The sequence below is a fragment of the Xenopus laevis genome, chromosome 1S (assembly GCF_017654675.1).
Source record: "Xenopus laevis strain J_2021 chromosome 1S, Xenopus_laevis_v10.1, whole genome shotgun sequence".
NCBI lineage: Eukaryota > Metazoa > Chordata > Amphibia > Anura > Pipidae > Xenopus > Xenopus laevis.
This window is the reverse complement of record NC_054372.1, coordinates 65,780,374-66,933,806: the sequence shown is the minus strand read 5'-3', so window position 1 is coordinate 66,933,806 and position 1,153,433 is coordinate 65,780,374. Positions and strand designations below refer to the sequence as shown.

General features: G+C 37.2%; 2 protein-coding genes and 2 long non-coding RNA genes across 5 annotated transcripts; 3 read left to right on the top strand and 1 right to left on the bottom strand.

The window, feature by feature from the left end:
* The first annotated feature begins 57,914 nt into the window (after positions 1–57,914).
* On the top strand, positions 57,915–58,704 carry LOC121398360. The gene is made up of 2 exons (XR_005964277.1): positions 57,915–58,347; positions 58,661–58,704. It is a non-coding gene; the product is annotated as an uncharacterized LOC121398360 (long non-coding RNA).
* A 376,111-nt stretch (positions 58,705–434,815) lies between these two features.
* Positions 434,816–1,034,534, top strand: LOC108704460 (glutamate receptor ionotropic, delta-2-like). 2 transcript variants are annotated; one of them, XM_041579681.1, is made up of 16 exons: positions 434,816–435,384; positions 535,436–535,591; positions 703,084–703,368; positions 714,985–715,190; positions 767,770–767,823; positions 781,221–781,394; positions 794,825–794,986; positions 810,167–810,286; positions 876,013–876,114; positions 898,453–898,650; positions 910,495–910,807; positions 919,687–919,825; positions 936,689–936,884; positions 972,973–973,139; positions 1,023,706–1,023,946; positions 1,033,989–1,034,534. In XM_041579681.1, the coding sequence occupies exons 1-16, from the start codon at positions 435,297–435,299 to the stop codon at positions 1,034,409–1,034,411; spliced, it is 3,024 nt and encodes a 1,007-aa protein (XP_041435615.1). In that variant the 5' UTR covers positions 434,816–435,296; the 3' UTR covers positions 1,034,412–1,034,534. The 2 variants fall into 2 exon arrangements, with proteins under 2 accessions (XP_041435615.1, XP_041435616.1); XM_041579682.1 differs by lacking the exon at positions 1,033,989–1,034,534 and adding an exon at positions 1,027,429–1,027,778.
* On the bottom strand, positions 563,717–566,601 carry LOC108706751. Its single transcript, XR_001934140.2, has 2 exons — positions 566,050–566,601; positions 563,717–564,155 (listed from the first exon to the last, which is right to left on the bottom strand). It is a non-coding gene; the product is annotated as an uncharacterized LOC108706751 (long non-coding RNA).
* Positions 1,034,535–1,071,286: 36,752 nt separating the features above from the next.
* On the top strand, positions 1,071,287–1,073,250 carry atoh1.S (atonal bHLH transcription factor 1 S homeolog). Its single transcript, XM_018243412.2, has one exon. It carries the CDS (start codon positions 1,071,416–1,071,418, stop codon positions 1,072,184–1,072,186), a length of 771 nt encoding a protein of 256 aa, XP_018098901.1. The 5' UTR covers positions 1,071,287–1,071,415; the 3' UTR covers positions 1,072,187–1,073,250.
* Positions 1,073,251–1,153,433: the final 80,183 nt, after the last annotated feature.

Genomic DNA, 1,153,433 nt, shown 5'->3' with positions numbered 1-1,153,433 from the left:
GATAATTCACCGGCTAAAAATCATGCGCGTTAAAATAGTCGAGCGCATAAAAATTGACGCACATCAAAATAATTTTGACGCCCATTGACTTCAATGTTTTTCAAAGTTTTTCTGAATTTTTCGGCATAGATTCGCCCATCACTAGCAATAATGGATCAATGCCCCCTTTCAAAAAAGTGTTGAATCATGTACAGCATAGCATATGCACATTGTAATATTAGAATTATTTTATTATTGCATCTATTGATACTGATATTTATTTTATATTTAATAATCTTGGCTGGATTGCCTAAATTCAGCTGCTCTCACACAAAATATAATACATTCATGGCCCTTCCTTTCAGATGAGCCCTTGCAATAGGAAGAGGAAGGAGTTGGGGGAGATGACCTGTAACTCTCAAGACACATATTGAACAACACAATAAAGGGTGCCAGTTGTTTTTGAACCAGATAAATTATTTATTAACAGGTAGCAGCAATACTTCTCAGTACATATCTTGGGTACAGTGGCACAACCCAGACAGACTTATATTGGAGTTTTCGCTGGTATTGTCTCTAAGGGGTAAATTCACTAAGCGCCGAAGCGCCGAACGCTAGCGTCAATTCGCTAGCGTTGGGCATTTTCGTTACTTTGCAAATTCACTAACGAATGCTGGCGTAGATTCGCTAGTGTTACTTCGCACCCTTACGCCTGGTGAATTTTCGCTACGGACGTAACTAAGCAAATTCACTAACGCGCGCAGTGTACTGAACGCTACCTTTTACGCTAGACTTCCTTCGCCACCTCAGACCAGGCGAAGCGCAATAGAGTAGATAGGGATTGCTTCCAAAAAAGTTCAAATTTTTTCTAAGTCCCAAAAAAGGCTGGCGTGTTTACTATATTATGGGTGATAGGCTGAAAAAGATCGAGAATTTTTTTGGGGCTCCCCTCCTTCCCCCCTACATTTCCTAACTCATGGCAACTTAACTATACAGTGGGCACATGTGTAGGGCAACAAAAAAAATGTTATTTGATGTTTTGAAGGTTTCCCAGGCATTTGTAGTGATTCTATGTATTCCTCCATTGAAATTTGAATTCGGCGCCGTATGCAAATTAACCTTCACTATCGTAACTTCGCTTCACTTAGCAAATCAACGCTAGCGCAACTTCGCAACCTTACGCTACCCCTGTGCGCAACTTCGGATTTTAGTGAATTTGCGGAGCGCTGGCGAAACTACGCCTGGCGAAGTGCGGCGAAGCGTGGCGAAGTTGCGCCTGGCGTAACTACGAATCTTAGTGAATTTGCCCCTTAGTGTCTCAAACTGTCTTAAGTGAGTCCCTACACACTGGAGTCCCTACACTTGGTGAGTACCATCTGGGAACTCCTTAGTGGAGCACAAGTTGCTCTGTTTGACTATCTCGCCATTCCTATATGGGCGCTATTACAGAATCTTCTACCCACTACATACACCTCGTCCAAAAGGTCTTTGCATAGGCTTGCACTGCTTTTAGTGGACTAATGAGTGAATGTAATAAATGTCACAAAGATAAAAACTGTCATGTCTGGCCACAGATGAGTGAACACCGGGCTGGAGCCTATTTGCAGAGTAATACCCCTGAATGGATGGACAATTAGTAGAAGCCATAGTAAGGCAGAAATAAGAAATTTAATAATAAAATGAGGAAATAATCAAACACACAAAAGTACAAAATACAGGCCTGTTATAAGGCTGGCAGTGGAGAGAGGCAAGCCCAGAAATAGGCAAAAATGGTCAGGGCTGGCGGCAGACAGGTGAAGCCCAAAAGGCAGGCTGAGGTCAAATGGCAGGTGGCAGACGAACAAGGTTGAGAAACAGGCCGGGGGTCAGAACCAAGGAAATCCACAGCAGCAGGTACCAGATGGGAATCAGAAATAACGCAGGCTAGATTGGGCTCAAGAGCTCAGATGATCAAGCAACAGGAAGTTTGATTGCTTGACTGACAACACATGTAGTTAATGAGGCAAGATAAGGTAAGTGTGTTGCAAGAAACATTATAGTAAGTCAGTTGAGGGCAGTGTCCAGTATGAGCACTAAGATTCCACCAGTATAGTGCAGGATTGTCCAAAGGCCAGGGTTTGATTCCTTGTGATTCCTGATAAAAACTATTTCACAAATATGAATAAAAATTTGCATTTCACAATATAATATTCTTCCTTAAGTGTGTATTGCAAATTTTCATATTGCAAATATTTTTTTTATGTTACTGACTTTTATTACATCCCCCATTAGTTTCTTGCTTTCCCTTTATTCTCCCAGCTCAGCACACCCCCCACTTCTGAAATGGAGTCCAAAGAGGTAGAGGCATGTGCTCTCTTCCTTTATATAACTAAGAATATAAACAACTCACTCCAAGCTTGAGCCTAGGAGCACATACCTTCTACAGGGCAGAGATTACAGCTATGGGGACCTCCTGAAACAGTATGGAAATCAATCCCTTGGGTCTTCTACAAGGTTCAAGAGAGGAGGTTAGGAGAAAAAAATGGAGCAGACATCAGGAGCAGAGTTTCTATGAAAAGCAGCAATGCCAACTTTTTATTAGATGCTAGACTGGAGGGCATATTAAGTTATCTGTGTTAAGAAGAACTAAGCATGCTTAGTAGCTAAGTAATTCCCAAGGAAGAGACAGAGTGAGTTAGAGGAGGAAAAGGAATCCAAAGTTATTAAGATGATGCTGCAGTTTACTATAAACCTTTTACAACTGGAGTGGCTTGTATTTAAATATTTCAAAGTGGCTGTTCACTGATTACATTTTTTTGTGTTGGGTTTACACATCATTTTATTGAGATCAAGTACTGTCAATGTACTGTCTTACTATCACAAGTTAAAGAATTTGGATTCTAATGAATGGACTCTATAAGAGATGACCTGAGAAGAACCACATACTTCAGGTGAGGTTTTAGCAGGGAGCTATAAAGAGACAAAATCATGTTTTCAGCTCTTAATTACCTTTTTATGGAAGACAGTAATTCTTTAGTAGCAAAGGAATGCCATTGCCTAGAATTACACAGCTGTTATCCATAAAAAAACACAAGATCCTTCTAAACCCCCAACACAGTACTATTTGTGTATAACTCACATTTATGTTATTTCTACAAAATTACATAATTATAAACATTTTTTTCCAATTTAGTCAAATCATTCTAAGTTTTGCATACATTAGTCCTGTCAACAACAAAAAAGAGACAGTACTTTCAATCCCCACCTCAAGATCATTAATTAAAAAAAGCAAGGGCCATGGACAGACCCCTGCAGTACTCCATTAACACCTCTCGTGCAATTAGAATTCAATCTATTATAAAGTAAATCTTTATTAACTGGTTCCTTAAAGGACCAGTAACACTAAATTTTTTTTCCCCAAAATTCGTTAGTATAGAACGAAAAATAAACACCAAGGCAAATAAAACTTTTAAATTGCAAAGCCTTTATTAAGAGATAACTTACCAAAACTCCACTTCCTGTCCTCTTCTAAAACGGCGAAAGGGCGACCATCCATGCAGCGGCGTTCAACTTCTCCTCCCTGGCTATTCTAGTGACAGTATGTGAAGAGGAGGCAGTGGTCCGCTCTGCAGCGCTTCCCCTATTCCCAGCAGTCGGACTTTGACTCCAGCCTTTGCTCCTCCGACGAGGAAGAAGAAGAGGAGGAGGGCAGCCTCTGCCTCTCCAGCGGCAAGTGCTGTCTGCAGAATGGTAGTAATAGTAAGCGACAGGCGCACCGATCTGCTGAAGAATATCCACTTGTTCCCCGTCGATGTGCCCATCTGAGTGTGCCTGGGGCTGGCAGTCCCAGCTGCTGCAGAAGAAGCCGCGATTTTAGACTCCGGTTGCTGCAGAATCCATGGATGAGGTGGGAGCGCTGAACCACTTGCTACCCGTCGATGCGCTACGATTGCGGGTAGGACTACAGTGCACAAGCGAAGTGAAGACGAACCAGCGCTACGTGGAGGAGCTGCGCACACTGAAGGCTTTCGATGCGGCTAAGTGCACTCTCCAAGTGCACAGTTCCTGCAAACCTTGGCTTTGCGTTCCGCACCGCCTTTGAGCCGGGAGTGCTACCGGCTCGTTTTTATTTTTACTAAATACACCGGCCACTGCTACCCGCAATCGTAGCGCATCGACGGGTAGCAAGTGGTTCAGCGCTCCCACCTCATCCATGGATTCTGCAGCAACCGGAGTCTAAAATCGCCGGCTTCTTCTGCAGCAGCTGGGACTGCCAGCCCCAGGCACACTCAGATGGGCACATCGACGGGGAACAAGTGGATATTCTTCAGCAGATCGGTGCGCCTGCCGCTTACTATTACTACCATTCTGCAGACAGCACTTGCCGCTGGAGAGGCAGAGGCTGCCCTCCTCCTCTTCTTCTTCCTCGTCGGAGGAGCAAAGGCTGGAGTCAAAGTCCGACTGCTGGGAATAGGGGAAGCGCTGCAGAGCGGACCACTGCCTCCTCTTCACATACTGTCACTAGAATAGCCAGGGAGGAGAAGTTGAACGCCGCTGCATGGATGGTCGCCCTTTCGCCGTTTTAGAAGAGGACAGGAAGTGGAGTTTTGGTAAGTTATCTCTTAATAAAGGCTTTGCAATTTAAAAGTTTTATTTGCCTTGGTGTTTATTTTTTGTTCTATACTAACGAATTTTGGGGAAAAAAAATTTAGTGTTACTGGTCCTTTAATTGTATACACAGATCAACCCCGATCTTCACCAGAATGTGTTGAAATTTGATTAGAGTACAACCTAGATGGCACTTTAACTTGTTTTTATACTCTAAAACCCTAAAAACATTCATACAATTTAAATGTGATGTAATCTGGTGCTGTGAATTACTTATCTGCTTTTCAAATGTGCTGGAATAAATGCTTACTCAGTTGACTCCAAGCCAAATGCTTGCTCTTCCAACAATACATCTGTGGTACTGTAGATGTATTTTTCTTTTTTTTCAGGAGTCATTTTCTCAGAAATTTACTTAAAGGCATAAGAGTTTTGATCTTCATAAGCATTACAAGGAAGCTATAATTCAATTCTAATAAGAATTTCAAGGAAAGAAAATTCAGTTTTAGCCTATGCTAGAATCACATGACTACCTTTGGGGGAATGTAATAAAAGTCACAAAGAGAAAAACAATTTGCAAAATTAGACTAAAAATAAAAATTCTCATTTTGCAATGTAATATTCTTCTTTAAACTGTTATTGCATTACAAATTTTAATTGCGCACTTTTAAGAAGTGCTTGAAGGTGGCATAATATTTTGGAGCAAACATAACTTTTTCAGTAAGAAGTTTTATTACATTCACTGTGCACTGGCTCAAACTATACATTTCACAAACCTTGTGATTATATTTTCTGTTACATTCTTTAATTATATTGTTGGTAAATTGCTCCACATGTACATTTTTATTATTTAAATAATATACAGACAGCAGTAAAAATTAATACAATTTACCACATATAATAAATTATAGCTAGCTGCCCTTTAAGCACAGAAGAATTTGCATTCATGTCTTGGGTGTAACGCCCATCAGTAAGTACACCAAAATGTCATTCTCCTTCACAGGTGAAATGTCCTTCCTGGCTTCCTGGAGCTGGATTAGCTGCTGGATAACCCAAAAACATTTAAAATGTTTTTAATAACATGCCATTTTTATCATTTTACATTTAAATGAACAGGAGGTTTTGTCTTGCCCCTTTTAACCATCTTAAATGGATAGTGATTTGTAAAATGTGTCATGAGCATTAGGTACAGTATGTTTACTTTTAAGCACAAATATGCGCCAAATGAATCTTGAATCTAGAATGCTTTTCGCCAATGCAAACTAATTCTTTGTAAAGCATTCTGATAGACTGACATCATTTTACAGATTTTAGTGGCTGCTTTTGCAAATTTAACAATTATTGTGGGACTTACTGTAGCATATACAGTAAATTCAAAATGTATTCTATTTAAAAAAAAGACTTCTACAGTAAAACTTTTAAAAAGCTTCTAATCAATACCTAAATATTTAAAAATCCAGAAAGCATAAATATTACTCAGTTTTGCCACTTAATCATGACATATTTTACTGAGTCAAAGGACAAAATAGTTTATTTCAGCAAAGATTGATGATTTTGCCCATTAATATAAACAACTCAGCACTGCCAAGTAAATGTCTTGCTAGGTAAAAAATCTAAGCATTTTTCGATGCAGTCATTTATTAAATGAAGTTATACCTAGGTAAGTATCAGCAAAAATGTATTTCATTTACATAAATTAGTGGAATGTCTTAATGACTACAAACTTTTTCATAAATACAAAAAAACTGTATATTATTAAAATGACCTTCCAAAGGATGCCAACTGTATTTACAAAATAACAGCTGTGAAATGGTGGGGGAGGGTGATCCAGCACGTTTTTTTTTTGTATTGCATCATTGTCACGGTTGGCACCCTAAATCCAGAACCGATTCCAAGCATCCTGGTCTCGGCTCATGCTTCTGCCTGTAGCAGTCGCCTTTGGCCTCGGGAGGAGGCCTCAGCTACTCAGATGCCGCCAGGTTTTAAAACGAGAGGTGCAAGGCGAGGGGTTCTGGACAAGCAAAGGGGCATGACCGGATAGCAAAGTCTTTGGGCAGAAGGTCAAGGTACAAGGTGATAGACAGAATCGTAATCAGGACAGGCCGAGTTGAGGCAGGCACAATACAACAAAGTCAGGCAGGCAAGGGTCAAACCAGGATATCAAGCCGAAGGGTTAAACAGGAACAGAGTCGGATATCAGATAAGGGTCAAACCAGGAAGTCAAGCAGAGGGATGCGGCAGAATCGAAGTCAAATAACAGGCAAGGGTCAGATTTCAGAAGATAGAATCGTCAGGAACAGGCAGGGGTCACAAAAGGTAATCAAAAGTAGGTTTCAGGAACAGAATAGCAAAGGCTAAGCACCAGGAATGGGCAAAAACCTGAAGCCCTAATGAACCTTTTAAACTATTTGAATTTTGCGCCAATGCGCGCTGGCATCGCCTGCACCGTTAAGAAACGAGCGCGATCTAAGAGACCGGAACCAGGAAGGAACAGCGCAGCAGCGATCGTCCATGCCAGGAACGCGGCGTTGGACCCCGCTGCCCACTAGACCACCAGGGCAGTAAGTTATTACAATCATCTTGTCATTTACTTGTATGGTCTTGTTTAGTTATACAAATGTCCTTCTTAGGCCACCATACCCTTCCCCATGTGACCCTGTGTAATACCAGGAAAAGATCACTGTAGCTGCCATCTTCATAGTGTACACAGCTAGCGCATCTCTATCTGCAGTAATCCTACCCCAGCCTCATCGTAGCATCATTGGTAGGTATTACCTATGTCCCCAGCCTGATCTATAAAGGCAGACTATTATTTACCTGTTTTGTACTTTTATGCAAGTTTATATCTGTTGTATACATTATGCAGCTACCTCATGGCCCTGCTATACAGTATATGTTTCTCCCTAGGTATCTAGGCCTTATAATATTACAGATGCCTCTCACCCCCTTTCGTTTACATATGCTATACAGTGTTTATGTATTTATATATATTATGTTATATTGTACAGCTTACTAAGCACTGTCATTTTTTTATCTCCCCTAGTTTTACTCCTTGCCCTTTGTTAATAAACTGAAACTCAATATCCTATGTCAGTGGGTTAATGAAGGAAGGAGTTTAGCTGCATGGCAAGCTACACACTACCCCAGGGTAACATGTATTGAGGACAGAACAATCATATCAGCCACTTGCAAAGTAGCTCACTATTTTCCATGAGGACATAAATAATGTTGGTAAATTGCCCTTCAGAGAGAATAAAATTCTGTGTATGCAGGTTCCCTTGAGAGCCCTCTAATGATTTAGATAGATTCTGTTCTCAAGCTAGCTTGGTCACTAGTACCCAGACCTTGAGGCAGAACCACTTTATGTCTCTAAGAGGTGTTCATTGTTTTTGGTTTGTAAAGCAATATCTCTGTGATTCTTTTGTTTGGGGCTCTGACTCTTTGAAAGCTCAGAATCTACGGAGCTTGTGTCAAAGTGTCTCAAGTGTTTTGCAAATGGATTTCTATGACACTCTTAAATTGTGTTTGTGTTTTGCTGGTGCCAGTAGGTGTGCAAATACTAGAATTTAGTAGGCAAGTGGTAACTCTTAAGGCTCTCTTGCATCCTGGTGCCCTTATACCTTATTCAGAAAAGTGGAAGTTATCAATATTTTGGGGCATAGCATAGCTACCTACACTTGTGAATACTATTTAAAGTAAGCAATTTTTGTGTATTTTGAGAACTTTGCATGCATAATTCTAAATGCACCCTCATATCTGTAGTAAACTGATTTTGATTTAATCATATTTTACAGCATTTTTCCAAATGCATTTAAAAAAAAAAAAAAAAAAAAAAAAAACCTGATCTGATTAATACTGCATATGTACAAATACTGAAGCTCCAAACCCTGGACTTACCACCACCGATGAATGTGTCCATAATTCTAGTGTTCCCAATCCTGTTCTAAGATAGTCCAATTATTTATTGCAACTGTGCAATTATTTATTTCCAATATTGCATAGTAATTAAACCTAATAGATATAATGCTGTTTGAGAGATCAGAGCTATGAAAAAAATGCAGATGTAAAAAGAGCATACAGAATCCTTATAGAAAGATCTTCTTCCATCAGCTTGGTTGCTGGTCCTTGAGAACTAGAAAAAATATAATTGAGCAGTGTTTTAAGAACACACATTTGTGATTACGCTTAAACACTTGATAATATGTTGGATAATGATGCAGTCCACCAAAAATTTCAGTTAAGACACTGTTATGGTAGGTTTTGTTGCACTAACCTCTTTTAGTCAATCACATGGAACATGCTACAGTAGTTATGTTAAGCTTCTAACCTGGTTAATATTAGCTGTAGTAAATTTATTTTGTAAGCCCTTATAAGTTAATCATTGAAAACCTTTCATCCTTATCTTTCTTATAATATGAGAAGGACACTAAATCAGAAAAAAATACCTAGGCATTTTTTGTCTTTTGGTAATGAGGGAAATTAATCTAAATTTCAAAGGGCATCCAGCACAGGCTTTAGAAACTAAACAACAGTTTTCTCTGCATATGCTGTGGGCCAAATTTCAGTGCCTGCCATTATCTGCTGGATTCTACTGGAAAGTCACAAAATTGGCTTATTCCTAGAGATGCAAATGCTAAACCTAAGTAAGTCTATCAAATTGTTCTGGCAAAAACTAGAAACGGTTTTGTCCCCAAAACTTATTGTCTCCACAGATTGTCTGAAAAACTATGTGCATTCACCTCACTATTTAACATCAAAACATGACAACTTTTTATTTCAGTTCTTTGAAGAACATACTAGAAATGATTCTCTTTTGGATCTTGTAATAACTAATAATCCCAAACTCATCTCTAGCATTTGCGTGGGTGAGCATTTAGGGAATAGTGATCATAACATGGACTCCTTTGAGATTATGTTTCGGAAACAACTCTATAAGGGAGTAACAAAAACACAAAATTTAAGATGAACCAACTTTGCCAGTATAAGGGCATATCTGCAATATATTAACTGGGGAAGTCTTTTTACAGCTTTAAACACAGAAGAAAAATGTGACATTTTTAAAGGGATACTGTCATGGGAAAGAATTTTTTTTTCAAAATGAATCAGTTAATGGTGCTGCTCCAGCAGAATTCTGCACTGAAATCCATTTCTCAAAAGAGCAAACAGATTTTTTTATATTCAATTTTGAAATCTGACATGGGGCTAGACATACAGTATTGTCAATTTTCCAGCTGCCCCAAGTCATGTGACTTGTGCTCTGATAAACTTCAATCACTCTTTACTGCTGTACTGCAAGTTGGAGTGATATCACCCCCTCCCTCCCCCCCCAGCAGCCAAACAAAAGAACAATGGGAAGGTAACCAGATAGCAGCTCCCTAACACAAGATAACAGCTGCCTGGTACATCTAAGAACAACACTCATTAGTAAAAACCCATGTCTCACTGAGACACATTCAGTTACATTGAGAAGGAAAAACAGCAGCCTGCCAGGAGGCATTTCTCTCCTAAAGTGGAGGCACAAGTAACATGACCAGGGGCAGCTGGGAAATTGACAAAATGTCTAGCCCCATGTCAGATTTCAAAATTGAATATAAAAAAATCTGTTTGCTCTTTTGAGAAATGGATTCAGTGCAGAATTCTGCTGGAGTAGCACTATTAACTGAAGTGTTTTGAAAAAAACATGTTTTCCGATGACAGGATCCCTTTAATAAATATACATGTCAGTATATTCCCCTTGTAAGCAAGGAATGTCATCGCAAAACAAAACCTTTGTGGTTTAATAGAAGTGTTTGTGTTGAAGTTAATAAGAAAAGACATGTTTTTAAGGCTATCAAGTTATCTGGGATAGTCTAAATGTTTATCAGGCACTAGTATCTTGCAGAGACTGGCAAATTGCTAATGTGGTGCCACTATTCAAAAAGGTATCCTGTTCTCAGCCTCAAAACTATAAACTGGTTAGTCTGAAGTTAGTGGTAGGAAAGCTTTTCAAATGGGTATAAAGGGATAAGATACTTAACTTAATTGCAAATAATAATACTGTGAGTTTGTGCCAGCATTGTTTTATGCGTAATAAATCTTGCCAGACTAACTTAAATTATTTTTATGAGAATGTGAGCGGGGACCTTGATTCTGGGGTGGCAGTGAATGTGATCTACTTAGACTTTGCTAAAGCATTTGATACTTTAAGCTAACTTGAATGCCTTATAGTATGTATTTTATTGCCTCAACACCAACACTTCTATCGAAGATTTGCTTTGTGACAATGTTCCTTGCTTACAAGGGGAATGTACTGACATGTATATTTATTAAGCAGCATTTTAAAGGCGTCCCATTTTTGCCTGTGTTTAACTCTGTGAAAAGACTTTCCCAGTTAAGATGCCCTTATACTAGCAAAGTTGGCAGGTCTAAAATTTTGTGATGTTGCTGTTACTCCCTTATAGATTTCTTTCCTCAACATAATCTCAAAGGAGACCATGTTATGATAACTATTCCATAAATGCTCACCCACGCAAACGCTGGAAATGGATTTAGTATAATTAGTTATTACAAGATCCAAAATAGAGTAATTCCTTGTAGGGTCTTGAATTATCTGAAATAAAAAGTTGTCCTTAAAAATATTTACAGACGTTTTCTGACTTGAACAACAACAACAACAAAAATGTCTCCAAGACAAATTTGTAGCTGAGACAAAAAAGTCACCATAAGAAAAAAAAACATTGAATTTAATACATTTAGAGTGACTTTTAATACATTTGGACAAAAAGTCACAGGGACAAAAAAGTCAAGAAATAAGCTACAAGAAAAAAAACACCCATTGATTTCAATGGATTTGGAGTGAGAAAATGAAGTTGTTTGTGTACATAAATTGTTTCCTATTGATTTCAATGCGTTTCATTAATTTTTCACCATTTTGAGAATTTTTTAGCAGTTTTGTGAATTTTTCGGTGAAGCAAAACAGGACAGATTTGCTTATCATCCATTAAAATAACTTGACCTAGTATTGAAGCCAACTCTATTTGTAAAAGTAACTGGGCCTCATTCTTGTCATTCATACTAGGTGGTTTGTAGCATATACTAATGATCATTTTTTTTGTAACCTTTTGCTAGTCAAAATCTCAACCCAAAGGAATTCCATACCATCTCCACTGCTATCCATGGTATTTTTTAGAGCATGGCTTAAATTCAGGGTTTACATAAAGACAAACTCCCTTTTTAATCCCTCTGTCCCTCCTAAAAAGGGTGTAACCATTTAAATTCACAGCCCAGTAACATGTTTCATCCTACCAGTCTCAGTGATACCAATTATATCATAATTTTTCAAGCATGCAATTTACTCCAGCTCACCCATTTTACTTGAAAAACTATGTCTATATTAAACAGCCTGTGCCTCAAAAACAAACAACACTTCTTATAATACTTGAAAGCAATGGATGTGATATACAGTTAATCTTTATAATATAAGCACACCATATTGCAGAGATGGCATAGCATTTTGGGTAGTAGATGCAGTGTTAATATCAAAGGTTATACTGCTCACTTATTTTAATAATATAAATAAATCCACCTCCTTCCCACTTTCCTAAAGATTTTCTCATTTTGTTCACCAGCTGGATAAATAGAGCAAGATAATACAGCTATTCAAGTGGCCAACTTGAACACAATCTGCTCATGTTGAATTTGGGCCAAAAACTGTACATCATAAAAGAATCAGTTGTTGTGTGACCAGCTTTAGTTTGTTCAGGTAGGCCTAATTATTTATATATTTGAATTTATTTCCAAGTGATATCTGCTAAGCCTGTTTCTTAAATTAGGAATTGCATGCATAGTCTATAATAACAAAGAAGCCAGATAAAAATGAATGAATAATAGAAGGATTGTTTGGCTAATGAAGTTTAACCGAACTCACTCACACATGAGAGTAAACATATAAAACATAATATTTTTACATACAAATATACTTACAACAGATAATGAAGCAATAACAAATGTCAGGAAAGAAATAGAAAGTAAAGTCAGTATCTGCTCTGCAAAACTAGTGTAATAGACTAGTAATACCTAGTAAACAATATTATTAGAATGCATTATCTATCATTCCTATCCCTTCCATAACTGTATTAAAGCCAGAGAGGAGGGAAATTGTGCCTTTATATATAGTACCCCATTCCCAATAAAGAGTTGTCAAGTTTTTTCAAGGCACTTTTAAACATTTCTTAAAGGAGAAGGAAAGGTCCAATACATGGCAGGGTGACAAATGTTAGGGCAACCCCCAAGGATTGTAATGACTTACCTGATACCCTGGGCAAGTGATCCTGTTATCAGGAAACTGCACCAATCCAGGGTTCTTTCTTCAAAATACCTGGGCCGATGTATGCTCAGTAGTCAGGCTTTTAAATCTACTGCCCATGCATGCCCATGCGAAGATGAACAGAAAGTTTAAGAAAGACAGAAGCAGGGCAGATTAATGATAACAGGGTAGTAATTAGTCGGGAGTGGAACTAATTGGCAAATAGTACCTGTATTCATTGGCACCAAAGCCAAAACTTTTTAGGGTTTCCCACAGAAATGGCCACTGAACAAAGTTGAAAGTTTTTTCAGGGTCTAGCAGTCACTCTGTTCATATATTTAGCCAACATATATTGGAATGAATCCAATTTAAACAGAACAAACCACATCTTTCACAAGTGGCTGTTAGTATTTTAGTCCAGACTTAATATTGTGCATCACAGTTAATGAAAGAGATACTGTAGGTCTATAGAAAGATAGGATTGTTGCTATTTCCCTTTTGGGGTATGGTATGATTATTATGCATGCTTGGGATATGTATTCAAAGAGAGTAATATTTAGCAAGATGAGGTGAAGCCACAAACCATAGGGGTGGAGAGTAGATAGTGTGAAGCTCTCTAATTTTTGTGCATAGATTATATGACACTAGACAAAGGCTTTCCAGTTTGAGAGTATATGCACATTTAAAGCATTCTGATGCTCAAGCACAATTGCAAAGAAAAGAACCCTTATGTGCACTCTCTGGTCTATACTTGCCTTTTAAAAATATGCTTGTCCAAAAAACAATTTTAATAGGGTGGGGGTCACTCATTTATAATTTTATTGACACAAATTAATTACATAAAGCAACATGCAATTCATATGTGAATAATGATTGATGAGTTGATTTGTGGAAATTAGTTTAAAAAGTAAATATCATGTAAAGTTAAGTTCATATAATTATGTAAAATTTCATTAAAGAAACAGTTCAGTGTAAAAACAAAACTGGGTAAATAGGCTGTGCAGTATAAAAAATGTTTCTAATATAGTTAGTTTACCAACATTGTAATGTTTAAAGGTTGAAGTGAATGGATATCTAACATAATAGCCAGAACACTACTTCTGCTCTATAACTCTTATTAAAGATTTAAAGGGGGCCACATGGGACATAACTGTTCAGTGAATTTGCTTTTGATCCTTACCACACAAGTCAGATTCAAAAGCAAACGCTTATATGCCATATGGCCTCCCTTAAGGTCACTGATTGCTTACTGACTGGATGTTAGACATCCGCTCACTCCAGCCTGGAGTTGGCTAACTAAAATTTTTATTTTCACTTTTTTTGAAGTCAATGGGAAATACTGTACCTACCTTGTAAGAGAATCCTTTACTGTGCTGTTTCCTGGACAGTTCCTTAGATGAGCTCTGATCCCATTGGTTGATTTAAAAAGCAAATGGTGAATAATAACACATTTGTTCCACATGAAAAATAGCTATACATTTTGCCTAAATAGGAGGTTACTATGTAAAAAACTGAGACACAAGATCCTAAAATATTATTCTCCTAATAGCTCATGACTCATTCTTGTTATTCTGAAGAAATTCCCTTAATGTATTACCTCTACAGGAGTTCAGCTTATTATGAAAGGAAATACTTCACAGCAATGCACCTGCCAGAACTGTGAATTTGTCGAAAGCCTTCCTGTTTTATTTGTAGTTCTTAATTTTATAACAAGACCCATTTAATGTTTCTATCACATTTCACAAAAAGGATTACAGATCGAGCTTGTAATTATTAGTCTTGTGCTCCTACAAGACATATTTGCTCTTGCAAAACTCTATCCACCCTAATAAAAAAATCAATGCAGTGTGTAATTAAACATTTAAGTATTACCTGTGAAGGGGTTTAAAGTTAAATTAATCAAGTTGACATGAGCGCTGTGTCAAAAAAATGTTTTCCTAAAGGCCACTATGCTTAAATTAAAGTATTAATGCTAATGCATGAGTAGGTCACCTTTAACACTGTTTGATAGTAAAAACAATATTTAGAATTAATAGTCTTTTGCAACAACTACAACAACTAGTGATGGGCGAATTTATTCGACAGGCGTGAATTTGCGGTGAATTCCCGCGATTCGCCGCCCACGAATAAATTTGCGAAACCGCAGCGAAAATTCACCAGCGTCAAAAAAAATGGACGCCGACATCCATTTTTTGGACGCCGACGTAAAAAAAACACATTTTTCTGCGAATTTTTAGCCCGTTTCGCGAATTTCTCTGGAAATTCGCAAATTTTCCAGCTGAAGCGAAAATGCCCCAAATTCGCTTATCACTAACAACAACCACACCACCTACCTGGGTGATAGATTTACTCAAAATACTTTGCAAGGATAATGTCTTTCATTGTGTTGCATATGTGGGAATTATTTAATAGATTAGAATACCTCATCACACCCCTATTTCTCTTATTTAGTTTCTGCTACCCCTGTACTTTTTGCTTTCTTTTTTTTACCCCCCCCTATTATTGGTTATTATGCTATTATTATTTGTATAAAGCATATATTTTTGCAAATAAGACACTTGGAAAAGTGCATCAAAGAGAAATCAAACCAGAAAAGAGGTTATGGAATGCTGTTTCTCAAACCTTAATGTCTAGAGAAGTACTGACACCTGTGGTCAGGTTGAATCAAAGATACCAAAGGCAGTGAAACAGGACCTTAGCCATCTGCTTATCCAGTGTAGAACAGAGGTATAACAGAAACTCCATGAACCTGTAGGTCACTGGTTCAAATGCTGTCAAGATGTTTCATTAGATCTGGATATTCTAAATAATCTGACACGGTTAAATGAAATTAGCAACATTAGTATATTCAGACCCATATATAGATTTTACATGTCCATTTCACTTTTTGTCATCCTCTTAATCACAGATTTAAAAAAAAAAAAAAAAAAAAAGCATGATAAAATTGTGCTAGCTTTTATGCACAATGACTTTTTTCATGCTGATGTTACCTCAGTTCTGTATAATAATATTTTAATGTCATCAGAGTTATTTGGTAGGCAATTATAATACCACACAGAAATCAATTATTGTTAGTTTATGCAGCAAAGAACAGCATCATTATTACTATTATAGAACAAAAAACAACCAAAACAACCAAAGAGAATTATGTTTTCAGCCATACTGTATATATCAATTTACACATATGCATATTGCATATAATGTTTGGAAAAAGTAATATATAAATGAGAGAAAAATTAGTTTACATTTGTATCTGCTGGACTGTATGGTCACTGAGAATTGTAAGACATACTAAATATGTATAATATTGCAGCCATGTCAGGGTGATTTTTTTTATGCTTCCAAATAATTAGACAACTGATTAATATCTGAGACTAAAAGGTTATGAAAATTGCACTGGTTATTATAATCTAAATACTAAACAATATGAGATGCATTTCTAAAAGGAAAAACGTTACGTTCTTCAAGCATTGCAGTACATTTTTTCCCTTCCTATGCCAGCCATTCTTTGCTAGAAACAAATATTAGTTGGTTAGCCACATTGGGAATATCTTTTTTATTATTATTATTATTATAGTTTGTACCAAATTCTTATGCCATGTGACATACAGTACGTCAAACAAAAGCCAGATTTCAGGATTTATCACGTAAAAATTCATGGACCAATTCGAGGAGAAAAGAAAGCCCTGGAACTATAAACACAGGGGCTGAATGACCAACAGCCAGATTACACTGGTTTATGTTTAGAAATTGGCAGAATCAAGGCAGGGGAAAGCTGGGTTGTAGAAATAGATGGATGTGATGTCAAGGCATGAAGCAGTTCATTTTCTTATCTTCTGAGCAGGTAGAAACATCCAAACCACCCTCCCCTCTTTTTGCATATTTTGTGAAATGTCAGGAGTTTTTCTTCTTTATTTTCTCATATTATCTATTATTAACCAAATGTGCATGTTTTCCTGCATACACTATTATATTGTGGTTTCGGTATGGTTATACAGTGTATAAACAAGAGAGTCTGTTCAACTCCCATCATGATTTAACAGACACTTTGATATGAATACTGGGACTTTCTGTCACAGCATTGTTGGGATGCTTGCATCATTTGGGCAGGGCCGCCATCAGGGGAGACAGGGGGGAGAGTTGTAAGGGGCCCCAAGGGGAAGGGAGGCCCGGAAACACCGCACTTATTTGATTAGCCGGGCCCCCCTGCTTTCTGAGAGCAGCTAACTTTGGGAAGGCAGGGCAGGAGCACAGGGGAGGAATCTTCTGTCCATTACTTTCCCTTATTGGTCACAGAGTTTAAGTCCTGGCTGAGCTGCTCAGGGATTGGATAGCTGAGGTTTGAACTTCCACTCCAGCTCATCCAATCACCAAGCAGCATTACCAGGACTTGAAATTCTGTGACCAATAAGGGAAGAAAATGCTATCACTGGAAGAACATGCAGCCACCTGTGCTCCCCTCCTCCCTTCTGAAGTTGGCAGCTCACTGACAGCAGATGGGCCACACTAATGAAGTAAGTGCAACATGGCAGGGCCCCCCTAAAGGTAACCCTTTGTGGTCCCTGTTGTGTGGGGGGGGCAAGTTTTTTCATAATCCGTTTACAGGGTGCCCTGGCCACCAATGTTCTCATAACATGGGCCACATTTTTTTTTTACCATGTGGGGTCCTAGCCACCAATGTTTTTTAATGGGGGGCTCTGACCGCAATTTTTTATGGGGGGCCCTGACCACAAATGTTTTTTTATGGGGGGCCCTGACCACCAATATTTTTTAACATGTGGGAACCCCAACCACCAATGTTTTTTTTTACTGTGTGGTGGGGGGTGGACCTGTGGGGTGGGGAGGGCGGACTGGCGCAGCCCAGGGGGCCCAGGAAATCTTGACGTATGGGGCCCTGCGATTTCTGATGGCGGCCCTTGCATTTGGGTGAAAGCTTTATGGATGTTTAGGGGCAGATTTACTAAGCTTGAGTGAAGAATTTGAATGGAAATTTCTTTTTTGGGTAAATCGAATGATTCGAATGATTCGAAGTAAAAATCGTTCGACTATTCGACCATTTGATAGTCGAAGTACTGTCTCTTTAAAAAATACTTTGACTTCATACTCCACTTTAAACCTACCGAGGTGCAATGTTAGCCTATGGCGACCTTCCCCAGCACTTTCCTAAGCTTTTTTTGATGGAATAAAAATCCTTCGATCAATCGCTTAAAATGTTCAAATCGTTCGATTCGAAGGATATCGTTCGATTGAACAATTTGCGCTAAAATTCTTCGAATTCAATATTCGAATTCGAAGGATTTTACTTCAAGGGTCGAATTTGAGGGTTTATTAACCCTCAAAATTCGGCCCTTGATAAATCTGCCCCTTAATGTCATCTATATGCATTTTTAAGATGGTCAAAAGTAAAATGTAGGGTCAAGCATGTGTCTTCTAAGACACTCAATGGAAAATGCAGCAGGATTAATTTCCTATGCAAGACTTGTCTTGTTCTAAGAACATGGAGGTGCCAATCAAGACAATTAACTTATGGTCAGCAATGAACATTAAATGGGCAAATGATTAAAGTATTACCAGCAAGTCCCTGCACCAACCACCAGCTGTTGAATTTTGAAGCCTTTATGCCAGTGTTGCTAGCTCTTTATTGGACCAGGTTATATTGGCCAGTGAACATTCAGAATGCAAACAAACACATATTCTAGTTCAACCAGAAACAGATTTATAGAATATAGATTAAAAATGCAAGAAGAAACAACCCCAACAATAACTTCCCTTTCTATTATAACAAACATTAATTACATTTAGCCCAGTACTGTTCACCTACAGCTATGGTCATTTAGTGTTGAATCAAGGTGGGAAAAAGTAAATGAATGTGCCAGTTCACGTATTTGGAAAGTTGTCAGAATCTCCATTTTACTAATCTCTGTAGTGAAGAAACAGCATCTCTGTGGCATTCAGCAAGCTGCATTGTGTACTGCATGTTAAATAATTGCTGAAAATTGGAAGGTAAACAGCCAAGAACACAAACTTGGAAACTTTGCACATAATTAATCTGATAATAGTGAATAGTTTTTTTTATAAAAGCTGTTAAGGAACTTTCTTAGGGACCAGTAACATAATTTTTTGAAAAAAAAAAATTGTTTCTACTTAACGAAAAAAAAAAACACCAAGACACATTTAACTTTAAATTCGCAAAGTCTTTTTTAAGAAATAACTTACAGATTCTCCACCAGCGCTCCTCTACAGAAACGGCGACAGGGTTACGATCCATCATGCGGCGCTCGATTTCTCCTCCCTGGCTATCTCCTATAGAAGGCAGGGAGGAGAAATCGAGCACTGCACTATGGATTATCGTCCTGTCGCCATTTCTGAAGAGGATCACAAGCGGATAATCGGTAAGTTATTTATATATAATCGTTCGACCATTCGTTAATCGAAGTACTGTCTCTTTAAGAAAAACTTTGACCCCCTACTTCGGCAGCTAAAAGCTGGATATTCCTTCGATATTCCTTCGATCGTTGGATTAAAATCCTTCGAATCGTTAGATTCGAAGGATTTAATCGTTCGATCGAAGGAATAATCCTTCGATCGTTCGATCGTAGGATTTGCTCTAAATCGTTCGACTTCGATATTCGAAGTCGAACGATTTTTGTTCCTAGTCGAATATCGAGGGTTAATTAACCCTCGATATTCGACCCTTCATACATCTGCCCCGAGCTGTTTTACTCAGTATCTTTTAATAGAGACCTACATTGTTTGGGGGGTATAGTTTTCCTTTAAGTACTAGGAAAGACTTGTAATAGCTCACTCTAGGAGTGAGACAACCAGAACCAGTGACAAGGCTAATAATGGTTAGTACCCTGCAGTGTCAGTGCTGTCAGTATATGGACCAAAAGCAGTCAGATTCAGGAATACCTAGGGGGTTATTTACTAAACTCCAAATGCAAAAATCATGAAAAATTTGTGTTTTTTTTAATAAAATTTATAAAAAAAAAATCACAAATTGTTCGGAATTTATTAAACCCAGAGGATGGAAAAGTCTGAATCTAAAAATCCGGCATCTCAGACCTGTCGAGTTTGCATATAAGTCAATGGGAAAAGTCCCAATGATTTTTTGATTTACACTGGGATTCGCGCAATACCCCAAACAGAGTTTTCGGGTGAAAATCCTGGAAAAATCATGAAAATCGGATGGAAAAATCTGAAAAAAATCGTGAAAATCTGATTTTTTCGTGCAATGCAAATTTTCGTAAGAATGTAATAATAAATAAGCGTAAAAAAAAACCCGAGCAGATTTGATCAGAGTTTGTAACAGAAAATATTGAGATAAATTCGGACTTTGATAAATAACCCCCATAGTTTCCTGAAGTAATGCACCACTGTAAGATTCACCTACTGGTGGGGATAGTTTCACCAAGGCAGTGAATACTACCTCTAGGTGTTACAAAAGCCACTGTGTTACATTTGTCCAATACAGAGTTTCATTTGTTTTTAAAGCATCACTGGCATCCAAATTATTTGAAAGATCTATTTTTGTAGTGGGATACAGTGTGGTTAGTCCTTCTTCCAACAGTAAAGCGATGGCCCACAGGAACACGTTGAGACCAATTTGGTTGTATCTAAGCGTATACCATCTGGACAATGTACAATATTGTGTCTAGTTAATACCTTGCAAGTGACAAGTGGTAACCAAAGTTCCACACTTATACTGCTATTCTTCCATATACTGGATTTGTAGGTAAAATACAGTAGTTTATGACCTGTCATTTGTGCATGTTACTATGGCAACAATGGGAATATATTGTTATGGTTAGTCATGAATTACTTTATTAGTTCAATAAAAGCTGTGGCCTTGTTCATCAGTTACCTCAGCGTCTCCTTCAAATTTATTTTACCAGTTAGGGCACAGGTTACTTTTGGTCCTTGGCGTTTATGCACTTTGCTATTTTACAGTTATCTTACATACTGTATGGAGATTCATTTGTACATCCGGCTTCATTACATTATATTATAATAAAATATTAAAATGGAGGATATACTGTAACTGTGTTAGTAATCATTGTTTAATACTTCCAACTCCAATTGCAGGAATGAAGAAGCTGTAACTAGATTTGCATGGATTATGAAGGATTCCAATTGCATTTAGTACCTGCATGTACTTCTCTAAATGAGCCTGTGCGTAAAAGCCCTCAAATATACATGAGGTTTTGGACTGCAGCTTCTGGGAGGCTTTAACTTTTGATATGAGTAAACAAAGATAAAAATCTCCAGTGCTTGCTCTAACCTGCACTGCAAGTATTGACCATTTGTGAGAAGCACCCTTATGCCAGGACTCTAACTAACCTACATTATTGAGTTGACAAACTGCAAGAAACTATAAAAAGCCTTTACTTGTACACAAAATAGACTAATTGCCAGATTCAGCCTTTGCAAAGAATTGTTACAAGAAATTAGTAGGGCACATTGATCAAAATACTTAAGTTATGGTCAAAATCAAGGTCCCTTATTGTACATGAGTTCTACACTACAAAAACAGGTTGGAACAACACCACAAATTTATTTAAAATGAAAATGCCTTTATTGCACTCTTAGGGCAACGTTTCAGGCCATGTGGCCTTTTATCAAGCTTGATAATTTTAGGTGCTGTTCCAACCTGCCTATTAGCATTCTATGGGGGAAATGTAATAAAATTCACAAAGAGAATACATTTGAGAATAAAAATTAGCATGTCACAATGTAATTTTCATCATTAGACTTTTTTTTGCTTTGCAAATCTTACGTAATTGTGAATCATTAACACCTGCTTGAAGTTGGCTTAAACTTTTGAAACAAACTTTTTGATTAAGAAAAACACTTCGACAATCCGCACACAATTCAAAATCTAATTCAAGTCAGATGAGATGGAAAACAAGGTAAGCAACAGCAGCGATGGATGGTGTTGCAGAGTTCGTCCAACGCGACACGACTGTTGGATGCAAACGCTGTGTGACACCATCCGACATTTATATTTCTTACCTTGTTTTGCATTGCATCAGACTTGAATTCAATTTTGAATTATGTGTGGATTGTCGAATTGTGTGTGAATCCTTATTCTTAAACTTCATGGTTGTATTTTAGCAGATCTCTATTATGTTGAAATTTGGTTGTTGCTGTAAAATAGCATTGTGAAATGGATATCACGTCTTCTAAAACTATATTTGTTTGTTGTTAAAAAAACAAACAAACAGTGTACATTTTTGTAATGAATTTTAGCTAATTTATTTTAGCTGGCAGGACAACTATAATAAATTACAAGAAACAGCTGAAATTCATTACAAAAATCTGAGGGGATATTGAACTTAAAATGTTACTGTATACCGCACACCGAAGGACCTTTGATTCAAAACCTTGCTCTCCTGTGCCCAATTATAGATCATTTGAAAAATGCTTTGTCAAAATTGGTGTAGCCGAATGTCATACTGTACAATATAATAATATTTGAAAAATATAAACAGAGGCAAAGTGCTTAAAAGTCATGTCTGATCCTACACATATTCATAAGATTCGGTTTGGAATGTATGGATTGCAGTTTAATCAGTTTACTCATTTTATTTTAATACACAAAGTTTGAAATTTCTGCTTTGCTTTTACTTATTTGACATTTCAAACCTCCATAATACTATACCACTACACCCCTATTTATTTAAAGGGGTTGTTCACCTTTGAGTGAACTTTGAGGGGGTTTTAAAGAAATATTTTTTTTAGCCGAATGTCATACCATATATACTCGAGTATAAGCCGACCCGGGTATAAGCCGAGGTACCTAATTTTACCTACAAAAACTGGGAAACCTTATTGACTCGAGTATAAGCCTAGGGTGCATTCCAGTACACACTGTGTTGTGATATCTGTACATACACATGAGATGCAATGCAAGAGAGAGAGAGAGAGAGAGAGAGAGAGAGAGAGAGAGAGAGAGAGAGAGAGAGAGAGAGAGAGAGAGAGAGAGAGGAATTCTTAGCTGAAACGAAATCACTTGTCATACTCTTATTAGGAGTATATGCTGTTGAAAAATGACCAGACAGGGACAATGTAAACCTGAAACTCAGCAGCTATTGCAACTGCAACTCCCAGAATCCTTTAGTGACTCAGATTGGCAAAGGCTGCTGGGAAATGCAGTTTATAGTTAAAAGTTATCTGGCTGAGCCATGAGGCAAGGGTCCTTGTGCTGTTCTTGGCCACAGGTAGGGCTAATTACAGGTGACTTGTTGCCCTGCGGCTACTGCCCCTTCCCCCCCAGCAAGGCCTGTAGCAGCTACTCACATGGGCTCCAGCGGCTTGGCCGGCTGCGTGCTGGGGGCATCCACATTCTCTGTCGGTGGCTGTTGCGGGTCCGTGTTTGGGGGCGTGGAGGAGCCACTGTCTCACCAGTGTTGCAATATGGCTGCTCCTCATTCTCCGTGCTGCTGAAAACAGCCGGAAGACATTGCATAACGCAGCTCCATTAAGATCCCTGCCCCTGCCCCTTTCTCAAACCCATGATTTCTCCTGTCACTTAGCCCCGCCCACACGAACAAATCTCCGGCTTGCCACTCACCTGCCAGTTCCCAAATATCTTCAGAGTCCCGCCCTGACATCCCCACCCACTCGAAACCATCAGGCCTGTGTGATCTGTCCCACGTGTAGCTGCTAGTAGCGACTTTATCCAGAGATGGCGGAGACCAGTAAGCGATTCTGTTGCAATAGTGGAACTTGTCTTGGTGGGGCAGAATCAGTAGCGGGTGTGCTGGACCATGTTAGCGGCTTCTGACCATTTTAGTCCATTGCAGTGAGTTAGCGTTCCCGTTACTAACGCCTGTGCTAGCTAGTGTCACTTACTGAAAACAGCGGGAGGACATTGCATGAGCGCGCTTCAGGTGATTGTGCACATTGACTCGAGTATAAGCCGGGGTACACTTTTTCAGTACATTTTGGATGCTGAAAAATTCGGCTTATACTCGAGTATATACGGTAGTTCTTTTTAGTGAAATAACTCGGATAAAAACTCGATTTTTAAGAGATTTATTATGCCCTACGATGCTAAAACTTTGAATCCAAAAATACTCCATATAAAAACTTTTTTTGGGGTGTTTGATGCTGGTTTTTGATAAACTTGATAAATTCACGTTTTTTGAGTGGCAAATTGATAAATATCTAATACATCTGTAGCCTTACAGAGCATTTGTTTTTAGAAGGGGTCAGTGACCACCATTTAAAAGCTGGAAAGCTCAGATAAAGAAGGCAAAAAAACTCAAAAATTTTATTAAAATTGCTTAGAATTTGCCAATCTATAACATACTAAATATACTAATATTTTTTTTTGCAAGTGGGAGGAAACAAACAACTGAAAGTAAAATGTGTAAGCATGGGCTAACAATCAAACGCCTTATAGACATTGCCCTGGTCTGACCCAAGCCCAAGATCCCAGAACTCTGATATCCACACAGTATCCACTGTGTGACTATATACCTATATCTCAGTAAAATAAAAAAGCACACACTTGTTATCATCTTTTTGCACAGTACATGTTTTTTAGATTCTCTTCTGACTATTATACATAATGCTTTACTTTTCATAACACCATGATGCCAGAACAACAAGAAAGGATGCAGGTGTACTCAATATCTGTCAAATGATAACAGCAACCCATGGATCAAACATGTAAAGTTCTTTCATCAAGCATTCCATATTTACAGTTGGTTCCCTTTGAGGGGGAATGAGGTAGATTCACTTGTGAAGACTTTAATTGAATGTGCACAAAATGTATGGCTCATTCGAACACAAAGCCCAGACTATTTTTATAGATATTTTTATTAGTTAGAGTGGAATAAGGAAACACACAGTGAAGAAGCAATATTTATCTTCAAGATCTCACATTTCTCTAGAGAATTATGACTATGAGAATCACAGCAAAGTTTGAAACAGAGATATAAGTGCAAGGCACAAACAAAAAGAACAGTAAATCAGTTTGAAAGTAAGTTAAACATTGAAAGGTTTTCTTTTTGTTCCAGTATATTTCCTGATGCTAATCCATGATGTTATACTAAGGGGGTTATTTGCCAAAATATTTATCTCAATATTTTAGTAAAACAAATTTGACCAAACTCCCACTCACAATTTTACCTTATTTAAAAAGAAAACAACTTTAAAATAGTACAAATTTTTTGAAGCCCGAAAACGATTAATTATTCGGATCAAAAGCAATGTAACAAGGTATTTTAATGAAAACATGGCTGCACTGTGAAAGGAAAAAATACTTATAAATTAACAAAAATGATTTTTAAAATTCAGTTTAGATTAATCTCTAGCATGTTAACTAACAAAGTGCTAGTAAGTAGCATTATTACTAATGAATTCTCTTGCATCTATTAAGCTTTGATCTTCTTTTTTCAGTAAGCTTTTGTTTCTTGATGGGCATTTTTTGCTTGTCTTTAAAGACCATGATAAGGAATTCATATTAAAATGTTTTAAGGCCAAAGAAACCCTATATTTATCAGTGTTTATCCCATTACAGAAAACTTTTTTTACAACTTTGGTTATATGGAAAAAATCCACATAATGTAATTAATACATTATTGTCCTAACTGAGTAAAGCTACTGGACAATGTAAAGCTAGGTAAAATGAATACTCTGAAAAAATTGCTGGCTAGTCTCTCTAGCAATGTAAGCAGGTCTCACATGATTCATTTAAAAATCAATTCTGCACTACATAAAATTAACTCTGGTCAAGTTGTTATAGAACATATTTTAGCTCTCACCTTTGAGGAATACAGCAATGCTGAAAAAGTACATTAATTCAACACAGAGTTCATTATTTTTGTGCAAGTTCATAAAAAATCATCATTAACCTGATGTAAACACTTTAGAAACAAGAATTATATATTATATACTGCAACTAATTTAAATACCTTGATGCCCAACACCAGAATCCTTTTTAGTAAAGGCAGTCTAGTTTAAGAGCATCAAACTCATCTTTAAAATGACAAGTGTTGCTTATCCATATTTAAAATGGTTATGTAAAGTTTGCCCAGACATCTTCAACAATCAGCATTTAGGTTTATGTTGTCTAGTGCAGTTAGAATGCCTTTTTCTGTGCTTCTTCCTCTATCTTACCTTACTAATTCGGCATAACATGTTCATACAATTACTTCGATGCCACTAATACAATTTTTAGATATAAATGTAGTCACATCAGACAGAATTATCAATATTCACAATGTAAATTGTTTAAAACATGCTGTGCATTTAACATGAGTAGGCCTATTTATTACAAGTTGAATTTTAATGTTTTTTCAAAGTTTTGGAAACCACAATTAAAATCTATTCTCTAAAATAAAACATGCCAAAAAAGTTATTAAAAGATCCAAATATAAAAAGTACTAACAAAAAAATAAATGAATGATGTGCCAAAAAAATACCAAAGTCTGAATGGTAAAAAAAAAAAAAAGTTCAGTAGAATCAGTGCAACTCCCATTGACATCTATAGAACCTCAACTTTTTTACTTGAAGAAGTTTTGTATTAGCGTTTTTTGTGGTTTTAACTCTTAATAAGTCTTGAATTTTTAGGATTTTAGAGAAATAAAAAAAACAAAACTAAATTCATTAAAAAAACTAAAAATTCATAAAAAAAAATTTATAAGTATATTAACATAAATTTTTTTCTTCTAAATATCTAAATGAACATGAGCATTTGGAAATAAGAATTAAAATGTTAGGCTTGTGTGTTTTCTTATACTGTTTCAAGACAACAGATGGTTGCTAAACATCTGTCATTTAAAAGAGGGAAATATTTTGCGCAACCATGAAAACAACATCTTTCTTAATATCAACAATAAGCAGTTTTGTTTTGTATTTATAATCTAATTTTAGCAAAGACAGCATTACTTATACCAGAAGAAGAAGAGGGAATCCGGGCATGTTCACAGGCTGAGTATTTATTAAAGCAGAACTTGGTGATCAGAGTTAATTTGCTTTGTTTCTGGATGGCAGACATATTCTTTTTTTTTTTTTAATTTTATTTTTCAGTGCTCTAAGGAATAATAAAAGAATGACATTTTTTAAAGTAATTGAAAACAACAAGGAATTCTCTCAGACATTCTTGTTCTCTATATCCTCTTTTAAAAGAGACTGTATGCAATGAATTATACAAACATCAAAGCTATTGAAATGTGAATAAATATGAAAGATTCTAAGGTCTACACACATTAATATGATTTTCAGTTTGATAGAAGTTGAAGAGAAGATTTATCTACAAACTAAAGAACCAAGAACAAACGTCTTTTAATCACCACTAGTGCATTGCTATGCTTGAGTACTTTTATACAAGAAACTAGAGGGCAGAGCGGTCAATTTATGTATCATCGCACTTTAAAGGTCAAAGAGTAATTGGAAGCATTTTGGATTCTCAATACACAGGCACACAGGATCCAATGCAAAAGAATATATTAAACAAATCACATCACAATTGGGACATTTTCACAATTGCAATGTTTTGGTGTGATGTGATTTGTTTAATAAACTCTTTTGCATTGGATCCTGTGTGTCGCTTCTTATATCAAACAACTGTATCTATGATTATGGGAGTGAGACAGTGTCCCTAAATTAGCTGAGCACCAGCAGCAGAATTATCGTCAGTGAGTGTGCTGAGGTGCTTCCAATTAATGTATATATATAATATATAATCTGCAGGCCGGTGGTATTTTAAAGAAAAAATAAAGTATATTTATTGCTTTGCTCAATGAATAAGGTACAGTATTGATGACAATACAATTAAATAAAATGGAGGTGCAGGGAACCTGCAAACAATGTTAAAATGCTGTCCTTTAATCCTACTGCCTTGCCTTACAGCAGTGCTGTCCAACTGGTGGCCTGTGGGTCATGCCTAATATGACTGCTTACATTTGTGTAAACTTTAAAAGGAATTAGAACTGAGTTGGACCGTACTGCAGAGCTGTCTGTAATCTCCAGTATGCCTGCCTTTAAGAGCACTGCTCATTGACTGAGCCACCCAATTGAGGATATTGGCAAGGCTACAAGTGTGGGGCCACTGTGTGTGGACAGGTCTTGTTCATGTACATGCCATGTGAGAGCAGCTACTAAGTGAGTGAGCCACCCAAGTGAAAATATTGGCAAGGTTACAAGTGTGGGCCCCCTAGGTGTAGGCCTATCTTACAAAATGATAAGACGTTTGGAAAACTATTTGTAGATAAACCACTCTTTTCCTATAGAAAGGGTAAAACTAAAAGGGGGAAACTAACTAGAGCTGATGTAAAAATAAGGGAAACTAGAAAAAAACTTTCAGAAAGGACCTTCCCATGCTACAACTGCAGTCGTTGTAGCAGAATTATCAAAGAGTATGTACCCATCCAAGTAAAGGTTACACTACAAAACTCTGCTGCTTTACAATCTGCAAAACAGAAGAGGTGGTCTATTTGTTGAAGTGTCCTTGTGGATTTGGCTATGTAGGACAAACCTCAAGGTCATTCAAAATTAGACTAAATGAACACAAAATTGTCATTAGGAATTACAAGCCTGAAAATAAAACAGATGACATGAAGAAAAAGGAGAAAGTCAAAAAAGAGACACTGGTAGCCAAGCATTTTTTTTTTTTTTTGACAAAAACATGTTGTTTCCCAAATAAGATGGCAAATTCTGGAGGAAGTGGTAACACAATCCAGTAATAATCTGAAATTGGCTTGAAGAGAGGTATTCTGGATCTGGAAACTTGAAACTGTACATCCAAAAGGCCTAAATTAGCATTTTAACCTAAATTGCTTTTTATAATATTTTTAAGATGCCACTAATTTTGGATCATTCTTTCACAGATAATCTTGTCAGGGTGATAAAGAACAATAGAGTTAATGATAGTAAAACCCTGCATGCTGGCTGTAAGTAATGATATACTTTATTAAATTACTTTATTCAATTAAAGTACACAAAGTAATTGGTTCAATGGACACATTGTAACTGAACATAACTACATGAATTAAACAAGATTGGATACATAGAATTGTAACAAGATGGAAATGAGAGTCAAGCCTCACTTTGGACTCACAAAAGAACTTTGGAACTATGGGTAAATGGGTGTGTTTAACAATGCTTTAAATGCCTTGGTAGCACTTGTGTTTTTTATCATGATGAAGGGAGGGTGAAAACCCCTCCCGAAATGTTGATGCACATGGTGTGACAATAAAAGGGGCAAGCCCCCCACCTGCAGCAAATATTGGTGTTGTGCGACTCTTCTTCAAAATCTTCGAATTGCATGTGACTGATGGTGCCAACCGTCTAGAAGGATCAGCACCACCAGGCAGGAGAATCATAAGAGAGGAAGGGAGGTGCGGCAACAGACAATTATTGGACTTGTTTGTGTACCTGCCAAATGGGAGTGACTATTAAAGGGCAAATTTATTATGCTGTTTAAAAAATGGCAGGATAATACACCATACATAGTCCATGCTTCGCCTTGTAAAAAACGGCATAACATTTTTACATGTATTTTCTTATGTGACTTCTGCCAGAAGCAATGCAAACTATTTGCATGGCATAAAATTGCACACACCTTTTCTATTTATTTTACACAGCTTTTTACAACTTTTTTTCAACAAATTTAGTTTTACACGGCATAATAAATATGCCCCTAAGTGTCCAAAGGGAGAGGCACTTTTGTAAAAGTTAGCACTTCCTGGGGTGTAAGGGTCCTTGGGAAGGGACATTTTATTTGAATCAAACCGAACACCCTTTGGGTGATTGGACTATGATAATAAAAGAGACAGTCAGTGATATATCCCCAGTGTCCCCAGTGTAGGAGTGCATTGTGTATTAGATGCCCATTTTCCTTATTTTACAATTTCTATATAAAAGTTATAGTTTTTACTGCAAACTGTGTGGCTTATTTTCCTAGTGGAATTCCCCTGAGGTGAAATTCCTCTGTGCTCACTAGGTGGAGGTGGAGTGTGCTACCACCATCAATGTGAAAATGGTCTTAACATTTCTAGTGATAACATGGGTGTGGATTGAAGTGGGTGTGGTTTTAAAAAAGGGAATGGTCAATACTGGCTCCCACTTCCACTCAGTACCACAACAGTTGGACAGCTTTGCCTTACAGGATAAGAACAGAGGTGTTACTTGCATTAATGTTTTACAATCCCAACTGTTCTTTATCCATATTGGATACCCATATAAATAGCACTTAACAAATAGCACTCAAACCCTTCCCGGCAATGCAATTAAGCTACAGATGAAGCCAATTTGGTTTGTGTGTTTGACACAGAACAACTAAACTCAGATATCCCACTTATCCCATTTAACACAGAAAATTGCGTCACAGCATCCCATCTAATTAAAGTGTTCACCATTGTGAACAATGGTGCTTTGGTATGCTAATGTAAAGGTTAAATGCATTAAATGAGTTAAGATGTCTTTAGATAACACAGTTTCTTCAATTCAATTGAGTGTTAAATTATGCATTTAACACACAAATCCAAGTGGCTTCATCTGTATTTACACTACAATGATACAACTGTTTGAACAGTTGTGTAACATTCTCCTTGTGTTATTTAGCTATTGGTGTAATAGAAACATAATTAAGAGTAGTATTGGTAGACTTTGTCTTTAAAGATCTGAACAAAGAAAAGAGAAGCACATTTAATCTTATTTTCCGTAAAGCAGTTTTGCAATAGGGCCTAACAAAGAATCTGACAACTATCTAAGAACAAAATAAAAAGGAAAAGGAACTCTTATATCACAACAAAAAACAAGATCTCAATAGTCACAATCTGGGGCTGACAACCGTCAGAAGGTCAGTGCTCAAAAAATTAAGAATAGAAAGGTACCCCGTCTGTAACAATTAATTAATATCTAGTGATAGATTAAATCCCTTCCAATAAGAAAGGTGATTAACTTAAATTAAAGTGCAGTGCGTGCCTAATTATTTGGTTCATCAACAATATTAAATAAAAACCAATCCCTTCCCAAACCAATTCCCAAGCCAATTCATAAATATTAAATATAAAGTGCCAATTAGTGCATGTATCCAATGGCTGTTGCCCGATTAATGGTGACAATCAGTTCATTGACAATTAATGATTGTACTCTAATAAATTAAAAAGGACCAAAGTTCATTAGGAAGTGCCAAGAGTTGTAAACAAAGTGCTTATTAGTAAATTGATGTTCTAAAAATAATCAAAATTATGCTACAATTGTAAAGTGTCAGGCATTTAATTATCTATTACTAGAGAGATAAGTTAATTGGGAAAGATCTAAATCTAATTTAATTGACCAGGGATTTTGCAAAGGCCAAACAAAGTGCTATGGTCTTACAGAAAAGTTGAAGGATATACTGAAAAAATAGAGGGTGGAGCTGTCCCAAAGCTAGCAGCCAATTATTTTCTAAGACTGGGACACCACAAAGAAGAAGGCAGGACAGGGTAACGGGGACTGTGGCCTTGTAAATTAACTTGCCCTGATCTTAATTCAGGCTATGTTAAACCTGAAAAGCCACAAATCACCGGCCCCTTAGAATGGAAGGAAGAATTAGGTAGATATAAAGTCGACAGTAGCAACAATGGATGAACCCAACCCAATTAAAATGAACCAAAGATAAAAAAAAAGTTTGTTAAAAACTAGAGGTAACAACGCCAACGGGCGTTTCACTTAAAAGCTTTATCAAGGTTGTTACAGACGGGGTACCTTTCAATTCTTAATGTTTTTTTAACTATCTAAGAACAATTAGATGGTGGGAGTTTTGATTTTTTTTTTTTTTGCATGCAATGCAGAAATGAAGAGAGTGTGGGCTTTATGGTAGAACATACCTCCCAACATTTTGGAAAAAGAAAGAGGAACAAAAAGAATTGAAATGTTTTTGCCTGCTTATGTCAAAGAAATATAATTGTTTCTTTGTTTATCTAAAATTGTTACAAAAGTATCTATAAGTGCACCTGCCACATAGTTTGGGCTCTCTTCCAAAAGCCAATTAAGTTAGAAACTTGTATTTTTTTTCTGGCTGTTCAGTGCAGGAGCTCAAAGAGAAAGTTGGGACATTTCAGTAAAAATCTGGGACTGTGGGTTGAGTGGTCAAAATCAGGACTGTCTACAAAAATGGGAGGTATGTGCTAGAATGATATATTTATGTGAATTAATTATTAAAAGTTAGAATTACTGTACATTTACACCGTTTAATGCTGCAAATAAAATAATATTTTCCAGTTTATATGTAGTAAACATTTTCTATACCTTTTTCTTTTAAACTATTAAACATTTAGCAGAAGCCAGCTGATTTACTGACCTGTGAAAAAGCATGCATGGCATTGTTGGAAATGAAGTCTTGGCGGACAGAGGACAATTACTGCTTCCAGTCGCAATTACATTTACAAATATCATTAAAACAATAAAAAAAGTTTGCTTTGAATTTGATTTTCTAATTTTTGCAACATTTTGTTTTGTGTGTTTACACCCCTTTTAAATTCTTATAATTTTCGAAAACTGAGATTTAAAAATAGATCAACGTTTTTGAAAATTATCTAGTTTAAATAAAAAAATAACTAAAATCTGGGACAGATATATCAAAGGGAAAAGTAGAGCTCATCATGGTAACATTTCACTGCTCTCTATTTATAAGAGATGTATAAAGACATATCTATTAAATGGTGAACTTTAAACTTTCAGCCAGTAATAAATAAGCCTCTCTTTCTAAATTCTTTAGAAATTAAGAGAGAGCGGTGGTACTGTAGTGAGCTCTAAATCAGCCCCTTGGTGTTTGGGTTTTCAGGTTAATTACTGCTGTCCTTTGCAGGCCTGGATTTGTGGCAAGCCCATGCGCATGCGCACATACGTGCAGGCACAAGGAGACATGGAGGACGACGCTGCAGGGGAGGGGAGAGGAAACGATGCAGAAGCATGGGAGGGGGAAAAAGTGTGACGCTGAGGCGGAAGCCAGAGAGGGGGATGCTTACGGGGCGATGAGCAGGGGCAGCCTAGGGGCGCCCCTGTTTGTAAATCCGGGTCTGCACCAATCATTTTTAGTGAGAGACTTTTTATAGGGCTGGACTGGAGCTTCTCCTGAGCAAACAGGATTTCTCTGTGTTAGTAAGGGTGTTCCTGCAATAGTTAGTGTTTGAAAATTGCCTTCTTTGACTATGAATTTTTTAAACCCTTTAGTACTGTGTTTATCATAAGATCTGTGTATGAGTTGGCATGGTTTCTGTTCCTCTTTGGTTAAATACTTTTAATGCTTCTATTAATTATTGGGCTCTCCTGTGTATGACTCAGTCTGGTAAACTGTTTAGCTAATACACAGCCTGTGTACTACTGTTCCCAGTGTGCTCAATTGCTTATCTTTACAAACACTGAGTTTTCCTCCATTTCCTGCACTGACTCATTAACTTGCAGATTTGCACAGAACTTCTGGCTAACTGCATTCCAGTAATTTTCGCAGCCTACCAGTTTTCTTGTTAAGCAGTTGCAAAATATTGTTTTTAATATTCGTAATATCCCTTTGTCTCAGCTAACGGGGTTCTTCTGATTTACAAATCTAACATTTTGTTCAAGCCAGTTATATAATGGATCCTACTGGGTGTAAACTACTCTTGCTCAGCAGTAATGGCACAAGTTATGCTGAATCTACAAATACAAAGATCAGTAGTTACAGGGACAGGTGTCTCAGGCTGTGGCCAATCTTCCAGCTGTTGCCCATCCTGCCCCTGCTTCTCCCAAATTGGCCAGACTTGGAATGAATATGCTCTGAAGATTTTCAGGAAGAGTTTAGCCAAAATTGGCTTATAGTTGGTGTAAAGATAGAAGAGGATCTGGAGGAATGACAGCAATTCTATTGGCAAATGCTCCTCGTACAAGCCACTCCACTCCAGAACCTATACAATCAGGGTTCATCCTGAGCCCTATTTCTGCAACCGAAATATTAAGCCTTACACAAAATTGGTTTTGCCTCTGGTAGAGATCATTATGCTACTACCAGCCCCAAAAAGTCCAATAATGCAGATTCAAAGAACAAATCCTCTGCTGCAATCAGAGGTCAGCCCCCTGCTCAAATTTATTTAAAGTCTGTTCTTGCTTCAATTTTATTTGATTAACCATAGTTATATGCTTTTGGGGAATCCAAAATATTAAAGAAACAGCATTAAAGGGCACCTGTCACCCAGACATACTGTAAAAGCTTTATAATAAAAGTCCTTATAAAATTAAACATGAAACACAAATTGTTCTTTTTTTATTATAACATCTATAGTTGTTATAAACCTGTTTAAAAACTGTCAAATACAGTATATACAGCATTGCCTGTTCCTCCTCTATGCATTAGGCATTGAAGCAGGGCAAGCAATAAGTTTCACTTTCCATACACTTCCTAGATGTCACTGCACTCCCCACATTCCCCCTCCATCTAATTGTGTAACCAGGTCATGGGCATCAGATGCTCCATCATTATTATAAAGTTGAGGGACGTTTAACCTGATTCACATTTGTAAGGGGTGCATATGAAAAATAGCTTTTAGAAGTCATTTTACGGTTTTCAAGTATTTGGTTATGCTATTCAGCTGAGGGTATTGCCATGGGCCAAAAATGTTGAATTTGTTCATATTGGTGATTTAGCTTTCAGGGTTGAAAAAATAAAACTAGAGACAAACTGTTCTCCAACTTAATCATGCCCCCTCTTTTGCTGGCCATAAGGGATATATTAAAACCAAAAACGTTCTTAGCCAAAAGTTTTGGTGGCCTCAAATTTGGCAAGATGTTTATGGTTTTGTAAAAGTCTGACAGACCTGTGCCAGATGTAATGTCCATAGAACCCTTCTTTTTTGCCTTCTTCAGCTATTTATACTACCAAAGAGACCATGGGGTTCTATATCTTTGGATATATAATCAAATCAACACTCCATTATTGATCTTCCTCACTTCCAGAACTTTGATACTATTCTTGTTGTGGTGAACAGGTTCACTAAGATTGTCCATTTTATTCCTTTACAAGATCTTCCTTATATATATATATATATATATATATATATATAATGCAGAACAGGTTCTTCTGGAAATTTTCTGGTTGCATGGTACTTCAAACACTATAATCTCTAATAAAGGTACCCAATTTACTTCTAAATTCTGGCACAAATTTTGCAGATTACTTCAAAAATTCAAGTTTCTTTTTCTTGTTCATTTCATAGCAACTCAATCAGATTTTAGAACAATACTTACGTTGATATATTTCATTCCTCCAGAAAGAATGAGTTTAATACTAAGCAATGCCATTAGCTAGATTCCCTTTTATTAATTCTTGCCATTCTGCAACTCAGTTAACTCCATATTTGTGAAAGGTGATTTTCATTCATTTGTCATTCTCTCTCTCAGTCTCTTTTGCCCTCTATTTAAAAGAGGTTGACTACCTTGAGGAAACTGCTCAGATACATGCCAAATTGTTTTTTCATTCTACAAGGTAACCAGGCCAGCCTTTTCTGTTGGGTAACAGGTTTGGCTTACTACAACATTATAACATTAACATGGGAACACTCATAAGCAAACTGGGTCCAACATTTTTGGGGACTTATTTCTGCTCATATTTCTGCTTGTCAGCCCTGTTACCTTTTGTTTAGAACTACCTTCTAATTTCTATATGCACTCAGTTTTTCAGGTATTCTTGTTAAAACCATGTATCCATGCCTGTTCTGATGGATGGTCAAGAATTTGTTTTAAATGCTATCCTTGATTGTTAACTTTATAGGGGTTATCTGCAGTATTTGTTCTGCTGGAGAAAAGGTCTTCATCAGATTTTAAATTGGTAACTAATCTTGCTGGTTACTAATACTTCACTGACAGATTTATTGCGGATTTTCATCATCTTGAGGGTGCCCTGTGGTCACCCTTGAGGAGGGGTTTTTGAGACTGCCCTAGCTGCAAATCCATGCAGTCCTTTGTACCACAGGTGTTTTTATAGGGCTGTAATGAATTTGCTATCTACCTTAGCAGACAGGTTTCCTCTTTTTGAGATTTATTATGCCCTGAAGCTGTTTAAAGTCTGAATTTGAAACTTCTCTAAACTAAACTAATCTAATCTAAAACCTGTCTAATTCATGTAAATGGCAGCTGTCCCTTTCACTATATGAAGATGTTTTTTAAACCTTCACGAATTTTGGGAGTTTTCTCTTGAAAACTAAATAAATTCGAGGTATTTGAAGTTTTGACGCCTGTAAACTAGAAACATCTGAGATATTCATAAAAACCTGTTTAATTTTTTTATCTGATTTTGTCTAATTTAATTATTAGCAAGTTAACTAAATTTGTGGATGCAAAAGTAGTTTTAGTAAATAAAGCCCTTGGTGTGCTAGCATGCCATTGACCTTCCTACTGATGTTCCTTTCCTAGATTATAGGATCTTGCTGTGTAATGAGATAACTTTTGCTTACAACTTATGAATTTTAGTATTCTAGTAAATTCAGTACACTCCATAAAAAATACATGTATTTTTAAGATATGAAGAAATGATAAAAAGATGCCATGATCTATAACTTAATTTATAGAAAATGACTAATGTTGTTAATAAAGCTATGATTGTTCAAAATACATTTTTAATTTAGGTCTACAACGAATACCATAAAGAATGTAATATTTCACCATGTTATATTATTTCCAATAGCTGCTGCAGCTATTATTTAGCATTTATTTTAAAATGTATTTTTATTTATTGTAAGTGTATTTTTATTAAAATATGATATCATAAACTTTAAGTTAAATATCAGGATAGATACATGATAAAATTAATTACAATGTAAATATTGCTTATCCTGGGAGTTTGTTGGAAACAAAATTCAAGTAACTACATGAAGGTACTGTTACTTGCATGTGTGTATTTGTATGCTTTTATGACATCTATAAATATGGTAGGATCATATTTTGGCAAAATGTTGACATATTATTTTTTTAAAAAAATGTGACTCTCTTTGGCAGACATGAATTAACTATTTTTCAAATGAGTGTTCCCAATTTAAGAGAAAACTAAAAACCTTATTTTGTACATGTTATAGTGTGTGAGACTGGGCAGTTAGTTTTTTTTATACAGACCTACTGTATCTGTACACTTACAGTCATATGAAAAAGTCTAGAAACCCCTCTTAATTCTTTGGAGTTTTGTTTATCATTGGCTTAGCTTTCAAAGTAGCAACTTCCTTTAAATATATAATATGTCTTACGGAAATAGTAGTATTTCAGCAGTGATGTAACGTTTATTGGATTAACAGAAAACATAAAATGTGCATCATAACAAAATTAGACAGGGGCATAAATATGGGCACCCCAACAGAGATATTACATCAATACTAAGTTGAGAGTCCTTTTGCAAATGTAACAGCCTCTAGATGCCTACTATAGCCTTTGATGAGTGTCTGGATACTGGATGGTGGTATTTTTGACCATTCGTCCATACAAAATCTCTCTATTTTAGTTAAATTTGATGCCAAGCATGGACAGCCTGCTTCAAATCATCCCATACATTTTTGATGATATTCAAGTCTGGAGACTGTGACGGCCATTCCAGAATATTGTACTTCTGCCTCTGCATAAATGCCTTCATAGATTTCAAAGTGTGTTTAGGGTCATTGTCTTGTTGGAATATACAATCCCTGCATATCTTCAACTTTGTGACTGATGCTTGAACATTATCCTGAAGAATTTGTTGATATTGGGTTGAATTAATCTGACCCTTGACTTTAACAAGGGCCCCAGTCCCTAAACTAGCCACACAGCCCCACAGCATGGAAACTCCACCAAATTTGATAGTAGGTAGAAGGTGTTTTTTTTGGAATGCGGTGTTCTTCTTCTGCCATACAAAACTCTTTTTGTTATGACCAAATAACACAATTTTTGTCCAAAGCACTTTGTTCCAAAATGACTGTGGCTTGTCTAAATAAGCTTCTGCATACAACAAGTGACTCTGTTTGTGGCGTGAGTGCAGAAAGGGCTTTTTTTCTGATCACCTTGCCATACAGCTGTTCTTTGTGCAAATTGCTCTTAATTGTAGAATGATGTACAGATACACCATCTGCAGCAAGATGTTCTTGCAGGTCTTTGGAGGTGATCTTTGGGTTGTCTGTCACTATCCTCCGCATATGCCACTCCTGTATTTTTCTTGGCCTGCTAGACCTGGGTTTTACAGCAACTGTGTCTGTGGCCTTCCATTTCCTGATTACATTCCAGTTTAAACCTCTGAGATAGCTTTTTGTAGCATTCCCCTAAACCATGATACTGAACAATCTTTGTTTTCAGATCTTTTAAGAGTTGCTTTGAGGATCCCATGCTGTCACTCGTTAGAAGAGAGTCAAACAGAAGCACAACTTGCAATTGGCCACCTTAAATACCTTTTCTTATAATTAGACACACTTGCCTATTAAGTTTAAGGCTTAACAAGCTAATTCAAACAATTTGGTGTTGCCACATTTGATTTCATTTCACACAGCTGAATACTGCTTCACTAAAAATCTTTGTTCAGAAAACACCCCAGTACTCAGAAGTTCCTGGGAATGAATGACATACCACTGTTATCATTTTTGTTTATAGTGGAGTAAATTATTATGCAGGCTGAGAGGGGTTCCCAAACTTTTTCATATGACTGTATATACATAACTGTACATACCAATATCTTGTACTAACTGTAAATCTTACAGGGATTCTGTCATGATTTTTATGGTGTAGTTTTTATCTCTAAATTACTCTGTTTACATTGCAAATAATTCACTCTACTATGTAAAATTTTATTCATGAAACAAGAAGTATATTTTTTGTGATACTGGTGTGTAGGCAACCAGCTCAGATAATTTTTTCTGGTCATGTGCTTTCACACTGACACTGACTTTGAAACTGAAAATATGTCTAGCCCCATGTCAGATCATCAGTTCAAAATTAAATATAAAAAAAAAACTTTTGCTCTTTTGAAAAATGGATTTCAGTGCAGAAGTCTGCTGGAGCAGCACTATTAACTAGTGGATTTTGAAAATATTTTTGAAAAGTTTACAATAGTCTCTGGTATTATGCTTGTTCTTGAAATCCTCTCTTAAAGGCATTAATAGAATCTGCCATCACAAAATCACACAGCAGGGCACTCTACAACCTCACTGCCCTCATTGTGAAGACCCACCTATGCTGCTTCAAATATGTTTTCTTCCTATTGTCTAAAAAGGAGAACTCTTGTGCATTGCACTTTTCTATGGGGAAAATCATTCCCCTCTATCTGTCTATAATGTCCTCTAATATAATTGTAAACAGTAATCATGCCCCTCACAAGCACATTTTCTTCAGAGAAAGCAACCCTTGACAGTCTAACTTTATAGTTTTTATTCCTCCATTCCTTTTACCAATCTACCACTCTTGCACAACTTGCTATCCCCCCGAAATTCCCAGATCCTTCCCAATTAAGGATATCCCCAGCACACTACAATTTAGTGTAAACCTTGCATTTATGTAATTTCTACCAAAGTGCATAGCCTTGCACTTATCAGTATTCAACATAATTTGCTAGTCTCAGCATCCTGCATGGAACTTATATTTTTTACTATCAGTAAAATAGTCATATTACTTTCAATGCCCACCTCCAGGTCATTAATAAACAAGTTGAAAAGCAAAGGACCAAGTAAAGAGCCCTGCAGGACTCCACGTATGAGAGTCAGGGACTGCCCCCAAAAGGGCCTCATATGGATTTTTCCGTCATATTGACATGCAATACAGAAAAGATCAGGTTGCCAACTTGAAACCAGAACTGGATTATATGTGTTGACCAAGGATATATTTATGTAAATATATTCCTGGTTATAAGGGTTCTTTAAAGAGATAGTTCAATCAAAATATAAAAATATATATTTATTAAGCTATTGACACATATCTACAGAAATAATACACATACAAAACAAGTTACACTACACAGAATGTACATTGAATATTTACAAAGAAAATTACAAATATGTATATGTTACATCTAAATCCTCCCTGATACACATCCTTCCATTGGGTCTGGCATCTGTGTCCTCACTCTAGGAACTCAAGCACTCTCTGATTTACGGTGGCCATACACGGGCCGATAAAAGCTGCCGACAGACCGAGTCGTCAGCTTATTGGTCCGTGTATGGGGCCCCCAGATCGAGATCTGGCCGAAAGTCGGCCAGATCTCGATCGGAAGGGACTAAAAATCCCGTTGGATCGCGGCCGCATCTGTTCGTTGATGCGGTCCCGCAATCCGACCGCCCGTTAGGCATCGTTAGGATCCGATCGTTGGGCCCTAGGGCCCACGATCGGATCAGCCCGATATTGCCCAACTCAAGGTGGGCTTATCGGAGGGAGATCCGCTCGTTTGGCGACATCGCCAAACGAGCGGATCTCTCCATGTATGACCACCTTTACTTAGCCTATTGTATTAACCTAAAGACTGACCATAGGTTCGTGTTTTCAAATTTACCCAGAGCTTTCACCATTGTTCATTCTCCATACTGCCACACGTGATTTCATGTAACATAAGTTGGATATACTCAAAACGTATATTTTTAAGCAGCATTTTAAAGACATTCCATTTTCCTTCTATGTTTAACACTCTGTAAAGCATTTTCCTAGTTTATATATCACATTGCACAGATGCCCTTAATGCCAACATTTGCATGTCTACACTATAGTGTTTTAGTTACTCCCTAAGTTGTCTTTGCAGCATAAGCTCAAAGGAGACCATGTTATTATCACTATGTTCTAAATGCTTACCCACAGAATGCCAGAGACAGCTGTCTGCCTAAAGTTGAATGTGGCACAGGTAAAATTTCTGAAAAAAGACATCAGACTCTAACTTAATCTTAACTCCTAGATTCCTAAACTCACTTTGCATAGTCCTCCATCTGCCATTAATGTGTTATTATACAAATATGTGCCAAGACAGTTGGGCCATGAACAGCCCCTCCCAATAATTTGTCTACATGATCAACCACAATTTAGGTTTAGACTTTATGATAGGCAATATATTAATAACTCAGTTTAAAAACAGATTTGGTCAAAATGATTAATTTGGGGGGGAGGAGGCTAATTAGTATTTTTATTTGGTGTTTAGAAAGGGGCTTGTATGACAAATTGAAAAGTACTTGACTGTCCCTCTGCTTTTGTCTTAAAAATGAGTTATTATAAAAGCACAAGTATTTCTTTAAATAAGATTAATTCACTTTTGCATTTCTTTAGAATCTCAGATAAGCTAGTAGTAAACGTTTTCTGTTGGTTGTATATCAGTTTTTGATATTTCCTTTCCAACTTTCACCAGTTGTTTACTGCTGTATTTAGTGAAGAAGACCAGTGATGTCCTGTTAAGTATGGCACACCACCTCTGGCAGAATTCCTTAGGGGTCATTTATAAAGTTTGCACATCTCATATTTATTTGCAAATGGTTGTATTGGCCATGCTTTTTCCTGAACGCTAAAATATTGCACTACTCTGCCTGTTTTTGCATTTTTCAGAAAAATTTGCATTGAGCATAAACTTTTGCAAATGGCTTGCAAATGAGGCAGGTGTTTGTGTGAGTGTGCCCACTAAGCGAGGTTGTTTTGTGTGAAAATAGCTTTGACAGTAACATAAATTTGCTAAATTGTCTTGTGAATATTTTCTCCACCTCCAAAGTTGTGACATAATTCAAATGCATAAAGTAATTCAAACACATCAATTGTGTGCATAGATGATTTTGATCATTGTGATTTTAGCCATATTTAAAAAGCTCTTATGGACATTTGCATTGTAAAAAAAAATTGCAATTCTACACACTTTTTCCAGCTTTATAAATATAATCATGCACAGGGAAAATATATTCACTGTGCTAATCATTCTGCCATGCACAAGGTTTATAAATTAGCCCCCTTGTGTTGTACAGTATGCTACTGGCTGGAATAATAGAGATTATGAACCATGTGAAAACAAGCTTCTATTAACAATACTCAAATCTTGTGACCTATCTGGGCCCAACATCTCCAATGGGCTACTTTTGAATGCAATTTGATTTATTTGATTATGATAAGTAAATGGTAATTCTTCAGCTTGACAGGTGATATCTTTTGTCAAGGTTTCAGTTTGTTCGATGAGGTTGAAATAACTATATGTAATATAAATAACAATAATAAGAAGAATATTATCATACATACACTGTGAAGCCCTAAAACAAGGATGCTTTATTAGAGTAGTCAGGGTAGGAAAAGGAAAAAGAAATGTAAAAAAGTATAGCCAGCATCCTGGTACAGAAAAGAAAATAGTTGCTGCCAAATAGTTACTGCCAAACACTTTCAAGAATGGTAACAAACAGTAGAAAAGACACAAAGGGGCAAATTTACTTACCTTCGAAGTTGCGGCAGCATTGGCTTCGCCACACTTCGCCAGACGAAGTTTCGCCAGAGCGCCGCAAATTCACTATAATCCGAAGTAGCGCTCAGGGAGGAGAAAGGTAGCGAATTTGAGCTACAGTTAATTCGTCAAGCAAAGCAAAGTTAGGCTAGCGATACCTAATTTGCATATGACGCCAAGTTAAAGTACAATAGACGTATATGTGGCAGCAAATACATTATACTACAAAAGCCTGGGAAAGCTTCATTAAATAAAATATTTGTTATTGTTATTTTGCCCTATAAATTTGCCCACTGCAGAGTTAGGAAATGTTAGGAAATGTGTTAGGGAATGTAAGGGGTAAGGAGGGTACCCCCCAAAAAAATTTACGATCCTTTTCAGCCTATCACCCTTAAAAAGTAAAAGACTTTTTATGAAGCAAGCCCTATCTACTCTATTGCACTTCGCCTGGTCTGAGGTGGCAAAGGCAAGTCTGGCGCAAGAGGTAACGTTCAGTAAAATGCGCAAGTTAGTGAATTATTGTAGTTACGTCCCTTCACCATAGCACAACTTCGTCTGGCATAAGGGTGCGAAGTAGCGCTAGAATAGGTCCACTTTGCCAGCACCCGTTAGTAAATTGGCAAAGTAACGAAATTACATCACACTTGTGAATTTGCGCTAGCGTTAGCCATTTCATGCTTTAGTGAAATGCCATTTGTATTTTTTCACTGCATGCAGACAGATACACCTGTACAGTTAAAGTACGGGTTATTCTGCAGTGGTGCCAAAACTTGATTATACCTTCTCTCTCCCCTCCACAGAGGGTTTGAGATCGACACATTATAAACAGAAATGTAAAGCTTACTACAATATTTCAGCCTAAAAATGTTAAAGTATAATGTGATTTCATGCTTTGAGATGCATTGAAAGTTCTTTCTGCCATGATCAAAAGTTCTCATAGATTTTTAATAAAAAAAAAAATAGGAAGAGATAAATGCATCTTGTCATTAATTGTATGTTCCCTGAAGCAAATATTATTCTGTCACAAGCTAATCATAAATTTTGATTTCAACATAGACCAGTTGTATTCCCCATTTAGATTTTAATGATGTGCCCTACTGTTTGCTTTATTTAAAGTCTTAGCACAAAAAAATTGCACTTGAGATGCTCATAACTTATTTAGCTGAAAGCTCTTTAGATAGCAAAGTTTTTTCAAGGATTGCAGGAAATTGTGCAGTGTAGAATTATTTGTATTAAGAGAAAAGAAAAAGTTAACCCTTGAAGCTGCACCACCCCATCATAGAGCCTTATAACTCACGGAACAATGTTAAAACTTAACTTTTACTAATAACTTAAATAAAATCATTAGTCCAGGAGAACATTTAAAATAAAGTTAGGAACAGGGAGACAAGGAACCTTGGTTAGGTTAAGGGATAATTGCAAACCAAAAGTTGAATACAAGGCTGATACACAAAGTCTGTAGTAAGCCGCTACAGTCTGTAGTAAATAACTACAATAATATCGTGGTGTAGGACAAAAAAGGAACAAATATCACGTGGCCTAAAACATGGATATGGGTAACCTATTTAATTGCCACCCTTTCCACCATCAATCCAGTTTCCATCCTTAGTTATTCCGCCACCCATTCACCCTCAGGCGCACCCTCCCATTATCTTGGAAGAAATACTGTGTCTAGGTGGTATCAAAAATTGATCCACTAATTAATTGTTAAGAATAAATTGTGGTACTGCAAAAGCTTGCAATCATTCTACCCCAAAAAGATTGATGGAAAGGGTGGCAATTAAATAGGTTACCTATATTTATATAATTAATATGTAAATCTGTCCCTAATTAATCTAGGCAGTCTGGCCATTCACATGCACAATTCTTTATTGGCTTGCCAACTATGCATAGAGACCCAACTGAAAGGTAAGCATGCCTTACACCTGGGTGCAAAATTTGCAACCCAGCCATCCTCTGCAATGTACAAACAGCAAAGTGAATTTACACCTGCCATCCATGTCCTCAAGGGGAGCCCTTAGTGCAGCTGACAACCTTTAGAAGAAACTTATCTTTTTTTTGGCTATTCCATAAAAACTATAATATAATATTCATGCCCCCCAACCTTCTACAAGTTGTAAAACAAGCTCACATAGCCCAAATGGTCACATCCTACTGTTACCACTGTTTTATTGAGTAGTTTTACTGTCATACTCTGGTCTGGTCAAACACTTGGGGGCACATTTACTAAGCTCGAGTGAAGGATTCGAATATAAAAAACTTTTAATTTCAAAGTTTTTTTGGGGGTACTTCAACCATCGAATAGGCTACTTTGACTACAACTTTGACTTCGTTTTGAATGATTCGAAGTAAAAATCGTTCGACCATTCGAAAGTCAAAGTACTGTCTCTTTAAAAAAAACTTTGACTACATACTTTAAACCTACCGAGCTACAATGTTAGCCTATGGGGACCTTCCCCATAAGCGTTCTAAGCTATTTCTGATCGAAGAAAAATTGTTCGATCGATGGATTAAAATCCTTCGAATCGTTTGATTCAATCGTTTTTACTTCGACCGATCGAAGTAAATTTGCGGTAAATCCTTCGACTTCGATACTCGAAGTCGATGGATTTTACTTCGAGGGTCAAACATCGAGGGTTAATTAACTAGCATTTTGTTAGCGTGACAAATGTACTGTATCTACTTCATAATAAAAGTATAGGATCTATTATGCATAATGCTTGGAACTAGTGATCGGCAAATAAATTCTCCAGACACTAATAGGTGGCAAATTTCCAAATTTCGCCACAAGCGAATGAATTCACAAAACTGCTATGACAATTCACCGGCAAAAATTGGTGCCCATTGACTTCAATGTGTTTCACAAATTTTTCTTCAAAACGAAACTGCACGGATTCGCCAATCACTACTTGGAACCATAAGGGGTCTTTTTTAATTTTGATCTCCATACCTTAATTCTGCTAAGAAACATTTAAACCTTAAATAAATTCAATAGGACTGTTTTGTCAATATGGATTCATGCAGCTTAGTTGGGATCAAGTACAAAGTACTGTTTTATTATTACAAAGGAAATTATTTGCTTAAAGTGGGCTCTATGAGAGATAGTGTTCCTGTAATATGGAGCTTTCTGAATAACAGGTTTCTGGATATGGAATCCATACAGTACTACCTATTGTTTTATGCATGCCATAGGTGATCAATTTGTTACTATTTAACTTTGTTTATACTTACAATGAAATTGCATTCTGCTTGACCTAGCCTTGTGATGTGACATATAACAAAACTGGTGCACGACTAAGAATTCCACACTAGATTTGTTTTGTGATATGCTCGCTAAAGACTAAATTGTTGATCTTATGTGTCAGAACACATTATACCTTAGCAAGGTTATGTGACTAGCGTTTCATCTAACATATATAAAGCTGTACTGACATAGGAAAAGTAAATTATTTTGCAGAGATGAAACAACTCATTTAGTACTATAACATTATTACTATTATATAGTCATGCTATAATGGGAAGATAAGATTCTTAACAAGAAAGTAACAGACCAAGATTTTCTCATGTTCAAACAACTTCTGTTCAGACTCCTTTATTGTAACATTTATTGTTTTCTTTAATGCTTAATGAAAGCCGTTTATCTAAACTGTAAAGTTGTGTAGCTTCTAATAACCATGTGATATACAGAGAACATTATGTGCACAGTTAGTCTAGTGGTATGGATGATAGCAGATATTACAACAGGAACAACATGCTCATACGGGATTTGCATAATTGAAAATAACTGGTGTGCTTCATCAACCATGGATCTGAGTGAGTACATTCTGTAATGTTACTATACCTGCATCTCAAGAGTCTTATTGCTTCAAAAAGAAAGCACTTCAATAAATCACATACATAGTAAATGTACAGAAGTGTTCTTTGTATATTATTGTTTATTTTGTTACATTTATAAAAATACTTTTTATTTGTGTATTTGTGTTTGTCATTTACCCCATATATACGGTATAGCCCTATTTACTTTTCACACAACATGTATTGATACATTCCACCTGCATTCTGTGATTGCATGCATCTGAAAAAGAACAAGCCCATCTGGAAGAATGGACTGTGTTTCTTCCTGCATTAGCCTGAGGTATAACACAGGGATGTGACTGTGTGTGAGTGCCCATCCCAGGAAGTAGGAAGTGTGCTCTGCAGAGATGTACCTAAGGAAAAAGTTCTGAGTGATAGTATTGTTTTGGATAAATAATGTTAATATTGTGAATATTGTGAAATGCAAGTTGTGGCGGTATACTGCTCTCAGAAAAATGTTACATATGTTATGTGCTATTGAACCTTGAATTCAGTGTTTGAACAATCTTGCTTTCATCAGTCCACAAAATGTTGCACCATTTCTCTTTAGGCCAGTCAATGGGGCAAATTTACTAAAGGGCGAAGTGGCTAATGCTGGCGAAATTACGATAGCGAAGGAGATAGACTCTGGCACAACGTCACACTTTAAAGCCAGGTGAATTTTCGCTGTGGCGAAAGAGCATTACCAAGCAAATTCACTTAGTTTTTTATTTTACTGACCGTTACCTCTATCGCCAGACTTGCCTTTGCCACCTCAGACCAGGTGAAGTGCAATGGAGTAGATAGGATGTGAAATTTAGTTGAAAAATTTTCTATTTCCCAAAAACGCTGGCGTCTTTTCCTTTTTACAGGGTGATAGGCTGAAGACGATCGAAAATTCTTTTTGGGGTACCCTCCTTCCCCCCCTACATTTGATAACACATGGCACCTAAACTATAGTGTGTCAACTTCGGATCTTCGCAAATTAGCATTGTCCAGACGAAGCCAGCGCTGGAGAATTTTCGCAGGTAAGTAAATTTGCCCCAATGTATTCTTTGGCAAATTGTAAACTCTTCAGCATATATTTTTTTCAACAGTGGTACTTTGCAGAGGCTTCTTGCCGATAAGCGTCTTCTAATATAATCACATAGGTTTCTTCTAATTGTAACAGTACCCACAGGTAACTTTAGACCTTCTTTAAACTTCTTGGATGTGATACAAATGTGATGTGTGTGTCTATGACTGACTAATTGATAGCCAGAATAGAAAGGACTGGGGTCAATACAATGAAGCATAGGCAGTAGAGATAATGATTAAGGCTCCTGTAGGTTACTAAAAGTCAAAAGAACAATTCATATAAACATGTTGTTGCATGCGTGAATCATAGTTATGAGACTGATATTTGCTGCCAAATTCAATAGTTCCTGTAGGTTACTAAAAGTCAGACTCGCCTGATGTTGTTGTGCAACATCAGGCCCAATCAGTAATTGCCTTGTGGGATCAACCCCACGAATGAAGTATAAGGTTTGAGATTTTCCCATAATAGCTAGGGACTTTGCCACTGCTGACGAGCTGTGTGATGTTGTTATGGTTTGCTGCCTCCAAAATCGTGTCCCCCGGTTGGAGTGATGATATAATATCTAGGTAACGTATTAATTCATTAACCCTGTATATATTAACTCTTTTCACTGATAAGTGTAAGTAATAAAAAGTGTTGCATGACAATTGATTTCCTGTTTTAATACAGTGAGGTGTGGGTGGGGTAGGTTAAGCTACCAATCATAGCAATACATTGGAGCTAATCATTGGATGAGTCTTTGCTATTTTGGCTATTCTTCTATCCATTTGAATGGTAGTTTTCCATTTTCTTCCACGTCTTTCAGGCTTTGATTGCCATTTCAAAGCATTAGAGATCATTTATTCAAAGTACGTTGTTTTTGTGACCAATGTCTGGAACAACACATTTTATAAATGCCCTATAATGCCCAGCATGCACAACGTTGCCTTCCTTCCTTAAATAAGGGCTGTAATTGACACCTGTTTTTTCACAGAATGAATGACTCACTAATTGAACTCCACACTGCTATTATTTGGAACAAACTATTATTATTTTAAACATTATTGTGAACAAGCCTCGATTAACAGCATGCATGTCATAACTGTTGGGTCTGTTGGTTTACTATTACTCTACCACACCTACTAGAAATGATTTGCCATGTAGAAGTATAATTTCTACAAAAAACTGTGATTGATCAGGTTAGTGATTTTGGATTGCTATTATTCTGAACACAACTGTATATATTTGCATATGTGTAACTTTATATATAAAGTTAAGCTCTGTGCTAAGGGGGAGGGAAACATAATAAAATTTGCAAAGAGAACAAATTTGTGACAAAAAATGGGCATGTCGCAATATAATATTCTTCATAAGGCTTTTATTGCATTGTGAGTCTTAATTGCACATTATGAACATTTAACACCTGCTTAAAGGTAGCGTAAACTTTGGGAGCAAATGTTACAACTTTTTCATTAAGAAGTCTTATTACATACACTACACATTACTGAAAACGATAACATTTGCAATCACTATCCTACTGTCGCAGGAGAGGCAAAGTGTTCACAAAGGCATAATTGTTCACTTTGCAAACATTTATTTACATTGTGAACGAAATGTGAACAATTTTTGCATTAGTGACCAATATTACATTCCCCCATTAGAGAGATTGTGTAAAATTCAAGGTTACCAATGTAGAGACTGATTTATCAAATTATTTGGCTGAGGGGAAAAAATACAGAAAAACCTGCAACAAATCGCTCACAATATTTTGCCTGAATCATATTTTTTTTCTTTGAGCAGTACCTTATTTATGCATTTTATAATAAAATAATATTCTTGTTCATGTTTTTTTTTGTAGGAAACAAACTCCCACAAGTGAAAATGACATTGTTCCATTGATTTGGAATGTTTCAATAAAATAAAGTCTTTAGAGACAATTCCAATTGATTTCTTTAGAAACTCGCCAAATTTTACTTGTCAATTTTTTTCTGGTGTCTTATTGTGCTTTTTTAAAATTTCTTTATTATAGCCCAACTTTTAGACGTTTCATAAAATAGTTTTGTTTATTTTCATGGTTGTTTTTTGCCAGATTTTTTTCTTGAATCAAAAAAATTGTAACATATATATACATTATATATATATTGTGGGGAATAGCTCAAAGCAGCCGGTAGGGCTCAGGTAAAACAGTTCTTACAGAGGAGACAGGAGGCTTAGGTTTGCAACAAAAGTGAAACAGGCTCCTGCCTGGGGTTTTATTGTTCAAACCGGACAACTTAAACAGGCACAATTTCCGTGCTAAACAGTCAAATAATAATGTAAACCTCACCGGTTTGCAGTGTTACAGTCCATAGGAAAGTTCCTTGCGGTGGTAACAAACATTTGCCATTTGGAGTTGCAGTCAAACACACAGTTTGTTTCACAAAACACTTCACAGCGTGTGTTCAGAGGTTCTCTCTGACTCCCAGTACAACACACACCCACTCCCCGCCAGGCTCCCTTAAACAGCCCCACCTGCGGACTAATTGGGCAGCATACTGAACTATATCCTTGCTCCAGGGTCCTAACCTGTCTTACCCTGGAGATTTAAAGGAGCCAATACCTCAGGCTGGGTGCTATATACCTCCCATCATATACAGGCAGCCTATTGGGACATAGCTCTTTGTCACATACCTCCCCCCTCTGTTCGAACCCGGGGTTTCGGACACCATTAGCCACCATACAGTGGACCCTTGACAAGGCATCTGCATTACCTTGCAGTTTGCCTGCTCGGTGTTCCACTGTAAAATTGAAATTCTGCAAGGAAAGGAACCAACGTGTGACCCTTGCATTTCTTTCTTTTGCCTGTGACATCCAGGTTAAGGGAGAGTGGTCCGTAATGAGCACAAACTGGCGGCCCAGAAGGTAGTACCGCAAAGCTTCCAGTGCCCATTTAATTGCTAAGCACTCCCGCTCAACAATACTATAATTTTTTTCTGCAGGGGTCAACTTCCTGCTCAAGTAGACCACTGGATGCTCTTCTTCCCCAACTAACTGTGACAATACCGCACCTAATCCAACACCAGAGGCATCAGTTTGCACAACAAATTTCTCTTTGAAGTCTGGTGCGACCAACACTGGATCTTGGCATAAAACCACTTTCAAATCATGGAATGCCTCCTCTGCCTCTGGACCCCACTTAATCATTGTGGACCCTTTCCCTTTGGTCAGGTCGGTCAAAGGAGCAGCCCTGCTTGCAAAATTTGGAATGAACCTACGATAATAGCCCACCATACCAAGAAAAGTACGAACCTGCTTTTTAGTGAGTGGCTGGGGCCAGTCTTTAATTGCCTCCACCTTGTTCACTTGAGGCTTGATAACACCTCTCCCTATAGTGTACCCCAGATAACGGGCTTCTTCCAAACCTAGGGCACATTTCTTGGGATTTGCCGTCAGGCCTGCTTCTCTAATGGAATTTAGGACGGCCTGTACTCTGGGGAGGTGACTTTGCCAATCCCTGCTAAAAATGACCACGTCATCCAAATAAGCAGAGGCAAAATGTTGATGAGGTCTAAGAATTTGGTCCATCATTCTTTGAAACGTGGCTGGGGCCCCCTGGAGGCCAAATGGCATACGAACATACTGGAAGAGCCCTTGTGGGGTAGAAAAGGCTGTTTTCTCCCTAGCTGTTTCTGACATTGGTACCTGCCAATACCCTCTAGTTAGGTCAAGAGTTGTTATGTACCTAGCAGGACCTAGTCGTTCAATCAACTCGTCAACCCTTGGCATAGGGTAAGCATCAAACTTTGAGACTTCATTTACCTTCCTGAAGTCATTGCAAAATCGTATAGACCCATCTGGTTTAGGAACAAGCACAATGGGACTATTCCACTCACTTACAGACTTCTCAATTACCCCCAAATCCAGCATCCTCTGCACTTCCTCGTCGACTGCCTGTCTACGGGCCACTGGGATCCGATAGGGCTTAAGGCGGACCCGAACCTGAGGATCAGTAATGACATCATGTTTTATCAAATTTGTACAACCTGGTATGTCAGAAAACACCTCAGTGTTTCTTTGCAGAAACTCCCTGACTTCTTGCTTTTGTGGCTCTGACAAGGTTTCAGCTATTTTCACCTTTTGTATACCGTCCTGGGTAGGAGGAAGGGGTTGAATTATAGCCGTGAGGACTTCTCTGTCCTTCCAGGGTTTTATTAAGTTTACGTGGTAAAGCTGTTCTTTCTTCCTTTTATTTGGTTGGTAAACTTTATAGTTCACCTCACCTATTTTCTCGATTATTTCATACGGGCCCTGCCACTTAGCCAGGAACTTGCTCTCAACTGTTGGGACAAGAACCAATACTCGGTCCCCAGGGTTGAAAGTTCGAACCTTAGCTGAACGGTTGTAAACCCGACTCTGGGCCTTCTGTGCTTGCTGCATGTGTTCCCTGACTATGGGCATGACTGCAGCAATTCTATCCTGCATGAGGGTAACATGTTCCACCACACTCTTATGGGGTGTTACCTCTTGCTCCCAGGTCTCTTTTGCTACATCCAAGAGACCCCTGGGATGACGACCATACAATAGCTCAAAGGGCGAAAAACCTGTGGATGACTGGGGCACCTCTCTAATGGCGAACATAAGGTATGGCAGGAGACAGTCCCAATCCCTCCCATCCTTATCTACCACCTTCTTTAACATGTTTTTCAGGGTTTTGTTAAAGCGCTCTACCAACCCATCAGTCTGGGGGTGATAAACAGAAGTTCTTAACTGTTTAATTTTCAAGAGCTTACATAGTTCCTTCATAACCCGAGACATAAAGGGTGTACCCTGGTCTGTGAGGACTTCTTTAGGAATGCCAGTGCGGGTAAACATATAGAACAGCTCTTTAGCAATATTTTTGGAGGCTGTGTTTCTTAAAGGGACTGCCTCAGGATACCGCGTAGCATAATCCATAATCACGAGAATATACTGATGGCCCCGAGCTGACTTAACCAGTGGCCCTACCAAGTCCATTGCAATTCTTTCAAATGGGACCTCAATGATAGGCAATGGCACTAGAGGGCTACGGAAGTGAGGTACCGGGGCAGACAGTTGGCATTCTGGGCAAGAGTCACAATACCCCTTCACCTCCGCAAATATACCGGGCCAATAAAACCTTTGTAAAATTCGCTGTTGGGTTTTCTCCTGACGTAGGTGACCACCCAGGGGGTGAGTGTGGGCCAGGTCCAAGACCATTCGCCTATAGGGCTGGGGCACTAACAACTGCTCTACCACCCCCCCTTGGACTTTGTCAACCCGATACAGTAAATCTTGACTGACAGAAAAATGAGGGAATACACTCTCAGCCCCAGGTTCCTGAGGTTCACCATTAATTACCTTAACATTTTCCCAGGCCCTATTCAGGGTAGGGTCCCTCATTTGGGCTGTTCCAAAGTTAACCCGAGAGACCTCCAAGTCTGGCATATCGGATGCTTCGGAGGGCTCCAAGGGCAACTCTGTTTCACCTGCTAGTACCTCTAGGGGAAAATTATCTGCTTCAAGCATGGTCTCCCCTTCAGTTACTACCTCTGAGTTAGGTTTACAAACCCCTGGTGCATCCTTAGGAATGCCTTTCTCAGACCCCTGTGGAGAACCTTCCTTTCCCCAGAGCTTCCAAAAGAGGGGAAAGTCTCGTCCCAAAATTACACTATGCATCAAAACAGAGGAAACACCCACTTCATGACATGCAGTACCAGTAACAGTTTCAAATGTCACTATAGCAGTGGGATAACTTTTACAGTCTCCATGAATACAGAGCACCCCAAGATTACGTTCATTAACTTGGTCTGGGCTTACCAAACTGGCGTGCACCATTGTGACTAAGCTCCCGGAATCCAACAGAGCTTGAACAGACTTTCCACCCACCTTTACCACCGCCATATGCAAGTCAGTGTCTGCGGTGCACGCAGGGTGAGCAAACAACGACACCTGCTGAGCCGAGTGACAATCCATGGGCTCTGCAGGTAGTGGGCACCTGGCAGCAACATGACCCCACTCATTACATCGCCAGCATTCCACTTGGCCTCGACCCTTGGTTGGAGGGGACAGCTGAGTTTTGTCAGCTCCTTTAGACCATTCTATAGCCTTTTGGTCAGCCCCAGTATCCTGAGGCAACGAATCATTGGCTTTTCCTGGGGACCTTGCAGATGGATGTTTTGTGGCTGGCTTGCGGTGTTGTGGAAACGATCCTAAGTTGTCCTCAGCGGCAATATAACGTTCCACCATTTCCACCAGGTGATCGGCTGTCTGGGGATCTGCATGACTCACCCATCTCCTCAAGGATGGCGGAAGAGCTCTCAGAAAGCGATCCATAGTGACCCTTTCCACGACTTGAGGAGCTGACAGAGATTCTGGCTGCAGCCACTTTTTCACAAGATGAATTAAGTCATACATCTGGGCACGGGGAGACCTCTCTTGCTGGTATGACCACTTGTGCACCCGTTGAGCTCGCACGGCTGAGGTGACACCCAAGCGGTGGAGTATCTCCGTTTTTAACTTGTCATAGTCTTTGGCATCGGCTATGGTCAAATCAAAGTATGCCTTTTGCGAATCCCCAGTCAGAAAAGGCGCTACCAGACCTGCCCACTGGGACTTGGGCCAAGACTCCCTCTCGGCAGTCCTTTCAAAAGTATGCAGATATGCCTCAACATCATCATGTGGCGTCATCTTTTGCAGAAAACGACTGGCCTTAATGGAGCTATCTGTGTTAGGGGCCCCACTCGACACATTGGACCCCAGTGCAATCATCTGCTGTACCACATCCGTCAAGAGTTGTCGATCAGCCTCAACCGCTTTTGCTAATGCTGTCAGTTGAGCTGCAAGCAAACAATTAGTCTCTTGCTGGGTGGCCATACTCTGCCTCTGGATGGTATTGGTCTCTTGCTGGGCAGCATTTGCCTCCTGCTGACTAGCATTGACTTTGGCCAGCTGCAACACAAGTTCCTCCATGTTGTTGAACTACAACTCCCACAGTCTGCAGCAGATAGCACTGCCCTTTTAACAATGGTTGTCCTATTATGCTCACTGTCTCTCTGTTGCCCGCATCCGAAACACCATTTGTGGGGAATAGCTCAAAGCAGCCGGTAGGGCTCAGGTAAAACAGTTCTTACAGAGGAGACAGGAGGCTTAGGTTTGCAACAAAAGTGAAACAGGCTCCTGCCTGGGGTTTTATTGTTCAAACCGGACAACTTAAACAGGCACAATTTCCGTGCTAAACAGTCAAATAATAATGTAAACCTCACCGGTTTGCAGTGTTACAGTCCATAGGAAAGTTCCTTGCGGTGGTAACAAACATTTGCCATTTGGAGTTGCAGTCAAACACACAGTTTGTTTCACAAAACACTTCACAGCGTGTGTTCAGAGGTTCTCTCTGACTCCCAGTACAACACACACCCACTCCCCGCCAGGCTCCCTTAAACAGCCCCACCTGCGGACTAATTGGGCAGCATACTGAACTATATCCTTGCTCCAGGGTCCTAACCTGTCTTACCCTGGAGATTTAAAGGAGCCAATACCTCAGGCTGGGTGCTATATACCTCCCATCATATACAGGCAGCCTATTGGGACATAGCTCTTTGTCACAATATATATATATATATATATATATATATATATATATATATATATATATATATATACATTATATATATATATATATTATATATATATATATATACACACACACACACATACTAATGTTTTATATATAAATCATGAATATCATGAATCAGTACCCGCTGTTCCTTGGCACAACAAAAAAATGTTGGCAAACCATAAAACTTGATTATAATAACAAGCTATGCAAAATGCTCTCTTGGCTTTTACAGGAAACTTTAAAAGCTTTCCCCAGCAAGGAACTGCCAAAATATTTTTTGTTGTTCTGATTAGATTTTTGTTGTGTTAAATGTACTATGTTATTCACAATGTGAGGCTGTTCTAGTGTTGTGAAGGTGGATTTTGATTCACTTTTTTAAAAATACTTATTACATTGCATAAGAGGCACTAAAAATTTTGATTGCAATATACGTCAATTTGGCAATCCAAATTATTGAAGAGCTATGGAGTTTTGGAATGATGCATATTTCTCTGATCTGGAATCTAGATGGAAAGCTTCATGCAGCATTGATTTTATCTAAAATGGTGCATCAGTATTCTAGATGTACAGCATCTTGAGACATATTAATATACTTCTCTCACTGGGTCAGTTTTTATAGTAATGCATAATACATCTGAAACTAAATGTAATGCAGTGAAATAAAGAAAGGGTAAATGCCCTTGCACATCATTTTAATGCAAGCAAAATATAAGGAAGCAAATTGTGCATCTATAGTTTAACAATAGAAAGCACGTGTTGGGTGCTACTATAGTAGAAGGAAATGTAGTTTTAAGAAACTAAATGTTAATTTTTGCAGATTCATAAAAACAACTGCCACAACTGATCTCTTACTTTTTGTTTAATTCAAGAAGGCTATCCCATGAAGTCTTATTTTTAGTAAATAACTCTAATTTTTAAAAATGATTTTGTTTTTCCGAATAATAATAATAATAATAATAATAATAATAATAATAATAATAATAATAATAATAATACGTACCTTGTACTTGATGGTAACTGGGCTGCATGAATCCATATTGGTGGCAATACAATTCTACAGGGTTAATTTAATGTTTAAATGATTTTTACCAGGCTTTTGGTATGTAGATCCAAATTATAGAAAATCTGAGGTCCCAAGCATGCCAGATCCTACACTTCTCTTACTAAACTGTGATATACCTGAGATAATCATTTAAGATTTTTTTATTTGACAATGGAAATAAGAGAAGGCTCGGTGCAATGATAATATTCAATGTAACAACCATCAGAAACAGATGGGCAGTGGAAACAGAAAGAGGTTAATACAGCTTTGTCTGTACAACGCTGCATTCATCATCATTTTATCATGAAGCCCAAAACATAATGAGGCAAATTCACTAACAGGTGAATTTTCGCCAGCGACCGCTTTGCCATACCTCACACAACTTTTCCAGGTGCCAATGCGCTACAGAAAGGTCAAGCGCAAGTATATTTCTGCAAACGGCCGCTTGCGTATGACACTAGCCTAATTTTGGCCTGAAAAATAACGTCTGTTTTGGTGGAAAAATTAGCTAGCGTAGTTGCTCTGGCGTCCAATTGAATGTACTTAAAGGGTGTATAAGGAGCAGCTGGAGAGTTTCCTTTTTGGGATGCTGCTCAACTTGCTGCAAGACATGTGCCTTTTACCAGGTTTTTCCAAATGTCCAAGGAAGCAAGAGGAGGATCCAGTCTTCTATTCTCCAAACTCCTCCTGCTGCTGGTTCTGCTGCATGGTTTACAAGATTTTCTTTAACTAGTAATATAACCTTAAACAGTTTTTCTTCTTCAACTTAATGAGTTAATGAGACCCTGGTAAGGGTCCAAGTTCAGTAGCATCTCCTCCTTACAGATGGGGCAGATTTATCAAAGGTCAAGGTGAATTTTCAAATTTAAAAAAATTTAATTTCAAGCTATTTTTGTGTACCTCGACTAGTGAATAGCCCAAATTCAATTCTAATTTGAAAAAAAAATCAAAAATTCTAATATTGAAATTTATCATGTACTGTCTCTTTAAAAATTCAACTTTGACCTTTCGCCATTTAAAACCTGCCGAATTACTGTTTTAGCATATGGGGGGTTTGGAGTCAATTGGTGGACTTTGAAAAATCTTAGCTTTTTTTGGGAAAACCTTTGATTCGAATGCACTGTTACTTTGATTCAAATTCGGCCGAATAAGTACCTATTTGATTGAAAACTGACCTATTCGCCAAAAAAACTTTGACTTAATTTCGGTTGGTCTTTTTGAATTTGAAATTCAACGTTTTTCAAATCCGTTGATAAAACTGCCCCATAATGTAGCACTTTGTGAAAAGGTCCATAGGGCTGTTGCCTTTTCTTTTGCAGAAAATACTGCATTAGTACAGAATTTAGTTAGACAGTGGCCCAAATTATTTGGAAGCAAATCCCAGTGCACCTCCATGGCTCGCAAAACATCTTATAGACAGAAATGTAATCTGCAGTCAATGCTGTGGGGTGCCAAAATAGAAGCATCAAGAATTGCTAAGAAAAGCATTTGGCTGAAATTAAAAGGTTGGTCTATTACACACTTTTTACCCACATCTTTCTTTTCTTTTAACATTGTCCCTGTTATATATGTTATTCTCTGTTTTTTGTTTAATTACTATAAAGCCTTTGATTTTGAACCTACATATTTCTCCAAATGTTTTTCCTTTATCATTTTGTCACAGCTCCTGAAAAGCAATATTTTGTTGTACATGTTTGTTCTCTAGCAACTAAAACCCTGGTTTTGCAAATGTTTATAATGTAGTTGCTATAGTAGATGTGCCATAAAAACCAAACCATGCTTTTGAAAATGTTTATATTGTAATTGCTATAGGACATGTGCCATAGCAACTACAAGAAAAAGATTTTGTAAGTACCTAATCTTTTATAATGTGGTTACATACATTTTGCATTGAAATGTGAACTGTGAAAATGGGTTACTATCTGATCACCATGATAATCCAATTATCTAATTACTAATTATGTAATAGCCACACAAATCTAATTATCTAATTACTAGATCTAATTAGTAATTATGTAATGACCACACTAATCTTATTATCTAAGTACTAGATCTAATTACTAACTATGTAATCACTATACTAATCTAATTATTTAATTACTAGATCTAATTACTAATTATATAATCACTATACTAATGGATTACTATCTAGTTAATTAAGTTGAACATTCAAAAATGTGTGTAGTTTATGTGAACATCATTACTACCAGATATATGTGTTTTATGTCTTTTCATGTGTTTTGACCATCTCATTTCCAAATGTGTTAATGTCAGTGTTATGTTTTTAAATGTAATTAGAAAAGTGTTTCCATGGTGCCATAGTCATAAATTGTGTGATGTTAAAAACATTTTTAACACCATTTCAGCATCTCATAAAATGTCACCGTTACATACGTATAACAATGTAATCACAAACTTATTTTGCTGTTTTTTCCAGACAAGTAAAAAAAATGGCTGACCATAAAAAGTATATGAAGGTTACTCGAGGAGGACCCACCTACAGATTTAGACCTAAGGGATTACGAAGATGAAATTTCCAAAATACTTGGTCCAGACACAATAACTGGCATGGAAGGAAATTTTGACACAGATGCAACAGGTAAAATCAATAAATGTAAATTCTAATCTTACCTCATTTATGTCTCCCATTTTGATAAATGTGACATTTAAAGCTAAACACCCAAGAATTCAACCAGTTTTTAATAAATTCTGTCTGTTTTTTCTAAGTGTGTGGATCAAATATTCAACTCCTACTTTCAGGCAGTTGCAGTTTTAAAGATGCTTCTTTAAATGCCAATGATTAGAATGTTTTTTTTTTTTTGTTTTAAACTATGCAGCTAATGTGTGTCATAAGGAATGCATTTCTACATGCTGGTGCCTAAAAAAATCTTTCATTCTTGTTGTTGACTTAGGACCAGCCAACACACAGGAGTCTGACAACCAACAGCATAGTGAAGAAATAATGAATCTTAATGAGACCGATTCCCTTCAACAATTCCTTCATCATCTGACTTCAACAGTCTCAATAAGGACTGCAGAAAACAAAAAAAAAACACTCAACAAATTAGACGAGCCTTGATTCTAATCCATGAGGACTTTCTGGTACTATATGAAAACTTACATGATACAGCATAAGTCTTGTTTTGCTTGAAAAGCAAAATAAGCAAAATATCATTCTTTATTGAGTTAACAAACACAAATGGGGACTCACGTGAAGGTTAACCTGCCAATCTTTCTAACCAAAATTCTTGTTCCATATAAAATGCTTGTGGCTCAGATACTTCTAAAAGGGGTGGCCCTCGAGTTAGGGGGAGGGCTTCAGGGGCCAAAAAAATAGTCCTGCTTGATTTGGTATTATTGGCAGCTAGCTGGAAAGGCTGAGCACACATTCATGATTTGCATTGAAATCACACACCACTTGAACATTTAAGGAATGAGTGGGCATCCCACCAAGATGAATAATCCCAGATTAAGCTCTTGCTGGGCTTGTTTAGAAGATGGGAAGGATAGACAATTGTGTGTTTATTTAAGGATAGCGTCAAACACTTGGGGAATGATTCGAGACAATTATGGTTTATATTTTTCAAAGTGATGTCTGAGATTGCCAGGGTCCACTAGAGTGAAATTCCACCACTCCCCATTAATTTCTGTGGGATTTTTAAAAGAGTGTTTATGGTTGAAAATGAGGGTTTACCCTTTGATAAAAACTCTCTTAAAAATCCCATAGAAATGAATGGAGAGTGGTGGAATTTCACTCTAGTGGACTTTGGCAATCTCAGACTTCACTTTGAGAAATACAGTGTATCCCAAAGCAGGCTGGATGATCCCAGCCACATCATGACTTCTAGCCATCAAGGGTTCGAAGGTCTTTGCTTATATGAGCATATAGCTCCAGAATTGCCTGAGATTCAAGTGAAGCATTGCCACAATTTGCTCATCAGACAAATTCTCAACTAGTAAGAATCTTTTGCATGGAAGATTTGAGCCTTCAATATCAAAGGTTTGTGGCTTGACTACTTCTAAAAGGGGGTGGCCCTCAAGTTAGGGAGAGGGCTTCATCGAGGGGCCCAAAAAATTGTCCTGCTTGTTTTGTGACGGCATGCATTTCTTGACAAATGACATACTTGAATGTAAAACTTAAACGTTTTGATTATTTAAATTGTTTGATTGTAAATGTTTTTTTGTTAAGGTCAAAACCACCACATGCTACATTCTAATAGAAAAACACATAGATGGAGGTATTGGGCGTCATTTAAGTCGATGTTGACCAAAATAGTATTATATTATCAACTTCTTTCAGGACTATATAATAGTATTCAGAATAAGAACTGCTGCGTGCATGGCCTGAACATGGTCAAGAGAAGACGTGTACGCTAGAGCTCCATGCATAGAGCTATTTAAAATTTTCTAATAAGACTCAACACTACCTGAATCAAAATGGGCAAAACAAAAAAGGACAGAGAAGCCCAGAGGTGCAAGACCAGCAGCAAAAAAAATGCACCTAACAAGGTTTTTCAAAAGCCACTTTGTCTCCTGTTCAGACATGCAGGCAGAGGTGCTAGAGCAGGTGCCATTTTAGAACCTGTTGCCAATGAAGCAAGCTCCACAAAACCTCACTTGAGGAGAAGGAGAATATGGACCTGACAACTACCCAAAAGATATACACCTGACCATTCCCCTATAGCTCAATGACATTACGCAGCATGAGGCCTCACCGCTCTGGGAAAGTGGAGATGACTGGCAATTATTGCCAGCGTCACCAAAGATAACAGTCTCCAAAAATGAAAGGCACACCTTAGGGGGTACCAATTCACCTCCCTTAAGTCAAGAGAATCCATGTGACTTTGCACAATATCCAATAACCACTGCACAATATCTGTATCACACAGTGTGTTTCAAATAAAGCCATTTTTATGAAATTATATTGGTCCTCCATGGAAGTCTGGGACAGAGCCAGTGAATGTGGGAGCTTTTCTTGTTAAATCCATGTGACTCTCCAAATACAGGAGCTGCAATAGGTGTGCATATATTAAACAATGATACCAATGGGCATCACTTCAATCAGAGGGGCAATGAGGGTCAGACCACAATGGTAGATACTGAACTGAGGACACATCTTCTATCACTACCCTCCAGACAAGACACTGAAATTCTTATAACACAGAGTCAACTTTAAAATGTGAGATCACTGCAGTTCATATTTAAATGCAACAAATGGGTAAAAGGTGCTCTCAACTGGAAAATTCTGTTAATGCAAACAACACATTTGGTAAACATGGAAAAGACTATTACATAATATGAGTAATGCTTTCTTCACCTACAGAATCTCCTGGATGACCAGGAGAACCATTCCAGAAGAAACAACATCATCCCAGGCATCCCAGAATCCACTAGACAACAAGAACTTGCAAGCAATGTACACGAGAGGCAAGACATTTTTGTTAAAACATGGTCGGCATAGGTAATATTTCTACAATCTGACCAATATAAATAATTTCAGATGGACTACGAGCATGCTTATGTTTTAATTGCTGTATAAGGAATGAAATCTTGTATTACCGCACACCTCCTTCCACTATTCTGCGTGGTGGTGCTGGTTCTCCGTTGACCAAGCCCGGTCTCCTTACTGCTGTGCAATTTCAAAAAACGGTCCGCACACACCAATGTTGCAGTCGGGGATTGTGCCCCTTTTATTCATGCCACCAACAATCAACGTTTCGGGGGGAACACAGCCTCCCTTCTTCAGGATTAATTGCTGTATAAGGAGACATAAAACGATAACACTTCAAAATGTAAAATGTGACCTGTAACTATTATTAGGTAATGACTGAGCGACACCATACTTTTTCTATTGACACTCTATCTATCTCTGTTTGCTAAGATTACTTTATTTCAATAGCCAACAGACTAGTGACAATTCTGCCCTCTTTGCTACATCTAGACCAAACTGGATTCACAAAAGGCAGGCAAGGTCCTGATAACACCAGAAAGATGCTAGCACTCATAGAAGCAATGGGAAGGAGGAAAGACCCAACAATACTGCTCATCTTAGATGCCGAAAAGGCCTTCAGCAGTGTAGAATGGGCATTTCTTGACTCTGCAATACAATCTTATGGAATGCAATGCCTGATTAGACATGCCATATTATCCTTATACACAAAATCATCTGCGAGAGTAAATAACATGGGATTCCTTTCTAAACCATTCAAGATAACCAATGGAACAAGATAAGGCTGCCCCTCATTTTCAACCTCACACTGGAACCCTTAGGCAAGACTATAAGAGACTCGGTATCTGTTAAGGGGATACAAGTGGCAAATATGCAGCACAAACTCGCCATGTTTGCAGACGACATCATACTGACACTATGAAAGCCAGAAACATTATTAGAAGCCAGTAACACAGATCTTCAAGAATTTCAGTAAAAACTACAAAACTTAATGAATCAAAATCACAGATCTTACTGCTGGGAATGGAACAAGAAGAAATACGGAAACTTCAAGCAAAATATACATACAGATGGTAATCCTACTCCATAAATTACCTAGGGGTGGAATTAACCAATACCATCACCAACACCTATGAGGCAAACTATCCCAAAGCTACTAATGTAAGTACAGGAACTCTTGCAAAAATGGAACCCTCTTTAGACCTCCTGGTTGGGTATAATTGTCACAATTAAGATGATGAGCCAAAATTTCTCTATTTATACAGAACTCTGCCGATAGCCATCCCGCAATCCTAGTTCCGCAAAGCTCAAAAGCTCATTTAAGATTTCATCTGGGCCAAACAAAAAAAATACATGCAACGTGGGACAAAGGAAGGGGGCTTCGGAGTACCTTGCCTAAAAAAATTCTATCAAGCCACAGTATTGGACCAAATGAGAGCATGGAATCTTGCAACTAATGAGCTACACTGGCTCTAACTAGAACAAAACTCCTCCTCTCAAGCTCAAAGGCCTGATATGGGCCAACAAAACACAACGCAGCCTTTAGCAGCTGCCTTTCACCTCGGGAGGAGCCCTCGGCTAATTGGATGCCGCCAGGTCTTATTAAGAGAGGAGCAAAGCTACAGGTTCTGGACGAGCACGATCATCTCACCAAGGATACTGGATGCAAGAACACAACTTGGAAGGCCGGACCAGCACAAGCAGAGTAGAATTAGTCAGACAGGCCGGTATCAGGATTGGAGAGAGTAGAATAGTCAGACAGGCTGGAATCAGGATTGGAGAGCATAGAATAGCCAGACAGGCCAGAATCAGGATTGGAGAGTGTAGAATAAACAGACAGGCAATGGTCAGATAGGAGAGTTCAGAATAAACAGCTAGGCAAGGGTCAGGATTCAGAGTTCAGAATAGTCAGGCAAAGCAAGGGGCAATAACCAGAAGATCAACAGGATACACACAGGAAAAGCACCAGAAACAACCTAAATTGAATGTAACAACAGACAATGTGTTTAATTACAAAGCCCCTTTAAATAGTTTGAATGTCGCCTAATTGAGCGATGACGTCATCAAGCCGGCACATAAACCAGGAAGCGTGCGGCCATAGGAGAACCGGCGCAGAAGAGAGCAGGACTCCTGCGACGGGCGTCCCCACCAGAGGCCACTAGACCACCAGGGATAGCCACTGGACCACAACGGTTACAAGATGGCCCAACCTTTCTCCCCCCTCTAACTTTCTCCTCATACTCTATCTTTCTATTCTATTTGTTATTGGACATCGGATAAATATCTCAAGATCTGTAAGGCTATATTTTTATGCAAGAGCTTAACAATAAAAAATAGACAACTTAACAATAAAAAAACTTTTGAAATAAAAAAAAAGATTACTTTATTTCTTTTAAAAAGTTTTTTTCCTGATCTATATCCTTTTCTACTCCAAATGATGACATGGTACTAAAGGGTTAACATTAAGCAAAGATTACTCAAATTTGAACCCATTGTCAAACTTCTCACTGTTTCATGGATGTCGTGTATGAACACTTGTCTTAATCATGAAGGAGTCTCGATCAGCAACTCAGGCTCTGCATGGTGTATTATATAGATTTACTGTATGTGAGTTACTTTTTAAAATAGTGAGGTCAAATGTGAATAATCAGCCCTTGTCATCTTGGACATTGTATATTTTCTTTTAACTGCTTATTGTAAAACAAAAAACTCTTGGTTAAATAAAGAATATACAAAAAAAAGAATATGGACTGTTTTTTTAATTTCACACTTTATAAAAGAAGTAAGGCCTATATCTATACCATGCGAAAAGAAACAGTATAAACTGGCAACACCTTTAACAAAACTAAAGAAATTATTTTTTACCTCGACACACATGATATTATACATTGTTGTTAAGCAAAATAAATACTTTATGCATCAGTTATTTGCTCCTGAAGTTCCTAAATACTTTATCAATTAATTGTCCCTGAACCTGAACCTGCTGCAGGACAGCTGTGCTTTGTGCCATTATGCTGTCTACACAATTCCTTCCAGGAAATACAAAGAGTTGCACCTGTCAGTGGTGAGTGAAAATGATACAGGATAGGCGCATGGGCAAAAAAATTACTTTTTGCACTTCACCCCCTTTGAGAGATTTTTTCCTTTTAAAATGTTATTGTTGTATACCTTCATGCATGCTCCTTTGTGCTTGTACTAGTAGGTTTGGATGTGAGGAAAAGAACCAGTATGATGGGGACACTGTTTACATTGAGCCAAGTCTAACACCAAGCCTATTGAACCTTCACAATCTTCAAAAAGCTCTTCATTCATTTTTATTTGTAAAGCATGAACACATATATTACTCTATGGATAACAAGCACATATATAATAATTCATAAATAGCAAATTAGTGTATTTATAAAAGGTGTAAAAAGCAACACCACAAAAGCTGGCTTTTTGCATTGCTTTCCATGTCTCCTTATATGATGGAATTTTTATACACTGGTATAATTTTTCATAAAATAATTACACAGTTTTATACATGTGCGTACTGTTACATGGACTACCATGACATTAAGGGGCACATTCATTTTTAGGTGTAAAAAAATGGGGAATAGTAATGGGCGAATTTGTCGTTTAGATTCATCAAAAAAAAATAGTAAAATGCTAATTTTGACGCCGGTGTCAATTTGTGGGAGTCCAAATTGTCATTGACGCACGCCTATTTTGTCCGAATGCATTAAAGTCAATGGGCGTGGGTTAAATTGTCGCCGGCGTCAAAATTGTTGTCTGCGTACAAATTGTTGTCTGCGTCCAAATTGGCGCCGGCGTCAGAATTGCCACCAACCTAATTTCCGGCAGCAAAAGGTGGAAATCTGCCTCGAATTCGCGCCTGGTGAATAAATTAGCCCATCACTACTGAATGCAGTGAAAAATAACAGTGGAAAAGCTGTTGTTCACGTGGCATAAAATATCACACACTTTGATAAGTTCACCATTTATTTTACATGGCTTTTTAAGCTGTGTAATTTTGGCTTCACACAGCATAATATTTCGTGGTTTTCAGGTTACATACCATTCTAAATGTGCCTTTTAGTGTGTTAGGCAAGAAAGAAGAAAAACTGAAATCTGTTTTTTAAGCTTTCACACAGGGTTGGTGGAAGCAATGTCTATGCTTAAAGAAAAATAAAATACAGTGTCAAATTAAAATTATTGTGTCTTTGGACATATCCCAAAATAAATCTCCATCCTTATATGACCTTCAAAAGTATTTGGACTTATTTATCAGTTATACCAGTAGGTGACCTTTTTGTCTATTTGTCTAATTTGTCTATCAAATTCCACAAAATCCTAGTAAACCTACAGATGGAGCATTTAACAGAACAGATGACTAGTCACAGTGGATACATTTGATCAGATGGTATAAGAATGCCCTGTGGTGGCAAAACTCTGGGCAGCAATCAGTGACCATACGGTCACAAAGGTTATCTTGTTTTACTGATGGCTCTCAGCCGGAAGTGACCATTCAAGATTATAGTTATAGCATATATATATGCAGAACTGCAGTAATTTATTTAAAAGCTGTTTCACACAGAAATTATATTAAATAAGGTCCCATAGTTTAAAGAAGAACATTTTTACCAGGTTAAAAGAACTTCTGAACAAGCTTGACTTCATTAAAAAAAATATCTGTGTTGAACTGAGGAATAATGTAAGAGATGCTTAGTATATTCACATCTGTGTTTCTATATTTTTCAAATTTGAATTAAATACTTAAGGGCATCCTCATCTCCGTCACTTAGGGACAGATTTATCAAAGGTCGAGGTGAATTTTCAAAAAAAAATAAAAATAAAATTTCAAGCTATATTTTGTGTACTTCGACTAGGGAATATTCCAAATTCTATTTGAATTTGAAAAAAAAAATCAAAAATTAGAATATCGAAATTGATCATGTACTGTCTCTTTAAAAATTCGACTTCGACCATTCGCCATCTAAAACCTGCCGAATTGTTGCTATTTGGAGTCAATTGGTAGACTTTGAAAAATCAAAAGTTTTTTTGGGAAAAACATTGAATCCAATTCGACCGAATGCGCTACTCTTTCAAATTCAGCCGAATACAGACCTATTTGTTCGAAAACTGACTGATTCCAGCAAAAAAAACTTTGACTTCATTTCGGTTGGTCTTTTTGAATTCGAATTTTGAAGTTTTTTCAATTCAAAGTTCAACCCTTGATAAATATGCCCCTAATTAGTATTAAAATAATAATGCAGAGCATATCTGTAATTTCTGACTCTTTCAGGGAGATTCCAAGGTTGAACCTTAGCAATAGCAAACAAATCACTATACGATTTACTGCTTTTCATCTGTTGTAAATTATATAAATAGAACAGTGTTGCATATACAGTAAACCAAAAGCTTGGATTTTGATATGTAATATACTATGACTACTAAGATAACCTTATTTAAATGTAATGTAAATGTGAAATTTATATCCAGTTTGCAAAACCCCAAAAATGCTTTTCTTTCCATACAGACAAAGAAATGTGGACCTCTGCATTCAAGCCATTATCAATATATTAAGGACAATGTGACAATTTGTACATGGAGCTACTAAAAGTGCCCTCCCCCTAGACTTAATAAACAAAAATCTCCCACTCATACAATTGACGTACCTAGTTAGAGGGTGCCCAAACAAATATGGGAAGATCTGGGATGAGTGGACGGAGGCCAACTCATAGCAAACATCAAGGTTTACTAGGGCATTACTAGTTATATCCAACCCCATCTCTAATGTACTGATGTGAACTGCAATTTGACTGAAGGAAAAGTTGTATGATGTGATATTTATTGTGATCTGATTGTACCTGAACCCCCCTCTTTCTCTTCTGTACCCCCCCTTTTTTTTTTTTGAAAATTGAAAAATAAATACTTTAAAAAAAAAAAAAGGGCCCTCCCCTATAAACAAAACAAAGATTACTTATCCATATATTGCAATATATTCAAGCTGGCCAAACTATGTTGCAGTCATCCCTGGTCTATTCTATTCAACCTTTATTCCTATTCATCTCTATTCTTATCATCCTGAAATTATCCTTTGCATTTGATACTGTCAACTATTCCCTACTAATGCAATTTCTCAGTTGGAATTTGCAATACAACTGCATGTCAATTGTGGTTTTACTTTGTTGTCTACATCTTATCAATATTATACTTACAAATACTCTTCTCTAGTTCTGCTTATTGTGTGGGTACTTCAAGGTTCACTCAGTACACCATTGTAAGGAAAGTACCTGGTTGTCTAGAAGGGGTGCAACATGTACTAGTCAGTAATGTTGTGCCCGCTGCTTCCGGGATTCATGCGGTGATGCATGTGACGTCATTGTACATTGGCACGAAGTTCAAATATTTAAAGGGCTCACGTCCAATTGCTCGTTGCCCAAAGTAGGGTTGTTATAGGCAGAACGGTGAGTTGGGACCTTGGGGTTTGTTGGGCCATAAGCAATGGGACGTGAGCCCTTTAAATATTTGAATTTCATGCCAATGTACAATGACGTCACTTGCATCGGCGCATGAAACCCGGAAGTGAGGCACACGTCATTACTGACTAGGACACTTGCAGAGAAGACAAACACAGTGGGTGTCGCCATCTTGGGTGCAATGGCCACCAGGTACTTTACTTACATTAAAAATCGAGAGACAGGAGCGTAGTTTAGGTCACAGGCCAGATTGGTATACCAATATAGCAGTTACAAGACAGGATTCAAAAGAATAGTCAAAGTACAGACAAGGTTCAGGACAGGCAGCATCACTAGTGAAAATTAAAAACTTCAAAAAGTGATAAAAAATAAAATAAAAGCTCATACAGCTTTCACAGAGATTGTGATTTTGTAGATAACTCTATAACAAGAAGAGGTAATGAGTTATGCTCTGTGTATTAAAACAAGGTTTAAAACTTTGTTCATGAAATATCCACCTCTCTTTATAAATGTAATTATCCGAAAGCATTAAGACTGTAACTGCCAAATGGTCTCACAGTTAGTAACAGGCTAGAAATAAAGCATAGCACACTGAACCTTAGGGATTCTCCTGGCCTCCTTTAACAGCCAAGTTCATTCTCACAGTTTCATTAAACAATTAAAATATGAGGTTTGAAGGTTATATTATAAAGGACAAATAGAGTGTAAGTTTCAGAAAGAGGTCATTGTTTAGTACACTAGGCTAGAAACACTAAAGTTATCAGTGAGTTAACATAGGAGAACATTTTCCTAAGATGTGTGTTAAGTGAATTTCAATGTATTTTAAGCTTTTTAAAGTTATTCCAGTGTATAAACTTCAAAGTGACAGTATAATTAATTATGTGCTTTTTATGGGAGAAAAGAAGACTGCTCACGAAAGAATTTACATTTAGCAAAAGATATAGGAAGAGACTTTATCTAATTTTTATTTTAAGAAAACTAACTGGACTTCTAGCAACAGAACATGTCATATCTCCTTGTTTCTCATCTACTCCCAGTCTTATTAAAGCTTTTGTGGCAGAGCTTTTGTCAGTTGTGAAATTAGCCTTTGTCTGTCTCTTTTGCTTTTATAAGACACAAAAACAAATGATTATATTTAAGCTTGCAAGTCTCTCCAATTTATCAATATTGTACCCTATTATTCAACATTGCTGACTACATGGGACTGACATATTTATTGAAACTGCTTCCTTTCAGAATATCTTTGCTTTAAGAACTAATTTAATTGTGACTGGGGCTGTTACCTCTTTGGTGAGAGAACTGTAGCAGTGACTTTTAGAGAAAAACAATCTATATATATATAGTATGCTGAACAATGGGTTTAGTTCTTATATATGAAAGTAAACAAGGGTCAATGTCTTTCATGGCTCTTTAAAGTATTTTCAATGAATACATATTTTGTATCAAATAGGATATTTTCCACAAAATGGTTTATTTGTAGGTTCTAGTTGAGCAAACACAAACTTTAATGTAACAAAAAAGAAAAAAAGTTCCACTTTATTATGATATTGGTAATTTAATAAACATTGTATTACTGTTCTAAATTTTTCAGTTTGAAATTTTACTGTAGTCTTTCTAAAGTATTTGAAGTAGAGAATTTGGATGCAAATCCAGAACCACATAGAAATTTTTTATTTAAAAGATCACTTTACATTAAATAATCATCAATTCATAAACAGTTCACACATCATACAACAAAACAAACATAACCAAAAATCCCACCCATACACCCTTCAACCCGCAGAGTCCATCCCTCTGTCAATTGGCAACTTTTCCATGATACACACTTAATCAAAGGCCAGTCTTGGATTGTCCATATGGCCTTCCTTCTCCCACCACCAACCCAAATGAGCATTCCAGAAAAGTCTTTCCTGGACCAAACTCCTCCAGTTTTCATCACCAAACAAAAACATCACACTTTCTTTATATTCATATCTGAATAGATTCTCCCATGGGACAAAAAGCTGCACCTCCAGCCTACAGAAAGAGAGAGGAGCAGTATCAATGCCCAGGGAGCCATATACATACAATAAGTACATTCCTTGAGATGAGGACATGTTCATGAAGATGAAAGAGTAAGGTTCACCCGTCGCCATAGGTTCTGACTTGATGATGACCTCTTTATCTCAATTCCCTTCAGGAAACTCAACTGAGCCAGAGCTTCCATAACCACAAAGAGAGCAATTCCGGTATTTTTAGATACTCCTTTGCTCATGACGCTCGTTTTCTCAAGAGTGATAAAGCACTCCATCTACCTTTGCCCTTAAAGTGAATAGAAGACAGTATGGGCAATTTAGCCCATTTTCCCACTTACAGGACTGTTGACTGAATTGAAGTATATTGGGGAAAAATAGAAATGTTATTTTTGCCTTTACTTCCCCTTTAATCTCACATCGTTGGTTCTTCAGAGCAATGGTAGGAGAGGGTGATTGTGTTTAATCAGTATCTGTATAATGAACTTGCCTTTATCTGAAAGCAGACAAACAGGTAATATTAGGAAGCATGGGGTTTAAAGCTCTTTTCATCCTTTAATCCAAAGGAGGGAGGATAAGAAAAAAAATATTTGAAATGTATATCCATTAGCCCTTACCTATCTGCTGACAAGAGCAGCAAGGTTTGAGAAAGGGCAGGTTAAAGCCTGAAATGTCCTGGTCTGTGACTAGAATAAATTCACTTTTATTTGCTGTAGTATTTTAAATTGGTCACTATCTTTTAGCCTCTCTTTTAGCCACAATTGCTTAAAGGAGAAGTAACCCCCCAATAAGAATAGCCTCTACTATCCTAGGTAGCCCCCCTCCCTGCTTTCCCCTGTTACCCCTGAAATTTCCCCAAAGAGTTTGCTCATGCATTGGTGCAAAGTAAGTGCAGTGGAGCTCATGGGTGTCATCTTACGGATCTCCAGTCTTCTCCAGGTCCACTTCCTTCCCTTTGGCAATTTCTGGCATTTTTCGAGCATGTCCAGTTGCTATGAACCAGAAGACTGCACCAACTGCGCATGAGCCAATACTTCGCTCACTTACAGAAGAAGAGCAGAAGACCGGAAGTTGGTGCGCATGAGATCCACTGCTCTTTGTCTGCACCAATACGTGAGCAAACTCTTATTGGGGGGGGGTTAGTTCTTCTTTAAGAAAACCATTCATTCCAGGTGACCAGTAAATGCTACAAGGTGATTGGTTGCTATGTTAAACTTAGTTGGTCTCTCCAATGCAAGAAATTTTTTTGGCACCGTGTTTCTGACACACATGAACCAGGGTGCTATCTGTTTGAGGTTTGCATATCCTCCATTTCTTTTCACTGTACAAAATATTCTAGCAGAAAACTGTTCCAATTTATTTTAATGTTCACTTGTTGATTGTTTTTCAAAAATCAGCACTGTTTATTTAAATCAAAACTGTTTAATTCAATAGTATCATTGTACTGCCTGCTCATTTAATGTGATATTATGTATTACTTGCCTTGATGAAATACAATGCTTTGAACTTTTTACTATTCTGTGACATATTAATGCCCAAATTACACTTTTTTTCATTTGTAGAATGCTAGAGGATACATATAAACATGTTTAGAGATATGGAATTATAATAGAGAAATATGATATATTCCCTAGATTTGTTTTATATTATTTGTCTTATTATTGTTCGTTAATTTTTCTGCACTAGATAGTGAAAGTCAACCATGTTAATGCTGAAGCAGAAGGTTACCACAGCAACTCGGTTCTCCTGAGAGAAATTTGCTTGGTGAGCATGGTAATTCAGAATTTCAAACTATTTACCTATTAAATGCATTTGGAAAATATAATCTTTTGAGAGGAACAGAGGAAGATTTTATATCTTGCTCCACCATTTAGCAACTGGCACCAGAATTATTGTATTTCAGATTCAAACAAACAGCTGATCGTTGTTAATGAGGATTTGATCTTAATGAAAAAAAAATTGCTTAAAATTATGTAATATAAATTCTAATTTTATATTCACACTTTACTTAAGAGAAGAGCATTGAACAGTAAAAGACATATATTACTGTCACACAAACTGCACTCTCTGTTGCTGGTGACTCTAGGGGGTTATTTATCAAAGTCTGAATTTATCTCAATATTTTCTGCTACAAACTCCAATCAAATCTGCTCATTTATTATTGCATTTTGCCGAAAATTTGCTTTGCAGGAAAAAATCGGATTTTCACGATTTTTTCGTATTTTGTCAACCGATTTTCATGAACTTCACGATTTTTTCAGAATTTTCACCCGACACTCCGAAAACTTCGGGGTATTGAATATACCAGGTATGGAACCTGTTATCCAGCAGCATGAAATTCAATATGATTAAAGTGACAAGTGATTATGAGTGACAACAGAATATAATTATTACGAATGCTTATGTAAATTGTGCTAGAATACTCTATGGGAATGCAGGTAGGAGACAGTAACCTTCTGAAACCAAATTGAATAGCAGCAGCTCAACACAATAAAACTCCATGATGACAGTGATCACAAGCCTTAATTAAGAACTAATTAGGACCTAATGTTTGCCTTACTATTAACCCAAGATAATAAAGAACCATTAGGGAAAAAGCAGCGAAGTGTGCCTCAACCAATTAGGTGCCTTAAAAGAGTTGGACAGTTACTGATTAATTGCTACTTGTAAGTTATTACAATTGTAATAGCCATTTGTCCTGTTAATATGTAACACCTTTAATTTTTTATATATAATGCAGTGATCCTGTTCATTACTGGGTTGAATTAATGGTCAAGCTGTATTACAGCCATGGATGCCAGAAGTGGTTATCACCCTCCCTGCTCTGTGCCATTGTTCTTTAATAAAAGCGCATCTTGATAACTGAGTGTCATATACTCAACATGGGAGCCTTCTTTTTCTGTGAAGATCAATTGTAGCATAGGGGAGAGGAGCTTCTCTAACAATGTAATGTGATGTTGTGCGTTCACCATTCCTGAACAATTTTCATCCAGTTGTCCTCTTGATTAATGCAATTCTGTTCTTACCATATTTCATAATTTTATTTGTAAGATTTGGGTAAAGCTGCAGCCTGGTTTAAACATTCTGGTCGCTTGTCATGGGAGCTGTTCTGCAAATAATTGTTCTTACCAGAGACGTCATTTCTACCCAGTTTTTTCCAAACTTGGCATTTATTGTTTTTTTTTTTTTAAATTAAACTATTCCATGTATTCATGACCAGTAGAACAAAAAGACAGATATATTAAAACTCAAAATTCATTGAGGAACAGTGAACCAAAATGATCACAACTATAGTCCATCTATAATGGCATATTATGGTGAAATGTCTAGTATAACTTCTTAAAGGGTAACTGTCATAAAAATGAAATGTCTTTATGATTTAGATAGTGTTAATGTCTATAAAAAGCAACCTATTCAAAGTAATCTGTTATGATTTTGAGTTAAACTCAAGACTAGAATTGATTAGTAATGAGCGAATCCGTCGCGTTTTGCTTCGCCAGAAATAGTGAAATTGTGAAATAATTGTGAAACGTGTTGAAGTCAATGGGTGTCAATTTTTTTTTCACATTTTTTTCTGACTCCAAATGCATTAAAGTCAATGGGCATTTTCTAGACCCTGGAGGGTTTAGAGCTTGGAGGCAGCAGATGGACTGTGACAGCAGCTGCCTATGTAATAGATGCTGATTTGAAAGGGGGCTTGTGAGTTGTTCGCACTACACATAGTGCCCTGAAGAATAAAGCAGGATGTCATGCTCAGCTAGGATTAGCTTGGGTTTCCAGCCTGAGGATTGAGTCGCTGCGACTTCAATTGGCTTCTATTTTATTATACCATTTACCCAAAATTAAAGTTTAAAGCTTAATGTTCGTGTCTCTGGTTTTTCAGTTTGGCAGCTCAGTGATCTAGGTGCAGATTCTTCACTGTTATACATTTTTATATCTAGTTGATACATTTCTCAGCAGTATCTGTGGAATATTAGCAATTATTGTATCAATTTTAACAGTTGCGTTTAGTGAAACTCAGGGAGTCTACTCAGCAGGGATAAAGATAACAAATGTATCAACTAATATATCAATTAGAGAACAGTTAAAGAGTCGACAATCCCCCCTCCCAGAGCTGCTTTAGAAGGTGAAAAATTAAACATTATACTTCAATATTAGAAAATGTGTAGAATATTGATAAGACACAAAATAACTTAATTTTTCATAGTGAGAAATATTTTTTGCTTTTCTCAATCATTCTTTGGCTCATGACAGAAGATGCAATTTCAGATATTATTTTGATACTGAACATATTTTCAAGCTGAAATCTCTGATTTTTAAATATAACCTTTAGGCTAGCTAGAGTGTGACATATTAAATCTAATACACATTTAAGTAATGTATAATTGTAACAATACATTTTTAAGTAACAATGAATCTACAGTTGCCATGGTAGTCATTTTATTGTCATTCATACAGTATACTGTCTTGAGCAACCTTTTCTTACAAACCACTTGGTGCGAGAGATCAAACACTTCAATTAAAAGCAGAATCAATAGTTTATGGTGTTATTAAAGTGCCAGGTAGACACATGAGAATTAAAGTATAAGGATATTTGTCAATATTTCTTCTCAGAAAAAGAAGTGAGCTTTCAGAAATCCAGCCTTGGTGAGGAAAAATTTTTATTAATGTTGAAAATATAGACCCATTTGTTGGTTACTGTAAAAAAAAAAAAGTTCAGATTGTACTCATAGCTCTGCTCAGCAAGTTTAAAAGGACAAACAGTTTAATGAATGTAACATTTTAGATTATATTTGATCAGATACTACAAGTCATATATATATATATATATATATATATATATATATATATATATATATATATATATATATATATATATATATATATATAATATCAAAACAGGGGGGTTGTGGGAGCACTCTAAAGGCTTTAAAGTATATATATATAAGTATAATAAATGCTATTGCATATGTACCCAAAACAGGGGTTATTTTGTTACAAAGTTATGATCATAAAATTGATAAGCCACCATACCACGTCAAGGTAAACCCCGAATGGCGGTCCCTAACTTGTTTTATATTTTATGTGCATTTTAGCATTACCTGTAATCAATGTCCGTTGAACGCTGTTTTTTCACTGAGGGCTAAATCCTCCCCAGCCAGCAATCAGGCTTTTAAAGGAGAGATATTCCCAAAACAAACGCCCAATTTTAAAAGCAAAGGATCACCACTAGTTTAAAGGGGGGGGGGTATGGGGTGCTACAACCACTGAAGCTATGCCACAGCTCCTGGCTAAATATACAATATCAAAACAGGGGGGTTGTGGGAGCACTCTAAAGGCTTTAAAGTATATATATAAGTATAATAAATGCTATTGCATATGTACCCAAAACAGGGGTTATTTTGTTACAAAGTTATGATCATAAAATTGATAAGCCACCATACCACGTCAAGGTAAACCCTGAATGGCGGTCCCTAACTTGTTTTATATTTTATGTGCATTTTAGCATTACCTGTAATCAATGTCCGTTGAACGCTGTTTTTTCACTGAGGGCTAAATCCTCCGAAGCCAGCAATCAGGCTTTTAAAGGAGAGATATTCCCAAAACAAACGCCCAATTTTAAAAAACAGCGTTCAACGGACATTGATTACAGGTAATGCTAAAATGCACATAAAATATAAAACAAGTTAGGGACCGCCATTCGGGGTTTACCTTGACGTGGTATGGTGGCTTATCAATTTTATGATCATAACTTTGTAACAAAATAACCCCTGTTTTGGGTACATATGCAATAGCATTTATTATACTTATATATATATACTTTAAAGCCTTTAGAGTGCTCCCACAACCCCCCTGTTTTGATATTATATATAATGTATGTATTGTGGTATGGTGACAAAAAGGTCCCCAGTTTCCTGTGGAAAAGTGATTGATGGAATGTATGTTGGGTCACGGATTCTCAGATATTGTTAGTGAGGTGAGACCAGTAGAGCAGAGAAACACTATGGGGCACATTTACTATGGGTCGAATATCGAGGGTTCCTCGATATTTGACCATCGAAGTTAAATCTTTTGACTTCGAATATCAAAGTCGAAGGATTTGCCGCAATTCATTCGTTCGATTGAATGATTAAATCCTTCGAATCCAACGATTAGTAGGATTTTAATCGATCGATCAAATGATTTTCCTTCGATCACTAATTGCCCAGAAAGCCTAGGGGGACCTTCCCCATAGGCTAACATTGGTGCTCGGTAGGTTTTAGGTGGCGAAGTAGGTGGTCGAAGTTTTTTTTAAAGAGACAGTACTTCGACTATCGAATGGTCGAATAGTCAAACGATTTTTAGTTGGCTGGATATTTCTGTTGAACTGCTGTTTTTTGGTTACCTTCCCCCTGCGAGGGGAAATTTCTGCAGCCGCTAGAAAATAAACGCGGGCAGGAAGCCCTTAAACCGATCCTGGTGTGTGAAGTTGCCTCATTTGCAACCTACCAGCGAGTGAAAGTGAACACCCACAATATATATATAAATATATATGACTATATATATATATAGTCATATATTGTACAGTATCAAGCAGCTTATTGTAACGTTTATGGCACACTAAGGGGCCCATCTACTAACAATCAAATCAAATTTGAATTTTTTCCACGAATCCTGAAAAATGTTTGGTTTTCCTATATTTCTAGAAAGCTTTAAAAATTCAAAATTTATTAAAGGGGTTGTTCACATTTGAGTTACCTTTTAGTATGATATACAGTAGATGAAAAGTTGCTTGTAATTGGCCATTCTATCACATACTAAGGGGCACATTTACTAAGGGGCACATTTACTAAGGGTCGAATATCGAGGGTTAGTAAACCCTCGAATTCGAACCTCGAAGTAAAATCTTTTGAATTCGAATATCTAATTTGAAGGATTTTGCGCAAATACTACGATTGATCGATCGAAGTAAAAATCGATCGAATCGAAGGATTTTAATCGATCGACTTTCCTTTGATCAAAAAAAACCTTAGAAAACTGATGGGGAAGGTCCCCATAGGCTAACATTGTTCCTCGGTAGGTTTAAACTGCCGAAGTATGTAGTCGAAGTGTTTTTTAAAGAGACAGTACTTCGACTATCGAATAGACGAATGATTTTTACTTCGAATCGTTCGAGTCGAAGTCAAAGGTCGTAGTAGCCTATTCGATGGTCAAAGTACCCAAAAAAATACTTCGAAATTCGAAGTTTTTTTACTTCGAATCCTTCACTCGAACTTAGTAAATGTGTCCTAAATGTTAAGAGGGGAACATCCTCTGAAAAAAAACACAAAAACCTTTAATGCCAAACATTGCCAAGTAAAATTTGGCATAGAAGTAAAGGGAGCTGTGCTGATCTTATTGGACCGCTTTAAATCAAGTATCTTTAAATCAAGACTTTTAGAGATTTTCTGATTTTTACCCTAGAATTGTGAAATTTTAGAGGTTTTCGTGGTATTCGTATTTTTAAGTACATCGTTCAGTATTTTTTTTATTCACACTTTTTATATTTGGACCTTTTAATAAATTCAATAACAATCGTGATTTTAGAGTTTGTAAATTCTACTACTAGCTCAAAATATTTTGCCAAAAGCCCAATCAGTCTAAGGTGGGAATCTAATAAAAGAAATTTAAAAAAAAATGTCAATGTGAAAAAATATGTCTTTGCAAAAAACTATTTTTCATTTGTGTGGAATTAATAGCTATTTGTGAACCCAGAAATGATTGTATTAAACATCCTACCCCACCAACAGAAAGAAAATTGCGCAATGACCAACACACAGTGGGGGTGACTTGTGCAGCACATTTTTTTTTTTTTTTTTTTTAAAGAATTCTTTTTATTGATTTTCAACAAAAAATAAAAGGGTATAGAGGTAGAAAGGAAGGAAAAAGAAATAATAAACAGCAATAAGGGGGCTGGAGGTGGGAAAGTCAATAATATCGAAGTTGCAGGTGATTCTGGCCATGGAGACCATAAGTCTTCGAATTTTCCCGGACAACCTCTTGCTATATAAGTGAGTTTGTAAAGTTCCAACTGAGAGTTAACAAGAGCCATCCATTTCCACAAGGTTGGTGGTGATGGTCCCATCCAGTGTAATGCTATCGTTTTTTCCCCGTAGAACAAAAGCAGTTTCATTAAGTGTCTAGTTCTTACTCTGGGTACCATGGAATCTACCAATCCAAGCAAACATGTGGCAGGGTTGAGTACCTGCAGTAAGGCTAGTTCTGCGCCCATAAATTGAGTGACCTGTTGCCAGAACCTCTGCACTGTAGGGCAGCTCCACATCAAATGTATAAAGTCAGCTGCGCACTACGTCTCGGGCAGTTTGGTAAGTCCCGCTTGCCCATGGCATGTAATTTTTGTGGTGTATATGTCTGGTGGATAATTTAAAACTGTATAAGTTTATCCCTAGTGCTTACAAGAAGTTGGTACAGAGAGTCAATAACTTCCCAGTCATCTGGATCCAGTTGGAACCCACTAATTTCCCACTTATATTTTACCTTAGGTCGTGGGTCATATTTCCTGGTAAGCAGCAATTTGTATGTTTTTGATAGGAGTTTGGTCTTGGTAGGTTCTCTATGTCTGGACTCTGTATCAGCAGTGGTGTGGGGAATTGGGTAGAGCACAAATGTGATATCTGTATGTGCCGAAACTCATACAAGTTGGGGCGAGAGATAGCCTGTTGTAGAAGCGGGAGAGTATGCAGAGTATTATTAGTGTACAGGTGTTTTACACATTTTACACCCAGCTTAGCCCATAACCCTGCCTCTATGAACGTAGAAAAATGTGGAAGAGTACTATTGCCCCATAGTGGCATGTCTGGGGAAATGGACCCTGTTTTGTTGGTTAGGTGCAGCTTTGCATCCCAGGCTCTCTTAGTAGCGTCAAGTACCGGCAGTAGAGGACTTACATCTTTCCTACTTCTATATAAAGCATTTTTAAGGCTTTCTATTGAGGTAAAGTAGAGTGCTTCCAAGGTTGATGCTGGATTTTCAGTGTCAAATATCCACCAGTTAGCTATATGTGTGCTTTGTGAGGCTAAGTAATATAACTCATAGTTAGGATATGCTAGGCCTAGCTGCTCCGGTGAAGCATTTAGAGTGGCACGGGAAAGTGTAGGTGTTTTGTTGCCCCATATAAAGGAGGACTGGGTCCGGTCTGTATCCAACAAAGTTTTTTTTGGGATATGGCATGGTGTGTTGCTTAAAATATATAAAAACTTAGGCAGAAAGACCATTTTACCTGTATAGATTCTACCGATGAGTGTCAGAGGTAACACTCATTTTAAGGTCGTTTTAAATTTGGCTAAAACCGACTGTAGATTGTGTAAGAGAAACAAGGATGGGTCTTTATGAATGTTTAAGCCTAAGTATTTAAAAGTGGTGGCAATTTTAAGTTTGCAATGAGGGTCTAGCATCTCCGGGGACATATCATCCAAGGGAAAAATAGTAGATTTTTCCCAATTAATTTGGAGGCCCGAAAAACTCCCAAACTGTTTAACTATATCTAGCACAGACTGAAATGAGGTGCGGTGGTCTGCAAGATAGTAGTGTATCCTCTGCATACATTGAAATTTTCTCCTCTACTGTTTTGTAGAGAAGTCCTTTAACTAGGGGCGAATGTCGAATCGCGATGGCCATAGGCTCAATGGCCAGGGCAAAAAGCAGTGGGGAGAATGGGCAGCCTCGTCAGGTAACCCGTGTCAGTTGGAAAGAAGGCGAGAGTATACCATTAACCTTGATGGCTGCTTTGGGTTCGCTGTACATTAGCTGGATCCACTTAACAAATGAAGGGCCAAATCCCATTCTAATCAAAACTTCCCAAAGATAGGGCCATTCAATAGAATAGAAGGCTTTGGCCGTATCAAGTGAAACCAACAATCTGGACCCTATCTTCTCATGTGATAATTGTAAATTGAGAAATAGCCTTCTATGGTTAAACAAAGTGGATTTGGTAGGCATGAAACCAGATTGGTCAGTTCCACCAATGTCGAGACTACTCTGTACAACCTTTTAGCTAATACTTTGGCTAGGATTTTAATCTCCCTATTCAGCAAAGAAAATGGGATGATACTAGGAGCATAGCAGTGCATCTTTCCCCTGGTTTTGGAATAAGTACTATTGTTGCTTCTGCAAATGATTTAGGAAGGGAGAACTCTTGGAAAGCATGTGAGAGTGTGTCATGCAACATGGGGACAATTTCTTTGATATGAATCCTGTACCACTCTATAGTAAAACCATCTGGCCCTGGGGCCTTTCCTGAGGGGAAGGATAAAATGGCTTCTGCTATTTCTAGCTGAGAAATGGGGGAGTCTACGAATTTGGATTTTTGGATTGGTCCTGAGAAAGTTTTGGTATGTGTATGGAGTTTAGGTACTCATGCAGATCCGTATTGGAGTATTGGGCGGTGGATGTGTAAAGTGTTTTATAAAGCTCACTAAATGCCAAAGAGATATCCTCCGGGGAGTAGTATTTCACCAGTGGCTGACATAATTTTGGGAATTGCTGTGGAGGTTTCCTGTGATTTAGCTAGAAATGCCAAGGGTTTCCTATTTGTGTCCCCGTAAGCAAACATAGTGCTCGTGGCATGAAGCATTTTTTTTTGGTTAGTTCTATTCTATATAGATTAAGGCGTCTCAGTGCCGCTGCAAATTCAGCATAGTTGTTCAAAGAGGGATCAATTGTATAAGTAGATTTAGTGTCACTCCATTTCCAAAGTCTTTAAATTATCTTTACTGTGGGCTCTCACTGCAGCTGTAGTAGCTATTAGGTTACCTCTCATAACTGCCTTGAAGGCATCCCAAGTTATTAAGGGGGAAGCAGATTGTTGGTTTTCATGCCAGTAGTGTTTAATAGCAATTGTCAAATTGGATATGACTTCTTCATTCTTTAACCAGAAGGGGCTAATTCTCCATTGTCTAATTGTGGGGTTTGGGAGTAATTCCAGAGAGAGCAATAAGGGTGCATGGTCGCAGATTGCTCTGGGTAAGTATTTAACCTCTCTCACTTTTGGTAGGAGGTCTGAGGAGAGCAATCCTAGGTCTATTCTAGATAACAAAGGATGTGTGGCAGAATAGCAGGAGAACTCCTGTTTCGTGGGAAATTTCCATCGCCATACATCAGTTATGAATAAATATAAGCCATTGCCCATTCAGCAAATTTCGAGGTGGTAGATGAGGCTGGGGTCAGTCTATCTAAAGAGGGGTTAAAACATGCATTAAAGTCTCCCATAATGCATAATGGGGCAGGGGGCATTTGTACTATACCCTGGTATATTTCTTGAAGCACCATATCAGTGAAAGGGGGAGGGATATATACATTCACCAAAAGAAGGGCTATGGCGCATGCCAAAATTTGGTAGTGACCCGACCTGTCAGAGCGAATATCAATGAAGTCCAGTGGTAAGAGATGTACCCCTAGCATAGCAAGAGAATGTTGAGTGGTATATATGTGAGGTCCAGGGCCTACATAATGCAAGAGTCTTATTCCCTGTCAGATCGGTTTCTTGAAGCAAGAGAATGTGAGGGTTGTACGACTTAAGACAATTAAAAACCAATGCACGTTTAACCTTATCATTCAAACCCCTCACATTCCAAGACACCACAGTTACTACAGACATCTTACTGCATAGAAATAATACATACTCACATTACCCAATATGATCACATTACCCAATATATTATTACCCAGTTGACATCCGACTTCTCGGGTCAAGGTGAGAGCGATCCTTCCAGCCAAAAAAAAAAAATGGAATAAGACAGAAAGACAGAGAGGAAAAAGTAGCAAAAAGCATAACGTAAAACCACATATCCCCAACTGTAACCCCCCCACCCTGCCCGGTCCTGAAAATCTGGCGGGCTTAATATCCCAAACATCATATAAACCGGAGGAAGTTGTTGCCCATAGCGTAGTTGCAACCAGCTTAATGTTCTGTGAAACGTTTCCATAAGACAGTAAGACCAAACTGCAGTAGCTTAGCAAAAGCTTGGGGACATCCAATATAGTATAGTAGGTAACCACGTTAAACTTGAGTAGTAAAGGAATCTTCCAAATGAAGGGTTGTAGATAAACCTATTGAGCAACTATGTTGGCTGTGTGAACAGTAACTGGCATGCGTAAATGGCTCCATGATCCGCAGCATCGGGCTGGCTCCATTAGTGGCCGTTTTGTGGATAACCACTGAGGCCATGGTTGAGACGTTGTTTGACAATGTAGGTAGTATAGTAGACTTGGGGTAATCCCTGAGTTGTCGTCCTTGGTGTGAACACATAGGTTTACCAGCTACTTGCATAGTTTGGTGTACAGTTCAGGCAGTTATGCTTAGTGTAAAGCCATATAAGTCACGGAATAAGAAAGGTTTGAAGTGTCATTCTACATTGCTATGCTGGAAATTGAGAGATTTGCCATAAAGCTAACTGGTCACAATCACTGTATGGGGTGAACCCATCTGAGACTAAGTTGTCCGTGTTACAGATTATTAACCAGGGTGTAGCCGCACAGTGACAATATTAATGGAAAACAGAGGATATCCAACAATCACACATAGTATGAACTTGCATAGCGTCCGTGTGAGAAGTAGAAATAAGCCAATGGTGTAATAAACAGCAGTTAACACAGCATATAAATACCTTTAGGCTAAGTGTAGCCATGTTGATTTTGGGAAGCGGGCCCAAATAGGGAGATTGAAGTATTTGTGGAATGGCAGCATCCCAGTATAGCCCAGTGCAAGCATGGATTTGTGAAGCGGCTTGGCTACTCATGGCGTAGGACTCCTCCTTGGCCTTGCCTCTAACCATTCCAGGGCCTCCCATTTCCCATTCCTCGAGCTGCAGTCAAAGCAGTATCTCTGTCCCGAAAGTGGAGTAGGCGGATGAGGAAAGGGTGCGGTGGGGCCCCTGGAGGTCTAGGCCGCCCTGGAACATGAGTGTGGAGTCACTAAAAATTATTGGGTCAGGTTTGATTCAGGATCAATGTACCCACGGAGCTCACTGCTGTGCGACCAGTTACTTCGGCATTTGGCCATGCCCGCATGCAGCACATATTTGTTCAGAAATGGTTGTATTGCCCCTGCTTTTTCCTGAATGCTTACATATTTTGATTTGCGTGTCTTTCCGATTTTTGCGAATTCGCATTGTACATACATTTTCACAAATGGCTCGCAAATAAGAAAGGTGTTTGCGTGAGTCTGCCAATGTGCGAGGTTGTTGTGCGCGAAAATAGCATAGACAGTAACTTAAATTCTCAATTTGCAAAACTGTTCTGCGTATATTTTCTCTGCCACCAAAGTCGTGGTGTAATTCAAACACAGAGTGTTCTCATAAATATTCACAATTTGTGATTTTTGCCATATTTAAAAAGCAATTCTGTTTGCACACTCTTATCCAGCTTTATAAATATAACCATGCACATGGCAAAAAGGCAAAAATATTTCCTGTTCAAACCAATCTGCCCTGCACTAAGTTTATAAATGAGCCCCAGTGTGTGTAATACACTTCTTATTTAAAAAGTCATTTAAAAAGTACAGCAACTGTCTACTGAAACTTATCGATATAAAACCCTGAAGTGCAAATTTTTGTTCTTTACAACTTTTTTTACATTCCCCCTTCAGTGTGCCATTAACAAAAAGGATTAACCTCAGTTAACAAAATAAACCTTTGTTAACAAAATAAATTTTTTATATGATGCAGATATGGTCATTCAACAAATAGTTTCAGCACAAAATTGACTCATAGATCTGAGAAGCTCTTTCCTGCTTATGTGCTTTTATTTTATCTATTCTGTGTAAGGTTGCAACCTGCTGGTGTTCAGGACTCCAGTCAGGGGGATGGGACGTCAGGGGTGGATTGGGTGGCATTTCAAGCATGGTTTCAAACAGTTTATTGACCACATTTTTGCAGTATATGTCAATTATTATATCTTTCAATCTTCTGCCAAAATATTCTTTAGCTACTTATTTACCATTTTATTGTTTCCAAACCTGAGGCAAAATTGTCAACAGCTAGACTTCTAACTCCATAAACACTCCAAACCTTATTAACAAATTAAGTGCAAGTGGGTCGAGCTAAACTTGTGCACATTTCATCATTTACACATCATGATTAAAAAATGCTGCCACAATTCTGGCAAAAATTCACATAACATACAGAATAACTAGAGTGAATTTGCCACATTGCACTGGGCACAACACTGCATGGGCAGAAAAAAAAGGCAAAAAGTGGACTTAGCAGCAGAATCTGTATTAGGAAACACTAATGCAACTAATAATACAATAATCAATTTTTATTTTTAGGTTCTGTGCCCCTAGAAGAAGCTGTTTAGTAAGTATAGTAAAAGTTGACTGTAAAAATAATAATAATAAAAGACCACAGTCTTTTTGGTGTTATTGGTCCTATCTGATGATGATTTACCATTGCTGTGATATCTTTTTTTTCTATAAACTTAGAATAACAAGAATTTCCTGGAACTCATTTAATATATACACTAGTATATTGTTAACTTGGCCCCGCACAAACCTTTTATTCATATTTTCAAATTCAGTAATAAAAACCGTTAAAATATAAATAATGGCTTAATGAATACAAATGTGTTTTTCACTTGTATGCATAATAATATTGACTTAAAATACAACTGATAGTTGTATACTGTTCAGAGCAGATTTTATTTTATAACTGATTACTGTTGTTTTCTAACAAAGCTCCTGATAAACAAAGAAATATAAACCAGTCAACAGACAACTTTGCCATAAAAATTGCAAGGTTCTCCATCCAAAATCTTGCTGACCCATACATACTCAGGTTCTGGGCCCCCAGAAGAAGCTGCTTACTAGGCTTAGTAAAATTAACTATAAAAATACTAATCAGGTTAGAACAAATGGGGGAATGCAATAAAAGAGCAAAAAACTGTGAACAAATAAGAATAAAAATTCGCTCTCCCATAAACTATTATTGCATTGCAGATTTTAATTGTGCATTGCAAATCCACTTTTAAGAAGTGCTTGAAGTTGTGGGTGAATGTAATAAAAGTCACAAAGAGCAAAATAATTTGCACAAATAAGAATAAAAATTAGCATTTCGCAATGTGATGCCCACTTTTAAGAATTGCTTAATTGCTTTGTAATCTTTTGGAGCAAACATAACTTTTTCAGTAAAATTTATCACACTCACTGCACACTGGCTCAAACTATAAAATTTTCACACTTTGCACTGTTGAAAGAGATTGCTAAACAGTTTCCAGGTTCGCAAAGCTTCATTAAATTTGCACAAACTCAAATTTGTTCGCACAAAAGAATAACTTTTCCCGCTGCAAATTTTTCCATTACCGACTTTAATTGTATGCGCCTCAACAGTCTTTTTGGTTTTAGTGGTTCTATCCGATGATGATCAGATAAATGAACAACTCAATGGACTTTAGTTTACTTTAAAGGGATACTGTCATGGGAAAACATTTTTTTTTTCAAAATGAATCAGTTAATAGTGCTGATCCAGCAGAATTCTGCACTGAAATCCATTTCTCAAAAGAGCAAACAGATTTTTTTATATTGAATTTTGAAATCTGACATGGGGCTAGACATATTGTCAATTTCCCAGCTGCCACAAGTCATGTGACTTGTGCTCTGATAAACTTCAATCACTCTGTACTGCTGTACTGCAAGTCGGATTGATATCATCCCCCTCCCTTTTCCCCCCCAGCAGCCAAACAAAAGAACAATGGGAAGGTAACCAGATAGCAGCTCCCTAACACAAGATAACAGCTGCCTGGTAGATCTAAGAACAGCACTCAATAGTAAAAACCCATGTCCCACTGAGACACATTCAGTTACATTGAGAAGGAAAAACAGCAGCCTGCCAGAAAGCATTTCACTCCTAAAGTGCAGGCACAAGTCACATGACCAGGGGCAGCTGGGAAATTGACAAAATGTCTAGCCCCATGTCAGATTTCAAAATTGAATATAAAAAAAAATCTGTTTGCTCTTTTGAGAAATGGATTTCAGTGCAGAATTCTGCTGGAGCAGCACTATTAACAGATTCATTTAAAAAAAATGATAAATATGCCCCTTAGCATCAGAATTTAATAATCAGCCATGTAGCATAAGCTTAAATGACAGGCAAACGTAATTTTCTACTTCTGACAGCTTGTGATTTGTTTGTGATTTGTAATGACTCTAATCTTAGCTTCTCAAACGCTGCTCAAAGCCCACTGAGCATGTGCATGTCATAACTACTATAGAAATATTGAACTTTTAGATTGGTGCAATAAGTTCAGTATGTAAATGTAACACCTATTTGGGCCATACGGGGTTAATTCACCAGCTAGAACACTAGAGCATGGGTTACACGCGAGTTACACCCAGGGCAGGGCCTTCGCTAAGTGGAAGTGTTCCCTCTATGGTGTAGTGCAACTACATCCCCCCAGGCTACTGTGCACACAAAAACAACTTGGGCGCCAGGAGGTTCTTAACAATCAGGAACGGTTTATTATGCCAAAAAGGGCAAATGACCACAGGTGTCAGTACTCACGCAGGAGTTGAGGAAAACAGCATATTGAGAGTTCACACAGATCAAAGGCAGGCTCACACAGAGAGTACACAGGCAAATGCAGTACAACCTTTCCCTCCTGGAAGTTGTCAGAAAAGCAGCTTCTACCCTACAGTCCCTCTTCACTGAGGTCCCCGACTGGAGGCAACACACAGAGCCTCTGGGAAGCTACTCCCTTACTGCAAATCCTTGTTGGAGCTTCAGCTGCTCTTTCTCTCTGTCCTATCTGCCTTTCTCTCCTAGAGAGTAGTGATGGGCGAATTTGCGCCGTTTCGCTTCGCCGAAAAATCCGCGAATTTCATTATGTTGTTTTTATGTTATTTCAATTTTTATTCAGTGCTTCTCCAGTTTCCAATTGCAAATGTAATTTGGACCCTAGCAACCAGATGCATTTATTTGAATAACAGACTGGAATATGAACGGGGAAGGCCGGAATAGAAAGATGAGTAAAAAAAAAAAAATACCAATACATTTGTAGCATTACAGATCACTTGTGGTTCAGATTGGGTCAGTGACCCCCCTCCCCCATCTGAAAATGTAAAAAGTCAGAAGGAGGTGTCAAATAATTCAAAAACTGTAAAAAAGAAAAAATGAAGGTCAATTGGAAAGGTGCTTATATTTAGCCATTCTATAACATACTAAACGTTAGCTTGAGGGTGAACCACTCCTTTAAGTATATAGGTGACACACTTAGTATGCCACCACTAGGCATAACTCAGGATGTTCTAACATTTTAAAAGGTTTCATGAATTTTCAAAACTCTATACCTTATGAAATAAGGAGTCCTATCATTTGTCAACCTTTTTTTTTAAAAACTGAGCCCTTTTTGTTTGCCATTTATAAAGCAGAGGTAGGTGCACTTTGCTGGATTAACTGGTATTTGCCACCATCAGTAACTGGCAGTGCCACACTTTCTGTTGGGGACAGATAAGCTTCAGAGCCCGGCTTTTGTGTCTCTATCTTTATGTGGATTTCTGGTTTGGCTTCTAGGAATCCTCCGGCTGCAGTCCGGCTTACAGTCCGGCTTTTTGTTTGCCAGTTTAAGACACATTGTTGCCTTTGCTGTTTTATGATGAATGTAGTAATGCAAAATAGTTATAATTAAAATTATTTTAGGTTCTGCTTTAAATGCTATAAGAGAAACAGTGTATTAAAGACTAATACTAGAAAATGTTACCACGCAGGCAAAGAAAAAATGCATAAAAATTGAGAGCAGTAGCTGATAACATATAATATTAGCAAAGTTATAAATTACAGAAGTAAAGTAATGCATTGTGTTAAGACATAATGCAGTAAGATGCACCCACTAACAGTGGTGTCATTAGACTTACGGCAAATCATTATGACAGACTAGTCCATACATCATTAGCAGTCAAAAAGTAAAAGGAAGACAGGTTGTTCATTAGCGCTGATTCATCTATAAATGGCAGTTAGGGATGTAGCGAACGTCGGAAAAAAAGTTCGCGAACATATTCGCGAACTTGCGCAAAAACGCGAGCGGTTCGCGAACGGTTCGCGAACCCCATAGACTTCAATGGGAAGGCGAACTTTAACATCTAGAAAAGACATTTCTGGCCAGAAAAATGATTTTAAAGTTGTTTAAAGGGTGCAACGACCTGGACAGTGGCATGCCAGAGGGGGATCAAGGGCAAAAATGTATCTGAAAAATCTGCCTGTGTGTGCTTGGAAGAGATAGTGTAGGGGGAGAGCTGTTAGTGATTTCAGGGACAGATGATAGTAAGTTTGCTGGCTAGTAATCTGCTTGATACTGCTCTGTATTGGAGGGACAGAAGTCTGCAGGGATTTGAGGGACATTTTAGCTTAGGTAGCTTTGCTGGCTAGTAATCTACTGTTCTCTTTAAACAACTGCCATACGTTGACCTTGTAGGCATTGTTTGCCCAGTTTTTTTGGACGCAGCCACTGAAGCACAGTTGCCAGAAAAAATATGCCATATAAATGCTGAAAATAGTCATTTTTCGCCATACGTTGACCTTGTAGACATTGTTTGCCCAGTTTTTTTGGACGCAGCCACTGAAGCACAGTTGCCAGAAAAATTATGCCATATAAATGCTGAAAATATAAATTTTTTTGGTTGCAGCCACTGAAGCACAGAGGCCAGAAAAATTACGCCGTATAAATGCAGAAAATATGCATTTTTTTGGTCGCAGCCACTGAAGCACAGTTGACAGAAAAATTATGCCATATAAATGCTGAAAATATAAACTTTTTTGGTTGCAGCCACTGAAGCACAGAGGCCAGAAAAATTATGCCATATAAATGCAGAAAACATGCATTTTTTTGGTCGCAGCCACTGAAGCACAGTTGACAGAAAAATTATGCCATATAAATGCTGAAAATATAAATTTTTTTGGTTGCAGCCACTGAAGCACAGAGGCCAGAAAAATTATGCCATATAAATGCAGAAAATATGCATTTTTTTGGTCGCAGCCACTGAAGCACAGTTGCCAGAAAAAATATGCCATATAAATGCTGAAAATAGTCATTTTTTGCCATATACGTTGAGTCAACGTATGGCAAAAAATGACTATTTTCAGCATTTATATGGCATATTTTTTTCTGGCCTCTGTGCTTCAGTGGCTGCGGCCAAAAAAACTGGGCAAACAATGCCTACAAGGTCAACGTCGTTGACCTTGTAGGCATTGTTTGCCCAGTTTTTTTGGCCGCAGCCACTGAAGCACAGAGGCCAGAAAAAATATGCCATATAAATGCTGAAAATAGTCATTTTTTTGGTCGCAGCCACTGAAGCACAGTTGCCAGAAAAATTATGCCATATAAATGCTGAAAATATAAATTTTTTTGGTTGCAGCCACTGAAGCACAGAGGCCAGAAAAATTATGCCATATAAATGCAGAAAATATGCATTTTTTTGGTTGCAGCCACTGAAGCACAGAGGCCAGAAAAATTATGCCATATAAATGCAGAAAATATGCATTTTTTTGGATGCAGCCACTGAAGCACAGTTGCCAGAAAAAATATGCCATATAAATGCTGAAAATAGTCATTTTTTGCCATACGTTGACCTTGTAGACATTGTTTGCCCAGTTTTTTTGGTTGCAGCCACTGAAGCACAGAGGCCAGAAAAAATTAAACCAGTAGGGTTTGCACCCTAGTTTGTAACGGTGGCGGAGGGAGGAGGAGGACGCTAAAGGACAGCTGTGTGTGGAGTCATGAGGCTTGAAGAGAAGGACAGCTGCATAGAAGTCAGAACAAGTCTTCCGGCGTGCAGTAACCCTCCGAGATCCACCCCTCATTCATTTTAATAAAGGTCAGGTAATCGACACTTTTGTGACCTAGGCGAGTTCTCTTCTCAGTTACAATCCCTCCTGCTGCACTGAAGGTCCTTTCTGAGAGCACACTTGAGGCTGGGCAAGACAAGAGGTTCATGGCAAATTGTGACAGCTCTGGCCACAGATCAAGCCTGCGCACCCAGTAGTCCAGGGTTCATCGCTCCTCAGAGTGTCGATATCTGCAGTTAATGCCAGGTAGTCCGCTACCTGCCGGTCGAGGCGTTCTTTGAGGGTGGATCCAGAAGGGTTGTGGCGCTGCCTTGGACAGAAAAACATTTGCATGTCTGACGTTACAGACTGGCCAAAGGGCTTTGTCCTTGCAGGTGTGCTCGTGGCAGGATTACTGGCACCTCTGCCCCTGGAATGTTGATGAGTTCCTGAAGTGACATCACCCTTAAAAGCATTGTACAACATGTTTTGCAGGCTGGTTTGTAAATGCCGCATCTTTTCGGACTTGTGGTATGTTGGTAACATTTCTGACACTTTATGCTTGTACCGAGGGTCTAGTAGCGTTGCGACCCAGTACAGGTCCTTCTCCTTAAGCCTCTTGATACGGGGGTCCTTCAACAGGCATGACAGCATGAAAGACCCCATTCTCACAAGGTTGGATGCAGAGCTATCCATCTCCGCTTCCTCATTATCAAGGACTGCATCATCCACGGTCTCCTCCCCCCAGCCACGTACAAGACCAGGGGTCCCCAAAAGGTCACCACTAGCCCCCTGGGAAGCCTGCTCCTGTTGGTCCTCCTCCTCCTCCTCCACAAAGCCACCTTCCTCCTCTGACTCCACTTCTGGCACCTCTCCCTGCGTTGTAGCAGGTGCCTGGGTTCGTTCTGGTGATTCCGACCAGAAATCGTGCGCTTCCAGCTCCTCGTCACGCTGGTCTACAGCCTCATCTGTCACTCGTCGCACGGCACGCTCCAGGAAGAAAGCGAAGGGTATTAGGTCGCTGATGGTGCCTTCGGTGCGACTGACCATATTTGTCACCTCTTCAAAAGGTCGCATGAGCCTGCAGGCATCGCGCATAAGCACCCAGTAACGGGGGAAAAAAATCCCCAGCTGTGCAGATCCAGTCCTACCACCCAGTTCAAAAAGGTACTCGTTGACGGCCCTTTGTTGTTGCAGCAGACGTTCCAACATAAGGAGCGTTGAATTCCAGCGAGTCTGGCTGTCAGAAATCAAACGCCTGACTGGCATGTTGTAGCGCTGCTGAATGTCAGCAAGGCGTGCCATGGCTGTGTAGGAACGTCTGAAATGGGCCGACACCTTTCTGGACTGGGTGAGAACGTCCTGGAATCCTGGGTACTTGGAGACAAAACGTTGGACTATTAAATTTAACACATGTGCCATGCAGGGCACATGTGTTAAATTGCCTAGTCTCAACGCTGCCAACAGATTGCTTCCATTGTCACACACCACTTTTCCGATCTGCAGTTGGTGTGGGGTCAGCCACCGATCGGCCTGTGACTGCAGAGATGACAGGAGTACAGATCCGGTATGGTTTTTGCTTTCCAGGCACGTCATCCCCAAGACAGCGTGACAACGGCGTACCTGGCACGTCGAATAGCCTAGGGGGAGCTGGGGGTGCACAGGTGTGGAGGAGGAGAAGGAGGACCCAGCAGCAGAGTAAGAAGAAGAAGAAGACGAGGTAGAGAGCGATGGAGGAGTAGAGGTGGTGGCAGAACCGCGTGCAATCCGTGGCGGTGACACCAACTCCACTGTTGTTGTTGAGCTACCCATTCCCTGCTTCCCAGCCATTACCAAGTTCACCCAGTGGGCAGTGTAGGTGACATACCTGCCCTGACCATGCTTGGAGGACCATGCGTCAGTAGTCATATGGACCTTTGGCCCAACACTAAGTGACAGAGATGCGGTAACTTGGCTCTGCACATGTTGGTACAGGTGTGGTATTCCCTTTTTAGAAAAAAAATTGCGGCTGGGTACCTTCCACTGCGGTGTCCCAATTGCTACAAATTTGCGGAAGGCCTCAGAGTCCACCAGCTGGTATGGTAAAAGCTGGCGGGCTAAGAGTGCAGACAAGCCAGCTGTCAGACGCCGGGCAAGGGGGTGACAGTCAGACATTGGCTTCTTACGCTCAAACATGGCCTTCACAGAAACTTGGCTGGTGGCAGATGACTGGGAATGGGAACAGGTGGTCAAGGTGGAAGGCGGAGTGGAGGGTGGTTCAGACGGGTCAAGGAGAGCAGAGGTAGAGCAGTAAGATGCTGGACCAGAAGGAGTGTGGCTTTTAGTTTGCCTGTTGCCTTTGAGGTGTTGCTCCCAAAGTGCTTTGTGCTTGCCGCTCATGTGCCTTCGCATAGAAGTTGTACCTATGTGGCTGTTGGGCTTACCAAGGCTCAGTTTCTGACTGCACTCATTGCAAATTACAATGCTTTTGTCAGAGGCACACACATTAAAAAAATCCCACACTGCTGACTTTTTGGAAGTGTGCGATCTGGCGGTAACAGTAGAAGTTGGCGGAGTTGGCGGTATTGGCGGCAATGGCGGGTGCGTTGGCCGGCTGAACACAGGTGCCGATACATGTTGTTGCCCTGCTGATCCCTGCGGGCTGTCCTCCCTGCTTCTTCTAAGTCTTATTCTCCTACTGCCTCTCTGACTCTCCGTCTCTCCATCTGAACTACCCTCCTCTTGCTCTCTTCTGCTAGGCACCCACAAAACATCAATCTCCTCATCATCATTCTCCTCAGATGCATCAATTTCTTCTGACACATCACAGAAGGAAGCAGCAGCGGGGACCTCCTCCTCATCACTCATTATGTCCATCTCTATCGTGTTCTCTGCCAGAATTAAATCTGGTGTAAGGTCCTCATCTCCTTCATCTTCTTCTGGCAATAATGGTTGCGCATTACTCAGTTCAAGAAACTCATTGGAAAATAACTCCTCTGACCCCAGTGAAGAAGGGGCACCGGTGGTGGAGGAAGTGTTACGTGGGGTGGCCATAGCAGTGGAGGATGAGGAGGATGTTGTGGTAAAGTTAGAAACGGTAGAGGATGGGGTGTGCTGTGTAAGCCAGTCAACTACCTCTTCAGCATTTTGGGAGTTCAGGGTCATTGGCTTTTTAAAACTGGGCAATTTGCTAGGGCCACAGGATTGCATAGCAGCACGGCCCCTAGCACGGCCTCTGCGTGGCGGCCTGCCTTTGCCTGGCATTATTTTTAAAAAAACAACAACAACAACAAAAACTCAGTTGGTTTTTCTGGAAACGATAATACACACAGCTAGATGGCGGGTTGAAGAAAACACTGTGCAAATAATGCCTACAAAGTCAACGTATACACTACTACAGCGGTGGATACGGATTACGTAAAATATATGAATGCTGCTTGAAAAAAAGTAACTCAAGTGGTTTTTCTAGAGACGATAATATTATCAATATTTAGACAAAATGTGAACAAGGTCACACAGCTCGATGGCGGGTTGAAGAAAACAGTGTGCAAATAATGCCTACAAGGCCAACGTATACACTACTACAGCGGTGGATACGGATTACGTAAAATATATGAATGCTGCTTGAAAAAAGTGACTCCGGTGTTTTTTCTGGAGACGGTAATATTATGGATATTTAGACAGAATGGGAACAAGGTCACACAGCTCGATGGCGGGTTGAAGAAAACAGTGTGCAAATAATGCCTACAAGGTCAACGTATACACTACTACAGCGGTGGATACGGATTACGTAAAATATATGAATGCTGCTTGAAAAAAAGTAACTCAAGTGGTTTTTCTAGAGACGATAATATTATCAATATTTAGACAAAATGTGAACAAGGTCACACAGCTCGATGGCGGGTTGAAGAAAACAGTGTGCAAATAATGCCTACAAGGCCAACGTATACACTACTACAGCGGTGGATACGGATTACGTAAAATATATGAATGCTGCTTGAAAAAAGTGACTCCGGTGTTTTTTCTGGAGACGGTAATATTATGGATATTTAGACAGAATGGGAACAAGGTCACACAGCTCGATGGCGGGTTGAAGAAAACAGTGTGCAAATAATGCCTACAAGGTCAACGTATACACTACTACAGCGGTGGATACGGATTACGTAAAATATATGAATGCTGCTTGAAAAAAAGTAACTCAAGTGGTTTTCTAGAGACGATAATATTATCAATATTTAGACAAAATGTGAACAAGCTCACACAGCTCGATGGCGGGTTGAAGAAAACACTGTGCAAATAATGCCTACAAGGCCAACGTATACACTACTACAGCGGTGGATACGGATTACGTAAAATATATGAATGCTGCTTGAAAAAAGTGACTCCGGTGTTTTTTCTGGAGACGGTAATATTATGGATATTTAGACAGAATGGGAACAAGGTCACACAGCTCGATGGCGGGTTGAAGAAAACAGTGTGCAAATAATGCCTACAAGGCCAACGTATACACTACTACAGCGGTGGATACGGATTACGTAAAATATATGAATGCTGCTTGAAAAAAGTGACTCCGGTGTTTTTTCTGGAGACGGTAATATTATGGATATTTAGACAGAATGGGAACAAGGTCACACAGCTCGATGGCGGGTTGAAGAAAACAGTGTGCAAATAATGCCTACAAGGCCAACGTATACACTACTACAGCGGTGGATACGGATTACGTAAAATATATTATGGCTGCTTGAAAAAAGTGACTCCGGTGTTTTTTCTGGAGACGGTAATATTATGGATATTTAGACAGAATGTGAACAAGGTCACACAGCTCGATGGCGGGTTGAAGAAAACAGTGTGCAAATAATGCCTACAGGGCAAATAATGCCTAAAAGGTCAACTTATACACTACTACAGCGGTAGTAAAATAAAAAAAAGTAAAATAAAAAAAAAATGAATATTAAAAAAAAAAATTAAAGTTGGTGCTGCTGAACTACTAGGAGCAGCAGATTAGCACACCAGTCCCACTCCCCAACACTGCTAGACTAATAGCACTGGGCTCTTATAGTAGTAGTAGTAGTAGTAGTAGTAGTAGTAGTAGTAAAACAACAAAAAAATAAATAAAAGCAGTCCTTACAAGGACTACTGTTATTGCAGCAGTCAGCAGATGAGATCAGAAGCAGGACAGCTGCCCACTGCAGCTACATACAGAGCACTGCAGTAGAAGGTAGATTACTAGCCAGCAAAGCTACCTAAGCTTAAATGTCCCTCAAACCCCTGCAGACTTCTGTCCCTCCAATAACAGAGCAGTATCAAAACGATTACTAGCCAGCAAACTTTCAACTGTCCCTGAAATCACTAACAGGCAGCAGCTCTCTCCCTACACTATCTCTTCAGCACACACAGGCAGAGTGAAAAAACGCTGCAGGGCTTCGGTTTTTATAGGGAAGGGGAGTGGTCCAGGGGAGAGCTTCCTGATTGGCTGCCATGTACCTGCTGGTCTGGGGTGAGAGGGCAAAAAAAAGCGCCAACAATGGCGAACCCAAAATGGCGAACGTCGCGCGACGTTCGCGAACTTCCGGCGAGCGCGAACACCCGATGTTCGCGCGAACAAGTTCGCCGGCGAACAGTTCGCGACATCTCTAATGGCAGTGACAACCCTGCTAATTTAATTTGCTGATGTATTTATGATTTTTCCATGATGCCTACAGTGATTTCACTCTGATAATGCTGGTAACTAAAACTTCGCAAAAAATAAGCAGTCAGACAGATCCTGCTTTAAGTAGCAATTGCACATGAGTGTCAAGGGACAAAGTGACCTTTTTTGTACTTTACACACTGTCCAGCAGGAAAGAAAGTCAAGTTTTTTTTATGAACACAGCTCTTTCTGCTGCCTTATGTAATAAAATAAAAGAAAAAAACGACCACAAAATTCCTTGGGTCCCATTTATTAACAGTAACACTTGATATCGGTTACTGTACAATAACAATGGTTACTGCTTGCTTAAAAAAAAGTAATATTTCATATTTAACAATTCTTTTCTATGCTGGAATAATTTGCAGTGATGTGCAATACTACTCCTTTTACATCACATAAAAATCCATAAGACTGCAGAAATGTACAACATTTTGCTAAAATCTTGCAAATGCATTGGAGTCAGTCGATGTTTTTTTCACACATTTCTCGTGCCCCAAGTGTATTGTAGTTAATGGGGATTCTTTTCATTGCATCAAATGCATTGGAGTCAAAGGGTGTTTTTCTCACCTTTAGTTTTGTACAAAAAGTCCATTTTTACCCGGAGAAACAAAATGCATGGCAAAGTTCTAGCTCAGATTCATGAAACTTTTTGGCACTTGTGAAAAACGGAAATTTTGATTAAAAATGGTACAATAGCATCAGTACAGCTCACAGTGGGGCAAATTCACTTAAGTGTAAATTTTCACCAGCGACCGCAACACTGCGCACCACTTCACCAGATGCAAATTGGTTTTAACTACGCTAATTCAGCCGAATGCTGGGGAATTTTCGCTAGCATTACATTGGCTGGGCGAGCATTTCATAGTGAATTTTTGTAGCGTTCATTTCTGCCTAGGAAAACTTCGCTAGCACTCGTACATTAATTTGAAAAGGGCAGGTACCTAAAAGTCGTATGGATGTCATTATTAGTAATGTTGGTGCAAGTGGCCACTTTTTCAAACACATGTCCAATGGGCCATAATAAAGACATTACAGATCCTCTAATGCCCTAGATATGAGCCCATCCTTAAGCAAATGTTGCATGCCCCTCAAAATTTATTTAAAAAAAATGTTCACACATAAATCTGTAATAGTTTGGACTTTTGAAGGCAATCCCACTGTAAAAAAAGAAAAGTTGCCAGTGTTTTTTTACAACTTTAATGCATTTCCGGCATACAGAATATGATGTCACTGGCATAAGATTAAGGAAGATTTATCTTCGTTCTAACAGTTGGCCTGGTCTGAGGTGGCGAAAAGGGTGTGAACGAACGCTAGCAACTAACTCATTCACTAGCCAATTGTCCTCTACGCCTGTTAGTGAATTGACAATGTCCCTGCGAATGAAGCACCTTGACAACTTTTACCTAGTGAATTTTTGTATTAGAGTTTTACGGGGGTTTTACACTTCATAAATCTCAAATTGTTAGAGCCTTTAAGAAATAGAAATTCAATTCTATAGCAAAGTAATACCATCCACATGGACATCACCAATTTACTGGCTGGAGTAGTGGACAATCGCTAGTGACAGAGACCATCGCTAGTGCATTTTTGCGCCCTTGCGCCAGTCGCATTTCCGATCAGGCAAATTATCGTTACTCAGCAAATTTACTGAGTGCGAATTTTACAGAATGTTACCTTTTCCAGCTTAGACCTGGGGAATTGATAAAATGGAGCTGCATCCTCCTCAATCTTCAGTGACATCATATCCTGTGTGCCCAAAAGTCATATAGATTTTAAAAAAAACGCTGGAGTTTTTTCATATTTTAAAGCAAGATTGTCTTTAAGGGCATGTAAAGTCTAAAATAGAATAAGGCTAGAAATGCTGTATTTTGTATACTAAATATAAACATGAACTTACTGCACCACAAGCCAAATCAAACAAATACTTTATGCTTTCAAAGTTGGCTACAGGGTGTCACAATCTTGTAACTTTGTTAAACATCTTTGCAAGACTAAGACACTAAGCTCATGCTCAGTGTGGTCTGGGCTGCTTAGGGATCGTCATAAACAAAGCTGCTTGAGTTCTGCATGGCTGGGAAGTAAGGCGGGGGCTCCCCCTGCTGTTCATAAGTTTATTGTTTCCCTGCTCAGCAGTTAGGGACCATCTGACAATTCCTATCCACAGCAGTAAATGAAGGGAGAATTTCACTGCATACAGTCAGGTTTCTTATAAAAACAGTACACATTTTTTAATTAAAGTATATTGGAGATAGGTTTATTTTTAATTAAAGAATGGGATTTATTTTGTTTGCCTTTACATGCCCTTTAAAAGTTGTAAGTATTAAAAATGTTTAACCTTAAAGTTTAACCTTTTTTGAGGGACATGCAACATTTGTTTTAGGGTGGGCTCATGTCTAGATCATTAGAGGATCTCTTTTATCTTTATTTTGCATCCTTGGCCCATTTTCAATAATAAGTGGCCACTTTAAGCATTCAAGGATTTGACAAGCATCTCTAAGTGTGGAGAAGCCATCATAGGTGAAAATTTGCCTTTTAGGGAATTTGCCCCTTTATGTTACTAATTATGTCAAATACAGAGAGATTCTAGAATGTTTCCAAATAAAATTAAATAATTTATTACCTGCTTCTGTTCATAGAAGCTATTTAATCTTCAAGGGTTTGTTTGTACTAAATTTTAAATGTAACAGTCATTGAGTCAAGTACAGTACATGTACTGTACCTAAGATCCTTTAATGTGTATACCTACTTAATGGGCACTCAAACTGTAGATGTAATCTGTTGGGACATTAGACTTGTTTCAGTTATAAATTGAATTATACTAAGATAGTGTCAGTTATTTCCTTTCCAAAGTAAGAAGCCAACGGTTTATGCAACAACCTGCACGATATTAATATTTCAAGGTTATAGAAACATAAAATATCTTTATAACATTCTAAATTAGTTCCCATTTGCAAAATATCATACATTTGACTTTCTTGCAATCGTTTGATATCATTTCATGCATTTGCTTTAGTTGGAAAAAAATAAATACAAAATCATACATCTGAATCCTGATAAACCAAATATAAGCATTAAATTCAGAACATACTTTTAGCTTTATACAAAATTGAATATGATAATTGGATTAAAAAGTAACATGGTGCATATAGGCCCCAAGACAGCAATACATAAATATCAGCAATTAGTTTTAACTGGCCTAGTGCTTTTAAAGATAGAAAATTAAGGTATGAATGAATGCAATGGGTTACTGCCTTGGGTTACTGCCTTCATTTACAGCAAAAATAAATAAATACATAAATAAACACGTACAAATTCTAAATGCAGTTGACATTTAAGTCTTCTAGAAAGTTCATTCTTTTCACCTGGAATTCTGTTTAGCATTTTATATTGAGGTTCAACTTAACAGTTATTAAAGTAATAATTTTGCTGAAAGGTTGCCCTTACATAAATAGTAGAAGTTTTAAAATAGTTACAATATGTGTATGATTTCCTAGTTTGCATAAAAATTTATGCTGAGCTTTAAAGAAAACCTTTGACTTTTTTAAATCTTACTAGACACAATGGCTATAAAACCCTGCAACACTCCTCATTACGACTATAAACTGTTCTTGGTGGGAAAATGTTCTTATCAAGAACTGAATATATTACAGAATACACAGACACGTATAGACTAACAGACTAAATTTCTTTCTTTTATGGTAGGGCATGGTAGGGCTGCCTTGAGCCCCCTACTGGCAGAATGGTTAGGAATCATCCTTGGTAAAATGAGAAATTATTTTTATTTTTGGGTTACTAATTGCTAAAAGGTACTGGGGATGTTAGAAGTTGTATTTCAACAAAAGTTGGAGGGCATTTGGGAAAATGGTTATGATGTTGTGTGCTACCAGATGCAGTGAAATCTGCCCAGTTTTACAACCTGTGCAAACAGGGCAGTCTTGTTCAAAACTAGACAGGTGGCATACCTACTTGCATTTGTAAATCAGGCACTTCAGCAGTAAACATGAGTATGTGTGGTTATGTACAGGGGTTCTGCGCCAAAGTTGAGAATCTCAGCTCCCCACTGGTTACAAAGGGCGGCAAAAACGCAGCTCCTGGTAACTTTAACAGCTGAATTTCTTGTTTTCAACCCAGCAGCAGAGATCTGTCTCAGGCAGCCATAATATGTAATGTCTCATTCAAAAAAATAAGAAAAAAAATGCCTGTAAAAATAATTGAAAAATGCTTACTAAATTTAAATCATTGATGTTAAGTAGCCACCATGTCTGTTTGCTTGCACAGCCACTCTTATCTGCATCTCCATTCCCTCACATGTTATTATAAGATTTCAAATAATCCTTACAACTAATTTGAGTGTTTTATATAAATTCTGTCCACAAGGTTCAGCCCTATAATGAATGAATGCAATTCCATCCTCATAAAATTACTGTTCAGACTAGAATAATATTCTTTTTAAGTGTTGCTAGCTACTCGTGCACACAAAATCTATGAATAGAACTGGGTTGCAAATGTTGCCTAGATACTGACTAGGGAAACACTAGTAAATTGCAAATATTTGAAAAAATAAAAAAGTAGATAGTGTTCAACATTTATGACTATGTGTCCTTAAAGTAGAACTAAAGTTTAACTAAAGAAGTAGAAATATTGTATATTATGTTTTGGGCTTCTGTACCAGCCCAAGGCAACTACAAACCTCCAAACATGGGCCTCCAAAGATGTCCCCAATAGCTCCCCATCTTCTTTCTGCTGATTTGCTGCACATGCTCTGTGCTTCTCTCAGTTACTGAGTTTAGGAACTGACTCAAAATATACAGTTCACAGGGATGCCTATTTACTAAAACTCAACTTTTTCTCTCTATATTTAAAAAAAATAATTCTACCAAACCCCAATCCCTTAATTAAATAATAATTATTATAATTATAATAATCATTGTGAGAAAAAGTTACAACAAAATCATGTGACAATTTGAATCGTGCAACTTTATTGATTTGACACTCAAATTGTGCGAGTTGTTGGCCAAAAAAACTCTAATTTATAGTAAGAAAGCTTTACTCAAAACCTTACCTCCTGGGACCATTTTCCAAAGAAGGACAGACCAAATTCGACCAAAAAGGCAATACTGACCCATACCCACTCCAGCATACAGTCTCCCACCAACCCCGCTATGACATTTGTCATATACCCCAACCCTTTTAACAAACCAACACAGGATTAATCCCTCTGTCTTTCCATCGGTTTATCAGGACACCACTTGTCCTTAAATCTGACCCATGCAACCCCATTAACACATTTTATATCTAAGCCTTTCTCATCCAGTCAAAGCTCCTCTGCCTCAACAACTATAGGTATCGTCCAGGAAGTGATACACCTTTGTGTTTATTTTGCTCATAAACTCTTTTTTGTTTTTATTTTGGCCTATGTGATATTTAGCCCTCTTCATAAACCATTTGTTTTGTCAATTGTTTTGTCACTTCTATAATTTAAAAGTTTCAATAATTTAATGATATCTTTGTGAGACATTATTCATTCACAATTTTTTTCTGTTATTATAACAAATCCTATAAAATAGTTTATCCCTGCTTTTCTATTAAAGCCATCTTAATTGCATCTTCTAATTTGCAATTAGAGCAAATAAAATATTCATGTTATTATTCTTGTAAGTAAAGATTTTGGCTTGAAAGTACATATTTTAATTATGTGCCTTAAAAATGTCACTTTTGATTGCTTGGCTTATTAAAGCTGGGGCCTTGTAATTTGCAGCAATATAATTTTCTGAATAAGAACTATGTCACAGTATGAAACTGCCTCAACTTACTCTACTCAAAGGAACAAGACTAACAAATTAATTTAAGACACAACATTTGTTTGGTTCAGTGCATATGACCTCAAAGTTTGAAACTTTTAAAACCAAAAGATTTGAGCGCAGGAATTAAATTTCTGTCAGTTATAATGTGCTCCAAAAAAATGTCTGTGTTTAAAAAAAAGCTGACTGTATTTTTTTTTAATAAAATAAAAGTAATGCCAGTTACAATTAGAGAAAAAACACATTTCACAAAGCAGGGACTGTGCGGGTGAAAATATCATTACACAAGAAAACAAAATACAGAAACCTTCAATAAAGAAATGAAATTGCAAAACAATAAAACTGCCTCTATCAGCTGATTTTATATATAGATTTAGATACGCTGAACACTACAGATCTAGGATCCCTTATCCAGAAACCCATTATCCGGAAACCTTCCTACTAGAGGAAAGCCATTTCCCAGATACTTCATTTTAATATATTTTTTAATTTCTATTTTTAATTTTTTTCTATGTAATAATAAAACAGTACCTTGTACTTGATGGCAACTAAGCTATATAAATCCATATTGGTGGCAAAATAATCCTATTGGGTTTATTGTCATGGTTGGCATCCTAAATCCAGAACCAATGCTAAGCACCCTGTTCACCTTGCTTCTGCCTTTAACAGCCACATTTCACCTCGGGAGGAGCCTTTGGCTAATCGGATGCCACCAGGTCTTATTAAGAGAGGTTCCAAGCTAAGGGTTCTGGATGAGCAAAGGGGCACGATGGTAAAGCAAAGTCTTTAGGGCAGAAGGTCACAGTACACGGAGTAAACAGAAGGCGCAGTCAAATTAGGCCGGGTCGGGGCAGGCAGAGTACAAGTGGAGTCAGACAGGTAAGAGTCAAACCGGCGCAATGGAATAAGAAGGACAGTGTGGCGGGCGTCCCCGCCGCACCACTAGGCCACCAGGGTGGTAAGTTGTTACATTTATTTAATGTTTAAATGATTTTTAGCAGACTTAAGGTATGGTTATACAAATTACAGAAAGTTCCCTTATCCAGAATAAACCATTCTACATAATAGATCCTGTACATGATTATATTGAAGTCCCAGATTTGATTTGGGATTTACACCAATTCCATCTATTTTTGGAAGTATTTTGCTTTGGTCAAATTTTTGCTGTGCACCATGCCTTGTGCACTTGCTTAATTGAATTCTTCACTATTAAATAGATTTCTTCCCCATTCCAAACATCAGCCATTTCTGAAATAAAAAAAATGTGAGTCAGGTTTTTGAATTGAAGAAGGCCGCATGTTTATTAATAAACAGATAAGGTAAGAATATATTTTATCATTATTTCAACTGCCAGTCATCCAACCCAAGGGGTATATTGGCAAGTGTAAACAGGCAAATAAATGTCACAACCTTGACCTGCACCCACAAAGATCATATCACCTACAAGTTAACTAGTTTGCCAAAGACATTTGAAATAGATTAACATTCAGTTTAGCAAACCATCTTAGTTTCTAATGTTCATATAGAAAAAAAGTAAATTTCCTGTAGACTTATTTTGATTTTCCCTCATTCTACATGTCTGTTGTCACAATCAACACCCTAAATCCAGAACAAGTGCTAGGCTCCCTGGTGTTGGCTCTGTTTCCACCTGTAGCAGCCGCCTTTCATTTCGGGAGGAGCCCTCCACTAATCGGATGCCGCCAGGTCTTAATAAGAGAGGAGCGAAGCAAGTGTTCTGGACAAGCAAAGGGACACAATTGTTTTACCAAGTATTTAGGATGGAAGGCCACAACAACTTAGGAGGAACCAATAGAATAGCGTGCTCAGACAGGCCAGGTCAGTACAGGCAGAGTTCAAGCAAGGTCAGACAGGCTGGGTCGGTACAGGCAGAGTTCGAGCAAGGTCAAATAGGTCGGGTCGGTACAGGCTGTGTTCAGAATATTCAGGCAGGCTAGGGTCAGTATTGAAGAGTTCAGAATAGTCAGGCAGGCAAGGGTCAAAACCAGAATGCACAAAAGGATTCACGTAGAAATAATCACCCAGGAACTAAACAAGTCAGACCTAACAAAGGGCAACTGATACAAATCGAAATCCCTTTAAATATCTTTGGATTTCGCACCAATGCATGCTGACGTCATCACCATGGTGCGTAAACCCCGGAAGTGTGCGCCACGAGCGACATAGAGAAACTAGTAATGGAGGAGACAAGAATTACGTGGCGGGTGCCCCCGCCGGAGGCACAGTGGGTGTCCCCGTCGGCCACTAGACCACCAGGGTAAACATCCCTTACATCTTTTTAAGGCATAATGACAGTAAATAATGTATAGTATCTTTTAAAAAAATAAAGACATGTTAACATAATGTTTACTTTATTCATTGTCACAACATTTGCTTGTTGTTAATTCATGCGTGCTGCTATTTTGCAATTAATGAATTTAAATACTGATCAATACAATTGTTTGAACTACCATTATACATGTACCAAAGGTTAGATGTTCGATCAAAATGCAACTTACCACTTTTTTTCTATTGCATTTGTATTTTGCAAAATAGGAAACATTGACAGAGGCATAAGCGATAATAAGTAATTCGTTTAACTAGAGATTCAAATTAAATACATAAAAAAACCTGATGAAAGGCACACAAAATGTAACGATCTGTTAGTTTCTGATAATTATCATTTACTTACTTGTCTAAGTTTATTATACTGATATTTACTGCTATTTAACTTAGACATTTTTCATTCTTTCTTTTCTTTACTTATGCCACTAAAAAGCTTAAAATCAATGAAAAATATATTCGGTTTGCACTTCTTTATATTGCTTACATCATGTCATTTTTTTTCTATCGATCAGAAAACTGAAGCTAAATCATCTCAAACCCCTGTAGATTTTTGAATTGGTTATTTGGCTGTGAAGTGGCCTATCTGTCAACAAACTAGGTGAATCAATGCATGCTTCTGTACCTGACACATCACAATTTGAATCAACATTATTCATCTTTAAGAATTTATACAATAGCGTACAACTGTAGCATCCAGACAAAAATGTTATTGAATGGAAATAGATTTGTTACAGTCTAAAAGGAAAACACATTTCAAAAAGATACATAGGTATCTTACTGGTGAGATCAACAAATGAGCATTATCCCCTGTCACCTGGCTGGTTTAAAGTTTAAGTAAAATTTGAATGATCTTATTAGGGTTAATTAGGCACAGAGGGCTATGAAGATACTATGCTGGCTTGTGAATGTGCCTGTGGTACTATTGTGTGCTACAGGGGGACTTTGTGGGCCATGTCATTCTATTTTTTGGAAATGTTCACCATGGGAGTGCAAGGGGCTAACGGAGGAATGTAATAAAAGTTGCAAAGAGCAAAACAATTTGCACCAAGAATAAAAATCCACATCTCCAATGTAATATTGTTTGTTAAACTGTTATTACATTGCAGATTTTAATTGCATATTGCCAATTTTATTTGTGCACTCTTAAGAAGTGCTTGAAGGTGTCTTAATCTTTTGGAGCAAACATAGCCACTTTTTCAGCAAGAAGTTTTATTACATTCACTGCACATTAGCGAAAAATATAAAATTCGCAAACAGTCTTCCACTGTCGGAAGTGTCGCTAAACAGTTTGCGGGTTCACAAAAGCTATTTTATTCTTTTGAGCAGAGAAGACACAAAGTAGATAGTGGGGAGTTTTTGAACTTTGGCTGAAGCTACTATTTACTGGTCTCAAGAGAAATATTCACTTCCCTAGTTAACATTCACTATATCGCGCTATTGCCAAAAAAAAGGCTTTAGCTTTAGTTAGGAAATTACCAAGTGATTTCCTCACAGACTGCTTTTCTCAGGATATCACAACAGGACTACTACAAATTGGTCTATTGCTATCATTTTTCAATCCATAAAGGAGAACAGATAACAGCAAAAATAATGTTATTGTATAAGTGGAATGAATGGTTTACTAGAAAAGGAAACTAATTGTATAGCAAACAATCAAAAATGACCATACAGCATCTATGTTAGTAATCGAGCCCTGGTTTTAGGGTAGCAAAATGTCATGTATTTCCTACTTTTAATTTTATCTGGCAAAATGTAATTAATTTTCCATTTAAAACTTGCAAAAGTTTGGGATTTGTGATGCTTTTTTAAATACAGTGGGCAAAAGGAATTTGTCGTAAGGAGACTTTTGCATTTAAAGGGGTTGTTCACTTTTAAGTCAACCTTTAGGGGCATATTTATCAAGGGTCAAATATCGAATTAAAAAAACTTCGAAAGTCGAATTGAAAAAGACCAACCAAAATTAAGTTGAAGGTTTTTTTTGGTTGAATAGGTTAGTTTTCTATCGAATAGGTCCGTATTCAGCCAAATTCGAATCGTACGAATAGAAGGAATATCGTATTCAATCAAATTCGATTCAAAGTTTTTTCCAAAAAAACTTTGATTTTTTCAGAGTCCTCCAATTGACTCCAAATGGGTTTTAGGAGGTCTCCCATAGGTTAAAACAGCAATTTGGAAGGTTTACGATGGTAAATGGTCGAATTTTTAAAGAGACAGTACATGATAAATTTCGATATTCAAATTTTTGAATTTTTTTTCAAATATGAATTGAATTTTGACTATTCCCTAGTCGAAGTACACAAAAAATAGTTCGAAATTTTAATTTTTTTCATTCGAAAATTCACCTCGACATTTGATAAATCTGCCCCTTAGTTTGATGTAGCAACCATGCATTGATTTGAATAAGAGACTGGTATATGAACAGGAAAGTCCTGAATAGAAAGATGAGTAATAAAAGAAGTAATATCAATGCGTTCATTTTTGCTTTTTTAGAAGGGGTCAGTAATTCCCATTTGCAAGCTAGAAGGAGTCAGAGGAAAAAGGGAAATCATCATAGAATTGGCCACTCAATAACATACTAAAAGTTTACTTGTAGGTATACACCCCTTTAAGTTCTCCATAGTGGGAGATGCAAGCTCTAGAAAACTCAGAGGCTGCAAAAAGTCTGAATTCAAAAATCCACCATCTCAGACCTGCCAAGGTTGTATACAGGCCTGGATTTGTGGAGAGGCCACCAAGGCCCGGGCCTAGGGTAGCAGGATTTAGGGGCGGCATGCTGCCCAATCACACCCACATTGGTTCAGAAACACTGGGGATGCTCAAGAGATATGATAGTTTTTTAAATTTCCTGTGCACCAATCCCCATTGCTCCGGTCCCTATGATGTAAATTTGAGCAAATAAAAGGGATGGGATGGGGATGCAGAATGACCGGCCTAGGGGTGCCCACTGTATAAATCCGGCCCTGGTTGTGTATAAGTCTTTGGGAGAGTCCCCTATGTATTTGGAAGTTTCTGTGTTCTGTACTGGCTTTAGCCCAAAATCCAACTATCTCTGGCAAAAATCCCAAAAATATGGGCTTTTTGTGAAAAAATCCAAAAAAAAATAGTACGGTTCGGATCTGAGTTTTTCCCAGATCCGAAAAAATCATGTTTTTTAAATAATAAATAATGGATTGTAGTTTGGTCAGACTTTTTTAAATAAAATAATCCAAAAATTCTGCAGCACAAGCATACATCCCCAGTTCTTCATGGAGAATTATGGGTAAATTTCCTAAACAGCAAAAATTCGCCAGCGACGGCTTTGCAGCCAGTGCAACACTTTGCCAGACGTAAATTCGCTAGGACAGCGCTAATTTTCTAAAATGCGAAGTTGCTTCCAGGACAAAGAACGCTGGTGAATTTTCAATAGCGTTACTTTGGCAACCAAAGCAAAGATGCACTAGCGGTCAATTCTGCCTAGTGCAACTTCTTCGCTCAGGCTAATTTGCACACGGCAGGAAAGTTCAATGGACGTAAATGTTGCAGCAAATACATTACATTACACAGGTCCAGGGAACCTTAATAAATAAAATAGAGTTGTTATAATGCCCTACACATGAGCCCACTGTATAGTTTGTGTTCCATAGAAAATGTATGGGGGAACCCGGTTACCCAATGTTAAGGACTTTTGCAGGCTATCACTCTGAAAAAAAAGAAAAGACGCCAGCATTTTTTTGGGACTTAGAAACTTTTTCCACTAAAAATATGATGTAACAGAAGATTGAGGAATATCTATGCACTCCAATGCACTTCACTTGGTCTGAGCTAGCAAAAGAGGTAACGTTCTGTAAAATCCACATCTTAGTGAATTTGCAGAGTAACGTCCATTCACTAGAGCAAAAATTCACTTGGCGATAGAGTGTGAATGACCGCTAGCATCTGTCTCTTTTGCTAGCGAAGTTAGCGACTCGTCGCCAGCATTAGTCACTTCTCCCTTTAGTAAATCAGCCCCTTAGAAGTTGATTAGCGGCATTTTTTTAATACTCTGTGAACAAACGAGGCTGTGAATATACAATGTCAATAGCACTTTATTGAATAGATTGAAAGACTTTTGGCATGATAACAAGTGGATCAAGTTGGTTTGTTTCTCTTGGTAAAAGGAAAAGGAGCAGGATTTGATTCCTTTATATAAATTCTTAAGGGAGTATATTTTTGTTAATTTACCAAGAGATGTTCTAAGAGATTGACCATGTTTTGACAGAAAAAAAGACAGTTTCATAAAGGAAATACCATAGCTGTGAAATGCACCGCGTGAAGCCTGTTATCTTGTGCTTCACTCCTGTGTTCTTTATTTAATATTTGTTGTTTATTGAAAGCACTGGGGGGCATAATAATTATGAATCTAAACTACAACTTCTGCCAATCTCCAGTTCTCTTTTTTCTTGCATCTTTGCCTAGAGACTGATGCAGCGAATGATATAGATGGAATGGACTGCGCAATAATTTGTGTATTCAGGTGGTGAATAAAGAACCTTTTTTTTTCTTGATTTGACATTGCAATAACCTATTTGATAGCTGGTTTACTTACATAAAAAGCTTATACTATATAGAACTGGATGTTTTTTAAGCATTGTGTCTACCAACTGTGTCAGGAAAGGAGAATGACAGTCTTGTCAGAATTCCAAAAAAAGACTGAACATTGGTTCCTGTCTAGCAGGCCTGTCTGTGACAAAAGCTACTACTGTGCATAGAGTATCCAGAGAAACTGAATCCAAGATTATGACAGCATTCACAGAAGACAGCATCTCCCAAGTAATGCACAATTGCTCATTTGACAGACATCCCTTTTTTGGAAAACAATTCTATGCAGTCAATATCTATGGTAAAGCTGCTTCCAAACCATACGCTGCAGACAATGATATTTTTAAAATGTTAAAATGTTTGTTGGAGCTTGTCAGTTAGTGTTTATGTTCAGGGAATTTCCCCCAGAAGACTTCAATTCGGAGCGCCTAGTACCAACTGAGAAATAAATTCCAATAGTTTGAGCAGAAATTAGATCCAATGCTTAGGCTATCATTTGTTACTTTGAAATCTATAGATCCCTGTGCAAAACATGCAAACATTGTTGATGCAAATTTCTGAAAATGACACCCCTATACATGCACTGGCAAATGTGCCACCAGACGTGATGCATCTTACACCCATAACTAGGCTTTTTGGATAGCCTTTAAATTGTCAAGGAATAGTCAAGGAAATGGAAACTGAATGGCTGTAATAAATTATTAAAGTAAGTAGATTTTTTATACAGTGAGGTGGTAAATTCTGACCATGTACTGTAATGACTAATGACAAAGAAAGGTAATTCCTTAACGTTATATGTATTTTTAATAGTGTAGTGAACTTCATTCAGTTAAGCTAAAAAGTCACGATTCTCCATAGAACCTGTCAACACAAATAACATATTTTCTGTATATCTCATATAATTATGGATATGTGGACCTAATTCTTTACATCCAGTGAACATAATATAAAACTACCAGCAGGGAATGAAATCTTATTAACTTTATTCAGTCAGCTGGTAGCATTCCACAAGCATAGTTTTCACGAGGGTATAATTTCCCAGAGGAATATGTCTATAGATAATGAATAGGCAGTTGTTGCAAAAGGGACCCAGTATTAGACTCTACCCCCAATATGTAATAAAATGTACTACTAAGTTTGCACAGGTGCAGTAAACCATAGCAACCAATAAGATGCTTGCTTTTAAACAGGTGACCAGTTAATACTTCCTGATGATTGTTTATATTGGTAATTAGACCAGAAGCAAAGTTTGCCACATTTATTACATTTCCCCATATAGTTCTTGTCAGGAGTGCCTGACGGTGCTCCCTTCTACTTCGGCGCCGCATTCCAAGAGGGCAGCACCCATGGCCACCTGGGTTTCTGAGGCGCATTGATGTCGGTGTGCAGACACGTGATGTCATTGAGCCGTATCTGGTGAAAAAATTCAAAATAAAAGGGCGCTGAGGTCGCGGGTTCAATGACTGAATTCTCAAATTCTAATTACTGGACTTTCAACCTTTTGCTTTGTTCCTGATGACAATCCTTGCTGCCTGCCTCCTGAACTTTTGCCTGATTCCTGACACCACTTATTCTTTATCTCCTAGCTACCGTGAACTGGACTTTGTTATGTAGAGCTTCGTCTTTGGTCTGGACTCTGTCATCTGACAGTTCTCCCTGGAGATTGAGCAAGCAGTTGTTTACATTAGGAAGAAAATAAATATGGGAAATCCTGGGATAATTAGTGAACAACAAAATCCTGGGATAATTAGTGAACAACAGATTAAATAGTTTCTCCAGTATTATCCGCTCATGACGGTTGCATTCAATAAGATGTTTAATTCATGCTTAATTGCTACAATAGGGTTTCCCCTGCAGTTTTTCAAAACACAGAACATTCTTTAATTGGCATGTTGCTTTCTTCATGTAATGTGTTGCATTTAGTATTCCTGTGCCACCACCTTTATCTAGGAAGATAATGAAGGAACTGTTACTTTTAAAAGACATTATCACTGTTTTCTCCCTTTGATATTTGTAGCCTTCCTTTGCAGCTATCCCTAAATCGGAACTTCCCTCATCTGAAAAGTATTTTCTTTTTTCAATAACTGTGTACATGTAAACATGTCCAAGGTACAAATTTTAATACCCCCAAAATATGTATAAAATGCACACCAGAAAATATAATAAACTAAATGACATGTGCACTACTCTATGATCTTACATAAAGTGAAGATTTGATCAAAGCACCCCCTATTTTTGTGGAATCCAGCTTGCTCTTTTCTCAGTTTTCTATGATAATATTTCCTAATAACTTATTAGGAACAGAGAGAAGTGTCTGAGAGAACCAGGGAATCTTCAAAATTACTTCCTTATTTCATTCTTTAGACACTTGCTCTTCTTTCCGGATGTCAGTAAACAGTGGTTGAAGAATGTAAGAGGCAAGCACGATATATGCTTTAAGGAGCTAAGTATGAATTGATTATCACATCCAAGAGCCTTTCCCTTTTTCAACGATTTCAGGAGCTGCTATAATCTCCTCTCTTTTTGGTGGAGCTGTGCTGATCTCAAGGTCTGTTTTTAGCTTCCTGAATTTGAGTTTCTCTCCCTGGAGGAGGATTGTTTAAGATTTTTCTGAAGTGTTCCATCCAACGGACTTCCTGCTTTTTTCCATTTGTAAGAAAGCTTCCCCGTTTGACAGGAGCAGCTGATGTGGGCTGCTTCTTTCCACAAATAAGTGTGATCATTTTAAGGGATGGGCGAATTTGACCCGCTTGGTTTCGCCAAAAATTCGCTGCCAGCGCAATGTCGCCGACGCCCATTAAGGTCTATGGGCGTCAACATTTTTTTGACGTGCGTCTTTTTATTTTGAAGCACAACGCCATACAAGGCAAAACAAGGCGAAAAAATTCACCCATCCCTAATCATTTTGTGTATTTCCATGTTCTCCCTCATTAGCTGCCTCTTGTTTTATTTTTACTTGTAGTCTGACAGATTGAATTATTCAGTTTAAGCCTCAGGCTTTGTCAAATTTCTATAGCTTTCCATATTCGATTGTGGTCCACTCCTTGGTTCTCTTTTTTGATTGTATCTCAAACATTCTTCATTGCTTTTGTTGTATGCAGATACTACTCTGTGCCATTTCCTATTGATGTCATCAGTTTAACCTGGCTCTGTCTTAAGGTCCTGAAGTGCCTTGAACCTTTCTTAACCTGAAGAATAATTGCATTTTTTAATTTAACAGTCCAACATAGCAGAGTCCCTGTTTTCTAATTTTCTGTTGAGTTTTTCTCAGTTTCAACATCACACACAAGTTACAAGGTAATGATCGATGCCCATGTCAGCCCCTCTCCTCACTTTGGTATCAAGCAGTGAGTATCTCCAGGTAACATCAGGTGGTTTTTCAGGAACTTTTTTAATGCCTTTTCTAAAAATGATTGCTACACCCTCTTAATGTTGTTCATCATCTCGTCCTGAAAACAGAAAGATTTCCCCTGAAATAACCATCATTCTTCCTGATCAAGTCCATTACTTTGGTATACTTTTTGTATTTGTATTATTGTATATGTACCATGGTAAAGCAGGCAATATAAGGAAACAAGCAAAGAAAAGAAATCTGCCTCTGAAGAAGCTGTCCTCACTTTAAGGTGGCAGGTGTGACATCACTTCCCGTCTCAACAGTGAGTGAACGCACAGGTGCAATGCACAAGTGAGAGAAAAGCTGCAGATCTCATCCCGTTGTATAGCAAATGTTTACCTTCACAATCTGCATTATAATTTGGAAGAAAACACTGTAGCACTATGTTTTATTTTATTTTAACTCTGGAGAACACTTTGCAAAGATCACTAAAACACATTTAATTAACACCCTTTTGCTTTAATCACTGCTATATTTGTATTCTGATGTGGTAACTGTAACTGAGATGCATGACAATTTTAAGGGACAGGTTGTTGAGGAGCCAACCAGAAACCATGCTATACCGGATCTAGTGATCTCTAATGACCCAGAACATATAGCAAATGTGCAAGTAATTGAACCCCTGGGTAAAAGTGACCATAATGTGAGTCAGTGGCTTACTCAGGATATGGTTCATAAAGTTTTACTAAAAATTAATGTGAACAAGGCGCTAGAGCCAGACAGAATACACCCTTGGGTACTAAGAGAGCATAGCTTGGTTTAGACTGGCCTCTATTTCTGATTGTCTAAGACTCTCTTTCATCTACAGTAGTATGGTATCAATGGATTGGCGGAAAGATGACGTAATTCCTATATTTAAAAAGGGTTTACAATCTCAGCCTGACTATTCTAGGTCAGTAAATTTGAAATCCTTGGTGGGCAAATTATTTGAAGCCTTGTTAAGGGATCATATTTAAAATTTTGTTCTGGTGAATGGCATTATGAGCAGAAATTGGCATGTCTTCATGAAGGATAGTTCATGTCAGATACAAATTAAATTGCTTTTTATAATAAGGTAAGTAAGATGATACACACTATGGGAGCAGTAGATCTATTTGGATTTTGCCAAAGCATTTGATACAGTGCCCCACAAACAACTGTTTTCTAAACTATGGGCTGTTGGGCTTAATAAAGATATTTGCACAGGATCGGGTACAGAGGGTGGTTGTTAATGGTACATTCTCTACTTGGAGTAAGGTACTTATTGGGGTCCCTCAGGGCTCTATATCAGGGCCACTTTTATTTAACTTGTTGATTAATGACTTAGAGAAGGGTATTGTAAGTAATGTATCAGTGTTTGCAGATGACACAAAACTATACAGCCAAATGAATTCCATCCATAATATGGCATCCCTGCAGAAGGATCTTGACGAACTGGCAATCTGGGCAGCAGAAGAGATTTAATATCGTTAAATACAAAGTCATGTACCTGGGATTTAAAATATGCAAGCCACTTATACTTTATACATTAATGGAACTTGTCTAGGTAAATTCATAATGGAAAATAACTTTGGAGTCATTGCAGATAATAAACTTGGCTGTGGCAAGCAATGCCAGTCAGCAGCTTCAAGGGCAAATAAGGTCTTGAACTTTATTAAAAGGAGCATAGATTCACGGGAGGAGGGGGGTAATTGTTCCACTGTACAGAGCCCTGGTAAGGCCCCATTCAGAATATGCCATACAGATTTGGTCTCTACCACTCAAACAAGATATTATTGAATTGGAGAGGGTCAAGGGAAGGGCAACTATGCTGAGCAGTAGGTTCTTCCACTGACATGTGGGCACCCATTCAAATAAAAAGAAAGGAGGTTCCATCTAAATATTCAGAAGGGATTTTTTTTACTGTGAGAGCCATGCTGGCTGATATATTAGATAGCTTTAAGAAAGGGTTGGACAGCTTTTTATCAAAGGAGGGAATAACGGGTTGTGGAAGAAAGCTAATAGCACAAGTTGATCCAGTAACTGATCCGATTGCCAAACAGGCCAGATTTACATAGTGGGCGCCCCTAGGCCCACTGCCATTTGTTGCCCCTGTCCCCTCCCCTTTATTTGTGTAAATTTTCATCATCTGGACTGGAGCAATGGGGATTGGTGCACAGGAAATTAAAAAAATATATATTTTATCTCCAGTGCATCCCCACTGTTTTTGAATGAATGTGGGTGAGGTTGGGCAGCATACCGCCCCCCTTAAATCCTGCCACTCTAGGCCCGGGCCTAGGTGGCCTTTCCACAAATCTGGGCCTGTTGCCATATTTGAGTCAGGAAGGAATTTATTCCCCCCTCTGAGGTTGAACAGAACTTTTTGCCTTCCTCTGGACCAACTAGCAGTTAGGCAGGTTATATAGAGATGTCTTTTTTCAACCTACTCTGTTACTATGTTACATTTTTTTGATCTCTAATAAACTAAATAAATTTGAGTGGATTTTTTGGTTCTTCAAAATTCAGCAACCAATAAAATGCCCTCAATCATAATGAAACTGAAAGATATAGAAGTAGAATATTTAAGTGAAAGAATTTTTGCTGGCAGAAAAACAAAATGAAATCTTGAACCAGATTTTATTTTTGCAGGTTTAAACTTGAAACTTGCCGATGTGAAAATATAAATCTCAGTTAGCTATGGAAACCTTGGATGAAAGGATACACTGGTTCTGTGCTCTAGGGGGTCTTATTAATAAACATTGCCTAAATACATTGTAATACAGGCTGTCATGTCTGCTAGTTAAGGATAAAAGGTAGCATTTGCAGACAAGGAAATATCTTTGACAGATGTATGAGCTATATAATTAAGCTTTATGTTTACCAAAATATACTGTATATAAATAAATATGTATATATATTGTGGGGAATAGCTCAAAGCAGCCGGTAGGGCTCAGGTAAAACAGTTCTTACAGAGGAGACAGGAGGCTTAGGTTTGCAACAAAAGTGAAACAGGCTCCTGCCTGGGGTTTTATTGTTCAAACCGGACAACTTAAACAGGCACAATTTCCGTGCTAAACAGTCAAATAATAATGTAAACCTCACCGGTTTGCAGTGTTACAGTCCATAGGAAAGTTCCTTGCGGTGGTAACAAACATTTGCCATTTGGAGTTGCAGTCAAACACACAGTTTGTTTCACAAAACACTTCACAGCGTGTGTTCAGAGGTTCTCTCTGTCTCCCAGTACAACACACACCCACTCCCCGCCAGGCTCCCTTAAACAGCCCCACCTGCGGACTAATTGGGCAGCATACTGAACTATATCCTTGCTCCAGGGTCCTAACCTGTCTTACCCTGGAGATTTTAAAGGAGCCAATACCTCAGGCTGGGTGCTATATACCTCCCATCATATACAGGCAGCCTATTGGGACATAGCTCTTTGTCACATACCTCCCCCCTCTGTTCGAACCCGGGGTTTCGGACACCATTAGCCACCATACAGTGGACCCTTGACAAGGCATCTGCATTACCTTGCAGTTTGCCTGCTCGGTGTTCCACTGTAAAATTGAAATTCTGCAAGGAAAGGAACCAACGTGTGACCCTTGCATTTCTTTCTTTTGCCTGTGACATCCAGGTTAAGGGAGAGTGGTCCGTAATGAGCACAAAATGGCGGCCCAGAAGGTAGTACCGCAAAGCTTCCAGTGCCCATTTAATTGCTAAGCACTCCCGCTCAACAATACTATAATTTTTTTCTGCAGGGGTCAACTTCCTGCTCAAGTAGACCACTGGATGCTCTTCTTCCCCAACTAACTGTGACAATACTGCACCTAATCCAACACCAGAGGCATCAGTTTGCACAACAAATTTCTCTTTGAAGTCTGGTGCGACCAACACTGGATCTTGGCATAAAACCACTTTCAAATCATGGAATGCCTCCTCTGCCTCTGGTCCCCACTTAATCATTGTGGACCCTTTCCCTTTGGTCAGGTCGGTCAAAGGAGCAGCCCTGCTTGCAAAATTTGGAATGAACCTACGATAATAGCCCACCATACCAAGAAAAGTACGAACCTGCTTTTTAGTGAGTGGCTGGGGCCAGTCTTTAATTGCCTCCACCTTGTTCACTTGAGGCTTGATAACACCTCTCCCTATAGTGTACCCCAGATAACGGGCTTCTTCCAAACCTAGGGCACATTTCTTGGGATTTGCCGTCAGGCCTGCTTCTCTAATGGAATTTAGGACGGCCTGTACTCTGGGGAGGTGACTTTGCCAATCCCTGCTAAAAATGACCACGTCATCCAAATAAGCAGAGGCAAAATGTTGATGAGGTCTAAGAATTTGGTCCATCATTCTTTGAAACGTGGCTGGGGCCCCCTGGAGGCCAAATGGCATACGAACATACTGGAAGAGCCCTTGTGGGGTAGAAAAGGCTGTTTTCTCCCTAGCTGTTTCTGACATTGGTACCTGCCAATACCCTCTAGTTAGGTCAAGAGTTGTTATGTACCTAGCAGGACCTAGTCGTTCAATCAACTCGTCAACCCTTGGCATAGGGTAAGCATCAAACTTTGAGACTTCATTTACCTTCCTGAAGTCATTGCAAAATCGTATAGACCCATCTGGTTTAGGAACAAGCACAATGGGACTATTCCACTCACTTACAGACTTCTCAATTACCCCCAAATCCAGCATCCTCTGCACTTCCTCGTCGACTGCCTGTCTACGGGCCTCTGGGATCCGATAGGGCTTAAGGCGGACCCGAACCTGAGGATCAGTAATGACATCATGTTTTATCAAATTTGTACAACCTGGTATGTCAGAAAACACCTCAGTGTTTCTTTGCAGAAACTCCCTGACTTCTTGCTTTTGTGGCTCTGACAAGGATTCAGCTATTTTCACCTTTTGTATACCGTCCTGGGTAGGAGGAAGGGGTTGAATTATAGCCGTAAGGACTTCTCTGTCCTTCCAGGGTTTTATTAAGTTTACGTGGTAAAGCTGTTCTTTCTTCCTTTTATTTGGTTGGTAAACTTTATAGTTCACCTCACCTATTTTCTCGATTATTTCATACGGGCCCTGCCACTTAGCCAGGAACTTGCTCTCAACTGTTGGGACAAGAACCAATACTCGGTCCCCAGGGTTGAAAGTTCGAACCTTAGCTGAACGGTTGTAAACCCGACTCTGGGCCTTCTGTGCTTGCTGCATGTGTTCCCTGACTATGGGCATGACTGCAGCAATTCTATCCTGCATGAGGGTAACATGTTCCACCACACTCTTATGGGGTGTTACCTCTTGCTCCCAGGTCTCTTTTGCTACATCCAAGAGACCCCTGGGATGACGACCATACAATAGCTCAAAGGGCGAAAAACCTGTGGATGACTGGGGCACCTCTCTAATGGCGAACATAAGGTATGGCAGGAGACAGTCCCAATCCCTCCCATCCTTATCTACCACCTTCTTTAACATGTTTTTCAGGGTTTTGTTAAAGCGCTCTACCAACCCATCAGTCTGGGGGTGATAAACAGAAGTTCTTAACTGTTTAATTTTCAAGAGCTTACATAGTTCCTTCATAACCCGAGACATAAAGGGTGTACCCTGGTCTGTGAGGACTTCTTTAGGAATGCCAGTGCGGGTAAACATATAGAACAGCTCTTTAGCAATATTTTTGGAGGCTGTGTTTCTTAAAGGGACTGCCTCAGGATACCGCGTAGCATAATCCATAATTACGAGAATATACTGATGGCCCCGAGCTGACTTAACCAGTGGCCCTACCAAGTCCATTGCAATTCTTTCAAATGGGACCTCAATGATAGGCAATGGCACTAGAGGGCTACGGAAGTGAGGTACCGGGGCAGACAGTTGGCATTCTGGGCAAGAGTCACAATACCCCTTCACCTCCGCAAATATACCGGGCCAATAAAACCTTTGTAAAATTCGCTGTTGGGTTTTCTCCTGACGTAGGTGACCACCCAGGGGGTGAGTGTGGGCCAGGTCCAAGACCATTCGCCTATAGGGCTGGGGCACTAACAACTGCTCTACCACCCCCCCTTGGACTTTGTCAACCCGATACAGTAAATCTTGACTGACAGAAAAATGAGGGAATACACTCTCAGCCCCAGGTTCCTGAGGTTCACCATTAATTACCTTAACATTTTCCCAGGCCCTATTCAGGGTAGGGTCCCTCATTTGGGCTGTTCCAAAGTTAACCCGAGAGACCTCCAAGTCTGGCATATCGGATGCTTCGGAGGGCTCCAAGGGCAACTCTGTTTCACCTGCTAGTACCTCTAGGGGAAAATTATCTGCTTCAAGCATGGTCTCCCCTTCAGTTACTACCTCTGAGTTAGGTTTACAAACCCCTGGTGCATCCTTAGGAATGCCTTTCTCAGACCCCTGTGGAGAACCTTCCTTTCCCCAGAGCTTCCAAAAGAGGGGAAAGTCTCGTCCCAAAATTACACTATGCATCAAAACAGAGGAAACACCCACTTCATGACATGCAGTACCAGTAACAGTTTCAAATGTCACTATAGCAGTGGGATAACTTTTACAGTCTCCATGAATACAGAGCACCCCAAGATTACGTTCATTAACTTGGTCTGGGCTTACCAAACTGGCGTGCACCATTGTGACTAAGCTCCCGGAATCCAACAGAGCTTGAACAGACTTTCCACCCACCTTTACCACCGCCATATGCAAGTCAGTGTCTGCGGTGCACGCAGGGTGAGCAAACAACGACACCTGCTGAGCCGAGTGACAATCCATGGGCTCTGCAGGTAGTGGGCACCTGGCAGCAACATGACCCCACTCATTACATCGCCAGCATTGCACTTGGCCTCGACCCTTGGTTGGAGGGGACAGCTGAGTTTTGTCAGCTCCTTTAGACCATTCTATAGCCTTTTGGTCAGCCCCAGTATCCTGAGGCAACGAATCACTGGCTTTTCCTGGGGACCTTGCAGATGGATGTTTTGTGGCTGGCTTGCGGTGTTGTGGAAACGATCCTAAGTTGTCCTCAGCGGCAATATAACGTTCCACCATTTCCACCAGGTGATCGGCTGTCTGGGGATCTGCATGACTCACCCATCTCCTCAAGGATGGCGGAAGAGCTCTCAGAAAGCGATCCATAGTGACCCTTTCCACGACTTGAGGAGCTGACAGAGATTCTGGCTGCAGCCACTTTTTCACAAGATGAATTAAGTCATACATCTGGGCACGGGGAGACCTCTCTTGCTGGTATGACCACTTGTGCACCCGTTGAGCTCGCACGGCTGAGGTGACACCCAAGCGGTGGAGTATCTCCGTTTTTAACTTGTCATAGTCTTTGGCATCGGCTATGGTCAAATCAAAGTATGCCTTTTGCGAATCCCCAATCAGAAAAGGCGCTACCAGACCTGCCCACTGGGACTTGGGCCAAGACTCCCTCTCGGCAGTCCTTTCAAAAGTATGCAGATATGCCTCAACATCATCATGTGGCGTCATCTTTTGCAGAAAACGACTGGCCTTAATGGAGCTATCTGTGTTAGGGGCCCCACTCGACACATTGGACCCCAGTGCAATCATCTGCTGTACCACATCCGTCAAGAGTTGTCGATCAGCCTCAACCGCCTTTGCTAATGCTGTCAGTTGAGCTGCAAGCAAACAATTAGTCTCTTGCTGGGTGGCCATACTCTGCCTCTGGATGGTATTGGTCTCTTGCTGGGCAGCATTTGCCTCCTGCTGACTAGCATTGACTTTGGCCAGCTGCAACACAAGTTCCTCCATGTTGTTGAACTACAACTCCCACAGTCTGCAGCAGATAGCACTGCCCTTTTAACAATGGTTGTCCTATTATGCTCACTGTCTCTCTGTTGCCCGCATCCGAAACACCATTTGTGGGGAATAGCTCAAAGCAGCCGGTAGGGCTCAGGTAAAACAGTTCTTACAGAGGAGACAGGAGGCTTAGGTTTGCAACAAAAGTGAAACAGGCTCCTGCCTGGGGTTTTATTGTTCAAACCGGACAACTTAAACAGGCACAATTTCCGTGCTAAACAGTCAAATAATAATGTAAACCTCACCGGTTTGCAGTGTTACAGTCCATAGGAAAGTTCCTTGCGGTGGTAACAAACATTTGCCATTTGGAGTTGCAGTCAAACACACAGTTTGTTTCACAAAACACTTCACAGCGTGTGTTCAGAGGTTCTCTCTGTCTCCCAGTACAACACACACCCACTCCCCGCCAGGCTCCCTTAAACAGCCCCACCTGCGGACTAATTGGGCAGCATACTGAACTATATCCTTGCTCCAGGGTCCTAACCTGTCTTACCCTGGAGATTTTAAAGGAGCCAATACCTCAGGCTGGGTGCTATATACCTCCCATCATATACAGGCAGCCTATTGGGACATAGCTCTTTGTCACAATATATATATATATATAATCCAAAAACGAGCCGCACTCACAGGACTTAAAATAAGGCCTTTCTCAAAATGTGTCAAAGTGGGCCGAAATGTTAGTCTTTTAACATTCATTAAACAATTTCTTTATTTTAAGTCCTGTGAGTGCGGCTCGTTTTTGGGTGATATGGATGACTTGTGGAATCTGCACCCTGGCAAATTAACTTTATTTTTCGAGAGTGCCGGTGTCCTGCTTAAATATATATATATATATATATATATATATATATATATATATATATATATATATATATGGGGCCGATTCACAAAGGGTCGAATATCGAGGGTTAATTAACCCTCGATATTCGACTGGGAATTAAAATCCTTCGACTTTTAGCGCAAATAGTGCGATCGAAGGATTATTCCTTCGATCGAACGATAAATTCCTTCGAATCGAACGATTAAAAGGATTTTAATCCAATGATCAAAGGAATATCCTTCGATCAAAAAAATTTAGGAAAGCCTATGGGGACCTTCCCCATAGGCTAACATTGAGTTTGGTAGGTTTTAGATGGCGAACTAGGGGGTTGAAGTTTTTTTTAAACAGTACTTTCGATTATCGAATGGTCGAATAGTCGAACGATTTTTAGTTCGAATCTTTCGATTTGAAGTCGAAGTCGTAGTCGAAGGTCGAAGTAGCCCATTCGATGGTCGAAGTAGCCCAAAAAACACTTTGAAATTCGAAGTTATTTTACTTCGAATCCTTCACTCGAAGTTAGTGAATCAGCCCCTATAAGTATAAATATGGTCATAGAACTCCAAGGTTACTGCTAATATTCACCGTGTTTGCTTGTAAGAATCTTCTATTTTCCTACATCCCCTTCACAGCGCTCGTCTAGAACGTCACTGCTCCAGTCACTGTTCAGAGTCCCACCACTTCGCTGTATATCCTGAGGATATAATTCTAAAGAGTGATTAATACAACAGATTAATATCACAAGTTTTTCAACAGTAATGATGTGCATGTGGATCAATGAAATAATGCTTTCAAATAATACAATTGATACAACACATTTCATATATTGTATATTCAATTTGTCCCATGATTGGTGCTATTTTTTACTAACATCCACATTCTATTAGGATCCACTGCTCTTTCCTCTTGGAAACCACCTTCTTCCGCCGCTCCTCGGAGTGTCAGCGTCCGAAGAGTTTGTGGTATAGGGTGAAGAGTCCAGCCGAAATGTTGCGAATTCGAAATCCACGGGGGATATGTTGTTTTTTTTATAAAAGTCAGATAAATATATCCCATGGAGTTTGAGAACCACCTCTCTTTCTCGAAGTCTCAGTAAATCATGGTAGAGATCAATGTTAGAGGCTGACGGACTGATCTCCTCAGCTGTTTCAGTGAATAGAATTTCGTCTGCCTCTGCATCTGAGAACTGGTAACCAGTGAGTGGGATGTCAATCACATCTCTCCCTACGACAGACGCCATCGCTGAGTATCTGTAGGCAGGTAAATAAAAAGTCTCTTACAGGTAAAAAAGACTCGGGTGCCGTTCACAATCTGTATCAATTCCCCAAAATCACAGCACTCACGACAATGCGGATATTCTTGCCTGGGGGCGTGCCACCAGTACACATACGATCCTCCAATGAAGAAGCCGCACTTACAGGTCTTGTCCAAATGTATAAACCGTTTATTTAAGAAACTTTTCGGCTGCATCTCAGCCTTTGTCAAAGTTACAAATTGCAATAGAAACCTCCCTTAAATACCAGGAAGATGGCACGGGATCCCTGGTTCCCTCCCACTCTGACGTGTTCCCCCTAATAAAGCTAATGTGATACATCCTAACTGAATCTAGGCAGCTATCACTCAATATCCCCAACTGATACATTTACACAGCATATATTTGTTCTACACAGCATACGATGGGATTACTTTCGGAGACAACCAGGACTTTCCTGATTTGTGAGCATCCGATTTGCCCAATAATTTATACTCTCCCAAAAATACACAAGGATATTGTGGCACCACCAGGTCGCCCTATTTTGAGTGCAAGAGGCTCTATATTGCAACCATTAGCAATGTTTGTTGACCACTATTTGCAACCCATAGTGATGAGCACTCCCTCCTACATTAGTGATACTGGAGACTTCCTGAAGAAATTACAGAGAGCAGTAGCACTACCCGCTGGATCGATGCTGGTCACTATGGATGTGACATCATTATCACTGTAATACCCACGGAATCGAAACAGTCAGAAGATTCCTTTGTGAATCCCAGATGGCACATGACCACATACAGACTTTTTAATTGATCTTTTGAGATTATGCCTTACCTGTAATTACTTTAAATTTGAACTGTCGTATTTCTTACAGGTCAGTGGCACAAGTATGGGATCAAATGTAGCACCGGCGTTCGCTAATTTATATATGGCGATGTACGAAGATTTGAATATCCGACCATCATATGGGAAATACATATACAGACTGTATCGCTTCATAGATGATCTGTTTCTAATATGGACCGGAACCAAACAACAATTTGAGACAATGCTACATGAGCTGAATACACTACCTTCTACTATCCGGTTTACAGCCACCATTGACGAGCAACAGGTGTCCTTCTTGGATTTAACTGTGAAACTGGGTGACGATGGCTTTAATACGACAACCTATAGGAAACCCAATGACCGAAATACAATATTATTACACTCATCATGCCATCCACCGCATACCCTAAAGAGTATTTCATTCTCTCAAATGATTCACATGGTGAGGAATAATACAGATTACACTGTGATGAATAGACAGCTGGACGAGCTTGTCGCTCGGTTTGTACAAAGGGGATAAAATAGACATGAACTAATGAGAAGTTCAGCAAGGCTGTTACCCCGGTGGCAGCACATTTTCTGAAGAACAAACACTCCTTAGCAAGTTTTCGATGTATGATAATAGATCATGTACCAGCACCGATACGAGGAGGTGATCGAGAGAAACTACTTCTGCAAGCGGAACTATGGTGGATTCATCGACTAAATACCATAAGCCCTTTGGGTTTAAATGAAATGGTGTCTTATACACCATTATATTAAATTATATAAAGGAGTTGGAACAATTTAGGAACCATATGGGATTGAGAACAGTTAGTCGATGGAGAGGAAAGTGACATCTAAATAATCTGACAATGATGAATAGTGCCCACAGTGTCTGGTCCTTGTGTAGTTATGTTAAGGAGACAAACAGGACTGATATAATTAGTGACTTGAGACTTTAGGCTAGCCAGATAGGAGCAAAATGACCTTTTTTTTAGGATGTACCTTTATATACAGGTAGTGCTATCAAGATCATTTCTGAGTAACAGTGATATGTTTTTAATGTTTTGGGGTAACTTGTGGGTTATAGGGAGGATGGGATGGTGTTCCCGCTACAGTATCTCTAGACCTTAGGCTACTTCTGTGAGTCGGGAATAGTTATAATAGTTTTTCAGATTTTTAGGTTGGATTAAGATGGAGGTTGATGTACTTGGTTACGATTATCCCATAGCAACGTTCTGAGCATTTGTGTATGAGCTCCGATCTAGGTTATTAAGGGAATTTGTTTAAAGAATTAATGGGGTGGTACTAACCAGGAGTAAAGAGCAGTGGAACCTAATTGAATATGGATGTTAGTAAAAAATAGCACCAATCATGGGACGAATTGAATATACAAGATATGAAATGTGTTGTATCAATTGTATTATTTGAAAGCATTATTTCATTGATCCACATGCACATCATTACTGTTGAAAAACTTGTCATATTAATCTGTTGTATTATTCACTCTTTAGAATTATATCCTCAGGATATACAGCGAAGTGGTGGGACTCTGAACAGTGACTGGAGCAGTGACGTTGTAGACGAGCGCTGTGAAGGGGATGTGGGAAAATAGAAGATTCTTACAAGCAAACTCGGTGAAGGGGGTGTGGGAAAATTGAAGACAACTACTAGCAGTAACACAGAGGAACTGGACAGCACGAGTCACACATATTGATTGACGCACAAGATGTGCGCACACTACACGGACTGCCGATATTGGGCTTTGCAGCATAGGGACAATTGGGTAAAGGTGATGCACGGGTGCAAGCCAAGCACGGGTGATTGGCGGCATACACATAAGGGACACGATAGAAGGACCGACACATGCGGAACGATGGATATGAGTCACAGGGGGTACGACAGACACCGTAGCGGGATATAGACTCTTGGAGTGGAGGTAAGCTCACAGAATGATTTTATATTCTTAATTGTCACTTTGAAACACGTTGTAACGGAAGCATTGTTAATATGGTATGAAAAGTAACTAACACTGTGGGTTATTGGTGATTGACACAATGTTGCCGGTTTACTGATTGAGAGATATTTTGTTATTAATTGACACATTACTGAAAGTCACTGGGTCTAGAGTGGAACTAACATATGCTGTGTAGAACAAATATATGCTGTGTAAATGTATCAGTTGGGGATATTGAGTGATAGCGGCCTAGTTTCAGTTAGGATGTATCACATTAGCTTTATTAGGGGGAACACGTCAGAGTGGGAGGGAACCAGGGATCCCACGCCATCTTCCTGGTATTTAAGAGAGGTTTCTATTGCAATTTGTAACTTTGACAAAGGCTGAGATGCAGCCGAAACGTTAGTTTCTTAAATAAACGGTTTATACATTTGGACAAGACTTGTGAGTGCGGCTTCTTCATTGGAGGATCGTATGTGTACTGGTGGCATGCACCCAGGCAGGAATATCCGCATTGTCGTGAGTGCTGTGATTTTGGGGAATATATATATATATATATATTGTGACAGGGTGAGACACTACTGTCTTGCAGGAAAGTGTCCTGAAAAGAGTGCATTTAAGTTGCATGATATGGGTTGCAGAGGGATACCCAGCACAGGTAGGGTTAATATTCCCTCTCAGCCAAGTAATTAAGTGGCAGCTGAGAGAGGAACTACCTAGGATAGGTGAAAGGTATGTGTTGCCACAGCTTAGAGCTCTCTGGACATCTCCTAGAGTGGAGGGAAGTGGGTGCTGCTGGGAGAGACAGTGCCTGGCAGAAGGGGTCTTGTTGCCAGTAAGAGTGTTGCAGAGGCTGGTGAGCCTGAATCCCTGGAGGGGAGAAAGGAACTGGCAGAGGCTAGTGAACCTGAGTTCCAGGAGGGGAAGCCAGCAGGGCTGAGTGAATGCTCTGAAGTTCCAGAGGGTGAGAGTTTCCCTGGATGGTGAGAGCCCAGAGGGTGAGAAACCATGAATGTTTTTCATTGAAGTTGCTGAACTGTTTTCTGTTGCCTTTTGTTGGGAATACCCAATGCTTAATGAACCTGTGTTTTGTCCAAAGCCTTGGTGTCCCTGTCTCTAAGCTCAAATTCCTACTCTTACCTGCCTACCAAATGCTAATTCCCCCATAAAGTACATGTGCAGGAAAGTGGCATTTAACAAAAGTATTGGCAGGTTAAACTTAAGGAGTTTTGGTTTCTCTGAAACTAATCACAAAACTGTAAAATATATACGCAAGAAACAAAATGAAATCTCCAAGATAAGTCCCCAAAGGTCAAGAATGTAGAAAATACTTGTTTATTACTTTATACACTAATTTACAAAACACAAAGAAGGCTATTGTGCAGTCTCTAGGAACAATTAAAATTCTACTAACTATGCAGTAATAATCCTAAATAGTAACAGCTTTTTCAAATTGTGTAAATACCATATATCCAAAACCAGTGTATCATTCTCTAACCGTAATTTGTATGGAGCTCAGAATATTGTATTTCACATTTGTTGATCATAGGTTTCACACTCTTTAATAAGATTATTCCTGACAACAGGAATAATACATTTGAACATTTGGGGGCATATTTATGACGGGTCAAATTTCGAATTTGAAAAACTTGAAATTCAAATTCAAAAAGACCACCCGAAATTAAGTCTAAGTTTTTTTTGGCCCAAATAGGTCAGTTTTCGATCGAATAGGTCTGTATTCGGCCAATTTCGAATCGTACGAATCGAAGTAATATCGAAATCGATCGATTCCGAATCAAAGTTTTTCCCCAAAAAAACTTTGATCTTTCAAAGTCCACCAATTGACTCCAAATAGGTTCTAGGATCCTGTTATAGTGATCCTGTATCTTGTTACATTTCCAGTTTGTCTCCTCCCTTCTTGTTACTCTCATGTGTTTTGTGTTCTCTAATCAATTGCCCTTTATAAACCACGCCCTGAGCCTTGCTCAGGGTTGAGTCATTAAATGTGTTTGGTTCCTGAATCTGTTCCTGGATATTCCAAGTTCCAAGTTCCTGAATAATGTTCCTGTGTTTTTGTTCCCCCTTTTCATTGCCTGCCTGGTAAAGACTTTATTTTTGACCTGTTCCTGTTTTGCTTCAGTTCCATTAAATCCTGTATATTTCACCATGCCTGCTTCAAGTATTTGTGGCTTTTTCCCTGGGCTTCCACCACACGCAAGTGTGAATTTAACTCCCGTTGCAGCGGTTTCCCGCTGTGAACGTTACACTAAACCAGCAATTCAGCGGGTTTTAGATGGCAAAAGGACAAAGTCGAATTTTTAAAGAATCAGTACATTATAAATTTCAATATTCAATTTTTTTACATTTTTTTCAAATTAAATTTGGACTATACCCGAAGTACACAAAAAAATAGCTCAAAATTAGATTTTTTTTTAAATTGGAAAATTCACCTCGACCTTTGATAAATCTGCCCCATAGACTGGAGAGATCAAAGAAAATGATCAAATTATGCAAAAATTGGAAAGTCTTTTGTGTTTTAATTCTGGTTGATGTTCTCCTTTACTGCTGTCTGTTTGCTTAATGTCTTAGTAACCTGTATACTTTGTTTACTAAATGGCCATGCAGTAAATGTATAAACATTATATTATTGTCTTCATTGTTACACTATTGTACACGAAAGATCCCTTTCTAATACTGACCACTGATGAAACCAGATAAAATCCATAGTTTCATTTTTGGAGACATCGCAATAAGATATGTGACATGTTAAACTTACTCAATGGCGACTGCAAGTTTGGAAACCCTTTAAAATTTTTATAAGAATTTGACCTAAAACGTTATCTGCTTTTTAGATAAGTCCTATAAGTCGACGAAGACCTAGTTAAACAAATTAAATTTTTTTTTATATTTGGTCATGAATTTATTGAAAAAAAAATTATCCAATAACATATGTTTATGGCAAAAATAATTGAATTTTTAGGATTATCATATAATTTGAAGGTGGTGTCTGAGGACCTCAGAAAAAGAGTTCTTGATGCCCATAAACTGGAAAAGGTTACAAGATTATCTTTATTGAGTTTTGATTCCACCAATCAGTCAGACCAACACTGTCATGCAGATTGTGTACAAATGGAGGAAATGCAAAACCGTTGTTACCCTACTCAGAAACGATTGACTGTCAAAGATAACTCCAACTGCAAGGCGTCTAATAGTCCGCAAAGTTACAAAGGAGTCCATGGTAACTTCTAAGCAACTGAAAGCCTGTCTCACATTGGAGAATGTTGATGTTCATGAGTTCACCATTAGGGGAACACTGAGCAGTAATGGTGAGTATGGCAGGGTAGCAAGGAGAAAGCCACAACTCTCCCTCCAAAATATTGGTGACAATATCTACAGTCTGCTAAAGATCATTTTAACAAACAAGAAGGATACTGGAAGAATATTTTGTGGACAAATTAAGCCAAAATAGAAGTTTTTGGATAAATGAGGAGCGTAACATTTGGAGAAAGAAAAACACTGCATTCCAGCATAAGAACCCTGGTTTGAGCCTGTTTTGCTGCCATTTTTGATGGAACAATGATTTCTGAACTATACCAGAGAATTCTAAAGAAAATATAAAAACTTCTGTCCGTGAACTGAATCTCAAGAGGCAGTTGGTCATGCAGCAAGACAACAATCCCAAACACACAAGTTATTCTACCAAAGAATGGTTAAAGAAAAATAGTCAATGTGAATGTTCCAGAAGTGCCAAGTCCTGATCTTAATCCAATTGAAATGTGTGGAAAGAACTAAAGCGGTTCATGTGACAAAACCTACCAATATCCAAGAGCTGAAAATGTTCTGTATGGAGAATGGCCTAAAATTCATCCAAGTCGATGTGCAGGACTGTCAAACCTTACCGCAAATGTTTAGTTGCAGTTATTGCTGCAAATGAGTGTTCCACTAAATAATGAGAGCACGATTCACTTAATTTTGCCACACACAGATATGTTATTGGATCATTTTTGTCAATAAATACATGACCAAATATAATTAATTTTGTTTCATTTGATTAACTGTGTTTCCTTCATCTACTTTTAGGACTCAAATGATGTTTTAGGTCACATTCATATAAAATATAGGACATCATCACAAATTTTCGTGCACCACTGTAGGTACTACTCTGTGTACACTCTCAAAGCCCCCTCCTAAAAAAGGGAATGGGAGTATGTATTGTAAATTCTCTGTATTTATCTTATACTGCCAAAGAAGAGCCATCATAACCATAATCCAGACACATCCAAATGATTACGTTTTTAATGTAAAAATATGGAAATTATCACATAACAGGTTTTTGGAACAAAGGGCATTTTAGTAAAATGATATGTGTTTATGTTATCAAATATGGGTTGCTTGGTGCACCTTTTCCAATGCAGAACAATTTCTGTGTATGTCTATTGAGTAATACAGTTATTATTGTTAGTCCAAAAGCTGATATATAATAATTTATTATATATATTCTCTCTTTTGCACTTATTAAATGAATGCAAGTAATGAGAGAGGCTGACACATTTCCACAGTTTTTTATTATACATTAATCATATCAGTCCTTGCTCCTGTCGCAGCGGAGCTTGCAATCTAAAGTCCCTATCCCACAGAGTATGGCTGATTTGATCAGGGGTCTATTAGCCAGCCTGGGTGGTTTTGGAGTGTGGGAGGAAACGAGAGTGCTCAGAGGAAATCCAAGATCATCATGTATTGTATTTTTATTGGTGCTTTAAATAAGCACTATTATCTATTCTGAAGATTACTGTATGGCTGTATTTGGATTTGAACGAGAATCCTACCAATAACTGGGTGCTTTTCCCTAACCACTCAACCAGAATGTCAGGCAATTGCATACCCTAAAAATGACTATAGGCAATATAAAAGGGTTATTTCTTTCATAAAGTGCTGTCAGCACAATGTCAGAAGAATGACGTGCCATCTTGGTTAATCTATCCAAAGACACAAAATTGGGTTGAAACAATAGAAATAGGTAGATGCACATTAAAGTCTATAAAAATATTTTCCCATTGCCTTTCAGGAGTAGGGATGGAATGTCAAAGACCCCTAGGGTGGGAATGTGAGCTCTTAAATTGAATAGAGGTATAACATGAGGGGATGTATTGCTAACAGTCCTTAGCCAAAGTGGACCAAAATAATAATGTTTATTAAGTTTTTGAGTATTATGAACATCAAAATATCCAGATAAGGGATGATCATGTATGAATCTGAGTACATACACATGTAAGTTTTCAGGAAAAAAATCTTGTCTTGGAATTATTGGAAATTTTCTTGAGACTGGCAAACTTGACATCAGGATCTTCAAAGGACTCTCTAAGCCTGTTTAGCAATTCTCCTTGAAAAAAGGTGAATAGTCTCAGCAGAAACATCGCCGCCAATGCAAAAGAAAACAACAACCATACCATACTTTGAATGGTCCTGAGGGCCAAAGAAAGAATAGGAAAAAGTATCTTAAAAGCATTAGATGTACAACACAACTTCTTCAAGGAGCTTGAAAGATCAATAAAGGTATTGGCCAGTCCAGGATGGCAGATATCTTGCATCCAAAGAAATGCCTTTAGCAAATAATAAAGTCCAGAAAATCAATAGAAGGCTTGGGAGCAGGAACATCCCAAGGGGCTGACATGGTTTGGAACTGGGCCTGGAGTTGATGATCTCCACCCTAGAGTTCACAAACCACTGCTTAAGCACTGCAAGTTGCTGGGTAGACAGGTTCATCAGAGATGCCCCCTTAGTTGGATTGGAGTCGATCATTAAACAGCCTCTATCTAAACATCACACAGGTTACACAGTCACTGTGGGTTGCAAGTTAGGTTGAAGGTCAGGAAAACAGAAGTTGCTTTAGCAGAAAAGGGTTGTGTCTCACAAATAGAGACAATCACTTCACAATAAAGAGAGGCCTGTTGTCTATTTATGTGCAGAGTGGAGGTGACTTCGATTGGAGTGCAACCTAGAGGGCACTTGACAAGTCCACACAATTTTTGACTTTTTAAAAGTACCTACCTGATAAAAGTTGTGTTCTATCGTATGATTTCTTAGGGGCAATATTTGGTCAAGGCCACAGGAAAGTGTGTCCAATAATGAACTTTAAATTGCAAAAACATTTTTTGAATTTATCTCCCAAGGAAAAGATACATTTTTCATAAGGCCAAAAAAAAAGATAAATCAGAGCATGTGGGCCTGTCTGAACTGGTTATTAATCATGTTGGACTCCTTTGAGGTTTTCCCAGAAGCACACACTGTTGGCACGATATAAGGATAGGTTTGGAAACCACTGCTTTACTAATCAATATTGTAGCTACTTTCAGAATTAACGTAATTCAGCTAAATCTAGTGTAAAAAATATAATTTGCTATCTGCTTCAAAATGCTAGATCAGTCTGTAGTTAATAGGTATATTTAAGCCATATAGACAATTAGATCTGTAGTGGAGTAAATATGTTTCATCTGACTGCTAAACAGGGACGGACCTGGCCATTTTAGCACCCGAGGCGGTCTTTGTTCTGCCACCCCCCCTCCCCACAGCACTCACATTTTCAGCACAGGAGGGGGTCGGAGGCATCCAAGTTGCTAGTGCAGAGAGCCCAATTGTGCTCTCTGCACTAGAAGAGCTGAATTTCCAGGATGAAAAAACGGAAATTCTGCTCTTAGTTATTTTTGCCGTCCCTGGCAACCAGGGGGGCAATGCCGCTGGAGGCGAGTTTCTCAACACCCCTGCTGCTAACAACTGCAATTTTGTTTCTTATACTTTAAGAGCTAACAAGGACACATAATTTAATGTATTTTCTTCTCAGAATCAAATGAATAATCATTGGAAGCTAATTGGCTTAATGACTTCATGAGTCTGAGGCAACTTTTACCGGATTAAATATGTTTCATTAATAAGTAAAACCTTCAGTTCACAAAATCATATTTGGTGTTTATTACCACTTGTGGTTTTTCGCTCCTAAACAATGTTCATCTATACATCTAATCTCTCTTGCGGGCGTCTTTTATAAATGTGTTTGTCTTTATTCTGATAGTGGCTGCTGGTGAAAATATTGGCAGAATTGTGGAATGCAAATGGGTACTAATTCATCATCTGAGATGAAGGAGACAGTCCTAGAAAAGCCATGCCATCTGTATTTGTCTCCTAGTAGAAATAAAATATTCTGCTGGATTGACACCAACTGCGACAACAAAAGGTTTTTGCCACTGACTGTGTTTTTTGCTTTGATAGCTTTTGAAGCCATCTTGTCTTCTGAGTAAACACTATGCCCCATGCCATATCATAAGAACCTGTTATTGATTAGGCAGTCTAATTAAATACTGTTTTAATACATCTTATATTCACTACAGAGAAACGGATAGTCATATCATTTAATGGTTTAAGATATTCATGGTAAAAAGTGAAACATCTGTTAGAGAGGCACAGGGGTACACTTCACAGATCTAAATTTGTAATTGAAAAGACAGTTACATACCTAACAGCTGCAGCAAGTTATTTTGCTAAAAATACTTTGCATAGTTTACATAAAAAAAATTTCCCTTAGAACCTTTTTGGTGTAATTAAGGGTGTTTTTTGGCCTACTTATTTGAGACACTATTTGGAGCTCTACCAATTTAATTCATATTAAATTTAATAGTATGTTAAAATGTTATTTTTCATAAAGTAGCTTACTGCATTTTTCAAAATGCTTTATTGTTAAAAAAAAAATCTCAATGGTAGCCATCTGTCTTTGTTTGGTACACTCATTGTCTACATAAGATTTTGTTTCTCCATTTAGAAAAGCACTAATGCATTGCCAATCACTGAGTACAGTTGACAGACATGACAAAATATAAACTCAGTGTTTTATAAAAGATTTAAATTTTTTATGAAGGTATCTTCAGCTCAGATTTTAGTCGTGAATATAGTGTATGTCAATTCCATCTTCATCCCTTCATTCCAACATATCTCTGCTCTGTTTAAAATTGATTGCCCTATAGTTTAGAAGTTTAATTTAAAAAAAAGTATGAAATATATTTTAATTTTGGTATCTAAGGAGCCCTGCTGTGATAACCTGCCTGGAGTTGAACCTTCTGTTCCTGTGCTTTCTGAATTACCACTCTGGTTCACTCCTATGACTATGCTTGGTAATTGCAGTAAGCATGGCTTGTTTCACCTGTTGCCAGTCTGGCCACAGGTGATTTGTGTAAGCCATTTGACTGTCTATAAAACCCCTTACGCTGCTGTCACTCATTGCCCAGTAAAGGTCTATTTCGGTAGTTCCTGGGTGCCATCTGTTGTTGTTTAAGCCCTGTTTCACCTTGCCTGTCCCTGTTCCTGAATTGTCTGCCACCTTTCCTGACCCTTGCCTAAACTTTGGCTATTTCTTCGGATCCTGCTTTGTACCTCGATTTCGGTGTGTTTTGACCTGGCCTGTGACCCTGACTACTCTTCGTCTCCTGTATCTGTACTGCTCTTGTTTGGTATTGCCTGCCCCACAATCTTGCTTTTTGTTCTCCGTTACTGTATTCCGTGCGCTTCCCTTGCCTGCCCAGATCCTGGTCCTCTCATGTTAAGACCTGGCTGCATCACAGTAGCAGAGGTCTCCTCACGAAGTGAAAGGAGGCTGTTATAGGTGGAATATTGAGCCACGAACTGAACCATGAAGATTGTTCTTGGTTTTGGGATACCAATCATGACACCTGCACTGACATTTCTACTGTCTCCTCAAATTTTAACTTTATTAAAAAAAAAATATTGACAAATAGGGATGGGCGAAATTTTTCACCTTGTTTCGCCGCGGAAATGATGCCCATAGACTTGCATGGCGTCACACGGCAAAAAAAATTACGCACAGCACAAAAAAATTTGCCACTCGTCAACATTTTTTTTCATGCTCATAGACTTTAATGGGTGTCAACTACATTTCGCCAATGGCGAATTTTTGGCGAAACTAAACGGGTCAAATTTACCCATCCCTATTCACAAACATACATTTTTACCTTGGTTTCTTCTTGTTGTTTCTGAGCTTTTTAGATAAAGATGTGTTAATGTTTGATCAAGTTTGAGAAGAATTGAAAAACCTTGTGAGCAATCATACATGGCTAGGTAGTGCAGGTATGGGATCTACTATCTGGAAACTCATTATCCTTAAACCTCTGGTAATGAATGATTTCCTCCCTCCAGCCTAAAAATATTGTCACAATATATCACTCTGGAGAACCAATGTTTTTCAAACATGTGATCCTTTATTGAGTTGCACTACATGTTTCAGATTAGGATGATCCTTCCTCAGGTGATAGTGTTCACAGTGTACATAACCCAATACTTCAATTTATCAACAAAAAAACACCACCAAGCATGTCAGTTCCAAAGTATGGCACATTATGTTACAAGTTTAAAAACATCTTACTGCAGTACTACTCCAATGGTACACTATTAACTCAAGGCAGTAGTAGCAATACATGTGTGTAGTAGCAGTAGCAGTAAATGTATACATTGTTGCAGGTGGCTATTCCCTACCTGCTTCAGTGCAGTGTATTCAATGTAACAAAGTCCGAGTTTCCTGTAAAAAATAAATACATTTTATCATAATATCATAATACAATAATACATTTAAAGCTTTGTGTATCATTGAGACCATATGGTTCAAGGGTGTTAAGCATATCTATCCATTTTTCTTCACTTTGTAACAACAATCTATTTCAGGTTTCCACCTCTGTTAGGTATTTTAACCTCTTCTAGCACAAGCCATCTCAAGCTTGCACTTGTTTGCAAGCTTGTTTGTTTTCAAAGTGCTTTCCCACAGGCAAATGAGTTTTGGGTTCAAATTGGTTATTGATCTCTTATGCTCATTAATCCTTATTCTCACCTTTCTAGAGGTTTGACCCACATACATTTTCCCATAAGGCATTTCAAGCCATATATTACAAAGTCTGTGCTACAAGTACTGTATAGTTTGACAGGTATTTTAGTACCTTTTAGTGGATGAGTTACAAAATTGCCTTTTATAATTCAATTGCAACATCTGCAATTGAGGCATGGAAATGTGCCAACTTTGGTGTACGTAAGAATCTGGTAATATTCTGGTAATATTCTGTTTTTGATATATATCAGATATAACCAGTTTACCTGCTATATTAGCACCCCTTTTGTAGGAGAATAATGGCAATTCTCTACAGTATTTTCCAAGTAACTACACTTCTGAGTAAGTTGACTGAAAATTTTGATAGCAATGACAGTGAGATAAAAATGGAAAGCTTAAGTATCAATATCTCAAACTACAACCTAACTGATAAAGAGAGAGATGTGATTAATAGAGGCTTGGGGTATATTCCCACACACATAACACATTTTTTTGACTGGAAAGTAGATTTTTTTTCAAATTTATAAGGAGACTGACATTGAAAAGTACATTTTGATGGGTGTAATATGACTATGCCGGACAAAACTAATGACACTTTGGCAGATTTAAACCAAGGAATGATTTTGTACCAGATGTAACTAATGATGTCCTTACATTATTTGAAGGTGTAGTCATTCATGAGGTGGGGGTACTTTAGAATAATAAACCTGACAAAAAAATTAATAATATATGTAAAACTGAACGAAAGGCTCTACATGATTTGGAAAATAATGCAAACATAGTGGTTAAAAAAGCAAATAAAGGGGGGAGGGGTGGTATTGTGATTTTAAACAAATGTGACTATATAAATGAGACTTTGAGACAATTGAATAATCCTGAACATTATGAAACATTAGAATCAGATCCCACATGGTAAATTAAAAAACAGGTAGATGATATAATAATGAGTGTATTTGATTCAGGGATTATCACAAAAAAAATAAGGATTTTTTAATAACAACTCATACTCAAGTAACTGTATTATACTTATTGGTCAAATTACACAAGAGCCTAATTAACCCCCCTGGTAGATTGTAACAAACATACCGCCTGAAGGAAAGGTGGAAACCGAAAAAGAGTTTTGTTACAAAGTGGTCAGTTCCCACCAAAATTTCAACTCTTTTTTTAGATAGACTTTCATATCTATAAAAAAAATCATGTAGACTAGAAGATTTATCAGTATGTATGGACATAGAGAACACTTTATCTAAATGTTTAGTTCTATCTTAAAATACAGAATCCATTATTAGACAGAGGCTATGGCTAGGTAAAACTCTATGCACACAATAATTGGCTTACGTATGACTATAATGTTAAAAGTCTACAACATTTTTTTTTAGTTTCCCTTTTACATACATTTACTTTTAGATACAAAGATATTTCAAATACTGTGTGTGAATCATTACTGTTTCCTAGTAGGTGCATTCCTGGATCCTACTAGGTAGAGGTACTGCGCTAGTAAGTATGAGGTACCCAGTCTCTCCTAATACCACTGCGGAGTGACTCAGGTTTTGTCCAGTGCCATCAGGTGAGAGCCACACGTAGAGTGTAACTCTGACAGAAGGGGTGTCGAAAGGGTTACAGAATAATTAAACCTTTGATTTCAAAATACCTAAAAAGACTTTAAACAGCTCCAAAGTATGATATATCTCTCTCCTTGCAATGGACCTGATGTATTTTCTTAGAAAGAAGATGAAACCTGCTGCTGAAATCTAGTGCAAAACCTCGTCCTCTTTAGTATACTGAGCTTTTCTTCTAGTTTGAACAGAAAAATAGCCGTGGGAGCTCCCAAGTCCATGCTAAAGGTAAACAAAGCTGGCTTATGGAATATCTAGGAGAAGCTGATAAGGTTGCATTAGTACTTGAAATCTACAGTTAATTAAAAGTCTTTATTCTTGTGTTGCAGCTCAAGTGTAAATGGACTTTTAAGTCCCATAAGCCTCTGTTTACCTTAAACATGGACTGATCTACTGTATATCTGAATTGTCTGTTGTGCCTGATCAACTTGTCAAACTAACATTTGGGCTAACATTTCCAAAGTGAGAGATGCATCACTTTAAGCCCAGCAATGTGTGTAACATCCGATTTTCTGCAGCAGGTACTGGTGTAAACTGCAGTAGCACCATTTTCAGGTTTCCGAGTTAAATTGGTACACTCGTGCAGCAATCATCCGAGAACACAGAGTGGGGGCATTGGTGTTCAGTGCAACTGGGTGGAAGTGCAACAAGTGCAAGTATCTTAAATGTATAAATACTTTTGTGCACTGATTTGAAGCAATATTTGCATGCTGCACTTGCATATGCATTCATAAATTATGCTTAGAAGGACAGAGGTAAACAAAATCAAGGAATGGTTCAGGTCATGCTTACCCTGATCAAAGCTGTTTCCATGCACAGGTTAATAGAGCAAAGTTATGATTAGGTGACTTTCCTCCAAAACTCAATGGCCTCGGACAATGAGATTTTTTTATTTCCCCTCTGACAATACAAATATTTTGTACAGACAGAAGTATATACATTTCTATCAATAGTTAAAAGTTAAAAAGTACCTTTATTAGATCTGATCTCTTTGAGGACAGAACTGTGAATTCAGTAATCACCTATTCACAAAAGGCATTTCAAAACTGCAAACAATCAGTTGTTTGATAGATCAATCTATCTGTCTGTCTGTCTGTCTATCTATTCATCTGCCTATGTACCTTTATTCCCATCTTCACATTCACTCTACCTGTCTCTACTCCATTAATGAGAAAGGAATTGTTTTAGTGAACTTAGAATATTTTAAAGATCAGAATTCTTATATCTACAATGATGTAAACATCAAATTGGATTTGAGTTTACAGGTTTCCATAGTTCCATTATATTTCATTTCCATCTATATGGTAATACATGAGCAGCACTTACGGAAGGAAACTTCTCCCACCTGGATTAGTGTGCTACTTTTCAGGTTGCGTAACATTTATTGCAAATGAAATGTCAAACATGATGGCCTGAGCACAAAACCTAATCAACTTTCTGACTTCTGAATGTTTGAAACAAAAGTCATTAGGGGATATATTTATCACCCTAAACCGATCAAAAACACTCTCTAATCATGTGGATTTTATTCCTATATATTGTATTTTATTAAGTAAAAGACATAACATTGCTAAAGAGTCTTAGCTGCAATTTGTGTAATGAAAACAAAAATTAAAGCCCAGCCCAAACCATCAAAACCAGAAAAGTATTTAATTACTTACTTACCAGAGGAGAAAAAGTGATATTTTAGTGCATTTCTTTTTATTGTATATTATTTTTAATTTTCTTTAGAATTGAGCCTGGTTTTTATTTTATTTTTTTATGATTTTTATGATTTTTCCATGACTTTTCAGAGACTTTTGAATCAAATAGAGATCAAATTGGGATTAGATTAATTTTACTATTAATTATAAAATCCTTGCTTCAGATGTCCAATTGAACCCTGATGTCAATTAACTGTCTTTGAATTGGACACAGATCAGCAAATGTATATACTGATGGCACTAAACCACTGTAGATTTGTCACAAATTGACATGTACTGTATAAAGATAAAATGACAATGTATTGCTCCCAAACTGCTATAATTTATATTTACAGGTATAAGATCTAGAATTTGGCAGCTCAACTAGCTCTGAAGCATAACACTGTTAGATATCATGGTGTCCTGTTAAAACATACAATGCTTATTTTTTGTGATTTTCAACTGTATGTAACAATAATATATATATATATATATATATATATATTTCTCAATTGAAACATGAAGCAAGGTCTAGCTGGACGACTCGGCTAAGATATGTCTAGCTAACAAACTGCTAAGATGTATGCAAGAGCAAATACTGCTAGAGCGTAAAAGCTTTAGAGCACTTTGTGTAACTTACAAACCTAGGACTTGAGAGAGAGACACATTTTTAAGTACTAGGTATAGAGCACAGCACCCGTAGGCACATAGCAGTTAATTAGCACTCACTCAAAAAGCACTTAAATCCATGGTCTAGCTGCAATCTGCAACTAGTGGTGGATTGTAAATCCAGTACTATATCCAGAACACAGCATTGTTGGGCCCAAATCTAGACCTTACAGGGCTTGGTTGATGCTTGCACCTACCTGTGCCCTGTGACCCTCATCTTAATGATGCAAACATTGGGGGTAGAATGGGGCAGGAGGGTGGACTCCTAATTACCTCCCCCAAACTGCCCCCCACAAATACAGTTCAGTGACAAATCCAGTCAGGTGCAGGCCCCAACACTACTGTAATGTCTGGACTGGTACCCACTAGTGACATGCTCTGCACACCATTGCAGGGCAAACGGGTCTGCCATGAGAATTTGAATAAAGGCATTTTTTAACCATGTGGTGCTGTGCTGAACTAATTCTACTAATTGGAGTGGAGGATGGACCACGGATGGTACGTGCACCTTTCTACTTGTGAAACTGGGGCATTTGAGCTGACTCGAAATTCCTACAGGCAAATAAATTTGGTGAATTTCTGTGTTTTGCAGCCTGCAAATGTTTTCACCGTAAAATCCGCCACGTCAAAAATTGTTGCAAACATAGAAATTGTCGCTCGTCAAAATTATCCAGCCACCCATTGACTTTAATGCATTTGTGCAAAATAATCGCGCAAATAAAAATTGACGTTTGCGTCAAAAATTTACTCCTGCTCCCTGTGTAACTTCATGGTCCTGACCCTGGCTTGTTCCTGACTTTGTCTCACAATTCTGCTCCTGTTATCTGGTTCTTACCAGGCCTGTCTGACTATGTCCAGCTCCTTCCTTACCGGCTCCTTCCCCAGACTACATTTGTCGCCAGTCCCAAACAGGGCCAAATTTCATGGATCGGCGCCCCAAGGCCAGCTCCGGACATTCACGCACATCCCCAGGCCGCATGATCCTAGTGCCGAAACTGCCGCTCACAACCCCTCCTCCACGCATACGAGCAAGCACGCTCTCTAGCACTGGAGCACTGGGGGAGCTTTGAGTCCCCAGTGGCCCGTAGGATGCGACGGGGACGGCATGCCACCCCTAAAACTTTGCCGCCCGGGGCTGTTATAGGCAGAAGATCATGCTTAGACAGGAATCCAGCCACTCCCCTGGGGTTTAGGCTTGCCATTCATGACAAAAATAAATGGAAAGCCAATACCTTGTCTGCTACAAATGGGTGAATCCCAAACTTTATTCCATGGTGCTCACAACACAAACGTTTCGGGACCGCATGGCCCTTCCTCGGTGACCATTTCACTGGCGAGTGGCTAGGCCAGATCCTCTACCCAATTCCCCTATCTGGACTTTATTGCCATTCATGACAGCATTCTTATATTTTAAGAATCCCCCTTTCTATCTTTCATTGACATAATAGAAAACTTACAGACATTCATAGAAAGCTATGTTTTAAAAGATCATGTGTGACATTTTTCAATATGTATGAAGAGGTATGCTTGTATCTAATATATGCACATATTCCTATATTTACTTGACACTGAAGAAAAATTGCACTTTCATCATGATGTATTTTCTTTCAGTGGCCTGGTTTATATTAATTAATGATATGGTGGCAGCATGTAAGGGGGGTGTATATACCTGTTCCATTCATAATTAAATTAACCTAGATATAGAATACAATTTACATTTTCAAGATAACATAGCTCTACTTTTTTGAATATAAAAATATATTTACAATAGTTACACAATGGCGATTCATGTGTTTTAAAGAATGATTACACAATTATTTTTCTTTTACCATATGCAATGCAAAAGTGTTCTTAGCAAACAACTTCCCAACATGTATTAGCTTGTTTGCCTTCTGGGATGCCTGTTAATTGTCCCATCCAAAATGCCAGTTGCTGCTACATAGGATTAACCATTTCTCCAGAAAAATTTGATGTTTCTAAGTTGGGATGAGGTCCACCATTACATTTGGATTATTGTACCCACCTCGACTTCTCTTCATCCATCTTCTTGTCCACTAGGTAGGGCAAGAAATCTTACCACATGCTCAGGGGAGGGCAGGAGGGACGAATGTTGCAACTTTGTTGGGTATACAGATGGGTTACCCGTGGACTATCCAAATCAGGTAATCAGAAATTTCTGTTCAAAATCCAACCAGCTTGCGGGTATTCTGCAGATACTCAACCCAATGCAGGACTGTAACTTGCACATTATTCAAGACACAAGGGCATTAAAAAGTAGTGATGATCTGCAGTTCATGGTAATTTTTAATGCAACTGATTGTTCAAAAAACACTAAAGGGTGTGCTTTTATCTCACTTACATCCAGGGACATTGTAAATGACCCCTTAAATATCAGCGACTGAGCAAATGAGACAAACAATACATTTGCTTTTATGCAGTACATTGATATTGTGAACACAATTTAAAAGAACGGTGTATTAGTAACCTTCGAGACATTTAATTAAAATTAAAAATGACTTACAATATTTTCATACAGTGCTTTGCTTACAATTTGTTAAAATAGGGTTTAAATGCATTTGCATATGAAGCAGAATCATCAATTCTTTGTGACATTTGTAAAGTGATATTGCTTTATCAAACTGCTCTTTCATTAATTTTTAACTAACTAAGATCAATTGTGTTTTAGAGTGAAACATGGGGAGGCCCATTTATCAAACTTCAAATTGATCTCACTAATTTCTGAAAAATACTCGACCAAATCTGCACTTTTTTCCCCCCCTTATTTACAGTATCTATACATTTTCTCTGAAAATGTCCTGTGCATTAAAAAAACACTAAAAAATTGTGGAAAAAAAAATCGTACTAATTTTTCACATTTTCCACCTGAAAACTCACTTTTTTTCAGATTTTTTCCCGAAAACCACAAAATCTCCAGATTATTGCACGAAAGCCAACACAGATCAAGATATATTCTGGACTTCTCCCATTGACTTATATGCAACTTCAGCAGTTCTGAGATATCGGATTCAGATCATGGATGAGAGTTTGGTCAAATTAGTTTTAATAAAAAGATGAGAAAAATACAAGTTTTAGTAAACATGTCCTTTAATATATAAACATAATGTACTGTATATTATATATAAATATAATTTTAGTATTATTATATATTAATATATATTTTACCCACAAATTTATATTCTGTATTCACCCAGCCCTGGCTTTGCTCTTAGAAGGCTACATTTTGTGGATAAACAGGCCCTTCTTTCATTCTCTTACTCAAGTTTCAGCATAGCCTCTTGCTGTTACTCTCTCTTTGTCACCCAAAAGCCCAAACAGTAAGTCTACTGCCAGATGTGGATGACGTCCATATAATAGTTTGAATGGTGAATATCCAGTTGATTCACGTCAGTCACAATTATAAGCATGTACCATTTGCTGTAGGTAATCTTTCCACCTTTCTTCTTATCTGAGTGTTCGTAACATCTGTAGCAGTGTCCTATTGAATCTCTTAGCCGGATTGGCTTGGGGATGGTAAGGTGATGTTCTGGAATGTCTGATACCTACCAATTGCTGAAGAGTATGGAACAGCTCATTTTCAAACTCTCACCCTTGGTCATGGTGCAACTGTGCTGGATATCCAAAGCATGGAAGAAAATCATTGAAAATACTAGGGATGCACCAAATCCAGGATTCGGTTTGCGATTCAGCCTTTTTTAGTAAGATTTGCAAATGCAAATTAGGGCACAGGAGGAAAATTGCTTGACTTTTGTTACAAAACAAGTAAAACATGTTTGATTGGCAGCAGTATGACCTGACTTGTTTTTTGTGGGGTAAACTTGGGAAAACCTTGTGAAGTGGTCCACCACTATTGCTGATAGTACTGTTGAAGAAGTCTCATGTGTGTTTCACTGTTGAGAGCAGCAATCCAAGCAACATCTCCCTTCTGAGCTGCTTTATTACCATCCCAAGTGGCACAAATCACATTTTGTGACAATTCTTCTGTACACTGTACCATATACTTATCAATATCCAATGGGATACGAAACAGTGTGTCAGCATCAATGTTTGTTTTTCCTGGCCTGTATCTAATATTGAACTGAAAGTCTGACAATTCCCCAACCCAGCGATTGCCTACTGCATTTAGCTTTGCAGTACTCATGACATATGTTAAAGGATTGGTATCGGTATAAACAGTAAATTGTGTTGTATAATACAGGTAACTTCTCGCACACAGCCAATTTCAAGGCCAAAAACTCTAGCTTTCCACTATGTAGCCTGTAGTTTCTGCAGGAGTTAATGTACAGGATTGCTGCAGTTCTGGGGTCCTTTAGCTTTGGAATGTTGGGACTGTTTTGATGCTGGCATTAGCTTCATTTGCAAAAGCTCAAAAATTGGTCTAGCAATTTGTGAGAAGCCCTGAACATAGCTGCGACAACAATCTTCGCACATCTTGGGAATCTTCTCCTTTAGAGATTTTACGGCCTCAATATCCTTTGTGTCAATTTTACTCTTGCTGCTGATACTATACAGCCTAAATATAATACTTGAATGTGAAACAGTTCACATTTCTGTGGCCTTAACTTCACACCATGCTTTTGAAGTACTTTCAGAACTTTATGGACCCCTTCAATGTGCTCCTCAAAAGATTTTGCATAACAGGGGACATCATCCAAGTAAGGGGTGGAGCACTCATCTCTCAAAGAGTGAAATAGTTCTCCATTTATAGCATACACTAGCAGTTTATCTTCACCACCAATGAGCTCTGCAAATGGTCTAACTGGCAAGTTTGGTAAGTGTTTGTCCTTCCATTGCGTATCTATAACACTGACCTCAGCACCAGTGTCTAATTAGGCTGTGACAGACATTAAAATTGCATTTTGCAGGGCCTTTTTTCCAATAAATTTGATGATCTGATGATCTCTTTGCTGGTGAATCTGATGAGTTTGGTGATAGGGTGGTGAATTGTCCCAGGGGTTTACTTCTTGCCAGAGGTGACCTTCTATAACTATAAGGTGGGAACTGCTATGCTGCCTCGGTCACTGCTTGTCTCTGTACAGTGACTGGTTCTCGTTTCCATGTAACTTGGGGTTCTTCACACAATCAATAGCTCTGTGATTCTCTCCACCACACACCTAGCAATGATTACAATTTGACAGATGCTGTTCGCTACACTTTATGCAAGCATAGTTTTTCCCTCTTCCCCTTGTAACAACCCAAAATTCCAGATAATGAGGGGGAGAAGATCATATCAGAGTGATAAGCTTTGGGTACAAATTTCCATTATGTATATATATATATATATATATATATATATATATATATATATATATATATATATATATTTCTTTTTTTTTACTGTTTACTAATATTTTACCAAGGATTTTCAAGTTTTATTAAAGCTTGGTCTTTTTAATCATAAAAGTATTTGCCTGGAGGTGACACAAACTGTTAAAGCTAGTAGGAGGATTGTTTCCATTCTTAAAGCATTGTTTTGAAAGATAGTTTGAGAATAGGAATAATTTGCTAGGAAAAAAAGTCCCCACTGCAAGTACTTAAAAGATTAGTTTTTAAGTTGGAAAACATTAACAGAATCAGCCATCATCATCCAGCAGGGCATTCTCCAACCTTACTGTCCTCACTGTGAAGAACCACCTACACTGCTTCAATTGAAAGTTCTGTTCCTTTAGTCTAAAAGGGTAACTTCTGGTGCAGTGATCCATTTTACGGAAAAAAATATATGCTCTCTGTCTATAATGTCCTCTAATGTACTTATAAATAGTAATTATATTTCCTCTCAAGCATCTTTTTTCCAGAGAGAACAACCCCAACATTGACAGTCTACCCTCATAATTTAAATCTGCCATTCCTTAAGCCAGTTAAGTTGCACGTCTCTGCACTCTCTCCAGCTCATTAATATCCTTCTTAAGGACTGCATACTATAGGTGAGGCCTTTAATGCCCTTTTTATACAGTACTTTATTTGCTTTAATAGCCACAGAATGGCACTGCCTGAAATTAGACAATGTGTTATCAACAAGAAACCCTAGATACTTCCCAATTAAGAAAACCCAAACCAACTGTCATTTAGTGTATAAATTGCATTTATATTATTACTGCCAGAGTGCATAACCTTGCATTTATCAACATTAAACCTAATTTTCCAATTTGCAGCCCAGTTTTCCAATTTAGTCAGATCACTCTGCAAAGTGTCAGCATCCTGCACGATCTGCACAATTTTGTATCATCAGCTAAAATAGAAACAGTCACCGGGTCATTAATAAACAAGTGAAAAAGCAAAGGACCAAGAACAGAGCCCTGCGATACTCCACCAATAATTCTGGTCCAATTAGAAAATGTTTCATACCTCCACTCTTTGTAATATATCCTTCAGCCAGTTCTCTATCCATGTACAAATACATGTACAGGCCAATATTCCTAAATTTAACCAGTATCCCTCTGTGTGGTACTGCTTAGCAAAATCCAAGTAGATTACATCCATTACCAGTGCTGAGTCAAGGTTGCTGCTCACCTCCTCATAAAAGGCAATTCAATTAGGGTAGCAAGATCTGTTGCACATAAAACCATGCTGGCACAAACTCATAGTAATATGATTTGCAATTAAGCCAAGTATTTTATCGCTTAAAACCCCTTCCAAAAGCTTCCCTATCACTGACTTCAAACTAACCGTCTATAGTTTTGAGGCTGAAAACAGGATCTCTTTTTGAATAAAGGCATCACATTAGCAATTCACCAGTCTCTCAGCACCATGCCGGACCTCAATGAATACTGAAAATTAATTAAAAAGGTTTGGCAATCACATAGCTAATCTCATTTAGTAACCTGGATGAATACCATCTAGTCCCAGACCTTTGTTTATGTTCACATGTTCTAGGCTCATTTCCTCTTGAGTGAACCAGTTGTGTATACAGACAAAAAAATAACAATTCAGAAGCTCTGCTTTTTCTCTGTTCTCATCCACCAACTGCTCCCCTCTGAAATTTATTGTTCTTATCCCTTCCTGTTTCTTTTTTTTTCCAGCTAACTTAAAAGCCTTAAAATCACATATTTTCTTATAAACCTCAACACCAACAGTTCTATCAAACCACAAAGGTTTTGCTTTGCTATGATGTTCCTGGCTTTTATAACAAGATAAGACTGGACCCAAGGACAAAGGGGGGAATGTAATTAACATTTGCTGATGAATTTTACATTGCTCATAATTGCTAAGCAAAGATTAGTGTTAAAACATGCACTGGAGTTCTGTTAAATATTTTGCAGTAAAAAACACTTTGCGATTGTTTAATTTTTTACATTGCTCATAATTGCTAAGCAAAGGTTAGTGTTAAAACATGCACTGGAGTTCTGTTAAATATTTTGCAGTAAAAAACACTTTGCGATTGTTTAATTTTATTACATACACTGCACATGTTCACAAAAGCCATTTGTTACCAAACTCTGCGAGGAAGAATTTGGTCTCAAATCAGTCAAAAAGTATGCAAACAATACAATGTAATGGGATGTGCAATTGACTTTATACCAGTTCTCTGCTGTTTTATAAGCATATGTTTTAGCAGTGTTTCATGGAATATAAAACTGCTATGGGCTTGCTATGATTTCCTAATTACAATTTCCAAAATTACAGTTTAAATGAAAGGAAGAAAAGTGAAATGTGACCCAGGTCATTTGTGATGATCTAGATTGTGTTCTCTAGTTATTACTGAGATAGGGTAGAGTTTACTGGTTCACTTTCTCTTTTTTTATAATCTAAGGAGTCAATTGCAGTTACCCTGTAAGCAGACAATAATCTATAAATCCAACTGATTCTAACCTGTTTAGAATTTGAATTTTGTAAAAATGTACTTATAAACAAAGAAGAAATATAATAAAAAGTTTGCTATAGGTTTTGTCAGGTAGCATTTACTAGTTATGTGTTTAAAAGCAACCATCATTCTGGCTTCACATACCACATCCGTTTCAGTAGATGAATATAATTGAAAGCAATATGATAGAAAGCATGTCAAATCAAGAAAAAAAAAAGAATAGTTTCCAACCGATCACTGAAGAACAACAACAGAGTCAAGAAATTATGAAGTAGCAGCTTTGCTATGAGACACTATAGGGGAAATGTAATTTCATTTATTAAATGTAAAAAATTTAATAAAATTGGCAAACCAAAATTTTCAAATAAAAATTTGCATGTACTTTAGCAATTAGTGACAGACGAATCTGAACTGCCAAAAAATCTTGGGAAAATGAGTTTAGGCTTTTATTGCATTGCAAATCTTAAGTAAGCATTGCAAGTCTTTAACATTATTAATAAGTTTTATTGCATACACTGTTCACTATATAAAATTTGCAATCGCTATCCTACTGTAGTGTGAGGAACAATATTACATTCCACCATATAAGATCATCTGAAAAAGGTGTTTTCCATCTTCCAACTATTTTAACCCAGACAGCCTTTTTTTCGGCCACTAGTAAATATTGGTAGCTTGCCAAGACAGGAAAGAATATTTCATAAAATCTTACAAAAAGTGATAAATATTTAACAAAATATGACTAAAACTGTTACACCCATATATATCTTCTTTGTACTGCATAAATGACCTCATAGCATTACTGCCACTCATAATAAAATTCTCATTCACTGTACTTCTGGACTTCCAATCATTATTAGTCTCATCAAGAAAACACTTTTAGCCGTGACTTTTGGTTCTATATCACCTCTTCTATTTGGAGACCCAACAAATCATTTCTATTGTTTTGTTGCTGATGTTAAGCCCCTTGCCTGCAAAGTTATGTTAATACACTGTATAAGATAATATGCACCTCCTTGTCACTCTTGTTTGATGAAATACACAAAAGATTGCAAAAAGTAGCAAAAGATAGATGAGTTGATACAGTAGAAGAATATTTGCTGTGTGCATATTATATCAATGCAATACAATTTAGCTTTTTTAGCCTGTTCCTAAATGAGATTCTCTATAATAGAAGGACACTCAGTTTTAGAAAGCAATTTACTGTAAAGTGCATCTTAATTTATATTTCTCTTGGAAACACTAAACTGGTTGATGTCACTGACAGCCAAAAAGTAATGTTTATCCAAATAAATACTTTAAACTATGTTGTGTATGTATCAGCCTTCAAATTCTATTTCTTCTGTTTCACAGAAGACTTCATTTATTGAAGGCATCACATTTTGTGAAGTGAACTGCTTCTCCATTCGGATAAACATCTCTGATTGTAACATTGATGCATCAAGGCAGCCAGGTGGCTTTGACATTGTAGAATGTTAACTCTCCCCTTATTTGAGGTCATATAAGTGACAGAACAGTTTTATACACATTTTTAGCCAATTTATTTTAAATGTAATGTAATTTAAGTTTTTAAACTTTTTCTATTATTTTCCTTTAACTGTTTGTTTACTTCTCTACAACTAACACTAATTAAAATATAATATTAACCTTTTAAATGCCACAAACCATAGAATCTGCATTTTGTGGCAAAGTAACTTAAAATGCCACAGAACGTAGATTCTACGCTCCTTTCCTACTCATTCCCAAGCCCCAAGTTAGCAGCACACACGTGCGATCTACATGTTTTGCTGCTACCTGCACTTCCTGGTCGCATAGCTCTGCCCACTTACTGATCCAAAGAAGAAAACAGTGTCATTTCTTTCTCCAGCCCAGGTTAGTGCCCCCCCCACACACACTTATTTTACCAATACACACTTACATTCACACTTACACACATACAATTTTGGGGGATCAGGGGGGTCACACACATTCACAGCACTCACACGCTTGCACACGCACACAACACGCAAATTGATAGTTGTACATACTGTACTCACTTATTTTGCCCATGTTCATTTTGTCTGCTATATATCCATTTGGGGGTCTCTGTGCGCAACATAGTTTGATTTATCATATTGGGCATCAAGCTGTTCAGTGTTTAGACCCCTGGAGTTCATATTTAGGATACCTTTTGCTAGTATGTTACGAAATGTGGGGTGTATAATGGGGTAAAATGCAAGCTTTGCAACAATTTTCAGAAATTAAATAAAAAGCTTTATGTTTGGCATAGCTTTGCAGTTTGGCAGTTTGCAGTAGAAATACATATTTGCCCATTTTGGATTCTTCGGAATGTATACTTTCAGAAAATATATAGTTTTATAGGGTCTCCATACTGTTAGGGGGTCTCATGGCATATAATACACATACCGGGTGCTAAAATTGTAGTAGCCAGAGTGTCATACGTGAGAATTCATATTATACTATTTGGATTTGGGGGTCTCTGTATGCCACATAGTTTGGTAAATCTATGCATATTGGGCATCAAACTGTTGAGTAGACCCCTGGCGTTCATATTTAGGATGCTTTTGCTGATATGTTATGAAATGTGGGGTATATAATGGGGAAAAATGCAAGCTTTGTGACAATTTTCAGAAATTTGATAACAAGCGTTATGTTTGGCATAGCTTTGCAGTTTGGTATTTTACAGTAGAAACCAGTGATGGGCGAATTTTTTTGAGAAACACAAATTTTGACATTAGCGACAATGGACACAAATTAAAGTCAACGGGCGTCCATTTAATTGTCGACTGCGTCAAAACCATTGCTGGCATAAAGAAAAAGAAAAAAAAAGGAAATTTGCCTTGGATTTGCATCTGTCAAATAAATTTACCGGAATATATTATTTTGGAAAATGTATGGTTTTCTAGGGTCTCCATATTGTTAGGGGGTCCCATTGCACATAATACATATATTGTGTGCCTATATTGTAGTAGCCAGAGTGTTATACATGAGAATCTATATGCACTATTTGGATTTGGGGGTCTCTGTATGCCACATGGTTTGGTAAATCTATGCATATTGGGCATCAAACTGTTTAGTAGACTCCTGGCGTTAATATTTAGGATGCCTTTTGCTGGTACGTTATGAAATGTGGGGTATATAATGAGGTAAAATGCAAGCTTTGTAACGATTTTCAGAAAAGTCATAAAAAATTAGGTTTGCAGTTTGGTAGTTTGCAGTAGAAAGACATATTTACCCATTTTAGATTTGTCAGCATGTTTACTTTTGTAAAATATATGGTTTTCTAGGGTCTCCATACTGTTAGGGGGTCCCATTTCACATAATAAATTTACCAGGTGCTTATATTGTAGTAGCCAGAGAGTCATACATGAGAATTCATTTGCACTATTTGGATTTGGAGGTCTCTGTATGCCACATAGTTTGGTAAATCTATGCATATTGGACATCAAACTCTTAAGAATACCACTGGCATTCATAGTTTAGATGCCTTTTGCTGGTATAATACAAAATGTGGGGTATATAATGGGGCAAAATGCAAGCTTTTTGGTGATTTTCAGACATTTCATAAAAAAAACTTTATATTTAGCATAGCTTTGCAGTTTGGTTTTTTGCAGTAGAAAAACATATTTGCCTGTTTTAGGTTCTTCAGAATGTGTACTTTCAGAAAATACAGTATATGTTTTTCTAGGGTCTCTATACTGTTAGGGGGTCTCATGGCATATAATACACATACCAGGTGCTAAAATTGTAGTAGCCAGAGTGTCATACGTGAGAATTCATATTATACTATTTGGATTTGGGGGTCTCTGTATGCCACATAGTTTGGTAAATCTATGCATATTGGGCATCAAACTGTTTAGTAGACCCCTGGCGTTCATATTTAGGATGTTTTATGCTGGTAATGATACATGGATGATACGATTATGGAAAGTTGAAGCTTTGAGGCAATTTTCAGGTATTTCACCAAAACCACCAATTTTGGGGAAGCCTTGCGACTCAGAAGTTTGGAGGAGGAAGGCATGGGTACTCATTTTAAATTTGGTAGAATGTGTACTTTCCCAAAATATATAGTTTTGGGGGGTAAACATATATTTCTGTGTTTTTACCCCACACAAAATGCAATCAATGTGTTGATTTTTCATTAGCTGAAGTTACCCACAGGACTATTATTATGTGCTAACTTCACTTTGGGGTCTCTAAATGCCAGATACTTTGGTAATCCTATGCACAATGGGCACCAAACTGTCTGGAGGACCCCATGGCATTCGAATTTAGTGTGCTTTTTCTTGGTACATAATGATACATGGGTGATATGATGCTGTAAAGATGAAGCTTTGAGGCAATTTTCAGGTATTTCACCAAAACCGACAAATTTGGGTAAGGCTTGTGATTCAGTAGTTTGAAGCAGAAAGGAATGGGTACCCATTTTAGATTTGGTAGAATGTGTAATTTCCAAAAATATATATTTTTGGGGGGTAACCATAATTTCCTGTGTCTCTAGATACTTTGGTAAACCTATGCACAATGGGCATTAAACTGTTCAGTGGACCCCTGGCAGTCATATTCAGGGTGCTTTTCTTGTACCTAATTCAGTGTTGGCTATGTGAAGAAGCAAAATAAAACTTTTGAAGTGATTTTTCAGAATTTTGATACAAACTGCTATATTCAAACAAGCTTTGATGTTTGTTAGGAGTAGAGAGAAATAGTTACTCATTTTGGAATCAATTAATGTGTACTTTTCAAAAAAAATATGGTTTTCAGGGGTAAACCTACTGTTTCAGGATTTTTTGGCCTTGGAATCTAAAGTATGCAGTTTTCTGCCTTAGTGCTTTCAAAATTTGGTAATATACTGCCAGGAGTTCACAACAAGTTGAACCTATAACTGGGCATGGTCTGCAAGGTTCTGCAAGCGTGATGATGTCATGTGTCACGTGTTGACGTTGCGCATCGACGTTGCGCATCGACGTTGCGCATCGACGATGCGTATTTTGATTCCCCGGTGTCATGACCCTGTGCCCATTTGACTCACTGGCATCATGACGATGTGCACGTTTTGATGCATTGGCGTCAGAACGTGCCACATGGGAGTCTTGGGTGCCGCCATCTTGCCTCTGGCGTTGGAGAAGACCAGAACGCCAGTAAGAATACCTCACAATAATATTGCTTCAAATCATTATTCGCCTTTAAGAGAGAGTTCCCAGGAATACTGCACAAACTGGCATTAGAGTCAGTCTGTGTAGCATATAATTAACTTCACTTAGCTGAATTCCATCATAGAAAAAATCCTCCTCATCACTTTATTTGTTTTAAGGGTTTTGGAAGTACTTCTTTAATCCAGTATTTGTGGAAAAGTAAGCCACGGGGCTAAAGTGCCAGCCCATTTTCACCAAGCTAACCAAGCTAACCACAATAAGAGTGAACTCAGATTTCAAATAATTGATTCTGTGGGTGAACTAAAAAGGGGTAGTGACAGATTACTATTATTAAAAAACTTGAGATACATTGGATCCACACACTTGACACAATATGGCCCCAAGGTCTCAACAAGGATTACACTCCTGCTGCATTTATTTTTGACTAGGTATGCTGCCGCTCTTAATATTGGTATGATGTGTTAATATCATAACTACACTATTTATGACATTGTTCAATATATTCTGATATGCATCTCTCCCCTTTTTCAAGGCCATTAAGTAAATAGACATTAAACATCCTGAGTGCTGATTGTAAACAAAGCATACGAAAGAATGGAGTATACTGAACTTTTTTCTCAGGTATCTGATAAACTTTGTCTCAGGTTGTCTCTGTGTCTCAGGTTTGTCTCAGGTATGTCAACTGCACTGTTACTAATTACTGTTATTAAAATATGTTTTGGTTTTTGAACATTTTTTTGTACACATTATTGATCTTATGGATTTTGTGTAACTATACCATAACCAAGGATATTTTGGATTGAACTGCACATGTTTGGACCGGACTACACATTTTCAATTATCATTAAGGACTTGTGTGAACTTTGTTTTGGGACTAACAAGGGGGATAGTATCGTGATTTCACTGAGTGTGGGGGTTGGACTTCCTTTTCCCCTACCCACCACTTGTATACTTCCTTTACCCCACCCACTCTTATAAATGTTGTATTGACCACTTGGTGTATGGGCTTGCCTGACATTTTGGAGGGCTAAATAAATTTATTGTGTTATTGCATGCCACTAAATTCTTTGGTTTGAATACAATCACGGCTCCAGTTGCAGGCTAGAGACCTACAACCGAGCACCTACCATAACAATGCATAACTGTTATAAGTGTATTGGTAAGAGCACTCTAATACCTTAGCCCATTGACTTTAATGAATTTGGACAAAAAAGTCCAAATAGTGCGTGAAAAAATTGTCGCTCGTGTACAAATTGTTTTTGTCACCATTTCGCTAATTTTTTGGCTAATCGAAATGGGACAGATTCACCCATCACTAGAAATGGGAAAATCTGAAGCCTAAGCTGTGGGGTCAAGTAAAGGAGCATGTCCAGAGCCAGCGACCCACAGAGTGTTATTGCTGTATTTCTTTTGGCTTATAGAGAAACCTGAAGTTTTCCACAGTTATACAGACTCTGCAATCTTTACTTTAATGGCTTCCAATGGTTGAGAAAAAAAGCTTTGGGGACTTACCAGAGCAGCATCCAGGCACAGCAGAAGGAAGACCTGCTGAACAGAGGGAGACATGGAGAAGGAGAGCGTGTCTGCCAGCGCACCTCAGTCCTTCACAAGTGAGAGGTTCAGGCACAAGACAGAGGAGCAGGAGCCCCTCAAGTGGTATGTGAGAGAGCAGCAAGTAAATCCAAAAATGCATGTCAGCCTGAAATCAGTGAACGAGAGTGAGTACAAGTAGAAGCGGTGGCCATGTTTCAAGGAGCGAGAGCAAGGAACAAACCAGAAGTGAAAGAAGCAGAATGGAGAGCAAAGTGCAGCGGGAACTAGCAAAGACAAAGGCTAGCAGTGTGAAGAGTGTGAGGGATAGCAATAAGAAAAGAGTGAGCAAGATGAAAAGCAGTAGCAGGGGAGTTAAATATGGAGTTACTGAGGCTGTAGTCAGCCAGTGAAGGCTCCGCCACACTTTACGCCACTTTGCCACGCATAAATTCATTATCACTATGCTAATTCACTAAAATGCGAAATTGTGCCTCTGTAGCTGAATGTTGGTGAAGTTTCACTAGCGTTAATTCCTCAGCGTAAACATTTCATAACAAACTTTCCCTAGTGTTTATTTCTGCCTAGCAAAATTTCTTTAGTACTCTTATGCTTAGGTCAATTTGATTAGGGCGGGTACATATATGGTAGGTCACATGGATGTCTTTATTAGAGATATTGGTGCAAATGCTGGAAGTGGGCACTTATTATTTCAAATGTCCAAGGAAGCAAAATAAAGACAAAAGAGATCCTCGAATGCCCTAGACATGAGCCTACTCTAAAACAAATTTGGCATGTTCCTAAAATTGTTGCAAAAAATGTTAATGCAGAAATCTTTAATAGTTAGGACTTTTGAAGGCAATCCCATTTTAAAATATGAAAAAACACCAGTATTTTTTAAAGCTTTTATGACTTTCCGGCATACTGAATATGATATCACTGACATAAGATTGAGGTCTAAGGTGGCAAAGGAAACTCTGGCGAAGGAGGAAACATTCTGTAAAATTCACACTTTAGTGAATTTGCGAAGTAATGATCGGTCACCTGAGCAAAACTAGGGCACGAAACTGCACTAGTGACGTTCCCTTTTGCTGGCCAATTGTCCTCTATGACTGTTTGGTAATTGGCAATGTCCCTGCGGATTGAATTTCTGGTGAATTTTCGCTATCGACGGTCACTTCACCTTTCGTAAATCTGCCCCAAAGAGTCAAATAAAGAGAATTCAAAGGGTAAGGATTAAGAAAAAGGTACAGTAGATCTTTACCAATTTCAGAAAATACCAAAAGTCAAGCATATGTACTGTATGTTTTTGAGGTCATCGGGCAGCTAATTTATTAATGGAAGTACAGGAAAAATTGTGGGGAAAATAATATGTAGTTATTTTTACACTTTTGCCCCTGGATATTTAATTTAGATAAATCAGAAAAGGGAAAATAAGATAGAAAACTGGAAGAAAAGGATTAAGGAAGGTTTAAGGTTAAGTTCATGCACATTTGGCAATTGGTTTAAAGCTTTTGACATTCTAGCAATTATAATTGAGGAATGGAAGCCTGAGAAGTGTTGGTATCTATTTTGCTACATGGACATGAGCAATTATGGTATGGGAGCAGGTTAAGAGTAGTGAACATAATTATAAAGGAAAAAAGGAAAAGAATGGATCCTATTAGCCTATGGTGAGTCACTGAGCTTATACAGCAGTAGCCAGTGGTGCTGGAAACCTACCCAGCATTCTGATACATGCGTGCATCTAACATTCCAGCCCCAGCTTGTGATTCTCACCCCTAATCCCTTTCCAGTTTTTGCAAGAGTTCCAATGCCATGCCTGCAGAAACTAAAAGAAGAACAAGAGTGCCTGACGTGTGCTTCACCAGTTGAAACACCGGATGGATAAAATTTTATGAGAAAAAGACCAAAAAGAGATTATTATTAGTATTATTATTAGTATTAATTCATGAGGATGGACAGGTATTATTGGTCTTCCAATCTTTGATGGTTTTTAGGAGATGCTTAAAGAGTATAGGCCTAGATGAAAAGAAAAATGCATCACATTCTTTTATAATCTGGGTGGCTAAGAGAGTGGACACCAGAAATGATGGATGGCAGCTGTGGTTTTCAAGACAAAAGTTGGAAATAAACTGGTTTGGTAAAAGTGGAATGTGCTTGGATGACGTGTTACCCATTATATGGAATAGGTTTATTTTGGGCTATTTTCCTCATAATACATAGGGGCAGATTCCCTAAAGTGGCTAACAATAGCGTTAATTTGCCAGCGTGACGTCATTTTGGTACTTCGTCAATTCCCTAACGGGTGCAGGCGTACCTTCGCTAGTGAAAGAGAAACACTCTAGCGATCATTCGCACTCTAACGCCAGGTGAATTTTCGCCCTGGCAATTTGGATCAGCATACCTTAATATGATAAAAATCATTTAACAGTACAAGGCACTGTTTTATTGTTACAAAGATAAAGGAAATTATTTTTTATAATTTAAATTATTTAAATTACAAGTCTATGAAAAGTGGCCCTTCAATATATTGGAAGATGAATAACATTTTTCTGGATAAGAGATCTAATACTAATACTAATGTCTACTATTTAACTTTAAGATTGGCATCTCCATGGTTCACAGACTGGCCTGAATAATACTAGTCATTGCTAGAGATGAATGACTCTGCTCTGTTTCGCTTCACTGAAAAATTCAGGAGATGGCCTTTCAGTAATTCAGAGCTTTCTGGATAACAGCTTTCCAGATCTCATACCTGTAGTAATAATCATTGATTTTGGTTCTTCGAATCGTTTGCAGTTAATTAGAGAAAGAACTGCCTTTACACTCATCTGGTTTGAACAGATGATTTGCTTAAACAATGAATTCAGATTAATGACCAATGTTACCTAATCAATGTGTCTAATAGTTTTCTTCTTCACCTCCTGCTGCATATCCATATACTGTATAACAAAACAGCGCATACAAACAAATACTTAATTGTTTAAATACTTCTTAGTATTCTAAAATACACCCATTTTCCTTTATATAATTTTGTGGGTTAGAACTTTCATGAAACCTTGTAAAACCCCTACAGCTATTGTATTCACCCAGACCTACAGTACTACAGTACACTGCTTAAGTAAAAACAAAGCTGAAGCTTTCTTTAGGAGACAATAATGCTAAAAGTCTCAAAATACTATCTATGTCAAAATCAAATTAAACAGGCATTTCCTCTCATGTCAGATGAAACTAAATTTTTCTAGTTCTGCAGGACTGTATAGATGCAGGAAAGTGCTTACTTGCGTTTTTTTTTCTTGAGAGGAAAGGTTGTATAATTTAGAATAAACATTTCTATTCTTTGCTGACTAAATGAAAAAGTAGAAATGGGTTACATGAAAGATACTGTACAGTTTTGTTCAGAAAACAAATGCAAACCTGTTTTACAAATATGCAAAGATGATTTACTCACACATCCAATGTATTTTGCAAGTTTAAAATCCCAACTCAAATATTCAAACATGGGTTTAGATTTTTCAATAAGTGTCTAGTCTCAGTCCACATTAATAACCTTACCAAATTCACCATGTTCAACACTCCCTACTATATGGTGTGCTCTTATACAGGGAGTCCTCGAGTTACATACACCCGACTTACATACAACTTACAGATGAGGGCTATTACAGTAACAGTTTGCTAAACTTTTATAAGCATTTAGCTTTAATAAGCCACCTGCCCCAATCCCCTCTGGTGTGTGTTGTCTATTGAGGAGCACCGAAAGGTAAAACTAAATATGCACAGGAAGGTAAAAATAAATATGTTAAGACAGACATCTGTCTTGTTACATTTAATAAGTAAATGTATACTGTATGTTTCAACTTACATACAAGTTCAACTGTATGTACTTCATTTTTGGGATATTGTAGCGTTGTTTCCTTTTTACTACCTTCTCTGTGAGAAATCTGGTCACACTTGTGGATATAAAAATATTTAAAAGCTATTCATTTTAAGTTCTAACAGGCTAAATTGGACACATTTTAAATATGTTTGATACTTAGATAATATAATAATAGCCTTTAAGGTCTTATTTGATAGGTCTATTATTATTTGTGATTTCTCCATTACAAAAATACACCATTCAAGGCTAATTTTCACCTTAGGTGCTTCAAACATCATCATCAGGTTATTTTCAAGTTCTTCTGAAAACTATTAGAATACAAAATGAAATTTTATGAACGGAACAGCTTCATATAATATCTCAAAAAGATATGCTGCCATTTTGCAATAAGTAAATGAGATGTTCAACATGACATACAAGCACATATCTGTCAAAACAACAAACAGTGATAACTGCATAAAAGAAAAACAATGTTGCCTATTTACATTCTGTTTTATAATGCTGAGCTGCAGCGGTGCTTCGGGGGCTGCTGCCACCTGAGGCAGCAGCCCAATGCCAGCCCCCCCTTTCCCGCTCCGCACTTTCAACTTTAGCATCAGGGGGGGGGCAACATCGCTAGTGCAGTGAGCACTATTGCACTAGTTGCCAGAGGTGGCTTTCAGCAGGATCGTCCCTGCTGAACTGAAGCTGTCTATGCACTGTCTAGAAGTTATTTAAATGCTTAGCTTCAATTTCCAGTGCCCAATACTGGTGTTTGGGTAATTAAGAGAGGCAAAGGGTTTAAGGATCAATAGCGAAAAACACCCAGGGATAATAAATGATAATAAAATCATAGCATACATAATAATAGTAATCAAGTCTAATTTGGCCTATGAATAAATCACTTTTTAGATTATGCCTACACAGCAGCTTATTTATATAAACTCTATTCGAGGATTTCAGGTGAATGCACATTTAGTACTAGTAAAGGTTAACAGTTAATTAAATTAAATGCTTTCATTTTTAGTGTAACTTTTTAATTAAGGAACTCAACTCTTTATTTACTTTTTTATTAATTTACTGTTATATTAATTTAAACAGTTAGCTGTTTCAAGGATTCATTTATGTTTTGGTCAGGCAAGAGATAATAATCAGATAAAAATAGGATTTTCAAAAAATGAAACTGTGTCAAGATGCAATACAAATATTAAATAGCCCGGGGCTGCATTGTTTAACGACATGGCCAAAGAGCAGCCATAGAGTTCTAAACATGACTTTTTGACATTGTCAGTAATAAGTAATGCAGGCACATGACACCAAGAATTCATCCCAGGACTATCTTCTTCAGGCTATACTTAAAGCACTATCATACTGCATACATATTTACCTTCTGAAAACCAACACTGTCCTAAAATGACAGTTTGCTAAACTACCTTATCCCCCGCACAGTACTTAATTTTCCTTTTTCCTGTTCAGTAGAACCATAGAACCCATATACCTCAGTAGGAATCATAATCATTTAAGCATTAAATGATTAAGCATGGTATGCAAATATGAAGACTTTTTCCTCTGCAATCATACTGTATTCTATGGTAGATACATTATCGTTCCTATTAATCTTATTGTATGATATACTGTAGGTTATGAACTTTTTCGCCTGGTACAATTTCCTGGTAAAATTCACATTTTCCTAGCAGCAAAAAATAAACCTGCTAGATTTTGACCTGGAAAAAGAAAATGCTGAAAAAGTCCCACTAGTATTTTGCCTAACATTTTATTTTGCTGGGGAAAAAAACATAAGTTATTGTGCCAGAAAAAAATGTGTACTAATGACAAAATAAATGGTAGATGGAAGACCTTAGGCTTCTAGATTAAGGAAAGGTCTTCCATTGTAATTTTTTTGTAATTTTTGCGTGTGCCATGTGCAAGTTTAGTGGGAGCTAAATGAGCAGCTCAAGTCTTGGTGTAGGAAGGAAGGGTTTGAGTTTCTAGAGCACTGGGCTGAGTTTTCCTTGGGGTACAACCTATGCAGTCCTGATGGACTGCACCTCAATGAAATGGGGTCCACTGTGTTAGGGGAAAGAAGGGCTAAGAGGTTGGAGGAGTGTTTAAACTAGGAAAAGGGGGTGGGTGAGATAAAGAGTTATGGGGAAGCTAGGGTAGACTGGACAGTGGGATTAGTAAGGGGTCATGGGGAGGAGTGAGGGGGGTACGCAGTTTACCAGCTAAGGAGGTCCCTCACAAGGAAAACTGGCTAATACTAACTTGTTCTTAGTTCTACATTAAGAGGCACATTTACTTAGGGTCGAATATCGAGGGTTAACTAACCCTCGATATTCGACCATCAAAGTAAAATCCTTCGACTTCGAATATCAAATTTTTTACTGCATTTCCTTTGTTCGTATGATCGAAGGAAAAATCATTTGATCGAATGATTAAATCCTTTGAATCGAGCGATTTTCCTTCGATCAAAAAAAGCTACAAAAGCCTATGGGGACCTTCCCCATAGGCTAACATTGATGCTCGGTAGGTTTTAGGTGGTGAAGTGGGTGGTTGAAGTTTTTTTTAAAGAGACAGTACTTCGACTATCGAATGGTCGAATAGTCGAACGATTTTTACTTCGAATCGTTCGATTCGAAGTCGTAGTCAAAGGTCAAAGTAGCCAATTCGATGGTCAATGTAGCCAAAAAAATACTTCGAAATTCGAAGTATTTTTTATTCTATTCCTTCACTCGAGCTAAGTAAATGTGACCCTAAGTAATGCAAATTTCATAAGGAAAAGTAATAACCTCAGCTGTATGCTGGCAAATGCACATCATTTCTTAGGTAAAATGAGAGAGCTAGAGTTAATTGCATGCTCTAAAAATTATGATATAATTGGTATCACTGAGACCTGGTAGGATGAAACACGTTACTAGGCTGTGAATTTATATGGTTACACCCTTTTCAGGAGGGACAGAGGGATTGAAAAGGATGGAGGCGTGTGTTTGTATGTAAAGCCTGAATTAAAGCCATGCATTAAAGAAATATACATTGATGGCAATGGGAAGGAGGTGGAAACCCTATGGGTAGAGATTTCACTGGGCAAAAGATTAAAAGAAAATGATCATTGGTGACAACTTTTTATTTCAGCTCATTGAAGAACCAAATAGGAATCAGTCTCTTTTGGATCTTGTAATAACAAATAATACTGAATTTATCTCTACCATTTGTGTGGGTGAGCATTTAGGGAATTGTGATCATAACATGGTCTCCTTTGAGATTATGTTGCAGAAACAACTCTATAAGGGAGCAAATAAAACACCAACTTTTAGATGAGCAAACTTTGACAACATAAGGGCAACATATTACGTGGGAAATGCTTTTCACAGGGTTAAACACAAAACAAAAATGGGACATTTTTAAAATGCTGCTTAATAAATATACATGTCAGTATATTCCCCTTGTAAGCAAGAATCGTCATTGCAAAACAGAACAGATGTAGTTCAATCGAAGTGTTTCAAAAGAAAAGACGGGCTTAAGATACATGACTTAATTGCAAATCGTAATATTATATGAGTTTGTGCCAGCATGGTTTTATGCGTAAGAGATATTGCCAGACCAATTATATGAACGGAAGAGCTTCATATAATATCTCAAAAAGATATGCTGCCATTTTAAGCAATAAGTAAATGAGATGTTCAACATATCTGTCAAAACAACAAAACAGTGATAACTGCATAAAAGAAAAACAATGTTGCCTATTTACATTCTGTTTTATAATGCTGAGCTGCAGCCGTGCTTCAGGGGCTGCTGCCCCCTGGCGCAGCAGCCCGACGCCGCCCCCCCTCCCGCTCCTGGCTTTCAACTTTAGCATCCAGGGGGGGCCTGATCACTAGTGCAGTGAAATCTATTGCGGTATTACCTTGTTAAAAAATGGAAATTTGGCTCTAAAAGTTTCCAGAGGTGGCTTTCTGCCACCCCTGGTAACTGGCTGTGTTAGGGGAAAGAATGGATAAAAGGTTGGAGCAGTGTTTATTGTGATATATTAAGTGGGAAATACTTTTCACAGGGTTAAACACAAAACAAAAATGGGACATTTTTAAAATGCTGCTTAATAAATATACATGTCAGTATATTCCACTTGTAAGCAAGGGTCGTCATTGCAAAACAGAACCGTTATAGTTCAATCGAAGTGTTGGTGTTAAGGTGGGTAAGAAAAGACGGGCTTAAGATACTTGACTTAATTGCAAATCATAATACTATATCAGTTTGTGCCATCATAGTTTTATGCATAAGAGATATTGCCAGACCAATTTAATTTATCTTTATGAGAAGGTGACCAGGGACCTCAATTCTGGCATGGCAGTGGATGTGATCTATTTAGACTTTGCTAAAGCATTTGATACAGTGCCACACAGAAGGTTACTGGTTTAATTAAGGAACTTTGGCCTGGAACATGGTATTTGCACCTGGATAGAAACATGGCTAAAAGATAGACTACAAAGAGTGGTGGTAAATGGAACATTTTCTAATTAGACCAGTGCTTTTAGTGTAGTGCCGCAGGGCTCTGTATGTGGTCCTTTGATTTTCAACTTTTTTATGAATGACCTAGAGCCGGGCATTGAAAGTCCTTTTTCTATGTTTGCTGATAATACTAAATCGGGCAGAACTAAAAGTTCCATGCAGGATGCTGCCACTTTGCAGAGTGATTTGACTAAATTGGAAAACTGGAAAGCAAACTGGAAAATGAGGTTCAATGTCTTACTTGATGAGGGTAGATATGGTTGGAGTTCTTGTCTCTGGAACAAACCTGCTTGTGAGGGGACATGATTACACTTTACAAGTACATTAGATAATATCATAGACAAATAGCAGGGTACCTTTTTACCCATAAAGAGGATCACCACACCAGAGGCCACCCCTTCAGACTAGAGGGTGGGCAATTAAGTTGTGGAATGCCCTGCCAGATGATGTGATGGCTGATTCTGATGCTTCTAATAGGGGTTTGGATGATTTCTTGGACAAGCATAAATCCAAGGCTATTGTGATACTAAAACCTATAGTTAGTGTATGAGTATATATAGTTTATAGTTTATTTGAGTGTGGGTATGGATGAGTGTGTGCATGTACATGTATGGATGCTGGGTTTCATTTGGAGGTGTTGAATTTGATGGACTTTTTAACTACAGTATGTAACTATAACATCAATGTAATTTTGCTTTCCCATTGACTCCAAAGCATTTGGTGTATTATTGGCAAAATTTCACCATTTAACAAATGTTTCACCAAAGCAAAAGGAGACAGTTTAACTCATCACTGTCTGCCATTACTCTTTTTTCTCACTTATATTCTTGGGATATTACTATTATCAGGATGTTTTAAGAAATGCATAACATTAATAGTTTATACGCTACCACTTATCCTCAAAAGTTCCAAATGTATATTCAGTATGAAGGTTCAATAATATTTAATCTAACTGTAAATGTTATTGCTTTTGAAAATACTTTCTTCTGTCTCATCCTACTGAAAATGTTTTTGGGTTTGGCAGTCAGTTTTCCTTCAACCAAGACTGCAATTCCCACAGTGCCTTGCACGTTCTATGATTAACAGACCTGAGAATAGGAAAATAAGATAAGCATTCAAAGCACTGTGGAAACTGGTGTTCTGGCTGGAAACTGGTGTTCTGGCTGGAGGAGATACCATTTTTTTCTGTATTCAGGCAAACTGGGAAGGGGTTAAGACTGACAAAAACTGCTTCCAATCTGTGTGTCTTAGATTCAGGCATCTTATTATTCTAGGGTACCCTGGCTACATGTATGTATTGATGTTCTCTAAAAGTTTCTCATAGATGTAACTTCATTATAAATCATTTTTTTCATAAAACCAGGTGAATGAATGTTTCATTCTGACCATGCAAATTAGTTTGTTGCCCATAGGAAATCACACGCTCACTCAAAATGTATAATCTGGGTAATATACATGCAGACATTTGCATTCAGGGCAATGACAATGTATATTTGAATGTTTTGTCTTCCCCCGTGGAGCCCAATTTCTCTTAATTGTCTCTCTCTAAAGAGTCTTGTGCTATTGTTCTTAGAATGAAAAGGGGCTTTGTTTGTTCTGAGATTTATATAGCTGATCTAAGACACATTTCTATGAGCAACTAATGGTGGTCACCAGAAGCTTTAGCTTTAATATAGTAATAGAGTTTATTAGCCAAAGAATTTGCTTCATTAAGGAAATTACATAAAATAAATTGTAATTAACATATACCACTGTGACATTGCTATACTCATGGCCCTTATCTATAGCTCAGTGGATAGCGACAATACTGTATAAATGTATTAACAAGAGACCAGCCAATTTTGTTATTAAAAAAAGCACAGGTTCTTCTGGTTTAATGTGTCCCTGTCGTCTACAAATATACTGGAAACAATGTTTTTTAGAACAATAATCCAGAAGGTTAAGGTTAATACAGTGATAAACCACTGACAATTCTGTTCAATAACCAGAAATTGAGGATACACCAAAACTGTAAGGTTGATTTATGCTTTGTAGCCATTTCCAGAAATAAGAGCAATGGCACAATGGTAAACATTTTGTCCCCCGAATGTTACATGGGCACTCACCCCCTATTCATTTTTATTTTAATTTGCACTTTTCACTGTAAAATGAAGTACAGTAATTTGTCATTACCCATTTCTCACCAATAAATATTTACAACAATGTGGTAGTTTTTTTTGGCAGAAAATGTCTAAATGCCTTATAGTACTGTATAATTCAGTTTTTTGGAGTGAGATTAAGATGAGTTGCATTTTCTATTGAACAACATATTTGCATGGACCCCAGTGTAGCCTCCACTTTGCATCTGAAATTATCATAGTTAATTTATAGACATGCAATTTTAGTTTTCCAAGAGATCTAATAATGGCTACTGAAGTTATACAAAGTTATAAGTACTGCTGTTTCTTGAAAGAGATGACATTTTTGCTGCATTGAGATATACTCTATGGTGCTAAATCCCATTTAATTGTTTATACCATAAATATTATTGATGTTTCTCTTGCCAATTGACTGAAATTTCGTTAAATGCATTTGGTAAAATGGAATTTCAAGTAGACTAGAATTTTCTTTATAAAGCTGGTGCTATGTACAGAATACCCCCTATTACAATCCAGGCTAAACACATTTTCTGGAAAATGGCCTAGTGATTATAGGATGGTGGATTTAAACTTTCAGTTAATAGTTCTCATTTCTTGCACTTATATGTTTCCAATTGAGGGGCATCATTTTACTATTTTTACTAGTTCAAAGTATTAGCCTTACATTAACACTTTGTTGGAAAAAAATATTCTTCCTGAAGCTGATGCCCGTAATTCTTTCTACCTACCCACAGTATCTACGTATCTGTCTCTATGGATTTTTTACTTTTTTACTTTACTTATAAGTGTAGGGACCTATAGGATTAATATGCCACTATAGCTTTAAATCCCTACCCTTCCTCCTTTTCCCTAGTTGCTGGGCAAAAGCCCATGTATCTAGTTATATTTGTGCTCCATCGAGAATCTTTAGCAGTGAGTAGCTTCCCAAGGCTCCTAGATTTCCTTTAGTGAAAGGACCACAGTGGATAGGGCATTAGGCTAGATTCCTTCTCCCTGACCACTCCACTGGGTGGGATCCGGATCACTGCAATGTATATCTGCCAGAAGGAATTGATGTACTGCTTGACTACAATGCCTCATGGGAATCACATTCCTCAGCTGTGTCATCCAACCTGTTCTAGCATTTGATGTTACATCTTCCTATATCTCATCTTATGTAAGTAAACCTGTGGACATTTGTCTTGAACAAATAAACAACCTATCTTTTGTTTCACCATAAGAACCTCCTGGTGTCCATCATTATTCCTATTTTTACTGCACAGTAGCCTGAGAGTTGTAGTTCTACTACACCCTTACTGAATTCTTCCACTTAGCGAAGGCCCTGACCTGAAGTGTTGAGTCACATGTAACCCATCACTAGCTGGACATTAACTCATTTGGGTCTGTATAGCCCAAGTTAGCATTACATAAGCTTAGAAACATTTACTGAATATGATTTCAAACATTCAAAAAAATATTCTGTACCATGTTTATTGAAAACCAGTTAATACTTATCCCAAGTTTTTTTAAATATATTTGAGTAATTATGAGAATCAAATAAGTCATTTGATTTTTAACAGCCTTGTTAAAGTATTCATCTTGTATAAATAGAATAAACAATCTTTTTTTTTATTATAGGCTACATTAAAACAATTGTGAACAACAAAGAATGGTACAATCACACATGGTATTGTATTTTCAATCAATCAATCAATAATGCTTTTATGAAAATGAACGTTCTTGGCCAATTTCTTTTTGTCGAACAATAGTAGCACAAATGTTGCAGCAGATGTTTGTCAATGGATTACTAGTTCCATACGCACATGCAGAAGTCCATTATAACCAACCTCCACATTGTAACAAGTATTATAATTCAGAGACAGCTGCATTATAAAACATGTTGTATAAAAAAAAATCTATTGTGGATGACAATAGCTTGGCTATCAGTTTCCTTATACACACCAACTTCCCAGGGTTACGTATAAATAAGCTAAAAATACCCCTTTCATACCCCTTTGCCAATAGTATGAAAGCAGAATATTTTCAGAAGTGTTCAGTAATTTTAAATTCACTGTACATTATATTTAAGAAAATTGGTCAATAGTAAAACATGTTTAAATTAGTTCCCCTTTCTAATCCCGCCCAATAAAAATACAGTACCTAAAAGTTTAAGATGTATATTTTCATGTAGTGAAGTACAGGTAGTAAAGCGACATCCCTTAAATAAACACTATGGGCAGAGGATTGCTCCTCTGAAACTCTGTGTCTAAACTCCTGTACAGGTATGGGATCCATTATCTGGAAACCTGTTATCCAGAAAGCTCTGAATTATGGGAAGGCTACCTGCCACAGATTCCATTTAAACAAATAATTCAATGTAATCAAATAATTAATTAATGCATACTATAGATACTGTGGTGTGAATAATTTTAACAACATTAAAGCTATGGCTATATTCAAACAAAGTTGAGGCCCCATTTAAAAAAATGTTTTCCCTGTTTTTTGACCAGGTACCAAGCATTACTGATAATGTACGAAATAACATAACAGTATAATTAGTATTAATATTGAGAGTGAGAGTGAGTAGCATGCAATAAAAACCTAAAATAGGATTATATTTTCCCTTATACATTTCCATTTAAAATATAATAGTCTGCCTGTTGGGGGGTAATACTTAAAATGCACATGGGATGTTGCTGACCCAAATAGCAGTTCTTTTTTCTGTCATATTTCTGTCAGATATATTTTCAAATTAATTTTCCCTTTCCTTCAAATTCTGTAAGTAGAAATGAGCACATTTTATTTAGAGCAGTTCATCGTGTCAAAAAATAGATAAAACACAAAACAATTATCCATATACACAACAAATTCATTTACAACATATGTTCCTTTATGTATGCCTTATATCCTCATACTGTACATGTCTGCAATCTCTTGAAGTTTTATTGGAGACTTTTTGTCATATTCTGCAGCGCATTTCAAACCATGTTACCCCAGAAAAATCAATATTAAGCACAACATGGCTCCTTGACTAAAGGAGTGGAATGTGCAAAAAACTGCACAATTCGTCCAGTGTATTCTAGGATACAGTAATTGCTTCTAAAATTTTCAAAAGCAAAATTTGTAATTGGATGCAGGTGCAAAGTTTAACTACAATTACTAAATTGCATGCAAAGGGACAGTAGTTGGGCCAGAAGCACCCTTTTAATGCTAATATTTAAAGTGACACAAAAGTAAACACTTATAGGCACAACAGAAAAAGAGAGTCCTATACTTACCATCTGGTGAAAGTAGGTGTTAAATTCAAGTATCCCTTGTGCCTGAGCACACTGCATATTTTGCCTTGCTCCTCACCTGTGGAGACCTAACAAGTAAATGGATTCATAACACAAGTATAGAATCATATCCTAATAGTATGATTGGCTTCTATTGATATACATTAAAAAATATTCAGTAAAAAATTAACATGAAAATTATATAGTGTTTGCTTTATTTAATTAAGTGATACTTTTGAATCCCCATATATAAAAATGTTTTGGCTTGAGTGATCATGAATAATAGTTAGTGATGGGCGAATTTGTCCCATTTCTCTTTGCCACACAATTTGCAAAATTCTCAAAACGGGTGAAGAATATGTGAAACGTTAATTTTGATGCCGGGGTCAATTCCGACGCTGGTGACATTTGATGTGCATTAAAGTCATTGGGCGTCCATTTAATTGACGCAGGCATCAGAATTGACGCATTCGGATTTTCACAGCAATTTTTGCCCTGCAGTTCATAGTTATGGCTACTCCATATGGCAGATGTTAAAATGTATACCATATTTATGGTTTTAATTAGTTTTCTTTTCCTTATGAATTTAGTGCAGATTTTAGTATTGATTTTGATATATTGATGATTTCTGCACAATGAATAGAAATATATGTGTAACAAATTTTGATTACTCATCCACAAGTGAGAAGGCTAAACTAGTCAGAAGGCTTGGTGCTTCTAGCAATTTGTGTGTGCCAGTTAGAAAATTCCTGCACGGTATAGCAAAGGGGCACAGAAGGGAATGTCGAATTGCTGAGCCAGGTGGGGACAGGGGATCCTAGGACTGGAGACACTGTATGAAACCCACGCTAGCTATCTGAAATTGGCAGTGTAATCCTCTGGAGTGAGCTTTATGTATGACATGGAAAATCTGCATGTATAGCCTGCGTGGATTGTTGTTGCATATGAGCCGGTATGCATTGAACTCCTGGCTGTACAAATAAAGTTCTGAGTTGCATGTCCATTCAGAAGTCTGTGTGCCTTTCACATGTGGATGTGAGTGCATTGTTGGTTACCCCTCCTAACAAATATTTGTACCAAACTGACTGTTTTCAGGATTGCATTTCAAGTCACAGTGCCATGTGAAAATGATCAATTACACAATTATGTTATTATGTTACATAAGTCATTATTTGTGCCAGGGGTAACAAAAAAAAGCAAAAAACAGGTGCAAAGCTCTCTGTTTTGTGCACTTTCAACATTGGCCTGTGGGTTGTGAACCAAAGTGCAGCTCCTTCTCTTCTAGAATGGAGTGCAAAATGTTGTGCCTTGTTTTGAATATATTTGAATATATTGTCTTCTGTAGGCAGAGATAGAGGGTGGAGTGTGATAGTATTGTTGATGCACAGGCAAGGAAGACAGCAAAAAACACACATGTTGTCTTCTGCACCTTGTGCTAGATTTTTATTCTGCTCAAGATGCAGAGGGCAGCATACTGCATTTCTCCCTAGCTTCATTTTGTTTAAAAGTGAACTATACCCCTGAACAATGTCGATCTCTATAAAAATATATTGAATAAAACAGCTCAAATGTAAATGCTTGCTTCATGAAAATTTTCGTAATAATATACTTTTTGAGTAATCCTAAATAGAAAATTGCCATTTTAAGAAATAAGGGCTACCCCCTTGGATCCTCTGATTCATGATGCACACAAAGAAAGTAAAGAAACCATATATTTTAGGTCACATTACATCCACCTAACTGGATGTAATATCTAACAAAGCAAACAAACCATATATGTTAGGTCACATTACATTACTTGTAACTGTAACAGGACATTATGTACAGTTACAGCTGCAGCATTTCTGGTCAGTTGATCTCTGGGGAAGCACAGAGAATATCATAAAATGTGGGCTCAAGGAAAAAGATAAAAAAATGTCAGTGTTTACTTAAATATTTATTCCAGTTTGGTAAGATTCTTTAATACGCCCCTTAATATGATGTAAAGGTTTAGATTTCCTTTATTATTGGACATCTGTTTTTTTAGCTTCCCTGTAGAAACATAGTGCTACCAATTTAATAAGCAGTGACCTAATATAGCAATGTCTTTATTGATAGAATAATGCCCAAAAATTGAGTGTGCTATTTACTCAAACTCAACTTTTTATCACTCTGTTTAAAAAAATAAATTCACTAAACTCCCAAACCAGAATACCCTTAATTTAACAATAATTTTTCTTGAAAAAATCCATGAGCAAAAACATTACAATGACATTGAATGTGAATTCGAATTGGCGACTTTTTTTAATTGATGCTCAAAAAAACTCTAATAATTTGGATTATCTAACCAGCGCAAACACCCTAAAACTATTGAGAAACCTGGAGGTTAAAAACATGTTCTAATTGTTAAAGGGACCATCTGCTGTTGACTTTTACATGATTTTGACAGGTATTAGCTGCAGTATTTTCTGATTCATATTTATAGCAGCTTTGGAACATAATAAATCTCTCCAAACTCCACATTTCTTGTCATAAATGCAATCCAGTGTTGAGCAAATGCACATTAGATGCAAAAATAGCCCAAAATGGACATGACCTGTATATCAACAAGACCTTAGCAGCAATGAATTTAAATTCACTAGTTTTCTATAGATATCCTTAGATAGTCTGTCTATTGTATACATGAAATGTATAATTACATATATTATATTCAGAAAAATTTGCAACATTTTTCGATCCCTTTCTACAATATTAAATGTAAACTGGAAATATGTTCATTATAAACAGTTTAGGTCAGAAAAAGTATAAGCAAAATAACATTTGAAAATCCACTAATATGATTTTGTTTGAAATTTGTTGTGAAATAAAAAAACTGTGCTATATGCGTTCAGCTAGATAACTTAATTTTAGAAAAGTTAATTTAAAATTGCTAAAAGCATCATTACAGCACATTAACTGGGAAGAAATCTCAAAGGGGGATAAAAGAAGAATAATAGAAGAAAATGGAATATCTACAGAGTTAGATATATATATTCATCTTAAAATGCCTGCAGGGAATGAAAATATAAAAGAAGCAACTAAAAACTATGTTGAGTAAATCAAGTTGAACACATGGACACTGGTGTCTACATGAGAAGCATTTTAAAGACCCTTTATTTTGTTGACTTGTACACAGAAAAAGATTTTATTCACTTAAAATATATCTGCGCAATGTGACACATCTGTGCATCAAACCATGGGCTTCCCACTTACAGACAGGGGTATCTAGGTCTGCATCAGCTATGAAGGCCTCCCACAACAAATGTAGCTTTCCTTAAAGCCACTGTCAAAAGCTACAAGCTTTTATCCACCAGTAAACCACTCCCCATGCTGCAGATTACTGGCAGGCAACGGGGCCCATTGGCATTTCTCCCAGGGTCCCTCCAACCGAGGCCAATCCTGGGGGACCTACAGAGTGAATATCAACTAAGGTCAGATTTCAGGCAACTACTTAAAGGGGTATATACAAAAACTCAACTTTTATTCTAAACTACAATTTCCTTAATTTACCAAAAAATTTACCAATAAAAATCAGTGCAACAAAATCGAGTGTCAATTTGAATTGTGTGACTTCTTTGGAAAGTCACTCCAAATATTCAACTTTATTGAATTGTCACCCCAAAAACTCAAATTTATTAAATTATTAAATGAAATACAGCACAAAAAGCTCAAATATACAGAGAATGCTTAATGTAAAAAACATGTTCCAAATGTTAAAGGGACCATGTGCCTTTGACTTCAAAATGATTTAGACAAGTTTTAGCTAGAGTATTTTCGAATTTACATTTAAGCAGCTTCAGAGCATAATACAACTCAAAAAAAATGTAGGCTGTTTTTCCTCTAACAATTTGAGTTTTTTCCCTTAAAAACTCGACCAGAAAAATTCGAGGTTTAATAAATAAGCCCCTTATTTTCCAAATTCAAAACTACAGCATGATGCTTGTTATGCCCATATGTGAACTGTTTCCCTGTAGCTCATTACTTTATTATAAATAGATGAAAACATAGTCATAGAAATTTATCCTGTATAGTTCCAAGTATGTTCAAAATGGTAAATAAGCATTTGCCCCTAAAATTTGCCCTAACTAGTGATGGGTAAATTTCTGCCCTTTTGCTTACTGAAAAATTTGCGAATTTCCCGCAAAACGGCAAAAGATTAGCAAAACGCAAATTTTGTCGCCGGCATCAAAGGTTTTTTGACGTTGGGGACAATTCCGATGCCAGCGCCAATTCTGATGCCAGCAACAATTCTGACACCAGAAATTTAATGCAAATTCGCACCTGCTGAATAAATTTCGACCATCACTAACCCTAACTAAACATCAAGACTGGCATCAATAGATGCTCATGGTTATTTTTGTGGCCCTGATATTCTCTGTTGTGCCTTGCAAAAGAACCCAAGTGGATGTTTATGAAAATGCATTTAATAAAATCTGTGGACATCTTCATGTGTTTAATAATGCACAATTAACAACAGACACCTACATGTTGCACAGACTGATATCTACATATTGCAATATATACTGTATACAAGTTTTAGAAAAGAAAATATGGATATTTTGCACTCACATTGCATCATCAGCATAAAATATACATTTATTTGAAGTAGTTTAGAGCCATATGTGAGGCCTCTTAAAATATATCAATGGCCAAAGATCTGTTAATTTATTCTTCTGGTTGGGATAAGCTATCAATACTTTTGAAACACAACTCAAAGGTTGGTCTACAGCTAAAAGAGAGCACACTTCATTAAATCAGTGTTGTAAACAAGACAACCTCAGATTCCAGTTGGGAACTTAACAGAATTGATCTGGAATTTGTACAGCAAGTTGCCATCTTCCCTAATTTCTATATTGCAGATGAGTATAACATTTTTTATGTAAAAAACATTAAAAGTTAATACATTGTATACAGTATTTGTAATGTGCTGTTGTTGTCCTTATTTAATACTATAGATATTAACTGTAGTCTTGGATTTAATGCTCTTTCACAAAACAACTTTGCTAATAGCATTAGTAGAATCTGCTTTATCCCATCAGGGCATTCCACAACCTCATTGCCCTTAATGTGAAGAACCACCTACTAAAAGTTTACTTCCTCAAGTCTAAAGGGGTGGCCTCTGGTTCATTGATCTTTTCTGTGGAAAAATACCCTTTGCTATTGGTTCATAATGCCCTCTAATTTACTTGTAAAGGGTAATCATGTCTCCTTGTGGCTTTTTTCAAGAGAAAACAAACCCAACCTTGACAGTCGACCCTCATAGATTAAAACCTCCATCCCTTTTACCAGTTTAGTTGCATGTCTCTGTACTCTCTCCGTCCTAAAACTTCACTGCATACACATCGTGAGTCCTATAAAGTAAAGTAAAATTCTGTTTTCATCCCTTTAGTTAATGGTCTTTTTATGCAAGGCTTTATCTGCTTTAGTAGCCTAAAGTTAAGGTGAGCATACATGGCCAGATTTAAGCTGCCTCTTCAGGCTCTTAAAACAGATTCTGCAGTTTATCTGTCCATGTATGTGGCCCTCTGATGGTCCACCCAATCCATATCTGGCCTAAAAAAAAGGCCAGATGACAATTGTAAATGTTTGATTTTGCCATTGGCTTTAAGTCTGCATTGGCTCGACGATATGGTCCTTGATTCAACCACTGGCATAGCAGCAATTATGACCTGTTTGTTGTCCTAAGGGTGGAATGATCATATATCAGCCTGATATTTTGCACCTTAAGGTGGGCATATCTGTAAAAGATTTACGTACTTATTTGACAAGCATAGCTTAAAATATATCCATCTTTACTCATGTTAGCCACAAAAATTCCCAGATCCTTTTCAGTAAAGGATACCCCCAACACACTGGCATTTAGTGAATAACTCATATTCATCCTATTTCTATAGAAGTGTGTAATCTTGAAACACTGAACTTTACCTGACAGTTTGCTGCCCAGTTTTCCAATTTAGTGAAATTCCTCTGTAAAATGTAAGAATCCTGCATGGAATTTATAGTTTTGCACAATTTCGTTTCATCAACGACAGAAACAGAGAAAGTACCTTCAATGCCCACCTTTAGGCCATTAATAAACAAGGGGACATAAACATTTTAAAGTGGAACTGTTGCTATTATAAAAACATCCACCAACATGTAATAAATGCTCAGTATTTTGAGAAAAGATTTTATTTTTTCTTAGAATTTTTGAGCTACAGCATAAATGATTAATTTGTGTGCTTCCTCAACCTTGCAGTTTGTTCCTATTGAAAGCAATTCAGCCATGTAGTTTGTCAGTAGTGCATTGCAAATTGTTGTGTCATGCTGGAATCTTCCAATTAGAGAAGGTGATATCTGTCAGTGGCTCACAGCATGAGTGTTGTTTGCAGTCAAAAAGATATTATATATCTCTGTAACTCTAAGATTAAATATCGACTTCAGCTTAGTAGAAATTTTATATAGCAACAGTTGCTCTTAATCAAGTAGCCTGGTGACCATGGTTGTGACAGAACAAGAATGTTGATACTGCAATCAGAAATATAAATTGTGTCATTTGGCTTTATGTTATTTTTAGTCTTTTTAATGAAGCCCTACTTATGTTGCAATATCTTATTCTCAGAGGCTTTGTAAGGGTTTAATTGCTTTACATATTGAACTGGCGTTATAATATTTTTGTGAGATGTTTGTTATTTCTTATCGCTGTTCAATTAGTAGTAAACACGAGGTGTCAACAGTTAATCATGCTATCATTGGATTAGTTCTTTAGAATAGTCTCCAGAGTAGGATTATGGTAATTTAAGCAACATTTAAATTAGTGTTTTTCAGGGAAGTTTTAAAGCGTGTGTACTTGTAATGCAGAGAAATCAAGAAATAAGGAGTCCCAGCACCCACCATAGCTGTTGCTGTGTGATGAGTTTTACAAATAACTATTGTTTTGTGGGTTAATAAACTCCCTTTATTAGCTTGCCATGTGTGAGGTTTAATCAACATTATAATTGCATTGCTGTATACATGTAATACCATGCAATTGTCATTTTTGAACAGTTGCACCCCATTTTGTAGGGACATTTGCTTGCTTCATGTTTGTTTTTTAATTAGAGCATGATCTTTGGGTGTTAAAAGACCTTGCTGCCTTATGCATATGTAATAGGCTGATTATCATAAATAATGAAAATATGCAGGTTGAATACAAATCCATCAAAGGGTGACATCCAGGTAAAAAGCCTTTAGCTGAACCAGCTACTACTGCTGTACCCATGTATCACCTGTACTGTAAATCTATAAAAAGCATTTAAAAGGCTCCCTTTATTGCATGTAGGTGCAATGATGATCATTCAGCGGTATCTGAAATGATTTCTTTAATATTAGAAACCTTAGATGTTTCAATTTGTGCAAATGTATGTATGGGTTACGTAACGGCAAGTCAAATATTTGCTTCACTGAATAACACACATTAAGCAATTGACAGGTGGCATTTACTGGTCTGGTTTTATAACATTTGAGACATAGGGCTCAATTCAATTCAATGCAATGCACTACATTTTGTGTGCTAATAGCAACTTTTCATGTGTCTGCTATGTAATTCATTGCGCTAAACACATATTGCATTAACCAATATATCTCTAGGTTACCTATATCTTCACCACCTAATGGCCCAATGAAAGTAGCGGTAATGCTTAGTTTTCGCAAATTCAATTCAACCCAGACTCAAATCGGTGAAAAATGTATTGTGCATCAAAAAGAATTGTCACCCATAGACTTCAATGCATTTCTGCAAATTTTTACAGTTTAGTAAATTTTCTGCGAAGCGAAACAGTTCAGATTTGCCCACCACTAATAGTGATCCTCTGGCACCTACAAATAGGGCAGTTCACCAAGTTATTGCCAAGTAATTTTCTGACAGCTTTCAGTCATAAGAAGGTCTTGTCAGTGACATGTCTCAATACACTTTCTCTCAGTCACTGACTTGAGTTCTACAAGCTCTTTTAAAAGATATAATTTATTACAGGGGTGTCTCAAAAAAAGAAAAGGGACTTTTATGTCCGAGGATGTCTGCCTAATGTCATGGGTGCAATAGATTATACTTATGAGGCTTTATTGCCCCCTTGTGGTCAGGAGCAAATTTTCCACAACAGGAAGCAATTACATTCAATCAACACTGAAATCATTTGCGATGCAAATATTTGAAATTATGTTTGATGAATATATTTGGCTCCTTCCCTGGAACCACACACCACAATTCATCAGTCTACAGATGCCAAAAGAGCCATGTAAAGTGTAAATTTTAAAAAGTAAATCTATGTAAAATGCTAAAACTCACTATATTGATTTAAGCATTAGTGATGGGCGCATTTGCAGTGAATTGCTAGTAGAATTGCTAGTAGCGAATGAATGAAGCACGTCCACACGTCAACACTATTCCGACGCCCATTGACTTTAACACCATTGTCAAAATTGCCGCTAGTGACTTTTTGGATTTTTCAATTTTGGAGTTTCACGATTTTTTTGTGAATTTTTCGACGGGAGAAATTTGCCCATCACTGTTAAGCATATATCCAATTTTTTTCAGGAGATGCTGGTTATGGGTGTTGACCCTGACTGCTTACTCCAATTGCTAATCTAGCCACTCCTGGTGAAGAAAGGTAGAATACAGCTCATCAAAGGGCCAAACAAGACACTGTGTGCATTTGGCTTTCTCACAATGCGATTTCGCTATTTGGACCATGCAGGGAGTGTTCCATTCCCCCGAATAAAGTGTGCAGCATCATTTTAGCAGCCTGCATTTTACATAATATTGAAGTGGACAATCAGCTATTGTGGGATCTACAATTACTTGAAGCTACTGAAAGTGTTGAACAAGCCATAGATCCTCCAGTTCATCCTGCAGATGTAGGCCAATGTGGGAACCAGGTCCGACAGCAAATTATTCATAGACACTTCTATTTTGCTTACAAATGTGCCTGCTACCTTATCTATGAACATGCTAATTTTCATTTATATCACTCTGTACAATCTTTCTTTTTTCAAGCAGAATCATTGTAATGTTGTTTTTTGGCACTGTCTATTTTTAAGACAAGCGTCATTTGCGCATTACATGCTTCTAAACATCCCCATCACACAAAATAGCTTTTTATTTGAGGGTACTCTTTGCTGTTTACTGAAACATTATCAACATCTTCTTTCTATAATATCCTAGCAACTAGACATCTCAGTAACATTTCAATAGTGTAGGTGTTACAACCAAAGTATATATAGTGTAAAAATGTGTGTTTTGCCTTTAATTTCTCCATAGTGGGAGATGTTTGCTGTCTGGCCCTGGGAGCTATAGTTTTCTGGAAGGAACAGGTGAGCCAGATAATCCATTCCAGTGGTCCAGTTCAAATGTTGGCTATCCTGTGGAATGATATCTTTTTTTAATAATTCTTTATTTATAGTTGTTGTTTTTTTTTTTTTTGGGGGAAAAGGGTACAGAAAATAAAAAGAGGGGGGAAGGAAAGGGGAAAAAGAGGGTAGTTGGGCATAATATTCGCATAAATGTACTTATAACATCAAGTATACATACCGTTGGTTACAGATTAGTTCTCTGTATGCAAATATACTATGCAGCCTAATGTTTTTCCTTAAGGGATTAATGATTTCATATATTTTTCCCAAGGTGACCATATTTCCCAGTACTTTTCACTTTGGTTATGTGCTAGCAATGTGATTTCCTCCATCTGTCTAATTTCCTCTGTATTTATAAGACACTCTCTAAATGTTGGTGGGATTGCTGATTTCCATCGCTTAGGGATTATCGCCTTTGCTGATTGTAGTAATTGCAAAGTGAGTGGGTCTTTTATTATTTTCCTTGTATTTTCATGTAAATTTAAAATAATACCACTTGGATTATCTTTCCTAATCTTGTTCTGTGTTATCTTTCCTATGGCATCTATTATATTTTCCCAATAATGCTGGGCATGTTAACCATATATGCGTATGGTTACCTTCTTCTTCATAGCACCTCCAGCACCTACCCGAATTATTAGTATACATCCTGTTAAGTTTCATTGGAGTGTAATGCCACCTCGTTAATAATTTGTATGTGGAATGATATTTAATGGTAGTGAGAGTGTTAGGAAGGTCTCTCAGAGCAGGGCACAGAACATGAAGGTAAACCTGTCTGTGTTAGGAACTCCCAGAGGGGCTGGGGTTGCTGCCTGCCACTGCAAAGAGCAGAGGGAATCATGTTCAGGTGATTGAGTCTAAAGTGAGTGAGGTGCTGCCAGAAGTGAGCCAGACCAGAAGCTGGTGAATTTAGTCAGTGGAGGGGAAAGTCAGAAAGGCTTAGTAAGCCTGAATATTCCTGAGTGTGGAAGCCACCCGGTATGGATAGAACCCATAGAATGGGGAAAAGTTTGAATGCATGATGCTGAAACACTAATGAACTATATACCAGTGACTTCATGTTTGCTGAATAAACCTGTGTTTTGCCTGAAGATGCAGTGTCCCTGTCTTTATGCTCCTGGTCGTATGCTTACCTGCCTACCATAGCTATGTTCCACAAAAAAATAGAGGCAGCCAGCTTGTCACAGTATGTATAGTGTTCAATTATAAAAAATATTCTACATGTCTGTGTGAATGATATTTTCCCTTAATCTACACATTTCTATAGCATTGCAAGTAAACCCTGACCACATGTAAGTTAACATTATTTTTAACATTTAAGCTAGAGTCGGAATACATAAGTGAGACTGTACCCTTTTCCCCTAATAAATGTTGGCACTTAATCGATCAATAAAAACAAAAAAAAAAACAAAACAAATCTTTGCCACCATTTTTATGACTAAAATACATTTCCTTGCAACAGAAAATCCTTAAAACAGGAAGTTTTTTATTGTTGCTTGTGTGGCAAAAAAATATTTTATAATATATTTATAATATAATAATTCTATCCACTTACAAACTTACAAACACCTGACCATTGGTGTCAAATAAAAAAGGCACATGGCTGCAAATGTTACAACAAAAATACAGTATTCACATAGCAAATTAGACATATCAGTACAATAATAAATTATAAATTAACAAAATAATTTTATACTGTGTGTTTAACAATTATTTCTTAAAATTGTTTGGGAATATTTGAAGTGGGACATGCTATTGCACTTTTCAGAAGTGGTTTGTGTGTTTTTAGCACAAGATATTGGAGTTACATCTGCCAAGGAATGACTGATTTCAAACAGCTTTTATACGGTCAAATGTGGCTTGAGGAGTTCAGTTTGATTGTGCTCTATTCTTTTCATTGTTGCTGTCAAATCATAATTCTGATTTTCCATTCTTACTAATGGTAAACATAATAAAAAAAAATGATCTTATGCTGCAAAGTTCGCCATACCATTTTGGCATCTTATTTGTGTTTCCACAAAGGAATTGTTAAAGGCCTTTATCAGACACTTGGAATGGATCCAGCACACCTTAAAAATAGTCATCCTCTGATGGTTCCTGATTCTCATCTGGCTCCTCTGAAAATACAGCATAGTCATGTGATTCTTCTTCCTCACATTCTGTTTCACTTACAGGATGACTTGTATTGCCATATTGTCTCAATTTTTTTCACTACAGATTGCTGTATTATCAACAATGTCAATATTTGGGCTTGTAGAAACACTCAATAAAGCTCTTGAATAATTTTGTTCTAATGTAGTCTTTGCCATTTCAGTATTTAAAGTATTTGTTAAAATTGCAAAGGACATTACTGTAGCAGGCATCATTTGTTGCAAAAAAGGCCTTTGTGTAGGCCCCATATAAGGAGATGCATAGGAATAAGGATGTGGATGGTAACTGTTTAAAAAGGATCATGATGTCTAGCTGTTGGAACATCATAAAGTGGTGGTGGTGGTATTGGGTATTGTTGCACCATAAAGACTATATGGGAGTGTTGTTGGTCAGCAAGAAAAAGATGACAACATGGTCCTCTCTTAAATTTTCAGGATGATGGACAATTGGCATTTCTTTTTCTGTTGGATTAGAAGTGTCACTTAAAACAGCATCCATTATTAAAGTCTTAGAAGATGTTCTGTGATTAAGTTGCTTTTGTGTAGGTTGTTTTTTTTTTGGTTGTTGGTCTGTAAAAAAGACAAGATTGTGTTAATCATCCATAAGCAAGTTAAAAGAAGTTAGAGATCTCCACAGTCCGCAAAGTGAAATACCGCCTCACTCCAGTCATTTCTATGGGATTTTTAAAGGTGTATTTATCAATTGGTGAACTTTCACAATCACCCTTTGATAAATATGCCTTTAAAAATCCCATAGAAATGAATGGAGAGATGTGGTATTTCACTCTGCGGACTGTGGAGATCTCTAACGTCACTCTTTGATAAATCTACCCCTTGTGTCATCTGTCAATCAAGAGTCCTCTGTTTTTAAAAACCTCTGGCACCCAAGTTTATTTAAAGAATGTGTCTTATGGTGGAGACACAGTGTGATTAACCCTTCCTCCAATAGTTTGAGTAAGAGCCAACCTGAGAGTAACACGAGTTGCTACTGCCCTGAAGCCGGCCTGGGTAAGATCTGCTACAGTATAAGGTACCAGTGCGCACCGTGTTTCCTAAAACCCATTACAGCTAAATGCAACTCAGGCAATGCTGTATTCATGAGGTGATACACGCCGAGCAACATTGTTCACAACGTAGCAATGGTCCTCAAGGGTGGCCTTAAACCAGAGGATGAAGTATCCTACCTCAGGAGCTACATTTACGAAAATTATTACTTCCATTAGCATAGGTATCAAAACCTTATCAACCTTATGTTTGATTTAGGGTGATATTTTGGTTTTTCTGTTGTTAATGATGTAGTTGTATTGTAATGTGCTTATTATCTTCTTCTTGAAGATGCCAATATTCTTATTCACTTGTACACACAAATCCATTCATTTTGGACTAGTAACTCACTCCTGTTTATCTAATGACAAGGGGACTCCTCAATTGACCCTTCACCTTCATTGTTACATACCGTAATGAAACACCAGGAGCCAGAAATGGTGTAAAATGGCCACAGCATTTAACATTTTATCAAATAAATAGGACCTTGCCAGCCTCACCCCAAGGCAATATTCAAAGCAAGAATTCCATAAGGGATCACTACTATGCTCTGCCACTCCTCACTTGAAATCTGCACTATGTTATTATACCCACCACTGAGTATTAGGCTGCCTCTACCTACAGAGAGGATGGCCCCAAACTCTGCTAGGAGCAGGAGCTACATCTCCCACCATGAGAGAAGTTCAGCAGCCCTGCTGTCGGTCCAGAATCTGCAGTGTGTCGATGATAGGAAATCCAAGCAGTAGTAGCCTCTGTATCAATCAACCCACTGTGCAGTCACAGGAGAGAACCTCCTTTCTCTCCTAAATTTACCTGTGCAGTACTCTGGCAAGGTACCACCACCAACAAACCTGGCCCAAGTGGAAAACTTCAGTTGGGTTTGTCCCCACCATAACTTTATAACTATTGGTTATTAGTTTATAAAACATAAAAAAATGAAATAACTTTAAATAATCTATGACCATGTGCGATTGCCAGCATAGCCAGCTTCCCCCCTTTGGATGTATAATTGTTGGACAGGTTATATAGCAAAACAAACTTCCTACTAGGTTGCCTGACAGGTCAACCTGCCCATCTGCTCTGGGGGAACTCAGCTGCCTCTGCCCATCTCCAAGGGTAAGGTCAACAACCACTTCTTCTTCCATTCTTCTTCCATAGCAGCATATGCCTAGCTCAGAGGATAAGGTCAACCAACCACTTACCATACTGGTCCTGTAGCTGCCCATCCACGATGTGGAGACCTGCTGTGACAGCCCATCCCCGATGTGGAGACTCGATCCGACAGCCCATCCACGATGTGGAGACTTGCTCAGACAGCCCAACCTCGCTATGGAGACATGCTCTGTCAGCAAAACCACGATGTGGACATCCCATGCTCTGACAGCCCAAAAATGCAGTGGAGACTTCATGCTCCGACAGCCCAAAAATGATGCGGAGACCCTATGCTCTGACAGCCCATACAAGCTGTGGAGACCCCATGCTCTGACAGACAAAACAAGCTGTGGAGATCCCATGCCCCAACAGCCCTTCCAAACTGTGGAGCCCCATGCTCTGACAGCCCTTCCACAATGTGGAGCCCCACACTCTGATAGCCCTTCCACACTGTGGAGCCCCACGCTCCAACAGCCCGTCCACTATGTGGAGCACTGCACTCCGACAGCCCTTCCACACTGCGAAGCACCACGCTCTGACAGCCCTTCACCCTGTGGAGCCCCGCACTCCGACAGCCATTCCACGCTGTGGAGGCCCATGCTCCAAAAGCCCTTCCACACTGTAGAGACGTGTGCTCCAACTGCTTTATGCCAAGACAATCAAAACTAAGCTCTATGAAAATAAAGGCTAGCATTGTGCTGGGCCATTACGTGTTCAGCTTAAGTATTAAATCTACCTCTCTCCCAGGCTCATAAAGGGAAGCTGCAATAGCAGGCCCATATGATATAATATTGGGGGCTATTAATTCTATATACTTGCCCAGATACAGTGAAATTTCCTCTAACCCCAATTGTTTTTGACGCCGGCGCCCGTTTTTTCGACGCCGGCGCCCGTTTTTGAATTTTTTTCCGAATTTTCGTGGGCGTTTCGCGAATCGCGCAAATTTGCCGCGAATTCGCGCCTGGCGAATAAATTCGCCCATCACTAATGATGTGAAATTATTCCTTTTCCCAGAGAGAATGTTTGCCAATAATCCAACACCATCCATCTTCCTGGACTACAGCTAGGGGCCAGGTGGGCAAGTGTAGCCAGGCAGCCACTTGTCACTACTCCTGCAGGACCCATGTCCATCAAGAGGCTGTCTCACTACCAGTTGGCTACTCAGCTTAATCAACTCTGGCCATAGCCCCCCAAGGCAAGCATCCCAACATTATTCTAACTGCAGGCCATAGGCACTGCAATACCTATTGTATGTGGCGTTGTCTGTATATGCACACAGCCTTAAATACAGTAATCTACATCTGGTCCAAGCTACAATAAACAGTCACTGCTTTATACTTACCCCTCTGTATATGGAAACCTACTAGACATTCTAACAAAGGATTACTATATGTAGGTTCAATCTGCAGTAGCAGAGGATTGTTCTCTGAGGATGAGCTGAAATCAGTAACTCAATAAAGTCCATTAAAATAAAGGTCCAAATCTGACAATAGGCTGCTGAATCATGTAACTATATCTATAGAAATACCATACAATGTCCGATTTCTGAAAGCAATGCCCAGAAAAATGACTGTAGTCAGGCTTTGTCCTATTCCCAACTAGGCCCCATCACCATCTCTGCATACTACAACCACAGCTCTCTGTATCCTCTAAGTTGCAATAGCAGCAGCTCAGTGTATCTATATAATACAGAGGGTACCCTTTTGGACCCAGGGTGACTTCCATGCTGCCTGAGTGACTACAGTGTGATTGACTGCTGTAAAACAGCAAATAGTAAGAGACTAACACCCCCAAAACTAGCAGTATAGTGAGAAGTGAATGTGTATATACTGCAGCTAATAACTTTATGTAAAAGAGAGAGCTCTGCCACATGTTCCATGATAAACCCACAGGGGGAACTGTCTTAACACATTAGAACTACTTCTGCCCTATGCACACAGCATGAGTGACAGTGTTCAGCATCTATAGGGTATGTCAGGGAAGCTGGAAAGTTGTCCAAATAAAATTATGGCTAGCCTACAGGCTCAATCATGTATATTTATAAATAACATCTGTAACTCAAATAAAACCCAGTAAAATAAGAGGTGAGACTCTGAAGACAGGCTGCTGAATCAAGTAACAATATCTATGGAAATTCTGCCCACCACCCTCTCTGTATACTCCAACTACAGCTCTCTGTATATTCTAATGAGTTGCAGTAGCAGCAGCTCAGCGTCACAGGCTGGGTTTCTATATAATACAGAGGGTACCTGTTGGGCCCAGGCTGACTTCCATGCTGCTTCAGTGACTACAGCAAAATTAACTGCTGTTGAACAGCAAATAAACAGCAAGAAAATAACAAGCAGCTGCCCAAATAGTTCTACCCCCACTCTCAAACAGTGTTTAAAAACCCTAGGTGATTTACATAATTAACACAATAATTCAAATTATAAGTGAAATAATTAAGCAAAATACATAGTGAACAGTAATACTACGTGAGCAATTTTGACATTATAAGCCCTGTAAAAACGCTTATTAAAAGGTTTAGAAAACATTAAAACTTCTTTCAGAAAATTGATTTATAAGTAAAACTCAGTGGCCAATTATGGTAGTATTAGTCCCAATTTCCAAGTGCATTGAGGTCAATGGAACATTTCCTTGCAGGAAATGTAGCCATTGCAATGGTATTATACAAGGAGAGGTGGTACAACATCCACTTAAAGGTACTAAACATAAAATAAAAGGATTCCATACATGTGACAGTACCAACATTATTTACTGTATTAAATGCCCATGCGGGCTTGCCTACATAGGACAGACAAGTAGAAATATGAAAACTAGACTAAACGAGCATAAATCGGTCATACGTAACTATAAGCCCCCTAAAGAGGAATATAAGGATAAAACAGGGAAAGAAAAGAAAAAAGAAACCACATTGGCACGCCACTTCCAGGAAAATGGACATGGGGTAGCCCAGTTAAGATGGCAAATTTTGGATAAAATATATGGAAAAAATGAGAGAGAAATAAAAAGAAAATTATTACAAAAGGAATGCTTTTGGATTTGGCAATTGCAAACTAAATATCCACGTGGGTTAAATGAGGAGTATAACATGAACTGCTATTTGTAGCTTAAAATGTATCCAACCTATAAGTGCTTTTGGAATGTATCCAATTTTTTTAACACTCTTAATAAATATTTTTCTGTAATTTTACATTAAATGTTTCTAGTTAGATGCACTAACTTTTGATTTTTTATAGATAATTGCATTGAACAACCAACTATCCAGGGACAGCTTACGGATAGGGTAAGATAGTCTTATATAATGGACTTATTTATTCCGTAATAATGTTCTCGTTCAGTACATACAATGGTATTTGTGTTTTTCTCTATTTATTAGGTTTATGGATCTTCTTCTCTAGATTTATGTATTTAATTATAAATGCGTTTTTTGCACAATTTTTGCACAACTTCTGAATTTTTACAGCAAGGATGGGCCTGTATAGAAGAGGACTTTTACCACTTGGAAATTGGGACTAATACTACCATAATTGGCCACTGAGTTTTACTTATAAATCAATTTTCTGAAAGAAGTTTTAATGTTTTCTAAACCTTTTAATAAGCGTTTTTACAGGGCTTATAATGTCAAAATTGCTCACGTAGTATTACTGTTCACTATGTATTTTGCTTAATTATTTCACTTATAATTTGAATTATTGTGGTAATTATGTAAATCACCTAGGGTTTTTAAACACTGTTTGAGAGTGAATCTGCATGTCTGATGAAGGGGTACGCCCCCGAAACGTTACATCATTTGACGAAATAAACGTGCAGGGGAGATCCCCGCTACACTGGCCTGTGTTGTTTGGCTAACTTTCTTTACTGAAATCTTTAAATGTAAACCAGTGTAATCTGGCTGCTGGTCATTCGAATCCCTTGTCATGCAGCCCCTGTGTTTATAGCTCCAGGGCTCTCCTTTGTAACAAACTCTTAAGGGTATTTGAAGGTGTAGGTACATGAGGTATAATAGGTACAAATTTGTGGCTATTTGTGTACCAACCTCTGGTGGTTGTACCCGTGAGCTAGTTGTGCATAACACAAGGCAGCACATCAATTAATACTTTAAGCACCCAATGCACTTAGGCCCACAGGAGCTCCATCTAATGATATGCACTTGTGTGCATTTGTCACTCATAGCAAAAACAGGAGAGCAATGGATTTTATACACATCGTTGATTTTCCTGTTTAGTAAATGAACCCTTTGATTTTAAGCTGCAAATTGCAGCAATTTATTGCAATAGTTTTCTCAGAAAAACACAGTAATTATTACTGCATAAAAATGTACCAAAGTTATCTTAGATGTGTACAAGAAGCAACAAAAGACCTTGTCCTGTGACACACAGAATGGAAATTTATAGATCTTTACTTGAAAATAACGTTCCATTGATAATACATAAAAAAATGATTAAGGCAATATTATTGTCTTACAAGAAGAAGTTGTAATAGTTTATTGATTGCATGAATAGGCAATAGCACTACAAGAAAGGCAATATATGAGTGTGGAATTTCTTGATAGCAAGCAGCTAACTAAAATAATGTTACAAAAAGATCAGAATTTTTATGATTCAAAAATGTCCTTGTACTCAAGTACTCAAGGAAGGAAAAAATAAGCTTTTTTTTCTAGTTGTCTCCTGTTGTTTCTGCTTTGTACAAAGGAGAAGGAATATAACAACAGAAAGATCCAATAATGGCTTATTAATGATTCTTTTAAATGTCACAAGAGGTGATATAGAAACACAATGAAAAAGGGGAAATGTTATTCTGCTCAGTATTTAAAAGGGGTACCTTCATCCCATGAATTATGAAGATTTAGTTCTCTCCTGTGTCATCAGTAACATTTCTAAAGGTTAATCACTTTTCACTATGATTGCAGCCTTGAAGAGGAAAAAGACACATCTATTGATAATCACAAGATTAAAGTGGATTTCATCAGAAAATAAAGGTTTAAGTCAAATTATGAAATGCTTAGCTCCATATTTAACAGAAAATATGGTTGGCAGACAGAATATGTTTTATATATCACAAAGATGTAACGTGTTACTTAAATCATTCATGTACTAAAAATACAACACAGCTATCCAAATGCAGCCCTCAGCCAGTGTCAGGAATAAAGTCCTTTCCCATCACAAGCAAAGCACGATTAATAATTGGGGAAAAGGTCATTCTTTCAAACCAGTTGCCATTTCACAGACATGTAGGAGAGGAAGTGGTGCTTGAACTTAATATACTTGCACTTAACTTTATGCTTAGTGCTAATGAGTACAAATGGCAGGTATAGGGATGAATGGAAAGTTGAAATGAAAACAAATATTTTCCTCCAATGTTTACAAATATCTTCATTTAAGATAAAATATTGAAATGCCTTTATTCATCTAGTAAGAATTGAGATGAAGTGATTTGTAAATAGTAGTTCCTTTAAAAAGTAAAGGGCTCTGAACTCTGTCCTGTAAGGTTTGCTAAGTAAGGATTATGACTTACTGTTTAGCGACAGGTTCAACCCTCCTTCAGACATGCTATTTAGGTTACTGCAACAGTGTCATGCTTTCAGTATATGATTCCCTACAAGGCCTAGCTGAAACAACCCTTGAGACTTGCCTTCATGACCTGGCTAAACCTCACTCCTGCTTCCACATTATATTGCCCTCCTCAGGTCCCTCTCCTCTGTATCTTAGCCTCACTAGTGATGGGCGAATTTGCGCTGTTTCGATTTGCGGAAAAATTCGCGAAACAACGAAAAATTCGCGAAACGCCGCCGTCGTCTCGTTTTTGACGCCGGTGCCCGTTTTTGACACCGGCGTCCGTTTTTTCGAAAGAAAAATTTTTGACGCCGGCAAATTTTTGCCGCGAATTTTCGCGGGCATTTTGCGAATTTATTCGCTAGCGGCGAATCGCGCAAATTTGCCGCGAATTCGCGCCTGGCGAATAAATTCGCCCATCACTAAGCCTCACTTCTCTCCTTTCTATTTTTCTATTTGTTTATAACTCAAAATCTATGCAAAATAGAATCTTATAAAAAGGCTTGCTATGTGTGTCTATACAGGTATAGGATCCCTTATCGGGAAATCCGTTATCCAGAAAGCTCCGAATTACGGAAGGCCTTCTCCCATAGACTCCATTTTATATAAATAATTAAATTTTTTAAAAATTATTTCCTTTTTCTCTGTAATAATAAAACAGTAGCTTGTACTTGATCCAAACTAAGATATAATTAATCCTTATTGGAAGCAATACCAGATTATTGGGTTTATTTAATGTTTACATGATTTTCTAGTAGATTTAAGGCATGAAGATCCAAACTACAGAAAGATCTCTTATCTGGAAAACCCCAGGTCCCGAGCATTCTGGATAACAGGTCCTATACCGTACTAGATTAAAAACCCTTGGGATGCTATGAATAAGTGTTTCTCGTACACTAGCTACAAAGCAAGAAACAATCACTGCTCTATTAATATGTAATGGTTATTTGGTACACATATAGCAGAATTTCATCAATATGTAATAAAGGGCATAAGAGGAATAAATATTTTCAAAATTAAAAAAACTGCATTTTTGGATGTAATAATGCACACCGCACATATTTCCATCAACATTTTGTTTATTACATTCCACAATTTATATCTATGTAAGGCTTCAAAGGGCCTCATTTATTAAAGTATACAGGTGAAAAAGGGACAAGACTTTTTCTTACAAAAATGAAATCGAAAATTTGGGTGCAATATTATTATAATATAGTAAATGGCATGCAATGCATTCAAATTGAACTGTAAACCATGATCAATGCAGAGGATGAGCTTAAGTTATATGTAAAAACAAATACTCCTTATTAATTTTATCCGAAGTGCCGCCTGTTTGTTTCTACATTCCACTAAGGAGGGGTGAGTTTGGAGCGTTAGGTATATGTAACTAGAGATGTAGCGAACGGCGGAAAAAATGTTCGCGAACATATTCGCGAACTTGCGTCAAAAAATGCGAACGGTTCGCGAACGTCGCGAATCCCATAGACTTCAATGGGAAGGCGAATTTTAAAAGCTAGAAAAGACATTTCTGGCCAGAAAAATGATTTTAAAGTTGTTTAAAGGGTGCAACGACCTGGACAGTGGCATGCCAGAGGGGATCAAGGGCAAAAATGTATCTGAAAAATACATTGTTGACACAGCGCTGCGTTTTGTGCTGTAAAGGGCAGAAATCACACTACGTCACTCAGGTGATGTTTCTGGACACGGAATGGGAAAAAGCTCACACAGCTAGGTGGCACTTGGTTAAAGACTGGGCAAACAATGCCTGCAAGGGCAACGTATACAGTAGTGGATACGGAATATATTATTGCTGCTGTAAAAACATCACTCAGGTGATGTTTACGGACACGGAATTATTATTGTTATTTAGACAGAATGTGAAAAAGCTCACACAGCTAGGTGGCACTTGCATACCTCCCAACTGTCCCTCTTTTGACCACTCAACCCCCTGTCCCTCTTTTGTACTGGAAAGTCCCTCTTTTCTCTGCACTGAACAGCCAGAAAAAAAACAGTTTCTAACTTAATTAGCTTTTGGCAGAGAGCTCAGAACAGCTAACAGGTGCAAATAAGATACTTTGTAACAATTTTGACTCTGGTTGGTGCTGGTAGTGGTGAACTACTAGGAGGAGCAGCACACCAGTCCCACTCCCCAACACAGCTAGACTAATAGCACTGGGCTCTTACAGTAGCAAAGTAAAAAAAACAAAAAAGAAAATAAAAGCAGTCCTTACAAGGACTATTGGGTTACAGGCAGCAGTCAGCAGATGAGATCAGAAGCAGTGCCCACAGCAGCTACATACAGAGCACTGCAGTAGAAGGTAGATTACTAGTCAGCAAAGCTACCTAACCTAAAATGTCCCTCAAATCCCTGCAGAGTTCTGTCCCTACAATACAGAGCAGTATCAAGTAGATTACTAGCCAGCAAAGTTACTATCAACTGTCCCTCAAATCACTAAACAGCTCTCTCCCTACACTAGCTCTTCCAAGCACACACAGGCAGAATGAAAAAACGCTGCAGGGCTTCAGTTTATATACGGAAGGGGAGTGGTCCAGTGGGTGTGGGGGTGTGGGGGTGGTCCAGGAGGGAGAGCTTCCTGATTGGCTGCCATGTATCTGCTGGTCTGGGGTGAGAAGTCAAAAATAAGCGCCAGCTAAGGCGAACCCAAATTGGCGAACGTCGCGCGACGTTCGCGAACATTCGGCGGACGCGAACAGCCGATGTTCGCGCGAATTAGTTCGCGGGCGAACAGTCCGCGACATCCCTATATGTAACCCTTTTCTTACCACATTCCTGCAGAACTGGATCACACTCACAGTTCAGGACTGATACTTGTGTGGAATTCCTAGACCTCTTTGCTAGAAATATACTGTAAATTTGGATTTACAGCACATCGAGCACTGAGGAGCACACCTCAGGGGGGATTCCACTAGGAAAATAAAACACACAATTGCAGTTAACCAAGGTGAACCTTGCGCAGTCTCTCACTCCACTCTGGGTGGACGACACAGTTCAATTCCTGTCAATTTGTCTCTTCCCCAAGAGCTCTTATACACCAGGTAACACTACCTGTCCCAATGTACCTCTCCTTTAGGATGTTTGTCTCTCTCACATGGCAGGCTCACGAGAAACACCTGTTCTCACACTGGGGACTCATAAGGATTGCAACAGGCATCCAAACCAGCTGAACTGGAAGCAGGGCAAATCTCTCCTCCTCTGCTGAAGTTAAAAGCTTGTCTAAGATGGGTACACACACAGCCTCAGTTTTTACTGCAGCTCTTTTATTTTCCACGCTGCACTCTCACTCGTCCCAGGTCTAGCTCGAGCTGGCTCCTGCAGCTGGGGCTCCTTTTATCAGCTCTCTGCCAACCCTGTGCATTTGGCTCCAAACCAAGTCACTCCCTGGGTCCTCCTCTTCTCCCAGAGATGTTATGGAGAACCCAGTCAATCGGATTGCTCTCCAGTCTGTTACAGGGATGGATGAAGTCACAGACAGAAAAATAGGGGAAAGGCTCTCTGATTCCCTACAAATATAATAAAGTACCACACTTCTTGGTTATGTTTTCTCAGCTCACATGCCCCATGTTCCTTATGTATGTTAAATGGCATATGTAAAGTATGGGTCCCTTGCACCTTTGCCTGGTGTAGTTGCAACTCATTAGAATCAAGAAAAGTTGGAACTAGGTACAAGAACTTATGTCCAAGCATGTTTCTTAAGGCTTTGTAAGATAAGTAGTCATACATATCTGGTTTTATAAAGGCTGAATAACAACTGTAATATAAAAGACAAAAATCCATTTGAGTAAAATATTGAATTATACTTTCAAATTATCTTTCAATAACTTTGGAATAAATCAATTTATTTCCAACAATGTGAACAGAAGAAATAGCTAGCATTGTATGATTCCATTTTATTATTACAATGTGCATTCACTGTTGGAATAAATAAATGGATGTTTATTAATAAAACTGCTGGAAACTTAAACTCTTGTGATATAGAAAAAAGACACACATTACCATCCAAGCATCATAAGATAATGTCTTGCTGTGACAGCAAACACATTTAAGTGGAGCTATGTAATTATGTAAAGAAAACAAGCTATGATGAACAATTAAACAATGCACTGCACATTTTGCCCAGTAATATTCAGTTTAGGCTGGGAGTGGTATTTTCCATGTTAGATGACGAAACATGTGAAATTTACTCTCTGAATGTTAAAAAAGGAATTCTCCCTTTCAAATACTTCATGGACATCAGAGTAATAATGAATATACAGTATAAATATGTTAATTTTGACTCTGCAAAGGTTAATCCAACCAAGGGCTGAGCTTAGTTTAAGGTTTTGAGCAGGGAGATGTTTCCCTTTCCAGGTCAAAGTGTGTCCCTGGAAGTTAGCAAGTAATGTCAGGATTCTCTCTTCTTACCATGTACTTGGCCGCTTTGGACTCCACTTGCTAGAAGGGGTGGTATAGTATGTGCTGGAGATTCTTAGGTGGTGGTGGGATTCAGTATGAGAAGTTAGAAGTATTAGATAATTTAATGGCTCACACTAAAGTGTGAGAGATAGGATCAGGGTAGTAAGTAGAGCAAATATACCAACCACACCAAATAAAAAATTATAAAAAAATCTTATAAACTTTTATTTAGACTCCCCTTCAGCCGTAGAAGAAATTTTCTTCCTTTTGTGACGATTCCCACATAGAAAACTGTAGAGGCTTAAATGGGCCTCCTCCAGTTTTTTGGAGTCTGAAGTCTGAAGAGCTTCTTCTGACATTTTTTGTTTGACTATTTTTATGACATCAGAGGTTCTGCATACACTGCTCACACTGTTGACAGATGTTGTGATTTTATTCCAGCAGGTTGTTTCTTTGTGAATAGGATGTATGGACCTTGCCACTTCCAAACAGATCATTATATCTTTCAACAATAGATGTGATTAGTGCAAAATTCTCGTCAGACCTAAACCTGTGGCCTCGTTGCCTACAGTTATCATCTACTGGATTGTCATTGGTGTGGTCTGAATGAATTTGTCTTCTGACTTTGGTGGATTGACTTGACTTGATGAACTCCTTGTTCTTCTAACAGAACAGCATACGTCATGTCTGGGGGTGGTAGATGACCTGATTTCGCTTTTACTTGATTCATTAGCCACATCACCATGGACTGTGCTAGGGTCCATTATACTTAAAAATATTCAAGACAAATTTTTATCTAAAAGGGGAGCCACACTTATAGACACAGTGACATTAACATCAAATAATGACATTGGCTACACAGAGACAATTCAATGTAACTGAACCTTTCAAAACAAACAATTTATGGTGATACTGCTTTTCATTTTTGGGTTTGTATGCATGGGTTTGTAATGGCAGACTGGAATAGATTTAAAAATGGACACAAACATAGACTATTTAGAAACATAAGCAAATCAAACCTGACACCACAAAATTGTGCGATGTAGAACCAATCACCAGTTGTGTAAACATTACATTATGTTGAAATAATCATTACATATTTTTTATTTACCTGGGTGCATCAAGGGCAAATAACGGCGTGAGCTGTATTAAAAGGGACATTGATTCACGGCAGGAAGGGGTCATTCTTCCACTGTATAGAACACTGGTAAGGCCCCATCTAGAACATGCCGAACAGTTTTGGTCTCCATCTCTCAAACAGGACATTATTGTATTAGAGAAGGTCCAGAGAAGGGCAACTAAGCTGGTCAAAGGTATGGAAAATCTTAGCTATGAAGAATGACTGGCCAGATTGGGGATGTTGATGCTGGACAAGAGGCATTTAAGGGGTGATATGATAACTATTTTTAAATATATAAGGGGATCATATAATAATCTCTCTAATGCTTCATTTACCAGTAGGTCTTTCCAGCTGACACAAGGTCACCCATTCCGATTAGAAGAAAAGAGGTTCTGCCTAAATATTCGAAAGTGTTTTTTTACAGTGAGAGCTGTGAAGATGTGGAATTCTCTCCCTGAATCAGTTGTATGGGCTGATACATTAGATAGCTTTAAAAAGGGGTTGGATGGCTTCTTAGCAAGTGAGGGAATACAGGGTCATGGAAGATAGCTCATAGTACAAGCTGATCCAGTGACTAGTCCGATTGCCATTTTGGAGGCAGGAAGGATTTTGTTCACTCTCTGAAGCAAATTGGAGAGGCTTCAGGGTTTTTGCCTTCCTCTGGAAGCAGTTAGGCAGGTTAAAAAAGTTAAAAGGTTGAACTTGATGGACGTTTGACTTTTTTTAACTAACTTACTATGTTACTATGTATGTATTTAGACAAAATGAAAAATAAAAGTGAAAAAAATTAGACATGGCCAATAAATGGTTGTCAATAAATAAATATGTTTGTTTGATTTGTTGAAGATGGTGGATGTTACAAATATGATTGGTTAGATGTAGGTTATTTTGGCATTTAAAAATTATACCTCATTTTGAGAACACATAAGAGAAGATGAACACTTGCCGAAAAATAGATGATCTGTTTGGAAGGCTGACAAAAGTTCCTTTTCAGCTGGTGTACACTATAAGATGATATAGAGGATATGGTTTAGAGTGCATTTAAATTTTTTACTTCAATAAAATGTGAGACTGAAGTTGTTTTTGTACACAGTTAAGTTAACAAAGTTGTCTTGTGGGTTGTTAGAATGCGCAAGGCTGTATTCTTAGCACAGCCAAACATTCTTTATTGCAGGTAAACACATATTTTCTTTATTGCACATTTAGTACATTGAATTGAAGCAAGCCCTTTACCTGATCCAACTTTATATTCTAGTTTAGGGGACCAGATTTTGTAGCATCCTACAATCATGGCGGGATTCTTTTTAAAGCAGGATTGAGACTCTGTAAATATGCGGCCTGGAACTTCATCTAGCTAAGAACATTTTTCTGTATAAACTTCTAATGCATATACCTCTTTTAAAGAAAAGGAAATATTTTTGCAGGCTTTTGGTTGGGCTTGCCATTCAATTTGATTTTTAAAGTCTGAGCACTGAAAATCACATTCTTGCAATGAATTATATTTGTACAGTATGTATATAGCTCTATATACTGTATTTAGGGATACTTATATGCACACAGTGCTGTACAGCAGAACAATAATATAGCAAACAGGGGTCAATGTAATAATAAATACAAATACAGGACTTGCAGCTTAAAGGGCAATTCACCTTCAATATTTCACCTTGATGAAATATTATGAAAAGGCATCCAAATTGTAACAGTGTTCTATTCTTGGCTGATCTGCAAGGTTGAAATAATGTATCAAACTGTAAAGAACAACTGGAGTGAGGGTCAGGGATCCAGATAGCCTGAATGCCTGTACCACAACTCCCAGCAACCCAGTTCAGACCACCACAGCTAGTTTAAATAATTATTGCACTTGTGATCCCACATCATGACTTAAAATATAACTTTTAATAAACAGACCCACTGCATTTAAAAGCACAGTGCTGGAACATGTCCATAAAATCACAAAATTAAAAAATTCACAGATGGACGTGTGATGGTACAATAAGCAATACATCTGCGTAGCCATTAATTATAGTCATTATGGGAGCGGTCAGAGCTATTCTCACCACCGTCCACCTATGCTGCCCTACGCATTTTGCCATATCAGCTGCTTCTTCAGGGGCATAGGTGGCATGCGGTCGTGGCTTTCCAGTTTAAATAGGTCAGTCCGGCATGGTTGTTTGCAGCTGCTCCGCTTCTATTTACATCACTTCCGGAGAAAACAACCTTATGCGGTTCAGCTTGGCTTCTGCTGAAATGCGTATGTCTGTCTATCGCTTATGTACCTAAACCTATGTATCCAAATCATTCGCAAAGAGAATTGATACTGTTTAGCTAATTATCGTGTATACTGTTTCCATTTAGACTTAGTATTAAATTGTTGTCTTGTGCATTTAATCTTAACTTCGTTTCTCATTCAAAGTATCACCGGCTTTTACTAATTTCTACTGAAGCTATTTTAACGTACAGAAAATAATTTTATTTATATATACTGATGATATTTCCCAATTTATTAAAGGAATGGAGAAAAAGTGAATCCTTTGTTGAGGCCATTTGGGGATTTGCTATTCATGGCATAGGTCCACTTGGCCTCTGCTTGTAGCAATTTTTTATTTACATCACCCACCCTTGTGGTTTGTTTCAATTGTTCCACTGTGATGAACCTCATTGCTTTGGTATTACCATTAGGACATTCATTGATGTGGACCGATATGGATGTATTACGTTTACGCTTTACATCCCCCACATGTTCGAGAATTCTCCTACGAAATTCTAGCAACGTCTTGCCCACATATTGTTTCCAGCACATGCAGTACATTACATATGCTACACACGTGCTTTTACAGTTCATGTAGATCTTTAATTTATATTCTGCATTATCCATTGTTAATGTGATGGTGGGTGTTCTTTCCACGAGTGGGCATGCCATACAGTCCCCACATTTATAACAACCTGTTCTCTTAGATGTTAGCCATTTTGACTTGGTAGAGCCTGTATAATGACTGTGGGTCAATTTGTTTTGCAGATTTTTGTTCGTCTATAGGTGATCAGCGGATTTTTACCAATAGCCTATTTTAGCTGTTTGTCTTGCTGTAATTAGGGATGTATCGAACGTCGGAAAAAATGTTCGCAAACATATTCGCGAACATGCGTCCAAAAATGCGAACGGTTCGCGAACGTCGCGAACCCCATAGACTTCAATGGGAAGGCGAATTTTAAAAGCTAGAAAAGACATTTCTGGCCAGAAAAATGATTTTAAAGTTGTTTAAAGGGTGCAACGACCTGGACAGTGGCATGCCAGAGGGGGATCAAGGGCAAAAATGTATCTGAAAAATACATTGTTGACACAGCGCTGCGTTTTGTGCTGTAAAGGGCAGAAATCACACTACGTCACTCAGGTGATGTTTCTGGACACGGAATGTGAAAAAGCTCACACAGCTAGATGGCACTTGGTAAAAGACTGGGCAAACAATGCCTGCAAGGGCAACGTATACAGTAGTGGATACGGAATATATTATTGCTGCTGTAAAAACATCACTCAGGTGATGTTTACGGACACGGAATTATTATTGTTATTTAGACAGAATGTGAAAAAGCTCACACAGCTAGGTGGCACTTGCATACCTCCCAACTGTCCCTCTTTTGACCACTCAACCCCCTGTCCCTCTTTTGTACTGGAAAGTCCCTCTTTTCTCTGCACTGAACAGCCAGAAAAAAAACAGTTTCTAACTTAATTGGCTTTTGGCAGAGAGCTCAGAACAGCTAACAGGTGCAAATAAGATACTTTGTAACAATTTTGACTCTGGTTGGTGCTGGTAGTGGTGAACTACTAGGAGGAGCAGCACACCAGTCCCTCTTTTCTCTGAAATGAACAGCCAGAAAAAAAACAGTTTCTAACTTAATTAGCTTTTGGCAGAGAGCTCAGAACAGCTAACAGGTGCAAATAAGATACTTTGTAACAATTTTGACTCTGGTTGGTGCTGGTAGTGGTGAACTACTAGGAGGAGCAGCACACCAGTCCCTCTTTTCTCTGCACTGAACAGCCAGAAATAAACCAGTTTCTAACTTAATTAGCTTTTGGCAGAGAGCTCAGAACAGCTAACAGGTGCAAATAAGATACTTTGTAACAATTTTGACTCTGGTTGGTGCTGGTAGTGGTGAACTACTAGGAGGAGCAGCACACCAGTCCCACTCCCCAACACAGCTCGACTAATAGCACTGGGCTCTTATAGTAGCAAAGTAAAAAAACAAAAAAGAAAATAAAAGCAGTCCTTACAAGGACTATTGGGTTATTACAGCAGTCAGCAGATGAGATCAGAAGCAGTGCCCACAGCAGCTACATACAGAGCACTGCAGTAGAAGGTAGATTACTAGTCAGCAAAGCTACCTAACCTAAAATGTCCCTCAAATCCCTGCAGAGTTCTGTCCCTACAATACAGAGCAGTATCAAGTAGATTACTAGCCAGCAAAGTTACTATCAACTGTCCCTCAAATCACTAACAGCTCTCTCCCTACACTAGCTCTTCCAAGCACACACAGGCAGAATGAAAAACGCTGCAGGGCTTCAGTTTATATATGGAAGGGGAGTGGTCCAGGGGGTGTGGGGGTGGTCCAGGAGGGAGAGCTTCCTGATTGGCTGCCATGTATCTGCTGGTCTGCGGTGAGAGGTCAAAAATAAGCGCCAGCTAAGGCGAACCCAAATTGGCGAACGTCGCGCGACGTTCGCGAACATTCGGCGGACGCGAACGGTCGATGTTCGCGCGAATTAGTTCGCGGGCGAACAGTCCGCGACATCCCTAGCTGTGATATGTGCCAGTGTTTTTTGACTATTTGAGTAATCATATTATGTTCTTCACTATAATCTGCAATGTGTCTGAATGTTTGTGAATTATCTCTGGTGCCCCGTCCCATATTTTTTCTCGGTGCTAACAAAGATTGTCTGTCTACGTTTAGTGCTCTTTTGTACACTTTTTTCAGGGAGTTGTGACTGTAAAAAAACTCACATGAATTCGAAATTCGACCTTTGATAAATCTCTTAGAGGCCCATTTATCCAAGGTTGAATTTCAAATTCATGTGAATTTTTAAAATTCAAATATACTCACAATTCGACTGGGAGGTTATTTAAGAAAAAAAATCTAATGACTAATATTCGATCTAATGGTTCTGACCTGAAAATTCGAATTGTATTCGATTCGTATTCGATTCGTACAAATCAAATTTGTCCCCGAAAAAAACCCTCAAATGTCAAAGAAGGCTATTAACATCTTCAAATGGCTCAATGGACCTCTGCCACTGACTTGTACATGAACTCGGCAGGATTAAGGTTGTGAATATTTGAGTTAGTACTGTTTGCATGGTCGTGGTGGGATAAATTTCACATTCAAATTTACATTCAAATAGGGGGACTGAAATTCGAATGTGTGAAGTTTTGAATTCAAAAATTCTAATTCTAATTCAAATTGACTATTTGACCCTTGATAAATCTGCCCCTACAATTAAAAGGGGTTATGCTTTAAAATAGAGCAATTGTCAAGGGACAAGGTGATAAAGTGACTTAAAATCTGTGAAAATGAAACATAAAACCTGAGAAATACTCTGATTTAAATGCTTTAGGACATTAAGGGACCATGGGAAAACAACGTAAAACCAGGAAAATGTAAAATAAGTGTATGTAAAGTCAAGCTTATACTATATACACAAAGTACAGTTACAAATTAAGATTAGGAGGCACAACTATCAAAGGTCGAATTTCGAATTCATGTGAGTTTTTAAAAACTTTTTTAAAAAAAAAACATCAAAATTAATTTAAAATTAAAATTTTTCAAACTCAGATGAATTTAATCGACCTGAAAACTCGAATCAAATTCGAATTGAATTTGGTTCAAATTTAAAAAAATTTAAATGTCAGGAAGGCTGCAAACAACTCCAAATGGATCGCTGGACAAAAAAGAAAAGGACTGATTTTGGGAATATTGCGTAAGAAGGGACAGGTTGTGACAGTGTTTTAAATAAGGTCAGAGAAGGAAGGAGGAGGGTTGAATATTACCCCAAGACAACATGTCAAGTTGACAGGGTTAATAAGCATGCCAATAGTAGAAATAGTAGAAGGAGGAGAAGGACCAGGTTTCGGTGGAAGATAATTAGTTCAGTTTTTGTTAGGTTCAGTTTGAGCTGGTGCTGATACATCCAGGAGGATATTGATAGGAGGCAGTCAGAGATTTGAGTCTCAGATTCAGCTGATAATGAAGGGGTTGATCAATATTTTATATATATCTCCATACATATGATATTTAAGGTCAAATGTTCAACATCTGTCTTGATCCCAGTGTTGTCCAATAAAAATGACAACCAAATGATTTTTAACCTTGTGAAGCAAGTTGTAATGATTTTTTTAGAAACAACTGTTGTAATGAAGTTATTTTTACAAACATAATAGCTTTTATGTTAATTGTGAAAGTCACAGAGAGCTACATTTATTTTTGTTTAATACTTTCTGTTTGTTTGCATCAGCTTCCACAGGAACAGATGTGCAGTCATTAAATTTACTGTAAGTATTCAGTGCATAACATAATCATAATAATTATTGTTTACCACATATTGAATCACAGTGTGTTTGGCTAAACACAAAATGGTTGGCTTTGTAAAAAATCATAATTAGAAAAAATTGAATATGCATAGATATTGTACTAAAAACACATGGATTTACTGTTTTGTCCATGAGAACAGTTTCACAGATTATAACACAATTGTATGTGATATCGTGTACAGGAAGATTCATTTAGAAAAAAAAATACACAGGCATCTTTTTCCAAATCCATTTAGAATATAATGTCATTTATAGTATTTAAGTTAAATTCAAATCCATGATGGAAATTTGGTTTTGTCCATCATTATGTAGTGTTTTGATTGATTACAGTGTCTACTGGAGCTTATAAAGTATTGACTCAATGGATGAAAAAAAACTTTTACCCTTTATAGATCCTTGGCAAGGCCTCACCTTGAGTATTCAGTGCAGTTTTGGGTCCCAGCCTTTAAGAAGGATATTCATGAACTGGAAAACGTGCAGACATATGCAAATAAAGTGGTAAAATGAATGAACAATTAGTTCCTTTCAGAGATTTAAAATCAAAGAATGACAGAAATACATTATAAAACTAATATGAGGCACACAAATATGATGATAAATTAACTGTGTCAATATAGGGAGTCACAAGGCAATCCAAAAAATGGAGGAATCTAGAAGCAAAGCAAAGTACCAGAAAGGGCAAGAGCATAGTCATAGGTCAGACATAGTTTTGGGAAAACAACAATTATGCACGATCAGGAAACAGACCATAAAACACACCAGAAGATATGTATATTTTGGTTTATTATTGGTTTATAGCACTAGATGTATACACAAATAGTGATGAGCGAATCTGTGCGTTCGCCAAAATTTGCAAAAACTTTTTGTCCTTATGCATTAAAGTCAATGGCCGTTTTTTCTTATGGCGACTTTTTTGTCCTAATGCATTAAAGTCAATGGGCATTTTTTCTTATGGGCATTTTTTCTTGGCAAATCTACCCATGGTGAATTTTCGCAGCAGTTTAGCGGAAAAAATTTGCACATATTGCTGCAAATCCATGGCTGGCGAATAAATTTGCTCATCACTATACACAAACCTACAGTATATATTGAGTCAAACAGAGCAGCATCATGACATATAATATCAATAAGCGCAAACACCATACTGGGTGCAGTCGCGTAGATGTGTTTCCTTCATCAGGTCAAGCAAAATGCATCTTGATCAATGAACCTTTACAACTTTGAACCCATCTGATCCTAACAGTTGTATTCTTCCCATCTGAATTCGAATTGATTAAAGAACAATTACAATTGATCAGTTAGGGACAGATTTATCAAGGGTAAAATTGATCATTTTAATTTGAAACATTGAATTTTTGTTTTTTTTATGGTCAAGGTTAGATTTCCGAAAATGTATCATACCCTGGCCCTTTAAGAATTGGAATTCAACTATCCGCCACCTAAAACCTGCCGAAATGCTGTTTGAGTGAATGGGAGAGGTCCAGGGACCAATTTGGAGTTGTTTGCAGCCTTCCTAAAAAAAACTTGAATCAAATTCGATTTCAGGTCGATTTAATTAATCTGAGTTATAAAAATTAGATTTTTTAATTAAATTTCAATTGGTCGACTTTATGGGAGTTTAGGTGAGTTTTTAAAAACTTACTTGAAATTCGACCTTTGATAATGTGCCTTCCCATGTTAATGTTGTTGTTACTGTTGAAAGTTATGTTACTGATGACGTTTTATCAATCATGCCCTTAGTCTTTTATGGGATTCCACATCTGAGATTAGTCATCTTTAGGTTAGGATTCCTGGATGCTTGGACAATGATAAATAAACATTATAACAGATAGTTATGAAATGTATTACATGTCTTCAGGTTGAATTTTGATACATTTTGGAAAAGAAGAGCTTTCCATTTTATGTAATGCCCACAGATTTGCAGCAAAATGTGTGTTTTTGCAAAGATTAAACATTTAGGGGCCGATTCTCTAACTTCGAGTGAAGGATTTGAAGGTAAAAAACTTCGAATTTCGAAGTTTTTTTTGGGCTACTTCGACCATCGAATGGGCTACTTCGACCTTCGACTACGACTTCAAATCGAAGGATTCGAAGTAAAAATCGTTCGACTATTCGACCATTCGATAGTCGAAGTACTGTCTCTTTAAAAAAAACTTCGACCCCCTAGTTCGCCATCTAAAAGCTACCGAAGTCAATGTTAGCCTATGGGGAAGGTCCCCATAGGCTTGCCTAACTTTTTTTGATCGAAGGATATTCCTTCGATCGTTGGATTAAAATCCTTCAAATCGTTCAATTCGAAGGATTTTATCGTTCGATCGAAGGAATTATCCTTCGATCGTTCGATCGAACTATTCGCGCTAAATCCTTCGACTTCTATATTCGAAGTCGAAGGATTTTAATTCCTAGTCGAATATCGAGGGTTAATTAACCCTCGATATTTGACCCTTAGTGAATCGGCCCCTCAATGTGAATATGCACTAGTATTTCATCACTGGTTTTGTTTTACCGGAAAAAAATAAAGGATAAGGACATAAGAGTGAACCAAGGATTCTCCCTGGAACATTTGGCAAATATGAAAAGACAGTTTCCTGTGAACTGAAAATTAACTGGTGTACATGCACTAAGAACTTAATAATAAAGACATATTAAGCATATTGCAGGTAACTGAATTCACATTTTGCATGGGTAATTTTTTTAATGAAGCCTGCATTTTCCTTGGAATATGATAATGAGCAATAATTATAATGCTTTAATTTCATGCTATTGCCCAGATATAGTTTGACTACTTAATTTGTGTTGTTTAATTAGCAGATTTTATTTTCAAGCTAAACATAAACTATAAATCCTGTGCTGTATTTCAGTTATAAAATGACATTTTGTGTCAATTTAGCATGTTTTCATGCATTGGATTTAGAATTTACAAAGTATTCTAGTATCCCTAGAAAAGCAGAGGGCATAAAAACAAAAGAATTTCAAATAATAATCAATTAAAACTCAACAAAGGTAATGTCTTTTTTCATGAATTCAGAGGTAATACTTGATTTAAAGGTTATTGAATAAGTAGAATACATGATTGTTTTTACCGCTCACTGGACAGTGCTTTACAGCTTTATTAAGCTAATTCTGAAATGTGGATTAATACTTGATCATACTAGTCCTCATGATAAATCAAGAAAACATTTTAATAAATATAAAGCCTAGTATCCTTCATTAATGTTGTTCAACGCTATAGTCCTTTTATTTCATACCATTTAATACATCCTCATTTACTCTCTGTCAGGAACACTCCATTGCAGGGCCTCACACTGATGTCATCGTGCCACGCCATACGTGTGATGTCATTGCATCAAAAACGGTACAAAAATTCAAAATATATTCCTGAGTGCTACTTAATTCTTTATATATGTTTCTTGGACCTTTGACCCTCTGCCTTGTTCCTGACCATGACCGATTGCTGCCTGCCCTTGAACCTTCTGCCTGAATTAAGACTACGATCCTTCTTGACTCTTTGGCTGCTATCTACTGGACATTGTACCTAGTGCTTCCTTCTTGGTCCAAGCTTCCCCACTTCTAGATCTGGTAGGCCCTGACTCTCGTAATTATATATCCTATTATTCTATCCTCAATATGACTAGGAAGATTTTCATTTATCCAAGTCATGGTATATCTAATATAAGTAATTATAAAATTACTTTTATTAGATATCCACAATATCGTGAATAGATTTGCATCGTTTTACTTGTTTTTTGCTTGTTTGTTATCTCATCCAACTATCCAGTACATATAGATGCATTAGGTCACAATGCATCATCTTTCCTATCTCCAAACTACAGTATGTTGTACATACAATAGCAAATAGGCTTATCTAGCTGTGATCTGAAGTGCTTCCATTCTTGGCTTATTAATTTTATGGACTCCAAGTTCCTGACTTCTAGCCTGCATTCTGTACTTTGCCCTCCACTTCCCTGACTTCTTATTTACTTTGCTTTTTCTTCTAGCCTAGACGTGACAAGGTTTCAAATCAAGTGGCATGGAGTGAAAATAGAGTTCATCACAGTTCATAAGTGGGGAACTCCCCAGTTCTCATTTTACCTGTACAAGATGTTAGAGGTATATTAATCAATATATAAATAGAGTTCTCCCTATTATATTTTCAAACTTTGCCACTGCAATTTCTATACAAATAAATAGAAATGGGTTTCCTCTCTGGAGAACTATGGTGATCTCTGTTTTTGAAAGATATGACGCCAAATATCAAGCTCAGACACAAGGATTCGGCCAAATCCTGCTTAAAAAGACTGAATCCTGGCCAAATAACAAAACAAATCTTGGAGTTGGTGCATCTTTAGAATTTAGACTGTCCCTGTCCTGCCCTGGCCCCACAAAGCCACTACTGCCCCAGCAATTCAGTTTTGTGAATTTCCAAATGTTTAGGTTAATCGTTTATAGAGCATTGATAACATCATGCAAACAGTTGTACAACACCTGACTCTCTACATGATTATTCTTGACATCTTTTCTGAAAAAAACAACAGTTTTATTTATCTATATGTCCTACTAACAGCATTTTAATCAAGTTTTATTTTTCCAGACTGCCTGGTAAAATAACAGCCAGACAGCAACTGAATACATATCATTTTACAGTATATAAAGTTCTTAAATCATGAAGTATTTTCAAAATTCATATACCGTACCTTGTTAATAAATCATTTGTAATTCTTGAGACCAAATTATAATCAATTTCTTCTAATTCAGCATTCTTTTCTTTCACAAAAGAAGTTGACTTGTATTTAAAATGGAACTTTATTTAGCACACCTGATTACTAACTTACCAATGAATAGTTACAGAGCAAATAGCTCAAACCAATTTATAAAAATGAATTTGAAGCTATAAAGTATTAACAGAAGAAAATCTGTCCTGGGATCTGAGTTGCTGTGCAGTAAACCAAGAAGGGTAAAAGGGCTGAATAATTCATACAAAACTTAAACATCAATAAATAGCATTTACAGTGAAGGATTTCAGCTTTGACTCAGCAGATGTGATGTGTGCACATACAAGAAAATGGATGTTTTTAGAACCATGTCATAAGGACATTATAATAAACGGTTTATGGTTTTCATTTACAATTTTATGAGTAAGGAGCATAAAGCAGAATATTTATTGATATTGTCAGTGGGAATCATATTTTGTAATGGAATTTCAGAATCCTTTCACATGTTAGCAGTCTATGATATACCGAGATGTATTGGGGAAAAGTTTTTCTTTTTCCTTTGTGGCAGGAAAACATATTGTGCAAAACAAATGTGGTATCTTAAATGCCAGCAAAGATGACTGTTCAATTTTCCCGCACATCTTGCGCAAAATGGAGAACAAAATGTTATGCCACAAGGGGCAGAAGGGACAGCACCTGCGAGGTTTAAGGATGCTAACATTCACACCTCATTTTTGAATGTTATTTATAGAAACAAAGTGCTCCTGAGCCCTGCATTAATGACTCTGCTCGCACGTGCGCATAGCACATGTATCCATTGTGCTAAATGAGTCCTAAATTTCAATCGGCCAAGTCAAAAAATGTATCATTATGTAACACAGTGGCACACTGACCTAATAGATGTGTCTCCTACTGGAGAAGTTGATAAAGGTATCCAAATGAATTCACTCCTTTGAAAACCTAAACTTTGTGCTGCTTGTGTATTTTGTTTATATATCTTAGGGTAGTAAAAATGCTGCATATTGATTTTGATTGTATGTGGTATTTGACATAACCCTTCTTGTATTTTGAGCTTTGATATTGGGCACATATTTTCATTTGGTTTTGGAGAAATATAATGTTTTATATTGTGCAATTCACTGCATTTCAAAGTAGTGACTGAAGTGGAGCACCAGACAGAGTACAAAGTGACCTTGAACAAAGTGTTTGGTTAGTTTGCTTTTACAACATCTCTTCCTTAGGTATTTTATTTTATATAACCCCCCTTATCTGACCATATTCTTTTTCAGAGGTCCTTAGCTTTTGATTTTGTATATTGTTTTAAATCCTGCATTATGTACTAATGATGTACTTTTGCATAATTATGGGGCACATGTTGTTAGGGTCGAATATTGAGGGTTAATTAACCCTCGATATTCGACTGTCGAAGTTAAATCCTTCGACTTCGAATATCGAAGTCGAAGGATTTACTGCAATTCATTTGATCGAAGAAAAAATCGGTCGATCGAAAGATTAAATCCTTCGAATCGAACGATTTAAAGGATTTTAATCCATTGATCGAATGATTTTCCTACGACCAAAAAATTGTTAGAAAGCCTATGGGGACCTTCCCCATAGGCTAACTTTGAGGTTCGGTAGGTTTTACTTGGCGAAGTAGGGGGTCGAATTTTTTTTAAAGAGACAGTACTTCGACTATCAAATGGTTGAATAGTTGAACGATTTTTAGTTCGAATCGTTGATTCAAAGTAGAAGTCGTAGTCAAAGGTTGAAGTAGCCAATTCGATGGTCGAAGTAGACAAAAAAATTCGAAATTCGAAGTTTTTTTTATTCTATTCCTTCACTCGAGCAAAGTAAATGTGCCCCCACATGTCAAAAACCATTTGGCCTGGTTTATTAAAATTTCACTACATTTATAACAGGTATAGAATCTGTTATCTGAAAACCCATTATCCAGAATGCTCCGAATTACAGAAAGGCCATCTCCATTTTATCCAAATAATCAATTTTTTTAAAAATTATTTCTTTTTTTTCTCTGTAATAATAAAACAGTACCTTGTACTTTATCCAAATTAAGATATAATTAATCCTTATTGGAAGCAAAACCAGCCTATTGGTTTATTTGATGTTTAAATAATTTTTGTTGCCTTTTTTCCAACTTAGAGAGCATTCATATGAGTCACAAAGTGTTTATAAAATCAATAATGTGAATTTAAAATCTAAATTAGCCAGACTTATCTATCTAGAATTCTGCAATTGTTTTTTAAAACACTATATTTATGTTTAAGATATTAACGTTATTCAAAAATATTGAATATCCTGGGAAACTGTTTTTCTTTTTGTGCTTTAATCCTTTAACTGTCAAGCACATACTCCTGGCGGTTCAGGGCTCACACTGCCAAGCACCTACACGTATGTTTTTAGCAGCTGAGCAGCTGAGCCCTTCTCTTTGTATGCCGCCTCCGCAGAAAGTCAGGAGGGATGACAGCCAAGGCTGGGGGACTGTCAAGTCGGATCTGCAACGAAATTATTGCAGGTACCACTTTAAAGTAGCAGATGCGCCATGCATGGCGCATCTGCTACTTCCTTGCCTCCTCTTCCCTGCACAGCCGCCCACTCACTTCCTGCTGTGCAACAACTCTGCATACACGATGTCCAGGGCCCCTCGACGATGGCAGTGAACCTCCTGCTCAAAAAATGGTAAGTGTAGATTTTTTTTACACACTTAAATGCAATTACATAAACTTATATTACATTTATACACTTACACACACATTTTAGTAAAGATTGGTATTTTTATTTTTTTTATTTTAGCACACTTGCTGCCTTTTTCACATTTATTTACATGTATTTACATACTCAGACAACTTTTAGAAGTGCACAAACATGTATACACAAAAACTCATAAATAGGTGTTTTTTTTTACTTATTCATTGTACAGTTATCTTTTGGGGTTTTTGCTTAAAAACATGTTATTTTGGCAGCGTGACTATTGGATAATCGATTTTGGCCACTAATAATGCTGTCAGATCAGTTATTTTGTTATTTCACTGATTTACACAAATTTTGTTGTTTTATTGCAATTTTATCCCTGCATTATTTTTCCTTATGTATCTTTAGTATAGTTAAGCTGTTCGGTGCTTTGGTATAGAAAGATATAATTTACTTTGATCTGCCAGAATATGTGCTTTCCAAAAATATATGGTTTTCTGGGGTTTTCTTTACAGTTTGGGGGTCTTACAGCACATAATGCACAGTTGGGGCTCTCTATTCAGCAGCTGAGTTGGCCAGCGTGAAAATTTATATGGAAGTTTTTCATTTGGGGTCCATACATACCACATACTTTGGTAAATCTATGCATATTGGGCATCAAACTATTCAGTAGACCTCTGACATCCATATTTATGGTGATTTTTCTTTGTACGTAAAACATTGTGGGAGATAAATGCGGTAAACTGCAACATTTTTAGGCGATTTTCAGAAATGTTGTAAAAACCTCTATGTTTAGAAAAGTTTTGCAGTTTGGTTTGGATCTTTGTTGGATTCATCAGAATGTGTACTTTCCAAAACTATATGGTTTTGGGGGGTCTTTGCTGTTAGAAGGGTCTTGTAGCACATAATATGAAGTCAAGGGTCTATGTTCACAGAAGGTGAATCGGCAGAAGAGAAAATTCATATGCACTATTTTTTTGGGGGTCTGCACATGCCAGCTGCCTTGGTATATCTATGCATATTGGGCATCAACCTGTTCAGTAGACTCCTGGTGTCAATATTTAGGGTTTTTTCTAGTTGTATGTAAGAAATTGGGTGAGATAAATGTGGCTAATTGCAATATTTTTAGGCGATTTTCAGAAATGTCATAAAAACCGCTGCCTTTAGCATAGCTTTGCAGTATGGTAGTTTGGAGTAGAAAGACCTAATTACCCATTTTTGATTCATCAGAATGTGTATTTTCCAAAAATATATGGTTTTGGGGGGTCTTGCTGTTAGAAGAGTCTTGTAGCACATAATATGAAGTCAAGGGTCTATAATCACAGAAGGTGAATCGGCAGAGGAAATTCATATGAACTATTTTTATTTGGGGTCCACACATGCCAGCTGCCTTAATATATCTATGCATATTGGGCATCAAACTGTTCAGTAGACCCTTGGCATCAATATATATGGTGTTTTACAATTGTATGTAAGAAATTAGGTAAGATAAATGCGGCCAATTGCAATATTTTTAGGCGATTTTCAGAAATGCGACTTGGTGCTTTGGAGTAGAAAGACATGCATACCCAATTTGGATTCAGGGTGATTTTCAGAAATGTCAAAAAAAATGCTGCATTTAGTGAAGCTTTGCAGCATGGTAGTTTGGAGTAGAAAGACATAATTAACTATTTTTGGATTTGTCAGAATGTATACTTTACAAAAATATATGGTTTTGGGGGGTCTTTGTGCTGTTAGGTGGTTTTGTGGCACATAATATACTGCCAAGAGCCTTTGTTCACAGAAAGCGAATCGGCAGCCGAGACAATGGAAATGCACAATTTTCATTTGGGGTATATCTATGCATATGGGGCATTAAACTGTTCAGTAGTGATGGGCGAATTTAATCGCCAGGCGCGAATTTGCGGCAAATTTCCACGATCCGCCGCCAGCGAATAAATTCGCGAAACGCCCGCAAAATTATTTTTGGAAAAATGGACGCCGGAGTCAAAAACGGGCGCGGGCGTAAAAAAAACGGGCGCCAGCGTCAAAAACGAGACGCCGGCGCCGTTTCGCAAATTTTTTGCCGTTCTCAAATTTCACGCGCAATTCGCGAATTTTTCCGCGAAACGGCTCAAATTCGCCCATCACTACTGTTCAGTAGACCCTTGAGGGGTATATTTATCAAAGAGTGAAGTTAATAGTGAAGTTCCGCCATTAGAGTGAAATTCCGCCACTCTCCATTCATTTCTATGGGATTTTTATAGGCGTATTTATCAAAGGGTGAACATTCACTTTCACCCATTGATAAATACACCTTTCAAAATCCCATAGAAATTAATTGAGAGCTGTGGAATTTCACTCTAGTGGCGAAACTTCACTCTTTGATAAATTTACCCCCTGGTGTCAATATTTAAGGAGTTTTCCAATTTTATATCAGAAATTGGGTGAGATAAATGCGACCAATTGCAATATTTTGAGGTGATTTTCAGAAATGTAAAAACCACTGCCTTTATCGCTAAATTTAGGAAAGGTTTGCGACTTGGTGCTTTGGAGTAGAAAGACATGTATACCCAATTTGGATTCAGGGGAATGTGTACTTTCCAAAAATATATGTTTTTTTTGGGTTGAACGTACTTTTTTCTACCTTTGCCCCCCCCCCAAAACTATGTAAATGTGTTGATTTTGCAGTACCTGAAATGACAGACCATACCGGGGGTCTTCATTTTGAGGCCCCTATATGCCACATGCTATATACATATTAGGCATAAAACTGTTCAGAAGACCCCATGCTTTCATATTTGGGGTTAGTTATCTTGATACCTAATAGTATGTGGGAAATACGATGCTGCAGGGTGGAAGTTTTGTGGTGATTTTTGGAAATGTCACCAAAATTGCCAAATTTAGAAAAGGTTTGCGGCTTGGTGCTTTGGAATAGAAAGACATGCATACTTGATTTTGATTTGGGGGAATGTGTACTTTCCAAAAATATATGGTTTTCTGGGGTGAACGTACTTTTTTCCTACCTTTGTCCCCCCCCCAAACTATGTAAATGTGTTGATTTTGCAGTATCTGGAATAACAGAACTGATAGCTCAAATGGGTTGTCTACATTTTTGGGCCCCTATATGTCATATGCTTAGGTAAACCTAGACATATTGGGCATCAAACTGTTTAGTGGACTCTTGGCAATCATATTTAGGGTGTTTTACATTGGTACCTAATGATGTGTGGGAGATATGATGCTTTAGATTGGAAGCTTCTGGTGGTTGTTCTTTGTGAAACATGATTTTTTCATTTTATTAGACACTTAGAAGCCTATATTTTTTACAGAAGTAGAATTACACCAAAATTCTTGCATATTTTGAAAGCTCAGGTTGTCCTGAAAAAAAACCAATATATTGTTTTCCAGCGTAAACTAAAAGACACCCCCCCCCCCCCCAGGAAAGGCCCTTAAAGTGAAAGAGTTCAAAATGTCTAAAATCTGCTTGGCAGTAGATGTTCGCATTTAGGACAAATGTCTGGCAGGGAAAGGGTTAAAGTCACAGATTTGATCATATTTTGTTTTGATCTTATTTTTGCATTCTGAAGGAAATTTTCAAACCATAAGATAAGAAGATTTAAAATATTTTTTTTCCCGATACAAATTGTCAGAAAATTCTCAGCAGAAAATCTGGCAGCTTTAGAGCTGTGCAAAGGTCTTTTGCATGGAGAGCAACCAAATGTTCCTAAACCAAAAAGCAAAAGAAAAGATTTTAATCCAGTGGTATACCATATGAAGGTCATAGTATCCTTGAGTATGATGTACCGTAGTTCAAAAATCTGTTCGCATTTTAATATACATGTTGCAAGATATGATATTTCTTATTGTAAAATCTTGATATTGTAAAGTTGAACTGTTCTAAAGAGAAGGCAGAAAAATCGGTATCAGTAGTAAGAGATCCTTGTGGTCTTATCCTGTGCATTAAAGTACAGAGGAAATAAAAACCTGAATAATGTATTTAATCTGTGTATGTTTGTACAGCTATAGCATTCCTTTTCATGTAAAGTAAAAAAAAAAAAAAAGACACAATAACACTTTGGCCTCATTTACTGAGGGATAGGCACAAATAAAGCGCCCCAATAGTATAGGGGATTCTCTCTCATGCTGAGATTCTGCTCTTCAGCATCCCCTGTATGTAACTCTGATCCATTTTGGGAACAGGTTCCTGTTCTTCTCTGTCCAGATTTGCAGTAATCATGAACATTATTGTAAGGTAATAACAGATGCTGGTTTTTCTGTCTAATATCTTATTATATACTGTACCTAAATTTGTGAGACTTTAGCTTTCACCACCACTATGTACTGTTGCTGTGGTGCAGCTATACTACATTTCTCTTTATTCTTTGCCACTTTCACCAAATAAGCATTTTAGCTTGATTAGATTTGCTTTCCAGATTCATTACTTTCCCAAATTTCATTACATATGTGTTAATAATAATCTGTGTCTAAGGAATAAAAACCCACCATAGTACACAATTTACAGTCTAGTTGGAGTGCATTTTTAATGGTAGGGTCAAAAACTGTAACCCATATGAGCAAAATAGAACACCTGGGTAAAGCAACCTTGTTAGCTGGTTAAATTATAAAGATCTGGGAGAGACCTGCATGTGCAGGGTTCACTCCCTTGTGGGGCAGTGCTTCCTAAAGAGCTACCAACGGTTGAGTGACATGATGGAGAAGGCACATAGGGTATGCTGCCACTTTGCCACTGCCAGCTTGTCATTGGCAGGGATGCAACGGCAGCATCATCTGCCACCCCACCAGCTAATCCGTGACCTGCTGATGCACACAGGGCACATGCTACCCAACCACCCCAGCTATTATCCGCAGCTAGGAGGGCACAGAGTAAGGGTAGGAGGAGGTAGATGACCTGCTGCATCTGCAGGGCAGTCTAGAAGAGGTTGGTCATCTACATGGCTGCCCATATACAGACTTTCCTGAAAAAGTGATCCTCCATGATCCTCATGATCTGCTTCATCAAAGACCGGGATGACTACTGGGTGGCCACTATGCTTGACCCACGGTACAAGGGAAAGGTGGCTCCTTGTACCCAGCCAGAGAGAGAAGAGGCTGGGTCAATTGAAAAGGGTCCTGTGCTCCAAGATGGTTTAGGACTTCCCCCAGTCTGACACATGTCAGGCCTCCACTTCTCCACACATCCAACAGAGACAGGGGTCTAACAGCAGCAGCAGCAGAGGTGGTGATCTCATAGGCTAATTATAATTTTTATCTTGGTAGGGCCTAGTTGTCAGTCACTCAAGTTGGGTTCTACCCTCTATTGTCCAGTATGTAGAAAATGTGGAGACACCTGCATTCATACCAATAACAATCTCTTAAAGAAATGCTCAAATCTTTTAAAGCTATTGTCATCACATGCCTAGTGCTACTACTAATAAAGTCCTGTTGCCTTTAAGTGATCTCTAGACACCTGCAATCATATTGGAATTCTCTTCAACATGTGCTTAAATTTAAAATCACGTCTCTAAGGCTGCTGCTATCTGTGGCCTATTGAGAAATATTAAAATACTAGTCAAGTCCTGTTGCTGAGTGCTGTCTCTAAATGCCCTCTCTAGAGACATCTGCAATTACACAAATGAGGTCTCTGAGATGAGTGCTACCAAAATTACTCTTACATGATGTTTGTGGCATGCTACCACACTATTACCCAAAGTCCTACTGGGTGCTGCCTCTAAGTGCCCTCTCTAGAGACATCTGCAATTACACAAATGAGGTCTCTGAAATGAGTGCTGCCAAAGTTACTATTCTATGCTGTTGTTTGTGGCATGCTGCCACACTATTGCCCGAAGTCCAGTTGAGTGTTTACTTTATATGCACTCTCTAGACATCCCTGCCAAATCCCTCCAAATCCATACACTCCCCCCCATACTCTCACATAAATTATATATACACTTATATATATACACATCTATACTTACTATAGAGTTTAGTATCATGATATTATGTCTGTCCAAGAAATCATCCAAGCCATTCTTAAAGGCATTAACAGAATCAGCCATCACAACATCACCAGCAGTGCATTCCACAACCTCACTGTCCTCACTGTGTAGAACCACCTACACTGCTTCAACTGAAAGCTCTTTTCCCTGTCCCACTCCATGTCTATACTTTTCGGGATAGCCCCTCCCTCTCTCCAATGAAGAACCCAACCCCCTAACTTATAAATTAGTAGGCCCTCCTCCCCCTCGTGCCTTTTTTGGGTTCTTTTTTCTATCAGCCTATTTTTTTTTTTTTTTTCATGTCAGGAAGCAGGGGCTAGCTGGTAAGCGTCCTAGAGACGAGGGTTTTTTGTCTAATGTTTTTTCTTGCTGCAGCTTACCTCAAAGCATTTGCCTCCCAGGGGGCTGTCTGGCTACATCTCCCTGTGCCTGTTCTATCTGGCCTACCTCTCCAAGATATGAATGATAGGGGGCAGCTTCCCCTCCAGCCCATCGACATTTTCTGGCATCCGGAGGAGTGGCGGCAGTTTAGAGCGGCGCATAGCAGAGTACTGGGCTATATGAATTGAGGTGAGCAGTTATGCTATTGTTCGCATACCTTCCAGCCTGGTTCGCGCAAACCTGCGGAAGAGATTACTTGATTAGAAGGATCCGATCGGCTCCATGTATTAGTTTCGGATACTTCAAGGGGGGCATCCGCCATGTTTTTGGTGGCTGGCACCTAATGATGACGCTTACTAGGGGGCGTATCCAGTTCAGGCCAATCCTATGCATCTTTCCATAGCCTTCGGAAGTCATTGCCTGGCTTAATGAGTCATGAGGGGGGGAGTAACAGTACTATTTAGGGCTGTTCACACACGCCTCGTGTTTCTGGCGTCTAAGGCCTCTGGAGGCAAAAGTCAGTTGTTACCTCAGAGGAAGAAACGACAGACATGGAAACAACCATCAAGGGGGAAACCATCAACCAGAGCCAGATTCATACCATATGAATGTCGTTCATTTCAGGCTGGAAGAGAAAATTCAAGACAAGAAAGTTGGAAGGCAGGGCAATCTGGTTTCTTTAGTTTCCCCAAGAATAAAGCAGGAGAAAATATGCGCAAACAATTATGAAGGTGGTGCGACCCAGGGGCCTGCTTTAGGAGGGAGAATTCAAAGCTTTCATGTGGCCTGTGAAACCAGGAGACCTATTTTGGACTTGGGAAAAGTCAACAATACGTTAAGAATTCAACATTTCAAGATGGAATCCATCGAGTCGGTAAAGTCGGCAATATCACCAGGAGATTGGATGTGCACAATGGACATCCGAGATGCATATCATCATATTCCCATAGCAGTAGCATACCAAAAATTTCTTCGGTTTGCCATAGAAAACCATCACTATCAGTACAGATGCCTACCTATCGGGTTAGCAACAGCTCCAAGAGTGTTCTCAAAGGTCTTGGTCACTTTGGTAGCTTATCTCAGATGGAAGAAGACTATTCCACTATTTGGACAATCTAATCCTGTTAGCCTCATCAAGAGATCAGCCAGAGGGATCTGTGTCTGGAAACTTTGTCAGCACATTGGGGGCTAATCAACCAGAAAAAAAAGTCAGCTCATTCCATCTCAAAGAATTACTTACCTGGGGGCATCAATAGATTCAATCTAGGGGAGGTTGACTTTGTCGGAGGAGAGACAGAAATCTCTCATTCAGATGGTGGAAAATTAATGTCAGTACCAGAAACATCAGCAAGGATATTTCTGAAGATGTTAGGGATGATGTCATCCTCAATAGGGTTGGTCCAGGGGGCTCACCGGAGAATGAGACCTCTTCAGTTTTGTTTTCTGCGCCAATGGGACAGAGAATCTCAAGTTTTAAAGCATAACAATGTGGCTGCAGATGAGAACATCCCTTTTTTGGTGCAAAGAACACATAGACCAAAACATGGGTACCGAATTATTCCCAGAAAAGTGGGTCATAATGTCTACGGATGCCTTAGGTTTAGACTGGGGAGCAGAATTCGGTTCAAAGGTAGCACAGAATCGCTGGCCTTATCCATTATCAAACATGCCATCAAATGTCTTAGAACTAAGGGCTATAAGACACGCCTTCAGGATCAACTAAGAGGTACAAGACTAGAAATAAGAACAGACAATGTCACAGTGGTAGCTTTAATAAGACAACAGGGAGGAAGAAGAAGTCTGGAGCTTTTGGAGGAAGCATATCCCATCTTTCAGTGGGCAGAAGAAGCTTTGAAAGACCTGACAGTAGTCTATGTACAAGGGAAATTAAACATAGTGGCAGACACGCTCAGCAGGAACTTTGCAGACAGGCACGAATGGTGTCTGAACCAGAAAATTGTACAGAGGTGGGGTCAACCATCAATAGACTTGATGGCATAGTCCATCAACACCAAGTGTCCTAAGTTCTTTTCAAGCGGCTGGGATCCAAAGGCATCGGCAGTGGATGCATTGACACAGAGATGGAGATTCCATTTAGGTTATATCTTTCCTCCTCTTCCTCTGATACCAAAAGTGATCCAGAAAATCAGGGAGGATCAAGCAGATGTGATTTGCATTGTTCCAGCATGGCCACGAAGACCATGGTTTACAGACCTAATCAATCTATCAATAGACAAATCACGGAAGCTCTCAATATCGGGCAAACTGTTGTCTCAGGGTCCGTTTGTCCATCCAGATCCAGGAGCATTGTCCCTCATGGCGTGGAGGCTGAAAGGCAAGGTTTAGAGGCTCACGGATTGTCAATGAGTTATCCATACCTTATTGCAGTCTAGAAAACCTTCAACTAGCAACAAATATGCCAGAGTGTGGGATTTGTTTCAGACTTATTCTAATCTAGGTTCTACGAGAGATATTTCGGCCTCAAACATCTTGGAGTTTCTGCAGGCAGCAATGGAAAGAGGTTTAAGTGCAAGTACATTAAAAACACAAGTATCAGCAACTTCTGCTATTTCAGGGACAACATGGGCTCAACATCCCTTAATAGTTCAATTCTTTAAAGCAGCCATACGAATTCTCCCTGCAAGACGGACAACATGTCCTACTTGGTATTTGCCATTGGTTTTAAACATGCTTTCTTCTGGTCCATTTTCAATCAATCAGACAATGCCACTTTGGTGTTTAACTCTCAAAGTTGTTTTCTTAGTGGCAATTACATCAGCCAAAAGAGTGGGGGGGGGGGGTTTACAGGCACTAAGATTTGGAAAAGATAGTCCTGCTATTTACCCGGACAAAATAATTCTAAGATTTCGTCCTTCATTCAAACCAAAGGTGGTTTCTCCTTTTCACTTGAAGGATGAAATTGTAGTTCCTATGTTTGCTCATCAGGATGCAGATAGAGAATTGAAGGAACTGGATGTGGCGGAACATGTGAAAATGTACTGTGAAGCAACAAATCAGATGGACTTTTCATTGTGCCTGGAGGAACAAGAAAAGGTGAATCAGCAGCCAGCTCTACAATTTCTAGCTGGATATGTACGGTTATCAAGAAAGCCTATTCCACAGCAAACCTAAAGGAACCAAAAAAAGTCAAGGCATACTCAACCAGGGTTCAGGCAGCCTCTAGGGCAGCAGAAGCAGGCATCTCATTGGAAACGATTTGCAAAGCAGCATCCTGGTCTTCTCTGAGCACTTTTATCTCGCACTCCATCAGTTGGATGTCAGATCTTCTGAATATGCGCAACTTGGTTCAAGCATTTTGATATCGGCTACGTCAGCCAAATAAATATTTTCAGCATATGGGTTGTAATTTCTTGTGTGACCCAACCAGGGACAGTAAGCTTTTTAAGTCCCGAAAAGTATAGACATGAAGAGGGCCAGGGAAAAGGGAAGATTGTATCATACTTACTGTGATCTTCCTTTACCTGGCCCTCTCCATGTCAGGTTTCCATCCCTAGGTTTAATAGAATATTGAACTTTGGACTAGACACCGAGGGGGAGGAGGGCCCTCCTAATTTATAAGTTAAGGGGTTGGGTTCTTCATTGGAGAAAGGGAGGGGCTATCCCAAAAAGTATAGACATGGAGAGGGCCAGGGAAAGGAAGATCACAGTAAGTATGATACAATCTTCCCTTTTATCTAAGTCATCTTGGGGGACACAGGGACAGTGGGGTATAGCTGGTACACCCAGGAGGGCAGGACACAACAGTAGGAAAAACTTATCCCCTCCTCTACTGGCTATACCCCCAGCAGGCGGAGCTTAGATCAGTTTTTGTTGTGTCCTCAGGAGGATAGGACATATCATTTTTTGACTCTATTATTTTCATTTTTGTCAGTTGCTTGACACCAGGGAATGCCCAGGCCCTCTACACTGAGCAGAGGTTACCCATAGGCATTCCACAACGTGGGACCTGACTCCGGGGTTCTTATTGTGCAAGACCACCCAGTCTCATACTAGTCTCCCCTTTTTTAAGTGGAAACTGACTGTCCGGAGTGCAGAGGAGAAGACGCAGGACTCTGTAAGTATACTTGCCGTCCTCCACTCCTCTGCTTTTTCCCCCTCTATCTACATATTAGAAAAGAGGTCTGTCTCCTAAGGGGCAAGTGCTGTTTCAGCTGTCTGTATTCAGGACTGCTAACCCCTCCTTCCCTGCCTGTTTCCCTGTCTCCTCCTACAGGTGCGCTCCCTGTCTTGCTCCACGGTTATTTAACTTGTAGTTTGCTGAAGGCAGGGGGCAAGGCAGCGTTGCGCTGCACTAAGCAAAGGGGAGTGTGAGTGTTTTATTAGAACAGGGAGGCAAAGAAGCACAGGCGCGCCGGTAAAATTCAGTGACCGGAGCTCTTCCTGGAGCGCAGCGCTGAAGGGAAGAGCCGCTCTACGTTTGGCGCTGGGTTTTCCTATGTTATCGCGCGATCTGAGCGCTCCCTCAGCTCGCGGCCGCCATTTTGTTTCACCGCACAGTTCGCACATTAAAGTGCAACAGTCCAAGGTGGCCAAGTTTGTGTGGGAAACGTTCTTTTTACAAGCTCCTAGCCTTCCGGAGCCTCCTCTGTGAAACAGCAGCAGCAACAGACACAGGAGACCAGTGAGGGAGACGCAGTAGCAGCCTGACTTTGCCAGGGAAAGCCTCCTCTGCTGGTTCCTACCACAGCACGGTTGAGCTAAGATATATATATATATATATTATATATACTGCATATTATACTCTGTAGTCTACTACAAGAGGTCCTCTGCACTCAACCCATTATCAATATATTTAAGACAGAGACATTTTGTGCATACTGCTACTAAAAATGCCTTACCCTTTAAACAACACAGGGATTGTTTGTCCATATATTGCAATATATTTAAGCTGGCCAACTACGTCAAAGTCATCCCATATCTGGCCAGTCCTACGCTTAATTTTCATCTGATTCATTAAGAATTCAATTGCTTAATTATACATTTTCCAAAGGGACTAAGTTTTACCTGCAACTTACTAGCTGCTTTTCCAAGTTTGGGAGTTTTACTTTGAAAGCAGCTAGTAAGTTGCATTATTAGCTAAGCATAAGTACTCGGCGTGCGGGTCGGCCAGTATTTAAACAGTTGCCTGTTAGATACGGAGCTCTGCTCCTCCCTCGTCGGCGCTGACGGCTACACCGAAAGGGGAAAACAGGCAACTGTTTAAATACTGGCCGACCCGCACGCCGAGTACTTATGCTTAGCTAATTTCCGAGACGGGAACAAGTGGACAGACCATGCGATTTGGCAGATCTGTTCGCCTCCCTATTAGAATTGTATTCGCTTTTAAGGACGCTGTGTGAGTTAAAGCACGACTATTCTCTCTGTCTCAGTGTATCCACATATACTAATGCTTAATACACTCGTCCTCAATTGCATTTAAAGTGATTACAGACTGCCCAAATAAGGTGTGTGGAGCGTGAGTTGGGCCCATCTATTAATCATATCTGGCTCATATATACAGTACCAACCTTACCCTATATTCCACCCGATCCACATACACACGGTGGGCCACCAGCACTCCAATACTGTGGGGTTAGATGTGGGTAAATTGCCATTACTGGTTCTACAAAAAACCCACACTATTCCCACTTTCAAATACCGTTTACTAGCTGTTGACCTTGAGTCTATTCCAGCTTCCTCGCCTAACCTTGGTTTTAACATACACCTTATATTCATTTTGTTTCACATTAATTTTAGGATGTGATTAATAAAGTTACGTTTTACTTTTTTGTTTTGGGAACCCAGTTAATCAGTGTGGGAAGGTGCAACAATATGGGTCATACTTTCTATTTTTTCTGTGCTATTAACTTTAATTATTGACCTTGCACACCACCATTTTGTTTCACATCTCTATCAATGGATGGTGCTACCTACCAAACCAATATACTGTAATTAGACAACTTGTTATCTATAAAAACCCCTAGATCCTTCTCTGCTAAGGAAACTCCCAACACACTGCCATTTAGTGTATAACTTGAATTGAACCTCATTTTCCAGTTTGTTACATTTTTCTAACTTATTCAAATCACTCTGCAAAGTGGCAGCATCCTGCATGGAACATATAGTTCTTATTTAGTAAAATAAGCAAGATAGAAAGTCATTTCAATGCCCTTCTCCAGGTCATTAATAAACGAGTTAAAAAGCAAAGGACTGCAGAATCCGCTAACAACACTGGTCCAATTAGAAAATGTTCTATTTACCACCACTCATAGTAATATATCTTTTAGCCAGTTCTCTATCCAGGTACAAATACTATGTTCTAGGCCAACATTCCTTGTTTTAACCAGTAACCTTCTGTGTGGCACTGTATCAAATGCTTTAGCAAAGTCTAAGTAAATCACAGAATCGAGGTCCCTGCTGACCTTCACATAAAAAGAAATGAAGTTAGTCTGGCAAGATCTATTACGTATATAGTGAATAATGTACCCCCTACTGTAATTTATAAAGATATTATGTTATCTTTACATTATAAATAATAACATAATATACAGGTCACATAACTCCGAGGTGACTACTTATATCTTTATACATTTTAGTAGGGGGTACATTATGCATTATAATCTACAGTTTTTATGTGCTTTACAATGTAAAGAATGGCTTCACTCACATACTTCTAAATGACATTTATTAGTAGGCTATGCTTTTGCCTCTCTTCCCTTGCTGATTTTAGTTTTCTCCTTATGTTTCCCTGTAGTTCTTTTTTTGGAGTTAAGTACCTTTATTTCTCTGCTGTATTCTGCCCCTTTCCTTCTTGCTTGCCATGGTTTACTTCAGTTGCAGGCTGAGATCGGTGGAGGGGGAGTTGGACTGAGATTAAGACTGGGGATTGAAAGTGGGAGCGAAATTTGAGACGTGGGTGGAAGGCAGGGAGACCAGAGAAGAAGCATGACGGGAAGAAACCGACAGAGCTGAAGAGAAATATGAGATGCTGGATGCCTGGAAGGGAGGAGGAGCAAGACTGAGGAGACACCGTGCAAAGGGAACCGGAAGGCTGCAGATGCAGCATGTGAGGGAAGAAGCTGCACGGAGTGAACAGTCAGCAGCACAGAGAAAGACCTGAATAGTTAAGTTAAAGCAGGGGCTGAGAGGGAGCGCAACAGCTGGAAACGGGAGGGAGGCAAAAGTGGAAGGCTGCAGAGCAAGAGAAGCAGCCGGAAATGTCTCTGCCATATAAACAGCGCCATAGGGACCAGTGTTGCGATTTGTTGCTCTAGTGCTCCAACTCAAGCCTCTTAAGTGGCACACAATTGCCACAGAGATGAGCAGTTTGGAACTCTTAGGGTAGGACTACATGGGCGTTTTCTGTGCAATCTGACATGCTGTGCAAAAACGCAGGCGTCAAGTCGGATGTGATAGAAATAAGGTAAGTAATGGAAATGTCGGATGAAGTCGCAGCATTAATCCGACACGAAATGACAGTCAGATGCAGACGCAGTGTGCAGCGTCTGCATCCGACAGTCATGTTGCGTCTGACAATTCTATTACTTACCTTATTTTTGACGCATTTGACGTGATTAGGGATGGGCAAATTTTTTTCGCCTTGTTTCGCAGCAAAAATGACGCCCATAGACTTGTATGGCGGCATGCGTCAAAAAAAGAATTTAGCCGCGTGACATTTTTTTGACACCCATAGACTTTAATGGGTGATGGCCACATTTCGCCGGTGGCAAATTTTTGTTGAAACTAAACAGGTCAAATTTGCCCATCCATAGACGTGATGCCCAGTGCCGTTACTAGACCCCTAAGGGCCCTGGTACAGAAGTTTACAACTTGGCCCCCCCTAAAGGGATTGTTCACCTAGGAGTTAACTTTTAGAATGATATAGAGATTGATATTCTGAGACTATTTGCAATTGGTTTTTATTTTATTTTTTTTGTGTTTTTTGAGTTATATAGCTTTTTCTAAGGATATTAGAAGTCACTGAGGGGTTCTGTGACCATATAAAGGCACAAGGCTGCAGGCTGAGTTTTACAGGGAACTCTGGGTATCACTCATGTATTATAAGGGATAATGTACCCCCTACTGTAAATGATAAGGATATTAGAAGTCACTGAGGGGGTTATGTGACCATATAAAGGCACAAGGCTGCAGGCTGAGTTACACTGGGAACTCTGAGTATCACTCATGTATTATAAGGGATAATGTACTTCCTACTGTAAATGATAAGGATATTAGAAGTCACTGAGGGGTTGTTATGTGACCATTGTGCTTAACACAGGGGAATACCTATGCTGCCATAGTTTTATGGTATACTGTATCTCTGTACAGGCTATGAGCAAATTTAGGGGGGCTGTTCCTGCTGAATTGTGCTTAGTACAGGGGAATACATATGCTGCCATAGTTTTATGGGATCACTATGTACAGGCTATGAGCAAACTTAGGGGCTGTTCCTGTTGAATTTAGACCATGACCACTATGGTAGAAATATTAAATATATTGATAGCTAAACATTTCTTTTAGCTGCACACATCACATAATTCTGAGAAAAAAGACACTGATGCAATTTAATTAATTATTAAAACATTAAGTAAAATAAATACAATTGCAGTCCCGTGTATAATACCCCAGAACTAAAAGTAGGATGAACACAGTAAGAATTTCATGTTTAATACCCCCAGAACTCATAGTAGAATGATACAGTGGCAATTCCATGAATAAATAACCCCAGAAATCACATAAGGATGGCACACTGTCAATTCCATGTACAAATGGGGGTGGGTGGAGAGGAGGAACCTGCAGCAGCAGCACCACTGTCTGCCATCCATTCATCCTGCCTGTTAGAGTCTTGGACAATATGAATGAATACTGGCGCCCTTTTCCCCTGTTGCAATTGGCTGTAATTTGTCAACCTCCCTGCACACTCTCAAAGCCCCCCACTCCCAACCCCCCTGCACACTCTCAACCCCCCCGAACACTCTCAACCCCCCTGCACACTCTCAACCCCCCCTGGACACTCTCAACCCCCCTGCACACTCTCTCAAACCCCCCACTCTCAACCCCCCTAAACACTCTAAACCCCCCCCTGAACACTCTCAACCCCCCTGTACACTCTCTCAAATCCCCCCTGTACACTCTCTCAAACCACCCCTGCACACTGTCAAACCTCCCTGCACACTCTCAACCCCCCTGAACACTCTCAACCCCCCTTGAACACTCTCAACCCCCCCTGAACACTCTCAACCCCTCTGCACACTCTCAACCCCCCATACACTCTCTCAACCCCCCCCTGCACACTCTCTCTCAAACCCCCCACTCTTTTAAACCCCCCTCAGATCCGCACCCTGCTTTTCTGCCTTGCGCAAAAGAAGCGGTTTGCGCGCTAACACGCATGCGCATCAGGTAGGATACCGGACGGGAGCCGATGAGGCAGAATTCCCCGGGATCGGGAGGGGCGCCCTGAGGCAGAAGCCTCGGTGGGTCCGGGCCACCACCCTGAAGCCAGCAGAAGTGCGAGCTGCCGGGGGGGCCCTGAGGGGGTGCGGGCCCTGGCTCTCCCGGTAGTATCGCCACTGGTGATGCCTGCATTATTGTGCAGCGAGTCAGATCGCGCGGAAATCTTTCATGAACTCCTAAACGTATTCAAAATCTGCATACATACGGCAGACTGTGCACTGGGTCAAACCTTCAATCTTGCTAATACTCATTATCCCAGTTACTGATCAAAACAGGAATAAAAAAAAAAGTTTTTCTCTCACATACTTTTCGCTGTGTGTGCATCAAAAAATTGGCGTCACCAGTATAAATACCCAATGCCCTGCCCTTACACCTTTTCAAGTGACAAGATGGCAGGGCCTGGCATGCTTAATGAGCAGCAGCTCCACTATTATTATTATACTATTATACTATTCAACCCTGGGACCCCTCCTCCTCCTCCTGTATAATTTCTTATACGGATCACTGTGTTGATCTTTTATCACTGAGTTAGCACCGTTGTGCAATTTGAATATTAAAAAGTTGTTGTTTGTTCTATCTTTTATATTTGGAGATTATTTTTCATTTAACTACTACTCAGATGGTACTTAAAGTGGTTTGGATCCTATAACACAACTATAACTATTCTCAGTATTTCAGATTCATTACAATTACACGTTAATATATGATTCATTCACATAAATATATGGTTTATTAATTTTAATGTGGGAAACAAAGCACCCGAATACTATCTGTCCAGATTTATTAGTTGTGACTGTGTCAAAAAGCTACTAATAGTTATATATAAAGTACAGATGGTACTTTTTGTTTTTTTTTTAGTAGTTAGGGATTAACAATTTTTTTTGCCTTGTTTCGCCGCAGAAATAATGGCCATAGACTTGTATGGTGTCGCACGTCAAAAAAAAATGCATTGCGTCAAAAAAAACCTTTTGGCTCCCATAGACTTTAATGGGCGACGCTCAAAATTTTTGCAGAAATGAACCGGGTCAAATTCGCCCAAGCCTAGTAGTAGTAGATACTATTCTCTGTCGACCAGTGGTAATGTAAAAAAGCAAAAAAAATGGGAGCCTTTTTTTCTTTTGAAAAAATACTTGTAGCCTAGCAGATAGGAGGTTCTCTGCCAATGATGGCATGTGTGTAGCAGTATAGTGAGTGAAACATGCAAGTAAATTGGTTTTCCCACTGACTTCAATGCAATGCAAATCCAATGCAATACAATGTAAAAATCAGTTGGTAGATAGTGAATAAATCTTGAAATTAAGGAAAATGTTTTATTTGTAGCCCAAAGCTGAAAAAAGGTGCCACAAACAAAACCCTCCTAGACTATAATTTAGTTTCAGTCAAATACATTGTGCGCTGAAAACCTTTTTCACTAATTTTTGCCATTTCACAAATCTCTTATAGATTCGCTCAACACTATATAGGAGATTACATAACAACCTTGAGGTCACTGGTTCAAGCTCAGGCAGGATAATACATTAACCCATGTTGGGGTCTGTTCATCATGCTGTGATGTTACATATTTTAACAGTTAGAAATTAAAAGTAAAGATGTGCTATGAGCTACATGACCGGTAATGTTAACTGCACTTTTTTACACAGCATGATAAATACACCCCATAATGTATAGTTAGAACCAGTATGAACAAACAGAGCTAAAATTTCAATTGCGTTTTTTTTTTTCACCAGAGAAATAAATGCATTTCTTCAAATTGGAGAACAAACATGAGAAAAGAAACCATTGACTTGAATGAATTTGCTGCTAGAAAAAAACACCCTTTGACTCCAATGCATTTTAAGCACTGGCTAGTTAGAACCTCATTATACATTAGCAATGTGCACAAACCTTTGGTTGAAACCTTTGTCTGAAATCTTATGTGGCTGGTTAATTAAAATGAATATCAGATAATGTGATTAAATGTTTGTGACTGAAATCATGCCTTTTTCAGCTTCAAAATGAGGCAGACTAGAGTAACTGCTCACAAACATTTCTCATTTAATAATTCCTTTCTCTCTTGGATTGCTTGAAATTGCTTTGAATTTTCATGGCTAGTGCATTGATTGTCACAGGGATCACAAAAAAACCCGGGGATGACATAATTAAATTCTTGCAGAACAATTTCAGTTCATATTGGCACTCCTTTAAGCTTTATACAATTATATCTACAGTATGTGGTCCATGCATGTTAAATGCCCTTTGATTTAATTCGTTCAAAATAATGATGTACGTTGCATACACACACACACACATGCAGTATATTATTTGACTTTATCCTTCTGTCTCTAAATTAAAATATGACAAAAGTTAAACAAAATATGATGCACTTTATAATCACCATCCTCATTAATAGTTTCCTGAATTTACAGCTTTTGTGTTCATTTTTTGTGAAAAGTTGTGTTTCAACTTCTTACCAAGATCAAGATGACATTTTTTTCATACAGAAGATAAAGTTTATTACATTCTTAAACTAGCCAGTGCCTTTTTAATGATCAAGACCGAAAAAATAACTTAAACCAAACATGGCCCTCTAAACTGCTAAAGCAGAGACACTAGGATATAAAAGTGGTCCCGCCAATCCAGGGCCCCCCCCTCTAAACTTTGAGTGCTCAATTCCATATCACGGCTGCAAGGAGGAAGTAAAAATTATACAATGTATGGGGGGCAGGAGTGCAGGCTGGTGGCAGATTTGACACATTAGAAAGTTAGCAACTGGGTTGAAAGCCCCTGAGGTGGCAGCCCTAGTTGGCCACAGATACCTCAGTCTGACACTGACTGTGTAAAGGAGAATATTAACCTCAGAAAGAAATGTGTATACACTGTATACAAAAAGATTACTGTATGTAGCATAGAGACTGACTTAAGAATTGTGGATCAATGTAATGAATGATTGTGCCTTAATAAATAAAACAAATTCAAGTTTTTTTTACTATAAAATCCGAATTTTTAGTGGAAACAAAAACCTCACATTTTTCGTGATTTATTATACCTCGAAGCTGTTAAAAGTCCAAATCTAAAAATACTCCATCTCCAAGCTGTCAGGGTCCTGTAGAAGTCAATGGAAAAGGTCCCATTTCAATTTTGAACATATCAATCTAAAAAATTCTGAGGTTTCAATTGATTTCACAAAAATGTAATCGTTTCGGGCATAAATCTCCAAAAAATTGGAAGTTTTTTTTACAAAAAGCTGAATTTTTCAAGTTTTTTCCGAAACTGATTTTATGGAGTTTTTTCAATGATAAATAAGGTCAAATTGTGGATTCTAGTGTAGGGGCCCATAGGGGGTTAATCTGACCCTATGGCTTTAAGGCCCCTCCCTTTTCTTTGTGTGATTGGCCAAGAGGGGTAATGACAACTTCCTGCCACACTGCAATATAGTGTGTGTAAGGAGTGACCTCTTCCTCTTCGGCCTCTGGATGGTGATTCGGCTGGATGTGCCATGGGGGGCCTGGGTACAACTAGGTCCAGAAAGGCCCATGAGCTTTGGAGAAGAAGTCGGGTACCAGGAAACCCCGTGAATGAGGATCAGCGAGAACAGGATAGATTTGTAATAGTCTCTCTAGGAGAGAAAGGCAGATAGGTAAGAGAGAAAGAGCAGCTGAAGTTCCAACAAGGATTTGCAGCAGTGAGTAGCTTCCCAGAGGCTTTGTGTGAGTGCCTCCAGTGCAGGGACCTCAGTGAGGAGGGATGTTAGGTAGCAGGTGGCTTCCTGAACAGCGCACTGTATGGGAATGGCGTACTGAATCTGCAAAATTGCCTGATGTGACTGTGTATCATGTGCTAATACCTCATCTGTATACGTGAGTAAACCTGGGGACATTGTCTATGACTAATAAACAGTTCTTTGTTTGCATCATACGAACCTCCTGGCGCCCAATCATTTTTGGATGTTTTGTATGCACAGTAGCCCCAGTAGAGTAGAGGGAATGCTTCCACTTAGCAAAGGCCCAGATCCTGAAGAGAGAGTCCAATGTAACCCATGCTCTGCTCACTAGCTGGAAAGTGACTATCCATGGTGTGGATAGCCCAGATTGGCTTTACACTAGTTTGGTCAGAAATCAGAAAATCGGAAAATTTGGATTTTGATAAATAACCCCCAAAATGCATTGTTGGTATCACTGAAGTACTTCTTGTTTTGTCCCACTTTCGGTTTAGAAACCTTACAGAGTCCACAATTAACAAAAATGCATAACCTCAAACGTCAAAAATTACAGCTGCAAGCTTCAGCCATACTTCTCTATTTTTCTTCTAAAAGTATATTGATTTGACTGTGCATTTACAGGACTAACCAGCAGGTTGTTACAAAACGTGTTATATTGGCAGTTTATAAAAACTCAAATAGCTCTGAAACTGAAAAAATGCAATTTTACATACATTTTTTTTTTGTAAGATTTACTTATTCTTTAACTGTAATTTCTCCAGTGGTAATATTTGGATATCAGGCATCATCCAGTATCTGAGCCTGTGTACATACATTTGCTGCCTCCAAGACATCAATAAACAAAGATTCTATTTTCTTTGACTTCTCTTTATTCATTTTCAAAAGGGGATTTTTTTGTGCTGCAGCATTTAGGATATGATTCTTTCTACAGCATGTGTGACACGTTGCTCCATAAACTGAGCACTGTAATGGTATTTGCCTTTGCCCACACTGTTTGCAGTTTTATTCTTTGCTTAGTTTGATCTGTGACAGAGCTTGCATTTGCCTTTCAGTTGCATTTGCACCCAGGGCCGCCATCAGGGGGAGACAGGGGGAAGTGTTGTACTGGGCCTGGAGGGTAAGGGGGACCCAGCAGCGCTGGACTTATTTGATTAGCTGGGCCCCTCTGCTTTCAGAGAGCTGCCGACTTCGAAAGAGAGGGTGGGAGCACAGGTGGAGGCATCTTCGGTCTATTCCGAAGGCAGGACAAATCGAGCGCTGCAGGAAGGATGGTTGCCCTTTCGCCGTTTCTGTACAGGACAGGAAGTGGAGTTTCGGCAAGTTATTTCTTAATAAAGGCTTTGTTATTTAAAATTTTAATTTGTGTTGGTGTTATTTTTTTGTTGTGTAATAATGAATTTTTGAGAAAAAAAAGTTGAGGTTACTGGTCCTTTAAGTCCCTTTTGAGCTGCTCAGGGATTGTATAGCTGAGGTTTGAACCTCCCCTCCAGCTCATCCAATTGCCATGCAGCTTTACCGGGACTTAAAATGATGTGACCAATAAGAGAAGAAAATGCTGTGACTGAAAGAAGATGCAGCCACCTGTGCTCCCCCATGCCTTCCAAAGTTGGCAGCAGGGGCCCCTGCTAATCAAGTAAGTGCAACATGGCAGGGACCCCCTAAAGTTAACCCTTTGTGGTCCCTATTATTGTATTTATTTTTAAACTTCAGGGGGGGTTGGCCAGAATTTTCTTTACATGGATGTGCAAGGGGGGCCCTGGTCACCAATATTTTTTATAATGTGTGTGTGTGGGGAGGCTGGCCACCAATTTTTCTTAAGGGGGGGGCCTGACCACCAATTTTACTTTTATGGGGGACCCTGACCACCAATGTTTTTGTTTTACTTGTAAGGGGGGGCACTGACCACTAGTGATGAACGAATTTGTCCCTGAAAAATTAGCGAAATGCATTGAAGTAAATGGGCATCAAAATTATTTGGACGCCCGCAACAATTCTTATACGTGCACCTATTTTGTCCAAATGCATTAAAATCAATGGGCGTCCGATGATTTTGATGCTTGACTATTCCGATGCGTCCAAATTTTTTTGACGCAACGGACTTTTGGCGGTGAAATTAGGAAATTCGTCGCAAATTTGCACCTGGTGAATTTATTCGCCCATCACTACTGACCACCAATGTTTATTTTAAATTTCCTATGGGGCCCTGACCATAAATATTTTTAAAACTTTTGTGGGGGCCCTAACGCCAATGTTTTTTTTTTAACTTATAAGGGGGCCCTGACCACCGCTGATGAATGTATAGACTTTTTACTGTGGTGTGGGTGGGATCTGGGGTGGGGCTTGGGGGCCAGGCTGGGGTGGGTGGGGACCAGGGGGCCCAGGAAATTTTGTCCCTGTGATTTCTAATGGTGGCCCTGCTTGCTCCCACAGCTTTAACTTCAGCTTTTGCTGCCTCTTTAATTTTGTAGATAGACACAGTTTTCTAATGTTAAATCAGGATCAAGTACAGGTACAGTATGGGACCTGTTAGCCAGAATATTCGGTACCTCGTGTTTTCCGGATAATGTATCTTTCAGTAATTAGGATCTTCATCCCTTAACTCTACTAGAGAATCATGTAAAATTTAAGTAAACCCTATAGATTTTGCTTCCAATAAGGATTCATTATGTCTTAGTTTGGATCAAGTACAAGGTAGTGTTTTATTACTACAGAGAAAAAGGAAATCATTTTTTAAAAAAGTTGGATTATTTGGATAAAATGGAGTCTATGGAAGATGACCTGTCCATATTTCAGAAATTTCTGGATTACAGGCTTCCTGATAATGGATCCCATATCTGTACTTGGACTGTCTGGGAACTGAGTATTAAAATCAATATTTTTTAATCATTGATCAAATGAGACTTTTCAAAAATGTCACAACACATTATACTACTTTTTGAGTTCAAAAATGATCACAAACTAGGTGGCCTTTTAGTACACATTTTTTGCCACCTGAGTTTTAAGCTGGTCTAGCAAGACATCACATTTTTAGGGGTGGCATTCCACCCATCCTCATCTATATTTCTGGGTTACTAAAGGACATCCACAGTGGAATTACAGGGGGAGCAGTGGAGCCAACTGGAACAGGTAAGATATTAACGAGAGTGTGTGTTGGGGGAGGGGGGCAGGAGATGGCTGGCCTAAGGGTGCCTCATTTGGAAATCCAAAGCTGGTTTTAAGAGTGGGAAGTACTTTTTTAATATTGATATGTATTCTCTAATGTAAAATTACTAGATAATTTTAAAAATAAGGGACACTTCTAATAAATGCATGTTGCTGCAAATGAAATCAGTATAGACCTTCTAGCTGAATTTACTAGGAAGGAGCTGATTTTTAAATTTTTACATAGGCAAAATATAGTTATTTTATCTTTTGTTCAGCCCTTTACTTCATGCTCAGTATGTGACAGATCTTTAAGACTTACCATTATTAATCTCAATATTTACAGCTGGTTTCGAATTAAGCATGGGTAGAATATCTTTCAGATTAAGCAAGGAGGGTCAGTCTTTGACCAAAAAAAACAGTTTTTTTTATTTGTACTAGCTTTAAAAAAAGGGCATGTATTGTGCTTCAAGTGATTAAAAAAAGCCTTTGCAGATCATGAAGTAGGGTATAAAATGGTTCATGTGTACTTTATAGTTATTAGAAACATGGATGCAAAATGGATGAAACCAAGGTTGACTCACCTTGGGCAATGCAGTGCTTTACTAAAATATATACATTAATAAAATGTATGAACAACAGTGGTGGAAGGTAATATATATATAATTATTATAATATAATAGAATTATTACTTAAAAGGCTTTGTTCTTACCTTGACAGATGGTATAATAGAGAATCCCCAAAGGCAGCCCAAGCTATGTGTTCTGCAAAATAGAAACAGAGAACTGTACGGCTGCCAGAGCATTTTGGAGACATGTCACAATTATGGCAAGAGCTTCAAAATGGTAGTTTGCAACATAAAGGACAGAAAAAAACCCTCAGCAAAAAATATGGATACTTTTTTAAAACGTGTAAAATACAGTAAATGCTTTTAGGAGATGTATTTGATTTTAATTTATGATTATTATATATTTATAACATTAAACCAGTTCAGAAACTGTAGTTTGTACTCAAAAATAGTGATGGGTGAATTTGGGGCGCTTCGCTGAAAAATGCACTAATTTCCTGCGAAATTCGCTAAACGGCGGCGGCCCATTTTTTTGACGCCGGCGAATTTCCGCTGGCAAAATTTAGTGGCGGTTTCGCGGATTTATTCGCCTGTGGCGAATCACAGGAATTTGCAGCAAATTCGCGCCTGCCGAATAAATTCGCCCATCACTACTCAAAAATCAATATCTTGCTTTTTCTTCTAAATTTAAATCAATGGTGATTGTACACTACATAAGAGAAAAGAAAATCTGTTACATTCAGTACATAGAGCTCCTTCTCCTACACTGTGAGTTATGGTTTTAGCCTTTGATGACTATGCTCCTAAATTTTAAAGTTATACCACTAAATACTCCAGTGTCTGACCAGAAATCGTGGCCCAGCTTAATCTAACATGGTGGTTTAAATAATAATAGAAAAAATACAATATTGAATTGTCCAAATAAAAAAAAAATGCATTGTCAAATAATACAATGAGGTCTTTATGCTTTTCATAAAACAATATACATATGTAAAGGTGCCCTACCATTGTGAATAAATCAAGTTAACATATAACTTTACAATTTAATTTTTTATGCCTTATCTTACTACACAGTGGGGGGTGTTTAGTATTGAAGGATACTGGCACACAAAGCATTTGCAGCAGATGACCCTTGCTTTAATTCAAAAAGTGCGGAATGTGCAACATTTTGTGCCACGCCCCTTTCTCAAGCAAAGGTGTCAAAAACGGGCACCGGCGTCAAATAAACGGGGCATCGGCATCAAAAATGGACACTGACATCAAAATGAGACGCCGGCGCCTTTTCGCGAATTTTTAACGCAAATTTGCCCATCACTAGTCACAGGTGGTTTCTGCATTCTAAAGCTTCCAAACCTGGAGAGGTCCTGACCAGGGGTGAGAAAGTAACCTGTGTGCTGTTGGACAAATGTAAAATATTTGGTATTCCTGTTTATTTCCTGTACAGGAGAGTGTTACATAACCTTGCACTATAATATATAGTATATGAGAAAAACATCCTTAAAGTGATACTGACACTAAGTAATTTATCAAAATCTGAATTTAATTCATTATTTTCTGAAAATCAAATCCACATGGGTTATTTCACATTATTTATCAATACATTTTCCCTAAAATTCCAGTTCATGAAATAGCTTTGAAAATTTGAATCATACTAGTTTTTTAGGATTTTCCACTTGATCAGTTTTTTGGGGTTTTTTTGCTCGAAAATATAAAAATCTTCGGATTATTGCACGAAACCCAGTGCAGATCAGATTATCTTCAGGATTTCTCTCATGGGGCAAATTTACTAAAGGGTGAAGTGACTAACGCGGGCGAAAATTTGCCAGCGTGACATAATTTCAGTACTTTGCTAGCGAAGGAGATAGATAGATAGATAGATAGATAGATGATAGATAGATAGATAGATAGATAGATAGATAGATAGATAGATAGATAGTGGTACTTTCTCCCTAACACCTGGTGAAATTTGTGCTCTGGCGAATGGACGTAACTACTCAAATTCTCAGACCAGGCGAAGTGCAATAGAGTGGATAGGAGTTCCTAAAAAAATAGTTTCCTTTTTCAGAGTGATAGGCTGAAAAATTGCATAAAGTTTTTTTGGGGTAACCAGCTTCCCCCTACATTTCCTAACATAGGGCACATTAACTATACACTGGGCGTATGTGTAGGCCAATATAACAACTATATTTTATTAAGGTTTCCCAGGCTTAGCCAATTAGCGCAACTTCGCCAGCGATCGGGACCCCGGACACAACTTTGGATTTTAGTGAATTAGCGTTGTCCTGGCGAATCTACGCATGGCAACGTGTTGCGCTGTGAGCGAAGCCATCGCTGGTGAATTTTCGGAGGTTAGTGATTTTGCCCATTGACTTATATACAACCTCGGCAGGTCTGACATGCCGGATTTTTGTATTTAGAATTTTTCCATCCTCGGGGTATAATATAATCTACAATATATATCTAAAACCACAAAAATCCGACCTCTAATAAATAAGCCACCACACGTTACCTATAGGTCTGATAGGTCTGCTTTTGTAAATATTACTTGAAGTTCCCAACCTGACTGCCCCATTTCAACCTGCCAGTTAGAGTTTCTAATACTAATGAACTACTGCTGCACAAATATGGCAGCCCCCTCATAGAGCAACATGAGAACATATAATGTAAAAGTATTGGACAAATACATTTATGGATAATTTATAGGCGAATGGTAATTTGCCTGGCGAAGGGGCCTTTGTGTTCCGAAAGCTTGCAATTGTTACGTATTCAGTTAGCCAATAAAAGGTATCACCAAACTGTACATTTTCTGCATGATAGATGTAAACAAAGTTTCATTTCAGGTCTCAGTATCTCTTTGTAATAATACTTTGCAGTATCAGTTCTGTCTATAAAAAGGAAATGTATTATAAATAATAAATCTTTGAAGTTTTTTTCTTTCTGTAGGTATTGTTCTTAATTATTAACTGATGTATTTAGTTATTGCTGTGCTTATTAATACAACAATTTAGGGAATGTGATTAAAAATGGCAAATGGGGTAGAAAGTATTAGCTTCAATTTGTTAACATAGCTTGTACTAATTATTGAAATTTTATGATCTGTAGAACATGAAACTAAATTATGGTTGTTTATAGATTACTTTAAAATGTTAAAAAAAAATCAGTTTAAAAGAAAAAAAGCATAAAACAAAAATGTGTTGAAATGTGTCAGTACATTGTCAGGAAAACATGTGGACCAATGATACCCAAGCATGGACTCCTCTAAATGAAGCAATCTTTTTCCCTTATCAACAACTTTTTAAGATATCAGTCTGTTAAGAGTAGCAAATATGGCCCCACAAAGAAAAGCAGTGATCTGCATCTGTTGCTTACTACAATACACAAATTTCCTGTGGGAACTTTTAATAAATTCAACGGCAACCATGGTATTGGAGTTTGTGAGTTTAGTCATGGTTTCAAAAACCTCTAAAATCTGACCTTTAATAAATAAGCCCATTTGGACACTGCAGTGCTTTTTAAATAATGCAATTGAAATGCTATAATAACAAATCCTTCCTTTGCATGCATATTTGTCAGGATCAGCCTGGGACTTGAACTCTAGTTGTGCGGTTCTGGTCACTGCAGCATTTACCTCATGAGCCACTGGGGGCTTTCGGGAATGGTCCTGAACTCTTGTGTTTAATGTTTCTGTTATCTGCCTGTTCACAGTGTTTTCCACCCACCTCGTTTACCCTCATGTGTCTCCCATTCCTAATCACCTTCCCTTTATAAACCCTGCCCTGAGCTTTGCTCAGGGCTGAGTCATTGAATGTATTCTGTTTGTGCCTGACCCAAACCTTGTAAACCTTGAATGCCTTGTTCCTGAAAACCTTGTTTCCTGAGTGAGTACCTTTTGTTCCTGTGTTCCCCATTTTTTCCCTCACCTTGTGGATACCTTGATTAGTCTTTTTGCCTATTCCTGCCTTTTTTTTCTCTGTGTTCTGGCTGACAATAAACCTACTATTACTTTCATCATCATGTCTTTGCCTCCAATCACCTATGGCTACACCCCTGGGCTCCCACCATATCCACTCCCCATGAAGTGGCTATCCGCGGTTCCCCATTGTATATTTGAGTGACTGAAGTGTATCAGAACACAAGTCACATGGCTTAGGGCACCTGGGAAACTAAAATAAAAATCTCTTTGCTTTATTTAAAAAGAAATTGCAATGCAAAATTCTGCTGGAGCAGCACTATATTAATTAATTAATATTTTATTAATACATATTTTAAGGTGTGTAGAGCATGTTTACATGTTCTGTATTTGTACCTTGATTTAGCCGTGTCCATCTTTTGTAGTGTTTTTACCCTTCTAATCTAGCTATATCCTGCTTATTCAGCTGTGACCTGGCACTTCAAACTTGTCACAGGGAGTCACGATCTTGTCTGTGACATTCACATGCTTAGTGAGCTCTGAGCAGAACACGAGACTGGTATGTAATATAAGCTGATGCGACAGAGCTGATTATTAAATTCTGATGCTAATTCCACTGGGTCCTGGCATGTAGTATTAATCACTAACCAGCCTTAAATTGTGACATTTATATTCTATTGGGCAGATTTATCAAAGATTGAATTTTGGATTTATGTTAATTTTTTTTACTTTTGAAATTTGAAAATTCTCATAACTCGAATGGGAGCTTATTTAAGAAAAATTTTGAACGTCTAATATTCGATCAAATAGTCCCGACCCGAAAATTCAAATCGAATCGAGTTTTCCCTCGAAACTCGAATGTCAGGAAAACAATTAACATATTCAAATAGTTCAATAAACCTCTGCCATTGACTTGTAAATGAACGCTGTAGGTTTTAGGTGGCGAATATTCAAATTACAAACTGTTTCCATGGTCAAGGTGTGATAAATCTCACATTCAAATTTGGATTGGGGGATTGAAATTCAAATCTATGAATTTTAACACCAAATTTGAATTTACTATTCGTCCCTATGGGGCTCATTTACTTAGCTCGAGTGAAGGAATAGAATAAAAAAAAACTTCAAATTTCGAATGTTTTTTTTGGCTATTTCGACCTTTGACTACGACTTCGAAACGATTTTATAAAGACTTTGTAACTCATATGAATGCTCTCTGAGTTGGAAAAAAGGCAAAAAAATTATTTAAACATCAAATGGCTGGTTTTGCTTCCAATAAGGATTAATTATATCTTAATTTGGATAAAGTACAAGGTACTGTTTTATTATTACAGAGAAAAAAAAGAAATCATATTTGGATAAAATGGCATCTCTAGGAGATGGCCTTTCTGTAATCGAACGAATTGCGGTAAATCCTTCGACTTCGAATTTCGGCAGTTAAATATCGAGGGTTATCGATATTCGACCATAAGTAAATTTGCCCCTATGTGTACTGTATATTGTGTTGGTCCTTAAACTCAGTAAGTGACAGCAGCACAGAGCATGTGCAGTGAATCAGTAGAAAAGAAGATGGGGAGCTTCTGGGACATCTTTGGAAGCACAGATGTTCCCTGTTAAAGGACTGTGGGTAACATCTCTAGCCTACTTCTTTAGTTAAGCTTTAGTTCTCCTTTAAGAGTAAAAGGGATCATTTGTGAGTTTTAATTGTACACATGAGTCATTTTCAGTAGAATTATTTTCACATAAATTCCTCATCTACTTTATATTACTTTAAAGGGATACTGTCATGGGAAAACATGCTTTTTCCAAAATGCATCAGTTAATAGTGCTGCTCCAGCAGAATTTTGCACTGAAATCCTTTTCTCAAAAGAGCAAACACATTTTTTTTTATATATTCAGTTTTGAAATCTGACATGGGGCAGGAAATATTGTTTCCCAGCTGCCCCCAGTCATGTGACTTGTGCCTGCACTTTAGGATGGAACTACTTTCTGGCAGGCTGTTATTTCTCCTACTTAATGTAACTGAATCAGTCTCGGTGGGACTTGGCTTTTACTATTGAGTGCCATTCTTAGATCTTCTAGGAAGCTGTTATCTTGTGATAGGTAGGGATGTCGCGGACTGTTCGCCGGCGATCTTGTTCGCGCGAACATCGGCTGTTCGCGCTCGCCGAATGTTCGCGAACGTCGCGCGACGTTCGCCTTACCTGGCGCTTTTTTTTGACCTCTCACCCCAGACCAGCAGATACATGGCAGCCAATCAGGAAGCTCTCCCTCCTGGACCACCCCCACACCCCCTGGACCACTCCCCTTCCATATATAAACTGAAGCCCTGCAGCGTTTTTTCATTCTGCCTGTGTGTGCTTGCAAGAGCTAGTGTAGGGAGAGAGCTGTTACTGATTTCACTGATTTCTTTGAGGGACAGTTGATAGTAAGTTTGCTGGCTAGTAATCTGCTTGATACTGCTCTGTATTGGAGGGACAGAAGTCTGCAGGGATTTGAGGGACATTTTAGGGTAGCTTTGCTGGCTAGTAATCTACCTTCTACTGCAGTGCTCTGTATGTAGCTGCCTGCTGTGGGCACTGATCTCTTCTGATCTCATCTGCTGACTGCTGTAATAACCCAATAGTCCTTGTAAGGACTGCTTTTATTTTCTTTTTTGTTGTTTTACTTTGCTAATTTAACAGCCAAGTGCTATTAGTCTAGCAGTGTTGGGGAGTGGGACTGGTGTGCTACTGTGCTGCTCCTAGTAGTTCAGCAGCACCAACCCGAGAAAATTTTCTTAATATACATATAATTTTTTTTTTTATTTTACTTATCTTACTGTTCTTTAAGGTGTCCAGTGCTGTTTGCTGTTCTTCATAGTAGTGCACCAATAGTAGTGCACTTGCAGGCATTATTTGCCCAGTGGCCATCTAGCTGTGTGAGCTTGTTCACATTCTGTCTAAATATCAATAATAATACCGTCTCCAGAAACACCACCTGAGTGACGTTTTTCAAGCAGCAATAATATATTCCGTATCCACCACTGCTGTAGTGTATACGTTGACCTTGCAGGCATTATTTGCCCAGTGTGTTCTTAATTTTCAAACCACTGCCACTTAGCTGTGTGAGCTTTTTCACATTCTGTCTAAATATCAATAATACCGTCTCCAGAAACACCACCTGAGTGACGTTTTTCAAGCAGCAATAATATATTCCGTATCCACCACTGCTGTAGTGTATACGTTGACCTTGCAGGCATTATTTGCCCAGTGTGTTCTTCATTTTCAAACCACTGCCACTTAGCTGTGTGAGCTTTTTCACATTCTGTCTAAATATCAATAATAATACCGTCTCCAGAAACACCACCTGAGTGACGTTTTTCAAGCAGCAATAATATATTCCATATCCACCACTGCTGTAGTGTATACGTTGACCTTGTAGGCATTATTTGCCCAGTGTGTTCTTCATTTTCAAACCACTGCCACTTAGCTGTGTGAGCTTGTTCACATTCTGTCTAAATATCAATAATAATACCGTCTCCAGAAACACCACCTGAGTTGTTGTTGTTTTTGTTTTAAAAATAATGCCAGGCAAAGGCAGGCCGCCACGCAGAGGCACTAGGGGCCGTGCTGCTATGCTATCCTGTGGCCCTAGGAAATTGCCCAGTTTTAAAAAGGCAATGACCCTGAACTCCCAAAATGCTGAAGAGGTAGTTGACTGGCTTACACAGCACACCCCATCCTCTACCGTTTCTAACTTTACCACAACATCCTCATCCTCCACTGCTATGGCCACCCCACGTAACACTTCCTCCACCACCGGCGCCCCTTCTTCACTGGAGTCAGAGGAGTTATTTTCACATGAGTTTCTTGAACTGAGTGATGCGCAACCATTATTGGCAGAAGAAGATGAAGGAGATGAGGACGTTACACCAGATTTAATTCTGGCAGAGAACACAACAGAGATGGACATAATGAGTGATGACGAGGAGGTCCCCGCTGCTGCTTCCTTCTGTGAGCTGTTAGAAGAAATTGATGCATCTGAGGAGAATGATGATGAGGAGATTGATGTTTTGTGGGTGCCCAGTAGAAGAGAGCAAGAGGAGGATAGTTCAGATGGAGAGACGGAGAGTCAGAGAGGCAGGAGGAGAATAAGACTTAGAAGAAGCAGGGAGGACAGCTCGCAGGGAACAGTAGGGCAACAACATGTGTCGGCACCTGTGGTCAGCCGGCCAACGCACCCGCCATTGCCGCCAACTTCTACTGTTACCGCCAGATTGCCAGCTTCAAAAAGGTCAGCAGTGTGGGATTTTTTTAATGTGTGTGCCTCTGACAAAAGCGTTGTAATTTGCAATGAGTGCAGTCAGAAACTGAGTCTTGGGAAGCCCAACAGCCACATAGGTACAACTTCTATGCGAAGGCACATGAACGGCAAGCACAAAGCACTTTGGGAGCAACACCTCAAAGGCAACAGGCAAACTAAAAGCCACCCTCCTTCTGGTCCAGCATCTTACTGCTCTACCTCTGCTGTCCTTGACCCGTCTGAACCACCCTCCACTCCGCCTTCCACCTTGACCACCAGTTCCCATTCCCAGTCATCTGCCCCCAGCCAAGTTTCTGTGAGGGCCATGTTTGAGCGTAAGAAGCCAATGTCTGCGAGTCACCCCCTTGCCCGGCGTCTGACAGCTGGCTTGTCTGCACTCTTAGCCCGCCAGCTTTTACCATACCAGCTGGTGGACTCTGAGGCCTTCCGCAAATTTGTAGCAATTGGGACACCGCAGTGGAAGGTACCCAGCCGCAATTTTTTTTCAAAAAAGGGAATACCACACCTGTACCACCATGTGCAGAGCCAAGTCACCGCATCTCTGTCACTTAGTGTTGGGCCAAAGGTCCATATGACTACTGACGCATGGTCCTCCAAGCATGGTCAGGGCAGGTATGTCACCTACACTGCCCACTGGGTGAACTTGGTCATGGCTGGGAAGCAGGAAATGTGTGGCTCAACAACGACAGTGGAGTTGGTGTCACCGCCACGGATTGCACGCGGTTCTGCCACCACCTCTACTCCTCCTTCGCTCTCTACCTCGTCTTCTTCCTCTTCTTCGTCCTCTGCTGCTGGGTCCTCCTCCTCCACACCTGTGCACCCCCAGCTCCCCCTAGGCTATTCGACGTGCCAGGTACGCCGTTGTCATGCTGTCTTGGGGATGACGTGCCTGGAAAGCAAAAACCATACCGGATCTGTACTCCTGTCATCTCTGCAGTCACAGGCCGATCGGTGGCTGACCCCAAACCAACTGAAGATCGGAAAAGTGGTGTGTGACAATGGAAGCAATCTGTTGGCAGCACTGAGACTGGGCAATTTAACACATGTGCCCTGCATGGCACATGTTCTGAATTTAATAGTACAACGTTTTGTCTCAAAGTACCCAGGATTCCAGGACGTTCTCAGGCAGTCCAGGAAGGTGTCGGCCCATTTCAGACGTTCCTATACAGCCATGGCACGCCTTGCTGACATTCAGCAGCGGTACAACATGCCAGTCAGGCGTTTGATTTGCGACAGCCAGACTCGCTGGAATTCAACGCTCCTCATGTTGGAACGTCTGCTGCAACAACAAAGAGCCGTCAACGAATACCTGTTTGAACTGGGTGGTAGGACTGGATCTGCAGAGCTGGGGATTTTTTTCCCCCGTTACTGGGTGCTTATGCGCGATGCCTGCAGGCTCATGCGCCCTTTTGAAGAGGTTACAAATATGGTCAGTCGCACCGAAGGCACCATCAGCGACCTAATACCCTTTGCTTTCTTCCTGGAGCGTGCCGTGCGACGAGTGACAGATGAGGCTGTAGACCAGCGTGACGAGGAGCAGGAAGCGCACGATTTCTGGTCGGAATCACCAGAACGAACCCAGGCACCTGCTGCAACGCAGGGAGAGGTGTCAGAAGTGGAGTCAGAGGAGGAAGGTGGCTTTGTGGAGGAGGAGGACCAACAGGAGCAGGCTTCCCAGGGGGCTAGTGGTGACCTTTTGGGGACCCCTGGTCTTGTACGTGGCTGGGGGGAGGAGATCGTGGATGATGCAGTCCTTGATAACGAGGAAGCAGAGATGGATACCTCTGCATCCAACCTTGTGAGAATGGGGTCTTTCATGCTGTCATGCCTGTTGAAGGACCCCCGTATCAAGAGGCTTAAGGAGAAGGACCTGTACTGGGTCGCGACTCTACTAGACCCTCGGTACAAGCATAAAGTGGCAGAAATGTTACCAACATACCACAAGTCTGAAAGGATGCTGCATTTACAAACCAGCCTGCAAAACATGTTGTACAATGCTTTTAAGGGTGATGTCACTTCAGGAACTCATCAACATTCCAGGGGCAGAGGTGCCAGTAATCCTGCCACGAGCGCACCTGCAAGGACAAAGCACTTTGGCCACTCTGTAACGTCAGACATGCAAATGTTTTTTTGTCCAAGGCAGCGGCAGAACCCTTCTGGATCCACCCTCAAAGAACGCCTCGACCGGCAGGTAGCGGACTACCTGGCATTAACTGCAGATATCGACACTCTGAGGAGCGATGAACCCCTGGACTACTGGGTGCGCAGGCTTGATCTGTGGCCAGAGCTGTCACAATTTGCCATGAACCTCTTGTCTTGCCCCGCCTCAAGTGTCCTCTCAGAAAGGACCTTCAGTGCAGCAGGAGGGATTGTAACTGAGGAGAACTCGCCTAGGTCACAAAAGTGTGGATTACCTGACCTTTATTAAAATGAATGAGGGGTGGATCTCGGAGGGTTACTGCACGCCGGAAGACTTGTTCTGAGTTTCTGATTCTGACTCCCCATGCAGCTGTCCTTCTCTGCATGCCTCATGACTCCACATACAGCTGTCCTTTAGCGTCCTCCTCCCTCCACCACAGTTACAAACTAGGGTGCAAACCCTACTGGTTTAATTTGAATCCAGGTAAATCCTGAGTTTTTCTGGCCTCTGTGCTTCAGTGGCTGCGACCAAAAAAAACAGAATATTTTCAGCATTTATATGGCATATTTTTTCTGGCCTCTGTGCTTCAGTGGCTGTGACAAAAAAATGAATATTTTCAGCATTTATATGGCATATTGTTTCGGCCTCTGTGCTTCAGTGGCTGCGACAAAAATAAATGAATATTTTCAGCATTTATATGGCATATTTTTTCTGGCCTCTGTGCTTCAGTGGCTGCGACCAAAAAAAACAGAATATTTTCAGCATTTATATGGCATATTTTTTCTGGCCTCTGTGCTTCAGTGGCTGTGACAAAAAATGAATATTTTCAGCATTCATATGGCATATTGTTTCGGCCTCTGTGCTTCAGTGGCTGCGACAAAAATAAATGAATATTTTCAGCATTTATATGGCATATTTTTTCTGGCCTCTGTGCTTCAGTGGCTGCGACCAAAAAAAACAGAATATTTTCAGCATTTATATGGCATATTGTTTCGGCCTCTGTGCTTCAGTGGCTGCGACAAAAATAAATGAATATTTTCAGCATTTATATGGCATATTTTTTCTGGCCTCTGTGCTTCAGTGGCTGTGACAAAAAAATGAATATTTTCAGCATTTATATGGCATATTGTTTCGGCCTCTGTGCTTCAGTGGCTGCGACAAAAATAAATGAATATTTTCAGCATTTATATGGCATATTTTTTCTGGCCTCTGTGCTTCAGTGGCTGCGACCAAAAAAAACAGAATATTTTCAGCATTTATATGGCATATTTTTCCTGGCCTCTGTGCTGCAGTGGCTGCGACAAAAAAAAATTTATATTGTTTGCATTTATATGGCATATTTTTTCTGGCCTCTGTGCTTCAGTGGCTGCGACCAAAAAAAACAGAATATTTTCAGCATTTATATGGCATATTTTTTCTGGCCTCTGTGCTTCAGTGGCTGTGACAAAAAAATGAATATTTTCAGCATTTATATGGCATATTGTTTCGGCCTCTGTGCTTCAGTGGCTGCGACAAAAATAAATGAATATTTTCAGCATTTATATGGCATATTTTTTCTGGCCTCTGTGCTTCAGTGGCTGTGACAAAAAAATGAATATTTTCAGCATTTATATGGCATATTGTTTCGGCCTCTGTGCTTCAGTGGCTGCGACAAAAATAAATGAATATTTTCAGCATTTATATGGCATATTTTTTCTGGCCTCTGTGCTTCAGTGGCTGCGACCAAAAAAAACAGAATATTTTCAGCATTTATATGGCATATTTTTCCTGGCCTCTGTGCTGCAGTGGCTGCGACAAAAAAAAATTAATATTGTTTGCATTTATATGGCATATTTTTTCTGGCCTCTGTGCTGCAGTGGCTGCGACAAAAAAAAATTAATATTGTTTGCATTTATATGGCATATTTTTTCTGGCCTCTGTGCTGCAGTGGCTGCGACAAAAAAAAATTAATATTTTCAGCATTTATATGGCATATTGTTTCTGGACTTCTGGTTCAGTGGCTGCGACAAAAAAAACATAATTTTTCAGGAAAGTACACATGCCTAATTTTTCAGGGTTCTGCAACAGTGCGAAAATCGCCACCGCAGGTGATCAATAAAGTAGACCAAAACTGGGCCCACACTGCAGAATCGGTGTTTTTTGGTTCACTTCACTGTACATTGAATTACCTCTGCCTGACCGTGCACGTGCGCACAAGCACGGTGACTGCTAAACACACCACTACAGAAATATTGCCACCAACACGACGAACATCCTGGAGGTGAGAAGCAACTAGTAATTAAAAACTATTATTTGCTGACTTGACGGTATCATTCATTAAAGCTCTTTGCGTCTTTTTGCGTTGCAGTAAGCACCGCGTTTCGTCTTTGCGTGTGAACAGGCTGTAACCTTTACACGACTTGATTGGCATGTAGACGCCGGACGTTTTAAAGCATTTTATTACACAGGTTTAGAAATGTAGTGTGATTTCTGCCCTTTACAGCACAAAACGCAGCGCTGTGTCAACAATGGATTTTTTAGAAACATTTTTGCCCTTGATCCCCCTCTGGCATGGCACTGTCCAGGTCGTTGCACCCTTTAAACAACTTTAAAATCATTTTTCTGGCCAGAAATGTCTTTTCTAGCTTTTAAAATTCGCCTTCCCATTGAAGTCTATGGGGTCCGCGACGTTCGCGAACCGTTCGCATTTTTGACGCAAGTTCGCGAATATGTTCGCGAACTTTTTTTCCGACGTTCGCTACATCCCTAGTGATAGGTAGGGATGGGTGAATTTGACCCATTTTGTTTCGCAAAAAATTAGCCGCTGGAGAAACGTCGCAGACTCCATTAGTCTATGGGTGTCAAAAAAATTTGTCGCGCGGCACAATTGTTTTGACGCATGTCTTTTTTTTGTTTTTTTTTGCACAATGCCATACAAGTCTATGGGCGTCATTTCTGCGGCGAAACTAGGCGGAAAAAAATCGCCCATCCCAAGTGTTAGGGAGCTGCTACCTGGTTACCTTCCCATTGTTCTGTTAGGCTGCTGGGGGGGGGGGGAGGGGTGATATCACTCCAACTTGCAGTAAAGAGTGACTGGGGGCAGCTGAGAAACTAAGATGTCTAGCCCCATGTCAGATTTCAAAATTGAATATAACAAAATCTGTTTGCTCTTTTAAAAATGGATTTCAGTACAGTATTCTGCTGGAGCAGAACTATTAACTGTGTTTTTTAAAAAAAAACACATTTTCCCATGACAGTATCCCATTAAATTATAAGATGATTTTATTGCTGATTTTATAACACAGGTGTGTTGGCCATCTGATATCATTCTGTTGAGCCTCCAATTACAAAGGCATCTGTTTAGTAAAAAGTAGTGATGAGCGAATCTGTCCTGTTTCGCTTTTCTGAAAAACTTTGAAACTCGAAAAAAAAATTTAAGAACAGCGAAAAATTAGCAAAGTGCATTGAAGTCAAAGGGCGTCAAAATAATTCTGAAGCAAAATAATTTTTACATACACAACAATTTTTACACACACAATTTTTCTGTCCAAATGCATTAGTCAATGGGCGTCAAAATAATTTTGAAGCAAGACAATTTTCAGTGGCGTAACTAGTTGTTACTGGGCCCCATAGCAAATTCAATTTAGGCCCCCAAAATATTTATAAGTTCGCCTATTTTACTAAGATATATTAAAATTGCTAATTAATTAGGGTCTCACCGGGCCCCTTACACTCCTGGGCCCCCCTGCAACCGCAGGGTCTGCTTCCTCTATAGTTACGCCCCTGACAATTTTTATGCATGCAACAATTTTTACACGCAACAATTTTTACGCGCACAAATTTTTTTTTCGGGATGAATTTTTCCAGCCGTTTCACAAGAAATTCATAGGTGGCGAAGTTCATAAAATTTGCTGTGAATCCATGCCTACCAAATAAATTCGTCCATCACTAGTTAAAAGGGCAGGTAAGAAATAATTCATCCAGAGAATGAAATCTGGAGAGCAAATACTCGTCAGATATATCCTAGAATCAGAGCATCACTGCCTTGGAGACCATAGAGCAGTGTTTACATCTGAATTTACCTGCAAGGAAAATGTGCACTGGGTTTTCATGAGGTATTGCACGAAATCCAGCGTACATCAAAAAATCATTGCGACTTCTGCCATTGACTTATATGCAACCTCGACAGGTTTGAGATGCCGGATTTTCTGATTCTCACTTTTCCATCCTTGGGATTTAATAAAATCCAAGAATTTTTTTTTTTTTTTTTTTTTTTTTAAATTAGATTTTATTTAAAAAAAAAAACTGTAATTTTTCGTGATTTTTGCATTTGGAGTTTATTAAATAACACCCTTTGTGTTGGTGTATATATAAAACTTCATTGTTATCCTCATGCTTGACTTAGTGCTGTGTTTCGGTTGCATAATTTATTAAGAGATCTAACAGACATATTTATACATTTTTCTAAAATGCATTTTTTTCCAGCTCCAAAATTGAGCCATTAAAGTTAAAGGGAATGTTTCATAAAAATGCTTTAAAAAATATAGCAGATGGCAGATCCTTATTTTCATAAAACAGAGTTGAATCAGGGGAATATATTTTGGCTTTATCAATAGAATGTGTATTATATAATATAATAGAATGTATATTAGGGATGCCCTGAATCATGTCTTCAGTTTGGGATTCTGCCAAATCTGGGGGGTTATTTAATAAAATCAGAAAATTTCTCATTATTTTATTAAAATCGCTTCGACCAAACTCCCATCCACATTTTTACCTTGTTTATTAATAAATCAGGAAAAGACTCTCTAAAATCATGAAAAAATATGAAGCGTACATTTTTTCAGATTTGACACCCAAAAACTGAATTATTCAGATTGTCTTCCAATTGTACAAAGGACATTTGCCATTGATTTCTACATGACCTTGACAGGTTTGAGATAGAGTATATGTTATTAGTACATTTAGCAGCCTCATGGTTTAATACACCTTGAAAAATTATATTTTTTTGACAAAAAATTGTGTTTTCCCCTTGAAAACAGCAGCCCGGGGGGCCCAGTGCCCTCCAGTCTGACCCTGGCTTGCACTGTATAGTATCATAAGCTGTTAGTTTGTTGCTTGCACCAATTTTGGGGGCATGAGGGAATCATCTATTCAGCATTTGCTTTGACCAAAAAGTAAGTAAAAGGATCTATTTGTAAGTTGAACAAATAGTTGAAGGGTGTGAAAGTTTACACCTATTTCCTAACCATGTGCTATTACATACAGGTGAAAATCTTTGCTCCTCCACTATTTGAAACGAAAATATTGCAGAAAGCACATTTTCTTATATTATGGTAGGAAATGATTTGTTGTGAATTATAAACATGGCAAATAGTACCAACATTTTACACTTTGCACTTTTAGCCTAATTATATGCAATATTTTCACGTTTATACTCAAAATATATATAAAAAAAAGTCTTCTTTTCCACATCTAGTAGCCTATAGCAACTAATGACATGTTTGTTAAATGCTGCCTGTAGCTAACATTATACATTTTATTATAAAACCCCTATTTTATTCATCTGGCAAACATAATACATATTCATTTTAATGGAGTTTTTATTATTTAGGGAGAAAAGAAATCCAAACCTGTGTGAAAAAGTAATTGCCCCCTGAACCTAATAACTGGTTGGGCCACCCTTAGCAGCAATAACTGCAATCAAGCGTTTGCGATAACTTGCAACGAGTCTTTTACAGCGCTCTGGAGGAATTTTGGCCCACTCCTCTTTGCAGAATTGTTGTTATTCAGCTTTATTTGAGGGTTTTCTAGCATGAACCACCTTTTTAAGGTCATGCCACAACATCTCAATAGGATTCAGGTCAGGACTTTGACTAGGCTACTCCAAAGTCTTCATTTTGTTTTTCTTCAGCCATTCAGAGGTGGATTTGCTGGTGTGTTTTGGGTCATTGTCCTGCTGCAGCACCCAAGATCGCTTCAGCTTGAGTTGACGACCAGATGGCCGGACATTTTCCTTCAGGCTTTTTTGGTAGACAGTAGAATTCATGGTTCCATCTATCACAGCAAGTCTTCCAGGTCCTGAAGCAGCAAAACAACCCCAGACCATCACACTACCACCACCATATTTTACTGTTGGTATGATGTTCTTTTTCTGAAATGCTGTGTTACTTTTACGCCAGATGTAACGGGACGCGCACCTTCCAAAAAGTTCAACTTTTGTCTCGTCGGTCCACAAGGTATTTTCCCAAAAGTCTTGGCAATCATTAAGATGTTTTTAGTAAAATTGAGACGAGCCTTAATGTTCTTTTTGCTTAAAAGTGGTTTGCGCCTTGGAAATCTGCCATGCAGGCTGTTTTTGCCCAGTCTCTTTCTTATGGTGGAGTCGTGAACACTGACCTTAATTGAGGCAAGTGAGGCCTGCAGTTCTTTAGATGTTGTCCTGGGGTCTTTTGTGGCCTCTCGGATGAGTTGTCTCTGCGCTCTTGGGGTAATTTTGGTCGGCCGGCCACTCCTGGGAAGGTTCACCACTGTTCCATGTTTTTTCCATTTGTGGATAATGGCTCTCACTGTGGTTCGCTGGAGTCCCAAAGCTTTAGAAATGGCTTTATAACCTTTACCAGACTGATAGATCTCAATTACTTTTGTTCTCATTTGTTCCTGAATTTCTTTGGATCTTGGCATGATGTCTAGCTTTTGAGGTGCTTTTGGTCTACTTCTCTGTCGGGTAGCTCCTATTTAAGTGAATTCTTGATTGAAACAGGTGTGGCAGTAATCAGGCCTGGGGGTGAGTACAGAAATTGAACTCAGGTGTGATAAACCACAGTTAAGTTATTTTTTAACAAGGGGGGCAATCACTTTTTCACACAGGCCCATGTAGATTTGGAGTTTTTTTTTTCTCCCTTAATAACGTAAACCTTCATTTAAAAACTGCATTTTGTGTTCAATTATGTTATCTTTGACTAATAGTTAAATGTGTTTGATGATCAGAAACATTTTGTGTGACAAACATGCAAAAGAATAAGAAATCAGGAAGGGGGCAAATAGTTTTTCACACCACTGGTATAGAGATAGAGATATATATATATATACACACACACTGTAGCGCACATTACACTATACAATCCCAGGGAAAGTTTATAAAAGTATATAGGGTTTTGTAATGCCCTACATATGTGCCCACAGTATAGTTAAGGTGCCATATGTTATAAAATGTAGGTGGGCAAACTAAAAAAAAAATTGTTGATCTTTTTTTGCCTTTCACCCTATAAAAAGTAAAACTCTACTCTATTGCACTTCGCCTGGTCTAACCTGGCGAAGTCAACTCTGGCGAAAGAGGTAACGTTCATAAAAAAAAACGTAGTAAATTTGCGTAATTTCGCCCCTTCGCCAGAGTGCAACTTTGCCAGGAGTTAGGCCGAAGTTGCGATACTCTATCTAATTCGCTGGTGAATTTTCTCCAGGGCCACTGTTAGTAAATTGGCGAAGTGGCAAAATTACATCACGCTGGCAAGTTTTCGTCAGCATTAGCCACTTCACCATTTAGTAAATTTGCCCCTTAGTATTTATTCAAAGAGCACTTGCTTCTAAGGTCTGACTGCTCTCTGCACCTTGTCTAGATAAAAAAATTGCTGTGAGGTGCAGAGCATATAGGCTGACGGAAGCAAGGCAGCAAAGGGGATGAGTAATAGGGAGGAGGGAATACACCTAGGGGCCTTATCCTGTGTAAAACGCCTGTGTAAAACGACATTCATCCAAAAAATGGTATGAAAAGCTGTGTAAAATAAACAAAATTGTAGCGGTGACATGCTGCCCAGCCGTATTTGGTATGCATTGTTCCCCAGGCATATGGCACATGTGTCTGTCCTCATTTATAACCAATGGTTCCAAGGTTTATGGTGACAGTGAACCTTTAGTCTCGGTGATCTATAATATTTCTTCGAAACAGCTTACTCATGTTGAGGAATCAGTGTTGTCATTAGGTTTGAATTTTTGTCCCGATAAATCCAGATATGTTCCAATTGGACATTGACTTGTATCGATTTTTTCGCTCGCTGAGACTAAAGGTTCACTTTCACCATAAACCCTTGGAACCATTGGTTATAAATGAGGACACACACCTTAGATACGGACACTTTTGGTTTACATGGCAAAAGTATGTACCTACTACATATGCTGCTGTGGAAACATACATTAAAAACATCCAGTCAGAAGTGAAAAGTGTGTGTCAGGTGGGGGCCAATCCCCCAGGGGTGACACATAATCTTTCCAAAGTACAACGTGATGCTCTGAAGGATCTATCTCAGAGAACCGATATTACTATCAAGCCCTCTGATAAAGGGGGCGCGATAGTAATAATGGACACTGTATTTATTATTATTAACATGTATTTATATAGCGCCAACATATTGCGTAGCACTGTAAAGTAAATGTGATTATACAACTACATCACATGAATTACATACATAGAACATATGGAGTAACAAACATCACAATCAATACAGGTACAAAAAGGTGAGGAAGGCCCTATGCATAGGCATACAGTCTAAAGGGAAGGGAGTAATACACAAGGTGTGGGAGTGGGCAAGATCGAATTAAGTGGGTGAGAAATGTGGTATTGTATGCGGTGTTGCATTTGGTAGTTAAGCAGAGTGAAAGCAGAAAGGTTGGGAGAAAGTCGGACAGACCGTGGGAGAGCGTTCCAGAGGAAGGGTGCAGCCCTTGCAAAGTCTTTAATGCGAGCATGTGAGGAGGTAATGAGAGAAGAGTTGAGTAGCAGGTCAGTAGAGGAGCATAGTAAGCGATTGGGTGAGTATAAAGAGATGAGTTCAGAGATGTAGGGTGGGGCAGAGTTATGAAGTGCTTTGAAAGTCAGTGTCATTAATTTGATTCTGAAAGGTAACGGAAGCCAGTGCAGGGATTGACAGAATGGCGAGGCAGAGGAGGAGCAGTTGCTGAGGTGTATGAGCCTTGCTGCAGTGTTCATTATGCACTAGAGAGGTGACAGTCTTTGGAGGGGGAGGCCAATTAAAAGAGAGTTACAGTAGTCTAGACTCGATATGATGAGAGAGTGAATAAGAATTTTGGCAGCGTCTTGGGTGATAAATGACCGTATTTTGGATATGTTCCTTAGGTGGAAGTGACATGATTTAATAAGTGACTGGATATGAGGAGTGAATGACAGGGCAGAATCTAGAATAACCCCAAGGCACCGTGCCTGGGGAGAGGGGGTGATAGTGGAATTGTTAACTATGATGGATACTTCCGGGATGTTACTGGTATTAGTTGGAGGAAAGAGAACCATTTCCATTTTAGAGAGGTTTAATTTAAGGTAGCGTTGCGACATCCAGGTAGAGAAAGTGGGCGGGCAGGAGGAGACACGAGTTAGGAGTTCTGGGTTGAGATCAGGAGACGAGAGATAGATCTGAGTATCGTCAGCATAGAGGTGGTAGTGTAAACCATACGAATTTATTAATTTGCGGAGGGAGGAAGTATAGAGGGAGAATAGTAATGGTCCCAGGACAGAGCCTTGAGGAACTCCAACAGAAAGAGGTAGGGGAGAAGATGATACTCCATTGTAGGAGACGCTAAAGGAACGATTGGTGATGTAAGAAGAGAACCAGGACAGGGCTTTGTATACTATATCTCTGAAATTGAGAAACAATTGGCGGATGGGGATGTGTATAAACTTCTATCTAGTGATCCCCTATTGGGAATCATTAGAAAGATTAAAACACTGTTGGATGATATGGTGGATAAAGGGGTGATCACAGATAAACTTAGGAAATTTTTGGTGGTCCCAAGTCCAATCACACTAACTCTCTGTCTTACCAAAGATCCATAAGGATCCGGTACACCCCCCAGGGAGGCCAATAGTGGCCGGTATTGGCTTGGTCTTGTCCACTCGCAACGATGTTGGACAAGATATTGAGTCCATTGATACATCATATGCCAATGCCTTCATGGCTAGGCTTGAACAACTTTATATTTATCTCAATGTGGATTTCTACAGCCATTGTTTGGCTTGGTGGAGATACATTGATGATATTTTTATAGTATGGCGGGGTGTCTTTTGATCTCCAGAAAATTAACTGTTTGGATGTCCTTGTATATAAAGGCTCTAATGGCCAAATATGTACTTCATTGTACACTAAACCGACGGACAGGAACCAAATCCTGCACTACACCAGTCAACATCCATCCCACACCAAGAAATCTATACCTATCAGCCAACTCTCGAGAGTGCATAGACTAGTGAGTGAGGATAATGAAAAAGACAAACAGGAACAAATTATATGCCACAAATTTAGAGCAAGGGGATATCCGGAGAAAATAATACAACAGGCCCAGTATAAGGTTAGGCATCCTCGGAAAAAAGTGAGGAAATCGAATCGTATACCATTTGTCACCCAATTCCATACAGGGAGTGAGGCTGTCAGTAAAGTTTTGCAAAAATATTGGTACATTTTGCGGAATGCATACCCATCGATACAAGAATTTAAAGCACCCCCTTTGATCTCATATTGTAGGGGTCAGACTATTGGGTCTCAGGTCACGTCATCCATATTGAAAGCCAAACCCAGGGAGGCACACGCCTTCTGGGGTGGCAGGTCAAAAGGGATGTTTCCCTGTTTGGGATGTGTAGAATGTCCATATGTTCTCAAGGGTAAAGAATTTATTCACCCCCATACTGGACAAATTGTGCAGTTACGGGGACATTATACATGTATTTCCAAATTTGCAATTTATGTATTGACATGTCCATGTGGTCTCATTTATATATGTGATACTACTCAGATGGTAAAGTCACGTATTTCTCAACATCGTTCAAGCATTAATCTAGGCAATACTACACTACCTGTATCAAAACATTTTATAGATAAGGGACACACTGCAGATCAATTAAAATTTATGATATTAGAAACAATACCTCTGTTAAAAAGAGGGGGAGACAGAGAACTGAAATTGAAAAAAAGGGAGGTGTGGTGGATTAATAAACTCAAATCTTTACATCCAGCTGGTTTAAATAAAGATTATGACCTCTTTTTGTATTTGTAAATGCATATATGCTAATTGATCGTGATAGAAGCTATGAGGTCATTTCCTCTTCACTGTTTTAAATATGTTTCACCTGTGTAAAGTCGTTGTTCATTTGGCTTGAGAAAGGGCACACAGTCTGTCCGAAACGTCACTTTGTGATGTACTAATTTTAATACACCTTTTGCATTAATCGAGTGCTGCTTAATTTACTTCTATGGTGTATAATACGAGGGGATGATACGGCGTCTCCTAGGGAGCGAGCACCGAGATTTCTACTGGCACACTGAAGAGAGTGCTGGGGCATACCTTACTATTGTGTGTGTGTGTGTGTGTGTGTATATATACACACACACACACCAGGGCTGGAACTAGGGGTAGGCAGAAGAGGCAGCTGCCTAGGGCACAACGATTGGGGGGCGCTGGGCAGCTACATATTCTGCCTACCCCTAGACCGGGCCGCGCTCCTCAAGGAGAATGTATGCGCAAAAAATCATCACCGTGCACTTCACCACGCATGCGTGCTGACATCAGATTGCTTCACCACGCGCAGTCTACAGAGGAAGGAGGGGGCGAGCGCATACGTCAGAGCGCTTCACCACGCATGCGCACATACATCAAATCGATTCACCACGTATGCACGCTTACATCAGATCGCTTCACCATGCGCAATCTACAGGGGAAGGAGGTGGTCGAGCTGGCCAACTTGGTTGCCTAGGGCTCCTCTGGCCATATACATATATAGAGAGAGAAAGAGAGAGAGCGTTGATTTTCTGCCATAAGCTATTATGTCTTTAATGTTTGCTTATTTATATTGCATGTTCTGTGTTTGAGTATTTAACACCATTACTGCTTTATCTTGACAAGTAGTGTTAATCTTGATTTTCCTGCTTTGTTGTCATAGCTGCTGCAAATGATCTTGAAAATATGTATTCTCTTTCAAAATCCAGGAGCAATACTATAAAGAGAATGGAAACAAATTTAAATAACTTTCCAATTACAATGTTAAGCACTATAATCTCAGCTAAATATTTATCTCCAACAAAGCACCCAATGCAAATACGTATATTTAATAAAAAATGGAATGCTATTATGTTCATATTGATATACCCATTATTAATAGACAGATTATAGAATGATTATTTCCATTATTTCATGAAAAACTGCAGACAAATGTTTTTTTTATAAATCATAACTTTAAAAAATCGTGTAAGGAAAATAAAAGAGGTTATAGCAAGGGAGTTCTATAAGAAACATTTTATTCACTACTGAAGGAAGTCAGCAAATAAACCATTAATATGGTTATCAGGGATTCACAAATATAATAAAATAGAATAAAATATTCTGTTTTCTAGTTGGTATAGCAAATTATAGATGTTAAATAGCATGATGGTGCACCATCAAAGCCTGGGCATGCTAGATAACACAAAATCACATCCATCCCATGAAGGCAAAAACGTCAGGCAAAAACATCACATATATCTAATATACTGTATACATCTATTTAAACATACATGGATTATAGTAATCATTTTTGTACAAAGCATAACTTACAATATTATGTCAACAAAATTAAACAAATACAGGCAAAAAAACACCTAGGAAATCATTCCAGAAATAAAGCATAGACTACCTCATCTGCTTGCCTCTTCTTCCTGACTGATCAAGAAGAAATGGAATCAGAATGCTTTTTCCCTCAATAATCCCTGTAAGCACTCTCCTCCCCAGATAAAGTAGTTGTAAACTTTGGTCTCTTCCCCAGGACACTGCACTGAGGCATGAGGCCCCCTGTCTTTCAAGGTAGGAGAAAAAAAATCCTTACATTTCTTTAAACCAATATTAAAGTCTATTGACCTGGATTATGAAGTAATTATTGTAGAATTTTCATGTGAGTGAGAAAGTAGTAGACAGCTTTGTGGTTACCAGACTGCAGCACCGCAGACAGGAAGACACAGGGGGTTATTTATCAAAATCCGAATTTTCTGATTTTTTAAATAAAAAAAAAAAGTCTGACCAAACTAGAATCCACAATTTGCCCTTATTTATCAATAAAAAAAAAAAAAAAAAAATTGGGGGGAAAAACAAACTTTTTTTGGATTGTTGCGTGAAAACCACTGATTTTTCACATTTGACACCCAAAAACCACAAAGAAATAGCATTTTTATTGAAAAACCAGCATCAAACCTCAAAAACTGAAAATTTTGTACGGGCTAAAACATCTTCATAAGGGACATCTGTCATTGACTTTTACATGAATTTAGCAGGTTTAAGATGGAGTATTTTCAGATTCTGACTTGGAACAGATTCGAGGCATAATAAATCGCGAAAAAGTCGTCTTTTTACCGCAACTGTTTCAGCTTTTTGGCGTCAAAACGGGCGTCACAAAAAAATTGCAGTTACAAGCCCAGTTATTACAGTTTCATATTATAAACCTGCATACTGGCTAAATCCAGGAATTTGTAAGACACAATTTTTTGTTAGAAATAAAGATATTTTTAAACATCATGAAATGTCAAGTATGTCAAATCCAAATATAATATGTAAGGTTCTTTATAGCAAAGAATTAATCTTCATGGTTTGGAAAACCTATCTTCTGATGACTATAGTTTCACAACCAGTTTAGGTCATTTTCATTTGTAGCATTTCACCATATGTATAAATACAGATATATCAGCACATGTAGGTTCAAACTCAAGTTATGATGAAGCTGAAATCCCTATACTCAGGGTTGTTCAACTGCCAGCCTGCAATCCCCCTTGTGTGCCCCCCACATGAAAGTTTGGCTGCTGTCTGCTTACCTTGTGTAACCTTTAAAGGTATCACTACAGAGATTAACTGGCCCCTGCATTGTTTAAACCTCAAATTCAGACTGTCATCCCCTGTATTGTTCACACATGTCACACCTCTATTGTTCAAACCCTAAAACCCTGTGTTGTTCACGCCTAAATCCCAGACTGAAACTGCCCACATTGTTCACCTGTTCACACTTCATACAAAATGCTGATGGGGCACCAGCACTGTGTCACTGTCTGTAGCACAATTTAGAGTGTTTTCCCTGTCTCCTGCTCTTTTCTACCTGCCCTATTATCCTGTGTGTGCCCCGCTCTGCCTGTAGAACATAAGCCTGGTAGGGTTTGTTCTGGGGGTTTGTATGTATTTGAAAATTATTTTTAGGGACCCTAAATCATTTAATCATGTGCTGGGGGTGGGGTGCTGTGTTATTCCCCCTGTGTAGTGCTACCACCATTGTGGTGTAGTTTTTATTTCTAAATTACACTGTTTACACTGCAAATTAACTCTGCCATATAAAATTTAATTCCAAATCCAACAAGTGTGTTTTTTTTTTTAGTTGTAATATTGGTGTGTATGCAGCCATCTAAGGTGATTTTGTCTGGTCATGTGCTTTTAGAACAAGCCAGTACTTTCCTACTCAATGTAACCTAAAGAGTTGCAGTGGGTCATGGATTTTTACTATTAAGTGTTGTTCTTAGATCTACCAGGGAGCTGTTTCAGGGAACTGCTATCTGGTTACATTCCCATTGTCCTTTTTTTAGGCTACTGTATTACTCAAATTTGCAGTACATTAAAGAGTGACTGAAGTTTTTTAGAGCACAAGTCACATGACTGGGGGCACCTGGGATATTGACAATATGTCTAGCCCCAAGTTAGATTTAAAAATTAAATATAAAAAAAATCTGTTTGCTTTTTTGAAAAATGGAATTCAGTGCAGAATGTTTTCCCATGACAGTATCCCTTTAATGTGGACATGGTCTTGTGGTAACATGGATATGGTTTAAAGTGGGTGTGGTTTAAAAACAGGAAGTAGTCAACACTGGCTTCCATTATCGGCCCTCCACCACGTAGGCCAGAAAAATTCCGTCCCTCTGTACCACAGAAGTTGGACAGCACTGCCATAACCTATGCATCTAGGGTTTAAGTACAATTGTGTTTAAAAAAGGGAACAAAGCTCAAAATATTTATAATAGCTTTTATTTCCATGCATGCAAATGCATTAGGAACATTGGCATTGGCATATTAGGATGTTCCAAAAAATAATAGTGTCTGCTTCAAACAGGCTGGTGACTGGAAAAAGCTACTAAAAGCAAACAAATCAACTGAAAAGGATGAGTATTTGTTATTAACTGTTATTTTATAGTAAGGTTTTATATTTAAATACTATGGTTTAATTTTTATAGTTTATTTTTCTGTCTTCGGTGCTAAATAGCAAAGTTTGGTGTGCTATTGTGCTTACAGCAAGTTTGTCACAACCTGCTTTACTTTGTAGTTAGTTTTCCCTCAGTTTGAGGGGGTCGGGTTGCACCTGAACAGACTGTACAAATAGAACCCCTGGGACCCCAGTGGAGCTTGCTCTAGTGTTTAGCTGCTCTTAAGTGTTTGTTCTTTAAGTGGGTGCTTTGTAAGTGGAGTTAAAAATACAGGAGTTAGTGGGGCCTCTGTAAGTGGAGTTACAAACACAGGAGGTTCAAACTAGGTCAAAAGTTTATTCTAAACCCTATTTTTTTTTTTTTTTTTTTTATTCCTGTTTTGATCTGTAACTGGGATAAGTGGTAGCAAGATTGAAGGTCTGACCCAGTGCACAATCTTTCATATGTGTGCAGCTTTGGAACAAGAGGATCCAAAATGTTTACCTCTGTGGTGGTTGTGAGCAAATTGCCACTTTGGAGGCTCGAATTAGAGCACTAGAGCAACAAATTGCAACACTGCAGTTGATTGAAAATCTTGAAAGAAGTCTCTTGCTCACTGAGCAGGACCTAGCAGGGTCAGATAGCTTGGGGGGAACAGAACAGCAGCAGGATGTTCAGGCAGCTAGCTAGGTGACAGTTAGAAAATCTAAGGTGGGCAAAAGGAAAATGGAGGCTGATCCGGAGTTTACACAGCTCATCAAATTTGCCAGATTGTGTGAAGAAGATGGGAGTGTGAACTCTGGATTGGCAATTCTAGATGAGGCTGATATATCTAACAGCTGGGAGACCAGTTTCTCTAGTAGTGGTGGGGAGGAGAACAGAGTTAGGCTTAAGCAGATTGTGGTTGTAGGGGATTCAATTATTAGGAAAGTGGATAGGGTAATCTTTCGTCCGGATCGCTATAATGCAGTTTGCTGTTTATCTGGTGCCAGGGTTCGGCATATGGTTGGGTAGACAAATTATTGGGTGGTGTTGGTCATGACCCAACTGTATATCAGTACTAATGACAAAATATTTGATAGAAAGACCTTAAAAAGTGATTTCAGGGATCTAGGCTCTAAGATCAAGGGAAGGTCTTCCAATGTAATTTTTTTTTCTGAAATTTTGCCTGTGCCACGTGCAAGTTTAGGAAAACAGTGGGAGCTTAGGGAGCTAAATGTGTGGCTCAAGTCTTGGTGTAGGAAGGGTTCGGGATCCTAGAGCAGTGGGGAGGATTTTTCCTTTGATGTACAACCTATACAGACGTGATGGTTTGCACCTCAATGGAAGGGGATCCACTGTGCTAGGGGAAAGAATGGCTAAGAGGTTGGAGGTGTGTTTAAACTAGGCAAGGGGGGAGTGGGTTAGATAAAGAATTATGGGGAAGCTAGGGTAGATGGGCCAGTTGGATTAGTAAGGGGTCATTGGGGAGGAGTGAGGGGGCATACAGTTTACCAGCTAAGGAGGTCCCTCTGTTTCAAGGAAACAGAATAATACTAACTTCACATATAATTCTCCACTAAGTAATGCAAATTTCAAAAATAAAAGTAGTAACCTCCGATGTATACTGGCAAATGCACAGAGTTTGTCAGGTAAAATGGGAGACCTAGAACTAATTGCATGTTCTAAAAATTATGATATCATTGGTATCACAGATTGATAAAAAAGGGTGGAGGAGTGTTTTTGTATGTAAAGCCTGAATTAAAGCAATAACCATAAAGAAATAACCATAGCTGGCACTGGTGAGGGAGTGAAATCCATTTGGGGAGAGATTTTGACTGGGCAAAAGGTTACAAAGAAAATTATCATTGGTGTATGCTATAAACCACCTCATATAAGTGACGAGTATAAAGCCCAGCTACTCTTGCAGATAGAAGCGGCTTCACAGCTAAGAAAAAGCTACTAGGTTTGTAAATATGCTGAATGACAATTTTTTATTCCAGCTCGTTCAAGAACCTACTAGAAATAATCGTGTTTTTTTTTTAAATAAAATCACTTTTAAAAAATCTATTTTTTTTGTGGAATTTATTAAACCCAGAGGATGGAAAAGTCTGAATCTGAAAATCCAGCATCTCAGACCTGTAGAGGTTGCATATAAGTCAATGGAAGAAGTCCCAATGATTTTTTGATGTGCGCTGGGTTTCGGGCAATACCCCCAAAGTTTTCAGTGTTTTCAAGTGAAAATTACAGAAAAATTGTGAAAATTATGAAAATCTGATTTTTTTTTTTTCCCCGCCAGGCAAATTTTGGGATAATGTAATAAAAAAATACCGTATATACTCGAGTATATGCCGTCCCGAGTATAAGCCGAGGTACCTACCACATTATATATTCAGAAATAAGTATAGGAGTCATTTTTTTTTAAAAGCTCACATGTACTTCCCCCTTCAAAACAGCTCACCATTTCTGACTGCTTTATAGTCTTCTCTCCTTTGTCTAATTTCCATCCCTCTCCTTCTGCAGCATGGGTCAGGTACTTCCACAGCGGAGCTCACTTCTGCCTGCACAGTCACCTTTTTCAGACCCTCCTTCTCCAGTCTTCCTTTCACACAGCACAGTTACCCACCCACTTCTCCTTCTAACTGGATCTCAGGACAGGCATGCAGGGAGGATTTTGACGTTTGAGGAGCATTAAATCATGGGGGTAAGGGCTTTTTGACCTAGCGTTTGGGTAGGGGCAAGCCTTAAAAAAACAACTGACATGCTGACTCGAGTATAAGCTGAGGTAGACTTTTTCCGCACATTTTGAGTGCTGAAAAACTTGGCTTTTACGCAAGTATATACGGTAAGCTTAAAAAACCTGAGTGGATTGGAATTTGTAGCAGAAAATATTGAGATAAATTCAGACTTTGATAAATAACCCCCTAAATTTCAGACTTGCAAACTTTGACAGTATAAGGGCATCTCTGCAACATATTAGGTGGGATATGCTTTTCACAGGGTTAAACACAGAACAAAAATGGGAAGTCTTTAAAATGCTGCTTAATAAATATACATGTCAGTATCTTCCCCTTGTAAACAAGGAACATCGTTGCAAAAACTTTTGGTTCAATAGTGTTGGTGTTGAGGTGGGTAAGAAAAGACGTGCTTTTAAGGCTTTAAAGTTAGCTGGGACAGCCGAATCATTTATAAGGAGGCCAATAAATCATGCAAAAAAGCTATAATTCAAGCTAAAATTGATATGGAAAAGTATATTGCAGCAATCAGTAAAAAGAATTCAAAATTATTTTTTAAATATGTTTATAGTAAAAAAATGAAGCAGGAAGGGGTGCGACCTTTAATATCAGAAGGGGTGCGACCTTTAATATCAGAAGGGGGTCAGCTGGTTGATGAAAACAAAAAAAGCACAGATTCTGAATACATATTTTTTGTCTGTCTGCACAAATGAGGAACCAGTTAATGAAGGTTTACTTTTTGACAGTCCCATTTCTAGTAATGTGACTAATAATGCATGGTTCACAGATGAGGAAATTCAAAAGAGACTAGAACATGTTAAGATTAGGGATGTAGCGAACCGCCGCCGATGTGTTCGCGAACGCCGTTCGCGAACACCGGCAAAATTTGCGAACTGTTCGCGAACTGTTCGCGAACTTCGATCATCCGAAAATCGTTCGATTCGAACGATCGAAGGATTTTAATCGTTCGATCGAACGATTTTCGTTCGAATCGAACGAAAATCGTTCGATTTTAGCGATCGAATGGTCGAATGGGCGACCGATTTTGACGCGAACGCCTATTGGCGAACGTCGCGCGACGTTCGCGAACTTGCGGCGGACGCGAACAGTCGAAGTTCGCGCGAACTAGTTCGCCGGCGAACAGTTTGCTACATCCCTAGTTAAGATAAATAAAGTTCCAGGGCCAGATGGTATTCATCCCAGGGTACTTAGCGAGCTTTACTCTGTGATTGCCAAACTTCTTAACTTAATTTTTCAGTGTTCTTTGAGGTCTGACATAATGCCAAGAGACTGGTGAATTGCTAATGTCGTGCCGCTATTCAAAAAGGGATCTTGTTCTCATCCTCAAACTATAGGCCAGTTAGTCTGATGTCAGTTATAAGAAAACTTTTCAAAGGGTTAATAAAGGATAAGATACTGGACTTCATAGCAAATCATAATACTATTAGTTTGTGCCAGCATGGTTTTATGCTTAATAGATCTTGCCAGACTAACTTAATTTCTTTTTATGAGAACGTAAGTAGGGGCCTCGATTCTGGGATGCCTGTGGGTGTGACTTACTTAGACTTTGCTAAAGAATTTGATACAGTGCCACACAGAAGGTTACTGGTTAAATAAAGGAATGTTGGCCTGGAACATAGTATTTGTACCTAGATAGACAACTGGCTAAAATATAGATTACAAAGAGTGGTGGTAAATGGAACATTTGGACCACCAGATTGGACCAGTGTTGTTAGTGGAGTATCACAGGTCTCTGTACTAGGTCCCTTGCTTTTCAACTTGTTTATTAATGATCTGGAGGTGGGCATTGAAAGTCTTGTTTCTATTTTTGCAGATTATACTAAATTGTGCAGAACTATAGGGTCCATGCAGGATGCTGCCACTTTGCAGAGTAATTTGTCTAAATTGGGAAACTGGGCAGCAAACTGGAAAATGAGGTTCAATGTTGATAAATGGAAGGTTATGCACTTTGGCAAAAATCATAAAAAAATAATAAATGCAAGTTTTACACTAAATGGCAGTGTGTTGGGAGTTTCCTTAAATGAGAAGGATCTTGTGGTTTTTGTAGATAACAAGTTGTCTAATTCTGGGCAGTGTCATTCTGTGGCTGCTAAAGCAAATAAAGTATTGTCTTGCATAAAAAGGGCATTAACTCAAGTGATAGAACTATAATCATGCCTCTTTATAGGTCCCTGGTAAGGCCTCATCTGGAGCATGCAGTGCAGTTTTGGACTCCAGTCCTTAAGAGGGATATAAATGAGCTGGAGAGAGTGCAGAGACGTGCAAGTAAACTGGTTAGATGGATGGAAGACTTCGATTATGAGGGTAGACTGTCAAGGTTGTTTTCTCTGGAAAAACAGCGCTTGCGAGGGGACTAAATTACATGGGACTAAATTACATGTTACAAGTACATTAGAGGACATTATAGACTAATAGCAGGGGACCTTTTTACCCATAAAGAGGATCACCATACTAGAGGCCACCCCTTCAGACTAGAAGAAAATAACTTTCATTTGAAGCAACGTAGGTGGTTCTTGACAGTGAGGTCAGTGAGGTTGTGAAATGCACTGCCGGGTGATGTGATGGCTGATTCTGTTCATGCCTTTAAAGGAATTGTTCAGTGTAAAAATAAAACTAGGTAAATAGATAGGCTGTGCAAAATAAAAAATGTTTCTAATATAGTTAGTTAGGCAAAAATGTAATGTATACAGGCTGGAGTGACTGGATGTCTAACATAATAGCCAGAACACTACTTCCTGCTTTTCAGCTCTCTTGGTTTACACTGACTGGTTACCCGCCTGGTTACAAGGCAGTAACCAATCAGAGTCTTGAGGGGGGCCACATGGGTCATATCTGTTGCTTTTGAATCTGAGCTGAATGCTGAGAATCAATTGCAAACTCACTGAACAGATATGTCCCATGTGGCCCCCCTTCAAGTCACTGAATAGCTCAGAGTTATAGAGCTGAAAAGCAGAAGTAATGTTCTGGCTATTATGTTATACATTCACTCACTCCAGCCTTTATACATTACATTTTTTGCTGACTTACTATATTAGAAACATTTTTTTATTTTGCACAGCCTATCTATTTACACAATATTTATTTTCACACTGAACTGTTCCTTTAAGAGTTGCTTGGATGATTTCTTGGATAGACCTAATATCAAAGGCTATTGTGATACTAGATTCTATAGTTAGTATAGATATGGGTATATAGAATTTATCTAAGAGTAGGGAGGGATGTGTGTATGGGGAGGGATGTGTGTATGGATGCTGGGTATTCATTTGGAGGGGTTGAACTTGATGGACTTTGGATGGACTTTGTCTTTTTTAAACCTGATTTAACTATCTAACTATACATTCTTCTTTACTAACTCAAACATTCACTATATAAAATGTTTTAAGATTTTGCTTTTCTTTGAAACACTGAACTAATATTAAGTTGTATAACCAATGTTTCAGAGAACTGCTGCACATCTGTGTTGCATTGAGTCGACCAACTTCTGGCACCTGTTACATTCCACAATTCTTCTGCATTTCTTGGTTTTGCCTCAAACAGCATTTTTGATGTCACCTCAAAGTTTTCTATTGGTTTAAGGCCCGAGGATTGGCCTGTCTACTCCATAATGTCAATCTTGTTGGTTATGGAATGAAGATGCTGCTTGTTTGCTGGTGTGTTTGGGGTAATGATCTTGTTGTAATGCCCATTTCAAGGGCATTTCCTCTTCGGAATAAGGCAACATGACCTCTTCAAGTATTTTGATGTATTTAAACTTATCCATGACCCCTGGTATGCGATAAATAGGCCCAAGCCTGTAGTATAAGAAACATCCCCAAATTGTGATGCTTCCACCACCATGCTTCACTGTCTTCACAGTGTACTGTGGCTTGAATTAAGTGTTCGGGAACATCTGACAAACTGTCTGCGGCCCCTAGACCACAAGAACAATCTTGCTTTTATCAGGCCACAAAATATTGTGCCATTTCTCTTTAGGCCAGTCTGTGTTCTTTGGTAAATTGTAACCTCTGCAGCACACTTTTTTTTTAACAAAGGAACTTTGCGGGGGCTTCTTGACGAAGCTTGGCCTTGTAATTGTAACACTACTCACAGGTAGCTTTAGACTTTCTGGCTGAGGCTTTGACATTTTGGTTCTTCTATCCATTAAATTGTAGCTTTTCATTTTCTTCAATGTCTTTCAATTTTGGTTGCCATTCTAAAGCACCTAAGACCATATTAGCTGAGCAGTCTATCATTTTCTGCACTTCTTTATATGTTTTACCCTCTCCAATCAACTTTTTAATCAAAGTATGCTGTTCTTCAGAACAATGCCTAGAATAACCAATTTTATTTTTTAGAGAGAAATGCACTATAACCAGCATGCACAATATTTGCTGCCTTCCTTCCTTAAATAAGGGCCGTAATTGACACCTGTTTTTTTTAAAGAATGAATGACTCACTAATTGAACTCCACATTGCTATTATTGGGAACAAACTTATTATTATTATTATTATTATTATTCAGTTGCACAAAATCATCAGCATGTGTGTCATGACTGTTGGGTTTGTTGGTTTTCTATTACTCTACTACACCTAGTAGTAAATTATTTGCCATGTAGAAATATTTCTACCAAAACAGTTGTTGATCAGGTTAGACTGCTATTATTATGAACACAGCTTTATATATCTACATTATCATAAGGGTGTAAAAAAGTAAAGGGCAGATCAATAAAATGAATACAATTTAACAGTATTAATACTCTGTATAAAAGGAGTCTGTGTTTGTGGTGTTATATAAAAAAAATTACAGAAATGTTCTATGAATGTATAAACGTATATGGTTGAAGGTTATGGAACTCTGTATATTTCTCATAATACACAAGTTTCAATAAGTTATGTGACACAACTTACATGGTCATGCACAGATTGTAAGTGCAGACATCACAAAGACTGTTTATAAGAATCTATTTTGCATGATTTACATGATAAGAGAGAGAAAGTTTCCCTAGAGTGCTATAATATGGGAGCATCAGGACAGTGAGGAAATGAAGGAATATAAATGCTACTTATTGAAAGGAGACAAATGGGTGAATTAAAGGGGTTGTTCACCTTTGAATTAACTTTTAGTATGATATAGAGAGATATGCTGATACAATTTGCAACTGGTTTTCATTTTTTATTATTTGTCATTTTTGAGTTATTTAGCTTTTAATTTAGCAGCTCTTCGGTTTGCTATGTCAGCAATCTGTTTGCTGGAGCCCAAATTACGCTAGCAATCATGCATTGATATAAATAAGAGAGTGGAATATGAATAGGAAAGATGAGCAATAAAAAGTCGCAATAACAATACATTTGTAGCCTTACAATGCCTTCATTTTTAGATGGGTCAGTGACCCCATTTGAAAGCTGGAAGGAGTCAGAAGAAAAAGGCAAATAATTAAAAAATATAAAAAAAAGTTTTTCCCCAAAAATCCCGAAATTGTCGAATATTCGGGCTAATTTCAGTGCAGACCACAGAATTTTCCAAACAGGATAGGGACCTCTGTCCCTGACTTCTATACAACCTCAGTAGGTCGGGGATGCCGGATTTTCAGATTCTGACTTTTTCCCATGTTTGGGGTATAATACATTTTGAAAAGTTTGAGTTTTTCTTTCCACTGAAAATTCTGATTTTATAGTAAAAAAACTCAAAATTTTCAGGGTTTTCGATTTGGATTTTAATAAATAACCCCCTAAAAGTTAACGTATAGGTGAACCACCCCTTTAATGAAAGGTTAAGATGAAAATGGTGTTTGTTCTTGAAAGGGAAACTCCTTTTCTCTGTAAACATTTTTTGTCTTGGGGTTTTTTTTTTTAAATTTGTTTTGTGTTTTGAGGTCATTTTTTTAGACTGAAGAATACAGCAGTTCAAACATGCTGAGCTATATTTGATAAAATAGGCACATCAGCATTTCTTTAAATGGAACTTGTTTTATCCAACCACTTACTCATTCAAGTTACCTCAAATCTGAAGGACGTTTATGCTTGAAAAAATTAAAGTGAGAATGAGATTTGGAGAGACATGTTTGAAGAATTTTATAATTTTTATCATTTATCATAAAAAAACATGTGCTGGTAGTATTATATACATAGCATATGGGACCAAATTATTGTAAAGGAAAGATTTATCATATCTTTCCTTTACAATAATTTGGTCCCATATGCTATCTATATAATACTACCAGCATTTTTTTATGCATACAAGCTGTTGTTGCTGTGCAGCAGAATGGATGAATTGTGTGTGCATAAACAAAAAGGGTGGAATGAAGGACAACCCAATAGCAAATAAGTTTACAAACTTGGTAAACAGTTGTTTATGATAAGCTGTTTATTATAAGAAAAACTTTTGATAGGAGGAATCAATAAGTGAATGTAATATACTCTTATATTAGAGGATATCCATGGACACCAACAGACAGAACAGCATACAAATTTAACAAATTGCCCTCTGCCCAATGTATTAACAATGATTTTGTTTTTAAGAAGTAAGAAGACTAGTGATGGGCGAATAAATTTGCCAGATACAAATTCGTGGTGAATTCCCACACTTCAGCGCATGTAATTTAATTTGTGAAACTGTGGCGACAATTCGCATAAAAAAATCCTTTGCATCAAAAAAACTGACGCGCACCAAAATGGCTAGTGCATAAAAATTGTCGCACGCCAAAGTTTTTAGACGCCCATTGACTTGCATTTGGACCAAATAGTCGCACATATAAAAAAAGGTCTCTTGCGTCAAAATTGACGCACATCAAAATTATTTTGACTCCCATTGACTTCAATGTGTTGCGCTAATTTTTCGCTGTTTCACGAATTTCATGGTATGGCACAGATTCGCCCATCACTAAAGATGACAACCATAGCAGCATCAATATTCATTTTGTAAATCATGTTTGCGAAGTCTTCCTCTGTGTGGACCTCTTCTTTTAAACCGCCAGGGTGAAACCATATGCATACCATTAGCGTATTAAAAAGTAAATTGCATTTGGAAACCATTATTTTTACATTTGAGAAAAATTAAAAAAAAATTTCAGTCATTGTGCACTTTGACAACAGTATTTAAAAACTAATGTGAAAATGATCAAGCTGTTTTTCTATTTCTGCAGTGTATAACTCAAAGCTAAATTTGTAATGCCACAGAAGATGTATTTATTTGTTAATCAGTATGGACAAAAGGCTTGTCACGAGACAACAAATAGAATTGTGGCCAATTCTCTTTTATGTATGTGAAATGAACATACTACAAGTATTTTTACTATATAAGCATCCAACTATATTATTTTGTTTCACATTCTTTTCTTCATTACCTTTGTAATAATGTACAAAATGTATTACATTTTAAATAACATTATGGCTTTACATCATATTATGTCTTTACAAAAATTGCATTCTACACATTTCTCCCTATAATTTACACATTTTCTCTACATAAGTTTATTATAATTGCATTTAAATGAGACACCACAGGTACACTTGTCATGAAATTCTAAATAATTAAGATTATTATCTGGATGTATTTATTCTAAGAGTGCTCAGAAGTTACTTACACTTCACAACCAGATACTCAAAAAAAAACCACATCAACAACCCAACTGTAAACTGCTTGAGTTTGCTTTCATATTGCTTATAGAGTATTTTACTCCCAATATTGTAATTTGTGTATCAAAGAACTTAAGTTTTATCCCTTATTTCTGGATAAGGGATCTTTAAATAATTTGGATCACCCTTCCTCAAGACTACTAAAAAAGAATTTAAACATTAAGGGGCCCATTTACTTAGTTCGAGTGAAGGAATAGAGGAAAAATAGTTCGAAATTTGAATGTTTTTTTGGCTACTTCGACCATCGAATGGGCTACTTTGACCTTCGACTACAACCTTCGACTTCGAATTGAAATATTCGAACTAAAAATCGTTCGACTATTTGACCATTCGATAGTCGAAGTACTGTCTCTTTAAAAAATTCTTCGACCCCCTAGTTCGCAACCTAAAACCTACCGAGGCCAATGTTAGCCTATGGCTTCCTAACAATTTTCTGATCGAAGGATAATCCTTCGATCGATGGATTGAAATCCTTCGAATCGTTCGAATAGCGCAAAATCCTTCGACTTCGATATTCGAAGTTGAAGGATTTTACTTTGACGGTAGAATATCAAGGGTTAATTAACCCTCGATATTCGACCCTAGGTAAATGTGCCCCTAATTAAACACTATAGGAATGTTTTACATCTAGTAAGGATTTATTATATCTTAATTGGGAGTAGGTACAAGGTACTGTTTTAATCCTACAAGGAAAAGGAAGTCATTTCTAAAGATTTGAATTATTTTATTATTGGAGTCTATGGAAGACCACCTTTCCATAATTTAGATCTTTCTGGATAACAGGTTTCTGTATAATGGATCTCATAGCTGTACAATGCCTTTTTTAGCATTTCTGCAAAGAAAAGTACTTGTGATGAACATCCAGTGCATATTGTCTATTATTTACAGTACATTATATTATTTACAATATGATATTGTATAATAAAAACAAATCAGAAGTCCTCTAAGAAGACCTCATATCTAACAGATAAACAATTGGGGAAAGGGAAGGGTTTGAATGGGGGGCGTTTGCCTCTGATTTTAGTAGAACAACAATTTATTTTTTTTTTTTTTAAAAAAAAGGAGATACTTGGCAGTGTTAGGGAATAATCCAAAGACCGGAGATCACCGAGGTAAAAGGAATAATCCAAGTTTATTATTTATATAATAAACATACACGAGCTCCGTGGGTTCTGATACACAAGTAGGTCAGAACTGAGAAACAAAAGATTGACCACACATTATATACCCTTCAGGAGAGGAACTTCAATGGGAAAAGGCCTCTCTAGGGAGAAAAGGGAGTATTGCCAAGTATCTATCATAGTGTCTCAGTGTACAATTATCTAGTGTTAGCTAGCTATGTGAACGAGAAGGGAGTAACATAGTGGGAGAGCTTCAAGGCCAGGGCACCTGCTAGAAGCAAAAGGATAACATAACATACTACTGATAAGGACCTTCTCAGATGGCACACTGTCTCCTGGGTAGTCTTGAAACAGTTCATAGAAGGGCCCCATGGGCACTTTGAAACTGCTCAGTCTACCTTGGAGGGGGGCTTAGGAATGCGAGGGGCCATCTAGGGCCTGCAAGACTTTTCCTTCCACAATCCCCCATTTTGTCAGTTCTTCTGACAACCATAATACAAAACAAATAATTAAACATAGCATACCTTATAAATGCAATGCATACAACCGATATGAGAATACATCTGGTATATAATGTTCATACACTGTGGTGGTTCATTGAAGTCAATTTTTAGACTTTTAGTGTTCTTAGGATAGAACAGAAGAGGTTTAGAAGAGCTTGCCTTTAGAAAAGAGTGAGACAATAAGGAGGTACAGCAAGAACAACAGCAACAAATGATGTTAGGTAGACAATAGATGACTAGAAGGATGACACCAACACAAACGAGGACATACAGAATGGTATGGAAAATCTTAGCACTGATATCGTGGAACCATGTGGATGGGTCCAACCAGGGGAAGATGGATTGTTCCTTGTGATTGGTTAAAAAGGTGTCCTTCCTCTGCTAAACCTTTACCAGGTGCTTGTCATCAATGTAATTACAACTGTACCTAACCCTCCTTGACCAGCTGGAAGATAATCTAACACTAAACAATGCGGCAGAACTTCCTTCTTCAATTGTTGGAGTTCATGACTTACTATCTTCAAACTGTTGTCATATTCATTAGTAATGTTCTCAAGCAACAACATACTAGACATAAGGCTAAAGGCTTTCTTAATGCAACATCTATTTACCTCAGGGGAAGTTAAAGAGAGCTCTTGCCTTACCTTTAAAGATGCACGCTTCATTAGGAAGTGTGCTGGAATCTGAGCTAACTTAATATCTTTAGCTTCCATATACCAGGTGGGATGAAGCAATTTAGCAATCATACATACACCACGGGAGCCTTTTGGTAGCCACGGATAGGCACATTTACCACAAACAAAGTAATAAGGTGAAGGTAAAGTGTAAGGAGGTATAGATGATTAGCGGAACTGTTGATACAAAGGCCATCAGAACATAAGTGTACCAACTTACCAATATCCTTGGGCGACACCGTTTTATGAAACTGGAGAAGTGTCAAATTACCCCAAGGCCTGTTAACTATATCCTGACAGGATAGAGATTCTGCTACGTATGTCATACTGCGAGCTGACAAAGGATAATGTGTACATATCCATCAAGCAATAATAGTGTGGATGCTGCTATAACATACATTTTAACAAAAGCATTATCATTAGGCTCAAACAGTTATGCATATAAGTCTCTTTTGACAACCTTAACCTGATCGGTTGACGACACATTAGCCTCCGAAGTTTGTGAGGCTGCTGTTTGTTTACTTGTGAGTTGTCGTTGCCTGCAGGCTTTATGAGTGCTATCGTCAGCACAGCAACGAAGATAATGATGTGCAGTACGGAGACACAGATGATAAGTCTTTTATCTGGCTTTGGGCCAAAGCATCTGGCACACAGAGACATGATGGTGCTGCTGAGGATCTTCACCCGATGGGGACCTACGTCTTTTGCACTGCACGTTAGGGTCCCTGGGACTTAGGTGGTGGAGGGAAAGAGGCGTTATTATGTCCTACAATTCCCCCCCACTTACACCGCAGGTGGAAGTTGAGATTTCGGTTTCCCTTCAACCTTTACAGCTGTTTCTGTGACTAGGAGTACCTGGAATGGTCATTTTCAGCGAGGTTGAAGATCTTTGGCACTGTGTCTCCTTATGAGGATCCAATCTCCTGGAATGAGAGCATGTGGTTCCAGAACATCCGCTGGATCTGGTAATGAAGAATAAACTCGAGAACACAATTTGGTCAGTTCCTTATGTAACTGAGAAACATATTCAGTCATTCTTCCATAGTTCATGCAAAGAAGATGAGTAGAAGGAAAGTACTGAGCCATGCGTGCTTGTCTCCCAAACAATATTTCATATGGGGAGAGTGTACTTAGCCTTTGGGGAGTGTGCATGACAGACATAAGCACTATATCAAGGGCATCTGGCCACACAAGTTTAGTCTCTGCACATACTTTACTTAGCCTGCTTTTAAGAACACCCTTTAGACTTTCCCACTAGCTTGGGGATGATATGGTGTGTAACATTTGATGAATCCCAATGTCTTTGTGCAGATTAATTACATAACCTGTCCCATGAAACGTGTACCTTGATCAGAGGATAATACCTCAGGCAGTCCATAACTGTAGACAATCTCTGCAATTAACTCATTAGCTATAGCTTCATCTGAAGCTTTTACAATGGACCCAGGGAATTGGTCAACACAAACAATTACATATTCATAGGTACAACATGTAGGTAACTGTAGGAAATCTATCTGCAATATCTGAAATTGTTACATTGGTTTAGGTCAGTGTTTGATAGGTGTTGGAATAGTCTTACCTAGATTATATTGCAAACAAATAAAACATAATTATACATATTTGGCTGCAATAGACGAGAACCCGGGGGCAAACCACATTCCTGACACTACATCACATATCCCCCCGTAAAAAGTGTGGGTGAGATCATGTGAGGCAGCAACCAAATATGGTAACAGAGCACGGGGTGCAACAGGGCAATCACCTAAATGCCAAACAAAAAAAAACATCAACATTCGGAGTATGTGTACATCTGGCTTTAAGCCAATGTTCCGTCTCCTCAGGTTCCATTTGGTCCTGAAGGGCTGATAAAAACAGCACTAGAGGGAACAGGTAGAGTTGGTTCTTTTACAACACATGCTTTAAACATTTTATAACACAATGCTGCTTGCTTTGCAGCTACATCAGCATAGGCATTATCTAGTGCTACAGGGTCAGAGGACCCAGTGTGGGCTTAGTACTTAATGACTGCAACCTGTTTCGGTAGTCGGATTTGGCCCTACCGGATGGGCTGCAATAACAACTTCGTTAACTGCTCTGAGATCCTGAACAAAACGCCACTCATACTTGCCGGGCTTTTTAATTGGCAAGATGGGCATATTTACAGGGCTAATCCTATGGTTTAACACTCCCTTATCAAGTAACCCTTGAATTACTGGGCAAATCCCCTATACCTTTGCCCTGGATAGTGGGTACAGTGAGATTTTGGGCGGGGGGGGCCCTTGGGTCTACTTGTATGGACACTGGTGGGATGGATGACATGAACCCAACATCTGTTGGTGATAAAGCCCACAAATCACTTGAAACACATTGTAATTTAGGAGGTACAGAATCTTCCTTTCCTTTAGTGACAGAAGATTAGCAGTATCTAGTGCATTGGTCATCTCAGACACTTATGGAGGCAGGACAGGCACAAATACTGCATCCAGATTACAGTATATGGTGCACACTGGTTTAGAAAGGATGTCCCTACCTATGAAACTGTCAGGGATGGAGGCACTTAAAAGAAAGGCAGCTTTTGTGGATACAGGACCAATGGACACTTCCGATGGGCTTGTTTCTGCCATAGGGATAGGATTTCCTCCAACTCACACTGCCGTGACTACATTACCAGATAATGGCAGGTTTGAGTGAGTCTTTAAAACTGAGCGGGCAGCACCAGTATTCAGTAAACAAAGTTAGGGTCTTTTAATTAATAAACACTTCAATTAGGAGGTCTGGATGGTGATTAGAAGTGTTTGGAAATACTGGTACCGGGGCTGCGTCGCACCTTCAAGCAGGATTTATGAGGGATGCATTGGAATGTGAAGGGGCTGCATCCTCTGCAGGGAAAGGGCTTACTTTGGGGATATGCACTTATATGCATAATGCTCTTGATTATTACAATTAACACAAACAACTGTCTTTTTGTCACGGTTATCTGACCTGTTCTGCTGTCTGTTAGTTATTGTTTCTGGGGTTTTGGGAATTATCCTGGAAGTTGTTAGACTGTTGCTGAACGAGTAACACCTGCTGGGGCTTAAGACAGGAGTTCTCAACTTGTGGCAACGGCAATTATCTTTTCTAACTTCTTATGCTTCCAGGCAAGACTATGTATGCTGAGGTTACTTTGAGGATCATTTAGTAGTCCTACCACAAAGGTAATAGCATACTGGACAGCAGACTCTTTGGCATCTTGGTTAAATTTGAAAACTATTTCCCAAGAAGCTTCTGAAAGAAAAAAAAAATTGGTGCTTACTGTTCTTTTCAGAGCATGGAAACCGACTCCGACTTGGGCTGGGTCAACAGGGTTAGTATCTCAATACATTTTGTCTAACATTTGGTAATCCCCTGGACCACACACTTTGAGTACAAATAATATATTGGTCTAATTAGGCTTATGAGCACCATTGACACACAAGAGTTCCTGTGCAAATTTGTGTGGATTAGTATGGGGCTGTGGAACATCTTGAAAAATCCTTCTAAGATCTGTGTGTTTTTAGTTATACCACTTCTACAGCGTCCCCCGTCGCCCCCCTTTTTCTCTACTTTGTATTGTACGGGCGGGGTAGAGCTTAGCTGTGGGGCTGGGGACAGCCTGCTTGTCTGTATCTGAGCTATAACTTTCAGAGAACTTATCTCTGAGCTGTTTGTCTTTTTGGTGTCAATTTTTTTTTTTTTTTCACTGTTCTCTATTATCTAACTTAACCCTTCTGCTATCAACTTTTCTTGTTCCTCTCTTTGCTTTCTAGCTTCCTTTGATTCTGAGGCACTTTCATGACTTTCTAGGGCACATACTTGACCATTTACCTCTTTTGCTGCCTCTCTCTTGCTCTTAGCTATTACGGGAAAACAACCCATCATAGAGTGGGGAGGCTGACGGCTGTATGTATGCCTTATGAGTTACAACCACTCAAGTCTGTGGGGCTAAAGCTTCTGATATATCACTGCTGTGCTGCGTATGTACTTAAATGCTTGTACTCTTGTCTGGTGATCCCATGTATCGTTGGGAGGAATGGCCAATGACTTACTCTCTGTAAGTGTACTCCACTTAGGCAAGTAAGCCACTACATCTTTGCCATATTCAACAGCAATCACACTACCTGGTGAATGCTCTACAGTCACTCTGCCTAGCGACTGTCTTGCGCTCACTCTCCTTGGTGAACGCGCAGAGGTGATCAGCCTCTGTTCACAATCCTCCCCGCTAGGGCGAGATGCTCCTAACGGAGTCTTACACTCATTCTGGCCAAATGCCTTAGTGAGCCTATTTCATCTCAACTAAAAAAAATGCCCTCTTCCCTCAAGTACGCATACTATCTTGGGGTATACTGGGGTCTAACCAGGTAAGTTAGTACAATTCTTATAAGCAGCAAGAGTATAGAAAAGTTAGAACTTTTTCACTTTGCAATTAGTCCCCAATCACATGCACATTCATACAGGACACATGGTTAAGACAAACATAGATACCTCGAGTGATCACCTTGGGTCAGGCTGCTTGCACAGCAACACCCTGTCCGTTTGGAACCGGAGAAGAAAGGAGACAGAACAAGGTATGCTTACCCTGTGTGGCCACTCCTGTCCCGTTAGTTCTCCGGGTCCTCACTGTGGATGGGTGAAGTCAGCGTCTTGAGCCTGCCCGCATTATCTCCACCATTTTGTTAGGGAATAATCCAAAGACCGGAGATCACCGAGGTAAAAGGAATAATCCAAGTTTATTATTTATATAATAAACATACACGAGCTCCGTGGGTTCTGATACACAAGTAGGTCAGAACTGAGAAACAAAAGATTGACCACACATTATATACCCTTCAGGAGAGGAACTTCAATGGGAAAAGGCCTCTCTAGGGAGAAAAGGGAGTATTGCCAAGTATCTATCATAGTGTCTCAGTGTACAATTATCTAGTGTTAGCTAGCTATGTGAACGAGAAGGGAGTAACATAGTGGGAGAGCTTCAAGGCCAGGGCACCTGCTAGAAGCAAAAGGATAACATAACATACTACTGATAAGGACCTTCTCAGATGGCACACTGTCTCCTGGGTAGTCTTGAAACAGTTCATAGAAGGGCCCCATGGGCACTTTGAAACTGCTCAGTCTACCTTGGAGGGGGGCTTAGGAATGCGAGGGGCCATCTAGGGCCTGCAAGACTTTTCCTTCCACAGCAGTTACTGTAGTTGCTTGTACTGTATTAAGAAATAGAAAATGCTGATAGAGGCCCTTTGTGTAGAGCCTGGGCTATGTTGGACAAACTAAAAGAGAGATTAAAACTAGGATCCAGGAACACAGTGGAAATTTTAAGAAACAGATGCACAGGTTTTCAGACATTTTGTTGAATGCAAACATAACCCCATGCAGTTTAAAAGGTGTATTTTGGAGGAAGCACCATTTGATAGGAAAGGTGGTGACAAGTTACTGCACATTGAATGTAAATGGATTAAAAAATTAAATACCTCAATCCCTGATGGAAAAATGACTACAGGTTTGGGACCTGTTATCCAGAATGCTCTGGACCTGGGGTTTTCCGGATAACGGATCTATCCGTAATTTGGGTCTTCATGCCTTAAGTCTACTAGAAATCATTTAAACATGAAATAATCCCAATAGGCTGGTTTTGGCTCCAATAAGGATTAATTATGTCTTAGTTTGGCTCAAGTACAAGCTACTATTTCATTATTACAGAGAAAAAGGATATCATTTTTAAAAAATTTGGATTATTTGGATAAAATGGAGTATATGGAAGACAGCCATTCCGTAATTCTGAGCTTTCTGGATATTGGGTTTCCGGATAAGGGATCCTATACCTGTACTAGAGTTTACCATATCTATGATGCTAATTCTTCTTTTTATCATTACAAGTACATTGCAGGTACATTACACCAGCAGTGTAGATGAAGATAATGGTAAGGTTACTTAATTGCAGGTGTAACTGTATATCTTTAATGCAGGTCTTCTTGAATATAGACTATACAGGTGCACTAAGGTAATCATATGCCGATGTAGCATTAACTTACACTAATTGCAACACAACAATATGTGTTTGTTACATTGTGTTTCAGTGGATCAGGTAGGCACTTTTTGATATGCAGTACCCCGGAGCCTCATCAGTAAGTTTGTGAATTATTTTTTCATTTAACAGATTTGACTTTGTCAGGTTATTTAACCATTAAAAAAAAACCAAGAACAATTAAATTTTTTAAAATATGCAATTATAAAAAGATCCGATTATAAATCTGATAACTGGTTGTGGCTATAAATTTATTCAAACCAAAGGATATGCAAGTGTTTATTTATTTTCTTTAGTCATATTGGTTTTAATATTTGTTTTGTTTTTTTTTAATAAAATAATGCAAGTTAAGGCATAGTAATTTTTTTTACTGTTACTAACCTGCACACTATATTATTGTGAGACATGTAATGGTGCTTGTAAGGGTATCTGTTTTGTCTTTTTATTGTTTTTCTTTTATGTTCTTTTATAATTTTTTGCCATTAATACTGTATCTTCAATTATTGGGGGTCTATGGACCTTGTTTAAGATTTTGCAACTCCCCCCTGTAGCTGACAGACCCAAAGGAGACATGCCAAGGGAAGGTGCACCTCTGTATTTATAACAATGTTTGCCTCCCATCCTCCACACTTCATATCATCGACATTTTACCAAGACCACCTAATTAAATATTATGGTCACTTTATATTGCTTTAGTTTTTCTTGGCCCGCTATGGTCTCTGTTTCATAGTGAGTTGCATCCCTTATAGCTATGCCTTTCTATAATGTGAGCGAAGTTGTCACATTAAAATATACCCATTCATATTTTATGTTATTAATTGGGTCCTGATGTACAGAAGGGAATGACACTTGACAGTTGCTAACATTTCTTGAAAAAGATCATTGTACATCTTAAAAATTATGTCAGTTTTTATGTTTAGTTTTTATATCATATCTACAATTGTACAGTCTGAGCAAGATAAACTGTAGAAGATTAGTTGTTATTTTTTAACTTGTTAGAGTATGAACATTGTACAAGTTAAAAAAGAAAACATACTGTAAAATTATTTGGTATTTTGACTCATCAGTCATCTATTCAAAGACACCGGTAGATGAACATTATGAAGTCTGTTTCTTTATTTCTAAGCAAATGTATCTTTGTGACATTTATAGAAAATGCTTATTTAACTTAGAAATGCAGGGCTCTGTTTATTCTATTAATTTATCACTAATACTTTAAACATAACATTCTAAAAGAAGCTTGTACTCTAGACGTTGAAAGAGTATCCAAAATAAATGAGGATAGGTAACTTGGTCCAAAAATGATAGGGTCAGCTTTTGCAACAAAACTGTATTTTAAAGTGAGAATACATTGATTAATAACATGTTGTCACTTACACAGGCAAAAGTACTACTTGCGCTGACACTACAAGTTTTTATTTCTGGAGACTAAGTTATGACTTGTAAGAAAAACTAAAATGTTCAGGATGCATAGACAGTTTAATTGAATTTTTAACAAAATGTATTTGATTCTAAAATGTGTTTCCTAAAAGATATAAATGATATAAATGTATCTTTCTCAGACCAGACTGTTTTGTATAGATAAAGGGAACATAATCCTTTCACTTAAGTGCTGCTGCACTTATATGTTGTTGCATTACAACTAGGGACATTTGTGTTTTTTGAAAAAAGAATTTTTAAATATTTAAATATAGTTTAGCAATTATAGCTAAAATCGAGTTACCAAGTGAAAAAAAGGAATGTGCTACAGTTTTTGTCAAAAGTTACTAAAAAGAACATATATACATTTTATATGGTCAAAATATTCCAAATTACTTGTAAAAATGGATGTTCACAGACCCAACTGGGTAGAGGCAATTCTAAAGGTGCAAAAGAGAAACCCAAATTAATTCCACAATACGTATATGAAGATAGTGGTGTAAATGGGTATGCAACAAACAATATAGTGCATCTTAATCTATGGTGTCAGCCATATATACACAGAACAATCTTTAGAAAGGAGAAGGAACACCAAACAGTGTAAAACCATTTTTTAATAAAAATTTTAAAAGTATAGCACTTTCCAATGGTTAAAATAAAATGCATCCTTCATAAAATAGGTAGTTCAGTCACACTGGGAGACAGTCTTTTAGCCTGCAATTTTTTTTGCATCTCTTTTCTCATCTACTAGATGGCATCATGCCTGACACATTCACTCACACATCACTAAGGAAACCAACAAGTGAATCAAGTAAGGGTAGGACTCCACGAACGATTTTGTCACGGAACGCATGAAACAAAAATAAGGTAAGAGATAGAATTGTCGCATGGTGCCGCAGTGTTGATCCGATGCGACTGTCGGATGCAGCGTCTGCATCCGACAGTTGCATGCGTTTTGTCGCAGCACGTCGGATTGCGACAAAATCGTTTGTGGAGTCCTACCCTAAAGGAAAAATACATGAGTAGATTTAAGCTGCTGATTTGGCCCCTTCAGATGCAGCTTATTTGTCTGTGTATGAGCTCTGTAAGATGTCCTATCCAATAAATATATGAGTAAAAATCTGCAATAAATCTATCAAGGGGCAGCCCAATATACCAATATAAATTGCTGCTGTGATAAATTTTCCATTTTGCAGCATATAATCAAGTTATATAATATGGTAAGAGTTGTAGTGCAACTACATACATAGATCATTAACACAGTACTTCACAGTCATTTTTTTTCCATGCCTTACTTGACTGTTCCATTTGAAGCAAATTCCTAGTCTCATTCATATAATAACACCTAAAGGCATTGAATCAAAATTTCACCAGGTATGGATTCCTGGCAAAATTCTGTTTAGTTTTGCAAAATTGCAAAAATTTGTTAAATGACCCATACAAAAGTTACAGAAATGAATGGAGTGAAAAAATAAAGCTGCATAAAAAGTCACAGCAAAATATTTCCATTCATCGAAATGCAAAAAAAAGCAATATTTCTTGCAGCAATTGTAGGGTTATTCCTGTCAGATAAGCATGTGCATGGATTTCTAATTAACCTAGCTGCCTGTTAGATGAGAGCTCCTCAGTGAAACTGCTCTGATAGAAGCCACAGTGTACTGAACAGGTGAATACCTTTGTTGTGTTTTGTACGTCAGGATCAGAATAGCTGACCGGCATGTTAGAAAGTGAATCTGTATGTTTAGTTAAACTCTGGACAAGACTAGGATTTTGTTTTGGGTTTATATGGTTTTGTATAAGCCTTAAAGAGGTGGCCTTTTGTTTGATATCCAAACTTCAGTTTAGGGAAAAGCTGCACCTTAACCTTAGTTGCCAAAAGCAAGCAAAAAGCAATTGGTTTAGGGCTCTTACAGACGAGCGTTTTTACCTGCGCTCCCCTGCGTTCCTTTCAGCCGCAGGGGAGCGCAGGAATAGACGAATTACATTTTTCCCAATGGGGCTATACTCACACAGGCGCGTGTAGGCGCCGAACGCAGGAAAAATGCAGCATGTTGCGTCTGAACCTGCGTTCGGCGCCTACACACGCCTGTGTGAGTATAGCCCCATTGGAAAAAATGTAATGCGTCTATTCCTGTGCTCCCCTGCGGCTGAACACAGAAAAACGGAACGCAGGGGAGAGCAGGTAAAAACGCTCGTCTGTAAGGGTAGAGTTTTTTTTTTTTTAAATGGATTAAACAGCATGTACCAAAAACCTTTTCTGTCTCATCTGACAACAAGCTATCCTGGATTTACTTGCTGCTCAACAATTATGTTATGCTCAAAAGTACATCATAAACAACTTGAGATTAATAGAGTATATGCTAAGCAGGCTTACTACACAAATAACAGAAAAAAAGAATGCGTATGTATATATGTATATTTTTATTTGTAAAGCGCTCCTTGAGGGCAAAGCACTGTACAACAAAACAATAAATTAGTAGTAACAAACAAGGGGTCATTGGAATAAAAAGTAACAATAAGTGCATTTTTAGAAATACAATTCACATAAATATAAAAAAGATAAATACAGATTAAGTGCTCAGTGTCAAGGAAACAAAAGGCTAGAAGACCCTACCCCGTAGGGCTTACAGTCTAAATGGGAGGGTAACATGCAGACACAATTCAGAGGGGTATTAAGGTGCTGTGGGTTACAGTTTGTTACACTGTTATACAAGTGCCAGTTCAGGTGTTATCCAGGTGCTCCCAGTGGTAGACTTTGAGTTTTGTTTTAAAAACACTGAAGGAGGATTCTCTCCTGAGAGATTCAGGAATGGCATTCCAAATATAAGGAGTCACAATAGAGAAGGGTTTGATAAGGGAAACAGCAGTAGTAGTGGGGGGTACAACCAAGCGGTTGCTCTGAGAGGAGCGGAGGTTTCGGGCAGGAACATATAGAGAAACAAGAGATCAGATTTAATTAGGTGCAGAGGAATGAATGGCTTTGAAGGTTATGAGGCGGAGTTTATAAATTATTCTTTGTTTTATAGGAAGCCATGATAAGGACTTCAGCAGCGGAGGGGCCTGTACCCTTTTGGATGAGAGGAGGATAATTCTGACAGCTGTGTTTAATACAGACTGTAGAGGGGAGAGATGGGAGTTAGGGAGGCCAGTTAGTAGAAAGTTAGTCTTGGATGTATCCGGTGAAAGGAAGGGTCAGATTTTGGCAATATTGCGTAAGAAAAAGTGACAAGTTTTGACAGTGGTGAATATAACTATTTACAGGTATGGGATTCATTATCCGGAAACCCATTATCCAGAGAGCTCTGAATTATGGAAAGGCCATCTCCTATAGATTCCATTTTATTCAAATAATCTACAATTTTAAAAATGATTTTCTCTTTTATTAACATGTATTTGTATAGCGTCAACATATTGCTTAGCGCTGTTTTCTCTGTAATATTAAAACAGTACCTTGTACTTGATCCAAAATAAGTTACAAATAATACTTATTGAAGAACAAGCCCATTGGGGTTATTTAATGTTTACATGATTTTCTAGTAGACTTAAGGTACAGTATGAAGATCCAAATTACAGAAAGATCCATTATCCTGAAATCTCCAGGTCTCAAACAATTTGGATATCCAGAATGCTCTGGATAACAGGTCTCATACCTGTATTATATTTATCACTGGACATCAGAATTTTTCTTACTCTGAATTGACAACTTTTGGTGCTGTTGTCTGTCACTTGTTTTTTTTTTTTTTTGGAAGCTCTGGTGGAGTCAAAATGCCCAAAACCGCATTCTACTTGGCTTCCACTGTTTTTTCATTTTATTGTATGTTAACTCTCACATAAAAAAACGAATACTTTGTCAGACACTGCTTCAACGATAACTATCATCAATTAAGAAATAAAATGTATGGTTATGTCCAGTGTTAAGTATTGTGCATGGCATGATGGAAGTTTTGTTATTTTGTACTTAGGAATGATTGTCACAGACACATTTCTGCTCAAAGGGATTGATTTGTGTGTGTAAGGGAAGGGGGTATCTCAATAATTTTATTGTGCTTTGCACATTGTCACCACTTTTTAGTCAAAGTGGACCCAAGTATAGGTGAGGTTTGGGTTATGTGTACATGTATGGGAATATAAAAAAGGAAATATTAGCAAATATAGTAATACAAGTATGGGATTAGTTATCCGGAAACCCATTTTCTAGAAAGCTATGAATTACTGAAATGCTGTATGCCATAGACTCCATTTTATCAAAATACACCATATTTTTACAAATAATTTCCTCTTTATCTGTAATAATAAAACCGTACCTTGTACCTGACCCAAACTAAGATATAATTCGTTTTTATTGGAAGAAAAACCAGCTTATTGGGTTGATTTTATTTTTACATGATTTTCTAGTATACTTAGGGGCACATTTACTATGGGTCGAATATCGAGGGTTAACCCTCGATATTCGACCATCGAAGTTAAATACTTTGAATATTGAACTCGAAGGATTTACCGCAATTCGTTTGATCGAATTCGATTAAATCCTTCAAAGGATTTTAATCCATCGATCGAAGGATTTTCCTTCGATCAGAAATTGCTAGGAAAGCCTATGGGGACCTTCCCCATAGGCTAACAGAGGTGCTCGGTAGGTTTTAGGTGGCGAAGTAGGTGGTCAAAGTTTTTTTTAAAAAGACAGTACTTCGTCTACCGAATGGTTGAATAGTTGAACGATTTTTAGTTTGAATCGTTCGTTTCGAAGTCGTAGTCGAAGGTTGAAGTAGCCAAAAAAATACTTCGAAATTCTAAGTATTTTTTATTCTAATACTTCACTCGAGCTAAGTAAATGTGCCCCTTAATGTATGAAGATCCAAATTATGGAAATATCCATTATCCGGTCCCCAACATTCTGGATAATGGGGCCCATACCCAGGGGCATTGCTGCAATTAGGAAAGTTGAGAAACTCACCTCAGGCAGCAGCAAGTTACCAGGGGCCGCAAAAAGCTGCCTCTGGTAACTTAAACAGTCAAAATTCTGATATTTAAATCGGAATGTTGGCTCTTCTAGTGCAGAGAGCACAATAGTGTGCACAACTTGACTAGTGATGTGGCCCCTCTCAACTTGCTCCGGCACATGGAAAAGTAAGCGCCAGGTGTGTGGGGGGAAGCATCCGAATGGTTGCTAAGGGCAGAAAAAAAAACAAGCAAAAAAAGACCGCTCAAGCTCACCGCTGTTTCCCCTGACCAGGTGCTCTGTCTTCAGTGTCCCCACTGTTCCTAAACGGCAGAATTCAGCAATTACACGGCACTTCTGGACAGTATTTATTTTGGCAAAACTGCTGGAAAAAAGCTTTGAGGCAAAGCGACACTACTGTCAGATGCAGACGCTGCACACTGCGTCGCATCCGACAGTTGTGTCGATCCAACAATGCGACATGTTCCGACAATAGCATTACTGACCTTGCATTACTTTCCATTGCATTCGTCGTTTTTGCGCAGCGCGTCGGATCGTGCCGGAATCGTCCGTGGAGTCCTGCCCTAAAAGCTATAGGAAAAACACTTTTGACAGAGATACCTTACAAAATAGCACTTGAGCCCTTGTGCTTTCAAAATTTCAAACACACAAGAGTCGTTTAGGCCAATCGGTAACAATAGTGATTCTTTCCAAAACTCACTTAACACTTACTAAGGCACTTGGAAGCACCTATGAATTATCCAGTACTTTGTATTGCGCAAGGCATTTATATAAATTCATGAAGACTGTAGCATCAAACACTGTGATATAAAAATACTGATGATGAAACCGTTAAAATCAATAGATGTAAAAATGTGGAAATAGGTTCAATGGTAAATTTAATGAACTTGTGTATATATGTATGACATTGTGCAACAATAAAAAAGGAAAAGCAAAATATACATTATTGATTCCATCTCTGACAGAATGACAAAGTGTTAAACTTATACCTACCATACTATATGCAAATGTGAGTTATGCTTCAGAAAATTCCATATACTGAAACAATTTATCATTTATCTCTCACACAGACAAGGAAATCAAGCTCACCAAAATCTGTCACTGTCATGCAGCTGAGATAATTTAGCAAAGTGCTTCATGTCAGTGCCAGCGAAAGGGCATCCATGAGAACTGGTTATGCAGACAAGCAATACTGGCCTTAGCAGACATGGTAAAGGGCAATGAGATTTTCTTTTGTTGTCCCTTTATAATGCAGACGTTTTTCGGTGAAAATAAATTATAGGATAAATGGCTGTTCCCATTATTGGTTTACTAAACACGACTAATATATGCATTTGCAGGAGCCTTTTAACTCCTTGTTATAACTTCTTGCCCTCCAACTTCTGCTGGGTGATCTCTGCAGTATCCAAATAAATGAGCATAAGGCATATGAATATAATATGCTTTGCAATTCTGACTAAACATGTATAAACAGTTAAAAGAAATGTATGATTGATAACTTTGACACAGAAGACAAGAAACGTATACAATATATCATTTAATTTCTCCTTTTATACTGATGAGCTCTTTTAAAGAAGGTATTATCATGTATTTTTTTTAATGAGGCAATGTATTGTTTGCTCCAGGCCCAGTTATACATAACCCATCAGATCTTACTTTAAAACTGTAGCTAGAAGATGATGATGATGATTGGTCTCCTAGATCTGGGCAGTAAATCATGGGGGCTATACTTTGTTTGGGAGGGACAGAAGAAATTAATAAAAGTAGGAAGGGCATATCTGTCTGTTAAGCAAGATCTAAAAGCCAATATAAAGGAAAAGGTGATTGTGAAAAATGAGGGGATGAAGTCTTATGGGAGGAGATTTTAATAGATTGTAGAGCTAGCAAAGTAATTGTAGGGGTATGTTATAAACCCCTCAAGTTACAGTACTGCCTGAACAATTTTATATAAAAATCCATGCTATGCTGGATCTAGTAATCTTTTGCCATGTAAAATAATACAGGGTTATTAAAAATAGCTCTTACATGATGCAGATGAAGACAAATTGTCTCAGAGGGGAATTGTTCCTGATGCCAAGATGGCAATTGGATCAATTCCTGGATAGGTTGGTTCTATCAGTTAGGCAGGTTTCAGTTTTCAAAAGGTTGAACTCAAATGAACATATGTACTATGCGTCTGTGATCAGATAGCTTATTTATTACAGTTAATACTGTACCTTTTGCATTTACTTTGGCCCTTTATCCATTATCATGATTATATATGTTATATACAATACATATACCAACATGTAGTTTGCACTCCATTTGTATAAGCTAATTGCCTGGGTGCCAGAATACATAAACTATATACTGTATCATATGAAATTGCACTCACATGTCTTTGCAAAGTTCAAAAAGTGGTTATTTATTTAACCAACATTTTGGTCTCAGCAGAGACCTTTCTCAAGGTTACAGGACATGAGTGAAAGCAAACCAAGAATTGATGCCAAAACGTCTGTGTTGGTTGTGTGGCTATGTATAAACATATAGCCCTAAGCTGTGTTACAGTGAAGTGACTTAGTTTCACCTAAGTATATGAAACAAAAGATAGAATAGTGTGTCTCATTGTTGTCTAATTAGGTGTCATAAACCATATCCTATTGTTATACTAAAATGTAACAAGAAAATAAATATTAGGTAATACAGTGATTAAAAACAATCGATCCAACCAAAACCACAAGAGAATGCTGCTACTCAGTTGCATGAATTTAAAATGCCATAGGCAATGGACACGTGCTGATTTTCGCCGCAGTTTCTGTGACGCGGTTTAAAAAAAAAAAGCAGACTGCTGCATAAATACGCTATCGGTTTCAAGTTTAGGCGGTGACACATTACGATAGTGTATTTAAGTCACGGTTAGCTTTTTAAAAACTGCACTGCGTGCACTATATTCAAAATGGTTCAAGTAAGTTTCCTTCTGTATTCCATGGGAAAAATGTACACCTCCCAGTTAGATTAATAGCTCTTGTCCATATTCTAGGGTAGTATGCTGACTAGACAAAAACATTAATATGCCAACTATATGTGATCTCATGTTGTTGTGATTAAAACCATATTTCTCCTTTTCAGTAAGATGGGAAAGTGTGCAAACACCTGGTAGTGAAAATTGTGACTTTTCCCTTTGTCAGCATTGTGTGCTGCTATGACTATGTCAACTTTTGTATATTTTTTCTGTTATTTATTTTTTTGGGGGGCTAAAAATCATAAATGTGAATAATGGTTTACAAGCAAAAAAAACCCCCACAAAACCGTGAGTCTTAAAGCATCTAAAGGTCTTGTAGAAGTCAGGGAACTGTTCTAGCCAAAATGTAAACTATTTCGTCAATTAAATTCTTTCAATAACATTTTTGAAATTGTAAACTGAATAAAAATGGTATAAAACACAAATTTGAAGTATTCAAGGTTTTTCCACATCTTTTTATATTCAGATGTTCTAATAAATCAGTTAACTTTCATTTTTTTTTAAATTGGGAATTTATGTGAAGTAGAAAAAGCCTCTCTCAGTCTCAATTCTTATGCTGCTTTGATCTAATTCGTCTTTGCAGTTAAGCTATATCTTTCTAGCAAGTTCTTTTCTCTTGCTTTCCTGCAGAAAATGAAAAAAAAATCAGTATACTTAAATGCCTAAAATATATACTTTAATGTAGCTACTTTTTGTGACAGTCACTGAATTCTAAGTAAATTTCCTATCATCTATAAGACAGTATGTGCTTCAAAAGATTATAATTTACTCCTTTTGTTCATACAGACTGCATTGAGAAGCTATAAAACCAACTAAATACTTTGAATAAAAAAAAGTGAAACATGAAAAAATACTTTATCTCCATAATCAGCACTTCATTCTACACTTAGAGTTCCATGCTACTTAATTATATATTCAACTTTCCAACACAAATAAATATACAGTTTATGAAAAAAAATACCCAGCATAAAGAAACATTCAATTATTAAAGTGAAAAATCAGGAAAGGTCATTACCCTAAGTTTTTTTTTCTATTTTTAAACTGGGCTTTAGTAATATTTTTTGTTATCAAAGGTACCAATAGAATCTTGTGCAACATATATTTCATTACATTTCTGCAGCATTGAACTGATTTTAAAAACAATTCTACATAAAAAAAACCTTGAAATATGCTAAAAAGGAAGGGAAAAAGGACAAATAATATTTGCTATCAGGTAAAGGGATGAAATGTATTTGCTTATTGCCAAGTCTGCTAGCATGTATAAAAGTGACCCAAAATGAGTTAGTGAGTGAGAGCAGAGAGACAAGCTTTTATAATGCATTATGGCTTGCTGCTAACAAAATAGTCACAGCAAGGGGGAGGAAGTTGGTTGAATACTGGTAATGGACATGGACAAAACAAACATAGAACTGACATGAAATAGCTTCCCTGTTTTGTTATAAAAATAACAAAAAACATTGAGTTTTTTTCTAATTAAAACAATAATTTAATTAGAAAACACTGTAGTTTATTTTATTTCTGGTTGTGGTGTGCTAATCTTAAAGAGGCAAATATACCCTTGCATGGGTTCACTTAATGTGCTTTACTCACATTAACTGAACCAATGAAAATGTATATTTCCTCTTTAAGATTAGCACATCACAACCAGAAATAAAATACATTTTATAGTGGGCATAAGGTCTTAATCTTAAGGAGCAAATTTATCACGGGTCGAAGTGAAAATTTGAATTTCAAATTCAGATTTTTGAGGTTTTTTAATGCCCAAAACTAGGGCATTGTTAAAATTTGCATTGAGGCTTTTTTTTTTTTAAATTCTATTAAATTCTAATTAACCATCTGACTGTTCACCATCTAAAACCTGCCAAATTGCTGTTTTTAGCCTATGGAAGGTATACTGGGATCAGTTTGGATTTATTTGAAGCCTTCCTGACTTTCAAATTTTTTGTGCATAAAAAAACGCTAATAGAATTTGATTTGAGTTTTTGGGTCCATAGTATACATCCGACTTTGAAAAATTAGTTAATCATCAAGGTAATTTTGATCACACTCATTTCAAAAGTAAGTTTCATTAGAGGGAGAGCTCCATCTACCAAGAAAGTCAAAGAAGGGTAGGTTCCTCCCATCCAGTGCATGATCACGTTCTTTTGGAATAGAACATAAGAGTTCGCAGACGAACTCTGGCCGCAATGTTGGGTAGTACCTCATCTATTATTTCCAGCAAGCAAAGTGCTGGGTCTGCTATTTGTGGTGGGCCCAGTTCATTTGCAATGATCTCCATTATTTTGGATCAGAATTCAGGGGGGCAAGACCAGACCATGTGAATAAAATCAGCCCCAAAAGATTTGCATTGTGGACAGCAGTCATCTTGTCTCTTGCCAAATTTCTTTAGCTTGAGAGGGGTTACCGTATATACTCGAGTATAAGCCAACCCGAGTATAAGCCGAGGTACCTAATTTTACCTACAAAAACTTGTAACACTTATTGACTCGCGTATAAGCCTAGGGGTGAGAAATGCATCACAGGGTGAACAGCGCAAAGCAGGGTGCCGGGACGCACATGGGCAGAGAGTGCAGCCTCATACCCCCTTAATGGACACACAAGTTGTAGTGACTATAGAATGAGAATTCAGGGGACAATGGTGATAATGTGACAGTGTTTTTCTGGGCTGCTCTGCAGGACTTTACTTTTATATGTAAAACTACAGGTCAAGTAGTGGCAATTAGTAAGGAGCCCATTCACATGCCAGCCACTGGCACAGCATAAATGCAGGCACATGAGCTTGCCCAGTCAGCTTGCAATCCTGCAACGTGTGTAGCCCATTGTTAGAGGAATGCTCTCTCCCAGCATCTTCCCTCCTGCTTGTCTCTTCTCCCTTCCTCCTTCTCTTCTCCCTCCCTGCTGCTCTTCTCCCTTTCTCCTGCTCGTCTCTTCTCCCTCCAGCTCATAATCTTTTAGTTGGGCAGGAGCCAGGGTGTACCCCTCCCCCAGTACCTGATCGTGTAGCTGGGCATGGTGCCAGACGCACAGACAGGGAGGCGGACTTGTCGAACACCGCTGTACTCCATCTCCAGCTCAAACTGCAGCTCATCAGGGGCTCCCCGGGGGCGTTGAGGAGCCACACGGAGCAGAACACGGGCAATGCCTCCCACAAACTCAGGCCCTCCAGCAGGCGGCCCACTGTGCGGTTCTGCAGCAGCTCTTCTTAGTGAGCCACTGCTGGAGCAGTGCCGTGTCTCGTAGTTTGCCGAACAACAAAAGGAATACGGAACTGGCAACTCTCCTGTGCTGCAGCCGCCGGCTCTGATTTTAGGTAGTCCCGCAGGGAGGCATCGGGCTCCATGGGCCAGAGGGGGGTGAGAGAGGGGTTCAGGACGGCAGCGGTATAGCAGGAGGACACCAGAAGTTGTCATCTGTTCTGCACTTCTGCCTCCAGCAACACGGCACCTGGCTGGCCCTTTTGGAAGTTCGTTTCTCCAATGGGAAGCGATAGCAGGTATTTCCAAACGCGTTTAGCCTCGCACTGCGTGCTGCCCTTGTTTCGTCCTGGGCGCCCCTGACGTAGACGCTTTTATTGAGGGGAGTGATGGTGGACTTTGTGGGAGGTACCGGTATGTGTCTCCCATAACGATGTTGTACAGCAACAGTTTTTAACTCCTCAGAGTCCTCAGCAACCTCGACTCCAACAAAAGATATTTTCCCGGTGCCCTTGTAGCGCTGCACAGCCATTGACTCGAGTATAAGCCGAGGTAGAATTTTTCAGCACATTTTGGGTGCTGAAAAACTCGTGCTTATACTCGAGTATATAGGTTTGATGGATGAACTTATATTGTATGAGCCTGCCCTGTTTTTTATCTATATTAAGAATTTGTAGGCATTTTCAGTGGTTTCCTCCCATTGATCATGTTCAAGCCCCGGGACAACTTGTGTCCACAGTAGGTAAGCACGTTCAAAGGGTGGCTTGATTGTTTTCATAATTCCTCTATATTAGTGTAAGGGCCTGAAGGCACAGTAGGAGTGCGGACCAAGGAGGAGGCAGGTAACAGCCGAGTTCGAGGTAACAGAAGGATAAGGCAATAGAATAGTCGAAGTTCAGGCAAAAGGTTCAGTCCAGGCAGCAAAGGGTCAATCCGAATAACAGGCAAGGTAGGTACACAGGAAATCAGTCAATAATATCACACCCAGGAATTCACTAAGATAAACCTATACTTGGGCAATGTCTGTAATGTCCAGAGGGCTTTATATAGGCCAGGTTTGGCGCCAAAGTTTTGGCGCAATGGCGTCATGACGCTGGCGTCCTGGCGCTGACGCTCTGACGCCGGCGCCCATTCTGACGCCGGCGACCAATCGGCAAGCGGGAGGACGCAGGCGTCATAGTGCTGCGACCAGCAGGATCCACATGGTGGGGCCAGGAGTCGCCATCTTGGACGCCGTCGCCATCTTGGACGCCGTCGCCATCTTGGGAAGAAACCTCTATTTCCATTACAATTAGAAGGCATCTTTTAAAGGTACCGTGTTTATTGTGGGGGAGAGAGTGTGCAACTTCGCTTGGAAGGCGTGTCTGAGTTGGAGATATCTGTAGCGTATCTGTTGACCAGGGATTCTATCTTGGGGCAAAGTTAAACGTTATATCAACCGAGGTTTATCATGATTCTTACTTCTAGCGAGGAAGGGGAACGATAGCTTCCCCTTCTGTTTAGCCTGTCGTCTTCATCAGTCGAATTGATGAGGGGTAACGTTTAAGATAGGCCCATATGACGCTCCCTTTGAATTTGGAGTTCAGCCCCCTTATGTTGCAAGATACTAAGTTATTGGTAACCATTATTATAGAGAGTAAGATATGGGGCAACCTGCTTGAACTGCCTTCTGCACCCGACAAAACATCAATATCAATGGGAAAAAAATCATTGTATAACAAATAAAAACCTACATAAAAAAACAGCCCATAACTTCCTTACCCACCCTTCAAACTTGTATAGGCCTTGTATCGAAAACAGTATTGTTTTAGGGTTGTTTCAGGGATATCTACTAGATATATCAGGATATGTAGGCAGCTCCACATCTGAGATCATCGGTATGGTCAGCTGTACCAGATTGAATGCCAGGGTCCTCCTGGTAGGTCTAAGTGAAATGAGATAGACAATGCTTAAGTCATATGTTGTTGCCTTTTCCCATGTGATATGTATGAACACCGTTAAGCCAGCCACCCACCCTTTGGTTTGGAGTGGACCCTACACATTGTTGTTAAATTCCATGTTACAGGGAACTACTACAACTGTAGTAAGTGTGGGTATGGAGTTAAACCCACCTGGACCAGTTCCGTGTGATGCCTTCAGGGGTTTAGGTGGAGACCAGGCCGAAACAGAATGGTTACGGATGTACCTGGGGCAAAGTCAACCATTTATCATGATTCTTTCTTCTAGTGAGGACTGTTGGGTGAGGAGCAACGTTCTCTTGGTGGAGGTGTTAAGCTAGTTGTCCATATCAGCCGGTGACTTGAACTGTGTTAAGTTTCCATCTTGGATGTGCAGCTTTGCGGGGTAGAGAATGATAAAGGAGATATTGGCCTCTCTGAGCCGTCTTTTAATCTCAGTGAATGACGCTCTCTTTTTCTGGATGGCAGGAGAAAAATCAGGATATAGCGAGACTGTGGTGCCATCATATATGATCGGCCCTTGGATTCTTGCTGCCCTTAGCACTGCATCTCGGTCCCTGCAGTTGAGCATTTTCAGCAGGAATGCCCTAGGGGGTGCTCCCAGAGGGGGTGGACTAGCAGAGACTCTTTGGACTCTTTCCACCACAAACATCGGAGAGAAAGTGTCTTCTCCTAACACCTCCTGGAGCCATTTTGGGATGAAGATCTATCCTTTCAGGGTGGCCCACAATGCAGACTTTCCTTAACCCACTCTCCAGTCCTCCGTTTTGTCCATCAATGTTTGAATTTGCTGTTTCACTGACGGCACTGACTGGGTTGACTGTGTCCTCAAGAGATGAAACATGGGTTTCCACTACCACAGTGGAGGTCTATTTTGATTCCTTCCAGTTGCAAGGTTGGTGGCCGCTCCGCTTTCCTTGATGGCCTCCAATAGGCCCCCAACGAGGGCTCTCATTGCACCGGGTCCTGCAGTGGGACAGATGGTTGTGAGGCAGAGAATTGGCTGGAGCTCTCATCCGGTGGGATCTGACTAGGCAAATGCGGATATTTTTCAAGACAGGCCATGGCCTGATCTTGTTTGCTACAATTGTCTGCCCATTCTTGTGCTTGGAGCTGTGGGCAGAAGTTGGTGTTTGGAGCTGAGGAGCTGCCAGGAGATTCTATTAAAGTTACTAGATTGTTACTTCATTCATCGGATTCGGTCTGTGTAGCTTGCTGCATTCCCCACACTTTTATATATGCCCCTTCCACTGTACTCTTTAACCTCAGATGTGGATGCCCAATAAAGACTGCCAGCACTTGGGTGCTCTGAAGCTAGGTAGGTACAGTGGTCCACCTGTCCTGTGTTATGCCAGCCACACAGTTTTATAGCTGGTAAGTGGGTTTTATATGGCTGTGGAATAGTGGGGCCTCTTTGTGTCATCATGGGCTGTGCTTTAAGCGAGTCCTTGGCTTGAGGCATAGCTGTGCTTTCGGCCCCGCAACGTGCTGTGGCTCAGATTTTGGGCTCAATGGAGAGCGGATGCTCTGTTAGACGCTTTGCCAGGTATTGGGGAGCTGTAAGCCTGCTGTAGAGGGAGGATGGCAGGTGATTATATGCTGGACCCTGGGAGTGCCTAGGAAGCACATCTTTCCAGGAGCAAGTTTTTAATTGGTTTTATTTTAAATTAAATACTGTTTTTGCAATATTTGATGGAATTCCTTTATCCTGCTGTATATGGTGTATTTAGTTGAGTATATACTGTATCTGTCCTTCACTGTTCTTTTATATTTATCTTGTTTATTTAAAATAATTTAGCTACAAGTGTTAAATATGCAAATGATACACATTACAAAGAATAACTGCTGTATTTTTTTGTATTTAAATGTTTTAGCAACTAACCCTGTACATATTCATAGCTATCACCACAAGAGGCATTCAGGTTCAACAGTATGTTATTTAAAAGTTTTATTTGCCTAGACTTCTTTCATTATACTATCTTCACCTCAGCTGACAATATCGTCAAACTTTTGCAACAGTATCTATTGTAAAAATGTTATAACAAGTGTTTCTCCTGGCCTTCAGCAATACAGGAAGTTTGTATATTTAATGCCACCTATTTTATGTTTCTAGATTTCTTTGTGGAAAGAATTTAAAATATTATTTGTGATACATTTATGCAGCTCTTAGATGTTTGGAACCAGGCAGCTATAAATAGCATTTGTTATATCTCCAAAAGGTTTGTTTGGAGACATAAGCCAGTAAATATCTATAAGCCTGTCTATCATCTATCTCTGTTATCTGCCTGTTTTATACATGCCAAATCATGTATTTACTGGCAAAACATAGTGATCTGGCAAGTTAAATTATTTTAAATTAATTGCCTCCCAACTAAATACATTTCTGATTGTTTAAAAATAATATCTGGGAAAATACAGTATGGTCAATATATTAAAAGTAGACTTTAGGAAACTTACTGAAATTCAACTGGAGAAAACTGTAACTAGGACTGAACAACTATATCTGAATGGTCAAGTTTAAAGGTTCACATTACAGGAGACCTAAACCTTCAACAAAACTGACAATTTTGTGCCCCCTAGCACCACAGAGTACATATCCCATTTCTCAACTAAAAAGAGAGATTCTTAAAGCAACATTGCACAATAAGCAATTTTGGTCCTTTTTCACCAGAAAGGACCAGATCCCTAATGCTAAAGGGTTCTTCGTGGCTGTCATGTTTACACTGGATTCTCTTTATTCGGTAATGGAAGGTTTACACCAGGAGATAATTAAATATCATGGTGTACAAAGAGCTAATACATAAGGAAAGCATCAGACCGCCGGCCTGTCAAGTGCCTGTTTACTCTGCTTTAGATGTTACAGAATGCATCGTGTGTTTCTGAATCAACTTTGAAAAATTGTTTCTCTTATTAAAAACAATTCATTTTTAATAGAGAAAGAGACAGCACAAGGGAAAACTCACATAGTGTAGCACTTATGGTATACTTGCAAGGATTCAAAATACTGTTACCATTTAGCAGGGAATGAGTAACATATATCAGGTAATGGTCCACCACGGTGCTCCCCCTGCCGACCATATACTCACAAACACAATTTTAAGAGTTGCTTTTCAAAAGGCAATTTGATCCTTCAGTGTTTAAGCAATGGCATCCCAGAAAGCTGTATAATAAAAGTCCTTTTAAAATTAAACATTAAACCCACTTTCTTTTTTTTATTACTTTCACTTTCTGCACTGCCTAGATGTTACTGTACTTCTTACATTCCCCACTCCATCTTCAACATCTAAATTGTAACCAGTGCATGGGAATGCCCACTAGGTGTCCTCTTTTTCATGCAGAAACAAGATTTTGGCATGATCTAAAGCATGCCTTCATAACAGTGTCCACAAAATGGCTGCTATCTGCTGGATGTGATTGTGAATTCCAAGGCTGTAAGGAACAAGATTGACATAGTTTATATAGTGTATGTGAAGTTTATTTTACTCGACTAACATGATGGAATAGGATTTGGAATTATTGTATTTCTTATGTTGAAGGGTCCCCTTTAAACCTATGATTTCTAATAATTTATCCTCAATGACCTCCTACTCCTTTCATTGAAGATCATTCAAAATGTTTGGCCCTGAGAAGAGTTCTTTGGTAAAATGTGCAAATGTGAATGCTTCTTGCTTGGTGCTTGAATTCTGCATGCAGTTCCCTCAGAAACCTGGTCTTAGTAGTATATTTGACACACCAATCTAATGTCAAAAGGCTCTAAAGACAGGCATACTGCATTAAGTAAATATGTGAATTTTGGCCACATATACAACTCTTTTAATGTCTAGAATCCATGGGAGTTGGATGTTCATGTCCCCTTGACTATATGACATCACAAACAAATAAAACACTGTTTCACTGTCATACTGATTCTCAGCTGGAACATAAAAAAAAATCCCAGAGCTATCATGATGTACAGTATATACATGATTTAGTTTTATATTGAGATGCATATTTTCCTGATGCTTCTTTTTTTTTAATTTACAATTTTTTTATGCAAAATACTACCTTCTGGGGAGAAATAAGGGTAGGTCTCGAGCTTTCATCGGTAATATTTTACATTATATTGGATATTTAAGCAATATAAAATGTTCTAAAACTCTGCACAATTAGGCAGTTATGATTGTGATGCTAAATTGTGCAGTAAATTGTAATGAATGAAACAGTTTACAGTTTTAATGGACAAAAACATTTGACTACATGAAGAGTCATTAAATTGCATTTTTTTCATTTAGGAAATGCTCATTGACATGAGCCTCACATTGGTAGACTGTTAAAGTATTATTTATGTGGATATGTCAGAGAAGAACTTATTTACTTATGTAGATTTAATCATTAGACACCAGTGAAGGGCATAATATAAGAAAGGAACATGTGTATTACAAACCTTAGGATTCTGTAGCAATCTTGAGACAGAAATATATTCCTACCATCCTATCTTGATGCTTAATAGGCAGAAAGGAAGTTGCCATGGTGACCCAAAATATTTCCATCTTGACTCTGAAGTGAAGTTTTGCTTGCATAGTTATTTGATGATTACTACCTCTATGCCTAACTGTACTAAACGGCGCGCCAAGGAGTGATCTGTCACCATGCGATGACATGCGTGCAATGTATCAGATGTCCAGAAGATAAAGGAAGTGAATGAGAAATCGCAGATAAAAACTACATATACCTGACTGTCAGATGAAAGCGTGCACAACGCGTCTTTATCTGACAGTCGGATGTATAATTTATACCTGCGATTTCTCATTTGTTTCCTTTATCTTCTGGACACGTTGCAAAGCGACATATCCCTCCCTGGTGTGCCACGTAGTTCAGCCCTTAAAGTGTTGAAATGTGGTTAATTTTCCAAGAGCACTGTGGAAGACCGAATCAGAGTTGCAGAACTAGTGTTAGATTATTTGCTGGTTATATTACTGACCATGAACTCCTATCCTTTATCTGGAAACCCATTAAATAAATAGATAGAGAGATGGACAATTAATAATCTGATACTCATTACAACATCTATGTTGAAAATTATATTAAAGGAGAAGGAAATGTTAAAACTAAGTAAGCCTTATCAGAAAGGTCCATCTAAATATACCAGTAAAACCCCAAAGTAATGCTGCTCTAAGTCCCCTGTCAAAAGAAACACTGCATTTCTTTTTCTATTGTGTACACATGGGCTTCTGTATCAGACTTCCTGCCTTCAGCTTAAACCTCATTGCCCTGGGCAAGAGCATGCTCAGTTTGCTCCTCTCCCCCCACCCCTCCCTTCTCTACTGTAATCTGAGCCCAGAGCAGGGAGAGACTCAGGCAGGAAGTGATGTCACACCACATTAATACTGCAGCTCCTATCCTAAACAAACAGAGTTTCTAGAGCTGTTTACTCAGGTATGGTAAAACATTCTACAGAATAAATATAGCATTCTAGCTTGTACTATTGCAGCTAATCTATTGGCAATAAAATGCCTCCGTAGCTTTCCTTCTCCTTTAAAGTATGTTATAAATAAAGTTACAGTATGTTATAAAAAACACATTTAATTCTTGCACCCCTATCCCCCTAAAATGATGGGCCTGAGTTGCTTTTCTTTCTAAACAGAGAGCACCAAAGGCTTTTGTGTATGTTGGTACTTAGCACAAATGACACCACACTGGAGACCGTTGTCTCATACCGGTGTAGTAAAAAGCTTTTCAGAGCAGATCATTGGGAGGGGGAGTAGGAAATGACTCAAATCTCAAAAATATAAACATTTTTATAAATTATGAGGCCTATATATCCAATGATTGACTACAGAAAACTGATATAAAGAATAAAGTGTTTACACCATCTTTTCTGAAGGATGTATTTCCTTCTTGGTTGTCTGCACACAGTACCAACTATAAACCATAACTTACACCAACAAACCATTCAAGTAAGTAGCGGAATTTTACTCCAAACTGCACAATCTCCTAATTGTAATACATGTCAATTTGCATCAATGTCTGGTGTGTGTCTGTGTGTATCTATATATCTATATATCTTTATTTCCTTTACTCAGTTTGGTAAATAGATTCCTACAGTTTTAGAGCCAAGCACTATAAACCGGATTATTTGATCAGAAAATGGCACTGTCAAATAAATAAGGAGTTTGGGTGATGAGTACTTTATATTTCTTACTTTTCTAAATTGATTTGTGTGGACAAATAATCTAAAATAAATATGTTAATATGAATCTGTAACAAATTCTAAATTCTAAATGCATAATGATATAATGTGCCATTATATGGACAGATCACACCAGCATATTTGGTATTTAACAATGCATTTTGGAAAACCTGATATTTTTTCCGCGAAAAAATAAATAAATCAATAGACTGTCAAAATATATTTATTTTAATTGATAATTTGCAATTTTTTAAGAAACAGGTAAAGGTGCCAAAGGATTTATTTATTATGGAATTATGAAAACAAAAAACCAGCGCAGTCAAAATTGACTTAATTTTCAACAACATTTTAGCAAATTAGCTGTACTAGCTTGAATTATATTGTTTATACTGTTTATTTCACTGGTAATTGTGTTACTTTTCTGCTGCTTTTGTAATTTAGGTCACTGCCACCGACAGCTGGTGTTTGTATTCATAATTATCTTCTTTTTTTTTTTAATATTTACTTGATTTCCATTGGAGTTGTTTTCTAACACTGACTTGTTTTTTAGGTGAACTTGTCAAATATGTGACTCCAGCCAAATATTTCTCTTTTATGTTTTTATTTTATATTATGTTGTATTATATAGGGAATAATGTATTCCCTTTGTAAAATATTAGTATATTTTAAGACACAGAGGAGTTCCATGACCAAATAAAAGCATACGATCAAAGGCATAGTGCCTTTATACTGGTTATGGAAATCCAAGGTGAATTATAATAGTCCCCATAATTTACAAATGGGGGTATATTTTTTCTTCTTTTACAAGTTTCAGTGAGACATGTGATGCAAATTACATCATTCAACACTAGTGATTGGCGAATTCATTTGGCAGGCACTAAATTGCAGCAAATTTGCGATGATTAACGGACACCCATTGACTTTAAAACAAAACATTTTGTCGCCGGCGAATTTTCACCAGCGTCAAAATTGCAGTTTCGCGACTTTTTCGCCTGTTTCGTGAATTTTCGGGACATTCGCAAAATTCGTGGCAAAACGGGACAAATTCGCCCATCACTACTCAACACTGATGATAACTGATGATATCACTAAACATCATTTATAATGACATAATTTTCACACTATTCATGGCTCTTGTGTCAAATTATGGATTTTAAAACCAGTAGCAATAGAGTTTATGAAACTTTTCCAGCTACTAAAACCACTTTTGCATTTGTAAACTTTTTTCCCCCAACAAAAAAGAAAAAGCACTGTGGGTTTTAGGTGCCAATCATTTTGTTTATTTATCTATTTATTGTTTTAAAAACCCGCTTTGGGGGGAAGCTGATCAGCTGGAAGCCAAGGTATTGGAAGCCAAAGTCCTTCTGTGACCCCCTCGACTTTCTCTACCCATTACTGTCAATACTATATTATGCTGTGAAATAAAAATTATTAGTAAGTACGAACCTTATTAAAGTCAATGAAGTAAAAACCTCAAAAGTCATTAGGAAGCTCAGGTATTCAAAGCCTAGGTCCTTCTGTGACCCCCGGTACTTTCCATTACCCATTACTTTCAGTACTAAAAACTTTGATCATTTCTTTAACAAAATACATAGATGGTATCCTAATATAAAAATATAACATTCTTTATCCCAGCTCCCCCACCCTCAATATAGTAGATGTTTGTCTCAAATGTTGATCTTGACTGTTCATTAAAGGGGACCTCTCACGCTTAGAAATAATTCCAAATAATTTTCATCAGGTCACTGAGCAAAACAAACATTACTTACACTGTAAAAACAATTTAAAGTTTGCTTTATTACAACTCATGCTTACACCCATGTACAGGTTAGACCGTTATATACAGTAAAGAGGGAGGGGGGAATGTCAGGAAATGTAGAATGAAAAGTAAAAGTAATTGCCTGCTCCACTTCTATGCCTAAAACATAGAGGTGGGGCATGCAGTATATGATTGACAGTTGAGATTTTTAAATACATTTTATAAAAGTAGAAATGTTTTAGTAACAAAACTGGTTTCATTTTTAATTTGATTTTGAAGAATTTTATTTTACAGCTTTAAATGTCTGGGTGACAGGTCCCCTTTAAACTTTTAGTAGTAGTCATTGGTCTGTGGTAATCTTCATTAAGAAAGCTTCAAGGTGTACAATCAAATGGTTCCCCTGATCTTTTTTCTATCTGTGGCTTGGTCATCTGTAAACCCTATACCTAATGTTTTTTCTTTTAAAATCCTTAAAGGGATCCTGTCATCGGAAAACATGTTTTTTTCAAAACGCATCAGTTAATGGTGCTACTCCAGCAGAATTCTGCACTGAAATCCATTTTTCAAAAGAGCATTTTTTTATATTCAGTTTTGAAATCTGACATGGGGCTAGACATTTTGTCAATTTCCCAGCTGCCCCTGGTCATGTGACTTGTGCCTGCACTTTAGGAGAGAAATGCTTCCTGGCAGGCTGCTGTTTTTCCTTCTCAATTTAATTGAATGTGTCTCAGTGGGACATGGGCTTTTACTATTGAGTGTTGTTCTTAGATCTACCAGGGAGCTGTTATCTTGTGTTAGGGAGCTGCTATCTGGTTACCTTCCCATTGTTCTTTTGTTTGGCTGCTGGGGGGAAAAAGGGAGGGGGTGATATCACTCCAACTTGCAGTACAGCAGTAAAAAGTGATTGAAGTTTATCAGAGCACAAGTCACATGACTTGGGGCAGCTGGGAAATTGACAATATGTCTAGCCCCATGTCAGATTTCAAAATTGAATATAAAAAAATCTGTTTGCTCTTTTGAGAAATGAATTGCAGTGCAGAATCCTGCTGGAGCAGCACTATTAACTGATTCAGTTTGAAAAAAAATTTTTTTCCCATGACAGTATCCCTTTAACATTTTTAATATTAACCCTAATTCTAATTAGTGATGGGTGAATTTATTTGCCAGGTGCAAATTCGCTGCGAATTTGCGCGATTCGCCACCGGCGAATACATTCACGAAACGGCCGCGAAAATTCACTGGTAAAAATTTGCCGGAATCAAAAAAAAAGTTTGATTTCTAGTTTGTCCTAATTTTCTTCTTTTTAATGATTAAGCTTTTTGTTCTTAAGATCTCCGGTTTGGAGTTTATCATATACTGCTTATAAATTGCATGTATGTCTTAAGATCATAATAGTTTGGACATTAGGCTTGTTCAATAAATTGTCCTAGCCCTAACAGGGCATTCTACAACCTCACTGCCCTCACCATGAAGAAGAACCGCCTGCTGTCTATAATGTCCTCTAATGTATTTGTAATCCTATTCCTTCACAAGCCTATTTTTCCAGATAAAACAATACAGAAAAACGCAACAGCCTTTCTTTATAATATAGTTGCACATCTCATCACTCTCCCCAGCTCATTAGGGATGGGCGAATTTTTTCGCCTCATTTTGCCGAAAAAATGACGCCCAACAATTTTTTTGGCGATAATTTTTTTTTTGACACCCGTAGACTTTAATGGGTGTCTGCGACATTTCGCGGGCGGCAAATGTTTGACGAAACGGGTCACATTCGCCCATCTCTACAGCTCATTAATATCCATCTTCAGGACTGGATCCCAAAACTGCACTGCATATTCAAGGTGAGGTCTTACCACAAAAGACCTATAAAGAGGCAAAATAAATGTTTTCATTACTCGAGTTGATGGTCTATATGAATAGGAGAGCACCTGAAAAGAAAGTAACATAATGAAAAGAAACAATAAAAATTGTAGCTTAAGGGTGGGACTACACGGGTGTTTTCTATGCGATGCAGCGCGTTGCATCTGCATCCGACAGTCGTGTTGCGTCGGATCAACGATGCGACACCATCTGACAATGCATTCACTTACTGTATTTCCGTCTCATGCGATTTTTGCGCAGCGCGTGGGATCGCACAGAAAGAGCCAGTGTAGTCCTACCCTAATAGAGCAATTGGTCTTTGACTGACAGACTAAGTTATGCCCATATGAAAGTTGGAATGTGGCAGGAGAAGAAAGCAAATGATTAAATAATTATAAAAGAATAGGTCATTTTTAATATTTGAAAATTAACTACCCATTAAGTGAACTTCCCATTTATGTTAGTTATGTTAATAAGTCCACCTTGTACACACTGCGCTGGACAATCACAGCATAGAAGAATAATGAGGGTTATGTAATGAAAGTTTGCCTTGGGGCAGCAACCCACAGCAACCAATCAGCAGGTACCTGTTTAAAAACAAATATTTTATTGATCGCTACGGGCCTGCTTGCTCCATTTTTGACTGATTAAATCCCTCAATGTCTTCCTTTGAAAGTTTCTGACCAAATTTCTTTTGTGAATATTCAGTGTACAGTATGTAATAAAATTTCTCAATCGCAAAACATTTTTTGTGGCAATTTTTAACAACTCCAGAGCAGGTGTTAAAGGTTCACAATGTGCAATTAAGATTTGCAATGCAATTAAAGCCAATTGAAGAATATTACACTGCAACTTTTTATTCGCAAAGTTTTGCTCTTTGCAAATTTTATTACATTTCCCCCTTAGTGTCTTATTACTTATAGGGTATGTATCTCCATCAAAAAAAAATAGCTAAAGAATAACTAGTTACAAGCTGTCCTTGCTGGTTTTCTAACTATAATTAAAGGGGCGGTTCACCTTTAAGTTAACTTTTAGTATTTGTTAGAATGGCTATTTCTAAGCAACTTTTCAGTTGGTCCTCATTTTGTATTTTTTATTTCTTATAGATACCATAGATTTAAAAAAATAAATGAACAAATTAATGCAACCCTCTAAATTACCTTGTTCTATTGTGAAGCAATGTATTGAGTGGTGTATCAAAGTCAAAGTAAACTTTATTGTCATCTCAGCAGGATACAAATACACAGAGAGACGAGATGACGTGGCTCCAGCTAGTACAGATCACAAAAAGACACATTGAATACACAATAAATATGTAAACATTTGAAATGAGCAAGATATTGGCAGAAATTGGATAGATACATGTGTAAACCTTTAGAATTGTGCAAATAAATTAACAGTAGATGAAGTATTAAAGGAGTCTGGACATATAGTTAAGTAATCTACAGGGTTTGTAAAAAGTAGCAACAATGCAAATGTAGATGTAATGTGTGCAAAAGTGTCAACAGTGCTTTGTCAGCAGGAGAACGATTTAAGTAAAAGTAAGATCAGAGTGTCTCTGAGGTAGTCCAGGTGTGTAAAGTACAGAAGTGTGAAACAAAGTTCAGTTCATGTGTGTCTGGAATGTAGTGGGAGGTCAGGCAGTGAGTTGACGATTCTGATCGCTTGTGGAAAAAAGCTTTCACGCAGCCTGGTTGTTCGGGCTTTAATGCTGCAATAGCGTATGCCGGATGGGAGCAGCGTGAACAATCTGTGTGAGGGGTTTGTGGAGTCCAGTGCAATGCAGGAGGCCTTTCTTGCACAGCGCTTCTTGAAGATGTCTTGCAGTGATGGAAGAGCCACTCCAATGATGTTGCCAGCTGCTCTAACAGTCCGCTGTAGACTTTTCCGGTCATCCGCGCTGGCTCTACTGTACCAGACAGAGATGCAGCTCATCACGACACTCTCTGTGGTGCCCCTGTAGAACACCGTGAGGGTGGAAGGCTGGCCTGCTTCAGTCGTCTCAGGAAGTGAAGATGCTGCTGAGCCTTTTTTGTGATGGAGGTAGTCCAGATGAGGTCATCTGAAATGTGGACTCCCATGAATTTGGTGTTCTTTACTGTCTCTACCATGGAGCCATTGATGTTGAGTGATGTGTGTGCAGGGCGAGTTCTCCTGAAGTCGTCGATCATCTCTTTAGTTTTATCCACAATTAGTGACTTGTTGAGGTTTTCTCACTGCACCACACCACCAGCTGCTGAACCTCACCTCTGTACTCTGACTCATCGTTGTGGCTGATGAGCACCACCACAGTCGTGTCATAGGCGAACTTGATGATCTGGTTTGAGCTGTGTCTAGCTGTGCAGTCATGTGTCAGCAAAGTGTACAACAATGGGCTGAGAACGCATTATTGAGGAGCTCCTGTGCTCAATCTGATGGTGCTGGAAACGTTGTCACTGATATGTAGAAACTGAGGCCTCTCTGACAGAAAGTCCAAGATCCAATTGCACAAAGAGGTGTTCCATCCCAGCTTGCTCAGTTTCCCGCTCAGCTTTTGAGGGATGATGGTATTGAATGCAGAGCTAAAGTCTAGGAACAGCATTCTCACATAAATGTCTTTCTTGTCCAGATGAGTTATTGAAAGGTGGAGTGCAGAAGATATGGCATCCTCAGTTGACCTGTTTGGCCTGTATGCAAGAGCGGGGGAGGGTGCTCCTGATGTGTGCCATCACAAGTCTCTCGAAGCATTTCATATGTTTTTCTTTAAAACGTGTTAGCTCTACATAGCCATTGGCAAAAGTTAAAGAAACAAGCACAACTTAAAAAAAATAATTATAACTAGTAAACTAATTAAACTAGTAAATACTAGCTTGGTTTATCATGACATATGGAAAACTAGTTACTGTATTCATAATTGACATCTTAAGACTGGACCAGTTGCTCTGCTGAATTTCAAGGCATTACATTAATTAGGATTGCTCAAAATTACATGAATTAATTTTAGAATAAAATAATAAAATGTATATGTTAAGAGCCATTGTGGGGTTTGGAGGAGTATGTTGTGGAATAGCAAATGACTTGTTGGTGAAGAGTGCATGTTGAACTAGCAATTCAGAAAAAATTCTAGAAGTTAGTTTGACATTAAAGTGGAGATAAACAGATTCACAGAGCTGGATTAGTGTAAAGAGGCCAAAAGATGTATGCTTTAAGAATAAGTTCTAAAAGTTTTTATTTTTCATTAAGTGACTAAAAAAAAAGAAAATTGAATAGAATATAATACAGAAGATACCATTGTCTTTAGATACCCATAACTAAAAAAGGAAGTTTACATTAGAAAAGTAGGAAGGAGACTAAGGGGGTTATTTATCAAAGTCTGATTTTATCTCAATATTTTCTGCTACAAACTCCAATCAAATCCGCTCTGTTTTTTTAAGGTTATTTATTATTACAGTTTTCGGGGTTTAATAAATTCAGAAAAATGTGTGATTTTTTTTTAAAAGTCCCATTTTATTAAAAATGAAATCAAATTTTTCAGGATTTTTGCATTCTGAGTTTAGTAAATAACCCCCAAAGTGAAAAGACAGTTAAAAATTAAATCACACATTCATTATACTTATTTGTATAACACTGACTTTACACAATCTTTTCCACATTATATTTAATCATTTACATCAGAACTGACAGCAATACCCAGCGTGCTAAAAATCAACATGTAACATGTTCTCACTCTTACAATAGGGAATGTTGTTAGTGATTTAAACCTACTGGTGAAACACAAAAACATATTGAACCTGTTTGTTGGATGATTGATTGACTAATTAAAAGCCACTGCCCCTAATTTAGTAACACAGAAGTAGATTTACACCGGTACACTAAGCCATAGCTACCAACCAGGCATCAGATTAACTGCACAATTACAGTAATTGATGGCTGCTGCTATCAGTTACCACAGTGATACAATTTGTACCTACAGTATGCTAGTGAGTAACAATGATCTCTTTTCCTCTTAGTCTAGACTCCAGTGCCAATTGTCTTTCAGTAAAAATTCATTATCTCAGAGCCTTTTAAAATCTTTAAAATAATCCATAAATGTGCCTATATATATTGGCTAATTCACAGTATATTTACTACACCTCTCTTTAGCTTGGTGGCCAGCCACAAGATAACGAGATTCACTATATACTTGAATTCTATGCATGATGGCTTGCTCTAAAGGAACAGGGTTAATCTGAGTTTTATTTATCCAGTAGAAACCCAGCAAGTTAATTGGGATTTCATCTATAGAAAAAGACAAGTACCTGAAGTTCAGATGGTCTGTACTATAACCGTTTACCTCTCCTGAATAAGAGTCTTTATGGATATTAGTAAAAGTCACGCTTAATAATAATAACAGTTGTAATTATTTCAATATAAATACAAAGTGTATACAGCATCAAGATGAATAATGTAACAGCTTTAGATTTTTTAAGACTATTAACCAGTAGGTACTAGTACTAGGGACTGACCATATAGTAATAGATATCTGTTACACTCGGATGCTAAAAGTTGTAAAGGAACAGTGCCTTAACAAATATGAAAGTATTTAAATGTAATGAACTGCACTGGTAAAACTGGTAAGAAACACTACTATAGTTTGTATGAAGTTGCTGTGTAGTCATTCAAGTTGATATAGGGCTAAATGGTACAGGTTAAACAACAGATAACTGCTTAACTCTGACTGTGGTTTAAAGGAGAAATAAAGTTAACTAAAATGTAGGGTAGAAATGTTGTACATTATGTTTTGTGCTTTTGTACCAGCCCAAGGAACCCCCAGCCCTTAAGCAGTAAAGATCTGTGTCTCCAAATATACCCCAGTAGCTTCCCATCTTCTTTTTTGCTGACTACTTGCACATGCTCTGTGCTGCTGTCACTTACTGAGCTTAAGGGCTCAATATACAGTATACCAGTGATCCCCAACCAGTCACTCCCGAGCAACATGTTGCTCTCCAACCCCTTGGATGTTACTCCCAGTGGCCTCAAAGCAGGTGCTTATTTTTGAATTCCTGGCTTGGAGGCAAGTTTTGGTTGTGTAAAACCTGTTGTACTGCTAAACAGATACTCAAAGTAGGTTGACAATCCAAACAGGGGCTACTAAATAGCCAATCACAGCACTTATTTTGCACCCTAATAACATTTTTCATGCTAGTGTTGCTCCCCATCTCCTTTTACTTCTGAATGTTGCTCATGGGTTGAAAAGGTTGGGGATCCCTGCACAATATACAATACACATAGAATATAAATGCCACAATATAAGGTTGATTAGTAATTAATACAGATAATTACTACATGGCAGCACAGAAACCAGTGCAACTAGAATCAGAATGTAATAATCAACCCTATAGCATCAGCTTATATTACAGACCAACCTCATTTTCTGCTTGATAATTTGCAACAACCCCTAAGCTTAGCTCTCAACAGCTGCTCAGTAGTGATGGGCGAATCTGTTCTGCTTCGCTGAAAAATTAGTGAATTTCCCGAGAAATTTGTGAAACCGCTAAAAACACAAATTTTGACGCCGACAACTATTTTGATCCCAGAGACAATTTGGCACCTATTTTGTCCGATTGCATTAAAGTAAATGGTGTCACCAGTGTCCACATTTCTTTGGACACTGTGAATTTTCATGGCAGTTTCGCAAATTTATTCGCCAACAGCAAAAAGTGTAAGTTCGCAGCAATTTTGCACCTAGCAAATAAATTGGCCCATCACTACTGTTCAGAGGCAACTGAGCATGTGAGTGTCGCAGACACTTTCCAAGATGGTGACCCCCATGACAAGTTTGAAGTCCTGGGTCATTTCTGCTATTGATGAGCTGAAGCTTTGGTGAAATAAGTTTAGTATATAAAATATGGCATTTTTAGACATATTCAGTTTTAGGTTTTAGTTCAGTAAGGGAGGACTTTTGAGGTCTGTGAGGTAGAAGTTAAACAGAATTGAATAAAGGGTAGGATGCATTTGTGAGAATACGAAGGGACTAAGAGGACTGATTTATGCATATGCTGTATAAAAAAATTCTCAAATCAGTTCACATACCTGCACAGTGATACTACCAGGGATGTCGGGTGCAATCTCAGCTGGGCCAGCAGCCCCTTGGAGCCCTTTTGAGCCACAAAGGCTTATTGCGGCAGCCTGACAGGAATGTTTTTTGCACACATGTACACCTGGAGAGCAAATCTGAAGGAAGGGGGGGCAGCAAGGGCCACTGGTTACACCATTGCATCTGCAGAAAAAAAAATAGTTAAAGAGGAACTTTCATGAAGATGAAAATTTTATTTCTGAGGTAATCTACTTACTCTTCAGTATTCCTCTCTCGAGTATTCCTCTCTCGATAATCTCTCTTCACTTTCTATTTATGTTGGAGTCAAAGCTTAATTGACAGCTCCAATACATTATTGGTATATGCTCTCTTTGCCTCTGACTCCTGCATGAAGAGAGACAGACTGTTGAGGGGAATCTATTATCTTGATTCTTGGAGAAGCAGTACAACTTTATACCTGGTTATGTTCGGAAACTTTCTTATTTCTGTGAAATGAAGCTTTGAGGAAGTTTCATTTTCATCCTCTCCTTTAAGTCAGTCCAATTCAGAATGTCAAATCAAATGATGTCATAATAAGGGCAGCATCAATGTACAATGTAAACCCATTATTTACCCCATAAACCCTTCCTATCGCCTTTACAATAAATAGACACAAACTACAACATTTAATGGATAGAAAAGGCTGCAGCCCATTTATTACACCAATACAAAAGTTGGTAACATTATAAACCACATCATTTAATAATAAACAGAACATAGCATTTGCATTTGAAAATTCTTGTGGGTATGTATACTTAAAAAATATTTCAAAAAGGAAAACTCAAAAAAATGATTTAGTTTACTGCCTAGAGTAATAAATTAGAAAATACACTTACCGGTTTTTATTCTGTTACTGCACAGAATAGGCAGTATGAAGGAATAAAAATTCATACTGAAACACCTGGTATTGTCAACATTAATTGCTTGCATTCATTTGCTTAATCATCATCTTCACACATATCTTCAGTACCAATGTCGTGATTTATTCTTAGACATTTTAGCAAGTTTGTTCTTATTTTAGTCAGGTCATCTTGAATGAAACCGTAAAACAATTAGGCAGGCACTCAATGGAACAATCCTCCACACAGATGTGTAAACAAAATTATTTCATAACACAATCCTGTGAATTGAAGGATAGACGTTTGATGTGTGGCTACTCTATGCCATGCCTGACACACGCCTTTCATAGGGCAGTATTTACCCCCAGAAACTTACCAGAAAATTACCAGTTTCCAACTCCATTTACAGAATGGAAAAACATTTTAACCACCCAAAGCCCAATCCCATATCTTGTGTCTTGACATACGGTCCACAGTATGTAGACATAGTGAATATTATTAAGAAAAATGTAACCATTCTGAAGACAGATCCAGTATTTGATAAAATATTGGAGGATGTTGCCATTTTATCTCTTGGAAACCCAGATCCCTTCACAATATCCTCTCACCAAGTATGATTGTAACTAAAAGACAATCCACTTGGTTGACTCACAAGGGATCTTATAAATGTGGGTCTAGAAAATGCATCACGTGTCAGTATATAGTTGTGTGTATTGAATTTGCTTCTTGTAACTTAAACAACTTAAACAAGTTAAACAATACATGAATTGTAACACACGTAATCTATTTAATCTCAAGTGGCCACCAATATGTTGGTCAGATGCACACTAAGGGGTGGATTTATCAAGGGTCGAAGTGAAAATTTGAGTTTTGAATTAGAATTTTCAAGTTTTTTTATGGCGAAAACTGTCAAATTTGTCTAGGGAATTGTTAAAATTAGATTCAAGTTTTTTTAAAAAATTCTAATTAGATTTTCAAGACTTATCATACACTGGCATTTTTAAAAACTTGAATTTGATTATTTACTAAAACCACCTAAAACCTGCCGAATTGCTGTTTTAGTCAATGGGAAACATCCTGGAGTCCATTTGGAGTTGTTTGCAGCCTTCCTGACATTCAGAGATAAAAACTCAAATCGAGTTTTTAAAACTCAAATCTAATGCAAATTCGATATGAGTTTTTGAATAAGATTTGTTTAATAAGTTTCTATTGGAATTTTGAGTTCATGGGAGTTTATTGGAGTTTGATAAATGTGCCTCTAAAAGAAAGGGCACAGCAACATTAAAAATAACAGAGAGACAAACGTAGCTAAACATTAAACATAAATTGCTGTAATAACAAATGTAGTAGTTTAATATTTGTGGTATAGACAGTCTCTTTGGAGGGGGTGACATAAGTAAGAAATTGCTTCATCTAGAAACAAAATGAATTTATACCCTAGCTACTAGATTTCCTTTGGGGATGAATAATGAATATGATGTCACTAGTGATGGTTGAATTTGTCCTGTTTCACTTCGCCACGAAAACACAATTTTTTTTTGACACCGGTGTCAATTTGCAGGCGTCAAAATTGATGGTGAAAATTCTGAATTCTAAATTGTTTCACCAGTGATTTTTCACGTAAATTCTTCAAATTTATTCGCCGGCAGCAAAAGCCAATAATTTTAAACAAACATAATTTCTAACATTGGAAAATTCTTTTATGGATAAAGTTTTGTAATTCTCTCACTGAGTGCACCAGGATGGCACATGGGCTTAGATCCATGACGTAATTTGCATCACACGGTATACTCCCTCCAATAAGTAGGAGTTAATTAAGCTAGATAACCCAATAATGGTTTGTATGTTGTGCCTATGATTAAGTATCTGTGATGATACCAAATACATAAGGTTGTGCCATGAACACCAAATAAACTTAAATTTCGTTTACACACCTGTGTGGAGGATTGTTCCATTGAGCACCCTTGGCTGTTTCGATGCTGTGCACCTGGACCACCTCATATACTGGGTGAGTTTATTTTGACCATTGTTCTCTTTGCCATCTTGAATGGATCATATAGCAGTATTTGTGTCCTAGCCAGAATGTTGATGAATTACTTCAGCAGTGCTGCATTTAAGAGAATCAGGCTGAGAGAGGCATGTAGGCTTCCACCTTACTCATCCCTTAACTTGTGCATAAATTAGTGATGAGCAAAACTGTCCCATTTTGCCAGTATAATTTGTGAAACCGTTGAAATATAAGTGAAACTGCAAAATTTTAACGAATTGCATTGGAGTCAATGGAAAGGCAAAATGCTGGTTAGGGTGTTTTTTGTCAGCTGGTGTGGGTGGTGAGCTGAGTTTACTGCAGGCTTCCTGCTCTTTCTGATTAACACTTGGCAACAGCAATACAATGCCCATGTTGGAAGTGCTGATCTTGATGCAGAAATGTCTGGTAAGTCAATCTTAGCATGTGGCATGTGCAGGGTTGGACAAGGCCAGCAGAATACTAGTAAAAATCCTGGACCCAGGCACGCTCTCTGGAATCTGCTAGAACTTAATTATATGAGGCTTTTGACAGCCAAACCTGCATGCATTTTGGCAGATTAAAAGGATAGGATTTTGCATCCAAGGCTAGGTGAACCCCTTATATAATTTCTTCTAATTACAATATTTTTTTATTAGGTTGCCCTGTTTTGTTGGAGACTGGGTCTAGGGCAAAGGTAACTTTAGACTGTAATGACACTTGCACCTGCTGTCCTTTTGCAAAATATCAAGATCCGAAGACTTAACTGAGATGGGAAAGGCTTTTTATTATTATTTAAAAAAAAAAAAATTCTACTTACAACCAGAATAACATTATACTAAATTGTAGCAGTGAGAAAAAATCTTGTCAATGCATGTAATTATGAATACACATAATATTTCTGTACAACAGAACAATACAGTTGTTCATAGCGTAGTTGGTTTTTTTCCCCTCATTTATAATTCAACACATAAATGTTAACATAAACTGTTAAAGTATTAATTTCCAGTTTTTATTACAATAAATGCATCTTTCACCTCCCACAAACATTCACACTGAAAAATAAATTTTCTGACAGTCTGAGCAGATGGATGCTGTCTTGATAAAGTTTCTGTATTCCCTACAAATGACAACAGCCTCACGCAATCCTTATGGTTTGTGGTCCCCGTAGGAAAAAAGATAACACTTCTGCAGCTGCTGTGCCTGTCATCAATGCTCTGCCATTAATGCTCTGCCATCAATGCTCTGAAATTTTAAAAAATATATGTAGTGTTTGACAAACAAACATATACAAGCAAAACAAATAACTGGACCTTTCTAATTTATTTTCATAATTTGCTCAAGCAGCTTGAGAAAACTTGCATTTCCTAATCAAGATAATACAATACCAAAAGGCTAAACTGTTCTATTTTTTTGCATTTTTACAAACTCCATAAAACAAAATGGTTATTATGTGCATGAACAGACTTAGAGATGTTTAATGACTTGAAAATAATTTTCAAATCCATGTGCACCTGTTGTTTGGGATTGGTAGGGTAGCTGCCAAGAGCATAGCATATACTGTTTTACAGCAAATGCACAAGACTGGCATAAAGTCTAAGAAATGAAGACATTGGAGATACATCATTAAAAATCTAATTTCATACAAATCCCAGACAGAACACTCAATTCATATCTATTTATCAGCATTATTCGTGCATTCTACATTGAACCATGCTTCTTGGAGGACAAGAAAATTTTATCTCATAAAATTTCCCTTCCCAAAAATGCTGCCAAGACAAGTTCATCAATATGTTTTATTTGTATTTAATTTTATCTTATTTGTCATGTGCAATGGAAATGTCTCCAGGTTTGCCAACATTTATGAGCAGATTTTTCAATGGTCAAATTTCGAATTGAAAAAACTTTGAAATTCAAAAGGATTAACCGAGTCGTAGTTTTTTTGGGGTTGAATAGGTCCGTATTCGATCGAATAGGTATGTATTTGGCCGAATTCGAATAGAAGGAATAGTGCATTCGATCAAATTCGATTTGAAGTTTTTCCAAAAAAAAAAACCTTACATTTTTCAAAGTCCACCAATTGAATCCAAATGGGTTCTAGGAGGTCCCCCATAGGCTAAACTAGGTATTTTAGATGGTGAATGGTTAAAGTATAATTTGTAAGAGCCAATACATGATAAATTTTGATATTCATTTTTCAAATTTTTTGCAAATTTGAATCGAATTTGGACTATTTCCTAGTCAAAGTAATAGCTCGAAATTTGAATTTTTTCAATTCGAAAATTCACCTCGACCTTTGATAAATCTGCCCCTTAGTTTAATGAAATACCAGATAGGGCCAAAGCTTGATATGTAGGGACTTTAGACACTCAAATAATGCTGGTTCTCCAATGTTAGGGTGAATAGAAAATCATTCAGAGAGTCAGTAAATGCCTCAGCAGTTACGACTCCAGCTCCCATAATAATAGCTGGACCCATTATGAAAAATGTAACATTGTAATGACCCCACATTAATAACGTAATATTTTTATATATTACAGTGTATATATGTGTATATATATATATATATATATATATATATATATATATATATATATATATATATATATATATATATATATATATATATATATATATATATATACTGTCAATATTTTGATCCTAGCCTAGCAGGTTGTGCATTGCCAGTCTGCATCAACATAGCTCCTGATACCAATGTTGTCAGTAAAGCACTATGCTTTATGCCACCATACACCAGGTTATTTAGTATACAGGCATGGGATCCATTATCCAGAAGCCCGCTAACCAGAGAGCTCTGAATTATGGAAATGTTGTCTCCCATAGACTCCATTATAATCAAATAATCCAATTGTTCATCAATGATTTCCTTTTTCTCTGTAATAATAAAAAAGTACCCTGTACTTGATCCAAACTAAGATATAAATAATTATTATTGGAAGCAAAATCAGCCTATTGGGTTTATTTAATGTTTGCCTGGTTTTCTATTACATTTAAGTTATGGAGATCCAAATTACAAAATGCAGAACACTCCTGAGCATTCTGGATGTCAAATCCAATACCAGTACTGTGGGTACTATGTGACTCTCTCTCCCTCAAATTTATCAAATATATTTTTTGTGGCAAGCACATGGTCTGTAACTTTATTTACAGGAAAGTTGTATAATTATAGGAATGGCTAACCATACGTATAAATATAACAGCTATAAGGTGCCAAAAGCAATATTCCCTTTAAGTGGTGTACACCAATTTTGGTGCTAGTGTGCATAATGATTGGTTGTGTGCACAAAGTTTGAGAAAATAAATAATTTTATACTTATTCTGATAACACATTTCTCTCTGCACACATTTTGCCACACAAAACAAACAAAATGTAGAGGGACCACTGGGTGTAAGCATATCAATGTAATTCAAATAAATCTGTTCACAATGCAACAAGAACATTTCTTTCCTCCATTTATTTATTTTTTTTGTTTGGAAAAATACCTTTTCATCATTTTGGCTTATCAGATATACAGTATCTTGTTCTGATTAAATAAAAAGAATTTCGTTTTACACAATATTAATTCAACCTATACTATGTTTATAACCATGAAAATAGCATGAGAGGTCCCAAAACTTCAAATACGTTATAAAAATAATCTCTTTTTCTGTCTCTTTGCTATTCTCTCTTTCTCCTTTTGAAATTCAGTTTAATGTTTGACAGAAGCATAAATAATTTTACAAGACTTCTGTTTGAAAAGATAAAAACTGTCTAGTGTCATAGCCTGACCCTGTCATTTGCAACCATCTTCAAGAACGATTTTTCTTTTCAATTCTTTTTTCTGGAAGAGCATAAGCTATAAAGGTTTGTTCAAAGAAAACTTCCATTTATTCTTCATCTTTTGAGAAAATAATTACTGTACCTTTGCAAAACTATTGCTATATACGTTGTACTCTGTATAGTAACTAATCAATAGTAAAACACAAATATTATAAGCAGACATAACTTTTTGTTATTGAACTTAAGGCTGTATTTACTGTATGACTTTTAAATTGGCAGACTGCATGCAAGTGATATTCGAATACTGTAGTCAGAGTCGACGTGGTCAACATTATTGCTGAATTTCAGTTCTTGCACAGATTGTTGATAAATAACTCAAAAATAAATATGACGTTTAGGGGTGTGATTTCATTTGTGTTGGTAGTTTTAATTTTTTAAGTATTGAACAATGACCTGACTGCTACTCTATAAACCAATAGGCAAAAAGAAAATTGTGCACAGTACTAACTATTTTTAATGATTAGTGAAAATTCTCAGCAATTCCACATTGCTCCATTATTTATTATTTTCATGAAACTGCTGCAAAATTGTGTCACAAAATTTTTTGCAGCCCTTAGACACTAAGGTATTTTGTGCAGAAAAAAGTTGTGTGAAAAACATCCATAGTCTTCAATGTATTTTGTGTGAAGAAACACCCATTGACCCAAATATATTCTGTGAGAAAGGAGTTGCAAATAAAATTTTACCAATTTTTTGATAAAACAAAATAACAAAAAAAAACTTTGCTCATCGCCTTGCAAACCCTGCTTGCTGGTGTATCTAGCAAGCCATAGAGGCTTTCTCTCTAAATCTTACACTAACGCTAAGATGCAAGGCTAATGAGAGTACAGGTATGGAATCAGTTATCCGGAAACCCATTATACACGGAAAGGCTGTCTCCCATAGACTCCATTATATTCAAATAATCCAAATTTTTTAAAATGATTTCCTTTTTCTCTGAAATAATACAACAGCTTGTACCAAACTAAGATATATAATTAATCCTTATTGGAAGCAAAACCAGCCTATTGGGTTTATTTGGTAGCAGATTTATCAAGGGTCGAATTTAGAGTTCATGGGCGTTTGAGTTTCAAACTTGGATGAATGGAATGAATTCGCAAACTCGAATCAAAGTCGATTTGAGGGTTTTTTTTTCAGAAACAAATCGATGTACAGGAAGGCCGCAAACAACTCTAAATTGATCCCAGGACATCCCCCATAGGGTAAAACAGCAATTCAGCAGGTTTAAGATGGTAAATGGGACAGTACATCATAAACTTCAAAATTTGAATTAAATTTTTTTTAAGTTTAAGTCGAATTTCACAAAAATAAACTCCCCCTTAATGTTTACATGATTTTCTAGTAGTGTTAAGGTATGAGGATTTTCAGAAAGTCCCATTACGGAAAGTCCCATTATCTGGAAAGCCCCAGGTCCCAAGCATTCTGAATAATAGGTCCTATACCTATATTATATCAATCACTCTTACTATCCTAATGAGTCATTACTAAAAATTATGCTATTCTACAGTTTGGGGCAGATTTATAACAATTTGAGATTAGAATTCACCCCAAAAATACTCTTATATTCATTCCTATGGGATTTTTAGAATCGTATTTATCAATAGAGTTCACCATGTGATAAAAATGCTTTTAAAATCCCATAGGAATTAATAAAAAGTGAGCGAGTTCTTCTGTGGTAAAATCTAATCTAACACTTTGATAAACCTGCCCCTTTGTGTGTAGAATCATAATATTCTAGCTGTTTCAGTTCCACATTCAAATGTAAAAATATACAGTATATTGTCACGGAGCTCTGGAGACATTGCTTTACCCTTAGAGGTTGAAATAACATACATCATTCACCATGTATAAATCAAAATGAACACATATCTAAAAACATAAATAAATACAGTAAACAATTTAATACATTGTATCTCATGGTGAGAAATAACCTTTCCAAGGATGGTAAATGAGCATAATGCATAATTCTATCAATATTATTGCTCATTATAAACTGAAAGCTATTCGTGCAATTTACAATAGTAGGACCTTTTCCACCCTCTATTAAATCCCCCATATACTGTAATTCTGCACTCATTTTATTGGTAAAATATCAGCCTGACTTGCTGGTAAGACCGTGTCCCATTAGTCTCTCTCAGAAAACTGAATCTATACTTGTGACACTACTATGAGCATATAGAAAGAATAAATGCTGCTTACAGGAGAACAGGTGTTCATTCTAAGTATTAACCAAATAGAGAAGGGGACACTTAAAAGATCAAAGTGTAGAAACCCTCATCAAGTAGAGAACTAGCTCTCTTTCCCCTTAGCATAGGGAGCAGCAAACCGTAAGCAGAAATGACATAGTCATGTGTGTATTGATATGCAAGGTTTTAAATAGTCTTTCTTTATGGGGCCCATTTACTATCAATCTAATTGTAATTTTTTCTACAAATCTCAAAAAATTGTTTTTTTTTTATATTTCTTAAACTTTGATATTTTATTACTTTATTACTAATTTCACCAAGTAAAAGTTGTTGAGGTCCTATAGAAGTCAGTGGGAGCTGCACTGATCTTATTGTACCACTTTTAATAAATTCAGACTTTTAGAGGTTTTCCTATTTGTTTTCTTTTTTGCTAGGAACTTGAAAACTCAAATTTATAGAGGTTTTTCAAGATATTCGGATCTTTTAGCGATTCAGTGCTTTTTTTCATTTGTACTTTTTCTATTCTGTTATTTTAATAAATGCAATGACATTTGTTGTTTTTAAAGTTTATTCGTGGTTTAAAAACCTCTAACACCACTAAAATTTGACCTTCAATAAATAAGCCTCTATGTTTCCATGAAGTTTGTCCCAAACATAATGTGTAACACTTAGATCATCTTTCATTTGTATATTTGTATAAATAAATATACAATATTTTCTGAACTATTTCTGCTGTTGTTTAGATAATCACTCCTGGAAAGTAATTTATGTTTCGACTGCTATTGTCTGATCAAAAAGACAATGATATCTGGGGTATACTTTATATTGAAAACATATTTGCTTTCATAACTGGTAGTGGTTCAGTTGATCTAGTAAAGCTTATCATACAAAGTGTAATGCAAAGTTGCATTTAAATAAAAATATGAAGGCACACTACAACTTGCTGCATTCAGCACAGAAAGGTAGGAAGGAGGGAGCTGTTTTTTTTTTTTTTTAAACTGAGCAAAATACTCTTCCACACTTCCACCACCACTTATCAAATCTCTAGAAAATCTGGTGCAAAAGAATTTGGATGTTTTATACTCACTTTATACTCGCCTATAATATGGTATTGATCCATATCAATATTTACTTGCTTCAGAAGTGTTAATACATTTACATATGTAAGATATTTGGGAGCTGTTAGGGTTGGTAGGTTGTGAGAAACACTTTGCATTACATATACAGGTAATAGATAAGCTATTTTGAAAAGTAGGGGTTAAATGTCATTCCTGGATACCTACAGTGCTAGACAGGTCAATCCCAAGTGTTGTGTCACTCATGAATTTACTAGTTGAAACGCTGCTTCATTTAATTGAATGGAAATCACCTGACTGCGAGCACACAGCATGAGTTCAGACGATTGGCGTGCAAGTAATTGGAAATGGGATTGTTACTGTCTAGGAAATACTCTTTTCTAGTCATAATTTATTAATGCATAAATTGCCTTTTATGCCAGGTCTAGAAGTCTATTGAAGGCAAGAACTCAGTCCATTGCAAATCCTATTCAGTCTGAATATGTGAGAATGCAGACTGATTATTATTATTATTATTATTATTATGATGTGCTTTAACACCTCAACATTGTTGTCATGTGAAAATGAGTATATTTGTAACTGTACCTATAAATTAATTGGTGCTCAAAGTTTGCAATTTTAGAATTACAGGTATGAGATTTATTTTCTAGAAATCCAATATCCAAATAGCTCTAAAATACAGCATTGTCATTTCCATAATAATGAAAGAAAATTAGGAGCTAAATTCATGAGGTGGGCCAGCAGAGTCAATAAAGGATCCCCGGTACAAAGACAATTCTACAGACCATAAAGAGGTCTGACGCAACTGACTGTGCATTAATCTTTCTAATTAAATGCTAACTGAAACAGAGTGCAGTATATATAACAACCGCTTGGGTTTATAAGCCCACCCATATACCTGATTTTTTCTTTCTACGTTTATACTGAGATTAAAACTTAAAATGTTTTTTCCGTATGAAAAATGTCCAATGTCTAAGACTGAATTAAATGTGAAATTAAGATCAAAAAGTGATTCCATACATGATATAACTACTAATGCATTAATGTGTTTGAAAAGGTTGGGAAACATGAGGCAGATAGGCTATGGGAATACTTTAATAATAGAAGTGTTAAATACAATATTACCAAAACTGACAGACATGCTATAAACTCCTTACAAACAAATAAGGATATAGTAATAAAGAAGGTCAACAATTTAACTGTTATTCTAAATACGGAAGCTTTTGTATCTGAGGCACTGACACAATTGAGAATCGGGCACACTATAGACCTTTACAAGCAGATTCAAACAGATTAGGATATAAAGAAAAAAAATAGATCTCTGAGTGAGTTCCGCTTTCGAGTCTGGTATTATTACTAAAAAGAATATGGATCTTAACTGTCACACATCCTAGAATACCAGTTTTGTACCTGTTCCTTAAAGGACAAGGAAAGGCAAAAAAATAAAATCCCATTTTTACTTTCTTTAATGAAAAAGAAACAGATCTCCAATATACTTTAATTAAAAAATGTGCACCGTTTTTATAAGAAACCTGACTGTATGAAGTGAAATTCTCCCTTCATTTACTGCTGTGGATAGGAATTGTCAGACGGTCCCTAACTGCTCTGGGGAAACAATCATACGTATGAACAGCAGGGGGAGCCCCCGCCTTACTTACCAGCCATGAAGAATTCAAACAGCTTTGTTTATGATGATCCCTAAGCAGTCCAGACCACACTGAGCATGTGCAGGGTCAGGGTCAGGCAAAGATGTTTAACAAAGTTACAAGATGACAGCCCCCTGTGGCCAACTTTGAAAGCATAAATCATTTGTTTGATTAAGCTTTGTGGTGCAGTAAATTCATGCTTATGTTTAGTATACAAAATACAGCATTTCTAGCCTTATTCTATTTTAGACTTTCCTTGTCCTTTAAGGTCAATGTCTGACCTGTATATCAGGAAAACTCCGGTGGGTTCAGATGTCATTGTGCCCTTTTGCTTCCACCAATCTGGCCAATTTCATGGTCATTCCCTATTTCTTTATGAGAAAAAAAATGTGTAACAATGGCAGAATATAGTTAGTAGATATAAAAGACTAGGTGAATGAATAGGTTGAATGAGGAGAGGAGGAATAATAGTTAAGAAAGTGGGCCCATGGTCTAAGGTTTTTGGTGTGCCCACGGTCTAAAGTTTTTCTGTTGGACCCCTGGCATACCAGTCTGACACTGCCTAAGGTACACAAAGGTTGGGAACATCCACCCATAAGACCTGTTATTTCTGGGGTTGGCACAATTTTACAACTGTGGTCATAATTTGTTGATGCATATTTACAGGATATTGTCAAACAAATCCCTCAATGCAAGATACCACTGATTTCTTTTGTAAAATGCAGGATATAGGGCACATATCCCGTGGTTGCTTTGTAGCATAGATGCTGTCCTTATATTCGTCTATACTGCATGAGGAAGGAATGCACTACATAGATATAATATTGCAGAAATATGTGGTATCACTTCCTACATACCTAAGGGACTCCACACAACTAATAACAATTCCAATTCCATATGTATCTTGCAACACTGGATGTAAAATCGTTATATACCTCCATCAGACATAATCAGGGGTTAAAAGCAATATCACACTTCTTAGCCAATGATACTGTACCCAATTTACAAAAAAAAATTATATTGAAAAGGATAAAGAGTTCATTCTGGAGCGTAATTTCTTCTGGTTTGAAGATAATTTTTATCTCCAGATATGTGGCACTACCATGGGGACAAGATTCACACCCAGTTATGCTAATTTAAATATGGGATTTTGGAAGAAGTGCCATATACTCCCTCAGTTAGAACTGGGGGGGTGAACTGTCCCTATGGCGGCACTACATAGATGACATCATTATAGTATGGTAGGGCACAGAACAAAATTTAATACAATTTGTAATTACTCACACTTTAAAAAAAAAAAATTCTGTATGCAAATGTCTTGTTTTCTCTATATATACCTTGTTCACTATGGATTCCATATGCTTGAGAAAGGGTCGTGGCCCCGAAACGTTTCACTTCCGCACTTTGAATTAAAGCAAGGGTTTCCCTGCAAATTAAGCCTTGTGTGCCGGTATCTTTGTTCCATTGCTCAATCCTGAGGTTGCCGTATCCTCTATTACTGAGCACAAGGCTGTTATCTATAGGTACTCCTAGAGATAACAGCCTGGTGCTCTGTGGGTGTGCGTCTGCTCTGTCCTCTTCCGGTGGCTATTACAGAGTAGGCCACTAGATGGCACTTCTTTGTTTCAATATTAGTCTATGTACCTGGCCACACCTTGGAGCTGGTAGAACTTGTTGGTGGGGTGAAGGGTTAATATGTTGTTTTGCTTTTGTTACAGATTTATGTACCTGAAGAAGGCTAATAGGCTGAAACATGTGTGAGACATTCCTGCAATATATACACTGTGATGCTATAAATTGTATGGTGCCCTCCAGGTTACACTTTGCTCTATTTGAAACCACTGTGTGCAATACAGTTGCAGCCTTTTGAGAAGCATGCTAAAACAAGACTAAGGTACCCCTGCAGCAGCAAGCCATTACCAGTGTGAGGGAGAGTGTCCAGGAGATCAGCAGGATACTGTTTCATCCTGTGTGAAGCTTGGCCAGTAGTGATGGGCGAATTTATTCGCCAGGCGCGAATTCGCGGCGAATTTGCGTGATTCGCCGCCAGCGAATAAATTCACGAAACGCCCACGAAAATTTGCGTCAAAAACGGGCGCCGGCGTCGTTTCGCAAATTTTTCGCCGTTTCTCGAGTATTGCGTGAAATTTGCGAATTTTTCGGCGTAGCGAAATGGCTCAAATTCGCCCATCACTATTGGCCAGGGGAAAAAGGTCTAGAGCCCCAGCTTTACCGAGAGAGCCCACCCTGTTCATTGCCAAGCTGCCAGTGATCTTTGGCACTGTGAAGGTTGTCTGTGATGCAGAGCTGCATATAAACTCCAGTGTGTCTGCCTCTGAACAGCCACACCCAAGGGAGGAAACTGGCAAAGATACAAGTATGAGGACAGATGTTGTTTGTGTACTTGCCATGTGAGAGCGGCCATTAAGTCTAAGATGAGGTACTTTGGGAAAGGTAGTAGAATATCTGGTGTATATGAGTTTTTAGGGAAAGGACATTTGCAATTGTGCTTCTCTGCGCCAGCACCCTGGACCCCCCTTGGCCCCCTCTGGAGCCACAAAAGGTTAGTGTGGGGTGGCATCTAGTGATTGGCGAATTTCTCCTGTTCCGCTTCACTGAAAAATTTGCGAAACGTTAATTTTCAACGCCGGCGACAATTCCGACACTGACGACAATTCTGACGCCCATTAAAGTCAAAGTCAGAATTGTCGCAGTCGGCAAATATATTTTGACGCCAGCGAATTTTTGCAATTTAGTGAATTTATTCACCGGTGGCTAATCGCGGAATTTCGCTGCTAATTTGCGCCCATCACTAGTGGCAACAGCAGCAGCAGCAAAGGGGCTAGGATTGCCCCTGAATATATTGTTCCATGGAGAGAGCTGTGCAGATTATATGTATAAGGGGAAAAGAAGAGGCTTTTAATGTATAATTAAACTGGAAATATACTGCCAATTAACCTAAAGCGCCACTGGGCTCCAGTAACTAATTGTGCAAAAATAAATTGAAAAATGCAGAGGAAAATAAAGCAGCAGCTTGTTTATAAACCTATTAGAAACTACAGCTCAAGACCCCTGGAAGTAGATCTTATAGTGTATATTATTTTTCTGCTGCAAAACTGTCAGCACTATAACAATAAATATTTGTAGTGATTTAATATGCCAATAAATTAAGTTTTACAGCCATTGCAAGGATTATTGTTAAAAAAACTAGTTTCCTGTTAAATGTTATGGTGTTTAATAAATCTATCATAGTCGCCTCCAGCCTCCTTGATTTACACTGCTTCCATACATGTTAGGTACATGAACCTGTCACTTATCACTGTTTATAAAGGAAAAGGAGTTTAGTCTTATGTTTTGTATTTGTATATTCAAACGCAGGCCTATTAAGCAAATTTTCTAACTGGATACAAAAGCTGCAGAAACCATTAGCTTGCTATACATACTAATTAAATAAAGCATTTATTTAATGCATACTGTAGGTGCTTTCCAAAGGGAGACTGCATTGTGTAAGAGGAATTTTTTTTTACCTTGAAGGTCACATTATGGTACTTTACATTATCAATTAATCACATCTTTATATATGTCACATATATAACGCTATGTCAAAATGTTTGTTATATCACACACTATGCTATTTGTTGTTAATTGATCTAGCAATTCTGTAATTGCCTCACTAGAATTGTTATCTTATTAGATACTAACAAATGCCATCATTCATCCCCATTACTCAGTAGAAGACCAAGTGCAAAAGTTACAATTTTGTCACATATATATAAAATGGTATAATAGTTTTTATAAGATAAAATACATGGCTAATTGGGTAAGTAAATTATCCTGTGAATAATTATGCAAAAACTGGAATAATGCAAAGGGAATGAAAATTAAACTGTCTACACATCAAAATAATACCTGCCTGGCTCTCGGACTAGTAATTTAAAGAAATCAATTGTTTACTTTGATAGCAGACCAATAAATGATTCCTGTTGATCGGCTGCTATGGGTTACCAGACCTGGAGCAAAGTCCTAACGTGTTATTACATCTCCCATTAGATGACTGTTCTGCGAGTATAAGCTGAATGGGAAGTACTGCAGCTAGCGGTATAATAAATATAATTACTTACCATCAGATGTTTGTGAGTGTTCATTGGTTAATCACTTCTATGGGTAGACAAAGTACAATAATAAACATTTGCAAGTAATATTACATTTTGTAAGGCAATCATTGCCCTTGTTTTTAGGTGATATTTGCCCACATGAGTCAAAAAGAATGATGTAACCAAAGACTACATCTGCCATTACCCTTAGATTTATATACACAACTCAAGGACATGGTTGCCAAGGACCAATTCACAATTCACCTAACAGTTGAATCCAATATAGCCATACTTAATTATAAACTGTAAGACAGAGAAGATCGTTGTATGGAGAAACATGCAATTAAACGCATTTTGCCACATTGCTAATGAAACCACAAAATGAATGCTGACACTAAGGGGCCGATTCACTAACTTCGAGTGAAGGATTCGAAGTAAAAAAACTTCTAATTTTTGTGCTCCTCGACTATCGATTGGCGTAAATTCGCCTGAGTAGAATGATTCGAATAGATTGAGCGCAAAAACGCTGCGACTATTCGCCATTCGATAGTCGAAGTACTGGATCGAGCGCAAAAACGCTGCGACTATTCGCCCATTCGATAGTCGAAGTACTGTCTCTTTTAAAAATACTTTGACTGCCTACTTCGGCACCTAAAACCTACCGAATTGCTTTAAAAGCCTATGGGAAAGTCCCATAGGCTTGTTTTCCAAGTTTTTGATCGAATAAAAAGGCATTCGATCGAATGAAAATCCTTCGAGCGAATATTCAATCGAGCGCCTATTCGCCAATTCGACTATTCGCCAGCGCGTAAATTCGCCCGAATTGCCTATTCGATTCTATTCGATTCTATTCCCCAGTCGAATTTCGAGGGATTGAACCCCTCGAAATTCGACCCTTGATGAATTTGCCCCATAGTGGTCTATTTATTAAAGGTCGAGTTTTGTTTTCTTTAAAAATTCCATATTTTTTTTTCAGTAAAAAAAAAAAAAATTTTTTAGAGAATATAATTTTTTCCAGATTTTATTATGTCTCATTATGTAGCAAAAATCTGAATCTAAAAATACTCCAGCTAAAACCTGTCGAATTCATGCCAGAGGTCCCTTTAAAGATTTTTGCCTTCACAATTTCCAGGTGTTTTGGAGTGTTTGATGCTGGTTTTCATTTAAAAACTCAATAATTTTAAGGTATTCTAGGGTTTTAAGCCCATAAACTTGAAAATATTTTGAGAGGTATTTGAGTCTATGAACTGGAAAAATTATAGAGATTCATAAAAACGTTACATTTTTGAGTTTTTTTTATCCAATTTTTTTAGTTGAATTCTTCGTAATCCAAATTAGTAGATGGGAGTTTAGTCGTGTTTGTTAGTTTTTGACGAACAGGAGCGGCTATACTGTACTTACATAGTTACATAGTTAGTTACATAGTTAAATTGGGTTGAAAAAAGACAAAGTCCATCAAGTTCAACCCCTCCAAATGAAAACCCAGCATCCATACACACACCCCTCCCTACTTTTAATTAAAATTCTATATACCCATACCTATATTAACTATAGAGTTTAGTATCACAATAGCCTTTAATATTATGTCTGTCCAAAAAATCATCCAAGCCATTCTTAAAGGCATTAACTGAATCAGCCATCACAACATCACCCGGCAGTGCATTCCACAACCTCACTGTCCTGACTGTGACGAACCCTCTACGTTGCTTCAAATGAAAGTTCTTTTCTTCTAGTCTAAAGGGGTGGCCTCTGGTACGGTGATCCACTTTATGGGTAAAAAGGTCCCCCGCCATTTGTCTATAATGTCCTCTAATGTACTTGTAAAGTGTAATCATGTCCCCTCGCAAGCGCCTTTTTTCCAGAGAAAACAACCCCAACCTTGACAGTCTACCCTCATAATTTAAGTCTTCCGTCCCTCTAACCAATTTAGTTGCACGTCTCTGCACTCTCTCCAGCTCATTTATATCCCTCTTAAGGACTGGAGTCCAAAACTGAACTGCATACTCCAGATGAGGCCTTATCAGGGACCTATAAAGAGGCATAATTATGTTTTCATCCCTTGAGTTAATGCCCTTTTTTATGCAAGACAGAACTTTATTTGCTTTAGTAGTCACAGAATGACACTGCCCAGAATTAGACAACGTGTTATCTACAAAGACCCCTAGATCCTTTTCATTTAAGGAAACTCCCAACACATTGCCATTTAGTGTATAACTTGCATTTATATTATTTTTGCCAAAGTGCATAACCTTGCATTTATCAACATTGAACCTCATTTTCCAGTTTGCTGCCCAGTTTTCCAGTTTAGACAGATCACTTTGCAAAGTGGCAGCATCCTGCATGGAACCTATAGTTCTGCACAATTTAGTATCATCTGCAAAAATAGAAACAGTACTTTCAATGCCCACCTCCAGGTCATTAATAAACAAGTTGAAAAGCAAGGGACCTAGTACAGAGCCCTGCGGTACTCCACTAACAACACTGGTCCAATTAGAAAATGTTCCATTTACCACCACTCTTTGTAGTCTATCTTTTAGCCAGTTCTCTATCCAGGTACAAATACTATGTTCCAGGCCAACATTCCTTAATTTAACCAGTAACCTTTTGTGTGGCACTGTATCAAATGCTTTAGCAAAGTCTAAGTAAATCACATCCACTGCCATCCCAGAATCGAGGTCTCTACTTACATTCTCGTAAAAAGAAATTAAGTTAGTCTGGCAAGATCTATTACGCATAAAACCATGCTGGCACAAACTCATAGTATTATGATTTGCTATGAAGTCCAGTATCTTATCCTTTATTAACCCTTCGAAAAGCTTTCCTAATACTGACGTCAGACTAACTGGCCTATAGTTTTGAGGCTGAGAACGGGATCCTTTTTTGAATAGAGGCACCACATTAGCAATTCGCCAGTCTGTCGGCACTATGCCAGATCTCAATGAATCCTGAAAAATTAAGTAAAGAGGTTTGGCAATCACAGAGCTAAGCTCGCTAATTACCCTGGGATGAATACCATCTGGCCCTGGACCTTTGTTAATCTTAACATGTTCAAGTCTCTTTTGAATTTCTTCATGTGTGAACCATGCATCATTAGTTGTATTACTAGAATTGGGAGTGTTAAGAAGGAAACCTTCACTTACTGGTTCTTCATTTGTGTAGACAGATGAAAAATACGAGTTCAGAATCTGCGCTTTTATTTTGTTTTCATCAACCAGCTGACCCCCCTCTGATAGTAAGGGTCCCACCCCTTCCTGCTTCATTTTTTTACTATTGACATATTTAAAAAATAATTTTGGATTTTTTTTACTGCTTGCTGCAATATCCTTTTCTATAGCAATTTTAGCTTGCCTTATAGCTTCTTTGCATGATTTATTGGCCTCCTTGTACCTTATAAATGTTTCGGCTGTACCAGCTAACTTGAAAGCCTTAAAAGCACGTCTTTTCTTACCCACCTCAACACCAACGCTTCTATTGAACCAAAAAGGTTTTGCTTTGCAACGACGTTCCTTGCTTACAAGTGGAATATACTGACAAGTATATTTATTAAGCAGCATTTTAAAGACTTCCCATTTTTGTTCTGTGTTTAACCCTGTGAAAAGCATTTCCCACTTAATATGTTGCAGAGATGCCCTTATACTGTCAAAGTTTGCACGTCTGAAATTTAGTGTTTTAGTTACTCCCTTATAGAATTGCTTCTGCAACAGAATCTCAAAGGAGACCATGTTATGATACTTGATGATCTGTAAATGTTTAAATTTCACCTGTAGACTATAATGAAATGAACAGCTCCCTTCACCATTATATAACAACACAAATAGATAGTAAAGTTTGAAACAGATACAAAATGAAGTTCAAACTTTTGTCTACATAAGTGATGCAGAGTAAGTCATACAAAAATCTGAAGTTGTTTATAAATTAGTCTCAAATACAGAAAAAAATCCTTTCTGATGTCAAAACAATTGAATAAATCATTATAATTCACCCCTGATGGTCATCCATGTACTCACTTCTTTGTCAACCCAGTGGAGAAAGACCTATGTAAAATTTATTGGATGGTAAATAGAAAAAAATCAAGTGAGGATTAGAAGACATTTAGAGAACCATGATGCTAAAACAGTGTTAATTATACCATCTGACAATGATGGAAATGCGGATGCCCATTTGGTCTCATTTAAATGGTTCTAGTGGTTTAAAAACCACTTTCTCTAAAACCACAAATCTCATGAAATATTATCCAAATATAAAAAGCAAAAAAAAATCTGAACAAGCCAAATAAAAATATGAAAACCTCTAAGACCTCTAAAAATGTGAGTTTTTCAGGCACACCTGGGCCCTTCAAAACGGATATCTACCTGGTGCACAGACCCTGGGAAGACGGCACTTCCCCACTGGATATGAGAAAGGAATAAGGTACTGGCGCTCAAAGCGATTCAAACAGGGGAAAAGGCTCTTGCGTGTTTATTGCATCACAACATTTCTGTGGTGTTCCCTCTTCATCAGGTGATACAACCACATACATGAACAGGGCTTAAATAGCCAAACAACCCACCCCCTTATGCAAAAGTAAGTGTCTACCTTCCTCATGAATAAATAAGTGTCCATTGTCCACAAGATCCAATTTGAGGAAAGTGTTAAAAAAACCCTGTGTTTAGTGTCCATACAGACAAGCAATAATTAATGACAGGAAATGAAAAAAATATAAACAATGTAGACAACTCAAGATATACTCCAATGAATTATGAGAACAACTTTCCCTAATAATGAAAAAAGAAAGGCATGGATATGTACCTGTAGGGATCTTTTTAGATGTAGTAATGTTACTTTTTTGTTTAATTAGATCCTCAATGTTTCTTCCTCGCTTATATGAAAAAAATAGGGGAAGAAGAGAATAGATTAGCTGTTTTTGAGTCATTGGTAAGGATACCCCAATACTTAAGAACAGTTTGTTTGATACATTTGGAATTAACATCATATGTTGATACAAAGGGCATTCTTTTACATTTATCTTTTTTTCTCTGTTTTAGCAAATTCTCCCTTGGTATTTTACCTATTTCCTTCTGAGTTTTTTTAAGTTCATCTTGTTTGCAATCTCTCTCCATAAACTTGGTCATCATTTTGTCTGCTTCTTGTTAGTATATAAGTCTCATAGTCTTGTGGAGTGATCTAAATATAAATAAAGGCTGCGCCACATTGCTATGGTAAAGGTTCATAAATCTTTATTTGTAATTTTGATGAAGGGCTTTCATGAAAATCTGGTCTTTAAATTTGCATTTTCTTTTTGGCTAGATCTGGTTATCCCAACCTTTTACCTCAAAAACATTTGTTCTCTTTTCTGGGTCTCTGAAATTGTGGGCCTGACAGAATGTATAAACCAATATGTGGTTTGCGTGTTGTGTCTGTTTTTGACATAGTTTCCATTCTATGTTGCTAATACTAGAATTATACTTAACCATTTATACAATTTACAGGTGGATGTGAACACTTATGATTTCTTTGAACTATTGAAAGTTTGAATTCTTCTATTGTGCATAAGATTTGCTTGAGATTTGCAGACATGTACATTGAATCTTGTGAATATACAGTTAGGGGCACATTTACCTAGGGTTGAATATCGAGGATTAATTAACCCTCGATATTTGACCGTCGAAGTAAAATCCTTCGAAGGATTATTCCTTCGATCAGGAAATTGTTATGGGGACCTTCCCCATAAGCTAACATTGGCCTCAGTAGGTTTTAGGTGGCGAACTAGGGGGTCGAAGTTTTTTTTTAAAGAGACAGTACTTCGACTATCGAATGGTCGAATAGTCGAACGATTTTTAATTTGAATCGTTCGATTTGAACTCGAAGTAGCCCATTCGATGATTGAAGTAGCCATATTTGAACATTCGAAATTTGAACTTTTTTTCCTCTATTCCTTCACTCGAACTAAGTAAATGGGCCACTTAGTGTCACAGACATACAATTTGTGTTGGAGTTAATACAATCTGGCTTGCAAAAACATCTTTGTGTTTGATGAGGTCTCAGACTTAAGGGGTTTAGGATAAAACCTTCTTTGAGATTCATCCACACATTAAAACCAAAATACTTCTTTGTTATGTCGGCCTCCAACACAATTCCATTTAAAATATAACCTTGAATTCATCAACACTAAACTTCATTTGTATATACATACACAAAGTTTGGGAACCCCTATTAATTCTTTGGAGTTTTGTTTATCATTGACTGAGCTTTCAAAGTAGCAACTTCCTTTTAATATATAACATGCCTTATGGAAACAGTAGTATTTCAGCAGTGATGTAAAGTTTATTTAGGATTAACAGAAAATATGCAATATGTATCATAACAAAATTAGACAGGTGCATAAATTTGGCCACCCCAATAGAGATATTACATCAATACTTAGTTGAGCTTGCTTTCGCAAAGATAACCGCCTCTAGATGCCTCCTATAGCCTTTGATGTAGCCATACAAAATCTCTCCAGTTCAGTTACATTTGGCTGCCGAGCATGGCCAGCCTGCTTCAAATCATCCCATAGATTTTCGATGTTATTCAAGTCGGTGGACTGTGACGGCCATTCCAGAATATTGTATTTCTCCCTCTGCATAAGTGCCTTTGTAGATTTCGAAGTCTGTTTAGGGTCATTGTCTTGTTGGAATATCCAACCCCTGCCTAACTTAAACTTTGTGACTGATGCTTGAACATTATCCTGAAGAATTTGTTGATATTGGGTTGAATTCATCCGACCCTCGACTTTAACAAAGGCCCCAGTCCCTGAACTAGCCACACAGCCCCACAACATGATGGAACCTCCACCAAAGTTGACAGTAGGTAGCAGGTGTTTTTCTTGGAATGCGGTGTTCTACTTCTGCCATGCAAAGCGCTTTTGTTATGACCAAATAACTAAATTTTTGTCTCATCAGTCCAAAGCATTTTGTTCCAAAATGACGGTGGCTTGTCTAAATGAGCTTTTGCATACAACAAGCTACTGTCTTTGTGGCGAGTGCAGAATGGGCTTCTTCTCATCACCCTGCCATACAGATGTTCTTTGTGCAAATTGCGCTGAGTTGTAAAACGATGAACAGATACACCACCTGCAGCAAGATGTTCTTGCAGGTCTTTGGAGGTGATCTTTGGGTGGTCTAATTAGGATTCTTAAACCCGTTGATTTAAATAGAATTTTTTTCATTTTTCTTTAACAATAAAAATAGTCCTTTAAAAATAGTCCTACAAACTTTCTGTGGAGCAAGAAAACTTGCTTTCTGTATTTTTTAAAAATGTCCTCAGAAAGATTATAATTAATAAAAACTCATTTAGTTTATAAGTTAAAAAACCTACTTTAGTCACCAAAACAGAAAAAAGTATAAATACCCTGTATTCAGAGTTGCTCCTATAGAATTCAAAATACACACCAAGCAATCTACATTAGTGTTGTTTTAAACTACTGTTGTTTTAACTACATTCACCGATCATGCAAGTTCTTTTGAAACTCTATATTGAGGTGAAATGGATCTAAATCTAGCCAGCTCAAACTGAAGTAAATTTAAAAGCCCCACCTTAAACAGAAAAAAGTATAAATACCCTGTATTCAGAGTTGCTCCTATAGAATTCAAAATACACACCAAGCAATCTACATTAGTGTTGTTTTAAACTACTGTTGTTTTAACTACATTCACCGATCATGCAAGTTCTTTTGAAACTCTATATTGAGGTGAAACGGATCTAAATCTAGCCAGCTCAAACTGAAGTAAATTTAAAAAATTAAGATAGTTGTCTGTTGCTTTATTTAGCCACAAGCATCTACTGCCATTTATTTCAGTTAAAATTGCAAAATGTATTGTTATGTATTAGGTGTTGCAAATAGTATCTCTATTGTGTTATTTTATTTTAGATTCAATATGTATTTAGTGACAAATATAACTTGCACATTTATCAAGCCAAAAAAGTATCCATATATTCTTCTGTAGAAAGATGTTCTAAATCTATGGTATTTTTTCTTAATATCTTCATTTATTATGATAATCTGAAATTCTCAAGATATGTAATTGTCAATGAGATTACAACCAAATAGGTTTAGTTACATTAATAAACAGCCTAAATCATAAACTGTAAAAATAATAACGCAACATGTAGAATCGATCAAAGAATCAATTTTTTTTATCACAGTGACTCCCCAAGGGCATCACAGTCGATGCTTTTAATTAGCAGATAAAATAATGAAGGAATAAATGCAGTGATCCATAAAAAATGTATGCAGTATACTGGCTGCGCTTTTACTAACCATAACCATATGTCTTCAAATTTAATATGAACCCAAACACTCCAGTCTATGGATACTGACACATATAATTAAATGGAATGTAAATACATACTTATATTTTCTTAAACATATGTGCCAGGGTAACAAAATGTCTACAAGTGCTAAGGACATTTTAAACTGTTAATTTAGTGACAATTTACATTCTGACAATATAGAATAAGGATTTTAAAAACATCCAAAGAAACTATGCCAGTTTGCCTCAGTGTGTGAAAAATATTAGTATTCTATCTTTTCATCTTTTCTTTTTCATTTAGGTCTACTAAATTTTCATAACTGTATTGTAGTGGAGCAGGCACTCAAAAGACCAATCTTCCAGACAGGTGTGTAAAAAGATTGTAGTTTATTTGGTACATAAGGACACAGCCTTATGCGTTTTATATCTCACCGACAATCAGAGGCTGAACTAATCAATAAAAAACACAGCATATTTCAAGGAAAAACAACCAATAGGCATTGAGAATACTAATGTCTATCACAATGGAAATTATAGACTACCAAAAGTGCTAGCCGTAGGTATATCATCATCAAAGTTAGCCTGCCTCCAATGAGAGTATATCAATATTTAGTCGGGAATCCACACCTGATTTCTGTGTATCCACAATCAACCCTGAGGGACTTGCCCCAGTTCACAGGCAATCAGCATACAAAAGGTTATATCCAAAGATATATGTCTCTAGGTGGACCGTGTGGGGTCAGTATGTATGGAATTTTTTAATGCAACTTTAAATAAACATTTTGTTTTTACTTATGAAAAGCCCTGGGGACATATATCTTTGGATTTAACCTTTTGTATGCCTCCAATGAGAGGCCTAGATGCCTTATTAGTGCTCTCATTGGTGAGGACAAATCAATAAAAAAAACTTTATAAACAATGAAACAAAACAACAAACTTATAAAAAAAATATAGACAACTGCATGAAAGCTGTTGTAAAGGGAACTGTTATGATTGTATACCAAACCTAGAACAAACCCCAAGTTCCTGGTCATGGCTCACTCTTCCGCCTTTAGCAACCACCTTTGGCTTCGGGAGGAGCCCTCCGCTACTTGGGTGCTGCCAGGTCTTAATATGAGAGGACAAAGGGATGAGTTCTAGGCAAGCAAGGGAACCGCACATTATACAGAAATGGAGAACAAGGAACGTAGTCGGGCTCACAGGCCGAGTCAATACCAAACTGCAGATCGCTACAGATTCAGGAAACAAGAAGCATAGTTGGGCGTAGTCGAGCATCCCCGCCGGCCCCTCGAAGCCACTAGACCATCAGGGTGAGTTCTTGCAGAAACTAAAATAAGAAATACAAGTCTTGAGGGCATGAAAAATATTCAACAATATATAGTTTTATGGTTGCTACATATATGACCTTATATTGGTATGGGCAGGCACAAATGAACAGGTTTCTTCAATTTTGTATGTAATAATAATGTTTTAAATCTTCAGTTTACACATTAGATACACCCATATCTACTGACTTTTTTGACCAATCTCTTTCAGACTGCATCATAGAAAAATGCACTGCTAATACCATCATCAATGCCGCCTCCTCTCATCCGCCACATCTGATTCCTAACTGGCCAATTTTTAAGAATAAGACATCTTTGTTCTGACTTCAATGATTTTTTCATGTGACCTCAGGGATAGGGTATTAATACATGGGTACCCTATGTCCAGTTTGAGTCAGCCTATTCGTACAACTCTGCATACCCCCAGGAACACTTTATTTACTAAATACAGAAAACAACTCATTTCCACAGAGACAGATTTAATACGCTCCCCTGTTTCTGAGGCAAACTCGGTTTCATGTATGTTGACCTTTAGTTTCCAGTATTTTATCATTGTGAATACTTTTAAGAATCTAGCTATACTGAGGACAGATTCCTCATTAGATGGAATTTTACAAGATGGATGTTGCTTTGTGTACAGAAAATTCAGGACATTTAGAAATATTTTATCCCCCAGTATGATCCATGCCCATAAGAAACAAACGTGGTTAATTCACAAGGGTTCTTTTAAATGTGGATCACAGAAATGCAACATTGTCACTCAGTACTTATTAGTGGGAGATAAATGTCCTCCTATACCCCAAAATAAACATTTTAGATAAAACAATATATCAATTGTAACACGTGAAATGTGATGTACAGTATTTAATCTAGTCAGAATTGTGGTAAGCAATATGTGGGCCAGACAAGTCGGACTCTAAAAGAAAGAGCTAAGGAACATATTCATAATATCAAAGATAAAACTGAGACCAATGTGGTCAAACACTTCCACATATGTTGCTCTAATAATCTTGAATGTTTTTTTTTTTTTAATATGTGGAATAGAGAGGGTGTTTCTTGATCAGAGAGGGAGAGATCTAACAAAAAGACTACTTCACTTGAAAAAGGGCCATGTGCCCGAAACATGTAGTGTGGTAATGGAATAAAGGCTTAATTGCAGTTAATCTGCTTTTGTGAGTGTTTCCAAAACCTTGTTACAATTTGAATCTATATAGGATGCCAGAGGCGGAGCATCCAAGGAACCACCACAGGAATTGATTGAATTCAACGCTAATCAGTGTAAAAAACTTTTTGTCTTGAAAAAGACTACTTCACTTAGAAACCACATGTATTTTTACTATGGCTACTAGATTCGCTTTAGGCATGAATAATGGATATGATGTAACATATTATTTTTTATATAATACTGAGTTTAACCTCATTGTTTATAAAGTTTTTGTTTTCCTAGGCCTCTCGTTTGGGGCAGGCTCCCCTTGATGGTGTTACACCTACAGCTACCACTATTGGTAGTCTATAATTTCCATTGTGATAGACATAAGTATTCTTAATACCTATTGGTTATGTTTACGTTGAATATGTTGTGTTGTATTGATTAGTTCGGCCTATGATTAAGTGTCTGTGAGATATATACCAAATGAACTACAATCTTTTTACATATATGTCTGGAAGATTACTATTTGAGTGCCAACTCCACTACAATACGGTTTTGATACAGGGCCAGGGCTTTTTGTAAAAGATAGTTGTCTAGTGATAGTAAGTTTTGTCATAGTGGCTCAGGGAAGATAGCGAGCAGCTTCCACTCTAACGAGAAGGGATAGTGGGGTTAGACCCCATGGTGTGTGTGACATTAGTGCAGGGATATCAGTGGGTAAGTTGAGGACCAGGTAGGGTGCCAAGATACAAGAACCCAGGATGAGGATCCCTATGGACAATGTTCTAATTTCTGGGAGGAGTTGCCTCAGGAGTGCGGTATTTAATACCTTTTGCTGCTTCATTTCTGGTAGGGGTTTGTCTGCCTTGCACACAATGCCTTGAAAGAGGGACAGCTAATTTCATTCATTGGAGTATTATACTGTTAATAAACAAGTTTTTGCTGCAAAGACTGGATTCCATTTTGCCAAGAGGAGCACCCAATGTACTGGGAGTTGCAGGGAGTTTCTCAGGTACATGTGGCACAATACAAGCAGTAGCTACTAGCTACTATTAGCTACCAGCTACTATTAGCTACCAGTAGCTACTATTGCTATTTCATGCTGGGTCACATGATCGGAAGATACGCTGGGTTGAAAGTTAATAAGCTGTACAAAGTATTGTGAGTGTATTTGAATTGTTACGTATTGCACAATACAAGCAGACATAGTCCTGGTTACACAGCTAAAGTGCACTCAAGGGTGAAATTCTTACATTAAACTAAAAACTATATTTCCAAGTAAAGAACAATTCACTAACAGCCATCTCTAATTTTTAATGATGTCCACAACCTGTACTTTAAACAATATATTTTTAATGTCTTCTTAAATCCAAAAGTGCTAGCAAGAATTGTAATAATACAGAGCTGTGATATAAAGTATATACTGTAGTTATGCCATGCCATTTTAAAAGCAAGTTGCAAGAATTATCGACACTGCATGTTTATGTTGCTATTTTTTTTAATTGGGAACTTTGCCAAATGATTACTGACCTAGAAATAAAAAGCTGTGTGAAATAAGCTAATTATTTATATTATAATATTTTTTCATTTTCTAAATTTACATTTTATTAATAACTTCCACTGATTACATAAATGAGAATAGTTGTTTTAACATTTTATTGCATTTTTGTTTTGCCAGAGACACTTTTAATCCCATTTCAGATTTAATATGAAAATATAGATTTATAATAGAAAGCTGAACTCTAGTTACATGTCAATTATTGATCACCCAATTGATTTAAGGTGGCCATAAATGGGCTGATAAAAGCTGCCGACAGACTGAGTCGGCAGCTTAATGGCCTGTGTATGGAGCCCCCCCGACGGGCTTCCCCGATAGAGATCTGGCTGAAAGTCGGCAGATCTCAATCGGATGGGACAAAAAATCCCATCGGATCGCGGCCGCATCTGTTAGTTGATGAGGTCCCGCAATCCGACTGCCCGTTCCCCATGCATTAGGATTCGATCGCTGGGCCCTAGGGCCCACGATCGGATCAGCCCGATATTGCCCACCTCAAGGTGGACATATCGGAGAGAGATCCGCTCGTTTGGCGACATCACCAAACGAACGGATCTCTCCATGTATGGCCACCTTCACACTTATGTGTTCAGACATTTGGAGAATTTTATGTGTGTAGTAAAACATTACAATTTAACAAAGTCCCTACTTTAAAGGGTTGAATATTTTCCAATTCAGGAATCTCATGAATACAACACAATTATATTGACCTAACCAACAGTTTACACTATTAAAACATACACATTACAGTCCAATGGGCAGCATTATATGTTAAGCAATAGCATGTTCTTCTCTTTTTGGCAATAAATATAGATAAATAGATAGATAGATAGATAGATAGATAGATAGATAGATAGATAGATAGATAGATAGATAGATAGATAGATGATAGATAGATAGATTGATAGCTAGCTTGATAGAAATATATAGTAATAATAACATAGGCACTCAAAAGTGCACTGTTCCTGAAAGGATAAATCATGTTATAGATTTTCTACAGGGTTAAGGCAGTACTACCAAAAGCTTATTGGGGGAACCAATCCCATATACAGGTGACTTGCAATGCACCTAGCCCCTTAAGCACCAAGTTGGCCACACGCATTACAACATAGAGGAGTATTAGTAAGAACAAGCATATTTCATATGACATTTGAATTGGAACAATTATGGGCCTATTTCAGAAACTGGCACTGTGCCTAGTGATCATAACTATGCCCTATTATAAAAACAAATGTAGAGGCAAGTCCTATTTTGTAAATAAAATGCTGTGATTAAGATAAATACAATTTATCTTAATAGATTATCTACTATTTATCAACACCTATATAGCCTTAGTGGCCTCAATAAATAGCAGCCACAACTGATACATCGTAGTTCCTTAATACAAATTATATAATAACTTCTGAAGAAGACACAGAAAATATTGTTAAACCTGTATTTAAAAGCACAGGAACACCATTTGTACTGTTGTGTTTTTGCAACCTAATTAATTTCATGCCAGGCAGACTTTTTAAGTGAACACAGCATTTGAAGAACTCTATATCATATTAAAGTCAGTAAGGTTACAGATCAAATTGTGTGTCATATTCAAAAACATCTGAATCTCCTGTTCTAATTAGAAAAAGTATATTCAAAGCATGATTGGAAACTGATGCTTTTACATGGACCAAACAATACTAAAATTTCACTGTTAAAGACTAGATGAAAGTCTTTTTTACAGATAAATGAAAATTTTAATTTTACGTTTGCAGTTAGACAGTACATATGAGGAAATGTTCTAATAACAGGTTGAGGAAAGTTCTTAAAACCTACAGTATATGGTGAAAATAATGAGATGTACAGTTGGGCTGTTAAACATATTCACCTGTTTTGGTCTCAACATGCCATTTAAAATGTCCTACATTCATCCACAATATTCAGATAAGTCTATTAAGAAATGGACACTATATCTAAATATTCACACACAATTGTTCTATTTGCTGGTTATAATAACATTGTTTTGGCCCTAGCACTCGAAAGACAACATCATAAAACTGACTCTATGCAAGTCGAGTCTCCAATTAATCTCAACATAGACCCAATCTTTTTAAGGTGTAATTTTTATTTCTAGATTACATGTTTTTCCTGAAATAATACACTCTCTACCATTTAAAAAATGTTATTCCTGAACCAACAAGAATATTTTTTTTAGTTGTAATATTGGTGTGAAGGCAGCCATCTCAGATCATTTTGCCTGGTCATCTGCTGCCAGAAAGAGGATGGAACTGCTTTCTGACAGGCTATTTTTTCTCCAACTCAATGTAACTAAAGGTGTTGCAGTGGGACATGGATTGTTACTACCATTCTTATATCTACCCAGTTCTATTGTTCTATTGTTAGTCTGCTGAAGGGGAAAGGGAGGGGGTGATATCACTTCAATTTGCAGTGCAGCAGTAAAGAGAGCACAAGTCACATGATGGGACACCTGGGAAACTGTCAATTTGTCTAGCCCCATGTCAGATTTCAAAATTAAAACTAAAAAATATGTTTGCTCTTTTAAAAAATTGATTTGAGAGCAGATTTCTGGACCAGCAGCATTAACTGATGCACTTGGAAAAAACATGTTTTCATGTGACATCTCTTTAAAAATGCTTCTGGCCTTTGATTTCTCATGCCTGTTCTAATAAGTGAATATCTTTTGGGGTGTTTTTTAGGGAACAATAGTTAATTTCTCTTTAAGATTTTAATTCATGCTTTTATTTATTCACTGGACAAAATGTACCCTGGTTTATTTTTGTTTTTATTTTTCTCTGGTTTTTATCTGTTATTTTGATTAATTGAATTTACTATGGCTCTGTTTACATTTAATTTGGAGTTGTTGCATTGTCTCTTTCAGTGCTATTACTAGGATATTGACAGAGCCACAATTGTTCCTTAACAACTTAAAACATGCATTTATTTGCACTGAAAATGGAGTCTACAATTAATCCATTTTCCTTATATTAGAATTGGGCCTAATTAACTCTGGAGACACATTTATCTTGAGTCAAAACAATATTTCTGTCTTCGCACCTCCCATATTGTCATCTAAAACCTGCACATAATGTTCTCTAAAGAAAATGTAATCACCAAAATCTGTCAATTAAATATATGTCTAGAGGGGTTTCTGGTCATGCATCACATTTGACAATGCAGACCCTGGACAACCTTATATTCAAGATTAACAATGTATCTTGATGCATTAGATAATCAGATTAAGTTGAATAGATGTTTTGCAAATTTTTAAATTAAATCTAGACATAGTTGGTATGCTGTTTCTTTTAGGGTCAATCTCAGAGGGACCCTATATACTGAAATTATTGGGGTATGTTAGAACGTGATTGAACCCAATTAGACGCTATGGCTACACAATAATCTGAAAGACCTTAAGCAAGTGCAGGAATGAAATGTTCAGCATTTAATGAACAAGACCCAATGAAGGCACATTTTTGCTAAAGCAAATGTATGGGGAGAAGGAAGGAATGCTTTTGAGCCATATGACAAAAAAGAAAATCAGCATTTCCCACTGCTATAACGGCTTTTAAAAATGCTAATGGCCAATAAATGACTGATACTAGTTCTGTCCAAAACATGTTTACTGAATTCTGCAGTGGAATACTCCTCAAAATATTCTGTTAAATCAAAAGCTTAAGTGGGACATTAGGAATTCTATAACCCCACTATTAAGATGTTCTTACACCCACATTTAGACACTTTCTAAAATTACAGTTTAGGAAATTATATATGCCACTTTTCCCTGGGAGAGGTCTGTGGATCAGATAAATTGTAAAATCACATAAGGGCACTCAAAATCTGCGGCCTCAGTTCCAAAATGCCTTTGCGGAGCCCTCATTAAAGGTGAACCCCCTGACTTTATATATGATTGCTCAGCAGAACCAGATATGTATTGAGTACCAAGATATAAACCTGTGATGGGAGAAAGTTGATCACCTGTTATTAATAGGACGCTGCTTGGATGTCATTTATACAAACAATGCTAGACCCCTAGCCTGACTCTGGCTACATTGTTTTTTTTTTTGTAATTTCACATATGTTCACACCTGTAGGGGATTAGACAAGTTCTTTCCCTGTTTTTCTATCTGTGATATCGTCCAGCCTGGTTAAAGGCTGAAGAGACCTCCAATTGGCTAGGCGCCCCTGTGCATCCCTGGAAGAGGAGGGGGACCCAGGGGAGTGCCTGACTTTGGAGTCAAATGCACAAAGTTACAGACAGAGCTGATAAAAGGAGCCACTTCTGCAACAGCCAGCCAGATCCAGAGAGAGAGGCTGAGAGAGACAGCAGGGAGAGTGAAAATGTAGCATGTAATGTGAAAGAGCTGCAGTACTAAGTGATTTGTGCTCAGCTGGACAGATTTGAGTTTCAGTCTATAAGGAAAGGGTGCCCTGCTTTCCGTTCAGGGTTTGATGCCAGTTGCAACCCTCGTGTGTCCCATGTGGGAGCTACAGCATATCTCCTAAAGGAGAGGTACATAGGGGCAGGTAGCACTGCCCAGAGTGGAGAGAGATTGTGCTAGTTACTAGACAGAACCATGTTTCCCCAGTGTAGAAATATCACTGCATTGCATTGTTTAACCTATCCTTTATTAAATAAAGTTTCCAATGGTGTACTGCAAACTGTGTGTTGCATTTTCCTAGTGAAAGTGCTCTGAAATGTGATCCTCTGTGCTCACTAGGTAGAGGCACTGCACTGCAAATCTCAGTTCTCCGTATCCTTCATAAGCAAAGAGAACTCAGGGCCCTGGATTGCAAGGGATCAATTGCTGTTTAAGTGTGATCCAATTCTACAAGAAGTGTGGTAAGGAAAGGGTTACAGACCCTTTTCTAGCTTTTCCTGCTTTTTCTGCATTTGCCAACCTCTGGTGAACTTGTACTGTATTTTTGGCAAGGTACAAGACATATATAGTATATTTTATTTATTAAGATATACACGTAGTTAATTTAGATGTTTTCATTAATCTGAATTAAACAAACACAATTATATATTTGTTAGCAAGCATGTCATCATTGCTTGCACCTATGTATTTCTTCTGTTGTATATTGACAATTATTAATATATTGACCATAGTTTTATGAAATTGTTGTTTTTAATTAGGGATGCACTGAATCCAGGATTCATTTCGGGATTCAGCCAGAATTTGGCCTTTTTCAGCAGGATTCGGTTTCAGCTGAATCCTTCTGCCTGGCCGAACCGAATCATAATTTACATATGCAAATTAGGGTCGGGTGGGAAATTGCGTGACTTTTTGTCACAAAACAAGGAAGAAAAAAAAGATTTTCACCTTCCCACCCTTAATTTGCATATGCTAATTAGGATTCAGGTTTGGTTCAATATATTGCCAAATCTTTCGCAAAGTATTCGGGGGTTTGGCTGAATTCAAAATACTGGATTTGGTGCATTCCTATTTTTAATGGAGACTTCGCATCCATGTAGTAGATGTAAGTTACTGGGAAATCATTTTTATATCAATCTAGAACTGATTTACACCTTTCTTTGTAATCACCCTTGCCTTAGGTTCACAAAACATAAAAGGCTAGAAGAAGAACTAGTTATAATTGTTTATTTGCACAACATGATTCAAACACATGAAACCTTTTATCAGAGTGTAAACCATTTCCAAATGAACACTGAATTTTGTTTTATGAACATGAAATGGCCCAAAAAAAAACACACATTCAACATACCATTTAATGATCTATGCCTAGAAACTTAGGTGTAAAAAGGGTTCATTAGTTCAAATTCACCTGGTGGCGAATTTCCGCATTAGGACGCTGGCGATTACATTTTGGACACCAAAATTTTGGACGCACGTTTGAAAAGTCACTTGCTTCAAAATTGATGCGCGTCAACACTATTCAGACGCCCACTGACTTTAATGCTGGCATTAAAATTGACGCAAGCGACTTTTCGGCTGACTCCTCAGCCTTTCTCAAAATGCCAAATACAATTTAAACCATGTCTTTTAAACACTCGCTGGCGGGAAAACCACCAGCTGTAACGATATCACATGCTTAGAGTTATAGTTAAACATCAATTAAATGTTTGGCTATGATCTACATCAGGTCAATTTGTATACAAAATATCAGTACATACACATCAGATTTATTACACAGACAAGATTAAAAACAAATAACAAAAAGCAATTATGTTGTTAAAACTATCCTGGTGCTTTACACAACTGTTCATAAATGTTACCAGTTCAATCTAAATTTTTTCTATTCACATTAAACTTGCACTCAGGGAAACGATTAGTTAAATTGCTCCTGTGAGAATCGTTGAGACAAACACAATGGGCTCCTCTACTTTAGCTGGACTATATATAGCCCAGCTGTGAACGGCCTATCTATGAATGCAAACTAACCCCAGATGACCTCAAGTTCTGGTTTCCCTAAATGATATAAGTATACAACCTACCAAACATCCCACTGTTATGCTGTGTTGTAAGTTATAATCACTGACTTAGCAGGAGATGGGAGACCACTGTTGCTATGGATTCTCCTACCCCACAACCTCTCTTTTCCACCACTGACAAATAACCCCAAAAAAAGTGTAACCCTATAGAATTAGGAGTAAAGCTAAAATGCCACCAACATACATAACCCCTATTATGGGCCCTCTCGTATGTTCAGAACCCGTACTAAAATAGTACTCATTATCGGTGTAGTCACCATATGTATAATCAATAACCAGTGATTAATGTGTTAAATTAATAAAACAAAAATAACAATAGTGTATAAATGAGGAAAAAATAAAAAAGAATAATAAATAAATGAAGTAAAACACCACATACTGTATACACCCTCCGTGTAGGTGTTGCATCCTATTGTCTGATCCAAAATTCATTCAACGAAACCCATCAATGTCATTAACAGTCCCAGTGTTCATCACAAAGCATAAGTCCATAGGTCGGTACTTGTCTCGCTCACAGCCTTCAATAGTGTTTTAATCGGAATTGCACTGAAGCAGTCAGTTGCAAACTGATCAGTGTTGTTTGACTCGCCGCAGGCCGTCTGGGAACCTCCCGCAAATATCGGGGTCTGTCATCTTGTGCCGCCACGACCAGCTTCCGCATTTTTTCCTCACTTTTTGCTGGAACACTTAAACAGGGGAAACCAAGGGAACACAGCGTCATACTCACAGGCATCTGTAGCGCCTCTCAAGCGCTCAAATCCGTCAAATTATCATGAAGTTAGTTGGTGCCAAACCATTGTGCATCCATTAATTTTTCCTCCCGCATCAGTCATAAGAATCGATCGGTCAGGTTAGAAAATTGTCAGCATTCACAGTAAAATCTATCAATTGTCCAAGCAGGCAGCTAAGCAGGGCCAAGCAGGCAGCTACCCACAATTTTTCTAGCTTCAACTAGACTAAATTGCTTGAAATGGTCTTTTTAGTTAATGGCCATCATAAGAGATCTGAGCAGTTTTACTTTTATTTGTTAAGCTGTTTGCAAGAGATAAAAAATTCCAGAGAAGCACATGTTGTGAAGAACAATGTACCTTTACATGTATAATTTTAATTTATATATTTATATTTATTTTAATTCATATATAATATTATTTTATTAAAATAAGAAAAGAAAGAGTTAACTTACATCATAATTTACCAATAAATCTGAAAGAAAAAGAATGTATGGGAAAAAGTCACAAAAAAATCATGCGTCAAATCAAATCTTGCAACTTTTTCAATTTGATGCTGGAAAAATGCAAATCTTTCAGATTGTCAAATGAAAACAATCCCAAAACCCTTGACGATCATGAAGGCAAGAGATATCAAATTTTTAAAGGGTCCACCTGCAATTGACTTTAACATGATTTCCACAGGTTTTAGCTGGATTATTCTCAAATTAAAATTTTAAGCAGCTTTTGATCATAATTCTTCTGTAAAACTTAGTTTTCCCCTAAAAACACCACTACAAAAAATAAAGGTTTCATAAAAAGGCCCCTTTATGTTTGAGTCCTATATTCATCTGCATCAAAATCTGTTATATTCCTGAACATTGCAGTCCTTTTTATATAAATAAAGTATTTTCATTAAAACTATACTTTTTGATTAGTGTCTGAGTAGTAGTATGTGGTTAATCCAGAATAAAAAAAAAAACACAGGGATCTAAACCACAAAATATGAACCTTTTTAGTCTGGTCTCTGTGCATGTTTACAATTTACATCCATGTTATGTTTAAGTGGTTTCTGAGATATTTACAGTTTAGACAGTTTTATACTGCTAAGAAGGCATGACTCAACTGCTGTCTTTGCAGGCCCAGAGTGGCAGCGATTCTATGGGACATATTTAGTAACACTGGAGACAAACATCTCTGGTGATGCTGCCCATAGCAGCCAATCAGAAATGATATATGATTAGTCGCCTACGAGTTAGAAAACAAAAGCAAAGATCTGATTGATTGCTATGGGTAACTTCACCAGTGATGTCTGTCTCCAATGTAATAACATTACATTACATTGCAAAATGAAACTTTTTATTCTTATTTGTGCTAATTGTTTTGCTCTTTGCGAATTTGATTACATTCCCCCAATAGTGCCTTGGTTTGGGGCTTTACAAGTCTGTAAAGATAGCAAAGAATTTATCAGGGTGGGTTACACTAATTGGCTGCTCATGCAGCTTAGGATAGCATTTAAAGATGTAGACATAGCAAAAGATTGCATGCACAGTGATTTTGTAATTTTGACCTGTTCTTAAAGCTCAGGGGTAGTGAGGCTGCTTTTTTTAACTGCTTCTTTAATTGTTGTGCAAAGACAGCACACTCTTCTACAGGTTAGACAAGGAGACTTTTATATGTTCTGGATAAATCTGCAAGGGGCAAGTTAAGACACTTAGGGGCCTATTTAGGAAGGCTTAAATTTTACTGGTCGAGTTTTAAAGGGGGAAAAATCTGAATTTTTAGAGGGAAACATCTCAAAAATGTTAAAGATTTATTGTGCTCTGAAGCTGTTAAAATCTGAACCTGAAAATGCCAAAACCTGGTGAAATCACATAGAAATCATTGGCAGATGGTTCCTTTAATGGGTGAAACATGTCTTGTTTTTGGCAGTTTGTACTGGTTTTCATTCTATAATCCGAATAATTCAAGTTTTTGGGTAACAACTTGGAAAAGTCAAGTTTTCGGAGCATCAATTAAAAAATGTTGCACAATTCGAATTGATGCTTGATTTTGCAATATTTTTTCACATCGATTTTTGTCGAGAATAAATATTGGTTAATTAAGGGGATTCAGGTTTGGGAGTTTGGTCAGATTTTTTTTAAAAGAAAAAGTCGAGTTTTAGAGGCACATTTATCAAGGGTCGAATTTCGAATTAATGTGAGGTTTTTTTTTAAACTCCCCTAAACTCCCATGAATTCAAAATTCAACCAGTCAAAATGTATTAATAAAATTGAATATTTTAAACTCCTAACGAATTCAAATCGAAATTCTATTTGAATTATGAAAACTCAATTTGAATTTAAAAAACCCCGATTCAAGTTTTTTTCCTCTGAAAAAAACTCGAATGTCAGGTAGGCTACAGACATCACCAAATTGATCCCTGGACCTCTCCCATTGACTTATACAGTAATTCATCAGGTTTTAGGAGGCGCATAGTCAAATTAGGGTTCTTAAAGGGCCAGCGTATGATAAATCTTGGAATTCAAATTAAAACTTGAATCGAATTTGGATAATCGAATTTGAGAGTTTTTGACCAAAAAAAATTCTAAAATTCGAATTTGAATTTTCACTTCAACCCTTAATAAATCTGCCCCTTCGTAAATAATCACCATAGACTTTGTTGTGCACGTGTTCTCTTTTCCTCAGATACTTTAGCTGTTGATTTTGAAAACATGGCTACATATCTAATTCAACTCCCAGAAGTGTATGTTATTCTAAAAATACATTTTTGAATGAAAATCGAAGTTTAGCTAGCAGCTGAAGGTGATTAAAGAATAATAAAGGGATGAAGTTGATGTGTGTATTAAGGAGATCTTGGCCCTAATACAAAAGAAACAACAGTTAGATAAAGTACTAATTACACTGCATATGCAACTTGTGAAATAGAACAGAAGCTTAATGTCATGAAGAATTTCTTAGACAATAATTGCTTAATGGTATGCACCTACATCTGTTTTGTAAACAATCAAGAAAGTTGGCTCACTGTTAAAACCTAGCTGCTTACAGTTTATTGCAACTAATTCAGAAATATTTTTTCCTTGAATCATCACTTTTTCTTGTTCAAACAATTCTTGTTTACATAACTAAATATCTACTTGATCAAGCATCACTTATAGCATTCATCTTATCTGACAGCTACCAAATTTACCTAATCTAGTATTCCAACCAGAAATAACTCTAACCTGGATCACTCAAAATGAGACCGACCCTGCCCACAGTGCTATGATTTATATACCCACCCATCACGGACATCAATGGAGGGGCAGGACAGATAGAGACATGACTTTAGAAAAAGGGTTTGTGATGGGGCGGGAAAGGAAAAAGAAACTGGACTGGTGGAGAGTAAGGCTAGCCACCTGCTGGAGGGAAAATCAGTTGTCCCATAGGTCCCACAGGTTTCAGTCTGACCCATGCATCACTAGATTTAGGTACTCTAGATTAAATGTTATGACGTATTTTTACTGCCTTTTGAGTGCTGGAGACTGAAACTTTACTGTGTATACAATATAGGTGCAAATGCTTAAAAAGGATATTAATGAGGTGGAAAGCATCCAGAGATAAAAAGTGGTAAAAGGAACGGAACAAAGTTGGAGTTGTTTTCTCCAGGTAAAAGACACTTCCAAAGAGACACAATTACTTTTTACAAGTACCTTAGATGACATTATAGACAGATGGCAAGGGATCCTTATTGACACAACATAAAAAAACAAAGAAGAGGTCACCCCTTTAGACTAGAGAAAAATAAATTAATGTGATGAACTATGCTACTGATAATTGTTACAGCTGTTTATTATTTAAAACTGCTGCAAGGTCCTTTTTGACCAAATATATTTTGAACCCTGATAAGTATGGAACCATGTCTATAGAACATGACCTTCTCATAATTTAGAGCTTTCTGGTTATGGGTTTTCTAGATAAAAGATCTCTGTATTTATTGACAGTTATTTAATCTTCACTGCCTAGACTGATAATCTGCCAGATATGTTTTGGATAGGCTGCATTGTTCTTGTATCTATATTCGCCAGTCTTGTTACTGGCAAATATAGATATATCACTTTCAGTTCTCCAAATAATTTATAGACAGAAAATATGATTGGGCCCATGCAAAGCCCTCCAGAACAACACTTAGAGCTCTAGTCCAGTAATAGACTGTACCCTTGACACACATTTGCTGTACACAAACTTTTAGCCAGTTATGTATCCATAAAACAACTGCCAAGAGCAACTGATCGTTTTGCCTTTGCAAAAATATAACATGACAACATCAACACAGGGGAGGATTGTACTCAGACAACACCTTGCTAATTTGCTAGTTTCTAAATATTACCTTTTCAGACTGTTTATCAAAATATTTACAAAAATATTACTTTTGCCATTTTTCCATCCTCAGTATAAGCCATGAAAAATTAATATGCTTAACATCTCGATAAAATGTGTTCACTGCCCCACAGTGAGTCCCATCAATTGTATTTTCATTAAAAGATAACATTGTAAAAACAAATTGGCATAGTTACTACTGTACCAGCTTTAGATAATTAACTAATAAAATACTGTAAAAAAATACTAAACCAAAAATAATAATGAGAACTATAATTCAATTGAATATAGCAGCATGGTGGTAGTAATAGTGTTTATAATCCTCCTATATAGTGCACACCATGACTTTTGCTAAACATCAAATCTTCAAAATAATGACAATATAATAATACTGAAAATCTATTTTTTTCTTGAAACCACCATCTAAATTAGTTGCAGTAGACATCTTCTCATTATCACATGTTAACTTATCACGTTATGTGCTGTTGATAACAGAAATCACCTTTATAATTGGGGTTCTCTGCTAAGGCAATTTACAGAGAAGACAGTAAGCTCTTTATGAAATAAGCAAACTTTAAAATCAAAACCAAACATCTAAATCTATTCATACACAGTTTCCTAACGGATATATGTAGCTGTTAGGTACAAGAAGGTGGTGCTAATTCTGTTTCACAAGGTATTATGAGTATATATTAATCAAAACTGATAAGCCATTAAACATTACTTAATTCTCACAAAAAGTGTGAATTTGAATGATTTGAATGAATTTCAACAAGTAAGAGAAGAGTCTGGTGTCCCTGAATTTTCAAGTGACCTGGTTATTTTTAAAAATTTTAATTACACAGGCACTTTTCTACAGTTTTACCAGTCATAGCAAACATTCACCTTTTCAAGGATATTTCGTTCCAGTGTAATAAGATACTTTTTTCGAACATCTATTACATGGTACATGTAGGAGATCCATTATCCAGAAACCCGATATCTGGCTCTGAATTATGGAAAGGCAGTCTCCCGTAGACTCCTTTTATTCAAATAATTCAACATTGTAAAAAATGATTTCCTTTTCTCTGTAATAATAAAACAGTACCTTATTCTTGAGCCAAACCAATATATAATTAATCCTTATTGGAAGCAAAACCAGCCTATTGAGTTTATTTAATGTTTTCATGATTTTCTAGTAAATTTAAGGAATGAAGATCCAAATTATTATCCAGATAACCCCAGGTCCCGTGCATTCTGAATGACAGGTCCTATATCTGTACAGCTGTATTTAAATGATTCTAACATTATTTTATATAATTTATCTGCTGTTTATTTGTCTCCTACCGGTGATACTATAGTTTTTAGAAGAAAAAAAAAAAAATCATTGTTCTTGTTTTTTGCACCTTGCCTTTCACTTGACCCATATAGTATTGTATAGCCCATTTATCAACAGTCTCTCATTTTAATTCTTGAAACCACAAATAAACTCACCTTCTCTAAAACCAATTAAAATTTATTAAAAGACCAGAATTTAAAAAGGCAAGAATGAAAAAAATGCTGAACAATCCGGAAAAAATATGAATACTGATAAAACCTCTATAAATTTGAGTTTTGCAGACAATTCAAAAAAAAAAATCATTACACCTCAAAGCCTGAATTGATTAAAAAAGGTTCAATAAGATCAGCGCAACTCCCACTGACTTCTATAGGACCTCAACAAACTTTACTTTATTCATTTTTGTATTACAGTTTTTCTGTTTTTTCACTTAATATATCTCAAATTAGAGTTTTAAAGAAATCTAGAAAAACCAAAAAGTTATTAGAGATTTGGGAAAAAAATAGTGGCAATTTCTTCTAAGGATTCCTCTCCGCTGTTGTCAATCATTATGAAATTATATATAAGCACATTAAAAGGGGCCACAGGGCATTATGTCTTAGACTTTTTTTGCCAGTTGTATAAGAATACAGTATACAATGCAATGGATGTTCTACAGTACCTTCTCTTCTCAATTTCGGGACATCCAAACCAGTCAGAAAAATCCCAATCAACTGTAATGAAAATGTGTCATTGCTTTGAAAAAAGTCCACTTCATATAATTGCTAAATATGATTCATTGTAGCCTACTGGTGATAAAAGAGAAAACATGGTGCAAAGTACATAACATGCAATACATTAAAGTAATGAAAACATGTTTTATTTACACTATAAGTATACTCTAATCTACAATCCATCATATCAAGGAACCCTATCTAGCAGTACCTTATTTTATAAAGTGCCCACAGGTATATTATTGCTGTCTCCAGTGATCCATTTTAAAATTTAACATGTTTGCAAAAGACACCACAGAGTAGTTTTTATTGAGATCTCATAGTTCAGTTTGCATCAATCCAACAACTTTCTTAATATACAAGATTTCTTAATATACTTGTATATCTGTTGCAACTCTGAACAAATACTTGTAATGGGCCCGAAGGCGCAGCAGTAATAGTGCGGACCAAAGAGGAGACAAAACCAGGTTCGAAGTACAAAAGGGTTTATCCAGAAGAATCGTCAGGGTACAGGCAAAAGGTCAGTTCAGGCGGCAAACAATGGAGACAAGGAAACAGGCAAAGATCGGTACACAGAAAATCAGAATAAGAAGTCACACCCAGGAACACAAGTCAATGGAACCTATAATTGGGCAAGGAAGAAAAGGGCAATGGGGTTTAAATAGTCCATGGCTTGGCGCCGAAATGTTGACGCGCTGGCGTCAGACGCAGACGCCAGCGTCCCCACGCTGACGCCCTGACGCCGGCGCCCGATTCTGACGCCGGCGTCCGTTCCGTCGCCGGCGACCAATCCCAGATCGAGAAGATGCCGATGTCACAGGACAGCGCCCAGCAGGAGCCATGCGGTGGAGCAGAAGGTCGCCATCTTGGACGCCATCTTGGGTGAGTGTCATAGTTTCCATTACAGTACCCCCTTCCCTAGGGGGGGCCTCAGGACCACCGGGACCAGGACGAGAAGGAAACTGTTTGTGGAACCTGCGGACAAGGATGGGAGCATGAACGTCAGACTTCCTCACCCAGGAGCATTCCTCAGGACCGAAACCCTTCCACTCAATGAGATATTGGAGAGCACCCCTGGAAAAGCGAGAGTCCAAGATTCTGCTAACTTCAAACTCCGAAAGATCATTGACGACAACAGGAGCTGTGGAAGAAGAAGAGGGAGAAGAGACTGCGGGTTTAAGGAGAGACACATGAAACACATTAGGGATCCTCATCTCAGGTGGAAGAAGAAGACGGACAGCCACAGGATTGATTACCTCGATGATGGGAAAGGGACCGATGAACTTGGGACCAAGTTTAGGAGAGGGAATCTTGAGACGAATATTTCGAGTGGACAACCAAACCTTATCACCAAGAGAGTAAGTTGGTGAAGCAATCCTCTTTTTGTCGGCAAATTTCTTCTGGGAAGAAGCACTTTTTTCCAAATTAGCGGCCGTAGCATGCCAGATGGCCATCATATGGGCTGCTTGATCATTGGCGGCAGGCACGTTGGTAAGTAGGAGGTCCTGAGGAAATGCCAAAGGGTTTAAACCATAAACACAGAAAAATGGAGACTTCTGGGAAGAAGAATGAAGGGAATTGTTGTGGGCAAATTCCGCCCATGGAAGAAGGTCCGACCAGTCATCCTGACACAAGGACACATGACAACGCAGGAACTGCTCTAATGCTTGATTGACACGTTCGGCGGCCCCGTTGGACTGAGGATGGTAAGCGGAAGAAAATTGAAGAGAAATATTCAAGGCTTTGCACAGTGACCTCCAAAACTTAGACACAAACTGAGGACCACGATCAGACACGATCTCAGCAGGAAAGCCATAGAGACGAAAAATATGTTTGATGAAGAGTTCAGAAAGTTCCGGAGCAGATGGCAGTTTGCGGAGAGGAGTGAAATGAGCCATCTTACTAAATCTGTCGATCACCACCCAGATGACAGTGTGGCCGGAAGAACTTGGAAGATCGACAATAAAATCCATGGCAAGATGAGTCCAAGGTCTAGAAGGGATGGGTAAAGGCAACAAAAAACCCTTTGGGGGAGAATGTCCAGACTTAGAAACGGCACAGGTGGAACAAGAGGAAACAAAGTCTTTAACATCCTTCCTTAAAGATGGCCACCAAACCAGACGAGACAAAAGTTCAGTAGTTTTTTTAATCCCAGGATGACCGGCCTGTTTAGAATTGTGAGAATGAGACAAAATGGCAAGACGAAATTCAGGAGGAACAAAAGCTAGACCCAGGGGAGTCTCTTCAGGGGCAGAAGCTTGAGCGGAGAGTATCTGAGGAGCACAGACAGGAAACAAGGCTGCGATAATCTTGGAAGAAGGAATAACAGGTTCAGGGTCCTCGGAGCAAGAATCCTCAGGAATAAAGCTTCTGGATAGTGCATCGGCCTTCCTGTTTCTGGACCCAGGGCGAAAAGTAATGACAAAATTAAAACGAGAAAAGAAAAGTGCCCACCTGGCTTGGCGGGGATTGAGGCGTTTGAGGGACTAAATAAATTCGAGATTCTTGTGATCAGTAAAGATCGTTACCGGAACAGCGGAACCTTCTAATAAGTGTCTCCATTCTTCTAAGGCCAGCTTAACAGCAAGTAGCTCCCGGTTGCCAACGTCGTAGTTCTGTTCTGGGGAAGAAAATTTTTTGGAAAGAAAAGCACATGGATGAAGTTTACCATCAGAAGAAGATCTCTGAGATAACACAGCTCCAGCACCGATGTCCGAGGCGTCAACTTCGATGAAGAAGGGTTGAAGAGGCTCGGGGTGTCTAAGGATTGGAGTGGAGGAAAATGCTTCCTTGAGAGACTTGAAGGCTTCCAAAGCTGGAGGGGGCCAGTGTTGAGGTTTGTTTCCACCATGGATCAAAGCAAGAATTGGAGAAAGTCTGGAAGAAAAGTTTTTAATGAACTGTCTATAGTAATTTGCGAAGCCAACAAACCTTTGAACAGCTTTAACGCTGGTAGGAAGAGGCCAGTCCAGGATTGCGGAGACCTTGGCCAGATCCATTTTGAAGCCAAGAGAAGAAATAATATAACCAAGAAAAGGAATAGGAGAGACTTCGAAGATGCACTTTTCCAACTTGGCGTAAAGATGATTTTTCCTCACTCTGGATAGTACTTCACGTACTTGGTTGCGATGTTCCTGGAGGTCCTTAGAAAAAATAAGAATATCATCCAAATAGACGACCACACACTGCCCCAATAAATCTCGAAAAATGTCATTAACGAATTCCTGGAAGACCGCAGGGGCATTACAGAGACCAAAAGGCATGACCAGATACTCATAATGACCATCACGAGTATTGAAGGCGGTCTTCCACTCGTCCCCTTCACGAATCCGAATGAGGTTATAGGCCCCACGAAGATCCAACTTAGTAAAAAGGCTGGCACCCCTGAGTTGATCGAACAGTTCAGAAATGAGAGGAAGAGGGTACCTGTTTTTAATGGTGATTTTGTTAAGTCCTCTGTAGTCAATGCAGGGCCGCAAACTACCATCTTTCTTTTCAACAAAGAAGAACCCCGCTCCTGCAGGGGAGATGGAAGGACGAATAAATCCTCTCTGAAGATTCTCCTGGATATAGGACTCCGAGGGAGAAAGTGGGTAGGTGCGGCCACGAGGAGGCATGGAACCGGATAAAAGTTCTATAGGGCAGTCGTATGGACGATGAGGTGGAAGATTCTCGGCAGAACTTTTATTGAAGACATCGGCAAATGCTTGATAGGCAGAGGGAAGAGAAGGGTTTGAAGACACAGAAGAAATTTTAACGACAGGAACAGCGGGTAAACAGTTCTGTAAACAAAATGGGCTCCACCTGGAAACTTGTGTAGAGGCCCAATCGATAACAGGATTATGGAGACACAACCATGGTAGACCTAGAACAACTGGAGTGGAGGGGCAATCGATAAGAAGAAAGGACAGTCTTTCCAAATGCATAGTGCCCACCTTGAAAGAGAGTTCTTGAGTAGACTGCGAGATGATAGCAGAAGACAAGGGACGATCATCAATCGCCAGGACTCGAAGCGGATTCGCCAAGGACTGGAGAGGAATGGAATGGTTTTCAGCGAACACTCGGTCCATGAAATTTCCAGCAGCGCCTGAATCAAGGAAGGCCTGAGAAGAAATCTTTTTGGAACCAAACTGGATCTGCACTGGGAGGAGGAAACGTTGAGCAGAAGAATGGGGAGAACGACAAATCCCACCCAGGTAAGTCTCCCCAAACTTACCTAGGCTTTGGCGTTTCCCGGCTTCACTGGGCATTCATGAGCAAAGTGAGCTTTGCCCCCGCAGTAGAGACATAACCCCGCCACCCTGGCATTGTCAATCAGTGGATCCTCCTTTTCCCAAAAGGGCGATGCCCACTCCAAAGCCTTTCCCTGTAGACGAGTGATTATATAACCCACTTTGGCACGTTCAGAAACGAACTGACCTGGCAGCAGGGCGAACTGAATCTCGCACTGGTTGATAAAGCCCCTGCATGCTTCCGGATCACCGCTGAAAAGAGGTGGAGCAGGGAGACGCGGTTCAGAAACCTGGAGCGGAATAGGAATGGCCGGAGCAGGCACTACCGCAGGAGCCGCAGGAGACAGAGCAGTCAACTTCTCCAGAATCGCCTCAAGGGCCTGGCCAAAATGGGATTGCTGAGCTTCATATGTTTTCATCCGAGAAGCCAATCCACGAATGGCCCCTCCGACATCAAGAGGTGCTTGGGCCTCCTCCGAAGGGTCCATGGCCCAATTATACTGTAATGGGCCCGAAGGCGCAGCAGTAATAGTGCGGACCAAAGAGGAGACAAAACCAGGTTCGAAGTACAAAAGGGTTTATCCAGAAGAATCGTCAGGGTACAGGCAAAAGGTCAGTTCAGGCGGCAAACAACGGAGACATGGAAACAGGCAAAGATCGGTACACAGAAAATCAGAATAAGAAGTCACACCCAGGAACACAAGTCAATGGAACCTATAATTGGGCAAGGAAGAAAAGGGCAATGGGGTTTAAATAGTCCATGGCTTGGCGCCGAAATGTTGACGCGCTGGCGTCAGACGCAGACGCCAGCGTCCCCACGCTGACGCCCTGACGCCGGCGCCCGATTCTGACGCCGGCGTCCATTCCGTCGCCGGTGACCAATCCCAGATCGAGAAGATGCCGATGTCACAGGACAGTGCCCAGCAGGAGCCATGCGGCGGAGCAGAAGGTCGCCATCTTGGACGCCATCTTGGGTGAGTGTCATAGTTTCCATTACAATACTTTACCTAAAAAAGGACTTTACTTGATAAGTAGTGATGGGTGAATTTATTCAGCAGGCGCGAATTTGCCCGTTTCGCTGCTGGCGAATAAGTTCGCAAATTTGTCGCAAAAAAGTTGCTGGCGAAAATTCGCCAGCATTGGAAAAAATTTGATGCTGGCACCGGTTTCGACGCTGGCAAAAAAAAACAAAAAAAATAATGGATCATGGAACCATAAATAAGCAGTGAATAGTCCAGAAAAATGTACATTTGTGGCCACACATTGGAAGGAACTGATTTTGACTAATCCAAAATATGTAAATAGGTTTTTCTACTCCAAACTACCAAGTTTCCATTCTTTACTTTATTTTGGGCTTCTATAACAATCTCTGAAATTTTAGAAACATTACCTGAAAGCCTCCAGTTTACAGTATTTTATCTTCTATAGGTCATTAGGGAACCACATAAAACACCCCTAGGCAGTGTGTATAGATTTACCAAAGTACGTGTATGTGTCATGTTGGTACCCAAATTGGGTAACTATGTATTTTTACTTTAAAGTAGAAAACTGCCAAGCTTTCCTGAAGTTAGCAGTGTTTGTGAAATTTCTGAAAATTACCTCAAAGTTTACAATTTCCAGCATCTTGTCTCCAACAAATAATTAGATACCAATATAAAACATCATAAATATGAATGCCAGGGATCCACTTTACAGTTTGATGTTCAGTCTACATCAGTTTATTGAAGTACGTGGCATCTAAAGACCCCAACATATACCTTGTGCATACTAATGTAATCGCTTGCTTTGCAATAAATTAAAAAAACACACTGTCTGTATTATGTGGGGTAAAGTATGTTGACCCCTGAAAAACATATATTTTGGAAAGTATACATTCTGACAAATCAACATGGGTAAAGATATCTTTCTATAAGAAACTACCAATCTGCAAAGCTTTCCTAAAGTTAACTTTTTTCATGATATTTTTTTAAAATTGCTTAATAATTTTGCAGTTTGCAGCATTTATCTCACACAATTAGTTACATAAAAAGGCAAATCATCCTAAATATGAATGGCAAAGGTGAAAAAGTGCATATACATTTTTCTGGCTGCCAACTCTGGAAAAGTACATGTTCCACCACAATCCAACATCAGTAAAGATGTTGTTCTACACTAAACTACCAAACTTCATGTTACAAAACATGTAATGAACAATAATACAACTGTGCAATTGTAATAACGAAATAACTTATCCAACAGTTTGATTACTGGACAAAATTTTTGACCCAATAGGCATGCTGCAAAATCAAAATTTTTTAGGTAAAAAGCAAAAGACAAGATGGTAAAAATGAACAATAGATTTTAAAAAGTAGAATAAAAGAGTGTATGGACATTTACAAAAGTTGTGTCAATGTATGGCTATGTGCACGTAAGTGTGCAAATACTGAATGTGCAAAAGATCCACCTCTCTAAATAGCAGCAAAATGCAAACTTAAATAAATTTAGGGCCAGCATGAGAACCCTCCTATTCCTTTAGTTAATTCACTTGTTCCAACATGTTATTGTATCTATCCCTATCCCTGACGAAGCCACTCAAGGTGAAACACACGTTGGCCATGTGGAGGAAATAACGCTCTGGTTTATATGGCTATGGTTAAGCAAGAGAACATGGACTTTTGAGAGAACCACATGCAACAATTGGCTCCCAGACTGCCAGACCGACAGGAGAGAGTATGATGAATAAAAAACCTCAATTAATTTAATCTACTCCATCAATTAATTAATCACTATATACTATTATGAATAATTTACAGAGTGCGAAAAAGGAGATTCTTTATCTATTGATCCTATGAATTTACTATAATCTCACGCACTGCCCAAAAAAGGCTATGTAAACTTCAACTACGTTTTAGTAGTGTGCTCGGCCACTTTGCTATGTAATGGTATCTATCCTTGAATACTTGTTATCCTAAGTGTCTCCTGTACCCCATCCTGGGTACTAAAATTTAGTCAATACATAGAAAATGGATGGCGACAGACCAGGAGACACAGTAGCTATGCTGCAAATATCCTTTTATTTGAAACTACATGTTTCGAGCCATTTATCAAGTGTACCTTACACCATTTGTACACACTCGTTATAGAAATTTAGTGGGTTCGAAATTGACTTCCCACCCCTAGAGGAAGGGGATTGTTACAAGTCCATACAACATTAACATTGTCCATTTGTTTCTGTATAAGTCCATGAAAAGTCCCTTTAACCACTTTTGGGAGCTTGTTCTCAACCTGGTTAAATAAAAATATGAGACATATGAATACTTTGAATGCCCAGAACTGCACAGCAACTGTTTGCCTACTGGGGCAACATAATTACATATACATTTGCATAACACATTCTGACCAATTATGTTTACTTAACATCTCAATCTGCCCTTATGCTAAAATTATAGCAATTAGGTAGTTAGTTTCTTCCCAAAATAAGTTGGGGCAGAAGTCACTTGTATCTGTGAGATGAAATAAAGCATATGTTAGAATGGAGATTATAGGAAGCACTTAACACTCCACTGATCATGCAGGCCATTTGGTTGTATACTATCCAATTTCTTAATCCAAATTGCTTCTCTTTGCAATAATGCTTTTTTCCTGTCAACCCCTCTTGTCGGTACCATTACCACTTAACTACTAATCATCTTAGTTGGGATGGGTTGTGGTGGGGAAGTGACGAGACACAGCTGTGTCTGTACCAGTATTGGGAACAACATTCCTAATGTTCCCCTGATGCTCTTTGATTCTCTCTTTGACACATCTTGAGGTTTGCCCTATGTATATCTTACTACAGGGGCATTTTAGTAAATATAAAACTGAATATGTATTGCATGTGGCATAATGTTTCATATTTGTTTTGTATCCTTTTGTTGGATAGCAGATATACTGAGCCTTTAAGACAGAAGAGCAGCATACACAATTAATGCATTGTGGGGTGCTATGAAAAAAATTTTCATTCTGTTTTTACTTTCTAGTTTAGCTTTACAAAGCTTATCCTTATAGAAAAACATAGGAATTTGGTTAGAAATATTAGACTTTGTCTTTATGTAATATTGACCAATATTTTTTAATAATGGTTTAAATTTTCCTGCTATGTTTACCATATTGACTCACGAATGGAATCCTATTCTGTTGCTTTTTACTTGTTTTCTCCTTCAAAAAGGATTCTCTTGGTACCTCTCTAACTTCCTGTATTAATTTATCTATAACCTGCGGGGTGTACCCCTTTTCCAGGAATCTATTATTTAATATTTGGACTGTATGCTCGTACCCCTCCTTGCTTTCAATAACTGACCCTTAGGTATGCTCTTGATACATAGGATTGTGAAAGCTGCTTGTATGTAGCAGGTTGTTCCTATCCGTGGGCTTACGATACAGGTTTGTATTAATTTCACCATCCTCAATAGTTATTTCTATGTCTAGGAAATGGAGCTTACTTTTGGCTACTTCTGTAGTAAATTTGATTGAAGGGTGGCTCTTATTAGCCTTATCAACCATTGTATGGAACACTTTTATATCCCCTTGCCATATAATGAGGATGTCATCCACATACAGTTTGATATCTGTGTTCAATTTAAATATTGGCCTGTATGTACCTGGGTCTAAAGGGTCCTTAACTTTTTTTATGGATGACCATACTGTGTGCCTCTAGAGTCTCTTTGGGGATTCTACCTCCACGCGGAATGGTATTGATTGTGTTTGTTAGATGGGGGTTAATAGGAAGCCTAATTCTTTATAGTATGATATTGTGTAGTCATCTGGTCCTGGTGAATTTCCTGATGTTGTGTGTTTGATGGCCTGGGTAAACTCTTCTATTGTGAGGGGGTTTATAGCATATCTCATTAGTTATGGTCTTTGGCTTCGGTGAGTAGAGATATTCTGCCATTAGTTTCTGCCTCCTGGTGCTCTGAAGTTGTTTGGTGGAGATGTATAGCTCAGCATAATAAATGCAGAATATTTCTGCTATTTTGGATATATTGTGAGGCAATATGATTATGAGTTGAATAATTTTTTAGTGCTGATGCTAACATTTTGCTACATTTATTTCTGTGTTCAAAAAACTATTTCTTTCCTGATTCTGATGTGTAATGGGTATGTGTATCTGAGTTCTCTTTGGGCCTGGGTAAGTTGGGACAATATTGATTTGTTTGTAATGTTTAAGTTGGATTTCCAGTACTTTTTTTTTATTGAGTAAAAGATTCAAGATTTTTAATTTCTCTGCTTTTTTTCCTGGCTCCTATTTTCATGAATTCTCCTCTTATAACACATTTGTATGTTAGACAAACCATCCATGGGTCTGTTTCCCTGTTTTTTTTTTTTTTTCAAAAGTAGTTTAATATTGTTGTTACTTCTTTTTTTATTGCAGGGTCTCTGAGGAGGGAATCATTCAGTCACCAAAAGTTATGTTTGCATGGATAGTTAGGAAGGGAAAGGTTGTGACTGGTGCATGATCCGACCAGGTTATTGAGTCTATTCTAGATCTGGTGACTAATGGGAGCTCTTAGTGCTTGATAAAGATATAATCCAATCTGCTGAATGAGTTGTGAGTATATGAGAAAAATAAATAGTCTTGCACTGAGGGGGAGTCTAGCAGTGTGTGTTCTTTTAGAAGTTGTTTAACTTTAACTTTCATTCGTTTTTTGTGACTCAGGCTGGAGTGGTTAGTGGATTAATGGAGTCTAATGTAGGCTCGAGTGTAAGATTAAAATCTCCCCCAACTATGAGAGAGCCCTGTCCAAATTCTCCCGGAGCCCTAATCATGTCTTCCAGACTAATGAGCTGATCTGTGGGTGGAAGGTAAACTGAAGCTATAATATATTTCTTACCGTTTATCTTTCTTTTCACCATTATAAATCTCCCAGAGGGATCAGATCTCAAATCTAAGGGGGTTAACCTGCAATAAATATTGCTGTAACTCTGGATTTTGTTACATATAGGTAGCCCACCCTTGAGTGTGATTTTGCTGTGTGTGACCAGGCTAAAACAGTTTGACTTGTGCCCAGGACCCTAGTGTACCTGTGCAACTCCCTACAACTCCCGGTACCTGGTGCAGTTCAGTGTAGCAAGAGTTGCAGTCAGACAAGTTCATTTGCAGCAAACTTTGACTTGTTTATTGAAGTTAACAGGGTAGTGGTATACTGCAATAATCCCTCGAGTGGGATAGAATGTGCTCCATGTGAGCCAATACACAATTCAAGTAGCCAAAGCAGCATAAATGAAAGATTCAAAGGATAATTATCCCTCTTACTAGGCAATATCCCTCCTGATGGAATGCACTAGGTCTTGGGGGTCTTGTCTCTTGGCACCTGAGGTGGTCCTAACCTCACACACTGTATTCAGCCTGGGGTCTTGGGTCTTGGTACCCTATCTGGTCCTCAACTCATCCACTGTAGTCCCTGCTCTAGTGGTTTAACACCATGGGGTCCCAGGAAAGACCTTGAGCACATGGGGCTAAAGCCCTTTAAACTGCTGCCACCTATTGGACAAACCCTTCAATTTCTATAGATCCAGGAAAAGGGACATAAATACCTGAGTAGACCCTTAGGTGCCCAATTACATATGGGAAACTGCCTGAATAAATGTACCCAAATCTCAGGGTCCCTACATACATATATGGTATACTGGTGTATATAGTGGAGTACCCCATGAAGTACAACTTAGGTGTACTGTGTATTTTGAAATGGGATTCTTGGACACTCTTTATATGTACCTTTTAATCTCTCTATACATCTTATACCTTTTGAAGGGTGAGTTGAGACATCTCACATTAAAGGAACTGATTTGTATTTCATCCATCTATATTTTTATAGTTGGGGTCTGGAATCATCCTCATCCTTTGTGTCTGTCCTTTTCTCTGTGGCTTAGGTCGATTGATCAATATTTCCAGCTTCAGGTATATATAACTAAAATAAGAAGAGAAAACTTTAATAACCAAAATAAACATTTGTGTCTTCTCATGTTTGAGTGTGTATCAGATGGGACATACCGGAGAAACTGTGGGTAAGTGGGTAAGGGGAAGGCTAGCTAATATAGCACTGTAAAGGACACAGGAAGGTTGAGTGAGTGCCTTTATCCACAAGAGATGTGTAATGTATTTGTTGGGCCAGTCGTGCGGGGGGGGGGGCTGAGTGTACTGTTCAGAGGGGGAGAGCCTTTCTGGGACCCATGCATCTATTATCTATTTTTACGACATGGTTCTCTGTTTGGCTTGACCTTTAAAGAGAGAGTGATATAGCAAACAAAGTTCCACATTTATCTCTATTTTTGTGTTTATTTGCCAATATTGCCTTATCCCCTAGAATTATGGCTATAGTATTTTGTTCAATTTACGTTCAGAAAGATGTGCTTGTTGCGGGTAACATGATGTCCATTACAATATAATACTCCACTGGCGAATTGAAGGGTATATGTCAGAGTGGGGAGAGAGAAAGAGAAAAAAGGGGGGGGGAAGGAGGTATGGAGAGTGTGGCTTTAAGTAAAGGGTACATTAGTTCTGGTCTATTTCTATGAGTCTGCAGAACTTTCTTGGAGAAAGCCTTCACAGTACTGTTTGAGCTATTGGCATTAGTGTGAATTTTTCTGGGGCAGTTAGGTTGTGGATAAGAATTAGTCTTATAGAGGTACTATCGAGCATCCAGGGAGACTTGGGCATATTCAAATATATGTGCTCTTTGTGCTCCCATAATGTGTAGTCCTTGTGATCAATTGTTCATATAGTGGTAGTCTATTGAATCCTTGTTATAGAGTCTTTTTCATTTTCCTCAGTTCCGGTTATTTAAGTTCGCTTTGCCCCATTTATGAATCCAATCCGCACTGTGTTCCAGTACTTATATTACTTATAATACCTATATTGTTAACATTTTCCGGTCCGCCCATGGTGGTGAAGGAAAGAAAGGGAAAAAGAGAGAAAGAGAAAAAGTAGAGAGAAAAAGGGGGGGGAGTCAATCAGAATCGGAATTCCCACCATGAAATTAAGATTAAACTTTACTAATAATCATTTAAAATAGTATGCCAAAAAAATCTTAAATTAAAAAGAGTTTAGGAGAGAGAAGCTGTCCCAACTGAGGCTCTTTTCACACGTCTGTGTATTCTGTCAAGCTCTATAGTCTCTGCTTGGTGTCTCCCAAATATAGAATTAAAGATGGCATATACCGATTGGCGCAGGTCTTGGGTTTGTACTGACTCTGGCATTCCGCTGACCCTGAGGTTGTTTCTGTGTCCTCTGTTGTCTATATATTCCATGTGTTTGCAGAGAAGATATACAGTATATACCAGAAGTGATCATTGGCCCTCTCTATTAGTTTATTGCTTGAGGCCTCAACCATGTCTAGTCTACTGTCCAGTTTAGACTGGGCCTCCCTGATCACTTGCAGGTCAACTTTCAGCTCTGCCAAGTCTGCTTTACAGTATGTGCCTTCTTGATAGTCCTGGAGACTGCGTTCAAATCCTCTTTAGTTGGTAGGTGTGCCAGTATACTGCAGATCTGGAACTGCATCCAGAGGTAATAGATTCCATTGGACTGGGGCTCCATCATCTCAGCTCCTACATCTTGGTATTGTGCAGTTCCTCTACATGGCAATTCATCTTGTCTAGGTATTTTGTAAATGGGGTCCTTGATGTCTTGTGATGAAGTCATCAGGTTGTTATCTTGTTTTTTGTCCTATATATCGATAGGTAAGAGGGTAAATTAGGATGAAAGGGTCCAGAGCTCTGTTCTGTTATGTCCTTGCAGATTTTTTTATATTTAATTTTTAAATTTGGCATGGGGCTAGACACGATGTTCATTTTCAAGATGCCCCAAACCATGTGACTTGTGCTCTGATAAACTTTGATCACTCTTTACTGCTACACTGCAAGTTGGAATGATATCAGGAGATTTGTTTTCACAGATACCACAGATTTCCAGTGGGAAACTTAACCTTTGTGCCATAACCTTTAAATGGGAGGCAGTACTCTTCCAACAGTGCTATTATTAGAAAGTAGAGTGATGACCGATGCATAAAAAATGGAGTTACTATCAGTTCAGGCATCAGAATCTTTTGGCAGAGGTCTCAAGGAACTGTTATGTGTTACTTGACAATTATTTTCTTATAGACTGATGGTTGGCCAATCAAACTTGCAGTGCAGCAGTAAAGAGAGACTGAAGTTTATCAGAGCAGAAATCCTATGGCTAAGGACACTTGGGAGAGTAAAAAAAATATTACATTTCAAAACTAAATAAAAATCTGTTTGCTTTTTGAAAAATGGATTTAAGTACAAGATTCTGGTGGGGAGTGCTATTAACTGATTTTGTTAAAAACATTTCTCTTGTAACGTGATGGGTGAATAAATTCACCAGGCATGAATTTGCAGTGAATTTCCACATTTGGACGCCGGTGAATGAATTTGCGAAACTGTGGCGACCATTCCTTGGTGTAAAAAAAAAACGCGTTGGAATAGTCACCTGTCAAGATTATTCGGATGCCAATTGACTTTAATGCGGATGGCAAAATTGAGTGGGCATCAAAATTGACGCGGGCGTCAAAATTCGTGTTCTGCTAATTTCTCCCCGTTTTTGCTGGAAATTCTTGAATTTTTTGGTGAAGCGAAATGGGACAAATTCACCCATCACTGCTTGTGACAGAATCCCTTTAAAGTTTTCAGCATGTATTTGAAGCGATCATAAGTTAACAAGTGAAATTGTTAAATTCATCAAAGTTACATGTGCATAATGGAATAAAATAATTGTATAAATGCCTATGTTATGAAATGACTGATGTTGAAATATGAACTATTCTGTGACACCTAAAAAGTTGTTTTTAATAACATTTCATGTACATGTTAAGCCTTTTTTAATATATCTCTTAAATATCATACTATTTATTTGATTTAGCATATAACTATGGTGTCTAGTGTGAATTCTATATCTATGATGTTTATATCTATACGGTTTTTCTGACCTACAGTAGACAGTCTTTATGCAAAAGGAAAGAACAGTGAAGCACAAAACTTTCATGTTGCAATAAAAGCAAGTCACAGATCCACGTACACTAAAAAATTGACAACCACATCTTCGAAAATCTTCGATTTTCTTGAAGTGTATAGTAATTGAAACATTTTGCTCAACTGAATTATTGCTTCAATAAATTCTGGAGCAAAATGTTAAGCTTTCCCCATGGGAAACAAAAAAGGACCTTGGCAGTTTAGCAAGGTAGCTAGAATTTAATGAGAATATTCATACATTTAGTAACATTCTGGACTTTTACTCTTTCCAAATGTTAAATCAAAATGCCTTAAACCATCTAAGCTCTTCTTTCATTTTATAATAAGATTGTCAAAAATGTATTAAAATGAGTAATCTAAATAGACATTGTATTCATATTGAGAGAATGCAGCTTTTTTTTTAATTAGGAAAATGAAAAAGCTTAAAGGAATAACAAATCACTTTTTAATGGCATTGATAGTGTTGTTGAGCAGCTTCTGACATTCTTTTTGAATTGTAGCAATGTAATGGAATTTGCTTTGCTCATAATGGTATATCTATATGTGTAGAAATACCCATATAAGTACGTATAAAAGAATTGTGTGGTGAGTTAAAAATTTGTATTCCCAAAAGAGTCAGTCTAAAAAGTATATTGGTCTGCATTAGTAGGAGACTGGAAAATATTTTGGCAATATGAAATTGAGATTTATTAAAGCAAGGTTCCCTGGTGCAATCTACTGATACTTTGTTATTGCTTCTGCCAAAGTTCTATTGTTTCTATGCCTTTTGACTGCTACAATACCTGGTATATAGCCTTGTTCAAGGTTTTCAACTAAGCAGTATAAAGAAATGAACTAATATCTCATTCCAGGTATTTCCAAATTTTTGAAAGATATATATATATATATATATATATATATATATATATATATATATATATATATATATATATATATATATATATATATATATATATATATATATATATCATAAAAGGAAAGAAAATACCAACAGAATATAGTAAATGAAGCACTTTATATGAAGTAATCTATAACATTCTGTTTTACACTATACACTTTATTTAATTTTTCACTTTTGCAATAACTTGTTACCTAAGGTTTTAAAACAGGCTAGATACAATGGTGCCCCTGAAATTAGGGTATACAGCATTGCTGTTTTAACCCTTTATTCTGTGCATAGTATTGCCTAAATTCATTGCCACATGTTATGTTAAATATTCTTATGAATCCTTAATTGTTAATGGTACTTTGTCCTGGGAAATCTTGTTTTTTTTTTAAAATGCTTCAGTTAATAGTGCTGCTCCAGCAGAATTCTGCTTTAAAATCTGTTTTTCAAAAAAAAAAAAAAAAAAAAAATATATATTTCTTTTATATTTAATTTTGAAATCTGATATGGGGCTTGATATGTTGTCAGTTTCTCAGGTGCCCTCAGTCATGTGACTTTGTACTCTAATAAAGTCAATCACTCTTTTCTACTGCTCCTTAATTTGGAGTGATATCTCTTACATCCTTTTCCCCCCAGCAGCCTTTCAACAGAGCAATGGGAAGGTACAGTAACAAGATAAAAGCTCCCTGACATAAGATAACAGATCCCTGGTAGATATGAAATAGCACTCAATAGCAAATCCCACTGTGACTCCTCCAGTTATATTGAGTAGGAGAAACAATTGCTTATCTGAAAGCAGTTCTTTTGTGCAGTGCTGGCTCATTCTGAAAGCACATGGCCAGGCAAAATGACCTGAGATTGCTGCCTACACACCAATATTACAAATAAAAAATATAAACTTGTTGGTTCAGGAAGAAAACTGTTATGACTCACCCTGGTGGTCTAGGGGTTCTTGGGGGTCGGCGAGGATGCCCGCTGCACCCTCGGCGGGAACGCCTGCCACTCCTCTTCATGTAATGCGCCGCTTCCTTAAGGCATACTCCATTTATAGGCGCATTTGACACTGATGTTGTGACATCAGCGCGCAGTGGCACCAAATTCAAATATTTAAAGGGGACTTTGTGCTATTTTCAATTGCCCGTTGTTGGTTCATCTTTGATAGTCCCTGGGTGCCTTTCTGATATCTGTCTCCTGTTTTTGACCCCTGCCTGCCTGATTAATCCGAATTCTGTGATCCTGACCTTGGCTTGTTACCTGACTATTCTCAAATCTGTAATCCGATCCGTGCCTGTTTGACTCTTCTGATCGATCTTCTTGTTTTGACCCTTGCCTGTCCAACTTCGCTTGTATTCTGCCCACACCGACCCTGCCTGATTTGACTATGCTTTTGTCTGTTCCTTGAATTGTGACCTTTTTCCCCAAGACTTTTTGTTTAACGATTGTGCCCCTCTGCTTGCCCAGAACCCTTCGCTTGGCTCCTCTCTTATTAAGACTTGGCGGCATCCAATTAGCCGAGGGCTCCTCCTTAGGTGAAAGGTAGCTGTTAAAGGCGGAATCAAGAGCCGAGACCAGGGAGTAGGGATGGGCACATTTTTTCGCCTTGTTTCGCCAAAAAATGATGTCCATAGACTTGTATGGTGCTGTGCGTCAAAATAAAAAGACGCACAACAATTTTTTTGACGCCCATAGACTTTAATGGGCGTTGGCGACATTTCGCCGGCAGCGGATTTTTGGCGAAACGAAATGGGTCAAATTCGCCCATCCCTACCAGGGAGCCTAGCATTGGTTCTGGATTCTGGGTGCCGATCATGACAAAAACATTATATGGTATAGTGAATTATTAATAATGTAACAGTGTCATTCAGAAATAAAAACTACATCAAAAACTCATGACAGAATGCCTTTAAATCCAGTTATTTATTTGACTACACTCAACTGGAATATCAATATTTCTTTAAATTAAAGCATTGCTGTTTATTCTTATAATCAAAGATGAATAAACTGAGCATTGTTACCCCGTAATTTTTCAAATTCTACAGTACATTTTTAGCTACACATATAAGTTGCAGGTAAAACCTAGTCCCTTTGTAAAATGTATAATTAAGCAATTGAATTCTTAATGAATCAGATGAAAATTGAGTGTAGGACTGGCCAGATATGGGATGACTTTGACATAGTTGGCCAACTTAAATATATTGCAATATATGGACAAACAATCCCTGTTTTGTTTAAAGGGTAAGGCATTTTTCAGTAGTAGTATGCACAAAATGTCTCAATGTCTTAAATATATTGATAATGGGTTGAGTGCAGAGGACCTCTTGTATTTGTCTATATGTATTTCGTGGTCACACCTAATGTTTTTAAAAACTAGTGGTGAGCACAATTTTCCCTTGTTTGTTATAGTTAGGGCTCTTACTGACGAGCGGTTAAAGCTGCGCTCCCCTGCATTCCATTATTCAGATCTTCATATGCTACATAAAATAAAAGCAAAATAAAACTTCTTTGCTGAAACATAACGTAGTACTAATATTTAAATATGTACTCATCTTTAATTATGATGCATATTTAAAAGAGAAATATGCCAGTGTCATAATAAAATGATAGCGTCATTTATTTTAAATTTGTAATGTGAGAGTATGACTTTAAACATAAATACCAATCTTACCTGAAATCCCAGGTCAACATACATTAGCTTCTGCCAGAAAAAAAAATGAGCCCTTTCATCAATCCATGCTGAATTATTTCAGCTAAATGCAGTCCTTGTAGTTGTAAGTGTAAGATAATTTGATTGGCAGCTGTTATTTAAACTAGGTAACTGTGTATGACTTTGTCTCATGAAAGCTCCAGCTCTTTTTTAATTATGCAAGCTTTTTAAATGTGTAATATTATTCCGACTGAATTCACAAATCATTAAGCACATCATCTGTATATGAGTTTACAGTGATAAAATGCAAATGCGTCACTTAAGTAAGCAACCCTGACAAATATACATATTCCTTGCTTTAAACATTTGCCATTTAGAGCTGTATATAATTGCAAGCCATCTCACTGCATATAATGTTAATTGAGCAAACTAAAATTCATTTAAAACCCATTGATTTTTTCCAGTGAGAATCTTTGAATTCTTGTAAGATATCTGTATTTATTCATAACACTTCTAAATGCATATCCCAGTGACCTTTGTAAATGTAAATCAACTGATAAAATCTGGTAATTTGCTAAAACTGCTAATGTGATTGAAGTGACATGGAGGGAGCATATACTAAAGCCTGCTATGCATGGCTGAAGAAACAGATCATGTGAGTTATGGTCAACACTTGTTGACTAATAAATTAAACTGGTATGCTTATTATCCTATGGGTAGTATGATCTTAAAGTGGGATTTAGTGCACTTGCTACAGTAGAATAATTTGATAATTGTCTAGGCTCATTGACTGATACACAAGCACACTAAATCATTTGTCCACACATGCTACTACAGTCAAATAAGTTTGCTAGTCAGTATGCCAAAAATCCCCTTCAAGGGCTTCCACATATTTCTTAGTGTATGCCTAATTTTAGGCAATGCACTGTTAGCCATATGTGCATTACTATGCAATTCTGGACAAACAAATTTGCACAACTTGTACAGGTAAGGATACAGTTATAGGTCATCTTTGTGGCTGATTTGCAGCAGTATAGAACTGAAATATAGTATAACATAAACCTTGCTCTACTGTTGGTAGAGCCAAGTTATTTAGCTTTTATTCATTTTATTTTTTTCAGCAGCTCTCCAGTTTGCAATTTTTAGCAATCTGGTTGCAATCGTCCAAATTACCCTAATAAACATACATTATTTTAATAAGAGACTGGAATATGAACAGGAGATGGTCTGAATAGAAAGGTGATTAATAAAAAGTAGCAATAACAATAAATATGTAGCCTAAAGGTGGCCATAGACTCAAAGATCCGCTCGTTTGGCGACATCGCCAAACGAGCGGATCTTTCCCCGATATGCCACTGCATGGCTATATCGGGGGTAATTCGAACGTTCGGCCGTATGGCCGAACCATCGAATTATGATGCGCCAAGCGGCTCCGACGGGTCGGTCGGGTAAAAATCCAACCTTCCCGATCGATATCGTGGACAGATATCGATCGGGAAGACCCGTCGGAAGCCCCCATACACGGGCAGATAAGCTGTCAAATCGGTCCAAATGACCGATATCGGCAGCTTTATCTGCCCGTGTATGGCCACCATTACAGAGCATTTGTTTTTTAGATAGGGTTAGTGAACCCTATTTGTAAGCTGGAAAGATTCAGAAAAAGAGGACCAATTGGAAAGTTGCTTAGAATTGTCTATTCTATAACATACTAAATGTTAATGTCAAGGTGTTGACTGTATTGATTTCCTATTATTTATAGAAGCAGATTCAATTTGATAATAAAGGCTTATGTCCTAATTCAATTCTTGGTTTTCAATTGAGTTTTTATGTGACAAACCATGAGATAAGATCTTTTCACTGAATCTAGTCCATAATTTGTAAATGCATTTTATAAAATAAAGATAATTTAAGCTATTACCAATTTTAATAGAGGCTAAACAGGCTAATATGATAAAAGAGGCTAATATGATAAAAATCACCAGGTTTACACCAGGTCTAACTCAAACACTTCTAAACCCTAACAATCAATCAGATGTTTGATCTTAACCAGGTAACCAGCATCTTTATCTTACTAATAAACTGCTACAGGTTACTAAATCTGGTCCACATTTCATGACTTTTTTGCCAGACCAAAGACTTGTTTATTACACTTAAACTTGGAGAAAGAGAAAACGAGAGAGTAACAGTCCTTTTAGAGTGTTGTGCTTTCTTGGTTTGGCCATTACTGCAATCCATAGTAACCTGTCAAGCGCTTGCATGCTTAAAAACATGGGACTCAAAGCACCCAAAACACCTGGAAGAACCCAATGTCAATAAGGGGGTTATTAATTAAAGTCTGGTCAGACTTTTAAAGGGGGGAAAAAAAATTTGTAGGAAAAAAAAACTTTGAATTTTTGAGATTTAATAAACTGCGATGGTGTTAAAAGTCAGAATAAAAAAGTTCTCCAACTCAGATTTCATGTAGAAGTCAATGGCAGATGTCCCGTTGATCTCCGTTGGTTTCATTCAATACTCCAAAGATTTTGGGGTTTTCTGTCATCAAATCTGGAAAAGTCTTGGAAAGTTTCGGGGGTCAAATCCAAAAAAAGTCACAGTTTTCAGTGATAAATTTTTTTTGGATTTATCGAGTTTTTCCTGCACAAGAAATTGTCGGAAAAATGTATTGATAAATAGGGGGAAAAGTCAGTGCAGATTTAATCAGAATATTTTTAAGAACTTTTCATATTCTGATAAAAAAAACCTTCATTTTGATATTATACCTGTCTGCCATTATGTATTTGTTTCTCATCACACATACAAAGAAATCTTGATGGTTACTTTAAAACAGGGTTAACCATTTAGACAGAAAAGACGTTTCCTTAATAGCAAGGTGTTTTTAACTGTCATTGAGAGACAAGGAGGATGGTCATCGGCAGCGAAAGATCATCTTGCCAGGAGCAGTTCATTTCCTAGAAAGTTATCACATACATGAGTGGTTGCTCCCAGTGCAGCAATCACTGTCAGGACATGATTACTGCTACATTATATAGTCCTTCTGGATAACTTGAACACACAAATGTCCTTATTATTAATTATAGAGCTAAGGTGTGAGGTTATATTGTACATGAATCTATAGGTGTACTACTTGTCATTTTTGTCTCGACTCCATAGTATATTTTATTAAAACTGAGTTTTTAAACCACATTATCTTTGCATTCCATTGAAAAGAAGGATTAGCATTGAATGACTGGTTTATTAGCAAAAAAATGTAAACTTAATTGATTCTTAAATGGAATGACTGCACTAGGGATGTGTTTTTAATTTCAAATTAGTCAGTAGTTGTAAGCAGTTCTTATTTGACTGTCGTTTGATGTGCTTTGTTCTGCCTTGCACAATAAAGCTCAGTTGTTTGAATGTCAGTTATAGTTTTTAGATTAGCTTCATGGTAATATATCATTAAGGAGATGTCTATTAGTTAATAAAAGTACATCAAAATATGCTAATGCAGACTTCATTAATTCAATAAAATGGCAGTATGTATGGGAGGTTGTTAGTTTGAGTACAGTGGAACCTCAATTTTACATCCCCTGCTTTTTAGTTTTCCCTCATTGTTTTGTGGTCCCACCTATATTATTATGCATAATACATTTCCTGGATTTTACACCATTTTTATCTGGTCCCTTGAAAAATGTAAAATGGTGGTTCTACTGTATTTGCAAAGGATTCTGCTATTTAATGTAATAAGTAATAAAAAAGGCCTTTTATATGACTTTTTATAAAATGATCTTGATATGGTAATATTCTTCATGATAATTTGTGATATCAAGGGAATTATTCTGGTCAGGGTTTTAAAGGGGAAAACAAATTTTTCATGGAAAAAAATCCTCACATTTTTCTAGATTTATTATACCCCAAGGCTGCTAAAAGTCCAAATCCAAAAATACTCCATCTCTAACCTGCCAAGCTCATGTAGAAGTCAATGGCAATGTTCCTTTTACAGTTGGAAGATATCATGATCTGTGCTGGGTTTCATATGTTAATATAAAAAAATTCTGTGTTTTTGGGCATTAAATCCAAAAAATTTGTATGTTTTGAATTTTTTTTTTACAATTTTATCAAGTCTTTTCCTGCACTATTTTTAAATGAAAACCAGTTGCAGATTGTCTCAGAATATCACTGTCTACATCATACTAAAAGTTAATTTAAAGGTAAACAACCCACTTAAATAAATAGCACAGTCAAGCATATAATGTATATATTAATTATATTCAGAATATTTTATTCCTCTACACATCTGTGATACAGATCTGTGCAGCTGCAAATTCCATGATCCGGTTATATAGAGTTAGAATTTTATAATGAAAATACATTTGTCCCAGAGTTTGTTTGCAAACTGTGATTTTACACTTTTTCGTTAAATATAATTCAGTCTGGTAGGCATCCTTTTTTAACCCTCTCCCTGCATTTGCCCATTCCACCCAATATTGCCCAAACATTCTCCCCACCTATTTAAAGACAATAAAACAATGATAACATACAGGATGGGATGTAAACAGACTACCTCAGACAATACAGTACATGCAAGACACCTTCCAGAGCACTTCCAAATGGACTACCCATTAAGAAGCATTAATCTAGAAGCTGTGATAATATAACAAGCCTCCCCAACACTCCACTATCCAGCTAAACTCAAAGGGAGAGTTGTTAGGACAAAGTCCCATGGCTTCCTTCAGATTAAGAGACCCTTTCTTCCTTTCACCCTGCTCAAATCTTTCCCTTTCCTGACTTCACTTCCTGCATCACTTACCCCTTGCTTACATATACCAATCCATATATTGTTGTATATGTTGTAATATACATTTACCAGTTACATATTGGTTCATTATGCAAAAAAAAGATTTTGGCCGAAGAACCCCTTTAGACTGAAAAAAGAAGAAATCATATATAAATCACATACAAAAAATAACATAAGTTTCAGTCCCCCCCCCGTCCATATAGAACAGCAATAACCTCTAGCCACACCAGTCGGCACCTTTGCTAGACATCTGTAATAATGCAAACAATATCAGCATCCACTACATTACCCCTTTATCCACCAATGGCCACCCAACTTAGGGGTTAAACCAGTAAACCAGATATCCACCTTTAATCAACCCCATTTGCCATAACCAAGCTCCATACAACTTAAACTCTCCCAACTAAGAGTTTGAGCCAGTTCATGCAGCCACTCCTCAAATCTTTGCTGCTTGCTAGCCATGGCTAACAAACAAGAATGTAAAAAATGTTCCCATGCTAAAGGTTAATTCTAAGATTTTTCTCTTTTTTCACGTCATAGTAGGTAGCTAGTTCAGTTCCTTTTTGTCTGGCAGGCATGAAAAATTTTACAAACAGGTAACAAAGGGATGTCTCTTACATGAGGTAAGGAAATATTACACATAAAAAGCTACAAACATGAAAGGAAAATTAATTAGGAACAATACACTTTATTTGCACGAAACTGTTCAAGAAGGACATTCTAGTTCCAGTAATTCTGAAGCATAGTCATTAATCAAAAGTAGGCTGGAAAATACTGAGTGAAAAAGTCCAACTGTGATACCAAAGAGGCCAAATCAATATTGAATTCATTGAATGCTTTCAACCCAACCATTCTATTCAAGCACAGGTAACTTTGCTTGTAGGGGGCTTTTTGTCACCAAGTCTTTTTACCTCATGTCATGGGAAGAAATGTCCTTCAGTGCCTTCCAGTTGATTGAATAATTTACTGTATGTGCACATAGGGGTCTGGGTCTTTGTGGGTTATAGTTAAAGCAGTCTTAATTAATAAAGACAATACAATCAGTTTAAGATCATATGATACAGTTATCAAACATCAAAGTACCCAGATATAAGTTAGTAGATTCAGTTCTACTAGGTAGTCCCAAGTGAGACACTGCCCTGTCTCTCTTCTCACGGAGGATAGGCAGGTCTTACAGTACATATCAAGCTGCAGTAGATTATCAAAAGGCTACAGTCTATTGACAGTGATACCCAACCAGTAGCTCGTGAGCAACATGTTGCTCTCCAACCCCTTGGATGTTGCTCCCAGTGGCCTCAAAGCAGGTGCTTATTTTTGAATTCAGGGCTTGGAGGCAAGTTTTGGTTTCATAAAAACCAGGTTTACTGCCAAACAGAGCTTCAATTTAGGTTGACAACCCACATAGGGGCTGCCAAATGGCCAATCACAGCACTTATTTAGCACCCCAAGAACATTTTTCATTCTAGCGTTGCTCCCCAACTCCTTTTACTGCTGAATGTTGCTCATGGGTTCAAAAGGTTGGGGATCCCTGACTCTATTCAATGAACAGGAACAGACACCGTTATTACATTTTATATTTCAGAACCAAAAGACTGCTGCAGAATCACAATGCCTTTCTTTTCTAGGGATGTAGCGAACGTCGGAAAAAAAGTTCGCGAACATATTCGCGAACTTGCGCAAAAATGCGAGCGGTTCGCGAACGGTTCGCGAACCCCATAGACTTCAATGGGAAGGCGAACTTTAACATCTAGAAAAGACATTTCTGGCCAGAAAAATGATTTTAAAGTTGTTTAAAGGGTGCAACGACCTGGACAGTGGCATGCCAGAGGGGGATCAAGGGCAAAAATGTATCTGAAAAATCTGCCTGTGTGTGCTTGGAAGAGATAGTGTAGGGGGAGAGCTGTTAGTGATTTCAGGGACAGATGATAGTAAGTTTGCTGGCTAGTAATCTGCTTGATACTGCTCTGTATTGGAGGGACAGAAGTCTGCAGGGATTTGAGGGACATTTTAGCTTAGGTAGCTTTGCTGGCTAGTAATCTACTGTTCTCTTTAAACAACTGCCATACGTTGACCTTGTAGGCATTGTTTGCCCAGTTTTTTTGGACGCAGCCACTGAAGCACAGTTGCCAGAAAAAATATGCCATATAAATGCTGAAAATAGTCATTTTTCGCCATACGTTGACCTTGTAGACATTGTTTGCCCAGTTTTTTTGGACGCAGCCACTGAAGCACAGTTGCCAGAAAAAATATGCCATATAAATGCTGAAAATAGTAATTTTTCGCCATACGTTGACATTGTAGACATTGTTTGCCCAGTTTTTTTGGTTGCAGCCACTGAAGCACAGTTGCCAGAAAAAATATGCCACATAAATGCTGAAAATAGTCATTTTTTGCCATATACGTTGAGTCAACGTATGGCAAAAAATGACTATTTTCAGCATTTATATGGCATATTTTTTCTGGCCTCTGTGCTTCAGTGGCTGTGGCCAAAAAAACTGGGCAAACAATGCCTACAAGGTCAACGTATACACTACTACAGCGGTGGATACGGATTACGTAAAATATATGAATGCTGCTTGAAAAAAAGTAACTCAAGTGGTTTTTCTAGAGACGATAATATTATCAATATTTAGACAAAATGTGAACAAGCTCACACAGCTCGATGGCGGGTTGAAGAAAACACTGTGCAAATAATGCCTACAAGGTCAACGTATACACTACTACAGCGGTGGATACGGATTACGTAAAATATATGAATGCTGCTTGAAAAAAAGTAACTCAAGTGGTTTTTCTAGAGACGATAATATTATCAATATTTAGACAAAATGTGAACAAGCTCACACAGCTCGATGGCGGGTTGAAGAAAACACTGTGCAAATAATGCCTACAAGGTCAACGTATACACTACTACAGCGGTGGATACGGATTACGTAAAATATATGAATGCTGCTTGAAAAAAAGTAACTCAAGTGGTTTTTCTAGAGACGATAATATTATCAATATTTAGACAAAATGTGAACAAGGTCACACAGCTCGATGGCGGGTTGAAGAAAACAGTGTGCAAATAATGCCTACAAGGTCAACGTATACACTACTACAGCGGTGGATACGGATTACGTAAAATATATTATGGCTGCTTGAAAAAAGTGACTCCGGTGTTTTTTCTGGAGACGGTAATATTATGGATATTTAGACAGAATGTGAACAAGGTCACACAGCTCGATGGCGGGTTGAAGAAAACAGTGTGCAAATAATGCCTACAAGGCCAACGTATACACTACTACAGCGGTGGATACGGATTACGTAAAATATATGAATGCTGCTTGAAAAAAGTGACTCCGGTGTTTTTTCTGGAGACGGTAATATTATGGATATTTAGACAGAATGGGAACAAGGTCACACAGCTCGATGGCGGGTTGAAGAAAACAGTGTGCAAATAATGCCTACAAGGCCAACGTATACACTACTACAGCGGTGGATACGGATTACGTAAAATATATTATGGCTGCTTGAAAAAAGTGACTCCGGTGTTTTTTCTGGAGACGGTAATATTATGGATATTTAGACAGAATGTGAACAAGGTCACACAGCTCGATGGCGGGTTGAAGAAAACAGTGTGCAAATAATGCCTACAAGGCCAACGTATACACTACTACAGCGGTGGATACGGATTACGTAAAATATATGAATGCTGCTTGAAAAAAGTGACTCCGGTGTTTTTTCTGGAGACGGTAATATTATGGATATTTAGACAGAATGGGAACAAGGTCACACAGCTCGATGGCGGGTTGAAGAAAACAGTGTGCAAATAATGCCTACAAGGCCAACGTATACACTACTACAGCGGTGGATACGGATTACGTAAAATATATTATGGCTGCTTGAAAAAAGTGACTCCGGTGTTTTTTCTGGAGACGGTAATATTATGGATATTTAGACAGAATGTGAACAAGGTCACACAGCTCGATGGCGGGTTGAAGAAAACAGTGTGCAAATAATGCCTACAAGGCCAACGTATACACTACTACAGCGGTGGATACGGATTACGTAAAATATATTATGGCTGCTTGAAAAAAGTGACTCCGGTGTTTTTTCTGGAGACGGTAATATTATGGATATTTAGACAGAATGTGAACAAGGTCACACAGCTCGATGGCGGGTTGAAGAAAACACTGTGCAAATAATGCCTACAGGGCAAATAATGCCTAAAAGGTCAACTTATACACTACTACAGCGGTAGTAAAATAAAAAAAAGTAAAATAAAAAAAAAATGAATATTAAAAAAAAAAATTAAAGTTGGTGCTGCTGAACTACTAGGAGCAGCAGATTAGCACACCAGTCCCACTCCCCAACACTGCTAGACTAATAGCACTGGGCTCTTATAGTAGTAGTAGTAGTAGTAGTAGTAAAACAACAAAAAAATAAATAAAAGCAGTCCTTACAAGGACTACTGTTATTGCAGCAGTCAGCAGATGAGATCAGAAGCAGGACAGCTGCCCACTGCAGCTACATACAGAGCACTGCAGTAGAAGGTAGATTACTAGCCAGCAAAGCTACCTAAGCTTAAATGTCCCTCAAACCCCTGCAGACTTCTGTCCCTCCAATAACAGAGCAGTATCAAAACGATTACTAGCCAGCAAACTTTCAACTGTCCCTGAAATCACTAACAGGCAGCAGCTCTCTCCCTACACTATCTCTTCAGCACACACAGGCAGAGTGAAAAAACGCTGCAGGGCTTCGGTTTTTATAGGGAAGGGGAGTGGTCCAGGGGAGAGCTTCCTGATTGGCTGCCATGTACCTGCTGGTCTGGGGTGAGAGGGCAAAAAAAAGCGCCAACAACGGCGAACCCAAAATGGCGAACGTCGCGCGACGTTCGCGAACTTCCGGCGAGCGCGAACACCCGATGTTCGCGCGAACAAGTTCGCCGGCGAACAGTTCGCGACATCTCTATTCTTTTCATGTGTATTAAAATAAACTACTGCAAAATATATATCAGAATCATATAATAAAATTACATGAACACACATATGCACACCTAATCATCATACACACTGTGCCAAAGTAATTTTTATAGGAAGATATGCACTTTATCCACCACTTGACATAAGCCAGAAGCTATAATATTGTATGCTATAAATTTGTTTTTATGCTTTTTTCTATGACCTCTTAGATACAAGCCAATTTTAAAAATCTGCAGAATTTTACATATTTAACAATTTCCTGTGATAATTTTATTATACCTTTACTGCAGATTCTGTCAATGTGTTATTATATTGCTATTTGCTGTATATACAAATCTTTTATATACTTTACACCCCAATTCATAACATTGGACTTTCAGATGTTGTTAAACTACAAATTCTATTACATTTAAACCATCAATTATATTTTAAGGAAGGAAGTTGTAGTCCAGAAACATCTGGGGATCCAGTTAAGAAACAGGGCTTTTGTAAAATACAATATATTTATAATGTTTCAATGCTGGTTTTATATATATATATATATATATATATATATATATATATATATATATATATATATATATATATATATATATATATATATATATATATATATATTTACATATTTAAAGTTCTAGCGCACACCATCCATGAGTGACTCCAAAAATTAGATCACATACCTGGGTGCTACGCTGAAAAAAGCTGCATTATACAAATTCCACTGACAAAAGGTGCACACCAGGATTTTTCGGTTTAAAACTCCATATTTATTAAATAAGTTTAAAACAGGAACCGGCCAACCAGTGGAATATATATATATATATATATATATATATATATATATTGTGTATTGAACAAAAAAGTCCAGACACTTGTTTGTATGGGTAACAAAAAAGATTTTACCACATTATCTTGCAAATTATATATAAAGAACAAAAAAACAGCACCAGGGGTCTTGTAGTGAAAAAACTTGTTATTATTACATGGTATGTAAAAAAGGGCTGGTTATGCCCGAAGCGTTGCTTCACTTGTCGCACAAATAAATTATTTTTTCACTGAACCGGAGTGCTGCTGGAATATATATTGGAGATTACATGGTATGTAAAACTGACGTTTCGGGATATCACAAACCTTATGTACTTCTAACTTTCAACCTGTTTAACAAGATATATAATCTGTTGCTAAATTTCATTAGTAACCAAAACATTAATTTCTAATCTATTGCAACATATCATTTGTTTCAAAAACATTGTTTCAAATCATTGAGATGGTTAGAAGTATCATAATAATGGTTATATTGTTTTGCTGTCACCAAAGTTTTATCTAAAAACCCATTAAACTGAAGGGTAGAGTTTAATCCTATACACACCCTAATTCTAATGTCCAGAATTCTTCTTTCTGTAACAGAATCCAGTCAACATCCCCACCCCTTTACCAAGTCAATAGGCAAGCATTTGAATGAAGAAATTGGGTGCTTTGCTGAGCAATGGGCTGTTTAGATATATCCTGTTTCACCTTTTTACTATCATAATTGGTGTTCAATGCTGCCCGTATCGTTGACCTATGCATACTGATTCTGTCCCTCAGTTACCTTGTGGTCTTGCCGCAATACAGCAGACCACATGGGCATTTAATGATGTACACCACATTCTGTGATTGACAGGTTAATCTATGTCTTATCCGGTAGGGTTTCGCACTATGAGGATTAAAAAATTGATCCCCAAGTATTAACGTATTGCGCATCACACAGTTATTGCATTTAAAAGCTTGGTTTCAATGCACTTCCTCCTGTTGTATGTACATACTTATTTGCCGGGTTTGCGGGTGTCAGTAGTTCCCTTAAGTTTTTGTTGCATTTACAGTATATCCAAAATGAAGTTTCTTGTTCACACGCTTGGACATATCCGGATCAGTGCTGACCAAAGGCCAGTGCTGTAGGAGAGATTTTTTGATTAAAGAAGAGCATGGCCCATATGTATTCATGTAGAACAGGTCATCCTGGTTCCTATCTTGAACAGGCACTTTATCTTGCAAGAGAGTGGCTCCAGGGCCGGAACTAGGGGTAGGCAGAGTAGGCGATTTCTTTAAATCTTAAACTCCTTGTTCCCAATGCGGCTGCCCCAGGCCCCCAGCAGAGTTCCGCTCTGTTTCCACCCTCTCCAAGACCCAGCCAGTCTCTTACTTGCCCTGCTGGCTGGATTCGTCGGATCTGGCTTCTTTAGAGGCAGCAGGCCAGCAGCGCACGTAATGCGCAATTGCGCATCGAACCAATGATGCGCCTGCAGCAAGAGAGGCGCGCCGGGGTGCGCCGGGGTGCGCAGTGACGTCAGGAGGTTACCAGGTGACCTGGCCTGGCGAGTCGTGCGGGTGCGGCGTTCTTTGCTCTCTCCTCTGAGGCTCTGACTCCTCCTGACTGAAACTGTGGATGGCTGCCTGCAGTGCCTGGTGACTGATCTGCTGCTGCTGGTATTGGAGCTGTTTGGCACACAACAGGTACAGACTTGGGGGGGGGGGCTGGGGGGGCAATGCATTTCATGCACAGGTACAGATTGGGGCAATATTTTAGGTGCTGCTGGCTGGCACAGGTACACATTAGGGGCAATATTTTGGGTGCTGCTGGCTGGCACAGGTACACATTAGGGGCAATATTTTAGGTCCTGCTAGCTGGCACAGGTTCAGATTGGGGCAATATTTTAGGTGCTACTGGCTGGCACAGGTACACATTGGGGGCAATATTTTAGGTGCTGCTGGTTGGCAGAGTTGTGTTAAAAGTAAAATGTTGTGGATATTCTAGTATTTGCACTTTGTTTAACAGGATAAAATTATCCTACTGTTTTGGTTTTTATGATATTTTTTTAGTGTACTTTATTTTTGTTTGTTAACATTACATATTAATATAAAAGAAAAGTTTAATTCATTAATGTGTTGTAAGGTTTCTTTATTAAAAAAAACTGTAAGTGATTAGGTTGTAAATGGTCCTACAGAACGGGGGGGGGGGGCGCTGATTGAAGTCCTTGTCTAGGGTGCCAAACTACCTTGGCCGGGCTCTGAGTGGCTCTATCCAAGTTCAGGGCCACACCCTAGCCTGTGTAATAATTTCATTACGGTATCCCATCTCCAGGAAGCATGCCGACATGGCCTGCATTGCTTTTTTCCATTCCCCAGGATCACTCGTAATTTTAACTACCCGCAACATCTGCGATCTATGGAGAGAATGCTTGGGGTGACTGCTCTTATAATGAAGGAAAGTGTTCCTGTCGGTTAATTTCTGATTTTTTTTGTAGTTTATTCTTAATCTCGTCCTTGTACATCGTGACATCCAGATAATTAATTGTTAGTTTATCATAACTTACAGTCAATTTGACCACAGACGGCAATGAATTTAAATCATTAGTGAAGGAAATTAGATCCTCAGGGGTACCATACCATATGAAAAACAAGTCATCGATATAGCACATATAGTACAGTGTCGGACTGGCCCACCGGGATACCAGGAAAACTCCCGGTGGGCCCAGGTGTCAGTGGGCCCCCTTGCTTTTAAACATTTGGCCTATTTCATGGTCATTCCTTATTTCTTCATGGGAAAAATTACTTTATAATGGAAGAATAGATTATAGTAAGTAGATATAAAAGACTAGGAAAATAAAGAGGTTTAGTTAAGAGAGTACGAATAATAATTTTGAAAGTGGGCCCTCAGTCTTAGGTTTTCTAATCGGCCCACAGATTTTGCAATGCATTCCCCCAGGGACCCTCTTGCTGAAATAATGGGCCTGCCTGGTGGGTGGGTGAGGCTCTTGTGTACCTTGGGTAGAGTATAAAATGCTGGCCTTACCGGATATACCACAAGTAAATAGTCTCTTATTTCCTCCGAGATCCATCCATGTGTCACTGCCGCATCCAAAAGCTTTTTTAACTGAAATTGAAATTTGAAGGTGGGGTCGATTTATTTATGCGTGGTATATCCGGTAAGGCCAGCATTTTATACAAATTTTTTTTATGCCGGAGTCCGTTTTTTTTGTCGAAAATGTTCGGGTCCAAAAACCGTCACAGCGTGAATCACGCAAATTCGCCGGGAATTCGCACCTGGCGAATAAATTCGCCCATCACTATATAAAAGCATTACAGTTTGCATCTCCAGATAATTCCACTGGAAGTTGCTTCTTCTGTGTTTTTTTTCTCCTTTTATAATTTCTTTATTGTTATCATGGCATATATACCACCATCAGTATAATACTTAGCCAAAATATAGCTGATTGGTTAAGGGTTAGTTGACCAGCTTACATATGAGTTTATATACAATCCTAACCTGCTCTATACTTTAATTCATAAGGATTTCCTTATGAATTAGAGACAATTACTGACAAAGAAGCCAATATGTCATAATAAAAGGGAAAATGACTGACCAAACATGTACTATTGCAAATATATATGTCCCAAATTCAGGACAAGTGGCACATATAAAACACTTTCTTAAGGCCTCAGATAACTTTAGGGAGGGTCTTATTATCTTAGGAGGTGACTCTAATACTGTATTACACGCAACCCACTATCAGACTCCTCATCCAAGAAAACAAATACAGTGTATTTCTTATAAAGGTCTAAAAGAAATCAAGAAAATTTTATATGACTTGCAAGTTATAGATATATGGAAAGTACTGAATCCATCAAAAAAAGACTACACACACTTTCAGTTCATTCAGTTTTCAGTTCATTCAGTTTATTCAAGAATTAATTACATATTTGTGTCACAATATTGGTTAAGACTATTATCAAAAGCTGAAATTGGGAACCTCTTATTTCCAGTTCACTCCTCGGTTATTGTTAAATTCCTCATACCAAAAACATTAAGGGGCCCATTTATTAAGTTCGAGTGAAGGCTACTTCGAACATCGAATGGGCTACTTCGACCTTCAACTACGACTTCGAATCGAAGGATTCGAACTAAAAATCGTTCGACTATTCGACCATTCGATAGTCAAAGTACTGTCTCTTTAAGAAAAAACTTCAACCCCCTAGTTCGCCACCTAAAAGCTACCGAGCTCAATGTTAGCCTATGGGGAAGGTCCCCATAGGCTTGCCTAACTTTTTTTGGTCGAAGGATAAACCTTCGATCGTTGGATTAAAATCCTTCGAATCGTTCGATTCAAAGGATTTAATCGTTCGATTTGAAGGATTTAATCGTTCGATTCGAAGGATTTAATCGTTCGAGTCGAAGGATTTAATCGTTCGATCGAATGATTATTCCTTCGATCGTTTGATCGAAGTATTTGTGCAAAATCCTTCAACTTTGATATTCGAAGGATTTTCATTCCCCAGTCGAATATCGAGGGTTAATTAACCCTCGATATTCGACCCTTGATGAATTTGCCCCTAAGGGTCGAGTACACATGGTGACTTAATGAGTTCCTTATACATACAGAAAATTGGAAGAAGCAGATAATGAATGGATGGATAGAAACAATAATACATACTAACAATACAATAGATATTTTACCAACGACATTATGGGAAACTGTTCTTCAAAGTAAATTGATAGCTATGGGTAGCAACCTAAAGAAAGAAAAAGTCTACTTAAGGAAATATCGCAATTAGAAAAATTACGTCAAGAAAATATTGCACAGAAAACGTTTACTTTGGAAAGCAAAATGTTACAGCTTAGAGCTTTACTAAATCAAAAAGTACAGAAAAGTTATATGAATCTAAACAAAAGTACTATGAATTAGGAGACAAATGTAACAAACAGTCTGCAAGGATATTTAAAAAAATTCAACCACAAACACACATTATGTCTATAAAAGATAAGGAAAACACTATGACACTAAGCGGCAGATTTATCAAGGGTCAAATTGAAAATTAGATTTTTTTTCATTTGAATTTTGAGTTTATTTTAGGGGCAGATTTATAAAGGGTCCAATTGAAAATTCAAGTTTTTAAATTCAAATTTTGAGTTTATTTTAGGGAATAGTCCAAATTCAATTTGAATTAAAAAAAAAATTAAATTCAAATTTTGAAATATATCATGTACTGTCCCTTTAAGAATTTGAATTTGACTATTCGCAATCTAAAAACCTGCAGAATTGGTGTTTTAGCCAATGGGGGACCTCCAATCAATTTGGAGTCATTTTGGTGGACTTTTTTTTTAGTTTTTTTTGGGGTGAAAAACCTCAAATCAGATTCAATCGAATTTGATTCAAATTTGCAGCTTGATTCTGTTCATCCATTTGAAAAAAATTGATTCTTTTTTTAATACATTTTCATTGGTTGTTTTTTCAAATTTCAAGATGATGGGAATTGATGGGAGTTTTTAGAAACTCCCACAAACTCAAAATTCAACCCTTGATAAATCTGCCCCTAAGTGTATAGCAGAAGCCTTCCAGGAATACTGCCAAGCATTATACAAACTAAAGACCTCATCTGCCAGGGAAGAGACTATAAATAAAATGGAAAAATTTAAATAAACTGACACAGGAAAAGAGCCAATCACTAGATGCCTCATTAGACAAGAGAGAAATAGAAGGATGCATAGATTCTTTACCACCAGGGAAAAGTCCCAGACTAGATGGATACATAACAGCATTTTATTAAAGCACACGAGGCTCACATTACTTTAATTCCCAAACCAAATAAAGACCCCCAACAGTGCCTGAGTTACAGACCAATTTCCCTAATAAATATAGGCATGAAAATATACGCCAAGATACTGAGTAATAGAATAAGGAAATATTTACTCATACACACGGACCAGTCTGGGTTCATACCTAAAAGAGAAGAAAAAGACAATACATTTAAAGTCATATCACTGATGAAACATGCTCAAAAACAAGTATTATTCCTTTGTTTTCCAAGCCTCTCCAAAAAAAGCGAATGTCCTGTGTTGGTTGGAGGTGTCGGCACCTCTCCCTAATTAGTGCAAACACTAAAGTCAGGTGTAGCGAGGAAATCCGCTGCACATTTATTAGTCAAAAGATGTAACATTTTGGGGGCGTGCCCTTCATCAGATATACATGTCTGACGAAATTCGACCTTAGATAAATGTGCCTCCCAGTGTCCAACGAAATCATGTAAACATGAAATAAACTCCATAAGATGGTTTTGTTTCCAATAAGGATTAATTATATTCTAGTTTGGGTAAGGTACAGTTTTATCATTACAGAGAAAAACAAAATAATGACAAATTTGGATTATTTAATTATAACAGAGTCTATGGGAGACAGCCTTTCCATAATTTGGAGCTTTCTGTATAACAGGTTTCCAGATAACAGATCCCATTCCTGTACTTAAGATCTTACCATAATTTACACTTCCAATAGTGTGTAGGGAGACACATGGAAGCAAAGTGATTGGCTGGAAGCCCAGAGGATGTATGGGAAAAAGAGGATTCAGGAAGAGCCTGAGTTTGGAGCCAAATGCAAGGAGATGCCTAAGAGAGGTTATAAAAGTGCTTCTGCTGCAGCATCCAGTCAAAACCAGTGTGTATGTGAAACTGTTCAGGAGTGCAAATAGGCTGCTGTTTCGTGCTGTGCAGATCTAGATAAAAATTCTGCCTCTGTGGGGGCGTGGCTTGCCGAGGAGACGCATGGCCGCTTGAGAGCAGAGCTCTGTGATCAGACTCACCGTTCCAGACGTTTACACGGTCGAATTATGGGCAAACTACAGAAAACAAAAGCGGATAGGGAGAGGACACCAGCCAAAAAGTCCTCCGCCGGTTCCAGCGATATTGCACCACTTTTTTTGAAAAGAAAAGCGGAGCGCTCCCATTCCAAGATGGCGCCCGCAGCTGCAGACTGTGAGGATGAAGCTGACTCATACGCTGAACCTTCAGAGCAGGGCAGCGATATCGAAGGTGAGGCAGACCTACGCTCTTATATTGCACATTTACCCTCCAAAAACGATATTAAGGAGTTGTTAAGGGAGGTCACCTCTACTATTAAAGAGGAGCTGCAGGACATTAAAAGAGATATATCTGCCTTAGCCTCACGAACAGAGGACATTGAAGCTAATGTCTGTAAACAATCCTCCAATCAGAAAACGATTTTCTCACACATTAAAAAACAAGATACTGTTATCTGTGAGCTCCAGCGACAACTTGAAGATCAAGAAAATAGGAGCAGGAGGAATAATATTAGAGTGAGAGGGATCCCTGAGGACGTGCAGTCAGAGGGAATTCGCCATGCTTTAATACAGATTTTCAATGGCATCTTAGACAGAGAAGCCGTCACTGACACAAAAATTGAGCGGGCCCACAGAGTTCAAAAACCCAAGGCCGCCCCGCTTAATGCTCCGAGAGACATTCTCTGCTGCCTCCACAGCTTCTATATTAAAGAAGAAATTTTGGCAAAGGCAAGGGAGAGCAACAATCTCACATACGAGGACAAAAGCATTAAGCTGTTTCAAGATCTCTCCAGAACGACCCTGTTTAAGCGGAAATCACTTAAACCCCTCACTGATATGCTCCGGGAGAGAAATATCCCTTACAGATGGGGTTATCCCTTCTCACTCACCGCTAGCAAGGATGGGAATGTGGCCTCCATTCGATACCCAGCTGATATTGACCTGTTTTTCAAAAAGTTCCATCTGCCTACGGTGGATTTACCTGGATGGCTTCCTGATCCTGTGCACATCCCCGAACTAGACTTCCACTTGCAAGGGGACTGGTCGGAAACTGCGAATTCTAAGAGAACACCAAGAACACCGAAAACTCCTAAAGAGAGAAGAAGATTTACCCAGGACTGAGAGCTGCACCTCTGTTCCGGCAATGGCTGAAGAATACAGCTCAGTTCTGTACTAACAGTTGGGCACTACTTTGATATCCCTTTTGGACTCATTCCTGGACTATTTCCTGGACGGAATTACCTTTTGCTAAGTATACAACACTTTTTTCCAATTTGAGTTACCACTTAGTACCCTCTTTATGGTTCGGGGATATTGATTTCCTGATCTGTGTAAAGACCCGATTGTTCTAGGTTCACTATGTTCCACTTATGTTTGTGTGAATTATACATCTCCTTTTGTTTACAGTTTCCTCCTTTTCCCCACTCTCCTCACTCCTCAGATATTTTTATTGTAAAAGATTAAGGTTCAAACCTGTTCCACCATATTTGATACCTTGCCTTTTCTTTTAGCTGGATCGGCAAAAACGGAGTCGGTCACCTATAGGTTACTGCCTTTTGCCGTTATGGTTCTCCACCCCAGGCCAACTACCCCCCAGTTACAGGTGTTTTACACCCTAGCCGCTATGATTCCAACCCAGCATTGGGGCCTTCACCCCTCTAAGTCTGCTGCGGCTTACTCTTCCCCCCTCATCTATTTGTATTTTCCCAGTTCTACCTATAACTACTCCCCCCACTTTGCCCCCAAACTCCCTGTTGTTTTCCCATGCAAGCTGACTACGAGTGTACGCATTTCATTACTGGACTTGCTATTTGTACTACAATATGTCTATGCAAGATAGTTCAAATGTAGAATGTACTGTATTATCATTTAATGTTAACGGCATGAACGAACCGGTGAAGAGGGCACAAGTTCTTAGGGAATGTAAACGAAGCAAAGCCGGAATTGTTATGTTGCAGGAATCTCACTTCAAGGAAGGCCACCTTCCTAAATTAAACATTAGCATATACCCTCATATATATTTTAGTAATAATCCAATCAAAAAAGCACTTGGAGTGATTACTTTAATCCACAAAGACTTGCCTTTTCAATATATTGACTCTGTGGTGGATAAGGAAGGTAGATATATTATCCTAAAATGTAAACTAGCTAGTCAGACCTGTACTCTAGCCAATGTTTATGTTCCCAATTCGGGTCAGGCCCAATACATTAGAAGTTTTTTGAAGGTATTGGAGGATTTTAGTGATGGCTTGATTATCCTGGGAGGTGATTTCAATCTGACTCTCAACCCTCATACTGACTCATCATCTAAAAAGAGTAATACTTCACATGTAAGCCTTAAAGAAGTGAAGCAACACTTAAGAGATATGTCCCTCATTGATATTTGGAAAGTATTGAACCCTTCAAAAAGAGACTTCACTCACTTCTCTAAGACACATAATGTTTATTCGAGAATAGACTATATTTTTATTTCACATCATTGGATTCAGTTCTTTACTCATGCATATATTAGTACAGCTTTATTATCCGATCATGCACCAGTTATCACAAAATTTTTTATTCCACACACCGTAAAACGGGAGTTCAATTGGAAATTCAATGACTCGCTCATTCATAACGCAGATAGGAAGGAAGTTATTGGAGGTTGGATCAAAGAGATAACCGGACTGAACAAATCCCCTGAGTCCAACCCATCCTTAGTCTGGGAAACCTTGAAATGTGTTCTCCGGGGTAAACTTATTTCCTTCGGGAGTAAACTAAAAAAAGAAAGAAATAGGGAGATTAATAGCCTAATTCAGGAAATAGCGGGTCTAGAACAACAACATAAAGCTACTGTAGAGTTAGATACCCTAGATAACTTAGACAGAAAAAGGTTGCAACTAAAAACTTTACTGGACTCGAGAGTGAATAAGGCCTACTTATCCTGTAAACAAAAGTTTCACGAGTTTAATGATAAATGCAATAAGCACTTTGCGGGGATACTTAAAAAATTACAACCTCGGTCCCATATTTTTTCAATAAAAGACAAGAATAATACTATCCTACACAGCACAGAAAGTATTGCGGAAGCATTCCAACACTATTATCAATCCCTATACAAATTAAAGAACCTTCCCCCATCTGAGGCTCTTCTGGAGAAAATGGATCAATTTATAACACAGGCACAACTGCCAACCTTGTCACAAGAGCAGGCCACCTCCCTCGATGGCCCGTTCACTCTTAAAGAAATTGAAGATGGCATTATGTCCTTAAAAACTGGGAAGAGCCCGGGGCCGGATGGCTTCACCGCCCTCTATTATAAAGCATTTAAAGAGGATCTAGCCCCTCTACTCTTAGAATATTTTAATTCAATTTCTCCTAAGAATTTGTTTTACCCTCAGGCACAGGAAGCCCACATTACTGTAATCCCAAAACCAGGGAAGGACCCCCAACAATGTTCTAGTTACAGACCCATCTCACTGATCAACATTGATATGAAATTATATGCTAAAATACTTGGCAATAGAATTCAAAAGTACTTACCAAACTTGATACATCCAGACCAAGCAGGGTTTGTGCCTGGGAGAGAGGGGAAAGACAATACGGCCAAACTTATTTCCATAGTTAAACATGTACAAGATAAAGGCATTCCTAGTTTACTACTCACCACAGACGCTGAGAAAGCCTTCGATAGAGTGTCTTGGAAATTCTTAGATAAGACCCTGGAGGGGTTTGGATTCGGAGAAAACATGAGGTATAGAATTATGGCACTTTACAATTGTCCTTCCGCCAGAATAAAGATTAACGGAACCCTCTCTCCTAAGGTAGAAATCCTTAATGGTACACGACAGGGCTGCCCACTTTCCCCGATTCTGTTTGTATTAGTTATGGAGACTCTTTTGGCACACGTTAGACTCTGCCCAGATATATCAGGCCCGATGATTTCTGGGACCGAATATAAATGTGTGGCATTCGCTGACGACTTGCTTTTATGTGTGACTAAACCTGCCATATCTCTCCCTAACATCCTTAACCTAATGAACAATTTTGGTGAACTTTCCAACTTTAAAGTTAACCTTCATAAGTCGGAGATTCTTAACATAAATATTAGGACCCCCTTAACCAGAGGACTAAAGGACAGTTTTCCTTTCAAGTGGGCCAATCCTTATATTAAATACCTTGGTGTGAATATTCAAGCCAATTTAGGCAAAGCATATGAGGATAACTATTTGCCTCTGATGAGATCTCTCAAAACTTTGTTGGATAATTGGGGTAAGCTCCAACTCACAATGTTGGGAAGGATACAGGCCGTAAAAATGATTTTCCTCCCTAAACTCCTTTACCTATTCCAAGTACTTCCTATTCACCTCCCTAGATCCTTCTTCACCTCACTCAAATCATTGATCATAAAATTTGTATGGAAAGGGAAAAATCCAAGGCTCAAATATAATCTACTTATCTTACCCAAAGATAAAGGGGGACTGAATTTGCCAGATCCTTATCTTTATTACTTAGCAACACACCTAACTCGTATATATTCTTGGACCAGGGATAAGAACCAGAAGGCCTGGTGCACTTTGGAACAATCCACGACCCCTATCCCCCTAGCAAATCTACTCTGGTTAGCAGATGGGGGAGTTCCTAGAGATGTACTCAACCATCCCTTGATTTCAGCCACTCTTAAAACGTGGCATAGGAATAGAGAGAAATACTGCTTAACTGCATCTCCCTATCTGTTGGCCCCCCTACAAAACAACCCTATGTTTACCCCTGGGATGGAAAAAGGCGCTTTTGGCAGGTGGGGTCATAAAGATGGCAGGGCAACACGGTTAAGCGACTTCATCAAACGGAACAAACTGATTCCGCTAGCTGACATACAAAAGTGTTGGGGATCCCACCCTAGGGATCTATGGAACTATAATCAACTGTATGGGTTCATGAAACCTTTGCTATCGGGGGACTGGACTAGACAGTTTACTCCCTGGGAAAAGGTACTTACAACCAATTTGGATAAACCTAGAATGATCTCCCTAACTTATAAGCTTCTACTTAATGCATGCCCTAGGACTGCCCAAGCCTTCCACTCTGGCTGGGAAAGAGAATTACAGGTAAAAATTTCAGAACGCCAATGGACTCAAATTTTTAAAACCGTACATAATTCGTCAAGAGCCTCAAAAGCTACCGAAGCTTTGTACAAATTGATAACTCGGTGGCACTATACGCCAGTACGTCTTAAAAAAATGTTTCCATCCAGTTCAGATTTATGCTGGAGATGTAACTCTGCAGTTGGGTCACACTCCCACATTTGGCTATCTTGCCCACTTTTGCAAAGGTTCTGGGAGGCTATATTGGAAGTTGTTAATAGAGTCACTGGAGAGGCAATTTCACTGGAAAATCGCTCACTGATCCTCCTGAATCTATCAGAGAATCCGGCGGCTAAACCTCTCAGCCCCCTAACATTGCATCTTCTCCAAGCGGCAAAAGCCCTCATACCAGTGAAATGGAAGGATGTCACTCCCCCTACTTTTAAAGAATGGGTCTCTAGGGTTGAGGAGATCCGGAAGTTAGAGGAACTGACATATATTATACAGAATAATAGCTCCAAATACTGGAAAGTCTGGTCACCCTGGATAATAGATCTCAACCAACTAGTCAAATCTAGTTAGTTCCACTTTTCTTTACCTCTGTCACCTTACATTTACAGTCTGGTCCTTTGTCCATTGCCAAACTATTGCTAAACTCTGCTAGACAATGCTTCTGCTCTTGGTTCACGGTTCCCGGTTTATGATCTCCCACATCTGTGATGAAGGAATGACCATACCTTTATTCCTGTTCCATAGACATCTCACGTATAGGGTAATATTGTTCTAGATATGACTCGTGTTCATTGCTTGCTTGATGATTCTGTATGTGATATGACTATATATGCTTGCATTTCCCTCCTCCCCTCCCCTCTTCTTTCTGTACCCCTTCCTTCCTCCCCCTTGTTTGAAAATCAATAAACAGAGAATTTACAAAAAAAAAAAAAATTCTGCCTCTGTAGAAGTTCATAGATAGACCATCTTTTTCCCTACCAAGCTGCTAGAGACTTGCCCCCCACCTGAACTTATACTTTATAATAAAGGCTATTTTCTTGCCATATGTATACATATATTGTTTTGTTCTATTTGATATGGATAAATTTCTTAAAATTACCATTAAGAACCTGAAATAGGCTTATAAAAGGCTTACATCTTATGGTCCGCACCCCTTCAAATAATGGACCATCCCAATGCTATTCTACTGCTCAGAGCAACAGTCCGGTTTAAGCTCATCCCTTCCCTCTGTGAGACGCTTCCTGTTCCTCAACTTTGTATGGAATGAGCGAATCAGAGTAGAGAATCTTCTCCTCATGATGAAGCCGCTTCTTTTCCGTTGTGTTAAAGATAGAATGTGAATGTTCGTGTCTGTGTGCGTGTCAATGCCAGTGTATGTGTGTCTGTGTATCTGTAGGTAAAATTAACTGTTAGTTTTAATGTGTGTAAGAAGGTTTGACAGAGTGTATGCGAGTTATAGAGACTATAATGAGCCTGTGTATAGCCGTGTAACTGCATTCATTATTCAATCTTATTGGTACAGGTTAGCCTGTACAACCCCTACAGTTCCTTGCCCTGCTGCTCCATTGAATTCCCCACCTATCCATGGCCTCACTCTATTCACTCTCCTCTTTTACCCTTTCCCTTCTCATTCTGCTGAGCTACCCCACACTCACCTCTCTATCTCTAAAAACTCTCTGACTCACTCTATTCACTGTCCTATTTTAGCCTTTCCCTTCTCTTTCTGCTGAGTTACCCCCACACTCACCTCTCAATCTCTAATAACGCTCTTGCCCGGGCAAGCCAGGTACTCCGATCCAGTAGTCCAGCTCATGAATTGGAGCTCACCTTCCACAGGAAGGCTGTACTGTGGAAAGGTATTTATTTCTAGTGGGCCTGTTAGAAATGTCTCTCAGAGCAGTACACAGAGCAGGAAGGACACCTGTCTGTGTGAGGAACTCCCAGAGGGGCTGGGGTGCCATTTGCTACTGCAAGGTAAAGAGAAAGGAGACCAAGTGGCAGAGGGTCTGTCTGTCTGGCTGAGGAAAGCCAGGAGGCTGAGCAATCCCCCAGGAGATTTGTGAGTACAGGGGTGACCCCTACTTATGTGTTTGCTTACTGGTAGTCCACAAGGGGCCCAGTTTAGTAAGGGAACACTTTATGTGTGAAGTTTTGTGAAGTGTGAGTTTGTGTCACTAGTAGAATGGCAACGCTATACATGTGCAACAGTTACTACTTTATATATTTACAGAAAAGCTGTTGTTATGTTTGTGTGGAAACCAAAATATGGGTAATGTGTTTTCTTCCCCCACTGGAAAATTTACTGTGGATGGTCATGAAAGAGGTTGCAGGCAATTGATATCTTTACAGACAGTGTAATAAAATTGCTCCCCGTCGATTTTAACAGCAATGATTCTAAATTTCATGGATACCTGTGTTACAAAAATAACCTAACGTGCACCCATAATTTGAGATGATTGCCACCCAAATCAATCAAACCAGAAGTAACTATAGGGGTAATAAAAAAAACCCACATATCTCTTACAGCCCATTCATATGTAACCACAATGATTCAATTAGTATTCTCCTAGGCGATAACTCATTAGAGATATCTCAGAGCTCAAGTTATCTAAAACAGCTAACCCAATTGATTTATCAGGGTGTTAACAACAGAATTTCACACAAACGTGAAAATTATGCAGTCAGTTATCACACCATCACTCATTACAATAAGCGATACAGCTGTGGCTGAACATGATAATTGAATAAGGTTGTGTCCTGAAAAATGCAACAGGCCAGAGATAGCAAGCTGTTTGGCAGCAATGGGAGCTAGGAAGAGGCTTTGGGGGACACAGCATGTGCTACATAAGTTAATGTACATATAAGCACCCCGTAATAGTGACCCTCTTAATGATATTGTTAGCTCAGATCTGCGAGCTGGTAATACCAGTCACCTTTCAGAGTAATTACACGTGTGCATTCTTAGTGTACCTGGAGGGCAGACTAGTGGTGCACTGTATGATTAAATACTATAGGACATTTTGCAAATGCACCACCCTGTGAAACTGTAGCATTGCACTATACCTTTCCCAGGCATCCCTAGTAGACACATGTGCAAAATTTGGAAAATATATTCTTCTGCTCATGCAGCTGAAGCCGGAGGAGGGATACCTTGGAAGGTAAGTGGACGCACAGTGCTGCATTGATTTTGTCCAGGCCAGTGCATTATTTTCTTAAAAAGAAGATCCAGCACAGGGAAAAAACTTTGATTCGATTAACTAGGGAATGTCTAAGACATTTATCAAGTAAATCAGGCTTTCCTTGTCTTCTAAACACTTTTACATTTCACTTTGTAGAGCTTTTTTCCCAGTATAAAAAAACAGTATTTTCTTATAAATGAACCCAAAGAGGTGTACATATATTTTATAATTTTGCATGTACAGGACGAAAAATAATAACATTTTCCTTGCTTTATTGTCACAAGAAACAAGGTATATAGTAATTTACAGTGTATTAAGCCAAGCATTTCGTATTTTGGCTTAATGACGTAATGTTTAGAAACATACTTAGCTCAGGTTGTGGAAAATGATGGTGAGTAGCCCCTTGAGCAACGTATTCTAATGGGAGAAAAGCTTTTTTTTTTTTAATACGTGTTTAGCCTCCCTTTTAGCGATGAAAGATCATTACAACTATGATTAATATCTACAAAATACATCTATAGTAAAAGCATGTATTTGCATTAAAGGATTGGATTAGTCTATTAAATCGTTGGATGCAATGAAAAATTAAGTAGCACTTGATAGTACTTAATATCTTGAAGCCTATAGGTTTCATTAAATTACATTTAGGATTACTGTAGGAAGTCAGTTTCTATTAATTGTAAAATGGGTGGTCTTCTGCATTTGGAAAGAGATCTAGGACTTCAATCAGCAGTAATTTACAATAACTAAAATACGAATCCTCGCCTGGCTTAAATACCAGGTAGCGCAAGATACAGAATTTAATGAATGTGTCTGGTATTTGTTTCCTATAAACAATATCCACAGTGGAATGCATGATTGTCAGTCCACTCCTACACTAATGAGGTTAGGTTTATTTGTTTACAGGCACAATAAATGGGGTAGCGTCCATGTCTAATTACAAGTGTTATGAGTTTCTCTCTATTGTTTTCTCTATTATTTTCATGCTGTTGGTGAAACACTGTCATTTGTCCAGTAACCTGGCACCATTGCATTTATGCATTAGTTTTGTGTTAATTATTGTAGTGTGATTGTAAATATGTTTGTATCTACTGTTTCAGTTGTCTTCCAGTGCATGCCCCGAGCCCAAGCCTACTAGACCTTTTAAGGGTCAAAAAGGGGGACAACATATCTGTTGGGGTAAGCCAGGTACCTGCAGTCATTTAGGGATGCCTAGACTTCTGTTACCTTTGAATTGTTCTTGGCCAACATCATATTTTTCTGTTCACTATTTCCTACTCACATGGAATAAAATTCATAGGAAAGGTCAGTGGGGCACTGTTATAACTGATTTAATTCTTTCAGACTTAAGCATTTTCAGATAATCTGTTCTAGGACTAAACCTTACTGCGCCCTTTTGCTCTTAAAGGGTAACATCCCCCCTCTAACAGATACTTGTGCAATAATATATGTGCTGAAGGTTTGCAGTCCATATAAAACCATTTGCACTAGTGACATCACACACTATGTAAGCTTTTTGTTTGTAAAATGTATTTGATCACTATAGCCTTAACTTAAGCCATGCACATAAATACATTATATTATGTTTTCCTTATTTTGTTGTTACCTCACTGTGGTTTGTTTATTTGCTCTAATGTCCGTGTCATTTATTTGCATACAACATGTGTTCATATTTTTGTTCCAGTAAATTGTTTTGTTAGCAGGTCAGGGAACACTGTGAATTTTTCTGGACTGATTTGGATGTTCATTCTGGCAGAATGCCTGGAGGCAACTGGCAGCTCTATAAACTTTTTGGCCTTGGTTTCATACTTAGGTTGTGATAAAGAGCTGGAAGTTCCAGTTTCTGATGCTCTGAGGCTGGCATTGTAATTTCACTGCAGCCATGTGGGCACACCATGCACCTAGTTATCTACTATTCAGCCTGCATTTAATGGACTTTAAAAAGGGCAGAATTAAAGTGCATTTTGGTTGCAGAATAACAAGCACACAGCAGGTCAGCATATGGAACATATGCCAAAAGTAAAACTTCTAGATAATGTTTTTGTGAAATCATGCAGTTAAATGACAGTCCTCCAGCATATGCAGTAGGTTCTATTTGGAATTGTTTGTAAGCAAAGCTAAGATGAGTTTCTAACATTATTTGATTGCACTTTAACATAGAAAGAGAAACTAATTTACCATTTTATATGAGATTATGGTTTATTGAAGTTTATTCTCTTAGTTTATATATTTTGTAAATGCTATAATTTAAATTACTTTGTTGTGATTCCTACTTTTTGATGAACGAAGACATAAAATGATTTGTCATTGAAGTAGAAAATGTTTATACTTTTGGACTAATGTGCCCACCACAGAACAGAAGCAGTTTTATTCTAGAACCAAGTAGAAATGTATTTAAGCTACTGTAGTAATGGTTTCTGTAGTATTTGGAAATACCCATCAGTGGTCCTAATACTGTTAGCACAAGTGATTGAATAAGCAACCACAACTTGATTCTTTAGTAAGGTCAGATTCTATAGAGGTCAGGCACATATTGTGAATTGATGAAGGGTACATGGGCAATGCTATAATACAAAGGTCAAGGGATAATAAAGCTATAACTATGCATCTTACGGCGCATGGAGCTGAGCTATTATTTGGAACTGGGCACACTGAATTTTTCACTTTCTAATGGTGCCAGTGAGAAGTTATTCCACACTGTGCTAGCATTTGTGAGGAAGAAGAAGTATTGTTCCATTATGCATTGTTAAAGGGGACATACACCTTCCATAGAAGCTTTTCTCCACCGAATGTTGCTGGGTTACACTAAAGCAATAATCATGGTTACACCACACTAGAAGCTCTAGTCTAGCTCTAGCAAAGTTTAAAGTGAAACCTTAATAAAACTGAATATTTTATACACCCTAGCTTTACAAAGTTGGAATCCCAGTTGCTAATTTTACAGCAGCAATCATTGTTACTAGTGCTACATCAGTTATCTTGCTGTTATCTAAGAGCGATTACAGTTTTTTACTAGTCAATATTAGGCTGTAATTATTATTCAGAAAGACATGGTGGTATTTATAGCTAAATCTAAACTTACTTTGAAATGGTGCAATCTCATTGGTCAAATGGCATAGATAGGGCCCTTGTACAAAGGACACAGGACCCTATTTTTTAAATTAAAAGTACCTGTTCACATACACAGGGCCCAATTTTTTTTTAAAGTATCTGTTCATATAATAGTGCATGAAAGGATGGTCCCTGGGAATTTTGTTGCATTTGGCTATGTCAATCAATTTATGTACCACCCCAGTAATTATAATTACTCAACACAGATCTAAGGCTGGCATGTATCTTCTCTGAAAACTCAGTGGATTACTCACTATAATAGTACTCCGAGTTGTGTTTTTTTAAAGGAGAACTAAAGGTTAGTCAAAGAATTAGGCTAGAAATGTTGTACATTTTGTTTTGGGCTTCTGTACCAGTCCAAGGGTACCACAGCCCTTTAGCGAGGGAGATCTGCGCCTTCAAAGATGCCCCAGTGGCTCCCCCATCTTCTTTTCTGCTGATTCATTGCTCATACTCTGTGCTGCTGTCAGTTTAGGGACAGACTCAAAATATACAGTACACATAGCATAGAAATCTCACAATATAAGGCTAATTAGTAATTAATACAGATAATTACTACATGGCAGCACATAAACCAATGCAGATAGCATCCTAATTTAATAATCAGTCTTAAAGCATCAGTTTAAATTTTAGGCCAACCTCATTTTTTTTTAATAATTTGTGGTGACCCCTTAGCTTAGCTTCTCAACAGCTGCTCAAAGCACACTGAGCATGTGAGTGTAGCAGACACTTTCCAAGATGGTGACCCCCTGTGACAAGTTTGAAGTCCCGGATCATTGCTGCTATTGAGAAGCTGAAAATTTAGACTGGAGCAATAAGTTCAGTATACTGTTTAAAATATGGCATTTTTAGCCATATTCATTTTTAGGGTTTAGTTCTCCTTCAATCAAGAGGAACACCGGCCTGGGATCTAATGTTGTGTATAATAATGTGTATTTTTTTCATTAGGCAATATTCTGGGTTTACATACCTCCTAATCATTAAGCTTAATGTATATCTGCTAAATGTTACTGTTACTAGTCACTATAAATCTACTGTTGTCTTATTTCAATAGCTCAAGTTTTAAACAGCTTCCGAAGATATACAAAGCAAATGTTCACACCAGTTATATTAGCTGCCACATTGTTCTTTTGTCATCTGCTTTTTGTACAACTGGCGAGGGTATCTTTTTATACAACTCTTTCCTATTCAGCTACTCTATTGTAGGTTTGTCATAAATCCCAAAGGATTTCCTAATAAGGATCTGAGTTAGACCAAGATTTGACAAAGGACACAATGCCTTCTATACTGTTGGGCTGCACTGGACTGTCTAAAACCAATTCTTAACAGAGAAAGCACCTTTTTGTATGTAAATATATGACCGCACATAATATGTTGTGATTAAATAAAATATCTAATTTATATGTATTCTAAAGCCTATGTTTAGAGCTTTTTCCTGTTATAAATGCTTAGAACAGATTTAGTTTTTTTTCAGATTAGGATCATTTATGAAACTCTGCTGTATATTCTTGAAATGCAACTTTAAAGAAGTGCCTGTTTTATTTATTAGTGCAGTATTGTGATGCATGGCCATTTTAGCTTTCATGTTAATCACATTCATCAAGAAATATTTTTTTAATAAAAATAAATTTATCATTATCATATATTATAACTGTTTCAAATCACAATTCGATTTAATGGCAGTAGTTGCTATAAAATTGTTGCATTGGACATACATAGATGACCAAAAACTTTATAAAAGAAAATTTACAAAGAGGAATGAAGATTCTCCCACTGTAGTTTCACAGTCAAAGCTAGAGGAAAAAACTGAGTAGATCCCATCTAAATATGGGTATTGAAAATTTATTTTCTGAAGGAATTAGACATGCTTCCAAGAGAAGGGATTAAACAGCACTCTGTGTCTGTACATATTCTATATGATTTTGAAAAAAAATACCTTAATGTTTTTTAAATATTTAATTTGCTCCATATTTAAATTATACTCACATGAGGGAATGTTATATTTGTCAGTAACACACAAATTGTGAACACGTGTTTGCAAAGTGAACAATTTTGCCTTTGCGAACACTGCCCCTCACACGACAGATAGCGATTTCAAATGTTATAGTTTGTGATAGAGCACAGTGTTTGCAATAAAATTTCTTAACGGAAAAGTTGTTACGTTTGGTGCAAAAGTTTACACCACCTTCATGCAGGTGTTTAAGGTTCTCAATGCGCAATTAAGATTCGTAATGCAATAAAAGCCTAACAAAGACTATTAGATTGGGACATGCACATTTTAATTTGCAAATTTTGTTCACTTAGCCAATTTTTTTTACATTCCCCCTATAATCTATAAACAAGCTGAAAATATATTCATTGATACAGAATATAACTGTTTGGATTCTGAAGGGGAAGTGAGTCCTTAGTTGCAGTTATCGTACTAAAAAGGTACAAAAAAAGCTAATTGATGTCAGGAACTTAACAAGTACGAGTGTGACAGAGCCGGCAAAGAGACAAGAACAAGAATGCAGCAGGACCAGAACTGGAGCAGAAACCAGACTGGAGCAAAAGCACAGAAGCGAGAACTAGGGACTAGCCACAGTGCTGAAGCAGAAGCTAATGCTCAGGCAAGGAAGAGATGGGGAGGTAGGGTTAAAAAGGTCATAGTTGGCACTGATTGGCTGACCCTATCTGATCTATAAGGCTGCTGAGGTGATTGGGTAGCCAGGTGCACATATGAAAGTAAATCTGAATGAAAAACAATCTTAGTTGGAAAGCATTATTGCTTAAAGTGCAAGTGTCACCTGAAATGCTTTCCCCCACAACAGGTGCGGGCTAAGAGAGCCAACAATAATGGCCATACAGTATACCCATACCACCCACACTGGGAGCTCTCCTGGTGTGGGCAGCCTAGCACTGGCAGGGGGCAATTTTTAAAACAAATAAGGTTTCCCCCAAGCAGAGTGTAGGCTTTGTTAGCCCTCGGTTCCATTGAAATGGAACAATGTTAATTAACAGTTGCCCTTTAAGTCTTTATGGAGAAAATTAATTGGAGGAAAGTCATGGCATGTGATTTCATTTCTTTTTTTCCCTGCTATCTTCTAATCATGTGAAATATATATATTAAGGGCTGTATTTATTTTCAACACAGTGCAACACAGACTTTACACATTCCCCAGCAGTGAAATGTAATTGTATAAGGGATTCCCCACTAACCTTTCCATTGAGCTGGAAGGGTTTATAGCATATATTACTACAAGAATTGAAGTATATTTGTGCTTTAGTTACCTAGTGTTGGGGGTGGAGTTTACTTATAGTGGAATCAGTAGCAGCTAGGGAGGGCATACATTTTGGATAGAGCAAACGGAATCTCACCTGCCATCCCTTAGTTCAACCCTTTGTGCTAGTTGTCACAATTAGGGCCAGTGTTAGTTTCATGGAGGTTAAGGCAATGTGATATGGTGAGTATTCAGGGATTATGGCTAGGCTAGAGTTGAAAGCATGATAGCCCATTGTCACAGCCGAGCGGCGGGTCCCTGGCAATGGTGAGAGTTGGTTGATAGCTTGGAGTTCCCCAAGTCCCAAGTTTGTCAGTGGGACATAGTTGGTTTTTTTCCTCTCTCACAGCGTTGGACTCTGGGAGGGTTATGTTACATTGACTGAAGGAAGCAATCCAGCGTACCCACAGTGCTGGAAGGGACAAGTGGCTGGATTGATTATCATGCACCTAGTTTTGGTCCAGTTATTGGGGAAATGAGGCAGGTAGTTGGCCCTGCCCATGTCAATGATTTGTACCATTATTTTTGTGTTGTTGAACAAAACAACATAGTGTTAAAATCAGCAATGCAGGAGCATAAATTAATATTTTGCCCATTTTAAATCCAGTTAAGCCTTACTCATAATACATTTAACCTTCAGTTCAGATCTTCAAATCACCATGCATTTATTTCAAATTATAACATATGGCTGTTAGGATGTGAGTTTTTCCTACATTCACAAAATGTCATGCATTGGTAGTTGTATGAAGATAAATTTATGGGAAGAGCAAAAGGCATATATATATATATATATATATATATATATATATATATATATATTAACATTCACAGTAAGGGGTGTCTTATTACATGAGGTAAAATCTGCCACCTTTTTTCAAATAATAGCTTTACACTGAAATCGAGTGTTCTAATGAGCAGCATTTTGATGTGCTTTGAGAGTATGCCTTTCCCAGCAACCCATGATATTAATGGTTTATGAATCTACATAAAAGTCTGAATCTGAAACTACTCCATCTCTAACCTGCAGAGGTCATGTAGAAGTCAATGGCAGATGTCAACTCAATCCCCTTCTTTTTCTATCTTTAAGTGCTTATGCCTTATTACCCATATACAAAAGTCCTGTAAAAATTAAATTCTCAACTTCTGTTATTTGAATTTTACTTTCTGTGTACATGTATGCAATCTTTATTATGTACAACTGTTATTTTTCATCTGTCTACATAAATGAGGAACCAACTAATGTCCCTATTCTAGTAATACAACTAATGCTGCATGGTTCATGCAAAGGTAAACAATGGTCCGGGACCAGGTAATATTAATTTGAGGGTACTAAACAAGCTTAGTGTCACGTTGGGTATCCCAAACCCAGAACAAATGCCAATGTTCCGGTCATGGCTCATTCTTCTGCCTATTTCCGTTATCTTTCAACTCAGGAAGAACCCTTTGTTACTCGCACGAGTCGCATGCCACCAAGCCGAGAGTTCTGGGCAGACAAGGGAACCATCATTCAAGGAAACCTGATGAAGGGTGGGTGTTCCCCCTGAAACGTTGAATGTTTGGTGGCTAAATAAAAGGGGATACTCCCCAACTGCATTAACCAGCATGTGTGTGGATCTGTTTTCTATACACATACGAGACAAGGGGACCAGAACATGGGACTGGAGAAAGAACTAGGAGTAATTGAAGAACAGACAGGGATCATAAATAATCAGTCTACACAGTACAAAGTCAGAATCTGGAAAATGTATCAGTAACAGGAATAAGTTGGTACAGGCAGCAATGTAGCAGTGGTCAAGGACAGGAAAGGGTCAAAGAACAGAGAATCAGACTTGAAGAGCACCCAAAAGCTATCGTAAATAGACCTACGTTTGGCAGGGAGAATTATGCTGCCACCTTTAAATATTTGAATTTCGCACAAGCGCAATGATGTCAGATGCAGCATGCAGGAGACCACCATTGACAATTACACTTAGCACTATGATTGCCAAACCTCTTTATTTAAGTTTTCAGGATTCAATTAAGTCTGGCATAGTGCCACAGTGGTGAATTGCAAATGTGGTGCCACTATTAAAAAATGGATCCCATTCTCATCCTCAAAACTATAGGTGTTTGGTGTCAGTGTTATGAAAGCATTTCTAAGAGGTATTAAGCGATAAGACATTTGCAAATCATAATACTAGGAGTTTGTGCCAGCATGGTTTTTTTTGTTTAACAGATTCGTGCCAGACTCATTAAATTGCCTTTTATGAGGAGGTGAGTAGGAATCTTGGGATGGTAGTGGATGTAATCTACTTGGACTTTGCTGAAGCATTTGATACAGTACTACACAGAAGGTTAACTGTTAAATTAAGGAATATTGGCCTGGAACATAGTATTTGTACTTGGATAGAAAACTGGCTGAAAGATAGATGCAAAGTAGTAGTGGTAAATGAAACATTTTCTATTTGGACCAGTTTTGTTCGTGGCTTAACCCAGGGCTCTGTCCTTGGTCCTATGGTTTATATAAAGAAGCTTCTGTGTAGCCATGGGGGCAGCCATTCAAGCAAAGGAGACACAGTTGATAACAGATAAACTGTGTAGAATCCCATTGTATACTACAGGGCTTATCTGTTCTCTGCTGAGTATTCTGTGCCTTTTCTCCTTTTTCAGTTTTAAATGGCTGCCCTCGTGGCTAAACAGCTTCTTTAGATAAACTATAGTAAAGTTTCTGTAACAAACACACCACTTCTATTAGTGCAGGGCAAGAGTACATTATATTATATGATTCGACAAAATTGGAAAACTGGGCCTCAAAGTGGAAAATTAGGTTTAATATTGATAAATATTAGGTTATGGCAGAAATAATATAAATGCAAGTTATACAATAAATGGCAGAGTTTTATGGATTGTATAATTCCAGGCAATGTCATTCTCTGGCCGCTAAAGCAAATAGAACATTGTTTTGCATGAAAGGGGGAATTAACTCAAGGGATGAAAAAGTTATTTTGCCTCTTCATGGGTCCCATGGTAAAACCTAAACTTGAATACCCATTGCTGGAAAATAAACACATGCAAAGCGACATGATTTCTCTCATATAAGTACAGTAGAGGGTATTATAGACAGTAGGAGATTTTTTTTTTTTTCATAAAATGGATCACCGTGCCAGAGGTCACCCTTTTAGACTAGAGGAAAATAACTTTCATTTGAAGCGTAGGTGATTCTTCACAGTGAGGACATTAAGGTTGTGGAATGCCCTGCCCGATGATATTGTGATGGCTGATTCTGTTAATGCCTTTAAGAGTGGCTTGGATAATTTATTGGAGAAGTGTAATATTCAAGGCTATAGTGACACTAAAATCTAAAAATAATATAGACATTGTTAAATATTAGTGATGAGAGAATTTATTCACCAGCCACAGATTTGCAGCAAAACTCAGAATTATGCCATATGCAAATTTTTTTGAATTTTTTTTGCAGAGAAATGCCTATAAGAAAAAACTCTTATTGACTTTAATGCATTAGGACAAAAAAAAGTCACCGTAAGAAAAAAAAACTCATTGACAAATGCATTTTGAGTAATAAAAATTGTCACATGCGTAAAAAAAAGTTGCTCATAAAAAAAATTTGCAAAGTTTTTGGCAAGACAGGACAGATTAGTAAAAGTAAATATTACTAAATATATTTGATGTATGTGCACTGGGTTTCATTTGGAGGGGGGAGAACTTAATGGATGTTAGACTTTTTTCAACCCAACTTAACTATGTAAGTGGCAGAACAAATAATTGGAGAGTCTACTTTTAAAATCATGATCAGGATTTACTTTTCATTAAGGTACCATCAAAGGTACAATCATCTCTCCCAATCTCGGTTGGTCTTTTAAACTTATGGGGCACAGAGTTACTGCAGTAGCCAAACTTTGTTCCATTAACAGTGCTTTCATATTGGCACTGCCATGACATAGGCTAAGATGTTTAGACTATAATTTGCACAGGGATTCTGTACACAGAGACTCATACAGACCCTAAGTAGTGAGTATTAATCATAATATATGATTAAAAGTAAATATTCTTTTGTAAAATATACTTCAATGTCAATTCTTGAGATTCAAAAAGATTTATTACAACACAATTTTTTCTATAAAAATTAGGGTTTTTTTTTTACAAAAAACTAAAATTTTTAAAGAAAAAGCTGCTAAAAGTCTGAAAATATTCCATCTAAAACCTGTCGCATTCATGTAAAAGCCAATGGCAGATGACCCTTTAACAATTTGAAAATGTTTTTTAACCTTCATGAGTTTTGGGGAGTTTGAAGCTGGGCTTCACTCAAAAATTTGATACATTTTGAGGTATTTAAGCATATAGATATAAATAAAAGCTCAAGTTTTTAGAGTTTTGTAGGATCTGATTTTTTCAAATTTAAGTATTAGCCAAATTTGTGGATGGGAGTTAGGCTGAGTTTGTTTCTGGTAAAATATGAGAAAAAAAATTAGTTTTAGTAAATAACCCCCTGAATGTAAACAAGGTCAGCTTTTATATACTGTTAAATATAGAGATTACTATATAAAAATAATGCATAAAGTACTAAGTACCAATAATATTAACAGATAAGTAAAGGAGTCGTTACTTATCCCCTCAATTTATAAAAGTCTCTGCTGTTTTAGGAGACTTATTTTTCTGCTTTTGTCAATAATATATTTTTTCAAGTACCATACAAAATCTGTATGAAAAGTGAATTTTCGTACTTAATTTAATAATAAACTGAAAATATTAAATATAATTAGATACTTTTGCTAAGCCAAAGCAGGTCATATCTGATTTGCAATTACATCTGCTGTGACTGACTGAATTTAACATTTATCTCTTCAAAATGCAACCGAAACCCACAGAATCGTCACAGAATCCTATTAATGTTCTCTTTCCTGTAATACTTGCAGGATATCTGTGCATGCAGGTAACCTGGGCAAAAATGTTGTGCAATTACTCAAGCACCATTGGCATGGTAAACTTTTCTCATCCTGCAGCCTGTCTTTTAAAGTGGCTGCAGTGAACCTTGTCTTTTATAACCCTTCTATCATTACTTATTCCCCACTACTAAAACAAATACGGGGGAATGTAATAAAAGTCGCAAAGAGCAAAACAGTTTGCACAAATAAAATTTGCATTTCACAATGTAATACTCTTCCTTAAGTTGTTATTGCATTGCAAATTGTGCATTGCCCACTTTTAAGAAGTGTTAAAAGGTGTCATAATATTTTGGAGCAAACATAAGAACTTTTTCATTAAGAAGATTTATTACATTCATTGCGCACTGGTGCTAACTATAAAATTCGCAAATCTTCTTCCACTGTTGGTCGCTAAACAGTTTCCGGGTTCGCAAAAGCTATATTAAATTCGCAAATTTGCTCGCACAGAGGCATAACTTTTCGCATTGCAAATATTTTTCCCGTTACCGACTTTTATTACATTCCCCAATGGTATTTAAAGACCTCTACTGATTAGAAAAATGGGAAACTGAACCTGGTTAGGGTGAGAAGGGCTGATTAGAGGCAGAATAGCATTTAAAAGGCAACATTATCACAACTTTCATGGACAGATAAAACGAGTACAGGGTAAAAAATAATTCTCAGACTTACATAATTGATTGTTTTTGTTTATATGTGTTATGTATGCCTCACCTTCTCTTGAAGCTAATTCATGGCCCCTATTCTTCATAGAAGTATGGTGAATATATATATAGATATATATATATACTGTATATATATATATATATATATATATATAAATGGAAAAACACTCGCACTCGGATCCAGTCTTGAAGATGATGTGGGTGCTGGGTCAAAGCTTCAGCATATAACCATCGGATAAGGACCCGCACTCCAATATTTCGTTCCATACAAGGGCCGAAACGTTGGATGCACAAGTTGTAATAAAAACCTTTTTTTCCACGAAATATTGGAGTGCGGGTCCTTATCCGATGGTTATATATATATATATATATATATATATATATATATATATATATATATATACAGTATATATATAATCAATTTATTGCCAAATAACATGCCAAAACAACAAATGGACAGCACAACAAAAAGAGACCAGCAGAATTTTGTCTATGTGTAAGGATAATATTTTATACACAAAAATCAACTGTTTTGTAAAGCCTCGTGTCTCTTGAATATGTCAATACCGGACATGTATAGTTTTATGGAGATTACTTACCCAGGAAACCATATATTTTTGAAAATTACACATTCTGCTGAATCCAAATTGGGTAACCATGTCTTTCTACTCCTAATTACCAAACATCAAAGCTTTTTTGAACTTGGTAGTTTCTAGCATCATATTTCCCACATAGCATAAAAAAACATCCTACATGTGAATGTCAGGGGCCACTGAACACTTTGATGCCCATTGTGCATATGATTACCAAAGTATCTGGCATTTAGAGACCCCAAAATGAAGTTAGTGCATACAAATTATCCCAGAGGTCACTTGAAAAATCATCACATTTATAGTATTTTTTGTACTGTAAAAATGCAAAAAAAAAAAAAAAAAAAAAGCTGACCCCCCCAAATGTCTTTCTACTCCAAACTACAGAGTTGCAATGTTTTCCCGCAATTGAGGTTTTTATTGAAGTATTTGAAAATCTCAAAGCTATTGTATTCTAGCATCTTATCTCCCACATAGCATTAGGTATCAGGAAAAAACTTCCTAAATATGAATGCCAGGGGCCTAATGAACAGTTTGATTCCCTTTATGCATAGCTTTACCAAACTATGCAGCTTACACTCATAATAGTATGAGTTTAACTTTAGTTAAACTTTATTTATTAGTTGTAACATGGTAACGTTTGTTGTATTGTTTCTACCAACTGCAATAATGCTTTATCTATTTTATATTCCAAGACTGAGCCTAGCATGATATGGTAGTCATTCTAATACTCCAGGGCCCATTTACTTAGCTCGAGTGAAGGAATAGAATAAAAAAAACTTTGAATTTCAAATGTTTTTTTAGCTACTTCGACCATCGAATTCGCTACTTCAACCTTCGACTACGACTTCATATCGAACGATTCGAACTAAAAATCGTTCGACTATTCGACCATTCGATAGTCGTCGAAGTACTGTCTCTTTAAAAAAAAACTTCAACCCCCTAGTTCGCCACCTAAAACCTACCGAAGTACAATGTTAGCCTATGGGGACCTCTAAGTTTATTTTTGTCTAAGAAAAATATTTTGATCGATGGCTTAAAATCCATCGTTTTGGGGGGTGGGGGCAAAGGTAGAAAAAAGTACGTTCATCCCAGAAAACGATATATTTTTGGAAAGTACGCATTCCCCCGAGTATGAAAGCCTGGGGTTCTCTGAACAGTTTGATGCCCAATATGTATAGGTTTACCTAAGCATGTGGCATATAGGGGCCCCAAAATGAAGACCGCCCATATGGTCTTTCATTTCAGGTACTGCAAAATCAACACATTTACACTGTTTTGGGGGGTCAAAGGTAGAAAAACTGCAAACCTTTCCTAAATTTGGTGATTTTGGTGACATTTCCAAAAATCACCTCAAAATTTCCACCCTGCAGCATCGTATTTCTCACATACTGGGGGTCTGGGGTCTTCTGAACAGTTTAATGCCTACTATGTTTAGGCTTAAATAAGCATGTGGCATATAGGGGCCCCAAAATGAAGACCCACTATGGTCTGTTATTTCAGGTACTGCAAAATCAACACATTTACATAGTTTTTTTTGGGGGGGGGGCAAAGGTAGAAAAATGTACGTTCACCCCAGAAAACCATATATTTTCGCAAAGTACACATTCCCCCGAATCCAAATTGGGTATACATGTCTTTCTACTCCAAAAGACCAAGCCGTAAAACTCCTAAATTTGACGATAAACGCGGCAGTTTTTACATTTCTGAAGATTGCCTAATGCCTAGTGCAATTGGCCCCATTTATCTCACCCAATTTCTTACATAAAATTAGAAAACACCCTAAATATTGACACCAAGGGTCTACTGAATAGTTTGATGCCGAATATTATTGCACAGATATACTAAGGCATTTGGCATGTGCGGACCCCAAATAAAAATAGTGCTGTCAATTAACCTTCTCTGAACAAAGCCCCATACTTTGTATTATGTGCCACAAGACCCTCTAACAGCACAAGACCCCCCAAAACCATATATTTTTGTAATGTACACCTTCTGACAAATCAAAATAGGTAATTATGTCTTTCTACTCCAAACTACCATACTGCAAAGCTACACTAAAGGCAGCGTTTTTTATGACATTTCTGAAAATCGCCTACAAATATTGCAATTAGCCACATTTATCTCACCCAATTTCTTACATACAACTGGAAAACAGTTATGTATATATAATAAAGTATATAATATTGACACCACGTTTTTGGAAAGTACACGTTCGGATGAATCCAACAAAGATAAAGATGTCTTTCTACAACAAACTACCAAACTGAAACGCTTTTCTAAACATAGAGGTTTTTACAACCTTTCTGGAAATCGCCTAGAAATGTTGCAGTTTGCAGCATTTATCTCACACAATGTTTTACGTACAAAGAAAAATCACCCTAATATATGGACGTCAGAGGTCTACTGAATGATTTTCCAAAGTATGTGGTATATACAGACCCCCAAATGAAAAACGTGAATATGAATTTTCACGCTGGCCAATTCAGCTGCTGAAAAGAGAGCCCCAACTGTGTGTTATGTGCCGTTAGACCACCAAACTGTAAAAAGACCCCTAGAAAATCATATATTTTTGGAAAGCACATATTCTGGTGGATTAAAATAAGTAAAATATATCTTTCTATACCAAAGCACCAAACAGCAGAACTATACTAAAAATACATAAGAAACAATAATGCAGGCATAAAATTGCAATAAAACCACAAAAATTATGTAAATCAATGAAATAACACAGCATAATTAGTGGGAAAAAATGATTATCACACTGCCAAAATAACAAGTTTTTAGGCAAAAAAAAAAACAAAAGACAACGGTACAATGAATAAGTAAAAAAAAAAAAAAAGACCTGTTTGTGAGTTTTTGTGTATACAGGTTTGTGCACTTCTAAAAGAGTGTGTAAATATATGTAAATAAAATGTTCAGAAGGGAGCAAGTGTGCTAAAATAAAAAATACCAATCTTTACTAAAATGTGTGTGTAAGTGTATAAATGTACTGTAAAGGGCAGATTTATCAAAGGTCAAGGTGAGTTTTCGAATGCAAAACATTTGAATTTGAGCTATTTGTTGTGCGACTAGGGAATAGTTGCAAAAAATTCGAAAATTTGAATATCAAAATTAATCATGTACTGTCTTTATATCGAATTTGATTGAATTCAGCAGAATAAGGACCTATTCGATCAAAAACAGACCTATTCGACCCAAAAGAAACTTCCACTTAATTTTGGTTGGTCTTTTTGAATTAGACTTTCGAAGTTTTTTCAATTAGAAATTCGACCCATGATAAATATGCCCCTAAGTGTATGTAAGTCTGTAAAAAAACGTGCACTTACCATTTTTGGAGCAGGAGCATCCATAGAGGGCCCTGGACATCGTAGATACAGTAGAATCTACGTTCTGTGGCACTTAAAGGGTTAAACAAAAGCTTGGCAGACTGATAGGAAAATGCAGTATGTTTATTATATTTACATGAAAATAACAAAATATTTCCACTACACACATGGGAAGAACACAAAAGATGACCAAAACAAGGGTTTTTTCCCCCATAGAATTGATCATTGAACAAGATGCCACCCCTTTAGATGATCATTTAAGTCCTAAGACTGAACTTTCATTTGAAGCAGCATGTGTGGTTCTTCACAGAGAGTGCACAGAGGGCAGGTTGTGGAATGCCCTGCTGGAAGATGTTATGATGGCAGACATTGATAGTGTGGTTTTGATAACTTGTTAACAACATCCAAGGCTATGGTGATCTCAAGTTCTACAGTTAGAATAAGTATCAGTATATATAGTTTACAGGGCAACCCTTTTGAAATAAAAAAATAACAAAAGTGGTATAAAGGTGATACCTTTATTGGCTAACTAATATAATCATAGCAAGCTTTCGGAACATTTTAGTTCCTTTTTCAAGCTGATTACAATGAAGCCGTGGTGTTCTCTGGTAAATATACAACATTCAGCTCATAGGTCAAATGACCAACAAAAAGGAATATCAATCTATGGGGCTGATTCACTAAGGGTCGAATATCGAGGGTTAATTAACCCTCAATATTCGACTGGGAATTGAAATCCTTCGACTTCGAATATCGAATAGTGTGATCATACGATCGAAGGATTATTCCTTTGATCGAATGATTAAATCCTTCGAATCGAACGATTCGAAGGATTTAAATCCAATGATCGAAGGAATATCCTTCGATCAAAAAAAGTTAGCCAAGCCTATGGGGACCTTCCCCATAGGCTAACATTGACTTCGGTAGCTTTTAGATGGCGAACTAGGGGGTCGAAGTTTTTTTTAAGAGACAATACTTCGACTATCGAATGGTCAAATAGTCGAACGATTTTTACTTTGAATCCTTCGATTCGAAGTCGTAGTCAAAAGTCGAAGTAGCCCATTCGATGGTCGAAGTAGGCCAAAAAAAAATTCGAAATTCGAAGTTTTTTTGCTTCGAATCCTTCACTCGAAGTTAGTGAATCGGCCCCTAAGTGTAAGGTGTCAAAGTCATTTACGAGGGGATCTGCAAGAGACAAGCAGATAAGGTACAAGATAATGTGGGTCAAAGAGGCTGAGTATAAATTTTATATTCCCACACTTTTATTTCATTATATGTTTTAAATTTGCCCTTAAGAACCAAAATTCTAAAATTCTTAAATCCTTTATGGAGTGATGAAGGCCATTGAAATGATTTCCTATATGTATAGTGAATCGGTGGTGTGGATTTCTCTTTCTCAGGCTTTGCCCCGTCTCTCCTATATATAGTCCCCCTGTTATGCATTTAGTGCTTTGTATTAAGTACACCACATTGAAAGAAGAATATTTATAGTGACCATGGATGCTAATGTGTCCGGATTTGGTATTTTGTCAGAAGTCAGGATGTGTGGGCAGGTTTTGCATTGTTTTTTGCCATAGGGGTATGATCCATTTTTGGTGGGGTGCAATAAGGCACTTCTTGTTATTAGTGACTTTAGGTTGGGAGGCTGTCTGAATGCCAGGAGTGGTGGGTCTGGGAATATGCATTTGAGTCTCTTGTCCTTATGAAGTGTACCTTGTAGATCTCTGGCTATTTTTCTGAGGGTCCTTAGTTGTAATTTTACCAAACACCACCACAGCTTCAATAATAGCTTGAAAAAGGAACTAAAATGTTCTGAAAGCTTGCTATGATTATATTAGTTAGCCAATAAAGGTATCACCTTTATACCACTTTTGTTATTTTTTTATTTCAAAAGGGTTGCCCTGTAACATTTTTACATGACATGGTACATCAACTTAACCTATATATAGTTTATATATGTGAGTTTTTAAGTTTGCATAGGTGTGTACAAACTTACCAACACCAACAAAATATACCACACTCACAAGTCTTAGCATCAAGATTTTTTACACACACACACCCCTTATTTTTATGAATTCATTTCTATATATATATATATATATATTGTATATATCTGAAATCAAGTAGCACATTCTACCTTAGATATTCAAGATTGGCTTCATTTTGAACAGGATTTAAACTTTTTATTGCAGCATTGCTTCATCCAGTTGTTGCTGGATTACTAAACCAACGTGTCTCTTCGTACAACTAGTTGTTTGGCGAGCTAAGTAAAAAATGGAAAGTCTGTATTTATGTGTTAGAACTCAAATTTCCCATGACAGGCACTCCAACCCCACTATGCTATGCATATGAAGTTATATAAGCAGCATATTCTTTTGCTGGTTTATTTGGGTAGCAAGTTTGGAAGTAGTGCTTTCAGTTTCTGACTGCTTTGATGTTGATTAACTGCTCTCACTATTACTCTATTTACCATTATGTTTGACTTATGTTATTCCATTTGTTTCTTGACAGCATTGTTCTATTCTACTATAATTTATGATGTTCTGTTTATTCGGTAGTGGTGCATTTCCTCTGATTATATATGATTTTAACTGAGTCATTTTATCAAACGCATTCTTACAATAACTCACATCATCACAATTTCAATTCTCAAACATCTTTACAGAAGCAAAAATAAACAGCATCTAGTGGATAATATCTAATCTTGTTTTTCCAATGCAAGCAACATCAGTAGGTTTTGCATCTGGATTGTTTACCTTCCTCTATGCAAGCACCGGCATTATTGTATATAGATTACAGCCTTCAAATAACATGTAAAATAATGTAGCCACCATTGTAAAAAATAAGAATATTATAATTCCCAGAGGAGTTCCATGACCATAAAAAAGGCAGAAGGCTGAATACATTCAGTACATTATTTGTTACAATAAACACAGTTCAAAGAGTCTTGTGACACACATTACACCACTTGGTTCCATTTATAACAATATATTTTACAGGTTGTTAATGGCTCTTGTGTATTTTGTGCTGACATGTCACCATGACATGGCCATGGAACTTTTAACTATAATTAGCCTAAAAAGATCTCTCCTGCTAGCTTGGCTATCACGGCCCACATCATATCCTAAGTAGGAAAGTAGGAAATCTAAGTAAGGGTAGTAGGTTTCTGTCAGATGCACTTAATACATAATGTTTTGTTAAAGGGGATATTCCAAACAGCAGAATGATTGCTGTATTTTAAGTTACTTAGAAGCTACTGTGAAAATAATAACAGGTTAAAGATCTGGAATTAGCAGAATAGATATGTCTTAATATCTGAATTTATATATATATATATATATATATATATATATATATATCTGTGTGTGTATGTGTATATATATATATATATCTATATATATATTTATCTATATATATATCTATATATATATATTATACAGATATTAGTATAAGGATACATCCATCATTGTTTTGAATTGAGAGTTCTTTAACTGTGAACAGAGAAGGGTTAATGTATCTCCTGAATAGGCATCGTTTAGCACAGGAAAAGATGAATAAAAAAGATATGGAAACAAGGAAAGAAAGTGACCTCAATAATGACACATATCGTGTTATAAAAATTCATCTCCAGTGAATACATAAATAGATATAGAGTCAGGTTCCATGAGAATTGTAAGTGCCCCAGAAAACTTATCTAATAAAAGTAAAACACAACTGAAATTAAGTTTCAAAGAATTGAATCATCAAGTTACAGTAAAAAGAACATACACATGCCATATACCTCCCATTTGCACCCCCTAGTTTTTTTTAAGAACGTGCCCCAATCGTAATTACAGAATTTACAGATTTAATAAAATCCCCCAGTGAGAACCAACCCTACCAGGGCTAAATCAGTCATCTTGCTGTTTCCTAACAGTGAAATTGCGGTGCATTTTTTAAATTTACACAGTAGTCAAACATTGAAGGGGTGGCCTAAGTGGTATATTTATCAAATAGTGAAGTTAGAAATCACCACAGTCCACTAGAGTGAAATTCTGCCACTCTCCATTCATTTCTATGGGATTTTTAAAAGAGTATTTATCAATGGGTGAAAGTGAAAGTTCACACTTTAATAAATACACCTTTAAAAATCCCATAAAAATAAATGGAAAGTGGTGGAATTTCACTTTAGTGGACTGTGGTGATCTCTAACTTCACTCTTTGATAAATATACCCTATAGTGCTGCTTAGGTGGTGCTATAAGAAATATGATTAATACCTTCAGTGATGACTGGAAATGTGTTCCAATGTGATCTAGGCATACACAGAGCACACAGTATTCTTATTGGAGTAACCTTTATGAATGAAGTGCTGTCACCTTATAACATATTGCAGTACACTGTAAGCTATAGAGCACAAGTGACTTCCAATATTTTTGGTGCTCACCTTTATTAGCATAAAGATGGCAAGACTTTTACTCAAAATTAATGAACAGGCTACTGTTATTTATGCTCTTTTGCAAGGTGATTTATGCATGCTATTCCATCCCATTATGTAAGCAAAGTTTCTTTGAGCTGCTGGCAGATTGTGGATGAAGTTACAGGTTGAATAGATGTGCCCACAGTTGTCAACTGTAAGTCATCACATTCCTTACAAGTGTCAGGTATTGCTGGGATTCGAGCCAGGGACCTTTGGGTTTCTGGCTCGATACCTTAACCATTTGGCCAGGTGAGCAGCCTGTAGGGTTGCTCGCGATGTGGAACCTGGCCTCTGCAGTCCCAGCCCAGCTGCCGCCTGATTGGCCTCTCCAGCCCCAGCTCAGCTGCAGCCTGTTTGGCATCTAAAGCCCCAACCCAGCTGCTGCCTAGTTTAATCAGCCAATCAGGGCTGACTCTTCCCTATTTAAGGGCAGCACTTAGACCACTCCTTGCCAGAGCATTGCATGGTTTTCCTAGTACTGCGGCAGCGCCCCTAACTAGGTAGTTCTAGCTCTTGCCCCTTTTCCCTTATTATTCCTCCTTGCCTTGTCTGCCTTGTCTTGTCCTGCTTTACCTTATCTTGTACCTTCCCAGCCTTGACCTTGATCCGACCCTGCCTTGCTTGTTCCTGATTTCTGCTTCCTGTTCCACCTTGTACCTTGCCCTGACTTCACCTTGTACCGACCTTGTCTCGCCTGTTCCTGATTCTTGCTTTCTGACCCTGCCTTGTACCTTGTACCCCTCTCTCGCTATCCTCGGCTCCAGTCCTCTCTTGCTATCTTGCTCCAGTCCTCTTGTAACGAACTTACCTGGTGGTCTAGGGGGGAGACGACAGGGACGCCTGTCGCTCCCTCAGCGGGGACGCCCGCCTCGACGAGTAGCTTATTGTAGGCCGCAGGCGCCGGCGTCTTGTGGCGCGCTCTGGGTTTTCTTAAAGGCGCAGGCGCGCTGACGTAGTGACGTCAGCACGCAAGGGAGCGCAATTCAAACTCTATTTAAAGCCCATTAGGGCTGTGGGACTTTGCCCGTGATAGGATTTAGTTCCTGGTGCTTCTGAGCTTTGTGCTATATTCTGAACCTGTTTGATTCCTGTTTTTGACCCCTGCCTGGCTATTTGACTATTCTGATTCTGGATTCTGACCCTTGCCTGATTATTGACTACCGCTTCTGATTAACCCTCTGATTGACTCCCTGGTTTGACCTTTGCCTGTCTGATAACGTTTGTTCTCTGCCTGCCTCGACCCGGCCTGATCTGACTACTCTTTTGCCGAACGCCTTGTACTGCGATCTTCTGTCCAAAGACTTTGCTTTACTGTCGTGCCCCTCTGCCTATCCAGAACCCTCATCTTGCACCTCTCGTTTAAGTCCAGGTGGCATCCAAGTAAGCCGAGGGCTCCTCCCGAGACCAGGGTGCCTGGTGTTTGTTCTGGTGTTGGGTGCCGACCGTGACACCTCTCTTGCTCTGCTCTTGCTATCCTGCTCCAGTCCTCTCTTGTTATCCACTCTAGTCTCCTTCTGCTATCCACTCTAATCTCCTTCTGCTCCTGTCTTGCTATCCGCTCCAGTCTTCCTCTGCACTCTATCCCCAGTTTGATCTGATCTACGCCCGCACCATCCTGTCCCATCCAGTCTGTTCCTGTTGAGTCGTCGCCCTCTTCTTCCTGCCTAGTCCAGTCCTGATTTTCGCCCTCTCTGTCCTGTTCTGCACCTGATCCAGACTGACTCTTTGCCCTCATCAACCTGTTCCTGCTTTCCCTTCAAGTGTTCCCTAGGCACATACAGCTCCTGCCTCAAGGACTCGCCCTTTCCCTTCAATCTCCACAGCTCCCCCTTCCTAATCCTTGACAACAAGATTCAGAACTACCCATTCCCTTACCATTTTGTAGCCATTGAGTAATACCCAGGGGTTGCACAATGCATCCACTTAATAATTATTGATTCTGATTTTGTGAAAGTAATCAGAATAAGTGTGTCACTGCATAGTTTACATGGTAATTTTGCAATTAAATAAAATGTTGTATTGTCATAAATGACAGCTTTCTGGAATGGCTATATGATGTAGATTTGATTTTTGTTTCCTTTAATTTATCCATCACATCATTTTAATAAAGGAAAGAAGCAAGTGCAAAAAATTAAGGGACCAGGAATTGGTGATAAAATGTGACAGCCTGGATGCTATCACCTAATATGAGACAGAGAGTGGACCTGCTGCATTTCTACCTGATAGATATTAGGTAGAACACCGAGAACCCTGTGAGAAAACATTCTTTACTGAGAAGAAGCTTCCCTTATAAAAATGTCTTACAATTTGTGTAGAATTAAGTTTTTAAAAGCAAGATTACTTTTTTAGTTAGCTTATGAGTGCAAATTTAAAGGGGTGGTTCAAATTTAAGTTAACTTTTAATATGTAATAGAATATATTGTTCTAAGCAATATTTAAATTGGTCTTCATTATTTATTTTTTATTGTTTTTAGTTTATTTGCCTTCTTCTTTTTCTGACTCTTTCAAGCTTTCAAATGGGGGGTCACTGACCCCATCTAAAAAACAAATATTCTGTAAAGCTACAAATGTATTGTTGTATTGTAAGTGGTGTGGTTTTATGAGAGGTATGATAGACTTGCATGTAAATATCTAGGTCACTGTTTGAGAAGTAATCTCTGTATTATATCACCTACAGTCATTAGTTACTGTTCACTGCAGTATGTGTGTTAATTGTAAGCACTTGTGTGCAGGACTCTCAAATACCATTTTTAGAATGCTACCTTTGTTAGTTAAATTATTGTAAGACCCCTGTTTGTTATAGTTACATAGTTACATAGTTAAACCGGGTTGAAAAAAGACAAAAGTCCATCAAGTTCAACCCCTCCAAATGAAAACCCAGCATCCACACACACCCCTCCCTACTTTTAATTAAATTCTATATACCCATACCTATACTAACTATAGAGCTTAGTATCACAATAGCCTTTGATATTATGTCTGTCCAAAAAATCATCCAAGCCATTCTTAAAGGCATTAACTGAATCAGCCATCACAACATCACCCGGCAGTGCATTCCACAACCTCACTGTCCTGACTGTGAAGAACCCCCTATGTTGCTTCAAATTAAAGTTCTTGACCAGGGGCAGCTGGGAAATTGACAAAATGTCTAGCCCCATGTCAGATTTCAAAATTGTATATAAAATAATCTTTTGCTCTTTTGAGAAATGGATTTCAGTGCAGAATTCTGCTGGAGTAGCTCTATTAACTGATGCGTTTTGAAAAAAACATGTTTTTCCATGACAGTATTCCTTTAAAGGAGAAGGAAAGCTACGGAGGCTTTTTATTGCCAATAGATTAGCTGCAATAGTGCAAGCTAGAATGCTATATTTATTCTGTAGAATGTTTTACCATACCTGAGTAAAAAGCTCTAGAAACTCTCTGTTTGTTTAGGATAGGAGCTGCAGTATTAATGTGGTGTGACATCACTTCCTGCCTGAGTCTCTCCCTGCTCTGGGCTCAGATTACAGTAGAGAAGGGAGGGGTGGGGGGGAGAGGAGCAAACTGAGCATGCTCTTGCCCAGGGCAATGAGGTTTAAGCTGAAGGCAGGAAGTCTGATACAGAAGCCCATGTGTACACAATAGAAGGAAAGAAATGATGTGTTTCTTTTGACAGGGGACTCAGAGCAACATTACTTTGGGGATTTACTGGTATATTTAGATGGACCTTTCTGATAAGGCTTACTTAGTTTTAACCTTTCCTTCTCCTTTAAGGACACTAAAGAGCTGTTCAGTCCAAAGCTCCCTGTATGTTGCTTTCTGTCTGTGCTGTCAACATGTTTTCTCCCAAAGTTGTAGCCAAAGTTATAGCTAAACTAAAAAGAAAAACCTTTCTCTATCCATTGACCGAAAAACAGAATCCCAATTCTGTGGCTCAGTTGTTGTAGTTCATTGGCACAGGAGACATTTCCCTGTTCATTGCAGTTTCTGTAAATCACACTACTTGTGCTGCACATGCACTGCCCTTTGATAAGGGGGAGTCTGGTTACTGTGATAAGACTGTTTCATTCCTTATTCTGAAGAGAGAAAGATTGGAAAGAAGTTTTTTTTAAAAAAAAGATGTGTTTGATAAAAAGGATAACCTGAAATCAAAAGTTGAATAAAGATCTTTTTGAAATCAAAGGTTATATAAAGAACACTTTACAGTACATTGATACTTTTTCAAAAGTAAATTAGATTTTTTGACATAAAAAGTAAAAGTTTTTTTGTTCTCCCAAGTGACTCTCAGGAGAAAACATACCATACTTACTGTTTAGCACACAAAAGGTTAAGAATTGCATTATTCCTTTCCTGTGTACCAAGGCAAGTGGGATTTGATTCTCTGAAATGGCAGAACTAACAATACATAATTTGAAGGAAGAGGCAGCAACACTCTGTGTAACTTCAAGCATTGCCTATATGCCTGTGTTTTATTCACATCAGGGTTTTCCACAAGACTGTAAGCAGCGCCTTTGCTCTGGGCCCTTGGTTTCCTGAGTGACAACATTGCAATGTGCCATTAGCACACAAGGGTCAGAAAATTGGCAACAGCACTAGAGATCAGGGCTTCTGGGAAGAATTTTAGGATGCCGCCAGTTTTTAATGTTCACTGATGCCCGATAATTGGTTCCATTCCTATTAGTTGTAAGTCTTCTGCCCATGGAAGGACTTGCTTGACCTACTCCAAACTTTGCCAGTCCTTAACTGTACATTCGACTTCTGTGGTATTAACCCTTGTTGTAGCCTTGGACTTTCTCGTCTTACCTTATTATGCAAACAGTGCAAACCTTCATTCAACTCTTCCAGTGCATACGCCTGCCTTTACTTTTGCACTTCTTATTAAAAGTTAATTCTAGCCTGCCTTTTTCTCAATCAGCCTTCTAGGCTTTTACTTTAAATACTTTAACCAGTGGCCCCCAGAGACTCCATTGTGTTCCCTTTGTTGTGATGAAGACAGGGCACTTTCCCTTTCTACATAACCTATGTAAACATACTAAAACAGGTTAGTCCACTGGCATTCTGGATATATAGCCTACTTAGTTTCTCCTCAGCTCTCTCTTAGCTCCAGCTGACCAACTTCCTATTTTCTAGACAGCCAGCTCAAACCATGCACCACCACCTTTTTGCAATTACCCAAGTAAACAATGCCTTTGTTTTTCTTACTGTATGATCTGTCTCATATACCATTTCAGGAGTGAGATGCATTCATACGGAGTGCATTTAGGTTTTTGTGGTACGTTAATGTGATTGTTTCTTTCTGTTTCTTCTAGGTGATTCATTTCTTAGATGTGCCTGCTGCATGTCTGCATCCAGTGAGGGTACAGCATAATCTATTAGTACCTCCCATCAGACAGTATTCAGACATCTCTGTGTATTAGACAAAGAACACAATTAGCGAGCACTCACCAACACCTAATCCATGAGGTGCTAATTCCACCAGTGCAATCACGCATACACGCCTCCGGTCCTCAGCGTTTAGGAATACAAGTGTACAGTAGTTCATATGGAGCACTTGGGGTAGTAGTAAAAAGTCTTCATTTATTAAATATAGTTAAAAACATGGATGTAATTCATATGAATGTGCTAAATATCCCACGCTTGACGCGTTTCGTGGCTTCTCGCCACTTCCTCAAATGCATAAGATATCCAAACCCCTCTTCCCAGTAGAAATAGGCACATTAAACAATCCCTATAAAAACATTAACCATTACCCTCCCGTGAGGGAGTAATGTATCAGGAGCCAAACCACCTCCTGGTAAATGAATGCTGATTGGGGACAATTGTGTTGACATTCAACCAGAAAAGAATATTAAGTACATCTTATTATACAAATTTACATATCATATATCAAAAATCATAACAGAAAAAAATGAAATTATTACTCAAATCAGGGAAATTTGGTCAACCTGTGTGTTATATCTGTATATTAACCATCCAATGTTAAATTGTGCAAAGTCGCACAAATCTGAAATATAAACCACACTTTAGGTTATAAAGAAAAAGAAAATGCACTAATCGCAATAACAAGAAATCTCCCAATCCCTGTTAAGTCCCCCATGGTCTTCAGTGGTTTTTAAATGATAAATACAAAAAGCTTCTAGCCTATGGAGTTTTTGGTCTAAATCTCCTTTCCTTACATCTCTTGGTGGCGTGTCTATCATTTGAAAACAAATGCAGACATTACCCTGATGCTTTTCCACTACATGTTTAGCTATAGCTGACTTCAGATCTAAACGATCGACAGCCGATATATGTTCCAAGATGCGGTATTACTGTGTGAGTTGTGCTTCATTCTCAGAGAATCTAACTGCATACGTAGGCAGCATTATTTAGCATCTATTTATCTAGTCCATTTAATTTGTGGGGCCATGCCAAAATCTGTATCCTAATATCTGTGGGTTCTAGTTCATTAACACTAACAGTCTGTCTGCCTATGGTATATCTGACTCATCATGCCAACGCATTCCTACTAAATTTTGTTGAGCCAGAGTGCACCACTGGAACTGCCCAATAATGTTTATTACTTTTAAAACTCTTAAGTATTATGGAAAAATACCAAAATAGTCACCAAGTGACATGTCTTCTACAATTTATATTGTCACATTCTCTTTTATTGGCTCTACTGTAGACTAGTGTCTGCTGTATGCTATATAAATAGCCAAATAACAAGGCATTCTACAAGTCCAATATTTGTAAAAAGCCTTGTTCTATGCTATTTATAAACACATACACTGTATTTGTATGTATCATTTTTCTGTTGAAATAGCAGTTATTGCCAGCCCAGAAAAGTTAAGGTGGATTAAGGAAATTAAACCCTGCTCAAACTGTGTAAATTAGAAAAACAGTTTTCCATTGTTATTATTGGGCTCTACCATTCTGGTACTGGCAGACACGCACTAGTCAAACAATGTATATTTATAGCTGAATACACCACACACATTTAGTAGTACATGCAGTATAGCATGCAAACAATTTGCTGGCTTTTAGTGTCTTTCCATCTTTCTATTTTTTTTTTTAAAAGCACAGTGCTGCCCGTTGCTAGGAAATTCCTCATAAGAGTTGCTCTAACATAGCTATAGAGCTTAATGGATAGGAGGAAGAAGAAAGGGGATATTCTTTTCTATGTCATATTTTGATCAATCTACTATTGATTTATACATTTTAATTGTGTGATTACCAACACAATTGCATGTAAATACAAGGTTAAATTTAAGTAAAACATTTTCAATCTTATTATTTGTGTGGTATGTAAGTAAACAAAACCCCAGCATGCATTGTTTCAGCTACAAAGCATGTTAAAATAATAAAGAACCTGTTGGCAAGAGCTTAAACCTAAAATGAACATGTGGACTGTAGATTTTGGAAAAGTGGTGAGCTAATGCCTGTAGAACGTGCAATTTCTTTATTGATGGAGATCTCATTCAGCTAGTGTCTGTTTCTATGTAAGCAGTAATGACTTATATATGATGGTGCAGAGATTGTTGTTCCTAGACAACCTTAAATGAAGCCTAAAAATCAATATGGCTAAAAATGCTGTATTTTATATACTGATTTTAACATACAGCCCATAGGATAGCAGCGTTATTACAATAATCGCCATGCTTTCCAATATCTTTTCATGCACTCTTTTGAGATCCAGTATTATCTGCAAATCCTCCATATGCTCTGGGCTACTATTGGGTAGAGATATTAGTGTGCATTAGATATCACCAAAAAATAAGTAGAAATTGGTGGTTCTGTCTATCGCCTCTGATTATTTATGTATTCTGATACAGCAAACACTAGTATATATGCTACCATATAATTTGAAATAATCACTAATTAGATAAGTATGGACAGGTTTATTTTGTATATATATTGTGACAAAGAGCTATGTCCCAATAGGCTGCCTGTATATGATGGGAGGCATATATAGCACCCAGCCTGAGGTAGTTGCTCCTTTAAATCTCCAGGGTAAGACAGGCTAGGACCCTGGAGCAAGGATAGTTCAGTATACTGCCCAATTAGTCCGCAGGTGGGGCTGTTTAAGAGAGCCTGGCGGGGCAGTGGGGGTGTGTTGTACTGGGAGTCAGAGGGGCAAATTCACTAAGCGCCGAACGCTAGCGTTAATTCGCTAGCGTTTGGCATTTTTGTTACTGCGCAAATTCACTAACGAACGCTGGCGTAGTTTTGCTAGTGTTACTTCGCACCCTTACGACTGGCGAATTTTCGCTAGCGACGTAACTACGCAAATTCACTAACTTGCGCAGTGTACTGAACGCTACCTTTTACGCTAGACTTCCTTCGCCACCTCAGACCTGGCGAAGCACAATAGAGTAGATAGGGATTGTTTCAAAAAAAGTCAAAAATTTTTCTAAGTCCCAAAAAACGCTGGTGTGTTTTCTACATTATGGGTGATAGGCTGAAAAAGATTGAAAACATTTTTGGGGCTCCCCTCCTTCCCCCCTACATTTCCTGACTCATGGCAACTTACCTAGACAGTGGGCACATGTGTAGGGCAAAATAACATTTTTATTTGATGATTTGAAGGTTTTCTAGGCATTTGTAGTGCTGATACGTATTCCTCCATTGAAATTTGAATTTGGCGCCGTATGCAAATTAGCCTTCGCTAGCGTAACTTCGCTTTACATAGCGAATCAACGCTAGCGCAACTTCGCTACCTTACGCTATCCCTGAGCGGAACTTCGGATTTTAGTGAATTTGCGGAGCGCTGGCGTAACTACGCCTGGCGAAGTGCGAGAAGTGCGGCGAAGTTGCGCCTGGATCAACTTCGCATCTTAGTGAATTTGCCCCAGAGAGAGAATCTCTGAACACAAGCTGTGAAGTTATTTGAACAAACTGTGTATTTGATTGCAACTCAAAAAGAGCGACTGTTTGTGACAGCAGCAAGGAATTTTCCTGTGTACTGTAACACTGCAAACCGGTGAGGTTTTCCTTATTATTGACCGTTATAGCACAGAACTTGTGCCTGTTTAAGTTGTCCGGTTTGAACAATAAAACCACAGGAGCCTGTTTCATTTTTGTTGCATACCTAAGCCTCCTGTCTCCTCTGTAAGAACTGTTTTACCTGAGCCCTGCCCGCTGCTTTGAGCTATTCCCCCACAATATATATATATTGAAAAAGGTCCATGTGTGGACCGAAACGTCACGTCGGCTTTACATGTGATTTTCTAATACACTTTGATTATTCATGAAATACCTCAGTGTTGCTGGTCATTTGTCTTCATATATATATATATTTTAGTCCAACCTGATGCACTCAAAACAAAAGCAACAACTGCCTAGGTGTTGGTTAAAAAAGTCAATACATAGTTAGCAGGAAAAAAAACCACACTCAAGGACTTGAGGACTTGATAGGTGAAAAAATAAAGTTAGTGTTTTATTTTCAACCTTTCGGCACAATAACTTGGGCCGTCTTCAGGAAAGTGAACACTACACATACGTGAAATAAACATAGGGGCCTGATGTCATCACTGACTGTCATCAAGCACCAGAACTTCAGCACTGCTGGCCGCAGATAGCTCTGTGTTTTTATTCATTTATCGTGATACTAGACTTGCATAATAAACATAACATACAATAAGATAAAGTTTACTCGTGGTATAATAATGTGCTGCCATGTATATTTGTGTCGTGGGGGGAATTAAAATAACGGCCAAATCTCTTTATGGCAATATTCCCGAATATTAAACGGGAAGAAAGGATTCCCTTTACGCCTGTAGGTCTTGAGCCTCCTAGTGTCAGACTGCCCATGGTTCAGCTTCTAGGCTCTGCCCTGTTGCCTTGGTGAGACAGACGCCTCCGCTCAGGACGTGGCTCGGGGAACATGCAAATGCCTGATCTACCACATAGTCATCCGGCCATTGCCATCTCCTCCATATATAGTACTTTGTGCATACCTGTTATGGTACCAGTAACACCGCATGTCCCAGGGAGTGCAATAGCACTACATGCCACTGTTTCCCATCCTATTGGTGCCACATACGGACAGTCTCACTGGGGTCAAATGAGGACAAACCATTTCAAAATACCATTCATTGGGTAATCCGGCAATGCTGGTGTGTTTTACAGTCTAGGGACCTAATAGTTCAAAGCCAAACTCAATTCTTCCAGGGGTGTGTGTGTGACCTGGAGACAAAGCACAACATTAGATAATGTCAACTACATTGTATCAAAGCCATTACATTGATACATGTTCTTACTCAAATGTCTGAATTATATCTATATATATGATATATAATGTTTAGTCTTAGTGAGCCTCTAACCACACTGTAGGTAACTGAAACTGTCCTGAGCATGTGCAGTAAACACCAAAAAGAATGAAGGGGTGATACTCTTCACATCTTCACTACTAAAGGGTTGTCGTGTTGGTCAGATACATGATTACACACATAAGATGCTTCATTTCTGTATAATTCTGAGCTTTAGTTCTCTATTAATTTATTTTATTTTGTAAAACGTTTGCCACTGTTACACCAAAGTTAGCAAACCCACCTGTCATATAGTACATAATGATGTTTTTAGCAATACTGGATACTGGAGAGGCGGAAGATGAGAAGGAAATGAGCATCTTGTGGCACATTTGTTTTTTGCACTTTGCCCCTTCTTTGTGGATGATAAAAAACACTCCCATCATTCTCCCAGCTGCACATACATTTATATACATTTTGAAATAACAATTTGTTTAGTTAATATTTACTTGATTGCCATTGAAGAGAACAGAGGTGTTGAAATATTTCATGTATGCCACCACAAAAAAAAAAGAAAATTGCTTCTTCCGCAGAGCATTTTTGTTTGTCAGCATCAAATAAAGTAGCTTCTATTCTAGCTTTCCTCATGAGACAAATTCTATATGTTGGTCATTTAAATCATTCATTCTTAGTTAGGTCATTCTGTAGCTCAGCTTGACCCACATAACAGCTTCCAACCATGATAGGATATTTCACTTCTTTATGCCCTCTGTCTCTGGAAAGTAAAAAATAACCAATCTAGGAGTATCTCAAACATCCAAGGGCTAAATCTAAGCTGCACAGTATAAAGGACACCATAAATATCCACATGTCCATTCTTAATGATATTTATTATTATTAACATGTATTTATATAGCACCAACATATTTTGCAGCGCTGTTAAAACCATATGGCAAGGGCTACAGATTCTGTACAATATTCAGTGCAACATGCACAGATGGCAATTTTTCTGTGTTTTGCTGTCCATCTGTTAATGGCTTATTCCTGCGAAGTTCTTTCATTTAAATATAAATATACTGTAGATTACTTCATTGACCCATACTGGGTGCATTGATACCAAATAAGCAAAGACTCACGTGATTATCCAGGCCAGCTACATACTCTAATTGTTATTATGCACAAATAAGTACATAGAGCAATGAAAAAACAACAGACATATTTTACAAGGTTTTACTATGCTATTCTAGAAATTCAAATTCCTAGATGTATATTTAATTAAAGGGATCCTGTCATCGGAAAACATGTTTTTTTTCAAAACCCATCAGTTAATAGTGCTGCTCCAGCAGAATTCTGTACTGAAATCCATTTCTCAAAAGAGCAAACAGATTTTTTTTTATATTCAATTTTGAAATCTGACATGGGGCTAGACATTTTGTCAATTTCCCAGCTGCCCCTGGTCATATGACTTGTGCCTGCACTTTAGGAGAGAAATGCTTTCTGGCAGGCTGTTGTTTTTCCTTCTCAATGTAACTGAATGTGTCTCAGTGGGACATGGGTTTTTACTATTGAGTGTTGTTCTTAGATCTACCAGGCAGCTGTTATCTTGTGTTAGGGAGCTGTTATCTGGTTACCTTCCCATTGTTCTTTTGTTTGGCTGCTGGGGGGGAGGGGAGGGGGGTGATATCACTCCAACTTGCAGTACAGCAGTAAAGAGTGATTGAAGTTTATCAGAGCACAAGTCACATGACTTGGGGCAGCTGGGAAATTGACAATATGTCTAGCCCCATGTCAGATTTCAAAATTGAATATAAAAAAATCTGTTTGCTCTTTTGAGAAATGGATTTCAGTGCAGAATTCTGCTGGAGCAGCACTATTAACTGATTCGTTTTGAAAAAAATTTTTTTCCCATGACAGTATCCCTTTAAGAGGCAGATTTATCAAAGTGTGACATTAGGGGGCAGATTTACTAAGCTCGAGTGAAGAATTCGAATGGAAAAAAAATTTTTTTGGGTACTTCGACCATCTAATTGGTCCAATTCGATTGAAACGTTCGACTATTCAACCATCTTTAAAAAATACTTTGACTTCATACTTCGCCACTTTAAACCTACCGAGGTACAATGTTAGTCTATGGGGACCTTCCCCAGCACTTTTCTAAGCTTTTTTTTGATCGAATAAAAATCCTTTGATCGATCGCTTAAAATAGTTCGAATCGTTCGATTCGATCGATTTGTATTCAATCAAAGCATTTGCGCTAAAATCCTTCGAATTCGATATTCGAATTCAAAGGATTTTACTTTGAGGGTCGAATTCGAGGGTTTATTAACCCTCGAAATTCGACCCTTAATAAATCTGCCCCTAGAACTCACCACAGAAAAACTCATTCACTTTCTATTTATTCCTATGGCATTTTTAGAATTGTTAATTAAATTTATCAATGGAGTTCACCATTTGATACTTATGCTTTTAAAAATTCCATAGGAATGAATAGAAAGTGGGTGAGTTTTTCTTTGTTCAGTTCTAATCTCACATTTCGATAAATCTGCCCCTAAATTTCATTTCTGAAAATTCTTGTTTTTTAAAACCCCTAGTAGCTTATGAATTGGATGTCATTCTTAAAGGGGTTGTTTACCTTCCAAACACGTTTTTCCATTTCTGGCACCAGAAGTTTTTTAAATTGCTTTCCAATTTTTGTTTTTGACTTTTTTTTTTTCTAAAAAAAAAAGGTTTAAACTTTAAGGTTTCTCTCTCTCTCTGGTGATTCAGATTGTCAGTTCAACAATGCAGGCTCAGAGTTGGCAGCATTTGTGGGATGTTAGCAAGTATCGTATTAATTATAAAATCTGCCTTTAATGAAACTCAGGGGTTATGCTCAGCAGGCCCTAAGATGAGAAATATATTGACTAATGTGGCAAATTAGAACCATGTACACAGTCTGTGCCACATTTTAATATAGGAAAACAGTCAAAATTTAGAGAACTACTGAAAAAAGTTTTCTAGTGAACTATCTGAAATACATGAACTGAAAAAAATGTCTTGAAGGTGAACAGCCCATTTAAGTAGATTGTTTGGTGCTGACTACAGTAGTTAAAAAAAAAAATATGTGTAAAGGAGATTAAGCTATCAGACACCCTAGGGCATAAATGCCAATATTCCATTTTTCTGCCTACATTTATGTCTCCCCTATCCCGTCTCTTATGGGAGCAGATTTACTTACGTCTGAATTTTCCTTTCGGAAGTCTTCACCATACTTTGTGCAACTATTCAGTTGTCAGTTATTTTATGATTACTACACATATTCATCTAATGCAAAACTTCCTCTCAGCAAATGAACGCTGGCATACTTTTTCCAGCCAAAATTTGTCACTGTGAGTTCTCTCTAGAGTTACTTTCTTCCTAGCGAAACTTCGTTAATGTACTTACACTTACGTCAATATAAATATGGCAGCTACATAAAGGTTACATTTATGTATTTATTAGTGATGTTGGTGAAATTGCTGGAAGTGCCCACTTGTTATTAAAAATGTCTAAGGAAGCACAATAAAGACAAAAGAGATCCTCTATTGTCCTAGACATGAGCCCACCCTAAAACATGTGGCACTGCTCTGCAGTGACTCATTGTCCATTGTTGGTCTATGTTCCATAGTTCCTGGGTGTGATTCTTGTCTGATTTTCTGTTCCTGACCTTTGCCTGTTTTTGACCTTGCTGTATCGCTGTCTGAGCCGACCCTTGCCTGTTTGACCACTCTTCTGAATCCTGACTTTGTACTGCACTGTCTAACTGGTACTGATCCAGCCTAGAAACCTGACTTCTCTCCTGGTTCCTGATTCTATACTGCCCTTTCTGATTAGTGCTGTCTCTGCCTGATTCATGTCTGCACTCTCTGTTCCCTGTACTTCCTGTATACAATCTGGTTCCCCCTTGGTCCTCTCACTTTAAGACCTGGTGGCATCTGAGGGCGGAGGGCTCCTCCCAAAGCAAAGGCAGTTGCTAGAGGCAGAAGCAAAGGACCAGGACCTTGGGCTTTGTTCTGGTTTTGGGACACCATACATGACAAGTTCACACTTTGATAAATTTGTGGATAAACAATTGTTTGCCTGGGCAAACATTCACCTGGCAAAACATCGCAAAACTTCTCTTGCACTAAGCTTTTTGTCTAGTGATTTGTCTTACCCTTTGCAATGTCATTGCGAATTGTCATTTTGGCAAATTTTCTGCAAAAACCTCAATTCTCCCTATAGTAAATGTGCCTCGTGGTTTCTCCTTTTCATTTCTCTCTTGTACATTTTTAAATGAATCCACCTTTTCTCCTCTTTTAAAAATGCAATTATCTTCTGCCTTTTATTCTCTATTGCATATTACATACTCCTTTCCCTCTTTACATAAGCAATTGATTTTATACTAACCTCTAGTTATTCCTAACCTTTTGCCTCTACCACAGTTAACATCAGAAAAAAACAGTGCTTAATGTTTCCATAGAAGGAAATGTGGTCAATATTTTAAACTTAGGGGACATTGTTACCTAGCAATAGCCCTTAATTTCCCTACTGTGCATGATTGCAGCCAATTGTCCAATGTAAAAAGAAAGTACTGCTGTTATGTGATTGAAGTGTGTGTGTGTGTGTATATATGTATATATTTATATATATATATATATATATATATATATATATATATATATATATATATATATATATAGTTAGGTTTATAAATATTTTGGACAGATTGTGTTAAAAAAGGGCTTTAGTTCCTCACATGTTATGCAATCTTTTTGTTCAACAAACTGAATTAAAGCTGAAAGACTGCAGTTCAACTGCATCTGAGTTGTTTCATTCAAAATTAATTGTGGTAATGTACAGAACCAAAATTAGAAAAAAAAGTTGTTCAAATATTTATAGACCGAACTGTATGTAAATATATATATAGATATAGATATACATAAAAAACATTTGGGGAGGTTGGGGTGCAAATGCTGGCTTAATTAATGTTACATCATGCATGACAAAAAAATGAGAATGGTGTTCTGCACTCTTTTCAAAAGTATCATATGTAAACCTAAGCCAGCATGATAATTTTACATTGTTGTTTTGTCTGGGCAGTCTGGGCCATACTGTACCATACTGTATGCTGTAGGTAGCTATTTACCCCTTCCATGGGGCAAATTCGCTAAAGAGCAAAGCGGCTAACGTTAGCGCAAATTCGCCAGCGTGACGTTACTTCGCCGATTTACTAACGGGTGCTGGCGTAAATTTGCTAGCGAAGTTGACCTACTCTAACGGTACTTCGCACCCTTACGCCAGGCGAAGTTGCGATATGGCGATGGGACGTAACTACGCTAATTCACTAACTTGTGCATTTTACTGAACGTTACCTCTTGCGCTAGACATGCCTTCGCCACCTCAGACCAGGCGAAGTGCAATAGAGTAGACAGGGATTGGTCCCAAAAAACACTGGTGTCTTTTCATTTTTTAATGGTGATAGGCTGAAAAAGATCGTAAATTTTTTTGGGGGTACCCTTCTTCCCCCATACATTTCCTAACATATAGGACCTAAACTATACAGTGGGCACATGTGTAGGGCAAAATAACACCTCTATTTTATTTTATGAAGCTTTCCCAGGCTTGTGTAGTGTAATGTATTTGCTGCTACATATACGTCCATTGTATTTTAACTTGGCGCCGTATGCAAATTAGGCATCGCTAGCGTAACTTCGCTTTCCTTGACGAATTAACGCTAGCGCAACTTCGCTACCATTCGGCTTCCTGAGCGCAACTTCGGATTTTAGTGAATTAGCGGCGCCCTGGCGAAACTTCGCCTGGCGAAGTGCGGCGAACTGTGGCGAAGCCTGCGCTAGCGCAACTCCACAGGTTAGTGAATTTGCCCCATGAGTGGAACCTAAGGTTCATGAAAGACTGTCAGGAGTGCTCTGTTGCAGAGTGCTCTGCTTCATTTTCAAGATTACAGCACCCGTAGGCACATAGTGACATCATCATCACTATTTTGTTATACGGAAATTCAGAGATCCAGGTTCAATACCTGACTACAAACTTTCTAAACCCTTGTAGAACTTGTAGAACCTTGTAGAGCTTTCAATAGTAAACATCTTCCTGCAACTAAACTTCTGACTTCTAAACTTCTGAAAACAATCTACCTTTCATAATCGTATGGTTCATATCCAAAACTACACACTAGTGCCTGTAATAGCAGCGAAGAAAATACTGCATGTTGTAGGTAAAGAGCCCATTGAGTGTCTGCATGGAAACAAAAAATGTAGGGAACATGTTATGTGAAATCGCAGAAATTGTTTACATTCTATTTGCTGATGCTTACAGTAAAAGAAAAAAACACCATATAAGGCTCATACATATCCCATATTTTGCCCACATATTTTACAAATTAATATTCTTGACTCTAATTACTTTAACAGGAATACCCTGTGCCAGACGTACAAGATGTCATGCATATTTATAAATAAATGCAAATTGTACATTATAGATCAGCAATAAAGAGAAATAAAAGTGAAAAAAATAAACAATATACAATATTAAAATGTTGATTTTTTTTTTTATGTGACACCACCTCAGAGTAGCTCATGCATTATTCTATAGACTCATGTCTGCAGTTTAAATTTTAGAATATTACTTTAATTGGTTGAAGGGGACAAAAAAGTTGGTGGCATGATATACATAATTTAAGCACCACATTTCAGGATATATTGAAAGCTGCAGTGTTAGATTAAGTGGCCCCATCATTCAATGGCAGAATTTAGAAAGCTCTGAATCAAACACTCGTAGCTCTTGGATGCTGAATGTTTGAATGCTGTCTGCTGGATTGCAATTAAACAGTAAATACAGTGATAGAAAGGCCTCCCACCAAACCTCCAGCACTTTATATGTACTTCTTCCTGTCGTTTAAACACAGTACTGTTTTTCCTTAAGTCACAAAAAAAACCCACTAATCACACACAATGATCCTCTGTTAATTACTTCTGCCCCTGGAGATACAAACACACAAAAAGGCATAAAATAACATTTCATAATTTCAGATATACAGTACATGGAGACCACCAACTATATAATCCAACTTCCAACGATTCATCTGAATAAACACAAAGAACAGCCTGTAAACACACATGAAGGGACTTGCTTTAAAAACACACTGACAACAGCAACAACACACAGAGCAGGATATTGGCATGCAGTACAAACTCACACCCTGAACAATCCTCTGTACAGCACTTTCTAAACTCTTTGATTTAAAGGTCATCGTCAACTTTACTTACAGATACCCTTTAAAAAATATATCAGTCAGTTTTCATACACTAGCAGTGTTTAAAGGTTTGCATTATAACTACATTTCAGATCTCACTATGACTGTCTATCTTCCTAGAGTTACATTAAATCTTGAAGATTTTTGTTCCCCTTACGGTGGCCATATTGCAAATTACTGCCACTGGCAAATTTAGGTGTTTGTGTGATCAATTAAACAATAGACTATAGGTTATGTACTATTTTTTGCATAATACCATGTTTAAATTCAACCAGAAACATTCTGCCTATCCTTTCTGCACTGCTTCTCCGACTATTGAAACAATGTAGCAGAATCTATCGAAGACTACAGTTCCCACAGTGGCTGGAATGTAATGTGATACACAGGTCCATTTTTTAAGGACCCTGACCTGATGTATTATGGAACAAACTTGTCACGGCCGGCACCCAATACCAGAACTAGAGCCAAGCACCGTGGTCAGAGCTCTCTTCACCAGTATGTGTGACCACTTTTGGGCTTCGGGAAGGCCCTCCGCCTACTGGGGTGCCACCTGGACTTATGAGTGGGCAAGGCTAGAGTTCTGGCAGGCAATGGGGCACGGCAGGTATCTAGAGTCTTTTGGGCCGAGGATCACGGTTACAGGCAAGGATGAGGCAGAGAGGATAGTCAGACGGGCTGGGTCGAGGCAGGCAGATAGCAAGGATCGTCAGGCAGGAAAGGGTCAAAACCGGGTAACAAGCAGAAGGGGTTCAGGCAATAGAGTAGTCGGTTAACAGGCACAGGTCAGGATTCAGATGGGAGCGTCGTCAGGAAACAGGCAGAGGTCAAAAACCGGATTCAAACAGGTTCAGAATATAGCACAAGGCTCAGAAGCACCAGGAAACAATATCCTATCACGGGCAATGCATAAAGTAAAACTGTACCTTTAAATACATTTGAAATTCGCGCCTTTGTATGACGTCAGCGCGCCTGCGCCTTTAAATAATGCGCATGCGCGCCGCGCGTGCACTAGGACCCGGAAGCCGACGGAGAAGGAGCGCGGCGGCGTGGCGGCCGTCCACGCCGCCGCGACTCAGGTAATTTTCTTACATTACCCCCCTCTCTAGGGGGGGCCACTGGACCCCCAGGCTTCCCAGGAAACTTAATGTGAAATTGCCTCCTGAGGCGGTCAGCCTTGATGTCATCAACTGAGACCCAGGAGTTCTCCTCAGGACCAAATCCCTTCCATCTAGTGAGGTACTGGAGTTTGTTACGTACCAAACGGGAATCAAGGAACTCCTGGATCTCAAATTCAGGCTGACCGTCAACTTGCACTGGAGGAGGAACAGAAACAAGGCGGGTGTTAGAAGCAGGTTTTAGTAGCGAGACATGAAAGGAATCAGAAATTTTGAAATTAACAGGTAACTTAAGACGAACAGAAGAAGGGTTGATAACAGAAGTGATGGGATATGGACCAATGAAACGGGGACCCAATTTTAGGGAAGGAACTTTCAATTTAATGTTCTTGGTGGAGAGCCACACCAAGTCTCCCACCTTATATTGGGGTGCCTCCCTGCGTCTCCTATCAGCAGCCCTCTTCTGAGAGGATGTAGCTGTCTTAAGAGAGTTGTGAACTTGTGACCAGACTTTAGAAAACTGTTCGACAGAGGAGTTGGCAGATGGAACAGAGGAACCAGACCCTGAAAAAGAAAATGCCTTGGGGTGCAACCCATTAACAATAAAAAACGGAGACTCCCTAGTGGAGGAGTGTGAAGCATTATTGTAGGCAAATTCTGCCCAGGGTAACAATTCTGCCCAAGAAGACTGATTCTCAGAGACATAGCACCTTAGAAATTGTTCTAAGGTCTGATTTACCCTTTCAGTTTGCCCGTTGGTTTGTGGGTGATAAGCAGTAGAAAACGAAAGATTAATCCCCACTAAAGAGCAAAATGCTCGCCAAAACTTGGAGACAAACTGAACCCCTCTGTCAGAAACAATATTAACAGGAAAACCATGTAACTTGAATATGTGCTGAATAAAAAGCTCAGATAAGGTTTTAGCGGAAGGGAGATGTGGAAGTGCGACAAAATGACCCATTTTGCTAAATCTGTCCACGACCACCCAAATTACTGTTTTCCCCTGGGACGATGGTAAGTCCACTATAAAATCCATCGAAAGATGGGTCCACGGTCTCTCAGGAATAGGCAGGGGAATGAGTAATCCCTGGGACAAATTTTTAGAAGATTTAGAGCGTTGGCAAACAGGGCAAGAGTCTACAAACGATTTTACATCTTGCTTGAAAGTTGGCCACCACACACTTCTGGACAACAAAGATATAGTTTTACTTACACCGGGGTGTCCTGCCATTTTGGAATCATGAACCTCTCTTAACACCTGTTCTCTGAGATTTTCAGGAACAAAAAGCCTCCCCTCAGGAGTGTTGGAGGGAGCATCATTTTGAACAGAGGACAATAAGGAAGAGAGGTCAGATTCCAATGTGGCTACAATACATTCACTTGGGATAATAGAAGGATTATCATCTAAGTCAGAACAGATTGAGTCGAAGCTCCTAGAGAGAGCATCTGCCTTGATGTTCTTTGTACCAGGTCTAAAGGTTAAAGAAAAATCAAACCTGGTGAAGAACAGAGCCCACCTAGCCTGTCTAGGGTTTAATCGCTTAGCTGACTCAATATAGAGCAAATTCTTATGGTCAGTATAGACCGTAATCTGGTGTTTAGCCCCCTCCAGTAGGTGCCGCCATTCCTCAAAGGCCCACTTGACTGCCAACAATTCACGATTCCCTATATCATAGTTTACCTCAGCGGGCAGGAACTTCCTAGAGAAGAACGCACAGGGATGCAATTTGTTGGTAGTCGGGTGCCTTTGGGAAAGAACCGCCCCTGCTCCTACCTCAGAAGCATCTACTTCCACAATGAAAGGTAAAGCAGTATCAGGATGGCGTAGAATTGGGGCGGAACTGAATTCCCTCTTGAGGGTTTCAAAAGCTTGAATAGCTTCAGGAGGCCACATGCTGGGATCAGCACCTTTTTTGGTTAAATTAGTGATGGGCGCCACTATGACAGAAAAGTTTTTGATGAATTGCCTGTAATAATTTGCGAACCCCAAGAATCTTTGGGTTGCACGCAGTGAAAGGGGTTGAGTCCAATCCAGGACAGCTCTCACCTTGCCCGGATCCATTTCAAGACCCTTAAAAGAAATGTTGAACCCCAGAAATTGGACAGAGGTTACCTCGAATGTGCATTTCTCTAACTTAGCATACAGACAATTCACCCTTAACCTACGTAATACCTCACAGACATGAATGCGATGTTCGCAGAGGTTTGCAGAAAAAATTAGTATGTCGTCAAGATAAACCACAACATATACCCCCAACAGGTCCCGGAAGATGTCATTGACAAATTCCTGAAACACTGCTGGGGCGTTACATAGACCAAAGGGCATTACGAGGTACTCATAGTGGCCATCCCTGGTATTGAAAGCAGTTTTCCACTCGTCCCCCTCCCTGATCCGTATGAGATTGTAAGCTCCCCTCAGGTCTAATTTGGAGAAGATTTTAGCATCCTTGACCTGGTCAAACAATTCAGAGATAAGGGGTAAGGGATAGCGGTTTTTCACAGTGATCTTGTTCAAGCCCCTATAATCAATACAGGGGCGTAAACCACCGTCTTTCTTGCCTACAAAGAAAAACCCTGCCCCCGCAGGGGAACTGGAAGGCCTAATAAACCCTCTATCAAGGTTCTCTTGAATATACTCTCTCATTGCCTGGGCCTCAGGCAATGAGAGGGGAAAGGTTCTGCCTCGAGGGGGAGATGATCCCGGAAGCAGATCAATAGGGCAGTCATACTGCCGATGTGGGGGTAGTGTCTCAGCTGCCTTTTTGGAAAATACGTCAGAATAGGCAGTGTAGGCAGATGGTAACCCCTCAAGGATGGTATAACCCACTACAGATGGAGTACACACCCCACTACAACCAGAACCCCACTGAATAACCTCCCTAGAAACCCAATCTATCAGAGGGTTATGCCTCTGGAGCCAGGGTAAACCCAGAATGAGAGGACAGGAAGCTCCCTCAATGAGGTACAAAGCTATTTCTTCAGAATGCAGATTACTTATACACAAGGACAGTTTGATGGTCTTTTGGGAAACCACCCCAGACCCCAAGGGTCTTTTGTCTACAGCAAGGATTCTCATGGGCGGATTAAGGGCAACCAGAGGAATTTTGAATTTTGCAGCAAAAGCCGCGTCCAAGAAATTACCCTCTGCCCCAGAATCAATGAAAGCCGACACTTCGATAGTGCCCGTAGGCCAGGTCAATTTAACTGGTAATAGAACCTTAGAGGCAGATTGGGGAGAGGAAACGCCTGCACCCAAACGGAGCTCCCCTTCTCCATTTAAGCTTGGGCGTTTCCCGGCCTCTTGGTGCATTGATTGAGAAAGTGACCCTTCTCCCCACAATAAATACACAGCCCAAGGGACCGCCTGCGTGCCTTTTCCTCAGGAGTAAGGTGTGAGATGCCTAGCTGCATAGGCTCCTCCTGAGGTTGAGACACAGAGGGGTTTGAAAACTTAGCACTATGAACATGTTTATACCCAACATAAGTATCCTGTTCATCCCTATTCACCCTTTGTCTCCTATCTATCTGGATGGCCAAAGACATAAGGTCATCCAGACTAGAAGATAGGGGATAGTTAACAAGGCTGTCTTTGACAGATTTGGCCAGACCAATGCGAAACTGACTCCGTAGAGCCGTATCATTCCACCCCGTTTCCACCGCCCACCTACGAAACTCAGTACAATAAGTTTCCACCTCCCGTTTACCTTGGCGTAATTTACGAATCGCGGAGTCGGCCGAAGAGGCGCGATCCGGGTCATCGTATAGAATAGCCATAGAACGGAAGAACTGGTCTAAAGATAAACGGGCAGGATCGGTGGCTGGCAGTCTAAGTGCCCAGATTTGGGGGTCACCCACTAATAGGGTCATAACGAATCTGACCTTTTCCTCATCAGAGGGAAAAGAATGGGGGAAAAAGCTGAGGTACAGCTTGCAGGCTTCTTGAAAAACAAAAAACTGGGTTCTGTCCCCACCGAACTTGGCAGGAAATGCGATCTTGGGTTCCTGGGGTCTGGACGTAGAACCCCTATCTGGCGGGGAACCCACAGAGGATGTAGGAACAGAACTAGTTGACTGCTGCGAGGGTCCCAGCTGGCGGGTTAGATTATGGAACCCCTGGAGCAGATAATTTTGCTTTTGCTCCTGGTCCTCCATTCGTTGCAGCAAAGTAGTAAGCAACAGATCAGTGGATGTTGGGAGAGGAGCAGCAGCAGCTTCAATGTGATCGTCGTCCTCCATGGCCCGTGATAATGTCACGGCCGGCACCCAATACCAGAACTAGAGCCAAGCACCGTGGTCAGAGCTCTCTTCACCAGTATGTGTGACCACTTTTGGGCTTCGGGAAGGCCCTCCGCCTACTGGGGTGCCACCTGGACTTATGAGTGGGCAAGGCTAGAGTTCTGGCAGGCAATGGGGCACGGCAGGTATCTAGAGTCTTTTGGGCCGAGGATCACGGTTACAGGCAAGGATGAGGCAGAGAGGATAGTCAGACGGGCTGGGTCGAGGCAGGCAGATAGCAAGGATCGTCAGGCAGGAAAGGGTCAAAACCGGGTAACAAGCAGAAGGGGTTCAGGCAATAGAGTAGTCGGTTAACAGGCACAGGTCAGGATTCAGATGGGAGCGTCGTCAGGAAACAGGCAGAGGTCAAAAACCGGATTCAAACAGGTTCAGAATATAGCACAAGGCTCAGAAGCACCAGGAAACAATATCCTATCACGGGCAATGCATAAAGTAAAACTGTACCTTTAAATACATTTGAAATTCGCGCCTTTGTATGACGTCAGCGCGCCTGCGCCTTTAAATAATGTGCATGCGCGCCGCGCGCGCACTAGGACCCGGAAGCCGACGGAGAAGGAGCGCGGCGGCGTGGCGGCCGTCCACGCCGCCGCGACTCAGGTAATTTTCTTACAAAACTACTGTTGAAATATGAAGCCTGTTTGTAAGAAAAAAATGGCAGAATAATCTCTCTGTCATCCACTGGAAAACTAACCAAAACACAATTTTTTTTTAAACATTTTAAAGGAAAATCATTTAGTCTTTGCAAATTCACCTTCACAATAATGGCATTTTCCATCTTTAAACATACAAAACACTGGAATTTTCAATTGTCAGTGTATTTTCCTTTATCTATTCTTGGCAATGCAAATATATTTTTAAAAAGAATTCCTAAAGGAGAGGCTTTATGTATGTTTCTTTATATATATGTTTCAAACCAATAGGATCAACACCCATTTTACTGCTTTTTCTTGCTAATTGGTTTTCTAAGTATTCTGGTCTGTACTCATGAAAATATCTGACACATTTCCTTAGACCTAAACCAAATCTAGTCCATGATATGTGAAAAAACTACCCAGTGCTCTTATAACATTCCCCTATGGGCCTGCTCCATATCTGATTCAACATTACAATTCAATGTGTATCTAGGTAAAATATTTCATCCTCTAATAGTCTTGGCAAAGACATCTCGCTGTTCCTTAGCTGTAAATAGGTTCTTTTTGTGCTCATAGTTAAATGTGTCTGAGACACTGCTTTCAGAGAAGCTATATTACTCTGTGTATATCATTGTTTCCTGCCTGCTGGTGAAAACCACTCTGCTGACTATCTACAAAACTCACATACAGTGCAAAATAATTCCTCTGTCCTTCAAACCCTGCAACTTCTTGTCCCTTCTTATACTTCAGGGTTAATCTCCCTCTATGTTGTGTTCCAAAGCTGTCTTGTTTTATCTGTCTATTCCTTCTTGCTTCTACCTCAGATGCCAATCATGCAAACTCTCTCCAAATTTAAATCCACTGTAATCACACACTTTCTCTGAGAATTTCACCAGGAAAATCTGATGTTTTCTGGTTAGATCCCAATATAATCCCTTATTATTTACTCCTGTTCATAGCTTTTTTATTTACTATTTAATTTGACTGTGGGTTATGTAGCACAGGGGACACCTAGTTTTTTTTTTACTGATTGCATTTCAGTAATGTATTTGCAACCACATCCACAAGACTTCAGATATAAGCCTCTAATTTTCGTGAAATCTTCCTCACTGAATAAAGATGTCTAAAGAGAAAAATAATGTATTTAGTGCATTCATGGTCTGATGTGTGTATCAGTCAAGGTGTTAAGACAGTAAGCCAGTATTTCTATTGTCTGTTAGGTAAATTTTATTTGTAAAAGTTAGATATATACAGTATACATTTTCAACCTCGACAGAGGTGCATGCTTTTTCTTTAATAGCCAGTGTATGCTTTGCCTTTAAAAATAATGACAAACAATTAGGTGTTAGTTCCACACTTTGGCCAAAATATCTAAGCTCACTTTCCACATCAAGGCCCCTCATTGTATGTGAGTCCTGCACCATCCATTAGCATTCTACGTTTGTAGTGCATTTGAAATCAGGTCCCACAGCAAACAGTGTTACTGAGAGTAGTAAGACCATTGTGCACGTACCCTTAACTCAGAAGCTCTAGTGAGAAAGCAGGGAGCTTTAAGCCCCAGCCAGTAAACATACACCTGTAAATAATTCCCTGTTTTAAAGGCTGAATGACAGCTATAGACAATATTTGGTTACAATTTGTATACAAAACACAGAAAGAAATGGCCAGCACTTGGTTTAACCCATGCTGTAGAGTTGACCAGCTGCTATAAGCACCCTTGTGTCAGTGCTTGGTCTAAACTCACATTCTGTAGTTGACCAGCTGCTATAAACGATAAAAAGCCAATATTTGTATACAAAAAAAGGAGAACTTGATTTTAAATGCACTACAAACTTAGAATGCTAATGGATAGTGTAGGACTCACATACAATGTGGGGCCAAAGTGTAGTACTAACGGCTCATTTTTTGTAATAATTATTTTTAAAGCAAAACATGCACTGGCGATCCTTCTGCTTCTTTTGCATTTTTATCGTTTACAGTAGCTGGTCAACCCCAGAATGTGGATTAGACTGAGCACTGGCACAAGGGTGCTTCTAGCAGCTAACCCACACCACAGGGTGGGTTAGACCGAGCGCAGGTGATTTCTCTCTATGTTTGAAAGTGTATGAAATTCAAGTTTAATTCATAAAACTTACTTTCACTATTTGTCAAGGGCACCAAACTTTATTGTGAGCCTTATACAGTATCTCTTTGCAATACCTTAGGTTAATGTGTTCATGATTCATTTTTTGTAGTGATATTAGTGACATGCTAACGGTTAATGGAGTGCTGGTATTCCTGAGTAATTATGGCTAAAGGGAGTGGCCTACAATTCTCTGGAACTGCGCTAAGATGGTGATAGCAGCTGAAGAATTTAGTGGCAGAACAGTTATGGAGAGCGCCTTGGGCAAGGTTTCCTTTTCCTCACAAAAATGTGGTAAACAAGCTAGAGTCTTGCCAGTATAAATACACAGCATAGGCATAAACATCGGTGTCTGCAGACAATTTTCCAGGGTGGAGCAAGTTAGCTAATATCACATAGGGTGTCATCCCACATGACAATGCAGAAGATAACCTAATTAAGTCTTGCCTTGGAATGGGAAGTTTAAAATGTTTTTTGTTGTTGGGCATTAAATTTACAATTTCTTGCAGAGCTGGGCCAGGCCAGCCTAGGCAATCTGCCTGGGCATGTGCATTTGTGAATTGCGTGTGCTCGAGTAAGCAGTATCGCAAAAAAACTGGGAGAGAGAACAGACAGTCGGGAAGAGAGGGGACCGGGCATGGGGTAGGCGACAGAGAAGATATGTGCCTGGCACCCCCTACACACGTTCCTACTCTGCCTACCTCTAGTTTGGGCCCGGATTCCTTGGAACTAGCTGGAGAAGTCAGGGTGGGTGTCTTTCCCCATTCTGCGGACACCATGGGCCTAATGCATGTCGATTAATGCAATTATGTGAAATACTGATAAATGAGATAGGTAACAAAATAATGCAGCACTATTCCTCCAAACTTCCAGCTCTGGAATGCTTCTACAGTACTTCCCTTAAGACCCTGGACCTGCCAACAGATGGGGCACTGGAGATTGGCTCTAATATTTTATTCACCCATTTTCCCTGCTGCCGTGGGGGGTTAAAACACTCAGCAAAGACTCAGGGAGAGGGAAGGACACAACACACCGAGGGCTTTGTAAATAAATCCTTTTTTCTCATAGCCAACCTCCATAAAATAGCAGGGTGGAATGCGTATTTATAATGTGTAGCTCGTGAGACGAGCCGTAACAACTAATCCAGTAAGAAGCTTTTGTAAAACTGCAGCCACACGGGCAGTCGATGGTTTGTAAGAAGCCGCAGGGAGAAGCGAGCGTTGCGCCAATACGTTTCAGCACCCTGGCCAGCAGCTCCCCCGACGCTTTGCAGTACTAGGACCCTGCGGCTCCGCTTGCTCGTGCACAGCACGAAACCACGCCCATCAACTTGGCCGAACCCAGAATGTGTCAGGCTTCAGACTTTGGCACACGGAGATGCACCATCCCTGGGCTGTAGGGAAGGCTTAGGATACGGCTGCTACTCTCCGCTATCTGCAGCGGGTTTGTTTGAGTTGAGCGAGCCCTGCATTGGGATCCTGGCGGATTGCTCTAATTTTCTGCAGTTTTATCTGGCTTGGTTAATGCAGCTACACGCAGGATTTCCTCTGGTGCAGTTGAGTTCAATGCTGGTCTCCGCTTAGGATGCTCTCACTGGATGTTTCCAACACTGCGGGATCCCCTATTCGCTAGTTTTTCCTTTATTTTGGTGAAGGGAACTAAACCCATTCAACTTTCCCCTTGCCCCTAGACTGTGCCCTTTCCTTCTCCGTCCTGACCCACCTCCATGCTTTCCCTTGTGAACCCATAACCTTACAGGGATCCAACTCTTTGGTATAAGCTCAACTCTTCCATCCTATTTCCTGCTTTCCATGAAGATCTGATTAGCCCCCAGCAGGGAGAAAAGAAGATGGACGTTTTGCATGCTTTCATCTGTATGTCTGTCTTCTGGACTGTGTCTTGGGGCAGAACTCGGGCAGACTCCATCATCCACATCGGTAAGACTTGCCCAGCACTCTCCTACTATTCATAAATAAATAAATATAAATATAAATATAAATATATATATATATATATATATATATATATATATATATATATATATATATATATATATATATATATATATGTGTGTGTGTGTGTGTGTTTGTGTGTGTGTCATACATTCATATATGGATTATTGCATTTATCCAGCCCCAAAACCCATCTTTGTGCAGTATTGCAAAATTCCTCACCCCCCCCCCCCTTATTCTGAGGCTTTCCTGTTGCACGTTTTGTAGTTGCTACATATCAAATACATTATCCTCAGACTGATATGGGTTTCAAAGTGTTCAAGCAACAGATCACACAGGTGCCTGCCAACTGGACCTGTGTAAATGTATTTTAATTCACGTGTTGCTACAGTATGTGCAGAAGAGGATGGTACTTATAAAGATAATTGATTGGCTGGTAAATATTGATTTGGTGGATATTTAAAGATTTTAATCAATAGATAGATATGAATAATCTTTCCAAATGCCTTTAAAATTTAAAAAAAAAAAAAAAAAAAACCTGTCCCCCTGAGCCGCTAGGCGCTAGCAGTTTGTAAAGAGTTTTTATTTTTGTGACAGGTGTGATTGAGTAAGATATGTTGATTTCCTCCCTGAGATGTGTGGCTGCATATATCAAGAGACCCACGCGAAGTGCCACTGTACATTGGGGATATGAGCAGCAGTAAAGCCGCCTAGGGGAGCTGCATTGAGGCAACAAAAGGCTGCATTCATGTGCCTAGGCTGCAGAGATCAGCCTTTGTGGGATACAAACACTCGCAGACAGTCAGAGATAGAAAAAGGAGATGTTTGTGGATTTCCAGAGAAGGGGAGCTTGTGAAAGGCTAAAAGCTTGCGGGCCCCACCTATTGGCAGGCTGGTTACAGTGGATGTAGTATTTCATTCTGTCACCCACATGGATCTACCACACGCGCACACACATGTACTTCTGCACTGAATCAGCATAAAATAACATATGAAGGGGAATTTGCATGCATAACTAATGGAGACAGTCTGACAGCAAAAGCTCATGTGTTACAAATGGGAGTCTGCTGAGCAACCTGTAATTGTTTTATATGTCCTGTTCAGTTCTTTATCTTGCTTTCACCCTACGAGAAGATGAGCTTGTTGGGGTTTGTTTTAAGACCTATTTTTCATATCATATTCATAGTTGCTTGTATTCTTTATGGCACCTAAATTGTTATGCAGATAGTTATTATGTAACAAGAGCATGGGGGGAGTGGAGGATATGGAATAGTGATTTTTATGGTGGATAAATTGTGTAAATTTCTTAATGTCAGTTCAGCCTAGAAATTCATCTACAATCCAGACACGCAGGGTCCCTCTGGAAAGGAGTGTGCTACATTACACCAATTGAACTGTTTACTGCTTCTCCTCCTCCTCCTCCCTATTTTCTCTAGGATCCCTTCTTCATGACAACCTTGGTGCTAGCCCATCATAATTAACCACCCCCACCCATAACCTTAGATTACAACAGATTTCTCTCTATATTTATTTCTCTCGTTAAATATGATGTCATCGCGTTTTCAGTAAAAACATACCCGCTGTAACCTAAGTATTTCATTTATAGATGCAAAATAAAGATAGAAATTGAACATTAGAAAAATAATGGGTAGATGGGTTGCTGGGTTGCTGGGTTGCTGGATGAATATAATAATTATTAAACAGAAAAATTACTATATTGTTTTGGGTTGAAAGGGTAAATGGTGAGGAAAAATGCACTGATTCATAAAGGGGGGAGTGTTGGAAAAAACTGGAAAGAAATAGTTCAAAGCAATAGAACATCATCCTGCATTAATTTGTTATTAGCGCTGTATATTGTCTAGTCCTTCAGACAGTACAGCTTTTTAAAGGCTGTAGCAGTTGACTCATCTTCAAGTTATTAAATATACACAAAAATCTGAGGCTCTTGTTCCCATGGGTACAAAAGTTTATAGGGGTCATAACTAATGGATATCCTTGACTGGATCATTACATAGTTTTCTGATCCTAGTTCAGGGTCAGAAATCATGTCTGGGTTTTAAACAAAAATGTCAAGGGATACAGTCATTTTCTTGATGCATATTTCATTGTAAAATGAATTGCAATATCTAGGAAAGTAAAATAGCAAAGAATACATATTTTAAAATATGCTGAGATTTAATACTTTATTGGATAACCAATGAATAAAATGGAGAATATCCTCAATTGTGTATAACAGAAGGCAAGTTTCAGGTTAATGATTGTATTCTGTTTATGTGACGGAATCTATTCGTCTTTATCTAATACATCTTAGTTTTTTTTATAAATAATATTTGGCAGAAAAAAAATTGGCATAAAATACAAACATCTTGTTAATTCATGGTAGGATATTCGTATGCATTTCAAGTAGTTTCAGACAAAAGCTGTGATCAAATCAAATTACTGTGCCACTATTTGCTGTAATACAGATTGGTGTTAAATTTAAAGCGTTAGGAATTGTAGAATGTGTATTCACACACCATGTTCATGTATTCCACATGTTAAACAATTCTGCATCATTTCTGCAAACATGATATTTCTATTTAAATAACTGTCTCTTGTTGTTTTCTGTCCAAAGTTATAAATATGTATTATCTAAAGTTCCAGGAAGCACAATAGACTAAATTCATATAGCTTTATTTTGGGAAGAGATATTCTGCTGCCAACAGAGCACCAGGCAGTAAAGACAGGATTCAGCTTTATAGAAGAAAATATGAATTATGTAAGTGGGTCGATTTTTTTGGGGAGGCATTACTGTCTTACAACCAGGTACTTTAAAACTTTGCATGCTGGAGATCCAGTACCATTGTGGACTACATGTTGCCAAATAAACCATTGTCTGCATATGAATTGCAGGAACTCAAAAAACTTTTCTGTTTACTGTTCTAAGGCATTGCCTCTTTGGTCCCTTATCTATGACCATAAAAGGTATGCCATAAGAATTTATCACACCAACTTAGGTGACTATGGAAAAGGCCATCAATAGCTATATAGCTATATATAATGCTTGCACTTACAGTTTTATCTTAAGTGTTAATGACATTATATTTGTACAGTAGTTGGCACAACATATAGCCTCTGAAATATGAGAAATGAGCCTTCATGTGCAGTATAGTCCCCTTATGTGAGTCAACCCAGAAACTAGACAAATATGTTTAATATCCGAAAATCTAGCACTCTCATAATCTAGCACTGATTTACTGATATATAGGATCGTTTTCTGGATACAGAGATACACTATAAGTTGGTGTGTAGATTTCATTTGTTTGAAGATTACATTTTTCTATATGACCACATGAGAATTCTTCAAGCTTGAAAAAAAAAATCTGAGCATTTCTCAGACAATTCATTAAATTTGAAACACAATTAGTGTATTTGACAAGGGGATTAGTGATTTTTATAGAGTACTTTACGTTTCCATGAAAATGGCAAATTGATAATTGTTAAACATAGAACATGATCTTTTATAATTAGAGAGCTGCCCACGAACAACCACACATATATTATTTTTTTTAATCTCTATTACTATTTGACTTAACTAAAAGCCTTCTTATGACTGAAGTTATTCACATTCGTAATGTGAATTCCCTTAATACCAAAAATGAGAGATGAATCATGGGAAGTGGCTTGTATTAGGGTATTATTTGCATGTCTCCTCACATGATTTATTTAGTGAATGTAATCTCTCATTTAACGGAATTCTATCTGTGTAGCATGGCACCTATATTTTTATCTTCTGTTATAAGATTTTACTGCAATCATTTCACAGTGGAAGGGCATTTAAGACCTCTTCACTCTAACCTCTCTGGTAATTGCAAGATAAATCACTTCTGTAGTATGTCGTGTTTGGTTGCAACTGATCCAATGTAAATGTTATAGTCACTTTTCTTACAGTAGGTGGCATTAAGTTCCTAAGCAATTGGTGGCAAGTGATTGGACAGCGCACGACATTATGTGCATGGGGTCAACAAGAGCAGAAACATTGCGCATATGTAGTTTTGTCTTGTAGACAGAACAAAGTGATGGGATGCAATCCAAGATGGTGATGATGAGGGATAAGGATTTTTTAACTTAAAGTCATGCTTTCTGTCTGAATAATTAAAAAAAGAAGCATTTTAAAAGATCATTAGCAAAATATTTTTCTTTCTCCTTTTAAGCTTTCCTACACAACATTCAGTAATGTGCTCATGTTGCACCCAAATGTGCAAGGAGTTGCTTTCACCAAATTGATGGAAAAGACTTGTATCACTTCCTTTGTGCAGTTAATCTTATACACAATAGTAAACAACAACTGTGGGAATCAGTGTGCAAAAAACACTCTTACACCGTATCCAGTGAGAAACACAGTTTCCCTGACCCTAATCGTCTCATTAGGTCTTAATAGCCATTGGGAGTTAAATGTAGACAATTGCAGAGCTTAATAAGACCTCTTATACACCAAACTTTGGGCTGCCACTCAATAACATGGGTTCCTCTAAGCAACTTAGTGAGAATAAAACATTTAACTGATGCCTTCAAAGCCAGGAAATATTGCAAATTGTTTCCACTGTCTTTGATGCAAAACAGCATCTAAACAAACCAGAGACATTTTGCAAACCAGTTCTGCAGGTTGATAAACTAAAAATTTAATGTTTTGGCCACAATCACCAAAGGTTTTTGAAGAAAAAAAGGAGCATCATTTAATGGAAAAAAAACACAATGGCAACTTTCACACATAGGGTGGATCTATTATGCTTTAGGGCTATGTGGCAGCCAATGGCACATGAAACACTGTATTTGTAGAGGGGTAAATGGAATAGAAATTGTCAAATTTGGATGTAATATGAAACAGTCAGTCAAGAAACTGAAACTTAGAAAGGGGATGATCCTAAACATGCATCTAAAACCACCACCCTCACTGTCCTCATAGTATATTCCTTATATTCAATGAGTCTACAAACTCTCAAATTAGATCAATTGCATACATTTGATCTAGGACAGCTCCCATCACTAAAGTTTGTCAAATAAAATGTAACTGTGTTTTAACATTTTATATTGCTTTTAACCCTCTGATTACTGCAGTTGTTGTTTACTACTTTTTACTTTAAGAGTTAAAGGGATTCTGCATGTGAAAACATATTTTTTTCAAAACGCATCAGTTAATAGTGCTGCTCCAGCAGAAATTTGCAATGAAATCAGTTTTTCAAAAGAGCAAACAGATTTTTTTTTTATTTTATTTTGAAATCCAACATGGGGCTAGACTTATTATCCGTTTTCCCACATGCCCCAAGTCATGTGACTTGTGCTTCCATAAACGTCAGTCACTTTTTACTGCTGCACTGCAAGATAGAGTTATACCACCCCCTTCCTTTCCCCCCAGCAGCCTAAAAATAGAACAATGGGAAGGTAACCAGGCAACAGCTCCCAGACATAAGATAACAGCTCCTTGGTATATATGAGAATAGCACTCAATAGTAAAAATCCAAGTCCCACTGCAGCTCCTTCAGTTACATTGAGTTGGAGAAACAACAGCCTGCCTAAAAGCAGATCCATCCTGAAATGCTGGCTCTTTCTGTAAGCACAGGCTCAAGCAAAATGATCTGAGATGGCTGCCTACAAACCAATATTACAACTAAAAAAATATATATATTGGTTGGTTCAGGAATAACATTTTATATGAAGAAATAAAAACGACACCATAAAAATCACAACAGTATTCCTTCAACTAAATATGAAATTTGGCAAAGGGAGCCTAAACATTTGCTTGGGTGGAAATAGGCAGATTTTTAACCTGGTATAAGGTACTCAATGCAGTCAATGTCCAGGCCACAAGTGTTCTAGGTATGGGCACAAAAGGGACAATAGTACTGTACATGAGCCTCATTATCTAGAAACCTCAGGTACTAAACATTCTGGATAAAAGTTCCAATATCTGTACTTATTTAGTCATAGGTACTTATGCCATTCTATTTGTATATCAGTCAATGTTTATTTTAAACAGATAATATTTCTCAAATCCAACCACAAATTATTACAGGGTAATATTTTTATGGTAGTTAGAAAAGCTCTGATGTTTTTAAAACTAAAAAAAAAATCATATGTGCAGCTTTTTCATTTTGTTTTCAGCCACAATAAACTGCAACACCCCATGTACTCATAGCATTCCTTCACTGCATTTTATACTGTATTTATGGTTTTAGATGTTATACTTTTTACTTATGCTGACCCTCAATGGACTTCCCTTACAATAGCAACCTTTTTGCATACCAAACAAATAAAGGTACGTGGCTGGTTAAAGAGAATGCCTCGATGAAGCAATTGTTATGGTAGTTCCTATTCTGCACATATAAAGATTTATAATTCACTTTGTAGGCTATACATCCATTGCTGTCTATTTAACTCAGATTAACCTAGGATACAGAGTTTATAAATAGGGTGTTTTACTGCTAAATTCTGTATTAAGCAAGCAATAGATGTTTTCTATGGCTCTTCTAAGTTGGTAAAGAGTGTGCTGCCAGGTCTGACAGATACTTAGTTCAATAGTTATTGATGAGTAAAACATTTACCCAATATTGATAATAGCTTGATCACTGGAGGGCACCATTTTATTAGTCACTGGATTAGGTTGCCTTGTTTTTTTTTTTAAAGTTTTATTTATTTCCAGAGCAAGTTCAACATACAGTGTACTGTAGTAACATACATCAATAAAAGCATTAGTGTTGGAACCCATTGCACTGAAAATGCGTTTTCATTGTTATTTTTCTTACAAAACCCTGGGAAAACAGTTACAGATGGGAAAGAGAGATACCCGGGAGGCAGGAAAGAAGAAGAGAGAAAGGAAGAGGAAAAGAAAGGCCCTAAAAAAACACAAAGGAAAGCAGAGAAGAAAAGGGGAGGAGTCATACCATTACTTTGCTATACAAACGATATACATTAATTCAGGTATACCCCTAAGCAGCTGAGGCAATCAGCAATAGCAAATAGTACAAGTGTTCCATATTAAGATGACTCCATGAGCCAGTCAAGCAAGGGTTGAGAAACATCTTGTTGCCTATTAGAATAAGATTCGTTTTGCAGGGTCCAGAGAGTCCAGACTGCATTGAATTTTGCAGGACATCCCCTAGCAAAATAAACTTGTTCCAGAATCGGCAAGGCCTGTTCCACCAAAGTAATCCAGAAGGCAAGAGAGGGTGGGAATTCCTCCTTCCATTTAATAGCAATAGCTTTCTTGGCATAGAAGAGCAAGAAGGTGAGCAATATAGTTTCTATACGAGAGGTAGTGGTATCCGATAGATAATTTAACAAGAGAATAGCAGGGTGAATCTCTATTGGGAGAGCCATTAGGTGAGAAATGTAGGTGGCAATCTCTGACCAGAATCCTTGGATGGACGGGCAACTCCAGGCCAGATGGAAAAAGTCCGCATTGTAACCTTTGCACCGGTTGCATTGATCAGGAAAGGTAGGGTTAATCCTGTGAAGGACATGTGGTGAGTAGTAGGCTCTGTGAATATACTTAAATTGTATAAGCCTGTCCCTGGCTCGGATTAAAGGTTGGATAGAGTCAGATAAAATAACCTCCCATTGCTCCTGCGTCAAGTCAGGAATGTTTGTAGTCCACTTTTGATACAGTTCCATCCTAGGAGGGTTGCCTCTGGGCCTAAGGCAGTTGTATATGGTAGAAAGAGGTTTATGCAGATTTTCCTTACGTATGACTTTTTCAAGCGGAGAGAGTTCAATAGTGAGGTCAAATGACTGAAATTGCTGAGCCAGAGCATGCCTCACTTGAAAGTATCTAAATAACATACTATTGGGGATCTCGAAATTGTCCTTAAGCTGTTGAAAGGATAATAACTGGTTATCAGCATACAAATCACCAATACATTTTATACCAAAGTGTGCCCAAATCTGGGGGTCTGGGATAGAGGTCAAATGTTGTAGGTTAGGGTTATACCAAAGAGGAGTATACGGGGAAAAAACTTGAGTGGACCTCCCAAGTCTATGGGAACCTTTCTGCCAGGCTTTCACAGTATTATGGATCATTGGAGTAGGGTAAGACAGACCTGGAGGCCTACGATATATCAAGTGTCTGAGTCCTTCCAATGATCCAATCAAGTGCGCTTCTAGCAACGTAATAGGGTCTTCCGGCGTTGGATCAAGCCAACGAACCACTGATGTTAGTTGTGAAGCTAAGAAATACCCAAACATGTCAGGTGCAGCCAAGCCGCCCTCGTCCAGTGGGGAGGTCAAGACCTTATACGCTACCCTAGTAGGGCCTGGGGACCAATAGAGTCTAGTCAGGTGGCTTCGCAATTGTTTGAAGAACCGCATGGGAATCCAAATTGGAGACTGACGGAAAAGGTAGAGAAATTTAGGCAGAAACTTCATTTTGAAAAGATTTATTCGTCCTATTAAGGATAGTGGAAGTCGGAGCCATTTATCAATAGTGGTGATGAGATGGGACATTAAGGGGTCTAAATTGAGCTCTACAAATTTAGCTAATTGTGGGTGGATGTGAATGCCTAAATACTTGACTGCTTCTACACGGACCAAAGGGAGTGAGGGATCCATGTCAAGGAGCGCCCGAGGGTCCAATGCCATTATGGATGATTTCGTCCAATTAATTTTCAAACCGGAAAACTCGGTATGAAGGTTGATTAACTCCAGAGCCTTATGAAGTGAAGGGCCTGTATCATTGAGGTAAAGGAGCGTGTCATCCGCAAATAATGAAATTTTTTCCTGAAGTTTCCCTATCTCAAACCCCCGAATCTCCGCTGTTGCCCTAATCAAACATGCCAGGGGTTCCATGGCCAGCGCAAAAAGGCTTGGCGACAAGGGACAACCTTGGCGGGTACCTCTAGCTAGAATAAAGGGAGGCGAAAGTTCAAGGTTCGATAGGATGCTGGCGTTGGGCTGGGTATATAGGGCTTTAATCCAGGTTATAAAGATCTTACGGAACCCAAAGGTTTGCAAGGTTTGCCACAGATATTCCCATTCCACCGAGTCAAATGCCTTCTCGTTGTCCAAGAAGGCAATGGCTCTGGTACCCAGGTTCGTGTGTGGGATTATAAGGTTGGTATACAGTCTACGGAGATTTAATTCTGCCGCTTTGTGAGGGATGAATCCCACTTGGTCAGGGGCTACTATAGAGGAGATCACAAAGTTTAGTCGCCGCGCCAGCACTTTGGCTAAAATTTTAGCATCTGAATTAATTAGGGAGATAGGCCTATAGGAAGAGTGCAGCTGGGGGTTCTTACCCGTTTTTAGGAGGAGTACTATTGTGGCATCACGAAACGAGAGAGGGAGAGACTCGGAATGGGAAGCCAAATTGAAAAGTTCCGTAAGAACTGGGGCTAGTTGTTTAGTATACGTACGATACCAGAGGTTCGGTATGCCGTCAGGCCCAGGGGTTTTGCCGTGCGGTAAAGCCGCAATAGCGTCAACAACCTCCTGTTCCTGTATAGGGGTATCAAGTAGGGCTCTATGTTCTAATGAGAGTGTAGGTAAATCTAGGTTTTGTAAATAAGATGCTATTTCAGAGGACGTTTTCTGAAGTTTAGAGGAGTATAAATGCTGATAGTACTCTGCTAAACTATGGTTAATATCTAAGGGGTTGGTGATAACCTCGTTATCATTTCGCAGGAGGGTATGGATGGCTGGCTTGCTACAATCTTCTCTTGCCAATAAGGCAAGCAGCTTGCCATTCTTATCCCCCTGTTCGTATAGAGTAAACTTCGAAAACAGGTGACTTTTCCTTGCACACTTCCATTGAACTTGAGCATATTGCCTCTGCGCTAGGACATGGAGTAGTTTAGTCTGTTCATTAGGGTCTCGGACATACCTCGCCTCAGCCTCCTTCAACGCGCCCTCAGCCTCCATCATACTGTTGTTGGCAGTTTTACGGACATGTGCAATCTTAGAGATATACTCGCCCCTAATGTATGCCTTCAAAGCGTCCCAAACCTGCGGTAATGCAGCTGTACCAATATTAACCTGAAGGAATTGAGTTATAGATTGTTCTACGGTAGTCTTAATGTCTGTATGGGAAATCCAGTAAGGATTTAACCTCCAGGTTTTTCTAGTAAGGGTCGAATGCAGTTGCCACGTGATTTGCAGTGGGGCATGATCCGAAATCCCTCTAGGAAGGAATTCTATTTTGGAAATTTTCGCAGACATGTCGGGCGAGGCAAAGGCGAGGTCAATCCTTGACATGGCTCCCCTAGAATAACATGAAAACATACGTTCCCCTGGGTGACGAGCCCTCCAAATATCAACCAACCCAGCCACCTGGGCCCAGGCCTTTAGGCCCCCAGTGCCGGCCCTAGGGGCTGAGGCAGTGGTTAAACGGTCTAAAGCGGTATCCATGACTGCATTAAAGTCACCAACTACAAGCAACGGATCTGAGGGAAGGGAAGCAATAAGCGATATCAACTCGTACAGTAAGCAGTCATTAAATGGAGGAGGAAGGTAAACACATACAATAATATAGGGAAAACCTGCAAGCGATGCATGCAAAAGTGTAAATCTGCCTTCTGGATCATTACGGACATTTAACAGCTGAAAGGGTAAAGATCTATTTATTAACACAGAGGTGCCCCTAGAGTAGTTAGAATAGGCAGCACAGTAAGTATGGGCTAACCAAATTTTCTTGAGAGAGTTCGAGTTGGCAGACTTACTTATATGGGTTTCTTGGAGACATATGATGTGCGGGTTGTATTTTCTTAAAAATTTAAAAACCAGGGTTTTCTTTAGGGGAGAGTTCAACCCTCGTACATTCCAAGAGATAGCCGTGATTTCAGCCGCCATTTTTGGGTCTACCCAAAGCAATTGAGCTCCCCCCTGTAGGGCCAGGCAAGTAAGAGAAAGAAGGAGAAAGAGAAGTGAAGGGGAAGTAGAAGTAAGTGAAAGAAAGAGAAAGAGAGGTAAAAGAGAGGTAGGAGAGACAAATCCCAACACAACCCACCCTACATCCCCTAAATTTGGGGAGGTATGGATCCCTTAACAATAATACCAGGAGGGCGTACATGAGCCCGTATGGCGATATTAACAGAGGTACAACAGTAAACATAAACTTACAACCTAGTCAGTTGTACACCGACAAATTCCAAAATAATAGCAGTAGAGGGGTCTCTGCATGGTGAGCTCCGTTAGCCCCAAACAGGGAAGTATATTCCAATAGTCCAATAATAAGGCCAGAATACCCGGCTCTCGAACCTTGTTGGTTAAATACAGCAGGTAACCAAAAGAAAGCAACTGATTCAGATGGCATTCAGGAGTATTTTAAAGCTAGTAACCAATGCCCAAACAAGTGGCAGGCCTATTTCCTGGAATCCAGCCACTGAGAGGCCTCAGTAGGCGATACAAAAAAGTGAGTCTTCCCATCCACCGCCACCCGCAATTTCGCGGGATACATCATGGCATATTGGAGGCCTGCTTCACGAAGATGTCGCTTGACTGCAGTGAATTGTTGCCGTTGTCTCCGAACCTCATTGGAGAAGTCAGGGTAGAGTGACACGATGGCATTTTCAAATTTTAGTTCCCCTTTGCGCCTGGCAGCCAGCAAGGCCGCGTCTCTATCTCTGAAGTTTAAGAACCTGGCTATCAGAGGACGTGGAGGAGCTCCCGGTGGCGGCGGTCTAGCAGGGATCCGATGAGCCCTTTCAATGACATAGGCCAGGGAGAAGACATCAGGACCGCATACCTCCTTCAGCCAGCCCTCGAGGAATTTAGCGGCCTCAGGCCCCTCAGCTCTTTCAGGCATACCTATTATCCGGATGTTGTTCCTCCGGAGGCGATTCTCCAAATCATCCGATTTGGCCTCCGCCGCCTTGACCCTGCGTTGCAGTAGGCCCAATTGTTCAGGCAAGGGATGGCAGGTATCCTCTAGGTCGCCCAACCGTCTCTCAGCCTCGGTGGTACGGTCCCTGACCTTCTGTAGGTCTTGGCGTAATATAGCGAAATCCACCCGCAGCTCCTCAACCTTAGCCAGAGTTGCTGCGTGGCATGTTTGGATAGTAGATTGAAGTACATTGACTACCCCCGCCAATGTGAGGTTAGCTGCGTCAGCAGGTTCGTCAGGGCCTGGCAAGTGCGCAATTGACGGGGCAGTGGCAGGTATGGATGGTGCAGAGTCGCTTAGGCTGTTGGCCGTACTCACTGTTGGAGAGTCAGCGGAATCTGCAGGAAGCGGCAGTTTGGCGCGCTGGGCTTTAGGAGACGAAGGCCTACGCGGGTCCGCCATTGTAGAGGTTCGCTCCGAAGTGCGTAGGTGCGCTCTGATGTCGGAGGTTTCTGCCAGCCCTTGCTTCTTTTTACCCATAGATGCTAGGTAGAAGCAGTTAGGGTCGAGAGCAATGTTCTAGAGATTGGATTAAGCAGGATTATTACCGGATATCACAGGGGATCTAACGGAGCTAGCTCAGACACGTCTGCTCACATCGCCAGTCAGACACGCCCCCTTAGGTTGCCTTGTTAATGCAGCTATGGCTTCCCAACTGATATGAACAAACTTGTGCTGAGTTTGTAAAGTAACACCAATAAGTTTTTTATTATATTATGAATGTGAAAGCAAATCCTACCTACACCATATGTAAATTTTAATGTAAACCCTCACTATGTATTTATTTTTCAAAGGCTACTAAAGCATAGTCACTTTACACAGCCATCAAACCAATTCCATATACTCCTGACAGCAGAATCTGTAAATAATCAATATATTTTATGTTTTTGTAATATAAATATGTTGTTCCTGTATCTATGAGGCTTGGAATTTAAATTTTATATTTGTATCTATGATTTATTTATATATCACTGGCAAATTAACGCAGTACTTTACAGAGATTATACATCAATCCCAGCCTTGGTGTTACTTACATTGTAAAATGAATTATTTTTATTAAAATGGAGTCTGTAGGAGATGGAGTTCCTGTAATTCCTTTCTGGTTAACAGCTTTCCAGATCACGGATCCCATATAAAAAGAACATTTACATTACCTTCATATTTATGGCACACTTAAGGGAAATGTTTATTGTTTAAACTTATCCTTTATTAGCAAACAATAAAACTCAAGAGCATTGATGAGTTGCTTAAAATCAATTTAAACCACACTTTTCTGGCTTCTATAGGGAATTTTTATTCTAGGGATTAGTATGTTATTATGTAATAAGTGTTATATATGATAAATAACTAAAATATTCTATTAAGCCAATAATAACACATTTTACCCTAAGACTGGAACATTTCTAACAATTGTTGCACATTTCTAACAAATCATGGCTTGCCTTGTAAATATAATTTCTCCTTCAAAAAAAGGGTTTTTGACATTAAAAGCTTGCAGATATATATAATTTTTTTGGAGCTCAGTGCATTGATTGAGTAGTTTCATCAGACTCGCATTACTTGATTGCTTAGAAGTTTCCTAATGATCTGTATGCTGTACAGAGAAAGGGAAGCCGTGAGGAGAATGGCAATGGGTTTGTGCTTTATGAGACCATTCAAAAAGTCCCTCTGATTTATATAGCTAAGAAGCATCGTGATCTCTGATTAGCCACGCTGCTCTTTTTTTTTTTATTTAAATGTCTCTCCTGCCGGCTTTTGCTTATTGTGGAATGGTGACAAAAAGATCCCCACTTTCGTGGGGAAAAGTGATTGATGGAATGTATGTTGGGCCAAGGATTCTCAGATATTTTTACTGAGGTGAGACCAGTAGTGCTGTTAGCAGAGAAACACTATGTCTCTCTGCAAGGTTTTTGTAATTGATTATCTGGGACTGGTCTTACTGGGAATCCACAAGAGTAGGGTGGGACGGATTCCCAAATCCGTAGGCCAGGTTTTCAAGAGGCCCTAGGCCTATTTAGTACACCTGATGCTGAGCAGCAGGGCTGAATGTGTGTGAGACAAACTGCTGGTGTTCTCAGCTTCAGGAGAGAAAGAAAGGCATTTATTTTGTGTTAGCCAGGAGGCTGGATATTTCTGTTGAACTGCTGTTTTTCGGTTACCTTCCCCCTGCAAGGGGAAATTTCTGCAGCCGCTGGAAAATAAACACGGGCAGGAAGCCCTTAAACCGATCCTGGTGTGTGAAGTCGCCTCATTTGCAGCCTACCAGCGAGTGAACCCCCACAATTGGTGTTTCAGATGTGGCCAGCGATTGCCACAAGCAGAAGTTGCCTAACCACAGTAAGTCTCCTGTGGGTATTGTGTGGACTGTATAGCTTATAAGTGAGATTTAAAGAGACAGTACACTTAAAAGTTGTAAAATGGAGGAAGTCCTCAAGACTTTGCTGCAGTGCACTGCAACCTTACAGAAGGCCCACCAGGAGAGCCAGTTGCTACAGCAGCAGTCTAACGCCACCCAGCAGGAGGCAAATCGTCTGTTGGAGGCCCAGATCACGGCACTGGCGCAGGCTGCAGAGAAAGATCGGCAGCTGCAAATTGAGGTGGTAAAACAACTGACAGCCAGGGTTTCTGGGGATGCTGCCCTAGTCCCCGCTCCATCCCAGGCAGCCACCTCCTGCTGAGAATGACTGGGCAGGATGATGTGGAGGCCTTCCTCTGTACCTTTGAGAGGATGGCGGAGCAGCAAGCCTTGTTGAGGGAGCAATGGGCGATGATTGTTGCCCCACTACTAGTGGGGGATGCCCAGAAAGCTTTTTATGACCTGTCCTCCGAGGACGCAAGGGACTATGACAAGCTGAAGTATGAAATCCTGCGGAGACTGGGAGTAACCACCTCTGGGAGGGCACATCGGGTCCACAGTTAGGAATTTAAGGTTAAGGGATCACCCCGCTCCCAGATGTATGATCTCATTAACCTTGTGAAACGCTGGCTGCAGGTGGACTTGCTTTCCATGCCTCAGATAGTAGAAAGGGTCACAATGGACCGATACCTGAGAGAGCTTCCACCTGAATTACTCCGGTGGGTAAGCCAAGCTGACCCAAATACAGCAGACCAGGTAGTGGAACTGGTGGAGCCATACCTTGCCGCTGAGGACTTCACTACCCGGGAGGTGCCCACCTCGAAGAGGACTCCTGCAGTGGTCCCATCCAAGAAGTTGGCTACAGCGGAGAAGCCCAGCCCAGAGGACACCTGGAACCCATGTCTAGAGTCGACAAGAGGAAGATCCCGCTGAGACAGTCCCCGCCAGACCCGCAGAGCTCCACAGTACTGGAGGTGCATAGAGTGGGGACATATTGCTGCCAACTGCTCAGCTGATCCAGAACCCATGAAGTGTGGAATGGAGGGGAAGTTGTCTCTGTTTGCTGGACCAGGTATCGTTGCGGATCCTTATGTACCAACTTGTGTCGTCCAGATTGGTAAGCGCACTGTGAATGCACTATTAGACACAGGTAGCTTAGTCACACTGGTAAACACACAGCTCCTGAAGGACTGTCCAGCGTCAAGTAGGAGTGGTGTATGAACACAGGGACTGTGAGAAATCGGCCCCAATGCCCCATTTTCACAGCCCGTTAGTCCTGTTACCTGTAATCAAAATCCCATTTGAGCGTATTGCCATGGACTTGGTAGGGCCACTAATCAAATCTGCTAGGGGGCATCAGTTATTTTGGTAGTCATGGACTACGACACTCGGTATTTAGTGGCTGTCCCCTTAAGGAACACCTCTTAAAAGACCATAGCCCGAGAGCTGTTCCACATGTTCACCCGCACAGGAATTCCAAAAGAGATCCAAACAGATCAGGGGGCTCCCTTCATGTCTAGGATGATGAAGGAATTGTGCAGATTTAACCAAATCAAACAGTTACGCACATCATCCCCAAACTGACGGGTTGGTAGAAAGGTTCAACAAGACCCTTAAGGGGATGTTAAAAAAAATGGTGGATAAAGATGGAAGGAATTGGGATTGTTTACTTCCCTATCTCATGTTTGCCATTAGAGAAGTCCCACAGGCCTCTACGGGGATTTCACCCTTTGAGTTGTATGGCCACCACCCACGAGGGCTGTTGGATGTGACAAAGGAGACATGGGAATCTGAAGCCACCCACACAAAAGTGTGGTAGAGCATATTGCAGACATGCAGGACCGTCTTGCAAAGGTAATGCCCCTTGTGAGAGAAGATATGCTTCAGGCCCAGCAAGCTCAAAGCTGCGTATATAATAGATAGGCTCGTGTCCGAACTTTCCATCCTGGGGACAAGGTGTTAGTCCTGGTCCTACTGTGGAAAGTAAGTTCCTGGCCAAATGGCAAGGCCCCTACGAGATTATTGAACGCGTAGGGGACTTTAATTATAAGGTGTCCCAACCAGACAAGCAAAAAAAGGAGCAGCTCTATCATGTTAACCTAATTAAGCCCTGGAAGGATAGGGAAGCACTGTCCGCCTGATCTGCAGCTGTAGAGGTAGAAATCCCATAGGTGCCTGAGGTAAAAGTGGCCGATGCCCTCACTAGCAGTCAGAAGCAGGAGATGAAAGAGTTTCTGATCTGGAATAGACAAGTGTTCTCAGACCGGCCTGGGCTTACTGATATTATTAAACATGACATTATAACTGGACCTGGGGTTAAAGTCATTGTCAAACCTTTTAGGATACCCGAGGCACAACGCCAGGCAGTGACAGAGGAGATTAGAAGGATGTTGGAGCTGGACGTTATTGAGGAGTCCCATAGTGAATGGTCCAGCCCCATTGTCCTTGTCCCAAAACCGGATGGTAGCATCCAATTTTGCAATGACTTCAGAAAGTTAAATGAGTTCATCAAGTTTGATGCATATCCAATGCCCAGGGTAGACGAATTGATAGAAAGGCTAGGGAGGCCCACTACATTACCATCCTAGATCTTACCAAGGGGTATTGGCAGGTACCCTTCACCGTAGGGGCCAAAGAGAAGACTGCATTTTCAACTCCTGAGGGGCAGTGGCAATATAAACGCTTACCGTTTGGCTTACATGGGGCCCCAGCCACGTTCCAGACAATGATGGACCGCATTCTCAAACCACATCAAGGATATGCTTCAGCTTACCTGGACGATGTGGTTATCTGTAACCCAGACTGGGAAAGTCATTTGCCCTGGGTACAAGCGGTCCTTGACTCTATCTGGAAGGCGGGTCTGACAGCAAATCCCAAAAAGTGTGCAATGGGGTTAGAAGAGGCCCGCTATTTGGGGTGTTATTGGAAGAGGGGTAGTCAAGCCACAGGTGTCCAAAATTGAGGGAATTTAGGAGCAGGGCCGGATTTACATAGTGGGCGCCCCTAGGCCCACTACCGTTCGTCGCCCATATCCCCTCCAGGGGGACAGGAGCAATGGGGATTGGCGCAAGGGAAATTAAAAAAATTATTGTATCTCCAGTGCATTCCCAGTGTTTTTGAACCAATGTGGGTGTGGTTGGACAGCATGCCGCCCCCCTAAAATCCTGCCACCCTAGGCCCGGGCCTAGGTGGCCTTTCCACAAATCCGGGCCTGTTTAGGAGTGGCCCGGCCCAATTCCAAGAAGCAAGTGAGGGCCTTATTTGGGATAGTGGGATAATACAGGAGGTTTGTCCCCAATTTTGCCACCCTAGCAGCCTCGCTTACTGACCTCACAAAAGGGAGCAAAGCTGGAACGGTTACATGGACCCCAGAGGCAGAGGAAGCCTTTCTAAACTTGAAGGCATCCCCTGTGCAGATATCCTGTGCTGATAGCTCCTGACTTCAAGAAAGAGTTTCTTGTACAGACTGATGCCTCTGAGGTTGGGTTAGGGGCTGTTCTGTCACAAGTAGTGAATGGGGTAGAACACCCAGTAGCATACCTAAGCAGGAGGCTAACCCCCGCTGAACGCAGGTATGCCATTGTAGAGAGAGAGTGCCTGGCCATCAAGTGGGCACTGGAGAGCTTGAGATACTATCTGTTAGGGAGGTAGTTCAAATGTGTCACTGACCATGCTCCACTTAAATGGATGGCCCAAAATAGGGAAAAGAACGCCAGGGTCACCAGTTCTTGTCACTTCAAAATTTCAAGTTCTCAGTAGAACATAGACCTGGAAAGATGCAAGGGAATGCAGATGCTCTCTTCAGGGTACATGCATTGGTGGCATACTGTGCTCAGCCCTACGGGCTTAGGCAGAGGGGGGAGATATGTGGTATGGTGACAAAAAGGTCCCCATTCCTGGGGAAAAGTGATTGATGCAATGTATGTTCGGCCACGGATTCTCAGATATTGTTACTGAGGTGACACCAGTAGTGCTGTTAGCAGAGTAACACTATGGGGCAAACTTCACTAAACGACGAATCGCCTAATGCTAGCGTGAATGCGCCAGTGTAGCGCATTTTCGTTAATTCGCTGATTCACTAACAGATGTTGGCGTAAATTCGCTAGTGTTACTTCGCACCCTTACGCCTGGCGAATTTGCGCAACGGATGTAACTATGCAAATTCACTGGCGCACAAATTCTGAACATTACCTTTTATGCCAGACTTCCTTCGCCACCTCAGACCAGACAAAGTGCAATAGAGTAGATGGGGATTGCTTCAAAAAAAGTTAAAAGTCCCAAAAAACGCTGGCGTTTTTTCATTTTTATGGGTGATAGGCTGAAAAAGATCGAAATTTTTTTTGGGGCTACCCTCCTTCCCCCTACATTTCCTAACTCATGGCAACTTAACTATACAGTGGGCACGTGTAGGGCAAAATAAAAATTTTATTTTTGAAGGTTTCCCAGGCTTGTGTAGTGCTGCTACATATACCTCCATTGTAACTTGAATTTTGGCGCCGTATGCAAATTAACCATCGCTAGCGTAACTTTGCTTTGCTTGGCGAATTAACGCTAGCACAACTTTACAACCTTACGCTTCCTCTGAGCTCAACTTCGGATTTTAGTGAATTTGCATAGCGCTGGCGAAAATACACCTGGCGAAGTGCGACGAATCGGAAGCTGGCGCAATAACGAATCTTAGTAAATGTCCGTGTATGTCTCTCTGCAAGGTTTTTGTAATTGATGATCTGGGACTGGTCTTACTGGGAATCCACAAGAGTAGGGTGGGACGGATTCCCAAATCCGTGGGCCAGGTTTTTCAAGAGGCCCTAGGCCCTATTTAGTACACCTGATGCTGAACAGCAGGGCTGAATGTGTGTGAGACAAACTGCTGGTGTTCTCAGCTTCAGGAGAGAAAGAAAGACATTTATTTTGTGTTAGCCAGGAGGCTGGATATTTCTGTTGAACTGCTGTTTTCCGGTTACCTTCCCCCTGCGAGGGAAATTTCTGCAGCCGCTGGAAAATAAACGCGGGCAGGAGTGTGAAGTCGCCTCATTTGCAGCCTACTAGCAAGTGAACCCCCACAATATATACATCTGCCATTTTTCAAAAAGCCTTAACAAAGAGAATCATTAGCAGTATGGTCAAGTATTTTTTTTTTTTTTAATTTATTCCATGTCTTTCTTTTATTAAATATTTTTATTGTGTAGATGTTAGTATTTAACAGATTTTTTTGTTTGCTTGTAGAAGTAATTACATGTATTGATGTGAGCAATAATTACTTAATTGGCTGTTTTGGTTTTTCGTAGTAGATTTCTTTTGAACTCATTAACTTACAGTTTAAGTTGAGATGCTACTTTGACTGAGTATCACCAGAGAGAAGAAAAAGATACATTATAACAAATTAAAGTTGCTCATTAAAGGTCAACTGGTGATTTCAAAGCTCAGTTTCCCCCTTTATTTTTACTTGCCTGCAGTGTTCATATATAATGTCTTGTGCAGTTCTAAAGGCTTGGATTATTAAGTGGCATGACCTTGGTCCAATAACACCTATTTGCTTCTGAATGATCGTGCAAAACAAACCCAACACAAGTATAAGAAAACTGATGATTGGTTTTTATAGGTTAAGTCAAAAATAAAAAGAAAGCCAATACCTTGTCTGCTACAAACGGGTGAATCCCAAACTTTATTCCATGGTGCTCACAACACTTCAATGTTCAAACGTTTCGGGACCGCATGGCCCTTCCTCAGGTTAAGGACATTTCCTTTTGGTATATCAGAACCCCATGATATTTTTTATATATTCAATATACATGTTTTATAGATCTATACTCGAAATACATTTCATGTCTGAAATTATGTTTTTTTTACCAGTGCATTTCATCAGTATAAATAAGATATCAATATTTATTAAAACCCCTTTTTAGTATTGATCAATATCAATATTCATTAACATTCCATCTGATTCGTAATCGATCAATCACAGCAGTAGTTACCGAAAACAAATAAATCCCATTTGATATGGCATCATTATGTAGGTGAAGCTTTACATACAGCCTTTTTAAAGTAAGCTCCAGCACCATGTAAAATCCTTTACATTTTTTTTCTTATTTGGGTATACAAAGACTAGCAAGAAAAACAAGATATGGTATTTCAAGGCAGTTGCAATGGGGAACAAGTCCCTTGTGTTTATTGTGTAAATGTGACACGCTCCCTGAAATATTGTTTGATCTTGAATCAATAAACTTGAGGGACTTGTTCCCCATTTCATCTGCTTTGGCCTAGTTTTTCTTGCTAGTATTGCTTGGGGGAGTGCCATCTCCACAGACAATTGAGCATCAGCATACAGAGATTTGAGAGCCCAGGGCATGTCCATATGTTTTGTGGTTACATGTCTACAAAGACTGCATGTCTTGGTGTGATGCTGGAAGCATGTCTTTTTTGTAGCTAATTTATTCATAATAAACACTGATTTTTGTTTTATAATTTGGATAATCCATTATTTGGGGAATTAGTCTCTACTATTCTCTTTTGTTAGAGTTCTGCATGGGTCTGGTTGAGCAGACCTGTGCCCCTCCTGGACCCGCTGACCTGCAACTGACCCACATCCACCATGCTGGAGGTGGATCAAACAGGTACAGGAAAAACATGTTACATCTGCAAGGGAGGACTAGGCCCGAAGCTGAACAGCATACCCAGGCAGAGTACCCTTAGACTGTCTGGTTGGTGAATCAGGAAAATTCTATCAAAACCCAACCGATTTGCAGGTATTCCATGCTTCCTCGACCTGCTGCAAGTCTCCATGTTTTGTATTAAAATTAAGGTGATTCATTCACAGAGGCACCCCAACTATTAATATAATTATGTAATGTGGAAGACATTTCATTAGTAATAGATGTGATACCAGATATTTATTTTCATCCACTCACATTTAGTAATAAAAAATATTTAAAAAAAAGTGCCCCCATCCTTGTATGATGACATTTTCAATTACTTGTTATGTTTCTTAAATGTTTAGCTATAAAGTGACACTGTATAATAGTGATCACTCGTAAAGTTATCAGGGTATCAGACTAAATAACCACTTATGCGTGAAGTTCAGAGAGAGGTCAGGCTATTGGAAAAGAAGTAGTCAAAATGTGGCTAATGTAAACTGTCACTTTATAGACATAAATACACAATGCAGGGGTGCCTGTATAGAGCACCAGGACAACTTCAGTGATAGACACCCAGGATCAGTTTAATTTTTCAGTTCCTTTTAAAGAACAAGCTCTTAAAAAGTTGTATTTCATAACATCTGCAAACACATAATTTAATAAAGAAAAAATACACTTTCATAAGTTTTCACCCTTGTTTCCTTTGTTTCTTTTTTAGAAAGCAGGTAAAAAACGCATTTTCTTATTAAACAAAATGTTACAAATACATTTTTTTTTAAAAAAATGTAAAAAAATATTTTATGTCTGGCACTGAAATTATAAAAGTGGTATAAAAAAAGAACACTACTTTGCATAAAGCAATGTAATGTTTTTTGTTAAATAGTTGTAACATTGTAAATTTAAATTTCACATACTGTAGCTCGATTTTAGGCCTGCTAGAAGGTGGCATTCTCTTTTGGAGCAAAATAAGAACTTCATTACTTACCTTAAAAGTTTTATTATATACACTGCACACTGGTGCAAAAATAACATTTGCAATCTTACATTTACTGAGAGCTATGATATATTATATTTGTGCAAAGTAAAAATTGTCATTTTCGCATTGCAAATTTTTTCTGTGACTTTCATTACATTCCTTCAAAAGTGCCTTATGAAAGTGCTTGCTTGCATGTATTTCTGTGTACTCTAATGTTCTAATGACTTCGACAGACAGCAGACTAAAGAAAAGAATATATTTTTTTCCCATAAACTATCTCCTCCATACACTTAATTTCTTATTCATTTTTGTTTGCTGTCTTTTTAAAATGGGAACCACTTGTGTATTGTCTAAAGGAGTAATGTATATAGGAATTCAATTTAGAACAAGTTGGTCTTTGTACATATATATATTTGTTATAATTTTGTTTGGGAGACAATTTTCTTGTATGAATCTGCAATTTACCTGATGTATTGTCGACTTCTGTAAGGGTAAAGACATGACATTTAGAACAATATGGCTCTCTGCAAGTAATTGCTTTGTTTTATAATAATTACTCTCCTGGGGATTGTTTCAGCAAATTATTTCAAGTGTATTCTTAAGCAATCTAAAGTTATTTTGAATTCCATTGCAGACAAAGCCCTACAACAAGCTATTTTTGAGAGAGAGGCAATTCTCTAAAATGCAGTGTTCAATAATTTGCAAGTTGATCTATTTTAAAAGAAGTACTTTTAGGATTTATATGGTCTTTTAAGAGCTGAGCTATAACCAGAATTGTAGAATTCTATATATGACATTGAACAAATGTATGTACTACGTTCATGTTACACAATAACCACTATAAATCATATTTATACATGATTATACTCCACTCTAATGTTAATGTAGACATTTTTAACCATTTGCATTCATGATATGATAGTTGAAAACAAGTTGTTCTTAAACTTTTGCACTGCAGGAAAATGTTTACAAACAGAATGTTGTGCAGAGTATCTATCTATCTTAAATACATTTACAATCTAAATGTAAGATCTAAGTTTGTATAAAAGTTTTATTAAACTAGGAAACAGTAAGCATGCTGGTATAAGAATGGGATCTGTTATTCAGAAACCCTTTCACCAGAAAGCTCCAAGGAGTCAAGAGTGAGTTTATTGTCTTTCATTCATATACGTTTGTACAGTACACAGTGAAATGAAACAATGTTCCTCTTGGACGATGGTGCTACACACAACATAGATGTAATGGACAACAGAAAAAAAGTGCAAGTGCAAAAATATGCAACTCCTGCAAGACAGGACAGCATAGTGCATGGACAGGACAAGACAGGCACACTCAGCAGATGTAACTTGTTAAGTAAATAATGCTAAACGTCAGACATGATGGGTATATCATTGTGATATGATAGTAGTAAGAACATGATAACAAACATGATAAAGTGCAGATGTGCTCATAGAGAACAATTGTATATAATGGCTATTTACTTATACAGTAAGGTCAGATGGAGTGTGAGAGAGATCTGTCCGGTCCCTGAGTATTCAAGAGCCTTATGGCTTGGGGGAAGAAACTGTTACACAGTCTGGTAGTGAGGGCCCTAATGCTTCGGTACCTTTTTCCAGATGGCAGGAGTGTGAACAGTAAGGGGTGTATTGGATCAGCCACAATGCTGGTGGCTTTACGGATGCAGCGAGTGATGTAAATGTCCGTGATAGAAGGAAGAGAGACACCTATGATCTTCTCTTCTGTCTCCACTATCCTCTGTAGGGTCTTGTGCTCCATAACAGTGCAGTTCCCAGCCCAGACACAGCTGCTCAGGATGCTCTCGATAGTCCCTCTGTAGAAGTTTTTGAGTATGGATGGTCAGAGATGGAATTTCCTCAGCTTGCACAGGAAGTAGAGGTGCTGTTGGGCTTTCTTGGCTAAGTAGCTGGTGTTGTGGGACCAGGTGAGGTTCTCCGCCAGGTGGACACCAAGGAATTTGGTGCTTTTGACGATCTCCATATTAGAGCGTACAGTGGCAGGTGGTCATTCCTAGTCTTCCTAAAGTCAACAACCATCTCCTTTGTTTTGTCTACATTGAGATACAGGTTATTAACTGTTGCACCTCCTCTCTGTATGGTGACTCGTTATTATTGCTGATGAGACCCACCACGGTTGTGTCATCAGCGAAGTTTATGATGTGATTTGTGCGGTGCGTGGCTGCACAGTCATGCGTCAGCAGAGTCAACAGTAGAGGACTTGAGGGGCTCTGGTGCTCCGTGCAGTGGTTCTGGAGATGATGTTTCCAATCCTGAGATCTGTCGGTTAGGAAGTCCAGAACCCAACAGAGGGAGGTGTTCGGTCCAAGCAGGCTCAGCTTTTCTATCAGATGCTGAGGAATGATAGTGTTGAATGCTGAACTAAAGTCTAGTCTGGTCCAGATAAGAAAGGGCCAGATGGAGGGAGGTGGCTATTGCATCATCTGTTGAGCGATTTTGACGGTATGTGAACTGTAGGGGGTCCAGTTCTGGTGGCAGCCAGGTTGGTTTTGATGTGTTTCTTGACAAGCTTCTCAAAACACTTCATGATGATGGGGGTGAGTGCCAAAGGACGGTAGTGGTTGAGGCAGGATAATGATGATTTCTTCGGCATGGGGACAATGGTGGTGGTTTTGAAGCACTTCGGGAAAATGGAGGTGCCTTAAGGATATATTTGTGTTTGGTAGCAAAAGATTTTCTATAGTTTTTTCACATTAGAAAAAAATTGCCAAAAATAGTAAAATAGAATAGATTTCTCATGTAAGATTTTGAAAAAAAAAATAAAAAATCAAACGTGCAATTGCTTAAATAAGTGTAATATTTTTTTTTATACTATTTAGAATGTTTAACACTGGGTATATTCTGCAAAGTTCTCATGAACTTTTTTTTTTTTTTTTAATTAAAACTCTAGCAAATATATAAGCAAATTGTAGGTAGCTGTTCCTATTTCACAGTGTGGGGCACAGCAATTTATATGCAAACTTTAGTTCATCGACTTAATTTCCCAGTTTAGGTGGATGAATTTTGATTTAAAACACAAATTGATTCCTGTAACTCTACCAGTGATTCTATATATCATTTTCTTTCAGTACATTGTGTCTACACTGTTTCTGGCTATCTCTCTAAGGCACTTTGGGTTGCATGCTGAAAATGGTGTTTTAGAATTATATTGTTCATTTCACAAAGTATCTCGGGTGTACATTAAAAATATGAACTAGGAGCATTACTTTGTCATAAATGCCCATTTTGATTTCTAAAAGATCTATTGAGGTTTCAACCCATATATTCTGACACTCAAAGTGGAAATGAACTCTGGCATCAGTTAAAATTAATAAAGAGACCTTTATCATATTGTTCTTGAACTTCAAATAATGCCTCTGCCAAAAATCTTCAGAGATGGGCCAAGATTCCTTAACAGACCCTGTCACAGTAATGGCAATATAAAATGTGTTGAACTATTTTTTTCAAAGAGAAAAAGGGGGTTAAGATATAGATGAAAACTTTAACAAATAAAACCTTACAGTCAGGCAATGGAACATCCATTTAGTGTGACAACCTTGACGGTATAGAATCATATATGTAATATATATCACATTTAATAATGCATATTTTTGATATTTAGTTTGCATGCAATATATTCATGAAAACTAGATGAAACAACACTACCACCTGGAATTTAATTTGAAAGACCTTATATCCAGGCCCAACAAAGTAGCAAGTTATACAGATTTATCTTTTTCAAGACAATTATTGTTTTAGTGTGTCACTTCATCTAGGTTGTCTAAAGCTGGCCATAGACGCAAAGATTTTTGGGTCGTGTGTTTTCGTGCCATGGCGATCGGTGGTTCAGATGATTGGACAGGTTAGAAAATTTCTTTCGGCTACCCATAATATCTCTGCATGTATTTCCGATCTGGCTATATCAGTGGGAGACTGTCACCAGATTTTGTCGGATCTATCTTTCGTACTGTTGCTGTCAGGGGCAGAACATCATCTAATCTGTTCTTTTACTACTTTATTTGATCTGAATGGTTAGTGTCAGGTCGGGAGATGGCACCGAACGATCGTTCATCTGATATGAAGGTAAATCTACACATCTATGGCCAGCTTAATTCACCTCCCCAACCCCCATAGAAATTAGATAAACTATTAGGGGGTTATTTATTAAAGTCTATTTTTTTCCAGTTGGGCTTTTTAAAAGGAAAAACACCAATTTGTCGAGAAAAAAAACTAGAATTTTTCGTGATTTATTAAACCTAGATTTTGATTAAAAGTACTCCAACTCAGACCTGCCGAGTTTATGTAGAAGTCAATGGCAGATGTTCCATTTACAATTGGAAGATATCCTGATCTACATAGTAACATAGTAAGTTAGGTTGAAGAAAGACACGTGTCCATCAAGTTCAACCTTACCTTTTAAGTCTATATATAACCTGCCCAACTGAAGCCTTCCCAATTTACCTCAGAGGGGGGAAAAATTCTTCCTGACTCCAAAAATAAATCAGACTAGTCCCTGGACCAACTTGTACTATGAGCTATCTTCCATAAAGTCTGTGTTCCCTCACCTGCTAAAAAGCCATCTAACCCCTTATTAAAGCTATCTAATATAGAAGCCTTTAAGACTACTTCAGGCGGAAAATTTCACTCTGAGTTTCATTCAATAATTCAAAAAAGTTAGTTTTCAGCCACAAATCCAAAAGATTTGTACAATTTTGATTTTTTTTGTTTTTTTTGTTACAATTTTATCAACTCTTTTCCTGCACAAGAAATTTTAGTGAAAATGTATTGATAAATAGGGGGAAAGTTTGTGCGGATTTGGTCGGAGTGTTTTTCAGAAAATATGGAGAAAAATTAAGTTTTTAATAACTAACCCCCTTAAATTATGCATATGCTATATATTTTAAATAGAACCTGCTTATCATTTAAAAAAAAAATTCTTATCTATTATATCATGGAAGCTACCCTCTTTAGATCAAATTGATTGAAGTGTGATGCAGTGTGACAAGTGACCATTTATAGCTACCCCACATGGTGCCAGCAGGAATATGCAGGTGTCCATTGATTCTCTTGATTGATGAAATATTCTATGAGAAGTAAGCATTTTGAGCTTTAAGAAACATCTTCACCTAATAGTAAATGTTATATGTTATGCTATGATATAGATATCTCACCCCAGATTTAGAATTCAACTAAAATGTTTTAGTGTTGTGGTTTATCAGGTTTGAATATCTGTTATATCTGTTATTCCCAGTCCAATTACAGAATGTTATACAAGAACATATCAAAAGAAGGAATTCGGTTTTGGATTTACCTTACACATATAAAGAAAGATAATGCAATCACATTACTCATTTTTGTTTGCATTAATACAATTAAAGTTTAAAGCTGGCCATGCATGTGAATATATACTCATTTTGCACCAAACAAGCAGGTCTTTCATCAATATCATAATTGGAGCTATGCAGTCCGTTGGGATGAGGACTGCATCAATACTCAGATTTGGTCGTTCATCTGACAAGAGTTAAACCTGCCCAATCAATATCTGGCTGAATTTTAGACAAATCTTTGTCATAAAGGCCTATTAGAGGGCCCCATAAATAAGCAGACCTGGAAGGACTGTGAGTAGTTTTATTGGCCCATATATGGCCAACATTAATGTAAATTAGGGTTTTCAGCAAAAATACTCTTGACTGTTGACTTGATTGTTGAAATAACTGGAAATAATCATAACATGTGACTTACATAATTAAATCATATACATTTTTTTCACAATAATAGTATAAAGTTGCAAATTATTTTCTTTTGAACATCCTTTTTTTTACATTGATGACACAGTTGTTTTAACTATTTAGGCTCTTTATTTCTTCTTCTAATAGGAGATCTCTGAATAGCAGATCAATATCATAAGGAAAGGTAGACATCAACAGGGTTATTAGATTTTCTGAGGGTAATGACTACAATTCACCGTAAAAATATATTGATTTTTAGAGCCAGGAAATTCACATACGATATCATTTGTATGAAGTTAAATACAAATCCCATCTTAAATCTTTATCTTACATCTTCCTATGTTGTGAAGTGATTGTAACTAACTTCCCTTATGGAAATATTGTGTTATTTCCATTACATTATTATTATGCTGTGTAAAATAAAATTTGCTGAAAAAACAGATAAAAAAGTTAAACAATGCGAACACCAGATTTGCCACCATTATTTTACAATACAGCATTTCTAGTTTATATATATATATATATATATATATATATATATATATATATATATATATATATATATATATATATATATATATATATATATATATATATATATATATATATATATATATATACACAGATGCAGCCACTTTGGTTTGTCTGTTTGACACAGAATAACTAAACACAGATATCCCATTTAACACAGAAAACTGTCACAACATCCCATCTAATTAAAGCATTCACCATTGTGAACAATGGTGCTTTGGTATGCTAATGAAAAGGTTAAATGAGTTAAGATAACACAGTTTCTTCAAGTAGCCCTGAGTCATGACGCATTTAACTCACAAATCCAAGTGGCTTCATCTGTATAAATATATATATACAGTCCAAAAGTTCTTAACGTACACCGTAATGCATTAATCTTGGTCGATACCTGGGTGCTATCTTTACTGGCAGAATTATCCAAATAATGAAAAAGATGCACACCAGGATTTGTATACAAAAAATTAAAATTCCATATTTATTCATTTACATTAAAATTTGGCCAACGTTTCGGTCTGCTCCTAAGACCTTTATCAAGACCATATTCTTAGCAAATCCACCATGTTTAAATAGTTAAAAACATGTCACTCACCCAGTCGTGCACACCCCCGCAATCATGTGACTGTGAAGAAACCCAGCACCATGTAGATAAAACAAGTTTGTGTTCTTGCTACAAAGTATAAGAAAAACCTTGTTACACAAAAATTGATACAAAATAAAATAAAACAAAACATACAGACAAATCAATGTGGAAACGTTTTAAAGCTTAATGGCAACTATATAGCTAGTAGCTATAACAAGGTTTTTCTTATACTTATACTATACTATACTATACTATATATATATATATATATATATATATATATATATATATATATATATATATATATTGTACACATATATTGTGGTAGAATGACCACAAACAGAGAAGTGTAAAAAGTTGTGTTTTGCCTTTACTTTCTCCCTTGTGGGAGTTGAAAGCTGCAAGGGAGATGTATCTAAACCGGGAATGATTTCTCTGCATAAATGATTTTGCTGGCTGGCCCTGGAAACTATAGTGTTCTGGAAGGAACAAGCAATCCATTCAAGTGGTCATTCACATGTTTGAGCTCACTTTCTACAGGAAGGCTGTTCTGTGGAAAAGTATTTAATCATAGTTAAGTGTTAGGAATGCCTATCAGAGCAGGGCACAGAACAGGAAGGTTACCTGTCTGTGTTAATAACTCTGGGAGGGACTGAGGGTGCTGCTTGCCACTGCAAGGACAGAGGGAAATATGACCAGGTGATTGAGATTGAGTCTAAAGTAATTGAGGTGCTGGCAGAAGGTGAGCCAGGCCAGAAGCTGGTGAATTTGTGTCCCTGGAGAGGAAAGTCAGAAGGGTTTAGTCAGAAGCCTGAATATTCCAGAGTGTGGAGTGGCAGCCACCCTGTATGGTGAGAATCTGAGAGTGGGGAAATATTTTGAAGGCATGTTGTTAAAACACTAATGAAGTGTGTTCCTATATGCCAATATTTTTAAGTTGGGAAGAGTTTTTCTAAATAAACCTGTGTTTTTGCTGACGCTATGCTTCTGATCCTCTGTATATATATATATATATATATATATATATATATAAATAATGAATCACTTAAAAAACACTTTTCTTGATTTTTCTGCCATCTTTGCTACTACTTTGGCCGCTGCCAGTATTTGCCAGTGCCGAAAGTAGAAAATTCATAGGTAAATAAAATCCTTTGCTTAAAGAAGCAGGATAATGGATAGTATATCATTATTAATATCACTACATTTCTATCTTTAATACATTTGCAATCCAGAAAGTGTTTTCTGGATAACCAGCTGCATCAGGGTTAAAATTCCAATTTGCTCTTACCAACGTTACTGCTTGAGAAAGTCAAGGGAGGTTGGCAGCAGTTGGAAATGGAGGGTTTGCTCCCCTGTAAGTTAATTTTTTGTATGCTAATTCTAAGAACTTTTCAAGTGGTCTTAATTTTTTTTTTTTTTTTTTTTTTGAATTATTTACCTTTTTCTCCTGATTTTTTTCCAGCTTTTAAATGGGGATCACTGGCCGCATCTAAAAACAAATACTCTCTATGGCTACAAATGTATTGTTATTTTTACCTTTCATTATTCATTGTTCTATTCAGGGCCTATTCATATTCTAGTCTCCTAAACACTGCCTGGTAATAATGAGATAATCTGTCCTGTTTTGCTTCGCCGAAGAATTTGCAAAATTGTGAAAAAACTAGCCAGTAGATTAAACTAGAGAAAAAAAGTCAGTAAATGTTAAAAATGTTTTATGCGATACAATTTTTTATGCGCACAACAATTTTTTTCTCACTCAAAATGCATTAAAGTTAATGGCCATTTTTCTTGTTGCGACTTTTTTTTCTTGGTGAATTTCTTTGTCTGTTTTTTTTGTCCAAATGCATGCAAGTCGATGGGTACTTTTTCTTACAGAAACTTTTTGGTCTTTGAGACAATTTTGTCTTACTGACTTTTTTGCCGATTTTTGCTGCAGTTTCGCAGATGTCGAAGTGCGGGATTTCACCACAAAACTATGCCTGGTGAAAAAAATGTGCTCATCACTGCTACCTGGTTATTAGGGTAAATTGGACCCTGGCCACCAGATTACAGAAATTGCAAACTGGAGAGCTGCTAAATAAGAAGCTAAATAACTAAAAGAAAAACATAATAAAAAATAAAAAACACAAACACAATTGTAAATTGTCTCAACAACAATCTAGAATATTATATGCCCTGTAAGTGACCAGATTCTATCTCTAGTGCCTCTACTCCACTTTAAACTTAGAAAAACGATGAGCTTTTCATTATAACATCAATGTTATATTTTATTTATTAATTTATTAAGTCATCATCCTTGGGACTCTCTCTAGTTTCATAATAACACTTTTGTTTGCTGGAAACTAGATCTATTCTTTATTATCTACTTGTGTAGCATTACATTCCCCATGACTCTCTACTGATTTTAGAAATCCAATATCTTCCTGGCCCTAGGTGCTGTTTATCAACATTATTTGTTATAGCCAGGTCTGTTTTAAGGAATACTGATACTGACTAATTATTCATCAAGAATTTCCCTTGTGTAGTACTATTTAGGATATAAAATGCAATTTGATTTTATTTTGCTCTTCATTAAATGCGTTGGATGACATGTTTGCCAAATCCTGTGGGACATACTGTAGATGTGCACATAATATCTAAGTGCTTACAGATCAGTGATGAGTAAGTACAGGGAATCTTTATTGGCTCAAATATTATGCTTAGAGTCAAAGTGAGAATGGATAGAGAAATAGAAGCCAATGAGAAGAAGATACAAAACATGCATTGCAAGCTGATAAATTGATAAATGAAAGTTATTTTTCTTGGACACCTTTTCTAGAGGCTCTGAAAAGCTTTCAGGTTATGATATGCAGTAGGTAAAAATCAAATCCCTCAATCTAGTGTTTTTTTAACTCATTGGTATGGTTGCTGTGTATTTCAAGCCATTTCCATTTTTTCATGATTTATTAAACCAAGAGGCTGCTGAGGTCATATAGAAGTCAATGGCAGATGTCCCATTTACAACTGAAAGGTATCATGATCTGCACTGGGTTTTGTACAATAATCTGATTAATTTGTGGTTTTCAGACATTAATCTGAAAACAAATCTGAGTTTTTGAATTTCAAATCTGAAAAAATCTTAATTTTACAGGTTTTTTTTTTAGCACCAGATTTTTTAGAGTTCATTTATTAATAAATAAGGTAAAAATGTGAATAGGAGTTTGGCCAAAGGGTTTTTTTTTAATAAAATAATGAGAAATATTTGGATTTCAGTAAATAACCCCCTTAATGGGGCATTGAATTCCATTTGTGTGCTTAAACTGTGGTTCCAGTTAATCTGAATCTCACAATACATATCTTTTTATTCTTATATTGAGAAAAAACACCAACTCAATTTCTGATTAATCTGTCCCTTCGGCTTATCACTACCAGGGCTTGCACTCAACCCTGTGCTCCCCTATTTTAAAGTGCTCAGAAGCATTGGGGTGCAGGAAGGGCCCTGCGTTTGGTGTTTACATGCACATGTGTCAGTACAGGGCTATTTTAAAGCTCTTTGTTTTCCTTCCTGCTCTCCCTTGCAGCTGCGTGCCTTAAAGGAGAACTAAACCTTAAAAATTGCCATAATTTAAATACTGAATTTATTGTAACAGCCTAAAGTTTCATTGTTTAAATAGCAGAAATGATCCAGTACTTCAAACTTGTCACTGTAGGTCACCATCTTGTAAAGTGTCTGCGACACTCCCATGATCAGTGTGCAAAGCAGAGGAGTGCAAGTTTTTCCTCTTGGTTATTTCTTAAAAGATGAACACTTCCTTTCATTAAATTGGAAAGACTTCCATCTTTACCACAAATGAGGTAAAACTGAACTTTGAAATATGACATATGAGTTATACACTGTTTTTATTTATCTCTTTTAATAAAAACATAAACCTTTTATTTGATATTTTCACAGTCTAGAATTTAGAATTGAAAAAACTTCGAAATTCGAATTCAAAAATACCAACCGAAATTAAGTCAAAGTTTTATTTTTAATCAAATTGAATTTGGACTATTCCCTAGTCGAAGTACACAAAAAATAGCTCTAAATTCTCATTATTTTCATTCAAAAATTCACCTCGACCTTTGATAAATCTGTGCCTAAATTTCATTCTTAATTATATACATATCAAAAGCAGTAAACAATTTAAAGGTGTGCTTCATCTTAAACTTAACTTTTAGTATGATGTAGACTGTTATAGTCTAATATAATTTGCTGTTGGTAATTTTTTTTCCTTTGTTGTTTTTGTATTAAGATTCTCTACAGCTGGTTATCTGGGAATCCCACATGCAGTAGCAATGAGGTAGTGCTTGGTAGTTAGTTTACGTTCAAAACTGTTGTGTGCACTTTCACAACTTTATTTCCCCATCATTTCTCCTTCTAACGCGTTTCGTGTGTTAACACATGTAGTCATAGGCATTTGTTGCACGCAATAGTTTTAAAGTGATTGTCGCCCAGGCCTCCCTAAACTACGGGTTTGGGGCGCGCGTGTTACCTCATTGTATTAAAATTATTGACCGAGGGGTTAGTGCACATCCTAAAAAGTCTGTTTACAAATATATATGTTAGTTTAAGTTGAATAGGAGAAACATTATGCATAAAGAGTACAATAATAATATGAGAAATATAGTCTCTTACCTTGGATTTTTTTTTTTTGGTGGTGTTTTTTTAGTAGTTGGGATCAGTGACCCAGACAAACAAAAAACAGTTGAACATGCCCCATGAAAAGTCACTGAGTGGGTAGGGCCAGATTTACATAGCGGGCACCCCTAGGCCCGCTGTCGTTTGTCACCCCATCCCCTCCCTTTTATTTGCTAGATTTTCATCATCAAGACTGAAGCAATAGGGATTGGAGCATGGGAGATTAAAAAAAATATTGTATCTCCTGCTCATTCCCAATGTTTCTGAACCAATGTGGGTGTGGTTGGGCATCATGCCGCCCACCCTAAAATCCTGGGCCCAGGCCTTGGTGGCCTCTCCACAAATCCAGGCCTGTGAGTGAGGTGCTTTCTTCAATAAAAGTGGAGCAGAGGCCTGGAATCCGAGGTTCACTGAGGGATGCTTAACAAATTCGTAGCCTAAAGAAAATCTGGCCTCACATCATTTTAAAGACAGCAAAAGCATAACAAAACTGCCTGAAAATATTACACATTGGACATTTATAATGAAATGTGCTGCTTGCGTACTTTCTTTTGGTTTAAAATTTATGGTAAATCTTCCAGAAAGTTTGCCATAAATTGCACAAAAATCTTCATTATAAAATTTACTCATGGCCACTTTTGGTTCAGTATCTAGCAATATAGTGCAAAGAAAATGCCTATATTCTGTTTACGTATTCTGGCTGAAATATAATTTAATTGATATTTCAAGGTATTTTGATATTACTGTGTTTTACTGTAAATTTAATTGTTAGAAAATAAACATTAGAAACTATAAACTAGAAATTAATACAATTATATCTCCAACTAACACATTCAATTTATTTAATTTAAATATAATTATATTACAGGAAATAATAGTCTAGCAATGTTACAGTGTAACTGTATAAAACATCACAGTATGTATGCTAATACAATATATATATGGGTTGGAAGATGGAAAGTGAAGTATACACCAAAGATGGCAATATTAAAGTTATTTTGCAATGTTTTTAGTTAGTAGAACATCTGAAGAAAAAGTGAGAGTTCTTCCCTCTTTAGAAGCATATGCTGACTCACACCCACACACACAATGTTGCTAAAATTTATATGGTGCTTAAACAACATACGAGGACACAATTGTAGAATTCTGAAAATATTAAAGGGTTAGGACCCCTACAAAGGGCATGGCAAGAGGTGGAATTTGGAATGGTCAGGGCAGAATGAGGTATTACCAAGTAGCATGGATAAAAATCCACTGGGATGTAATAGTGGAAATTAATTTATCAATATACTTTTTTGTATAGAAACATTTTTTAATTTGAAGTTAATTTGAAAAAGTAACATAAAGGTCCTAAAAATGCTGTAAGGTAGAGTTTCTAGTGAAAAACGAATCCAAAAACCTCTATTGATTAAAAATTAAAGGAAAACTATACCCCCCAAACAATGTAGGTCTCTATTAAAAGATACTGAGTAAAACAGCTCATAAGGTCATAAGGTCACATGAGCCAATTAACAGACAGAGTTCTGCCTTTTGCTTCCTCACTTCTTCCTGTTACAGTTAGGGGCCGATTCACTAAATTCGAGTGAAGGATTCGAAGTAAAAAAACTTCGAATTTCGAAGGTTTTTTTGGCTACTTCGACCATCGAATGGGCTTCGACTACGACCTTCGACTTCGAATCGAACGATTCGAACTAAAAATCGTTCGACTATTCGACCATTCGATAGTCGAAGTACTGTCTCTTTAAAAAAAACTTCGACCCCCTAGTTCGGCAGCTAAAAGCTACTGAAGTCAATGTTAGCCTATGGGGAAGGTCCCCATAGGCTTGCCTAAGTTTTTTTGATCGAAGGATATTCCTTCGATCGTTGGATTTAAATCCTTCGAATCGTTCGATTCGAAGGATTTAATCGTTCGATCGAAGGAATAATCCTTCGATCGTACGATCGCAGAATTTGCGCTAAATCCTTCGACTTCGATATTCGAAGTCGAAGGATTTCAATTCCTAGTCGAATATCGAGGGTTAATTAACCCTCGATATTCGACCCTTGATGAATCGGCCCCTTAGTGTTGTAGTATCTCTGGTCAGGTGATCTCTGAGGCAGCACAGATAGAGTCACGAAATGGTGGTTCAAGGCAAGAGATGTAAAAGGGCAATATTTATGTAAATATATATTCCAGTTTGGTAAGATTCTTTAATATGTCATTCAATTTGATATAAACTATCTGTTGCTTAAGTATTCATTTTGGGGGTATAGTTTTCCTTTAATAAATTGATTGAAAATGGTCCAATAAGATCAGCGCAGCTCCTATTGACTTCTATTGGACCTTGACAACTTTCACCTGGCAAAATGTTTTTATTAGAGGGTTATTGGGGTTTATATACTTAATAAATCTCACATTTTTACAAGAGTTTAAAAGAAATATAGGAAAACCACACATTTTTGGTTTAGTAAATTGCCCCCTAAATGTATAAAGCAAGAAGAGTAGTAACACAGAATATGCTTTAGGAATAAAATATAAATGATTATTCTATTCTATATAATTGCATTTTTTAATGTGCTTAAAATTTGTTCTGGGAAGTATATGTTATTAAATATATCCATTTTAATAAAATTAAATACATTACACTTGTAATGGATTTGTTTATTAAGGGTTCAGCAACCTGCTTTGGGTTTTCAGAATGATGACTGCTGAGGTCTGAGTGGTCTGTTCAATCTAGAAGGAAAACCATGAATATCTAGTTAACAGTACTATTTGTATTTAGGCATACTGAAAACTGTATTTTTTAAAAATTGGTCCTTCCGTATCTATATAATTAGTTCCTCTAGTTCAAGTTAAAAGGTACATTATTCTTATTGTTGCTAAACTGAAAGTATTAGAAAATAATAACGTACATTTAACCTCTCCTTTGTGTACATTCTGAATTTAATAGGTTATGTTTTTCCTCTACATTCCAAAAATGTTTAGTTTGACAGCCAATCACATTAATTTTAGTTGTCACTATATAGAACTGTATGTTGTGTACATTATCAAAAGCTATTTAAAAGGGCTAAATTATAATAGGAAAAAATATTATGAAATAGAAGGGCCAAACATACTTATAAAAGTTTATATTAAGACTTAGGGGCACATTTACAAAGCTCGAGTGAAGGATTCGAATTAAAAAAACTTCGAATTTCGAAGTGTTTTTTTGGCTACTTCGACCATCGAATGGGCTACTTCGACCTTCGACTACTACTTCGACTTCGAATCGAACGATTCGAACTAAAAATCGTTCGACTATTCGACCATTCGATAATCGAAGTACTGTCTCTTTAAGAAAAACTTCGACCCCCTACTTCGGCAGCTAAAAGCTACCGAAGTCAATGTTAGCCTATGGGGAAGGTCCCCATAGGCTTGCCAGCGTTTTTTTGATCGAAGGATATTCCTTCGATCGTTGTATTAAAATCCTTCGAATCGTTCGATTCGAAGGATTTAATCGTTCGATCGAACGAATAATCCTTCGATCGTTCAATCGTAGGATTAGCGCTAAATCGTTCGACTTCGATATTCGAAGTCGAACGATTTTAGTTCCTAGTCGAATATCGAGGGTTAATTAACCCTCGATATTTGACCCTTAGTAAATCTGCCCCTTAGTGTTATTACAATGCTATTAATTTCTTCTGCAGGAAGAAATTATTGTATACACTTCTGACTTGAATATATTCAGAACTTTTTGTAGGTATTCATTTAAAATGTTACCAGGCATAAGGTGTAGAAAAGACTGTATATTGTCAGTAAGTTTATGTTTGTCCATGTGTGTTAAATATAGTACAAGTATGGGACCTTACCGGAAAATGGATCTATCCGTAATTTGGATCTTCATACCTTAAGTCTGCTAGAAAATCAGGTAAACATTAAATAAACCAGAGAGGCTTGTTCTGCTTCCAATAAGGATTAATTATATTGTTGTTTCGATCAAGTGTAAGGTACTGTTCTATAATAATAATTACAGAGAAAAGGGGAATTTAAAAAAATTGATTATTTTGATAAAATTAAGTCTATGGGGAACAGCCTTTTCGTAATTTTGGAGCTTTCTGGATAACGTGTTTCCAGATAACGGATTCCATACCTGAACATGAAGGGGCTCATTTTATCAATGCTCAAATTAAAATGTTTAACGATTTGACACTTTTGGTGCTAAAAGGCACTAATTCAAATTAGTGTTTCTAAAACTTGAATGTTCATTGTCACAAAAAAAATCTTCAAAAAGTTTGAGATTTCTGCATTATCCTAGGCAAAGTGATCTTAGTGATTCTTTCAATTTGAGCTTTTTGAATCTTTTGTGAATTTGTAGACCTATTGAAAATGATCACGGTTTTATTTGATCAAGATTTTAAGATTCTAAAATTTACTAACAATTGAATTTCAAATTTTGAATTTTTACCATAAATCTTTAAAAATAATTGTATTTTTTCGGTAATCTGTAAAAGCTCTAAATATTTGATATTTGTTTGAAAAACTTAATTTTTGGCGTTTTCATGGTATTCATATTTTTATCGCATTTTATAAGATACAGTATTTGCTACAAAAGAACATTTATATTCCCAGAAAGTAAGAAACATAAATGTAACCTGGGCAGTTTGCTATTATTTTAAGCAGTGCTCAATTTGTTCCCTACTGCTTAATGGCTATAATAATTCCAAATAAGAACTGTAATTCAATGTGATATTTTTTTCTGTTGTTTGTCCTTTTTTGTATTAAACAGGGCATTAGACAAATAATATGACAAGTGTAAATTCCATTTAGTACAAATATTTAAATAGCCGATTGAGATAAAACCTGCATGTATATATTTTTGAATGACTTTAAATATAAAGCGCACCTTTTCACTGAATTTATTTCATTCGATTAGGTTTTAAATAAATTATGCCTGCTAATGAGGTGACAAACTTAGCAATTGCATTTAAAACAAGTTATTATCAGCAATCTTTATTCTACAGTATTCATTTTTATATTAGAACCTTTATCTGGGGCAAATTTAGTTATTTTAATGAGGCACAAAGCTTTACATAACCTTGTTCCAAGATTGTGATATTTTGACAGAAGCTATTAAGGTGTTGTAAACAATATGAGATTTTTGTTCAAAATGAAGTATATTGGTATATTTTATAAAAACAAATATCATCATACATACATCCAGGAGAATGTAATAAAAGTTGTTAATTAAAAAATATGCTAACAATGTTGAGATTTTCCATTTTAGTCAACTGCTGGAAAATAAAATTCCACATTTTGTAGCAGTATATTAACACTTCTTGCAAGAAAATTGCCTAACCTAGATTTTTGTAATCTCCATAGTCTGTGTCCCATGGTCTGTTTATGCCAAAACAATAAACCGCACGAGTAGGTAATGTAGAGCACTGTAGTGTAGAGAAATGTAAAGGAGGACCAGCACATTATCTGAGGCTAGTACAACAGAATTATTATTTGGAAACAGCAGGCATTTTAAGATATTTAAAATTAATGCACAAGGTACCCATCATGTTTTTCTTAGCCATTACAATAACACAGGAAGGGGTATTTTGATTTGCAGTCCTCGTAAAGCTTGATTTCTGGTATGCCAAAACATTTTTTATATACATATGCTTTTATAATGGTCACATCTGTGGATTACATCACACAAAGGCAAGATGCTTTGTAGGTATGGAGAGAATACCTTATTGGGCTAAAGATGTATAGTCACAGTGTTTAGCACCTATAGGGAACCCTATCTGATATGAAAAATGGAAAACAGAATTTCACCAAAAACTATAGTGTCTACCATGAGAAAGATTCCTTTCATAGATTTAGCTTCTTAATTGCAGCATAAGAGTTCAATGCATTAATGGAGCTGTCTGGTATCTGCATTGGGGCTTTAATCACCCATTGTGATCATTAGTAAATGGTGGAATTATCCCTACTTGATTCATGTATGTAGGGTATAGTGATGGGCGAATTTGCGCCGTTTCGCTTCGCCGAAAAATTTGCGCGGAATTCGCGAAACGGCGAAAAATTCGCGAAATCGTGCCGGCGTCTAGTTTTTGACGCCGGCGCCCGTTTTTGGCGCCGGTGTCCGTTTTTTCGTAAAAAATTTTTTGGACGCCGGCGAATTTTTGACGCGAATTTTCGCGGGCGTTTCGCAAATTTATTCGCTGGCGGCGAATCGCGCAAATTCACCGCGAATTCGCGCCTGACGAATAAATTCGCCCATCACTAGTAGGGTATGCTTTATTTGTAATATTAGGGTCGTTTTTTTTATGGAAAGGCCCCTAATTCAAAAAAACCCAGGTTCAAAGCATCCTGGATAACATGACCCATACCTGTATTAAATTCTTATCCTGGTGCATTCTTCAGTGCTGAGCATTCCTCTGCTTTTCTCAGTTTATCTGTCTGCCTTCATCTTCTCATTCATTCACTCGCAGTCCCTAAACTCAGCATGATACAATCTGTTGAACATAAAGTATACCACAAGTCTGAGCTGAGTCAGGCATACCAAACATTCTCTCGGATACCCCCCTACCACTGAAATGCACTACCACCTTGCATCAGGAAAGTTTCCTGGCCAGTCCTACACTCAACTTGCATCTGAAGCATTGGAATTCTTAATGAATCAGATGCAAGTTGAGTGTAGGACAAACCATACCAGGGATGAGTTTGACATGGTTGGCAAGCTAAAATTATTGCATATGGACAAACAATCCCTGTTTTGTTTAAAGGGTAAAGAATTTTTAGAAGTAACTAACGTTTCGGCTTGAACTCAAGCCTTTCGCAAAGTGCAAATACAAACATTCATCAACCTTTTAAACCCAAAATGGCGGGAAATTAGGGGTAGTGACGTCAGCTGACGTGTGTGGGGAAATTCCACTGTGCAGACAGAACATCAAGTGTGGGGAAATTCCACTGTGCAGACAGAACATAAAGTGTGGAGAAATTCCACTGTGTAGTTAGTAGTTCAAGTGAATGAAAAGCAATACATAATAAAGATACAATAGTGTCAATTACAGGCAATAAACAAATGTAAACAATCTGTTACTGTTGTAGGCAAAAAAGTGTCCATTTACAATAAAAAGTCTAATAACCTGAAGCGCAATAGACTCAATCCTTGTGTGCGCTTTTGAAGAAGAAAACCCAATATACGGCCAATCACATAGCATAATAGCAGTACAGTTACATGTAGAAGCGCGACGTTACCGGCTCTCTGCGGAGCATCTGGACCTCTGCATAATGGCGGCTACATATTCCACGGCTTGCTTACCGATCGCCGAGATCCGCATGTGCTGCGGCTCTGTCAGTACAGCCGCACACTCAATGCCGCTTCCTCTTAGAAGGCTGCTCACTTCGTCGGTGCTGCGTGCAATATTCTGTGCATGTTCAGGGAACATCCGGTAATTGGATAGGTTGCCCCTGGCACCGCCTATGCGTCTCACGGCTGTCACCTCGGTGCACGAACGGATCGGGGATATATTGCAAGTGGATGGTCCCTATGTTCTAGATGGGGACGTGTCATGGCCAGCCATCATATTCAGGATAATGCTGTATATGCCCACTTTTGCCATATCATCCGTGTAGTTCGAGGTGCTGGTTCCAGGTGGTTTTGTACTCCCCTACCACTGAAATGCACTACCACCTTGCATCAGGAAAGTTTCCTGGCCAGTCCTACACTCAACTTGCATCTGAAGCATTGGAATTCTTAATGAATCAGATGCAAGTTGAGTGTAGGACTAACCATACCAGGGATGAGTTTGACATGGTTGGCAAGCTAAAATTATTGCATATGGACAAACAATCCCTGTTTTGTTTAAAGGGTAAAGCATTTTTAGTAGCTTAAAGCACAAAGTCTCAATGTCCTAAATATATTGATAATGGGTTGAGTGCAAAGGCCTTCTTGTATTTGTGTGTGTGTGTGTGTATATATATATATATATATATATATATATATATATATATATATATATATATATATATATATATATATATATATATATATATATATATAGTGACAGGGTTCATTGAAAAGAGTGCATTTATGGCGAATAAAGTTTACCCTGGTGGTCCAGTGGCTCTCCCTGGTGGCCTAGCGTCCGGCAGGGGCATCTGCCGTGTCTCCAGCGGGGACGCCCGCTGCATGTGTATGTCTTCATCCAGCGCCGGTTCCCCTATGGTGCGCTTCCGGGATTATGTGTGATGACGTCATCACACAATGGAGCAAAATTCAAATAGTACTTAAATGGATTTCAGTGCTATAGACTTTGCCCGTTGTTAGGTTCAATTAGTTTGTTCCTGGTGCTAGTTTCTAGTGAATCCTATTGATCTGGTTATTGACCCTTGCTTTGCCTGACTACTATGAACTCTGTATCTTGACCCTTGCCTGCCTGTTTATTCTGACCTCTCCAAGCTGATCCTTGCCTGTCTGATTACTCTACGTTCTCCAATCCTGATTATGGCCTGTCTGACTATTCTACACTCTCCAATGCTGATTTTGTCCTGTCTAACTCTGCTTGTGCTGGCCCGGCCTGCCTGTTCCACGCTGTGTTGTCTGGCCTGACTTCCTAGTAGCGTTCTTCCATCCAGTATCCTTGGTGAGATAATTGCGCCCCTTTGCTCGTCCACAACCTGTAGCTTTGCTCCTCTCTTAATAAGACCTGGCGGCATCCAATTAACCTCGGGCTCCTCCCGAGGTGAAAGGCGGCTGTTAAAGGCAGACGCAAGAGCCAAGACCAGGGAGCCTAGCATTGGTTCTGGGTGCCAAACGTGACAGCATTTAAGTTGCATGACATGTGGTAGAGTTAATATTCCCTTTCAGCCAAGTAATTAAGTGGCAGTTGAGAGAGGAGCTACCTAGGAAAGGTAAAAGGGCTGTTACCACATATCAGAGCTTTCCAGACACCTCCTAGAGTGAAGGGAAGTGTGGTGCTGTTAGGAAAGACAGTGCCTGGTAGAAGGGGTCTTGATGAAGAGTAGTGATGGGCGAATTTTTTTCACCTTGTTTTGCCGTGGACTTGACGCCCATAGACATGTATGGCGTCATGCGACAAAAAAAAAAGACAAGCGTCAAAAAAACATTTGCTGCACGACAAAATGTTGACGCTCATAGACTTTAATGGGCATCGGTGACATTTCGCTGGCGGCGAATTTTTGACGAAACAGGGCAAATTCGCCCATCCCTACTGAATAGTGTTGTAGAGGCTGGTGAGCCTAATTCCCTGGAAGGGAAGGGCAGAGGCTAGTGAGCCTGAGTCCCAGGAGGGGAAGCCAGCAGGGCTGAGTGAATGCTCTGAAGTTCCAGAGGGTGAGAGTTTCCCTGGATGATGAAAGTCCAGAGGGTTAGAAACACTGAATGTTTGGCCTCAAAGTTGCTGAACTGTTTCTGTTGCCTCAAAATCCTATGCTTACCTGCCTACCAAATGCATGCATGCATATATATATATATATATATATATATATATATATATATATATATATATATATATATATATATATATCCCATTGGATTAATATACTGTATCTGGCAACTTCAAATCAGTAACAAAATCATGTTTATTGCATTTTTATTTTTGCGAATCATAAATACACAAAGAACCCAGTTGGATTATTTATGTTTGAAGAGTGGACAAGCAATATGGTTGTTCTGTTTACTTTTCTGTGGCATTACCTAACATACCTTTCTTAAGATTTCAACAAATATGTTTCCAGAGTTCATTTTCTGCCTTATTTACTTGTATTGGCTTAGTGGTGCTATAGGCAATTGTATAAGAATAGCATATACTTTGGAAGATGTTACATTTTAGCCAGTGTTGACAATTTTGGGAAAAATGTTAATGGAAATTGATGAAACAAACTATATCTTTGCACAGAGAACAAATTACAAACCTGCTTTATCACTTTCATTCAGACACTGTGTAGGGTTGCAGGCTCATGATAGAGAAATAGAAAACACTAGTTGGTGTCTAAATTATACTCATAGAATGTTTATAAAAAATGCATGAATCATCCATGCATTATTCATGCATAAAATTATCTTAGTTAACCAAAAGGGATTTAATATATTTAAAATAAAAGGGAATATTTTAAATTAAATTATACATCTCTTATATAAAACATGTTATTTTTATTATACGTGTTATAAAGAATCTATAATAATTTAATTAAAAAACCATTGTGTCTCGTAATGACTAGTAGCAGCTGATTTTTCTGTCAGTTTTATCCACAAAGCATAGCTGAGCGGGAACAGCCCAAAAATGTGAAAGCACGCGTTTTTGGCTTGATCCCCACTTGGATCTGCTTCATGTAGCCAAGCAGAGGCGGAAGCTGTACTTGTCAATACAGTTTTTTTGAGGTGCGTAACTGAGCTGATTTGCTTCTCTCAATTTGCAAAAAATAAATAAATAAATAAGCCAGCTGAGAGCAGATTATTGTAATTTTGCAGTTCAGCGCCTCCATGTAAGTTTGGTATATTGCCTGCAATACTTCTGGTGCTGACACAGGTTTATTTTTATTTGCTTTTTACTACTTGATTGTCACTTCTTCTTAAAGCATACTATCATATAATTTTCACCCTCAAAACAATATTTATTGATAAAACACCAAGGATCAGTTTTTTGTTGCATACTGTTATTACAGTATCCACTGGGTTCAAATCTACAAACATTCTCTTATATGATATACTGTAGATGACCTATCCCTATACTTCTTACATTCAGAACTGCAGAGCTTCAACTTTTTTATGCTTTTTTCAATAGGGTTTTCAAGTGATAAACCGTAAGATGTTTTTTCTGAACGAAATTGCATCTCAAATTGAATCTCGTCTATCAGTTTTCACGTGATAAACTTTTTCCTCATTGAACTGAATTTGGCCTAAAGTTTGACAAAACAGATGAAGTTGTACTCAGTGTAGCATGCAAGAGTCATACACAAGCATCCAATTCAAAACCTGCATTGTCTGTGCAATGACAATGATTTCTGGGTGCCAGGAACTCTCAGGGTTCTGTTCTTGGAATACGTGGGTGCTGTTATTATTGCCTAAAGCTATCATTCTGGATCTTGACCCCTGTTTTGACCCGGTTTACGATTCTTTCTGCCTGCCTTGTGAATTTCAGCCTGTTCCTGACTATGCCTTCTGGTTTTACACCTTTGATACCGCAAACTCGGACTTTGACCCAGCTTCCTCCTTGGTCCTGACTGACAGGCCCCCTGCCACTGGGAAAACTGGTTGATTGTGTGAAAAAGCATGGGGATTGTATCCAAAAACTGCACTTTGTTTAATGTGTCAGGATACGTGAATGAGCCCTTGCTTGTATCGGTGCATGTGAAAATGAGCCGCTATTCTGCATGTGATCTCCTTTATACAGTAGGAAATAGTTTATTGGTGCATGGGAGATGTGGAGGGAATAATGTGAGACAACATAATAACCCCTTTGCTGTGCTCTTCAGTAGTGATGGGGCGAATCTGTCCCGACGCGAACGACTGTTTTGTCCAAATGCATTAAAGTCAATGGGTGTCCAAATAATTTTGATGCGTTACAATTTTTATGCATGCACCAATTTTTTGCATGCAATACAATTTTTTTGACACAACAGAGTTAACATTCTACACTTTTTTTTTAAAATACTTTTTTTTCTGTCTTGCAATAAGATTGGTTTTAATACAATGATATATATTTTTACTCTTACTCTGCTAACATTTATCCTAGTCAAATCTGTTACAGGCCTTTCCAGCTAGTGGTGTGGTGCGATAAATATAAATTACCTATTAAGATAAAGGATCATTGATTTTTTTCCTTGATCGTTGTGACGCCGCTGCTTTATCTAGAATGCCCAGACATAAAGCAAGACAATGCTGATAAAGCTAGGAAATAGTCTATAGCTTCATTGTCTCCAAGCCCCACCTGTCATTTCCATGATTCCCATAGGCAGACCACTTCCCATAGATGAAGTTGTAAGAGTTGATGTGAGAATTGAACTGGTTTTGAAATGTAAAACCATTTTTGTATGTTTACTTTTTTAAAATAGTTTTATGGTATAAAATATTTTATATAAATATTTTCTTATGCAGCAGATTTGTTTAATCTGTGCCACAAATACTATTGACATTATGGTTTAACCATTTATCTATCAGGGTTTTTTTTAGATGTTGTAGATGCTGTAGTTAACTTTAGGCATAGCATATATCAAAGAGAAACCAAGATAAATAAATTGCATAGCATGGGCAGTCAGGTCTTGGACAACTGGACCCATAGAATTTTCAGTGTATGGCAGACAAGTAATAAATACTCCTTAATGCTTTTCTTGGGCAGAACAACATGAAACAAGGCTATTTGTCTATTAGATGTGCACATTATAACAGTAATTTGATTTCTTTATATTCCAACCATCAACCCTGAATCTAGTGAAAAAAAAAATTAAAAATATGAATTTCATTAATTCAAAAGCATGTAATTATATGTATGTTTATATGAATATAGACTTGGAAGAGAGGTTGTGGCACTCACACAATTTGTATATCAAAGTTCAAGATTTATTAAACTTGACGTTTCGATCTTCCACGTATATATATGCAAATTGCAGGCTCCCGGGTCATTGCTGTGTCAATGGTATACACCTTTGGGACATATCTAACATACAGCAGACCCCGTGATTGGGGTGGGGCAAGGGGGCCCGGACCAAGGGTTTACTGTATGGTAGTCCACCCTACCTTGACCCTCCTGTATATGAAATTTGTAGCTTGCACACTCTTTTCATGGTGTACTCCCCCCACAGAGACTTTTTGTGGAGGGGTTCAGAGGTAACAAAGTACACCAGAAAAACTGTACATGGATCCTGTATTAATCCTGAAAATAAGAAAGCCTATCCTAGGAAAGGCAAATACTGTATACTGTACCTTAACTTTTTAGAATAAAACAGCAAATATTAAAAAGAAACATTAATATTCTGTTTGTCCTACATCCTTGTTGATCCCAATCTATTTTACGTATAACTACAGTTTTTTTGTACAGTGTTTCGTTCATACTATTATCATAAATATGGTATAAAATGAATAACCCTTTTATAAGTAATTTTGGTGGCAGGCAGTTCAGCAAAGACAATTCTTTAGAAAATACCCTAGTCAAAGTTTACCTAGTCAAAGTTTAAAATCTACTGTATTGCTGGGGGCATTCTGAAAATGTATATATTTATTATAAATAACTCTAATATATAATAAAAGGCACTAGGTTTGTTCAGTAGCAGAAACCTATAGCAACCAATAAGATGTAAACTAGTGACTCTGACATGCTTGCCAATGATTTGATTGCTATGGGTAACTGCATCTGGGCAAATATAAGAGCGACCCAATAACACATCACCAAATCACATATTACCAAATCACACATCACCAGGAATCAGAGTGTACTTAATTCATCGATAGCAGTTTTACTTCCTGCTTGAATTTTTCCCCCATTGACTTTAATGGATCACGAAAGAGTCTGTAATGGTACATAAGAATGGCAATTTGGTGATTGAGCAGCGTAAAATAAAACGCACATCTTGATAAATTTGTTATTTTTTTTACACAGCTTTTTACACCATCTTTAGTTACTAATATTACATGACCCCCATAAGCCATTGTACATTGTAGTTATATTCCTGGGTGACACTTTAAAGATCTCAAACAACTTTCTGTATTCTAACATTTAGCCTTCTTCATTCCAGCAAAATAAATGTATTTTTGAGTTAAGCAGAAGCTGTTTATGTTTTTTTATTTTGCGTCATCAGGCAAGTAATGATTTTGCGCTAATTCAAAATGATTCCCTAGTGCAGTGATCCCCAACCAGTAGCTCGTGAGCAACATGTTGCTCTCCAACCCCTTGGATGTTGCTCTCTGTGTCCTCAAAGCAGGTGCTAATTTTTGAATGCCAGGCTTGGAAGCAAGTTTTGGTTACATGAAAACTAAGTGTAGTGCCACGTAGAGCATCTTGTAGGCTGCCAGTTCACATAGGGGCTACCAAGTAGCCAATCACAGCCCTTATTTGGCACCCCAAGGGACTTTTTAATGCTTGTGTTGCTCCCTAAACCTTTTTACATATGAATGTGGCTCACGGGTAAAAAAGGTTGGGGACACCTGCCCTAGTGTAACAAATAATGCAGACATTAACACCACCTCGAGGAATTAATACTATATATCTTTCACACAGTTTAAGCTTTGATCAAAATTATGAATTATGCTTGTAAATGCATTTTTCTCATGGGCAACATATGCTTTTGAATTTTAAGTTATAGGAAAGCTAAATTTTTCTTAGCTAGATTCACTATGCATAAATGTTTGTAAATGTTTCATAAAATATCATAAATGCATGCTGTGAAAGTTTTCTTTAAGGTTTACTTTTTTAACTTTATTTCAAATTGTTTTTGAGAGTACTAAGGTGAGGAGATTACTGCAGTACTACAGGTGCTAAAAAAACAATGCAATGCTTAGTTAATTTTGACATGTGGCAATTTTATCTCTCTTAGTTTTGTACACATACACAAACAAAAGTGATACTTTTAGAGATCACACTTTTCTTACCTTTGGCTGAACATATTAGAGATCATTTAGAGATTTTTTTTTGTACTTTACATCCCAACAATAATTAATGTTTGGCAATAATTTATTCTCGTTCTTAACCCAACCCTAACTTGCATATCATTCAGATTCACAAGGTAGAGCGTACTGGCGGACAAATTGTATTTAGGCGCACTGTACAAAGAAGGCAAATATAGGGCTGCCTTGTATTGATCAACAATGTGCTCTGCACCTTATGTTGGATTACTGTGGTTCAAGGTGCAGAGTGCAACTATGCTAGGATACTAGTGCTGAGTGAGCATGAAGGGATGCAGTTTTATGTCACTTCCATATGTGCCAGGGGAACTTCTAAATCACCACTGTTCTCCAGGGTAGCGATTAAACATGTATACATTATGTATATGTTCTTGACAGTACTGACCCAGTATACTTACCCAGTGCTGTACAAGCCTTCCTATAGAGTGGAATCAATATACCATGCATCTTTGGGTTCAATTTGGCCTGATTTCTCAATCGGCTACAGGCTCTTTGCTAGGGATGGGCTGCACCTCAATGATGATGGTGCAACTGTTTTGAGGAAGAAGATTGCTAGAGGGTTGGAGGAGATTTTAAAGTGTGGGGGAAGGGTTCAGTAAAGGATTCTGTGAAAGACAAGTTAGATGAGGTTGTGAGCAAAGAAAGGGAAAATGGGGGAGGATATTTGGTTGGGGGTAATGTAAAGAAAAGGGAGGCCTACATGTCACATGTCGAACATGGTACCAGTATTAAATGTATGTTTGTAAATGCAAGGAGTCTGACTGGTAAAATGTGAATGCTGGAGGTGCTGGCACTTGAGGGAAAATATGATGTGATTGGTGTGGTGAAACATGGTTGAATGAGTTGCATGACTGGGCAGTTAATATCAGTGGCCATACTTTTTTGGAGGGACAGAGGCAATATTTAAAAGCTAATATAAAGGAGGAGGTGATGCTAGAAAATTAGGGTGCTCGAGTCTTATGGGTAAAGCTCTTCACTGATTGTAAAGAGTCCAGCAAATTAATTACAGGGATATGCTATAGACCCCCTAATGTAAGTGAGGAGAAGGATGCTAAGATCCTTATGAAATTAATGATAATAAGGGATTTTAATTACCCATATATTGACTGGAGCAACAGTATTGCCAGGTCAGTTAATGGGAACAAGTTTATAAACGTGTTACATAGTTAGTTACATAGTTAAATTGGGTTGAAAAAAGACAAAGTCCATCAAGTTCAACCCCTCCAAATGAAAACCCAGCATCCATACACACACCCCTCCCTACTTTTAATTAAAATTCTATATACTGTACCCATACCTATACTAACTATAGAGTTTAGTATCACAATAGCCTTTGATATTATGTCTGTCCAAAAAATCATTAAAGCCATTCTTAAAGGCATTAACTGAATCAGCCATCACAACTTCACCCAGCAGTGCATTCCACAACCTCACTGTCCTGACTGTGAAGAACCCTCTACGTTGCTTCAAATGAAAGTTCTTTTCTTCTAGTCTAAAGGGGTGGCTTTTGGTACGGTGATCCTCTTTATGGGTAAAAAGGTCCCCTGCCATTTGTCTATAATGTCCTCTAATGTACTTGTAAAGTGTAATCATGTCCCCTCGCAAGCGCCTTTTTTCCAGAGAAAACAACCCCAACCTTGACAGTCTACCCTCATAATTTAAGTCTTCCGTCCCTCTAACCAATTTAGTTGCAAGTCTCTGCACTCTCTCCAGCTCATTTATATCCCTCTTAAGGACTGGAGTCCAAAACTGAACTGCATACTCCAGATGAGGCCTTACCAGGGACCTATAAAGAGGCATAATTATGTTTTCATCCCTTGAGTTAATGCCCTTTTTTATGCAAGACAGAACTTTATTTGCTTTAGTAGCCACAGAATGACACTGCCCAGAATTAGACAACGTGTTATCTACAAAGACCCCTAGCTCCTTTTCATTTAAGGAAACTCCCAACACATTTCCATTTAGTGTATAACTTGCATTTATATTATTTTTGCCAAAGTGCATAACCTTGCATTTATCAACATTGAACCTCATTTTCCAGTTTGCTGCCCAGTTTTCCAGTTTATACAAATCACTTTGCAAAGTGGCAGCATCCTGCATGGGACCTATAGTTCTGCACAATTTAGTATCATCTGCAAAAATAGAAACAGTACTTTCAATGCCCACCTCCAGGTCATTAATAAACAAGTTGAAAAGCAAGGGACCTAGTACAGAGCCCTGCGGTACTCCACTAACAACACTGGTCCAATTAGAAAATGTTCCATTTACCACCACTCTTTGTAGTCTATCTTTTAGCCAGTTCTCTATCCAGGTACACATACTATGTTCCAGGCCAACATTCCTTAATTTAAGGACATGACAATTTTATGGCACAAGTTGTTGAGAAGCCAACCAGAAAAAATGCTATACTGGATCTAGTGATCTCTAATGACCCAGAACATATAGCAAATGTGCAAGTAATTCAACCCCTGGGTAATAATGATCATAATGTGATTTTTAGCCATCCTCTGGATCAACTAGCAGTTAGGTAGGTTAAAAGGTTAACCTTGATGGACGTGTCTTTTTTTCAACCTAACTTACTTTGTAAAATAGTCAGTTCCAGTTAGTCTGCCCCTCAAACAGACCCGCACCAATAAATAACTTTTTAAGGTTATGCATGTGAGTCCCATAGTGTAACTTTACTGCTGTACTGCTTAACCCTTGTTATTAGCATAGTAAATACAAGTATGGGACCTGTTATCCAGAATGCTTGGGACCTGGTTTTCAGGATAATGTATCTTTCCGTACAGTATTTGTGACAAAGCACAAAGAAGGACAGTCAATATATTGTAATGATGCTGGTGAAAACAATGGGGGGGGCTATGGCATTGAGATCGGTGATTGGCTAATCGCCATGTCAATTTAGAAGAATCCTGCCTGGGCAGGTGCTTTTAAACCAGGGAGCCCTTCTAAAATCTGGGCTGTCTGGGTCAAAACTGGGTGTGTAGCAACCCTAGTAGTAGGTGATGGCTGTCTGTGTATGTTGGAACCTGTGGTTTGGTCTATAATAATGAATATCATAAGGCTTTTAAGTTAACGCTATCCATTTATATAGGAACTAAGATGTCATCTAGAGAAAACATTATAATCAACAGATGTTGGTTAGTGCACACATAATAAAGCTACAATCACACGTTCTCATCATATTAAGGCTGGGAATGCATCCTCGCTGGGATTGGTGAATATAGTATTGTAGATATAATACATTCTGTATCTACAAACAAATATCAACTTTGGTGGTGGAAAAGTATTATTGTTCACCCAAATCTCTGTTTGTTTAAATTAACACTGCACCTTCAGTTAAGGTAGGAATTAACGATTATGTAATACAGTATATAATGAGCATGCAGGTTTGAGCTCTTATTTAAAAACCTCTTAAACAGTGTGAGATGTAATGTATTTTGGAACTTGTTGAGTCCTATTTAAACAAGCAATTCTTTTATTTCTACTAATCCTTACACTGCACATACTACCACCTACTTATCCCAAGTTAATGCATTATTTTTACCTCTTCCAAGTCCAAAAAAATGCACTAACTCTCCTTTCTTACCATGTCGTTTCTGTCCCCTGAAAACTTAGCTTCAAACTTGTATATAATAAGTCATACAAAAGTTTTTTAAAGGGGACCTGTCACTCTAAGAATGAATTTCAAACCAAATAAACAAAATAAACGTTATTAACACTATATAAATTATTTAGATTTGTTTTCATTTAATCTTGGAAGTCACAAATACAAAAATAAAGTAGGGAGATAGCATTCTTTTAAACACGCTTATTAAAGTCACTCTTATTAGAGTTGTTCACTTTTCAAACCCTTTTTTCCAGTTCAGTTGTTTTTAGGTTGTTCACCAGAAATAAAGACTTTTTTTAATTGCTGTAATCCAGGAGAGGGTTCTGTACTGTTATAATTTACATTAGTTTATATATTTCTTAGCAGCATCTGTGGAATATTGGAAATTATAACAGTGATTCTGCTCAGCAGGGCCAGTGATAAGAAATTAGTAAACTAATGTATCAGTTTAGAACAGTTGGAACCATCCCCAACTTCAAAAAGACATAATTAAACTTCAAAATTAGAAAAATGGTCACTAATAGAAAGCGATTTATTTTGAGTGTATTATCTGAAAACAACTGAACAAAGTGTTGGAAGATGAACAACCCCTTTAAGGTCCCTTTGCATCATCCCAGATAGGGGGGATTCCCATGCCCCTGCACTGGCTACACAATTATAAATGGTAGGGGTGATGTGAGGAGTGCCGTGACACATCCAGAAAGTGAAAGTAATTGCCGGCCCCACCTCTGTGCCCCAGGCATACAAGTGGGGACTGCAGCATATGATTAACAGCAATTTATGGATGTTCTAATAAAAATATTTTGGTTTTGTTATATAGGTTTTAATGTTTAAGTGACAGGACCACTTTAAAAAATTATAAAAAAAATATTCTAAGCATAAATGCAACTGAACGCAGTATGTGTTTAATCCTTCCTGTTCTCTTCCCTCACTCTATGGGGGCTATTTATTAAAGTCTGTTTTTTTCTGGTTGGACTTTTTTCGTAAAATAAAAAACAAATTTTGGAGATTTATTAAACCTTGATGGTATTAAAAGTCCGAATACAAAAGTACTCCAAGTCAGATCTGCAGAGTTCATGTAAAAGTCAATGGCAGATGTCCAGTTGACAATTTAAAGATATCCTGATCTACACTGGGTTTTGTTCAATAATCCAATGATTTTGCGAGTCAAATTTGAATAGTCTGGGTTTCTGAAAAAGTTGCAGTTTTCTGTGACAAATTTAAAATTTTTTATGATTTAGAATTTTATTTGTGAAAATAAATTTTCCAAAAAAATGCATTGATAAATAGGGGAAAAAGTCAGTTGGATGTTGTCGGTGTGGTTTTCATAAAATAGTAAGAACATTTCAGATTTTGATAAATAACGCCCCAAGAGTTGAATATATGGGAAAACATTTACCAAAATTCAAAGTTGTGAATTTTAAAGTTATCTAAAAAATATTCAAACAAACTTAAAAACTTAAACTTGAATGTGTGCTTATTTAGGAAAAAAGTAAACATAAAAAGCTTGATTGAAAAAAATTTGTGTCATTCGTAATATAAATACATTTTTTACTCATCCTTTTTAATGGGTCTACCAATTCTCAAAGAAAATTGAAAAATGTAAAGAAAAAAGTCAAATCGACAAAAAATCACTTCAATTTTACCTAGGACAACACCCATTGGCTTCTACATGAATGTACTAGGTTTAAGATGCCACATTTCTGTATTTTTTTGTATTTAATAAATCTTCAAAATTTGAATATCGAAAGCTTAATAAATATCTAAAATTTGAGTTTTGAAAATGTTCAAATGTTAGCTCAATAAAGCTCAAATCACTGTAAAAAGTCAACTTAAATAGGCCAATGCACACCTCTGTAAAATGGGGTTTTCTGGATAAGGGGTCTTTCCATAATTTGGATCATCATACTTTAACTCTTCTAAAATATCCCTTAAACATTAAATAAACCCAAAGGAATTTCTTAGCTGAGATCAAGTACAAGGTACTGTTTTATTATTACAGGAAAAAAAGGAAATAATTTTTCAAAACTTTAATTATTTTATTAAAATAAATGTATGGGAGATGGGTTCCTGATAACAGATCCTATACCTGTAGCTACCTTCAGAAATAATTGTGTACCAGAAAGTTGCTTAGAATTGCATATTCTTTTATTATGCACTCCCCCCAAAAACAAACAGTAGTTACAGTTCTAACTATGTAAAATACAGTGTGATAATAGTGAGGAAAAGCATGGCCAGCAGTGTATGTGAAGTTGCCAAAAGTTAATGGTGTTGCATGTTTATACATTGAACTTCACATATTTGTGCTACGATACTCAAAATATTTATATAAAAAGCATGTGCACCCTAGTATAATCTGTTAGAATTTATGGACAGTGTATTTTTTGAACATATATAGTGATCTGAGCCATGTACATGGACAATATATTGATTTTAAATGGATAGTGGCTCATTTGGATACTAGGCTAACATATGCAGCATTTGAATAACAGATAATGTTAGCCAGGTTTCCAGTGTTGTCTAAGGTACACTATATTAAACCTAAATATGATTCACCAGTAAACTTAAGAACACTGGTAAACTTTACCATTGATTAATATGTAATTATATGTGATTTATATGTAAAGACATTTGAAGATCACTGTCTTCAAACATACAAACATTTTTCTCGTTGTCTAATTTATTGTAAACTGTGAACTATTTTATATTTAGTGCTATTTTATATGTAGTAGTCATTTGGATATGATGCTGAGCCAGTGGAAGTAATAAAAGTCTTGCAAACTTTTGCAAATATTAACCAAGTAAGGAAAAGGGCATGAAAAATACCAAAATATAGAAGCACTCACCAAGCAGATACTGTGATCAAGATGCACCACCCTGTATCCTCAGCACAAGGAGCAGCAAATTGTAAATAGCAACAGGCAGTCAGGCACTCAAAGGCTGGCCTGTGACTACTGTAAGTGACCATTGAACATGAAACATATGGAGATGTTGACTGTTTATGTAACTTTGAATAACGACTTTTTGTATTTTTCTTTTTATAGCCCCTCTTGGGATCCTTTGAGTGCCTGAATGCCTATGCTGTTGGTATATCATTTGCAAACCCAGAAACTATTTAGCGACCTCATCTCCCAGTGGGGGAAATATTATAAATGTAATTGTTTTCACCTGTGCATCAGTAATAATTTTTTTGACTTTTATTTATGCACCTTTTCCCCCTTTACAACTTTATTACATGCCCCCAATGTATGCAACTTTCAATATGATTACAGCACATTTAGGGGGTTATTTATCAAAAGATTTTTTTTTTTGGTTGGACCTTTAAAGGGGAAAACCACAATTTTTTCGTAGAAAAAACCCCTCAAATTGTTCTTGATTTATTAAACCCTGATGGTGTTAAATGTCCAAATAAAAAAGTACTACAACTCAGTCCTGCCATGTAGATGTCAATGGCAGATGTCCCAAAGATATTTTTTGACTGATTTTTGCGACTGGTTTCCGAAAAAGTCATGGTATATGGGTGTCAAATCTGAAAAAGTCACAGATTCTGATTTTTTTTATGATCTTATTGAAACTTTTCCTGCATAAGAATTTTTTTTGGGAAAATTTTATGATAAATAGGGTGGAAAAGCCAGGAAAAATCGGTGCAGATTTGGTTGGAGTGGCTTTCCAAAAATAGTGAGATAAATTTGGATTTTGAAATTTCAAAAACCCAAATTGAAAAATATCTTTAATTCTGCTATTACATCTCCTAATAGCTTCTAAAGAACAAATTATATGGTTTTAATCTCAATTTTTTTTATTTTTTTGAACTTAATAAAGCTCAAAACATTGTGAAAACTCAAATTTATAGTTTCTGCCAAAAAAAACTTAAATTATGGTAAAAAATCGAATTAAAATGTTGCTTAATCTGCTCCTCAATATCTGAGCCTGTAACTTTAGTGTATTTTGTTCAATACACAGTAAGGCCTGTAATCATTACAAGTTATGGTTTTTGTATTCAATTATAACATTTTTATTTGAACTAGTTTTTTTTAAACATATTCAATGTATTCAAGCTACTACATTTTAAATATCCATCTACTTCGATATAGATATATACTTTTTTCAAAATCTTACAAAACAGACATTATTATTTTTCTCTAACATTAGTTAGGAAAAGTAAATGTACGTCAGACTATAGTATTATAAAAACTGATCTTCACTCAAATGATTTTAGTTGTTCTAGTTTGAAACATTTTGTCAAGTTTCAAAACTTCATGACTTTCAGTGCTTCTTTGACCTAGAAAGAATCCATTAATATGCAACTGCAAAAGTTTAATCTCAAAAGAATCAAGCATACTAACACAAAAAAAATCATCTCATATTTCATTAAATAATGCATACACTTTGTCAATTTTACAATTCAAACAAGGGACAGAAATAATGTAAAAGTCAAAAAAAGTAAAAAAAACTGCTGTTTCATTTACAGAAGTTCCAATACATTTCAGAAAAAAATATCTTTCTCTTTGCCATGTGCTGCTGGTACTACTACTATTCTAAAATGGAGGAGAAGCATTTTTTTTTTGTTTTAAATTAGTATTTTAGCAAGAATTACAGTATGTGGATCAGGAATAGTTTTAGAAATGTAACCTGTAGAGATTACTTTCAGTATGTTTTTAGGGCAAAACCACTGTAAAAAAGTTTCCATTGTTTTCAAAATGTCCTACAAAATATAGACAATGGTTCATTTAGTGCTGGCTACATCTAGAAATTTTACAAGATTACCAGATTGTACATGAAATGTCCAAAACCATTCTGTAAACTTCTGCATTGGTGTACTCTGTGCCAATGCATCTATCCTCTTGTTGTAAGATATGCTGCTTATTGATCCTGGGGAACCCTGCAGCTATCTCCATATAAAATGTGGCAGTATCTCCAGGGTTCCCAGAGTGGCCAGTGTCAGTAGGCGCAGTTTTTTGTGCCTGAAATGTCAAATTGCAGATTTACATCCTTTTGATAGAGTGCAACAGAATTACACAATCTTGCAACTGAGTGAAGCATAGCTCTCTTACTGCTGGAATTACATGGTTCTATGGAGAAAACACTGTATTGTGGGTAAAAACATGGTCACTCACATCTGAAACTGCATTTTTCATTCCCTATGTAATGCACAAAATGCATGTTATACATATGTGAGCTTTATATGTGTGAACCACATATTTGAACGTCATATTTCCAAAATATTTGCCTCCATAAGTTTGTTGTTAGCAATCATTATAGAATAATATTTCCCTAAGGAAGACAAAGCAAAAGTTTATACTAAAGAAGAAAATTTGAGTGAAATGTAAGAGGATACCATGAATGTTGTAGCAAAACAAAACCTTTGTGGTTCAATTGAAGTGTTGATGTAGAGTTGGGTAAGAAAAGATGTGCTTTTAAGGCTTTTACATTATCTGGGACAGCCAAAACATTTATCAGGTACTGTACACAGAGGCCAATAAATTATGCAAGCTTAAATTGAGATGGAAAAAGGTATTGCAGTAAAAGCAAAAGTATTTTCTAAATATGTAAATAGTAAAAATATAAAGCAGGAAGGGGTGGGACCCTTAATATCAGTGGGGGATCAGCAGGTTGATAAGAACAGAAGAAAGCAGAGATTCTGAGCTATTATTTTTCTTCTGTCTACACAAATTAGGAACAATTTAATGAAGTTTACCTTCTTAATAGTTCCAGTTCTAGAAATACAACTGATTACATTTGTCAAATGCGTTGCCGTTTCGTACTAATGATGCACGCTTCACGCACAAGGAAACCAACACAATTAGCATCAAGATTTAATAATATGCCCGGTAGCATCAGCTTTTATGACAGGCAAACCTAATTTTCTGCTTGATGATTTGCGATGACCCCTAAGCTTAGGGTCAACAGCTGCTCATAGCCCACTGAACATGTGCATGTCACTGACACTCCTAACAAAATCCAAGATGTGAAACTCCTGTGGCAACTTTGAAGGCCTGGATCATTGCTGCTATAGAGATACTGACCCTTTAGGCTGGTTCAATAAGTCTAGAATATAAAATATGGCATTTTTAGCTATATTCATTTCTAGGGTTTAGTTCTTCTTCATGGAATTTGCTATTTTCTTATTTTCTCTTAATTCTTTTATCCTGTTACACCATGCTGTCACTTATCCTGTCACTTGGGACTTTTCAAAACTTTGTCACTGCCTTTTTATTTCTATATTTGGTTTATGTGGCATATATATATATATATATATATATATATATATATATATATATATATATATATATATATATATATATATATATATATTAGTGTAGGGCGAATTAGTGTCGTTTTTGCTTCCCTGAAAAATTCATGAATTTCCCGCGAAATTCTTGAAATGGCGAAAAATCTGCGAAATGCATTGAAGTCAATGGCCATCAAAATAATTTTGACATGCGTCAATTATATATATATATCCAAATGTTGCGACACGCACTCCGGATATTTTCAATAGGTTTTATTAAATATCATCATAAGAAAGGCATCAACGTTTCGGTCCACGGTCTAGGACCATTGTCAAGATGCATATACTCGTGTGTGTGTATATATATATATATATATATATATATATATATATATATATATATATATATATATATATATATATATATATATATAATTGTGATGACATTGAAGCATAACTAATAGGCAATAATCTCCAGATGCTTTTAGTCAGCTGTTTTATGAACTACTGCGCCAAATGGGGAAGGAAATGGATTTATGGGAAATGTTGAAAGCCTATTTTAGAAGCTTTTTATAATTGTTTTGCTGCTTCCCTGTGGAATTTGAACGATTTCTTATGTTCAGCATCATTTCACAAGTTCGTTAAGAACAAAGGTACATCATTCATTTATCATTTATATGAACTAAATGGGAGAAATAGACTGGTCAAATTCCTTGTGGCTGAAAGCAAGTCAAAAGCTATTGATTTTAGAAGTGTATTTTTTCAATGTATCAAATGTTAAGTTAAGTAATATTTCTTTCCAAGCTTTATTCCATAATACTGTTCAGTCACATAAGATGCATATATACAATAGCAGGGAAAATATGTATTGAACACATCATTTTCTCATTAAATATATTTCTAAAGGGGCTATTGGCATCAAATGTATGTTTGAGGGCAGATTCATCAAGGGTTGAATTGCAAAGTCACACAATTGAATCTATTCGAAGTGTAAATTTGGATGTGAGATTTATTCATACCTCGACCATTGAAACCATCCTCATTCAAATATTCACCACCTAAAACCTGCTGAGCTCATTTATAAGTCAATGGCAGAGGTCTGTTGAGCCATTTGTAGATGTTAATAGCCTTGTTGACATTCAAGGTTTTTTTCAAAAGAAAAACTTGATACATACGAAACAAATATGAATCAAATACGATTAGAATTTTTGGGTTGGAACCATTCGATCAAATGTAAGACTTTGTAAGAAATTTTTTCTTATATAACCTCCCAGTTAAGTAGTGAGTATATTCAAAATGCACATGAATTCAAAATTCGACTTTCAGTAAATAGGCCTTCCTATGTAATCCAGCCTAAGTAATTCACACATATAAAGGACTCAAAACAGCTTTCAACAAAAAAAAATATTAATTCCTGACAGATTTCAGCAGGTTTCTTCGCTTTCCATGCCTTTTTGCACCTCATTTTCTTAATTTGATTTGTTCAATACTTTTTCCCTGTGTCATTTCACTTTATTATACATAACTTAATATATGAACTTGTTTCTTGTTCTTTTTATGTGTGGATTACTAGGGTTGTTGCATCATCTGGTGTAAATTCTTTGTCTATAGCCCCATTAGAAATATATGTTAACATGTTCAATACTTATTTCACTGCTGTACCATATATGAAACTGCTCCATTAAGTACATGGTTGCACAGCATAAATAGCCTTTAATATTTGCACTTAAAAAGAAAGTCATCACGCAAGCTATGTCATGAATGTTCCATCTCTTAAACATGCATGTACGCTATGGGTGTATGAGGTAAAAAAATGATTCCTAGCATGCATAGGTAATCTTGTACAATTGGTATATATAAATAGCTTTTTCTATTGGCCTTTCTGTTGGCTATCAAGGCTATGAAGACCATGTCATGAGATCACTACTGTAAAAACAAGCTAATACTTTGACTATGTAAGAGTACAGTTATGCGACATATTATCCAGAACGCTAGCAGATATTTTAATCATAAATAAACGCAGTAGGATTTTTTTTTCTACAATACGCATTATATGTTAATTGGGATCAAGTGCAAGACACTACAGAGAAGAAAAAGTTTAAAGTTTTAAAAAATCAAATTATTATAAATTATTTGATTAAATGAAGTTTATGGGAACTATTCCCTAATTTGGAGATGAAGAACAGTTTCTAGGTAAGGGTTTCCATAGCTTTATATGCCATTACATGGTCATTTATTCAAAGAGTGGCAGTAAGAGGCAATATAGTAACAGTTCTACCTCAACACAGCAAAAATCAAATCAGAGGGAATTTCATTAACAGGAACCTGTAGTTTATATGCACACCTGAGCTTAGAGACTGAGTCAAATACAGTACATATAGAATATAAATATCACAATATAAGACTGATTATTAATTAATACAGGTAATTACTACATGACAGTACAGAAACCAGTGCAACTAGCATTCTACAATGTTTTCCAGAAACATACTTCTAGTGAATAAACCCTTATTTTGAAAACACAGAATAAAACAAAGTCCTATTGTTGAGGTCTATTTTATAGCATGTTGTAAGGTTTTACATTAAAAATCTGATTTTATGCATTTTGTTTTAAATTGGTATGAAAGCTTATCAGTCTATTGCAATGAAAGTCTTTGGGGGGGGGGGGGTGTTTCAAGTGCTTCAGCACAGAGTTTTTGAACCAATTATGTATGCAGGTTAAAAGGACCCAGCACAACAATCTGTGCCATTAAAATAAAGGTTAAAAAAATCTTTGACATGGTAGAGTTTCAGCAAAGTTAAGAAAATTGTTAGGTAGTGGGCATGCCTCATAATGGTACTATAAATAGATATTTGACTCTTAATATTCCTATTATACAAAGAGAATATAATAATAAAGAAAGATCTTTGTGCCAGAACAGCTACATAAATAGTGGTTAGATGTCTCATTAGTTTCTATACAGCCTTAGGATGAATAATATAAACTGTTGATGCGAAATGCAAAACAGCTGCATATGCTCCAAGTGCAAATCTGTACTTAAAGAGACCTATTTTGATGTTAATGACTTTTTATGATTTTGAATTATGGTAGAAAATAAGATTCTTACTAGTAACCCTTTAAATTACAGAGGAGAATTTCTACTGTCTTTGCTTTTAATGTTGCAAATTATGTTTTTACCAGTGATATTGATTGGAATAAATAATGTGCTAGGGGACAGATTTCTAGAAGTAAATTATGTCACTCAAGCTGTTTCTATTTCTGGCTGGCATTTTTGACTTAATCCCTTCTAAGGAATGTTTCTGTTAATGAATGTCTTATTACAGGCTGTGTGGAGAAGTATGTGTATTGGTAAACACTGTGGTAGAGTGACCAAAACAATGTGGGAAAATGTGTGTTTTCCCTTTAAGTTCTCCTTAGTGGGAGAGGTAGGCAACAGGAAGGGTTTTCATAAACAGAGAATAGGTTCTCTGTTTAAAGGCTTTGGCGGCCAGGTCCTGGAAGCTGGAGTATTCTGGAAAGAACAGGCAAGCCAGGTACTCCGATCCAGTAGTCCAGCTCATGGATTAGAGCTCACCTTCCACAGGAAGGCTGTCCTGTGGAAAGGTATTTAGTTCTAGTGGGCCTCTCTCTCAGAGCAGGACACAGAGCAGGAAGGACACCTGCCTGTGTGAGGAACTCCCAGAGGGGCTGGGGTGCCATTTGCTACTGCAAGGTGCAGAGAGAGGAGACCAAGTGACAGAGGGTCTGTCTGTCTGTCTAACTGAGAAAAGCCAGAAGGCTGAGCAATCCCCCAGAAGATTTGTGAGTACAGGGGTGACCCCTACTTATGTGTTTTCTTACTGATAGTCCACAAGGGGCCCAGTTTAGTAAGGGAACTCTTCATGTGTGAAGGTAGCGCCCAGTGGGCAGGATTTATTTTTATGATTTGTTTTGTATCCTGAAATGGTCACCCCTGTGTGTAAATAAAATGTCTTAAAAAGAAGAAAGGTGTCTGTTGTGGATCCCGCAGCTTACAACACATATAGATTGAGATAGATATATGTCAATATAAAGTAAATAAACATATTTGTGCCCAAGAACATAATAGAATAACATATAAAGGGGACTAGTGAAGAGTGAAAATTCCTGAAACCACCAGTAAATTTGAAAAACAGCAAAAATTCTCGACATTTTCAGATTTTAGTAAATAACCCCCAAAGCGTTAAAGCCAAGCCATATAAAAGGGCTAAAAATGTTATTTAGAAATAGAACAGTTTAAAGTGGGTGCTTACACTTTTTAATATCCACATTCGGGTGTTCATGTATTTGTAGCTAGCAATGAACTACATTTTTCGGCAGGTTTCACCACAAAAACTACGCCCATAGACTCCAATGGGTGAAAAAAATTGTTGCTCATCAAAAAAAATGACACCTATAGACTTCAAAGCATTTGGCACATTTTCACTTTTTCACGAATTTCTGGAGAAGCAAAACGGCTCAGATTCACCCATCATTATTTGTAGCTGACTTACCTGCTCACAGAATGCAATCTTTCATGATTTCCATATGATAAATTGTATCTCTTCACTGAGCAGTATAAACTCTATGATGTTTTTTTTACAAGTAACAATAGTTAACACCACCCATTGTCAGTGGTAGAAAAGAAAACACAACATATTGTTGATAAACAACACACAGTTAGATAAGACCTAAAGGAAAAACAGGTCAGCCTAAAGCTTATGTCTCCATTCTATCATTTTAAATACGGTTTGGATTCTAAGGAAAAGTAAGTTTAGAAAGTAATTATTTGGTTCAGAAATAGTATCAAACCAGTTGCATGGGGGGCACTTCTGCTCAGCCCAACTCATTAGCCACCCCGCAAGAAGAAACGAGGGATGCTTCTTGGATAAGCACTATGGTGCATTATTTAGCATATGTGTTTGGGTTCATTGTAAAAAACCTTTTATATTCCTTCCTAGACATGTTATTTTTTATAAGCAAAGTGAGTTAAACTGTTTTCAGATTATGTGCTCTCTATAATAGAGGCTGTGCATGATCTCTATCCAGTCTGAAGGCATAATTTCTATTTAATATAGTGCTGGTTTACTCTGCAGAGCTTTCCAGGGATTATGCATCATTTATACCAAACCCTGTTCTAGTGAAGCTAAGCTCCTTGTACACATTAGTCATTTTCATCAAGAGCCACTACAAAAATGATGTTATACATACAGTATTAGTGTGGGTTGACACACCTTTGAAACCACTGCAAAAAAAAAAAAAAAACAAAGTAAACAAGGTTCTCATTAAGTCATAAAAATAAGAGGATTCAAAGCAAAATTCAAAGTTTGCACTCAGCCAGTACTGTTCTGCATAAACCAAGCTGGTTTTTACCATTTTGCGGTTTTTTTAAGAGCATGTAAGGTTTTGGCAACAATTGGAAGTTAAAATGGCATCTTAATACAAAGATGTGCATGATTGGGAGAAATAACCACTAATCAATGACACATTTCTCTTACATGTGCATTCTTACTGCATAATTACTGCATAATTTTGCTCTCTGCCTGTCTTGCCCTAGCATTCCTCTCCCTTGATTTATGTATTTTGCAACTGGACTGCACTCATTCATTACACACCTATTTTTTCACTTGTGCTACCCCAGTCTAACAGGTAAAATATCTGCCCATTTGTATGCAGTTTATTAACTGGCACAAATATAGCAAATTGTAGTTCTTTCTTTTTTGCAGTAGATTATTGCATTCTGAGTTGGAAGTGGTAAAAAATCCTTTCAGTGCTCTTCTGCTTGGCAATAATTGTGCTGGTTGGGCACAGATCTGTAATTGCCAGACATTAAACTTAAGTACTACAGGCTAGGCTTGATTTTCATTGAATATCAACTGTCACTGTATGAGGAGAGGGTGTTGTATAGTTTGTTTCCCGTTCTGGTCATGTTCTTGTAACCCTATTTTAGACCATTATGTGATTTTTAGTAGGGATGGGCGAATTTTTTCGCCTTGTTTCGCCATGGAAATGACCCACATAGACTTGTATGGCGGCGTGTGTCAAAAAAAAAAAAAAGACGCGCGTCAAAAAAAATTGACTTGCACTTCTCAATGAGAGAGCTAATATTATTGCTGTCTTAGTACCTAGTTCACATGGTCCATGTCCCTGACTTCTCTAAAGGTTTTGTTTCCATAGAAAAGATCTATTTACTGGGGCATTTTTGTCCCAGTCTCCCCAGCAGGCATCCACCTTGAAAGGAAGATATTAATGTTAAGAGAAAATAGTCCTGCCTTCCCTGGGTAAATATGGGAATATTTATGCCTTAAAGGAATTATGGATACAGGTGCCAAGACTTAGAAATAGAGGGGAAAATTTTAGTATGGGATGGATTAAAGTACAAGGCGTAGACAGAAAGCATAGTCAATCAGGCCAGGTCGGGGCAGGCCGAATCAGACAGGGGTCAAACCAGGAGATCAATCAGGAGGGATACGGATATAGAAGAGTCGGTTACCAGGCAGAGTCAGGATTTCAGAAGTCAGAATCATCAAAAAACAGGCAGGGGTCACAACAGGTAACAGATATCAGAAAGGATAACAGCTCAGAAGCACTAGGAACTCACAAAGTTTGATCCTATAACGGGCACTGAAAAAATCCAAACTGCCACTTTAAATACATTTAATTTCCGCCCCATTGCGCGCTAACGTCATCACGCCAGTGCGCTTGCGTCATCACGCCAGTGCGCCTGCACCTATAAATAGGAAGACTGCGTGCCACACGCACCCTGAGTTACTGGAGTGGAAGAGGAGTGGTGTGGCGGCATCCTCGTCAATGGCGTGGCGGGCGTCCTCGTCGATGGCGTGGCGGGCAACCCCGCCGCACCACTAGACCACCAGGGCAGTAAGTTATTACAATACCTTATTGCACTAGAAAACTGAAAAATATATCCTTGTATTTCTAGGAACGTTCCCCGCACTGCCTCAGCTAAATAGTAGAATGCATCCAATCCTCCACGGGTACACCGCTATCCCGATATATACTTCAAAATTTCCAAGAATGAGGAGAGTCAGAATCATCAAAAAACAGGCAGGGGTCACAACAGGTAACAGATATCAGAAAGGATAACAGCTCAGAAGCACTAGGAACTCACAAAGTTTGATCCTATAACGGGCACTGAAAAAATCCAAACTGCCACTTTAAATACATTTAATTTCCGCCCCATTGCGCGCTAACGTCATCACGCCAGTGCGCTTGCGTCATCACGCCAGTGCGCCTGCACCTATAAATAGGAAGACTGCGTGCCACACGCACCCTGAGTTACTGGAGTGGAAGAGGAGTGGTGTGGCGGGCATCCTCGTCAATGGCGTGGCGGGCGTCCTCGTCGATGGCGTGGCGGGCAACCCCGCCGCACCACTAGACCACCAGGGCAGTAAGTTATTACAATACCTTATTGCACTAGAAAACTGAAAAATATATCCTATTTATTGGGCAGTTAAGTAACTGGGGTACCATGGTTTCCCCCACTACCCACACCTGTGGTCCCCTCTCTGCCTACACCAATAGTAGCTAGAGTGCTTGTGCTTGTGGAGGAACAGGAGAAGGATCATGGGATGTTAGTGGGAGATGGCCTGGCTATTGGATCCTTACTGGGCCCCATCTGTAGTAACCAACACCACAATGGTGTAACCAACACCATTGTGGTGTTGGTTACACAACAGAAGTTCAAATAATGCTAAATTGCACCTTGTCCTCTCGCTTTCTCTTTCAATGAATCTTTTGGTATTTCAATATTTAAGGTTATGGGGCAGATGTATGAAGGGTCGAATATCGAGGGTTAATTAACCCTCGATATTCGACTAGGAACTAAAATCGTTCGACTTCGAATATCGAAGTCGAACGATTTAGCGCAAATCCTACGATCGAACGATCGAAGGATTATTCGTTCGATCGAACGATTAAATCCTTCGAATCGAAGGATTTTAATCCAACGATCTAAGGAATATCCTTCGATCGAAAAAACTCAGGCAAGCCTATGGGGACCTTCCCCATAGGCCAACATTGAGTTCGGTAGCTTTTAGCTGCCGAACTAGGGGGTCGAAGTTTTTCTTAAAGAGACAGTACTTCGACTATCGAATGGTCGAATAGTCGAACGATTTTTAGTTCGAATCGTTCGATTCGTAGTCGAAGTCGAAGGTCGAAGTAGCCCATTCGATGGTCGAAGTAGCCCAAAAAACACTTCAAAATTCAAAGTTTTTTTAATTCGAATCCTTCACTCGAGCTTTGTAAATGTGCCCCTATGAGTCCATGTTCCTTCTTACAAACACCTTGAATATGCTTTGTCGTTTGACATCAGTAAATTGATATTTTATTTTACAAAGAAGAATTCTATTCAAACAATGCATATGTATTAGTAGGACCTCTAAAATTATTTACTTGTATTTCCCTGGTGCTCCAGGCACATTGACCCCAAACCTTGTTGAGGTTAAATGTAATTGTTTTAACTGCCTGTCAAATTTTTTAAAAAGCATGTCTAACATTTGACTGTGCCTTTCAAATTATCGTAAGTAGAGGCTGGTAGACGTTCAACTGTATTAAAAATGACAGAGGTATAACATGACAGCCTATGTGCTGTCTTACTTATCCATTAGGAAGTCTAGCAAAGCATTATGCACTGATCTCTCCTGACCTAAGAGGTCAAGTAAATACTGTAAGGAAATATATTGGAACTGTCTCTGGACTCCATGCCAGGCTCAAGGTTTTCTGTCTAAATAGAAATTACATATTCTGATTTCTACACAGCAGGGAAACTGTTTGCATACTATGGATATTTAGTACCCTGCAGTGTGATTTTGAATCCTGTCACCTGGCTTTACATATTCATGCAGGAACATAACTAGGCCATGGTTGTTGTTGTTATATAAATACCCATTAAGTTATGTTACTGTGATTATATTCATAAATGTGCTATATGGCAAGGAATTTAAAGAAAAATAAATGAAATCATCAGGATTTCACATTTTGCCACACTGTGTCATTTTTAGTGCTAAGTCTTGCCTCTGGTTGGTGCAGGAGTGTAATGACCTTGGTCCATCAGGAGCAATTTACTGAAAAATGCACTTTAGCACCATATAGTTGCAGGATGTAGCACTGAAAATCGTGTCTAGACCCTGTGTGAAAAAAATGTGAAACCCTGATGGCTTCATTTGTAATGTTCAAGAGCTTCATGTTGGAAACTTGTGCATCCAGGAAAGAATTCTATTATAACAGATATAATTGTGACAAAATAAAGTTAGAAGATTAGAATTCATGCCACGAAAGATTGTGTCTGAAACACTGGCAATTCCCTCTACCCTTAAAGTTTTCCCAGTATACAAAAATGGTAGGCAGAAAGAGTGGATGAAAAATACAGTTAATTGATCAGGGATTGTCTATTGCAGTCCTAGCTGTATGGTTTGTATTAATTGCTTCCTTCAAATCTTAAGGGGTTGCCTCTTGTACAGTCCACCACTGTTTCTAAACTGTCTTTATTTATTTGAATTAGTTACTGTTTTTGGCTACAAAAGGTTTCACTGTTTATAATGTAGATAATGTACTTTAACTTTGGTAATCACTTTTCCATAGACAGTTGTAAGATGATATATCTTTTTAGAACAATACCTTTTGTTAACCTTTTTTGTGATTTTGAGTAATTTAAAAAAACCTAAACTAGCTGACTTTTTTTAAAATACATTATTTACTGAAATTGTTGTGTATGCTTTTAAAAGCTATGGCTCAGTGGTCCCTTAAATGTCAATAATTTAGTGAGTCTGTGCCCCTTACTAACCCAAAAGTAAACATTGAGCTCAATAGAAGTGTAGTGCGTGTGTATTGCGCTTGAGGGGAACATGTGGGATCTCACCAGGCTTCCTCTTTCTCTCTGTGGCCTGCCCCATGACCATGTGCTTTCTTTGTAGTTATGCCATTGCATATGTCTTAACGCAGGTTTGAAACTCATATAATAAAGCACAAGAGTATTGCATAGGTAGAGTAGATAATGCAGATATTTTCTGTGGGGGGAGGCAGGGAGAAGTATTTCTGAGAACTGCATAGATGTGTACATGATAAACATCTTTTCCTGCTAGAAGTTAGCTCTGCATATACTGTATACTGCTGATAGTACTGGGGAAAATATACAGTTTTCATTGACAGGCTGATGCCTTTACTTTAAGAAAGGGTTGGACAGATTTTTAGCAAGTGAGGGAATACAAGGTTATCGAAGATAGCTCATAGTATAGGTTGATTCAGGGACTGGTTTGACTGCCATCTTGGAGTCAGGAAGGAATTTTTCCTTCCTCTGGATAAACTATAAGTTAGGCAGGCTATATATAGACTTAAAAGGTTGTCCTTGATGGACGTGTGTCTTTTTTTCAATCTTATTTACTATGTTAATGTATTGATTTATACTATCTGTTATCCAGAATGCTTGGGATCTGGGGTTTTCCATAAAATGGATGTTTCTGTAATTTGGATAGTCTACTAGAAAATTATGTAAATTAACCCCAATAGGCTAGTTTTTGCTTCCAATAAGGATTAATTAGATATTCGTTTTGACCAAGTACAAGGCACTGTGTTATTATTACAGAGGGAAAATGCTTTTATAAATTTAAATTATCTATGGGAGATGGCCTTTCTTTAATTTGGAGCATTCTTGATAATGGGTTTCTGGGTAACATATGCCATAGCTGTACTGTAAATTTGTTTGTAAACATGGGCTACAAAAAACACCTATACTCCATGGAGGATATTAAAAAAAACTCAAAACGTTATTATTTTATTAAAACAAAATCAACCAAAATTTCATCCACAATTTTACCTTATTTATCAATAAACTCGAAACTTTGTGCGGGAAAAGACTCGATAATGTGAAAAAAATCGGAATTTTATAAATTTTTCCATCTGACACCTGAAATCTACAAAATCTTTGGATTATCACCCGAAAACCACAAATTATTCAGATTATCATACAAAACCCATTGCAGATCTTCCAACTGTAAAAGGGATAGTTGCCATTGATTTCTACATGACCTCTATAGGTTTTCAGATTTGGACTTTTAGCAGCCTCTGGGTATAATAAATCTTGAATAATTTGAGTTGTTTTTTTCCCACAAAAAAATTGTGTTTTCCTATTTAAAACCTTGACCAGAAATTTTTGAGTTTTAATAAATAGCCATCCATATGTGTAAGCGGTTACCATGAGCCATGCCCTGGAAATATTGCTTGGTTGTATTACTGTTTTAAGGCAAATATATTGCATTATATTGAAGCCTTTTTTGGAATTATGTTGCTGTGACCTTGGTTGTGTGTGATTAAAAGTAGTGCAAAAAAGTAGGTGCGCCTTATTTAAATATTTAGTAAATCTTCAACTTAGTTTTATTAGTAAAACAAAGCAGATTGTGTTGACAGCCCTATGAAGCCTTATATTTTATTCTCTTTTTTAATTTGAATATGTTTTTCTATAGCAACCACATAATAATAAATGTTTCATTAGGTCTCAATATCTTTAGAATGCATTAGGAGAGTTGCTTAGCAATATCTAGTTAAATACAAGTTGTCACCTCCATTGCCCCTGAAAACCTGTTCCTATTCATTTATTATTTTCAGTGGTTTAATAGATGGATGGTAAAAAGATATATTCTTGTTTCCGTTCAGCCAAGGGTATTTGATGAAGTTAAAAAAAGGAAAGGTTGCAATAAAACTGCCATATAAATCAATGAAAACTGTTTTTTTTTTCTCCAAAGGGTCATCCTCCTCAACACTGTTAAAAGGCATTTAACCTCAAAGGTTTTACATGATTTAACTGATAGCATTAAAAACAAAATACAAATGCTCTGTTATTCATGCAGCATTAAGCCTAAATAAATGTGCATTTCTAGCTGTATGATACGCAAAATTAATGGGCCATTTTTAACACTGAATAAGGGAAATCAAACCATGAGACCATTAGGATTTACTATTGTAAGATTTAGCATCAGGATCAATATTTAATGCATTAAAACCTCATGTAGGTAATTTTACACTTTTTGAATCATTCATCATTTACCATTACTACCGGCGGCTCTGTTGGCAAAGATCTTTTGAGAATCATATTTTTCTGCCAGAAAAGATTGATAGCCTGGGAAGATTTTCCATATATTAAAAGTACTTAGTAGAACAATCAGGGCATCCTAAAGAGATAATGTAAAAATAAGTGATGTTATCAAGATGCATGTGTGACACAGTATGAATCCATTGCACATATATTAAAAACACTTGTGTCCCTTAACAGAGAGGATATTAATTGTTGATATTTACACTTTTTTAACATCTGTTTGTGTGTGTGTTTAGATTTTGCCCATAATAATGGCTTTCCAAGCCTTGTTAATTCAAACCAGTCTGCAATTCATCTTGTCAACAAAAGTCAGAATCTCAATTTATGAATTGAATAGGCTTTTATGCATTTATAAATGTTAGAAGATATACTGTAGCTATTTAATAATAATTTTTAAAAAAGTTGCAGTTTATTTTGAAAAGGCTTTTTGAGATGGGTTTTGAATATGTATTCAAGACATAATTCAAATTAATTGGTGTGTAAGAGTTTTTTTTTTTAGATCTTAGATTAAATATGGCTGCAGACAAGCTTCCCTTTATATATTGTAATATAAAGGATATCTGCTTCAGCAAAACCTTTACTTTTTGTAGAGAATAGGAATAATGTAATGTTGTTTTTTATTTTTGTCATTTTTGTCCTTTAGCAACAACTGTAGCAACAATATCATCATGATTATACTTGTGAGCAGAAAATAATTATGGTACACCAAGTAATGCTGAAAAGGCAGAATACATGACGTGCAATGTAAAGCCTTTTATCATCATTGGACAGTAGCACAATTGATTACAGGGTTGAAATCTACTTTGAAGTGGTGATTGAAACATTTTATAATCATGAAGCAAGAAGCAGCATTACAAGCATGTGGTGTTTATCTTTACATCTTATTTAAATAATTGTTTTATGTATTGGGAATTCATGGGCTAAATATCCAATCATGGCTAGAAATGCAGATGGACTATCAGCATTGGTTGAATCATTGCATCACCTGAATACCATTAAAGCCAATGTAAATGACTGTTAAATAGGAAATTAAAAGGACTTGGGTTGTGATGAATTTGTTTTTATTTAAAATTCTGTTTCTGCGGCAAAGACACTAAAATTGTCTTGTTAAAATCAGACTGGGGAGTTGTTCTTATAAAGCTGTTCTGTAGAAATACATTGTTATTGTTTGCAGGTAATTGTAGAAAAAATACTCCTTTTCCCCAAATGCAGTTTTTTAAAGCGTTATGTGTTCTAGTGTGAAACATTATAGTTTTTATATAAATGTTTTGTTTAACTATTTTTTCTTTTATAAGATGTTTTTTATAATAATGTATATGATATACACTATACAGTATATGCTTTCTTAATTCATGTTATGATATTTGCTAAAGCTGGTTCAAATCTATAACACAGTTAAAAGGCATTTTACATTTGAAGGTTTCCCATGGTTTAACTTGGAGCATTTAAAAAAAGAAATGATTGATGTTATTCATGTGTGTTAGGTCTATAATTTTGCAGAAATAGAGACTTCCTGGAGAGATGTCCAATACACGGGCAAGTGCAGAAAAGGTCGAAGTTGCACTCAGCAACACATTTATAACATTAGCAAGTGTAACAACTGCATGCTTGGAACCTGTTATTCACAGGAAGTGGTGTCTTAAGGCAAATTTACAATAGCATTTGTAGGGTGTCTGTATCAGTAGAGAAATATCTGCCACTTCTGAAGCAGCAGAGACTTATCTACACAGTGATATAGCCATAATTGCACTGAATATTCCTTTCTGACAAGCAGGACAGAAAAAAGGTTCATATTTACAAATGTTCACTTTTCTACATATGCACGTTTCTTTATGATATATGATGAAGCTTTTTTTTGGTTTGGCTTTGGTGAGTTAGGTGTCAGATTTGCCCATCACTATTTAGAAACCCATTATTCAGAAAGCTACAAATAACAGGAGATCTCCAATAGAGTCTATGTTAAGGAAATCATTCTATTGTTTTTAATCAAATATTAGCTGTATAATGGTTGCAAAATGTTTTTTTAAATTTTAATTTTTTTAGCAGACTTAAGACATGGTTATCCATATTATAAAAGGTATACGTATAATGGATCAAAATCCTGGTCCATTGTATAGTCTACCAAATATTTCTGCCATTTAAATGTCGGTGCAGTATTCCCAAATGTATCTCAAAAGTATTTTAAAGATAGATTTTCCATGCTACATAATTATACTATGTAGCACATGTACTATATGTATGACAAGTCATTTTTGCCAGAAGTGATACACTTTATATATTTATGCATTGGTTTTTTTTTGTTTGTTTTTTTTTTACAAACATTGGGCCCAATTCAAATCAAATGCTTTAAATGTGCAATAAAGAAAATTTGTTTACCTGCAATAAAGAATGCATTATTGTACCTAATTCAATTCATTGCGATATGGAATTGAGTGAATGCGAGAAACATTAAGTTTAGTACTGTGTTATTTCAGTTTCCATTTTGGACTCCCATTTTATGCAAAAATGGTTATAACTCTTTTTTTCGCAAATAATACCGCTACTTAACGTGAAATTCTACCTCTGTCAATAATTTCATTACTTTTATTTATCCATTCAGAAAATAACCTTCGGTTACCCTCTAAAGCTCCATGTTGACTAAGCGTTCTATCAACATCTTTTATTGGCTCATCACAACCAATCAAAGATTATTTCTTAAACACCACACCTAGACATAGCAACGCTATAAAAAGTATTTGCTGTTCAGGAAAATTTGTGGGACTGCCTTTGCTCTGCATGCTGCAGGTGCTTGCATATGCATGCATGCATAATAAGCAATTTGAGTTTAATTGAATTACAAAAATAAATGTTCCCACTACTTTCAATGGGCCATTACGTAGTGAAAACATAGGTAATGGAAAGATATATTGTTAATGTGATAAGTGTATAGTGCAATGCATTGCGGATACATGAAAAGTTGCACTTATAACATGAAATGTACCATATTGTATTGAATTGTGTCAAGCCCATTGTGCCTGTGCTTTGACTAATTTTGACAGTGACAATAGCAGCAAAATATACCATTATAAAAACTGAGGGAACCGTTATATTTCGAATGTGTTGCAGATAATGTAGGGAATCTATTCAAAATGTTCATAATCAAAAGTGTTTGAATGTCTCCATTCAACATAATGAGGATTTGCGGTATATAGGGATTTGGGTTACAGGTATTAAGCTTTTTTAAGATGAGTCCACTCACATAAGGAGATCAAATTGTTATCATAACAGTTTTATGCACTTCCACTGCATGTAACTTATTAAACTTCATTTTTTGAACAATTATATACTGTAGAACAAAATTGCACTCTCTTGTAACAGAGCACTCTAGAAGGACTTAGAAAACACAGTGCAGCTAAGCAGTTCTTGTTAATATCCTATCTGGATTTGAACCAGTGACTTACAGGTTACTACATGGCCAGTTTTATCTCTCCACTATGTGAGCAAGTTGCTAGGAACCTGGTTCAAATCCCTTTGGTATCCTGACTTTTAAAGTAGGAATATCTTATTTCAGATGCTGTTAATCTAGCCACAAGTGCTCAGTGTTAACAATTAGTCTGTCTATAAAATGCCCAGCTATTTGCCCATTATAAGTCAAGCTTGCTTGTTCCTTGGTGCTCTGATTCCTGCTACTGTTGTTCCCTGTTCCTGTCACTTGTATTGACTGTCTGGTTTTGACCCAGAGCTTGTTTCTATCTTTGAGTTATATCGCAATTCTACAGTTCTTATCTGATCCTGATGTGGCTTGTCTGACTACATACATCGCTGTCCTTCTTCCCTGCAGTATTCATATGGTTCCCTTGCCTACCAAATTTGCTGAATTTTCATGCAGTAAGTCCTGGGTGCACCCGAGGGCCAGGCCCAAAGCTGAAGGTGGCTATTACAGGCAGAAAAAGTACACATAGACAGAAATACAGATACTCCCCTGGGTTTTGGTTTGCCATATGTGACATTTTGCACCAGAAGACCATGGTTTGGCATATACTATTGGTTTGTTTACCATTTAAAATAATTTTAAGCAGTCTTATTTTAAAATGTTATTGTACACTTACCGTATATACTCGAGTATAAGCCAAATTTTTCAGCATCCAAAATGTGCTGAAAAAGTCTACCTCGGCTTATACTCGAGTCAGTGGGCAGTAGCTGTGATTGCAGTCACTTTTAATCATTCCTATACCAGCAGTTTGCTTGGGGAGAGACTGCAATATCAAACAGCGCACTCTGTTGGTTATATCAAAGAATAACAGTGCGCCCTCTGTTGGTTATATGAAAGAATAACAGTGACTGCAATATCACACAGCGCCATCTGTTGGTTATATGAAAGAATAACAGTGTGCCCTCTGTTGGTTGTATGAAAGAATAACAGTGACTGCAATATCACACAGCGCCATCTGTTGGTTATATGAAAGAATAACAGTGACTGCAATATCACACAGCACCCTCTGTTGGTTATATGAAAGAATAACAGTGACTGCAATATCACACAGCGCCATCTTTTGGTTATATGAAAGAATAACAGTGCGCCCTCTGTTGGTTATATGAAAGATTAACAGTGACTGCAATATCACACAGCGGCCTCTGTTGATTATATGAAAGAATAACAGTGACTGCAATATCACACAGTGCCCTCTGTTGGTTATATGAAAGAATAACAGTGCGCCCTCTGTTGGTTATATGAAAGAATTACCATGACTGCAATATCACACAGCACCCTCTGTTGGTTATATGAAAGAATAACAGTGACTGCAATATCACACAGCGCCCTCTGTTGGTTATATGAAAGAATAACAGTGACTGCAATATCACACAGCGCCCTCTGTTGGTTATATGAAAGAATATTAGTGCGCCCTCTGTTGGTTATATGAAAGAATAACAGTGACTGCAATATCACACAGCGCCCTCTGTTGGTTATATGAAAGAATATTAGTGCGCCCTCTGTTGGTTATATAAAAGATTAACGGTGACTGCAATATCACACAGCTGCCGTTGTTGGTTATATGAAAGAATAACAGTGACTGCAATATCACACAGCGCCCTCTGTTGGTTATATGATAAGAATAATAGTGCGCCCTCTGTTGGTTATATGAAAGAATAACAGTGACTGCAATATCACACAGCGCCATCTGTTGGATATATGAAAGAATAACAGTGCGCCCTCTGCTGGTTATATGAAAGAATAACAGTGATGGCAATATCACACAGTGCCCTCTGTTGGTTAACTGATAAATTAACAGTGATGGCAATATCACACAGCACCCTCTGCACATGGTAGTGGGACAATGCATACAGTAATCCATTTGGCAATTCTCTATCACCATCAACTTTGCAAAGAAGTCCGGTTGGTCACTGGGGGGGTCGCTTTGGCAGAATGTGCGCTGCTGGGAGACAGGGCTGTAGTTGTGTCTAGGCTTATACTCGAGTCAATACATTTTCCCAGTTTTCATAGGTAAAATTAGGTACCTCGGCTTATACTCGGGTCGGCTTATACTCGAGTATATATGGTATTCAAAATTTAAATTTGATTGTGTTTTAAAAAAGTTATATGTTATGGAGAAAACAACGTATGAAAAATAATATTCAAAGTTGTCAATTCAGATACAAAAACATTAGTTACAGATACTTTTAAATATGCTCTTTATTACAGTGTTTTTTGTCTTTTTTATTGCAAGATGTGATTCATGAATAAAGCCACATACAGTATTTGTCATCAGCCTAGAAAATGGTACTTGCTTTTGTACTTAAAGCAGTATTATTTTGTATATTCAATGCTTTTGTGTTTAATGGTGCTGGGTTTATTTTCTTATAAGAATCAAAACACACAGCAATTATGGACTATAAAATTACATGGTGCAATGCAGTTACTCAGAATTTAAAGTTCCTGCAAGCTATAAATGGTCCATTATAAAAAGGATCACGTTTTTTTTTGTTTCCACTGATTTTTGTGCCAGTAGTTGGTTTGTTAAACAAAAGGCATGAATATCATATTGTACTAATGATGCCCCAATGCTGAAGGGGAAACAAATTTAAATAAGAACAGAACTAAAAATGTTCCTGACAGTTCTATATCTCAAACTAACCCAATGTCAGTATATTATGAACTCAACTTTTTAAAATGTCACTGGTAAATCAGATGCAATTGGGCCATGGAATGCATTGGTTTAGTTGCATGACATCTGTTCATTCAGCAAACAAATTGAATTTAGTAAAATAACATAACACAAACTTATGTATCATCAGAGTTTGTCTGAATATTGATTTGGATGAATATTGTACCTTTGACCAGAGCTAGTTATAAAAAAGGCATGAGCAAATGCATTAAGGTCGATTTAGAATTCATATGAAAGACTGACTGTGAAATGCAATCAATCTGCTGATTTTTCCAACTGTTTGTTTTGATTTTGATGATTCAGATTGGGATTCAAGTCAATCTGAATCAAGTTGCAAATAGAATTACATATCACGTGCTTAGCCCAAGATATTAACTTTGGAGGCTGATTGAGAAGAAAGAAAGACTATTTGAAATTCATAAACATAGTGATGGAGAAATTCAAGTAGGCTTACAGACCAACAACTTGTGTTAGGAATGTGCTTCATCAGGCTACCAGCAAGGCATAGATTAAAAAAGTAATCTTTACTGGAACATCGCTAAAAACAGGTTTAAGTGTTTTTACATGTTACGCTTATGTAAAGCACAAAAACAGACACTTGACTCAGTTTTTAAAGGGGAAGAACCTTTCCAGGTTCACATTGTTAGACATGGAGAAATAAATTGAACTGTTCGCTTGTTACTCTACATAAAGTATTGTGATATGTTATCTGAATATGCTAGCCTGTGGACCTTTTCTATTTGAAGTGTTGCCTCCTGTCTGGTTTTCAACATGTAGTAGGGTAAAACAGGCTATTGTTTAGTTACCAAATAACAAAATGTGTGTCTCATCAGTCCAAAGCACTTTGTTCCAAAATGACTGTGGCTTGTCTAAATGAGCTTTTGCATACATCAAGAGACTCTTTTTATGTTTGCTTGAGTGAGAAAGTGCTTCTTTCTCATCATCCTGCCATACAGATGTTCTTTGTGCAAATTGCGCTGAATTATAGAATGATGTACAGATACACCATCTGCAGCAAGATGTTCTTGCAGGTCTTTGGAGGTGATATTTGGGTTGTCTGTAACCATTCTCACAATCCTCCGCATATGCCGCTCCTGTATGTTTCTTGGCCTGCCAGATCTGGGTTTTACAGCAACTGTGTCTGTAGCCTTCCAGTTCCTGACTTCTTACAGTTGAAACTGACAGTTTAAACCTTTAAAGAAGCTTTTTGTAGCCTTCCCCTAAACCATGATACTGAACAATCTTTGTTTTCAGATCTTTTGATAGTTGCTTTGAGGATCCCATGCGGTCACTCTTCAGAGGAGAGTCAAACAGAAGTACAACTTGCAATTGGCCACCTTAAATAACTTTCCTCATGATTGTACACACCTGCGTATGAAGTTCAAGTCTTAACGAGCTAATCCAACCAATTTGGTGTTGCCAGTAATCAGTATTGAGCAGTTACATGCATTTAAATTAGCATTTATATATAGTTAGAATGGTTAGTTAGTGCACAGTATAGCTAAGTTTATTATTGGAATTCTATTATATAGACTAAGCACAAAACACTGTGTTACCATGTTAGCCAGTAGCAAAAATAACAGATAAAAAAACAAACAAATGCAAAAAGTATAAGCTATAATATGTATTTTGCCTGACGAAGGGGCCTTGGTGCTTCCGAAAGCTTACAATGTATTTTTATTGTTAGCCAATATAGGTATCATTTATACAATACTTTTTGTATTTGTTTTATTATTTGTTATATAGACCCTATATTTATAAAACATATGAAAATAGAACTATGCACAATTTCCAGCCCATAAGCTATACAATATTACAAAGTTGGTGTTATCAATTTTATATATTTAAACTTGAACCAATTTGAATTCTTTAATTATTAGTATTCCATTACCAAAGAAAGAAAGAAAAGACAGGTACAAAATTTGTGCACAATGTTAAATTACAAAGTTCAGGAAAATAGAATTATGCCTAATTTCCAGCCCATGAGTTATAAAGTATTACAAAGTTGGTGTTATCAATGTTATATATTTAAACCTAAACCAATTTTAATTCTTTAATTATTAGTATTCCATTAGCAAAGAAAGAAAGAAAAGACAGGTACAAAATCTGTGCACAATACTAAATTACAAAGTTCAGGGTGTTGAGATATACTATATTTTTATAAAAATGAATTAAATGTGTTTTCACACAGTGAAAAGCTATAAATTGCTTGTAGCAAGGTGAATACCTGCTAGTTTTATCCTTTGAGTTTAAATACTGTTTCTACTGAAGCCACGGAGTAATATGTCAACCTTTATGACCTTTTTAAGAAGATTCTTGTTCTTGTCCCTGTTGGAGACATATTGTACTGCTTTATGGATAGTTCGATATAAACTGGTAGTTCTTTCAGTGTTTAGCTGAGGAATGCTATGTATAATAGGGACAGTGTGCTAATACCAACCAAATTAGAAGTTTTTAATATCAAATTCGAATGCATCTATAATTTAAAAAAAGTGCATCCAAAGACTACATTACCCTGCCTGCAACCATTTATTTTTCGACATAAGGGGTTCACAATATAGAAAATTAAAATGAGTTCATTATCTTTTCAGTGGAAATAATTGTGAGAGAAATTACAATTTAATTTTTTTTTCATTTAATACACTTAGCCTGAACCTGGCCAATACCAAAAACTGCAAGAATCATACCCTACTACACCCAACAACTATGATTTAGTTGGTAACAAATATTCTAACATAGAATGTACTGCTTCTCATTCCACATATTGGCATCCTAAAAATACAAAGAAAAAACTTGAGGTGGGACATTGTGAAACTCTGCAGGTGTTCAGCAGTGTCAGCTAGTCACTACAGTGCACTCCGATAATGGGAAAACTATACTTTTCCATAAGAGATCACTGATATTTCATTGGCAGCTGTTAGTCTACACCAATGTTATTTATCAATGTTTGTATTTCTATTACAATTTAGATTTTTAGTGCCACAAATCATCAATGTGAAAAATATTTTTAAAAACAAATATTTTGATATTTTTTAAACAACCCCCCTTAAATAAATGTGTGTTAAATTTTGGCATCTAAAAGCTTTTGAGGTCAATGGGAGTTGTCCTATCCAAAATTTATTGAATTCAAGATTTCTAGTTTTTGAGCTGGGAAACGCACAAAAAATTATGAGTAAATCACAAAAGTATTCAAGGTATTCCAAGATCTTATTAATTCAAGTCTTTTATATTTTGATTTTTTAAGAATAAGCAAACATTTGCATTTTTTTAAATTGTGTAGAAATTGAAAGTAGTAAAAGCCTCTAAAATTACACAAATCTTAATTTTGATAAATAGGAATTTAAGGGGTGTGGTTTATTTTGAATCCGTATAATCAAACTTGTCAGTGTGGGAAAAAAAATCATTTATATGCAATTTTAGTGTGTCCATGTACTTTTTTTTATATAAACTCAACACAATAAGCTCATGTCAAAAGGGGTTATAATTATGCCTCTCAATTGTGTCTGTCAAAAAAAAATATGTTGTCATATAATTTTCCAAAGTGAATGCTGATTAGGAATGTCACCTGTCTAGTTTTGGACTTGACAGCCTGTTTTTAGTTCAAAACTGCCTTTCCATTTTTATACATTTGAAAACTGGGCAGGATTGTCTGGTGATTGACGCAAAATGACACAAGTCTAAGTGCACCATCTTCTGTTCTGTTTGTGTATATATACAGTATATATGCAGATTTAAAGATTGCATATAGAAAAACAGGATGGATCAGCACTCTCATTGAAGAAAATAAGTGTTCTTTTATTTTACATAACATAATGAAATATATATATATATATATATATATATATATATACTTTCTGGATAACGGATTTCTGGATAATGGATCCCATATATATATGGGATCCGTTATCTGGAAACCCGTTATCCAGAAAGTTCCAAATTACGGAAAGGCCATCTCCCATAGACTCCATTATAATCAAATAATCCAAAATTTCATTTTTCTCTGTAGTAAGGAAACAGTTGCTTGTACTTGATCCCAACTAAGATATAATTAATCCTTATTGGAAGTAAAACCAGCCTATTGGGTTTATTTAATGTTTACATGATTTTCTAGTAGTCTTAAGGTGTGAAGATCCAAATTACGGAAAGACCCATTATCTGGAAAGACCCAGGTCCCAATGATTCTGGATAATAGGTCCAATACCTGTATATAATTGGGCATTTCATTGCAATAAAATGAATCATCTTTCAGTTAGTATGTGTTTTATTTGGTTGTTCACAGTAGCTCTTTGGGATAATTATTTTGTTCCAGTTTTGAATTGATTAGACAAAAAGGCAAAGCTACAAAGTAAACACACTAACTATATTTAGTTAATGCAATAATGTATTTTGCATTTTGCTATGGTTGACACACTACAGCAAGTAAAGCTTCCTAGCTACCTTGGTAACTGAGCCCTGTTTTAAGGAACAAGGTACAGTATGAAAAACTGTGTACTTTTATTATAAAAAAATATTTAAATTATTTTTTAACTAGAGATTCCCTATGTGACTAGCAATGAATAACTAATTTTCTTTGTCATCTCTTAAAAGAAAGAGAATTTCAAACTAATACAGTACACCTTTAATATAAAATCATAAAGATTCCTTGTTAAAAATAATGGGAAGCTCTATAAATTCTAAATTTGAAAGAAGGGAGTTTAAAGCTCTAATAAAACCTACAGAAAATATTTTTCACAAAACTAACCTTTTTTACAACGTCTAGAAATATACAGTATTTAGTTATTTGAGAAAGAGAAAATATCTCTATGTATACTGTATCTTTATGAATATTGCTCTTGTTTATTTCCTGCATACATACCTTCCAAATTTTCAATAGAATATACATTTTGGATAGTTAAGCCATGTACCATTTCACCCTGATCTCATTGAGTTATGGGCCCTAATTTAACCTAACTCCACCATTTTTTTTGTAATCCTTTCTCTCTTTCATGTTGAAAGATTTTGGATAATTCTAAAACAATGAGTATATCATATCAATTGAGACTACCATAATACTTGCATTTATGTTGGGTACATTTCTAACATGTTATGACAGATTATGGAAGATGCCACAGACAGACATATAGTGGTTACTATGAATTGATATGTTTTATTATAACTTACCCAGTGACTTGTGATATAGTTGAGTGAGATTTATATGTGACTAAATAGCTAATGTTACTCTACTATGCTAGCCATTTTAATATCACTGCTTAACTGAATCTCTAAATAGATTTAAAGAGATGAGAGTTTGGGGTTGTAGCTTTTTTAGTAGTGTTTGCCTAAAAATACATAATGTTATCTGTCATGAGTTGGCTAGACAAGGTATGTGCTGTTTTAAATCTTTGTTTAATGCAAAAAACTACAAAGTTTATATTTTTTAATCAACAACTCCCTTTAAATAACTAACAGATTATGTTTGCATGAAATATTTGGATATTAGATTGGAGAGCTGAACTATTATAAAAATATTTTTTTCTGATTTCCATGTCCAAGTGCTATATTTTAATGTAACTAATCAATAGAATGTCATCATATTTAAGAAATTTGAATTAGTACAATTAACTTATATAGAAAAAAGTAACATTTTGTCTTTTGCTTTACATGATAAAACAGCTGTGATGTCCAAAAATTTAATTTTTACTGTCAATATGTAAAATTATAAATGGTTTCTTTTGTTATACCAAAGATAAATAGGAAGCACCATGATGGAAATGGTATAGGTACAAGTCTACCCTAAAAATGAATTCTTAAAAACAGCTGGTTCCGATGGAATTACTTACTTTTAATTAACTCATCTTTACTTTAGTAACACTGACCTTTTATCTCTAATATCATAATCTCTAAATATCATTAGAAATAGTAGAATGCTAGAAATATATTTTTTAATTTTGGTTTCCTTTTTTATTTTTTACAGTTTTTAAATAGAAATATACAATTCATCAGCTAATTTATCATTTGTAGCAGTTGATCTTTTGAAGACTTAAATAAAAGTCAAGGTGCATGCTCAGTAATCACTGAAGCTGCTGCTACTGAGTAATGTATCAATTTGTTTATTAAACTGTGAAAGTTTATAAATTTAGTTATCTGAACTTCGAGTAGTGAGCAAAACTATTTGCTTTTTAGAACTGGTAGGAAAAATATAAAACAATTCATATAAGTTGAGATATATATATATATATATATATATATATATATATATATATATATATATGTGTGTATATGTGTTTTGTACAACTTGGAAAATATATGGTTTTTAAGATGCCCCCTATAGAATATATAGAATGAGACCCATTTTAAGTATAAATGTAATTGGGGGTAAAAGCCAGTTTTTAAAAAATATTTTTAAAAAATATTTTGTATACAGTTATCAAACTTGAGTGTCGAAACTATGACAAAGAAATAAAAACATTTTAAAAAAACTTGAATGCTTATTTATAGTGATGATAATGATGGCGTGAATTTCCATGCATCACGCCGGTGAATAAATTCACAAAACTCCCGCGAAAAGTAGCTTGTGTTAAAATCACCACGCGTCAATACTATTCAGACGCACATTGTCTTTAACGCCGGCAGCAAAATTCAAGTTTCTAGGCTTAAAAACTCAAATACCTCATATTTTTCAAATTTATAGATGTAAAAAACACGAATTTGTGAGTTTACAAACTTGAAAACTTGAATTTAAAAAATGGCTTCAGTATTCCCTAGGACAACTCCCATTAATTCTACATGAACTCGTTAGCTTTAGATGCTAATTGTTTAAATTTGAGTTTTGGAGTTCTTTTTAATTAATTTAAGTAAATAAATCCCCTTTGACATCACTGGTAATACTTCAGTTGATGCTTCATATTTGGGTACTATACATTGTGCTTATGTTCTCTTATTAAAATGCTTTTGTTTTGTATTTGGCATACAGTTATAAATTTGAGAAGCATGAAAAATCAAACTTTTCAACAGTTGAAAATGTTGTTAAATTGCATACAAATATTAGTATAAAAGAGATGCATATCATTTTTATGGCTTTGTCTGCATTTAACTTCTTAAGAAAATAGGAATAGAAGAGAATTACAATAATAAGAATGTTAGCAGTGACCTTCAACAGAACTTTTGTAGATGAAATTGTAAGAATATGCACTTACATATGAATGAATTTCAATGTCCTTTTATGAATAAAAATATGGTACTGAGACTTTCTGACATAAAAGATACACAAATGAAATAGTTTTGTTCTTATAAATAGTGATGGCCCCAATTAAAGGACCAGTAACATCCGATTTTTTTTTTTTTTTTTTTTAAATTGTTTGTTTACTATGGAAAAAAAAAACACCCAACACATATTAAACTTTAAAATTGCAAAATCTTTATTAAGAAATAACTTACCAAAACTCTGCTTGCACTCCTCTTCAGAAAAGGCGACAGGGTGACGATCCATCAAGCAACGCTCGATTTCTCCTCCCTGGCTATCTCCTATAAGGAAGGCAGGAAGGAGAAATCGAGCAACACACAAAGGATCACCCAATCACCTTATCTGAAGAGGAGCGCAAGTGGAGTTTCGGTAAGCTATTTCTAGTGATAGTGATTCTCTGCGAATTTGTGCGATTCACCCCTGGCGAATACATTTGTAAAATTGCAGCGCAAAGTTGCCAGTGAATATTTGCCAGTGTCAAAGTGGAAAATGCATTATAGCTTGATAGGACCACAGAAAAATGATGTAAAATGTAAAATTGAGGTTCCCCTCTAAGCAACATACATTATGGGGCTGACTTATTAAAATTTATATTTTTAATAAATAAGGAAACATTTTCACATTTAGAGTAGATGACATCTCTAAAACTACGCAAATAACATTTTGATAAATAAGGCCCTGAAAGTTTATGACCAAAGAGGTGTTGAAAGGAATTATATATATTTATATAATGAAAATGTGTCTTACAAAAAAAAAACTACATGAATACGGATATACCAAATATACTCATTTTTTGAGATTTACTTTGTAAAATAAACACATGGTAATATATGTGGACAAACAAGTACAATATTGAAGTTTGTGTTATTGGCCTATGCATCCATGCTGTCTAAAAAATAATAGCCTGTTTTTAAAATATTTTTCAAAGATATTTCAGGTGCTGTAACACAAGAACTAGGTCTAGGGTCTGGGACTCACTTCAGTGAAAAACATGCTTGAATTAATATGTTACAAAATTTATATTTTACATACATTACATTAACTGATGTCATTGCTGTAAGCATCTACAGGTTAATTGAAGCTGAGCCATTTGGCCCTAATGAGAAATCTCTTTATTCTTACTATACCACACTAATGATCTCACCTCTTGTCATCTAATTATGGAAAAGTATCTACAAGTTACGTTTTAGTCTTGCAAAGGAGTCTCTTGCTCACTGAGCAGGAACTAACAGGGTCAGATAGCTTGGGGGGGGTGGCAGAACAGCAGTAGGATGATGAGGCAGTTAGCCAGAAAAGGGAGACTGCTCCAGGGTTTATACATCCCAACAGATTTGCCAAATTGTTTGAAGAAGATAAGAGTTTGACAGTGTGGCAGTTCTAGATGGGGATGATCTCTCTAACAGATGGGAGACAAGTTTCTCTAGTAGAGGTGGGGAGGAGAGCAGAGCAAGACCTGAACATAATGTGGTTGTGGGGGATTCAATTATTAGGAAAGTGGATAAGGTAATCTGTCACCCGGATCACTACAACCGAACAGTTTGCAGTCTTACTGGTGCCAGAGTTTGGCATGTGGTTGAACGGGTAGACAAATTATTGGGTGGGGCTGAGCATGACCCAGTTGTCTTAGTACATAATGGTACTAACAACAAAATGAATGGTTGATGGGGGACCCTAAAGAGTAAATTCAGGATTTAGGCTCTAAGATTAAGGGAAGCTCTTTCAATATAATTTTTTTGGGAAATTTTACCCATGCCATGTGCAAGTTTAGGAAGACAATGGGAGCTTAGAAGCTAAATGCGTGGCTCAAGTCTTGGTAAAGGAAGGAAGGTTTTGGGTTCCTAGAGTACTGAGCTGATTTTTTCTTGAGGTACAACCTATATAGTAGTGATGGATTGCCCCTCAATGGAAGGAGGTCCACTGTGCTAGGAGAGAGAATGGCTAAGAGGTTGGAGGAGTATTTTAACTAGGCAAGGGGGGGTCGAGCAAAAGAATTATGGGCAAGATAGGGTAGACTGGGAAATGGGATACGTAAGGGGTCATGGGGGAGGAGTGAGGGGGCATACAGTTTACCTTCTAAGGAGGTCCCTCTGTTATAAGGAAAACAGGCTAATACCAACTAAAAGATAGATAAGGAAAACAGGCTAATACTAACTAAAAGATAGATTACAAAAAGTGGTGGTAAATGGAACATTTTCTAATTGGATCAGTGTTGTTAGTGGAATACCGCAGGGTTCTGTACTTGTTCCTTTGCTTTTCAACTTGTTTATTAATGAACTGGAAGTGGACATTGAAATTACTGTTTCTCTTTTTGCTTATGATACTAAATTGTGCAGAACTATAGGTTCCATGCAGGATGCTGGAATTGATGGGGGATTTGACTAAAATTTAAAACTGGGCAGCAAACTGGAAAATGAGGTTTATTGTTGAAAATGCAAGGTTATGCACTTTGGCACAAATAATATAAATGCAAGTTATACACTAAATGGCAGTGTGTTGGGAGTACTTTAAGAAGTTGTCTAATTCTGGGCAGTGTCATTCTGTGGCCACTAAAGCAAATAAAGTACTGTCTTGCATAAAAAAGGACACAAACTCAAGGGATTAAAACATAATTTTGCCCCTTTATAGGTCCCTGGTCAGGGTGCACCTGGAGTATACGGTGCAATTTTTGGGCTCCAGTCCTTAAGAGGGATATCAATGAGCTGGAGATAGTGCAGAGATGTGAAACTAAACTGGTAGAGGGATAAAAGACATTATGAGGGTATACTTTCATGGTTGGGGGACATGATTACACCTTACAAATATATTAGAGGACATTATAGACAAATAGGAGGGGACCTTCTTATCCATAAAGAGGATTACTGCACCAGAGGCCTTTCCTTCAGACTAGAGGAAAAGAACTTTCATTTGAAGCAGTGTAGGTGGTTCTTCACAGTGAGGGCAGTGAGGCTGTGGAATGCATTGCCGGTTGTTGTGATGGCCGATTTGGTTAATGCCTTTGAGAGTGGCTTGAATTATTTCTTGGACAAGCATATTGAGGAGTCAGTGTGTGTATGTATGGATGCTGGGTTTCATTTGAAGGAGTTGAACTTGATGGACTGAAACGGCGCTGGCAAATTTTTGCAGCGAATTTTCGCAGGCATTTCGCGAATTTATTCGCTGGCGGCGAATCACGCAAATTCGCCACGAATTCGCGCCTGGCGAATAAATTCGCCCATCACTAATTAGAAGTCACACTGACGTTGTAAACGTTGTCAAGTTGAACCTTTTCAAAACCTTCAATAGACTGATTCAGAGGAACAACCTAATTTTTTAAGCCTCGTAGGCACAAATAGCAATTATAACACCATAACATCAGAAACATAGTTAATCTAGTTACATTAAAAAAATGTTAGATTAATGAGTATGCCTCACTGATCAAGCCTAGTTAGTTAGAAAAGCAGCGTTTTCAAGTAAAACACCAACGAGTATAATGATCATTAAAATGTATCTATAAATTGTGGCAGTTTGTAAAATATTTAGGCTATACTGTACAAAATCCAATACAATCCTAGTTTCAAAATCCAATAAACAAAAAAAACAACACAACATCATCAATGTCATCAATAAGTAACAGGTAGTTTACAAATAAAATAAATCAAATGTCTTGATATTGTGTGGTAAACAAATCTCTGACGGATGAGCTGACTAGGTTGGTAGCTTTACATTTTCTTCTGACAGTGATAAATAATACTGCAGTGAAGTTGTTTGAATTCTGCAACAATGAAGTCATGTTTCTTCTACAAGGTGTATCATTTATAATATGCAGACTAAGAAACTGCTGAAATCTCAAAAATGACTCTATAATTAAAGTTCGGAAAGCTGTAACAATTGTGATTTTATGCTAGGGTTATTCATCTGCAAAATTTGTATTTTTTCCACTTAATATTTTTGCCACTTTTCACATAAAAAATATATATTTTTTAAAGCTCAGTTGCAGTTAAAGTTTTATTCAAAACAGTTTTTGCAGATCCCAAACAACTTTTTTCTTATATATGCCATGGCAACAGTTTGCATTTGTCCCAAATGCATCCAAAATATATATGTACCATATTGTTTTATTTTACCAATTGTTTTAATTATGCAATCATGTTAAAAAGTAAACATTCAGCCCCAAAGCCTATGAAATTTACCCTCTCAATATGGAAGCTGTGCCAGAGAAAATATCAAATTAGTAAATACCCATCAGCCTTGATATTGCTCTCCGGTAATCCAGACTTCCAGCCGGGCCAGGGGAAAGCATACCACCTCGACTGGACAGCAAATGCTTTTCATAGGATCCATGATTTTATAAACCCATTGCGAAAACGGCTGTATACATACGACGAAATTGCACGAAAATGTAAGTGGAGTACTGGAAAACGGTTGGAATATCTTCAGGTTATGGATTATATCACAACTTTGTTTGGACAGCAATCCCAGATACTGTTATCTCCATTTGAGAGAATTCTAGGAAGCAGCTTTCCGTATAAAGGCCTTATATCGCAATTATATAACCTATTAAATGCCTTACCGGATGAGCCATTTCCTAAACATGCCTATATGCAATATTGGGAAAACGCATGGGGGAAGGAACTTACCCAATTCCAATGGGGTAAAATGTGGGAGAATGCACGTAAAATGACTGTATGTACCCTACAGAAAGAAAGTGTGTATAAATCCATGATGAAGTGGTACCTCACCCCGGATAGGCTTTCCAAAATTTTCCCGCAAAGCAGCCCTTTATGCTGGAGAGGTTGCCAGCATAGGGGTACATTATCTCACATTCTATGGGATTGCCTGAAATTGACTTGCTTTTGGAAGGCAATTGTTGATTTAATAGTAGCGGTTTTTAAAACTTCCTTGACTATTGAGATGCCACATCTGCTGTTAGCCCTCCCTATTACTGGACTCCAGAACGCTGCCCAAAAATGGGTTAACCAGGTAGCGACGGCAGCGCGTTTGGCAATCACTTCCAAATGGAAGTCCTCGGAAATCCCATCTCTTACAGAGGTTACATACAGGCTTGAAAGCAATAGGAGATTTGAGGAAATGACTGCTCGAATAAGCAATACACTACCATTACACGATAAAATTTGGGGTAACTGGGTTTTCTATATCACAACCAACAGAGTGGAGAGTGATTCGGCCTAAAACATAAAGGTTGCAGAGGTGGGCCACTTATCTCACCTTGCTCATGTGAGCTCAGTATCACTTTTTGGGGCTCATTTCTTTTTCTTTTTCTGATTCTCGTTGCTTAACTTTGTATGATTGTCCTTTTGACAGACTTGCTTATGTGTAAAAAGCTATGGCTAGTATTGTGCAATCTTACGTCAATGTGGGTAACTAGCCCGTTTGGTTATGTCTGTATTTTATTTTTATTTTGTTTTTCTTCTGAAAATCAATAAAAAAAATAAGTTACAAAAAAAAAAGTAAACATTATCTCATTAAAGCTAACCTTAAGTACATTATGCTATTGTATGAAGTGCTAATAATTGTGTTTCATTTTGACAATCTGAATTGTGGTTTCAAAGGTTTTGCAAACCATAAAATGTTTTTTCTATAAAACCACAAATGCCAACAATTCAAATAAAATTTAAAAACTAATATAAAAAGCACTAATAAATAAAAGTGTAACTAATGTGAATAATATTTAAAAACTGTTCCATGAAACCCTTGAATTTTTCATGCAAACTCAAAAAAACAAAAACGAAATATTACTATTTTTTTGCGGTGTTCTTGTTTAACACTGTACATATACATTTTTTGTGGTTTAGATTAATTAGCATAATCCACAATTTTTTGTGCTATAAATATGATTATTTTTCCATTCAATTAAGGGTTATCAATGTGCTGTACATGCAGTGTGTGCCCATTAAAGTATATATATAAAAAGCTATATAATGAAAGTAATTTGCAAATTAAACATGGAAACCATTTTTCATTAAAACATCCATACCTGTTATAAAGGTGTTTAACTGAGCTATCAGTCAAATATTACCAGTCAATTACTTTTACTTTCCATTCAGCAATTCCTAGATGTCACTATACTCCTCACATTCCACCTTCCCTCCTCATGCTCTATAATTGTGTAGGGCACTGAAAATGGGCATTAGGTCCCCGATTCTGGTGCATACACAAGATTTTGGAGTGATACACAACTTTTCTTAATAACAGTGTCCACAAAATGACGCCTGCCTGCTTCCTGTGATTGTGCAATTTTAAGACTGAAGGAAACAAATTTTAAATAATGAATATAGTGTAAGTAAAGTTTATTTTGCTCAACTAAAATGTTTAAAAATAATTTGGAATTATTTTATAGGGTGACAGATCCCCTTTAAAGTGACAGATCCCCTTTAAAGTCTGCTTTATCAGAACCTAAAAGTAAAGATTAAAAGAGTAAGATATTGATACGAAACATGATGATGGCCAAATAACAGGATGTAATGCAGGATGTAATGCTCAGCCTGTCAATTCTTTGCAGATAAGGAAGCCTTTACAGACAGAATGTATTACAGTACAACAGGATTGTGAGACAATTTGGAATTGGAATTAGAATTAAAACATGTATCAATGGCTAATAAATAAAGTGGAGAACCCAACTGCCTAATGGGGCTTAATTGAAAATGCCTACTCTGAGAAATCTAAATTGCCTTATTTTCTCTTAAACGTACTATATACCTGGTTTGTCTGCACTACTTTAATTCACCTAACATACTCAGGGGTGCTTCGCCAATGAGGTGAGTTGAGGCTGTCGCCTCAGGTGGCATCGCCCCACTAGGTACCAGGGGCAGCAAAAATGCTGCTCCTGGTACTTTAAGAGCGAATTTCTGGGGGAGGGGGGGCAGCAGCAACTACTGCTGCCTCAGGCAGCGGAGGGGCCAGGATCGCCCCTGAACATACTGTACATTTAATATTTTGTAAAGTTGGACGTAACCTGACTTTAGCATCTGTAGAATCACTTATATCAAAAATCGAGATTCACAACCCGGAGCATACGCTCGCTTTTTAAGTAGATGAATGGATACTAATTTAAGACTACAGACCTGATAGAGCCCAACTCTAAAGTGATCTTACTTTTCAATAAGCTTACACAGTAAGCCTTATGGTTTGGGATAATTCCACGCCTAAAGTGACAATGCAAAAGATGTTAGATACTACATTATAACTACTGTGTAGAACAGGCCTCTCACAAAAAAATTGATTTAAAAACCTTAGACAGACACATTCCCCAGAAACTCTTGGATGGTTAAGAGTATTTGTTATTTCCTCATACTTATTAAATAATAAGAGGCCCTTTTACTAACAATCAAATTCGTTTTTTTCCCACAAATCTTGAAAAAATGTCATTTTCTGATATTTCTCCAAAGCTCTAAAAATATGAGATGTATTAAGTGTAAAAAGCAAGAAAACCTGTAAGGCAAAAGTAAACTAAAAGCCAAGTAAAAGTTGTTGCAGAGAGGTGCTATAGAAGTCAGTGGGAAAAGCGCTGATTTTATTGGACCATTTTTAATCCAATCATGTTAGGGGTTTTCAGATTTTTTTGGTACAAATTGTCCATAAAACTCAAATTTTTAAAGGTAATTGTATTTTCTTTCCTTAATTTTCAGCACTATTTGTTTTGTACTTTTTAGAATCAAAACTTTTAATAAATTTAATGACAATTGTGGTTTTAGTTTGCTAGTTAAGTTGTGATTTCAAAAACCTCAAAAAACACTAAAATTCAACCTTTAATAAATAAGCCTCTTCATGTTATTCTTTCATGGATAATGCAGAAAAAAATTTTCTCTAGGCAAAAATAGCATATCTACAAATTCAACAAGCGCCATTTTTCAAGTGTTTACTATAGCCTATAACCAAATCACTACTACCTCAACATTTAAAAACTGCAGTTTTGTTTTTTTTGAAGTATTATTGTTATTACTGTATATCTATCATCACAATTTTTATTTACTAGTAGGTCCTTTCAGCAGACACCAGGACACCCATTCCAATTAGATAAAAGAAGGTTCTGTCTAAATATGCAGAAAGGGTTTTTTTACAGTAAGAGCTGGGAAGTTGTGGAATTCTCTCCCTGAATCACTCATGCTGACTAATACATTAGATAGCTTTAAGAAGGGGTCAGATGGCTTTTTAGCAAGTGAGGTAATATAGGGTTATGGAAGATAGCTCATAGTACAAGTTGGTCCATGGACTCGTCCAATTGCCATCTTAAGCTGGCCATAGACTCAAAGATTCGCTCGTTTGCCGACATCGCCAAATAAGTGGATCTTTCCCCGATATGCCATTAACGGCATGGCTATATCGGGGGTAATTCGAACGTTTGGCTGTATGGCTGAACGATCGAATTACGATATGCCAAGGGGCTCCGACGAGTCGGTCGGTTAAAAATCAAACCTTCCCGGTAGATATCGTGGCCAGATATCAATCGGGAAGACCAGTTGGAAGCCCCCATACACAGGCAGATAAGCTGTCCAAACGACCGATATCGGCAGCTTTATCTGCCCGTGTATGGCCACCATTAGTCAGGAAGAGAGATAGGCTTCAGATGGGTTTTTTTGTCTTTGGATCAACTAGCAGTTAGGTTGGTTTTATATATATATATATATATATATATATATATATATATATATATATATATATATATATACTGTATGTATATATATATATATATATATATACTGTATGTATATATATATATATATATACTGTATGTATATATATATATATATATATATATATATATATATATATATATATATATATATGTATGTGAGTGTGTTTGAACTTAATGTACATGTGTCATTTTTCAACCTATGCTTCAAACTATGTTACTATGACTTTAACCAAGGCAATTTTTTGCACACATTGCAGTGGGCAGGTTCAGACAGGTGTGCATGGCGAGGGGGAGTTGTCAAATACTTTTTGTGAGGGACCACCTAGTTATACCGCTGCTTTGGCACAAGTCAGAGAAACCTCAGTATTTGATGTAAGAAATTATTGGCGATAAAGAATTTGGAGTTTAGGTACTTCACACAAACTTTTTGAAATAGGTAGGGACTGCTGCAGAGTTATCTTTGTTAAATTGGCAATTTAAAGGAACAGTAACGTCAAAAAATAAAAGTGTTTTAAAGTAATGAAAATATAATGCAGTGTTGCCATGCACTGGTAAAACTGCTGTGTTTGCTTAAGAAACACTACTATTGTTTATATAAATAAGCTGCTGTGTAGCAATGGGGGCAGCCATTCAAAGGAGAAAAAGCTCAAGTTACACAACAGATAGCAAATAAGCTCTGTCTGGTGTTATCTGTTATCCATTAGTTAACCTGTGCCATATAGCCATTTTTCAATTTCCGCCATTGCTCCACAGCAGCTTGCTTATATGAACTATAGTAGTGTTTCTGAAGCAAACAGGTCAGTTTTACCAGTGCAGTGCAACACTACATGATATTTTCATTACTTTAAAACACTTATATTTTTTGGTATTACTGTTCCTTTAATTAAGTTTTCAGCTTGCTGTGCTCTTTAGCAAAATACCGCTGCAAGATTTAAATCATTTTGGTGGCTTTTGTAATCAAACAGATGTTATATTTCTAAATGAAATTATTTTGTTCTTCTAGTGCTTTATTCACTAAAGGGCTTAACAAAAACAGTATTAGTAGGAAAAAAGAAGAACATAGAGGACTGAATTCCATTTTGTGGCAAGGTATAAATATTGCAGTGATTTTTGTATTGTTCAGCACTCATGCCAATAAACAAACTCAATCTAAACAGTCTACTAATAGAAGTTGACAGATTTTGATAAAAAAAGAGAACCGTATACAGTATAATATATGTGACACCGTATTTTGGCCTATACTTTAAAATTAAAATGCCAAAACAGTAAAAGCTTTTTCTTCGTTTTTTTTTTTTTTTTAAATAGGGAAAATGTTTTTTCAAGTTTATTTTTGTTTTCCTTATTTGGCTCTATTATTTATTGTTCATATACTATTAGTCCCACCTGAAACAAAGCTAAGCAATCCATCATGTCAAGCTAACCTGAATGTTTAAACTAGTGAAATACCAGAATCACAAAGCTAATTAATTTTAATGAAAATTATTTCCCAGTGCGATCCTACAGCTGAGTGAAAATTTTGACACGTGAAGTGAGGGAGTTGGCAATATGGGTTTATGATAAGTTCATGGCTGTCATTTCAAAAAGGTGTCAAGCATTTAGGGAACAATTTACTTTTATCAGCCAGTTTTGTCTTTGTCTTTAACATGCAATTTAATGGCAAAAATATATTTGTGCAACGATATAACCCCATACAATGTATTTTTAACCTTGGTGCATTTTTTTTACTCAAGTACTGCATCTAATTTATAATTTATATAAAAATGTTGTCTTCCTAGATGTACTATCCCAAATGCATTAAACTTTCATTGTATGTGGCTTCAGTTAAAATACTACACCCCCTAAAAATATGAAATATTACCTAAATCTGTCACAGTATATAATTGTGCAGATAAAATGATTCTACAAGTTCAAGTAATAGTGTTCCAGGTACACCTTGCTGCATGTCTAACAACATGTTTTAATCATTATTTCTGCATTCAAAGAAAATCATATTATCATCTCTCATAAATTAACTGCACCTTAAATTGTGTGCTTTTGCACATCTGTTGCTCATTCATTCATAATATTCATTCTGCAATTTTCGATTTGGTATTTTGATTCCCAAAGGTTTCTATATATACACATTTACAATATAAATAAATGCCCAGAAGGTGCTATATGCTGAAATAAACATTTAAATTACTCTAACATCAGAGAAACTGTTTGAATGCACCTGCACAGAGCCCCAGTCTGGAAGTCTATGGATTCTGGCAAATGGCAGAAAGATGCCATAGACAGCCACTATTTATTGGTCTGGTAGGGTGCTGTTTGTGCCATTGTGTTCTTGAAATGTCAGGGCCAGGGAGTACATTAAGGCAGTTCATTAGTTGGCTCAGAAGCAATCTGGCTTAGTTTATAAGTGAACCACTGTTGCAATCACATAGATTAATTTGCACAGAGATTTTTCAGGTTGCAATCTGACATATTTCTTTAACCTAAAATATAAAATTAAAAAATATATAAATAAAGTCAAAGTTACAATAATTTTGGAGCTAAATTATTTGTAATTAGTGCCTTCTTTTGTCAGTTAAATGTGAATGCACTTTTGTAAGGTTGACCTACTTGAAAATTCTCCATGGTGATAACTGCACCAAACTTTTAGGAGTGTTGTTTATTTGATATAAATCAATAGCAATCATTCCCTTACATACACTCAAAAGTCATCAATAAAGTTTCTATTTTTAAGAAGTATGACATACTTGCACTTTTCATTTTTTTTTGTGTCTGTTGCTCAGCAATAGAAATAGTAATTAACTATTGGAACACTTGCATTGTTGTGATTGTAACAAGTGAAAAGTGGTATAAAGCGCCTGTGAGGATTTTACTAGGCAGTGGGGATGCTACTTGCTTCTGCCCCTTTGTGATGTGCACCGATACTTCCGGGTTTGCAAGGTGGCTTTATTCGGTGCGTTAGCACTTGACATCCATGTGCTGGTGCAAAATTCAAATATTTAAGGCGCAGGCACCATTTGGACTTTGCCCAACGTAGAGGTCTTTTCAGGTGTGTTTTGACCTGGCCTGTGCCCCGACTATTCTATCATCTACTGAATCTGTACTACCTCTACTGTTTGGTTTTGACCCGGCCTGTCCCCAACCATTCTTCTTGTTCTCTGTTCAGGCACTACATTTGGTTTGCCTGCCCAGAACTCTCTCCCTGGTCCTCTCATGCTAAGACCTGGTGGCACCCAAGTAGCAGAGGGCTCCTCCCGAAGCAAAAGGTGGCAGAGTTAGCCGTGACCAAGAACTAGAAATTAGTTCTTTGTTTGGGACTCCATCCGTAACAGTACATTGGGTCCGACATAGACTCTGAAGGTGCAACCAGTTCCTCTGCCACCATTGATGCAGTTCTGGCCAGTTTACCTCAGTGCCTCGGAGAACAAGAGTCCAAGCAGGGCCAGATAGTCCAGTGCCTGCAAAGACTGTCATAAAGGTTGGACACTATCAAGCAGCAGCCTGTGGCTTTATTGTCATCCCCAGCCTCATCAGGCATCTACTGCACCACCTTATATTGGAGCCCAAGCTCCTGTTTCCTGAAGTCTTTTTTTTTGCTTTCCAGGAGGCTTGCAAGTGCCACTTCAGTTTCTTACCCTACTCCTTCCGTACAGAGGAGTCATGGATGAATTTAGTTGTGACAGATTTTGGCTTTCAGTTTATCCCCTGGTGATCCAGCCCATCTCTTTCTTGAAGCCTTTTTCAAGGCAATGGCCATATGATGATCCTGACTGTGTGTTTCTGCTGATGTCATATACGTAACATTCAGCAAGCAGCGGGTCAAAGAGTAGTGTTCGTAGTTCCACCGGTGGGCAGTAGAGACAGGTTAGAATGACACGGCTCTAAGAAGTCAGTTCAGGTTAGGTCTGGCCTCGGCTATCAAGGATAGTCTTGTAAATTTTCCCATCCCATCTTCCTTAGACTTCCTTATGCATCTGGCCATCCAGATTGATAGAAGTCATAGGGAGAGATACCAAGAGGAACTAACCTTGCTGTCTTCTGAGGAGAGGGGTCATAGGTGGGCTAATGGGTTGGTACCACATCTCCGGTTAGTAGCTATCGATGGGAGTACCTTGGAGTGTGGGTTGGTGTTATCCAAATCTGAAATTATCACTCTCTCCTTGGGTAATCATTTTGAACAGATTTCCTTTTGTTATTGAATGTCCTCAAACACCTGTTACCTTAGGTCTCCCCTGTTTGTGGAAAGCACAGCTCCCGGTTAGATTGACTCACTAGTAAAATACTACAATGGGGTAAATGTTGTAAGTCCTCTTGTTTAAAATACCCTCATATTTTTGCTGCAACTTTGTTAGAGGGGTTTTCAGTGGTTTACTGCCAATGTTTTCTCAAAGAGAGTGGCCAAGACCCTTCCTCCACTTGTATTTGTGTGTTAAATGCATCATGACTCAGGATTAACTGAAAAAACTGTGGTATCCAAAGTCATCTTAACTCATTTAATGCATACAATGGTGAACACTTTAATTAGATGGGATGCTGTGACACCATTTTCTGTGTTAAAAGGGATAAGTGGAATATCTGGGTTTAGTTATTCAGTTTCAAACACACACGTATCCCCTTTCTCTACCTGAAACCCAGGCGGTGGAGGAGTATATTAAGGAGAACTTGGAGAGAGGCTTCATAAGGCGATCCTCCTCTCCTGCGGGAGCCAGCGTGGAAGACGGCATTTAACACCTGGGACAGGCACTACGAATATTTAGTAATGTCTTTCAACTTATACAATGCCCCTGTAGTCTTCCAGGAGCTTGTTAATGTTAACTATATCTTTCAGGACCTTCTGGGTTGGTATGTGGTGGTATATCTAGATGATATTCGGATATTTTCTTCTAGTCTGTCTGATCACTGTACCCATGTCCAGGAAATGTTGCATAGGTTGAGGCAAAATCACCTCTACACTAAGCTCAATAAATGTGTCTTTGAGGTCCCCTCTGTAAATTTTTTAGGGTAGATTTTGTCACAGAAGAGTTTAGAGATGGAGCCAGCTAAGGTCCAGGCCATTCTAGATCGGGCACAACCCCTGTCATTACGTGCCATTCAGAGGTTTCTATGCATCACTAATTATCACAGGCAATTTATAAAACATTTCTGTACCCTAGTGGCTCCCATCACTGCCGTTACTAGAAAGGGTGCTGACCCCAGTTTGTGGCCAGGAAAGGCGGTAAAGGCTTTTGAAGTTTTAAAAAAGCCAGATGAGCTTTGTTTTTTACCCGCTTTAATTTGTTATAACATAAAGGCCCAGGGAAAAGAACAATAAAGTGGATGCCCTGTCTAGACATTTTGTCTCCAGTCCCAGAGAAGAATCTGAACCTGATTCTATTGTGGGTAAGGAATTAATTGTGGCAGCCCTGAGCCAAGATCTGACTTCCTCCTTGTCTAGAGCCCAGGGTGATGCTCCTTCCAATATGCCTCTAGGCAAACTGTTTGTTCCAGAAGGCCTTCATGAGGCTGTTCTGTTGGAAACTCACAACTCTAAGGTAGCCAGACATCTGGGCCACACTAAAACCTGTTTCTTTCTGTCTTGCACGCTCTGGTGGCCAACTTTGAGGCAGGATATTAGCAGTTATATTGATTCATGCCCGGTTTGTCATTGTTCTAAATCTTCTAGGTCATTACTTCAGGGGCTGTTACAATTGCTTCCAATTCCCAAATAGCTGTGGACCCACATATCAATGTATTTTATTGTGGAATTACCTCCCTCTAGAGGGAACATGGACATCCGGGTGGTAGTGGACTGTTTTTATTGACATTTTATTCCCCTTCCCACCCTCCTCTCTGCCAAATCACTTGTTGAACTTTTCTTATCCAATGTATTTAAGTTTCATGAGGCCCCACTGAATATTGTGTCTGATAGGGGGGGTTCAGTTTGTGTGCCTCGATTGCGGGGACACCCATCACTTTTGCGCCAAATGTCACAGTGCTGGTGCAAAATTCAAATATTTAATGGAGCAGGTGTCATTTGTACTTTGCCTAATGTAAAGGTCTTTTCATAGTTCCTGGTTGCTGACTCTGCCATCCCTGTCTTCATCTAGTCTGCTGCCTGTCCTGATCATTGCTTGTTATTGACTACTCTCTTGGATTGCTGATTTGTACTGGGATATTGGTGTGTCTTGACCCAGCCTTTACCCCAACTGTTCTCTCGCTTACGGAATCTTTACTGCCTCTCCTGTTTGGTTTTGGCCTGTCCTCGACCATGCTTCTTGTTCTCTGTTCAGTTATTAAGTTCAGTTCCCTTACCTCAGTGGTTTTATTCAATCAAGTTTTTTTGCATTGAAATATTCTAATAAATAAGCAAACATTCAAGTTATGTTGCATTTCACAAACAAACATGTGTCCCAATTTTAACAGATAAACCATGTTATCCTTAATATTTATAATAAAGGGAAACACATTTTAACCTCACACATAAGTATAGTAAATTTGTTTAACTTAGAAAAACAACTTTGCCATTTTTTGTAGCATTTTTTTTAATTCATGCTATTCATTGCATTAACAGTTATTCCCTGTAGGAAAGAGTTGCCTTCTTTTTTAAGACAAATGCAGGCCAAACCTTGGCAGCCTACCTGCTTGTCATGTTTCTATCTTATTAATCTTTCATAGTCTTTAAAAGTCTTGATCTACTATGTCTGTATTCTGGCTTAGCCTTGGAAGTTATTGGAGGCTATGTTTACAATAATGATAGCAATTTGAATACTGAACTGAAAAAATGGTGGTTACAAGAGGATTACATTTTGGTTGTTGTAATGCTGTTTGGAAATCAGTGTTATTTTTCTTCAATATTTTTTTGTAGTAGGAACACCTACTAATATAATGTACTGCACTTAATTACCTCTTTGTCTACTAATACATACTTATTCAAGATTTATTTCTTTTGCATAATATTTTTTTTTAATAATAAATTTTATGCTATGAATTTTGATCCTTGAACTGAATATATTCACATTAAATTGCTAAGGTTATTGTGATATTGTTTACAATATTAAATTTAACAAATAATAAAACAAACAAATACAAAAAGTATTGTAAAAGTGATACCCATATTGGCTAACTGTGCTTATGTTAAATTTAAGATGGTTTCTTAATTTATCTTTCAGTTCATCTGCCCATAGATTTTGTCCTTGCCACCCAGGGATTTTCAGCCTGGTTTCTCCATTTTCTGATGTTAAACTAAAATGACTACCGTCCTCCACTAGTCAATATCTATTTAAGTTGTTGCTCAGATAGTTGACATCAGGTTGGACACCCCTGCCACCCTCCATTTGTTATTGCTGTACAGTAATGTAAAATAACTATTACACAAAGCTCAAATTCATATTTCTGATTAGTAAATATCTTCTAACAAAATAAAACAAGGGAAGTATCCATACATTTTAGATTTGACTATACACTAAATTCTCCCTAAAGATATGAATGTATTCCTTGTTGAATCCTAACCCTAATTGTACTGTACCCTAATTGTAGAAATCGTAAATATTCTGCATCTGTCTTCTCCTCCACATAGATTGCAAATGGTTATTGATAATCTAGCCTAGAAAGTTTGATGGGGCTCAAACACAGGCAGAGCAAATGCTTTGCCTATTATATATAATATGACAGAAGCATAAAACATTTCTGATTTAAAATCTTAGTAGAATGGTAGCAACCTAATGTTTTATCTGTGTTTGGCCTTTTTATTTACATTTCTCCACTTCATTCTATATTGAAATGAATAAAAGTAGAGAATAAATACATAGATAAAAAAAAATGGATACAAGTGCTTATAACTGCATGTTTATTATACCGTATTTTCTCTAAAAAAAAAACAAACCCAACAGCTACAGGTATAAAGAGTTTAACTGATTATTTATCATTTTAAATCTTTTTATGTTTAAATTAAATACTAGGGTACAAAAAGTTCCATTATATTTAACATGTGATGTGGCCTCAACTGTCATATTTCCAGTAAACTAGAGCTTTGTTGAATGTATAACAGGGGAAGTTCATGAGATATTTACTTACTCTAACAGTAGTAATGTTTGGTTTTGACAGCACCTCTGCCTGTAGTGCCTTCATACTGCTATTTTTCTGACTTATTCCTTTATCATGCTTAGTCCTCATCTTCAATTAATACTGTTTTCTCCTTTTTCAGGGGCAATATTTGACGAATCTGCCAGAAAAGATGATGAAGTATTTAGAATGGCTGTCGCCGACCTCAATCTAAATGAAGATATCCTGCAAACAGAAAAAATCACATTTTCAGTTACATTTGTGGATGGGAACAATCCTTTTCAGGCTGTGCAAGAAGGTAGCAAAATTATCTTTTTTTTTGTATTGTGATATTTTATTTGTTGGTGTACCTAAATATTCCACTGGATGTACTTGTGGTGTAACGCTAAAGAACTGACCAAATCTACAATATATTTATTCATTTAACTTTAATACAAAACAGCAATTTTTTTGTCTCCTCCCCACACCCTTTTTATGATATTTGCAGGATGCATTTAAATTGATATAATTAGTTGGCTTATTTGCTCATCTCTGCTTTACTATCAGAGATAAATAAACACTTTGTTCTAAATTATCTGTTCTCCCTGTAGTGGTAACTAATAATATTTGTATTCTGAAGCAATGGCAAACTGATTAATTAGGAAATAAAAAAGGTTTTCTTCATTAATTTGGATGGATTGCCAATAAAACTCTGGATATCCAGCTGCAATGTTACATTACAGAGGTTTTGATGGTTTTTTGGTTGAAGTTCCAGTGTGCAGTCACATGATTTTTTATATGTTCCTTGTCATATTTACTATTTATGAATATTTATTACGTAACACTTTTGGTACAAAAGTTGTATGTGTTTTGTTATTGTTTTCTCATTGCCAGAACTGCAAAACCCACATACAGTTTAGCATCTGAAATATTTAATTGGATAATCTTTCATTTCAAGAGCAGTACCAGCCCAAGGCAACCACAGCCCTTTAGCAGAGAAGATCTGTGCCCATCAAGATGCCCCAGTAGCTCCCCATCTTCTTTTCTGCTGATTCACTTACTGAGATTAGGGACCCACTCACAATATACAGTATGCATAGAGCATTTGAGTGTTGACACTTTTCAAGATGGTGACCCCCTGTGACAAGTTTGAAGTCCTGGATCATTGCTGCTATTGAGATGCTGAAACTTTTGGCTGTTGTACTAAGTTTAGTATATAAAACATGCCATTTTTAGCCATATTCATTGTTAGGGTTTAGTTCTCTTAATATTAGTTAGCCATAGAACAGGATTGCATAGTGTTCTAGAAGTGATATTGTTAATCTCTTCCTAAGAAGCATATTTGTTTTCAAAAAAGGTCACAATTTAGCATACAACAATTTACATATTTATAATGGTCTAGTATTCATCTATGTTTCAAATTGTTTGTAAAAGTTTCTTTAATTATAAAACTGCATATGCCATCATTTAGGCCAACACAGGATTTTACAAGTTTGTGTAGTGAGTAAAGATGGAGAGGGAAAATGGTATACCTGTACTATTTGTACACAGCTTTAACCCTTTAAATGCCAAGAACGTAGCTCTTACATTCTGGCTTAAAAAGGCTGTAAGTGCCAGGAACGTAGGAGCTATGTTCTCTGTTTAAAGGGCTGCCTCTCTGCACTGCTGGCAAAATTAAAGTGCAGCTCTCCTGGCTGCTCAACCCCCTAGATGAGCCTGGGGGGCTGCCACGCGGGTCCTGTGACGTGACTGTCACAGGACCCGACTTATTACCTCCACCTGTGTGCTGTATGCTGCTCTCCCCAGTGCTGCTTCTTCCGGGACCCGATCTTGTGTGAAGCTCCACCTACTCACTTCCTGCTGCTGATTTCTGCTATCCTGGACTCTCCAGCTCTGCTTTTGACCCCTTCTTCTCCTAGAAATGGTAAGTGCCCTTCTTTTTACACATTTACACACACACATGCAATTACACATACATACATGCATTTTTTTCATTTTCTGGCTTTTTTTGTCATAATAACACACATTTTTACACTTTTTAGAGCTGTACACACATGTATACACAAACACACACATATAGGTTATTTTTTTACTTCTTGTATTTCTTAGTTCATAATTTTATCAGTTTCCCTCTTGTTATTTCCCTAAAAACTGTTGATTTCCCAGAGTGGCTTTTGGATCAAGCATTTTGACTGCTAACCATGCTGTCAGATCAGTTATTTGTGATTTCATTGATTTTCTAATTGTATTTGATTTTTGTGACTTTTATGCTTGCATTATTGTTCTTTAAGTTTTTTTAGCATTGTTTGCACTTTGATCATTTGGAGTACTAACACATTTTTAGCAATTTTGGATTTGTCAGAATATGTACTTTCCAAATATGTTTTGGGGGTCTTTATGCTCTTAGGAAGGTCTTATTGCACATAAAACACATTTTAGGTCTATGTTCACAGAAAGCGAATCGGCAGCCAAGAAAATTCATATGAACTATTTTTATTTGGGGTCCGCACATGCCAGCTGCTTTGATATATCTATGCATATTCGGCATCAACCTGTTCAGTAGACTCTTGGCATCAATATTTAGGATGTCTTACAGTTGTATGTAAGAAATTGGGTGAGATAAATGAGGACAATTGCAATATTTTTAGGCGATTTTCAGAAATGTCATAAAAACCACTGCTTTTAACTTAACTTTGCAGTATGGTAGTTTGCAGTAGAAAGACATAATTACCTATTTTGGATTCATCAGAATGTTTTATTTCCAAAAATATTTGGTTTTGGGGGGTCTTTGTGCTGTTAGAAGGGTTTTGTTGCACATAATACGAAGTCCGGGTCTAAATTCACAGAAGGCCAATTTGGGGTCTGCACATGCCAGGTTCTTTCAATATTTACGGTGTTTTCCACTTGTATGTAAGAAATTGGGTGAGATAAATGTGGCCAAATGCAATAATTTTAGTTGATTTTTAGAAATTTCATAAAAACTGCTGTCTTTAGCATAGCTTTGCAGTTGAGTGGTTTGGAGTATAAAGACATAATCGACCATTTTAGATTTGTCATAATGTGTACTTTTCAAAGATATATGGTTTTCAGGGGTCACCATATCCCACATAAAACTGGCAGTGTTAGTGTAAATGTAAGCCATAAAATAAGTATGCACAAGGTAGAGTCTGGTATTTTTACATGCCATGTACTTCGAAAAACCTATGTACATTGGGCATCAAACTGTTCAGCGGACCCCAGGCTTTCATATTTAGTGTGATTTATCTTGCTGCCTAATAGTATGTGGGAAATAAGATACTGCAGGTGAAAGTTTTGAGGTGATTTTTGGAAATGTCACCAAAATCACCAATTTTAGGAAAGGTTTCCTAAAATCACCAATTTCTATAAAAACTTAGGAAAGAATTGCAACTTGGTAGTTTGGAGTACATCTAGTTTGGAACCTGTTCTTTCTAATAATGGGTAGTTTTCTAGGGTAAACCTACTGTTAGTGGAATGTTCGGCCTTGAAATCAGAAGTATGCCATTTAGTGGAGCAGTGCTTTGGAAATTTGTAGTGTACTGCTTAAGAGATTTTGATCTATACAAATGAAAAAATATCCATAAAACTATATATATTTGGTATTTGCATGTTCAGGAGACATAGAACTTTCCAAATCTGCTGTGTATGGCACATAAAATAAATAATGTTTCTGATATATGTGATTGTATTATATGAAACATTAATTTTATCACACACTTAGAAGCCTATATTTTTTACAGAAGTGGCATTACACCACAATTCTAGCATATTTTGAAAGCTCAGGTTGTCTCGGAAAAAAAATATATTGTTTTCCTGGGTAAACTAAAAGACCCCCACCCCAGGAATGGCCCTTAAAGTGAAAGAGTACAAAATGTTCAAAAATGGTCTGGCAATACAAGTATCAAATCAGCTGGCAGCAAAAGGGTTTATATAAACAGATCTAAAGATGCTTATAATGGCACTCAAAAGAATTTCATAACAACTATAATAAAAGAGTTGTATGCAAAATTTTGAATGGATTGCAAATAAATAATTTTGTAGTTATGCTCAAATGTGAAAAAAGAGTAGCTGTGTAAGGAAATCTGTTTTACCTGGGATTGGGGGTGCTGTAAGTCGGCCGCGGGGACGCCCGCCACGCCGGCCGCGGGGACGCCCGCCTCGTGGTTCCACCATCTTGCCTCCTTAGGACGCGCGCGCCCGCGTCTCGTTTCCTTTATTTTGACGCGGACGCGCGCGCGTCGATCCTGACGCGTGTGCGTCGATTTTGGCGCAAAAACCTTGGCGTCCAAACAGGGTATAAATAGGCCACTTCCACTCCCAGCAAACTGCCCGTGATAGAACTTGTTTCTGGTGCTCTGTTCTGAAGCCTTGTGCTATTTTGCCTGTTTGAATCTGATTATCCGTGTTTGACCCAGCCTGTACCTTGACCATCCTGAATTCTGTATCCTGACCTGTGCCTGATATCCGACTACTCTTCTGCTTGTACCCTTCCTGCTTGATACCCGGTTTTGACCCTTGCCTGCCTGACGACCCTTGCTTTCTGCCTGCCACGACCCAGCCTGTCTGACGATCCTTCTGCCTTATCCTTGTCTGTTACCGTGATCCTCGGTCCCAAAGACTCTAGCTACCAGCCGTGCCCCATTGCCTGCCAGAACACTTGCTTGAACCTCTCGTAAGACCAGGTGGCACCCGATTAGGCTGAGGGCTCCTCCCGAAGCTCAAAGGTGGTCACACCACTGGTGAAGCTTAGCTCAGAACCAGGATTCGAGCACTTGTTCTGGTGTTGGGTGCCGGCCGTGACATTATCACGGGCCATGGAGGACGACGATCACACCGAAGCTGCTGCCGCTGCTCCACTTCCATCTTCTTCCGAGCTGTTGCTAACTACGCTGCTGGAACGCATGGAGGAGCAGGAGCAAAAGCAGAACTATCTACTCCAGGGGTTTCATAACCTAACACGCCAGCTGGAACCCTCGCAGCAGCCAGCCAGTTCTGTTCCTACTCCTTCAGTGGGTTCCCTGCCTGATAGGGGTGCTGTATTCAGACCTCAGGAACCCAAGATTGCATTTCCGGCCAAGTTTGGTGGGGACAGAACCCAGTTTTTTGTTTTTCAAGAAGCCTGTAAGCTGTACCTCAGCTTTTTCCCCCACTCATTTCCCTCTGACGAGGAAAAGGTCAGGTTCGTAATGACCCTATTAGTGGGTGACCCCCAAGTCTGGGCACTTAGATTGCCAGCCACCGACCCTGCCCGTTTCTCTTTAGATATTTTCTTCCGCTCTATGGCCATTCTTTACGATGACCCGGATCGCGCCTCTTCGGCCGATTCCGCTATTCGCAAACTACGCCAGGGTAAACGGGAGGTGGAAATTTACTGCACAGAGTTTCGTAGGTGGGCGGTGGAGACTGGCTGGAACGATGCAGCTCTAAGGAGCCAGTTTCGCATCGGTCTAGCCAAATCTGTCAAAGACAGCCTGGTCAATTACCCCCTATCTACCAGTCTGGATGACCTTATGTCTCTGGTTATCCAGGTAGATAGGAGACAGAGGGAAAATCGGGAGGAACAGGGTACTTCTTCTTTGTATAAGCATAATTTTAGTGCTAAGTTGTCAAACCCCTCTGTGTCTCAACCTCAGGAGGAGCCTATGCAGCTGGGCATCTTTCACCTCTCTCCTGAGGAAAAGGCACGGAGGCGGTCTCTTGGGTTGTGTTTGTATTGTGGGGAGAAGGGTCACTTCCTCAATCAATGTTCCAAGAGGCCGGGAAACGCTCTAGCCTAAATGGAGAAGGGGAGCTCCATTTGGGTGCAGGCGTTTCCTCTCCCCAATCTGCCTCCAAGGTCCTATTATCTGTTAAATTAACCTGGCCTACGGGCACTGTTAAATTGTCAGCCTTCATTGATTCTGGGGCGGAGGGTAATTTCTTGGACGCAGCATTCGCTGCTAAAAATAAAATTCCTTTGGTTGCCCTCAATCCTCCTTTGAGAATTCTGGCTGTCGATAAAAGACCCTTGGGATCAGGGGTGGTTTCCCAAAAGACCACAAATCTTTCCATGTGTGCAAATGATCTACACTGTGAGGAGATAGCTCTATACCTCATTGAGGGAGCTTCCTCTCCTCTTATTCTTGGTTTACCATGGCTCCAGAGGCATAACCCTCTGATAGACTGGGTTTCTAAGGGGGTGACTCAATGGGGTACAGGATGTAGTGGGGTTTGTTTTCCCTCTGTAGTAGCCACTACTTCTTTTGAGGGGTTACCCACAGCATATTCTGTTTTTTCTGATGTTTTCTCCAAAAAAGCAGCTGAGACCTTACCTCCGCATCGGCAGTATGACTGTCCTATTGATTTAGTTCCTGGGTCAATTCCTCCACGTGGTAGAACCTACCCTCTTTCATTGCCCGAAGCCCAGGCAATGAAAGAGTATATACAAGAAAATCTTGACAGGGGCTTCATTAGGCCCTCCTGTTCCCCTGCGGGGGCAGGGTTCTTTTTTGTGGGTAAGAAAGACGGTGGTTTACGCCCCTGTATTGATTACAGGGGGCTTAACAAAATCACTGTAAAAAATCGCTACCCCTTACCATTAATCTCCGAACTATTTGACCAGGTCAAGGATGCTAAGATCTTCTCCAAGCTTGACTTGAGGGGTGCCTATAACCTCATTCGGATCAGGGAGGGGGATGAGTGGAAAACGGCTTTTAATACTAGGGATGGCCACTACGAGTACCTTGTTATGCCGTTTGGTCTATGTAACGCCCCAGCAGTGTTTCAGGAGTTTGTCAATGACATCTTTCGGGACCTGCTGGGGATATACGTAGTGGTCTACCTAGATGACATCCTCATCTTCTCTGCCAATCTGTCTGATCATCGTCTTCATGTTTGTGAGGTATTGCGTAGGCTTAGAGCTAATAACCTGTATGCAAAATTGGAAAAATGTATTTTTGAGGTTGCTTCCGTACAGTTCTTGGGATTTAATATTTCTTCCAAGGGTCTCGAAATGGATCCAGACAAAGTAAGAGCTGTCCTGGAGTGGACCCAACCATATTCTTTACGTGCAACCCAAAGGTTCCTAGGTTTTGCCAACTATTATAGGCAATTCATTAAAAATTTTTCTCTTATTGTGGCTCCTATCACAAATCTTACTAAAAAAGGTGCTGACCCCAGTATGTGGCCTCCGGAAGCTATCCAAGCTTTCGAGTTCCTCAAAAGGGAGTTTAGTTCTGCCCCAATCCTCCGCCATCCCGATACAACACTACCTTTTATAGTTGAGGTAGATGCTTCTGAGGTGGGAGCAGGGGCAATTCTCTCTCAAAGGCACCCGACTACTAATAGGTTACATCCCTGTGCATTTTTCTCTAGAAAATTTCTTCCTGCAGAGGCAAATTATGACATAGGGAATAGAGAACTATTAGCTGTCAAGTGGGCCTTTGAAGAATGGCGGCATCTATTAGAAGGGGCTAAACACCAGGTTACGGTCTACACTGACCATAAAAATCTGTTGTATATTGAGTCAGCAAAGCGTCTAAATCCCAGACAGGCAAGGTGGGCTTTGTTCTTTTCTAGGTTTAACTTTACCTTGACGTTTAGGCCTGGTACAAAGAACGTCAAGGCAGATGCTCTTTCCAGAAGCTTTGACTCAATATATTCTGAAACTGATGACTGTAGTACAATTATTCCGGGTGAAGTCATTGTGGCTACTTTGGAATCTGACCTCTCTTCTTTGTTATCCCCTGTTCAGACAGACGCTCCCTCTAACACTCCTGTTGGGAGATTTTTTGTTCCTGAAGATCTTAGAGAACAGGTTCTAAGAGAGGTTCATGATTCCAAGATGGCAGGACATCCTGGTGTAAGTAAAACTATTTCATTACTTACTCGAAGTGCTTGGTGGCCGACCTGTAAACAAGATGTTAAATCTTTTGTGGATTCTTGTCCTGTCTGCCAACGCTCCAAGTCTTCTAGAAATTTGTCCCAAGGGTTACTGATTCCCCTCCCTATTCCTGAAAGACCATGGACCCATCTTTCTATGGATTTTATTGTGGAGTTGCCTGTGTCCCAGGGGAAAACAGTAATTTGGGTGGTGGTGGATAGATTCAGTAAGATGGGTCATTTTATTGCTCTTCCCCACCTCCCATCTGCCAAAACTTTGTCCGAACTTTTTATTCAACATATATTTAAGTTGCATGGGTTTCCCAGTAATATTGTTTCAGACAGAGGTGTTCAATTTATCTCTAAGTTCTGGCGCGCATTTTGCTCGTTAGTGGGGATCGATCTTTCTTTTTCAACCGCCTATCACCCACAAACCAATGGGCAAACCGAAAGAGTGAACCAGTCTTTAGAGCAATTTTTAAGATGTTTTGTGTCCGAAAATCAATCTTCCTGGGCAGAACTGTTACCCTGGGCAGAATTTGCCTACAATAACGCTACCCACTCCTCCACTGGGGAGTCTCCATTTTTTGTTGTTAATGGGTTACACCCAAAAGCCTTTTCCTTCTCTAATTCTGGTTCTTCTGTCCCTTCCGCTAATTCCTCTGTCGAACAATTTTCCTTGATTTGGTCCCAGGTACATGATTCCTTGTCTACTGCTACTTCTGCTCAGAAAAGGGCTGCTGATAAAAGACGTAGAGAAGCACCCCAGTATAAAGTGGGAGACTTGGTGTGGCTCTCTACCAAAAACATCAAGCTAAAGGTTCCTTCCCTTAAGCTGGGTCCCCGTTTCATTGGTCCTTACCCCATCACTACTGTTATCAACCCTTCGTCTGTTCGCCTTAAATTGCCTGTTAATTTCAAGATTTCTGATTCTTTTCATGTTTCTTTACTTAAACCTGCCGCTAATACTCGCCTTACTTCTGTTCCCCCTCCAGTGCAAGTTGACGGTCAGCCTGAATTTGAGATCCAGGAGTTCCTTGATTCCCGAATGGTACGTAACAAACTCCAGTACCTCACTAGGTGGAAAGGATTCGGTCCTGAGGAGAACTCCTGGGTCTCAGTTGATGACATCAAGGCTGATCGTCTTAGGAAGCAGTTCCATTTAAAGTTTCCTGGGAAGCCTGGGGGTCCGGTGTCCCCCTCTAGAGAGGGGGGTAATGTAAGGAAATCTGTTTTACCTGGGATTGGGGGTGCTGTAAGTCGGCCGCGGGGACGCCCGCCACGCCGGCCGCGGGGACGCCCGCCTCGTGGTTCCACCATCTTGCCTCCTTAGGACGCGCGCGCCCGCGTCTCGTTTCCTTTATTTTGACGCGGACGCGCGCGCGTCGATCCTGACGCGTGTGCGTCGATTTTGGCGCAAAAACCTTGGCGTCCAAACAGGGTATAAATAGGCCACTTCCACTCCCAGCAAACTGCCCGTGATAGAACTTGTTTCTGGTGCTCTGTTCTGAAGCCTTGTGCTATTTTGCCTGTTTGAATCTGATTATCCGTGTTTGACCCAGCCTGTACCTTGACCATCCTGAATTCTGTATCCTGACCTGTGCCTGATATCCGACTACTCTTCTGCTTGTACCCTTCCTGCTTGATACCCGGTTTTGACCCTTGCCTGCCTGACGACCCTTGCTTTCTGCCTGCCACGACCCAGCCTGTCTGACGATCCTTCTGCCTTATCCTTGTCTGTTACCGTGATCCTCGGTCCCAAAGACTCTAGCTACCAGCCGTGCCCCATTGCCTGCCAGAACACTTGCTTGAACCTCTCGTAAGACCAGGTGGCACCCGATTAGGCTGAGGGCTCCTCCCGAAGCTCAAAGGTGGTCACACCACTGGTGAAGCTTAGCTCAGAACCAGGATTCGAGCACTTGTTCTGGTGTTGGGTGCCGGCCGTGACAAGCTGCTTTTTAATGGCCACAAAACACTTTTGTGACATATGATATTCTTACACTGGCAGTCTTTGGTGCATAAGGTTTATGACTGTTAGTAACACAGAAGTCATGAACATTGTACACCATCGCTCAGTACACAGACAAAAATAGTAGGCACCGTGTAATGCTCTTTTGCAGTTTGCAGTTGTCAGTCATTGTACGTCCCTTACATTTTTCTATGCAATGTGTATCTATTCATTTCACAATGATTTCATTTACAAAAGTATTTTTATTTTAGCATCAAAAGTGTTAGACTGAATGCACACAGCCGGGATGGCATGTTGTAAATGTTCATATGACGTTTCTCTTAAAACTTTTTCATCAAAAACAATATTGAAAACAGACTCAGTCACACTATAAGTAAATGGTTGAATATATATTGAATGTCTATATTTTATGTGAGAGGTGAATTCAAGATATTTAAGAGCATACTTTTATAGATATTTTTTCTTCTTTGTGAGTACATGAGTGCTTCACTCCTTTAGTAATTTTTTATCAATACATAAAACTGGTCCCTTTGTTTACTTCATACCTTTTATATTAAGCAACCCAGTTGAATTGTTTTTATAATTCTTGTCAGTGCTGGAGTCTAGAGAGGTATTACAGCTCAAAAGAGTGGGTTATCTTCAATGACCCTTTTGGTATATGCCCAGTACATTTTCAAAACCGTGATTTACAAAAGATTTACAAAAATGTTCCTGTACATATAGCCTTATTTTTTTTGTCAAATGCTCAGCTGCTGAGAGACTTTGATTATAAGGCTAGCAAAAACTGTGTAAGAACCAGTATTATCTTCTGTTCAATAATACATTTTTAATAATAGTTCTACTCCATTGCTCCTCCTGTAATAGTAGGCATGTGGCCAAAATCATTAGTAATTGTTTTGTTCCTGATCTTACCTTATTCTTAGTTCTTTATAATGTGTAGGCATATTACATTTGGGTGCTAAACATTACTGTTAAATCGAAGTCTTTTAAGACTAATTTGATCTTCTTGTATGTATTTTTAATTATGAAGAGTTTGAAAGTTATTTTCTTCTCATATTTAGTTATGTGATTTTTTTATGTACTCACAACTCGAATTGGAGGTTATTTATGAAAAAACTTGAACATTTAACATTTGATCAAATAGGAATGACCCAAAAATGCAAATCGTGTTTTCCTCAAAAAAAGACCCTCAAATGTCAGGAAGGTTATTAACATCTTCAAATGGTTCAACGGACCTCTGCCATGGACTTCTACATGAACTCGTCAGGTTTTAGGTGGCAAAGTATTAAATTAGAACTGTTTCCATCTCACATTTAAATTTGAAAAATTTAAATTTACCATTCAAACCTTAGTAAATCTGCCCCTTTATTTGTGTGCATGTGATAAATATCTATAGTACATATTTTATAATTAAATTGAGAAATTCCTTTATAAATTGTAAAATGTTACATGAATGTGACCCATGATATCTCCTGTTAACATCGGAGGGATTAGGAGCAGGTGTCATATCTGCATGAAATTATTAGTGGGCAGTAGCTGGATAATTTAAAATTAAGTGTGTTAAAGGAAAAAAACTAATGAAATACAAGTACAGGTATAGGATCCCTTATCCAGAAACTGATATCCAGAAAGCTCCGAATTACGGAATGGCTGTCTCCCATAGACTCCATTTTATCCAAATAATCCACATTTTTAAAAATGAGTTCCCTTTTCTCTGTAATAATAAAACAGTAGCTTGTACTTTATCTAAACTAAGATTTAATTAATCCTTATTGGAAGCATAACCAGCCTATTGGGTTTATTTAATGTTTAAATGAATTTCTAGTAGACTTAAGGCATGAAGACCCAAATTACGGAAATATCCATTATCCGGAAAACCCCAGGTCCCGAGCATTCTGGATAACAGGTCCCATACCTGTACATATTTTTCATGTGTCTCTGTTAGGCTATTGGAAAATTTTAGCCAGAGTGGAACCCCCTATAATTAATGATATTTTATGTATATTTTCCAATAAAATATGAATTTAATAAGTCGTTTTATTATTGTAAAAATAAGTTATTTGTTCTCTTTGGCACAGGAATGAAATCAAGTATTTCTGGGAAATTAGCAGCAAAGGTTTATCTCTCCTTGAGTAGTGGTATCTAAATCACTAGCTCAGACAATGTTATTGATCAATATATGTTAAAGTAAAAAGGATATTTTAATCCTTTCCTGCACTACATTTATTGATGCTCAATTAATGGAGCTAAAGGCATGCATTGTATAAATATCGTTTTGCATCCTTACGACCAGAATACCCCTCTATGCATCTTTTTCACTTCTATGAGTTTTTAGGTTAGGTACTGGAAAAATATACATAGAGTAACTTTTATAATAGAAAAGCATGTCCACAGTGTGTATTTAAAATATTAACAACCAGAAAACGTTCATTTTATTTGGCTCTCTGAAATTACTGATTTCAAGTAATAGTTATTTTTAGGATATAAGGCTGCTCTGAGATCACATCAAATTGCAGATCTGACTTATTGATGAACATGTTTCTCAAATTAACTGCACAAAAGATATGTGCTGAAGGCCATGTGTAATGATATATTGTTCAACAACAGCTATTACATCATATTGACAGAGAAGTAAGATCGATAACATAAGGATCATTGTAAAGGTGGTATTTTTATTACAAGATATCCTTGAATATGAAATAGGAAAGCTATGGAATGGCTGGTGCCACTAATTGTATTGGGTAGTTGCTAATGTTGTAAACGGCACCATAGATTTAATAGCATATTCTTATTCTATACAAGGTGATCTATTATTATCTGTCAATAGTAGGATCTTCTGTTTTTTGTTTGATTGTATTTGCTGGCTGTGCGGCCTTGTGCAATATGTTCTATAGCACAGCTGTTTTACTGCTTTATACATTTACCATCTAGATTTTTGAGAATCATGACATTATTTCGAAAAAGACTTGATTTGCTTGTGACAGAAGCCGTTCATTTGCTTGTCCATAATTTTAACAATCCTAATAGGTTATAAGTACAGATTTAAATGTTTTTTACTTCCAACTCTCTTTCAACTCGAACTGATCTGGAAAAGGCAAATTTTCTTCAGCCCAGAAAAAAAAATCAGCTACAATAAAAGTAAATATCAATAAATAAATCAATCTGATTCACTTGGTGGTGATTTGTATTTAACTAATTGCTCCAAATTATAACAGACCATGGTTTACATAAATCAAGTTGCTGAACTAGATAATTTTTTTATTCATAATAGAGAAGTTATGTAAACAGGTCTAGAAGGCTTTCCTTTGTAAGGTTCTAATATACTTATACAAAGATTGAGCTTTATGTTTTGGTTTGATAGGGCCTAGAAACTGTGTGCAGTAGCACTAAGCCTTAAAGGAATAGTTCAGTGTGAAAATAAAAACTGGGTAAATAAATAGGCTGTGCAAAATAAGAAATGTTTCTAATATAGTTAGTTAGCCAAAAATGTAATGTATAAAGGCTGGAGTGAACAGATGTCTAATAAAACAGCCAGAATCCAACTTCCTGCTTTTCAGCTCTATAACTCTGAGTTAGTCAGCGACTTGAAGGGGGGCCACATGGTACATTTCTGTTCAGTGAGTTTGCAATTGATCCTCAGCATTCAGCTCAGATTCAAAAGCAACAGATATGACCCATGTGCCCCCCCTCAAGTCTCTGATTGGTTACTGCCTGGTAACCAGTCAGTGTAAAACAAGAGAGCTGAAAAGCAGGAAGTAGTGTTCAGACTGACATGTTATACATCAAATAACTCCAGCTAACTAACTATATTAGAAACATTATTTATTTTGCACAGCCTATTTATTTACCCAGTTTTTATTTTTACACTGAACAATTCCTTTAAAAGGATGTTTCAAATAGACTGAGGGAGAATTTACCATTGCCGTATGTTGTGCATTTGATTGAAATTGTGTGGTGCACCAGATGAAAGCCACACAAGTGCAGGTTTTTGGTGGTGCCCAATAACCATTATTTTAGTGTCCATGTACTTGTTTTCATTAGAAGTATTCCTTAAGGAAAAAGTTTTTATATGTGGACCTAACTGTTTCATTTGTTTTTGAAGAAGATGCATCATTACCTACTCTTTATTTGTTCATGTGTTTCCATTACCACTTTCCAAATCATGTGGTATATACTGTCTTTAACCCTACTTGAGACTACAAAGTCATCAGAACAGTCAACAACAAACATAATGGATTTACCATGTGTCATTCTATATGGGTTAACAATCAGATTGATTCTTATATGAATATATCACCATTCAATTAAAAAAAAATTGTCTTCAAAATAAACTTTTATATTTGCCACTAACCTTGCTTCATTAAACAGAAAACGGTACATGTATGATAATTTAGAAAAAGCAATCTTAATTATGGGACTATACTGTATATTTGATGCTTAACAAAGCCTTATTTACCTTAAATCATAAAACTGATAAGTCTGATTACAGGATATTTCTTTTTAGGAACCTGGATATATTTCTAATGAAATATGGTATCTACTCTGTGTCTAATTAAATCTAAAACAGAAGCAAATGCATATTAATATTGTATTTATAACATAATGTGTAACAAAGCAGCTGGGTTAGTTATAGATGGGCGATATGTTTCTCCCAGGGTGTTATATAATACAACACCCTGGAACATGGATTAATTAATACAGACCAAAGCTGCAAGGTAATTGCTGCAGCTAAAGTACCTGACTGACCTTGGGAGGAGGGACCCCTCCCACCTGAGAGTGAGAGCGAGAGCAGAAGCTGCACTGCACAAGGAAGGTACTGATTACCAAAGTTTTGTGTTATATTTTGATTCTTTTGTTTTAAGTTGGTGTTGGGAAAGCCACCCAACTGTAGTTAGGCTGCCAACTATGTTTAGCCAGCGCTCTGGTGCAAGGGTTTATTTTTCCTTGTTTTGATTTCTTTGTGTGCTTGTTACTAAAGACTGTGTAACAGAATAAACTGCAGGCACTTGCCTTTAAGAGGAGCGACTACTGTGACTGTTTTTACCCTAAAAGACTGTGGAAAGCGGCCCCAAGACACTGACCCAGGTACCCCTACAGGTCTAGTTGTCACAAATGTTTTTAGCAATTTGCAGTTATTAATGATTGTAATTACTGAAATATTTACATTTAGTGCTAAGTGAATTTGTGCCAGTAATCTTTTCCAAAAAAAAAATTTGCAGGAAATATTGTGAAACAGATAAGATTTACACATTGAAGTCAATGGACATTTTTTCACAGCAGCTTCATGGCTACATTCTTCTTTTTCCATGAAAAACACTTTGGAATCTATGGACATTTTTGCTGCAACCTTTTCTGAGTGATTATTTTTTTTCCTCATGAATGTATTGGAGTAGTGATGAGTGAAATTTTTCACCAAGTTTTACCACAAAAATGACACCCATAAACTCTAATGGGTGAAAAATATTGTTGCGCAACCAAAACAATTGCCTTACCCTTTCGTGCATCAACAACCCCTCTTGCATCAAATACCTTGCAAATAAGGTATAGTAATTATTTGATTAAAAAAAAAAAAAAATCAACCAGTTGCACCTATGTGTATGCATCTTGCTTTGCTTAATGATAACAAACAAGGTTCATGAGCGTGTGTGTTTATATAATAAATTTTAGTTTCATAATTTCAAATGCCACAGAAAAGACATATGTATGGAATAACATAGATGAAACCGCTAGTATTGCAGATGGTGAAATGTAAAATTCAGCTCACTTACAAAATTTTCTTTTTCAGTTGCCTTCTCTATATCTGCATTTAAAACATTGAGTTGTTGCCTCAAAATTATATGACATCTGTCTAAGATGGTAGTATAAACATGTTATTATAGGGGCCACTTACCATTTGCTGTTGGCAATGCAGACTAAGCACAAGATTTGAATGAGGAGTTACTTTATTCATGTTTCATTCATGCTAACAGAATTAATTGAAAAAGGGCATCATAAAAAGTATCAGGATGAGGTCTTACTTGTGCATCCAAGCATTTTTTGAATGCTTTTTGGGGGAAGCCATCCCTTCCTTATGTTTCTTTTTAATTGTGAACTGTTCTAGATTTCTGTATAAAAAAGAAAGAAATCATGAATGCTAAGAGGATGTAAAATGAATTAGTTTTATAAATAGGTTATTTATTATTTATAAATCGTAGTATTTGAAAGCTTTCTAAAATTATATTGTCTTTTATTAGACAAAATATTCTTTTTTTTGTGGTTAAAATGATTTTTGAGGTTGACTATTAAAGGTTTCATTTCTTTTTTGTACTGCAATACAAAAATAATATTGTTAGTTTTAAATACAGAAAAACTTTTGGGAATATAAACTCTCCATGGAGAGGAATATTCGTGAATAACATTTGAGTTGCTGTTTTGCAATTACAAAGATCTGCGATCTTTGAATTTTCAATTAGAAAGCATAAATATTTCATATCTGATCAAAAGTAATTATATTTTACACCAATGAATAACATCATCTTAATTTTAGAACTTTGATAAACAAAAGAGAACATTTTAAAAAGTGCTAGCCTTTTGTTCACTTTATTTGCTTTGCTAATGAGTGTAATGACTATTTGTATTGTCAGCTTTTAAAATATCCTCTGTGTTTCAGAACATTTCTAGAGCTAGTTCTTCCATCTCTTAGAGATGCTACTATATAATGATATAAATTACTGTATTGTGCATCCTCTGTTAAATAGCATACTTGAAAAGTATGAAAGCATGGTCAGCAATTAAAGCATCATTTTTTTAAACATTTTTGTTAAATAGAATGTTTGAATATGAATAACATTAATTTTCACAATATCATACTGTCCACTTATTTTGTTTCTGAATAAAGAGGAACGCCCTGGAGCTATAAACGCATGACAAGGGGTCCGAATGGCCAGCAGCCAGATTACAATGGTTTATATTTAAAGATTGACAGTATCAGATGTAGCTGTGATTGGGTGAGAAGGAATGAGTTAAGGCAGGGGAAAGCTAGGCTGAGGGTGGAGAAAGAGATGGATGTGATGTCAGGGGAAGAAGCAGTTCATTTCCTTATCTTCTGAGCAGGTAGAATCATCCCACCCTCCCACCTTTTTGCATATTTTGTGAAATGTCAGGAGTTTCTCTTTATGTTCTCATATTGTCTATTAATAAGCATATGTGGATGTTTTCCTGCACGTACTGTTATATTGTGGTTTTGGTACTGTTATAAAGTATAAACATGAGAGCGTTTGCATGTTATTATTCATGTTAAATGAATGTCAAATGCTTGATCCAGGGAATGTTAATGGCCATTGGGGTCAGGAAGGAATTTTTCCTTCCTGACCTTGCCAGAGTATTGCACAGGTAAATTTAGAAGAGGGAGAAAGGAGGTTCTCTCCTATGTCTGCACAGTGGGTTAATTGATACAGATGCTACTACTGCTTGTGCTAGGTGAAAGCCTACTTGGATTTCCTATCATCAACACACTGCAGATTCTGGACCAACAGCAGGGCTGCTGAACTTCTCTCATGGTGGGAGATGCAGCTCCTGCTCGTAGCAGAGTTTGGGGCCATCCTCTCTGTAGGTAGAGGCAGTCTAATACTCAGTGGTGGATATAATGACATAATGCTGATCTCAAGTGAGGATCATAGTAGCGATCCCTTATGGAATTCTGATTTTGAATATTTCCTTGGGGTGAGGCTGGAAAGGTCCTATTTATTTGATAAAATGTTAATAAATGCTGTGGCCATTTTCACCATTTCTGGCTACTGGTGTTTCATTACGGTATGTAACAAGGGGGTTCAATGGGATAGCTGAAGACGAAGGGTCAATTGAGGCGTCCCCTTGTTATTACATTTCCTCTTTGATGATAGTTAAAGGAACCCAGCAGGGACACAAACTTCTAAAAAATTTTTTACAAAGATATGAGACACTCTTTGAAATTAACATCCCACATTTGGATTAATCCTTTTAAAGGATAGTTAAATCCATATTATTATGCAGTCATTATTCTAGTGTCATATTGTTTCTGTACACGATAAGAAGTACTTCTTTATGGTCAATACAATAAGTCAGTAAATTAAATATTTTTCTAAACCATCGCCCGTCCTGACAAACATTCATTTAGAAGTTGTGTTAGAAATATATCTAGATACCCTGAATAGAGTCTTATACACGACTACACAAATAACTTTCAAATTTGACTTTCTCTGACCTCATTGCCATATGTTATATGTTATGCATTTTTAGAATTACATATGACCTTTTCTTTTGATATTTAAAGGTTTGGCAAACCCTTGAAGTACATAAAAGACTATAGATAAATGAAGAAACTTGCATGTAACTTTTAAAATATTCTTCAAAAAGAGTAATATTTTATCATGCACTGCAGATGAATAGAAGACACAATATACTCATGATTAATGCAGATCTTTTTGTGCTCAAATGTAAATATTTAATAATCAAAAGGGTAAGAGAAACTTCTTCTGTAGGATAAGACGTTTTACCTTAGCTTCACTATTTAATACTCCTAGTATTAATCAAGTGCCTGTCTATTTTCTTTATTGTATTATGCATGTATATTAATTTCTTACCTTCTCTGTGACTTATGGTTCTTTTAATTAAATGGATCAAAAAAGATGCAAAATCAGGATTATACACGGGAAGTGCTTATGAGTTAAACCTCAAGAATGACAAAACCTGAGTTTTATTGGACTAAATGCAAAGGAAAGTTTATTCTGGGCCATTTCTCTGTGCTAATCTACATTATAATAAAATGGCAAGCGAGTTTCATGTTTTATTCATTTGATGTAATGAATTTGTAATTTGCATGTTTAATGTTTTCTAAGTTGAAGGATAACAGCAGTGTTACTTTCTGAACATTGCATGTCGATTGTTCCCAAGGCAATATTCAAACTCCTAGTGACAAAGAAAGACCTCCTCCTTCATTAAATAACCAAAAATGGAATCTATTCATACCAGTTATTGGACATATCAGAATGCAGTAAACCAACTTCATTATTCGAGATGCCAGCAGGTGGGATAAAAACTCATCCGAAATGTCCAGAAAAGAAACATGACCAGTGTTAATAACATCCTTGAATATAAGGTTGAGAAAGGGGATAAATCTGTTTAACTTCTATCAAGTAGTTTTGTTCCATCACTGACTTTGGAATAATATCACAACTCAGCATATTTTAATTATTTTCCCCTTATTTATTATAGCATGAGTTTAGACATTTTATGAGAGTTAATAATATAATGAATCCACTGGCTTAGTTAGTTTTAGTTAGTTCTTGTTCATTTATTTTATATATTTCTTCATTGTAAGTTATACATTTTTGAATAACATGTCATTGTACTAATTGCAGCTCATCTTCTTAGTCTGCACTTTATTTGTTGTCATATTGATTTTATTGTTTATTGTGAAAATCAAATAAAAAATTTAATGGAAATATGTCTACCTTCATGCATAAGTCATTTGGCTATAGTCATGCTCAGGTTTTTGTCCAGTGTTAAAATAAATTGTAGCAACTGCTTCCAGTAGTCTTTAGAGTACAACTGGATCTCAAGCTTTCAGCCTTGAACTGGTTTTACTTTAAAATGTTTGCTGGAATTAGATAATCTACTCAAAAATAATAGTGCAGGGACAACTATGTAATCCACAGACCGCTGATAAATGTGTCTAGTTGTTGGCCCCTACAATCCATAACATAACTTTGTGTTTTAGTACCATGTTCCTATGTTGAGCCAAAACAACATTATTGGAAACCTACAGTCCATAAATTTAGCACTTTTATGGGGGGTATATTTTAGTTCTAGCCTGAACAACGATCTGGGCCCAATATAGAGCAGAAAAAACATACTAATGGCAACAACCCAGATAAAACCAAATGGAATGTTTATGAAAAAGAATGATTAAAATTAATTTTTTTTATAAAGATTTTGCTGTACCATTTTGAATTTACTGTTGATGTGAACTATAATAACAGAATACCAAATGATACAGAAAATGTGTGGGAGGAATTTTCATTTGATGAGTCATAGAGAAATATGGTACAGTATTTTATTGTCATAGGGAAAATAATTTATGGCTTTTAGATATTCAGTGACCAAGTAGGAAAATATTGATATTTCAGAATCTTTCTTTTAAAACCATATTGGCTCCTTGCAGTATAAGGAAAATTTACTAAACTATGTTGCCGACAAAAAAACAGACCTATCTACACTAAAGGGTATGCATTAAATAATGCTTAATAGTATAGAATTATATTAAGCAGGCTTTCATAAAAATCCAGTTTAACTATAAAACTTCACCATGGAAGAAAAAGCATTAAATCCAGGGGCATGGGAAATAGTTTTTCCCCCACACCCTGCTACCACAAAATGCTGGCCCTTTATGGAGATTGGTTGCTATTTTTGTAAATATGCAACCTAGCTGGAAAAATAGTCCATCTTGACTTCCTGCTACATAACAAATGCCTGAAAACTTCTTACTAAGATAAAACTACTTTATGATCAGCATTAATTCTGAATGTTCTAAACATTCAGATTAATAAACAGAAGTAGTTTTCACACAAAACTTTTGTCTTTGTACAACTAACTCCCACATTATGCACTTTGCATAACATCATCAGGCATTCCAACATTATGAAGTAATTTTACAATGAACATTCTAATATTATCATAGGTACACAGAAGGCTTTCCAAGATCACATTTTAAATGGTATAATACATTTTTAACAATACTATATAAGGTTGTTCATATAAGTGTTTGTGTGTGTGTGTGATCAGCTTAAATGTTTTTAGTTCAATTTAGGTTTAGTGCTATCCCCCCAATTCTGTTTTCTATGGCAGATTTATATTTTCATGTATAACTTCAAGATTATTAAGGCATAAATTAAAATGTGAGACTCGAGGACACACATTGACATACTCTACTAACACTGGAATGTTTTTGAGTGTACCTGATTTATCATTAGTATTTTCTTTCTTTGTTTTTTTTTCCCCAGGCCTTTGTTCCTTGATTTACTCAATGTGGCACTACATAAAATAGATTCTGTAAATCACATTTATCATAACAATTTCTAGTTATCGCTTTATAGTAACTGTTAGTATTTTCTGTTAAGGTTAGGTTGGCATACAACAGTGCTAGACATTTACAATAAATTCAATAATGTTTAACTAAATTGTACATAATTTGTAAAGTTGCACCATAGAATTTAAAAAATCATTGAGTTTAATTAACCCAGAAATTAAAAACACACACACTGGAAATTGTGTGGATGTCACTCTGCTTGAGACAACTGCTTAAGTATATAAAATACACTCAGAAGACTAAGGTATGGGACACACACTATAGGGATTATCTATCAATGTTCGTATTTTTTGGGGGCTATCCAAGCCAAAATGAAAACTATTTAATGCTAGTTTTTCGAAAACTGAATAAATAGAATAAAATAAAAATGATGGTAAAACACTAATTTGATTTATTCAAGTGTTTCAACTTTTTTTATTTCAAGTTTATTTTCTGTTTTTAATATATGGTAACATTTGTGGGGGTTTTTTAATTGTGTTTATTAGAAGTAGAAAAAAAACTCTAAAATTAAACAAACATAGACCTTTATAAATATATCTATAAGTATTCAAAATAGAATCTGCAATAACAACTAAGATATACATTAGTTGTTCATTTAAACTCTTGTTGATCGCACTACCGTTTAGTGCTGGTTGATTTGCCCACAAAATAGTTCACAGGGGCAGATGATCCTATCTACCACAAGCACAATATAGAGTTGTAGAAACTGCAATCTCTAATCCATTTGTGAATAAGAAACATTCTTTCCAGAATGGCTCTTTAAATAATTTTAATAATTTAGAATATTTTATTCCTAAACATTTCAGCATATTTCTGATAAATAAAAGGCAATTTTAAGGGAAGAAATATTTAAAGTTTGAAGTTTGAAATAAATGTGAGGTTTCATAAAAGAACACAGAACTGGGCACTGAATTTCACTTTCTAGGCAACTAATATTCAGCTTGAAGGGGTTGATGGATGCACAAGATTTATGTTGTAGAGAATGTCATTCATCACTCCCTAAAAGTGGCTTTATACCATGATTTCTGTTTGCTTCAATACATTTAAAATATAAATAAAAGTCTTGGCTGCAGTAAGCAATAATAATATTTTCTTAAATTGTTACTTAGAATCCTATTTTAGTTGGATTTTGCAATGTGAGAAAAAAGGGGCTTATTTCTTCATTCCTAATAGACAATCTTTTGTTGTGTGCATGTATTTTAAGTAATAAGATACATACCCAGAAATATTTTGTTCTGCTCTATTATATTGAGTTGAAATTAGTTTAACAGACAATGATTTGGCTTTTGCTGCTTTGGAATTTTGATTGCTTTGAGTTTTCATTTGTATTCCACACTTATGCCTGGCAGATTTTAGTGTTATACCTATTAATTTTTATAGATATCATACATTTTCATGTTCATAGTTCAACTATATGGTGACATGTAGGCTTCTATATTTCATATTGTGGAAAATGGTAAATTGCATTATTTGTGGAATAATACATTGTTTTCAAATTTTTTCTTCATCCTCTGCAAGATCTGATATAGAGAAATATACAGCATATGCACAACTTGTTATAAGCCCTAAAGTACAAAAGCTTTTAGTATTAAATATTTTGCCTAGGACAGCTTCCATTGACTTTTACATATTAAAACTTTGTTTTTTTGCTTAATAAATATCAAAAGCATTATTGAAATTTATGATTTTTAGCACAAAAAAAATGTAACCTTCGAATCACAGAAAAATAAATACAAATATTGATAAATAACCCCCAAAGTTCACCTCACCAGCTGTGTTTTTAATACAATTATAAGTAAGTTTTTGTGAGAGAAGTGTGTCCAATATTCTTGTAGCATAAATTCTCCCCATACAATTGTATTAGGGATATTGTTTTGAACTTTCACCATAAAGCAATTAAATATGTCGGAAATTAGCATGGAGGAGGAGATGTAGATAATGAAATGCTGTCTTTATAATGTCAGTTTACCAATCTGAAAATGGAGAAAGTCTTATGGCAAAAATGAATTCTGGTGACATTTCACTGGAGAAATTTTGTCTGATAAAAAGATGTGAGTTTTCACCAGTGTGACTAAGGAGAAGAGGGAAACTCACCTGTGTCTGACTTAATATGCCACTTGACTGGAAACCACCTAACCAGAAGTCTATATAGATCATAATAAAGGATTCCTTCCATAGAGCACTGATATATATGCAGGCAGACATGTTAGAAAAAATGCTTTTATTACTGGTTAAATTGTGTATTCACAACAGACATTTTTAGTTTATAGTAAGGTGTTGACTCTAACAATGGAGGGAACTACATGTTTTTCATTTGGACTATCGAAGATTGCCACACAAAAGAGTAATAACAAAGCTCATGGTCATGAGTATGAAGTCTATAAAATCATGGCAAAGCACACCTTTTTTCACTTTGCACAGTGCCTCTTAGTTTTTTGTACTGAGGCTGGACTGTATACTTCTATTTTTACAACCAATATTGGTCTTTTCCTTTCTGTATAAGACAAAAATGAAGTTCAAGCATTGTATATTTGAGATATATTATTTCCTTATTGTAGATGGCAGATGCTCAAAAGCAATAAATATAGATGTATTCAGTGTTAGCTACATTATAAAACAGAATGGTAAACATCCTATTTAATTCTGCTCTTCCAAAGAATGAACAATGATGGTTCCTAAGTGGGTTGCAGATTGTTGCACAGACAGTGCTAAAGCTTAAATAAAAAATTGAAAGGGCCATGCACATTAGCATATTGCTGCTTTGTAGAGTAATTACAATTACAGTATGAATTTATAATCATAAAATGTTTTCTTCACTTAAAATGTCAAAGAAATTATTTGCTGAATTGAAATTGCATAAGTTGTGCACAACTTTTTATTACTAATACCTTTAATGCAGTCGTATAATTAGTAAATGTCTTTGAAAGAACTGCAAAATAATCAACATGGTCTTCAATATATTGTAAATGGATACCAGTTAACTATTTGCTACACCCAGGTATAGTCCTTGCCATTGAGTAACAATCAATTATTCTGTACTTGAGAGTAGGCTGAAACAAGGTAAAAACAATAGAAAAAAATCTAGTGGGTATTTGTTATACTTTTATAGTGGTATTGTTATCAGAGTAATTATAAAATGTAGACCCGTCAGCTTGAAATGACACTTATCCCCACTTCAGTGCAGTTTTGGACTCCAGTCCTTAAGAGGGATATAAATGAGCTGGGGAGAGTGCAGAGACTAAGTGCAACTAAACTGGTTAGAGGGATGGAAGATTTAGATTATGAGGGTAGACTTTCAAGGTTGGGGTTGTTTTCTCTGGAAAAAAGGCGCTTGCGAAGGGACATGATTACAATTTACAAGTTCCTTAGAGGACATTATAGACAAATAGCAGGGGACCTTTTTACCCATAAAGAGGATCACCGCACCAGAGGCCAACCCTTCAGACTATAAGAAAAAAACGTTCATTTTAAGCAACGTAGGTGGCCTCTTGACAGTGAGGATACTGAAGTTGTGGAATGCACTGCCAGGTAATGTTGTGATGGCTGATTCTGTTAATGCTTTTAAGAATGGCTTGGATGATTTCTTGGACAGACATAATAGCAAATGTTATTGTGATACTAAACTCTATAGTTAGTATAGATATGGGTATATGTCATTTATGTGAAGGTATGGAGGGGTGTGTGTATGGATGCTGGGTTTTCAATTGGAGGAGTTGATACTTGATGGACTTTGTCTTTTTTCAATCCAATTCAACTATGTAAATATGTAACATATTGTGAAGAATATTGTACATTTTTGTACCTCATACTATATATAGCTTTTGTTAGATGTCTTCATTAAAGTGTGAAAACTTTATACTTTACTGAGTTTACCAGGGCATCTGTTGTGGGTGTGTGTGTGCCAGTGTTCAAGCAGCTACACTGCTTGTGCTTATTGTCCCCATCATCCAAACAACATGGTGGATATAGCATGTCCATCACCTCGAGCTTGGGTCACTGTCACTCTCCTGCCTCTGTGACTCTCATTCAGTATACTTTTTTCCCAATATGTCTGCCTGAAATACTGAGTTTACCAGGGCATCTGTTGTGGGTGTGTGTGTCAGTGTTCAAGCAGCCACACTGATGCTTTTGCTTATTGTTCCCATCATCCAAACAACATGGTGTATATGACATGTCCATCAACTCGAGCTTGGGTCACTGTCCTGACTCTGTGACTCTCGTTCAGTATTCTTGTTTCCCAATATGTCTGCCTGAAATGGCAGTGGGCACATGGTGACAGAACCAGAAAATATATGGTGAGGGCCTCTTACAAGAAGTATTATTGTTACTAATATAATGGAGTCTATGGGAGTTGACCATTCCGTAATTTGGAGCTTTCTGGATAATGGGTTCCTGGATAATGGATCCCATGCCTGTACTGAGTATTTGCTGTGACAGCCTCCCTGTGATTAAAATGTTTTTTAAGCAATAACAGCCCTTTAATAAATTGACATGTTTATCAAAAGCAGATCAAAATATGAGTTTGTCAGAATATGTGTGCCTGCTTGGAGCATAAGTGCTTAGCTCTAAAGTATATGGCACATCAAGTGTTTCTCTGTCAGCTGTTTTTTTCACATGAATGGAAAGCCGCCTGTTACTGCTCATGATAGAAGGTCTTCAATTCGAAAACAAACATTTCCTGGTGATAGGCAGTTTATATTCATGTGAATGACAGGCTACACAGAGGGATATCGAGCATTTTGCTTCTAAATGGATTATGCCGGTTAAAAATTGCATGTTGTTTTATTTAATATTTAATATAATCTGATAATTAATTTCTGATGCAAGTTGCAAGGGATTAATGATTCTGACAAACCTTTCCTGTGCTAGAACAAATCGCTCTAGTGATTAATCAGAAACAGTTTATTTTTTAACCTCTGTGACTGACTTAGTGAATCTTTCCCTTTAATTTAGTACAATAATTGAACGGAACTTATTTTCTCTGTAAAGCTAAATTTAAAGAGTTGCAAATGAGTCAGTGGTTATATTGTCATTGTTATCAGCAGGTGGGTGTCCTGCTTGAAAGCTAAATTGTGTGAAATGTGTGATACCCACTTTCATATGCAGAAGTACTGACATCTTATTAAACAGTTTTTGTTTAAGGCTAGCGGTTCTATTAAATGTTTTTAAAACAAATGTGTTCTAAATTTGATGACACATTTCACACAGTGAAACAGCTGAATATTTTTAATTGCATGTATGCTCACTATCATAAGTTTGGCTGGTGAGCAGTAACATGTTAAAAATGTTTACAGAAAATAGTTTGTGTGCAAATTATTTGCATTATTGCTGCTATCGGTTGTAAAATTGAAACAGGACTGTTTTTGATATTCACAAGAGCTGCCTGCTCATTTTAGTCATTTAACTAGTTTAAAGACCATTAAAAATTGAAACTTACAAAAATATAACATCATATTCACAGGAATTTATGTGAAAATAAATACAGGTTTGAACACATATTACACTTTTTTGTGTTTTGGTTAGCGTCTGTTCTTACAGTGTAATAATAGAATGGAAAAACCATGTCGGTCAAGTGGTGAATCCTGATCATGATCCAAAGTGTTATTATGTGATGATTGTATTAAAAGGAGAACTAAACCTCCCTCAAAATATTTTTAAACTAAGCCCCCATTACATTAGAAACCAAGATCCCCTTCCAAATTCTTCATTACAGCACTGTTTTTCAAGATGGGCCCCTAGGGACCAAAGGAATGGGGCTAAATTTTAAAAAAGTTTTAGTTCTTCTTCAAATTAAAAACAATAATTGCTGCCCTTCTAGCGGGGTTTTATGTGTACAGTATGACATTGATTTTTCACATAACCTAGCCTTTAGTCAAAGTGCTATTTTTTTTTTTTTTTTTTTTACTTTTGCAAGCAAACAGTATGGTAGCTCATTGTATGATGAGTATGTTACACCTTCAAATGGCACAAATTGTGTTTACAACATATGGAAAGTTGAGGGATCAATAGAGGAAAATAGAGGACAGTTCTAGAATATTCAACTAGATGCAATCACATGCTAGTGCAGCCAAGAAACATGCACTTATTAGAAGTGCCACTAATTTTTTTAAAATATTAAGTAGCCTTATGGAACACTGCAGTGAATAATTAGCTGGCAAATGTCTTTCACACTTCCCTAGGCCCGTCTGTGCTCTGTTAATCCTCTGTTCAACCTCTGATTCCAGTCTAACTGCCATCACATATTAATTCCACTTACATAAACGCTCATTTTTCAGCACAATCTGCTCCATCTAAATTCCATATCTTTCCATTACTTCCTACTACCATTTGAGTACAACCATTTAGTTACTACGTAAGAGCAAACATAGTTTGATTGGATGCTTTTCTTTCATAAACTACTGTATATATTTGTGGATCTTCCAAATTATAAACCCTTCAGAAACATAGAAGAATATCTAAGTGACAAATAAAAAGCATGGTAAGTTAAAAAAAAGTTGTTAAAACTTCTGTATGTATTTTTTTCCTGTATTTCAGTTTTCATGATTGGTTGAGCGCTCATGAAAGAATAACAAAGCATGGAAAAACTGATTAATGATTAACTTAATAATTAATGAGAGTGTCTCCATGATGTATTACCATCTTCTTCATGCATGAACTAAAACCAGATTATAGTCTTTGGTCGTGTTGGAATTAGAATTAGTCCCATTATACTGTAAATATAAAAGCATGACAGTTCGCAAGTATTTTTGATGGTATCCATATTTTAAATTGCAACTAGAAATTAATGTATTTTATTTTATACATAATAATATGAAGGAAAAAAATACTAAAAGGAATTGTACTCACTATACACACAGCCACACTTGCTGTACACCACGCCAGATGCTACAGCATATACTTCATACATGCAATGAATAATTCATATTAGTTGTACTATATCAATACTATTTTTATAAGAAGTATCGGTGCATGAGGTTAATATATATTGGGGATTTGCTTAGTGTTAACATTTGATTGACTTTTATTTGGACAAAATGTTATTTTGGGATGCACAGCCCTTTTCATTTTTCTTCAATCTTATTGTACTGAAAGACCCATGCATGCTCCAAAATATTTTTTAAAATTTATACAGATATACAAACACTAGCACTCCTATAAACAATTTTAAGGTGTGTTCAATCATATTATCTATGCTGTCTGTTAATACTGATAGATGTGGTATCAAAATATCCATTGGTCATCGAATATTATAATAATTTCCCTTTAATTATTATTCTACTAGGTATACAGATACTAATCTTGCATCAATATATATTCTGCGCTTATGATTCGCCTGCTTTCAAAGAAAGAATTTTTGCCACAGAAGTGAATGTACAGTATAATGTTCTCTGTTATAAGATAAATCAATACTAGTTAAACTGGTCAATGAAACAGTCGGTTAATTATACTTGAATGCATTTTAACCAATTAGTTGTAAAACCACAATTTCGTTATTGATAGTCATTGCTGATGGCTCATTTTATTTGGTTTGTCGATGTTGTATGCTAACTGAAAGCAAACTATAAAACCTCAAAAGAGTGAAGGATAAAAGATCAACAACATTTGACAGCACTACAGAGAACACTGAGAACATTTGCTGGAGATTAGAGCAAAATAAGTAAAAAAACAGTCCAAGAGTTCACAGACAATTAAGATCAAATAACAGTGTCAATGATATAAATATAGCAGATCTGAACCAAGACACCTTTCTTCCTCTTACGACGACATCCTCTGTACAATTTGAACAAGCAGCATCCCTTCCTGAAACAGCAGTCATCTCTGTGTGAAACCAACCTGCCATTCATTCATTGATTCAAAAGCTTCCGCTGAAAATCTAGATGTAGAAGAACACAATGTACGTCTGAGTGGCAGGGTCATCTGCAGGAAGTTAGCCTGAAAGTAAAATAGAAGAGGTTAAATGTCCATTCTTTGTGAAATCCTGCAGTTTCTGAACAAACCCCAACTCCATGTAAGATAAATTAGCCTTAAAATTTCCATAATACCATATCTTTCAGAAACTACATATCACCTTAAACCAAGCAAATTCCAATGCTTTCTATGATAAGCACCCTTGGCTTTTAGGCTTGGCTAAAAACACTGTATCCAAAGGATGTGAGGATCTCCAAAAATAAAGAGACAAATATAAAAAGTAGAAAAATTTATTAGGACATGTCCTTCATGTCCTAATAAATTTTTCTATTTTTCTACTTTTTCTATTTGTCGCTTTATTTTTGGAGATCCTCACATCCTTTGGATACAGTGTTTTTGGTTTTTGCACCTTGGGACTGAGGTGAACTGTGAGTGTTTTCTCCTTATTATTATTTTTTCTATTATATATTTTTGTATCTTTACTCATTTAACATTTATTTGCTGAGTGGTACCATAGACATTTTTTTTATGTGACAGTAGCACAAACCAAAGTATTTTCAGTTTTAGGCTGGGCTACCAATGTACTAGAGCAAAAATCTGATTAAATAAGATCGCTCTGACATAATTAAAATGAAATTGGAAGAATCTCAAAACGATATTGTTGTCTCGAACAAAATTTAGTAAACCTTCAAATATATCACCAATTTTTATAATGAATAGAAAAAAAATTACCTTTCTATAATCTATACAGAATCTAGTCAACCTTACAGCAAAACTAGTAAAAATTGCAAATAGATTTTCTTCCATCAAAACCCTGATTAACATTTAAAACAGATGTGAAGCAATTTTAAGCCCTTAAAAGTAATGCTTTCTTCTCCCCTGAGAGCAGCTCTAGGCTTTCTGTTTACAAAATATAATTTTAATTTTGGTCTGCTTCAGGAGAGAAAGATAAGCATAACATGGAATATGAAGCAGTTATAAAATATTGGCTAGTGTTACTTATCAGTTATCACACAAATTGTTTAAATATGCACTGTAAGATTTTCTGGCAGTTGTAATTAGAATTAAGAAGTTTCAGAAATGAGATTGACTATCATAAAATTAGTATGGTCTTAGCACTGTTTCTCAGCTGGATTTATTTGGAAAGAGTGAAGGAATAGAAGAAAAATACTTCGAATTTCGAAAGTTTTTTTGGGCTACTTCAACCATCGAATAGGCTACTTCGACCTTCAAATCGAACGATTCAAACTAAAAATCATTCGACTATTCGACCATTCGATAGTCGAAGTACTGTCTCTTTAAAAAAAACTTCGACCCCCTACTTCGACAAGTAAAACCTACAGAACCTCAATGTTAGCCTATGGGGAACGTCCCCATAGGCTTTCTAAGCTTTTTTTGATTGAAGGAATTTCGTGCGATCGATGGATTAAAATACTTCGAATCGTTATATTTAGTTAATAACAGATGGGATATACTCTTAAGAACTTTGTTTTGTACATTTAACAAATAAGAGGCTTATTTGTTAAAGGTCTGATTTTAGTGGTTTTAGAGGTTTTTGAAACCACGACTAAACTCACAAACTCTAAAACCACGATTGTCAACTCATTTAAAATAAAACTTCTGATTAAAAAAGTATGAATAAAAAAAGTGCTGAACGATCTGACAGAGAAATACGAATACCTCTAAAACATTTAAAAATGCAAGTTTTAAAAAGGGTCCTATAGGATAGCGTACCTCCTATTGCCCATTACTTTGCTGCATATCATTATAAGACAACCATTAGGCATGCAAATAAAGGTCCCTTTCACCTTTAAAGTGTGATAAGTTCTAGCACACAGCTTTAAATCTTTAGCTGATCCCACCTTCAACAGTGTTAAACCATATTAACACTCTAGAAAAAGACAAGGGGCAGATTTACCCAAGGACGAAGTGGCTATCGATGGCGTTAATTCTACTGGGCCCCAGGCCATCTGACTCCTCCCCCTCAACAACGTTCAATCCCCGGTGCCTGCTGCCGCCTCCCCTGAAGCAACGCGACTTGCTCTGTGACTCCCCATTTAACTCCGAGCACCTCCGGCTGTGCCCCTGCTGCCTGCTTTCTGTGTCCCCGCTCTACCATCTCTACTCCCAAATGGTCCCTGATCCCTGGATGGACTCCTTCTGTATCGCATCTGGCCTTCCACCTCAGGGCTAAGGTAGTCTGGGGGCCTGGCTCTGTGCCGTGGTCTACTCCTTCCTGGTCCCTCCGGATCTGCTCCCCGTCCTGGCCTGACATGGTCTCCCAAAGACCCTCCAATATATGGCCTCCATGGACCTGCACCATCCTAGATAAGAACACCGACTCTCCCATCCCGTTAGAAGGTAAGAATGGTTTCCTGCACTTTTTCCCACTGTATTTAATGATTAAGCCCCTCCCCTATTCCCTGCCTTCCTTCGCACTACAACTCCCATAATGCCAATTTTTATTTTTAAAAAGAAAATTCGGCTCTGCCAGTGCATCGGACACAATATTGCTCCCTGCACTAGCGATGCGGCCCCGCTCTGACGCTAGAAAGTAAGAAGCATAGAGCATGGGGGGGGGGGGGGCAGAAACTCACAGTTTTTTCTCCTCTCTTATTATTGTAATGTTAATATGCATTATTGTTATTGTAAACATCTGTGTTCATTTGCTCCTTTTACATATTCCATGGATGTTTTTTGTTGTAAAATAGCTTCCTTTCTCATTCAGGACATGTTCACCAGTGTGCTTTTCTCCTGTCCTCCATATCCTAGTCCAGCTTGATTTTCCTTTAGTGCTGGGCTGGCAACAGGCAGTGTTATGCTCCTATAGCTATGTAAATTTAAGTTTAGTGAATAACATGTTTTTTTATATCCAAAATCAGTGAATGTGGAAAGAAAAGCTGCAGCTTCCATTCCTCAGTCCCTCTGTATGGGCTCAATGTACAAAATTCAATATTTGCTACAAGGAAGCGCAAGAAATAAAATAGTGTATCCAAAAATTTGTTGGAAACACAACACGCAGCATGATTCAATGTGAAATAGTTTAGTATATGGAGATTATTTTCATCTTATAGTCAGGGGCACTGAACTATAAGCACATTTGGCACCTTATACTATATATATTTGTTGGAACTATTTCATTGAATCACGTTGTGTGTGGTGAGTCCAACTAATTTTTGGATACTGCACTATTGTATTATTTCTCATGCTTCCTTGTAGCAAATATTGCTTATTTTATACTCCTATAGGTTGCAATTATGCTTTTGATTTTTACTGTAGCTAATTGCAGCTTGACACTTTCTCCCCCTCCCACCACTACAGGTAAAACTGAGCCTGATACTGTGGTTTCAGAGATAGGCCAAAGTTTGCAAAAAGACAGTGCCAAGTACTTAAAATAGTTCTGAACTTTATATCATGGCATTCTGACAAGATTCATAAGTTAAACTGAAATCTATCACAATCACTTAAACCGTAAAAAAAGAAGATGTTACTCTTACCTGGTGAAGCATGTATAATATATTCTAGATGCATAAATATGTAGAAATGAAAATCACAAACACAGCAGTCATTCAGCTGATACTTAGTAATGGAAATGTAATAAAACTGCACTAGAAGATGCATGCTTCCTCAAGTAAGTCTGTCTTATCCATTAGAACATGGATAGGATCCTGACAATATAAATTGCCCAACCATTTGGTGTGTAATGAAGTTCTCTCTCTTTGCTGAAGTCTCTGGGGCCAGATGGTATTATATGTGATTCTGCTTAAGCTGCTCAAATACGCAGCCTGAAGATTTTCCTTTAACCTTTTAAATGTCATAGAATGTAGAATCTATGTTTGGATTGGAAAACTTTAATTATGAGGGTAGACTGTTAAGGTTGGGGTGGTTTTCTCTAGAAAAAAGGCACTTGCGATGGGAGATGATTACACTTTACAAGTACATTAGAGGACATTATAGACAAATAACAGGGGCCCTTTTACCCATAAAGAGGATCACTGTACCAGAGGCCACCCCTTCAGACTAGAAGAAAAGAACTTTCATTTGAACCAGCGTAGATGGTTCTTCACAGTGAGGACAGTGAGGTTGTGGAATGAACTGCTGGTGATGTCGTGATGGCTGATTCTGTTAATGCCACTAAGAGTGGCTTGGGTGATTTATTGGACAGACTTAGGGGCAAAATAGCGCAAATTCGCCAGCGTGATGTCATTTCATTACTTTGCCGATTTACTAACGGGTGCTGGCGTAATTCGCTAGCGAAGTGGACCTACTCTAGCGCTACATCGCACCCTTACGCCAGGCGAAGTTGCGCTATGCTAATTCACTAACTTGCGCATTTTACTGAACGTTACCTCTTGCGCCAGACTTGCCTTCGTCCACCTCAGACCAGGCGAAGTGCAATAGAGTAGATAGGGATTGCTTCAAAAATAGTTATTTTTTCTAAGTCCCAAAAAACGCTGGCGTCTTTTCCTTTTTTAAGGGTGATAGGCTGAAAAAGATCGTAATTTTTTTGGGGATACCCTCCTTCCCCCCTACATTTCCTAACATATGGCACCTAAACTATACAGTGGGCTCATGTGTAGGGCATTATAACAACTCTATTTTATCTTATGAAGCTTTCCCAGGCTTGTGTAGTGTAATGTATTTGTTGCTACATATACGTCCATTGTACTTTAACTTGGCGCCGTATGCAAATCAGGCATCGCTAGCGTAACTTCGCTTTCCTTCGGATTTTAGTGAATTAGCGGCGCCCTGGCGAAGTGCGGCGAAGACTGCGCTAGTGCAACTCCACAGGTTAGTGAATCTGCCCCATAATATCAAAGGCTATTGTGATACTAAACTCTATAGTTAGTATAGTTATGGGTATATGTAATTTATGTGAAAGTATGGAGGGGTGTGTGTATGGATGCTGGGAGGGGTTGATGGACATCAATAGACAGCAGAAGAACACGAGGTGCACCCCAACACACAATTTGTCTTTTGTACACACACATAAACACACTTACACAATTTTATAGCTTTTTTTTCTTACTGCACCATGTGTTGTTTTGCATGAAAAGAATGTTTTATTGCCATTGCGAATAGTGTATTTTCTAATCGTACTGTGCAATACCTTTTCTACGTTATTTTGAAATTAAAAAAAGTAGTATAAAGATGTAATTACCTGCTTCGTTTATGTCGGGGAGCCGGGAGGTCCCTCCAGGGAGGGAAGGTAAGCCTTGGAACAGTTCTTGAGGAACCACGTTTCCCTTTGTCAAGATGATTGGTCTGATCTCCTCCCATGGGCGGAATTTGCTCATAACAATGCCTGCCACACTTCCACTGGAAGGTCCCCTTTTATGTCGGTTTATGGTCAACATCCTCAAGCCTTCCCACAAGACTTTGTGTTGTCTGATGTTCCGGCCGCTGATGACCATGCAGCCCACATGTCTGCTATTTGGGCTGCAACCAAGTCAAACCTGGAGAAGAGTGCTCTGGTTCATAAGACGTTTGCAGATCGTAGACGTAGACCCTCTCCTCCCTACAAGGTCGGTGATAAAGTCTGGTTGTCTTCCAGGAACATTCGGTTGAAGGTACCATCTCCTAAGTTGGGTCCGAGGTTCGTAGGTCCGTTCTCCATCTCAGAGGTGACCAACCCTGTGGCTGTCAGACTTCAGCTTCCCCCTGAGATGCGAATTCCCAACGTGTTTCATGTCTCCTTGGTGAAACCCGCTACCTCCAACCGCTTTTCCGTTGTCCAGCCTCCCCCTCCTACCATCTCTGTGGATGGTCAACAAGAATATGAGGTGGAGAAGATCCTTGACTCCAGAATCTCCAGGGGCTCTCTTCAGTACCTCATTAAGTGGAAAGGCTTTGGCCCTGAAGAATGCTCCTGGGAAGGACGCTCTGATGTCCATGCTCCTCGTCTGGTGAGGGAGTTCCACTCCAAATTTCCCCAGAAGCCAGGTCCTGGTGGTCCGGAGGGCCCCCGTGAGGGGGGGGGTACTATCATGATCGCCGCCCGGAGCAGGTCCAGGAGCTCCGGGCGGCGCGTCCTTCCCTGCCGGCGTCGCTCCCAAAATGGCGGCGCCCATGGCCGCCACATGGGTAGCGGCGCTGGCGCGATGATGTCAGCGCGTCGACGCAAGAACGCCGATGACGTCAGAATGGCGCCAAATTCAAATATAAAAGCCTTACCAAGACGCCAGAATGGCGCCCAAGTATAGGATTCATTCCTGTGAAGTTTCCTGGGTTTCCTGTCTGCCTTGCTGAAGACTTTCTTGTTCCTGTTTGTTGCTGACCTCTTGCCTGGACTTTTGGACTTTGCTAATATTCTGCCTGCCTTTGAACTCTTGCCTGGATCCCGACTACTCTTTTGATTAACCCTTTGGACACCGCGACCTTGCTCCCTCAAGAGGGCTTCCTCCTCGATCCCGACTACCTCCCTGGAGGGACCTCCCGGCTCCCTGACATTATACTTGGGCCATGGATCCCACTGAGGAAGCTCAGCCAGATTTCGGCAGGGCCTTTCAAGGTCTGCATACCCGCATGGAGGCGTACGAAGCTCGGCAAAATTACGTCGGACGCACACTGGAGTCGATCTTGGAAAAGTTATCCATGCTCACGCCGACTACTCCAACGCCGACAACGCCCACGCTAGCTGCCGATATGGCTACACAATCCTCCACTTCTGGTCCGCGAATTCCTGCACCGCCTCTCTACAGTGGCGACCCTCAAGCCTGTCGTGGTTTTGTGAACCAGTGCCAGATTCGGTTCGCCCTGCAACCTGCGGAATTTAACTCTGAACGAGCAAAGGTTGGTTTCGTAATTACTCGTCTGGCGGGGAAAGCGCTCGAGTGGGCATCTCCGCACTGGGAGAAGGAGTCTCCCTTAATTGACGATTCCAAAGCCTTCCTTCATGAATTCCGGACGGTGTTCAATGCTCCCGGTCGGGTGGCGACCGCTTCTTCTCGTCTGTTCCAGATCCGCCAAGGAAATCGTAGTGTAGCGGAATAGGCCATTGAGTTCCGTACCCTCGCTGCAGAGACTTGCTGGAACAATGATGCCTATCATGCTGCCTTCTACAATGGACTCTCTATCCGCCTCAAGGATGACCTGGTCTCCCGTGAATTACCCACACAGGTTGAAGACCTCATTGCTTTGTCGGTCAAGGTGGACACTCGTCAGAGAGAACATCAAGCTGATAGAGACAGAGTCAAGAAATTTCAACCCATGTTGGCTCCTCGCTTTCAAAGACCTCTATTAACTCCTATCTCCCAGCAGCCTTCTGTTATTCCTCCGGAGGAACCTATGCAAGTCGGAAGAGCTCGTCTCTCTGAACAGGAGAAACTCAGGAGACGTACGGCTGGACTTTGTCTCTACTGTGGGGGTCAATCCCACTTTGCCAACTCCTGTCCTGTGAAGCCTCAGAGTTCCCCTCTTCAAGGTAACCTTGCAAAGACTCATGTAGGGGGTGTTACTCCCAAGTCACAAGAGAACTCTCATAGGTTTCTTCTGCCTTTACAGATCCGTCTGTCCTCTAAGACCATTGTTGGCTCTGCTTTTATTGACTCTGGAGCTGCCGGCAATTTCATAGACGCTCTCTTTGCCAAGCACATGAATGTTCCGCTGTTTCCATTGACTCCTCCACTTCGTGTAACCGCCATTGATGATCGACCCCTTGAATCCGAGTTTATCTCTATGACGACTGGGGAATTGCCTGTACAGGTTGGGACTTTACACAAAGAGAAGTTATCGTTCCTGATTATTTCCTGTCCTTCTGTTCCAGTCGTCTTGGGGCTTCCTTGGTTACGCCTGCACAACCCTATTATTGATTGGTCCTCGGGGCAGGTTTCCTGTTGGAGTCCTTACTGTCAACAGCACTGCCTTCCTGCTGAACCCATCCAGAGGGTGAATATTTCTTCGTCAGATTTGAAGACGCTTCCCTCCTTCTACAAGGAGTTCGCTGATGTCTTCTGTAAAAAGTCTGCAGAATTTCTCCCTCCTCATCGTCTCTACGATTGTCCAGTTGATCTCCTGCCTGGAACCATGCCTCCTAGAGGTCGCACTTATCCTCTCTCCCCAGCAGAGACCTCTGCCATGAAAGAATATATTCAAGAAAATCTACAGCGGGGGTTTATTCGCCCTTCCACTTCTCCTGCAGGGGCTGGATTTTTCTTCGTGGAGAAGAAGGATGGAGGCCTACGTCCTTGTATTGACTACCGGGGTCTAAACAAAATCACCGTTAAGAACCGGTATCCCTTGCCTCTGATCGCAGAACTTTTCGACCAACTGAAGGGGGCTAAAATCTTCTCTAAGTTGGATCTCCGTGGGGCGTACAACCTTATCCGCATCCGGGAAGGTGACGAATGGAAGACAGCATTCAACACTCGTGATGGGCACTATGAGTACCTCGTAATGCCCTTTGGTCTCTGCAATGCCCCCGCTGTCTTTCAGGAATTCGTGAACGACATTTTCCGGGATCTCTTGGGGAAGTTTGTGGTCGTATACTTAGACAACATCCTGATTTTCTCCAAGGACCTTGCAAGCCATCGCTCCCAGGTGAAGGAAGTACGCTACCCATGTGGCGGCCATGGGCGCCGCCATTTTGGGAGCAACGCCGGCAGGGAAGGACGCGCCGCCCGGAGCTCCTGGACCTGCTCCGGGCGGCGATCATGACAGTTTAGAGCAGAAAGGCATGGGTACCCATTTTAGATTCGGTAGAATGTATATTTCCAAAAATATATGGTTTTGGGGGTAAACATATATTTCTGTGTTTTACCCCACAAAAAATGCAGTCAATGTTTTTTCCATTAACTGAAGTTACGCACAGGACTATTTGTATGCGTTAACTTCATTTTGGGGCCTCTAAATGCCAGATGCTTTGGTAATCTTATGCACAATAGGCATCAAACTCTTAAGTGGACCTCTGGCAATCATATTCAGGGTGCTTTTACTTGGTACCTAAAATAGTGTGGGATATGTGGGCAGCAAGTGATTTAAAGTGATTTTTTCAGAATTTTGATACATTTTTATAAAAAACGCTATGTTCAGACAAGCTTTGATGTTTGGTAGTTAGGAGTAGAGAGACACAGTTACCCATTTTGGAATCAGCAGAATTTGTACTTTTAAAAAATATATAGTTTTCTGGGGTAAACCTACTTTTTTAGGATTTTTTTGGCCTTGGAATCTAAAGTATGCCTATTTCTGCCTTAGTGCTTTCAAAATTTGGTAATATACTGCCAGGAGTTTTTGCTGTACAGAAGTCCTAAATCTCCGTAAGACTATACATGTCTGGTATAGGCACATTCAAGAGGCTTTCCAAATCAGTTGGATTTTCATGTGTAAAATTAAATATTTTCTGGTATAAATTCATATATATTGAAAAATAGGAATTTTTCTTTTTGTATTTAGCGCTATAAATCTTTTAGCAGACGTGGAAATACATGAAAATTCAGATAGATTTAGAAAGCTCAGGTTCTCCTGAAAAAAACAATGTATAGCTTTCCTAGGTAAACTAAAGGTTTCCCCTCAGAAAATACCCCTAAAGCGAGCACAAAAAACATCTGGCATTTCGTGTAACCGATATGTCAAATTCTGCTGGCACTTAAAAGGGTTAAGCCAATAACTTTTTTTTGGCTGTTAGTGCCAAAATTAAGAAAACTGATGTCTATTGAAGCAGATGGAATATTATATTTAGGCATTGCTTTAATACTGTACAAATAGAGAATGGAGAAATATTCGGCACTTTGTCAGCCATTACATCTTAGCTCAACCATTAAAATGGTTTCAGCACAATTTACCGTTCCATTTTAAATTTGCAAAACAGCTCCTATAGGATTAATAAGAGAAATTCAAATTTGGCTCCCCAGAACAAGGAGTGCTTCGGGGTATTCAATTTAGATCAACCTTAACATGGTGGGAAAACATATTCTGTGCCTGTTCCCAAAGTTCCTTTGCTTAGTTCTATTATTTCAAAATTTGAACAAACTGGTGTATTCTAGTATAGTCAATGAGCAAAATATAACTAGGTCACTTTAATGCAGCGGAAGGTGAGATGAATGAGTTTTTAACATGATCCATTTAACATTGTGGAGCATAAAGGAATTATCTCATGGGGATTTCAATCGTCGGTCTGCTCTCCCACAGTATACTACAGTGTGAAAGGGTATCATTTGTAATAGTTTTTTTAACTTCATAGCATCTGATTTGTGATAAAGGAAATTGTTTATAAAATAATACATATAAAACTGGAATTAGGGTGATAAGCAAATTATTTTTTTTAATAGAGAGGGACCAGCATATATCAAAGGACATACTAATTAACTAATCCAGTTCATTGAGTATGCAATTATGTATTAGTCAAGCTAACATTTGGCAAGGTTTCTGTTTAAATAAAACTTTTATAAATAGGATAATTATTCCCCAGTTATTACTGTGTAAATTATCTTTATTATCTATAATGTTATAATTAAGCTTATACAGCCTTTAAATATCAGATAATAAGCTGCGTGCGCCATATTTTACAAATACTGTAGGTAGTTTTGATTCCAAATTCAAAAAGCTTTTTTTTCTTTTCTTTTTAAAACACATTTAAATTAAGGGGGTTTAAGTCAAGACCTGTGTGGTTGTTGGATAATTGTGTGGTTTACCAGACTTCCAGTAAAAAAGTAGCCTGGTCTTGCAACAAAAAGATGGTACAGCACATGAGCATTAAATAGCCATGCTTTCAGATTTACTGCAGAACTAATCTTAGTAACAGCAAATGAAGAACATATGGGGTTGTAGCAGTAAGTCAAAATACTATGTTGACTCAATAAAATAATAAGGATAATTTGTTAGAACTGATAGAGGAAAGCATCAAATGAAATCCCTGTGTGGACACCATCTGGACCTAATTTAGCACGTTTCTCCAATATTATCTTTAGAATAAAATTCATAGCTACTCACTGCTTCTTCTTTATCAAAAATCTTGCAGTGACATTTTATAAAACAATGTAAAGGAAAATGTAACTGTATACTGCAGAACTATTTGATGGATTTCTACTAATGTATCTATATTTTTGTGCATGCTCCCTCATTTCAGAAAAGAATTTAAATCCTATCCATCTGATGTGAACTTTAAACCTTCAGTGATAGAAAGCATGCGTATTAGCATATTAAATAGTGGCCTTGGGCCACAATATCTAAAGCTCCAAAAGATCATGCATGCAGTTTGTGATTGAAATGTCCAACAAGTCACTTGGATATGTCTGTTTAATAGAGCTTCATTTTAGATATACAGAATCTCTGTATAGCTCTGCCATATATGGTTATTCTCAAAAGAAAAATCATGACAACTGCCAAGATGAACATTAAATCTGAAAACCTTTATATCTGACAATGGAAATTGCATTTAGAAATGCATTCCTTAAAAATTCTAAAAGCATAAAACCAACAGTGATTTAAGCAGGCAAAACTATATTACTACAGTACATATATTCATGATTTAAATATATACTTATAGTTGTGGGTAAATATGTTGTATAAGCATTGGACCAGTTGTCCAGAATGCTCAGGACCTGAGGTTTTCTGGATAAGGGGACATGCTGTAAGTTGGATCGCCATACTTTGTCTACTACTTTAATGTTAAATAAACCTAAGTAAGATTATTTTGTCTTTAATAAGAATTAATTCAAACTTAACTGGAGAAAGTACAAGGTACTGTTAATATTACAGAGAAACAGGAACTATATTTGTGGATATATATATATATATATATATGATCAAACAGAATGGAATGCACAACCATTAGTATGCAGAAACCTGGGTGCTAGTCTGAGAAGTATGTAGACAAAATGCAGGGATTGACAGCACTCCAAGGAAATACATCAAGTCAATAATTCAAATGAAAGTGGAGATTTATTGGTGATCCAACGTTTCGGCTCCGCACAGAAGCCTTCGTCAGGGAAAGAAAAGCAGTGCACAAGTGTTTGGGGGTTTAAATAGGGTAAAAAATGGCTCCAAGACACCTGTATACGATGCCTGTCACTCATCTCCCTTAAAGTCGTACAAGTTTTTCCCACGTAATATAGTCCACATGGGCAAGTAATGATGTATATAAGATAAGATGAGGTACAGGTAAGTCTGTGATGGATTTTGAACCTTTTGCCAGTATGGGGGTGTGGAAAATCAGGTCCAATTAACAGGCATCTACACGTCACACAATTCGGGCATTTATAACATCCCAGCTTTTTATTCTGTGTTAGCCAATTGGTTTCTTTATGATCATGTATCTTGAAATCTGTGCGGACCAATAAGTCCCTTAAGCTTTTGTCTCTCTTGTATCCCATCATGGGCCTTGGGGCTAAATGTCAAGGGACATGATCAGAGAGACAAAAGCTTAAGGGACTTATTGGTCCGCACAGATTTCAAGGGACATGATCATAAAGAAACCAATTGGCTAACACAGAATAAAAAGCTGGGATGTTATAAATGCCCGAATTGTGTGACGTGTAGATGCCTGTTAATTGGACCTGATTTTCCACACCCCCATACTGGCAAAAGGTTCAAAATCCATCACAGACTTACTTGTACCTCATCTTATCTTATATACATCATTACTTGCCCATGTGGACTATATTACGTGGGAAAAACTTGTACGACTTTAAGGGATAGAATAGCAAACCATCGGTCTGCCATCAGCAGGGCTCTTAAAGAGGGTAAGGCTCTACAACCAGTGGCAAAACATTTTCTCAACAAAGGACACTCTCCCTACATTCAGGTGCATGGCAATTGACCATCAACCCCCCTTGGTAAGAGGGGGTGATAGGGACCAGGCCCTACTGAGAATGGAGTCCCGCTGGATTTTGAAACTGGACACAGTTGCTCCCCGAGGTCTCAATGAGACCCTGCCTTTGGGTTGCTTTTTGTGAAACAATATTGACTTTTACTACCTTGTATCCTGTTTTGTTGCCATATAGCTTGCTACAAATGTTGCTTTTTTGTCCAATTATGTTTATTGTCATTTTGGTTTACCCATTTGTCCTCCCCTTCTTATGTAAACACAGTGCAGTTCACTCTGACTATATGCATCTGTTATGTATCCATATTTGCCCTGTCTGTCTGTTCCACTGATGACCACTGGGAGGTTAATTGGCTTAAGGACGCGGTGGTGCTTTAGTCAGTTCCCCTAACATAACTCTGCATGACCCTAACGTGTTTGTATTACCCTGCCCTGCATGTGGGTCCCTATACCAAGGTGAGCTGAGCACAAGTAGTACGAAGGCCGGTGGCACCCATGTAACCCTAATGATGCGGCTGGGTAGAACCGCTGGCAGTAGGCAGCCGTTGGTTTCAGTGACTGCACACTCCGCAAAAACCCTCCGCTAACATTCACCCACAAGCGCTGTCTCTGCTGGCTCCCCTTTGCGGTTGCTAGCAGTTGAGTGCTCGGCGACGGACATGGGTTGCCTAGCAACGGTACAACACCGCTCACTGTGGGTTTGTGGTGCATTTACAGCCCATCTATACAGGGCATAGGACGGGTAGCTTGCTATACATCAGAATAATGTGACAGAGTGGGGTAACAGTAGGACGCACCCTGTGTATAAGCAGAACTCTCCCATACAAAGGGGCATACCTAACATGGATAACAACATTTGCCTTTGTATCCACATGTATATACTGCTTTGCATAACAAACGATGAGGGACAGGCATCGTATACAGGTGTCTTGGAGCCATTTTTTACCCTATTTAAACCCCCAAACACTTGTGCACTGCTTTTCTTTCCCTGACGAAGGCTTCTGTGCTGAGCCGAAACGTTGGATCACCAATAAATCTCTACTTTCATTTGAATTATTGACTTGATGTATTTCCTTGGAGTGCTGCCAATCCCTGCATTTTATATATATATGTATATATAGATATATTTGTGGATATACATATATAGTCCATAGGGTGGCACACCGCGTGTCTATTTACTACCCAGGTGCACGGTAAAAAAAACATGTACCATTCAAAAAGACCAGCAACACCGGGATTTTTTGTGAAACAAATAAAATGTATTCAGGAGTGCATATACAGCCATCGTGACGTTTCAGTCCTCTCCAGGACCTTTCTAAAGGCATCCACACCCGAACTTCATCAATTTTAAATAGTCAATGATATCAAATCAATTAGGGAACTGACATCACCTGAAAAAAGTGACTAGTGCATTGCATATTATAACCAAGTACATTCAAACATCCTAAAATGCATATACATCATATACTGCATATAAGAAGCAGTTTCATGCCTAGTACATCTAAAGTGACATAAACATCATAGGCATAATTGTCATATAAGCATAGTTTGTAGAATTATTAGTCATACTACTGAGTTCTAATAATACATCACCTATACTGTAAAAAAACAGTTTAATTGCAGTGCCCCTTTCAGACCCCTGGGGACCAGGCAATCTAATTTAAAACTCCAGAAAGCTTCCCTCTGGAGTAACATATGATCAATGATCCCCCCTCTTGGGGTGTCCAGGATGCAGTCAATAGACATGCATTTAAAGGACAAGGCTGGGTGTTTGCATTATCAGCATAGTACAGGAAGTTGCCTTTGAGCATTATGCTAGACAGGATATAGTTGTACCGGATTTTTATACAATATTTAAAGCCCGTTGCACTTTGCATAAAAGTATGCTTCACAAAAATATTAGTACAACATAACACTGTATCATAATCATCTATAAACTTTTAGTGATGATGTATATGAATTTTACTTTCACTAAAATTCCGGTGTTGCTGGTCTTTTTGAATGATTTATATATATATAAAACTGGGGCACTCTTATAGAAAAACAGCCGCCTGGGTGCTGGTTAAATAATTATATAAATCGACCTGTAAAAAAACCGCACACTCAGGACTTATTTAGTGCAAAAAAAAAAAACTGGTTCATTTCGACGTTTCGGCTCTTACACTCGAGCCTTCATCAGGAGGGGTCGAGTGTAAGGACCCCTCCTGATGAAGGCTCGAGTGTAAGAGCTGAAACATCGAAATAAACCAGTTTTTTGTTTTGCACTACATAAGTCCTGAGTGTGCGGTTCTTTTACAGGTTGGTTTATATATATATAAATATATATATATTTTTTGAAATTATGTTGTAGAAATAAAAGTATATTGTACTTGTTCCAAACTGGGATATAATTAATCCTCATTGGAAGTGAACCCAGTCTTTTGGGTTTATTTAATGTTTACATGACTTTCAAGTAGAAAACCCAAAAACAGCCCCAGGTACCAATCATTCTGGATAACAGGTCCCATACCTATATAAAAATAAGGCCTGAGTGCAGTCCTCAAAATATCGATATCACCTTAGTTCATAAAAGTCGCAACTCACAGGTCTTATAGATAATTTGAAAGGTATTTATTGTGGGCACAGAAACTAACGTTTCGGCTGGTTCTTTTGAAACAGGTTGGTGAGCCAGCCAAAACTTTAGTTTCTGTGCCCACAATAAATACCTTTTAAATTATCCATAAGACCTGTGAGTGTGACTTCTATGGACTAAGGTGATATATATAGAGATAGATAGATAGATAGATAGATAGATAGATAGATATACAGCAGTTGACAGCACGCCAAGGAGATTTCCAACCAGGTAAGTCAAAAAGTATGAGGTTTATTATGTCCAACATTTCAGTTCCTTACAGGAACTTTCATCAGGATACAGAAAGATGCACAGGTAGACGTTTAAATTCAAATACTGGTGCCAAACCTAGTTGCTAGGTAACAGTGCAGTCCTAGGTTGTTCCCTCCCACAAAGGCAGACATTTTGTTATAGGTCAGGGAGAAAGTTGACAAAGAGAATAGAAATCATATACAGAACAACCTAGTGTGTAACAGATATAGCGAAAAAGAAACTAAAAAGCTACAAGAGGTAACAGTTAAGGCCACTATGAAGCGTTACAAAGTGAAAAGAGTAAAGATACAGAAACCAGGATATAGCAGGAAATAAGAACAGAAACAAAAAGAACATAAGTACAACTTAGGCAGAATATCAAAACAAATAGAAAGAATATCTGAAAAAATTCAATATTAGATGCAAAGGGACAAAGACCATCATAAAAAACATCCAATTGGCAATGTTTCATTCAGGCCCCTTGGGGCCACAGTGTCCACTTTGATTCCCTTCTTAGGAGGTCTCTGTCACCCCGTCTTTCTAGAGGTGGTTTGAATTCGATTGCCATGCACTTGAAAGTAGGCAGTGTATGTCCTTTTGTCAAAAAGTGTTTCGCAACAGGTTGAAGAGCCTTACCCTCTTTTTGGGCCTTGCTGATGACGGACCGGTGATTACCAATCCGTTCCTTGAGGTTAGTATATGTTTTGCCCACATAATAGAGTCCACAGGGACAATTATATAAACCATGAATGATGTACTGCACCCCCATCTATGTGAGATTTTAAATCTTCTACCCATATGTGGATGGGGAAAATCTGGTCCGGTCAAAAGGCATCTGCATGTGATGCAGTCTGGGCACCTATAGCATTCTGTTCTCTTTTGCTTAGATAACCAGTCCGATTCTGGGGTCCTTGTTCCCTTGAAGTCTGTACGTACTAGCAGGTTTCTCAGAATCCTGCCTCTCCTATATCCCATAATTGGTTTATTGGAAAAATATGGAGAAAGCGCATCATCCATGCTAAGAATAGGCCAATCCCTGTTAATTAGTGATGGGTGAATTTGGGGCATTTCACTTTGCCGAAAAATTAGCGAATTTTCAGCGAAATGGCGAAAAATTTGCGAAACATCCGTTTTTTGGATGCCAGCGCACATTTGCGGGAATTTGCCGCAAATTTGCTCCTGTCGAATAAATTCACCCATCACTACTGTTAATGTTATTAGCAAGCTGGCGAGATGCTGTCAAGAAAGTGGTAGTAAAAATAAGGGGAGCAGCTGCATCTTTTTTGGTCTGTGTAGTCAGCAATAGTTATCCCAGTGCCCTATCCAGCTGAGTGCACAAAAGTTCATCGGATTAGCCTCTTTCTAAAAACCTGTTGAACATTTCATGGAGTTGAGTCTCTGCAGTTATTATTCCTAATCACTCTAAGAAATTATGGAATACCCCTTATTGTCGCCAGTGGGTGACAGCTGGCTGCATGCAGGATGAAGTTACGATCAGTAGATTTTCTAAATAATCTGGTGCCCACCTTAGTCTCCGAGATGTAGATATTTGAATCCAAAAAGTCAATATTATCACCATCACAGTTTATAGTCAATTTCATGGGGGTCTCGAGGTCATTGAGATGCTTGTGGAAAGACATTAGGGCTTCCTCTGTATCCGTCCATATTAAGAAGAGATTGTCAATATATCAAAAGTACGTGCGTATCGACTGTCCCAAAAGTAGATAATGTAACTGGTTTCAAAATATGACATAAAGATGTTAGCATATGATGGTGCCAGTGCATTGCCCATTGCGGTCCCAAAGATTGTTTGAACTTGAAAACATTTCTGGTCAATGTCATTTCCAACAGCTGAAGTAAAAATGCTGTGGGTACATCCCTCAGAGGTAAGGTGAGTAGAGCCTTTTTACATGCTTGGATCCCTTGATCGTGTGGGATCACAGTAAACAGACTCTTAACATCCATAGTCACTAGTATGCGGTCTCCTAATCATGTGGCTGGAATCCTAAACCATACCAGGGGCTGTAGAAAATGATCAACATATGTAGACACTGATTGGTATAAGGACCCTACTGCAGAGATTATTGGTATACCTGGAGGGGCTGAGAGAGACTTATGTACCTTAGGTAAAGTGTAAATAATGGGAGTGCGAGGGCATTCCGTTACTAGGTAACCGTAAATGTCGGGATCCAACCAACCGGCATTTTTAGCTAACATTAAGAATTCATCCAATTCTCTTTTAAACTTATGTGTAGGATCACCGGAGAAAGGCTTATAAGTTACCAAATCATCCAATTGGCCCAAAATCTCTGACCTATAGTATGTGTAGTCCAATAGAACGATGGCACCCCCCCTTGTCAGCAGGCCTGATCACCAAATCTGTGTCATCCTTGAGTGTCTTGATGGCATGTTGTTCCGCTGGAGTAAGGTGTCCATGTATATTATTTCTGCCCTTCAAATTCATGACGTCAGTGCCCAGAATTTTGCCAAATGTCAATAGGTGCAGGTGTGTTGGGGGGTTCAAAAGTACTCTTAGCCCTGAATGGGGGTCTAGTGTCTTCAGGGGAGTTCTTAAAGAATTCATTTAATTTGAGTTTCCTTTGAAACCTATGTACATCCACAAGTAAGTCCAAGGTATCGTGGGAGTGACTCGGGACAAAAGAGAGTCCCTTAGATAACAAGGATAACTCTCCTGGTGACAAAATATGCTTACTGAGATTGAAAACTATGTTTTCTTGACCTTGGGAGGTTTTCCCTTTGGGTTTACGACCCCACCCCTCCCGTCTGGTATGTCCTCTCCACCTCCTTTTTTCTTTAATATCTTGGATCTTGTTTTGACCCCTAAAAAAGACTTTGAAGCGCTGTTTTCTTGCCCAGTGATCCAAACTATCTACAATGTGTAGAGACCTGGCTATGCATTTCCACCTATAGCGGGGGATCCTGGGATTATCATCTCTAAATCCCAATAACCAACCGTAAACTCGTTTGGATTTGTAGTCTTCTGAGACCTTCTTAAGTTTGTTTTGTTTAAAACGTGTAAGATCTTGTTTATATTTATCCACCACTTTTTTAAGTTCATCTAACCAAACAGTCACAGTGTCATCTTTAAGGGAGTCCAAATACTCCAATTTCCTCTTTAACTACAGTGAGATCCTTCCCCACCTGCTCAACTACTAGTAGAATGAGGTCAAATGAACATCTGTTTAATATTGTAAAAGCAAAATCCAAATTTGTGTCCACCTCAAGTGTCGTTTGGGAGAATCTGTCGGCCATCACGCTAGGCACTGCTAACCAACACAGGATGAGTTTCTCTGACTCGCGAGCACAGTGGTCACAGTTCCATGTGTAGTTTGATAATTCAAATGGACCACAAACCAGTTCCCGAAATAAACCTCCGATATGCAATCCACAAAAACAAAAATCACATGGGACAAGGATGGTGGAACTGCAAAAGCTTATCCAACTCCTGACCCGATTGGCTGGGTGCCTCTATGTTGGGGACATTGGAAGCAAACGGAGCGGTATTAATCTCTGAGACGAGCGGTTATTCCCTCCGGTAGATGCAGTCCCCTTGATTCAAATATGATGGGCCACAATAAGGTTCAGCACAATAAGCGTGTACAAGTTGCTACATGGTGCACGCTTGCTTATGGCCTATTGGTGGGGGTTGCCTAGCAACGCAAGTCATACCATTCCATACTCTTGGATTTCCAGTGTTTCCGGCCCACCACTACAGGAGCTTTGATGGGGACCGGACTCATAATCGGACATGTCTGGGCAAGGGTCTATAGAACACATTCATCTCCTGGCTTATAGCATTCTGCTTTTCGGTTCTGGTGAGTAGGTTGGGGATCTTGTCACACACTGGGCTACACTTAACTTTCTTGGGTACTATACACTATTGGGTTGCCTAGCAACTAGATTTGGCGCCAGTATTTGAATTTAAACGCCTACCGGTGCACCCTTCTGTTTCCCTGATGAAACGTTGGACACAATAAACCTCACACTATTTTGACTTACCTGGTTGGAGATCTCCTTGGCATGCGGTCAACTGCTGTCTATGTTTACCTTTTCCTTGGACTGGCTCCCAGGATTTATTTATGGACTTTAGGTGTGCATTCCATCTGCTGTGTTCATATATATATATATATATATATATATATATATATATATATATATATATATATATATATATATATATATATATATATATATATATATATATATATATATAGTTCTTAAGATCAGCGAGTTTGGTGCAATCAGGGGAAGCTGACAATAGTGGTGGTGAAAAGGTGTCTTCCTAAACAAGGATCCAAATATGCATTTGCTTTGATTGTATCAAGCAAGCAGATTAGAAGGGGGGAAAGCTTGTGGCCTGCAGTAGATGAGGAATACAGATAATCATGACATGGTTACTACATGTGCCTCAGAGACAGCACAGTGGAACTTCCAGAGGCGAGCGCATAACACCTCGCTAGATACACCCTCAAAATCTGCATTTAATTAATATATGTTTTTGGTACAATATACAATAAAATTAACAAACGTTAAATCCCTATATACTTGTTTTCTTATTTCTAAGTATTGTTTGTAATACTACTGGAAGAATATTTGATGACTGACTAACAAGCCTTTTATGTGAACTGGAAAAGAAGCATGAAAAGTTATCCTTAGATGACATCAAGCATCATCATCATTTACAGATATTCCAATGTGAATTCCCATACATCTCTATCTTCTTCACAGTTTGAAATATGGTCTCGCTTGATGACAATGGCTAATTATTTTAAAATGAAAGCCTACTCATGTAATATTTAGATACATTCATGTTAAATGTAACTTTCTTTTTTGTGAACCTGACAAAGTTAACTCAGTAGCTTGAACTATTTATTGCATGCGTCATATCCAACAAAGAAATAATGGTTAAAATGGTTAAAAGCTAACTGATGTATAAGTAATGGCAGCAAAATAATTAACTGAGGTGTTTAACCACTACCTCTATGACAGTAAACTATTAAGGGTTCAGTTTTAGGCAGTACGCTTTATTATGAACCTCATAAATGATGGCCTATGTGTTAACTGTTAATACACTTTTTTTACTCGCTACAGGTTGCTTAGCAACAAAAGCCTTTTGATAATAAGTGAAGAACCTTATTTTGATGTATATATTGTGTGGTTACCTAGCAATATCTTTAAAGAAGCAACACTTGAGATATGTCTTACCATTTTGTGTTGTTATTTATTGGTAAACTGGGAAAATAAAAAGCAAGACTATATGGGGTGACTGAACTTATAAAGATGAGGTTGAAACTAAGAAACTTAAAACTGAAATGCACAGACTTTTATTCTCCAGATGCTATTGTATTACTTGACAGTCAAAGGAGTGGTACTTGTTAGTAGTTCTATGTACTTTATTTAGAGATATTCTACTTTTTAAGTGCAGGTTGGTTAAACTGTTTTTGCTGATTGTAGTAATGAGCAAATATAGTGTGGAATAAACAATTTTGAACAGCCTTGCATTCTGTGGCATATGTAAACCACAGGTATAAGACACAATTATTAGGTTAAAGGACAAGTAAAGCTGTTTTTCACTTAATGCATTAAATAGTCACATTTCCCTCTTCAAGATCGACAAATTTATTTGGGAAATACCTTTTGTTAGTGCAATAATTTTGCAGTGTAGTTTTAATTTCCATTGACAGATCTCGTCCAACATCTTAAACCAGATTGCATCACCATGCCCGTCCTTTCTGATGATCTGCGCATGTGCAAACTTTCCCGGCATAGCTGCGCTGGTTACAGAGAGACAGCCGGCTACAGGAGAAGAAAGCATGGTCACTAGAGATACGATTTTATACGGATGCATGCTTCAGCAAAATTACTCTGCTGTTAGCCTGCAATGAGGTAAACTCATTCATTTCTCTGCACTCCTTGTTGTGTTTAGCCTTTCCTTGTCCTTTAAATAATACAGGCGCCTCTGAAGATATTGACAGTTTCTTGTAAACGACTGATTACATTTCTGTTGCAGTGAGTTTTATTTTTGTCTGCTTGAATAGTTTGTGTGAAGAGGATTATAACCTCTGTATTTTGGAGGAACTTTCATTTATGGCCTTTGACTATATTTTCTAGAAATATTTCAGCTATGACTGGAACAACTGATTTCTGTGTTTAATAGGTCAAGGACAAGCATATTACACATTGCTACCAGTATTAATTAACATTATAATTTCTTTCCTGTTCTAAGCCGCTGTGTTGACCCTTTTTAAAAACAAAAGGGGTTATCAACTCAGGTATGCGTGTTTTTCTTTTTTAACTTTTTCCCTTCATGACTTATCTGGTTTGTTCAAGACAGGGGGAGTTTACATTTGGTATGATTAAGGAATTACCCTTGAAGAACATATACTTTTTTTTTTTTTTTTTTTACAAAATGTTTTTATTAAAAATCCATCTTTAATTTGCAGCTCTTCAACATTTAAGAACAGTCAAGTCCCACATAGAGCTCTAATTTTGCTTGCAATTGCCTTTATGTAAACAAAACATTGGAATTACATGTACTACCTGGATTGGATGGTTCTTATTCAGTGTTATTCAGACTTGATATGTTTTAAAATGAATGCAGTACTAGTAGTATAGATGGACAGACATCATTGCATTTTGGTACCAGATGATAAGCAGTGACCCGTTTCACCAAAATTCATCAAAATGTATTGAAGTCTGTGGGCAACAAAAATGTATTTGATGTGTGACAAATTGAGCGACACATTTTTGATGTGCGACAGGAAAACTTAGTAAAGAATTTCTCTCCATTAATTATAAGGAAATAGAGACTGAAGTAATCTGTTCTTCTATTTAAGGGATATAGCACCTTGATATTAAAGCTTCAACAATAAATATAAATGATATGAAGTGCAACAAGGAAGCTCAAACCATTAATTTTTAACATACATTGTCCTACCAAAGTCCCTCCTACATTACTAATTGCCAGTTTGTAGTGATCCGCAAATTTGGGCGTTTCCCGTGAAATTCGCAAAACAGCGCCGGAGTCTCGTTTTTGATGCCAGCGGCCATTTTTTTTGGACGCCGGCATCCAATTTTTTTTGATGCTTGCGAATTTTCATAGCGGTTTCGTGAATTTATTCTCCGGCAGCGAATTTGCAGTGAATTTGCGCCTGGCGAATAGATTCGCCCATCACTACCAGTTTGGTTTTGATTAAGTGAAACTGTGCACATCTGTCTTCAGGTGTTTTGATATAAACTAATATCCTTTCTACCTACTTCTTACAGCTGCTGCAAAAATGCTATCCCTTTAATCTTTTAACCTTGTAAAAGAGACAATGTTTGTGTACTTTCCCTTAATTTTGGCTACCATTACCTTTAAACTCATACCTTATGGTACATATTAATCAAAGTGTAAAATTAGAGCTCACCACAATAAAGTTTCCGAACCCTTCACATCTCTTGGACCATCTACTTACCACAATGAGAATAAAAATTAGCTCCTCACCAAAGAATTGCTCATTGAAATAAATGTGATGATAAAAGTCGGTAATATGACCATTAGTCTTAGAGTTTAGAACCAATAGTAATTTTTCTAAATGTAAGAAATTTTGGATGATATGACACCTTAAAGCTGTTTTTTAATGTAAGGCAGAAAAACATTTTGAAAGTTTCTCCGGACAAGAAATAGTACATAGTATGGACAAAAAATAACTTAACTCTTACAACTGAAATATCTGTTTTGTGTACAAATGATTTACCTATTGTTATTTGTTCAATACTGCAGGTAATAAGATAATTTATGTTTAATATGTTAAGTAAGGGACTAATCAATTCCAACTTCCAGGGAAGTATCTTCAAGGAGTTTGCCTGTGGGTTTCCTCCAAGAAATAATAGCACAACCCTTTAACCAGTAAATATAAAGCCACCAGTAGATGAATGTTTTTTTTTATTAACAAATCTTTGATAAATAAATCAGTTAAAACAGAGAACAAAACTTCACCAAAAAAGTCACAGAAGGTTCTTATTAAAAGATAAAATGCTGCAGGGCACAAAAACAAGCATTTTTTTAAGAGATTCTTTTTAGGCATAATTGTCCACAGACCATGTAAAAAAATGTTAATTTCTCCCCTCTTCTTTATAAAGTACAAGCCAACACAACCTATTTCTATCATAAGGATTTTTTAAGTAAAGAAGATAATTAGGTTACAATAAAAGAGCTGGAAGTAATGCAATAAATCTGCTTGTTAGGGGGAGCAATATGTTTTGGTGTTATCTGAACATTTCCTTCACAGTTAATTTTATGGTATAATCATAAAATGAATATGATATAATATGATATAATGGAGAAGTACAGTCAAAGGAAGTAATGTGGGAGGGGGAATGTGGGCACAATTGATACATTCAGTGCATCATTTAATTACACATAAACAACAGCAGGTTTAGATAACTACATATAATCTGGGCTTCCAGTCCCCATCTGCTGTTTTTTTTTTTCTGTTGGTCTGTAAAGAAAAATCACTAGGCAGGGGACAATTTTCAAAATAATATTTTTTTATGTTTAATTAATAAATATATTAGTATACAACTCAATTTGCATCACTCATTAGAAATAATCCTATTACCTTTTCATATTTTGTAAATAGTGATGGGCGAATTTATTCGGCAGGCGCAAATTACCATGTTTCACCGCCAGTGAATATATCCGTGAAACCGCTGGCGACAATTCCGACACCAGAATCAATTTCGACAATGCGTCAATTTAACGCACCACCGTTGACTTTAATGTGTGTCAAATTATCGCCAATGTCAATTTGATGCCCACGAATTGACGCCGGCAGGAAAGTCGCGAATTTTTCACGAAAAAGAACAAATTCGCCCATCACTATTTGTAAAGTACAGTTTGTTTTTCATATCTATATTTGCTAGAAATTGCAGTCCATTATATCTGATGGAAACATAATAAATGTCAGCTAAAGGCTCTTTGGTTAGTAATTAACCCCACATGTATTTAAAGAGATGTATTCGTTTCTCAGATTGGTGAATATTAACCTCACAGGGGCAGAAAGGATTTAAACCAAATGTATTTTGTGCCACCTACCACACTTGTATTTGATATCCATGCAATAACTGTAAATCCTTACTTGAATTATATACATAAATATATACATATACATACATATTCTTATTCTCCTATATTAGGGACAATTGAGATTTAGCATTACACTTATATTTTTGTATTAAGTACATTTTGGGTGAAACAATATATAAATGCTTGATTAGAGATCAGATATCAGTAAAGAACTAATTACATGGATTGTTTGCAGGTTTCATGTTTTGAAACCTGCATGTGAATGCAATACATACATGCATAGAGGTTTATACATTAAGGTTTTTTTCCTCTGTAAATGTACTATTTCTTCTGAGAGAAGAGCAATTACATTTGTGATGTGATTATGAATCCAACCCAACTATTTTTATATCCTTCCTACATACTTTAAAAAGTAATCATACATGTTATAGTGTATCTCATCTTGGTAAAGGGAAAAACACTTTCTGGTAAATTGTCAGGACTGTTTTATATGTTCAGCAAGGTTATTATGAAGAAACACTTTCTGCTTTGTGGTAAAAAGAAAAAAAGTCTAAATGCATCTAGCAAGGCTTTTTGAATTTGTACTATTTGTCTAGTGATTTGTTTACTCTTGTATAATTTTTACATTAATGGGAGAGGTGTGCAGAAATTATGTCCTGCTCTTAATGTGGAACCAAAAACATTTTTAAAAAAATAGAGATAGATTATCCATTTAAACTCAGTATATTTTTTTCTAACATATTTTATTTTATTAAGAAAACATAATACATAGCAAGCGATAAATCTGATATATTTCAATAAAATACAACTTCAAAAAGCAAAATCACATGTAGTGTATATTCTTTGCTAAGTCAATAGAAAAAATTGTTATTGAACATCATGGAACATTGCAGATTTTTGAACTGTGCATGTATGGGATTCATTATTCAGAAATCCCAAAGACTCTCAATTAGGGGAATGCCATCTCTCACAGACTCCATTTCAATCAAATAATTACAATTTTTAAAAATAATTTCCTTTTCTCTGTAATACTAAAGTACATTGTACTTGATCCCAACTAAGATATAATTAATCCATATTGATGGCAAAACAATCCTATTATGCTTATATTTAGGGGCATATTTATTAAGGTTCGAATTGGAAATTAGTGGTAATATCTAGTATAGGTCAATCTAAAAACAACTGGACTTGCTCAGTAATCAATGAAGACGTTTCACTACTCATCCGAGCAGCTTCTTCAGTTCAACTGACTGGTGTGGGAAGTTTTCGGCATTGTAACTCTTCAAAGAGGTGACATCTGAAGAAATTCACAGAGGTGTTGATTCTTTGTAGTTGTGATAGGATTATCCAATGTGTCATGCAACTCCTAGAAAGAGGTGTTACTTGTGTTGAGTTGCATGAATGGATGTGTGAAGTGTTCTGAAACCGCCGGGGTACAGATGTTAGAACAGCATTGTATGTAGCAGACAGGTGGTGTTGAAGGCCCCCGCCTCTGTTCAGAGATGGTCTCTCCACCTTGACATGAATCATCTCTTTCACGCCTCGTTCAAACCAGCGGTCTTCTTTATCCAAGATTTTGGAAGAGTTTATATGCCGAAAACTTCCCACACCAGTCAGTTGAACTGAAGAAGCTGCTCGGATGAGTAGTGAAACGTCCTCATTGATTACTCAGCAAGTCCAGTTGTTTTTAGATTGACCTATACTAGATATACCATGACCTGGATGAATGAAAATCTTCATAGTCAAATTAGTGGTAAGTGTATTTTTCTTTTTCATTTTATTAATATTTCCAGTGAAATGGCCAGTTTAAAAAATCCTATTTCTCAAGAAAGATTGTTCATGTTTAAATAAAAAAATAATATTGCTCTGCCCCCTATCATAATTATACTGAAACTAAACAAAGCCAACTTGCCATTGTTTAGCTAAGGGCAGCCAACGAGTAAAATACGTTTGTCTTGGTTAAACACGTCAAAATCTATATTTCAGCCAAACGGCAGTGTAATGCACATTTGTCACTTGAGTAGAAGTGGATGTATATTTTCTTCTTTACAATCACTTTTATAGTAACTCAGCATAACATGTACTATCTTTTTCTATAAATATACTTTATCTTTTGCTTTACTGATAGTTGGTGAAATTTAAAAGCATGTACTAGGAGATAGCTAATCTTAAAGGAAAATTGTATCAGTTTATGTTTAAAGAAGAAAATTGAATGAACAAGTTGTGCCTGTTTCTTATCCCTTGATGGATTTTTGTAGAAAATATATAGCAACATGTGCTGGTCTATCAGTTAGAATCTTCCAGTGCTAGAAATGCAGTTCCTCTATGTATATAAAAAGCCACAGACAATCTAATTTAATAAAATGAAAAAAAAAAACCCTGACCTCTATGTTAAGGTTTCTCAGTAAAGGACTTAAGAATTGTTTTTTTTCTTGTTTCAGCCTTGGATATTACTGTTCAATAAACATGTATTTATTAAAGGGTTTAAATGTTGCATTTCATTAAACAATATTTTTATTAAAATTAACCTAGGCAGAATATCATTAGAATGTCTTCAATCTAATTACCAAACCTTATAAATGTTCTGTGTATTTTGAATTATCAGATGAGGCATACTGCTGTGCTATTGCAGTGGTAATCTTCAGACTGATACAATGTTGAGATAAAGGTTAAAATCAATTGAAGACAGTACAGCTGTCTGAAAATGTTTTCTTCCTATTAATATCTGTTAACTTTCCTCTTTCTGCTTCCAGATGTTATTTTTGACAGTTGGTTCAGTGGGTAAATTGTGATAATCCTTAAAGTTAAAACACTCTAATCAGAAATAGAGTTTATCTTTAGTACACATACTTATTAATAGGCTGGGATACATTGGGTTATTGCTTATTATATCTACAAACCATGGCATCTTGGCATTTTTATATCTTTGTATTTATAGCCATGCTTAGCAATGGTAATATTGCTGTGGTGTTGTTACTTGACAGTAACAGTAGTAACTAGTGATAAGTAAAACATTTTGTCAGGTTTTGCAGTGAAATAGATGCCCATAGACTCCAATGGGTAACAAAAATTGCCGTGCATCAAAAAAAAAAAAAATTCAGCCTTTGACTAAAATGCATTTTCTTAATTTTTTGCAAAGTGAAACAGTTCAGATTAGCCCATCCCTAGACTAGTAACAAAATGATGAATTTATGTCAATGATTGATTTATTTTATATACAGTAAATGCCTTAAGTGAGGTACATTGCATTAATACAAATGTCTGTGAAATTAAAGTCAGAAATCTGGGTTTTCAGGACTTTTTACTCCTTCCATTATATTATGTTATTACATTTTATATTTAGAATTGGATTCTGAATTGTTGTATCCAGATTTTGCAGAATATTCTAGAGGACATTTAGATGCTATATTGTGGGTACAAGGTGTTAGCAAATTGTATTTTGCACATAAAGTAAATGACCCCTTTCTTAGAGTTGTCAATGAGTTATGTCAACTTTAGTTCTCTATTCTCAGTCTGGCTGTTTTATTGGACTGCTTGTATTGTCTAAATCCAGGTCTACTGGATTAACAACTATAGTCCCAAAAGTATCTAGGCACCCCTTTTAAATTGTTTGTCCTCATATGGAGTGCTATTATTCTGAAGCAGACCAGGGAAGCGTAACATACCATGGGGTGAATTTCACCTATGAAGGCTTCGCAGGCGAAAATTGCTACCATTATGCTAATTCACTAAAATGCGAAGCTGTGTCTCGGCAGCCAAACGCTGGCAAAGTTTTGCTAGTGTTAGTCAGCGCAAGCATTTCATAGTGAACTTTCGCGTTGAATTGGGTGGGTACATAAAAGTTGAAGAGACGTCTTTATTGGAGAGGTACAAATGCTTGAAGTGGCCACTTATTTATTACAAATGTACAACGAAGCAAAATTACCGTACATACTCGAGTATAAGCCGAGTTTTTCAGCACTCAAAATGTGCTAAAAAAAGTCTACATCGGCTTATACTCGAGTCAGTAGGAGCTCAACGAGAATGGCTGTGCTACTGACCGGGAGTCCCGTGCCCCTGCACCCCTGATGGGGACCGCAACTTTGCTCACCAAGAAGAATGAGAAGAGAGAGTAGAGGGAACAGGCCCTGTACAAAAATCTTCCTGGTCATGGCAATTACATCATCACATGCCGCGTGTGTGCACACAACGTAACTGCACGCGGTGGTGCTGTTTGTGCCTGTGAGAGTGGACGTGGACTGAGCGAGCAACAGTACACACAATTTGCCTGGTCCCGGTGGCTGCTGCCTGGCTGCAAGTGCAGTTAGTAATCTACAATTTAAAAGCGCAGCCAGCCATAGCAGGCAGGATTATTGTATTTTTTTTTTTTTTATTGCAAATCTTCCACTCACTTGGTAAATTAAATAATGAATTAATATAATAATATATCTTATATTATATAAATATATATATATAATTATTTATTGATATATAATAATCTGTCTGCTGACTAAAATAAATAATAATATGCCAATTTAGTCAAACAGACTTTAGCAAATGCTACAGCCTGCAGAGATTTTTTTTAAAAAGGGTTTTTTGATTATTGAAACTTACCAGTAGCTACTGCATTTCTCACCCTAGGCTTATACTCGAGTCAATACATTTTCCCAGTTTTCGTAGGTAAAATTAGGTACCTCGGCTTATACTCGAGTCGGCTTATACTCGAGGTAAGTGCACTTTAGTGAATTTGTGGATTAACGTTTGTTCGCCTGAGCGAAAATTTGCCTGGTGATAGGGTGCCAAACTACGCTAGTGACTGTCTCTCTAGTGAATTGTCCTTTATACATGTTAGTAAATTTGCGGTTTGCCTGTTGATGGGATTTCTGTCATATTTTCCGTAGCGTCGCACTCTTCGCCCTTTAGTAAATCTGCCCCCATGTGTTTCATGAAGTAATATTGAGGCTGCTGTCACTGAAATGTGGGGAAGTGGAAATGCATTCTGAATTTTGCAGTTTGAAAGGCATACCTGGGTATGGTGAATGTCAGGAGAACTGTGTGTAATTTTGTACCAATTTTTAAAGTAAAAACTGCTTTTGTCATTTTTCAATAAGGGTACTTGCACCTAAGCACATTCTTCACAGTTGCAAATGTTATGATGAAGCACCATTGTGCTTACCCAGTGAATTCTAATGAATTGCACCAAAGTGTCCAGTTGGTGCAGGGGAACGCTTTATGTAGGGAAATTTCAAGGTTCCCAATGCAGACTGCATCAGTTGTTGAAGCAAACTTGTGACTAAAGAATAACCCATAGAGCACTGGTAATTACTGAATGCCCACATCATCTATTTTAAGTGAAATTGCTTCTAATTTGTCAAAACACATAAGCTCAGTTGTGCATGTTTTAATTCATTTTATACAACTTTGTCAAAAGCAATTCCACATGTGAATGCAATGACACTGGAAATGGAAATATGCTACATTATTGGTTTGAAAAATATGTTGCATTACATAACACATTTCACCTTGCACACTGATAATTCATAAAAAAACATGTTGGGAATTCATACCTTCTAGTTTTCTTCAGCAATGGAACAGTTAATCTTTCCAAGAGTGCTAACCAATCAATTTTGAGGGGAAGCTATAAATTACCCTTGGACATATGGTCATACTGCCTGAACTGCAGTTTGGGAAGGGATATGTTGCTTTGTTCTCTAGAAACTTTTCTAAAGTGTATTGTGAGATTTTTTTTAAAAAAAGGTTTTTATTTTGTTTTCAAACGAGATACAAACAAAACATTCACAGTCTGTATACAGTTCAGCATAGGCCTTACAAAGATATCTTCTGACAGAGCAATCACAAGACATATACAGTAAAAAAAAAAAAAAAATAGTCTGTATCCCTGATTAATGGTCTTTGCACTTCTACTGGGAATATCTACTGGGGTACCTCTGGGAGCTCAAGTGTTGGGTTGGCATCTAACCATGAGGCCCAAATATTATCGAATTTTGTAGAGAGCCTCGAGCTACATATGTTAGTTTTATAAGTGGTAAGCTTTTGTTCACCAGTGTTATCCAGTCTAACAATTTCGGTGACTCAGAACTCATCCATTTAAAGGCAATTAGTTTTTTTGCATAAAACAGGATTGCTCTCATTAGTTTCCTTGAATTAGAATGGGGAAGGAGATCCTCAATCCTCAGACACACTTCTGGAGACTTAACCCTAGGCAAAGCCAATTGCTCGTCTACGTAATCCATTATCTCGGACCAGTATCTGCTGATGTGCAGACATTCCCACACAATATGCTCAAAGCCCGCGTTTGTAGCTTGACATTTTGGGCAAACAGCATTAAACGATCTCCCCATAATTTTCATCTTAAGTGGAGTAATATACACTTGGTGGAAGAATTTAAATTGTATGAATCTATCCCTAGTGGCAATTAGAAAATCATATATGATCAGTCGCTTCTTCCCATTTTTCCTCCCCAAGCGCAGGAACCACCTTAGTCCATTTAAGTTTTGCTTTGGCAAAGGGGGTAGGTGTAGTTGGAGGCAGCAATTTATACAGCTGAGAGAGCAATTTTTCAGTCTTGGGCTCCCAGAGCCTATCCTCCCATATGGTTGTGCCCATTTCCAGTTTGAGGGAACCAAATTGTGACTGAAAGGTATGGCGTAACTGCAGATATCTAAAAAAACGGTAAACTGTGGTTTCCTACTTTTTCTTTCAGCACTTCAAATTGGGGGAAAATTCCATCTGCTGTTAGATCAGATAACCATTTTACTCCTATCTGGGGCCAGTAATAGAAGTCAGGCAGATCAAGGAACTGCTGGAGATTAGAGTTCCTCCGAATGGGCATATGCGGGGAGGTAGTATTACTGACCCTTGACTTCTGTTTCATGACCTTATCCCATACTCTTGATAGGGGTGCTAAGTACCTCCGGTAAGACTGGCATGTTTTTCATGGACCTATATGGTGCGTTATGTAGCGCCTCTAGTGATTGCATAATATTTCCGTTTTAAAGGATTGTCCCGCAAAATAATAGTGCTGGATATGAGGTAAAGCCAGCACACCCATGTGATACGAGGCTCTTAGAGTGTCCCATCTGACTCGAGGGGATTTATTTGTCCAGACAAATGATCTTATTTCACTATTAAGTTTAGTAAAGAAGTGGTTTGTCAACATTATCGGAGCATTTTGGAGTGGGTAAAGGAATTTCGGGAGGTAAATCATTTTAAATAAGTTAATTTTGCCCCAAACCATTAACGGGAGCTTCATCCAGTGCATAGCATCATTCTTAAATTTGGCAACGATGGGGTCTAGATTGATCTCGCAAAACTTGGATGTATCTCTGGAAATCTCTATGCCTAAGTATCTGAATTGGGAAACCCAGTTGAGGCCGTTTCTAGTATCCCCCTCTCTCGAATCTGCTAGGGAAAATAAATTGCTATTTTGTCTGTTTATCCTGAGCCCACTGTGATCACCAAATACTTCTACTGTAGTTAGGGCTTGGGTGAGTGAATTCCCTTCATCGTTTAAAAAAAGGATTATGTCATCAGCATACAGGGCTATTTTGTCTTTAGCCCTGCCGACCTTCAGAGCTCGGATCCCTGCATTGAGATGTATCGCTATGGCAAGGGGCTCAACCACCAACGCAAATAGAAAGGGGGATAACGGGCAGCCTTGTCTGGTACCCCTGCCCAAATCAATTTTGTCGGATAGGATGGTATTAACGCAAACACGCGCTGTGGGTTTTTGGTATAGTAGTTGTATCCAAGCAATAAACCGGGGGCCAAACCCACACCGTTTTAACACTGCCCATAGGAAGGTCCAGCTAACGGAATCAAACACTTTTGTGATATCAAGGGATGCCAACAAGCCCTTAGACTGTATCAATTTAGAGTATGTATTGTGTGATTTCTAGTTACTGAGTCTGATTCATGACTCTACTTTAATTACTATTCTGACAAGTTGCTTCTCCTGAAATTTGTATGTTTATATTAATCTAGAGGTCCCAAATACTTTCATACATTGTTGCAGACATATCAGAACTTGTGTACCATTTGACTAAGCACTGAATGTGTTTGGTTTATTGAGCAAAGCTGGTCTATACTTTCTGCAGTCACTGGTAGTGGGAGCTTAACCCTTTCAGTGCAACTCCTGTTAAGTACCTGCTTGCTATTTGTATATAATGTTACTCCCAACTACTTGCTATTATTATTCTGGGGCTAGACAACTTAGCTTTTATTGCAGAATAACCTAATATGACCTCAAGTGAAACCTGCATAAATCCTCATTGTTTCATATCCCAATTGTTCCTTGCTTTAGGGATCTCATTGTGTTCCTAACAGACCTCTTTCTATCTACTATTGAAATAAGCAGGTTGTGCGACCTCACCTATATTAGCATTTGTGGGCAGCAATGGAAGGTGGATGAGTGAAGCTTTAAAGTTGTACAAAGCAGCCCACCTCATTGTATTTACTTTTTTTTAATGAAAACAGCAATGTTGCTTGAGTGTGCATGTCATTATGGTATGCCTGCAAAAGATATGCCTTTTCTTCTCTTTATGTGAGAATACAAATTTGAAGACATTAGGTTTCTTAGAAAGAACCACAAAGAGCATTGGCTTGCTTTGTATACTGCATTATCTACATTCAGCAGCAGCAAGTGTAAAAGAGGTGGATGCTACATGGTTGTCCAACTGAATTGGCCACGACATGCAAGCTAGGTCATAACAAGGTACTATGGAACCTCGTACCTAACACTACTATGCACCTTTATGAGCTGCTGCCTGCATGCAATTGTCCAGTGCACCATGCATGGATTGCTAGGGGTGCAGTTTTACACAGGTTTTTCCTCTGTTTCAAGTATTTACAGTTTGCAGTATTCTTCAGTAGTTTGTGTCTGTTAGTTCTTCAAACCAATAATTGCATAAATCTAGAAAATTATAAGGATCCTTTAAGATGACACCTTTTACTGAAGTTTTGGAGGAGCATTGCAAATTAACAAATTCTTGTTACCACTGAAAGCATTTTTCCTTTCCCTTGGGGCTCCCCTAGGGCTCACCACAGAAAAACATGTTGGCATTTCAGGGAATACTTTGCGCAATTGTCTACACGGGTTCTCCTACAAGCCGAAATATACAGGCTGGTTATTTGGCTTCTGATGAAATATCCATAATGTGTGTGCAGATGATCTTGCATTCTTATATTCTCTGGGCATAGGATGATGTGAATGACAATGAAGGTTTGTAAAATGACGAGGAATATCTTTTGCTGTATTAAAAAAAGGACATTTACGTATCATTGTTCATTTAAAATACATATTACCCTGAAACAGGGCTATTTTGCCATTAATAAAATGTGTAGTGTTATAGTTTATTATTCCAAATACTGTAACGTTCTAACTAGGAAAAAAAATCAAAGTATCAATTTTAAATTCACATTATAGTTGCATTTTGGTTTAAAATATATTGCATTGAAATTGGTTAACAGACTTTTTTTGGATGACTGAGCAAGCTAAACTGGGATATATTGACATGCTGTTTCTCAGGTAGCTTTTCTTCTCCTAAAGTGCTTGAAGGATCTTCTGAGTGAGTGTCATCTCCCCGCCAGATAGCTATTAAAAGCTATTTGTATTACTATAGTAGTGAATTATATAACATTAAGCAACAGTAAGCACCATTAAACATTGTTTTATTGATCTAGTTAGGACTAATAAAGGTCAGTGTCCAAGAGACAATTTTCAGCTTCTAAATGAAAGAGCTTTATTCCACTGCATTGGCTTTTGGAGATGCAGACAGGAGGTTGAAGGAGATAAAAAAATGCCTTTACCTGAAAAACTGAGGAAGTTGTCACTTCCTGTTAAAATTGTGTTTGCTATAGTAGTATATGGGAATGGTGCATAAGTGATTTTCTACCTATATTTCTCACCTATACACGATTTCAAAAGACTACTGTAGTGAACCTAAATAAATAACACACATAAGTTACACATAGCTTCTATAAAATATTTGAGCGATATTTATTCTGACCTACCCATTATATTGTGAATAAAATAAATTATCATTTATATTCCATTTTGTTATGTGCAAATTAAGACACAGCGGTATTGCTGTGTGTGTAAGTTTGTATATTTGTTTCCAGTTTTAAGGTCAATTGATTTCATGCAGGCTTAAAATATGTACCTTGAGCCTGCTTGGCACTTAGCAATAATTATTGCCACTTCACTAACAAAAGTAAAAATGTATGCCAGTATCCCTTAAAGAGTAATTGTTGGCTTTCACAAGTGTTTTGCTAAGTGCCTTAATGACTCATATTGACAAAACGTACATACCATCGACCTACCTTTCTATTTATAGTTTTCCTAATGCATTTTCTTTTGGCTATGATTAAGAACATGGTGACAAAATGCAAACGTATGGTTGTATTGACTGATCATTCTTTCTGCACCTTATATTACTCTGTAGCAGATTAGTAGTTCACCCAGGATGGCTTTTATCAGCTACCTATTTTGAGTGGCTCAGTTCCACTTTACAAACTTTTAATTTATCATTGTATGTTTGTCAGTGGAGAGGGATCCCTCAGTCCTTATGCAGTTCTGTTTCCTTGGTTTTTAAATGTTTTGGAAATACAGATAAATGGAGGGCACACCTTATTCAAAATATACAAAAGAAAACAATGTAGTGGGAGGTGCAAAATAACCTTTAGGTCACCCCTACAGAGCAACCAAATATAGTACATACAAAAAATCAGGTCTGCACACTCAAACACGAATCTTTAGACTCAGGTGGTAAGATTGAAATATGTTTTACTAGTTAAAAAGAACAAGCAAACAAAAAGCATAATGTTTAACAAAAACAAAAATCATTTCACATGATGCTAATATACATACCACCCTTAAGGTACAAGCAAGGCAGAAAAGAAGACTACAAGGAGCGAATACACCTGCCAAAATGAGAATAACCCCAACGTTTCAGCAAATAGCCTTTGTCAAGGGGATTCTGATGTGTAAGGGGATTAGCAATGAAATAAATACCCTCTTCAATAATGCGTTCACTTCTGTTTTCGCGCGCTACCCGAACGTTCGTGTTTGTGACGTCACATGCGCCTACGTCCCTTCCTCCGATGATACGTTCGGCGTGGTGACGCGGCTCCCTAACGATCGTTTCCTCGGGTAAACATCGCGCGAGAATAGACTATGGGTGCTCTTTTTAAAAAAATGCGCAATGAGAACTACATTGGCAGTCACGCCGTATCCTAGCAACCCCAGTGTTTTCGCAACAGATAAAAGATTAGACATTGGATCTAGTGTTGTAGCAACAATCTCAACCCCATTAAAGTTACATATTCCATTGTGGCGGGAATGTCATCCATATTTCAACCGATGGCTATACTGCTGGATAGTGTCTTGAACCCCCTTGTGGTATGTACTAAATCTTATGTGAAAGACACTACCGATTTTATAAACAAATTAAATGCCATAGACATGGTTCCACAGGATGCATTTCTTTGCACAATGGATGTCTCCTCACTATACACCTCTATCCCACACGATCAGGGTATTGAGACCATAGACAGGACTCTACGAGAACAGCAATTACCAGATGGGGTGACCGAGTTACTACTACAGTTCCTTAAATGGGTCTTAACTAAGAACTACTTTCTATTTGAGGGGAAATACTATGAGCAAAGCCAAGGGACGTCAATGGGGTCAAATGTCGCTCCAGCATATGCTAATCTGTATATGGCACGTTTTGAGGAAGATTTTGTATACGACAACCAGGAGTTTTGGCCCTTTGTTGTCACTTGGCTTCGCTATATAGACGACCTCTTCTTCATATGGCAGGGTTCTGAGGATCACCTACATCTTTTTAAGGAATACCTTAATACAAGAATTCCGACCATTAAGTTCACCTTAGAATTTGATCGATGTCAGGTACATTTTTTGGATATGACTATAGTGGTACAAGGAGGGAGACTTATGACGGATATCTATAGGAAACCTACAGATAGAATTACCTACCTTGATCCCCGCAGTTTCCATCCACCTTCAACCACAAAGGGTTTACCCTATAGCCAGCTATTACGTGTGAGACGGATTGTAAGTACGGATACCAAGTTTGATGAGAGAGCAGGAGAAATGTTGTCCCACTTTAAGAGCAGGGGTTATGAGACTGGTGTCCTCTTGGAGGCCAAACAGAGGGCTAAGGAAAAACCTAGATCTACTTTATTGACGAAGACACAGAATAAAAAGACCGATAGATTGCCTTTTGTTTCCACATATTCCACTAAATCAGGGCAGGTAAAGAATATAATAAATCATCATTGGCATTTGTTACAGATGGACCATAGGTTACGACCGTGGGTGGCTGATCCTCCAATGATGGTGTATAAAAGAGCGACAAACTTGCGGGACCAGCTGGTACATGCCCTGAGTGAACCTCCTAAAAAACAAGGTACCTGGCTGAGTGGAACTAAGGGGATGTTTAAATGTGGGAGGTGTGTTAACTGCAATTTTGTACTTCGTACTGACAAATTCCATCATCCAATGAGTGGCAAAAGCTATGAAATGAGGGACTACATCAATTGTCAGTCAGATCATGTCATCTACATGGTGAAATGTCCATGTGGAAAGATCTATGTGGGGGAGACAACTAGATCCCTAACCGTGAGAATTGGCGAACATCGGAGCGATGTGAGACTGGGTAAAAATTCGTCCCCGATAGCTAGACATTTCATGCAGGCACAACATCAAGTGAATCAGTTGCGATTCATGGGAATAGAGCAGGTCAAGAGACCAACTCGAGGTGGCAATAGAGAACTACTTCTCAAACAGAGGGAACTGAAATGGATATATAAATTGAATTGCCTCTCCCCTAATGGCCTAAATGAGGACAGGGAGCTGTCCCTGTTTTTCTGATTTCATTGTGATAGTGATTAATTGTCTATGACCTCAGCCTGTGTATAAAATGGGTTTTATTTTGTATCCTGGTGTTTGTGTAGTATTTTGTGCATATTTGTGGTTTTAAACGTAACGAATACCGTTATTCTTTCAGATTTAATAGGACATTGGTGACGGATTTGAATCTGTGCTATTTACCCCTACCTATGAGTGACATGAACATTTTTTATGAGTATCTTCACGTTAACTTTTATTATGGATGTGATGAGGATATACCACGTTGGTGATCGATTTGCACTGGACACTATATTTGTACTAGATTAGTACCTGATGAATTGTAATATGTATTTTTCTCTGTATGAAATATTTTAATAACTTTTTTTCTAATAACCTCTATTTATGGTACTATGCACTTGCACTTTATGGTATATAACTTTACTACATATATTTATTAACATTGACACTTTTTATATTTGTAATATGTATTTTTCTCTGTATGAAATATTTTAATAACTTTTTTTCTAATAACCTCTATTTATGGTACTATGCACTTGCACTTTATGGTATATAACTTTACTACATATATTTATTAACATTGACACTTTTTATATTTATTCTGTAATTTTATGGGTATAATATTATCAATTGATTATCACGATATATAATCTATGAATGATATGTATATAATAATGCCTAAACACTGTCTGTGTTAATTATTGTAATATCACTTTAAATGGAATATGTAACTTTAATGGGGTTGAGATTGTTGCTACAACACTAGATCCAATGTCTAATCTTTTATCTGTTGCGAAAACACTGGGGTTGCTAGGATACGGCGTGACTGCCAATGTAGTTCTCATTGCGCATTTTTTTTAAAAAGAGCACCCATAGTCTATTCTCGCGCGATGTTTACCCGAGGAAACGATCGGTTAGGGAGCCGCGTCACCACGCCGAACGTATCATCGGCGGAAGGGACGTAGGCGCATGTGACGTCACAAACACGAACGTTCGGGTAGCGCGCGAAAACAGAAGTGAACGCATTATTGAAGAGGGTATTTATTTCATTGCTAATCCCCTTACACATCAGAATCCCCTTGACAAAGGCTATTTGCCGAAACGTTGGGGTTATTCTCATTTTGGCAGGTGTATTCGCTCCTTGTAGTCTTCTTTTCTGCCTTGCTTGTACCTTAAGGGTGGTATGTATATTAGCATCATGTGTGAAATGTTTTTTGTTTTTGTTAAACATTATGCTTTTTGTTTGCTTGTTCTTTTTAACTAGTAAAACATATTTCAATCTTACCACCTGAGTCTAAAGATTCGTGTTTGAGTGTGCAGACCTGATTTTTTGTATGTTTTTAAATGTTTTACCAGTTCATGGCATGGTGGTAAACAAATAAATATTGCCTTTTATTTTTACTCTCAGAATATTTTATAATTCCATATCCAAATTAATATTTTAATAGTGAATTGGTCATTTGGAGTTGAAGTCCATTTTTCTAATATTTATATTTACTTTTCTAAGTTGGGTCACTTTTCTAGTTTAAAATATATCCTGCGCAAACCATTCTTAATTAGATTAGTAGTTTGCTTAGTACTGTCCATGACTTAAATTAAGACTAGTACCTAGTGCTTGGCCAAAAACCTGTAGAGAAATCCCTGAACTGATAAAGAGTTCTTAACATTTAGGGGCAGATTTATCAATCGATTTTTGAATTTTTGAGTTTTTTATAGTGAAACAAATTGTTAAAATTTCAATTCTAGTGTATTAGAAAAAAAATCAACATTTATCATACACTGACCCTTTAAGAATTCTTTCGAATTTGATTCAAGTTTGTGGTTTGATCCTATTCACCTGAATATTTACCCATGAACTCGAAATTCGACCCATGATAAATTTGCCCCTTAATAACAATGTATATTTTAATCAGTTTGACAGATAAATAATTTATACTGTATCAAACCATAATACATATGTTTTATATGTTAAGTCAAAGTAAACTTTCAATTAACATCTTTTTCTGTAAAAAAAAGTAATTTGTAAAAATGTACAATCAGTTGGTGTTGCAAAAAAAAACCTTTATAAAGACTTCTCTAAGTATTTTTGTTATTTCCCCTTTAATTAGATGCAGTGTTGTTTTGCTTGACTAGTAGACTGACAGTATAAATATTAATTAAATATGCAGTTCAGATTTACTTTGTCAGATTCCATTCAGCGGCTACCTGTCAGAATCTCATGTCTAAGAATTTTTATTGTTTCAGTGAGGCTTTAAACCTGCTGCAGTCTCTTCAAGGAACTTTTCCTTCAAATTGCATTACATTGGTGATCACGAATTCAGAATAACTCCATTTGACAGAAGTAAGTTGTCATGGATGACTACAATATAGAGCTAATGTAAATCATAAAAAATGTACTAAACCAAACATCTAATCTAATTTCCAAGCTATCTATCTCTTACACAGCATAATGTTTTGAGAACATGATTGGAGCAGGAATTTTCTCTTAATAAATTCATGCTTCTCTTGCTTACATAATACTAGAACCTTACTAGTTTGCTGCATAAGGTTATAGAGGTGTTTAGTCCCTTTATGAACTTGTATTTTTAGTTTGGGGGTGTTATGTTCATTACGGAACTTTATTTTTGTGTTGTAATCTCATTGTTGTTGTGTAATCACTCGTCTAGTATGGTTATAAAACTTCAAATGGACATGATCGAAATAACTTGGGTTCAGAGATCTAAGCAGTTTGTTAATTTTTTTTTAATAAGTTCCTGAAGAAATAATGAATAAATCAAGAAATTGATACATTGTTACATGTATTGGAGAAACACATTTTTCTAATGAAATAGGTAATGTTATGCAGTAAAAATAAATATATCTTGCAAAAGTAAGTGTCAAGTGCATGAATTATTCCAAGAAAAAAAAGCATGAACCTAAGGCAGAAAAATAAACATGCTAATATTTCATACTTGAAAAACAAAAGGAAAATACATTCTGATATCACTGATTATTTGATATCAAATATTTTCTTGTGCATTGTCAGAAATGAATACCCATTTATAGATACTCAAAATAATATCTTATAACAATAAAAAGATTCACTTAAAGAAGCATACCTCAAAAAACTTACGGGCAGATTTATAAATGTCTGAGATGTTCCCACTTTAGCTTAGTCTTGACTAAAAAGGAATATTTTCTGCGATTGATCAACTCTAAGGTGTTGTTCACTGTCTTTTTTTTTTTTGCCGAAACATCTCAAGAGCTCAGCGGTGACGAGAACAATTATATCCAAGAGGCATACTAGCATTTTCCTGTTTTGAAACATTTCTAGCAGTGGACTTACAGTACTTCAATGGAAGCCTATGGGACTCTCACACAACTCTATAAAAATTGGAGAAATTGATGGCAAGAAATAATAAAACATAAAATGGTAATTGAAATTTCTCGCTTGCAAGGTTAATTGAAAAAAAAAAAGAATACTTCTCAGAAGTCCACAGCTAAAAGCCAGCTAAGTTATTCTAAAATTTAAGTTTTTGAGATAAGTTCAATATTTTGCTGACTTGTTGAAAATTAAAAATGGAATGTAAATTTTCTGTTTCAGTTGTTTTTGAATCTCAAGTTTTTTCACAAATATGTAAATAAATATTTACGTATTTCTCCCAATGGCAGATTTACAACTGTTTTCAGATTAGAGCTTCCCAAACACAAATATTTGAGCTATTATAAAAAAAACTTGCATAAGAAATTGGCAGGTAAAAACTGATGGGTTTCTATTGAAGTCTTTTTTCAAAGTTCAAGCTTTTTATTCAGGTTTTGAAATAAGATCAAAATTTTGCAGGCTCATTAAAAATAAAGAGTATAAAGCATTTTTAGTGCTTAGTGTTAGCGATGGGCAAATTTGGGCCATTTCGCTTTGCTGAAAAATGCGCAAATTTCCCAATTCGCAAAACGGCGTCGGCATCTCGTTTTTGGATGCTGGCGTCCATTTTTTTTGACGCCAGCGAATTTTCACAGCGGTTGCGTAAAAATGTTCGGTACAATTAACTCTAGAGCTTCCATTTTTTCCAACAAGCACCATGCACTTGAAAATAGACAAAGGAAATTATATGTATAGTTAGTATTGAAGAAATCTCTTTGTATCAGTGGAGTCTCCTTAACAGATATACAATGTTCCCTCTCACTTCTCCCCTGTGACCCCACTCTAATCCCACAGCTCTATCTACACCATGTTCCCCATTTTGCTCTGACTCACCTACACACACCTCTGACTTAAAATGCTTAATTCCCACTTTCTTCCTAAATGTGCCTGTGGTACTGGCCAAAACAATATTTCATTGAACCTTTCCTTATGTTTAAATCCCTTTACTAACTGCATCTGCCATTAATTATGTTTTTACTATGAATATGTTCTAAGACAGTAAGACAGCTGGGTCATGCCTAACATCACCCAATAATATGTCAACCTAATCAGCCACATGTCAAGAAGATTGTAAGATAAGTATACTGTATATACAACATTAAAGCACTTTAATCTGTTTCCAGAAAAAGTCCAATTGCTTCTTTAAATTCAGGGGTTATTCGTGTCTTGAAATGTAAAGAGCTCTTTGACTCCTTTTAGCTCTTCTCGCCTTCCCTGGAAAAGTTTCCCCTACCATGAAGTTTTACTATAATACACATATATCCTATATTTTAAAAAAATATACTTATAGTTTGTACAGGTATGGTATCTGTTGACCAGATTGCATGGGACCTGGGGTTGCAGAATAATCCATTGCAGCATGCTCTAGATTTTAAAATTGGTGACAATGCTGAGTATATTCAGAGTTTCATGCCCAATAAACTTTTAAGTTTCTTTTAGAAATTGCTTTGATTTTCACATTTTTAGTTGAATAAATACTACATGGTCATGCTATAATAATTTTCCTTGAAGCATATGGGCCTTTATAGAATGAATCACACACTTTATGCATATATTCAGAATCATGCAACTGTTTTTAATCTGGGTGCCATAAAATAGGACTGATGTTGTGTGTTAAAAGCCAGCTATGTAGTTAAGGTTAAATTAAATTTCCATTATTAAAGAGACACAGGAAAATAAAAAATTTTTATGTCTATCATAACATTGTCTTTTAATGCTATTTATAATTTTGTCATAAAAGTATTTGGCTGATGCTTTCACATAACCTATCTTATCCCTTGTTCCTCTATGAGGGGGCTGCCATATTTGAGCAGCAGTAGTCCGTTAGCATTAGAAATGCTAAATGACAGGTTAAGAAGGGACAGTCAAGTTGGCAAAACAATCAGGTTTAGGAACTTCAAGTAACAATTACTTACAAAAGCAGAAAAACAATCAACATGACCTATAGGTGAGTTTTAGGGTGTTATTTATCAAGGCACGATTTAATCACATCATCCATTTTGACACTGAAAACCCGAAAAAGTCACGGTAATGATATTTTTGAAATGTATTATGCCCTGAAGCTGTTCCAAGTCCGGATCCAAAAATACGCCATCTACAACCTGACAAATTCATGTCAATGTCAGATGTCCCCTTAACCATTTGAAGATGTTTTAACCCTCACAAAATGTTCCGAGTTTTCTGTTTTTTCTGTGACAATCCGAAAAAGTCTGTTTTTCCCGATCTAAGTTCTTTTTATTGATATAGGGCAAATCATAGATTCCAGTTTAGTCTGACTTTTTTTATTTAAAAAATCAGAAAAATTCAGATTTGTAAATTAATATTGTAAATAGAAAATATTTAGGGTCAGTATCACTTTAAGGGGCAGATTCATTAAGCGCCAAATTTGCACTAGCTTCCGCTTCGCTCAAATTGAAACACTTCACCAGGCATAGATTCGACAGGACAATTCACTAAATTGAATTGAATTTGCTAATTCACTAAAATCCAAAGTTGCGTCCAGGGTGCCGAACGCTGGTGAAGTTGTGTTAGCATTACTGCGGCAAGCGAAGTTGCGCTAGCGTTGCCTAATTTGCATATGGCTGGAAGTTAAAGTTCAATGGAAGTATATGTTGCAGCCAATACATTTCACTACACAAGCCTGGGAAACCTTAATAAAATAAAATAGAGTTGTTATATTGCCCTACACATGAGCCCAGTGTATAGTTTATGTGCCATATGTTAGGAAATGTAAGGGGGAAGCCAGGTACCCCAGAAAAAATTCATGGTCTTTTTTTCATTCTGAAAAATGAAAAGTCACCAGCGTTTCCAATCTACCCTATTGCACTTCGTCTGGTCTGAGGTGGCGAAGGCAAGTCTGGCGCAAGAGGTAACGTTCAGTAAAATCCGCATCTTAGTGAATTTGCATAGTTACGTCCCTTCGCCAAAGGGCAACTTTGCCAGGTGTGAGGGAGTGAATTACCGCTAGAGTCTATCTCCTTCGCTAGCAAAGTTACGACTGCGCCCGTTAGTAAATCGATGAAAATAACTAAATGAAATCACGCTGGCAATATTATACTAAAGTATTTAGTCATTTTGACACTGCCAATTTTAACATAACAGTTTTAGTTTACAGAATGCTCCCTACTCAGATTGAAAGTGCACCTACTTTGCGTGAGAGTGCCCTTTTTCTTTCGTTGTGACTTTTTATATATTAAAATCATTGTACCAAAATGTCTTGATCAGGTCAGTTGAGGATATGTGCAATATGTATTTTAAGTTAATTATAATCCAGATCTTCATGTTTTTTGAATATGTCATTTTGTTTAGGCTACACTAGCTGGTTTTATCTTCATTGACATAATGCTGTAAATATCAAATGCCATTGTAGAAAATTAATGAAGTATAAACATTGCAAGTTTGAGTTCATCCATAATGCTCCAGCTGCTTTCATTGTTATTTTTTAGTCATTAAAGATATGTTTAATCTCCGGTTCTGAACTCTTTTCCAAGCCATTTACCACGGAAAGTGGAAATTGGTCTACATTTACATTTTCTTCACAGTAACTTTGTTTTCTCAAAACTGATGGATTCATGCACAAAGTAAAATATTTAAAAACGTCTCACCCTATATACTACAGGAAGCGTTTGTAAAAAGCAAATCTTAAATATGTGGCATTTTGGTTTTTATAAACATCTAAATGTTGATTTCAAGTCCAGGCACTCAAACATTTTAATTGCATTTAATAGTTGCAGTATTTATTTTTAATGAAACATGATTTTTTCCATGAAAATCAAGCTGGCACCCTAAACCCAGAACTAAAGTCAAGTCTAGGCTCATTCTTCCACCTTTACAGCCTCATTTGGCCTTTTAAATGTGAGAGGAACAGAACAGAAGTTCTGACCAAACAAAGGGCCAATCATAGTGGATTTGGAACTTCGAGAAAACACTATTAAGCTCAATGGCAACTTGAAAGGAGGATGGTCTAGAGCAGGCAGGGTTTGGTCCAGGCAGAGTTCAGGCAAGTCGATATACAGGTATGGGTCAGTTCAGGCAGAGTTCAGGCAAAGTTGGTTAAACAAGCAAGGGCCGGTTCAGGCAGAGTCGTTTAAACAGTCTAGGATTGGCAACAGGAATCAGAACAGAAAAGACACACAGATACTATGTAAAATAGACCTAACAACGGGCAATGAGTTTGGACCAGAGGCCCCTTTTAAATATTTAAACTTTCGCACTGAAACACCATGACGTCATAAGATGCAGAAGTGTGTGCCGCGCGCCATAGGAAGAGGCGCCGGCACAAGGGAAGGACTAGGGCTGCGGGCGTCCCTGCTGGCCCCTAGTCACTGCTAGACCCCCCTCTAGAGGAGGCCATCGGACCCCTAGGTTTATCAGGAAACCTACAATAAAATTGTTTCTGAAGACGATCAGAAGCAGGCATCCAAGAGTTTTCCCCTTTACCTTATCCCTTCCAGTGTACTAAATACTGTAACTTACCCACCCCACAAGGCGACAATCAAGGAGTCTCTGGACTAAAAATTCCGGCTGACCCTCTACAAACACTGAAGGAGGGAAAGATTATTGTCGAATCTTCCAGGCTGGTTTCAAAATTAAAACATGTAAAGAGATCTTAAAATTATCAGGAAGCTTGAGAAGGACAGAAGAAGGGTTAATGATCTCCATGATAGGATATGGACCAATAAACCTGGGTTGCAGCTTATGAGACCTGTCTGTCATGACTGATCACAGGTGAGTGGCTAGTAGTTAGGAGCCTTGGTGCTGTATAACACGAGTACAGCGGGTATTGGAGGTTTTGATAGGCTGGAAACATGTTATGCAGAAGAATATTTTAATAATGAAAATTATGGCAATATAACAGATGAACAAAAGATAAAAAATAATATAAGTTCTTACACCAGGCCAGTGGTCAAGGGCAGGCAACAATAAAGGAAAGTCCGAGAAACAGGCTGAGGTTGGGGGCAGGCTGATGGCAATAACAAGTCCGTATAGCAGGCCGAGGTAGGAGGCAGGCTGATGGCAGAGGGTAGTCCAGTAAACAAGCCGAGATCAATTACCAGGAGATCCAACAGAGTGCAGGTAATGGGAAACTGGAGCAGAGAACACAGGAACAGGGAACCGGACAGAGACTCAGGAACAAAGCAGGAATCAGGAACAAAAGCAGGAAATCTCTGGTCTGTAGAAACAGGCTGTGCCGCTTAATGATCAAGCACCTGGGCATGGTTTGCAACAGGCTTATAAAGCCCCTTAATTGGCAAGCTATACACACCTGTGTTTGATGAAGGAGGAGGAGGAGTTGAGCAAACACATAAGGACACCAGAGTGTCTATCATCAATTCCATAGAGTCCAATCTTAAAGGTCTCCAGTGGCTCAGTGAGGTAATGCAGGAACTTAAAAAGTATATAGTCCAGAGTTCGATTCCAGGTAGTTCCTGACACCTGTCGGTTGCCCTCTTTTGAGTGGAAGTAGCTGTCAAAAGGGAATCATGTACCCCACTCCAAATCTTTGAAAAATACGTAAGAGAAGAGTTATCAGAAGGTACAGAGGATAAACGACCACAGTATGAAAATGCCTTAGGATGCAAACCATTAACAATAAGAAAATGGAGATTGGCCAGTAGATGCATGAGATTAATTACCGTATTATAGGCAAACTCTGCCCAAGGTAACAACTCAGCCCATAAAGATTGATTATCAGAAACATACCATATTAAAAATTGTTCTAGGGACTGGTTTACTCTTTCTGTCTGACCATTGATTTGAGGGTGGTATGCATAGGAGAAGGATACATTGATCCCAACCAAAGAGCAAAAGGCTCTCCAAACTTTTAAACAAATTGTACTCCCCTGTCAGACACAATATTTACTGGAAAACCATGTAATTTGAAGATATTAGAAATAAACAATTCAGCTAATGTTTTAGCAGAAGGAAGGTGTGGAAGATGAATAAAGTGACTCATCTTGCTGAACCAATCTACCACAACCCAGATTACCATATTACCCTGGGAAATAAAATCCATAGAGAGTCGAAGGTCTCTCTGGAATGGGAAGTGATTGGATCAGCCCCTGAGGTAGGGTTCTAGAGGTTCTTTATCAGAGTTCAGGCAAAGTTGGTTAAACAGGCTAGGATTGGCAGCAGGAATCAGAACAGAAAAGACACCCAGATACTATGTCAAATAGATCTTACAATGGTCAATGATTTTGGACCAGAGGCCCCTTTAAATATTCAAACTTTTGCACTGAAACACCATGACGTCATACGCAGGGTGCATAAGATGCAGAAGTAAGCACAGTGCGCGCCATAGGAAGAGGCGCCAGCACAAGGGAAGGACTAGGGCTGCGGGCGCCCCCACCAGGGGCACCAGGGTGAGTCTTTACACAAGCTTTTTATAATTATGATAAATGCATGTACAGTTAATGCCTTTAAGAATGGCTTGGATGATTTTTTTTGGACAGACATAATATCAAAGGCTATTGTGATACTTAGCTCTATAGTTAGTATAGGTATGGGTATATAGAATTAATGTGAAAGTAGGGAGGGGTGTGTGTATGGATGCTGGTTTTTCATATGGAGGGGTTGAACTTGATGGACTTTGTCTTTTTTCAACTCAATTTAACTATGTAACTATGTAACTATAACTATGCCGATTTAACATTGGCATCCAACCATTGCACAAACTAAAGTAATCAGTGGTCTATTTTTCAGTATCATGATATAATATTGACTTGTATAGTGGGCATGCAGATCTCTATTTTGTATTAAAAAGCTGACATATCAATCAATATTATATAAATTTGAATTTACCTGCTGTAAATAAGATGGACTGTGCATGTAGTATCCAGAAAATATATAAAGGAAGAAACAGGGATTGCATTGAACTGCAATAATCACTGAAACAGCATGATAATCCTTTACACAGCTGGCAAAACTGCATGCTCCATCTGTAAATCAAGGCCTAATTGTGTTTTTGTACAAAAATTATAATATTTAACATATGTAAATTGCAGTTTAGAACAGAAGATACAAAGTTATGTTTATGCTATTATATATTTATAAAATGCCAACATACTGGATTATCAATAATAAAGGGCATACAATTGCCCCACTATAAACTATAATAACCGATTGTTATACTGTAAATTTCAGACTTTGTAATGCTGTTTGTAAGCTCTATGCTGGTTTAACAGGAAGGAATACGATATATAAAGACATTAAATAAACCCAATAGGCTGGTTCTGCTTCCAATAAAGATTTATTATATTTTAATTTGATCAAGTGCAAGGTACTGTTCTATTATTACAGAGAAAAAGGAAATAATTTTAAAAAGTTTGAATTATTTAGATAAAATGGAGTCTATTGGAGACAGCCTTTCTGTAATTAAGAGCTTTCTGGATAACTAGTGTTCAGATAAAGGATCCCATACCTGTATTTAGCTAGAGTAAGGGATCAGTCTCGGTGTGTTGGGTGAGAAATAATACATATACTTTTTCTTTGTTTCTCCTAGTTGAATTTTATACTGAAGCTTTCAGCCCCAAAGTCTGTTTAGGAGGATAGGATTTCCCCTGAGTGTAGTACTAACTCAAATCCTATATCCAATATACAATGTTTTACTTTAGATTTTTTTTATTGTTCTCCTTGACAGGCCCACTTTAGTGTGACAGCCATTATTGTGAAATCTATACTTGACCATTACACATCATTTAATTAAAGTTAAGAAATAAACTAAAACATATGTTGAAGTACAATATTTAAAAAACAATGCATAGTTATCACATCTGTGTTAAAAATACTAAATCATTTCATGTCCAGTGCACAAGTGGGGTATTTATTTTTGATCAAGTTTTGTTATTCCTATAAGCTTAAAGTACACACCAAAGTTTTGTATTATTTTAAACAGAATTGCCATTTGTCTGCCTCTTTTTGCAGTTTCAGATAATGGTAATAAAATGTATTAAAAGCCACATAGTCATGAGTATCTGATAAAGAAAGATGTATTAAAACACATGCTGACTACTTAAGCACATAAATCAAATTGTATTGGACATAACAAAAGGCCTCAAAGACAAATAAGACTTCAACATCCACTTTTCAGACCCTCTGAAAAATCCCCCCAAAAAATAGACACCGACAATTTTCTTATCAATACATGTTTACTTTAACTTTTACATTACGAATGTGTGTAGTAATAAAATATTGGTGTTCCATCACAACTTAGTTTTAATAAACATACTCAGAAGTATGTAATTTACATAAACACAATATTTGTACTTTAAACATGGAAGCCAATTGAAACTATGAAACAAATAAATAAAACATGAAATAAAGCAACTCACAATTCGGTGGTTTGTGTAATAAAAGAGGATGCAACTTGATGAACGTCTAGACATGAATATCGTAGTTAACTGTTTTAATTCCTAAGGTGACTACATTAATCTTAAAATTGTTGGTCACCAAATTGGATGCAACTAGTTTATTCATTAATATTCTTTTATCCAAATCTCTGTTTATTGAAATTTTTCAAAAACAAGGGGGAGAGGGGGGGTACAGAAAGAAAGAAGGATGGGGTAGGACAATAAAAAATTCACTGTTCACGTCCAAAATAACAAATGCAGGGTTATTAACACGTCATATCTCCAAATCGCAAAGTTCAGTTACACCAATAAAGAGTTAAGATTGGGACTGGGAAGGTTGGGCACAACAAAGCATGCGGATTACACCTGGAGCATTACAGAACACAAGAAAGGATCACAACAAGTTATGAAATTCTAACCAAGGCAGCCAGGTCATTTTGTAGCAGTTCAGTGAATTCTGAATCAACCCAGTTATCTCTTCCATTTTCCTGGTTTCCTCAACCAAATTGGTCCACTCACACGTTGTGGGAGGGTCAGGTGATTTCCATTTCTTGGGGATTAAAGATATGGCCGCACGTATTAAGTGTTGTGAGAGAGTGTCTGGTATTAATCTATTGGACTTCCTGTCTAAATGGAATAATAGCAGAGTATGGTCATCATGACCATACTTACAGCCAGTGATACTGTAAATAAGGGAACAAATTTGCTCCCAGTAGGTAGTGATTTTCGGGCAAGAGAACCAGATATGTTTAAATGATCCCACACCTATCCCACAGTGCCAGCATTTATCCGTAGAGGAAGGAAAGATACTGTGTAACTTGGACGGTACATAGTACCACCTCGTTATGATTTTATACTGCATCTCTCTTATTCGAGAGGCTCTAGTTGTTTTGTGTATATTTGACAATATTTTACGTCTATTAGTGTCGGAAAGGTTGATGTCTAATTCACGTTCCCATTGGTCAAAAAAGGCTAGGCTAGGATACGCTTTATTACGTTGCAGTAGGTGATAACTTTGAGATAAAGGTCTCAAAAATGGGAGTTTAAGTTCCAGAAAAGTTTCCCAAACGGTAGGCTGTAGTGGATATAGTCTATGATAATCTTTACTGAGGAAGTTGTGTAACTGATTGTAACACCATACATCCCTCGGGTGACAACCCCATTTCTTCTGAATGTCGCCCAAGGGGATGATCTTCCCATTGTTATAGAAATCGGAGAGTCTAGTTTCTTTGTCACCCGACACACCCCACCTAACAAATGCTCTGGGTTCCAAACTAGGAGGGAAGTCAGGATTACCGAGCAAGGGTTGCAAGGTTGGAAAGGGGTGGGTCAACTGATGTACCTTACTGTATTTATACCATATCTCCAGGGTGGGCATAATCGTAGGATGCAAACGAACATCTTTGGGAACAGTCTGTTTCGAGGACCAAAGTAGATTACTAAGCGGTATATTAGTCGTAGCTTGTTCAACATTTAGCCATAGTTTGTCTGGTCGTCTCAAGTACCAGGAAAAGGTACGCACCAAGTGAACCGAAATATAGTATAAGAAGGCATCGGGTACTGCTAGGCCACCCCTATCTTTCGGTAAGGTAAGTAGTTCTTGCTTAAGTCTGGGCGGTTTGTTATCCCAAATAAATTCATTAATATTCTTTTAGTTCTATTTGTAAAAGTTGTATGAATAAATAGTGAACAATACACTTTATTTCTTTGCACTTTGTCTTTTTGTTTAAATTTTTATATATCATGTTTAAAACTAATACAGATTCAATAAGTACAATTCTTCTATAATAAATACATATTTCAGGACATAAAGATCATTGTATCTTAATGTTTAATAGGAAACATTTTTATAAAGAATAGAGCTATTGTCAAATATTTCACAGTTATAAGTAAGCTGCTGCACTTTCAGTAAATTAGGATCTTGTACTGGAGCTGCCAGGATGAATTGGAATGTCAGCAATGCCACCATAGTAGACAAAGTCTGTGGCCATTTACAAGATAATATATGAAGGGCAGTGTAATAGAAATAGAAATATGTGATAGAAAAGAGACATTGATTTCTTCTTGAGATGGTGAATGTTGGACTAGGATGGTGTGACGTTGTCAATTCTTTTTATACTTGATGGATTTGTTCATAAGATTATTGTTTTCAATTAAATTGGCATACAATGATTGTAATAAAACTATTGTATCTTTTTGAAACTGACAAAAACAATGTTAGCTGAAACATACACTGCTGTGTTTCCTTCCTCTGAATCCACTGACTGTTTCTCTCTCTAGAAAAATACAGATGCTGTGGAAATTATTAAAATGGTTCTACATAATTGACTACTTTTTAAAATTGGATTTAAATGAGTTAAATATATGCTTTCAACTGTTAAATTGTGAGAATTTATATGATCATATAATATGACAGGTTTGAGACACATCACACTTCATTTCCTTAGTTTACACAGTTTCAGCCATTATAAATAGAAAATAAACAATCAATAAAACCTTTCATATACATGTTGTATGCAGGGTTTCTACATAAATACTACATTAAAATATTTTTTTGTCCTATATGGTTAGTTGTACTATTAAATATGTATATATGTTAAAATAAAATGTAATGTGGCAGTCTATTCCTTTTGATATTCTGCAAGAGTATGACAACTTAGTAGAAATGTATGCATGGAATATTTGTACTTTTACATAGAACAATAGCTAATATTCTTTGATAGTAAAGGAACATTATTAATCTGCCCATAGTTTAGAAGTTCCACTTTTTTGTATATATATATATATATATATATATATATATATATATATATATATATATATATATATATATATATATATATAATTTATATCAAGTATGCAAGCTTTTGAGACTAAATTAAAAATTAGGCATTTTCATGATATATTTACATAGTTAATTAGTTACATAGTTAGAATAAGGTTAGGTTGAAAAAAGACCAAAGTCTATAAAGTTCAACCCCTCCAAATGAAACCCAGCATCCATACATACACACACTGACCCATACACTAACATAAACTATGTATACCCATAAACTAACTATAGATTTAAGTATCACAATTGCCTTGGATATTATTCCTGCCCAAGAAATCATCCAAGCCACCCTTAAAGGAATTAACAGAAACGACCATCACAACATCAACACAACTGCCCTCACTGTAAAGAACCTCCTAAGTTGCTTCAAATGAAAGTTATTTTCCTCTAGTTTGAAGGGGTGGCATCTGGTGCAGTGATCCTCTTTATGGGTAAAAAGGTCCCCTACTATTTGTCTATAAAGTCCTCTAATATACTTGTAAAGTGTAATCATGTCCCCTTTTTTTCCAGAGAAAATATCCTCAACATGTGTACAGTCTACCCTCATAATTTGTCTTCCATCCCCCTAACCAGTTTAGTTGCACGTCTCTGCACTCTCTCCAGCTCATTTATATCCCTCTTAAGGGCTGGAGCTCAAAACTGAACTGCATACTCCAGGTAAGGCCTTACCAGGGACCAATAAAGGGGCAAAATCATGTTTTCATCCCTTGAGTTTATGCCCTTTCTTATGCAAGACAGAAGTCATGATGACTGAATGCTTTTGTGCTTTAAATTATATTCACAAAAATCTACTGATTTTGAAATCTTTCCATTACCTAAGGACTTTAGCAGTGTGCAGTGCTCTCATGATAACCTTTGTTTTATGTATAAATATGACATGATGTACTGTACTGCTTTAAAATATATTTAAAAATACTATACATACAGATGATGAACTAATTTGTGGGATGTAGCTAAAACAGGGTACACTGCTCTAATAACAAGAGATACAAGGTTATTATTGACAGCTAACACAAATAAAATAAGCATGATAAATCATGCTTTTTCTAAACATTACAGTGACAAATTAATCTAACACTTATTATGACACACCCACACCTAATAATTGACCCTTGTGCTTGGTAATTACTCTTGGGGGCAGATTTATCAAGATTATCAGATTTATGGGAGTTTTAAACCCAGCACTGTAAAAGGATAGGATTGTTAGGATTTCATATATTTTGTATTTATAATTTTAAGTAGTATATAATCTTGATACAAGTCTTTATTTCAATCACTATTTTATAGAGTATACTAAGCATGTATATTTTCTTTTCTTACTTAATGAGGCTACATGCAGTTTCATGTCCAAGCAAAACAATCTAATAAAAGGAGATTACTGTTCCTGACCACTGCATCTATGCTTGTCTTTAAGGCCTGTTGCTTGACTATATCTGTAGATTTGAAACATATTATTCCCTGCCAACAAAGACACTCCTATTAAACTCAACAACACATTTTTTCACTCACTACTGTATATGGGTAGAACATGTTGGTAGTATGTTGGGCATCCCTCAGTAAGCCATTCACTAATCTTTTGTTCCAGGCTGATTCAGCATCCCTGTACCATTTGTGTCAAAAGTACTGGACTGCCCATGTGCCTAGAGTGACAAAAAGTATGTTTGTGAAATTAATAATACATGGCAGTGTGACACTTTAGAAGATAATACCCCAGTCTACAGTTATTTTTTATAGAAGCTCACTAGACGGCTCCCAGTGCTTTAACCAATAGCTTTCTTATAAACAAAAAATGCTGGTGAAGTTTGATGTTCGAACATATTTCGAAACTCATGTGAGTTTTTTTAACTCCCCTAAACTCCCATAAATTCGAAATTCGACTAGTTGTAATGTATTGATAACATCTAATTTTTTAAACTGGAACAAATTTAAAACTCAAATTGAATTTGATCGAATTATAAAAACCTGATTCGAGTTTTTTTTCTCCAAAAAAAAACCTCCAATGATATGAATGCTACAAACATCATCAAATTGATCCCCGGACTTCTCCCATTGACTTATACAGTAATTCAGCAGGTTTTAGCTAGAAAAGAGTCAAACTTAAGTTCTTAAAGGGCCAGAGTATGATAAATCTTGAAATTCAAATGAAAACTCGAATCGAGTTTGGATAATTGACAATTCAAATTTGAGAGTTTTGACCCCAAAAAATTAAAAAATTTGAATTCGCATTTTCACTTCAACCTTAAATAAATCTGCACCTTAAAGGGTTGATTCACCTTTAAGATAACTTTAGTATGTTATAGAATGGCCATTCTATACCAACTTTCCAATTGGTCTTCTTTATTTATTTTTTATAGTTTTATAGTTATTTGCCTTTTTCTTCTGGCTCTTTGCAGCTTTCAAATGGGCGTTGCTGACCCCTTCTAAAAAAATAAATGCTCTGTAAGACTACAAACGTATTGTTATTGCTACTTTTTATTACTCATCTTTCTATTCAGGCCTCTTCTATTCATATTCCAGTCTCTTATACAAATCAATGCATGGTTGCTAGGGAGAATTTGAAGCCTGGAAACCAGATTATATGAATGTAATGCTAGGATATTAGCACTTTGCTCCTTTACCCTGACATCACAAATATGATGAAAAAGTACCCATGGCCATTTATAATTCCAAAGGTTTGATTCTAATTTACTGTGCATTGACACACAATTGTACTTCCCACCCCAATCAAAAAAGTATTTCGGGTAATTTATAGTAACATAAGATGAAAAAATCCTACAGGAATGAAAAGGAAATGGGAATTTTTTTTTCTTGTGGTGAGCTCTTATCTCACATTTTTGATAAAAAATTTTTTCGATGAAACCTCCTTTCTTCTTATCGAAATGGATGCCCTCATGTCTGCTGGAAGGACCTACTGATAAATAAAACAATAGAGAGATTAATAAATGCATTAAAGTCAATGGGCATCTAAATAATTTTGACGTGCAACCATTTTTATGTGTGTGAAATTTTGATGGACGCGCTGGATTTTTTGCTGCAGTTTCATGAATTAATTTGCTTGTGGCAAAATGCGCAAGTGAGCTCTTATCTCACATTTTGATAAAAAAAAAAATCCACACTTTTGCAGCTCTCACAGTAAATAACTCTTTCCAGATATTTAGATGAAACCTCCTTTCTTCTTATCGAAATGGATGCCCTAATGTCTGCTGGAAGGACCTACTGATAAATAAAACAATAGAGAGAATAATAAATGCATTAAAGTTAATGGGCATCCAAATAATTTTGACGCGCAACAATTTTTATGTGCGTGAAATTTGTATGAACGTGCTGGATTTTTTGCAGCAGTTTCGTGAATTAATTTGCTTGCGGCAAAATTCATAAATTCGCTCATCACTATTGGTGAGTACAACTTTTCCTTGTTTGTTATAGTCTACCCTTCATAAAGCCATGCTGATTACTGCTCATAATGCCATTCAGAACATACTTTTTGAGGGCCATTTATCAAAGTCCAAATTTATCTCATTTTCTGAAAACTACTCCGACCAAATTCCCACAGCTTTTTTTGATTTGATAATATCTTGGTTATAACTTTACAGCATACATTTTTACCCCTGCTGTATAACAGGATTTAAATCAATGCAAGACCCTTTGGTGTAACTGACCAAGTAAAATTCTAAATCATAGAAATATTTCATAATCACATTTACTTTACAGTGCTACGCAATATGTTGGCGCTATATAAATACATGTTAATAATAATAATATTTGTTTGGAAGAAAAAAGATTTGCATTGGAATATGCTAGAATTAAATGAAAGCCATTTTCTTTCAGCTATGTTTTAGTTTATCAATCAGTTATTTACATTATTTGACTTACTGTACTTTTCACAGTTTCTATACAAAGTATCTGATTGATTACATACTTCAGAGCCAGCTTTTGATAAAACTGAAATGAAAATCTTTGAAATTGATTTTATCATCACTATAAAATGTGTTTAAATTATACCCTGTTCGGTACCCTCATGCATAATTATTTATTTATAAAAACATTTTTCTATTGTGAGTTCTTTCCTTTTAAGTGTGTTCTGAGACATACTAACCTGAGATTTAAATGCTGTATGTATGTATGTATGTATGTATGTATTTAAATAATATATTCAGTATGCAAACACTGTGTGCAATATTGCTGTTGTACTCATATAATGTATCTGTAAAATATATTTCTCTTATGTTTTAAATGATTGAACAGATAAAATAGCCCCTCAAGATTAGCTATAAACTGATATTTTAAAAATACTTTTTTTAATATAGTAAATCGAAAGAAAAAGAATATTGTTTCATAAAAAAAAACATCTTCTGGTGCTTCTTTGACTGTTCATTTTTCACAAAAAACAAATGTTTTATCAGCTTTGCCCACCCAAGTGCTCTCTGGTATTTGTATTATTTCTGTTTACCTTTTGAAATACAGATCCCTAGCACTCATTCATGGGTAAATAGATTCTAACCATTTTTGTTAATAGAACATAAATATCCACGTAACTTTTTGTCACTGTTTAGTTTGCGATAGTGTTGAATAGTGATGGGCGATTTCGCTTCGCCACGAAATTCGCAAATTTCCTGGGAAATTTGTGAAACGTGAATTTTGACGCCGGTGACAATTTGGCAGCATCAAAATTGGCGTGGGTGTCCATTAAAGTCACTGGGTGTCCGTCAATTATCGCCGATGTCTAAATTGTTGCCAGTGTCAAAACTGTCGACAGCGTCAAAAAAGCTTTGCACCAAATTTTTCATTTTAATGAAAGGCCTGCCAAAAATACAGGTTTTTATAATAATAATAATAATAATAATAAAAACAATAATAACAGTAATATTGTCTTATAGATTATACATTGGCATACCATGATACTAAGATTTTGCTTCTGATTGCTACTTATAATGTAAAAATCGCCTCTAGGTTATATGTTGCACTGCAAAGACTCAAATCAATAAACTGTTTCCCCAACTAAACTTCATAAACTTTAAATTGTTTAGTTTGCTAGAAGATATTTATGATATATTCACTCCTTCTCTTAGCACAGGTATAATACATAACGCTTATGTAGCTTTACAGTATATTTGTTACCTGGCTAAAGCAAACATGAAACCCTGTAGCTCAAAGAGATTGTCTATGCCTTTTCTGTGAATTGCAACTTGACTACAGCGAAGTGTCTGCTGGCTCATGTAATGTACATTGTTGGTTAAAGAAACACACATGCAAGAAAATATACTGATGATAAATGGCTAGTTTGACCATGTTTTTTTCATTAGTTTGTGTTTTTTTTATATTTGACCTGCTATCTTCTAGCTAAAGATTTTCAAATCATGTAACCAGGCAACTTATTAGGGCAAACTGTATAAGGGTAAAAAGGCCTAAATTTTAAAATAGCTATTACTACTATTCCTTGTTGAGCCAGAATTGAAAAGACCATTAATTCAAAATCAACAAAATTGCAGTGTTATTGTATTGATTGCTTTAAATAAACCCTACATTAAAATATTAGTAGTGCTACAGTATAACCCCAATCTTACGCCCCTCATTTTTACGGTTTCCTGGATTATTTGATATTATCATTATTTGTAGCCAGCGTTGAGGACACTGTCTTTGTTTCTTCCTGGATTTTACATTTTTACAAAACTTTCACAGACAAACATGAGACAGTTATTTAAAAAAAAAATGGAAGCATTTGTGGCCACAGGAAAACCTCTTACTGCTGATCCTGAATAATGAGTGGAATTTCATGATGTTTGAACTTGAGTCAATCAGTATCTAAAGATGATCCTTTTTTAAATGGGCACAATTAGTTTATAAACCATATAATTAAGGTATCACTTCAGTATCAGTACATGTATTAGTGTAATTTCACCACAGCAAATGATATCAATAGATGTAAATATGTTTATTTATCAAGACATTACATCATAGCATACCACAAGGCAGTGTCCTCCCACTGTCAAACATAGTTACATAGTTACATAAATGCATTGTGCACCATTGGACACTTCTGAAATGAGTTACTCTGCATGCTTTATTCATTAAATTAGTTTGTCTTAAGTCAAAATTTGGATCTCATTTGACCCTATGATCTAACTAGAGAAAGCCACCCGATGACAATTAATAGCATTTAGTGGATAAACCCTCATTATAAATTTCAAGTTGGATACTTGTTAACTATATAATTGAAGCAGGCTTCATTAAGGCATATTGCACACAAATACATGTAACATGAAAGTAACTACTGTGTTTTACTTGCACACATGTATACCAGCATCTCCCATCAAGACGGTTTAGATGCTATAGAGAAATCCCTTATAGATAGCATTGATTATGATGGACCACCTATATGTTTTATTATTACATAATTAAAGATGTTTAAATTTTAATTACGTTTGCTTTGAAGATAATTTTTTTCCAGCAAATATCTGGTACCGCTATGGGGGCCCTGATAGCACCCTCATATGCAAATCTTTTTATGTACCAATTTGACATGAAACATATATCTAAATTCAAACAAAACTTTATACTGTATAAACATTATTGACAATGTTATTCTTGTCTGGAGAGGAGATTCTGTAGGCTTTAATAACATGCTGGATGCTTTGAATCATGTTCTGATCATATTAAATTTAAAGCTAATTGCGGCACAGAAATTGAGTTTTTAGATCTTCACCTCAAATTACTGACTACTAAGATAGAATATTCACTGTATCGCAAAAATACAGATCTTAATACCTTGTCATTTGCTACCAGTTGCAATGCACCAATGTTGAAGCAATCTTTACCCATGTCACAATTTTGCAGGGTTTTGAGGAATCATTTTGCTAATTCTACCTGTGAGATACAACTGCTATAAATGAAGGAAAGATTCTTACAAATGGGTTACAAGACACATATGTTAGATCTGGCGCTACCCAAAGCTAGATATAAAGTAACATCAGTTGGTAACGATACACGAGAAGTGAATCCCTTGATTCTTTCCACTTGCTTTAATGATTTGTCCAAACCCATCAGTAGGGCTATTAGATCAAATTGGAATATTATTAGAGCCGATGGTTGGTTGGGGGCTTATGTCCAAAATCACCTATGATCAGTTTTCGTAGGGGCCTTAATCTGAGGGATCTTCTGGTGAAAAATGATCCAGTGAATTGTTATAAAAAACAAAAAATGGGAACTACTTGGTTACCAACTATAAAGAAATGCGGATGTTACAAATGTCCAACATGTTTGTCTTGTCGATATATGAAGCCAGGCAACAGTTTTGTCCATCCAAGGACCGGGCATTGATTTAAAATTTGTCATCACATTACATGTACTACCACTCATGTGATTTATTTAATCACGTGCCCTTGTGGTCTGTCATAGGTTGGCAAAACTGACTTAATGTTAAGACTCCGCTTGGATGCCCATAGATTGGCTATAAATACAGCTTATATGGATCAGAAGACCACTAAACCAGTGGTGAAGCATTTTTTGGAGGTAGGACACAGGTTGCCGATGTTCAAATATATAGCCATTGATCATTTTCCCATGCCAAAAAGAGAGGTAGATAGATCTCACCTCTTATTACAACGTGAAACTTTTTTGATCATTGGCTCCATTGGGTTTAAATGAATATTGTTTGTTTAGTTGTTTTTTAGTGAAGCGTTAGTCTTGCTTTTGTATATTTATGAATTATCTTAATCAATTCCTTTATTCATTAATTGATTATATTTTGTTTAAACTCTTTTCAGCAGTAGCCATAATTTTAGCTTTCCCTTTAACCTTGATCGGTCTTTGTTAATCATGTATAATGGTAGGGTTAATGATGTCACCATCTGGGCAGGTCTATGCAGTTTTTAATTGCACATACTTTATTGTTATTGCATCCACTTGGAATTACATCTTGAGAAAGGTTGCAGACAACAACCGAAACGTCGATGAACACCAAATGTATTATTTGTATTTAATTTAAATATATTTTTGGAGAAAAGAGATCCGGAGTGCGTGCTACCTCTTGCTTCTGTATGTATGTGTGTGTGTGTGTGTGTATATATATATATATATATATATATATATATATATATATATATATATATATATATATATATATATATATATAAAACCAACAAAGAGCCAGTACTCTCTAATAAAGTGTTTGTTTGCATGGGTGCACGATCTATATATCCATCCATCCAAAAAAGATCAGCACTTTCAGGGCTTAAAAATATGAAAAAGGTTTTATTGAAAATAACACAGCATAGGACTAACATTTCGGCCCAGTCCAGGGCCTTTCTTAAAGGAAGGAAGGAAATGGAAAAAATTGATAATTGCATTTTACCCAAATTAACTGTTTCATAGGTCTAAAATATTTAATGTATTGACAATGCATTTTCTTTTTAAATTAAACCTTTTCTTCTCTGGTCTCAATTTATAATATTGTTCAAAATTTTATTTTAGCTACATTTTGTTATTTTACATGTTTTACTAACCATATATTATTAAGGTTCTTTAGAAGCTATCATTTCTGTCACTCAGTTATGAGGTCTGCCTAGAGGTGACTATCACAGTTTAATTTGTCAGTTTAATTCTCATAGGGCTACTTGAAAGGTCATGTTGACCAACTTAGTGAGAAATAAACATAGCCTTTTGGCACATCATTTTTCAAAGCAGTCCCTTCTTACTTTCTCTTTATTTCACCTGATCTCAGAGTTAACAAGCTGCAAAGGGATATAGATCTTCTTTATGAAATTTGACCATTTTTGACAGTTAAGAGTTCTCATATGCCGAATTCACCTCTCGATGTCAAGTTTAATTTGCTCTTTCTGTACTCTACATCCTTGGAATTTTTCACAAGTTTTGCTAATAATGACACTGATGCCAAAGAACAAACATATATGAGCCTTTTGTAATTGAAGATAAAATATTTTTGCATTCTAGATAAGACCTATGATTTCTATTATTAAAAAAAACAATCTTTAAATACAGACATCCATATATATATATATATATATATATATATATATATATATATATATATATATATATATATTAGGGATGCACCGAATCCAGGATTTGGCCCTTTTCAGCAGGCTTTGGATTCGGCTTTCTGCCTGGCCGAACCGAATCCAAATTCTAATTTGCATATGCAAATTAGGGGCAGGAGGGAAATTGCGTGACTTTTTGTCACAAAACAATGAAGTAAAAAATGTTTTCTCCTTTGGTTCGGTATTCGCCGAAACCTTTCCAAAAGGATTCAGGGGTTCGGCTGAATCCAAAATAGTGGATTCGGTGCATTGGAACGCACAGTGGAATAAATATACACTAAAAAGATAATAAAAATAAATTTAAAAATAATTGGTGATCTAGGCCCCCCTAAAAGTTAAAAAAAAAATTGGTGATCAGGGCCCCCCTACAAGTTAAAAAAAATGGTGATCAGGGCCCCCCTACAAGTTAAAAAAATAATTGGTGATCAGGGCCCCCCTATAAGTTAAAAAAATAATTGGTGATCAGGGCCCTCCTATAAGTTAAAAAAAATAATTGGTAATCAGGGCTCCCCTATAAGTTAAAAAAAAACTGTGGTGCCCAGGCCCCCCATAGATTTTTTTTAAAAAAAATTGGTGGCCAGGGCCCCCTATAAGTTAAAAAAAAAATAATTGGTGATCAGGGCTCCCCTATAAGTTAAAAAAAATAATTGGTGATCAGGGTCCCCTATAAGTTAAAAAAATAAAAATAAAAAACATTTGCGACAGGGCGACCCATAAAAGTTTTTTTTTTTTTTTTTTTAAAAACATTGATGATCAGGGGCCCCCTTGCAAGTAAAAAAAATTGATGACCTAACACCCCCCACAAGTTATTGATCAAAACTGGCCAGATCCCCCAAATTTTTTTAAACATTGCTTGCCAGGGTTTAGTGTCTAAGGGGGGCCCGGCCATGCTTCACTTACTTGATTAGCCAGGCCCCCCTGCTTTCAGCTCTGTGCATGGAAGATTTTCTCCTCTAAAGATTTCCTGTTCCCTCATGGTCCTTTAAGAATAAGTCCCGGTAAAGCTATACAGGGATTGGATAAGGGGATCCAATCCCAATGCAGATTTACCGGGACTTATACTTAAAGGACCAATGAGGTTACAGCAAATCATAATAGGAGAAAATCTTCCGTGCACAGAGCTGCTGTGCAGCATGCTGAAGACAGGGGGCCCGACTAATCAAGCATGGCCAGGCCCCCCCTTAGACACTAAACCCTGTGGGCCCAGGACAACTGTCCCCCCTGTGACTCCCTGATGGCCACCCTGTTGGGTTTCATTTGGAGGGGCTGAACTTGGTGGAGTTTGTTGAACCCGATCTAACTACAGTATGTAACTAGGTATTGTAAGCTAATATCTAAAAGAGCACATTTTTGGATACAGCTTTGGGTAAGAATATATGCAGTTTAATATTATTTTATAAACAATCATGCTGGCACCTGAGCTGCTGGCACCTGTGATTCCAGAAACTTCATATACCAAAAAAATCATATTTAATTTTCAACAAGTATCTGGAATCACTAAATAGGACGGTGCCTGCATGGGTTCTTCTTTTGATTTTTTTTGCAGATTATTAGTTTAATTGCATGCCACATCAGAAGGGGCTGATTTATCAAACATCAAGGTGGTGTTTTAGTTTTTTTGATTGATGCAAAACACATTTTCCCCCCTCAAACTAAAATTTTGAGAAATTTTGAGAAATCAGCCTCCTAGTGCAAAGCACTGCATATGTGGGAGGTGCATGAAAACTTTGTAATTTTAATTTTATGTTCAAACATGTGAATATCAATATGGGCTTGGAATTTTGCTAAAACACTAAAACATGGAATTAGATGAGCCATCAGCAACTGATCATATATCTCAGTTTTATTTTTTGTAAACATTATACACATGAAAACACACCGAAATCCACAAAGCACTGGAACAATAGAAACCGTAAATTATGTTATTGTGTTTCTGCAAAAGAACAGAATTGCAAAATATATAAATAAGGATAGCCATGTTTATACCACAAGTTTCTTGCCTATGTTTTCAACAGTTATGTCAAATTTTTGATTTGATATCTTCTCTACTGAAGTATCAGCCAACAGCTGTGATTACTGCTTCACGTTGCATCGCGTTAACCGGAAGTCTCATGTTTTATTGTGGGACTTCTGGGTGACACGACGTGATGTGATGTGGCATCCATCGAGAATAGGAAATTTTGTAAACCACTGCTAATAAAACGATATATGCGATATATGATATAAATATGAATCAAACCATACTAACAACATGATCTTCCTAAATGGGATGACTCTGTGTAAACAACAATACTGTAAGTGCTGGGAAATAACTATGATAATACTTTGTTAACTATGAAAATTATATCTTAATTAATAGTGATGAGTGAATTTCTTCATCGTGGTATGGTTACGCTGCCGGTAAAGTGTTGCATGATAGACAAAATGTTGCAGTAGAGAAAAAAGTCACCCTTATTTTGCTTCAAAAAGTCACTGCAACAAAAATGTCACCCATAGACTTTAATGTATTTCGCAAATTTTTCATGAGACGTGATTAGCTCATCACTATTGATTAATACTTTAGTACAGAAAATATAGTATGCATTCATTTTTTCCATTACTGTAAATGGTGGCAAGAAAGGTTTGTTAAAGAGCAGTATAACCACCTTTTTAATATCAGTTCAGTGAATATAAAATTTATTCTTATACTTATTGCCTACTGTTTTATTTAGGATATATGTACAGTTTCTGTTTTCTTGCACTAAACAGGACAAATCTGTAAATAACCCCAACCACCCCCCCCCCCTACACACTGTTAAGGTTCTTTCTATAGCTGACTGATGATTTATTTCTACCTTAATTGTTGGGACCATGAAGTTGAATGTTACTGTAGAGTCATGTCCATATACCTGTATTGCACTGTTTTGTGCAAGAAATAACATTATAAAACTATAGATATTTCTTAATAAAACAATAGGCCTAATGCATGTTTAGCACAATCCCTATCATTAAATCAATGTTAAAATTTGATTATACTGCCCCTTTAATGTATAGCTAAAACATAAAAAATTTTTACAATTATTATCACAAAGTTATGGTCAAAACTGTCAAATTTGACTAGAAAGTTATTTAAATTTGATTTGAGTTTCTCAAAAAAATTGTATTTGATTGTGAGATTTATCATACTCTGGCTCTTAAGAACTGAAATTTGATTATTCGCCACCTAAAAACTGCCAAATTGCTGTTAAAGCCAATAGGAGATATCCAGGGATCAATTTGGAGTTGTTTACAGCCTTCCTGACAATGAAGTTAAAAAAAAATTGAGTGCTTAAATTCGAATCAAATTCGATTAAAATTTGAGTTTTCAGGTCAATTCTATTCAATTCTATTCACCCGAAAAATTAGATTTTTATAATAAATTTCGATTGGTCAAATTTTGAGTTTATGGGAGTTTTAAAAAACGCCTTTCTAATTATGATCAGTGTCTATAGGAAATTAACAAATTCTTTATAGAATGACTGAATATTTTCCCCCCTTTATCCACAAGTTCTTGTATCTTGAGAGGAAAAAATATGTATTTAGATGTTTAGACTACTAATAATAGCCTAATATATAAACTCAGCTTTGTGGCATCTGCTATAGAATCTGCTGAACAATCATGGTGTTTATTAACATATGGATAATTCTTCTAAGCAACTTTTTAATCGGCCTTAATTTTTTTTTCTTTTTATAAAAAAAAGTTATTTGCCCCCTTCATCTAACTCTTCCAATAGAGGGGGGTCACTGACCCCATCTAAAAAAACAATGTCCTGTAATAATTGTTATTATTACTTTTATTACTAGTGATGGGTGAATCTGACCCATTTCACTGAATGGTGAAAAATTCGCCAAATGCATTTAAGTCAATGGGCAACTTTTTTTTGACAACTTTTATTTTTCACCCATTGGAGTGTATGGGCATCTTTTTCTCTGTGAAACATGGCAAAAAATTTTATTCATCACTATTTATTATCTTTCTATTCAGGTCCTCTCTTATTAATATTCAGTTTCTTATATATTGCTTATTTGGATCCTAGCAACCAGACTGTTGAAAATGGAAACTAGAGCGCTGCTGAATAAAAAGCTAAATTACTCAGAAATCGCAAAAAAATAAATAACAAAAACCAATCCCAAACTGTCTCATATCTCTCATATTAAAAGTTCATTTAAAAGTGAACAGCCACATGCTAGTTATGTTTTTTAATCCAGTATAATAATCAAATAGCTTTAGCCTTAGCCCCCTATGCAGGATCAATACAATACAATAGAGGAGTCTGAGTTCCCAGGCTCACTTCATAGCTGCACTGATGGCTCAGCTCAATCTAGTCAGTGGCTGACTCAGGATATGATCCATAAAGCTTTAAAAAAAATTAATGTAAACAAGGCTCCAGGGCCTGTTGGCATACACCCCCGGGTTCTAAGAGAGCTTCGTTCAGTTTTAGACCAGCCCCTATTTCTGATTTTCTCAGATTCACTTTCATCTGTTATGGTTTCATCTGTTTGACATCTGTGGTGGGCAAATTATTTGAAGGCTTGTTATGGGATCACATTCAAAATTATGTCCTAGTTAATGGGATGTAAAAATATCTAAGCCACTTATACCCTTAATGGGACTGAGCTGTATTAAAAGGGGCATTGATTCAGGCAGGAAGCGGTCATTCTTCCACTTTATAGAGCATTGGTAAGGCCCCATCTAGAATATGCTGTACAGTTATGGTCTCCATCTCTCAGGACATTATTGTATTAGAGAAGGTCCAGAGAAGGGCAACTAAGCTGTAGTGATGGGCGAATTTGCGCCGTTTCGCTTCGCTGAAAAATTTGCGAATTTCACGCGAAATTCGCCAAACGGCGCTGGCGTCTAGTTTTTGACGCCGGTGCCCGTTTTTTCGACACCGGTGCCCGTTTTTGACGCTGGCGTCCATTTTTTCAGAAAATTTTTTTTTTTGACGCCTTCGATTTTTTGCTGCGAATTTTTGCGGGCGTTTTGCAAATTTATTCGTTGGTGGCGAATCGCGCAAATTCGCCGCCAATTCGCGCCTGGCGAATAAATTCGCCCATCACTACTAAGCTGGTAAAAGGTATGGAAAATCTTAGCTATTAAGAAAGACTGGCCAAATTGGGGATGTTCATGCTGGCGAAGAGGCGTTTAAGGGGTGATATGATAACTATGTATAAATATATAAGGGGATCATATAATAATCTCTCTAATGCTTTATTTACCAGCTGACACAAGGTCATCCATTCTGTTTAGAAGAAAAGAAGTTCCGCCTAAATATTCAGAAGGGTTTTTTTACAGTGATAGTTGTGAAGATGTGCAATTCTCTCCCTGAATCTGTTGTACAGGCTGATACATTAGATAGCTTTAACCCTTTAAGTGCCACCCCACGTAGAATCTACGTTCTGCGGGGATGGCACTTTAAATGCCACAGAACTTGGATTTTACGTTCTGCAGCATTTCAGGGTTAGGGAACGGAGGAGCGTCTTTTCAAGCCGCTTGCTCCGTTCCTCTTCGTTCCCCAGCCCCCAGGCAACGAGCAGGGGCCGGGAACGAGTGGCCCCTGAGGCACGATCGCCCAGGGGCCCTAAATGCAGCAGCAGACACGTGCACACTGCATGTCCTGCTGCTGCTTTCACTTCCTGAGCCGAAGCTCCGCCCCCTCACAACTGATCTTCCTGGGTGATGCAGCATTTTCTTCCTCCAGCCCTGCACAACGATCTGGACCTGCTTCCCCCAGGTTAGTGCCCATCCACACACAGAAACACACACAAACACACACTTATTTTCACATTACACACTTACATTCACACTTACACACAATCACATACATTTTTGGGGGATCAGGGGGGTCACACACATTAACAGCACTCCCACACGCTTGCACACACACACAACATGCAATTGGTCAGTTGTACACACACATACACACTTACACTGTTGTGTCTTTTTTTTTTCCTTATCGCATCGTCTGTTTTTTTGCCTGAAAAAACTGTTTTATTGCCATTGCGAATAGCGTATTCGCTAATTGCACTATGCAATACCTTTTGTATGTTATTTTGGTGATTATACAGCAATTTTGGTGATTTTGGTGCATTTTTTGACATTTTATTGCATGTTTTGCCATTTTATTACATTTTCAGCTTTGCAAAGGTGTTGTTCCCCTTTTTCTGTCTGTAAAACCTATTTGGCCATGCTAAAATAATCAAAACTTGATTCTGACTGCTGATAACAGTAGGCAAAAAAAAAAAAGTATTGATTTTTGCGGTTTTGTTGGATTTTAGGGATTTTTGTTACTTCATTTTGACCTTGGAAATTTTGTCTGCTATATAACCATTTGGAGGTGTCTCTCTGTACAAAATAGTTTGGTAAATCTTTTCATATCGGGCATCAAACTGTTCAGTATACCCCTGGCGTTCATATTTAGGATGACTTTTGCTGGTATGTTACAAAATGTGGGGTATATAATGGGGTAAAATGCAAGCTTTATGACTATTTTCAGAATTTCCATAAAAAGCGTTATGTTTAGCATTGCTTTGCGGTTTGGTAGTTTGCAGTAGAAAGATGTAATTACTTGCTTTAGATTCGTCTGAATGTGTACTTTCAGAAAATATATGGTTTTCTAGGGTCTCTATACTGTTAGGGGGTCTTATGGTGCATAATGCACATACCAGGTGCTTGTATTGTAGCAGTCAGAGTGTCATATGTGAAAATTCATATGTACTATTTTCATTTGGGCATCTCTGTATGCCACCTAGTTTGGTAAATCTTCATATCAGGCATCAAACTGTTCAGTACACTCCTGGCTTTCATATTGAGGATGACTTTTGCTGGTACTTTACAAAATGTGGGGTATATAATGGTGTAAAATGCAAGCTTTGTGACTATTTTCAGAAAATTAAAAAAAAAGACTTATATTTAGCATAGCTTTGCGGTTTAGTAGTTTACAGTAGAAAGATGTAATTACCTGCTTTAGATTCGTCTGAATATATACTTTCAGAAACTATATGGTTTTCTAGGGTCTCCATACTGTTAGGGGGTCTCATTGGGTGCTTTTGTTGTAGTAGCCAGTGTCATGAAATTTGTATGCGCTAACTTGAAAATTCATATGCCCTATTTGGATTTGGGGGTCTCTGTATGCCACATAGTTTGGTAAATCTATGTTTATTGGGTATCAAACTGTTTAGTAGACCCCCGGCATTCATATTTAGGATGCTTTATGCTGGTAATGATACTTGGATGATACAATGCTGGAAAGTTGAAGCTTTGAGGCAATTTTCAGATATTTCACCAAAACCGACAATTTTGGGAAAGCCATGCAAATCAGTAGTTTGGAGCAGAAAGGCATGGGTACCCATTTTAGATTCGGTAGAATCTGTACTTTCCAAAAATATATGGTTTTGGGGGTAAATGTATATTTCAGTGTTTTTACCCCACAAAAAATGCAGTCAATGTGTTGATTTTTCATTAGCTGAAGTTACCCACAGGACAATTTATATTCACTAACTTAATTTTGGGGCCTCTAAATGCCAGATTCTTTAGTAAACCTATGAACAATGGCCACCAAACTGTTTGGAGGAACCCTGGCAATCATATTTAGGGTGCTTTTTCTTGGTACGTAATGATTCATGGGTGATATGGTGCTGGGAATTTGAAGCTTTGAGGCAATTTTCAGATATTTCACCAAAACTGACAATTTTGGGAAGGCCTTGCAACTCAATAGTTTGGAGCAGAAAGGCATGGGTACTCATTTTAGATTCGGTAGAATGTGTACTTTCTAAAAATATATGGTTTTGGGGGTTAAAGATATATTTCTGTGTTTTTACCCCGCAAAAAATGCAGTCAATGTGTTGATTTTTCATTAGCTGAAGTTACCAACAGGACTATTTATATGCGCTAACTTCATTTTGGGGCCTCTAAATGCCAGATACTTTTTGATGAACAATGGCCACAAAACTGTTTGGAGGAACCCTGGCAATCATATTTAGGGTGCTTTTTTTTGGTACGTAATGATACATGGGTGATATGGTGCTGGGAATTTGTAGCTTTGAGGCAATTCTCAGATATTTCAACAAAAACCGTCGATTTTGGGAAGGCCTTGCGACTCAGTAGTTTGGAGCAGAAAGGCATGGGTACTCATTTTAGATTCGGTAGAATGTGTACTTTCCAAAAATATATGGTTTTGGGGGGTAAACATATATTTCTGTGTTTTTACCCCACAAAAATGCAGTCAGTGTGTTGATTTTTCAGTAGCTGAAGTAAAGTCCTCAACAATTTGGATGTGCTAACTTCATATTGGGGTCTCTAAATGCCAGGTACTTTGGTAATCCTATGCACAATGGGGATCAAACTGTTCAGTGGACCCCTGGCAATCATATTGAGGGTGCTTTTTCTTGGTATCTAATATAGTGTGTGATATGCGGATCAGCAAAATAAAACCTTTGAAGTGATTTTTCAAACTTTTGATAAATTTTGATAAAAAACACTACGTTCAGACAAGCTTTTATGTTTGGTAGTTAGGAGTAGAGAGACACAGTTACCCATTTTGGAATCGTCAGAATGTGTACTTTCCAAAAATATATGGTTTTCTGGTGTAAACATACTGTTTCAGGATTTTGTGGCCTTGGAATAAAAAGTATGCCGTTTTCTGCCTTCTGCTTTCAAAATTCGGTAATATACTGCCAGGAGTTTTTGCTGTACAGATGTCTTAAATCTGCCTAAAACTATACATATTTGGTATTGGCACGTTCGATAGACATGAGGCTTTCCAAATCAGTTGGATTTTCATGTGTAAAATGAAATATTTTTCAGGTATAAGTTCATATATTGTGAAAAATAGGAGTTTTTCATTTTTTTTTGTATTTAGCACTATAAATCTTTTTGCAGAGGTGGAAATACATAAAAAAACTCAGGCAGATTTAGAAAGCTCAGTTTCTCCCGAAAAAAACAATGTATAGTTTTCCTAGGTGAACTATAGGTTTCCTCTCAGAAAATGCCCCTAAAGTGAGAGAGCACAGAATGTTTCAAAAACGTCTGGCATTTCGCGTAACCAAAATGGACAATTCTGTTGGCACTTAAAGGGTTAAGAAGGGGTTGGATTGCTACTTAGCAAGTGAGGGAATACAGGGTTATGTAATATAGCTCATAGTACAAGTTGATTCAGGGACTAGTCCGATTGCCATTTTGGAGTCAGGAAGGCATTTTTTCCTCCCTCTGAGGCAAATTGGAGAGGCTTCAGATGGGGTTTCTTGCCTTCCTCTGCATCAACTGGCAGTTAGGCAGGTTAAAAAAAAGTTAAAAGGTTGAACGTGATGGACCTGTTTTTTTTCAACCTAACTTACTATGTTACTGTATTACTATGTAGAACTGCTGGGTGGCGTATAATATCCTTTTCTTTTACACTAGGAATTACATTATTCCCTATAAATGTGAAACTATTAATTGTAGTTAAAGAAATATTTTACCTTATTAGATTTTCATTGTCTTGAGATTCTCCTTTCCACTATATCAATTCTATATTTTAAAATTCTGTAATTGACATATATAATCTAAAATATGCATTAAATCATTGTATATTTACAGAAGGGTATATATTAGATCAGATATTTCAAAATACTTTTTTTCCTGAAGCATACATCTAGATCAGCAGATCTATTCTCGTATAACAGCAGACTTACCATATCTCCAGAGTTTACTGAAAAGTTGAACATAGGGCACAAATGACAATAAAGCAATTCCAAAGTTTATTCTTATAAACAAGGAGTAAACAGGGATCAGTTTTTATGTTAAGCAGGAGATAATGGATTCAAACAAGCAGTTCAGTCACAAAGTTTCCGTCCAACGAAACCATGTGTGAAATAAAGCACTGAAGTTTGCAGCAACCCACTGCGTTTGAACAGTTCTTCACATCTTGTTTATCCAGTTTTTATGTTAGTTCATCTGTGAAATAGCTTGAACCTTGACCATTGCTTGAACTACCTTCATAAGTATTAAGTTCATATCACGTTTGTGAATCTATGTTCACATCATTAACACCTGCCTTAACACATTATGGTAGTTGTCTTATAAAACCAGATTTACCACTCTCAATTTCTGTAGTCTTTTCTCGCTGCTTGGTTTATCGATTACTGAAAGCATTGACCTGTTTGCACTTCTAAAAGTCCTATAGGTTCTTTATCACTACTAATCCATCTTGAATGCAGGATAAAAACCTTAGTTTTTCAAAGTATAAAATACTTTTAAATACTATATGTTTTTGTTTAAAGGGAAATGTTTAAAGGAAAAACTTGAGTTTGGTAATTGTTTACATTTTCATTTAGAACAGTTTTTTTTTTTTAAAAAAAAAAAGAAAGAATAAAAATTAAGATTTAAATACACCTTTTCAGCATCTTTTTTAACAGTACATTAAGCGTTGTATATCTGCCTGTTTTCACACTGTAATGATATATAACACTAAATAACTAAACAATAAAACATATTTTGTATTGAATTATTTTATCATATGCACAATTTGTCTCCTGGGTAGTGATGAGCAAAATCTTTCGATTGCCCCTATATATTCGAATGCCATTTTGCATATTTTTGGTGAAGCGAAGCAGGTCAGATTGCCCATCACTGTTGACCAAGAATATATTTATGTAAATATTTATATTTATTTTATATACACATGTACATAAGTATTCCTGGTTATAAGGGTTCTGTAACGAAAGAGTTCAATAAACATATATATATATATTTATTTACATACCTACTGACACATTTCTACAGAAATACACATAAAACAAGTTACACTACATAGAATGTATAACAAATATTTACAAAGACAATTACAAATATGTATATGTTGGATTTAAATCCACTGCCTCTCGGATACTCATCCTTCCATTTAGTCTGGCATCTATGTTCTCACTGCAGGAACTCCCTGGACTCTCTGACTAACTAAACCTATTGTATTAACCTATAGACTGACCATAAGTTCATGTCAGGTTCTGATTGGTCAGTGACTAATAAATTAATCTTGAGGAGTAGGGCATGGATTCCTGAGGCAGTTCATTCCAGAATCAGGACAATGGAATGGAGAAAGGCAGTGTGTAGACAGGAAGGTTTGCTTTTCCAGCTGCCCCTAGTCAAAGGGGAGGGGATTTAACAACTGTTAACAAATTGTATTTCTTTTTTTTAAAGCCAGACTTTTAAAGGTTTTCTGCTAGTAATTGTCAAAAAAAACCTAACATTTTTTGAAGTATATGTATTTTTTAGCAAATTGTTTAATGCTTTTTTTTCAGTTCTCAATTTTTATATTCAGATCTTTTAATAACTTTCATGGCATTCATGGTTTTAGAGTAATTTGTTTAATCATAGTTTCAAAAAAGCTCTAATACCACTAGTATTTGAACTTTAGTAAATGGGCCTCTCTGAGCCTAATTTTTGTGGTCGAGAAAAAAAGTGAGCACCAAAAGAAAAACTTGTGAGACTTTTTTCGAATTGAATGCAAACTTATTTCGAAAAAACTTTTTTCCAATGTGCATTTATTCTCAGATAAACATTGCACCCCAGCAAAAATCACATTGAAAATATATACTGCAATTAAATCTCTTACAGACAATTCATATTGACTCCTATTGAACCTCTGTAACTTGTACTTGCTGAGTTTTTTCTGGCAACTTTTTGTTTTATTCTTTAATAAAGAATATTCTTGAGTACTGTATATTTGTGTTTTTTCACTGTATGTTCTCATGAATTGTGAAAAAAGTGAAACTTGACTTATGACAAATTGGCCCCTTAGTGTCATCAAGTACTGTGTCTTTGCCCTGCTTATCTATTAAGCATCACAGACTGTGATGTTTGCAATATATTTATTTGCTGCAAGATCCTTTTTTGTTAATGATTGACCCATTATGTCATTCTTGTTGTAATAATTTTTGTCTTTATATTTAGCTAACATTATAACATGTTGTAGGTTGTTACTTTCACTGATGATGAATCCTTGATGATCATCTTTAAAGCTTGGTTTTTTAAGGCATTTAACAACTGAAAGCTTCGCTATAGTCAAGAAAATACAGTGACTTTTTACTAGTATTCCCAGGGCCAGATTTACATAGTGGGTGCTCCTAGGACCACTGCCATTCATCGACCCTCTCCTCTCCATGGCGACTGGAGCAATTGGGATTCGCGCATGGGAAATTAAAAAAAATCATTGTATCTTCAGCCCATCCCCAGTGTTTTTGAACCAATGTGGGTGTGGTTGAGCAGCATGCCGCCCCCCTAAACTCCTACCTCTCTAGGCCCGGGCCTAAGTGGCCTTTGCACAATTTCGGGCCTGAGAATTCCTTGACTTTAAATTATCCAACATAAATTGTCAAGAGTATATCTTATCCCATGACATTTCCTAAATCCAGATTGTACAACTAGCTATTATGTCAGAAACTGGCAATTTAGAGTTTATAAAAAAAACTGCTGCATCTTCAACTATGTATTTAAATCCCCCTCCATTCAGGATCTGATACATGTAACACATGATGAGGGTCACATAGGAAAGCAGAATAACAGTTCTGCTGCACAGAAAAGAAAAAAAAAAGATTCAAGGGCATGACTTCTCTACCAAGGGTGATAATTTATTTTTTACAGTATTATTATTTATGATTAATAATGTTATACACATGAAGAAATTCAAAAGAGACTAGAACATGTTAAGATTAACAAAGGTCCGGGGCCAGATGGTTTTCATCCCAGGGTAATTAGCGAGCTTAGCTCTGTGATTGCCAAACCTCTTTACTTAATTTTTCAGGATTCATTGAGATCTGGCATAGTGCCGAGAGACTGGTGAATTGCTAATGTGGTGCCTCTATTCAAAAAAGGATCCCGTTCTCAGCCTCAAAACTATAGGCCAGATAGTCTGACGTCAGTGGTAGGAAAGCTTTTCGAAGGGTTAATAAAGGATAAGACACTGGACTTCATAGCAAATCATAATACTATGAGTTTGTGCCAGCATGGTTTTATGAGTAATAGATCTTGCCAGACTAACTTAATTTCTTTTTATGAGAAGGTAAGTAGAGACCTGGAACATAGTATTTGTACCTGGATAGAGAACTGGCTAAAAGATAGACTACAAAGAGTGGTAGTAAATGGAACATTTTCTAATTGGACCAGTGTTGTTAGTGGAGTACTGCAGGGTTCTGTACTAGGTCCCTTGCTTTTCAACTTGTTTATTAATGATCTGGAGGTGGGCATTGAAAGTACTGTTTCTATTTTTGCAGATGATACTAAATTGTGCAGAACTATAGGTTCCATGCAGGACGCTGCCAATTTGCAGAGTGATTTGTCTAAATTGGAAAACTGGGCAGCAAACTGGAAAATGAGGTTCATTGTTGATAAATGCAAGGTTATGCACTTTGGCAAAAATAATGTAAATGCAAGTTATACACAAAATGGCAGTGTGTTGGGAGTTTCCTTAAATGAGAAGGATCTAGGGGTCTTTGTAGATAACAAGTTGTCTAATTCTGGGCAGTGTCATTCTGTGGCTACTAAAGCAAATAAAGTTCTGTCTTGCATAAAAAAGGGCATTAACTCAAGGGATGAAAACATAATTATGCCTCTTTATAGGTCCCTGGTAAGGCCTCATCTGGAGTATGCAGTGCGGTTTTGGACTCCAGTCCTTAAGAGGAATATAAATGAGTTGGAGAGAGTGCAGAGACGTGCAACTAAATTGGTTAGAGGGATGGAAGACTTAAATTATGAGGGTAGACTGTCAAGGTTGGGATTGTTTTCTCTGGAAAAAGGGCACTTGCGAGGGGACATGATTACACTTTACCAGTACATTAGAGGACATTATAGACAAATAGCAGGGGACCTTTTTACCCATAAAGAGGATCACCGTACCAGAGGCCACCCCTTTAGACTAGAAGAAAAGAACTTTCATTTGAAGCAACGTAGGGGGTTCTTCACAGTCAGGACAGTGAGGTTGTGGAATGCACTGCCGGGTGATGTCTGATTCAGTTGCCTTTCAATGCCTTTAAGAATGGCTTGGATGATTTTTTGGACAGAAATAATATCAAAGGCTATTGTGATACTAAGCTCTATAGTTAGTATAGGTATGGGTATATAGAATTTAATTAAAAGTAGGGAGGGGTGTTTTTTTTCAACCCAATTTAACTATGTAACTATGTAATATAGAGTACCAAAATATTCTGTACAATATATGGGTGTTTACATTGAACATATAGATGTATGTACTGCACAAAAACAACCAATAAGTGATACTAGAGGTAAAAATATGTATGTTCTGTGCTGCGGAATATGTTAGCACTTTATAAATACTTGTCAATAGGGATGTAGCGAACTGTTCTGCGGCGAACTTGTTCGCGCGAACATCGGCTGTTCGCGTCCGCCGCAAGTTCGCGAACGTCGTGCGATGTTCGCCAATAGGCGTTCGCGTCAAAATCGTTCGACCATTCGATCGCTAAAATCGAACGATTTTCGTTCGATTCGAACGAAAATCGTTCGATCGAACGATTAAAAATCCTACGATCGTTCGAATCGAACGATTTTCGGATGTTCGAAGTTCGCGAACAGTTCGCGAACTGTTCGCATTTTTTGCCGGTGTTCGCGAACGGCGTTCGCGAACACATACTCGGCGGTTCGCTACATCCCTACTTGTCAATTCTAAATAATGTAAACAATGAGTGATTTCACATGGTAGAGGAATCATGCCCTAAATCATCTCTTATTTTACTCTCTTTTCTGTGTAGCAGAAGGAGGTATAATTGTTACTGTGTATTCCTGTGGGACCCCCTCATAAACTGTAGACTAGTTGAATCCAATTATTTCTTTTAAATGCAGTCCTTTCAATTGGTGCTTAATGATAGTAATATTAATATTTAATATTTTCTTGAGCATACATGTACAGTATAAGGATTCAGTCCTCACCAATTTAGGCATTAGTCAGGGTATATTCAAAGGTATAGGGCGAACTGCTGAGATAGAAAACGTTGGAAAAACACCAGTATTATGATATTGCATCCATGGAAATGTTAACAACTGTCAAACAAGTTATTTTGTTTTATATTACCAACATTTAGGCCATTTGCAACATAAAAGAGAATTAATTTGAACAATCACTTTGAGTAGAGACACTTAAATACTAAAGCTTACAATGTGGTAAGAATTTCAAAATCGCGTGCACTCAACCACTTGTATCCACGGGTCCTATTCCACACAAGTGCTACAACATATTAAACGTCCCCGGATCCAGACGTGTTATACATAAGTTCAGCAATTAGGATATGGAGCACATGGTGGTTTCGGAACAATCAAACCTTCTTTATTGAAAAAATTGTTGTAAAATCATCAACTCAGTACATATGTGGATATGACCTCCCCCACACGACGCGTTTCGTGGCGTCTCGCCACTTCCTCAGAAGCATAGGGAAACCCTCCCCCACAACCATTAATAAAACCACTAAGCCCCACCCCATAAAACCATTTAACCCAATCAGGGCATTTAATATATACCAAACATCAAAAGGTCAAAAAGGTGCATAAATCTGCAACAGCAGGTGACTCTGTTGCTCCACCTACTGGGCAGGTAAAGGCTAATCTGAGAAATAGAAGTTTGTCACAATTTACAAAAACAATGTTGCAACAAGCTTATCAAAATGTGAACGCTAGAGTTGCAACAATGTATGAATGGCCAATTCACAGAAAATCACATGTTAGATCACAGATTATTAAGTAGTTCATAACGTGGGGATCACATAAAACAAACAATCAAAAATCAATAAATATCAAAAAATATATATATATATATATATATACATATATAACAAAAAAGTTTAACTGTAATAATTTATAATCAATACCACATATAATAATACTAAATATATGGAAATGCATCAGTTACAGAAGCAAGATAACTCCCATTCTCTATTGAGGCCCCCATAGTTTTCAAATAATAAATCCAATAGGCCTCCAGCCTTAATAATTTCTGTCCCCTGATGTTTTTCAAGTAGATGCTTTGCTATAGCCGATTTGGTATCCAATCGGTCAGTTGCTGACATGTGTTCTAAGATGCGGGTACCCGCCCTTCTAATGGTTTTACCCACGTATTGGGCCCCACATTTGCATGTCGCCAAATAGATCACACCTTTCGACATACAATTTAAATATTCCTTGATGTCATATATGGTACCCACCTCCGAGCTCTGAAACTGTTTAGATACATTTATCCACGAACATGATTTGCATCTGACGCGGCCACATTTATAAACCCCCCTTGAATTTTAACCAAGGTTTGCTCTCACTCTGTCCCTTAGACGTGAATAGACTTCTAGAAATGTGGGACGCCAGATTCTTACCTCTTTTAAACACAAAGGAGGGTGTTTTTTCTAGGAACTTAACAAGTACGGGGACTTGTAAAAGGATCCCCCAGTATTTATTGACACTCCTCCTAATCGAATAGGTATCTCGGCTATAGGTGGTACAAAAACGAACCGCAGGTTGCCCTATCTGTGCATAATGCCCTCTAGGTCTACCCTCACGCTTGGCCTTGGGACGCAACAATTGCTCTCTGTCAGCTAGCACCGCCTTATCATACGCAGCTTTGATGACATCTTCACTGTAACCCCTTTCCGCAAAGCGATCCCACAACAGCATAGCTTGTTCATGGAAACTATCCCAGGAAGAGCAGACTCGATGCAACTGCAAAAATAGCTTACAATGTGTTCTGACTATTTAAGTGACTATGTATTTCTCATTAAAACACAATTTGAATATTTAAATTAAATTAATTTAACTTGTACTATGAAGTTTAATATATTTGTTTATAAATAAAGATAAATACAGTAATGTTGAGTGCATGTGTGGCTCAAGACATTTCACTGAACAGTGCAAAAATAACTCTTTTCATCTATAATATCTTTCATAAAAAAGAGATCCTTGGAATCTTCATGAAAAGGTTGGAGGTTTTTTTGCAGACTGAATGTTCTTTGTGCTATGTGCTCTATGTATTCAGAATCCAAGGTAGTGCCACAGAAAAAAATGAGTTGCCAAACTACAGTGGATTTATTTATAATCAAGTTAACGTGAACAGATACATAGTTGGGTCAACAGTTTTATTATATTTTGAAACAAAGAATATTTGAATAACAGAAATAAACCCAACTAAAATAATAAATTTTTTTAGATAAAATTTGAAAATGCACCACTCAATTAAGAAAAGACAGGACACAAATGAGTATAGGTAGTGATGGACAAATTTATTCGGCAGGCGCAAATTTGCAGCGAATTCCCGTGATTCGCCGCAAGTGAATAAATTCACAAAACTCGCCAGCGAAAATTCATCAGTATCAAAAAACGGACACCAGAATCAAAAAAACGGACACCGGAGTCAAAAATGAGACACCGGCGCCGTTTCGTGAATTTTTCGCAGTTTAGCCGCGAAGTATAGGTATAACAATCTGAATACAATCACATGCACAACATGATCACTGTGAATATGTACATTATATATTTCCCTGATAGGCATTGCTTTTTCTTAAGATGGTAAGAAGCATTTTATAGCCTCAAATACACTACATCAATTCAATCATAATGTCAAGGTATGTCAATTAACATCTTAGGGGATGCCATATTTTGTAAAATATGCTTTGCCTTGTCTTTGTAAAGCATGTCTTTTAGAATAATTGTGAATTTCTCCATTATAAATGTGGAATATTTTTATAGCATTTAAGTCACTTTTAAACCTTCTGATAACCTTGTTCCTCTGTCACTTATTTAGCAGTGGTAAATTAAAGTGGTAGATTAATCAACTGCTGGGCTTTTATAGGTATTTTTGTTATGGAAGAATGCTGCCAGAGGTTTGTATAATTTAATACCCAGAACCACTGCGCTTTAGTGAAGTACCACCAAATATGGTTCATTGTTCCCAATATATGGTACTCTCTAAAGTAGTGTGGACTGGCATTGGGATCCCAAGTCTCTCTGTAGACCAATACCATATACAGTATACCATCTACTAAGCATTTTGTAAGATGGCAATGGCTGGTTATATCTATTCTCTGTTAAAGTCTGCCTCATCCATGTTTAAATGAAGCCATGTAGCCCAATTTTGAATGTAATTCATTTACAAAAGAGTTGTATTAGTAACTATGTGAAAGTACAGTGGTCTAGATGCTGGATATTTACTCACATAATATATTTTACATAATATATTTCAATTGATAGTATTGGAATATTTTTCTGATGTTTGGTGTAGTTGTTGTAAAGTAAACCAGTCAGGAAATGTATCTTGCTTTAGATGATATACAATTAGATTATCCACCATTGAAATTTAGAAGGAGACATTCCTGGCAGAAATGTTAGATTTTTTAGGTTTTCATAGGGGCTGGAGCAGTGTATGGTGATATAAATGATGATGGCAAGAAATTTTAGTCTAAATTTTCAAAGAGAATGATCCAGTATTTCTTGAGATTGTATAAGGTCTGCATGAACTATCTAGCCACAAAACATACTGGAGATTAGTGATGGGCGAATTTAATCACCAGGCGCAAATTCGCAGTAAATTCCCATGATTCGCCGCCGGAGAATAAATTCGCAAAACTGCCATGAAAATTCACCAGTGAAAATTCAAAAACGAGACGACATCGCAGTTTCGCAAAATGCCCTGAATTCGCCCATCACTACTGGAGATTCATTAAGGGGCTCTGTGAATTTTCAGTATCAATCCATGCCAGTGCAGCAGCTGGAAGATACCGTATAGTTAATTGAGCGTGCAGCATGAAAACATTTGCTGTAAAGTGGGATTTTCAATTTTATTGGTTTAGTGTATGTTAGAATTAATTTAGTGATTTTTGCCTGAATATACCCCCAGGCAAATCTTTGGCATGCTATTTGTAGGTTTTTTTTTTTTTTAATTGGTGTAAGGAGAGACTAGCAAGATTTGAAATACATTTAAAGAACATCAGGTGTTTCAAATGAGAAAATTATATACTTATACCAAGTTTTAGGATCTTTCAGTAAGTCTTTCAGTAAGTTATTCAATTAACATGTGATAATCGGTATAGGTCTCTGTAATATTGTTAACATTAAACCAGCATCTCTTTCACAAAACTGTCAGTGAAAGAAAGTTATACTGTATTTAAAGTTATACATGTACCAGCTAATTATTTTCAGTTACCACCTCTACACCACACAATGCAGATGTACACCAAAATACAAACCTTTTTCTACCTATGCTTTAGTAACAGGAAGTAACCATAACGCTAGTTATTATAACGTCTTTCTTTTCCAATAGTAAGTTTTGTGATCTTTTATATTGCATTTTAGGATAGAAAAATGAAAAAAGGGTACTTTAATTTACATCTTAAAACATTCAATCTTTTGAACCAGGAGGAAGTCTTTTATACATTATAACAAAATACAATTAGGGAAGATTTATTAAAATGGAAGAGTAGATCTCGCCAGTCACCACAGAAAAAAAATCAACAACTTTATTCATTCCTATGGGATTTTTAAATGAGTATTTATCAATGGATTTCACCATTTGATCAATTCAAAAAATCCCCCATCTCACACTTTGATAAATCTGTTATCATATAATACCTTAAAAAACGGATTTGTATCTTTGACTGGTGAGTAATGAATCACGCAAAAGCTGTCGTTGATTTTATCTCAGATGGATTAACCTACCAGAATGGTCATGGATTGTCAGAGGAATCCCTACAAAGACAGTAGAGTTTTCAAAAGTTAAGATAACTTATATTTATATCATTTTGCAGGTATATTTATTTAATTTGTAAATACAAGCTATTTTATATAGTGGCAAGTGCAGTTTAATTCAAGATTTTGTAGAATATATCAGATGCAAAATAATTGTTATTGTATAGCAAATGATAGATGTGATATAGATAGATAAATAGATCCATTTAGAAATACATGTTTTTTTATTAATGCATACTTAAAAAATGCTTATTTTCTTAATGTATACAACAAGATGCAATTATTTGGATGGGCTTTCTCTTTAAATGCAGGATAGCAGAGAAAAAAGGATTTGTCAGTTTTAAAAATTATATGAATATTGGCACTTCACCATCAACAAACAACAATTCATTAAATGTGGTAAAATGGTTTGCTGTAAAGATTTCTGTAAAAAGCATGAAACCATACCCATGGGATATGTTGCACAGTCTTTGCTCTGCTCTAAATGGTTGAATACATAGGCAAATGCAAGATGGGTGGGGGGAGCGTTAAGAGCTAGTCAATATTAGAAGGATTGTTCTTATGTTTGCTTTATTTTAATTTTACTTACAGAAATATTGACTAGTACCACTAAATACTTGTGTGGGTTCTTGGATAAACAACAATGTACATAGGTTCTGCAAATCAAACAATATGCAGAAATCATGCCCCCAATAAAAGGGGCAAAAATAGCAAAGGTTATCAATTTATGTTGAGTCTGTACAAAGTTGCTGTATCATTTCATATGGATTTGCATTATTAGTAACCTCTAAATATCATTTGTTTTCCTTCCTTTTAGCATATATATAAATGTGCTCATTATTTATTTATTGTATAATATGCCAAAATAAAAAAACAGAAAAACATTAATATTTTAAGATTATATTGGTATAACTGTATTGTGATGCATTATGAAGGAGTCAGCAAAGCATTTTTAATAAACAATGTTGTTGCAGCATGACATGATTTTAGAAAAAGGTTACTAAAGACGTTTGCCCAAAATAATGATTAAAATTCCCGGTGCTGCTTTGGCTTACAGATCTTTGCTTTTCAAGCTTTATTCTTCTGTATGCTTGAGTGATTCTAAATGTCAAGGTGCTTCACATCATCATCTCAAATAATTGTGCCTGCCTTTGTTGTCACTATTAAATGGCTCATTTACTTTTTCTTTTACTTAATCCATTCCTTTAACCTCCCACAAAAAAAATGCATACAACCTGACAGACAACACCACCATTTTATATTTTATGATACATACAAGCCATAAGCAGAGCAGAAGGATAAATCAATTCAGTCTGAGATAGGAAATTACTGTTTTTCTCTAGTTTGTTAGAAGGGGCAGAAGATTACCCCCTCCAGTTAATTAAGATATCATAATAAATTGCTCTGAATTCTAATATTTTCTAATATATTATATATTATCTAATAGTTTTAAATCATATTACTTTAATATAAATGTCTGCTTGTCAGGGGAAACAATTTCCATTCCATTGACAGGAAATAACATTACCTCTGAATGAATCAACATATAATGGCAATAATACGATTTACTAATTAAGTGGAAGACTCTAGGATAAGTCGCTCACTACACTTTTGTCTATGTACAATTCAAGAGGTCATTCATTTATTCATCAAATTGTGATTTTTTTTTCCCCACGAATCTCCAAAAAATCTGTGGTTTTCCTACATTTTTTAAAACCTTTAAAAATTTGAGATTTATTAAGTGAAAAAAATTGAAAACCTCTAATGCAAATATTCACAAAGTAAATGTTGTTGAGGTCCTATAGAAGTCAATGGGAGATGCACTGATTTTATTGGACTGATTAAATTCAGTTCAGACTTTGAGGGTTTTTTTTCAATAGGAATTGTCATAAAAAATATATTTTTTTAGTTGTTTTCAAGATATTCATATTTTTAGCACATCATTTAGCGTTTAGAGTTTAGTTGTGGTTTCAAAAACCAATAAAATCGCTAAAATTTAACCTTTAATAAATAAGCCTCCACATGTATAAATGCTTGTATTTTACTTTGCAAAATCACTGTAAATTATGCCACCATGGATGAAATAATCCATTTAAAATATTTTTGGCTATGTGGAGAAGAAACAAAATAGATCATGTGACAGTGCTATAAAATAATTATATTTACTTCTTTATGTTTTTCATGTGTTCTGTTATGGTGCTGCACCTTTTGTGCTAAGTATTAAGTGCCTCTAATATGCAGCTTTGGTAGCCAGATTTTCTGATGTTAAGAGCAAAAGCATGATTTAGTGTTAATTTGAGGTGATTCATTACAAACAACAGTAATTGATTGTTGAAAATAAGGGCAAGATTCTTGGGAATGCAATTTAGAACACTAATCACGGATAAAACTAGAATCTATGAAGTAATCAATATTCTGCTTCTATTAATAAAACCTAATGTAAAATCCAGTGGGAGATTTACTTCATATGGCTGAAAACAAATATTGTAAAAGAGTCTTTAAATAAAATGGCCATTTAAGTATGTGAAGAAAGTGGTGAATTAGTATTTTTAATTAGAGGATTGCATGCATTGCCTTTTAACCTTTAAGCTTTTGCTTTGCGTTATTAATTATATAACTGCTTTTAATTACTATTGTATATTGAAAGAGAAAATAATCATTATTAGGGGGGGGGGATCATGATGACCTACTCTAAACTGTATGATAACCCATTTCCCATTTCACTTCCTCTGCAGAAAGTAGCCCAACTTATACTTGAAAAACAAAACGGGTTGTACTGATGGTAAATATACTACTCAACATAACTAGTAACTCCTCCTACTGACTCTAATAACATTGTAAATCTTTGTTTGTATGGAAGAAATAATATAGGTGTTTAAACCTTGAGTTTTTTATTTTCATCTGAGAGCATCCCACATAATGAAAATGTAATGTAACAAAGCCATGTATCAATACAACAATGGTGTTATATAACAAAGCATTTGTTGGTTCAGCCATCTGTACACCAAAGCCACAACTATATGTAGTTTTTTTTGGAAGTAAGGAAACATCTTCTGCAATAAATTTATACCAACATAGTATTTTTTTCCAGCATAGCACATAATCAAATAATGTGTCTTCCATAAGCTGACCACATGCACAATTTAGCTTGTACTGGGGGGGGGGGCAAGTTTCAGTGTATAACTGTGCATAACCCAAAATACCCACAAAATGTATTTATTTTATTGCTAGACCAGTTTTCAACTAGCCAGTATTTGTACAAAACCTTTTTCCTTGCAGCGTAAGTACTGGTGTTTGTATACCATTCTGTATCAACGAGTCAGCTGGGTGCATTTATTAAATGGCCAGCAAAGCTTAATCCAAGAGCATGAACTCTTGTTGAAACACTTGTGAGGAAATATTAGTGTTGCATAGCCATTACTCTAGATTACTTTGCATCCTAATTATATGGTATCCCTTTCAAGCAGAGAATTCTTCAAGTGGCTACCTAGTAATAAGGCTTCCTAAACAGAAATACCCAAAATAAGGCCATTTTGTATGTACTGCAGATTTACAGACTTGAATACAACCATTTTTATGTTAGTTATAAAAGCTTTAATATAATTTGACTGTTTAATACTTTGAAACATAACCCATGTTTTGATATCTAAAGTATCATGTAACCAAGGTTTAAATGAGATATTGCAACATATGTATCTTTAGAATATATTCGGAGAACAGTGTGCTTGTGATCTAATTACTAATAGTTCTTATAATAAATTAATTACTCTTTCACATCATGGCATTTTCAGGAAGAAAGAGAGCCTGTTGGCAAGAAGCCAGCACATTCTCACTTCAAATCCCTGAGTCTTCCCCTGCCTGACTACCTTTTATTTACATAATTATGTCTGTTCCCAGGCTCATTGCTTTTTGCTTGTGCCAATTAAAGCAGTAATTGTACATGAATATAAATATGTAGTTATTTATTTTTCCTTTTGATCGTTTTTGACAGATGAAAGGACTGCATAAACTATATCAAAGACTGGGCAAATTGTCATAACTCCTAAATCATTCCTAATAAAAACTTTCTGCACCAAAATTCTGCCTGTACTTTATGCCCCGTATTTAGATGAAGTTACTGGCTATTTCTTTTTTTTATTATGCTGAAAAGTTTAAATCCACACATTATAAATAAAAAGCATTTGATTAACATGGATAAAGAATTTTTTTTTTATAACAAAAATGCCTAATGCATGCTATGTTAGCTTTTTATATAGTTTCCTACATGGTTGGACTGTAAATGCGTGGATCTTCATTTCACAAAGTTCAGCCAAAATGACCAGATGGTGATTGCTTGCACAATGGCTTATCTTGATACCAACTGTGGTCTATCTTTGTGACAGGAAGATGTCATGAGGAGTATTATCTCATATTGTAAACTCAACAAACGTGCCCAAACATTTGCTTGAATATCAAACTATAAATAAAAAAAGTGTATACTGGAATAACAACTTACATGTTTAAAATAATCCAATCATGTTTTATGTGCTTTCTTGTAGCGCTTATATTAGGGCTTTCAGTATGTACACATTAAATTATTGAAAAACAATTTTTAACTAAGTTATAAAATAACACTGCTTGGTCGTGCATACCCATCCCAGAGGGCCATTCATAGTTTCTATACCCAAATACATTAAGTAATAGCACACTGTAGCATAAGTGTTATTTCTACTTCTTGCCTAGGGTTGCTATCTCATCCCTTTAATATGGGCATTGCATCCTCTTGCTGTGGGGCTAATTAGTATTAGCTGCTTAGAAACCAGTTCTGCCTGTAGCATGCCTCTATGTAATTTACTAATAAGCCATGAGATGTGAATTTTAGCTGCAAGCAGCATTAATTTTTAGCAAGCATGAACACTTACGAAGAGGCCTGAATTTGATAAACAGGCCTCCCCAAGTTAAAATATATTTTAAATTAATACAAAATAAAGATTGGTATTCTATACTGAAAAACACAGATAACCCTTTCAGTGCTGTGTTGCTTTAGCCTTGCCACATAGGTGTGTTGTTGCCAGATAAAATATGGCACAGCATTAAAGTGATGCAAGGAAATGGCACTTGTATGATGATATATTAGCTTTGAAGCTGTAGATTTATTTAGCAGCATCCGCTACCCTAATTCAAACTGAAATTTAAATATATTTGTTAGATGTGAGCTAAGAATCATCCCTGTTTTATAAACCTTTAGAACAGAAACTGGAAGGGACAATCCTCAATAATTTCCAGTAGTTTGAATTGTATCATATTTATTGACACTGTTCTAATAGTCAGTAAAGTGTTTAACAAATTACTCCTTGCTTTCTTTTGTGGGGTATGTACTATTCCTGCTAAATCAGCTCTGCTACTCCTTGCTTTCTGCAACTCATCAGTCAAGCCAAGAGTTTAACATTTTAATACAACTGCCAATTATTCAAATGTGGGGTATGTGCTATATGCTGTACTTTAACATGGTAGAAGGGCTATGTCAGCAATTTAAAATACTGGGATTTTAAGTAAAATACATAGAGTAAGTAGGGTTGGACAGCAGTTGGATTAGCAGTTTGTTTGAAATTTCCAGTAAATATTAGACATTTCATCCAGACATCACTGCACATTAAGGATGGACGAATTTGACCCATTTTGTTTCGCCAAAAATTCGCTGCCGGCGAAATGTTGCAGATGCCCATTAAAGTCTATGGGCATCAAAAAAAATTGGTTGCGGAGAAAATCACTACTTTTGTAAACAAGATAAGGCCTCCTTCTCTTCACCTCACATATTACTTCATCTCACTCCCGCATGCAGGACATTTCACATGTTGCACCCATACTGTAATTTTCTGTCCTGTCTCATTAGTCTCTTTCAGAGCCTCCAGGTTTTCAAATGGACACTAAAAACTCACCTTCTAAACACTAAAAACTTCAGCTTCAGCAACTTGACCACCCACAGAGCCACCCTACTCTCTGCTCTGATACTAACTTCTGGTATTGATCTCTTACTCTGTACTTACCATCACTCTACTAATCAACAGGAATTCTACACCTGCAACTATTAGCACTAGCATTTGCAACATTATGAGTAGGGCCATATGAACCATTTTTTTTACTCTGTAATCCTTGTGTGTTAACTTATTGTAAAGTGCTGTGCAACTTGCTGGTAAATAAATGATGATGGTGATGTTATTCGATTTGCAGTTTTAGCCTTGCCCAAGCTGTCAATATCTCAAGTGTCTGCCCACAACCTTATTGTGTTATTATTCCCTCAGAAGAAGCTTGCTTAGGATATAATGTGAGGAAACTTGGTATTGTGTCACTTGTGCTTTTGGTCTGTTAGAAATAGACAAAAGTAAGGTTTTAGGATTAAGCCCTGATTAATACCATGAAACTATAACAGCATGCTGTGGGTATTCTGAGCATAATGTTAAGTTATATTTCCATCGTTGGTGTGCTGTTATGAATGCTTGATTTTATATAAGCATAATGAAGTCTTACAAATAAATTATAGTAACTGAGTATCTAGAGATGCCCTCTAAGCAGAAACAGAACTAAAATTCTGTCATACAGTGCAGTGTTGGACTAGCATCACTGTATAGCCCAGTGTTGGATTTTTGGTGAAACCTGAAATGAGTATGCATAATTTGCGAGTGTATGAATGAATGCCTTTATCTAATCAATATATTTCAAAATTGTGTTTTAAAGGTAGTGTTAGAGGTAGTGTTATGAAAATCGATGGTTTTTGTTCTTTCTTGAGCTAAAAAGGGGGAAAGGGAACTCAGACTTACTCCATGTTTGGTCCTTGTGAGTTGCTTACTTCTATTATCAGTATAAAACCTTTTCCTCTTTGTTGTCACTGTTTAGTTAGCAGGAGTCCATTATTCATAGGGATTATCTGTACACTTATCTACTTCACAAGGGCTGCCAAGCATGGAGTAGCTTCAGTTGGGATCCCATTGTCAGTTTTGTGCAATATGATAATACTATGCCTAGGCGTTTTTTAATGTCCTCTTTTAATAGCAATTTTTAATAGTCCTCTTACTGAGGCACTTCCAAGTACACAGAGTACCTCAGTGATATTGTTGCACACAGAGAGGTCATTCTATGCTGGTTTATCTTTTATACTATGAATTTGTTATTTAATAAGATCTAATCTCATTCAAAGCTCATTATGCAAACACACAAACTCTGCGATTGCCTATTAACTATCTTGCATTCCCAATTAATGTTTCAGACAGATTTATAAATTATGCAATGATTGGTGCAGTTTTATACACCACTAACTAAAAAACACTTCTAAAACAAGTTGTACTGCAAATGCTGTTTGCATATCTCTTTTTTTTTTTTGAATTAGTACTGTTCCCATGGTCGAGTTGTGATAAATCTCACATTTGAATTTACATTCGAATTAAGGGATTAAAATTCGAATGTGTGAATTTTTAAACTCGAAAATTCTAATTTGAATTGACTATTGGACCCTTGATAATTCTACCCCATAATGTGTAATATTTAGGTAATGGCTTTAAAACTTAGAAAGCATACACGGATTTGACCAAACTGCATTAATTTGCAGTAAATTTCAAAGAAAGGAATAAAAATAAAAGAAACTCACATTTGAATGATTTTTTGAACAATACAGGTAGGGTTGCCACATTTTATTTCTGGCCATAGTGGCTGATGACAAAAGGGTCATGATGTTTCAGAGGTTCAGTGGGCCATAAAGGTACTGAATGGCTTCAGATTTGGTGAATAGGCAGGGGCTTGAGGGACAGAACAACTAGCAGCTAGGCATTACAAATTTTTCAGCAAGTTGTACTGTACATCTCAGATAAATTTGTATTACCGACCCCAGTACTGGCTTGTATTTTACTGGCTAGGTCAGTGAAATACTGGCCAGGTAGCAAACCTAAATGCAGGTTAGGGTAAGGAGCAGTGGCTTAACTAGAGTGTGCTAGGACCCCTGCAAAACAATCTTCAGAGGGGCCCAGCACACTCCGATCCCCATGCTTCTGCCCACTTCCTGCATCCGCCCACTCTCCAACCTGACTCTGCCAACTCCCTGCCCTGACTCGAACCATTCCCTGGCCCAACCCTGGCTACTTCTCAGATACCTCCGCTGCAGGTAAGAGAGCTGCTGGGGAAGGGGGGGGTTCTTGTTAGCTTTAGAGCTTCCTCTATAGTTACGCCACTGGTAAGGAGGCTGTAATTTAATTCAAAGCTGAAGGGGGATGTGATGGAAATTATATGCATTACCACTAACCCAGAGGTTACACAGCAGATAGTGATCGCAGGATTATCTAGAATATAAAAAATACATTCTATATTTTCAAATATTAATGGTTTTAGAAGGATTTCTTGAAATGATAATTTGAGAATATATTGATATTTTTCCACATTGCTGTATATGGCCTTTTTGTCAAAATTATGAAAGCTGTCTGACTGCTAGCAGGTCCAGATGAATTAAAAAATCCATCTAAATCCTCTACACTGCCTTAGGGGGGGGGGAATCATTTCTGACAGCAAGATGGCAATGCAACTTGGGCCAACTACTAAAAGTAACCCTGTATTTTTACATTTGCATAAAAGTGGGCAACCCCTTGTTAAGTGTAAGGTCACACTGTGAGATTCCCGGAATTTTAGTCGCCCGGCATGGCATTCGCGGCACTTCATTTTCTGAATCACCCAAAGTTTCCTCATGGGGCAACTTCGGGCGACTTCGGAAAATGAAACACTGCGAGTGCCATGGTGCAGGCATTTTTTTCATTGTAGCAGGCGGATGACAGGGGGAAGCAGTTCGGGGAGATTAGTCGTCTCCAAAGAAGAGGCGATTAGTCGCCGGGCAACTAAATCTCAAAGTGTGACCTTACCCTAAAGTAGTCTAATGTACAATCACTTCAAAGTAGAGAATTCCAGAATATACTGTTTCACATCTCCATTTAATATTCTCTCCTCCATTGTAAACATTCGAACCTGGCCAACCTATTCTTCATACCTTCTTCATAACTGAATCTTTCAATACTTTACCTAGTTTGGTTATCCTGTGCTGTGGGTTGGTTGCTATAAGTTAAACGAAAAAGAAAACAATAATCATGCTGTTTAGGTGTATGATTTTTTAGCCTATTACAGTCATAAAAAAAACTGTTTTTGAATAGTCCAAATCTGCATAAACTACTATAGCTCTCTATGGTATATTATGCATATGCAGTGTGGGGTGTGTTAGAAAAAATACATTTTCAGAGAAGTTATCTTTCATTACAGGATATACTGTATCTGTATTTGCCAGTGTCACCTTGAGATACAAACATGTACTGTATGTATCTTAGGGATCCAGATACCATACAGTTTCATAATGAAAATTGGGATGGATTTGCCCAAGAGAAAATAAAATAGCCAATTTATTGGAAAGCTGTTTGCACTGATTTACCTTGGAAAAAAGTTGTTACACACATCAATTGTAGATTTAGACATAATCAGTACTTTCATTAACTTGTATTCAGACTAGAAGTAGACCTTGACCTTCGTTACAGAACATTTTTCTATTTTTTTCTTACTGTTATTGCTAAATCATTCAGAGTAATGATTATCCTTTGTCTTTTATTGTTGACAGTCAGTTTAATTTACCGTTTTAAACTTTTTTTATACTATTTTTTTCTTCATCATGTCGGTGGGTGAACTTTGGATTTACATTAAATTGCATTTTTCACAATATTTGTTTATAACAAAACATTTTATCTTTCTGTTTAAACCTATTATACTGTACACATGTTTACAGATATATTTCACTGGATTCCTGTCTAGTTTGATTACATATCAATTAGAATTAAACAAAATATAAAATATAATATAAGAAAACATCCATGAGCTTTCAGTCCTTTAAATGGAAGTGGTTGAACAAGTCAAATGTAAATTTGAATGTGAGATTAATCACACCTTGACCTTGGAAACAGTTCTAATTTGAATATTCGCCACCTAAAGACATTCGAGTTTATTAGAGTAAAAAAAAATTCACAAAAATATTAATTTCAACCTTTGATAAATAACCCCCTATGTATAAGGAAGATTGGACTAATGCAATCAGTTCAAATTAAATGTATATTTATCATTGTCTAGGCCTTAGGAATATTAATATTATAATTAGTTATTTATAAACATGGTAATTTTTTTTTCATATGTAAAGTACTTTCCTAGGTGACTGATCAGAATTATATGAATTTGGAATGAGCCATTCTGCCCCTCCATATCTAAATAGTGATGGGCAAAATGCATTGGTCAATGGGCATCAAAATAATTTTGACGTGCGTCAACTTTGACGTGAGCGACAATTTTTATACGCGCAACTATTTGGTCCAATTGCATTAAGGTCAACGGGCTTCCGAATAATGCTGATGCACGACAATTTTTATGCACGCACCATAATTTTTTATGCAGTTTCACAAATTCATTTGCTTGCACTGAAACACGGAAATTCGCAGCGGATTCGTTTCTGCCAAATTTATTTGGCTATCACTATATTTAAATACTTTTACCCTAGATATTGATACTGACAGCACCCTTTTGATATTTCCAAATAGCATGTAAATAATTTTTCTTTGTTTTCTTTCCTTGTTAGACCAAAAAGGATAAAAGCTGAACTAGAAACTAAAATTAAGAGGCACAACACATCATGGGCAATCAATGGAAATCAAACCAGGTGTCACATTTAGTTTGTTTAATATGTGGTTAGAAAATGAAACTTAGGGGGTTATTTATTAAAGCCATTTTTTCTGGTTGGACTCTTAAAGGGGAAAACACCGTTTTTTTTATAGAAAAAAAAACTTTAATTTCATGTGATTTATCAAACCCTGAGGCTTCTAAAAGTCAGAATAAAAAATTACTTCATCTCAAACCTGCCGGGGTCATGTAGAAGTCAATGGCAGATGTCCTGTTCACAATTGGAAGATATCCTGATCTGCGCTGGGTTTTTGAACAATAATCCAAATAATTCAGAGTTTTAGGGCATCAATCATATAATCATAAAAAAAGTATGATTTCATCACTATTAAGTCTTTTCCTGCACCAGATTTGTATCTAGTTAATTTATTGATACAGTAAAAATGTGGACAGGAGTTTGGTTGAAGCTGTTTTAAAAAAATAGTGAGAAATTTTCAGATTTTAGTAAATAACCCTCTAAATATTTACTGGGCTACCTTTATTCTAATATAAGAGCATCAAAATAATATTATATTAAAAAACAGATGACCATATGTTCAGTTAATTGCCTATTGTAGTATAGTTTAGGATCTTGTTGTGTGCACATAAAATGTTATTTGTACACAATTTTGCATAACCAGTACAATAATAATAATAACATGTTATTGAAGTGATATGTTTGCAAGATGAATCTCATCAAGAGACATTTTCTTGTCTGTGTTTCACTGACAAAATGCTCATTAAGGCAGGTTGAACATTTTATGCTACTGATAAAAAAGCAAGAACAATTACTCTATGTGACTATGTGACCGTTTTATCAGACATTTCTATTGATGAGTTGGATGGTCAACTGGTAATATGTTTTTTTTTTTATAACTTGCAAGTTTATTGTGAAACAGCAAGAGTCAAAATGTACATACTGAGGAAGAATAAACAGGTCAGTAACGCAAATGACACAAGCATCGAGTACCATCATAAGCAAATTACACAATCAACAAGCAGAGTGAGAGGAGATATCAGAAAAGAGAAAACATAATAGAACAACAGAAAATAAAATAAAATGGATCGTACATGGTATACGGAAAGTTTCCCAGTGCATGAAGGAACAAAATGAGGACTACAAACAGTCACGATAGCAAATAGGCTAAATGCATAATTCACAAACATCACTACTGGAGTTGTACAGAGTGCCAATCATCCCAGATTTGCGCACATTTAGTTCTAGCTTCCAGTGACCCCGTTGCAACTGGTAATATGTTTTTAAATGAAAACTCTCACAGTAAAAATACAAAAAAGTTTTATTAGATAAAATATATATCTTTTTTTATATAATGTCAATTTTGTTTATTAAATAGGGCTTACTGTCATAATGATTATGTCTGTTCTACTTATTCTTGTATCTTGCGCTATATTTGGAGTTTCCAAATATCCCAGATCTTTGAATGGGAGCCCCACTATGAAGGCCAGTTAGGATGAACTTTTTGCTTATGCTTATTTGTCCAAGGGTGATTTTAATTTGGATTAGGGGTGTATTTGACCTGTTTGACCTAAGCTGAAAAATTCGCAAAACGTAATGAATTTGCCAAAATGCATTAAAGTCGACAATTTTTTTTTTTTTTTGCTCATGACAAATTTTTTCACTCATTAGAGTCTATTATGGGCGTCATCTATGCAGCAAAACTTGGTGAAAAATGATTGATACATGGAGCTCTTATTAATTGTGAATTAGAATCAACAACTATTATACTGTAGAGAGTAGCACTCTTTATTTTATACTATATAGACTTTTCTGTTTACATCAAAATGGATTACTAGCACATTACTCTTGTCAGCAATATAGTAGGGAAATACTTATAGTAACATTATAGTCACATTATTCATGAACATTGCATCATGCAATACAAACTTTTATGCAGAACAGTTGCAACTGTACCATATTTGGTGAAACTACAGACCTCTGTTTGATTTTAACCCTAAAATCAGAATTGTAAACACCAGGATTAAATAGCATATACTTAGCTTGACCTAATATCCTTGCATATAGTACATGCAATTTCAAAAGAACCTCAAGTAATACAGGAATTTTGTATTCATTACAAAGATTGCATTCATGCTCAACTGAAAAAAATATTGAATTTTAGCCTAGAACCCTAACCCAAATCTAATTTTTTCATTTTCACAGCTGTTTATAATATTAAATCCCATTATGAATTATTTTCCATATACTGCTTTTGAGCAATGTAACTCTCAGATACCAAGTGAAAATTTACATAAGATAATACATTACACAGGCAAAATCATCGTTTTAAAGATATTTTTTTTAAAGATATTTAAATGGTAAAAATAGTTTTTACACAATCCATTAATGTCATATAAAGAGTAAATCCAAAGGTTACCTAATGGTATTTCATGTTGTATCACATTTCTTAAGAGACCTATAGTATTCACTTGTGTATGGAACCAAGTAAAATCCCTTTTTTCTGCAAATCCCCAGTAAAATTACTGTATAATAAAGTGACCAGATATTGAAAAAAAATCCAGGAACACACAAGGGACTAAAATGATGTTCAAAGTTTGTACAGAGGGGGAAAGAAATACAAACAATGTTGATTTTTTTTTAATTTTCCTTCCATTAATTAATAAAATTACCTCTAATAAAATGATTATTCCAACTGACTGTAAAGCTGTGCAGTATTTTCTAGAACTAAGGTTCTGTTTAATCGCACAAATTAGGCAGTGCAAGTTGTGTAACTGCTTTCATAATGGAGGCATTGAATGCAGAGTTGGTAAGAGCTTAGTGTTGTTGTGACCCAATAACAAATCCCTTAAAATAAATGAAAGTTGTATTTGCATGTTTCTATGACATTTATTTTGCATGCAGATCTCTTGTTTTCAAATTACACATTTTTCTTTATTAAGCTTTGATGAATGTTGCATAATGGTTTGCTGTTGTGCTGCTTGAGCCTAACTACATGCAGATGTAGACCTTGTGCCTCAGCTGGAAAGATCAATTTCTTAAATTATACATTATTATACATGAAATTCCTTCTAATTTGTTATCAGACTAAGTCATGTGTCTCAAATAGTTTGAATAAACAAGTTCTGGAATTTTATGGAAACAAAGTATTACTTTATTATTTCCACAAATTTGAATATAGAGAGGTCATATTTAAAGATGGGTTTATATTACTCTTAAAACAGCATTTCATGTACTCTTAATGGTCCAGGGATATAACTTTTAAAATTTACAATTGGGGGTGGCTAAAAGTTCATTTAAACATTCTGTAAATTTCCTTGCTTACATTCATTTAGGTGTTTAAAATAATATGAACAATATGATGAGACAAAAGTAATCAAGTGGCACCTAAACACATTTAATCAAATAAGAAATGGTGCTGTTACCTCAAACAAACTGCGAAACAACTTTAAGTCGAAACCTTGTGATGCACTTCCGCCTTGTGTGCTGCTGAATATATCCACAAATATAAAGTTCGCAAGGATCGACCAAGTCGATCCTTGCGAACTTTATATTTGTGGACATTTAATCAAATGATGTTTTGTTATGACTTGGAATTTTGCCAAATTTCACTTTAAATTCCATGACTTGTGTATTTTACTTGCCATGATTTTTCTTGACGTGATACTGTTCCCTGAAGGAGTGCAGTGGTGAGCATCTAAACTGGAAAATGGCATGAAAAAACTATAAAGAAAGACTACCAAAGTTGGGAGGGGGTTATGCAAAAATAAATGGATGAGGGGGGCATTCATTTTTTATTATTTTATGTTTTGTTCACCACTAAAGACCTGTGTCTTAATAAGACCTGTGTGGTTTAATATAATGTTTTATAATCTCCAGACTCCTGAAGATTACTAAAATGGGATGCACACTTACTAAATGGGATGCACACTTACTAAATAGGATGCACACTACTATGTACAGTATATATATATATATCTGTGTATCTATTGTCATTCTTAACCAAATGTATCTAGGTTTCTTGGCTATATCTAGAACTAATGCAAAATTACTGTTAAGGTCTATAAAAAATGAATACTACATGGGGAGGCCCATTTATCAAAGGTCATATTTCGAATTCATGTAAATATTTTTTAATTCGAATACACTCAGTCACAATTTGACTGGGAGGTTATTTAAGAAAAAAGTAAAATGTCTACTATTCGATCTAATGGTTCTGACCCAAACATTCTAATTATATTCGATTCGTATGAACCTAGTTTTTCTCAGAGAAAACACTTGTCAGGAAGGCTGTGCCAATTTGCTTCCCTGGAAAATCTGCAAATAATGCATTGAAGTCAATGGGCGACAAAATTATTTTGACGTGAGAGTCAATTTTTATACGCATGATTATTTGGTTCAAATGCATTAAAGTCAATGGGCTGTCTGAATAATTTTGGCAAGTAACTATTTTTATGCGCACAAAATTTTGACTCTCGCCAATTTTTTTGACGGATTTTTCGCCGCAGTTTTTAAAATTCATTTGCTTACGGCAAAATGCGGACTTTATTCACCCATCACTGCTCAACGGACCTCTGCCGTTGACTTGTACATGAACTCGGCAGGTTTCAATTGGTGAATATTCAAATTAGGACTGTTTTCATGGTGGAGTTCTGATAAATCTCACATTCTAATAGGGGGTTAAAATTTGTCTATAAAATAATGTTTTAGTCTCAAAATTCACACATTTAAATGTTAATCCCTCTGTTCGAATGTGACTTGAATTTATCACACCTGACCATGGAAACAGTCCTAATTAGTGATGGGCCAATTTGTGCCGTTTCGCTTCGCTGAAAAATTCTTTGACGGCGGCACCCGTTTTTGACGCCGGCGCCAGTTTTTCGGACGCCGGCGCCCGTTTTTGACGCCGTTTTTGACACCGTTCCTTCGAGAAAAAAAAATTGACGCCGGCAAATTTTTTCCGCGAATTTTCGCTGGTGTTTCGCGAATTTATTTGCTGGCGGCGAATCGCGCAAATTCGCAGTGAATTCGCGCCTGGCGAATAAATTCGCCCATCACTAGTCCTAATTTGAATATTCGCCACCTAAAACCTGCCGGGTTCATCAAGTTAAAAAAGTCACATAAATTCAAATTTGACCTTTGATAAATGGGCCTCTTCATGTAGGGTTAAGTCATAGGGTGTAAAGCATTGTCAAAATAGTAGATAAAGTAGTACTTGTGAACTTACAGTCTATTTGTCATGTCCTAATAGATGTAACTTTTTACAATTACTACTTTATTTAGGAGCACACATAATGCTATTGATATGAAGTTTCTATGTCATCCATATAAAAAGTACAAGACACCATCAATGCAGAAAGTGAAGGAGATCATGATTTGCACACTTATCTGAAAGTTTTTCCAAGGAAGGATTAAATTAAATTAAAGAGCATTTACAGGAATGGACAACATAAAAGTTGAGCTGCAAATAGACTCAAGTCAAAATTTATTTGGAAAATGAATTACTTCCATTTTAGATTCTCAGGGGACCATGAACATTTTTTTTAAAATCAGTAGTAATGGGCGAATTCGTGAAACGGCGCTGGCGTCTTGTTGTGCAAATTTATTCGTGGGCGGCGAATCACGCAGATTCGCTGCGCATTCGGGCCCATCACTAAAATTCTGTGAAAATGTATAATCAGGAAAATATGTTAAAACAACTGATTCTTCAAGTATTCAAAGGAAATGAACACAGGAGTCAGTTTTACTTTGATATGTAATATTTATGGTGTATTTACTAAAACTCAACTTTTTCTCACTACAGTTATAAAAAATATTTGACCAAAGTTCCAAACCCCAATCCCCTTAATTTACCATTAAAACTTCTTGAAAAAAATCAAAGTTGTGACAAAATCATCCATCAATTCGAATTGTGAAGCTTTTTCGAATTGACATCTTGAAATAATAACAAGTGTAACATTTGTTGTTAATAAGCTAAAGAAACAAGATGATCATAGATACCAGCTATATTGACAAAAACCAGAAATTACAATATGGAACTAAGCAAACTTCTAAATGCCTTCATGCGTTTACATAAAATCAAAACACTCTCTAGCCTCAAAGTAAGAAACTATGAAAACTGAAAAATGTATATCATCTACCAAATTACCAAAACTCACAAATAATCAGAACAGTTAGAAGCACACTACAGTGTGCTATAGTACAGCTTCAATAAAAGAAGTCCAACAAACAATACATGGCTAATATAAGCCCAGATCCAGATGGGCATGGAGCCTCATATAAAATTTTTACATAATTTACTAGTAGATTTAAAGTATGAAGATCCAGATTAAGGAATGATCCATTATCCGAGCATTCTGAATAACAGGTCCTTTAAAAACCAAAGATCAAAACCCAGATAGCACCTTGTATTTTATCCAAACTGAAATATAACTAATCCTTATTGGTGTCACGATCGCCGCCCGGAGCAGGTCCTGGAGCTCCGGGTGGCGCGTCCTCCCCTGCCGGCGTCGCTCCCAAAATGGCAGCGCCCATGGCCGCCACGTGGGTAGCGGCGCCGGCGCGATGACGTCGGCGCATGGATGTCAATGACGTCACAATGGCGCCAAATTCAAAATAAAAACGCCATCTAGATGCCAGAATGGCGCCCAAGTATAGGAATACTTTCCCTAAGTGTATCCTGGGTTTCCTGTGAGCTTATTTGCTAAATCTTGTTCCTGATTTATATCCTGACCCTTTGCCTGGACTTTGGACTTGCTGATATCTGCCTGCCTGTGAACTCTTGCCTGGATCCCGACTACTCTTTTGATTAACCCTTTGGACACCGCGACCTTGCTCCCTCAAGAGGGCTTCCTCCTTGATCCTGACTACCTCCCTGGAGGGACCTCCCGGCTCCCTGACAATTGGAAGCCAAACCAGCCTATTGGGTTTATAAAATGTTTACATGATTTACTAGTTGACTTAAGGTATGAAGGTCCAAATTACTGAATGATCAATCATCCAACCATTTTGAGTAACAGGTCCCTTACCTGTATTATAAAAAATAAATGGGAAGGAGATCTATCAAACCCCAATGCTTGGAATAAATTATATATATTTTCTAGTGTGCCTGAAACTATGGATCTTTTATATATAAAACACATTGACACTATTCATATTTTGTTCTTGTTTTTATTTTTTGCATGTAAGCATCAATTCTACCTCAAAACGAAAACGAGTTATAATAATAAATGTAACAGCAAAGGGTTTTCTTTCTTATCTAGTTTCTGCAGATCCTGGTAGAATATCTTAAGACATTTTTGTTTATTTTATTTTGTAAAACTCAATGGAGCCTAGTTATTTGTTCATACATTAATGCAACGTGTAACAGAGATAGTTAAGGATGAATTATTTTAAGCAGGGGATTAATACCTTTCACTTTTTAGCCACGACTTAACTCTCAAAGAGACTAATAATTTAAAACAAGAAAGTATACAACATATAATTATATGTGTCTGTCCTCCATTTAGCATACACTGAAAGTCAATGCATATTCTTAAATACATACTATCATTACACAATTTCCCCTTTTTAGTTTCCCATTTTTTTTTATTTTTATGTTATATATCTTTGGTTTGTTATATTTTTATGGTAAATTTTGAAGTAAGGATCACTATTCTACCAGGATTAAAGAGATGGGTGGGCAGACAACACCTCATTGCTGATGCAACGTTTGCTATAGGTCAAGTAACCAAACCATTAGCGAGTATTATTTACTGCATGTAAAAACAATTACTGTGGGTTTTATTTCACTTATCCTCTTTATTGATCCTTTTGTCAGTATAAAGTAAAATATGCAGGCCCAGCTGTTGAAGTTGGTTCTATCTGCCTAAAGAGTAAAATGTTTCAGAAACATCAATAGATTAACATGATCTATGGAGGAATTACTCTAAATAGAGAAGCAGCATATATCAGGAGTCATGTTAGCTATGTTTAAATTTGTCAATGTATTTCATGAAAATGGTGTGTCAGACCCAGGTTGTAGGAGTGTGATGCATCCAGTAAAACTGAATATATCTACAGTATCTATCTATCTATCATCTCTGCGTATCTATATTAATCAGTTTGGATTATATATGTAAATGTGCAGATGGGCCTGCTATACTGTGCTTGCACCAATCACAAAGTATGAAAGTATGCCCCCAGCCCTCAGCTCCTTCAGATTTAGCCAAGTATTTGGAAGCAAGCTGGGAGGGTTTTTTTTAAAACTATTTTTATTCACCATACATGCACCTGAGTGCTGCCCCCTCTAAAACTGTTGCCCTAGGCAAGGACCCTTGGGTACCTATATGGTAAATAAGGCCCTGCAAGTCATCCAATTTTCAGCCATTTTGCCCAAGCAGACCATTCCATTAATATATATTCAGTTAAAATAATCAGTAGTGCATAAAAAAATGGAAGGAAGATACTTGAAATATCAACCAATATAATACCCAAGAACCTTTTTCATTTTCTTTTTTACTAACTACAACATGCATCTTGTTTGTTCCCTTTGCTCTATGTTTTACACATCTTAAAGGAGAAGGAAAGGTAAATTTTAATACTTATCGCTAAGTGTTGCTTTTGCACACCCCTCCTGGACCGCTACACTTTCACGGCCCAATTCTGTCTCCCGCACTTGCACTGTGCCATAGAACTTTTGTCCCGTAATGGTCTTTGCGGCCACCATGTTGGCCCTCTATGCATCACATCCTGTGTCTTCCTGTGTCAAGTTTGCATGCACCAAATTGAATTCTCCCCCATGACCTCTCACGTCACACACACATCAATACCAAGGCATATTGTTTGCGTTGCTGCATCTCTCCGTGGCAGAGTAAGTTTTAAACTGTCCACCAATGTATTAATACTAGAGCAAAAATGCTACCTTTGAAAATCTGAAAGCGTTCTTACAAAAATAAACACAAGATATGCTAAGGAATGATCGCGTTGCTATAGCAACCGTAGCGATCGTTCCTATTGGCACTGCAGCATGAAGGGAAGAGAACCAGAAGTCAACGATGATGTTGACTCACACCACATGACCGGTTTATCATCGATCGTATGAGGGAAGTAAAGTGGTGTATTGCACATGCGCAGGGCTTGCAGAATTACTGCTGCACATGTGTAAACCCTTTTACAGCCTCGTTGGATACCGAGACTGATGTCTTTGGTATTACAAGCACTTATCAATATTTTTTACCACAATATTGAAATACAGCTAAAGGCAAAACTATATAGAGGCACAATTCTTGTGAGTAGCTCTCCAAAATGTGGACTATTTTTATACAACTTTATTTGATTTTTACCTTTCTCCTTTAATGCATTCCTAGTTGTCATGCTGTATATCCTTTACTTTCCTTTATTACATTCATCACTGTAGCCTGTGGGTAGCGCAGAAACCTTTAAGCATACGTAAAACTTATCATATCCAGTTGTGACTGGAAGACCCTTGGGCTCACAATATTTTTTTCATAAAAAATAATCAATATAACCAGACTCAAAATTAAATGCAGTTTTTTTTTCTGAATATGTTTTATTTGTATGTCCTTTATTTAGTCTTGCATCTAACAAAACCGGATATACATTGTTCGTATTGATGATATTTTTTTATACATGCTTTGTCTTGATTTCTATAATAAAGTTAACTATATATATACAGCTGCATGAGTTCAGTGCACTTTGCTGTACAGATAAAGGGTTCTGATTCAGTTTGCTTAGTCAAACATCAGTGGGAAAGAGAGCCCTAGAATCTAGAGTAGCATCAGAGAACAATTGTTAAGAGCCTGATTTACTATGTTATTTATTATGGTATCTAGTCACATGTATTTAATTAAATAAATATAAAAGGAGAAGGAAAGTCAAAAATCAACCTAAGCTCTAAGTGTTGCCCAAGATGAGTATATATGTTTAACCCCAAGCATTCCCTCATTAGTTTTTCCCTTAATCTTTTTGCTGCAATAGTTTTTAAAAAAAGATTAAACATGTATGTAACAGCATACCCTGTCTGATGTCCAGAAATCTGTCCAAATAGGGCACACGCATGCGCAGTCGTTACCAGCAGTGCCCTGAGCATGCGCACAAGAGTCTTTTAGCTTCCCTGTGCAGCAATGACGAATTGGTCACATGATGCAGCAGCCGTTCATTATTGCTGAACTCTGTGCCCCAGCCTCATTCTTTCTCGATCCAGCAGCTTCCCCGTTGCTAGGATACATGGGGAAGCTTTGAAGCAAAGCATGGCAAACAATTTACTAGTAGCTGCAGTAGAGTAATAGAAAACCAACAGACCCAACAGCAATTACATGTATACTGCTTAATTGAGGCTTGATCCACATAATAGCAGTATTCAAAATAATAATAGCTTGTTCCAAATAATATCAGTGTCGAGTTAAATTAGTGATGGGTGAATTTGTCCCATTTCGATTCGCCACGAATTTTGTGAATTTCCTGTGAAATTCGAGAAACGGGTGAAAAATTAACGAAACGATAATTTTAACACTGGCGACATTGAACACATTGAAAATTAATTAATCATCCGTTAATCATCGCCTGAGTCGAAAACGGACTGTCGCCGGCATCAAATTTTCTTGCCGCCGCAAATTTTCGCGACAAATTCAGGAATTTATTTGCAGAATTTATTTGCAGGCTGCGAAACTAGCACATTTGCCACTAATTCATGCCTGCCGAATAAATTCTCCCACCACTATTAGTGAGGTCATTCATTCTGTGAAAAAAACACGTGTTAATTACGACCCTTATTTAAGGAAGGATGGCAGCAAAGGTTGTGCATGCTGGTTATAGTGCATTTCTCTTTGTAAAATGGGTCATTCCAGATAGAACAGCATACCGTGATTAAAAAGTTGATTGGAAAGAGGAAAACAGAAGTGCAGTAAATGATAGGCTGCTCAGCTAAAATGATCTCAAATGCTTTAAAATAGCAACCAAATGGAAAATGGAAACCTCCCATTCAAATGGATTGAAGAATAGTCAACATGGCAAAGACTCAGCCAATGATCAGCTCCAGGAAGATCAAAGAAGATCTAAAGTTACCTGTGAGTAATGTTACAATAAGAAGATGCCTATGGGAAGCAAAGCTAGCAGCAAGAAGCCCCTGCAAAGTTCCATTGTTGGAAAAAAGAGGTTACAATTTGCCAAAGAACACATTGACTGGCCTAATGAGAAATGGCACAACATTTTGTGGACTGATTGTTCATTTTGGGTCTGGAGGCTGCAGACAGTTTGTCAGGCAACCGCCACACACTGAATTCAAGCAACAATACACTTTGAAGACAGTGAAGCATGGTAGTGCAAGCATCATGATGTTTCTCATACTATGGTTCTGGGTCTATTTATTGCATACCAGGGATCATGGCTCAGTATTGAAGAGGTCATGTTGCCTTATGCTGAAGAGGAAATGCCCTTGAAATTGGGGTTTCAACAGGACAATGACCCCAAACTCACCAGTAAACAGGCAACATCTTGGTTCCAGACCAACGAGCCTGATTTTATCGAGTGGCCAGCCCAATCCCCGGATCTTAATCCAAAAGAAAACTTGTGGAATAATATAAAAATTTCTGTTTCTGAGACAAAACCAAGAAATATAGTATAATTGTGCAGCAGTTCTCAGAAACAGTGCTTATACCACCAAATATTATTTCAGTTATTCAAAGAAAAACAAAATCTTGAAACATTTTTCGGTTAATACAGTGAATGTTTAAATTTGTAAAGAAGAATGCAGACCCTACTATCTCTCTCTCTCGCCCATAACTACTGCTGGATCCATAACAGACACTTTTCTTCTTTTACACACAGGGGTGAACATTTGAGGATACACAACAAATCATAAAAATAAATCCTGCCCACTGGGCACTACCTTCACACATGGAGAGTTCCCTTACTAAACGGGGCCCCTTGTGGACTACCAGTAAGCCAACACATAAGTAGGGGTCACCTCTGTACTCACAAATCTCCTGGGGAATTGCTCAGCCTCCTGGCTCTGTCACTATGTCTCGGCTCTCTCCGCAAGGTGCCCTGCTCTGAGAGACATTCCTAACAGCCTAAAGTGAACTCTAATCCATGAGCTGGACTAATGGATCGGAGTACCTGGCTTGCCTGTTCCTCCAGAATACTCCAGCTTCCAGGACCTGTCCACCAAAGCCTATAAACAGAGCAACTCCTTTCTGTTTATTAACACGCTTCCTGGTGCCTATCACAATCTATCTATATATGTGTATATATATATATATATATATATATATATATATATATATATATATATATATATATATATATATATATAAAGACATTACAATCAAGAAATGCATTTCTATTTTGCCCTCCCTTAGTTCTAATCATCATAATTCTTACCAGAAGGGTTCAATGATATGAAAATGTAAATGTATTTTTGTATATGATGTTTTATACTTCAGTGATTAATAGCCATCATTTGGGGCATATGGGTTAAGTCTGATATTTTTCCTGTTCGAAAGAAATGAAGGTTCTACTAATGCTACAGTAGCTGTACAAATGGAATGGAATTTAAGATTTTATATTAACCAACAATGATGTTAATGCTTTCACACACTATTAACAGCTAATAAATTAATTATTTCTTTAGAATATTCATGTATAATGGTTATGAAAAGAGAGAAAGGGGCATATTAAAGGAAAAAACATTCATTTGCTTTTCATATACTGTAGATCTATTGTTAAATTCATTTTAAGATATGAAGTTACATAACTGCCTTATGGGTGAATGTGAAATATAGCTATTAATACAATTATAATTGAGATCTTAACAGAAGATGTGCCAGAATTATAACCTGCTAATGTACTTCCTTATTTCTTTAATGGGTGGTAAGTTTCAAATCCATCATTATTTCAATCCATTGCCATAAATATAAAACCAAAGAATTTCAATGGATGTAAAGTGCATCATTCCTACATTCTCCCTCATGTATAAAATTATTACTTAGGTGCTATGGATATGGAAAAAGTGATTAAATAGGTATTATTTTATTAGTGCAAGTGGGTTGTGCAAAGTGCAATATCAAGTACAATTATCCATGTTTTTTAATCCACAATGCAGAATTTATCTTAACTTCAGGCGTGAGGTGGAGATGCAATGGATGTAATTCTGTGTGCTATGTACTAAAAGTTACATCTGTGCATGATTCTTAAGACAGAAGTGTGTTGCATCCATTGAGGAAGGCCACTGTGGGAACACTGAAACCACAAGGATGCTCCAGGGTTCCCCTGCATAAATGATGGTAGTTTGTGGGTTCCCTGCTTTAATAGGTGCATTATTTTCAGAACAAACAAATGGGTGCTCAGCATAACTATGCAGAAATACTTTAGAAGCAAGTACCTTTAACAGATTAACAGGTTACTTTAGGTTGTCAGGATACAGTTACTCAGTTAGCTCTTTGTAAGGGATGATGCGATCATGATGCATTGTACTAATTTACTGTACATCTAAGGACTACAACAGAGCTTTATAAATAGGGTGCTTTTTTTACTTTTAAGGCTGCTTTAAGTTTAAAAATTATTTATACAGCTAAATAAATATGTTTGTAGGAGCATAACCTTTATACAGAAATAGTGTGCATATCTAACAGGTGCTATTGGTGCACTTACAGATTTTCAGTTTCATATCTGTTAAATAAAAGTGCTCAATTTGCAGGTGATGACGGCTTGAGTTTGTAAGCCGAAACGTTGAAATAAATCTACCAGCTTTTTTTCACTTATCAAGACCTATGTGTGCGGAAGTTTTTTTGTTTTTGTTTTATATATATATATATATATATATATATATATATATATATATATATATATATATATATATATATATATATATATATATATATAAAAGAAGATAAAAGAAGATATTGCCGCACAACCCTCTTATTTTTTGGGTGCAAGTAATCAAAAAGGCATTGCCAAAGTAGCCAATATCATAGAGAAAATAAAAACTGACACAGCACTCCAAATTTTGTATGCAAAAAAGGATATATATTGTAGAAAAACATACCAAAGCCCATAGGGAGATGTTTCGGGCTATTCAAACCCCTTTCTCAAGCCATGGGCCAACGTATTTAATTGGTGTATCCACCATACCTCTCTTTTCCTCAACAGTAACTCTCTATCACCCCCCCCCGTTTGGGGGAGGGTACACATTCCAGAACCATATATTTCAAATCTGTATCCGTGTGACCTTTCTCCACATAATGCTTAGAGACTGGCAACTTCACATTGCCCTTCCTAATTGTAGATCTATGTTGGAATATCCGTGTTTTTATTTGTAATGTGGTCTCCCCAACATAGAGGAGACCACAAGGACAAATTAGCACATAAACGGCAAATTTAGTCAGACACGTGTAGTACCCCCTTAGAGGATATTTACGACCAGTGGTCGGATGCTCAAATATTGTACCCTTATGTACATAGCAGCATTGGGAACATGATAGACAAGGGAACATCCCCCGCGATCTTGTACCCATATATGATTGTGTCAATACCTGATTTTCCTTCGTATCAGAGTGAACCAACTGACTACCCAACATTCTCCCCCTTCTGTATGACACTAATGGAGGTCAACCAAAATCTTGAATTTCTGGATATGAGGATTGAAGAATCCCCCAATGTTTAAGGAGAATGTTAGCCACCATGTTACTGCGATCATTATAATGAGTGACAAATGGTATAGATTGTTCTTTATCTTTACGATGAACCTTAGCTTTCCTTGCCCTAGTTTGGGCTCTATCTAGGACATATTTCGGGTACCCACTTGTAATAAACTTATTATACATGTCATTTAACTGTTGCTCACGTCTCTTTGGCTGGCTAACTAGCCTCTCAACCCTGGTAAACTGACTAATGGGGATAGAATCCCTGGTATGCACCGGATGATAGCTGGTATAATGCAGTAATTGGTTCCTATCTGTAGGCTTTGAATATAATTCTGTAGTAAATCTGCTCCCTTGTCTGTTTACTGTAACGTCCAAAAACTGTATAGACCCCCTATCCATATGTATAGTGTATGTAATATTCGGATGTACTCCATTAATTTCTTGATGGAACCGATCAAGTGAGTCCGTGTCGCCCCTCCATATCACAAATATATCATCGATATAGCGCCACCACACTACAGCGTGTGGTAAACGATATATGACGATAGATGTTATCTTCCTCCTGCCTGAGCATAAAGGAATTTGCATATGAAGGGGCGACATTTGAACCCATCGCGGTTCCTCTGAGCTGTAGGTAATATTTGTCCTTGAATCTGAAATAGTTCTCACAAAGGATAATTTCCAAAAGTTTCAAAAATAATTCAACCTCCTCTTCACCATATTGTTTGCTTTCCCTTAATAATGTAGCACAAGCTTCAACACCATCTCTATGTGGTATGGATGTATAAAGTGAGGACACATCAAAGGTAACTAGTAACAATTCCTCAAATTCTTCTACCTGTACAGACCTCAATTTGTCTAAGAAATGGTTGCTATCCTTTATATATGATTTCCCTTGCTGCACCAATGGTGCAAGGATCCTGTCCAACATGGAGGCCATGGGGCAGAACAAGGAACCTATGCTCGCCACAATAGGCCGACCAGGTGGTTGGACAGGATCCTTGTGTATCTTGGGCAGCGTGTATAATACTGGGGTAACCGGTTTGTCAACCACTAAAAAATCTCTTAATTCAATGGAGATGGCCCCCTTAGTGAGCATTTTGGAAAGAAAATCCCAAATTTTTCGCTTTATACGAAACACAGGGTCTTAACCTAATTCCAGATATACCGAACTGTCTGCCAATTGTCCTAATATTTCAGATTCATAATATCCAGTGTCTAATACCACAATTGCCCCTCCCTTGTCTGAGGGTTTAATTGTGATATCAGAACGAGTTTTCAAATTATTAAGTGTAACAGTTTCATCAGTGGTCAAATTAGCAGGTGCCTTACGACCATCAGATCCCAGACACTGCTCATTAATATCTTTCTTGACTTGTTTAATATACGTTTCCACAGCCGGGTAAGTAGTGGGAGGCACAAACCTACTTTTGCTGCGGAGACCTAAAGAGTCCAAAGTCAGGGTTTCCCCTGCCGTTTGTACTGCAACATACAGATTAACTGAAAAATGAGTTTTCAACCTTTTTCTGAGGAAAAATGCATACAAGTCTACATCCAGCTGAAATGGATTCAACCGCTGCGTGGGACAAAAATTCAGTCCCTTCCCCAATAGCGTGAGTTCAGTATCAGTTAATTATACCTGCGATAGATTGTAGACTATTTGTCATTCCTGCGTGATCTCTGGGTGGAGCGCTGTTTCTTTTGAATCTTGCCATCTCCTTCTGTGGCGCGCACCCCCACGTCTGCACCTTCCGATTCGGGACCTAAAAAAAGTTGGTGTTCTCCATGGTCGGCACCTGATACAAGCGCATCCTTCCTCCACATCCTGGTCTCAGAGCCACGCGCACCACCGGTGCGTCCTGCGCTGTTCCTTCTGACGTGTAAAGAGTAAACTCTGCCCCGCTCGTAATCGGTAACATCCCGTGCAAACTTTCCCCGTTTCTGTTCCTCTCCTATTTTCCGGTACGCAGACATCTTCGATTCCATGTCCTCTTTCATTGTTGTTAGTTCCTCTGCCGGAAACATAGTGTCCATATCTGTAGTGAGTTTGTCAATCTCTGATTGGACCTGTAACAATTCCTGGGTAATAAAGTCAATGTTAAGAGTCATAATATCCATGGAACACTTATTTAGAATTTGCATATACGGGTTTTAAACTCCTCATTGTGTATAAAGAGGGTCGGTCTTAAGTGGGTCCTCAACCCCCCTGGGAATACGAGAGTTCTCACAATATGCTGCCAAAGTGATACCATGTAATTCCAAATCCGTTTTTCTTTTCTGTAATATCTCTAATTGCTTCCGTACCATATTCGGTGCAGGGACATTAAGAAATTCTCTCGAGCCAGACAGCTTTTTAATAATGCGAGAAGCTTCATCTTCGGTGCAATTAAATACGTTGGCCCCAAATGGGCTCAATAGAGACTATGACCTATATGTATTTCTATGATGGGATAAGTACTAGTTCCATTTCTGTTTTTTATTCTTTGTTTTGTTTCTTTTTATCTGGATTTGGATATGCAGTGGACTTACGCTGAGTTGTTGTATACCTACAGGGATGACATTAAGCAATTAAGGGGTTAATGTGTGAGGATCATTAATGATGTCATGTTCTATATGTAACTTCCTGTGTTACCTTGTATAAATAGGTGTAAACTAATGTTTGTTATTGGAATGATGCCCTTGGCTTGAGAAAGGGGTTTGAATACCCCGAAACGTCGCCCTATGGGCTTTGGTATGTTTTTATACAATATATATCCTTTTTTGCATACAAAATTTGGAGTGCTGTGTCAGTTTTTATTTTATATACATAATATTTGTGCATGGCATTACTCCTTTAAAAGATATTAGAGAAATGAGTCATATTGGCAACATTAATGTTTCGGACCACCTTCTTCTTGGCTTGGTCAAAAATGTACAGTTTTGCAGGTAGGACCAGAGGAATGTTTTGTTCCTCATTAGGACCTTTTTCATGTGTATGTAGCTACAATGCAGTTTTGTGGCACCTAAAGGATTAAAAAAAAAAGATAAATATATTTGAAAATAAAAAGATGTGAGGCTTTGTAGTACCTTGTAAACAAATACTGTATTGCTCTCTGTATAGGATTTTTCAATAAGTAAATAAGCATTTCTGTGTAATTTTTAATCCTATCCCATATTCTAAAATGTTCTCCAAAGGCAGAATAAATACACCTGAACTAATAATGTGAAAAACAAGCCTTTGTACCTTAGGGCATAGAAGCCAAATCTAAGTGGTTTGCTTGTAAATTCCATCTGATAATACATCATATAAAAATTCCAAAGCACACTTGAAAGTGATAAAAAATGCAATCACATTATATCTGTCACCATTCATTTTTCAGAAGCGGTTTGTACTGATATCATTTCACTTTCTTTAACAAACATTTTGATTGTCAAAACTGCATTTGGCTACTGCATACTAATTGTGCTCATTGCCCACATGTTAATTGTAATTGTGTTTTTCCAGTAGAAAAAGAGATTGAGTAAAAAGCTTTATATGTTGTTCCAGACAGATATGCTGCCTACAAATTTTAATATAATCCTATCTATACCGTTTCACAGACTTTCCTTCTCAGAAGGGTCATTTTGTTTTCTAAGGTGAAAAAAAAGAATATACCTAGCCCGTCAGTATTTCAAAGATAGATGAATAGAGGAATTAGTGCTGCACTGGATTAATAGGCATTGGAGCACATGAATTAAAGAGATTGCAGCATCTAAATTCCTTTGAAAAGAGACAGAAATAAGATTATCCCTAAAGCACTTTTGGAGCTGATATCATTACTCCTGTCTAGACATACTTTGAATCTCTAGAATTCTTCCAAACAACTGGTTAAATGGCAGGGTATTACAAGATGTGTTTTGTATGTTGTTTTTCTACTTTTTATGTTGGCTGCACTTGGAGCATGGCCTGTGAAATATAGCTAGCTATCAACATAATAAACAAGACTTGGTGGATGACAGAGTGATTTTAAACCACTGGTCTCTGAAAAGACCAATACATTTAATGTAAAATAATGTTCACTAACCAACCTAAAAAAATGCCCTTTGTATTTTTTTGTTTACAACGGTTAGTCCTACCTTGGGTGATTTCAAAAATAGCAGTGCATTCCTAATAAGATGCACTTTTCTCTAAAACATAACTGTTATGGTCATATTATGGAAATAAAACAAATGGCCTCACAATTGTGACCATAAATGACGTGTTATTCCTATTTACAGAATGCTAGAATTGGAAAGTGGTAGTGTCAGATGGTACTAAGGATGCAGAAAATTAAAACACACTGAAACTACTTTCCATATGTTCATTCACTCCATTCACTTAAGTGGTTCATTATGAGAATGAATTGAACCTAAAATAGTTAGGAACATTTTGCAGAAATTATACATGTATAATCTATTATTTATTTGGTTATTAGACCGTAATTAAATCTTAAAACAAGAAAATAGTAGAAATGTAGAAACCAAACTGGATTAAGGAATTTTAAATAAATTATAAGGTTGACCATAAGAAGAGAATGTTGGTGCATCTTTATCTTTTTAGGATGAGCCTATTACTATCAAATTGAACCATTTGAAAAAGCAGCCCTGGAGAGCAAGTTGAAAGCTCTGCAAAGAGAGTGGCACTGCAGAGAGACAGAAACAGTGCAAGTGGAGGAGATAAATGTATATACTGAAAGAAGGAGAATACCTTCATGTTGTAGCAAAGAAATATCACAAAAATGACAGAAGAATGAGGATGTTAAAGGGAAAGAGCAGCATATATAAATGGTGATCACCTGGATGAAAATTTTCACAGACACAAAGAGGTATCGACAAATGTATATATATATATATATATATATATATATATATATATATATATATATATATATATATATAAATAGCAAAAAGAACCGCACTCACAGGACTTGATTTGGTGCAAATAAAGTGGTTTTATTCCGAAGTTTCGGCTCTAACACTCGAGCCTTCTTCAGGAAATGCACCAAATCAAGTCCTGTGAGTGCGGTTCTTTTTGCTATTTATATTATTATATAACCAGCACCCAGGCAGTTGACCCAGTTTTCGAGTGAGTGCTCCAGCTTGCTTGTTATATATATATATATATATATATATATATATATATATATATATATATATATATATATATATATATATATATATATATATATATATATGTATATATAAAAAATAGAAAGCAATAGCAAGAAAAACCTATATACACATGTATGTGTTACTGACACATCATTATCAATAATAGAATAACAGTTATTATCAATAAAAATTAACCAGTTAGCCTAGAGTGACCTCAACATGCATAACACTGCAGTCCAAAGCAAAATTAGTCGGTCAATCACACTAGGCTGTTGGTGATGTGATCCTCCTATAAGCTGATGTGGAAACAGCTCTCCACCTTAAAGTATCACACAGCCCCAGGCCCTCTGGGATTGACACATATGGATACTCTGGGACTGCAGCACTCAGTAGGCTAAAGTGTTGTGTAAAAATGGTTGGGTGATTTTTTTTTTTAATAATAACTATATAATAAATTTTGGAAATTATGCAGTGATGAGATTCCTTCAATAAAGACAATTAATCATTCTGAAAATGAAAAGAGAAGGAATAGAATAACTTGAATACATCACAAGCTAATGTGTAGACATTGTTAAAATACTATATATTTTATTTGAGATTATCTGCTTTTATGTTTGAAATATGATTAGCTCTCACATTTGCCCTATCCTCTTCTCCATTTTTCTTTTTTGTCACTCGCTTTCTCTTTTACTTTAATGCTTTCTTTTTCAGCCTTTTTTATCTTATATGTGTGTACCTGTGCGTAAGTGTGGGTTAAAGTAGTCATACTAGGCAGCTTTAAGCTACAGCAGCATTTCCATAATCACTGATTGTTAAGCACTGGCACATGCAGTATGTAGCCTTTAATAACTACAATTAAATTATGCATTTTGACCAAATACAATCAAGCAAACTTGTTCATACCTCCCACCGGCATGTTCTAAAGCAGCAGCAATTTATCTTCTTCTCCCCTGCTTGGAGCTATTTTAAAATGATTTTGCCAATTTTAGCTTCCAAGGAGGCTACCAAGTACAGACACATTTACATTTGTTATCATCTTTTTTGTTGAATTATAGATTGTGTGTATTGTGCTGGTATATTTAACCTTTATTTTTTGAAAAAGCAAAAAAAAGCCGAACAAAAGGACATTATGAATTAATTAGGAAAATGCAGAACTTCTGCATGGAAAATATGATATGAATGATTCATTATTTAATAAACATCTCATATCTGTAAATATAAGAATATCTGTCTTCATTTTAACATGATCATCTTGCATGAGGTTTGTTAAAATGCTAAATATTAATTAATCTAGGATTTTCTGTAATGTATCCAAATCCATTTGTATCAGTGAGCTTAATGGCTGACATATTCATTAACACCAAGGTCATAGTTTTATTGTACAGACAAGTATAGAGGAGCAAATCAATTTGGCTGAATCTATTCATTCCAAATCATGGCAGCCTGTGATGTGCAAATAGACTTTTTTTTTGCTCCTTGATTTGGCCGAAATCAGAATTGCATCAGTCCGCTAATCTGAATGAATAATTGAACTATACATGTTTTGCTCATCAGCATTGTATAATTTACTTTGATTAAGACAAAACTGATTTTCAAGATTAATGTCTTTTAAAGTAAGTTTTTTGTCCCATGTACATATATAATAAAAACAATTAAGAAGACAATAAATCATTTCTATATGAATTCTTCTGTTCCTTGGAGAGCAGAATAATCTTCATTGGCTGTATATAATAAAGCATATAATTTTTCAGTGTAATTATTGGTACAATCCTGTAAAAAGTGTTAAATTTTAATGTACAAGAAAATAGTACAAGAAAATAGTTCAATACTCATAGCCAGTTTCTAGTTTTGTTTTAATGTACAAGAAAATAGCTCAAAACTCATAGCCTGAATTGTCATGCAATCTGATGGGTTGCCATAGTTCTGATTTGTATTATTAACCATGCTCTATTAGACAATTCTGTCTCTATGCACTAAGGTGACCTTTAAATTCATGAACATTGGTGAGGAGCTGCAAGGTGAAGTTAAATACAAGTGAATTATAGTACATATGAGTACAGTGGCCTACACCTTGTAGTAGGCAAAGATAGGAGGCAAAAACAGGGTTAATTTGAATTAACTATTACCTAGAGCAGGCCAAAGCATTATTTAACTTTTTATTTCAGCTTATTTAAGAACCAACTAAGAATCTGTCTCTTTTTGGATCTTGTAATAACTAATAATACCGAATTTATCTTATTTGCGTGGGTGATCATTTTGGGAATATTGATCATTACATGGACTCCTCTGAGATTATGTTGCAGAAACAACTCTATAAAGGAGCAACTAAAACACTAAACTCTAGAAGTGCAGATTTTGACAGTATAAGGGAATCTCCGCAACATATTCAGTGGGAAATGCTTTTTCACAGGGCTTAACACTGAAAAAAAATGGTACGTTTTTGAAATGCTGCTTAATAAATATACATGTCAGTATGTAAGCAAGGTGTTGAGGTGGGGTTTTAAGGCTTTCAAATTTGCTGGGACAGCTAAAATGTTTATCAGCTACAAGGAGGCCAATTAACCATGCAAACAAGCTAAATTCGATATGGAAAAGGGTATTGCAGCAAGCAGTAAAAAGAATCCAAAATTATTTTTTAAATGTGTAAATAGTAAAAAATGAAAGCAGGAAGGGGTGGGACCCTAAATATCAGAGGGGGATCAGCTGGTTGATGAGAACAAAAAAAAGAGATTCTGAACTCATATTTTTCGTCTGTCTGCACAAATAAAGGAACCAGTTAATTAAGGTTTCCTTATTAATGATCCCTATCCTAGTAATACAACTAATGCTGCATGGTTCACACATTTCAAAAGAGACTAGAACATGTTAAGATAAACAAAGGTCCGGGACCAGATGGTATTCATCCCAGGGTAATAAGAAAGCATAGCTCTGTGATTGACAAACCGGCTTGACTTAATATTTCAGGATTCATTGAAGTCTGGCACATTGCAGAGAGACTGGTGTATTGCTAATATCATGCTGCTATTCAAAAATGCATCCTGTTTTCAGCCTCAAAACTATAGGCCGGTTAGTCTGACATCAGTGATAGGAAAGCTTTTTGAACGGGTATTAAGGGATAAGAAACTGGACTTCATTGCCAGCACGGTTTTATGTGTAATGCATTGTGCCAGACTAATTTACATAGTTAAATCTGGTTGAAAAAAGAAAAAGTCCATCAAGTCCAACCCCTCCAAATGAAAACCCAGCAACCATACACACACCCCTCCATACCTTTACATAAATGATATATACCTATACTAACTATAGAGTTTAGTATCACAATAGCCTTTCTGTCTGTCCAAAAAATTATCCAAGACATTCTTAAAGGCATTAACTGAATCAGCCATCACAACATCACCCTGCATTTCACAAGCTCACTGACCTCACTGTCAAGAACCGCCTACGTTGCTTCAAATGAAAATTATTTTCTTCTAGTCTGAAAGTGTGGCCTCTGGTACTGTGATCCTCTTTATGGGTAAAAAATTCCCCTGCTATTTGTCTATAATGTCCTCTAATGTACTTGTAAAGTGTAATCATGTCCCCTCGCAAGGGCCTTTTTTCCAGAGAAAACAACCCCAACCTTGAAAGTCTACCCTCATCATTTAAGTCTTCCATCCCTCTAACCAATTTAGTTGCACGTCTCTGCACTCTCTCCAGCTCATTTATATCCCTCTTAAGGACTGGAGTCCAAAACTGCACTGTATACTCCAGATGAGGCCTCACCAGGGACCTATAGAGGCATAATTGTTTTCATCCCTTACGTTAATGCCCTTTTTTATGCAAGACAGAACTTTATTTGCTTTAGTAGCCACAGAATGACACTGCCCAGAATTAGACAACGTGTTATCTACAAAGACCCCTAGATCCTTCTCATTTAAGGAAACTCCCAACACACTGCCATTTAGTGTATAACTTGCATTTATATTATTTTTGCCAAAGTGCATAACCTTGCATTTATCAACATTGAACCTCATTTTCTAGTTTGCTGCCCAGTTTTCCAATTTAGACAAATCACTCTGCAAATTGACAGCATCCTGCATGGAACCTATAGTTCTGCACAATTTAGTATCATCTGCAAAAATAGAAACAGTATTTTCAATGCCCACCTCCAGGTCATTATTAAACAAGTTGAAAAGCAAGGGACCTAGTACAGAGCCCTGCGGTACTCCACTAACAACAATGGTCTAATTGGTAAATGTTCCATTTACCACAACTCTTTGTAGTCTATATTTTAGCCAGTTCTCTATCCAGGTACAAATACTATGTTCCAGGCCAACATTTTTCTTACCCACCTCAACACCAACACTTTTATTGAACCAAAACGTTTTTTGCTTACAAGGGGAATGTACTGACATGTATATTTATTAAGCAGCATTTTAAAGACTTCCCATTTCTGTTCTGTGTTTTGTTCTGTGTTTATAAGTTGTCCTTATACTGTCAAAGTTTGCACGTCTGAAATTTATTGTTGTAGTTACTCCCTGATAGAATTGCTTCTGCAACAGAATCTCATAGGAGACCATGTTATGATCACTATTCCCCCAAATCGTCACCCACACAAATGCTAGAGATGAGTTCAGTATTAGTAGTTATTACAAGGTCCAAAAGTGAGTTATTCCTAGTAGGTTCTTGAACGAGCTGGAATAAAAAGTTGTCATTCAGCAAATGTACAAACCTACTAGCTTTTTCTTTCTTCGCAACCCCATTACCCCAGTCAATGTCTGGATAATTGGAGTCACTCATAGCATCAACTTGACCCAGCTGTGAAGCAGCTTGTATCTGCAAGAGTAGCTGGGCTTCATACTCGTCACCTATACGAGGTGGTTTATAGCATACACCAATGATAATTCTATTTGTCACCTTTTGCCCAGTCAAAATCTTTACCCAGAGGGATTCCACTCCCTCACCAGTGCCAGCAATGGTTATTTCATTAGTTAATGGCTTTGATTCAGGCTTTACATACAAACACACTCCTCCACCATTTTTAATCCCTCTGTCCCTCCTAAAAAGGGTGTAACCATTTAAATTCACAGTCCAGTCACATGTTTCATCCCACCAGGTTTCAGTGATACCAATTATATCATAATTTTATATATATATTTTTATATTCCATTTTACCTGATAATTTAATTTTCTTTTATAAGAAGGTGAGCAGGGACCGTGATTCTGGGTAGGCAGTGGATGTGATCTACTTAGACTTTGCTAAAGCATTTGATACAATGCTATACAGAAAGTTACTGGTTAAATTAAGGAATGATGGCCTGGAACATAGTACAGTATTTTTACCTGAATAGATAACTGGCTAAAAGATGGATTACAATGAATGGTGGTAAATGGAACATTTTCTAATTGGACCAATGTTGCTAGTGGAGTAACGCGGGGCTCTATACTTGGTCCTTTGCTTTTCAACTTGTTTATTAATGACCTGGAGGTGGGTACTTTTTCTATGTTTGCTGATGATATAGGTTCTATGTGTTAGTAGAGAGCTGATCTGAACTGCTTGTGCAGCTTCTCTGTAAGTGAGGACAGACACACCAACTTCTGTGTGAACAATAACTTTGGTTGCTTTATAGAACTCAGCATAAATACTTCATGTCTGCAACTTTTCATAGAGCGCATACACAGGAAGAGAAAAATCACACAGCGTTACAGGTACCAGAAGTGACTGTAGGGACGCAGCAGGCTTGTGATGTCCAAAATTGTATGACTGTGACTATCCAAAGTAGAGGAAATGAATAAGGTTGTTAGAACTTGACCAGATTTGGTAAAATTACGTGCCTTTCCATTTATAAAACTTACTTGAACCACTTTTCTCATTTTTCTTTATTTATAAAATATCTTTTTTTTTTAAACTTACTGTTTATTCAAGTTCAATATTTTGCACAAAATGATAATGAATAGTGATAAAATGAAATAATATGTCATAACATACAATAAAATAATATAAAATAAAATGTTAAAATTTTTGCATAAAGTTTCTGTTGTCACCGTGTCATTCTTACTGGCTACTTTACAAGGACTAAAATTATATCTATAGCATAATCAGTGAGATACTAGCATCCTATTAAAATATCTTATTTTTAATGAATATATTGGTGAAATTTATTCTCTGGCTTATGCACAGCAAAATCTCATTATTTCATGTAGGTGGACAAAGGACTGCTTTTTGGAAAAGCGAGGAAAAAAATAATCATAAAATGTTTCTATAACACTATTTTAAGCTACCCATCGCTAAAAGGATATTTGATCTAATGTATTATATATCACTAGGTTCAAATGCAAGTCACCTTTATTATAACATTTTTCTGATATACAGTCAGCCTGAATGCTGTTTTATATTTAGTGCAATATATTACAAGTATGGGACCTGTTATCCAGCATGTTTGGGAGCTGGGGTATTTCAAACAAAGGATCTTTCTGCAATTTCGATCTCCATAACTTAAATATCATTTAAACATTGAACCCAGTAGGATTGTTTTGCCTCCAATAAGGATTAGTTGTATTTTAGTTAGGATAATGTACAAGATACTGTTTTATTATTACAGAGAAAAAGGAAATGATTTTGATAAATGTTTATTTATTTGATTACAATGGAATCTATGGGCGATCCCCTTCCTATAATTTGGGACTTTCTGGGTAACAGGGTTTACTGATAACAGAATGCAATAAAAAAATTAAATATGTATAATATATGTACCTTCAGCGAATGCACAGTATACTGTAGCACCTTGAAATGTAGGGATGGCTTTGGGAAATATAATACCAGACAATGATATCTTACATGAGCTAAATAAGCCCCATTAATTTCAACATTGGGGAACAGAGGCAATATGTTTTATTTCATGTGGCAGGCTGCTATTTCACACTGCTCAAACTGCATACTACCAGCTGCCATCAGACAGATTGCTTCTTCTTACAATTTGCAAGGAAAACACAGCTGGAGAAAATATTTCAAGCAAAAAATAGAATAGTACAATTTAAAAGTATCTAATATAATATTCAAGAACGTTCATGTATTGTATAAATAATTTACATAGCCTACTTAATTTTTTTTACCTCTAGTTGATAATGCCATATGGTATATGCATTAACTTAAGAGAGTATCATGCAAAGGTCTGTGGACATAGATACTGTAGATAGATAGATCCATCTTGATATTATATATCTCATGTTTTTATAAAACATTTAAAAAAACTCTGGATAACTTTAAATAATGCAATGTGAGTAGAAATGCTTATTAAAACTGATTTCTTGGCATAAGGTACACTGGGGTGTATACCCATCATTTCACTGACACTAAGGGGGTTATTTATCAAAATCCGAAATTTTCTCACTATTTTCTGAAAACTACTCCAACCAAATCTGCACTGACTTTCCCCCCCTATTTATCACATTTTCAAAAAATTTCTAGTGCGGGGGAGACTCAATAAATGAAAAAATCTGAACTGTGCGTTCAGATTTGTCACCAAAAACTGTGACTTTTTTGGATTTGATGCCTGAAACCTGCAACTTTTATTGAATTTGACACCCAAAACCAAAAAAATCCGGATTATTGAACAAAACCCAGCGCAGATCAGGATATCTTCCAAACACATCTGCCATTGACTTTTACATAAACTCGGCAGGTCTGAGTTGGAGTACTTTTTTATTCAGACTTTTAACACCATTGGGGTTTAATAAAAAGAAAAATATTTCCCCTTTAAAAGTCTGACCAGAAAAAATCAAACTTTAATAAATAACCCCCTATATAATAAAAAGCAGCCCATCTCACAAACATGGTGAATAGAGATGTTTTCCCCCTGTAAGGTACCAAAAGATTATATCTAACAATATTAACAAATGGAACAAAAGAATTCTTTCTGTCAATATTTACTATAGATAGATCTAGATGTTTGAAAAAAAACAATCATTTAAAATCATTATGCTATGATATGTTGTGCCATGGTGCGCTGTGTAATGTTAGAACAAAACTTGCTTCATCATTTTGAATGTTCTTTAGCTACAAAGCTGTTGAGTGTTGCTAGCAAGCTTCCATATGCTGGTACCTGAGTGAGGTTAAGACTCAAAACACATGTTTTTGGTGCTTCCATAATATTGTTCTCCCATGAACAATGTGCTGCTAGTTTATAGAATGAACATATTATTTTGTATATTTGTAGCAGAGAGGATTTAGTGGTTTTTACTTGATATTATCCAGGCTTGGCCCCTTTGCAGCATTATCCTTAAGTGCAGTGGCCTTTTATTAACATAATTGTCATTTTTTGCATGAGTAAAATTACTGCAATTAAATAGGACCCTGCTGGATGTTAGCCCTGAGAAATACTTCATGGCATACAGATCTCTAGTTACTAAAATATAGCTAAAAATAGAAAAAAAACTATTCCTAAAACATCTGCTTGGATCTTTTTAAATGTTAATAACAACACTCTGACCTTTTCAGAGACTTCTGTGAAAACCTGTTGATTAATATTCCTCAAACAATAAACCTGAAAAGGTGCCTGAACCTGTTTTGTTCATCACTAAAGCAATACCAAAACTCTCAAGTCTCCAAGCAGAGAAAAATAAATCCTCCTGTGTAAAATAAAAACCAGTTATGCTTCATTGTTAAAAGGTAAACCATGGCTCAATTAAATAGTTGCTTACACTGCTGGAAGACATACTGTTATTTTACTTGTGTTATAAATTGATTCAGGGGCGCTGTCCCAATGGGGCAAATAGAAAAAATAGCCTAATAGGTTACCACCAAGGGTGGCTGATTGATACCTTTAAGAGACAAATTTCTATTTTTTAAACTGGAAATTCAGCTTTATTAGAGTGAGGAAACAAAATTGCCTTTTCCGCACTAGTGTTGCGGTCTCCCCCCAGAACTGGCGTAGGCTGGCAAGGGGGGCAGCATTGCAGGAGCAATAGATTGTATTTCTTATGCTTAGAACTGAAATCAATTATTTTGTGATGTTGCTTTCCTTATAGTAAGAATGCATGGAGGACTACACTGCACCACTTAAAAGAACAGTATTCAGTCACAGTACAGTATGCCATAAATTACCCATTATATTTACTTTGTCTCACTGGTGTTCCCTTCTGTACTTGCTGTAGAAGTACTTGAGTAAATGGAACTGTTTTTTTTTTTAATTTTAAGAAGTGGTAAAAGACAGTCTAAATAGTTAAGTTAAAATAAATGTTGATATATAACGATTGTTTTGTACTGCTGATGGTTCAAGACCGTATTTATTTATAAAGGGGTTATTTGTGGTATGCTGCACTGAAATTAGTCAAGCTGTCACTTAGTGCTAACCACTGTGCTTAGACTGCTCTTATACTCTTTCATTTAAAGATGAACATTAGGGGAACAGTTATTTGTATCATCATTGTTAAATCTCCCAGTACTGACAATACCTAGAACATTGCAGGGCTCATTTAGGGAGGGTGGAAAACGGTGCATAAAAACTTCATAAAACCTTCATTGAACTAGCGATACAGCCCCCCTTAGATCTGATGCTGTTTTAAGTGTGGCAGCCCCAGGATTTCCCCTGATAAGAATCAACCCCTTCTGCCATTAATCCATGCCCCTTTTAATACAGCTCAAGACCTTGTTTGCCCTTGATGCTGCTGACTGGCATTGTGTACTATATCCAAGTTTATTATCTACAAGGAATCAAATGTCCTTTTTCCATTATGGATTTGCTTAGTGCAGTCCAATTATGGGTATAAGTGGCTTGGATGTTTTTATATCCTAGGTGCATGACTTTACATTTGTCAACATTGAATCTCATCTGCCACTTAGCTGTCCAGATTGCCAGTTTGCGGCAAGGATGCCACATGATGCATGGAATTATTTGGGATGCATAGTCAAATGTATGTCTCATTTCAGCTATGTAAAGCAAATGGAATAAAGATTGCCCGTCAACATTCAGGCTGAATAAATGTAATATATGAAAAAGGCCATAGCTGCAAATCAAAATGATGTAATGATATATAAAAGCCAAGTAAATGTTTGAAATTTCTCAATTACAAGTCAGAACACCATCTCACTAAACTGTTCTAAAATTCATCAACTTTAATACACAGGATGCCTGCCGTACAAATCTTTCTCATGTCAATATTATGTTGTGCTATTTTATGTGCCTATACACTGACTTTGCTGCTAGGGAAAAAATACCTAACAAAAAAAAAATCACCCAATTTGTCACTTTCAAGTACAGCTGAATTCAGCAGAACAATGTGTGAAATTTTCTTTTCAATTATTTGCTAGCAACATACTTTTTCTTTTATTACATGGTTTGATGAAAGGAGTTGTACCGATTTCCATGAGAAGTTAGAACTTGATCAGTATAATTTTGTTTAATCCCATATATTTTAGCTAACCTTTAATATTCCACTGCTGTGGTGTTTATCATATTCATTTTGCAAACAGCACAGTTAATCAAGAAATGGCTTTACTATTTTAGATCATGCAAGCTTCAAGCTTTACTATGCAGTTTCTATTGCATAGTAAATAAACTGATCTTTGAGTGTGTAAGGAAGTAGTTGAGGTTACTTTGATTTTGGACAAATCTCTGTTTTTTCCACGAATCTTGAAAAATGTGTGGTTTTCCTATGAAAACCTCCAATGCAAAGATTTGCCAAGTTACAAGGTTCTATAGAAGTCAATAGGACCACTTTTAATCAATTCGGACTTTAAAAGGTTTTGGGGTTTGTTTTTTTTTGCTAGGAATCATCCGAAAAACATAGGTATTCATATTTTTTAACCTGTCATTCAGGGCATTTTTTTGTTTGTACATTTTATATTAGGATCTTTTAATAAATTCCATGACATTCATGGTTTTAGAGAATGTCAGTTTAGAAATGGTTTCATAAACCTCTAAAAACTACTAAAAATTGACCTTTAATAAATAGACTTCCACATATAGAATTCCACTTATTATATTTACTACTATTACTATTATTATTTATTTCTAATACGAGAATGAGAGTATAGGACCCCTTGTGTTTTTTTATAAAGAGTCGTGCCCACCTTTCCCACAGACTTAATAGTCAGATCGAAGTAATGGACATATTGTGCGTCAAAAGTCATAGTCGATTTAATCGGGGAAGCAAGGTCATTCAGAACTCTGCTAAAGGAAATGAGGTCATCTTCTGTGCCCACCCAGAACAGTAATATATTCGGTGTCTATTGCTACAAGAAAGGAAAGCCCTGGAGCTATTAGCGCATTAGAACATGTATACTAGTTTTGAACAGTATGTGGCATTTTTCAGTGTACTGTCACGACTCCTCCTGATTGATATTGATTGATTTAAGATTGTTGACTTTGAAATATGAACCTGTGACTATTTACTATTCTTATTCACTTTTTTGTTCAGGAATTTTTAACACCCCACTGGTTGAGTGAGCTCTGTCATACTGAGCTATTTGCTTGCCATAGGAATACAGACTAGTGTGCCTGGAATCTGTCTGAGTTCAGTTTGATGGCTAATGAAATACATGGCAAGTGTATTACTAACATACTGCATATGGCGGTTCCCTGGTTCCTATAGCTGGGATTTGAGTGATTGATTAGAATATTATCATTTGATCCCTTATTGGACCGCAAAACTCTGATATTCCATGAAGTATTAGGGGTTTTGCTTTGCCGAATGCTACAGGTGTGTGGCAGAGAGGCTTGGCACCCCATACATGTAGTAGCTGATGAGAGGAGTCAGCTGCCTGTGGGAGGAGCATGCTGCTAGCTGGTACGGGAGTTGTACGAGTGTACTCAGGATTACCATGGGAACCACTCGCAGATGCTTTAGTTTGATGATGCTTCCGTTTGATGAATGGCCATGGGAACAATGAGGATGGGTGGATTGGCCTGTCTGGAACCTGGTTGAAGGGCGGATTCAACTTGTGGCTGAGTGGAACTCATACAAGTGGGAGTGCATAGAGTTCCAGTTCTGCATATTTGTTTTATCATTGTTTTTACTGGGGATGAACCCACTCTGCTTTTATATGCCTTTTGGCTTTTTATCACTTCTGGGGATAAATCTAGGATAAAATCCTAATCAATTTGCTCATCTGAGTAGATTCTTCAGTTTAGCGTTGATTTAGGGTGAACGCTCCTAGACATAGACGCTACTAGACACATTCTAATATTCAAAAAGTTTAGAATAACTTTAGATATGTGTTTGTTTTTTTTTACAATGAAATGCCATTACCTGTGTTCAGAGTTCAATTGGTCCATATTTCATTATGTAGCAAGACAATCCAAGCCATACTTTTAAACTAGGCCAAATCTACTTTGAGAAGAACTGGAAGTCAGGGTACAGACTTTGGCGGACTGACCAGCAGAATCACCCGCACTCAATGCTATTGAGCTCATGTGGGAAGAGAAGCTCAGAGAAAAATGCCAAGGAAAAGTCAGTGCACCTCAGGGAAGAGGGAGTGCAACACCCTGCCTGGATTTGAAGCAGAAACCTACTGCTTACTATGCAGTTTCCTTACCTCTCACCTATTTGAGTAAACTGCTGGGTTCCTGGTAATATCCTTAGATTTCAACACTACTGATGGTCACCCATCAACATGGGTCCATGTTCTTGTTCAAAGACATAATTAACATATAATATACAGGTATATGTCCAAAAAACATAACAACTAGATGCTAATATCATTCATAATAAAACAGGTTTAAAAACAAGATGTCAGTCTGGCAAGCAAATGGTTTATTTGACTTTACAAGTATACACAGACAATTCTTAGTCTACCTTACATTATTTTTACAAAAGTTATTTTATCTTATTGTTGCACCATGTTGTACCACTTGTTTGCATGACTGTGACTACTGTGCAAGGTTGTTGTGCTTGAAAAAAAGCACTGACAGCAATTTGAATTCTCAATTTGCGAAGCTGTTTTTTGTGAAATGTATTTTTTCTGCCACCAAAGTCTTTGGTGGAATAAGAGTGTGCATAGATATTCGCAATTTGCAATTTTTGCCATATTTAAAAAGCTCTTATGGACATTAGCAGTGGCAAAAAGAATTGCAATTCTGTTTGCACATTAGATACACCACTCTTATCCAGCTTTATAAATATAACCTTGTGCAGGGCAAATATATTCACTGTGCGAATCATTCTGATCTGTGCAAAGTTTATAAATGAGTCTGACTGGCTGCTCCCATTATATACACAAGTTTGAGTTCTATTGGAGATACTGTATATATGGTTGAAAGTGTGAAGCTGAGGGGGGTATATAAAGCAAAGCCATCTCCCACAGAGACCATTTTAATATAATATATAACATATATATTATAAAATTGTATTATATAATCTATTTTTTTTATGATTTGCGTTTTCTCTGTTATAAAAAAACCAGTACCGTCCCAAAAAAAATTCTATTGGGTATTTTTAATACTTACAGTAAATCATTTTTTAGTAGACCTAAATTATGGTAATCCAAATTAAGTAAAGACCCTTATCCTGAAAACCACAGGTACCAAGCACTCTAGATAAGAGATCTTATACCTGTATTCCCAATGATGGAATATTTAAAAAATGTATTTCAACAACAATAAACAGGGCATCGTTATTCAGCTTGTACTAAGTGCAGCAAATGAATCTACAGTGTCTCTTGAATTGCTACCATAATATTTTTCCTGTTCATATGAAAATTCCTACAGAATACCCTGAACAAAGAGGATAGTGAAGTGGCAATGATGAATCCTGTTGCAGATAATTTTTGTTTCCTTATGTATGTTTGTGTAACTTACCATTAACAAATGCTTTTAATTTTGAATCTTGAAAAATCGAACAATGTCATTGATAGAGGTGTTTAGCTGTATTGGAAACCTTTAATGAAAGTCTCTTTATATGACCTTTAGTTTCTTAGTTTCATAGGTCAAGAACATATTTTCCAGAAGGAATAATACAAAAAAAAAATGAGTGCCATTTATAAGTTGTTCTAATTAACTAATAAAGAGTAGAATATTTTTATTACTTGAAGATTATTGACAGAGATTACATATGACATTCTAAGGCGGTCATCTAGTAGTTCAAATAAAGGCTATACAAATAACAAGCTGTATTGCATTTAATTTGTGTACACACAAACACTGACACACACTCTGCCTATTATGCCATCTTTTATTGAGTTACAGGCTTGTTGAAGGTTTCCATGACAACTAGTAGGTCTGCTTATGCAGTTGCTGATTACACTGAGTCATATTTTCATTTACAATTAAAGAGGGTTATGGAAAGAGTATGGTAATGAATTGCAGAAAAGTAAGTGCAGAGAAGACCTATCAATCAATGTTTCACATAAGCCTTAAGTGAGAAATAAGGCGCTGAAATTGCATTTTTTCCCATTTGTTTGCATTAGCTGGTTTCAGCAGAATAGACTGCCAATTGAAACATTACTGTATGTGCTATAATAGTACCAAACAGGTAGGTAATTTCTATTTTCCTGTAATATCTAATTAATTATTATGAAATAATTACATTATCATCATGGTTAAGTAGCTTGCTCGATGATATAATTATATTACATGGGAATATTATTCATCTACTGGAATCATGCACTCTATAGTTGAAGTTGTTAAATCTGCAGCCTTCAAAAATGTGTCTGTATGAAAAACTGTTTAATCGAATAATACATTAAAGTAGCTATCATTACAGCATCATTAAGTATCAATTTGTTCTCTGATAATGTTAAGCATACTATGAGAATTTAAACCAAGTGTTTTCTGACCCAAATATAACTTTTTCTACATAGCCAGAGCTGCATAAAATGAGAGACAAACACAGATACTGTAGCTAGATGGATAACTTGATAGAAAGCATATTAGAGAACAGCATATATATTTGTGCTCAGTACGTTTGGAGAATGAATCATAATTAATTTGTATCAGATATTCAAGTTGTTCTCATATTTACATTGATATGAATAATGGCCTATTTCCTGACTCAATACAGTATATACAATATCCTAAAGTTAATAATTTGAGGAGTCATTTATGAAGGTACCAGCCAGTGCAAGTGCTCTAAACTGGGTACACAAACTCCTGCATGTCACCAGGGTTGCCAATGCATCTATTTCACCTCTTTTGATAAATGGTGGTCAGCTGTGCCTATCGAGCCTGATGAACCCTGGAGCACCACAAGCTTGTGCTATATGAATGGAATGCAAATGGCATTTAGAACATGTGCTGCAGATATGACACAAACCATAGTCACAAAATGCACTCATTTGCAAAAAAAACACAAGCACACAACATAAACATTGCGCAATTAGTGTGGGTCCTGTGCTGCTTAAGTTATGATTAAAATGCTGGGTAAAAACATGACAATTTGAGATCAAAATAACACCTTGCACACTGCATTTGCATTCGTAATTGACCTGTAAAGCATACTATAGCAGCCTTGTTTATAGCAGTAGTTATGTTTTTAATTCCCAAATAAATATATGGGTAAGGGATCCATTATCCGGAAACCCGGTATCCAGAAAGCTCTGAATTACGGGATGGCCATCTCCCATAGACTCAATTATAAACAAATAATTCAAATTTTAAAAAATATATATATATTTTTTTTTACTAAATCAGTACCTTGTACTTGATCCAAACTAAGATATTATTAATCCTTATTGGAGGTAAAACAAGCCCAATGGGTTTATTAAATGTTTACATGGTTTTTAGTAGTCTTAAGTTATGGAGATCCAAATTATGGAAAAACACCAAGTGCTGAGTATTCTGGATAACAGGTCCCATACCTGGGTATAAAGTCTCACATTCAGTGAATCAGGTCATATGAGGTCACTGTTGAATGAAATACTGATGAACTTTTAATTTCCTATTCCTACTCATATACTCATATTATACTTTTATACAAGTTTTTTTAAGTCAAGTTAAAAACATTAATAATTACTTTTATCTTACAAATATCAGTGCTGTAAAGTACATGTAGCAAGTTGTCCAACCTTTCTCCACAAGAGCAGCAATGCCAAATTACCCCACTACAACAGATTGATGAAAAAACCTGAAATGATATCAAGGGATCACTTAGGGGCAGATTTACTAAGGGTTGAAGCGAATTCGAGGGAATTTTCGTAGTAAAAAAATTCGAAATTCGAAGTAATTTTTTGGATACTTCGACCATCAAATAGGATACTACGACTTTGAATTTACTTCGACTTCGATTCAAAGTAAAAATCGTTCCAATATTCGACCATTTGATAATCGAAGTACTGTCTCTTCAAAAAATACTTCGACTTTAATATTTCGCCAAATTAAAACTGACGAAGTGCTATGTTAGCCTATGGGGACCTTCTAATGCATTTTTCTAAGTCTTTACACATTGAATAAAAATCATTCGATCGTACTCTAAAATCATTCGATTGAACGTTTTTTATTCGATTGCCGGATTGCCAAATCAAAGAATTACAGTTTTTTAATTCGATGGTCGAATTTAAAGTTTTTTGTACTTCGAAATTCAACCCTTGATAAATCTGCCCCTTAGAATCTTGGACTCAAATGCCAGGTTGACATATTTTTCAGACATTTTTTCTCTGACATATGTTTATACGCTTTAATAAACAAGCCCTAAAGGCTCACGAAAAGTGACAGACCACCAAAAAAACACATTTCCAACCCCTCCAAACAGTATCCTCAATGATATAAACATAGTATGAGCATTTCCATTCTTTTCTCAATAATTACTTGCTCACTCTTAGGGGCCAATTTACTTAGCTCGAGTGAAGGAATAGAGGAAAAAAACTTCGAATTTCAAATGTTTTTTTTTGGCTACTTCGACCATTGAATGGGCTACTTCGACCTTCGTATCGAACGATTCAAACTAAAAATCGTTCGACTATTTGACCATTCGATAGTCGAAGTACTGTCTCTTTAAGAAAAAACTTCGACCCCCTAGTTCACCACCTAAAAGCTACCGAAGTCAATGTTAGCCTATGGGGAAGGTCCCCATAGGCTTTGGTAGCTTTTTTTGGTCGAACAAAAATCGTTCAATCGATGGATTAAAATCCTTCGAATCGAACGATTCGAAGGATTTAATCATTCGATCGAAGCAGATCGCTAAATCCTTAGACTTCGATATTCGAAGTCGAAGGTTTTAACTTCGACAGTCAAATATCGATTGTTAATTAACCCTCGATATCCGACCTTAAGTAAATTTTCCCCTTATTGTCAGACCTTTGATCCTGAAATATACTGTAAATTGATCTAAATAGCAATGAAAATCATATAATACAGTGACACTATTGGTTGTCCCTGAACAGAGTTTAGTTGTTGACAGTTGTCTTCCTAATACTTTTAACAATCGCTTTCCTAATGTCAATTATTTTCTTTAGAGCTTAGACAACTAGTTAGACCAACCACATATCCTCAAGGAAAAGCCTTTGAATGCTCCAGTGATGTCAACTATAGAAATCTATGTGATGTTTGCTGCAGATAGATAAATAGATATTATATACTTTGTTGCAATGTCCTAGCTGGAGCAATCATGTAAGCTTCTCCAAGAAACAAAGGTAACAGCTGGAAAAACCTATAATTATCTGTATTATCTTGGGATGTCTTTCTGCATGACAGGACTGCTGTGTTTGTTTGTTTGTTTTTTAACTGGATGGAAGCAGACATATCATCACTACCTGAAAATATACTCCCCAATGCAATAAAAATTAAAGTTTCTAAATGAAAGTATATTGTTACCCAAGGCTATTTATTCTCATATACACATGAACATATTCTTGGTTAGGATAGTTTATTGGTAGATGAGAGGGTTCCATTAAAATGTACATTTATTTTATCTATTCTTACACATATATACTGTAGTAACAAATAAGTACAAAACAACATTAGGTCTACATACAGTAAACTATATTGCAGATATTTACAATGAGAGTAATTGACATCTATGTCCTCCCTGCAGGAACTCCAGGAACTAAACCCAGGGGCTTGCATTTGTTGCATTCAGATACTAAAAAATAAAAAAATTAAAAGTTTATTAAACTGAACTAAGTGCCAACATATATGTAGTCAGCTTTTCACCTGTATTAACCCTTTACCATATGATTTTTGTCTGTGAAACTGTAGTGGTGTATATATAATATATAATAACCAGGTTAACCAAAAACCAAGTCCTGGGTATGTAGTAACTGGCACCTCAGGAATTATACTGTATTACAATTTTGTATAGTGATTCAATCCAATTGCAGTTTTAATATCAAACCCCAATTTAAGGACTTTTTTTTTTTTTTTACCTGTGCTGTTATCTGATATATTAATATGTATTTGTGGGAGGTCATCCAGGTGCACCTAGTCAGCATAGGTTATGTAGCAGACAAGTCTGTAAGGAGTATGTTAAACCCATCTCTATTGAAAAATTAACATTACTCAGAATCGCAGTATACTGTCTTTTTATTTTTTGCAAACAAAACCCACATAATCCCTTTAGGTCTGTAAAACAGGGAGAACAACTTCTTTTACTTTGGTTTGATTTAGTGACACTTGCTGACAAAACATTGCCTTGAACTCCTAAGTGAATTTTTTTATTGCAAAACTGTTCTGATGGTATATTGATATTTTTGGCAGCTTGTTATTTTCTCACACAGTGTGAATTTTCCTATAGAATTTCAGCTGCTATCATTATGATAGGTTTATTATATAAAAATACACATTTGAATAAATCTATCACCAGACATCTTCAAAGGGATACTGTCATGTGAAAACCATTTTTCAAAAGTGCAAACATATTTTTTATATTCAATTTTGAAATCTGACATGGGGCTAGACATATTGCCAGTTTCCCAGCTGCCCCAGTCATGTGAGCTGCTATCTGGTTACATTCCCATTGTTGTTTTGTTAGGCTGCTGGGGGGAAACTTGCAGTATAGCAGTAAAGAGTGACTAAAGTTCATCAGAGCACAAGTCACATGACCAGGGGCAGCTGGGAAATTGACAAAATGTCTAGCCCCATGTCAGATTTCAAAACTGAATAAAAAATCTGTTTGCTCTTTTGAAAAATGGATTTCAGTGCAGAATTCTGCTGGAGCAGCACTATAAACTGATGCATTTTGAAACAAACATGTTTTCCCATGAGAGTATCCCTTTAAGCCTTTGTTTCTATAAAAGGTTTATCTTGATAAGTTTACAAACATTTATGAAAAAAATTCCTTGAGAAGAATATTGTCCATGATATAGTTATAATCTAAGGAGTTAATAAAAGGTACATTGTTTTCTGTAGTCATCTACAGCAACAAATCAGCAGGAACCTTTACTGGTCACCTGTCTGAATTTATTATATGCCACCATTTTTTTCACTTTTTGTAGTCAAGGTAATGGTCTGTTTTGGTTGTAACTGAAAAGTTCAGTTTGAGATGTTGGTTCTATGATTGATGCAATGATGCTTCAGGTTTAAGTAATAAGCTAGGTTTTCATTTCTATCACCAAAACAAAAGTTCAACAAAAAGAAAAGTGACCTATTAACCTAACTTCTTCCATTCTGCAAAGACCTTTGTTTCACAGCTTGCAACCATTCTACTGTTTCAGGTTTACATATTTTCTTACCATCTATGGTGGTCATTGCTCTGTATACTAACAAATTTACCTAAAAGAGATTTTATATTTCTTTTTAACAGTCCTATACAAACAGACACAATGAACAAATATGTATCTATGTAGTTTTATATGGTTTTACCAAAATTCCAGCATTTTAATATCTGCAAGCTGATTTGTGCCTGCCAGCTTCCTTTTCCTTGCACTGCCTTAAAATGCAGTAAGTGCTTTAGAACCCTGGATCTATTACCAAGTTCGAGGTGCAAGAACCTGTTTGGACACAAATACCTTTAAAAAAACAACACCTGCAACATTTGTGTTCATATTGCATGTTTTTCTGTAGGACAAGGAAAGTAAAAAATACTTTTATCTTGTGACCATACTTCTTGAAAACGCTGGTCTGGGGTCCTGCAGAGTGGTGTCCTCACTGTGATTTTAGTGGTTGGAGTTGGTACACTGCAGTTAAAGCAACAACCTTGGTTACATTGTGCATGGTGGATAATGTATGTGGCTGTACAATCAGGAAATTGAGAATTGTATGTCTGAAACTTGCAAGTATCATGAGTAACCAATATGGTGCCAAACTATAGTACATGTATATGATTTGTAGCATTTTTCAAGGCACTAGTGGCCATACCTCATCAGATTTTAACCAACTGATGTAAAAACTGAAGATGTCCCATTTTATTAACCATATCTGAATAAACTATTTTTATTGCCACTTATCACATCTCCTTTGTTCCAACACCTATTCCCTTCACACTTGAAAAGGCTTCTCTCACTAAGTACATATCTGCTTTCAATGAAGTTGAAATTATTTTTACTATCATTTTTAAACTTTGACAAGACAAGGTCTTGAGATGATGTATTATAACTTAAAAAAACCTATTCTATTTCAAATTATTGCACACATTCACATTCCTCACTAGAAAGGAAAAAGTAGAATCTAATGTTAAACAATTCACAGAGAACTTTAAAATGTCTGAAATACATTATGGAATTCATGTTCAATTATTGGAACAGAACACTGGGTCAGCAATTGCATTAAAAGCAAGAACATGACACTTGGTTTTGAAAAATTACGTGATAATGGTTAGTCTTTTTATGTGAGAAAATGACATAACACTCACATATCACATAAAGATTTTTAGATACTCAGACGTTCTAAAGATCTGTATCTGGGCATCAGCACATACAATACGTATTTTTCTGTTTAACCTAGAAAAAGCTTAGCAATTCATGGTTTTATTATTGGTCATTAAACACTTTGTCCAAATACAATTTGTCAATTCCCAGTAAACTGTTGTTATCTAAAAACAATATATATGTATGTATATTCTTTCACACAAAATTAATTTATAAACCTCCATTCCTAAAGAATTCCAAGAATACTTTATTTTATGTATCCAGCAAATTACACAAACACATTAGGGGAAAAGTTAGTCTAATAAGTGCAAAGAAACCTTTTACACTAGATACAGTAGTTCTGTATTTGAATTTTAAAACGTAAGCTCTCAACCCTCATGCCCTATCTTTGCTTAATATTTTGAGTCAAAAACAAGTCAAAAGTAAAGTCCAGTCATTGATTAAGTTGGCCAATGGCCTCATATGTATGCATATAAGTGAGTTAGTCAAAAGCAGATTTGTTTAAGTACTTAACTTTATTGATGGGTGAATAAATTAGGCAGGTGTGAATTCGCCGGCAAGAAATCGTCAGGTCAAAAAAAATGTGGGTGCGCGTCTGAATAGTCACACGCTTAAACTTTGTTGCACGTCAAAATTATTCTGACGCCCATTGACTTTAATGCATTTGGCCAAAATAGGCACTCGTATAAAAATTGTTGCAGGCATCAAATAATTTTGACGCCCATTGACTCCAATGTGTTTTGCTAATTTCTCAACGTTTCGTGAATCTCATGGGTAATTTGTGACTTTTTCGGCGTTGTGAAACGGTACAATTTTGCCCATCTTATCTTAGATATAAATGCAGCAAAGTATTATTGTTTAACTGATAGTTTGCTAGCTTAATAGAAAATCACCAAACCAAAAAACCAATTTCACCAGTGTTTGGCAAGTGTTATACTTTACTTAAATCAATTATAAATAGGCTGTAGCTCACCTTTAGTATATGTAGGTGGATTCTACTGCAAGGTGCCCTGTGTCCACACCCAAATTGATACAGTCAGTATTATAATAGAAAGCAGGACGAATCCAAGGCAGTAACTATGACTGCAAAGTGCTTTTATTGGGGAAAAGTGCTCCACAACATGTTTCTGGCACTTTCTATTCTATTATAATACATATACTTTACTTATCACTTGCCATGGAATTAAGTCAGAGATCACCTTAGTTATAAAAGTTACTAAATATTGTTTTAAATTCTTATTCACTGTCTTTCATTCTCTTAAATCATGAAATTACAATACTGGAGATTAGGCAAGTTTATGCACACTTTTGTTATTGCAGTAAAAAATATATCTCAGATGCTTCAGTGGATTCTGCATTATATGTGCCCAATTTAATATTAATATGAAGATACTTATTTTATATGTTTAAATATTTTATCGTAAGCATTTATATTTATTCTAATGTTGTCATTTTGAGTGTGACCTGTTATTTGTGTAAAAAAATACATTCTCAGTCTACAAAGTCATATCCAAAATGCTTTCTATCTTGATATCTGTTTTTTAGTAGGAAAAGGCAACTAATTAGTCTCACTCACCATGGAGAAATATTATATGTATTCTTGCTAATACAGGCATGCAATCTATTATTCAGAATGCTCGGGACCTGGAGTTTTCAATGGATAAGTGATCTTTACAAAATTTTAATTACCATACCTTAAGAGGCTCAGCAGCTATGTGCTTGTAATTTTTGCCAATAACCTGGGAGCAGCCTCCAAGGCTCTTAAATAAAGAACATTTTCTGTTAAACCCCTACTTCACTCCCACTGATGTTACCAGAATAAATGCCACTGTGATTCATTATTGTACGAGATTTCATACTTGTATCTTCCTTGTTTGGATTAAGACTTTATTTTTATATTTGTAAGTATTATAAAATACTTATTGCATATGAAAAGATGTTAGGGGTTATTTATCAAAGTCTAAATTTCTCTCAATAATTTCTGAAAAAAGCTCCCGAAAATTTTTTTTGCTGGAAAAAATCCCAAAAATATGAATTTTACGGCAAATTTTTGGCGAAGTGAAATGGGTCAAATTCGCCCAAGTCTAATATAGAGGAACTTGCCTTTCCCAATTGTGTGAGGCACAAATGTAAGTAACTTTACTCACTTGATCTATGAATGTCACTACATACAGACGATCTGGTCAAAAATGACTTGATTCATGGTGGAAAAATGTAATTCAAAAGTCTGCTTATTAGGCCTAGTAGGTTCCTTGGTTCCACTGAATACCATTAGGGAGCTTGTAAACTGTCTTCTGGTCAATTGGAAGAACTATTGCAATGCATTGGGTAAACTTACCACCTCCATCACTAGTGATGCGCAAATCTGACCCATTTTGATTTGCTGAAAATTGCTTAAAATGCTTTGAAGTCTTCGGGCAACCAATTTTATTTGATGCACAACAATACTATAGTTGTTATAAGGTGGCATGTCTTGCTGTTTAGGTAGCATTTAATCATAATATGTTTGACTATATTGCTATGATTACATTCTTTATTAGATTGCTATTTGCCACAATCCATATGCATGGTTTCCTGCTTGACATATCCATACAGCTACAATTCAATGTTTACATAAATTGTGATGTCAGAACATTAAGGGGCACATTTACCTAGGGTCGACTATCGAGGGTTAATTAACCCTCAATATTCGACTGCGAAGTAAAATCCTTCGACTTCGAATATCGAAGTCGAAGGATTTACCGATATTCCTACGATTGAACGATTAAATCCTTCGAATCGAACAATTCGAAGGATTTTAATCCATCGATCGAAGGATATTCTTTCGATCAGGAAATTGTTAGGAAGCCTATGGGGACCTTCCCCATAGGCTAACATTGGCCTCGGTAGGTTTTAGGTGGTGAACTAGGGGGTCGAAGAATTTTTTAAAGAGACAGTACTTCGACTATCGAATGGTCGAATAGTCGAACGATTTTTAGTTCAAATCGTTCGATTAAAAGTCGAAGGTTGTAGTCGAAGTAGCCCATTCGATGGTCCAAGTAGCCAATAAAAAACATTTGAAATTCAAAGTTTTTTTCCTCTATTCCTTCACTCGAGCTAAATAAATAAGCCCATAAAATAAATGCAATCTGTTTTTAAGCCTTATGAGGTGAGACTCTCCTTCTTGTCTATGAAATTGTTCGGATTGTGCCCAGGATGAGAAACGATAGAGGTTCTGCAATATGTATGACCTCATTTTTTGACGGCCAGAAAAAAAAACGTTTGTTTTTGCTTATAAGAGGTGAAGCTATGGGGCCAATTATAGTATAACTACTGTTACAACTTTGTTCAACAGTGATATGATTTGTTGTGTTTTCCAGTTTCATTGTCCAGGGGTCTGGTAAAGAATCTCTGTTATTCTGACTAAAATTCCTCACACTTTAAAAGAACAATGTCTGTTCAGCACTTACAGCATATTTTAAGTGTCAGGTTTATCAAGGCATCTTTTAAACATTTTCAGGGGAATGCAATAAAAGTCATTAGGAGAAAAAATATGTGCAGTGTGAAAAATTATTCCTGTGTGTGAACAATTTCTCGTTGGCACAGATTTAATATAACTACTGCAAATCCAAAATATTTAATTTAGTGGTTTACACCAGACCAAAGTACATGTAATAGAACTTCTTACTGAAATGAATACCCAAAAAAATGTGCCACAATCTAAAATGCAATATGAACAATTCAAATTATAGAATAGCTGTCTAATATCCAATATATATATTTGTTTTTAGTTTTTTCATCTAAGAGGGTTTCCTTCATGTAAGTAGTCATTTACTGAGACCAGAGACATAAGTGCAAGAGCACTAAAGGGGCTCAAAGCAGCAAAATGACAATTCTCCTGGATGCAGGGCCTGTGTGCATGTTGTATACACTTTGTACATAGTAGGCAGTAGTAAATGGGCACTTTTATCTCTATAGCGCAAAAATATGCAAAAATAAACTGGTCCTACAAATTTTAGCTTGCATTGTAATTGCATTACATTTCAAAATGTGAATTTCATTATTTATGTATTTATGCAATGTGTTTATTTTTATGACTGTTATTACATGTTCCCATATGTGGTAGATTCATCATGAAGTTTTCCTGCATGATTTTGAACAAATGAATCTTAAAAAAAATGTGGACAATCATTATTATTTTTAACTCCTTGATATAATTGATCATTAATAATACTATTGCTTAATTGGAAATGCATCACATGAAGGGAACCTATAACATGTTTTATGTGTTTTTTTTACTATACTATTGCTTATTGTATAGATACTAACATTAAATTAATTTTAATAATAATTCTTAAATTTAACAACTGTGTGTATTCTTACAATGTGGGGTGCATAGGGATACAAGAGAGACCACTCATATAGCATGCATAACTTCAGAACTGTACATGGGCCTCCATGTCAAGGAGGGATCCTATGTAATAAACGCAGGTAAAATAAATACTCGAGAGATCCACAGATAATCTATTTGTATTAAATTACAATTTTTTGACATAAAAACTGATGTAGACAAAACATTTCCACACATGATAGAGCCGCTTAGATAAGACAAGGGCATCATTTCTATTTATTGTGCTTTATAAGGAAGAGTTTATAGCTTTCACATAATATTGCTTTTTTACATATTTATAGTGATAATAAATATGGTACTTATCTTGTCATAGGGTCCCATAAGTCCTTATTTTCAACTCAGGTTTATGGCTCACTACATATAAGAAACATTACAGGTCCTAATAAAACAGGCAATAGAAGTAAACTGATGCCAGAGAGTACCACTTAATTCATTATAATACAGAAACATGAAATACACACAATTATAAATCTGAAGCAGACTTAACATAGCCCAGGATACATGCTACATTGTAAATATTTGAGTAAAAGCATTCAATGTTTTGGGGAGATATTTTTGCAAACCATTAATGTACTAAAATCATATACATATGCTGAAAAGAACGGTCAAGCTCTTGCAAAGAATGAATGTTACAGTATAAGGAACATTTTTATCTGGCTACAGGGGGACTGCTGTACCAGATGCTGTTATGAATAGATTAGATTTAGATCAAAAAGAAACTTATACCCTATGTTTTTCTTTCATTCTTGATATATCACAGGCGAAACAAACAACAAATCTGTTCTAATTAGAGTATACAGTATGTACTAGACTATTCTACTTTGTGCATGTGTAGATGGGAGGAACCTAAATTATATCTACTACAGTATAACAAAAAAAACATTTAGGGGCACATTTACTATGGGTCGAAGTGAATTCGAAGTAAATATTCGAATTGAAAAACTTCGAATTTCAAAGTAATTTTTGTGTACTTCAACCATCGAACAGGCCAAATTCATCTTCGACTTCAATTCGAAGGGAAAATGCTTCGACTATTTGACCATTTGATAATCTAAGTACTGTCTCTTTAAAAAATGTCAACTTTGACACTTCGCCACCTTAAACCTGCCGAATTGCTATGTTAGCCTATGGGGACCTCCTAGAACATATAGCCAACATTTAGCTAGGTTTTTAGAAGTCGAAGTGAAATTGTACGATCGTACGATTAAATTGTTCGATTCGAAGTACGATTGGAGTACGATCGTAGTATCTTTAAAATCCTTCGAATTCAACTATCCTATTCGATGGTTGAATTTCGACGTTTTTTTCAATTCGAAATTTGACCCTTGATAAATCTGCCCCTATTGAAAAATGTAAAAGCAAAAGTAAGGAATCAATAACGTATTATTTTACTGTTGTATTGTATTGTTTTACATGTTGTTCTTCACCTCAGGGTGTAGGGTTAATGAAATAATTCCTTTTTCAAGTATTGCATATTTTAATAAGTAACCTCTCTTTTATGTAATATAATAGAACATATATCATACATCTATAATGATTATTGAATGAACTGTTAAATCTATCCATACTGATAAGTGCAGTTTACTTTGGCAAATATCAAATTTGATTGATTTGGATTTAAATAAGAATGGTTCAATCAATCGAATTCTAATCTATTATCTAGGAAATCACATTTTCACTTCCAATGTAATAATAATGTATCAATAACCGTATTAATTAAATAAAATCCATTAATTAAATAAAACCCTGTCCATTTCCTTGGACAGAGTTTAATATCTCAGATAATTCTTGAGGTGGTATCAAATTTTGAATTCCTGAAAGCTTGGACAGTTCTTAATATTTATATCTTTATAATCAATTGACCAATCAATCTTCGTTTATTTTCATCTCAGGTCACATGGTAAGGCTGCAGGAAACCTGCTGGACTTTGTAAATCTTTTATTATTTAAAAAAAAAAGGTGTGCTTCTTTGAAAAATGCTTTTTTCAGAATTATTAAGCATGCACATTTTGTGCATGATAATTCATGGCACTTTGGCACAATAGTTAATATGTTTGTAAACTGCACCAGAAGAAGCAATATAGCATGCCAAATAGTTGTTTATTAATACATATATGTCTAGTATAGGGGTCAAAGTTTGTTTGAGAATTAATCTTTCTGAATAGATTAGCTAGGAAAGCATATCTTTAATGAGATTTAACTTCAGTATCAATAGAAGAACATCAAAAAACTTCTTAAACTTTTTGTTTTGTTGGACATCTAAGATAGGAGATGTTTTAAGGATTGGATTGGAAAGTGTTAAACTATTTTGTTTATATGCATTGAGCTGATAGGACACTTGTGAAGCAAGTAGATTTTTTAATCTTCCCCAAGTGTCACTTTCCTTTAAAGGTTTTCACACATGGATAAAATCAATGGCACCTAATAACCAGTATTATATTATTTTTATTTTTTTCAGCTTGTGACCTCATGGGCCAAGGAATACTGGCCCTTGTAAGCTCCATAGGATGTGCTTCAGCAGGATCCTTGCAATCACTGGCAGATGCTATGCACATTCCTCATCTTTTCATTCAGAGATCTACAGCAAGAACACCGAGAAGTAGCTGTGGGTTGCAGAGAAGCAATAGAATTGATGATTATACACTATCTGTCCGCCCACAAGTCTACTTGAATGATGTTATCTTAAGAGTCGTCACTGAATATGCCTGGCAAAAATTCATTGTCTTTTATGACAACAACTATGGTAATTTCCTGTTTTTTCATTTTCATATCTATCAGTGGGGTTAACTTACAGTGTTCTAGTAGGATAAAAACAAGGTGTAAGTGTAGCTTCCTAGTATTGAAAACATAATTAAAATGATGTATAAACAGGTACTATAAAACACACAGTACATTTAGAATTAATGTCTCCTAAATATAAATACATTTTCTCCATGTTGCTTTATATAGTACTTTTAGAGGCACATTTATCAAGGGTCAAATTTCAAATTCATGTGTGTTGTTTTCTAAACTCCCATAAACTCACATGAATTTGAAATTCTAAATTTATTTTAAAAATTTAATTTTTTCAACTTGGGTGAATAGGATCGACCCAAAAACTTGAATCAAAATTGATTCTAATTTTAAACACTCGACTCAGGAAGGCTGCAAACAACTCCAAATAGATCCCAGGACATCTTTGATTGACTTAAACAGCAATTCGGCAGATTTTAGGTGACAAATAATTAAATTGGAGTCCTTAAAGGTCCAGAGTATGATAAATCTCAAAAATCTAATTCAAATTGTAAAGACTCTAATCGAATTTGAAGTCCCATAAAAAACATGAAAATTTGAATTCCGAATTTGAATTTTCAATTCAACCCTTGATAAATCTGCCCCTTAATAAACATAAATGTGAATAAAACATTCACATTGTAATATAAATATATAGATAAATAATTTATAAAAGTTACATTCTGTTAGTTCTATTCTTCTGTTTTTATATTTGTTACGCATTAATCAATCAAGAGCATTAATCAATCAGTAATTCTGTCCCAAAAAAGCTCTAATTCTCAAAATGTTTTGGAGATATGAAAGGGAATATACCGCTCTAATTCTCAAAATGTTTTGGAGATATGAAAGGGAATACACCTACCCTAATACACCTAATGAAACCGAAAACAACTTAAAAAGAAGCAACATACAGTAACTACACATAACATGGGGACTTTAGCAGAATTAATGGAATCAGACTAGCAAAATAAAAAAGAAAAAAAAGAATCCATCAAAAGATTTGCTGATACCTTTAGAAAGCATTTAATTATGTAGCACTTGATAGATTGATAGATGGATATGTATTTGACAGCCACATTCAGTATAGAAATGAAACTTCTGGTTTACAGAAAATGTGCACTGAAATATTCTATGCACTATAAAAATGTAATTTTGCTAGTTTCCGTGGACGATGGAATTATTGCCTTTATAAGGGAACATATTAAAGCTACTTTTTAACCTAAAGTTTCTTGTGATTTGGGGAAATTGGGAAATCATTCAAAGCTGTTGAAAATGCTCAGTAAAATGAATAATAGACTATTATTGTATAGCCATTTTTGCTTTAATGCAAAAGAATAGAGGCTGTCCTATTGCTTATCTGAGTTGAGACACCTGCTTAGACAGAACATCACCATTTCTTATTAATAAATTAAATGTGTATTTGATTTTACTATCTGTGGATATTGGCTTAGCCAAACTAAACAGATTTTGAACTCTCAAGTACGGTATGTGCATGAGCATAGAAGGAATATTGTGTGGACCAAATAAGCTATCCCAATTAAGCTATCATCTAATTTTAATTTAAGAGGAAATTAATGGAATGAAAGCCCTTTTAATGGGAATATTTTCCTTTAATATTGTATACAGTTGCATACTAAAATGCATTTAAAGGTGTTGCTGGAATTAAAAACTATGTGGCTACTATAAATACCTTACATCTACTTACTCAAAGGTATAATAATCAGACTGGCACTTGACTTGGCAGGACTGAAAATATATTATTGGAGGTCAATAAGCAGACCTAAAATAACAGGTAAAATCAGGGACGTTTAGACATGCACATCAGCACTGTATCATTGGCTAAAATTATGGTCAGTTTTTTTGTTTTTGTTCATGTTCTTTAGTTACCACTTAAGTACATAGCAGTTCACTGTAATGATTCATAGTGCATAAAAATGCAGTATTATCTGTGGTGCCTTGGTAAAATATGAACATTACTTTTCTGCATCATTAAACCCAGCAAAATTATTAATCAAAAATATTTTCCATTAATGTCAATCCTGCCTACTTGCTAGTGATAGCTAGCACTGAAAAGGGTCCCTAACAAAGGTTAAATCTAATAATTAAACATACAAAACATGCTAAGTAAGAAAATTTGGCATATCACTTCTCTCCATCTATGAAATCCCAAATGACATAAACCTCACATGCTGATGTTTTAAGCAAAAATTTTGTACAGTTTGTGATTGTGATGATGGAAATGATACTTAACTTGAATTCATTTGCATAACTACTTTCACAAGCACAATGCCTGCTATATTTGAGTTTCATGGATAATTAATTTAGCTTTAAATAGCACATTGACACTTGTTTTTTAAGTATAAATGCTGCCATTCTTCTTAAAAGATGGGATAACTGGTAGCTCAATCTCACGTGAGCCTGCATTTTTCTGTTAGACAGAAGAGAAGCTGCACACAGACACCGTGCTTCTCTTGCTTCAAGAAGACATAACATAACACTTCTGCATTAGAAGACAAAGCTCATGTTACATGGCACTGTGTCAGTATCAGATTACTATGGGATATGTATGAGAGCACACACATTAATACATATCTTAACACTCCCACTTGCTCTCATATTACAGAAAGACATATTTAGCATAAATGTTTATGCTTTGTTATTGGCTTATTCATAACATCTGCTACCATGTTGTTTGTGGAAAGAGTTATCTTTTCCTAGCTTAGTACAGATCTAAGAAAATGGTATTTGCAACTGGTTTGCACCTTTGACGGCAAATCAGTTTTTTTGTGAGAGCTAGTGCACTTTGATTATCTTGAAAATTTAACTGCACAAAGTATAAGCTCTCCTGTGTGTAGCAGCCAGTAAGGCCCAGATTTGTGAAGAGGCCACCAAGGTCGGGCCTAGGGTGGCAGGATTTTAGGGGGCAGCATGCTGCCCAACCACACCCACATTGGTTCAGAAACAGTGGGGATGAGCAGGAGATACAAAAGATTTTTAAATCTCCTGTGCACCAACCCCCATTGCTCCAGTACCAATGAATCCCAATGATGAAAATTTGAGTGAATAAAAGGGAGGGATGGGGGCGACGAACGACAGCAGCCCTAGGTGTGCCCGCTGTGTAAATCTGGCCCTGCAGTGCTATATATTCAGCTTCACAGGAAGACAGTGCAACCGTGGGTTGTTTATTTGACTTCGAAGAAATCAGTGCGCCATTTGTGGATAGACAAACAATATTCTGTTGTGTTTTTTCTGTCATTTAGGTCTGAGGCCCAACTAGCATCACTATATGACTAAATTCTCCTTACATCTTCTGTAGCTTAACTCCAAATCAGTAGTCCCTTTAAAGTATCTCATCACATGTTTAGCAATATTCCAATGTTGTTCATTTGGCTCTGAAAGCTCAAATTTTGTCTTGTATGTGTCATCAGGTAAATTAAACTGCCTACTACCTCCTGATATCTTTAAGTACCTGTAGGATCACAGTTGTCCTTAAACTCCAGCTTTTGCTTGCAAGGAGTCAATCTCGGTTAACAATCTGACATACCAAATCTTTCAAGTATCTTTGATATATATTTCTTTTGATTCATTTTTATCACTTTACAAGTGATACCTAAAAAATATTTGAGCTTCCCCAGATCTTTCATTTTGAACCTTGTAGTGAGCATAGCTTTCACAACATTAAAGTGGACCCGTCACCCAAACAAAATTATTCCAAATCCTATTTTATCATGTTAGTCAAGCAAAATGAACTTTAATTACACTGTGTAAATTATTTGAATATTGTTTCCATCAGTCTGGGAATTCAAAATTATAGCAACCAGGAAGGAGCCATTTTGTGGACACTGTTATTAAGGCAATCCTTACATAATCTCAGAATCTTGTTTGTGCAACAGGGGACAGGGACCCAATGCCCATCACCATGCACTGGTTACACAATTAAATGGTTAAGAGAGCTGGGGGAATGTGGGGAGAGCGGTGACATCTAGGAAGTGCTGAATGGAAAGTGAAAGTAATTGCTTGCCCCGCCTCTATGCCTAGGCATAGAGGCGGGGTAGGCAATATTTGATTGACAGCTGATATTTTTAAATGAGTTTACAACAGCTATGAATGCTTTATTAAAAAAAAGAAATTGGATTTCATGTTTAATTTAAAAAGGACTTTTATTATACAGATTTTCATGTCTGGGTGACGGGTCCACTTTAAGTCGTGTATCAATACTTGCAGCAATAAGATAAGATCATCAACCCATATCAATAGTATTACTCTCTCATTTCCAGACTGCCTTATGTTTACACAATGGTCTACTGAATTCTGTACAAATCCATTTGTGTATAGGTTATGTAGCATTTTGTTCCAGTTTCTATCTTTCAGACCATACAATGATTTATTCAGTTTGAGAACTAACCTTTCACCTGTTTCAATTTTGATCTGAAATCCTTCTGGTTGATCCATATAAAGCTCACAATCAATTGGGGCATGTAAATAAGCTGTTTTCACATCCATTTGATGAACAACAAAATCGTACTCTACTGCCATTTGCATCAAAATGCATATATACTGTAAGTAAAATTCACAGTTGGAGAAAAAGTCTCCATATAATCATTTTTCTTTACTTGACTGTATCCTTTAGCAACATATCTAGCTTTGTATGTTTCAGATGCTTCTTTTTATTGCATCAACCCATCTATCCCCCCCCCACTGCATTTTTACCTTCTGGTAGAGTGATGAGTGTGAACGTATTCTCTTTAAGTGAATCTATTTAATCTTTTATTGCATTAAGCCATATCTGTGGCTGGGGTGAATCCATATCTTCTCTGAAAGTTTGTGGTACATCATATGTTCTGTAACAGTAGTCAATGTTTGTTAGCGATTGTTACAATCTGACTAATGCATAGATTCGAATGATTCGAACTAAAAATCGTTCGACTATTCGACCATTCGATATTCTAAGTACTGAGGGGCTTTTCTGCCTCTTTTGGGGTGTCTTGTACAATGGCTGTCTTGTATTTGGCCATTGTCATTGCCCTCTGCACTCTCAACTACTGGGACCTCCCCTGGATTTGGGTTTACTATAGGGTGTACATACCTTTGCCTATAAATGTTATCATCAGCATCTAACACATCAGTTTGAGTTTTTCCCTCAGTCACACTCTTAGTAATGGACTTTAGTAGCCTGTGTTTAAATACCTTTCTAGTGCTTGGGTAATACATCACTTATGAGGGAATATTTTTGTCATGTCCTACAAAAATTCCCTGTTTGCACTTTGAGTCTAGTTTCTTTCTGTAGTCCTGGAATGCAAAGCATTCTGAGCCAAAAGATTTTGGGCCCATCGGGGCTGCTTCCTTGCCCCCCTGCCCACCACCGCGTGTGTTAGCTTACTATTCTACATCTCAGCACAGCTGTAATGTTGTCATATAAACCCAAAAACCTTACACCAGGGCCCACCCAAAAACCTTAGACCAGGGCCCACTCTCAGTACTATTATTCTTCATCTCCTCAATCAACCTCTATTCTCCTAGTCTGTTTTCTTTACATACTATAATCAATTATTCCATCTATTTAGCCTCTTTGCTCTCATAGAAATAGGGAATGGCCATGAAATTGGCCAAAAGTTTAGCAGCATGAGGGCCCACCGACACCTTGGCCCACCGGGAGTTTTCCTGGTATCCCGGTGGGCCAGTCCGACACTGACTACAATGCTCATGATTTTCCACAGTTACATGGTGAGTATTTTTAATTTAATGACACCATTATTTTATTCTTCTTCTTTATGTACATAGAGGTATTTTGCAAAGATTTTAAATCAGTCCCTACAACAGTGACGTTTACATTCTAAGGTCCAGCCTGTCTGTTTTTGGTGTATGGAAAGAAACCGAAATACTACACAGTCATAAGAACACAGAAACAACTTCCCTGGCTGGAATCAAATCACAGACACCAGGAAAAATATGAAACTTTGAGGGTATTTGTAGCCCAAGACAGTTGTTTTGTATATTCACACTGGATGGACATTTGGTCACATTAGTTTATCTTTCTCCCATGGTTGCACATTAGTAGAGCTGTTTTGTGTTGATGTTTGGTCATTGTTATAAATTATTGATGTAAATTTTCATGTATTTGTTAGATATCAAAAAGATGTTATTTGGTTGTTTGATGTACGATCAGTATGCGTAACAATTGTCGCAGATGTTCAATAACCTGATGACATCACTACTGGCAAAATATACTGAGATTGTGACTGTGTAACATGATTTACCAGTATTTGATTGCATTATAAAAGTTGTGCAACGTTTAATCTTTACCATAGCAATGCAGATGTAAGAGCAGCATGACTTTTATAGAAATTAGGTGAAGATGGATTTGAACATGGAATGTTGATAATTTATGTTATTGGAAGTATAGTAAATCATGTTACAGTGAATTTGCATTTCGGGTTCCTCCACATGGGAATTTTTTTTCTGCATTTAACACGCAGTTGTACTCATGAGAGTTCTGAATTTACTCTATTTGGATTTTAGTGCAATTGTTTATATGCAGAATGTTGCATTTTCTTGTGCTTGATGCATGGTCAGCTATCAATAGAACAGAGGGTTGCATTTGCAACGGAAAAAAACGCACTTAGTTGTTTCAAATAAGTGCATTAAAACACAATATATACGTTTTTGTCCCTCAGCATGCATTTAAAAAATGCTGAAAAAAAGCCCATGTTTAAGAACCCTTATAGAGCAATAGCTAAATGCAGTTTAGACTCAAATTACTAATGGATTTTAACTCAACACCTTGCAAACTGGAAAGAGAAAATATAATTGACAAGCAATATCAAATGATAATGCGAGTTAAACAATCAATCTCTCACTCAGTTGTAATAACACAGGTGCATGAAGATGCATCAAGTATATTTGAAATATATGGCATATCATTAATTTCATCAAAAGTGTACATCATTTTAAGTGTCCAATGCACATTAAAATTGTTGGAAAACTACAGACCGAGATTGTTCCAGTGCATGTTACTTAATGCAGGGAGGGTCTATTGTTGCTTAGCAATGTGATGTCATGTTTGACCTGTGTGACTTTCTTCTTCCTCTTCCTGTGTATGTTCTCTATGAAAAGTTCCTGTTGCCCACATGTTATGCTGAGTTCTGTAAAGCAACCAAGTAGGAATGCACCAAATCCAGGATTCAGTTTGAGATTCGGCCAGGATTCGGCCGAATCCTTGTGCCCAGCCGAACCGAATCCGAATCCCAATTTGTATATGCAAATTAGGGGCAGGGAGGGAAATTGCTTGACTTTTTGTCAGAAAACAAGGAAGTAAAAAATGTTTTCCCCCTTCCCATCCCTAATTTGCTTATGCAAATTAGGGTTCGGATTCGGTTCGGTATTCGGCCGAATCTTTCACAAAGGATTCGGGGGTTCGGCCGAATCCAAAAAAGTGGATTTGGTGCATCCCTACAACCAAGTTACTGTTCACACAGAAGTTGGTGTGTCTGTCCTCACTTGTGGAAATAAAAATAAAACACTCTTACAACATATTTGTAGGTAAAATAAATAGCTGGACATTATCAATCATAACATCTAAACTGTAGATAAAGGTATAGCAGAATGATATCCCATTGTAAACAATTGAAACAGATCTATGATAATGTTAGAATTTATAAGTCGTGTTAATCAAAACCCACGCCTCTAGTTTGAGGTTTATAGGAAAATCCATTTATTTTTTTACTTACAGTATATCAAAATAACATTCGAACATAATAATTTCCTTTTTTTTATAAATGTACTAATTGTTACTATAGTTATTTTTAGAGCACATTTGTATTAATAATGAGTTGATACTGTATTTTTAAAAGCACATCTTACTTAATAATAATAATAATAATAATAATAATTTGGAGCGATTATTAGACTCATTCCCACCCAAGGATCACATTCAGCCTAGTCATAAATACTGACAAATATGCTCATGTTGACAGTGATTCTGACAGTTCAGAAGCACAAACAAATATTCAGTAGTCACCCTGTATGGACTGGTCCACCTTACAGTGTAGTTAAGTATTATATAAATTAAAAGTGAGATGTCATGTGATCTGCCAGAATATTATGCAACTGATTTATTTATTATGTGAACCCCAGCAGAAAACAGGCTTACAAATATCTAATTGTTGGGAGAAAAAAAGAAGTACCTGCCCACAGAATTGGGCTTTAGGGCATTGAAAAAATGAGTTCTAAGTTTTGGTCTTTATTCTGAGGATCATAAAAAAGAACATAAATGTCTTTCTCTTACTTACTATCTTTTTGCTATTAGTATGTCTGATAATGTATTTGAATTAAATTTAAATGAATGTAAGAAAGGAGCAATAATGGAAGATATTGAAGTACTGTCACTAGCAGCATTATATGGTACACGCAGGGGGCATAGGGCAGGCAGAGTATGGCACACACAGAGCATAGGGCAGGCAGAGCATGGCACACATATGGAGCATAGGGCAGGCAGAATATGGCACACAGGGAGCAGAGGGCAGAAAGAAGATGGCACATACATGGAGCATAGGGCAGGCAGAGTATGGCACACACAGGGAGCATAGGAAAGCAGAATAGAGCTTGAGACAGGAAAACCTAAGATGAACAGTTCATACTATGCTACATACAATGAGACAATGCTGGTGCCCCTCCAGCTGTTTGTATGAGATGGGAACAGGTGAATAATTAGGACACTTTCAGTCTGGGCCTGAAGTGTGAACAGTACATGGTTTTAGTGGTTACAGTAGAAGTGTTACAGGTGTAAACAATGCAGAATTTTACAGTCTGAAATTAAAATGTAAATAATGCAGGAGCCAGTTAATCTCAGTACTGATACCTTTTAAAGCTTACACAAAGTAAAGAATCCCAGCTGCCAGATTTTCATTTGGGGGGCCACAAAAGGGGTGGGCTGCTAGTTAGACAGCACTGCTTTACCATATTAGTAAAAATTTAATTGGTACAGATTAACCATTTGGTGCACCCAATTTAAAATGTATATCATCACAGAAAGCACAATTAACTCTTATAGTATACATATACAACAGGGTATGTCATATATTTTTAGAAGCATGTTATTACATATTCCATATATTTCATTTATATTTTAACATTCCTAAGTTTATCACACCCAGAGCTCCAGTCAAGCAGAGGCTGCAGTGTAGATATTTTATGTAATTGGGATAATTCCATTTCACTAAGACCTATCATTGATATTTTTCTAATTGATTTAAAATGTTCATTATCCCATAATATCTACAATTACTCTCCAGACATTCTTAAAGTTGTTTATTAATCATTTGGCATCATGCCAGCTTTAAATTCCTATAATTCAGGGGCACCACAATAAACATATAATTAAAGAAAGACATTACTCAAAGCACTTTATTTGCATTACAGAATTTATGAGAAGGCTATCAAGTAGAGCAAGCCATGCAGTTATTGTAAGAACACCACAAAATGCACAATGCATTAAATCCTTAAATCCTGTTCTGCTCTCATATAGAGACATTGACATGTGCATTAAGCTACCATACTGATCCTTTTAACATTATTCGCTTCAATTTGATGATCCTTTAAAATGTCATGTAAACCGTTAATTCTTTTCTACTGTATTTTGTTTGGTAGCAGACTGTGTGCAGCTGTTATTACTGCTTCCGCTACAGACACAGTCAACGTTTCTACTATTGAAGTGAATGTCATGACTCTGGGGAGGCAGACATAATTTGCATCAGTAAAACAATAAAATCAGAACTTAATGGCAAAATATGTAACAATAAAATAAGATACTGAGACCATAGTTTAATTTAATGGGTGGGGGTCGAACACAGCATTATTGAAAAAAGACCATGAATTCTGGCCCTTTCCATGCCATATGAAAACCAGCAATTCCCAAATAACAGCCACCTCTGCTGCAATGGGCATGTAAAGTGAACCAAGTCAATTTGGGTCAAATGGCAAGGATGTACTTATATAGCCACCAGCTGCTGTGACATATCCATAAAAAATGTATCACATGTACTGTACTAATCGCCCATTGTGGGTCTAATTACAAGAAAAAACACACGATTATGGCTGAATCGGCAAATACCCACAAAAAAATAGGAAAATTAGAAAAATTGCCCCCATGCTCCACGTGCCTAGGCAGTATGGAATGTGTTAGGGTAAAGTGTTCCTATACTTAAATCTCTCCCCACATACTTTCCCACAATCCCTAGTAATAGCTAACCTATTCTTTTCCTGCTAAATCGCCCCACAAAGCACATTTATATTAATAAAAAGCCAAATGGCTGATCAACTGTTTTGGCTCATGTAAACAACAGCAAGGGCCTAAATGACATCTGTGGAATTCTGTACCTGGTAAATGGGGATTTTGAGTCTGTGAGAACATGACATTTGTCTGGTATCTCCAGGCCTCAAACCATAGATATTCCTCCACAATTCCAACTTTACTGTAGCACAGTAAATCTGAATTCTGGATCTGGTAGCTCTTATGGGGAGAAATTCATTTATTTAGTATGTTTTATGTTCATTCAGAGTGAATGTTAATAAATACACAGTCCTTGTGTGATCACCTTCAGCCTGTGAAGCTTTTAAATGAGGCATCTGAGATGTTGGGGATGAGAAAAACATCCTTGCAATCTACTTTCTGTGGCATTGCAGCAACATTATCCACAGAACGTAGATTCTACATACTGTGGCATTTAAAGAGTTAGGTTATTGGCATTGCTGTAGCAAAGCAGCTGGCAGTTGTTATGGGATACCTGAAACTGTAATTGTAAATTCGAATGGAAAAAAATTCGAATTCCGAAGTATTTTTTTGGGTACTTCGACCATCAAATTGGTCAATGATTCGAACGATTCAAAGTAAAAATCTTTGACCATTCAATAGTCGAAGTACTGTCTCTTTAAAAAATACTTCGACTTCATACTTCGCCACTTTAAACCTACCGAGGTTCAATGTTAGCCTATGGGGACCTTCTAAGTTTTTTGTGGTCGAATAAAAATCTTTCGATCGATCACTTAAATTCGTTCGAATCGTTAGCGAACGATTTTTATTTGATCATTCGATCAAAGTATGTGGTAAATCCTTCGAATTCGATATTCGAATTAGAAGGATTTTACTTCGAGGGTCAAATCTGAGGGTTTTTTTAATCCTCGAAATTCGACCCTTGATAAATCTGCCCCTTAATGTTCTGAGTGCAACAGAAGTGCTAGACTCTCATCTAAAGCATGAAAAAAAGTAATTTTACTTCTACAAGCTCCTAATTAACAAACATTGCCTTAATGGGACATTTACAGAAACGGATGGGGGATATCAAAAATAGATGACTCATTTTCTTTTTGTTGTTATATAATTGATCAATACCAAGGGAAAATTACTCCTGACTTTATGACAAATGCAATCTGTGTCCAGTATTAAAAGGCTTTTCTGTGCAGTTTAACATATGTGCCACTTAACCTTCCATGTCTTAATAGTGGATAGAAAGCAATCCAATGCAAGCTAGGCATTTTATGGATGCATTTCTGTTTGCTGATTACCATTTTGATGGCCTTTTGATGTTCCTAGATATCCGTGGAATACAAGAGTTTTTGGATAGAGTCTCTCAGCAGGGAATGGATGTTGCTTTGCAGAAGGTAGAAAACAACATTAATAAGATGATCACAGGACTCTTTGCTGCTATGAGAATAGAAGAACTAAATCGCTACAGGGACACACTAAGAAGGGCCATTCTAGTTATGAGCCCAGCGACTGCCAAAGCGTTCATTACTGAGGTAAGATTTATTCAGATGTGGAGACTTATATTGTGAAGTTTTTCTTTGCATACTGAAAGAAATACTGTATTCTTTATTTCTATTATTTAAAACATTTGATAATTAATATTTACAATCATATGTATATATTTTTGTGACTATCAAATATGTACTGTTCTGTTCTATTCTATAGCCCTTTAAATGTGAGCACTTCAACTGTACCTGTACTGTATTGTATATCATATTATGATTTCATCTGCCAAAGCATAAGTGATATAAATAGATTACAAGTAAAAATTACTCTATTTCTAGAATGTTTAGAGAGCCAAGTTTGTGCTGGTTTATTTAAAATTGAAGTTGAATAAGTTAAGAAATATATATACCCAGATCCTATTTCTCTGTAAACATATCTCTGATATATACTTCAAGGTATATTTATAATCTTGACATAAAAAGATAGGACTTTGGCAATTTGTACTGAAGTACATAAAAAGTAATAACAGGGAGAGGGAGGAAAAAAGCAATATACTGTAGATGGCTTAGATGTAGATACCAACAGAGATGGATCAATATTTTGACCTGTGTGCATCATGATTTATTTTATTTCTAGGTCTGGGTATTTTCATTAAAATATTTGAAAATAGGTCTAACTACTTGACTGCTAGTAACATTAAAAACCACCAGGTTTTTACCCAATGTCCCACCAGCCCAGTCCGACACAGATACCAAGCTTTTGGTTAAACTGAGAGTCAGCAATGGTAGGGTTATCTGGATGAAAGTGCATCGAAAGTGCATAGGCAGTTAGCGTCACTGATATGGCCTTCAAGGAGAGTTGTTGAAGCCTGCCTAGCAGTATAAAACTGTCTAAAATGGCTAGTATCTCAAAAACTGTTAAAATATTTAATTAATGTAAACCGGTTTATCTTTTTGAATTTGGATATCCGTTAAATTTCCTTTGTGATATGAGGGAATTTATGGAAAATAATAATGTGATAAGGCTATAAGGAGATCTAGCTGCTGTATATACAAGCATCTAAGCTGCTATCTATGCAATTCATCCCCTTGAGTAAGAAAATATACAGCTTTTAAATAAAGAAAATGCTTTTTTGTTTTTCATATTTCCTTACAGTTTTAAAAATTGACAGTTCCTTTAATACAGAATCTTATCTGATAATGAGTTTAAAGGGTGAATAAGAAGGTTTTATTAGTTCGTCTGACATACTGTAAGGTGATCTGTATGGAGAATGCATTGTCCTCATATGAGTATAGCAAATTGGTGAAGTGGGGTATTTTCTGAAATTTTGCTTATATCTTTAAAGAAGAAGGAGTTCAGGGGGTAAAACTTCTTTGTCAGGATAATGGGATCTTTGGTAATATAATATCCCCGTGGTTCAGGCACTTTGGTATTGACTTTCTGTGGTTCTGGGAGTTACTGTGCTTGTTAATTTCTGTGTTTAATGCTGTGTGCAATTATCATAGTGATGGGATCCTTAATTCCAGAAAGCTCCAAATTACTGAAAGGCCTTCTCCCATTTTAAGCAAATAATTCCAGTTTTTATAATAATAATTTTAATGAATAGTAATATAAAGAGCATTAATTTTTTTTGTGCCTCAATAAACATGAACCAGTACAATGCAGAAATTGAATGTTTGTGGCTTGTGACAGAAGAAAGCTATAGTTCTGATACTGAATATTATTTCGAATTTGCAATATAGTTTTTGCAAAGGCTGCAGTACTATATCTTAACTGCAAAACCATATCATTTGCCAGAAGCATACAAAGATGTACAGTGTGTGTTTTTCAGTAATATTTTTTTTTTCATTCATGTCATACCAGCCTTGCAATGGTACTATTATATTGCTGTCCCTACACATGAATTACTGAAGGTTATTCTAGACATAAATTTGTGCTAAATTGAGTCCTTGAAGTTCATCGCACATTCCTATGATTGGTAAGCTTGTTTTTTTCAAAGAGGAATACACAAGGACTGAACTGAATAAACAGCCACATAACACAAAGTGTACAAAAATTTGATTTATAATAGCTACAACACAGTATTTTATTATTTCATCTGTAGAACACATTAAACATTTTAGTTATGATAACTGTATTTAGAGTATTAATATTTGAACAATTAAGGAGTCATACCCCAAAATGTTTCATACCCTACCCTGACCTAATGACAATTGGTAATTTACAAATTTCATGGGAACATGTGAATTAAAATAGGATCAAGGATCCTTAGACCCAAAATTAGGTTAACCCTCACTCTTTAGAGTAAAAACTCTTGTCTAAGGGAATAATCCACCTCCTGCAGTGATACATTTTAAATGACACAATCAAAAGACACAAGATGTCTTATGGCATTACTGTATAACAACTTAGTAGATACTTTCTGCACTTACCACATGTTTTAATTGCTTTTAATTTGGGTGCTCTAAACATCTGCAGTCCAGTAAACTGTGCTCTAAATGCTTCAACAACAATGGAGCCAATGCACTCCATTCAACATTCAGTGGTATCCCCCTTCTTTATAATAAAAAGAGTTCCATAATACACAAAATGCAAATCATGCAGGCCACTGTATCATTTGTTTAGATGGAACACAAAGCTCCAGAGTTCACACCCAAGATGTGGCAAAAATTATGGGACGGTACTAGAAAGATTTTGACCACACCCACAACAAAAAGGGTATATAATCTTTTATGTATCATTAATTACTAATGGTGCCTTTCCATGCCATTTGCACTTATTCACCCCCATACCATAATCACTGCTGGCTTTTGAACTTTGCACTGACAACAAGGTGGATGGTCCTTCTCATCTTTAGCTTGGAAGATGCAGTGCCTATAATGTCATAAAATTCTAAGTATTTCTGAGCCTATGCAGTTATTTTCAATACAGAATCGAGTCTGTTTTTAATGCATGGCGGCCTCAGGGCCCAAGGATCACAGGCATATTGAATTATTTCTTTGAATTATTTAATGTTATTATGTGTTGCAGCTGATGATATCCCAAAATTCTTTACAATGTTATATTGAGGAACATTATTCTTAAATTGTTGCAATATTTGCCTGTGCGGTGTTTCAAAGAGTGGTGTCCTCTTTACTTCTGAGAGACACAATCTCTCTGAAATGTCAAGAGAGATCTCCCCACCAGTCTGGGCAAGGAGGGCATTAATCAGAAAGAGAGCACAGACACCAAAAGCAACCCTGCAGGAGTTGCAGAGTTCCACAGCAGAGACTGGAGTATCTGTCCATAGGACCACAATATGCCGTACACTCCATAGAGCTGGGCATCATGGAAGAGTGGCCAGAAAAAAAGCCATTACTTAAAGTTAATAAAAAGAAGGCACATTTTGAGTTTGCCAAAAGGCATGCAGGCGACTCCCCAAATGTATGGAGCAAGGTGCTCCGTCAGATGAGAATAAAATGTAACTTTTTGGCCACCAAGGAAAATTTTATGTCTGGCACAAACCCAACAAATCCCATCACCCCAAGAACACCATCGCCACAGTGAAACATGGTGGTGGCAGCATCCTGCTGTGGGTATGTTTTTCAGCAGCAAACTGTTCGATTCGTGGGAAAGATGGATGGTGCTAAATACAGTCAGTCTGCCTGTGATTTGAGACTGGGACAGAGAATCACCTTCCAGCAGGACAATGACCCAAAGCATACTGCTAAAGCAACACTCGAGTGGTTTAAGGGGAAACATTTAAATGTGTTGGAATGGCCTAGTCAAAGTCCAGACCTCAATCCAATTGAGAATCTGTGGTCAGACTTGAAGATTGCTGTTCACAAGCGAAAACCATCCAACATGAAGAATCTGGAGCAGTTTTGCCTTGAGGAATGGGCAAAAATCCCAGTAGCAAGATGTGGCAAGCTCATAGAGACTTATCCAAAGTGACTTGCAGCTGTAATTGTCGCAAAAGGTGGCTCTACAAAGTACTGACTTTAGGGGGGTAAACAGTTATGCATGCTGAAGATTTCTGTTATTTTGTTGTTTGCTTCACAAAAAAAAAAAAAAACATCTTCAAAGTTGTAGGCGTGTTCTGTAGATGAAATATTGCAAACTCTCAAACAATCCATTTTAATTCCACGTTGTGAGGCAACAAAACATGAAAAATGCCAAGGGAGGTGAAAACTTTTGCTGTATACCTAGCCTTTACTGACCTATTTCAAATTGGTGAGCTGTTTTATTTAGCATTACACAACTTTTCCAGAATTTTTTGTTGCCCCGTACCAACTTTATTGAAACATGCTGCTGGCATCAAACTGAAAACAAGCATATATTTTTCAGAAAATAAAATGCCAGTTTCAAAATTTGATATGTTGTCTTTGTACTATTTTCAATTTAAAATAGGGTTTAAATGATTTTCAAAACATCCCATTGTCTTTTTTTTACATTTAACACAGTTGTTAAGAATATCCAAACAGAATGTAGCAAAAATACCAAATGGCTAAATAATTCACCTCTGCTTTAGGAAGCATGTTAAAGGGCAATTCTCATTAAGACCATGGGGGGCAATTTATTTAGTTTTTTTTATCCAAATCACTTCTGTAGAAGGACATTGGAAAGGTTGCCACCTCTCCTAAGAGGTGGGATGTGGTCTATTGCAATGTATTTAAATGCCGGAAGCCTGTGTCCCTGTTCAATGTAATGTTTCGCTACTGGATTGGTCTTCCAATCATTAAATGCAGTACTTATGGCTGACCGATGTGCATCCATTCTTAATGTAAGTGTCTGTTCAGTTTTGCCAACATATGACCTACTACACCGACACGTAATGTGATATATCACGTGACTGGAAGTACAAGTGATATGGTGCCGTATTGCAAATCTTTTGCCTGTTGAGGATGTAAAAAGGTTTGCCCTGGTGTCATGCAGTGACATGAAGTACCGTTGGGACATCGAAAATATAGTTTATCACTTGTCAACCAAGTCTGTTTTTTTGTAGCATAACACTGAATTGGATCATTTTTAACTAGCAAGTCACATAGATTGGTGCCTCTCTTGTAACAGACCATAGGAGGGTGTGGGATAATTTGAAAAAAGTCTCTATCTGCCTGTATGATATTCCAAAGGTTTTTGACAAATTTGCCAAAGTTTTTTGTATGTGTATTACATTTAGTACTAAATACTAAGCTCTGTTCACTCACTCTCAATGTAGATGTGCCCTGATAACGTACTGTACCATAGCTTTATCCAAAGCATCAGTCAATAATCTATCAGAGTAACCCCTTTCTTTAAATCAGTTCCACATCTATAATTTGCTTGTCACAGATGGATTGGACCAAGTTGTTTCTCAACACTCTACAAAATTGGGAGATAGGCAGAGATTTTTTCATAGCATTAGGGTGGCAGCTTGCATGGTGCAGAAGAACATTTTGTAGGTTTACGGTAAAGAGAATAATCCAGATGGGAACCATTTAAGGTCAAAACCACACACAAAAAAATTATTTCATGAGGATGTATATTGTAGGTAAAACGTACTGGACTATCGATCATATTTTGTTCATTAAATATTTTGACAAATTGTGATACAGTGCAGTGCCAAACAATGACTAAATCATCAATATAGCAATATATTGGTGCATATAAATGTTGGCATAAGCAGGTGCCATGGCTGCACCCATAGCTGTGCCTGACACCTGCAAGTAATAATCATGTTCGAAGTGGAAATAGTTGAGAGACTGACTAGGCTTTGGCGAATTTGACCCATTTTGCTTTGCCAAAAATTTGCCACCAGCGAAATGTCGCCAATGCCCATTAAAGTCTATGGGCATCAAAAAATTTTTGACACAAGGCAAAATGTTTTATACGTGCAACGCCATACAAGTCTATGGGTGTCATTTTCGCGGCGAAACAGGGTGAAAAAATTCACCCATCCCTAAGAGTGACAATTCAAGTAGTTTCAGTATAAAAGTGATTGGAGGACCAGTATTGGAGTTAAACTCCTCAAGTCATTTTTGTACCGCTGCAATACCAGCAACGTGTGGAATTATTGTGTACAGGCTGACCACATCCATGCTTGCCAACAGGCATGGTTCGTCCTCTTTCAAATTTTTAACACGTTCTAACAAGTGTGGCGTATCTTTCAAATATGTAGGTGTATTACACACTACTGGTTGTAAAATGGTGTCAATGTATATGCCAATGGGATGTAGTAAGGAGTCATGACTTGACACTATTGGTCTTCCGGGTGGGCAGGTCACACTCTTGTGGATCACTCTTGTGTATCATTAGTCAAAGTTTTTATAGCAGCACATTCCAGCTTGGATAAATTGTCCCTGTACCTGCAAGTGGGTGGTGCTTTAAGTCCTTCCCATGCAATGGACTGTTTAAATAATTTAATAGCAGGATTGGTGGTAGGTGGAGAGAATGTACTTTTTCATTTCAAAGATGACAATATATTAGAGGCTGGACTGGTATGTTTAAAGTGGTCCTTCAAATTCAAATCCACTGCAGAGGATTGAAGGGACATGAGGGCACAAAAGATAACCCCTTATTCAAAAGACCAATCTCGGGGGGATAGAGTATGTTGGGACTAATGAAATACAGAGACCTCGGCTCCTTCTTGCCCCTCAGCATTGGGTACCTTTTGCCCTCCCTAATCCTCTGCCCGAAGGGGGCCTGTCATGTACAAGAGGAATAGCTTACGTTGGAGAACGCGTCTGTACCAGGTGTTCTAATATACTGATACTTGATACTTAAGGGTATCAAGTTTGTAAATCTGAAAAAAACTTTTAGTACTTTTCAAATTCATGATCCTGTTGATTCTATGTAAACTTAGTAAACATACTTGCAAGGTTCTGTAAATTGTTAAGCTATAGCTAAGAAGTCTGAGGATAGAAATGCATTGCTTTTATTTGTATCAACAGACAGACTGCCACGTTACTATATACTAAAAATTTTCCTTTCATATGGAAAAGTAAACACATTCTGTATAATGACACTGTTATGTATAGCTTCATCTCATAGCTGTAAGATGTGCAATACATGTAGCACAAAGATAGCACAAAGTTTGACCAAAAAATAGTGAAGACAAAGTCGAGAGAGCAGAATACAGAAAGAACAGCAGCCCAGGCACAACTCTTGTGGCTTTGCTATTTTCTGCAATCTGTTGTGTCTAGTGATCGACGAATTTGCGGCGAATTCCCGAGTTTCACCACCAGCGAATAAATTCGCGAAACTGCTGGAAAAATTGTCAAAAAACGGACGCTGGCATCAAAAACGAGATGCCGGCTGCGTTTCGTGGGAAATTCCCAAACGGGACAAATTCGCCCATCACAACCAGTGGCGAAACTACCGGGGGAGCAGGGGGTGTGAGCGGGCCAGGGCCCGCACCCCCTCAGGGCCCCCCGGCAGCCCTCACACCACTGAAATGCGGGCCGTACGGAGGGGGGTGGGGGCCTAAATTGTGCAGAACTATAGGTTCCATGCAGGATGCTGCCACTTTGCAGAGTGATTTGTCTAAGTTGGGAAACTGGGCAGCAAACTGGTTAATGAGGTTCCATGTTGATAAATGCAAGGTTATGCACTTTGGCAAAAATAATAAAAAATGCAAGTTATGCCCTAAATGGCAGTGTGTTGGGAGTTCTGGGCAGTGTAATTCTGTGGCTACTAAAGCAAATAAAGTTCTGTCTTGCATAAAAAAGGTCATTAACTCAAGGGATGAACACATAATTATGCCTCTTTATAGGTCCATGGTAAGGCCTCATCTGGAGTATGCAATGCAGTTTTGGACTCCAGTCCTTAAGAGGGATATAAATGAGCTGGAGAGAGTGCAGCGACGTGCAACTAAACTGGTTAGAGGGATGGAAGACTTAAATTATGAGGGCAGACTGTCAAGGTTGGGGTTGTTTTCTCTGAAAAAAAGGAGCTTTAAACTTTACAAGGACATTATAGACAAATAGCAGGGGACCCTTTTTACCCATAAAGTGGATCACCGTACCAGAGGCCACCCCTTCAGACTAGAAGAAAAGAACTTTCATTTGAAGCAACGTAGGCGGTTCTTTACAGTGAGGACAGTGAGGTTGTGGAATGCACTGCCGGGTGATGTTGTGATGGCAGACATAATATCAATGGCTATTGTGATACTAAACTCTAGATATGGGTAGATATAATTCATGTGAAAGTATGGAGGGGTGTGTGTATGGATGCTGGGCTTTCATTTGGAGGGGTTGAACTTGGTGGACTTTGTTTTATACAAATTACAGAAAAATCTGTTATCTGGGAAAAAAACCCAGGTCCCGAGCATTCTGGATAACAGGTCCTATACCTGTCTGTGTGTGTATATATATATATATATATATATATATATATATATATATATATATATATATATATATATATATATATATATATATATACCTGTGTTTGTGTGTATAAACACTTTTGGAGCTTGAACAGGAAAAAACTCAGTGTATCTAGGAACTGAACCATATAATTATTGACCTATTATAGATTTAAAACAGTTAAGATGAAAGATAAGATACCTACACTTGGGATTGATTGAGCGATTGATTATTTTCTAGATGGTGCTTAGAAACTTTGAAAATCTATTGTTAGTTGACGCATGGTGACAACTTAATCTGCCTAGCTAAGGTTATTCCTTTTATCACTGTCCCATGATATTCCTGGATTTAGTGCATGTATGCATTACTGGGGTGTGGGAACTTCATCTGAAGAGATTATAATCATTTGTGTCTTTGGTAAGATATTGTACAAAAAGCAATGGTTAGAGAAATTGTTCTTAAAACGTAAAAACAAATAGTCAAAGAAGGAAACAGCAAGCATGGTAATTATTTTCAGCTAACTGAAAACTGAGATATTTGCATCGTACCTTGAAAATTAAATTCATAGAAAAGTAGAAAAATATAAATAGATTATGACACTTCCTCTAATTATTAGATGCTTCTTTTATTGATATACTCACCAAGAGGGGATTTTTAATATCATTTGTTATTAATGTGATTTAATATTATTAATGGGCTAATCATATTGGCATGTGTTGAAAATTATTTAATGTTTCTGTGAACCATATATATTATACACAGCTTTCAGTCTGAAAACTTTTATTACACCTCAATTTTTTCTGGTCAAGTTTTTAAAGGGGAAAACAAAAATTAGAAAAATAAATTCGAATTTTTCAAGATTTATTATGCGCCGAAGCTAGTAAAAATTAGATTCTGAAAATACTCCATCTTAAACCTGTCAAAATGATGAAAAAGTCAATGGCAGATGGTCCCTTTATCAATTGTAACATGTTTTTTTACCTTTTAGACTCTCAATAGTTTCAGGTTGTTTACTCTGGTTTTCATTCGATAATCCAATAAATTAAAGGTTTCCGGTGATAGTTCAATATAGTTGAGTTTATGGAGCGACAATTCAAAAAAGTTGCATGATTACAATTGACGCACAATTTTGTTTTCGAGAATAATTATTGGTAAGTTAAGGGGATTCAGGTTTGAGAGTTTGATCTTTTTGTTTTTCTTAATAGAGTGAGAAAAAGTTGAGTTTTAGTTAATAGGCCATGTATGAATTGAAAATGATTTCTTATCTGTGTTTAGCCTGCAGATAAATGATGATTAAACACCAAAGTTGAGCCAATACAAAAATAAAATCCTGAAAACAAATGTATATGTACAGTACTGAGGAAAAATATCTGACATAGTAACAGAAAATACACATTTCCATCAAGTTCAACCCTTTTAGTGTATATATAACCTCTTAACTGCTAATTGAACCAGAGTCAAGGCAAGAAACACAGTTTAAAGCCTCTCCAATTTGCCTCAAAGGGGAAAAAAATCCTTCCTGACTCCAAGCTGGCAATCGGTCCAGTCTCACGATCCACTTGTATTATGAGTTATCATCCATAACCCTGTATTCCCTCATTTTTTAAAAATACATCCAACCCCATCTTAAAGCTATCTAATGTATCAACCTGTACGACCCTTCAGAATATTTAGCCGTAACCTCCTTTCGTCTAATCAGAATGGCTGCCAACATGTCAGCTGCAAGGACCTACTGGTAAATAAAGCATTAGAGACATTATTATATAAGTCCCTTATATAGTTATACTGTACATAGTTATTATATCACGCCTTAAGTGCCTCTTCTCCAGTGTGAACAATCCCAACTTGGTCAGTCTTTTCTCATAGCTTAGATTTTCCATACCTTTTACCAGCTTAGTTGCCATTTTTTGGATCTTCTCTAATTCAATAATATCCTGCTTTAGCGCTGGAGACCAAAACTGTATGCCATATTTTAGATGGTGCTTTAACAGCGCTCTGTACAGTGGAAGAGTAAAGCCCTCCAACAAATCTATGCTCCTTTTAATACAATTCAAGTACTTATTTGTTGATGCTGCTGACTTGCATTGCTTGTTATAGCCAAGTTTATTATCTACAAGGATTCCAACGTCCCTGTTATGAATTTGCCTAGTGCAGACCCATTAAGAGTATAAGTGGCTTGCATTTTATTACATCCCAGGTACTTGACATTTATCAACATTGAATCTCATCTGCCACTTAGCCGCCCAGATTGACAGTTTGTCAAGATCCTGCTGCAAGGATGCCACATACTGGATGGAATTTATTGGGCTGCATAGTTTTGTGTCATCTGCAAATACTGATACATTACTTATAGAATACCCTCCTCTAAGTCATTAATGAACAAGTTAATTAAAAGTGGACCAAATACAGAGCCCTGAGAGACCAACTCCAAGTAGAGAATGTACCATTAACAAATACCTTCCCGATCCTGTCTTTTCATGTCTTTTCAGACTAATAATCTTTGGTGCTACTTATGATTTAAGGAAAACCCCTATATTTCATAATTTTATATTTTAAATTGATTGTAAAAATAATTCTATTTTGTAAGGATGGTTTCCCATTTCTCTGTAGTAATAAAACAGTACCTTGTACTTGATAATAACTAAGCTCCATGCTCCAAGAATCCATAGTGGTGGCAGAAAAATGTCATTGGGTTTCTTTCATTTTTAAATGACTTAAGGGCAATAGTCGCCTGCAACAAATCTTGTCCTCTGCGGGTAACTAATCTCCAAACACTTTTCCACCAGTGATAAAGTGAATCTCTCATAATAAAACATACATCTCTTTGGAAACTTCAGGCAACTTCAAAAAGCTGATGAGTTACATATTTTTAACCATCAGCAATTCACTTAAATCTCCTCCCAATGCTTTCCCACCAGCGATAGTCGTTTAGAGATAGTTGTTGCGGGCGACTAATCTCCTTGTCTCCTATTGCCCTTAGGGAAAACAAGATGTACTGTACATTGCTGAATATTTTATTGAGCTAAGTTATCTCACGTTTAAAGTCTGGTTAGAAGTTCAGATGCTTTGAGTAGTAAATATTTCCTCTTGTAATAATAATTTCACATTTATTATTAATTTGTTTAATATCAGCTTAACAAAATGCTAGACCTGCTCCTCATCTATTTTTTTTTGTATCAATAATGTTTATTGATGTTTTTCGCTCATCTATTTTTAATAATTTACAAAGAAACTGTGCATAATTGAAAAGTTATTATTTATGTGCTTATTCTGTTTTTTTATCAAACTGTTTTTGAAACACATACACATTGACATCCATAAATTATAAATATGTATATATCAAACCAATATAATTCCAGCACAGACTGTTATGTGGCCAAAATCCTTAGTACGTTATTTGAGAACTAACAAATTCTCAGTTCTGGCCCCTTAGATTCATTTAATCGAAGAGCGTTTTTTGTACTATCTTGCTAATGACAAATTACCTTTCCAGATTAAATTATTCAGGTTTTTCTTCTGTGTAGAAAATGGTTATAATCACTTTTAAGGTGACATTCAATATAGTATGTGTTTGTTCTATTCTAAAAAGATGAAGTGACTTGTTCTTTGTTAAAATATAGATTCATTGTGAATATGCTGGTAGACTGTAATAAGGTTTCTGTTAAAGCTATTTCTTGCAGAATGGCTGTTTTTTGCAACAACTATCATTACTTTCTCCTTTAGCTTATGATAAAAGTCAGACAGAATATATTGTATGCTTCTCTCAACAGCTAAAGAACTAAAGAGAATTTGCAGAGGACTTTAACTACAATGCTATATTTACTGGTTTGCCTATTGTTCCCTATATGACCCACTCCCTGGAGTCATGTTCGTCGGTCCCTGTTTCATATACTTGCAATGGCGTGCACAGTGTTACTGAGCAACTGTTCCTTGGCAAGGAAAGAAGTACAGGACCTTGTTGTGGCCTGAAAACTTCAACACTCCTTAGCTTGCTCATCTGAATTATGCTTACCTGCCACATTCAGATGTGTATGCTAAGGAGTGGCATTGGTTGCAGACAAAATGCAGCACAACAAAAGCTACTTGAGCATTAGCATACATTACTGCAGGGGTCCCCAACCTTTTTTACCCATGAGCCACATTCAAATGTAAAAAGTATTGGGGAGCAACACAAGCATGAAAAAGTCCCTTGGGGTGCCAAATAAGGTCTATGATTGGCTATTCGGTAGCCCCTTTGTGGACTGGCAACCTACAAGAGGCTCTACTTGGCAATATACTATACGTTTTTATGCAATTAAAACTTACCTTCAAGCTTGGAATTCAAAAATAAACACCTGCTTTGAGGACCCTGAGAGCAACATCCAAGGGGTTGGAGAGCAACATGTTGCTCATGAGCTACTGGTTGGGGATCACTGCATTACTGTATTTGACATTTTATTTTTGTACACTGCTGTATTTAGCTGGTATTTCTAATTATAAGGTAATTATAAGGTAAGAATGGGCAACTTAGCAGTGGCATATACATGTTTTAGTATGTTAAAGGCTTTTATACTATATTGAATGCTGACTTGACTCAACCTACAGAAGCATACGTATAAAAGACTGTTTATAAAAGTGAAAACAATTTCAATCAGGCTTATCTCAAACATAGCAGTTTTATAGCATTTGAACAGATTGTTGAAAACGCATAAGGCTATGGTGTGACCTATAGTTGTTTAGAAATAAAGATTTTATTTTCTTTTAGGTGGCCTCTTGTGGGACTTCCTTAAAGGGTCTTCTAAAATTCTGCTGTCCTCCATGCATTATAATAACTAAGTTTGCCTCAGAATCTTTTGTTATATAACGCTGCAAGTGTTCTCTGAGCTTATATAAGGAGATCTGAGATGTTTGACAAATGTCCAAAACTGCATCGTGTGCCACAGTCTTAAAGGAACAGTAACAACAACAAAATTTAAGTTTTTTAAAGGAATGAAAATGCCATGCACTGTTGCACTACACTGGTAAAACTGATGTGTTTGCTTCAGAAACACTACTATAGTTCATATAGTAGCAATGGCAGAAATTGAAAAACAGCTACATGGCACAGGTTAAATAGTGGATAACATATAACACCATCATGTTCTACAGAGCTTACCTGCTATCTGTTGTGTAACTTGAGCCTTTTCTTCTTTGAATGGGTTTCTGGCGACTTTGGAAAACGAATCGCAGCGTGTGATTAGCAACTGCGTTTTTTCATTTTAGCCGGTGCAGAGTCAGGGAAGGCGTTTGGGGAGATTGGTTGCCACAAAGACGAGGCGATTATTTGCCAGGCGACCAAATCTCCCTAAAACGTCCAGTGTGGCCTAACCCATAAGCAATGAACCAAGGCAGGAACAGAGAGCATGACCTAAAGCAAAGTTAAAACTCAACAGAATTGTAACATTGAGATATTTCTGGTACACTTATCTGCTTCTGTTTCCCAATCTCATCAGCTTCTTTTAACATTATGTTGACACTCATAAATGACATGTCCGCTAATAATATTTTGATTGATGTCAGGTGACAGGAGTTCACTAAATATTTAACATTTGTCTAAGGCTCAGAGTGATTGTATGTCACAGGTTTTCATGCCTTATTTTAATAAGCCATGGAACGCTTGACATGCATATGCTTAGGCTGATGCTAATATAACTGAGAACTTTTGTCACCTGACATCAATCAAAGGATGATTAACAGGCAGTGGTCAGCCAGACTCTTGAAGCAGTCAGTAGCAATGTCCTGATGAATCATGAAAATGCTGAATTGCTACTTTCTATCAGATGTTATATATCTATATCTATATATATATATCTATATGTGTGTGTGTGTGTTGTATTTAAACAATACTGGCAGTACTACAGCCTTACAGTTAAGGTTCAGACTGACCTTATTGAAGAACTTCTTGCGATGTGTAGTGTTTACATATGGTTCCCCCAAGCTTAGCTTTCCATCTGAATACCATAGTATCCTTGCTTCCATCTCCAAGCATCCTTGTTCAAGGTCTGACAGTTGATGCTGGTAGTTGTAGTGCATTACCTGTTAATAAAAGTAATGTGCCAGAGATTGGAATTTTCAATAATGATAAAAGACCATAGCAAGCTTCTGAAATGCCATTGGGAGCTTCACTGATGTTAAGACAATGTTCATGCACTCCATATTTTTGATATGGTTTCTGAATATTTTATTTTATATATATATATATATATATATATATATATATATATATATATATATATATATATATATATATATATATATATATATATATATATATATATATATATGTATGACTATGAAGATTTTCATTCATCCAGGTCATAGTATATCTAGTATAGGTCAATCTAAAAACAACTGGACTTGCTGAGTAATCAATGAAGACGTTTCACTACTCATCCGAGCAGCTTCTTCAGTTCAACTGACTGGTGTGGGAAGTTCTCGGCATATAAACTCTTCCACTAATCCATTTACAATGGCACATTGTGGAAGAGTTTATATACCGAAAACTTCCCACACCAGTCAGTTGAACTGAAGAAGCTGCTCGGATGAGTAGTGAAACGTCTTCATTGATTACTCAGCAAGTCCAGTTGTTTTTAGATTGACCTATACTAGATATATATATATGTACTATTTTAATTCACTCAAATACAGTAAGTTGTATCTTTGTATTGTAACCTGAGGGCATAGGGCTAATGTACAAGACATTGGCCTTGTTTTCCCTTATGCACCAGCCTTTTCAGCACTTCTTGTCTTCCACCATAATTAAAATAACACATGCTCAGATGGCATATAGCCATCCTGCCGCATTTCTCACATGCTTCAACCTCAGTATGTGTAAGTACTGTAGGTGGACAAGCAAGCCAGATAAGAAGTATGTGGAGAGTATGGGGTTAATGTCTTTTATATATGCTTTTGGGTACTGCTCAGCAAGATTGAAAACAAACTATTCCAGTTCATTTTTATTCTCCTGTAGAAGCATTAAGCCAAGGTGACGTTTTTTGACAACAGGGATTGGGCATCTTGTAAAATTAAAGTTATGGATGGGAAATAAAATAAAAAACCTTTTTCAGTCTAATAGAAAAGGTTTAGAAAAAGTCAGGTAGCATTCTTCTGGTCTGCCAATACAATATGATATGGCGTAGTGATGTTATGCATATGGCAATTTACCCATGAAAATTTTCTTACAAATAGTTCTTGAGCTGGTGTTGCTTAACAGTGAGTGTTCTAACTGATAACATGTGATTTTAGAACATACTGTTAGGCAAAAAGCGTGCCTGGAGTTTTTTGGGCATTTATATATACATAGATACATATACAGTATATACACACACTAATTATTCATATTTAGGAATCAGAACTATATAAAGTTGTTATTGACTTTATAAAAAAAATCATCTACATTTAATTTTAATGGAAATAAGAAGAGGGAGACTTACAGGGGCAGATTTACATATGGACGAATATCGAGGGTTAATTAACCCTCCATATTCAACTGCCGAATGTAAATCCTTATTTGAAGTCGAAGGATTTACCGCAATTAGTTTGATCAAACGAAAAATCGTTCAATGGAACTAATAAATCCTTCGAATCGAACGATTCGAAGGAATTTAATCCATCGATCAAACGATTTTTCTACGACCAAAAAAACATAGGAAAGCCTATGGGGACCTTCCCCATAGGCTGACATTGCACCTCGGTAGGTTTTAGGTGGCGAAGTAGGGGGTCGAAGTTTTTTTTAAAGAGACAGTACTTCGACTATCGAATGGTTGAATATTCGAACGATTTTTAGTTCGAATCGTTCGAGTCGTAGTCGAAGGTCGAAGTAGCCAAAAAAAAACATTCAAAATTTGAATTTTTTTTTTATTCTATTCCTTCACTCACTCGAGCAAAGTAAATGTGCCCCACAATGTCATCCATCAGTCTATATAGAGTATTGCAGCATCCAGTAACAGAACTATCACCGTCAGGGCCCAGGTGAAGGTAGAGCAGCTGGGCCCCCTTCTCCAGACACAATTCTCAGCACACGTGAGCGTGAGCATCCAGAGGACCCAAGAGAGTGCAGGCCTGGGTGAAATTTCACCTTTCGCAGTGGTTCTACCCAGATGGCATCCACCTTAATTTTCAGATATTAGAATTCAGCACCTTCATTTTATGCATTTCAACTAAATCTTTTAATCAGCAGTAATCTATAAGAGGTAAATTAAATTTTTAACCATTTGCTAAATTATTAGCTAAAATGAAGTCAGTATTTAACAGAAATAAATATGTATTTGCCATCTCAAACTTAATAAGGTTTAATGTGCATTTGCGGTTGATACTTTGTACACATGTTGTTATTTATAAAGTATAGTCATAAACGAGGATGCATGTGTATTGAAATGGATATATGAATGGTTTTAGAATCAGTTGATTTAATCTGGATGTAGAATAACATGAATGATTTATTACATTACTGAAACGAATTCTCCCTTTTATGCAAATGTAATTGAAATGTAGTGTACAGCAACATTATAGTGCTTATATATATATGATTAATATTGCATTTATTTTCCCTTAAAAAGGAATTTCAAATAGTTATACTGTGTGTGATAACTTACTCTCCATGTATATATAATATATAAGGCATGGGACCTGTTATCCAGAATGCTCAGGACCTGTGGTTTTTCCAGATAACAGATCTTTGCGTAATTTTGCTGGTTTTGCTTCCAATAAGGATTAATTATAAGTTTGTTTAGATCAAGTACAAGCAGAGCCGGGCCTCACTGGGCAGGCACCCAAGGCAAGCCAGGCAGTCGTGGCGCCATGCTCATGTGCGCATGCGCAAATCTGTGCTCGTGTGTGCATGCGCGAAATGGAGTTTGCGCGCATATGCAGAAGCGGAAAAGAAGCGCTAATAAGTAGCGAGTCGGGCAGAGAAGGGAACAGGACTTGGGGTAGGTGACAGAGGAGGTACGTGCCTGGCGCCCTCTAGCTTTGTGCCCTAGGCACGTGACTACTCTGCCTACCCCTAGTTCCGGCCCTGAGTACAAGGTACTGTTTTATTATAATAGAGAAAAAAGGAAATAATTTTTAAAAATGTGGATTATTTCATTATAATGGAATCATGGAAGATGGTAATTCTGTAATTCTGAGCTTTCTTGATAATGGGTTTCCAGATAATGGATCCCCATATATATATATATATATATATATATATATATATATATATATATATATATATGTCCTCTCTTGATCCCTCCAATCTTGACAACCTCCGACCTATCTCTATACTACCTTTCATCTCTAAACTACTTGAGCACCTAGTCTACAACCGACTAACCTCATTCCTCTCTGACAATAACCTGCTGGACCCCCTACAATCTGGTTTTACAACACTCCACTGAAACTGCTCTGACCCGACTAACTAATGACCTTTTAACCGCTAAAGCCAGCAATAATTTCTCACTACTAATACTGCTCGATCTCTCAGCTGCCTTTGACACTGTAGATCACCCTCTCCTCTTCCAGTCCCTCCATTCGCTTGGCCTTCATGACACAGCCCTGTCCTGTTCTCTTCTTACATCACTAATCATTCCTTCAGTGTCTCCTACAACGGAGTAGCATCTTCTCCCCTACCTCTTTCTGTTGGGGTTCCTCAAGGCTCTGTCCTGGGAACCTTACTATTCTCCCTCTATACTTCCTCCCTCAGCAAATTAATCAACTTGTATGGTTTCCACTACCACCTCTATGCTGACGATACTCAGATCTCTCTCTCATCTTCTGATCTTAACCCAGAACTCCTAACTCGCATCTCTTCCTGCCTGTCCGCTATCTCTACCTGGATGTCGCAACGCTACCTTAAATTCAACCTCTCTAAAACTGAAATGGTTCTCTTTCCTCCAACTAACACCAGTAACATCCCAGAAGTATCCATCATAGCTAACAATTCCACTATCACCCCATCTCCCCAGGCCCGGTGCCTTGGGGTTATCCTAGATTCTGCCCTGTCACTCACTCCTCATATCCTGTCACTTATTAAATCAAGGCCCCACCCTACATCTCTGAACTCATCTCTATATACTCACCCAAAAGCTTACTACACTCCTTTACTGACCTGCTTCTTAACTCTTCTCTCATTACCTCCTCGCATGCTCGCATTCAAGACTTTGCAAGGGCTGCACCCCTCCTCTGGAACTCTGTCCCAACCTTTCTGCTTTCAAGAAATCTCTTAAAACGCACTTCTTTCGAGAAGCCTACCCTTACTCTGCTTAACTACCAAACGCAATACCACTTACAGTACCACATTTCTCACCCACTTAATTCAATCTTGCCCACTCCCACACCTTGTGTATTACTCCCTTCCCTTTAGAGTTCTTTCTGCATAGGGCCTTCCTCACCTTTTGTATTGATTGTGATGTATGTAACTTCATATGCTCTATGTATTTAATTTCATGTGATTTAGTTGTATAAGCTATATGTGTACAAGTCACATGACCGGGGGCAGCTGGGAAATTGACAAAATGTCTAGCCCCATGTCAGATTTCAAAACTGAATATAAAAAAATCTGTTTGCTCTTTTGGGAAATGGATTTCAGTGCAAAATTCTGCTGGAGCAGCACTATTAACTGATGCGTTTTGAAAAAAACATGTTTTTCGATGACAGGATCCCTTTAACATTTACACATGCTATACTCAATTTTATCAGTAGTCGGTTAATCTGCCTGCATGTTTATGGAGCATAGGAGGATACCGTATTACCTAGCGGAAATCTACATAGCCAACAGTCTAATATTACTAAGCTTTCTAGTATGAACAATGGAGCCATATTTATCTATGAAAATAACTTTTCCAGATAGCTTTCACATTAATACTGCTAACCAAACCTTTTAAGATTACAGTTTATTTTCATAAATCAAAGAATATTGCTCTAAATAAACGCATGTCCAAAAGAATTACATTGCTAATACATCTACTATAAAATACCCTCAATACAGCAGATATTTCCATCAGTGAGATAGAACTGAGATAAAACATCAATGTACCATAATGCTGTTTACACACAAACAATAGTTTCATTAAATTCAGATATTTGAGACCAAATTATCTGACCATCAGTTTGTAGCTGATTTTTATAACAGATTATCTAGAAAATTACTCTTTTGTGCTATATGAGAATAACTAGTTCTTATTTGTTGTTTGCAGTACCACATTTACTGTTCTGTTTTTTTTTGTCTGTATTACCCTGTAAGAAGCTTCAAAAGGGCAGATATAGTGCTACTCCTCTGTTCACAGCTAGAAATACTTTCAGTGCCTTCAGGGCTGAAATAAAGAAGAGATGGTCAAATATAAACAGGCCAGACAGGATTCTGCGAGAACTTAAAAGGAAAAAGTTTTATTCGTCAAAGTTGCTTTAAGACTCTGATAAAATCCTATTGAATTCTGGGAGCTATAAGGGCTGTAATTTGCAGTGTGCAAAGTGCAATTTTAGATGACATTCACCATGTTTTTTTTAGCCACAATGCAGCTCACAGTGCTATCAGTGCACAGATAACCCCACCCATGCACAATGGACTTTTCCTTGCCTTTGCACTGGTAATCTCATTGCCTACCAATGGCCAACATGGAGTAGCTTCCAGTCTGCCCTATTTGTTTTGCTGAAAATTATGTTATCATCAAGCCCTGTTGTTTGAATTTATGTTGAACAAGTGAGAGTATACTGCCCCTTCAATAGGCTTACGTCCCAAAGAATCAACCGTCATTTTTATGCCTGTGATTCTATCTTTATAATAGAGAAATCATGCTACTGTGACCCAACATTCCAACCCATTGCTTTTGATCCATTAAAAGGATTAATTAGTAATAAGACTGAGATAAAGGAAATTGCTCTACAGCAGTTTTAAAAATGAAAGTTTTATAAGGAAAAAAAAAGTATTGTATTTTCTTTTAGCTGGAGCTTTAGCTATTTTTATTTTACAGTGCTTGTGGGTTATTAAATAAGGCACAAAGCAGCTGGTACTGCATTTTTCTCTTTTAAACCATACACGTGGATGATGATGCTGCACACGGCTAACTATTCTTCATCATTATTCGTATCAGCATCAGTGCTACCCATAACCATCCATCATCAACCATCTTCTTCTATCATTATCCATCTCTATCAACTTTATCCATTTCTGTCCATCACCTTCCATAAATCATCTTTTGCCATCCACCTCCATCTATCTATCATCATTATTTCTTAGATTCTAGTTAGTTTCTCAATAACCGCATGTGTAATTTTTATTTTCTAAATGATAAAAAGAGAAATATGATATAGTAAATGTTATAGATATATTAGGATGTGTTGCAATTAAAGTTTGTCATGGTGAAAATCAGGATATTGTTTGAATTATAAAGGCATAAGAAATAAAAATTATTTCAGGTGAGTGGAATCCTAACACAAAAGAAAGTATGTATTATTCACATATGTGTTTGCATATCTACAACTATTATATAATTATTGTAATTGTTAATGATGGGCGAAAACTCAGAAAATTCGCAAAATGCATTGAAGTCAAAATTATTTTGACGCTCAACAATTTTTGGCGCAATTTTAATACGCATGACTATTTTGTCCAAATGCATTTAAGTCAATGAGTGTACAAATATGACGAGTGACAATTTTTATGTGCACGTCAATTTTTTTTTTTTGGCAGAGAGGATTTTTCACCTGCAAATTATCAACATTTGTGGGCAGCAAAAATTTGCCACCAGGGAATGATTTACAATTAAAGCCTTTCTGATATTTGTGTGCTGTGGGTAGTGATGGGCAAATGTATTCACCAGGCATGGATTCATGGCGATTTGCTGCATTTGCCAACTGCAAATGTTTATGCGAAACTGCAGCAAAAATTTGCAGTGACAAAAATTTGCTGTGTCATAAAAAATTGTTGCTTGTCAAAATTATTTGGATGCCCATTGACTTTAAAGCATTTGGACAAAAGAAAAGCTTGTGTAAAAATTGTCGAGCACACACAAATTGTCGCGAGTCGCAGACCATTTTGTTTTATTTGGAATCCCATTTCCTTATGCATGTAATGGTTTAAAGGCAAAGGAACTGAATGAGAAATGTAACTCATACTGGCCATATATTTAGTGATTTAGTGTTCAGTTGGTTCATCATTGTAGTATAACTTATTTATATATTTATTTATTTAAATTATTTTTAAAAATGTGTTATTGGTTTTAAACTTCAAAGAAGGACATGAACCGCTAAATTCGTTGAAGTGTCAAGCACTCATTTTGTTTAAAAATCAACAAGTGGCATCTATTGGTCACAGTGGTCACAAATTGGAGATTTGGAATTGGCCACCCTATTAAGGAGGCAAGCCATAAGCTTCAGTGGACTGTGAAAAATGTGAAAAAAACTCAATGTATGTATATAAAGTATGGTAAAAGCCTGATACTATATACGTTATTAAAAATAAATTACTTGTTTAACTTTTAGGTTATACCTAGAATATCATCCCATAAGGTATAATACTGATGAGAAAATATACCCTTAAATGAACAGTAACATCAAAAACACGTTTTAAAAGATTTGTTTGTATATAATGAAAAAAAAACTACCAAGACATATTTAACTTTATAATCGCAAAGTCTTTATTAAAAAATAACTTACCGAAACTCAGCTTGTGCTCCTCTTCATAAAAGGCAACAGGGTGAAGATCCATCGAGTGGCACTCGATTTCTTCTCCCTGCCTTTTCTGAAGAGGAGCACAAGCTGAGTTTCGGTAAGGTATTCGGTAGGTTATTTTTAATGATATGTCTTGGTGGGTTTTTTTTCGTTATATACTGGGGAGCTGAGGGGAATCTGGGTATAACTACTGGGGGGTGAGGGATTAGTGATGGACACTGATAGGAGGGCTGATATAAAAAAGGGAGATCACTTACCTTCCTCCTCTTTAAAGGGGTGGTTCACCTTTAAGGTAACTGAAAAATTGTTTTTCATTATTTATTTTTTATAGTTTTATAGTTATTTGCCTTTTTCTTCTGACTTTTTGCAGCTTTCAAATGGGCGTTGCTGACCCCTTGTAAAAAACAAATGCTCTGTAAGGCTACAAATGTATTGTTATTGCTAATTTTCATTAATTGTCTTTCTTTTCAGTCCATCTCCTATTCATATTCTAGTCTCTTGTTCAATGCATGGTTGCTAGGGTAATTGTGACCCTATCTACCAGATTGCTTAAAATGCAAATTGAAGAGCCGCTGAATAAAAAACGAAATAACTCAAAAAACTTAAATAATAAAAAATAAAAACTGTCTCAGAATATCAGTCTCTACTAGTGATGGACGAATTTGCGCCGTTTCGCTTCGCTGAAAAATTCACGAATTTCGCGCGAAATTTGCGAAACGGCGAAAAATTTGCGAAACGGTGCCGGCACCTGTTTTTGACGCAGGCGCCCGTTTTTTCGACGCCGGCGCCCGTTTTTTCAAAAAAAAAAATTTCTACGCCGGCGAATTTTTTCGGCGAATTTTTGCGGGCGTTTCGCGAATTTATTCGCCTGCCGCGAATCGCGCAAATTCGCCGTGAATTCGCGCCTGGCGAATAAATTCGCCCATCACTAGTCTCTACATCATACTAAAAGTTAGCTCAAAGGTGAACAGCCCATTTAAAGGAGAAAGAAAGGCTAAAATGAAGCAAGCTTTATCAGAAAGATTTATATAAATACACCAGTAAACCATCAAAGTAATGCTGCTCTGAGTCCTCTGTCAAAAGAAACACAGCATTTCTTTCCTTTTATTTTGTACACGTGGGCTTCTGTATCAGACTTCCTGTTTTCAGTTTAAACTTCCAGGGCAGGGCTTGAGCATGCTCAGTTTGCTCCTCTCTCCCTCCCTCCTCCCATCCCTGCTGTAATCTGAGCTCAGAGCTGTAAGTGAGCAGGGAGAGACCCAGACATGAAGTGATGTCACACCAAGCTTATATGGCAGCGTCTATCCTTAATAAACAGAGACATTGTCTAGAGCTGTTTACTCAGGTATGGTAAAGCATTCTGCAGAATAAATATAACGTTCTAGCTTGCACTATTGTGGCTAATCTGTTGGTAATGAACTGTCTTGGAGCTTTCCTTCTCCTTTAAGCATCACAGGAACCTGGAGAGCTGTACAGGCCTCACAGCAGGCTGGTGGGTAATTGATTTTGGTCCTTGCCATTTGTGTCTGGTTAACAAAGATTTTTCTCTTTACATGCTCACCACGGCTGCAGTGGATGGCATCTGGGGTAACCTATGTTTTGGCATAATATGGCAAAGACAGGTTATCTGTTTGATTAAACAGATATGCTTTGAGTTGTCCTTTAACTACCGGTTTACAGGCACATTGAAAGCAACGCACACTTTTAACACACTTCTATATACACTTATAGGTGTACTACACATAATAGATATTTATTTTCCGACTGTTAAAGAGAACTGGGGAACTGTCTCCCAGTGTTTGCAAACATTCCTTTTCATGTTACCTCTCTCTCTCTACATAAGCTTTATTTTTTATAGTGATTAGTGTAAGTATAAGCAAGAGTCATTAAACATGGTTCAATAAAGCTGCGGCTGACCTCGACCCATTAAGAAAAGGAAAACTGAGTCTGGTGTTGTTTCATTTTATTGATCTCAAGGAGAAGGTTGTATGTTTCACACAAGCGACTGAAAACATAATCCATGGAACAAAAATATCTTGTAATACCCATTGCAGTTGCTATTATTTTGATATTTAAAAAAAAACACCTTATTGGTTATATAACATAAATCTGTACAACATTTCTTGTTTATATGTTTGCAGATAAACATAGCACATTTCAAATATACTGTAGAGCAATGAGCTGTATCTAATCTGTACTACTCTTTTTTGTTATAAACTCTCTGCATTGCAATTTTCCTGTTAGTACCAGACAATTCATCTGACCACTGTCTGGCTCAATGAATTCACATTTTAGCTAGGGAATTAGTTTGAATCATTTTCCTTTTGAATTGTTTGGTAAGTGATGAAAGCAAAAGGTTAGAAAATGTCAAATGTGCTTATTTCTTCATCAGGAGCCCCTATAGCAGGTAATTAGATGGTGATCCCTCCTAGTGTGTTAAGCCCTCTAAATATCCAACTAGTTTCAAAATGCAGATTTTATGAATATATGAAGCTGTTTTAACAAAAAACAGTTCCATATGAAGCTATCATTACTGAGCTCTGTCAGAATTAAATGAAATGATTACTATAATATGTAGCAGTATATCATTTAGATAGATCATCTTTAAAGGGTGTTTCCATCCTACCTGCATTTACCAGCTAGATGTGTCTGTGCAAGCTTCTCCAAAGACCCAACAAAGTCATGCATTAAAAATGTTATATGGCATATGTTGCTACATTCTACACACTGCCACCAACTCCTGGAACACTTTACATATGTAGGGACCCTGAGGATTTAGCTGCATTTTACTCAGGCTGTTCTATTCCACTGTAGTTCAGACACCTCAGATAGTCCTTTGTTAAACTGTTGGTAGTCACTTTGTTTTTCAGAGTTTCGGACTAATTTAAGAGATGCCCAGTTCGGCAAAACTAACAATAGAGGTAGCCCTGTAATGGTCACTCTAGGGTGCATATTTATTATGCTGTGTAAAGCAAAATTCACTGAAAAAACAGTGTAAAAAGGTGTGTAAAATAAATGGTGAATTTATCAAGGTGTGTGTATTGTTACACCATGCAAATGCCATTATTTTACATTGCTTCTGGTAGAAATCACTGTAAGAGAAAAATGCGTAAACATTTTAAGCTGTTTTTTTACACAGCAAAACCTAGCGATGTGTTTGTATTATCCCACTGGTTTTTACACAGCATAATAAATATGCCCCTTGGAGTGAGAGACAAGCTCAAGATTTAGCTTGCTAAGCAGCTCAATGCTCCAAAAAGATGGATAGTGAAGGTTAATACCCTGCATTGACCAGACTGCCAGTATAGAGACCCAATTTGTTGAGCTTAGGGACACAGTGAGTGAGATTCCTGGAGCAAGGGATCATGGTGGGACCAACGCACACTGGGAATTGGCACTAAGGTGTCAACTGTGAAATTATTTGCTGACTGAAAAAATATTAAGGCTATGGTTTATGTGCTATTTAGTTTACATTTAAAGTTCTTAGGTCACCAGAAGTATCATGTCTGGGATCAATAAAGGAGTTTATTGGTTTTGAGGAAATCTTTAGTTCTCTATTTATTGGCTCAATCTGTCAGTGGACAAGTACCTAAACTGGTTTGTATTTCCTAGTGGTCCAGAGGATACCACCAGAGTCAGAACCAGATGTAATACACATTGCTGGGAGTAAACTATAATAGATGTTATTTTTTAAACTGTTAATGAGAATTGCTGAACTGTCTCTCAGTTGAGAGTAAGCAGTAGATGTTTGCTGTATGCAGCACTCGCCAAACATTCCTTTTGATTTTACCTTTCTCTCTCTACACAAGCTTTATTCTTTTTTTTGGTGATTAGTGCAAGTATAAGCAAGAGGCACTGAAGAGAGAGAGAGAGAGACAGAGAGAGAGAGAGAGAGAGAGAGAGAGAGAGAGAGAGAGAGAAAGGGCAAACATGGAATTGATAAAGATGATTGGGTACTGCAGGTTCAATGCATGATTCTATCAAATACTATATTTCAAGTGGTGAGCAATGATTTCTATAGTTATGAGAGCATATTAAGAAGGTAATTGTAAAGTGCTAAATTCTTCACACATGAAGTGCTAACCAGGATAATGCATGTTCTGTATAAATAAATCAAATAAAATTAAATATGAATTTGAAAGAGAAAGCTAGCAATGAGCTTTTACCAAGAAGAATATCCTTGGACAAAGAGGAATATCCTTATAGCACTGTGAAAATTAAGAGCTGCCTTGGGTGTCTTTTGTATTGAGTGGAGTTAATATAGCGAATGCTGGGGAAGAAGGAATAACCAAATACTGAAATGGTTAGAGGTATATATGTATCCCTTTTCTGGCATATACAGTACTTATAGGAAAGGGTCACATTCCAGAATACACAGGGCACCTACCTGTTGAGGTTTAACAGTGCAGTGCTTTCACATTGTGGGTCTGAGGGTTACACCTTATTGCACCCCACAAGGAAATAAAATACTTTAGCACAAATTTAGAAACAACAGTATATTAAATATATAATATTTAATATACTAAATGCAGTGGGCATCTAATCTTGAAGCTACATTACCTCAGTTTAACTTGTGTCAGTTCCTGACACACATTTCCTCTTAGGACCTCTTATTCACTGTTGATAAGCAAAAAATGTTGTTAGTGAAAGCTGTGAGTTAGTTCAGAGTACTCTGTGTTGCATATACATAGACCACAAAGAAAAAACACTACAAATAACAAGTGCACAAAGCAAATTGCCTTGGTGACTTTTCTAGTATTTACAGTATACAGTATATTACAAATATTTGATGTGATGCAAAATTACTTCACCTTAACATAAATTAAAATTGTCCATAACATCCGTAAAAAGGTGTTTACATAATTTTGAAGATATGTTCAGATGTCTACATATCATAGTTGTTTACACAAATGTAAAATAAATGTTATGATTAAAACTGGAAGCTAATTTCATCACAATATTTGTAAAAATATTTTTTTTTAACTTTTGCCAGATTTGAAGCATTGTAAACATAGGATGTTTTGACTATAGCTGTGATATATACAGTGCAATCATCCATGTGCTGGCATGAAGCTATTTCTGATTGTAAAGTAAAAGTATTCATAATTGTATGTAGAACATTTCTTCAGTATCAAATTGTATAATTAGTTGCCATGGACACCTCCTTATAAAGAGACATGTAGATGTTATATTACTGCTGGGAAATGGTGTCCAGGCAACAGAAATAATTGGAAGTCATGAAATCAACTCCCATACTAAATCTTGTTTTATTTACAGTAAGTAAACAATTAACTAATGGTTATTCTAATCAAACCATACAATGTATATTCAGATCTATCATGTTCACACTGGAAAAAAGATCTGCAAACCTCCTAAAGGTTGGAATTGACTAAAATTGGTCCAATAAGATCAGCGCAGCGCAGAAGTCCCATTGACTTCTATAGGACCTTGACAACTTGGCAAAGTTTTGTATTAGCGGTTTTCATGGTTTTTACACGTAATAAATAAAAAAATAGAAAAAATAGAAATTCAGTTGTTAGCAAAGATACTAAGCATTGATAACTCAGACCCGGAGTTTTATTCAAATTCATTAGGCTCTGTTGATTGAGCTTGTACTATTTTATATGGAACAGGAAACTCAATCAGAGCATGCATGAAAAAATAAACATAACTAACATAAATAATCTAAAGATAAAGAAGTGTTTGCTAATCTGTAAAATGTTGGTGTCGGTTTCTGGCACAGCCCGAAGTAAAAAATGCATGACTTTTTTATAAGGGCAACAGCCCAAGTAATTTTGCAGCCTGATTCACTCTAGTTCTGAACTTATTACAATTAAACATATAAGAATAATGTAGCTTGATAAGGTAACAAAAAAAACAGAAACACTAACAGAGTACATTAGGTTGAAAGCTTTTCAGCCTAACTAATCCAGAGAAATGTGGAAAAAACATCTAGAGCTTCACTAGTTTCCCTCAAAAGTGTGCATGTTCCTTCAGAGCAGTCCCTTGATTAGATTTGTACTAAGGATTAAATGGCTGGTCCACAGCCTCAGGCCCGGATTTGTGGAAAGGCCACCTAGGCCTGGTCCTAGGGCTGCAGGATTTTAGGGGGGCGGCATGCTGCCCAACCACACCCACATTGGTTCAAAAACAGTGGGGATGCACCAGAGATACAATATTTGCATGAATAAAGGGGCAGGGACAGGGGCGACTAACGGCAGTGGGCCTAGGGGTGCCCACTATGTAAATCCGGCTCTGCACAACCTTCTGCCACCTTCTGACTTTTATCTACTTCCAAACTGAGGTCACTGAGTTAAGATAAAACATTTTGCTGTGTGAGGCTACAATTTTAGTGTTATTGATACTTTTTATTATTTTTCTGTTCAGGTTTTCTCCTATTCATATACAGGTATGGGATATGTTATACGGAAAGCTCCAAATTACAGAAAGGCTGTCTCCCATAGACTCCATTTTATCCAAATAATCCACATTTTTTAAAATGATTTCCCCTTTCTCTGTAAAAATAAAACAGTACCTTGTACTTGATCTAAACTAAGATATAATTAATCCTTACTGGAAGTAAAACCAGTTTGTTGGGTTTATTTAGTGTTTACGTGATTTCTAGTAGACTTAAGGTATGAAGAACCAAACCTCTAACATGTCCCATACCTGTACCAGTCTCTCATTCAACAAACTGATTGCTAAGGTACTTTGAACCTTAGCAACTAGATAAATACTGAAATTTCAAACTGGATAGATGCTAAACAAAAAGTGAAATAATTAGAGAAAACACAAATAATAAAAAATAAAGACCAGTTGCAAATTGTCTTACAATATCACACTCTACATTGTGCTAAAAGTTAATTCAAAGGCGAACAGCCTCTAATATCAGAAACTTTGTATTTTTTTCAGTTCCTAAAATGATATTCTGCCCTTCAACATTCAGACTCTCGAAATGATCTAATGTATCTTCCTGCACAACATTTCTTAGAGAGAGAGATCCACTTCACAGTTCTCACTGTAATAAAACTCCACATTTTAAGATTAATATCTTTCTTCTAATCTGAATCAATGAAATTTTCTCTGCTAGAAGAACCTGCTATTGAATAATGCATCAGAGAGTTTATTATATTGTCTCCTTATATATTTCTACATAGTTATCATATCCCCCCTTGTACCTCTTCTCCAATGTAAGCAATCCCAAATTGGCCAGTCTTTCTGCTGAGACTTTCCATACCATTAACTTAACCCTTAACTTAGTTGGTCTTCTATTTCAATTGTATTTTTTCTTAAAGATTGGAAAACGTAGACTGTACTGCGTATTCTAGATGGGGCCTTACCTTTGCATTGTAAATATATATACTATATATATATATATATATATATATATATATATATATATATATATATATATATATATATATATATCCTATATATATCCTACATATATCCTATATATAGCCTATATTAAATCTTTTTTTTTTTAAAAAAAATACTCCCTGGAGCCTTTGCTGTTTAAATCCGATTGCACAACTGAGGAGAGTTGAGAAGCGATGGGGCTGGAAATGACGTTACACGCAATAGGAATGACCAGTAAGGGTATAAAGGGTATGGCATTTATTGACATTTAACTTAGCTGCCCATCTTACCAGTTTCTTGAGATCCCACAGCAAGGTTGCCACAACTTGGAGGAAATTCATTGGTTTGCAATAAAAGTTTAACAAAATATATCCTCGGTTTTGAAGAGACTGTGTCTGTTGTTTGCTTTCCAACAAGATCACATGCAGTCATGCTCACAGGTCTGTGAGAATGACTTTCTGCAAACAAAGCAGGAGGTATATCAGTGATATCAATGATTCATTTGCTACAGTTGCAAAATGTTATATTGTTTTCTGTATTTATATGTATCTTGGTATATTTTACAAATGATACTATACTACTTGACCTATCCTGTAAGGAGCCAGTTTCCATCAGATTGCCATGTTGTTTTCCTAATGCTTTTATTGTAAATGAAAGCCTAAGAAACAGAAATGTCAAAACAATGTCAAAGCCATAATTTACCAAAATCAACATAATTCATAGGTATTATCAGTGCTAACTATTATCTTCCACTTGTAGTGAAAATGTTATGAGAATTTACTTCTGGTGAGAGGGAATGAACTGGAAGCATAATTTATGAAGTAGCAATGATTTCCTCAGTTGGAAATACTGGTGCTAAGAATACAGGGATTGCTGTGAAAGCAGCATGAAAGTTGAGGTAGGTTGATGGTATGACAGAAGCACAATGAACTAACAGCAGGAATATCTGGTGTATAGAAATCCTTTTGACTTCTTTCCCCATTCCCAGGAGTACAAGAAAAGAATATTGCATGCATGCTGTAAACATATTGTAGCTGAAGAAATATAGTAAAGTATAAATAATTCATATTTATGAAATAAATAGATGCATATACAGATATATTTAATAAATATTGCTAACCATAGCAGCATCTTTTGATTTCTTTACAAAGATTATAGGCAGAGAGCAAGGTTGTCTCTCAGCTGGTGTTTTACCATCCTAGCCAGTAAAACATCTGCCAAGGCCAGAGCTTGCATTTGTACAAATGTATTGCCAATGTAGCTCGTGGCCTGCTCCCTTAAAGGAACAGTAACATCAAAAAAATAAGTGTTTTAAAGGAATGACAATATAGTGTACTGTTGTCCTGTAGTGGTATATTTGCTTCAGAAATTCTCAATAGTTTATATAAACCAGCTGCTGTGAAGCCATAGGGGCAGCCATTCAAAGCTAAAAAAGAAGAAAAGGCACAGGATACATAGCAGGAAACAGATAAGCTCTGTAGTATTTAATGGGGTTCTTTAGAACATATCTGTTTTTTACTATGCATCCTGTGCTTGAATGACTGTCCCATAGCTATTACAGCAGCTGGTTTATATAAACTATAGTTGTGTTTTTAAAGCAAATAAACCAGTTTTATCAGTGATGGGCAACTGTACATTATATTCATTCCTTTAAAGCACTTTAATTTTTGGTGTTACTGTTCCTTTAATCCCCCGATCAGCACAGAACTTGCCCAAAATGTACACTTTACTTTTCAGTTGATGTCATAGCTCTGCCTGTCTTTCATCATCACCCTGCCCCTCCTACACCATGGACATAACATAACTGAAATTTATTCTGAGAGATGATAGATTTGTGGCAAAGGATGATGAATGTGGGTAAGGCAGCTGGCGGTTCACTTGACGCACAAAACGTTTCTTTCCTCCACAGCTCACCCTCCCCCCATTCCAGTGCATCAGCTACACACACAATGGGCATGGATCAATAATTATTTGGCTGCATGTAAAAGTTGTATAAAGTATAATCCACCCACTGCTGTTAAACACAGGGCTAATGCTAGGTTGGTTTCTTATACTTTGGAGGAAGCAGGTCCTGCCTGATTCCATTTTCTAGATTGCATGTTGAATGGAGAGTCAGAGGCTGTGAAAGCAGCATGAAAGTAGAGGTAGTTGCATGTTGAATGGAGAGTCAGAGGCTGTGAAAAGGCTGCATAGCTGAATATATACCTATTTAACTACCTACCTATCTATATTTCATCTCTCTATTGTCTATCTGTCTTTCTTTATTTATATATCTATTTATCACTACTAACTGGCTAATGTAAATGATTGTAAATAGACATTTTTTTATTAGTCAGCAGAAGCCATCAGCCCTCAGTGAAGGGCATTTTTTACCCCATTCTCATAAACATATACCGATTTAGTTAATGGGTCACTGTTGTTGAATTTACTAGTTGTTCAATTGATAGTATTTATATGTATTTCATGCACCTTAAATTATTGTTTCCACAATAATGAATCAATCTATTGTGAGGTAAGCACAGATATGGTAAACATTTTTTTTGTGCTAATATTCCAACTCACTAAATCCGAACATTGGCACATTGTTTTGGATGAACATTGTATTTGTCCTTCCCAGCTAGATATTGGAAACAGAGAATGCCAGTTCACTGAGGGAGATAGATACTTGGATTAGAGCTGTGAAATTTTGTAGGACATTGACTGACTGGCGGTACAAAGGCTTAAATAGATGGATCTGTGCATTGCCAAAGCGTGAGCACATATTTTAACATTTGTTGTTGTTGTCTGCTGTGTGCATAGCTAAAGCAAATTATTTTACTGAGCTTTCACTGATGTTTTATTTGCTAGTAGTAGAGGAAGCTGGCCTAGAAGTTAAATGATTAGCTTTTGATGGCGGATATCATTAAAAGACCTTGGATTGATTCCAAATATGGTAACTCTTTATGACCCTGGACAAGTTACTTATCTTCTGGGTTCCCACCATACCTTTCATGGTTGCCTTGATTTCTGTAAAGCAATTTGCCTCCCTCAGAAGAAAAGCTCTATATAAATATTTCCACTTATATCATTTTTTTTTCTCATGTTAGATGATAAAGAAAAGTGATAAACTGTATAACTTACTCATAAACAGAATATTCATGGCTCTTGCTTGATACAGATTTGGGTGGAAATTCACAGTTTCGTGAGTAGTGAAAGTGTGCACTAGAATAACTATGCATCCAATCAATCTGGAACAAGTTCAATTAAAACACATCTATTGATGCCAATGAATTTGCAAGGAAAAATACAAGGACAAAAGGCCCTTTACTTGGAGGACTTGGTAGTGCACTCAGGATTATGTGCAAAAAATGTATTTAAGAACTCAAAACTAGCTCATATTACATATTCACTATAGTTCCCCTAGAACTAATTCACCTTTATTCATAACAACAGTTCACACAGGGACATCACTGATATCAATGCTGTGATATCAAAGAAATCATCTTTGATTATTTGGATTATTGGGATAAAATGGAGTCTATGGGAGATGGTCATTCTATAATTCAGAGCTTTCTGGATAATGGGTTTCCAAAAAATGGATCCCATACCTGTATTAAGTTCCAGATTTTCCCATAGTCTCGGAGTTTCAAGAGATAAAACATCCAATACGTTTTTCAGTACTGGGGAGGTGGTTGAGCATAACACCTTAAGATTCACCATTTTCACATCTAACAATGTTACAAATAATTGTAATTGTATAAGAACTAATATATCCACTAGGAAATCTGCTAATGTCACATGACTTGTATAAATACACCCAAGGCCTTAAATATTTATATTTCACTGTAAGGGGGTCAATGCTTCCAATAAATCTACATAAAAGTCACCACACAATTCAAATTGAAATAAAAATAATTGGTTTATCACTGTTACAATAAACCCAACTATAAATGTGTTTAATGCAAGAAGCTTTCCTGTAATACTGTATTATTTTCTATGCTGGCATTAGGCTGTGTTCACAGAATTGCAAGATTTGCAAGTAATACTTACCTAATGAATATCAATTAATTGAAACATTTTGTATAATGAGTGATGTAGATTATTTAAGCAGCTTACTTCATTACTTTTCATTAAATTATGACGGAAGAGGACATATTGTTCTTGGTGAGCTTCAGAGCAGTGATTTCTTGTTATATTTTATGAAAGAAGTAAGGCTTGGCTTTGCAGTAAAATCCAGTTCTATTTATTTAAATACACTGGATTTATTATATCTATATATTTTGGGCCAGCAAGTCAACAATAACAGGAAATGGAATCACATATCAAACATTTACTATAATGAAACAATAGGACCTTAAAACCAGTTAATAAGCTAGACCTACTTTATAAATATGCATGGCAGTGACCTGTAAGGTCTATTACACTAAGCAGTTTTGACTTTTTACAGCCAACTTTATTTTAATGAGTCCTTTAAAGTAATAAAACTGGAATGGATTGTATGTTTTCTTTTTTTTGGTACATGTTATTTTTATTGTATTTTTGTCTTGTAGCCAGAAGCAGGCAATGCTTTCAAGTGGTTTGTAGCACCCCCTACCCGCCCCTTCAACTAAAGTGGTTCCATATCTTTAAAAATGGGTGTTGGTTTGGGAAATCTCTCTCTCTTAAAAGCCACAATAGCGAGTGGCAGGGGAGGATCTAGCCAAGGTCTGGAGACACTGATCCCAAGGATTACTACTTTTATACTATGACCAGAGGTAAACAGTTAGGGACCACCGTATGGGGTTTGACGTGGTCTGGTGGCTTACCAATATTATGATCGTAACTTTGTAACTAAAAACCCTTGCTTTTATACACACATGCACTTCGGTATATATTGAATTATTTGTGAGACAGGGGACCAGGGAATGTGCATTGAATAATAGGATGTCAGTTGCACTTCCATTGTATTTAAACGTATTTTTTTAGCCTGGAGGGCTCCCACTACCCCCTTGTATTTTTGTCTTGGGAGAACTACCTCCATTAGTTGCAGTTCAGGTCTGGCTAGCTAGCTATATCTGTCAGTCTTACATTCTTGAGAGCATATCTGTGACTTTCTATTGCCTTGATCAAGTGGTCCCTGATGCCTGACTTTCACTAAAGGTGCAGTTCCTTTAGGTCATGCTTTTTACTGGTGCCATGTGTTTCAGGCTCCCCAGCAATCTTCATCCTGTTCAGCATGTGGAAAACAAGGAGAAGAGTCATGTCCACCTTTTTTTTTTATAAATATGTACAGGAACTTGTGAATATTACTGGGCCAATAGGGTATAGGTGCATAGGTTACACTTACTAAGACTTCCTTAACTAGTAGAGGAATTCGCATATCAGAGTTTATCACTATGGGTCTGTACAAAACCTCTAATAGCTTGAGCAACTTGCAGTTGGTACCTATTTTGAATTATATTTTTTGTATTCTTAGCTTATGCATTACACTGTGCTAGATCTTTCATGCTTTCCATTGCAAGAGAATACATGAGTTAATACAGCCCAGTCTTTCTTGTTAGATTGCACTCACTGTGGTGCAGGCAATTGCTGCAACTTTACATATGTACTCCAATTTAATGGTAATTTTTAACATATTTCTATGAAAAATTTTGTAGTACTCTCTACGTACTGGTATGGGATCTGTTATCTGGAAACCTGTTATCCAGAAAGCTCTGAAAACTGTCTTCCATACTCTGTTTTATCAAAGTAATAATCCAGATTTTTAAAAAGTATTTATTTTGTCTCTGTAATAATAAAATAGTACTTGATCCAAACTAATATATAAGATAATTAATACCTTTTGAAAGCAAAACCAGCCTATTTGGGTTTAATTAAATTTTTTAATTCAGTGATCCCCAACCAGTGGCTCATGAGCAACATGTTGCTCACCAACCACTTGGATGTTGTTCCCAGTGGCCTCAAAGCAGGTGCTTATTTTTAATTCCAGGCTTGGAGACAATTCTTAGTTGCATAAAAACAAGGTGTATTGCCAAGCAAAGCCTCCTGTTGGCTGCCAGCCCACACAGGGGCTACCAAATAGCCATTCACAGCCCTTATTTGGTACCCCCGGGGATTTGTTCCATGTTTGTGTTGTTTGTTTTAGAATTTGAATGTGGCTTATGGGTAAAAAAGGTTGGGGACCTGTTTTAATTCATAATTTACTAGTAGACTTAAGATGGTCATACATAGAGAGAACCACTCGTTTAGCAAACTTGGCAAATGAGTGGATCTTTCCCAAATATGCCCGATATCGGGCTGATCTGATCGTGGGCCCTAGGGCCCAATGATCGGAATTCAACAAGCTAAAAATGGGCAGTTGGATTGAGGACAGCATCAAGGAATCGATGTGGTCCTCAATCCGATGAGATAGTTAAACCTGCCCGATTAACATCTGCCCAACTTTGGGCCAGATATTGTTTGGTAAAGCCTGTCGGAGGGCCCCCATACACTGCCCAATAAAATGCCGACTTAATCTGTCTGTTAATCTGTGTGAAAACTCCAGGTCCCAAACATTCTGGATAACAGGTCCCATACCTGAATGTAAAGACAAACACCAACAGCAAATTGCAGAATCCTTTTGTAGACATCAACATGCTTAGTTTCCAGAAAAGGGGCTCACTTAACATTCACAGTATATGCTCCAAGGCAGATTGGATTCGGTTAGACTGTTCGATCACTATGCTTCCGTCCAATGAAGCCAATAACACATGGGAAAAGGAGTGATGAATTCCAGTCAAACGCAGTGGGTTGCTGCAAAAACAGTGCTTTTATTTAACACTGGTTAACAGTGTTAAATAAAAGCACTGTTTTTGCAGCAACCCACTGCGTTTGACTGGAATTCATCACTCCTTTTCCCAAGTATATGCTCCAAGTTTAGACGGAGGTCCCTTTTAGTATAACATATGAAACTATTTCATACGGTTACAGAACAGTTGAGTTATAGTGTTTCAGGCTTTGTTACAATTAGCCAATTTTCCATTCCATGGAAATGAAGAGTGGGGACTGCAGTGATAAATGTAATAGCGTTTGCAGTGAGTCAGAAGTCCAAGGAGTCCTGCTTATGACAGATATCTTATACCTACAAACCACTTGTCTTCTTGACAGTACTATTCTCATCTTCTTGCCCTTATAACATGTGATATTGTAAAAACACTTTGAGAACATCTGTCCCTGTATGTTTTTATTTTTGTCACCTATAATTATTGTTCCAACTCTTTCAAACTGTAAATATGCATTGGCAGATAGATTAATAGATACATACATGCATGCAGTAAATAGATAAAGTATTTAACTGAAGTGTGTGAAGCATGTAAATCTACCCTTTAGACATAAATGAATAGTGAGTTGCCTGTGCTGTATGATCCTTATAGTCCTTCTGTATATGTTTAACATTTATGTTAAATAATAAATAGACCAAACAAAGCTGCACAGATCTCAATACTTATATAAGAACAGTTATTTCTGCCAGCTTTTCTTGTAAAGCTTTAAATAACTGATTTAAAATAAGAATGCTTCCTCTTGTGTTAAGTGGCAAGAAAACATTTTTCTTCCGCTCCATTCCTATGAGAAGAGAGTCTTGGGATCTCAGAACATATACAGTATGCCCATTCTTATGTCAGTATACACTCAATATGAACTCAAAATGAAAAAAAGAATGTGACTTAAGTAAGCTTAGAGTGAAATTTTCTGTTATTTGTACATTTCTTTACTTTACAAATGCCACTACACAGTAGTATCAAATGCTGTCTCTCTACAATAATAAATGAAACAGAAATTTACTCCAAGGAGTTTAGATGGCATTCACTAGTGATGGGAGAATTTGGGGCGTTTCGCCGAAAAACTTGCTAATTTCCTGCGAAATTCACATAACAGTTTAGAGTCTGCACCTGAATTACTGAGCTGCTAGACACAAACACCAGAGACACGAACAATATACTTTAAACATAGATTTTGAAAAAACTGTAAAAAAATAAATAATTACAAAGTATTTGAAAAAAGTCTTTATTTCTGGGGAACATTCTGAAAACAATTGAACTGAAAAAAGTGTTTGGAAGGTGAACAACCACTTTAAAATGGAAGAAAGAATGGAAGTGCAAAATACAGGAAAATACTGTAAAGAAACTGTTTCAGTCTGCTAATAGAAATTTTGCCGAATGACTTTAAATGCAAACAAAAATTTATATTTGACTGTCTCAAGGCATATGTCAAACAAGACCCAGTCAAAGTCTTCCTCTCAGTGCTTTGATTTGAGTGGCACATACTGTATGGCATCTTGTCTTGTAGGTTTTATAGTGATTTTCTACACAGCAGGAGAATGAATACCATTTTCTACTTGAGGGTGCCAAAAGTTAGGCACCAACAAGTGACTACTTTTACTTACCTGACACCCCAGGCCAGTGCTCCTATCAGTACTGCGAAATAGCCGTCTTTTTCGTTAAAGCTCAGCTTTTTGTTCTACTGTGCATGTGCAGCCGCGAGAAGACCCAAAGAGGATAGCTCCATGGTGCTCACTGGGAGAACTCCGGGCCGGTGTGGTTTTCTGCTGATAGGAGCACCAGCTCGGGGGGTCAGGTAAGTAAAAGTAGTCACTGGGGGGGTGCCTAACTTTTGGCACCCCCAAGTAGAAAATAGTATTCCTTCTCCTGAAATAGTTATGGTATATCTGTGCTACATGTTGGACAGACACATACAGTAGATCAAATATACAATCACTTACTAAACTATAGGTCAATTAATTATCTACCACCAAAAATAAAGCAGAGGAGTGAAAGAAGCTGAGTGGAGAGTGGGGAATCAACAGGAAATTGATATTGCTTTGGATAAAAAGAAATATAAAAAGGGAAAAACAAATGATATTTTAAATAAGCAAATGATTAGGGATGGGCCGATTTTTTCGCCTTGTTTCGCCGCAAAAATGACACCCATAGACTTATATGGGGTTGTGCGTCCAAAAAAAAGATGCACGTCAAAAAATTTCGCCGCGTAACAAAATTTTTTTGACGCCCATAGACTTTAATGGGCATTCGTGATATTTCACCAGCGGCAAATTTTTGACGAAACGGGTCAAATTCACCCATCCCTACAAATGATTTCTAGAAACGTTAAATACTGCACTTCTCAACCACAGTTTATTCAATTGTTGGTGAACTACAAACTTCAGAATATTTTAACATAGTATCAATATAAACCATGCTGGGAGCTGGAGTCCAGAAATATTAGGCATGTATTCTTAAAGCAATATTGCTTTTTCCCACCTCCAAAGAGATTAAAATAATTAATCATTGAAGATCCTTCCTGATCTGTATAAATCAGATTTCATGTTCTTTGATCCAGCAATTGGAGTTAGAAGCATTAAGCACATTTTTACATACACTGTCAGTTATACTTATGTTTGATTAGAGTATAATGTAATGAAGCTAACATTACATTATAATCTCACAACAACACTACTATGACATTTTTTATATTGTAATCTTGCATACGTAATTCATTTGTTTGTCAGCTTCTATAGTGAACTGTATAATAAAAGTCCTTTTTACATTAAACATGAAATCCAGTCTCTTTTTTTAGTAAAGTGTAGTGATGGGTGAATTTGCGCCGTCTCACTTCGCCGAAAAGTTCGAAATTCGCGAAACGCCGAAAAATTCTTGAAACGGTGCCCCGTTTTTTCGACGCCGCCGACCGCTTTTGACGCCGGACGTACGGTTTTTCAAAAAAAAAATTTGACGCCGGCGATTTTTTTCCGAGAATTTTCGCAAATTTGCCGCGAATTCGCGCCTGGCGAATAAATTCGCCCATCACTAGTAAAGTGTTCACAGCTGTTGTAAACTCATTTAAAAATCTCAGCTGTCATTCAAATATTGCCTGCCACTCCTCTATGCCTTAGGCACAGAGGCAGGGCAGACAATTACTTTCACTTTCCATTCAGGACTTCCTAGAGGTCACTGCTCTCCCCATATTCCCCCATTTCTCTTAACCATTTAATTGCATAGCCAGTGCATGGGGATGGACATCAGGTCCCCCATTCTGGTGCACAAATAAGATTTTGAAATGATGCAAGGTTTGTCTTAATAACAGTGTCCACAAAATGGCTCCTGTCTGCTTGCTATAATTATGAGTTCCCAGACTGAAGGAAACAAAAATCAAATAATTTATACACTGTAATTAAAGTTCATTTTGCTTGACAAACATGATATAATAGGATTTGGAATAATTTTTTGGGGTGACGGGTCTCCTTTAATGGTTGGGTTTTAAATCACCTTTAAGTCCTTCAATCAAACTATATCCTTACCAATAATATGTATCTTTTAACCATTCATCTTAATAACTAATCCTTGTGTTTCACTTGATATTGTGAAGTGGAATGTAATTGTAAGATGCGCCGGGAGAGTTCAACGCTCTCTTACCTCCCTGTGCACAGGCGCGGACTTCCGCATCCCCCTGCTCCTTTGATGCCGAGCGTAATAACGCATGTGTCATGGCGCCGAGTGTCGCGACGTCATGAATTCAGCACTGGATTCAAACTTGGAGGCAAATCTTTTTTAAAGGGTCAAGTCTCCATTTTGACTGTGCCCAAGCTAGGCTACAGTTCACCTGTTCCTGCTCAAGCGTATTTCTGCATTTTTGACTACCTGGTTTTGATCCTTTGCCTGATATTTCGACTTAGACTTCTGCAGCCTGCCTTGAACTCTTCGCCTGACCCTGACTTTGTTTTCTCATCTTCCCTGCCGGTACCTCGCTTTTGGCTAAGCACTTCCTGTTGGCTTCCGCAGCAGAAAGCCCGGAGCCCCAAAAGGGCGTCGGTGAAAACCGGAATCCACAGAGTTAACCTCCTGTGCATCCGAAGGTACTGTTCACCTCACAAGGTTCCCATTGACGAGATTGTTACAGTAATAGTAAATCATTGTTTTGAAGTGCAGGTATGGTATCCATTATCTAAGGCTGTCTCCCATAGACTCCATTATAATCAAATACTGTAATCCAAATCTTGAAAAATCATTTCCTTTTTCTCTGTAATAAAAAAAACTGTACCTTGTACTTGATCCAAACTAAGATACAATTAATCCTTATTGGAAGCAAAACTAGTATATTGGGTGTATTAATGTTTACATGATTTTCTAGTAGACTTAAAGTATGAAGATCCATTATCCAAAAAACCCTGGGTCCCAAGCATTCTGGATAATAGGTCCCTTACATGTATCTATATAAAAAGGCAAGTGCAAGTGTTGTATTCTTCTAAAAAAATTTAAATAACTGTCTTTTTGTTTTTTTATTCATGGTTGTAAAATCATCAATGGACGAGTAGTGACTTGATTATCAATCTGAAATAGCACCAAATAACGCAATATCATAATTATTACTGTTTTCTTGCTGCTTTTCTGTCTTAGGTGGCCTAAGAGCAATGTCTTTTTTAGTGCCCAGAAGCTAAATAGCTATAGCATTTGTATGTGTGCTTGACAATTCAATTTCATGCCTCAATATTGTTTTTCTAGCACATAATTCTTGCCAGACAAGTGAAGAAGTTATTTAGGTAATAGTGTTTTGTCAGACTACAACTTAACACTTTCCACCAATCAATGTTTGTCTTTCTGCCCTCGCTTTATTGAATGCTACATAAAGCCAGAGGCAATTGGGGAACATTTTTTGATAAAATGCCATTCAATTTTTATTTGCAATAAATGCTAAGATTTGCTTACTGAAATGTAAAGTAAAAATATTATTAGATGAAGAAGGATGTTGGAGTTTTCTAATTGTCAATATTTTTAAGGCTTTTGGAATATTTACAAACTGCACCAATTATATTGCCCTATGTAATTGTTAGGATCTAGTACTGTCACACTTTTATATTTTTGTGCTTAGGTCAGTATAGGATTTCTCTTTGCAGTATTCGCTATGGCCACTTTGCAGACAAAACAACACTTTTTTTCCACAATGTATGCACCATAATATTTCTTGAAATACATTAACATGAGTAATATAGTGTACTTGTACTGCTTATCAAGTAAGGTGACTCAATCCCAGTGGAAATACTGAGAATTTTGTTATAGCGTACTCTTCTGCTTATAACAATAGCATATCATTTTGGGTATGACTCATTTACTAGGGTGTTTCTAGATCTTAAATGCTCATACTAAGAAAAGCAAGGCAAAAACATACACTATGATAAAAGGCAGCGCTGTATTGAAGTGGATAAACAGATCAAGCAGGCAGATGTATGGACATGCAGGCAACAACCTGAGATAGTCTTATCCAAATGAAGTAATCTTCAATCATAATTTGTTTTGGTCTTTATACCATTTACCTGCAATTATGTATGAGTCTAATTGATGCATGTCTTATAAATAAATGACTATAAAACATAGTTTGTTCTTTTATTATTGCTACAAGTTCCCCCTAAAACCTACAATTGTCATACAATTGTCTATACATGCTTTTAGCTAAAAAGTAATTTTCTTGCTGAATCATTGTTAGCAAAGGAAATGATTAATGCTAAAATTGTGCAATGTCATCTCTGTATTAATGGTATATGTATGGCATTACAGCTGTATAATACAAATGACCCAGCAAGCCTGATTTTAGGTACTTCGCTTCCTTGCTTCTTGAAGAAAGGAGCATTAGGAACACCATAGATGAAAAGCCTAAGCCATCAACAGCTTCAGCCAATCTTAGTCAGTATTATTAGGTTTACTTTTATAAACCCTAGGTAAACATAATAATGCATTTACCTGTTGTTTCTTAAAGCATAACTAGTGATGGGCGAATTTGGGTGGTTTTGCTTCGCCGAAAAATTAGCAAATTTCTTGAGAAAAGGCGAAAAATTTGCGAAATGGCACCGGCGTCTCGTTTTTGACACTGGCGTCCATTTTTACACCGGGTCCATTTTTTGACGCCGGTGAATTTTCACCGCAGTTTCACGAATTTATTCGCTGGCGGCAAATTGCGGGAATTCACCACAAATTCGCGCCTTGTGAATACATTTGCCCATCACTAAGCATAACCTATTCTTGCTATAAGCAGAGTATCTCTTCATGGTCAAAAATAAAGTGACAAGGGAGACCTGTATACAAATATAAGGACATTACAAGTTACAGAGAAGGTCCATCACCATAAACAGGTCATGGAACTCAACATGACAGGAGGTTCACTATTTTCAACAGGATAACATGCATCAGTCATGTGATACAAATTACATCACTAAGCACTGATTATAACAGATTGCATCACTAAGCACCATTAAAAAGGATATCTTTTTATATGACTAAATAATACTCATATAATCTCTACTCATATAACTTGTGGAGGTAAATCAACGTTTATTTATACAATGGTGGTATCTAAAGGACGCTTGTTAAAAGAACACCAAAAAAAATTCTAATGTCTTTAGTGTAAAAGTGGTATAGATTATGAATCTGCTTCAGAAAGACAACTATTGTTTATATAAACAAGCTTCTGTGTAGACCTGGGGGCAGATTATGAAGCTGAAAAAGTACTGTAGATAAGCCACCAGTTATATAAAAAGATAAGCTGTGTAGAATACCTTAGGTTTAGTTCTTATACAGGAAGATAAACAGGGGTCAAATGCCTTTCATGGAGCTTTACAGGACTACTGAAAACCTAAAATGTAAACCTGAACTGTACTGTTGGTCCTTGCTTTTATTGTGACAGTATTCATTCAGGCTTTGCTTACCATCGAATTACACCACTAAACCTTTAGTTATTGTTGTTGTTTTTAAGCAAGCATTATAAATGTACACAATAGTGTTGTTTTATATTTGCCTGAGATGTGCATGACATAAATGTTATTGCCTGCTCTCTGTCTCTTATGGAAATTTCCAATCTGGTCTGTTCTCTTTATATTCTCAATACAGTTCTCCATGGAACAAAGTCGGTAACAACGGCAGCTGAATTCCAAATGCATTTAGCAGTTTAGTCTGTAAACCTCTTAGCTGCTCCATGTCCTTTCATAAAATGTTTTCAAATGATCAAACATACTGCTTTTGTGTTGTTGCTTATTTAATTACAAATCTGTGCAAAATAAGTAGCCATGGTTCCCATTTTTCACTTTTCTATCCTGCATACAGAAGAAACAATTAGGGTTAACTAAGACTCAGAAAATATTGTAGCTAAAATAAATATTTTACTTTTGTCACAATGGAAAAACTCATTTTTTGAATTTACTCAAATTGGTCCTGTGGGGCACATGTTAATCATGTATTATTGCAAAAATACCTCTAAGCCAAAAATTAGCATTGCTCTAAATTAACCCACTTCCCTACATTGTCCAAATATGCATATCAAATCCAAAAAATTGTATTTCCTTACTCTTTAAACTGCGGTGGGAAAAACCTGAATTGTACATATACAAACTAACCATATATTGTATTTTGTCCACTGCATCCAAGAGGCCCATTTATCAAAGTCTGAATTGATCTCAATATTTTCTGAAAAAAGTTTTTTGGCTTCTTTATTAATACATTTCCCCGAAAATCTTGTTTGCCTGAAAAAATCTGAAAAAATGAAAAATACGAAATTTATGAATTTTTCAGATTTTTGCATGAAAACCCCAAAATCTTCTGGTTAATGCACGAAACCCAATGCAGATCAAAAAATCTTTGGGACTTCTCCCATTGACTTATATGCAAATACGGCATGTCTGAGATGCTGGATTTTCAGATTCTGACTTTTTCCATGCTCGGGGTATAATAAATTCCGAAAAATTTGTGTTTTTTTAAAATTCTGATTTTATACAAAGTCTAGTAAATAACCCCCTTAATTTCTAAAAATGTAAATTATTTTTTTTTCTTTTTTTCCCAATTGTTTATTTATACTTTAATCGGTTGTTTATCCTGTTACTTTTGGGGTACAGCAATCTAGCCCCCCTCTTAATGGGAGTATAGGAGCCTGGGGATAGCTGTAACAATGCTTTGCTTCCGATAATGTGTAAACCCTGATTATTTGTTCACCTTTTGGAGAAAAAACATTTTAGAAAATTCAATATAAAGTGAGTGAAAAAAAAAGATAGTCAATGCATTATGGATTTATAATCTCACTTGATGATTTTATTCAATTTGTTGTCCCTGGTTAAAATGGATTTGGGTTAAGAAGCTGTGCATTTCTTTCAGTATGTGCATGATTCATTTATTAATTAACCAATCTGCTAAAGCAATACTGAACACCTGTAGGATGTCTATTGGATCATTGTAACTTGTGAAATTAAATTTGGTGGCAATGTAGGAAGGTCTAATATCATTCTATTGTACAGAGAACATCTTTTATGTTTTATATTTATCTGTATCAAGATGTCCACATCAAACCTTTACTCTGAAAAAATACACAGATCTTTGGCAGGGTTGTAGATTTAGCACAACTGTTCATTTTTGGTGGAATTTTATTTGGGTACTCATCAATCAATAGACCTGTTCCAAAATCTAAACAGACTGGTTGGTGTGGGTTACAGGTTCAGGGCAAATGATGCATGTGTTTGTGAATAACTCATGCATTCTTATATAAATAAGTACATAAAAATTGAAACCTGTTCATAAACATCAAAAACATGTTAGCATAGCTTAAGGCGATATTTCTCTTTTACTGTGCAAAAACATCAGTAAGTCAAACAAGAACCATGTCAATCTCCTGAGCCTGGGTGACCTTGTTAAGAAAGTCATTAGTATCTTTCAGACAGCTCTTAATTTCTTTTACAATAGGCTGTAAACATTGATCTATAAAAATACTTAGTGACTGCAATTGTGATGTAGTGCCTGAAACATCTGGTCTCTTAGTGGGGGACATTCAAATATGGGAATGCAGGGAATGGAGAGGGTAAATACAGGAATGAAGGGAGTGCATGCATACAAACTCTTACTATATTTTTCAATATTCAAACTTTTTCCAAAATTATTTTTTAACATTTTAATCTACACATTGCAACTAGACTGGCAAAGGTAAAAGGTAAAGTCATTCTGCAGCTTTATAGAATATCAGGGAATAAAATAGACAGAAATTTAAGTGGAATGGTTTCTAACTGGTACAGAATCCCCAAAGGGGTATAGTGAAATAAAGAGTAAATAAAATGTGTTTTTCATTAGGTAGAGCATCTAGTTTTATTATTCAAAATGTAATTGAAGTCAGTCATCCAGAAATCAGTTTAGGTGAGAAAAATTTGTATTTGTCTTGAGCAATTGTATACAAGCAAATTAGGTATTTTCATTGAATCTGCTTTACATGTCATAAATGTTAGTGGTAGAAAATATAATAAAATAAGTATATTTTTCTTGTAATAGCTTAGATCAAAAAACATAGAATGGTGCAATTTTTCCAGTTGTACAAATCATAGGGACAGATTTATCAAAGGTCGAGGTGAAATTTTGAAAAAAAAATAGAATGTTGTACTGTCTCTTTAAAAATTTGACTCTAACTATTCGCCAAAAACCTGCCAAATTGCTGTTGTAGCCTATGCGGGACCTCATAGAACCTATTTGGAGTCAATTGGTGGACTTTGAAAAATGAAAGGTTTTTTTGGGATAAACTTTGAATCGAATTTGATTGAATGCGATGTTCCTTCGATTTGAATTCGGCCAAATACAGACCTATTCGATCGAAAACGCACCTATTCGACAAAAAAAATCAACTTAATTTTGGTTGGTCTTTTTGAATTCGATTTTCAACGTTTTTTCAAATCAAAATTCAACCCTTTATAAATATGCCCCTTAGGGGCATATTTATCAAGGGTCGAAGTTCGAAGTTAAAAAATCTTCAAATTCAAAAAGACCAACTGAATAGAGATCGAAGGTTTTTGGGGGTCAAAGTGGTCCGTATTCGAATCATATGATGGAAGGAATAGCGCCTTCGATCTACTTTGATTCGAAGTTTTCCAAAAAACTTTGATCTCTCAGACTCCACCAATTGCCTCCATATTGTTCTAGGAGGTCCCCCATAGGCTAAAACAGCACTTCTGCAGCTTTTAGGTGGAGAATGGTCGAAGTCGAAGTTTTAAAGAGACAGTACATGATAAATTTCGATATTCGAATTTCAATGTTTTTTTCAACTTTGAATCAAGGTTGGACTATTCCCTAGTCGAAGTACCCAAAAATTACTTCGAAATTCGAAGTTTTTTATTTTGAAAATTCACTTCAACCTTTGATAAATCTGCCCCTTAGTCTTGCTACATTAAAACTTGAAAACAATCTTATGGTACAGCATCTAAGATCATTGCAGAGACATTACTTTCTTAAAGTAATAGCCACTGCTTCAAACAATTTAATAGAGCTGTATAAAACATTGGTCACAGATCTTTAATATTTCCCAAATTGATCGTTTTCATCATATACACTTGAATTAAAATACCTTGTTTTAAATCTTTGTTGATTTTTAACAATGGCATAAATAGCAGTTTTGCTAAAGGTGCACTCTGTTAACTGCTTCACCTACCCATTGCTTTGGTCGAAGACCAGTTACAGTATTCATTTGTATAAATGTGGGTTGTGTTATAAGAAGGTTTTAAAATAAATAGACCTCCACAACAACTCAGAAAAATGTAAATCTATTTCCATATTTTACCACAAAATCCTCACAGTTGTCTCTTTAATGGTTTACTTTAAATTTTAGAACTACATGGGTTATCTTTCAAAAATTATATCTTTCTAGGATAAAGAGTAATGATTGAAGAATACAGCATTTTATATTTAACCTAAGTTTGGTGCCTGAGATAAAAGGAGATTAAAGGAAAAGAGAAGTAAAAAGTCACAGGTGGGCTGCCAAAAACCTATCACTGATCACCACCACATAACCTTGCCCTTGTGATGTCACCACCTGCTCCCTCTGTCCAGGCCTAGTGGAAAAAGAGGTTTGTTCTGTGGGGCTCACTTAAAAGAACACTGAGCCGGTGCAGGTTTTTGCTAACAGGAGCATCCAGCCACATGAACTTAATACATTCACTTGAGGGGCACCTAACTTTTGCACCCCCCAGTGGTTGTTGACTTTCCTTCTCCTTTAATTTTTTTTACAAGGACTTTCAAAAAGATATTCTGACAAGGGATAAAAAAAATAAAGTAAAATTAAATAAATACATTCAAGCTGTATAGTTTGTGGACACAGTACTGTTTAGGTGATGAGTGCTAGTAAATATGAATGTACAGTAACTCTTTAAGCTCCTTGCAGGATCAAAGAATAAGGAGCCAAATGTGTACATATCAGTTGGGATTTTTGTTGAAAGATTCTGTTGCACCTAAAGGGGATGTGTATACAACAATGCTGTTGCTGGACTTCAGCTATACAAGTAGAAGCTAATGATGGGCGAATCTGTGGCATTTCGCTTCGCCAAATAATTTGCGAATTTCCAGTGAAATTCGCAAAATGGTGAAAAATTTGAGAGGCTTCCATTTTTTTTTAACACCGGTAAATTTTTTCGCCGGTTTCACGAATTTATTTGCCGGCATCGAATCGCTGGAACTCGCCACGAAATTGTGCCTGGCGAATAAATTCGCCCATCACTAGGAGAAGCATAAGAAGGAATTAATAAATGTACATTCCCTGAGCCCATGTTTTTAGTAACTAGTTATTTATACAACTGCATACATTCTGCACTGAAATCCATTTCTCAAAAGAGCAAACATATTTTTTTATATTTCATTTTAAAATCTAACATGGGGCTAGACATACTGTCAGTTTCCCAGCTGCCCCAGTCATGTAACTCATGGTCTGATAAACTTCAGTCACTCTTTAGTGCTGTACTGAAAGTTGGAGTGACATCTCTCCCCCCCCCCGGAGTGACAAATTCTCTTTTAAATTGAAAAGACAGTGTCATCTAATTGAATAATTTGACTTATGTTAAACACAGAGATGTGTAGCTGCTACAACCCCAAACAATATGTGGAATTACTGGTAAATTATTAAGTAATGTAGTAGAAACAGTGCAGCCATAACCTGGGCCTGGGCCTGAGGGCAAATTTGTGAACTTTGCAGTTATTTTCCCAGACTTTATTTTGTATTCTAAAGTAGTGAATTCACTTGCAATATTTCCTTTGGGGGTTCACATAATAATTTAACATAAATAGAAAATTTGTTATAAAAATTATATATTATGGAATAAAATATGTAAAGATGTCATACAGTGCATTGGACTGGACAAGCGGAAACCTAATGTTCTTTAAATTAGCCTTTACTATAAATAATCCCTGTTGATCATAAAAAACTGAATGCAACTTTCCATGATTAAAACATGTAAAGGTTGTTATTTTACTGGAGTGCATCTTAACTGAATTCTCATTTAGCCACAATATTGCTTCAAAATTTAATTCACACGCACACTTTATTATACAAGCAGCTTTGCCCTTGGCCCCACAATAGTATGTCAATATGTGACAAATATGTGATGAAGAAACATTCCATGCTCTTGAAGTTGGGAGTGGAATTTCTGCTAAAAGAAACCATCTTTAAGAATCATTTGACTGGAAATATGTGCATTTGTTTGGATTAGAAACAGGATTCAATATTCTCCACAATGCATTTATCATTATTACCTCTAATCAATATTGATCATCAAGATCACTTGAACAGAAAGCAAAAGACGTGATTAGTTGTCAGATCCTATTGAGCACAGACATGCTGGAGAGGCCTCTCTCTTCTAAACTTACCCATGTGATAAGTACAGATGTCTTCTGGTCTTTAGTTGTTCAATGTTTCCAATATATATAATGAACCAGCTGCAATGCCATTAAGTTTAATTTTACTTAAATATATATCTCCCAGAAAGATACACAGTGCTGAACAAATTATATTATTTTCAAGTGTGCATTAAGTTGGAAAGAAGACAATTATATCATTCTGCATCAAACAAACAAAGGAAACAAAACAACAGGTGTCACCTTGTGAACATAAATCTTTAATCTTATTATAGAAAGGGATGACATTTAATAATGTTAATGTCCCATTGAGTGTATAAATGCAATTATAATTGCATATTACATCATTTCAGAAGAGTGGTAGCAATTTTATATCAAAATATACAGCTGCGCATAGAGATCAAATTTGTTTGCTTGCCGATTTCGAAAAACTAACTTGATTTATTATAAATCCAGCATTTAGTGTTTTTCTTTTTTTTTTGTAATGTTCGTTTTTAAAATACATTTTACTACTTTTGTTGGCAAAGCTTTGGTGTTCATTTAATGCAGATTTTTCACTCTCCATTTTAAAAAGCATCTTAAAATCTATATTTTTTGTTTAATGTCAATTCATAATTGCATATTCACTGTCAAGTACAAATTACTAATATAACCAAACTTATTGGCATGTGCTTATTTTCTATCTAACATAACTGACTACTGTTTGACCATAAGCAGTCTGGGCATTACAATTCCATGAAAATCCTTTTCAGATTGACTCATTCTCATCTTGATAAAAAAATGTAAAGACCTAGATGAATGGTGAACCAGATCCTAGCTTTCATGCTTCTGTGGCACTTTTTACATTATTTGCAGTGTTGTCAGCATGTTTAAATAATCATTACAAATTCTGACATTTTGATTGATGAGGAGTTTTAAGCTACTATAGCTGTTCAAGGTTATTGATCCAGAGAGAAATCTTGTTGCCACGTTGGTATCAAGGAGAAATATAATTTTTCCTCTGTGGTTCATGCTTCTTATGTTTCATGCTGCTCTCCTATCATTAATAAAGGAACAGAGGTAGATGCCCTGCCATTAAAAATGTGATTTTGAGATAGTGTTCATTGATTAAAGCCCATAAATTTGTACTCCACATAGACACCTCAAAGTCTTTAAACTTTTTTGCTTTTGCCAACCAATCACTTGAACCACAATATAAATCCTTGATTTTTTTAAATGACTGGGTGTTTTTTCTAGTGAGTGAGAGAGAAACTACTTTCAGTTCAAACTCATTCTGAGAGAATCTGCATTTAGGGATGTCTTTTTGCAATCGTGGGAAGCATTGGGGTTACCATTACTTATAACCAAAATTATATGAAGTTTACAGCTTGTTATGTATAAACCAAAAAAAAAAAACAAAACACATTTGTGTTTGAAATGAATGGTAAAATTCCATTAAAGACAACATTTTTTAGTATCATGTCTTATGGCTGCAGAAAAGTCTATCTTTACCTGAACCGCTCTAGTCTTGAAACTGTTTTGAAAATGCAATGTAAGATATTAGACTGTAGATAGATAGATAGATAGATAGATAGATAGATAGATAGATAGATAGATAGATAGATAGATAGATAGATAGATAGATAGATTGATTGATATAATAGTTAGATATCTGAGAATCAAGCCATATACTCAAAATCTGCGCACACAGCAATAAAAACCAGAACTTATGTGTTGTAACAGTTATAGTAGTTAAAATGAATCATTTTCATTTTACTCTTTTTGTGATTTTTATCATGGGTTTTGTTTTCATATACAGAATGTATATCTGTATCATAAAGACAGATTAAACATCATTCACATTATAATTTAAGGTTCCTATCACCACACACAAGGGTCAATTTAATCAAAAGCCAAATAAGCTGCCTGTATATTGGAGGAAACCCACATAGATGTCTTGTCTGGAATTGAACTCAAGACATCAGCCCTGCAAAGAAGAAATGCTACCTACTATGCAACTGTGCTGCCCAAGCTCCGTAGTTAGGATACCATGGTTTCATCTAAGTCTTAGCAATCATGTATGTCTTTGTATTTCTGGATGTTGTTTAGAGAATCCATTTATGGACTTTTTTTACATAAGCCACCTTAATGAGTATGTGTCAAAAAAGTGTCCCCCCTGCTGGATTTTCATATAGATCCCTGCTATGGTCACCATTGTAACTCTGTGGAAAATTCTTCATCATTTATGCAAAAACAGGTGGAGATGTATAGCTAAACACTTAGGGTTTTTTTTACTAAAATATTAAAATTTCTCATTATTTTATTAAAACCACTTCAACCAAACTCCCATCCACATGTTGTGCTTATTTAGCAATAAATTAACTCGAAAATCTAGTGCGGGGAAAAAACTTGCTAAAATTGTTTGGTTTAATAAATCTCAAAATCTCCTATGAAAAAATTGTGTTTTCCCCTTTAAAACTATGACCAGAAAAAAATCTGACTTATAACCCCCTTAATCACACACAAAAAGTGGGGAACTTATTTGTAAGCAAACAGACTAGCAAACATCTATTAATGATAATCATTGTCAGAAGTTAGTAAAAATAATTCTCACAAACTTTTTCACACGCATATATTTTCTTTTTCTTGCAGAGAAGTGCTCAATACTCTCTGTCAACTGTAATCACATAAATGGAAACAAATTTGCTGTTTAGTTGCTGAAAACCAGTTGTCATGAGTGCTAAGTTTCCATTCATTCTGCCCTGCCAACCCAGTGCTAATGTTTCTGATGACACAAAGAGATCATGTTGGGACACAGCAAGGGACGAGTGTGAACAATGCTGTAACTTTTCAAGAAAGACTGAGAACTACTGTGGTATTGCAGGTCCTGAAGTCAGAGACAGCAATGGAATAAATGATCCAGCCAAAGATTGAAGTTAGCCTGGTAAATGCTAAGATACCAGTGGTCAGAGAAGTAGAATCTATAAGCACAACAGAGAGTTTTCAGACAAGATTTAGTTTATTAATATTTGTATGTGTTTTAGTAGTCCTCATTCATGATGCTCTACTGAAAAATGTACCATTGGTCCACATATACCATGTTTGAGCATGTGACATATGTCGCATTTTATATATATATATATATATATATATATATATATATATATATATATATATATATATATATATATATATATATATATATATATATATATATAAAATCATCTTCTAATAGGCCATGGCACTAAAATTGCTTTGCTATTTTTAGCAGCATGCATTTTTTGTTATCCTTTAAGAACATCCTTTCTATTGCATGAGCAAGTGTGATTAAGAAATTTAATTCTGAATACAGTTATATCCACAGCTTTTAGAAAATGCTTCGAAATTCTGCTAAGAAATGAAAATATAACATGTGCTTTTATGAATACTTGAAAATAAATAACAAAATGCAGTTTGGAGGAATTGTGGTTTATTCATGAAAGATTACAAATGAAAAATGTTAACATGATTTTGTCATATAATTGATGATTAAGTCCACAGCATTGAAATATATTCCAAGAACTCAACTTGCAAAGGTCAAATGCAATATATTGAATGCCCAGCTTCCTTTCTTTGTATCAATGAATGCATCCATTTGGGGTAATATGCTGACTCACTCCATTTTTTGTTTCTTGCAGGTTGTGGAGACTAATTTAGTTGCCTTTGACTGCCACTGGATCATTATAAATGAGGTAATTGACATTTTAATGGTATTGTAATGTGCTAATTCCATAAACACTAGACACATTCAGATAAGCTTTATCTTTGCAGATGAGATGGTGTTGGTTTCAGCAAGGTCGCAGAGATGCTGACCAGTAAGTTGTAGTGTGATGTTTGAAATAGTTCAAAGATAAATCAAAATGAAACTAGTGTCTAGTTAATTAATTTTATCACATATATTCCCTTTGGACATTCTTAAATGGGTAATATAATCAAAGAAGAAAAATTTGCATGACTATATGATAAAACTAGGTTTATATAGAACTTAAAGCAGAAGTGAATAATATTACTTTCTGTGGAAAAATCACACACTACACTTACCCTTTATCCCAAACCTGTTATTCTTTTGGGGACATTGTGTCCTAAAAGCATTTGACGTATAATTTATTATTAGTGGCTCTTTATACCTTTAAGTGCCGAAAGCATAAATCCATGTTGATGGCAGGTATTGTGTTAATTTATTAAAGTATGGTGCTCTGGAAACCTCTACCTCCAAAGCATTTTGGATATGTCCCACACCTGTTTACTTTTTCCCTAAGAGAAATTAAAATTGGCAAAATATCATGCAATTAGCACTTTTGTTAAAACTTTTTTAACATCAGTTTCTTCCGATCATCAATTAAATTAGATAACAACAGGCCAATTAATACAAGTCATTATTGGCATTGAAGAAATGTACTTGAATGTATCTATAAAATGCTAGACATATCTAAACTTAATAAAAATGTACTTTTCTCTTAATTCAAAGTATAGGGGGTTTATTTATCAATAGTGATGGGCGAATTTATTCGCCAGGCATGAATTCGTGCGAATCGCCGCCAGCGTATAAATTCACGAAACGCCCGCAAAAGTTCGCTGACAAAAATTTGCTGACGTCAAAAAATTTTTTTTTTGCCGTTTCACGAATTTCGCTGCAAATTCACTAATTTTTCAGCAAAGCTAAACGGCGCAAATTCGCCCATCACTATTTATCAACGTTCATATTTGAATTCTTTCAATGATTTGATTTTGTTGGATCTTAAATGTATGTAACGCTAATTTGGTTACTGTCCCTTTAAATAATAGCTTCCTTGGCAATTCAGGGGCCCTGAGTCCCTTTTGCAAGTCGAAAAGTACTGGGAACTGGGAATCACAGCGCAGTGCCTCCACCTAGGGAGCACTGAGGAACTTACCTCAGAGGAATCCCCTAGGAAATAATAAACACACACTTTGCAGATAACAATATTTAACTTTATATAAACTGTAAAGTAGTAACTAATACAAAAGTCACGCCTGTATGGGAATATAAGGGACACCACCTAAATCCCTATTAGGTTTTAACTATCTGTTCAAACACAGTTCGTATAGTATCACAGTCCCACTTGTCTGGAAGGGTTAAAAAGCACACAGTTCAAAATGCAATGTCCCTTTCCCCAGAGCTCTTATTCCCCCGGTAGCGCTACCTTTCCCCAGAGTACCTTTTCCCTTGGAAAATAGCAGCTTCCCACGTAGCAGGCAAAATTACACAAGGCCTGTCTTCCTGTTAGGCTCAGTACTGTGGCAAATCCTCTCTTCAAGGGATTTACTCAGTGGTTTCTCACAGAGGCAGATCACACTGGAATCACAAGTAACTCTTCTCCAGAATCACTTTCACCAATGGCACTTTCCTCCTCTGAAGCTTTAGCAGCGTGGCAGGGTCAGACAGCCTCTTTCTGCACTCCTGCAGACCTCACACATCCAGCAGCTCTTGCAGGACTTTTCTCCCTTTTGATCCTTTCTCCACAGCACGTGTTAGACTCAATCACACGGCCTACACACACAGATCCAGCAGGGCCTACACACACAGCTTCACAGTGTGGCACACCCTCTCCTCCCAGGATGCACTGCGGTGTCCAGCCAATCAGGTCGCTCTCCAGCCTGTTACTGGGCTGAATGATGTCACAGACAGAAAAGCAGGGGAAGGATTTCTCTTCTCCCCTACATGTATTTATTCAATTTAGGGTTTCCAAAGTGTTCAATATTTATTCATCACAATTTTTTTTTAAAACTTGAATGTATAACGTTTGCATCTAAATACTTTAAAAAGCTTTGACAGAATAGGGATTTCATGCAGCCAAGCTCTTTTTCTCTGTTTAATTGATTTTTAGATTAAAATGTTTTAATAAATATGCAAACATTTTAAATCTTCCCAAAATAGATTGATTACCCCTAATCCATAAAGTCAGCAAATGGTTAAGGCTGTAGGATAGAGCAGATACAACTTGATATTGATGGATATGCGGCCATCCGAAAATAGCTTGCAACAGAAATTTAGTAGTAGCCTGACAATATTGATTTTTAGGTTGTAAGGTGGCAAACATTTTTTGTTGTGCTTGTAAACTCCTCTCCTGTCTTTAGACACAGCATCTTCAATATAAAAAAGTAATTTGTCTCTTGTCATTGCACAGGCACAAAAGTGAGACATTCCCTAGATACCCATTAATATACTCAGAGCTTTTCAAACTATAATACCAGAGTGAATTGTACAGTTAGATCAATTTCCATTTTGTACTTTTCTTCACATTCAATTTGGAGCAGATAAAACATCAGTACTCACATAGACATGTGACAAGGATATATTACCAGGAAGTACCATTAACCGGACATCTGTTTTAGTAACATTAAATTGCTTGTCTCTTAACCTGGTACAAACCTTTGCAACTTTATGTCATTACCCCCTCTTTGTTACTTGATTACTATGTTCAAACCATGGGCACCCTTGTCACTGTAGCTTTTTTTTTTTTTAAATACTAATATTATGTAGCAACACAGTATTGATCTTGAGATTTGCATATATAAGAGAGGAGCAGGCATTTACTGAACAAAGTTTTGACAAAGCTTCAAAAATATTTATTTAGTTGTATTTTCAGGGGTGTAACTCTAGCAAAAAAACACTTTACGACACCTCCTCTCATGCAAATAATCAACCAAGGTAGCTTCTGAATCCATATAGTGAATTTAATAAAGAAATGTGGTGCACAACATATTTTTCATATTTTTAAATGGGTCCTGCCTCTGCAATATTCAACTCAAGGAAGAACCCATGAAGGTCAAAAACAATAATTCACAATATTCACAATATTGACATTGAATTGAATTTTGAAGTTTCATTGTCAAAATTACAACTCAGCATGCTTACAATTGAAATAAAACCGTGTTATTTAAAGTATGTTGAACACTCTATGTCCTTGCTTCAAGCCTTTTCCCCATTACAGTAGCTGGTGAGCTGCCAGTGCAACTGGGACATTCAAATGATTAAAGAAGTTGGCAAAAGTAAGATGCTATCCAAACAGGTTGCATGTTCATCCATGCGTAAATCTCTACTTCACTTGTGCAGCAAATGAACCGCAGCGGCACAACTAGTGAATAGACCCAGAGAGGCATAGGAGACAGCGGCGAATATCACACAGGAATGAGCAAAACAAAGGAAATAGAAACAAAAATAAGTTAGTTAACTTTGTGCTTTTCATGATACATGCCTGCTGGGACCGAAACAGCAGACGATTGTGACAAGCTATTGTGTTACGTAAGATTTCAGGACAGCATTGATCTGTTCTTTGGATACAATAGCTAAAGTACAGGAAGTACTGTATGTCTTCATCCCTTGGGTGGCAGCAATGTCTCCAAGAAGCCATGTACAAAACAAGCCAATACCTGTTCTCTTATGTCTGTGACTGCTTGATATGTTTTTCCATTTTTTTCCATAGCCCCTACTCTGTTGTTGCTTTTTAAAAAGAAGAAAGAGAAAGGAATGCATTTAAACAATCAAGCATAACCAAACAAGAGCAAAGCAATCAATGTAATGAGCAATGATTATCCACATACATATTTCCAACAAACAAATGCTTAAAAAACAACCACATCAAAATAAACTGTTGTTTTCAAGGGAAAGCATAACCATTCACATTTTACAACTGGGAAACATTTTACTGTTAATTAAAAATATTGCCAGTGTATTGTTCTCAAGATATTAAAAAAAAATGTACTTGCCATATTAAGGCTGTCGAAGGCTATGCTTTCTGTTTTTAGTTTAAAAATGAAAAGAGTAAAGCTCTGCTTGCATATTAAAGTTTTACATACTGAACAGTGCTGCATTACATTCAAAATATTAGTTTACAAAAACATTGACTGGTTTTCAACTTGAATAATTTGCATATTTTTCTCAAATGCACTTTTATTCTGCAATAATGTGACACTTGAGGGCATATTTATCAAGGGTCGAATTTCGAATTAAAAACTTCGAAATTGGCCAAATTCGAATTGTTCAAATCGAAGGAATATCGTATTTGATCGAATTTGATTCTGTTTTTCCTAAAAAAAATTGATTTTTCAAAGTCCACCAATTTTCTCCAAATGGGTTCTAGGATAGGCTAAAACAGCAATTCAGCAGGTTTTAGATGGCAAATGGTCGAAGTTGAATTTTTAAAGAGACAGTACATGATAAATTTCGATATTCGAATTTTCAAATTTTTTGCAAATTGACTATTCCCTAGTCGAAGTACACAAAAATAGCTCGAAATTCAAATTTTTTTCAATTCGAAAATTCAACTCGACCTTTGATAAATCTACCCCTTAATAATCTTTAGTCAAACCATATGGCTATAGTGTATTAAAGCTTACAAATTATATCAAGGCAAATATGTTATAGTATGTCCCAACCACAAGTCTTTAAATTGAAGTGGATGTTTAAAGGATAAGAAAACTCTCAAGTTCACTGGAGGTGCCAAAGTATTAGGCACCCTCCATAAAATATAACTGCCTACATTTCTGCACCACCACTTCTTCTAAGATCAATTAACTCTTCTCTATCCACAGCAGCCCGCATGCACAGTATAGTAAAACATAGAATTTTAAATTTAAAGCTTGAATTTTTATTTTATTGCATACACATGCTATTAAGGGCAGTGAAGGAGATCTGGATCACTGGGGCACATTCCAGCAAATAGTAGCAGCCATATGTTTTGTTAATAGACTATAGTTTCTATCATGTTTTAGAAGCCTAATAATATGCTGGGCTGGAGTGTTGTAGTCCAGTAAGAGGTAGAGAGGAATATAAGATTTATGTCCCATATAATAAAATTGCAAATATTGTATCATGGGGCAATATTGTCAACTTTTACCTTACCATTTTAATGGTACCTGTAATTGCAAAATTAATAAATTAATAAAGCCCACACTCAGGTTGGGGAAAACAGTAGGTTATTTTTACTAAATGGCCCCCATGAGTGCTAGGCCATAAACATGGAGGGAGCCATGAAATGTGCACTTCTTCCAGCATGCTAGTTATGTGCAGGCATGTGATGTCACAAGCACGTACATAGCAAATACAGTAAAAGCTTTTTTTTTAAGTTTAAAAAAAGTTGATGGGATTTTACACCCTCAATTGAAGTGGAACCTCTAAGCCAACACTATGCTAATTATACTACAATATATACATACGTAGGTGTTTGCTTGACTTCTTGGTGAATTCATTTCTTTTTCCTCTTGGGACATGAGCAATTCATCATGATCCTTAACTGCTCGTTAAATTAATTATGTGATTATTGTTGTTCTGGTTTCCAGCAAAATAGTACCCAGAATAAAATTAGCATGACATAGAGAATGCTGTATAATAAATTATCTGAATTTGTTTCCCATAATATTCATATGAGCAATTGTTGCCAACAATTCTTTGATAAATTATTTTGCACTTCAAGCACATCATATTGTCTGGCAAGGTAGCCCTAATATTGGTATTAAATTAACCACTGTTAAAACTACTGTGTGACAAGCTGGCTGCTTGAACATGTAATTTTTGGGCGAACTTAGTAGTGGTAGTCAGGTAAGTGTTGGGTCAGGAGCATAAAGACAGGGACACCACATCTTCAGGCAAAACGCAGGATTAGTTCGGCAAACTTTTCCTAACATAATGTTGTAGAAACACAGTTCATTAGCATTGTAACAGCACACATTCATGCTTTCCACAACTCTAAGGTCTTCACCTTACAGGGTAACTTCCACACTCTGGGAATATCTGGGTTTCTCCTAGGAGATGACTCCTATAGCCTTTGATGAGTGTCTGGATTCTGGATGGCGATATTTTTGACCATTCATCCATACAAAATCTCTCCAGTTCAGTTAAATTTGATGGCTGCCGAGCATGGACAGCCTGCTTCAAATCATCCCATAGATGATATTCAAGTCACGGGACTGTGATGGCTGTTCCATAATATTGTACTTCTCCCTCTGCATAAATGTCTTTGTAGATTTCGAAGTGTGTTTAGGGTCATTGTCTTGTTGGAATATCCAACCCCTGCATAACTTCAACTTTGTGACTGATGCTTGATCATTATCCTGAAGAATTTGTTGATATTGGATTGAATTCATTCAACCCTCGATTTTAACAAATATCCCAGTCCCTGAACTAGCCACACAGCCCCACAGCATGATGGAACCTCCACCAAATTTGACAGTAGGTAGTAGGTGTTTTTCTTTGAATGCGGTGTTCTTCCGCCATGCAAAGTGCTTTTGGTTATGACCAAATAACAAAATTTTTGTCTCATCAGTCCAAAGCACTTTGTTCCAAAAGGACTATGGCTTGTCTACATGAGCTTTTTTTCCATACAATAAGCGACTCTGTTTGTGGCGTGAGTGCAGAAAGGGCTTCTTCCTAATCACCCTGCCATACAGATGTTCTTTGTGCAAATTGCACTGAATTGTAGAACGATGTACAGATACACCATATGCAGCAAGATGTTCTTATAGACAAATACAGGAGGTCCTATGAACTCAACCCATTATCAATATATTTAAGACAGACATTTCGTGCATACTGCTACTGAAAAAATGCCTTACCCTTTAAGCAAAACAGGGATTGTTTGTCCATATATTTAAGCTGGCCAACTACGTCAAAGTCATCCCATATCTGGCCAGTCCTATGCTCAATTTTCATCTGATTCATTAAGAATTCTATTGCTTTATTATACATTTTACAAAGGGACTAAGTTTAACCTTCAACTTACTAGCTGCTTTTAAAGTAAAACTCCCAAACTTGGCTGCCCTTTTATTAGACACCTTATTAGACAGGTTACTGATGGACTTTGTGATAAAGTAATATTTAAATCTGCATTCTACAATATTTCCCATGGGGTTTCTCACGGGGCATGAGTCTTTGTGACTACTGTATACTTCCAGGGTTTTTTCTTGTTCCATTTTCATTTTTCCTGCCACCTTTAATAGACAACTGTTCTCTTAACTCCAGTATTTTAACTTTGACCTGTTTTGAACCTCCTGTAATTCCTCCTTGTAGCAGTTTGCCATGATGATGATGACTTTCACTGGTTTCTTCATTTTTGTTTGGAATGGTATTTTGTTGTTATCTTTACAGTAAGGTTTTACCTTGGTCTGTTTTATCTTGGTGATTCTCTTTGCTTTTTCTATATTGTGCATGCACTGCCCTTGTCTGCCCCTGGACCCTTTAGAATTAGTGAAGTAAGACATTTTAGCATCATTCTAGGTAGTGGGGTATCACACTGAAAAGGAATGATGGCTATTTTAGAGAGAAGAGCACACCTGGGCCAGATTTTGGCTGCTCTCTTTGGGTTTGGGTTTCCATAGTTGACAAGGATTTTCCTTCAGAGTTGCTCACACCTGCTTTAATCAAATTATATTAGTTTTGTAGCTTTTCAGCTAAAATAACAGAATTTGCTTGTATTGAAGTTTACACTTTAAAAGAAGTTAATTTGTAACATCTTTATTTTAATATTGTACACAGTAGTACACACATTTTACCTGCAAATGACTTACTGACAAATATCTGACAAATCTTTAGAAATTTCTAATGAAATTGGAAAGGGATCATATTCCTTGATATCACAGTTCTTTAGTACATGCATGGGTAAGGGTGCCTGAATATATTAAATTTTGCATTTTGTGAGTGATTATGAATAAAGAGCTTTAGAATAAAATTAATGGTATTTCTCCCAGCTCTTCTCTATGATAATTCTACAGGTGCATTAGCAATTGCCCATATTTTGTCAGAAAAGCAATGTTATGTATTTTCTGTTTTTGATGATCTGAAATGATGCATGCTAAATGAAAAGACGGCTTCTTATGCCGAGAAAAAACATTATAATATAGTACATTAAGGATTAATCGATCTGAAATACAGGATATTACTCTGGACACAACAGATGCCAGGTGTTATTCTGTTTTCAGAAGTCTTTATTCAATACAGAACATAAATGACAAATGAAAAAAAAATCATTGATGTGCTTTGACTGAACAAAAAAGGTTTAGTGCAGTCAAATGAATGGACCATAAACTTGACAGTGGCTTAACTTCATATTACTCTTGTATGTCAAACTAGTGGTTATAAAACACAACAAACTGCAAGCTTTCATTAAAAAAATAAAGGAAAGTGAAAAGAAAGGAGTGAAAAGCAAGATCTTTTTGGAAAATATAAATGATAAATGCATATGTATATATAAGGATAGATATATTAGGATATAATGCATATGTGTATATTAGGATATATTTATTTTTGGGGGGATATACTTCAGCAGACTACAATATCTTAACCAATTTTTTCAAATATAATCACATTTATCATTGAGTATAACTTTCAGGGACAAAAAAAAGAATTTTAATTCTGACCATTTACATATACAGTATCTGAGTTACATGATTATTTGAGATGTCTGCAAAACCTTAACAGTAGTGTGGCGTTACTAATTGTGGTTGGCCAAGTACTTTTTATTCAGATTTAAGGCTTCTTACTTTTATTAGGAAATAATACAACCTATAGTTTTTTTTATTAGTCTAATATATATGTATAGTTACATTGTTACATAGTTAAATCAGGTTGAAATAAGACAAGTCCATCAAGTTCACCCCCTCCAAATGAAACCCAGTATCCAAACACATACCCCTCCATACTCTCACATCAATTATATATACCCATATCTATACTAACTACAGAGTTTAGTATCACAATAGCCTTTGATATTATGTCTGTCAAAGAAATCATCCAAGCCACTCTTAAAAGCATTAACAAAATCAGCCATCACAACATCACCCGGCAGTGCATTCCACAACCTCACTGTCCTCACTGTGAAGAACCACATATGTTGCTTCAAATTAAAGTTCTTTTCTTCTAGTCTGAAGGGGTGGCCTCTGGTACGGTGATCCTCTTTATGGGTAAAAAGGTCTCCTGCCGTTTGTCTATAAAATAATATAAATCTTCCATCCCTCTGACCAATTTGTTTGCACGTCTCTGCACTCTCTCCAGCTCATTTATATCCCTCTTAAGGACTGGAGTCCAAAACTGCACTGCATACTCCAGATGAGGCCTCACCAGGGACCTATAAAGAGGCATAATTATGTTTTCATCCCTTGAGTTAATGCCCTTTTTATGCAAGACTTTATTTACTTTAGTAGCCACAGAATGACACTTTCTGGAATTAGACAACATGTTATCTACAAAAACCCCTAGATCCTTCTCAGTTAAGGAAACTCCCAACACACTGCCATTGTAGTATAACTTGTATAACTTGAATTTATATTATTTTTACCAAAGTACATAACCTTGCATTTATCATTTTTCCATTTGCGGCCCAGTTTTCCAACTCAGTCAAATCACTCTTCAAAGTGGCATCATCCTGCATAGACCTATATTTCTGCAATTTTGTATCATCTGCAAAAATAGAAACAGAACTTTCAATGCCCTCCTCCAGGGCATTGAAAGTGTATACATATTGCAGCATACCTCCCAACGGTCCTGTTTACTGTGGGACGGTCCTGTTTTCTGTGGGACAGTCCCAATTTTGACAGCTCCACTCACAGCCCCAAGTACTGAAATGTCCAACCCCTCTCTTCACTCAGAGCATCTCTTTATTGGAGTGCTTCTTAGGGCAAGGGCAAACATAGTGGGTTATCCACTTTCCTCTGCCTTTGTTTTGTACATAGGTTAAGGAAAGCAGATCCATTTTCATTTCTGGGGACCCTTCTATAGGGGAACATAAAGGGGCAGATTTGTGAAAGTGTGAAATTAGAAAGTGTGAAATTAGAGCTCACTACAGCCATTTATTCCTATGGGATTTTTTGAAGCGTGTTTATTTAATGGTGAACTCTTACAGTCACCCATTGATAAATGGTGCTACAAGGATGAAGAGAGCAGACGGGATCATCATCATCATCATCATCATCATTTATTTATATAGCACCAACAAGTTATGCAGTGCTTTACATTGGTTTGCAATGTACAATGAACAGGCAGCAAATAACAAACAAGGGTTTACAGGATATGATAGGACCTACTTGCAAGAGCTTATACTGTATACTAAAGGTTAGGGTACAATTGAGACAAAAGGGTTATAGAAACAAATCTGTGATTTATAATGCATTTATGTCTGATTAATCAATATACATTACATAAGCTTCCCTAAACAGGTGGGTCTAAAAGGTTTGATAGCTCAAGGCAGAGAGTTCCAGAGAAAAGCATAAGCCAGAGAGAAGCAAAGTGAAGGTTGGTTGAAGATTTTTTTTTTTGAGACCAGAGCTAAAATATAGGGAGGGGCTTGAATGTGAAAGGATCAGGCAGGACCAATCTGATTGTCCTGTTAGAATCAGGAACTACCTTATTTTTTCTCACTCTGAGGTTAAATGGAGAGGTTTCAAGTAGGTTTTTTTCCAATGTCTCATATAATATAAATATACTGTATACAAAAAAAAATGTTTTTTAGCAGTTAGATTAGTAAATCATGTTGTGTAGTTAGAATTACCCATATATATGATAGCTACAATGCACTGCAGCACTAGGAGTCAGTGTGGCTGCCACCCATTAATAACAATAACACACAATCTAGCAATGCACACCTGGGGGCAAATTTAGTAAAGGGGGAAGTGACCATCGCTAGCAAAAATCTCCACAAATTCACTAAAGTGTGAACTTTACAATATGTTACCCTTTTCGCCAGAGTCAGCTTCGCCAGGTAATACCTGGGGAACTGATAAGATGAAGCTACATCCTCAACAATCTTATGTCAGTGACATTATATCCTGTATGCTGGAAAGTTATTAAAAAAGTCAAAACGCTGGCATTTTTCATATTTTAAAGTGGAATTAGGTCTAAAAGTTGTAACTGTTAAATATATTTTGTTTACATTTTTTTAACCATTTGAAGGTCATTTTGCTTCCTTACTGACCACTTCAAGCAATTTCACCACCACTAATAAAGACATATATAAGACCTATATGTACCCACCCTATTAAAATTGACCTAAGTGTAAGTGTGTTAATGAAGTTTTGCTAGGCAGAAATGAACGCCAGCAAAAGTTCGCTGGGAAATGTGAATTTTTGCTGGCAAAACTTCGCCAGCGTTCATCTGCCGAGACGTAACTTTGCATTTTTATGTATTAGCATATGCGCTGCGAAAAAAAGTAGTCTGGTTCTAATGTTTTTTATAGATTAAAATGATTAAGTATTCCTTAAGACGCTAAAATGAATTATCTTGAGAATATACTGTATTAGGCATTCTTCATGCGGCTCAACTTATTAAGGCTCTTTGAAAACTAGGTTCCTTTTTTATCTTGTTGACGGTTCCACATATTTGCAAACTGAAAAGCTTTGGCAGGTGCAGCTGTGGTCTGTAGAGGCGCTTGCTGAGCCTAAAAAAATCATAGCAGTTCTAATTTATTTTAATAGCAAATCAATTTAATACTTGCCTGCTTTTAACTTTCCAGCCACAGCTCCATGAGATGTGCTTACAACTGGAGAAACAAAGCTTTGGTACACAAACTGACTTTATTAATAGATGGTCAGCACAGCACAGCACAGAACATAGCTCCACTGTAATATTACATTTATTTTTTTCTTGCAATCAAAGCATGATTAATATAAATACCTAGAAATAAGTAGTGGTTGGGTATTGCTACTGCCAGTTTATCAGCTAAAGCTGTAAACAGCTGTACATCCAACTGATGTTCATTATTCATGCCATAAAATAATCCTTTATCTTTTTATCTTTGTGCTTTATTGTGCTTTTGTTTGCTATATTTTCTTGCATTTTGTACATGTAAAATGAGGGAATTATATTAAAAGTTTAGAGTCCCTATATTTTCTTGAGGCACTTATTGTACAAACAATATACTTTTATTTACAGCACACAGCATTTGAGACTTACCAGACCAACAGCATTATGAGTGTGTAAATCTGAACCTGGCCTTTTAAAACTGACAAATTCCCTTCTTCAGCATCCAAAAGTCAATTTGATATAGTATTTTTTTATTTTCTCACTTCAAACAAGCATACATATGCAGAAACAATATTCTTTAAAGTGTTAAAACACTTATTCAAAGTGTTTTTTAACCAGTACAAGTAAATATAAGCAGCATTGATTTGCTTGCCTAATTTACTATTTTATTTTATAGCTGCGTAATTGCACCATATTGTAGGTGAAATTGCAGTGTTTGCACCAGTTGTAGTAATCAGCTGTTCAAATTAATCATGGTATTAATGGCGTGTACAATCTTTTCTTTTTTAAAGTTTGTTGGTTTTCGAAATACAATTTACATAAAAGAAAAGAAAGAGTGTGCTAACATAAATAACAGTTGAATACATTCCAGTTAAATTGGCCGTCTAGTATCACATAACAGCAGAGCAGGAGTTGTTCTACATATTATGTATTTATGTGTAACCATTGCAGCACACTGATTATTTGTACATGGTAACTTTAAGTTACCCATGAACTGGGCTTAAGCTTAAAGAAACATGTTGGGGGGGGCGGCAACAGGCAGGGAAAGGGCAGTTAATAGGGCTCACAGAAAACCTACTGATGTGTTTCATGGTGTTCCTAGCTGTTCTCTTTTAAACTCTATCCTAAACAGCCACAGTAACTTATGAAACCTTTACTAATGTGCAAGTATGGCCTCCATTTCACCTTAGCAACTAATGTGTGTTTAGTGGAAAGAAGGTAATTTTCCAGTTGGCTGCTCTGAGCATTTTTTCTGACATCAGTAGGCAGATACACAATTTATTGGAATCAAAGGATTTGAGTGACATGATAGGTTTGACATAGTAACCATCTCCCAAAATACTGTCACTACCCTACACGTCCACCATGTGAAAGGTTACCCTCTCTCCAAAGCCTCAATTGTAGGTAAAATTGCAGTGTTTGCACCAGTTGTTGCAAATAATAGCATAGCAACATGTCAGCTCTTTTTCTTTCAAATAGATGTCCAGTAAATCCTACCTGATAATTGGTTGGGTTACTGCAAACTTTGTACTTACTTTTCTTTATCCCCATTTATTTTGATTTGCATATTTTACTTTTGTCATTTTAAAAAAATGCGGTTGTTTTTTTTTTTTGTGACAGGAAATAAATGATTTGGATGTGCAAGAATTGGTTCGAAGGTCAATTGGGAGGTTAACAATTATTCGTCAGACTTTTCCGGTTCCACAAAATTCAAGTCAACGTTGTTTCCGTGGCAACCACAGAATATCCTCTTCACTCTGTGACCCAAAGGACCCATTTTCACAGAATATGGAGGTATGCTGTTTCAACAATATTTTATTTACTCTTTTGTGGATTGAGATCACACATTGGGACCTTCTTGACAAAGATATGTACATTTCTTAACACCTAACAATAAAGTTACAGTAAGCAAAGCAGCTTAATAAGGGAATTATTAAAAACCCATTTGTGCATTTGAAATGGAAAATCATTTTTTAAAAGCAAAATAAAGTGCTGTAATGTGTTACAAGATATGAAAGGGTTTATTTTTGTTTTCTTTTAAGCTCTTATCAAAAGAAAGCATTTTCTGCTCTTGCATTAAATAAAATATTAAAGTATAATTATGAAAATGATCTCAATTATATTTTCAAATCTTTTGTTCAATTTAAAATTGTTATTCTTAATGGTAAATGTTATCTTTAAAATGCAAACAATGGTTGGAAAAAGTAGGTAAAATTTAAACAGCACATCTATAAATATGTGTGGCAGTATACAAGCATTACTTATATACTGTATGTAGCACTTACATAGTAGTACTTACATAGTGTTAAAATACAGACAGGGTGAACATACATTGTCATAAATAAAAATAAATATAGGTATAAGACCTGTTATCCAGAATGCTCGGGACCTGGAGTTTTTCGGATAACAGATCTTTCAGTAATTTGTGTCTTAATGCCTTAAGTCTACTAGAAATTCATTTAAACATTAAATAAACCCAGTAGGCTGGCTTTGCTTCCAATAAGGATTAATTATATCTTAGTTGGGATCAAGTACAAGCTACTGTTTTATAATTACAGAGAAAAAGGAAATCATTTTCAAAAATTTGGACTATTTGGTTAAAATGGAGTCTATGGGAGACAGCCATTCTGAGCTTTCTGGATATCGGGTTTCCGGATAAGGGATTCTATACCTGTACATATATTTAAAGACATAGGGACCACTTTATCAATAATCTAATCACCTTGCAAATTGTTAATGATTGTTTACTCTAAAGGTTTTCAGACTCTTTTGGATTTAGCAGTGTAGTAGAATGTGTTGAAATGTGTTGAATATGAATGAACACAGATATGCGTGGCATGAAAATAATCATAGCCATAATGGAAAGTACAATTCATAATTTTTCACACTGACGTTGCAGAGAGAAAGGACTAACTAGAATGTTTAACTTATAACTAGGCAAGTAAGCATTCTTTTGAAGTTAAATTAAATAACAACTAGAAAAATGAGAAACTGTTGGGTATTGACTCTGGTGCTCATTTATTAACGCAGTGTGGAAAATGTTGTAATTTTGTGGCCAAAGTAGTTGAGTAATAGGCACAGTTATGCTTTTGTCACAAAATCTAGCATAAAGCTGTCACCAAAAGTGTGGGTGCAGTAGAAGTTGTATTTGTGGGTGTGGCTTCTTTGTGCATGAATTGCGCTCTTGCAAAACATGCAAGTATTAATGCAGATTTGCACTTTAGTACAAATGATAAATGGAATTTTGACAAACTACTGGTGGCAAAAATTGGTTGCAAGTGCTAAGTGCATAGAAGTAATGTGTGAGTTGTAAATTATTCTGAATGCATCTGATGCAGGGCAAGTCAGTTCGTATACAGTTTTTGCACAAAGTTAATGAAGCTACTGTGAATGTTTAATACATAAATGCATACTTTAATATATTAAAATGCAAAGCAGAGTTATATTCACAGACTCAAATAATGCCAACCCAAGTACCATAAACCATTACAGTTTAGTGAAACTTTTGCTTCACTGATATCTAACCTTACTATTTTTAGCAATTATTATTATTTTTAGCTCCCTTAGCTCCCAATTGTATACATAGCTCACCAAAAGTCACAAGGAGGCCCAGGTGTTCTGCCCTGAGCCTTCATCTAGGGGAGCAGAATCAAACGTGATGGACTACTCATTACATGCCTGCTCCAATGTAAATGGTTGACTCTATCTACCACTAACTAGTTATCATTCATGGCATTGCTCTCCTTCACCTTCCCCACCAGTGAATCCCTCTTCACTGTGACCTTCTGGGACAGAGCCCTGAGCTTTATCCACTCTCCACTATGAGGGTGGGGATCCAAACCTATATAGCTCAAGGGGGACACCACTTGAGTTTTCTGTAGAAATGCTACCCCACTCATATGGCATGACTACACCTAAATTGGGCTACACTTTTTACCACTCTCACACTGATCACCCTTTATCTAAGGCCATTAAACAGAATGGTAAAATGTAGGTAGGTTTAATCCCTACTCCTCTACACTGACACTTGACACTGTTTTATGTTTTTTGTTTGATTTGGAAATAGAAGACTTTCAAAAGCCCACCCAGCACTTTTCTTTTTTAGATAAAAAAAAGTCCTCATAGCCATATATATATATATATATATATATATATATATATATATATATATATATAGATTGTGGCACTGGCACTACAGTTTGTCATGACAGCCAGAGGAGGCAGACATATGTTGGTGATATTATTTGATGGTTCTCCAGTCTATCACACCTTCACTCCATACTCCAGTCCAACATGCTTGCTGCATACTAGGTGCAGAAACTAAAGGAGGAGCAATGCTGGTTGCCAGAATTGTTATGTAGGAGAACACATGGGGCAAGAGCACTTGTTATAACACTGTACTTGTAGTACTACTTATTATGTACACGTAAACAAGAAAAAATTTATATTTCTTAACTTTATTTCCTGTCTTTCACTGACCCTAGCAACCTAGTAGTTGTTTTAATGCCACTTTCATGTGGAAATGTGGGAACAAAAAATCTGAAAACAAATAAAAGTGTCCAGAGATTGCCAATGCCTAAAACATGCTGAAAGTTTATTGAGAGTGAAATGTAATGGCATCCTTAAAACTGGGTGGAGTGAAGAAGAAATGTGCCATCTGCTTTTAAATATACTGTATAACACATGAAAACAATACTGAATTAGCAAAAATGCATAAAACAACATTCATTTAGGTGTCTCAAAAAACTATAGGAAAATACTGCAGAAAATGAATGCACAACATTCAAGTCAGAAGGCGTCTAGGAATAATTTAGCTGTTGCAAGAAATATACAATGCATACCTGCAAAAGGATGATAAGAGTAGCTTAAAAAGAAAAATGAGCAGTGCACTGCAAATAATGTAGGTCCAATCGGAACACTTTTTTTAGTCGAAAAACAGGAATCCAAAGGAATAAAATGGGAAATATTAAAAAATTGTAATGGCATGGCAACTTAAAAGAGTTAGTATGTACAGTGTATTTCAGAGAGGAGCTGTTGCCAGAGAAAGAATTGCTGGTGACTACAAAACATTAATGTTTAACAAGTTAAAGCTAATCAAGTCCAATTTTGTACATGGAAAATAAGCTCACACAGATTACTGGGCTTTTTACAATAAAATTTTGCAGAGCAAATAAACAGTATACAGAAAAATTATTTCTGGTATGCCTTTTAAGAGCATTCCCAGATCAGGAATTAAGTGTTACTAACCAGAAGGAAAGTTTACTTGTCTTCTTAAAGTTAAGTATAGCAGCAATTGACATCTGTGAATGTTCTCTGGTGGCCAAAAATAATTTTCTGGGCCTATGTATGAATGGCACAGTTCTGTGTAGCATAAATCAATATAACACAAAATCTAATTAATGGTCAGGTAAACTAACAACACATTTAATAAGCAGCTCAGAACTGCACAGCTTTCATCCAGCGCAAGCCCTCTGCATTTTCCCCTGTCTGCAGAGCTGATTTAAGAAATGGCCAAAAATGGAATTTGCTTGGGACCCACACGTAGTACTTTCAGTTGCTATATTTTTGAATGGAGCATTTACCATTCCTCCTCATTTTAACTAGCTGGAATAACTTCTTTTATATTAGATGAAAATACTCTAAAGCACCACTGTGAATAAGAATCAATGACTAAAGATGAATATTTAGGCCTGGAAAATATATACTATGTGGACAGAACAAACAAAATATATTTTTTATTTTATGCTAGGATTATGGCATTTAGCAGACTAGATAACAGACGAAAAAAGAATTCTTAACCTATCAGTGATTCTAAATAGCGATGGGCGAAATCTGTTGCGTTCCCGCAAAATTCGCAAAACGGCGGAAAATACGTGAAACAGCACTGACGTCTTGTTTTTGCCGCTGGTGTCTAATTTTTGATGCCGGTGTCCGTTTTTGGACACCGTCGCACATTCGCAAGCGAAAATGCGCTGGCATCTGAAAAACCGGGAATTCACCGTGAATTTGCGCCTGGCGAATAAATTCGCCCCCTTAACTAATTCTAAAACCTGCTAAGAGCCAATAAGGTCTTCATTGTTAGTTTGAATTAAAATCTTTCTAGTACACAGTTACCAGGGAATACTGTACTGTATTCAGTACCATTACATTTAGGGGGGTTATTTATTAAATTAAAATGTAACTACATTTTTTCTGATTGTACTTTTAAAGGGGCAAAACGAATTTTTCATGATTTAATAAACCCCGATGGTGTTAAAAGTCAGAATAAAAAATACTCCAATTCAGACCTGCCTGCCTCTCTTAGGTGTCAAATCTGAAAAAGTCACGGAATTCTGGTTTCAAAACGAAAAAGAGAACTTTTCAGATTTTGATAAATAACCCCTTTAATATAATCCTAATATTTGTCCTAATACTAGCACTAATCTTGGAAAAGAAAATTCAAGGAACACATGATAAAATACTTGAGAATGGGAAAAATGGAGAATTTAATAAACTTCCCCATTATTGAGATCGATCCCCCAGTTTAATAGCAGTCTGGATTAAAGGGGAAAAAAGTCCTAATGGGGGCTGAAACATTGATACACAGTGATTTTAAATGAAACACTATGATTGACAGAGAATGGAGTGATGGTTAATAGCTGTGGAGGCTTATTTATTAAATGGTTTTAGAGGTTTTTTAAACCACACAACTCACAAAACTCACAAACTCTAAAACCATGACTGTCATAGAATATATTAAAAGATCCAAATATAAAAAGTACAAATGAAAAGAAGCACTGAATGATGCTCTAAAAAAGTACAAAAACCTCATAAACCTCTAAAAATTCAAGTTCTTCTGACAATTTTGTAGCACAGAAAATATCTGAAAAACATCTAAAATTATGAATTGATTTAAAGCAGTCCAATAGGATCTGCGCAGCTTCCATTGACTACTAGAGCACCACAACAACCTTTTCTTCGCAAAGTTTTGCCTTAGGGGTTTGTGGGGTTTTTATATTTAATATATATACAATTTTTAGAGCTTTTTAGAATCACTTGAACATTAAATAATCCCAATAGGATTGCAATCCCATACCTGTATTAACATTGCTCATGCATGATATTTCCATTATAAAGAAAGGCTTAAATAGATTATAGCCTGGACTGTTGTTCCATTAGTTTAACACTCTTCTAAAATTGATATTTTTTTCCACCAGTGTGTTGGAAAGTTGAAAACACATTAATGAAGTACAATATAATAAGGGTTAGCTCAGAATCTGAGATGTGCTCAACAAGCTGTATCTTTTTGTTGCCTACGGTATGTAATAAAGAATGAAGATTATTTTTTAAACTGCGTGCATAAAATGTTATAGCACTTAACAATATTTTTGTCTTTATTAAAATAATTGTAAATGCTTAAATTCAAAGTCACTGGATGTCATTAAAATGATTCTCTTTTGTTGCCGTGATTCATTGTTTCATGTCAACAGATTGTTGAATTTTTAAGTCAATCAAGACTACATTAATTGGCATCCATTCTGCATATAAGTAATTAGAAGTGAGGCTATTCATATCAGCAAGTATTTTTTTCATACAAAGTTGAATTTTTTTTTTTTTTTTTGAATAATGGCATAGCAGCATGACGCTGATATATGAAAAAGATAATAACTTGAGACAAAATTTTTAATTTAGAATATTAAAACATATCAGCTATCTATTATTGAACACACAACATTATATATAAAATGGTTTTCCAAGTTGGCGTACCCCAGTTATAAATTCCAGCATTTTTTCATCTTAGGAGTTGTGATTTAACATTGACTTTATTACACTTACAATACACTTTTGTTCTTTTATGAGTTTTCCTGTCTGTCTGCTGGCATGTTCTTCCATTAAAGAACAATACATAGCCTTGTATACACTTGATATAATAAAATACCAGTTCTAATAATTTTTAGCAACCATTCAGGTGTTTACACTTAAATAATAGTGAATGAAATTGCAGCAACATTTACAAAACAGAATTAAACATGCATTTCCAAAATGCATTGGATTCAATGAAAAGGTAAAACAACATTGCAGGCAGGGCTGTATAGAGGTGGACACAGGTATCTGTGGCCACATGTATCTGTTCTCAGAACCAAAGCGATTTATTTATGCAAGAGGGCACAGTACAAAACATAGTCATTTGCTCTTGTTTTTAAACTTTGCATCCTGACTGAGACCTACAGTAAAAAGGTTTAAAATGGTTAAAAATAAATACAAAAACATTTATGCTTGCTAGGTGTTTTACTCCTGTTACTTGGTAGCAGAAATGAAAACTTCTCATGTGATATAGTCTAAGAAGAGTAGGATAAGTCACAGCATTATCTTAATACACTTTACCTTCAGGTCAAATTCTATTTTTAAGCTGGCAATAGACAAGAGGATTTTCAACTTTTCTCGACGAATGCTGATCTACTACTAACATTCATTCAGATAAAATAAGTATTTAAAATAACAAATCAGACGATTGACAGACCGCAATTGGACAAAAGTCATGGCCAACTGATAGTAGTGAAAATCACCTATTGATATCAACAGATAAGCAATACATGCAGGGATCTTATTGGTAGCCGAAATAAATCGTTTAACCTGTCAGATCGACTAAATGAACAATCTCCATGGCACAAAAAAAGGCAGGGCACTCCATACACTATCCAAAAATTGTACAAACCTTTGTTTTGTACCACTGCATCTTTGCATCTATGGCCAGCTTTAGTCCTATGTTACATCAATATTTCACATATGTTCCACTATAAGTTGCTTTCAGGTCATTAGAATGTAAAAAGACACCCACTGTGCCATCACTATTAGATTACTTTTCTTGTTGTGTAAACTTGAACCTAATAAAATGCTTTTCAATAACTAGATCATTAGGGCAGTTATGGTCAGTTTCAGTAAGAGATAACCATGCAACATACAGTATGTTTACGGTTAATGGAGAGATGACTCAGTACCAAAATATATAAAACATAAGTCTTTGTAGAGTACCTAGACAATAAATAAAAAATGCTGAATGCATTATCTGGAAATCTGTTTTCCAGAAAGCTCTGAATTTCAGGAAGAACCTCTCCCATAGATTCCATTTTATCCAAATAATCTAAATTTTTTAAAATTATTTCCTTTTTGTCTGTAATAATAAAACCGTACCTTATACTAGATCCAAAATAAGATATAATTACTCCTTATTGGAAGCAAAAAAACAGCCTACTGGGCTTATTAAGTCTTTAATAAACTAAGGGGTTTTTTTTTTTTACTAAACTCTGAATGCAAAAATCTTGAAAAATGTATGATTCTTTTTATAAAATTGGACTTTTAAAAAAATCACAAAGTTTTCAGAATTTATTAAACCCAGAGGATGGAAAAGTCTGAATCAGAAAATCCGGCATCTCAGACATGTCGAGGTTGCATATAAGTCCATGGGAGAAGTTACAATGATTTTTTTGATGTGCGCTGGGTTTCGTGCAATACCCCAAAGTTTTCGGAGTTTTCGGGTGAAAAATCCGAAAAAAAAAAAACGTGAAAATCTGATGAAAAATCTGAAAAACTGATTTTTTTCCTACAAAGCAAATTCTCGGGAAAATGTAATAATGAATAAGCGTAAAAAACCAGAGCGGATTTGATCAGAGTTTGTAGCAGAAAATATTGAGATAAATTTGGACTTTGATAAATAGCCCCTTACAGATGAAGATTCAAATTACGGAAAGATCCCATTAACTGGAAAACCCCTGGTCCTGAGCATTCTTCATAAATGGTCCCATTCCTGTGTCTGTATTTCCTGTGCTAGAAAACAAAAAGACTTCTTGAGTACGCCCCTTTCATATAAGCAAAACTGTTATTGTTACTTTTGATGGGCTAAATCTAACCTAATCTCGTACTACTTTGCAGTATAATCTGTATCAGTGCAAACTGTAGTTTTACATAATAATGTAGATGGAGCTACGGATATTTCAATTGTATAAAAGATTTTCAACCAGGTTTTCAGACATGGTAAATAATAGGCTGATGTTTTGAATAGTTTTCAATCTACCACTTTACATCTGTGGAAGGTTTTTCAAAATACAGCGCTGCGAAATATTTTGGCGCTATATAAATACATGTTAATAATAATAATGGGAATTAGCGAAGATAAACCAGACATAACAATGTGAAATAAGGCTCTTTGCTTCCCATAATTAAATACCATATAATCATTGCCGCAATACTCACAGAAATATTAAACAACAGCTGTCTGTTGTCAAATGTTCCTAACTAAAGCAAAGAAGCTGTCAGAATTCCAATATTGTAAATACATATTCACATGTCTGACAGATTATTATGAAAAATCAAGATTATTCAGCAGAATACCACCAAGTAGCTTTGGCTTCTCTTCGCTTTTGCCTATAGCAACCAATAAGATGCTTACTTTCAAACAGGTAACAATTTAATGCTACCTGTTGATTGATTGCTAAAAGTTACTGTACCTGGGCAAACTTGGGCTTATGTATGGGTGCAATAGCAGTGGCAAAAATTGAGTTGCAGTTGATGCAAATCAATGTTATTCAGCAAAAGTGCTTGAGTTCAAAGCTTCTCATAGTTGCACTTGATAAAAGTCCCAATGGGGGCTGAAACCTTGATACACAGTGATTTTAAATGAAACACTATGATTACAGAGAATGGAGTGATGGTTAATACCTGTGGAGGCTTATTCATTAAATCTCAGCTTTTAGTGGTTTTAGAGGTTTTTTAAACCATACAAATCACAAATGCTAAAACCATGATTGTCATAGAATGTATTAAAAGATCCAAATATAAAAAGTACAAATGAAAAGAAGCACTGAATGATGCTCTAAAAAATACAAAAACCTCATAAACCTCTAAAAATTCAAGTTCTTCTGACAATTTTGTAGCAAAGAAAATATCTGAAAAACATCTAAAAGTATGAATTGTTTTAAAGCTGTCCAATAGGATCTGCGCAGCTCCCATTGACTACTAGAGCACCTCAACAACCTTTTCTTGGCAAAGTTTTGCCTTAGGGGTTTGTGGGGTTTTTATACTTAATAAATCGGAAAAAAATTACAAAACTCACAAACTCTAAAACCACGATTGTCATTGAATGTATTAAAAGTTACAAATCTAAAAAGTGAGAACAAAAAAAGTGCTGAATGATGTGCAAAAAAATACAAAAACCTTGTAAACCTCTAAAAATTTGAGTTTTTCTGACAATTTTGTAGCACAGAAAACCTCTAAAAGTCTGAATTGATTTAAAGCCACCCAATAGGATCAGCGTAGCTCCCATTGACTCCCGTAGCTCCCAAAAATTTAGTTGCAGTTGATGCAAATCAATGTTATTCAGTAAAAGTGCTTGAGTTCAAAGCTTCCCATAGTTGCACTTGGTGGTGCTACTGTATATCTATTCTGGCTCTTGTTGCAAATCGTTTACAAGTGTACATATTGATGTTGGGGTAACCTTGAACTGCTGCCGCTTCAAAGGTAGGGGTAGCTACAGGGTGGCTAGTGTCAGTAAGTGCTTTGTAATTCTCATACCGAGATAAGGAAATTACATAATATTGGTGAATTACATCTGATTTGGTTATCTTATGGTTTATCACGGGAAAAGTCATGGATGAGATTAAATTCAAGAACAAAAAACTTTTCTCCAAATTCAGTTTCATTTTTTCCCAAAGACTTCAATAGATTCTTCACATGATAAACCATGAGATACACTTTTCTGAATTGGATTGCATTTCAAATTTAATCTCATCCATAACTTTTCACATTTTTACTAGGCCTCTCTAATTACTGTATAGCCACTCTGTTTCCATGCTGTACCACCTCCTGTAATGCGCTTTAACTCAGTTAAATACCCCCTGTCAGTTAATACCCCTATGTTGATTTGTGATTGGCTACTGGAGGAAAATAAATTAGCAAAGTAGACATCCCACTAGCAAACCTGGTGTCACTTGATTGATTGACTTGGTTGATGCTGAAAATGTAATAAGTAATAAGACATGTCAGTCAGTGTAATCTGAGAGTTAAGTTGTATCTCTTAATTGATCCCAACATTCCAGGACACATTTACTGTTATTGTGCCAGTTTTAATAAAAATGCCCCTTTGTGCTTAGTTAGAGCTATCAGCAGTACAACAAAAGAAGCTCCTCATTCCTATACTGTATCATAGTGAACTTGCCACCATGTGACTGCAGGCAGCAAAATCCTCACATTATGTGTAAGTGGTCACTGTCTGACAAATCTTCCATAACAAAATAAAAGGGTCAATTATTCCCAGATGAACTGTAAATAAAGAGACACGTAGAGCAGAACAGTTCATAATTAATTGTCTATTGCTTAAACAATGAAAGGTTTAATGAACCCATTTCTTCTTTTAGCCAAATAAATCGGTCAATTCATTCCTACTGAGAGCAGTTAAAGTTGTACATTAAATAGACATGCTCAGCAAAAAGGTTATATATATATATAAAATCTAAAGAAGCTTGCAGCACTCACAGGATTTATGATGCAAAAACAAAAAAAGTTTTTTTAGCCTCAACGTTTCCACAGGGACCTTTGTCAGGAGCAACATACAGACAAACACACAGACCTACCATCACCCCGCTGGCAATAAAGTTTTCGTTTGGTGCCTAAACTTGTTGCTAGGCAACCATGGTGGCGTCCATGTACGGTGATAAAGTATTTTTAACAATCTGCCACAAGTGCAAGAAAATAGGAAATATATATATATATATATATATATATATATATATATATATATATATATATATATATATATATATATATATTGCTTTATATATTGCTTTATATGCCATTGAAAGAGTAAAGATGTATGTTTGCATAGAAAGGGTAAAAGGTGTGATTCATGACATATCATGACAATCAATAGCTTTTTCACTGGGAAAAGAAAGTGATGTTGCACTTTTTTTTAGTTTGGCAGTCGCAATAACCTCGCTGAGGACTTCTAATTCAATTGATAAGAATCATACACCTCTTCAGTTTTTCCTTTTCATTTAATAAGTTGATCACAGTGACCTCTCTTGAGAACACAGTGATAAGGTTGTGAAATTGCTAGAATGTTCAGGTGTCTGGTGAAATTACATATAATAACAATATAGGTACGCAGTGCAGTGTGAAAAGCCACCAGGATCACAGGTCATAGACAGAGATGTATTTTCATCATCAAATGAAAGTTGGAGACACCTGTTGTGTGTAATAATATCAATTCTTTGAACAAAACACTCCATTTACTATTACTAAGCAGTGTAAAATCCACTTGAACATTTAATTTTTGATTGGAGAATACTTTGATGTGTTAAACTGATGGAACCCAACTATACCTGTTAAAAGGAGTTAACGGCACATCATAAAATGGACCAAGGTCTCTCTGCAAAAAGACTAAATGTTGGTACATGCTGATAGGTGTTACTGATTGTGCTACAAATTGATACAAGATGAGGTCTATCCACAACAACCATCAATAATATCAACAGTAATGGGGAAATATGGGGAACAAGTCTGAGGCTACTCAGTAGTAGCACCAACTGCACCTATTTAAGAGAAACGTGTATATATATATCTATCTATATATATATATCTATATATATATATATATATATATATATATATATATATATATATATATATATATATATATATATATATATATATATTATATATTATATATATATATATATATATATATATATATATATATATATATATATATATATATATATATATATATATATATATGTGATCCATTATTTAAGAAGAGGCCATCTCCATTTTAATCAATGTATCCAAATTTAAAAAGTGATTTCCTTTTTTCTCTGTAATAATAAACCAGTACCTTTTACTTGATCCAAACTAAGATATAATTAATCCGCATTAGAAGATAAACCAGCCTAATGTGTTTATTTAATGTTTACATGGTTTTCTAGTAGACTTAAGGCATGAAGATCCAAATTGAAGAAAGATCCATTATCTGGAAAATCCTAGGTTTCCCAAGCATTCTACATAACAGGTCTCATACCTGTATTCAAATCATACAGCTTTTATTGCCAAACTCTGTGGTCACATACAAAATGCTCTAAATTTTTTATCATGTTTAAATAACAAAATAAAGCCAAACATGGTGTAGCTGATTTACTAAATTTGCTAGAAATCTCATCTGAGGGGCATCCCACATTTGTTTTACCGTGGGCTAGGGCATTAGAGGATCCCTTTATTCTTTATTTTGCTTCTGTGGACATGTGTAATTATAAGTAGCCACTTCAAGTATTTTAACCAACATCTCTTTTAAAGATGTCTGTACGACCACGACCTATATGTACCCGCCCAATTTAAATTGACCTAAGAGCACTAATGAAGTTTCTCTAGGCACAACTGAACGCTAATGAAAGATTGCTAATAAATGCTCGTACTGACAAATTAACACTAGCGAAACTTCGCCAGCGTTTGGCTGCTGAGTGGCAGCTTTGCATTTTAGTGAATTAGCGTAGTGGTAACGATTTTACGTCTGGAGAAGTGGCATGCAGTGTGGCGGAGTGTCCGCTGGCGAAAATTCGTCCTTAAGTGAATTTGCCCTGGTATGTTGAAGTACAATTGTATGCATTACAATTAAGTAAGATTAAAAATAATAGCACATACTTTTCTAGATGTAACTGGAATCTGTTGTAAGGTTTAACAGTCCCATGGCCTCCCAAACATCACTGGACCCATGTTGATTGTTGTTAATCCCATGCAGCTGCATAATTCAATCACATATACCACATATAGGTCCTTAACCTAAACCCATCTGGTTACATTTGCAAACTCTACAATCTATTTTATGAAAGAGGTAAAACTCACCAAATTAGTAAAGAGCTTGATATGGCAATCTGATGGGACAACTTACTTGCTGTAGTTAACATTTGGCATGATATGATATAGTGCCATGCATTATAATGTTCTACACTACACACAATTAATTTATATATAGTCATCAGAAAGCTTTTGTTATACTTTAAACATATTTGTTTTATCATCCATAACATAAATATACCAATGCAGTACACTTTAAAGGTTTTACATCACAAATGACAAAACAAATGATCTGCTGATTAAATAAAAGTGAATTCACCGAACAATGAGCTGTATGTAATCAAACAAGTATGTTATGATATGATTCGCAATCCTTTTCACCTAAATCCCTATCTATTCCTTTGCAGATTACCAACATGTACATATACGATACAGTGCTCTTACTTGCGAATGCTTTTCATAAGAAACTTGAAGATCGAAAGTGGCACAGCATGGCAAGTCTAACTTGCATCAGGAAGAATTCGAAGCCGTGGCAAGGAGGTCGATCTATGTTAGAAACTGTCAAAAAGGTACATTTTATTCCATATTTCATCTTCATTATTTTCCAATGAGAGGAAAAAATGATGCTAGCTGAGATGCCTAATTTTAAATACGCATTAGTCTTTCTAATAGCAGTGCCTGTCATAAAGTCCATAAGATTAGTTTAGGTGACACATTTTTCAGTGTACATCTCTTCAATAAAGTTTGAGTATATTTATTTAAAAGTTTAATATCCTGCTGCAAGGCGGTATTTAGAAAATACTCCATTTTATAGCAAAGCCAAACAATATGAAGCTTGATGGACAAAGTTATTTATCACTCTTCAGAATTTTACTAAAAAAAAGACAACCAATTTATGTATTTATAGACTTTCTATGACATGCTCCCCAGAAGTGACATGGCTCTTTTTTTCTTTTCCTAAGGCTCACTATCAGGCTTCCAAAGTAATAAGCCATTTTTATTACAATAAATTCTGTAATTTGTAATTTTTAATCTGCAGATTAAGCATTTTTCAGTTGACTAACATGTAAATGTCTGTCTTCATAGAAAAGCTGTGTCTCTACAATATTACCATCCATATCACTGTCCATGATGGGAGGTAGACATGTGGCAGTGGGAGGGATGAAGTTGTAGGCTTTCTTTCTGAGTACTTATAATTATACAGGCACATATATTAGTTGGTCTGTTTTTAGGGATGCTAAGTCACCCTAATTGATTTCTTCTCTGCCTGTGGATGGGCAGTGCAAAAAGTGAAACTTGTTGGGAAGCATTAGAGGAGCTGGAGCTGAGAGTTCTGCATAAGAGCCAAGATGCTGGGAGTTATTAAGATGCTAGCAGTATAGCTGGATGTATACTTATGGTGGGAAGCATTAGTTGTAAAAAACTAGAAGTGGTGCAGAGAATTGTAAATAAAAGCAAAGTGACTGGTGTTGTTTGTTCTAGCAGAGAAGAGGGAAGGATACCCAGGGGCAGATTTATCAAAGGTCGAGGTGAATTTTCAAATGGAAAAAAAAATCGAATTTCAAGCTATTTTTTGTGGACTAGGGAATAGTCCAAATTAGATTTGAATTTTTAAAAATTGGACTTTGACCATTCGCCATCTTAAACCTGCCAAATTGCTCTTTTAACCTAGAGTCAATTGGAGGACTTTGGGAAAAACTTTGAATCAAATTCGATTGAATGCGCCATTCCTTTAATTTGTACAATTCAAAAACTGACCTATTCAACCAAAAAAAAAAGTCTTAATTTTGGTTGGTCTCTTTGAATTCGAATTTCGAAGTTTGTTCAATTCGAAATTTGACCCTTGATAAATATGCCCCCTAGAGTTTAACTAAAAATAATACAGTTATTAGAACTTATCTCGGAGGTCCATATATTATAAAATTGTGCTTTATAAAGGTCACATGCTACTCATGATTTAATAAGGTCAAATAACTTCCCATTAACTTTTGATGTGTTCTAATTTACAGTAGGGCCGACATTATCTTCTCTCTATAACATATACTGTATAGATATATAATGTATAAGTGTGTGTGTGTGTGTGTGTGTGTGTGTAAAAATCTCATAAAGTATAAAATAAAACTACTTTGCATTTTACTTTGCAAATCTCATAAATATCACATGAGTGATAGCCCTAAAGGCACCATTACTAACATATATGTGAACCTACTACACAGATGCGCTTTAAAATGTTATTAACCTTTTCTAAGCTTGCATATTATGATACTTCTCCCCTCTTGTGAGTGATAATACAATCCAGAATATGCCCACTCTAGTGAACCAAAGCAACAAATTAGAAAGTAGCATTTATAGGTAGGGATGGGTGAATTTTTTCCCTTGTTTCGCCACGGAAATGACGCCCATAGATTTGTAGGTTGTGCGTCCAAAAAAAAGTCTATGGGCATCAAAAAATTTTGTTGAGCGGCAAAATTTTTTGATGCCCATAGACTATAATGGGTGTTGCTGACATTTCGCCGGTGGCGAATTTTTAACGAAACGGGTTTAAATTTGCCCATCCCTATTTATAGGTTCCTGTACCTGCTGGCAAAAATCTGATTGCCTTCTGGTGTGGCAAACTTGGTGACTTTCATTATATTAGCATATTACAGTATCTCTAACTATTTAACAGATTAATTTACAATATATAGAAGATTGTAGCATTTTAGATTTTAGGCAGCAGAATGCTTAGTGTCAGTATCCCTGTCATGTGTAAACAGCTGCTACAGTAATTAGCTCAGGCTTTTGCCTCCAGCATCTACACATCATTTAGATTACTGGGTCTGCTTAATTCCTTTTTTAATAATCAGCTGCTCTTGAACATTATGCATCAACCAAGAGAGAATGATTAACTTAGAGGACTGCTCTTCAAAATTTGACTAATGACTCTATATAATAGGAAATGCAAGAACTGCTCATCAGCATGTGTTAATTAAAATTTGCTATCTCTTTATATGCTTTAATAAAAGTATTTAAGCCTTTCTTAGGTACAGTTAATACTCAGATACATTCTTCTCAACTTACAGACAGAACAGAATTCACTTTAGACAACTAACTTTCAGTCCAGTCCAATTTAGACAACTAAGTTGTCTTGCAATGTAGTAATACAATTATCTCACCTCTGTTCTTAATCAAATAATAATGGTTTATTAACAATAACAGGGGAAATAAATGGGACACAGTAGACTGAATATTCAGTATCATAACACAAATACCCCTTGAATAACCATGGACCCAGGAAATTTCCATGCAAGAGCTACTTAAGATAGACTAGGATGGACTAATTTACTAATCCTTGTTCATTGGGTCCTTCTCTCCTGAGGCCTTCCATACCGTACACGCTACACTGCCTTCCGTACACTGCCTTCCGTACACGCTACACTGAGGCCTGATGTAGGATCTGGATGTACACCACCCTCTTTTTGTGGGGGAAGAACAATAATAACCATATTTTATACTTACACTCTCTCCCGCATAATGCACAAACCTTTTTTTATTTAGGGCAAGAGTGCCCATCCTTTAATAATGCAAGGTGTTTTAGTGATGTTGTCCCATTATGATCTTAATCCATAAAAGCATTGTTACCAATCTGCTCCATGGAAAATATCACTTAAATATTGATTAATAAGTATATTGCTTTATTTATCAAACAACTATTTCTTATGTAACCTTAACATAGTAAATATCTTAGTCAAAAGCATGAAACAGGAGGGTGATATAGACAAACTGTTTGTTGACAGTATTTTGAGATCTACCGATCCCCAGCTAAAGGTCTACTGGTAGATTCCGATCTATCTTTTGGGCACCCGGACTTAGGGGACCACATTTATACACATGTACATAAATGTTTTTAATATTGTCAATGGAAATATGAGGTTTTTTTTTATCTCTGCTAATGATGTTATAACATATACAGCACATTGCCCAAATCTGTACAAACCCCCCCCCAACAAATTATATCATGCAGGTCTATAATTTAGAAGCACCAATCTTTCAATACAAAGCAAGGTAATCAAGGTCAAATGAAGCTGATGACATTACAGTATTATTTGTATGGATGTTTCTGAAAATGCAATACATAGATCTAGAAATAATTTTGCAAACCTACATTTCCAGTTCCACCATGTAAACAAAATGTTTCAGAAAAAGTTTGCAAAATGTTTTTAAAATATACCTATGGGAAGGATGCAAAATTACAGTAAGGAGCCGCAGTTGTTGATTTCTCTTTGACTAAAAAATATTTTTTTTAATTATTTGGTTAAAACATGTCATTAATCAACAACAGGGTCATTGATTTGCATGGATGTCATCTTGTTTTATTAAATAAAAATGCCAACCCTAATCCGAAAATCTGGCCATCTCAGACCTGCCGAGGTTGTATATAAGTCAATGGGAGAGGTCCCTATACTATTTGAAAATTTCTGTGGTCTGCACTGGATTTAGCCCAAAAATCTGACTATTTGGAACTTTTCAGGCAAAAATCCAAAACATTTTGACATTTCTGGAAAAAGCCCGAAAAAAACGTACGATCCGGATTTCGCTCGATTTTTTCATGTTTGTCGCCGAACCAATTAAATCATGATTTTTTAAATAATAAATAAAGTCCAATCATGGATTCTAGTGTGGTCCAACTTTTTATATTAAAATACTAATACAATAAATTCGGTCTTTGATAAATAAGCCCCCCTCCCATGAGCATTGAAGTTTTCTCCATTCAGTGGCTATGGAGAACTCCTTCAGTGTGCATGAGGTTAGCATGCAGGGTTACATAGTTGCATAGTGAAATCGAGTTGAAAAAAGACAAAGTCCATTAAGTTCAAACCCTCCAAATGAAAACCCAGCATCCATACTGTGAACCGGTAAATGGAGCACAGTGTGAAGGGAGATATATTTCCCCTAGGTTCATGTCTTACTCCCATATGTACAGCTGTTCTGAGTGGGTTAATTCCCCTAGAAAGTCTCACCTGGGGAATAATTAGCAGGCTAGATCAGCTAGCTGCTAGAGAGGGCTGAGTCTCAGAGAGAGGGAGATTGAGACACACACTGAGGAGAGCTGGGAGCAGAGTGTAGCCATTGGAAGCGGCTGTTTATTTTTCCCCAAAGGGAAAGGACTTTGTAAAGGTACTGTGACTCTGGGGAGTTGTACTGTTTGTGTTTGACCGAGAATCCCAGTAGGGGACCGGTAGTAGAGAGGGAAACTACCCTGTGTATTAGTTAGAGCCCAAGTGTGGCAAGGATTTTGTTTTGTTTTATTTTGTTTAATGCTGCTTTGCTCACAGAGCCTTTATATGTGAACAATAAATGGACTTTGCCCTGTGAAAGAACTGTCTGTTCGTCTGAACCTGCTCACAATACACACACCCTTCCATACCTTCACATAAATTATATATACCCATAACTATACTAACTATAGAGTTTAGTATCACAATAGCCTTTGATACTCTGTTTGTCCAAGAAATCATCCAAGCCACTCTTAAAGGCATTAACAGAATGAGCCATCACAACATCATCCAGCAGTGCATTCCATAACCTCAGTGTCCTCACTGTGAAGAACCACCTACACTACCTCAAATTAAAGTTTTTTTCTTCTAGTCTGAAGGGATGGCCTCTGGTGCGGTGATCCTCTTTACGGTTAAAAGGGTTCCCTGCTATTAGTCTATAATGTCCTCTAATGTTCTTGTAAAATGTAATCATGTCTCCTCATAAGCGCCTTTTTCCAGAGAAATCAACCCCAACCTTCACAGTGTACCCTCATATTTTAAGTATTCCATTTTTGCCAAAGTGCATAACCTTGCATTTATCAACATTGAACCTCATTTTCCAGTTTGCTGCCCAGTTTTCCAACTTAGATAAATCACTCTGCAAAGTGACAGCATTCTGCATGGAATTTATAGTTCTGCACAATTTAGTATCATCTGCAAAAATAGAAACAGTACTTTCAATGCCCACCTTCAGGTCCTTAATAAACAAGTTGAAAAGCAAAGGACCTAGTACAGAGCCCTGCGGTACTCCACTAATAACACTGGTCCAATTAGAAAATGTTCCATTTACCACCACTCTTTGTAGTCTATATTTTAGCCAGTTCTCTATCCCGGTACAAATACTATGTTCCAGGCCAGCAATCCTTAATTTAACCAGTAACCTTCTGTGTAGCACTGTATCAAATGCTTTAGCAAAGTCTAAGTAAATCACATCCACTGCCATCCCAGAATCAAGGTCCCTGCTCACCTTCTCATAAAAAGAAATTAAGTTAGTCTGGCAAAATCTATTACACATAAAACCATGCTGGCACAAACTCATAGTATTATGATTTGCTATGAAGTCCAGTATCTTATCCTTTATTAACCCTTCAAAAAGCTTTCCTACCACTGATTAACCAGCCTATAGTTTTGAGGCTGAGAATGGGATCTCTTTTTGAATATTGGCACTACATTAGCAATTTGCCAGTCTCTCGGCACTATGAATCCTGAAAAATTAAGTAAAGTGCTTTGGCAATCACAGAGCTAAGCTCGCTAAGTACCCTGGGATGAATACCATGTGGCCCCGGACCTTTGTTTATCTTAACATGTTCTAGTCTCTTTTGAATTTCCTCATGTGTGAATCATGCATCATTAGTTGTATTACTAGAATTGGGACTATTGAGAAGGAAACCTTCATTAACTGGTTTCTTGTTTGTGTAGATAGACGAAAAATAGAGTTCAGAATCTCATCTTTTTTTTTTGTTCTCATTAACCAGCTTACCCAACTCGGATATTAAGAGTCCCATTCCTTCCCGCTTCATTTTTTTACTATTAACATATTTAAAAAATAATTTTGGATTTTGCCAATTTTTCCATATCGATTTTAACTTGCCTTGCCTGTTCCAGCTAACTTGAAAGCCTTAAAAGCACAATTTTTCTTACCCACCTCAACACCAACACTTCTATTGAACCAAAAAAGTTTGCTTTGCAATGACGTTCCTTGCTTACAAGGGGAATATACTGACATGTATATTTATTAAGCACAGATGCCCTTATAGTGTCAAAGTTTGCATGTCTGATATTTAGTGTTTTAGTAACTCCCTTATAGAATTGCCTCTGCAACAGAAACTCAGAGGAGACCATATTATGATCACTATTCCCTAAATGCTCATCCACACAAATGTTATAGATGAGTTCAGTATTATTAGTTAGTACAAGATCCAAAAGACAGTTATTCATAGAAGTTCTTGAACAAGCTGGAATAAAAAGTTGTCATTCAGCATATTTACAAACTTACTAGCTTTGTCTGTCTTGGCAACCCCATTACCCCAGTCAATGTCTGAAGTCACACATAGTAATAACTTGACCTAGTTGTGAATCCGCTTCTATTTGTAAGAGTAGCTGGGCTTTATACTCGTCACTTACATGAGGTTGTTTATAGCATACACCAATGATGATTTTCTTTTGCCCAGTCAAAATCTCTACCCAGAGGGATTCCACACCCTCACCAGTGTCAGCAATGGTTATTTCTTTAGTACATGGCTTTAATTCAGTCTTTACATACAAACACAGTCCTCCACCCTTTTAATCCCTCTGTCCCTCCTAAAAAGGGTGTAACCAATTAAATTCACAGTCCAGTCACGTGGTTCATCCCACCAGTTCTCAGTGATACCAATTATATCATAATTTTTAGAGCAGGCAATTAATTCTAGGTCTCCCATTTTTCCTAACAAACTCCGTGCATTTGCCAGCATACATCAGAGGTTAATACTATTTCTTTTGAAATTTGCATTATTTAGTGGAGAATTATATCTTAAGTTAGTATTAGTCTGTTTTCCTTGTAACAGAGGGACCTCGACTGGTAAATGGTATGCCCCCCACACTCCTCCCCCATGACCCTTTACTAATCCCACTGCCCTGTCTACCCTGGCTTCCCCATAATTCTTTATCTTTAGTTACTCCCACTGACTCATTTGGTTGTAACTCCACTTACAGATCCCCCACTAACTCCTGTGGTTGTAACTCCATTTACAGATCACCCACCAAGAGCAAATGCTTGAGAGCAGCTAAACACTAGAGCAAGCTCCACTGGGGTCCCAAGGGATCTATTTTTACATTCTGTTCACTAATCAATCCCCAACCACCTCATACTGACCAAAAACTAACTGCAAAGTAAAGCAGGCTGTGACAAACTTGCTGTAAGCACAACAGCACTCCAAACTTTGCTATTAAGCACCCAAGACAGAAAAAAACTGAAAAAATGAAACCACCGTATTTAAATATACAACCTTACTATAAACAGTTAATATCAAATACTTATTCTTTTCAGTTTATTTGTCAGAAGCCTCTTAATAAGCAAAGTTGAACATAGTGTAATAGCTACAGCAAAAAGAGTCAAGCAAGTGCTTCATTTTAACTTGGCTATGGTAAACTAAAACTTCAACAGTTACAGCATTTGTAAAACAAGACTTATAGAAGACATCTGTCATTCCAGGGTTAATTATATTTTTAATTATAAACTATATGGACTATGGTTTTTGAACTCAAATACCAACGCAAATATTCTTAACTTCAACATGGCATCTGACTCTTGTTTTTTTCCCCTCTTCTACCAGGGGTATAAGAACATTTTTTTACATGGTTTGAGTTCATGAGCCTATAAATATCTAGATATCTATGACATTGTCCCATTTCAACAACATACAATTGGAGATTTATAAAGCTTCCAAACTATTTATTCATTCGATTGGAACATATGTGTTTCTCAAGGCGTTTTGTTCACACAAATAATATATTATAGGAAGCTTTTACCCCTAAAGTGCACTTTAGATGTCCACCCCTGCTAATGTACATCCTCCAGAAAATCTTTGTAATATATGCAGTGCTGCAGAATACAAACCTCCTCAGTACAGATTCCATCTTATTTTGAGTCTGCTAATACCCAACAATTAGGGGCAGATTTATTAGGTTTGAATAGTAAATTCTAATGTTCAAATTATATTTTTGGTCACAAATTCAAATTGGGAATAATCCAAACTCAATTCGAATTCGAATTTCTAGATTTAACAAACCTTGACCCTAGGAACAATTCGAATTTGAATATTTGCCGCCTAAAGCCTGCTGAATTGATGTAGTCATCCATTTGAAGATGTTAATAGCCTTCCTGACATTCGCATTTTTTTCAGAGAAAAAGAAATTCGAAAGTTTTTAAATCGGTAATATTTGCTCGAGTTTTTCTTAAATAACCTCCCATTCGAATTTCGAGTATATTCAAATTTTTTAATTAGAGTAAAAAAGTTAGTTAACTTAGTTAGTTAGTTAAAAAAGTTAGCTGAAAGAGCTTTCCTGTAAGACAATCCACACTTTGTAACTGTGCATGCAATGGTCCCTTCTGAAACTTCTATACTTGTGAGCCCACAGAGATCAATTGTATTATAGCTACAGCTGTGTTTTAGTTAGCACAAGGAAATAAATGCTTTGTTTCCCATATTGTAAATTAATCCATTATTTAATATTCTCCAAATATGCATGTGCATAAGAGCTTACAATCTAAAGTGAGCATTTAACCAAGACATTCAGTTCAGCAACCAATAGTATCATATATAAGGTCTGCTACATAGATTTAAAGTGATCCACAATCTTGTCAGTTCTTTGAATAATGTGAGATGAGTATAATTGATTTCCCAGCATCCCATTATGTTTTTGAACTCATAAATATGATATCTCCTGGTAACTTGATGGACAGCACCACAAATGATCCTAGGATCTCCCTAGGAACAACACATTGACTATTTCTAAGCACAGACCTAAAGTACCAATAACTCAGGCAGCAACTCTGTAATTATATGGAGTGTTGAAGTGTATAACACAGTGCACCAGGGAATTGCAGAGAACAGTATTCAAGAAGTCAAGAAGATTTATTGGCATCTCTGCTGCATTTAGAACATACAGAACAAGACGAAATTACAAAAAATGTTTCAAATATTATTATGTTAATGTGAATAAAGATGTGGACAATTTTAATGTAAAACTTGAGGCTATTTACATCAAAGATGTATCGTATTTGGTTTTAGAAAGGGCTGATTTTCCTATTAACAGTCTCACCTATCACAGAGCTGGAGATAAATGCAAAGCACTTTACATATGTTTGTACAATGCTTAATGCACCATTTATAAAACCTAACTCCCATATGCAGCATCTTTGCACTTTACCTTCTTAATAAATTTTTTCCAGTAAAACACAATGTTTTTCTCCATTACTATAATAGTGTAGCTAGTTTAGTAACGTGATTTCTAAATTTGGCAAGAAAACCAGCAGAAGTACCCATAGCAATCAATCAGATCTTTTAATCAAAACTAATTGCATATTGGTTTTGATTGGCAACCATGCTGGTGCAGTTTAGCACATATGTGTATTTACATGATCCCAATATATTTGCTTAGCACTTACCTATCAGAATTTAAAATGTAAATAATGGCTAATATTAAGAAATACAGCCATAGGGGCATCGCCGCACTTTGCCAGGTGAAGTTTTGCCAGGGTGCCGCTAATCTTCACTAAAATCCGAAGTTGTGCTCAGGGAGGTGAAAGGTAGCAACGTTGCACTAGCGTTAATTCGTCAAGCAAAGCGAAGTTACGTTAGCGATGCCTAATTTGCATACGGCGCCAAGTTAAAGTACAATGGACGTATATGTAGCAGCAAATACATTACACTACACAAGCCTGCGAAAGCTTCATAAAATAAAATAGTTGTTGTTTCGCCCTATACATGTGCCCACTGTATAGTTTAGGTGCCATATGTTAGGAAATGTAGGTGGGAAGGAGGGTACCCCCCAAAAAATGTACGATCTTTTTCAGCCTATCATCCTTAAAAAAGGAAAAGACAACAGCGTTTTTTGGAACTAAAGCTGGCCATAGATGCAAAGATCCGATCGTACAAATCAAGGATTTGTACAATATTTGGACATTTGGAAAATTTCTGTTGGCTGCGGGTAATATCTCTGCGTGTATTGCCTATCGTACGATTTTCAGAGGGAGATTGTCACTAGTTTTAAATATCGTACGATTGCTGTCAGGGGCAGAACATCGGCTGATCTGTTCTTACAACTTTATATTTGATCTGAATGGTAAGACTTTTGATCTTTATGGTTAGTGGAAGGTCAGGAGATGGGAAAGTCCGATCGTACGTTGATTCTTACGATCGGATCTTTGCGTCTGTGGCCAGCTTTAGAAAAAAATTCAACTTTTTTTGAAACAATCCCTATCTAATCTATTGCACTTTGCCTGGTCTGAGGTGGCGAAGGCAAGTCTGGCGCAAGAGGTAACGTTCAGTAAAATGCTCAAGTTAGTGAATTGGCGTAGTTACGTCCCTTAGCATAGCAAAACTTTGCCTGGCGTAAGGGTGTGAAGTAGCGTTAGAGTAGGTCCACTTCGCTAGTGAATTTACGCCAGCGCCCATTAGTAAATTAGCGAAGTAACGAAATTACATCACGCTGGCAAATTTGCGATAGCATTAGGCGCTTTGCGCTTTAGTGAATTTGCCCCATAGTGTTTTCTATGTGTCTATACTATGTAGACCAAAAAATAATTTTGTTTTATTAAAAAAATTCAGAATATTCTTTGCATAAATGAACATCAGAAGGGTGAGACAGATTCACTGACAAAGCATAAGGTGCACATTTTTTACAAATGATTTAATAACAAATGGAAAGATTGTGGCACAAAAAATATCAGTGACCCTGTTTTCCTCAGACCTACAATAGGCAGTGCAAATTCAAATACACTTTCTATTTGTAATAATAGTAAGGTGCCTTTCATATACAATAAATCTACTGAATTTGGCTCTATTTTTTAATTAACACACATCTGCACTGTCCCATCTAAATAGTTTCAGCTGGAAGATATTATTGCAGTAGTATTTTAAAAATGAGAATGCATGAAACTTGTCTCTGGTGCAAGGTAAAATGATTTTAATTAGGTCCATGTAGCTTTTTGTAGGAGATGCATTCTTCGTAGACTTTATCTGGGGAATTAGTAATAAAGAAAATATTGTTTTCTAATGTAAACTGTACCATGGAGAATGCCTCTGCTGTGGCAAATAAATAGCAGTTTTTTTCACATATTTGTAAGATGTTTTAATTTATGCCATTGTACTTCACTGTAAAAGGAAATGGCAGAGAATATAGACAACTAATATATAGTGTTAATTTTGCTTTACCATTGATACAGTATGTAACTTTAAGTATCTTTTCAGATGACCACTTCTATTGATAAATATCTGCAGCTCTCAGGTTTGGCATGTAAACATAGGTGTTACAGTCTGCATCCCTAGCAACCATACAGTAATTTGACAATGCATTTAAAGATGAACATAACTGGAAGATAATTTTATAGTTAAAAAAATACCAAACTTTGTAGTAATCTCTAATACAAAGAAAGAAGTTAGTGCAGTTATGGCAACTGTTATTCTTGAATTTTCAGGACCTGGGGTTTTTTCCGGATCTTAATACTACTTTTTTACTTTTTATCAAAATTGGGGGGGTTCAAATTTTTTAAATACAAAAAGTCTGGCCAAACTAGAATCCACGATTTGCCCTTATTTCTCAATAAAAAAAAACTGGGAAAGATCGATCGAGAAAAACTGCTACTTTTTCTGATTGTTGTGTGAAAAACTCAAATGATTGAAACCCAAAAAACCACTAAAAGGTTGAGTTTTCACTGAAAACTAGTGTCAAACCCTGAAAACGCTGAACATTTTCATGAGGGTTAAAATATCTTCAAATGGTTAACGGGACAACTGCCATTGACTTTAACATGAATTGGGCAGGTTTTAGATGGAGTATTTTTGGATTCAGACTTGGAACAGATTCGGGGAATAATAAATCGTGAAAAAAAATCACGTCTTTTTTTACTGCAACTTTTTCTGGTTTTCGGCATCAAAACAGACGTGAAAAAAATCACACCTTGATAAATAACCCCCTAAATCTACTAAAAATTATTTAAAAATTGAATAAACTCAATGGGATTAATTGTCCTCCATAGTGATGGGCGAATTTGCGCCGAAAAATTTGCGAAACGGCGCCGGCGTCCCGTTTTTGACGCCGGCGCCCGGTTTTTCGACGCCGGCGCCCGTTTTGGACGCCGGTGCCTGTTTTTCGAAAAAAAATTTTTTGACACCGGCGAATTTTTTCGCCGAATTTTCGCGGGCGTTTCGCGAATTTATTCGCCTGCCGCGAATCGCGCAAATTCGCCGCGAATTCGCGCCTGCCGAATAAATTCGCCCATCACTAGTCCTCCAGTGAGTATTAATTAGTTCTTAGTAAGGATCAATACAAGGTACTGTTTTATTTATATTAATACAGAGAAACAGTTTTAAAAATGTGGAATATTTGAGCTGGCCTACACTTGATTATGAGCTTTATGGTTAATGGGTTTTCATATGACAGATCCTGTACAATATTCCTAATTCCTTTTGCATAAAGTTAAAATTTAGGTAGGAATATATTTATAATCTTTAATATAATAGCAGAATGACTGTTCCAGTGGGGACTAAACTTCTAAATTTGTGCAGAAAACTGTTTCCATACAAATGTTACTCTGATGTACTGAAAAATGTTGAAAATGCCAAAACATACCTTTTTATATAGTGTGTCAATCTCTAATAATTTAGTTGCCTTTTTTTTGTCAAGGCAGCCTGTTTCCTACATAGCTATTATAAGTATATTACATAAGTAGCTTTTATGGGGCATGTACAGTAGAAAGCCCTTTTAGCAGAACGGGCAGATTTATCAAGGGTCGAAGTGAGTTCAAGGGAATTTTCGAAGTAAAAATTTTTTAATTTTTTGGATACTTCGACCATTGAATAGGGTACTACGACTTCGAATTTACTTCAAATTCGATTCTAAGTAAAATAGTTTGAATATTCGACCATTCGATAATCGAAGTACTATCTCTTTCAAAAAACTTAGACTTCAATACTTAGCCAAATTAAACCTGCCGAAGTGCTATGTTAGCCTATGGGGACCTTCTACAGCATTTTTGTAAGTTTTTTGAAGTCGAAGTAAAATCGTTCGATCATACGTTACAATCGTTCGATTCGAAGAATTTAATTGTTCAATCTAACGATTTTACTTCAACCACAGAATACACAAATTTGATGAAAAAAGCTTGAATTCGATATTCGAATTCGAAGTATTTTAATTCGATGGTCGAAATTAGAAGTATTTTTTTACTTCGAAATTCGACCCTTGATAAATCTGCCCCAATAGTTTATTCTAAAAGCACAAATCTGTTGCTTTCAATGTGTTTTTTTTTTTCCATTACCTATTTTAATAATTGTTCACACATGAGGAAGTACATAAAATTGAGAGGCTTAAAGCAATGAATAGAACAATGGAATCTATCCGTGTAAGTGAAGCTAATGCATCCAAAGAATAATTGGTCTTTGAGGATGAATAGAGATTTACCTTGACATAACTGACAATCACTGCAATCAGCACCTTTGTACTTTCAAGGACAATAAAAGTTGAAAGCTGAATAAAAGTATCTAGTAGAATCCCTCTCCCCCTGATAATTCTCAAAACAGTTCTTTTTAACAGCAAAGGTGTATGATGGTTGTCTTATGTATAGTAGTGTCAAAGACCATGGGTCTTTCTCATGGCTTTTGTAATGTCTTAGAATTAGCCATCTATTTGCATATTTTATTCCCACCCTGCAAACCATTAGGAATAATGTTTACTTCTCTTTGAATATTGGCAGAATATATATGTATGCATATATATTTTTTTCTTCACAAGTGGCAATGTCCTTGCCTTTACACTACTCCTGCAGGTTTCTATATGGCATCTGTACTGTATCAGGTCTCTGTTAAATGAAATCCTCCATTGTGCCCACCTCAGTGAACAATCCTTCTACTAGTTTTCCTTTCAATCAGTCACTGTCCAGTTGCTAAGGAATGTAGAACCATAGCAACTAGATTTGATTTCCAAAGTGGAAAACCGCAAGACTGAATAAATAAAGGTAAAATATACAGACCATCTGCAATTTTCATTTAAAACAATTTGTTTATTGGTACTGTAGTGACAAGATTCAGCTTCAAGTATTATTTATGTGTTCCCCTAAACTCAAGTTTGGAGGGAAACTCCTGGGGGCAGATTTATCAAGGGGGTCGAATTTCGAAGTGAAAAATACTTTGAAATTCGACCATCGAATAGGCTAGTCCGACATTCGAATTCGAAGTTGAAGGATTTTTAAGATTGTACGATCGTACTACGATCGTACGATTGTACTTCGAATCGAACTATTTAATCATTCGACTTCTAAAACTTAGCCAAATACTGGCTATAGGTTCTAGGAGGTCCCCATAGGCTAACATAGCAATTCGGCAGGTTTAAGGTGGTGAAGTGTTGGTCGAAGTTTTTTAAAGAGACAGTACTTTGATTTTCGAACGGTTGAAATTACTTCGAAATTCGAAGTTTTTGAATTACAAAATTCACTTTGAATTCACTTCGGCCCTTAGTAAATTTACCCCCTGATGTGAGGGAAACTCCTGATGTGAGGGAGATACCCAACAATCTAGAAATTCCAAATACAGTAGTCACTATCCATTTATTTTCTATGAAAAATCTGTAAAATTGAACAGTTTATAAGCCCATTGATATAAATAAGTATATGTTGTGTTACCCTGTGATGGTTTAACCCAAGTTTACTTCAAGTTTAACATTTTATGCATATCTCATTTTCCTTTGTTTCAGGGAGGTGTAAGTGGCCTGACTGGTGTATTTGACTTTGATGATGATGGTGAAAATCCAAATATACATTTTGAAATTTTGGGAACAAACTATGGTGAAGAGCTTGGAAGAGGTATTCGCAAGGTAAAATTCCAACTGATTTCAGTGCAATCACTGCTGAGTGCTACATTGTCAGTATGTTTACCCGCTGACTCACTTACAGTATCTACTTATTTAAATGAAGATATTTCTAATTTGTTCATAATCTCAAGGCATTCATGGATGAAACGTAAAATTAGAGCTCTGCATTTATTTAGCATGTGTCCCTTTCAGGAAATGTTATACTTTCATATAAGTAAATTATGTTACAATAGTTTATCTAAGATTATTCTGTGATTGTCTAATGCTAAGCAATGCAGAAAGATACATCAATAGGTTTAATTAAAATGTTATGCAGTGATGACTTTATGAAAAAACAGCATGTGGCAGAGGATAATGAATGCTCAGCATGGATATGAGGTTGAAAGCATTATCGTTTGCCCAAACCAGTAATAACTAGTTGTATATAATGATGATCAGATATACCACAACATTGATGTTCCTTTTCTTTCAAATTTTTAAATATGTAGGAACAAATAGCCATCCATTCTGTCCTGCTAACACAAAGCAAAGTACTAAGCTAGAGAGCAAATTGCCTGAAACCTTGTTGTGTGCCATTGACCTTGGAGGGATTTGTATAGTGCAGCATTTTCATGGTAGTAGTTAGTGTTATATTATTGTTATCTATACTGTATGTGTGTTAAGATTATTTTTGGTGTTTTCCCTTAGTAGACAGCTTTGTATAGGTATATCTTCATTTGTGAACAATAAGCGGGTTATATATCAAATTCGAATACAAAAATCAGGATTTTTGACCAAAAAATTAAAAATCTTTTTTTCCCCTGGAATTTATTATACCCCGAGGCTAAAAAAAATCTGGATCCGAAAATCCGCCATCTCCAAGCTGTTGGGGTCCTGTTGAAGTCAATAGCAAAGGTCCCATTTTAATTTCATGGTCCACACTGAGTTTCAGTCAAAAATCATATTTTTCCAAATTTTGTCACCAAAAGTCAGATTTTAGTGGGAAAATCTAACTTTTTGTTGGGAAAATTTGACTTTTGGCGAGAAAATACAATTTTTTTTTTTTGCCTGAACCAATTTTAGCAAGCTTTTTCTTTGATAAATAAGGTCCAATGGTCAATTGCGGAGTTGGTCAGACTATTTTAATAGAAATAATGAGATAATTTCGGACTTTGATAAATAACACCTAGTCTATCTCTGCAAATCTGACAACACATTGGGGTATATAAAAAAAAGTGAAGTTAGAGATCGCCACAGTCCTCTAGCGTAAAATTCCGCCACTCTCCATTCATTTCTATGGGATTTTTAAAAGAGGCTTACATCAATGGGTGAAAGTGGAAGTTCATCCTTAGATAAATACACCAAAAGCAATGAAATCCAAAAGCAATGAATGGAGAGTGGGGGACTTTCACTCTCCATTCATTTCTATGGGATTTTTAAAAGAGTATTTATCAATGGGTGAATGTGGAAGTTCATCCTTTGATAAATACTCCTGCTGTCAATGGAAAGTGCAAGATGGACAATATGGCAGATCCCATGTTCTTGAATAAACTAAACTGAAGCTCTAATTATGCATTGGGTTAAGGCATTTTCTCTGTATCGCATAGATCTTTAATTTACTGTATCTTAGAGAGAAGACCTTCTACATTAGTGGAGTAAAACTGATTATACTTTTAAAGTAATCTTTGGTTTTGCTTGCTGATTTGTACTGTATCTTTGGAGTGATACAAGACAATGCCTTTTGGGTATTTCTGAATCACACATTTTCTTGCCACACATTTAGCAAAGCAGTTTTTTGGTATTGCAGGAAACATCTTATCCACATCGAAATGTGTGCAATTTAATTTCTAGGAGAGCTCACACTGATACCATTATGCCTGTTAGGACTTAATTACATGTCTAACAAAAAAAGAGTTGTTTTTCTGTTCTTTCCTTACACTGTAGCATATAATAGATGAGCTTGTGAGCAGAGCAGACTGCTAACAAAATAATGGGAAATGATCCTAGAGATAAACAGAGTAGTCATTTCATGCTTTCTAAAATAATATGAGAATGCTGACAGTTACAGTGTTGAAAACCGATGCCATGGATAAAAACGGGTGCTTTATCAGTCCCAGGTGTCCATATGACAGAACATTCCTTATAATACATGGTATTTTACAAAAATCTAACATTTATTGGCCAAATATAATTTATGAAACCCAAAGAGAAAGGTTTGGAAAAATGCATTTCTACTGCTGTAAATCTATTAGACCTACTGTACACTGTGTTTTCCTATACCTTATATTTAAAAATAGGCTTGTTATTAACATTTATTTACTATACACACACTTACTCTGGCAACCTGAAACCAAATTGATTTATTTCTAAAGCTACATTCTATAATTATCAATATATATTTCTTTTTAGACCTCTTTTGTTCAATCCCACAGTCTGCCATTAAAATAATTTCCTGGTTGCTAAAGGTAGGTGGAACCCTAGCAATCCATAACATGTTCAGTTAAAACTGAAAATGTCAGAACAAAAAGCTTATTTCAAAATTTGCAAAGAATAATAAAATTACACCACAATGAAGTTATGGCTTATTTGATGCTGTATACTCTTTCTTTCTTGATGCTGAATTTCCCTTAGCCTGTAATATCTGTCCTTGCTCCCCTGGCATCCCCTCCCCCTTCCACATAAAAGTGGTTCCAACCTAGCCCTGACGATTACTCACCATACAGCGGACTACAGACAATGTACAGTGTTACCAAATTTTTGGTACAAAACTGATTACGGCGGGGGCGTGTCTAGCCATGACAGAGTGCGGATGCTAACTACAGGAGCTCCGTGAGACAAAGGAGAAAACTCTCCCAGAACATTAGCAGAAGAAAGTAATTTGGGAGGTAATTAACAGCGGACTACATCGTGACCACAATGATGAGCAAGAGAGAGCCGAAAGAACAACGGGTTACCATTTCGCCGTACCTGCAGAAATCTGCTAAGGACCGCATGTCCAAGATGGCGAATCAATACCAGAGCACACAACAGACCCGGATATGCCTACATCCTCCCCAGACTCGCTTCGTAGTGGCCCAGGATCTTCAACCGCACGGAAGCAGGTCAGATTTATCTAAAAAGGTCTCATCTGCTGTTGTGGGTCGGCCAGAGGAAACTTTGGTGACGATGCATGCGCTAACTACGCAGTTAGCGCAGCTTCAACAAAATCTTACTAGCACCCTTACGAAGACAGTTTCAGACGCAGTAGCTACTGCTGTTAAAGAAGATGTATACAGAAATAAGGGAAATAGGAGAGCGCACAGACAAACTGGAATATGTTATAGATGACCTGGCCCAAAGATTTGTCAGTTTGGAGGATGAGAATGGGGCGCTTAAGGAAGAAATTATGCAGTCAAAAAACTTATGTGAGGACCTAGAGAATAGATCAAGATGGCAGAATTTGCGTATTAGGGGAGTCCCAGAGGAAATCCTTCAGCCAGAAATTAGGCAATATCTGAAGGGACTCTTTAATGGAATTTGTCCTACTGTAGGCCTGGATGCCTGGCAATTTGACAGGGCTCATCGATCTTTAGGCCTTAAACGCCCACTTGATAAACCTTCAAGAGACATTGTTGTTTGTTTCCACTACTTTGAGCAGAGGGAGGCTGTCCTGATACAGACACAGTCTTTACCGATTTTGGAATACCGCAATCATAAATTACAGATCTTTACAGATCTCTCTCCTATTACCCTCACCAAGCGGCGAGAACTGAAACCGACCACTCAGATCTTGAGAGATCATAAAATAGCCTACCGCTGGGGATACCCATTTAAGCTTTTTGCACAACATAAAGGACAAACCTACATACTCCAGAATTTGGACAGACAACGACAGTTCCTTGAAGCACTTGGGCTAAAGCACTTACAGCAGCGAAGCCCATCTCGACTGCCATCACCGCCGCCTCAATTGCAACCACAATGGCGACAGGTTCCTGGATCTTCTCCACAACAACGACTAACCTTATCTTCCTCACCGAGCACGAGGTCACTTGCCAGGGAATGAACTGGACATCTGGCTAGAGGTTTTTGGTAAAGTAAATTCCCATACATCTAACGTTTATGTGATTCCGCATTTTTTATGGATCCTTTGTCTCTTCTCCTCCTGGAAGTCGATACTGAATTTACTGCTGAAGTACCACCTTCTGGCGGATACTTGGCTTCCTTCTCCCCGCTGGAAGCTTTGTGAGCTCCCATATAGTTCGGTTACTGACTATACTGAACTTTACACACTCTCTCCCTATACTATTTTGCTGGTTCAGGTATTTTGATATCTTCAGCATTTATAGGTTATCTTTTTATTTTTTTTCTTCTTGTTGATTATGATTTATGTTTATAATGTTTTCATGGAAGACACTTTCTACGGTTAGACTCACTACGTTAAGGGATATTAATATGATTTTAATGCATCATCACTGGGCCCTTGGTCAAAATACTAGAGGGTTTTCACTGAATGGATTTAACACTATGTTAGCTGTTTTTGACTCTATCTATTATGGTGAATATCATTTCTTTGAATTGTAAAGGCTTAAATTCCATAACAAAGTGCTTTCTGGTTCTAAAAGAACTCAAGAACCAGAAAACAGATATAGCACTGTTACAGGAAACCCACTTCTCACGGCTTAGCCCTCATAAAATATATTCTAAGATGTATCCTACTGCTTACTATGCCTCAGCTACCCAAAAAAAGGCAGGAGTAGTAACACTTATTCACCCTTTGCAAGTTTTGTGAACTATAAGTGATCCAAGTGGCCACTATCTTATACTAGATACTAGGTACTTTGGGGGATATTTCTTTGCTGGTGGTGAATGTATATGCCCCCAATGAGGGACAGGTTACATTTTTTCGTAAACTATGTAACAAACTTTCCTCTTTTCAGGTAGCTTATACAATTTTGGGAGGCGACTTTAATATCCCCCTGATACAATTGGAAGATAGATCACACCCATCCCTTGATCCATAATCTCGCTCACTTTCCAAAGAACTTAGACAATTTATGAACCAAGTTCCATTATACGACTTCTGGCGGATAGTCCATCCGATGGGAAGACAGTACACCTTTTATTCTAATGTTTATAAAGTGCATTCACGGTTGGACTATTTTTTGCTGTCTCAATCGTTTCTTAGAATCCCTTATGCTGCAGATATTCTACCAATAACCTGGTCAGATCACGCGCCTATACAGCTTACACTAGATTTGATGGATTCTCCTCAAAAAATGTCTCACTGGAGACTTAGTGAAACACTACTCAATGATATAGACTCGTTTCGTTCTATTGAACAGAGTTTTTTCAGATTAACATTGGTTCAGTGCAGGATATGTCCACATTATGGGAGGCCTATAAGGTATCAATAAGAGGGAATATTATTGCTATAACAACAGCTAAGAAAAGAGCTAGGATGCAACAACTACACACTCTTCTAACTCAGCTAAAACAATATGAAGAATGATATTGCAAGGATAACTATTGCACCGTATTAGATAATAATAGATATTTGAAGATGCCTGCTCGACAACAATCACCGATAATGATCACAAATGGGACAAGGCAAGGCTGTCCGCTCTCCCCCTTGTTGTATGCATTAAGCATAGAACCATTAGCAGCTAACATTAGGAATGATTTAAATATAAAGGGTGTAGAAGTGGGTCCATTTCAGAGCAAAATAGCGCTCTATGCAGATGATGTGATCCTAACATTAACCTCTCCTCTCTCCCGGCACTCCACGATTTGCTAGACCAAAATGGTAGGCTGTCTGGTTATAAGCTGAATATGTCCAAAACGGAAGCCCTCCCAATATTACTATCAACTTCCACGATAGCAATTTTACGCTCACAATATAAATGTGATTGGAAAATGGATTATATTACCTATTTAGGCACCAAGATCACCTCAACTTATGAGGGTCTATGTAAGCAAAATTTTATCCCCTTAGCCCAAAAAATTAAAACTACTTTAGCCAAGTGGAGCGATCATTCTATATCGTGGTTCGGTAAAATTGGGTCTATAAAAATGAATGTTCTTCCAAAATGTTTGTATTTATTTGAGACACTTCCGGTGCCAATTCCCCCAAAATTCTTTAAGGAACTGCAGGCAGTAATTTATAATTTTATATGGGGATGTAAAGGACATAGAATTAATAAACAAACGTTAACTGCTCCCACCGCTCAAGGTGGGCTGGGAGTTCCTGTACAGAGTCAATACTATGAAGTAGCTCAACTAAGGCAAGTACTAACATGGTCCCTATGGGCCCCTAACTCTCAGTGGGCATATATAGAGAGGATACAGTTTTTTCCATACCATCCCAACGCTTGGTTTTGGCCTACACCGGATATAACCTTACCTAAAATTCCAATGCTAAAAACTACGAGGTTCACATTGGACCTATGGAAAAAATTGAAGGTCAAATTCAAACTATCTTCCCCTTATTATCCAGGGACGGCAATCCCGAGTTTGACACGTCAATTTCGCGAACCATTTTCCTTATTTAAAATTTTTGACGCGATTAGCCCCTCTTTCACAGTAATGCTCACGTTAGATCAATTGACAGCTAAAACTACGGATACCCTTATACCGTGGTACTTGAGACATTTTATAGATCCCTTTCTTAGAGCTTTTAAAGAGCAGCTCCCCACAGCATTTGAACGTATAGCGATACAAGGTTTGCCTCAGAAAGGGTTGATTTCAAAGATTTATAAAGTGCTAAACGATCCTTTAGTCATGTCTGGACATAAATATAACTATATGAAAAAATGGGAAACTATTTTGGGTCATGAGCTCCCGATAGAGCATTGGTCGGACATCTGGCTTAATGCTAAAAGCAGAATATATAGAAGCTACTCATGTTTTGGTATCTTACTCCCTCTAGATTGCATAAAATTGTTCTCACCACTTCACAATGGTGTTGGAGAGGCTGTAATATGGTAGGGACACTCTATCATATATTTTGGGAATGCCCACAAGTACAGCCTTTATGGAAGGAAGTACAAAAGCTATTGGAACGATTGGCACATGATAGCATTCAGCTGGATAGTCTGACCTTCCTCTTAGGTAAACCTTTTGATGGACAACCTAAACATATGCAGAAACTATTTAATCATATCCTAACGGTCGTCTGCATATCTATATCATCTAAATGGAAATCAGCTGTTCTTCCATCCTGGTCAGAAATATATGAACGGATTGAAAGTAATAAGAAATTTGAACATTCTATTACCTTTGTGGGAAATAAGGTCCCCCAGTTTCTGAAGGTCTGGTCTCCTTGGGAACTTCGACATCAAGAATGTCCACATTAGTTAAGGGGATAAATGCTGGAAGTCGCTAGGCATGATTAGAACTTGGGGTTTATCTTTTGATCCTGTATGGGCCTTGTTCTTCTTGATGCATTACAGATACTAGAGTCTAACCCTTTTTGTTTGGTTAACCTGTTCTTGTTTTTTTTTATTATTATTTTCTTCTCTATTTTTTCATTAAAACAGGCACTGGAGCATCTATGATTTCAAATATGCTATGTCTTATATATTGATATTATATGTTACTACATCAGTAATAGGGCATGAGAATAGGCTGGGAAAGTAGTTACTGATTGTGGACGATGCTATAATGACTTTGTTATGCTGCAAGAGTGCACATATTTGAATATGTTTTCTTGTACTATGCCTGTAATTTCAATGAATAAAAATTTTATGTTACAAAAAAATAACTGATTACGGCTACCTCTTCCCTTTGGTTCTTTAAAGGTTCTGACTGTGACTCCTCCTCAGGATAGTGAGAGTAAGAAAATATTTTAAAGGTAAAATCCTGTCTTATACATTTGATAACCCGCTTATCACATGGTTGGAACTGATGTTCTGTTAATGTAAATAAAATTAAAATTAAAAAAAATGTAAATTCTAAAAAATTGCAACTGGTGTAACAAAAACAGCATCATAAAGCTCATTCAATAGAAACAAAGTTTATTCAGTGCTTACAATATGGAGTCTTCAATCGATATTGAGTGTTCTTGATTGCAGCTGCCATTCACTGTTAAAAATTTCACCAAACTTACTTACTCACTAAACTTTAAGGGGCACATTCACTTATCTCGAGTGAAGGATTAGAATAAAAAATACTTTGACTTTCGAACGTTTTTTTTGGCTACTACGACCATCGAATTGGCTACTTCGACAATCTACTACGACTTCGACTACGAAACGAACGATTCAAACTAAAAAAACGTTCGACTATTCGACCATTCGATAGTCGAAGTACTGTCTCTTTAAAAAAACAACTTCGACCCCCTACTTTGTAGAAAATGTTCTCTTTCACTCCTTGTTTTCCTAATTTGCATACACAATTAGGATTCATATTTTGTTCTATATTTTGGCCAAATTTGGTTCGATATTTTGGCCAAATTTGGTTCAGGATTTGGCTGAATCCAAAAATAGTGGAATCGGCGCATCTCTACTTTATACACAGATCATATGAAGGTTCATGTTTGCAAGTGTGCCTTTTTCTGTTCACCCATTTGTCTTGTGTATTCCTTATTTATTTACAGTATAAACTGCATGAGACTAATCTATCTCCATTATAGACCCTGCTGTTATCTTACCTGCTTACAAGAATCAAAACTGTACAGTTAATACTTACATGTCACATGCTTAGCAATATATATGTTCAACAGGTGTTAAATACCTGTCCTAAATCATAATGGATATGCACTAAAACTATTGCATTGATTAGAATTATTGCCAGGCAACTATAAATCAGTAGAAGCTGAACTGTAGTCTTTTCAGTTTCTCTGAAACATTGTGGAAAGTCACTTGCAGACCCTCACTTGTGAATTGCATAGAGCTTTTCAGCATTAGAATAAACCCTCTAGCTACAATGTCTGATTCATTACAAGCAGTCAGTACTGTGCTATAAAAATGTTATTACATATATATATATATATATATATATATATATATATATATATATATATATATATATATATATATATATATATATATATATATATATATATATATAACATAGAAGGAGGCCATGTACTTCTAGTTTAGCTAGTTTATATAATAGGAAACCCAAAGCAAGAAAATCAAGAACTACCCCTCTGCTTGTGCTACGATGCTGTGATTTGTAGCAGTAACAAACATTTAAAGTAAATAGTAAAGTTAATATAACAATTTTATTATTCAAATTCTTAGATATATGCATAATTTATCTTGTATGGGCACAGTGTGTGCAGTGTAAGCTGTTTAGGATTAGTAATAGTTGTTACACATACAATTATTAAATAATTTCAAGAAAGCATTAACCGTTATTAACCATGGAGCAAAAACCACAATTCAAATTTTGAGAAGAATGCCTGATACAGTACATTTTGTGCAGTATTGCTAAAATATACCCTGCCACAAATGGGACATGTGTGAAAATGCTAGCAATGGAGATTTTCAGATATTTTCCGTTCAGCTCAATAGGAGGTGGCAGGAGTGATTTGGATCATTTTGTTTCCACACCAAAGAAATGTGATGGGAAAAACCCACTTCATGTGCCATAGGACTTATTCTCACATTCTCTGGTGAAAATTCACTGCATTCTGCACATTAGAACTGCTTGCATACAGGTTGGTTTATATGGTTGATAGACTGGTTTACCAGAGAATCTTCAAGTGGGCACAGTCATTTCTTATTTGCACCATAAGCCTATATAACACCGATATCATTTATCACCTATTACTCTAAGGGGCAGATTCACTAAGGGTCGAATTTCGAAGTTAAAAATACTTCGAAATTCGACCCTCGAATTGAAATCCTTCGACTTCGAATATCGAAGTCGAAGGATTTAGCGCTAAACGTTCGTTCGTTCGAACGATTAAATCCTTCGAATCGAACGATTCGAAGGATTTTAATCCAACGATCGAAGGAAAATCCTTCGATCAAAAAAAGTTTAGCAAGCCTATGGGGACCTTCCCCATAGGCTAACATTGACTTCGGTAGGTTTTATCTGCCGAAGTAGGGGGTCGAAGTTTTTTTTAAAGGGAAAGTACTTCGACTATCGAATGGTCGAATAGTCGAACGATTTTTCGTTCGATTCGTTCGATTTCGTTCGTATTCGAACGAATTTAACCAATTCGATGGTCGAAGTACCCAAAAAATACTTCGAAATTCGAATTTTTTTCATTCGAATCCTTCACTCGAGCTTAGTGAATCGGCCCCTTAATGTGAGAGTGGGCCCCTGATATAAATTTCTGTGGTTGCCACTAGGGGACCATGTATAACACTCTGTAATTACAGATGCACTGCACAACATAAATAAACATTTTCTTCATAAAGAGACAGAAAACTATATTTATTGTACCATAGCCATACCAACAAGCATATAAGAAATAATTACAGCCTGCCACAAAACTAGGTAAGAGTAGGGAGAAGCTTCCAACATTTCCCAGTATGTGTTCAAAAAGATTGGTATGAACACTCTTTTGAACTGTCTTACCTGACACATTAACATTGCTACAATGATGTTTTTATGAATCATACCATATTGATTTTATAACAGGCTACAACAACCTCTTACAAAAGAACTCCATTAAGATAACTTAATAAAAATCAATACTTATATTCTTCATAGGGCTAAAAATATATAAATACACCTTGTATTATTTAATACATTTTCAGAAGTTTTTATTTGCCTAGACAAAGAGGAAAAGTGTGCCATACAATGATCACTGAAAAGTGTCTCTTATGGCTTTATATGAGCCTTCATATTGGGTTGGCAGCTTATTAGACTTGTATTGGGCCTGCCTCATGGAAAGCCAGATGGATATTTGGTTGAAAATGTTTCAGTTGGTTAGAAAATCCCTTCAGGCAAGGTCACATCCAGGATCCAGCATAAGCCATTAATACAATTCTCTATAGATAGGTATGCAGAAGCCTGATTGCTTGCCTGGCAGCTAAACAATCAGATTAGTCCTGATAGCCACATCTTTTCTCTGAAGGTTGTAAAATGAGGATGTTCAGGTTACTGGGAAGAAGAAGAAGTTCAAGCAATAGAAAACAATGTTTAAATATGTTTAGGGGCAAATTCATCAAGGGTCGAATATCGAGGGTTAATTAACCCTCGGATTTTGCGCAAATACTGCGATCGAAAGAATAATCGTTTGATCGAACTATTAAATCCTTCGACTCGAACGATTCGAAGGATTTTAATCCAACGATCGAAGGATTATCCTTCGACCAAAAAAACTTAGCCAAGCCTATGGGGACCTTCCCCATAGGCTAACATTGGGTTCGGCAGCTTTTAGGTGGCGAACTAGAGGGTCGAAGTTTTTTCTTAAAGAGACAGTACTTTGACTATCGAATGGTCGAATAGTGAAACGATTTTTAGTTCGAATCCTTCAATTCGAAGTCGAAGTCGTAGTCGAAGGTCGAAATTCGAAGGTTTTTTTTCTTCTCTTCCTTCACTCGAAGTTAATGAATTGGCCCCTTAATGTACAGTAGAGTGTAAGAAGGGATGTAGCCAATTATAGGTTTGAGTTAATGAAATGTGTTTATGAGATGTACAGTATGCCTTCAATTACTTCACTACAAATCCGAGTGATCTAAAACATCTAACATTTTGATGATACTATGGTTTTTTCATTTTCATCTATGGTAGAAATTAAATATGTGCTTGCTGGAGCAAAAAGTAAATAAATTATGAACTAAAGTGCATGTCTAGTTTAAGGGCATATAAACTTTAGGCTCATCAAGGTTTTTCTCCCACGGTTTTACATACAGTATGTGATATACTTATGGTTTTATTGTCCATTATTATAAGTATGGGACCTAAGTAGTATATAGGGCATATGATACATAAAAACTTTAGGCTCATAAAGGTTTTTCTCCCACAGTCTTACATATAGTATGTGATATACTTATGGTTTTATTGTCCATTATTAAAAGTATGGGACCTGTTATTCAGAATGCTCGAAATCTTTCCAGAATTTGGTTCTCCATGACTTCAATCTACCAAGAAAACCTTTTCAAGAATAAATAAACCCAATGGAATAGGTTTGCCTCCAATAAGGACTGCTTTAATGTTACAGAAGGAAAAAATTTGTAAAAATTTGTAAAAATTTTAACTATTTGTTAAAAATGGAGTCGATGGAGATGGCCATTAATGATGTGACCGCGGCCTGAAGCTTGAGGGTTGCCCAGCTTGTTTACACACCTGCTAGTGCCCCAGTTCCATAGGAAGTGCTCCTTTTTATAAACGTATGTGACGGTGTGCCTCTTCCATTACATCACAGCGGGGCAGGGCATGCACAGGTATATGAATAGGTTAGGGTCAGGTGTGAGTCGAGTTTTTCTCGACCTGCACATCAATAATGGCCATCCTGTAATTCTGAGCATACTGGTTAACAGATCCCATACTTGTACTTTTCAAAAGGTCATGTTGTTTGTATTATTACACATTAAGCAAGGGAAATTGATGTTCATTAGTGGTACAGAGACTTAGTACTCTGGAAAGGTAAGGCATGGGGATAATTAAAGACATACTGACACCAGAAATTAAAATTTTTTTACAACTATCGTAACATTGTCATATCATGAGGTTTAGAATTTTGCCATAAAAGTTTGAACATGACCTATGGGAAATTTTAAGGGGCAGATTTACTAAGCTCGAGTGAAGTATTCGAATGAAAAAAAATTAGAATTTCGAAGTATTTTTTTGGTTCTTCGACCATCGAATGGGTCTAATTATATAGAATTCAATCGAATCGAGTGATTCGAACGATTCGAAGTAAAAATCGTTTGACCATTCGATAGTCGAAGTACTCTTTAAAAAGTACTTTGACTTCATACTTCGCCACTTTAAACTTACTGAGCTGTAATGTTAGCCTATGGGGACCTTCCCCAGCACTTTTCTAAGCTTTTTTTGATCGAATAAAAATCCTTCGATCAATAGCTTAAAATCATTCAAATCATTCGAATCGTTAGATTCAAAGGATTTTATCGTTCGATCGAACGATTTTTATTCGATCGTTCGATTGAAGTATTTGCACTAAATCCTTTGAATTCAATATTCGAATTCGAAGGATTTAACTTCAAGGGTCAAATTTGAGGGTTCATTAACCCTCGAAATTCGACCCTTGATAAATCTGCCCCTAAATGTACTGTACATTAATATTTTGAAGATTAGTTTTTTAGTGTCGGTATCACTTTAATGCAGCTTTATTTTACTTTATATAATACTCTTGGCAGAAAATTAAATATTTTTGCACATAAAGACAATATTTCATCCAATTCTAAGTTATGCAAATATTTAAAGAAATATTTTAGTTAAAGAATGAAGATTTTGGTTGAATTAACTCCATGTTGATATGCAGCTTGCAAAATTAGAGAATCTAATCTCTCATGGAGATATAATAATCTATATATAAGCATAACGATATGCATTTAGTATCTTGTATTTTCACTTTTTATTAAAAGATATTTTAATTCACAATGCAAAATTCAAACTAAGAGGCTACAATCTGAAGAGAAAATTAATTAAAAACTTAGTTCTAAAAACTGAAAACGTTGTTTTCCAATTAGCATTGTCAGTATCCATATATTTGAACAATTCTTTCCCTTGATATTACAACAATTGAATAGAAACTCATTGGTTCTACAGTAAATTAGTGTGGAGAATATGGAATTTTCATATTTTTACCATCTACCCAACATGCTTCCTTATCACTGGCACCTGTGTCTTTTGATACCAAACACATATCATTGTTTTAAAAAATAATATGAGCTTATATAGTTAAAGAGTAAATTTGGACAAAGGTGTACAGATAACCCACCATCATAATAGACTCCTGCTAACAAACCTTCTAACAAAGCACTCAAAACAAAGGGAGAAGGAAAGGGGTTATTAGTTACAATATGTACTTGGGGATCTTGATAACTACCTCACAAGGACCAAACATGGAGGTGCTTTCATTTCCCCATTTGCCCTGTTTAGCTTAATAAATAACATTTTTCATGATTGAAACAAACGACAAAGAGACTTTAAGGGGGTTATTTATCAAGGTCCGAAATTATCTCAATATTGGCTGCTACAAACTACAATCTAAGCTGATAATGTGTCCAAATTTAAATAATGTTTTGCAAAAATGGTATGTCATTTTATACAGTAATATACAACTACTCATAGAATATGTATACATTATACAACTACTATGATTCTAGTCACTCAATCAACTAGTAAAGCCATAGATAATTCGTATTCCAAACATATCTGTATGTCTACAGATCTAAGGGCAAAAATGTTGCTTGATTAATAAGCTCTGTAATAACAGCATAAAACTAGATAATTATTTTCCGAACAGCTTTCATTGTGTTCACTTTGATTTCTTCCTCTAATGAACACAGATTTTTTTTAAAAAAAATGAAAGATTGAAAATTTACCTGCATAGAATGGTCAATGTTAGGGTCCAAAACTACAGAACAATAGGAGATAAACAGATAAACAGATAACAGATAAAAATTGTAATTACTGTGCTCTAGGTACTGAAGTCTCTGGAATATGCATACGTACAGTATACATATATACCTATAGAACCACTATAAATTTTTTAATATATATTAAATAATTCATATAATTCTGTTCGATGATTGTTTAGTTAGGCAATAAATGTGCCTAAATAATTTTTTGTTACTAATGTTCAGTTTTTCCTTTTTTATTCAGTGGACCATTTTAATGTCAAACAGCCTTTTCCAAAACACTGTATTTTTCTAGTTGTTTTGCTCTGATTCTAATTCTTCTGTGACTTAAATTATTGTTTTCACAGTCTCTGTTAAGAAAGAGAAGAGAAATTATTTAAGCTTTAATTTGTTCTCTTAAATGAAATGCTGCTGAAATATATTTGACTGTGACTAGACATTTTTTTTTTAAGGCTTTAAACATAAATATAGGGCATTTTCTAGTCCTATCCTTTTCCACCTAAAATTCACTTGAATATCAACCTAAATTCACTTGAAACAAATAATTGATTTTAACATATCTACTTAGTGCTAGTTAAACCCTATCATATTCCAGGCAGGTGTGGGATACTTTACGTAGAAACCCCTTATCCAGAAAGCTCTGAATTTCAGAAAGGCTTTCTCCCCTAGAATCCATTTCATCCAAATAATCCAGATTACTAAAAATAATTTTCTTTAGGATTTACTTAGGGGCCGATTCACTAAGGGTCGAATTTCGAAGTTAAAAATACTTCGAAATTCGACCCTCGGATTGAAATCCTTCGACTTCGAATATCGAAGTCGAAGGATTTAGCGCTAATCCTGCGATCGATCGAAGGATTTTCCGTTCGATCGAACGATTAAATCCTTCGAATCGAACGATTCGAAGGATTTTAATCCAACGATCGAAGGAAAATCCTTCGATCAAAAAATCACAGGCAAGCCTATGGGGACCTTCCCCATAGGCTAACATTGACTTCGGTAGCTTTTAGCTGCCGAAGTAGGGGGTCGAAGTTTTTTTTAAAGGGGAAGTACTTCGACTATCGAATGGTCGAATAGTCGAACGATTTTTCGTTCGATTCGTTCGATTTCGTTCGAATTCGAACGAATTTAACCAATTCGATGGTCGAAGTACCCAAAAAATACTTCGAAATTCGAATTTTTTTAATTCGAATCCTTCACTCGAGCTTAGTGAATCGGCCCCTTAATGTTTACAGGATTTTCTAGTAGACTTTAGGTAGGAAGAGTCAAATTACAAAAAGATCCATTATTCAGAAAACCTTAGGTCCCGAACATTCTGTATAACATACTGTATATACATTACTGTATTCTAATTATAAATAAAATATGTGTCCAACTTTATATGGCAGGGAGATGTTTTGAGCCAACAGTAAAAACTTGGAAAGTATAGTGCTCCTATGCCTTCTAGGTTGTGCTTTACGGCCATAAGACAGAATTGTGGAATTATCAGATGTAATAAAGATAAAACCCTTTATTAAGCTATTATAATTTTTTCATAACACTGATTTTTTCATTAAAATTGTTTGACAACATGTCCATCAACATTAAAAAGAGATGAAAGATAATGAAAATATTTAACAAATTTCTTCACATCTTTTCATAGCTTATCAATAACTCGATTAGCTATGTTTTGGTTAATTAGTAAGCAAGTCCTTGTTAAGTAGATATGTGAACATTGCTAGTCTATCTGCCTAGAAATGCCTTGCATATTTTTACATTAATGTTTACAGTTTTAGTACCAGTAGGTAAAAACACCTGGCAATGTGATGGATAACTTACAGCAGAATATACAATCTGCATATCCTACTGAGTAACATAGGTTTCCAGAAGATTGTATTTAGCAGTGATTGATGTGCTGTATATTGATTATTCCAGCTGCCTGACCTACAAAGTGTGTGCACAGAATACCTGTAGTTATAAATATACAGCAGATAGACAAATTGCCAAGATAAATTATATTATTGAATGTCTTATTAGGAATTCATAGTGAAATAGTTCTGGATTCACTGAAGTACTAACTTTTGTTTCACAGTTCTAAATAATTGTATTATTTACAACAATAAGACAAATGCACATATTGGGAATGCAGATGCAGCTTTCTTTTAGCTGCATTTATGTAAAGCCCTCTTAAGACAGTGTTTAGAACAGTGTTAAGTGATAAATACATCCATTTATCATGTGATCAGTTTTAGTAGCCAAAGAGGAAAACTAAACCTCACAACAAATATGGAAGTTGGGAAGGGAAGGTCTAGGGCAGAGGTCCCCAACTATTTTCACCAGTATGCAACTTTCAAATGTATTAAAAGTTGGGGAGCAACAAAAGCATGAAAAATGTTTGTGGGGTGCCAAATAAGGGCTGTGATTGGCTATTTGGTAGCTCCTATGTGGACTGGCAGTCTACAGGAGGCTCTGTTTGGCAGTACATCTGGTTTTTATTCAACCAAAACTTGCCTTCAAACCTGGAATTCAAAAATAAGCACCTGCTTTGAGGTCACTGGGATCAACATCCAAGGGATTGGTGAGCAACATGTTGCTCACGAGCTACTGGTTTAGGATCACTGCTCTAGGGTATGGTCATCCGATGCAGTGACTCACTTTCATCAAACACCCAAAGTAAAGCTTTAGAATAAATAAGCACACTTGAATGGGGATGAAAAGGCATCCCAGTAAGCTTAGGGATTCTGATGTGAGTATACATGGTACCTAAGCGTGATATCACTCTAGACCATGTATTCTCATTTTTAGTGGCATCCCAAAATAATTAAGGTATATAATTATGAGGGGTCCCTAAACTTACTGGGATGCCTTTTCACTATCTTCAAATATAAATATGAAAGTTACATATAAAAGTCTTTTGTTCTGCAAAGTTATTTGTGGTCTTTAAAGACTATGCTAGAGATTTGGCAATGTTAGATTAAGGATTTTGAGTATCCAGGAGAATGTAAAGGTGGGAAATATGGAGCAGGAGGAAAAGTGAGTGGAGAAAAATAAATGAATGAATGGAAGAGACAACAGTAAAGAAGGATGGAAAAAATAACAGTAAGATAGAATTTTGACAGTAGCTAAGAAAAGACAAGATCTTTACTGCTAAAGGGCTGTGGTTACCTTGTACTATATTGTATTTACTAATTGATATACTGTAGCAGTGCAAATATACACTTTACAAGGCACAAACACTCCTTCCATATATTTGCATCTATTGATGCTGGGGAACCCTTGAGCTACCACCACCCTGATTGTGGCAGTCCTCACAGGGTTCCCACTTTAGGCTGCAGCAATAGAGATTTTTTGGTTGGGGGGACTGACGCTACCAAATTACACCACTGGTAGACATTTGTCTTTTTTTCAACCCAAGTTACTTTGGTTAATATTACACTCTCCACAGTGGTGTGGACTTCTGTCTAGGCACATGTCACACCACTAAAAGGTAACAAACTAGCATAAAATATCGACTAGAACTTTAAAAATAAACACTGTGGGGCACATTTACTTAGCTCGAGTGAAGGATTAAAATGAAAAATACTTTGAATGTCGAAGTATTTTTTTGGCTACTTCATCCATCGAATTGGCTACTTCGCCCTTCGACTACGACTTCGAATCGAACGATTCAAAGTAAAAATCGTTCGACTGTTCGACCTTTCGATAGTCGAAGTACTGTCTCTTTTAAAAAAACTTCAACCACCTACTTCGCCATCTAAAACCCACCGAGCACCAATGTTAGCCTATGGGGACCTTCCCCATAGGCTTTTTAAGTAATTTCTGATCGAAGGAAAATCGTTAGATTGAATCGTTCGATTTGAAGGATTTAATCGTTCGAAATGCGGTAAATCCTTCGACTTCGATATTCGAAGTTGAAGGATTTTACTTCGATGGTCGAATATCGAGGGTTAATTAACCCTCGATATTCGACCCATAGTAAATGTGCCCCTGTGTGTTGTTTTTAGTTAAGTAATCTTGTTTTGATTATATCTTCTTTTAAAGTAAGAATTTACAGTTGCCTTTCTGTTCCAAAATTACATTTTGTGCAGGATTATAATTATTTCTTCTTATCGCTATTTTTATTTCTTCCTTTCTTTTGAGTGCTATATAATTTATTGTGTGCCTTGTTATTTGTTCTGTGTTGTCAACAGGCAAGGCCACCCTTATTAGGTACAAACAATGTTAAATTATATGTCAATGAAGTATGGTGTAAACCATCTTATCAGCATCAGGTCCAGTACCTCCAGGCAGTGCTTTAACATATTTCACAGCATGCCTGTAATGAAGCATGCCAGATCAGTAATCTCAGAATATCTGATACAGTGCATATTCCTATATTATCCTTTACTCAAATATTTGATCATTTTTAAAACCATTGTGGAGAAGTGGAATGCAAAACTTAATTTTGTAAATACTTTGTTTGATATGGGCCATGAGCAGTTTAAATTCAGATTATGAAGTGCAAAGTAGCATACAGTTCCAGAATAGTACTCTTAAAAAAAATCAGTAAGAACTGTAGGCTTTTGCAACATTTTCTTTTCTATAGGGCCTCATTCTAAATGCCATCTAACTTAATCTTTGTAGAAATATTTTTATATATCTACACAGTATATTAGCAATATTAGAATTAGCGATGCACCGAATCCAGGATTCGGTTTGGGATTTGGCCAGGATTCAGCCTTTATTAGCAGGATTCAGATTTGGCTGAATCCTTATGCCCAGCCGACTTGAATCTGAATCCTAATTTGCATATGGAAATTAGTGGCGGGGAGGGAAATCGCATGACTTTTTGTTACAACACAAGGAAGTAAAAAATGTTTTCCCTTCCCATCCCTAATTTGCATAAGCAAATTGGGATTTGGTTCGGTATTCAGCCGAATCTTTCGTGAAGGATTCCGGGGTTCTGCCAATTCCAAAATTGTGGATTTGGTGCATCCATAATTAGAATGTGCATTTCCTGTATTTTTATTTATGTTTATTTTTTTGTATGTTACTAGTTTCCTCAGCTAATGACCATATTCTAATTGATGCCAGACCAATTTCCCATAATATATCCATTAACTGGGTTAATATACCATAATGTAACTTATAATGCTATGTTGTGTAATGAATTTGTTACATATAAAGTTTTTCTTTTACATTGCCTGTTTTTGGATCTTTTAGTGCTCACTAAAATTTTGTATGTTTGCTATGACCTTAAACTGAAAGTCTGAGGCAGGGCACCTGGACCGCACATTGCATCTGGTGAGCCTTTCAGGAACTAGTGGTTATCCATATTTTCTTTTAGGATGTATCACAAAACCAATTGATAATGTTTATTGTGTATAAAACATTGAGGTAATTAAAATTAAAAAAAAAAATGATATCCAATTGCAAGGTAGAACCACAAGAACATACCAGAAACAACAGAACGACCTGTAACAAAAATAAAATTATATATTTTCAGGGGGATGTTTAACTGAGATGCAGACTCAGTATAATATTTACACTTTTCTGAATTGTGTGTCATCTGTGAGAATAGAATGTATTATATGGCAGAAAATATATTTATACATAATGTCTTCCTCTTTCAGCACTTCTTCTGCGCAGTAAACAATTCCAACGTATACAGTCTTTATTCATGATTGACAAAAAAGGTACACACTCTAAAAAACAAGAGGTAGACTAAGGAGGCTGCCCATTAAACTCTCCAATACAGATAATGCTAAAGAGTAATACTTTTGCCCCATGATGACGACCAATGAATGGTTAAAACTTGTTAGACTTATTAGGTAATTTTTTTGTATAAAAAACTTAGATTTTTTTATATGTAGAGTTTGAAATCCACTGTTTGTTTTTTCATAATTGAGTCCTTACATGCCCTTTATCAAGGGAAATTTTCATCAAATGTGTGACTAGAATTGCTGGGAATAGGGCTGCAACTGAATTTGTAAGAATTTGAGCTCTTTAGAAGACACTTGACATACCAGTATCCAAGGTGGTAGCTTTTGTTGTACCAGAGTTTTAGAGCCAGATTTATCAAAGGTCGAGGTGAATTTTCTAATGAAAAAAATTCGAATTTCGAGTTATTTTTTGTGTACTTCAACTAGGAAATAGTCCAATTTCGATTAGAATTTGCAAAACATTTAAAAAAATATCAAAATGTACTGTCTCTTTAAAAATTCAACTTCGACCATTCACCATCTAAACCTGCTGAATTGCAGTTTTAGCCTATTTGAAGTCAATTGGTGGACTTTGAAAAATCTTTTTGGGAAAAACTTTGAATCTAATTTGGTTGAATGCACTATTCCTTCAATTTGTAAGATTCGAATACAGCTGAATATGGACCTATTCGATCAAAATAGACCTAGTCGACTAAAAAAAAGTTTGACTAAATTTTGGTTTGTCTTTTTGAATTCGAATTTCGAAGTCAATTCAGAATTCAACCCTTGATAAATATGCCCCTTAATGTTACTATGTGAACATATTTTAAAGTTCCACATATCGGAACATCTTCCCATATTAGTAAACAAAACAGTTTGGGACTCTTACATAAAGGCTTATTTTATAAGGTGTATTACATTTTCCAGTTAAAGATGACTATGGTGTTGAACTCTGTAAGAGTTTTGCAGCCTATTTAACATAAATAAAGTGGTTTGACAGCTATAATTATAAAACAGCCTATTTTCCTTTGCTGCAAGTGAAGATCTAATTATACTGTGTTCTTCAGTATTAATGTAAGGTTTTGCTTTTAAAATCAACGGCCATATGACATTTCCATTTTTTCTATAATGGATAGTGTTTTATCTAATTGGATATCCAAAGCTATTCTGTTAGTATCCATAACAACATGTAGCAGTGGTCAAGGAAGTTCAATGTGATCTATCAATATCAACTTATTATTACATTCTATTATGCTTAATGATACTATTTTGGAAAGCGTAAACATAGTAAATATTAGCGCTATAGCCTCATTTAGCTTCATCATCCCCTCAGCCAACTTGAACCTACACAAAGAGCAAAATCCAATCCAAACTAAAATCTCATTCTATTTGAACATTTTCAAAGGTGTTTAATGGTTTAAGATGACATAAATGATATAATTTGCATGGCAAGATTGACCTTGGAGTACAGTAGCTCTACAGCTGCTGTCTGACACTTAACCCTCGAGCACAATGTGTTGCCTAATACTGTTATAATGTTATGTTGTGATTTATTTCCATGCCTGAATCTGGTACATTACAATTTAGTTTGTGTTTACTGTACAAATAGCATTCTATTTTTTCCCTCATAATAAGATAAAATTAATCTTTGGTGAATGTCTACAGCCATTTACTGATCTATTTTTCCAATCTATCCAAATCCCTCTGCAAAAAAATCTCATTGGCGTCTGTATTTTTTTTACAAATTACTGTTGTTTGGGATATTGCAACTTTGCTTTTGGGGCATCCCAGATCATAAATAAATTAGCTAAAGAATAGGGCACAGTAATGAATTGTGCAGTACATAATTACTTATAGTCATCCAATTCAAATATTCCATTTACAATACTTTGCATTTAGATTTTGCCATTTCTCTGCCTATTTACAGACTTTAATGCATTGTATTGTGTTTTTATTATGGTTTTGTAGGAGTCACCAAAATCTGTCTGGTACATACCAGCATCTCTGCCTCCGACTTCTCTCAAACTAGCTATGACTTTATAAATAATGTTTTCATACTGAGGCTCATGCTATCCTGGGGATATTAATTTATTTATATTATATATTTTCTACCAAGTAGCAATATTTCCTCTATGTTCCAGCAGCATGTTAAACCTAGAACATACACTATGTACAATATTGTAAATTGTGCAAATACTATAAGCATAATTAAAAACACAATACTGTTTTAGTATAAACATGTATATAATAATTCAAGGTTCAAGATCCTTCACAGACATATTTTATTTTGTGTAAATATAATGCTACCCTGTAACAGTGTGTATATTTTTGCACCATAAATGTACTTTTTGTGTTATAAAACAACCATGAAAGTAACAGCAAATTTTGTTTTGTTTTGTTTTAACAAAACTTCTGCTTTACAAGATTTACAGCTGTATTCTCAAAAGATTACTTAGAGGTTCTAGAATGGATATATGTTTTATCCTAAATGTATTTACTGAATAAAAATGGCTCTACCAGTTTGGTTTGTCATATGAAATATGCATAAAATATGATTTATATGTTGTATTTTACTGTAAACAGAAGCTAACATTTTTTCTATAAGTTTCTAGAAAAGTTTGCTACTCTTCAGATATTTTTTTGAGGTGACTTTTAATGAGCATATTCTAAAATGACTTCTAGCCGAAAGGTAAACATGTAGAATGTATTCATTGCAGGAACTTCAAAAAAGCTAAAAGGCATAGGGCACATATAATAATGAGGGCATTATTCATGCTAATAGGTTCAAAATTGCCTTCACATCATCATTGAATCTGTGCTGTTTGTCCTTGTACCAGGGCAAAGCACAAAATTGCTAGAGATGTACACTATATAAAGACCTTTTTATTTTTCACAATGCAACGTCTGTACTGAATATATGGTTATATGGGGTGCTAAGGTGCTGAGCAATAATAATTTCCAAAGAAATGACTTTTTGAAAATGTAAGCTGAAGCCCTTAGCCCAGTGATCCCCAACCAGTGGCTTGTGAGCAACATATTGCTCACTAACCCCTTGGATGTTGTTCCAGGTAGCCTAAAACCAGGTGCTTATTTTTTAATTCCTGGTTTGTAGACAAGTTTTGGTAAAATAAAACCAAATGTACTGCCAAATATAATCTATTTTATACCAATATGCACAAGGAATAACAAATAGTCAATTAAATCCCTTATTTGTCACCCCGGGAACATTTTTCATGCTTCTGTTGCTCACCAACTCTTTTTACAAAAAACATATTGAACGTAACTCATGGATTAGAAGTTTGGGAACCTCTTCCTTTTGGGCTGTCAAGGCAAAATGGCCCTGGTTATTACAGCTATCCTTGTAGTAAATGAAGCCAGTGATACAAACATTTCTGTTTGGAATGTTATTAAATTGTGTTAGTCGTGTAGAAATTATAATTTTGATGTGAATTTCGTGCAGGTGGTTCCTAATAACCACTATTTTTTTTTTTTTTTTTTTTGAAGTGACAAAGCATTAATAAGATTACTTTTTCAGATTGCATCCCCAAAGGTATAAAGTGGTGGAAATCTAAAGCACTAGTTAGTTTGTACCTATTTTATACCAATATGCACAAGGACTAACAAATAGCCAATTAAATCCCTTATTTGTCACCCCGGGAACATTTTTCATGCTTCTGTTGCTCACCAACTCTTTTTACAAAAAACATATTGAATGTAACTCATAGATTAGAAGTTTGGGGACCCCTTCCTTAGTCTATAGACAATCATCTTTAGGAACCTCCAATTGTTGAAGTACAGACCTGCATAGGATATATTTAAACATACTGTATGATCCTAGAGAGTCATGCCAGACATAGAGGCATAGGTTGTTAAACCTTAAATCTTAGGATATACAAAAACTTCATGACTTTGAATGAATAGGTCTAACCCATCTTAGAAGAGCAGAAGCAAACATATGAACAATTCATTTAAGTGCATCCCTAGTTATTTAAAACCATACAGTAGTTCAACCTAAACATCAATCAAAGACAAATTACAGTAAAGTAAGTCAGTAAAGCTTGAAATACAGCTCGAGTGCCATTTACCTTTTGGTATGCCATTTTACAAGCAGCAGGTTTGTGAATTTTGTATTTTTATTCAAGCCGACATTGTCTAGTTAATAAAGTTAGCTGCTGGGGAAATGCAGAGTCAACCAATGCACCTGCTACCTGCTAATGTGTTCTGCTCTGTGAAAATAAAAAATAAACTTTTGCTTTCTCTGTTGCCATGTGTTTGTATCAGGCTATAAAACATAATGCATATGGTTATGCAGAGTACATAAATAGGCAATGTTCACCATAGCACAAGCCATAAGCTGAAAACAGTGGCTTTACTACTGCAAGTGCAGGGGGTACAATAGCACCTGGGCCCCCATCCCATTTGGGGGCTGTGGGAGCCGTGATAATTTTTTTTCGTGAGCGGCAAGGCAGGGGTAGATTTTTGCTGCCAGCAGCACACCCAACCACAGTAGCCCCTGTTGCCTAGTTACACCACTGATAAAAAATGACATTAGATTGGCACTATAGGTAAGAGGGTGGAACAAATTTTTACAATGCTTGAACACAAGCCTTATTGCTAATGAATCCAGCATTTTACCATAAGTGTAATTGTATATACTGTATATCAAAGAAAATCTTCTGTTTGGTGATTTACAATTTAAATGTCTCCATGCTAATTGGTAGCATGAAGTTACCTTATAGAGTCTCATGATGTTTTTTTTTGATATGTGCATACAGTATTCATTCTTGATATTATTTAAATGTCAGTAGTCTGTACCTTAACCCTTTTACTCTAGCAATATTCAAGTTGATTCAAAAGGAAATATCTTCCATTTTATCAATTCAAATATCCAACACTTTGTTGAAATGTACTTCAGGCAAACTGAGTTAAGAAATAACTCAGTAAACAGTTAAGAAATAATTCACACCTATGTATTAGCTAATTATTAGTGTAAGGATATTGACAGTCAACCAATGAGAGTGAATATATTCATATTTTTGGAAGGCAATAATGTTTCAAAAGACTATGCCACTATACTAATCTAGAACCATATGAACCAATTCTTTAATATACCCATTTTGCTGATATGTGTTGTGGCCAAAGATCACAAATGAGCATGATTTACTCTAATATAGATTATCTTAAATCCATTTATTTCTCGCTAAGTATCATCTGCAACAGCAGGTGTTTTAGTTTACTCCTTACAGACGCAGACACTTCAGTTGCTTAAACCATCAAAACCTTTGTCAAATCGATTGCTTTTTAAATCATTGTGTACAATGTGTTTCTTCTCAAGCTAATCCTTTTTCTGGCAGCTACGTTTTTTTTAAAAAATATGGCATACATGTTAGCCTGTATTTTTTTTTATTTTGTCTTGCTCTGTTCCTACAATACAATCTGACTGCTTTGCATTTTCTGTCCCTGAAGATTTTTTGGCTTATCTGCTTCTAGTTGACTTATATTTTCTATGCCTTCCTGTCACTTTCAATGCTGTGCACATGGATGTTCATTCAAGGAGGATGTCTTCGCTACCCACAGATAGAAGATACTGTGTTCACTGACATCATAAATACAGTCCACATGAGCTAGTTTTAGCTGTGTTTCACATTTAAAGATGACTTGTAACACCTTGTTAATAATAATTCATCTTTGAGATGTAAAAATACCTTTTGTTATTATTTTTTAAAGAGCTGTACTTGATTGCGCATTGTTCACTCTTCTTATGCTAATAACATATGTTGATTCACAGTTTAGTTATGGAAGTTTTCAAATTATGCTTTGCAAATTGCACTATATTTGTGACATTATGATATGCCATGTTGTAGCACAAGTTGGGCTGTAAAGGCAAAATGGCCCTGGTTATTACAGCTATCTTTGCAGTAAATGAAGCCAGTGATACATACATTTCTCTTTGGAATGTTATTAAATTGTGTTAGTCATGTAGAAATTATAATTTTGATGTGAATTTCATGCAGGTGGTTCCTAATAACCACTATGCCATTCACTTGTTCTCATCTTTTTTTTTTTTTTTTGAAGTGACAAAGCATTATTAAGATTACTTTTTCAGATTGCATCCCCAAAGGTGTAAAGTGGTGGTAATCTAAAGCACTAGTAAGTTTGTACTGATAGGACATATGCATGACCATACCAGTAGGAGTAAATATTTTTATATGTAGTTGCCACTAGAAAAAAGAAACTAGAAAGAACCTAAATCATTTTTATTTAGCTTAGCAATTTTGTAGCAGTCAATTGGAATTCACTGGAACACTTCAATCCTTACATTTCATAGGTTTTAAAAAAAAATTAAAATGACCATGTCAATTTACATTTTAATGTCATTCTGAATTTTTTCTAAAACAAGAAAATCTTATCTTACCTGAAATAATTGTCTTATCATTCTTCTGAATCCAGGCTTACCTGAAAAGTTAATGAACTAAACGTACAAAAAAAGCAAATGACAGAAATAAAACTAATTGAGAAGAACAATACAGGCATGGACCTGTGATCCAGAAAGCTCCAAATTCCGGGAAAGCCTTCTCCCATAGATTAAATTTTAATAAAATATTTCTAATTTTTAAAAATTATTTTCCTTTTCTCTGTAATAATAAAACAGTACAATAAAACAGTACCTTGTACTGGATCCCAGCTAAGATATAATTAAAGGGATACTGTCATGGGAAAAAAACATTTTTTCAAAATGAATCAGTTAATAGTGCTGCTCCAGCAGAATTCTGCACTGAAATTCATTTCTCAAAAGAGCAAACTGATTTTTTTATATTCAATTTTGAAATCTGACATGGGGCTAGACATATTGCCAATTTCCCAGCTGCCCCAAGTCATGTGACTTGTGCTCTGATAAACTTCAATCACTCTTTACTGCTTTACTACAAGTTGGAGTGATATCATCACCCCCTTCCCTTTTTTCCCCCAGCAGGCAAACAAAAGAACAATGGGAAGGTAACCAGAAAGCAGCTCCCTAACACAAGATAACAGCTGCCTGGTACTGTAGATCAACAAAACTCAATAGTAAAAACCCATCTCTCACTGAGACACATTCAGTTACATTGAGAAGGAAAAACAGCAGCCTGCCAGAAAGCATTTCTCTCCTAAAGTGCAGGCACAAGTCACATGACTGGGGGCAGCTGGGAAATTGACAAAATGTCTAGCCCCATGTCAGATTTCAAATTTGAATAAAAAAAAATCTGTTTGATCTTTTGAGAAATGGATTTCAGTGCAGAATTCTGCTGGAGTAGCACTATTAACTGATGTGTTTTGAAAAAAACATGTTTTCTGATGACAGGATCCCTTTAATCCGTATTGGAGGCAAAACAGTCCTAATTAATTAATTAATTAATGTTCAAATGATTTTTAGTAGACTTAGGGTATGGAGTTCTAAATTATGGAAATACTGCTTATCCAGATAACCTCAGGTCCCAAGCATTCTTGATAAGAGGTCTCAGAGGTATATCATTATGGCAACTGGCTTGTCATTAAATAGACTCTGTGCTAATTGAACTGTTTTCAGAACAAGTACTAATAATCTAAACTGTTTACTAACCAGCCTTATAATCAGCAGAAAGGAAGATGGGGAGCTACCTGGGCATCTTTGGAGGCTCAAATCTTTGCTGCCAAACGGCTGTGGTTGCCTTTAGCTGGTACAGAAGCCTAAAGCATAATGTATAACATTTTTGCCCTATTTATTTAGTTAAGCTTTAATTTTGTTCATCTGTATATAAAGAACAGAAAATTAACTCATACAAAACTAGATTTCATATAATTATCTGCAGGTTATAAATATTTTATATTGATAAATTAACTTTGACAACTCTGAAACGGATCTGCAATTTTCTGCACTGTAAATTCATTTACCAGTCTGCACATTTTGAAGATTAATTTGCACTGCAAGCACAACAAATGTTTTTGATTTTCCTAACGTTTGTCACAATTACAGTTGGGGTTTGCACAAAACCATTGCTTTCAAAGATTTGTTTCATGACAGAATTGGCCCATAACCTTTTATGTTTATGTTGCTCGTGGCAAACAGATGCTATTTAATTACATTAAAAGGTTTAAATTGTAGATTACAATACTATTGAGAAGGTTAGGTAAATGAGTTATCCCAAGGGACATCTTTGAGGGAACATAAATGCTCTAAGTACATGCAAATGTAAGGTTTTGCAGAATGAATTTTATTGATCCATATACTAATGAATCTTTTTCTTTTTGTCCTTTATTCTATAACAAAATAGAATGCATGCAAACAAATCCATGTTTAAAGGATATTTTGTTAATGTTATATTTTGTTATATTTCTTGAGTGAAGAGTTAATTGTTTTGATTTGCCAAGTGAAGGAAGAACAGTGCTGTTAGGTAAAGGATATTTTTTATTTCATATTATTATTTTGATTACAATTTTTTAAAAATCCCCTATCTTTTAGCAAAAATACTTTTGTATACAGGAAAACATCCTTAAATCTTAGCCAATAACTTACTAAAACACCATGTGTTAAAAACACCATGTGCCCAGCATGCCGGGCAATATACGATACTGATATTAATGCCTTACTGAAAATAGGTCTTATAGCCCTTCATTATCACATTTACTGGAAATGTGCTCGGTATGCCTTTTATGCATCATTGTGGATTTGTACAGACCCACAGAACCACAGATCAGGGTTCTATTGAATGAGATATAGAACAGTTAGAAACTTTAGTGGACTTGCTGTATAACAGGCATATCAACAGGTATTTTCATGCAGACAATTTTACACTCAACCACTTATGTCACTGGGATCCCCAACCTTTCAAGCTGTCCACTGTCTAATGTTTTAACAGGGATTGCATATTATTAATAGTACTATGTGTAGTTTAGTTGAAAAATAGAATTAAAACAGTAACATGATTTAAACAGTAACAGGAGACGTGAGATGGTTTCCTTCTAGGTACTTTTAAGTCCACCCATTAGTACTCAAGATATGCTTTGCAGAGGTTTAATATGATTAATAGCAACTTACAGGGGTTTCCCCTCTGCTCTAAAAGCAAAATTTGCAGAAATAACCGGCTGTATGCTGAGCATTAAACCAAAAGTACTGCTACGTGCATTAGTGAACTCCCAAAAATTTAGGACATCCTGCAGCGAAATACCTGTCCTGCATGCTATGTCCTATGCCTTTGGAATGTCGCATCGGTTGCTTTTGCTGTCACCCATCGTCCAAATCTGCAATCACACCTCCGTCCTCTACCCTCCATTCTCAGCTGTCAGTCATACGAACTCCGCCTTCATCCTTCTGCCATCAGCCTTCCGCTCTCAATCCTCTGCCCTCAGTCCTCTGCCTTCTGCCCATAGGACATTGCATGCAAGACAGGTATTTAGCAACAGGATGTCCTAAAATGCGTTCCGTAAATGTGTCCTGAAAAAGCTGGGGGCCTAAGGATCAGCACTGCAAAAAATGTGTACTAATAGTATTCTTTAGTTGAAAGTCTGCTTCTTTAGATTAAATGTTGCCACCCTACATGCATGAACTATATTTGGCAAAATGTATCCTTAATGTTTCATATTTCAGATCCAGTAAGAATAGGGACAATTAATTAAGGGGCTGGATCACGGGACTCAACTTTTCAGTAATAAAACAAATTTGATGGACAGGATTCTATTAAATGCTACCCACTGTTGAGGAATCCGCCTCATACAGGTATGAAAATGTGCTGGGAGCCATTCTCATTGCACAAATGAAGATTAAAGTTGATGGATATTACAAAATGCAGTACTGAACACAGAACCATTTACTGAAGCTGTTTAACTTTTAGTGATAAATATGTCTGTGAAGGTTCTCATTCATCCAGGTCATTGTATATCTATAGTAATTAGTCAAATCAAGTCCAGTTTATAAAAATAAGTGGAAAACTTCTCCTTGTGTTGACAGATCTAGAAAACTCCTATAATTTGTGTTGCAACTAGTGATGGGCAAATAAATTTGCCAGCTATGAATTTAAGACAAATTTTGCTGTTCCGCCACCCACGAAAGTTTTCGCGAAACTGCATTGAAAATTTGTGTCCAAAAAACGCTGCAACTAAAAAAATTGTTGCACTCATAAAAATCGTCACGTGTCAAAATTATTTGGACGCCCATTGACTTTAATGCATTTGGACAAAATAGTCGCACGTATAAAAATTGTAGCTCCCATTAAAATTATTTTCGCAAAATATAATGCACTGGATGTCAAAATAATTTTGACACGTGACAGTTTTTGACATTATTGACAATTTTTATACATGCGATAATAATTTTTATGATTCGCACATCACTAGTTGCATCTCTTTCTAATGAAGATAGAACTAACTAACATTGTCATAACTTTGTCAGCCTTTAAAAAGTATGTTTAAATACATTTTTTTCACAAAAGATGGTTAAAAGAAGGTTGCTTGTCAATATACAATAAATAAAATGCACTAAACCTAAATGCAAATATATACAGTATATAATAGTTTAAAATCTCTGCAATTTCTCATAAATAAACAAATACAGAAAAATATGGTGTTATTTATATATTCATGCATTTTTAATAATATGATTTTATATCTAATTGCCATAAACTTGTAAAGTAATGGTTTCTTGCTCTCTTCATCTTGTGTTTGCCTTTTATCAAAGACATTTTAAATGTTTAACAAATCATTTAAAAGTCCTGGCTGTAATGGTGACCTATGTTATATGTTGCATGCATAAATATATCAATACTAAATTATGTAGAACTGATAAATTAACCACACAATGCCATAAATGGTATGCTTAGGGAAGGCAAATTGTATATTTTTATAAAAGTATCGTTTTCATAAATTGTATGCATAAACTTTACATGACCCATCAATCTTTCATTATTTAGTAAGTATGTCATCTGAGCTCAGATGACCCAAGGACCTTAGGTCACAACTTACCTAAATAAAATATAGCAGGTTAAACATTTAAAGTTCTGATTCTAATTCCCAGTTTGAGCGATTGATTTCTAACATCTTCTATGGACTAATGAGAAAAGCTAATTTTAGTATAATGCATTTAACCGTGTGTAATGACCTATAAATAACTTTTAATTTAATTTTCTGATAATATTTTCTGATAATAAGAATGTGGATTCTCTGACAGCAAATCATAGAGATGTCTTTCAAATATATATTTGGTTCAGTGTCATTTTTAGAGTTTTTTTAAACAGCATAACACACCAAGAATGAAAACATATGCTCATTTTCACAATATGGGAAACTTGGAGAGAAATAAATCTGTGTCTCCCAATTTGTGGGATACACAATTAAAAAAAAAAAGTTCTGTAATCTTTCATCCCAATTGTTAACATTGGCATAAAGTGATATGTCTACTGGCCAGGTAGTAAATACTGCACTGATTGCAATCCAACATTAATTCATCTTTCTTTAACATCTATCCCCCCACACACACACAGTGCTTAGGGAGTGGACAGTGTGATAACCCAGTGTGGGGTCTTGTGGAACTGGAAGAATGCACACAGACGTGTCAGACGGCATGGTAGAAGTCAGCTTTATTCTTGGCTGCTCTCTCCACACAAATTCATATTAAAATGAATATTTAACAATTTGGCAGAATCGAGAGAACAATATTACAGACAGAGAATGGTATGGGTGACTTGTCACTTACCACAGTAAAACTATAACCACAAAGATAAAGGTTTAAATGCATACTTTTGCAAAATGATTGTTTTCCACCGATATGGCAGATACCCCTTTTGCTGGACAGTTTTGCTGGTGGGGATTTATAATATATAATTATGACATTTCTTTGTGTGTTCAGTTTTGAGTAATGTATGTGCCACCTCCCAGTGCTTTATTTATATGGAGGGCCGGAACTAGGGGCAGGCAGAAGGGGCACTTGCCTGATGCACAAAGCTTGGGGGTGCCAGGCACGTAAGCAGCCTACCCCTAGTCCGCCACTGAAATAGGAGATGCACGCATGTCCTCCTTTGGACACGGATGCACACCCTCCTTTGTGCACAGATCTTCCTTTGCTCACAGATGTACATGTGCGTCCTCCTTTGCTCACTGATGTGCACGCACATCCTCCTTTGCATAATAAGAAGGGATATAAAGCATTCTAGCATTCATTTATTTTTTGATGAAAATTCTCCACACCATTAAACTGTAGATCACTCTGTCAGAACAAGGGATCATTATTTGAATTCTAAGCTATGAATGTTCTCCTTTACTGCTGTCTAGTGCATGTGGAGTGTGTGTATCAGAGATTTACTAGTTAGGACCTTCAACTGTTTCAGAACTACAGCCTATGGCATTTCTTGACAGTCTTCCCCTAGGGTCTTGGCATATTAAATTTAATAAAAACACAGGAGCTGCAGGGCCACTGATTGACCATATTTTACATAAAGGTTCTTCCAATAGCAAATGTTAACTATAATTCAATTAAATGAATACAGTATTTATTGTGTGCACAATTAATTTCTACTCAAAGTAATTCATCCAAAGGAAAAAGTATTACTGCTCGGAAATTTAACGAATCATGTATTTTCATTTATTTTATTGCATTTATATTATATTTATAAATACACTATAGCAAACTATGTTGTGACGGCACACATAATGAACTACATCCTTTTTTGTGACAAAGATTTTATAAATTAAGTCAAAGGGTATGACATGATGTGCCATCTGAGGCAAATGTATAAATACTATTTGCTCCATTTGTAAGTAACATAAAACAAAGGCCTCTGGGTGCACAGCCATTATCCACTGAATGATTGTGAGAGCCAGCTTACATTTTACATGGTCTTTTGTAATGCTCACAATGATTAGTGCTATACAAAACATTAAAATACAGGGTTTTAGCTAATGGCAATAAATGTATGAAAGTACAAAGAATTTCACAACGCAGTTGCTATGAAGTTCCTGAGTCAAAAAAAACCTATGGTCAATGATAGAAAGAAGCCATAAATATGTCCATTATAGATTGTGCCAAGTTCAGAGTAAATACATAGAGAAAAGGAGGGGATACAAAAGATACAAAAGAATGGGCATTTTATACAGTACTTTATGAGCCTGCTAACCAGAAACCAAAAGACAGAGTGGAAAGTAAATGGAAACAGTAAGGAACCTAGTGTGAAAATCAAAAATGTCTATAGTGAAGTGTGCGTTCTCCAAAAATCTTTAGGGGTATTCAAGAAGAGGCAATACTGACTGCACCCCCTATATTAAGCGCCTAGTCAACTGCCTCTTCTGGCTACCCCTACTTTTGGCGCTGACTGAGTTTAGTGAGTGGAAAGACATGTAAATTGGAGGAGAGCAGTTTTGGTCAAGACAGTGTCAGTTATTGTGGGCAGTGAGGTTCAATTTCTTTAATCCATTAAAGAAAGGAAGCAATGGGGCAAAGAGAGAATTTTCGTCTGAGAATGCTTTGCCCCACTTTGTGCCACTTCATTAGGCGCTAATACACTAGCACGATGCTAATTTACTAAAATGTGAAGTTGCGTCTCAGCAGTTGAACGGTGCGAAGTTTCGCTATCGTAAATTTATTTGTTTTTACCTAGTGAAACTTCATTAGTACACTTACGATTAGGTCAGTTGGAATAGGAGGGGTACATTTAGGTCTTACTGTATATATGTCTTTATTAGAGATGTTGGTGCAAATGCTTGAAGTGGCCACTTATTATTAAAAATGTTCATATAAGCAAAATAAAGACAAAAGAGATCCTCTAATGCCCTAGACATGAGCCCACCCTAAAACAAATTTGGCAAAATTGTTAAAGAAAATGTAACAAAAAATTTTAACAGTTACTACTTTTAAATACAATCCCACTTTAAAATATGAAGAAACGCCAGCGTTTTTTTTTTTTTATAATTTTCATAACTTTTTGGCATACAGGATATGATGTCACTGACATAAGATTGAGGAGGATGTAGCTTCATCTTATCAGTTAGCCAGGTCTAAGTTGGAGAAGGAAACTCTTGCGAAAGGGGTAACATGGAAAATTCACAGCTTAATGAATTTGCAGCATACCGTTCATTTGATTGAATGAAAAATTTGCCTGGCCAAAGAGTGCAAAAATTGATGCAACAATCGATGTGTCACTTGTGAATTGTCCTCTATCCTGTTAGTAAATTAGTAAATTGGCGTTCTTCCTGCGGATGGTATTTCTGGCCAATTTTTGTTAGCGACGGCCACTTCAACCTTTAGTGAATTTGCCCCAATGAGAGAGGGCAGATGTACCTGGGCAAATTCACAGGCAAATTGTATGGGAGAGGAACAGAAATAATATATGTATATTAAGTTGTGTTGATTTTGTGAAGGTTGTAATAATTTGTTGGGTGTTAAAAGGAAGAGACAAGAATAGAATAAGAACATTAATTAGAAGAGATATCACCTGTGACCTGAGTGGGGAGCAAGGAGTAGGAGCATAATCAAGAGAAACCAGTTAGAGGATTATTCACCAGATGTAGTCAAGGCCTGAAGGAAGCAGAGTAGTTTATAAAAGCAGAGGGGTATAGCAAGAAATAAACATTTTAATTACAGCAAAACCAGTGATGATTTATGACATGACAGCAACAGAGTGATTTAAGGGAAATATTACAAGAGAATTAGCAACAGGTACTATATATGTACATATGTATATCTGTACTATATAAGCATGGGGTAATTACAATTCCAGATTAAATTATATTGTAAATGAGGTTTATAGGAAAATAACTAATCTGGTATTACCTGTAATTAGCAGCAAAAATAGTAGTTGCAGAGTATGACTGTTTAGCAGATGGTAAGGTTAGATGGAATTATGTATATATCTCAGATTACATCTTATTCCAACTATAACTTTAATATAATCACTGGTGATTTATTGAAACATTTTCCAATAACCATTTTGGGGTCAGGAAGATTTTTTTTCCTTCGTGTTAGATTTAATTTTTAACCTGCTTTATGCCTGTGTCATAGTGGTGGGGGATGCTTATATCCACAGCAGCGTTTAGAGGATTTGGCAAAGATTGAAATGGATGGGCATATATCTATTTTTCAGCATCGCTTATTATGTAATCTTTCCAGGAATCTGCAAGCCTGTATAATATTAAATATTGTAGTCAGTAACTGTCAGGTTTTGATTAATATGTCACTCTTTGCTACTGAAATTCCATTTCTTCTGAAAAGAAATTTATGGCCACCCAAAATTATGTATATTGACACTGAATTATTTACCTCCTGAAAATTAAAGCTATAGTTGAACAAAGAGAGATGTCTACACAGTGATGATATTGTTTATTAATCTCGTGATTTAGGTGAGGAGAGAAAATCTTAAAATGGAATACAAAAGAGAGAGAGAGAGTTCAATTTAAATACTGAAAAAAAAGTCAGGAAATAGGATACAGGAGCGCAATTAAAATTCCAGCAAGGCATATTATACTTTATCTTCATTTCCAGTCATTTTTAAAAACTATATTCCCAGAATCATATAGTATAACTCTACATCATCTGCAGTCTGGCTGCATTATTTCTCTTTAGAGAAGAGTTCTTTATGAGGTTTTTCTGTAGAGAATGACTTACATAAGTATTTCAAATACAAATTGCAAATCTTTCAAATTTAAAGTCTTTATTGTACCCTAAAATTTAATCTGCAGTGATTAAGGGGCAGATTTACAAAAGGTCGAGGTGAATTTTCGAATGAAAAAAATTCGAATTTCGAACTATTTTGTGTGTATTTCGACTAGGGAATAGTCCATATTCAATTAGAATTTGAAAGAAATTAAAAAAAATTTGAATATCGAAACTTATCATCTACTGTCTCTTTAAAAATTCGACTTCGACCATTCGCCATCTAAAACCTGCTGAATTGTTGTTTTAGCCTATGGGGGACCTCCTAGATCCTATTTGGAGTCAATTGGTGGATTTTGAAAAATCAAAGTTTTTTTGGGAAAAACTTAGAATTCACCATTCCTTTGATTTGTACGATTCGACCTCAAAAAAAACTTTGACTTAATTTCGGTTGGTCTTTTTGAATTCGAATTTTGAAGTTTTTTCAATTCGAAATTCGACCCTTAATAAATATGCCCCTAAAAGTTTGATTTGTCTTTGTGGTTTTTTTTTTTGTTCTATAGTAATGATTTTTTTTTTTAAATTATGTTACTAATTTTCTGGATGAACTTTATCGCTGACACTCTGATAGCATTTGTGTCTCAATCTCTGTCTCAATCTCTCTCTCTCTCTTTCTCTCTCTCTCTCTCTCTCTCTCTCTCTTTTAATGGGACTTTATGTGCTTTGTAGTGACTCTGAGAGCATCTTACAGAAGACACCAAGGCATTTGAAAGAATAATATGTATATATATATATATATATATATATATGTATATATATATATATATATATATATATATATTACTTTGATGATTACATCAAATATATTACATTTTGTCAGATTCTATAAAGGCCACAACCCTCCTGAAAAAAATCTTTAACATTTTTGTAGATGACGAATATGCTGTTCCCGTCTTACATCAAGGGTCAAAAATACTTTCTAATATGGATATTTTAACATAGTTTTAATAACTGTTTTATGTGTATTATCTTAAATGGAGTGTTTTCTGAAGAAAAGGCTGAAAAGACATTTAAGTGCCTTATGCTTCATAGCTATTGATTAACTACAGATAGTGTGCTACAATGATGAATCGTCCATCTCTTAAAAAAAGCTGAGCTTGTGATTAGGTAATGTAAGAAGTAGGTGGTTAATCTGAAAATACCTGTTTTTATCATAGGCTTGCAGATTTGAGAGAGAGCAGAGCAAGCTAAAACCAATGTATGTACTTGTACCTCTAAATCTCTGGTCAATGCGTGATAATAAATTATTTCTATTGTGCCTGTCATAGAATTATGCTCTATGTTATCTATACTGTAAACCATTAAAGAGTTGTTAGGAAAATATTATAGCAGTTCCTGGAATTTTGTGTTGTTATCCATCAGACATAAGTGATGATGTTACTGCAAACCAGTGGCCATTATGGATAATGACTAGAAAAATGTGTTGATTGAAAACCTATTCAGTTTGGCAGTTTATATAGCAGCCTAAATTGAAGAATACAGCAGTTTAATATAAGCCATGCTGACTAATGTAGAGTGACCTTTTTTGTCCATGAAATATCTTAGGAACCATATACTGTATAAGATAAAGGTTTTACAATCCTCTGCAGAAAATGAAATAATTGAAAATACATTGATGTTTCAACCTTACAACCTTGATAATGTTACAAAAAAGAAGACAAGGTACATTAAAAAAAACCCAAGTACAAGGTACAGGTATGGGATCAGTTATCTGGAAACCTGTTTGTAAGAAACTCTGAATTATATAAAGGTTCTCTCCCATAGACTCCATTGTATTAAAAAAATACAGGTTTTTTTTTTAATTACTTTTTCCTCTGTAATAAAAAAATAGTGCCTTGTACTTGGCCCAAACTATGATATAAGTAATAGTCATGCACAATGCAAATCTATAGGCTTCGTTTTTACTGTGAAACAAGGCGAAAAAAATCACCCATCCCTAATGTGTTTAAGTGGGGCATCTAAGTGATTACACTTGATCATTTTTATCCATATATAACATTATCAGTCTTAGTTATTGGCATGTGGTCATTGGTTATTGATTTTCAGTCTACTGTCTTCTGGAGAAACTGATGTGTAATTCTACAAATGACATCTAGTTTCAATAATGAATCTGTTTGTGGAAAACACTGATCCATAATGTATACGCTGGTTTGTGACATAAATAATTTAGGAATATGATTTTTAAAGTATGTAATGTTATGCATTAGATTAGGAATTGAGTAGAAATTGTGTTTTCAATAGCATAGGGCAATTTTAAATACAGATTTCAGAAAATTTCAGACAAGAGGTTTTACACCTGTGGCAGGTTTGACTGTCACTCCACACATATTTATCAAGGGTCGAATTTTGAATGGGAAAAACTTTGAAATTCGGATTCAAAAAGACCAACCAAAATTAAGTCGAAGTTTTATTTGGTGGAATAGGTCCGTTTTCTCCCTAATTTGAATAGTTTGAATCTAAGGAATATGGCATTCGATCGATTTTGATTCAAAGTTTTTCCCAAAAAAACTTTGCAATTCGGCAGGTTTTAGATGGTCGAATGGTCGAATTTTTAAAGAGACAGTACATGATAAATTTTGGTATTCAAATTTTCGAAATTTTTACAAATTTGAATCAAATTTGGACTATTCCCTAGTCGAAGTACAGAAAAAATAGCTCAAAATTCGAATTTTTTTCTTTCGAAAATTCACCTCAACCTTTGATAAATCTGCCCCTTTGTGTATATGTGAATCACTGCCTATACTTCCTATAATATATTTGCAAGACTAACTTGCTGTGGGGGAACACAGCTCCCATATTAAAAACACTATTGTGCGCCCCTTGGCTGTACTTTGTTCTGAGATGCAACATCAATTTTGTGATACACACAACAGCAATCAAACACATACATACTCAGACAAGAAACTGTGACTGCTCCAGATTGAGTGCTTTTATACTTTGTTATACAACTTTTTCCCATAATTTAAATAAAACAATCTTAACCTAACTCCTATCTACGAATTTGGCTAAATTATTAATAATTAAGGTATATTATAGTCGAATAAATGGAAAACTAGAAAAAATCAAGCGTCACACAAACCATGAGTTTGCATTTGCGTTTTTAAGCAAAAACCATCATCAAACACCCCAAAACACCTGAAATTCATGAAGGCAGAAAACATCTTCAAATGGTTAAAGGGACCTCTGCCATTGACTTTTACATGAATTGTACAGGTTTATGTATTTCCGGACATGGGTTTTTGGCTGCTTTGGGGCATAATACTATCGAAAAACTTAATTTTTTTTCTTTAAAATTTTTTACGAACAAAACTTTACCAGACAAACTCTACATTTAATAAACAGACCCCCTAAATACATTAAAACCACAAGGGTTGAATGCCTTATCACCTTTTGTTGATGTAGGCCCTGGATGGGTTAAGTATTTGGGGTTTAGCATACAAGTAATTCCAGCACCTTCACTGTTGCCCTTCAACCTTACAGATTCTGGGGGGAGGGGGAGTTCCAGTCTCTTTGCAACAGTGTGTATAACACCCCAACCTTAGATCTGATTGATAATGTTCAAGTCAATGGGAAATATTTAGTGATGGGCGAATTTATTCACCAGGTGCAAATTCGCTGTGAATTTCCGTATACCTTATATCAATAAAAAAACATGCTTTTATGAGACAGTGTGTGGATTTTAGGTGGCAATATGTGGTGTATTTATATGACATTTTTATAGACCAAATTTATACAGCTTTAGCTTCAATTCCATTTTATAAAAAAAAGAGGGTCACATAAAGATGTGGTGCGTATGAGAGACTGGTAGATGATAGGAAATGGCCTGAATAGATAAATAGTTAATAAAAAGGGGAAATGCTGGAAGAGTATGGCAAATAATTAAAAAACTGTTATAAATAAAGAGATTAAGACCAACAGAAAAGTTCTTAAGAATAGGAATCATTATAACATACTAAATGTAACTGAATGGTGAAACAGTCAGATATACTTTTTTACTGTGACACCTGCATTTCATGACAAGAAGATCACTGCAGGAATCTCCAATGAGCACTGCAGGAATCTCCAATGAGCACTTTATTAACCTTAGATTTACCAGTAAGATCACTACAAACAATTCAAATTGGAACAGCACTACTAATTTCTTTAAATATTAAAAAGGGCTTGCACACTGCATAAAAACCAAGTGGTATTGCAAAAAAGTATATGTATTTACAGAATCATAGGCAATCACAAGATAAGTCATTTTAGTCATATATACAAGGTAAGAATTCTGGAGAGAAAGAAGACTTCCCCTTGAGTAAACCTTATAGCCAAAATATCAAGGTAATTCTCATTCTGTGGCAAGGGTATCTGCTTTCTTTTGCTGAGAATCTGTAGTTGACTAAATTTGGGTGGTATGTATCCAATTTTGAAGCACCCCAATTTTTTTTTTTTGACACAGGTCAGATTTTTCGCCAACGAATCTTCGCCGCAGTTTCACAAATTAATTTGCTTCCATCGAAACATGGAAATTCGCTGCGATTTCGGGTCTGGCAAATTTATTCGCCAATCACTTTATTTGACATATTGATCATATAAAATGACAGAGAATAGACAGGGGTTTCTCTCATGGTGAGCTGTGATCAACTCAGTCTTTAAAAATATGCCCCAGGGAAGATGGTACCTTACATTACGTCAGTCATATTTAGTTTCCCAAAACAGTAACATACATTTTAATGGACATATCATTCATTTATTTCATTTATTATTTCAATAATATGTCCATCTCTTCTTCCACCTGGAGGCCTATTGATATAACAGTCATTCAAAAACCATTCCTGGTTTCTTACGTTATCCACAAATCTCAGTCATGTTCTCAGTACCCTACATAATTTTTATTTAATTGCTTTAATGCCATTCTTAAAAAAAGAGAGCTTTTCCATGTCCTGCTTGAGCATTGCATGACCAATGAATTTCTATGAAGGTTTCAAATGTCAGGTCATGACATTCAGTGTCCAGTAGCAGGAAACTGAAAATAACTGGACTTGGTGAGGAAAATGAAGAAATGAGTCACTGTTTATAGGAGGAGATGAATGGCCGTACTTCATAACCAGGAATAGCTTTTTCCCAGCAAAAACTTTCATTATTCGTACAATGTAACATTAATCAGTAGCAGTCAAAATTCTACATTTTCCATTTCTATGATTGAATGAAGCATTTGTACACATGGAGGGACATCCAGTGTTAGTTTGGTGTGTTTTTGTGTTCTACCCAATAAAGAAGTAATCATTTTAAAACTAGCCCTCTCCCTGTATAATGAAATTAAACAAAACTCCTTTAAAGCCGTAATTTGGTTTCTCTTGGCAGGAACGGGGGCTTTCTTGCAATGACCTCCCTAGTGGATGCTATGTTAAAAATGACTGACTAAGGACTAGACTTTAGAGTCCTTGTTATTTATTTGATCAGCTTAATTAGTCAGTTGAGAACAATCCATAGGTAGGAAATAGGAAAGACAGTCCTGGTGGGTATAGCAAATCATTTATATTAGCTTAAACAGGGATTGTTAAAGCAAGAAAAAATGGGCTCAGCTTTACGCTAAATAATTAGGTTATATGTAAACTATATAAAATGCAAAGGCATTATGCATGATACATAAACATTTTAGATTTAAGGGAAAAAAAACAAACATTGTGATGTGTACAGTGTGTAAAAACAAATGTAGAGACCCTTTACTGTTTTGATGAATTAAGTATAAAAGAGCCATAAATCTGTATTCTACACAGATTTAGCTGTTGTCTCAAATATATAAAACAAAAGATGTGAAAAAAATCATTGTGAACTTTACTTAGCAGTCTATTTTGCAAACACTTCAAATTCGCTTCATAATGGCCTATACGAAAGAAAGTGGAGAAAACCTTTTACACTGCTGAGAGGCAAAATCTCTATTAAATGTCAGAACTTAGAAAAAAAATCAAGATCGAGAATGTGTAGAAATGCTTAACTGCTTTTTGTTAGTTATGAGCTTTTTCTTTTGCAACATCCAATGAAGTCAATCTATGTAATGCAAGGCACATTAACTTTAACTCTATTGTTTGGGAACTTTTAAGCAATCGGGTTTAATGGTGTTTTTTTTTTTTGATAAGCTATTGTTACAGAACTTTTTATTGTAGTATACTTATTATTTTATGTTAACATTTCTACATCACAGACAACAGTGGTCATTTATAACCCATACGTGCAGTATGCAAAGTGCAATTTTCAATGCAATCCCATTGTTTTTTACCGACAATGCAGTGCAGGAGAATGCCACCTGGAAGCCAGGAGTTTGAACTTAAAGCTTTTGTGGCTGATGTGTCAACATTTGTGCAATGTCTGATGGATCCTACAGGCAGAACATTATTTTTCTTGTTAATATTATCAACATTAAGGGAAAGATTTATCAAGGGTTGAATTGAAAATTTTAATTTGAAATTTGAAATTGAAATTTTTTTTATGGTCAAAACTGTCAAATTCGACTAGGGAGTTATTCAAATTTGATTTGAGTTTTTAAAAAAAATTAGAATTCGATTTTCTAGATTTATCATTCTCTTCATGGCCCTTTAAGAACTCAAATTTGACTATTTGGTGCCTAAAACCTGCCAAATTGCTGTTTAAATCAATGGGAGATGTCCAGGGATCAATTTGGAGTTGTTTAGAGCCTTCCTGACATTCAAATCGAGTTTTTTTTAATTCAAATTTTTTATACAAAGAAGATCTTGTTAAAGCTAAGTCTATTATAAATGCGCTTCCTTGTCTAGATCCGAATATTTTAGCTGTATTGTATAAGTAGCCTACATATTTTTTAATATCCAGGGGCATAATATTACATTTATGAACACTGAACCTCATCTGCCACTTTTCCCAGATGCCTCTTGCAAGAATAATATAATATTTGGATGGATTCAATATTAATTGTACTACAGGAGAAAAATAGTAGTATCGTATTGGCATGCTAAAGAACAAATCATAAAAAGGGCTAAAGTAAAAATGGATACACATAAAAGAATGTAAATTTAAAAAACAAAAACTTTCTAAAATAATGCATATCATACATAAAAAAATATTAGATTTTTTGGAAATTATTTGCCTGAAATAAGAGATATTGGGGGTTATTTATAAATACTGGGCAAATTTGCACCTGGGCAGTAACCCATGCCAACCAATCAGATGATTGCTTTCAGTGTTCAACCTACAGTTGGCTGAAAAAAGCTAATCACTGGTTGCTATGGGTTACTGGCCAGGCACAAATTTGCCCAGTGTTTATATATAACCCTTGTTATGGGGGTTATTTATCAAAATCTGAAAAGTTTTCACTATTTTCTGAAAATAAATCCAACCAAATCCACACAGACTTTCCCCACTATTTATCAATAATTTTTTCCAAAAACTTTTTGTGCAGGAAAAAAATAGATAAAATCATAAAAAAATCAGAATCGTACAATTTTTTCAGATACAGTATGTCGACGAAAACTGCAACTTTTTCGGATTTTGATGTCTGAAAACCACGAAATCTTCGAATTATTGAACGAAACCCAACTCTAATCAGGATATCAAGTAGACATCTGTCATTAGAGTACTTTTTTATTCAGAACATTGTTACAGGTATAGGATCCATTATCTTGAAACGCGTTATCCAGAAAACTCCCACAAACTTGATTTTCATCAAATAATTCAGATTTAAAAAAAAAGATTTCCTTTTTACTTTTAATAATAAAACAGTACCTTGTAATTGATCTAAACCCAGATTTAAACTATCCGATTAGGTTTATTAAATGTTAACGTGATTTTTTTTTAGTAGACGTAGGGGATTATTTATCAAAATCTAAATTTTTCTCACGTTTTAATTAAAAAAAGTCCGACCAAACTAGAATCCACAATTTGACCTTATTTATTATTTAAAAAGCTTGTGTAAAAACTGGATAAACCCTTATTGTGTGATTTTTTTTCAGAGTTTTTTCCCCGAATCACTCAAACTTTTCAGATTTTAGTGCTAATTGCAGCGCAGACCACAAAATAGGATAGGGACCTCTGTCATTGACATACACACAACCTCGGCAGGTCTGAGATGGAGGATTTTCAGATTCTGGCTTTTTGCTGCATCAGACTTTAATAAAAAAAAAATTTGAGTTTTTTAAAAAAAAAAAGCCTGACCAGAGTTTAGTAAATAACCATCTTAGGGGCTTTTTTATCAAGAGTCGAATTTCAAATTTGACAAACTTCAAAATTTTAATTCAAAAAGACCAACCAAAATAAAGTCAAAGTTTTTGATCAAACAGGTTAGTATTCAATTGAACTTGAATCATACAAATTGAAGTAATAGCGCATTCGAATGAATTAGAATCTAAGTTTTTCCCCAAAAAAACTTTGATTGACTTCAAATAGATTCTAAGAGGTTGCCCATAGGCTAAAACAGCAATTCAGCAGGTTTTAGATGGTGAATGGTCAAAGTCGAATTTTTAAAGAGACAGTACATGATAAATTTCGATATTCAAATTTTCCAATGTTTTTCAAATTCGAATCGATTTTGGACTATTCCCTAGTTGAGGTACACAAAAATAGCTTGATTATTTTTGATATATCTGCCCCTATGTATGGAGATCCAAATTACGGAAGTACGCCTTATCCAGAAAACCCCAGTTCCTGGGTATCCTGGATAACAGGTCCCATACCTGTACTATATTTCTTTTTTTACTTCCATACTGTAAAAAAAAATTGTTTAAGCTTAAATAATTCCTGACCTCTGTTGAAAAAAAAAATGGAAGTTGAGTGAAAACAAAGTAATGCATGCAAATGGAAAATTGATATTGACACCAGTGCTTGAAGGAAACTTGTTTATCCAAATGTCACTGATAAATTACTTAGCTTGTTTCTCATTAGAACACTTAACATTGCAAAACAGAGACCAAAACCACCCTATTAATTGAGTGATTATTTACAAATCACTTAAGTAAATGCTATCTACATGCAGTCATTAAAGCATGTTTACTAATGAGAGAACCGGAGCATGGTGCAAAATCATTTAGAATAAACGTGCTGTGTCTGCCCTTATCTGGTTTTCCTAGTCATATATCATTGCAACACCAATAATTAAACCATAGCATTTGAATAAAACTGCAGTATCATTCTATATGGGAACCAATGTATCCAGTACGTTAATTCTTTTGTATTAACAAAGTAGCACCTATCAAGATTGGATTTAGCAAATATCTGTAGGAAACTTTAGTAAAGCATTTAGGTTACCTTGTGCCACCATTTTACTCAATTGAAACAAATCATTATCAAGCCTTTATCCAATTAAATTAATATGGTGGCTTCTTTCAGTGTGGTGCACTGTGTGTGAGTCTATAAGGGTTAGCCTGCATCAAAATTCCTTATATCCAAAGATAGCTGTCCCAAAGGCTTGCTTTTCCATAAAAAGTTTCTTTATTTAAATTATCATTAAAAATTTTGGTTACATTCAGTCCCCCCAGGCCCACCTTACGCGTTTCGCACCCTCCGGCGCTTAGTCATAGGTGTGACAGTCTTGTGTGCCAACACCCAAGGCTTTGCAAGTCTTGTTAGTTGTCCTCCTTTAAATTGTGCCAAGACATACTGTACAACAATTATTCATATTGTTCAGAGAGGCCCATTGAACACCATTCTTGGTTTCCAGTGTACTCCTCCAACCCTACTCTTTTACTTTTTTCCTAACTGATTGGTAAACTCTTTCCCCTTTGGGCTCAAAGCTGCCTGCCTTAGATTTCCTGGCTGTCTCATGCTGCTACAATGGCCTCTGACAGGTACTAAACTTATTATAGTTCTTCTTAACTTAGTTAGGGTCAGTCAGATTCTCCCTGCAGCCAGATGGTCTTCCTGCAGTGCTACCCCGACTGGACTGTTTTGCCTGTTTCTCTCCTTTTATAGACCCCTGGTTTTTTCATCTGGTAGATGGTGCTTAATTTTTTTCTCCCTATAGTGTAGAAACCCAGTAATTACTATCTATGTCCTATATCACCAACAGCTTTTACCAGTTCCAATACAATCACCATCTAACCATATTTAATAATGTATTTTATTATTTCAACTATAACATAGAGTACATTACATTTTGCTAAGAACAACATAATTAGAAGCAATATAATAAAGTAAACAGTATAATATAAAATTCTAAAATGTTCATTGCTTTTTCTGGCTCATCCTTACTCAGCTATTGTTAGCTTTGATTGCTTTACTTTTTTCCAGAAGAATCTAATCAGTTGGCATTCTCAGTAACAATACAATCTTGTACTATGTTTGTAAGATAAAACCTATTTCCCATGTGACTTTAGCAACTTTTCTTGTTGTATAATTAATTTGATATCTTATCTGGATCATGAGCTTGATAAATCAAGGCTTTAAAAATGTAATGATGTCCTGTAACCCATTTACCCAGGGATTCAGTACATCTGATCTCCTTGAGCATCACAACTATAAGGATGAATAACAGCTCAGCCTTTAATTATATGGCAATAAAGGCAGAACATATAAACTAGATAAGAAAAACTAATTATGATTATTGTGAATGCTGTACAAGAGATATTGAAGATAAAAAAAAAATCTTGAGAATTATGAATAATATATTGAAACTCTATAATTTTACTGAAATCCTACAATATAACTTTAATAGTGAGTTTTCTAATGTAAAGTTAAAAAAATGATTATTTGGTAATTGTTGCAACTGAGTTTTCTCTGCAGAGCTTCTAGCCTTCAAATATTTTGTGTTGTACCTCTGTTCTTGTAAGATACAACTGGCTTACAATTTTATCAAAAACTTAATTAATAAAGTACACTCCAGCCTATTGGAATTTCTAGGTATAAAGTGTTCCTGAAGTTATACTGTGCCAGCAAATGGGGCTTGAGAAAACACTCTAGTGCTCTTGAAAATTCATGTGTGTATTTTCATGAGAAAAAAGCCACATACTAGCCAGAATCACATTGTTCTGTTCATATGCAATGAGGCTAAAAACCTTGACTGTTTTAATAAACTGGGTAAAGTTGCTTGAGAATATTCCTATTGACGTCTATAAAAGGTAAACAGTTTTTATTTGCAGTAAGTTTTTTCTGGTTTTCTGCTTTTTTCTGGTGACTTTTTGCAGCCATTTTCTTAAATAAATTCTGACTATTCGAGGCTTCAAAGAATATTTTTTAGTATTTTCTATTTTTATTTTGAACTGTGAAATCAAAATACAATCTTGAATTTTGTGGTTGCTGTCAGGATCACTGGCTGTCAGAATACTGTTGGTGTTGAGGTAAGAAAAGGCATGCTTTTAAGGCTTTCAAGTTAGCTGGGACAGCCAAATCATTTATACGGTACAATAAATCATGCAAAAAAGCTATAAGGCAATCTAAAATTGATATGGAAAAGGATATTGCAGCAAGCAGTAAAAAGTATCCAAAATTATTTTTTAAATGTGTTAATAGTAAAAAAAACGAAGCAGAAAGGAGTGGGACATTTAATATCAGAGGGGGGTCAGCTGGCTGATGAAAACAAACAAAAAGCGCAGATTCTGAACACATATTTTTCATCTGTCTACACAAATGTTGAACCACTTGTTGAGGGTTTCCTTCTTGATGGTCCCAATTCTAGCAATTCTAGTAATGCAACTAGTGATGCATGGTTCACACATGAGGAAATTCAAAAGAGACTAGAACATGTTAAGATAAACAAAGGTCTGTGGCCAGATGGTATTCATCCCAGGGTACTTAGCGAGCTTAGCTCTGTGTTTGCCAAACCTCTTTACTTCATTTTCCAGCATTCTTTGAGGTCTGGCATAGTGCCAAGAGACTGGCGAATTGATAATGTGGTGCCGCTTTTCAAAATGTGATCCCTTTCTCAGCCTCAAAACTATAGGCCAGTTAGTCCGACTTCAGGTCAGCATGGTTTTATGCGTAATAGAGCTTGCCAGACTAACTTAATTTATTTTTATAAGAAGGTAAATAGGGACCTCGATTCTGGGATGGCAGTGGTTATGATTTACTTAGACTTTGCTAAAGCATTTGATACAGTGCCACACAGAAGGTTACTGGTTAAATTAAGGAGTGTTGGCCTGGAACATAGTATTTGTAGCTGGATAGAGAACTGGCTAAAAGATAGACTACAAAGAGTGGTTGTAAATGGAAAATGTTCTAATTGGACCAGTGTTGTTAGTGGAGTACCACAGGGCTCTGTACTAGGTCCCTTGCTTTTCAACTTGTTTATTAATGACCTGGAGGTGGGCATTGAAAGTACTGTTTCTATTTTTGCAGATGATACTAAATTGTGCAGAACTATAGGTTCCATGCAGGATGTGGCCACTTTGCAGAGTGATTTGTCTAAGTTGAGAAACTGGGCAGCAAACTGGAAAATGAGGTTCAATGTTGATGAATGCAAGGTTATGCACTTTGGCAAAAATAATATAAATGCATGGTATGTTTGATATGCATCCAAGAGGGGTTGAACTTGAAAACTGAAGTATACAGGAAACCCACTCATATGGATCAATATCTGTTGTTTGATTCCCACCATCCACTGGAACACAAACTGATACAGAGTCCAAGGACAAGGAGCATAAACATCTCAGAGGAGCTTTGAAAGTGTGTGGTTACCCAGACTGGGCCTTTGTCAAAACAGCAGCAACCAAGCCCAACGGGAACACCAAAAGATATAACCGCCGGGAGACACATAGTAGGCAAAACATAGTCATCCCATATGTAGCTGGAGTGTCGGAGAAACTCAGGAGGATTTTCAACAAACACCACGTCCCTGTGTTTTTCAAACCTAGCAACACACTGAGACAAAAACTGGTACACCCTAAGGATCCAACGCCTAAAGAAAAACAAAGCAATGTAGTATAGGCAGTCCATTGTAGCGAGGAGTGCACTGATCTATACATTGAGGAGACAAAACAACTGCTCACCAAGAGAATGGCTCAGCATAGGAGGGCGAACTCTACAGGGCAAGACTCAGCTGTCTTTCTACACCTAAAAGACAAGGGACACTCCTTTGAAGTTAGCAATGTCCAAATCTTGGATAAAGAAGACCGCTGCTTTGAAAGAGGCGTGAAAGAGGCAATTCATGTCAAGGTGGAGAAACCATCCCTGAACAGAGGCGGGGGCCTTTGACACCACCTGTCTGCTACATACAATGCTTGTCTGACATCTGTACCCAGGCTATTTCAGAACACTTCACACATCCATTCATGCAACTCTCACAAGTAACACCTGTTTCTAGGAGTTGCATGACACATTAGTAATCCTATCACAGTAACTACACAGACACAGTGAATTTCAGATGTCACCTCTCTGAAGAGCTGCAGTGTGCCATTGTGATTGGATTGATGGAAGAGTTTATATTCTGAGAACTTCCCACACCAGTCAGTTGAACTGAAGATGCTGCTCGGATGAGCAGTGAAAAGTCTTCAATAATTACTCAGCAAGTCCAGTTGTTTATTTTTGAATTACTTTTATTAGATATACCATGACCTGGATGAATGAAAATCTTCATAGTCAATATAAATGCAAGTTATATACTAAATGGCAGTGTGTTGGGAGTTTCCTTAAATGAGAAGGATCTAGGGGTTTTTGTAGATAAAAAGTTGTCTAATTCTGGGCAGTGTCATTCTGTGGCTACTAAAGCAAATACAGTTCTGTCTTGCATAAAAAAGGGCATTAACGCAAGAGATGAAAACATAATTATGCCTCTTTATAGGTCCCTGGTAATGCCTCATCTGGAGTATGCAGTGCAGTTTTGGACTCCAGTCCTTAAGAGGGATATGCATGAGCTGGAGAGAGTGCACAGACGTGCAACTAAACTGGTTAGAGGGATGAAAGACTTGAATTATGAGGGTAGACTGTCAAGGGGTTGTTTTCTCTGGAAAAAAGGTCGCTTGTAAAGGGATATGATTACACTTTACAAGTGTAGACAAATAGCAGGGGACCTTTTTACCCAAGAGGATCACCGTACCACAGGCCACCCCTTCAGACTAGAAGAAAATAACTTTAATTTGAAGCAACGTAGGGGGTTCTTCACAGTGAGGACAGTGAGGTTGTGGAATGCACTGCCGGGTGAAGTTGTGATGGCTGATTCAGTTAATGCCTTTAAGAATGGCTTGGATGATTTCTTGGACAGACAGAATATCAAATGCTATTGTGATACTAAACTCTATAGTTAGTATAGATATGGGTATATAGAATTTATTTTATGAAAGTAGGGAGGGGTGGGTGTATGGATGCTGGGTTTTCATTTGGAGGGGTTGAACTTGATGGACTTTGTCTTTTTTCAAACCGATGTAACTATGTAATACCTTACACATGGCGGCATTTTTATCATAAATCAAATTTATAAATATACATAATTTTTTTTCAAGTCAAAAAAAATGGAAAACTCACCAAAACTTGAATGTGCACTAATTTATGAAATACCTGAAACGTGAAAATTTGATTGATTAAAATGCCCAATTGATTGAGTACCTCCAAATCTCAGCCACATATCCTAAATAATAGTTGAAGCTGCTGATTAACAGTGTCTGTGTAGCACCAATGAATGTTTCGCTGTGTGTCATCACTGCTACAATAAATTCACTTTGCAGTTTGGAATGCTGCTTCTGATAAATTTTTCTTCTCTTTTGATTGAATAAAAGATTAAAACAAACTGGCAGCAAAATTGCATTCTACTCATCATTTTAAAAAGGACCTGTCACCTACACATAAAAAACTGCATAATGAAAGTCCTTTCCAAATTAAATATAGAACCCCAAATTTTTTTTTCATTAAAACATCCATACCTGTTAAAGGTGGCATAGAGGCGGGGAAGTCAATTACTTAAACTTTCCATTCAGCAATTCCTAGATGTCACTGCTCTCCTTACATTCCCCCTTTCCTCCTCAGGCTCTATATTTGTGTAGGGCACTGCACATGGACATTAGGTCCCCCATTCTGGTGCATACACAAGATTTTGGAGTGATACACAATTTCCCTTAATAACCGTGTCCACAAAATGGCAGCTGCCTGCTTGCTGTGATTGTATAATTCCAAAACAGAAGGAAACAAAATTTAAATAATGAATACAGTGTAAGTAAAGTTTATTTTGCTCAACTAACAAGTGAGTCTACCAATTTTCAAAAAAAAAAAAATCTAAAATTTTAAATTGAGAAAAAAACATACATACCCTAGGACAACTCCCATTGACTTCTACGTAAACTCAGCAACTTGTGAATTTTTATGTTTCAGTTTTTAACATCAAATCCAAGTTTTAAAAACTTGAACTTGTGAGTTTTAGCTCAACAAATGTGAATCATGGTAAGCCTCAAATTTGACTGTTTGTAAATCTGCCCCTTTTAGCCTCTAAAACATAAAACTGATAACTTGCTACATAATTTACATTTTACATTCTGAAGATATAAAACAGTAGACCTTAATTGTTCTATAATATAAGCTTTGTCTGTAGGTCAAAGGCAGAAGGACCCTTGAGAAGTGCCAGTAAGCTATATATATATTTCAAACTACAGTACATTACATATATTTGTTCTGTGCCTTATTGTTCCATCAGGGTAATTTTTCACAGTTTGGGCAGATTCTCCTAGTGTTTAATTGCTTTGTGTAGCATTGGTATCAAGGTTTTATTTATCCAGAGGTTGTCATTGCAGCTTTGTGTATTTGTTTTTCTATCTATAGTGATTGATGATATTCTAACAAAATATGCTGTTCTATTACTATCCGCTAATTTGTCACATTTTGATTTGGCAAATGTAACATTTGCGAAATGGCAAAAAATTTATTATTATTTTTTTTTTCCTCTCACTCTAAATGTCTTAAGGTCAATGGGTGTTTTTACTTGTGGCAACTTTTTAATCTTGGTGACTTTTTTGTCTCAGCAATTTTTTGTCCAAATGCATTAAAGTCAATGGGTGGCTTTTCATGTGGCAACCTTTTTTGCTTTGTGATTTATTTGTCTCCGTGGATTTTTTTCATGGCGAATTTTTGTCTGTTTTGTGAAAGAAATTGCAGATGAGGAAATGTGACATTTGCTCATCACAACTCAGTGCACTTCCACATTGTTGATGAGCAACAGTTGTTTTATCAAGAATTGTGCACAAGTACACCTGTTGGTAGAACAGAAATATGGAACTATTGCCACACAGAACATGGAGATCATTTCAGGGTGGGTTTCCACAGCAGGGTGCAACAATAGGCAAACAGTTTTTCATCTCAAGAGTAACATGCTAATGCTAATTAACCCTGAATGCTAAGAATTACACCATCTTCACTATAAAAACTTTAGCCACAATGTGTACCCTGAAATTCTGCTGGCATTATAGGAAAAAACTTGCATTGTAAGTAAAATCATGGCAATTTGCATACAAATGGTAACATATCAAAAATATCAGCCGTGTGACACCCCTTAATTACCATGTCCATTTTACAAAATTTGGCAGGTTTTGAAAGTTTTAACACATTTCTGGGAGTTTAAGGGCCATGTTTTATGTGTTATAACAGTTTTGCTAATGAAGCTCAAATTGCCCTATACTCTGTCTCAGTTCTCCCTATCAGAGGAAACCAAGAGAGCTGTAAAGCAGGAAGTAGTGTTCTGGCTATTATGTTAGACATCCAATCACTCCAGACTTTATATATTACATTTTTGGCTAATTAACTATATTAGAAAAAAAATTATTTTGCGCAGTTTTTATTTTTACACTGAACAATTCCTTTAAGTTTTGGAACATTGTATCTTTTTCTGGTGGCAGTGAAAGAGATCAAATAGAAACTCAAGACATTTCAGTAATAAAGCCAGGACTGCAGACGGAGCTGTCAAAATCGGGACTGTCCCACAGAAAACACAGTTGAGAGGTATGCAATCACCCATGGCTTGTGTATGCCACTGTACATGTAGACTCCAGCACAAGCTTTGACCTGGCAGTAAGTAATATCTGGGCTTGTTTACTTACATTGGAAAAATCTATACCTGAGCAGTAGCCCATTGCAACCAATCACATTTTTGCTTTTATTGTTCTACCTGCAACTGGCTGAATAAAACTAATCATTGATTGGTTGCATTGTGTTTGTTTAATCAACCTAACAGTGTGATTTTGTGTGTGTATTACAGAAGAGCATGCAACAATCATGAGCTACAGCTTGACCTATTCAAGAAATGCCAAATTTCTTTTTTTTAAAAAAACCCCGTACTTGGGGGTTATTTATTAAAACTTTTTCCCCTTTTTTTAATAAAAGCAAACTGGATCTAACTACCATCTGCGAATTTAGCTTATTTATAAAGAAATCAGGTTGGGAAAAAAACTTGTCAAACCCCAAAACTCCCAAAATTTGAGAAGGTTAAAAACATCTTTAAATGGTTGAAGGGACAGCTACCATTGACTTCTACATGAATTCAACAGGTTTTAGGTGTTTTTTTTCGAATTCGGACGTTTAGCAGCTTCAGGGCATAATTCATCTAAAAAATGTGACATTTTTTATTTAAATATTCGAGTTTTTTCACTAAAAACATAAAATTTTAATACATAACCCCCATATGGGTCTATTTATTAAAGGTTGAGTTTCTCTGGTAGAGGTTTTTCAGTGAACTTGAATATTCAAAGAAAAAAAATAGAATTTTTAGTGATTTATTGTGTTTTTAAGCATCAAAAAATCAGTATCCTAAAATACAGCAGCTAAAACCTGTTGTATTTATGTAAAAGTCAATGGTAGATGTCCCATTAACCATTTGAAGATGTTTTTTTTTTTCCTTCAAGATTTTTGGGTGTTTTGGGGTGTTTGATGTTGGTTTTCTCTTGAAAACTCAACAAATTCAAGTTCGTCTCATGACAAATTAAAAAATTTGCACCATCAAATTGAAAGTCGCACAAATCAGAAGGGTCATTTTTAAACTAGCCCAAAAAAGTGCTACACGTCTTTTATTGTTGTCATGCATTACCTGCATCTAAATAATGGTGCCAGATTTTTTTAACCAGTTTATTTGGAAAATGCATATAAAATATCTATATGTTTGCCATTGCAATGTCTGTGGCACTCCATAGAATTTACTGAGAATGTTTTTTTGTCATCTATCATTGGAAGCTCTAGAGTATTCACATGAAACCACAAGCATGCACAGGCAGATGACATTGTTTGTTTTCCTTGCAGCCCCGTGTGATTATAGTAAATGTAAGATAATGTCTAAAGATCAGTTTTTAGCTCAAAATAATGCTCTTTATTATTAGATTAGCGTCATATTTTTACATAGTGTACATTTACGTTAGGGTGTACTTTTTTTTTAAATTTGTTGTTTCTAGTTTGCAATATTTAGCTATTAGTTAGTTGATGGTAAAATTAGGTATTCAAAATGTTCCTAGCTCTGACTTTGAAATTGCACTGAAATCGTGCTGCAAAGTAATTTCTACAAGGTTAAAAGCTGAAAACCTGTGAAAATATTTCATAAAAATTCTTTATAACATTCTTTTATTAAAGAAAATATAAAATATAACTGTTTTTTAAGATGAGCTAGTGATTAGAATCTGTTAGAGAAATTGATATTGGGAAAAAAACAACTACATGTTTCTGAGCAAAGGAACAAGGTTTGTCCTTGTATTTGCTTGAAAATGCCTTGGACACTACCTATTAATGTGCACAGGGTAAGGCTAACTGTCCTTGAAGTCCATAGGCAGAGAATCTTGATTTTCTAACTTCCAGATGTGTTTCAAGCAAGCGGCAAGATTATCTCAATGTGACTCTCATGCTTCTGGTGTAAACTTCAAATATCTTCTCTATTCTCTATCATGCTTCTTTTGTTCCTAATTGCAATTAAGTTTGTATTCCTTTTACTTAACCCTTTTGACAAACACTTTTGCTTTATGCTACTGGCTTTTGTTTGGTCATCAGATGTATGTTATTTTTGTATTAAATCTGTGCAATAATGTGTCTATGGATAGATATCCTAATGTCCAGGCTACTTCAAAAGTAATCACTTCATATTCACTGACTTTTCCTCCATGCATACAAAGACATTGCCATGGACATACCATACAGAGGCATTAAATAGTTTATTTAATATTTAGGTTACTTTGTTTTGTACAGTCAATACTTGTCAGGGAGCCGGGAGCTCCCTCCAGGGAGGTAGTCAGGATCAAGGAGGAAGCCCTCTTGAGGGTGCAAGGTCGTGGTATCCAAAGGGTTAAGCAAAATACAAGGTCAAAGTCCAGGCAAGAGTTCAATGGCAGGCAGATCAGGATCAGATAACAAGAGTCCAGGCAAGGGGTCAAAACCAAGGCAGGAGCAGGAATCAGGATAACAGGATAGCAGGATAACCCAGGTTCAGGGTAGCAGAACCTTTTCTTGGGCGCCCTTCTGGCGTCCTGGGCGCCCTTTTATAGTTGAATTTGGCTAGTGACGTCACTGGCGTGCCTGCGCCGGCGTGCTTGCGCTGGCGTGTTTACGCATGTGTGTTTACGCATGCGTCTGCGTTGCGGCGCTGGCGTCCCAGCGTCCACGTGGGCCGACTGGGCGCCGCCATTTTGGATCCTTCGCCGTCGGGAGCAGACGCGTCTCTCCATGCTCCCGGGTGCCTTGACAATACTGTACTAAAACTGTACTCTTCCTATATGTCTGTATTATCTTTACAATTCATAAATGCTCCAAAACTACTACTACTAAACTACTATGTCAGCACATTGACATATGTCCTATTATTGTACAAAGCATCAGTTCATTTCTTTATTTTACCAGATCGTATTGGTCACCGTCGGGAGCAGATGCGTCTCTCCATGCTCCCGGCGGCCTTGACAGTACCCCCCCCTCACGGGGGGCCTCAGGACCACCAGGATTTGGCTTTTGGGGAAACTTGGAATGGAAATCCCTTACAAGACGAGGAGCATGAACATCAGAGTGTCCTTCCCAGGAGCATTCTTCAGGGCCAAAGCCCTTCCACTTGATGAGATATTGAAGAGAGCCCCTGGAGATTCTGGAGTCAAGGATCCTTTCCACCTCATATTCTTGTTGATCATCCACAGAGATAGTAGGAGGTTGAGACTGATCCATAGAGAAGCGGTTGGAGGTAGCGGGTTTCACCAAGGAGACCTGAAACACGTTGGGAATTCGCATCTCAGGAGGAGAGGGTCTACGTCTTCGATCAGCGAAGGTCTTGTATACAAGAGCACTTTTCTCCAAATTAAACTTGGTTGCAGCCCAAATAGCGGACATATGGGCCGCATGGTCATCAGCGGCTGGGACATCAGACAAAACAAAGTCTTGCGGAAAGGTTTGAGGATGTTGGCCGTACACAGACATGAATGGAGATCGTCCAGTGGATGAATGACAGGCGTTGTTATGGGCAAATTCCGCCCACGGGAGAAGGTCAGACCAATCATCTTGGCATAAGGAGACATGATTCCTCAGGAATTGTTCTAAGGCTTGATTCACCCGTTCCGCTGCCCCATTAGTTTGGGGGTGATAGGCAGAAGAGAACTGGAGAGTAATACCCAAATCCTTGCATAAGGAACGCCAAAACTTAGCTGTGAACTGGGAACCTCTGTCAGAGACTATCTCCGCTGGGAATCCATGCAAACGGAAAATGAATTGAATGAACAATTGAGACAATTCCACCGCAGATGGAAGCTTCCGTAACGGGATGAAGTGGGCCATCTTGCTAAAGCGATCAATGACGACCCAGATGACAGTGTTCCCACTGGAGGGAGGAAGTTCGACTATGAAGTCCATTGCCAAATGAGTCCATGGACGAGAGGGGACAGGTAATGGCTGTAGTAACCCGCTAGGGCGAGAATGGCTAGGCTTGGAAGTGGCACAAACAGTACAAGCAGCAACAAAGTCTTTGACATCTTTACGAATAGTCGGCCACCAGACTAGACGCCGTAATAGTTCAAGAGTTTTAGCAGGACCAGGATGTCCAGCTTGCTTGGAGCTATGAGTCTGTTGCAGGATAGGCAGATGAAGTTCAGGAGGTACAAATGCCATTCCGATGGGGGTATCAGGAGGGGCAGAAGATTGACCGGCCAGGATTTGATCAGCAAATTGAGGGTACAAAGAAGCGATGATCTTGACAGGAGGGATAATAGGCTCTTGTCTTTCAGGAGAATGATCCACCGGAGTGAAACTTCGGGACAGAGCATCGGCTTTCCGATTCTTGGAGCCTGGGCGATAAGTCAAGACAAAGTTAAATCGAGAGAAGAAGAGAGCCCACCTTGCTTGTCTGGGATTCAGCCTCTTGAGAGATTGAATGAACTCAAGATTCTTATGATCAGCGTAGATCGTAACTGGAATCAAGGAACCTTCAAGGAGGTGACTCCACTCTTCTAAGGCAAGCTTGACAGCCAAGAGTTCTCGATTTCCTACGTCATAATTTTGTTCGGCAGGAGAGAACTTCTTAGAGAAATACGCACATGGGTGCAACTTTCCATCAGAGGAATGTCTTTGGGACAGGATAGCTCCAGCTCCAACTTCAGAAGCATCAACCTCGATGAAGAAAGGTGACTCCGGATCAGGATGACGGAGAACCGAAGCAGAAGTGAAGGCATCCTTCAAGGATTGAAAAGCTTCAATAGCAGGTGGGGGCCATGAGCTGGGTTTACCCCCTTTTCAGATGAGGGCCAGGATAGGTGCAATACGAGAAGAGAACCCCTTAATGAATTGCCGGTAGTAATTGGCAAAACCAATGAATCTCTGGATTGCCTTGGTGCTCAGCGGTAGGGGCCACTCTTGGATTGCAGACACTTTCACAGGATCCATCTCGAAACCCTCTGGGGAGATGATATAGCCCAGAAAAGGAATCTTGGACACTTCAAACACGCATTTCACCAACTTGGCAAAGAGGGAGTTCTTCCTCAAACGAGAGAGTACTTCCTTCACCTGGGAGCGATGACTTGTTAGGTCCCTGGAGAAAATCAGGATGTCATCAAGGTACACGACCACAAACTTTCCCAAGAGATCCCGGAAAATGTCATTCACAAATTCTTGGAAGACAGCGGGGGCATTGCAGAGACCAAAGGGCATCATGAGGTATTCATAGTGCCCATCACGAGTGTTGAATGCTGTCTTCCATTCGTCACCCTCACGGATGCGGACGAGATTATACGCGCCACAGAGATCCAACTTAGTGAAGATTTTAGCCCCCTTCAGTTGGTCGAAAAGTTCTGCAATCAGAGGCAATGGATACCGGTTCTTAACTGTGATTTTATTAAGTCCCCGGTAGTCAATACAAGGAGGCCTCCATCCTTCTTCTCTACGAAGAAGAATCGAGCCCCTGCAGGAGAAGTAGAAGGGCGAATAAACCCCTGCTGGAGATTTTCTTGGATATATTCCTTCATGGCAGAGTTCTCACCTAGAGAGAGAGGATAAGTGCGACCTCTAGGAGGCATGGTTCCTGGCAGGAGATCAACTGGACAATCGTAAAGACGATGAGGAGGGAGGAATTCTGCAGACTTTTTACAGAAGACATCAGAGAATTCCTTATAAAAGGAGGGAAGCGTCTTCAAATCTGACGTAGAAATATTCACCCTCTGGATAGGTTCAGCAGGAAGGCAGTGCTGTTGGCAGTTTGGACTCCAACGGGAAACTTGCCCCAAGGACCAATCAATGATAGGGTTATGCAGGCGTAACCAAGGAAGCCCCAAGACGACTGGAACAGAAGGACAGGAAATAATCAGGAACGATAACTTTTCTTTATGTAAAGTCCCAACCTGCACAGGCAATTCCCCAGTCATCATAGAGATAAACTCGGATTCAAGGGGTCGGTCATCAAGGGCGTTTACTCGAAGTGGAGGAGTCAATGGAAACAGGGGAACATTCATTTGCTTGGCAAAGAGAGCGTCCATGAAATTTCCGGCAGCTCCAGAGTCAATAAAAGCTGAGCCAACAATGGTCTTAGAGGACAGACGGATCTGTAAAGGCAGAAGAAACCTGTGAGAGTTTTCTTGTGACTTGGGAGTAACACCCTCTACATGAGTCTTTCCAAGGTTACCTTGAAGAGGGGAACTCTGAGGCTTCACAGGACAGGAGTTGGCAAAATGAGATTGACCCCCACAGTAGAGATAAAGTCCAGCCGTACGTCTCCGGAGTTTCTCCTGTTCAGAGAGACGAGCTCTTCCAACTTGCATAGGTTCCTCCGGAGGAATAACAGAAGGCTGCTGGGGGGTAGGAGGTAATAGGGGCCTTTGAAAGCGAGGAGCCAGCATGGGTTGAAACTTCTTGACTTCGTCCCTATCAGCTTGATGTTCCCTCTGACGGGTGTCCACCTTGACAGACAAAGCAATGAGGTCTTCAAACTGCGTGGGTAATTCACGGGAGACCAGGTCATCTTTGAGGCAAAGAGAGAGACCATTATAGAAGGCAGCATGATAGGCATCATTGTTCCAACGAGTCTCAGCAGCGAGAGTACGGAATTCAATGGCATATTCCGCTACACTACGATTCCCTTGGCGGATCTGGAACAGACGAGAAGCAGCGGTCGCCACTCGACCGGGGGCATCGAACACCGTCCGGAATTCTTTCAGGAAGGCTTTAGCATCATCAATTAGAAGAGACTCCTTCTCCCAGTGCGGAGATGCCCATTCAAGTGCTTTCCCCGCCAGACGGGTGATCATGAAACCAACCTTAGCTCGCTCAGAGATAAATTCAGCAGGTTGCAGGGTGAACCGAATCTGGCACTGATTCACAAAACCACAACAGGCTTGAGGGTCGCCACTGTAGAGGGGCGGAGCAGGAATACGTGGACCAGAAGAGACGGACTTTGTAGCCATGTCGGCAGCAACTGGCGTGAGCGTTGTCGGCGTTGGAGTAGTCGGTGTCAGCATGGATAATTTTTCTAGAATTGACTCCAGCGTGTGTCCAACATAATTTTTCCGAGCTTCGTACGCCTCCATGCGAGTATGCAGACCTCGAAAGGCCCTGCCGAAATCTGGCTGAGCTTCCTCAGTGGGATCCATGGCCCAAGAATAATGTCAGGGAGCCGGGAGCTCCCTCCAGGGAGGTAGTCAGGATCAAGGAGGAAGCCCTCTTGAGGGTGCAAGGTCGTGGTATCCAAAGGGTTAAGCAAAATACAAGGTCAAAGTCCAGGCAAGAGTTCAATGGCAGGCAGATCAGGATCAGATAACAAGAGTCCAGGCAAGGGGTCAAAACCAAGGCAGGAGCAGGAATCAGGATAACAGGATAGCAGGATAACCCAGGTTCAGGGTAGCAGAACCTATTCTTGGGCGCCCTTCTGGCGTCCTGGGCGCCCTTTTATAGTTGAATTTGGCGCCATAGTGACGTCACTGGCGTGCTTGCGCCGGCGTGCTTGCGCTGGCGTGTTTGCGCATGCGTGTTTACGCATGCGTCAGCGTTGCGGCGCTGGCGTCCCAGCGTCCACGTGGGCCGACTGGGCACCGCCATTTTGGATCCTTCGCCGTCGGGAGCAGACGCGTCTCTCCATGCTCCCGGGTGCCTTGACAATACTGTACTAAAACTGTACTCTTCCTATATGTCTGTATTATCCTTACAATTCATAAATGCTCCAAAACTACTACTACTAAACTACTATGTCAGCACATTGACCTATGTCCTATTATTGTACAAAGCATCAGTTCATTTCTTTATTTTACCAGATCGTATTGGTCTACGTGCACCTTTAGAGGAATTGTACTTTTAGTTAGTTAGTCCATAAAACTGTACAAACAAAACAAGAGTAGAGCTTGGTAACATAAATACTTCTGAATAGTTTATTCATTAAACAATAGCTTTGTGCTTTCTTTATAATTTTACTAATTATGCTCTGATGTTCTAAGAAATGTTTTTCTAAGATGAGGAAGCCATATGAGGCACACAGAGAGAGAGCAGCATGTTTGTTTATAGTAACCACACACAATACCTGATTGATTTTATCATAATACTACAATCGGTGTTTATTCTAGAATATAATTGCAAACCTGTTATTCCATGCAACCTAATTAAATGTAATGGTGTACATTAATGTATTTTCAATATTGTATTGACTTAGCTAGCATCTCTTTTTACCAAGGGTCTACAGTCATTCACCTACAGAATATGAACAGTATTTTTCTTGTAGTTGGATAATGATCAGCAGGCCTTTTTAAAATACAACACATTGTGTAAAGAATAGCTTTCTGCCTAAACATTTATTTCATCTACCGTTCATCCACCGATAGGAACTGATTTTATTCTTTACCTATGGACAGATCTCAACAGTAAAGTTGGTCATAGACACACAGATAATATCGTACAAAACAAATTTTCGTACGATTTGCGGTGCGTGTATGGTGGGAAAAGAGCCAAACAATATTCGCAAAACACTTGAATATCGGTTCGGCTCGTTGATCAGCCATTGTTAGTGCATAGATTTATATGGTTTCTACCTGTATATCTACCTGTATATCTGACAATTCAGCTCTACACGTGCGTATTGAAACGAACAATCTTTCTTGGAAAGATCTTTTCCAAGAAAGATCATAATTGTTAAGTCTATGGCCACCTTAAATTAGAGTAGAAACTGTTAATTTGAACTCCTGTAGAGAGGAGAAAAGCTTTCTTTAATGTAATATTTTGACGCTGACCTGAAGGGATGTTTTGATGCAATTGCATTTTCCACAATTTCAGAGTGCTTATTAGATCCATGTTCTAATGATTTTTTTTCTTATGTTTAAAAGAATTGCAGAACATGTTATGAGAAACTACAGGTGAATGTATAAAGCAAAAACATATGCTTACGTTTTCAAAAATGAAAAGAACTGTTCTCTAATAAGTTGTTCTTTTTTGTTATACTCCTATTGATTTGTTTTTTTTGCTTGAAGGTGCTGCAATATATTGCAATGCAAACCCTCTCAAACTGAAACAACAGAACCTTGTAATGAAATAACATTTACTCTTCTAGAAGAACTAATTCACGTTATAAAAAACTTCCTTGCTGTGGCTGAATTAAAAAAAAAACCAGTGAAATGTTGTTCTCACATCTCATCCTAAAGTAGCCAGGACACTTTTACATATTTTACATATATATTTAATTGTACTATATTAGCGGTATTAGAGGTTTATTTATTAAAGGTTGGATTTTTGTGGTTTTAGAGGTTTTGAAACCACAACTGAACTAACAAACTCTAAAACCATGACTGTAATTTAATTTGTTAAAAGATCTGAATATAAAAAGTGCCAATGAAATAAAAATGCGCAAAAAATACAAATAACTCGAAAAACTCTAATAAGTTTATACAGTGGCGTAACTACCAGGGAGCAGGGGTTGCAATTTGGCCAGGGCCCGCACCCCTCAGGGTCCCCCGGCAACTCACACGCCACTGACTTCTTCGTAATTCCGGGCTGATTCCGGGCGTACGGAGGGGGCGGAGGGCCTGGCTGCACGTCCCGTGCCAGGTCCCGCCCCCCTTTAGTTACGTTACTAAGTTTATACCTGCCGAATTGATAAGATGAAGCTACATCCTCAACAACCTTATGTCATTGACATTATATACTGTATGCCGAAAAGAAAAGAGCAAAATCTAGTGTTTTTTTCATATTTTAATGTGGTATTTTGTTTAAAAGTTTTAACTGTTAAATATATTTTTTCAAATTTTTTTTAACCATTTGAAGGTCATGCCACATTTGGAAAAATATACCCCCCCAAAGGAATACTTAAGTAACACATAGTTTACATCATATTAAGTGGCCTATTAAAGAATCTTACCAAACTTAGATATATATTAAAGTAAATATTGCCCTTTACATCCTTTTCCTCTAGCCTCCTTTTTATGATATTCTCTGTACTGCCTCAGAGATCACCTGCTCAGAAATACTGCAGCTCTAACTGTAACAGGAATAAGTGTGAGAGCAAAAGACAGAACTTTGTCTGTTAATTGACTTTTGTGACCTAACATGTATGGTTGTGCACAGTGAATTCTAGGATCCAAGGGGGTGGCCCTTGTTTCTCTATTTATGATTACCCAATGGCACATACAACTAAAAAATTATATTATTATGAAAATGGTTTATTTACATAAAGCAGGGTTTTCCATATGAGCTGTTTTATGCAATATACCTAAATTGTTCGGGGGTATAGTTTTCCTTTACTTTTCCCAATGATTTTATTGAAATGTTAGTATTGACTGCCTTTTCAAATTGATCTTCAAATATATTTGATATTTTGATAATTTTGATATTTTTATTATATGGGTGCTATATTATGAAATTTGTAACTCAATAACTTTAATGCAGATCAGGGTATTTATATCAATGTGCACTGATTTGACACTAAAAGGGTTATTTTCTCTTTGAATATGGAATAGGGTTATAGTAGCTCGCTCCTCCTCATGAAGCACACTTGCGATAAACATGTTTAGGACAAGTGAGAGTCAAAGACTTATTTTATGTTCGAGTTTGTAAGTAGAGTCACATTTTTTTGAACCAATAAAACTAAAAGTGCACTTGGAGGGCGTCTCCTTTCTTTTTTTAGTATATTGACTCTGGGCTGAGCTGAAACACTGCTGAGATGAACACAATAGTACAGGCACTACATGGACTCGTTATGCTGTGCATTATAAAAAAAATATGTAGAAATATGTGGGGATGAATTCTAGAAAGTTTAAAGTGTGTTGAAGAATGTGATACATTTACTGTGTCCTTTAATTAAAATAAAATCGATAATGCAGTACTATTCTCCACTCTGCAGGGTTATAATTTGGAATTTGGAAAACTGGGTAGGCAGTTTTGACCAGGATAGCCGGATCAAAACAGGACAGGTGGCAACCCTAATATGCAAGCAGAAATTTAATAAAATGCCCACTGAGCTCTATTTTTTTCTACTAAATTAAGGATTTGAACTGGAGAATTAGAATATAAATTATCTGCAATGCATGTGTATTTTGTACTATTAAGAAAGAACATCCATGGGCTAAAGCTTAAAAATAATACTAATTACTAATACAATATTATTGAAATATTAGTTTTGCTCAAAAATATCCCATCAAGTAAAAAGGCAGATGAAAAATTAGCACGCAAACAACACAAATATGTGTCCCTAGTTCCTTATTTCCATAGTGTTTTACATCAAAATGTTAATTGTAAATGTGTGTTCTATGTTATATCTAATAAGTTTTCACTTTATGCCAGTTATTATGTTTTACATTGACAAATTGTATTTAGTGTTGTAATTTAGCCAAAGCAAATAAGCCATTAATATACATAAACTCCCAATATATCAAAGGGGCATCTGCCAAGAAAAGTTGTAAATTTCCTAGATCACTGATTTTTCATCATATTTCTTCAGAAAAATGTATATGACTTTTCTCCAGTGTAATTATGATTCTTTATATTGAACATCCAGTCTTCAAATCTAAAGGTCACAATTAAAGGAGAATTATCAGACAACCAACACTGATTTTATTCTAAGATTACTCTGTTTTCAATGTGTTTTAGGGGTTGTACTTGACAAAATAGGTGATTTGCACTCATAAATCACAATCAGCTGTGTATGTTTAATAGCTTTGAGTAGAAAGATACATTTAGTTATAGAAAATCATCATGTTATTCTTTTCAATTAATTTCACAACATTTTGTAAAGCTACTTTATCATGAAATAATTTTATTGAAAGTCATAGAGGGAAAAATTTATAAAAATACTAAACATACAAAAATTGTACAAAGAATATTTTAGGCCTATTTAAAAGTGGTATATTTTCTGATGCAAAAAATAAATAAAGTAAAAAGTTTCTTTGCATACACTGTGCACTAATGCAAACTTTAAAATGTATAACCTCTCTTCCACTGCATCATGGTGTACCTAAATACGTTGCAGGTTTGCAAAAGCTCTATTTAATTTGTTAGAATGAAAACTTGTTTGAACAGTGACGTTTTTTTGCATTGTGTATAATTTTTTCATTAGCGACTTTAATCACCTTTATGTTTTAGAGACCAATACCAATGTTTTAGTCACCATTACAATGACCATCATATGCCTAGGATAAAAAGTTATTCTTAATTTGCACTCTACAGTTTAAGATATAGTCATAACTAGAGGTTTTTCTACTTCAATCAAATGCGGGTAATGCTCAACTATAACTCTATGCTTGTTGAGGCATCGGTTGCAAGTTGCCGGTCCCCCTGCCAGGGACTCACATATAACTCCAAGAAACATACGCTGCAGCACTTTGAATTCTTTGACAGTGGTATATTGTGCCAACAAACTAGGCAACGTTTCAGGCCAACGCCCTTTCTTAAGCCTGTTTCTTGGAGTTAGAGGGTTTTTCTACGGATATGTTTAATTTAAATTCAAGTACATGCTCATTGCAGTGGCTCTACTATTACACCGTCATCTTCTCTATATAAACTTTATGGGGCAAATTCACTGAAGGGTGACCACTTTGCCACACTCCACGCCACTTTGCCAGGTGCAAATTTGTTACCACTACGCTAATTCACTATAATGCAAAGTTGCGTCTCAGCAGCCAAAAGCTGGCAAATTTTTGCTAGCGTTACTTCGGCTGGGCTAGCATTTCATAGTGAATTTTCATTTCTGCCTAGCAAAACTTCACTATCACTTTATCGCTTAGATTAATTTGAATAGGACGGGAACCTAAAAGTCGTATGGGCGTCTTTAATAGTAATGTTGGTGCAAATGCTTGAAGTGGCCACTTTTTCAAACACATCTCCAATGAGCCATAATAAAGACAGAAGAGATCCTCTAATGTCCCAGACATGAGTCATTAAACAAATGTGGCATGTCGTCTGGCGACAGGGTGCAAACGAACACTAGTGACGGTCTTGTTTGCTAGCAAATTGTCCTCTACGCCTGTTAGTGACTTGCTGATGTCCCTGCAGATGAGATTTCTGGTGAAGTTTTGCTAGCGACTGCCACTTCGCCCTTTAGGGAATCTGCCCCTATATATACTTTTCCTGTAAATAATGGATTATTAGCCAAATGCAACTTTATACTAATGTAATTATAATATTTCTTCCTTGCAGCTTGGATCTTGGAACCCAGTTACTGGTCTAAATGGATCTTTGACAGACAGGAAGCTGGAAAACAATATGAGAGGCGTTGTGCTTCGTGTGGCAACTGTGCTGGTAAATCACTTCTTAATATTTAAGCAATGCTTACATTATTGATCATATAAAACTATGAATTGTATAGATCTTGAATTATTCTGTTTATTATTTGTCCCTGAAATATAATTTAACAAATGCTCTTGTTGCTTTGTCTGCTGTATTGTATCTTGGTGGTGTTTAATTTTAATTTAATTTTGCTTCACTGAAAAACACGTGAATGCTTAAAAAGCATAAATAAATTATCCCAAAAGTATCTTAAACCACTTTTTTGAATGACGTGGAAGAGCTATATAACATACCTGTTTAGTTCAAAGAATGAAGGTAGTAGTTTCTCATTGTGCTGTGACTGATGTTGGAAGATATCAATATAGCCATGTGACAGGTGGTGGCACCCAGAGGAAAAAGCTACTAGCAGCACCTAAAAGCTGCCCTGTTAGACCCTGTTAGAATTTCTCTAATACCACAGTGGGACTTTTAATGACAGAGCACAATTCAGTAAAATTAGTACTTCACTCATTAGGACTCTCCAGGATACCCTTTCTCTCTATCACTCTCTCTGAGACACTTTTTTTGGCCTATATCTAAAAAGATGATTCTTGGTATTATAGGGTACTCTATGCCCTGTGCTTTGCCCAAGGTGAAAAATCAATGCAAGGCATAGAGGAAAAAACTGGGCAAGGGTTATATATATATATTTGTTGTCAATTGGCAGAGCACTCAACTAATTTATATTGAAGATTTACACTACCCACATTACTGAGTGGTGCAGGAGATAGGTAAAATACAAAATTTAAATATAAACCCTATATTAATATAATGCCCTGGCGAGGCCGGACATGGTGAAATGCGCATTGGCGCTAACTTTGAGGTTCTTCTTGGCCCCTACTTCATCCACACACTGCAACGGCAGAGCCCAAGATGGGCTATGAGAGAGGATTGTAGCTCTGTTGGTGTGAGCAACACTAGCAATATCCTTGGATGCGATAAAGTATGGGGGCAATTATTCAAATGGAGGAGAGTATGCCGGAATGAAATTCCTGGTAAAAGGATGCCATTTATTATCTAACTGCCTTCTGTTTCCCATACGGATGTGTAAAAAAAACTGCCCTCATACAAAGCAGTCTGACCTCTTAATGGAGCTGCTAAATATGTGGAGTCTGCCTAAAAAACACCTCTAGTAATTGGATTAATATGTGGGAAAACTGCACAGAGTACCCCACTTCCTATTACATATAATTTGCTGCATTGGGGCAGAATTTTTGCCAAAAAAACAAAACACTGCGAATATAGAGGGGGCAACTTTATCCTCATAATCTTAATTGTATTAATCTGGATTAAATAAGGAATCATCATGGAACTATTTACAATGGATATAATTAATTGTTGAATGGCCAATGAACTTTAGGCTTCTTCAATGCTAACTTGTTTCTATATGAATCGATCATGAACTTTTAATTACAAACGTATGGACTGAGATTTCTACATGAATTGATTATGAATAGTGATGGGCGAATTTGCGGCAAATTTGCGCGTTTCGCCGCTGGTAAATAAATTCACAAAACGGTCGCGAAAATTCACAAAAACTAGACGCCGGCGCCATTTTGTGAATTTTTTGGCATTTTGCGAATTTCACGGGAAATTTGCGAATTTGTACAGCGCAAATTCTCATCACTAATTATGAACTTTTAACTACAAGTTGATGAGCTGGAATGTGATTTGCAACAAATTCATGCACTTTATAACTTACTGCTATTTGATAAATTGGTAGAGGTAATGGGGCAAATTCACTAAGATTCGTAGTTGCACCAGCGTCCGCTTCACCGCACTTCGCCAGGCGTATTTTTGCGAGCGCTATGCAAATTCACTAAAATCCGAAGTTGCGTTAATTCGCCAAGCAAAGCGAAGTTACGATAGCGATGCTTAATTTGCATACGGCGCCAAATTTAAGTTACAATGGAGGTATATGTAGCATCACTACACAAGCCTGGGAAACCTTCAAAACAGCAAATAAATTTTTTATTTTGCCCTACACATGTGCCCACTGTATAGTTAAGGTGCCATGAGTTAGTAAAATGTAGGGGGGAAGGAGGGTAGCCCCAAAAAAAATTTCAATCTTTTTCAGCCTATCACCCATAAAAAAGAAAAAACCCCAGCGTTTTTTGGGACTTAGAAAAATGTTTAACTTTTTTTGAAGCAATCCCTATCTACTCTATTGCACTTCGCCTGGTCTGAGGTGGCGAAGGAAGTCTGGCATAAAAGGTAGCGTTTAGAAAAATGCGCGCGTCAGGGAATTTGCGTAGTTACATCCGTTCGCCAGACGTAAGGGTGAGAAGTAACACTAGCGAATTTACACCAGTGTCCGTTAGTGAATCGACGAATTAACGAAAATGCGCTACGCTAGCGAATTAACGCTAGCGTTAGGCGCTTCGTCCTTTAGTGAATTTGCCCCAATGTGTTGCCCATTATTGTAAATATGTATCATTTCATGGTTATACAAATGTATATAATGAACTTGGTGTTTTCAAATAAATGAAATTAATTAAATAAATAAATCAATTTAACGTTAAATTACTGTGTGCAGATTGAGCGATACTGTTGTTTATATTTCAAGGTTTATATATAACCTAACTATATTCCAGTTTAATAAAAACAGTAATCTTCAATTTAATGCAAATTGTGAAATGAGATTCGTATATAAACAGGTTACTGTCTTCAGTTAAGTGCAAGACTAAAATCAATACCATGGGGAAAAAAAGTGTGAAAGAACACTGGTGCATTGCCAGTAAAAAAATTTCAAAATACGCCAATTTATCAATGATTTTTTTTGGCCAAAATCAATTTCAACATATCCAGACTAGGGAAATACCATTTTAAATATGAAGCAGCCACTAGCATCTCATTATCTAAATCATATCATCCATGCTAATTAGTGAGGGACGAATCTTCACTGAAAATTTGCGAAACGTCAAAAAAATTGCCAAATACATTAAAGTCTATGGGCGATAATTTATTTTGATGCGCAACAATTTTCTTTTGATGTGCGACAATTTTTTTCACCCATTGGAGTATATGGGCATATTTTTTGTGGCGAAACTAATGCTAATATCCCACATATGTCATTGCTTTATGGTATATATTCAATGTTGTATTTTCCCTATACAATTTACACCAGCAACATTTTGGTACATTACACTAGCAATTCCGTGATTATTAAAACTCTTTTTTTCTCATATTTTACCAGAAATAAACTCAACCTAATGCCTATCCATTTTGCAAATTTACTTATAATTGATCTAAAAAAAAAAGGATTGAGAAAAAACTCGAAAAATTTGAGTTCTTATGAATATCTGAAATTTTTTTAAATTAATATGCTTAAATACCTCACATTTTTTGAGTTTCTAAGCTTTAAAAACCATGACTTTAAAACAACATCAAAGACCCTAAAAAGTTTGTGAAGGTTAAAAACATCTTCAAATACTGTAGGAAAAGGGACAGCTGCCATTGACTTTTACATGAATTTGACAGGTTTAGATGGAGTATTTTCAGATTTGGACATTTAGCAACTACGGGGCATAATTCATCTTGAAAAACTTGAGTTTTTTTTCTTGAGTTCTTGAAAGAGAAAAAAAGTTGAGTTTTAATAAAAGTGTTTACTACCAATAATACAATAGCGATATATGTCTTTAACTGAGTACATACCACAGTTGTATGTATGCATATATATGCAGATGCAGCAATGGTACTAGTTTGTGTTAGTAATTGAGTAGTATACCTTATTATGTCTCAGTGTGCCATGGCTGTTATGATGACTGTCATAACTAAAGGTTTTGTTTTATATGTTTGATAAGCTTTAATTTTTCATAAACCAATGATTTATATGATTTTCATATAGCATATCAACATTCAACTTAGGAAATACTTGTTTAATGGGCCACATAGAAATCCATCACAGAAGATTTTATCTGCAATTAAGGATCATGACAAAAAAAAATACATTATGAAGAGAAATAGTAGCATGACAAAATCAGGACCTGCTGTTTTGAGCAATACTTTATCACTCATGCTTCACTTCATCTGTTTATTTTTCTTTCTTTTTTTTACACAATTACTGCTCCTCTCTCTTTCTACCCACACACATTAATAGGTTATTGACTAAGCTTGGATAAAAAGAATTTTAAAAAGTCAGTGCTTAATGAAGACTGCTGAGCTTACTCAATGCAGTAGAGAAAACTTCTACTTGCCAATATTAGATCAATGTAGCATTTTTTTGTTTTATAAAGGTTTTATCAGTATAGTTCCATTTCAAAGAAAACAAAAAAGTAAATTAATTTATACCATGATATCCAATAATGTCCACATTTATATCTTACACCATAAATATTATGGAAAACTGGCCAGGCAGTAACTAAGAAAAAAGCAGGGAGAAAGACAAGGGAGCACTCACAGACCTTATGAATCATCCTCCTGCTGTGCTATAACATGAAAAACGCTCCCGACACGTACAGCCTCCAAGTGAAAATATTGAACACGGAGCACCAGCAGTCGTTAAAATCCATATTTTATTAATTCTTCATTAAAAGTCGAGCAACTTAGAAAAAAACCTGCCTTTAGACAGCTAAGAGAAGTGGATGTTTCACTGTCCTGGGAACTGTAGCTAAGACTGTACATTATAATGTTCTGAACTCCTTAAAAGTGATAAAGAATTACCCTGTATTTGTAAGGTGCACAATACTCCAGCTTATTAAACAAAATGGTTGCTTAAAATATGTGACTGGGTGCCAAAATAGAATAGAACTTTTTCCTTCTATTTTTCTGTGGCTGGGATTGCTCTTAACAGTTCTAAGGTATAATAATGAAAAAATTATCAACAGTTTCTCAGTCACTAATTTGCTGTCTATCATTCTGATACTATGGGGGTTATTTATTAAAGTCCAAAAGTTAAAATCTTGTTTTTTGATAGAAAATTTGAATTTTTCAAGAAAAAAGTTGATTTTTTCGAGATATATTATACCCTGAGGCACCTAAAGGTCTGAATCCGGAAATACTCTATTGCCAAGCTGTCATGGTCCTGTATAAGTCAATGGCAGAGGTCCAATGTCAAATTTGAAGAAATTATGGTCTGCGCTGGGTTTAGTCTGAAAATCTAAAATATTCATAGTTTTCGGGTAATATCACAAAAAATTTAAATTTTCACTCAAATTTCTCAAGTTTTTTCAAATTTTTCCTTGAATTGTTTGAGTTTTTACCATGATAAATAAGGTAAAATCATGGATGGGAGCTTGGTCTGACTTTTTTTATTAAACTTGAGAGAAAGATTCAGATTTTAGTAAATAACCTTCTGTGACTATCACTGCTCCCATCTAAGACAAAGATGACATTTTCAGTATAGATGTATCAACACAGATTTATCAAGGGTCGAATTTTGAGTTATTTTCAACTCCCATGAACTTCCATGAACTCGAAATTCACCAGCTTGGGGTTATACTAGTGAGCACCACAGAGAGATCTTCCGGCTTCCTCTTTCTTCCCACGTTTCCTAGAATGAAAAGCAAAAATTTAACTAAAAAGTCGGCTATTTGGTTTTACTGTGCATGCATTTGCCCCGGGAAATTTGAAGAAAGAAGACGCCGGAGGAAGATCTCTCCATGGTGCTCGCTAGAAAAACGCTGGGCTAGTGCAGTATTCTGCCGATAGGAGCACCAGCCCAGGGTTTCAGGTAAGTCAATTCAATCACTTGGGGGTGCCTAACATTTGGCACCCCCATGTGCAAACAGACTTTCCTTCTCCTTTAAAGGGCCAGTGTATGAAAAATGTAATTTGAATTTTTTAACTCAAATCAAATTTTAAAAATTCCCTAGTCAAATTTGACAGTTTTCTAAACAAAATTCTAAAATTTAAATTTCCACTTCAACTCTTGATAAATCTGCCCCTTAGTTAATTGACAAAATAAAGGATAATTGGTGAAAAATGTAAATATGGTTGAACTACTAGTAGATGTTAGTGTGCATTCCTATATATATAAAATAAATAGGACACAATAAAATTCTAAGAATTGCCCTTAGTTCTGTTTGTGCAATATGGTTGCAAGAATAGAAAGTTAACAGACTCTCAGAAGCCATTAAACGTCTGTTGATAGTTACAGGTGACATTTCTGAGCTTGATTGTTATTCTGATTACAAATGTGATTAATTGTTTTAATCCCATATGCTACTATATTGTTTACTCTGGCACAGTTTTTTGCTATGTTCCCAATTACTTTAAATTCCACCATACAGTACATCATCTCCTGCCATTACAGTGGACTTTTTGGACTTTTTTAATAACACCTTGCTAGATTGTTTTACAGTGGTAACCCATAGCTAGCAATTAGTCATTTCCTTTTACTATGTTAACTGTGCTATTGATCATCGGTGATTGCTGATTGGTTGCAAGCTGGATTTTCATCTGACTTAATTTTATGGCAGTGAATAATTCTATAACATTTTGTTAATTCATTAGAAAAAGCAAAAATATTTAGAGATAATAGCAATGAATTGCTGATTATAATTTAGCTTGCTGCTTACTTAAGCATGATTTGCTTGTGTAGTTGTGATTGCATACTACAAGATGACTTCCAATCGCAGATAAAGTAATTGGCATGCTTCAAATGATCCTTGGTAGATTATTATTTGTAAAGTTAAAGGTTTTTACTATTAGTAGCAATCATATAAATTTTATTTACTGTCTAAGTTTCCCATTGTGGCCGTATACAATCAGTACTAGCAAGCACTGCACTATTTGTCTCTTAAATATATCAGATTATATACTGTATGTACATCCACTAAATATATTTGTATTGCTTGTTTTATGATTTACATCATAAAACTTTTAGTAAAAATGCAGTGTATTAATGCCAGCCATGATAAAACAAATCTCACTGACAACGCCTGAAGACATATTAAATAACTTTTGTTATAAAAAACTTCTGTTTACAGTAATTCAGACACATTGGAAAAACTCTTGTAGTAGTTACAGAACATGATAAGTAAATATACAGCATTTATTTACTGTAGGGTATAGGACTGCTGTATAGCAATGGACACTAGGTCAGAAAAGACATAACATTTGAATACATACATTGTATGTTACAATATATCACTGGCCAATAATCAGTGATATGAGGGCACCAGTATCACTTTAAGATGAAGAATCTTAATCTCTCCAGAAGCTAAATAGCACAATATATCTATATATTCAAATTAAATTTGTTTTACTGATGTTGATTAAGCAGTTATAGATTTGGTAATGAGTTCAAAAAAACATGTTCGGTCTTAAAGCAATTACTCATATTTGGGCAGAGTCAAAGTCATATATTATCACATTAAAGGTATTAATATTTAGCTTTGCTTACAGAATCAAAGATAGTTTAGAACTGCATTTTAATTATAGTTTTAATTAACTTTGCAGCCCTATAGAATATACCAGCTTGATTCCAAGAGAGCAGCTCGTAATTAGCGTAATAGAAAATATGAACATCTTAAAGAATTTGTATGCTAAAGGTGTTTCTGTGGTCTGTAGCTTTCCCAAGTTTTGCACTATTTGTGCATTTATTTGCAAATTGTTTTTCCAGTGTGAAAATCAGTATTACAGCAAAAAAGGGTAACAAGCAGTTTGGGCACATCCCCTAATAGATTTAAAAATGATTTCACGTTTGTTAAGCCATCCATGTATTGATAAACCAAACTTGTATTGATATATTTACAAGTTTGTTAAATGTGCTAGATTATGAACTGCATTTTAATTTGTCTCAATGCTTTTTCATTGTTTTCTCATGGTTTCTCACTTTACTACTCAAATTCGTGTTCAGTTGCCACAGCTATTGTGGATGCCCAACGCTATTCATTGTGCAGGTACAACACTATGCTTGGATATGTACAATAAAAACCTTCTGTGCAATGACAATAGGTATTAGGATGTATTGTGAAGAACTTAAACATAAAACAAATGGCTCATGTTATGCTCAAGATATGGGAAAAACTTACATTTAGGGGATTATTTATTAAAGTCCAAATGCTAAAAACTTGAAAACGTGAGTTTTTTTACTATAAGATCTGAATTTTTTGTGGGAAAAAAACTTGAATTATTTTATTATACCCCAAAGCTGCAAAAAGTCCAAATCCGTAAATACTCCATCTTCAACCTGTCAAGGTCCTGTAGAAGTCAATGGCAGAGGTCCTATTTGCAATTTGAAGATATTAATGAGCTGGGTTTTGTATGATAATCCAAACATTTTGAGCTTTTCCAACGATTTCACAAAAAATTCGGAGTGTTTGGGCATCAAATCTGAAAAAGTGGTGGTTTTCATGCACACAATCCGAAAAAAAGAAATTGTGGGTTTTGTCAATTTGCTTTTTTCGTGCTTTTTTATTTCTATTGAAAAATAAGGGTAATTCTAGTTTGGATCAGACTTTTTTTAATTACAAAAGCAGAAAAATGTGGATTTTAATAAATAACTCTCTTACTGTATTGGCTTTTTCAATAAAGTGAAAAAGGCTTTTGCATATATTCTTTTCTTGATTAAACTGGAAGGAGTTTCATCATATATCTATGTGTTGGAGATATGGTGGCAAAGCAGGGTAGAAAACTGTCATCTCTGTGACCCGAGGGCTGATTTATTAATAGGCAAGATGAAAATGTATCGGTTTATAATTCTGTCCAGCTAAATACAATGCAAAAGTATAAATATCCCAGTTTACAAGTTTACATAAATTTCATGTACATAGATTTCTGATTTGCAAAAGCCTTTGCTTATCTGCAAATGTGAGTTGTTCATATCAGTGGGATTATTATTAATGAGGTAAACTATCCAACAAATCCTAGTTATAAGTGGCTTAATTGTCACTGGCAGATCACTAACCAATAACTTTAGAGAAAGATCTCAGATGTAGGTATAGGTACTGTATAGCTTAGTTTTACTACAAATAAGCCATTCTAAGCATTTTTAAAAAAAAAGGATTTGCATGTGTTTTGAGTCATACTCTCTTGGTTATCAGGCATGTCTGTGTGTCTCTATGAACAAAAAACATATTGATCTTTCATGCTCTGCGAGAGACATTTCCTATTGATTATATTTAGTGGTTCATCTTCCCATCACATTCAAAATAATTTTGCTTCTCTGGTTCATTTTTATAAATGGAAAGCGTGTTGTTCTCTGTGCCCTCTAAATTCCCTTTTTCTAATTCTAATTTCATCAATTTGCATAAATGACATAATTTCTGTTGGTGAATCTGCGTGGATTACTTTGCTCGATTTTATGTGTTTCTGTTTCTAATTATTGCGAATTCTATATTTTGTTTCCTTGTTACATGTTAAATGCTGCCGGTCAGATCGTAATTTATGTCCATAATTTGAAGGGGCTTCCTTAGTTAGCTGTTTTGGAAAGTGATTACCTTTAATGTTTAAATACTGGAGTGATCATTGCCATCCCTATTAGTCAGTAGGTTTTTTTTCTTTAGTTTCTGTGTTTATCCAATGCTTTGATTCTTTCAGGTTTATTGCACATTTTAGAAGGTCATGCTTTATAAACAGGTTTGTGAGTTTCTCTCCTTTTACTCAAAGTGCATTGTTTCCCTAGAGCACTGATCCACCACCAGTAGATTGTGAGCAACATGCTGCCTTCCAACCCCTTGGATGTTGCTCCCAGTGACCTCAGATCAGTTGCTTATTTTTGGAATCCTGGCTTGGAGGCAAGTTTTGGTTGCATAAAAACTAGGTGTACTACCAAACAGAGCCTCCTGTAGGCTGCCAGTCCACATAGGGGCTACCAATGGTCAATCACACCTCTTTTTACATCTGAATGTTGCTCACTAGTGAAAAAGGAGATTCTTATCAGTTTCATAGTTAACACTGTTCTGTCTTTTAGGCTGCTCTGAGTTCCAACTCCCCTCTGAATCTGTAATCTAAGATACCATCATTATTTCAAGTGCTTTAAATAAAAAAGATATTGCAATGCTCACCACCATTCTGTACAAACTTTTATTTTGGAGAACTCTGGGACTTATGACTTTGCTAATTCTGATGTTGCCCACAATGGTGGATAAGAACCAATAACATTAAAAAAATATTCAACCTCTTGTTTACTGCAACAGTAGTAGTTTAGCAAAAGCTATAAGAGATGTGTGGGTGCATTAAAGGCATATAAACCTTAACCCTCTGCAAACCTAGCATTTCATTTTATTAGGCCCAAACTTAATTATGTATGGAGGATTCTATAATGCTTCTTCACTCATATTTCTATTAGCCAGAACAGGAAAATGTATTTGACTTACTGATATTACACTTTACATATATTGTGGTAGACATGATACTGTTCAGTGCCAGAAAAAAACATTTATAATGCACTCAGGGAAATGGGCTGGTTGTACACAGGACACCCTCTTTACATTAACTGGTTCTCTGTACCTTTGTAAGCAAAAGCATTAAAATGCATTTCACGTTTAATGGTCTGGTGAATTTAATATAATGAAAGCAAATTTTGTGTGATATATTTTACCATTACTTTGAAACAATTGTGTAAATATAATTGTACAGTATTAAAGGAAATATAATCATTTTAAAAACAAAGCCCATGCATGCAACTAGAGCTAGGATTATTCTATAAAAATCAGATAAATCAGACCTGAGAAATGGTTTTGGCTCATGTGAAGCCTCACAATAGCTTTGGAAGCAGCATGGTTGGGTTTCTCAAATAATTTAGATGACGCCAGGTACAACATGAGTATGAAATGCATATCTGAAAATTAAGTTGCTTTTAATATAAGGTAAATATGTGCTCGAATAGATGTTTTTATTCAGTATTGCATAGTTTTATTCTACTGAAAATATAAACTGGTGAAATGACTCTAAAATAACTATTGTTTCTTTCAGTTATCATTACAACCCACAAGGCTGACATTCTCTGATCTCCCATTGGGTTTCTGTTTCCTAATTAGGTTGTAAGAATGATGTAATTCAAGATGGCAGTTCACCAAGATCTGCAAATGAGCTGCCACTAATATTAAACAAGCATTTACTCGTTTAGTAGAATAGAATGTATTAGAGTAGACAAATGAAGCTCATCAAAGGTAGTGCTGGAAATCAACAAAGATAAAAGGCCAAATGTACAAGTTAGCTTTCATTATCTATCTGTATATCCCAGTAGTCTGCACATTTATCAGTGAGGGATTCATATACATACACTTTAATGAGGGAATGCAATATGTTTCATTAGCGACCATGTTTGCTCCATTTTTGACTGATTAATGACTTCCTTGCAATGTATGTGACCAAATTGCTTTTGCGAACATAAACAGTGTGGGGCACATTTACAATCCTTCGACTTAGAAAATTGAAGGATTTTGCGCTATTCCTACAATTGAACGATTTGAAGGATTTTAATCCATCGATCGAAGGATATTCCTTCGATCAGGAAATTGTTACGAAGCCTATGGGGACCTTCCCCATAGGTTAACATTGGCCTCAGTAGGTTTTAGGTGGCGAACTAGGGGGTCGAATAATTTTTTAAAGAGACAGTACTTCGACTATCGATTGGTCGAATAGTCGAACGATTTTTAGTTTGAATCGTTCGATTCAAAGTCGAAGGTCGTAGTCGAAGGTCGATGGAGTCATATTCGACCATTCGAAATTCGAACTTTTTTTCCTCTATTCCTTCACTTGAACTAAGTAAATGGGCCCCGGTATGTCGCAATTGCAAACCATTTTTTGCAACAAATATTTATGAAACTCCAGAGCAGCCGTTAAAGGTTCGCAATGCGCAGTTAAGATTTGCAATGCAATAAAAGCTTAACAAAGAATATTACATGGTGAAAGGCAAATTTTCACAAACTTTTGCTCTTTGCTAATTTTATTACATTTCCCCCTAAATCTCTTAAAATCTATACATACCTGGCCATAGATGGGGTAAGGATTGTACATAATATGATGTGAAGGACGTCCTCCCCTTACCTGACTTTATTCAATTATTAATGGAATTAATTGGCATTATAAATCTTGTAATCTAGATTGTATTTCCCTACTCTGCTATAGTCATCTCTAGAACATGAAATTACATTTCATAATCATTAAAGCTAATTACATCAATGCATACACTTCACTGCACAAGACTGCTATGATTCAGTGTTTCACTTCAGTGATGTCATTACCCTGGAAGCGCTTTCTAAATGACCCTTACAGAGTCTGAATGACAGTAGTGTGCTTCCTTTCTGTACTTTCAGGTCACCCACAATCTCACTTTATAATAATGTGTCAGTTTTGTGCTATGTCTTATTTCTACTTCTTGAGCTTCAGTTACAGTATGTTTCATGCTCAGATGAATCCTGAGCCTTTGCCCCAGGAGACATAAAGGCATGTTAATACAACTCTAGATTGCCAGTCTCTGTACAGTGGATGGCTACACAGTGTAAAATCATTATCAGCATAAAACAATGCTATTATGGGGTCTGACTCAGTGAAGTATATTTTCAGCTCATTTTCTTTAAAACAACATAAATGAATCACTTATCTTTATTTAAAGTTACTGGAATTGTCATACTGTAATTGTTGAAATACTCCTCATTCTTTAGCTAACAATTTCAATTTAGAGTATAAATGCCTCTAATTAAACATTTGTAAGAATTTTTGAAAAACAAAACAACAATGTAATATCTGAGATTTAAAAAACTCTGAGATCCCTTCTTCAGGAATAGAGGGATATGTACCGGCAGCAGAGCATAATGGGAAGAGGCAGATGATAGGGCTAGGAAGAGCAGGGGGGCAGAGCTAGTATTGGGTAAGAAGAAGCAGAAGAGCAGCTCCATCACACAGCCTTGACAGAGTAAATCCACACCTTCCCACTCGCTGTGGGGTAGATGTGATGATTGTTATGCTGTAGTGCATGTTGATGGTGGTACAATGTCATAGTTGGTGGAAGAGTGCTTGCCATTTGAGAGTTTATGTCCAAGGATTATTATGGCAAATAGCCAACTCAAATGGACAGGCTTGATACATATGTGCATCCCACAAGGTGGCTGCAAGGTTGTCTGGTCTCACTTGCATGTACAGCTCCCTTGGAGATGGGTGTCTGGCATGTCAGGTAGCCCAGGATTTCTTTAAATGTTGGACATACAGTATGTGTAAATATGTCCATTCATTTTTCTGAGTAAGTTATTATAATTTTATACATGGTGAACATATTGGTTATCTGTTATCAATAAAAAGCTGTGGCCTTTCAATCCCAACAAAAAAATATCTAGTGTTTCTTTTAATGGGGAGTGGAGTGATTGGGATTATCAATGGGATAATTAAGGGTTCAGTTCCTTGCAGCTTGACACTGCTCCTGATTTAAATTTTACAAAAGTAACCTAAAAATGTATATGTACTGTATTATGTACATAAATTGTAAAACAGTTCCAATGTGGGATCCAAAAGGTGTAGTGAATTGTTGTATCGATAAGAAATGTGAAAAGCTCAGTGTTCATTTTAAAATAGTGCTGAATGACATTAATAGGGTGACAACCTACAAAAACTGTACATATGTCATCAAAGACATAATACCAATTTCTCAGTTCGTTCCTGTTTATTCGTGTTTCCAAAATGTCAAACAAGTATAAATTTTCCAATCTTTCTCTCTATAGTGTTTTTCAATGGGTATTGCTAATTTTATTTTATATGTGAATGTGCTGAACAGCATGGGACAATATTTACAATTATTGGCAGACTAATATGCAGTGATGGGCGAATTTATTCGGCAGGCACGAATTTGCGGCGAATTTGCGCGATTCGCCACCAGCGAATAAATTCACGAAACGCCCGCGAAAATTCGCCCGGCGTTGGAAAAACGCAAATTGTTCGGTGTTTTCGTGAATTTCGCGGGAAATTCACGAATTTTCCAGCGAAGCGAAACGGCACAAATTCGCCCATCACTACTAATATGGTCTATATAGAGTATATAGCTTTTAATCAAATTTCTAATCTGTAATCCATGTATTTCATAAAAGGATGCAGCAGAAAAACAGGTCATATTCTTCTACATGCTCTTCATCGTTATGGGTGATGCTGCATTGTCTGTTCAGCTTGCTTATTAATAATGATTCCATCTGTCATAAGTTGTTTCTGTGTGTTTCTCTGGTATGGCCATCTTTCTTATTTTGAAATGGATATATACATTGATTTTTACATATGACAGATATTTACATCATTTGGTAATGAATGAATTTTGGAAGCATGTAGAGGGGAGCGGTGAATAAACCTTGCAGCACAGCTTCTGTGGTTTTTGGAGCCTGTTTATTTCCACAACTCTTTTAGATATACAGTGAGAAAAAATTCCCAATGTCTTTATAGCAATTGGAGGGAGAAGAAAAGTCACCCATACACTCTAATATATTTTGTTACAAAAAAAGTCTCTCTGACAAAATAGTTGGTGCAAAAAAAAGTCGCCTGTTGACTTTAATGCGTTTTGTAAATTTATCGTTGTTACGAATTTCTCAGCAGTTTTCCAAATTTTTCAGTGAAACAGGGCAGATTCACTCATCACTAATATTTATATTTTTTATTTGCCTTTTTTTCCTTTATACCTCCTGCCATATTCACACTAAGTGGTAGAGAATATACACACAAAATTCAGAATATATATGCATCTAGTGAGATGTGATTTATTTTAATTTTATCTGTTTATTAGTGATCAGCTCTTGTCTCCACTTCAGATATATCATTGTCTAATGCTTGGGGGTCCTTTATTAATAATACAATTAATATTTATTCTGAGCTCCATTATTGAAAGGGAACTTTGAATGTTTCTCTTAGTCGGGTTTAGATTTTCTGGCAGGCAGCCATAGTCATCTTTGTGTGTTTTCTGTAATTTTACAGAGTACAGAGTACCATTTGCACAATTTTCCCAATGCCAATTGTGTCTTAAAGCAACCCTCAGTGCAAAAGTAATATTAATATCATTCTAACTGAGATTTCTCTGAGGTTAATACTAGCTGTTGAATTAGCCAAATTTAGCTTAACCTCAGTCTGTTTGAGCAAAATTAATCAATCTAGATTTATTGCAAAATATTTTATACGTGCATATTCATTTGCACAGAGATTTAGAATTTTATTGTTTATGCTTTGCAATAAATTGCATTCATTTTTTTTCTACAATAGCAGATATCAAATCTTTTTTAAAGGCCTACATATGTCAGAGCATATTGGTTGTAAATTGCTGGTCTTTTGTTTTCTGTCCTTGAAATTGAAGCTGTCATCTGTGTATATAAAGCACAGTGTAACATGAATGCATTACAGTAAATATGAAATGAACATCCAAATCACGACTTCTTTCTTTAAGCAATAATCCTGTATAATGCCTGTACAATAACCTCACTCTGGCTGAAACACCAGAGACTATGCAGAAAGAAAACATGAATGTGGTACAGTAGGTTAGAAGGAATATAAAAAGGTTGGATATTCAGGCTAATTCCAGCGCAGACCACAGAAACTTTGAGTTAAAAATTTGAGTTAAAAAAAAAAACAGAAAATTTGAGTTTTGCCTCAAAAAGCCCAACTGGAGTTTAGTAAATAACCCCCTAAAAGGTGTAGGCACAATCCAATAAGCCATGCCATTAGTTAGTCAGCATAAGGCACTTTGTGCTAGGAGAAAATTCTGAGGTTGTGGGAAAATAAGTCAGTCAATAATTTTCTAAATGTAAAAAAACTACCTCTAGAAGATAGGATATTGCATGCATCTTCCTACTTAAAGGTGTGTTTCACCTTAGAATGTACTATTCTGCGGATATTCATGTTTTTGTTACTTTTACTACTTACTGTATCTATTTATTCGGCCCCTTACCTAATTACCTCCAGTCTCACATTTGGGGTAGGACTTGACGACGCGATTGGAGCCGACACATCGCAATGCGTCTAAACGCATGCGACGTGTCGGATGTTGTAAAGAAAATAAAGTGAAGGAGAAATCGCAGGTGACCACTACATTTATCCGACTGTCGATGAAAACGCATCGCTCCAATCACGTCGTCAAGTCCTACCCTTAAACCACTGCCTGGTTGTTAGAACCCTAGCAAGCAGCTGCTAAAATTACAGAATGTCCTATTCTTAGAAATTTCTCTGGGGATTTTCATGTTTTTTGTTACCTTTTACTACTTATTATTCTAACCTAATTAGCATCCAGTCTCACATTTGGGGTAGGACTTGACGACGCGATTGGAGCCGACACATCGCAATGCTACTAAACGCATGCGACGTGTCGGATGTTTTAAAAAAAGCAGAAGTGAAGGAGAAATCTCAGGTAACAACTACATTTATCCGACTGTCGGATGAAAACGCAGCGTGTGTGTCGCATGCGTTTAGTTGCATTGCGATGTGTCGGCTCCAATCGCGTCATCATTTCCTACCCGTAAAACCACTGCCTGGTTGTTAGAACCCTAGCAAGCAGCTGATAAAATTCCAGAATGGAGAAGGTTTACTCAAACAGCTAAATAATTTAAAAAAATGGAGACTGCTTTCATAAAGCCTCAGAATAGGACTGTCCACATTCAAAAAAAATTAATTCAAAGGTGAACTACCTTGCCTTGTTCCAGCAGGAATGAGCCAGACAAGCATACCTTATTAGTTCTTCCAGGACCCTACGAAAGCATATTTAAATTTTTTTATATATTTGTCACAGAACAGATTTAAGTGAACAAAATGGAAAACTAATATATTAATTAAAAAATAAAATAAAACCAGTCAGGTATGAGTGGCTCTGGATGGGGGTGTAAAGCATAGTTGGGCATGTGGTTGTGACTGGCAGTGTGCCCTGCCATCACATTAAAACCTACATATCCTACCATTCTTGTGTTTTATGTTTTTGGAGGATTCTAGTGGAGACAAATGATGACAAATGATTTTATTGGAGGCTCAGTCAGAGGTTTATTTGCTAACACTGGGCCAAAATTGCTTAATGCAGTACCCCAAATTAACCAATGAGAACTTAACTTTGATTTGTATTAGTAAATGAAATCTGCTGTCCTCTACCAGAATTATGGCTGGAATGGAAAGCTTAAATCACTAATTCGTCCCAACATGCATGTGTCTGCATTAGTGATGGGAGGAAAACTTCGCCAGGCACAAATTTGTTGCGAATTTCCCCGTTTCGCCTCCAGTGAATAAATACACGACTGTGGCGGAGGAAAATCTGCAGCATCAAAAAACAATTTGGCGTGCACATAAAAATTGTTGTGCCTCAAAATTATTCAGACACCCATTGGCTTTATTGCATTTGGACAAAATAATTGCGCGTATAAAAATAGCTTCAAAATTGACGCACGTCAAATTATTTTGACGCCCATTGACTTCAATGCGTTTCGCAAATTTTTCACGGCACACATTCGCCCGTCTGCATCTTAAATAATTTTATCAATTTTGTTTGTCCAGAACACAATTATAAACTGATAAAAGGGCTCATTTACAAACATGAGTGCAGTACCATTTTGGATGAATTTAGCATGTTTTCTTACCCACAATACACTCAAAATGATTGGAGTGCATCATTGCTGCGACTCGATGTTAAAATGTTGTCTGTTCGAGACTATTTAGACAAATGTCTGCTGCAGCTGACACCGCCTATGAATAAGCACTTTATTAGAACAGATTGGGCAGGTGACATGAATCGAGAACTGCGTTTAGGCACAAGTACCTTTGAAGGACATGTAAACCCTACATTCTCCTACTATGTATACAAGTCCCCCATCCAAACCGCATCATTTTTACAACATATACCACCACTGTTCGTCAACGCCATTACATTTTGCTAAAATAAATAGCAGCTTTCAACTAGCGGCCATTTTTCCTCTGGCAAATCATTAGTAACATGCACATATGCACTGTAAAGTTCATGTAATCAAGAATGCAGGTTTACACAGGCAGAACTTACTTTGATAAAAAGTCTTGCTTGGATTAAGTACTGTAATGGTTAAGAGCTCAGGAGAGGTGGTTAAGAGAAAAATTATCAGCTGACAGCTAGAGCAATTTTTCTATGAAAACCAGCAATTTCATCTCTTCTTTGGCTGCAGGGCGTGTTTAGTAACTCGAGCTAAGAAGAACTGAGCTTGCACAGTAGGCACTAGCCAAAATAAATATCCAAGGCAGGGGGGAAAGTGGGTTAGAGTAGGAGAAGGAATCCTAAGTGATTAAAGGAAATCTATACCCCTTTACAATAAAGGTCTCAATATAGGTCTCTATAAAGAGATATAGCTTAAAACAACTCATATGTAAAACCCTGCTTCATCTAAATTTTTTCATAAAAATAAATGAAATATGTGCCACTGGGTAATCTTAAATAGAAAATTGGCGTTTTAAGAACTAAGGGCCTTGTCCTTGAATCATAAGATTCACGGTGTGAGCCAACAAACCAGGAATACATACATGTTCACATGTCCTTTAAGGAATGCTATAAATACATGCAACTATTGTGTCCATTCATGCTACTCTCAGTCATATAAAAATCAAGATTCTCCGTAAACTACTTTGCTATCATGTACATACAGTAGGTAGTATAATATGAGTCATTCTATATGAGCATCAAAGTTTATAACCTATAACTTAAAAATGATCATGGCTAAAAATTACATATTTTAAATACTGAACATATCGCACCAGCCTAAAGTTTCAGCTTCTCAATATCAGCAGTGATCCAGGACTTCAAATTTGTCACAGGGGGTCACCATCTTAGAAAATGTCTGTGACACTCACATGCTCAGTGGGCTTTAAAAAATTAGGGTTATAATGCACCTTACACAGTGATGTTTAGACACAAGGGTGCCATGTACTTAATGTCTGCCATAGGCAGAATGTGAAGACAAGGCTCATTGGCATCTTACAGCCACTGTTCTTTGCTCCCATTATTTATGCACTATGCAAATTGACCCATCTTTTATAAATGAGGCAGCTGATCTCAAACATATCTGCATAGGACATTTGTTAGGTAGGTCTAGGAAGGAGCATATTCATTACGACAATTATGTTCCCTTAACTGGGCAACTGGTAGTCCTGCTATCTAAAAGTCTGGTTTATATCTAAAAGAACTGGTTTACAATGAAGCATCCTCTTTATTTTAATTACGGGTTTCACTTTATAGTATAGACAAAGATGAACTGAAATTTGAATACAATACAATAGTTTTCTTTATATCTGGGTTAATTAAAACAGGTCATTTAAACTTTTTTTTTTTTTAATGTTTTTCAATTCTTTACAGAGAGATATTTCCTGGGCATTATGCAAATAAACAAGTGTTTCCTCTGGTTAATTAGTTAAACTACATGTTTTCCCTTTTTTAAATTACTACCTCATTATTGCTTGCATTGGCATTCACTACAGAATATAGTTAATTACTGAATGAATTGTCTTAGCTGTGGAACAAAATGAAACAGAGGAAGATAAATATATAAAATACACATTGGTATATCTGTCTCTCTAATTGCTTTGCAAATTTGGTTAAATGCTGTTCCTTAATGCATCTGCTGGATCATTTTTAGATATGCCCCTTCCAAGGATTAAATATTTTTAAAGATGTTAAAAATAACAGAAGCAGTTTAAATATAAGTAATGCAGTAAATGCGATGAAAAGCAGTTATCTTTACATGTGAATCTTAAATAGTGTCCAATTCAGCTTTTACAATGCATCACTCATTGTGAGCAGTCATGTTTTGGTTTGGCAAAACATGACAAAATATACTGGCACATGGTGGCAATTGCAAGTGGTGCATGTTTGTTTAGTGCAAAGAAAGTACAATTTTGGGGTATGTCCTATTTATATGGGTTGTCTAGTTCAAAGCTTTTTGTCTCAAGTTCTAAATATAGAGAAAATGTTGCCAATATCTTTGCCCATTGCATCTTTCCCCTTAATATCACAAGATACACCTCTGATGTTATTTTTCCTTCTCCTTAACATCATCCACCACACCCTTTGACATCACTGTCTGTGGCATCCCTAGTTGGGTACTTATCGTAACACAGCACTCAACTCATGCAATCAAAAATATTTAAAAATATAAAATCGTTATGAAATAACTGTTGCCGTCTTGGAGCTTTGTGGTCCATTCTTAAAGCAAAAAAAAAAAACACCACATCCCTAGTCATTGGGGGTCATTTATAAACTTCGCGCAGGGCAGATTGGTTCGCAAAGTGAATATATTTGCCCTGCGCATTGTTATATTTATAAAGCTGAATAAGAGGGTGCATACAGAATTGCAAATTTTTTATTCACAATGCGAATGTCTAAAGAGGCTTTATAAATATATCAAAATTCGCAAATTGCGAATCTTTATGCGCACACTCTGCGACTCAATTACGCCACAACTTTGGTGGTGGATAAAATATTCGCAAAACAGTTTTGCAAACTGCGAATTTAAGTTACTGTCAACGCTATTTTCGCGCACAACAACCTCGCACATTGGGTGCGCTCGCGCAAACTCCTGTCTCATTTGCGCGCCATTTGCGAAAATTTATTCACACTGCGAATTCGCAAAAACCGGAAAGACGGGCAGAGCAGTGCAATATATTAGCCGCTCAGCAAAAAACATGCGCAATACAACCATCTGCAACAAATTTCAATGGAGGAATACGTAAAATCACTACAAATGCCTGGAAAACCTTCAAAACATCAAATAATTTTTTTTTTTGCCCTACACATGTGCCCACTGTATAGATAAGTTGCCATGAGTTAGGAAATGTAGGGGGGAAGGAGGAGAGACCCAAAAAAAATTTCGATCTTTTTCAGCCTATCACCCATAATATAGAAAAAACGCCAGCGTTTTTTGGGACTTAGAAAAAATTTGAACTTTTTTTGAACCAATCCCTATCTACTCTATTGCGCTTCGCCTGGTCTGAGGTGGTGAAGGAAGTCTACCGTAAAAGGTAGCGTTCAGTACACTGCGCGCGTTAGTGAATTTGCGTAGTTACGTCCGTAGCGAAAATTCGCCAGGCGTAAGGGTGCGAAGTAACACTAGCGAATTTACGCCAGCGTTCGTTAGTGAATTTGCGAAGTAATGAAAATGCCCAACGATAGTGAATTGACGCTAGCGTTAGGCGCTTCGGCGATTAGTGAATTTGCCCCTATATGCTTACATTACCCAGTTAAACAGTTTCTAGAAGTATATTCTAAATATTTGAATTATCCATACCATTTACTGTTTCTATTACTTGTGTTGATTCCCTGATTGTGCAGGCTAATTTCCCTATCAAGTTTTGAATTCTATATATCATTATTTGTTATATACAGACATAGCTACGTGATGAGGTTTTATCTACTCACAGCTACTAGTCATTCTCATATTGGAAGGTCTTTTATTTCTTTCAGATTGGGACTTTCATATCATAGTGTGTGGTTTCCTCAACCATGTGAATGATTTTGTTAAAAAATGAAATATCAGGCAGCAGAAAATAATTATTTCTCATGTTTTTAAGTTGACAGTTAACCGTTGTGCACTAGTGAAGTGATCCTAATATGTTAATTGATAATACATATTTTTGCTAGAAACATACATATTGTTGCACAGCTATTCAGGCACGAGGTAAATGAAAGTGGTTTGGAGAACACTAGGAATAAATGGAATCCAACATTTCCCCGAAAAGTATAAATGAAGAATAGATTTTGTACTCTGCAAGGAAATATGGCCATTACTACTTGTTCAGTGTTCTTTAAGGAAATGAAAGAGTAATGTATCTCTGGAATTATTGACTGAGCTTCTGGAAAAAATCATTGCTTTGCCATTTTCAGTCCATTATTAGCATACTGAATATAAATATCTTTCTAGCATTATATGCATAAAGTGCTCTTTATTCACAGTACAGTAATGTTTTCAGTTCCCAGCATTTCTATTATAGGTACAGTCTTTGTATTTATGAATGGTGCTAGTTGCAGAAATAGGCACAGTACTGTGTCCATGTAAATGCCATCCATAATAGTTCTTGACCCTAACTGTACCCCTGCATACAAGTTCAGTGGCATTTCTTCAAAGAACCAACCTCCCCCCCCCCCCCGCACACATACAAAAAAAAATATTTGGGGGCCTGTTGCACACTTAGAGCCCCTCACTATAACTGGGAAAGGCATACAGCTATTTTAGGTACTTAATCTGGGTGCTAGACCACTATTTGTTGACCATGGCGCAGCTGTCAAACTAACTATTTCAAGATGTTATAATGCCATGGAAAACTACATAATTACAGACTAAAGTTTTTAGTTTGCTGTTATCCTAGTGACTGCAACCTCACAATTTGTAACAATACAAAATTAGAAAAGTTATTTAAGATATCATTGTCAGTATACCTGTTAAACACAATTTTCATCATTCATTTTTACAGGAAGAACCATTTGTTATGGTCTCAGAAAATGTATTGGGGAAACCAAAGAAATATCAAGGATTTTCCATTGATGTCCTTGATGCCTTATCAAGTTACTTGGGTTTCAAATATGAAATATATGTTGCTCCAGATCATAAATACGGAAGCCCACAGGCAGATGGCTCTTGGAATGGATTAATTGGTGAACTTCTCCTCAAGGTAAGCAATTAAATATTGAAAAGAATCACTGAAACCAGCTTTGTAGAAACGTTTCATATATTATTATCAGTTTCAATATATAACGTTAGAATTAAATTGTTTTATGTAGGTGCATATTTTATTGTCTCAAATATATTTCAAACTTGATATACCTACAGATTTAGATCAAAAGCAAACAGCATTAATATCAACATTCATTTTTCACTTGTGGCATGATACACAAATTAAAAGTAAAGAAGGCATGATACATCATCACCTCAAGGAACATCTAATATTTATTAACTGAGGCATCTAAAAATGGGGCAGGAGGCTCAAGGTCACAGTTCCAGTTGTAAGTAAAAAAGAGTGGATGGGTTTTCAGAATACCACGTGCAAAGAGACTGTGAATTGAAAGGTGTTGACAAACGGGATCAGAATATAGAAAGGTCATATAAAAACAAATTTTCTAGATTAACACTGTCCTTGAAAGCACATAAATCAATATTGTCAACGGTTAGCCTTGTAAGATCTACTTTGATTTAGTTAATGAAAGATATATAATTGTGATTCCTTACACAAGAAGGGGAACTGTCAAATGAAAGCTCCAAGGGACTACATAATAAAGGTTATACGTTATTGGTAGCTAAGCATGCTCAAGTACTATTTGCCAGTATTTGAAATGGTTTGATTCCATAATTCACATTAAGGAAAATGGATTTCTTGCTCACAGCATGGACATTGTTATTAGTGCAAGGAATACATGATGTATAATACAAAACAGAGTGTATAATATTAACATTATGCTCTTTCAGTAATTGCTGACCAAATCCAATGCCTGCAACACATTTCATTTTATTAATAAGTCAATATATCAATTGGTAGATGCATTTGGTAAAGGTAGCTGATTTATCACACTGCTTTTGCTGAAAGACCATGTTTTATAAAGGAAAAACATTTTACACTGCCACTTAATCCATTAAAAAACATTTTAAGGTACAAGGAAATGCTTTATCCCTGGTGGTGCCAATTGTATAGCTTCCCCCCAATGATTTTAGTTGCTAATAGTGATAAGCAAATCTGTCCTGTTTTTCACTTGCCTGAAAGATTTGTACACCAGCTGAAACATTTGCATACATTGCATTGGGGCATTTTTTGTCACTCAAAATACATTAAAGTTAATGGGCATTTTTTTCTCCAAATATGGTGTTTTTCAGTGCTATTTTTCACTGTGAATATTTTTGGGGGAAAAAATTGCCAGTTGTGAAGCTTTGAATTTCTCTGTGAATCCATGACTAGAGGAAGATATACTCATTATTAGTTGCTAACCTCACACTACCTCCAAAGAAGTACTCCTAAATGCACAACATGCAGCACAGGTCAGCCCAATGATCATTGGGACAGGCGTGTGCATTTTTTAGTGAAGAGCATTTCCAGTCTGAGGTCTAAAGTTAGGAGGCACCTAACAAATTTGCATATTCTTAGTGATCAAGCCTTTTCTTGATCTTTAAAGGAGAACAAGCTCCTCATTCCCAACCCCAGGCCACAAGCCACCCTCCACTCTCACCAGTTTCACACTACCCATTACTGAAAACAGTGTCCCTATCTTTGTACCTGATTTAACCTGAGGTTGACAGGCATCATCTTGCAAAAGTTGGGGGTGCTTCCAATTATTGTACCTTTCCTTCTCCATAAACAAGAAAGGACATACCTCATAGGACCAGGAATCCACAATTATACCCCCATATTATCCACATTATTGAGTACTATAAGTAAACATTTTGCTGCAACCATTTTTTCATTTTTTAATAGATGCTCACACAGATCTAGACCAACCAAATGGCAGTTGACATTTATTGGTTTAGTGCAGACTGAATAATTAATTCAAACATCTAAATGGTTCTTGTATTTGGAAAAACTATATTCAGTGACACCCAAGTTCTATGTTTCTATATTCCTACAGACTGTGTGATGCCAATGGACAAATTGGAATTTGCATTAAATGTACATATACATAGCATAACATTCTTATCATCACATTGGATAAGTGTTAACAAACAAACATGGCAGATAATCTAGTGTTTGCTCAGACCATTTTACACATTGCTTGCATATTGCATGCTATAAGTAGTACAAATATATGTGGAATAAATGTAATTTTAAAAATTATATTAAGGCTTAGGGTTTTTTGCATTTATTTTTATATTTCAAACATTATCTAAACTACTTGTTTACTTTAAATGTAACATGATTAATTTACTTTTTTCACTCATATATTATTCACTACTAATTTGTGCATGTATTCAAATATATAACTCTTGCTTAAGGTGCATGTGTCTTGCTGAAAGCTTCAAGGAATTAACGCAGTAGGGCACATTTACAAAAAATGGGGCATTGTCTCAATTCAAATATGCTGGTTGCACCCTGAGGCACAGCTTTTTGCACTTCTAGAAAGGAGAGCAAGGAGTTGCCCCTCATTTTTCTTTGGAAAAGTTTAGGTCTGGGCATGTACAAAGTCTGACCTGCCATGGTGAACTGCTGGAAACAAGAAAGTAGAATGACAACCATCTGCCCTGCTATAGATAACCCTGAACCAGTGCAAGATGTGTTGTACTAGCCTGGAGAATGGGGTAAGCAATTATAGGGACTGGGGGTCCCTAACAATTTGTTGCATTTAAACAAATCAGACTGATTTAGAAATAAATCAGTCTGATTTTTTAAATTAAAATTTCTCCTAAAATGGTAATAAACTAGAAAAAATTTACAATAATTCTCATAGCTTACTACAATATCCAATAGCTGAGACCAGACATTGATTTGGCAATCAGAGATATCAAATCCCTGAAGTCAGTGGATAATGCTAAATAGTAATTTTTATCAAATTAATCAAACCAGTCTAACCATTTCAGTAAGTTAGTTTGATTAATTTGATAAAAAAAAACCATCAAAAATAGAATGGCTGTGTCCTGTAATTATCCAGATTATCCAGAGGAAAAAAAGTGTTGTGAGTGTGGAGGTGTTTTAGTGTGATGCATTTCTTGCTGGTGCCAACATGACAATTAGATATCTGACTTGACTCTGATAAATAATTAGACTTGTTCCAAAATCGATATCTTTGGATACCATCAGCAGCTCAAAACCAATTGCTGTAATTTTCATGAGTTCAATGACCTTGATGTAAAAAGGACCTACACTTTCTACACTTTCGAGGATTGCAAAATAATCTACAAAATTCATGTTGCATCTACTTCAACTGCACAAAACACTTCCAGCTCTAGAGCTACTAAAATGACACAGAAACAACAGATGCCCTGTAAGTATTATGAAAGAACTGCCACAAACTGAAAACCATGTACAAAGTGAAATACCTGTGCAAAATCACATTGACTAATGCAGTAACTGTGCAAAATTGAAAAGGACCAAGCTGGATCTGGACTTAAAAATACTGTTATTTCTCCTGTGTACAATAAACCATAATTTTGTGTGTGATGTACAATTTATTGATGACATGTCCTTGTTTGTAACTCATATTTAAGATTGGCATTGGGCAAGAGGAAGACTATACTTTAAGGTGCATTGAGAAAAAAGTCACCCATACATATAAAGGCAATCACATACACTATATGAGGGAAACAAAATCTGCAAATGTTTTGCCATGTCTGGTAATCCATAGAATTGAATAGGAAAGTAACAATATAGGTGTGCTGATATTAATGCAAACATGCTATAAGTTAAAGGTCCAGAAGCAAATATTGTAATGGTTATTGTATAAATAACATGACGCACGATTGTATTAATTAAAGTGTGAGCACAATTCCATTTATTTTGTAGTATTTACTGGAATTGTGCCAGGTACAGAAAATAACACTTTTCACACTACTAGTTTTCTTTTGTGATCTCTTTTATGTTGATTTATTATTGAAAATAAATTAGAATGATTCATACTGTTTTAGAAATAATTTTTGGGGAATCAATGTAATTCACTTGTGATGGGCGAATAAATTCGGCAGACACGAATTCATGAAATTGCGACAAAAATTCACAGGCAAAAAACCGAAATATCCACCACGTCAAAGAAAATTTGACGCTCGTTAAAAAATTGTCGTACGTCAAAATTGTTCGGACGCCCATTGACTTTAATGCATTTGGACAAAATGCTCGCGTGTATAAAAATTGTTGCTCGGGTTGACATTGTTGGTTGGGTCAAAACTGATGCGCATCAAAATTATTTTGACGCCCATTGACTTCAGTGTGTTTCGCCCATCACTGTAATTCATATTTCCCCAGGAAAGGGAAGTGAATGAATTAGAATAAAATGTTAACAGGGGAAACATTGCCATGTCTTCTAAGGGATTTGAATGCTCAGACCTGTGGTTGATTTGGTGATCGAAAATTTCAAATCCCTGAAGGCAATGGATAATGCTAAATTATAATTGTAGTCAAACTAATCAAACTGGCAGTTTCAAGTCTAATTTTATCAATTTGGTAGAAATGTCAGCAAAGATTGAATGGCTATGTATTCAGTGAGGAAACTTCATAATGTTTAATAAATAGACTGCCTTACTATCATCTAGATTTTTTATTAATCTAGAGAAAGGCAAAAGAAAAAAACATGTGGGGTGTTATAGTGTGATGCATTTCATGCTGCTGCCAAAGTGTAAATTACACCCTTAGTCTCAAAGACTCAATTTTGGAGAACAAATAATAGTCACAAATAGAAAATAGAAAGTACAGGTGTGGGACCTGTTATCCAATGCTCGGGACCTGGGGTTTTCCGGATAACGGATCTTTCCGTAATTTGGGTCTTCATGCCTTATGTCTACTAGAAATTCATTTAAACATTAAACAAACCCAATAGGCTGGTTTTGTTTCCAATAAGGATTAATTATATGTTAGTTGGGATCAAGTACAAGCTACGGTTTTATTATTACAGAGAAAAAGGAAATAATTTTTAAAATTTGGATTATTTGGATAAAATAGAGTCTATGGGAGACAGCCATTCCGTAATTCAGAGCTTTCTGGATATCGGGTTTCTGGATAAGGGATCCTATACCTGTAATAGCAAAAATTCTTTATTTCTGGTGAACTCTCTGAAAACAACTAAACTGGAAAAAGTGTTTGAAGGTGTACAACCCCTTTAAGTAGTATTAATTTGAAAATAATCTTTCTAAGATATTATACATTATAATATGCTGGGATTTGGGAAGGTACGCAATATGTTGGCGCTATATAAATACATGTTAATAATAATAATGACAAGGAATTATTATTAAAAATACTATATCTAAGATTTTCAGGATAAGTGATATTTCTGTAAAAAAAACAGGGGGGTATTTATTAAAACTCGTGTTTTTCTAATTTAAAAAAAAAGGTTTTAACCAAACTCCCAACCACTAATGCCCTTAATTTGCAAAAAATCCAAGAAGCAAGTGTGGTAAAAGTTGCAACAATTCGAATTCTGCAACTTTTTTGAATTCTTTGCTCCACAACTGCTACTTTTTTCGAATTGTCGCACAAAAACCAACATCAAACAGCCTGAAACTCTTGAAGATCATGAAGGCAAGAAGCATCTTCCAATTGTAAAAATAACATCTGCCATTGACTTTTTCAGAACAAAAAAGCCCAACCAGAAAAAATTGCACTTTTAATAAATGTGCCCCCAGATAATCCTATTTGCCACCAATGTTGATCTATGCAGATAGGTTACCATCAAGTACAATGTGCAAGATAAGACTTGGTACATGTATACTGTTAAAAGGAAATAGCTAATAATGACGTTCATTTTGCTCAAATATTGTGCTTTATTTTCTCTTATTCTGACCTGCCAAATTGCTCTTTTACAGCAGCAATTTTTATAGCATTTTTGTTGCATGAAATAGAATCACAGAAAAATTTATAACATGCATAATAGTATAGATCATGATATCTGAGTTTGAAGTTCTAAAGTAAATTCATCAAAGGAAAAATATAAATTAGAAAAAAGCATATGCTTGATCACAGGAGAACAAAGCAGAACACAGGGAAATTGGTCAGATGAATATAATATTATAAAATACTGAAGTAAAGACCTTATATGGACTGAAAAAAGAAATGAATTGTATCAAATTCAGCACAGGTGAAATAGAAAAAAGAATGTACAATTGCTAAAATTAAAATAATATTATTGCTGAAAAAATGTATTCAAGTGAACAATATAATCACACCAAAAAAAAAAAGTTTTAAACTGACTACAAGGAACATTGTTATGTAATTTCCATCACTTTTTTGGTAATGACTCATGAGTGTGGCCAGTGAGTATTCTGACAGATCAAGCAAAAATTAGCTTGGCCAAAGGACAAGCCAGCATGGCCTTTGTCTCCAAAGGTGTACAGGGTCACTGTCCACCAAATGGAAAATGATGGTTTAGTACTTAACTTGCAGTTGTTGCAATGTTGCTAATGCTAATAGATGGTACCTGTTACTGTGGCAAATCACTAAAGTGAAGTGTGTCATTGCATACTGTATAGGGGTCTATTGCCTGTTAATGTGTGTTGTATTTGGTTGCTTTTTTTTCCATAGTATGATAAATAGGCCCCATAGGGCAATATGCTTAGTATGCTCATGATCCTCAATCCCCGGACCCATTCTTCTTTCCACAATAACTGACACTGGCTCTAATATATCTGGGTGAAAAGGCCGCAGCTTATTTTATTATACATGTCGCTGTGTTTAATAACCCCTTAAACATACCCATAATGATATTTTTAAACCCATACATGAACAAATACATAAACCTTTGCTGGATGCATATAACCACATATAAAGTAACAACCTGAAAATCTTCAAACCTGAGGCTAATTCGCAACACAACCACATACTGTGGCACCTAACCGGGACCCAGCCCCCCCAAAGCCTATCTCTCATGCTTGCACTACCACCTTCCATTTCTTTTTCCCTTTTCAGCTGCCCATAGTGCAGACACCCCCCCATATTGCTGCGACAACACAAACCTTGCTGTCACCTCCATCCCCTTGTTCCCCCGTGACCCCTGGGCCGGAGGGAGGGGAGCTTTCTCCTCCTTCCAGGTAAAATGTCTGCCCTTCTTTTGGGTTCCACCTTATTATACCTTCTGTCACTTCTCCTTCCTTTACCCTAACTATTAACTACAATCCCCATCATTATCCTATTTGTCCCCCTAGTCATGACCCTGTCCCTTAAAGGGGACCCGTCACCCAAAGAAATTATTCAAAATCCTATATTATCACATTAGTCAAGCAAAATGAACTTTAATTACACTATATAAATTATTTGAATCTTGTTTCCTTCAGTCTGGGATTTCAAAATTATAGCAAGCAGGCAGCAGCCATTTTGTGCACACTGTTATTAAGACAAGCCTTGTGTCATCTCAGAATCTTGTTTGTGCACCAGAATGGGGGACCCAATGTCCATCCCCATGCCCTGGTTACACAATTAAATGGTTAAGAGAATGGGGGAATGTGTGGAGAGCAGTGACATCTAGTAAGTGCTGAATGGAAAGTGAAAGTAATTGTCTGCCCCGCCTCTATGCCACTGGCATAGAGGAGGGGCAGACAATATTTGATTGACAGCTGAGATTTTTAAATGAGCTTACAGCAGCTATGAATGCTTTAATAAAAAATAGAAATTGGATTTCATGTTTAATTTGAAAAGGACTTTTATTATACAGATTTTTGTGTCTGGGTGACAGGTCCACTTTAACCCTTCGGCTTCGTTTACCAGGGTCCCCTGTATGCTTTTGTTGTGGGAAAACTATGGGAAGCAGACAAAGAAAGTGTGACAAAGGTACAAAAAGAGGGAGTGAATGTTTCACAAACATGGGAATTTTTCTGTTTTTGGCAGCTGGGACACATGTACCATAGCCCTTACTTTACTAGATACTGCTAACATATAGGTTTTGACAAAACACTCTAGACAGACATCAATCTCTAAAATGTATGCAACTATTATCAGTAAGAACTTAAGATAACTTTAGCAAGAATTATCATAATTGAAGCAACTTGGGCCCACCACAGGTTATGCTGGTATCTAGGGCAGGCATCTAGTGCTAATGTATTTGGTTGAATTATGGGTTTCTATAAAGCTGGAAAATCTATAGCAACCTATGTAGTATAACTATATGATAAGCATTATAGAGTTCATCTTACATACATATATTATGATTAATTGCTTTCCCCTCTTTTACAATAAGGTATAGTTGTCCTGTTTGTCGAAGTTCAACTATGTTACTTCAGTAATTCTGAAATGACAGGAAATTGTGTCTACACATCTAGTACCATTCAAGTACCATCAAGTGTGCTGAGTATACCAAATGAATTATTCAATATACTGGAAATAGAGATGATTATAATAAATTGTAAATAAGCAAATGTTTCTAATCAACTGGTAATGTGTTATTAGTGTGTGGTAATATTTATATAATCACTATGTAGAAAGACTATATGCAAAAAGGGAGCAATCAAGGACATTTAAAGTGCTTTCAGGGGACATGAATTCATGTTTTCTATTAAAAACTTAAACAAGTAAACAAATATATCTTGTAATTTGAATCTTTTACACACTACCTTTGCAAAACCAGACAAAATTGCCTTAAGTGTTATTTTATGTTGTCTTAAATCTTTTTTTAATTATTTGTTTCCTTAGATATAACACATGGGGACCAATATCTACTGAACTTCAGTAGATGCCCCTTGTGTGTCCACACATGCCACAGGATTTACTGAATTTATTCAACACATATACAATCTTTACTCTAGTTTAATAGCATCTTAAACAGATTAAATCAAACTTTCTTAACTACAAATGAACAAATTATTTTGTATTATTTAATTTACTGAAACATATTTGAATACTTATTTGTAACCTTAAAAATGCTATATTTGTTGTAATACTTCTATTTTAAAGCTTCTTTTAAGCATAAGTAAATTTTCCCCTCATAGTTTGTCATTTAGAGGAATAGTGAAAAGTCTCACTGTCTTTTATTAGAAAGGTCCATCACTTTAAATGGATGATTGTGCTCCTTTTGAATAGACTCTGTGAGCCTACTATTTGGCTATTTATAATCACAGCAGGGGAAAGAACAAGACAGATTTGCATTCAAATAAATCGCTTACAGAACAGGTCATTAAATATCCGTTACCCACTGAGTCATCAGAGGAATTATGGGAGATTAATAGATATACAAATCCCACTGGTTTTCCTGGATAATAATAATGAAGTCATGTCATATCCAGACCTATTACCTTATTGTTGACACTGAATATCAATTAAATTGTAAATAATAATAAAATCTTTTTAAAGACATTTTGGAATGTGTTAAAACCTGTAGCATGTGGCCTAGCATCATGCATTTTTACTGTGCAGGGTTTTATGAGCTATAGACAAACACAGAGTGAGCCTATGACTTGAATACTCATGCACATATCTGTTATATTGTTCTGTGCAAGTATTAATTGCATGATCATTTTGAAAAAAAATATGTATGTAAGAATATACAAGAGCAAAAGAGAGACCCAATCACATTAAAATAAAGAAGAAACAATTGTGTATAAGATTGAAAGATGAGACTACTTACTGCATTCATTGTGAGGTCAGACATACAAAGAAATGCATTATCAAGGTCTGAGGACGCAGAAGCTAACTTTGGTGGGACAGAGGATAAAGACCCAACTACAGAGGTGTTTGGCCTCCAAGAAGCCAGACATGTGCACCACTGGCACAAGAACATTTCCACTGTGCATACAGACAGATTAAGACACAAAGCTGTGTAAAAAAACAGCGGGATAATACACCACACTTTGACAAGCTTCACCGTGTAAAAAAACTTTTGCCACATGTTTTATAGAGTGACTTCTGCTGGAAGCAATGTAAAATAACAGTGTCAAATCTGGTGTTCGCATGGTGTAAAAATACACACAACTTGAAAAAATCACCATTCATTTTACATAGCTTTTTTACACCGTTTTTTTGGTAAATTTTCGTTTTACACAGGATATAAATATGCCCCAGAGACTCAAGCAGAGGCAGCAATAATGATGTGGCTTAAGTATACTCACTAAAACACATATTTGATTGTACACAGTTACACTATTATAGCGTCTTGGGTCTCTGTAAGCTATTTGATATGGATCAGCCAACTATTTGATATGGATTGATGATAGGTGCATTACTAAAATGCACCTTATGTCTAATTTCATCCAACAGTCTGACACTTAGAAAGTAAGTGCTTTAACACAATGGAGCACTCAGTGTAGCAGACTTCACATAATTGCTGTATCTCACATACACAATAGAGCTTCACACTTCTTCTTGTTTGTAATATTGTAGTGAAGGAAAGTAAGGGATCTTTATTGCTCTCATCTACACTCCACTGTGTGCAATCAGTATAATTATAAATATGTAATATTACCTTTAAAAGAGAATGTTCCAAGAGCTACTTGTGGCAAAAGCATCTGAAATTTGTTGGTTTCCAGCTTCTGCTGAACTACAGACAATTGGCATAGATACATATTGGTGCCAGAATTATCCTACTGTATTTTTAGTTATATTTTCAGTAAACTTTATATTATTCTTATATATTACTCTTCAGTTTGTAGAAAGACCATAACAAAATGGAATGTCTACCAAATGCATGAAAACCTAAAGAATTTTCTTGTTTTTTTTAGTTAATTTTTAAAAGGTTGACGTATACTGAGTGAAAATGTTAAGCTTTTGATATGAAGACCCTATAAAGAACCACTGTCTTTAAAATGTTTAAAGTACATTTATACAGACTCATTGCATCCTTCTAAGTATTGCTGCACTGGCACTTTTGTCAAAATGATGAATAAATCAGAATAAAAATAAGTAGTTGGAAGGAGAGTGGTAACAATATTATGAGTTCTCAAACAAAAATGCATAGACTGCACAGAAAGAAGATTTTAAAAACTGGATATTTAAAAAAACATACGTATCAATGTTAATCAACCTTCCTAAAGTCTATCCTTAAATAGTTTATCAAGCTGTTGCTGTTTATAAAAACAAATCAAGGGCCAAAGTAAGCTGACTGTGCAAAAGAGAAAATAATCATGTAAAATAATAAAGCATCATGGCATTACATTAGAAATCCCATTAAAATCAGGAGAGTAGCTCATAGGAAAAGATTTAACTCTACACACTGCCATTTGAGTGGGAACACACATAAAAAGCTGACTTTTTGCAACACAAAGACATTGTTATTTGAAACTCAAGTTACGAAGTTTGCTAACTTTGTTTAATTGTTCAACCCATCTTTTCTTTCATGTCTGTTCCAGGAGGTCACTGAATTATGTTGATTTAATGTTGATGGGCTGGTGTCAACATAAAAATCCCTCCACTTACTTTACAACTCCTACAGATGAAAAATAAATGTCCCTTTGATAAACTGCAAAATAATTGCATTATTCGACTTATTTTCCATCTGAAAAGTTTAGTTAGTAATGTCACAATATGAAGTGAAGTGATAGATTATCTTAGCAGTAAGAGCTCGTGCTGCTATTTATTCAACATAGCTCAAAACAAGTTTAAAATGTGGTGTTAGGTAGAATTCTTGTTTCAGTTGCTTACTTTTTCAGATATTTTTCAAGAAATGCCTTCTGTATGGTGTACAGAACACACTGCAGTATGGCTGCAGTAATTATGGGTTAAACTTCAAAGAAAATTAAGAAGTTTTACATGTGTTGGCTAGGGACTTTGAATAAAAACAAAGAAAATGTCTCCTTTTTTCTGCCCTTCGGTGAATACCTTCTCAATGCATTCTTAGCTTAAATGAGCTCATATGTATTCAGACCTTTCCATTTTAAATATATTTAATTATAAACTTTTTTTTTTCTGAAGCGAGCTGATATGGGGATTTCTGCTCTGACAATTACACCAGACCGAGAGAATGTAGTTGACTTTACAACACGTTATATGGATTATTCCGTTGGAGTACTATTGGGAAAAACTGAGAAAAACGTGGATATGTTTGCTTGTCTCGCACCATTTGACCTATCCCTGTGGGCCTGTATTGCTGGAACAGTTCTTTTGGTGGGGCTGCTTGTCTACTTATTGAACTGGCTTAATCCTCCACGTTTACAGATGGGATCTATGACTTCCACAACCCTGTACAATTCCATGTGGTTTGTGTATGGATCATTTGTACAACAAGGTAAATGTAAAGTAAAATAATATATGCATAACATGTTTTAGTTTTCAATGTCAAATATCAGTTGGTTGATTTTGGACTGGCCATTTGGTTCCTTTTTTGTTTATTGTATAATATGTAAAACTTCAATATCTCTCATCAAGGCCGAGTAAAGCTGAGGGGAGAACAGGGGAGGGAGGGGAGAGCAGCAAGCAGCAGAGGGGAGGAGGGGAGAGTGAAAGAGGGCAGTAAACTCGGACTAGGGGTAGACAGAAGACAATTTAATAGGTACCTGCCCAGCGCCCCCCTATTGTTGTTCCCTAGGCAGGTGCCTTTTCTGCCTACCTCTTGCCCTCTCTCTCATAGAACCACAGAGGGAGTCTTTAGGTGCAGCAACCCAGGAGGACAATGAAATCTTCCTAAGAAAACCCTAGTTCCACCCACCATGCAGTTACTGGTTTGCTCTCTTTTTTTTGTTTGATAAACATTCATGAGATCTCCACATGTCGATCAGCTGTTGGGGGACAACACAAGCACTGATAATCGTGAGGTTTGGTAGCATACAATCATTGTGCAGCATATCATTTTCCAAGCTTAGCAAAATCACTCCTTACGGCTTTTTCTTCAAACTGACGCATTTTGTTTGATTGTCAAAAAACTGACGCATTTTGTTTGATTGTCAAAAAACTGACGCATTTTGTTTGATTGTCAAAGCTACAGGAAAATAGTTGAATACAAACGAAAACTTGTACTTGTTCCTCTTGAAGAGAAGCCAAGCATATCCTCACTATTACTTTCAATACCTAATCGAACTTTAAAGGAATAGTTCAGCATGAAAATAAAAACTGGGTAAATAGATAGGCTGAGCAAAATAAAAAATGTTTCTAATATAGTTAGTTAGCCAAAAATGTAATATATAAAGGCTGGAGTGAACAGATGTCTAATAAAACAGCCAGAATCCAACTTCCTGCTTTTCAGCTCTATAACTCTGAGTTAGTCAGCGACTTGAAGGGGGGCCACATGGTACATTTCTTTTCAGTGAGTTTGTAATTGATCCTCAGCATTCAGCTCAGATTCAAAAGCAACAGATATGACCCATGTGGCCCCCCTCAAGTCTCTGATTGGTTACTGCCTGGTAGCCAGGGTAACCAGTCAGTGTAAACCAAGAGAGCTGAAAAGCAGGAAGTAGTGTCTGACTGACTTGTTATACGTCAAATCACTCCAGCCTTTATACATTACATTTTTGGCTAACTAACTATATTAGAAACATTTTTTATTTTGCACATCCTATCTATTTACCAAGTTTTTATTTTTACACTGAACAATTCCTTTAAAAGGAATTTCATAAGAGAAGGTTATACAGTATCTGATGGAACACAGTATAAAGAACAATGGCTGTCTTTGTTCTCAGAATTCTTTTTTTTTCCCCAAGTGCCTCTGGGCTCAAAGCAGATTTTTTAAAGTAATGCAGAGTTTCATCTTTATCAGATTGATTTTTTTTTAATTGTTAAATGTTCATTGCTCTTGCCTTCTAGTAGTTTAACTGAAAAACCAATATTAATTTAATTTTCTCACTTTCTCTATTTTTCTTCATCACTTAGCTGATATGAAAATAGATTGGTTTTGTACTGTAATCTGAAAAATGACAGTTTAGGCTAAGTAAAAAAACAACAATCTGAAATGAAAAAGGACAACTATTGGAAGATAGTGGTGTACAGAGAAGAAAATGTAATCATAAAGTCCCATTAGGATACCAAATACCAGTGAAGTATTGAAATTCCTTTCATTAGTATTGTCATTTAATATTTCACATTCAGTTTAACAAAACACAAACTTTATTTGCTGAAGCTTTACGGTTTACTGGCTTAGATAAATGTGGATAGAAACAGTATAATTGGAGATGACACACTGGATGGGTAATTTTATTTTTTTCAACAGAGTTAAATCACCAGGATTTTAGTACTCAAAAAAGCTCTTATTGATATGTGTTAAAAATAACACTAGTCTTTGTAGAGCTCAGACTGCCTGAGCAGCATTAATCAAAATACTGTAAGTTATGATCTACAGTTTGTCAAATCTAGTCGTAAAGCTACAATAGAATTTTTTTTGAATAAAAATGTCTCTCTATCTATTTTATGTTTAAGGAGATCAGCATTATCAGAAATTAGGGCATGATTTATTATTATTATTATTATCATTATTATTATAATTACATGAAAAAAATATGTATAATTTCTTAAAAAGAGCTGTCTTCATAAAAAGGCATTGGGCCACTTAGTGTGTAATACTAGATTACCTTCCAATGAGAGTCCTGGTCTGTATACTCAGTTCCTTGTTTGTTTCTGCTTTTATTGCTGGAAGTATTAAACATATTTTTTCTAGCTTCTCTATATTCATAAGCAAAATAATTTTTTGTATATTGCAAGGAAGGAAGTTGTTGAGCAGAAACTTGTTTTGCAGTTAATCAGACATGAGATTTATCAGATGCAATGTGGCTTTCAAAGCAAATTAACTTGGGTTAATGTAGTGGTGCCTAGGGACTATATATGCTCATACTGTGTTAGGAATTCTAGGAACACTTAGCAAGTAAAAAGATTCCTGCAAAGTAGAAACTGCATTTGGCATTACCAAGGAGATAATAGAATACTCATTACCAGGAGTGAATTCATAAAAGTCCCAAATATCTGAAAACATTTAGAGGCCCATTTATCAAAGTGCGAATTTATCTCAAGATCACCTGAAAAAAAGCTCAGGCCAAATCCGTACAAGTTTTTTCGACTTATTTATTAATACATTTTCATGAAAATTTTGTTTGTGGGAAAAAATCCAAAACAATCATGAAAAATATACATTTTTCAGAATTTCCACCGAAAACCCCAAAAACCTCAGATTATTACATGAAACCCAGCGCAGATCAAAAAATCTTTGGCACTTCTCCCATTGACTAATATGCAACCTCAGCAGGTCTGAAATGCCGGATTTTCGGATTCAGATTTTTTCCATCCTCAGGGTATAATAAATTCCGAAAAATTGGTGTTTTTTTTAAACTCCAATTTTATACTAAAAAAACACAAATTTTTCGGATTTTCAGCATTCAGAGTTTAGTAAATAACCCCATAGTGTTCATGGTTGAATGCTGATAGTACACGATCCAATAAAATGGAGGAGACCTATCTGAGGGTTCCAGGCTGTGTAGGCTTTATAATGCTTTATCCTTGTTAACACTAGTAATATGGTAAGGCCATTTAATTTTGTATAGTGATGCTGAATGTTGTTTCAGTAATGCTATTATCAGTTGCTGGTTAACACAATTTAGAGAATACTGCGTTTACACACCTGCAATATAGGTTTGAATGTAGAGACTGATTTGACTAAAATGCAAAGTGTCCAATACTGCCAGTATTAGGAAAAGCAAAGATGAAACCCAGAAAACTCAAAAAATGGAAAGTATGATTAAGTTTTAATAAAGTATTATTCCTTTGTGAGTGAACATGTGAGTGCAGAGACAATCAAAATGGTCAGAAATTGTGTTATCATGGAGTGCTCTGAAGGGCTGCTAACTCTGGAACATATGCCCTTACTGCCAGTCTGTGCTGCCTCTTTGATGATCTTTTTGAGCACTATTTGTTTGTTGTCAGATTTATGTGCACACTGGTGGGCTGCAGGATGGCTCAAAGCCCGCAGATTCAGGTTGACACTTGTGCAAAATATTCAGCTCTTCCTGCTGCCCTTGCCACCCTAAATTAGACAAAGACCCACAGGTTGGGTTGGGTGCAGATTGTGAAGGGGTGGGTTAGGGTCTGGTGTAGGTCGACGGTTTATCAACCCACACATAACTGTTGCACACCACAGATAAGATGAGCAATGGCAGAACACAATAAATATGAATTCGTGAAACGAGTCTTAACATTTCCCAATCATTCTTTAATCCATGATAATATGTTGAAATATGTAGCAACCTTTGAATGAAGTTTGAATGTGTTAATAAATATGCTCCACAGATATTCATATTTCCTTTGTGCCAAGCATTAAAAGATAGCATTTACTTCTCCTTTAAGAGAAGAAAAACAAAGCTCTAAAAATGTAAATCTGCTTGCCGGCATCCTTAAGTGCATCATTCTAGCACTCCCAGGCTATTCATTTACCTAATTTGCTGCCACCACAGGATACCTCCTATTCTCTTTATAAATTAGGAATGAAGCCGTTACTAAAGTACAATTGTATTTGTCGTTGCTAACCTTGTATACCCTATCATGCCAAATAAATTAACAGCTACTGCAATTACAGGTATATATGGGATAATACATTTTTACTGAAAGCAAATTCAAACAGTAAATCTATAAGCTTTCAATTTTATATATACATGTTTTGTGAATAAATAATACGCTTTTAGTTCTATTTTGCAGAATAACATATAACCCTGGGCTTGTTTCTCAAGTACAAAAAAGTGCAGTACTATAAAATTAAGCTGTTTATCAAGACACTGCTAATGAGTGCATAGTGCTATAGAATAATAAGTATCTCTGGGCTATAGACTACACTGCACCATATAATTATGCCGAGCAGCACCAATAATGAACACAGAGCACAGCTGAACAAAGAAGGAGAGAGAGGGAAAGTGGGATAGAAGCTGAAGCAAAATCCCAAAAGGAGGAAACCGAGAAACTCGTATGAAAAGGGCAGAAAAGAGAAGATAGAAAAGGGCTGTTAATGGCAACATGATACTGATGTTAGGTTGAACATATGTGCAGTTAGAACACAAATTAAAAATAGGGAGAAGAGCAAAAGAAAGGAAATTGATAGAAAGAGGAGAACAGAATGAGAAAGAAGGATATAAGAAATGTGGAAAGATCAAAGAGGAGAAAGGGCCAGATGGAAAATGTGAGAAGTATAGAGAAAATGAAAATACAGAAAAGAAGGGGAAATTGATGATTGTGATGTGGGGAGCAAGAAGCTTAGAAAATTAAATGGCTTGAAAAAGTGAAGAAAAAACAGAGGCTCCTCATAATTTGTTACCCCTTATTTTGAATTAAAATGGCAGTGCCTACATCAACTATAAGTTTCATTTTACTTTTTATTTGGACAAATATTCCTGAGAGACTTCTTTAATTAAAAAACTGGTATTTTTAGGATGGATGGATTTTAGGAGGATTTTTTGGGGTGTCACATACACTATGTCCATTGTTTTCAGAAGCCAGTTCATCTTCCTGCATATTTTTTAGGGATGGGGGAAACCAGAGAACCCAGAGGAAAAACACTTGGAGAACATGCAAACTCTTTGGAAAGAGTGGCCATTGACAAGTGTGGCCATTTGGACAAAAGGTTGCAGAGACAAAAAAGTCACCAGGAAAAAAAAGTCACCTCAAGAAAAAATGCCCATTGACTTTAAAGCATTTAGAGAGAGAAAAAAAGTCAAGCAGAAAATAAGGTTGGCCTATAATATAAGCTGATGCTACAGGGCTGATTATTAAATTCTGATGCTAGTTGCACTGGTTTCTATACTGCCATGTAGTAATTATCAATATTAATTACTAATCAGCCTTATACTGTGTCATTTCTATTCTATGTGTACTATATACTGTGAGTCGGTCCCTAAGCTCAGTAAGTGACAGCAGCACAGAGCATGTGCAGTGAATCAGGAGAAAAGATGGGGAGTTCCTGGGGCATCTTTGGAGGCACAGATCTTTACTGCTAAGGGCTTTGGTTGTCTGGGGCTGGCACAGAAGCCCAGAACATAATGTATGTTTCTAGCCTACTTTTTTAGTTTAACTTTCCTTGTCCTTTAAAGTAATGACAATATAATGTACTGGTGCCCTGCACTGGTAAAACTGGTGTGTTTGCTTCACAAACACAACTATATAAACATGGCTACACAGCAGCTTGTTTATATACACTATAGTAGTGTGTATGAAGCAAACACACCAGTTATACCAGTGCAGGGCAAAATTATAGTCATACCTTTAAAACTCTTTAATCTTTTGGTGTCACTGTTCCTTTAACCTGTGCCATTTAGGCCTGGTTCAATTTCCTCAATTGCTACACAGCAATATGTTTATATAATTATATAATGTATAATAATAATATATATAATATATATGATATTATATAATTAAAGTGGTGTTTCTGAAGCAAAACCCCCAGTTTTACCAGTGCAAGGCAACAGTACATTATATTGTCATTACTTTAAAACATTTTTATTTTTTTGGTCTTACTGTTCCTTTAACAATTTGTAAAGCTCTTGTCCACACTGTAATCAATCTTTACAACCCAGAACTTTGTAAATCCTAAGATAAGGCACTTTTTTCCTACTGAACACTAAGGGGCACATTTACTAAGCTCGAGTGAAGGATTCAAAGTAAAAAAACGTAGAATTTCGAAGTATTTTTTTGGGTACTTCGAACTAAAAATCGTTAGACTATTCGACCATTCGATAGTCGAAGTACTCTCTCTTTAAAAAAAAACTTTGACTACCTACTTTGGCAGTTTAAACCTACCGAAGTTCAATGTTAGCCTATGGGGACCTTCCCCATCAGTTTTCTAAGGTTTTTTTGATCAAAGGAAAATCCTTCGATCGATCGATTAAAATCCTTCCAATCGTTCGATTAGAAGGATTTCATCGTTCGATCGAACGATTTTTACTTCAATCGATCGAACGTAGTATTTGCAGTAAATCCTTCGAATTCGATATTCGAAGGATTTTACTTGGAGGGTCGAATTCGAGGGTTTATTAACCCTCGATATTCGACCCTTAGTAAATGTGCCCCTAACTGTTGTTACTGTTCAGTAGAAAAATGCCAACCTTTAATAAACCAGCCCAATAATGCAAAATAGTGCTGTTTCCAAATAATTACTACTAGCGATGCAGAAAATTGGAATCATATCATTCTTTGATTTTTATTGAATATTGAATGCATTTTTTTGCAATGAAACTATAGAAGCTAAAAGCAGAATAATACAGGTATATGATCTGTTATCAGAAATGTTTTGTACCTGACAGTTTTCCAGATAAGGGAATTTGATACACTGTTCCTTTCAACTAAAAAATAGCACCAGTAACATCAAAAAGTGGAAATATATTTTTTACAATTTAAGTTGTATTTGTTGATCATGCACCAACAATGAAACTATTTCTTTGCAACAAATGTCCTATTTTATATTAGGAAGACTTTCATGACTGCTCTAGACTGACTATAGATTTGTGCAGCTGCTATTTTTACAGCACATGGACTCATCTGCTGCCTTATAGTCAATATACAGTACTATATATATAATATAGTATATATATTTTTTGACTTCAAAAAATCAGTAAGTGGGGATTAATCCCATGATCTCAAATTTAAATACTTACTTAATCAATACTTTTTATCCTAGGTTACTAGGAAGAGATCTTATTTTGTGTGAAACAGCATGTGATTTATTAAATTTGCACATATTTATGCAGAACAGCTTGTGCTATACTGATTAATAAATACAGAGAATATTATATTATTGATTATAAAACCCATAAGAAAGTGTTCACACTTTCGTAAATTGAACAATAACACATTTTAGTTTTACAAACCATTTTTTGTCTTGTTAGAGCTAAATAGTGTGGTGAAAGCTAGATTAGAAAAAATTTAATTAATACAGTAGAAACCCAGAAGTGGATCAACTTCTGGACCGGTTTTTTATTGATTTTTTTTTTTTTGCCACCCCAATGGTAAGCCTAGCCACACCCCATAACACCATTAACCCTACCATTTGTCTACCCAAGTCATAGGTATAAATATGATTGACTAATTGATTGACAAATCTGAGCAATCAATTGCAACACACCGAACATTTTTCCTAGAATTTTGGTCATATAAAAATTGGTCATGTACTAAACAGAATACTAGGCATTAGCAAGTGGCAGTTTTAACTGGAAAACAAATGTTGCTCTATTAATTTTATTAAGTGATTATTTAGAAAAGCATAAGATATTCAGAATCACTGTACAATAAAAGGGTATATACATCAGTCATACAGATTACATAAAATACTGACCAATACAGGTTGTAAAAAGGGGCCCTGTTCATTAGAGTTTAATATTTTTAAATAATTCATTCAACTTGATATTAAATATTGAATTTCCTTCCTCAACTGGTTGTTTCTTGCTACTTCAATGCAGTCTGTAATTAAACTAATATTTCCACAGTAAGAATAGCAGATAAATACTTTTTAACAGTTTATTTGATCATTTTATCAGTACCATACCAACAGTGGCCACAACCTGAAACTAACCCAAATCTGGTGGGAAACAACATTTTTTCCCTATACCAAGTGATCTGCAGTGAAGTCTAGTGTTTTCAACAGGACTACTTCTTCATACTACAGGTATGGGACCTGTTATCCAGAATGCTCAGGACCTGGGGTTTTCCGGATAAGGGATCTTTCTATCATTTGGAACTTCATACCTTATACTAGAAAATCATGTTAACATTAAATAAACCCAATAGGCTCCTTTTGCTTCTACTAAGGAGTAATAATATCTTAGTTTTGATCAAATTCAAAGGACTTTTTTATTATTACAGAGAAAAAAAATATGGATTAATTGTCTATGGGAGACTGCCTTTCCATAATTTGGTGATTTCTGGATAATGGTTTCCGGATAATGGATCCGATACCTGTACTTTCATAAGTTAATTTTATCCTCCCTACTGCATTTTATCTCTTGCAAATTGCAAATGTAATTTTATGAATTTAATCATATATACCTGAGTTAATTTAACTATTTAAAAAGTAGTAGTAGTTTTTTGCTCTGAATTTTGGGACATAGTTTGTCTCCAAGTACTGCAATAAAAAATTCAGAACAATTTACAGTTTGCATCAACTGAAAACTAAGTTTAGTTGTATGACCCATTATTAATATTTTTTATCACCAGGAGGAGAGGTACCTTACACTACTCTATCAACTCGAATGATGATGGGAGCATGGTGGTTGTTTGCCTTAATTGTCATCTCTTCGTACACTGCAAACCTAGCGGCCTTTTTGACAATATCTCGGATTGAAAGCTCCATTCAGTAAGTGTCTAATTGAGACAGAGGTTTTGCTCTTGTTCTAGTATATGAAACATCTAGTCCCTGTGAATGCAGAACTTTTAGGATTAGCATGTTATATACTGTGCAACTTTCGATTTCCATTGGGTTTATCACTGTTATAGAAAATAAGAACACTGGAGAGACGTTTGTATATTTTGGTATGTGCTGGTATGATCTATACTTCCAAGCTCCAAGATCGAGCACAGCATCTATGAAGGCTTCATTTATAATGGGTAGCTGAATCAAGCTTCCTCCTTCTTACTGGCTGTTCATTGTGTGATGGCACATTAGTTCCACCTTAGTTCTGACATGCATTATGTTTTTATTGTTAAAGAACCTGCACGTTATACAGACTATACTTTCCAATTTACAATGTTCCTTTAAATTCTGCAAATTATATATTTTCTAAAAATAGAAAAGGCAACCATTTAGCTAGTACTTTTCTATTTGCTACAAATGTTTTACAGAACATTATGCAGTCATTTTATAGACATATTATTTATTGAAATTAATTTATTTATTCAAATTAATTGAATTAATTTTTTTCCAAATTACTAATATTTCCATTTCCCTGGGTAAAAAACAGAATTCTAACTAGAGACTGTTGAAAGATCCATTGTAAGATGCAGAACACTTAGGGGCCGATTCACTAAGCTCGAGTGAAGGATTCGAATGAAAAATACTTCGAATTTCGAAGTATTTTTTGGGTACTTCGACCATCGAATGGGCTACTTCGACCTTCGACTACGACCTTCGACTTCGATTCGAACGATTCGAACGAAAAATCGTTCGACTATTCGACCATTCGATAGTCGAAGTACTTTCCCTTTAAAAAAAACTTCGACCCCCTACTTCGGCAGATAAAACCTACCGAAGTCAATGTTAGCCTATGGGGAAGGTCCCCATAGGCTTGCTAAACTTTTTTTGATCGAAGGATTTTCCTTCGATCGTTGGATTAAAATCCTTCGAATCGTTCGATTCGAAGGATTTAATCGTTCGATCGAACGAAAAATCCTTCGATCGATCGAACGAACGTTTAGCGCTAAATCCTTCGACTTCGATATTCGAAGTCGAAGGATTTCAATTCGAGGGTCGAATTTCGAAGTACTTTTTACTTCGAAATTCGACCCTTAGTGAATCTGCCCCTTAATAGGGTAAAGTAATATTAGGAGCAGAAGCTGCCCCATTTCTTGTAAACCAACACAACCAGTTTGTAGGTAGGTTTACTGGTATTCTTTTGAAAGCATTTGTCTGACTGGTGGCTTGTGGGTAATGAAAAAGGAAATAGGAATTTGGGGCAAGATAAGTAAGGAAAGTGCAAGGCTTATAGCTGCATCCATTGCAGAAAAAGTGTTGGTGAAATACCATTGGGGCTGGGAACCCGTGAAGATAGATGGAAGGAGAGTCTATTTGGAGATGGAAATGTGCTTTTTCTCATTTTCATGGGCTTGTGGGTACTGGACCTGGAAAATTATGCAGTAAAATGAATATAACTCACTTATAAATTAGTTCTTTAATCTTTTCTACCTTACGCCAAGTAAAATAAGAAAAAAAAATGCGTTGGAATACTATAGATAATACAGTGTTGAAATTCTATTCTAAATGGTTAATTTTTTTTTTCGTACAAAGAAATTGATTTACATAAAGACTGGGCATCCAAACATCATATGATTGAAAACTGTACTAAATTGTTGTTCATACTACTAGAATGAAAAATAACCTAGTCGTATATACTTGTCAGAATGCTAAACCTCTATTGTGAATGAACTGAAAAGTTTAATTTATACAGAGCTTACAGCACTTGACATTAAAGAGTTGAATTTTTCAATGGTTCATTTGTATTGGCCACAAAGCCTGTGTTTGTGTAAGGAAACTAGGTCAAAATACTTTTATAACTGAGATGGAACCATGTAAATCAATGAGACACAGTAATTGTTTTATACCATTCATGCTACCGTTATGGTTTGTTTTGTTTTTTACAGCAAAGAAACTGTTATTTTGGTCCATGCTTACAATAAAGAGCAAATCCCTTTTTCATCTTAGTTTGTCATATGTAATGAATGTAATTAGAAGGACTAGTATGCACAAGGGAATAAACTTATAACTATAAGGTTTAGTTGACATAAAGCTCCAAAAAAAAAAAAACACCATTGTACAAAATAATAATTTGGTGGCTGTGAACATTAAATTATTACAAAGCTGAGACCTTAATTAGGTGAAAGAATAATTATATTTCACTTACAGTGATTAAATTCTGTCCTTAGAGAAATTTAGCTACCAACTCTTTGGTTTAAAAAATAAACTGGACAAATAGCATTCCCTTGATGAATCATATTTTCACTGGATTTTCACTCAAGTAATCAAATAATGTTTGCAAGTCCCTGTACTATATAATATGTTTCTACAGTATGTACTGGGTATTTGAATAATAAGGAAAGCTGGGTGAAGGACAAAAAACAGAGAGATGCAATTAACACAGTATGCTGTATATGGATTGTGTTCTTTCAGGAGGTTAGCCCTTGCACCATTCTTTTTAACTTTGCTTATAAAACTGTGGGAAATAAACCTTGAAGCTTGTAGGTTGGTTTTGTTTTGTACTTTTTTCAACAACAGCAATCTATACACTGTTATTTGATTAGAAATTGATGTTTCTTTGCTGTGTTGTCCCAAAAAACAGAGCATTGAGTAGAACTGAATGATAATTTTTTTGGAGAATGAAAAAATAAACCTCCACAGCAGACCAGAGGCAGCAGCCCTGGTGGAGTTGCCCCCACACTTAAAAATCAGCATCGGAACAGGTCAAAGGGAGGCAGCATCGCTAATACAATGAGCACAATGGCACTCTCTGCACTAGCGGAGCTGAATTTCCGTGTCAAAACATGAAAATGCCGCTCTTAAATTACAATCGGCCGCTTTTTGTTGCCCGTTGTAACTACCCACTCACTGATGCCTGAGCAAAGTTCTCACCTTGCCTTATTGCAGGAGCTCATCTCATACATACATGTTTTGGTTACATCTTGCAAAGAGACCTGTTTACTCAAGTGTGGAAAGAAGCAGCATTAATATAAAACTAGCCTTCAGATCACCAGGCATCACAGTGTTAAAAAATAAGTATTTATCAAGCTGTGTAAATCTTCCCCTTAGTTAAGAATAAACTGGAGTTTGTGTAGGTCTTGCAGCTAAGAAACACTTTTTATTTACAGTTACTTCCAAAAATGACAACCTGGAACCATGAAGAGTATTTGGGTGCAAATTAGTTACAACAGGAAACATGTCTATTATTGAGGGTGACCAGTTGAGAGGGGGTTAAGTTATAGTGACTCATGAAGATGCAGATGAGTTGACATGTCTTGAGATTCACATAAATCTTCAATTAGCTCTCACTCATATTAGTTTCAATCAGTTAGGCTGATCAATCAGTTTAGCATTACTGGTACAGCAAAAATGAACAGACACATACAAAAAACTGAAACTATTCTAGACATCACAGCTGGTGTTCTGATAAAGAAGAGTGCTGATATAAACTTTTTTCTATTCTGCTACCTGGAAGAGTATTGATATTAACCCTTGAAGTAGTAGAATTGCATTTTATTGCAGACTGTGATTTTAATTTGTTTTAGATATTACAATTGGGGTTGTGTAATAAAAGCTGGCCAGTAGTTATGGGCGAATAAATGTGGCAGACGTAATGTCGGCGTGAATTTCCGCGTTATGCCACAGGCAAATTAATTTGCAAACTGTGGCGACAATTTTCCTGCAAAAAAAACTGTTTCATCACAAAAAAAATGGCGTGTGTTATAATTGACGTTTGCATAAAAATTGTTGCACGTCAAAATTATTCGGGCACCCGTTGACTTTAATGCATTTGGACCAAATAATCGCGCATATAAAAATTGACGCTCGTGAGAAAATTGGCGCACATCAAAATAATTTTGATGCCTATTGACTTCAATGCGGCTCACGAATTGATTGGCAAATTCGCCCAGGTGCATTTCCTGGTCACCTGTTTGCAAACAAATATCTTATTGGTTACTATGGGTTTATTCTCTTGAGAAAACTTAGTGCCAGAGAATAAGAGAATACTGGTATGGGACCTGTTATCCAGAATGCTTGGGACCTGGGGCTTTCTGAATAATGGATCTTTCTGTAATTTGGATCTCCATACCTTAAGTCTACTAGAAAATCATGTAAACATGAAATAAAAAATTGGTTCTGCTGCCAATAAGAATTAATTATATCTTAGTTTGGGTCACGTACAAGGTACTGTTTTATTATTACAGAGAAAAAGGAAATCATTTTTAAAATTTGGATTATTTGAATAAAATGGAGTCTATGGGAGATGGCCTTTCAGAAATTCAGAGCTTTCTGGATAATGGGTTTCTGGATAATAGATCCCATATCTGTATAACAAATATGCTGCGTATATTGTTGTTGATTCTTATTCTACTTGAAAAAGAATTTATGTGACAATACTGCTTTTTATGCTATACCCTTTCAAACATTTTTTTAATGCATTTGTCATTAGGTATTCCAACTTCTGTTTGTCTATGGTTCCATCCTGAGTCATTTAAAATACACAGGGAAAATGTTGCTGCATATTACTGTATTTTGCCTTACTATGTCCATTTGTTACTAACACTCCAGCAGTGTGGCTATAAGATTTATTGCAGATCAGAGTTTAATGGTGCACTTGTGGCTCTCATCTGCTAGCTTCAGGCATTGTCATGAGTAATAATTTGCTTCTTCTGGTTATGCTTCTCTCTCCCTCTCTCTTTGCAGCGTTCTTCTCCTCAGGTCATCACCTTCCTGTTGTTTTCTCCAAACCTTTGTGACCTAAGTCCACTTTTGGATTTCTTTATCTTTCACTGCCAAAAAGTAATTTTAAATATATACAGTAGTAGCAATATATATATATATATATATATATATATATATATAATATATGTATATTCGTGTATATGTATATATATATATAGATAGATAGATATATATCCCATGTGTTGTCTAATGACATTTCTTCCATGGCTTTGTGTTCTTAATTATGTATTTAAAGGAAGAGTAACACCAAAAAATAAAAGCATTTTAGAGTAATTAAAATATAATTTATTGTTGGCCTGCCCTAGTAAAAGTTCTGTGTTTGCTTCAGAAACGATATTTTAGATTATATAAACTAGCCGCTGGGTAGCTGTGGGGGTAGCCATCAGGGCTGGATTTAGTGGGCGGGCGCCCAGAGGCCACGCGGTCATGGCACCCAGCCGCCCATATACCCCTCTGGTGCAAGCAAACATGCGCGCCTGCACCGAAGCGTTGGGGAGCTGTGCTTCCGGGTAAGCAGCTGGGTGGCATGCCACCCCTATTATTCTGCCGCCCTAGGCCCGGGCCTTTGTGACCTTGCCGCAAATCCAGACCTGGCAGCCATTCAAAGCTGAAAAAGGGATACTGCATTGCTTATCTGTTATCTACTATGTGTGCCGTGCTTGAATGGCTGCCCTCATGGCTATACAGCATGTTTATATAACTATAGTTGTGTTTCTAAAGCAAATGTCCAGTGTATATAATAACACTATCTAATTTATTCATTACTAAAAAAACACTTTCATTTTTTAGGGGCAGATTTATCAAGGGTCAAATTGAAATCCTTCGAATTCGAATATCGAATTCAAAGGATTTAGCGCTAAAATAGCATTCGATCGATCGAATCTAAATCGTTCGATCGAACAATTAAATCCTACCAAACGAACGATTTTTAGCAGTCGATCGAAGAATTTTTATTCAATGCAAAAAACGTTAAAAAATGCACTGGAAGGTCCCCATAGGCCATATAGCAATTCAGTAGCTTTAATTTGGCGAAGTATTGAAATTGAAGGATTTTTAAAGAGACAGTATTGAATGTTCGAATATTCAAAATGATTTTTATTTCGAGTCAAAGTAAATTTGAAGTCGTAGTATCCTATTCGATAGTCGAAGTATCCAAAAAATCAAAATTTGAACTTTTTGGACTTCAAAAATTCACTGGAGCTTAGTAAATCTGACCCTTAATGTTACTGTTCCTTTAAGTTACCTCAAAACATTATATACTTGGTGATTAAGAAGGATTTTTAAATGAGCAAGTGCAAGGTTGTGCAACTAAACTGGTAAAAGTGATGAGTTAATCTATGAGGAAAGATTGTGTTTTATCTGAAGAAAATGTGCTTGAGAAGGGACATGTTTACACTTTACTAGTAAAATAGATGGCATTATAGACAGGTAGCAGGGAATTTTTCCCCATTGAAAAGATCAGAGCACCACAGGGCATCCATTTAGATTACAAGAACAGAACTTTCAGTAGAAGCAGCGTAGGTGGCAGATTCTATTAATGACTTTAAGGGCAGAGCCACCCTCTGCTATCTAGGGAGATTAGTTACCCAGCGACCAATTGCATCTTCTTCACGTGACTAATCTCCCCAAACTGCCTTCCTGCCAGCTAGAATGTAAATCGTCGACGGGATGGCACTTAAAAACATTTCGTTTTCTGAAGTCGCCCGAAGTTGACTCACGAGGCGAATTCAGAAAGCCGAAGCGATCCGAGTGCAATTCGGCAGTTCAAGGAGATTAGTCGCCTGAAGAATAAGCTATTTGTCGCTGGGCGAGTAATCTCCCAAAATAGCAACGTGTGTCTCTGCCATTAGAGTGACTTGGGTGATTTCTTGAACAAGCATAACTGTGTAAGTATGGTGCTATCCCAAGTTCACAAAATACATTTAAAATAAGCTATCATCCTTTTTCTATAATTTGCATACCTTTATTGACCGCTGCTAAGCTATTTCCATGATGTAAGACGCAGTCTTAGTTTATCTGATCTGTGAAAGCAGATACTTTCACAGTAATCCAGCTAGCTTTCAAGAGCCCTCTAGTGTCTTAGTATATAATAACATGCTGAGCAAATACGGCCAGTAGCAATAGCATCTCATTTATCCTGATGCAGAATAAACACTTCACATGAAGAGAACTTCTTTTTGCCTCTCTGCAGTGCCAGTAATTGCCAGAGGCACAGCCAGATGGAACTGGGAGCAGCCACGTCTGCAGATATTAAAGCACTGCAAATCATCTGTAATGGTGTGTTTTTAACGAATTGCCCTATGCTGACCTGTCTTTGCAGGCTGCAGCATTATCACTAGAGGAAGTATACTGCATGGAACACTTTATGGGGATCCCAGTCAGAAGCAATCATTATAAAATGAACGAACAGAACAGTTATTTCTTCAATTATTTAGTGACTAATTGGTTTCTAGCTTGCAGCCTTCTGTGACAGCTGATTCTAATAACATCATTATATTTGTACATAAATGTTTTGTACCGCTGTGTGAAGTAAGATTTTTTTCCACTGCATCTTAAAGTACCCATTAATTTAATTACTTTTATAGGTTTTGAATTTCGGTGATTATTTCTGCATCAATCATAGGTTTCCATGGGATAAGGTCCAGCTACTGGTCTTGGTCTTGGATTTGTTACATTTCTACTTGTTGTTAAGAGGGCTCAAATAATTTTAATGCAATGCTGAACTTGTGCTTAGTAGAGAAAACAGTATGAAAATGTGTATATTATTCTTGCTCAAGTGCTTGTGTGATGGAATAGAAAAATAGACTCAACTGAATAAAAGCAATGGGCAATCCAGAATATTACTGGAAACCGTAAAGGTATCATCATATTCAGTTTATTTATGTCATCACTGACATGCTTAAAATCATATATTATACTTGTCAATGGACCTAACTCTATTCATTTTATTATTCTACCTGCCAGCTTGATAAATGCCAGCTGCCAAGAAGTAAGTGATTCAGATGAGTTAGAATCATTAAGTTTACAATATAACCTATTATTAATGGCTGTTTTTTTAGTTACCAGTATTATCTCGTGAAGACTTGTTTTGTTCTAATTTAAAGGAGTTATTTTCAAAATCCGAATTTTTCTATTTTCTAAATAAAAAAAGTTAGATCAAACTAGAATCCAGGATTTATCCTTATTTACCATTTTAAAACCACAAAAAATCAGATCGAGAAAAACCTCGACTTTTTTAGATTGTCGCACGAAAACCGCTTCTTTCTCAATTGTCGCATGAAAAATAGGAATTTTTCTAATGTGACACCGAAAAGTAAGAATTTCTCCCAAAATCGGTGGAAAAGCCATCAAGCGCAGACCATAATATCTTCAAATTGCAATTAGGACAACTGCCATTGAATTCTACAGGACCTCGACAGGTTGAAGATGGAGTATTTTAGAATTCCGACTTTTTGCATCATCTGGGTATAATAAATCTTGACATTTTATAGTAAAAAACTCAAAATTGTTTTACGTTTTTAGCATACAGACTTTAATATATAACCCCCAAAGTAAGATTATGCAAGATCTGTGTGCGTACATAAATATTGTACATTGTACATTCAGTGCACACTATAACAAGATGCTGCTTCCCAAAATTGTCTTCTGTTGTCTGTTACTATGCACATTGTACCTGAGAGGTACCTTTATATCAGCTGTGTGTCCATTCATCTCAGCTAAAACGTGTACTACATCAGAATGCTACATCAGATGTTGTAAATACAATATAAATCCATGCTTTTGGCACAGAAATGACTTTGGGTCATGTAAAACAAATGCATCTTTCTTCCTCATTCTTGATGCTTTATTAATTCTGTTTTTAGCATAAATCTATATTTTGCGTATCAATTGTTTTTCTGCCCTTGACAAAACGTACTTGAAATAGTAGTCCAAGTTGGAAAAAAAAACGCTTGTTGAGATTCAAATTACTTACTGTGTGATGCAAATATAGAAGCCAAACATTTAATTACACCTTACTGACAAAGCACTTATTACTGTTCACTGAAGCAAAAAGGTTTAAATACCTTCTTAGCTCTTAAATGCAAGTGTGCAGAACCTTGATACAGACAAGAAGCTTCCTTTTGCTATGGTAAAAGATAACAAATCATCTAGTAAATAGAGTGATTTCCTCTGATTATATTCACTGAATAAAAGAAGAAAGATTTAAAAAAATATATGATCTCAAATTAGTATGCACATTGACGCATACTAATGTTTATTTTGCTGTTATAAATTTGAATCTTGCAGCAGGGCTTTATCTTTCCGGCTTTATAATAATTGTTCACCCCCACCCAATCATGTCTTACATAGGAACTGAAGTGATAAAACAATCAAACGTGGACAAAAGGTACATAACGACTATGGCGGTATTGCAAACAACCATCTAATTGTAATATATGGGGACTTTTTATAAAAGACATTACAAGAAAAATATGTGCAGATAAGGGATCTGTTATCCAGAAACTGGTTATGCAGAAAGATCCGAATAACAGAAAGGCAGTCTTTCATAGACTCCATTACATCTAAATAAGTCACACATTTAAAAAGATTTCCTTTTTCTCTGTAATAATAAAACAGTACCTTGTAATTAATCCTTATTGGAAGCAAAATCAGCCTACTTGGTTTAATTTAATATTTACATGATTTTTAAGTAGACTTAAGGTATGACAATTCAAATTACAGACAAAGAAATTAGTCCAGCACCCACAGTATTCAATAAAACGGCTTTTATTGGACCAAGGGCATTACAGCAACGTTTCAGACCAAATGGTCTTTTATCAAGCTAATTCTTTAATCAAATTCAAATTACAGAAAAATCCATTATCCCGAGAGCCCCAGGTCCCAAGCATTCTGGACAACAGGTCCCATACCTGTACAACTTTTTCCAGCAGTTTTCCTTTACTTGAATGTATTTTAACTTTCATAAACCCCCAAAACTATTAAAGCGGTAGTTCACCTTTAAGTTAACTTTTAGTTGGTAATAGAATGTTGTCAAAACAACTTTTCAATTGGTCTTTATTTATTTTTTGTAGTTTATTAATTATTTGCCTTTTTACAGCTTTCAAATGGTGGTCACTGATTCCACCTAAAAAAAACAAAGGCTCTGTAATGCTACACCAATTATAATTGCTACATGTTTTACTCATCTTTCTATTCAAGCCTCTCCTATTCATATTCCAGTCTCTTATTCAAATCAAAGCATGATTGCCAGAATAATTTGGACCCTAGCAACCAGATTGCTAAACTGGCAAACTGGCTGGATAAAATGCTAAATAACTCAAAAATAATAAAAAATGAAAACTTAGTATGATGCTTTCTACATCATACTAAAAGTTAACTCAAAGGTGAACAACCCTTTTAACAGCATTTCTGACTTTGGAGAAGAGATTGTGCCTTTATAGTTTGCACTAGTGCCCAGTGTATGTAAATGCCTTTCTGAAAAAAGCATTATTTGTGTGCCAAAAAAAAGATTTAAACCACATTTAAGTAATCTCAAACAAATGCATTATAAGCAATTAAAATTTACAGTGTAATAGGTGTAGTCATCTAATGAAGAAAATACATAAAAATTTCTGTTTTTATGCAAATTTTCATTTACAGATATTATACAGTTTCCTACAAGATGGCAGCATACCTGTAACTTTTGAAGCATCTTGTTATTGTGTACAATGAAGCAAGACCTTTTTGTGCCATATTAATCCTAAGCGATCCCTCTAAGTCAAAGTTTATTTTCAAAATATTAAGTTCACACTGGGGCTGCAATATGTGACAGGACAATAAAGAATTAATGGACTGATGTATGTGTACCTCCGGGTGTGAACCACAATGGCAAATGAATAACCAAAAAAGAGAAGCACTGGAGTCTGTAGCGAGCAGTTAAATATACTTAGCTTCCTATAAGCCTTGTGGGAGCTCATTTTTTTGTTCCACAAGGACTTTAGAGAGTAAAAAATATCCAAGTTTGTGAGAACATCTTAGATCTCTAGCATTCTTATACGGCTCCTCAAAAACATCTATGACAGATAGGCATCATAAAAAGTGATTATATTGGCAAACTACAATTATCCTTTTTTCTGTTTTTTTTTTGTTTTTTTTTTATTTAGACAGTTACAAAGATTTTAGGAGATAATACTAGCAAGGTTTGGTCCAATATATGCCTAAATCAGCACCATAAATACATACATGTGCACCAAAATATAGCACAAATAAAATAACATAATTATTTAAATAATAGGGATAAAATTAACACAATTGACTAAATGCTATGCAATTAACATAAATTTAAACCCACATTTGCCAAACGGCTAGCAAACTTAAAAATCCATTCAGCCCCTCTCTCAAATATAAGTTGATCTAAGTTGCCACCCCAGGATAAGTGAGAACATGAGAGCAATGCTTTCTTGCCACCAATATTAATTCATGCAGCTTAGTTACCATCAAGTACAAGGTGCTGTTTTATTTCTGAGAAAAAGAATATAATTTTGAAATTTTTGCTTAAAAAGACTCAATCCACATGAACAGGTGGATAGATACACCAGTTGTGTGTTCCTACAGTTGAATTTGCACACCCATCTCCTGGAGGTAGTGTGTTCAATTAAACAGCAATATATTATGAGTGAGTTCAAAGTTTAATAAATCAATGATAAATTCATAACAAGGGGGCCAAAAAAAATCATAAATTCTTTGGAATTGTTGTCAATGTCATTTCCCCATTCATGTGAAATGAATATGTAAAGCACCTTTACACCTACACCAGCCAGTAGACCACTGGGTTCCAAAATCCATCTATTTCTTTGAAAAAGTGGTTAGTGTCCATAATATGAAATTACAACTTCAAAAAAATGTTGCCAGGGCCAGATGGCATACACCCCAGGGTTCTACGAGAGCTTAGTTCAGTTTTGGACAGGCCCCTATTTCTGATTTACTTAGATTTGCTTTCATCTGGTATGGTACCTATGGTTTGGTTAAAAACTAATGTCATTCCAATATTTAGAAAGGGATTACAATCTCAGCTTGGCAATTATCGGCCAGTAAATTTGACATCTGTGGTGGGCAAATTATTTGAAAGCTTGTTAAAGGATCACATTAAAAACTTTGTCCTAGTGAATGGCATTATGAGCAGCAATCAGCATGGCTTTATGAAGGATAGGTCATGTCAGAAATTTGATTTTTATGATGCAGTAAGTAAGATGCTGGGCAGCTGGGGAGCAGTAGATGTAATCCATTAGAATTTTGCCAAAGCATTTGATACCATGCCCCACAAATTACTAAACTAAGGTCTGTTGGGCTTAATGAAATAGTTTACACATGGATAGGAAATTGGCTACAGGATCTGGTACAGAGGGTAGTTGTTAATTGTACTTTCTCCACTTGTAGCAAGGTTGTTAGTGAGGTCCCTCAGGGCTTGGTATTGGGTCCACTTTTATTTAACTTGTCCATTAATGACTTAGGGGAGGGTATTGTAAGCAATGTATCAGTGTTTGCAGATGACACAAAACTATCCATCCCAATAAATTCCAACCAGGATGTGGCATCCTTGCAACAGGATCTTGACAAACTGGCAATCCAGGCAGCTTAGTGGCAAATGAGATTCAGTATTGATAGTCATGCACCTGGGATGTAATAATATCCAAGCCACTTATACCCTTAATGCAGGGGTCCCCAACCTTTTTTTACCCGTGAGCCACATTCAAATGTAAAAAGATTTGGGGAGCAACACAAGCATAAAAAAGTTCATTGGGGTGCCAAATAAGGGCCATGATTGGCTATTTGGTAGCACCTATTTAGACTGGCAGCCTACAGGAGGCTCTGTTTGGCACTATACTTAGTTTTTATGCAATGTAAAAGTAACTTCCCAGCCTGGAATTAAAAAATAAGCACCTGGTTTGAGGACACTGAGAGCAACATCCAAGGTGTTGGAGAGCAACATGTTGCTCACGAGCTACTGGTTGGGGATCACTGCCTTAATGGGTCTGAGCTGTATTAAAAGGGGCATAGATTCGCTGGAGGAGGGGGTTACTTTTCCACTGTATAGAGCACTGATATGGCCCCATCTAGAATGTGCCGTACAGTTTTGTTCTTCAGCTCTCAAACAGGACATTATTGTATTAGAGAGGGTGCAGAGAAGGGCAACTAAGCTGGTAAAAGTTATGGAAAATATTAACTATGAAGAAGGACTGGCCAAGTTGGGGTTGGTCACGCTGGAGAAGAGGAGCTTAAAGAAAAAAAGGGAAAAAACATTTTTTTTGAAAATGAATCGGTTAATAGTGCTGCTCCAGCAGAATTCTGCACTGAAATCCATTTCTCAAAAGAGCAAACAGATTTTTTTATATTCAATTTTGAAATCTGACATGGGGTTAGACATATTGGCAATTTCCCAGGTTCCGTCAAAATATTCGCAATGAGTTTTTTACAATGAGAGCTGTGAATAAATGGAATTCTCTCCCTGAATTAGTAATAAAGGCTGATACATTGAATAGCTTTAAGAAGGGGTTGGATGGCTTTTTAGCAAGTGAGGGAATTCAGGGTTATGGTTATAGTTGATCCAGGGACTAGTCTGATTGCCATCTTGGAGTCAGGAAGGATTTTTTTTTCCCTCTGAGGTAATTGGAGAGGCTTCAAATGGGGTATTTTTGCCTTCCTCTGGATCAACTAGCAGTTATGCAGGTTATATCTAGGTTGAAAAAGTTGAACTTGATGGATGTGTGTATTTTTTCTATCTAACTTACTATGTTATGTATTTATCAGTGGGCAAAATTATTCTATGAGCAACCCACTCCCAAAACAACAGGCCTCCCAGTGAGATCAACAAGGGATTTATGCACTTTTTGTGTAAAAAAAGAAAAAAAAAGTAGGCATATCTGAAAATGAGACTGCACGGCTCTCATTGAGTAGCTTGCATATTAACAGCTATATGATGGAAATTGTTATTTGCTTAGCCTTTTTTAACAGAATGATTTGATAAACAAAAGACTGCACAGATTTGTGATTTATATGTAATACTTTCCCTTTAGGCTGTTCTACAGACTAATGCTCTCTACTCCCTGTATTGAAATTATGTGTAATAATTTAATAATATTTGGAGTGTAACAATATTTGATCTAGAATGTTTAATTGATGATATATTCGAAAAGTAGTGTTTATACAAATATTACAGTAATACTTTGATTACTTCCAGCACCATCTTGGTTTACATCTTTTTACTAGCAAATTTTCCATTTGAATGCCACGCATATTTTTAGGCTTTTCTCCAAAACTACATACTTCATTGGTAATTAACCAAGACTTCATCAATTGGCCACTGATGTCCTTAATTAATGCAGCTAGCAATTTCATGCACTTTTTTTCTCTGCAAAATTGCCTTTGTTATAGAATTCTCAGATTTTTTTTAGAAGTGCTTATGTTGGAAGTAACAAGTAATATAAGGGGTGATTGAAATTGGTGCTTAAGGTGTGCCTGTATCAGACAATCAGTTCTTTAAAATGATTGTCCAACTTGTAGCAGACAAGTTCAAACAAATTGCTAATTGGTTGCTATAGGCAACTAAACTCATGCACCTTTAGCAGCTTCTGTATGTTTGAAATGAGCTCTATAGAGTAGAAGGTATAAATTAATGGCTCTAATTTATTCAAACCGTGCATAATAGGTGTAATCCTTTCTGTTCCATAGAAAATACAATCTAAGGCATTGATACAGAATCAGCAATTCAATAACGTAGATACACAACACATTCTATGGACCCTAAAGTAAAAATACAATGGCAAACACTTTAAGGTTTAATCACTATTTAATATTTATAGATTTTAAACAATCATGCTCTTAGTACCAAAGTCCTGTTATACCTCGCTTCTTTGTCATGATACTTCTAATATTATTAAGTGTCAAAGAAAATTTGAGCAGGAATTATAATCAACATAACCTGCCCTTATTAGTAGATGGTAAATGTTCTTAAAGGGATACTGTCATAGAAAAACATGTTTTTTCCAAAACACATCAGTTAATAGTGCTGCTTTAGCAAAATTCTGCACTGAAATCCATTTCTCAAAAGAGCACAGATTTTTTTATATTCAATTTAGAAATCTGACATGGGGCTAGACATTTTGTCAGTTTCCCAGCTGCCCCAGTCATGTGACTTGTGCCTGCACTTTAGAATTACTTTCTGGCAGGTTGTTATTTCTCCTACTTAATGTAACTGAATCAATCTCAGTGGGACTTGGGACTTTTACTATTGAATGCTGTTCTTAGATCTTCCAGGGAGCTGTGTGCTAGGGAGCTGCTATCTCATTACATTCCCATTGTTCTGTTGATAGGCTACTGGGGGGGGGGTGATATCACTCCAACTTGCAGTACAACAGTAAAGAGTGATTGAAGTTTATCAGAGCACAAGTCACATGACTGGAGGCAGCTGGGAAATTGGCAATATGTCTAGCCCCATGTCAGATTTCAAAATTGAATATAACAAAATCTGTTTGCTCTTTTGAAAAATGGATTTCAGTGCAGAATTCTGCCGGAGCAGCACTATTAACTGTGTTTTGAAAAAACATGTTTTCCCATGACAGTATCCCTTTAATCTTAGCATTATAATACAGGTAAGGGACCTGTTATCCAGAATGCTCTTTAACCCTTAAGTCTAATAGAAGACTTAAATAAGCCTTATACAGTAGGCTTCAAATAAGGGTTAATTATATCTTAGTTTGGATCAAGCACAAGGTACTGTTTTATTACTACAGAGAAAAAAGATTTGGATAATTTGGATAAAATTGAGTCTATGGGATACAACCTTTCCGTAATTCAGAGTTTCTGCATAACAGGTCTCATACCTGTACTAATTTCATCATATTGTACATATCTAACCATCAAAACACAATGTCAATTAAGTCAAATAATAAGGGCAGATTTATATTCCACTTCAACTCAATTTTATTTGTATCCACCCTAAACACATTTAAGTGTTGTGACATATTGTCCAATTACCAAATAATATCTCTGCATATTCAGTTAATTAACTGCTCTACGAATCAGTTCATTTGGCAAAGTGGGCAATTGATAATTGATTCAGTACATCTGGCTAATCATTTAGAAAGCACTGACAAATGTCATACCGACTAGGTACAAACTGTGCTGCACATGAACACTCCAAGGTCTTCATTAAATTTTATCATTAAATAAATTGCAAAAGCCAGAAATAAACTACAGAAAGACAAGCTCCTCAACATGTCAAGGTATTCATGTTTGATTAACATAATGAAATTCATTATGGAAAATGAAATTTGCCTGGGAAAAAAATCTCTACAATGAGCTTAGAAGTTATATATCTCTTAGTTTTCAAGAATGATTAATGTTATATTTGTGTTATATGAAATTGGCAGTTTTCAGTAACAGGAAAAAAGGGGTTACAGTACAGTACATGATATGGCACAATATTGATTCAGTGTTACTTTTTTTAACCGCCATTTATATTTTCATGAAATGTTTCTTAAAAGTATTATGGGGGAATGTAATAAAAGTCGGTAACGGAAGTTAGCCTTTACGAATTTTCCTTTGTGTGAATTTTTATATAGCTTTTGTGAACCTGAAAGAAAGTTTGCAAATTTTTTACTTTGCCCCAGTGTGCAGTGAATGTAAACTTCTTACTGAAAAAGTTATGTTTGCTCCCAATGACACCTTTGCAATGTGTAATTAAAATTTGCAATGCGATAACAGTTTAAGGAAGAACATTACATTGCAAAACATATTTTTATTTTTTTTTATCTTTTTTTATTTTTTTTAATTATTTTTTTATGATGGTTATAAATCTGCCCTTAAGTTTCCAGAATCAACAGAGACTTTCCAAGAAGATAAATGCAATCAAAAAGGCAGATTGGTAATCATTATTTTACAATTATGAAAAATTAATAAATTTATATTTTTTAACTAATTTATTTATGGTTCAAACTAAGGCATTCATTGTCTGGATTCTAATGTTTTCTTTTGTTCTTCATTGCTCAGATCACTTCAGGATCTTTCCAGGCAAACTGACGTTCCTTATGGCACCGTATTTGACTCTGCAGTTTATGAACATGTTCGGGTGAAGGGAATGAATCCGTTTGAGAGAGACAGCATGTATTCTCAGATGTGGCGGATGATAAACAGGAGTAATGGATCTGAGAACAATGTTCAAGAGTCCCTAGAAGGCATTCGAAAGGTAAAAAGAATATATTTTCCTTATATAAGATTGTATGGCCAAAACTCTGCTACTGTTACACTTAATATATTATTATTTTTGGTATATTTATAAGAAGATTTGCAATAAAATTTACCTACACAGCTTTCAGCTTTCTGCTGATAATACAATGGCAGTACTAAATCTAAAGCTCATTTGCATAACTGAAATTACTAGACATTGTAGTGTAATGCTCTGTAACTAGATTAGCATAAGGAAATAAGTATTCACATCTGTTTCCACTGACACACAATATAATGTTCTGCATTTTCTTCCTATTGCCCATTCTAATTCTATAATTCTATCATCATTAGGATAAACTGATTAATTTCAAAGCTGAATCCTGTATCTGATGCACACCCAAAGAGCCTATCCAGGTTGAAAATAATAATATATCTCTCTCTCTCTTTTGCAAATTTATTCATCAGCAGCGAATCGCGGGAATTCGCAGTGAATTTACGCCTGCCGAATAAATTCGCACATTAATAATAATAATAATAATAATAATAATCTGTTGGGAAAACTTTGATGGCTTCAAATACACCTAGTACATAGACAGAATTAGGTCAGAATTTCCTACATTCTTCATGTATGTAAGGCATGTGCAAGTTTGCACTTGGAAAATGAAAGCTTGGGTACATATTCACACATGTATAGTGCAGAACCACTAGCTCATATGTCCCCAACACCAGTATTAGAAATGGCAGAGTTAGAGGATATCAAGATAAACGTAAATCAAAGTATATGCCAACATTGTATCCAGGTACACACACACACACACATAAAATTCAGAACCACCAGGTCTGCATAAAATGCTCAGCTGAAAAGCTTTTTGGACTAAAGGGATAATTCAGTTGCTTATATTACACTGGATGCAATTCACAGTGCAGAAATGACTGTATACAGGTATAGGATCCCTTATCCGGAAACCCGAAATCCAGAAAGCTCCGAATTACTCATTTTATCCAAATAATCCAAGTTTTCAAAAATAATTTCCTTTTTCTCTATAATAATAAAACAATAGCTTGTACTTGATCCCAACTAAGATATAATTAATCCTTATTGTAAGTAAAACCAGCCTATTGGGTCTATTTAAAGGGATACTGTCATGGGAAAAAAAATGTTTTCAAAATGGATCAGTTAATTGTGCTGCTCCAGCAGAATTCTGCACTGAAATCCATTTCTCAAAAGAGCAAACAGATTTTTTTATATTCAATTTTGAAATCTGACATGGGGCTAGACATTTTGTCAATTTCCCAGCTGCCCCAAGTCATGTGACTTGTGCTCTGATAAACTTCAATCACTCTTTACTGCTGTACTGCAAGTTGGAGTGATATCATCCCCCTCTCTCCCCCCCCCCAGCAGCCAAACAAAAGAACAATGGGAAGGTAACCAGATAACAGCTCCCTAACACAAGATAACAGCTGCCTGGTAGATCTAAGAACAGCACTCAATAGTAAAAACCCATGTCCCACTGAGACACATTCAGTTACATTGAGAAGGAAAAACAGCAGCCTGCCAGAAAGCATTTCTCTCCTAAAGTGCAGGCACAAGTCACATGACATGGGGCAGCTGGGAAATTGACAAAATGTCTAGCCCCATGTCAGATTTCAAAATTGAATATAAAAAAAATCTGTTTGCTCTTTTGAGAAATGGATTTCAGTGCAGAATTCTGCTGGAACAGCACTATTAACTGATTCATTTTGAAAAAAAATTTTTTTCCCATGACAGTATCCCTTTAATGTTTAAATGAATTTCAAGTAGACTTAAGGCATGAAGACCCAAATTACGGAAAGATCTGTTATTCGGAAAACCCCAGGTCCTGAGCATTCTGGATAACAGGTACCATACCTGTATAACATTTGCAAGACTAGATGGTGATCTTTGCATTTACTGGGGGGAACAGTCATTAGTTTTGATTCATATTACAATCTAAATCCTTTAATTCTGCAATTTCTTATACTGAATATGGTGACATGTGGTAGTGGTTCTACACTATATACAATGTAAATGTGTTCCAAGAAATATGTAGAATATATGATGATTTACTGTGCTTATGCACCCACTCTATAAACACTGAATCTTCCATCTCATAAGTTTTTAAAATTGGGTTATGATTTAAACTTTTAAGGAATGATGCATGGAATTAAACCTTGTTTTATAGGGGGTTCCACTCCAAAAAGATTCTTTTCTTAACTCAAAAAGACGAATGAGGGATTTTTGTTTGAGGGAAGGAATTCATAAACATAGGTGCAAAATTTTTGCCTGCAAAAACAATACACTTCACTATTGAATTGACTTCAGCAGTTACAAATGCTGTTGTAAGTCGTGTATTTATGTGTCAGGTCTATAACATAATAGTAATGTACCATATGGGAGCATCAGGTAATGTAATGGCAGTCTCCTGGCTTACTGTCTATAAAGGAAATTTTATAAAGGCTATAAGAGAAGATTATAGTTATATGCTTCCTAGTGCTACATGAGAAAGAGCAAATAAATGGAAGGCAAAATAGTCAGTAGCATGGAAACTGCCTAATGGAAAACAATTTTAAAAGTGTCAAGAATGATTCAGGGCACATAGACCAAAGCCTAGAAGGTCTATATTAATCATATTCTCTATTTGGTATGTTAGTCTCTTTGATATGACAGCTGGTCTAAATATGACAGATTGGGTGATTTTTGTTTTTAATTGCACAATAAAAGGAAAGGAAAGTGCCTGTATGTAAACATATGCATCTGCTGGATGATAAAATACTTCACAGAGTACTATGTGCTGAAAGCAAGAATACTAAATTTGATATAGCAGAAATCATATATTAGGAAAGATTATCAAACAGTATGGTTAAAATGATGAACAAGAACAATCAAGCTGCTCAGTCAGGCTTGAATAATTCCTTGTAGATATGTCAGAAAATGTATTACAAAATGAAATTCATATCAACTGTATTAATCCTGACTCTCATTGTAAGGAAATTGATTTCAAAAAGAAAAATAAGTAAAAAAAAAGAAAAATAATAATCTCCTCTGTTTGGATAAAGACAACAAGACTCATTTTTCACATATGCACTGTGTTTTCATCTTTTTAGTTACCATGTTTTTTTTTTTTTCATTATTTCACTAAGTTGACTCTAAGGCAATCAGTGGTATATTTCAGTATACCTGCTGGCCCATTTAATTGCCATAATTATGGTCTTCACAGAAATGTCAAAGCTGTTTACTATTTGTTTCTCCCAAAACTCAAGTTCTGCTGAAATTTTGCTTTAACTTTTTAAAAACTGATTTTTCTCTCATTATTAATGTATTTTCAATACCTTTTTGTGTTGCATCACATAACTTTATTTGGTATTGCTATTTTATATAGAGAAGAAAAGAGAAAAGTATGACCCATAGATTTGCACCATCCCACACTGGTTGACTGGATTCCCAAAGTAACAAATTAATGTAATAAAATATAACTTTTATTAAATATATCCTAAAATAGTAATGAGACAAAATAAAGGAAAAGTGTATATTAAAATCAAGGTTAGGTAGGGAAGCTGAAGTAGACTCAAGGTCATCAGCTAATAGACGGTATTTACTTGTCAGAACAGTGCGGTTTACGTTCAAAGGTACGGTGAGTTACCCACGACTTCACTCACAGTCTTGGGGTACTGGTGACCCACCATGTATATATGGATCGGGTGGAGGTAGGGTTAAGTGGTACTATATGTATAACCCAGAACTGGTCCGTGAATAAGCTCCAATTTTACAGACCCCACTATATTTGGGCAGTTTGAAGTTCCTTATCCTTTAATAGCCTTAATAGACTTTGTATGTTTCTAAGCTAAGAGAGACCGAATCCGCCAAGTTGCGAGATCCGTCTGCTCTGTTTAGCTAGACAGAAAATAATTGGTGTGCGGACCGTCCAGTACATGTAGAGAAACAGACGCCCGCTTACTCCATTACAAATAGCCGTCAGCGCCGGCAAGGAGAGGAGGCTTCTCTAATCAGATTCAACTGTCGGCTTCAACCCGCACCACCCTTCCATTAATGAGACCAAACCGCCGGCTGGAGAGTAACAAAGCCACGGAGCAGCGCGGCTTGTGTCAGTATACCAATGTTGCCCACATCACCCTTCCGCCCTTCCACCCTTCCACCCTTCCGTTTTTAAGCCCGCAGTTACTCAAGACACCGTCCCTGCCTAGCAGTTTTAAAATTCTAAGAGCGCCTGACGCGCGTTTCGCTTGCTAATCCGCAAGCTTTATCAAAGGCAATTTTTTGGCGCTGAAAAGGTGCAGGTTTAAATAGGGAGAGAGATGTCACTCAAAATTTAAATTAGCCAATCCTGACACAGTGGGTGGGGCTGTATGTTATACATTGTATCTGCCCCATATCCTTGCAAGGCAAAATAGTAAGTGTCATTGGCAATAGACAGATTAATAACAAAAGTATCAGAGTATGAGGTCTTAGGGTAAATTTAGTAACATGTGTAGGAAAGTTACTAAATATATATATGTTGCAAAAAGCAGCATAATGTGGGGAAAATCCCCTTGTTGCAATCAGTTTATAGTTAGGTTTTAAATAAATGTGGAGATGTAGGTGTGGAAAGTGTCATAAACATAGTATGATCAAATAAAAATATTCATGGTGATACTTTCATTGAGACCTTGTGGGCTCAGGGTATTTAGTAGGAAAATTAATTCACTCTCCTTGGAGAGGAGAGATGTCTCCAAATCTCCTCCTCGAATCCCCAGGTTAATATTAAATAAACCTACCACCTGTAATCCCTTACTTATGCTATTATGATTCTCCATGAAATGTCTGCTTACTGGTGGAAGCTTCTTATTGGCTTTGACCCAATCTAAGGCATTATCAATACTTGCCACATGCTCAAGGATTCTCCTCTTAAAAGCTCGATTGGTCTTGCCAACATACATTTTATTGCATGGGCAGATTAACAGATAAATCACATTTATCGTGTTACAAGAAAAGTGATGTACAACCTTAAATGGTCTGCCAAATCTATCCAACACCTTGGTTGTGTTCTGCATGTATTTACATGCTTTACATTTTCCACATGGGAATGTACCTGTTCTCACAGGTTTTATCTTATGTTTTGAAAAATGGCTTCTCACCAGACGGTCCCGTAAATTTGGTGCTCTACGGCTACACAGTTGTGGACGGGAGTCTATTGATGTAGCTAAGATGGGATCTGTGTGTAGGATATGCCAGTGTTTTGTCAAAATGGAATTTATCTCTGGCCATTGCCTACAAAAGGTGCTAATGAATCTGGTTGGTTGTTCAGTTTGATTAGCAGAATTTCTGGTCTTATTTAATAAGTCAGTTCTCTGTATATTGACAGCCCTAGAATATGCTTTTCGGATAATAGAGTTAGAGTAGCCTCTTGATCTGAGTCTCTCAGTGAGTTCCCCCGCTCGCAGTTTAAAAGTAGCCATGTCCGAACAGTTCCGTCTTAATCTTAGAAATTCGCCAACTGGAATTCCCCTTTTAGTCGACATTGGATGATGGCTCTGAAAATGTAATATGGAATTAGTAGCAGTGGATTTACGATATAGATCTGTAGAGATTGAACCATCTTGATCCAGAATTAATGTAATGTCTAGGAAATCCAATTTCTGATTGCTGATTGTATGTGTCAATCTGATATTAAGATCATTATCATTTAGTGCCAATAGAAATTTTTCTAGACATTCATGACTACCAGTCCATAAAAAAACTAAATCATCAATATAACGAAACCAAGTGGCTATATGTTGGGTAAATTGGGACATCTGGTCTCCAAATACCCAGGAAGCTTCCCACCAACCCATAAAAAGGTTGGCATAAGTCGGTGCAAATGCAGCTCCCATGGCGACGCCTCTTACTTGTAAATAAAACTTATCATTAAATACAAAGTAATTGTGATTTAGACAAAATTCGGTTAGTTCGGTCATAAAGTCTATGTATTGGCTATCCCAGTTACTTTCTGTCTCCATGAAAAAACGAACAGCCTGTAAACCATGTTTATGAGAAATTGACGAATATAAGGATTCTACATCACACCCTACCAAAAATGTTCCAGATTCGGTCTTGATATCTTGTAATTTAGATAATAGGTCCCCTGTATCTCGGATATATGATGGAAGATTGATTACAAAATTCCTCAGTTTGATATCAATGTATTGAGGTCTGTAAAATTGGAGCTTATTCATGGACCAGTTCTGGGTTATACATATAGTACCACTTAACCCTACCTCCACCCGATCCATATATACATGGTGGGTCACCAGTACCCCAAGACTGTGAGTGAAGTCGTGGGTAACTCACCGTACCTTTGAACGTAAACCGCACTGTTCTGACAAGTAAATACCGTCTATTAGCTGATGACCTTGAGTCTACTTCAGCTTCCCTACCTAACCTTGATTTTAATATACACTTTTCCTTTATTTTGTCTCATTACTATTTTAGGATATATTTAATAAAAGTTATATTTTATTACATTAATTTGTTACTTTGGGAATCCAGTCAACCAGTGTGGGATGGTGCAAATCTATGGGTCATACTTTTCTCTTTTCTTCTCTATATTTAACTATTAATGACCTTGCACACCACTATTTTTGTTTCAAATCATTATCAATGGGAGGTGCTACCTACTAAACTACCATACCTTAATATTGCTATTTTATGTTTGCTAGAAACCTTAGTATCTGTAGTGTTTTTAAAAACACATAAGGTCCTCTGTGTGAGTCTGCATAAGCTGTCCAAAGACAGCTACTTTTCTTCAGTGTAAGCCAGGGTGAGTTACTATATTAATATGGGGCTGCATTATGAGGTACGTACCAAAGAGCTGCCATACTGGTGCAAGGCATCAACCACATCCTTCATGAGTTCTTTGGACCTCTTCTTATAGTAAAAGCATGAATGAAGTTGAATGTAGTTGTCACGTACGGCTCCCTAAACTCAGAACAAGTGCTAAGCTCCTTGGTCACGGCTCAATCTTCTGCCTGTAGCAGCCGCCTTTGGCCTCGGGAGGAGCCCTCAGTTACTCAGATGTCGCCAGGTCTTAACTTGAGAGGAGCAAAGCAGATGTTCTGAACGAGCAAAGTGGCTTTTGCGTTTCCAAGGTTTTTGATGGAAGGCAACAGTTCAGGGAGTAGATGAAAACCACAGTCAGGCAGGCCAGGGTCAGTACAGGCGGCGTTCAAGCAAGGTCAATCAGGCCACTTTAAATAGTTTGAATCTTGCGCCAAAGCTCAATGATGTCATTACGTACATTGCATAAATTTTGGAAGTGTGCGCCACATGTACCATAGGAGACCGGCTACTAGAAGGAAGGAAGGAAGAAAGACCACCAGGGTGAGTTGTTACAGTAGTATATTCCAGTATACTGCCTTAAAGCATCTTACTTATTAGTATAGATTATTAGACCATGGCAGACTTTAAGCCTGCTATTACATTGCCAACTAAAATGTTATATAGATATACACTGTAGCTTCCATGTTAAAAATATGCACAGTGCTTCTTGTGCAGTACAGTGTAACTCAGAAGATCAGTCATGGTGCACTGATCTTGAGGTCTGGAAAGGCAAGTGTCTTGGGTTACTGGAATATGGAAGAGAGTCTTGTTCATCCATTGTGTAGCTGCAGTTAATGAAAAATACGTTTGATAAATGGACAGCAGCTTCAGATTATTTTTTGTCTATTTGAGACAAGTGACCAGTTGTAGAGCTGCCTTTGCTGAGAAAGAATTAGATAGAAATAAGAGGGGAAAACCATACCTCTGTATGCAATTGTTTACTCTGCATTGGTAGTTGTCTATAGATACAGTATAAAGAAAACGATATACCAGTGACCACATATTGAAAAATGGATATTGTGAAAAAAAGGATATTGTGAGTAGTGTTCAAGGAACTCAGAACAATGAATGACTGAAACAATGTTAGTGATTATGTTCATTGATAATCACAAGGTATTACTGACATTGAGCTAATGCAGATGTGCCATCACAATGTCCTGAGGTTGGCACTTCGTTTTTTTTATAACTTGCTATATTTCTGCAGCTAAAGATACTCATATCTGATGACACTTCTGTATTACTTAGAAAATCAATACTTCCCTGTCAGTATCATTTTCATTTTGCAATAGAAAATGTGAAAAGTCCAAAACGTCCAAAAGTCTGGGTAATGCAGTATTACCAAATATTATGTCAAACAGAATGCTAAGGGGGTTATTTACCAAAATCCCAAAAATTCTCACTATTTTCTGAAAACTACTCAGACCAAATCCGCACAGACTTTTCCCCCTTATTTATCAATACATTTTTTGTGCAGTGGAAAAAACTCTATAAAATCATGAAAAATTCTGAATCATATTTTTTTTCTGGATTCTGGATTTGTCGCTGAAAACTGCAAAATTTTTGGATTTGTCACAAAAAACTGCAACTTTTTTGGATTACTGAAAAAAACACAGGAGTAGAGATGGGCGAATTTGGGGCATTTTGCTTCGCTAAAAATTAGTGAAACGGCGCTAGCATGTCGTTTTTGATGCCGTCGTCAGTTTTTGACGCCGTCGTCAGTTTTTGACGCAAGCGTCCGTTTTTGGATGCCGGTGAAAATTCACTGCCGAATTTTCGGGACGGTTTTGCGAATTTATTCGCCGGCAGTGAATCACGGGAATTCACTGTGAATTCGTGTCTGGCGAATAAATTCGCCCATCACTACCCAGCACAGATCCGGATATCTACAGGATATCTGCCATTGACTTCTACATGAACTCGGATAGTCTGAGTTGGAGTACTTTATTATATGACTTTTAACACCATCAGACTTTAATAAATCCCAGAAAATTAGAGAGTTTTTTTTCCATAAAAAATAGTGGTTTTCCCCTTTAAAAGTCCGTCCAGAAAAAATCAGACTTTGATAAATAACCCCCTAAATCTCTTCTGTTCTGGTTTAACACTACACCATGACACTTCTAGGCATATTTATAATGCTGTACATTGCACCTTATAAATATATTATCTTGTAAAACAGCTTTGTGCTCTAATTAAAAGTGCTCATGTAAACATTTAAACTTCTATAACAAAGATTGATTTTAAGTATTTAATTTGAAAAATAAAATATATATCCATATAAAGAAACAGAAGAGATTTAGCCATAATTTTACCTTAATCCCTCTCAGCGGGAAGAAGAGAAAGTTTTGGTACAGAAGTATCTATTAATGGCTAGCTACAGGGAAAAACTACAGTGCGAACTTTTGAGGACAGAAGACAAATATGTGTTATTATCATATGTATCATCATATGTGTATAATTGTTGTTTACATTGTGAAAAAAATTGCCATAAAAATAAAATGTCAATGTAAGATCAAAGGATCTAGCTCTTTACATAGGGGGTGTGAAAAGTCTATGGATGTTATTACTTGGAATTTTAAGCAGCCCCACAGGATGGTCTGTAAACCAGTTTCAATAAGTTTCAATATAATTTCCAGGGCCTAAGCTAAGTTCTTTTCTCAATGAGACAGATGTGTTCATATATTTTAATTCTCTTTCTTTTTCTCTCTCTCCAATATTTAATTTCCCTGGGGCACCAGAACATTCAAGTCTCAAAGACAATGATAAGGGCTACAAAATTGAGTTGCAACTGGTATTTCTATTTTCTCATGTTTACTGATTGTGATGCAGTTATAGATTCATACTTCTCCTTGGTTTCTGTCTTTTCTGTCCTAGACAGAGTTTTGCTAGTGGAATATTTATTTCACAGTATCAGCGAAGGTATCTGTATTTTTGCATGTACACAGTCTACTGGTATTGTGTCTGTATCTTGATATAAGATGTAAAGACCATAGGGACCATATTTAGCCCTTTCGCTTTTGAAGGTGATTTTGGACAAATATCTTTGGCTCTATGAAGGAGATTTTCATTCTTTGTAAATTGCAGCCCTGAGTTTTAAAACTACTTTAAAAAATAAAGGCATAGGTTACTGCCTGAAAGTGAATATACTTGATGGCATGTGGATGATGGTGTTTCAAGCTTGTTTTGCAGGAGATTCACTTAGGAAACCTCTGTGGGAGAACTGTTTCATTAAAGATTAATAATTTCATGGACTTGACTGAAACGTTAATGTAATTCAATTATGTGCTGTTCAAATGTAATGCAGGCCATGGCCAGGAAATTTGACAATGCTACTCCCAGACATGCTGTAAATTCTAAATGGCCAATGACACAATCACATTCAAAGCATTAAGGATGTCTGATTTTATTTAACCACCCTGCACTGTCTGTACAACTCATTTCTAGAGGAAGACTATACCCCCAAAATGAATACTTAAGCAACAGATAAAAAGACAAATGAAACTTGAGTCCCAACTCAAAAGGGGAAGGCCCAGGTGCATTGCCCTGAGCCTTCAGCTAGGGGAGGTGATCCAACCGTGTTTGATGAAAGGCAGGCACTCTAGAAGCAAATTCCCAAACTGGTGTATAAAAACAGGAACAATTAATTTAAGTGCACATTAGGTTTAGCTAGGCAACTGATAGTTTACATCATATAATGTGGCATATAAAAGAATCGGCTGGAATATATATTTTAAGCAAATATTGCCCTTTTACTTCTTTTACCTTGAGCCCCCACTTTTAATGGTCTGTGTGCTGTCTCAAAGATCACCTGACCAGAAATATTGCATCTCACTGTAACAGGAAGAAGTGAGGAAACAAAGACATCAATTTGGCAGTTAATTGGTTTAAATGACCTAACGTACTGTATGTGTGTTCCCAGGGGACAGCCCTTATTTATTAAAATTTCAGTTTTCTGTTTAAGATTACGCAATGGCACATACTACTAAAAAAGTAGTATATTACAGGTATGTGACATGTTATCCAGAATGATTGGTTTCCAGATAACAGATCTTTCCGTGATTTATATCTTCATGCCTTATGTCTACTAGAAAACCATGTAAACATTAAATTATCCCAATAGGCTGGTTCTGCTTCCAATAAGGATTAGTATATCTTAGTTTGGAGTAAGTACAAGGTACTGTATTATAATTACAGAGAAAAAGGAAATCATTTTGAAGTTGACTTATTTGGATAAAATGGAGTTTATGGGAGACAGCCTTTCCCTAATTTGAAGCTTTCTGGATAGTAGATCCAATACCAGTATTATGAAAATGGTATATTTACACAAAGCAGAGTTTTGCCATTTCATGCAATATATTTTATAGAGACCTTCATTGTTCAGGGGGTATAGTTTGCCTTGAAAGCATTATATTTATTTCAAAATAAATAAATATAAATATATATATATATATATATATATATATATATATATATATTATACGTATCTAAATTTCTTCTGTGGGCAATTCATTTTCACTCAATTACTTCTAATTATGTTATGACTTTCTCAGCCAACTGCCAAAACTGAGGGAGCTCTATTATAAATAACTGGGCAATTCCCTTGCACTTTTTCACTTATACAAGCACCCTTGTATAGACCACTTTCGTTTCTTTCCCCTCTATTCCATGTTGCTGGCATACTGCTGCTGTCCACCTTTGATTTTTCTCCCTTTTTGTTATTTATACTAGCCTGTTCCCACCACATCAATTTTTTATAAGCTTTTTTCTATGAGTAATCTCCGCTACACAATCTTGCTCCTCAGCATCAGCACACCTGATGCAGGTTCTTCACAAGCATGTGAATTCCTCAGGCAATACCATCTATACAATTATATGATACAATACATTTTGCCTATTTTGTTGTAGTCAAAATCTCCAGAATGAAATCAATGGAATGTCATTCCTCATTGTATGTATGCAAACGCAAATCAAATCATTTAACCTCTATTAAAACAGCCATACAGTGGTCATTGATCTAAGTTCCAGCTACAGAGTCAGAACATTCAAAATCTGTAATAAATTTGTTAATTAAAAATACTCCTGTTGAAACAATGCAGTACCTTTGTAGGAATGTTTGACATTTAAATGCTGAAAAGCTTTTTGAACTACTTTTCACCTACTTTTTATAGTTTATTTTATCTGTGAATAAGAAAATGTTAGACTTCTTTAGCTTAACTTTCATTCATCATGGAGATTGACTATCCAAGAAATTGCCGAATTTAAAACCTGATGAGTTATTGTAATAGGATTTGTTATATCTTAACAGCAGGCATGTATGTTTGAATATTCATTAACAGTGCCAGGAAGGTAATTTAGGGTGAAAAGACATATTTTGTCACATGCTTTTGTACTACCCAATGCTTATCCCAATATAATGGGCTTTTCTTTCTCAAGGACACACAGACAGTCACTGTGCAACAATGAACTGTATGACACCCATTAAAGTTGGCATTTCTTAAGCATTTTGAGAAGAATTTATAAAGAAATACAATAAATTTATATACTTTGAAGCAAAACTTTAAGAATATTTCTACACTTTTAAAAAAGAGGTGCATATACAGTAAACAGAAAAGAATTTGCAGTTGGACTGATTTTATTTGCTTTGCACTTTTTTCTGCAATAAAGTTATCCAGTGTCGGACGTGGACACCAGGGGCCCATCCAAAAACCGTGGACCAGGGGCCCACCCTCGGCACTATTATGTTTTCTCTCCTCACTCAACCTCTGTTCTCCTAGTCTCTTTTCTTTATATACTATAGCCTATTATTCCATCTATTTAGCCTCTTTGTTCACAGAAATAGGGAAAGGTCATGAAATAGGCCGAATGTTTAGCAGCATGGTGGGCCAATCCGACACTGAAGTTATCAACCATGTTACATTGTTAGGTTGAAAAAAAGACAAAGTCCATCAAGCTCAACCCCTCCAAATAAACCCAGGTGCACATAGATACTCATGCTTATACAGGCCTATTTATACACTCAGGGGAATATTTAGTATGCTTTATTTGCTGAAAAAGGTGTAAAAAGCTTTGTAGAATAAATGGTGAAGGTTTCTGTAATGTTATGCCATGAGAACGCCAGATTTGACACCATTATTTTACATTGTTTCCAGCAAAAGTCACATAAGAAAAAACACGTAAACATTTTATGCTGTTTTTTTACAAGTTTTTACAAGTGGGGATGTATGGTGTATTATCCCGCCGTTTTTTACACAACATAATAAATATGCCCCTAAGTAAACTATACACTAAATTAAATCACTAAAGCCTTGAATATTATGCTTTTTCATCCTAGCCCCTGGTAAAGGCATTAATAGATTCAGCCAGCCCATCATCATCCTGCAGGGCATTCTACAACCTGTCTATCCTCATTGTGACAAGTCACTTACGCTGCTTTATATGAAAGTTCTGCTCCTCTAGGGGTTATTTACTTAAGTACGAATTTTTCTGGTCAGAGTTTTAAAGAGGAAAACACAATTTTTTCATGGGAAAAAAACCCTTATTTTTTCAAGATTTATTATTATACTCTGATGCTGCTAAAAGTCCTTACTGCCAAGGTCAGGTAGACGTCAATGGCAATTGTCTCTTTTACTATCGGAAGATATCATGATCTACAATTGGTTTTGTATGATAATCCGAAAAATGTGTGGTTTTTGGGGGGATAATTCGAAAGAGCAGGATTTTTCGAACATCAAATCTTAAAAAAATCATACAATTCAATTTTGCTTCACGTTTTTATGATTATTTTATAGTCTTTTCTTGCACCAAGTTTTTATCATTATTTTATTGATAAATAAGGTAAAATTGTGGATGGACTTTTGGTCGAAATTGTTTTACTAAAATAATGGGAAATTTTTGGATTTCAGTAAATCACCCCCCTAGTCTAAAGGGGTGGCTTCTTGTACATTGATCTTTTATATGGGGAAAAAGAGATATCCCAGTTATCTGTCTGTAATGACTGCTAAAGACTAACCGTGTCCCCTTGTAAGCTCCTTTTTTTCCAGAGAAAACAATTTCAAGTCTACCACATTGTTTACATTCTTTATCCCTATTACCCTTTAATTACATGTCTCTGCATAGTCTACAGCTCATTAATGTTCTTCTTAAGGATTGCAAAACTGCACTGCATATGCAAGGACTTTTAATGATGGGACTATAAAGAGTCAAAATCATCTTTTGAATTCATCCCTCAAATTAATGCCCTTTTTTGCAAGACAGTACTTAATTTGCTTTAGTGGCCACTGAGTGACACAGCTTGTTATCCACAGAAATCCCCATACTTTTCTCAATTACAGATACACCCAATACACTGCCATTTAGTGTATTATTTGCATTTATGTTATTTCCACCAAAGTGCATAACCTTGCACGTATCAACAATGAACCTCATATTTCCCAAAGATAAATCTGGTTATATTATGTATGGAGTCTGCTGACTTTAAGTTTATGGTATATGATCCATTAACTTTTTAAATAATAGAATGTCAGCAATCAATGGCCCTTATAGTTATATTCAGGAGAGGTCCAACTTTGCCAATTGTACTATAGTAGTATGCAATAAGCTAGTATGATGATTCTGTTTTTTAACTGTGATTTCGAAACTACTAATGCAGAGAGAGCATTTGCACAGAAATAGAAATGAAGCCCCTTGCCCCACTCTGACAAAGAAAAGTTAAACACAGTGGGTGAAGGTGAACAACATCACTGAGGACATCTCAGTGTGGCACAGGACCATGAAATGCCCCTGCTTCTGTCCATGGAGATGGATGCTCCAAAATGGATAACAGAAAACTGAAACAATTCAGAACCCCATTAACACAGTGTTCCAAGCTTTTTGTACTTTGCATACAGCCTGGCTGTTTATATTATCTGCACTATAGATTCGCAGAAACCAGCTGATTAACAGATCATAAGGAGAACTAACTTGCTGTACTGTTTCATCAGCTAAAACCAGAACTAACAAAAAAAGGCATAAACAATAAAATGTTGAAGAGTTGCTAAGAGTTACATTTTCATATAATGCAAAAAAAAATTTTTGGTGGAGAACCCCCTGCCAAATCTATACAAAGCTATACACCGAGGTATATGGGGTAGTATGCTCCTGCCTATTATTGAACATACTCCTGGATGGCAATCCAGGAGTATCCAGGATGAGGCCTTGAAATGTCTCATGTGATGGCTGCAAGCATTTTAACCTCACCTAGCAACTCTACATTGGCCCACAGCTACAGTATGAGGGAACATGCATGACACTGCTTAAAGGGATACTGTGATGGGAAAAAAAAATTTTTTCAAAATGAATCAGTTAATAGTGCTGCTCCAGCAGAATTCTGCACTGAAATCCATTTCTCAAAGAGCAAACAGATTTTTTTATATTCAATTTTGAAATCTGACATGGGGCTAGACATATTGTCAATTTCTCAGCTGCCCCAAGTCATGTGACTTGTGCTCTGATAAACTTCAATCACTCTTTACTGCTGTACTGCAAGTTGGAGTGATATCACCCCCTCCCTTTTCCCCCACAAGCCAAACAAAAGAACAATGGGAAGGTAACCAGATAACAGCTCCCTAACACAAGATAACAGCTGCTTGGTAGAGCTAAGAACAGCACTCAATAGTAAAAACCCATGTCCCACTGAGACACATTCAGTTACATTGAGAAGAAAAAACAGCAGCCTGCCAGAAAGCATTTCTCTCCTAAAGTGCAGGCACAAGTCACATGACCAGGAGCAGCTAGGAAATTGACAAAATGTCTAGCCCCATGTCAGATTTCAAAATTGAATATAAAAAAATCTGTTTGCTCTTTTGAGAAATGGATTTCAATGCAGAATTCTGCTAGAGCAGCACTATTAACTGATTCATATTGAAAAAAACATTTTTTCCCATGACAGTATCCCTTTAACGTTAAACTTTATAGGTACCTTACTAAACACAGTCTTGATATACTTTAACTTTAATGCATATTGAATTGTACAGTGCTATCTTGTATAATTTTAGCTATTTCTATGTTAAAACAATGTATTTTCTTATCTAAATTAAATCTAAAGAAAAGTTTGATGATACTGGAGCGTACATTCTAAATTGTGATTTCCAAGTATATTTTATTTGGTCATTATGGGTGTTTTCCTTTTTACTACTGCAGCTCTAAATAAATTAATGAAAATTTCTAAGGGTTATGGTTTTAACATTTTTATCTATTTTGGTCATTGGTTTGTTATATAGCTTAACTGGGAACATTATCTCTCCTTGGAAGCAAAAGCTAAATTACTTAAGAAAGATAAATATTTTTTAGATAAATATCAATAATAATGTTATTATACCCAGGCTTCAGAATTAGCTGACTGCAGTACTTCAATTGTTATAGTTGTGTTCTGGTCATAGCTGAAGCATAAATAGTTTAACAAGAAAATGCAATATGCATACTGAGTTCTATCTGTTTATATGATTTTAAATATCATTACTGACATGGGAAGCCACAAGCATCTTATAGAATATAATATTCCCCTCTGACTATATGTAACTGATGCAGATAGTAAATATAGTTAAATGCACCAGTGAATTACATGCATAAAAGTCTTGAATTTTACTTTTTTTTTTTAATCCATGCAGAACCTAGAGTACTTAACTATTGAAAACTTTTAATATTATGTAGCACCTATTTGGCTGTATTTAGACAAATACCCACTAGTATGATAGAGCATTGGCTACATGCGACTTACACAACAAGGTCAGGGCCTTCGCCAAGTGGAAGCTATCCCTTTAAGATGTAGTATAACTACATAACACAGTACTGTATACAAAAATAGATTGATTGGACGCCAGGAGGTTCTTTGTTGCAAATAAAGTAGATGGTTTATTGTAACATATGCAAATGCAAGTGACCACAGGTATATCTGTGATATAGGTGTAGCATATCACAGAGGAGGGAGGATAGCAGAAGATGATGCAGCACAATGAAGACTGTCACTTCCATAAGGCATAGTAGTCAATAGTGTACATCAATTCCCAGAAGATATACCTCTGTGGGGATCGGGATCACCAGTGGAGTAGGGAGACGAAGTCTAAAGCCTAACACCCTATCCACTGAGTCCCGGCACTAAAGGCAAACAAGAAGCCTTTGGGAAGCAACTCACTGCTTTTTTCCTTGATGGAGCACACAGCTGTTCATGCTATATAAAGCTAACCTCGTTCACAGGGTTTCCTGGTCCCTGACTTAATCACCAAAGGTACAGGTCCCTTTGGGGCAAATGGCTTTACTGGGGCCTTGGTGATCCAAGACTCAATGGGAAACACCTAGCAGCACAGACACCAGGAGCCAATGAGGAAGAGGCCACTCCCTACACAACACTATATAGCAGTGTGGCAGGAAATGGTATTACACCCTTTGACCAATAACTAATGGTGTACTAAATGACATGTTACAAGGCTTATGCCCAATAACAAAGGAGTAAAGAAAGGGTAGGGATTTAACTCTATAGGAGCCTAACAGATCCCATAGGTCCCTACAATTACTTTCATAATCACTGTTTTAATAAGGTTTGTTTATATCAAAACAGCAACAACACAGAATAGGAACTCAAAAGATCCATAAGAGCAAAAAAAAAGTTTTATATAAAGTGGACCACTGGACCACTTCTTCTACTTTGAAAGTGTTCTACATTTCTTGTTTGGTGTTCATACCAAAGGCAAAGTTCTCATGCAGTGCTCCAACTCCCATGCATGAATACATGCCCATTATGCTTTACAATGAGCTGATGCCCAAATGTTTATCAGGTAATTCCAACAGTTTTCAGTGCCCTTAAGTTTCTAATAGCTTGCATTTCCCCAGCAATAATGTACTGCCCTTAATAATCAACATAGCCCATGCAAGCCATCAATAAAGTATTGCCTATGATAATCAATAAATGGATTACCAATCCCAGCTCAATAAAGGGACTAGTGTAGCTTGAAATACTAGTCAGCGTTCAAGGTAAAAAATATAAACTACAATAAATCCATTTTTGAAATTAAAATTACATTTAAGGAATGCAGTATGCTTTCCTATTCAGTTGGCAATGTGAGAGATAATATGCAGCTGAAAAGAGTGGAGAATCCCATGAAGGAGGCATGATTTGGGTAGATAATTGTGTGACTGTAATGAATTGAGCATTAGATACAACAGTTTCTTTTTGATTGATTTTCCTAACTAAATGATTGAGAGGTATCTGTTATAGCGACATAGATATTAGGTGGCTTCAGAAGATTTGTTAATGATTGCACTGTCTATGAAATGTTTTTATTGATGAAAAGTACCGTTAACAGAATTTTTTTTTTTTTTGAAGACTAGAAACCTTTAGCCTTTACTAGGGTCTTTGTAAAGGTGATTAACCCCTCTCCAAGTTCTGGGGATGGAACAATCATCATCATGATAAAATCTAGACAGTGCTAGTAAAATGTTTTGCATGTACCATTAGGAGTTTGCAGTTCTATAATGTCTGGATTCAGCCTAATTGTTTGGGCTAGTGGCTCAAATATTAAGACAAATATTAAAAGTGACAAGGGGCATCCCTGTCCAGTTGGAGATGTTAAAGACATCCATTAGGGTTCCTGAGGCATTCACTTTTGCTGATGGAGTTGAGTAAAGTGGCTTTATTGCTTTTATAAAATTTTGACCTAGGGCATAGTGTTTTAGAGTTACGGTTATGTATAGCCAGCTGTCTAATGCCTTTTCTGCGTCTAAAGAAAGGAGGATGGTGGGATGATTCTATTGTTTAAGAAAGAGTAGCAGATTTTGAAATTGTCTTGTGTTGTCAGACCGTCTCCTGTACAATAAAACCCACTTGGTCATTATTTATTAATGTTGGGAATAGCAGACTTAGTCTGATAGCAAGGATTTTCAAGTAAAGTTTTATATCTTTATTTATAAGTGCAATGGGTCGATAGATCTGATATAATTCTGGGGCTTTTCCGGGTTTAAGGATTGTCACAATGTGTGCTTCTAGATATTCAGGATGTATTGTCCCTGTGTCTTTAAGGTTGTTGAAAAAGCTTGCTTAACTGAGGTAGTAGTATTCCCTTAAATTGTTTATAGTAAAGGGTAGCGAAACCATCCAGCCCTGGAAATTTATGTGGCTTACGATCTTCAAGTAGTTTTTCAATTTTGTCCTGTGTAATTACACTATTTAAATCCTCCAACTGTTGATGGTTATGGCGCGGACAGTGAATTTTCTTAAGATATTTATGTATCATTAATATAATAGGCTGGGGTTTGGAGGGATTGTAATTTGAATTGTAGACTTTGGGAAAGTATTTTGCAAAATGGCCTGCTATCTATTTGGGATCAGTTACTTTCACAGCTATTCTTGACTGAGCTTGCTTCTGTGAGACCAGACGTTTGCTCACTTTCCCTTTGTAAAATAAAACTGTTTTAGGTGTTTCAGTCTGTATTGTCTAGTTCTCCCCCTTAATGACTGCCTTCTGGGCTGTCAAATCTCACATTTTGATAAATCTACCCCCTATTGAATTTACAGTTCTTTCATCCATGCATTCATTCTCGTGAATTTGAGTTCCTGCACTGTTTCCTCTGCAAAGGCAAAATCTTATCGTAAAAAAGCTTCACCATTCAAAGCTTTATTTTCATCAATTGTTACACCTGGGAATATTCCTGTCTTAACAAGAATTAAATTAGCAATTATTGACAATTTTGTTATTGTTTTAAAATCTATATTCTTATTATTGTTTTAAAAACCTATAAATGATTAATAGACTAAAATGGTTAAATTATTAAACCTACTCACGATGTTGGAACCTATGACAACAAACTGCTGAAATAAAAACTCAGCTTTGTTATAGGTGATATGTTTTATGTTGGTGCTTTAAATAATGACAAAGATATCAACTAGCTAAACACACATATGGGGAGATTTTAATGAAGTGGAAAAGAGAATTAATTGTTTACTACAAAAACATTGAGATGTGTCATCTATTTGTGGAAAGTGTTTTGGAGCATTGTCATAGACCATTGTTAAAAAATGTTGTCATGGCAAACTTATATCTGAATGTCCTTGAAATGCAGCAGCCATTATAAGCTGAAGTGTGATGGGAAGGAAAAGGCAGAAACACAAAGCTTCCTAACTCATCAATGTGTTGGTTTAAAGAGTTTCATTTAATTTTATTGCTGTTGAGCATAGTTAACAATAAAGAATGTTAGAACTTTTGGGAAGGTGAATAAAATGAAAGAAAAATAACAGGAGTGTTTGTCGGTCATTCACCATTGGTCTATGGCAGAGCTATCAAAATATTTATGGAAAAGCAATAAAGACATCCTTTATTTTATAGTTATTAGGCTTTTTTATATTTCACAAATCTAGCCTTAGGCAATACAGAAACACTGAGAGGATAAATAAGATGCTACGTGGGCTCCCAGTGTATGTTTAAATACAACCCTTGGCATCCCCATTACAGTATTTTGTCAGAAGTATGATGAGAGTTGCAGTCTAACAACAGTTAATCAATATAATGTGTCTTTTGAACTTTTATCTACAATTTTCTGCCCCTCCACCAAATGGCTAGACTAACCTAATACCCTTCATATCCAACCATTCTACATTCTATTCTGTCTAATGCAATCCATTAACCTGCCTTTATGTTTGTTGAGTGTCAACGGCTATTGGTACCCAGAAGAAATATGTGGGAACATACAAAACTGCCCAAAAAGTGCCCAGGTTGAAATGGAACTCAGGACCTAGTGCTATAAGGCAGTAATGCTGACCAGAGTGCCTGTCCATAATGTACTATAGCTGTGCACCACAAATTTGGCAAAAACAACACAACCACCCTGCACTGCTGCACATACTGTAAATGGGCACCTTCATACATTATGGTAAAGTTGCTGCACGTCTCCAGCTTATTTATATCCCTCTTATGCACTGGAGCCCAAAACTGCACTGTATACTCCAGACGAGGCCTTACCTTACCATTTTTATGCAAGACAGTACTTTATTTACTTTAGTGGCCCCAGAATTAGACAACTTGTTTTCTACAAAAACCCCTAGATCCTTCTCAGATAAGGAAACTCCCAGCACACTGCCATTTAGTGTATAACTTGCATTTAAATTTTTTTGCTAAAGGGCATAACCTTGCATTTCTCAACAAAAAACCTCTATGTAGTATAAATAATTCTAAAACAACTGGACTAGGAGTTGCATGATACATTGGTAATCCTATTACAGTAACCCCACAATCACACCTCTGTGAGTTACAATTGCCATTGTGATTGAATTAGTTGTACTAGATATACCATAACTTGGATGAATGAAAATCGTCATAGTAACATTGAACCTCATTTTCCAGTTTGCTACCCAGTTTTCCAATTTAGTCAAATCACTCTTCAAAGTGGCAGCATCCTGCATGGAACCTACAGTTCTGCACAATTTTGTATCTTCAGCAAAAATAGAAATAATTTATTAATAGACAAGTTTAAAAGCAAAGGACCTAGTACAGAGCCCTTCGGTACTCCACTTACACTGGTCCAATTAGAAAATGGTTATTTACCACCACTTTGTTCCAGTCTAACATTCCTTAATTTTACCAGTAACCTTCTGTGTGGCACTGTTTCAAATGCTTTAGCAAAGTTCCCAGAATCAAGGTCCCTGCTCACCTTCTCATAAAAGGAAATTAAATTAGTCTGGCAAGATCTATTATGCATAAAACCACGCTGACACTCATAGTATTATGATTTGCAGTCCAGTATCTTATCCCTAAATACCCCTTTGAGAAGCTTTTCTACCACTGATGTCAGACTAACCAGCCTGTAGTTTTGAGGCTGAGAACAGGATGCATATTTAAATAGCGGCACCACAAAAGAAATTCCCCAGTCTCTTGGCACCTTGCCAGAACTCAATGAATCCTGGAAAATTAAGTAAAGAGGTTTGGTAATCACAGAGCTTAGCTCCTTTAGTGCCCTGGGATAAATACCATCCTATTCCAGACCTTTCTTTATCTTTACCTGTTCTCCTTTGAATTTCCTCTTGAGTAAATCATGCATCAATAGTTGCCTTACTAGAATAGATACTATTAAGAAGGAAAACTTCATTAGTTGGTTCCTCATTTTGCTGTCAAGCCACAGTGAATCTGTGGGAAACAACTTGGACTATCTCTTATGCAAACTGGGGGATTGTTTAACCAAATGGCTCTCTAGGATAGATCCAAGTCTGCTGGCTAGTTACTTTGATATTAATAATAATGCTTATTTCCTATCCTATATCTAAATATAGGTAAAATCATAATTTCTACAAGTGAAGACCTACTTGCTATCATGGACATGACTAGAGTATATTATGAAGTGGAATCCTTAACATATAGTAATAGGTTCCAATATTTAGTGCCTACTCTGGACTAGTCCCTTGATCAACTTGTACTATGAGCTATCTTCCATAACCCTGTATTCCCTCACTTCTAAGAAGCCATCCAACCCCTTCTTAAAGCTATCTAATGTATCAGCCTGTACAACTGATTCAGGGAGAGAATTCCACATCTTCACTGCTCTGACTGTAAAAAACCCCTTCCGAAAATTTAGGCAGACCTGTTTTCTTCCTATTGGAATGGGTGACCTTGCGTCAGCTGGAAAGACCTACTGATAAATAAAGCATTAGAGCGATTATTATATGATCCCCTTATATATTTATACATAGTTATCATATCACCCCTTAAGCGCCTCTTCTCCAGCGTGAACATCCCCAATTTGGTCAGTCTTTCCTCACAGCTAAAATTTTCTATACCTTTTACCAGCTTAGTTTTCCTTCTCTGTACCATGTCTAATACAATAATGTCCTGTTTGAGCACTGGAGACCAAAATTGTACAGCATATTTTAGATGGGCCTTACCGGTGCTCTATATACAATGGAAGAGTGACCCCTTCCTGTCATGACTCTCTGCCCCTTTTAATACAGCTCAAGCTGCTGACTGGCATTGTTGCTACAGCCAAGTTTATTATCTACAAGGACTCCAAGGTCCTTTTCCATTAAGGATTTGCCTAGTGCAGACCCATTAAGGGTGTAATTGGCTTGGATATTTTTACATCCCTGGTGCATGACTTAACATTTATCAACATTGAATCTCATTTACCACTTAGCTGCCCAGATTGCCAGTTTGTCAAGATCCTATTGCAAGGATGCCACATCCTGTGGGGCACGGTATCAAAACGCTTTGGCAAAATCCAAATAGATCACATCTACTGCCCCCCCCAGCATCTTACTTACATCATCATAAAAAGCAATCAAATTTGTCTGACATGACATATCCTTCATAAAGCCATGCTGATTGCTGCTCATAATGCCATTCACTATGATCATTTTTTAAATGTGATCCCTTAACAAGCCTTCAAATAATTTGCCCACCACAGAACTTACTGGCCTCTAATTGCCAGGCTGTGATTGTTACCAATTTTTAAATATTGGAATGACATCAACTTTTCTCCAATCCATAGATACCATACCAGATGAAAGTGAATCTGAGAAAATCATAAACAGGGGCCAGTCTAAAACTGAACTAAGCTCTCTTAGAACCCTTTTCATAAAAAGATAGTTTATAGAAAGTACAACAATTTGCCTGCCTGTCCTGGGGGCATGATAACATGGCTCCTAAACCTGGGAAGGTTTACTCTTTAACAGACAATTATCTATTTTGTTTTTATTAGCTGCATTTATAATATTGTGATATCATGTACAGGCATTAACAGTTGAACAGTTATGTATTTTAATCAGTCCATTTTGGGCCCACATTATCAAATTGTGCTCAAACTCTTTATCACTAAGATCTTTTGTTTTATGCTGCAAATAGCTTGTTATTGGATGTGTGAAGGCTTGTTGCTCTGGCAACAGAATTGATATTTCATAACATGTAAGTGCGTTTCACTTTTCTCTCAGTGAATACATTGTTAATACATTTTTGTCAGTTTACAACTGCCACTTTATTACAATGTAGAAAATCATTGATAGATGCAAAATAGTGAATTTATATGCATGTCTAAAAAAAAATTCTTATATTTTGTAAAACTGTTTATATTTTCACCCCATGTACACATTGATCCCATTGAAAATAAAATGTTTTCATTTGTATTCATAACAATATTTTATTTGATTTTGAGAAGTTCTATTTTTCTTGTGGTTAATTTTTTAGACCAAGTTTTAATTTCATGTATAGATCGGGTTTTAATTTAATCTTGTTAATGCATACCATGTTCATGTGTAGTATTTGATGCAGTCATGTAATACCATAATTTGTTTTACACATAAATCCATATTCTATAGTAGTAACAGAGGCATTACCCATGTAGACTACATTTGACACACGAATTTGTGGAAAATTTAATTTATCTGTATTTGCATATAGATTAGCAGAATTATAGACCAAAACTGCCCTTGATATACTTTCATAGCTACAGTTAGCAAAATACGTGCAATGCATCATTTTTAATCTAGACATCTAGAAAGGAAAACATTGCTACTATGTGTTCTTATAAATGTATTTCAGCTGCATTACATTACTTTCAATAAAGTTGTCTAATGGCACTATAACTAATCGCAGAAGGTTTCTGTTGGGACAGTAATTCAAAATATTCACAGGGAACTCATTCATATATTTGTCCCTTTGAAACTTTCAGCATGCATTGCTACCTTAACAAATAATAATACATGTTACCATGGTATGGTGTACTTACCCTATAAAGGGAATCTAAAACCCCATTACAATATTTTTTGCATTAATCCACTATTTACATATGTTCGGCTAATATGCTGAACCTTCAATGAAAATCCACCTCTCAATAGGGAACCTACCAATAAATGCCTAATCAGATTCAAAGCACCAGCAGAACAGCTTCTTCTGTTTCACATCTGGGCTGGCACTGCAGTCCTAGGGGCACATTTACTCAGTTTGAAGGAATAGAATAAAAAAAAAAACTTCAATTTCGAATGATTTTTTTGTCTACTTCGAACCTTCGACTACGACTTCGACTTTGAATCGAACAGTTCGAACTATAAATTGTTTGACTACTTGACCATTCGATAGTCGAAGTACTGTCTCGATCGAACGAATTGCGATAAATCCTTCGACTTCGATATTCGAAGTCGAAGGATTTACCTTCGGCAGTTGAATATCGAGGGTTAATTAACCCTCGATATTCAACCATATGTAAATCTGCCCCCTAATGCATGGCTATTATCTTGAACAGCTAACCTACTGCATGATTATAGCCATTTGTAAGGGCTGCTAACTTATGGTTTTTGTTCTTTCTTTCTGTCATGTCAAACCATCTTGTAGTGAAAATAAACTATGCAGGCATGATAGCATAACTACCATGTTAAAACCTAACTTAAAAATGTAGAAATATGGTATGCAATAGAAGCATACTCAACGAATATAGAATGGCAATAGCATATGGGTTGTTTATTTTACTCATACTCAATATATCAATTGAATAAAATCCACCTACCAGCATTGATTGCATTTTTTTAATCAAGTGTTAAAGAAGTGGCAAAAAGAAAATATAAGTTTAATTGTATCTTCAGTTTCTATAACACTTTGGTAAACAAAGTGGTGGGGCTACTTCATAAAACCAATAGTTTCACAATGGGTGATGAATCAATTGTAAAAATGTGTATTTACAATTGTCAGTGCAGCAAAAAGATTAGATTAAAGTAGAAAGGTGCTTTTATTTATTAACTTAACATAACCCAACATACAGTATGCCATGTGCTACAGTGCACTTAATAATGGTATTAGTGTCCCCTCCCTTAGCTACAGGAGTGCAGCCACTGAGACCCGCATTTGAAATCATGTCACATTACTCTTTTGATTCTTTTAAGAGTTTATTTATCAAGTGTAGGGCAAGTTGCAAACCACTATGTATTTTGTACAGCCATTTTTTAGCACTTCATGGGGCAGAAGTTTATGCTCCATTTCAAATCATAGATACTTTTTAATATGCTTTGAATTCAACACTGCCTGCATCCTTCCCTCCTGCCCCTTTACCGACAGGTATCTTGCGCATCATTCTGAGGCGCAAAGTAGAAGCTGATGGAAGAGAAGCCCCATTGAGACCCTGTCCCCCATAGAGACTTGTGTCTGCCCTATGAATACAGCACAGCATGTGGTCAGCAGTGCTTTATTCATAAGAGGGAGGGAGATATAGGACCCCATAAGCCTCTAAACCAGCACTAACATATAATTATAAATAATATAATAAACACAAAAGAAAAAGATAAAGGAGATAAAAAAAGGACGAAATACAAATATTATGTTTATGTCTCACAAAAATGCATACAAAGCTACAATATTTTTGTGAGTGACTTTACAGTTGATTCAAAAAGACAGACATGAAGCTAAAATAATAATGCTCTGCAGTTTTTCAATATCTACATAATTTAGTGTACACAAAGGAAGAATTTTAAACACCGCAATAGCAGATAGATTTTTTTTCTATAGTATGAAATTATACTCAGTTGCCAAGTGTTAATTTTGAAGGATACATTCCCATCACAAATTTCCACTTTATTTTGTCTCTGATGTGAGAAGCTCTTAAAAACCTGAAGTGAAAAAATTGCTGGCAATATAAACATTTTTCAAATGGGATTTAGTGACTAGATGTCAGTGTGACCCACAAGAAAATTACAATTACACAACTACTGCCCATTTAATACAAGAACATGAATCAGAGACTGAAATGGATCTTTTCTTGTTCTAGTGATAAATAGAAAGTCAAGGTAAAGAAAAGAAACAGAAATGATATATATAGCTGACCAAATATATAGATTTTATAGACATATAGATTTACCCAAGATATGCTTTATGTAATGGCTTTTGCTGTTAGGTTGTACAGGTATGGGACCTGTTATACAGAATGCTTTGGAGATGGAGTTTTCCAGATAAGTGATCTTACTTAATTTGGCTCATTTAAGTATTAAATAAACCCAACATGATTTTTCTGCCCCCAGTAAGAATTAATTATATATTAGTTGGGAGTACATGGTACTGTTGTATTATTACAGAGCAAAAGGAAATCGATTTTAAAAATTATACGTATCTGCTTAAAATGGGAGATGGCCTTCCCATACAACTTTCAGGAAAACAAGTTTTCTGGATAACTGATCTGTATAATACAACAGGTATAATGTATGCTGTTATGATACCCTTAAAGGAGAACTGAAGCTTAACAAATAATTAGTTTAAAAATGCTACACATGCTTTAGCAGTAAAGATCTGTGCCTCTGCAAATGCTCCCAGTAGCTCCCTATTTTCTTTTCTGTTGATCCACAGTGATACAGGGCTGATTAGCAATCAATTTAGGTTCTCATTACACGACAATCCCTAGAATTACCTTCTGAACACACTAAGCATGTTCATGTCACTGCCACTCATGACATTATCCAAGATGGTGAGCTCCTGGGATAACATTATTGGTCTGGGTCTAAACTGAATCTATTAGAGATATAGAGATTCTGAATCTATTGACTGGTGCAATAAGATCAGTATACAAAATATGCAGTGTCATGACAAGATGCTACTGGGCTTCTCAGCAAATTTAAATTAGGGTCTCAAAAATATGGCATTTCTAGCCATATTCATTTTTTCGAGTTAAGGTCTTCTTTAAGAAGATGCATTGAGAGAAACCACAATTCTCATGATGTTTCACTTGTGAGAAAAATAATTCTTTTGGAACTATTTGTATTATGAAATACTTAAGAACAATCATAACCACCTTTTTTTTCAAGTTCTGGCATTTTACAAATCATTATTTGATAATGTTAAAAGATCCCTGCACTGAAACAAAAATCGTTGCATCATCAATTCCCCAGAAATTCAGTTTTAAAAGCATCTATCATGTATTTCCAATACAGAGTATGTTTTAGTATTTATCATTTCTGTTAAATTGGAAAGTTGTAGAAATGAAACCTAAGACAAAGCCTTTTTTTACCTTTTGGAATTATGAGAGCATAAAAAGCAAGGATGTGTGACAAATGCAAATCTTGTAAAATGCCAACTTATACTTCTGCATTTTATCAAGCATTCTGTATTTAGAGCATTAAATAATTTAGAAATCTATGCATCATGCATAAAGATCCCATATGTCCCTGCTTTCCAGTCTACAAATCTCTAAATAACACTGCTAATTATGCAGAATATTATCCATTGCTACACCATTTTTCAAAGTGGGCTTTATTCAAACATTGATTCCTACCAAATCAAAGACAAATTGGTGGTGATTAGATGTTGAATAAAGTTAAAAGCTGCAAATAAACAGAAGTATTAGTATAAATCTCAATTGGGGAAAAATTGTTGCATTCCCCCGAGGATCCTGAATTGCTGTCTTTCATAAATATAATGATAATTATGGATTGGTTTACTCATCTTTTTTCTCCCCAGACGTCATAAGATGTATCAGGTAAAGTTATGCATCTAGTATCAGCCTGAAAGCTTGGAACTTGGGATTTTCCAGATAAATGTTCTCTAAATTATTGGATCACCATACAGATAGGCTCTGTAGAACATAATGGTGTTCACCAGAGCTTGTTATCTGTGATTTAGTCCTATGTCAATTGCCTCCATTGCTACACAACAGTTAGTTTATATAAACTATATTCGTGTTTTTTGCAAACCGATTCCTTTTACCAATGCAGGGCTACAGTACTTTAATTTTGTGGTGTTGTGCCTCTAATTCTTATTAATCTCTCTGGTAAATGTTGAACGCCTGTGCAGACTTGGTTTTCCTAGAAGAGGGGATTGTATTATATATGTATTTGTGGCCATGCAAGGGGAAATAGAAGGCAGTGGTGCAAAAGAGAAAATATTATTTAGGTAAGTCGGGCATGCAGCCCCTTCAGCATAGGAAGGATTCTGTGAATAATTCAGATTACACACTGCTTTGCTTGTGTAGGGAAAGACACAACCAGGGTTCTATTAGCTTGAGTGTTATTGATTGTAAGTATCAGATTACTAGTTTTGGATATTGGTCTAAAATATTTGAAATAAACACTTGGTAGTGTGCTGAGAGAAGACTGACAACAACTTTATTAACTAAATAACAACAAACGAGCATGTTGTGCCTCATAAATATATACATAAGAGTCCAGCACCCTTCCTGGAGTTTAATTTGTGAATCTATCTCTGCCTAATACTATTGTTAAAGGGCTTGCTCAACTTTCACATAAGGTGAATCCTGCTCTTGTTATTTCAGGCAAATCCACCCATAGCCATGTTATCTCAATATTCATTCTCACTTGTACAGTTATATATGGATCGGCTTACCCTCTCCTTAGTGTGACCCGGGTGCTGCCGCCCCGAGTCTGTCGCTGAGGAAACAATTTCACAATGTAGAACCGAATGCTGCAGCGCACTCCTGGAGTCAAAGATCACTCAATTCAATAGAAGAGTAAAACATCCGTCTTTATTAGTTACATTTGCTTAAAAGGAATTAACAGCCCAAGGTCTGGCGCGTTTCGTAACTACTTACTTCCTCAGAGACCTGAGCCTGATTATTCAATCCCACAATTTATACCCACTAGGGAAACTCCCCCTCATCACACAAAATTACGTTAACCCAATCAGTATACTAATTAATAACATGAGTAAATCCGTTAAAAACATTGAAATCTGAAGAACAACACCTTAATAATCAAATGTTTCTCAAAGTTCATTAGATATATACAATTGTTTATCTAAATAGTTACAAACACCACTACATTCCTTACCACATTGTTTCAATTTATTAAGTTACAAATCTGTTACTTCCTAATGCTAAAAGCTCATTCGGATACAATACGTATAACGTTTTGGTTTAATTCATAGATAGATAGTTAAGTAAAAAACACGGTAAGTATATTAATTCATTGCAATCAGTTTCTGCGATCTATATTCCACTCCCCAGAATTTAAATATAACAACTGATATCAAATATAGAATTTAATCCTTGGGGTTTCCTCGTATGTAATTTATATATCCATTTAAGTTCTGCCCGCAGTAATTTAGATTGTAAGGTTACATGTTCTATTCCCTGTGCCTTGAGTGTCCTCACATCACCAGTATTATATCATTTGAAATGTCTTGACACTACCGTGAATTGACTACCAGATTTAATGGAGTTGATGTGCTTCCTCACCCTCTCTTTCAAGGGCCTGATGGTACAACCAACACGTTGCTTATAGCAAACCCCACATGTTAGGAGATAAAATACAGATTTTTGTGTTGCAGTTTATAAATTCATTCATCTTATAATTTTCATGCTCAAAGCTGTCCGACACCTGAATCACAGAACATGTTATACATCTAGTTGCACCACATTTGTACATCCCCCAACTCTGTGGCCATATACTCGACTTGGGACTCCCAGAATAAAAACTAGGGACCAAAATTGACCACAACGTGGGGGCTTTCCTGGCTACAACCCGATACTCTTAATTAAGGACCTCTTTGAAATCTTTATCCGCAAATATATGTTGACAATTCCTTTTATTCTGCCAAACTGCTTGCTATATTTCATACTTAATGTCACGGGTTGTACAGTTGGATGTACTCTATCCCGTTTATACACTCCACTACCTCTAATCAACCCATCTCTATCCGCTACCTAGGCAGACCTAAAAGTACGTGTAGTATGTCCATAGTGTACCCTTTCTCCAAAAATCTACATAAAAGCCTCAACAAGGAAACTTTCCTCCATACTGCGGTTCCTACGTCGCCTTAAAAACTGTCCCCTGGATATTCCTTTATTGAAGTGTCATGGGTGGCAAGAGTCCGCCCTCAATAAGGAGTTCCCCACACATGGTTTAGTGTACACCATTGTGGCTATCTTCCCATCTTCAAAGGTAATTGACAGATCCAATTATATTATGTTGTTAATATTAAAACAACTAGTAAATCTAAGGTTAAGCTCTACATCCTCAAGGCTCTGAATGAACTTCCCAAAATCTTCCTCAGTTCCCTTCCACACAAACTACAAATCGCCAATGAACAGTTGATACAAAACAATGTGTTCCAAAGCCTGGGTATCACCTCCAAGCACGTGGGTCTCCTCCCACTAGCCTAAAAACAAGTTGGCATAAGTGGGCGCAAATCAGGCTCCCATGGTTGTTCCACATGCCTGAAGATAATAAACCCCATTGAATGCATAATAGTTACGGGTTAAAAGATACCAGATTGCTTCCAAGACAAAATCTTTCACTCCTTCAGAGTAACCACTGTATATATTCAAATAATACTCCACTGCTATTGTGCCCTTATGTGGTATGCTAGAGTACAGTGACACAACATCTGCTGTTCCCCAGCCATACATCTTATCCCACTCCAATTGTTGCAACAGCTGTAGAACTTCCTGAGTATCTTTCAAGTAAGAGCCTAATCATTTCACTAGTGGCTGTAGGAGTGTATCGACCAATTCGGACAATCCTTCATTTAAAGAACAGACCCCGACACAATGGGTCTGCCCTTTGGGGCCTATCCCCTTTATGCACCTTGGGCAGATGATAAAATATTGGGTTCTGCGGGAAATCTGGAATTAAAGCTCCACACATTGCTTCAGTAATCACACCTACTCGTTTACCAAATTGTGCAATATTCTCTAGTTCCTTCTTAAAACCTTTTACCGGATTGCCCTTCAAAACACTATATGTTTCTATGTCTTGCAACTGTCTCAATGCTTAATTTTCATAATCTATAGCATTCTGGATTACTAGGAGCCCTCCCTTATCCGCCTGTTTAAATACCAGGGATTTATCTGATTTAAGATCCTTTATTGCTCTCCTTTGGCCAAACGTGAGATTTCCAGTTCCACCTGTTTGCTTCTGTTCGTTCCATAATTTGGTCAGATCCTGTTCTACCAATTCCTGGAAAACATCTGTCAGTGCACCTCGATGATTAACCTGGTAGAATCGGATGACTTTTATATTTTATTAATTTATAAACGCGTGTCCCAACCCACTCTATCTATGCTTTCTCCATTCCCATCACACAATCATTCTAATAAAAAAGCCGTAAGTACCAACTTACACACATTTGTTAATGTCTATCAATGTGTTCAAAATTTGTGGTAGGACTAAATGATAATCCCTTCTCCAATAAAGTGAATTGTTCGGTGGTTAAGATGGCGTTAGACATATTTAATACATTCCCCACCCCTTGTTGTTCCCTTGTTCTCTCAATGTATACTTGTTATTCCCCACGTCTCTCTTTCCTCCTTCCCCTCCTTGTCGATTTGAATCCTGGCGGGTATAGTAGGACCGTCTCTCCCCTCCATTCTTCCCCGTGCTTTACGGCGTACTTTGTGTTATGCGAGAAAAAAACGTCATTGCTTTGTTGTTTCGATGTTCCTGTGCACTGTGGGAGGAAGAAGAGGACAACAAGGAGACAGTGGACTGCTCAAAATTATTCTCAGTGCACCCTGTATCATCATTGCTAAAGCTTACATGTTTTCTATTCCCCCCTTTCAGTATTGACTTTGGCCGTTTCTGTCCAATTTAATATAAATCGTAGTCTATGCTGTAACGACTGAACTTGGAGGTTTTAGTGGCAATAAGTTTTGTTTCAATTTCGGCCAACTTTTGTTTAATACTAGCTTCCCATTTTTCATACTCATTGTCATCTCTATTCGCGCTTGCTACTGGGGTTTTAAAGTGTTCCTGAAGTTCCTGTATATTCACATTCAATTCATCCAAAACCCCTTGATTCCGTTCTGCTAACATCCGCATTAGCTTAAGTGAGCAATCAGTTAACACGTCATTCCAGCGTTATAAAAACAGCTATGGCCGTTACTTCATATGCTGAAAATTTTCTAATTTGTAGTCCCCTAGGGATCATTCTCAATGAATTATACTTGTCTAATGTTACAGTGTCCCAACAAATCTTTAATTCTTTAATCATTAATTTCTCTAATTTCCAAATCTTTCCGGCTGGTGAGAGTAATTAGAAGGATCCAAGATGAACACTGCATCAGCTATTTTTATCCTCTCTCTTACCAAATCATTCCGTAATTCAGACGTTGTGCCTTCTGCTAAACTAACTAGCAGGTCCGAAGTAAAAACAACTCCCAGGATTCTCTTGCAGTACTTGAGGGCCTAGCCTTAGCCTACAGGTTACCCCAGGTGTGAATCCGCAGATTATCTGGCAGTGTTAACTAACCCTTTAAAACTGGTCACAAAGACATCAAATCAAGTCAAGTGGATTTTATTGTCATTTCAGCCATATACAGTAAATACAGTACATAGTAGAAACTAAATTACGTTCCTCCAGAACCCGCCGGTGCTATACAACATCTCTAATACATGGTCATGCTGGGCAAAGTGGACATTTCAGTTCAGTCCTTGGGAGTTGAGATACCTGATGGCTTGTGAAAATAGACTATTTCGCATTCTGGAAGTCCGTGCTCGAATACTGCAGTATCATGGGGGCAGATTTACTTAAGGGCGAAGTGACTAACGCTGGTGAGGATTCGCTAGCATTACTGCCTGCAGGCACTTTGCCAATTTACTAATGGGCACAGGCATAACTTCACTAGCGAAAGAGACAGATGCTAGCGGTCATTTGCACTCTATTACAAGGCGAATTTTCGATCTGGCGAATGGAATTCACTAAGATGCGGATTTTACTGAACGTTACCTCTTTTGCCAGACTTGCCTTCACCAGCTCAGACCAGACGAAGTGCACTGGAGTGCATAGATCTTCTGTTACTTACAACATATTTTTAGTCCCAAAAAAACGGTGGCGTCTTTTCCTTGTGATAGCCTGCTAAAGTCCTTAAAAAAATTTTTTTGGGGTAACCTGGTTCCCCCATAAATTTTCTAACATATGGAACGTAAACTATACAGTGGGCTCATGTGTAGGGCATTATAACAACTCTATTTTCTTTACTTGTTGCTGCAACATATACGTCCATTCAACTTTATAATTTCCCACCATATGCAAATTAGCCTGAGCAAAGACATCTAACGAAGTTGTGATAGGCATAATTGAATGCTAGCGCATCTTCTCTTTGATTGCCGAAGTAATGCTATCAAAAAATGCGCCCTGGACGCAACTTTAAATAAGTAAATAAGTGTTGTCTGAGCAAATTTTTGCCTGCCAAAGTGTTCCAATGGCTGCGAAGCAGTCGCTGGTGAATTTACCCCATGGAAAGAAAAAATCAAGAAAAACATTGAACCCTGGAAGGTGCCACAGTGACTTAGCAGCCCCAGTCCCTCCTACCTTGTGATAAACTAAAAAGTTTAAATTACACCATAGCATGGGGTTGGACTAGCAGATTTGGCCCATCTCCCCGACACACTGTGAATGGAGTATTGGACCGTTTCTGTTTCTCTGAAAACAAAAACTTATTTTAGAACAAGACCAAATGACAGAGCTCTGGAAAATTATTTCCTGCAAAAGATACCTACAGGTGAACATTTGAAATGAAAAAAAAAAAAGTGCACCACAGTAATACAAAATTTTTCATGTATGCTACAGTATATCACAAAATTTCACACATAAGGAGTTAAACTTGGACAAGTTGATTTTTGTAATAGCTCCCCATTAAAAGAAACATACATAACCCTTATGTTTAGGTGTACGACTTCCAGGTTGTCTAAGATTTTTAAAGTGTAGGAGATGTTCAATTGTTCATCCAACTGAAGTCCCAGATTCCAAGCTGACTTAAAATAGCTTTAAATATTCCACATGACAGTGCTAGAAAATAATTACTTTTTCACTGAGGGATGGACTTTCTTGAAATAGCTTAACAGATTCTCTCATTCAAAATTAAACACTGCCTGCTGCTGCACTATAAACTGTAGTATGTAACTTTTTACCTTAATACAGATGTTAACTTTACCATATTTTTATTCAGCCGTGCCATTAAATTGTTTATATCACAATCATCTAGGGAAAAGGAATGTGCAATAAAATGGAATTAGAAAGATCCACAAAAATATTTTCTTTAAACCTTATGCTCCTATATAACAATGGCAATGCTAACGTTACCAATACAGGTATGGGATCTGTAACTCGGAAACACGTTATCCAGAAGCTTATTATGGGATGGTCATGTCCCATAAACTCAACTAATAAAATCAAATCTGTAAACATTTTTTTCGCTGTAATAATAAAACAGTACTTGTACATGATCCCAATAAATATATTATTAATTATATCTAGCGACAGTCATGGATTTGGGGCAAAATTCCACACTTTGCGATCTATGAATTTATTCACGAAACCGAGGCAAAAATTTGCACTAGAAAAAACTTGCCAAGGCAAAGATGTCGCAGAGACAGAGAAAGTTGCCATAAGAAAAAATGGCCATTGACTTTAATGTATTTGGACAAAAAGTCACCAAGACAAAAAAGTTGCCACAGAAAAAACTCCAATTGACTTTAATGCATTTTTTGACAAAAAGTGGGCAAGACAAAAAAGTCACCAAGACAAAAAAGTTAGCACAAGAAAAATGCAGATTGGAGTGAGAAAAAAAATCACACGTAAAAATGTTTGCGTTTAAAAAAAATTGTTGCCGATATCAGGTACCATACCTGAATACTGAACATTCTTTTTAAAATAAAATACCATAAATAAATATTCTAACTAATGTGAGTAATCTTCTTTGGGTTCCCTCCAGTGGCGGAACTACCGGGGGAGCAGGGGGTGCGAGCGGGCCAGGGCCCGCACCCCCTCAGGGCCCCCCGGCAGTCCATGCGCCACTTACAAATGCGGACGTACGGAGGGGGACGGTGCCCAGCTGTGCGTCAAGCACCAGGGCCCGCCCCCCTCTAGGATCGCTACTGGTCCCCTCTTTTCCTTCTTTGCTGTGTATTTCCTTGTAGTTGTTTTTTGTGTATGTTGGTGCCTTTGGGGTGGTAAACCAAAGTTGATAGCAAAGCTGCTAGAAGGTCTTTTTAAAGGAAACCATGCACTTTGTAGCAGCAAAACCTACTCAGTTCTACCAGAGCCCCAAAATATCTTTGTAACAGTGATCCCAGTGTTAATTGGAGGTGTGTTTTGAGAGGACCTGTCCTAAGTAAATTGCACCTTCTAGACAAGACACCCAGTCAGAATCTTCTTCAGTTCTTCACTGGCAATTTTATTTATTTATCAGATTCTTAGTAGTATACAGTATATTGGAAAGTATATTTTTCACCTTTTTTATTAATTAGAAACATTACAATTCGGTTTATTATTGATTACTTCTTTGAAATATTATCTTTCCCTAGGTAAAACATGGAAATTATGCATTTGTTTGGGACGCAGCAGTACTGGAATATGTCGCAATAAATGACCCGGACTGTTCATTTTACACAGTAGGCAACACAATTGCAGACAGAGGATATGGAATTGCCCTTCAGCATGCCAGCCCTTACAGAGATATATTTTCGCAAAGGTTCGTATTTTTTTTTTTGTTTCTTGATATGAAAAAAGAAATAATAAAATGTCTGAGAATTTTAATTACGGTATTTGCTATGAAGTTTGCAATGTGAAAAAATCTTGTACTGGTAAAGTCAAAGTAATTATGTTCCCTGTTATATATTAGTCTTGCACATAAATTCAGTTCTCTGCTCCCAAACCTCCATAACTTAACTATAATCCTCACAACTCGCTCCAAACTATTGTAATTTCCTTCTGTCTCTAGCATTGTTGTAATAACGTAAATAATGCCATGGGGGAAGTGGAGTCCAGAGGGCTGCCATTGAGGTCTGAAGGGACTTTAAAGCCCCTCCCCATCTACCAGCCCAACACCACATGGCTCTCTGTTCAGCTGTAAATGGCCACATGGCATCTTAAATTTATTTATTTTTAACAAAACTTGTGCCTAGACAGAGGAGCTAGGAGAGAGACAAATAATGAAGAAAAATGTGCGGTATTCTGCTTGGTGAGGTAATGCTATAAATCTATCCATTTACAGAATGTTGTTACTGACATGTCTGGGGTCAATTAAGTGCTTATTGGCTGTTTCTGCAGTGATCTCACTGGCTATTCTGGGGTTAATGAAGTGTTTCCTTGGCCATTCTGTGATAATCTTACTGGCTTACTGGTGCAGTTTTTGCTCCTGGTGCTGCCATTTCAAACATTGAAAAGGTTGTGTTTTTGTAAAATGGTCATGGTATTCAGGGACATGACCACAAAGTGGATGTGGCCAAAAAAGATTGCTTTTCTTTTTCTGTTTTTTTTAGCAAGGTATATATCTGCCAGCCAGCGTGTTCTCCATTAGTTCTCTGAGGAGAAGGGCTCCCCAAACTCTAGTTACACTACGGGTTCATTGATTTTACTGTTTTGTTGCTTTTTCCATGCAGCCTTTCAGGAGAAAGTATGCTGTCCTAAAGCATTTATAGAGAAACATTACATTTTTTAACCACCACCCCCCTCCCCAAATATTTTACATGGGGTCCTGAGTACTTTCTGTATTTACATTGTATACTCTCTTGTTCTTGTGTGGGCTTCATCAGTCAAAACATAGTTGGACTGGCTCTTCATTAAACTGACCTTTGCATTTGTACATGGTAGGCACATAAGCGACACAATGGCAGGGGCTGATGTGATTTTTTTTCAATGATAGGCCTCTGGTCCCTTAAATTCCTATAATGAGATACTTATGAACAGTGATGTGTGACAAAAGCCATGTGGTTCTATATTTTATTGCTACACAATTTGACTGTATTCACTGATTGAATATGCCCTTTGATGTTTAAATACAGCGTGCTGTTACAAGACAGTCCAATTAAAATCTGTGAGGTTCTTTGACACTTTAAGTAAAAGTGCTAATTTGATATAATCTTTGCTGAAATGGAGGTAACTTTTAGATACAACTTTTTGACAAATATATAAAGGTGCTTTAATATTAATGCATTATGAAGGAAAAAAAATAGAAAAAGAAACACCTTGGGTTCCTCTGGAGATTAGTTTCACTGAACCCATTACTAAGCATCAGATCAAAATCAGAATTTTACATGCAAATACACATTTTGGTATTTCTCTTTGTATGAAGAATGCCAAAGACCCAGGACATCCTTCTTAAGGAACACTTTTAATGGACATATACCACTGGCAAAGCAGCCCATCTACAAAAAGTGCAAGGAGCACTCTTCCTGGTGAAGCTAATATCTCCACACATACCACCTTCAGCTCTACAACATCTTAAACACCAAATATATCTCACATTTTGTCTACACATTTTATTAAAGTTACCTGAACTCCCAAATATTTTCTTTTCCAATTATATTGCCATTTTTTAGTAAACAGTCTGATAAAAATTGAAAAGACAATAGCTTGCACTGCAGTCTTTACATACTAGAAGGGAAATACCATTGCACTGCAGTCCAATGAGATTAAAACATTAAACACCGACTTTAAACAATTAATCTCCAAAAAATGAACTAAAACAAATAAATAAATAACATTTTGCTCTCTAATGTTAACATGGGCAAAACATAAACCAACTACCTAGTTAGTTTTACAGGTTTATCATACAATCGCTTGATTTAGGACATAAATGGGTAGGTGGATAAGAGTGCCCGACAGAATTATATTCAATAATATCTCAATCACATGAATCTAAAATATTTAAGCATACTCCCACATCTTTTAAGAAACTTACTGTCAGTTATGGCACATGTAAAATTAGATAAAAGTAGATAATCCATTGCCATATGTATCTGTTACCTCTAGTGTTAAGAAGCAGTTCCAGAATAAGAATTCCTTAAATGTTTATCAGGGGGCTCTGCAAATAAATACTGATTGAATATGCTTAGCTTCATTCATTAAACATAATTCTGTAAATGCAAAACTATGTACAGCTTTTGTTGACAATGTATTCTGGGTAGGAGAATGAAATAAACAGCAAGCTAGATTCTAATGTTTATACAAATATATGTTCCTATCTTCCCCAGTCAATGGAATGCCAGTATTTTATCTGTTTGTCAACAACAGATGGAGAGAGGGATGACCACACAGAATTTTAAAAATGACAATAATATGGCCATGACTCACAAACTGTTGGCAAAGCATTTTGTTTGTGCTGAATTCATTTATATTATTCCTTTCAATAGTCAGTTATATTAGAATAACTTAATAATGTATAGCTTTTTGTAGTGTTTTTGAATGCAGATTTTATTTTGTAAAGACTTTACCTATGCCTGGGTAAATATGATGTGGTCATATTTTGCCATTTTTTTCAATATTTTTAAAATACATTTTAGTGACATTAATTTTTTGATATAATGTATATTTCAATAACATTAGCCCCGGATTTACTGTACATTAAATGCACTCCTAGGCCAGCCTTTGTAAGCCAAACATCACCCATCCCCATATGCATGAGCAGAAAGTCATATAAAAGGATATACATATATATATATATATATATATATATATATATATATATATATATAGATTTTACTATAGAAAAAAAGCATTAATTTGATCATCTTTGATAAGAATTTAATAGAGATTGATACAAAGAAAAGGATAACACTTGGGGGTTATTTATCAAGGCTGAATTTATCTTATTATTTCTAACATCCAACTCCGAGCAATTCAGAATTCCTGAATGGACCTTATTTATTAAGAAAGAAGCCTGACAAAATAAGGTCGGCAACACTTCGGAACTTTCCCCGAAAACTCCAAATTGTTTTCTGCAAAAAGTCAGTACGGACATCAGCGCAGAGACTGGGACCTTCCCCATTATCTTATACAGGATCTTGAGAGCTTTTAGATGCCGTAGTTTCGGATTCTGAGTTTTTAGACCATCTGACTTTAATAAATCTCGAAAAAACATTTTTCAGGCTCATTCCCTATCTTCAATATACTTCCAATTAAAGGGGTTGTTCACTTTTGAGTTAACTCTTAGGGGCCCATTTACTTAGCTCGAGTGAAGGATTAGAAGAAAAAATACTTCGAATTTCGAATGGTCGAATATGGCTACTTCGACCATCGAATAGGCTACTTCGACCTTCGACTACGACTAAATAGCCAATAGGCCAATGTTAACCTATGGGGAAGGTCCACATAGGCTTCCTAAAAATTTTCTGATCGAAGGAAAATCCTTCGATCGATGGATTGAAATCCTTCGATCGATGGATTGAAATCCTTCGAATCGTTCAATTCCGAAGTATTTAATCGTTCGATCGTAGGAATAGCGCTAAATCCTTCGACTACGATATTCGAAGTCGAAGGATTTATCAAATTGCGGGCTTAAGGGAAATTCCTGCCATTATACAGTGTACAGATGTTTTAGTGTTTTTTCTTGGTAATTTACCCCAATCTTTTCCTTTTTTTGAATGATTTTTAAAACAGGGATTCGCCACCTGTTGGCCAGCTGTTTGCCATGCACATTCTTGACAGCCTTCATACATTATTAACAGCTGGAGACCCACACGTTGCAAATCTCATGAATCCTAGAAATGGTAGCGTGAGTTTTCAGTAAAGTCTTTTTGCATATTTACCAGAAGATTGCACAGCATTTATAGCTTCCTTGAAAATACAGTTTTCTATAAATATATCAAAGTAATTTAATGCTGCATAATGGGAAATCCACAGGCCTCACATTTCTTCTCTCCACCTTACTGGAACATTTACAATAAGAAATCAAGTATAAAGGAAAACAGAGCAACGGATTTGTATTTTTATATTTTATATCCTGCTGTTTTTGCTCCAGATTTCAAGGTGATACATGGCAGCTAACAATGTTTTGGTATCCTGCTGACTTATTGTTTTGTAAAGGATTTCACTGGAAAGTTGATTTCCATTGTTTCTAGTAAAAATGCAACATCCATAAGATAGGTGCCACCAACTGGTATATCATTTATCTGTAATGATCTGATGCGGAGGAGAATTATTTGATTAGGTAACAAAAAATGGTCACAGTAAAGTGGCATCAAGATGCTTTAGTTGTAGATGTAGTAAACAATAATATATACACTTTTAATATTTTCTAAAGAGATATTTATGTTTGAAGAACCTTAATGGTAACTTTGAACATACAAGAAAATGTGTTTCTAAATTATAATAAATGTTTTTCTGCCTCTTCCTCTTACTGGAATGTACAGGTATGGGATCTGTTATCCAGAAACCTGTTATCCAGAAAGTTCTGTGTTATGGAAAGGCTCTCTCCCATAGACTCCATTTTATCCAAATAATCCAAATTTTTAAAAATGATTTCCTTTTTCTCTCTAATAATAAAACAGTACCATGTACTTGATCCAAAACAATATATAATTTATCCTTATTGGAATAATGTTTACACGATTTTCTAGTAGACTTAGGTATGAAGATACAAATTATGGAAAGATTCATTATCTGGGTCCCGGGCATTCTGGACAGATCCCACACACACCTATGTACTAAGTGTTAAACTAAATTTTAGTTTAACTACACTTCAAAGAACCATAGGAAAAGTTCCCAATCATATAGACCAGGAGTGTGAATACTTTACTAATGCGAGGTCTACTTTTAGTGATATTGTCCCATTATGATCTACATCCATAAAACCATTGTTAGCATTCAGTTCCATGAAAAATATTACTTACATACTGATTTATGAGAAAATGAATAATCTTATATTTAACAAACACCCACTTTTTATGTAACTTTATCAAAAATAAATGTCGTTCAAGCATGAAACAAGTTGTTTGTTGGCAGTATCTTGGGATCTACTGATCACCAGCTAAAGGTCTACTGGTAGATACTGATCTACCTTTTGGGCACTCCTGGTGTAGACCTTGACTTCTGTGGAAGAATGCATACAATATATAACACAAGTATAGCTACATTATTTGTATACTATCATTCTAAGATAAATACATTTTGTATACCATTTTACCATTACATTTAAATTTTACTTTAATACACTCTCCAATTACATTGTTTCAGATTCACACTAATGTCTGTCATTTGTTAAGATAGTGGTATGTGCTGCAGGCAGACTTTTTTCCAGGAAAAGGAAATATAATGTGGAATATGTTTTATCTGAACAAGTGCTGTTTTAATAATGCTTTGAATTAATATGGTTAGAAGTGAGGAAATAAGGAGCATGTAAAATTAGATAAAAGTAGATAATCCATTGCCAGATGTATCTGTTACCTCTAGTGTTAAGAAGCAGTTCCAGAATAAGAATTCCTTAAATGTTTATCAGGGGGCTCTGCAAATAAATACTGATTGAATATGCTTAGCTTCATTCATTAAACATAATTCTGTAAATGCAAAACTATGTACAGCTTTTGTTGACAATGTATTCTGGGTAGGAGAATGAAATAAACAGCAAGCTAGATTCTAATGTTTATACAAATATATGTTCCTATCTTCCCCAGTCAATGGAATGCCAGTATTTTATCTGTTTGTCAACAACAGATGGAGAGAGGGATGACCACACAGAATTTTAAAAATGACAATAATATGGCCATGACTCACAAACTGTTGGCAAAGCATTTTGTTTGTGCTGAATTCATTTATATTATTCCTTTCAATAGTCAGTTATATTAGAATAACTTAATAATGTATAGCTTTTTGTAGTGTTTTTGAATGCAGATTTTATTTTGTAAAGACTTTACCTATGCCTGGGTAAATATGATGTGGTCATATTTTGCCATTTTTTTCAATATTTTTAAAATACATTTTAGTGACATTAATATTTTGATATAATGTATATTTCAATAACATTAGCCCCGGATTTACTGTACATTAAATGCACTCCTAGGCCAGCCTTTGTAAGCCAAACATCACCCATCCCCATACGCATCCATATCCAGAAACCTGTTATCCAGAAAGTTCTGGGTTATGGAAAGGCTCTCTCCCATAGACTCCATTTTATCCAAATAATCCACATTTTTAAAAATGATTTCCTTTTTCTCTCTAATAATAAAACAGTACCATGTACTTGATCCAAAACAATATATAATTTATCCTTATTGGAATAATGTTTACACGATTTTCTAGTAGACTTAGGTATGAAGATACAAATTATGGAAAGATTCATTATCTGGGTCCTGGGCATTCTGGACAGATCCCACACACACCTATGTACTAAGTGTTAAACTAAATTTTAGTTTAACTACACTTCAAAGAACCATAGGAAAAGTTCCCAATCATATAGACCAGGAGTGTGAATACTTTACTAATGCGAGGTCTACTTTTAGTGATATTGTCCCATTATGATCTACATCCATAAAACCATTGTTAGCATTCAGTTCCATGAAAAATATTACTTACATACTGATTTATGAGAAAATGAATAATCTTATATTTAACAAACACCCACTTTTTATGTAACTTTATCAAAAATAAATGTCGTTCAAGCATGAAACAAGTTGTTTGTTGGCAGTATCTTGGGATCTACTGATCACCAGCTAAAGGTCTACTGGTAGATACTGATCTACCTTTTGGGCACTCCTGGTGTAGACCTTGACTTCTGTGGAAGAATGCATACAATATATAACACAAGTATAGCTACATTATTTGTATACTATCATTCTAAGATAAATACATTTTGTATACCATTTTACCATTACATTTATATTTTACTTTAATACACTCTCCAATTACATTGTTTCAGATTCACACTAATGTCTGTCATTTGTTAAGATAGTGGTATGTGCTGCAGGCAGACTTTTTTCCAGGAAAAGGAAATATAATGTGGAATATGTTTTATCTGAACAAGTGCTGTTTTAATAATGCTTTGAATTAATATGGTTAGAAGTGAGGAAATAAGGAGCATGTCTTGGTAGATGTATGTTGGCTACATCAATTATAAGATAAGATGTTTGGGATACACTATGGGGCAGATTTATCAAGGGTCGAATTTTGAAGTAGAAAATACATTGAAATTCGACCATCGAATTAAAATACTTGGACTTTTCAGCAAAGTTGTCGATCCTGCGATCGAAGGAAAATCGTTTGATCGAATGATTAAATCGTTCGAATCGAACGTTTCGAACGATTTTAGTGTACGATCAAACAATTTTACTTCGATGTGTAAAGACTTAGAAAATTGATGTAGAAGGTCCCCATAGGCTAACATAGCACTTCGGCAGGTTTGATTTGGCGAAGTATTGAAGTCAAAGTTTTTTTAAAGAGACAGTACTTTGATTATCGAATGGTCGAATATTCAAACTATTTTTACTTCGAACCGAATTCGAAGTAAATTCGAAGTCATAGTATCCTATTCGATGGTCGAAGTATCCAAAAAATTACTTTGAATTTCAAATTTTTTTACTTCGAAAATTCCCTCGAATTCACTTCGACCCTTGATAAATCTGCCCCTATGTATGCATAAAGTAAGACTAAAGTATTTTGTCTTTATTTAAAAGTAAAAAACACCTTATTATTTTCCCTTAACTGGAGGAAAAATGGTAAAGTTAAAGGAATAGTTCAGTGTGAAAATAAAAACTGGGTAAATAGCTAGGCTGTGCAAAATAAAAAATGTTTCTAATATAGTTAGTTAGCCAAAAATGTAATATATAAAGGCTGGAGTGAACAGATGTCGAATAAAACAGCCAGAATCCAACTTCCTGCTTTTCAGCTCTATAACTCTGAGTTAGTCAGCGAATTGAAGGGGTGCCACATGGTACATTTCTGTTCAGTGAGTTTGCAATTGATCGTCAGCATTCAGCTCAGATTCAAAAGCAACAGATATGACCCATGTGGCCCCCCCTCAAGTCTCTGATTGGTTACTGTCTGGTAACCAGGGTAACCAGTCAGAGTAAACCAAGAGAGCTGAAAAGCAGGAAGTAGTGTCTGACTGACATGTTATACATCAAATCACTCCAGCCTTTATACATTACATTTTTGCCTAACTTACTATATCAGAAACATTTTTTATTTTGTACAGCCTATCTATTTACCCAGTTTTTATTTTCACACTGAACAATTCCTTTAAGGACATAAGGGTAATTTTGCTCCATTGTTCAGTGCCAGGCTATACGTTCAAGGTTTTTCCTTCAAACATTAGGATGGCTTTATTCAAACTCGTTTCTATGTTAGAGACCAAGTACTAACTATAACTTGATTTTATTGTAGTGTTTTGCTTCTGTAGTGAAAAGTAAGTCTATTAAGTCTAAAGCAGTTATTCAGGCTGTTTAAGATAAAATCTCCCATAAAAAAGCCACTTTGATTCATTTAGAAATGTGGTACTTTACTTGTGAGGATAGCAGCCCTGTAAAGAAAGGTTTCTGCACTTCATTCAGTCTTGACATTGCTTGCCAAGCACTTGTATTGATTTATATGCATATTGTGCCTCCTAACATCGTGTCATTTGTGGCTTCTGCTCTGAGGGAATTTACATTATTTCTCAGAAAAAATTAACCGGACACAGTCTATACTGACAAAGTTGTACAAAATATATAAAATTGAATTATATAGAAGTCAGTGTACTAATCTTTGTAAAAAGAATTATACCAAGCATAGCCGATAGAATGTTATTTTTGAAATCATATGTTGCTATAAAGCTGTGTATTTAATGTTGGATTATATGCAGCAAGGGTGAAGAATTCCAACATAAAAGCAGACATCAGTTTGAAAAAAAGCTGTGTAATTTGTTGTATAGCTACAGTTTACACTTTTTATGTATTCCATGTATTTCAATGGATTACATCTAGAGTGATGTAAAATATTGGTGTTATTTCGGGCGTTATTGTAAGTTACGGACATTTAGTAATAGATACGAGAGGTAGCATAATGAATTTTAAGCACGGGAAGTTTAATATTACAGTTTCCTGCTACAGAGCTTTCAAAATACACCATTGGTTCCATGGTAACTTTTCTGATGATTTCAGGCATTGTACTTATAAAAGTTATTATTCATGTTAATAAATGTTCAAGCGCACAAATGGCAAAATAAAAAGGGTCTTAAAGGACAAGTAACAAAAAGGGAAAATATTGTCTTTTACATTTAGAAGCCTATTAACTAAAACATTATTTTTTTCTCACTTCGTTTAAAAAGAAAATTCGATCTATTTTCCAAACCGGAATCCCCTTACTTTACTACGGAAGAGCACTGGGGCCAGCAAAAAAAAAAAATTATGGTGAATTATGACTTTTAAAAGTCGAAATTATGATTTTTAATCTCATAATTATGACTTTTAAACTCATAATTATTACTTTAAAAAGTCGAAATTATGACTTTTAATCTCATAATTATGACTTTTAACCTCATAATTATGACTTTAAAAAGTCGAAATTATGATTTTTAATCTCATAATTATGACTTTTAAACTCATAATTATGACTTTAAAAAGTCGAAATTATGACTTTTAATCTCATAATTATGGCTTTTAAACTCATAATTATGACTTTAAAAAGTCGAAATTATGACTTTAAATCTCATAATTATGGCTTTTAAATCTCATAATTATGACTTAAAATCTCATAATTATGACTTTAAAAAGTAGAAATTATGACTTTAAATCTCATAATTATGACTTTTAAGTCTCATAATTATGACTTTAAATCTCATAATTATGACTTTTAAACTCATAATTATGACTTTAAAAAGTCGAAATTATGACTTTTAATCTCATAATTATGACTTTTATTCTCATAATTATGACTTTAAAAAGTCAAAATTATGACTTTTAATCTCATAATTATGACTTTAAATCTCATAATTATGACTTTTAAATCTCATTATTATGACTTTTATTCTCATAATTATGACTTTAAAAAGTCGAAATTATGATTTTTGCAGTCCTGCTTGCAGCTGAGCTTTCATCTACACAGGAAATTACAGGCAGGGCATTTGGCTGCAAGCAGGTCTGCAAAAGTCATAATTATGAGATTTAAAAGTCATAATTATGAGATTTAAAGTCATAATTTCGACTTTTTAAAGTCATAATTATGAGTTTAAAAGTCATAATTATGAGATTAAAAGTCAAAAATTCGACTTTTTAAAGTCGTAATTATGAGATATAAAGTCATAATTATGAGATTTAAAAGTCATAATTATGAGAATAAAAGTCATAATTTCGACTTTTTAAAGTCATAATTATGAGTTTAAAAGTCATAATTATGAGATTTAAAGTCATAATTATGAGTTTAAAAGTCATAATTTCAACTTTTTAAAGTCATAATTATGAGTTTAAAAGTCATAATATATGAGATTAAAAGTCATAATTTCGATTTAAAGTCATAATTATGAGTTTAAAAGTCATAATTATGAGATTAAAAGTCATAATTTCGACTTTTTAAAGTCATAATTATGAGTTTAAAAGTCATAATTATGAGATTAAAAGTCATAATTTCAACTTTTTAAAGTCATAATTCACCATAATTTTTTTTTTTGCTGGCCCCAGTGCTCTTCCGTACTTTACCAATGATTATTGTCGAAAAAAATCTGTGCAAGAAAAAGTCATGACAAAATTGTGCAACAATTCGAAGCATGCAACTTTTTCCATTTGACGCTCAAATCGTATGACTTTATCAAACAAAAACCAACACAAACAGCCCGAGACTATAACAAATCCTGAAGGTAAAAAACATGTTCCAATTATTACAGGGACGATCTGCCATTGACTCCTACATGATTTTGACAGGTTTTAGCTGGAGTATTTTTGGATTTTTACCAGAGTCAGAGCATAATAAATCTCAAAAAATGTTTAGTTTATTTTTCCACTAAAAATTTGAGTTTTTCACCATTAAAAATTCGACCAGAAAAATTTTAAGTTTAATAAATAGGTCTAAACTATAGGAGAACTAAACTTATAGCTTAACTAAAGAAGTAGAGCAGAAATGTTGTACATTATGTTTTGGGCTTCTGCATCAGCCCAAGGCAACCACAACCCTTTAGCAGGGAAGATCCGTGCCTCCAAATATGCCCCGGTAGCTCCCCATCTTCTTTTCTACTCATTCACTGCATATGCTCTGTGCTGCTATCACTGAGCTTAGGGACCGACTCAAAATATATAGTACACATAGAATATAAATGTCACAATATACGGCTGATAAGCAAATAATACAATTAATACTACATGGCAGCACAGAAACCAGTGCAAGTGGCATCGGAATTGAGAAAGCATCATGTTATATTACAGGCCAACCTAATTTTCTTCTTGATAATTTGTGATGACCCCTAAGCTTAGCTTCTCAACAGCTGCTCAGAGCCCACTGAGCATGTGAGTGTCGCAGACACTTTCCAAGATGGTGACCCCCTGTGTCAAATTTGAAGTCCTCGATCAATCCTGCTATTAAGAAGCCAAAACTATAGGCTGGTAAAATAAGTTCAGTATATAAAATAAGGCATTTTTAAGCCATATTCATTTTTAGGATTTAGTTCTCCTTTAAAGTGTACATTTGTTGGCAACAATCATCCTGCTTATACTAATATGAGAGATATTATTCTATAGCTTATGAATGACATCTGATTCTTGTGTAAGAACTAAACATTGTATTCTACAGAACTTATCTTTTATCTGCTGTTTAACATATGCCTTTTTGCCCTGATTGAATGGCTGCCACATATCTACACAGCATCTCATTTGTATAAAATATACTACTGTTTCTGAAGCAAACATAATTTTTTCCAAGGCAGGGTCACAATACATAGGGGTCATTCATGAGCCCAAGGGCACAAATGAAAGAGCATGGCCATTAGTGCTCATTACTTAAGCACTCTGGATCTAGAATCACCCCACAACTCATATTTGTTGAATTGTACCTTTTATTTGAACTGTAACTGACTTCATCTAGTACTATACTGTTAAATCAAAGAGACATGCAATCATGAGTTCAATATGTATAAACTGCTTCTGTCAGTCCTTGTGTGCAGTCATAAGGTTCTAGGGAGCTTAGAAAAAGAAACACCTCTTGTTAACTTGTCCTAATACTTTTTTAGCTCTACTCTAAACAAACTCAACATATTATAAGAGCAAGGTTCTCCACCTAAATACAGTTTTTTTTGCATATTGAATGTAAATGTATTTCTTTGTTTCCAATATATGTTAGTTAAACATTTTTAGTGATTTTAAAGTTGCTTGGAAATTTAATGTTTAATTGATATATTTTGGGAATTTGCATAAAATGAATTGTTATTATGTATAAACAGCCGTTGAGTGGAGATCTCTCAAAACCCTAGGTCAATGCAAAGTTAACCTTAGACATATTGTCAGTTCCCCAGGTGCCCCCAGTCATGTGACTTGATAAACTTCTGTCACTCAATGGGAAGGTGACCAGATAACAGCTCCATGGTAGATATAAGCACAGCACTCAAGAATAAAAATCCATGTCCCACTGTGACTCTTACAGTTACATTGAGAAGGAGGAACAATAGCCTGTCAAAAAACAGTTCCATAGTGCAGCACTGGCTCTTTCTGAAAGCACATGACCAGGAAAAATGACCTGAGATGGCTGCCTACACATCAATATTACAACTAAAAAAAGTACACTTGTTGGATTTGAATGAAATTTTACATGGTACAGTAACACCATAAAAAAGCATGACAGAATGCCTTTAAATACTGGACTAAATACTAGTAGAAAATACTTAATTTAATCAATGTAATAGCCTGACTGACTGGATGCTGATTTTGCATAATTAAACCAAACAACCCTATTATTTAAAGACATAAAATATTAGATGAAATGAAAAACATACAACACATATGTCTGTGGACAGGACAATTAGCAAATTAATTTAAACAAAAATTACCATTAACTATAATCTCCCTATTTTCCCTTGTACAAACCCCATCTTTAATCCCAAGTCTCACCTACTAGATACTTGTAATTTTGAATGAAAAAATTGCAAAACATTTTGAAATGTGGAACTTCTGGCACATTTGCAGTATAGGTCAAATAATTCTGCTATAAATGTGTAACATGTACTGTATCTGCATCATAAAAAGCACTCAGAGCCAAAATATATGAAAACATGTGTAGCAAAATCTATGAAGCAATTCATTTCTTAGCCATAAAACCTATAAACCATGACATTAATTTAACTTCCCCAACATTTTCATCAGGGTGAAATTGGTGGCAGAATGAACGAGAACTACTATTTCTTTAAAAATACCCATTTTATTTTTTTTATCCTAAGGGTTTTAATTAATGTTTAAATGATTTTAGCAGACTTTAGCTAGGCCTCAATACAATTGGAAAATATATAATTCTTCTTTTTGAGATTGACTGATATGAGATACTCAATATGTGCTCTGCTGTCACTGCAGTACAAATACTACCAATTACCAATATCTACTGAAAAAAGAAAACCCAGTTTTGTTTCTAAAATTTAAATTTTCATGAAATACCCTATAAGATAAAGCTCACAAGATAAAGCTCAAAGTGTTGGACATAAATTTGATAAGGGAGGGGAAGTGAGTGCTGGGACCTCACCACTTGTAAGTGTGCCAGTGTGTTGGATATTGGTAGCATTTATCAGAGGTGTATTAATGTACAGGCTTAGGGGTCCAGTGTGACCAGGCACTCATCTGGCTTTTTTTATTCTTCCTGAGCTTTAAATAGTTTTTGTGCTCGGTTTGGAGTGCAGGCAGGGCCGGAACTAGGGGTAGGCAGAAGAGGCAGCTGCCTAGGGCGCAACGATTGAGGGGCGCTGAGCAGCTGCCTCTTCTGCCAACCTCTGGACCGGACGCACCTTACACCCAGCTTGCCTGCTCTCCTTTTCGATCACGCGCACAACGTCAATGCGCGCACGCGCACGTGTGATGTCACTGCGCACACGCGCGTGTGACGTCACTGCGCATGCACATAAAATGTTACAGCCCATATGCGCGCAATGTCACCAAGCCACAGGAGAAGGAGTCGGCGAGTGTCACTGTGCCACGATCCACAGGAGAAGGAGGGGGCGTGCTGGCCGGCTGGGTTGCCTAGGGCGCCTGGCCGGCATGGCCCCCCTCTGAGTGCAGGCAAGAAGTGTGTGTGCAGCAAGATGTTTACAACTCAAGGTACATGTGCATCCAAGCTGTATACACTAGGTTGAGTTTGGAGCATGCCAGTGACATCACTAGGCATGCACCAAACCCAGCCCAGCGTAGAGAGCACACATGCCTGGCTCCTTTGTAGTATTAAGTCAAATCAACTGGACTGTATTTTTTTTCCTTTTTCCTTGAAGACATTTCGCTACTCATCCAACCGGCTTTCTCAATTCAGAATTGAGAAAGCCAGTTGAGTGACTAGCGAAAGGCATTCAAGGAAAAAAATACAGCAAGTCCAGTTGATTTGACTTAATACTACAGATATATCATGACCTTGGTGAATGAATACCTTCACAGACATATAAGGGAAAGTAATATTGGTCGCTAATGCAAAAGTTGTTCGCAATGAGAATAAATGTTCGCAAAGTGAAACATGCTGCCTTTGTAAAAGTTTTGCCCCTCACATGACAGTAGGATAGCGATCGCAAGCAGTGATGCAGTGTATATAATTAAACTTCTTAATGAAAAAGTTGTTATGTTTGCTCCAAAAGTTAATGCCACCTTTAAGCAGGTGTTAAAAGTTTGCAATGTGCAATTAAGATTCGCAATAAAATTAAAAGTCTAAAGAAGAATATTACATTGCAACATGCTTTTTTTTTTTTTTTTGCAAATTTATTCTCTTTGTGAATTTTATTTCATTTCCCCCATTGTGCCTGGATCTGCATGTATTCATAGGAATGGGGGTAGGTTGAAGGGGGGCCCTGTGGCTAGTGTGGCTAGGGGTGTTACATATCTTTCATCCACCACTGGCATTTATAGAGAGGAAAAGCTGGGGACTCATGTCTATTGATTGTTTGAGCTCAAAAGTGGTATTGGTAGCTATTTCAAAAGGCTGAGAAAGTGGTGAAGTTAAATTCCTGGCATAGATCACTTGTTACCTCACCTAAAACTACTGACAGCTCTCTGTTTCAGAAGGGACACACTACATATAAAAGTATGAGCAGCAGTGACTGGCAGGGATATTTTGTTGGATGTGGAGTTCCAACAGGTGTTACATGAGAGATTGGTTGATGATATGGGTACACAAAAACAAAATCGGATCTATGTATAATGGCCCAGATGAGAGATGCAAAAGACATTAAGCCTCCATCTCTAAACATGAGAGAACAACACTTTAAGCTACTGTTTTAAAGGAAAAGCTATTATGCTACCCACCATATTGTGTGTAAGCAGGATAGAGAATGTTAAAAAGAGTTTTTAACATATTAATTAATGCCCATGTATTTATTCCTATACGTATTGTTATGTATATCTTTAACAGCACCAAGAAGGTACCTTTTCTTTTTAATGTTCTTTGTGTTTAAGTTTCACCGGTGAAGAAGAAGTTCTCAGACGCTGGTAAACATATTTACCGAAAACTTTATCTAAAATCCAGCACATCAGTATAGGCTCCATACTGCAAGCATGTGCTGCTTCTCTCTTCTCCTGGATGTGGCTGGACCTAATTAGTTACACACAATGCTTTCCTTTTCCATGTGATTCGGTGATGATCTATCATCAAGCTTCCCTTAGCATAGGGGTAACACAAGTATTTGCAGAAATAGCTTTTCAATTATCCTGGTTTCACTTTCTGGCCTTAGATCATCTCCTCAAATCACTTGAAAACATAGCATATCACAGTATTAAATATATCATTGTACCCTGGCGGGAATTTTTTTTTTTCATGTTGCATGCACAGCACATTTAAAAAAAGATATCTAAGATTATTTTTTAGTTCTGTATTTTTAACTCCTCCAACTTGCTGCTGTCAAAAATGTAATAACAAATGATTATTTTTCTCATGGTAGAAATTCTGTAACCATAGCAACCGCACTACCATGTCCATTTTTAAGGAAGCCTATGAAAAGAAGGACAGCATTCCGAAAGATTAAATGAATCATATGCAGATAGCTACAATGTATCTGTAAACTTATTTTAACCCCTTCATGTATAATAGGATGTAAATCATCAATATCTTACCATACAGAGGTCCTGAATCCCATTTGCTATATAAAAAGGGTACCAGGAATTTCTCTCAATGGAAGTGCCTCTGCCTCGTGGGATCAGGTACCTACAGGTAGCCCTACTAGGAAACAATAATTACAAAATTCTCCAGAAATTTCATCTGCAGGGACATCGCCAATTTACTAACTGACGTAGATGACAACTCGCTAACAAAAGAAATCGTCGCTAGTGCAGGCGGTTTTTAGTTTAGATGAATGATCGTTACTCCGCAAATTCACTAAAGTGCGAATTTTACGGAACGTTGCCTCTTTCGCCAGTGTTTCCTTCGCCACCTTAGACCAGGCAAACTGATAAAACAAAGCTACATCCTCCTCAATCTTATGTCAGTGACATCATATCCTGTATGCCGGAAAGTCATAACGGTTGTAAAAAATGCTGGCGTCTTTTCATTTTCTTAAGCAGGATTGCCTTCAAAAGCCCTAATTATTAAAGATTTTTGTGTTAACAATTTTTTAACCAATTTGAGGGGCATGCCACATTTGTTTCAGGGTGGGCTCATGTCTAAACGTGGTCATACACCGAGAGATCTGCTCGTTTGGCAATGTCGCCAAACGAGCGGATCTCTCTCCGATATGCCCACCTTGGGGTGGGCAATATCGGGCTTATCTGATCGTGGGCCCTAGGGCCCAAAGATTGGATCCTAATGAATGGGAACGGGTGGTCGGATCGCGGGACCGCATCAACAAACAGATGCGGCCGCGATCCGACAGGATTTTTTGTCCCATCTGATCAAGATCGGCCAGATCTCGATCCGGGAAGTCCGTCGGGGGGCCCCATACATGGGCCAATAAGCGACTCGGTCTGTCTGCAGCTTTTATCGGCCCGTGTATGGCCACCTTAAGGCATTAGAGGCTCTCTTTTGTCTCTATTTAGCTTTATTTGACATGTGTAATAATAAGCAACCACTTCAAGCATTTTAACCAACATCTCTAATAAAGATGTCTATATGACCTAGATTTACCCGTTCTATTCAAACTGACCTAAGCGTAAGAGTACTAACCAAGTTTGGCTAGGCAGAATTGAACAATAGCAAAATATATTTAAGAAATGCTCACACTGACAAATTAACCTAGCGAAACTTTGCCAGTGTTTGCCGGCTGAGACGCAACTTTGCATTTCAGTGAATTAGCATAGTGGTAACGAATTTACACCTGGCGAAGTAACACAGCGTTCGCTGGTGAAAATTCACCCTTTAATGAATCTGCTTGTAGTATTTCTGGTCAGGTGATCTCTGACAGCACAGAGACCATCATGAAATGGAGGTTCGATTTCTCCTCCCTGGCTATCACCTATAGAGGCAGGGAGGAGAAATCAAGCGCCGCACAAAGAATCGTCTCCCTGTCGCCTTTTCTGAAGAGGAGTGCAAGTGGAGTTTTGGTAAGTTATTTTTTAATAAAGACTTTGTGATTTTAAAGTTAAATATGTCTCGTGTTTTTTTTTTTCGTTATATGCAAATTAATTTTTCAAAATTTTTTTTGACGTTACTGGTCCTTTAAGTAAATATTGCCCATTTACATCTCTTGCCTTGAAGCACCATTTTACAGTTAAATATGTCTTGGTGTTTTTTTTTTGTTATATACAAATTAATTTTTTTTAAATAAAATTTATATTACTGGTCCTTTAAATATATATTCTAGTTTGGTAAGATTCTTTAATATGCCACGTAATATGAAATAAACTATCTGTTGCTTAAGTATTCATTTTGGGGGTAGAAGAGCCTCCCCATTTATATCTTTTCCTGTAGTTTTCTTTTAAATACAAATGTAGCATATTTAAATGCCTGAAATTCATATTTTTAGTTTAGGGTTTCTCTTCCTGGAGAGTTGTCAGAATGTCATATAGCTGATGCCTCTCTGCTGAGTATATAAATAAATTGCCATTATTTATTTGTTTCATAATTCCGAGATTCTCTTTCAAATCCTAGTAGATTCTGTTAATGTTTTTTGCTGAACATGCAAAAACTTCTTACTTATCCTTTTGAAGTGCAGATTATAAAATGAAGGGGCACAGATGAATTTAAAAACTAGCATTTTGCTTTTTACTGTAGCAGAAGTCATTTTGAGCCTTTTATTTTAGTATCTACTTTCTGCATAAGCAGTTAACATGCAATGCTTTAAAGAGTGGAGAAAAGTATAAAATCAGTTGATTTAACTGCATGTGTTTTTTTTCTAAATTACTTTTTAGTAATTTCTAAATTACTTTCTAGGTCATTTCTAGGAGTTTAGAGTAGGGGTAAAATATCACATGATCAAATAAATGATCGCTTCTCCTTATTTTTTATGCATAGTCATCATATCCTCCTTAATTCTTTTTAGATATCAGCCCTTGAGTGCCTCTATTTTGAATTACAATTTTTTAAGAAAAAAACATTTCCCTAGCAACCGCTGGATACTTACTGATCAAATCCAGGGGCAGAGCTGGTATTCAAAATATATTTGATTTTTTTTGTTTTTTTCATCTTTTTGTTTACTGAAGTCTGAAACTATACTGCTGACCATGATGGGCCTTTTTGCGCCTGAGAGAAGCAGATCTGCTCAGTGCCCCTGCTCCATTGATTTGAATCTGATCAGCCTGTGTGCGTATACACACAGCGGAGCTGAAGCTGAGGTCAGTATTTGGGCTGACCTGAGCCTTTTTGTGAATGCACAAAGGCTGATCCAGTGTTGGACTGGCCCAGCAGGACACCGGGAAAAAACACGGTGGGCCCCGATCCACATGGGCCCACGCAGGGCCAGACCCCCTCTCCTGTTGCTCGATTATTTATTTATTTTTTTATAAAAGTATCTTTGCAACGCAGTGTGTGTGCATGCACGCCAATGGGGCATCTTGTGCGCATGTACGCCGATGGGACGCCTTGTGTGCATATGCGCCGGTAGCGCCATGTGCACATGCGCGCCAAGGGGGTGGCGCACAGTGGCGCACACAGTAGGAGGACGGGGGCCTGTAGGGGGCCCCTGGACTGCAGTCCTGGTGGGCTCCCCAGTCCAACCCTGGGCTGATCGGATTCAAATCAATGGAACAGGAGCACTGAGCAGATCTGCTTCTCTCAGCCTGCAAAAAATATGCAGAATGACAACAGCCAGAGCCAATAGCTTGAGTGGCCATAGCCTTATGTGCATATCATTGATCAGCTACAACATTGTTGCTGATGGACATTGAAAAACCTATGATATAGATAAGCAATTAAGAACATCCCCCCCCACACAGCAGACACACACATTTTGAACAGAGCTAGGAGCAATAGTGGGTATGTTAAGTTCTTCAACAGCTTAAGCTCTAGAAATGACCTATGTTTGATATAAATAATTTTTGAGACGCAGAACACCTAGATCAATCCTGGGGCTAAATGCATATCACTTTGAGTCTCTGTAAATAACAACCCATGTATTTCTCACCCTTTCTGGAACATAAATCTCCATTAAAGGGGTTGTTCACCTTTGAGATAACTTTTAGTATAATGTAGAGAGAGATATTCTGAGACAATTTGCAATTGGTTTTCATTTTTTGTTATTTAAGGATTTTGAGTTATTTAGCTTTTTTATTCAGCAGCTCTTTCTTTTGCATCTTAAGCAGTCTGGTAGCTAGGTTTACAATTACCATAGCAACCATGCATTGATTTGACTATGAGACTGGAATATGAATAGGAGAGGGCCTGAATAGAGAGATGAGTAATAAAAAGTATCAATAATGATACATTTGTAGCTTTACAGGGCATTTTAGCCTTTTAGAAGGGGTCAGCGACGCCCATTTGAAAGCTGCAAAAGAAGAAAAAGGCAAATAATGATAAAACTATAAAAAATAAATAATGAAAAAGTTGTTTAGAATTGGTCATTCTATAATATACTAAAAGTTACCTTAAAGGTGAACCACCCCTTTAAGCTAAAGAACGCATGTAGAGCAAAAAAGATATCTGAGAAAATAAACTTAGCAGTGTATGACTTTATTTGTAATACCTTCAAAGAAAATACCAGAAAATTATGATCCATAAGTTTATAGCTTGAAATACAGTAAAGGTTTTGTTTTTATTTGAAATCTCAAATGACTTTGAGTATGTTTATTCTAATGAGCTCATGATTCATCAAGAGATCTGTGCACCTTGTTTGTATGACAAAGAAATGTGTATGTTAAATGCTGTGTGGGATGAAATTACCCAGAGGAAACCCCCGCAGACATGGGGAGAATATGCAAACACCTTAGAATCAAACTCTTTGCCACAAGGCAGAAATACTAACCACTAGGACACTTCCCTGCTATGTACAATTAAAATATAGGATTCAGCTTTCTGCAGATAATTTTTTTTCTGCTTTATTTTCAACCTTGAATGTGTTGAGCATTCCAAAGGTTTTACTTTTGCAGCTACCTAGGTAACCATTGAAGTGTGCTTATAATTGAAAGTGCAAATTGTGTTGTCTTAAAGGGGATCTCCGGCTAAATTAAATTTAATAAAGAGGCCCACATAACACAAAAGCCCCTTTTATACCCATCACAGTTACCCGTTTCTTCAAAAAGTATGAATAAATGCCATTTTCTATGCAGAAATCCAGCTGTTGAACAATTCTTCTCATTCTCTGGCAGGGAAGGAAGGACTAAAACACTGATGTTACAAATTGTAAAAACTTATCCACAGTTTACAGACAGCATGCAGGGACTACATAACCCACAATGCATTGCACTATGATGTTCCATTCTTTATTGAAATCGTGGGTGCAGGGAATTGTGAAGTTTGGAGGATGCTGTAAGGCCCGAAGGCGCAGTTGAAGTAAGGACCAAAGAGGAGGCAACAATCCAAGATCGCGGTACAGAAAAGGGTTTATCAAAGAATGGTCGTAAAACAGGCAGAATGGTCAAGACAGGCAGTACAGATTCAAAGTCGATAACAGGCAAGGTTCAAACACGGATAAGCAAGACAGAATATATCGCACCCAGGAACTATATGAAATAGACCTATAATTGGGCAAGGTCAGGATGGAAATGAGGGTCTTTATAGTCCAGTCTATTGGCGCCAAAATTGACGCGCTGGCGTCAGACGCAGACGCCAGCGTCCCCACGCTGACGCCTTGACGCCGGCACCCGATTCTGACGCCGGCGTCCGTTTCGTCGCCGGCGACCAATCACAGGGCAAGAAGGAGATGATGCAGGATGATTGCGACCACCCGGAGCCATGTGCAGGGAACAGGAATCGCCATTTTGGACGCCATCTTGGAGCAGGTCAGTAGACTCCATTACAGTACCCCCTTCCTTAGGGGGGGCCTCAGGACCACCGGGACCAGGACGGGAAGGAAACTGCCTATGAAACCTGCGAACAAGGATGGGGGCATGGACATCAGACTTCTTCACCCAAGAGCATTCCTCGGGACCGAAACCCTTCCATTCGACAAGGTACTGGAGAGCGCCCCTGGAAAAACGAGAGTCCAGAATCCTGCTGACTTCAAATTCTAAATGGTCATCGATAACAACAGGAGCTGTGGAAGAAGAAGAGGGGGAAGACACTGCAGGTTTAAGGAGAGACACATGAAAGGCATTAGGGATCCGCATCTCGGGAGGAAGAAGAAGACGAACTGCCACAGGGTTGATGACCTCGATGATGGGAAAGGGACCGATGAATTTGGGGCCAAGTTTAGGAGTGGGAATCTTGAGGCGAATATTCCGTGTAGACAACCAGACCTTGTCACCAGGAGCATAGGGTGGGGCGGCAATTCTTTTCCTGTCGGCAAACTTCTTTTGAGAAGATGAACTCTTTTCCAGATTAGCAGTGGTGGCCTGCCAGATGGCCAGCATATGAGCGGCTTGATCATTAGCAGCAGGAACATTTGTGAGTAAGAGATCCTGAGGGAATGCCAAAGGATTCCGGCCATACACACAGAAGAAAGGAGATTTCTGGGAAGAAGAATGTAAAGAATTGTTATGGGCAAACTCCGCCCAGGGAAGAAGGTCCGACCAGTCATCTTGACACAAAGACACATGGCAACGAAGAAATTGCTCCAAGGCCTGGTTAACACGTTCAGCGGCACCATTGGACTGAGGATGATAAGAAGAAGAAAATTGAAGAGAGATATTTAAAGCATTACACAGTGACCTCCAAAATTTAGACACAAATTGGGGACCACGATCGGACACAATTTCTGCTGGAAAGCCATGGAGGCGAAAAATATGTTTAATAAACAGTTCGGAAAGTTCAGGAGCAGAAGGCAGTTTGCGGAGAGGAGTGAAATGAGCCATCTTACTGAATCTGTCGATAACGACCCAAATGACAGTGTGGCCGGAGGAAATGGGCAAATCGACAATAAAGTCCATGGCGAGGTGAGTCCAGGGTCGAGATGGGATGGGCAGTGGAAGAAGAAAACCCTTGGGAGGAGAATGTCCGGATTTAGACACAGCACACGTGGAACATGAGGAGACAAAATCTTTAACGTCCTTTCTTAAGGTTGGCCACCATACTAGACGAGATAAGAGCTCGGTCGTCTTCTGAATTCCAGGATGTCCGGCCTGTTTGGAACTATGAGACTGAGACAAAATAGCAAGACGAAATTCTGGAGGGACAAAAGCAACACCAAGAGGAGTTTCCGCAGGAGCAGAATCTTGAGCGGACAACAATTGGGAGGCACAGGAAGGGAACAAGGCAGCAATAATCTTGATGGAGGGTACCACAGGTTCAGGTTCCTCGGACACAGAATCTTCAGGAATAAAGCTTCTGGATAAGGCATCGGCCTTCCTGTTTCTGGAGCCAGGACGAAAGGTAATGACAAAATTAAAACGGGAAAAGAAAAGTGCCCACCTGGCTTGCCGGGGATTCAGGCGTTTGAGGGTTTGGATGAACTCAAGATTCTTATGGTCGGTAAAAATTGTCACAGGAACCGAAGAACCCTCCAGTAAGTGTCTCCATTCCTCCAAGGCTAATTTGATGGCAAGTAGTTCACGATTCCCCACATCATAGTTCTGTTCTGGGGCAGAAAATTTTTTAGAAAAGAACGCACAAGGGTGGAGTTTACCGTCAGAAATGGATCTCTGTGATAAAACTGCTCCAGCTCCGACATCAGAGGCGTCAACTTCCATGAAGAAGGGATGTAGGGGTTCTGGGTGCCGAAGAATTGGAGCGGAAGAAAAGGCCTCTTTGAGGGACTTGAAGGATTCCAGGGCTTGAGGAGACCAGTGTTGAGGTTTGCCCCCCTTACGAATCAGGGCCAGAATTGGAGAAAGTCTGGAAGAAAAATTTTTTATAAACTGTCTGTAATAATTGGCAAAGCCAACAAACCTCTGAATGGCTTTGACACTGGTAGGAAGAGGCCAGTCCAGGATTGCAGACACCTTGGCAGGATCCATCTTGAAACCTAGAGGAGAAATGATATAGCCAAGGAAAGGAATAGACGAGACTTCAAAAGTGCATTTCTCCAATTTAGCAAAGAGATTGTTCTTCCTTAGTCTGGAGAGGACTTCACGTACTTGGGCACGATGTTCCAAAAGATCTTTAGAAAAAACAAGAATGTCATCCAGATAAACGACCACACATAGACCCAACAAATCCCGAAAATATCATTAACAAACTCCTGGAAGACCGCAGGAGCATTACAGAGAACAAAGGGCATGACCAAATACTCATAATGTCCATCACGGGTATTAAAGGCGGTCTTCCACTCGTCCCCTTCACGGATCCGGATAAGATTGTATGCCCCCCGAAGATCCAGCTTTGTAAAGATATTGGCACCCCTAAGCTGATCAAACAGTTCAGAAATAAGAGGAAGAGGGTACCTGTTTTTAACTGTGATCTTGTTGAGTCCTCTGTAGTCGATGCAGGGCCGCAAACTACCATCCTTTTTCTCAACAAAGAAGAAACCTGCTCCGGCAGGGGAGGTGGAAGGACGGATGAATCCTCTCTGAAGATTCTCCTGGATGTATAACTTCATAGCAGAAGTTTCCGAAGGAGAGAGTGGGTAGGTGCGGCCCCTGGGGGGCATAGAGCCGGATAGAAGTTCCACTGGGCAATCGTAAGGCCGATGGGGAGGAAGAATCTCAGCAGAAGACTTGTTAAATACATCGGCAAATGCTTGGTATACAGAGGGAAGAGAAGAATTAGAGGACACAGAGGAAATTTTGACAACCGGAACAGTGGGTAGGCAGTTCTGTAAACAAAAAGGACTCCATCTGGAAACTTGCAATGTGGACCAGTCAATGACTGGATTATGTACACATAACCATGGCAGTCCCAGGACAACCGGAGTGGAAGGGCAATCAATGAGGAGGAAGGATAGTCTCTCCAAATGCATGGTGCCCACCTTAAAAGAAAGTTCCTGAGTAGAATGTGAGACGAAGGCAGACGACAGAGGACGATCATCAATCGCCAGGACACGAAGAGGAACTGCCAAGGGTTGGAGAGGAATGAAATGACGTCTTGCAAAGGATCGATCCATGAAGTTTCCTGCAGCACCGGAATCTAGAAAGGCTTGTGAGGAAAACTTTAAAGAGCCAAACTGGATCTGTACCGGAAGAAGGAAACGTAGAGTAGAGGAATGGGGAGAATGACAAATCCCACCCAGGTAAGTCTCCCCGAGCTTACCTAGGCTTTGGCGTTTCCCGGCTTCACTGGACACTCCTGGGCAAAGTGGGCTTTACCCCCACAGTAAAGGCACAGGCCGGCAGCCCTTCTCCGGAGTTTCTCCTGTTCGGACAGGCGGGCCCGCCCAATCTGCATGGGTTCTTCAGCCGGCAAGGAGGAAGAAGCAGAATCCATAGGAGCAGGAGGAAGCACAGGGGGAACTGGATTGAGAAGCAGGGGTCTCTGGAAGCGGGGGGCCAAAGAAGGTTGGAACCGGGGGTACCTCTTTGTACGCTCTCGGTCGAGTTCAAGCTGGAACTCCCTCTGCCGGGTATCCACCTTCACCGCCAATGCCACCAGATCCTCCCACCGAGAAGGAATTTCCCGGGAAACGAGGTCATTCTTAATGCGTATAGCCAAGCCGTTGTAAAAGGCCGCGTGGTAACCATCGTTATTCCAGGAGGTCTCTGCCACCAGGGTACGAAATTCAATGGCATACTCGGGAACTGAGCGAGTGCCTTGTTGAAGCTGGAACAGTCGAGCCGAGGCTGCAGTAGTACGACCAGGAGCGTCAAACACCGTCCGGAGTTCTTGGAGAAAGGCCCCGGCGTTGTCGATCAGCGGGTCTCTCTTCTCCCAAAGGGGAGACGCCCATTCCAAAGCCTTCCCCTGCAGACGGGAGATGACAAAACCAACCTTGGCTTGCTCGGAGACGAACTGGCCTGGCTGCAGAGTGAATTGAATTTCACATTGGTTAATAAAACCACGACAAGCTTCTGGGTCTCCGCTGAAAAGAGGTGGAGCGGGAACACGAGGTTCAGACACCTGGAGAGGAGCAGGAATGGCAGGAACAGGCACAGCCGCAGGAGCCGCTGGAGACATGGCAGTCAATTTCTCCAGGATAACATCAATTGCCTGGCCAATTTGAGACTGCTGGGCTTCATAGGATTTCATGCGAGAAGCCAATCCCCGAATGGCCCCTCCGACATCGAGGGGTACTTGGGCCTCCTCCGAGGGGTCCATGGCCCAATTATACTGTAAGGCCCGAAGGCGCAGTTGAAGTAAGGACCAAAGAGGAGGCAACAATCCAAGATCGCGGTACAGAAAAGGGTTTATCAAAGAATGGTCGTAAAACAGGCAGAATGGTCAAGACAGGCAGTACAGATTCAAAGTCGATAACAGGCAAGGTTCAAACACGGATAAGCAAGACAGAATATATCGCACCCAGGAACTATATGAAATAGACCTATAATTGGGCAAGGTCAGGATGGAAATGAGGGTCTTTATAGTCCAGTCTATTGGCGCCAAAATTGACGCGCTGGCGTCAGACGCAGACGCCAGCGTCCCCACGCTGACGCCTTGACGCCGGCACCCGATTCTGACGCCGGCGTCCGTTCCGTCGCCGGCGACCAATCACAGGGCAAGAAGGAGATGATGCAGGATGATTGCGACCACCCGGAGCCATGTGCAGGGAACAGGAATCGCCATTTTGGACGCCATCTTGGAGCAGGTCAGTAGACTCCATTACAGATGCAAGCTGAGGAGCTCAGCAAAGTAGTCAGACAGATCAGCAGTAGAGCAGGGGGCTAGGCTTAGGGAATTGTCAGAAAAAAATCATGAAAAGTCTGCATATTTTTTCATTGACAAAAGTTGCTTGAAATTATGTTTACTTTTCAAAAGCTTAAGTTATGTTTTTGTGGCGTTCCCTTTACATGTAAGACTTCTCACAGCTTTGTGATTTAGTAAATTTGACATATATTAAACATTGGACTTTTAACATTCTGTCTTTTTCCTTGGTGTGCAGATTCTCGTTTTCCTAGTTATTTTATCAATGCTGAAGCAAAAACATCTCTGCAGGATGCCATCTTTCACGATTACTGGCAATAAAATCATTGAAAAGCTTTAATTTCAGGACTATGGATTTATGGTATTTATTAGTTGAATGAACCCCTAGTGGTGGCCATGTATTTTTAAAGGTACCAAGAATAAAAGAATCCTTTCCCCTTGGACGGATGCATTATCTTTTGGTTTGTGTATCTTCAATAGAAATACAGGTACTAAGGGAAAGATGTTGCAGGACCTCTCCTTGCTACTAAAGATATGTCTATCTACAGTATGTGTGCAGATTTTGACTTACAGGTAGTCTGTTGGATGAGGATATGGGGCCTAATTTCTTATTACCCTAGATGCAAAAGCTTGCAAAATTTACCTCCATGCTCATTCAGAAAGAAGTTGTCTGGAGCATACCTGTGCTTTGCATCTTTCTGTAATGAGATTTACAACAAAGTGCAAAGCATAGCTCTGCCAGGTGCAAGATAGCCCCGTGCTTACTTTAAGGACAGAGCTCATGTATACTCTGTGTCTTCCAAGGCTCGCAATCATTAATTTTGTTGGGCCATCAGCTGTCGAGAAGCTGGGTAAGTTAGTAGATGGATAGGGTGCAGGAGGGGGGCATACTTGCCCACCCCCACCAACTCGGCTGAATGCTGTGAACTTTTTATTTAGGTAGAAAGCATAGTGCAAAAAACATGGCAGATTGTGTCCTTATTTTGCACTTCACACCCTGCACTGCATATGATCCGTGACCCATGTTGTCTTGAGAAAAAAATAAAAATGGAAAATGATTTGTTTGTACAGGTATATGATCCCTTATCCGGAAACCCGATATCCAGAAAGCTCCGAATTACAGAATGGCCGTCTCCCATATTATCCAAATAATCCAAATTTTTAAAAATGATTTCCTTTTTCTCTGTAATAATGAAACAGTAGCTTGTACTTGATCCCAACTAAGATATAATTAATCCTTATTGAAAGCAAAACCAGCCTATTGGGTTTATTTAATGTTTACATGAATTTCTAGTAGACTTAAGGCATGAAGACCAAAATTACAGAAAGATCCGTTATCCGGAAACCCCCAGGTCCCGAGCATTCTGGATAACAGGTCTCATACCTGTATAAGCATTCAATCCCAAACCAATATTTATAAACAAAGCTTTTGCAGGGATCTTCAGGGTTGCCTTAATGAATTGCGGGCCGAAACACCCACCTGACCACAGCCGGCCAATCTCACCCCTTTCCACTTCAATTCTGCTCTGTTTTCTGGATGCTCTACCTCTTTATGGTCTGCTGCCTAGGTCAGCACTGGACCTTAATTCATCCCTCCAATAACTTACTCCTCCCTGCCGTAGTCCCATACAGGTTGCTCTGACTTGAATTTCTGAATGCCATGTGATGCGTGGCTGCAAGCAATATATTACATTAAAAAATGTAATGTATGTATATTAGTCACTTAAATGATTTGCAGCATTGATTATTTTCAAGATAAACACTACAGCATTTAATAAAGTGGTGTTTAAATGTTTTTATGGCAGCTTCTTAATACAAATTTTTTGTGTTAACAATATTAAAAAATCATGTACGGCATTAAATGTGTGCTTGCAGATTCACTAAATTCAGATCATTCATTTACAACATCGTCTTAAATAATTCTTTATACATTAAACACCACGTTTAGCGTCTGTTGAAAAGAAACACTCAAATATATTTTTATGTAGGCTATCAAGCAGAGATGTTTTTCAGACACTTTGATGGCTTGGATTTATTGAAGAGAGGATTTTGAGTGCATTTTCTAACTTCGCCATTTCCGTCACGGCAGCAAATGAATCGAAGCCTCTGCTGTTGGTTGCTGTGCTGGCTTACTGACATAGCATGCCTTCACATTTTTATGATTATAGAATACACTTAACCATTATGTATTAAGCATTTGGTTATGCTTATTTAGTGGCCACTTGCTGTCACTTTTACATCTATGGTCAGTGTCCTCTCAATGGAACAACGGAGAAATAAAAGGAAGTAACTTGTTTACTGTGGAAAAAATGAAATCCATTATATCTGTCATTGAAATAGCTGCTTATCAAATATCCGTCTTTTTAAGAGGCTTTAGAATGAATACCATGACTCTGGCCCTGAGCCTCTATCATGTTACTAAAAGCTTAGGGAATCATTCAACGAATTGTGTATGAATGTCTGAAAAATGAAAATAAATCATTTGTTTTATAGGATAGGTTCTTGATTAATCTAAGCAACTCTACATATTCCTGAATTTGTGCGGGTTTAAGAATTTGTACAGTTTTAGTAATACGTTTCCATTCATAATGGTAGTGTTCATAGTAAATGTATACATTTTTAAATGGAACTCTAGGGGGCCCGTTTACTTAGCTCGAGTGAAGGAATAGAGGAAAAAAAACTTTGAATTTCGAATGTTTTTTTGGCTACTTTGACCATCGAATGGGCTACTTCGACCTTCGACTACGACCTCGACTTCGAATCGAACAATTCAAACTAAAAATCGTTTGACTATTCAACCATTCGATAGTCGAAGTACTGTCTCTTTAAGAAAAAACTTCGACCCCCTAGTTCGCCACCTAAAAGCTACCGAAGTCAATGTTAGCCTATGGGGAAGGTCCCCATAGGCTTAGCAATCTTTTTTTGGTCGAACAAAAATCGTTCGATCGATGGATTCAATTCCTTCGAATCTTTTGATCGAAGGATTTTTCGTTTGATCGTTCGATCAAACGAATATTGCTAAATCCTTCGACTTCAATATTCGAATTCGAAGGATTTAACTTCGACAGTCGAATATCGAGGGTTAATTAACCCTCGATATTCGACCATAAGTAAATTTGCCCCTAGTTGTCCTCCTTGCTCCTGCACCATGTGAATTATTAGTCAATGGTATGTACTGTAAATAAAACAACATATATTATATGCCACATTAAATGGAAGAGAAATTTAGGAATGCAAAGAGTAGGCAGGATCCAGTTTCCCAAAATACAGCTTCTGGCATAACAGTGTTAGAATAAACTGAGAATTGTAACCCAAGGGAGTGCTTATATCCCCTTTTAAGGTCTGCCAAAGATTGTCCTGTAGGGCATTTTGTCACTTGAGTAATAGAAGAAGAAATGCTTAAGCTTGTCACGATTTAGTGTGTCATGTGAAAGTGTTAGTTGCACATTCTAGGAATTTCGCCTTGGCATCTCAGCCTTAAACTATTAAGCTGCCTTGCTTTATCTCTTTAGTGGATCTTGTGTTAGCTCCTTGCTCTAATTCAGCAGATTGAAATTTAAAGCTGCATCAAAGTTGTCCTATTGCCATAAATGTCATGGAAGAGATTGTTGATTTTATATATGATGGTTTGTGGAAAAGGTTTTGTTCTGTGAAATCACGAGTACTGGATTTGACATGCAGTCTTGTTCTGACTGTTCGACTAGTTTAACACCGTGACATAACGGGTCATAACACAGAAAGCACAATACGTGAAAAGAGCTGATTTTGCAGATCATGACAGGCGCCAGGTGTCATATAAAAAGACAGTACTGGATAATTTCTGCTCATTTACTGTTGAAATTTCATTTCTGCCTATGTATTTCAGAGAACATTCTGTACACATACTGACAGGTGATATTGCAGTATTTCTACATGTCTTATGTATATGTAGGCATAGTTCTTTCCTTTAGTGGACCTAAAATAAGAAGATTGTTGTCATACTTACCGGAATTTTCTTTTTTTGACTTTCACCCACAGTAGCATCTTAAACACTTGAGTAGCTTCCCCACAGCGATCAACACAAAAAGAAAATTCTTTCCCACATCATAAAAGGACCAATCCTCCTGCCATGATTGTTATTAGGTTTAAATGTCTAAAGTGATATATAAAGCTTTTGGAATACAAATCTGGAATAATTAATTGGTGGGAGATGCTGATATGGGTGCCCTGGCCACCTAAAATGAAATCTAAAACACTTGTGTTAGTCTAAAATTAATGGCCTTTAAAAATCTGACTAAAACTATCACCTTGATAAGAATCGATGTCCAACTTACATTGTTTCAAATAAATGCTTGTGGATATCAATAATGCAGCTTTTCAAATGGATTCTAGAGCTGCTTGTGCCTTAGCTGCTCAGGGTGCCTCTATGCCTCTAGTAGAATGAGCCTTCACCATCTTAGGTCATGGTTACTGTTGCTTCCATAAAGGAACAGTTCCGTGTAAATATAAAAATTGGGTAAATAGGCCGTGCAAAAACAAAATTCTAATATAGTTAGACCAAATTGCAATCTGTAATGGCTGGAGTGACTGGGTGTCCAAAAGAACAGAACACTATGTTATGTTTTGGGTAGCCGAGGATGAGGAGAGTGCTTTATTAGCAGAGAGTCATGCAGCCATTACACAACAGTAACTTTCACTTTCAAGCTGTCAGGAAGTATGCACAGTATAAGTCTGGGCACAGTGACATCTACAGGCATTTGTATAAACACCACATATTCCCTCTATAATAGGAAAGCATTTGGGCAAATGTAATAAACAACAACAATGCATCTTTAAGCAGTAATATATATTATTCACATCACATAGTCCGGGGTCCATGCAGGTAGTTTTCTGATTCTCTCAGTACACCTTATAGGTTCACTTTCTTCAGGCCTATTGCAGTTGACATCAGGAGTAGGAAAATGTCCTTCATCAAATGGAGCTTCTCCAAAGTCATATCTAACAGGAGCAAGACGACTTGCATTCCATATGCGTCCATCAGACAGTTCATATGTGTATGGTCCTCGCTGGTGTCAGGATAAGCCCGGGACTTGAACTCTGGTGGTGCTGTTCTGGCAATTTGCAGCACTTACCTCATGAGCCACTGGGGGCTCTCGGGACTGGTCCTGAACTCTTGTGTCTATTGTTTCTGTTATCTGCCTGTTCACAGTGTTTCCTCCCTGTTTTCCACCCACCTCGTTTACCCTCATGTGTTTCCCATTCCTAATCACCTTCCCTTTATAAACCCCGCCCTGAGCTTTGCTCAGGGCTGAGTCATTGAATGTATTCTGTTTGTTCCTGACCTGCGAATCTGAACCTGAACCTGAACCTGAACCTGAACCTGAACTGAATCTGAATCTGAATCTGAACCTGAACCCTGAAAACCTTGTATGCCTTGTTCCTGAAAACCTTGTTACCTTGTTTCCTGAGTGAGTACCTTTGTTCCTGTGTTCCCCATTTTTCCCTCACCATCTGGATACCTTGATTAGCCTTTTTGCCTGTTCCTGCCTTTTGTGTTTCTGTGTTCTGACTGCCAATAAACCTACTATTACTTTCATCATCATCATGTCTTTGCCTACAATCACCTATGGCTACACCCCTGGGCTCCCACCATATCCACTCCCCTTGGAGTGGCTATCCTCGGTTACAGCGGTTCCCCGTTGTGAACGTTACAGAATGACTCAGCCTAACTGCAGGAAGCCTTTGGGAAAGCCCTCCATGCCTTCTGACTCCGTTGTTAAACTGCAACTCCCTTGGGATGGAGAGGATAAGGCAGAAGATGCCATCCATTTCACTGATGATGTCTGGCAGGATTTTGTCTCTGATGATGACTGGGAGGATTCAGTCTTCGATGAGGACTGGGAGGATCTAGACTCTGATGAGGATGAATTACAAACTGCTATCTGGCCTGTGTCAGATCGGCCACTTCCAGTTTTTAGGCCCTTGTCTCCTCCACAACCTTCTGCTCCTGTGGCAGCTGCCAAACCCAGGTCACCCTCTTTTCCTCTTAGACCTGAACCCCAGTTTATTAGTTTTTCTATGGTTTTCCAGCATCCTTTTCAGCCACCTGCTCCTGTGCCGGCTCTTCAGCCACCTGCTCCTGTGCCGGCTCTTCAGCCACCTGCTCCTGTGCCTGCTCTTCAGCCACCTGCTCCTGTGCCGGCTCTTCAGCCACCTGCTCCTGTGCCGGCTCTTCAGCCACCTGCTCCTGTGCCGGCTCTTCAGTCACCTGCTCCTGTGCCGGCTCTTCAGTCACCTGCTCCTGTGCCGGCTCTTCAGTCACCTGCTCCTGTGCCGGCTCTTCAGTCACCTGCTCCTGTGCCGGCTCTTCAGTCACCTGCTCCTGTGCCGGCTCTCCAGTCACCTGCTCCTGTGCCGGCTCTTCAGCCACCTGCTCCTGTGCCGGCTCTTCAGCACCTGCTCCGGTGCCGGCTCTTCAGACACCTGCTCCTGTGCCGGCTCTTCAGTCACCTGCTCCTGTGCCGGCTCTTCAGTCACCTGCTCCTGTGCCGGCTCTCCAGTCACCTGCTCCTGTGCCGGCTCTTCAGTCACCTGCTCCTGTGCCGGCTCTCCAGTCACCTGCTTTGGTGCCGGCTCTCCAGTCTCCAGCTTTGGTGTCGGGTCTCCAGCTTTGGTGCCGGCTCTCCAGTCTCCAGCTTTGGTGCCGGCTCTCCAGTCTCCAGCTTTGGTGCCGGCTTCCCAGCCAGTCCTTGCTCCTGTGCCGGCTTCCCAGCCAGTCCTTGCTCCTGTGCCGGCTTCCCAGCCAGTCCTTGCTCCTGTGCCGGCTTCCCAGCCAGTCCTTGCTCCTGTGCCGGCTTCCCAGCCAGTGCTTGCTCCTGTGCCGGCTTCCCAGCCAGTCCTTGCTCCTGTGCCGGCTCCCCGAAAGCTGCCTGTGCCGGCTCCCCGAAAACTGCCTGTGCCGGCTCCCCGAAAGCTGCCTGTGCCGGCTCCCCGAAAGCTGCCTGTGCCGGCTCCCCGAAAGCTGCCTGTGCCCGTTACCATGCCAAGGCAGCCGGTTCCAGCCTCTGTATCTGCAGCCCAGCCGGTTCCAGCCTCTGTATCTGCAGCCCAGCCGGTTCCAGTCTCCGTGCCTGCAGCTCAGCCGGTTCCAGTCTCCGTGCCTGCAGCTCAGCCAGACTCCGGGCCTAACTGCAGGAAGCCTTTGGGAAAGCCCTCCATGCCTTCTGACTCCGTTGTTAAACTGCAACTCCCTTGGGATGGAGAGGATAAGGCAGAAGACGCCATCCATTTCACTGATGATGTCTGGCAGGATTTTGTCTCTGATGATGACTGGGAGGATTCAGTCTTCGATGAGGACTGGGAGGATCTAGACTCTGATGAGGATGAATTACAAACTGCTATCTGGCCTGTGTCAGATCAGCCACTTCCAGTTTTTAGGCCCTTGTCTCCTCCACAACCTTCTGCTCCTGTGGCAGCTGCCAAACCCAGGTCACCCTCTTTTCCTCTTAGACCTGAACCCCAGTTTATTAGTTTTTCTATGGTTTTCCAGCATCCTCTTCAGCCACCTGCTCCTGTGCCGGCTCTTCAGCCACCTGCTCCTGTGCCGTGCCGGCTCTTCAGCCACCTGCTCCTGTGCCGGCTCTTCAGCCACCTGCTCCTGTGCCGGCTCTTCAGCCACCTGCTCCTGTGCCGGCTCTTCAGCCACCTGCTCCTGTGCCGGCTCTTCAGCCACCTGCTCCTGTGCCGGCTCTTCAGCCACCTGCTCCTGTGCCGGCTCTTCAGTCACCTGCTCCTGTGCCGGCTCTTCAGTCACCTGCTCCTGTGCCGGCTCTTCAGTCACCTGCTCCTGTGCCGGCTCTCCAGTCACCTGCTCCTGTGCCGGCTCTCCAGTCACCTGCTCCTGTGCCGGCTCTTCAGCCACCTGCTCCTGTGCCGGCTCTTCAGACACCTGCTCCGGTGCCGGCTCTTCAGTCACCTGCTCCGGTGCCGGCTCTTCAGTCACCTGCTCCTGTGCCGGCTCTCCAGTCACCTGCTCCTGTGCCGGCTCTTCAGTCACCTGCTCCTGTGCCGGCTCTCCAGTCACCTGCTCCTGTGCCGGCTCTCCAGTCTCCAGCTTTGGTGCCGGCTTCCCAGCCAGTCCTTGCTCCTGTGCCGGCTTCCCAGCCAGTCCTTGCTCCTGTGCCGGCTTCCCAGCCAGTCCTTGCTCCTGTGCCGGCTTCCCAGCCAGTCCTTGCTCCTGTGCCGGCTTCCCAGCCAGTCCTTGCTCCTGTGCCGGCTTCCCAGCCAGTCCTTGCTCCTGTGCCGGCTTCCCAGCCAGTCCTTGCTCCTGTGCCGGCTCCCTGAAAGCTGCCTGTGCCGGCTCCCCGAAAGCTGCCTGTGCCGGCTCCCCGAAAGCTGCCTGTGCCGGCTCCCCGAAAGCTGCCGGTGCCCGTTACCATGCCAAGGCAGCCGGTTCCAGCCTCTGTATCTGCAGCCCAGCCGGTTCCAGCCTCTGTATCTGCAGCTCAGTTGGTTCCAGCCTCTGTATCTGCAGCCCAGCCGGCTCCAGTCTCCGTGCCTGCAGCTCAGCCGGTTCCAGTCTCCGTGCCTGCAGCTCAGCCAGACTCCGGGCCTGAGGACCTGTTTGCCCTGGCCTCCGGGCCTGAGGACCTGTTTGCCCTGGCCTCCGGCCTGAGGACCTGTTTGCCCTGGCATCTGGGCCTGAGGACCTGCCTGCCCTGGCCTCCGGGCCTGAGGACCTGCCTGCCCTGGCCTCCTGGCCTGAGGACCTGCCTGCCCTGGCCTCCTGGCCTGAGGACCTGCCTGCCCTGGCCTCTGGGCCTGAGGACCTGCCTGCCCTGGATAGTTCTACTTTCCCTGCTACTGGACCTGGTAGGGCGGTTAATCCTGTCTCTATCAGGTCTATTGCTGTAAGTGGTGGTATTGTTGTCCTGGCTTGCCTCTTCCTGTTTCTAACGGGTGCCTGTGCTCCTGGTCCACCACCTGTGATGGGTGCCTGTGCTCCTGGTCCGCCACCTGTGATGGGTGCCTGTGCTCCTGGTCCGCCACCTGTGATGGGTGCCTGTGCTCTTGGTCCGCCACCTGTGATGGGTGCTCCTGGTCCGACACCTGTGACGGGTGCTCCTGGTCCGACACCTATGATGGGTGCCCGTGCTCCTGGTCCGACACCTGTGATGGGTGCCCGGGCTCCTGGTCCGCCACCTGTGATGGGTCTCCAAGCTCCTGGTCCGACACCTGTGATGGGTGCCCGTGCTTCTGGTCCGCCACCTGTGATGGGTGTCCAAGCTCCTGGTCCACCACCTGTGATGAGTGTCCAAGCTCCTGGTCCGCCACCTGTAATGGGTGCCTGTATTGGTCTTGTCTATCTTCATGTCCTGGCTTCCGACTCTGGATGTGATGTCTTGGCTCCTAATTCTGCCAATGTTCCTGATCTGGCTCCTGACCCCAGCGACTTCTTTGTTTTGTTTTCCCATCCTGGTGAAGCTCCTGTTTTCCCATCCTGGTGAAGCTCCTGTTCACGCTTCTGTTTCTAGCGAGGCTTCTGTCCATTTCCCCCGTGTTTGGACTAAAAAGGCTGGGGGACCATTTGATCCTGGGATCGCCCATAGGTCGATCCTCAAGAAGCTCCTGTTCTCGTTTCTGGAGAGGCTTCTGTCCATTTCCCCAGTGTTTGGACTAAAAAGGATGGGGGACCATTTGATCCTGGGATCGCCCAGAGGTCGATCCTCAAGGGGGGGGGGGTAATGTCAGGATCAGCCCGGGACTTGAACTCTGGTGGTGCTGTTCTGGCAATTTGCAGCACTTACCTCATGAGCCACTGGGGGCTCTCAGGACTGGTCCTGAACTCTTGTGTCTATTGTTTCTGTTACCTGCCTGTTCACAGTGTTTCCACCCACCTCGTTTACCCTCATGTGTTTCCCATTCCTAATCACCTTCCCTTTATAAACCCCGCCCTGAGCTTTGCTCAGGGCTGAGTCATTGAATGTATTCTGTTTGTTCTTGACCTGCGAATCTGAATCTGAATCTGAACCTGAATCTGAACCTGAACCTTGAAAACCTTGTATGCCTTGTTCCTGAAAACCTTGTTACCTTGTTTCCTGAGTGAGTACCTTTGTTCCTGTGTTCCCAATTTTTCCCTCACCATCTGGATACCTTGATTAGCCTTTTTGCCTGTTCCTGCCTTTTGTGTTTCTGTGTTCTGACTGCCAATAAACCTACTATTACTTTCATCATCATCATCATGTCTTTGCCGACAATCACCTATGGCTACACCCCTGGGCTCCCACCATATCCACTCCCCTTGGAGTGGCTATCCTCGGTTACAGCGGTTCCCCGTTGTGAACGTTACAGCTGGCTTCTCACTTCAAGTGGTGTAGTAAATTTAGATTGTCCTTGTTTCAGTATTCCTGGTTTCTTAATTCTGACTAAAGATCCAGGCTAAAAGTGTAACATCTGCAACATGTAACTTGGTGCGTATCTGTCTGCCATGTAATAATTCAGCAGTAGATGATTGAGTTGTTGCATGGCACGTTGCTCTGTAGTTATGTAGGAACTCTGATGTGAATACTTTCCAAGATTTCCCAGTAAAATTTGTTGTCTGTAGTGCTTCTTTCAGACTTCTGTTGAATCACTCGATTTCTCCATTTGCTTGTGGGTAATACACTGAAGATTTCCTATGCACGATATTTCTCTCTCTCAGAAAGAATTCAAACTCAGATGAGACAAACTGTGGTCCATTGTCTGATATTAACTCCTTTGGATTACCTTCTCTGCTGAAGACTGTAGACAGAAATGTTATTACTAGCTATTATTAGCTGATGTTATATGAGAAACAAATGCAATTTCAGGCCATTTACTGTAATAGTAGTAATGAGACCATCAACTAATTGCAGGTTAAATCCAGCAAAGAGATCCCTTCCAAGTATAGCAATACCCTTATTAACAATGTAAAAGTCAGATTTTGCAGTATTTGATTCAAATTGTACAGTCACTGGCAAGCAACCAAGCACATGGATTGGATCCTTTAAGTAACAGACCAGTTTCACGGCAGGTGCAACAAGTGGATCTTTTGCAAAGTATTTCAAGAAAATATCCTTTGGTAGTATAGAAACAGCTGAACCCGTATCAAGCATCAGGTTAATGGAGTGTCCCTTGTCAGCAGAAGCAATACTTACAGTGCATATATACTTGCCTGGAATAAATGTACCAGCTTTATCCACACTTAATACTGTAACATTTGTAGTAGTGACTTCATGAACATCTTTAGCAGAACTATGGCAGATCTTAGCAAAATGTCCTACTTTTGTGCAGTTGTGGCACTGTAAAGCTTTTGCAGGACATGTAACAAGATTTGCAGTGTGTTGTGTTGAACCACAGCGAAAGCAGTATTTTCTATTTGTATTTGCTGTATGGTTTTGCAGTGTAGGTGAATCCCTTTCCTTAGCATTGTATTTTGCCTGTGACTGTGCAGTATTAGGCCACAGTGCTGAATTCACAATCTGTACATTCCCAGCAGTTTCCTGACTAAGAGTTTAATCCTCTGCCACTGCTGTTTCAATTCGGCTAGCAACTGTAATAGCCTTTGCAAGGGTTAAAACCTGCTCTAGGAGCAGTCTCTCTCTAATGCGAGGTAAGTTTGTTTTTTACACTATTTGGTCTCTCTTTCATCTGTTAGATTCCAAAAGTCACAGGTAACAACCTGCTTTCTCAAAGCTGCTACAAATTGTTCTGTGGATTCGACATTACGTTGTCCACCTTGGTGGAATTTATATCTTTCAGCAACCACTCTTGACACGAAAAAGTTCTTTATAGAAGTAAGAGCAGTTTCACAAGTATCAGCTAATGATAATGTATAGAATATATGCTGTCCCTCTGCTCCCAGGCAGTGAATAAGTAAAGCACGCTTTCTAGCAGCAGAAATCTCCCCTTGGTCACCAGCAATAATGTAATTTTCAAACATACGGATCCAAGCTGTAAAAGGTATGGTAGGCTCACCAGGGTTTGGAAGAAAAGGTGCAGGCTGCTGTAGATGTAGAAGAGCCATCTCGTCGTCAATCTGTTATGTTTTGTGTAGCCGAGGATGAGTAGAGTATAACAGTGCTTTATTAGCAGACTCATGCAGCCATTACACAGCAGTACCTTTCACTTTTAAGATGTCAGGAAGTACAGGGCACAGTGACATCTACAGGCATTTGTATAAACACCACACACTACTTTCAGGTTTCTTACTCTGAGTTAATCAGCGACTTGAAGGGGGGCCATATGGGACATAACTGTTCAGAGTTTGCAATTGATCCTTAGCATGCAGCTCAGATTCAAAAGCAACAGTTGTGACCCATGTGCCCCCCTCAAGTCACTTCCTGGCAAAACAAGTAGTGTTCTGGCTAATATGTTAAACATCCAGTCACTCCAGCCTTTATAGATTACTACAAAAAATGGATTGTGTAGATAGATTATGTAAATTTCTCGTCCTCAAGGAGTAAGGAGCCTTCTTCAAGTGGGAATAGGTAATTAGTAAATAGACTATTTTTCAGACAGACAAAAAATATATATTAACAGTTAGACTAAACAGCAAAATCTTGCATAACAACAATATTTTATACCAGGACAGTATATTATGTAGGAACAATAGATTAGTAATTAAAGGCTTAGTTCACCTTAAACTTTATTTTGACTGTGATATAGACAGTGGTATTCTAATCAAATTGGCAGTTAGTTTTGATTTTGTCTTATTTTTTGTTCAATTACTTAAATTTCTTGTTCTGCAACTCTCTGGCTCAACATCTTAACTGATTGCTAGGGCCTGGTTAGACTAGCGTCTGAGCAGTAGTGTTGAATTTAAAAAAAAATGGCATAGGGCTGAATAAAAAAATGTATGTAAATAACAATAAAAACAGCAATAAAACTAAAGCCTTAGGGCGAGGCCACATAAGCATATAGAACACTGATCCTGATATTTATCAAATCTGAAACTTGTGTCAGTTTGTCGGAATGGGTTTACCTGCTTTTGGATGTTAAATATTGTCATGCCAGAGCAGTATTGAGCTGGTATTATGGCATTACACGGGAAACATTTGGTCTCCGGCTCACAAAGAGACCTTTGATTGGGCAAGGAAGCTGAGCCAGTCAGTTCCTTTTGATCAAGGAAAGGAGCTGTGAATCTGGAACTGCAGGGGAGATAGTTATGAGAAAATATATAGATTATAGGAAAGGATCCATATCTCCATTGCCATAAGATTCACATCCTCATAACTCACATATTGGTTATGAGGAGGTCACATGCTTCCTAATGACATCAAACAGGGCTAGCCTATACCCATCAGTTAGGTGGGATGGTTCCTGGGGGACTGGGGCATGATATACCCCTCATGTTTGGTATTATTCTGATTGCCCACATATGGATCACAGCATGCCCATATTTTCATTATAATATTGGGTGCTGGCAAGTACCAATATTATATTGAGGAATCTGGCCTGAAAATAACAACCCCCTGCAGCACACCTACCTCATGTATAAGGTTAGGAGGAGGCTGTCCCAGCAGGCAATAAAAAGGTGACAGGTCATCAGGTCATGCAAAGAGGTTCCATATCCGTGGATTGTATGCCCAGTGTTTCCTAACTTTTTGCCTCAGAGGACACAACAGGAAATTCCTAAACTTGGCTAAGTACCTAGGGTTTTCTTAGTGTTTTTATTTCTTTTTATTTTATTTACTGTTTTGCAATTCTATGTTTAATGTATGTCTTCTTTGTAACATGTTTTTTTATATATATGCACTGTCACTGCGGTAATATATAAGTTAATACGTAATGTCCTTGTACTCTAACAAACTGATTGCCCATATGAAAGCTTGTGCCTAAGTGTATGAACACTTTGTAAGTGTGGAAAGGGAAAGTTGCTTATATACATGTTTAGTAATTAGTAAGGCTAGCAGGAAAGTGTGTTTTTTAATGTAAATTGACCCTTCGGCTGCTCGAGTACTTGTTGAACTAGTAGGATCTTACCCTACCTGTTTAATGCATTGTTGTATTGTGAGTTATTACCTGTTATAGAGAGCAGGGGAATAGTCACAATAGGTTTCTATTGCCTGTTAATGATAGATGGTGGCAGTGAATACATTTTCTGGGTGTTAGTATGTTTGGGGTGTCTGATGCTAGTCTAACCTGTGTGTACGGAGAGAGTGTAAACCCTTATAGCCAAACCCAAGAGTTTGGTGTGGTTGAATGTCCCATTTTTGGGACAAATATATTTATTCAATATGGATTATTTGGGGACAGTGCAGCAGTAATGTGCACTAATACCCATCCAAGATTCGTATTTCCGAAGGTGATATTTGCATTTTTATACTGCTCATAACTAGGGATGTAGCGAACTGTTCGCCAGCGAACTTGTTCGCGCGAACTTCGACCGTTCGCGTCCGCCGAATGTTCGCGAACGTCGCGCGACGTTCGCATTTTGAGTTCGCGTTCGATTCGAATACAAATCGTTCGACCATTCGACCATTCGAATTCCTTCGACCGCTAAAAATCGAACGATTTCCATTTGTTCGAACGATTGTAAGCATTCGATCGAATGAAAAGCATTCGATCGAATGCTTCGATCGTTCGATTCGAATGAAAATCGTTCGATCGAACGATTAAAATCCTTCGATCGTTCGAATCGAACGATTTTAGCGGGTGTTCGAAGTTCGCGGTGTTCGAAGTTCGCGAACGTTCGCATTTTTTGCCGGTGTTCGCGAACGGCGTTCGCGAACACCAAATCGGCAGTTCGCTACATCCCTACTCATAACTGGCTTTCTGCTTAACAAAGAGTCTGCAAACCCACGGTTTACTGTATGTAGGAAAATCATAGATCTGCAGTGGTAACTGGTAAACAGACTGGAGTGATATCAAAGATTTCAGTGAAGTTGTGCATTGGAGAGTACCTTAAGCTTGTGCAGATTTCTAGTAAACCACAAAATTGATACTGTCCTTATGTTGACATACAGTATGTAGAACTTTTGGTATGCACATGTAAAGCCTTCAGCCTAATCTCTGAACTCTTAGGTCGAATTTTGAATTCCTGTGATTTTTTTAAACTCTATTAAATTTGAATATACTCGAAATTTGAGTGGGGGGTTATTTATTAAAAAAATAGAATATCTAAAACTCGGACGAATTTTACCGATTAAAAACTCGAATCGAATTCGAATCAAATTCAACTAAACTCGATTCGAGTTTTTTTCTCCGAAAGTCTACTAACGTTAAAATTAACATTCAAATTGGTCCATGGACCCATAGGCGGAGGGTGATTTTTTTGTTTGGAGAGGCTAAAGTTGACTATATTATGGCTAACTTAAAGGGAACCAGTCACCCCGAATGTCTTTTACCCCACCAGAGGGGTGGGCTAATAGAGCCTGAACTCGGTTGGGTTAAACAGAAGGGGTTTTTTTTCAAAATATATTAGAGACAGTGGGTGCTGGCACATTATACACAGTGGGAGACATTGGGTACTGGCACATTAAACACAGTGGCAGACAATGGGTACTACACAGTGGGAGACAGTGGGTCCTATCTGAACCGTAATGTATGAAAAGCTTTTAAAAGTCTCAATAACAAAATACCTCATATAATGGTATTTCCTGCATTAAAGCAGAATTTAGTTGTAACTAATAATGTCAAGGTTTAGGGATGATAGTAGGATTTTTTTTGGTTGGGTATTGTGTAATAAAGACAAATATATAACAGAACAATGGGCCTCTCAGAGGCTAACTTTCTCTGAGGCTAATATACTAAATAAATGGAGATTTTCTCTAACATTATTAAAGAAATGCAAATATCTGTTGGTTTCCCTGGGGTATTGAGTAAACTGAAACAAAACCCTCTGTGCATAAATGGAAAGGTTAACAAAGGAATGTATTTTTAGAAGCGCTTGCATTTAAGAGATACAATGCAGATGTGACATCAGTACGAATTGATGATTATAAATAAAGTAATTTAAATATGTAACCAAGAAAGCAATAAAGGAAAATGAAAAAAGCGTCTTTCTAAGGTGAATGAAGTGATTAGAAAAATATATTATAAATACATATATTTAAATATAGGAATAATGCAAACACTAAGGGGCTGATTCACTAAGGGTCGAATATCGAGGGTTAATTAACCCTCGATATTCGACTAGGAACTAAAATCCTTCGACTTAGCGCAGATAGCACGATCGAAGGATTATTCCTTCGATCGAACGATTAAATCCTTCGAATCGAACGATTCGAAGGATTTAAATCCAACGATCGAAGGAATATCCTTCGATCAAAAAAATTTAGCCAAGCCTATGGGGACCTTCCCCATAGGCTAACATTGACTTCGGTAGCTTTTAGATGCCGAACTAGGGAGTCGAAGTTTTTTTTTTAAAGAGACAGTACTTCGAATGGTCGAATAGTCGAACGATTTTTACTACGAATCCTTCGATTCGTAGTCGAAGGTCGAAGTAGCCCATTCGATGGTCGAAGTAGCCCAAAAAAAACTTCGAAATTCAAAGTTTTTTTACTTCGAATCCTTCACTCGAAGTTAGTGAATCGGCCCCTAAGCAGGTAGGTGCATTTATAATAGAGATTGGAAGGTTGCTTATTTGGAATGAGAAGGCAGAGAAAGTAGAAGTTTTCAATCACTTCTTGATACCAATGTTTACTTGTTGACTATTTATTGTGCTTCTAGTTTTTATTCAAGCTGTTACAGTGAGCTATACTGTTTTCTTACTATGATAGCTGGCAAATCAACTAACATTGCTGCAAAGCCAAATCTGCTGTTTCCTGCAACAATAAAGCATCACAGTTACAAAGCAAAATTTAAAGGACACATTCATGCTTACAAACATCCACATCTTTTCAAACTACATGGTTGACATAGAACTATGACAGAGAACCTCTATGATGCGGTAAAATAAGTTATATATCACACTTAAGATTCAGTAGGAAAGGTAAAAAATGTAATAGAAAAGGCAAAACAATTTGGGGTGGTTATAGATTTGGTGATCTTGATTAAGGGAATATTTGATAAGCCAACTAAGAATAATGGTTGGGTTTCTTGCTGTCACACAATTAAATAATGTAAATTTAAATGTCTAGGGGCAACCTTTAAATAATATTACTGGAAAAAGACTTAGACCTGCAGCAAAATAACTAATTGGCAAGAAAACCATTCATGGGATCACTTCTGTCAGTGTAATATGTAAAGAACAAGAGGCTATATTATAGGTCAGATGCAAGACATTTTCATTTTCTGAGATGTAAAGAGTTCTTTATTGTAATAGCAGGAGGGCTGTTGAATATTCTTTCAGAGTCTATGATGGTACATTTAATTATTGCTTTCAAAAAAGCATGCTAGCTTTGTATATAGAGCTTCAGTAGCCAGTCTAATTAAAGCACAATAAATTCATCTTCAGTTGTATAATTGTAATTAAAGAGTTAAGAATCTTGAAAAAAAAGATATATTTGATAATATAATGATATCAGATAATGTAAAAAGCTTTGGATATATAAGTTTATGCTAAATTACAAATAACATGCAAAGACAATGTTATGATAGTAAAATGTTATGATGTAAAAAAAAAAAACTTTAATTTCTGTTGTCAGTCAGTCTTTAACATTGCAATTGTAGGGATGTGTAAAATAGCCACCCCTAATATTTTGTGCAGGCAGTCCCTCCATTTTATGGACACCTAATTGGGTCCTAAAATACAGTTGGGAGGGGTACTGTTGACTCTTGCTACTTCTGACAGTGACCAGCAGATGGCACTGTGCTAGGATATAAAAGGCTCTGAAGTCATGCTTTCAGGGTCCATCTTGTGCTGGCTCTAGCCTGTGCAGGAGGCAGAGCTCGAGTGGAACCTAGACAGGTCAGGTCTAGTAAGAATAGGCTACTCACCCTTATAGATCACTCTAGGAGTGACAGTCAGTCAGATCATTTAGCTGAGCAGCTTGAGGCTCCTACGAGGATTGTAGTGGGATTAAACTCCCAGGGTACTCAGTGCTCAGAAGTAGGGACTAAGTGTACAGACCTAGGGTAGATAGATTCCCCTCAGATTCCACTTAGGGAAAAGGCTGAAAGCTGGGTGTACCTCCTCAAAGCTGCATGTATTGTTCCTATCTCTGAGGAGAATCATACTGACCAAAGGTGTTGTGAGTACTGCCTATTCAATGTACTGTATGAACCTGCAATGTTATTTATGAGGATTGTATATTATGCTCAATAAATCTGTTCTATGGTCAAGTTATAAGAACCACTGGTGCCCAATTCTTTGCACCCTGATTACAGTTACAGTTGCACTACACCCTGCTTCCACATCGCTTGGAAGGCTCACTCCCTCGGGTTTTAAGGTCTCATCCGGAGCATATGTACTGGGAGTGAAGCTTATAGTAGAGTAAGGTGCACTCAATTTACTATAGCGCTACACAATCTAATTTTCTTTTGGCAGACTAGCACTTAGTATGGTCATTTAAATCATAACACATTTATCTTACAAGCATCATTGTGTCTCTTAAATAGAATCAGAAGTTGCAGATTTGAAACCCATTGGTTGCTATGGATTACTAGGCTGGTGGAAGCTTTACGATCATATGACTGTATCAGTTTAATGGTCACATCTGTGCACACAAGTCTCATGATATAACAGCTATAACTGGAGTGTCTATTTTCAGGTTAATAAATTGGCGTAGTTGACACTAAATATTAATAGTTTTTTTTCATGTGCTTTTATTTTTTCAAATACATTTTAATACAGAGTGCAAAGTCATCATCTTGTCACCTGGAGCATGTTTCTTTTGTTTGTAATGAAAATAACACTACTTTATATACTTAAGATGAACTCTGACATTTTACACGTTAACCAAGCTGTACACATTTCAATTCCAATTATACCTCATTTCTCAGTATGGTACCTTCCTTCTGCTCCCTCGAATGTCCCTCGCTAGCTTTCATTACACTGATTATCTATTTATTTGAAGCCTAGATTACATTTTACAAAAGATAATGCCTGCTATTTCTGTTAATAAGTCCTTGACTTTTACTGCTAATGTAAAAATACAAAATAGACAATAATTAAAGTTCTCTAGACACAGCAACTCCATAGATACACCATTTTACCGTTTGACAACTCAAATTGTAGGCATTTCTATGAGCAAGTTCTGTATACGGGCTCTTTTGTATGAGCCAACACTACATTATGATATACAAAATATTATTTGACATGTAATCATAATTTAATGAATGATTCAATCACTTATTTATTTGAATTAAAGATTCTAAAGAACTAAAGCTAAACAGAGAATGTCGTTATAGTGCTTTGTGAGTGAAGATTTGTGCCTCCGAATAGGCCTTCTTCTTTTCTACTGATTCACAACAATGTTTAGGGCTGCACTCATTTACCTGAACTTATATACAGTATAAAATAAATGAGAAACTGTCGGGTAGTTTCAATTTAATTGTAGATATTGTATTATCACATGTAACATGGCGGCAAAATGCATCAGAATTGAAATTACAAGCATCAACTGATAAATTATCCATACTTTCTGATAATATTTTGATGATCTCTAACAAGCACTGGATCGGTGATGGCAAACATTAACTTTTGAAGTAAATGGTCAAATTAACCCTCAAGAGAACACACCACCATCACAGAGGAGAGGGCAACTTGTAGATACACGCTTAGAGGAGAATAAACTGGAGGTTCATATTATCTTGCATTATCACAATAGCAGCTTAATTTACAGTCACCAGCACTGAATGTTGTAAATCAATTTATGTTATCCATAAAACAGAACAAGGGTTCCCAGGCTGCTGGGCCCTTTCCTTTGTCTTTTCTCATCTGTTATTCACAGGTTATCAACACAGGAGTAGAAAAGTCACTCCCATTAATTTTGACGCCGGCGTTAATGGACGTCTGAATAGTGTTGATGCACGTCGATTTTGACACGAGCTGGAGTTTTGCGAATTTATTCGCTGGCGGCGAAACTCTAAAATTGGCAGCGAATTTGAGCCAGGCTAATTTATTCGCCCATCACTACTCAGGGGTGCTGGCCCTTTCTTTTCTCCTCTTTGGAACCTTAGCTGCTCTACTAGCTGGACTATCAATATCTCTTATCACCTACAGTGAACTTCATGGGTCTGATCTGTCATTAGCTAACCTAAATATTTGGCACCTCACTCAGTGTGGCTAACCGCGTTCTCCCTGGAGTGATTCAGCCTTGCCATTGTTAGGAGAATGCTGATCTGAACTGCATGTGCAGCTTCTTTGTAAGTGAGGACAGACACACCAACTTCTGTTTGTACAGTAACTTGATTGCTTTATAGAACTCAGTAGAAACACTTCACCATAACATGCCTGCAACAGGAAATTTCTTAGAGAGAATACACACACAGTAAGAGAAAGAAGCAAATCACACAGGGTTACAGGTCAAACATGACATCACATTGCTAAGCAACACTCACTGCATTAAGTAATAAAACCCTCCCTGCATTAAGTAACATGCACTGGAACAATCTCTGTTGTATTCCAAAAGCCTTTTGACATCAGCCAAAGAGAATGTAGAGCACTACCCCCTTATAGATACAGTAAGCTAAGGAATTTCCTCCTAAATGACATAGAGAAGAACCTACTCTAGAACCTCGTCAAGGGATTTCCTTACCTAAAAGCACCATCAAGTGACTGGAATAACTATTTACATGAAATATATTGAAAGACAACTGGTAGTAGCACTCTCCAATATCTAAAGTTTAAACATAGGGGGCTGCCTATACCCTTCTCTTACATATTAAGAAATCAATAAGGCAGCACTCACAATTTGTAAAAAAAAAAAAAGTTTATTAAGTTAAAAATATATTTAAAACACAGGCTACATATGGGGCATTCAACCTGGCCTTTGTCATGCCAAAAAATAGTACACATGTATCTGCATGGTGGAGCGCTTTTAAAGAGACTCACTGCAAGTGACTTCACATTAAACTTTCCGCACATTATTCAGCAATTATAATATATACATGTTTTGACCTCATTATATTTTATATATGTTACCACTACCATTACGGAAATAATGGCTAACAATGTACACAAAAAATAGTATTTAGTAAATCGAATCACAACAAATTAAAGGAAAATATACAGGTCATATGTTTCTATTTATTCCATTAGGTTCTCTATCCCCTCTATTCTTCAATGGAGGAACTACTTTGAAAACATTTTCTGTAAAATGCCTTGAAACAGGTAAATTCATATTACCCAAATTTATGGAAGACCTATGTTGGGATATATGTGATTTGATCATGTGCGTGGTCTCACCTGTATAGATGAGGCCACACGAATAGACCAACACATAAATAACATATTTTGGAACACAAGTGAAGTGAGCCCATAAATGTACAATATAACCTGCTTCTGGATGTAAAAAATCCTTACCTTTAAGCACATAAGGACACTGCTTACAGCTAAGACAAGGTGACATCCCCACTGATCTACAACCCAAAAATGTCTCTGGGGGTTTTGTTTCTTTCTTTATTTGGGCTGATGTAACAGTCCAATAACAACTTCTTCATTATAAGAGATACCACCTAAACATGTGAAGAAATCTATACCTGTAAGTCAGTTAACTAAAGTTAACAGAATAATAAGTGGCCCAGATGAAAGTTTAAAGCACCAAGGGTTAATGTGTCAAAAATTCAGAGAAAGGGGTTATCCAGAAGCAGCCAATTATGATGCTAGAGGTAAGGTACAGTAGATTGTAGATGTGATTGACAAGCAGATGTGTTCTAGACTATAATAACTATAATAATCATTCATGTTGGATATTAATCAATAGTTTTTCAGCACTGTAGATCGCATAGAAAGATAACACAGCTTTTTGGCCTACCAAGAGCTTTAGCTAAAGAGACTACACATCCCAACATACTGTGCCTGTTAGGAAATCAGCAAAGTCCCGGTGGCAGTAACGCTAGTGAATTGACGCTAGCGTTAGCCACTTCGCCCTTTAGGGAATCTGCTCATATGTTCTTTAATACTTCGAACTGCAGTGTTTTGATCATGAAATCAGTGTCCAGTGTCCATACTACATTGTTTTTATACACAATATTCTCCATAACATAAGTGCTTGTAAAGCAGTATTCTTACTGGTCAATTATTTTGGGTCTATGATTACTGGTCAGCAAAATTTTCATTGGTGAATTTCCTTTCATCTGTAATCTGTAATGACTATTGATGAAACAGAGGGCACAATGGAGTCGCTGCATACTAAGCTTCACTGGGATTGACTGTTACATAGTTGGTAAAAGACAGATACTGTATATTTTAGATATGTCTCTTAGTCCAAAGTGATTTGCTTATTGATTGTATCTAAGGAGACCATTGAGTTATTTTGGATGTGTAACATAATAGCCAGAACACGATTTCCGGCATTTCAGCTCTATAATTCAGAGTTAGTCAGCGACTTGAAGGGGGGCCACATGGTACATAATTGTTCAGTGAGTTTGCAATTGATCCTCATCATTCAGCTCAGATTCAAAAGCAACAGATATGACCCATGTGCCCCCCCCCCTTAAGTCCCTGATTGGTTACGGCCTGGTAACCAGTCAGTGTAAACCAAGCAAGCTGAAAAGCAGGAAGTAGTGTTCTGGCTATTATGTTGCACATCCAGTCACTCCAGCCTTTATACATTAAATTTTTGCCTAACTGACTATATTAGAAACATTGTTTTATTTTACACAGCCTATCTATTTACCCAGTTTTTATTTTTACACTGAACTGTTCCTTTAATTTCTTGTACCACCCTATCAGTCTCTATGTTAATCATTGGCGTTTACCAATGTCCCAGACACAAGAGCACAAAATCGCATTCCTAGGTGGTAATTTACCCAGCACTTTTGTATTGCTTTTCCTCACTAAAAATGATGTGCAGTTAAGGCACCTACGTGTCTTCTCAAGCCTACCCACATATATCCTTAGTTGAGTTAGTGACAGGCATGCCTGTGTCTTTCTGGTCATCCCTAGGAAAGAAACACCAGAAAAAAAGAACATTTCAAATGATACCCCAAATATCATAAGGTAACTTACAATAACGTTCGGCATTATGGGGACTTGCAATATATTACTCTAGTACCATGCAATTTAAATATAAGCTATGATGTATTTGTTTATGTTCTCATTTAGTAGCCAGGTTCCTGATAGCTTGCATGCAATTGAATAATGTTCCGAGGTAGCATGTTTTACCCAAGCACAGATGATTTTAAATAAACAGGACAAATCCCTTTTGAACAACAGCTGTCATTGTGCTATAAAGAGCTACAAGCAGCAGCTAGACAGAAATGACAACACTCCCTATAACATTTTATGCCTTTCCTAGGCGGAGATTATGCTCATTTTAGAACAATTGAATTACCCGAGTGCTAAGTGGTAGGCAATTACTTTGCCACTTTCAAGTTTGCAGTGCCTTAAGTGATTGAGAGAAAGGTGCCGAGTGAGAAATGGGCATTCTGCCTTACTCTATATTACATGAGCTATGAAAACCCAATGGGGGATGTAACTGTTCACTTGTGAGTAATTTTCTAGCCTAACTTACCATGGTCTGGAACTTACTGAACTAAGGATTTTTACACTGATATTATCAAGGGTATTACAACATGGATAATTGTTTGAATTTAAAATAAAACATTAAATAGCACTGAGTAAAATACTTATTTTCAGCCTGGAAGATCAATAATTGCCAGCCTTTTATCTTCAGGCTTCTATGTAGCATAAACAAATAGTGTAGAAAGGCCGCCACCTTGTGGATTATTCAGAAATGTCAGCAGGCTCAAAAATTACCTTCACTTTCATAGTTTTTTTTCTCAACTGTAGATAGTTTGCTAGTATGTGTTTAAATGCAAAATTGGAATATTTATAGGTCCAATGTCATTTGTACAATTTATTTATTTCTGCTGTGTTTGTGCTGTTCCTGCAGGATCCTTGAACTCCAGCAAAATGGAGACATGGATATTTTTAAACATAAATGGTGGCCAAGGAATGGACAATGTGATCTTCATTCTTCAATGGACACTAAACATAAGGGAAGTGCCCTGGATATTAAAAGTTTTGCTGGGGTGTTTTGCATCTTAGCAGCAGGCATTGTGCTATCCTGCTTCATAGCAATGGTGGAGACGTGGTGGAGCAAGAAAAAAGGTTCGCGTGTGCCATCAAAAGAGGTAACTATTTATACTCTGTGATTATATACGAAGTTTTATTTGTGTTTACTTTGACTTTGAATTCTTGATTCTCACAAAATATATAGCAAAAGTTACTAAACCAAACTAGATGACTAAACTTGATTCTTCTTTACTTCCAGAGTAGAAGAGGTTTCAGTTCTTGGGATTTTCTCAATGGAGATTTTTAGGAGAGTGTTGCGGTCTCTTCACACCAACTTGTCTATGGCCATAATTAACACAAGCCCTTGTTCTGCATAGATAAGAGCCAATGAAATTGCCTGATTCAGTAAGAATCATGACAATTTAAACTATGCAAATTTCTGGGCAAATTTGCTTGTGCAAACGCATGCCTGATTTGCACATCTTTATTCCAACCCTCTTGCCCCTACATTAAAGTAAGGATATGATTACATATTTTATGTAATACGTTTTTATTAATGTAACTGCTGATCAGTTGCAAAAGGTCAATAGATGTTCCATAAATTAGCCTGACTGTTTTACAGATATTATCACATCAACTCTCTATTTGGAAACAGTTTACAAATACAGTGGTTGAAATTGTCACTCATAGCATGATTGGCAACCTCATCTAATATGAAATATTGAATCCTCGCTTTTCCTTGAGTTGTGGTTTAAAGAACAGAAAATGAAATATATTTCTTGGTATACTGCACATTCAACTATCCAACTGCAAAGTAGGTCAGATGAATCAAATATTTAAAAAATGTGATGAATTACTCATTTCAAATTCAGCCAAGAAAATAGAGTACATTTTGGTCTTTTCAATAATCCACTGTATCTTTTAGCTATACTGCCAAATTCCAACTTGGAGCCAGAACGGAAGACGTAAACAGATGCTCAGAATCATGACATTTGTATAGAAACAATAGCAGCTATTATCATTTGAATTATCTCTGGTTCCCATTTATTACGTGCTTTTTGTTATTTGACTCAAACACGGTGAGAAAGAAACAAATACATTTTCAGTTAAATCAAAATGATTAAGGCATAAATCACATCTATAAAAGACAAATGACACAATAATTAGAGACAATTATCTAAACATATTAAAAAGGTCAGTATTTCAGTTCAGATCAGGAATCACTGCAACTAAAATTACCACTAATAGTAAACTGCAGTTCTTTCTCTTTTCATAGCCTTGCTACCATAGCAGGGGAAACTATATGATAAGCTCAGCTTGAATATTAACTAATTTTAACATTACCATATTCATTGTTGAGACTATGTACAGTCCATTTCAGATACATTTTCATACCAAAAATGTTATAGAAGAGGTCGATAAGTGTACTTACAAACTAGAGTAAAACAGCTATAGTTATATATCTATTTTACATTTGCCAGTTCAGAGCATTTTAAGCTATAAAAAATGATGGTTTATTTTAAAGTCCCATATCTAATAATCTAATTCTTGTACTACCATGTCCAGGAGTCTGAATAAAAACTTTATACTGAGTCAGAAACCCTACTACTACGGCCTGTAGGACTACTACGGCCCATGCTGTTGCACCTAAATCAGAACCAAAAAATACAGTTCTTAGGCAGCACGAAAAGAACAGCACAGCCAACATTATAAAAAGATGCTTTTTTTATACCAGTTTGCATCAGATTCTCTAACACCAGATGTCCTTTTAGCCTCACTTAGAGACCGACCATGTGGCAGGAGACAAACGGCTTCATTATTAGTACAGAATATGCTGCACAGATTTTTAGTGCTTGTAGTGTACAATTTAACACGTCTCATCTGATATTCAATCTGGTAGCACAAGCTTTATAATAACTTGATCCAAATGTGAACAAACAGAACATTATGTGATGACATATTATTGCACAGTTACATATTTTTAGAAGAAGCTGATAAAAAAACGTTACATTGAAAGGATCTTCTTTTGAACAGCGACTTTCCTTTATAAATATTTTTGCTGATATTTCTACACTTTGTTACAACTTGATTTATATATATGTAATTGCCTCTGCAGTTTTTCAGGAGGCATGGGGATGCATGTTATTTTCTTGGATTATTCCTACTGCCTAACACAGAGTTTGCATCCGATTCACTGAGCGCTAGTCTGGTGGAACTAATGCTGCAACATGCTATGGGAACCCTAGAGCTACCACTAGGTCCTGTATGGTTCCCTATTGGCTATAGTTGTGGTTGGACACCATTTATCAGAAGTGGCAGGATGGAAGCATTAGCCACCATGTAGGAGTGCATATTACTTCACATACCTTAATAAATTGTGTATACATGCCCTCTCTATTCCTTCCAATTCAAAGATGCCCCTGTAGATTTTTAAACAGTTATAATCTTTTAAATCATTTAATCACAACCCATTAAAACTTCAAATGACTGCAGATCCAGCATGAGCCAGTCGGTTAAAAAACACTTTTTTTTGATATCTGAACTCCTGCTTTAAATAATAAATTAGTTCAACTATATTATGGAGCCATTACTACTCATCAAGTGATGGCATCAACAGCTTCCGTAGGGCTTTCTTGGAAAACCAGAAATATCATTAAGTAAATGGAACCTTTCATTTTACATTGTAGCCGTTGCTCATCAGCCACAAAGACCAGAGTTCATGAGAGTTTATACTTTACAGAATTTGTAGCATAAACACCACCACCCAGGATAAAATATTTAAAAGCAGAAAGGGATATGATCTCAGCCAGTCAAGACATTTCAGGTCACTAATAGCTAGCTTGCAGAAAGGCCAATTTCTGGAATTAACACCACTACTGGCCTATGTTCAAGTTTTGTAAAAACATAAAGGGCATGTAAAGGCAAAACAATAAAATCCCATTTTTACTTTCTTTAATGAAAAAGAAATCTATCTCCATTATACTTTAATTAAAAAATGTGTACCATTTTTATAAGAAATCTGACTGTATGCAGTGAAATTCTCCCTTCATTTACTGCTGTGCATAGGAATTGTCAGATGGTCCCTAACTGCTGAGCAGGGAAACAATCATACTTATGAACAGCAGGGGGAGCCCCCACCTTACTTCCCAGCCATGCAGAACTCAAGCAGCTTTGTTTATGATGATCCCTAAGTAAGTTCATATTTATATTTAGAATACAAAATACAGCATTTCTAGCCTTATTCTATTTTAGACTTTACATGCCCTTTAAAGAACTGCCACTGGTGGCCTAAAACAAACATCTGAAGTCATACCCCTTCTGCAATAAAGGCTTTTTATATTTTTTTATCCTGGGGGTGTTATTACTTCTAGAAGTTCTATTTGCCAGATGGACAGTAGGTTGCATGTGTGCCTAGTTAAGAAATAGATTGGTTAATGCTGACTTCTTGTCTTTGGTGTTTTATACTTTACATAACCCCAAGATTTATTGGTTGACTATATATACTGTGCATCCACTAAAAACTCTATATATTTGTTAAAGGTACAGATGGAGTGTCCGGTATTGCAATTATAAAGCATGATAATTCTGATGTTTTTCACAGGAGGGCCTTCCACTGAGACCAATGGAACACAAGGAAGAAATGTGTGAACTTCTTGCATGAAATGTTGTAATACTGAGTGCTCCATCTGTACGAATCAATGCACTGTATGCATTCTGAATGTAAATGTCCTGAGAAAGAGGCAATGTTAATTCACTGGGCATGATGAATAGAATGTCACAGAGGAGGATGTGATTCAATTGGTTGCCAAATGGTGTATTGCTAAATCCGCCACCTCTAGTGCAAATTAGAATTGCAAAAATGTCCTGGTGTTTTTTTAAATAATAGATAATGTCTTTGTTTGTATTATTTAGACCTGGTTTCCATACCCACATATTAAGGCAATGATTTAACATAACATTCATTTATCATCATACTGAATAGTATTCTGTGCCAAAATGCAATCAAGAATTGGTGCATTTTATATTACCGTCCTTACATTTTTATTCATTTTGCCCATATTTTTCTTTGTGTATCTCTTGATTATGTCTATATTTCTTTTGATCTGTGTAGCGCTGACAATACTATTTTCATTCATGTCACAAGAATTTATATTTAATAAAAAAATCTGTGAAAATTCTGCATCATTCATTCTCCACCCCATGTTTATACCATTGCAGCGCACACATGCCATAAATTGCTCTATTTAAGTACCCTAGACAAGCAATGCTTCTTGCACACAGTCTGCTGAATCCAATAACACAATCTGTAGTCACTCACAGCCAATACATTACACAGCAGTACTTTTATATCAAGCATTTTGAAAGAATAGACTGGCATCCCCACCTCTACATAATAGGATTTATTATTTACAGGCAGACATCTGTGGCCAGGATTCTCTTCTGATAAACTCAAGGCCTAATGGAGCCCTCATCAGTACAGCTGGCGTTCAATGCTGATAGCACAACAGCTACAGAGTCACAAGCTGAGGAAAATGTTCTGTTAAAATGAACATTCAACTGTTTTTTTGTTCTTTTTATTGTTTTGTGGGTTTTTTTTTTCATTATTACAAACCAAAGATGTTCTAGGCATTCACCACCCGCCTCTACTGTAAGTACGATATATACAGAGGAAGGATTATCGTAATTGTGCAGAGTTAAGATACCACATGATGACTTATTAAATAGTCGAACATGTTTGGCATTACCAATGATGGTATCCACAGCTTAAATGACTTTACTTGATCTAAAGGAACTCTTGTCATTATTCTTATTGTGCACATACAGGAGCTGTGTTGGCACCCATTTATTTGTCTCCCATAAGAAACTTAAATGTATCATTTGCTAAGAGGTATCCATGACTATACTGATGTGAAGTCTGCTTAAAAGCTAAATAAAACCTCAAATAGAAAGCACCAGTTTAGTAATTTTAGGGAATTTTGTACACATTGACAAAATTGTTATTCAAAAGTATTATTTCTAAAACAACTAGCAATATTGGTTGCAAAATAACCAGGAATGCACAAATGCAGTTCCCCCTTAGCAACCAATTGGATCTCATTTTCTTACCAGTAGTAGGCTGATCAGAACTCACTGCTAACTGGTTGCTATGCATATATTTTTGTTCATAAATCCCTTATGTGTACAAGAGATAACTGAGGAGCTCTGTTCTGTCAGTATATCAATACTAGAAATCATTGTATAATTGTATACTTAAAAAAAAGACTTAATTAAAAAAAATGATTTTGAAAGAACTACAGACAGGGGGGAAAATGTGTAGCCAATTTTTCTTTTTACCAAAACCATTCTTTTTTCACCACTATATTTTTTTCTGCTTCATAAAGGAGTCACATCACTCATGATCACTACATCCTACTGTCATCAACACGGGAATTAGTGGTCTACTAATATAGATGTTATGTTTTGTGTGGTTTTGGGGTTTTTTTTTTCTTTTTCTATATACTTTTTTATGCATATTGCCTTCCCTACAGCCTTATTGGAAATAAAACCCGATCCTGGGGATTGTATTTACATTTGTACAGGGCACAGAGTGCTCATTTGCTCTTTACAATATCTTAGTCATCGCAAGGTGCTAAAACAAAAAAATCTCTTTCTCCCCTTTAGGGTCAGGGCGCATTCTCAGATTCGGGGTGATTAGTCGCCTGGCGACAAATCTCCACTTCTTCAGGTCGACTAATCTCCCCAACTGCCTCCCGTCGGCGATTTACTTTCCAGCCAGAGGGAGGCAGTTGGGGAGATTAGTCGCCCTGAAGAAGTGGAGATTTGGCACTCGGAACGTTTTGTTTTCCGAAGTCGCCTGAAGTTTCCTTATGAGGCAACTTGTCACCGGACTACTAAGCTCCCCAAATCTGACCGTGTGCCCTGACCCTTATATAATATTTATCTGATGTTTCTACTATTGTCCCCTTATTGCACAAATGGGAACAACTAGGCTCATAGTCATAGTTAATAAGAGTTTTTTAGTCATGTTCTCTGCCATTGCAACAAGTGCTGCACTTCCCTTGATGTGCAATACAGATAGTGTTGAATTCGAGGGGTAGTGAGTGCCAAGACCTGCAGCACTTTAGATAGACCAGAAGACGTTGTTCTAAATGTTGCTCTTTGTACACTGCCTTCTTTTACATAAATAACTCTTTGTTGTCTCCTGCTTGCTTGGTAAAAACAGTATAAAGTACAATGAACATAAGAAACTGCACCTCAGTTTTTCACCTTCTTTGAGGTTGGGAAATGCATGCTATATACTTTTATATTGTATTTTTCACTTTAACCTATAGCTAATAAAAGGCAAAGAGTTTCAGCAACTTGTAGCAACCAATCAAATCTTTGTAAACAGATAACAATGATGCCTGCTGATTGGTTGCTAATACAACTATTGAAAACATGGTTATATTAATTAACTTTTTTGGAACATAACTTCCAAAGAATATTTGTATCTCTTGGCTTGCTTTACAGTTCTTAAATAGAATGTTATACTGCAGTTTGCACTTTTGAAAGTTATTTTTAGAGGAATAGCTGTATTCTATAGTAGAACATCTTTGAACTACAATACAAAGGAATTCATAATATACTATAAGTATACTTCTTTATAAATTATCTGCATGGCTGAATTACGAATCCCTACACTTTTCAGAGTTGGGATTATAATGAACCATAACTTGTTCTTTTAAATATTTTCATTTCTAGAAACCAGGCAGAGGTACAGTATATGGACACTGCTTGTCCATTATCTGTGTTATTGCAATAATGGTACGCATAGTAAAAGCAATGTGTTCTATTGCTTGCCTTTTCATTTCAGTCCTCTATTATGCATACTATTATTTAGTCATAAAATAAATTAGGTTTGTTCTTTTTCTTAACAAAGGTGTCACAAACAAAACTTATTATGCCATTAGAGCAAATTGCAATTTTACAGTGTTCCCCCAATATCTGAATTAGAACTATAAAAGTGTAAATAGGCAGCTTCTAATTATCAGAGAAGAAAGGTTAGTAGGGGTACTCGTTTTTCAAGCTGCTGTGATTACAGGTTTATTTCAAAAGATGGAGTACCGACTAAATAGCCCATCATTAAATAGCAATAACTGCCTGACAAAAGAGCTTCAGCCTGAAATTTGTTTTGTACTCCTTCTACAAAATAATCTGTTTTCACAGCAGCATATGAAAATTGTGTGTCCCTGGCAAGTTTTCTGTAACACTTAAGTGTATGACACATTTTGGAACAGTAGAGAGAGAATCCATTCAACAGGATAATTTTTAGACATTCAAGCAATGAAAGTCTATAACAACAACTGTGCTGCTTTTAATTACTATTCCACGAATTGCAAGTAACCGTTGGTAGCGATGGGCAAATAAATTTGCCAGCCAATTATTTGCGGTGAATTTCCGTGTTTTGCTGCCGGCGAATAAATTTGCATAACTGCTGCGCAAATTTGCAGCGTCAAAACCATCTCAAGTCAACATTGTTCGGACCCCCATTAACACTGGCATCAAAATTGACGCGAACGTCAAAATTCGCATTTTTTCGGCGAAGCAAAACGGGACAAATTCGTCCATCACTAACCATTGGTATTTGTTTTAGAATATCATGCAGCTTACTGTAATCTTTTGAATACGGCCACCCACTTTTATGTATATATGTATATTGATGTTTATATATGTGTTTAAATATACAGCACTACTTGTATGCACAGCATAAATAAATTAAAGATATACAATTAAGTTAAGTTAGGCGGCATAAGAGAAGAAGGACCCCTGAAGAAAATAAATCTCTCTTTGCAGCAATTGCAGCTTTGGAATTCTAGCTGTCAATTTTTGACATGTCCTCTGTAGTTCCTCCCTGAGGTGTGATTGGCTTGTAGAGAATATTTTTCTGACTTTACAAGAGCTTGATAGGATTGAAGTTAGGAATACACCAAATCCACTAATTTGTTATTCGGACGAAAACAGAATCCTTCATGAAAGATTTGGCTAAATACTGAACAGAATCTTAACCATAATTTGAATATGCAAATTGGGAAAATAAGGCACAAAGATAACTGCGCACAAAAAGTCACATGATTTTTTTTTTCAGCCAAATACGAATCCTGCTGAAAAAGGACGAATCCTGGCCTAATTCCGAACCAAATGCTGAATTCAGTGCATCCCAAGTTGATGTCTGGGGATTGTGCCAGCCAGTCCATCAAATATAGTTCTCTGGCTTCCTGCTTTGCCCCAAATAAGTTTTGCATAGCTTAGAAGTATGGTTTAGATCAAAAATACATTTCTGACTGATTTCAAACTTTTGAACAGTATATATCATCCTTATATTATGATCTATTATATACAGTCATAATATAGAACAGAGAATGTTTAACTGTCTCCCCCAAGGATGCTTAAAGGGATCCTGTCATCAAACATGTTTTTTTCAAAACGCATCAGTTAATAGTGCTGCTCCAGCAGAATTTTGCACTGAAATCCATTTCTCAAAAGAGCAAACAGATTTTTTTATATTCAATTTTGAAATCTGACATGGGGCTAGACCAGGGGTCAGCAACCTTTACTATCAAAAGAGCCATTTTGCCCCCTCTTTCACTAAAGAAAAATAGTCTGGAGCCGCAAAACATAAAACACAGCTTATAAAATTTTAACCTTTTTGTAATCTTAACTGTTACAACAACAGAATACAACAAACAGAAGTGCAGTGTGTATGTGTAGGGCTACATTGAAATAAATTAAACACTGAATAGCCCTATTAAATGCTGGTGTTCTCATCTGATTAATGTGAATTCTGCTGATCTTCCCTCTCTTGTCTTGAGTGTGTGACCACGGTAAGGACCACGATGAATCATCTTGCTGCGGCTCGGTCTTGCCTGTCACTCCTGGGACGTCTTTACAGCCCTCACACCTGCGGCTTCCTGAGTGTGCGACCGCGGTAAGCAAACCGATAGCTTACCGCGGTCACACACTCAAGAAGCCGCCAGCAGGTGCGAGGGCTGCATAGACGATGTGACAGGCAAAGCCACAAGACTGAGCCACAGCAAGCAGGATGAAGAGCCGCATGAGGCTCCGGAGCCGCAGGTTGCCTACCCCTGGGCTAGACATATTGTCAATTTCCCAGCTGCCCCTGGTCATGTGACTTGTGTCTGCACTTTAGGAGAGAAATGCTTTCTGACAGGCTGCTGTTTTTCCTTTACAATGTAACTGAATGTGTCTCAGTGGTACATGGGTTTTTACTATAGAGTGCTGTTCTTAGATCTATTAGGCAGCTGTTATCTTGTGATAGGGAGCTGTTATCTGGTTACCTTCCCATTGTTCTTTTGTTTGGCTGCTGGGGGGGAAAAGGGAGGGGGTGATATCACTCCAACTTGCAGTACAGCAGTAAAGAGTGATTGAAGTTTATCAGAGCACAAATCAAATGACTTGGGGCAGCTGGGAAATTAACAATATGTCTAGCCCCATGTCCGATTTCAAAATTGAATATAAAAAAATCTGTTTGCTCTTTTGAGAAATGGATTCCAGTGCAGAATTCTGCTGGAGCAGCACTATTAACTGATTCATTTTGGAAAAAAAATTTTCCCATGACAGTATCCCTTTAAATTACGATTGTTAGGGGTTTTGGACTTTGTAGGTGAAACCCTTGCAAATAGTGAGAAGACTTGCAAATGCCATTCACATATTTTGCAAAAACAAAATTATATGAAGGATTCCTCATAATTCCCTTAGCATGCTTGAGACAGTCCTGTTTTGTGGATTTTAAAAAAAATGTGTTTAAAAAAAAAACCCTAAAATAATACATTTTTTGAAATGCTAAAGAAGTCAATTGAATGTTATTGTATTTGAATTAACGTTCTAAATGTATACAGTACATACAGCTACAATGTAACATTTACTAGAGCTCTTATGTGTTACATTTTTTGAGATTTATGTTCATGCTGAAGCTTCGGTGGTGTAGCTCCTATCAGTGTAACGGACAGTGGTTCTAGAATGGGAAATCTGTATGTATTTGGAAAGTGACATGGACCTTACTAGAAAAGTGTATTAGTGAGCTGGTATGGTAACTCCCCAGCAGCAGATATTTAAGGTACCTACTGAATACTGTGCATTTCCCTCTCCTCTTTTTTTCTCCAGGATGACAAAGAAATTGACCTGGAACATCTCCACCGACGTGTAAACAGCTTGTGCACAGATGATGAAAGTCCACATAAACAATTCTCCACCTCATCAATTGACCTAACACCACTAGACATTGATTCTTTGCCAAATCGACAAACTCTGGAACAAATAAGTGACTTCAGGAATACTCATATAACAACTACAACTTTTATACCTGAGCAGATTCAGACTCTTAGCCGTAACTTATCTTCTAAAGCTGCTTCTGGTTTTTCCTTTGGCAACGTGCCTGAACACCGAACTGGCCCTTTTAGGCACAGGGCACCCAATGGTGGATTTTTTAGAAGTCCCATTAAAACTATGTCAACCATCCCCTATCAAGCAACTCCTTCTCTAGGGCTTAATCTTGGTAATGACCCTGACCGAGGCACCTCTATATGAAATTATAAGAGAGTCTCTTCACTGTTTCTTTTAGGACTCCCTTTGCAAGGAGCTTCTGTAAAAATATGGGACTAACATGGATGTATTTTTTTATATCCAGATTATTAACAATTTTCAAGTTTTGCTTTAGCTTCCTCAATTTAGTCTGTAAATGTATTTTAAAGTTTTTCACCTCAACATTTAATTAATTGCTGCCTTTTTGTTTATTAGCATCTCAGTTTCTTTAATGTACTTTCTCCCTTCCATTTCTCTAAAGCATCTGCAATAACATAACAGTACTCTGCATTATATTCTGCCTCAACCATGAACTACTGTTGTTGGGTCCTTTACCTGAGGACCAATGGATGTATATGGATAAACCCTGCAGTAAAAAATAATAATAATTCAGGCCACAAAAAACTGTAAGAATGCAATTTTGTAGACATACAAAAAGCCATTACTATGCCAGTAAAACCCACTCTAAAAGGGCAGTATACAGTACATCTCTATGTACCTTTGCTTACCATGAGCCTAAAAAAATAGGAGTTATGTGGTAAATGCATTCATCCTATTATTGTAATTGCTTGTTTTTTAAAAAAAAATCCATATTTTCCAGAATCTAAAACACTGTTTTCTTCTCCCTCGACTTATCCCTCTCCCACTACAAATAAGGTAATATTTATTGAGCTCTAAATAAACAAACCCCTCCCTTCCAAAACCACAGCCTTTGGACTGGTAATTAGTCTTATTACCTATTTTACCTATTCCTCCTTCAATAGCAAAAAGCAAAAGAACTTGCCTGCAAAGTGCAAGAAATCATAAAAAACATATATTTTAATAAAAAAATAGGCAAAAAAGTTGTGCACATACATTCATTGAGCTCATGTTGAAAAAAGGAGTATACTGCCCCTTTTAGCCTGTTTGCACTGTAACAGTGCATGTGATTTTATGTAATTGTATAGATTAAAATGTTCTTTGTAGATTCAGTATATTTTATGGGAGAAAGATTCCATTATGCTACACTATTATGTGTACTTTTTCCATAAGTATGTAAGTTTTGGAGTTGCAAGCACCTTTAATAATGGCCATTTATACGTTGCCCATGCCTACTGATTTAGCAAGGGCACACAGTAATTTTTATATTTCCTTTATTAAAGGTGCCTATTTGTGACTATATTATGTATGAATGTGGATATATCTACAAGTGTCTGTGTTCCATGGCTTAAAATCTATTTTCATTAACATTTGCATATTGAGAATATAGTTTTCCTAAAATGAAAAAAAGTGATTGTTTTATATATGGATACACATAGTATTAATGCCAAATGTCTACATATAAGCAGGTGATCACATCTATAAGTGTGAACATGTGCTTGTGTGTATAAGAACCATCAATCATTGCCACCTATACAGTAGAGTCCTAGTAATACTATATATATATAAATATATTAAATACAAATGAAATGTATAGTTTAGGTTGGTATATCATTTGAAATGAAACAATGCTTTTATTTACTTTTTTTTTTAATTGTACTAAAATGTTAGCTTTGCACACATTGCGTAAATTGTACAATACTGAAATATTTATCACCTACCAGCTATTTTAATGACGATTTTCTTACATCCATGGCTATTAATCACCCCTAGGGAATTTAAAACTATATAGGTCTGTTTGCGACTATATTTTCCATGTTGTTTGAATTATTTTGCTACGACATGACATTACTTGTACAGGTATGGGACCTGTTATCCAGAATGCTCGGGACCTGGGGTTTTCCGGATAACAGATCTTTCCGTAATTTGGGTCTTCATGCCTTAAAGTGGACCTGTCACCCAGACACAAAAATCTGTATAATAAAAGTCCTTTTCAAATTAAACATGAAATCCAATTTCTATTTTTATTTAAGCATTCATAGCTGTTGTAAGCTCTTTTAATAATCTCAGCTGTCAATCAAATATTGTCTGCCCCTCCTCTATGCCTGTGGCATAGAGGCGGGGCAGACAATTACTTTTACTTTCCATTAGGCACTTCCTAGATGTCACTGCTCTCCACACATTCCCCCAGTTCTCTTCACCATTTAATTGTGTAGCCAGGGCATGGGGATGGACATCGGGCCCCCCATTCTGGTGCACAAACAAAATTCTGAGATGATTCAAGGCTTGTCTTAATAACAGTGTCCACAAAATGGCTCCTGCCTGCTTGTTATAATTATGAATTCCCAGACTGAAGGAAACAAGATTCAAATAATTTATATAGTGTAATTAAAGTTCATTTTGCTTGACTAATGTGATAAAATAGGATTTTGAATAATTTTTTTGGGTGACGGGTCCCCTTTAAGTCTACTAGAATTTCATTTAAACATTAAATAAACCCAAAAGGCTGGTTTTGCTTCCAATAAGGATTAATTATATTTTAGTTGGGATCAAGTACAAGCTACTGTTTTATTATTACAGAGAAAAAGGAAATCATTTTTAAAAATTTGGATTATTTGGATAAAATGGAGTCTATGGAAGACATGCCATTCCATAATTCGTAGCTTTCTCGATATCGGGGTTCCGGATAAGGGATCCTATACCTGTATAACAAAACAGAAAGGTAATAGTGACAGTTTAAAAAGGGAGAAGATTTAATATATTTTGCACAGGTTTATACAGCTCTTTGGTGTAAACATTTGTTACTTACAAAAAGATAGGGCCGGGGTCAGAGTGACTTTCCATAATATCAGAGAATATCCTAGTGACCCTTAACCCCAGTGTAAAATTCCCATTGGCTCTTTCTTAATTCCACCAGAAGCCTATATAACCTTTTTCTATACCATATGGCACTCCATCTAATTGTTGTAAGAGTGACCCTTGATGTCAGATTCTCTGAAAGGCCCTGGGAGGCCCAATCTGATACTGAATAGCACCATTACTCACCATTACTCTTTATGCAGAAGAAGCACTAACCATCCAGAAATGTAGAATATTTACAATCATTTACAAAGATAGAGCAGTGCTGACCTAGGTGCACAGCTAAATGGGTACATCTGGATACAGAAGCATGAGTGGTCTCTGAATTATATACAGTACATTTCAAAACAGAAATAGATGCATTTAGCTTTTTTGATGTATCTGTTGCTCACAGTGCACATGGTTTATATTAATGAGAAGCGGTTGTGAATGTGTGCGTCGGATGCTTCTTGCACACTTGCATTGCCATCCTGGCACATTGGAAATGGACAATAATGGGCTCCCTTACTAGCATTTGAACTGTAAATTTTCAATGTCAATTTTAAGTGAAAATGCTGTGTTTTTTTCATTTGTGAATATTTTTGCTTATGAAAAATATGGGAAAAAAAAATTGCATGTGCATCATAGGAAATATGTTTTTAATTAATTTAATACAGCATTTTTAGAGTTGTTCTTACGTGCTGTGAGATGATACAAATCATTAGATAAATGGCACCAGGTTTTTTATCATTCAGTAAAAATACAGCTATGGGATCTGTTGTCCAGAAACCCATTATCAAAATATCTCGGGAATTACGGGAAGGCCAACTCCCATATGCTCCATTTCACGCAAATATTTAACATTTTGACAAGATGTTTCCCCTTTCTCTACAATAATAATGCAGTACAGGTATGGGACCTGTTATCCAGAATGCTCGAGACCAGGAGTTTTCCGGATAACAGATTTTTCTACCTTAAGTCTACTAGAAAATCATGTAAACATTAAATAAACTGAATAAGCTGGTTTTGCTACCAAAAAGTATTAAAGGGATCCTGTCATCAGAAAACATGTTTTTCAACACACATCAGTTAATAGTGCTGCTCCAGCAGAATTCTGCACTGAAATCCATTTCTCAAAAGAGCAAACCGATTTTTTTATATTCAATTTTGAAATTTGACATGGGGCTAGACATTTTGTCAATTTCCCAGCTGCCCCTGGTCATGTGACTTGTGTCTGCACTTTAGGAGAGAAATGCTTTCTGACAGGCTGCTGTTTTTCCTTTACAATGTAACTGAATGTGTCTCAGTGAGACATGGGTTTTTACTATTGAGTGTTGTTCTTAGATCTACCAGGCAGCTGTTATCTTGTGTTAGGGAGCTGTTATCTGGTTACCTTCCCATTGTTCTTTTGTTTGGCTGCTGGGGGGGGAGGGAGGGGGTGATATCACTACAACTTGCAGTACAGCAGTAAAGAGTGATTGAAGTTTCTCAAAGCCCAAGTCACATGACTTGGGGCAGCTGGGAAATTGACAATATGTCTAGCCCCATGTCAGATTTCAAAATTGAATATAAAAAAATCTGTTTGCTCTTTTGAGAAATGGATTTCAGTGCAGAATTCTGCTGGAGCAGCACTATTAACTGATTCATTTTGAAAAAAAATGTTTTTCCCATGACAGTATCCCTTTAATTATACCTTAGTTTGGATCAAGTACAAGGTACTGTTTTACTATTACAGAGAAAAGGCAAAGTATTTTTAAAAATTTGGATTCATTTATTATAAGGGAGTCTATGAAAGACAGCCTTTTTGTAATTTGGAACTTTCTGGATAACGGGTTTCCGGATAACGGATCCCATACCTGTACCTTGTACTTGAGGGTATTTAAGCTGCATGAATCCATAGGTAGCAAAACAATCCTATTGGTTCTGGGTTTTTGTTTTTAAATGTGTTTTTAATAGAGAAACAGCGATGATCCATATAACAAATTCACCCTTATCCTATTGATTAATATTTCTCACAATTATTTGTTACACAAAAGAAGCATTTTTTTTACATGGGGACAATGCAAGAAAGAGATTGAAATTTGGAAATTGATTTTTCTGAATGTTAGTAAAGCATCCTCTAGGTACACTATTTGCCCTTAAGTATGTAGACATGGGGGAACGGATGTCTTAAAGCAAGCTATATATATCTATCACAAAAAATGAAGTGCACACCGGGAACTTTTTTTTCAATAGGTTTATGGTCTTGAGAAAGGTCACAGACCGAAACGTTGACCTGTTTTAAATATGTATTAAATAAAGAATAAGAGATTATAACCTTTTGAAAAAAAGCTTCCGGAGTGCACCTCATTTTTCGTGATTTTTCTATACAGCTTTTGAGGGTAGCACCTGGGTCACATATTCTCCATTTAGTGGTGTGCTGAACCTTTTTGGAGTATATATATATATATATATATATATATATATATATATATATATATATATATATATATATATATATATATATATTCAATGAATAAGATCCACACTCTCAGGTCTTAAAAATAGTATTGTTCAATCTGTTCAAACTGATTTTCTGTAACTGAGAGTGCGGATCTTTTTCTCTGGATTTAGAATTAATTTATTGATGTTGCACCCAGGCACATTATTTTTATTATTGTGAGTGCCGGCTTCTCAGTGGACTATATATATAGAGAGAGAGAGAGAGAGAGAGACTCCCTCATTTGTGTACTGAGTTACAACAGTAAATGATTGGTACTGCTTTTTGCTTGCATAACTCTTAACGCAAACTGGAACTCACTTTAAGGTACCTCTAATTAGAATATCTAGCTGCTAATGCAAAACATGTCTGGCCTTTCTTAGCCTATATGTATTAGTCATATTTTTTTTTTTTGCCAAAGTTCTGTACTTAATGCAGTACCTATAAAGATATGTTGAACAAATGTGTCAAGCTGAGGTGGCCTTAAATATTCATATATTATATATACATATATATATATTTTATAATGAAAAAAAAACATGAAGGTCCTCTCTTTATCTATTTGGAGTCTGAAAAGTACAAATACTTTCCATGGCTTTTCTTGTTGCGTAAAACAAGAATGCACCCACGTCCATACAAATAATCGTTTAAAATGTATTGCTTCCGATTTTATCTCCAAAGTCAGCAGTTGGCTGCTCACATTAATAAATACAGATATAAAGATAAATATGGCTCAGAATTAAATGTATGTTTTAAAGGAAATGCAAGCCTACTGAATAGGGTATATTTTTTCCTTTAAAATTAGTTTCTTTAATTCTGGCTAATCAACAGAACATATTTACTTGTATCACAGTCAAAAATCAGTTGATACATTCTCTTACCTCACATGCCTTGTCTACGGAAATGTATTTGCCCATTGCACCAAGCACCCTGTGCAATTCTAATGCTGCACTGGGCTTCAGGATGTTGAAATATAATGCATTGCTCTTATTAGGGATCCTCAGAGAGATTGTGCTCACTCTAACTGGAGAATGGCAGAGGTGAGTGTGTTTACTCAAGTAGAGTTCTGTAGTTTACATGTAAAATATAAATATCATTTGTCTCATTATCCAGTTACTGCTCTACATTGCCATGCTCTGCGACATCCATAACACCTAAATGGTGTTTTCAGCTCTTGGGTAACATGTTTCATAATTTTTTTATACACAACCTACAAAAAAGTTGATTTTAGGAAAAATTTAAAAATTGAAAAGAAAAAAAAAAGTTATATTCTTCATAAATATTTTTGATGCTGTTTCTCCAGGAAGCATCTTGTATTGTCACTGCTTTTTGTACTAAATCTTCATATATTGTCTACTGTGTAAGGCAGATGAGTTTCTAATCATGCAGAGGCCATATTGTTTTTAGGGGGGTGGGTAAGAATGTCATAAGCATGCACATCTTGCAACATCCATTGTCTCATGCATAACTCCGATTTTTATAAAACAAGGAACCAATATTATAAAGCTATGTAGAGACATGACAGATGTTGCAGTGGATTTAGCGAAAAAAAATTAAATAACTGTTAGCCATGTACAGTATTTAAAATAGGCCTATTTTGATGTGCTGCCTATTTAAAATAAGAAAAAGATTAAAATACGGTTTTGGAGGCCTCGGTTAAAAGTGGCAGATCTTTCTGTGTATAATTTGTTTAAATAATTTGTCTAATAAAATTGTTTTCTAAACGTTTTCTCTATTCTTCTCTATGAACGGGATTTCGTACTGTTAAACGGCACTGCACAAGCCTGAAATTGTATTGCGTCTCATCATAGTGATTTTACCAATCACACTGAAAGCCTCGAATTTGCAACCTGTTATTTCACATGCCTAGTCAGATAAAGAGAAAATTCAAACAAATAAACCAGCAATGCATTCTAATATGTCATGTTCCCCAATTTAAAAACCTGAGAAAAGTTTTTCTTCCTACACTTTCTTGTTATCTCATCCTTCATCTGACAATGTTTAAAGAGAATAATGTTTGTCTCTATATCTTGAGCCCCCTTCCCCCCCCCCAAATATGAATGAATGTTTTTCATTTCTGGAAGTGTATGGGGCAGATTTATCAAGGGTCGAATTTCGAAAGTAAAAAATACTTCGAAATTCGACCATCGAATTAAAATACTTCGAATATCGAAGTCGAAGGATTTTTCACCGAATTTTGCCATCGAATGATCAAAGTAAAATCGAACGATTAAATCCTTCGAATCGAACAATTCAAACGATTGAACGATTGAACTTTGAAAAATGTTGTAGAAGGTCCCCATAGGCTAACAAAACACTTCGGCAGGTTTAATTTGGTATTGAAGTCAAAGTTTTTTTTAAAGAGACAGTACTTCGATTATCAAATATTCGAACTATTTCACTTCGAAACGAATTCGAAGTAAATTTGAAGTCGTAGTGTCCTATTCAATGGTCGAAGTATCCAAAAAATTACTTTGAATTTTGAATTTTTTTACTTCGAAAATTCCCTCGAATTCACTTTGACCCTGATAAATCTGCCCCTATGTGTCTGCCCTCAGAGTAACTGCAGGTTTACTCTTGAGTGTTGGAAGAATAGAGCATGTGTAAAAGACATAGTAAACTTCACCGCAAAGGACACGGAAATCTGCAAGTGCAGTGAACGAATGCAATTTTGAGTGCAACGGCCATGTTTTTCCCACAAGGCAGTATTTTCCCCCAGGCTATTGCCTACCGCAATTGCATCATATTTTCTAAAATGAATGTGTTGCAAATCAGGTGTAGTTGCACCAAATATTTTAAGAGTGGGCCTGGCATCATTTCCAGCGTTCACCATGTGAGTGATGTGTGCGTCCTATTCTTTAAGAGGGACTGAACTGTGGCGATTGACACAGATCACTGGACTCGACAGAGCACTGGACCCGGTGGTAGCTCCAGGGTTCCCCTTCATCAATAGACCTAGCAGCCCTCAATACGGCGTGGAAGTCAGGAAGGACTGATTGGCACCAGACACAACTATATGAAACAAGCACCTTTAATGAAATTGGTAAGTTAAGTGCAACTGACTGCAGGGAAAGCAGGAGGACCACAGCTGCAGTTTCGGGTGTACACAAGCCTCATGTCACAAATTCATAAATAAAAAAAGAGAATAGCATAGTGATCCCCAACCAGCGGCTCTCAAGCAAAATGTTGCTTACCAATCCCTTGGATGTTGCTTACAGTGGTCTCAAAGCAGGTGCTTATTTTTTTAATTCCTGGCTTGGTATCAAGATAAAAACAGGTGTCCTGCCAAACAGAACCTCCTGTAGGCTGTCGGTCCACATAGGGGCTACCAAATATCCAATCACAGCCGTATTTGGCTTATTTTTCATGCTTGTGTTGTTCCCAACTATTTTTATATTTGAATGTGGCTCATTAAAAAAGTGTAGAGACCTCTGACACAGACCAACAACCTTATGTAATATATAGTATATATATTAATATATGTGCCGAACCATATGGTTCTTCAATTGAACACCACAGCTGTTCTTCATTTTCTTTTGGCCAAAATTTCATATCTGGTCCACGGCACCACAGGATTATTGCTCTAAATGGACCCCTGTCTGGCCATAAGTTCCCACAAGGTTGTACTGCAACACTGATCTCATAAAAAACATATACAACTATGGAAGGTTTAGGCTTATATGGCAACATGAAGAGGAACTGGCGCTACCTCCAACAGTCTGGCATCAGCAGTACATACGGAAACTGGTTTTCCCTGCTACTGTAGACAGTTTTTAGACAAAGAATAACCTGCATCATTAGTAAAACTTAGTTTTCTTGTAAATCAATGGAAAGCACCAAAGCTGGTTTCAGACATTTTTTCACCAACTGAGATGCCAACTAGTATGGAATTATTCTTTTATATAACATACAAACATGTAGGTTCGGTTGAAAAAGGACACGTCCATCAAGTTCAACCTTTTAAATCAATGTATAGCCTGCCTAACTGCCAGTTTATCCTGAGGAAGGCAAACCCCCACTTCTGATCCTGATTCAAACATGGTAATCAGACTAGTCCCTGGATCAACTTGTACTACGTGCTATCTTTCATAACCCGTACAGGCTAATACATTAGATAGCTTTAAGAAATGGTTGGGTGTTTTTTTAGCAAGGGAGGAAATACAGGCTGTATTCTCTCTCTTGCTAAAAAGCCACCCAACCCTTTCTTAAAGCTATCTAATGTATCAGTCTGTACAATTCATGGAGAGAATATCAAAACGTCACAGCTCTCACTGGCAATCAATGGAAGAGCCAGAACATAAAATACTTTATGGGAAGTGATATACCACATAATCAGAGCTGTCACATACACTGCTCAGGTGCTGGAGGTTAATGTGGTGTGCCCGGCAAGCCAAAATAATTTTGTGTCTGTGTTTAATATTTATAGGGGTTCCCTGCGACACCATCACACACAATGCACTGCAGTGTCAATGGATGCTCACTGCCCATGTGCACGGAACTGGGGGAATCTACTTAAATGACTGGTGGCTGGGGGGAAGGCACGAAAATCAGGTGACTCCCAAACAATCTGGGAGAGTTGACAGCTCGGCAGAGGGGCTCAGAGTGGGATATGGTGGGTTTCTTAGACATAACCAACTTACAGTATGATCACTTGATATAATAGTAACACTAAGAAAATGGATAATTAGCATATTAACCCCAGATGTGCCAGTATAATTACTTTAAAAAATGGAAAATCAGCATATGAACCCCAGACATGCCAGTATTACTACAAAAAATGGATAATACGCTTATTAACACCTGTCGTGTCCTTACTTGCTACAAACATTTGTAAAATAGCATATGTGCCAGTATAATTACTACAGAAAATGGAAAACCAGCATATAAACCACAAGACATGCCAGTAGAATCATTGTAAAAAAGGGCAAAGATCACTCCATTTACTCCAAACATGCCAGTAACATCAATGCAGAAATGGATAGATTAAAACTATTACCTCATCTACACTGCACAGGAAGAATACTAACACCAACGTTCTTTCCTGCTGCTCCCACGCTGCTTGCCTCTCTATCTCTTTGCCTACCTCTGCCGGACTCCATCTTGGATTTTTCTCAGGAGCAGTTAGGGAGCTGTGAAGAACAGATAAGATAAACAGGGCCATTTAAACACCAACACAGGATTCCGGGGGGGGGGGGGGGCATGCGCCCCCTTTGGCCCTATTTGCAGAAACCCCTGAGTTTATAGGACCATTGGGCTGATTCTGCAGAGCTTTCCAAAAAGAGTTGGGTTTTTGCCACTACTGTGCCAAGCAAACAGTAGATGCTGTAGCTCCTCCGTGTAACAGGTTTTGGGCCTGTTCTGCATAAATTGAGACCATTGGGAGTATAAGCTGCTGGTGATAACAGGGACACATGCACATATATATACTGTATATTTACTATATGTGCAATTTAAAAACCAAAACTAGTTGGCATGAGTTACTGCCCTAGGGCAAATTTGCCCATTGTTAAAAAGAAATCCCATAACAGTCAGGCTTTCCTTCATTTCTGAGATATTTAAAAAAAACTCCTTATTCTACCAAATCAAAGACCGAATTTTACAAGAAAAATGAAAGTAACTATTGTTCCCTCTAAACACTCTAGAAAGTTTATCTCACTACAGGTATGGGGCCGGTTATCCATTATGTTGGGACCTGGGGTTTCCTGGATAATGGATCTTTCCATAATTTAGATCTTTTTATCTTAAAGGGATACTGTCATGGGAAAATATGTTTTTTTTTCAAAATGCATCCCTTAATATTGTTGCTTCAGAAGACTTCTGCATTGAAATCTGTTTTTCAAAAGAGCAAACTGATTTTTTTATATTTAATTTTAAAGTGTGACATGGGGCTAGACATATTGCCAGTTTCCCCTGTGCCCCCAGTCATGTGACTTGTGCTCTGATAAACTTCAGTCACTCTTTACTGCTGTACTGCAAGTTGGAGTGATATCAACCCCCCCCCCCAGCAGCCTTGCAACAGAAAAATGGGAAGGTAACCCTGGTAGATATAAGAACAGCACAGAAAGCAGTTATATCCTAAAGTGCTGGCTCTTTCTGAAAGCACATGATAAGGCAAAATGACCTGAGATGGCTGCCTACACACCAATATTACAAGTAATATATATATATATATATATATACATATATATATATATATATTTGTTGAGTTAGGAATCAAATTTTACATGGTAGAGTGAATTATTTGCAGTGTAAACAGTGTTATTTAGAAATAAAAACTACACCATAAAAATCATGACAATCCCTTTAAGCCTAGTAGAAAATCATGTTAAACGTAAAAAAAACTGGTTTTGCTTCTAATAAGGATTAATTATATCTTAATTTGGCTTGGCTCAAGTACAAGTGACTGTTTTATCATTACAGAGAAAAGGGAAATAATTTTTAAAAATTTGGATTATTTAGATAAAATAGGGTCTATGGGAGACAATGTTTCCATGATTTGGAGCTTTCTGGATAATTGGTTTCTGGATAACGTATCCCATACCTGTACTCACTCATAATAGAATTTTTTTATTTTGCCTTGGCCACGTGTTTGTGTGACATGTACCTTGCCGATTACAGCTTTCCCTACATACAGAAATTGGCACCACCCAGGGTCACAATCCCACAAAAGAGACAGGCAACTCCCTGTGCTGGACTCTCCCAAAGATGCTACTGAAAATGCAGAATTGGATTATATCATTAAAGGTTACACCCGGAGAAACCCAGTTATTTACAGATATACTGTATGAACCCAGCATTGTAACGAGATTCACCATGTATGTGTGTGTTTCTGTGGAGTCCAGAAAAGAGAACAGAGCATACAGTACAATATAAAAGTAGTTTATGGTAACTTTATAGAGCCACTCACATTGTGGTAAGCACTAGTGGGATAACTATCCTGGTGTATATGTACAGTATTTTCCTCTCAATAAAAGGTTATGAAATTCATTAAATTAATTAAGGTTTCAGTTCCAAACAAGTAGTTGCTTTAAACATTAAGCTGGTTTTGCTTCCAATAAGGATTAATGATATCTTTTTTAGATCAAAAACAAAGAACTGTTTTATTATTACAGAAAAAAAGGAAATCACTTTTAAAAATTTGGATTATTTGGATAAAATGGAGTCTATGAGAGATGGCCTTTTTGTAATTCTCAGATTTCTGGATGACAGGTTTCGGGATAATGGACCCATACCTGTATTAGGCTGTCTGCATTCTTCTTTACAAACTCAAACATTGACTGTATTAACTGAAAAATGCTTCAAGATTTCGTTTTCCTTTAGATCACTGAACTAATATTAGTTGTATAAGCAGTGTTTCTGAGAACTGCTGCACATCTGTGTTGCATGGAGTCGACCAACTTCTGGCACCTGTTACATTCCACAATTCTTCTGTATTTCTAGGTTTTGCCTCAGAAACAGCTTTTTTGATGTCACTCCACAAGTTTTCTTTTGAATTAAGGTCTAGGGATTGGGCTGGCCACTCCATAACATCAATCTTGTTGGTCTGGAACCAAGATGTTGCTCATTACTGGTGTGTTTGGGGTCAGTATCTTGTTAAAACACCCATTTCAAGGGCATTTCCTCTTGGGCATAAGGCAACACGACTTCAAGTATTTTGATGTATTGAAATAGAGAACATATCCTTGTTAGGGGTAAACGGAGCCCAAAAGCCCTTTACTTGCAAGTCATGCAAATGATGCCTGAAACTGATCCATGATCCCTGGAATGAGATAAATAGGCCCAACACCATAGTATGAGAAACATCCCCATATCATGATGCTTTTGCCACCATGTTTCACTGTCTACACACTGTACTGTGACTTGAATTCAGTGTTTGGAGGTCGCCTGAAAAACTGTCTGCGGCCCCTAGGCCCAAAAAGAACAATCTTGCTTTCATCAGTCCACAAAATGTTGCTCCATTTCTCTTTAGGTCTGTCAGTGTGGTCTTTGGCAAATTGTAACCTCTTCAGCGCATCTTTTTTTCAACAATGGGACTTCTGGAGCTTCTTGCTGATAGCTTGTCTTCTAATTGTAACAGTACTCACAGGTAACTTTAGATCTTCTTTAATCTTCCTGGAGCTAATCATTGGCTAAATCTTTGCAATTTTGACTATTCTTCTATCCATTCCAATGGTAGTTTTCCATTTTCTTCCAAGCTATTATTATTTTGAATACTGCTATTATTTGGAACAAGCCTCAATTAATGATTCAGTTACACAGAATCGGCAGCATAAATGCTGCTCCTGGTACTTTAAGAGCGAATTTCCGGGGGAAAGCAACTGCTGCTGCCTCAGGCGGCGGAGGGGCCAGGATCGCCCATGAGATTATGGCACACACAGAGAACATAGGGCAGGCAGCATATGGCACACACAAGGAGCATAGGGCAGGCAGCGTATGGCACACACAAGGATCAGGCCGAGTTTGGCACACACAGGGAGCACAGGGAACGCAGAGGATGGCACACAGAGGGAGCATAGGGCAGGCAGAGTATGGCACACACAGGGAGCATAGGGAAGGCAGAGTATGGCACACACAGGCAGCATAGGGCAGGCAGAATACAGCAGGAGACAGGGACTGTATTACATACAGTGACACAATCCTGGTGCCCCTACAGCAGTTTGTATAAGATGTGAACAGGTGAACAATGGTGACACAAAATTCTGCAGTATAGAGGAGAGCACTCAGATAGCAGTTACTGCTAGAAAAATATTTTATTGACTACAAATCATTGATTTGTAGTCAATAAAATATTTTTCTAGCAGTAACTGCTATCTGAGTGCTCTCCTCTATACTGCAGAATTTTGAGTCTACATAGGATTGCGGTAATCCTTTGCTGAGGATCGAAGCATTGAGGAATTAACCCCTGCACAGCTGAGCGTAAAAACAAATTGTGTTTTTTGTATATAGAACAATGGTGACACTTTCAGTCTGGGTCTGAGATGTGAACAGTACAGGACTTTAGGAGTGTGAACAATAAAAGTATTACAGTCAATAATGCAGAGGAATTACAGGTGTGAACAATGCAGAATTTTAAAGTCTGTATTTAAGGTGTAAAAAATGCAGGGGTCAGTTAATCTCAGTAATCTCAGTCTGATGCAACTATTGATGCCAGGAGCGCTGCCATGAGTCGAGCTAAGCATCCGATAAATTATTCAGGGTGGTAAAAACTTGTCCCTGGTAACATTTCAGAGCTGGAATACTGATCTACCAGAAGAAGAAAGCAGGCAAGGCCTGTACGTGCACCCAGATGATTGGGTGACGTCACTGGAGCATGCCGAACCCAATCCAACCTAGAGAGGTCAGGTGCATGCGTATCTGTATCTACACTCATCCAGACCCATCAGTAGTAGGGATGGGCGAATTTTTTTGCCTTGTTTCACTGCAAAAATTACGCCCATAGATTTGTATGGCGTCGTACGTCAAAAAAAAGATGCGCATCAAAAAAAAAAATTGGCACGTGACAAAAATTTTTGACGCCCATAGACTTTAATGGGTGTCGGCGACATTTTGCTGCAGGCAAATTTTTGCCGAAACGAAATGGGTCAAATTCGCCCATCCCTTATCAGTAGCCTAGAAAGGGGGCCTGTGGATGTATCATTACAATGACGGACTGGGGGGCCTCACACCACCTCCTGGGCCCCCCCCCACAACGACCCTCTTCCCCCCCCCCACAGACGCGTTCGTTTTCCTTGAATCCGCAGCAACTGAGGTCAGGGAGGGACTGGGGCCAGGGAGGGAGTTCAAGGCAGGGACCAGGGAGGAATGTCGGGAGAGCAGTAGTGCTTCAAGAAGGGAGATGGTTTGGGTGAGGTTTTTCTCAGTGTCCTGTGGTCACAGTCTGACCCTGTATCATTAATACATCACTGCACTGCTTTGCACACCCCCAATCCATGCAGAAGAAAATCCACCTCAGAAGGCCAGGGGTGTGAATAACGCCTTATTGACGCAACCCAATGAGGGAACCCTGCCACCACAAGGGTTCTGGTAGCTCCAGGGTTTCACAGAGTCAATAGGCGTTCTTGTGCATGATTCTGCAAAAGTGTGAGCCAGTAAATTACCTCAAATGCATCCAACCTATCTCTACTGATGAATGATGATGAGCAAAAGCACTCATTGATGCAAGGGAACCCTTGAATTATTGGCAACTAGTGATGGATTGGCAGAAAAAAATTGCTGCGACGAAAAAAAGTTGCGTGTGTTAAAATGTTTTGACGTCCATTGACGAATGCATTTGGATAAAAAAGTTGCTCATGTAAAAATTGTTAAAATTTATTTTGACGCCAGTTGACTTAAATGCATTCGTACAAAAAAGTTGCAAGTGTAAAAATTGTCGCGCAGCAATATTATTTTGACAGCCATTGACTTCAAGGCGTTAAACAAATTTTTCACTGGATTTTTCAATGGATTTTTCGAATTTTACAGCAAAACGGGACAGATTTGCTCATCACTACTGCCAACATTAGAAGCAATTCCAGGGCATCCACAGCAGGCTGCATCAGTAGGTTAAGCAGAATTATGCAAAACAATGACATGTTAACACATGGGTGCATCTGCCTTGTTTTTTGACCTTTTAAATTCACCAGAAATTCTTTTGACGCGCGTCTTTTTTTTTTGTCGCACAACGCCGTAATTTCTGCGGCAAAACAAGGTGAAAAAATTCGCCCATCCCTAGTCGCAACTCATTTTACACAATTTTTGGGGGGTGGAATGCTGCGTTGTGGGTAAAAATCATAGAGATTCACATACAAAAACTGGACTTTGAACAATGGATTGTGTTTGTAAATGACCCTTCTGGTGTTACATTTATAAGGGAAGATGCAGCTGATTCCCACGTGGTTATGTTAGTACAGTGTGTTTGTATCTGAAACAGAACAGTTTCATAGTAATACATTAGAAATAGAAATACTCAGTCCTTCAGTAGGTTCCTCTCTACTTTTACACCATATTGTTGAAGGAAACACAAACAGCAGCAAGGAAGGGCTTAGACTTATCCTTTAATTATTTCACAGTGGTTTGGAAGAACCACTCTGAGTAATTTCCAGCAGGGAAGCTGCTCTTTGACCTCAGGAGATGCAATGCCGGCTGTGAAAGACTCACTCAAGCTATAGCCCAGCACAAAGACTAAAAAGGTCTATATCCCAATGTGCTGAGAGGGGGCTGATAAAACATATAAATGGTGCATTCTGCATTATGAAGCAAAACTGTGAATTGCCTCCCCATTCATTTAACATTGACCTCCACAATCTCTAGTTATTTAAAGGATTACTTCTTTAGTTACCTGCTTTTGTAGCACAGCATTATATTATACTGTTATTAATACCTGTCCTGGTCATATCATTTCATTTCCATCTCCATTATATCTAATCTCTTCACACTTGAACAATGAGAATAAGCCTTAAACCTACTGTCAAAGGCAAATTTAAAGGGGGTCTCAAGTCTTATTCTAACAGACTGTGTGCACATTCGTTATATTAATGGGGTTGTTCACCTTTAAATTAATTTTTAGTATGATGTAGACATTGATATTATTGGATAATTTGCAATTGGTTTTAATTTTTTATTATTTGGTGGCTTTTTTAGTTATTTGGCAGTTCATTTTAAGCAATCTGGTTGCTAGAGGTCCAAATTACCCTAACAACCATGCATAGATTAGAATAAGTGACCGAAATGCAGTATAAGGAGAGGGCCGGATGAGTAATAAAATTATTATAATAAAAAAAAATAGCAATACATTTGCAGTCTGACAGAGCATTTGTTTTTAGATGGCAGTGACTTCCATTTGAAAGCTAAAAAAAGAGTCAATAGAAGAAGGCAAATAATTCAAAAACCATAAAAATAAAAAATGAAAACCATTGGAAGAGTTGCTTAGAATTAGCCATGCTATAACATATCACCCCTTTAAAACAGGGATTCCGTGATACAGATTGTTTCCCACGGGCTCCTGCAAGCAAAAGGATCTGATTCTTTTCTTGTTAAATTTGCACAAAGATCTAACACTTCCATTATTCAAATATCAAATAAAAACTGATTGATTTATATTTCAATAGGGTAAGCCCCTGCCAAAAAGTACACCTTACATTCTGTTACAATACACAGTGCCGGTGAGCTTTAAAGTAGTTACATTTTAAAATGAACTTTTAGCATAATGTAGATGGTAGTCTGAGACAATTACACGCCAGCAGCTCCTCAGTTTGGAATTCCAGCAGCTATTTGTTTGCTATGATTCATGCTTTGGCAGAAGAAGAAGACAAATAATTCCAAAACACTAAAAATAGCCGAAAAGTTGCTTAAAATAAAGAAATTTATAATAAATTTAATGTAATTTAATAAAAGTTGAACTACCCTTTCACTGAACGCAGACAAGTGGAATCTTGACCAACACTCTAAGAAACTCCTATTAGTGTATGTAATGAGTTTTCCATTTTCCTATACTCTTTTTTTTAAAAAAAATATAGCAATATACAAAAGTCTGTTTTTTTTTTTATAAATTACTGAGTTTAGCTTTAGAAGCAAGCTGCAGTCAGATATCTGAGTCATGTCAATTTCTAAATGAACAGCAGGTGGCACTGTGGGATTGCAAATTTTACTGAACAAAGAGCATTGCCATATACAAGGCTTATCGAAGTATCACTAAATGGTACTTTGGACGTTATCATCATGTTCCACAATGCAGCATTCTTTTACCCAGAACTCCAGCTTCATTGCAGTCACCAAGGGGAGTTACACCTGATACAATGGTAGTCAGCAAACGAGGTACTCTTCTGCCTACCCCTAGTTCCAGGCCTGCTCAGCATGGAACAAAATATGTGACTAGATATATGAGAATTCTAATGAAATTATCTATTTCAGCGATGGGCAACCTGCAGCAGCATTCAGCTGTCAGTGGGTGAGAATGGCAGAACTTGAGTGGCCTGCAGAGAGCCCTGCCCTCAACCTAAATGAACATGTTTGGGATGCATTGGAATATAGATGTGACCAAACTCTTATTTATGGAAGCACATTCCACTAACAATGTTCCAACATTAGGAGGCCTATTTATCAAAATGCTAATTTGACGATTTTAGAGTGTCTTTTTTTTTTTTTTATTTGAATAAACTCAACAACTCACCAAACTTGAATGTGCGCTTATTTATTAAAAAACTCAAATAAAACTTGATAGAAAAAAAACATGAAAACAACCTCGAATGCAGCAAATTACTATTCTGCTCATCATTCTCAGACATCTCCAAATATTTTTAGGAAAGTGAACAAAAGATTAGTGATGGGCGAATTTCCAGTGAAATTCGCGAATGGTGAAAAATTCACGAAAAGGGCACCGGCGTCTCGTTTTTACGCAGACGTCCATTTTTTGACGGCAGTTTTGCAAATTTATTCGCCGGCGGCGAATTGCAGGAATTCCCCGCGAATTTGCGACTGGCGAATAAATTCACCCATCACTACAAAAGATGCATTTGATATTTTACAACAGCATTAAGCACAAAGTGACTGAACTATAGTACTGATCAGTATGTTACATAGCTAATCACTCTGCCTGTGGCTCCAGCTAATCAGCCTGACTTTGCCTGTGATGATGGGCATGAATACATTCGCAAAACTGGGGCAAAAAAAATTTGTCGCGCGTCAGAATAGTCACTTGCATACAATTGTTGCTCGTCATAATTATTCAGACACCCGTTGACTTTAATGCATTTGGACAAAATAGACGCCCGTATAAAAATTGATGCGGGCGTCCAAATGATTATTAAATGCGACTTTTTTGGTAAATTGACTAATTTTTCCCCAAAGCGAAACAGCACAGATTCACCTATCACTATGTGCCTCCATTACTCTCATTTCTGTTCTATGAGAAGCAGGGGGGCTTCCAAGTTGCTGTGGCACACTGTCATATGTTTTAAACATACACTTGTATCAGTGGAGTTAACAAAACATATCCGTTTTAAAAGCACAAAAAAAACAGGTTAGAATAATGGAAATATTTATATTTATGTCAATAAATAATAATAAAATAAGTATTAAAATAACAATCAACCTTTTAAAGGGGACCCGTTACCCAAAAAAAGATTCAAAATCCTATCTTATCATATTAGTCAAGCAAAATGAACTTTAATTACACTATATAATTTATTTGAATCTTGTTTCCTTCAGTCTAGGAATTCATAATTATATCAAGCAGGCAAGAGCCATTTTGTGGACACTGTTATTAAGGCAAGCCTTGTATCATCTCAGAATCTTGTTTGTGCACCAGAATGGGGGACCCAATGCCCATCCCCATGCCCTGGTTACACAATTAAATGATAACGAGGGAATGTGTGGAGGCATAGAGGAGGGGCAGACAATATTTGATTGACAGCTGAGATTTTTAAATGAGCTTACAACAGCTATGAATGCTTTACTAAAAAATAAAAATTGGATTTCATGTTTAATTTGAAACTGACTTTTATTATACAGATTTTTGTGTCTGAGTGACAGGTCCACTTTAAACCATAAATAGAATTAAACATATTTTTGTATCCATTAGGCAATCTTTAGCATTTTTTTCAGAAAACCGTTTAAGCACATTAATCCTTATAATTACTACTGAACATGTCTCTGAACATTGTGCACTGTACTCTTTATACAAGTCCAATATAGAATTTGATGAATACAGTCCCTCTATAAGTGCTGAGTATATTTAAAAAAAAAATAGATAGAAACTTCATTTCCAGGGAGACAGGCCAGAGATTTGCTACTATGCAAGCTGAATAATACAGAAGGCCAACATCATGTCACATTTTGTGTGCAGTTTTGCAAAGAACAATCCAAGCATGACCAATGGGACACAGACTGCCTTTGTTCTAGGGACACACCTACAATATTCAACCTGTTGTTTGTATAGGGACATCCATGCGACACCAATCCATGGAGACTAGTGGGCTGAGACAGACACCAAGCCAGGCACCATAGGTTGTCAAATCGCATCCTATTTAGCCCAGTTTTTTTTTATCTAAAGTCTAGTTCTTCAAAGAACCATGCAAATGTATTCATTCATTAACTAGCAAAATGTATTTACATTGTGATGCCAGGCTAGATTTTATGTGAAGGGCACCGTTCATAAACTCCTATATGTAAAGAGTCTCTTGGGATTTTCTTTGATTTATAGTTGGAAGGTTCCCAGACTCTCCGGTAAGATAAGACAAAAGAAGCTTTGGAACTGAAACAGTTACTTATAGTTCCTTCAAGCATTAAATTGAAGACTGTGCAAGGGGTTAAACATAATTAAAACCCATCCATGGGAAAACATAGGATTAATTACAATTTGATTTCAACACCGTGTATAATGTGAGAACAAAGGAAGAAGCATACATGCGAGAAGAAACTCATAGTTACAGATGGATGGAAAGGAGGGGGTGTATGAGATGAAATGGTTAGGGCAGGGATCCCCAACCTTTTTTTTATGGGTGAGTATCTGAAAAGTTCTTGGTGCCAAATATGGGCTGTGATTGGCTATTTGATACACGTTTTTGTAACAAATACTTGTCTCCAATTCAAAAATAAGCACCTGTGTTGAGGCCACTGGGAGCAATATCAAATGGATTGGTGAGCAACATGTTGCTCACAACCCATAGGTTGGGGATCACTGAGTTAGGGACATAACACAAAACAGTTGGATCACAGATACTTATAGCACTTAACTACCCACTCCCCTCCACATATCACTTACAATGACACTACTTGATCATCAGAGCCCTTATAAATAAATTTTTGTATTGTAAGGCTAATCATCTGTTTGCGTGTGTGTATGTACAGTACATATATGTATTGTTTTAACAGTGCCAGAACTAGATAGACAACAGTAGTGGCTGCCCAGAACACAAATGTATGGGGGGTGCACTCTGAGAAACAATATTCTAGTGATCATCAAGGAAGGCGAGACAGCAAACTGCTTACAAGGATGGAGGCAACCAGTGGTGCCTGTACCAGTGGGTGGATGTGAGCAAGTGAATGGCATGGGGGTGAGTTTTGGGCACTGATAAAACTTTTCTTGACACTATATTTTTTAACTAAATATAAAGAAGTCAAAACCTGGTGGTTTAAAGCTGCTATAATCCAGCAGCATCACATATGGCACCTTCATATGGCATTGGCATTATAACTGGAATTATAATACGTCCCGTGCATACAAACATTTTGCCTAATTCAATCACCTCAACACTTTCAATGTTTCCTTTAGCACCCCACCCCTTACGTAATACTCCACATAGTTCACCAGCATTTTTGGAATCCCATTTATTACAGCAGTCACTATTTAAGTAGTAAATGCCCACACAGTTTCCAATTATCCATTAGAAAACACTGATATAATGCCATAAATTCACCAATCAGAATGCTGCTGACCTAAACCTTAATTACAGATGCAATGGGCGAAATGACACCTTCCGCCATTTATCTTGTTGTACAGTACCAATGGAGATTATTATTTCACTTTGGCTTCGTCATGATGTTACACTGTAATCAAACTTTCAGAGGGGGGGGCATACTGCTCTTTAAAATGCCTCTTCTGTGGATAAGATAGGGATAAAATAGAGTCAAGAGATCTGCTTGTTTGGCGATGTCGCCAAACGAGCTGATCTCTCCGGATTTGCCCACATTGAAGTGGCCGATGTCGGGCTAATCCGATCGTGGGCCCTAGAGCCCTACAATCGGATCATACTGCATCTGATATGGGCAATTTTTTTTAATCTGCCCGATCTGCCCAACTTCCGGACAGATATCGATCGGGAAAGTCCTTCGGATGGCCCCGCACGCGGGCCAATCAGCTGCCGATTCGGTCTGTCAGCATCTTTTATCGGCCCGTATATGGGGCCTTTAGATAAGAAATTCTACCAGGGCTGGAAATAATTGCATAAATAAGTTGCCACTATATAAATAACAGGTAATAAATATATTTTTGGCATTGCAATAAGATTCATTGTAGGAATCTCTGCTACCTATGGATCCACATATTTGCATTTTGTATCTGGAAATCTTTCTGTACTTGGTTGAAGACAGTGGCTTTTCTGAGTAGGAAGGAGCAAGAGAGGGACATATCGGTTTGAATGGGTTTTATAAGCATTCTCATTGCTATTGTACAGTAACTGTGTTCCAGCACTGTGTGGTTATATTTCCGATTCCCGGGAAGTTCTCTTTGCACCAGGGCGTGCCTAGAATCACATCAAAAGCACCAAGCCCTACAAAAGAAACTCAAGCAGGCTCCATTGTACAAAGACATGGGGAAAGAGAAGAGAAAAGGCCAGGGCAACGTTGAATACTAAATGAGTCGAGTAAACCCCAGGAGTTCTTTAGCACTTACATTTGTCTTATTGTGGGAGGGTGAAGCTAAATCCTGTCTTGACACAAGCGGCTCTCTGCCTTTGACATTGACACTGTATACCCACAGAGACACGCTCGCATCTACACACACACTCACATGCAGGGTAGTTCAAACACAGCAGGAAGAATTATTCTGCAGAACAGTCACTGTGCATCTTGAGAAGCTATAATCATTATTACAGACTGAATGAATATAGAAAATGAATATATCTCCTTAACGTTCAGTTAATGTGTTCTTGATTTGCAAAGTAATCGTATCAGTTATCTGTGAACCAAAGTCCAGTGGCATGAATAAAAACGCCAAAACACTTCTAATAGAATTTTAAGAAATGAGCGCAATGATAGAAATGCACTGTGAGATCTATCTTTGCATGTAACTGCTGAGATGTTAAAACTTTTTTTCTCTTTATTCTTCACATCAGTCAGCCTTTGCCGGTGCTCTGGCCTCATTACAAATGCTGCCCTCCTAGGTGGTAATAATGGGACTGCAGTGGCATGCATGTAAAGACTAACTCCCGTGGAGTCTCCAGTCATAGAATGGCAGCAGCTGCCTGATTGAAGAAGTAACAGTCAAAAGATGTGTGATTGGGTTTAACTATTTAATAGCCACAAAACATAGAATCTATAGCTATGCCATACACAGCAGATTCTACATCTGTGGGTTCTATTGTAGCCTTTGGGTAAAGCGTATGGTTCTGTCAAGGCTAGAACTAAAAGGATTTAAAGTGGCATTGGACATTGTTCTACCGACTGTGTTTACTTAGCAATAAAGGAATCATATACTGTAGGTCCATTGTTTCCCTGCTATATATAAGTTGAAGGATTGATGCAGCTAGTTGTAATCAACTTTTGATGTAAAAGGATGCTATTTAAATATTTTAGTAAAGTAATGTAAAAAAACTCTATGCAGAATGGGATACAGGGTAAAAACATGGCAAAACATAACAAAGCGATCAATGGTCCCAGCAACCAGATTGCTGAAACTGCAAACTAGAGAGCTGCTGAATAAAAAGCATATTGATTGCAAATAGGGATGGGCGAATTTGACCCGTTTTGTTTCTGCAAAATGTTGTTGCACGCCAACATTTTATATATCTTTTTATATTGACGCACAACGCCATACAAGTCTATGGTCGTCATTTTTTCTGTGAAACAAGGCGAAAAACTTCGCCCATCCCTAATTGCAAATCATCCCAGAATATCACTCTCTACAGCATACTAAAAGTTAATTTAACAACCCTTTAAACTGACATATAGGGGGTTATTTATCAATGTCCGAAATTATCTCAATATTGGCTGCTACAAACTCCGATCTAAGCCGCTCGTGTTTTTAATGCTTATTTATTATTACATTTTCCCGAAAATTTGCTTTGCGGTAAAAACTCAGATTTTCACGATTTTTTCGGAGGTTTTACCAGATTTTCACGATTTTTTCTGAGTTTTCACCTGAAGCCTCAGATTTTTGCCCGAAACCTCCGAAAACTTTGGGGTATGGCACGAGACCCAGCGCACATCAATAAAATCATTGGGACTTCTCCCATTGACTTAAATGCAACCTCAACAGGTCTGAGATGCTGTATCTTTTTCCCACTTGTCAGATTCTGAGTTTTCCAGCCTCGGAGTTTAATAAATTCTGAAAAAATTGTGAATTTTTAAAAGCCTGATTTTATAATAAAAAAAATCAAGAAATTTTCGTAATTTTTGCGTTCGGGGTTTCAGAGAGCCTTAGGTTTATCCATAATTGTGTTTATTCATATAAATTGGGTCAGAAATTATTGTTCTTGTGGGGCAAATTCATTCACAGGATATCCCATAAAATCCCATATCCCATAAAATACAAGCAGTCAGAAAAGTGATAGAATGTGTTTGCAAGCAATACCATAAGGGTAAGGACACACGAGGAGATTCAGGGAGATTTTGTAGCCTGGCTACTAATCGCCTGGTCTTTTGAGCAACTATCTCCCTGAACTGCCTCAGCGTTTTTCCCCATAGGCTACAATGAAAAGTTGCCTGCGCTAATGCACACACGGCGATGCGTTTTCAATAGTTGCCTGAAATTGCCTCACTGAGGCAACTTTGGGCAACTATTGAAAACGCATCGCCGTGTGTGCATTAGCGCAGGCAACATTTCATTGTAGCCTATGGGGAAAAACACTGAGGCAGTTCAGGGAGATAGTTGCTCAAAAGACCAGGCGATTAGTAGCCAGGCGACAAAATCTCCCTGAATCTCCTCGTGTGTCCTTACCCTTAGGGGATGCGTTTCTCAGATATGGGAATACAGGAGCCAGGCATCTGTAATGTTTTTATACCTAAAATGCCATTGCACTTGTCTATACAGCTCAGTAATGGTCTATATACTTTACCCCCTTTACTTTGCCAGACTGCACCTCCCACAATAACACAGCAGCCTCTTTTGAGGTTTGTGCTGGGAGTTGTACTTCAGCATTAACTGGACACACTGGGGCTCTTTTATAGCACTCACAGAGGGAAGAATGATCAGCACAGTGAATATATTTGCCCTGCATGTGGTTATATTTATAAAGCTGGATAAGAGTGTGCAAACACAATTACAATTTGTTTTTCTGACTGAGAATATCTATACAGGGCCGGATTTACATAGTGGGCGCCCCTAGGCCCACTGCTGTTCTTCACTCCTGTCCCCCCTTTATTCGTGCAAATTTTCATCATCTGGACCAGAGCAATGGGGATTGGCGCATGGGAATTTAAAAAATGATTGTATCAGCAAGCGCATTCCCAGTGTTTTTGAACCAATGTGGGTGTGGTTGGGCAGCATGCCGCCCCCTTAAAATCCATCCACCCTAGGCTCGGGCCTAGGTGGCCTTTCAACAAATCCGGGCTTGTATCTATAAGAGCTTTTTAAAAATGGCAAAAATAGCAAATTGCAAATATTTATGTGCATACTCTGCATCTGAGCTATGCTGGGACTTTGGTGGCGGAGAAAATATTCGAAAAAAGTTTGGCAAATTACGAGTATACATTACTGTCAACACACAACAAACTCGCACAGTGGGGACACTCATGCAAACACCCATCTCATTTGCTAGCAATTTGTGAAAATATATGCGAATTCGCCAAAAATGGAAAGACAGGCGAAGCAGTGCGATTTTTTAGCGTTCAGAAAAAAGTACAGGCAATACAACACTATTTGCGAATAAATATGCGCTGTGCAAACTTTATGAATGAACCCCACTGAGTATTGCTTATTCTTTAACCCTGTGAGTGACGTGGCTGTTGCCCCTTCACTTCATCATCATTACTTACCCATACAGAACAAAAGTGACTTTAATCCCCATCCTCTCTAACTAATGATTCATCAGTCATCAGTATTACCCAGGACAGGCCCAAATTTGCGGAAACGATCTGTGATCACTGCTTTCATGCTTTGGGCTGTTGGGTGATGCTCCAGAGCTTGATAAAGTCAATAGTCACGTGTCTCTGTCTACAGCTCAATGGAATCTTCTACCCCAGGACAGGCTTTATACTTTGCTTCTTTATATCGTTTATTTCCTACGAGTAGATCTCTCTATATCCTGTATGTTTATTGGTACCTACATAAAATCATTGTATTAAATCATTAAACAATAAAAAAAAACATTTCTGTAAATGCCGGATAAATGAGTGACAGGACTTTACCTGGCCTCTATTAATTATATAGCTTCTTTAATTGCTTCTCTGTTATCTCCCGCAACCCATATAATTGGCTGGAGATCACCATCGCCGCCTCCAGCAGGACAACTTCCATGTACTGAAAGATCGGCCAACCCTTTGCCCAAAGTGCTTATTGCTTTGCTCCTGGGATATTGCAATTAGCGGTCGTTATTAAGCGCCTGTGTTTGTAAATATGCAAGTAGTTACTAGGCATGGTATGCACACGCTATCAAATCTCTCTCTCTCTCTTATAATTGATTTAATATCTGTGGGGGAAACAAATTATGTGTTATGTCTTCATGCACATAATTAGTTACGTATGTGATAGTGACTCTGAATCCAGAGAAAATGTCAGTGTAGTGCGCTCCGAATTGTGCCTGTGCATAAAGTAATATTTTGTAGATAAAATAACATTACAACAAAACTTACTTTCCAAAACAGAAACATTGTGTACGTACAGATAACACAATGTACCTGTATCTTTTTCCCACTTGTCTATTTTGGTGGGGGGGAGCTCTGTCTCCCTTTCACTGTTTATCGTAGAACGTTCTGTGTCTGCCTTACCATGGACTACAACAGCTGCCAGGATTGCGAAATTCAGTAATGTAACAAACTACCCCTGTCCGATACAGAGATATGCGGATGGGCAGTACTGTGCTGTTCCACTATATGGAAAACTACTGGGTCCATCTGCATTTGAGAACGAGCTAGAGATAGTGGGATGAGTGGTAAGAAGTAATCTATCTCCTACCTCTCTGTGTCTCCCTCTATTGTATCTATTTATCTATCTATCATCATCTATCATCTACCTATCATCTATCTATCATCTGTCTGTCTATATGCTATCTATCTATCATCTATCTATCTATCTATCTATCTATCTATCTATCTATGTCTATCATCATCTATCATCTACCTATCTATCGTTCATGTCTATCTATCTATCTATCTATCTATCTATCTATCTATCTATCTATCTATCTATCTATCATCTGTCTGTCTATATGTCATCTGTCTATCATCTATCTATATACCTATTTATCTATCTATCATCTATCTATCTATCTATCTATCTATCTATCATCATCTGTCTATCTATCTTTCTATCTATCTCTTTCTATAATCTATCATCTTTCTGTATGTCTATATGTCATCGATCTATGTCTATCTATAATCTATCATCTATCTGTCTGTCTATATGTTATCTATCTATCTATCTATGTCTATCATCATCTATCATCTACCTATCATCTATCGTTCATATCTGTCTATATACTATCTATCTATCTATCTATCTATCATCTATAATTTACCTATCATCTATCTATCATCTGTCTGTCTATATGCTATCTATCTATCATCTATCTATCTATCTATCTATCTATGTCTATCTATCATCTATAATTTACCTATCATTCATCTATCTATCATATGTCTGTCTTATGCCATCTATCTATAATCTATCTATCTATCATCTATCTATCTATCTATCTATCTATCTATGTCTATCATCATCTATCATCTATCGTTCATGTCTGTCTATCTATCTATCTATCTATCTATCTATCATCTATAATTTACCTATCATCTATCTATCATCTGTCTGTCTATATGTCATCTGTCTATCATCTATCTATATAACTATTTATCTATCTATCATCTATCTATCATCTGTCTATCTATCTATCTATCTATCTATCTATCTCTATCTATAATCTATCATCTTTCTATCATCTGTATGTCTATATGTCATCGATCTATGTCTATCTATAATTTATCATCTATCTGTCTGTCTATATGCTATCTATCTATCTATCTATCTATCTATCTATCTATCTATCTATCTATCTATCTATCTATCTATCATCTATCATCTGTCTGTCTATATGTCATCTATATATCTGTCTGTCTATCTATCTATCATCTATCTGTCTTTCTATTTCTCTATCTTTTATCAGCCTTTCATGCTGGTGTATATTTGTCTATTTTGCTGTCATGTATGTAAAGGTACTCTGTGACTAATGAAGTATATTCTCTCTCTATTTCTCTGCTTGTGAGAATGTTTAATAAAAACACACTGTCCCTCTCCTACAACAATAAATTGATTTATTCCCTACCTACTTTCCCAGACTTTACTTTTAACCCTGTTTTTGTTCTGTTCACTGAGCCCTTTCCTGCGAGCCGTGTGACAAGGGAAATTCTGTACACATCGTGCCTATAATGTACATTTTAGTGCCCCAACTGGCTCTTTATAGTACAAACAAGGGGGGAGGCTAACAGTGAGAACAGTACTACCTTTCATGAACTGGGAAACGAATGGAAATTTGATTACAGGTGGAATGGCCAAAACAAGGGAGGTTAAAGAACACAAATGAAAGATTTAACAACCCTACTATTCTTGAAGGGGAAAGATCAAACTTTCAACTGCAAATGTTAATCAGCGCTATCAATGATAGATAAGCCAGATTACTTTCTTGGGATCTTTGGAGACTTCCTTGGGATTCCAGGTATAACAAAGAATGATTGTAACAGTTCCATTCAACCTGCTTGTGAACACTTGTTAAAAGGCTGTTCTAAGAAAATGGATCTTTTCTAACTGTACCACTTCTAATATTATATCTGAAATCTCTCTGCAGTTCCCTAGTGGTGTTTGTATAAGGTGTGAGAGGTCACCGAAAACGCTCGTTTCGGCGCTCACCGCTGTGTTGCGTCTCTCTTGTGTCTTTTAGCCAGTGTATCATTGCATTATAAAGGATAAGTGAAGACCTGTCATTCATTACACTGTCCTGCTACTTTGTAACCTCTGGGATGTTTCCATAATAGATACTTTGTATCCAGGGCACCTGCGCTATTTATATCCCTGGGAGATATTTGCCTGGGCGATTTGTCTGCAATTGAATGAGTTGACAAAAGATGTATGATAAGGTAATCGGTATTTAAAGTTATTTTTGTATCACTTTCGAAAAGAGCACTGCTTGGGAAACACCTCTTCTTGATTATTATGATAACAATGCACTTATTACATTTTATTGATTTATTTATTTAAATTGTTGACTGGACAGAAATCTATTTATGGCACCTATTGTATATACAGTATCTGGCATAGAATTACCGATACTGTAGCCTGTAATTGTGGAGGAAATGTGAATTTGTGTATTACATTTTTCTATTATTCTCCTATATTGTGGATTGCAAAACAGCTTTAAAAAGTGTTTATTCGTTTTTAGCTAATGCAACGTCTTAAATAAGGTGGTTCAGAACGACAAAAGGTGACTTTTTTTGTTTTATTTTATCCTTTCTTGTCCAACGGGACCGGCCAGCAGTATTGGATTCTTGTCTAAAATGTTTTAGCAATAATAGCCCCAGTGTGTGTGAATGCATTGTAATAGCCCGGGAAGCCCATGACTCCAGCCCCCCGCCTTGGCAGAAGACAGTCCCAAAGCAAACCCTGCTGGAAGTGACTGCAGTGAGCACGAGCTTTTGATTGGCTCCCGCTGAATAGGACGTGACCCTGACAGTGCTGCACACAATGGACTGAGGGCCTATCCTGTGGGCAGAGGGGAAGAGCTCAGCTTGCCCCAGTTCTGCTCCAGTGATACAAGGGGAAACCCCTTCCCCTGCAAAGCTTTCTTACTGATCTGGGACACTGAAGCACTGCATTCTGCTTATACCAAGCCACACTGCTAAATGAGTGGAGCAGTTTCCTACAGATAATTCTTCTGAAACTCATAGGTCTTTGCAAAGTGGAAAAAGTGGAAATTTATTTGAAATAAACTACTACTTTTTCACTTTGCAAAGATCTGTGAGTGCAGATTCATATGATGTTTCTATATAGTTTTTTTTTACTCTTGCATCTAGGCACTTAGCTTATACAAACTGAATGCAAACTACATTCTGGTGTGTGTGTGTAATGTGATTAACAAAATTTGTGATTTTAATGTGTGCACTTTGCCTTCTCATGTAATTTTTTTGTGTGCAGCTTTGCTTAGTAGCACCTGGGTCATTTATTCTACATTGGAGTGCTGAATCCTTTTGATCAAAAAAAAAAAAAAAAAAATATATATATATATATATATATATATATATATATATATATATATATATATATATATATATATATATATATATATATATATACACACACACACACATGTATTTATTAAAGTCCGAATTTATCTTAATATTATCTGTTACAAACTGCGATCAAAAACTGCTCGGGTTTTCATCGGATTTTCATTATTTTTTCAGATAATTCACACGAAAACTCCGATTTTTTCCAGAAAACTCAGAAAACTTTTGGGTATTGCATGAAACCCAGCGCACATCAAAAAATCATTGGGACTTCTTCCATTGACTTATATGCAACCTCGATAGGTCTGAGATGCCGGATTTTCAGATTCTGACTTTTCCATCCTCGGGGATTAATAAATTCTAAATAAAAATCGTGATTTTTTAAAAGTCAGATTTTATTAAAAAAATCACAAAGTGTTTCATGATTTTTGCATTCAGAGTTTAGTAAATAACCCCCATAGTAGAAAGAAGCACTCTACAATGCAGCAAGTAGATTCAGCACCCACAGGATTTGTGAAGAAATAAAAGAAAGATTAATAAAAGAAAGTTTTATTGGGAAGATCAACATTTGGTCTATATCTCAGACCTTTATCAAGATTTGGCTATATATACAGGTGTTGTGACAGGTGGATGGAATCATTTTAACCACTGGTCTTTTCTTCTGCTGGACAGCAGTGGTCAAAGCTCCCACTGGCCCCTAAACTTGAAAACACTCAACTCATGGTTAATCCAGAAGAAACCTTTTAATATAAAAAAAGCAACAAGGATGCAGGCAGAATGCTGATATATAGCCATAACACATGTGCATTAATTTTCAGTTTCAGTTTGAGGGAGACGTTTGGCACATGTGACATCACAAAGCAGAAATTAACGGTAAATAACTGATAGCCTCACTAAGCACCAATTGTAAAGCTATTTTACACAAGAACCACGAAAATCATTCAATGTCTAGTTGCCCACTTACACTAAGCCGCCATGCATACTGTATGTCTCTATATCTATGTGTGTATATATATATATATATATATATATATATATATATATATATATATATATATATATATTGAACAATGTACCCACTATTGGCCTTATATAGACATATAAGTCAACAAGGAGTTCCATGACCATATAAAAGCATGAGACTGAAGGTGGAGTGCTTTTATACAGGTCATGGAACTCCAAGGTGACTTCTAACATCCTTACATTTTACAACAGGTGGTACATTATTTATTAAGATACACAAGTTTCAGTGACTCATATGACAGAAATGACATCACTAAGCACCAATTACAATTGATGACATCACTAAACATCATATAGAAGGATATATTTTGTAACAAATAGATGTATTTTGCATTCAGTTGTGGTTCCATATGGAACCTTCCTCAAAACAATCAAACCATACCCACAAAGTGTTTTCCCCGACAAGTTTTTGCAAACAAGCAGCAAAAGTTGTTCTGCAACTTGTAAGGAGGGGTTCATCTGCAAAGTTAGTCAATAAAAGGCATAACTTACTTTACATGTCCTGCTTTGATTAAGTGCTAACCCAGTGCCACACTCTTGGTACTGCAATTCATGTTATTATTGCACATAATGGCCCTGAGTCACTGTCATGTCAGCAAATATATAACAAGGAGTTGAGACAGATCCAAACATCTCCCACCCAACACTGACCTTTGACTGCAGCTACAAAGATGAAAGTAACTGTTTAGTTCCAATTATACTTTCTAGTTTCTAGTAAGGCAGATGTGGAATTACTCCTAATGTTTGAGTCCTAGTTGGCTTCAGTAATTAATGCAACCAAAATTAAAATTATTTATAAAGCAATATTTTTATTGTTATTCATTCTGACCATGCTCTTTTCTATTGATCTTGCCTTGCGTCTTTCAGGAAAAGCACCACAGGGTTCTAGAGCTATTGACCCTAGCAACCAGATAGCTGCAGAACAATAAAAATGAGTGCTGAGCTTAGGCGCATGTCAAATGTGGGTCCTATTGCTTACATAAACATAAAATGCATAATGGGGACCTTTTGCATTTTCACTTGGTGCAACAACTGAAGCCACTGAAATTTCAGACCTCAAGCATACTTGCACCACTGTATAAGTGATACGACTTACCCCATTTGCCCAATTATGAATGTGTGCTTGCAGGGCACATAGAGTTCACATTTGTAGGGATTAGTGGTGGGCAAATAAATTCACCAGGAGTGCGCATCTGAATAGTCCCTTGCGTCAAAACTGTCACGCATCAACATTATTCAGATGCCCATTGACTTTAATGCAGGCATCAGAATTGACGCGTCGTCAAAATTGACGCGGGTGTCAAAAATCTTTTTCTGCAAAACTGGACAAATTTGCCCATCACTGGTAGGGATTGTTTATAATGAGAGCATCAAGTTTGCTTGCACTAAAATGGAAACAATTATTGCATGTATTGACACTATTTATACAGGAAGGGGGTTATTTATTAAAGTCTGAATACCAAAAATTCAAAATTTATTTACTAGAAAATAAAAACATTTTATTGGGAAACAAAAAACTCGCATTTTTCTTCATTTATTAAACCCTGACCGTGTTAAAAGCCTGAATAAAAAAGTATTCCAACTCAGACCTGTCGAGTTCATGTAGTCAATGTGAGAAGTCCTTAAAATATCCTGATATGCTCTGGGTTTTGTGCAATAATCTGAAGATTTTGTGCTTTTGCGGCACAAATTCGGGAAAAATTGTCATTTTCAGGCGTCAAATCCGAAAAATTTAGTTTTTTCCTGCACAGGAAATTTTCAGACTTTGATAAGTAATCCCCTCCCAACAATCAAACAAAAAAGTGATCCCTTATTAAATAAATTTATCCTGCGGTAGAAGCGGAGGTCTGACCTTAGTCAGTACAAGTTAATGATTTAAAAAAGAGAAAAAAGTACCCCACTATCTTCAAACTTGCTCAGTAGTCTCTAGTAGTTTAAGCCTACCTAATTCAAATAATCTCAATTGCGTGCAAATTTACTAATTACTTTAAAGTAATATTAGAAATCCAAAAAAGTGCTTGTGCTATAATTTAACCGATTAAATTCCAATTGATTATGAATTAATTAAATAAATGTGATACAATTCATTCTATTATATATACAGGGGTTAAGAGAAATTGGTACAGATATACCCTTAGCTATAACCAATTCTATTTCACGATAGTGTATATCCTTTTGCAACAGGATATATTAGTCTAAGAGTTAATAGTAACCCCCTCCAATCACTTTAAGTTAAAAAACTTTAAAGTGCAAGTGCTTAACAATTAATGAAGACTAGTAATTTCATCCGGACTGAACAAAAATTCATAAAATTGAAAGTGCTCGATAGTGCTTTACAATAAATTATAGTTGAGATAATTGATTAAATAGAGACCGCAATAAATAGGATAAATATTAAAAAACACACAATGCTCAGGTTCAGAAATTAAGTCAGAAATGGAAAAGAAGAAGAGGTGGAGTTGTCCCAAATCTACTACCTAATTTTTTCTATCCCTGGGACACCACAAAGACAAAGAAGGCAGAGTACCCGGGACTGTGGTCTCAAATTTTAATCTAGTCCTAGACTTGAAGAAAACTATATAGGCCTAAAAAACCACAAATCCACGGGCTCTTGTGAGCTTTAGTATCAGATAGATTAGCGAGGAACCGAGCACTGGTTGAGGTTTGAAACCTCCCCACCCCCTCCACTACTTTGAAAACCCAATTGACTTAAATTTAAAAAGTTAAGGTTAAAAAAGGACTCAAAACGGAGTCGGCGGGGCCCGCAAGGGACGGGGCCCACTGGGTTTTTTCCCGGTGTCCCGCCGGCCCAGTCCGACACTGCCTACAGTATTTGAATATTAGTCCAGGCCTGATTCAAGGGTGCCCTCAGTGTGTTGCATCAATAAGTGCAACAGACTTGCAGCTAAACAATCTTGCACAAATGTAATTTTGATAGTAAACAATGTAAATAAGGCATTGCCATCTCTGCCAATTTTGGCCAAAATTGCATGCATAGGATGTGATTGATGTTCCACCCTGTGCACCCACATGAGTTTCTGCTGGCACTGAAGAAAACAGAAGGGATAAGAAAGAAAATGATTTGCAGGCACCTAACTGGAACCTATTATTTAGATATTCCATGCCCAGTGTGGTCTACCCAAAAATGGATTGCTGTGAACTGCCTGCAAATCATTCCCCTCATTATACAGTCATTTAGAAACCCTGGATGTAACTCATAGAATCAGTTAGCACTTGACTTTTCAAGGCCAGGGGCAGTCAGACAGAAAATAGAAAATATGCATGGATAGCAGCAACTGATCTCATCCCCAGAAGCTACAGATAATGTCCCTTAAATGGATTGTGCAAGCTTTTGTTGCTATTGTCAACCACCAAAAAACAAATTACTAGACTTCATAGGCACCAATGTTTGGGTTTCTGCCCATTGGTAAGGAATGCCTGAACTTGGGAAATGAAGCGCAAATGAATTGGTAGCAGCCAATGAACACTGAAGGGGTTATTTATTAAAGTTCGACTACCAAAAACGCAAACAATTTGAGTGTCTTTTATTATAAAATTCGAGATTTATTATACCCTGAAGATGGTAAAAGTCCAAATCTGAAAATCCGGCATCTCAGAACTGCCGAGGTTGTATATAAGTAAATGTGACAGGTCCCTATCCTATTTAGAAGTATCTGTGTTCAGCGCTGAAGTTAGGCAGAATCACAAAAATGTGTACAATTTGGATTTTTGCTTGATTTTATTGAGTTTGTCCCCAATCCAATTAAAACATGTTTTTTATTGATAAATAAGGGAAAATCATGAATTTTAGTTTGCTCTGACTTTTTTAGTTTAAAAATTTGGATTTTGATAAATAAGCCCCCCCCCCACACACACACACACACACACATGTTCAGGTAAGTGCATGTAAGGGTGTGCTACTGGCACGATGAGCAGAGAGAATGGGAGGATCAAGGGGAGGAGGAGGAGGGAGGAGAGATTTATACTGTTCTTTCTGAACCTCCAGCTCAGTGCTACTACCTGTCAGCAGAGGGACGAGAAGACAGTGCCTAGACTCTAATGCAGGGTTCCTCAACCTTTTTTTTACCAGTGTGAGCCATATTCAATTGTAAAGACAATTGGGGAGCAACATAATCATGCAAAAAGTTCCAGGGGGTGCCAAATAAGGGTTGTGATTGGCTATTTGGTAGTCACTTTTTGGACTGGCAGCTTGGTAGTACACCTGGTTTTTATACAACCAATAATGTAATATATTCACTGCACACCCGGAATCTACTCACTCTGCAGTAGTGGTGCTGGTTCTCCGTGGACCCGGCACAGTCCCTTACCTACAGCAACTTTTTATTCACGGATCTGCACACAGTTTATGATGCAGGGAGGTTGTACCCCCCGAAACGTTGATGTCGGTGATATAAATTAATTAAGAAGGGGCACTTCCCCAGTGCAGAAACTTGGATGTGTGCGGATCCGTGAATAAAAAGTTTTTACACAACCAAAACTTGCCTCCAAGCCAGGAATTCAATTCAAGGTGTTGCTCATGAGCCACAGGTTGGGGATCACTGCTCTGATGCATGGGATAATGAAAGAATTTCAAAGCCGAGGGAATAACCCTATTTGTAAAAAAAATATAACTGCACTCAATTGCCCAACTGTTTGTATGTCACGCAGAATAAGATCTACTGCTCCCTGCAAGGCGGATCAGAATAAAACCCACACATAGGATTCCCCCTAGAACATAAGTTGCACAGCATTTGCGCTCAGTGCCCATTAATTTTCGGGAAAAAGCAGACAGGCTGAACAACAAGGAACGTGTCTGGGGAAGGGTATGGCATCAGTCTTGTCTTAGGTGTCACACACTCCCATGTCCCAGGGGGGGGTGTATATCTCCAGCTTTCCTCTTATGAAGGGGAGGAGTACACTGAGCTTGTGTCACACCTACGATTTGTTTGCAGTGTTGCTCAATAAAACACACGCTTCAAATACAGTAGAAAGAGCAGAGCAGCTCTTAGACAAGCCTTAAGTTGTTACTTGCCCTAGTAAACTAGTAGAAACTAGAAGAAATGAGCTCCTGCTCATCTATCAAATGTTGCGCTAAATGTATCGCGTTAGTGCCTCGCACAGACCACACACATAATAATAATAATAATAATGAGGCAAGCTGTTCGTGTGTTCGCTGATACAGTGCTGCTGACTCCCAGCACAAAGCCTATAGTACAGTGATTACAGCAGCTTGCAAGTAAGAAGAATAGAAAATAGAGCGCTAAGAGCTCCCCAGTACATCTCAGGCAGAGCCGCGAGTCCCACCTGCTCTTCACTTCTCGACTGGCAGGCACGTGTGCAGGTAAGTAGTATTATTCCGCTGTGTATACAGGACTATGTACTCTCACACACACACATCAGGGTCTCTACCAATTGGCTCCCAGCACGCGACACCCGCTGTCTCCTATTGGTTGCTGTGACACGCGACTGGCGCGGGGCTTGGATCTCAGACATTGGGGGCGGCACGTGGGTGGGGTGTGGGGGGGGGCAGTGCGGCGCGTGCCGCTTTTTAAAGGGACCCCTCTGCCGCAGCAACCGGAGAGGAGTTTTGAGCACGCGACTCGTGTGTGTCTGTCCGGAGAGCACTACCCCGGGGCCACTCTACGCACTTGTTGGGACTTATTCATATTCGCATTTAGCTGACATGGCCCGCCTGCTGCACGGCGCTGCTACTGCCGCTGACTGGTGCGAGCTGAAGGAGCTTCCATCCGAGCCCGGCTTGTTGGCCAGAGATTACATGTTAGACAGCAGCGACCCCCGCGCCTGGCTCTCCGCCACTTCCCTGCAAAGCCGCCCTGAGTACGGACTTCACAAGATGCGGGAACTGTGCAAACTGAAGGGGCTGCGGGAAGATGAGGAGGAGGAGGATGATGAGGAGGAAGAGGAAGAGAGATCCGAGGGGCTGTGCAGACACAGGGGTCCCCCTGGCAAGGGCCCCGGTGGGGTTCAGAAGAAGAGGAGACTGGCAGCCAATGCCAGGGAGAGGAGGAGGATGCACGGCCTCAATCATGCCTTTGATCAACTCCGAAATGTCATCCCTTCCCTCAACAACGACAAGAAACTCTCCAAGTACGAGACCCTTCAGATGGCTCAGATCTACATCAACGCGCTGTCCGACCTGCTGGAGGCGCCCCCCGACACCAGCGACCCCCCCTGCCCGCCCACCTACAAACTGCACTCAGGGGGAGAGGCCAGGTTAGCCCAGTCTGGCAACTGCAGGAGATTCTCTGGAGACTTCCCCGGACAGTCCCCCCTCAGCTTCCAATTCCAGGAGGGAGCTGCTCTCTCTCAGAAGGGAATGGTATCTCCTACATCTTCTTCTTCGGGGGAAAACAGCAAGACGTCGCCACGATCCCATCGAAGCGATGGCGAGTTCTCACCTCATTCACATTACAGCGATTCAGACGACGCATAGTGATACTGAGACTCATAGTCGCTCATTTGTCTTCCAACATTTCAGGCTGCACAGACTTTCCAAATAACACGATCCAATATTCAGCAGACAGGTGTCAAGTAGATTTTCTACTAAATCCCATTTGGGAAAGTACCACTGCCCAACTTTCTCAGCAGAACGGAGTTGGGGGGTCATAAGAATTATGAATATCCAACTTTGCCTTTGTTGCTTGTTGAGCTACAACTTTCAGCATCACGTGACCGCCCAAGGTTGGCGTTGGATACTGGTAATTGTGGCTCAACATCAGTAACTGAATAGAGTGGAACGTTTGTTCGTTCTGGTCAGCATGGTGCGATTGCCATTAACCCTTACATTGCCAGGAAGGTCTAAACAACCTGCGCTACAAATTACCTGCCATTGAATGGGTTACCGTTTTTGTATGTATTCTGTTTTGCATAGCCTGCAACATTACCCATGGCTGTGCCAAGTTACACGGTGCCTGTCCTTTAATCTTGTTCCTTTAGTCCAAATGAGTCATACTTGCCACCTTTCTGCATAATCAATTCAAATTCAATTCAAATGTATCCTGACAGCCTATTGTCATGTCTTCCAGGAAAACAAAAATATCATAATGTTAATGGCATCTGACCCAACATTGTAAATTGTAAAAACACCTTCCTGTGTAAATAACTGAGATGTCCTAGTTTTTTATACGATAGCGTCATGCGACTCTGCACTTTAATTACCAGCGATGGCAAAAGAATTAAATGGAACTATAGACAGAGGGAAATAAATATAATTCAGTCTGCCAATCTGCCGCAAGGTTTTTAATTTAGCCACTTATTTAATGATTTGGAATTCGCAAAGTGGGGGGGGGGGTTTGGTTGTGTCAAAAATGTTTGTCTCTATTCTCTGGCTTGTTATTTTAGATAATTATTTATTGTTGCGTTTGCTATTTTTTTTTACTTTTTCTATGAAAAAGAAACTTTTTGTTTTAAATGTAGCACCATACACTGCCATTGTTTACTTGTTTTGTGGAGAAAGCGAAAATAAACAATTCAATAAAAACAAAAATGACTGTTGTTTTTCTTTTAAATGTGCAAAATACATTCACACTGTGTAACATCAACATTTTTTTTTAAAAAAAATTCGTTAGTATACAACGAAAAAACCCATCAAGACTAATTAAACTTAAAATCGCACAGCCTTTATTAACCAAGTACCCAAGTAATTGTGAACCCAGATTGGGGCTCACAGATGGAAACACAAAATAATACTACATCATAGTGCTAAAGGTGAACCGAGTATTTGCTTTATAAGGGAGCTAGTAATGTCTTGGTAATTGTCATCTATTTGATATTATGTATAATATGATAAACATTCTCGTAAAATTAACAATAAAATCATTGACTTTTGGTTGCAAGCCTGATCTCATGCATTAAGTTACAGTTCCTTTAAAAAGTTGGTGGGGGTTCACTGTGTCCCAAACATTCTTAATAAACTCACTCATTTTGGCAATTTTTAAACACACGAATGTTACATTCCATCAAAAAATATCTGTGCGTTCAAAGGTGACAAAATGGGATATAGTTTTGTCTTACAGCGCAATTATATTGTGAATTATACACCCCCAATAACGTCTTTATCTAACTTAAATATGTCTTTAATAAAGGACCAGTAACATCAAAAATAAAAATTCGTTTGTATATAAACGAACTTTAAAATCGCAAAGTCTTTATTAATAAATAACTTAGAGAAACTCCGCTTGGGCTCCTCTTCAGAAAAGGGCGGCGATCCATCGTGCAGCGCTCGATTTTTTCTCCCTGGCTATCTCCTATAGAAGGCAGGGAGGATAAATCGAGCGCCGCACGATGGATATTATTTATCAATTATTATGTATTAGTTATTTATCAATAAAGACTGTGATTTTAAAGTTAAATATGTCTTGGTGTTTTTTTGTTCGTTATATACAAACGAATTTTTTTTTTTTAAATAAATTTGATGTTACTGGGAACCCCGCTGTTAATTATTTTAATTTGAAAACAAATATTTTCCAGTGGTGTAACAACTGGAACATTATACATGTACTGCTGGGTTTTTATTTAACACGTTTTAACATCGTTTTGAATAAAATTGGATGGTATTTTGCAATGTGAATAGACTGCATCCACATTTCGTTTATTTAAGCCGTGTTATTGTTAATATTATTTTGTTTTTATTTAGCAGTAGATGTTGTTTTTTGTTTTGTTGTTTTTTTATCTTGCAAAATTGGAATAAATACTTTGTACTTCAAATACTTTGTAATACATACAAACACAACATGCAATAGATTAAGCATGTTTCATTACTAGTTATATGTACTGCCACCGAATTTACCTGTCAGTAGTTATGAGCCCAACATGACTCAATATTTTGAACAGGACAGAGAAGTCCACATTAGTCAGATCAAACAAAGGTAGCTCTAACACTTGTTCACTGCTGTTTGGTTTGGATTGTTAGGGGACTTACAAGGGTATCATCTCTACCCTCCTATTTTTCTTTCCAGTTTGGCAAACAGAAAACACGTGCGACAGATTTAAGGGACTGATCTGTCAACGAGGTTATTCTGGATTACACAGCAATCTAGTGTGTCTTTTCTCTGGGAAGGGTAAAGGAGAAGTCTGCATGCTATGATTAGATCCTGTAAAATTGCATCAGGTGATGATAACTTGGTCCAGGAGCAAAATGCACCTGTCCCTTTGATAACCTCTTGCTCTGGGAGGCTCGCAGTATTGCAGATACCTATCAGGGATCCTATTGCTTAATGAATCAAGTTAACGCTGCTCTCCCCTGTACCGTGGCATGAGCCAAGGCTTCTGCATTTCCTTAGCAGGTGAAAAGTTCATATTTTATACCTAAATGAGAGAGATGTGAGAGTTAAATATATATTTCGAAACGGATGCCTTATTTTCCATTACCTTGTTCTAGTTGATCTTATGAACTGGAATAATCTCATTATCAGCAGACCATCATATGAAACCCTATTAACGGCTACTATTAATATCATTTCTTTCTTTCTATTCATTTTAGTTGGATTTTCCCGATCTTTGCCTCAGCCAGACTTGGCAACAGAAATTCTTCCACTTCATTAGCAAGCTGTAACATATAGCTGCAGGTTGCTGCAATCTCATTAATATTTTTGGAAAGTCGAACAGTGAGTGTTAAACATAGCACATTCCCCATATGCCAGCCCACCCCTGCCATGCTGGCTGACTCCTTTAGCTCCATTATTAGCAATTAGCCTCTACTTTCTAAAGTCAGATCCAAGTAACCAAGATACTTAGCCAAGGAATCAAGTATGTGGGCTAGTCAAGCATGGATAATGCTCGCCCTACAAACACCACTTTAGGAGGTAATGACATGCATCGCTGATTTTCAAATACGTTTTTAATTTAATATCTTTATTTTTATCTAACATATAATGCACATTTTTTTTTTTTTTAAATGACTTGCTTAAATTGGTTGCAGATTATAGAACATGATGATTACATTTAAAGCAACTTTTTTTTGCAGTTGCATCTAAATCAATTCAAGTAATCAGACAGATAAAGCAAAAAAGCTTCCCAACCAAGTCCATTATCATTATAAACCGAATAACTGAAGCAAACCACGTACAAATACACAGACACACCAATATATGCACAAAAAAAATTCATCCAAAACCTCAGACCCAAGTGTGGATGATTCACACACAATATAAACACGCGCAAAAATGGTGCCACAACTATGCACTTACAAACGCAAAGAAAAAGATGCAATGCAGATGCAGATGCACGCCTATTTTTAATGTCGTATATTTTGTCGCTTTAAATAGTGAAGTGATGACTTTGTATAGTAACTGAGCAAACACAGTTCTTGTGTACAGGAGAGTAACTATAGAGGTAACAAACGCTGCAACTGCAGGGGGCCCTGAAAGTTAATGGCACCGACTGATAATCAGCTTCAATATATGTATATGAACTATATCTTATTCCCAAAGTTTAGAGTGGTGCTGTAGGACCCCAATGCCATTTGGACTCTCTTTGGGAACATTTTCCTATTATTTGTTTGCTATTAGTCTTAGTTTCCAGCTTCCATTTGGAACCACTGTGGGGGTGCTGGCACTCTCCCCGTGAGTGGGAGCCAATTTAGGGAGCAGGCATAGTAAATGGTTAAAGTTAGGGGAGAAGCAGAGAAATGTGGTGGGCCTTGGGTAATGTGAGTTGCTAATTAGAAGAGGATGACAAAAGAGGACTGGCAGCAATCTATACAAGCCCTGCGCTTGGATGTGTGTCAGCTGGTGAGCGCTCTCTCTATTCATTGCACTCCTTGGGGATCTCGGGCCAAAATCTAAAACCACCTCTTTCCCTACCAACTTGCGCTGCAGCAAATAACCATCAGCACCCCCACCTTCTGATCAGTTCCACAAGTCACAGCACTTTAACCCACCCACTCCCTAGCCTGGCTATAGGCACATATTATTCTCCCAAAAAAGCCTTGGGAAGTTTATATACATATATATAGATAGATAGATAGATAGATAGATAGATAGATAGATAGATAGATAGATAGATGATAGATAGATAGATAGATAGATAGATAGATAGATAGATAGATAGATAGATAGATAGATAGATAGATAGATATAGATATATATAGATATATATATTGTGGTGTCTGCCTCCACTGTAGTATTTGGAAAAGCTTTGTTTTCTCTTATCATCAATAAGCAGTAAGTCAACCATAGCTTGACCTACAATATTACATACACAGCTTCAGTACAGTCACAGGACACATAGTGGATTCCTTTAGTCCAAACTTGAATTCTTTACTAAGGTTTCATAACTAAGTTATTTATGTGTGTGTACATGTGACACAGTGATGTAGTATGATCTGCTCCCGTGTGGTTTGTGTGTGCCTGATACAGTGAGGTAGTACAAAGTATCAAGTGTTTTGTTTTGCAGACTGAGGAAGGTGCACGTTTCGGCAGTACTTTGTACCTATGGAATGTTTGATTGTGTTACTATTTCGTTATAATGAACACAGTTTTCTCATTGTGTGACTGCTATTTAACGATTTAGCTCCCGTTGAGCAGAGTGGAAGGTGCAACTCAAAACCAAGCAGTTTAGCAGTTGCCGGAATATGAGCGAGTCTCTTCCCTACTGTAGGGCCGTACAGTTTCCTCTATTCAGCTCTGATACCTGCGGGGAGACAGGAGATACCTCGTCTGCAATAGCCCAGGCTCTCATCAGTCCAGATGATGAATTGCTCCTTTTACCTCCAGCTTTCAAGCCGCATTTGAAAAAAGAAAGCGCAGAATAAAAGTCCGATCCATGGAAAGCAGTAGCTCTGAAGTGGTGTCAGGTGGCACAGAGTGCTTTTGTGGCTTTAAACTAGACAAGAAGTGTCAGAGGACAAGTTTACATGACAAACCTATTTCCCTACACTGACTAAAGTCTCCTCTGCGCCCCCCCAATTAGATCCAATTCAAGACTACACTTGTACTGTACATGTACTGTTTCCTTCCAATTTACTATACTGTTGTACAGCATCTGCATTGATTGCTTGCAATCTACTACACACAGGTACAGTACTGTTCTACTTAACAATCATCCAGGATTGTCATCAAAAACCTATATTTTGAACAAGGGGCCCGTACTAGTTAAACAGCAGTGATGCACCTGAACCGTTTCATTGCACCTTACTACTTAACCCCTGGCACGTGTTATTATACTGTCCATTTGTTTCAATGCATCCACTTCCTATTCTTGCCTCTCTTTGTGATTATGTAAATGTAATTTTGCACCATTATTCACTAGTTTGGGGATACCATTTTGTCTCTATGGGTCCTTTTTACCTCCTGCCCCCCTCAAAGAACAAGGTGTACTTTATGTACACATAATTATACATAATAATATTATTCAGCCGGCGATTTAGGGAAATGACGCAATAGCTTTCTCACAATTTGTCGCTATAAAATACCCTATAATAGAAAATTTTAGGACTAGTTGCTAAAATACTGAAATCACAGAATCACTTAAAAAGGTAAGTATCACCTTGTGTCAGTTTATTAGTCTTAGATTGTGATATCCTAGTTATAGGCTGTATTTCACATGGAGATCCCGAATTTAGATCCACAGGCACTCAGACATCATTGCTCATACAAAATGGACACACTCAAGTGCAACTTCAGGGGGGGGTATAGCTGAAGGTGCTGAGTTTTCCGAAGTCGTCCGATGTTTCGGACTTCGGAAAACGAAGCGGAGAGAGTGCCATGCCGCAGGTGATTTCTCATTCTAGCAGGCGGAAGACAGGGGGAAGCAGTTTGGGGAGATTAATAGCCCCAAAGAAGAGGCGATTAGTCGCTGGGCGACTAAATCTCCCCGAATCTCCCAGTGTGACCTTACCCTTAGAGTCTAGAATTGAAGAGAAAACTTGTGCCTCTTGTTATCAGGGCCAGATTTATCTTTTGTGCTCCCCTAGTCACAGCTGCTGTGGCGCCCCCCCAGATCCATGGCTCGCTCACTCCACCCTTACAAATGAGAACTGCATGACCACGGCCGGCGTGCAGAGCGGCGTTGCGCCGGTGTGTGCGCATGCGCGGCGCAGTCGCGCGATGATGTCATTACGCGTGCTAAAGGAATAAGTTGTTTGCGCTCCTTTTCCTTTTGGGTCACAGTTATATAGATGTTAGGGGCGCCTGCTTGCCGCCCTAGGCCCGGGCCTAGGGTGCCTCTCCCTAAATCTGGCCCTGCTTGTTATCTTGCTCAGTGTCAAATTGGCCCACCAGGATACCAGGAAAACACCCGGTAGGCCTAGGTGTCTACGGCCCTCTTGTTTCTAACCATTTCGCATATTTCATTCCCTATTTTTTATTTATATATTTTATTCTTGGGAAAAAAAAGGCTCAATAATGGAAGAATAGAGTATAGTATGTAGCAGGGCTGGACTGGCAGTAAAAAGCAGCCCAGGCAAAAAAAATCAAAGCAGCCCACATGTAAACACACAATGGTTTTGTACTCATTCACACATATTTTGGGGTAAAACTGCAAAAATTATGTGCATAAAGAGCTGCCTTTCTCACTTAACTGTACTTATTGAAAGGTGGCAACCCTATCCAGATTCTGTAGAACTACTACATGTGCTGAAGGTCTTGTTGGGACATGAACGCCTAGGCACCACATCATTGTGGGCAAATGTCTACTTTTATGCAGTGCTGCATTGGCTATATCTTTATAAGTTTGAACTACTCCTGAAGACTAAGGGGCAAATTCACTAACATTCGTAGTTGCGCCAGGCGCAACTTCGCCAGGCGTAGTTTCGCCAGCGCTCCGCAAATTCACTAAAATCCGAAGTTGCGCACAGGGGTAGCGTAAGATTGCGAAGTTGCGCTAGCGTTGATTCACTAAGTGAAGCGAAGTTACGCTAGCGAAGGCTAATTTGCATACGGCGCCAAATTCAAATTTCAATGGAGGAATACGTATCAGCACTACAAATGGCTAGAAAACCTTCAAAACATCAAATAAAAATGTTATTTTGCCCTACACATGTGCCCACTGTATAGGTAAGTTGCCATGAGTCAGGAAATGTAGGGCGGAAGGAGGGGAGCCCCAAAAAAAATTTCGATCTTTTTCAGCCTATCACCCATAATATAGAAAACACGCCAGCGTTTTTTGGGACTTAGAAAAAATTTTGACTTTTTTTAAACAATCCCTATCTACTCTATTGCGCTTCGCCTGGTCTGAGGTGGCGAAGGAAGTCTAGCGTAAAAGGTAGCGTTCAGTACACTGTGCAAGTTAGTGAATTTGCGTAGTTACGTCCGTAGCGAAAATTCGCCAGGCGTAAGGGTGCGAAGTAACACTAGCGAAACTACGCCAGCGTTCGTTAGTGAATTTGCGAAGTAACGAAAATGCCAAACGCTAGCAAATTAACGCTAGCGTTCAGTGCTTCGGTGCTTAGTGAATTTGCCCCAAAGTGCTGTAGTGTAGTTCCATGAGAATCCAGAACAGTAAATAAGTAATCACCTAAAGGACACAGTGCCAGTTCCAGCATTTTAACACATGCATGATTCCCAGCTGAGTGGGTGGCAAAATGTTCAAATGTGATTTTTAATAGACACAGTAATGTTCTGATTCACAATTCAGCCCACCCAAGCTCCACACCCTTTTTGTTGTATTGCCAACTTGTAATTTTCAGTACTCTGAGAAATGCCCAAGAAAGTCCCCTTCCCTCTGCCTTTTCAGTGACTGTGTGAACCAGTGAAACAGACCTTTCTGCCGTGCTGTCTCTTGTTGTACTTCTCCTAATAATCAGCTCTCTGCTGGCAGGCTGCAAACAGCAGACCGTTTCTAATTGATGCTCACTCTGCAATCCACTAAGCATGTCTGCTGTCTGCAGCCTGCCAGACCTGCCAGCAGAGAGAGGATTATTAGGAGACGTATAACAGGAGACAGCACGGCTGCAGAGAGGTCTGTTTCACTGCTCCACACAGTCAGGGAAAAGGGAAGGGAAGGGGACTTGCACGGGCAGTTGACTCCCGGACAGTAGAGCGGCCCACTTAGTAAGAAACAGAGCGGCCCCTCGGGCAATTGCCCGTACAGGCACATTGTCAGTCGGGGCCTGGTATGTAGAGATAAAAGACTAGGAGAATAAAGAGGTTGAGTGAGGAGAGGGGGAATAATAGTTTGGAAAGTGGGCCCACGGTCTAACGTTTTCTGGTAGGCCCCTGGCATCCCAGTCTGACACTGATCTTGCTGGTTACAGGGCCAGATTTACATAGCGTGTGCATAAAGGCCTGCTGTCATTTGTCACCCTTTCCCCTCCCCTTCATTTGTGCACAGGCACAAATTTTTATCATCTGGTCAGGAGCACTGGGGATTGGCGCATGGGACATTTAAGAAACTATTGTATCTGATGATCAGCCCCAGAGCTTCTGAACCAATGTGGGTTTGGTTCTAAAATCCTGCCTCCCTAGTCCCGGGTCTTGGTGGCCTTTCCACAAATCCGGGCCTGGCTGGTTACAATATATTGTCCCTCTGTATCCTTATATTGTTTCACTCGCTGTCCTCTGATGACTTGAGATTGACTTGGGCTGAGGGTTCCTATCAGTGGCAGGCTTTCTATTGCTTTTCCAAACAATACCCATTCACTATTATCAACATTGTTTCCTGGCATTTAGTTGGCACTTATAGTTCTAGCCTCTCCAGCCAGCTGAGGCTTTTGGGCAGTTCTGGTCGGTGCCACTTGGCTCTGACAGATTTTCCTATAAAAGTACTTGGAGATGGGACCTTGGTAAGTTTAATTTCTATACTCCTGCTTCCCCCCTCTTTCTGTACTCTCGTTTGTCCCATTAACTGGGCTGTTTTCCTTCTTCTCCTAGTAAACCCAATGGAAAAAAAATACACGCCCCCTTATCCTTTATTCTGTTATTTTCCCACGTTTCCACTACCCATAGTGGCATATGTTTAACTTGGATTTATTGGGAGCATAAGTATAATTTTGTTGTAAAATAACTTTAATAAAAGAATATTACAAATACAAGAGCCAGAAGCAAACTCAGTAAACAAATGTTGTAAGGCAGTAGTCTATTATTTCTGCTAGACAGAGAGACAGAAAGATATTTAAAAAGATCCCCCATTATGGTATTCTTGTTATGACTTGGAAAAGTAGTATTATAGAACTGGAGGTTCATTAAGGGTTCTCCCAGACAGTACTGTATAGCCTGAATTAATGATTGCCTTTACAAATGTTGAATCTGTATTCTAATTCATTTTAAAAAGTTTCTGTTGAATATCATTTTTGCTGGCAAGAATATTTGGTGTGACTACACCTGAAGTAAAGAACAAAGGAACATTATTTGAGAACTTTTGATAGTTTCAATTCAAGCTATCTTTTAGCTTTTTGTCTCAATACTGACACACACCTAAATTCGCTTATTCATGCACTTTGGGTGCCTTTTTGATTGGTCCCATTAACGAGCCGACCGTTGGGCATCTCCCGCCGTACACACACTGAATATCATTTGTATGATAAAATCTGTATGTCTGTTGCCACACTTATTGGATGAAGTAGTAAAACAAAGTTGCTGGATCAGCAAAATAATTTTACGGCTCCTGACCCTTCAAAGTATGGGAAATATAATTTGATTGTCATATAATGAATATACTGAAACTGAACACATCAAGACATCCAATGAGCACATTATACCCTAAATTCCCCATATCAACTCCTCAATATGCTGTCTCTATTTTTATACTCCTGCAATCCCCCCCCCCCATCAGATCTTGGATACGCTTTCTCTATTGTTATATTGTTATATATTGCCTAGGGCACCCAGTCGGTTTGGCCTGGCCCTGCTCCTGTAAACTGCCCCATCACTCAGTGGAGGCCTGAAAAAGTAGGTTAAAGGGATACTGTCATGGGAAAACACGTTTTTTTGTCAAAATGCATCAGTTAATTGTGCTGCTCCAGCAGAATTCTTCACTGAAATCCATTTTTCAAAAGAGTAAACTGATTTTGTAATATTCAATTTTGAAATCTGACATGGGGTTAGACATATTGTCAATTTCCAAGCTGCCTCCAGTCATGTGACTTGTGCTCTGATAAACTTCAATCACTTTTTACTGCTGTACTGCAAGTTGGAGTGATATCACCTGCTCCCCCCCCCCCCAGCAGCCTAACAACAAAACAATGGGAAGGTAACGAGATAGCAGCTCCCTAACACAAGATAACTGCTCCCTGGAAGATCTAAGAACATCACTAAATAGTAAAAGCCAAGTCCCACTGAGACTGATTCATTTACATTAAGTAGGAGAAATAACAGCCTGCCAGAAAGTAATTCCATCCTAAAATGCAGGTACAAGTCACATGACTAGGGCAGCTGGGAAACTGACAAAATGTTTAGCCCCATGTCAGATTTCAAAATTGAATATAAAAAAATCTGTTTGCTCTTTTGAAAAATGGATTTCAGTGCAGAATTCTACTGGAGCAGCACTATTAACTGATGTGTTTTGGAAAAAACATGTTTTCCATGACAGTATCTCTTTAAGCATGCAACAGATTCTACCAGGGCCACCTGAGAACCTGCCATACAGGACCCACTTTCACAGCAATTAAATGTAGATGTGGCAGAATCCCATTTAAAATAACCTCTTAAAGCTATCCTTTCTTATGATTCATAGTAAACTAATAAATCTCAAGGAAAAGCCAGGCACACCCACTTCTGCAAACACAGTTAGCTGGTATCTTTCATATGACACATGCAGGATCCCTGTTCAGTTCCTGTTCATAGGGAGGTAACAAAATAAAAGGGCAAGATAAATAGTCACCTTTATAAATCAACCATAGTTTGAAAGTTTAAGAGACAACAGTTTAGCTCTGACATCTGGTATATTTACACACCCATTGAACTAATACATGGTAGTTGGCTAAAGAACTGCTCCTCAGGTTGGTCACAGGCAAAAAATATGTTTGTTTATTGCTTACCTTGACAGCTTAGATGGCTGCCTGTGCTGTGTGTAATAACAACAAGCACATTTTACATAACATACTACCTATGCCCCAAAGTGCATTTTCCTCCTAGTGTTTAAGATATAATAGTCAGAATTTTTTGGGAAAGCCCTGGCTAGTTTGATATACACTAGTGTCAGCAACTTGCTATGAGACATTTTGGGTTCATTTGGGTAACCTTTGAGGATCTGAGGACTTGCTGCATGAATCCATATTAAAAGTAAAACAATCCTGTTGTATACTTTAAGGTGTTGTTCAACTTTAAGTTAACTTTCTGTATGTTATCAAATGGATTATTCTAAGCAATGTTTCAATTGGTCTTAATTTTTTCTTTATTATAGTTTTTTATTTGCCTTCTTCTTCTAGCTTTCAAAAGGGGATCACTGACCCCTTCTAAAAAAACAAATGCTCTATAAGGTTACGAACCTATTGTTATTTTTACTTTTTGTGACTCATCTCCTATTCATATTCCAGTCTCTGAATCAATTTGCTAGGGTAATTTGGACCCTAGCAACCAGATGGCTGAAATTGCAAACTGGAGAGCTGCTGAATAAAAAGGTTATACCTCAGTAGCCAGAAATAATGAAAAATAAAAACCAGTTATATTTATAGTATATATCTTAAATCTAATCCAGCCCATATTAGAGAAATAATAATGTGAGTATTAGAGGGATATCAATAAAACCTTTCAAATGGTCTTAAAGGGATCCTTTCATCGGAAAACATGTTTTTTTCAAAACGCATCAGTTAATAGTGCTACTCCAGCAGAATTCTGCACTGAAATCCATTTCACAAAAGAGCAAACAGATTGTTTTATATTCAATTTTGAATCTGACATGGGGCTAGACGTATTGTCAATTTCCCAGCTGCCCCATGTCATGTGACTTGTGCCTGCAGTTTAGGAGAGAAATGCTTTCTGGCAGGCTGCTGTTTTTCCTTCTCAATGTAACTGAATGTGTCTCAGTGAGACATGGGTTTTTACTATTGAGTGTTGTTCTTAGATCTACCAGGCAGCTGTTATCTTGTGTTAGGGAGCTGCTATCTGGTTACCTTCCCATTGTTCTTTTGTTTGGCTGCTGGGGGGGGGGAAGGGAGGAGGTGATATCACTCCAACTTGCAGTACAGCAGTAAAGAGTGATTGAAGTTTATCAGAGCACAAGTCACATGACTGGAGGCAGCTGGGAAATTGACAATATGTCTAGTCCCATGTCAGATTTCAAAATTGAATATAAAAAAATCTGTTTGCTCTTTTGAGAAATGGTTTTCAGTGCAGAATTCTGATGGAGCAGCACCATTTTTTCCATGACAGTATCCCTTTAATGTTTTTTTTAGTTTTTTTTATAATTTCAGTTTTTTTTAATTCCATTTTTTAAATCAAGTCGTTGACCCCATCTAAAAAACAAATGCTCTCTAAGGCTACACATTCATTGTTAACGCTTCTTTCGATTACTCATCTTTCTATTCAGGGCCTTTTCAAATCAGTGAGTGGTTGCTAAGTTAATTTGTACCCTAGCAACAAGATTGCTAATATTCCAAACTGGCAAGCTGCTGAATAAAAACCTAAAACCCAGAAATAATAAAAAATTAAAATAAAATTGCAAATTGTCTCAAAAGTTCACTCACTACATCATTATAAAAGTAAACTCAAAGGAGAACAACCCCTTTAAAAATGAATATGGCTAGAAATGCAGAATTTAAAATACTTAACATAATACCCAAAGGTCCAATAACAGCAAAAACTGTGCCTTCAAACTTCTGATCTTGTTAGGTCAGTAACACTACACACGCTCAGTGTGCTCTAGTAAGTTATTAACTGTGTTTTCTTGTCTTTCTGTGGATCAGCTAGCAGTTAGGCAAGTTATATAGACATAAAAGTTTGAACTTGATGTATGTTTTTCTTCTTTCAGCTTAACTTACTGTGCTGTATAGCGATAACTGATTCAGCCCAGAGCATGTGCTATCATCAATCAGAAGAAGAGAAGATGGGGAGCTACTGGGGAAAAATTTGGAGGCACAGATCTTCACTGTTTAAGGATTGAGGTGGCAATGGGCTGGTACATAAGGTTTAATATTTCTACCCTACTTCTTTGTTGAGATTTTATTCTTCTTTAATTTAACTGAGGCTCATTGGGCATTACAAAAACATTTTGATAGAAACTACAATATTACCGATAACTTATTTCATGGTAGGGTGGTGAACAGTCCAGTGAGCAAGTGATCTTTTTTGATTTACAGAAATGTAGATTTTTAGGTGCTGCTGAAGATCAATTTGGGTGTAGGCCAGGAGGTAAGTTTAATTACTGCACCAAACTATTCTTTCCTCCCAGCTTTCTTCCAACCAACTTTTTAACCCCCCACCCAGCTCTGACACCTTTGAGATTATGTTGTCTTTGCTTATGTTGTGTTTCAACTGTGATGAAATTCATGTTCCTATGTCATTTAGTTACTACATTTATATGAACAGGCATGTCTAATTTTTACATTTACAATAACTGCAACTTTCCCTGTTGCCAGCCAGCCCTGATTGAGAATGATGGTATATATTTTGCCACAAGACTTAATTGTTCAGTATAAGGCTGTGCAAAAAAAACTTAGCCAAAAATGTAATCTATAAAGGCTGGAGTGACTGGGTGTCTAACATAATAGCCAGAACAATACTTCCTACCAGGCAGGAAACAATCAGTGATTTGAGGGGGGCCACATGGGTCATATCTGTTGCTTTTGAATGTGACCTGCATGCTTAGGATCAATTGCAAACTCACTGAACAATAATGTCCCATGTGGACCCCCTTCAAGTCACTGACTAACTCAGAGTTAGAGACCTGAAAAGCAGGAAGTAGTGTTCTGGCTATTATGTTAGACATCCAGTCACACCAGCCATGATACATTAAATTTTTGGCTAACTTACTATATTAGAAACATTTTTTATTTTGCACAGCCTATTTATTACCCAGTTTTTATTTTTACATTTAACTGTTCCTTTAAGGCTGTTAGTTTTATATATATAAAAAAAAAAAATAACCTGTTATGGATTGCCAGAGGAATAAAATTCAAGTTTGTCTGAAATAAGTTGTTAGAAAGAGCTGTTTCTTTAAGTTCAGTTTCAGTCCTTTTTGTCTGAGAAGTGACCTTTTTATTTGTGTTCTGTGTTCTGCTATTGAAAAAGAGTGAAATGGACACTGACACTATTATGGTGTCTGTTCAGATGTCCCTTTTGCCATAGTAACATAAGTGCACAGAGGAGATGGGACAAACAGCTCTTTCATACCTGCACAGGCTATTTCGATACACAAATGCCTAATAGATGACAGACAAGAGCCAACATTTTAATAGCAGCTGTTTTTGTTTTTCAAAGTTAGATTTTAAGATTTCTAATTCCTAAATGGTAATTCTATTTCTGGACATACAGAGTAATATTTTGTGATGGACAGTTATACAGTACATTTTATTATAAAATACATAAATGTAACATATTTGGCCGTTATGAATATGAATGTCCCTTCTAAAATGCCTTGGCCTCAGTGGGAACACTTACCATTAAGTTCCAAACTTTCCCTGGAAGAAACATCAGCACAAAAACTTTTTCACTGAGATTTTTTTAATTTGTAAAACAATAGCTATTGACAGCTGGAGTGGGGAAAAGTAGACTTTGAACAATGAAAATGCATTTTCTGGATTGATGAATTGCACTCCACCCTCTAGCAGTCTGATGGATGAATCTGGGTTTGACAATTGTCTGGAAGATGACCGTAAACTAATATAGAGGGGAAGGAATAGTGGTCTAGGACTTTGGGTTCCAGTGTAAGGAAATCTCTGCTCCCTAGTTTGGGAAAGGCTGTTCTCTGTTTAAGCCTGTTGGTACACCTATGCATTAAGTGAAGTATGTACAAAAGGATTTGCCTGGACAGAAGTGGAAGAAATTGTCTGGCTTGCTCACATTCTTGACCTCAACCTGACTGAACACCTGTGGGACGAATTGAAACACCAAATGCAAATCAGGCCTGATAATGCAACTTCACAAATGCTCTTGTGGCTGAGTGGAATCAAATCTCCCCAATAATGTTCCAACATCATTTGATAAGCCTTTCCAGAAGAGCAAAGTCTGCTCTAAAGTCCAAAAGTTCATACAGACATAGAGCATAAATGGGGCAATACAGTATAGTAGCTTTCCTATAGTTTGATCATTAGTGCAAAGTGTGAAAACTGCTGCTCCTCTTCACTTTTATGGTTATGGTCAGGCCCGGACTGGAAATCTGTGGGTTGTGGCAAATGCCAGTGGGGCTGCTATAAGGTGCCATAGAAAGTCAGTATTTAGTGGGCTGGTGGGGGCTATTTGGGCCTCTGTGTGGGCTGTTTGGGCCTCTGTGTACCCAAAATGCCAGGGCCTATTTTAATTTTCAGTCCGGACCTGGTTATGGTGCATCTGTACTCATTTACAGATACACCATAAGCTGGCTTATATGGTTAAAACACCCAAACTTGGTTGCCCTTTTATTAGCCACCAGTGGGATCACCTGACTATAGTCAACATGAAGCTGGCCATGGCTCCTGTATAAAATATAACAAACAAGGGAAAGTTGTGCTCACCACTAATTTTTAAACCATTAAGTAGGGGTGCAATGAGTTTTAACCTTGAAAGCAGGTAAAATGTATTCCCTGTGTAAAATGTATAATGAAGTAATATAATTCTTAATGAATCAGATAAAATTGAGCATAGGACTGGCCAGATATGGGATGACTTTTACGTAGTTGGCCAGCTTAAATATATTGCAATATATGGACAAACAATCCCTGTGTTGTTTAAAGGGTAAATCATTTTTGGTAGCTTAAAGGGGTGGTTCACCTTCAAGTTAACTTTTACTATACTATAGAATGGCCAATTCTAAGCAACTTTTCAATAGGTCTTCATTATTTCTTATAGGTTTTTAATTATTTGCCTTTTACTTCTTTCTCTAACCAGCTTTCAAATGGGGGGGGTCACTGACCCCATCTAAAAAACAAATGCTCTCTACGGCTACACATGTAATGTTTTTGTTACTTTTTATTACTCATCTTTCTATTCAGACCTCTCCTATTCATATTCCAGTCTCTTATTCAAATCATTGCATGGTTGCTAGGGTCCAAATGACCCTGAAATCTCAAACTGGAGAGCTGCTGAATTAAAAAACAAAATAACTCAAAAACCACAAATAATAAAATGAAAATCAATTGCAAATTGTCTCAGAATATCACTCTCTACATCATACTAAAAGTTAACTCAAACGTGAACTACCCCTTTAAGGCACAAAATGTCTTAGGGGCTGATTCACTAAGGGTCGAATATTGAGGGTTAATTAACCCTCGATATTCGACTGGGAATTGAAATCCTTCGACTTCGAATATCGAAGTCAAAGGATTTACCGCAGATAGTACGATCGAACGATCGAAGGAATATCCTTCGATCAAAAAAAGTTAGGCAAGCCTATGGGGACCTTCCCCATAGGCTAACATTGACTTCGGTAGCTTTTAGATGGCGAACTAGGGGGTCGAAGTTTTTTTTAAAGAGACAGTACTTAGACTATCGAATGGTCGAATAGTCGAAGATTTTTACTTTGAATCCTTCGATTCGAAGTCGTAGTCGAAGGTCGAAGTAGCCCATTCGATGGTGGAAGTAGCCCAAAAAAAACTTCGAAATTCGAAGTTTTTTTACTCGAAGTTAGTGAATCGGCCCCTAAATGTCTTAAATAAATTGATAATGGGTTGAGTTCAGAGGACCTCTTGTATTTATCTATGTGAATTTTGTGGTCACAGCCTCATCGCACTCCCACTTAATGGTTTAAAATTAGTGGTGAGCATGATTTTTCCTTGTTTTTATATGTGTGTATATATATATATATATATATAAAAGAACAAAGTTTTTCTTTTTTTGGTGGATTTTGTCAAAAATTAGGTTATCTCTACAGTTCTCCACACACAGGAAATAAACTTTATTGTAACTGAATTTCTTGTGTTTCTATGTTTTCTAATGATTTATTAACCTTGGCAGGTGTTTTCAAGGCTGGGAGGCAGCAAGAGTTTGTAATCTTAACTGATTTTTGGACAGTCATAAAATGCCTGCAGAAAAAGGCTCTATTTGTCTTCTGTGAAATGACTCATCATTCTGTGTTTTTAAATTATAATAATAATAATATTATAATAACAATAAGAAATGAAAATAAAAGAATTTGAACATATAGTAATTAAAAACGACCCTCTTAGGGCTCGTACTGTTAAGTGCTTAAACCTGTGCTACCCTGAGGTCCATTTTAAAGCTCTCTGCTGCAGGGGAGCACAGGAAGGAATGCATGTTATTCATTTAATGGGGCCTGTACTGACACAGGCTGAATGCAGGTGGAACGTAGCATGCTGCGTCCACCTGCATTCAACACTTACATGCACCTGTGTCAGTACAGGCCCATTTAGAATGGGTTGGCTATGTTCCTTCCTGAATTCGCAGGCCCGGATTTTGTGCTGCGGTGCTCCGAGGCCACTGGGTCCTAGTGCCGACAACTGCACTCACAGGTGCCACCCTAGGCCCGGGCCTTTGTGGCCTCGCCACAAATCCTGCCCTGTGTGTTCCCCAGTGTGATTTAAAACTGAATGCAGAGGAGTGCAGGTTTGAGCTCTTGTCAGTACGAGCCATTAGACAGTCATTTTTATCTGCACAACATGCATAATTTAGATGTAAACATTACACTACCCATGAGTAAGCACATTGTACAGAACACATTTAATTGTTATCTCTATTTTAGTTGTTACGTTTTCTTAGCTGGCATTTAATAAGAAGGGTTGGACTGAATCTATGATATAGCTATATATACTGTATATAGTTTCTGCTTGATAGTGCTTAACATGGCATAAGTATCAACTCTCACTACATTAATATATGATATTTGTATTTACTTAATGTTTTGATATTATTAATGGATCTCAAGAGCTACCAGCAGTATTTGAGTAATATGAATGCCAAATATAAAAGGTTCTACATAGTTAGTCATACTGAAGGAGCTATTAACGGAGAACTAAAGCTTAACTAAAGAAGTAGGCTAGAAATGTTGTACAATATGTTCTGGGCTTCTGTACCAGCCCAAGTCAACCATAGCCCTTTAGCAAAGAAGATCATTGCCTCTGAAGATGTCCTGTAGCTCCCCATCTTCTTTTCTGCTGAATCACTGCACAAGCTCTATGCTGCTGTCAGTTACTGAGCTTAGGGGCCGACTCATAATATACTGTTCATATTGAATATAACTGTCATAATATAAGTCTGATTAGTAATTAATACAGATAATTACTACATGCAGCATAGAAACCACTGCAACTAGCTTGAAAATGTAATAATCAGCCCTGCAGCATCAGCTTATATTACTTGCTAACCTCATTTTCTGCTTGATAATTTGCAACAACCCCTAAGCTGAGCTTCTCAACAGCTGCTCAGAGCCCACTGAGCATGTGAGTGTCACAGACACTTTCCAAGATGGTGACCCCTTGTGACAAGTTTGAAGTCCTGGATCATTGCTGCTATTGATAAGCTGAAACTTTAGACTGGTGCAATAAGTTCACTATATAAAATATGACATTTTTAGCCATATTCATTTTTAGAGTTTAGTTCTCCTTTAAATGTTGCTCTCCATAATCTTTAAGTGAAATACAACCCCATACCCATTCTGCTGTAAGTTGTGGAGGATCAACCCTGTGACTGCAATGCAACCATACCAGGAGGTGCCAGTCTATGAAAAATTGTACCTCAACAAAAACCAGGGAATATGCATTGACCAGTCCACTATGTTTTGTATACTTGATGGTTGCACAGGCACATAGGAGTCCAATACAAGGAATAATACATTTTTATTTGGGGTGCCAAAAGTTAGGCACCCCCAAGTGATTGTATCTACTTACCTTATTCCCTGGACCAGTGCTCCTATCAGCAGAAAACTGCACCAGCCTGGGGTTCTTCCAGCAAGCACCACAAAGCGATCCTTCTTCTTCTTTCTTCGAATTTCCTGGAGCAGACGCATGCACAGTAGAACAAAATAGCTGTCTTTTTCATTAAAGCTCGGCTTTTCACTCTACTGCGCATGCACAGCCACGAGATGAAAGCAGAAGCTGGTAGACGATCGTTCAGTGGAGCTCGCTGGAATAACCCTGGGCCAGTGCAGTTTTCTGCTGATAGAAGCACCGGCCCGGGGTGTCAAGTAAGTAAATATAATCACTTGGGGGTGCCTAACTTTTGGCACCCCCAAGTAAAAAGTGCCTTTTCTTCTCCTTTAATGACAATGAAGTAGATATATATTATAGGGTTCCTACAGTTAAAGTCAGGAAAATCTCAGCTTCAACTGCATGTGCTTTATGGTATACATCTCTACTGGAAAGCAAGGGGGCCCATTTACTTAGTTCGAGTGAAGGAATAAAATAAAAAAAAACGTAGAATTTCGAATGATTTTTTTGGCTACTTCGACCATCGAATTGGCTACTTCGACCTTCCACTACTACGAGTTTGACTTCGAATCGAAGTATTCGAACTAAAAATCGTTCGACTATTCGACCGTTCGATAGTCAAAGTACTGTCTCTTTAAAAAAGAAACTTCGACCCCCTAGTTCGCCACCTAAAACCTACCGAAGTCAATGTTAGCCTATGGGGAAGGTCCCCATAGTCTTTGGAACCATTTTTAGGTCGGAGAAAAATTGTTCGATCGATGGTTTAAAATCCTTCGAATCGAACGATTTGCGTTAAATCCTTCCACTTCGATATTCGAAGTCGAAGGATTTCAATTCGGCAGTCGAATATCGAGGGTTAATTAACCCTCGATATTCGCCCATAAGTAAATCTGCCCCTGGGTGACAAACAAAATCAAATTGCCAGATATTGCCACTGCCTTATTAACAGGTTAAGGCAAGCAGTGCTGTATTGGGGATTGTGGTTTGGCAGGGGAGCCTTTGCAGGGGCCTTAAGATATATCTCACTTATACTCCTGGCACTCTCTGAGCCCACTCGGATCTCTGTCCCACTCACCTCTCACCCATAGGTATCTTCACATCCACCTGTATCCTTTATAACATCAGGTAAATGACAATACGATACAATTTTTACAATCCTCTACATAGGAGATACATTCTAAAGACCCTGTTACCAGTTGACATTATCACATTCATATATAGTGAATTATTTGTATTTCCCAGGTTGTAAAGAGTAAGATATTTATGTTGAAAAAGGCTCTTATTTTTTATCTATTGCAGGAGGCAAAATTGTACTATTGTAATCTCTTAATCTATTGTCTGGAAAGTACATGTAAAAAGATTCCTAAAAGCCCATTACTTAGTGCATTTTCAGAGATTAGCAAGCATTTCTCATATCATCTGACAAGTATAATAACAAAACGATTGCACATACTGTTAGAAATGTATCTCCAAATAAAAATGCAAACAAAACAATTTGGGCTATCCGGCACTCAAGGAAATCCACAGGGCCAAAATGATAAAAGTAAAAACAGTATTTTTATTGTTTAAAGTTTAGAAATACAAAATCTCGAAAGGCCCTATGACTTTTGTGCCCAACAGGCACTTAGTCATGGGTTCACAACGAAACGCTTAGGGCCAATGGGGATGTGTATTTCTTAACTTTAAACAATAAAAATACTGGTTTTACTTTTATAATTTTGGCCCTGTGGATTTCCTTGAGTGACAGATAGCCCAACTTGTTTTATCAAGACAGTCGACTTTAAACAGGAAGAATTTACTTTATGGCCAATCCCAATATTCGAGCTACAATAAACAAACTCATGTTATCTGCTTTTATCAGCACAGGGATACTAATCAAACAGTAGCTTCAAAATTATCCAGGTGGATTCAGAACAATTAACTTCCCTGACAGCTTTCTAAACAGCAACATGGTAAAATTCTCAAAATGTGTATACACAACTGTTATGGATTGGTTGTTGGCTTATTTATGGCCCATCAATGTTTGTATTCTTTCAAAATAAAGGCAAAAAATACAAGTGAGTTCCGGAAATAAATTACTTTAGTTTTTTCCCAAAATGGTCTAAAACAGTTTGTGGGTTTTTGCATAATTTTGCAATAAAAAACTTGCAAGATTTCAGATTGGTCATACGCTCCATCGGTCATATGCTTTTTACTTCTCCCTGGGAAGCAAGTGTTCAAAAACGAAGGGGCACAAATGAATGCTGGATGCAGCATTTTTTTCACCTTGCAAACTGCCTTCTTTAGTGAACACTTTGGGGTTATTTATCAAAGGTCGAGTTTTGAAGTTATGTGCATTTTTTGAAACTCTAGTAAATTTGAATGTACTCACAACTCCAATGGGAGGTTATTTATGAAAAAACTTGAACGTCTAACATTCCATAAAATAGGTACAACCTGATTATTCGAATCAAATTCAAATTGAATCTGAATCGAGTTTTCCTCCAAAAAAAACCTTGAATGTTGGGAAGGTTATTAACATCTTCAAATGGTTCAACTGACCTCTGCATTGACTTCTACATGAACTCAGCAGGTGGCGAAGTATCAGATTAGAACTGCTTTCAGGGTCAAGGTGTGATACATCTCACACTCTAATTCAAATTCAAGTTGGTGGTTTTAAATTCGAAATTGTGAGCTTTGACCCCCAAAAAAGTGAAAATTCTAATTTACCATTTGAACCTTAGTAAATCTGCCCCTTACAGTATATGTTGTTCTAGATGTTCCTGAAGCTACAGCAACTTGACTTTTACAACAAAGTTTTATTATACCTGCAATATTATGAAACAAGATAGCACTAACCAAAAGGCTAAAATACATAAGTCTGCTAACAAACACTGTTGTATGACATAACAAATATCATTTAAAATTATATAAAATTCACATCATAGCTGGTTCTTCATGTCAACAAAAAAAGTCCATCACAAAAAAAACATTTCAACATATTCATCAGTCATGGAAAGCTATACTTAAACACATAGATATATGTGTATGATGTAGCTATTTACTGTAGTTTGCATAAGCAAAATTTGATACCCAACCAGCTCTTCAGCTCTTAGAATTGATTAGTTCTCAAGATATATGAATGAAATCCAACAATCAATTTTCGATGCCAGCTCTGCTTCACTGCAATTCTTAATTTTTTGTGTACATCTGCGATGTCAGACAAAAAGCAAAACAGTGTGAAAGAAAAACACGGTCTAAATCCAGTTAATATTGAAACATTTTCTTTGCAATTCAAAAAGCTAGTCTACTGTAAACAAAACTGATTATTTTACCAGCTCTTTGACGTTAATATAAACATATAAAGTGCAGATACTCTTTCTTTCCCTGTTGAATTCGAGTTACAATGTATACATTTCACAGCAGAAATAAAAGTGTGGTCGACAGCAAGTGGTTCCATTTTATTGCAGACATGACTTTTCATTTGTGTTTACAGGACACACACTGTCTGAATGATCAGCAAGGTGTGTCATATTGACCCAAGTTAAAATATCAACATTACTTTTTATTATTGCTGGCTGGTAAGGTTCATAAAGTTTAACTGGATGCGTATGACATGTGGAATATTAACTTTATTGATTCTCACATAAACTGGTGGTCAGTAAATGATGATAATACACAATTTATTCTCTAGCTTTTAATTAAAACGGCTCCCCCACTTCTTTAAATTCCCTTTTTTAATCTTTAATGTAGGGTGTTCTCAGGGTGTTTACAGTCCAGTATACAGAAATCTATAAAGCTAGGGGTCAATGGTTTCCTCTTGGACACCTATAGCATTATTCTTGCACAAACATCCCAGCCTGTTATTCAGGTTTTATCTTTGGCTATGCCTATCAAAATTTTGCTCTCTAACATATATATGCATGATCAGAATAAGCCCAACAGTATAGGGGATTAGTATTGCAGATGCAGTTAGGGCCACGATTAGGGTAAATAGTGCCATGTGCAAAACAGAGCAGTGTCTTTCCACTGACAGTTTTAAAAGCAGCATACACAGTATTTGAAAAACATTCACTGAAATTGTGCTTTGCAATTCTGCTAGTACCGTTTAATGTTTGGTGGATGTAAGCAGTGATGCGGGTACATCTAAGGTTGGTCTGGAACCAGGTAGGATATAGGCTTTGGTAGAGTATAAATGAATCTTTGCATATGTAAGACATTATGGATAAATCAGGACAGTGGCCAGGAATTAAAGATACCTAGAATTTGTGTCCCAGTGCAATGGTAGTTGCCATATTATTGCAGAGTACACAGCATGTAATCCATGTCCAAGTCATTATTCAGCTGACCACTAATACTATGATCGACACTAGTGCACTCACAGTAAAAGGCTTAAAGAAGCTTTCCTAAAACCATTTTTTTCTGCTCTCAACTTATTTAGAGAAGCTTTCCTTAAAATATTGAAACCATAAAGGTCTAAAGCTCCCATAGAGAATATTCAATATATTTGTTATGAACCACCATATAAAAATAACTTGGAATCCATTTAGTTCCATGATGCAAGCCTTTGTTCCTATTTCACAATCCACCCGTTCCACCTATTTTTACAGTGATATGCAGAATGTTTTTACTTAATACATAAAGCACAATGAAAACAAGGATTTCTTAATTATCTTAAGTTTACAACCTTTATTTATTGCATTAATGGTCTGCGTTCATGATATCACGTATCAAGATTTATTGCTGAAATTTATATCAGGTAGGCAGTTGACTTTACACAGGAAGAGTTTGCTTTATAGCCGATCCCAATATTCGAACTACAGTAAGCAAACTCAAGTTATCTCCTTTTATCAGCACAGGGACACTAATCAAACAGTAGCTCCGGAATTATCCAGGTGGATTCAGAAGAGCTAACTTCCCTAACGGCTTTCTGAAGAGCAACAAGGTAACATTCTCAGAATGTGTATACATGACTGTTATGGATTTCATCAATGCATGCTTTTACAATTACCAGAATTTGTTGGTCATACAGAAGGTCAAAAGAAGTTTGGTGAAAAATACAACCAGATGGCAGACACATAAGGTTAGAAACAGTACTTCTAAGCCTTGTAACACTTGAGTACAACAGCTCTGTGTCCAGTGCACTTGGATTGCATTTGGAACTCACTGGAGGTCATTTATAAACTTCGCGCAGGGCAGATTGGTTCGCAAAGTGAATATATTTGCCCTGTGCATGGTTATATTTATAAAGCTGAATAAGAGGGTGCAAACAGAATTGCAAATTTTTTTTCACAATACAAATGTCTATAGGAGCTTTTTAAATATGTCGCAAATTGCAAATATTTATGCGCACACTCTGCGACTCAATTACGCCGCAACTTCGCGAAAATATTCACAAAACAGTTTTGCAAACTGCGAATTTAAGTAACTTTCAATGCTATTTTCACACACAACAACCTCGCACATTGGGTGCGCTCGCGCAAATTCTCATTTTCGAAAATGTATTCACAATGCGAATAAGAAAAAACGGTAAGATGGGCAGAGCAGTGCAATATATTTGCGTTCAGGAAAAAACATGCGCAATACAACCATTTGCAAAATATGCACTGCGCGAACTTTAGAAATGACCCCCACTGGAAGTAATGCTTTCCTGCAGAGTCATTACAGAACTTTGCTCAGCATTATATATACAGTATATAAAATGATGCAGCCACAATTGTGTCAGGTGCTAGCCCCACTGTTACTGCAACAACGTTAAAATTCTAGGGGGAAATGCATTATGGGAAAAAATGGCAATATCAGTGGCATTGAAAGGGTTAAGAAGCTTTCACCAGGGGTGTCACCATTACGGCAGAGTGATGTTAATGGTTCTAATCAAAGAATGTCAGGCTGAATGGTCGGCCTCCACACATTTTCACCCAAATCTGGCCCTCGATGTAAAAAGTTTGGACACCCCTGCTTTATAACAACATTCTCTCAACAAAAAAATGTGCAGCATTTGCTACAGAATGCCTGTACACAGCATTTTTTAGTAGCAGTATGCACAAAATGTCGCTGTCTTAAATATATTAAATATATTGATAATGGGTTGAGTGCAGAGGACTCTTGGATTTGACTATATGTATTTTGTGGTCACAGCCTCATTGCACCCCCGCCTAATGGTTTTAAAAAATAGTGGTGAGCACAACTTTCCCTTGTTTGTTATAGTTTATACAGGAGCAGTGACCAGCTCCATGTTGTAGCTCCCACCCTTCCCAGCTATAGTCAGGTGATCCCACTGGTGTCTAATAAAAGGGCAGCCAAGTATGGAGGTTTACTTTGAAAGCAGCAAGTTAAGTTGCAGGTAATACCTAGTCCCTTTGTAAAATGTATAATGAAGCAATAGAATTCTTAATGAATCAGATAAAATTGAGCATAGGACTGGCCAGATATGGGATGACTTTGACGTAGTTGGCCAGCTTAAATATATTGCAATATATGGACAAACAATCCCTGTTTTGTTTAAAGGGTAAGGCATTTTTTAGTAGCAGTATGCACAAAATGTCGCTGTCTTAAATATATTAAATATATTGATAATGGGTTGAGTGCAGAGGACTCTTGGATTTGACTATATGTACACAGGGCTGCCATTAGAAATCACGGGGCCCCGTACAACAAAATGTTCAGGGCCCCCTGGCCCCCCTACAAGTAAAAAAAAAATAATTGGTGATCAGGGCCCCCCTATGAGTTAAAAAAAACATTTGCGACCAGGGCCCCCCATAAAAGTTGTTTTTTAAAAAAAAAAAAAAACATTGGTGATCAGGGGCCCCCCTGCAAGTAAAAAAAAAAATGGCCAGATCCCCCCAAATTTTTTAAAAAATTGCTTGCCAAGATTTAGTGTCTGAGGGGGGGGGCTGCCATGCTTCACTTACTTGATTAGCCGGCCCCCCTGCTTTCAGCGTGCTGTACAGGGATTGGATAAGGGGATCCAATCCCAATGCAGATTTACCGGGACTTATTCTTAAAGGACCAATGAGGTTACAGTAAATCTTAATAGGAGAAAATCTTCCATGCACAGAGCTGCTGTGCAGTACGCTGAAAGTAGGGGGGGGGGGGTGGCTAATCAAGTAAGTGAAGCATGGCCATGCCCCCCTTAGACACAAAATCCTGCGGGCCCGGGACAACTGTCCCCCCTGTGACCCCCTGATGGCGGCCTTGCCTGTACACAATATTTATTAAGAAACCTTACTGCTATTGGCACTATTATTGAAAACGCTGACTATTATTCTACTTGTTTTTTTTTAATGAGTGTTGCATCAAGTTATGGTAATTAAGGAAATGGGAATTGCTCTTTACCAGTATGACCTTCTGTTCTGGTCTAACTAATTGCTGGCATTTAGTTCTAGAAAGTGATACTTCATTTGTAAGTTTAACCTGAAGGAAAAAAGTGACACAGACACACACACACACACATGAAAAACCCTCTTCTCATATGCAAAGGTAGAGATGTAGCCCAACAGAAGTCATCACAAATCAATTATTCATTCTGTTGACGAAAAGAGAAGGGCATAAACAGTTAGACAAAGCTGCGTAGCGAATCAGGTTTAAGAAGATGAAAAATAAAAAATAAATAAATAAAAAATAAATAAAATTACTGGTCATTATGACTAGGGGTGTTGGCTGCAATAAGAGACAGTACTTATACATTATTTATAGGTTAATTATGGTAATTGCTATACAGTAATACTGGCAAGTTTTGTATGACTACTATGATAATGTGCTACGCAGAGTGTAATATCAAGGAAATAAATAAAGGTGGAGACAATCATTTTGGTTTTCATGTCACAGTCAGCAGGAGGCTGAACAGCCAATGGTCTAGTAAAAAGGTCATCATGCCTGGCTCTAGGTAAAGTGCTCCCAAAGTTGACTCACGGTTCAATGACTTCTATATTTAAGAATTAAATAGGGTTTGATTACAAATGCAATGCTATACATCAGTCACATTCAAACACTTGTTACATGAAAGTCATCACTTACTCGAGTAATTAAAATTACTTTGCTAATTAATGTAGCCTAGGTACTGTTTCAGTAGTATACTTACCCATGTTGATCATTTTTTTGGTGACGATAGGCTTGTGTGTATATAACTGGAACCCGCTTAAATAGATATGTCAGACTTCTGACCCTTCTGGTTTCAGTGCCAGCTCCTGTTTTTTTAAGGAATACTGTGGGCTGTAGTCACAATGGCAAAATGGGACAAAAGCCGAAATCCCAGAAGTAAACAAAAAATGTGCAATTTATATAACACAAATCCTACTTGTGCACAAGAATGATTACCATAATAATTACTCTTGTGCTCCAACGTATTGCTAAAGCATATATCATTTATTTATTTGTTCTTCGTGTCTAGCCTTTTCCTGAAACCCTGTTTTGAAACCAATTGCTTATATCCTGTACTTTGCCTGCCATCACTGCCAATATTGCCTTTATTTGCCAGTATCATTTGTACCCAGTAGCAGTCTTGTCTGTTCTACATCACCTACTTCCTCTTGAAGGAACAGTTCAGTGTAAAAATAAAAACTGGGTAAACAGATAGGCTGTGTAAGATAAAAAAAATGTTTCTAATATAGTAAGTTAGCCAAAAATGTAATCTGTAAACGTTGGAGTGAGAACAGAATAAAACTTCCTGCTTTTCAGCTCTCTAACTCTGATTTAGTCAGCGACTTTAAGGGGGGGCCACATGGGACATAATTGTTCTGTGAGTTTTCAATTGATCCTTAGCATGCAACTCAGATTCAAAAGCAACCCAGATCCAAAATGACCCATGTGCCCCCCCCCCCCCCTCAAGTCACTGTTTGGTTACTGCCTTTTAACCAATCAGTGGAAACCAAGAGAGCAAAGCAGAAAGTAGTGTTCTAGTCACTCCAGCCTTTATACGTTACCATGTTTGGCGAATTAACTATATTGAAAACATTTTTTATTTTGTCAATTTACCTAGTTTTTATTTTTACACTGAACAATTCCTTTAAACATGGGCCGGAACTAGGGGTAGGCAGAAGAGGCAGCTGCCTAGGGCACAATGATAGAGGGGCACTGGACAGCTACCACATAAACTTGAATATTACTAATAAGTATTTATGATTATATTTAAAAAAAATTAAGTGGCCAGTAATTCCTTTGTTTATACCTGGCAGGTATATAGTTTTTAGGGAGGGGTGGCCATTCTAACAAAAACATTAATGGAACTGACTCTACTGGATTATTTCTTTACAGCTTTCTATAGACATTAAAATGCAGCTGAGTAAATAGCTGAGCTTCAGTTGCCCCTTACTTCCTCTTTCTTGGAGCAGCATAAAAAGTGTTGATATGAACTGGAACGGCTTCTTCCTCAAGGAAATTAGTTTATTAGTAATGTTTTATATACATATAATCTAAATATTTAACAACTTCAAAAAGGGAAGTGTTCATATAATGACCCAGCCCTAAAGAGGCTGTTAAAGTCGGCTTTTCTGTAGTGATATTAGAAAGCATAAAATGCAAAGTAGGTTCATATTCAAGTAACCTTGATTCCCTAGTCCAATAACTTTTTTTTAAGTCAAAAGGATTTTTGGCATACAAGGGCATATGAGAATGTTTTATTTAATAATAAAGAATATCACACTTAATACACACTTTATACCCACCACAAAAACACTTCACTTATACAGGACCCAGTGCAATAATAAGTTGTTTTCTCTCCTAGCCCGGAATTTGTGAAAAGGCCACCAAGGCTCGGGCCTATGGCGGCAGGAATTTAAGGGGAGGCATGCTTCCCAAGCACACCAAAATTGGTTCTGAAAGCATCCGCCAATCCCCATTGCTCCAGTCCCGATGAAACGGGACATGGGAGGTGAACAGTAGTAGGCCTAGGTGTCTGCTATGTAAATCCAACTCTGTCTCTCTCTTTTTGTTGTATATAAAAGAAGGAAGAGGGAGAATCCTAGATTCCCTCAAATGAATCCAGCTTCCTCAACGTGTCCATTTACCCCACAATCTAAATTTTACAGTTGCATTGTCCATGTCCCATTCACTACAGTTTTCTTCACCTCTTTTTCAAATGATAGATATGTCTAATTCCATTCCCCATTGCCCCTCAGTTCCACAATAGCCTTTTACCTTTTCACTGTGCTACTATCTTCCCCAAGACTCACAACTATAAGATTTATCTGTCACAATCTTCAGTAGCTTGCCAGGCAAAAAAGGTTTAGTCACTGCTTATCTTAGAGCATCCACGCAATTCTTCTTGCTACTTTGTGCAAAGTGCCGAAATGGAACGCAAACTGCATCCATCCAAATGCAACTCATAAAGGTACTTGTATCAAAACAAGCTCCTATATACTTGTCCATTTCACCAAAACATTGTTCATTTCTGCGTTGTTGAATAAGATTCAATGTACAAATTGCAGGGTGCAGAAACGGAAGAGATCCCTGGAATGTAATGAACCACATGCTCACACTTTTCTCCACAGTGCATGCAGGGAATTTCACAATTAGTAAGCCTTACCCTTATTAAAAAAAACCTTTAGATTTATTAGATGGTAACCTGTGCCCCATAGCCACCAGTAAAGCACTGCAATTATGCCCGGCTCCTGTAATTTATTGAAAGATTGCAAGGGATAATCTCCTGTATGGGGGGGGGGGCATTTATATACTACTGCATTTCAGTACTGTGGTCCTACATTTTTACCCAACTAGGGCAATATCAATATGGAATGCATTTATTTTCCCATTTTTTCCTTTAATTTCCTCTTTGTTTCCTTCTTACTATAAAACATACACCTTAATTTGTTCCTGGTGACCTTCTTGTGTGTGTGTTAAAGACCCATGTGTTAGGGAAATTAGATTAGATTCACTGGAGCAATGACTTACGTGAATGTTGAACACTGAGTAATACTGAGTAATATGGCAGTGCTATAGAAATAAAAGTAATAATATTATATTGGAAGCAATATGATTGTGGCACAAGGAAGCAATTCCTTTCAAGTGCACTAAGAAAGATAATAGGAAACAATCTGCAATATTAACTACCTCCCTTTGATCTACACAGGTACTGTTACTTGTCATTGGTCTATTTCAGATTACTGTAAACAGTGAGCAGTCCAAAGCAATCAGTGGGAGCTCAGACTGCAGAAAAATTAAAGTTTTATTTGGCAGAAATGCTTATGTGCTTTCTTGTCCTGTATTTATAGTATATGTTTTTACTATATTTATTTGTATCTAACATCATTATGATCTAAGGATTTGCTGGCTGATTTGGACATAGGGTTACCCATAAACTTTGCATATGCATATTAAATATTCGGAAAAGGGTACTGCATAGCTTTCCATTTTCATGCAAACAGAATTTTTAAGTAAACCTTTGTTAAAGGTGTTTAATTGTAATACTGTACTAACTGGTGCCTAACTGGAAATTCTGCAGAGATTTTTAAAATAAAGGAGCTTGGAACAGTTTATTATAGCATTCAACACTTATTCATAGTAATGAAAAACATTTGCCAACACCTGTAATGAATTGCTTTGTTTTACAACAAAACAAAAATGGCCAATTTGTCCAATAATACCAGACTGGACCACCTACATGGAGATAGTTTTAGGGAAAGTATCACTAAATTAGACTTAATTAATTTACAACAATGTGTAGTCTTTCTTTCAGTAAGAATTCTGAATTTTATTGATTAGGGGGTCTTTTGTGGGCAACCATTTAGATCTCTGAAATGATCCATGACTGCATAGGACAGGTTGATCACAGAGATCTTATCTCAGTTGAGTAATCAATCACTCAGTCTCTTTTGTAATACAATTACTAGTAAAGTGCTTGATAATCAGAGAGATTATTTCTATATATTTCTCTACAGGTGCTTGACTCATGAATACGGATCAAAAAGAACTTTACAGATACCAAGGGGCATTTAATGCTGTGTAAAGTATTTTAGTCCAAAAATAGCAGAATAAATGTTGGTGTAAAATACATAAATTTTTAAGTTTCTGTTGTAGTGCTTGTCGATTCTAAAGCAAATAATCTATTATAAAGAGCCAACCAGCATGTGTATCATGTGTATATAGATTTTTTGCCAGACTAATTATTACATTTATGCCATTATATTAAAGTGCTGTAGACAAGCCTTGCTTGCATGTAAAGTGGTGCAAAAAAGGGCACAAACACAACACAAGTTTTCATGCAACTTTTTTCAAGTTAAAACATCTGATACACACTATTTTTACACTCAGCCTGTGTTTGACATTTCTTTATTCATGATGGTTGTGGGGGTAATAAGTCATTTAAACACGCAAGTTAGGGTGCACCAAGACACAACACAGAGCCTTGTACTTCAACCCTATTAAAAAAAAACCTTACCCCCAACCCTACATAGATCCCCCCTCCCTGCTCCCTCCAGCCTAGGTGTTACCCTGGGTAAATGCCCCTAACGCTTTACTTACCCCTTGGTGCAGATTCAGGGTTCATTAGTTCAGAGTTCACGGGTGCCATCTTCTTCTTTTCTGTAATCTTCGGAATGAAAGCGGTGTATCGGCGTATGCACAGTTGGAGCATTCTTCAGTTTTGTGACAACTGTGCCCTGAAAGTCACGGAAATTGCTGAAGTGAAGGAAGAAGATCCCAAAGATTACCAAAGTGCCGGTAGATGGCGCTCGTCATCTCTGATGCCCTGAATCTGCACCAAGGGGTAAGTAAAGAGTTAGGTGCATTTACCAGGGGTAGTAGCTAGGCTGGGGGGGGAGCAGGGAGGGGGGTTTATGTAGGGTAGGGGGGGTAGAGATTTTTTTCATTAAGGTTTTAGTTCTCCTTTAGTACCTTGTACTTAAGTACAGGTTGGCCTTGCACCCATTGGAGTTGCACTCTGCACTATGGTTGCCACTCTAGTAAAACACCTGCCAAGGCCGGGACTGGTATTACAAATTTACTAGCAATATAGCTGTAGTTAAATCTGTAATACCCTGAAGTTCAGCACCTGGCCTACCCTGATCTACCACCTTAAGTCTCAGATCACCCAGAACCTGCCCTCAACATATATTTATTTTTCTCCTTCCCTGATCCTGCTGTGATGCCCATGAAATCATAACCCCATCCCTTTCATCATCACCCCAGTCTTCTGACATCACAGACTGCCCTTTTGTTGTCACCCCCCCCCCCCGCTGGGCAGTTATTCTACTATAAAAAAGTGGCAACCCTACTCTGCACTTAGCATCGGATTTCTAATCTCACTGCTCTTGCTTTACACCTGGGGTCGTTGTGACTTGCACCTTTTGTGGGTTTTTTAATTTATAATATTGGCATGTGCTTCTATTAGTGATTTTAGATTGTAGTGAAGAAACCATGACACTGCTGTGACTTTTCTAGGGAAAGTTGAATAAATAAGACCAGTGGTAATACGTTTTTGTGACATGCATAAAAATATAGTGTGAAGGACAACTATCATCTCTCCCTTTCTCCTTTATTTGAGAGATATATATATATATATATATATATAACTACTACAAAAAGGTCCGCACTCTCAGGACTTATAAAAATCATAATATTTATTATAAATGACTAACTTGGAATATATTTAAGCTGGCCAACTACGTCAAATTCATCCTATATCTGGCCAGTCCTATGCTCAATTTTATCTGATTCATTAAGAATTCTATTGCTTCATTATACATTTTACAAAGGGACTAGGTTTTACCTGCAACTTACTTGCACAACTTTCCCTTGTTTGTTATAGTTTATACAGGAGCAGTGACCAGCTCCATGTTGTAGCTCCCACCCTTCCCAGCTATAGTCAGGTGATCCCACTGGTGTCTAATAAAAGGGCAGCCAAGTTTGGGAGGTTAACTTTGAAAGCAGCAAGTAAGTTGCAGGTAAAACCTAGTCCCTTTGTAAAATGTATAATGAAGCAATAGAATTCTTAATGAATCAGATAAAATTGAACATAGGACTGGCCAGATATGGGATGACTTTGACGTAGTTGGCCAGCTTAAATATATTGCAATATATGGACAAACAATCCCTGTTTTGTTTAAAGGGTAAGGCATTTTTGCACAAAATGTCGCTGTCTTAAATATATTGATAATGGGTTGAGTGCAGAGGACTCTTGTATTTGACTATATATATATATATATATATATATATATATATATATATATATATATATATATATATATATATATATATATATATATATATATATATATAATTTGGGATCAATTGTATTTTTAGGATTTGTCCAAACCCCTAATTTTTATGAAAGGATTTAGCAAATCCCAAACTGAATTGGAAAGAAGTAAAAAAAAAAAAAAAAGGGAGAAAGAAAGTCTGTATAACTTTAAATTTCAAATTCCACCAGGCTGTTGGATTCGGCAAAATCTAAATGCTAATGAAAAAGGCTTGGACAAATCTAGGATTCAGGGCATCTCTAATCAAGGGTGATATTTACTATCCTGACAAGGTGGCAACCATAATGACAAATTGCACACATTATTAAGCTTTCAATTTTTTGATCTCTAATGCCATGGAAAGCAAGTATTGTATGAATAAAATATTTGGGAGTCCTATGGAAAATGAAGAGTTGCACTGTATTCACAAAATCAACAAGCAGGTTTTACAGATGCATCACAATATATAGAAGGAACCACGGAAGCCAAATGACAAGGATATTTGTAGCAGCAAACACATGGGAAGTCGCTGAAACTCTTGAATGTGGACAGGATAAGAAGAACTGATGCATTGATGACATTTCCTTTATAGTTTTATAGTCCCAACAATACTGCAATGCATTATATATTATAAGGAAAAAAATAAAACTGAATGGTTGCTATATAATTATAATAAACAATGCTAACTTGACTAACTAATGTGTTCTCTATTTCTAATCTGCATTCAGACTTGAAGTGTCAGTTGCAATACAATGTTTATGTGTTTGGAGACTGGTAGGTTTAAACACCAAGATAAAATATCTTCTCTGTTTCTTGCTTTTGTGTGGACCTCTGTATCTAGTGAAAACATACTACTAACTTTAAAAAACACAATAAGTTATTAATACGTTTTATATAGACTTTTTCTACAATGAGATTATACATTATGCAACCAGTACTTGCCTAAAAGCTTAAGGTCCATATCCATGTTCAATTTCAGAGCCAGTTAGCCTTTCTGTTTGTTCTTAGAGTGTGGTAAGCAACTAGAGCACATGGAAGACACTCAAGAAGACAATGAGAACATACAACATACACCTTGTGGATAGTGCCCTGGCTAGAACTAAAGTTAGGACCCCAGCACTGCAAAGTAACATTGCTAACCACTGCAACACCATCAATAACCAAACCTTTATTTTTTACACAGTTATTTAAACGTTCCTTTTCTTGCTATAACACTTTCACAATACAAAAGTGAGGAAATTGCATCTTGTTATTGTACAAAAACAGCACCATCGGATGTTCTTGCAGTTAAAACAATAAAACTGCCAAAGTCCATACCTTGCTGTAGGATATGAGAATGTTGTAGGAACAGAGATAAACCTTCAAAGCTTCCTGAAGTAAAGAAAATAAAGATTGCTACTGAGAAAATCCTGCACTTGCAGGGGCAGATCTGTAATGATGCTGTGTAAGTGCAAATGAAAAAACAGTGGGGCAATAATACTTAATGGCTGCCCTAGGCCCCACCAGAAAGAGGCACCCCCACCAATTGTGAAGAACATCATCCATATAGTTTGCACTCACATTCATACCTCACTGCTCTGCCATAAAAATTGTTACATGGAAATAGTGTTCAATGATATAAAGATGTACTTATACAATGTACAGTAAACAGTAAACATAGTCGGTCAAATGTACTTAATCTGTGCCAGAGCAAATGCTCAGTTCTAACATATATATCTACTATTTCTAAATAACTCTACAGTACAGCAGATCGTAGCCTTGTTAGGGCTCTCCGTACAACCAAACTATGTTGTGCTACTACAGCACCTACAGTATAACAATTTACATTACAACATGATAGGCCTCATACTTCATACATGCTAGGCCTTACCTTATATCGGGCTTCCAATTTTCCTTGAAGTAGAAATGAGAGACAATAATAAGCTCCACTTCCTTTGCTAACTGGCTACCCTAACCTCCCTTTCTACATTTACACCAGGAAAATACCATCCTGTATGTTGGTTTCATCCTTCCATTTATTATGCAGGGAGCACTTCTTTCATTAGCTGGTGCATTTTTGCAATAAACCATAGTAAGCACCTTGCCTCAGGCAGCAATCATGCATGGGCAAAATAAAGCCAGACATATATGTACTGTACACATACAGTTTCATGCAATGAACCGTCTGTTCTGAATTCCACTTCTACAATGCAAATGTAAAGATTTACCCAATTAACTTTTTATGCAGCAATGCCTAAGTTTGCCAGCAGTAGAGCCAAAATGCAGGAAGCACATAGACATTATCTGGACCACCCCTAGCTAATGAGTGTTAGGGGTAATGGGGGGAGTAAGGAAATGGGGAGACGTGTACTTACCTCCTACCTATCCCTAGTGTTACGTGTAGGAATCCAGGGTACCTGACCTTGTGCAAGGTGCAGAACAAAACAAAATGCCAGAAGAACTTGGGACATACTGCAATCCTTAGCACCAGATTGGCACTTATCTAGATTGCAGTTCTCTGCACTTTTGCTCTTGGACCATTCAAAAATTGGCCTATACATACAGCAGCAAATGCTGATAACTAACAGCCAAAATATAGAATGGTCACAGTTACAGACTCTTATAGCTGGTATTAAACAAATATTGAGATAAACATGAAAGTCTACATAACTACAGAAAATAAAGGGCTAATACACTAAAACAAGACAAGGACGAGACCACATTGCTCCTTGCCCAACATTTTTTCCCACTCATTGCACAACCAGGACCACAACTTCCAGCATAATCCAGCACACATATAAGAATATATTATGTGACACGTTCAAATGAATGATATGAAGGTTGGTTGGAGCTGGTTTTAAAAACTACATTGAAAAAACATTTAGAATGGGCCATTAGAGTATGTATCTCATATGAATATGAATAATTATTAATTATTCCATTGGATAATACAGTAGCTAATAAATATTTTAATAGATTAGATATTTTAAGTACATTAAATATTTGTCCTTTGTATGGTTTGTATGAGACCAGTTAATAGCAAGCCAAAGCAGAAAACTGTATGTCTTGCTAAAAAACTTACTTTTAGTTCTTCAAATGTAAATTTGGTCCTAATCATGAGAATATAAAAAGGAATAATACTACACAATTTATTCTCTCTGTGGGCACTTTAGTAGGGGCAATTTTAAATGGGATTTGCCAAATAACCAAATAACCCATTTTAGTTACAGATATATATATATATATATATATATATATATATATATATATATATATATATTTATTTTTTTCAACAATTATACAAATTAAGATCAATGTACATTTAATGTAAAAATGTACATTAAAAGCATATTGTTTACTCAATGGTTATAGTATTGAACAAGGCACAAGGTAGAACTGTTTTTTTATGTAATTTATGTTATATAATGAAGCCTTAACCTTTGTTTTCCTTAAACTTTTCTAATGCAAAACACTATTCTCTTCATTCACTCCTTTCCTGTTTTAAAAAGGTATTAACGCCTTGCAGAATACATTAATGCTTAACAATAGAGTATGATAGCATAATGTTCCTAAGTACACATTAATGTGCATCGTTGGGTACCAGAGGACAATAGGCTGCTTCTTTGCAATAGCTTTCTTTAAGTTGAAAGGAGGGTGGATAACATGACACACGTTTAATTTCAGCACACTTGTTAAATCAGCCCTGAATTTTTTATGAAGGTTCAATAACAGCTAGCCTGTAGCTGAAGCTCTGGGGGTTTCCTCAATACAAAGACTGTGGTCAGCTCTCACTTCCCATCTGGCACGGGGTGACAGAGACAGTCAAGAGGGCTGCAGGAAACTTTAAGGAAAAGAAAGCTGATGTGGGACAACCATTGTGCCTGAGAAGCGATACATGCCGTGTGGTATGGCTGTATCTCTTTAAATCGTATAGACAGCAGCTTAGCACTGTATTTAGGCTGGGTTTCTGCATTTGTTTGACAGATGAGACAACACAACAGCTGTTTGTTATAGGGAGTAGAGAGTTCAAAGTAAAGACATTCTCCAGTCATAACCTTCTAAATAAATTAAAATGCTATGTTGTAAACACACATACACATATACTGTAGATTTTGCTTTATTTATTTAATTATGAACATGTATAAATAAGTTAACTTTAATTACATAAAGCTCTCCAAATAATAGATGCATTAAAAAAAAATCATTTAAAATTAAGGGCATTTTCAATAATACAATACCTGTTATAGAATTTGAATAGTATTCAATTTTTTTTTTTAGACTTGTTCAAATGTGGGTTTTTATATTTTATTTCAAGCATTTTTTAAGAAGCCTACAGATTGCTTGCAGCACATGCCATCATAAATAGTCCTGCCAAATAATATACAACTGCCTTTTATTAGTGATGGGCGAATTTAATCGCCAGGCGCGAATTCGCCGGCGTCAAAAAAATTTTTTCCGAAAAAACGGGCGCCGGCGTCAAAACCGGGCGCCGGCGTCAATTCGCCCATCACTACCTTTTATATGTATTTATATAAATGAGTGGGATTTACCATACAATGTAAAGATAGTTTAACTAATACAAATTCATAAAAAACATAAACAAAAAGCTCCTTCTGTCTATTATTGAATTGTATGCAAACTGTAAGGGCCCTATTTATTATGCTGTGTAAAACAAAATTCACCAGAAAAAATGTGTAAAAAAGTTGTGTAAAATAAATGATGAATTTATCAAGGTGTGTTATTTTACGTCATGCGAACGCCAGCTTTGCTGCCGTTATTTTACAAGGCTTCAGACCTTTGTAAGTAAGTTCTGGTGGAAGCTGCCCAAATAAAAAGCACTTAATAAAATGACACAATTTTTATAGCATTTTTTACACTGATAATAAATCTGCTCCTAAATGTATGACACAGGATAAGAAGTCAGCACTCACCGTCCATAGATAGTCTTATTAGGTGCACGTCCCAAGCAGACACTTGCAGCCGAAAATTCAGGAACACTTTTCAAATAGACAGCACCAGGCCAGTGAAGATTTTCTTAAAAAGCCATTATTTGAAGGGCTTTATTCAGACGAAATACAGCAACGTTTCAGGCTTACATTAGCCTTTCCTCAAGCTAAATGTATGACAGTCACAAAAATGCATTAAGGAATTATTAGAGTAAATGTATTTAATATTATACTGAACTTGCATTGCTTGCTGACACAATAAAACTGTGTGTGGTGACTGCACTGGGACCTACTTCAGAATTATAAAGGGGACATAAGTTGCCTGTATATTGGTAGAGATTCATGTTGCTGTAAATATCAACATGACCATATTGTCCTGTAGCCAGTCAGAGCATTAGAAAAATTAAAAGGGGTAATTTACAAAAACCAGGGTAGACGTGCAAAGTACCATAGGTCTTTAGGGCTACTCCCTAACCTGCACATCTGAGTTGTGCGCAAATTAGGGAGGTTTATGTCTTTGTGCCTCCCCATCGCTCACTGTCACCTTTCTTGAATAAAACACTGCCAAACACATGCAATACTGCACAAGAATAAGGTGCCCCTTTTTGTGCTCCATTCTTGGGCACAGGGCACAAGATGTGGGGAAACATGCAAGTGCAAATAGACAGAGCACTTTGCACCTTGCCCCCATCATAAATGAGATTTAATTTATTTATTTAATTCTCTAAATAACAATCATGTGAAGTTTTGTCTTTATTTAATTAAAGGACAGTGGAATACATACAATAAAAGGTACTTTTATATATACAGATAGACTTATATCACCCCTGTTGTCATGATGACAACAGACAGTTGTAGTCCGACAATGGTAATAAAAATGCCACCCTGAGTAAATTTAAAGAAGAGGGGCCTTGGTTCTCCTGCTGTCTCATCCATGCCTAGAAGGATCATTGGCAGCTGTTTGGACAGATCAGCTGGGATTCAATAGCATATCAAAACCAATGCAAATAAAAAACAATATTTTTTCTTTGGTTTTATTTTATAGGTGTATAGGTATTTGTCTTAAAAGGTTCCACTCTTACCTCAGCCTCAAGCTCAAAGGAGGTCTAACTTAAACCATGTGCAAAAGGCCATATCATGATAATGGTTCTGCACAGAAAGAGCACATGTCAGAAATGTATTTGTGCTGCAGAAAAGACATATATGGGACCTAATTCATTTTTAAAACTAATTTATTACAGACTTATTGCATTAATAAGTTATATCTGTTGTTGTTGTTTTTTTCTAAACAATCTTCATGGTAACTGGAGTACAGTGGTTATCATGCTTCAACCCTTTATAATATGTGTGAGAAGGATAATTGAGTTATAGTTTGACAATAGAGCTTTGGAAGATCCTAGGGGTTTATATCAGTAAGAGCTAGGTAGGATATTCTGGTATGATGCTTTAAACCAGTTCCACCAAATGTCTACGACCAGTCCTTTAGGAGGATTGAAGTTGAGCTGGGCTGCCTGTAACTATATCAGTGTGCCGGAGTTATGTTTGGGCTCTGGGTTCTCTTAATTGAAAATATGTTTGCCTGTGTCACAATCAGTGGACAGCCAAAACACCCAATGGCAATGTTAGCAGGGCTAAATGAAGTTTTGACTGTTACATGAGCATTTTAAGCACAAAGGTCCACCTGTTACTGCTTTCCATTTCATAACATCAGGTGCGGTGACAAGTAGACAGGGGCTTTTTTGCCCAACACAGTGTCAGTGTCACACAAAACATCCCATGTGTCATAAAGCCTTAAGGTTAGAGGCTGTGAGAAGGTCTCTAAATTCAACCGGGATAGTCGCAGGAGACTTGATGTAAGTGCCTCAATATTACTGTTATAATTTAAGGCACAACAATGTAAGTTGCACACAACATTATTCACTACCTTTATGTTCCAAAATTTGCCTCTGCCCTAGTTTTCAGATATGGACTCAGCTGAAAGAGTTCTACATAACAGACCTTTCTACATATCTTTGATTTTTTTTTATATATTTTGAAATCTATTAGAATAATGGAAGTTATTTGCAGGAGGAATAACCAAACTACAGAGTACCACCTGGTGCTGAACTGAACTGCTCCCAGCAGCTTACTGACTAAAGCCTCAGGACTTTCCGGGACTTGTAGTACAACAACAGCTGGAAGAAGCGTTGTAAGCATACTAATAAAACACAAACAAAACATAAACATTATGTCTACGTGCGCAGCTGGAAGAATTTTCCTGAGTGTTCTTTCTTTTTGAACTATCCAAAAGACGTTGTGCCTATCGCATGTTATTATTTATGCAGCTTTAATCATACCTTAAGTTGGCTTTCAAAAGATATGTTGTTTGGGACAATTGCTATGAGATACATATTTAATGAGGTATCCAATAAATGATGACAGCAGCATATTTTCCCTTAGGTGTTCTGTCTGTAATAATCCAACAGAGAATTGGATGAGTGCTTTTAGCACACGCACCCAGGACTCAATGACAAAAGCCTATATTCCCCCACACAACACCTGTTGTTGAAGTTGGGTTAATTACTTTTCATTGTGTTCAACTATCTTAAATATTTATGGCAGTATGAGCATATCCCAAAATCTGAAACTGACACCAGAGTTACCATGGAATATGAGATAATTTTCCAACTCTGCTCCTCCTTTCAGCTTGGCATCACCTCCCAGTTTTTTGCAACTGCTTACTACAGAAGGAGGACGTATTTGTGAATATCCTTTCGTTCTCTCCAATAATTTTCGAATTTTTAGTGGTTATGTAATTTATTTATTTCTGAATAAACACAGTTGTGATTGATACAAGATTGACAATCTTAGATTCAGGAGCAATTTTCCTTCATATGACATAAATGTAACCAGCAGCTAAAAATGGTATTTCAGCAAGTTTCAAATGGGAGTGTTGGAGTTAAGGGCACTGGATGAGAATGAGTCACATGAATGGATGAGCATGAGTTGCATGTAACTATAGAATGCTATACACTGTTTCAGAGGGACAGGGTAGGGGAAATAGAGGGGCGTATGTTTGTATGTTAAGATATTATGAAGCCTAGTGTAGGAAGGAAGGAAGAAGCTGTAGCAGAAAATAAGAGGATGAACTATTTGAGTTAAACTTGAAGCTCCTGTTGCAAAAGATAAACTGGATTACCACAAGCCAAAACATCAAGAAAGCAAATTTTAGATCTATATGTTATAAAAGACACAAAGTTTGCCCAGGTGCAGTAACTCATAGTGACCAATGAGATGTTTGCTTTTAATCAGGTGACCACTAAATGCAATGGGGCAAATTCACTAAAATCCGAAGTTGCGCACAGGGGTAGAGTAAGTTTGCGAAGTTGCGCTAGCGTTAATTCGTCAAGCGAAGCGAAGTTTTGCTAGCGATGGTTCATTTGCATACGGCGCCAAATTCAAATTTCAATGGAGGAATACGTATCAGCACTACAAATGGCTAGAAAACCTTCAAAACATCAAATAAAAATTTTATTTTGCCCTACACATGTGCCCACTGTCTAGGTAAGTTGCCATGAGTCAGGAAATGTAGGGGGGAAGGAGGGGAGCCCCAAAAAAAATTTCGATCTTTTTCAGGCTATCACCCATAATGTAGAAAACATGCCAGCGTTTTTTGGGAGCTAGAAAAAATTTTGACTTTTTTGGAAGAAATCCCTATATACTCTATTGCGCTTCGCCTGGTCTGAGGTGGCGAAGGAAGTCTAGCGTAAAAGGTAGCGTTCAGTACACTGTGCGCGTTAGTGAATTTGTGTACTTACGTCGCTAGAGAAAATTCGCCAGGCGTACGTTCGTTAGTGAATTTGCGCAGTAACGAAAATGCCAAACGCTAGCGAATTAACGCTAGCGTTCGGCACTTCGGCGCTTAGTGAATTTGCCCCAATGGGTTGATTGATTACTATAGCGTATGTGATAAGAGCTACAACAAACTTTGCTCCTTATATTACATAACCCCTTACCAACTGGTATCCAATTCCAAAGTGATCTGGGGGCATCTTGGTCCTGCCTTTCCAGGCTGTATCAGTGTTTGTCACAAACTATGCAGGATGATTAAATCTGCCCAGGATATTTTCATGGGTTTTATGACAAACTGACAATCTGTGTGGTTATTTTGCAGATAATTATTAATGTTTATAATTGTTTAGTTATACACATGGGATTTACAATTATTCAAGCCATTTATACCCTTAAGGAAAGCTATGTAGGTCTCTATAAAAATATACTGCATAGAACAGCTCATATGTAAAAAAATTCTCAAAATAAACAATTTTCATAAAAATATACTTTTTATTAGCATCTGTGATTAGGTAATAGTAAATAAAAAATTGACATTTTAAGAAATAAGGGCCGCCCCCTGAGATCCTATGGTTCATGGTGCAAACAAACAAATAAACCAAGGGCAGACATACATGAGCCAATGAATGGACAAAGTTCCTGTTAGAGTTAATCAGGTGGTCAGGTGATCTCTCGGGTGAACTCTGAGGTAGCAAACAGACCATCACAAAATGACAGCTAAAGGTAAAAGATGTAAAAGAGCAATCTTTTCTTATGTATATAAATATATCCCAGTTTGACCAATTAAAGGGAAGCTATACTCCCAAAATTAATACTTAAAGGGATACTGTGATGGGAAAATTATTTTTTTTTCAAAATGAATCAGTTAATAGTGCTGCTCCAGCAGAATTCTGCACTGCAATCCATTTCTCAAAAGAGCAAACAGATTTTTTTATATTCAATTTTGAAATCTGACATGGGGCTAGACATTTTGTCAGTTTCCCAGCTGCCCCCAGTCATATGACTTGTGCTCTGATAAACTTCAATCACTCTTTACTGCTGTGCTGCAAGTTGGAGTGATATCAACCCCTCCCTCCCCCCCAGCAGCCAAACAAAAGAACAATGGGAAGGTAACCAGATAGCAGCTACTTAACACAAGATAGCAACTGCCTGGTAGATCTAAGAACAACACTCAATAGTAGAAACCCATGTCCCACTGAGACACATTCAGTTACATTGAGAAGGAAAAACAGCAGCCTGCCAGAAAGCATTATTATCCTAAAGTGCAGGCACAAGTCACATGACCAGGGGCAGCTGGGAAATTGACAAAATGCCTATCCCCATGCCAGATTTCAAAATTGAATATAAAAAAATCTGTTTGCTCTTTTGAGAAATGGATTTCAGTGCAGAAGTCTGCTGGAGTAGCACAATTAACTGATGCTTTTTGAAAAAAACATGTTTTCTTATGACAGGATCCCTTTAAGCAACAGGTTTATCTTTTACCTTGAGCCCACATTTTGTAATGGTCTGTGTGCTGTCTCAAAGACCACCTGACCAGAAATACTGCAGCTCTAACTGTAACAAGAAGAAGTGTGGAATCAAAAGACAGAACTCTGTCTGTTAATTGTCTCATGTGACTTAACATGTATGGTTTGTTTGGTTTGTTTGTGTGCCTATAAGTTTTAGGATCCATGGGGGCGGCCCTTTCTATTTAGGATTACACAATGGCACATACTACTAAAAAAGTATATTATAATGAACATATTGTATTTACACGAAGTAGGGTTTTACATATGAGCTGTTTTTGTACTATATTTTTTTTATAAAGACCTACATTGTACAGGGGTATAGCATTCCTTTAGGACCTAGGAATATATGTGGACATAAAATTTAGCAAATATCAGTCTACTATAGGAAGAGCCAACAAGGTATTTGATATTGTGATACTAGCACATTCATATATAAATTGATAGGAATGTGTCAAATGACAGTTCAACATGCCCTTAGGTAACAGAGAGCCAGTCTTGTCAGTCACAATGGGCTGGAGGTATAACGATCCTTCAATAGGCCAGAGGTACCATTTACATTTGTGCTTAGGGGCTTGGGATTACCTTTCTACAAAATGTTTGTATCCTTACGTTTCTAACAATACTGACATGTTTCTATTGATTTTCAAAGAAACGTGCCAGAATCACTTTAAAAAGGGTGTAAATTCATAAATTCGCCAATGAGCCATTAGTCTGCTACATGCAAATTCCGTAGAGGTTGTGGACAAAACAGGCTCAAAAACCGCAGATACTTTGCTGCAAGGTTTATTCAAAACAACATGTTTCGAGCAGTGTGGCTCTTTTTCAAGGAACACTTGAAAAAGAGCCACACTGGGATTTTAAAATGGGAATGGCCTTTAAAAATTGGTGTATAAGTGGTCCCACATTTGTTACCTATGTTAAGGGTAAAATCAGGAAGCACAACCTCTGATTGTACTTCACACAAGTATGAATGCATTATTCTTTAAATTACTTTTTAAATCTACTCTTTAAATTACTCTTTAAATCTAATCCAAGCCAACGTTCTTTTTCACCCTACACTAGAGTACCAATCTGCCCCTCACCACACTGTTTCCCCCTGTCTAGGGACACTAGTCATATACACAACCAGCTGGTGTAAAGGGTGAGGAAAGACAATCAACTAGTGTAACAATGAGCCACTCAAGTAGTGTGCCCATTCCCCTTCATAAATGAGCTCTTTGGTTTCACAGTGAAACACAGAGAACAGCAGGTCTGGTCATTTTATTGTTTTTACCAATTATGGGTTCTCCAAAAGAACACAATAACCCAAATAATCAAGCTCCTATGTGTTTATATTGCATTTAAAATGCAAACTGAAAGCTTATAGATTTGCAGCATTACATGATAAGCATGATATATATGGAAGCAAAAAAGTTGCCTCCATATACACACAGTGGTGTAACAAGCAGGGAGCAGACCCTTTAGCTGCGGGAAGCATAAGTCCGTAGCATAGTCACAGAAATAATTTAGCATACAGGCAGCAACAGAACTCATGAAGAATTTTGAGAGAGATACTGCCAACAAAGACAAATGATCCTCTTTGTGGCATCATGGCATGTTCTTTTTCAGTGTTGTTTCGAGCCAACATTACTTCTATGTCATATAATCGGGTAAGTACACTCCTCTCTTTAAAATGATTATCCCCAATCTAAGAAAGACACTACCTGAAAGCCCTATAATATTCAGAGCTTGATAACTGGCTTCCATTTTATATGGGTTTTTGTTGTGTTATCTGAGTAAATATAAATGTCATATATTCCCTGAAATTATCCTTTTATAATGGTATTATTTGTTACATGAACACCTGCTATATGCACTTTTGTAACTGTTATATACTGTATATATAAGAGGCAATTAATTATATGATTTTAATAACATATAAATGTTATTAAGCTGTGTATGTCATAAAAACCAAGTGCATTTTAATTAGTTTTTACATATTTTTTAAATTATTATTCTGTTTCACTCTCTTGACATTGTCTTAAGGGTAATTACTTCTTAGCTTAGCTAAAGTTACAGCAAACGATGTTCTTGTCAACACGACACCTCAAGTGTAAACAGTAGGTCATTATTTAAAGTGTAATCGCTAGAGCAAACCTTCTCTGTGCTGACCAGCAGAGGGAGACCCTCATGTGTTCTGAACTCTTTCAGTTTCATGAAAAATATTTTAACTGGATTTTCCAGAACAAATATACAATTTGTGCAATATGAACATTTTATCAGGAACCATCTATGGAATGGTTTGACACTACACAGAGTAACAGTTTGGAATTACATTTCCCAGGATCCCCCAGGGATATATTTTTTAAAAATCTTCACTAGTAGTAAATCATAAGGCAGAAATCAATATTTAAGCATTGTTTTTGATGGATTTTAAATAGTTGACATGTTGGTGGTGCAGAGTTTTAAAAGTCAAACATATTTATTAAATTATTAAAAAGAATTATCATTAAATTATTGACTTTCCTGTCTTACTGGTGCATAGGGAATACTTTATTTAGGAAACGCTCCAACACGAGTTCTAGAACACTTTTCCAAGGGAAAGCTGCCTTAAAACGCTTGGCCCACTCCTAATGATTACAGCACTGTCGAATGCAATCTGTGTCTGAGGTGCTAGGTGCAGGTGTAAACTGTGGGGCTCATTTATCAACAGTGCAAATTTGCCCATGGGCAGTAACCAACGGCCACCAATCAAATTGCTGCATTCATCATTCTACTTCCAGCTGGCATTAAAAAGCTTATCACTGATTGGTTGCTATAGGTAACTGCCCATGGGCAAATTGCCCTGTGTTGATAGATGAGCCCCTGTGTTTTTTGCACTTTGTACATTGGTCCTGCACATAGTAAACAAGAGATAGAAAGATTATGTTGTTGCAAGCATGTATTTCAAGGTCTGGACATTTTCTTCTAAGGTTAAGGGCACACCTGGCGATTCGGGGAGATTTAGTTGCCTGGCGACTAATCACCTCTTCTTTGGGGCGACTAATCTCCCCGAACGGCTTCCCCCTGTCTTCCGCCGGCTATAATGAAAAAACACCTGCGGCATGGCACATGCAGTTCTTCATTTTCAGAAGTTGCCTGAAGCTGCCTCATAAGGAAACTTCGGGAGACTTCGGAATACGAAGCGCTGCCTGTGCCATGTTGCAGGCATTTTTTCTTTATAGCTGGCGGAAGACAGGGGGAAGCCATTCGGGGAGATTAGTCCTAACGAAGAGCCGATTAGTCGCCATGCAACTAAATCTCCCCGAATCGCCAGGTGTGCCCTTACCCTAACTGAAGTGAATCCAAACTCAATAAATCCTACAGCGTAAAAACACTGGGCAACAAATATTAGAAGTGCCTTATTTTATATACAGAACTTAATGCACTAGGCAGCATCTCTGTAACAGTAATGATTCAAGCCTTCAAATTTCTGTCCCTATCTTAGATAATATTAGAAGTGCCAGTGACATTGCACATGCTCATTCTGGTCTGGGCAGCTGTAAGGGTTGCCACCTTTTTTCAAAAAAATACTGGCCTTCCTATATATTTAGATTTTTTTCCCTATTAATAACATTAGGGTCAAGCATCATTTTTACTGGTCAGGACAGTAAAATACAGGTCAGGTGGCAACCCTAGCAGCTGTTGATGCCAAAGATAAAATAACTTACAGCAGCACAAAACACGTACAGTGAATCAGCAGAATGGAAGATGGGAAGCTACTGGGACATTTTTGGAGGCCCAGACCTTCACTTCTAAAGGGCTGTTGTTGCCTTGGGCTGGTACAGAACCCTCAAGCCCAGATTTGTGACAAGGCCACAAAGGCCCAGGCCTAGGGTGGCAGGATCATAGGGGTGGCATGTTGTCTGGCTGCAACCTAAGGAGTGCTGGGGAATCCCCAGTGTTCCTGCGCATGCTTGAGCTCCTGCACGTGTGCCGGAGGGTGGGGCTCTCGCGAGGCCACTGGGAGCTAGGCTTAGGGGTGCTGAAATCTGAAATCAGAAATCCAGGCCTGAGAACCCCAAAACTTAATGTGCATTATTTATAGCCCATTTCTTTGTTATATTTAGATCTCCTTTAAATGAGTGATCACATTTAATTATCACAAGACCAGGGCTAGTTGCAGTACTTACCATTAATCATTATCATTGCATTTGTGTAAACATTTGTTGCCCTACTTGGTGTTAGTGGTAATCAAAAGAATGTGTTCCATAGCAATAAATGTATCAAATATTTCTACTGCAAGATAATAACAACAAAAGACCTCACACCACTTTCTTTTTACTTACGAAATCTAAACAATCCTAAATTCCATGCAAAAGCAGCATTTAAAAGATCAATGGGAAAAAAAGGCAAACATGAAGAAGATAATCTCATTCAGTCAACATACCTGAGGTTAAGAAAAGTAGGTGAAATAGACCTAACTATTAGAAACCAAAGGGAAGCCATCAGGTGAGTAGCAAACGAATAAAAACAAACATGTTACTTAGGTGTCACAGCTGTTCAGTGTAAGCAGTCATTTTTTTCCTGGCAGAGGTTACTGAATGTAATTACAAAGTAAGTCAATACATACTGCTCTATAACATTATGGGTAAGTGCTGTGCTTCTACAGAGATCTATTCAACATGATTTTTGAGGCAGCTTCACACTTGCTTATAAATCTCAGCACTGCAATGCAGATGTTTTGCAGGAAATGACATTGGGCATATTTAGAAAGAGGGCCATGGCCCCTGATGCAAACTTTTTTTATTTGACCCTGTACTTATTTCTTAACAGGTCCGGACTGAGAACTAAAATAGGCCCTGGCATTTCAGGCCCAATCAGCCCACACAGAAGCCCAAACAGCCCCCACCAGCCCACTAAATAGTGACTTCTATGGCACCTTATAGCAGCCCCTCTGGCATTTGCCAGAACCCACAGATTGCCAGTCTGGGTCTGTTTCCTAAAACACAAAAGCTAATGTCTAAGCCTTATAGTATTTGTCTAATGGGAAATTAAATGTTTATGGCCTTTGGCCAGCTATGAATGCAGTAGGGTTTTCCTTTATATCCATTAAAACTGTTAAAGTTGAGTACAAATGAGTGAAACTAACAAAAAGTCATTTTATAGATAGTTGATATCAGCTATTTAATGGTAAAGAGTTTCACTGAAGCATCCAGTATAACTGCAGCCTAATCTACACCCCTACAAACAACACTTACACAAAAAGGAAAAAATGTAACATGGCAGCTCTGTAACTTATGTGACCCCATAGTGCCAGTTCATTCCCACAAGGAGCTCATGAGTTTTAACTCAAGGCTGTGGGAGGAAACAGGAGTTGCTAGGGGAAACCGATGCAGAGGTAATCTTTTAGGAGCCGACGCCGGCACGGGCGCCGGCGTCAAAAACGAGACGCCGTTTCGCGAATTCTTTGCCGTTTCGCGAATTTCACGCAAAATTCGCCCATCACTATTTATCATGTTATCCATGTGCTGAGTATACCAGTACTTGTCCATATTATGTCCACTAATATTTTTTTTTACAATGAATCAGTTAATAGTGCTGCTCCAGCAGAATTCTGCACTGAAATCCATTTCTCAAAAGAGCTAACAGATTTTTTTATATTCAATTTTGAAATCTGACATGGGGCTAGACATTTTGTCAATTTCCCAGCTGCCCCAAGTCATGTGACTTGTGCCTGCACTTTAGGAGAGAAATGCTTTCTGTCAGGCTGCTGTTTTTCCTTCTCAATGTAACTGAATATTAATAATAGAACAATAGAGTCTAATAAGTAGAAATAAAACACTAGGAGAATAAAGAGGTTAAGTGAGAAGAGGAGGAATAATAGTTTGGAAAGTGGGCCCACGGTCTAAGGTTTTCTGGTGGGCCCCTGGCATCCCAGTCCGACACTGCCACCACTGTATTGTAAGCTAAGAACTTATTGCCTGCCTTAAAACATCAGCATGACATTGGTGTTTATGTTTTTCTACCTGTTTGGAGACATCAACATCATTACTGTGAATCTGCCGTACTAAGAATGGGAGTGTAGAAGCATCCTAAAAGCTGAGCTATTAGTTTAGCTCCACTTACTAAAAATGGAGAGGAAGTGTGGTATATCAGTTGGACATGATTCGGGGCACATTTACAAAGCTCGAGTGAAGGATTCGAATTAAAAAAACTTCGAATTTCGAAGTGTTTTTTGGGCTACTTCGACCATCGACTACTACTTCGACTTCGAATCGAACGATTCGAACTAAAAATCGTTTGACTATTCGACCATTCGATAGTCGAAGTACTGTCTGTTTAAGAAAAACTTCGACCCCCTACTTCGGCAGCTAAAAGCTACCGAAGTCAATGTTAGCCTATAGGGAAGGTCCCCATAGGCTTGTCTGAGATTTTTTGATCGAAGGATATTCCTTCGATCGTTGTATTAAAATCCTTCGAATCGTTCGATTCGAAGGATTTAATCGTTCGATCGAACGAATAATCCTTCGATCGTTCGATCGCAGGATTTGCGCTAAATCGTTCGACTTCGATATTCGAAGTCGAACGATTTTAGTTCCTAGTCGAATATCGAGGGTTAATTAACCCTCGATATTCGACCCTTCATACATCTGCGCCGATATAATTCTTTCTGCTAGGCAAAAAACTGTTTTCTGAGTTGGCATGCCCATATAAGTTTTATATCTAGACATATATCTAGTTTTTTGTTTAATTTCTAATTAAATTAAAATAGACTTTTTACTGGATCTGATAAATTTCTAAACAATAAAAAGACGCAATTTTCATCATTATATCTTTATTATTATTAAAATTAAATAGTCATATGACAAAAAATTGCAGGCCATCCAAAACAAGGCAATTAGGATTAGTAATGGATACAAAAATAATCTTATGCTGACATCTACAGAAGTATGGGATCACATCAAGGAAACATTAGATCAGGTTGAAAGTTGATGTGGCTACAATGCACTGTTAAATGAAGCAAAAGATCTTAATTCTGTATGAAAATAATCCTTCTTGAGACTACTGGAACATTTTCATTTCATTGGTAGTATTGTGAAATGGTTGCATATAAGGCCAATCAAATGTATTTTGTTTTGAAAATTTATTATGAATTTTAAAAGTGCAGTGTCTTAAATATGTTTTTAAAGGGGACCCGCCACCCAAAAAAATTATTCAAAATCCTATTTTATCAGATTAGTCAAGGAAAATGAACTTTAATTACACTAAATAAATTATTTGAATCTTGTTTCCTTCAGTCTGGAAATTCATAATTATAACAAGCAGGCAGGAGCCATTTTGTGGACACTGTTATTAAGACAAGTCTTGTATCATCTCAGAATCTTGTTTGTGCACCAGAATGGGGGACCTGATGTTCATTCCCCATGTCCTGGCTACACAATTATATGGTAAAGAGAACTGGGGGAATGTGGGGAGAGCAGTGACATCTAAGAAGTGCTGAATTGAAAGTGAAAGTGAAAGTAATTGTCTGCCCCGCCTCTATGCCACGGGCATAGAGGAGGGGCAGACAATATTTGATTGACAGCTGAAATTTTAAAATGAGTTTACAACTGCTATGAATGCTTTAATAAAAAATAGAAATTGGATTTCATGTTTTATTTGAAAAGGACTTTTATTATACAGATTTTTGTGTCTGGGTGACAGGTCCACTTTAAAAAAAAATAAATAAAAAAAAAGTATAAACAGGTATGGAACCTATTAGCTAGGATGCTTGGAAACTCGGGTGTTCCCGATGAGGGGTCTTTTTTTTATAATTTTGATCTCCATATCTTATGTCTACTAAAAAATTGTTTAAATATGAATTAAATCCAATCCAATTGTTTTCCCTATAATAAGGTTTAATTATATATTAGTTAGGGTCAAGTATAAGGCACTGTTTTATTTTAACAGAGAAAAAGGAAATTATTTTGACTTAATTTGTTAAAATAGAGTCAATAGGAGATGGCCTTCCCACAAATTTGGGATTACAGGTTTCTGGATAACAGATCCCATAACTGTACAGAATATATTACACTATAACCACAAAACATCCAATGCAACCAATCACCTTCAATTAAAAAGGACCCAAATTGCTGACGGAAAAAATAACCTGCACATGTAAAAACCATTTAAAAGCCTTTTGAAAGGGAGCAAAAGCTTCCTTTACAAACAAAAGTGCAGATACAAAGAGCTAAAATGGATGCAAACATAGGCATGCATTAACAAAGATATTTGCACCCATACATGCTTCTAGCAAATTCCAGGGCCAATGCTCAACCTGCTCAGATGAATTACTATTGCCACCAGCTTGAATGTGGCAGTAGTTCTGTGTTGCTTTAGGAGCTGCTATGGACTATGCACCAAGCTACTTGGATGCTAATGCCATTATTAATGCTGCAATCATTTGTGTGCAGGAAACGACAACAACCACAACTTGTGAACAATTCACCAAAAGCACACACTAATTCAGAGGCTTATCTAGATATTAATGGGCCCCACAGCAAATTATTTTTCAGGCCCCCAAAATGTTTAGAGGTTGACCTGTTTTACCAATATTTATTGAAATTGTATATATTTTCTAAATGAACTAGTCTCTACTGTGGGGCTCCCCAACTTTTTTTTTCAGCTGTTAGCAACATTCAGATGGGAGCAACACAATCAAGAAAAATGTTTCTGGGTGGTACAAAATAAGTGCTTTGATTGATCATTTTGTAGCCTCTATGTGGACTGCCAGTTTCAGTGAGGCTCTGTACAGGGCCGTTTCAGGCTGCTATGCTGCCTGAGGTGGCGTCCGAAATGCGCCCCCCCCCTTGCCCATCGTGCTTACCTTACAATCACAGACAGAGGTCTTGGGGGGGGGCCACATTGCTAGTGCAGAGAGCGAAATTGTGCTCTCTGCGCTAGAAAAGCCGAATTTCTGGTTTAATTGGTTAATTCTGGTTAATTTCTGGTTTAATATAGCAGGAGAGTTTTTTTGCCGCCCCTGGTAACTTCTGAGGAGCCCCCTGGCTCTGTATGACAATAAACCTGTTTTATGCAACCAAAACTTGTCTTCAAACCAGGAATTCAAAAATATGCACCTGCTTTCAGACCACTGGAAGCAACATCCATGGGACCGGTAAGCAATATGTTCACGAGCCACTGGTTGGGGGATCACTGCTCTACTGAATGACACTGCTTCTGCCTAAAAAACGGGTAGAGATTACTTGCTCCTTCCCTTCCCCACCAGAGTTTTTATTTTCAAGCTGATTGGAACACATATAAGGCCTGTTCATAATGCAGTGCAGCAGTATACCTCTTTGATTGTCCCACTTTTTAACATGTTCGTTGTTTAACAATTTTACCTTTGCATGCTAGGATAGTCCAAACTGTCGGATGTACTTGAGTATATATAGGAGTATTCTGACACATTACAATACATCATTTAAAAATGTGCAATTTCATGTTTGGATTACATTTTTTAACAGTATCTTGTCCTCATTCAAAAGACAGGCATGTTCTAACCATTTGTCCAACTTAAAGAGAACTGAAATATATTGTCTAACTGTGTATAGCTTTTTTATATATTGACATCAACATGCCACCTAAATATGGGTGGGGTGAAAGATTAAGATGAAAGGTGATGGTCAACCTATGCAAGATACATATCCAGATAGCTTTCCATGGGACTATACATTTCCAGGAAACAGTTTAATGTTTTGGATTATGTTACAAGTTCTGTTTATTTGCAAACTCCTGTAAGGGAAACACAGAGCTTTTGAAAATGTGGGGCTGAAAAAAGGTGGTGTGGAACAACTCTTTTCAGAGCTCGTGCGGAAAGTATGGCTGTACAGGCTTCCACTGTTAAAATATCTATGTGTATTTCCCTCTACTCCCAAGAGACCACTGCTCTTAGATTACCACAGGGTGTAGATAGCAAACACAGTTCAAAAAGACAAACGTATCAGTTACTCTGCTTGAGATGAGCCCCCCTCCCCAATTAGAGATACATGTCTCACCCTATTCATTTCAACAGAACTCACTATTCAAATAGAAAGACATCCCAACAAAAGAAAGCTGTGTAGAGTCATCTTGCAAGTAAAACCAACAGCAAAGAAACCTTTGCAGCCCTTACAAGTTAGCTGAAACAAACATGGAAAGATCAGGAGATAATAGTCTACAAACTACAGTGGCTACATAGGATCATGCATCAACAATCTCATATGAGTAGATGATCAAGTCAGATGATCAAATGTGTGCATTGAAACATAAATGCTCCCTGTTGATTTGTTACTAGAACAGAAGCAAACCTTACATTTTCAGGTACATGAATCCCAAAACCTCCACTTGGTTTATATAATAACAAGGGCAACATTTGAAAAACTACCCCAGTGCAACCAGTCAACAGGCTATTGTTTACAACATTTAGTAATTTACTTAGTAGTCCAAACACAAGTTTACATGACAATATCTTGAAGAAGTATAAATTGTTTCATTTTATTGAATCACAAATGCTAGAATTTCATAGCATTAAAATACAAAATGAGATTGTGTGCAAATTAAATTCCCACAATATTGTGTAGAATCACCTTTTGCTGCAATATCAACTTTAATGTTTTGGTGTATGTATGTATAGGTATGGGACCTGATATCCAGGATGCTCTGGACCTGGGGGTTTCCAGATAACGGATCTTTTCATAATTTGGATCTTGATACCTTTAGTTTACTAGAAAATTATGTAAACAACTGCTTACTATGACTTGTGTCGATGTATGTCAATCCATGCAAATGCCTTTCTGAATGTCTTTCTGAATGTATTGTGTTTCTTGCTCACTAATAAAATTATAAGTTACAAAAAAAACAAATTATGTAAACATTATATAAATTCAATAGGCTGGTTTCAGGGTCAGACTGGGCCACTGGGGCACCGGAAAAAAACCCAGAGGGCCCCCGACTCTTGTGGGCCAGTCCTGTTCCCTGCACTAATCTTCTTGCTGCAGGTTGCGGCAAATACAGGTTGCGTTCGTGCATGTGCGGGGGGGGGTGGCTGCGGAACCCGGGAACAGAAGTCGATCCTGGCTGGTTCTGCTTCCAATAATGATTAATTATATCTTAGTTTGGATCAAGTACAAAGTACTGTTTTATTATTACAGAGAAAAAGGAAATCATTCTTAAAAATTTGGATTATTTGAATATAATGTAATCATGGGATTGCATAATTTGCAGCTTTCTGGATAACAAATTTCCTGATAACAGATCCCATACCTCTACCAGTTTTATTGATAACATTGAAGTAGCTCAAGTAAATACATGTCCTACACTGACACTTACTCAAGTTTATAATCAATTCCACTATTAAAATAGGTATACAGGAAACATTTTACTAATCTGAACAACCTAGACCAAATCTACCTGGAAAAATAAGACAAAAATCTCTTCCTAACACTGTGTTATTGCTGCAAAAAGTGGCTCAACATAATACTAAAGTATAGGGACTGAATGCATAAAAAAACAAAATGTATCAATTAAAACATGTCAGTAATTAAAATGAAACTGATTGCAGAAACAAAAATGCAGTGATGGGTCTGTAATATAAAATTAGAGAACTGGCTAAAGGTCTGAATAGTTTTATTTTTTTTTTCCTTTCTATATAATACATTGGTTGCTACCTCATGCTGATACAGCAAATCATCTTAGGATCAATAGCCCTGTAACTGGCTATGTCTCATTTTCTGCATCCCCAACACAGGCTTATTCTTCACTGGGGCCTTCTAACCATCTGAACACTTTTGTACTTTATGATAGTTTTTCATTACCGTTTTTATTTATTTATTGCTCTATGATTTCTATTTTGTACTTTTAGTTTTCAACCAGTTAGGCACATCTCTTGAGAAATAACTGCATCAAAACCGTGATTCACCATAAAAAGTGCATGCCAACTGATTTATGGGTCCTACCCACATACAGTATAACATGTTGTTTTTATAAGTATAAAAAAAAATGACACTGGGACCAAGGTAGTGAAGAAGATTAATGTGAATAACTTTAGCATGTACCAAACCAAGGGGGAAAGGAAGGACTTCTGTGTCTGAAAAGAAAGGTTAGAGGTCGTGTGGTGTAGGTCACAAGGTTACCATTGTAGAAAGACAGAAAGAGCCAGCCAGCTTAGGAACCCAGCTGATTCACTGTTGCTGCTCTACTGGATGGATGCTTGAGAATCTTGGTAAAATGACTGGTTGCATATGCTCTGCAATAAAGATTTTCTGAGGGTCTAAAGATCATGACATTTTATGTGATTGGGAAACAGTAGTACAGGCACATGAAATGACTTTGTGAGGGGAATTCTACAGAAGAAGAAAACATCTGTACTCTGTATTCATATCCTTTTATTCTCTCATGCTCAAATAAACATTTCAGATGGTCCCCATATTCCTTTCTAACCCAAAAAAAAGGTTCATATCTCCACCAAGGATTATTTGGCATGAATGCATTTTTACTGCAGTTACAATTTGTATGAATACCCTTTGTCTTAGTATCAGTCTGTAAAATCAGTTTATTAAAGATTTCAGGTGTTAAAAATGCATCTGTTTAGATCTTCAAAATTACTCCAAATGCAAAATGAAATCTGATATTGAATAACAAATCCTAAAGGGACAATAAGGATGATATATAATAAATTAAGTTATTGGGAACAAATAGAGGAAAATCTTGCAGCAACATTTACTCCGTTTATTTTTGCATTGTTAATTTTTCCCCATTCACACCATTTAACTATATTTAGCTTTTACTATCTGTGGAATGTACAGTAAGTATTTTTAAGTCCTTGTGTTCCCACAGAAACTCACAATGTTCCATGGCATTGGGTTAATGTCACACAGTGCATTATCTCCTTTCGTCAGTGCTCCTATTTGTATCGTTACAGGCATAAAATTGTTCCACCTGTCTCCTGGCAGAAAACACTTTTTACTCATTTATGTGACTACATAAACTTGGTGTCATCAGGAAAGATCGGTATTTTCTCTACTTGCACTATTATGTTGGGGAACACTAGTCTTAGGGGGTTATTTATCAAAGTCCGATTCTATCTCAACATTTTCTGCTGCAAACTCCGATCCAATCCGCTTGGGTTTTTTACTCTTATTTATTATTACATTTTCCCGAAAATTTTCTTTGCTGGAAAAAATCTGATTTTCACAATTTTTGGGATTTTTAAAAAGAAAACTCTGATTTCTTATTTTTTTTGCTTGAAAACTTAGGGGTATTGCAAGAAACCCAGCAGACATCAAAAAATCATTGTGACTTCTCCCATTGACTTATATGCAGCCTTGACAGGTCTGAGATGCCGGATTTTCTGATTCAAACGTTTCCATCCTCGGGGTTTAATAAATTCCAAAACATTTGTGATTTTTTAAAAGTCCGATTTTATTTTTAAAAAATCATGGATTTTTCATGATTTTTGCATTCTGAGTTTAGTAAATAACCCCCTTAGTGTCATGCAACATTAGCCCTAGTGTACACACGGTATGAAGAAGAATATGAGCCAATTCATGTTTTTTTTACATAAGAAAAAGAAATTACAATTACCTTTATTCTCAAGGGTGGAACTGGTCAACTGGGAGCCCCACTGCATTGAAATAAGCTTGGACTACCCTCCTTCCACAGTCTATTTTACATATAACAACCACTCTTTGTCCAGAGGTCCCTCTAACATTTCTAGTTGCACCAGGGATATGTTCCAAACCTTCTTTGCCTAAAAATGATGCATTAAATCCCTCTATTCTTAAAGGGATACTGTCATGGGAAAACAGATTTTTTTTATGTTCAATTTTGAAATCTGACAAGGGGCTAGACATATTGTCAATTTCCCAACTGCCCCAAGTCATGTGCCCCAAGTCATGTGACTTCAATCACTCTTTACTGCTGTACTGCAAGTTAGAGTGATATCACCCCCTCCCTTTTCCCCCCCCAGCAGCCAAACAAAAGAACAATGGGAAGGTAACCAGATAGCAGCTCCCTAACACAAGATAACAGCTGCCTGGTAGATATAAGAACAGCACTCAATAGTAAAAACCCATGTCCCACTGAGACACATTCAGTTACATTGAGAAGGAAAAACAGCAGCCTGCCAGAAAGCATTTCTCTCCTAAAGTGCAGGCACAAGTCACATGACTGGGGGCAGCTGGGAAATTGACAAAATGTCTAGCCCCATGTCATATTTCAAAATTGAATATAAAAAAATCTGTTTGCTCTTTTGAGAAATGGATTTCAGTGCAGAATTCTGCTGGATTAGCACAATTAACTGATGCGTTTTGAAAAAAACATGTTTTCCGATGACAGGATCCCTTTAACTAAATATAGTAGAGATTTAATTAGAGGTTGCTGTTCACACAAGCGCAATTTAAAAAAAAAGTCTACATTATCAGTAATCTCTGACTGTGCAGGAGACTAAAGGTGGTGAGAATACAAATGAAAAAAGAGTCTAGATTTGCACTCAGTAGATCATTTTAAAATGAATTAAATTTTATTCAAACTATTGTCATTTTTGTTAATCACCATCTACTAATCAATAAATTAATTCATTAGAAATATCAATTCATGTAAATAGTTTAAATTCATGTATTTTCATGATAAAATAATTTTATAATTATCTACTGAGTGCCAATCGAGACTCTTTTTTTTCATTTATATTCTAAATATAGTAGGCAAGAATGTCTTTAGAAACAATTGCACGTCTTCTTTATCTTCATTATTAAAGGGGAACTCCGGGTTTCAAACCAAAATTTGATAAAGAGGTCCATATAACACAGAAACCCCTAATATATCCATCACAGTTTCTTCAAAAAGTATGAATGAATGCAATTTTCTATGCTGAAAAACAGCATCATTTGAAATCCTGGCAGGGAAGGAGGGACTTAACACTGATGTTACAAATTGTAACACCTACTCCACAGCTGTAAGACATCACGCATGAGCTACATAACCCACAATGCAATGCACTGTGATGTTCCTTTCCTTATTGAAATCATGTGTGCAGGGAATTGTGGGGGTTGGTGGATGCAGGCTAAGCACAGCTGGATGCTGATACAAAGTAACAGTAGTCAGCCAGCTCAGCAAAGTAGTCAGAGAGATCAGCAGGAGAGCAGGGGGCTAGGCTTAGGGAACTGTCAGAAACCATTAAAGATCATGAAAAGTCTGCATATTTTTATATGATGTATATTGCAAAGTTGCTTGAAATCATGTTTACTTTTCATAAAGCTCAAGTTATGTTTTTGTGGAGTTCCCCTTTAAGCTTCACTTTAGTAGCAGTTATTACAGGTATAAGATCTATTATCTTAAAAGCTTGGGACTTGGGTTTTCTGTAATTTGGATCACCATTCCTTAAGTCTGCTAAAAAAACAAAACATTTAAACATGTAATAAATCCAGGATTGTTTTGCCAACAATATGGATTCATATACCTTAGTTACCATGAAGTACAAGTTACTGTTTTATTATTACATAAAAATTATAATTATTTGCTTAAAAATGGGCTATATGAGTAGTGATGGGCGAATTTGCGTCGTTTCGCTTCGCCGAAAAACTCACGAATTTCGCGCGAAATTCGCGAAACGGCGAAAAATTCGCGAAACGGCGCCGGCGTCTCGTTTTTGACGCCGGCGCCCGTTTTTTCGACGCCGGCACCCGTTTTTGACGCCAGCGTCCGTTTTTCGGAAAAAATTTTTTTTGACGCCGGCGAATTTTTTCGGCGAATTTTCGCAGGCGTTTCGCGAATTTATTCGCTGGACGCGAATCGCGCAAATTCGCCGCGAATTCGCGCCTGGCGAATAAATTCGCCCATCACTATATATGAGAGATGGCCTTCCCGTAAGTCGGAGCTTTCTGGTTAAGAGATCTAATACTGTTACTTTAAATGCCCTATATCAAAACCAATTTAAGTTAAAAATGCTTATTTATAAAGCTTTAAAAGAAATCTCTGTTGACGGAAAAAAGTAGATGCCAGTGTAGTAATTGAAACCCCTTTTTCAACAACTTTAATAGCATTATCAACATCTTCTCACTTTTTGCCCACAATAAGCTCTTCATTCTATAGAAAATCAAAGAAATTTACCAGGTCTCAACTGGCAAACAAAGTTCAGTGATATTTTGATCAGAGTCCATATGGAACTTCTTAATCAATAGAGATGTAACTCTTATTTTCTTTTTAATATAAAGTATCTTTAAGTATAAATAAATACATATATTACTGCCACTCTGCCAGTCAGGTATATTATGTAAACAATAAAATCATAAGCAAGCGTATGGCTTATTACCTCTTATCAAGTCCTAAAGACCTGCAGTGGTTGAGTGAACACATCAATCAATTTTACCACAGGCGTTTGTAAAGAGATGCCAGGCTTGTCATTGTGAACAGAGTACAAAGTAACAAAGAAATATCAACAAGAAAGGGATATTGGATCTCAGAAGAATAAGTAACACTCCTTTGATTTATAGCTTTTGAAGGTGTCCTGCTACATGTTACAAAGCCTTACTGCTGAGCTCTGTCGTGGTGCACATTGGGTTTCCCCACCAGCAGCCATTTCATTATAATTAAGGATGGGTGGAGAAGTTTGGTTTTCACTTAATGGATCACTGGTCTTAAATAGTGCTTTTTATTGAATTCAGGATATGCCTAATGGAATGAAAGCTCACTATGTGAGGAGCTCCTAAAATGCTAAGGGGCAATGTGCTTATATTCACTGACACATGCAATGTGCACAGATTGTTGTCACTTATTTGTTGGGAGGGACCAGTGAGTGTAACCCATAGCAGGTATGACATTGCACTATATACAGTCTTAGCAGTATTAATGCAGACTTAAAGAGATGGTTACAAAGATTTTTTTTACTTAGAGAAATACCAAAGGGGACTTACAGGGTAGTTATTTACTAAACTCTGAATTTATCAAAAAACAAACACCACCAAACTCCCATGCACGATTTTTTTTTTATCAATAAATAAACTCGGGAAAAAAAACTAATAAAATTGAGCAAAAAACAGAATTTTCAGGGACTTTTTCCCTAAATCTCTTGATTTTTTGAGGTTTTTGCCTGAAACCCTAAATTCTTCGGATTTTTAGGCAAAACTCAGCGCAAACCACAATATCTGCAAATTAAGATTGCTGCCTCTCCCATTGACTTATACAGAACCTCAAGTCTGAGATGGGTGGATTTTCGGATTCTGGCTTTTTGCAGCATTGGGGTATAATAAATCTCAGAAAATTCTATTTTCTTTCCACAAAAAATTCCAGTTTCTGCCCCAAATGTCCAACCAGATAAATTTGAGGTTTAGTAAATAACCCCCTAAAAGTATGTTATTGTAGTACAATAATATATATCCTCACTTTTTTATACACCCATTTATCAACATATTCTCATGGTCCAGCCCCAATGCGCATAAGAAAAACCTGGTTGCTGGACAGTGACACATCCTCCTAAGAACATGCTACTTGGAAATAAAAGGCTTTATTTGCATTAAAAGGGGCAGATCAGAGCAGGCCTGTAGAAAAACTATTGTCTTTTTGATTTTGGAAAAGTCACTTATTCTGATTAGTTAATGGCAGAAAACACTTTGAGTATTTTTAAAATGTTAATTTTAAAGGTAGCTTTGTTGTAGGGATTATCATATCCTATAGAGTTTATAGAGAGGGGCATTTTGGACATATCTGGATAACTGTACAGAAAATGTAAGGAATGTAAAATGTAAGGAAAAATGTAGGAAGCTATGAAGCTGTGAAGATTATTATTCAGGGGGTTGAAAGACCAGGCACCTGTGGTATCAAATAAATTAATCCACAATGGTTTGGCTCTGTGACTGGAGGTAATAATATTGTTGCAGTACAATGACAGTGCATGTAGGACTAGATTTTCAGTAATGCTGGGACCAATAGAAAAGGGAAGCTGAAGGACTAGAGATGGTTAATACTTAACAGCTTAGAGAGGCAGCTGTCAGACAGGTGTCTAGTGCTTGGTTATGACATAGGGATAGTTGTGGAAACTGAAGAAGGGAAAGTACTGCTGGGGCTTTATTTAGGGATGTCTGGGTTGGAATTTGGAAGCTGACAGTTTTGAGACAGAACAGAGAGGGGATAATCATTTTTGAATCTAATAAGGACTGTTGTGAGTTCTGTTGCTGGGGACCAATATAGTGGAGTAGTGTTGGTCCTCAGTTAAATAAATGGCATCTATCATAGCAGAATTGCTTGGCAGAAAATGCCCATCATAAGCAATATGCTGTGCCTACCAGGAGAGAGCTTGCAGTGTCAGGGAATGATGGGGCAGATGCATGTGCATAAAGAGCAAGTCTAAGCTCCATTGCTCATACATGTGGGGGCACATTTACTATGGATCGAATAATAGTAACAAAGTCTGGACTCCAAATGGGGGAATCACATTTATTGTGATAGGTGCCCTTTAATTCTGAGTATAGAAAAGCACCTGTGAAAATAAGTATATATGAGCATGGTGGGGCTGTGTAATCAAATTTAAATGAGAATATTGTTGGATCATGGACAAATCAAACTTCCTGGTTTACAATATCATTGGAAAATACACCAGTGGTATGAAATCCTTGATACAAAAGGAAACGAACAGGCAAATTGTAAAAAAAAATCCATGTCTGACAAAGCAGTTTCCACACCTGCAGATTTTCATCAGCAGAGAATCACCCAAAACCACCAATGCCTCCTCCCATTAAGTACAGGTATGGGACCTTTTATCTAGAATGCTAGGGACCAGGGTTTTTTAAGATAAGGGGTGTTTTCTTAATTTGGAACATGATACCTTAAGTCTGCTAAAAATCCCTTAAACATTAAATAAACCCAATAGAATTGTTTTTCCACCAACAAGGATTAATTATATCTTAATTTGGATCAAGTACAGGGTACTGTTTTATTGCAGAGAAAAAGGAAATGTGTTTTAACATTTTGAACAATGTAATTAACATGGAGTCTATGGGAGAGTAGTGTACACTTCTAGGCTTGTCACAACCTATACCAATGGTGAAAGGCATTTTCCATTAAACATAATTGAAAGAGGTATTGGCAGTTTTAGGCCTCATTTGACATAAGCCTTACAAGCCTTATGACCTTCAACATATTAATCAGTTAGGGAGTAATGTAATCAAACTTCCAAGGTTCGCTGCAAGTCCAGCAACTTATAGTAGCCAACTATAAGGTAGCAGTTACTGGTCAGCTGTTAGCAAACATTGGCTGCTAAAGGTTACCAGAATGGGCAATTGTTGCCCTTTTTATTAAAATTAATACGTTTTAGAACACATCACTGCTGAAAGCTTCAGACTTAATTTCATTTACTGTACACTGGATTTCACTACAGCATTTGGTATCTCAGAAACATGTTTTAATGCCCCTTGGTCACAAAGAGAACAATATTTTCTGTAAATTAAATTCCTACAAATATTTTTGAGAGAAGTGTTTCTTTTCTAACCATTCCTATGATCCTCTATTATTATAAAAGGCCTTGAAAACCTTAAGCTGGTCATACATCTTCAGATTTTAGTTGTCGTGCAATGAATGTTCGAATATCAATCGTATTTTCTTATGCAACAATCTGAAACTGCCAATTAGATATAAATTGTAGGATTAAAATCAGAAATATTAGAAATCCCACAATGTTCTGTACAATAATTGACAGACAACAATTGCACTAAAGTTATGTCTGGAAAACAGTAGTGATAGCCACCCATGGATATCATCAGATATCAGGCAATACATGCTAAGATAGTAACATTACACAACAGAACATTTTTAACCTGTCCAATTGTGAACACACAACATGGTTTTGTTTTGTTTGATTATCTGTGCATGTATGTCTTGCTCAAGTTATATCTTTTGACCAGTTCCTAAATTGCTATTGCACAAAACAATGCCATTCCAAATACTCTCTGCAGGACATAGTGCTAGTCACTCCACCTCTGCCCCCTCTCCCTGTCCTCAAAATATTCCTAATCCTTCTATTTAGTCCAACACCCACTGTAACACATTTCTTGCTGTTCCACTCATTCTCACACAACCATGATCACCTGCTAAATCTTACTCAATAGTAGAATTCAAGGCCCTCCACTGTATTTCTGCTTTGTCTTACTACCACTGTGTCCACTACACTATGCTTCTGCACAAAACCTTTCTCTATAATTTCCTTCATAGTCTATTTGCACCTTCCATGATCTGTTCCTCTAACTGCCTCTAAGAATATTCATTGGATTTTCCTAACTTTATTCACTATATTATCATTATACTTCCAGAAATGAACATAAAACTCTCCTGATCTCTTTGTGAACTACAATGAGCTCCTGAGCTGATACTTTGGGGTTCAGTACAGTATATTCTCAGCTGCTTATCAGTGTAAAAAAACAATGCAAAGACCTTTAGAGCAACCTGAACATGACAAGATTTCCTAAACAGTATATGTACCATTATTTCAGTTGTGCATAGCAAACATTAAAATCTATTAGTCAGTGGAAAGTTCTAGCATATAGGTTGTGCTGAGTATAGAGGACAGAATATTGTAGCCTCTAGCACATCTTCTACTCTGACACAATATGACCAGGTTTACTAGATTAATTGCTTTATTATCGTGGCCATTTTCAAAAAGGCCAAGAAGTCAAAGGACACTCTATGCACAGTTAATTAACAAAAAGAAACAAAACTCAAACATGCAATTGACTTACAACAGATGTACAGTAACTAATGCCATTTTTGGCACCATGATCATCACTGCACCATCACTCATCTTGCACAAACAAACCATGATTTGCACATGATTTACCACCCCAGATACTAATTAGTATCACCAAAACACACTGGAATTCTGGGAAACTACTGTTCTCTTGTTGTTTGTACATTGAGTTTACATTTTTAACTGTTTCCTAGTATTCCTTTGATATTTTAGTATCAACCCACAGTTTTAACTTCTCAATTCTTTCGTGAAAACAAATATTTGTTAGATGGAATTTTACTTTTAAGGAACAGGGAGAACATACAGTATTCTGATATGCAAAGCAATTAGTTTATTTTCATTGGTTTTATACAAATGTTGGGCCATCTTGTCATGTCATAGCACTGTTGTGCAGGGCTATGCATTTAGAAGCTATTGAGGATATTGTGAACTGTTATCTAATTCCTTTCACACAGTCTGACTCTGCAGCGACAAGGGCCATTACCATGTCGCAATCTTGTCAGCACCATGTTAAATCCTAATAGTTTAACAAAAAAGAAACATAAAACAAAATATTATCTCAGCCGATCTTTTACACAGAGTAATTTCTCAGAAACATGAGTAGTGTTAGAGACAGCAATCATCTAAAAAGAAAGCTCCAGGACAGTGGGAGATCTTATTTAAAGCTCTGACTTTTCAAAGATGATTGAAAATTTAGAAATCAGAGAATTGCACAAATACTTGACCTTTTCAGCTGACTATCCAAACATCTACATGTCTAGTAGATGCACATCATAGCAAGTAAACAAGGTTCTATCCTCTTACACTCACAGTGGCTCTGTCCCACCAACCAAAAACTAGGATTAATCAAAATTCTGCTTTTATGTCATCTGCTTAGCAAATATTTGAGAATTATGCCTTATGAGTTTAGAAAAATTATAAACTGAAGAGCAAACTATAATTTTTATCATAATGATAGTAATATAAAGAAGGCAATTATCATCTATAAAATAATAATAATCCTCCTAACAAATGAGGGTTTCCTTACATGGCTGCAAGAAGAACACAGCCCATAAAGCAGCACTACTGTATAGTAAACTTCTGCATAAGAAGATAATTTTAGAAGTAGACAGTGGTTTAAAGAAGTGGCAATAACAAATGAGTTCCCAAAAAAGATTATTTTATACAAGAATGGAGTTTCTTCTAGAACTACTGATATTCCATTAAAAAGAGGTTGAGATGATTGTCATTTTGGGGTTACTCTTCATACTTGAGTATTGACAATGCTTTACAATTATTTGGGATAATGAACTGGTAGCCTACAAAAACTAAGAACCATATTCGGAATTGTTCCCCATTACTTCAGCAGGCAGTTGTGCCCAACATTTTCCACAAAGTGGGTTTATAATCTACTAAACTACATGTTTATATTTACTAAACTACATGTTTAGAAGTCACATTGCAATAAAATGAAGTCAACTGAATCCATGGGCAGGCTTTATGGGGCTTAAATATTTGGGGGGGGGGGTACTTTCCAGTAGGACAGAGTAGTTTCAGAAAGTAAGATGAATGCTTTGAAATGTAAATTACTTGATGGGTGTTTTTTCCAACAAGAAAATAATCAGTTTTTTCCCAGTTAGTAGGACATCTCAGAAGTCTTCCTTCTGGCTAAAGTCTATATTTGTAACAACCTAGTGTACTGACCAGCTTAGTGACCTAATAGGTATAAGTGGAGCTAAGTATTTAGAGGCTGCTGAGGCAAATAGCATTGTATGAGATGCTAGTTAGTATTTAGAGGGATTTGCTTGCTTGAGGAATAACCTGCTGATTTTTAGTTCCTTGCTCAGACTGATATGATGACAACAAAATATGTGCTTAATTATTTTGCTTACTAATATGAATATAAAAGTATTTACTCCGCAAAATATTTTTAAATGTTTAAAGCATTGGACATTTTGAATTATGAAGCAGTGCATGACTCTTGAACATACATTACAACAAATAAATACCCTGGCTTCAGTAGATGCCTTAATGATTTCACACAGAAGAGAAACAGAAAAGTTACTTTTATTCAATAAATATTACATCATGTATAATGGGAACAAAAACAAATCCTGCCACAGAAATAGTCTGTTGAGCTCCTCTTCCCTGCCAAAATATCACAAGAGGAAGGTCTTATTGTTTGTTGTTATTGGTGCGTTACGATTACATCCACATGGAAATATGCATGGCTCATGCAAGAAGATGACAAGCAAATATCTCCATGTTTACCTTTGTGATATGAGGCCCTTGAGAGTAATCTGGTTTAGCAGGTACAAGGTATATCAGAGGGTCTTGTGGGCTTTTTAATTTACATGCAAGTTGACTCAAATGAAGTATCCATGAAGAAGATAGAAACAATGTGCCTTTATGCAATGCAGGCCTGGTATTGTTCCATAAATAGCCTGTTGATGAACGTGAGATGGCAAAGCCATCTTCATTAGGCGGAATTTAATAGTGAATCAAAGTTTTGGTTGAGAATAGACTGATCTAAACTCTAGCCTCCCCTGGGTTCTGCTGAAAGATTAGAGGGAGAGTGAGCAGTCCTTTGGTAAGTTGAATGTATCGTATTATTTTTCACTAATAGGTACTTTTGTTATAACCCCTGAGAATGATTTAACTCTGTCTAACATAGGGAAGTGTGACAGTGAGATGCTGATTCTGTTCATGTTTTTGTTTCTCTTCAAAAAAATAAAAGAGTACATGCATTCAGTGAGATTTTTGCAGACACTAAGGTAAACAATTCACTGCTTTGAAGGCACAATAGAATTGCAAGCTATTTGTATATGCAACAGCATCTAATCTGATTTGCAGGGTTGTTTACAGTATATTTAAGTGTTACCCTTGATATAGCTTCAAGTTGGGCGCAGTTGTCTTTTCATAAGAATGTAATAGTGATATCTCTTAACCCCCCTAACTATCTAATCAAGAGTTCTACAGGGAAAAGAAGGCATGGAAAGGGAAACTGCTCCCCAAATCATCCATCCTATATTTTATATACAGGGATGTCAAGAATCTCACAGCATGTGTTTTTAATATTACATTTTCATCTAAAATAATTTTTCAGAGGTCATAAAGCAGCAGGTTCATTAACCCCCCCCCCCCGGTTCTGCTTGAGTCTAATATAATTAGAGTAATAAGAGCATATGTTCCATTTGCTGTGGGTCCATGTTACTACACAGACTACATAGGACCATTTACGTTTCTTAACTTCATTTGGCAAAAATTTTGTACTGTAAATACTATACTTTATACTGTTTATCTAATAACTAAGGGTTGTCTCCCTGAGATCCTATAATTCACAGTGCACACAAACAAACCATACATGTTAGGTAATTTAAACCAATTAATGGACAAAGTTCTGTCTTTTACTTACTATACTTCTTCCTGTTACAGTTAGAGCTGCAGTAATTCTGGTCAGGTGATCTCTGAGGCAGCACACAGATCATCAGACAATGGTGGCCCAACTTCAAATGTGTTAAAGGGTAATATTTACTCAAATATATATTCCCATTTGCTAAGATTCTTTTAAATATGCCGCTTCGTATGATATAAACTATGTGTTGTTTAATTTTTTATTTTGGCAGTATAGCTTTAAGCAGGTGGCCAGAAATATTTCAGATCAAACACGACTCCCCAAATATTCAGCTTACAGCTTCCAGAAAGCTATTTTGAAGTAATCTGTAACTTAACCACTTCTTCTAATCATGTTGCCAGACTACTCCAAGACATATTCTTTAACCTTATATATTACTTGTTGGAGCACATGGGCCCAGACGGTCTACCTCATGGAGACGTCTGTAAAGACTTCACAAGGTAGTATATAATGTTTCCACTTTAATCTCTTAATATTAGTCACACACACACACAATAAAAAGCCAATGAGTGCAAAGTTTTAAGCAGCAATGCAAGATCTCAAGAGGCTGTTCTTAAGGGATTAAAATAGCAGTCCTAGTAATATGTTAGAAAATCTTTCCTGTTCTGGGGTCATTACCAGAGCAAAATATCATTTACAAGAGCAAGTGGAGTGTGCAAAGTGCAACTTAGGACACGAGATGTCATGATTTTTACTCAGTGTGGTTTTTTCCCAGTAATTCCAGTGTAATTGAAGCCTTGAGGGGGAGATGCACTTGATGTCAATGTAACAACTGATAATCTTCAATGCCAGGATATCATTGGTGATCAGCATCAAAATGACACATGCATTTGATTTTTAGTCACCAGTACACTGAATTTATTAATTTAGGCCGTTGTGGGTTTCTGTCAAGTTTTAACACTTATCACTGTCACCTAGCAACTGACAGTAAGCTTTTGTACTGTTACTGTGCATTCTACCATCTACCCTATAGTAGTGGGTTTGGGCATTATTCCGATATTTACATGTGCATGCCAACTGTAAAAAAAACAAACAAATCAAAGAATAAAATGTAATCACCTCTTTTGTATTTTAGGCAAAAACAATGGGTATATTAACTGGTCCCTATACATATTCACTTGTTTATTACAGTCAATAATCGAGGCCTTTATTGAAGAGTTACAATGTGCCATTTTGATTGGATTAGTGGAAGAGTTAATATGCCGAGAACTTCCCACACCAGTCAGTTGAACTGAAAAAGCTGCTCGGATGAGTAGTGAAACGTCTTCATTGATTACTCAGCAAGTCCAGTTGTTTTTAGATTTACTGTACCTATACTAGATATACCATGACCTGGAAGAATGAAAATCTTCATAGTCATGAGGCCTTTATTGGTTGAGATCAAAACGTTGGTTCAATAAATTTATTTTTTATTCATCACTAAAGACCTGTGAGTATAGTGGAATATGATGTTTTATATATAAATTTATATAGTACAATTATAACTTTAATCTAAATGCCTTATTTATATTGTTATATTTATCCATGTCAGATGGATTTGCATATGGTTGAATTCAATACACCTAAGCCTGTTTATATCCAGTAGCTGTTGTGTAAGATAATTTGCTGTGGTTTAGGTTTATCTGTCTATTTACAGTATGTGCTTCTGTATACATGTAGTAATCACATCCCTTTTTACTTCTTTACCACTGTTTGCACTTGTAGCCAAATGAATTAAATAGACTCCTATTAGTTACAGTCCAACTCACACAACCACACAAGTACATTGTTTATATAAGATGTTTATTCACATTAGCAAACTTGTTGTTCTTAATTCAAGCATACAAATAAAGTGCTAAGGAACAATTCTGTCGCCTATTTAACCCAGGGCACTTTTTGTCCCATATTAAATATTAACACTTTAATATGAAAGGTGCAAGATTTCTGCAGACAAATTCAAACAGAGAAGACATATCTGCAAAAAAAATGTAAAAAGGACATCAGCAAAAATGTTAAAGAGAGTTAATTATTATAGACTGCCCTTTTACACGTGCAGGAGCTAGCAGAATGAAGAGTGTAGAATAAGCAAACATTACACCCAAGCACCTGTCCTAAAGGATCAAACAAAAAAAGAACCAAAGGGGAAAAAAGTGTTAGCTGATCTTCCTAGTCTATAGAAATTCCCAAGAGTGCCAATGGGCATCCGCTATGTACTTTAAACCTCCCTTTGAAACCATTTATCAAGTTAAGAATGGTCTATTGTGGCTCGGAATATCAAAGCTGTATGATTGTACATAACATGTTCACCCTGTACACTCGCACCTCATGCCTTGTGTGTGCAGTTGAGAATAGTGAGTAGCAGGTTACATATTGATGCTAAAGGCTTGTTTGTTGTTAAGAAGCTCTAAAAACCTATGTTAATGAATAGAAAAAGATGATCATAAAAAGGGTAATATATTTACCACAGAGTGTAGTATTTTTAGTAACAATCCATAAGAAAGTAACATACAATTAAATAAAATAATTATAGTGTCAATATACCTATATTAACTATTCTGAAAATAATCTGATTTCGACTAAGGCTGGCATGCTGGACTGAAGCCAGATTTTAGCCATAGCATTACAGCAAGAAGAACATGGTTAGACTGGCTTTACAAAAAGAGGAGCCTTTTTTTAAAAAATTTCCTCCATAGGATGATTGATATAGAGCAGAATCTATAGAGCAAGCAGACCATGCAACTGTTGTGAGACACTGGAAGTATAAGGGGGTAAATAATAAATAGTTTCATTTTTTGTTTATGAAAAATGTCTCTAAATTTATGGGGTTCTCACAGATTATCCTTATACCAGTTATATAATAAACATACATAATTTAATGATAGGCATCTTGTGTCAGAAATAATCCCATTTAATACAATGAAAAATAAAAATATAATTTTATCAAGAAAAATATAAGTAATATTAAAAATAATTCAACTTAATATTAATTATTACATAAATAATTATTATATTTATTGCATACATAGCAGAAAATGTACACAAACACAAATATAATAAATATTTCTTTCTTTTGACTACTATGCTTTGGTACCCACAATGTAGAGTATGTTTGGAACCCACAACCTACTATGGGTACATTGGAGTGAAAATGTTAATACCAGATATGTTTAATGTTGGCGTAAGCAATGTAAAATAAATGGTATTATTTAGTAAATGCAATTTACAACATAAAAAAATAATGCTTAAAATAATAGTATATAGTAACATAAATTATTTAGATGCGAGGACCGTTATGCATCAATATGTCAATATGTGCTCTCCATTGTATCCATCTTAGAGCACCTGCATTTGTAAGTGCATTCATAAATGGCCCCTATTAGACTCTTAGGGGCAGATTTATCAAAGGTCGAGGTGAATTTTCGAACAAAAAAAATTCGAATTCCGAGATATTTTTGTGTACTTCAACTAGGGAATAGTCCAAATTCGATTCGAAAAAAAAATCAGAAATTCGAATATCAAAACTTATCATGTACTGTCTCTTTAAAAATTCGTCTTGGCCATTCGCCATCTAAAACCTGCCGAATTGCTGTTGTAGTCTATGGGGGACCTCCTAGAACTTATTTGGAGTCAATTCGTGGACTTTGAAAAATCTGTTTTTTTGGGGAAAAACTTCAACCCGAATTCAATCAAATGCGATATTTCTTCGATTCGTCCGATTCAAATTCGGATGAAAATGGACCTATTCGGCCAAAAAAAAAACGTAATTTCGGTTGGTCTTTTTGAATTCGAATTTCGAAGTTTTTTCAATTCGAAGTTCGACCCTTGATAAATATGCCCCTTAAGGCCTCTTATACAAACACTGTAGTATTGGAGATCTGAGGGGCTAAAATTTTAACTCTCCAGACCATTTAAGGGGTGATAGCATCTGAAGGATTTCAGAGAAGCATGCACTTTTTGACTTGCGTTCAATCCATTTTGCAGCTAATCTTGCACTATGCACCTTACCTTGCCATTAGTAATTTCTTCCCTCTCTTACCTGAAGACCAAGCAAGCTAGTATAAATATAATATACTTTTTCCCCCACTATATTTTGAGAATTAGACTTTGGCAAATTCAGCAAATTTTGTGCAATTGGCAGTATCTGGTAACCAGTTTGTAACTTATATACAGAGGATTTATATTTATATTATTTTACTATATACATCAACTATAATATAGTATATGATCATACAATAAGTTATTCTGTATTTCTGACCTGAAAAAATTGGACTTTACTAAATCACCCCCTTACTGTATAAGGCAATTACTGTGCTTGCTGATATCCACTGTAATTCTGTACTTAAGCCTGGGTTATTTATTCATATTTAGCTCATCACAGATGTTATATACATTCGACTTTGCTTTTCTTTTGTTTTACCTGTTGGGTATAAATCAAAACTCAATAAGAATAAATTTGAAAAAATAATTACCAAGTAATTATTAAGATCTGTTAAATAAGACTTAGTCATAGTGCAAAATATTTATGTTTTCATTTGGTATACATGGATTACTGAGCCCTTTCACATGGCTGATGTGTTCCGCTTGTATGGAGAGGTCACTTTTGACTGTTGCGTCAAAGGATCAGAAGTGGAGCCATGAAGGTCATTGTGAAGAGGATTGTGTCAACATGCAGATGTACTTCTCGATCTGATGTGAAATTCAAACATGTCCGATCAATATCTGACCAATTTTTTACCAGCTATTGGTCAGACAGGCCCGTCAGGTGGTACCATACAATAAACTGCTAACTGTCTCTATTGACAAATTTATGGCAATATTTAGCTACTATCTAAGGGCACTGAAGCAGAGACTAATGTAAAGCATCAACATGCTTCAGCGTGTCAGCACTTGATAAAGGACATTAAAAACAAAATGCTATGTACATTTGCTACTCATAATTATTTGCAGTAAGTTCTGGGGAGACCGTCAATCCTCATCTATTGAGCCTCTTCACTAAAGATCATATAGAAAAAAGAGTTAAAGCTATTTTTTTATAATCACTGATGCATTTTCAAAATATTCTTTGGGGCAAAACAAAATAAATGAATGTGTTTCTTTTGTGATAAGCAGTTTGCCTAGTTTGCCAAATGATCATGGTGTGGCCCTTCCAACCAATCCCAATTCATGCAACATGTCACTCTTGTTCTGAATGGAGCTGTAGACCCAAGTTTCACCCAGCTTGCTTGTTGGTTGTAGGTAATTACAGAACGTGTGACTGTGTTGTATAGATATTAATGACGGCACCTTGTTTACATGCAAAGAAAACATAGTAGCCGCTGTCCCTAGGGGAGAAAAAAAGGAGAAGCAGATATTTTCGCATGTATTCATTTCCACTGTCATTTGTTCTTACCTGCACTTTGTGTCTTACAGGAAGAATATTCTCCTTAATTTCAGGCAGACCATAGGGTTCATTTATTACAACAGGGAGAGGGTACAAATTGCAAAAACAGGCCCACATATTTATGTTTTCTGCACCCCAAGTTGACTTTATGAACACAGTGCAGAGCAAATATTGGATGCTTTTTTTTAACTACCTACCCACCAATTCTTCTCCTGTGTAGTGGTGGAGCAAAGCACCTTGGGGTAAATTTATCAAAGAGTGAAGTTCCGCCACTAGAGTGAAATTCCGCAGCTCTCAATTCATTTCTATGGGATTTTGAAAGGTGTATTTATCAATGGGTGAAAGTGAAAGTTCACCCTTTGATAAATACGCCTATAAAAATCCCATAGAAATGAATGGAGAGTGGCGGAATTTCACTCAGTGGCGGAACTTCACTGTTAACTTCACTCTTTGATAAATATACCCCATAATATCTTAAGTTTACATCTACATATGTAACTAAACAAGTGCATTCTCTTTGCTTTCCCAACTTTGCACCTTTGAGATTTTGTGCGTGGCTTCTTGCTATTGTATACAACTGCACTGCATTATTTCTGGCAAATTTTAATTAAAAAATTCATACAGACTACAAGTTGGTTTGAGATATAACCCTAAATTTAGAAAGAACTCAGTACCCATCTGAAGGGTACTAACATTATATTTTAATAAGCCAAAAAGTAAGAAGGGGGGGATATTCTAAAAACTAGACTAAATTTAACTTCAACACACAGATCACAGGGCAATGGTGGGATGAAATATCAGATAATCCCAACAGCCAACAGGAGCACTAAGGTCATTCTCTGCTTATGCATGCAATGACAACAGTGTTGTAATGGGTGAAATAATAATAACAGTCAAATTAAAGGATAAAATGTACACTTTAGACCAGTATACAAATAACAGGAAGAGTTAGGTCTTACCTGCCCTAAGCTTTCAACTTCAGCTGACCAGTAAAAGGGATGGGGAGGGATGCAGAAGTAGCTTTGAAAAAAAAATTCTACCTAAGAAAAATATGCTCTTTTTAAATTATTCTGTCCTCCCTTTAAGTAAACATTCATCTGTCCTTCATTTTGTAATTTAATTTATAATCCTTTATTTATATAGTATCAACATGTTCAGACTGTACTATACAGAGATTCATCATTAACATAAATCCTTGCCTCAAAAGAGCTTCATTATAGCTTCATGCATACAACACAATAGATCCAGTTTCCTCAACATCCATTTAACTTGCTTGCATGTCACAACAAATATAACTATACTTTTAAAACAGCAATGTTGGTGCTCTAAAAATACACGTTAATAAAAATAATAGCAAAGTAATTTACTGCATACATTTTGGATTCCAAGTAAAATAAACATCAAGGCTAATAAAGTAAAATTGTAAAAAAATGGGCATGAATGAAAAATACATATTAAACCAGAAATTCCAGTAATTACAATAAAGCACTGTATTTCTAAATCAATAACACATAATACCATTCAGACAAACATTGTGTAATATGTCTTTATTTTTGCTTTTATAAAAATATAGATATACAGTAGTGATGGACGAATAAATTCGGCAGGCATGGATTCGCAGTGAATTTCTGCAATAAATCTTCCTGGACAAACGAAATTGTAGCGCGTCAGAATTATTTGGACACCCATTGACTTTAATGCATTTGGACAAAATAGTCACGTGTATAAAAATTGTTTCTTGCGTCAAAATTGCCCATTAACTACAATGTGTTTTGCGGTAAATTCACACATTTTTCAATGAAGCAAAATGCCACAGACTAGCCCATTCCTTAGCTTAGCAAACTCATTTGAATTAGTATATATATATATATATATATATATATATATATATATATATATATATACATTTTTTTTTTTAACCTGAACAATGATACCTCTTTTTATTATGCATTACACAAATCGACCTTCAAATATAAAGTCAGAAAAGTAATCCACCCCTTGATGAAAAGAAGGAAAACATTGTCAGCAAAGTACTCAAATAAAATGTTTTATTTCCACAGAATTATTTTGTGTGTATGTAATATAACTATATTACTTCTCTAACTGCTGCTAACATTTATGACACTTTTCAAATAAAACAGAAAAAATAGAAATTGAGTTTTTCCATTCACTTCAAACGCTGCACTGATATTAGGCTATACTGATATTCTACCTTCTAATTCATAAATAACATTATTCTGTTAATTCAACAGAATTCTGAAATTCATAGTAGTTTGAAAACTGTATATAGAAGGGGAAGAAATAGAAAAGCAGAGAGAGAGAGAGTCGTCCATAATGAGATATATTTAAACAATGAAAAACAGTCATTAGATAAAAGACCTTTAACCTGCACACAGTCTAGGAACACACACCTTGGACAAAAGTACAAATGAAACTTCACTGGAATGAATAAACAAGAGTAACCCTTAGCTGAAACAATAGAGTAGGCACAGGGCAGAAAGCATACCAACAGTGGAGGCAGCAGCATCCCCAGACTGGACCTTAGAAAGAAAGAAGATTCCTCTGTCTTGTTGACTATTTGCAGACTCCAGGGAGTTTTACTAATCCTCTGAAATAACAATCACTGACCTCAGTATGTTGGCCTTTCACACTTTATGACTCTGGGCCAGGAAGACAGTAGTGTAATAATGTACTCAAGCTAATTAAGGCTGCTTTTCAAAACATTTCTATGGTAACCTGGCCTAGCCTGAGGCAGTAAGAAAGGAAAGGCCACATTACAATAACAAAGGGCTCCATTGGTTTGCCTCTCTCACTGCAACTTGCTTCTTCATCAAACTTATGAATGAAAAGCAAAAAAGAAGCACTGAGATCCGAATCACGCAGACACTAAAAAGTCATTTAGAAGAATCATTCATAGAAGAGGAAAAATGTTTTGATTTCAGGCACTAGATCATCCCTTCTTGTAGCCCTACTGTACCTACAAGAAAACAGGTAATTATGTAACAACCAAAATTATTATTATTGTCTATTATTTATATAACAGCAACATACTCTACACTGATTTGCAGAGATATTCTATGTACAAAGAAAATATATAATTCTCATCAGCACTTGAGTGGAGCTTACAATCTAAGTTCCCTATCACATTCACTATGGCCAATTTTATTAGTAGCCAATTAACCTGCTTTTATGTTTTTGGTGAATACTGCAGTACGACCTTGCAGAAACAGTAGCTCATTACTACGATGCACCAAAAAGCTGTGGTTTTCATACATTTTTGGGTTCAGATCTCTATAAGTGCCCGAATAGTGTCTACCCCTTAAGTCATAAAAGTTAAAGTATAAATTAAAATGTTGAATCAGTTATCCTGTTACAGGACCTCTTACAGTTAAAGGAATATCTAGAACAGCAAATAAGCATTTCCCAGAACCGTCCATCTGAGGGGTCTTCATACTACAGCCCACCATTTACTGCCTCGGGCCTTCATTGTGTGCTAACACTATAGTTTTTATATCTCTATGATAGAGAGTGTTGTGACTTATATGCATGTTCTCAGTCAGTTTAAGGAGTTCTAAGCTGCTACTGTATATTCCCATTCAGAAGAAAGCAACATTCCTCCAATGCTTTCATGCTTTGTTTTTTAGATCCTACCAACTATACTTTGCAACTTCATCAATAAGTGAGCAACAATAGCTTAGGCTGCAAGGGAAACTGGACTAAGATTTGTTGTGTGGTTAATGGTTAAAATAAGAAGTGGGAACCCTGAACAGTGGGGATTTATAGTAGTAGAGTATATGGAAGAGACATTATTTATTGGAGCATACAGGTGGGTTTTGGTTAGTCAAGTACAGCCTAAAGAATAAAAGTGTACAGTAGTGAAGGCCTATTAAAGGTCAGATTTTGAAACCACGACTAAACTCACAAACTCTACAACCACGATTGTCATTGAATTTATTAAAAGATCCGAAAGTACGAATGAAAAAAGTGCTGAATGATGTGCTAAAGAATCGTAATACCTTATAAACCTCTTCTAGCATAAAAAGTCCTGAAAACCTCTAAAAGTCCGAATTGATTTGACAGCGATAATTTGCAGCCCCATGTTCATACTCATGAACAATGGTATTATACAACATCATAGGTGCATGCACAGATGAAAAAACTTTTAAATTAAATTAACCCTCTAGTCTCAGTCATTAATGTACAGGGATGTTTTAAAACTGTGTTAGCAAAGGTAAAATGCACTTCACTTTTTTTTCAATATATTGACCTATAACAGACATTACAATACAATTAGCATGACTTTTGTAAAGAAAAACCTATTGCTATCCAAATGAATTCAATTTCACCTATATGGCTATTATGAGCCAAATGGCAAAGAAAACTCACCCGGTGATTAAAGGGATACTGTCATGGGGAAAAAAATTTTTTTCAAAATGAATCAGTTCAGTGCTGCTCCAGCAGAATTCTGCACTGAAATCCATTTCTCAAAAGAGCACACTGATTTTTTTATATTCAATTTTGAAATCTGACATGGGGCTAGACATATTGTCAATTTCCCAGCTGCCCCAAGTCATGTGACTTGTGCCTGCACTTTAGGAGAGAAATGCTTTCTGGCAGGCTGCTGTTTTTCCTTCTCAATGTAACTGAATGTGTCTCAGAGAGACATGGGTTTTTACTATTGAGTGTTGTTCTTAGATCAATTTCAAAATTGAATATAAAAAAATCTGTTTGCTCTTTTGAGAAATGGATTTCAGTGCAGAATTCTGCTGGAGTAGCACTATTAACTGATGCATCTGAAAAAATTATCTTGACTTGGATGCATTGCCCCAAGACCGTCTCTTTGGGTGAGATATAAAAAACCGTGTAATCCAAAGCACATGTATCTCAATCAATAAAATGCTTGCACTCACCGATGATTGGGGGTGGCCCGGGTGCAGTGCCCCGAACCCGTAGCGTGGGGTGGATGTGAAGAAAAGCTCTTGCAACCACCTAGTTGGTAAAAATTAGATCCTTATTCCAAGGGTAAAAGCAAACGTCCTGATGCGTTTTGTGTCCAAAGATAGTCATAGGGTTTGCTTTTACCCTTGGAATAAAGATCTAATTTTTACCAACTTGGTGGTCGCAGGAGTGTGTGCTTTTTTCACACATCCACAGAAACTTTGTAGTGACTACTGTTGCCAGTGGAATAAATGCAAATGTTATACAGGTAGTTTGAACAAGTGCACAGTGCATATAATAAAGCTGAAGATTTGTCATGTTAGGCTCCAAATGATTATGCCACCATCAAGCATGTCTTAAAATTAACTATACACAATTAAAATATTACATTGCAAAATGCCAAATTTAAATTTTTATTTGTGTGAATTTTTTTCAATTTACAACTTATCACATTTCACCCAATATAGAGTATTGTATCAGAATAATGCAAAAACAGGTGTATATATGAAACTGGGGCAAAGTGCACACATTTAAGTAGCTCCTTGTGTCCTGAGGCTCTTCTCTTTGCACATCTTTCTGTATTAAGCTCAGGATGATACTCAGCTGCTAGCACCCTGTCAACCATAAGGTCTGCTTTATTGCGGAGACAACCAATATTTTCACCCAGTGCATAAACTATAGATAGAAAGTGAAGGTCTGTTAACCCTGCCACACAGGGAGAAAGACACACAGGTAGCATATTAACAGGTTCTCAGATGTACAGGTATGGGACCTGTTATCCAGAATGCAAGGGGACCTGGGGGACCTTATGTGTAAGTCCTTATATAGACAGTGGGACTGCTCATATCCCTTTGGTTGATGTAAAAGAGGGGAAGGATAAAATTACATAATCGTTTGTTGATCGTCTTTTTTTGTTGCATCTTTTTATTTTGTCATGCATCTTTTTATTTCGTTGCAGAAAGCAAAACAAGCCCCATGACAAATTTTTAGCCCAGTTTAGCGAAAAATTTGGCTGCCAGCGGAATGCTGGAATTTGCAGTGAAGCTGTACAAGGTGACATTTTCCGCTCATCATGTATTGGAACTATTAAGAAGGAAATCTTCATTAGCTGCTTCCTCATTTGTGTAGAGTCGACAATGACTCCAGTGAATAGGTGAATGGTTCGCCTTTTCTTTGTGATTCTGTATGTAACTGCTGCTTGGCATATTTATGTTTTTTTTCAACTGAGAACTGATTCTAGCCTCTATTGTTAACAAAACCGCTATCATATTTGTTCTTAATTAGTAAAGGTGCTAAATCCTGTCCTGGGGCATAGGAGTGTCTTTTTGATGAAATGTACACTGAGGTATAGACACGACACCAAGCCATAAGAAAAACACGACACACATCTTCTGTTGTTAAAAGGACAAATGAAAAAAACTCATTGTGTGACTAGCATAACACAGAAGGGGTCATTTACAATAGGCCAGGACAAAAAGTGCAGAGCACCAAGGGCACAAGTCTGCGCCCCTTAGTTCTCATTTAGCAATCATTTCTTCCCCTGGTCTTGGTGAGGTATGTACCTTGCATTGGCTTAAAAAAATCTGGTGCAAGGTGCAAACTGCAGTGTCAGGGGGTGCAGGCCAGCCCCATTGCAGCCTGAAACCTCTGCAATTGGTTATCTTCCATGTCTGAATGATTGTAGCTATTTTTTGCACTTTGCATTTGGTTACATAAAAATATATAATTTGTTATATAAGTAGAACTAAACTTTGCAAGCTGACTACTGAATGGTTTTTGGAGAGTTTTGCAACAGCAGGTATCAAGACAGTGAGCACGTATGCAGATAAATGTGGCAATCAGCAGCAAAGGGATGTCAGAAATTATGCTTTTGCAGTTGAACATGGAAATAACAAGAGACACACGTACATCAGGTGTACTGCATAGATCACAGACTCTGTCTCCAGTAAACTCAACCCTCACAGTTAGTTGTAGCATCATAACCATCATTTAAAAGAACAAGCAATGTACCTAGTAATAGAATAGAAAAACTTCTGTGGTACAGAGAGCCAGAATTTTTCTGACCTACGTGGTGGAGGGCCGATAATGGAAGCCAGTGTTGACCACTCCCTCTATAAACCAATCCTATTTAAACCACACTCATGTTATCTTAAGAACTTTTAAGACCATGTCCACATTAATGGTGGTAACACACCAAAAAACAAAAACAAATGGTTGGTGCTCACTGCAGGGACATCACTTCACTCAATGTCATACCCTTAAATATACCATAAACATACCCTTAAATCCATATGCTGCCACCTGCCCTGTGGATAACACAGCACCACCAGCACATGACTAAACACCTTAGGGGCCCCCCTAGCAACAATTTCCAAATGCTAACACACCACCAGAACAAACCCTACCAAGCGTCCCACAGGGTACAGAGTAGGGCAGGTAAAGTATGGTACACCCAGGGAGCGTAGGGCAAACAGAGCATGAAACAACCAGGGAGCATTTGGTAAACAAAGTATGATGCACAAAGGCAGAGTATGGAACACACAGGGAGCATTGGGGCAGGCTGAGCATGGCACACACAGGACACATAGGACAGGCAGAGTATGGCACACACCCAGGGAGCACAGGAAAGGCAGATTATAGCACACACACGGAGAATAGGGCAGGCAGAGTATGGCACACACAGGGAGCACAGGGAAGGCAGAATATGGCACACACAGGGATCATAGGGAAGGCAGAGTATGGCACACACAGGGGGCATAGGGAAGGCAGAGTATGGCACACACAGGGAGCATAGGGAAGGCAGAGTATGGCACACACAGGGAGCATAGGGAAGGCAGAGTATAGCACACACAGGGAGCATAGGGAAGGCAGAGTATGGCACACACAGGGAGCATAGGGAAGGGAATAGAGCAGGAGACAGGGAAATCAATAAGAGCTGGCAGAGCTAATGCTGGCTACATATCTGGTCATTTAA

Excerpts from the sequence above, each read along its gene's own strand:
- LOC108704460 (XM_041579681.1), top strand. The coding sequence starts at position 435,297 with ATGGACGTTTTGCATGCTTTCATCTGTATGTCTGTCTTCTGGACTGTG. Across the intron at positions 535,592-703,083 it reads TTTTCAGGCTGTGCAAGAAG|CTTGTGACCTCATGGGCCAA; the intron begins GTAGCAAAATTA and ends TATTTTTTTCAG. Across the intron at positions 781,395-794,824 it reads CATTTTCACAGAATATGGAG|ATTACCAACATGTACATATA; the intron begins GTATGCTGTTTC and ends ATTCCTTTGCAG.
- atoh1.S (XM_018243412.2), top strand. The coding sequence starts at position 1,071,416 with ATGGCCCGCCTGCTGCACGGCGCTGCTACTGCCGCTGACTGGTGCGAG.